This window comes from Aotus nancymaae, unplaced genomic scaffold, assembly GCF_030222135.1.
Source record: "Aotus nancymaae isolate 86718 unplaced genomic scaffold, 86718_ANA_hifiasm-v0.15.2.pri h1tg000079l, whole genome shotgun sequence".
NCBI lineage: Eukaryota > Metazoa > Chordata > Mammalia > Primates > Aotidae > Aotus > Aotus nancymaae.
Genome location: NW_026988494.1, coordinates 26,676,615 through 27,701,218, shown reverse-complemented (window position 1 = coordinate 27,701,218; position 1,024,604 = coordinate 26,676,615). Strand labels below are relative to the sequence as shown.

Genomic DNA, 1,024,604 nt, shown 5'->3' with positions numbered 1-1,024,604 from the left:
TCTATGAGACAAAAAATGGAAATCAGAATTTTTAAAATACTACTTATTAGCATCAAAAATGTTTAAAATTTGTATCCAACTAAAGATGTGTTACGCCTTCACATCAAAACACAAAACATTGCTAAGAGAAATGTTAAAAGACCTAAAAAAAAAAAAAAAGTGGAGCCATGCCATGTTCGTGGATCCAAAGCCTCTCAGTATTGTTAAATGCCAGTTCTCTCCAACATGATCTATAGATTCAACACAATCTCAGTGAAAACTCTAGCAGGATTTTTTGGTAGAAATTGGCGAGCTTATTCTAAAACTCCAGTGCAAATGCAAAGAACCTACTATAGCCAAAAACTGAGGAGTCCTGTTCCAGGCCAAAATCTTACTTATCTCGTAGGCCTGACCATGGCAATTGCAAAGGCTTTGCCTAGCAGACCTCAGGAAAGCTGCCCTACTCACACCAGATGTAGAGCGCAGGCAGTGAACTGCAGTCTCAGAAGAAAGTTGCAGTCAAGAACTCAGGCCTTCCCCCACGCCAGCCATGCTTATACTTACATCTGCATTTTGAGCCCAGTCACCTCCATTTGGAGGCCTCTGTATTGGGAGACAGGGTGCAGGAGAGTTATTAAGATAATTCTCCACTCTCAGTACTCATAGGTCTGCCCACCCTTCCTCCCTCCACCTCCATAAGACAGCAGGAGGCTACCTGATTTCAAGATTTACTGTAAAGCTACAATATCTGAGAAAGTATGGTGGTGTTGGCCACAAGAGACAAATAGATTCATGGAACAAAATAGTCCAAAAAAAAAAACCCCCTACACATACATGGTCAGTTGATTTTCAGCTAAGGGGCAAAAGTAGTTCAGTGGCTTCTAAACTTCTAAAACTCTTCTGTTGTTTTTAAACTGCCCAGTCTATGGTACTCTGTTATAGCAGCCTGATAAAGACAATTAGTGAGAAATGGAGCTTTTACTGTGTTTAAGCCACTGTGGTTTTGAGTGGCTTAGTGGTTCTTAAACATCAGCATACACCAAAATCACATGGAGGGCTTATTAAAACATTGCCCAGCCCCAATCTGGAGTTTCTGATCCAGTAGTTTGATTTAGCCCTGAAACTTTGCATTTTCGGACAAATTCTTGGGTGATGCTGACAGTGCTGGTCCAGGCAGCAAACTTTGAGATTCATTGTTCTGGTGGAACCCACACCTGATATCCTGGCCCTCAGTTAACATGCCTCTAGAGTCCAGAATCTGTGATTGTTCTCAACTGCCTTCACCCGTTCCAGGTTGCACACTGAATCCAATTCTAAAACTTAGCTCAGTGTTAATTATTCAAAGCTATCATTGCTGAATATTAAGAAATTTGGGACATAACCAGAAACGATGGGAAGAGCTAGGAAATACAGGATATTCAACAGCACCTGATAAAATCTGTTGGACCCTCAAAATCTAGATTCCAGAACCTAAATAATTTAAAACTTCTCTTTGCAATAATCTGATTTTCAGAAATTACAACTAAAACTTTAAATAACATTTTTTAAATCTATGTCACCTTAAATTAAGCTCTGATTTTCTTTTATTTTTTTAGTCATTCCTCTTCATAGACCAAGCATGTTACTGAATCAGATCAAAAGCTGTGAGGAGAGCAAAGCAGAGAAAGTAACAGCCCAGTGGCTGAAAATGGAAAATGAAAGCCTCCACAGGGGAATCATAACATTTTGAGTGGCAGCAGTGCCCAGCGGTCAACACACACAGGTGGTGACAAGCAAGAGTATTTGGAAACCAAAAAACATCAAAGGTGCTGTAGGAGAATGTACAGAAAAACTTTCAAGTGTGTAAGTTGATGATGATGATGCAGAAATGCAGAGGCTGTACAACATGTCTTTGCATACTTAGTACCATTAACAATTTGACAATTTAGCACAAGATGTATATAAAATACATCTCCAAGAGAATGTGTTCTTAATCAAAATTCAAAACTGACCCATCAAAGTCAATAGTGCAAAGCACAAAATACCTGTGGATGATGTACTCCTGGGAACTTAAACCGAAACAGTTTTGGAGGTTGGAAAGTTGCTGTACTGTGCCAGTGTCCATCCTTATACATGTACATAGGTGATGATAGCTTGACTCAGCTGCAGAGCAGGGGGCTCAATGAGAGAGAGCTTTGTAAAGACAGCTCTTCACTTCAGCTCGTTAGTTTTGGTAACAGGCAAGTTTGTTTCCCATTGTTATAATTTGATCATTCTTCTGATGAATTCAATACCAGTTCTTAACTCTTTTATTTCTGTACATGGAGCTAATGTTTACCTTGGAAATTTTGCAAAATACATGTAAGAAAGAAATAAAATATAGTTTGAAAATAAAGTCCAAGGCCTTTGGAGGTGTCCAGTGAGAGACAGCTCTGTACTTCCTTCATGGATGCCTGGTGAGCTTGCCTCAGCTGTCACCAGTGTCCCTGCACTGCCCCCCTCAGAGCACCTGGCACTGCTGACTCCATGCTGCCGACAATCCCTGGGGTTCAGGGTCCCCCTGCTTTAATCAGACGCCCCCACAGGTAGCCTGATGTATTTTCTCTCTGAGACTCACCCCACCTGAAGAAATCAGGATCAGAACCCCCCAAACTGGGTGAGACAATAATTTAGGGACAGGGTTGGGTACTGCACAGTCTGGCATAGAGGCTGTAAAACTAGCATAGAGTAAGTACTTAATAAACTCCTTTTTCACTCCCTTGCCTACTACTAACAACTCCTCAGTGCCCCAACCAATCCACTTTCAGCACTTCCCTGCTGTTAGGTGAGTACCCTGCCTGCCTGGGAAGATGGTGCAGCCCTTGACAACCTTCCTTGCCCTTGTCAGAGAGGGTGTCTCTTTCTTTGTCTTCTGCCCCAGACCAGATTAGACTCCCCCAACAAATGACTTCCTATCACCACGTATCTTTCCTTCAGAGCTCCCATCAGAAACATCACTGGGGATAATAATACTAGCACCAACCTCACAGGTTTTTTCTTTCCTTTTTTTTTCTTGGCGAGAATTAATTAAGTTAACATGGGGAAAGTGCCTAGAATAGTGCCGGACACATAGGAAGCCCTCGGTACATGTTAGCTAGGATTATAATACACAATCATTCGTGTGGTTGTTTGAAATCCATTTCCTCTTCTGGACAGTGAGCTCCATGCAGGAAAGAATTGTGTCCCTATTTTACTTATTATATCCCAGTAGTAAGCATTCATTCAATGCTGGCTGAGAGAATGCATGAATCATTAAAGGCCCTAAGTCTTTCTCATCCGTTCTCCAGGATATCTAGTAGCCTTTATGCAAATAGGAGTCTTAGTCTCTTATTTTGTTATCTAAGTGCTCTCTGGTTAGCATATGAATTAAACTCCTTCATACATACACATAAACTCAGACATACATCACAGAGACTTACTCCCTCTCCACCCCCACAAAGGACACAGGTAGAATTCAGTTTTATAGGTACTGTTATTTGTCAATATTATCTTCTCTAACTACTTACTTAAAATATATGGCCATGAAATACAGTAATCCAAGTGAATACACTTAACATACTACCTAATAACAGCTGTGATGATGATGATTGTCTTTATTATAAAGGCATGACAAGCCAAGAGCACTGGACTGCCGTTGTAGGACATAAGAAACATTTGTTAAGTAAATGAACAAATGGCCAGGTGAATGACTATTCAAGAGGTAGCCTGGATTGTAATCTAGTTTTGGATTAACCAGTTCTGTGACCTTTGACACATTATTTTCCAACTCTTCGTTTTTCTCTTCTGTGAAGTTGAGGGGGCAGCAAGGAAAAATCAAAAATTCTCTAAATTCATTGATTCACCAACTTTTTTTGTTTTATTTATTTATTTATTTACTGAGACAGAGTCTTACTACATTGCCCAGGCTGTTCTCAGACTCCAGACCTCAAGCAGCCCTCCTGCCTTGGCCTCCCAAAGCGCTGAGATTACAGGTACGGGCCGCTGTGCCTGGCGTGAATCACCAGCTTTTTAAGCTGAGAGGGCATTTGGCAGATCTGTCAGTTAATAGGATGTTCATCAAGCTCACCCAGATTCTAAAGGTGTATTGCAAAGTCATCCAGCTTGGATAAATTAGACTGATTCTTAATACAGAAAACAATACCTCTAGGCACATAATAGACTCTCAGGAAGCTGAGTTGAGTGAATGAAGCAGTGAATGGTATGGGATTATCTCACTTAAAACTGCTTTATGTTAATTCATTTAAAACTTAATTATCAGATAACTTATTTATTTCACTAATTTTGTCAATGATTTTACTATCTGTACGAAAATAATCTGTTAATGATACCTGTCTTGGGGACATGTTTGCCCCAGAGTACATATACAGTATACTTTTTTTCTTCAACATGTTACTTTAATAAAATGCAGTTATTTTAGGCTCTTAAATGTGCAAGCATGTACATGCGTGTGCAAGCACTCGTGTGTGTGTGTGTAAAAGAGAGAGAAAGAGAATAGAAAAAGCCTGAAAGAATGTATCCAGGCTGTTAAAAGCAGTTATCTCTAAATGGTAGAAATACAGATAATTTTCACCTTTTTCTTCATTCTTTTATAATAAGCAGTTTTCAATTCGGAGAAAAGAAATAAAGTTTCATATTTCATTTATGAAATAGTCTGAACTCAGGACATATAAGCCAGTTAATTAAATTTTTGCTTTCTAATTTTAAAAATAATATTCTATGAGAACACGTTAAGTATAAAGAAGAAAACATCAATGACCTTCTATTGCAATAGATCAGATCTTCCTTCCCACTCTTTCCAGATGGATGGAGGATTCCTTGAGCTTCCTGCTCATTTCCAGTGGTGAAAAGCACCATCCAGTTTGGTCTATACTTAGACTTCACTGAGGTCTACTTTCATACTCACTCCCTTCCCCACTCCCAGCCCAGCATGGATCCAGCTTCCCTTCCAAAAGACACAAATTGGGAGGAGATCTACTTTTCCTTCTCCCTGGGATCAAGCTCTTTTAGGATTGGGGCCTGGGAAGGGGGATGGAAGAAATGGAACAGGCCTTTCTTTACCTAGCCCACCAGTGTGCTTCTGCTCTGGGGGTTGCTCTGTTGGCTTCTTAGATTCAGAGTAACTGGCGTGGGAGTCGTCCATGTGGAGTGTGTCTCTAGCAGACTCTGAACACTCAAGCGAGTCTCCCCATGCAAGGCACCTTGACATGGGAGCTCCACTACCAGGAAACCTCCTCCAGAGGTTCTGCAGCTTCTGCTCCAGAGGCACAGTCCACAGTGTCTGGTCGCTCAGAACCCCTTGCCCCAGGAAGCCTAAGCTCATGAGCATTATGGAGGCAAGCTCAACTGAGCTAAGCTTCTAGTCCTTTAGTTCCAGGGGAGCTTATACCTACTCACCTTGCCAAGCAGTAGGACCACTCCTCCTTCCTCTCCATTCTCCCTTTCCCTGCTAAGAAAAGGACAGAGCAGACCTACAGGGTACAGGGTTTCAGTGGAAATTTCCCCTGGGGAAAAATGCTGATTACTCATCTTGCAGACCTACCCCATCTGTGGACAATTCTAGTCCCTTTAGCTTTGGAGGAATGGGCAGGCCATTTGACATCCCAGTGCCTTCCCCTCCAACCCCCACCATCAGCCTTTTACTTATACACACTGGGGAGCTTTGACCACTTTTTAATAAACTAAGCAGTTAGACCCCAACTGTTTGAAGATCTCTTTTGACTTGGGGTACCTGATGTCTCTTTGCCCTAAACTTTGGGTCCTTTTTGCCAACTTTGGGGAAAAAGGTGAGTTTCCCTCAACATAGTTACATAAATAGCATATTCAGATTCATGGGCAACAGAAAGAAAGCAAATAACCCACCTAAGCATGTGACTCATGCCTGTAATCTTATGATTTGGAAAGCTGAGCTGGGAGGATTGCTTGAGGCCAGGAGTTCAAGACCAGCCGGGGCAACATAGCAAGCTTTCACCTCTACAAAAAATAAAGTTGGCCAGGAATGGTGGTGCACACCTGTAGTTCCAACTACTCAGGAGGCTGAGGTGGGAGGATTGCTTGAGCCCAGAAGTTTGAGGCGGCAGTGAGCCATGATTGTGCCACTGTACACCAGCCTAGGCAACAAAGCAAAACCCTTGTCTCTTAAAAAAAAAAAACAAAAAAACTCAAAATGTCAACAGTGGTTATCTAATAAGATTGAAAATAATTTTTGTTTTTCCCATTACTTTTTTTACTTTCAAATTTTCTCTTTTTTAAAATTATTATTTTTGTATAATAGTTTTACATATTTTGGGGGTACTTGTGATATTTTGATACTTGTATACATTTGTAATAATCAAGTCAGGGTAATTGGACTACCTATCACCTTAAACATTTTTCTTTATGTTGGAAATGTTAAAATTATTCTCTTCTATTTTAAAATGTATTCTAAGATTTTCTACAGTGAACATATATCACTTTTATAATCAGAAAGTAAACAATATTTTTTGAGACAGAGTCTTCGTCCGTTGCCCAGACTGAACTGCATTGATTCAATTTCAGCTTATTGCAATCTCTGCCTCCAGGACTCAAGTGATCCTCCCACCTCAGCCCCCTGAGTAGCTGAGACTACAACTGTGCACCATCATGCCCAGATAATTTTATGTTTTTTGTAGATATGGGGGTCTCATTACGTTGCCCAGGCTGGTCTCAAACTCCTGGGCTTAAGCAATCCTACCCCTTCGACTTCCTAAAGTGCTGGAATTACAGGCGTCAGCCACAATGCCCAGCTGTAAACAGTGTAATTTAACAAAAAATAATTAGTATAAACATGAGCTGTAGATTGGTAAAAAGAAAAAATAATTAGGCTATTCTAATCTGTAGAATCTTTAAATTTCAGTCTCAAATACTGGGTTACCCCATTAAGCTAGATTTTGTCTCCGTTAATTTATTCATGCCTTGAAAAGAAAGATAAAATGTCTGCTTTATCAACGAAAACTTTCCTTCTGCACCTTCAGAATAAATTAGGGCTTTTAAAAGTTAATTATCCAATTTTAGTTATATGTTGAAAAGAGGGCTGGTACTCCATTGAGTTTCTTTTATTAAATTCTCATTAGCAAATAAATATTTTTAATTGCTAGCCAGTAATTATGAAATGTGTTATGCCCTCCACATTGTGGAGGAAGCTTTTCTGCATTCTATTATAGTGACTTCAACTTGTTGATCTTTTTTTTTTTTTTTTTTTTTTTTTTGAGATGGATTTTGGCTCTGTAGCTCAGGCTGGACCTCAGTGACATGCTCCCATTTCACTGCAACCTCCACCTCCAGGGTTCAAGCAATTCTCCTGCCCACTACCCCCACCCCGAGTAGCAGAGAATACAGGCACATGCCACCACGCCAGGCTAATTTTTGTATTTTTAATAGCGATGGGGTTTCACTATTTTGGTCAGGCTGGTCTCGAACTCCTGATCTTAAGTCATCTGCCTGCCTTGGCATCCCAAAGTGCTGGGCTTACCATCATGAGCCACTGTACCCAGCCAACTTCAACCTTTAAACTTTATTCAGAAGTTTAAATTTGATCTGATACTGAATATTTCTAAAGGTATCTTTAGTATATATATTTTAAAGCAAGCACTACAGCTTGACCTGATTTTTTAATTGTCTAAAAAGCCTAACAAGGTTTGCTATCTCAATGTTAACAGAATTCAAAGTCAAGATCTCTAAATCATGGCTCTATCTCTGAGCTAAGTGTACCCACCCCTAGTATATGTGTCAAATAAGTGAGTGCAAATATCTTTAACTAGGTTTATATTTCACTCTTTACATTCCAAAATAATAAACATAGGCATTTTCCAAAAATTTCTCCCAGTACAGAGCATCTGGAGTCAAAAAACAAAAGAGCCACTTGTATATATCCTGCCTGTGGGGTATATCCTCCACTTCTTTTTCTACATAGGTTTATTTTTAAATCACCTCATTAAAACTTTCAAATCTAATCTGATAATTTCAACTCTCGTTTTCATTTGGAGATGCCATATAAAATACATTTTGATTCATAAACACTATAGCTGTTGAGGTTTGCCTTGTTTTATTTCATCTTTTACTCGTTCTGCCTGCAGATAATATGCAGAAATTTTCTAGGTCACAATTATTTTTTCATCAGCACTTCTCCTTGAAATGGTAACCACACAGTGCACACAAAGAGGAAAGAAATTCATCTTTACTTCCAGGCTACCATACAGTTTTCCATGCTGAGTAAGCTGTGCTTCGTGCCACATATGCTTCCTTAAGCCTCTCAGAAAGTTTAATTTAACTCAATAAATATTTGTGGAATTGAATTGAATTTCAGTAATTATTCTGTAATCTTAAAGCATGTAGATACTGGAAGGTAGTAGGGTAATACACCGTTTAGTGTTTGCACTTTGAAGGTTGCCAAACCTCTACAAGCCCATTGCTGAAGTCAGGTGATACTGATAAGTGGGTTTTGTTAGTTATGTGGGGCTCACTAGAGAGCCGTTTAGTTCCTTTGGTCTCAGATTTCCAAGCTGAAAACCAAAATTGGAAATAAATTCATTTCCTTAAGCCATCTGGTGGCTTTTACTTGTAACTACAACATCAACTAGTGGCCAAAGAATTATCATATATGCCCAATACACATGGGTTCTGCCATTTTCTCACCGTATCTCCTACAAGATGTGTTATGATGAGATGATACTCAAGTAATGTGTAGATATTAGAAATCCAAGAGAAATCTTTATGGTTCTAACCTCAGGGCTACCTTAATATCAAGAGCAACATAGTAAAGGCTGTCGATGATAAGGTAAGAAAAATCACATTAATTTATTATAATTGTATAGTTCAATCATTGTTGAACACCCTTTAACATGCCAGGCAGTGTACCTAGATTTAGGGGCTATAAAAATTAATACGCAAGAGCTCATGTTCTCAGGAAATACAAGCAAAATGATAATATAACAGGGTACATATTTTAGTAGACCTGTCAAGGTAGAGATGGGGAAACCCTTGACCTTTACCCCAGATTGAAAATCAGAGAATGCCACTAGTTCCTATTGAGGTTTGTAACATAACCAAAAATAAAATCAAAATTCTTTTTTGGAATCAGCTCACATGATGATGCAGCTGTAAGTGTGGTATGTAAGTCGGTATTAGTATCCTACCTTCTGCAAAGCCAGGAATATTCGTATCTTTGTGTAATGCATAATCCTCAAGGTCGTGTTACTTCGAGTTGGATCACAACTGGGGAACTGTGGACCCCAAGGTCGCTAGATAAGCTCCCATGTGCCTATCTAACTTAGCCAAATGCCACCTCCAGCCTGGCTCTTTGCTGAAGTAGGACAGCAAAGAGGATAACGAGGCTGCTTGCCTGGCTGCACAAGTGCCCATTCGGCATCTACCAGCATCCCAAATAACAAAGTGTTAGTGGACAAAGAGAAGGAAGAGTGCATTCTGTCTTGGAAGGGCAGAGAAGGCTCCTGAGAGGCGGTGATGTTTGAGCTGAAGGTGAAGTGTGGACAGGAATTCACCGGATAGGTGCTGGCGAGGGCATTCCATTTAATGGAGACACATGCAGGTGAAAAGTGTAAATAAAGCAAGGCTGATTTGGGGACCTGTGGGGAATTCAGCATGTCCAGAGAGGATGTTGTGAATGCCAAGTGGTGGAAGCTACAGCTGAGAAGGTGGGCAAGAGCCCACTCAGGTTGGGATGGGCATGGCATGCCCAGGGGATGGGCCTTTTGCCCTGCTGATAATAGGGCCACTGAAGGATTTTAAACAGGGCAATGATATAAAATCACTTACATTTTAGGGGAACCATCCTGGAAGCAAGATTAATATCAGGGCCAGGTGTGGTGGCTGATGCCTGCAATCCCAGCACTTTGGGAGGCTTAAGAGGGCAGACCTTTTAAGGTCAGGAGTTTGAGACACCAGCCTGACCAACATGGTTAAACCTCGTCTCTACTAAAAATACAAAAAAAAAAATTACCTGGGCATGATGGAGTATGCCTGTGATCCCAGCTACTAGGGAGGCTGAGGCATGAGAAATGTTTAAACCCAGAAGGCATAGGTTGCAGTGAGCTGGGTTTGCACCACTGCCCTCAAGCCTGGGCAACAGAGCCAGACTCCATCAAAAAAAAAAGAAAAAAAAAAAAAAGATTGATACCAGGTTGAAAGGATGGACAACAAGAACTAGAAGGTCAGTTAGGTGGCTGGTAATATATTCCAGACAAAACATTGCAAGGATTTGCAGATGAAACCAGTGACAATAAAGACGGAGAGTGGGCGTGAGATAGAGAACTATTGAGCAGGTATGTTACACAGGTCGCTGTGACTTGGATATAAGAGCTTAGGCATACAGAGGAGTTTAGGATAATTCACAGGTTTCTGGCTCATAAAGCTGGCGGCAGGTGTCTCTGAGATTCGCTGAGTGTCTCACTGAGATAGACCATAGAGGAGGAAAAGCACCTAGGAAGCAACAAAAATAATGAATTTGGTTTTGAAAGCATTCACATTTGGGTTTTTATGGGGTGGGATTGATGTTCCATAGGCAGCAGCATGTTCAGGTCTGAAACACAGTCGGAAGGTCAGGGCAGAAGATATAAATCTGGAATCCATCAGCATCAATGCTATGCCAGAGGAAAAGATCATTCCTGACCAAGATGTTATGATATCCACACTTGGAAGCTATATGTTAAAGGTCAAATGGATAAATATGCATTCTTATATACACCCAAGAATATACAGATAACCTGACAGGAGGGCCAGGAAGAAGTCTGCCTAGCATTTTCTGCAGAGCCTGGAAATGAGGTTGGAGTGGGGTGAGTGGAGGCCCAGAGCAGGTGAGGATCTGGTGTCACAAAGATGTTATGGATAGTTATAAAAATAAGTCTTTTCAGAGTGTGTGTCTAGCTTTATTTATTTCTTATAACTGAAGTCATAGTGCTGTGTCATCCTTGTCCAGCGCTGGCTAGCTGTCACTCCTTATCTTCAGCCTTGATTGGAGCACAGAGCCCTGGACTGGACCAGCTCAATGGGATGGAAAGTGAAGAGGGACCAGGGTGCTCACAGGTGTGAAACTGTGAAAAATGTGATCTCGGACAGGGTGGAAATTCCAATCACAGTCACCCTGGGGAAATACCAACATTATTCATCTAGTGGAACTTTAAATTAAAAGTCTACCTAATTCTTTAGAGGAGGGGATTGTTTCCCCTTACGTCAATAAGTCAATTTTCCCCCTCTTGTTTCCTATTATATTTTAGAAGAAATTCATTCCAGTTAATATGAAAATGAGAAGCCAGAAATTATGAAGGATGCGTATGGAAGCAGCTCTAATGATTCACTGAGTCTGTCCTTTACTCTGGGTATCAATAATACACTTATTTTTCTGTCATTTAAATGCTCAGTATCCATCTGCTCTTGGAACCAATCTGAACATCCTAGCATTATAAAGTATGCACTAATGGAAAGATACTGAGCTCCTTTATTAATATTAAAAGGTCCATGTCACTTTCATGGAGTCAGTAAAGACTATCCTAAAGCACAGTATGACGTCCACACAGGAAGAATATTCGAATGATCCTTACCCTTGTAGGAAAAAAATCTCAGCCCAACCAGAAGCCAGCTGTGGTTCATTTTTCCTTATTGAGATGTCCAAAAGTAAAAAATAAAAAGATATTCCTATTTTACTTCATTTCTGCTCAAACATTTATTATTGTCTTTACCTAAGTCTAGGTAGTAGGATAAAAAATAGGGATTTCTCAAGTGAAACTGAGCACTTTCTATAAAATGTTTTGACATCTAATGAGGTAAGCATTTCTTTGTTAATATTCTTTTTCAAAATTATTTTGGTCCTTCTTCCCTGTTCATTCTTGTTGATAGATTTTTGAGTGAGTTTGTCAATTTCCCCCCAAAATCCTTTGGGGTTTTGATCGGAATCGTCTTATAGCTATGTCGTAAGCTGGAGAAAACGGACATCTTTAGTCTTCCTATCAGTGAATGTGATATGTCTCTCTGCTTGCTCAAGTCTTTTTTCTTGCCCCACCTCCATGAATTTTAGCATTTTGTTTATGTACGTCTGCATTTTTCTTAAGTTCATTCTTTGTTATTTTACCACAGCTTGCTGTTCTTACAGTGTGTCCAAAAGTACAAGCCAGAGTGTCATATTTATCAAGGACACAGAAAAAATGCAAACCGTTACACTGTGGTATTTTGAGAAATCACATAAAACAGAGGAAAATGTAGTCATCATCCTTTGTTATGAAGAAATGGCTCATCTTATGAATTATATTTTGGTTGCTTTATGGAAATACCTACCAAATCACAGTGTAGCAAATGTGGTTTTTGGAAGGGCACAGCCTGTTAGACCAATCTAATTTCCTCAAGAGCAGGATAGCTGACTTTTAGATAAAGGCAAAGAATTATATGTGAAATATCTGAGTTTCAGCAAGTCTTTATTTTAATGAATGTGATTCTGCCACAAAGAATGGAGTCAACATAGTCTGGTGCTGGCTGCATTGTTGATGGAGAAGTTGCACTTGAAAAGAGGCTTTCTTTTCAACTCTGTGTTTATTTTTATTAAATTAAAAGAAAACCAGCCTTTATGGCAAACACACATCTTACAGGAGAACTCAAATAGCTTTTTTTTCTAGAGTTGCTGTTGGTTATAGCAAAAAGGAGTTTGATTCTCTCTGTCTTTTAGCATAGAAAACATTTCCCTAAATTCCCAACCTACGATCATAGATATTACACATAACAATATTGCTTGAGAACAAAGAGGGAGCCATGATTGTATCACTTCTTGATCCTCTGAATTCTGCCATTCCTGTTCCTAGCTGTTTATTTAGCATTTTATTAACACAGGCAACCAACACCCAAAGAAGCAATGAGGAAAGAAAAGAGAAGGTTATTAACGGATAAGCATAAAGACCCTCACAACATACTAATCCTCCCTCTGGTTTTAAAAGGTTTGAAGATATAACCATTGTAGAAAGGAGCAGAAACTGATGAGATGTAAAACAATTGGAATTCTCATACATTGTTGGGAATGCAAAATAGTGCAACTGCTTTGGAAAACAGTTTGCAATTATCTTATAAAATTAAATATACATTTATCATACCACCCAACAATTTCACTCATGGGTATTTACCCAAGATTGGCTGTATTATTTGTGTGCCCAGTATACAATGAAAATGAAGGGCCCCTTGTTCAACAACTATTAAGAATTTCAAGACAGTAATATTAAACCAAGCACAGGGTGTTTCTGAGTTGAGCCCTGTGTGTAATGCACACATTACACTCAAGTCAGTTCTATATCTGCCCAACAGAAATTAAGACATATACCCATGAAAATATATTTTTTCACAATAGAACTTCACCCTGTTGCCCAAACTGGGAAGCACTGGTGCGATCATGGCTCACTGCAGCCTCAACCTCCCTGGGCTCATGTGATCCTCCCGCCTCAACCTCCTGAGTAACTGGGACAACAGGCACACACCACAATAACCTGCTAATTTTTGTATTTTTTATAGAGATGTGCTTTTACCATGTTTCCCAGGCTGATCTCAAACTCCTGGGCTCAAGCAATCCTCCCGCCTGGGCCTACCAAAGTGCTGGGGTTACAGGCATGAGCCAGCAATACAACAATTTTTATGTGAATGTATGATACGGTCTCAATGTTTGTGTTCCTCCAAAATTCATGTATTGAAATCCTAACCCTAAAGATGGTGGTATTAGGTGGTACATCTTCTTAGAGGTACCTGAGTAATCCTAGGCAGCATGTTGGTAGATATGTGAGCTCTAAAGTCTGTTCTGATGAGATCTGTATTAGTTAGTTTTCGTGCTGCTGATAAAGGCATTTGCAAGACTGGGAAGAAAAAGAGATTTAATGGACTCACAGTTCCACATGGATAGGGAGGCCTCACAATCATGGTGGAAGATGAAAGGCACTTCTTACATGGCAGTGGTAGGAGGTAGGGGCTTTGGGAGGTGATTACATCATGAGTATAGGGTTGTCATGAAGAGAACTCTTAGAAGAAGAGACTCCAGACAGATCCATCGCCTTTTCTGCCACAGGAAGTTACAGTCAGAAGACAGCTATCTATGAGAAAGCAGGTTTTCACCAGACACCATCTGCTGGCACCTTGATCCCAGACTTTCCAGCCTCCAGAACTGTGAGAAATAAATTTCTGTTGTTTATAAGCGACTCAGTCTATGGTATTTTGTTATATCAGCATGAACAGACAGAGACAGAAATTGGTACTGAGAAATGCGGTACTGTTGTAACAAATTCCTAGAAATGTAGAAGTAGCTTTGGAACTGGGGATTGGGTAGAGGCGGGAGAGTTTTTAGGTACATACTGGAAAAAGTCCACATTGCCATGAAGAGAACTTTAAATGTGATTCTGATGAAGGTTTGGAAGAGGAAAGGTGTAGGGAGAGCCTCAATCTTCTTAGAGGTACCTGAGTAATCCTAGGCAGCGTGTTGGTAGAAATGTGGACACTAAAGTCTGTTCTGATGAGATCTGTATTAGTTTTCATGCTGCTGATAAAGGCATTTCCAAGACTGGGAAGAAGAAAAGGTTTAATGGACTCACAGTTTCACATGGATAGGGAGGCTTCACAATCATGGCAGAAGGTGAAAGGCACTTCTTACATGGCAGTGGCCAGAAAGAGAATCATGACAGAAGGTAAAAGGCAATTCTTACATGGCAGCAGCAAGAGAGAGAATGAGAGCCAAGTGAAATGAGTTTCCCCTTATTAAACCATTAGATCTCGTGAGACTTATTCACTACCACGAGAACAGTATGGGAGAAACAGCCATCATGATTCAATTATCTCCCAGCAGTCTCTCCCACAATGCATGGGAATTATGGGAGTACAACTCAAGATGAGATGTGGGTGGAGACACAGCCAAACCCTATCAGGGTTTCACATGGAAATGAAGAACATGTTACTGGAAACTGGAGGAAAAGCAACCTTTGTTATAAAGAGGCAAAGAATTTGGTGGAATTGTCCTAGTATTTTGTGGAAGGTGGAACTTGTGAGCAATAAAATTGGATATTTGGCTGATGAAATTTCTTTTTGGGATGGAGGTGGTGATGGAAATGTTCTATATCTCTACTGTGGTGGTGATTACATGGGTTTATACATTTTTCAAAACTTAAAGATATAATACAACTTTCAAGCTGACAATCACCTAAAAAGGAAAGAAAAAAATTACTAAGTCGGCAAAAGTAAAGACATGGAGATGGAAAAAACGAATGGTAAATATCAAAGAAGGTATGAAGTCATGTACATCATGTGATCTAACTCTTTTATTTAAATTTGGTTCTTTCAATAGCTTTAGAAGTATACATGATTTCTAGTTACATGGATGAATCATATAATGGTGAAGTCTGGGATTTTAGTGAACTCATCACCCAAGTAGTGTATGTTATACCCAATAGGTAGTTTTTCATTCGTCATCTGCCCTTCCACCCTTCCCTCTTCTGGGTCTCCAGTGTCCACTATACCCACTGTCTGGCTTTGTATACCCATAGCTTAATTCCCAGTTACAAGTGAGAACGTACAGTATTTGGTTTTCCATTCCTGAGTTATTTCATGTAGAATAAAGGTCTCTAGTTCCATCCAAGTTACTGCAAAATACATTATTTCACCCTTTTTTACACCTGAGTAGTATTCCATGGAATATATATCACATTTTCTTTATTTACTCATAGGTTGATGGGCACTTAGGTCGATTACAGATTTTTATAATTGTGAATTGTGCTGTGATAAACATACTCCTGCTAGTGTCTTTTTGATATAATGATTTTTTTTCCTTTGGGTACATACCCTGTAGTGGGATTGCTAGATTGAATGGTAGATCTACTTTTATGTCTTTGAGAAACCTCCATACTGTTTCCCATAGAGGTTGTACTAATTTACATTCCCACCAGCAATGTATAAGTTTCTGTTTTCACCCTATCCATGCCATCATCTACTGTTTTTGACTTTTCAATAATGGCCATTCTGGTGGGGTAAGGTAGTATCTCACAGTTGTTTTACCATTCATGATGTTGAACATTTAAAAAATGTTTTTTGGCCATTTGTACATCTTCTTTTGAGAAATGCCTATTCATGTTATTTGCCCACTCCCACTCCACCCCCACTCTTTTTTTTGAGACAGGATCTGTCACCCAGGCTAGAGTGCAGTAGCATGATCACAGCTCATTGCATCCTTGACCTCCTGCGCTCAAGCAATCCTCCCACTTCAGCCTCCCAAGTCACTGGGAACACAAGCACACACCATCATGTCCAGTAATTTTTAAATTTTTTGTAGAGATAGTGTCTACCTGTATTGCCCAGGCTGGTCTTGAATTCCTAGGCTCAAGCAATCCTCCAACCTTGGCCTCCCAAACTGCTGGGATTATAGGCGTGAGCCACTCTGCCCGGTGTGCCTACTTTTTACCAAGATTATTTGTTTTATTCTTTCTGATCTGAGTTCCTTGTAGATTCTGGATACTAGTCCTTTGTTTGATGCATAGTTTGAAAATATTTTCTCCAATTGTATAGGTTGTCTATTTATTCTGATTATTTCTTTTGGCTGTGCAGAAACATTTTAGTTAATTTGGTCCCATTTGTTTATTTTTGTTTTCGTTGCATTTGCTTTTGGGGTCTTTGTCATAAATTCTTTGCCTGCCAATGTCCAGAAGAGCTTTTCTCCTAGGTTTTCTTCTAAAATTTTTAAATAATTTCTTAAAGTTTTCAGTTCATCTTGAGTTGTTTTTTTATATAATGAGAGATAGGGATCCATTTTTTTTTCTTCTACATATGGCTATCCAATTTTCTCAGCACCATTTATTGAATAGTGTATCTTCTTCCCAGTTTTTTTGTTTTGTTTTGTATACTTTGTCGAAGATCACTTGGTTGTAAGTATTTGGCTTTATTTCTGGTTCTGTATTCTGTTCTATTGGTCTATGTATCAACTTTTATACCAGTACCTTGCTCTTTTGGTTGCTATAACCTTATAGCATAATTTTCAGTTGGGTAATGTGATGCTTCCAAAGTTGTTCTTTTTGCTTAGGATTGCTTTGGCTATTTGGGCATTTTTTTAGTTCCATATGAGTTTTAGCATTGTTTTTTCTAATTCTGTGAGGAATAACATTGATATTTTGATAGATATTGCATTGAATCTGTAGATTGCTTTGGGTAGCATAGTCATTTTTGCAATATTGATTCTTCCAATCCATGAACATGTGATTTCTTCAGCAGTGTTTTGTAGTTCTCCTTGTAGAAATCCTTCACCTCACCAGGTGAGGTGGCTCATGCCTGTCAAATCCCAGTCTTTGGGAGGCTGAGGAGCTCTAGATCAGAGCCTAGGAGTTCTAGATCAGACTGGGAAACATGGCAAAACCCTGTCTCTACAAAATATATAAAAATTAGCCAGGTGTGGTGGTGCACGCCTATAGTCCCAACTACTCAGGAGGCTGAGGTGGGAGCATAGCTTGAGCCCAAGAGGCGGAGGTTGCAGTCAGCTGAGATCATGCCATTGTACTTCAGCCTGGCAACAGATCCAGACACTGCCTCAAAAAGAAAGAAAAGAAGGAAGAGAAATAAAATCCTTCACCTCCTTGGTTAAATATATTCTTAAGTATGTTATTTTATTTTTGCAGCTATTGTAAAAGGGATTGAGTTCTTGATTTGGTTATCAGCTTGGTGGTTTTGGTATATAGTAGTACTACTGATTTGTGTACATTGACTTTGTAACCTGACACTTTACTGAATTTCTTTATCAAATGTGGGAGTCTTTTGGAAGAGCCTTGAGGGTTTTCTAAGATTATGTCATTGGCAAGCAGAGACAGTTCGACTTCCCCTTTTCCAATTTGGATGCCCTTTATTTCTTTCTCTTGCCTGATTGCTCCGACTAGGACTTCCCTTACAAAATTTCTAGGTAAAATGTTGAAGATGCTGCTTGGTTTCTCATAACTGCTTATAGTATAATGCAATAAGAGAGAAACTATCTAAACGTGGATTTTTTAATCAAAAGGAAAGCAAAACATTAAATTTTGGAAAATTCTCAGCCTATTCATATTGAAAGGAACAAGAAAGCATGTTCAGGAGGGAGCAAGAGTGTAACCAACTGACCGTTTGATGAGGAGATTAGTATAGATCTGGCATCCCAAAGGAAGCCAGGTACTATTTGTCAAGACAATGGATGAATGACCCAAAAGGTATTTTGGAGATTCTTGGTGCTGCCCCTCTCATCACAGGCCCAGAACACAAGTGCCTGGGGTTCAGAACAGTTTCAAGGCTCTGGTCCCTGCATACCACACAGCATTCCTTGGCTGCCCCACGTGTGGCTCCATCGGGCCCAAGTGTGGCTTAGGCTGTGGTAGCTGTCCCTCCAGAAAGTACAGACAGGAAACCATGGCAGCATCAGTAAGGCACATCTCCACCAGAACACAGAGTGCATGAGGCATGGTTCATGGCTATTTTCACCTAGATTTAGAAAGAGAAATGCATTCAGAGTATTGGGCACCCAACCCAGGCCACCATCAGGGTGGGCCATCTCAGAGAGTCTCCACTAAGGCAATGCTCTATGGTGGGGGGGCATCCCTGTCACCCCAGACTGGTAGAGTTACTGGCATACACTTCCAGCCCAAGAGAACCACAGACAGTCAGCTCCAACTCATGACAGCTGTGGTTGGAGCTGTGCCCAGCAAAGCCATGGGGACAAGGCCTCCAAGAGGCTTGGTGGCCCAACCCTTGCCCAGCAAAGCTCCAGAGATGGAACCCTCCAACCTAGTGGGCCTAGAGGGCAGAACCTTGAGTCAAAGAAGGTTGTTTCTGAGCCTTAAGGTTTTGAACTTACTTGGAACATGTTAGCCCTTCTTTTCTATTTCTCCCTTTTGGAATGAGAATGTCTATCTTGTGCCTGTCCCACTGTTGTATTTTGGAAGCACATAACATGTTTGCTTTCATGGGTTCGCAACTGCAGAGTAACTTGCCTGTAAATGAATTATACCTTGAGTCCTACCTATATCTTATTTAGATGATGTTTAAATGAGACTCTGGACTTTAGACTTTTCAGTTGATGCTGGAATGAGTTAAGACTTTGGAGGCTACTAGGGTGACTATATTGTGCATGTGAGAAGGACACGAATTTTGGTGGGCCAGGGATGGAATGCTGTGGTCTATGGCTCCATGAGTAATGCAGATATACATTGTGTCTGCATTACTTGTTTGTGTCTCTCCAAAATTCATATGTTGAAATCCTGACCATCAAGGTGATGATATTAGGAAATGGGAGCTTTTGAGAGGTGAATAGGTCATGAGGGCAGAACTCTCATGAGTGATATCAGTGCCCTTATGAAATAGATCTGAGGCGGCTCTCTCAGTCTTCCCACCTTGTGAGGACATAGTGAGAAGACACTATCTATGAATCAGAAAGTGGTCCCTTACCAGACAGCAAATCTACCAGCACCTTGATCTTGACTTTCCAGTCTCCAGAACTGTGAGAAATAAACATCTGTTGTTAATAAGCCACCCAGTCTCTGCTATTTGAGCAGCCCAAATAAACAGAGACAGTGTGCACATCTGCATTACTCAGAGAACTGAAAACTGGAAGCAACCCAAATATTCATCATCTGATAAATATGTTACATTCATAAAATGAACTACTACTTAGCAATAAAAAGGAACAAAATATTAAATCATACAGCATGGATGAGTCTCAAACCCTTCTATTAAATAAGTGGGACACAAAGACTCAATACTGTATTATTCCAATTATATGATCTTCTAGAAACAGCAAAACTTTAAGTAACAGAAAGCGGGTCAGTGGTTGCCTTGAGCCAGGGGTTAGGGAAAGGGTTTGGCCAGATTGGGGCAGGAGAAAACATTTTTGAGTAATAAAAATGCTCAAAATCTTGGGGGAATGTTATTATATGTAAATTATACTTCAATGAACCTAGAAAAAAAATTAAATAGAAACAGAAAGCTAACTAGGCATATATAAAGTATAAGTCACATTAATCCAAAGCACCTAAAAATATGCATTAAGTATTATGTTGTATGACATTTTGGCACAACTAGAGTACTAGGAACATAAATGACTGTGAATTTGATTGTTTTTCCAGTCAGCACACATTTTTATCATTGTCATCTCCTCACTTTACTGCAACTACAGTCAGCATCAATGTTGAGAACTTTTTCTCCTAGGGGTTACAGGATTTGGCTCTGATACAGCATCATCTCTGAGTTGCTCAGCATCCAGGCTCCTTCTGTAGCAGGAAAGGGGTCCCAATTCAGACCCCAAGAGAAAGTTCTTGACTCTCACGCAAAAAAGAATTCAGGGCAAGTCCCTAGTGCAAAGCAAAAGCAAGTTTATTAAATAAGTAAAGGAATAAAAGAACGGCTTCTCCATAGATAGAGCAGCCCTGAGGGGTGCTGGTTGCCCATCTTTATGGTTATTTCTTGATGATATGCTAAACAAAGGGTGGATTATTTATGCTTCCCCTTTGTAGACCATATAGGGTAACTTCTTGATGTTGTCATAGCATTTGTAAACTGTCATGGCGTTGGTGGGACTGTAGTAGCAATGAGGACAACCAGAGGTCACTCTCATCGCCATCTTGGTTTTGGTGGGTTTTGAACAGCTTCTTTGCTGCAGCCTGATTTATCAGCTAGGTGTTTATGACCTGTATTTTATGCCAACCTCCTATCTCATCCTGTGACTTGGAATGCCTTAACCATCTGGAAATGTACCCCAGTAGGTCTCAGCCTCATTTTACCCAGTTCTTATTCAAGATGGAGTTGCTGTGGTTCAAATGTGTCTGACACTTCTGCACCTGCCTGGGCTGCCTTCTCTCCTGAGATGTCCATAGCAGCAGATTCAGCTTCTCCCTGCTTCCTGTCCATGGTATCCTGAGTGTCTTGGAACTTGAGACCTCAGAAACGGGATTAGGAAGCTGCATAAATGGCCTCCCCAGAAATTCCAAGTACCATTATCCAACTTCAGTGGCATGGGGGAGGGGAAGAGGGTACTTCCAGGAAAGGCCCCATCTGCGTTCTTGGAATCAGAGAATCTAGAGATGATGAAAAATGAGCAAGTCTGTTCTGGAGCTTAGATAGGAACAGGGACTGAGGCAAGGGAGGCTTCAGACAGAGAGGGCTTCCCAGCCATCCCAAGCCCAAGTGAGAGGGGATCTGGGCACTAGAACTGTCACATTTGCTTGCCCGTCTCCCTGACAGCAAGTGTCTGGGCTCCAGGCCACTGAAGGTGCAGCAACTCACAGCCTCCATACAGGCAGTGGGTGGAGACTGTCTCTCCTCACCTAAATCCATCCATCCCAGTAGGCTTAAGTCAGGAGTAACTTCATGTTTTTCTGATGATCATCAAAGTGTAGCTTTAGAAATAATGGCCAATCTCCTGAATTAAAATAAAGGACATTCCTGTTCACTTGCAGATGTTTAACTTCCTTCAAGAGAGTTTTACTTTCAAATGTCTGGAATGAATAATTGATTTAGCTAAATTCCTTCAACCTAAAGAGTAATCAGCAATTCTGAATGATTCTTCCTGGTTCCAACTGAATAAGGAGGTACTAAAATGTGTGTATGGTGTGGGGAAGCAGAAAGGGAGATAAGGCTGGGACACAAACTTGATAAACACCATGACTTCTCAAAAGTGACACAATTTGCTGTCCACTGGGCAAAAAGACTGCTCAATGCAGTATTTCTGCTGCATGTGCCAAGGCCAGGTTCAAATATGGGACCAGAGTTCACCAAGACTGTCAGAACACAATAGAAGGCAAGAAACCCCAAGCAGTTCATTTCACTAGTGCAAACGCAGGCCCAAGAGTGAGGAAGGATACCAGGCTTTGCCATCTCCACCTCTGTGCTCTTTTCACCACATGGCATTGTTACCAGAAATGAGTCCTGTTTCAGACCCCAAGAGAGGGTTCTCAGATCTCACACAAGAAATAATTTGGGGCAAGTCCATAAAGTAAAGTGAAAGCAAGTTTATTACAGTCACAAAGAAACAAGAGAATGGCTACTCCATAGGCAGAGAACAGCGGCATGGGCTGCTCCATTGAGCATACTTATGGTTATTCCTTGATTATATGCTAAACAAAGGGTGGATTATTCATGAGTTTTCTGGGAACGGGGCAGGGATTTCTTGGAACTGAGAGTTCTTCCCCTTTTGGATCATAGCAGGGTAATTTCCAGGTATTGTCATGGCATTTGTAAAGTGTCATGGCACTGGTGGGAGTGTCTTTTAACAGCTAGTGCATTATAATTAATGTATAAAGAGCAGTGAGACGACCAGAGGTCACTTTTGTCACCATCTTGGTTTTCGTGGGTTTGGGCCAGCTTCTTTATCACATCCTGTTTTATCAGCAGGGTCTTTATGATCTGTATCTCATCCTGTGACTAAGAATGGCTAACCTCCCAGGAATGTAGCCCAGCAAGTCTCAGACTTATATTACCCAGCCCCTATTCAAGATGGAGTCGCTCTGGTTCAAATGCCTCTGACAACATGATGGATTCCAGTAGTACTGCTGGGCTCAGAAAACAGTATCCCAAAATGAAGGCCCTAGAAGCAGCCTCAGGAGCAAAAGCTTTTTTGACTTTGTCCTTCTCTCCTGTCTCTCAGTCCCACTCTCCCCGAAGGCTAGCCGCAGAAACTAGAATCGCTCCTCCCCAAGGCACGTCTCGAAATTAGAAACTCTTCTCCCCAAAGCCACCTGTAAAACCTAAAAATATTACTCTACCTTTCCCTCTGCCCTTCTGTGTAAAAACTGGCCATAAATAAATGATCTGACCTACACTGTTTGACTGTAGGTCATAAGGACCCTATTGCAGAAAGGGACCTGCCCCATACCCAGAAGGAAGGAGTACAGCACAGAGAGGCCAGGAAGAATCTAGACAGACACAGCTGTCCATACGTTATTGAACCTGAGAATAAAAATAGAAAATCTCCACTGTACATCTGGGTCTTCAATCTGAAGGCTCAGTGTATACATGTTAAGTAAATTTGGGTGCCTTTTCTCCAGTTAATCTGCCTTTTACTTGCTGATTCTTCAGTGAACCTTCCAAGGGTCCAAGGGAACTTTCCCGTTGGCCCCTGCAATCCATGCTTAAGGAACTTAAGGCGCTGTAGATAACTGTCTCAGCTCCCTGTTACAGCTCGAAACTGTGTTCTCCAAAAGGATATGTGGGAGTTCCCAGAGCCTCAGAATATGGCCTTCTTTGGCAATAGGGTTGTTGCAGACATAATTAGTCAAGAGGGCGCAGTCGGACGGGCGCGGAGACGCTTCTGGAAGGAACGCCATGATGGCTACGCAGGGGGAGCCCCAGGTCCAGTTTAAACTTGTATTGGTTGGTGATGGTGGTACCGGAAAAACGACCTTTGTGAAACGTCATTTGACTGGTGAATTTGAGAAGAAGTATGTAGCCACCTTGGGTGTTGAGGTGCATCCCCTAGTGTTCCACACTAACAGAGGACCTATTAAGTTCAACGTGTGGGACACGGCCGGCCAGGAGAAATTCGGCGGACTGAGAGATGGCTATTATATCCAAGCCCAGTGTGCCATCATCATGTTTGATGTAACATCCAGAGTTACTTACAAGAATGTGCCTAACTGGCATAGAGATCTGGTGCGAGTGTGTGAGAATATCCCCATCGTGTTATGTGGCAACAAAGTGGACATTAAGGACAGGAAAGTGAAGGCAAAATCCATTGTCTTCCACCGAAAGAAGAATCTTCAGTACTACGACATTTCTGCCAAAAGTAACTACAACTTTGAAAAGCCCTTCCTCTGGCTTGCTAGGAAGCTCATTGGAGACCCTAATTTGGAATTTGTTGCCATGCCTGCTCTTGCCCCACCGGAGGTTGTCATGGACCCAGCTTTGGCAGCGCAGTATGAGCACGACTTAGAGGTTGCTCAAACAACTGCTCTCCTGGATGAGGATGATGACCTGTGAGAATGAAGCAGGAGCCCAGCGTCAGAAGTCTAGTTTTATAGGCAGCTGTCCTGTGATGTCAGCGGTGCAGCGTGTGTGCCACCTCATTATTATCTAGCTAAGCGGAACATGTGCTTCATCTGTGGGATGCTGAAGGAGATGAGTGGGCTTCGGAGTGAATGTGGCAGTTTAAAATATACCTTCATTGTTTGGACCTGCATATTTAGCTGTTTGGAACTCAGTTGATTCCTTGAGTTTCAGATATGAGACTGCTGCAGTCACATCACAATATTCAGTGGTGAAATCTTGTTTGTTACTGTCATTCCCATTCCTTTTCGTTTAGAATCAGAATAAAGTTGTATTTCAAATAAAAAAAAAAAAAAAAAAAGAGGAGGTCACACTGGAGCAGGGCGGGCCTTTTTACCATTATGACTGGTAACCTCCTAGGAGGACGATGTGAGGACATGGTAGGGAGAAGTCCACGTGAGGAGGGAGGCAGAGACTGGAGTTGTGCAGCTGTGAGCCAACGAGTGCTGAGGATTGCTGGTCACCCCTGAAGTAGGATAGAGGCAAGAAGATTTCTACCAGACTCTAAGCTTCTGGAAGACACAGGCAGTGCCTGGCACATTTTTCCCCTACAGTGTCTGTCTAATGGAGTGAGGGAGCAGAGGAAGCCAGCCCTTTCTTTAGTCTTAAGAGCCCCAGAGGAAGTGAAGCCCCTTCTTTAGTCACTGACAGAGCAGGAGCATCGCCATCTTGGACAAGCACCACCATTCTAAAGTTCACCTTGATTAAAAACCACCTAAATCCAAAGAGCATCAGCCTAATGGCTAAGGTCAACATGACCATAAACCACAAATAACATCTCCAACCAGAAACATCCCAAACTCCTCCCCTATCAGAGACATATTAGTCCCAAGATAATCTCCCCTGTGACAAGAGACATTCCAACCCCATCATAAACTTCTCCCCAACACAGAAATATTCCAAGCTTGTGATAAGCCCCCTCACCATAAAGCCAATATGTATTCTTACTCTGTAAGAGAAAGCACTCCTAACTGAAATTGGCCAGAAGCCCCTCTCAGGTTTATTTCTCCAAAATAAACCTGTCTTTGACTGATGAGCCACCTTTTATGTTTCTTTCCTCTTTCTTTAACTCTTACAGTCACAGGGGCCCCAGAGCTGTCCCTTATCCCTGTGTTGGCTGGGCAACTTCTCTGACACATAAAGGGATAGTGGGAAATGGGGCTAATACTCTGGAGAAATAAGGGCTCTTTTGCTCCCCATCCTGTGTGCATGGGATTCTAGAAGCCTGCTTGGGACCTTCACTGGGGCCTGTGTTGGTGTTGACAGCCTCGAAATTTCTTAGCCCCACTCTTCTGTATGGGAATCCTGTGAGCAAACCTCTACCCTGTCTGTGCCACAGACTATTAGAGGGAGCTGCTTGTGCTTCTCTCATCTCCTGAGACTGAGAACCCAGACAAAGGAGGGTCTCATTTATTTATCTGTCTCACTCACTTATTTCCAAACCCCCAGTATCCAGTGTCTGGCACATAACAGGATTCTGTGCAAGTGCTAAACTGAACGAACCTGGCTTTTTTTTCTTTTTCTTTTTCTTTCTTTCTTTCTTTCTCTTTCTTTCTTTCTTTCTTTTTTTCTTTTTTGAAGCAGAGTCTTGCTCTGTTGCCCAGGCTGCAGTTCAGTGGCGTGATCTCAGCTCACTGCAACCTCCACATCCCAGGCTCAAGTGCTCCTGCCTTAGCCTCCTGAGTAGCTGGGATTACAGGTGTGTGCCACCACACCTGGCTAATTTTTATATTTTTAGTAGAGATGGGGTTTCACCATGTTGGCCAGGTTCGTCTCGAATTCCTGACCTCAGATGATCTACCCGTCTCAGCCTCCCAAAATGCTGAAATTACAGTTATGAGCCACAACACCAGCCAAGATCTGGCTATTTCAAAGTTTAGCTACAGGTTCCAGAGAAAAAAATTATTGACTCTATCAAACAGGTTCAAGAAAATTCCTGAGTAATCCTTAGCATTCCATTTCCTAGCCAGAGCAACATAGTGCCTCAAAGAAGATGCTGTGTGTACATTTTGTATTTTATAGGCATGCAGTTCTAATAGAGAGGCTGGAAAGCTTGCCCTACTCATTTCTTCACAGTTTATTATGCGGAAAAACATAAGCCTTCTGTTTTCCTGGGTTGTTAACTTGGCACCTCATTTCGTGTAGGGAACTTGCATTAAAAGACACTACCTCTGTGAGTTAATCAGCCATTTAAAGAACAAAACTACTTGACAGGATGAGGAACTCTCAGAGCTCATCCTCTATGAAGAATGACTTTCTAGGCCAGGGGAGGGGAGAGATTTATGACCTGGGTGCCCAATCACCGAATCCTCAAAGCATCTAATAAAGTTGGTCTAAGACCCACTCCAGAGACGATGGAAAAGCAACTTAAAAAGGTTAAGTAATGAATCCAAAGTCATAGAGCCCAATGGCTCTGATTCGAAAGAGGAGATTTTTTTTCTTAAGTAATTTATTTATTTATTTCGACATGTAAACATTGTATATGTTTATTGTGTACATGATATTCCGATATATGTAAACATTGTGGAATGGCTAAATCAAGCTGCTTAACATATGCATTGCCTCACATATTTCTATTTTTGTAGTGAAGACCTTCAAAAAGCCAGAGATTTTTACTTATTTATTTATTTATTTAGATGAAGTCTCTATCCAACCCAAGGTGGAGTGCAGTGACACAGTCATGGCTCACTGTAGCCTCAACCTCCCAGGCTCAAGTAGTCCTGCCACCTGAGCCTCCCGAGTAGCTGGGGCCACAGGTGCGCCACCACACCTAGCTAATTTTATTTTATTTTTTATTTTTATTTATTTATTTAAGATAGAATCTCACTCTGTCACCCAGGCTAAAGTACAGTGGCATGATCTCGGCTCACTGCAACCTCTGCCTCCTGGGTTCAAGCAATTCTCCTGCCTCAGCCTCCCAAGTAGCTGGGATTACAGGCACCCACCACCACATGCAGCTAATTTTTTGTATTTTTAGTAAAGATGAGATTTCACTATTTTGGCCAGGCTGGTCTCAAACTCCTGACCTCAAGTGATCTGCCCACTTCAACCTCCCAAAGTTCAGGGATTACAGGCATGAGCCACCGTGCCTGGCCGAATTTAATTAATTAATTAATTAATTTTTTGTAGAGATGGGGGATCTCTCTATGTTATGTACTTGACTGGTCTTGAACTCCTGGGCTCAAGCAATTTTCCCTTCTCAGTCTCCCAAAGTGCTAAGATTACAGGCATGAACCACTGTACCTGGCCTGGTTGGGTATTTATTGTAGAGTTGTACACAGTCAACTGACTGACTGGGATCCATATCCTAAGAGAACCTTTTTTCTTACAAACTGTACTTTTTTTCATGACATTTGAAATATGTGTTTGTTGTAGAAAAACTAGAAATTGCTGACAAACAGAAATGATGCTTAAATCACACATAATTCTACCACCCAGAGATAAATACAGTTAATATTTGGGGTGAACATTCATTGAGATGTCACTGTGTTTTTATCTGTTTTTCACACAAATAGGATCACATTATACATGCAACGTTATAACATGGTTTATTAACTAAGCAATATCATGAACATCTCTATATCAACAAATGTACAGTGCAATTTTCATCAAATGATGCACAGTAGTCCATTAAAAAAACATATTTAACCAATCCTGTACTGCTGAACCTTCAAGTTGTTTCAAAATCATCTTTGCTCTTAGAAAGCATACTATGACAAGGTTACCCAGGAGAAATGTGTTCAGAGAGAAGAGGACAAGCAGGGACAGAGTGGCCCCAAAGACAAGGACAGGCCCCTTAGGATGAAATGAAGCCCAAAGGACAAATCGAAAGTAGAACAGTGATTGTCAGGGGCTGGGGAGAGGCAGAAATGGGGATTGCTGCTCCATGGGTATGGAGCTTCAGTCCTGCAAAATGCAGATGTTCCAAAGCTCTGCTTTTCAATATGGTGCACAAATTATAGTTACCAATACCGTACTGTATACTTAAAAGCCTGCTGTGATGTGTTTCTCACCACAATAAAATGTATATAATCATTAAAAAAAAAAAAAAAGTGGCTGGGCACCGTGGCTCACGCCTGTAATCCCAGCACTTTGGGAGGCTGAGGCTGGTGGATCACAAGGTCAAGAGATTGAGGCCATCCTGACCAACATGGTGAAACCCTGTTTCTACTAAAAATACAAAAATTAGCCTGACATGGCAGCATGCACCTGTAATCCCAGCTACATAAGAGTTTGAGGCAGGAGAAACACTTGAACCAGGGAGGCAGAGGATGTCTTGAGCTAAGATCGCACCACTGCACTCCAGCCTGGGCAACAGAGCAAGACTCCATCTCAAAAAGAAAAAAAACTAAAAAGGGCAACCAGAGAAGGAGAACTAACACCAGGAAGGAGGGGTATTAACAGAAGTCTGTAGAAGAGAGAATTTCACAAAGGGGACAGAACACTAAACACTGCAGTATTTGCTACCGTGCTAATAAATGGTCATCCATGGAGTCAGTTGGATGTTCTACAATATCCATAAATGCAACGTCACAAAATTGTCTCCCAAAGGCCTTAGATTTTCCCACTACAAAATGCGGCCCGATGGAGTTGGCAGGCAGGAGGTCACCTCTGGAGCCTGAAGCTGCTTTCTGGAAACAAGTCATTACCGACTCCTTCGTCCATGTTGGCACATGCTAAAGAGCTTAAGTGCTGTGTGTCACGTTCAGTCTGGTGTTAGAGATAGAGTTGGCCCCTCGATGACAGAGACCATGTCCTGCTCAGAGCATGCACAACTATAATGTCACGCACACACAAGTTGGCCAAAGCCTTCTCTGCCCTGTGGCTATCCTTTTATTTAGGATAGTCACAGTGGCTACATTTCTTTCTTTAGGGAAGTTTTTACTTCTCCTCTGATATATTTAATGTTATTCACCAAAAATGATTTATTGATTGTTACATCACCTACAAATATTAGAAAATACAATTTTAAAAGTTCCTTCAAAATGTGCACATGCACAAACCTGTTATTACCCACTGTGAACTTAGGCCTCTTAAGATTTACCTGCATCTTTAACAATATCACTGATTCTATGTAAGAATGCACATGCCTATGTAAGGGTATATCCTGTTCCATATCAGGTGAGACTTTCTGGACTTCTCAGGTGGGGCTCAAGATGGTGACTGCAAATGTTGTTTGGCTAAGGTAACCAATTTAGCCCCAGGTTTGCCCAGGAGTTGCCTGGTTTTAGCACTGAATGTCCCTTGTCCTGGGAAACCCCTCAGTCCTGGACAAACCAGGAAGTAGGATGGTCTGTCAGTTACCACGCACTTGGCACCAGTCCATTGAGGTAGCTCTCTCTCCCCAGCTCTATCTGGAGGCCTTATTTGTGTTCTAGAGTTCATAATTCATTGATTGTGAATGAGTCTCTACCTCTGAAGAAATTATATGCAGTTTGTTAACAGTTAATATTGGTCCAGGTACAGTGGCTTATGCCTGTAATCCTAGCACTTTGGGAGGCCAAGGTGGGAGAGTCACTTGAGCCCGGGAGTTCGAGACCAGCCTGGGCCTGGACAACAATAGCAAGACCCTCTACAAAAATACAAAATTAGCCGAACATGGTGGTACATGCCTGTAGGCCCAGCTACTCAGGAGGCTGAGGCAAGAGGATCACTTGAGCCCAGGAGTTCAGGCTGCAGTGAGCTATTTTTGTGCCTAGAGGACAGAGCAAAACCCTGTTCATAAAAACAAAGCAAAAATAGTACTTATAACAAATTTTAAATATATATATATAATATATATATCAAGTTATAAAAAATGGCATAACCCCTTAGAGTTCTGATGTTAACCACCATATAATTGATGTAGCTCTGAATAGGAGTGACTGGGAGATGTTCTTCTTCTCAGCCCAATCCAGGTTATCTTCTTACATCACATGGGATTGGCATCATAGCTGGTCCCTCTTCATTCATCCATTCACTGTGTAAATTGAATGCTTACTATGTGCCTGGCTGTGTGCTGGGCACTAGCAATACAGCAGAAAACAAGAGACACATTGTGCCCTTGTAGAATCTATATGCTGGTGGAATAGACTGATATTAATCAAGTAATCTCACAAACAAATATGTAATTTCTAATTGAGGTAGGTGCAATACAAGAGAAGTCCAGAGTACAATGACGGGGTACAGCAGATGTTCATTAGATATAGTCAGAGGTAGCTTCTTCAAAGAGGAAACATACAAGCTGGCCAAAAAGGATGAGTCAAAATACAAATTAAAACTGTCAAAATACAAATTAAAAACAACTTAACTCCAACCAGATTCAAAAGTTAAATAGTCAGGCGTGGCAAGATGTGGTACAGAGGGCACACTTGTCTACTGCTGGTGGGAGTTTGTGTCTGTTGCTACTCTGTGTCTCTGAGTGCCACATCCTCTTTCCCTACTCTGCATTGCTAGGGTTTGGACTCTGCAAACTGCATTTCCCAGGATACCCTGCCTGCTGGTTTCCTGTGAGTTTCTGTAGTGAAAGGCGCTTGTGGACATTAGAAGGCAGGAGAAGAGGGAAGCTTTCTGCTGCTGGCTCCGACTCTTGATGGTAGTCACTGATGACACTGGCAATGGAAGGGGGCAGCCGGAAGCCAGCAGCCTGAGCAGACAGCACCTCTTTCAGCAGTCCCTGCCCAGACTGAGGCAGTACCTCTTCCACGGATCCGGAACCAACTGCAGCAAGCACAGGCTCGGGGACTGAGCTCAAGGGCACTGATAGCTTCTGATTTCCAAGGATCACAGCTTCTTCCTTTTGGGTCCTCCAGTCCCATTTCCTTCCTTTTACTCTTCCAGCCTTCTTAAAATCTTTGTTTATTTTTATTTTTTTGTATGTATGTATTTATTTATTTTTGAGACAGAGTCTTGCTCTATTATCTAGACTGCAGTGCAGTCATGTGATCTTGGCCCACTGCAACCTCTGCCTCCCAGGTTCAAGCAATTCCCATGCCTCAGCCTCCCAAGTAGCTGGGAATACAGGCACGCACCAGCACACCTGGATAATTTTTGTATTTTTAGTAGAGATGGGTTTTCACCATGTTGGCCAGGCTGGTCTCAAACTCCCAACCTCAAGTGATCCCCCTACCTCAGCCTCCCAAAGTAATAGGATTACAGATGTGAGCCACCACACCCAGCCAAGATCTTTGAAACCAATTTCTTCTATTAAAGTCCCTCTGTTTGAAATATCTAGAGTGGTTTTAGTTTCCCTAACTAGACCCTTAGTGTTTCAACCATTTTTTTCTTTTCTTTTCACAAGTTTAAATCCTGAAAAAAAATTAAACATACATTTTCCACCAATATTTTGTCACATTTGTGCTCTGTCTCTTCTCTCTCTCTCCTTTGTCTCTTTAGCTGTTTCTCCACATATTCCCTGTTTTGCTGACCCATTTGAAAATTAAACTGTATCCTGGCACATCCCTCTAAATTACTCTCAAAAGAGTAAGAATTTTTAAAAAAATTAAAAAAGAGTATGCATAAAAAAGGGCATGTTCATACTAACTCTGATACCATTCACATTTTTTAAATTAACAATAATCCCATTGTATTACCCAATATTCATTCTGTATTCAAACTTCTCCAATTGTTCCAAATATATCTTTTGCGGTTTTTTTCCTTATCCAAGATTCATGTATTGTGTCTGCTTATGTCAGCTCAATCAGTTATGAATACAATTTGGCATTATCTTATGAAATTCTTGCTCATATGCACCAGGAAACATGTAGAAAATGTCCATAGTAACATTGTTCTTAAGAGAAAAAACTTCAGAAGTGCGGGGAGGAAATGGAAAGAGTCAAGGATGCCTTCTCTGGGGCTGGCTTGGCAGCTGAATGGACAGAGGTGCTTTGTGCATTTGCTGCCTGCCCTACGGTGGTCCACTAGCTTTTTGCTTTCCTAATGCTCCCAGATGCTGTCTGCACCTGCTCAAAATTCTCTCTACCTGCTTTCTGCCTCAAAAACATTAAGAGCATTTTTATTGCTGAGTGATTTCTGACTCTGCCTTTCACAAAACCACGAAATGTAGGAAATGCTGTGGAGGTAATTCCCCTCGAATACCAAGGACTCTATTACTGGTCCTCATTCTGCACAATCTCTGAGTGTCCTCGGATGGTGTAATGGCTTTTAATTCCAAGTGCTGCCTGAAAGACTCTGCCATCATACAGAAGTCATTTTTCCTATAATTATGTCCTGTCTCCTACTATGAAACTTCCCTCACTCCCTATCCCTAGCTCTTTCCCTTGCTGCGGTGAGAGTTAAAAGCAGCCACCTGCTGCCCCGTGGGGTTTAACTACTTTCCTTTCTGCCTTCTTACATGTGTGGGTTACATGTGCAGTGGTGGAATATTTGCTCAGTAGTTAGTTCTGTCTGCTTGCCTACAGTATCATGTATATGAATGGCTTGAGCCATCTACTACTGAATACCCTGGCTTATCCTGTATCACCTCTGTGAATTATTTTACTCTTCAGGTTGATGAAGCCTGAAGGATGGGAGGGTGAGGAATAACATAATGGTGAATGCCTTATGAGAAATTGCTTAAGGAAATCATACCAGAGGCAAGCTTGCCGCATGACATCTCAGCCATTGTCTAAGGTGATCACACTGTCATTCCTGAAGCAGTTCTCCATCATCTTGTTTACATTATGTACAGTATATCTGATGGTAGTTCTAATGAAGTCAGAGGCCAGAAACTATGTCAACTGCCCTGAAACTGACTCTTACAACCAGAAGAATAAACAAAGCTATAGTATGTGGTAGACTGTTTGACATAATCCGTGATGGGCACTAATGCTTTCTTAAGAAGTTACATGAAAATCTTGGTCAAGTGTCCTCAAGTATTTTACAGTCTTAGTCTAAAAGTCTTTCCAGACTACCGCAGACTGCTTTTAATGATGCAAAGTGCTGTCTCTTCCCAAATCTTTGAAGTAAATCCTTCTGGGCATGGAATAAGTACAAATGGAATCTTCTAGCATTTCTATACCCACCACATGTGATAACATAGAGATGGTCTCCAAAAGTGATAGCCACTTGCTGAATAAATTCTTCCATTAGCATAGGGAGAAAAAAAGCCAAGGATCACTGTTATTTATTATGTGTGATTTGTTCTTTTTAGTTTCCTGAATCACATTTTGCTATTGGGACACCTGTTTCCTCAACCTAAATCCAAGTGGGGGTGATGAGTGACCACATTCATAGTAGTAGTATTTTTGCCTCTTTCTCTTACCCTCTATTATAAAACTTCAAATACCTTTCAAAACGTCTTCAGCTATTTCTGGGAATTGCCAGAAGATGCCTGATATATGCTCACGAATGAGTTCTCCCTGCTATGGTTTGAATGTCTATATTCCTCCAAAATGTAGATGCTGAAATCCTAACCTGAAAGGTGATGATAGTAGGAAGTGGGGTTTTTGGGATGTAGCTAGTTCATTAGGGTAGAGTCCTCATGAAAGATTAATGCCCTTGTAAGAAGAGACTCCAGGGCTGGGCATGGTCTCACGCCTGTAATCCCAGCACTTTGGGAGGCTGAGGTGGGTGGATCACCTGAGGTCAGGAGTTCAAGATCAACCTGGCCAACATGGCGAAACCCCATTTCTACTAAAACTACAAAAATTAGCTGGGTGTGGTGGTGGGCACCTGTAGTCCCAGCTACTCAGGAGGCTGAGGCAGAACCTGGGAGGCAGAAGTGAGCCAAGATCATGCCACTGTATTCCAGCCTGAGTGACACAGCAAGACTCTGTCTCAAAAAAAAAAAAAAAAAAAAAAAAAGAGGGAGACTCCAGAGAGACCTCTCCCCACATCTGCCATGTGAGGTTACCGTGAGAAAACAGCCATCTCTAATAAAGCAGGTCCTCACTAGACACCAAATCTGCTGATGCCTTGATCTTGGACTTCCCAGCCTCCAGACCTGTGAGAAAGAAATGTCTGTTGTTTATAGGCCAACCAGTCTTTGGTATTTTTTTTATAGCAGCCTGAATAGACTAAGACAATGTGTATATATGCTTGCCAGGGGCTGGCTGGGGGAGTCAGGGTGGGGCGGGGGGAGGATGGGATACTGGAAAACACCAGTAAATGTTACTGGGTAGCATTCAAATACTGTAACATTTGGTTACTACTAAGTTTACTAGCAGGTTTCTTTAATGGGTACAGAGTTTCCGTTTTGCAAGATGAAAAGAGTTCTGGAGATGATGGTAGTGATGGTTGCACAACAATGTGAAGATACTTAAAGTCACAGAACACTTAAAAATGGTTTAAGTGGTACCTTTTAGGTTATGTATATTTAACTACAATACAAATATTTGAATAGAATAATAAAATGTGTGTAACAAGGTTAGACCAAAAAAAAAAAAAAAAATCTCTGGGCCTCTGGATGTGTCTGCTTCACAGGAGTGACCCAATTTAGGCTCAAGTTAAATCTCCAGCAGCACCTGCATTCAAGTTATTCAAGATGGGACTAGCCATCACTGCAGTGATAATGGGCTATTTTATGGAAGGCATACTTTCTCCTACCAGTACTTCCATATGGGGATTCCTTCCCAGCATTTCTCAGAAAATTTACATTTCTCTTAATCCCAAGATAAATCAATCAAAAAGGCAAGAAAATGGGAAAATATGATTCTCCTGTGAGAATTAATGCTTCACAATCATTGGATGGTGGCATCACAACCATCAGACAGTGCTATCAGTTTGAAGGAATCCATTGACACTAAGCTAAAAGCAACATCAGGAAATGCTAACAAATGGAGCCCAGAACAAGGTGGGCACACAGGAGGTGGGTGGCCGCAGCATCGTCAGTCTTGCATACAGCTGCCCTGGCATAAGTGAGTGTTCATGGGGCCAGTCTGCTGCTAACAGGAAATCATTGTTGCAAATAGAACAAATAGTACTAAGTTTTATGCACAGAAAACATTATTATGAGTCATGTAAATGATGTTTCAAGAGATAACAAGTTTTGAAAGCAAAATAAATACTTCAGTTGATCCTGCCTGATGCTAAGATCAGGGTAAGATATCCTTGCTAGTAAACTTACTCCTTGCTGGTAAACTTACTAGGAGGCTTGCTAGTAAATGTTACAGTATTTGAATACCAAGTATTTGAATATTCTCCATAGACTATAGTATTTTATAAGTATTTTACCAGAAAAAAATGCAAAGAGAGTATGACATGAATGCTGTCATGGAATGCTTCAATATAAAAATAGAAATTGACCTAAAAGCTGTCAGCACAAGCAATATTGATTTCAATAGCAAAATCAAAGTCAGGAAAATAAAACAAAATATTTTTATCATTAAAAAAAGGAAATGAGGCTGGGTATTGTAGCTCATACCTGTAATGCCAGCACTTTGGGAGGCTGAGGCAGGCGTTTGAGACCAGCCTGGCCAACATGGTAAAACCCCATCTCTACTAAAAATACAAAATTTAGCTGGGCGTAGTGGGGCACACCTGTAATCCCAGCCACTTGGGAGGCTGAGGCATGAGAATCGCTTGAACCCAGGAGGCAGAAGTTGCAGTGCCAAGATCATGCCACTGCACTCTAGCCTGGGTGATGGAATGAGCGTCCATCTGAAAAATTAAAAAATAAAAAAGGAAATGAGTTTAAATGGAGCAGCATGAACCCTAAGATCCAACTTGAAGCTGCTTTTGGATGCACTTTTCACGATACAACCCATGTCAACACAAAGTGAAAGTAATTTTCTACATCTGAAATGTTTGTCATGAAACAGAAATGCCAACTATTGGACGGGGCAGTGAATATTCAGTGTTCTCTAAAATTTACATTGGAGAATGGCAACTTTTAAATACTGAATATTGCTCATGTCTTTCCATTTCTAAAATCATTTTCATTTGACATTTATTTGATGCAAATTGTCCCTTCTCTTATAGTATTTCCTACTATCAAATGTTTATACCAAGTAAACAACATTTTTACCTGTTATTTAAATGTGTAATATTTTCATGATGTATCAGTTAATATAAACTAAACATATATTATTACATAGCATAGACCTCTCTATATGGAAAACCTTTGTATAACTCCATTGCAAGTAGATTCACAATTTATTATTATAGTCAGTCATTATTTTTAAATTCATAAATAAAGTAGTATAAAACTTAAAGAATAAGTTATGATATAAAGAATTCCTGGGGATTGCCAGGGATTCCAATTGTTCATTCTTCAATCCTGAATATTGATATCTATCAGGAATTTCAAAATGCTATTTCCTGCCCATTTATTAATGACAATACATCCTGGAGCTTGCATAAAAGTCTAACTCAGTTCAGGTGAACTTCATTTGCCTATAGGTAAATAGGTAGACTGTCATCTTACTACACAATGCATATCTAAGCAATTCTCTGAATTGAGAAATTGCTTGCTGGAAACTCGACTTTGCAGAAAATTCTTTTGAGTGGTCAGATATTCATACTACTAAGTAATTTTACAAAATAATTAGTCAGATGTTATATTTCAACGTTTGAGATGTCAAAGATGATAAAATTTTCTGATGAGTTTTTTCTGAATAGTTCAAGAAGTTTTATTACTGGACTTCCTCCATTAGGAAATGGCCTCATAGATAACAACATGGAATCTTCTAGAAGGAGAAAATGCATTCTTTGTGACAGATAAAGTTCATAGTTTAAGAAATAATCTTGTTCAACTTCTAAACACATTTGCTTATGAAAATTAAAATAAAAACTTATTTGGCCTGCAGATGAGTACACTTAGATTTGTATCAGTCTAGAGGTGCTACTGGGGCAATATTTATCAATGTTTACCGCACTTTGTCATGACTTTATTGCCCTGCCCTTGCTAGCAATAACTTGAGAAAAGTGATTAAATGTTCTATAATAAATGTTGAAGAATAATACTTGTCTACGTGCTATTATTCAAATTTATTGCCACATCTCTGACTAGGGCAAAACTCCTATAATGGGTAAAATATTGTCTTAGTCTTGACTCCCTGGGAAGCAGAGCCTGAGGCAAAGATTGAGTCTTGATGCTTCACTTGGCAGATGTAGTACCAGAGCAGTGAGAGTGAAAGAGGAAGAAAATGAGTCCAAGAAGGAATGGAAGCATTGAAAGCTGTTGCGTACTACAGCACTGGCCGGGCCTCACAACAAGCTGTGATGACACCCATGGAGCCACACATGTCTAGATAAGCTGTACAGAGAAACTGTGGATTGGAACCATCTATAGGAGGAAGCGGAATTTCTTTACCCAGCTCCTTCCCATCTCCTAGTTCCATTTGCCAAAGTTTGCCCCATGGAGACATTTCTTGTTTGCATCATGTGGCTGCTTGGACTGCTGCTCTAGAAATGTGGTCCCATGCCCCACCCTGTGGCATCTCACGCAAGTCCTTAAGGAAGGGGAAAGGCCAGAAGCTTGGGGATAGAGACTGGTTTGTCTGGCTGTGCAGCGGCGCCACTGACTAGTGATCTCCAGGCAGTAGAGTTGTGCAGTCCCAAGGAGAGGAGGAAGGCCAGAGCAGCAGCCACAACAGAACAGGCATCATCAGAATCTAGAAGACGTGTGAGATGTGCTGACTCCAAGGATCTTGTGTCAGAGTGTCAAAGATTGTTTTGGGGGACAGGTGTCAAAATGCATAAGTGTTTAAGCCCTGATTTCCACTACCTTGGAATGGGACTGTATTAGGAGAGAGGACCTTTAAAAAGTTAATTAAAGTAAAATGAAGTCATTAGAGTGGACCCTAAATCAATATTTCTGGGTCATTATGAGAAGACACAGATTAGGACTCAGACACACGCACAGGGAGGAGCATGTGGGAAGGAAGAAGACAGCTGTAGACAAGGCAAAGAGAGAGACCTCGGGAGAAATCAACCTGCCAACAGCCTGATCTTGGACTTCCAGCCTTCAGAACTATAAGAAAATGGATAGCTGTTGTTTAAACCAACTAAGCTGTTACCCTGTTATGGCAGCCCTCGATGACTAATAAAAAGGGATAAATCGGAAAACAAGCAAACCAAGTTCTACGCTGACTCCCTTTCAGGTTTTTCACTCATTCGCATTCCCTTGAGGTCAATTTCTAGAGCAGCCAAATTATTAGCTCTCTGAATCCACCAGAATGAATGGGCCTTCTTAACTTTTTTCATCAAAATGGAGTCTACGATACAACATGAGATGTTTTGCTAGTAGAATACGGCAATATAGTCAAATAGGCATGATATATTTCAATGAATAATTTATGTATTGCACTGGTATTAGCTCTACAATGCTTTTACTACCACTTTCTAGGACATAGCAACAATTATTAATATATTAACATGCTGATTATTGAGATAGTGAAGCAACTTCAATCGAGTCATTAAAAGAAATTTAAAAATAATAGAAGTTACAACGTGTTCTACAAAAAACAAACAAACAAACTAGAATATGCAGAATCTACAGTGATACAAAGAAAAAAACTAGGAAAGTGCAGTTGGCTGAAATGCGAAAAATTTACATGGCTGTAATGAATGTCAACTTTATACAATTATTGGTTTATTCAGTTCAGTTGCTGCTTCAGGGATTGGAAAAAATCATGTGAATGGAACAAAATATATCTAAAATGATCAAAAATGAGAGAACAAGGGAAGTTACTGTGCAGTGAACAAGAAAATAGCAAACAAAAGCACTGTTTTATTTATGCATTTTATCAGTGGATTTACTAGTGCCCTACAAATGCTCTTTAATTAGACTCATTTACATGATAGTAAGATAAATAAGTATTGTTCTATGCTGCTTTATGTATTTCTTCTCCCCTTTCTCTGCCCATTAGCTGTCTCTTTTTCATCTGGAAAGTCCTGGGCTTTTTCTCATGCCTCATGTTTTACATTCTCTTAATTGCATTTTATTGTTTCTCCATTTGGACAACCTATTCTGAATCATATCAGCATTCATTTGAGTGCCCTTGTAGGAGGCATGGGGTTGGTGGAGAAGGGAAAGAGAAACAGCAAGCCCCTGTCCTCAAAGTATCTACTATCTAGAAGGAACAAGCACTTAGAGGTTAGGGCCAAGTCTATTTAGTTTGCTGTCAGTTCCTGCTTGCAGAGTCCTGGTGTCAGGTATAAAATGAACCTGGAAACCATCATTCTCAGCAAACTGACACAAGAACACAAAATCAAACATCGCATGTTCTCACTCATAGACGGGTGTTGAACAATGGGAACACATGGACACAGGGAGGGGAGCACTATACACTGGGGTCTGTTGTGGGGGAGTGAGGGGGGACAGCGGGGGTGGGGAGTTGGGGAGAGATAGCATGGGGAGAAATGCCACATATAGGTGAGGGGGAGGAAGGCAGCAAATCACACTGCCACGTATGCACCTATGCAACAATCTTGCATGTTTTTCACATGTACCCCAAAACCTAAATTGCAATTAAAAAAAAAATGTGAAGTCATTTGGCCCCTCCACTCAGCGCCTTTTCCCCATGCCCCCACCATGTCAAGCAAAATGAATAAGTAAATTGTGGTATTTTAATACAAGGGGAAATTATAAAGGAATAAGAATGAATAATTTACAACTACACTCAACAACACAGATGAATCTCACACACACAATGTTGAACAAAAGACACAAGACATTAAGGAGTACATACTGCATAACTCATGCTTCATGCACAGAGTGTACAAAAGCAGGCAGGACTAAGCCTCTTGGTAGAAGTCAGGAAAGTGGCCACTCTGGGAGTGGGGTAGGGGGAACAGTGCCTGGTTAGGAGCATGAGCTGAGGGGGCCTGAGGCACTGGTGACCTTTTTGTTCTTTGTCTCAATGCTGGTTTAAACAGGTATGTTCGGCATGTGAAAATTCATTGAACTGTACACTTATAATACATGTGTCTCTATGCATATCATACTTCAACACAGAATTTGTAAAAACGTGATCAAAAGGTGCCCACCAAAACAAAGTTTTTCTAATATTGATAGTAACCAAGCTCCCAGTTTTCTAGACTTTTCGTAGAAACAGCTAAGAATAATACTTCTTCATGACCAGTCTCGAAGGGAGCATTATTTTGTTCAAAATGCTTACCAGGGTCTCCATAGCTAGGTTCCCTTGACATCCGGGCTGAAAAAGGAATCTGCAATGTAATTGATTTGGTTTTATATCCTGCGCCACTCCTAACGATAGGCTAAAAGCCACAGGAAATTAGGCTAAAATAATGAAAACAGTTGAGCCTGTTTTTAAAGGTAGCAAAGGGTATGTGGTATGTGGCTAACAAGAACTCCAAGTTGGGTGCCAGCTGAATGATGTAAATATGTTTTTAAATTATTTCTATGCAATGGTGAAGAAAAATGCAGATTAAATAACACACACATCTTGTAGTCTAGCACTCATAAAGCAAGAGAGATCTAATGGATGTACCATCAGGTGGGAAATGAACAACTTGCAAATACAAAAGAGACTATGAAACACCTTGTGTAACACACCTACACAAAAGAAATATACATGGAATCAATTGTGGCAAATTAACTTTTGTAAGAAAAAATCTCCTTAAGGAGCAACACAACTGAAAGGGAAATCAATGGAATTTTACAAAATAGAAGAGTGTGTTCTATAGTTTAAGGTCCATATTTAATTGGTCAGATTGGAAGTGTTTGCACTTTCCTTCCACATATACCCAGAGCATGTAGTAGTTTAAAACAATTCCACAGGTCCAAATTGCAAAAACACAATAATAATAATGTTGTATTATTATCAACCAAAGCTAAGCTTCTTAAAACCTGATTAGATACATGCTAAATCATGACATGACAGATACAGAATGAATCCATAGTGTTCAATCAAACCAGGTTTCAATCCTGATTTCAAACCAGGACTTAGGAAAATGGTTCAGAATATAAAATTATGGAAAACATTACAGTACATCAAAGCAAAGCAAGTTTAATTAGGCTTAGTTTGATAATTGCCGAAAACAAAGAACTTGCCTCGCAGCAGGGCTGGTGTAAAATCCATCAGTAAATCCAGTGGATTCAAATTAAAACCACACTATCTACCATCCCACATGAATCCTTTTATCTGAAGGCTCCAGAGTACAAAGAATTACAATTCAGCTCAGAATTGCAGAGGGTCGGTCGTTTTCTTCATCAGGGTTTGCTTTGGCTAAAACCTGATTCTGTGTGTTTCATTTCTTTATTTTTAAAATATGACATATAAGGACTTTAAGGTAAAAGCCAAGAGACTAACCAATACCAGCAAAAGCCAGCAGATTGGTGTATTTCTTCAGAATATTTACCTCCAAAGGATCCATTTCCACTTTTCGCCATAGAGGAGTCATAGGGGAACAAAATTAATAGTCTTGCAGCCAGATTCTCCTCGGAAGTACGGATTTTCTAGATTGGAAATGTAGAAACTGACCTCTCTGGAGAATGATACAATCCCCCCAAATTTAAATAGATTAGGAACATCCTGAGATTAATTGGGGCAGAGTGTTATTGCTATGCTAATTTTTCAAAGTAGAAAACTGTAAGAGGAAATCAAGAAGCCAGAAAGAAAGAGATGAAGAGAGAATGTTATCAGACCTTACTCCCACCACCCCCCAACCCTATGCCCCTCTCCCCAACCCACCACTGCCCCCCACACCCACCCCGCCTGGTCCAGACCCTCATCATACATCACCAAGACCGCCGCCAAGTTCCGCTCTCTGCTTCCTGACTTTGGGCTCCTCCAGCCACCTACTTTCAAAATCTTGCCTGAACTATAGTTCTGAAAAATAAATAGGATCTTGTCATCTGCCCACTTATGAAATGTCACTGAAATTTTTAAAATTCAATACTAATATATGAAAAACATTCAACCTCACTAATAATAAAATGCTAATTAAAGCAGCAATTAAATATCATTTTTGCTTATCTAATGGACACAAATGTCAAACAAAAAAATGATTAGCACTGGCAAGGGGGTTATGGAAGAGGCACATTTATAAATACCTCTAGCGAAAGCACCAATTAGAATAAGGCTTTTCGAAAATCGATTTGACCATATAATATCACGAGCATTCAAAAGACTATTATGCACTTTTACCCTACTTCTAAGAATTTATCCTAAAAAGTAATCAAAGATATGAACAAAGACTTACGTAGAAGAATAATCACAGCCGGTTAAAATTGCTATCATTAGATTCTGCTAAGGATGGCAATTTTAACCTGCCATGATTCATTAGGAAAATGTGGCCATAAGGCCACTCTTGGACAGACAGGGCATCCTAGGGCAGAACTCCGATGACAAGAAATTCAACAGCTAGCACTGGCTGTGCATACATTCATTCACTGGTCTCCAGGGCAAGAGAAAATATGAAGCCGAGGGTTAAGGTCAGAGTATAGGAGTAGATAAGGAGGAGCAAGTTGTCCTGATTTGTTGCTGACACTGCATTAAAAAATATATTGACTTTTAAATTATATATACACATAATAAAGAATTGAAGTAATCCAGAAAATACAAAATAAAGCTAAAAATTAGAATTTATCCTGAAGACCACCGCATAAAGTAATTTTTTTTTTTTTTTTTTTTGAAACAGGGTCTGGCTCTTTCACCCAGGCTGGAATGCAGTGGCACAATCTCAGTTCACTGCAGTCTCCACCTCCTGTGCTCAAGCAATCCTCTCACTTCAGCCTTCCAGGCTTCCAGATAGCTGGGATTACAAGTATGTGCCACCACATCTGGCTAATTTTTGTATTTTTTTGTAGAGCCAGGGGTTTGCCATTTTGCCCAGGCTGGTCTCAAACTCTTGGGCTTAAGGGATCCTCCCTCTTTGACCTCCCAAAGTGTTGAGATTGCAGGCATGAGCCACCATGCTGAGTGAAATAAATTATTATTAATATTAAAGTGCACCTCATTCCAGGCAGCTCTCCATGCATGTATTGACTAGCTGGAGAAATACCTTTATAAAAATAGGATTATAATATGACTTCTATTTTTATTAAAAAGTATTACATTTAATTTTACTCTAACAGAAGGAATAGCAAATAAAGTGAAACTAAAGAAATTGCTGAAGTCTAGATAAATATTTTTTCACCACCAGAGGTAATATTTCATAGAAAATCCCTCCAAGGTTAAAGTAAAAAGAGGTTGGTGTCATTTAGTTTAAGATATGTACATACATGCTTTAATTTTAGACAGTATCAATACTGTCTATAATTAAAGATAAGGAACTAGCACTCCTATATTTCCTTTTACCTTCTCATTTTTGTAAGCTCTATTATTCTTTTAACTGGAAGTGTATATAATATTGACATTCTGCTCTATTATCATAATTCTTACAATTGTTTGGTCTTAGTTCTGTGTTTAAGTTTACTGTTTAGAGAAGTATATGTATGTGGTAAGGCTTTTTTAAGAAGCTAGGGAATGCTAAAAACAAAAGTCAAGAGAGTCATGTTTTTCATTTGAGGATGTAAGGTGATGAGGACAAGAAAGACAGATCACTCCAAATGTACTGGGTGGAATGTTCACAATTGTTCATGTGTTAATTTCCAATCTGTTTTTATATACACATTTATAAAACTGGAATCATGTCATATTTGAAGTTTGGTTATTGATACCTTCAAAGTGCTGAGATAAAAAAACTGTCAACTTAGAACTATATACCCAGCAAAACTATCTTTCAAGAAGGAGAGTATCTAAAAAATAAATTTTAGGAATAAGGACAATGACTAGCAGGAAAGTCTGAGATGAAAGAAATAAAGGAAAAGAAATTGATGTACACAGAAGTGAATTTAAACCAATAATTTCTATTAAAAATGAGCAAACACTTCCCAACTTATCTATGAGGGCTGGTATGACCTTGATATCCATGCCAGATAAGGGCAATATTAAATGAAAATTATATTCCTATAAAATTCCAATGCCATTTTTTTCAGAAATAGAAAAATCTATTGTAAAAGTCACATGGAATCTCAAATGACCTTGAATGACCAAATAAAGTTTAAAAAAGAGCAAAATCAAAGACCTCACTCTTCCTGATTCTAAAATAAAGCTACCATAATCAAAATATTATGTTACTGGCATAAAGACAGGCGTATAGAACAAAGGAACAGCATCAAAAGACCTGAAATAAACCCTCATGTGTATGGTTAAACAATTTTTGACAAGGGTGCCAAGACCACACAGTGGGAAAAGAATAGTTTCCTCAACAAATGGCATTGGGAACCCTGGATATCCACATGCAACAGAATGCAGTTGGACCCTTATCTTATACCATGTACAAAAATTAACTCAAAATAGATTGAAATTAAGATTAAAACTATAAAACTCCTAGAAGAAAACATGGGAGAATAAAGAAAATAAAACATAAGGGAAAAGCTTCAGGACATTGGATCTAGCAACGATTTCTTGAATATGACACCAAAAACACAGGCAACAAAAGCAAGAATAGACAAATGGTACCACCCTAAACTTAAAAACTTCTACACATCAAAGGAAACAAGCAACATAATTTCTTTCTATATACAGAATGGGAGAAAATATTTTCAAATCATGTATCTGATAAGGGATTAATATCCAGAATATATAAAGAACTCCTACAACTGAACAACAAATAAATAATCCTTTTTAAACATAGGCAAAGGATTTGAATAGATTTTTCTCCAAAGATATACAAATGGCCAATCAGTAAGTGAAAAGACATTCAACATCACTAATCACTAGAGAAATGCAAATTAAAACCATAATGAGATATCATCTCAAAAGAAAATAATGAGTCTTGGTAAGGATGTGGAGAAATTGGAACACTCTTGTACTGTTGGTGAGAATGTAAAATGGTGTGGCCACTATGAAAAACAATATGGAGACTCCTCAAAAAATTAAAAATAGAATCACCACATGATCCAGCAATCCCACTACTGGGTGCAAAGCCAAAGTAACTGAAAGTAGGATCTCAAAGAAGAATTTGCACACCTGTGTTTATTGAAGCATTCATCAAAATAGCCAAAAGGTGGAAGCAACCCAAATATCCATTGGCAGATGAATGAATAAAAGAATGTCTATCCATACAGTAGAATATTATTCCATCTTTCAAAAGAAAGAAATCCTGACACATGCTACAACATGGATGAACCCTAGGACATTATGCTAAGTGAAACAAGCCAGTTACAAAAAGACAAAAAAGACTGTAGGATTCCACTTATATATGAAGTATCTGAAGTAGTTGAATTCACAGAAACAGAAAATAGGATGGTTGTTTTCCAGAGACTAAGAGGAGGACAAAATGGGAGTTGTTGTTCAATGGATAGAGAGTTTCAGTTTTGCAAGATGAAAAAGTTCTGGAGATCATTGCACAAAAATATGAATATACTTCATACTACTGAACTGTACACTTAAAACTAAAATTTTGTGGTTTTTTACAAAGAAAAATTTAAAAAAATCATTATAGGCCAAGCTCTTTCATGAATACAGCTGTAGACATCCCCCGCAAAAAATATTACCAAGCTAAATTCAGTTTACAAAAAAGATCACATACCCTGAGCAACTTTGGCTTCTTCCAGGAATATAAAGACACTTAACACAGGAAATCTAAAAACATAATCCCTACATTACAAATTTAAAGGGGAAAAATCTCATAGTCACCTCTTAGATGCAAAAACAGAATTTGATAAAATGTAACCCTCATTGATCTGCTTATTACCTCTCTTAACTCCATCTTCTGCTACTCTTTCCCTAATTTCTTCAGTTCCACGCATGCTGGTCTCCTTGCTATTTCTTAAACAAGCCATGCACACTCTCAGCTCCATCTTTGCCCCTGCTATCCCTCTGTCTGGAATGCTTTCCTGACACATGTGCTTTCCTGGCTTCTTCAAGCATTTGCTCTAATAGTGCCTTCTCAAGACCTTCCCTTGCCACCCTATTTGAAACTGCATCTCCCAATCCCAGCACTTCCATCCCCTTTCCTTGCTTCAGTTTTCTCCATAGCATTTATCACCTGCTAGTACACTATATTTATTTATTGTGTTTTCCTCCACTACGCTGCAAGTGCCATGAGGGCAGGACTTTTTGTCTGTTTTGTTTGGAGAGGAATCCCTGGTGCTTAGACAGATGCACTAGATAAGTACTCAATAAATAAGTGTTGCATGAATGCATAAAAGATAAATTCTTTTGGAAGAACAGAAACAGAACAGACTTGATTTTCTGGGTGAAGGATATCATTACCAAAATCCTTCAGCAAAATCATGGCTAATGATGAAGTGTTAAATACTTTCTCTTGAAAATTATGAATAAGTTAAAAATGCCCAATATCCTTGCTTCTATTAAAGGTTGTACTAGGGAGTTCTAGCCACTATAAGCAAATGAAGGAGAAAATGGGATTAGAAGAAAAAATTTCTCTTTAGTCAGAGATATGATTATTCATATATAAAATGCTTCAAAGTTACAGATTATTTGAATAAATTATTAGAATTAATAAGAGGGTAGAATAAAAGATGAATGTAAAAGTCAATCATATTTTTATATATCAACAACAGAAAGATGATTTAAGAAACAATACCATACACAATGACAAAAAGGCATCTATGAAATCATCAAAAGACAGACAACAACTTTATAGAGAAAAAAATTAGTGAAAATTGCTCAGCTAAATATAGAGACATACCATGTTTATGATTAGGGAGACTCACTATTGCAAATTGACATATATATTTAATGCAATTCCAATCAGAATCCCAATGGTGCTTTTTGATATATTTGATAATCCAAATATTGGAAGAGCAGAGTCCCAAAAATAACCGAGACACTTTTGAAGATGTGTAAGATGCTGAGCTAGCCCAAACATTATTGTCACCAAGGACAAAGTTACAGTAACTAAAACACTGTGGTACTGGCATTGGTGTAGACAATTTAAAAATGAAATAGAAAATATATTAGCAACAAAACTTAACATAGGGTATGTGGATTCTTTTTTTTTTTTTTTTGGAGACGGAATCTCGCTCTGTTGCCCAGGCTGGAGTGCAGTGGTACGATCTCGGCTCACTGCAACCTCCACCTCCCCAGTTCAAACAGTTCTCTTGCCTGAGCCTCCCAAGTAGCTGGTACTGCAGGCACATGCTGCCACGCCCAGCTAATTTTGTGTGTGTGTGTGTGTGTGTGTGTGTGTGTGTGTGTTTTAGTAGAGATGGGGTTTCACCATGTTTCCCAGGATGGTCAAAAACTCCCGAGCTCAGGCAATTCGCCCACCTCAGCCTCCCAAAGTGCTGGGATTACAGGCATGAGCCACTGCACCTGACAGATTCTTAAAATACAATAGCAGTAGCATGGTGAATCAACTGGGTATGGAAAAATATATAATTGAACCCTCATCTCACATACTATATTCAAAATTCAATTCCTGTTTATTTTATTTTTATTTTTTACTTTTTTTTGGAGACACAGTCTCACTCTGTCACCCAGGCAATCTTGGCTCACTGCAACCTCCACCTCCCAGGTTCAAACGATTCTCCTGCTTCAGCCTCCCAAGTAGCTGGGATTATAGCCACCTGCCATCATGCACGGCTAATTTTTGTATTTTTAGTAGAGACGGGACTTCACCATGTTGCCCAGGCTGGTCTGTAGTCTTAGCTACTCAGGAGGCTGAGGTACAAAAATTGCTCAGACCCAGGAGGTGGAGGTTGCAATGAGCCAAGATCTCACCACTGCACTCCAACCTGGGTGACAGGGCAAGACACTGTCTCAAAAAATAAATAACTGCTAGTAATAAATTATTTGTGTTTGTTTTATTTATTTTTTTAATGTTCTTAATTTCATTGGGTATTCTGGGAGGATGATTTTATGATCCAGTTTCACTTGGTCTTCTTTACCTAGACATCTTCCATATGCCCATTATTAACATTCTGATGCAGGATGACACATCTCTAGAACCCACTAAAACTGATTAGTGTTTTTAACCCACAAAACTCTGTTACAGACAAATATAGGCACATTTCTCTATCACATATTGTCAGGTTGAGACCAAAACAGAATGAGTTGAGAAAAGAAATAGATGCGTTTACTTAAGTCTATTCTTAATAACAATAAAGTGGGCTTCTGGAGCTGGAAAGTAGTAAAGGTTGCCTTTGGAGCTCCCCTGAAGAGTACACACCATCCACTTCATCGTAGCTCTTAAGGATCATTACTTAAAGTCCTCTGTTGATCTGGCTCAATCCTAAGTGTCCTTGTTTTATAAGCATCTGGAGTTAAGATATTTTGAATTTACCAATTAGTGTTCATTGAGCCTCTACTATGTGCTTCACTCTGTACCCAGTGCTGCAGGAGAGGCTCTGTACTCAGTGCTGTGAGGGACTAACAAAAAGTATTTGACAGTCTCTGACCTTCCAGAATCTACCAGTTGGGGAGATAAGATGTATTCGTCCAAAACAGTGTATAACAGTTCAAAACAGGAGATAAATGCTCCACTCCGGGCTCAGACTCTGTCTAAAGGTTTGATTAGACTGATTAAATCCATTGGGAAGGCCCTGAGAGGTCACTTTGTCCAACTTCCCACACTGAAGCACTCATCATAAACGCCTGTTTGTTGAGCAGCCATTGCCCGTCATTAACTGATAACTGCAACTGACACTTTAAAAATGGGAAATTATTGGGCTCTTTGCGTGTAAAAGGTTTTTGAACTACCTATTAAGCCAACCAGTTTTCCCTCAGAAGCATATAAAACTGTCATTTTGAGTCACACTGAGTCAGCCACAGGCTCATTGATTGCTACCCCAGTGCAGGGGGACAGAAGTTAGCTTTTGTTGAGCAAGAGGTTGGGTGCACCCAGCCCCACTACCCTTCTAGTTTCCCTGAAATGTGTCATGTACTTGTCTTCCATGAATCAAAGTTGATATTTTTAAACATAAATTTCAGTGTATGTGGCAATCCGGTGTATAAGAGAGTATGGAACTAGCCCTGGGTTCAGAATCCAGCTCTGCATTTTCCAGCTCTGTGACTTTGTTCCTCAGATTTCTTATGTGCAAAATGGAGTTAAGAAGACCTGGAGGTTGTCCTGGGGATTCACTTAGTGTGTAGAGAGAGCACAAGGCACTGAGCCATACTTGGTAACTATTAGTGCTCTTGCCTTTTTTTTTTTTTTTATGGTTTGTTTGTTTTTAAAGACAGGGTCTTGCTCTGTCTCCCAGTCTGAAGTGCAGTGGTGCAATCATAATCATAACTCACTGCAGCCTTGAACTCCTGGGCTCAAGCGATCCTCCTGCCTCAGCCTCCCGAGTAGCTAGGACTATAGGTATGCACCACCGTGCCCAGCTAATTTGTTGTCCCTGCTTGTCTTGAACACCCTAATTCAAGCAATCCTCTCAACTCGGCCTTCCAAAGCACTGGGATTCCAGGCATGAGCCACTGCACCCGGCTTCTTCCCTTCTTTATGTGAGAAATTTTCCACATCTATGGCCCTAAGGGGGCCCACACATTTTAGGATTCATTCATTCGGTATTCATTATAGGATTTCATTCATTAAGTATTTCTAAAACCTTTGATGAATACATGACATTGTAGCAATATACAGGGGAGAGAGAGTGATGAGATTAATGAGGGCTTTATGGTGTAAAAAACGGAGCTAAATCTTAACAAATATTCAGTCTTTGGATAGGCTGCAAAGAAAGGAAAGAACAAGATTGAGCTGGGGCCTCTGAGCAAAGTTGAGGAGTGGGAATGAATGTGCCATTCCCAAGTGTATTAGTCTGTTTTCACGCTGCTGATAAAGTCATACACAAGACTGAGTAATTTATAAAGAAAAAGAGGTTTAATGGACTCACAGTTCTACATGGCTGGGGAGGCCTCACCATCATGGCGGAAGGTGGAAAGCACATCTTACATGGTGGCAGGCAAGAGAGAATGAGAGCCAAGTGAAAGGGGAAACCCCTTATGAAACCATCAGATCTTGTGAGACTTATTCACTACCACGAGAACAATATGGGGGAAACTGCCCCCATGATTCAGTCATCTCCCACTGGGTCCTTCCCACAACATGTGGGAATTATGGGAGCTACAATTCAAGATGAGATTTGGGTGGGGACACAGCCAAACCATATCACATGGTTCAAGGAGACAGACAACCTGACTCTAGCAAGAGCATGTGTGGCAGATGCACCTGACAGCAGTAACTGAAGCACACCCTGAGAATGACCCTGTGGTCCAAGAAGAGTGTATGTTCAGAGTTCCCACCTAAGGAATCTGGGAGTGGCCAACCTGGAGATTCGCTATCTCTATGAAGGGCATCAGAACCCCCAGTCCATCCCTTCAGTCCATGCAGGGGATGGAGGCCTTTTTTGGGGGATTAAATGGAGGTTTCTAGGTAAGGGGTGCTGAATGAAAATTGCTGTATAAACTGTATGCTTTCTATAAGCAGTAGCAGTTCTCCTATCCAGCCTGCCACACTGAACAGCCTCTGTGTAAGTCCTCAATAAATCTCATGTCTCATGCTGGCTCCAGGTCTCATCTTGGGCCTCTTGAACATGATACCATCCCTATCAGAGTCAATAGGGGTTGACAGAAGCAAGACGAAGGAATAACCATTTTTGAGAATGTGCTATGTGCCAAGCAACTTTGTGGGCTCATTTAGGCAAATTATTGCACGCAGTCCTCCTAACAAGTCTATGAAGTGGATGTATGTATCCATTCCACAATTATTTGTTGAGTGACTATAATTTTATTTGCAAGAAGTTAGAAGAAGTTAAACTTGCTAGAGGACATGCAGTCAACAAGCGGTAGAACTAGAATCCACACCCAGAGCTGCCAGCACCCAGCTTATGGTTCTTCCAGCTACAAGTTGCTGACTCCATACAAGGAATAACGTATAGATAATTAGAGTGTATATTAGGATTCTCCAGAGAGATAGAACCAAGAGAACCAATAGGAGATACATATATCTAAAAAGAGAGAGAAAAAGAGATATTATAAGGTATTGGCTCACATGATTATAGAGGCCAAGAAGTTCCACGATCTGCCATCTGCAGCTAGAGACCCAGCAAAGTCAGTAGTGTAGTATGAAGGCTTCCAGAGAGCCAAAGACCTAATGCTGTAGACTCCAGTCCAAGTCTGAAAGCCTGAGAACTCGGAACGCCAAAGGCAAGAAGAGATGAGTGTCCCGGCTGACGCAGCCAGAGAATGCATTTAACTTTCCTCATCTTTTTTGTTCCAAGCCTTCAACAGACAAGATGATGTTCATGTACACTGGGGAGGGCCAATGGCCTTCCTCAGTCCACCAATATAAAGGCTAATCTGTTTCAGAAACACCCTCACAGACACACCCAGAAAGAATTTTAACCAGATGTTTGGGCATCCCATGGCCCAGTAAAGGTGACACAGAAAATTAACCATCACAGGGTATATATTACAGGGGACTAGAAAGCCAGATAGATGAATCTATAATTTTTGCTGCAGATAGAAGTAATTGAATGTTCAGGTAAATAGTAGGTGGTTATTCCAGTGTCCTCTTAATTGAATTATAAGTACACTAGCTAAACATGTACAGGTACCTCATGGATCGATTATTATAAAAATGGTAAGATATAGTTTCCATTCATCCAGATTAAAGGTGACATGGCAACTGAATGCCCAATCCTATACTGCATCCTACATTGGCAGAAAGAGAAATGTTTTATGAAACACATTAATGGGTTGACTGATGAAATTGGAATAGGATGGTAAATTCAATTAAAAATATTTTATCAATGTGAAATTTGCTGAACTTGATAACTATATTATGGCAAAATAAGAGAACATCCCTATTCTTAGGAAATAAACACTGAAATATTAATGGATAAGGGCTGAACTGAATGCTACTCATTCTCAAATTGTTCAGAAAAATTTTATGAATAAATGTATACATATATACAGAGGGAGAGAGAGTATTCCTAAACTTTCAACTTCTCTACAAATTTTCAGTTATTTCCAAATAAAAAGTTTCATAAAGAATTATATCATATTTATGGCCACTTTTATTTTTAAGATTTGGGAATTAGCGTGTTGGTCAAATATTTAAGGTCTAAAGTTAAATTACTTTTTGAAATAAAAATCTAGTATAATAATTTTTTCTTCTTTAAAAAAAATGTGTCCAGGAAGCAGGAAGAAAGAGAAATTTAATGAGCACCTAGTGCGTTCTAGGCCCTTTACAAAATGTTCTCACTTAATCCTCAAAACAAGCTTTCAAAGTGGACTTAATCCCCATTTATGAAATCATGAAACTAGGTTCAAAGAACTCAAAGTTTCTAAGGTAAGTGGTGGAAACTGCATTTGAATCCAGGTTTATTTAACATTCATAATGTCAAATAGAATACTTATCACTAAATATTTATAAGGTATGAGAATCTCAATCATCTGATTATTCATATGTAAAGTGAAAGTATATTTGTATAAAACATATTACCTTTGATATTGAACAAATGCTGGACAATAGCCAGATTATTATTTTTTCCTAGATTATTCTAAAGTCACAGTTAGGATTATTTGCCATTGTCTTACACGTGTCCCTTCTGCAGCTTTGATGAATGAGGTGAATCAGGAACTAAAGAAGCTGAATCACAAACCAAGGGAGTAGAAGCTGCAGCAGAAGCTCCCAGCAGGAACCTCACCTGACCTCAATGGCCCGCCCCACCCATTAGATCCCAACCATCACCCTGCATCACACACATGTGCACATGCACACATATGCATGTGCATGCATATACAACACCTACATGTGTGCTGCACTTAGTCCCTTACTCCCTATATTAGTCAGGGATCTCCAGAGAAACAGAACCAATACAATATCTATAGATCTATAGAAAAATTTATTATGAGGGCTTGGCTCACACAATCACGAAAGCCAAAAAGTCCCTGATTTGCCATCTGTAAGCTGGAGGCCTAAGAAAGCCAGTGGTGACCTTCCAGTCCAACTCAAAGGCTGAGAACCAGGAAGCTGACAGTGTAAGACCCAGTCTGAGTCTGAAAACCCCCCAAACCAGGAGTGCTGGTGACTGGGGCAGGAGAAGATGGATGTCCCAGCTCCAGAAGAGAAAGTGATTTCCTCGTTCCTCTGCCTTTTGTTCTATTTCAGCCCACAATGGACTCGATGCTGCCCACACATATTGATGAGGGTGGGTCTTCTTTACTCCATCTACCGATTAAAATGATAAAATCTCTTTCAGAAGCACCCTCAACAGACATGCCCAGAAACAATGTGTTACCGGCTATCTGGGCATCCCTTGGCCAGGTCAACTTGACACATAGAAATTAACCATCACACACCCTACCCACCCAAACCTATACACTCCCAACTGGAAATACTGTCCTTCCCACCCTGTCAGCACCTGTTATAGAGGACCACGGGAGCTCAGGCCACAGTGACTCAGGACCACCCAATGTCCCATCTCCACTGGTAATTTCACCCAACAATGCACTTCATCAATTCAATTTCCTTTGTCACTGTCTCCACTGTGATTCCAAACAGACTTAAATGATGTTAAACCAGGCTAAGAGTGTGTTTGGAGGGAAGATAGAATAGAATTGAATGTAAGAAGTGTCAATTATCACAGACTTGAGTTCATCCTTTCCCTGCATGGTGGCATTTGAAATTTTTCTATTACTCATTTAGATTCCAATCTCTGAGCTTCCCTCTTCTTGCTTCCAGCTTCTAAGTCAAAAAGATTTTTCTCAGAAAAATAACCCTTCCGTTACTACCAGGGACAGACTGGTATGTGGGCTACAACAGATGTACAAGACAAGCTTTACAGGCATCTTAAAGGGTTCAGTGTGAAGATGAAATGTATCTAATGCAGCATTTCCTCTCGAGTGCAATTTATTATCCCTTAGATGTTGAACCCCTTATAAATATTAGATTTCCTTTTTTCACAAACCCTGTGTGTTATTTTACCCTTGGTTCAGGTCGGGCTTTGAAATTAGATTGACTCGTTTCATTTCTGCCTGTCAATTCCCTTTCTTTACTTCCAATTCTAATTTTTTTCCCTTTGCCTTGAAATTCAATGTATCTTCTAACACTCTGAAAAACAATGTCAATTAGAGTTTGGCACTTTTGTGGGAGCTGTTTGTTCCAAAGTGCCTTTCAGCCCATCCACATTCATGAAGTGCCTCCTGGTAAACCGGCATCCTAGGAAAACTGATGGTGACTGCAGTCACCCTGTGTGTGTGCCCTGCGTGTGACAGTATCTCTGATATCATGAGGCCTTTGCTGTGACTAAGTGAAGAAACCCAGTGGCTTCTAAAGTTATGAAGTCCAATGATCAGAGAATATTAGAGGTCAAAGCTGTCATCTGTGTCAGCTGAGTCTACGGAGGCAAGACCAAGGAAAGGAGTCGTGCTCACAGAAGAGGATGATGGGGTCTTGACCCACGGAGGACGCCAGGTCGTATCACAGTAGCATGGCCAAACAGGTTGACACAGTCAGGGCCTCCTGTGGTAAGAATTAGAAACCCCAGCGCCTTACCCATAGATGTCAGAGAGCAGAGGGAGATGCAGGAAGGCATCATAGGTGAGAAAAGCACACCAGACGGTAGATGAAGCAAATGCTGGAAATGTGCACATGGCCTCTGCTGCTTCTGTTCTCTTTATGATGACTTGGAAGGTGCAGAATTCAGAGACCCTCAGCCCGATCCCCGTGCTGAACGAGGACCCCTGACATGAAGCTCCTGGTGAGGCAGTCAGTGGCTTCCCCAACTGAAATTAATCACTGGCTCCCAATACTCTGGCAGCACTTTGTTGCCTTATTTACAGCCCTTGAAATAATGGATGCGGAAGTGCTTTGTAAACTGAAAAGCACTGTACAAATGTCAGATGTTGGGAGTTTGGCAGGGGAGCAATAGATAATGCATCTCTTCCATTCCTGAGTCAGGGAGTGATTGGGAGTGAGGCACCGGAGCTAGCTAGACCCAGAGCAACAGTCAGGCTGATGACGGATAGCAGCCGACTTGGATCAAGGCCCTCTCAACTCCCCCACATTTTGCCCAGAATTCAACGGATCCATCCAGCCAAGGCCAATTGCATGCATACTGGAGATAGGTTGAGGAAGGAGCCCAAGCCCCTGGGGGTCCTAGCAGGGTAGGGGGGTTTAGCAAAGCGAATCCAGAAAGACAGAGAGAGGGAAACAGGAAGGAGGAGCACAGAGGGCTTCCGGTGCTTCATGCTGTAGACACGGTGGGCTTGGGCTGATGCTGAAGACATACAGATAAATGAGGCCTCAGGGAGCTTATCATCTAGTAGAAACTGTTAACAGTCTAAATGGGATAGCCATAGAAGCATTAGGAAAGGCGAAATTCATCCCACCTGGGTGAGCTGGGGAAGGTTTCACAAAGCGGCTGAGAATCGAATTGGGTTTTGGAGTATGTGTAAAAGCTCTCCTGATGGAGAAGAGAAGGGAAAGGAAGCAGCAGGACAAACACGGGAAAGCTCACACCCTTGTTGGAATGAAATAGACACAAATAAATGAACACATAAAGACATGTGAGAATACAAAAATATATACCACCCAATCTGAGTTTTCTACACACCAAGATCGAAGGTTGAATTCAGATTAATATCCATGTATTTGGAGCCTGGCATGGTGGCTCATGCCTGTAATTCTAGCACTTTGGGAGGCTGAGGCAAGAGGATTGCTTGAGGCCAGGAGTTGGAGGTTGTTGTGAGCTATGATCAAGCCACTACACTCCAACCTGGGTGACAGAGCAAGACTCTGTCTGAAAAAAAAAGAAAAAGACTTGATTTTTATCTTAAGAAAAAACAAATAGTTTTGTTTTCTAATCCTACTTACCAGATGTCATGAGACTTTTGGAATATGCTTTACTGCACAACTCAATCGGCAATAGAAAATAAGAGGAGACACTGTTCCTACTTGTGTTTCTTGGAACATTAGGCATTTGCATAATAAACAGTAACACTTATTAAAATCTCCTTTCATCTCCTTTCTGTCCTATTTACTTCCCTCACAGTCCAAATCTGATCAGAACCTCCCTCCTTAACAGTCCCCTCCAAAACAAATAAAACCTTCCTCAGGTAGCGGAGGGTAACGCCTCCACTGTAATCACTGTGTCCTAACTTAGATATTCGCAACACAGCTGAGATACGTGATATAGATGAGCTATGCAGATGAGAATATGAATTCCCATTCACTACATAGAGAATTTATTAGTTCTTCAAGAATAAAAACCGCATCCAAACATATTTCCCCCAGCTCCCGTACACTGAAAAGCAAAATATTTGGGCTACATTCCTCCAAGTTTAAGTTTTTAGAATCCTCTTACATGCATTTTTCAGAATTATATTTTTGAGCATCTTCCTTGGTCCTAGGGAATGGAATTGCATCCATCTGTTATCTGAACTTTTTCAAATAAGGTTTCCCAAAGTCTAAGGACAGTCCTTGCCTATAAACTCTAAGATGTCATTTTCTCTAACTGTTCCCATCACACCCACTTCACCAGCCACTTTCCCCAGTTGTTGGGGAGCCCCAGGGCATATGCCCTTCCCACCCGGCCTTGCTCAACCGCTCTTGGACGATCTGTTCAACCTCATGACTCAGCCAGGCTTCACACCAGCGCCCTCAGCAAGCAAACGCCAATTGGAACCCTTGACCAGATATTTCTAAATGTCAGCTTGTCCTCACCCTCCACGCAGCTGTTGCTTCTGTTCCCGGGAGCCCATTATTCCACATGGTTATGACTCAGAACACTGAATTGCTTAAGAAAAAGGAAGTATCTGTAACAAAATGACAAGGATTGATATCTCTAACATAGTAAACGATAACACCAAAAGAAAATTAAGACCCTCCATTGATAAGTGGATAAACAATTCCCCCAAATTAACCAGAAATGATAAACAAACTCAGATGAAATGTTCACCCTTCCCAGTAATCAAAGCAATATAAATGGAAACAATGATAAAATTTGATAACAGAGGTATTGGAAAGATAATAAACAGTGCTGTCAAGCCTTAGGAAGTCAGATATTGTCACACACTTCTGGTAAAGTGGAATAATCTTTGATGAAAGCAATTTCAGTGTATATGCTTTCAATTTTAAGATTCTATCATAAGGATAAAATAAGAATAAAAATATATGCACAGGGATACTCATCATTACTTGTATTAGGAAAAAAATTGATAGCCTTAACATCTATTTTTAGACAAATGGTTGAATAAATTCTTATTGATTATGCTAATAAAGATTGTAATGCATAAGAATATATATATGTATGCATGTATCATAGAATTATGGAAATATAGGTAGATAGGCAGAGAAAAAATGAAAGGGAATACACTAACGTTAACAATGATTTGAGTTTAAATGATGAAACGATGGGTGATATTTTATCTTACCTTAAGTTTCTTATGTTATTCAAATTTTCTCTAATAAGAATGTGTTATATCTATAGTAAGGTGGAGACATTTTTTAAAGATATTTGAATTGGAAATCAAAAGTCCTGGTTTCTAGTTCAAGTTTTAAAAGAATTATAAAGCTTTGTATAATTCATGTCATCCCTCTGAGCCTAATTTTTTTATTCCAAAAGTGTGGTGGCTTTGTAATGTGTCAATTTGACAAGAGGGAACTGGTTCCTAAAATTCCTTTCCTTGTAAATTCCCAGCTGGGACAGGTCTCAGAGATTGGAAGGGTGGAGTTAAAGCTGCAGCCGTGTAGTTCTCATGCTCAGCGGGCAGGTGCAGGGGACTAAGCAGCTCCCACACATTATCACTCACCTGCTGGTTCAGTTGGATGCCATGAGACAGCAATCATTCCTCAAGCTGATCCCCCTTCTCTCACATCCCCATTCAGCTTCTACAGGTCCTGAACCAAGTGTGTGTTTACCTCTGTGATCAAGGGTGCCAGCTCCTCCCGCAGGACACCCACACCATCAAGGCCAAGGGCAACAAGAACTGACAGGCTCAATCCATCCTTAAGGACTCCAAGTCGTGCCTCTGGTTCCATCTTGTCTTGACTCTCCTGTGCTTTACATATATCTTTCTTGTCCACCTTGCAGCATTCAAACCCCAGGATCAAGCACTAAGAAAACAGCCATAGAGAGACTTTTCCAATCACCTGCAACTGCTTAAGGTCAAATCCCTATAATAAATAATAAACAAGTGCATACCTAGTGGCCATGCTTCGATTGAACCATGACTGATGTAAGAAAGACATGGGATTTATTTATTCAAGTCCACGTTTCCATCCAGCCCTGAATTAAGACATGGGGATTTATTTATTAAAGTGTAAGTTTCCTTTCAACCCTAAACTAGAGCATTTTAAAGTAAACTCAAAGTCTCTCTACATCCATAATCAATAGAAAATCTAGAGACTCATTCCCTTTACACAAAATTAACAACTCTGCTGGTTGGACAACACAGGGGGAGGCACCAAGCACACCTGGGTATTACCCCTCCTCCAGAGATCCCACGAAAAAGATGGCAAAAAGAATTTGAAAGGCACAACCCCACAAGAGCCAAGAGAATGGCGGGAGAGCTAACAGTAGGCAAAGAGTTTTAATGAACTGCTGGAAGACATAAAGCAGAGGGAAGAATGATGAAAAATAAAGGGAAAAGAAGGAAAGTCAGCCTGGAATAAAAACAAAGGGGCTGTAGGACTTGAAAACTCTAGACTCTGAGATAGCAGGCGACACGGGGCACAGGTGTGAGAAGTGGTGCTGAGGAGTAATTGAAGACCCGCAGATGAAGCATATAGACAGCCCAACCCCAACCCCTCCCTACTACAGGGCCAGATCTGCCTACCCAGGAACTTCTCCCAGTCAAAAACTGAGGACAGTTGTTTTCTCTTTCACTTCTTTTTTATTGTGGTAAAATACACATAATATAAAATTTATATTCTTAACATTTTTTGTATTAAAGTATTTTATATTATTCATTCAAATTTCATTTTATACAATGAATGCATACACCGCTGGGGGAGCATCTGAGTGATGCGTGGAAGGGCAGGGATGTCTGCAGCTATGAGCGGGGAGGCCTCGGGGAGGCCCTGGGTGCTTCCTCTCCTCGGCTGAACAACGTGTGTTCGTTCCCAGAGGAAGAGCTGGATGCAGTCAGCCCTGGATGGCACAGTAGAGAGAGGCACCTGCAGACGTGGTGGCTAAGGCCTCTGTAAGGGCTTCCCGAGAAGATGTGACCTTTCCAGGCTTTGCAGGCGAGTGTGCTCACCCTGAACGAACCCCCGAGTCCTAGTCCTTGGTGAACGGTGGCTATGACATGTGTGTGTGTATATGGACATCTGTACTGCCCCCTCTCTGGAACCCGCCCGTGCCCTGTCCTGCCTGCACACACCCACGTCTAGGCGGAGGACAAGTTCTACGTCCTCCTACTCCTGCCATTGCAACTACGCCAGCCTCTCCGGTTCCGCCTTCTCACTCTCCCGCTTGGTTCACGCCAGCTGCTGTCCCTCACTGCCAGACTTCGAAGGTAAGGAAGGGTTTTTCGTGAATAGGTCTGGGGTATATGGGTCGTTCTTTGTCTGCTTCTTGAAGAAGCCTTCGGTGGCGGAGACTCAGAATGGATTACTTTCTTTGAAAGATCCTCCAAATGGATCTGTTGAAGCTGCTGCTGTTCTGCAAAGGGGTCATTCTGGAATGGGTCACCTTTGGAGGGGTCAGCTCCTTTAAATGGGTCAGATTTGAAGGGGTCTTCTGTTTGGAAAGGATCTGGATGCAACTCTTGAGTGTTGTTGCTAAATAACAAGGCTTTATTTTTGAAAGTATCATCCGTGGCTCCAAAATCTGCCCCCCTGCCAGGGGGAGGACTTTGCTCAGGTCAGCCAGGTTGGTGAGGCCGGCATCGTGGGTTCCGTCAAGCACTGGTCATACTGCTCTGGCTCCAGTGGGCCTCCTGGCAGCTTTCGTGCAGTTGGGAAAGTTGCTCCTTGCCTGGTTGATTTTGTCTTGCGTTGACTTCATGGACTCGATGATGGTTTCCAGCTGGACTCGCTCAGCCTGCGTGCTCTGCTCCAGCTGGGTTTCCTCGTGCTGCAATCGGTTCAGCTCTGACTTGGCTCGGTTCAGATTGTCTTCCTGGGACTTTAAGTCAGATTCCTGAGGCTGGATTTGCGTTTTCAATGATGAGATCATCTGAGTCTCATCCTGGCTTTTCTGCCAGACGTCGCTCAGCATGTCTCAGAGCTTGGCCTTCTGCTAGTCCATCTTGTCCAGGCAGTCTTGAGCGTCTTGTTTCTGAGCCTTGAGCTTTTGCAAAGTGCTTGTTTCCCAGTCTAGGTCATTTTGTAATTCCTGTACCTCGCTGGTTTTCTGTCTGATTGCTTCTTCCTTTTCACTTATGTCTTGTTCCAGTGAATATTTCTCTCTTTGTAACTGGGTGATCTCTTGACCGATGTCATCAAGCTCCTTCACACCAGTAAACTCCCTAGAGCCAAGACAGCCCAAACTGTCTGGGCTGGGAGTGCCTCTCTCTGAGGGTGGAAACATGTCCAGTGAGAGGACTTAAGAGGGGTCGATGCCTTTACTGACTTTCTGCTGAATGAAATGCATAGCTAAGCAAATTGGTCTTCGCTTAACTTCTTCACTTGCCTCGTATTGTGTGGGCCCATATGTGTGCTAGAAGGTTCTGGGTGAGGCCTGAGTGCACGAAGATCTCCTTCACCTTCTGGCCACTCACATAGCCGTCCAGATCCAGGTCAGTCTTCAGGAATATCTTGTCAAATTGCATCTTGTCTGCCACCAGCTCCACTCAGTTCACTGTTGGCTGTGTTTGCTTGAGGCTGTGTTTTGGGACAGGCTCCCTGTGCTGCTGAGGCTGTTGACGCCACCATGGGATGGTATGGAGCACAGGCTGTCTTTTGGTGGGGGGCTGGCAGACAGGACGGGGATGGCACCAGGGAACACAGTCCTGTTTCTCTTGGAGGATGGGATGATGGATGGGGGCAGGGCAGAGGGCACAGGCTCCTTCACAAGGGCTTGGTATACCAAGAGCATGGCCACAGCAAACTCATCTCGGTCCAAGTGCCCATCCTGATTGATGTTACTGAGGTCCCAGACCCGGCCCAGGACATCAAGAGGCAGCTTTGAGTTCATGAGGACCGGCTTGAGTTTGTCTCCAAAGAGCAAACTGTTGATGGGTAAGAGGCTTTCAACTATCCAATCAAATTTGGCCTTTTCTTCCACCGTCACAGCCCAGAGGGCCTCGGCAGAGGGTGGCACGACCATCAGAGAGCTGCTGGTGTCATGGAATTTAGGCAGCAGCAGGCTCAAACAGATTGCTCAAGGTAATTCCATGGCCACTCTGTGCACGGCCGCCAGTCTCAGTGAAACCCTGTTTATCCAAGAACCCTTTACTTTCTGGGTCGGCCAAGTCCCATATCGTCCCAAGGATAATGTCCGAGAGGCCAGACTTCTTTAGAGAAAACGCAGCTTCCCTCACCTCCACCCTCCCTGTGTATGCCGGATCAACCTGCTTGTAATAAGATTCATACACTGAATTTCCAGTGGGAATCTGCTGGAAGAGGGGATGAGCGGTTCCGCCATCTTCCCGCGGACTCGGGCCTCTTAACTATTTTTAGAGTTGTAGTTGTATAGTTGTACAACTACTGTAACAGTTCAGTTGTATAGTTCACTGTTTTGGGGTTTTCCATTGTTGTTTCTGAAACAGAGCCTTACTCTGTCTCCAGTGCAGTGGCACAATCATAGCTCATTGTAGCCTCCACCTCCCAGCTAAATCAACCCTCCCACCTCAGCCTCCCAAGTAGCTGGGACTCCACGTGTGCATCACCACACCTAATTTTTTTTTTAAGAGATGGGATCTTGAGATGTTGCCCAAGCTGGTCTCAAACTCCTGGCCTCGGGCAGTCTCCCCTCCTCAGCCTCCCAAAGTGCTGAGATTACAGGCGTGAGTCACTGCGTCTGACCCCAGTTCAGTGTTTTTAGATATATTCATAATGGTATTTTGCAGGGGTTTTTTTGGTATGTTATTTATTTTTTATTATTTATATGTATATATTTTATTGCATTTTAGGTTTTGGGGTACATGTGAAGAACATGCAAGATTGTTGCATAGGTACATACATGGCAATGTGGTTTGCTGCCTTCCTCCCCATCACCTATATCTGGCATTTCTCCCCATGTTACCTCTCCCCAACTTCCCACCCCCTGCTGTCCCTCCCCTACCCCTACAGACCCGAGTGTGTGATGCGCCCCTCCCTGTGTCCATGTGTTCTCATGGTTCAACACCCACCTATGAGTGAAAACATGCAGTGTTTGATTTTCTGTTCTTGTGTCAGTTTGCTGAGAATGATGGTTTCCAGATTCATCCATGCCCCTACAAAGGACATGAACTCATCGTTTTTTATGGCTGCATAGTATTCCATGGTGTATATGTGCCACATTTTCCCTGTCCAGTCTATCATTGATGGGCATTTGGGTTGGTTCCAAGTCTTTGCTATCGTAAACAGTGCTGCATTGAACATTTGTGTGCATGTGTCCTTACAATAGAACAATTTATAATCCTTTGGATAAATACCCAGTAATGGGATTGCTGGGTCAAATGAGATGGGGTCTCTGTCACCAAGGCTGAAGTGCATTGGCAGAATCATAGCTCACTGCATCCTCAAACTCCTGGACTCAAGTGATCCTCCCATCTCAGCCTCCCAAGTACCTGGACTACAAATGCATGCCACCACATCCAGATAATACATTCATAATGTTGTTGCAACTGTCACCACCATCCATTTCCTTAACTCTTTTAGTCTTGTAAAACCAAAACTCCATATCCATTAAACAATAACTTCCTATTCCCCCTTTCTTCCAGCCCCTGGCATACTACTTTCTGCCTCTGTGATTTTGAGCTCTCTAAGTATCTCATCTAAGTGGAATCATACAGTATTTGTCTTTTTGTGACTGGCTCCTTTCACTGAGCATCATGTTCCTTTGTAAGGCTGAATAATATTTTATTGTATGTATAGATCACACTTAGCTTATTCATTCCTCCATCAATGAACAGTTGGGTTGCTTTGACATTTTAACTATTGTGAACAATGCTGTTATTAACATGGGTATCCAACCATCTCTTCAAGACCCTGCTTTCAATTATTTTGGGTATATACCCAGTGGTGGAATGGCATATGGATCATATGGTAATTCTATGTTTAACTTTTTGAGGAACCACCATGCTGGTTTTCATGGCAGCTGCACCATTTTATATTTCCACCAACAGTTCACAAGCATTCCAATTTCTCTATATCCTTGCTAACACTTATTTTTTATAGCAACCATCATAATGCAGGGAGATGTTCTTAATTTTTTTAAAAAATACAGAAAGCGAAGAATTTTCAAAAAAAAAAAAAGTTATTCTCAACTTTAAAAGCCATCTGGGGAAAAGTAGAGGACCTAATAATGAGTATCACCAGAGTCAAGGCTCCCATCCAATTTCATGTAGAGGTCCCCCAGCATAACAGCCTGCTCCCCACCTGTCCCGTTAAAAAGCCTGACAGTCAACAATCCAGGTTCTAGACACAGAGCTCTCAATTTAGCCTCTTTATTGCTTTGGTTTTAAGCATGAACAATGTACCTAATATTTGCAATGTAAAAATTAAACATCAAGTAGTAACCCCTCTCCCCAAAAAAGAGCAAAGACAATTCAGGATACAGATTACTGAAAACACAAGCAAAACAAAATCTGTAAAACCAAGAATTATATTCCATGAATAAATGAGCCATACGGGAATAAGAAAGAGCTCTTAGAATTCAAAAATGTGGCTATATAATTCCAGAAATTTAAAGAATGCAATGGAAGGATTGAAAGATAAATTTGAAAGTATCTCTTTGTGTATTAAAAAAAAGATTTTAAAAATATGAGAGAAATTTTAAGAACAAGGGATCAATCCATGAAGTCCAACAACAGATTGACAAGGATTTTGGAAAGAGATGCAAAGAGTAAGAAACTAGCAAGGAAATAATATAAGAGAATATAACAACGTTGAAAAAGGACACAAGTTATTAGATTAAACAGAGATTCCTCTAAGTAAAGGCTCAAAGAATAAAAAAAAAAGACTTAACAGAGATTCCTCTAAGTAAAGGCACAAAGGATGAAAAAACACTCCTACCTAGACATGGCATTATGAAATTTCAGAATACCAAGGATAAAGAGATGGTTAATGTATGCAGAAAAAAGGAAAGAAAAAAAAAGAAAAACAGGTTTCTTCCTAAAAGAGAATAGCAGTGAGCTTGGCATCAGACTTACCAGCATCAGTGAAACGGGGATGCAAGGGAGCAAGCTCTAAAGGAAACTTATTTCCAACTTAGAATTCTATATCCAGGATGAAGGTAAAATGGACCCTTCAAAGTAGGCAAGGAGTCCAAAGTTTACCTCTCGTAATCCCTTTCTTAGGGAGCTACTTGAAGTTAGAGCTGGGATAAAATAAGAGTATAAAACAAGAAATAAGCCATGGATTCAGGAGAACAACCAAATCCAACCCTGGAGAGCAGTGAGTAGAGATCAGATTAGAACAGAAAGACACAGGGTTCTGGGAATTAACAGCAGCAAGAAAAGTCTGATTTAAAGTTAGAAAATTTGAGGCTTTGATAAAGTCAAGTACTGGCATATTAAAAAATATATTATTTGAACTAAATGTTAGGCACAATTTACATTGAAAGGCAAAGTAGTGATAACATTAGAACCACAGAGAATAAACCCTAGTGTAGTAATGTGCACATAAGTAAACAACATTTACATGCTTATAGTAATATAAATAGCACCTCCTCTTTTTTTTTTTTTTTTTTTTTTTTTTGAGATGGAGTCACTCTGTCACCCAGGCTGGAGTGCAGTGGCACAATCTCGGCTCACTGCAACCTCTGTCTCCCAGGTTCAAGCAATTCTCAGCCTCCAGAGTAGCTGGGACTACAGGCACAAGCCACCACGCCTAGCTAATATTGGTATTTTTAGTAGATACAGGGTTTCACCATATTGGTCAGGCTGGTCTCAAACTTCTGACTTCAGGTGATTCACCCGCCTTGGTCTCCCAAAGTGCTGGGATTACAGGTGTGAGCCACTGTGCCTGGCCTAATGCTTGCTTATTGCTTATAAAATCAACATATAGAGAGATCCCAGGCAAATCTATGATGGTTACAGAATACAATAAAGCAGCTACTAACCTTGAAGTGGCAGGAAGTGGGGCAAGGCGGAAGGAAGGATGTGAGCAGAAGTTTCCTTGCCTTCAGAGTGAAGTCAGGATACAGTGGACAATATAAGACATGAAGTGTAAGGATGCTGCACAAGTGTCTGAGGGAAGAAGAAACCAAGCACCATGATAGAACTCTGTTTGAATGATCCAGTCTTCCTCCCTCATGGAAAGAAACTGATACTGATCCATCAAGAAGCAGGGATAGAAGCTTGTTTATATTGTCATTTATTTTAGAGACTATAAAAGTGACTAACGAAAGGAACCAAAGTAGGGATGCTTGGCTAAAAAAATAGTTATCTTTGGGGAGTGAGGTTGCTTTGATTGAAGGACTGCCCAAGAGTGAGGGTGACAGAGGAACCAGGATTAGGAGACCGAGAAAAGAGGACAATTGAGATCCAGCAGTATTATTAGAGCTGGATATGGAAGTGAATTTTTCACTACGTAAGCCAATAAAGTCTGCTTTTGAGTTCGGTTTCTAGAACTTGCCATTAAAAATGCCCAATACATGCCAACTACCCCTCCCCTTCTACCTCCCACCTCACCTCCAGTTAAGGTCTTTGCCTTTCCATCTTTATAAACTTGCATTGTCAGATGCCTTGTGTATATATTTACATAAGAAGTTCAAAGTTCCTAGCTATGTGAGTTCAAAGTAGAATTATCATCTAATTGATAAGTCCAAGTTTATCTAGCAATTCTATAAAGAAGTCCAGGTGCAGTGACTTGTGCCTGTAACTGCAATGCCTTGGGAGGCCAAGGTGGGAGGATTGCTTGAGCCTGGAAGTTTGAGAGCAGCCTGAGGAATATAGTGGAGACCCTGTCTTTAAAACAAATTTTTTTTATTAGCTGGGCATGGTGGCACATCCCTGTAGTTCCAACTACCCTGAAGGCTGAGACAGGAGGCTCACTTGAGGCCAGGAATTGGAGGCTGCAGTGAGCTATAATTTCACCACTGCATTCTAGCCTGGATGACAGAGCATGACCCTGTTTCTAAACAAGAATAAAAATAAAGAATAATTTTTTTTGAGACAGAATCTCTCCTTGCTGCACAGGCTGGATTGCAGTGGTGCAATCTCAGCTCACTGCAACCTCCGCTTCCTGGGCTCAAGCAATTCTCCTGCCTCAGCCTCCTGGGTAGCTGAGATTACAGGCACCCACCATGCCTGGCTGTGTGTGTGTGTGTGTGTGTGTGTGTGTGTGTGTGTGTGTGTGTGTGTGTTTAGTAGAGATGGGGTTTCACCATGTTGGCCAGGTTGGTCTCAAACTCTTGACATCAAGTGATCCACTAGCCTTGGCCTCCCAAAGTGCTGTGATTACAGGCGTAAAAAAATTTTGTAAAGTAAGGAGAAGGCCGAGGTGGGAGGATGGCTTGAGCCCAGGAGTTTAAGACCAGTCTAAGCAACATGACAAAACCCTGTTTCTACAAGAAACATAAAATTAGTCAGGCATGGTGGCACATGCCTATAATCCCAGCTACTCAGAGGTTGAGGTGAAAGAATCACCTGAGCCCAGGAGGTTGAGGCTGCAGTAAGCCATGACCAAGCCACTGTACTCTAGCTTTGGGCATCGGAGTGTGACCTTGTCTCAAAAAAAAAAAAAAAAAGGGAAAAAAAGTAAGGAGATTGATGATTTAAAGAGACTAGATTGTGTGCCTCAGTTGAGTTTCTGGGTTTGAGGCCTCTCTCGTAGCCACTCCAAGAATATTCTTGGATTGAGCCCTGAAATTCTGCTGGTTGAACAAAAGGCATGGCTGTCTTCTTTCATTTTTAGAATCATAGAGTCCTGGAATACCAGAAATGAAAGGATTTTAGAGATCATCTGGTGTAACACCCCCATTTTTACACATGAGAAATTGGGTCCCTGGGAGCTTCTGTGGTTTGCTCAGAGGACACTCTGAGGGTGAGTGGCAAAGCCAAGACTGAGCTGAGTTTCTCCAGGCTTGCAGTCCCTGGCTCCTTGTGTTGAGTCTTTAGGGAGGAGGAAGAAAGATGATAGCAAAGTGATAGGGTCAGAACTGCAGAGTCAAATGAGAAGCACAAACAGGGATACAAAGGTTTCTTGAATGACAGTGACTGACTCCCAGGTCTCCCCAGGGGCCTCCCTACCCAGGGCTTTCTCTGAATGTGGCCAGTGCTCGGGAATTCTGAGGCCCTTTTGATGCTAAGACCCTGGATCTGGGAGACTAAGACACGTGAACTGGCAAATCCTTCCTGTGTCTTCTAGGTGTGCAGAGGTGTGCCAGGACACCTCCCAGCTGGCATCGAGGTCGGCAGCATCTTGACATGTGGGTCGGGGTTCTCTGGGTCATACTGTGGTGCTTTGAACTCTTTTCTGTTGGAGAAACATTTTATTATTCTTTAAAACCTAATCAATAGTATGGTATAGTCTTGTTTAAATGTTAGATAATCACATTGAAGAAACATCTAAAGGAGAAAAAAATTGCCCTTAGCCTCACAAACTTTACCCAATAAGTGACTTCCTTTTTGCTTTTTCTTTTCTGGCCCTTGTCCGTGTGCACACATAATTTTGCTTGGTTGTAATCAGAAGAAACAAACAATTTTGTATTAAAGCAATGAAGTTTTAATGATATATACATATACAAAGCAAATGGCTATAAAGCAAAATTTATGCAGGTTTATAGGGGAAAAGTCCATTTTAAAGGGGAAAGTATGGAATAATAGAACATCTTAGAGTAGTCCGTTTAGGATGGTGCTTAGAAGACTTTAATAACATTTCTTCTCTTTCTTTTTTATGTTATTCCTTAACCAAGTCATGATGAAATAAATGTTGTATATGTTCAGCTTATATTTGTACCATTTGATTTTTAAAACAACCATGGTGCTTCATGAGAAAAAAAAATCATAGATCTTGGTGCTGGAAGGAATCTTAGAGACATGACTTCCACCCCAGTGAGAGGCCAATTGCCCATAGCATTTGGGATTATGTAAGGAAAGCCTAATTTTCATATCCCTCTATCTTGCCACACAAATTCAGTCAAACTGAAGTAATATGTGAACAAATATGGACCTATTATTTACTATGCATCTAATGCTGGGCATGATTGGGTTCACAACATGGTAGACCCTTTGCCCACAAGGTCCTTACAAACTCCTTGAAAAATGGAGGCAAAAGTACATTAAAAAGTACATTAAACTGTCAGTGAATTGAGCCTATGTATTATATATTTAGTTGTCTGATTTCTGTCTATATTCTCCTAATACTTTGAGAAACATTTGCTTCTCCCAATTCTGGAGGCTGGGAAGTCCAAGATCAAGGTGCCAGCAGATCCAGTGCCTGGTGAGGGTTGCTTCCTGGCTTGTAGACACTCATCTTCTCTCTGTATCCTCACAGAGCAGAGGCAACAAGTGAGCTCTGGTTAGGTCATCTCTTTATAAGGACATCAGTCCCATTGTGGAGGTTCTACCTTATGACTTCCTTCACACCCAGTTACCTCCCAGAGGCCCCATCTTCAAACACCACCACATTGGAAATTAGGGCTTCAACGTGAATTTGGGAGGGAACATTCAGTCCAAACCACCCTTCTGCATGCCTGCCCACTGTGGCTGACTGCCATTTTCTGTTGCAGTCATGCTGGGGCTGCCTCCTAGCTGCTAGCTTTCTTGTTATCTCTCCAGTTCTAGACTTTAAGCAAACTGGTCTTTCTCATTACTGTACCTCCAATAGCATAAGGCAGATTGTACTATGTGAAAAGAGAGGTGGTCTTTGTACCTCTTATAACTCTTCCACATGGACACACTAATGAGAAGGACATGAATACTCTGGCTTCCCTAAAATGTAGGCACTGATGGCACCTGCCCCTATAATTGTGTATTCATCAGGATAATTCATAAAAAGCAATCTACTTTCCCTAGGTTTAACAGAAAGGGATTTACAAGGAATCAATCATGTGCATGGCTCATGGTATCAAAGACAGACTCTACAATGAGGGTACTAGTCTGTTCTCACACTGCTTATTAAACTATACCCGAGACTGGGTAATTTATAAAGGAAAGAGGTTTAATTGACTCATAGTTCGGCAGGGCTGGGAGGCCTCAAGAAACTCACAAACATAGTGGAAGGTGAAGGAAACACATCCTTCTTCACATGATGGCAGGAAGGGGAAGCGCAAGTGAAGTGGGGGCAAGCCCCTTATAAAACCATCAGCTCTTGTGAGAACTTACTCTCATAAGAACAACATGCAGGTAACTGTCCCCATGATTAAATTACCTCCCCCCAGGTCCCTCCCATGACACGTGGGGATTATGGGAACTGCAACTCAAGATGAGATTTGGGTGGGGACACAGCCGAACCGTATTACTAAGCTACCAGAAGCAACTCCCAAAGTCACAGCACAGAACTGTGCCTCCAAGTTTCCTGCCACAGTCAGGAAATTCCTGGTCAAATCAGGAAGCTACCACTGCAACCAGTGAAACCAAAGTCACACCACATTGCTGCAATTCAGTCCCCTACCCTTCTTGGCTCCAAATTCAAGTCTCCCCCAGTGCAGCTGGTTGATACTATCTACATCACAGCCAGAGATGTAGCTGCAAGGGAGTTAGGGAGTGTCATTCTTAGCTTCCCAGACTCTAGAATAATAGCACTCCAGAGGAACAGAGGTTGAAGTAAAGGCTAAGGGATCCCAGCCACACTATCTTCCACATTGACAGAGAGGGAAATATGGTTTGGAAATTTCTCCCCTTCAAATCTCATGTCATGATTTGATTTCTACTATTGGAGGTGGGGCCTAGTGGGAGGTGTTTGGGTCATGGGGGCAGATGCTTCATGTACATCTTAGTGCCAGCCTCAGGGAAATGAGTGAGTTCTCACTCTGTGAGATCACATGAGAGCCAGTTGTTTAACAGAACATAACACATCCCCCGCCCCCCTCCTGCGCTCTCTCTCACCATGTGACATGCTGGCTCCCTTTGCCTTCTGCCATGAGTAAAAGCTTCCCAAGGTCCTCACCAGAGGCCAAACAGATGCCTGCAGCCTGCAGAACCATGATTCAAAAATAAACCATTTTTCTTTATAAATCATCCAGCCTCTGGTATTCCTTTATAGTAGTGCAAAACAGACTAACACTGATGGAAATGCACCAGAATTAAGGAGTGGCCTTGTGTGCTCCCCGTCTACTCATTTTAGTTAGAGCAATTAATCATCTAGGTCAACAAACATTTATTGAACCTCTACTATCAGGAACTGCACTGGGGGCTGAGAACATCAAGATGACTCCCACACTCATGCTGCCTCTAAGGAGCTCACAGTTTAATGGGAAAAACAACTTGATGAACCAGTGGTTACAACACAGAGAAGGGTTTCTAGCAGAAATTTGCACAAAGTGCTCAGGGACCCCAGATGAAGCACACACTCTGGGTTCCTCTCCTCTGAGAGGATCAACCAAGTGTCTGCTGCTTCTTTTGATGTCCCTGGTTTTCCCCAAGTGTTTCCTCTGAATGAACTCTGCTGTCAGAGTCAAGGCAATCAGAGTTATAGATCACTTGAAAGCTGGCTGAGCTGCCTCAGGTCTGTTTTGTTGTCATTGTTTTCACAAAGCACTGAAATGACTTTCCTTAAGCAAAACAGCTTTCAGCACTTATTAATACAGTTTTTTCATACATGCACTTACGTGTGTGTTTATTTAGTTCTGCTCATATCTGTGTGCAAGCATCACTTGCGTATATATCCAGACCATCCTTTGTGTACATCTGTCTCCATGAATGTTTGTGGGGTCACAGGTATCTGGGGCTGTCATTCCACATGGGAGTGTCTGTGTGCATGGTCTTTCAGCTAGTTTGTTGTTTGTAAAAAGGCATGAATGTAGATGAAAGTTTGAGGAAGGTCAAATAAGAATAAATAAATTCAAGGAGGCATCAACAAAGAGAGGAAAATAGATGTGTGCAGGCACCATGTGTAAGTGGTTCTCACAGTGAATGGTGAAGGTGGCCTTAAGAGCATCTTGTTTTCTTTCCAGAGCTATCTTAGAAGTTCTCTTCTATTATTTCCATGTAAAGCGACCCTTGAGTACAAGATTAGTCCCCAAACAGCACCCAGGCCCCTGCTCATCTCCTCCCCTCTATGCTGTGTGTTCCTGGAGAACAGAAATGGGTCTTTTTCATCTCTGGAGCCACAGTGTACAATGTCCACCACAAAAGTGGTGCTCAAGAAAGAAACCAGGAGGGAGGCAGAGAGGCAGGGAGAAAACAAGGAAGCGGGGAGGGAGGCAGGGAGCGGGGGAGGGAGGCAAGGTGGGAGGGAGGAAGGGGCAGGCAGAAGAGAGGAGGCAAGCAGCCCTATTCATCAAGAGTAGACAATTAGCCCATGGTAATAGAACTGAGCTAACAAACTGCTGGACAAGATAGATAAGCAGTAACCCACGGGAGCAAAGGATGACCCCCTCCCCAACCCACTTCATATCTTGGTCCAAGTCAGTTGCTCCCCTGCCCATCCGTGGACTCTTGGCCCTCAAGGATGGAGGGAGGTCCTTGAGTTGACCTCCATGAAGTGCATTTATCTACACAGATGCCCAGCCTGCAGTGGCATGGGTGAAGCTCAAGCTGTGGGCTGTGAGTCGGGGTCTTTTGTTGAGGTCCTGCTTCTCTGAATGACTTTGAGTAAATCACTTAAGCTCTCCGGGCCTCACCGGCAAGTGTCCTTATCCATTAAATGATATACTGTGTGAGCTCTAAGATTCCTTCTTACCCTGGAATCCTGTGATACCCTGCATTGCCGGCCAACTTCTGCCTCCCCTGCCATCCCGGGGCCTCTGGACTCTGTTTGTAACAAAGGCCTTGGGAATGCAGCCCTTCCCCTCCAGCCACTGCCTCCTCCCTGGACAATAACCAGTTCTCAGCAGCCACACAGGCCTAATATTTGAGGAAAACAGCACTACCTCCCGACAAGCAGACAGGATCAAAAAACAAGGTAACAGTACTAAAGTGCAGGCCAGCACCAAATCTCAGGCCAGATGCAGAGGTCAGCGTCGGAGGTTGCTCCAGCAAGACTTACACGATCTAATTAAATCCACCCAGTCCCAGGCCCAGTCCTTTCTCAGTCAAGCATGCTCCGGGGCTGCACAGATGCCAGCAAATCCTCCCTCAGTTCCCTCAGCTACTCTGGAAGTCCTCTCCTCGACAGCCCATTTTCTCTTCTCTCTCCTACTTCTCCCAATGAGTCCCCAGTTTCTCCACATCCTTTTTACTAAGAGAGCATGAGCATGAAGTCCTGTCTTCAGGGAGGCGAAGAGACTTCTCGAATTTGTCCACTGCACAGACACATTAGCTGCCAGTGATTAAAGACAGCACAGAATCCACTCTCATCTTCAACTTTCCAGGGCACAGGAGAATAGAATAGAAGAGGCTGGCTGCTTCATCTGAGACTGGAAGGGAGAGGTGGGTACAGATGAAGATATTTGCCCTGGGGAGGGGAGAGGGCAGGAAGTCAACTAATATTAATGTTCAAAGCACTTAGGAGGGTTCTGAGAAGGGTCCTGAGGATTAATGAAACCCATCCCTCTCCTAAAGGACTTTCCTGTCTAGTGAGGGAGGCTGGCACATGAGCTATAAATGGTAATTTGCATAAAGCATCCTGGAAAAAACTGCCTAATGCAGCATACTGAGGGAGTTCCAAGAACGGAATCATTGATTCTGTCTGGGGAAGAATCAAGATTGGCATCCAGGAGGAAGTAGAACTTGAAGACTTTTAGAGGTTTCTGTCTTACTGACTAGCAGTAATAATAATAGGCTACACCTTTGCTGCACCTTGTGGTTTACAAAGCACCTTTGCGGCCTTCATTCCATTTGATTCCATTTGTTTGCAGGTTTCCATGCACTTCCACAGCCATTGAGCCTGCTATGCAGCAGGCACAGCTATGGCTCCTAAGATTAAAAAGCATAGTCTTGACTCTCCAGGGTTTCAGAAGGGAAGCAAACAATAACAACGAGGCAAAGTGTGAGTTCTGAAGGGAAGCAGCAAGTTACTGTGGTGGCAAAAGGGAGTGTGGAGCTTAACCCAGGGTTGAGCGTGGAGAGAAAGTCTGGAGACAGAATTAAGAGTAGAATGCTTTAGTGGATGCTAGGGATGAGCAGGATGCATGGCTGACCAGAAGGACAAGATGGAAAAGAACATTCTGGAACAGCACAAGAAAAGGCAGCAACTGAGCATAGTTAGATGAGTCTAAGGAGGAGATGGGGACAGAAGAGCTAAAGATACAAGCAGGCCGGGCACAGTGGCTCACACCTGTAATGCCAGCCCTTTGGGAGACTGAGGTAGGCAAGTTCATTGAGCCCAGGAGTTTGAGACCAGCCTGGTTGATGTATAAAAACCCCATCTCTATAAAAAATACAAAAAATAGCCAGGTATGGTAGTCCACGCCTGTAGTCCCAGTGACTTGGGAGGCCAAAGTGGGAGAATCACCTAAGTCTAGGAGGCTGAGGCTGCAGTGAGCCAAGATGATGCCACTGCACTCCAATGTGGGTGACCGAGTGAGACCCTGTCTCAAAAAATAATAATTATAAAAATAAGAATAAAAAAGATCCAAGCAGATGCAAGATCACCCCCAGGGCAATCCTGGGGCACAAAGGGCAGTAGAGGCAACATCAGAATTACCTGAAGAGCTTCTTCAAAATACACACATCCTGGCCAGGCATGGTGGCACACACCTGTAATCCCAGCACTTCAGGAAGCTGAGGTGAGAGGATCACTTGAGGCCCAGAGTTCGAGACCAACCTGGGCAACACAGCAAGATGCTGTCTCTACAAAAAATTTAACAATTACCCAGACATGGTGGTACATGTCTGCAGTCCCAGCTACTTGGGGAACTGAGGTGGGAGGACTGCTTGAGCCTAGGAGTTTGAGGTTGCAGTGAGCCATGATTGCACCATTGCACTTCAGCCCAGGCCACAGAACCAGAACCCAAGAACTTGTCTTTGAGAAAAAGAAAAAAAAAAAAAAAAAAACACCACGCATCCCACATCCCCATCTCCCCCATCCCCAGATCCTGGGACTCCTGGGAGGTGGGTACCTGCAGTGGTCTCACAAACAGCTTTTGAAAATAAGAAACAAAACTAAGCAGTCTTCCCCATGCACTTCTGATTTCTAAGCCATCCCCTTCATCCCCCGAGTTAAGATGACTATAGAAATGCATTTCGCCATATCCCTATCACTCCCTAAATCAAGAAGAGGATTCTCTTCCTGTCTCCTGGCCTCCTGGTTAGAATGAACCATGCTGGGCCCAGGGCTACCCACCTGTAGCCTGAAATTTTGGGATTCATGCTCTGTTTTGCATCTCTTCTACAGCAGCACCATTAGCCAGGCCTCTGTGGAATGACCTCTGTTGACTCTGTGTATTATTCTGTTTTCACACTGCTGATAAAGACATTTCTGATACAGGACAATTTACAGATAAAAGAGCTTTAACGGACTCACAGTTCCATGTGGCTGGAGAGGCCCCACAATCAAGGTGGAAGGTGAAAGGCACTACTTACATGGCAGCAGACAAGAGAAGAGAGCTTGTGCAGGAAACTCCCCTTTATAAAACCATCAGATCACATGAGATTTATTCACTATTGTGAGAATAGCACGGGAAAAACTCACCCCCATGAGTCAATTACCTCCTCTCAGTCTGTCCCACAACACATGGGAACTGGGGGAGCTAAAATTCAAGATGAGATTTGGGTGGGAATACAGCCAAACCGTATCGCTCTGCTAGACCCTCTGGCTCTAACCCCTGGCCTGTCTAGATTTCTGATGGCCTCCCAAGCCCTGTCTGTAGTCCCATCTATCAGGCTCTGTATTCACTCAACAGCTTGGGTTAGAATTAGGGTTACAGTTAGGGTAGGCTTAGTCTCATCCCTGGTCCTATCAGTGCTATCAATTGCATCACCTGTCCCAAGATGGCAGATTGAAGCTTCCCAGGGACTGCAGGATGACTGGCAGTCTTTTCAGTGGAAGAGGGAGGGACTTCTTTCCAAACACAAGAAGGAGAATATACAAAGGCACACACAAAAAAAATAACAAGTCTTAAAGGAATGTGGGACTTGAGAAACTGCAAAAACACACAATGTGGTTGCAGCATGTGGCACGTAGCAAGGGGCAGGGAGGATGACGCTGGGAAGCCAGGCTAGAACAAGCCCTAGAAAGGCCTTATTTACAGAAGACCTGCCTGTGGGATATAAAACACTCCCATATGTGATCATTTGGGGGGTCCTCAGTCAGCTTTCTAATCTCTGAATTATTGGGCTTCCGCATTCTTAGGAAGTTTCTCAATGGTAAATGTGTTTATCTTTACCATTGAGAAAATTAAAATTTAAATTAATTTAAATTTTAAATTAATTTAAAATTAAGTTGTGTCCCAATAAATAAGATAGTGACCATCTAGTGACACTAGGGAGAGTAGAGAGAGGTTGAACTTGAGATTTTTATGAAAGAAGCAAAATTAGGAGGCTGTTGTGAATGATCAGAGGGCATATATTAGCCAGGGATACTTGTGATTACCAGAACATTCAACACAAACTAGCATAAGCAATAAAGGAAGCTGGTTTGCTCATGTAATAGGAAGAGTGCAGCAGTAAAGTGGGCTTCCGGTGTGCTTCACTGAGATGGACCCTGGGCCCTGACTCTGTTTCTCTGTGATCCACTGGGCTCTGCCTCCCTCAGTGATGGGCTGTGTCCTCTTGCTGGGTTTCTTTATGGTAATAAAAGGGGCTGAGCTTGTCCCAACCTCATATTTGTGTACCACCTTCTTCAAAACAAAAAAGAAATTTTCCTTTCTCCAGCCATCATGCAAAAGTCATCCATTTACTCTATTTGGATCAGTCAGAACCAATCTCGGGGCCAGGGGAGGGCCACACAATGAATGATGTGGGTCAACCTCTAAGCTAATTTAAGGCAAGAGAGATGGAACCATTAAAGGATGTGTTCAAGGGCCTTGGACTAATCAGGGTCCACCACGTGGGCTAGAGGTGGAGTAAATACCTGGGGGTGCAGGTGGGAGAGGAGTAATTCCACAAATTAAAATCTGGGTGCTGTGAGCAATAGGAGAGGGAAGGAATGGATAGTGGGTAAGAAACCAACCCTTGTCCGTGCTAGACGGTGAGGAAGGAGAAACTAGGGACTCTCTGGCTCCAAGATTGTGGATGTTAAACAACCTTAACAAAGCCTGGAGATACAGAAGAAGTAAGTTTGGAGGTAGGCAGAGAGGTGAGGGAGAAAAATAAATTTATTGTTGAATTTTAAGTGACTAAAAGACATGTAAGTGGAGATGTTTGATGATCAATTCTGGATCTTTCCAGGAACCCCACACCAGGGAAACCACCACTAAGTGATCCCACTGTTTATCCCAACACTGTGCCGAGTCTCTTTAGAGTTTTGAAAAACTCCACAGTTATTGATTAGCCATTAGTGATTCCCTCCATCCCTGCATAAGTATTTCCTCTTCTTCAGTGCAACAGCCTCCAAATAACTGGAGATGGGGCTGAGCAGGTGCAGATCAGAAGAAAAAACCTTCCTCTTAATGTGAAAAATTAATTTGTGGCTCTAATTGCTTCAAACTCCAAAGGAAAAAAGGAAAATCTCTATTCTCCCAGCATTCAAAATAGAACACAGGCTTTATCTGAATAAAGAAAATAATCTGTCAAGGGAAAAATAAGGACTTATGCTGCTTGAATGTCAATCTTACAACATTGTAAAGGAAAAGCAGGTTTAATTACAGTCAAATCTACATAGAATCATTGTTGAACGGTGTGCACAGGAGCCTAAAGGTCTAAGATTTCAGACTTGACAAGACACTTCAACAAAGGCTGGTAGAAACAGCCAAGTGTCACAGGGTGGGGTGCGGGGAGACTCGACTCTGAACTGGAGTTCTGTCATATGGAATAGAGAGGACCAAAGCAAAAATGTTCTCAAGTTGCCTTTTGAATCTATAAAATCATCACAGAAAATTAAGTCTAGACTTTCTTCCCTGAAATAACTATTTTATTTTCTAGAACACAGCCTTAATGGTTGTTCTCTATCCCCATGAAGAACACACAAAGAAATGGCCTGGAATTTTCCAATTTACCAATGTCAAAACAGAGGCTAAGAGAAGGGGCCCATCTGAAGTGATCCAGAAAACCAGTGGTGACTCTGAACTTGAGGAACTAGAGCAATATTGTGTCCCAGAAGCCAGGCCCCAGAGCCATAAACTAAAAATAAAAGGCAGTTGGTGCTCACTCCGCAGAACATAAGCCTATCCTTACCCATCTTTCCTATGCCCTCCCCTCCCGTTCCCCCCAAAGAGAATTTGTGGAGAAAAATAACCCATGTCCTCTTAGCAAAGCAATTTCTCTGCACCAGGGTCTGTAAACACTGGAGGGAGCATCTGGACAACTTGAAATAATATGTTTTTTACTAAGTTTGAAGGGAAGTAGCTCACGGGTCACCTACAGGCCTGTGGACAGATGCAGGTGCCCTCTGGTCCTGCACCCAGGCCACTCTGCCCGGGCAGTGCAAATGGGCTCTCCCCAGCTCCCATCACTAGCCTAATCATGACTAGCCTAACACCCAGCCTGGAGAGCAGTGGCGTGATCTCGGCTCACTGCAACCTCCACCTCCCAGTTTCAAGCAATTCTCCTACCTCAGCCTCCTGAGTAGCTGGGATTACAGGCGCATGTCATCCTGTCCAGCTAATATTTTATTTTTAGTAGAGACGGGGTTTCACCATCTTGCCCAGGCTGATCTTAAACTCCTGACCTCGTGATCCATCCACCTCAGCCTCCCAAAGTACTGGAATTACAAGTGTGAGTAATTTTTTGGCAGTGGCACCCTGCCAAAAAAACATGTTTCTATGCCTTCTCTCTTGTTTTCTTTTCCTTCTCCTTCTAGTCAGAGAAAACCCACTGGAGGAACTCAGTTCTTGGTACTGTTTATGTCTCCCCACCCCTGTGTTACATCTCCTGAGATCTTTAGGAGCATTGAGAAAGCACTGGAAAGACCAAAAAGAGTAAGAGAACCTAGAAACATATCAAGGCAGTCAACTGCAGCAATTATCAACTCCGAAACAAGAGCTGAGGCACATGTAGCACATGCAGACAGGAGGACTCCATGCTAGGAATGTCTTCGCTTAAGACAATGTTCAGGGGCCAGAATGGTGCCTGCAGAAGTCAGAAGCTTCCAGCTGCTTCACAGATCAGTCTTTAGGAACCCCTGGAGAGGCTCCCTAACTCAAGGCACTATGAAGACAACAGAAACATTGGTTGCCAATCAATAACTGTGCGCCACAGAATGACAATTACACATGCTTCATTATGCAGTTAGTGTGGACGTAATCCTACAAACAATAAGAAGTATGCATAGGCTTCTGATATTAACTTCCAGTCTCCCGGCATTAAGGAGCTGGTGAAGTCCTAGTCAGATGTGACGAGGAGTTACCTTTGTCTCCTCCCGTAGGGACTCATTTTCTTCCCACATTATCCAGCCTCTGCAATCTCTGTGTCCCGGGTTGTTCTCATTCCATGCCAGTGTGTGCCAGAATGGTTACTTCCTGATATCAGTGTCGTTATTATAAATTGCAGAAAATACCTGCCTCTTGGCCCTGGATTTTAGAAAGTGGCTGCGTCTGCTGTGGTTATAGAAGAGTGCCTACTTTCCTTCCAGTGCTCTCCGCCGAATGCCCAGTTGTCAATAATTCACCATTTCAGGGCTGGCTTTTTCTTCTACATGATGACTGTGGCTTTCTGTTTCTCTCAGAGTACCTCTTCATGCAAGCTCTGTGTTCCCCAAAATTCCTAAAAGAAGATTGGGAACGTATCAGCTTTCTTCTTTGAACAGGAATAGCAATTTGCAAACTCAAATGAAAATTGTTTCTCTTCCCCAACACAGCGAAAACATTGATGTCTTGCCGCCTCTGACACGTCTTGCCAGCCTGCAGCCCTAGGCTTGATTTTCTGACCCTTTTGCACCCTCTGTTGTGTTAGAACGCACTTGGCAAATGTGCCCTGATCACAGTTCTTCTTGTGTCATGCCTGACTCTGGCATAACAGTGTAATTGCATCAAAGACTCAATTGAAACCATGTAAGTTTCAAGGATACAGGATCCTAGGTAATCAATCATATTTTTGCTGTAACATACCTTTTACTTTCTAGGAGTTGGCAGAGGATTGGTTACTGTAGGCAGAATCTATAATTAGCAATCAAATATATTTAGATGACAGAATCTATCCCAGTAAAATATTTTACCCCGACTTCCTTTAGATCTAGATACAATATCTAGATATGAGGAACCTGACTACAATCCTATATGGAGTGTTTGGATCCTGGAGCTATGAAACGGCATTGCTATCAAACTATATATGATGGTCCTATATGCAAACTTGAAACAGTTGTCTCTATAAATCAGTAATTAGTATTTGTTGTCAGCCAAAACATTTTGAAATGTATTTCCAGGTAGAAACAACCAAAGTGTTCATTTCATTAGACAATTTTTGGATGAACGGATAAACAGAATGTGGTAGACACATACTGTGAAACATTATCAACCTTAAAAAGGAAGGAAATTCTCAGCCATGCTATAACATGGAGGAACCTTAAGGACATGAAGTGAAATAAGCCCGTCACAGAAGGACAAATACTGTTTTATTCCACCTACATGAGATACTTAGAGTAGTCAAATTTATACATACAGAAAGTAGGCCAGGAATAGAGGCTCAACGTCTGTAATCCTAGCACTTTGGAAGGCTGAGGTGGGCAGATCGCTTGAGCTCAGGAGTTCAAGACCAGCCTGGGCAACATAGTAAAACCCCATCTCTACAAAAACACAAAAAAATTATCCAGGCATGGTGGCACGTCCCTGTAGTCCCAGATACTGAGACTGAGGTAGGAGGATTGCTTGAGCTTGGGAGGCAGAGGTTGCAATGAGCTGACATCCTACCACTGCACTCCAGCCTTTAGGTCATCTCAAAAAAAAAATTTTTTTTGAAGAAAGAAAGTTGAATGGTGGTTGCCAAGGGCTGGGCACAGTGGGTCACACCTGTAATTCCAGCACTTTGGGAGGCCGACGTGGGTGGATCACATGAGGTCAGGAGTTATAGACCAACCTGGCCAACATGATGAAACCCCGTCTCTACTAAAAAAATTTAAAAATTAGCCAGGTGTGGTGGTGAATGCCTGTAATCCCAGCTACTCAGGAGGCTGAGGCAGGAGAATATCTTGAGTCTGGGAGGCAGAGATTGCAGTGAACCAAAATCATGCCACTAAACTCCAGCCTGGGTGACAGAGCAAGACTCCATCTCAAAAAAAAAAAAAAGAATGGTGGGTTGTAGGGAAGGACAGAAAATGAGTTATTTTTAAGAAATACCAGGGAGAGAGATCCAAGATGGCTGATCACTAGCAGCTCGGGCTCATAGTTCCCAGTGAAAGCACAGAGAACGAGAGGACGCCACACGTTCAGACGAATATTTGTTGCTCACGGACCAAGAGATTCCCAGCAGCAGAGCCCCACGTGTCGCCAGGGCGACTCTTGTGGCCGGCGCGGCAGTTTTGCTGGTGCCTCAGTGCACCAGTTTTTGGTGCAGAGTCCGGAGATTCCCGGGCAGAAAAGCACCATCCATCTTAACACCACTGTTTTGGCCGGCGCAGTGGATTGCTCAGACTTCGGCACTGGGAATCAACAAGTTGGACGTCTGCTCAGAGACCTAGTTAGAAAGTCGGTAATTACAAAGACAATAGACGGATAAATAGATAATGAAGGGAAGAAATCACTGTAAAAAGGCAGAGAATACTCAAAATCAGAATGCCTCTCCCTCCACAGGGGATCGCAATTCCTCATCAGTAACAGAATAAGCCTTAATTGATTACGAGTGTGTTCCAATAACAGAAGCAGGTTTCAAAACGTGGGTGATAAGAAACTTCTGTGAATTAAAAGAACTTGTTCTAACCCAATGCAAAGAAATTAAGAACCTTGAAAAAAGGTTTGACGAAATGTTAATGAGAATGGACAATTTAGAGAGGAATATAAGTGAATTGATGGAGCTGAAAAACACAACACGAGAACTTTGCGAAGCATGCACAAGTTTAAAGAGTCGAATTGATCAAGTAGAAGAAAGGATATCAGAAGTCGAGAACCAGCTCAGTGAAATGAAACGAGAAGACAAGATTGGAGAAAAAAGGATGAAAAGGAATGAGCAAAATCTCCAGGAAATATGGGACTATGTGAAAAGACCTAATTTACGTTTGATAGGTGTACCTGAATGTGATGAAGAGAATGAATCCAAGTTGGAAAATACTCTTCAGGATATCATTCAGGAAAACTTTCCCAACCTGGCAAGGCAGGGTAATATTCAACTCCAGGTAATACAGAGAACACCACAAAGATATTCTTCAAGAAGACCAACCCCAAGGCACATAATTGCCAGATTTATTAGGGTTGAAATGAAGGAGAAAATACTAAGGGCAGCCAGAGAGAAAGGTCAGGTTACCCATAAAGGGAAACCTATCAGACTTACAGCAGATCTCTCAGCAGAAACCCTACAAGTCAGAAGAGAGTGGGGACCAATATTTAACATCCTTAAAGAAAAGAACTTTCAACCCAGAATTTCCTATCCAGTCAAACTAAGCTTTATAATCGAAGGAAAAATTAAATCCTTTGTGAACAAACAAGTACTTAGAGAGTTCACCACCACCAGGCCTGCTTTACAAGAGCTTCTGAAAGAAGCACTATACATATAAAGGAACAAACAATATCAGCCTTTCCAAAAATATATCAAAAAGAAAAGAACATTAACACAATGAAAAATTTACACAAACTAATGGGCAAAACAGCCAGCTAGCATCAAATGCCAGTAATAAAGTTATATATATTTTAATCGGATAAAAAGCCAAAACCTATTGGTATGCTGCATCCAGACCCATCTCACATGCAACGATACACAAAGACTCAAAACAAAGAGAAGGAGGAAGATTTATCAACCAATCAGAGAGTAAAAATAAACAAATAAAAAGCAGGAGATGCAATTCTCACCTCTGATAAAGTAGACTTTAAAGTAACAAAGAGCAAAAGAGGCAAAGAAGGACATTACATAATGGCAAAAGGATCAATGTAACAAGAAGAGCTAACGATTTTATAGATCAACGAGACAGAAAATTAACAAGGACATCCAGGACTTGAACTCAGACCCGGAACAAGTAAACTTAATAAACATTTATAGAACTCTCCACTTCAAATACATAAAACATACATTACCACCTCACACCTATTCCAAAAGTGACTACATAATTGGAAATAAATCACTCCTCAGTAATCGCATAGTATTTCATAGGTTTAAATGAAATATTGGTTGGCTGCTTGTTTTTTATTTTCTTCCCTTATTCCTTCCTGTTTACATCAAGCATAATTATTGGTATAAAAGAGGTTTTCAATACCCATTACTAAACTGCATTCTAGCCTGGGCAAGAAAGCAATACTCCCATTCTCTCTCTCTCTTTCTCTTCCTTTTTCCTCCTCTTCTTTATTCTTTTTCTTTATTCTTTCTCTTTCTTTCTTTCTTAAAAAAAAAAAAAAAAGAATACCAAGATTCCATTTGGGTAGGTGAAAAATTCTGGAGATGATGGGGTAACAGTCACACGACCACATGAATATACTTGGTGCCACTCAACTGTATGCTTAGAAATGGTTAAAATGGTGGATTGTAAGTTATATGTATTTACCACGATTTTTAAACATGATATGAAGAATTCATTTCCAAGTGAGGATTTTTAATATTTCCTACAATATCTGACTCTGTGGTTGAAATGGTTTCCAAATGACACAAATTAGTTCTCCTGTGATCTTAACAATATATACAGAATATCTAGATCTCACACACATGAGAATATGGTGGCATCCAACTGCAGAGATGTCAAAGTCCAGAGCAACAAACCACTCAGGCCTTTTTCTTGGTTTTCTGGACAACCCGCCTAAAAGGTTTTTTTGTTCTTCAAAATCCAAAAAGGTATGTCTTATAGTTCAAATGCTGTTCAGACATAATTTCTAATCCTGGCCAGTTCAAGATTAGCCTGGCCAAAATGGTGAAACCCTGTCTCTACTAAAAGTACAAAAATTAGCTGGGTGTGGTGGTGGGCACCTGTAATCCCAGTTACTCGGAGGGCTGAGGCAGGAGAATCACTTGATCCCAGGAGGCGGAGTTTGTAGAGAGCCAAGGTCACGCCATTGCACTCCAGCCTAGGCAACAGTGTAAGACTGCATCTCAAAAAAAAAAATAATAGAAAGAAAGAAAAAGAAAAAAAGAAAGCAAAGAGTCTCTGAAACAATGCTTCTCATCTTAGCTACTCACCCAACTGGGTAATGCCATCACATTGCCACTATAAAATGAAAATAGGTCATAAATGAAATCCTAATGAAAATAAGTCCTTCTACTCACAGGGGAAGTAGATAGGCTAAAAAGGCAAATGCATGGCAAATCATTCTCCATGACAAATCACAATGAACACTCTGCTTTGTTGATGCAGCTAATGACCCCAGAAGTGGTGGTGTTCACCACTGCACCTCCCCGGCCTCCTCCACCTGGGGCCTCTTCACCCTGTCTGCAGCTGTCCTGCCTGGACATGCCCTGCCCACTGAACTAAATTGGAGGAAGGAAATGTGTATCATCAGGTACCCATTATTTGAAGATACAAAATATATATATATACATGTATTTTCTTTTTTTTTTTTTTTTGAGACGGAGTTTCGCTCTTGTTACCCGGGCTGGAGTGCAATGGCGCGATCTCGGCTCACCGCAACCTCCGCCTCCTGGGTTCAAGCAATTCTCCCGCCTCAGCCTCCCGAGTAGCTGGGACTACAGGTGTGCGCCACCATGCCCAGCTAATTTTTGTATTTTTAGTAGAGACGGGGTTTCACCATGTTGACCAGGATGGTCTCAATCTCTTGACCTCGTGATCCACCCACCTCGGCCTCCCAAAGTGCTGGGATTATAGGCGTGAGCCACCACGCCCGGCCTATTTTCATTTTTTTAACTTTTAACTTCAGGGGCACATGTGCGGGTTTGTTACATAGGTAAACTTGTGTCATGGGGGTTCACTGTACAGATGATTTTGTCACCCAGGTGTTAAGCCCAGTACTCATTAGTTGTTTTTCCTGATCCTCTCCCTCCTCCCTCCTTTCTCCCTCCTATAGGCCCGTGTGTGTTGTTTCTATTTTCATTTTCAAAGAGAGATCTCAAAAGGCCCCACATTACCTGTTCTATGATAACTGTTGACAATATCAGCTTCAAATAAGGTAAATATTCCTCACCACATAGAAGCTGAAATAAAAATAAGTCATAAATGAAATCCTAATGAAAATAAGTCCTTAAAACAATCCTTCTTTTCTTTCTTCAGGAACTTTGCAGATGACTCTGCGTTTGATTCCTTTTCTCATGTCTGACTCTGTTTCTGGGAGTGTTATGTGGCACAAAAAAAAAAAAGTAAAAAAACAAGGGAAGATGGGCTTTAAAGCCAGAGAGAGAGATCCCGTTCCTGGCCCTCTCATGTGCCAACCGCTAGCTCTGGCTCTCTGGAGGCCCCCAGCTGTCTATCTGAAGATGATAACACAGGCATCCATGTTGCAAGATTGTAGCAAGGATTCGAAATTATGTATGAACAGCATTTGAAGCAGTGTGCAATAAATTACGCCAGTAATCATGATGTCTGCATCACAAACACATATTGGCATATGTCACACACCAATCAATACGTTTACACTGCTCAGTGCAACCACACCTCCCCCACCATTCCCCAGGAAAAGGTGTTCTGCTCAGAGTCCTGGGAAGCAGCCCACCCAAGGTGGTCCAGACTCTTTCTCCTTAAACTATTGCCTATTTTTTCAGTGTGGAAAAGTGGGCAAATAGCACAATCACAGTAAGAGTCTCCTCATCTGTAAATGTTGCATCAGGCCAGGCGAGGTGGCTCACGCCTGTAATCCCAGCACTTTGGGAGACCGAGGCAAGTGGATCGCTTGAGCTCAGAAGTTCAAGACCAGCCTGGGCAACGTGGCAAAACACCGCCTCTACTAAAAATACAAAAAATTAGCTGGGTGTGGTGGTGCATGCATGTAGCCCCTGCTATTCAGGAGGCTGAGGTGGGAGAATAGCTTGAGCTGGGAGGCTGAGATTGCAGTGAACTGAGATTACACCAGTGCACTCCAATCTGTGCAACAGAGACCCTCTCTCAAAAAATAAAAAATAAAATAAATGGATGCTGCATCAGGCCTCAATGCTTAGACTTAAATATGACTTATATCTGTTTTGTCCAAATTCCATGCTGACCCTCTAGAGACAGCGCCCAAGCCACAGGACTGCTTGGTATTTTCTCCTCACAGCCATAGTTCCTGCTAATGTGGTTCTCTTTCTTTTCCCCATCTCCCGCTGTTGTTCTCTTTCCTTTCATATAGACTGTATTACCAGAAATATGAACATTAAAGATTAAGTACAGAGTTCAGCCTGTAATCTCAGCACTTTGGAGGCCAAGGCGGGTGATCACTTGAGGTCAGGAGTTTTAGACGAGCCTGGCCAACATGGAAAAACCCCATCTCTACTAAAAATACAAAAATTAGCCAGGCATGATAGTGCATGCCTGCAGTTCCAGCTACTCGGGAGGCTGAGGCATGAGAATTGCTTAAACCCAGGAAGCAGAGGTTGCAGTGAGCTGAGATCATGCCATTGCACTCCAGACTGGGTGACAGAGTGAGACTCCACTCAAAAAAAAAAAAAAAAAAGTCATTCTTTGTCATAGGAAATTATATATTCAGAGGAGAATAACAAATACAGCATGTCGTGTCTTCCAGAACCTTCCAGAACTCAGTATCCTCATCCTTTAGCATTGGTGCTACCACCAAGGGACGTGAATGCATGCTGAGCACAGATACTGAAGTCAACTCATCTTTCTGCCTCACCTTGCCCTATCTCAGGGAGCCTTCTCTCAGGGTCCTTGCTGAGGACTAATGGCAAGTGACCTCATCCCTTCAACCATAACTGGTTGGATTAAGGATGACTACCTGATCCAAGCTGGGCCAATCAGATTCTCTCTTCTAAGAAGCGATCTTTGAAATACAGGAGTTCTAGCTAGCCTTCTGGGAATACTTAAGCTGGAAACTGATCAAGATTGGAAAGACTACATCAGGTCCACATGGAAGTAGAACTGAGAAATGGAGTCGGTAGAAAGCAAAAATAAAGCAGATACCCAGAGAGAAACAGATGAGAATATGCATAGGTGAGGGGGGGGCGGGGAGGGAGGGAGAGAGAGGAGAGAAGAGAGAGCGAGAAAAGAGAGAGAGAGGAGAGAGAGAATGCCTTCCTGTCTAAGGGCTTTCTAATTGCTGGTTCCAGCCATTCCTAAGACCCAGGATTGTATTCTGTCCTTGAGTTCTTTGAGAGACACTTGTATCCTTCTGATGGCTTTCTCTATTTTTTTTTTTTTTTTTTTTTTTGAGCAGGAGTCTCATTCTGTCACCCAGGCTGGAGTGCAGTGGCACAATCTCAACTCACTGCAACCTCCACCTCCTGGGTTCAAGCAATTCTCCTGCCTCAGCCTCTCCAGTAGCTGGGTTTACAGGCACCTGCCACCATGCCCAGCTAATTTTTGTATTTTTGGTAGAGATGGGGTTTCACTATGTTGGCCAGGTTGGTCTCAAACTCCTGACTTCAGGCAATCCGTCCACCCCATCCTCCCAAAGGGCTAGGATTACAGGCGTGAGCCACCATGCCCGGCCTTCTCTTTTTGCTTAGACTAACTTGAATGGATTTTGTTCCTTGAAAGCAAAGAGTCTCTGAAACAATGCTTCTCGTCTTAGCTGCTCACCCAATTGGGTGATACCATCACCACTGCCACCAGCGATCACAGTGGAACCCATTTCCCTTGAATGCAGGTAGTTGGGAGCCAGCACCCCTTGGACAGCAGAGCCAAATGCCAAAAGCACATCATACTACCTTGTAGTAGCGTTTGTTAGCCAAATGATGTGCTGGCAAATGTCTAACAACCAGCTCACCTGGAGAAAAAAACTCCCAGTTTGAAACATTTGCCAGTTTCCATGGTATAAATAGCCCCACCATTGCCACTTCCAATGTTCTACTGCTGAACAACAGACTTTGGAAAAGATACTCACAATGGACTCTTAGAAGTCAGGGCAAGCCTACATTTTCTGATTTATAAATACTTCCTGGCTTCCTTTTATGACTTAGCTCTTGTCATCTCACTCTTGGGTTAATGGTTTAAAGTATTATTAGCTCTATGTCTTTTATTCTGAACCAGTTTAAATCTGTTTTGGAGAAGGCATAGTAAAATCATTTTTAAAATACAGCCTCATTCTTCTCTGAGAACCATAGTTTTATGCCCTCTCAAACACTAAGAAAATAATAATAATAACAATACTGAACACTCATATAGCAATTCACAGTGTCTAAATTAACTTCATGGCATGCTATGGTGGCAAGAACATATGCTTTGCCATCACACTGACCTGTTTTGAATCCCTGCATAAAGGATGCAGTTAGATTTCCTTTCACATGTAATGGCTCATTTGTTCCAAGTATTCACCCAGCCTCAGTGTTTGTCTTGGGCATGACAGCCAAAATCAGAAAACGCTCCCAAACAAAGGCCACAACTTTCTCAAGGGATCAGTTGCTCCTTTTCGAAAGGCAGAGCTGACTCTTTAGCTGAGGCTGGAGGCAGAGCATACCTGAGTCCGGCTTTGAGAAACCTTACACACTCCATTTCAGAGACCAGAAAGAAAGCTGGACCCCAAATGCTGCACTTCTTATGTTCTCTTTGAGCTGAGTTTTTGGCTTCTGGTTCTGCTTGTAAGACACAAATGAGACAAAAATTCCCTGGGAATCATCTCCCTCTGTAGACTGCCAAAGGTGCACATCACCCTAGCAACTGCAGAGGAAGAAATGCCCTTTGCTGGTGTGCCGTGGGGGTGTCTTGATGGTTCTCCTGTTAGATTTCAGTTTCAGCTCGAGCCATTTCCAGTTTTACCTTTCCAGTGATTTGATAACAAACCCTGGAGCATGAACCAACTTAACCAATCATCCCTTCAAGTCCCTTCACTCTGGACTATCCCCTACCTCTGGTTTGTAAGAAACCCAAATGTCTCAGGCCCCATTAGTCTTTGGGTCTTTGAGAACCAAGGAGGTAACTTTCCCATGAGTAAATGGCTCCCCAAACCCTGCCTGGAGAGTTTTCAAGTCAAGGCAAAGACTTTGTCTCAGAGCTCCTTCAGTAGGGTCTTGTGTTTTGGACAACAGTTTTCAAAATCCTTAGCAACACATTTCTTACGTGGAATCTCACATCAAAGCCCTGAAAGAGTTTTTTTTAAAGTAGAGCTGTTCCTTTATGGCCTTTTAAATCTTTTTATTTTTCAGATCTCAAAAAAGTTAGAAATTGAAACTGGTTGAATTGCAGTGAGGGCCCCAAAAGACTCCTGCAGACCTCAGTCCTGGTCCCTGGCTTATTGAAAAGGCCTTAACGCATGGTGGGGAAACCCTAGGGCTCCTCGGGCTCAGTCTGAAAACCACTGCACTAGGAAGTTCTTTCTCTGCCCGTGTGCAGAATTAGGAGCATCCAAAGTGGGTTGACAGCTGGAGGCAAGGAAACCAGTTAGGAAATCAACTACAGTTGATCCAATGAGTGCTAAAAAGACTCAAACTACCTACAGGTCTTTTTAGGGGGAGACATTCCAGAGACACTGTAACTAGGACTGGGCAACTGATTGGATTTGAGAGTCATAAAAGATGACAAAGATGCCTCTGATTTTTCAAGCTTGTGTGACTGCGAAAATTATGGTAGAAACTCGGTAGAAATGGCACTTAGAAAGAGAAGGAAATAATCCATTTGGTTTGGGGCGTGCCATATATTTTGTCTGGACTAGTTTAGCTTCTCTCTTTTAAACATCCTGGGAGCCCTTCTATCCTAGATTAAGAAGGTGACCTGTCCACAAGTTCCCACAGGAAACCAGGAGGGGCCCCATCATGCTTCCTGGGCAGACACGCATAAGACACAATGTACAAAAATATATGCCAGTTGCAAGGGAATAGGACTCCAGGCTGTGAGGTCTATTTACCCCAAAGTCATGGCCAAATGGTCAAGATCAAGCTTCTAAATAAAAACGTGTTCTCTCTCGAGGCTCAGCTCTTCTGAGGACATGGGCTGGCAGCATTGCTCTCAGACGGAATGCTGTCAGATCAGATAGTTGACAAATGTTTGCTCAGGGCCTGCTATGTTGGGGTTAGCCTAGAGAGGTGGGATTACTGGCTGTCCTCAGGATTCAACCAGCCTAAGCACACAGATGGGGTCACCCAGACCACTGCTTATTCTCCGGAGTGAGTTCATTCGTTTATCTCAGAGTGATCCACAAATAGTGACTTCATGCAGTTATGACCAGGCACTCTCTGTGCTCCGTGACCCAGGCTGGATGCACTTGGCTGCCACAGTTAGAAAGCTGTCACAGAAAGATCTTCCAGTGCCAATCTCCTTTCTCCCTCTGTTTGCCACTGGATCACCAGAGAAGGCAGATGGTGCCCTGCAAACACATCCAGAAACCAGGCAAATGTGAATCATGTTGATAATGGAAATCCAGCACTGGGCACACCATCGCATGAGACTAACCATTGCAATGAGATCTCACAGGGAGGAGGGAGAGGCAGACTTCAGGTCAACTCAAGGAAGGTCATCCTTGATGGTTAAGAGCACAGCCTGCAGAGTCAGTCTGCCTGGGTTTGAGTTCTTCCTTTCTCCACCAGTTACCAGCTGTGAACCCTCTCTGTGCCTTAGTTTCTGTGTCTTTTAAAAGGGAATAATGATTAATACCTCCTAGGCTGGATGTAAGCATAAAGAGAGATAAGCCATGTAGAGATTTCGGCACAGCAGTGGCCACATACCCAATACATGGTGATCATTCTTAAGTCCCGTTCCGCATAGGAGTGGGTTGCGCCAGGGGTAGGAGGTACCCTATCATGTGGTTTTTCCACTCTGCATTTGGACACCTTTGTCAATAAATAATGCAGAGAGATTTCAGCGTGGGTGGGGAGCTGACTCTCTTTTGCTTACTCTGAAGTCACTTTCACAGCTGAGACTGAAATATGGAGTCCAGACACATCCTTTCTTCGTAGGCGCCTGTGTCACCCCATGTTCACGCTGCCAGCATTCACAGGACACCTACTCTGCCCAAAGCATCATGCACTGTGTCAACAGTGGGGGAATTTTAACCCCAAAGACCAAGCAAGCTTGTGTACAGCCAGCCACTGTGGCCATGGCTCTAAAGACCCCAGGAGAAGCGCACAGACCAGGCTACGTGCACTGGTCAGACTAGGACTTGTTTTCTATTTCTGTCTTTGGGATTATCTAAGGGATTGGCAGCTCTGTAGATCGCTCCAAGCTGCTTGACCACGCAGACACCAGACCTGCCACCAAAAACACCCTGCCACCAAAAACACCCTGCCAAGCATGAGGCTGTTTATCAAAACGAGGTCTTCAAAAATCTTTTCTCTCCATTTCCACTCTATTTCCTAATCAAGAAATAGACAATCCCAGGAGAAAATCAGCTCGCATTTCTCTTCTTCTCTCTGTCCGTCTCTCAGCCTCTTGTCTCACTCTGCCTCCTTCTCTCCCTCCTTTCTTTCCCTCTCTCCCCACCCCCTCTAGCTTTTATCATTTTAAGCTGTATGCATGCCATTCTTCAGGGAATTAAAGTCAAATTTAGTCTTCTGCAATAGTTATTACCTAACCCTTGGCTTATGAGATGCATTTGCCTGCATTTGTAATGCATCAATAACTTCCACTCTCCTCCACTTGTAAACAATGCATTATATTAAATAGCCTGTGTCCAGCCTTGTATTGAAACAGACAATAAATTAGGACTTCCAGTTCTTGGTTTTTAGTGATTCCTAAACCTGCCAGTTACATGCCTGTCTGCCCCACTGAACATTCTCTCTAAAGCTGAGAATGCACAAAGCCCTTGTTCACCGTTCCTCCTGTCTCCATCACTGCTGCCGGCTGTCAGTTTCACACCACCAAGCAGATTGTAATTGGCAGGATGAGGTGCAGAAATAGGGAATGGTTTGAATACGTGGTTCTCACTATACACACAGGCACACACACACAAAATCCAAAATTTCTCTCTCTCTCTCTCTCTCTCACACACACACACACACACACACATCTTTTCTGGCTTACAACATTCTGCAAATTTAGGGTCTTGATTTGTTAAGCTTCTAATCAGAATCCACAAGGGCTGCCCTCATTTTCTAGCCCATGGATTGGAAGCAAGCAGAGAAAGGAAACACAATGCAATCAACACCCAGTCCTGTTCTAATGCAGACAGGCCTTCCCGGTCCTGGTCCTGGATGGATGTTGCTTTGAAAATGTGCCCTGCTGGGAGCCAGCCCTTATGTTTTGTCAGGAGGCTTCCCTGGGATCTAAAATCTGCAAGCTTCTCGAGAACCATAATCTCCTGTCCAGCCTTGAGTGAGGTCCTGAGGCAAAGAGCAAAAAATCTGGAAAGAAGAATCTAGCTCAAAGAATCTTGCATCGTTTGTATAGATCTTTCCCTTCAGAGCAATAAAAACTCATCATCAATCTTTCCATACGGTGTATTCCAACATCTACCTATCTTCCGCAAACTCAAACCTAGATGAATTGATCATTTAAACCAGGGTTTCTCAATCTGGGCATTAGTGGTGTTTTAAACCAGATAATTTAATTCTTCGTCACAGGGGGCTGTCCTGTGCATGGTGGGATGTTTAGCAGCATCCCTGGCCTCTATTTACTTAGACACCAGTAGTACCTCCCCCAGAGCGTGACAATCAAAAATATCCCCAGATATTGCCAAATGGTCCCTGCAGTGCAAAATCGCCCTGGTTGAGAACTGCAGTAACCATTATATTTAGTCTTGATGTCTGCCCATCGCGACAGGATTTCAGACCTAATAAGGCCCGGAGGGTTCCTCTAGTCCTGTGGTTCTCAGGATGTAGTTCCTGGAACAGCAGCATCAGCATCACCTAGGAACTTATTGGAAATGCATCGAGCCCCACCCTAGACATACGTAGTCAGGAATTCCAGGGAGGGAGCCCAACAATCGGTGTTTTAATGAGCATCCTAGGTAATTCCCATGCAAGCTAAAGTTCAAGAACTGCTTCACTCCTCATTATTACAAATAGAAAAATCAAGATCCAGAGAGGTAAAGAGATGTTCCTGAAGTCACAGAGCTGCCTTTTTTTCTTTTTTAAATGTAGAGTCTTGCTCTGTTACCCAGTGACATGATTTCAGCTCACTGCAATCTCAGACTCCTGAGTAACTGGGATTACAGGCACATGCCACCATGCCCAGCTAATTTTTATATATTTTTTAGCAGAGACAAGGTTTCACCATATTGGTTGGGCTGCTCTTCAACTCCTGACCTCAAGCGATCCACCCGTCTCAGCCTCCCAAAGGGCTGGGCTTACCGGTGTGAACCACCATGCTCAGCCTCCTAAAGTCACAGAGCTACTTTGAGAGGCAGACCATCTACCACCCGAACCAAAGCACTTACCACTAAATCACTCTCCTGTGCACCAGCCTGGGTCACTTCCCTGTCTCGGGCTTCAGCCCTCTTGCCACTTTTCTGAATTGCACCATTGTTTGTGCTTGTTTCCCGATCTTTTACCCTTTGTGAGATACTGCCCACTAACAAGGCTGAGATTGAGTTTACAATCTCTGTTTATATTTTCTTCCTGCTAGCAGTGGAGTGAGTGCCTGGCAGTGCGTATGGCAGTGAACACAGGTCTGCATGGCTGTTTTGTGGGTGATATCTGTCTGTGTCTCTATGTGTGTGCCTCTATGGCTGTGGCTACATGCATGCATCTAAGCATGTGTGTGCATATATTAGTTTTCTTGGGCTGCCATAACAAAGTGCCACAGACTTGGTGGCTTAAACAACAGAAATGTATTGTCTCACAGTTCTGGAGGCTGGAGGTCTGAGAGTAAAGGATTGGGAAGCTTGGTTTCTTCTGAGGCCCTCTTGTTGATGCCTCATCCACAGTTAGCCCTCTGTGCTGTGCCCCTGGCATCTCTTCCTCTTCCCATAAGGTCACAGTCACATTGGAAGGGTCCACCCTAATGGTCTCATTTTAACTTAATCACCTCTTTAAAGCCCTCATCACCAAATACAGTCACAGTCCTGGGTGTTGGGAATGCAACAAACACATTCTAGGAGGACACAGTTGAGCTCATAGAAGTGCAAAGAAAGAGGACATGAAAGGCAGAGGCCACTGTCACTGAGCAGCCAAGCTCCCCTCTCGGGCCCACATCCCCAAATGCAGGATCAGTAACCTGTGACCGCCGCTGGCAGCTTGTCCCTTAATTTGAGGGCCAGTGTCAGGCATGAATCTTGTAAGGCAGATTTCAGGCAGGCAGAAACTGACATGTTCCTTCTTTCAGATCAGATGACTATGAAAGTCAACTCTTGGGGGTCCCTGGAAAACATACATGTTAATCCAGGGTCAGCAGATGGACTATTTTTGACTAACATTCAAGCAGACTTGGTAATTTTTTTTTTTATCCCCTACAGTTGTCAGAATTAAAAATAGTAATTTTCACATCAGGTGGGCAGAGCCTCTGACCCCTAGTCTTGTTTGCATATTACTAGTTTAAAAACGCACAGTAAAATAAATAGACTTTCTAATTCAGAAGCAGCTCTGAACTACCGGCTGATTTCTATCCTGATTTGAATCCAATGTGGATGCACTTGGGTCACCGCAGAAATTGTGTATTTAGAAGGCATAATGGCCCAGGCTGCAAATGTACAATGGAGCTTGGGTAAGAACCCTGGAGTCCTGACTTCAGCCCACAGGGTTATGTTCAGCCAGGTTTTATCTGTTTTAAATGGCGCAACAGGATCTTCCTTGACAGATGCCTTGGGGTCAGGGCAGGCCACCCCTCGGCCTTGGGTTCTGGGAGCAACTTTGAAAGCTAGGACACAGGCAGTAGGAGATCACCAGGCCATCCTTCCTCACCCAGCACTTGAGGTTTCTGTCAACTCCTAGAAATGGGAGGACTTCAGTCCCCGATAAGGATTAGTCCACAGATATGTGGGGAGAGGGCAATATACAGTCCCAGGTCAAACAGGTCAGACCAGGAAACCTAAATAGCAGATTGAAACACATGAAATTGCCTTTTTAAAAGTCAAAATGGCCAGGTGCGGTGGTTCACGCCTGTAATCTCAGCACTTTGGGAGGCCGAGGCAGGAGGATCATCTGAGGAAAAGAGTTCAAGACCAGCCTGACCAACATGGCAAAACCCCATCTCTACTGAAAACACAAAAATTGGATGTGGTGACGTGTGCCTGTAATCTCAGCTACTTGGGAGGCTGAGGCAGCAGAATTGCTTGAACCCAGGAGGTAGAGGTTGCAGTGAGCCAAGATCACGCCATTGCACTCCAGCCTGAGCAACAGAATGAGTCTCCATCTCAAATAGTAATAATAATAATAATAAATAAATAAAGTCAAAATGAGTAGAATGTTGGCAAGTTCATGTGGTTCAACTCATAACATACATGGGTCTCCCTACAGCTGTCTTAGGAACCCTCCAATGCCCCCTACACTTAGAGGACTCAAGGTACTGCTGGAGAGAGGAGAGGAAGCAGGAGACAGCTTCAAAGAGCCCACAATCTAATTCAAGACTCAGAAAATCAGACCAGGCACCATGGCTCACACCTGTAATCCCAACATTTTAGGAGGCCAAGGCAAGAGGATCACTTGAAGCCAGGAGTTCGAGACCAGCCTGGGCAAAATACTAAGACCCTGTCTCTATAACAAATAAAAAAATTCAACAGGCATGGTGGTGCACACCTGTAGTGCCAGCTAGTTGGGAGGCTGAGGCAGGAGGAACGCTTGGAGGAGTTCGAGGCTGCAGTGAACTATGATTGCACCACCACACTCCAGCCTGGGTGACAGAGTAAGACCCTGTCTCTTAAAAAGAAAAAAAAATTTTCAGAAAATTAAAAGTTTGTTCTTGTATTATTCCTCTGTCAGAAAAAGGACTTAGATATGCAGTTCTCCAGTCTTTACGCGGAAGATTCCTTAAGACCAGAAATAAGTGTATCTGTGAGCTGGTGGGTGTCCACAAGCTGTTTGCTACCAGTTCATGACAAGTATAGAAATTGAAAATAATCATCGAAAAACACATAACACTTTGACATCATAATTTTATTTCTGTTGACTCTAACAGTAAAAAAAAATAGAGTTTGAGTTCTGTATATCTGGGTTATTTCACTTTTCTTTTTCTTTTTCTTTTTTTTTTTTTTTAAGATGGAATTTCACTCTTGTCACCCAGGCTGGAGGGCAGTGGCGCCATCTTGGCTCACTGCAACCTCTGCCTCCCGGGTTTAAGCGATTTTCATGATTTAGCCTCCCGAGTAGCTGGGATTACAGGCACACGCCACCACAACCAGCTAATTTTTTGTATTTTTAGTAGAGACAGGATTTCACCATGTTGGCCAGGCAGGTCTCGAACTCCCGACTGACCTCAAGTCCCACCTCGGCCTCCCAAAGTGCTGGAATTACAGTCATAAGCCACCCTGCCCTATACCTATTTCACTTTCTAATTATTCAATGTTACTGTATTTTAAAAATTATCAGTCCACAGAGGATTGGAAATATTTTTTAAAGACCTTTCACCACAGATATTTGAGAAGTACTAATCTGCAGGAAGGTAGATATCAGCTTAATATAAATAACAAGAACTATTGTCATGATATTTATTATGTACATGTCCCATTATAAAGTCTTGCAACATATACTCATTGACTTCACACAGCAACCTTCAAGTAAGAACTATTAGTACTCCAAATTCACAGATGAGGAAACTGAGTCACAGAGAGGAGAAATTACTTTCCCAGTATTACATGACCAATCAGTCATAGGGCTGAGATGGGAATTCAGGCAGTTTGACTCTTGAGTCCATGATGGTAACCTCTCCCATGAAATATATGAGATAACTTAATTCATATGTAAGTGGCAAAATATAAAGGAAATCAAGGAATGATTAACACCAGAACTTAGGAAGGGAGTTTGGTGGGAGGAAGGAAGGCAGGGGATGTAACAGGAGGTGTGTGTGCCAGGAGTCAAAGGTCTGCTTACATCCTGTGCCCTAAATTGGTGAGGAATATATACAGGTGTTTGTTCTATAATACTATCATCCTCCAATGGTTCACACACATTTTACTCACTCTTTGATGTGTATGGTACATCTCACAGTTGTAAAATATTTTAGGAGTTACTGGAGCTGTCAAACAATGGCAGCCATGGTCTCTGGAGAGGATGAGTGCCCCCTCATGGAGAGGACAAAAACATCCATTCTCCTCCATCAGGCACAGGGTAGGTGGGAAACAGAAGGACCTCAAAGGTTACTTCTTTTTTTTTTTTTTGAGACAGAGTCTTGCTCTGTCACCAGGTTGGAGTTCAGTGACACAATCTCAGCTCACTGCAACCTCCGCTTCCCAGATTCAAACGATTCTCCTGCCTCAGCCTCCTGAGTAGCTGGGACTACAGGATTGCAGCACCATGCCCAGCTAATTTTTGTATTTTTAGTAGAGATGGGGTTTCACCATGTTGGCCAGGATGGTCTGGATCTCTTGAGCTCGTGATCCACCCACCTCGGCCTGGGATTACAGGCATGAACCACTGCTCCTGGTCAACGTTTACTTCTATTCTGACTCTAAGCTTCTTCCTAAAGTCACATTCCAGAATTCACAGGAAGGAAGAAGCCCACATTACCTGAGACTTTGTGGCCATGCCTTTATAGAGTGATGCAGAATTAACATTTAAGGTTGACAGAAGTGCCCCACTTGAGAAAATATACAAGAGCACAGGTTATAGTGACAGAGGGTACTGAGGGAGTCCTTGGTATATTTTGAGAGCTTTCACTGTATGTGATTGGGACATTAATACTGATGCAGATAAAATGGGGGCCACTCCAGGAAACAGGTGATGCTGCTTGCCTCGGAGGAGACTGTGGTAAAGTGCGTATTTGTGCTACACAAAAACTCTTTTTTTTTTTTTCTTTCCTTTTTGAAACTTGGTCTTGCTCTGTCACCCAGGCTGGAGTGCAGTAGTGCAATCACAGCTCACTGCAGCTTCAACCTCCCTGGTTTATGCAATCCTCCCACCTCGGCCTCCCAAGTAGCTGGGACCACAGGCCATCACACCAGGCTAATTTTTTAATTTTTTGTAGAGACATAGTCTCACTCTGTTGCCCAGGCTGATCTCGAACTTGGCTGAAGCAATCCTCCTGACTCAGCCTCCCAAAGTACTGGAATTATAGGCATGAGCCACCATGCCTGGCCTAAGAACTCCTCTTGCTGTGTAGACAGCTGGTGTTGCCAAGGAAAGTCTGGGTGTGAAAGGTTCAAACCATTTTGAGGTATATCGACATCAGCCATGTGACATGAAGACCTAGACCCCTAATCACCACAGAAGCCAGGATGATGTGCAAGACAATTCAACAAGCATGTTCCCGAGAGGCCACAGATCCTGGGGTCCCACACCAAACCAGTTGAATCAGAATCTCTTGAGAGTCGAGCCTAGAAATCTGCATTTCTATAAATCACATCCCCTACTCTGTGCTTCTGATTGAGGTATTCTGGGATCATGGTAAGACAACAGGGTAAACTAAGAACAAAGATCTGTAATCCCACAAACCTGGATCGAATCTTGTTTCTGCGCTTACTCGTTGCATGGTCTTGAACAAGTCATTTGACTTCACTGAGCCCTACTAGTCCCATCTATAAAACTGGGTGATGATATTACTTACCTCTCAGTGTTACTGGGAAGATTTAATTAGAGATTGTATATAAAGTACAAGTACTTGGCTATAATAAGCACTCAAAATCTTTCATGAGATTTATTTACTGTCATTTATGACAATCCACAATATTCAAGGCAATGTGGGGAAGAATACCAAAAAGGACAAACAGCCTCCTGCCTTCAAGGAAATTGTCTCTAGTGGGGCTGCTTTTAAAGATTTCCTAGGCCGGTCATGGTGGCTCACACCTATAATCCCAAAGTTTTGGGAGACAAAATGGGAGGATCACTTGAGCCCAGGAATTCAAAACCAGCCTGGGCAACATAGCAAGACCCAATCTCTCCAAAAAATAAAGAATGAACTGAGCACGGTGGTGTGCACCTGCAGTCCCAGCTACTCAAAAGTTTGAGGTGGGAGGATTGCTTGAGACCAGGAGTTCGAGGCTGCAGTGAGCTATGCTTGTGCCACTGCAGCCTGGGTGACAGAGCAAGATCTTGTGTAAAAAACTAATAATAATAATAATAATAATAATAAAAAAACTTTCTTATAAAGCTACCAGGAAAATAAATTCTCAACTTTTTTCTAGGGTTATCAAGGCATTACCAGCCTGACTTAAAGCCCCTTTAAACCCTTGATCTTATTTGGGAGATGCCTTTATAGGTTGGAAGTGGGTGGGAAATCTACTGAGACCGTGTATAAGCCAAAAAAAAAAAAAAAAAAAAAACTTCTTTAAGCCAGATTGGGGACCATGAGGGACATTAAACTATCAATTGACTAGAAGTTTACCAGCCTATGCCCTCTTTATCCCACTGAGCCCTTTGTGCCAATGGATTTAACGCTAGAAAGCACTGCAGCCTTAGGGAATGTGCAACAGTGCCATTGGCCTCTGTTTGTCAAACTCCCCTTTATTGGACAGTGGCTCCCACGACCCTGTTCCCATCTATCTGCCCAGTAAGAAGGGAGCAGGGGAATCACATCAGTCTCCTCTGACGCACTCAGACCATGCTCTTGCAAAGCCCATCCCCTCTAAAGGGAAAATGAGCCCCCAGTGAAAGCACATCTGATTTTTCAAGGCTCTGTGAGCTAAGCCTTTGTAAGTACTCCTGCTAATTCTCTGTGCCAATGAAGGAATATCAGGAGCAGCTTTATTTCAAAATGATCATTAATTCAGAAATTGCTATCTGGGGGCTCTAAGACTGCACAATTCTTTAAAGAAATTACTCTATTCAAACTGACCCAGAGAAAGCCAAAAAGTTGTACACCAGTCCTAATCTGAACTCTTCCCACAGCTGGGTCCATTCTAAAGCTAAGCAGCAATCCTGGGACTGATGGAAAGCCGTGCAAAGCTGATTCTCCTTCTTTCTGATTTGAACCTGGTTGGGGTGATACACAGGGTTTTAATACAAAAGACCTCTTGATAAAATTAAAGACTGCATAGAAGCCTACCTGTACATGAGAGCTAGTGAATACGTTGAAGTAAGAACTTTATCACCTTTGCTAATTATGTCCAGAATAAATTTAAATCAAGATTTTTTACTGAAGAACAATAGTTGGATAATCCATCATTAGATAAGTGGTAACTGATTGCTAGGTAAGAGTTATGATTGCTAGTTGTGATGCTTACCTTGGCAGAATGGATCTCAATGGATCCTCTGGGTAGATATTTAAAATACTGATGCCAGATCCTACCCCCAGACCAATTACATCAGAATTCCTGGGGATAGGACCCAAACATCAGTATTTTTTTTTTAATTCCCAAGTGGTTCTAATGGGCAGCTTGGTCTGAGAACGTAGCCTTAGTTAGCAGAGTTTACTTACCTGAAGCAGTAAATGCTGCTTTTAAAGCAGTTTGACTTTTTCCCTTGAGCACCAGGAGAATCATGTTGATTAATTAACATTTTCCAAACAACGGCTATGAATTAACTGCTGCTAATGTTCAGGCCATGGAATTAGACACGACTCCTGTACATCAGACTTATCTCCCCAGATAGAAGCTTGAACATGGCTTTCTGAGAACGAGGGCTTAGTAAACAACAATCAGAGATAGATTGACCTTAGCTGAGCAAGCACCATGTAGGGAGCAAAAAGGCAAAATTACAAGCTCATTTCCACATTCACTCAAATATTTATCAAGTGTGCCAGGAACAGGGCTACGAGCTGGAGGTTCTGAGGTGATGCAAATATGACCAAGGCAGGAACTGAAGGTCTACTGGGGAGAAGGAAATGTAGACAAAACTTTCCAGCCGTGCAATATGTGATCAAGCTGCACAGTAAATACTTCCTTCCAAGGGGGAAGCACAGTGGCCTCGAGGTGACAGGGGAGGCTTCCTGGAGGAGGAGGTGTATGAGTCGATTCTAGCAGGGTGAGTGGAAATCTGCCATTTCAATGGGGACTAATGTACAGGCAAAGGGAGAGAAGAGCTTGAGCAGTTCTGGGAACAGCATGTTTAATGGATGACATTGGAAAGGCAGGCAGGAGATTGATTATAAATTATAATTATAATTATATTGATTATTATGTCAGCAAAAGATTTTTACCTTAACCTTAAAGGCAGATCAGTTGAATCCTGGAGTTCCAGACCAGCCTGGGAAACAAGGTGAAACCTCATCTCTACAAAAAAATATAACATGTTAGGTGGGTATGGTGGTACACACCTATAGTCAAAGCTACTCAGGTGGCTGGGGTGGGAGGATCACCAAGCCCAGGAGGCTGAGCCTGCATGATTGTGTCACTGCGTACCAGCCTGGGTGATAGAGTGAGACCCTGTCTCAAAAAATAGAAATAAAGCAGGGAAGTGACATGATCAGATTCATATTTGGAATGACCACTCTGGTAGTTTAGAGAGCCTTGATACTCAGGGTGTGGTGCTTAGACCAACATCATCAGTATCGCCCAGGAGATTGTTGGAAATTCTAAAAACCTCAAGCCCTATTTCAAACGTACTAAATCAGAATCTATTTTTTAGCAAGCTCCCCAGATGATTCATGTGCACATTAAAGTTTGAGACACACAGTTAAGAAAGGATAAATTTTCATGAGAAAGAGGTGAAACTTTAGGAAGACCATGAAGGAGACCATGGCAATAATTCGTTAAACCATTTCTTTAAACAGTTTTTTAGCAATTACATATGGATGAGGACTCCATGTCCTCCAAAGTATCCCACTGACAAGTGAAACATTCAAGCAATACTTTTACAGATAAGCTGAATTTTCTTCTTAAATTACCTCCATTTCCACCAGATTAGCAAGAATCCCATAGACATAACCATAGCAGGAAAACCACCTGTCATGTGTACTGAACTATGTAATATCTATTGCAGAATTTCAAATAGAGATTCTACAGAAGGAAGGGGAGATCTCTTTGTCTAGTTTTAATGATAGGTACAGGCAATGAGGCCATAGCCTTTCCTTCTGTTATCCCAAAGCCCATGAGTGGTGTGGGCACTGCCTTGATAATAGGGACCCAAAGACTGATACTAAAGTTAAGTGTGAACTTTACAATTGCTGATTTTGTGTTCTCAGAGACAGAGAAGGATGCAGAGAACTGAAAAGAGACTTGGAAGAGGCTGTGTGTCTTGGGATAGTCTTTAGCGAAGAAAATCCCCTCTCTCTAATCGTGGGCAATAGTAATGATGGGACCGAGCTGATTCTCTTTTTCATTAGAAAAAAGCCTTCCCCCAGAAGTGAATCTTGAAGAATTTGAAAGAGGGAGTGTGGTCTACTAGGTAAGAAGTAGGAGGTTTAAAAGGACAAACAAGCAATTAGTCTATAAATAAACACACACACCCCTCATCCCTAACAATCAGCATGCTATTGAACAGGGTGTACAAATTGGACTTGGGTTAAATTAAATCTATTTTAAGCTCATTCTGGGACTTCGCTATTTAAAGGAATCCTTTGTAAAGTGGATAATCACTCAGTAATGATGGTTTTGCTAAATCTGGAGTTCTACAAAACTGAAGTTCCCAAACTGTGCTGGGAAGATCACCCACAGATACATGCAGAGTACAACTTGTCTGTGTGCCAGAGAACCAATCTCTCTTAGGGAAGCCAACCTCAACAAGAAATAGAGTCCTGTTATGGAAAATGCATCGGTGACAGAGACAAGAACACATAACATGGTGACTAGAAAAAATCTGGGACCCAAGGGTGAAGTGGAGCAGTGGGAGCTGGTGGGGAGACAGCAGATGAGCTCGTGGGCAGCAAATGGGACTTAGACAGCAGAGAGAGTGAATGACCACAGAGGATAGGGAGACTGTACTTGAATTATTACTAAAACCTTCTCTTGTTTTCTTGTGACAGCATCTCTTACCAATACTAAATCCTTCTTGACCATAACCTCAGGATCTCTAATGCTGATACCCAGAATGTTTCAAAATATTGTTAATCCGGTTACCTTTGTGGTATCTGTGAGTTCTTAACTAAATAGAGAAACATTGTGGTTGGGTGCAGTGTCATATACAGGTAATTTAGTGTTAATTGAGTGATCTTGCATATCTTGACGCTAAGCGCCAAAAGGGGACAGCCTTCTTGCTGGCCTCCTTAGATTGCTAAGGTCAGTCTATCTCTGATTGTTGTTTGCTAAGCCCTCATTCTCAGAAACCCACATTCAAGTTTCTATCTGGGGAGATGAGACAGAAAAGAGAGAGTTTAAATAGAAAACTGAAAAATGGGGAAAGTTTGGTAATTGGGAAAGGGAGGTAGGAAATGGCAGTTAAAGCCAGAGGCACAGCTACGTAAGACCCTCTCTTTAAATTAGCAAGCACAAGTCATGAGCTCTCCAATAAAAAGACCTATCTAGCCATAAGCCTGGCATGGGACTCCAAGAAAGGACCCAGGGTGAGGAGTTGAGGACCAAGCAGTTCCACTTCCCAATAGTGATCTAGGATCACCACATTCTCCTTAGCCACTCACACTGTCCATAACACAGGACTGCCTCTTCCTACATCCCAAGACTGAATGAGAAGGAAACTCTTCATTCATTCAATAAATGTGTATTGAGTCCCAAATAATATTGGGGCAGGATGTTTGAGAATTACTCCTTTGCCTTCATAAAATCATAAAAAGTTTGCATGGAGTGGGAAGATTAGGAGAAAGGCTAAGAAATAGTTCCTCAGGTCAAAGAAAAGCAGGTCTCAATTTCAGTAAGTTGGATGTTAGAAGATAATTTATTTGAGCTGGGCACAGTGGCTCATGCCTGTAATCCCAGCGCTTTAAGAGGCCGAGGCAGGTGGATCACTTGAGGTCAGAAGTTCAGGACCAACCTGGACAACATAGTAAAACCCTGTCTCTACTAAAATTACAAAAATTAGTTCGATGTGATGGCACACGCCTGTAATCCCAGCCACTCAGGAGGCTGAGGCAGGAGAATCACTTGAACCCGGGAGGCGCAGGTTGCAGTGAGCCAAGATCATGCCACTGCACTCCAACCTGGGCAATGGAGTGAGACTCGGTCTCAAAAAAAACAAAAAAATTATTTAATACCAGGGCTATTAAACATTGCAATGGGCTCCTTCTAAGATCATAGAGATAGAGGCATTTCCAAAGAAGCTTTCCTGAGCGATGTGTGATTTGGAGGACAGGATAAACACCTGGCAGCTTCCTCACAGGTAGAGGTGAACCACACCAGAGCCCTTTTTTCTGAGACTGTCATATGCACACCCCTCCTGCTGCATCTTCCCCTCTTCCCCTCTACCAGGTCCTGTGGAAGACAGAGGCTGGGAGGTCTCAGAAAGGTGGGAGATACAGAAGCACTGGCCCAGAAAATCAAAAGAGAAATCAAGGGATGAAAAACTCCAATAGACAGACCAGTGAAAGGGTCAGAAAGGGGTTAAGTAGAGTCAAAAGAAGTTCCATTTAGATTTCAACCAAGATCAGTCCCAGCTATTTCTCAAAAGCTTTTAAGACAGCATGTAACTTAGCAACTGACCTATGTTTGTTTTCTGTTTCTGTTTTTACCCATGTCAGTTTCTCAGCAGTTACTATCAGCAACAACAACAAAAAATGCTTAGAATTGTGCATTTACTGAGAGATGGGAAGAAGAAATAAAAATTATGGGCTAGGCCATTTGGCAAGGTTGTGTCAAGACTGGACAGCAAAAAAGATAAGCCAAACGTCCAACCCTTGGGATTCTCAGAAAAAAAACTAACACCTAAGAGCCCATAAATGCTCTTAGGAGAGTATGTCCCAGAAGAAGGCCCTGGTGGGACATTTCCTTGATATGCTTCAGGAAAGAAGCACTTGCAGGTTTTACTTCTCACTTACCTAAAAATCAGCCCCAAACTAGGCAACTTATCTACACAGACCTGTTGGTTGTATTCCACATCTCCCAGGCAAGCCCTTACTCCAGACCAAAGAGACTAGGAGAGAATTTAGGCTGTTTTATAGCTGACTTGAACCCCAGCCCTCCATCCTCACCAGACTCAGCTCTCCCCTTAGTGAAGAATGTTTTGAAAGGCCATAGCCTATGAGCTCTCCCAGTTGTCAGAGATGACTTTTCACTGAAATGGTAGAAATAGCCACACTACCTGAAAATCACACACATGCACACGCACACACACGCATGCGCATGCACACACCCCTTGACCTCTCTTTGCTGTGCCGCAGAGTCAGGCAGCAAGCAGTCTGCTGTGGCTGTTGCAGGGACAGCTCCCTGTCTCCTTAATAGCTAGGTGGCATTAATGTGCATATCAGCACCACCGTGGCGGACAGCTCTCAGCAGACCCATCCTTGGTGCTTTTCCCAGAAATTTGCTCAAAACTCTCAGTCGGTCATGGGAGGGAAGCAAACTTCCTAGTTGTCCCCTCAGCCACTCCTTTCACTATGCCTTGGGACAGACCAAAGACGTTCTGTGACTCTTATCTTAAGGAGAGCTCTCACGCTTCCCCGAGGACAGCCACATATCTTTCAGGCACTTTGAGGCAGGCGGTTATTTGCACTGGTTTAGACCTCAGTGATGCCATGAGGAATTCCAGGTATTTCTGTCTTTCCACTGTGCCATCATTTGCTAATTGATTTTTCTCATCTAAGTCTCAGGATAGCTGACCCTGCTCTAGATGCCACATCCATATTCAGGAAAGACAGACAGAAGGAAGAAGGGAAGTCATTCCAGCAACATCTGTCCATTTATTAGTCCTTGAAATGCCCAGAGAGTTCCAAGAGGGCCTCAGTGGTCAGTATCATCAGGTGACCACTTCTAGCCACAAGGGAGGCTGGGAGAGGGAATATTTAGGTTTCCAGCTTTTGTAGTTAAAAGAGAGAGAAGGGGTTCATGTAATCACCTAATGCATCTACCACAAACAAAAAAATCACTGCTGTGAGGCTACTTTCTCATTTGTAAAATGCAGTCATTCTAGCATTTATTTTGTGGGGATGGTGTGAAGCTACACAGCATGGTTGTTATAGATGCAGGACACACAGGTACAGAGATTGCAGGACAAGCACTGAGAAGTCCATAGGCACCGCAGAAGAATAGCAAACAAAACTCTGGGTTACAATGTGGTGATAACATCTATAAAGAACCTTTCAGGCTACAGCAAGGCACATCAATAAAAATATCATAAGAAGTGTGAGTCCTTTCTATGGGCAGGAAGGAAGGAAGCAAGCAGGAAGCAGATCTGGGAAGGGCACCTTAGTGAAAAGGAGTCAGGATCTTGCTTACCCACTAGGTGTTATGAAGCCTCCAAGTGAAATCCAGAGCCAATATTTTGGGGGGCAGACCATTAGAGGAGGATGTTGGTGGGGGTAGCTGCAATGCAGGGGGCAGTGATCAACCCTCACTGAGAAATCCAGGCATGGCCCATCCACCTGCACTTCACAGCAAGAGAAAATGGCAGTCTTCTTTGCAGACATCCAACCCGACTGCCCTTCCACATGGTGACATGCATAGCCACAGTGCCCTTTCCTGGGCAAAATGTACTCTTTGCTGAGAACTGTTTCTAAACAGCCTCTTTGTAGGTATACCCAACAAAATGATGCTTCTTTATTCAGTTGACAGATTGGATTCACATCAACTTTCTGCCAGGCACTGTGTGAGACACAGAGAAACCTGGAAGAACAGATGCTGAGAGAAGAGAGAACTTTTGTGAAGTACCAACTTCCCATCAAGCCCAGTGCTAGGAGCTTTGGGTCCATCACCCCATTTGAATTTCAGAGATTACTATCGCAAAGTGAAAAGCAATAAATTGCCCTGAGAAATGCAGATGATAATGAGGATAGTAATGATCACAACAGCTAACAGATCCTGAGTGTTTACTGTGCACCAGCTACTGTCCTAAGCGTTTTGCATGTATCACCTCCTTGAGCTAATGTACTACAGAAAGATCTTCTAATGTTTCCCCCTCCCTTTCTCAGTTTCCCCCAATCATCCCAGCTTCCTCTCCCTAAGTTTCCCTCCAGGACCTCTGAGCCTGTCTTTGTTCTCAGTCCATAAAGTGATTCTGGGAAAGAGAAGAGGTTAGTAGAACTCCCCATAAGCTGAGAGCCCCCCAGGATGGTGTGGGTTTGTGCCTTGGCCCAAACGGAATTGTCCAAGGAGAAGAGCCGGGAAGAGCAGTTCCCCCAGAGAATGGAGAACGGATGCATTAAGGAAGAGGCAACCTCAGGAAGTGATCCATCACCCGTGACATCTAAAATGGAGGTGGGAAGAATCACAGGACAGCGACAGACAGAAAACATCCCCCTGATGAATGCACAGAAAAATGAAACTGGATGAGCTCTTTTCAGTCTTCCACCCACAGACTCAGAGCCCCTCCCAGGAGCCGGATGGTGAGCTCAGCCTGGCTTAGGGTGAGGACTTCAAGTTTTAAGCCCAATTAGACTCTCTATTTGCTACTTGACCCTTGCTCTCTTAAGTAGTGTCTATTACAACCCCAAATCATCTTATCAGTCAAATCCAAAAATTCAGCCAGTCATTTACCTAGAGGTCTGGGCTCCAAATATTTGGACCAGTTTGAAAGGATGCTTTTATTGGATTGATTAAATTGACCAGATGGTTTTTTCCTTCATTTTGGCATGGCCTCAGGTCCATATCTGGTTACAGCATTTGAGCCTGAGGGTAGGGATGAATGAGGAGTGAATATGCATCTTTTAAACACAGGGTTCTGCTCATTGCACTTTGCTTTAATAAATTAAAGTAAGCCTGCTAGGTTGCTGTGAACCACATCTATGGAAAGAGACTCCTCGCTGTTGATGAGCCTTCTTTAGTAACAACTACAATTTTTTTTTTTCGAGACAGAATCTTGCTGTGTCACCAAGGCTGGAGTATAATGGTGCGATCTCAGCTCACTGCAACCTCCGCCTCCCGGGTTCAAGCAATTCTCCTGCCTCAGCCTCTTGAGTAGCTGGGATTACAAGCATGCACCACCATACATGGCCACGTTGACCAGACTGGTCCCAAACTCAGGTGATCCACCTGCCTTAGCTTCCCAAAGTGCTGGGATTATAGGCATGAGCCACTGCGCCCGGCCAGTAACAACTACGATTTATAAGTAGTTTATAGTTTATAAGGCCCTTCCACTTATCTATTCTGCTAAAACAGAACAATTTCTAAAATATATGTGAGAGGATTGTGGGACAAAACAGGGGATTTTTCCAAGACTAGTCAGGGACTGTTGGTATAGGTTACAACTGGAACAATATGCTGACTGTAGCCAGCAACCTCTAATACAGCCCCCAAATGTCCCCACCTCCTGGTATTCACACCCTTGTGTAATTCCCTCCCCTTGAGTGTGGGCTAGGTTTATCGACTCACTTCTAAAGAACAGAATATGGCAGAAGTGATGGTGTGTCACTTCCAAGAGTCAGTTATAAAAAGACCATAGCTGGGTAGAGTGGTTCATGCCTATAATCCCAATATTTTGAGAGGCTGAAGTGGGAGGATCGCTTGAGGCCAGGGGTTCACGACCAGGCCAGGGCAATATAATGAGAACCCAACGTCTGCAAAAAAAAAAAAAAACCATAATTAAAAATTAGCTGGGCACAGTGGTATGAGCCTGTAGTCCCAGCTACTTGGGAGGCTAGGGCAGGAAGAACCCTAGAGCCCAGGAAATTGAGGCTGCAGTGAGCTGAGACCACACAACTGCACTCCAGCCTGGCTAACAGAGTGCAATCCTGTCTCTAAAAATAAGTGGTTTTAAAATTTAAGAATTAAAAAAAGGACTATTGGCTAAGCAGTAGTTTGCACCTATAATTTCAGCAGGGAGGCTGAAATGGGAGGACTGTTTGAAGCCAGGAATTTGAGACCAGCCTGGTAACATAGCAAGACCCCGGCTCAAAAAAAAGAACTATTGCTTCCTTCTGGGGTTCACTCTTGCTCTCTCTAGAGCAAGGTAGCCACCACGTCACGAGGCAGCCCTGTGGAGAGGCTCATGTGGCAACAGCATGAGTCTTGCCAACAGCCAGGACAGTAAGCAGAAAAGCAGACCCACCCGCTTTGGGCCGTGAGCCCCTTGCCAACACTGTGACCCCCTGACCACAGCCTCATGAGGGACCTTGAGACAGACTCACCAACTAAGCGGCCCCCAGCTATCTGACCCACTTATAAACTGTGAGATAATGAATGTTAGTTGTTTTCAGCTGCTGTATTCTGGGTAATTTGTGATGCAGCAATAGATAGCTAATATCCTAATTTTCACATGTATCAACCCCCCAGCTGTGGTCAACTATTAGATCTTTCCCACATTCGCTTAGATGTTAGCACACATATTCGTTCAGTTCAACAGACACACACACGTAGGTATTTAATATACATTAAGATGCTAAACATAGCACTCAAATATAAAATGTTATTTAAATGTACACAAAGGCTCTAAGATGGCATCTTACCCCAGGCTCCTGAGAAAGCGGAGCTTGAAGCAAACCTTTTTTTGTAGAGACAGAGTTGCACTATGTTGCCCAGGCTGGTCTTGAACTCTTGGCTCCAAGCTATCCTCCCTCCTCAGCCTCCCAAAGCACTGGGATTGAAGACACGAGCCACCACGCCTTGACTGAAGCAAACCTTGTGCCAACTCATTGCTATGATTCATCCCTAGAACCACAGGAGTAAGGTGGGGGAAGGCAAGTGAGACAGGGAAGGACAGAAATAAATACAAAGTTGTGTGTTACCAAGGTGGCTACAGGGTCACAAAAAACCACAGCCAGTTGCTTTGTCACACTAGAAGTCTCAGAAAGACCATACTATGGTATAAATGCTTGTGTCCCTCCAAAAATGTATGTGTTGACATCTTAAGCCCCAAGTTGATGGTGTGGAGAGGACTTTTGGGAGATGGTGAGGTCATTAGGGAGGGACCCTCAAAATGGGACTTGTGTCCTTATGAGATACCCCAGAAAGCTCATTGGCCCCTTCTGCCATGTGAGAACACAGTGACAGGACAACCATCTGTGAACCAGGAAGCAGGCTGTCACAGATGCTGGATCTGCCAGAGCCTCAATCCTGGATTCTGGCCTCAGAACTAAGAAATACATTTCCATTGTTTATGAGCCACCCAGACTATGGCATTTTGTTACAGCAGCCAAACCAACTGAGACAGTCCACATGCAGCCTCGGCACCCTGCACAGCCAGGAGGGCCAGACAAAGTGAGTCATGTATTTCCTGGCTCTTTGCTGTCTCCTGTCCCTTCTTGGTCAAAGTTCACCCAACGGGATGTTAAAATTCCCTACACTTCCCAGTGGCATTCCCCACCTCCTCCAGGCAGCCACTGGGGAAACCAAGTCTTGTTCCCCATGGCATGTGGTCAGTTCATCCAGCTCAGAGCTGTCTTGGCTACCACCACAGCAGATGTCACAGAGGTCTCGCCAAGGTCTGGTCCTCACTGGGGAGGCTGAGACAGATGGCAGTGCTAGGAGGCGAGGTGACAGAGAAAGCAGCTGGGGTTCTCTGCTGATCAGCCAGCCAAGAACCAGAGGGAAGGTGAGGCTGAGCAGATCGGGGCAGAATAGAAACTAGATCTGGGGCAGATGTACACACAGACGAATCCCTATTCACTGGGGTGCATGGTTATAATTGAATTGTGCATGGGTACATATATGTATATACATTCAGTGTGACACGCATTGGCTCAGGCTTTCTTATTTGTCCCTGAGCACAGGGCTGAGCCCCACTGCACAGAGGCTTAGGAGAGGGGTTCTGCAGCTCTCAGCAGCTTCGTCTCATGGAACCTCCCTCCTCCCTCTGGGGAGTTCTACCTTCCTGGAAACTTAATATTGCTAATTCCATTGTCTGATTTCATATCATGATGTCACCAAGAAAACAGGAAGATGGGAGCTGACTCAGGATGCAGAATCAACCTAGACCCGAGTCATGCCTCCTGGGGTCTGGCACTGGGATTGCCCTCAGAGTTCCCTAGATGGAGGCAAGGGGCCAGGCCTCTGTATTCCTCTATCAGCTGGTTACTATCCTTGCTCCTACAGTCCGTGCTGGAACAAAGGCTCATGAAACCGCAAACCTGCATGCTCACCAGGCCTCCAGGAGTCTCCTGTTCCCCTAAATCAGAACTTCTCGAAGTGCAATCTGAGGGCTTTAGGGTCTGACATGGGAGGAAATAGATTCCCTATCCTGGATTTTGGCAGAGCAACTGTTTTGGTTTTTGTCTTGCTTTTGTGGTTAATCTGTTTCATATACTGCTCTGTACCTAGAACGTTTACCGCAGAAAGGTCAAGAAAATACATTTGAGAGCTGTTCCTCTTGTTCAATATTCAAGTGATCAGCATCCACATCGCATTGACCTCTGCTTCAGTAACTGAGCTTCCTTTCTCTGAGCACAAGCTCATTTCTCTGATACTTGCTAATCACCCATTTTAACCCATTTAGACAGTGCATAGCCTCGGCAGTGTCTAGCTGCATAGCATGATTTTTTTTTTCATTGCATTCCTTTTACAGTTGCTTTCTAGCATGGCAAGCAGTATTTGCTCACCATCAACATTTATGCCATAGTCTTCATTTCAAATAAATACATTTCAGATCGTCAAGTGAAGGAATTTAAAGAAAACTATTAAGTAAATAATAGAGCAGGCTCATGCAGTTATAGCAAAAACCAGGCAGGTGGTACAGAGATGAATGCCATCCTCGGTGGAGCAGTCACCTCCTGCTGGGCGTTCCATCTGTGGTCCATCATCCAAGGACGAACTGTGACAGTTCTCCACCTTGTCGTGCATAAGAACCAGAGACTCTACAACACATTGGAGGTGGGGACCAGGAATCTGCATTCTTCATAGGTGCCTCTGATTATTCTGATACCTGATTATCCCCTTTCCAGAATATCAATTCTCCAAGTCCACCAGACCAAGAGCTGCTTAAATGCAAAGATCATGCCTTCCTCATACTTAGCTGTAGACTTTACACCTGGCAGCTGTATTAGTCTGCTTTCATGCTGCTGATAAAGACATACCTGAGACTGGGTAATTTATAAAGAAAAAGAGGTTTAATGGACTCAGTTCCAGGGGCTGGGGAGGCCTCGCAATCATGGCAGAAGGTAAAAGGCACATCTTACATGGCAGCAGGCAAAAGAGAATGAGAACCAAGCAAAAGAGGTTTCCCCTTATAAAACCATCAGATCTCGTGAGATTTATTCACTACCATGAGAACGATATGGGGGAAACTGCCCCCATGATTCAGTTACCACCCACCGGTTCCCTCCCACAACACATGGGAATTATGGGAGCTATAATTCATGATGAGATTTTGGTAGGGACACAGCCAAACCATATCAGCAGCCCTCAAATAAATATTTGTGAAATACATCAGGCAGGTAAGACAGAAATTACATGAATTGCAAATGTCAAGCTGGGAAAGGTCTTTACAGTTTACAAACAGAAAGTGAAACTCAAAGAGATTAAATTCCCTGGGTATGGCTCTCGGCTAGCAAAACGCAGGGCTGGAACTGAGGCTAAATATCTGACCTCCAGGCCAGCATTCTTTCCATTAGCGTCCTAGACCACTGCCTCTTGAGTCAGTGATCCTCCCAGGCTGGAGATGGAGTTGACAGGACCTTAGAAGATCATGGGCACATATTCAGTTAGCTTGGTTTGCTCTATTCCATGGAATAATTTTAGCCCTAAATTTTGCATAAATATCAGGGAGATAAAGTGAGGTCACCTAGAGAGGTCTGCATAGCTGAAGGAAAAAGAACAAGCAAATCTACCCTAACGGGTCAGTAGCAAATTCAAAAAAGCATGCACCAGGCACTGAACACACCCTGGAATGAAATGAATGCAATGCCTTAGTAACATAAAGGAGATGCATCCCTCCCCAACTTAGAGAATGTGAGGACCTGTATAGCCATTTTTATCCCCACCAATGTCCTGACTGTTACTCTGTAACTGCAGGACCTCATTAAACACATCCCCAGGAAACAGCATAGTGTAGTAGTGAACACACAGGCTCTAGAGCCAGATGCCTGGGTTCAAATCCTGACCCTGCTTCTCACCTTCTCAATAATCTTAGTCAATTTTTGTTGAGACGGGGTCATGCCCTGTCACTCAGGCTGAAGTGCAGTGGTGCAATCTCAGCTCACTGCAACCTATGCCTCCCAGGTTCAAGCGATTCTTATGCCTCAGCCTCCTGAGTTGTTGGGATTACAGGCATACACCACCACACCCAGCTAATGTTTGTATGTTTAGTAGAGATGAGGTTTCATTATGTTGGCCAGGTTGAGCTCCAACTCCTGACCTCAAGTGATCCACCTGCCTTGACCTCGCAAAGGTTGAGATTACAGGAGTGAGCCACCATACCAGGCCAATCTTAGTCAGTTTAGTTAGCATTCTCTCTACCTCCATTCTCTCAAGTGTAAAAGTGGGTAAATAGGAGTTCCTACTCCATAAAGTTGTCCCTATATCAAGGGTCAGAACAGTGCCACCTGACATATAGTAGGCATCTGGTCAGTGTTAGCAACTATAATCACCAATCAATCAATAATCATCAATCAAGCACCTATGTTAGGCACCATGAGAGATACAGAGCTGCCTTAAAGGTACATGCAGTCGGAAAAAAATTACTGTAATACAAGGGGAGACAGTAAGCATCCTAAGGTTGTGCACATAAACAGTTACCATGTAGGAACACCTACCTTGAGGTAGATAGTCTAGTCATTCCCATTTGACAAGCAATATTGCTAAGGCATAGAGGGGTTACTTTACTTGCCCATAATCATACAGATAGTAAGTAGCACAGCCAGGCTTTGAAGACAGACTTCTCTTACTGCAAAGCCTGTCCTCTTAACCATAATACAGGATACACATTGCCTGATAACATGCTATATGGTAGGCACAGCTGTGACACGTTCTAAATAAACTCTAAATAGACCAACACTCATCAATGCTGACCGCACCAAATCCAATAAATCTCCACTGTATGTGCAAAACAGTTACTAATTCAATTAATTACTTAATTAGCTAGCAGATATACTAATGCATTAAGAAGTCCATAATACCTAATTATACCTATTAATACCAGCCTAATATTAATACCATTAGGCTGAGATTAGCACAATGCAGTCCCTGGTAACTAGAATAATGCCTGGTACATAGTATAGTATGCATTCAATAAATATCTGTTGACTACATAAACTTACTCCTGGTTTATGCTCATTTTTATGTTCAAATGTCTTTAACATTTTATTATTAGAGTTAGTATTTTGTGTGTAATTAGATGCCAGACCTTATAAAGACTACAAGCTTCCTAATATTAAAATAACATCTGCCCTTTCCTAATTCTTTCATCAATTGATGAAAAACCAAGAATCACAAAAAAAGTTTATCTCTTGTGCAACTCTATCAGGAGCCTAAGAAAACACCTAGCTCAGGCAAGGAATGAGACCCCTGGATGGGGCAGGGGCAGGGCCAGAGAGAAGGCTGATGGACTCTGAAAAGAACAAAACTTCCACAGCAAAGAACATTTCAGCAGCCTAATTAAGAAAAGTGGACCAGGAATTAGAGATGGAGCCATATGCCAAAAGATAAATTAGAACAGGTATGAAACCACTGACCCACTTTTCGTATGCTGTGATCTTTAGTAAACACAGCCACAGTGCAACTTATGTTCCTATCAGCTTGTACGGCAGGAAAAGAAACCATAGTAAGAAACCGTGCTCTAAAATACATTCTGGTCTTTTCTACCTTGCAAGGAAGTATCTAGTCCCTGCACAACACGAACAATCAGAGTCCTGGAAGGAAATGGATGGCAGTGCAAGCCAGGTGAAAGAGGGGAGATAGCAAAAGACTATTCACAGAGGCGAGAGCAAGACTAGAAGAAACTAGCAAGGGATGGTGTAGTGCCCCAGGGCTAGCAACATGGAGGACGCATTACCACCCCAGGATCCAAAGGCACAAGAGATGGTCTTGGTGTCCAGAACCTGGAAAAAGTAGCTGTATGGGGAGGACCTCCTAATAGGAGCTGTGACCTTTGGTTCTTTGGCATGGGGTGCAGCAAAACAGCAAGGATAAACCAGAGGAATAAACACCCTGCCACGCCTCCTGGTGGTGCCTCCTGTGGGCTACATCTAACCAGAAGCCAGAGGGCCAGGGTGACCCAGAAGCACAAAGCAGGGTGAAAGATGGAGCATGGTTTAGGGTTGGGGCAGGTGTAGATGTGACAGGGGTCTTGGCGTTCACACACCTCCCAGGTGTGTTCTCACCTTCTCCATTCTACTTTCTCCTTGTAGGAACCACATCAAGTAGGGACCCCATTATCTCTGTCTTCTAGTTGGGTTTAGCCAATGGCAAAGATGAAAATGTGATCACAGTGTTGATTTTTCTGTTGTCTCTAGCTGCCAGTGCCCCTCCATGGAGGGAGGCTGACTACATAACTCTCTATTCAAGTCTCAGGAAGCTCTCTCTCCCCTAGTCCCTTCCAAGTATCACAGAATGTCTTTTACAAGTTGTACTAGTCCATTTCACACTGCTTTAAAGAACTTCCCTGAGTGTTATGGTTTGGCTGGGTCCCCACCGAAATCCCATCTTGAATTCCCATGTGTTGTGGGAGGGACCTAGTAGGAGGTAATTGAATCACATGGGGCGGGTCTTTCTTGTACTGTTCTCGTGATAGTGAATAAGTTTCATGAGCTGATGGTTTTATAAACAGGAGTTCCCCTGCACAAGCTCTCTCTCTCTTTGCCTGCAGCCATCCACGTAAGATGTGACTTGCTCCTCCTTGCCTTCTACCTGAATTGTAAGGCCTCCTCAGTCATGTGGAACTGTTTATTAAACCTCTTTCTTTTGTAAACTGCCCAGTCTTGGGTATGTCTTTATCAGCAGTGTGAAAATGGAGTAATACACGGAGACTGGATAGTTTATAAACGAAAGAGGTTGAATTGACTCAGTTCCACATGGCTGGGGAGGCCTCAGGAAACTTACAATCTTAATGGAAGGGGAAGCAGGCACCTTCTTCATAAGGCAGCAGGAGGAGAGAGCAAACAGAGGAAACTACCCCTTATAAAACCATCAGATATCAGCCAAGTGCAGTGGCTCATGCCTGTAATCCCAATATTTTGGGAGGCTGGGGTGGGCAGATCATGAGGTCAAGAGATCAAGACCAACTTGGTCAACACACTGAAATCCCATCTCTACCAAAAATATAAAAATTAGCTGGACGTGGTGGCATGCGCCTGTAGTCCCAGCTACTTGGGAGGCTGAGGCAAGAGAATCGCTTGAACCCAGGAGGCGGAGGTTGCAGTGAACCGAAATCACACCACTGCACTCCAACCTGGTGACAGAACGAGACTCCATTAAAAAAAAAAAAAAAATCAGATCTTGTGAGAACCCACTCACTATCATGAGAATAGCATGGGAGAAACCACTCCCATAATCCAATCACCTCCCACCAGGTTCCCCCTATAATACATGGGGATTGCAATTTGGATTACAATTCAACATGAGATTTGGATGGGGACACAGCCAAACTCTATCACAGGGTGATATTTTTCTGCAATAGTACATTCCAATTTTCATACATATTTCATTTTCAATGGAAGTTAGTGAGAAGCTAGAATTTATTTACCATAATTCCATTTTTACATTTTACAAACCCTCCTGGAATACATACTTTCCAGTACCTAAATGACACCTGGGAAGGAGGACAGTCCACAGTAATACATGTTCATGATATTATATACATGGGGAAAGATGTGAGCCAGATAGGAGCTTCCTTTCTCCAAAAAAGGAACTCTGCCATGGGCAGGCCCCTAACTTAAAGCATAAGTAAATATTACCCAATACAAATGGTAAAGGCAAACTGGTCATCTAGCTTAACTCCTCAGTAAATACAGATGGAGGGAATATTAATCTGAACAGGGTTGAAATCTTATTGTTCCTTCCCACCTTACAAAAGAAAATTTCCATGGCTCCCAATTGCACATTGAATGAAACAGAGTCTTAAGCATAAACTCCAAAGCCCTTTGAGATCTGACTCCAACCTGCTCTTTCTTCTTGCCTTGCTCTCCATATGAATATCCCAAATCCCAGATACCTGGACCACTACAACACTTTTCCCTGTCAGTATCCTGGGCTTTACCTCTCTGTGGTCATGTAGTTTCCCCATCTTAAATTATACTTTTATCTTTAGCTGTCAAATTCCTACTTGATATCCAAAGACTTGTACAAAAATTTTTACAGCAACTCAATGTTTAATAGTCACAAGCTGGAAGCAACCCCAATGTTTATCAGTAGATGAATGGATAAATCATGGTATACCCATACGATGGAATTCTGCTCAGCAAGAAAAACACACTTTTAGTACATACAATAACATGAATGAAATCCAAAATCATGATGAGTGAAAGAAGTCAGATAAAAAAGAGTATAGACTGTATAATTCTTTTTTTATAAGTTGTGGGGTACATGTGCAGAACGTGCAGGTTTGTTACATAGTTATACACGTGCCATGGTGGTTTGCTGCATCCGTCACCCCATTATCTATATTAGGTATTTCTCCTAATCCTGCCCCCGCCAGCCCCCAACCCCCCAACAGGCCCCGGTGTGTGATGTTCCCCTCCTTGTGTTCATGCGTTCTCATTGTTCAGCTCCCACTTATGAATGAGAACATGCAGTGTTTGGTTTTCTGTTCTTGTGTAGATTGTATAATTCTGTGTACCTACAACTCTGAAAAACATCAGCTAATTTTTGGTGGCAGAAAGGAGCTCAGTTGTTGCTGGAGATATCAGTAGAGAAAAGGACGGAATTCCAAGGGGCTCAAAGACTGTTTTAGGGGAGATGAAAATATATGTTATTCTGGTTGTGATATTTCAGTGGTGTATATGTATTCCAAAATTCACAAAGTCAAATACATTAAATATGTGTCATTTATTGTTCACCAATTATACCCCAATTATACCCCCAATAAAGTCAGAAAAAAATCATAAAGTTAAACTACAATCTGCAAAAACCACCACAGCAAGCCAATAAAGGGGTATTATCTACAAGGTAATGAGGGCCCTAACAAATCAACTAAAAATACAAGTGAAGCAATGGAAAATGGGCACAGAGCACATGCTCAAATAAAATTGTTCTGCCTCAACAAAATGTAAAGATTCACCTTATTCACTGAGGGCTTTGAAGGAAAAACAACATCTGTGAGGATCGCCAGTGAGAATGTGGTCCTGCAGGCGGGAAGAGCATTCCTCACAGAGCATCCTAACTGCACTTCCATCATCCTAATCAGACCCTCAGCATCCTAATCTCACCCCCAGCATCCTAATCACACCTCCATCATTCTAATCACACACCCAGCATCCTAACCACACCCCGAGTACCCTCACCACACCCCCAGCGTCCTAACCAGACCCCCAGCATCCTAACCACACTCCCGGCATTCTGATCACACCCCCAGCATCCTAACCACACCCCCAGCATCCTAATCACACCCACCATCCTGACCACACCCTCAGCATCCTAATCATGCCCCAGCATCCTAACCACATCCACAGCATCCTAATTACACCCCCAACATCCTAACCATACCCCCAGCATCCTACCACACCCCAGCATCCTAATCACACCCCCAGAATTCTAACCACACCCTCAGAGCCCTAACCACACCCCAGCATCCTAATCACTCTCCCAGCATCCTGATGACACTCCCAGCATTCTGACCACACACCTAGCATCCTGACCACACTCCTAGCATCCTGATCACACCCCCAACATCCTAGTCACACCCCCAGCATTCTAATCACACCTCCAGTATCCTAATTATAACCCCAGCATCCTAATCACACCCCCAGCATCCTGGCTACAATCCCAGCATTCTAACCACACTTGCACCATGCTAACCACACCCCCAGCATCCTGACCACACCCCCAGCATTCTGACCATACCCCCAGCATCCTGACCAAACCCCTAGCACCCTGATCACACCCCCAACATCCTAGTCACACCCCCAGCATCCTAATCACACCTTCATTGTCCTAATCACACCCCCAGCATCCCGACCACACCCTCAGCATCCTGGCCACAAGCCCAGCGTCCTAACCACACTCCCACCATCCTAACCACACACCCAGCATCCTAACCACACCTCCAGCATTCCAACCACACCCCCAGCATCCACACCCACAGCATCCTGTTACACCCCCAGCATCCTAAGCATACTCCCAGCATCCAGACCACACCCCCCATCATCCTAATCACACCTCCACCATCCTAATCACACCCTCAGCATCCAGACCACACTCCCAGCATCCTGATCATACTCCCAGGATCCTGATCACACCCCCAGCATCCTAACCACACCCCCACCATCCTAACCACACCCTCAGCATCCTGATCACACTCCCAGGATCCTGATCACACACCCAGCATCCTAACTACACCCCTACCATCCTGATCACACCCTCAGCATCCAGACCACACCCCCATCATCCTAATCACACACCCAGCATCCTAATCACACCCTCAGCATCCTGATCACACCCAGCATTCTAATCTCACCCTCAGCATCCTAACCACACCCCCAGCATCCTAGCCACACCCCCAGCCCTTCTAACTCGTCCCTCCAGGCTCAGCATCCTAGGAGCTACCTGGTCTGTCAGATCCCCAAATTCCATAGGTGAAACACAAGCCCCACACCACATGTGCATATGTCCTTGAACTGTATTTTTTCATTCCAATCATTTACAAACTTTACATTTCGTTTGTTTGGATTTGGTTTGTTTTGTTTTTTTGTTTTGTTTTGTTTTGTTTTTGAGACAAGGTCTTGTTCTGTCACCCAGGCTGGAGTGCGGTGGTGCAATCATGGCTCACTGCAGCTTCCAACTCCTGGATTCAAGTGATCCTTTGGCCTCAGCCTCCCAAGTAGCTGGAACTACAGGAGTGCACACCAGGCCCGGCTAATTTTTAAATTTTTTGTAGAGGCAGAGTCTTGCTCTGTTGCCCAGCCTCATCTGGAACTCCTAGGCTCAAGCAATCCACCTGCCTCAGCATCCCAAAGTGCTGGGATTACAGGCATGAGTCACCTCACCCAGCCTTGTTTACAGTTACATTACTCAAACTCAGTGCAGAGAGGGGATTCTTATAATCCTCAGGCCAGGATAGAGCTCCATGAAGGTTTGGACCACAGATTGCATTGTTATGGTGAAGGCATACCTATCTCCTCCCTGTGGAAACACAGACTCCTTGAGGCCACAGGAGCATCTGTTCCTGCCTAGCCCCTCTGAACAAAGTACATGACTTCCTGCCCTGCATCCAGAATCATATCTTGAGTTTTATTATTATTATTTGTTTTTACTTTGTTGTCATTGTTTTCTTTTCTTTCTGAGACAGGGTCTCCCTCTGTCACCCAGGCTGGAGTCTAGAACTCCTGGGCTCAAGCAATCCTCCTGCCTCAGCCTCCCAAGTAGCTGGAACCACATGTGAGCACCACCACACCCAGCTAATTTGTTTTATATATTATCTATTTTTTTTTTTTTTTTTAAGAAACAGGGTCTTGCTATGTTACCCAGGCTGGCCTCAAACTCCTGGCCTCAAATGATCCTCCCACCTCCGCCTTCTAAAGTACTGGGATTACAGGTCTGAGCCACCCCTTTGGCTCAAACATTTTTCCTATTCAAGTTTCACAAGAACCCTGATCTGGTATCATGGTTAATATTATCATTATTACCCTTATTTCGAATTTGACGACTGCAAAGACTTGCAGCTGATTGATAGTCCCCGTGGTTGTCCTGTTCATCGGGAAGGGAACCTGAGCCTCCCGCCTCCTGCCTCCACATGCAGCATTTTTTCTCAGAGCCCCAGCCACTTTTGGAAACCAGAGCTGCAGACAAGTGCCGCTTTGTGGAGGGAGCTGAGGCGAGGCGAGCCGGGCTGGGCGCGGCCGGATGCAGAGCTGCAGGGTTCCTTCTCCCTCTCCTGTCCCCCTCTGCCAGGCGGTTCCACTCGGCCTGCCCGCAGCGGACTGAAACTGACAGGATCCCAGGAGAACCAGAGCAGAGCTGAGAGGGGGCAGGGACAGGACGCAGAGCCCGCCTGGAAAATCCCAGGTGGCCCTGGAAAGAATAAGAGGAGAAACAGGAACATCTATAGGAAAAGGGGCATTTTGTGCACATTTTGTGTCTCTTAGGCTTTCCAGCTTTTCTCCCTTTAAGCCTTTATTAAGGGGAAAAAAATAAACAGATAAATAGTTCATTTATTAATTATTAACAAACAAGTGGCACTAATGAATAGCATCATTAAAGGGCATTTTGTGAATATTAATGTGTAGTTACATTCTGAGTAAGGTCTCTGTTCTCCCCTTGGCCAGCAAAGGTCTTTCCCATCCTTATTCAAAAGTCACCTATCTTAATTACACCCCCCACTGCCGCCAATTAAAACTCCCGCAGTCACAACCGCGATCTGGTATTTCCTGGAGTCCTTATCACATAGGACACTATTAACACATGATCTTGACGTTTATTTTCATTGTCTGTCTCTGTGAACCAAAGCGCATGCTTTATAAAGGAATTTTTGTGTTTTGTACACTGATATGAACAAGCATCTGATAATCCCATAATGGGGGCAATAAATATTTGTGGAAAAAATAAAATAGGCCGTGCCCAGTGGCTCACACCTGTAATCCCAGAACTTCAAGAGGCTGAGGCAGGTGGATCACTTGAGGTCAGAAGTTCAAGACCATCCTGGACAACATGGTGACACGCTATCTCTGTTAAAAATACAAAAAATCAGCCGAGTGTGGTGGCATGCACCTGCAATCCCAGCTACTTGGGAGGCTGAGGCAGGAGAATTGCTTGAACCTGAGAGGTGGAGATTGCAGTGAGCCAAGATCGCGCCACTGCATTCTAGCCTGGGTGACAGAGCGATACTCTGTCTCAAAAAAAAAAAAGAAAGAGAAAAAAGAAAATAATACTACAAGTGAGAGTAAGAGGGGTTCCTGCCATATGCCACCACCCACTACCTGTACGATTCCTCCTTTCTGTTATCAAGGGCTTGTGAGAGAAGTGAAGGAAAGCTCGCCTCAGTCATGAGCTCTGTCCTTCCCTCTGAGCAGGTTCTGGAAGTCTCCACTGCAGAGCTCCTGGCTGCTACCCACTGGCACTCAAACGCCTTGGGCAGCATCATCCCAGGCAGGCGTAGTCAGTTTCAGAGTGCAAACAGCTCAGTGCTCTTGTTTTTACAGGACCCCGGGAGACGGAGTGGACTTCCCAAGGGTACACAATGAGTTCCTGGGTCCCTCTCTCCCTCTCTATACTTTGTCAGTCGGTGGCCGATGGCCTGGCCCTTGGCAAATGCTGGAAGGTGGAAGCTGTATTGAGGCCTGGCAGCCTGTACTGTCTGTGTTCTCTTCTCCTCTCACCCCAGTGCTGGTCTTTCCTCTTTCAGCCTTCCCAGAGCCATAATGTCCTCAGTGATTCGTCAGTGATTGCATTTGTCCAAGCAGACAAAACCCCTATCTGACTGCAGACTGCAGAGGAGGAGGTGTTGGCATAGAATTTCAGTCCTCAGGGAGCTAAGTAGAAAGATATTTTGCAGAGGAGGATCATCTTGTCCAAACTCTAATATCTGCTTTTTCTAAAGAGCTTTCAACTTTTTAAACCCACAGGACAGAGCAGAGTCCAAAGCCAGTGAGAGGAAATGACTGGCCCAGGCTCTCTCTGTGAGTTAGGGCTGTAGGAATCCAGGTTTTTCGATTCCCAGCTCTCCATCTTCGTATTTTCTCTTCCCTCAGTTGTCAACTTATCTCGAGCAGGGAAGAGCCGCATAAATGAGGACATTTTCCGCAGATTTTCCTTGAATCTTCCCAGCTCGAAGTAAGACTGACATATGGAGGGCTTATTCTCACTCCTACCTCGAACCTCATCATCAGAGGCTGCCAGGGTGAACTTGGAGCAAGAGATAAAAAACCTAGTGCTTAAAACAGGCCAGATCCTTTTGTGGTTCATAAGCATGATGATTGGGTTTCAGGCTCTTGTGTGAGATGTGCCTCGCTCAAACATTGTTATGACATCTGCACATTACCCATCCGATGAGAAGGAAAAGAAAAAAGGCCAGGCACAGCAGCTCATGCCTGCAATCCCAGCATTTTTAGAGGGCATGGCAGGAGGATCACTTGAGCCCAGGAGTTTGAGACCACCTGGGCAATATAGCAAGACCCCATCCCTACAAAAAAAAAAATTAACCAGGTATGGTACATACACCTGTAGGTGGGAGGATCACTTGAGCCCAGGAGGTTGAGGGTATAGTGGGTTATGTTTGTGCTACTGACCTGCAGCCTGGGCAACAAAGCTAGACACTGTCTCAAAAAAAAACAGGCCACAGTGATTTCTAATTTTTGAGCATCTAATATGTGCCAAGCACTTCCAGGTATCCATCATCTGGCATAATCTACACAACAATCCTGCAACATCGGCTCAGAGAGGTTAAGTAGCTTACCAACTACCACAAAGCCAGGAAGGATCAAAGCTGGCATTTACGTTGAGCACAGCATCACACCAGAGTCCATGCTTTTACTCCTTAAAATCTTAGCTGCAGTGGGCAACGTCAAAATGGAGAAAAAGACTTTCAGGGAGATGACCCTGTTGTCTCTCAAGGCTGCCAACCCCAAAGGAGCCTCTTCCATCCCACATTTCCGGACTAGATTTTCTACAGCTCCCGTGCCATGGCATTAGGGGCTCTTATTACCATTTGAAAACCTAGAAGAGGAAAATAAGAGGGTTCAGCTCTTTGATTCGAGAGCTGACGAGTTTGGAGGCCAAGCATGGTGGCTCACACCTGTAATCCCAGCACCTTGGGAGGTCAAGGTGGGCAGATCACCTGAGGTCAGGAGTTCAAGACCAGCCTGTCCAATATGATGAAACCTTGTCTCTACTAAAAATACAAAAGTTGGCCAGGCACAGTGGCTCATACCTGTAATTCTAGCACTTTGGAGGCCGAGGTGGGTGGATCATGAGGTAGGAGATCAAGACCATCATGTCTAACATGGTGAAATCCCGTCTCTACTAGAAACAAAAAGTTAGCTGGCATGGTGGCACCTGCTTTGGTCCCAACTACTCAGGAGGCTAAGGCAGGAGAATCACTTGAACCCAGGATGCAGAGGTTGTAGCAAGTCAAGATTGTGCCACTGCACTCCAGCCTGGACGACAGAGCAAGACTCTGTCTCAAATTAAAAAAAATTAGCCAGGCATAGTGGCTGGCACCTGTAATCCCAGCTATTCGGGAGGCTGAGGCAGGATAATCACTTGAACCCAGAAGGCAGAGGTTGCAGTGAGCCGAGATCATGCCACTGAACTCCATCCTGAGTGACAGAAGAAAATTCTGTCCAAAAAAAAAAAAAAAAAAAAGAGCTGACCAGTTCTTTTAAAAGATCAATTCAATCTGGTCCTTGAATTGAGATTAGAAATTAGAGACAGATGATGGCACTTGCCGGCCTTGGAGTTATTCAGCTTCTTTCTCTGAGAAGTTCTGTTCACTTTTCAGACATGATCTCACTCTCCTTTCCAGGATCATAGCAGGAGAGCAGAGAGGGATAGGGGCTGTTCTCTGCAGGGTCAAACGAGCAGTGAGACTCATGTCCCCACCCCTGTGGCAGAACCTGCTCCCTCTTCTCTCTTCTCCTGCCTGCCATGAAAGCTAAGGCTATCACACCAGTGGCACTGTTACAGGTAAGTTGGAATTTACATGAGGGCCATGGTTTGTCCCATCAAGTTTAAAAGATCAAGAAACAGGGCCAGGTGTGATAGCTCATGCCTGTAATCCCAGCACTTTGGGAGGCCAAGGAGGGTAGATCACTTGAAGTCAGGGGTTTGAGACTAGCCTGGCCAACATGATGAAACCTGATCTCTACTGTAAATACAAAAATTAGCCGAGTGTAGTGGTGAGCACCTGTAGTCCCAGCTACTTGGGAGAATGAGGTGGGAGAATTGCTTGAACCTAGGAGGCACAGGTTGCAGTGAACTGGGATTGTTCCACTGCCCTCCAGCCTGGGTGACAGAGTAGGACCTTGTCTTAAAAAAAAAAAAAAAATCAAGAAATAAATAAGCTCCTATGTCTGTAGACTATTAGAGCTGAGAAGGACATCCCTGTTCCAAGTTTATCCTCCCAACAGCCACCTGGCATCTTCCAGAAGAATAAACAGGAGCCCAGAGAGATGAAGCAAATGGAAGGGAAGGAGTTCCTGTTCAAAACAGCCTCTAGGCATCACAGCCACCTTTCCTGCTCCAGTGAGGAACATTTTCCACAGCTGCTAGAAGATGGTCAGCATATGTTTTGTTCACCATTCTCTCATTTGATTTGCTCCATGCTATGATCTGTGTCCCTCCAAAACTCCTGTTGAAATCATAACCCCCAAGGTGATGATATTAGTAGGTAAAGTCTTTGGGAGGTGATTAGGTCATGAGGGTGCAGTCTTCAGAGTGAGATTAGTGTCTTTGTAAAGGAAACCGCAGAGAGCTCATTCACTCCTTTTACCACGTAAGGATACAGCAAGAAAGTACCATCCATGAGCCAGAAAGTGAGTCCTCACCAGACACCAAATCTGTCTTGAGCTTGGTCTTCTCAGCATCCAGAACTGTGAGAAATAAATTTCTGCTGTTTATTAGCCACCCTGGTTATATTCTGTTCCTCAGTTTCCCCATCTGCTACATCCCCATTTGTTACAGCAGCCCAAATGGACTAAGACACTCTATGACCCTACTTGCCCTTAGTGCAATGGCATAGTGAAAAGAAAATGCCCTTTGGAATCAGACAGACTTGGGTTTAAAGTTCAGTTCTCCTTGCAATGAATAGCTGTATGATTTTAGCAAGTTACTTAATATTTCCTCAAACTCAAGGCTGAGAACAATCTGGACAGGCCCATTTTAAATCCAACACTCTCTGGTTCTCTGTCCTAGATTACTTAAAATAAGGTACTGGAGGACTCCAACTCATAGCTTTATGTGTTGATATTCTAGTACTTGTGTTTCAAATGTTTTTAACATTCAGCATTGAATTCCATATCTCAAATTTACCACATTTTTATACTTAGAAACTGTGGTTTGTATCACGTTGACCAGTTCTCAATACAGAGGGATCTGTTGGGAGTTCTGAAACAGAGACACGTACAAATTTCCAACTTGGCCAGACAACTCGAAGATGAAAGGAGAAGAGACAGGGCCCTTGCTTTTGGAGCACGCTCTTTAGTAACCAGCTTCCCATTTTGTAGGTGAGGCCGAAGATGTCAAACACTGTTTGTTTAGGCATCTGTGAATAGCACTCCCAGCTCTTAACCCAAACTTCAGAGGAAAATTCACTTGAAATTTCCAATAGTCCCAGCCTTCGGCAGCATATAAATAAAAAAGAAAGAAATGGCTTAGGGGTGCAATTCTAGAACATCCTAGCACAATCAGTACACTCAAAAATTGAGCACATTAGACACTATTGATTTATTTATTTTTATTTAGTTAGTTAGCTTTTGTTTGTTTGAGACAGAGTCTTGCTCTCTTGCCAAGGCTGGAGTGCAGTGGCACGATCTTGGCTCACTGCAACCTGCAACTCCTGGGTTCAAGCGATTCTTCTACCTAAGCCTCCCGTGTAGCTGAGATTATAGGCATGTGCCACCACACTCAGCTAATTTTTATATTTTTAGTAGAGACAGGGTTTCACCATGTTGGCCAGGCTGGTTTCAAATGCCTGACCTCAGGTGATCCACCTGCCTTGGCCTCCCAAAGTTCTGGGATTATAGGCATGAGCCACCACACCTGGCCTAGACACTATTTAATAAGAATTCATCCAGTACTTTATTCATGTATTTAGACTAAACTCTCTACTTACCTGTCTTGTCAGAATCACTCTCAAACTCATAGGGCTTGGAGAGCTAAGTAACATTCTAAGAATTCAGGAGATATAAGTTTTTACACTTAAATCCTTCCATACCCAACAGGCCTAAGTTTAAATCCCTGAGCAGGCTGGGCATGGTGGCTCATGCCTGTAATACCAGCCCTTACGGAGGTCAAGGCAGGCGGGTCACCTGAGTTCAGGAGTTCGAGATCAGCCTGGCCAACATGGTGAAACCCTATCTCTACAAAAAAAAAGAAGTACAAAAATTAGCCAGGCTTGGTGGTGCATGCCTGTAATCCCAGCCACTTGGGAGGCTGAGACAAGAGAATTGTTTGAACCCAGGAGGGAGAGATTACAGTGAGCCAAGTTCGCACCACTACGCTCCAGCCTAACAGAGCAATACTCCATCTCAAAAAAGTTTTTTTCAAAAGATAAAATTCTTAAGCAAAGGTTGTAGAGATCTGGGGAGAAACGGGACTAATGAATTTGGGGTTTGGGGACGGGGGGGTGAAAATGTTCTAAAATTGATTGTGGTGATGGTTGTACAAATTGGTGAATATACTGAAAATGATTGAAGTGTATACTTTCGATGGGTGAATCATATGAAATGTGAATTATATCGCAGTAAAGCTATTAGAAGGCTGAGCAAGTGTTGCAAAGTACCTGGTGCTGACTTACAGTAGATGCTCAATTAATGGAATCTGTTATTGTCAGAGTAACTGTGGTAATAATAACGTTGACCATAATGACAGTGAAATTATTCCCATATCCTCCATAAAGTTTCTTAATCTGGCATACCCCCAAATCTCCTTTCTTCTCTAGATTATTATCTAGACAAGATATATAAATAATTTCACATGGTTATCTATTATTTCATTTGAAATTTTGAAAAATGAATGACCTCTCTCTTTTTGTGATTGCTCTTCTGTCATTGTCCAGAACATTAAGTTCACATCTTCTATTCAACTAGTTTCATCATTAAAAGTAACTTTGTTTTTGTTTATATCATCTTTCAAGTAGACTGTGGACTCCCCCAACCCTCAAGGACAGGGACAGTATCTCTCCCACAAAAACTTGCACTTGGGAAGTGCTCCATATTATTTCTGTGCTGCATTTTATTATTAGATCTGTTGGAAATATAAAATTAATCTCCTTATAGCCTCTTTTGTTCCTCAGTTTCCCCACCTGTCCTTTCTTTTCTGGTTTCTAGTTGTGTATCATTCATCTTTCTACAGATGTGAAGAATCAAGCAGCCTCTAAACATGGCTTCCTCCATTGTCTGTTACCCCTTTGAAGCAGGCAATACCCCAAAGTCAAGAGGAGGAAATTATTGTTCCAGCTGAGAGGTCATCGGTTAGAGAGACTTGCATAGGAGGGTAAACATGATATCCTCTCAAAATGCTCCTTGCTGGAAGACTAATAAATGTGACCCCAAGGAACCGTTTCTACACAGGATCTTGGGCTCCAAAACTGGCTTCCAAGGGGTTTTGAGTCCTTCTATTAGGTTGGTACAAAAAATAATTGCTTTTAATGGCAAAAACCACAATTATTTTTTGCACCAATCTAATACTTGCCAAAGATCTTCCCTTGTAGGACCTTTGTTCAATGTAACTACAGGGCATCCTTCCTACCAAAGCAAAGAAAACAAGACAAATCAAGAAGTTAAGTTATAAAATGAGGCTTGGCACCTACAGGAAACAGAACAATGATTAAGAAGGAATCTGAACACGTAATAAAATAGAACCCACAAACTGGCAGACTATGTCCTCAACCTACTGCCACCAAATGTCATCTGACACATGTGACTAAGAATGTCAGGAGTGAGCTTCCAAAATGCTGTTGGTTGAAGAAGCTCCACAGATTACTTTGGGGTACTACTTGTGGGGTTCAATAGCAGATCAGTTTGCTTTGTATCTCTAACCAATGACCTAGACCTGTCTCCTGATGAGCAACTGAGTGTATCAGAATGCTTTTAGCTGCAAGTAACAGAAACCCCTGTTCAATCAATAAAGAACTTTATTATCTCACATAACAGGAAGGCCAGTAGAAATGCAGGTTTCAGAATTGATTGATTTTGGTGGCTTGGCAGTGTCACCAAGGACTCAGGTTATTTTCATCTCTCTTCCCTGTCATCCTCAGAGTTGGCTTTAATAATACACTGGCAGGAATAATTCTTAGTATCTCATCCAGACCCTTCGTCATCTTCTAGGAGCAAGAAAACCTTTCCCTGAGACCTTTCCCCAGTCAAAACCACTTTGGGGTTGAGGGTGAGGTCAGCTCTCCACAGGCACATGGTTACATGGGGAATGGAGGATACATGAACAAGATTGGGGTTCTGTTAAAAAAAAAGTTGGGGGGAATAGAGTGATCATTGCAGAAATCATGCTAGGCTACATGGAATAACTATTGAGGGGTTAAATGCCTGTAGGAACATGTAGGCAGGAATTGCATTGTCCTCAGATTGAGTAATGATACGGCTTACCCTCCCTTCGAGACAACACAAAGCAGTCTGTCTTAAGCATGCTAAAGGAAAGCATTTCATCCCAAAGCTGTGGCAGCAATGAGTGGAAGTGACATGAAGAGAGCTGGGGGATGGGTGGAATCGCATGACAATTACTCATACCGACCTACAAGCTTCTGCAAGGTCCTGAGCTGTCTCCCTGCCCATGGGGAATGGCGAGGAAGGGATGTGTCATTGGCTGTTTCCAGGAACAGTGACTGCCTGATAAACCAAGTGTGAGTGTCCCCGGCTTATTAAGTTAATGAAAGAAGTAAAGTTTTTTTCTAGACATAGAATGGACCCAAGCTGAGTTCACGGGCAATAGCCAACTCAAAGCAGGATAACAAGTTTCCCTTGGAAGTGGCCTGACATCACTATCTGCACACTCTGTGATGGGCATGACTTGACACTTTTCTAGCCCACAGTGATTAAAAGACAGAAATGCTTATTCCTTCCCATCAAAGACTTTGTAGGAACTATTATTATTCATTATAATGGCTTACCTAACAGTTAACAAAACAACTTCCCATAAATGATCCCATTCATATTCATATTCATATAACTTAGGTATTTGTTGATATCCATCCCTTTATAGTTGAGGAAACTAACACTCAAGGAAGTTAAATAACCACTCAAGATTACACAGTTGGTGAATAACTCGAACTATACCCAGGATGGCCTTTCATAGAGGTAGAACATCAACTTGTCTTTATTGCACGATTTGTGGCATCCCTGAGACCCTGAAGAGTTGTAGAGGCTATCTTCCACCTTGATCTGAAATTGAGCTTGACATACCGACTAGCAGGAACATCCTATTGAGCTAAGGTACCCCGTCTCCAAATGAGTCCTATCCAGAGGTCCATGTACTGCCTGGAAAATGGAAAAGAAACTGGAATTCTATTCTCTGCCAATTATACTTCAGTCCCTCCATGCTTTCCCTTCAATCCAGGGCTATACAGCCAGCTCTCACATGGAAATGCGAAGGCCAGGCGTCCATGGAAAATAAGTTACTTAGACCTAAGGGAATGAGATCAGCTATGAGAAGAAGGAAGAGATGTGACAGGATTGTATCCCCCTTCTTATAGGAGTGCCTCGGGCTGCTGGAAAAAGAAAAGGGAGCCTTAAAACCCAAAGGACAGACAAAAGAGAAATGACTCCGAGCCTGGAGGAAAACCCAAAGGAATCTGAGTTACACCCCTGGGTGCTGAGCCTTTCTTAAGACCCTAAGTTTCAATCATCAGCACAGCCTGCCAAAGACATTGAATTGAACATTCAGAACTTCCCAGTCTAAACAGCGGCAGGCAGAGATCCCAGCTCCATCTCCAGGGGGACCCTCTGGGCGCTGTCTTCGGTGCTGAAGTGGCATAGCCTGATGCCTGGAACACACCGAGGCAGCAAGGACCTTTCCAGGATGCTCCATGCTCCACCTCTGAGTTAGCTTCAAGGTCATAGAAATCCCTAACCCTGGAATTCAGCTTCTTAAGAGGCAGAATTGGGACAAAGCATCTAAATATCCACCTTTAGTTTTACTCCCACCTCTGACATCAGCTTCTTGAAAGAGGAGAAAAATTATTTTTGAAGTTTCAAGAATTGTACCAGCCAAACTACCAGGTGAGATACTTTACCAATAACATTCCAAAAATATACTTATCTACTCCCATTTTCCCTCTCCTTGGATCTTCCTTTCTCTGTCTCAAATGCTGCTCTCTTATACTGGGCCTCATCCACAACCCACTTCCAACATCATCTTGGAAGAGGATCTGGGAGACATCTTTTATAAACCAGGAGTGAATTTAAATCAGTGTGGGTCTCCATTTAAAACCTTACATTCAGCCTGATGCAATGGCTCATGCCTGTAATTTCAGCACTTTGGGAGATCGAGATGGGAGGATCACTTGAACTCAGTAGTTCAAGACCAGCCTGGACAACATGGCAAAACCCCATCCCTACCAAAAAAAAAAAAAAAAAAAATACAAAAATACAAAAATTAGCCAGGCTTGGTGGTACACACTTGTGGTCCTAGCTACTCAGGAGGATGAGATGGGAGAATCACTTGAGCCCAGGAGTTTGAGGCTGCAGTGAGCTATGATTGTGCCACACCACTCTAGCCTGGGTAACAGAGCAAGACCCTGTCTCTAGAAAATATAAAGGAAAAAATGAAAACGCTTATGTGCCATGGAATGAAAGATTACTGTCACTTAGGAAATGTATTTTAAAGGTAATAAAGAGGGATATTTCTCAAGGCTTATAATGCCACACCCATGGGCAGCTTCCTATTGTCCTTACATATAACTAGTGCTCATTACTATCATCATTGCACAATGTGAAGGGTTTTGGTATTATAGGGGTAAGAACACATTTAATTTACTGTCAACCAAGAATATTTAGTTATTCAAGTGAAACACAAGATTGACCAAGACACAAGCTCTGTTCTCAAGGCATTCCCAACTTAGCTGGGAGAATGAGTGGTGGATTGCAAACTGATAACTTACATACCAAGACATAAGCCAAGATTCCTAGGAGTCCAGTGACTTGCCTAGAGGACCCTGGCATAGATCTTGAGAAGAAATTTATTAGATTAGCAAAAGGGGAAACAAAAAAAGTACAAGTTTTAAGGTTAGAAGACCTAGGTTCCAATCCGAACTCTGTCAACTAGAATGTGATCTTAGCGCAGTCATTTTTAACTTCTTTTTCTTTGTTTGTAAAATGAGAAGAAGAATAATTCCAGAGTTACCAAGTTGCCATAGAGATGAATTGAGGTAATTTAAAAAATACTTTATAAACTGCAAAGCACCATTTTTTTTAAAAAAGTTAACCATTTCTAATTGTTCAAGTGACAATGCCCAAGCTTGTATGTAAGTGCAATGAAGGCAGGGCCAGTTCCCCCTAACTAGTTATAGCACCTGGCATAGCATCATGTTCCCAGAGACATGTATCAAGAGCCTTTTGATTGCAAAAGAGCTCTGACTTGGGGAAGAAGAAGTACAATGTTTGTCCTCAGTGGCCAGTTCTGCCCAAGCCACCCCTGAGGTGTGGGGCGGAGAGGTACAATGGAAAAAAGGCAGTTTTCACAGGAGGAGTTGGCCTACAATATTAGCTCCAGATGGAATTTCAGCTGGAAGCATACAGAAGCAGCTGAGCTCAAAGAAACGACTGAGGTTTTCTGGACCTCTTCTCTGGCTGGTAGATGAGATGCATCAGAGAGAAACAGAGGACAGGTGGTGCAGGCAGAAGGTAAGGAGAAGGGATGAGTAGAAGCAAAAGAGAGGTCACGATGGAGGGTCACATTCCAAATCTTTTGCTTGGGTGGAAATTTTTAAGGAATACAACTGTCACTGTGTATCTCTCCATCCTCATGAAGAGATACTTTTTAGAAAGAAGATAAACCACAGATTATTAAAGTTGGATGAGATCTTTAAAATGATCTAATCCAACATCTTCATTTCTCAAATAAGATTAGGGCCAAGAGAGGTGAAGTTCAAAGTCAAAAAAAAAAAATGAGTTCCTGATGAAACAGAATAAGGAGTCAAATCTTCTGATCCACAGGTCAGTTTGTTTCTCACTACTCAATAATTGAAAGAAGGCAAAGTTTGAAGTGCTGTAACAAATAAACACAACACTGTAGAGACCTAATAAATAAATAAGGGTTTTTCCCCTATGTTAATGTAACAGTCACAATATGAGTGGCATATTGGTTTGAATTCTCCAGGAAATAGACTAATTAGGAGACTTGCATGCTAGAGCTTTACTGGGGAGTACTCCCTGGAGCGACATCTGGGCAGAGAGATTGTTGCAGTTGCACCAGAAGCTTCAGCCAATGCCACATGGGGCTCTGATGTCCCTTTAGAGTTGTCCAAAACTGAGGCATGGAGGCCAGGACTTTTAACTTAGCACTGTCCAATCACTGGATGTGGGATGCTTCTCGGGGAAGGGGTGGAACTTCTGATGAGGCAGCTCTCTTTGGCCAAGAGCAATTCCTAAAGAAGAATACAAATGCAACCCACCAGCACCTAATGCTCCCAGAAGCTGGGAGAATGAGTGCTTCAGGACTAAAGGGGAAGACCTGGGAAGCCCTACCACAGTATCCACTACAGTAGTCCAGGTTTTCAGTGGGAAGTAGGACAGCAGCTTTGCTTCACATGGTGATTCAGGGATCTAATCACTGTTCAACCATCCCAAAGCTAGCCATTATCATGTCTAGGTTTATGCCATGGGAAAGAGAAATACAGCATGATAGAAACACACTACTCTCTTAATAAACAGACCTGAAAGTGGTTCAGATTCAGTTGACAAGAACTCAGTCACATGACCACACTTAATAGCCAAGTAAGCTGGGAACTGTAGTCTTGCTAGACAGCATCAGCCCAGCAATGATTCTGCTATTATCAGAGAACATATTAAGAAAGAAGGCCCTCTCAAGCCTGTAATCCCAGCATTTTGGGAGGCCGAGGCGGGTGGATCACAAGGTCAAGAGATCGAGACCATTCTGGTCAACATGGTGAAACCCCATCTCTACTAAAAATACAAAAAATTAGCTGGGCATGGTGGTGCATGCCTGTAATCCCAGCTACTCAGGAGGCTGAGGCAGGAGAATTGCCTGAACCCAGGAGGCGGAGGTTGCGGTGAGCCGAGATCGCGCCATTGCACTCCAGCCTGGGTAACAAGAGCAAAACTCCGTCTGAAAAAAAAAAAAGAAAGAAAGAAGGCCCTAAAGTGCCATTTATTTTTCACTGAATATGTGCTTAAAATGATCTCTTGGTATTTTAATCCCTCATTTTGGAGGTGGATAACACATGCTCCTTGAGCTTCTTCTACCCTATCATTCTTCCTGAAGCCAAATTTGCTCCAGAGGTAATCACTACCTCCAGTGGTCAAGCCAGACTATTCTCTGGAAAGGGGTCTTTCTCAACTGCCCTTGGAGTGACCCAGAAAACTATCAAAGAGCCCTTTAGGGACTATCACTCTATTCTAGAAAAAGCCCAGGTTCTAGATTTCTCCAGGAAAATCTGCAGGGTGCAATGACTTCAAGTCTGTACCCCTCCCTCTGTGAATGTCATCCCAGAGTGAGTTACAGAGAGTGGCCTAGGATGCCTTGCCTAAGTCATAATTTATAAATATTCTGTATATCTGTCCTCCAAATCTGTCTGATCATAAGCAGTATCTCCCTCAATACCCAACATGACCTGATCTCACGTATTTTATATCAGAACCCTGTAACCTAAGTGCTGTTGAAGAAAGAATGGACATTTTCAAGATCCGGTGGGGGGGACTTCTGAGTCTTTTGTCTAAAATCCTAGAACTGTTTTGATAGTTTTGGTTCTCTGCAACTCAGCAAAACCCTCTGAGATTACAATGTGGAAGCATTTTTCATCCTTTCTGTTTATAATCCTATGGTCATACTAAACTCCAGAAGGCATCTTCCTGGGTCTCCAATCTGGAGAATGAGGAATGAGGACCTGCATTTGAGATGTTTCTAGCAGTCATGCAGGGGGTACCACTGGAGTCAGAAATGTCTATCTATGACCATGTGACCAGCCTACCCTGCCCAAGACTCTAATCACAAACTAGGAATGATCAGGCCAATTCTTTTTTTTCCTTTTTTGAGTTGGAGTTTCACTCTTTTTGCCCAGGCTGGAGTACAGTGGCACAGTCTTGGCTTACTGCAACCTCTGCCTCCTGGGTTCAAGTGATTCTCCTGCCTCAGCCTCCTGAGTAGCTGGAATTACAGGCGCATGCCACCACGCCCAGTTAATTTTGTATTTTTAGTAGAGATAGGGTTTCCTCATGTTGGCCAGGCTGGTCTCGAACTCCTGACCTCAGGCAATCTGCCAACCTCAGCCTCCCAAAGGGCTGGGGTTACAGGCATGAGCCACTGCACCTGGCCTATCGGTCCTGTTCTTATTGTGAGCACCAATGAGATCAATCCCTCCTGAAAGGGTCCTTAAAGCTTTAGGTGAGTACAGCTCTACACATGAAGAAATTCTTCTAGATAGCATCCTCACTTTGGTTGAGTCCATTTTGGACTTACAAAGCATGTTTACATCCATTAACTCAGTGGTTTCAAAAAAAAAAAAAAAGATGCAAGCAGCTACCCCAGGGGATATGCAGAAAGCCATCCATGGAAGTGCAGGAAAGAAAACAGCAGAGCCTCCTTATCATCTAAAATATCATAAAGTTAGCTTTATTAATATTCAATATGTGGGTTGACATATCGAATATTAATACCCAAAAAGTCATATTGATCACATTGAGGAGGTTTTTGTCTGTGTGTCAGTAGCCCAGGTGTCACTTCCAGAAAATACATTATCCTGAGGGAAGAGCAAGAGTTCCACAACATGAGGGGTAAATGAAGTTGCAGATTATACAAACGAGTTTTAATTAAACTCACCCCCCACAAAGTGGATCCTTGGCTTAGAAAGATTCCTGCAAAGAAATCCCTAATGAAAGTGAATAGCAGTAACACAAGCAACCAGAGCAGGTGGAGCTGACAGGTCTACTCCTGGTTAGAGCTCTTTGCAACCACATGGCAAGATTACAGTGATGACTTACTCAGATCCAATATGAAGTTGGCCAAAAAACTTTTAAATTATCACCATGGTTAAAAATGTGATTTAACATCTACTGTTATTAATAATGGACCTTACCCTAAGTGTATATTAAGACTTGAGATATTTGGCTAATGGTTTAAGTGTATTATATAACTTACAAGTACATATATATACATACACTGGGGATGCACAGTAAGATTTTTACGAATGGGGATCATAAAAAGATTTAGAGAGCATTGTCATAAGTCATCTAAGCAATTCTTTTTCTAATTTTTATTTTTAGATCTGGGGTACAGGTGTAAGATGTACAGGTTAGAATCACACCGTGAGTCATATTATTTCGCAGACGAGAAAACTGAAACTCAGGGTGGCAAAAATGCCCAGAGTCCATCAGCTATAGGATTTATGTGGAAGCAAAGACTAGCCAATGGAACGGGTACCCCAAAAGCTGAGTGAGCAATTAATTCAGGGAGACATCTGTGGAAATTAAAACGCAAACTCCTCCCCCAAAGCTAATGAGTCCTAGGCTCTCTCCTGTTCTGTTCCAAACAGATTACGCCAGGAAAGACAGCAACACAAAGAATAGCTCATCCCATCATCCCTGAATGATGTCGCTTTGAACCCTAGAAGCCTGCAGAAATGTCACCCTTTAAGAGAAAAGCAGGCATTTGCCCTAGGATGCTTTAAAGACCCTGTCATCATCACTATCAACAAACACTTACAAATGTCGCCTTACTATGTAGGTCTGGAGCAGGAAGAGAGATCACAATCCCGGGAGATTCAATCTGACTGCAAAAAAGGGCTCTGATCTGGGCAAAAGCCAAGGTTTCTCACATTCATTCATCCCTTTGGGGCTCACAATGTTTAAAAGTAAATTTCCCCCCACCACTAATACCCACTGGGTGGAACTAGTCATGGGAAGAATGGAAACCCATTTCCCTCTGCAGCGATCCGCTCTGCCTCCCAAAGCTCAGAAATGTGCTGTGCTCAGCATTTCTGTGCTGATGCAGCATCCATGGTAGAAAAGGCAGGGGCGGCCGCAGCGCCGCAGCAGCAGTTGCTCTAGGGGGTGGAAATCAGATTGCACCATTCCTACCTCATTTGGCAGCAGAAGCACCGAGTCACAAGGAGGATGAGGTTCTAGCTCAGAAGCAGCTGGGCTATGTCATTCTAAAGGTGGTGAGTAAACTGGCTATTCACTGGGGCATCAGGTTTTCATGCTGTTTCCCCGAGTGAAGAATCTGGGTCTAGAAGGGCGTGTGTGTGTGTGTGTGTGTGTGTGTGTGTGTGTGTGTGTGTGTGAGAGAGATGGTACACATGTATGGCACTTCACTGAGCAGCAATACTGGCAAAGCTGTGAGTGCAATAACTAAATAGATCATAGTGTTTTCAAGCCGGAAGGGGTCAGAAATCAGGTATGCAAGCCCCTTGTTTCACAGAAGAGGATTCTGAGGTTCAGAGAGGTAAAGCCGTGAGATTACAAAGCTTGTAAGTGGCCAGCTCTAGAACCCAGTGCTCTGATTCCCCGTACAGGATTCTTCCTATTGCTTTACATGGGTAAGCGGTGACTGCCTCTGTGCCAAGTGACCTGTATCCCAGGGCATGAGACTGAAACCTGCAGTTGCAGCATGAGTGTCACTGAGGCATGTCCCAATGTTTCCAGTAAACATAGGAAGCCATTTCTGAGTAACGGCAACCTGGGGCGCCGCAGCAAAACAGCAGCACGTGTTTGCTATAAATTGCTCCAGTCCTAATGGCTGCCTCCTCCCTGGAGGTTATTCTCTGGGTCACGTTGCAAACACAGTGTATATGGCACCAGCAAGTCTTCCCAGCAGAGTCAAGTGGGCTGTTGATAGGGCTGGAGAGTGTGTTTCATCAATGAGATCCTCCTTTTCTTGCAACAAATATATTTGCTGAATGCCATCCATATGTCAGGCTGTGTGCAAACCACTGTCACGTTCTTTATGTCATTTAATGCTTGCCACGGCTTTGTGAGGTATTACTATGCATACCTGGCCAGAAAGCAGACTGAACCTAGGTAAGGTGAAACAGTGAAGCTATTTGACCTTAATTTAATTAAACTCACCCCCCTTAAAAATTCCTAGTTTCCCTAGGAATTCTGGTTTTAAAAGAGTTATTTTACCTGATCTTCCCTACTAGAATCACCATTGCTCCTAAACGGGAAGGGGATGTTCTTTCCTTAACAAAAAGCAATTATCTGCAACACTTTGGATCAAATGTACAGACAGAGAAGGGAAAATGACACTGAACATTCGAGACTTCAACTCTCAATTAGCAACTGCATGAACTTTTGAGGTTTTTCTCGGTTTTTTCTCCCATTTCTCTGGGTTCTGTTTCAAGTTAAGATTGCATAATGTGTTCAGGAATCTTGGCTTCTTAAACGGCTCTACACCTAATTGTGTGATCTTGAATAAGTCACTCTACTTATTTGGATCTCAGTCTTGTCATTGATAAACTGATGGCTGAGAGAAGATGATACCTATCCTCCCTTCAAGCACTGAAGTGTGTCCGTAGACATTCACTCACTCAAGCATTATCTTGAGTTTCCGTGACATGCTAGATGTGGCTCTGGTGGTAGAAGGAATTTTAGAAATAACCTCCTCCAACCCCACACCTTTCAGCCTTGGAGAGGTCATTTGCCAACAGTTATAGTTTCAGTCAAGCCTGATCAAAATGCCCAGATGTGTTCCAGGAACTCATCATTAGTTCAAATTATTCAGAGTTGGGAGAAAATGTACTATGTCCCTCTGCTGGCTTCAAATGATTTGAATTCTCTTTCCACTTGCTATTTCTTATATTAACATTTATTCAGTGTGTTTTCAGTAAAACACAGTGCCAGGCACCACGTTTAGCAGTTTTCGTGCATTACGTCATTTAATCCTGACAAGGATCCTATTTGGTACATAATACAGTTAGCCCCGATTTACAGATGAAGAAACTGGCAACTTGACCAAAGTTGCACAGTTGGGGGGGAAAAAAAAAGGCAGTGGGGATAGAGTTTCTGTTTGGGACTATAAAAATGTTCTGGAAATGGATCGTGGTGGTGGTTGCATCACATGTGAGTATATTTAAGGCTACTGAATTATACAACTTAAAAAGGTTAGGATGGCAAGTGTTATGTATATTTTACCACACCAAAAAAATGTAGTGGGGGAACTTCAGCCCAGATTAGCACCCAACTCCAAAATCACATGCCCTACCCCTAACCACTCCTCAGCTAGTGCTACCAGACAGGACTCAGAACTCAGAAATAGAGTAGGTGCCTGTACAAAACCAACAGCTGAAGGGATGTGTTTCCTCTCCAAAGAAGGGCTTAGGAAATTTCTCCTTTGTTCATTCTTTCTGTTTTCTTTAGTTTCTTAGCCACAAAATCATGGCCCACACATCAGGAAAGCCCCCCTTGCGCTGAAGGTAGCTTATTCTGAATGATCACCAGATTCCCAAAAGTCTGGAAGAGTCCGAACTCACTTCCACCTTTCTTCCTGAGTACCTATAAGCCCAAGCTCAGTCTACAAACTCAATTCCACTTCAAACACATCTAGATGCCAGGTAGCTATTTTGCACAAGGTCCTGGCTTATATGTTGTGGGGGAGCAGAGATGAGAAAGATATTGTTTCTACCTCAAAGACTTTACAATCTAGTCTAAAGGGCAAAATACACAAATAACTGCAGAAGGAGAAAAGTCATTCAATGGAATTGCAGAGCACCTAGGCTGGAAGAGAGGAAGGCTGCAGAGAGGAAGAAAACACCTGGCTAGTAGCCCCCTGCAAATGGAAGGCAGAGGCAGTGAGAAGGGCCCTCAGAGGAGACACGACAATCAGCTGAGAGGGGAAGATACTTGCCGTGGAGGATGTTTCTCCTCATCAGTAAACCAGCTATGGCCTTTTTCAGGTGGTATTAGGATCAGAATCTCACCACCCTTTCCCCTTTTTTTCTTCCTATCTTTCCATTTTTCCTTCTTTTTTTTTTTTTTAGGCTTATCCTGTTTTTCTTTTTCAACTTCTTTTGTTAGACACTTAAATCTTCAAGCTTTGGTCTTTCTTCTTTACTAATATAAGTATTTTAAGAGTGTCAGTTCTCCTCTGAGTATTACTATAACTCCATGACACAAAGTTTTAAAATGTAGTAATTACTTAATCAAGAATTTACGATATGATTTCTTTTTGGATTAATGAATTATTTAGAAATGCCTTTCCCTCTACCCAGATTTATGGGGAGAAGCATGTGATTTGGTGGGGGCGGTTAATTATCTCTAACTAAATTATATTGTAGTCAAATAACACAGTTTGTATGATATCACATCATAGAATTTGTTGAGATGTCTTTTGTGGGTTAGAACATAATCAAGTTTTATAAATGTCCCATATATGCTCAAAAATGTGATTTTTCTAATTATTGAGAAGAAAATTTCCAAATGTGTCTGTTAGAGTAAGTTTGATAGTTGTATTGTTCCAATATTTTATATCTCTTCCAAATTTTTTAATCAATTACCAAGAAAGGTGCATTAAAAGCTCTTACTATATTTCTAACTTGTCATTTTCTCCCCAAAGTTGCTTCACATTTTTTTCTTTTTGCTTTTCTATTTTGGAGCTATGTTTCTAGGGGCATACAAGTTTAGAGTCATTCTCCTAAGTAGTTGTTCCTTTTCCATTGTTTGTTATATACAGCGTACGTTTGTCATCAATAATGTTTATTGTCTTCCAATCTATTTTGTCTAATATTAGCAAACTATATCAGCTTTCTTTTGATTAGTGTTTACTTATTACTTTTCCATGATTTTTGTTTCATGTTTTTCATGCATCTCTTGTAAATAGCATATAGCTAGGTTTTCTTTCTGAGCTAGCTATATTTATTTCCTCTAAGTTCTACTAGGCAATTAAAAGGATACTCTAATGTCTTGTCTAAAATTTCTAGGAGGCTTTCAGGGTTCTTATTGCCAGAAATGAAGGGTTTTGGACCCTATTTTTCAAAAGTTTTATAAGGATATTTTTTCACATTCTCTCCTTTAAGATACTAAAAACTGGACTTTTCTCTCATTCAGCCTGTATTGTTCCATCACATCAAACAAGTTCTTAATTTCATCTTGTCTCCCCTAGACATCTCCAAAGAATTTCACATCCATATCTAAACTCTTCTCTTTTTCTTCTTGTAATGGTTTATGCTAATACATTGTACCAGCAGTGGAATGACGATAAAGTGGGCACTGTAGGGTGTACTACCTTGAAAACAGAGATTAACTTTAAGGATCAGGTCCCCCAAAAAAAAGAGAGATTCTTAGACCTTTGGAAAACATGATGACAATCAGCCTTTTCTGCTAAACTATCACTCAGAAAACATTAGGGAACTTCTCTGGTTTTTATCAAGAGCAAAGTCAATTATACTAACAGCCTTTCTTTGCCAGTGACTGCTTTTTCTTTTCCTTCTTTCTTTCTTTCTTTTTTTTTTAGGTAAAAAAATGTCTTCAGTTAATATTTGTTGAGCACGTACTAGGAGATCACATTGTGTTAGATATTTTTTATGCACCGTGTCATTATATCCTGACAATGACTCTATCATAGGTATAACTATTATCTCTACAAGGGGAGCTCCAAACATCTGGGATTCTAGCAGGGCAGGGCTAAAGCTCAGTGAAAAAGCAAAGCAACAGACTCTTCAAGTTCCCTCAACATAAAACTCTGCCTCTTCTCATCCTTGCCTTCCTCTGGCTTCCAGTGAGGCTGTGCAGTGCTTTTGTCTTTGATTTCTAGCTACCTAATCAATAACTCTGCGGCCTCGGGCTAGGAAGATACTTCACTTCTCTGGGCCTCAGTTTCCTCATCTGCCAGCTCTAAGATTCTCTCTGGTCTTGGACCACTCCACACACAATGGAGTCAAGACCGCCAATCAGCTGGAAGAGGCAATGTACCCCACTCCTGTTCAAGCTCCATTTCTGTAGGAGTTTCTGAAACCCTGCCTCGGGATTTTAAAATTTCCTCCTGGAATTCCAGGGGGAGTGGTAGCAATGCCTCCCATTTCCCCAGGTGCTGTTGTGACAATGGTTGTTCAGTCACATGGTGGGTCAGCAACGGGATCGACATGAAGTCATCTTTCCCCGGGCTTCCCTTCGGCTCAGGCTGGGGCCAGCCACGGACTACACAGGCTGGAGGACGGCATGGGGCATGGCAGTTCACTGCTGGCCCCTGCCCGCTCTTCTGAGGTTGGGAACCAGTGACGGGAGCTGCAGTCCTCAGGGCTCACCTCAGTCCATCTTTTTATTTTTATTTATTTATTTATTTTTGAAACAGAGTCTGGCTCTGTAGCCCAGATTGGAGTGCAGTGGTGCAATCTTGGCTCACTGCAACCTCTGCCTCCTGTATTTAAGCAATTCTCCCTGCCTCAGCCTCCCAAGTAGCTCACCTTGGTCCGTGTTTTAGAGAAGAGACAGGAAAGTGGAGAAACACAAAATTGGCATTCACTGGGTGTTCTCTCAGTAAACAACAGCCCTATGGTGTCGGCACTATCATTGTCCCCGTACTGCACATGGAAAACTGGCCCAAAGTCGCCGAGGAAGTAGGGTCTGGAGCTGGGATGTGGACTCTAATCTCTCTTGGCTATGAGGCCCATTCTTGTTCTCTCATGGGGTGTCCCCTCTATAGCAGAAGGGGCCAAGAAGCCATGCAGAACCAGCACCATTTCAGCAGTGCCCAGAAGCCATCCTCTGTCTCCCCCAAACATCCATGGCTCACCTGCTTAGGGGTTCTCAAAATGTTAATTGATGGTCCGGCCTTTTTCAAATTCCCTCAAGAGAATAAACATAGTGAGGTGCCAGTTGCTGAGTCGAGATCTTGCCCTACAAACACATTGGCTGAGGAGTCCAGAGGGAGCCTCATGAAGCGGAACAGAAAACAGAGCAAAGAGGAAGGTGGAGCACGGAGTGGACAGAAAGAGCCCCTCTATCCTCCGTGTACCCGGGAGGGAAGAATTTAGTCTCAAAGGGGAAGAGTGACCTGCCTAGGCTTACTGCCTGTGGCAAACCTAGAACTAGATTCGAGGCCTCCTGCCTCCTAGGCTGACAGCGCCACACCACATAGCATTTTGCCAGTACACTGGTTCCTTTATTGGACGGGGAACTCTCTTGCTAATCTTGCAGTTGTAGACAAATGACTAGTAAGGAATTTGTAATGAACGCCATCTTTTTCTGTCCTCTGGCAGCTCCATCATTTCCAAAAAATATTAAACAGAGAAGCAAATCCCATAAAAATGAAATTCCCGTCATTTAAAGACCCGTCATTTAAAGAAATTTCTTCCTGCCTTTTCTATCTCTTGTTTTCTGTTGTTTACTATCAGCTCAAGGTATCTGCCCAGGCCCCAAAAACCAGGGAACATCTTTGCCAAGCAGGGGGTCTTGCCTTAGCAGCCCAGCTTTAGGGGAGACTGTAAATGGGATCATCCAGAAATACACTCACCCTGATTTACAGCCTGCCACCCCAAGAATTTCCCGGGGCACTATGCCCCCAAATGGGCTACTAAGTCCTCAATTTCCCAACCTCCCTCCTCCATCCCACCCCAGGTGGCCAAACGCTGTGACTGTTAGGATGCTGTTTAAATGCAGAACGCTATCATCACTATATATCATTCCGATTGGCTTTCTAGGTCGTACCGAGGATGTCAGAATGATGCAAGCCAACATTTGTATTATTTAGGATACAGTATACTAAGTTTATGTTGATTACTCTGAGTATCATCTTTGAAAGATAACTAGCATTAAAGTGTTGATAATTTTCCACTTTTGCAATCATATTTGCATAGTGTACAACAGAGTTTAGCAGGAAAAAAATGATCTTAAGTGGTGTTTTTCATCTGCTCTGTCAGCCTGCTTGTTTCAACTTGGTACATGAGGCAGGACAAACGCTTAGCATTTTTTATATCAGCTTTACATTACATAATGTTATTCTTGTTCCTTCTGGGAAGCCTGCAGCAGTTGTAGTGGAAAAAGGAAAGTCTTTGGGGCCACTTATATCTGGATCCCAATGCCAGCTTCTGCACTTGAGAAAGTCACCTCTTTGTAACATGGGGTTAGTGTGGCCGTGAGATTGTAGATATATAAGAAAAACATCTAACTAGTACTGTGGCTGGCACGGAGCTGTCATGCAGTGGCCCTTTGTCTTATGTACAGTGTTTTTAAATGCCTAGTTACTGCATTTTGAAATTAAAGATTGAAAGTAAGCCAACGTTCCCCACACTGTACTTCCAGCTGACGACACTCTCGCCTCCCAGCAGAGTTATATATGCAGATAATCTGTTTGATGCTGCTGAACACAGGAGGGACACTGATTTTATTTTATGAACAATAGTTAAATGTCTCCTGAGTGTCGGCTACTGGGAAATAAATATTCTAGATTTCATCTATTCATTCATTCATTACAAACAAGCTATCCTCCAAATGACCCCCTCGTTCTTCCTTTTTCCTCTTTCCTTCTTCATTTTTTTGTTACAATCCCCCAGCCCTACCACAGTCCTTTTGCCCAATTAGATGCTATTTTTCATTTTCATCTTGTCACCACCTAATGTCCAAATTTATTTAAATCATCCTCAGACACAAACCTACAAGATCTGAAGCACATTTGAGGGTTTTCCCCGCTTCTAACTTGTCAGCTGCCTCATTTGTGACTGACAAGATTTCCATTTCAGTCATTGCTACTAATTCTGCTTCAAATCTGTATATTTAATGAACACACCAATCGGCACTTCATTATTAGTCAAGGCCATTTTGCCAAGTGTATTGCACTGATTTTATAATGTATAGTACATGGTAGCTGCCTCTACATGAAATTCAAAGAAAGCCTGGTCCAGTTTGCATTAAAACAATATCTGGCATCCGAATACGAGCACTCCATCCTCTCCATGGTCTCATGCGTTATGCATATGAACATTGTTTTCATACTCCCATCAGACTCAAACACAAGCAAGGCTTTTCTCCTTGTAAAGGTTTGTTGAATTGTCTACCTCTGCCCAAAGATGAAAAGAAAAACAGATAGTTTGCCTGCACCAAAACACAGTCCAAGTTCTCTAATGCAAACACAATCTGACACATGCTAAAAATTGCCTGAAGCACTGGTGAGTTATAGTTCGCCTCCCTGGGGCAGATAATTCATTAGGAAATAGCCTCATGCCCTATGTAGCTATTGGACAAAAATATTTACTTGTGGTAATATCAGATGATAAGGATAACAGGGTTCCTTTCGGAACAAGGAGGGGAGAGGGAACCCCTGCAGTAGATGCCCATCATAAGCTTTGCAAATGAATCATTAGCCTTCATCTCTGCAATCTAGGTCAGGATGGGTGCTAAAGGGGAGGGCTTTTAAATCCACTGCAGAACTCAGGTTGAATCTGCTTAGGTGAAAACCCAGAAAGCTTTCAGTTATACTGTGCTGGGCGTGCTGAGGGAAATAGAAAAATGCTTTCACCTGATAGAAAGACCTTTTCCTGACCCAGAGGGTAATCAAAAATAAAGATGGCTGTACTTTCAGATGAATACCACTTAAATGTACACACACACACACACACACACACACACACACACACACACCCTACTTTTTTCTAAGCTTTCCACGTTCAACTTTTCAGGCCCTGAACACAGTGTCTGCCAGATAGATTTTAAAAGGGAGAGGATACCTTCCAGACTCAGAAGCATGTGGATTCTGTTGAAAAACAGTAGAATCATACACTGTTCATGTTGAAAGGGACTTTAGAAATCATCGACTCGTGTTGAAGAAGAGGATAGAAAATAGGGAGAGTGATTCACTTGCCCAAGGTCATACACGTGCCCGACACCACAGCTTATTTTTCTTTTGGGTTTTTTAAAAAGATTTCTTTTTTGTGCAATGCGAATAATTTATTAAATAATGCAGAAACAAAACAAGTTGGCGTGGTGACTGCAACCTGATAGACTGAATTTGTGTCACAGACTCTTGTCACAGACTCAGACAGTGATAGAACACTGTTTCCCATAGCTCTATTTTGTGCTGGGTGAGTCCTTCCTCAAAACCCCCATCCTAGCTTTAACGTGATTATTTTCTAGATGCATTGTGGCACTTAATTCACTGGGTCAAAGGCTCTGACACTTTTGTGTGGCTCTTGCCCTATGCCTCCAGGACCACAAGAGGTTGGCTGGGTGTGTTTTCCTAAATACCTCCTGAAATACTGCTAACACTAGAGACATATAAATAGAAAAAACTCAAATTTCAAAATTCAACCCAAGCTAAATGCTAAAGGAACTCACTAGGGTCTGCTATTTCTTTTATTTGCCAAAATCTTTAGGAAGCTTTTCATGTTCAAATACATGAGGAAGAAATATATACAGGCAAAAAATGAAGAGACCTAGGTTTTGTTCTTAACTTCACCCCTGAATTTGCTGCAAACCACCCACATGGTCTCTAGAAGCTCTTTTCCATCTCTCTGGGCCCTGCTTTACTCTTTTATACAAAGTAAGGGGGGCACCAAATGATTGCCAGGGTTCCATCATTAGTTATGCCTTGCAAATAATACCTCCAGAATTGTTTTTTTAAAGACACAGTAACTGCAGAGCTCTCTGTAGCTATTTCCAAAGATGTGAACTGACATTCAAGGAACACAGAAACACTTTGGAACCTGCTAACTCTATATAAAGCTTTCAAATGAGGGAGGTTCACTACTGAAACAATTTTCCAAAACAATGTGGACTGACTTTGTACTAAAAGCTTATGTACCTAACCATCTAACCACTGTTTTCCCCTCATTTCACTTTCCAGATTGATTTGTGAGGGTTTTTTTTTTTTTTCCTCTTTCTCTCTCCCTTATTTTTAAAACATTTGTTAAGGCCTGAAGAGACTGCAAGGTGGTATGCACAAACAGATAAGTAAGAATAAGTCTATTTCTTATCTAGACTGAGCATATCACTAGGAACAGAGTTTTGTATTCCGTTTCTCCAGCCACCACCACTGAAAGGTTATAGAATATTCTATTTCAGGACACCTTTAAAGACAAGAAGCGCATTTAAAAGTACTGCAGAATGTTATTTTGATTTCTGCCACAGAATGAATCACTCCTCCTGAATGCAAACACCAGCAAAGAATGCGTTAGAGGATCCGCCATCATATTAAAAATTAAATCCGGCTGCATTTCATAATGGGCTTTCCTTTTTAAAGCACGGTTTCATCTTCTCACCATGGAAATTGCACTCTGATGGCTGTTCTTTATGGTTAACGCAGGCATCGGCTGAGGTCAGAACCCTGCTTCTCTGAACAGGGAACCACAAATGTCACTGACACATGGTACGCTTGGCAAATAATATATTTCTTTCCTGTGTCTTCAGTTTGTCTAACGTCATGCTTCTGGTAAGCTAAAGAGAGTTTATTTCTCGGGTCTTCCTTCCTTCCTTTGGTGGGATCAGCAGGAGGCATGCAATATACAATGAAATCAAAAGTGCATCTCTTTTGATTTTTGTTGTTGTCTTTATTTTAACCTCCAAGAAGTGAGAGATTTAACTCAGTCTTCACCTCAGGCTAAGCTAATACTTAGGTCATGTCTGAGCTCTCTGGGGAACCCTCGCTTTATACCATCGCAGGGGCAATGGTGTCTTTTCACGTGGAGCAGCACAGCTGTCTGGCCATATGGGCCCCAAACAGCCCAGTCAATTGGATTTGGGGAGGTTTTACAATATAATTTCTTAACGTGTTAGTATTTGGGGTGAATTTGATCAGGAGAATAGACAACTCTTAAGCCCAAGGGTTTAGGTTTTAAGAAGCCATCACAAATGTCTCAGCATCTGATCAGACTGGTTAAAAACAGATATGAAATCCGGGACTGGGGGAGGGGAAGGGACTCCTGACTCCCTGGTTGGAGCAAGCCCCAGGGGTATGCTCTAACTATTAATTCAGCATCAGCTGCTTTCTTCTTCTTCTTCTTCTTCTTCTTTTTTCCTTTTCTTTTCTTTTTTAACCCGGGGATCATCATTTAAGGCGTTCCCACTCAGGCCTGCAGAGCCTGTTACAAAACCATCTCTCTTTTCCCCTCCCCCCATGCCGCAAGATGAGCGGCAAGTACCCTGCATTGCAGCAACCGCGAGGAGCGACTGCCAGAAACCGTCCTCAATCTAAACAAAACCAGGCCTTTAAGAAAAACTGCAGAAAAGGGAGCAGCGGCGTGTCCTACTGTCCTTCAGCCCAGGCCAACTCTGGTCACAGACCCATCCCTCCATATACAAGGGGTTCCGAAACTATCTGCGAAAAGAATTCTTAGTGAATAGGAAACAAATCGTCCTGAAGCTAAAAACCCTTATCAAAATGGTGGGAGTCTTGAACCAAGCCACTGCCAGTGTAGTTTTTCCCCCAGAAAAGTATTTTAGTTTGAGGGGAACGTTATCGGAATGGTAAGTTTTCCCGGAAAGACAGCCCCAAGGATGGTTTTTTCCAATCAGGTATGGTCTTCAGAAATTAAATATCAGTTTCAGGCAATGGTTTGTTTCTTCTTTTTCTTTCTTCTCCTCCTCCTCCCGTTCCTCCTCCTCTTCCTCTTTTTTCCTTCTCTCTGTCTGTTTAAACCAAAGCTTTCCGCTTCTTGAAATTTACAAAACTGCTTCTGTTTTAAGCTTCTTGTGGTGCATTGTTGGAAGCAAAAGGCCAGTGCTGAAAGGGTTTGAGATCGCCATTCTACTTCTATTGGGACAAACACCCAATAATTGACAAGAGCCGAAATGGCCTCGAAGTGAGAAGGGCCGCGCCTGGGTCACCCTTCGTGCTGCCACTCCCACTGGGTGGGCGCCTCTGCCGCGACCCTCGCGGGCTGTGCGGCTTCAGGAGGGCTGCTTTTAGCTGGTAGGGCTTGTTCTCCCCATCTCTTGTTGCCCTGAATCCAGCAGTGCCCAAGAAACACTTAGATCGATCTCTCTCTCTCTCTCTGTCTCTGTCTCTCTCTCTCTCTCTCTCTCCCTCTTTTAAGTCATCAAAGAAGAAAAGCCGGAGTGGGGAAAGCAGATGGGCCCTGCGTGTGCGTGAACCGCGCGGGTCAGGGCTGCCCCTCGCGGCTGCGGCACTGACCCCTTGCAAAGTCCGAAGGTTTCTCATTGCAGGCGCTGGGTTATGGTTGGGGGACTGGGGCAGGGAGTCCTCTTTGGTTTGGCTCTTGTGGGAGGATTCATTCTAGTCCTTCCTCAAGGCCAAGCTCACCCTGTGCTCCCGGAAAGACACAAATACCGCCACGGCCACCACAACAAAAGGTGCCTCCCCGAAGTGGGTCTGATGTCCGCGGGACGGACGGGCCCGACGTGGAGCGCACTTCTGCGCCTCTAATCTCGGGCGTCCATCTGGCCCCGGCGCGCGGAAGGGCTCCGGGAGGGGCGGGGCGCACGCGCATCCCAGCCGCGGGCACGCGCGCCTGTTCTCCTTCACGTTCACCTTGACTGCGGGGGGGCGGGGGATGGAATGATCGCCCCACTCCCCCCCACTCCTCCCCCACCCCCCGCCGCTGTCCTGCCCAGACGCCCGCCGGGGCGGGGTGGGGGAGGCGGCACCGGCGCTCGGATAGCCGCAGCGGCCCGGCAGCCCGGAGCTCTCCGCAGTGATGTCAACCGCATCCGCCGCAGTCCACGACAGCCCTCGCCCGCGCCGCGGCCCACGGAAACCGCAGCCCGGAGCCTCCCGCCAGGGCCGAGAAGCGGAGGGCGCGCGGGTCCCCGGAGACCCCCAATCCGTCTGCCTAAGCGGGAGAGACCGGGAGTGGACTCCCGGCGATGCCGGGACCCCCGGGGCGGAGGAAGGGGAAGAGGAGTTGGAAGGGGGCGGTGGAGTCAGGTGTCGATTTGGCGCCCGCGGCCGCCGAGGGGACACTGCCCCGGACTGGTGCTGCCCAGGGGGCGTTCAGGGAGCGTGGGGCGCCGACCACTGCAGATGCGGCGGCGCGCGTGGGCTCGGGCAGGCGCCCCCTTCTCCTGGGATAGAAACTGATAAACGGAAGCGCGTGTGAGTGTGGGGGTGCGAATAGCCACCTCCGGCCTTGGCTTTCCCGCTTTTCCGAGCGCTCCCACTTCTCACTTTCCCTAAATCCGCATTTTCCTTGGCACAGCTCTCCCGGAGCACGAAGGAGAGGGAGGTACCCGGGGGCAGTGAGAATGACGTGTGCTGGTGCAGAGGGGGTGGGGGGCTGCGGGCCTGGCTCTGTGGACCGGCTCCTAATCCTCTTGTTTTCGGAACCGTCAGCAGATGTGGCTTCCTTTACCTGAATAATCCGTTAAAGGAATAATAATTTTTAAAAAGGAGTCGATCTCACCCAAAGAGGACGGCGCACAAGATTAGGGCTTGGTAAGGCTAAATTAAAAGGCTCCCAATTCTCTATGTCCCTCTCTGCCTTCCCCTCTACCCCTCCCCCTCCCTCCTCCACCCTCCCCTCCCCTCCCCCTTCTTCCTCATCCCCTGCAATCCGCGCTCGACGCGAGTTCACGCGAAGGGCTGGATTTCCAGGCGGCTCCGCAACTCGCGCTGCGCGGTTTTATTATTCATCCGAGGGTGCTGCCTCCGCAACCTTTGCCTCCTGCGCCGCTGTCCTTCCCCCGGCCGCCGCCGCCAGCAGTGCAGTCCCTCTAGCACGCATGCTCTGGTTCACCAAAGGGAGACTGAATTTTTTTTTTTTTTATCATGCTCATCATCATCATCATCATCACCTTCCTTATCATGGTTATCATTTCCTCCTGCCAGGTGGAACGACCACCAGAGCCGGCTCACCTCCTGCGCCTTCCCCACCTAAGGTAGTAAGCAGTTCGGGCTCGGCTCGGCGGCCACCCCCAGAATGCTTCCACCACCTCCAGCATCCCCCACTCATTCATCTGCTTGTATATTATCTCGATCCCTTTCATTTCTGTAGATCCACTGCCTTTGGTTGGGCTGGCTGAATCGCTGGGGATTGCGGCCAGTCTCGTAAAAAGGAGAACAAAAAGCTGAAGACCTTGTGTGGCTGCCGGGACAAAGCACCTTGTGCTCAGCGAGAAGGGACAGGCAGGAGCGCTGGCCCCGGAACACGCGTGGCCGCTGCGGAAGGGCGTCCGCCCAGGCGTGCGGACCGCTGAGGGTATTCGGATTGAATTGTATTTGTCCTTGTGTCTTGCTTTCACAGTATCGACGTAGGTGAGGGGTCGGGGTTTTGGGATTCTCTTTTTTTTCTTGGGAGGGGTAGCTGAATTGTGGGAGACTAAAGTGGACTTGACTTGGCTTTCCTGCTACCCTGCCTCCCCTTCCCAAGACAAGGGGTTTGGGAAGGGGACAGGAGACTCTAGGCTTAGAAAAGGGAAGGAGTCCCCTGCTGCTTGGAGGACTAAAGGAGTGGAAGGTCGAGGTGGAGATGAGTGAGGATGGGCCAGTCCGAGGAGCGCTGCGGAGGAGAAGGGGTCTCCCCCCCACCCTCGGGTCCACAGGATGAGTTTTGCTGGGAATGAGAATGTGGGTGTCTGTTGATAGGAGCGCTGAGAAATTGATGAGAAATTGACATGTCCGTGCACATGCATGAGGCGGCGACAGGATTTGTGTGTAAACAGAGTGGAGAGGTGGAGGAGGGCATGGAGGGGGAGGCTTAAAAAAATGTCTTATTGTCCGTTTGGCTTTAGGTACTCGTCCTCTGTCTCACCCCCTTTTTTTTTTTTTTTAACCCGGGGATCCAGCCGCATTATACACGAGTGACCTTTTAGATCTACATCCACCCTTTACCTGGTAAAGCCCGTTGACAGCTGGGGGTGGGGCGGGGAGAGTGTAGGGGTGCTCTCTCCCTCTCTCCCTCCCTCCGCCTCTCCTCCCTCGCTCCCCCCTGCACTCCTCTCGCTTCCTCCCTCCCACCTCCCTCGCTCCCGCCCTCCCTGCTGCATTTTGCATGAGCTATCTAGGTCATTAGCATTTTAGCGTATGCAAGACTTGACAAAGCTGATGAGGGGCCAGATGGGCCTCGCTCTTATGGGTTTTTTTTTTCCTTCCTTCCTCTCTCTCTCTCTCTCTCTCTCTCTCTCTTTCCCTTTTCCCCCTTCACCACTTGGGACCTGAACGAGAGGACTGCAGCGGGCGAGTTCCGGAAGGCTGAATCCCCAGGTCCCGGCCCCGGACCGCGGCAGCTCGCGCCTGCGGCACGCCCGGCCCGGCTGCGCCTGCACTCAGCGATCGAGGTAAAGGCGGCGGCCGCGCGCCCTGCCCTGACTGCCGCTGCCGAGCCCCCGCTGCCTTCCTCGTCCCTCGCCCTCTTCTTCCTTCTCCTAGCCCCCTTCAGTTTCTTGGGCAAAGCGGAGGGCAACAGGGGTGGGTGGGTTTACTGCGCTGGGGCGAGGTGGGGTCGGTGTTGTTTTTTCATTGTCTGGAGCTGCAGGGGAGGCGAGGCGCGGGGAGAGGGGCGAAGGGAGCCGGGGTAATTAACACGGGGGAGGCAACCCTCCGTCTCCCACTTCCACCCACACCCCCATCCCTCCACCCCCTCCGCTTTGCAGGAAAAAGCCTGGATGCGAAAGGATGGGGGAGAACAAAGAGCCTTTGGAAGACGTCGCTGTTATCTCATTGTCTGTGTGATTGGGGGAGCTGCGGCGGGGAGGATGCTGTGGTCCCTTCCTCAGGCGCTCCCCCACCCCCATCCCTCCACCCGCTGTCAGTGCGCACGTACACGCGCCGCTTTTTATTTCTTTTTCCTGGTTTTCTTATTCCATCTTCTACCCACCCCCGCTTCCTTTCTTTCACCTTTCCTTCCTTCCTTCGTCCTTTCCTTCCTCAGGAGAAAGGCCTCTCTCTCCGTGTTCACAGCGGACCTTGATTTAAATGTCCATACAATTAAGGCACGCGGTGAATGCCAAGAATGGGGCTGGCTGAGCACCTTGGGTCCGCGAGGGCCCGCCAAGGAAGGAGCCACCGACCGAGCCGGGCTCCCTCCGCAGACGTCCGCGCAGCGGCTGCGGGCGCGAGGGGAGGGGTCTCGAGCTCTCTCCGGCTGCAGGTCCCGGGCCCGTGGGGTGGGGAGGTGTGCAGCCTGTGACAGACAGAGGCTTAGAGATGCAAACAGACTCAGGGAGAGAAACAGAAGCTGATTCTGTGACAGAAGCAGATCTGTGCAGCACAGATGCGGTGTGCGTGGGGTGGGGGTCGCCTGGGAGCGCATTGCGGAGTGCTTGTGTGTGCAGATTTTTCTCTGGGCTTAGGACTCATTGTATGTGGGTCGACACCTTTCTCCGTGGCTGTGTTTTTGTTCTGAGCTTAGTTTTTGGGTTTGCCCTTTAAAAAAAATAATTTGGCATCCAGAGACTGGCAGACTGCCCCAGGGCCTGGACTGCGGATATATTGTGTTCTGCTTGAGGTTCGGGGAGGAGGGCAGGCGGTTGGAAGGGAGAGGGGAAGCTGTTTGTCACCCTTTGCTGTAGAGCTGAGAGCACCTGACAAGCTTAAGGAAGTCGTTGGGCTAGATGGACAAGAAGGAGCCAGCTCCCGGCAGGTTCACAAGCTCCATCTGAGCTGAAAGCCTGGCCATAGCTCTAAGGAGCACCTCACGCCTTCCCTGTAGCTGTTATTGAAGTTTCAGGCAGAGATCCAGGAGCTGCAGAGGAAGGGAGAGGCACAATAACCTACACGGACCCCAGGGAAGCATGTGTTCCTTTAAAAATGTGAACAGAAGGAAACACAGAATGCGTGCAAGTGGGGGTCTGAGGAAAGACTGTTTTGAAAGAGGCTGTCAGGGAATGGAAAGGGTTAAGCCTCCCTCATCCTGAAGAACCTGCTTCCCAAATCAGGCCTTCCTCCCATCACTAGACCCTGAGCAGCAGCTGGTCCTAGATACCCCCCTCGTACTGTGCTGCCACAATCTCATCCCATTTCCAGCTCTGTATTAACCACCAAGCTGCAGCGGATGGGGCAAGACCTAAGCTCATTAATTTCCAGGTGGAGGAAATGGAGGAGGGGCAGGTCCCTGCAGCAGAGGGAGGAGCAGAGAAAAGAGGCCAAGAGCTGGATCCTTCTGCCCAGGAAGCCTGCTGCATCCCTTCCCCCGAGCATGGCAGAGGCCTGGCTTTGCAAGGCCAAGGCCATAAGGGATGCTTAGGAGATTAATTTGATTCCTGACACAGCAATCAAGGCCTAAGAGTCTCCACTGAAGCTTACTGAGGACTTCTTTCCTCTCCAAAGCCTCAGTCTAGCCGCTTAAATAAATTAGCATTCAGTGATGCCTTGAACCAAGGCCCCTCCCTAGCCTCAGTTCCCCCAAATCTTTATTGAGTACCTACTATGTGCAATCCTTGTGTAATTATTATCTCTTAGACTCTTCATTTGGCTTCCTAAGGGAGTGTTTAGAATCAGGCAGAGGTTAACTGTGTTGCACCCCACCTAGATACTTCCAGAACCTTCTCTGGGTGTGCAGAATATGCCACAACCTACTTGCCCCTGCAGAGAGAAAGCTGCAGTGCACATCCTGCAGACTGCAGGTGCTGGGCTACCTCTGGAGTCCCAGAAGGCAAGCTTGGCTGCAGGACAGAAGGGAGAACAACTTCTCACCCCTGCACCTTAACAAGGCTTGTCTAGTCGCCACTGCCTTTAAAATATGCCTCTCTTGAAATTAGTAGCTCCCTAAGTCCTGGGGTCCCTGCCGCTCTTTCTGGGCAGGTTCAGGAAGAAGAAAGCAGTCAATATTGGACCTCATTGAGGTGTAAAGCCCCTTGCTCTGCCCTCTCTGCTCACTGTGAAGGCTGCTGGATGCTTCTTTTAAGCATGGTTTAAGCCTCTGATTACTAAACCCTTTGCCCCACAAATGTCCAGATTGGAGAGCCTCTTTTCCGTAATTGCTTCTCTGTAATACCTTCAGAGGTTGCCGTACCCTTCACTGATGTGCCCTCTGGTCAAATCTCCAGATGCCTCCCCACATAATGCCCCTTTCAGATGCTTTAAGCTGAGAGCTTAAACCGCAGGTACCATGGCCGCTGCCTGCCAGGTTTCTGCTTCGGATAATCTATGATGGGAGGGGCACCTTTTTTACTTCATTACTTATATAAACTCTTGCCCCAGAAAGCGGTCACGTGTGTGGGCATGTTCTGGTTGTGCTAGGTCTGTGTGCATGGGTATGGGTATTTGCCTGTGTCCGCCAGGTGGGTCTCATTACAAAATGCCATGTCTATGTAGGGCTTTAATGGCCAAAAATGGCAAAGAGATGAATGGACAACTTGGCCCCATGTGTAATTGTGAGGCCCCTTCTGTGCTCAAACAAGGTGTCCCCTTGAAGGTCAGCCCTTTCCTTCTGTGTTTGGGGCCTATTTATGCCACCAGTCATTTTACAAGAAACCTGAAAATGTCTCCCCTTTGAGGGCATTTAACTCTTTAGCATCTTCTTCTCTTCCCTATTTGAGCCCCTCTAACTACAGTCTATGGCTTACATGAAAAGGGAATTATATGGTTAGGAAAAAGTAGGACAGGGTAGAGACGGTTTGCTGACTGAATGCGCAAAGAAGGCCCTGATGGGTTCACACGCACCACCGCCATCGCAGTCCTGTGAGCTAATATGATTCTTCTGGTACCTGTACCAGATACTTTCAGATTTAGAAATGTATCAAAGGAAAAACTAGTAATACTCTTCTTTCCCCGCCAGTGACAGCCCAGATCTCCGCTAAAGCGGAAAAGAGATTGACCTTCTAACAGAGGCAAAGGTAAACTCCTGTAAGTTACTTCTGTTACCAAAGGGAGGGGGCGGCTTTTGTGAATGTATGAGGAGCTTCTGCCAGAGAAATATTCGGGGGAGGGTTGTGCCCATGTGCACACACACATACATACATTTCCCCACATAACCATAGAGGAAGGCATGTAGCCACCAACAGTCCGTCCACCTATGCTGCTTCCACAGGGAAATCATTTTCTCTTTCCTCCTCTTGAACTTACATAATACCCCCTCCCATTCCAACCTGAGAATGGAGCCTTTTGGGGGCAGCTGCAAAGCGTTCTCCCTGGGACAGATGGAGCCGCCCTTTCCTCATCTACTCTGTGGGTGGTTTCAGGGCCCATGAGTCAACACGAGGCGTTGTGCTGGGGGTATGTGTGTTGGAGGCTGGGCTGGCTGATTCACAGTGACAAGGATGTCAATAGTAACAAGAATGAGAATGATGGTACCTAATAAAGAACTTTTCCTCCATGTCCCATCTACAGTTCTTTCACTGGGTGTTTTGCCAAGTCTTTCTCAATCTCATTTCAGCTTTTTTTAAGAAAATATATTTAATACTTAATTGCATCACAAATGTAGACATAGAAGAAAAAAGGACTTCAGACAGAATTTATACGAGGCAATATGTGCTGGTGTTTGCCTTATAGAGCTGTTCAGAAGGCCTGGAATGATCTCCAGCACCAAATTTAGATGGCCTCAAAAACAAACAAAATCAGGCCTTATTGAGGGCAAGGAATGTTCCGGGTCAGAAATAAAACTGTCAGCAACTCTCAGTAGGTTCATCTTTTCATTTCTTATCCTTCTCCCTTTTGTCTTAAAATAGAAACGCTACCCAGACCTGAGGGTTTGGGTCAGGGGCTCCGGGGCCCAAAAAAAACAAACTTCCAGAATCACTGAGGGCTTTCTCTCTCAAAATTACCGTGGGAGGGTTCCTTTGAAATTCAAATCCAACCTATTTGTTGCTCAAGCACACACAAAATACTGAGGCCTGGGGTCCAGGAGGCGGTAGTTTGGCTGCAAGTGCGGTTCTGCGGCGACTTGCGGCCCCGCGAAGGTGGGTGCGGGCTCATTTCGGCCCCCGCCGGCCCCGGCCGCGCCCAGGGCCTCCCAGTGACTCGCTTCCCAGCACGCACGAGGCATTCTCCTCTCTTTCTTTCCGAATGCACCCGAGACCTCTCCATGGAGCAAGGCGAAGATGAGCAGGCGCTGGTTCCCCTTTTCTTTTTCGCTCCCATTTCCCAGTCTTGATATATATTTTTTTCCTTTCTCTCCCGAATCTTGCAGACCTGGAACTCCTGAGATTCGGGTCCTCCTGCAGTTCCCAAAGCTTTGGGCCCAAACGAGGTGTGGGTAGACGCGGGTCAGTCTCAGGTTCATTCTAGGATGCGCTACAATCCCAAGTTCTAAGGCGATGAGGAGGTGAAGAGGTCAGGGCGCCCCCAGCTCTGGGCGACAAACGCCAGGGACTGTCCCCAGAAAGGTCACATTTTTCCTTTTCCACGCACATCAATTTCACTCTAGCGCCAGATGGACCCTCGACGGTCAACGTTAGAGATTATTATGGAGTCGGGGGCTGGAACTGAGGCGAATCAAGACGAGGGTACATCTTGAACTTCCAAAGGTGGCCGAGCCACACCGAAGGGCTAGGCGGGAGGTCGCGCCCTCCCCTGGCCACCAGCAGCACTCCGGAGCCGGAGGCCTGGGCCTAAACCCAGCGCCCTCCCCGCCGCGCAGCCGGCCCGACTCTGCGCCTGACGCCCGCAGCACCGCTCCCCTTGTCCTCCTCCCGGTCTCTCTCCGATCCACTTCAGGACTTGTGGCCTCGAGGACCCCATCCTGCACCCCGGAAAGCCTCAGAACTTGCAAGAAAGAGGGGCTGGCAGGTGCAGCCTGGGAAGGGGTACGGAGAAGGGGGAGTTGGGGAGAAGACCGCACCGCGAAATCGCTTGGGGGTTGGGTTTTATTTGCTGGAGTTGGGGGTCCGTCCCAGTGCATCCTCCTGGACTTCCCATTAGGACGCCCCTCCCAAACCCCCAGCCTCCTCTCCCAGATACCCTCAGTGACCCGGCCTGGGAGCGGGCATCTTCCCCCAGGTCCCACGACGTGTCCTTCCCCACCCCCACAACCCTCTCCATAGAAGCCAAAACCACAACAAAAATCTTCAACCCTCAAAGAAAAAGACCTATTCCTCCTTCGGCCTTAGTCAGCGTTAGTTCCAGACCCAACGCCGGAGGGGACGGAGCCGCTCGAAGTCGGTTGGAAGGAAGGCGCAGAAGGCTCTTTCTGTCTTCAAGAATCTCCTTGCAAATGCAACCGCTGCTGCCATTAGGACGCGGTCTCCGTTTTCAAAAGAACTCAACGCCTTCGGTTTCCTCATCTGTTGGGCCCATCAGCGTACAGTGAGTGTTGCAAGGTTTCTTTGGGTCAACAAGCCTTGCCCTGAAATAACCCTCAGAGCCCTGGCCTCAAGGTCACGGGCCGGGTGGCCTCTACAGGCCACAAAGGTCAGGACCAGGATGTGCCTGACTGAGGCTGTGCCACCGAGACCTTCGGACATGCAGAAAGTGCCCTGAGCTGCACGAGGGGCTTCCATCAGCCCCCTCCCACTCCACACAGATTGATGTGGCAATATTTATTCCCATTTAATTGAGACACTGGTTTAATTTCAGATTGCTTCGGCTTAAGGCCCAATGGGGTTTTCTGCAGCTCTTTTCCCCAGTGCCTCTACAGAAATTAATTGCTGTTAATATCCAATTTTGGCTTTATTATTCGTTAGCCAATTATGTATCCCATAGCCCAGGCCCCTTGCTGCTCTCAGCCTCTGCTGGAATCAGCTCACACTATGCCCGGCTTCTGCTTCTCTGCCTTCCGCTCTATTCAGACTCTCTCCTCCCAGGATGATTTACCCGCCCGGCAGGCATTTTGCTTGTGTCCCAGAACTAGCTGAGCTGGGGGAGGTGTCTTTAAGACATTTTTCCCATTTGGAGGGAAATGTCTTTTTTGCGGTGGAAACAAATAATTTCCCTTTAAGAAAGAATCTAAGCTTCTCCGCTCTCTCTTCCCTATCCCCAGGCTTGCTTTCTCTGGAGCCATTTTTGGAGAGCAGTTTTCCATCAAAAGCAAGCAAGGTGCCTCGGCCTCAGGGCTCTCCTCCCCACCTCCCTAGGAGCCCCTCCCAGACTGCCTTAAAGCCACCACGTGTATATAACACCATAGACTCAAATAAGGTGCTTCGAGGGTGTCATTTCACATTTCAAGGAGGGAAACTTGATAAAGCAATTTGGGAAGAGCACCATTTTCAGAGATGAGGAGGGCAGCTCTCCGCCTCTCCCTAACAGAGGCCCTGGAAAGCATTCCAGCCTTGCACTGCCCGGCCCTGCTGGATGGAGCTGATGCAACTGGGGGCAAGAGCCTTTTAAAAAGTGTTCCTTTGCATCAGTTTTTTGTGCCTTGAGTTCACTTATAGAAGCAAACACTTCCCATCACTGGTGCTCTGGAAACATATAAGTGAGAATCCTAACGACAGTGGAAGGCCCTTCTTTGTCTGCTTCCTCTCCTTCCCCCATTTGGAAATAATGCCTCCCATGCCATAATATGTCCTCACACTTATCTCCGGCAGTTCTGTAACAACCTGCGCAGTGTCAGCCTCAGAACCGAATGGAGAGAAAACAAAATGTCAGAGCCGCTGGTTTGAGCTGCGGCCCCTTCAGATGAAGCCCGAGGTGGTGGGGGGCGGGGGGGTGGTTCCTCTTCGCCTAGAAATCCTACGGTCAGATTTGTAGTAGGTGGGAGGTGGGTGGTGACTGTTGTGGAAGCTGGGACATTAAGAAGGTGCCTTACACAGAAGGCTCAATAAATACCACCCAGATTGGATGTAATTAAATTAGCAGCAGCTGTCTTGCTTTTCCTGTCAAAAGCTACAATTAGGCATGAAGGCCTCTTGGGCAAAGGCTAGATAGAGTGGCATCCTAGGAAAGGAGGGAGCTTAACAATGTTTTTGGTTCATCTTCTGTCCTCACCCCTGCCTAACTTGTCCAAATACACAGAGTTTTCTTTTCTTTTTATCTTTTTTTTTTTTTTTTTAGATGAAATCTGGCTATGTTGCCCAGACTGGAATGCAGTGGCGTGATCTCAGCTCACTGCAACCTCCATCTCCCAGGTTCAAGAGATTCTTCTGACTCAGCCTCCCGAAGAGCTGGGATTACAGGCACGCATCACCACGCCTGGCTAATTTTTTGTATTTTTAGTAGAGATGGGGTTTCACCATGTTGGCCAGGCTGGTCTCGAACTCCTGACCTCAGGTGATCCACCCGCGTTGGCCTCCCACAGTGCTGAAATTACAGGCATGAGACACCACACCCGGCCAACTTTTATTTTCAAAACAGTTCAAGCATAGTAATAGCCCACATAACCATGCTCAGTCCCAGACAGAATTTCTGGGAAAACAAGAGGAAAAAGCTCTATTTTAGAACCTTTCCATCATCCTTTGAGAGCACTTTAACTTTCAAAGATTCTCATATTCAAATGTCTCTTGTCACCACTCCAGTGCACATCTCAACCAAGGCCTTTCCCACTGGGGTATGCCCTCTAAACAAAACTAGTAACAACAACAACGACTATAATAAACTTCTATTTCCTTCTACTCTCCTTCCCCCAGCCCTTTGAAAATACCTATATTCTCAATGCTCAAGAGGTGTTAAGAGAAAGACAGAGAAGTTAAACCATTTCATACTAACACATGAGTCACTTGAACAAGACTCTTAACTTCCCCAGAGATATTTTACATTTTAGAAGAGATGTTGGCTGGGCACGGTGACTCATGACCGTAATCCTAGCATTTTAGGAGGCTGAGAAGGGAGGATCACTTGAGTCCAGGAGTTTGAGGACAGCCTGGGCAACATGGCAGGACTCTATCTCTACAATAATGTCAAAAAATTAGCCAGGTGTGATGGGGCACACCTTTATCCCCAGCTACTTGGGAGGCTGAGTGTGGGAGGATCACTGGAGCCCCAGAGGCTGAGGCTGCAGTGAGCTGTGTTCATGCCACTGCACGCCAGCCTGGGAGACAGAGTGAGGCTCTGTCTCAAAAAAAAAAAAAAAAAAAAGAAAAGAGAAAGAAAGAAAAGAGGCACTTGCCTACCAAGTCTAATTGTATGAGTTTCTCGTAAAGGTACCCAAAAGCGTAAGGCAGAATCACCTCAGCGCTCCACTTTTTGCTTGACGATAGCATCATCATCCATTCGTTCCAGACACACCAGTGTTCAGCCTTCCAAACATAACATAACAGGAAGACACATATAAAGAACCCTAATGAATCCTCATGGCTTGCTCTGCCCTCTGTCCCCTCTGTTAGACCAACTGATAGGAGGCACCCCAAGCTTTTGTCAGGGACACCTCTGATGTTGGCATGACAGGTAGATATCAGTCTAGGTCCAGGTTACCGTATCTTTGCAAATTTGAAACCAGCCCTTTGTATAATTGTGAGTTCTGATTTTGCTATTTCCATGAATTAATTAATTAATTAATTTATTTATTTATTTATTTATTTTGAGATAGAGTCTAGCTCTGTCGCCTAGGCTGGAATGCAGTGGCACCATCTCAGCTCACTGGAAACTCCGCCTCCCAGGTTGAAGCAATTCTCCTGCCTCAGCCTCCAGAGTAGTTGGGATTACAGGTGCACATCACCAATCCCAACTAATTTTTGTATTTTTTAGTAGAGATGGGGTTTTGCCATGTTGGCCAGGCTGATCTCAAACTCCTGACCTCAAGTGATCGACCTGCGTCAGCCTCCCAGAGTGCTGGGATTACAGGCATAAGCCACCATGCCTAGCCTCCATGAATTATATTTAACTAATTATTTGATTAAATACCAGACTATGTGACACAGTAAGCCCACTTCACCCTGCTAACCCCAGGTATTCTCAAAGTGGCTCCACACGAAGCTGGAACTTGGGACCAGACACTTTCCTGGGCTGGTTTTGGTCACTGTCCCATCCTCATCCAGCTCCTTTCCTGGTTTAACCAGAACTCATCTCCTGGCAGCCCTGACTCTCCAAGCACCCTGTCCCACCTCCCATTCTCAGTGCGTGTAAACCTCCTGCAATGGCAAAGCCGGCACCTGGGTGCAAATTCTCTCGGGCAGGAAGTGGTCTGTTAGGACTTTTAGGGAGAGGGGGAGAGTGAGAGCCTTCCCAGCCTCCTCCCAGCCTCTTAGAAAACTTTGCCTTTGAAAATGTCAACTGTTGCTCCCTTCTTTCCAGCCTTTCACTCCTACCTCAGCATCTTGCCGCCTTCATGTGGACAGTCAATCAACAGCAACAGCATAGTGTGAGGGTTGGTAGCCTCGCCTTGCTGCCAGTCCAGACTGCGCTGCTGCTTTTTTTTTTTTGAGATGGAGTCTTGCTCTGTCACCAGGCTAGGGTGCAGTGGCATGATCTTGGCTCACTGCGACCTCAGCCTCCCATGTTCAAGCAATTCTCCTGCCTCAACCTCCTGAGTAGCTGGGATTACAGGTGTGCGCCACTACACATGGCTAATTTTTGTATTTTTAGTAGAGATGGGGTTTCATCCTGTTGACCAGGCTGGTCTCAAACCCCTGACCTCAGGTGATCCACCCACCTCAGCCTCCCAAAGTGCTGGGATTACAGGTGTGAGCCACCGCGCCCAGCCCGGACTGCGTTTCTATGGTACTAAACCTGTCCTAGCCATTCCCAAATCTCTCATCACTCATCACACTATTGACCAAAACCTAGCCAAGACAGTATGTGGGGGCAGCTAGGAAAATTATTTAATGTGATCTCAGGGCCTCTTAGAAGCCTAGAAAAACCTGGTGCCTTCCGTTTTTTCTTTTTGAGGCTTCCAGTACATTAAGAAATGCCAAACCAGAGCTATCAAAATGGCTGTACATCACATTGTCAATATTAGACTGATCAATGAGATAGAAAATTAACAAGGACATCCAGGACTTGAACTCAGACCCGGAACAAGTAAACTTAAACATTTATAGAACTCTCCACTTCAAATACACAAAACACACATTCTTATCAGTACCATATCACACCTATTCCAAAAGTGACTACATAATTGGAAGTAAATCATTCCTCAATAATTGCATAGCATTTCATAGGTTTAAATGAAATATTGGTTGGCTGCTTGTTTGTTATTTTCTTCCCTTATTCCTTCCTGTCTCCATCGTTAAGCACAATTATTGGCATAAAAGAGGTTTTCAATTCCCATTTTTAGACTGCATTCTAGCCTGGGCAATAAAGCAATACTCCCGTTCTCTCTCCCTCTTTCTCTTCCTTTTTCTTCCTCTTCTTCATTCTTGTTTTTTCTTTCTTCTTTCTTCCTTTTTTTCTTCTAAAAAAAAATGGCTGTACAAATAGCATGTTCCAAAAATATTATGAAAAGTACTGCCAGTGAGAGTCTTTGTGACTCTAACACCCTGTGCAATCCCATGAAAGACCCTGTATGTTAAGGCCTCAGCCACCAGAGAGAGTGAAGCCCGCTACGACCACCAGCTTTAGTATCACATTAACTCTGCTTGGTCCACAGCGCTACCACTAGGCTGTGTAACTGTGCATAGGTTACTAAACCTCTCTGAGCATCCTCTGTAAAAAGGTGATATAACGATGGTATCTACTTCAAAGGGTTATTGTTGGGAAGAAATGAGATTACACATGTTAAAATATTCAGCACATCATGTAGAGCTGTTCACTAGAACTATAATGCAAGCCATTGTGGCATCTAAAATTTTCACACTTAAAAGTAAAAAAGAAACTTGTGACATTAATTTTAATCATGTATTTTATGTAACCCAATACATTTAACCAAAAATGGCATGGTGGGGTACACCATGGTCCCAGCTACTCAGGAGGCTGAAGTGGAGGTATCACTTGAGCCCAGGAGTTTGAGGATGCAGTGAGCTATGATCACACCACTGCACTCCAGCCTAGGTAACAGAGCCAGACCCCGTCTCAAAACATACATGCATATTAATGAAAAGTTTAACATTCTTCTATTCATGCTAAGTCTTCAAAATCTGATGTGTATTTTATATTTCCAATGCGTCTCAATTCAGATGCTAAATTTTCATCAGAAATACTTGCTTCTCATTTACATTTCATAAGATTTATACAATAGTTTACAAACTACATTCACATACCCATTTAGTTCCAAACTTCCTTAAATATTTTCTAATAACTGAATAGAGTATCTGTTTTTAAATTTAAATTAAAATTCAGCTCTTCAGTTGCACTGAGCTTATTTCTTTCTTTCTTTTTTCTTTTTCTTTTTTTTTTTTTTTTTTTTTTTTTTTTTTTGAGATGGAGTCTCACTCTGTTACCCAGGCTGGAGTGCAGTGGCATGATCTCAGCTCACTGCAACCTCCATCTCCTGGGTTCAAGTGATTCTCATGCCTCAGCCTCCCAAGTAGCTGGAATTACAGGCTTGCACCACCACACCCGGCTAATTTTTGTATTTTTAGTAGAGATGGGGTTTCACCATGTTAGCCAGGCTGGGCTCAAACTCCTGACCTCCAGTGATCCGCCCACTTCGGCCTCCCATGGTGCTGGGATTACAGGCATGAGCCATGATATATGCCAGGGCCTGAGCATATATCAAGTAATCAGTAGCCACAAGGTTATTATCTGCCACACAGTGCAGGTGGAGCATACAATCTGGCACATAGTAAGTGCTCAGTAAATGCTCACTGCCATTACCTTGAGGGCACCATCCCTCCTAGGCACAAGGAGCAACTCCTTCTCTTTCTTCAGACCCCAAATCTGAGGCCAGGCCTGTCATTCGTTCTGTGCATGGCCCGTGAAATCATGAGTCCAGGCTCAACGTGTCCAGGCCCTCTTTGGAATATGTCTTAGTCCACTCTGGGTACTATAGCAAAAGACCACAAACTGGGGGGCTTATCAATAACAGAGTGCTGGCCTCATACTTGTAATCCCAGGACATTGGGAAGCTGATGTGGGAGGTTCACTTGAACCCAGGAGTTTGAGACCAGCCTGGGCAACATGGAGAGATTCCATCACTACCAAAAAAATAATAATAATAAAAAAATTAGCCAGGTGTGGTGGTGCATGCCAATGATCCCAGTTACTCGGGAGGCTGAGGTGGGAGGATTGCTTAACCCCAGGAGGTCGAGGCTTCAGTCAGCCGTGATTATGCCATTGCCCTTTAGCCTGGGCCGCAGAGTGAGACCCCTGTCTCAAAAATAAAATAACAGAAATAAATATATCATAATTCTGGAAGCTGAGAAGTTCAAGATCAAGGTGCCGGCAGATTTGGAGTCTGATAGGGCCCACTCCCTTCTTCATAGATGGTGCCTTCTCACTGTCCTCACATGGCAGAAGGGGCAAAAGAGCTCTCTGGGTCCTTTTTTTTTTTTGAGAAAGGAGTCTCACTCTGTTGCCCAGGCTGGAGTGCAGTGGCAGGATCTTGGCTCACTGCAGCCTCCTAGGCTCAAGCGATTTTCCTGCCTCAGCCTCCTGAGTAGCTGAGACTACAGGCACGTGCCACCACACCCAGCAATTTTTTGTATTTTTAGTAGAGACGGTGTTTCAACATGTTAGCCAGGATGGTCTCTATCTCCTGGCCTCGTAATCGACCCACCTCGGCCTCCCAAAGTGCTAGGATTACAGGCATGAGCCACTGCCTCTGGGGCCTCTTTTATTAAGGCACTAGTCCTATTCATGAGGACTCCATCTTCAGGACTTCATCACCCCTCAAAGGCTCCCCCTCCTAACACCATCACCTCAAGGAGTTAGGATTTCAACATATGAATGGTGGGGGACACAAACATTCAGACCATAGCAAGGCACAATTTTATTTATTTTTTGAGACAGAGTCTCACTCTGTTGCTCAGGCTGGCGTACAGTGGCACAATCACAGCTCATTGCAACCTTGTACTCCTTGGCTCATGGAATCCTCCTGCCTCAGCCTCCTAAGTAGCTGGGGCTGCAGGCATGCACTATCACCCCTGGTCAATTTTTTGTAGAGAGGGGATATTATTATCTTGCCCAGGCTGGTCTCAAATCCCTGGGGTCATCTGATCCTCCTCCCTTGGCCCCCCAAAGTGCTGGGATTACAGGCATGAGCCACTGCACCCATCCAGGGTAAAATTTCAGTCACTAAAGGGACCATTTTCCAGGAGCATCTTCCTGACCTTCCCCTCTGGGATTCGAGGAAGTCTTTCAGGGTCTCCAGGATTGTCTTGCCATTCATGTGTGTGTAAGGAGTAGGGATAACAAGTCTTTGTGGAGGGTTATTCTTCAAAACAATAACCCAGAACATCTGTGCAGAAGAAATAATAAGACTAGCATGGTCACATGAGTGACTGAGAGCTGTTCCTATTCACAAGCCAAATGGGGAGAAAATAGACATGGGTGTGGTACATGTTCCTAAATTTAATTCTGTGCTAATTTCTCATTCCATGAATAACCAGTCTTCTCATCCTCCCCTATATTCATGTTTTTCAACCACTCTTTATTGAAATTGTGCTGCCTTTCAATCACCAGTGTCAGCTAGGAGGAATTTATGGATAAATAAGCCCTTCCTGCCCTCAGCAATCACACAGTCCAGTAGAGAAGACAGATGCATTAGCAATTAGGACAAAGCAAATATGAGCAGTTTTATAGTCAAAATGTCAAGAGAGTTCAAATGAAAGAGACATGTTTTCCAATGAGAGGGCTGGGGAATCTTCAAGAGGCAGGTAGGATCTGGGGTGAAGGGAGCACCCTAGGTGGTAAGATTACCATCCACTCAATCCTAGATATGAAGAAGGTTTGCAGAATTAGGCATAGGTACAATGACAATACAGCAGAAGGAAAATTTGGGGCTAGATTGCAAGTGAAACTGATGGATCATATGGTGATTCTTTTTTTTTTTTTTTTTTTTTTTGAGATGGAGTTTCACTCTATCACCCAGGCAGGAGTGCAGCGGGGCAATCTCAACTCACTGCAACCTCTGCCTCCCAAGTTCAAGCGATTCTCCTGCCTCAGCCTCCTGAGTGGGCGAGATTACAGGAGCCCACTACAATGCCCAGTTAGTTTTTGTATTTTTAGTAGAGATGGGGTTTCCCCATGTCAGCCAGGCTGGTCTCAAACACCTGACCTCAAGTGATCCACTAGCCTCGGCCTCCCAAAGTGCTGGGATTACAGGTGTGAGCCACCACGCCCTGTAATTTTATTTCTAATTTTTCGAAGACTGACCATATCGTTTTCCACAGTAGCTACACCATTCCATATTCCCACCAGTAGTGTACAAGTGTCCCAGTTTCTCCATATCTTTGCCAAGCCTTGTTATTGTGTATGTGCTGTGTGTGTGTGCGTGAGTGTGTTTATAGTAGCCATCCTTAAAGGGTGTAGGTGGTATCTTATTGTGGTTTGACTTTCATTTCCCTAGTGATTAGTGATACCGAGCATCTTTTCACATGCTTCTTGGCCGTTTGTGTATCTTCTCTGAAACAACGTCCAAGTCCTTTGTCCAGGTTTTAATCGGGTTGTTTGCTTGTTTCGTTGTTGCTGCTGTTGCTGCTGCTACTATTGTCATGACAATCATTACTTTGGCAAATTCCAAGGCAGTTTTTGTGGGCGTTTTTTTTTTTTGAGACAAGGTCTCTCTCTGTCACCCAGGCTGGAGTGCATTGGCATAATCATGGTTTACTGCAGCCTCGACCTCCTGAGCTCAAGTGATCCTTCCACCTCAGCCTCTGTAGTAGCTGGGACTACAGGGGCACGCCACCATGCCTGACTAATTTTATTTTATTTTTTTATGTTTAGTAGAGACAGGGTCTTGCTATGTTCCCCAGGCTGGTCTGGAACTCTTGGGTTCAAGCAGTCCTCCTGCCTTGGCCTCCCAAAGTCCTGGGATTGTAGGTAAGAGCCACCACACGCAGATTCCAGTACAGTTTTGAGAAATGGGGTAGAGTCAGCACCCCATTACCCACTGAACAAAGTCTTGCTCTTCGAAGTCCTGCACTGGGTGGTGCCCTGGTCACCTGCATGCCCAGTGATTGTCATGTGCCTCCCCACCACCTGGTTTGTTTGCTTAAATCCTCAAACCTCCCTCCTTGGTTGGGTTGCTGAAACTCTTCCTATTATCTTGCCTGCCTCCAATTCCTGAGAGCTACATTTAACCTCCGGGAGGCTCCCATTCCAAATCTGATGATGCACTGGAAACAAAGTACTTCACATCCCTGACCCTGACCTGTAGCATATTATTCAGAACTCTTATGGTTTCAAGTGACAGAAACCCAATCTGAACCCGCTGAAATACTCAGAGGTATTTGGTATCTCATGGAACTCAGTGCCCACTGATTCTGGATCTAATTCTCCACTGGATCCAGATTCACCAATTCTGGATCTAATTCTCCCCCTGGGCCAGGTGTTTAATTACTGGCACCCACCCCCCCCCACCCTACTTTCTGTTTTTCATGATCTCGTCTCGTCTAATAAAGGTTCCAGATATGAAAGTGTCTGACACAAGAACCTTAATCCAATTAAACCCTGCCAAAACAACGAAACTTGGGAAAGACAAAGAGGTGAAGAGGTTAACAGCAGACAGAACCTCCACTGACAGGCTAAATTAGCCTTGCCCACCTCGGGAGAAGGTGAAAGGTGGATGGTGGAGACTGCTGCTAGTGATTAACATTTGCTCAAAATTCTAAGGAGCTGATCATTTTTTCCAAGTTAAATGTTAACTCGTGAAAAGAGGAACAGTAACTATGGGAAGAGGAACGTGAAGAAGAAAATAGAAAGACCAGCATGCTGGGTGGATGTCTTCTTCCCAAAGTAGCTGAGACCAGGGAAGCTGAGGCACAATTCTCCATTCATCCTTCAACATCTCCATTCAACAGGGCCACTGAGCTCCAGGTGAGCATGGAAAGATGGAGGAGCTGCCAAACCTGACCTTGGAGGCCCAGGTCAGGAGCCCGATGGAGGCCTTCCAGTTATACACCCTTTGTGAATTTGTCTGTGGGGTGGGTTTGTTCTGATGTCATGAGTAGCTTACACTAAAAAAGGCACCGTCTTCACCCAACATTTTAGGTACGTTGGTGCATTGGGAGGACATTCTTGGTGCAAAGAATCATCTGAACTTTCCTTGCTATCCTTTGGTAGAGGCTGTATTTACCACAATGAAGAGTAGAAAGATTATGATATGAGTGTGTTTTGGGGGTGTGTTACTATTAGTGAATACTGTTAGTAGGATGTCAGTGTGGAGAGAAATTCAGTCCCCCCACAAGTGGTGAGCCCCAACATCAGGGGGCAGGACATCAGCGGGCACCACATTAAGGCACTAATCTTGACATCTGGGAAGAAGCAAAGAAAAATGTGACATGCCTCTTACCTTTTAGGGACTTATAATAGAGGAAAGAGAAGACTTGTATAAATGGCTAAAAATATACTGAGGAGTATAACTAATAACTGAAGCAGAGTGTGCTGGTAAAAGGTTGTGTGGGTTCAGGAATGTCAAAAGTTGCAGCTGCTTTGAAAGTCAAGATGGCGGCTCCTCAAAAAATTAAACATAGAATTACCGTATGACTCAGCAACTCCACTTCTAGGTATATACTTAAAACAATTGAAAGCAGAGACTCAGACAGATAATTGCACACCCATGTTTATAGCAGCATTATTCACAATCACCAAAAGGTTGAAGCAACCCAAGTGTCCATTGGCTGATGAATGAATGAGCAAAATGTGCTATGTATCAACAATGGAATATTATTCAACCTTAAAAGGAAATCAATTCTGGTCGGTGTTACAACATGGATGAACCTTGAGTAGAAGAAGAAAACAGAAAGACCACTCTGCTGGGTGGATGTCTTCTTCTCAAAGTAGTTGGGACCAGGAACACCAAGAAACAATTCAACATCTCCATTCAGCAGGGCCACTGAGCTCCAGATGAGTGTGGAAGGATGTTGGAGCCGCAACACTTGACCTTGGGGACACAGGTCAGGAGCCTTCTGGAGACCTTCCAGTTTTATGCCCTTTGTGAATTTGTCTGTGGGGTAAACTATATGAAGTCAACTAAGCCAATCACACACACAAAATTAATACTGTATGATTCTACTTATATGAGGCACCTAGTCAAATTCAGAGAAAGAAAAATGGGGGTTGTCAGGGGTGGGGAGGACAGAAGAGTGGGAAGTTACCATCAGTAGGAACAGAGTTTGAGTTTTGCAGAAGGGTTCTAGGAATTAATGGGGTAATGACGGCAGAACACTGTGAGTGTACTTAATACCCCTGAACCACATGCTTAAAAAATGATTAAGATGGTAAATTTCATGTGTGTTTTACCACAATTTTTTTTTCAAAGTCATGTAGTTTCAGATAAGACTTTATAGAAAAGATGGCATTGAGCTGCCTGAAAGAAAAGATGAATTTCAGCGTATAAAGAAGAGGGAGAAGGACATTAGAGACCAGGGGAAGGACATGAAAGGATCAAAGGCAGTGAAGTATCCATGGGTACGCACAGTGAGTGGTTTAAGTTTCCTGGAACAAAGGGTTCGAGAAGGAAAACAAGGTCAGACAGCCATTGAAACCCAGACAATGGCGAGCCTTGAAGGCTAGACTAAGGAGTTTGGATTATATTCTCTAAGTCAGCACATCCACTGTTTCCATAGTGTTCTACAGGACACTAGGTCTATGAGATGCTCTGAAAAAAGGTGGGGAAGGAGCCATTGACGAACAGGTTTGAGAAAGGCTGCACAGCCCCATGGCCAATTTACCGTGCACATTAGCTCACATTGGTAAGTCCTGACATAAAGAAACCTGCCTCATTTTGCTTAAGTTAGTGTTGCCTAACCTTGTTGGATTATGCTGCCCTGGGATTCTCAAGACACCTATTAACATCCTCCAAAAGCATTCCACATGTTTAGAGAAACGTCTCCCTAGGAAAGGGAGCTCTTCGAGCTTTTTAGCAGAGGCATTTACGTGGTCAGAGTGCTGCTTTAGGAAGGCTAATCAGATGGCAGATTGATGCATGGATTGAACAGGATAGAGACAAGTGACCAGAACTGTGGATATGTCATTAAGGATGGACGCATGTCAGATTTCTAGTGTCTGAAACATCGAAGAGACATTTCAAGCACCAAGAAGACACCGTCTTACTGAGATCAAAGGCTGGCAATCAGCAGAACCCTCTGCCTTCCCCAGGTTTTGACTCACCCTACTCTGAAGCACATAGGATCCTCCATGGGTTCACCCCCCTCCATGTCTCTCAGCCCCCAGAGGCACATGAAGGGGTGCGGGAGTGACTGGTTTTGCAAGAACCATTAGTAGACGTCTGCCATGGTGGGGCCCCCTATACCATGGAAATCAGCCAATGCTACAAGTGAGAGCTTTTGTTTTGTGGGGGGTCCCTTTACCAGCACACCACTGAGCAGGTGCCAAGTTGCGATTAAATGTGCAAGGACTGTATTAGGGAAAGCACTTGTGTGAAGAAAAAATGGGAAGGGAGGTAAGATAGGCTGGGATGGCGCATCAGAAAGCAAACTAGGGCAGGGAAGAGAGAGAAGGAGAGAGGGAAAGGAGATGGAGTGGATGTGTCCCCAGCTGCGTGTCCTCTAAGGAAGGGTCAGCGAGTCCTCCAGCCAGTCAGCCACCTGTAGATGTCTTCCAGGAACTGGCCTTAGATCCCGGCAGCGCTCAGCCGCCTGCAGGGAGCTGCATGCAGGAAGTGCAGCCCGGGGCACACACAGCAATGGATTTGTGTGCGCAGCAGCCTGGGCCCTTGGTTTGTTTATGCTTCCCAGTGATGGTGGCCCGTGAGGTGCATGCTCATTACCACCACGGCCCACTTCCTGTCCCACACAGATCTATTTTCCACCCAGGAAAGTTCAGAAAGTAGCTTCTCCAAGGTTTCCAGGGGTCTTTCTTCCTGAGCAGCTAAACCACAGCCCTTGCAACAGCCGAGGATCTAGAAGCATCCTAACCACTCCTCCACCCTGCATTGAAATTCCCCTCACCCTCAGCTATCAGGTCAGCAGGTGTCCGTAGCTTACCTGATGGGATGACCCTTATTCCTGAAGGATTTACCTCAGAATCATACCCTGCTCAGTCTCGAGTGGCTACACCTGTGTGTTCACAGTTACGTGGGGCGGCAGTGAGGGAGTACAGGAGACACCTGAGCCCAGCCCCTGGGTGGTTCTGCTCATGTTCCTCCCGACCTCCACTAGGAAAAAGCACGCCTGCCTCCTGCTGCTGATTAGGTCAATAATGCCTGCCAATATGATGATTTCTCTTTTAACCTGCTGATCCTTGTGAACGAGGTATCCTGGCAGCAGCTGCAGCTTGCAGTTCGACAGGACCCTTACTGGTGTCTCCTGGCCACAGTGTGTTCTCTTTTGGGATCAGGACCTCCAACCGTGCAGAGCCCAGAGTCGCCGAGCAGGAAGCCCCAGATCCCCCAGTGGGTCTGAGAGAGTGGTGGTGAGTGAAGTCACTTCTGCTTCTATGCCTTGGTTTCCAGACTCGTGGGTCTTTCTTTTTGGGGACACAATGCCATATACAAGTCTTTGCACACTGAAGGATGGCACCCCATCCTTGCGGGGGTTTCCTCTGAGCTGTCGCTTCAGTTGCTCCTTGAAAAGGCCACGCTAGCATTCTATGCTGCCAGCTGCCCCAGGGGGGTGCAGCGTGTGATGCAGTGAGTGAACCCCAGGGTCGTGGGCTGTGAGGTGTGTCTCTTCGTCAGCTTTTGTGCTATATGGGACTCACACCTGTGGGTCAGGCATTCTTTAAGCCCCCAGATGGTAGTGCTGGTTGAGATGCTATGGGCAGGAAATGCAGAGCCATTCTCAAAGTATCTACACCTGTAAAGACAAACCATTGGCCCTTTCAGGTCGGTGTCCTTGGAGAACAGTGCTGTAGCAAGAGCAGCTCTGCTGCTGACCTTTAGAGGCACAGTGGCTAGATGGTAAGCCAGAGCCATGCTGTTGGCCTCATACATAGCCTCCATCTCCACACCTCAGCCATCTGTTCATGTTCCTGTCATGCCAGTGCTGGGTGGACACTGACAGCTAGCATCACTGACCAAGTCATCTTGTCTAATTGATTGTCCAGAGACTCTGCCATGATGGATGTGTCCTGGTGGACATGAGAATGTGCAATAGAATTCTTCATACTATGTGCTCACTCTCAAGTGTACATTCACACACCTCAACCCCAGACCTCCTTAGTCACTATCCAGGATTTGCACAAATTCTTATCTTGGGCCACTTTTCTCCCCGCCTCACGCAAAGCGTTGATGACCAAGTGCACTGTTCACAGCCCTGTCTGTGGGAAGAGCTTCTCTATCCACTGAGTTTCAAGGCCACCCTGAATGTGATTGTCATGTTTTTAGCCTGCTCTCAGTATCCAGCCAACCCATTTGCAAAGCAAGCTTGGGGTTTTCCTCCTCTCTCAGCTGGTCATACAGGATCTCACATACAGTCAGAGATGATGTGATGAGTGGCAAGGGGGCCTGCACTGCTCGCTCATGTAGCTTACTCATGCCCTCTGGGCCAGCTGTGCCCCAACCGAGGATAGACCATGTCCATGGTATGATGGATTGCAGCTGTCAGACTTATGGTTTTGTAGCAGGACCTAGCCTACCATGGGCAGTACCGAATGCATGATCACTAAGTAACCCATGGGCAACCCAGTAATATGCTGAAAGCTTATTCTCAAAGCTTGTATGAATCTCAGAAGATGATGGCATGGCCTCACTGCCAAGTCCCAGGGGCCTCCATTGCAATTCTCCCAATGTACCTGCTGTAGGCTTTATATTGTGCCTTTTCTCACTACTGACACCTCCACCACCATAGGATCTGCCAGAATTCATGGCCCAAGCAGCAGGGCACTTGCACCTCGAACTGGACTTGCTGAAGCACCATTTTCTACTCAGAGCCCCCACTCGAAGCTGGTCACTTTCAGTGTCCCTCAGTATATGGGCCAAAACAGTATTCCTAGGTGCAGAATGCAGGCTTCCTTCAATGGGGTAGAAGATGCAAGATACTCAATGTTTTTTTGTTTGCTTGTTTTACTTTGGAGGTCCCTGACTGCTAGACTCCTAAAAACTTCACTGAAGGTGCAGTGGCTCATGCCTGTAATCCCAGCACTTTGGGAGGCTGAGGCTGGTGGATCACAAGGTCAGGAGATGGAGACCATCCTGGCCAACACGGTGAACTCCCATCTCTACTAAAATATAAAAAAATCAGCCAGGCATGATGGTGTGCACCTGTAATCCCAGCTACTTGGGAGGCTGAGGCAGGGGAATTGCTTGAAACCAGGAGGCAGAGGTTTCAGTGAGCCAAGATCGTGTCACTGTTCTCCAGCCTGGTGACACACCGAGACTCCGGCTCAAAAAAAAAAAAAAAAAAAAAACCTCACTGAAGTGGCCAATCCCTGACTCTTCACAGGGCTTACCCCCAACTGGAGTGGGGGGCATGTGTCTTTCTCAAGCCTCCAGCATACCAGCCACCTCTTCCTCATTCTGACCAATCAGCAGGTTAGCACCCATGTAAGGATATAATCTAGACTGCTTCAGACTATATGATGACCAAGAGCAGAAGAGTTCATGTAGACCTAAGACAAAACTGTGAATGAATATTATTGCCCATCTAAGAATACAAACTGTTTCTGATCCTCTTTTCTAATTAGAATGGAAAAGAATGCATTCACCAAACCAACGGCCACCTATGAAGCTTTGCTAATCCATCCTAACAATGATGCCATGTTCAATACAGTCATTGAAATCACAGCTACTACTTGGCAGAAGTCCACAGTAGTCTGTGGTCATTCTGCAACATCCAATCAGCTTCTGCAAAGACCAGACTGGAAAATAATCTGGGCCACCACTGTTATATCCTTAGGTTTTTAATGATGGTATTAATATTCCCCTCCCCAACCTCTGCCAAAATATGAAATTGTTTTTTATTACATTCTTTGCCTGAGTGTGGTGTGTGAGGAGGTCAGTTCAGAGATTCCATTCGGCCTTCCCAACTATGGTACCTTTATACTCCATTGATCAGGGCCTGATGTGGAGGTTACTCCAGCTGCCAGGTACACCCATTTTAGTTGTGCCCTTCCGGCCTGCGGAAATGAGCACTGGCAGATCTGCAGACCCAGTAGGTCCACTGTGAGCTGGACCTTACTGGAACTCCATTCATCACCTGGCCCTCTTCCACTCTTACAAGAGGATCTCTGGCTATTAATGTCATTGCAAATCCTGGGTCCAATGGTCCTCAAAATATCTGGTTATTCCATTTCTCCCAGTGTACAATCTCATCCGAGTATATTAGCTCCCTTTGGGGAAGGATTTGGGGTAATCATCACAAATGTATACTTCCTAGTATTCTAGATTCCTTCCTTTTAGGGACTGTCTCTTCGGTCTGTGGGTTTCTGATCTTAAAATTGGCTCAGGCTTAGGAATTGAACAAGAGATCTTGAATTTTTATTTAAGCCTACTGGACCTCCATTTTTGCCTTATTTTTCTGTTCTTTGCTTTCTTTCTCTTTGTGTCTCTCTCTTTCTTCCTTCCTTCCTTTCTTCTTTTTTTCTTTCTTTTTAAGAGACAGGGTCTTGCTTGGTTGCCCAGGCTGGAGTGCTGTGGCACAATCATAGCTCACTGAAGCCTTGAACTCCTGTGCTCAGGAGATCCTCCCATCTTAGCCCAGTAGCTAGGATTACAGGTAATTGCCTTATTTTTCATTAAAGATGTTATGCAGCACACTTTCTGGCTGCTTGTCTTCTAGAGATGCCATGTTCCACAAACCACTTCCATAACTCTCTGAGGGTCAAGCCCTGTGACTGTGTCTCCAGCTTGGCCAGGTTTTATGGTTATGATGGCCTCGTGGCTTTGGGGGCTTGTATGCTGCCCTGGCCTCTGTTCCTCAAGGTCCCTTCATCCCCAGAGAGGTTAGGGAGGCCCTCTGTGTGACCACTTCTCCTTCGGTCACCTCTGGCCTGATGAGCCACTGCTGAACGTCGTTCATTCCTGGTGCCCTCGGTGGATGTTTCCTCTGGGCCCTCCGTGGAATGTTCTTCTCTGATGGGTCTCCTTCTAACACTGCGTTGCTTCTCTGCCCCAGCACACCTGCTCCCTCAGCCTCGTACGCCTCCTGCCGCCACCTTCCAGAGCAGCTCAGGCATTGCCCACTCTGCTCTATGTTGGCCATTGCTTTTCTCCAGCCATCTAAGAGCCACCCCAGCCCAGCAACTGAGTTTTTTCCATCCCTCAGAGTCCTCAGTTGGGTGTTACATCTCATGTTCTAAGAAAGAGTCTCCAAGTTAATCCATTCTTGTTTATCCAACCTCCCACTCCAACCCACCTGATCGAACACCCTAAAATCCAATCCCAGAAGCCCTCCCCTGGCTCTGGCTGGCTGTTTCCTGCAATTCCTTAGATTTGGCTTCTCTTTTCTCCCTCATCTGGCCCAGTTCATCTCTAGCCAGGGTGTGCTAGAACGTAACCCAGTTATCAGCCTGGCAGCCAGGAGAGGAGGTGAGGGCATTCCTTAGGGGAACACCTGGTGCCTCGACAAGGAGGAGCGTTAACAGCACCTTCCAGGCACAATAGAAGAGGTGGCAGGGCAGAGGGCCTCTGGGAGGTCAGAGGGTCCACCAGCATCTGTGCAATCAATGTCCTCCACATCTATCTAGATGCCCCTGTCCATGCTTCAGGGTCACAGGCTATCTTAGTCTACTCCGGCTACTGTAACAAAATACCACAGAGGGTGGCTTAAATAGTAGACATTTATTTTCTCGCAGTTCTGGAGGCTGCAAAGTCTAAGATCAAGATGCCAGCCAATTCCATTTCTGGTGAGGGCCCTTGTCCTGGCTTGCAGATGGCTACCTTCTCACCATGTTCTCATATGGCAGAGAGAGAGAAAGACATAGTCCCTTGAGGCCACTCACTCTGCAGTACTTCCAGTCTTCTCTGACTCCAGTTGATCAGAGAGATAAAGACGTGACATTCAACAAGAATTAGACTATAAACATTTTTAAATCCTTGGGTATTAATATAAATATCCACTTCTACCAATAAATGGCAGAGATCAACTTCCTTATTCCTGCATTTCCTACCGTACTGGTAGGTATTCATTATTCACTGCTACAGATTAAAGATAGAACTACCTGCATGCCAAGCACCATGGCTCACACCTGTAATTCCAGCACTCTGGGAGGCCAAGTAGGGGGTAGATCACTTGAAGCCAGGAGTTCAAGACCAGCCTGGCCATCATAGTGAAACTCTATCTCTATGAAAACTACATAAATTAGCTGGGCATGGTGGCGGGTGCCTGTAATTCCAGCTACTTAGGAGGCTGAGGCAGGAGAATCACTTGAACCTGGGAGGCGGAGGCTTCAGTGAGCCGAGATCATGCCACTGCACTCCAGCCTGGGTGACAGAGCAAGACTCCATCTAAAAAAAAAAAACAAAAAAAAAAAAACACTGCCATTGGTTGCAGGAAATGAAGCTGGGTATGCTAAATGCTGTCTTCAACGTTCTGTACCACATCTCTTCCATAATTTTCTTCTGGGAAGCTCACCACCAATAAGCAGTTGTAGTGATTGGCTGCTATCATTTTTATAACGTTCATGATGCTAAATGCATCTCTGTGAACATTAAATGACCAATAAAGGCGTATCCCCACACTACTTCTGAAAGGGAAGGGGTGAGTGGGTGAGATCTCATTCCTTTACTCAGGGTAGAAGCTCAAATCCACAGTAGCAGAGCAGCCACTGTCCGGGAATGAGCTACTGCAGGCCAGAGAGCCCCTGATCACCAGAGGTGTTCCCAGGGACAGTACAAGTCAGTCCTATGCCAACAGATTTTTACATCTGTCCTCTGCTTTTTCTCTTTTATTTCATATCCTATCCCAGTGCTTCCTGACCCTAGTCAAAATCAGTTTCTAGTTATCAGAGTCCCGGAAGCTCCTTCTGGCCTAAACTTACGTAAAATAAGAATAAAAAGATCCTGATTGTCAAGTCAGCATTTATTTATTGAGCTCCTGCTGCATACCAACCACGCACTGTTAAGTCCTGGGCTGTGGAGATAAAGATGCCAGCCCCACTTTCCCAAAGCTCCCAGTCAGCTTGTTCACAGTCCTCACGCTCTCGCTGCCTTCAGAGCACCGGTGTCTAAATTATTCACAGAGGATAACATAGTCTATTTTGGGGTAATTCCTATCACACTTCGTGGTGACTGCTTCCATTTTTAAAATAGCCTCAAGTATGACTATTAATCAGGATATCATTAAAAATAATATGTCAGGGTGACATTCATTTCCATTCCACAAATAATGTCACCAGCACTAAATTCCTGAACAATGGGACATTTACCAGGAGGGACAGGGTTGTGTCTTTTATGTTTCCTTTCTTTCTTTCTTTCTCTCCTTCCTTCCTTTCTTCCTTTCTTTCTTTCTTGAGACAGGGTCTCATTCTGTCACCCAGGCTGGAGTGTAGTGGTGTCATCATAGGTCACTGCAGCCGGGAACTCCTAGGTTCAAGCGATGCTCCCACCTTGGCCTCTTGAGCAGCTGGGACACAGGCGTATACCACCACACCTGGCTAATTGTTTGATTTTTTTGTAGAAATAGGCTCTCACCATTTTGCCCTGGCTGGTCTTGAACTCCTGGGCTCAAGCGATCCTCGCCTTGGCCTCCCAAAGTGCTGGGATTACAGGCATGAGCCACCCTGCCCAGCCTGCTTTTCTAACACTGAGCAACCAGGACATGTCTGACACTTCCTAGGAGCTCAGCAAACATTTACTGAGTTCATTTTAAATTCATCTGAGACCTGGTTGTAGATGCATGAGGCTCCTACTTGTGATGTCAACTCCAAGGTCAGAAATGCTCCCAAAACTTCTTCATGTGTCTTAGAAACCCAATATATATATAGGCCACATTGGGTTTCTAGACACATGAAGAAGTTTTAGGAGCATAAACAAACTATATATATATATATATACACACACACACACACACACACATATATACATATATACACATATATACACATATACATACATATATATACATATATATATGTATGTATGTATATATGTATATCTATCTGGTCCAGGCACAGTGGCTCAACATCCTATAATCCCAATGCTTTGTGAAGCCAAAGCAGGAGAATCACTTGAGCCCAGCAGTTCGAGGCTGCAGTGTGCTATGATTGCACCACTGCACTCCAGCACTCCAGCCTAGGTGACAGAGCTGAGATGGTGTCTCTAATGTATATGTGGGGTGTGTGTGTGTGCGCGTGCGTGTGTGTGTGTGTATACATCCATCAGTTTTACCATATTAAAAAGTCCAAATGTATATGAATCTACACACACACACACACACACACACACACACGTACACATATACATAATATAAATATTTATTGTCTCATTTGTTAGGCTTATACACTTCATAAGTTCATTATTCAATGTGTGAAAAGGTGCATAGTTTTCACTTGTTTAAAATCTGCCTCTATTAAAGGTCAAGAGCTGCCCCCTTTTCAGTCGGGTTAAAGTCAGTGTGATCCATTTCCACTTTTCTCTAGCACTAACGGTCTAGGCTTATTTGATTTCTTAAATTAGATTTTTGAGATAATTGCAGATCTCAAATCTGTCCCACATGCCCTTCGCCCAGTCTCTCGCTAATGGTAGCATTTTGCATAACTATAGTACCCAATGTCACAAGTGGGAAAGAGAAGTTGATGCAATCCACTGACCTTTTTCATATTTCACTAGTTTTACATCAGATTTTCACTTGTTTTTCGTGTATGTGTTTAGTTCTACGTAGTTGTATTGCACGAGTGGGTAACACTACAACCACAGTCATAGGGAAGTTTCCTGACCACCAGGGTCCCTAGTGCTTCACTTTTACAGTCAGAGCCCTCTCCCTTCCTCACCACCTCCCTGACCCTGGCAACCACTAGTCTATCATATGCTTCATTTCTATAATTTGGGTGTTTTGTTTTGTCTGGAGACAAGATCTTTCTCTGTCACCCAGGCTCTGGAATGCAGTGGCACAATCACGCTCACTGCAGCCTCAACCTCAAGTGAGGTTGCAAGTGAACCTCTCACTCAGCCTCCCAAGTAGCTGGGACTACAAGTGTGCACCACCATGCCCAGCTAATTTTCCTATTTTTTTGTAGATGCAAGGTTTCTTTTTTCTTTTTTTTTTTTTTTTTCTTGAGTCAGTCTCACTCTGTTGCCCAGGCTGGAGTGCAATGGCATGATCTCAGCTCACTGCGACCTCCACCTCCTGGGTTCAAGCGATTCTCGTGTCTCAGCCTCCTGAGCAGCTGGGATTACAGGCATGCACCACCATGAACAGCTAATTTTTGTATGTTTAGTAGACATGGGGTTTCACCATGTTGGCCAGGCTGGTCTTGAACTCCCGACCTCAGGTAATCCACCCGTCTAAGCCTCCCAGAATGTTGGGATTATAGGCGTGAGCTACCGCATCCACCCTAGAGATGGGGTTTCACCATGTTGGCCAGACTGGTCTCGAACTTCTGGATTCAAGAGATCCGCATGCCTTGACTTCCCAAAGTGCTGGAATTACAGACATGAGCCACTGCACCTGGCACTTTCGTTCATAGAATGTTATATAAGTGGAATCACACAGCATGTAAGCTTTTGAAATTTGCTTTTTTCATCCCACATAATTCCCTTGAGATCATCCCCAGTGCCTGAATGCATCTATAACCATTTGTTTTTCTTGCTGAATAGTACCCCATAGCATGGCTGTAGCACAGTTGGTGTAAACATTCACCTCCAGAAGGACACTTTGGTTGCTTCCAGTCTGGGGGTAGGTCTATTTTATTTTATTTTATTTTGAGATGGAGTCTTGCTCTGTCACCCAGGCTGGAGTGCAATGGCACAATCTCAGCTCACGGCAACCTCCGCCTCCCAGTTTCAAGCAGTTCTCCTGCCTCAGCCTCCCAAGTAGCTGGGATTACAGGCGCCTGCCACCACGTACGGCTAATTGTTTTGTGTTTTTAGTAAAAACGGGGCTTTACCATGTTGGCCAGTCTGGTTTTGACTCCTGACCTCAAGTGATCTGCCCGCCTCGCCTCGGCCTCCCAAAGTGCTGGGATTACAGGCATGAGCCACTGCGTCCGTCCAGGTCTATTTAATTTTCTAAAATAAAATCATTAGACATATCATCCATCAGTTTTACCATATTTAAAAGTCCAAATGCTTTCAATTTCCTTCCAAATCCCCATCCTTGCCTTTTCCTTTCACTTTTAAAGTGCCCTGCTCAAGACCTAAGCCTATTTTTCTGAGCTTTATTGACCAAAATTCCATAAAATTCAGACTCAAAAATGCAATACTTTTGCCAGATGTAGTGGCTCACACCTGTAATCCCAGCCACAATTCCAGCCTTTTGGGAGGCTGAGGCTGTAGGATAGGGGTTCAAAACCAAACTGGGCAACATAGCAAGAACCTATCTCTACAAGACATTTAAAACTTAGCCAGGCACGGTGGCATGCACCTGTAGTCCCAGTTGCTTAGGAGGCTGAAGTGGGAGGATTGCTTGAGCCAGGGAGGATGAGGCTGCAGTGAGCTATGATCACACCACTGCACTCCAGCCTGGGTGACAGAACAAGACCCTGTTTCTTTCTTAAAAAGCAACACTTTTTTATTTTTTTGTGTGATGGAGTTTCACTCTTGTTGCCCAGGCTGGAGTGCAGTGGTCTGATCTCAGCTCACCGCAACCTCCACCTCCCAGGTTCAAGCGATTCTCCTTCCTCAGTCTCCCAAGTAGCTGGGATTACAGGCATGTATCACCACGCCCGGCTAATTTTTGTATTTTTAGTAGAGATGAGGGTTTCTTCAGGCTAATCTCGAACTCTTGACCTCAGGTGATCCTCCCGACTCGGCCTCCCAAAGTGCTGGGATTACAGGCTTGAGCCACCGCACCTGGCCAAAATGCAACACTTTTTTATGATAGTATAATAATGTTTTCTCTTGTGTTTCTAGTACTTCTCTTGATTAGGCCCAACATACAGTCAACTTTTTTGGCTACCTGAAGTTGATGAGCTCAGAAAACAGACATATGTGTAGCCCTAGGAGCTATAAGTATAGTCTGGACTATGTTTGTCATCTTTCCATCTTGGCCAGGCACCTATACTTCCCAGCTACTCAAGGGGCTGAGGCAGGAGGACCACTTGAGCCCAAGAGTTCATTTAAGTCTGCAGTAAGCTATGATCACATCACTGCACTCCAGCCTGGGTGACACAGTGAGACTCTGTCTCTAAAAAAATTAAAATTCCATCTTTCATTTACCTGGACTGAAAGCCACCTACCACTTCTCTGTATCTCAGAGAGTCTGGCAAGAGCTTCACGTATCTTATGACTTGTTTGTATCTCCACTACCTCTCACGTCCTTTGCTATCTGCAAACGTAGGGACTGCACCATGCAATCTCCTTCCCTACTCTCACATAAAGGACCAGGGCTTCAGGCCAACTTTTCTCAATTTCTTGGTCCTGTGTCCATTGCAAATGACAGTCTTATCTATGACTGCTCTCTGTTCATCAGAAGGAAGGAATTCATTTGACTTTCCAAAACCCTGAACTAGCTCTCAAAGTGCTAGGAAACTAGGATTGTTCCCACCATAGACTGAGGAGGAAAGAGACCAGTGAGCCATGCTAGCGGTTCCCACGCCTGCCAGCACCTCATACCCGGGCACATTAGAGCTGAGGAAGCCCCAGGACATGAGTATCTTTAGAAAAACCCAGGGACTCAAATAAATGCTGGTAAACATAGATACTGGAATACTAGGCAATCATCAGAAAGACTGGGGCAGCTGTTTATGCACTGAGAGGAAAAAGGTCTCAAGATCCAATGTGATATGAATGAAGCTGGTATAAATCAGTATGCTTCCATTTGTAGAGGGGGAAATAATACATATTTGCCTTTGCTTATAGGTGCACAAAAGCCCCGGAATGAGGGTCTCATCCCAAGGGTCTTGTCAATTATTCCAGAGATTTTAGGCCACTGAGAGAGTTCTAGGAGACTGGGAGACAGGGGTCAGAGAGCAACTTTTCCTACTTACCTTTTTAAACTTGAATTTAAATTGAATGTTAAACCAGGTAAATGGATTACCTGTGTCAAAAATCAGATTAGGTCCTTTTGTAGGTCATGAGCGCGATGATTGGGTTGTTGTGCTCAAGTGTGAGATGTGCTTCCCTCAAACCGTGTTACAATGTTGGCACATTACCCATCTGACATGAAAAAAACGGGGAGGGAGCCAGGCATGGTGGCTCTCAGCTGTAATCTCAGGTCTTTGGGAGGCCAAGGTGGGTAGATCACCTGAGGTCAGGAATTTGAGACCAACCTGGCCAACATGATGCAGCCCTGTCTATAATAAAAATACAAAAATTTGCCAAGTGTGGTGACATGAGCCTGTAATCCCAGCTACTCAGGAGGCTGAGGAAGGAGAATCACTTGTACCTGGGAGGCAGAGGTTGCAGTGAGCTGAGATTGCACCACTGCACACCAGCCTGGGTGACACAGTGAGACCCTGACTCAAAAAATACTGATACTAACCCCCCTTCAGAGAAACACTGTCTTGTCTTCTCTGGCCTCTTCTTAGACTTCATGTAAACAGAATGCAGTGTGTGCTCTTTCGTGTCTGGTTCCTCATACGCAGCCCTGCGCCTGAGAGAGTGATTCATGTTGCTGCATTTGGCAGTGGTTCTTGCTGTTTTTGCTGAGTAGTCTTCTGTTGTATGAAATCCACGTTTATTTATTCATTCTTCTGTTGATGGGCGTTTGGGTTATTTGCCATTTGGGGCTATTATGCATGAAGCTATATGAACATTCTTATAGCTGCCTTTCAGACATAGGCACTCATTTCTCTCGGGTACTCTTGCGTCTTCTTAATGGTGTTCTTCAGTTGTGCAATTAACTCCTCCATGTTTATCTTCCCTGAGGGATTACAAGCTCCATGATGCTAGGGCAGGATCTGCCCCTGATCACTGGAGCATCCTCTAAATAAAAAGGCAGATTCTCCATTGCCCTTCACCTTTATCCTGTATTCTAGCCGGGGAGGAGAGGCTGGTGCCTGCAAAAACGGCAGCCGTCTTCTGATAACAAGAGGAAAAGCAAAAGCAAGGCAGAGTGGGAAGCTGTGAGGACTCTAGGTCTTTGATGATGTCCTGGAGTCATGGACACCAGCCCTGGACAGCCTACCTTCAGACTGGTCTGCAGGAAAAGAGAGAAAAAAAATAGAAATAGATGCACAGAGTAGAGCAGAGAGGAAGGATGGAGAAGGTCCCGACGGGCATGGGTCTGAGTCCCAGTTCACTCCTGAGACCTGGCTGCACCCTGCTCCTTCTCTCTTTACATAAGCATTACATGATTTCCACCACTTCACCTGAGGATCTAAGTCAGTCCTTCGGCACTGCATTATCACTGATATCCATAATTTTGTCAATAACTCATCAAGAAAAGGTTTAAAATATGCTTAATCACCTCTAATTTGTAAGAAATAAGTAAGGCATCATAGTGTGGTGGCAATCCCCTGGGCTGCAGGGTCGGACAAAATTGGATTCAAATCCCCACTCAGGCACTCGCTCACCCAGTGTGTAATTTTGGCCAAGTTACGTAAGTTCTCTAGGCTTTCATTTTTCTCACTGGCTAAATGGTGAGAATAATACCGGCTTTTCAGGGTTCTTAAGGGCTAAATGCAATAAGGTATGTAAAAGGCTGGCAGATCATTAGTATTTAGTAATAGTAGGAATTATTTTAAAAGGTGAAGTATATATTCATATATATATATATGTGAAAGATTTATCTGGAAAGTGATTTTTCTATTTAATGGGATTATCTTTATTTAGAGAGAGAGAGAGAAAGAATTCCCTTATTTCCTAGTGAGGCCATATGGTAGACTATCAATGTACACCAGTCCCTACTTGGATTACTGCAAACATTATTTTTAAGTATCAATAAACCGCCAGAAAAAAAAAATTATGTGTTAGCTAAATGATATCCTCAAAGTAAGATTTCTGAAATTTATAGGCACTGTGAACGCTGTGAAAAGGGATTGGCAGGCCAGGGCTGCTCTGAGCCTCACTCGTCAGAGCTTGGGCAAAAATAGGATGTCACAGAACACCAGATGACTACAGATCGCACGCCTCCTGCATTCACTGAGGCCCCAGAGGCTTCCTGCAGTCTCTGGGCTAGAAAGCCACATGCCCAGGTCTGCTCTTCGTCATGGATGGCCCTAACTTTAAATACAAGACAGTACTTTACAATCAAACACGTCCAGATGGACAGCTCTCCCAAAGCCAAATCTATACCCAGGATGCAGATTTCTAGAGGAAAATGCAGCCAAGCCGGATACAGGAAACAATTCGGGGAACAAAAAGTTGCCACCGCTAGAAAACTGTGGTTCTCTCTGCTGCTCCAAATGGAGTGGCACATACAGCGGGTGAGGACAGGTGTCGGGTGTCAGGGAGGCCCTAGAGCCAGACACCAAAGCCCAGGAAATAGGCGAGAGGCATGCATGCAGAAGACAGAAGTGACAGTGGGGAGGGCGGACATACCCCTCTCTAGTCCTCGTTAAAGTGTGAGTGCCCAGGCTTGCACACCTCTGAGGCCCCAGTACATGCACAGTCTTGCCCCGTGGGCCACCGTTACTTGTGTGAGGCACAACACCTCGAGAAGATGGACCACGGAGGATGCTCACTCTCCCGGAAGCCACTGCGGTTCCAGCTTCTCCCAGCATGGCAGACCAGGACCACAACTGGTTAGATTGCTCCCAAGTGGCCAGGCCCATGGGAACTGCCTTGTGCCAACCAGACTTGTAGGAGACTTCTTGGCCCAAATGCCTGTTGACTAGTCTTTTCTTTCTTTCTTTCTTTCTTTCTTTCTTTCTTTCTTTCTTTCTTTCTTTCTTTCTTTCAGACAGTCTCACTCTGTCATCCAGGCTGGAGTGCAGTGGTGCCATCATAGCTCACTGCAGCTATGACCTCCTAGATTCAAGCCATCCTCCTGCCTCAGCCTCCCAAGTAGCTGGGACTACAAGTATGCAACACCATACCCAGCCAATTTTTCTTTTTCTCATTTTTGTAGAGACAAGATCTCATTAAGTTACCCAGACTGGTCTTGAACTCCTGACCTCAAACAGCCTTCCCGCCTTGGACCCCCAGAGTGCTGGGCTATCAGGTGTGAGCCACAGCAGCTGGCCTGGACTGACCTTTTATTGGAAGAATGTACCTTTGGTCAGGTGCAGTGGCTCACGCCTGTAATCCCAGCACTTTGGGAGGCCAAGGCAGGTACATCATGAGGTCAAGAGATGAAGACCATCCTGACCAACATGGTGAAACCCTGTCTCTACTAAAGATACAAAAATTAGCTGGGCGTGGCGTCACGTGCCTGTAGTCCCAGCTACTTGGGAGGCTGAGGCAGGAAAAATGCTTGAACCCAGGAGGCGGAGGTTGCAGTGAGCCGAGATTGCACCACTGCACTCCAGCCTGGTGACAGAGTGAGACTCTGTCTCAAAAAAAAAAAGACTAGATGTAGTGGCTCATGCTTGTAATCCCAGCATTTTGGGAGGCTGAGGCAGGTGGATGACCTGAGGTCAGGAGTTCGAGACCAGCCTGGCCAACATGGAGAAACCCCATCTCTACTAAAAATACAAAAATATCTGGGTATGGTGACACATGCGTGTAATCCCAGCTACTCAGGAGGCTGAGGCAGGAGAATCACTTGAACCCAGGAGGCAGAGGTTGCAGTGAGCAGTGCCGACATTCTGAACCCTTGGCCTGGGGTAAAATCCAATCTATGTGTCCCTTATAACATGCTCAGTGGTCATGACCACCCCAAGACCAAGCACACACACCCCAGAACAAAACCAAGCCAAGCATTCCAGCAGCCCCACTTCAGCCTACTACCTACGCACACTCTCCATCCACTTTTTTTTCTTTAAAAATTAACTTTTGAGATTTTTTTCTTCTTTTTTAGAGATGGGCCTCACTGTGTTGCCCAGGCTGGAGTGCAGTGGCTTGATCATAGCTCATTACAGCTTCAAACTCCTGGGCTCAAGCGATCCTCCTTCCTCAGTCTCCCAAGTCACTGGGACTACAGGTATGCACCACGACACCCAGCTAGTTTTTAAATAGTTTATAGAGATGGGATCCCACTATGTTGCCTAGGCTGGTCTCAAACTCCTGGTCTCAAGTGATCCTCCCACCTCAGCCTCCCAAAGTGCTGGGATTTCTGGCATGAGCCATCACATTTAGCATTTTGAGATCTTATTTATTTATTTATTATTATTTTTGAGACATAGTCTCTCTCTGTCACCCAGGCTGGATGGCATGCAGTGGCATGATCTCGGCTCACTGCAACCTCCATCTCCTGGGTTCAAGCAATTCTCTTGTCTCAACCTCCCAAGTTGCTGGAACTACAGGTGCACACTACCACACCTAGCTGTTGTTTTCTTTTTTGTTGTGATTTTAGTAGAGATGGGGTTTCATCATATTGGTCAGGCTGGTCTCAAACTGCTGACCTCAGGTGATCCACCCGCCTTGGCCTCCCAAAGTGCTGGGATTACAGGCATAAGCCACCGTGCCCAGCCTGAGATCATATTGAATTTTCTCTTTCCTATCAGAGCTCTTAAAGAATGAGTAAACACTTTGGGAGGCCGAGGCGGGTGGATCACGAGGTCAAGAGATCGAGACCATCCTGGTCAACGTGGTGAAACCCCGTCTCTACTAAAAATACAAAAAATTAGCTGGGCATGGTGGCGCGTGCCTGTAATCCCAGCTACTCAGGAGGCTGAGGCAGGAGAATTGCCTGAACCCAGGAGGCGGAGGTTGCGGTGAGCCGAGATCGTGCCATTGCACTCCAGCCTGGGTAACGAGCAAAACTCCGTCTCAAAAAAAAAAGAATAAGTAAACAATCTAAGAGTCACAGATCAATTTTATAAAAATAACTTTTTACCTCTGTAAAAATTTCAAACCATGTATTTTTTAAATTACTCACAATGATACCACCCAGGGGTAACCACAGTTAACATTTTGAGCGTATCCTTCCTGAAAGTTCTGTGTATGTATACAGATTAAACTATGGGTTCTGTGAATAGTCATGGTATTTTAGCATGGGCAGCATAGTAAGACCCCAACTCTCAAAAAAAATTTAAAATTAAATGAAATAGGCATATTCAATTTTACATAAATGAGGATATGTCAGACATGCTTTGCATGTAATCTGCTTTTCCCTCCCCAGTGTGATGGGGGCACATTTCCGTGCCTTCAGATGGTCATGAGGGGACATTAGAGTGGGCTGGAGATGTCCCTGGAGATGTGGGTAAAGTAGAGGAGAAGGCTCAGGCTAAGGTGAACGTTTGGAATCTTATCTTTATAAGTCTTTATAAGAGATGACATTGAAGCTAATTGCAAAATGCAATTTAGGTTTTGAAAGGCTTATTCTGGGCTAGGCGCAGTGGCTAGTGTCTATAATCCCAGTACTTTGAGAGGCTGAGGCAGGAAGATCACTTGAGCTCAGGAGCTCAAGACCAGCCTGGATAATATAGTGAGACACTGTCTCCACAAAAATAAAAAGTTAGCCGGGAGTGGTGGTACACGTCAGCTACTAAGGAGACTGAGGCAGGACGATGGCTTGAGCTCAGGAGGTAGAGGCTGCAGTGAGCCGTGATCACACCATTGCACTCCAGCCTAAGAGACAGAGTAAGACCCTGTCTCAAAAGAAAAGAGAAAAGAAGCCAGGTGCAGTAGCTCATGCTTGTAATCTCAACACTTTGAGAGGCTGAGGTGGGAGGATAGCTTGAGCTCAGCAGTTCAAAACCAGCCTGGGCAACACGGCAAAGCCCCATCTCTACAAAAAATTTTAAAAAGAGAAAAGAAAAGGCCAGTTTTGACTACTGGTGGTGACATGAGTGTTTGTTGCTATTATTTAGTCAAAATCTCTGTCTAAATGACATTTCTTTTTTAAAAAATGTCTATCTGTTTTGGGGGGAACAGGTGGTATTTGGTTACACGAGTAAGTTCTTTAGTGATGATGTGTGAGATTTTGGTGCACCAACACCCAAGCAGTATACAGTGCACCCAGTTGGTAGTCTTTTATCCCTCACCTCCCTCCCACCCTTTCCCCTGAGTCCCCAAAGTCCACTGTGTCATTCTTATGCCTTTGCATCCTCATAGCTTAGCTCCCACTCATGAGTGAGAACATACGATGTTCGGTTTTCCCTTCCGGAGTTACTTCACCTAGAGTAATAGTCTCCAGTTCCATCCTGGTTGTTGTGAATGCCATTAATTAATTCCGTTTAATAGCTGAGTAGTATTCCATCATATATATATAATTGTTATATATATATATATATATATATATATGTCACAATTTATCCACTTATTCATTGATTAGCATTTGGGCTGGTTCCATATTTTTGCAATTGGTGAATTATACTGCTATAAGCACGTGTGTGTATCTTTTTCCTACAATGACTTCTTTTCCTCTGGGTAGACACCCAGGAGTGGGATTGCTGGATCAAATGGGAGTTCTATTTTTATGACATTTCAATGTGTTCAACCTCAAACTTGAGAGAGGCAGATGTCTGCTGACTCCACTCAGTCCAACCCTCCAAAGAGGTTTCTTTGACTCGAATGTATTAATGATCAGGAAAAAAGTCATCCATTGTAAAATGTTTCCCATCTGTATAAAACATATCTGTCTGCTTTCCAGAAATAATAAATACTCCTGGTAGAAAACACAGAGAGTTATAAAAGGAAAGAAAATGTAACTCACTTGTCATTCTACCACCCAGAGATAACCACTCATCAGGACCACACTGATGTATCTCTTCCGAGTCTTTTTTTCTAGAAATACTTTTTTCCTTGTATAAACAAGGGCAGTCATATTGCACAATCTGTTTTACATTTCAATATATCTTGAAGGTCTTTCTAGATCAAATTAAATAATTTCCCACGACCTCATTTTCAGCAATCACCTCATATGTATTGTGTGGTACCATGATTTGTTAGAATAGTCTCTAATTGGTGATTTCAAATTATTTGCTATTTTTTTTTCAAGTTGTCACTGACTTGAAGTTATTTGCTGTTATAAACCAAACTGTGAAGAGCACCCTTGCAGGCAAATATATATGTGCCTTGCCAATTTAAGATTTCATAGTCCTTCTCTGTCCTCACTTTGAGGAATTTCACTCTACCTGATATCAAGTGGCTCACATTAAGTACAATTGGTTTTGCTGCAAAAATTAGAAGGATTTTTATAATTTGGCTTTTGAAATTATTTAGCTCTGCAGAACACATTTAATTCGGCTATGACTTCTCTGCAATCAGATAGGCATATACCAGAATTCCTGTGAAGCAAAACTATAGATAGCTTTCAACTATGCATGTCATGAACTTTTATGAACACTAAATTTAATCGATCATAAAACATATACAAATTTACACCTTATATAATTTGTTCATTTAATTCAAATGTTCACATAGTTCAAATATATGTTTATTTCAATTTTCTTTTTTTCCATTTTAGAGTCATATGTTCTTTCCAAATATTTTTGTAGGCTCCTTAAAAGCTCATAGGCCTCGGGGCAATGCAACCATAGATCCTAACAAAGTGACATTGCTAATATTCCTAAAAGAGGACCAAGGATATAGAAAGATTTCAAAACAGAGCAATGAGTGAAACAATCAATGAAGTGAAGGGACAATCCACAGAACGGGAGAAAATATTTGCAAACTACCATCTGACAAGGGATTAATAATGGCATATATAAGGAGCTCAAACAACTCTATAGAAAAAAGATCTAACTATCTGATTTTAAAATGGGCAAAACCTGAACAGTCACTTCTCAAACAAAGACATACAAACAGCACACAGGTGTATAAAAAGATGATCGACATCACTGAGTATAAGAGAAATGCAAATCAAAACCACAATGGGATATCAGCTTATCTTAGTTAAAATGGCTTTTATCCAAAAGTCAGACAATAACATGCCTGGCACGGTGTCTCATGCCTGTAATCTCAGCACTTTGGGAGGCCGAGGTAGGTGGATCATCTGAGGTCAGGAGTTTGAGACCAACCTGGCCAACATGATGAAACCCCATCTCTACTAAAAATACAAAAAATTATCTGGGCATGGAGGTGTATGCCTGTAATCCCAACTACTCAGGAGGTTGAGGCAGGAGAATCACTTGAACCTGGGAGGCAGAGGTAGTAGCAAGCAGAGATTGTGCCACTGCACTCCAGCCTGCACGACAGAGTGAGACTCCATCTCAAATAAATGAATAAATAAAAGTCAGGCAATAACAAATGCTGGCAGGGATGTGGAGAAAACAGAAGCCTTGTACCCTGTTGATGGGAATGTAAATTAGTACAACCCCTATGAAGAACAGTTGGAGGCTCCTCAAAAAACTAAAAGTAGAACTACCATATGATCCAGCAATCCCACAGCTGGGTATGTACCCAGAAGAAAGAAAATCAGTATATCAAAGAGATATCTGCAGTCCCATGTTTATTGAGGCCTTATTTCACAGTAGCCAAGATTTGAAAGCAACCCAAGTGTTCATCCACAGACAAATAGATAAAGAAAATGTGGGGCTTATAAACAATGGAGTACCATTCGGCCATGAAAAAGAATGAGATCCTGTCATTTGCAACAACGTGGATGGAGCTGGAGATTATTATGCTGAGTAAAATAAGGCACAGAAAGACAAACTTCATATTTTCTCACTTATTTGTGGAAGTAAAAATTAAAATAATTGAACTCAAGGAGATAGAGAGTAGAATAATGGCTACTGGATGCTGGGAATGGTAGTGGGGGATGGGGAGAAGTGGGGATGGTTAATCAGTACAAAAGTAGCTAGAAAGAATTCTAAGACCTAGTATTTGGTAGCACAACAGGGTGACTGTAGTCTAAAATAATTTAACTGTGCATTTAAAAATAACTAAAAGAGTGTAATTGGGTAGTTTGGAACACAAAGGATGAATGCTTGCGGTGATTGAATACCCCATTTACCCTAATGTGATTATTAAGTATTGCATGCTTGTGTCAAAACATCTCATGTAACCTGTAAATATATGCACCTGCTATGTACCCACAGAAATGAAAAATTAGGCCAGGTGCGGTGGCTCACACCTGTAATCCCAGCACTTTGGGAGGCTGAGGCGGGCAGATCACGAGGTCACGAGTCTGAGAGTAGCCTAACATGGTGAAACCCCATCTCTACTAAAAATACAAAAATTAGCCGGGCATGGTGGCAGGCGCCTGCAATCCCAGCTACTCAGAAGGCTGAGGCAGGAGAATCCCTTAAACCCAGGAGGCAGAGGTTGCAGTGAGCTAAGATCTCAGCATTGCACTCCAGCCTGGGCCACAGAGTAAGACTCCATCTCAAAAAAAAATATAAAAAATAAATAAGAAATGAAAAATTAAATGCAGCATGAGCGCTTCCACTGTGATAAACTTGAAACTGCCTCTCCCCGCCTGCCTCTCCTCCTGCCACCCTCTTCCCTAAGTTTGTAACACTGACTACCTGAAGTCAGCAGGTATCCCAGCAGAAACAAGAGAAAGAAAGGCACCTTGCTTCTCAGGGGTTGGTGTCACACAATGGCCTGCTTTCTGGTTTTGGTCCAGAGGGCATGTGGGCCAACCCACACATTGGCATATGGACTCGTTCTTGCCCAATGGGTCTGCTGAGATGGACATACTAGTCAATTTGCCTGGACACCTGCCAGCAGGGGTCTGATGGTGACAGTAGTGGAGGCACAGGCCACCTGAAAAGCTCTGCCTCTGGACCCCAGACCCTTCTCTCCTCTCGGCCTTGCCTTTCTACATCCAAGGAAGCTCATTTTCCTCTCTTCTTCTTATGAGGCCAAGGCATCTTCATGCAAAAGGCATCTTAGCACAGGAGACTGAAGGAAGGAACCCACCCCACTTCCAGCCATCTGGGATTAGCAGGCGTAAGCAGCAGCTCCAGCAACCCCGTGGCAGGATTTGTCAAACTATCTCCAAATGTCAAGCGGAGGAATGAATGACAACTCATCAATACATGTGTTTTCTTTGAAGAGGCACTCTTGGAAGAGGAAACGGTCACTGTCTGCCCTAGTTCTTCCCTTCTCACTCATTTCTTTTCCAGTCCCCTTTATTCCTTCTTTTGGATTTTTCTTTAGAAGCCTCAGACGCCCTTCTCTTCCAGGAATGCCTCTCTGCGTCTCACACACAACGTAGCATTGGCTTTAGGCCCCGTAACACTGGAATCAAGCATCTTCGGCTTCTTCTTAGGCCTTCGCTCCGGTTTTGTTTTCTCTACAAAAAATTTCCCTCATTATTCTCTGACTTTATCAACGACGCATTTACTTCTTGTTTATTTCAGAGGCAAGGTCTTGCTCTGTCACCCCGGCTGGAGAGCAGTGGAGAAATCAGAGTTCACTGAAGCCTCAAACTTCTGGACTCAAGCAATCCTCAGTCTCCTGAGTAGTTAGAACCATAGGTACGCACTCCCATGCCCAGCTGATATTTTGATTATCATTATTTTTTGTAGAGATGGGGTCTTGCTTTGTTTCCCAGACTGGCCTCAAAGTCCTGGCTTCAAGTGATGCTCCCACCTCAGCCTTCTCAAGTAATGGGATTACAGGTGTGAACCGCCACACTTAGCTCATTTTCTTCCTATTGCAGTTTTTTTTGTTGTTGTTTTTTGGGGTTTGTTTGTTTGTTTGAGACAGAGTCTCACTCTGTTGCCCAGGGTGGAGTGCAATGGCACAATCTCGGCTCACTGCAGTCTCTGCCTCCTGGGTTCAAGCGATTCTCCTGCCTCAGCCTCCCAAGTAGCCGGGATTACAGGCACCAGCCACAACACCCAGCTAATTTTTATATTTTTAGTAGAGAGGTTTCACCCTGTTGGCCAGGCTGGCCTCATTAAAAAAAAAAAAAGTAAATATTTGTATTTACCTGAATGGCTTGCCATTTATATCTAATGACTATATAGCACAATAACACATGTGTCACTATTGCAGATGTCATTACCAAGCCCTGCATGTACATGGCCAGTCTTCACAGCTCAAGCAGCAAGGCTGCCTACTCACAACTTAAAATGTCCTGGAGGAGCTTTGCTGATCAACACCCGAACTCCTGTCCCCATGATTTTTTTTTTTTTTCTGAGACTGGATCTTACTCTCTCACCCAGGCTGGAGTCCATGGCACAACCATAGCTCACTGCAGCCTTGAATGCCTGAGCTCAAAGGATCTGTCCGCCTCAGCTGAGATCACAGCGTGTACCACCACTCCCAGCTAATGTTTTTATTTTTATTTTTTGTAAAGACAGAGGTATCCCTCTGTTTCCCAGGCTGGAGTTCAAACCTCAAATTGATCTTCCCATCTCGGCTTCCTAAAGCACTGGGATTACTGGCATGAGCTACCGTGCCTGGTCCCTCCTTCATGATTTTTTGAAAATAATAATAACAATCACAGATCACATTTGCTGGGCAGTACTACGTGCCGAACACCGTGCTAAGTCTCTCCATTCCTTATTTGCTTGTCAGAAAAGCCTGTGACACAGGTGCTAGCCTCATCCCCATTTTGCAGATGAAGAAAGTGAGGTGGAGAGCAGTGAGGTCAGTTGCTCATGATCATGCAGCCACTGAGTGGCGAAGCCAGGCAGGGCAACCTCCTCTCCGATCAGGGAAGGCGCTAGGTGGTGTTCTTCGACACACATCGCAGCAGAGAGGTGTGTGATTGTTGGCAAAAGGGCAGGTTTTAGTGAATTGAAGTGTCAGCTTAGGCTAATGACAGGTAGAAGCCAATATTTTTCTCACCAACCAGATGTAAGCCTCTCTGGGAGTGGGGATCTTCATATGCCTCTTGTATCCAACACTGCATAAGAGTTTCTGCTGTTCTGAAAATAATACCAAATTCAGTTGATGCTCCTAACCCAATCACACAGAAATAGCTCCCTCCTCCCTCAACCCACCCACAGCCCACTAATCACCTATCTTGGGTCAATTCTACTACAGAAATGGTTTTCCAGTCCATCCCATTGCCAATGGCCTGGGTCAGGTCCTGGCCTTCTCTGCCTGGTTTAGGGCAGCACCCCTCTTTCCTGCCTAGGAAACTTTGAGGAATTTTCCAAAACCCAAGTCTTCCGTGACCCCACCACACAGCATTAGTCTAGCATTAGTCTCTCTGTCTCAGGAGGGTTTATTCCACTGTGCTATCATTATCTACAAATGGTCTTCAGTGAGACTGAGTTCTTCCAGCAAAGGTGCTATGTCTTTTTTATACATTTTCTACCCTTCTGTGTACCACAGAATCTGAAATACAACAAATTTCAGTAGGTGTTTGCTAAGTTAATGATCTCCAAAGATCTTTATAAAAATATTTTAAAGTAAGAATTATATATTTATAAAAGCAAAATGTAAAATATTCAAACAATATAGAAATTTCAAAATAAAGAAAAATCTTCCTCCCTCCCCACTGCCAGTTCCCCCCTCAAAGATTATCTGCGTGTATGTTTTTTAATTTACAAAAAAACAAAAACTCCTTAGAATTACTCTGTGCACATATCTGTAGCTTGCTTTTGTTGTATGTATCTGGGAGATACTCAACAATGGAGTTTGTCCACTCATTTCTGTAACCCATGCTGGAGTCCAATGACACAAGCATAGCTCACTGCAGCTTCCCTCTCCTGGGCTCAAGTGATCTTCCCACCTCATTTTCCTGAGTGGCTGGGAATACAAGCATGGACCACTACTTCTGGCTTTTTTTTTTTTTTTGCAGAAATAGGGTCTCACTATGTTGCCCAGGCTGGTCTTGGACTCCTGGCCTCAAGTGATTCCCCCCTCCTCAGCCTCCCAAAGTGCTGGGATGACAGGCCTGAGCCGCCACCATGCGTGGCCTTATCTCACTCTTTTTAGCAGCTGCATGGTATTCCACCGTATGTACGTTTACTCAACCAGTTCCCCTGTTGATGGCCATTTAGGTAATTTTCAGTAATTTGCTATAGTAATGTTTCGATGAACGTATCTTGAAGTCCTTTTTTAGATTGTTTTTTAATTGACAAATAATAATTGTACATATTTATGGGGTGCATAGTGACATTTTGATACATATAGTGATCAGATGAGGGTAATTACCATGTCCATTATTTCAAATATTTATCATTCTCTTGTTTTAGGAACATCAATATCCCCCTTCTAGCTATTTGAAACTATAGAATAATTATTAAGTTTTTTTAACTTTTAGGTTCAGAGGTATATGTGCAGGTTTATTTCTTAGGTAAACTTATGTCACAGGGGTTTGTTTTACAGATTATTTTGTCACCCAGGTACTTGGGATAATATTATTATATATAGTCATCTTATAGTGGTGAGGTCTTCTTCTTTTTTTTTTTTTTTAAAGGCATTGGATTTTATTTTATTAATTGTTTCCACTTACAAACCAACCTAAGGTCACCCGACGTGTAGACACAATGAGATTTTTGTTGTTTATAGTCTTTAATTGAAGTGATGATAAAGGAAATAAATAGAGCTATTTAAAAACAAAACCAAACAGCTATTTCTGTCTAGATTAAGAGGTGGCCCCCGGTGTGGGATTCACATTTTGAGTGCCACTTGCGGTGCGACCTCGATGATCCAGGGTTTGTCTATGATTCTGGCTGTGCGGTTGCCCTTCTCTACAATCCCAATAATCCATGCTTGGTGGCCTTCGCCATATTTGGGGGACTTTATCTCTGCACAGAACCGAGCTGCTTGCTCACGTGGTAAACAGATCAGAAGGCCGCCTGAGGTCTCCAGGCAGGTCCCGTGCATGAGGCCGAACATGTTTCCACAGGCCTTGCTCACTGCAGCCACCTTGGCCAGCACCGGGAGGTTGTGAATGACGAACGACACCTCGTTTCTCTGCTGCTTGGCCAGGTTCTTCTTTTTAAGTTTTTTAAAATAATTTTTTAATGTCAAATAATTTGTTAATGATTTTCTAAACTCATTTACACAATTCAAAATTCAAATGTCTAAGAGCATAAAGCAAAAAGTCTCCCCTTCTTTCTCTGTAATCCCCATCACAACCCTCCTGGACAGCCCCCAACCACCCTTTTCCCTCCATGGGGGCAATTTCTGTCACTTGTTTCTTACCTATCTCTACATTGGCACTTTTAAGTGAATGTCCAAGGGCTGAATTCCTGGTACTCAAATTGTTGAGTCAAATAATATGCATGTGGTTTTTTTTTTTTTAATTGATATTGCATACTTGTTCTTCAAAAAGGTTATACAGAGGTAATTAGTAAATATTAATTTAGTAATAAGGAATTAGTAAATAGTAATTTATGTTTCTACTAGTAGCAAACAATATTTATTTGTCTACACACTCACCAACACTGGCTATTTTCAAACTCACGGATATTTGCCAATATGATAAGTGATGAATGCTTTGGCTCTGCTTCCCCATCCAAATCTCATGTTCAGTTATAATCCTCAATGTTGGGGTAAGGACCTGGTGGGAGGTGATGGCTCAAGGGGGCAGATTTCTCCTCTGCTATTCTCATGATAATGAGTGAATTCTCATGAGATCTGGTTGTTTAAAAGTATGGAGCTCGTCCCTCTTCACTCTCTCCTCCTGGCCATGTGAAGATATGCCTGCTTCCCCTTCACCTTCCACCATGATTGTAAGTTTCCTGAGGCCTCTCCAGCCACGCTTCCTGTACAACCTGCAGAACCATGAGCCACTTCAACTTCTTTTTCTCATAAATTACCCAGTCTCAGGTAGTTCTTTATAGCTATGTGAGAATGAACTAATACAGGTGATAAGGAACACCTCATTGCTTTAATCTACAATTCTGCATTTTAAGTATGAAGGTAACCAACTTTTCATATGCTCGTTGCTGTCTGGATTTTTTTTTCTGTGTTCTGCCTATCCAGGCCCTTTGTTCATTTTTCTTTTGGCTTGTTTATATTTTTCATATTGATATGTAAATTTTCCTAACATAATATCTGCAAATGTTTTTCCTGAGAATACATTTATTATTAAAGCCACATAATTCAAAATTTAAATCTTCTGGTCACGAGTATCACTTTGTCTTCCCAGTCAGATGATCAATTCTTTGAAAACAGGGACCCAGAACCTAGTCTAGTCTTAAGTTGCATAGTAAACACTGGTTGATCAGCCTTGTCCTTCATCCTGGGCACCTGCCACAGAATGCGATCCTCTGGGGAAGAGTTGTATCTTCCGTAGTTACAGAAGAAGATGAGATTTGCCTTCCTGGGTCAGACCCTCCATCGATCCAGTCTTGCTTTCTATATGACAGCAGCAACAAGAAACATGTTGAAGAGAATCTAATTACCCTCTTTGACATCCACTTCAAAAGGTTAGGAATTTATCGTACGTATCACTGTTTGAGATCTATCTTCCATCAATTCCTCTAAACCCTTCTTGAACTTACTTACATTTCAGCATATAGTCCCACTGAGGGCACTAGAGGTAATGAGTTCTTTTGTTTATAATGCAATATGTCAATTTCTGAGTCAGCAGGACAATATTATATGTGAGCATATAGAATTCTTCCCAATTCACTTTTAACACCTATGAATAATATGTTTAAAATGTTAACACAATATTTTCTTTATTAATTCCAAAACATTTTTCAGACTTTTCTTTGAGCTTTTTTATTGTATATTACTATGTATTTTTAAAAGACCAAAAAATATAAATATACAGTTTAATGAGTAATTTTAAAGAGAGCAGCTATGTACTCGTACTGGGTCAAGGAAGGTCCTTGCCAAGGTCCCAAAACCCCTTAAGTGTCCCCTCCCCAGAGAGGGTGAGTAAACACTCTTCTGACTTTTTAGATAATCACTTTCTTTGTATTTCTTTATCTTTTACCATCTATGGATACCTCCCTAAATTATATGTTTTTGTTTCAGCTTTTTATTTTCAGGTTTTTGAACTTTATATAAATGACTTAATACTGTCTATATTTTTGGTGTCATGTTTATCCCTCAACATTAAGTTATTAGGATTCATCCACATTTGCTGAGAATGATTTTAGTTCATTTTTTTTCTCAACAGACTATCATGATATTGCCATACTACAATTTAATTACACATTCTACTAATGATGGACATTTGGGTTGTTTCCATTTCAGAGTTATTGCAATCAATGCTGCTATTCTCATAAATGTATCCTGCTACACATGTGTACAAGTTTCCCTAGGGTATATATTCAGGAATAAAATTGCTGAGTCATAGAGATACTATCTTCAACTACTAGATATTGGCAAACGTCTTTCCAAAGTGGTTATGCTAATTTTCATTCCCATCAACATCACTCGAGAGTTTCCACTGCTCCACACCCTTCTTTTTTTCAGTACAGAGAGTCCTGTACCATCCTATCTTATTGAGATACGATTCACATATTACACAGTTCACACTTTCAACCTATACAAACTAGTAGTTGTTAGTATATTCCCAAAGTGCACTTCTAGGATGACAATTAATTTTAGAGCATTTTAATTACCACCAAAAACAAAACACAAAAATTATGCCCTTTAGACACCACTGCTCGAATGCCTACCTCATCCCACTGACCCCAGTCATAGGCATCAACTACTTTCTGTCTCTACAGATGTGCCTGTTCTGGTCATTTCATATAAATAAAATCATACAATATGTGGTCTTCTGTAACTTTTTTTTTCACTTAGCACAATGTTTTCAAGATTCATGCATGTTGTAGTATGTATCAACACAGACATTTCCCAACTTAAAATTGCTCAACAATTTTTTGACTTTATGATGGTACAAAAACAACATGCATTCAGTAGGAGGTGTGCTTCAAGAACACATCCAACCATTCTGGTTTTCCCTTTCAGTATAGTATTCAATAAATTACATGATATAGTCAGCACTTTATTATAAAATAGGCTTTGTGTTAGCTGATTTTGCCCAACTGTAGCTAATGTAAGTATTCGGAACACATTTAAGGTAGGCTAGACTGAGCTATGTTGTTTGGTAGATTAGGTGTAGTCAATGCATTTTTCGACTTACAATGTTTTCAACTTACAATGGTTTATTGGGACGTAACCTCGGTGTGAGTTGAGGAGCATCAGTACTTCATTCTGTTGCCAAATATCTCATTCTATGGACATATCCCATTGTATTTGTCCATCAGTTGGTGGATAGAAATTGGAGTTTTCCCTCTTTTGGACTTTTACGAACATGGTGCTAGGAATGTTCATGTACAAGTTTTTGTGTGCACATGTTCTCTTTTCTCTTGAGGATCTACCTAGGAGTGGAATTGTTGGATAATGTGGTAACTGTGTTTAACAAGAACTGCCAGGCTATTTTTCAATGCAGCTGCACCATTTTGCATTCTCACCAGCAGAGTATCATGGTTTCGATTTCTCCAAATCCTCACCAACACTTGTTTTTTGTTTTTGTTTTTGTTTTTGTTTTTTGAGACAGAGTCTTGCTCCGTCACCCAGACTGAAGTGCAGTGGCATGACCTCAGCTCACTGTAACCTCCGCCTCCTGGGTCAAGCAATTCTCCTGTCTCAGCCTCCCTAGTAGCTGCGACTACAAGTGTGTGCCACCACATCTGGCTAATTTTTTTTTTCGTATTTTGAGTAGAAATGGGGTTTCGCCATGTTGGCCGGGCTGATCTCTTAACTCCTGAGCTCAGGCAATCCACTCGTCTCATCCTCCCAAGGTGCTAGGATTACAGGCATGAGCCACCGCACCCAGTCAAAACTTGTTGTTACCATTTTTTTTTTAAGTAATAGCCAATCTGGTGGGTGTGAATTGGTATATCCCACTAAATACCAATAGTTTTGACTTTCTTTTCTCTGATGCCCAATAATGTTGATTATCTTTTCATGTGCATATTCATCATTTGTGTATCTTCTTGGGAGAAATGTCTATTCAGATCCTTTGTCCACTTTTTAATTGGGCTACTATCTTATGATTATTGAGTTGTAAAAGTTCTTTATCTTTTCTAGAAACAAGTTTCTTATATGATTTGCAAGAATTTTCTCCCATGCTGTAGAGTGTCTTTTCACTCTCTTGGTAGTGTCCTCTGAAGCACAAAAATTTTAAATTTTGGTGATGTCCAATTCATCTATATTTTTCTTTTATTGCTTATACTTTTGGTGTCATGTCTAAGAAACGATTGCCTAATCCAAGGACATGCAAGTTTAGACCTTTGTTTCCTTCTGAGAGTGTTATAGTTTTAGCTCTTTAATTTAGGTTTTTAATTATTTTTTAGTTAGTTTTTGCATATGGTGTGAGATATGGGTCCAACTCTATTCCATGTGAATATCTATTTGCATGTGGATATTCATTTGCATGTGGTTAATCCAGCTGGCCCAATACTACTGGTTAAAATGACAATTCTTTCCCCTACTGAATTGTCATGGCACTCTAGTAAAAAAATCAATTAAGTGTAAATGCCAGGACCTATTTCTGGACCTTCAATTCTATTCCATTGATCTATGTGTCTATTCTTATACCAGTTTCACACTATCTCGACTGTCATAGCTTTGTAGTTTTTTTGAAATTGAGAAATATAAGCCTGGCCTTTTTTCTCAAAATTGTTTTATCTATTCTGAGTCCCTTGCATTTCCATGTGAATTTTTGGATCAGTTTGTCAATTTCTGCAAAGAAGGCAGCTGGAATTTTTATAGTGATTGCATTAAACATGTGTATCAATTTGGGGAGTATTGCCACCTTAACAATATTAAGTCTTTCCATTCATGAACATAGGATGTCTTTCTGTTTATTTAGATCTTCTTTAACATCTTTCAATAATGTTTTACAAATTTCAGTTTACAAGTTTCGCACTTCTCTTGTTAATTTATTCCTAAGCATTAAATATGGTTTGGATCCATGTCCCTACCCAAATCTCAAATTGAATTGTAATTCCTAATGTTGGAGGTAGGGCCTGGTAGGAGGTGAATGGATCATGGGAGTTGTTTTCTCATAAATGGTTTAGCAGCATCCCTTAGTGCTGTTCTCATAGTAGTGAATCCTTGTAAGATCTAGTCATTTAAAAGTGTGTGGCACCTCCCACCTTGCTCACTCTTGTTCCTGTTCTGGCCATGAGATGCTTCACTCCCACGATCAAATAGGCTTCATCCTGGGGATGCAAGGCTGGTTCAACATACGCAAGTCTAAAAACGTAATCCACCAAATAAACAGAACCAAAGACAAAAATCACATAATCATCTCAATAGATGCAGAGAAGGCCTTCAACAAAATTCAACAGCCCTTTATGCTAAAAACTTTAATAAACTAGGTATTGACAGAACATATCTCAAAATAATAAAAGCTATTTACGGCAAACCCACAGCCAATATCATACTGAATGGGCAAAAACTGGAAGCATTCCCTTTGAAATCTGGCACTAGACAAGGATGCCCTCTCTCACCACTCCTATTTAATATAGTATTTGAAGTTCTAGCCAGAGCAATCAGGCAAGAAAAAGAAATAAAGGGTATTCAATTAGGAAAGGAGGAAGTCAAATTGTCTCTATTTGCAGATGACGTGATTGTATATTTAGAAGACCCCATTGTCTCAGCCCAAAATCTCCTGAAACTGATAAGCAACTGCAGCAAAGTCTCAGGATACAAAATCAATGTGCAGAAATCTCAAGCATTCCTATACACCAATAACAGACTTAAAGAGAGCCAAATCAAGATCAAACTGCCATTCACAATTGCTACAAAGAGAATAAAATATCTAGGAATACAATTAACAAAGAATGTAAAGGAACTCTTCAAGGAGAACTAGAAACCACTGCTCAAGGAAATAAGAGAGGACACAAACATATAGAAAAACATCCCATGCTCATGGTTAGGAAGAATCAATATTGTGAAAATGGCCATAATGCCCAAAGTAATTTATAGATTCAATGCTATCCCCATCAAGCTACCAATGACCTCTTCACAGAACTGGAAAAAAACACCTTAAACTTCATATGGAACCACATGAGAGCTCACATAGCCAAGTCAATTCTAAGCAAAAAGAACAAAGCGGGAGGCATCACACTACCGGACATCAAACTATACTACAAGGCTACAGTAATCAAAACAGCATGGTACTGGTACCAAAACAGAGATATAGACCAATGGAACAGAACAGAGGCCTCGGAGGCAACATCACACATCTACAACCATCTGGTCTTTGACAAACTCAACAAAAACAAGCAATGAGGAAGGATTCCCTGTTTCATAAATGGTGTTGAATTAACTTGCTAGCCATGTGCAGAAAACAGAAACTGGACCCCTTCCCGACACCTTACACTAAAATTAACTCCAGATGGATTAATGACTTAACATAAGACCTAACACCATAAAAACCCTAGAAGAAAACCTAGGTAAAACCATTCAGAACATAGGCATAGGCAAGGACTTCATGACTAAAACACCAAAAGCATTGGCAACAAAAGCTAAAATAGACAAATGGGATCTAATTAAACTCCAGAGCTTCTGTGCAGCAAAAAAAAAAAAACAATCATTAGAGTGAACTGGCAACCAAACCAACGGAATGGAAAAAAATTTTTGCAATCTACCCATCTGACAAAGGGCTAATATCCAGAATCTACAAAGAACTAAAACAGAGTTACAAGAAAAAAAAACAAACAAACCCATTCAAAAGTGGGCAAAGGATATGAACAGACACTTTTCAAAAGAAGACATATATGAGGCCAACAAACATGAATAAGTGTTCATCATCACTGGTCATTAGAGAAATGCAAATCAAAACCACATTGAGATACCAACTCACACCAGTTAGAAAGGTGATCACTAAAAAATCTAGAGACAACAGATGCTGGAGAGGATGTGGAGAAATAGGAACACTTTTACACTCTTGGTGGGAGGGTAAATTAGTTCAACCATTGTGGAAGACAGTGTGGTGATTCCTCAAGGACCTAGAAACAGAAAGTCCATTTGACCCAGCAATCCCATTACTGGGTATATATCCAAAGGATTATAAATTGTTCTATTATAAAGACACATGTATATGTATGTTCATTGCGGCACTGTTTACAATAGCAAAGACCTGGAACCAACCCAAATGCCCATCGATGATAGACTGGACAAGGAAAATGTGGCACATATACACCATGGAATACTATGCAACCATAAAAAAACGATGAGTTCGTATCCTTTATAGGGACATGGATGAATCTGGAAACCATCATTCTCAGCAAACTGACACAAGAACAGAAAATCAAACACTGCATGTTCTCACTCATAGGCAGGTGTTGAACAATGAGAACACATGGACAGAGGGAGGGGAGCATCACACACTAGGGTCTGTTGAGGGGGACTAGGGGAGGGGCAGTGGGGGGATAGGGAGGTTGGGGAGGGATAACATGGGGAGAAATGCCAGATATAGGTGATGGGGGGATAGAGGCAGCAAACCACATTGCCATGTATGTACCTACGCAACAATCCTGCATGATCTGCACATGTACCCCAGAACCTAAAGTACAATAAAAAATATATTTAAAAAAAGAGTTTGTGGAGAATTGTTATTTATTTCTTTAAGTGTTTAGGTGGTTGTCAGATTTTTAAATTCTTTTTCCAACTGGTGAATATATAGTGGTATCTCACAGTGGTTTGATTTTGCATTTCCCATATTTCCCTTATTCTCTGAAGGTTAAACAATTTTTTTCTATGTTTGTTGGCTTTTTATATTTTCTCTTTTATTTGAGGGTTTTGACCATTTAGAGAAGGCTGATTGTGTCGGTGATCTGCAGAAGTTCTTATTATGTTCTAGGTTCCTGTCCTTTTTATATTATATGTGCTGCAGCAAAGATCTTTTTTCCTGTGGCTTCTTTTTAATACTCTTTATAAAGTCTTGGTTAGTAGAAGTTCTTAGTGTTTATGCAGTCAAATATATAGTCTTTTCCTGAAAATAAGGACAAAAACTTTTTGTGTTATATAGAAAAAAATCCTTCTCTACTCCAAGATCGTTTTTTAAATTCTCCTATTAGTAACTTTTCTTTCCCCTTTCATAGTTGGGTCTTCTATCCACGTAGAAATTTTCTTTTTATGAATGCTATTAGATAGGAATCCAACTTTTTTTCCCATCTGGATACCCACTTATGCTAATGCTATTTTTTGTTATTGTTGTTGAGACAGAGTCTTGCTGTGTCACCCAGGCTGGAGTGAAATGGCAAGATCTTGGCTCACTGCAACCTCCACCTCCAGAGTTCAAGGAATTCTTCTGCCTCAGCCTCTCAAGTAGCTGGGACTACAGGCATACGTCACCACGCCTGGCTTGTATTTTTGTATTTTTAGTAGAGACAAGGTTTCATCACTTTGGCCAGGCTGGTCTTGAACTCCTGAACTCAGGTGATCCCCATCTCAGCCTCCTAAAATGTTGGGATTACAGCCATAAACCACAGGGCCCGGCCAGTAACACTATTAGAAAGACCATTCTTTCTCCCTCTGCTCTGCAGTGCCAAATCTAGCACCCACTGAGTCACCATAAATGTTTCTCGGTGTCTATTTAGTTCCAGTGATCTGTCTGTTTATTTCTGCTCCAATATCATATTGTTTTAATTATTGTAGTTTTACAATAACTCCCTGTAGCTTGTAAAATAACTGCTTCACCATGTTCTCTTTTATGGATATGTTGACTCTTCTTGGGTCTTTGCATTTTCATAGACATTTGGAATCAGCTTATGAAGTTCCAACTAAAAAACTGTTTGGATTTTTTACAGGGATTGCATTAAATTTACTCATAATTTTTAATAGAAATTTGAATTTATTATATTGAGTCTTCTAATCCACAAACACGGTATATTTCTCCATATATTTAGGTATGCTTTAGTTTTTCACAATAATGTTTTAAATTTATTTTAGTAAAGGCATTGCACAGATATTTTGAGGTACTTCATATTTCTTTTTTTTTTCTTTTTTTTTTTTTTTGAGACGGAGTTTCGCTCTTGTTACCCAGGCTGGAGTGCAATGGTGCGATCTTGGCTCACCACAACCTCCTCCTCCTGGGTTCAGGCAATTCTCCTGCCTCAGCCTCCTGAGTAGCTGGGATTACAGGCACGCGCCACCGTGCCCAGCTAATTTTTTGTATTTTTAGTAGAGGCGGGGTTTCACCATGTTGACCAGGATGGTCTCAATCTCTTGACCTTGTGATCCACCCGCCTCGGCCTCCCAGAGTGCTAGGATGGTACTTCATATTTCTTGACGTTATTATAAATGATATTTAAATATTTTCCATTTTCTAGTGAACATTGTATACAAATATAACTGATTTTTGTGCACTGGTTTTTGAATTCTAGGCCAAAAATTCATTAATGCTAATATTTGAACTGTATATTCTTTAGGAATTTCTAGGAACATAATCATATCATCTACATATCGACCATGGAAGTTTTGTTCCTCCCTCTTAATTTTGTTTTTCTTATGTTACTGTGACAATTGGCATTTCCAGTACAATGTTCAATGTGGTGATCACAGTAAATATCCTTATCTTGCTCCCCATCTCAGAGAGAAAATGAAGTTACTGTGTTATGTTGCTTGTTAAAGCTTTGTTTCTTTTGCTCTACTGTATTTTGCTTGGTGGTTACCTTCTCCATGGCTTTTTAAAAGTTCCCTTCTGCCGGGTGCAGTGGCGCATGTCTATAATCTCAGCACTTAGGGAGGCCAAAGCAGAAGGATCGCTTGTGCCCAGATGTTCAAGACCAGCCCTGGGCAATATAGTGAGACCCCGTCTCTAATTTAAAAATAAAAATAAATAAAAGTTCCCTTCTATTCCTATTTGGCTGTGAATTTTTATTATGAATGGACACTAAATTTAATCAAATGTTTTTTCTGCATCATCTGAAATGAAGATCACAAGCTTTTTCTCCTTTAATCTACTAATGTGGTGATTTACATTAATTGTTTTTCTAATGTTCAACCAACCCAAGTTTCCCAGAATAACCCAGCTTGGTGATGATATATTATCCTTTTAATACATTGCTGGATTCTGTCTGCTAATATTTTGTTTAGAATGTTTATATCTGTGTGAGGTTGGCCTGTAATTTTCTTTCCTCATGCTATCCTTGTCAGAGTCTTGTTATCAAGGTCGTGACAACTCAGAAATGAGTTAAAGTGGCACCTCTTTTTCTATTTCCTAAAAAGTTTGTATAAGATTGAAATGATCTGTTCCTTGAATATTGGGTTGCACTTTCCAGGGAAGTCATCTGGGCCTAAAATTTCGTCTGTGGGAAGATTTTTTGTTACTAACTCAAATTTTACAATGATTATAAGACTTTCAGATTTGCCCTTTCTTCTAAAGTCGGTTTTCACTTTAAATAACTTTACTAATGTATCACTCATATACCATAAAGTTTGACCACTTTGCATGTACAATTCCACAATCTTTAGTAAATTTACTGAGTTGTGCAGCCATAACCACAACTCTGTTTTACAGCCCACATTTAGCTTTGTTATTTTTTTCCAGGAATATGCTTTTTTTTTTTTTTTTTTTTTGAGACAGAGTCTCGTTCTGTCATCCAGGCTGGAATGCAGTGGCATGATCTCGGCTCACTGCAAGCTCTGCCTCCCAGGTTCAAGCCATTCTCCTGCCTCAACCTTCCAAGCAGCTGGGATTACAGGTTCCTGCCAGCACACCCAGCTAATTTTTGTATTTTTAGTAGGGACAGGGTTTCACCATGTTGGCCAGGCTGGTCTCAAAATCCTGACCTCAGGTGATCTGCCTTCCTCAGCCTCTTAAAGTGCCGGGATTATGGGCTTGAGCCCCCACACCAGGCCAAATATGCCTGTTTCACCTAAGATTTTTGGCATAAAGTTGTTCATGATGATTTATATTGTGAATTTTTACAATCTCTAAGTTACGTCCCCTTTCTACTCCTCAATTTTTTGCACCATTTTTCTTCTTTCCTTGGTCGGTCTCACCAAAGGTTTGTCAATTTTATTAATCTTTTTTGAAGGAACGATTTCTGGCTGTATTAAACCTTGCTGGCATGGATTTATTTTCTCCTCCAATAATTTCTCGTACCGTAATTATTTCTTCTTTTCACTCTCTATGGTTTATTATTCTTTTCTACTTAGTTAAGATGAATGTTTAGCTCATTTATTTCGGGCCCTTTTACAGTATATCCATTAAGAGTTATAAAAGTATCAGTAAGTACTATTTTAGCTACAATGACAAGTTTTCAAATATAGTATTTTTATTATTGTTCAAGTCAAGTATTTTTAAATGTTTATTATTATTTCTTCCTGGATTCATTATTTAGAGGTATATATCTTAATTTCCAACTTGAGGAGATTATTCTGTTACATTTTTGTCATTGATTTTTAGCCTAATCACACTTTGTTCAAAAACTAAATATTGTGCGACTTCAACACTCTAATTTTTTTACTTATGGCCCAGAGTATAGTCAATTTTAAAACTATAATATGCACACTCAAAAAATTTATATTCTAAAATTATTGAGAGCAGTGTTCTGAATATTTACCTGACCTCTATTTGCTAATGATGATGTCAGATCTTCTGCATCATTAGGGATTCTTTTGCTGCTGCTTCTATCAACTATCGAGATATCTGAGATTTTTAAAAATCTTCCAGGATACATTGGGTGCAGTGGCTCACACCTGTAATCCCAGCACTTTGGAGGCTGAGATAGAAGAACGGCTTGAGCCCAGGAGCTTGAGACCAGCCTTGGGCAACATAGTGAGACTCCATTTCTACAAAAAAGAAAAAGAAAAATTAGCCAGTCATGGTGGTGCCTGCCAGTGGTCTCAGCTGCTCAGGAGGCTGAGGTGGAAGGATTATCTGAGACCGGAAGGTATTCGAGGCTGCAGTGAGCTGTGATCATGCCACTGCACTTCAGCCTGAGCAACAGAATGAGATCCTGTCTCAAAAAATAAAAATAAATCTTCCAGGATAATTGTAGATTTATTTATTTTTCCTGTGATTCTGTCAAATTACCTTTTATTATATTTTGAGGTAAATTATTAGATAAATGCGAGTTTAGAAATCAATAATTCTTCCTGACGAATTGACTTTCACATTTCAATGTAACTCTCTGTATGTCTAGTATTGCTTTTTGCCTTAAAGTCCATTTTTATTTTATTTGTTTTACAAATAGTGAAATTCACTCTTTTTGGAATCGTTCCATGCATTTTAATAAATACCTGGAGTTGTATAACTACTACCACAAGCAAGACACAGAACAGTTCCATCACCCCAAAAATCTTTTTCACTCTCTCCCTTTATAGACAGCCTCCTCCTCTCTCCTGCTAACCCTGGCAACCACTGATGATTGTTTTGTCTTTCCCAGAATATCCTATAAAGAGAACCATGGAGTATATACTCTTTTGAGGCTGGCTTCTTCCACTTAGCAGAGTGCCTTTGTGATTCATCCATGTGGTTCCATGTGTCAATGATTTGTTCTTTTTGTTGCTAGGTAGTTTTCTACTACATAAGTGTGGCAAATTCGTTTAGCCATTAGCTACTTGAAGGACCCTTAGATTATTTCCAGTTTTTGGTGGTTAGAAACAAGACTGTTGCCGGATGCAGTGGCTCATGCCTGTAATCTCAGCACTTTGGGAGGCTGAGGTAGGTGGATCACCTGAGGTCAGGCACTCAAGACCAGCCTGGCCAACATAGTGAAACCCCGTCTCTACTAAAAATACAAAAATTAGGCAGATGTGGTGTTGCACGCCTGTAATCCCAGCTACTTGGGAGGCTGAGGCAGGAGAATTGCTTGAACCTTAGAGATTGAGGCTGCAGTGAGCCAAGATTGCACCACTGCACTCCAGCCTGGGCAACAAAGCGAGACTCTGTCTCAAAAAAGAAAAGGAAAAAAACAAGAAAAGAACAGAAAAAAGACTGCTAAAAATCGTCATATATGTTTCCTTCCTTCCTTCCTTCCTTCCTTCCTTCCTTCCTTCCTTCCTCTCTTTTTTCTCTTTCTCTTTCTCCTCTCTTTCTTTCTCTCTTTCTTTCTTCCTTCCTTTCTTCCTTTCTTCCTTTCTTTTCTTTCACAGGGTCTTGCTTTGTCACCCAGGCTGGAGTGCAGTGGTGCAATCTTGGCTCACAGCAGCCTCGACCTCCCAGGTTCAAGCAACTTTTCTATCTCGGTCTCTGAAGTAGCTGGGACTCTAGGCACACACTGCCATGCCGGGCTAATTTTTGTATATTTGGTAGAGATGAGATTTCACCATGTTGCCCATTCTGGTATCAAACTCCTGTGCTCAAAAGATTCACCCCCCTCCGCCTCCCAAAGTGCTGGAACTGCAAGCTTGAACCACCATGCCCAGGCCAGGTTTTCTGATGAACAAAAGTTTTTATTTAACTCTATAGTGGGATTGCTGGGTGATATGGTAAATGTACATTTAACTTCATGAGAAACTGCCCAGTTGTTTTCTCAGGTGACTGTCTCATTTTGCATTCCTATCAACAGTGAAAGAATGTTCCTATTTCAATACAGCATGTGAGCTCTTAGTATTTCCTGGTTTTTTCCTTTAGCCATTCTATTTAGGTAAGTAGTAGTATTTCATGGGGCTTTTAATTTGCATTTTTCTGAAGATTAATGACGTTGAACAATTTTTCATTTGCTCGTTTGCATCCATATGTCTTTAATGACGTGTCCAAATCCTCTGCTCATTTTTAAAAATCTGGTCATTTTTTAGTGTTGAGTTTTGAGAGTTCTGTTTATTTTCTTTATGTTCGGTACACATAGTCCTTTGTCATATAATGTGATTTGCAAGTGTCTTCTCCCAGTTTGTGGCTTATCTTTTCATTCTCTTAACGAGCCTTTCACGGAGAAATCGTTTTTACTTTCATTGAAGTCCATGCTTTTGGTGTTATATCTAAGAACTCTTTTTCCTAACTCAAGGTCCCGAAAATGTCCTACTATCTTTTCTTTGAGAAGTTTTGGAACTTTAGATTCCACATTTATGTCTATGATGAATTTTGAGTCAACTTTTGTAAAACATGTGAGATATGGGTCCAAGCTTCTTGGGGGCGTTGTTTGTTTGTTTTGGGGTGTTTTGCATATGAATATCCAATTGCTCCAGCATCATTTGTTTAAACTGTATCCTTTCTCCCTTGAATTGCCTTTATATTTTTGTTAAAAACCAATTCACCATATTTGCATGAGTATTTCACACATATATAGACATAGTCTATTCTTTCTCCAGTATCACACTGACTTGATTACTATAGCTTTGTAGTAATTTTTGAAATTAGGTAATGTGAATCCTCCAACTTTTTTCTTCTTTTTCAGAATTGCTCTGGCTATTCTAGTTTCTTTGCTTATTCATATAAATTTTATGTTTAACTTTTCTGTCTACAAAAACTCCTGCTAAGATTTTGTTTGGGATTGTATTGAATTCACAGATTAAACTGGGGAAAATCGGCATTTTAATGAAATTAAGACTTCCAGTTCATGAACAGGGTATATCTATTTATTTAAGCCTTTTTTGACTTTTTAAAGTTTATTGGGTCTAATATAAACATAGCTACACTGAAGCTGAGTGTGGCGGCACATGCCTGTAGTCCCAGCTACTAGGGAGGCTGAGGCAAGAGGATCCCTTGAGCCCAGGAGTTTGAGGCGAGCCTGGGCGATGTAGCAAAATCTCTGTCTCTAATAAATAAAGAAATACAGCTATGCTAGCTTTCTTTTTGGTTAATACTTTCTTTTTTTTTTGAGACAGAGTCTCACTTTGTTGCCAGGCTGGAGTGCAGTGACGCAATCTCGGCTCACTGCAACCTGCAGCTCCCTGGTTCAAGCGATTCTCCCGCCTCAGCCTCCCAAGTAGCTGGGACTATAGGCATGCACCACCACACCCAGCTAATTTTTGTATTTTTTTTTTTTTTTTTTTTTTTTTTTTGAGACGGAGTTTCACTCTTGTTACCCAGGCTGGAGTGCAATGGCGCGATCTCGGCTCACCGCAACCTCCACCTCCTGGGTTCAGGCAATTCTCCTGCCTCAGCCTCCTGAGTAGCTGGGACTACAGGCATGCGCCACCATGCCCAGCTAATTTTTTGTATTTTTAGTAGAGACGGGGTTTCACTATCTTGGCCAAGATAGTCTCGATTTCTTGACTTGGTGATTCACCTGCCCCAGCCTCCCAAAGTGCTGGGATTATAGGCATGAGCCACCTCGCCTGGCTGGTTAATACTTCCACGGTGTATCTTTCCCTCTCCATGGCCCTCATTGATGTTCCACATTCTAACTCCCCAGAACTTGTTGAATATGTTATGTAGCCAAGGGGAATTAAGGTTGCAGATAGCTTCTGATCACCTAACTTTAAAATAGGGAAAGGGTCGTGAATTAGCCAGGTGGGCCCAATACAATCATCAATGTCCTTAAAAGTGAAAGAGAGAGGCAGAAGAAGTGACTGGGTGAGAATGATGCAATGTGAGAAGGACTTGGCTCAACACTGCTGATTTTTAAGATGGAGGAAGAGGGCCATGAGCCAGGGAATGTAGGCAACTTCTAGAAGATTCCAGAAGCAGGAAAAGACCCAAAAATAGGTTCCTTTAAAAAAAAAAAAAAAAAGACAGGGTCTCACGCTGTTGCCCAGGCTAGAGTGCAGTGTCGCAATCTCAGCTCACTGCAGCTTCTACTTCAGGCTCAAGCAATCCTCCCACCTCAGCTTCCCGAGTAGCAGGGACTACAGGTACATGCCACTGCACTCATCTAATTTTGTTTTGGTTTTTTTTTATATATATATATAAAGACAGGGATTCCCTATGTTGCCCAGGCTGGTCTTGAACTCTTGGGCTGAAGTGATCCTCCTGCCATGGCCTTTGAAAGTGTTGGGATTACAGGCGTGAGCCACCACACCTGGCCAAAAATGTTTTTGTTTCCAAAATCTGCAGGAAGAATGCAACCCTGAAAATATTTTGATTTTAGTTCAGTAAAACTTTGTTTGTATCACACAAACCACTAAGTTTGTGGTAAACTGTTACAGCAGAAATAGAAAGGTAATTCACTGCCCTCTTACTCACACTTTATTTTATACTTAAAACTTATCTTATTAAATAGCACATAATTTCATTTTCCTTTTTTTTTAATAACCTGAGAATCTTTGTTAACTGGAGCATGTGATTCACTTGTATCAATGCAATTGCTATAGATTTGGTTTAAATCTCACATCTTGTTTTGTGCTTTCTTTTTTGTTTTGTTTGGGGTTTTGTTCATTTGTTTGTTTGTTTGTTTGTTGAGACAGAGTCTCGCTCTGCCGCCCAGGCTGGAGTGCTGCGGTGCAATCTCAGATCACTAAAACCTCCACCTGCTGGGTTCAAGCCATTTTGGTCCCTCAGCCTCCTGAGCAGCTGGGATTACAGGCACTCACCACCATGCCCAGCTAATTTTTGTATTTTTGGTAGAGATGGAGTTTTGTCATGTTGACTGGGCTGGTCTCAAACTCCTGGCCTCAAGTGATCCGCCTGCCTCGGCCTCCCAAAGTGCTGGAATTACAGACATGAACCATCATGCCCAGCCTTGCTTTCTGCTCTCTAATTGCCCTATCTGTTCTGTTTTTACCCTTCTTGCTTCTTAATTATGTTTTATTATTCTGTTTCTCCTACTCCTGTTTTATAAGTTATGTATTTATTTCCATTATTTTACTGGGTACCTAGAAATTAAAACATGCATAATTAACATATCAGATTCTAAACTTAGTCAATATTTTATCCTTTTCTGGACAATTAAAAATCTTTAGAACATTGGCATTGTATTTATCCCCCTCTAACATATTTGCTGTCACTGTCATGTATTTTAATTTTATTTTAAACCACACAAGGTATTATTATTGTTTTATCTAACCAATGTTAATTTAGATTTTATCTAGATATTTACCACTTTGGTTTTTGGTTTTGTTTTTTGGTTTTTTTAAGATGGAGTTTCACTCTTGTCACCCAGGCTGGAGTGCAGTGTCACAATCTCGGCTCACTGCAACCTCTATCTCCCAGGCTTAAGTGATTCTCCTGCCTCTGCCTCCTGGGTAGCTGGGATTACAGGTGGCCACCACCATGCCCTGCTAATTTTTGTATTTTTAGTAAAGACAGGGTTTCACCATGTTGGCCAGGCTGGTCTCAAACTCCTGACCTCAGGTGATCCACCAACCTCTGCCTCCCAAAGTGCTAGGATTACAGGCTTGAGTCACCATGCCCAGCTGATATTTACCACTTTTTGTTCTATATTTATTTCTTCCATTTAGTATCACATGATTTCTGTTTGAAATATATCCTTTAGAATTTGCCTCATTGAGAATTTCTTAATGGAAAATTCTTTCATTTTGTTTGTCTGCATGAAAAAAAATCTCTATTTCAACTTCATTCTTGAAATATCCCTTTCTGGTGTATAAAGTAGTAGTTATCTTTTTTTAATACATTGACAATACCATTCCATTGTCTTCGGCTCCCATTGTTGCCATTGAGAAGTCAGCAGTTGGTCTCATTGCTGCTCCTTTGAAGATGTCTTTCTCCTCTGATTGTTTTGTTTTGTTTTGTTTTGTTTTTGACACAGGGTCTCACTCTGTCACCCAGGCCAGAGTGCAGTAGTACAATCACAGCTCACCATCACCTCAAACTACTTGACTCAATCCTCCCACCTCAGCCTCCCAAGTAGCTAGGGGTACAGGTGTCCATCATGATGCCCAGCTAATTATTTTACATTTTTTTTGTAGAGATGGAGTCTCACTATGTTATCCAGGCTCCTCTCAAACTCCTGGCCTCAAGCAAATTCTCTTGCCTCAGCCTCCCAAAGTACTGCGATTACAAACATGAGCCACCATGCCCAGCCTTTTCTGGTTGTTTCTAAGATCTCCATTGGTTTGATTCTTTCATGCTTTACTGTAATCTCAGTGTGGATTTTTTTGTATTGAACCAGTTTGTGATTCACAGCAAATCTGTGGTTTGCTGTCTCTCAGCACGTCTAAAAAATTATTCACCTTTCTCTGTTCATACATTGCTGCTGACCCATTCCCCACTACTTACAGAACATCAATAAAATATATGTTAAACATTTTCTCTCTGCCTCTTAAACATTTTTCTGTATATTTGATCTTTTTTTCTCTGTGCTACTTCCTGGAAAATTTTTTGAACCTATTTTCAAGGTGATTAATTCTCTTTTCAGCTATGTCTAACCTGATTGTGAATCCATCGGGTGATTTCAGGATTGTGTGTTTTATTTGTAGAAGCTATATTTGTTTTTTCTATTAAATTTGCTTTTTGTTGTTGTTTACTTCTATTTCCTGATAGATTAACCCAGACTTATGTTTTGTTCATTTAGCTATAGTAAGAACAACAGTTGTTTAACTGTGTTTAACTATTTCAATTCTTATTGAAATTTTAATATTTCATTGACATCTTTGTAGGCCTTGTCCTGTTGCTTTTCTGGTCCTCAGTTATTGTTTTGTTCTCCTTTTGCATTTATTATTTTTGCATACTGCTATTATACTAAAAATAATTATTGCTAGGCATGGTGACTCATAGCACTTTGGGAGTCTAAAGCAGTGGATCACTTCAGCTCAGGAGTTCAAGACCAGCCAGACCAACATGGGGAAACTCCATCTCTACTAAGAATACAAAAAATTAGCCAAGCATGGTGGCAGGCCCCTGTAATCCCAGCTACTCAGGAGACTGAGGCAGGAAAATCACTTGAACCCAGGAGGCAGAGGTTGCAGCAAGCTGAGACTGCACCACTGCACTCCAGCCTGGGCAACAGAGCAAGACTCTGTCTCAAAAACAAAAGTATTTATAGGGAGCACTTTAGACATTGGATGAAGCTTCTTTTCCCCAGAGAGGATTTGCACATGCTCCTGCCTGCAGTAGAGGCACTAGCAGTCTAGGAACTGCTTGAGGTTGCCTGAATAAACCAGATTATGAAAACCTGAGAGCTAGTTCACCCTTATGCTGAAGATACAGTCCTTTGAATTTCTGATAATAATCATCATTCAAACTATGCTTTCCTGGGAACTTTTCTTCTTAAAGTGCCATAAATCACACACTGTTCCATGTGGAAAACTTCATGACTTTTAAGAGAGGATTAGACAATGAAGTTTGGGTTCTTTCTTTTCAATGACATTCCCTATTATATCAAGAGGTTTGCAATCTCTTTAAGCCAAAACAATATGCTAGTCCAGTTTCCTTGAGAAATAGTTTATAAAACAAAAACAGTGTACAATTCAGGAGATATTTATTAAGTGTCTGCCACAGACCAGGTGCTGTGGTGCTAGGAATAGCACGGTGAGAAATAAAGAAACCTCCTATGACTATTTAACCTCTTTTCTGCATGTAATTGGTAGCTTAAAGATTATTTTATTATTTTGATTTATAACTGTAAGGGTAAAATAAATCATCATGTTTTCATTATTTTCCATTTGCTACTGTTCCTCCAAGAGCACCAAGCCTATTTGGGGAGAAAACATAAAAATCCCTGGATAATTAAATTCTCTGCTCGTGTATGTGGAAGGCCTCCTACAGGGAGGATACAGGAAGTAATGATCACGGGGCTCTGAGGTACAATGTGCCCAGTACTCTACATGTATTTTCTACCTCAAGTCTATGAGGTAGGCATTATTATCCCCATTTTACAACAAAAGAAACAGGTATGGGGACATTCACTTTCCTGAAATCATACAGCATGTTAGGCAGCTTCTGAATAGCTCCCAAAGACCCTTGCCTCCTGATATTCCTACCATACCCTTCCTTGTATTATCCCTTCTCCTTTAGTGGCTGAAATTAGGTACTCACTTCTAATCAATATAATACGGCACAAGTGATGAGCGATCACTTCTGAGATTAGCTCCTAAGAGTGTTTAACTTCCATCTCCTCTTCTCTCTTTCTCCCCAGTTCTTCTTACTTGCTTGTTCTGATGAAGCACACTGCCTTGTTATGAACTGTCCTATGGAGAAGCCCATGTACAAGAAACGGAAATCAGCCAAGCATGATGGCTGGTGCCTGTAATCCCAGCACTTTTGGGACTGAGGTAAGCAGACTGCTTGAGTCCAGCAGTTTGAGACCAGCCTGGGTAACATGGTGAAACCCCATCTCTACAGAAGTACAAAAATCAGCCAGGTATGGTGGTGTGCACCTGTAGTCCCAGCTACTCAGAAGACTGAGGTGGGAAGATTGCTTGAGCCCAGGAGGTGGAGGTTGCAGTGAGCTGAGATTGTGCCACTACACTCCAGCCTGGGTGACAGAGTAAGACCATGTCTCAAAAAAAAAAAGAAAGAAAAGAAAAGAAACTGAAACCTTTAATTGAACAGTCCATGAAGAAATGAGGCCTGCCAGTAGCCACAAGTAAGCATGAAAATGGATTCTACTCCCAGTCGAGCCTTCAGATGAGACCACAGTCCCAACCAACACCTTCATTGCTGCCACATAAAAGGCTCTGAGACAGGGGACTCAGCTAAGCCACAGCCAGATTCCTGACCCGCAGACGAGGTAAGATAATAAATATTGTTGTTTCAAGCCACTAACCATTATGGCAATGTGTTACACAACAACTGATAACTAATACATGCTTAATAGGGCCAGTCTGATATCTGATAGGCCTGAGAATGCACTGTCTTCCTGGGCAAGGCTATGCTGTAACAAATAACCAAATCTTCAGGGGTGATGCCTTTGAATAGAAATTTCAAGAAGAGTCCAGGCAACATATATCATACAAAAGCTAAATTTGTCTTTAAAGATCACTTAATCAGACTCTCACACTTTACATTTGAGAAAAATGAGGGCCAGGAGGGGTGGTTTATGTCTGCAATCCCAGCACTTATGGAGGCTGAGGGATTGCTTGATCCTAGGATGTCAAGACAAGCCTGGGCAACACAACAAGACATCATCTCTACTAAAAAGAAAAAAAATCAGCCAGGAGTGGTGCTATGGACCTGTAATCCCAGCTACTGGAGAGGCTGAGGCAGGACAATGGCTTGAGGCCAGGAATTCAAAGCTGCAGTGAGCTGGGCTCGTGTCACTGCCTTCCAGCCTGGTCAACAGAGTGAGAACCTGTCTTAAAAAAAAAAAAGGGAACAATAAAAAAGAAAACTGAGAAACAGAGAGACTTTCTTAGTGCCCTATGGTCATTTGAGCAGGGCCAGTACTAGAACATTGTTTGTTTCCCCATCTAAAACGCTTTACGCTGCTTCATGCTGGCTTTCCTTGCTACTTAAGGTAGGAAGAATACTCTCTCTAATGTGTTTTGTATATATGGCATGTGTGTGTGTGTGTGTGTGTGTTAGCAATGAATACTTGCTGCGGGGTTAGAATACCAAGGACAGTTTGCCCTTGCTGGTCACAATGAAGAGAAATTTCTCAATGTTCCCTCATTCCCTTGGTTCTCCACCTCCTGCCCCAGCAGCAAGAAACAAACTCTAAATAGAATTAGTAAGAGCTCTGGATAATGGGTTACGTGGGTGCTTCATGAAGAGAAAGCAGAGGTGCAAGGAGACAGGCCAGACAGATGCAAAAGGGAGGCGGCTAGTTAGGATAGTTAGGATAGCTACATTCAATCATTTATTAGCCAAAGAATTGCAGATGATTTTGGCTCCTTGTCTTAATCCATTTTGTGTTGCTATAAAGGAATACCTAAGACTGGGTGATTTATAAAGAAGAGATGTTTTATTTGGTTCATGGTTCTGCAGGCTATGCAAGGAGCATGGTGCTGGCATCTGCTTCAGGTGAGGGCCTCTGGCTGCCTCCACTCAGGGCAGAGGTGAAAGAGAGCGGGTGTGTGCAGAGACCACATGGAGAGAAAGGAAGCAAGCTGTGGTGGAGGGCCCAGGCTCCTTCTGACAACCAGCTCCCCAGAACTAACAGATTAAGAGCTCACCTTCACCCCCCTGCCCCACCTCCCCTGCCCAGGGCATTAATTATTCATAAGGGATCTGCTCCATGACCAAACATCGATCACTAGGCCCACCTCCAATGGTGGGGGCCAAATTTCAACATTAGATCTGGAGGTCAGATACCCAAACTACAGCACTCCCAAAATGTGGAAGGTACAGGAGAAATTTGCAGGATCTTGAGGGACCCACAAAAGCAGAAAACAGAACAGTCTTCCTAGAATGCATTTTTCTTTCTTTTTTTTTTTTTAAATTATACTTTAAGTTCTGCAGTACATGTGGAGAATGTGCAGGTTTGTTACATAGGTATACATATGTCATGATGGTTTGCTGCATCCATCACCCCATTATCTACATTAGATATTCATCCTAATGCTATCCCTCTCCTAGCCCTCCACCCCTCAACAGGGCCCAGTGTGTGATGTTCCCCTCCCCGTGTCCATGTGTTCTCTTGTTCAACTCCCATTTATGAGTGAGAACATGTTGTGTTTGGTTCTCTGCTCTGTGTTAATTTTCTGAGAATGATGGTTTCCACTTTCATCCATGTCCCTGCAAAGGACATGAACTCATCCTTTCTTATGGCTGCATAATATTCCATGGTATATATGTGCCACATTTTCTTTATCCAATCTATCATTGATGGACATTTGAGTTGGTTCGAAGTCTTTGCTATTGTGAACAGTGCCGCAATAAACAAATGTGTGCATGTGTCTTTATAACACAATGATTTATAATCCTTTGGGTATATACCCAGTAATGGGATTGCTGGGGCAAATGGTATTTCTGGTTCTAGATCCTTGAGGAATCACCACACTGTCTTCCACAATGGTGGAACTAATGTACGTTACCACCAAGAGCATAAAAGTGTTCCTATTTCTCCACATCCTCTCTAGCATCTGTTGTTTCTTGACTTTTTAATGATTGGCAGTCTAACTGGCATGAGATGGTATCTCACTGTGGTTTTGATTTGCATTTTTCTAATGATCAGCGATGATGAGCTTTTTTTTTTCATATCTTTGTTGGCTGCATAATTGTCTTCTTTTGAGAACTGTCTGTTCATATCCTTTGCCCATTTTTTGATGGAGTTGTTTGTTTTTTTCTTGTAAATTTGATTAAGTTCTTTATAGATTCTGGATATTAGCCCTTTGTCAGATGAATAGATTGCAAAAATTTTCTCCCATTCTGTAGGTTGCCTGTCCACTCTAATGATAGTTTCTTTTGCTGTACAGAAAATCTTTAGTTCAATTAGATCCCATTTGTCAATTTTGGCTTTTGTTGTGATTGTTTTTGGTGTTTTAGTCATGAAGTCTTTGCCCATGCCTATGTCCTGAATGGTATTGCCTAGGTTTTCTTCTAGGGTTTTTATGGTTTTAGGTCTTACATTTAAGTCATTAATCCATTTTGAGTTAATTTTTGTATAATGTGTGAGGAAGGGGTACAGTTTCAGTTTTCTGCATATGGCTAGCCAGTTTTCCCAACACCATTTATTAAATAGGAAATCCTTTCCCCATTCCTCGTTTTTCTCAGATTTGTCAAAGATCCAATGGTTGTAGATGTGTGGTGTTATTTCTGAGGCCTCTGTTCTGTTCCATTGATCTATGTATCTGTTTTGGTACCAGTATCATGCTGTTTTGGTTACTGTACCCTTGTAGTATAGTTTGAAGTCAAGTAGTGTGATACCTCCAGCTTTGTTCTTTTTACTTAGGATTGTCTTGGCTATGCAGGCTCTCTTTTGGTTCCATATGAAATTTAAAGTCGTTTTTTCTAATTCTGTGAAGAAATTCAATGGTAGCTTGATGGGGATAGCATTGAATCTATAAATTACTTTGGGCAGTATGGCCGTTTTCACAAATTGATTCTTCCTATCAATGAACATAAAATAGTTTTCCATTTGTTTCTGTCCTCTCATTTCCTTGAGCAGTGGTTTGTAGTTCTCCATGAAGAGGTCCTTCACATCCCTTGTAAGTTGTATTCCTAGGTATTTTATTATCTTTGTAGCAATTGTGAATGGGAGTTCACTGATGATTTGGCTCTCTGTTTGTCTGTTATTGGTGTATAGAAATGCTTGTGATTTTTGCACATTGATTTTGTATCCTGAAACTTTACTGAAGTGGCTTATCAGCTTAAGGAGATTTTGGGCTGAGACAATGGAGTTTTCTAAATATACAATCACGTCATCTGCAAACAGAAAATTTGACTTCCTCTCTTCCTATTCAAATACCATTTATTTCTTTCTCTTGCCTGATTTCCCTGTCCAGAACTTCCAATAATATGTTGAATAGCAGTGGTGAGAGAAGGCATCCTTGTCTTGTGCCAGTTTTCAAAGGAAATGCTTCCAGCTTTTGCCCATTCAGTATAATATTGGTTGTGGGTTTGTCATAAATAGTTCTTATTATTTGAGATACATTCCATCAGTACCTAGTTTATTGAGAGTTTTTAGCATGAAGAGGTGCTGAGTTTTATCAAGGGCCTTTTCTACATCTATTGAGATAATCATGTGGTTTTTATCATTGGTTCTGTTTATGTGATGGATTTGTGTATGTTGAACCAGCCTTGCATTCCAGGGATGAAGCCAACTTTATTGTGATGGATAAGCTTTTTTATGTGCTGCTGTATTCAGTTTGCCAGTATTTTATCGAAGATTTTCACATCAATGTTCATCAGGGATATTGGCCTGAAATTGTCTTTTTTGTGTGTGTCTCTGCCAGGTTTTGGTATCAGGATGTTGCTGGCCTCATAAAATGAGTTAGGAAGGATTCCCTCTTCTTCTATTGTTTGAAATAGTTTCAGAAGAAATGGTACCAGCTCCTCTTTGTATGAATTCTACCTCTGGCTGTGAATCTATCTTGTCCTGTACTTTTTCTTGGTTCGTAGGCTATTAATTACCTCCTAAATTTCAGACTTGTTATTGGTCTATTCAGGGATTTGATTTCTTCCTGGTTTAGAGTTGGTAGGGTGTATGTGTCCAGGAATTTATCCATTTCTTCCAGATTTTCTAGTTTATTTGTTTAGAGGTGTTTATAGTATTCTCTGATGGTAGTTTGTGTTTCTGTGGGATTGGTGGTGATATTCCCCTTTATCATTTTACATTGTGTCTATTTGATTCTTCTCTCTTTTCTTCTTTATTAGTCTGGCTAGCAGTCTATCTATTTTGTTGATCTTTTCAAAAAACCAGCTCCTGGATTCATTGATTTTTTTTTTTGAAGAGTTTTTCATGTCTCTATCTCCTTCAGTTCTGCTCTGATCTTAGTTTTCTCTTGCCTTCTGCTAGCTGTTGAATTTGTTTGCTCTTGCTTCTCCAGTCTCTTGTGGGCATTTAGTGATATAAATTTCCCTCTAAACACTGCTGTAGCTGTGTCCCAGAGATCTGGTACATTGGGTCTTTGTTCTCATTGGTTTCAAAGAACTTATTTATGTCTGCCTTAATTTTGTTATTTACCCAGTAGTCATTCAGGAGCAGGTTGTTCAGTTTGAACGTAGCTGTGCAGTTTTGAGCAAGTTTCTTAATCCTGAGTTCTAATTTGATTGCACTGTGGTCTGAGAGACTGTTTGTTATGATTTCTGTTCTTTTGCATTTGCTGAGGAGTGTTTTACTTCCAATTATGTGGTCAATTTTGGAATAAGTGCAATGTGGTGCCGAGAAGAATTTATATTCTGTTGATTTGGGGTGGAGAGTTCTGTGGATGTCAATTAGGTTTGCTTGGTCCAGAGCTGAGTTTGAGTCTTGAATATCCCTGTTAATTTTCTGTCTCATTGATCTGTCTAATATTGACAGTGGGATGTTGAAGTCTCCCACTATTATGGTGTGGGAGTCTAAGTCTCTGTAGGTCTCTAAGAACTGGCTTTATGAATCTGGGTGCTCCTGTATTAGGTGCATATATACTTAGAATAGTTAGCTCTTCTTGTGGCATTGATCCCTTTACCATTATGTAATGCCCTTCTTTATCTCTTTTGATCTTTGTTGGTTTAAAGCCTGTTTTATCAGAGACTAGGATTTCAACCCCTGCTTTTTTTCACTTTCCATTTGCTTGGTAAATATTTCTTCATCCCTTTATTTTGAGCCTGTGTGTGTCTTTGCACATGAGATGGGTCTCCTGAATACAGCACACCAATGGGTCTTCACGTTTTATCCAATTTGCCAGTCTGTGTCTTTTAATTGGACCATTTAGCCTGTTTACATTTAAGGTTAATGTTGTTATGTGTGAATTTGATCCAGCCATTATGATTCTAGCTGATTATTTTGCCCATTAGTTGATGCAGTTTCTTCATAGTGTCGATGGTCTTTAGAATTTAGTATGTTTTGCAGTGGCTGGTCCCAGTTGTTCCTTTCCATGTTTAATGCTTCCTTCAGGAGCTCTTGTAAGGCAGGCCTGGTGGTGACAAAATCTCTCAGCATTTGCTTGTCTATAAAGGATTTTTTCTCCTTTGCTTATAAAGCTTAGTTTGGCTGGATAGGAAATTCTGGGTTGAAAATTCTTTTACTTAAAAATGTTAAATATCGGCCCCCACTCTCTTCTGGCTTGTAGGCTTTCTGCAGAGAGATCCACTGTGAGTCAGCTGGGCTTCCCTTTGTGGGTAACTCGACTTTCTCTCTGGCTGCCCTTAGTATTTTTTGCTTCATTTCAACCTTGGTGAATCTGACGATTATGTGTCTTGGAGTTGCTGTTCTCGAGGAGTATCTTTGTGGTGTTCTCTGTATTTCCTGGATTTGAATGTTGGCCTGTCTTGCTACGTTGGGGAAGTTCTGCTGTGTAATATCCTGAAGCGTGTTTTCCAACTTGTTTACATTCTCTCCGTCACTTTCAGGTACACCAATCAAACATAGGTTTGGTCTTTTCACATAGTCTTATATTTCCTGGAGGCTTTGTTCATTCCTTTTCATTCTTTTTTCTCTAACTTTGTCTTCACGCTTTATTTCATTAAGTTGATCTTCAATCTCTGATATCCTTTCTTCAGATTGATTGATTCGGCTATTGATACTTGTGTATGCTTCACAAAGTTCTCGTGCTGTGTTTTCCAGCTCCATCTGGTCATTTATGTTCTTCTCTAAACTGGTTATTCTAGTTAGCAATTCCTCTAAACTTTTTCAAGTTCTTAGCTTCCTTGCATTGGGTTAGAACATGCTCCTTTAGCTTGGAGGAGTTTGTTATTACCCACCTTCTGAAGCCTGCTTCTGCCAATTTGTCAAACTCATTCTCCATCCTGTTTTGTTCCCTTGCTGGTGAGGAGTTGTGATCCGCTGGAGGAAAGGAGGTGTTCTGGTTTTTGGAATTTTCAGCCTTTTTGCACTGGTTTCTCCCCATCTCTGTGGATTTATCTACCTTTGGTCTTTGATGCTGGTGACCTTTGGATGGGGTTTCTGAGTGGACATCCTTTTTGTTGATGTTAATGCTATTCCTTTCTGTTAGTTTTCCTTCTAACAGTCAGGCCCCTCTGCTGCAGGTCTGCTGGAGTTTGCTGGAGGTCCACCCAGACCCTGCTTGCCTGGGAATCATGAGCAGAGGCTGTAGAACAGCAAAGATTGCTGCCTGTTCCTTCCTCTGTAAGCTTCATCCCAGAGGAGCACCCACCAGATGCCACCCAGAGCTCTCCTGTATGAGGTGTCTATCGGCCCCTGCTGGGAGGTGTCTCCCAGTCAGGAGACACGGGGTCAGTGACCCACTTGAGGAGGCAGTTTGTCCTTCAGCAGAGCTCGAGTGCTGTGCTGGGATATCTACCACACAGAGCCGGCAGGCAGGGATGTTTAAGTCTGCTGAAGCTGCGCCCAGAGCTGCCCTGTCCTCCAGGTGCTCTGTCCCAGGGAGATGGGGGTTTTATCTATAAGCCCCTGACTGCGACTGCTGCCTTTTCTTCAGAGATGCCCTGCGCAGAGAGGAGGAATCTAGAGAGGCAGTCTGGCTACTGTGGCTTTGCCATGCTGTGGTGGGCTCTGTCCAGTTGGAACTTCCTGGCAGCTTTGCTTACACTGTGAGGGGAAAACCACCTACTCAAGCCTCAGTAATGGCTGACGCCCCCATCCCCCCAACCAACCTTGAGTGTCCCAGGTCAACTTCAGACAGGTGTGCTGGCAGTGAGAATTTCAAGCCAGTGGATCTTGGCTTGCTGGGCTCCATGGGGGTGAGATCCACTGAGCTAGACCACTCGGCTCCCTGGCTTCAGCCCCCTTTCCAGGGGAGTGAACGGTTCTGTCTCACTGACATTCCAGGTGCCACTGGGGTATAAAAAAAACTCCTGCAGCTGGTTTGGTGTCTGCCCAAATGGCCTCCCAGTTTTGTGCTTGAAACTCAGGGCCCTCGTGGCATAGGCACCTGAGGGAATGTCTTGGTCTGCAGGTTGTGAATACCGTGGGAAAAGCATAGTATCTGGGCCGGGGTGCATCGTTCCTCACGGCACAGTCCCTCCAGGCTCCTTTTGGCTAGGCTAGGGAGTTCCCCAACGCCTTGTACTTCCCGGGTGAGGCGACACCCCACCCTGCTTTGGCTTGCCCTCTTTGGTCTGCACCCACTGTCTAACCAGTCCCAATGAGATGAGATCGGTACCTCAGTTGGAAATACAGAAATCACCCGCCTTCTGCCCTGATCTCGCTGGAAGCTGCAGACTGGAGCTGTTCCTATTCAACCATCTTGCCAGGTCTCCTAGAATGTGTTTTTCAATAGCTACTCTTCCTAAGCCACTTCTCTCTTCAACTTGGTCTTGTTCATAGGCTGTAGTGCTATACATGTCCACTAGAGGTCAGCACCTACTTCTATCTAAAGCAGGGGTTCCACCTGTTTCATCTAAAGATACCCTACCCTCCAAGAAATAAAATAAAATAAAAAATAAAGATACTCTTCCTGGAGATATGCTGTCTGCCAAACAAACTGAATTTATTAAGAACAATCAACTTAGGTTTCCAATTTGTCTTTATAAAAGACACCCATAGCAGCATTTAGAATTTTCTGAGTGCCCTGAGATAACTGGCTTTGTAAAATTCCAGCATCACCACCACCATCACTACCCTAGTTTTTTTTCTGGCTAGACTTTTCACCACCAAATGTATCCACTGGAGATTTGAAATGCTGAAAGTTAAAAGGAAAGATGGGAAGAAGGAAGGGGGGAGGGAATAAAGGAAAAAAGAAGGACATAAAGGAAGAAAAGATGGAAAAGAGGAAGGGAACTCTCTCCTCAATAAAAGATACTTCCATTTTCCTTCTCAAAGTAAGACACACATGCGCCATTGGCTAGAGATTTCCAATCCGTCTTTGGGCGAGGGGAGGACTGAATATGTGTTGAAGAAATCCGCTAGCTCAAGTAGGATGCTAATCACATTTTCTTGGCCAGTGAGGAATGCTTTGGAGTTGGCGTGGTAGTGTTTGACATCCGCTTGATTTCACTGTCTACCTCCATTTGGGTGCTACAGGTATGTGGGCAGACAGCGTCAGGCCAATTCAAGGCAATTTGAGAGGAACTTAATCTTCTTGCCCAGGCTATAATCTGTCTGAAGTCAGGGACTTTATGGTATGTGTCATTTTCTTCCCTGATGTCACTACAGGGCTTGGACATAGTACGAATGGGTTAACGATAATGCATTAAAACCCAAAACATGTTCATAAGCTACCAAATGAATAAAGAGCACCCATTTTCCGGCGTCTTCAACCCTCGAGGTACTTGCAGAAACAGGCAATGCACTATAACTCCGTGATTTACATGTGTATGGTCCGTATTTACTGCTCAGGTTAAGGCTTGAACAGCTGACAAGGCTGGACGCAGTGGCTCACGCCTGTAATCCCAACAGTTTGGGAGGCAGAATTGGGAGGATCGCTTGAGCCCAGGAGGTCAAGGCTGCAGTGAGCCATGACCACTCCACTGCATTCCATCCTGGGTGACAAAGCAAGACCCGTCTCTTAGAAATAAATAAATATAATGCATGATTAGGCAGAAAAATAAATAAGCTAATTAATTAATTAATTAATTAATTTAAAACAGCTGACAAAATAGACGGTTCGGAAAGCAATCTTGTGCATATTCACGCGTCACCGCCTGAGGTCGGCTGCTGGAGCGCTTTGACAGCAGTAAAAATATTATTGGTCACAAGGTGGCGCTGTTGCCTTAGCGTCAACCCTTTCCCCACCCTCAGTACCAGCTTTAGTTCCCATTCAGGAGGCTAAAAGGTCCACAGATTGGTTTCCATTAACAAATCTGAAAAGGGCACAGAGGGGGATGACAGAAAGAATCACAGCCAGACTCTTCAACTTTGGGTTCCTCTGAGACTCAATTTGATTTTATCAGAGGAGGAAGAGAGAGAGCTTCACAGAAACTCATTTCCTATGTTTGACAGGCGTGGCCCTGATGGAAGGTTAAATGTGCTCTGTGGGGGCTGGATTCTGCCTCTGTCCGTCTCTGTCCTGTTGGGTCATCATTGAAACGTTGCCAATGTCTTACTCCTGGTAGAAGGGAGAGGAGGGATGAATGTACATACAAAGTGCCTGGGAGAGAGTGTCGCGGAGGGACGGGGCCAGAGGTGACTTAAAAGCCCTTTTGAGCTTACAATGTTTTCAAATAAAACAAAGCAGGGAAGGTTATCAAATACTTTTGATCAAGATTCAGGCAAAACCTAAACAGGCAGCAGCAACTGGCTAGACCCGTAGATGAAGATGTATCCCCGTTGCAATAAATGAATGGCCCCAATCCAGCTGAATGGCCTGACCCACCACCCTCTGCACACATGGCCTGCTTTGTATCTGCTCTGAGACATGCTTATGTCACCCTCACAATAGCCCAGGGAAAAGGCTGTGAGCCCCATTTTAAAGGATAAGGAAAACAAGTTAATGATCTTGGCTGAGGGCGCATAGCTAGGAAGAGGTGGTTCTCAAATTCCAGCTCCTCTTTCCTCTGAGAGGTGGCGCCAACCGCCTTGCCCATGCAGCCTCTCCCGCAGGCTTCAGTAGAGCAGGGCGGAGCCAATGACTGCTCAACTGGCAGGGCGGCTCTTGCTGAGACCCGGTGAGGTGGCTCCTCAATGGCATGTTGGTGGGGTTGTTCTAAGTTACTGTGACTCTGAAGCAGTGTAACATAGTGGTTAAACAGCTCTGACTCTGGGCCAGGTGTGGTGGCTCACTCCTGTAATCCCAATACTTTGGGAGGCCAAGGTGGGAGGATCACTTGAGGCTAGAAGTTAAAAGTCCACCAGGACAAGATAGTGAGACCCATCTCTAAAAAAAGTAGAAAACCTGGTTGGGCACAGTGGCTCACACCTGAAATCCCTACACTTTGAGAGGCCGGGGTGGGCAGATCACCTGAGGTCAGGAGTTCAAGACCAGCCTGGACAACATGGCGAAACCCCATCTCTATTAAAAAATACAAAAATTAGCCAGGCATGGTGGCGGGTGCCTGTAATCCCAGCTACTCAGGAGGCTGAGGCAGGTTGAATTGGTTGAACCCATGAGGCAGAGGTTGCAGTGAGCCAAGATCATGCCACTGCACTCCAGCCTGGATGACAGAGCAAGACTCCATCTCAAAAAAAAAAAAAAAAAAAAACCTAGCTGGCCATGGTGCTGCACACCTGTGGTCCCAGCCAATTAGGAGGCTGAAGCAGGAGGATCAGTTGAGCCTCAGAGGTAGAGGCTACAGTGAGCTGTGATTGCACCACTGCACTCCAGCCTGGGCAACAGAGCAAGAACCTGCCACGAAAAAAGGAAAAAAAAAAAAAAAAGCTTGGACTCTGGACCCAGGCTGCTTGGTTTGAGTCTCAGCTCTGTCACTTACTAGCTCTATATAACTTGGGCAAGTCACTTACCTCTCTGTGCCTCAATTTCCTCATCTGTACATCAAGAATAATAATAGCACCCATCATCATGTTGTGAGAATTCTATGAACATGTAAAGCACTTTCCATCATACTTAGCACATTATGAAAACCGTATTTTTGTTACTGTTTGCAAAAAAAAAAAAAAAAAACCACCCTGTATTGTTTGCTGTTATTGTGATTAGATGAACGGCAGTCATCAAATTCTTAGCAAAAGTGAAGTCAGAGAAAGCTTTAAATGAGCCAAACATTTTTTATAATTTTTAATCTGTCTAGTTTTCTCTGCAAAAACCAAGACTCCTCTATTCATCCTATGAACAGTCTGCCTACGCTTTTTTTCTTTTCTTTTCTTTTCTTTTCTTTTGAGAAAGGGACTTGCTCTGTTGCCCAGGCTAGAGTACAGTGGCACAATCACAGCTCACTGCAGCCTCAACCCACACCCCCAACCCCAGGGATCAAGTGATCCTCCTGCCTCAGCAACCCCAGTAGCTGGGACTATAGGCATGCACCACCACTCCCAGCTATTTTTTTTTTTTTTTTTTTTAGAGATGGGGTCTCACTAGGTTGCCCAGGCTGGTCTCGGAACTCCTGGGCTCAAGTGATCTACCTGCCTCAGCCTCCCCAAGTGCTGGGATTACAGGCATGAGCCACTGCTCCCAGCCTAGCATAGCCTTTCGTGTGGCTTTAGTGAAGATCGTTCAACTAAACTAGTGAGACCACACATACATTGAGGGCCTACTGTGTGCCAGACCCCTGCTAGCTATGAGAGTCACAGATGAAGCCCTGGTCCCCCTTGCTGGCTCTCCCAATTCTGCAAGAGAGACAGGTCAGTCACAGACATGGAGAACAGTGAGCTAACAGGACCCAGGCCTGTGAGGGCAAGAGGAGGTGCACCCCATTCTGCCCAAAACAACAGGGGGTGTCCCTAGAGCAGGTAACTGAGCCAGGACCTGTGAGGCAGGACGTGCAGCAGGAAGTGAACTGCAGAGGCCTGCAGCACTTCTGGTCTTGGACTCCAGCATGCAGGGATTGGCAAACGTGTTCTGAAAAGAACCAGCTCATCAGTATTTTAGGCTTTGCAGACCCTGCAACCCCAAATGAATGAGCGCTGGCTAGGGGCGAACGACACTATTTAGGAAAACATGCGGAGGACAGAACCGAAGCCCTATACCAGAAATGGCCAACCCCTCCACAGATCAGTGGGTCCAGTCGCTTCAGGAAGATCCCTCAGGCTGCAGGGGTGAGGATGGAGGGGAAGCAGGAAGGCGGTGGCGCCTGGAGGCAGGAGGCCTTGTGCATCACCGGATGAAGGAACCGTAGCCTGAACCAGTGGTTCTCCGCTCAGGTGTACCTGACAGTCACCCGGAGAGATCTGAAACTGCCTCATAGCCTGGCCACCCCCAGCTAATTACATGTGAATTTCTGGACATGGGAATCCGGCACTGGTGCTTTTTATAGCACCAGCAGTTTCCAGTGTCAGCCCACACTGAGAACCACTGACAACATCTAAGGAAGTAGAGGCAGGAATGTGGGAGGGAAACAAATTCAGATAGTCCCTACTTATGATGGCGCCATGTAACAAATTTTTTTTTTTTGAGACAGGGTCTCACTGTGTCACCTGAGCTGGAGTGCGGTGGCACAGTCTCGACTCACTGCAACCTCCACCTCCTGGGTTCAAGTGATTCTCCTGCCTCAGCCTCTGGAGTAGCTGGGATTTCAGGTGCCTGCCACTACACCTGGCTAATTCTTGTATTTTCAGTAGAGACGGGTTTTCACCATGTTGGCCAGGCTGGTCTTGAACTCCTGGCCTCAAGTGATCCTCCTGCCTTGGCCTCCCAAAGTGCTAGGATGACAGGCATGAGCCACCGTGCCTGGTTCACTTAACAATTTTTTGACTTTATGATGGGGTTATAGTGGGGAGTGTAACCCCATTGTAAGCCGAAAGCATCTATATTGGGAATTTTCGGGGAGTACACAGCCTATAAAACTGCTTGGATATGAAAAAGTAGATTTGAGGGAAGAATTAACCAAATCACAGCCCCTCAATGAGGGGGATTAAGTGTTCCCTCCTGCCTCGCTGTCAAAGAGCCCAGAGCAGTGCCTACCACGCGCTCACCCCTGTTCTCTCTGTTCATAACTTGCCCCTCTCCTCTCTCTCTTTCTTTTTCTGAAATTGTGGTAAAATATAATTATAAAATTGACCATTTTAGCTACTTTTTTTTTTTTGGAGGTGGAATCTTGCTCTGTCGCCCAGGCTAGACTGCAGTGGCACAATCTTGGCTCACTGCAACCTCTGCGTCCCGGTTTCAAGTGATTCTCTTGCCTCAGCATCCCGAGTAGCTGGGATTATAGGTGCGTGCCACCATGCCCAGCTAATTTTTATATTTTTGGTAGAGACGGAGTTTTACTATGTTGGCCAGACTGGTCTCAAACTCTCAACCTCAGGATCCACTTGTGCCAGCGGGCTTTTTTTTTTTTTTTTTTTTTTAGACAGGGTCTCACTCTATCACCCAGGCTGGCGTGTGGTGGCACAATCTCGGCTCACTGCAACCTCCCCCTCCCAGGCTCAAGTCATCCTCCCACCTCAGCCTCCTGAGTATCGGACTACAGGCGCATACCGTGACGTCCAGCTAATTGTTGTAGTGTGTGTGTGTGTGTGTGTGTGTGTGTGGTGACAGGGTTTCACCATGTTGCCCAGGCTGGTCTGGAACTCCTGACCTCAGGTGATCCACCCACCTCAGCCTCCTAAAGTGCTGGGATTACAGGCATGAGCCACCACACCCAGCATTTTAGCCACTTTTAAGTGTACAGTTGCGTGGCATTTAAGAATGTTCACATCGTGTTACATCACAGTAGCATTTAAAAAGGATCACAAGCAACACCACCATCCATCTCCAAAACTATTTCATTTTCCCCAACTGAATCTCTGCCCTTATTAAACACCAACTCCCCCATCTTTCTCCCTCCAGTCCCGGCAACCCCCAACGTACTTTCTGTCTCATAAATTTGATTCTCTAGAAACCTCAGATGAGTAGAATCGCACAGGATTTATCCTTTTGTGTTTGGCTTACTTCACTGAACCTAATGTCCTCAAGATGCATCCAAGTTGTAGCACAGGCCAGAATTTCCTTCCTTTTTCAGGCTGAATACTATTCCACTGTGTGGCTGGAGCACATTTTGCCCATTCGTCCATCTGTTGATGGGCGCTTGGGTTGCTTCCAGCTTTCGGCTATTGTGAACCATGAGTGTGCAAATACCTCTTTGAGATCCTGCAGTCAATTCCTTTGATTATATACTTAGAAGTAAAATTGCCAGATTTCTATACTTTTTTTTTTTTTTGAGACAGGATCTCACTCCGTCACCTAGGCTGGAGTGCAGTGGGGCAGATATGATTAACTACCGCTTCCAACTTGTGGCTCAAGCAATCTTCCACCTCCTTCAGCCTCCCGAGTAACTGGGACCACAGGTGCACACCACCATGCCCGGCTAATATATTTTTTTAATTTTGTAGAGACAGGGGTCTCACCATGTTGCCCAGGCCAGTTTCAAACTCCTGGAGTCAGGAGAGCCTCCCATCTTGGCCTCCCAAAGTTGCTGGGATTACAGGCATGAGCCATCAAGCCCGGTTTATGTTTAATTTTTGAGAAACCAGTCGAGTGCCATGGCTCACGCCTGTAATCCCAGCACTTTGGAGGCCAAGGCAGGCAGATCACTTGAGGCCAGGAGTTTGAGACCAGCCTGGCCAACGTGGCGAAACCCTATCTCTACTAAAAATACAAAAATGAGCCAGACATGGTGGTGGGCTTCTGTAGTTTCAGCTACTTGGGAGGCTGAGCTAGGAGTATTGCTTGAACCCAGTAGGCAGAGGTTGCAGTGAGCAGAGATCGTGCAACTGTGCTACAGCCTGGGCAACAGAGCAAGACTGTCTAAAAAACAATTTTTTTTTGAGGAAATTTGCCTGTCTCTCTCACAGGACTGTGGCTTCATCTATAAATCCCTCCACAGCTGGCCATTGTCATGACTCTTTCTGGCCTATTTGGCACGTGGACTGGTGAGACACTGAATGGTAACATTCAGGGAATTACTTCTAGCACACTTTCACTTAGTGGCAGAGGAGAGCTGCAACTTGTATGGAGAACAGCCCCCCAAAATTGAAGCCAGTACAACTAAAGAAACTCCAGGGCAGGGGTTGAGGGTGGAAGGGAGAAGTTAATGAGGAAATACATTTCAGGAGCAGAGGCACCAGCAGGCCTGGAACTTGTATAGGGCAGGTACTGGTGAGGCCTAGGTGAGGAGAAGTTAAGCCTGTCCATACATGACCCACCTGCCTATTAGCAGACCTTCTTTAAGAAAAGAAGGGTATTTGGTCGGGAACGGTGGCTCACACCTGTAATTACAGCAACTTGGGAGACCAAGACATGTGGATCCCCTGAGGTCAGGAGTTCAAGACCAGCCTGGCCAACATGGTGAAACCCAGTCTCTATTAAATACAAAAAATTAGCCAGGTGTGGTGGCAGGCACCTGTCATCCCTGCTACTTGGGAGGCTGAGGCAGGAGAATTGCTTGAACCCGGGAAGCAAAGGTTGCAGTGAGCTGAGATTGTGCCATTGCACTCCAGTCTGGGCAACAAGAGTGAAACTCTGTCTCAAAAAAAAAAATACTTTATTAAATCAGTTTCTGGGCTATATTATTTTTAAAAAAATTAAATAGGGTGAGTGCATTCCCACTAATAAACACAATCCAATGGGTATAGGAGAATCAGTGGAATCTGTAGTAAAAACGAGTGGTGGGGCCTGGCACAGAGGGCTCATGCCTGTAATCCCAGCACTTTGGGGAGGCCAAGGCAGGAGGATTGCTTGAGGCCAGGAGTTCAAAATTGGCCTGGTCAACATACTGACGTGCCATCTATACAAAAGAAAAATTAAAAAATTAACTGGACGTGGTGGCACGTGCCTGTAGTTCCAGCTACTGGGGAGGCTGAGGCAGGCAAATCACATGAGCCCAGGGGAAACCTGGACAAGATGGTGAGATCCCATCTCTAAAAAGAAAAAAAAAATGAGGAATGATAAAACACTTGTTTCAAATACATTTTGCAGTGAAATTGGGCTCCTGAACGTGTGAATTGAGCATCTCTGGGCCTGAAATTTGTGGGTTCAAAGACCATTATGAGCCTGTCAGCCAAAAGGAGGAACAAAAGAGTAACAAATAAGTTAGGGCAGATGGAGTTTCTGGAACTGGGGTAAGCCTGCAATGGCAGAAATGCGTGCAAGCTAAAATTAACTTTGGTAGTAAATGCCAGTATCTAATGGCAAAAAAAAAAATTAACTTGGAATACAAACGCATTTCAAGATTCAGAATCCCACCCCCAAAAATGCTGACAAAAATTAAAATATATGCATATTTAGCTAGGTATGAAATAGTTAAAAGAATAAATAAAATGTATGCATATAGTAAAAAAAACTTGAGTATAAAATAGCGCTTGCTTCAGCAGCATGTATACTAAAATTGGAATGATACAGAGAAGATTAGTATGGCCTCTGTAAAAATATCTTTTTAAGTATAAAATAAAAAGTTTTTTCTCTGCCAAGCTCTCCCTGGTATATCTTTCTAGAAAACAGCACTTCTGTGTGACAGTTTATTTACATGCACTATTTTTTTGTATTTGCATAAAGATATAATACACACTATTCTGTACCACCTTAGAGTTTTTGGTTTCTTTGTGGGGTTTTTTTGCTTTATTTTTAACCCAAAAGAGAAAAAAACGTAGCAAGAGCAGAACACAAACAATTAATGATGGGAAAAGGAAGAGTCCCATGAATTCAAATGCTGCTCATATGATTCCACTAAACTTTTATTTTAACATGATTTTTTAAATCAAAACATCCCTGGAGAAATTAAAAGCACCAGCACCTACAGCTGGGGCAGAGGACGGCAACGATCAAGCTTGCCAGTACCTTCAAATTTCTCCCGAACACATTAGATGTGAACACAATGTCAGCAGGCTCAAGCCTCTCACCCATCACATAGGTTGAGAAAAGAAAAACTACTCATGAGCTGTGTTTAAATGGCCTCTTGCCAGCATTCCCCCTCTTCTCATGACCAAAGGACAGAAGGAAGTATTTTGGACGTTGAAATACTATCTGGCAGGGCGCAGTGCCTCACACCTGTAATCCCAGAACTTTGGGAGGCCAAGGTGAGAGGATCTCTCGAGCCCAGGAGTTGGAGACCAGTCTGGGCAACATGGCAAAACCCCCTCTCTACAAAAAATACAAAAATCAACCAGGTGTGGTGGTTCGCACCTGTGGTCCTAGCTACTCAGGAGGCTGAGGTGGGAGAATTGCTTAAGCCCAGGAGGCAGAGGTTGCAGTGAGCCAAGATCACACCACTGCACTCCAGCCTGGGTGACACAGTCAGCCCCTGTCTGGAAAGAAGAGAGAAAGAAAAAGAGAAAAAGAAAAGGAAGGGAGGGAGGGAGGGAAGGAAGGAAGGAAGGAAGGAAGGCAGGCAGGCAGGCAGGCAGGCAGGCAGGCAGGCGGGCAGGCAGGCAGGCAATCAATAACCTCTGGGCGAACACAGTGGCTCATGCCTGTAATCCCAGCACTTTGGGAGGCCGAGGCACGTAGATCACAAGGTCAAAAGATCGAGACCATCCTGGCCAACATGAGGAAACTCCGTCTCTACTAAAAACACAGAAATTAGCTGGGCTTGGTGGTGTGCACCTGTAGTCCCAGCTACCTTGGAGGCTGAGGCAGGAGAATCAGTTGAACCCGGGAGGCAGAGGTCGCAGTAAGCCGAAATGGTGCCACTGCACTCTAGCCTGGTGACAGATAGAGACCCTGTCTCAAAAAAAAGAAAAAAAGAAAAGAAAAGAAAAGAAATCACCTCCGCATTGCTAGTGTTTCCAGAAGAGCATTGTTGGACCTGCTCTGACTGTCTGCCTCTTCGGACGATCCTCCAGGGAGCAGCACAGATTCAACACGGCCTCCATGGGTTGCTCACGTCTTCCTAGCCTTTCACGGTAACTTTACAGACACAAAAGTCCTCTTGCAGTGGGAATGGAAATATTTATAAAAGAAAATCCTCTAGAAAATATGCAGTTAAAGTTGCCAGGCATTTGCCTAAAGTACATCTCCAAGTTTTCTATATTGGGACGGCTACTACAGGTGAAAATATTAAATATACTGTGTTTGCTTTTCAAGAGTCCCCACAATCTTGAATTTCAAGAGAAGAAATTCGTATGCTCAATCCTTGTCAAAATTTTATAATTCTATTTTTTCTTTTTTCTTTTTTTTTTTTTTTTTTGAGTTTTGAGACAGAGTCTCTCTCTGTTGCCCAGGCTGGAGTGCAGTGGTGCAATCTTGGCTCACTGCAACCTCCATCTCCTGGGTTCAAGCGATTCTGCTGCCTCAGCCTCCCAAGTAGCTGGAATTACAGGCACCTGCCACCAAACCTGGCTAATTTTTGTATTTTTAGTAGAGGTGGGATTTCACCATGTTGGCCAGGCTGGTCTTGAATTCCTGACCTCAGGTGATCTGCCTGCCTCAGCCTCCCAAAGTGCTGGGATTACAGGCAAGAGCCACCGCACCTGTAATCTCAGCCCAGCCTAATTTTTGTTTTTATTTTTCCTTTGAGACAGGGTCTCTGTTGCCCAGGCTAGAATGCAGTGGTGCAATCTTGGCTGCTTTCCAGCCACTGTGCTCCAGCCTGGGTGACAGAGCAAGACTCCATCTCAAAAAATAAATAAAGTGTACAGGAGGATGTATGTAAGTTATATGCAAATACCACACCATTTTATTTATTTATTTACTTATTTGAGATGGGGCCTCACTCTATCACCCAGGCTGCAGTGCAGTGGTGTGGTTGGCTCACTGCAACCTCCGCCTCCTGGGCTCAGGCAGTCCTCCCACCTCAGCCTCCCAAGTAGCTGAGACTACAGGCTTGCACCAGCATGCCCAGCTAAATTGTTTTAATTTTATGTAGAGATGGGGATGTCTTTGTGTTGCCCAGGCTGGTCTTAACTCCTGGGCTTAAGCAATCCTCCTGCTTCAGCCTCCCAAAATTCTGGGATTACAGGCATGAACCACTGCTCCTGGCCACTATGCCATTTTATACCAGAAACTTGAGCATCCATGGAGTTCTCAGGGGTCCCGGAACCAAGCCCTCGCCAGCGCCGAGGGAGGACTGTATATGAAGTCTTGGTACTGAATGAAGAGCCCACGCCACCCTCACAGAGGCAAAATAAGACAGCCGGGGGCCGGATTTGACCCAGCCCGTGAGGCACATTCTTGTCCTAAGTGCAGGCTGTTAATGGCCATGCGGGCCTGGGCAAGGCTTCCCAGGACTTTCCCTCAAAGAGAAAGACCGACCTTTGAAGGAGGCCCATATGCTCTTCTAGCACTCTCAAGGGCATATTACTTTTTCTCCAAAACCATGTTTGGGCCTGTAATCTCAGCACTTTCAGAGGCTGAGACAGACAGATCACTTGAGGCCAGGAGTTCGAGACCAGCCTGGCCAACATGGTGAAACCCTGTCTCTACTAAAAATACAAAATACTAAAAATGCAAAAACTAGCCAGGTGACCAGCCCGGGCAACATAGCCAGGTGTGGTGGTGGGTGCCTGTAATCCCAGCTACTCGGGAGGCTGAAGCAGGAGAATCACTTGAACCTGGGAGGCGGAGGTTGCAGTGAGCTGAGATCATGCCACTGAACTCCAGCCTGGGTGACAATGAGACCCTGCCTCAAAAAATATAAAAATAAATAAAAGAAAATGAAAAAGTTCGAGATTAGGCTAGGCAACATAGCAAGGCTCCATCTGCACAAAAACAAAAAATAAAAATAACCCGTATTCATATTTGCATAGCATCCATTACTATCAGAAGTGCTAAGATTATGGATTGGGGGCTTCCCATCATCTACACCTGGATGAAACTAGATTTTCTTCCCATGAGAGAGAAGAGGTTCTGGAGAGAAAATAGTTTGATCCCTTTGAGGAACATTGAAGATGCTTCCAATAATCATTTGGAATTGAAAGGGGGCCATGGGTGAGTGGCTTTTAAGAGTAACGCTGAGTCGATTCATCTAGAACTGCCAAGCAGGCAGCAGCTAACGGAGGGGCTCCAAAGGGAATTGTTTCTGGAGACAGGGGAGGTGCAGACCGAAGGTCATGGAAGAGGCCAGCATCAAGCTTTTGACCAGAGGGAAGGAAGGATGCATTGGAGGGTCCGAGCAAACAGAGAGCCTGAGAACTGTGCCTGTGTTCTGGGATTATTTCAGCTGAGCTCCACAGAGGCTCTGAGAAATGTTTCAGGCAACAGAGCTCATCGCAAGGGGCAGAGCTCACTCTCTTGAAAGGAGAGACTGGGCCAGGCATGGTGGCTTACACCCATAATCCCAGCACTTTGAGAGGCTGCGGCGGGAGGATCACTTAGCTTCACCACCAGCCTGGGCAACATAGCAAGACCCCATCTCTACAAAAAATTAGCTGAGCATAGTGGCACACACCTGGGATCCTAGTTACTTGGGAGGCTGAGACAGGAGGATCACTTGAGTCCAGGAGTTTGAGGCTGCAGTGAGCTATGCTCATGCCACTGCACTCCAGCCTGGGCAACAGAGTGAGATCTAGTCTCTAAAAAAAAAAAAAAAGAAAAGTAGAAAGACTGAAGGAGAATAGACAGTCCTCTATAGATGACTTCGGACACTACTTCCAGGAGACGGAGTAGGATCCGAGGCACAGCTACGAGGCTGAAGGGAAGGAGGCAGGACATGTTGAGGTTTGGAAGTTCCATCTTTGGCGGGACACTGTGCGAGGTGTGTACACGGGTTATTTCATCAAACCTCATGCTAGCCCACTAGGCTGGGATTGTCATTTCCATTTGGCAGGTGGGGAAAGCAATGTTCAGCTTCAGTCACTTGCCTGCGCCACACAGCTGGCAGTGGAGAGAGAAGGACTGAGACCCAGGTCTGTGCGATGTTTTGGGTGGGGGGCCAACATTTGCTAGAAGGGACAAGGCTTGAGGAACAGCTTGGAATTATGGTTCTTAGTCTTATTTTGAGTCACAGACCTCTTTGAAGGCAGGAGTTTTAAACCTAGGGAACCTATGGGTAGCTTTTGGGGGCCCGTGAATCTCCTGAAACCATCCACAAAATCCACCTTTTGTGTGTTTTTCTGAAGAGAAAATCCAGAACTTTCTATCCATTCTCTAAGGGTCTCTTTCAAAACATTTTAGCCATTGTTCTAAAAAGTCCACAACCTTTGTAGTAGCAGGAAGAGGAAAGGACTCAAAAAAACTTCAGATGGGCCGGGCGTAGTGGCTCACACCTGTAATCCCAGCACTTTGGGAGGCCAAGGCGAGTGGATCATGAGGACAGGAGTTCGAGACCTACCTGGCCAACATGGCAAAACTGCATCTCTACTAAAACACAAAAATTAGCCGGGCGTGGTGGCACACCCTTGTAATCCCAGCTACTCCAGAGGCTGAGGCAGGAGAATCGCTTGAACCCAGGAGGCAGAAGTTGCAGTGAGCCAAGATCGCGTCACTGCACTCCAGCCTGGGCAACAGAGGCAGACTCTGTCCAAAAAATATATATAATGTAATATATATACATATATTAAGACCAGCTGTAGAGGCAAGAGGATTGCTTAAGGCTAGGAGTTTGAGACCAACCTGGGTAACAAAGTGAGACCCCCATCTCTATAAAAAAACGTTAAAAATTAGCTAGGTATGGTGGCTCATGCCTGTAAGTCCCAGCTCCTTAGCAGGCTGGAGTGGGAGGGCTGATGGAGCCCAGGAGGCTGAGGCTGCAGTGAGCCTGTGATTGTGCCCCTGCACTCCAGCCTGGGTGACATAATGAGGAAGAAAGAAAAGAAAAGCTCAGAAGGAGTAAACGAAGTAGATTAGAAAATTACAAAGCAGGCAGGGCATGGTGGCTCATGCCTGTAATCTCAACACTTTGGGAGGTCAAAGCGGGCGGATCACAACGTCAGGAGTTCGAGAACAGCCTGGCCAATATGGTGAAACCCTGTCTCTACTAAAAATACAAAAATGAGCCGGGCATGGTGGTGCGTACCTGTAGTCCCAGCTACTCGGGGGGCTGAGACAGAAGAATCACCTGAATCTGGGAGGTGGAGGTTGCAGTGAGCCAAGATTGTGCCACTGCACTCCAGCCTGGTTGGCAGAGCAAGACTCCATCTCAAAAAAAAAAAAAAAGAAAAAGAAAGAAAATTACAAGCAGAAACAAAGAAAAAAAGTAAAAGTGTGAGACAGTCCAGGGATCATTTTTAATAAATGGTTTAAAGGGAATGAAATGTTTAAAAAAATGAAGTAGAAAAATTATTCTGTGAGTAGGTTGGAAATTACCATTAGAAAAACAGTAAAATTCAGGCCAAGTGCAGTGACTCACACCTATAATCCCAGCAGTTTGGGAGGTCAAGGTGGGCAGATCACTAGAGCCCAGGAGTTCAAGACCAGCCCAGACACCATGGTGAAACCCCTACCATACAAAACATGCAAAAATTAGCCAGCCATGGTGGCGCATGCCTATAGTCCCAGCTCCTAGAAGGCTGAGGTGGGAGGATCACCTGAGCCCAGGAGGGTGAGGCTGCAGTGAGCTGTGATCATGCCACTGTACTCCAGCCTGGATGACAGAGTGAGACTCTGTCCCAAAAAGAAAAATAAAAGAAAAACATTAAAAGTCATTGTTATACCCTGTAGCTGGTTTTCATTAGATTATGTATAATTTCAGGCAAGAATGTATACGGTTCTGCGAAAAACAAGTGCTTAGTGGCCAGTTTCAAAGTGCTTCCACCTCTGTCCCTCTCGGAACTTCACAGCAGTCTCTATGCTGATATAGTCTGAAACAGCCCCAGAATTGCCACCGAAAGCAGAGGGGCTAGAAACGATGAAAGAGGAACTATTTTATGACTTCGCATTCTACTTTAGTCACATTAAAAAGAGAAGCCTGCAAAGGGATTTCTGTTAAAATCCCTACCCAGGTGGAAGTAAAATTTTTAGAAACCAGGAGAGGCAACTTGCAAGAGAGCATCTTGAAGAATGGTTAGAAAATGTCAGAATGGATGATTTCATTCGAGGAAGGAAAGTCAATGATAGGTGTGTTCTATTTAAAAAATCACAAGAAATATAATCATTGCTTATTTAGGACATGATGAGAACTGCATAATGTAAATGGTTGTATGAGGCCGGGCGTGGTGGCTCACACCTGTGATTTCAGCACTTTGGGAGGCTGAGGCAAGAGAATCACCTGAGGTCAGGAGTTCGAGACCAGCCTGGCTAACATGGTGGCCAGGCGCAGTGGCTCACGCCTGTAATCCCAGGACCTTGGGAGGCCGAGGTGGATGGATCATGAGGTCAGGCGGTCAAGACCATCTTGGCTAACACACTGAAACCCCATCTCTACTAAAAATACAAAAACTTAGCAGGGCGTGGTTGCACGTGCCTGTAGTCCCAGCTACTCAGAAGGCTGAGGCAGGAGAATTGCTTGACCAGGAAGCAGAGGTTGCAGTGAGCCAAGATTGTGCCACTGCACTCCAGGCTAGATGACAGAGCAGGACTCCATCTCAAATAAATAAATAAATAAATAACACGGTGAAACCCCTCTTTTCTAAAAATACAAAAATTAGCCGGGTGTGATGGCATGCACCTGTGGTCTCAACTGCTCAGGAGGCTGAGGCAGGAGAATCACTTGAACCTTCGAGGCAGAGGTTGCAGTGAGCCATGATTGCACCATTGCACTCTAGCCTGGGCCACAAAGCGAGACTCCATCTCAATAAATAAATAAATATAAAATAAAATAAAATAAATGGTTGTAGGAGATGTGAGAATGAGGACCAAGTAAGAATGTCGCAGACACACATGCACGCACACACACACACACACACACCATCCCTGCCTAGCTATCCGTAGGTAGGTAGAGGTAGGGGGGTAGGTGCTCCCCTGCACTGGCCCAGAGAGTGATGGACTCGCAGACTCAAAACCTATGATGATGAATTGGGGTCTCCCTGCCCCCACCTAGTCCACCAGTGTCATGGACTAGCCCCCACCAAATATATCCAGAGAATGGCAGCCCTCCCCTCAGCCAAATACGAAGACTTGGTTAGGGAACAGAGGTCAGGTCCACCCTGGGAAAGCTGGACTTTCTCTAATCCTGGCTCTTTTGGGCCCAGAAGGTTCTGCTCTTTGGAGTGGTGCCAACCACGCCTCCGACATAAAAGACTACAGTTACAGCTGACTCGTGCATAAGCAGGGAGGGGATTTTCTATCCTACTCACTCTCTCTGTCTTCCCTTCCTGGTGAGAAAGTGGTCTTTTATCATAAAATACGTCATAAATACATCATTCCAATTATGCCATGAAAGGAGATTAATCAGCAAGTTAATATCAGCAAGGCGATGGTTTGCTTCTCTGGAGGATAGTCTACTTCTTCTTCTTCTTTTTTTTTTTTTGAGAGGCAGTCTCGCTCTGTTGCCCAGGCTGGAGTGCAGTGGCGTGATCTCAGCTCCCTGCTACCTCCACCTCCCAGGTTCAGGCGATTCTACTGCCCCAGCCTCCCAAGTAGCTGGGGCTACATGCCCGGCTAATTGCTGCTTTATTTTTAGTAAAGACCGGATTTGCCATGTTGTCCTCGAACTCCTGACCTCAAGTGATCCACCCACTTTGGCCTCCCAAAATGCTGGGATTACAGGCTGGATGTTCTACTTTGATCCCAGATCAGCAGCTGTGCCCAGTGCCAAGAGGGTGCTAGACCCCGTGGGGGCGGACAGGAGGAAGAAGTTTCACAGGTGGCAGGAGAGCCCAGGCGGAGACTGAAGAGGGGAAAACCCAAACAGAAAAACTTCAGGACACCCGCTGCAGCTGCCTGTGTAAACCTGAAAGTTGAAGTGACGGGGAAGATACAGAATTGCTTTGGCTTTTTCTCTGGGTCCTGCTGGTCTGTGGTCTGCCGATGGTAACCTCTCCTCACCTTCTAGCGCAGCTGGGATGTATCTTTCAGAGGCTGCAGGGTTTGGCGGAAGATCTAAACCATTTGCCTGGACATTCCCCTTGCTATTGCGATCGGCCTCATCTGTCTGAAACCTTGCTGACCCCGGCTTATCTGGTGTGGGACCAAATGGCCAGGGAGTCTCTGCATCCTCTTCAGAGTGACCTGCGCGTGTCCACTATCCCTGCCCCCACCAGCCGCAGGCCGACCTCCACCTGGCCCTCAACTTTATGGGCTCTGATGAGGTACATTCCTTTTGAATCCAGGCCCTCCCTGTCGTTTGGAAGATTGCTGGAAATAGCTTGCTTTCCAGAAGGAGGTAGTGAGAAATGGATCCGGGAGTTTCTTAAATCCAGTTGTAAAGATTTGGGGGAATTAGGAAGTTAAGAGCATAGTAAGGAAGGGGTTAGGAGAGTGCATAGAGAGGAAACCACTATCCCCCAACCTTTCAAAGAGAGGAGGAGTAATGAATACCATTGCAGTCACGTCCATGGCGTAGAGAGCATAGCGACAGATCCCACAGCATGATTTGCGGACACTTCAGACCCAATGATGAAATAGATAACGAGCTAAAGAGGAAGAAAACCGGACAGAAAAAGAGTATCAGTTTAGAAAGGGAATGTTCACACTCCAAGCAGGTTTTTGTTAAGAAATGTAGCAGTTTTTTTGTGCTCACTTTGGCAGCACATATACTAAAATTGGAACGATACAGAGAAGATTAGCGTGGCCCCTGCACAAGGATGACATGCAAATTCGTGAAGCATTCTATATTTTCTTCTGTTTTCTAATGTCCAAGACTGTGGAGAAACTGAGGCTCCTGTAAGTGAAGTCACTGACCCCGTTAAGGAATGTTCCTACTTCCAACCCCATTTCCACCTCCTCCTCCAAAAAAAAATTTAAAAAAAAAGAAACGTAGCAAATTTTTTTTTATTTTTTATTTTTTTTGAGACAGAGTCTCACTCTCTTGCCCAGGCTGGAGTGCAGTGGCACTATCTTGGCTCACTGCAACCTCCACCTCCAGATCCAAGCAATTCTCCTGTCTCAGCCTCCCAAGTAGCTAGGCCTACAGGCATCCGCCACCACACCCACCTAATTTTTTTTTTGTATTTTTAGTAGAGGTGGGGTTTCACCATGTTGGCCAGGATGGTCTCAAACTCCTGACCTCAAGTGATCCCCGACGGCTTGGCCTCCCAAAATGCTGGGATTACAGGCGTGAGCCACCACGGCCAGGCAGGAATATAGTATTATTAATGTTTTCTTCCTTTAAGTAAGACAGGAAAGCCGAATAAAAATGTTCCAGGTAGAACTCAGCTACAAACGATTAAGGATGGCAGCTGTCTCTTAAAAAAAAAAAAAAAAAAGGTCGGGTGTGGCAGCTCACGCCTGTAATCCCAACACTTTGGGAGGCCAAGGCAGGTGGATCACCTGAGGTCAGGAGTTCGAGACTAGCCTGGCCAACATTGTGAAACCCCATCTCCACTAAAAATACAAAATTATTCAGGCATGGTGGTGTGCACCTGTAATCCCAACTACTTGGGAGGCTGAGGCAGGAGAGTCACTTGAACCTGGGAGGTGGAGGTTGCAGTGAGTGGAGATCATGCCACTGTACTCTACCCGGGGCAACAAGAGTAAAACTCTATCTCAAAAAATACTGCAGCTAAGGCTGCAGTAACCTATGATGGCACCACTGTACTCCAGCCTGGGTGAGAGAGCGAGACCCTGTCTCAAAAAAAAAAAGACTTGGCAGGGTTGAATAAGACTGTTTTTGTCACAGGGCTTTCTTCAATAAATGCTAGTCACTTTTTTTTTTTTATTTTGAGATAGAGTCTGGCTCTGTCACCCAGGCTGGAGTATAGTGGTGCAATCTCAGCTCACCACAACCTCCACCTCCCAGGTTCAAGCGATTCTCCTGCCTCAGCCTCCCAAGTAGCTGGGATTACAAGCACCCACCACCATGCCTGGCTTATTTTTGTATTTTTAGTAGAGACAACGTTTTGCCATGTTGGCCAGGCTGGTCTTGAACTCCTGACCTCACCTGATCCGCCCGCCTCAGCTTCCCAAAGTGCTGGGATTATAGGTGTGGACTGCTTGGCCTGCCCCTGCAAAATTTTTTTTATTCTGAGACAGGGTCTTGCTTTGCCACCCAGGCCAGAGGGCAGTGACTGAACACAGCTCACTACAGCCTCTACCTCCTAGGCTCGAGCAATCCTCCTGCCTCAGCCTCCCAAGTAGCTGGGACCACAGGCATGCACCACCACACCAGCTAAGCCACTATTATTAATAAATGTTTGTTGATCCAAACCGACTTATACCTCAATGTCTGATTACTCTTCCTACATTTTCACTTTTTTTTCCATCACTCTTTTGATCAAAATCTCCCAGAAGCTGGGCATGGTGGTGCGTGCTTGTGGCCCCAGCTACCTGGAGGTTAGGGCAGGAGGGTCCTTTGAGCTCAGGAGTTCAAGACTAGACTGGGCAACATAGCGAGACCCTGTCTCAGAATGAATGAATGAATGAATGAATGAAAAAATCTTCCAAGGTCCTCTTTTATGTGGATAAAACCCCAACTTCTTAGCTTAAGTAGAACTTTTTTTCCTTTTAAACCTAGAAGGAGCTTTATTGCTGATTTATTTTCTTTCTTTTTTTTTAGATTTGCCTTGTCATATAGACCTTTATATATATATATATATATATAGTTTTAATTATAAATAGCTTTTGGGGTACAAGTGGTTTTTGGTTACATGGATGAGTTGTATAGTGGTGAAATCTAAAGAGGATTTATTGTATCTCTGTGTAAGAAGCATATTGAGGATTGTTTAAATGTTTCTTTAAACACTGTTTTTGTAAAGCTTATTTTGTAATTACTAGCTGGTCACAAGAAAATGAATCCATCAGAATGAACTTCTTAGTGAGCAGCTCTGAAAACCTACCCAGAATGCAGTGTTTCCCAGTCCCTGGCTGCACGTTAAAATCGCCTGGGGCCTTTAAAAACACACCAACGCCTGGGCCCAATCCCCAGAAATTCCAATCTAATAGGTCTGGGGCGTGGCTGAGCACTGGGTTGTTGTTGTTTTTTTAAGCTACCAGGTGAGTCAAACGTGCAGTGTTGAGTGGCACTGTTGTCACCTCTGCTTCTTGATACCTGGGCCTTCATCTGTCCAACTCCTCTGCAACCACACGGTTCTCAGGTTCTTTCTCCTGGACTCTGTTTGCCTGGGACAGGCTGAAATCACCCACCCCAGTTCCTGCCCTGAAGCAATTATACAGACATACCTTCTAAGGCAAACAAGCCTTGTCTTCAAATCAGGCCACAAACACACCTTGACCTGCCCTTATAACTTCCTGGATTCTTGATCTCGTTTATGGCTTACTGATAACATCCTGGATGAAGAACCAGTTTGGGACTTTCGGTGACCTAGTTACCCCTTGGCTGGGGCTGGAATTTCATGTTCTGGGCCCTTTCATGAGTCTGGGCTCTTTGATGGTTCCAGAATGGCAGTGATTGATTTTTTTCCTCTGGTCCTTGGTGCTGCATCCCCTGAGTGCCACCCTGATAGGCTCTAGCTTCTCAGCTTTTGCAAACTGGAGTTTTCATTTTGTAGTTCTAAACCCCCTCACCCCCACCAGCCCCCAACCTCAGCCACTGGGGCCTTACAGTTCACCAGCTTCCACTTAGCTTCCATATGTGCCTTATCTCCTATGTACCACACCCCACCCATGATGATTTTCTGCACCTGTGGAGTTTATGCTGTTTCTGCTATTTGCCTCCTTAATCAGACACCCCTGTTCTTCCACCTGTCATTAAAATAGCACAGTTAAAATAGCTGACCACCCTGAGTGACACGGCGAGACCAACATCTCTATAAAAAACAAATTAGTTGGCCAGGCACAGTGGCTCATGCCTGTAATCCCAGCACTTTGAGAGGCCAAGGTGCATGGATCACCTGAGGTCAGGTGTTCGAGAACAGCCTATCCAACACGGTGAAACCCTGATTCTACTAAAAATACAAAAATTAGCTGGGCATAGTGGCTCACACCTGTAGTCCTGGCTACTCAGGAGGCTGAGGCACAAGAATCACTTGAACCCAGGAGGCAGAGGTTGCAGTGATCTGAGATCACACCACTGCACTCCAGCCTGGGCAACAGAATGAGATTCGGTCTCAAAAAAAAAAATTAGTCAAGTGTGCACACCTGCAGTCCCAGCTACTTAGGAGGCTGAGGCAGGAAGATCCTCTGAGCCCAGGAGTTCGAGGCTGCAGTGAGTTGTGATCGTGCCACTGTACTCCAGCCTGGGGGACAGAGTAAGACCCTATCTCTTAAAAAAAAAAAAAAAAAAGAATAGGCTGGAGGCAGTGGCTCACACCTGTAACCCCAGCACTTTGGGAGGCCAAGGTGGGCAGATCACAAGGACAGGAACAGCCTGTCCAACACAGTGAAACCCTGTGTCTACTACAAATACAAAAAGTAGCTGGGTGTGGTGGCAGGTGCCTGTAATCCCAGCTACTTGGGAGGCTGAGGCAGGAGAATTGCTTGAACTCAGAAGGCAGAGGTTGCAGTGAGCCGAGATTTCGCCACTACACTCCAGCCTGGGTGACAGAGCAAGACTCCGTCTCTGAAAAAAAAATAATAAATAAGTTCTAAGGTTTAAAAACATGAGTTTAAGTACTGCATTTATTCATTAGAAGAGTGTGCAACATAAAACAAAAGGACTGCACCTAATGACAGTAAGGTTTGTTCTTGGGTTCTTGCCGAGTTTAAAAAGAAGAAACCGAGGCCAACACAGGAAGATCCAACGTGAAGAAATTTATTCAGGCTCCCGAGTGAGGTTCTGTGGTCCAACAGGAGAGGCCAGAGAAGTCGCACGGACTCCTCGCAGACGTGGGGTTTTATAGGGAGTGAAGGAGCTCGATTGGTTGTGGGAGAGCAGGACTACTATTGGGTAAGGTTACAAGCCTTTGTTTGCATACAGGACTTGGCTGCTATTGGTTAGAATTACTCAGCTGCTATTGGCTAGAAAGACTTGGCTGCTATTGGCTAGAAAGACTTGGCTGCTATTGGCTAGAATCACAAGACCCCGCTTGCATACTGGGTTCTTTAAGGGAAGGCCAGGTTGTGCGAGAAAGGGAAAAGGGAACATGCCCAAGCACGTCCGAGCTTTTGGACAAAAGGAGTGGGGGTGTGCATCCGAGCTCCCACTGAGGCAACCGGCCTTACAATGACTGTATCCCATTGTTAAAAAATTGAGATATATAATCATTATTTATTTCCCTATTGTTGAAAATTTAAACGATTTTCAATTTTCGAATGTTATAAATAAAACCCAGTCAACTAACCAGAGTTATAAATGTTTAGCAACTTCTTTAATTATTTCATTAGGATGAATTTCCTAGAAGTGGCATTACTGGCTCAAAGGTATAAATATGTTTAAGATTCTTGAAATGCATATTCAAGTTGCTCCCCAGAAAAGATGCACTAGGCCGGGCGGGTGGTTCACTCCTGTAATCCCAGCACTTTGGGAGGCTAAGGCAGGCGAATCACCTGAGGTCAGGAGTTCAAGACCAGCCTGGCCAACAGTGGTGAAGCCCCGTCACTACTAAATATACAAAAATTAGCTGGTTGTAGTAGCAGGCACCTGTAATCCCAGCTCCTTGGGAGGCTGAGGCAGGAGAATTGCTTGAACCTGGGAGACAGAGGTTGCAGTGAGTCGAGATTGCGCCACTGCGCTCTTGCCTGGATGGCAGAGCAAGACTCGATCTGAAAAAACAAGAAAAATGAAAAGTTGCACCAATATCAACTTCTACCACAAAGATCTGAAAGTGTGTTGTTCACAAGGCCTGTGCCTGTGTGGTTTCAGCAGTTACAGTTCCACATTTCACAAGACTCCTCCACAGGACACAAGAAGTCCAGTTTTCAGCAATGAATGTGGAAGACGGAGAAGTATGAAACTTGTACGGCTGTCGACAAATCGGGGTTGAAAGCAACACCGGTTTCGGTGTCCAGTGGTTAGTGCACAGACTGTCCACCTTCCATGGTCATTGGCCACTGATACTGATTTGCAGTTCCCAATAATAGACACTATTTTTAGGGACAAGGGCTGCTGTCTCTTACTGGGCATGATAGGACTTCAGTGCACAACTCACATGAGTGTTGTGAGCGTTAACAGTCTGGCTCTGCCTTTGCCTGTGGAGTAACTGCTGTGCTTTGTTTGTATTGAAATAATGTAGTTTAATCATTAACATGGTGAATATCATGATCGGGTTTTCTACAAGTTCAGACTACAATGCCAATGCCGGCATGACCCGGTGGTTACTGAAAAGGAAGGTCAAGCAACTGTGCTGTTTTAATGACGGATGGACAGGGGTGCCTGATTAAGGAAGCAAAGAGCAGAAACAGCACATACTCCACAGGTGTGGACGATCGTGGGGGTGTGGCGGACAAGAGATGAAGCATCTAAAGAGTAGATTCTCACAAGTCAGGGGTGAGACAGGCAAGTCTTTCTCAATCAAAAGGTTTTTTGGGCTTTTGTTTTTTAGACAGGGTCTCACCCTGTGACCCAGGCTGGAGTGCAGTGGTGTGATCATGGCTTACTGCAGTCTCAAACTCCTAGGTTCAAGCCATCCCCCTTCTTCAGCCTCCTGGTAGCTGGGACTACAGGTGGGCACCACTATGCCCCATTAATACTTTTATTTTTTTGTAGAAACAGAGTCTTGCTACGTTGCCCAGGCTGGTCTTGCACTCCGGGCTCAAGAGATCCTCCCACCTTGGCCTTCCACCTTAGCCTCCCGCCTCGGCTTCACTTAGCCAAAAGTTATTCTGTTTCTTCAAAAGACACCAAAAAGGCTGGGTGTGGTGGCTCACACGTGTAATCCCAGCACTTTGAGAGGCCAAAGTGCGATCACTTGAGGCTAAGAATTTGAGACAGCCTGGGCAACATAGCAAGACCCTGTCTCTAAAAAAAATAAAAAGATTAGCCAGGCAGGATGGTGCACACCTGTGTCAGCAGCAGGGCGGCTGAGGCAGTGAATCACTTGGGTCCAGGAGTTTAAGGCTGCAGTAAGCCCTAATGGCGTCACTGCCCTCCAGCCTGGGTGACAGAGTGAGGGAAAAAAAAAGACACCAATATGCTCAGTGGAAAGTGGTGGCTCATGAGTTAGACTTAGCTTGAGTGGCTGGGCACAGTGGCTCATGCCTGTAATCCCAGCACTTTGGGAGGCCAAGGCAGGTGGATCGCTTGAGGTCAGGAGATTGAGACCATCTCGGCCAACATGGCCAAAACCCGTCTCTACTAAAAAATACAAAAATTAGCAGGACGTGGTGGTGGGCACCTGTAATCCCAGCTACTTGGGAGGCTGAGGCACAAGAATCCCTTGAACCCTGGAGGTGGAGGTTGCAGTGAGCCGAGATTGCACTTCAGCCTGGGCAACAAGAGTGAAACTCCATCTCAAAAAAAACAAAAAACAAAAAACAAAAAAAAATTAGCCGAGCATGGTGGCATGCACCTGTAGTCCCAGCTTCTTGGGAGGCTGAGGCACAAGAATCCCTTGAGCCCTGGAGGTGGAGGTTGCAGTGAGTTGAGACTGCACCACTGCACTCCAGCCTGGCAACGAACTGAGATTCTGTCTCCAAAATAAAAATAAAATAGCAATACCCTGTGACAAAACAAAGGGTCATTCTTCGTAACAAAAACCCAGGCCAGACACAGTGACTCATGCCTGTAATATCAGCACTCTGGGAAGCTGAGGCAGGTGGATCATGAGGTCAGGAGTTCATGACCAGCCTGGCCAACGTGGTGAAACCCCATCTCTACTAAAAATACAAAAATTAGCCAGGTTTGGTGGCAGGCGCCTGTAATCCCAGCTAATATTGGGAGACTGAGGCAGCAGAATCATCACTTGAACCCAGGAGGCAGAGGTTGCAGTGAGCCCAGATGGCACCACTGCACTCCAGCCTGGGCAACAGAGTAAGACTCCGTCTCAAAAAAAAGAATTAGCTTGAGCATACCATGCTAAGGAACACATATTATCATGTCATTCCCTTGATTGCTCTAGGAAACATCAGTATATCAAAGAATGGGTTAGATCATACTAACAACAGTCACAGTGAAGGGGACCAGAAAATGCCACTTTGGCATATTGATTCTTTTGAGCTGAAGGCAACTGAGAAACAGCAGATGCAGGAAAGGCTCTCTGTCCTCCTCCTATCTGTCTAAAAATAAGGTGTGTATTTCCCCTTGAGACAGGTAACTCTCCCCTCGCCTCTGAAGAGAAGGTTTTGATCACTGGATACAGGGAGAAGATATTAAGAATAGTTTGCATAAACAGACCTTACTAATGAAACCCTTATCTTCCATTAGTTCCCTCATATATTTCTGTTGTTGTTGTTTTCGTTATTGTTTTGAAACAGAGTCTCACTGTCTCCCAGGATGGAGTGCAATAGCACGACCTCTGCTCACTGCAACCTCGGCCTCCCAGGTTCAAGCGATTCTCCTGCCTCAGCCTCCCAAGTAGCTGGGATTACAGGTGCCCACCACCACGCCATGCTAATTTTTGTATTTTTAGTAGAGACGGGGGTTTCACCATATTGGTCAGGCTGGTCTCAAACTCTTGACCTCAGGTGATCCGCCTGCCTCAGCCTCCCAAAGTACTGGGATTACAGGCATGAGCCACCATACCTGGTCAGTTCCCCCATATATTTCTAGTTACTTCTTATGATTGTCCCTTGAAGCCCAAACCGCTTTGTTTTTATTTATTTTATTCTATTTTTACCTAGCAGCTGTAGCTCAAAGGACTTTTTTCCTTGTGAAAATGGTATATAAGCCCCCAAGTCCAACTGCTTCTTTGAGTCTCACTTCCTTTCTGTAAATGCTGTGTCTATAACTGTTCAACAAAAATTTTATCTTTTTTCCTGTTAAACTGTCTTTTGTTCGTTTAATTATTAGGCCTCAGTTACTGAATATAAGACAGCAGAGGGAAGAATTTTCCTCCCCAACAACGACAAAATATTCTCTCTACTTTTTTTTTTTCCTAAGACAAAGTCTCGCTCTTGTCCCCAAGCCGGAGTGCAGTGGTGCGATCTGGGCTCACCGCAACCTCTGCCTCCCGGGTTCAAGCAATTCTCCTGCCTCAGCCTCCCGAGTAGCTGGAATTACAGGCGCCCACCACCATACCCTGCTAATTGTTGTATTTTTAGTAGAGACGGGTTTCACCATGTTGGCCAGGCTGGTCTCGAACTCCTGACCTCGTGATCAGCCCACCTTGGCCTCCCAAAGTGCTGGGATTACAGGCATGAGCCACCATGCCCAGCTTGGAGCAGCCTATTTTTAACTTTTGCCAACATTTCTACTAACCTTTTTTTTTTATTTATTAAGACTTCTTTAGGACTATACCCCTATGCCTACCATATATTGCAAAAACATCCCAGTTTGTTGCTTGCTTTTTATGGTGGGTTATTTGGACATACTACAGAAGTCTTTGTTTTCTAAGTTACCTGTGTTTAGCTTTTTCTTAAGGAGACAGTTTCACGCAAGGTTAAGAGTGAGCTCTGGGCCGGGCGTGGTGGCTCACATCCATAATCCCAACACTTTGGGAGGCTGAGGTGGGAGGATCACTTAAGCTCTGGGCAACATAGACCTTGTTTCTCAAAAATAAAAGAATGTGAATATGTATATATTTTAATAAAGAATGGGGCTCTGGGCCAGGCGCGGTGGCTCACACCTGTAATTCCAGCACTTTGGGAGGCTGAGGCAGGTGGATCACCTGAGGTCAGGAATTTCAGATCAGCGTGGTCAACGTGGTGAAACCCCGTCTCTACCAGAAAAATACAAAACAGCTGGGCATGGTGGTGAGCACCTGTAATCCCAGCTACATGGGAATCTGAGGCAGGAGAATCGCTTGAACCCAGGAGGCGGAGATTGCGGTGAGCCGAGATCATGCCATTGCACTCCAGCCTGGGCAACAAGAGCAAAACTCCGTCTCAAAAAAAAAAAAGAAGAATGAGGCTCTAGAGTTCTAGGTTTGAGTCCCAGCTCTACCTAGATGGACTTTGAGCAAATGTCTCAGTACTGTTACTATTGTTGATGCCTTCTCCCTTTGCTCAAGATCAAGTAAATATTCACTTTTCTTTTCTCTAGTTTTTCAAGTTTTTATACGAAAGACTTTCATTTGTCAGGAATTTATATTGATAAACGATGGCTAAATCATCCTCTATTTCTAGGGAGGTTTTGCTTTCCTCCCGTAGAAGATGGAAAAGGGTGAACCCGCAGCAGCTGTCCCTCTGCTCTGGGTCCTGCTCAGCTGCCTCTGAGTCATGCATGCTGCGGCACTGAGAGGGTTTTATAGCTCCTGGCTTCCTGGTGAGCAGAACAGCATCCAGATTGGGTCCCAGCTGAAACAAGTCTCCCTTCGTGGCATAGGAAAATGAACCCTATGTGCTTCCTCTGCATGGCTGTTATGGAGCCCCTGGCTGCAGCTGTCTTGGGTTTCTCTTTAACTGCTTCATGCCCAGCGGCCAGAAGATTAAAACCACAGGTGACATCCCTCAGAGCCTGTGCCATTTTCTCTGCCTTTCTCTTCCCTCTAGAAGTAGGATTTTCCACCCATCCTCATGTTTCCTGCCTAAGTGATACCTTCTAGATCTGAATCGGGTGACTGGTCCTTCTTCCTCCCCTCCTCCATCCACCTGCTGGTGCAACATGTGACATGCTTGGGAAAACAAGCTCTAATATATACCCGCCCGGTAACAAAGTAGGAATTCTACGGACATTTGATTCCATTTTCACAGCATAATTACCTTCAAACAAATTCTCACTTTCTCAAAATGTCAAGTATGTCATATTCACTTTAATTCCTGGTTGGGCAAGTACCTTGCATTGATTACATATGCAATCAAATATTGGTGAAATTGAATTATATTTGATTTAAAAAATATCAATAATGAATGCAGGGAGGAGAGTGTCTTTGCATGTGGAAGTAGGCCTGGATTCCCTCCCAGGCAGGCCTCTGCCAGATTCCTTTTTTTTCCAACTCTAATTTATTCAGTATTTCTCAGAGGAGAGCTCTGCTCCTTCTCCAAATTGTTCTTGGGGTAAAAAAGTCAGTTGCTTCTCCTTAGGCTACGGGCCCTGGGCAAAATAGTTTCTTTACCTCTAGCTTATCTCACCCTTTCTCCGGTGGTTTCAGTAAATCCCTGTAAATTCTAGATCAGATTTGTTGATGAGCTATGGGAACCTCTGAGTTTACGGGAGAGTGTAGAGTGTGCAGGTTCTTCTGACTAATCTAATCCCTCTGGAGGTGGGTCCCTCAGCCAGTCAATGCTTTTCTGTCACAGCCTATGAATATTTTATGGGTGTCCTTTTGTGCTTACTAATGGGGCCTGAACTGTACAATCTGCCTTAAATAATACCAGAAGAATCCTCTCTCCTGACCTCTGTCCCTGAATGATTTATGGAGATGAACTAGGCCCATCAGAGATTCATTATTCATGTTGTTCTTTATAGACGTTTTTCAACAAAGTGGGGATGGGGTTGTAAATTGATGTTTATCCAGACAGTGAACACTTTGGGGGAGTTCAGTGTGAAATCTGTGCATCTGGAGATAGTTTTAAGTTTCTGATGGAAGTAGAGTTCTAGCTCTTTGGAGATTAGAAGATTAGGAGGGACTTAAATTTCTTTAATAAAGAGGCCAAAAGAATATCCTAAAGATCTTTTCTCCTACTATCCATGCTTATATAGTTGCTCTAATTTCTTGTCAACCTACAATATCAGTCAAAATAATTAAAGTCCTTCCTTGGCTCTGGGTTCTCCCACCTCTATGCCTTCTTTTATCTGGAAGTCACCATTCAGCCACCGAGTATGTATGAACTCGGCTGTGTACTCTTCACTTTAAGTGATACCAAAAAAGGGAAGACATTATTTCTGCTACTGAGAAGTCCTCAGTCTACTTGGAGAAGACAAGACCTACATACATTATTGAAGGCAGCTTGTAACCAAATGCTAATATGGCACAGTGCTAGAAAAGTTTCCAGGAGGAAAACCTGAATGTGTGCAGGATGAGTGAAGCATGACTTTGCAGAGAGAGTGGGATTTGAATGGTTAGATCTCAACTGGCAAAGGGCATCCTAGAAAAGACAGCGGCGTGAGTACAAGTCACTAAAGCAACAGTGCGGGCTACAGGGACTGCATCAGTTGGGAAGAGAAGAGAAAATAGGGGCTGGAAATGGAGGGAAGTGTCATCTTCCAGAATGAAGTGGAGCCCAGAGCTGTATGATCAGTGCAAAAGAGGGCTCTCCTGGGGCAGAACCCAGTGATCTCTAATCTATACTTTTTTTTTTTTTTTTTTTTTGAGATGGAGTCTCGCGCCATCTGGGCTCACTGCAATCTCTACCTCCCAGTTCAGGCGATTCTCCTGCCTCAGCCTCCCGAGTAGCTGGAATTACAGGCATACGCCACCACGCCTGGCTGATTTTTGTATTTTTAGTAAAGACGGGATTTTACCATATTGGCCAGGCTGGTCTCGAACTCCTGACCTCACGTGATCCACCCGCCTTGGCCTCCCAGAGTGCTGGGATTACAGGTGTGAGCCACCATGCCTGGCCCAAATCTCTTCTTCTGATGTGTCTCTTGCTGTGGTGTCTCCCCAATTCCCACTGCCCCCACCACACTGGCCTCAGAGGTTAGACTTCCTCCTTTTCAAACCCACTTGTGGACCAATGTCCTTCCCTTTGCTTCCCCTTGCATAGGTCAAATAGATATAAATTTAAGAAACATTTACTAAACACAAAGGGTAAACCCTCGGGAAACCAATACATAAATAACTTAGTTTATAAAGTACACCTTACCTTCTGGGCTTGTAAACCCTAGCTCATTCCAAACCCCAGGGAAAGTGGCCTTTGCCTGGGTCCATTCTACCTAGCGTATTTTATTTTTATTTTGGAGACAGAATCTCAGTCCGTCGCCAGGCTGGAGTGCAGTGGTGCAATCTCAGCTCACTGCAACCTCCATCTCTAGGGCTCAAATGATTCTTGTGCCTCAGCCTCCCAAGTAGCTGGGACTACACGTGCATGCCACCATGCTCGGCTAATTTTTTTTTGTTTTTTGTTTTTTTTGAGATGGAGTTTCACTCTTGTTGCCCAGGCTGAAGTGCAATCTCGGCTCACTGCAACCTCCACCTCCAGGGTTCAAGGGATTCTTGTGCCTCAGCCTCCCGAGTAGCTGGGACCACAGGTGTCCGCCACCACGCCCGGCTAATTTTTTGTATTATTATTATTTTTGAGACGGAGTTTCGCTTTTATTGCCCAGGCTGAAGTGCAATGGCTCGATCTCGGCTCACTGCAACCTCCACCTCCTGGGTTCAAGCAATTTTCCTGCCTCAACCTCGCGAGTAGCTGGGATTACAGGCATCTGCCACCATGCCCGGCTAGTTTGGTATTTTAAGTAGAGATGGTGTTTCTCTACGTTGGTCAGGCCAGTCTTGAACTCTCAACCTCAAGTGATCTGCTCCCCTCGGTCTCCCAAAGTGCTGTGATTACAAGTGTGAGCCACTGTGCCCTGCCAATTTGTTGTATTTTTAGTAGAGACAGGGTTTTGCCATTTTGCCCAGACTTGTCTCGAACTCCTGAGCTCAAGCAAGGTGCTCACCTTGGCCTCCCAAAGTGCTAGGGTTACAGGCGTGAGCCACTGGGCCTGGCCCTTAGCCTATTTTAGGGGACATCTTTAACCTTCAACACCCAAGAATATCCTTCTAAATATCTCAATCTCTTAAAATCCAAGTCAATTCAATTCAGCGTCCTAAACCCAAAGAGTTGTGATCTTCTCAGGAGAAATGCAATCCAATCATCACAAAGTGAAGGAAGCCTGTGCATAGTTAGAAGAGATGCTTTCTGCCTGGGAGATATCTTTTGGGAGAGGCCATGAGAGGCTTTGAAGGCAAGAGCTGTTGAAGGCTGATGACATGGTTTCAGGCTAGGCAGATGGGAGAGATGTGGTTTTCGAGGTACATAAACTCACTTGAACTTTTTGCATGGTATGCCCCTGAGGCTACTCTGTGATGCAGAGAGTAGCCTCAGTAGCATTTCTTTCTTTCGCCTTTTGTCTTCTTTACTTATTTGTTTGAGTTGACATCTCACTCTGTGGCCCAGGCTGGTGTGCGGTGGCACAATAATGGCTCACTGCAGTTTTGAACTCCTGGGCTGGAGCAATCCTCCTGACTCAGCCTCCCAAGTAGCTGGGATGACAAACACTTGCCACCACACCTGGCTTTTTTTATTTTTTATTTTTATTTTTGAGGCAGAGTTTGGCTTCTTTGCCCAGGCTGTAGTGCAGTGGCGCAATCTCGGCTCACTGCAACCTCTGCCCCCTGAGTTCAAGTGATTCTCCTGTCTTAGCCTCTCAAGTAGCTGGGACTACAGGTGCCTGCCATGATGCCCAAGTAATTTTTGTGTTTTTAGTAGAGATGGGGTTGCTCCATGTTGGCCAGGCTTGTCTTGAACTCCTGACATCAGGTGATTTCGGCCTCCCATAGTGCTAAAATTACGGGCGTGAGCCACCGCACCCAGCCCTGGCTAATTTTTTTTTAAAAACAGGATATTGCTATATTGCTCAGGGTAGTCTCAAACTCATGTCCTCAAGCCATCCTGTCTCAGCTTCCCAAAGTGCTGGGCTTACAGGCGTGAGCCACCTCACCCCCTCACCCAACCCTTTTTTCTTCTTTCTTTCCTTAGCTCCCCACTTGTTTTTCTTTTCTTTCTTTCTTTTTAGATGGAATCTTGCTCTGTTGCCCAGATTGAAGTACAGTGGCACAATTTTGGCTCACTGCAACCTCTGCCTCCCTAGTTCAAGCAATTCTCCTGCTTCAACCTCCTAAGTAGCCGGGATTACAGGCATGTGCCACCACGACTGGCTAATTTTTGTATTTTTAGTAGAGATGGGGTTTCATCATGTTGACCAGGCTGGTCTTGAACTCCGACCTCAAGTAGTCTGCCTGCCTCACCTCCCAAAGTTCTGGAATTGCAGGTGTAAGTACCTGCGCCTAGCCTGCACACTTCGTCTCTAGCTCCTCTTTCTCTAGGAACTCCTGAAGGTCCTTAGCTCTGCCTTCCACGTTCTCCCCCAGGCTGAGCTACTGAGCCTCCTCCTTTCAAGTGTATTCTCCTTAAAATGCGTTCCTGCTCCATACTGAGCAGCAAAGAGCAGCAAAACACTGAAAAACGATCTGAGGAAGTTACCAAATTTCCAGAAATCTGACCAAACCTCTTAGTCCTTAAAGACCAGGTATCTTTTAAAAAATCTTTGTATCCCAGCCTGGTGTGGTGGCTCACACCTATAATCCCAGCACTTTGGGAGGCCAAGGCAGATGGATCGCCTGAGGTCAGGAGTTCAAGACCAGCCTTGCCAACATGGCTAAACCCATCTCTACTAAAAATACAAAAGTTAGCCGGGTGTGGTGGCAGGCACCTGTAATCCCAGCTACTTGGGAGACTGAGGCAGGCGAATCACTTGAACCCGGGAGGCAGAGGTTGCAGTGAGCTGAGCTCTCATCACTTCACTCCAGCCTGGGTGTCGGAGCGAAACTCCATCTTGGAAACAAACAAACGAACAACTTTGTATCCCAGGCATCTAACGTAGTACCAAGCCTGTGATAGGGAAGTGTGTGAACAAACCTAATACATTAATTAAAACAAGGGAAAAGAGCCATGTCATAGAAGCCAATGGAATCAAAAGCTTCCAGAAGGGGATGGTCAGTAACACCAACTATTACAGAGACGTCAAATGAGGACCAAAAACCACGCTCCTGGATTTGCGAAGGGAAGGTCAGTGGTGTGCTTTGCCAGGACAGTTTTACTGCAGGGGTGAGGGCGGGTGAAAGCGCGATTGAATTAGCTGGTTGACTAATGACAGGTGGGGAGGGGAAGCTGGTGAGTGTAGACTGTTATGTTGCAGGGAGGCTTGGCTGCGGAGGAGGTAGAAAGACTTTGGGGAATTGTCCTTGTTTTTTCTTCAAGTGTTACTGTTTGTTCTTGTTTTTCCATGGGAGGTTCTCAGCTGAGGCTAAGGGGTTAATGGAGAAGGAAAGGCTGAATGCATCCGAGAATGACTAATAGAATAACACCGGCATGGAGGTGGTGTGAAGAGTGTGCAAGAGAGGCCTTAGCCTTGAGATGACGACACATCTACCTTGGCCACGGAGGAGGAAGTTGGTACTGGATGCAGTCACAGATAAAATTGTGGGCATAGAAAGTTTAGGAAATTTTCACCTTAGAGCCCTATTTTTTTTTTTAAGAGAGGGGGTCTTGGCTGGATGTGGTGGCTTATGCCTGTATTCTAGCACTTTGGGAGGTCAAGGAGGGAGGTTCACTTGAGCCCAGGAGTTCTAGACCAGGCTGGACAACATAGCGAGATCCCATCTCTTAAAAATAAAAGAGAGAGAGAGAAAGAGAGAGAGATGAGGTCCTGCTATGTTGTCTAGGCTAGAAGGCAGTGGCTATTCCCAGAAGGTGCAATCATGGCTCAGTCCAGCCTCAAATTCCTGGGCTCAAGTGATCCTCCTGCCTAAGCCTCCCAAATAGCTGGGACTACAGGTACTTGCGTACCTGCCTGACTTGAGCCCTAATTTTTGCAGGGATATAGGAGCAGGGTGATCTGGCAGATGGGGTGGTCGTGTTGGGTTGGGCTTGAAGAGAATGGTGGTGATAGTAGAACCCCCTGGAGGGACAGGAGGGGCTCAGCAGGAAAGAGGGTTTGGAGTGCTACTGAGGTTCCACTAGGATGAAAGACCACAGACTTGTCAGGGTGCCATGTGCATGGTTCTGTGACTTCCTCCAGCTTAACTCCCTGCCCAAAGTGAGAGTCTCGGAGAAGGGAGCGTGATCACCTAGGCTCAGGGTTCCCAGGCCATGAGTGGCGTTGATGACACAGTCAAGAGGGAGGTTTGGATTGCAGATGTATTAGGTTGCTACAAAGGTTGTTGCAGTTTTTGCCCTAAAGTAATGGCAAAAACCACAATTACTTTTACACCTACCTATAAAATGCACCCCAGAGAAGCCTCAGTGTGACAAAGGGGGTAAGTTGAGGCACTGTAGGCTTAAAAACAATGTCTGGATACTTGGGAGTAGGCGAGTGTGCCAGGTTGGATGAGGCTGAAGTTATGGATGAGAGTGACTGCTTTTCATTTCCTAGGTGGAGCAGCCACAGATCACGATGAAGTCCAGGCGTGGCCTTGCGGTGGCTGGGTGCTGGGCAGTGTCGGTAAAGGCTGTGGACCCAGCAGAACACCAGACACTACATGAAGAGGCAGGGGAGGTCGTGGAGACGGTCTCACGGCCTGGACAAGGGGATCAGGGCTTTGCATTCAGGTCCCTCTTATTCAGGCCAGTGTACAAGTTGACGGGCCTCAGGAAGTCCGTTTCCTCTCTGATTCTTTTTGAGACAGAGTCTTGCTCTGTCTCCCAGGCTGGAGTGAAATGGCGTGATCTTAGCTCACTGCAACCTCCGCCTCCTGGGTTCAAGTGATTCTCCTGCCTCAGCCTCCCGGGTAGCTGGGATTACAGGCATGTGCCACCACATCCAACTAATTTTTGTATTTTTACTAGAGACGGGTTTTCACCATGTTGTCCAGGCTGGTCTCGACCTCCTGACCCCAAGTGATCCACCTGCCTTGGCCTCCCAAAGTGCTAGGATTACAGGCATGAGCCACCATGTCTGGCCTGTTTCCTCTCTGTTAAAGGCCATAATAGTAGTGCCAACCTCATGGGATTGTTGTACGAATGAAATGAGATCATACGTGTGGCGTGCTAAGCGCAATGCCTGGCATGTCATAAGGACTCATTAAATAACAGCTAGAAATGGGTCATTGCTATGAGTGAGATCTAGGCTTTCACTAGGAGTTCACGACACTGGAAAGATAATGTGCACCTGAAAAATATGGAAGGGGACACGCAGTGCCTTCTTTGTGGAAAGGGCAAAGATTTTTGAAATCAAACAAATTTGTGTTTGCATTCTAGCTCTGCCACCTACCAGCTGTGTGGCTTGAGGCAAGCCATTTAATCTGAGAGCAATGACGTTGCCATGTGGTTAATACCTTCATTCTCTAATGTATTAAGTGCCTGCTAAGTACCAACTACTGTACGAGGTGTTAGAGATAAACAGATGGGCCTGGCATGGTGGCTCATGCTGTAATCCCAGCACTTTGGGGGGCCGAGATAGGTGGATCACCTGAGGTCAGGAGTTCAAGACCAGCCTGGCCAACTTGGTGAAACCCGTCTCTACTAAAAATACAAAAATTAGCTGGCATGGTGGTGCATGCCTGCAATCCCAGCTACTCGGGAGGCTGAAGCAGGAGAATTGCTTGAAACTGGGAGGCTGAGGTTGCACGGTGAGCCGAGATTGTGCCACTGCCCTCCAGCCTGGGCAACAGAGCAAGACTCCATCTCAAAAAAAAAAAAAAAACTTTCAAGCTGGGTGCGGTGTCTCACGTCTGTAATCTCAGTGCTTTGGGAGGCTTGAGGCAGGTGACTGCATAAGCCCAGGAGTTCAAGACCAGCCTGGGCAACATAGACAAAAAATATAAAAATTTCAGCCAGAGTGGTGATACACACCTGTAGTCCCAGCTACTTAGGAAGCTGAGGTTGCAGGCTCACTTCAGCCCCGGAGTTTGAGGCTGCAGTGAGCAATGATTGTGCCACTGCACTCCAGCCTGGGCAACAGAGCGAGAGCCGGTATCAAAAAAACACATTTTCTCCATGCTCAAAGACCTCACTGTAGCACAGTATAGCGGGTAGGCAGATGTAGATATGATTACAATTGGGAAAACGAAGTGCTCTCACAAAGGTAGGTCTCAGGCAAGCAGGGAAATCCTGACACAGTGAGACTCCATCTTAAAACAAATTTATATATATATATCGTATATACATTATATATGCATCTTATATAATTTATATATATACACACACATGTATACATACATATATATGACAAAGTGCCTTCCATAGCCTATGCAGGGACCATCAGAAACCATTGAATGGGTGGATCAAAGCCAGAAAAAGTAAACTAGAAATCAGTTTTAGAATAAGCAGATTTGCAAAATGTGACAGCAAAAATGAGAAACTCTTTATCCACATCACATAGCTCTGTCAAAATGACTATTAGTATCTACATCATAAACACTTGTTGATTTCCTAAGCACTGGCTTTAAAAACAGGTACCAGGGAATGCCTTATGTACTAGTTCTTTTTTTTCTTTTTCCTCTATTAGTTGAAAAGAAAGAAACTGGCTGGGCTCAGTGGCTCACACCTATCATCCCAGAACCTTGGGAGGCTGAGGTGGGCAGATCACCTGAAGTTGGGAGTTTGAGACCAGCCTGGCCAATATGATGAAACCTGTCTCCCCTAGAACTACAAAAATTAGCCAGGTGTGGTGGTGGGAGCCTGTGATCCCAGCTACTCAGGAGGCTGAGGCAGGAGAATCGCTTGAACCCAGGAGGCGGAGGTTGCAGTGAGCTGAGATTGTGCTACTGCACTTCAGCTGGGTGACAGAGCAAGACCCTGTCTCAGAAAAAAGAAAAAGAGGGCGAGAGAGAAAGCAGGACCTTTCTGTCTGTCTTGCTGGAGCCTCTGCTGAAGCCCAAAGCCTGTTGTTAGTTCTCCAGTTTCATTCAATGTCGAAGCCCCTGAAACTGCTGGGCTGCAGCCTGTCACTTGCGTCTTGGTCTTCTGTCTCCCACCTGTCAGAGGAACACTTGCCTTGGGAAGATAGGGGCATTTCTCGTCTTGGGCCCTCTTTTAAGAATCATCTTTACTGCAGAAGTCGAAGGAGACAGATTAGTGTGAACAGAAGTCAAAAGGGGAAACAGCTCACAGTCCCTAGGGAGGCTATTGTCATTTTCTTCCAAATATTTTCAGAACATTTTAAATGGTTTTGAGGATTTTGAGAAAGTCCTCACTTCTTCCCTATTCGATTCTCCCCTTCCTTGAGCTCCTTAGGGGCTTTCCTCTCTTTTCAGTTTCAGCTTGAGTATAAATACAATATTCCCATAGAAATAGCATCATGTTCTCTTTTTCTGCCTGCTTTGACTCTGTTTAAAAAGCCAGATTCAAGGTAGCACCAGGACATGCCATTTAAAAATAAAATTTACCTGGTTATAAAGGAGATATAAAGTGAAGTATGAAACCTTGGGACATTCCGAACCCTTATTTTTTATAACCCGAATGTAGGGACGTGGTAATTAGGATGTGTGCTGAAGACAAGAGTACCCGCCTCTGGTAAGCAGTCTGGGGCCACTGCAAAGGTGACATCAACCCTAAATAAGAGCAAAAGGATAGGAGGGCAAAACAATTTCAATATAAAATTATACCCATCACGACTCTTTTTTTTTTTTAAAGATAGTGAAAGTAGATAGTAATTGTTGTGTGCGTTCCTTTTCAAATAATTTACTTGGTGACCTGGCACAATGGCTCATACCTGTAATCCCAGCACTGTGGGAGGATCACTTGAGGCCAGGAGTTCAAGACAAGCGTGGGTAACACAGTGAGACACCATTTCCCCAAAAAATTTAAAAATCAGCTAGGCATGGTGGTGCATGCTCGTTGTCCCAGCTACTTGGGAGGCTAAGGTGGGAGGGTCACTTGAGCCTGGGAGGTTGAGGCTGCAGTGAGCTAAGATGGTGCCACTGCACTCCAGCCTGGGCACAGAATGAGACCCTGTCTCAAAAAAAAATGTACTTGGTAAAATTAAGCAGCTGTCATAGCGTCAAACACTAAGATTGGTACTCTTAAATTGGTGATGTTACTTGTTTACTTTACTGGGCTGTGAAAATCAAAGGACCTGCTGCACTAAACCCACTGCTGTTCTAGCTAAGACCTCCTGAAGTGCAGAGGCAGGGCCCCTAGGAAAGAAATTCCCCTTTTAAAAAAGAGGGCCTTCTGGGGTAGCTTTTTCTATTTTTAACCTTTTTTGAAATTTTGATTAAAAAACATATAACATGAAACTTACTATCAGCCAGGCATGGTGGCTCACACCTGTAATCCCAGCACTTGGGAGGCCAAGGCAGGAGGATCACTTAAGGTCAAGAGTTCGAGACCAGCCTGGCCAATATGGTGAAACCCCCGTCTCTACTAAAAATATAAAAAATAGCTGGGCATGATGGTGTAAAACTGTACTCACAGCTACTCTGGAGGCTGAGGCAGGAGAATCACTTGAACCCAGGAGGCAAAGGCTGCAGCAAGCCGAGATCATGCCACTGCACTCCAACCTGGGCGACAGAGCAAGACTCCATCTCAAACAAACAAACAACAAAATAAAAACTTAGCATCTTGACAGGGTGCAAGGGCTCACACCTGTAATCCTAGTGCTTTGGGAGGCTGAATTGAGGAGGATTACTTGAGGGCAAAAGTTCAAAACCAGCCTGGGCAACATAGTGAGACTCCATCTCTACTAAAGAATAAAAATTAGCCAGTTTTTGTGGTATGCCCCTGTAATTCCAGCTAGTTGGGAGGCTGAAGCAGGAAAATCACTTGAGCCCAGGAGGTTGAGGCTGCAGTGCACTATGCTCACACCACTGCACTACATTCTGGGCAAACAGAGAGAGACCCTGTCTCTAAAAAAAACCTGTACGCAGTTGAAATCTTCTCAAGCTGAATCTCTGCACCCATTCAATACTAACCTCATTCCTCCTCCTCGCAGCCCTTAGTAACCTCCACTCTACCTTCTATCTCTATGAATTTGACTACTGTGTGTAGATATATGTAGAACCACGCAGTAGTTGTTCTTTTGTGTGTGGCTTATTTCACCTAGCATGTTGTTTTCAAGGTCCATCATCCATGTTACAGCATGTGTCAGAATTTCCTTCCTTTTAAAGGTATTTTTAGGCTGGACATGGTTGTTCATGCTCATAATCCCAAGCACTTTGGGAGACCGAGGTGGGTGGATCACCTGAGATCAAGAGTTCAAGATCAGCCTGGTCAACATGACAAAACCCTGTCTCTACTAAAAATATGAAAATTAGCCGGGCATGGTGGGGCATATCTGTAATCCCAGCTACTCGGGAGGTTGAGGCATGAGAATCACTTGAACCGAGGAGGTGGAGGTTGCAATGAACCAAGATTGTGCCACTGCACTCCAGCCTGCGGGACAGAGCTAGACTGCATCTCAAAAAAAAAAAAAAAAAAAGAAGGTATTTTTATCTTTTTTGAGAATACTGCTTGTACTGAAGATCATTCAGTAACAGGATGGTTGGTAAAATGGCAAGTCTTGCCAGCTTTCTGTATTTACTCATCTGTAGAATGGTTCTGAGTTCCATTGCTATCATTTAAACACATCTAAGCAGGGGTCACAAACCCACAAGGTCCAGGCATATGTGTGGTAAAGCGACTTGGAGAGGGGCCGTGGTGAAGTGGAGAGACTGGCCTCTGATAAAGCAGCTACTGCTAGTTAGTTCCAATCCACGCTGCACAATATGTAATGTAGGCCCAGTACTGCATGCACAAATCTGATTTCATACTCTGTTACCCAAGCCGGTCTCAAACTTCTGGCCTCAAGCGATCCTCCTGCCTCAGCCTCCTAAAATGCTGGGATTCCAGGTGTGAGCCTCTGCACCTGGCCACAAATCTGATTTTTATGTGTTGGCCAACACTGTTGGGCCAAACAGAACATGTTTGCAGGCTGGCTCTGGCCCATAGGCCACCTGTTAGAATACCTGCCAGGGCTGATAAAAGCTAATTTTAGTGTGGCCTCATTCATTCATGCATGTAATTAATATTTATGGGTCTCTAGTACAGGCTAGGTTACACATATAAGATAATCTTATTTTAAAATGTACCTGTTTTAGTAGGTACTAGCATCATCTCCACTTTCCATATTAAAGAGAAACCCAGAGTGGTCAAATAACTTGCCCCTGGTCACACAGTGGGAAGCACTGAGGTGGGATTTGAACTCAAATGGTTTTCAGAGCCCAAGGTCCCGTCTCAAAGGAGGGAGACTCACAGGACAATGTTAACCTGTGGACCTATGGACACTCCCAGAAGAGGTGATTTGCAACTCATCTTGAAGGATGAGCTCAGCAAACAAGGCCGGACGGCAATCCAGGCAGAAGAAATAACTTAAGCCAGGGATCAGACACTAAGATTGGCAGGAAATGTGCAGGAAGAGGTAGCTCCCGACGCCATCTATTCAACTGTTTATCAGGACCGGTATCAGCTCTCTATGGCTTACTTCTCAATACTGGCTGCGAGAACAAGAGTGGTGCGGAAAGACACGGGAATTTACAAAAGCTCTCGTTGCTGATCTTAAGTTCCAGCTAAAGACTCGCGCAGGAGCTTTCCCGTCCCGCCTCGGGGCGGCCCCGCCCACGACGATACTGGGGAACTACAAGTCCCGTCGTGCAGCGGAGCGCGCCAGGCGCTCGCGCCGGCCCCGCCCCCAGCCCGGGCCCCCGCCCCCAGCCCGGGCCCCCGCCCCCAGCCCGGGCCCCCGCCCCCGGCCCCGCCCCCGGTCCCCTCCCGCCGGGTCTGCCCAGAAGAGTCGCCGGTGGCCGCGGCAGACGGAAGCCGAGGAAGCTCCTCAGCGGCGGCAGGATGGGGGACTCCAAAGTGAAAGTGGCGGTGCGGATCCGACCCATGAACCGGCGAGGTGAGAGTCGAGCCCGCCCGGGCCGCCGGGGCGCAGGCGGCAGGTGCCTGGCGCGCCCTTCCCTCGACTGCCGTGGGGGTCCGGCGGCCCCGCCCCTAGAGTCGGCCTCCGGGCGCGAGGGGGGTCCGGGGACCCCGAAACCCGCGCCCGCGCCGGGACGTCCCGCTCTCTTCTCCCCTCCCTTTACCCCCCCGGCGCCGCCGGCCCCCTTTGCCGGCCCCGCTGCCCCTTCCGCCTGCGCCCGCCCCGCCCCGCCGCCCTTTCGCCTTCTCGTCTCCCCCGGCCCTTCCCGAGGGCGCCCTCGGCCCTCGCGCCCCGCCTCGCCCCGGCCCCTCAGCCCCGCGCCTTCCCAGCCAGCTGTCACCGTCGCCCCCGCGCCCGGGTTGCCAGCCCCTGCAGCCCGCCCCGGTACCCCGCGTCCCGCCCGGGTCGCCCGAGCCTGCACCGTCGTGGCCCGCGGCGGTAAGGCGGGCAGGGGGCCAGGTGGGCGCCCTACCGAGTTCCTTCCACCTGGGCGTCCTGAGATTGGGGTCAGGTGGAGGAGATGCCTTCTTCGTTGTTTTCGGACGGTGGAGAAAGTTTTGGTTTTGCCTCAAGTCTCATTCGTCATCTCTCACAATAAATAGTTTAAGTGCCAAGATTCTTGTGAAACTGTATCTTTCTGACATTCTCTTAAGTCTGCAGGGAGGGTAGAGAAAGCAGATAAACCGAGTACATTTAAATCATCTGTAGACCCAGGGAGTGAAGAGGACCCCAAAAATCAGGGGAGGAGGTGGGCTGGGTCTTGGCTTTGATACTCAAAGCAGCGTGACTGGGCGAATTGCTTTAAATGAAATAATGTCTTTGAAAACGCTTTCTATACAAGGTCATATCACTGGGGTCGCTTGCCATTGATTAGACTTCGAACTAATTAGAATCATTTAAGTACCAGAAACAACTAAGAAGTTGTAGCTTCTTAGCAAAATCAAGTGTTGTTTAATTTTTATGTAGAAATTATAGGTTGTTTTCCTTTTCTTTGCTCTCTTTTGTATATTTTGAGACGTACAGATCAACCAGTTGACATAAGTTTTGTTGGTTTGTCCTCGGGGAAGTTGGTTTCTCGCTTGGAGTTATCTCATCTATGGGAATTGGTTTGTCCTGTTCCTGTTAGGGCCGATAAAGGCTGTCAGGTGAGTTTTTTCCCTAAGAACTTAATTACTTTAAGTTCGCAACTAGTGCAAGATTGAGTCCTGCTTTGCTTCACTAATCTTGTGCTCTGACAACACTAAGTAAACGTCGATGCAGTTCTGAACATTTTCAGAAGCATCAGGTTTTAAACATTCAGGCAGCTGTATTCCAGTTCACTCAAGGTTACCATCACAATAATTCAAAGAAAAAAAAAGCCAGATGAAACATAACTTATCTGTCAGTTGATTCTGAAAGGATGGTTTCAGCACATTCTTAAAATTTCCTTTTCACAAGAAACTTGGAAATGTCAGTGCTAAAAAGAGGCGGCTAAACAACCACCACAAAAGTCATCTCAGCTATTTAGAACCCTTCTTTCCCTCTCCCTTTCCCCATTGGTTTCACTTTTTGAGGGGAGTTCTTAACCTTTATACTTATAAATTGCCGTTGATAAGATTGTAATAATTAGCAGAGTTTAGAGGAATGCAAAGAATAATAGTTTTAGCTGTGGAATGGACGTGAGCTGATCCTTGGGTTGAACTCCTTTTAAAATAGAGGTTTACACATAGATTTCATTACCCTATATACAGAAGTGGATTATTTGGGGTCAAGTACCTCCTGGGTTCACTTAGTGCCCACTCTTAGCCTTGTATTTTCTGACATGCATGTGGACTTCTTTTTTCAGTGATTACCACACAAAAATTTGTTCTTTTCCATTTTTGTTATGAAGTAGCTGTTAGCATAAACAAAGGTTATTATGGAATACAGTGTGGTGGAATTCTAAATCCAGTGATTTTAAAAAATTGGTATCTGGGCTGGACATGGTGACTGATGCCTGTAATTCCAGCACTTTGGGAGGCTGAGGCAGGCGGATGGCCTGAGGTCAGGAGTTCAAGACCAGCCTGACCAACATGGAGAAACCACGTCTCTACTAAAAATACAAAATTAGGCAGGCGTGGTGGTGCCTGCCTGTAATCCCGGCTGCTCACAAGGCTGAAGCAAGAGAATCGCTTGAACCCAGGAGGTGGAGGTTGCAATGAGCTGAGATCACGCCATTGCACTCCAGTCTGGGCAACAGGAGCGAAACTCTATCTCAAAAAAAAAAAAAAAAAAAAAAAAAATCAGTATCTAAAGTTTATGTAAAAAGACTAAAACAAAACCATATTCCTTTCCAGTAATTTCTTTTTTCTCTTCCCCATATGATATGTAGGAACCTTTCCACCTTTCCAATAATTTTGAAAAGAATCTTATTACTTTGAACAGTTATTACTTCTAAGAAAACTAATGTATTAAGTAATTGTGTATAATTATGGCAAATAGTAAAACTGCAGTCCTAATGCTTTCTATCATACCATATATGTGGAGAAAGCAACCTTATAAATCACTGTCCACAGATGAGGATGGGGATGAGAATGGGTTACTGTGATGATGTAGTTTTACTGTGTAGACTGTAATATTTGGAATCACATTAGCTATCTTCTGAGGAAAGTCTGAAAATTTCCAGAAAACTCTGGTGTGTTAAGTTCTCGTGTAATTCAGTGTCTGCTTGTCCTTAGGTGTTTGGAGTTTTAAGGTGGTTGGCTGGTTTATTATTTAACATTTATCCTGGAAGTGAGAGTGTTTCAGTCTTTTTGCTAAACTGTACATAAGTTTGGGAAACTTAGTTATTTGAAGGTTAAGCATTAGGCCCTAATTCAATAACAGGAAGAGTTGTAATGGCTAATTTGTCAAGAATATTTTTCTAGTCATACATTTATTTTCACATTACCCTAACAAAACAAAAAGGAAAAAGTTCTCGTACTTTATCTTCACAGCTTTTCGTTTCCATGCCAATTTATGCTCACACGTGTATGTAATTTTACATAATTTTAATATTGCAACCTTTATTTTGGCTTCCTCTCAGCTGCAGAGCTAAACAGCTAGAGAAAAAGGGGTAAACTTTGATCACAAGATCATGGAGTTCTATTTGCAGATATTGTTTGTTTTCTAATGTTGCTCAGACTGTACAGCTCAAAAGGTGTGTGTCCATGTACTGCACAGAACACCCATTCATACATTACTAACCTGTCTAATCATTATAGGAGCTGAAAGTTTTGTAGCCATAATTGGTGGCATTAATTAGATCAGCAACATTCTATTTTCCAGGAATTTAATGTTTTCTAACTTTAGGTGGTTTAAAAAATGTTCATTAGGTAAGCAAACATTTATCAAGTGCCTGCCAGGTATCTAGCTTATATTAGATAGGATGGGATATTAATGCCTTTCCTCAAGGGATTTCCTGTGTTTAAATCTGTGTAAGATTGACTACCAAAATAAGTAAATATCTATAAAAGGTGTTTGGAATACCTTTGTTATCTACCTAGCCCAAGGAGGTAGAACCAGGAAGTGAAAGAAATGAAGATAGCAACAGTGAAATAGATTACTTCAGGTGTTAGGGAGAATAGACAAGAAATTTATTTGAGGAGTTATTTCAAATGAGTTTATGTTGCATTTTACAATACCTGATGTGGTCAAAGATGCAGAATAGAGCCAGTACCTTGGTAATCATGGTCTAGTATCTCAATGGAGGGACTATTATACAGCCATTAAAATGATGATAGTCAAAACCATTTAACAGGGAAGATCATTTTCTCTGTTAGTGGAAAAAGCAGAATGTAAAGCTGTGTGTTTAACTGATGGAATCCATTATGATTATTGCTATGTAAACACATATACAGGAATGGGCAAGAGCTAGAAAGAATCATGAACAAATGAAATTGATTGTTCTTGTTAGGGAGATTTTACTTCCTAAAAGTTTTCTTAGGGTTGCCTGGTACCGTCATATTCAGTTTCCTAAAGCATGCTTTCTGGTTCATGCTCATGAGGAAATGACTGTTACAGGCGTGAAAAGAAAATGACTGTGAAGAGATTAGATTAAAAGGTAAACAGCAGTAGCAGGCTGCTAGTTATTAAGTGCCAGGCAAATGACAGGGAAATAAGGGAATCAAGAGGAGTTTATATTTCACCGAGGAGGGTGAACTTTGGTTGGACTTCCAGGGAGGAAGCTTATGATGTGAGCACGGATGAGGGGAGGGCATGGATTCTTTGAGGAGGAAGTATGGCCTGAGAGTAAGGACACAGAGACGAGAATGAGCGAAGCAGATTTAGGCAGCAGAGAGGAGATCTGCCTGCCAGGAAGGAGATTGTGTGAGGGTAGCTAGAGAATGATGGAACAGGGAAGGTCAGGTGGATTGCAGGAAGCCCTGAATGGAGCTAGGCCAGAAGTCTGGGCCTAGGTTGGCTGGTCCATGCACTCTGTTTTGCTTCTTAGGACTTTGTGTGGGTTTTGGACACAAACACAACGGAGAAAGATTGCTAGATCTCAAAGCAAGATTGGAAGCCTCAGTAGATGACTGATTTCCTGCCATAGCTGGGCAGGATTTAAAAGCGCTTGGTGAAAATGAAGCCGTGCGAGTGGGAAGCATAAGGAAGTGGGTCAGAATTAAGCAGCTGCGAATCAAAAGGCAAAAGAAAAACCCAGCAAGTGTGAGGAAGCTTAGAAGATGCTGGCAGTCAGTGAAGACATAGGTGACCCTTAGGAAATGAAGGGACAGGAGAAAGTGGCTTTGACCCCCGGGGTCATTGGGTGATTCTTCAGTCTTCTCAGTTCACTGACAGATGCAGAGCTAGGGATGACCGTGGATGAAAATTTCTGGCAGTATTTGGTAAAACAGAAGATCCTTGTTTTGCCAGCATCTGCTTGATATGCTAATGATGAATGGGACACACATCTATTACAACATTGTTTTGTTTCTGCTGTCAACTCAGTGACTGAAATTTGGATATATGCACATAGGGCCAGATGCTTTTTGAGAAGAAGGTACACTCTTATATTCTTTTTTCCAAATCTCCTGTTTTTTTTTGGGGGGGAGGGGAGGGGACAAGGTCTCCCTCTGTTGCCCAGGCTGGAGTGCAGTGGCACGATCATCACTCACTGCATCCTCAGCCTCTGGGGCTCCAGTGATGCTTTTGCTGCAGCCTGCTGTGGAGTTGCTACACAGGTGTGCACCACCATACCTGGATAATTTAATTACTTTTTGTAGAAATGGGGTCTTACTTTGTTGCCCTGGCTGGCCAGATTCCTTTGAAGAAATATACATTTATAATATAAAATACAACATTATTTAATTGGCATTGGCTTTTACTCTCTCACCTCCATAAAACACTACCTGTCTAACTTTTCCACTTCTTAAGTGCTGAAAATGGAAGAAACCACTGACAAAACTATTAGTTAAGGAGATGGATTGAAGTGCTGAGTGAGTGGAAATGGATGTATTGATCTCTAGCTTTGCTCATCATGTTCCCCTTGTGTTTGACAGAGCATGTTCATAAAAAAAAAAAAAAAAAAAAACTTGGCCAAGCTGAGCAGTGTGCTCTGTGACCTGGGAAGTGTGTGAAGCTAACTGGTCCACTCCACACAAGTCCATGGCTTAACTGTATGGGGGGATTTCGCTCCCAGGAGCTATAGGTATCTTTACAAAGTGGTATCTGTTAGTCATTCATTTCAAGTGTTGAGTGAAGAAAAAGAAAGTAGCTAGCTTCTTTCTGAGACCTTTCTATTTGCGAGCTATGGAGTCCAGTCCTTTTTAATGCATTATCTTATTTTATCCTTCAAAGCAGACTTTGAAAAGTAATTGTAGGCTGGGTGTGATGCCTCACACCTATAATCCCAACACTTTAGAAGGCCAAGGCGAGTGGATCTCTTGAGACCAGGAGTTTGAGATCAGACTGGCCAACCTGGTGAAACCCTGTGTCTTCTGAAAATACAAAAGCTAGCCACATGTGGTGGTGGGTGCCTGTAATCCCAGCTACTTGGGAGACTGATGCAGGACAATCGCTTCAACCTGGAAGGTGGAGGTTGCAGTGAGCTGAGATTGTGCCACTGCACTCCAGCCTGGGCGACAGAGTGAGATTGTCTCAAAAAAACAAAAACCAAAAAAGGTAGTAATTGTAACATTTCTATATAACAGAACCTCAGAGAGGTTAATTAACCTTCCCGGAATTACAAAACCCACCTGTGCTTTTGCTACAATATTGGACATGATGATCTTTAAGGGGATCTTGCAATCTGGAGATTACCTCATTTTTCAAAGATGTGCAGGGTACAAGATTACCTCATTTTTCAAAGATGTGCAGGGTACAAGATTACCTCATTTTTCAAAGATGTGCAGGGTACAAGATTACCTCATTTTTCAAAGATGTGCAGGGTACACTAGAAGCCTAAGTCTTGATCTTCCACCAAAGGAGCTCTCAGTCTTGATAATAGGAGATGCACATGTGAGTTCATTAGAAGAACATCTGTACACAGGGCACTGATGGCAGTGAATCATGAATTAAAGAAATGGGGGTGGGATTTGAGAACAGCACAGAAGACAGCCCAGCAGGCCCCTTGGCTCCAAGTCCCACTGGGGTGACGTGGGGGAGTCCAGACGGGTGCTGCATATGCAGTGGGTTTGTGTCAGCATCTGAGGACTACTGAGCTTGGAGAGTCCCCTGCAGAGTCTCTTATTTAGATGACTAGGGGAATGCTGGTGTCATGAACTGAATCAGAAGGACAGGAGAAGCAGGTTTTAGGGTGGATGTGTGGGAAATGATGAGTTCCAGTCTTGGACAGTCAACAACGTGTTGTCAGTGTTTACGTACTATGTACTGTGCCTGCAACTATGAATAAGATGGAGTGTGTGCTTGGAAGCAACTCAGCACAGTTGAGTTTTAGGTATCTGAAGTGCAGCCTGGTGGATGGATCCAGAAGGCCATGGTGAATATGAGTCTGAAACGAAGGGACTGGACATAGGTGTAGATTTGGGAGTCATTACTGTAGGTAGAAGATAGAGCACCTCAGGTGTGTCTGTGACAGAGGAGGTCACAGAGGCCAAGAAGAGCGACCTCAGGAGAATCAGGTAAAAGCCATGTTACGAACTCCTAGGGAGGAAAAATGTGTCAAAACAGTGAAAGGTCAGCAATCACATATCACAGGATCATCTATGTGATTAATGCAGAATTGTGTTCAGTGGATTTGGCATTATGATGGTCAGTATTAATTTCAGGATAATTTCACTGAAATGAATGAATTGGCGTTGAGCATTGGCAGTGGGCTGAGGAGTGAGTGGGCATGCCATTGTGGAGGCAGTGAGTCTCAAGAACATTCCTTCCAGAAACTCCAGGAAAGGGAGGGTTCAGAGTGGCACCTAGAGGGTTAGGTAGCTAGGACCAGGACTTTTTCTTTTTTTTTTTAATTCTCGGAGATATTTGAATGTTGTGTAAATAGAGCCAATAGAGAGGAGTTTTTGAAATATGGGAGGAAGAGAATAATTATAAAACGGGAAAGCCCTGGAATTTCAAGCTTAATTTTCTTGATGGGATAGAATGTGGGGTTATTGAAAGTAAGAGGAATTGGGTGAGCAGGGGTCTTCTGAGTAGTGAATGTGTAAGAATGTGGTTGAAGGACCCTAACTGTATTTTCTGTCCATTGAGGGTAGTGGGGTCATCCATTCCGAGTTTTTTCTTCTTGATTTTTTAGATATAAGTCACATCCCAAAAGTGTAGCATTCACTGAATTTCAGTTTAATTACAAACTTGTGCAGCCATCATTACTATCCAATTCCAGAACATTTTCATCACCCCACAGAGAAACCTTGTACCTGTTAGCAGTCACTCCATTTCCCGCTCCCTAGCCCCTGGCAACCACTAATGTACTTCCTGTCACTATGGATTTGCTTATTCTGGACATTTAATACATGGAATCCTGTATTATGTAAACTTTGGTATCTGGGTTCTTACACTTGGTATAATGTATTCAGGGCTCATCTATGTTGTGTCATGAATCAGTACTTTATTGTTTTGATAGCTGAACAACATTCTGTTATACAGATATACTGTGTTTTGTGTTCATCAATTGATGGGCATTTGGCTTGTTTCCAATTTTTGGCTATTATGAATGATACTGCTTTGAACATTTGTGTACAAGCTTTTGTATAGACATGTGTTTTCATTTTCTCAGGTATGCATATATATAGGAGTGGAATTTCTGGGTCATATAGTAACTCTAACTTTTGAGGAACTTTTCCAAAACATCTGAACTATTTTACATTCCCATAGAAATGCATGCAGGTTCCACTTTCTCCACATCCTCACCAACACTTGTTCTTGTCTCTCTCTCTGAGTATTGCTATCCTAGTGGGTATGAGGTGGTATCTGATTGTGGTTTAGATTTGCGTTTTTCTGGTGGATGATGTTGAGCATCTTTTCATGTGCATGTTGGCCACTTTAATATGCATACCAGGATCTGGTATAGCTCTAGAGAGATCTCTATGCACATCTTTCCATTATTTCAAAAACTGGGTTTCTTGTCTTTTTATTACTGAGTTGTTAGACTTCTTCGTATATTCTGGATAACATTCTGTGTCAGGTAGGTGATTTGCAAATATTTTCTTGATTTTCTCGGTTGCCTTTTCACTCCCTTGTGTCCTTTGATGCATGCAAGTTTTAAATTTTGATGAAGTCCAGTTTATTTTTAGTTGTCGCTTTTGATTTTGCTGTGATTTCTGAGAAACAATTATCTAATGTCATGTGGATTTTCATTTGTTTTCTTCTAAGAGTTTGATAGGTTTAGCTCTTACATTTAGGTCTTTGATCCAGTTGGAGTTTTGAATGTTGTGTGAGGTAGGGATCCAACTTCATTCTTTTGCATGTGGATATCCAGTTGTCCCAGCACCATTTGATGAAAAGACCATTCTTTCTCCATTAGATTGTCTTGGTACCCTTGTCAAAGTAACTGTGATAGTATGTTTCTAGACTCTGAATTCCATTCCATCAATTTATACATGTCTTTCCTTATGTAAGTACCATACTGTCCTGATTACTTTAGCTTTGTAGTAAGTTTTGAAAGTTGGGAGTCAAGTCCTCTGACTCTTTATTTTTTAAGATTGTTTGTCTATTCTAGTTCTGCCTTATGAGTTTTGTTTTGTTTTGTTTGACAGTCTTGTTCTTGTTACCCAGGCTGGAGTGCAGTGTTGTAATCTTGGCTTACTGCAGCCTCTGCCTCCTGGGTTCAAGAGATTGTCCCACCTCATCCTCCTGAGTAGCTGGGATTACAGGCACCTGCCACCATGGCCTGGCTAATTTTGTATTTTTAGTAGAGATGGGTTTCACTATGTTGGCCAGGTGCCTTGTGAGTTTTTAAAATACCTGTTTCTTAGTCCTCTGAGGTTGTCTGGTTTCTTTTTTAAACTGTTTATTTATTTATTTAGAGATGGGAGTTTCATTCTGTTGCCCAGACTGAAGTGCAGTGGTGCGATCATAGCTCGCTACAGCCTTGAATTCCGGGGCTCAGGCTGTCTTTCCACCTCAGCCTCCCAAAGTGCTAGGATTACCACTGCACTGATTTGTTTCTTGCTGATTCATTTCTTGAGTATGAACTTTTTTTTTTTTTTTAGATGGAGTCTTGCTCTGTTGCCCAGGCTAGAGTGCAGTGGCGCGATCTCGGCCCCCTGCAACCTCCGCCTCCTGGGTTCAAGCCATTGTCCTGCCTCAGCCTCCCATGTAACTGGGATTACAGGCACCTGCCACTGCACCCAGCTAAATTTATATTTTTAGTAGAGACAGGGTTTCACCATCTTGACTAGGCTGGTCTCAAACTCCTGACCTTGTGATCTGCCCGACTCAGCCTCCCAAAGTGCTGGGATTACAGGTGTGAGGCACTGCGCCCGGCCATGTATGAACATTTTATGGTTTTGGTCACATAGGATTATTTTATGTGTTTTTAGATACGGGGTCTTGCTCTGTTGCCCATGCTGGAGTGCAGTAGCACAGTCATAGCTCATCACAGCCTGTAACTCCTGGGCTCAAATGATCCTTCCATCTCAGCCTCCTGAGAAGCTGCGCTACAGGTGCATGCCATTATACCTTGCTAATTTTTTTTTTTTTATTTGTTTTAGGGACAGGGTCTTGCTGTGTTGCTCAGGCTAGTTATTAATTCCTGGCCTCAAGTGATCCTCCTGCTTCAGACTCCCAAGTAGCTGGGGGATTATTTTAATTATTTTCACACTATCATGTCTCCTCTCCTAACCTGGCATCTCATTCTTACTTCAGCCATTTTAGAGTTCAGTTGTATTTTAATCTTTTATTTATCGAATACATTTTCATGTTTACTAGTAACAATATAAACGTAGTGATTAGGATAGTTTACATATCTCTTTTGAGAAAACAAAAGATTTTCAGTTTACTTTTTACTTGTATGGTATCATGTAATTCTTTTTCTCTCAGGGTCAGCAGATCTCAATATAAAAGGGGATCCCAAGTAACTTATAACTAGAACAAAGTAGTAGAAGTAGTGTTTCTTGCTATGCCATTAAATATTACATTCCAATTGGGAAAACAAGTCCTTCCTACATAAATATCATTGGTGAATATTTTATTTTATTTTATTTTATTTTATTTATTTTTTTTTAAGAGAAAGAGAGAGAGAATAGGAAGGAGAAAAAAGGAAGAGAAAGAGAGAGAGAGAATGGGGAGGAGGGAGAAGGAAAAGAAAGAGGGAGAGAGAATGGGAGTATTGCTTTCTTGCCCAGGCTAGAATGCAATTTAGTAATGGGTATTGAAAACCTCTTTTATACTGATAATTATACTTAATGATGTAGTCAGGAAGGAATAAGGGAAGAAGATAACAAACAAACAGCCAACCAATATTTAATTTAAACCTATGAAATGCTATGCGATTACTGAGGAGTGATTTACTTCCAATTATATAGTCACCTTTGGAATAGGTGTGAGGTGGTAATGTATGTTTTGTGTATTTGAAGTGGAGAGTACTATAAATATTTATTAAGTTTACTTGTTCCGGGTCTGAGTTCAAGTTCTGAATATCCTTGTTAATTTTCTATCTCGTTGATCTATAGAATCGTTAGCTCTTCTTGTTGCATTGATCCTTTTGCCATTATGTAATGTCATTCCTCGCCTCTTTTGATCTTTGTTGCTTTAAAGTCTACTTTATCAGAGGTGAGAATTGCATCTCCTGCTTTTTGTTTATTAGTTTATTTTTACTCTCTGTTCAATTGGTAAATCTTCCTCCTTCTCTCTGAGTCTTTGTGTATTGTTTCATGTAAGATGGGCCCGGATGCAGCATACCGATGGGTTTTGGCTTTTTATCCAATTAAAATATATATAAGTTTAATACCAGCATTTGATGCTAGCTGGCTGTTTTGCCCATTAGTTGATGTGAATTTTTTATTGTGTTAAAGTTCTTTGCTTTTTGATATATTTTTGGAAAGGCTGATATTGGTTGTTCCTTTATATGTATAGTGCTTCTTTCAGAAGCTCTTGTAAAGCAGGCCTGGTGGTGGTGAACTCTCTAAGTACTTGTTTGTTCGCAAAAGATTTAATTTTTCCTTCGCACATAAAGCTTAGTTTGGCTGGATAGGAAATTCTGGGTTGAAAGTTCTTTTCTTTAAGGATGTTAAATATTGGTCCCCACTCTTTTCTGGCTTGTAGGGTTTCTGCTGAGAGATCTGCTGTAAGTCTGATAGGTTTCCCTTTATGGGTAACCTGAACTTTCTCTCTAGCTGCCCTTAGTATTTTCTCCTTCATTTCAACCCTAATAAATCTGGCAATTATGTGCCTTGGGGTTGGTCTTCTTGAAGAATATCTTTGTGGTGTTCTCTGTATTACCTGGAGTTGAATATTACCCTGCCTTGCCAGGTTGGGAAAATTTTCCTGAATGATATCCTGAAGAGTATTTTCCAACTTGGATTCATTCTCTTCATCACATTCAGGTACACCTACCAAACGTAAATTAGGTCTTTTCACATAGTCCCATATTTCCTGGAGACTTTGCTCATTCCTTTTCATCCTTTTTTCTGCATTCTTGTCTTCTCGTTTCATTTCATTGAGCTGGTCCTCGACTTCTGATATCCTTCCTTCTGCTTGATCAATTCGACTGTTTAAACTTGTGCATGCTTCGCGAAGTTCTCGTGTTGTGTTTTTCAGCTCCATCAATTCACTTATATTCTTCTCTAAATTGTCCATTCTCATTAACATTTCGTCAAACCTTTTTTCAAGGTTCTTAGTTTCTTTGCATTGGGTTAGAATAAGTTCTTTTAATTCACAGAAGTTTCTTATCACCCACGTTTGGAAACCTGCTTCTGTTATTGGAACACCCGTGTAATCTATTAAGCCTTGTTCCGTTACTGATGAGGAATTGCGATCCCCTGTAGAGGGAGAGGCATTCTGATTTTGAGTATTCTCTACCTTTTTACGCTGGTTTCTTCCCTTCATTATATATTTGTCCGTCTGTCGTCTTTATAATTACCGACTTTCTAACTGGGTCTCTGACGTCCAACTTGTTGATTCCCTGCGCCGAAATCTGAGCAATCCACTGAGCCGGCCAAAAGAGCGGTGTTAAGATTGATGGTGCTTTTCTGCCCGGGAATCTCCGGACTCTGCACCAAGAACTGGCGTGCTAAGGCACCAGCAAAACCGCCACGCCGGCCACAAGAGTCGCCCTGGCGACCCGTGGAGCTCCTCCACTGGGAATCTCGTGGTCCGTGAGCAACTAATACTCGTCTGAAAGTGTGGCGTCCTCTCGTTCTTTGCGCTTTCACTGGGAGGTACGTGCCCGAGCTGCTAATCATCAGCCATCTTGGATCTCTCTCCGAATATTTTATTTATGAACACGAGTAGACGTGGAACAGTATTGGGTATGTGACACTAATTGGTTGAAAATAGGATCATAAATGTCATGCAAAGTTTGCAGTTGAATAAGTAAATCTTACAAATAATTTATTATCTATCTTTATAAAATGAACCCAAGTGAATTTAAGAGTAAGCTATAGTTAGATATTTAGAAACACGACTGGTAGGTAAAGGGAGGTACACCTATGTTTCTGGATAGTAGATTTGGTTTGGAAATTATTCATAATTTTCTAGAGAATTAGAAAAGCAGATTACTAAGTAGGCAACTCAGAATTATTTTGTTCAGACTGAGAATGATGCATTTCCCCAGATGGAACATGAGTTATGTAAAGGGAGTCTCCCAGGCCCTGCCCATATTTTACTATGATGTCATTGGGGTGCGAACCATAGCTGATGTGTACATCTAAGAAAGACTTGTTTTAAATTATTGTTCACTTTTACAAGGTGACTAATATGCTGGCTGAATAAACTGAGTTGTCAACTGTTGATATTTTAATATTCCTTGTGGGAAATTTGCCCTGGAAAGGAATCTTGTTTGGGAAATAATACAGGATCGTTAATGTTGGTGGAATAAATTAATTTCTTCCTTTCTTTCCTTCCTTGCCCACCTCCCTTCTCTTTCTCTTCCCCTTCCCCTCCCCTCCCCTCCCTTCTCCTCCCTTCCTCTTCCTTCCCTTTTTCCTTTTCCCTTTTTCCTTTTCTTTTTCTTTTTTCCTTTCCTTTCCTGGCTCATGGGTACGTCAAAGCATTCGTGGTTCTGAATTCTGTAAAGCTTGATTAGTCATGAAATAAATTTACAGTACTACTTTAAGATAACTCTGGTTTTTAATTGCTTTTTAGACATAGTACTAATTAAATTATAATCTCGTTATTTCAGACTTCACTATGAACTGTTGTTCATGTGTTACTTATAATGAGTATTGAGTTCTGTATTTTTTATTGTGAAATACAATATACTGTTTACTATTTTAGCCTTTTAAGTGCACAGTTCAGTAGCATTGAGTACATTTCACATTGTTGTATCACCGTCACTACCATCTAGTCACAGAACTTTTTTCATCTTGTAAAACTGAAACTCCATCTCCATTAATTAACAACTCCCCTTTCCCATTTTCCCCCAACCCCTGGTAACTCTCATTCTACATTGTGTCTCTGAATTTGACTACTCTAGGTACCTCATATAAGTGAAATCTTAGTCCTTTCGTGACTTGCTTATTTCACTTAGCATGATGTCTTCAAGGTTCATTCGTGTTATGGCACGTCAGAATTTCCTTCCTTTTTAAGGCTGACTGCTTTGCCACTGTATGTATATACATTTTGTTTACTTGTTCATTTGTCGTTGGGTGCTTGAGTTGCTTCTGCATTTTAGCTATTGTAATAATGCTGCTGTGAACACGGGTACACTTTAGTGCTGTTTTTACAAAGGCAGTGCATAGCAGCTAGGCTCTTTTTAATTGAGTAGTATTCTAAACCAAGAGAAGGTGTTTATCTTTTGGATTTTTGGTAGGTGTTTTTTTGTTTTTCCAGACTAAATTTAAGGCTTAAATTTGTAACTGCTATTTAATCACTGCTTTGCATTCTTTTTTTTTTTTAAACCCCCGACAGGGACTCCGTCATCCAGGCTGGAGTGTAGTGTCATGATCTTGGCTCACTGCAACCTCTGCCTCTTGGGTTCAAGTGATTCTCTTGTCTCAGCCTCCCGAGTAGTTGGCGTTACAAGCATCCACCACCACGCCCGGCTAATTATTGTATTTTTTTGTAGGGACGTGGTTTCACCACGTTGCCTATGCCACTACTTTGCTTTCTAAGCACTTTATCAGCAAGAAGTTTTCAGTGGTGAATATGTCATATTTAAAATCTGTAGTAATACAGTTTAATTCAACCGACTAGTAACATTTGATGGTACACTAGCTATAGCATTTTATATTAAAATGTATTTCATATTAAAATGCTTTTCATATATCTGACCCTTGAACTTGCTTCAAATCTCACTGCGTTTGTTTGGGTGTGTGTCCTGGATGTTGTGCTCGTATACGTATTCTCAACAGTCCTTTGAAAAGCCTTCTCTTGATAGCTTTCAATCAGCAGGGTTGGAGTGGGAATTTTATTTAACAAAACAGATTGAGTGAAATAGTGAAGATAGTTCTTTACATATTAAAGGCCACCTTTGATGGGTGTTAGACGTAGGGGACATTTGTAAGTTGCTGTCTCTAGGATAAAATGAGTTTATGTTTGATGTATCAGTTATGAAATGATTTTTTTGTATTATATTGGATTTTCCAGGGGTTGGTTACTTAATCATACCCTTTAATTCTTCCAAGTTGTTTGTTTTATCTGATGACATACATGGTAGGGGGTGGCAGAGGGAGAAGCAGTTAAGAGGAGAGGAAGGAAACGTGAATACTGAAGGACAGCATTTGGCTTCCTTCTTAATTCAAGATAATTTGAAATGAAGGAACTGCACTATTGTGGGGGAAATGTTTGATTAAGCAGCCATTTTTTTCAGGCCTGCATTCTAGATGTATTCTGTATGAGAACTACACTTGCAGTTCTTCTACGTGGACCAAATGTTCTTGCAACAAACTAATGACTAACTTTGTGGTGGGTGGTGAGTCACAGTAGATTTCCCAGGAGTTGATAATGCGCTTGTGTGTGATATAGATTTGACCATGAGGAGCCAGCCGATACAATACGGTCTGGTTCCATTAAGCAGTGGTTTTAAGAAACTCTCTTGGACCTCTGGGCCTGAGGAAGTGAAGAGGTAAAATTGCATGTTTGAAAAGTTGTTGCAGTGTGGCTGAGACTTTCTTGTAGCATTTCTGTGCTAGTCTAGAGTGGATTTAAACACAAAACATTAGAAATAGACTTTAATGCTAGTTGACCACAATAGAACAGATTTGTCTTTTTTGGGTTATATAGCTCTAAAGTTTTCCTTTTGATTCTCTTTGCTATTTGCTTGAAAATGTATTGGCTAAAAGAAAGACCACTAGCTACTTAGTACTTCTTGATTACGTATTTAAGAATAAATGTAAAATAACTGATATGAGAAAAGTTAAGTTTCGGCCAGCACAGGGCAGGAAGTTTTTGTTTTGTTTTGCTTTTTTGCATTTGGCTTAATTATATGAGTTAAAGTGGAAAAAACAATAACCTTTCTTGACAGTGGAAACACTCTTAAGTTATAATGAATATGACATTGACATTTGGCCAAGGTTCTTTAGGAAATATAGAATAACTCTTACATGGTATTTTCCTTCCTTTAGAACTTCTCTTTTTTTTTTTTCCTTAAAGACAGAATCTCACTCTGTCACCCAGGCTGGAGTGTAGTGGCATCATCTTTGCTCACTGCAACCTCTGCCTCCCGGGTTCAAGTGATTCTCCTGCCTCAGCCTCCCGAGTAGCTGGGACTACAGGCCTGTGCCACCACGCCCGGCTAATTTTTTGTATTTTTAGTAGAGATGGAGTTTCACCATGTTGGCCAAGCTGGTCCCGAACTCCTGACCTCAAGTGATCTACCCATCTTGGCCTCCCAAAGTGATGGGATTACAAGCGTGAGCCACCGTGCCCAGAAGAGCTTATCTTTTTATAGTGGAGATAAGACAAACAGAAACAGCTTCACACTTTGGGTCAGAAAAATATAAGAATATAAACATAAGAGAACATAAACAGGCCATGGCCTGTACTTTTTAAAAACAGCTGTATGTAGACAGAATTCACTCCCCATACAAGTCAACCAATTCAGTGTTTTCAGTATGCTCACAGTGTACAGCCATCAGCACAATCAATTTCAGAACATTTTCATCACCCGTGAAAGAAAACTGTACCTGTTAGCAGTCACTCCTTGGCCCTAGACAACACTAATTTATTTTGTCTCTATAGATATCCCTATTCTGGATATTTCATATAGGTGGAATCATACAATGTATGTTTTTTGATGACTGGCTTTTTTTACTTAGTGTTAGCTTCATTCACTGTATAGCTTGTATCAGTTTTTGATATAGTTTGGCTGTGTCCCCACCCAAATCCCATCTCGAATTACAGCTCCCGTAATTCCCTTGTGTTGTGGGAGGGACCAAGTGGGAGATAATTGAATCATGGGGTCAGTTTTTCCCATACTGTTCTCGTGGTAGTAAATAAGTCTCACAAGATCTGCTGGTTTTATAAGGGGAAACCCCTTTCACTTGACTCTCCTTCTCTTCTCTGCCATCTAAGGTGTGCCTTTTGCCTTCTGTCATGATTGTGAGGCCTCTCCAGCCACGTGGAACTGTGAGTCCATTAAATCTCTTTCTTTTGTAAATTGCCAGTCTCTGGTATGTCTTTATCGCATTGTGAAAATGGATTGATACAGTTCTTCATTCCTTTTTATTGCTCAGTAGTCTTCCGCACTAGGGATATATCACATTTACCCGTTTGTCAGTTGATAGACGTTTGGGTTTTGTCCACTTTTTGGCTGTGATGAGTATCCAAATAATGGTGCTGTGAACATTTGTGTACGAGTTTTGTGTTCTTTGGGATATGTATCTAGGAGTGAAATTGCTGGGTCAGATGGTAACGCTGTTTAACTTTTTGAGGAGCTGCTGGACTGTTTTCCGAAGTGACTGCACCCTTTTACATTCTCACCAGTAACGTGTGAGGGTTCTAATTACTCCACATCCTTGCCAACCCTTGTGATGATCTGTCTTTTTGATGATAATTATCCCAGTGGGTGCAAGGTGGTATTTCATTGTGGTTTTGATTTGCATTCCAATGTTGAATGATACAGAACATCTTTTCTTATGCTCATTGGCCATTTTTGTATCTGTTTTGGAAAGATATATTCACTTCCTTTGCCTATTTAAAAATTTGATTGTCTTTTTTTTTTTTTTTTTTTTTTTAGACAGGGTCTTACTCCGTTACCTAGGCTGGAGTGCAGGGTGCCATCACAGCTCACTGCAGCCTTGACCTCTCTGCCCCAAGCCATCCTCCCTCCTCAACCTCCTGAGTAGCTGGGACCACAGGCTCCCACCACCATGCCTGGTTATTAATTTTTTTTTTTTTTTTGTAGTGACAGTGTCTCTGTGTTGCCTAGACGGGTCTCAAACTCCTTTGCTGAAGCAATCTTCCCAACTTGGCCTCTTAAAGTGTTGGGATTACATGCATGAGCCATTGCACCCGGCCTATTTGTGTTTTTATTGAGTTGTAAGGGTTTTTTATATATTATGATGCAAGTTCCTTATTAGATATACAATTCGCAAATACTTTTTTGATTCTCTTTTCCGCTGTTGATGGTGTCCTTTGAAGCACACAAGTTTTTAATTAAAAATTTTTTTTTGTTGTTTTTAGAGACAGGATCTTTTTCACCCAGGCTGAAGTGCAGTGGTATAATCATAGGTCACTGCAACCTTGAACTCCTGGGCTCAAAGAATCCTCCTACCTGAGCCTCCCCAGTAGTTGGAACTATAGGCATGTACCACCATACCTGGCTAATTTTTTTGTTTGTTTGTTTTTAGAGATGGGGATCTCACTGTGTTGCCTAGGGTCTTGAACTCCTGGACTTAGGTGATCCTCCTATCCCAGCCTCCCGAAGTTCTGGGATTACAGGCATGAGCCACCATGTCTGGCCCCAGAGTTTTTAATTTTGATGAGGTCCGGTTCATCTTGTTGTTTTCTGTGTTTTGGGTGTTCATTTCCTAACCCAAAGCCATGTGGATATATACTTATGTATTCTAATAACTCTATGGTTTTAGTTCTTATATTTAGTTCTTTGATCTGTTTGGAGTTTTGAATGTGGTGTGAGGTAGGGATCCAACTTCATTCTTTTGCATGTGGATATCCAGTGTCTCACTACCATTTGTTAAAGACGATTCTTTCTCCAGTGGGTTGTCTTGGCACCCTTGTCAAAATCAGTTGACCATAAATGTGACAGTATATATTTCTGGACTATGAATTCTATTCTGTTGATTTATATATGTGTTTCCTTATATAAGTACCACACTGTCTTGATTACTGTGGCTTTGTAGTAAGTTTTGAAATTGGAGAGTTATGCCCTCTTTTTCAAGATTTTCATCTATTCTGAATCTTTTGCGTTTCCATATAGATTGTAAGACCTTGTTTTGTTGATTTTGGTAAAAAAGCTAGTTGAGATTTTGATAGGGTTGCCTTGAATCTTGTAGATCTATTTGCGGAGTATTGTCATCTTAATAGTATTTTCTTTCAGTTCATGAACATGCAATATCTTCCGGTTTATTTAAGTCTTCAATTTTTTAAACAAGTTTTTTTTTTTTTTTTAAACTGATATATCATAGTTGTACGTATTTTTGGGGTACATGTGATACTTTTCTTTCTTTCTATTCTTTTTTTTTGCTACGTTTTGCCCGTCTCCCAGGCTGGAGTGCAGTGGCATGATCTCAGCTCACTGCAACCTGTGCCTCCTGGGTTCAAGGGATTCTCCTGTCTCAGCCTCCTGAGTAGCTGGCATTACAGGCACCCACCACCACTCCCAGCTGATTTTTGTATTTTTAGTAGAAACTGGGTTTCATCATGTTGGCCAGGCTGGTCTGGAACTCCTGACCTCAGATGATCCACTCACCTCAGCCTCTCAAACCTGGGATTACAGGTGCGAGGCACTGCACCTGGCCACATGTGATGTTTTGGTACATGTATACAGTGTGTATAGTGATTAAATCCCGTTAATTGGGATATATCTCAGAAGTCTTTTCTTTCAACAATGTTTCAGAATTTTCAGTGTACAAGTCTTGCATTTCTTTTACATTTATTCCTAAGTATTTTGATATTCTTGATGCTATTATAAATGAAATTGTTTACTTAATTTCATTTTCAGATTTTTCATTGCTGGTATATAGCAACACAACTGATTTTTGTATATTATTCTTGTATTCTGTGTAACTTGTTTATTTTCAGATTTTTAGTGGATTCCTTAGGATTTTCTCTGTCTTAGGATTTACTTCTTCCTTTCCAGTCTGGATGCCTGTTGTTAATTTTTCTTGCCTAACTGCCCTGACTAGAATTTCTAGTACAGTAGTGAGGAGAAATTGGGTAGCAGACACCCTTGTCTCACTCCTGATGTAGGGTGGGAAGCCACCCAGCCCTTCACTGTTAAGTGTGATGTTAGCTGCGGGTTTTTCTTGGTGCTCCTTATCAGGTGGAGGAAGTTTTTTTTTGTTTTATTCTTATTTCATTGAATGTTTGCATTATGAAAGAGTTTTGAAGTTTTGTCAAATGTCTTTTCTGAAATACTTTTTTAAATGACTATTTTTCTTGTTTTTTGTCTGCAGAGATTGACTTGCATACCAAATGTGTGGTGGATGTGGATGCAAACAAGGTTATTCTTAATCCTGTAAATACGAATCTTTCCAAAGGAGATGCCCGGTAAGTTAAGAAATGGTGCTGTGCTCAGTGGATGTTGAAGTCACTGGAAGCAACTGTGGCTGCTGAATTAAGTTGCACTGAACGGATACCAGATACCTACCCTGTAGAGACATATCGCTGTCTTCTGCGATCTTGAACTCAAGGTGAAGAGATGAAGTCTATAATATAGGAAGACAAGGTGCCTGAATGAGTATTAGAGGTAGTAATTGTATTAGAAGCACGGAGAGGAGAGTGAGTGTTAAGTTGAGAAGCAATTGAGGAAGCCTTCTTGAAGGAGGTGCAGCTGGCAGGAGGATTAGGTAGGATGTTAATCGGTTCCTTAGCATGAGTTTTGGCTTTTACTGCTGCCAGTTCAAATACTATCAAAGCGCCCATTTTAAGTGCTATCTTCATGAAGGTGTGCCTGCAGCCCTCAGTGATTTCTTTCTTTAAATACCTGTCAGCTATAATCTGTCCTACCTAATTTAATGATTATAGATTGTTTTGGATTGTTTGTTCCAGCTGTACAGTGCATTTTAATGTCTTTGGGGAAAGAGACCCTGTCAGGGGCTGAGGATGAATATTTGAGCATCAGTTCTAGATGTGGATGGTAGTATGAAGAAAATGAAAGGGAAGAATATGAATTTGGGCAGGAAAAGATTATTTTTGGTTTTCTTGGTAAATGGAGGACAGTAAATGAGCTGGGATCAGATTACAGGAGACCTGGAGAGCAGACCAGGAAGTTTGGCCTGTTTTTTTGTCAGGAAGAGTTTGTTGTTGATAGTTTTTGAGTAATATGATTGAGGATCTAGGTGGATTAGGAAAAGTTGTTGATTGGCAATGTAGAGAATGGGTCAGAGTCGGGTAGGCTGACTTTTATGGAGATCAGCTGTATCAGAAATGTTTCTGTACTGGCCCTGAAAGTAGAGACAGGTGAAAGATGTCTGACTTGAGGCTTTGTGCAAAGTAGATACTTCATAAATCTTTCTAGAAACTGTGCCGTAATTGGCACTCTGCAGATGTTCTTTTGAGTTGAGTCTAATTGAGTTGAAAAGAGCACTGGATTTGGAGTGAGGAAATCTGAAATCAAATCCTTCATGTTGTTATCGTAGCAAATTTTTAATTTTTTTGAACCTGTCTTATATATCTCACAAAGGTATTTTTCCAAAGATCAAATTAGTTAGTGATTTTTAGAAGATCTTGCAAAGTGTTCTGTATATGGGGAGGTTGTTACTGATGTAGAGACACATACAGCAAAATACACAGCTTGATGAATTTTCATAGTGAACATGCTCCTTATGTAAGTGGCATCCAGATAAGAAACAGAATGTTACTAGCATGTCAAGAGACTATGTCAGGAGAAGTAGTTTTTCTTTTTTATTTTTCTTTTTGAGGCAGAGTCTCACTCTGTTGCCCAGGCTGGAGTGCAGGGATGCCATCTTGGCTCAGCAACCTCCGCCTCCCGGGCTTAAGTGATTATCATGCCTCAGCCTCCCGAGTAGCTGGGATTACAGGCATGCACTACCATGCCCAGCTAATTTTTGTATTTTTAGTAGAGACAGAGTTTCACCATGTTGGCCAAGCTGGTCTCGAACTGCTGACCTCAAATGATCTGCCTGCTTTGGCATCCCAAAATGCTGGGATTACAGGTGTGAACAACCGTACCTGGCCAGAAATAGTTTTTCTTTTAATTTAATATCAAGGTAAAAAGAGGAAATAGAAATTTGGAATATAGCAGTACGGTGGTATATGTTGACTTCATTAAATTTGGGGAAAAAAATGAAGAAAAGCATAAATTAAAAGCTGAATTTTATTAATGATATGAGGTTAATTATTGCCTAGCTTGTAGAATAACAGACTAATCCATAAAACAAGGTATGATTTTATATTACCTATATTTGTAACTGGAGAGCCAGAGATTTGAAATTAACATGAAAGTGATTTGAACCATCAGAGAGGCTCAATTTAATATTTTTCCTTTAAAAGCTATAGCATCCTTGTTCTTCTAATAACTGATTCTATTACTGTAAAACCATGTCTAGTTTTAAATATATACTTTATAACTCAAGTTATGCTTTAAAAGTGAACATTTATAAATTTTAAAACATTGGTTTATATATTTTTCTAATTAATTTTACATAAACTCCTGAAAATGTCATGATGATTTGATGTTTACTAAAACTTCTTGAAATCGTGCTTAAACAAATAGGTAAGCCACTTGAAGTTTAAATGCTTAGTCATGGAGATTTGGGAAGCATTTTTGGTCTGTTTCATATAGAATTTCAAAACTGTTTTGAAACATAAGATATTTAAAATTCAGAAAATTCATAGTACAAGGTCAATGAGAGATTAAGATCACCGACTTCAGAGTCAGGCATCCTGGATTGAATCTCACCTCCACCATTTAATGTGTGACCCTGGTCAAGTTAGTTAATTCTCCTCTGCCTCAGTTTACTCCTTTGCTAAGGGGAGAATATTATAGTGCCAGCCTATAAGATTGTTACGAGGATTCCAGTTAAAATGTGTCAAATGATAATGCCTGGTGCACAGTAAACCCTATGCATGAGCTATTACTTTTATTATTACTGTTACTATTATGGCCTGTATTTAAGTTGTAGTCCATGTTGTCTTCATTGAGCTATAATATAACTTCATAAAATTATTATTATTATTATTTTTTTTGAGACAGTTTCTTTCTGTTGCCCATGCTGAAGTACAGTGGTACAATCTCAGCTCACTGCAATCTCTACCTCCCAGATTCAAGTGTTTCAGTCCCCTAAGTAGCTGGAATTACAAGCATGCACCACCACACCTGGCTAATTTTTGTGTTTTTAGTAGAGATGGGATTTTGCTGTGTTTGCCGGGCTGTTCTTGAACTCCTGACCTCAAGTGATCCACCCACCTTGGCCTCCCAAAGTGCTGGGGTTTACAGATGTGAGCCACCACACCCGGCTAAGTTACTACATTTTTATTTTATTTTTGAGACAGGTCTTGCTCTGTTGCCCAGGCTGGGGTATAGTGGCGCCATTTCTGCTCACTGTAACCTCTGCCTGCCTTGTTCAATCGCTCCTTCCACCTCAGCCTCCCAAGTAGCTCGGACCACAGGTGTGCACCACCAGGCCCGGCTAATCTAATTGTTGTGCTGCCTTTTTTTTTTTTTTTTTTTTTTAAGTAGAGACATCGTTTTGCTGTGTTGGCCAGGCTGGAATCAAAGTCCTGACCTCAAGTGATCCGCCTGCCTTAGCCTCCGAAAGTGCTGAGATTACAGGTGTGAGCCATCACACCCAGCCAGTTATTAACATTTTTTTTTTGAGACTGAGTCTTGCTCTGTTGCCTAGGCTGGAGAGAAATGGTGCGATCTTGGCTCACAGCAACCTCTGTCCCTGCCTCTACCAGGTTCAAGAGATTCTCCTCCCTCAGCCTTCTGAGTAGCTGGGATTACAGGCACCCGCCACCACGCCCAGCTGCTTTTTGTAATTTTAGTAGAGATGGGGTTTTGCCATGTTCACTAGGCTGGACTCAAACTCCTAACCTCAAGTGATCCGCCTGCCTCAGCCTCCCAAAGTGCTGAGATTACAAGCATGAGCCACCGCACCCAGCCAGTTACTACATTTTTAAGCCAAAGTGTATTCAATTCAATACTTGAGTATTGAAATTACCTAGTTACAGAGAAATTTCAGCTTTGAGAGGTCAGAAACTTTATTTTACTCAGTTTGCTTAATGTTGAGTGCGGCCTTGGGGACTAACATAACATCTCTTAAGGAGACAGGCAGGACCTCTGATTTTATGGTTACAGTGAATAAAACATTAATCTCGGCAATCTATTCTTCTCCTTCTTAGTGTCAACTAAATGAAAAACCAGGTCAAAACATTGCTGTGAACATAGAATAAGAATGAAGGCACGTTTTTGTCAAATATGGAAAAGATAAATGACGAACTCTCCCTATTCCACACCACTGCTTGGAACACTCTAGTGACTGAGATACTTGAATCCGCCAGATCAGTCTAGTTCTTCTGTGTAGAATCCTGGATACACATGATACATTTTATCACTTATTTACTCATGCAGAGCCACACTGCTTATACTATTAGAACAACTAGTATCTTTGGATTTATCTTCTTCCCCTCAATCAGTTTTCTAGATTGGTCCTTGGGATTTTCGAAATCATTGTCAGCAATATATTGCTAAATTGCTTCTCTTTAAATAACTAAATAAATCTTTAGGCCTTATTTTATTTGAATTATATCTTTTTTCTTTTTTTTGAGATGGAATTTCTGTTTCTTGTTGCCCAGGCTGGAATGTAATGGTGTGATCTCAGCTCACTGCAACCTCTGCCTCCCAGGTTCAAGCTATTCTCCTGCCTCAGCCTCCCCAGTAGCTGGGATTACAGGCATGCACCACCAAGCCCAGCTAATTTTGTATTTTTAGTAGAGATGAGGTTTTTCCATGTTGGTCAGGCTGGTCTCTGACCTCAAGTGATCTGCCTGCCTCGGCCTCCCAAAGTGCTGGATTACAGGCGTGAGCCACCCTGCCCGGCCTGCATTATATCTTAAAACTTATTATAGTAACTTTTATCCTGTAATGAAATTTATTTATTTACTTTTGTTTGGAAGCCCCAGTGAGATTGTAATAAAACATTAATGCCTGTGACCATGGTAGGGCAAGTAGTTTCTTGTTTGGGGGTTTTGTTGTTGTTGTTGTTGTAGGTTTGTTTTTGAGACAGGGTCTCTCTCTCACCCAGGCTGAAGTGCAGTGGCACAATGCAAATAGTTTGTTTCTTTGTTTCTTTCTTTGTTTCTTTGTTTGTTTGTTTCTTTCTTTCTTTCTTTCCTTCTTTCCTTCTTTCCTTCTTTCTTTCTTCTTTCTTTCTTTCTGAGACAGAGTCTTGCTCTGGTGCCAGACGCCAGGCTGGAGTGCAGTGGTGCGATCTTGGCTCGCTGCAACCTCCGCCTCCCAGGTTCAAGCAATTCTCCTGCCTCAGCCTCCCGAGTAGTTGGGATTACAGGTGCACGCCACCACACCCAGCTAACTTTTGTATTTTTAGTAGACACGGGGTTTCACCATGTTGGCCACGATGGTCTCGATCTCCTGACCTCGTGATCTGCCCGCCTTGGCCTCCCAAAGTGCTGGGATTACAGGTATGAGCCACCGCACCCTGCAAATAGTTTTTTAAGCTAAGTTTTAACTTCTTTGCTTCTTTGTCTCTTCTACCCACCAAACAGGCCTTGTTGCCAACTCTGACTAGAAAGTTAATTGGTATACTTAAAAAGTTGTCTTAAAAGGGATTAAGATGCATTTTCTCATGGAAAGTGGTAGCCTCCACTGTATGAATCATTTGTGTTATAAAAGTTGAGGCATGGGTGAGTTTGGAAAAGGGAGTGCATTTTCCCATAGGAACTGTCAGTTTCAAGTGAAAATGGCATTCTGTCAACAGTGACTAGTTTAACCCACAACTCAAACAGTCAGACTTTTTATACTTTTTCTCATATCTTCTTCGCATTTCACTGCAATAATATTAAATAGCTATGTACTCAAGGGCCAAGACTGAATAAAATGAATAATCATTCTTTCTACTTTATGGAGGACATTCTTTTTTTTTTTTTTTTTTTCCCCCTGCTGCGGTGAGTGGTGATGAAGCACACAGTGACTACTGCTTTGCTGTGGTGTCTTCATGCCCAGGGCACCAGCAGTTTCCCCTCCATCATGTTAGTGCCACCAGTACAAATGTCAACATAGTGAGGAAGGCAAATGCCTTAGGATTGTTATGAAAATAATCATGACCTCCAGACTCTCGGAAGAGCTCTGGGGAACCCCCCCAAGAGTCCTCAGACCACAATTTGAGGGATTTAATCCAGTTTATAAGCTTCTAAGAACCAAATAGATGCCCCTAGTTTATTTTTTAAAAGACTTATCGAGATGTAATAGTAATACAGTACAGTTCACCCCTTTAAAATGAGTTGTTCAGTGGTTTTATGACACTGAGTTGTGCAGCCTGCACCACTATCTGCTTGCATGTCATTTTTATCACCCTGTTAATTAATTCATTTTCTCTCTCTGTAGATGTGAGATTTGCCTGTTCTGGACATTTCCTAATAATGAAATTGTACATGATGTGGTCGTCTGTGATTGGCTTCTTTTGCTTAGCATCATGTTCTTGAGGTTTATCCATTTCGTAGCATTTATCAAGAGTGCATTGCTTTTTATGATGGAATAATAGTCTGTTGTATCACATGTTGTTGATCTATTGATCAGTTGATGGCCATTTGGATTGTTTCTACTCTTAGGGCTTCGTGGATAATGCAGCTTGTGTACAAGTCTTTGTGTGGACATGCGTTTTCATTTTTCTTAGATTCATTTCTAGTTATGGAATGCTTCTGGATCATATGATAACGGTATTCTGAACATTTTGAGGAATTGCCAAACTGGTTTCCAAAGCTGCTGCACTGTTTTACATTCCCACCAGCAATGTGTGAGACTTCCAGTTTTTAAAAGATTCTCATTTACTGTAAAGAAAATGGTGGCAACTCTGGCTAATTAAAGAGCACATATCCTGCCTCAAGGCATTTAGATTACAATGAAAAAGCAAAACCAAACACAGTGCTGTCCAACACTCCTGGCCAGATTCAGCCCTTGGCTACTGATTTAGAACCCCGGGTTCTGGTGAACTAGATTATAGTATACTTTTCTATTGAGCAGTACCTCCTTATTTTAAAACAAGGTTTTAAAAACTTTGAGCAAAATTTAAAAATGTGATATACAAGAAGTTCTAAAGAGCGAAACGCGTTTATGTACCTATCACTCAGATTAACAAATCCTTGCCAGTACAATTTAAACCTATGTGAACTGCCTTCTGGTTTTAACCCTTTCCCTCTCCACCACAGTTAACCACTTTCTTGAATTTGGTCTTCTTCGTTCCCTTGTATTTCTTTACATTTTCACTAAGCATATTTGTAAATTATTTGCCTAGTATTATGTGTACATGAATGCCTTTTTCTAGTGAAAGTCCAGATGGGTGACTCGAAGAAGGTTGACTGTTCTTATAAAATATAATGCATGATTTTTAAAAACCAAAAACAGTGTTAAAAGGAGCTAAAAATAATATCACTCACTTATCTTGGGGAAGAAAGCTCAAACTTGATATTTTATCATATTTCCTGTTCTTTGTTTTTTCTCTTTTGTGTTTTGTTTTTTTCTTTTAGATTCCAGGGATACACGTACAGGTTTGCTACAAGGATATACTGTGGCTGGGCACAGTGGCTCACGCCTGTAGTCCTAGCACTTTGGAAGGCTAAGGCTGGCAGATCACTTGAGGTCAGAGTTCAAACCCAGCCTGGCCAACGTGGTGAAACACTATCTCTACTAAAAATAGAAAAATTAGCTGGGCGTGGTGGCCGGCACCTGTAATGTCAACTACTCAAGAGGCTGAGGCACAAGAATTGATTGAACCCGGGAGGCGGAGGTTGCAATGAGCCAAGATCGTGCCACTGCACTCCAGCCTGGGTGATAGAGTGAGACTCAGTCTCAAAACAAAACAAAACAAAACAAAAAATGGACAAAAAAAACAAGGGTATTGTGTGATGTTGGGGTTTGGGCTTTTCTTGATCCTGCCATCCAGACAGTGAACATTGTACCCACTGGGCATTCTTTAGCTCTTACCGCCTCCTCCTTCCCTTCCCCCCTTTGGAGTCCCAGTGTCTGTTGCTCCCATCTTTGTGTCCATGTGTACCCAGTGTTTAACTCCCACTTCTAAGCGAGAACATGCAATATTAGGTTTTCTGTTTCTCTTTCGTTCCTTTGAGACAAAATCAGAACATAGGCTTTCCCTGCTTGTCTTGTTTGTGATGAATTTCAAGGAAGCGTGCCATGAACATTGTTTTAGGATACTTCTAGCTCTTTGAGAGACTGAAACAGGGAGCTATACCTCCTCAGAGGGGCTGCTTTAAACATCAGAACAGAAACCGGAAAGGAAAGAAAGCCTCTGTGTAGGCTGCACTTTTCACTTCCTTGGTCAAGTATGAGTCCGTTTTCTTCTTTAGCCCTCTGTCTTCTATTACATGTATGTGGGGGGTGTGCACATTGACGCAGTGCTAAGTACATTAGCCTAGAGTTTCTCCTGTCTGTTTTTGTTTTCTGTGTTTTTGAGACAGGGTCTCAATCTGCTGCCCAGGCTGGAGTGTAGTGGTACGATCACTGCTCACTGTAGCCTCGACCTCCCAGGCTCAAGTGATCCTCCCATCTCAGCCTCCTCAGTAGCTGGGACTATAGGCATGTGCCACGCTGCCTGGCTAATTTTCATTCTTTATTTGTCCTCGCCACTCCCAAGTGTAAGATTTTAAGACCAGAACTTGTGGAGGTGGAAAGCATTTGGAGGTTTATTAATCTGAACACTGATTTTCCTGGTGTTCTGTGAGTTGACTTACTCTTTTTTTTTTGAGACAGAGTCTGTTGCCCAGGCAGGAGTGCAGTGGCATGATCTCTGCTCACTGCAATCTCTGCCTCTCGGGTTCAAGTGATTCTCTTGCCTCAGCCTCCCGAGTAGCTGGGACTGCAGGCGCATTCCACCATGGCTGGCTAATTGCTGTATTTTTAGTAGAAACAGGGTTTCACCACATTGGGCTGGATGGTCTTGATCTCTTGATCTCGTGATCCGCCCGCCTCAGCCTCCTAAAGTCCTGGGATTACAGGCATGAGCCACTGCCCCCAGACTGACACATTGTTTAGGATAGGTGGGCAAGATCCAACATGGACGGAAGTAGCCACAGGTGGCACAAATACACAGAGACTGTTGTTGTCTTACAGTAAAATAGGGTGCTGCCCTCTCCATCCTCCATGTGTCATGCTTAACCTAATGGACAGTAGACAATGCAAAGGTTACAGCTGCCAGTCATATGAGAAGACTGAGATGTTGATCGCACCATCTTTTTTAGTAAGGTCATTAAAGATCTATTTGTTCCTTCTGATTGTTTTAGACATCAATTTGGTCAACATCATTAGGCAATTAATGAGTACCTAATAGGAACAAAGCACACCCATCCCTTCTTTGGAGCTTCAGTGTACTCTGACCCGGGTAGATGTACAGATTGGAGCCCTTAAAATATGTGCAGAATTAAGTGAGGTTGATCCATGTCTGTATACTTCTCTTGGAGATTATATCGCATAATGCCACTGAGCAGGGAGGGCCTTATGGCGTACATGAAGTCATTGTCAGACTAATTCCTTATTAGTGGAAGGCATCGTTAGGTCATATTAGATAATACTTTTTAGATTTCTCTACTGCTATATGGATGCTAATTTAAATAGTGATTTTAATTGAAGGAAGTCATGCAGAATGTAATTATGGTACCCACAATAGACCCGTTTGTTCTCTCTGCTGTCAAATGACTTGAGCGATGCTAATATTTCTACTCAAATAGAGTCTGCTCCTCTGGAGAATAGTACGTGGTATGTTTTAATTTCATAATGGGGCTCTTCCTCAGGGAGCCTGTCCCGCTAATTATATTAGAGTACAGTGGGGCGAGTGTGGTTCTGTGTACTTAGAAGTTGTATATGATTCCTCAACCCTTCCTTTTAAAAAGAATACTGTGATTGTTTACTATATTCAATATACTTGTGAAAATGAATCAGGGAGATTCTTAAAAGCTAAAAACATAAGAAAATATGTGTGGTTGAATGCATATCATTGCTTAATTAATAGAAACAGATAGTCAAAAATTGCAGCAAGTACAAATTTTGCAAAGTTTTACCAGCAGAGTCTAGCTGGTTGCCAAAATAAATAGTTTGATAGCCTTATTAGTGAAGCTGTCTAAACACAAATTACAATAGACTGCTACTGTAGATTTTGATATTTTAGCATTATCATTAAACATATATAAATACTACTTCATTCATGCTTTTACTATTTTTATTGGTGCAACAATAAGAAGGAATACACTTTTTTAAAAATACAAGAAAAGAGAGTCTCTCTTCTGTGCTTGAACTACTACCATTTGATAGAATGAGTACTCAGGGTTTGTGTATACGGTTAGTTACTAGCTCTAGATTAACTAAGTTATGGATAATAGGAATAACGTGTTTTGAATTTCTCTAGAGTTCTGGATTCAACCTAAAGTGGTCAGATTGCGTATAATGTACTGAGTAAAATATCTAATTATGAACATGGTTTAGGCAACTACCAGGTCCTACTATTGAAGTTTTTTTAGTTTATTTTGCTTAGTTTATTTGACAGTACTTTTTTTTAAGGGCTCTTTCTCTCAATCTCTAGGGTAGGAGTTATTACTAATAAAAATTAGATACTGTGTAAGAATCCACATTTCTGTTTTAAAGATGGAGGGAGCAGTATTCCTTGAGGAAATGTGACATGAGAAGCCCATTCAACCACAGAAGTTGTTGTATCACAACATGTTTATAATTTTTTCTGATGCATTCAATATTTGAACATCAACAGTATGCCAAGTATCAAGCTAAGAGTTAGGGTAATCTTTACCAATCCTTATTTTCATTAAATTTATGGTGTTATTCATTTTTTTTTGCATGATATATCTATAAGCATACTAGTAAAATAAAAAGCAAAACAAAAAACTGGAAAGCAGAAAAAGAAGTTAAGTTACTCTATTGTGGATCTTGTAAGGTTAGATTTTGCACACTCAAGTTTGAAATGATTTGATTGTTTAATTTTGAGCATTGTACTTTTTTTTGAGAAAGTTTTCTTTTACAAAGAAGAGTTTAGAACTCTGGAGTCCTCAAACTTCCTTTACAGAGTTCTTTTAAAAAGCATAGGTATTTTATAGATGGTAAATTTCACCTTTGCTTTACTTTTATCAAACCTAATTTATATATACTTTTAATTAAGTAAAAATTTATATAGGATGGGTCGTAATTTTAAGAGTAATGACTATCTTTATCTTCATGTTTTGACCTGTATAAAGAAATCAGTAATCCTTTTGTTTCACTTTTAGGAAAATTGAAATAGAATTTATATAAAGATCATTGAGTATGTAAAAGTTTTATTTGCAATTTAATTTTTAAAAACTTTTGTTATGGAGAATTTAAAAGATATGCCAATTTAGGCAGAATAGTATAATGAACCTCCATGCACCTGTCACTCACCCTTAAAAACCATTAACTCGCGGCTGATACTGTCATAGCTACAGCTTCATCCGTCTTCTTCCCCATATTATTTTGAAGGAGATCCCATTTTACGCACAGATGTCTTATTGTATTTTTATTATTTGTAAGCATAACCACAATACCGTTACCATATCTAAACAATCAACAATGTTTAGGTGTGAGGAGGAGGAAAAAAATGTAATGAGGTGATGGCATCAAATTATCAGTCAGTGTTTAAATGCTCAGTTGTTTCCTTGAAGTTTGTTTTGAATAGGATTGAGATGTGGTCTACACTTTGAGGTTGTGTGATTCGGTTTTTGGTTTATTGGCTCCTCAGTTGTTGAAGAAGCCAGATCATTTGTTCTGTTCTGTGGATGAATTAGTAAGTGAGTTTATTACAGAGAATAGATTATCCTTATTTAGTCAAATACCAAACCTTGTTTATTTTCCTTGAAAATATTTTCATCTCAGCATTCCTTTTCATTCTCTCTGACCTTACTCTAAGTGAAGGACCTCATTGCCTTATGTTTAGATGGCAGTGTAGCCTTCTAACCAGTTTCTGGAACCCACCACCACCAGACTGATCTTCAGGCCTGCTCCTGCTTCCTGTAATCTGTCTTTCGAATCTGGAGAATTTATTTCTACTCATTGAGAAATGCCACTATGTAGGTGATGTCTTTTATGTGTTTGTCCCACTTTGTTTTCTAGTATTTGTACTGCTTTGCTTTTATCTGTGTGTTTTGAAAACTCCCTTCCCTCAGGCTGTGGCTGCTAGAAAGTGGGGGCCCTGGAGTTTCTTCCTGAGTCTTTGGTGGTCTGCACTATGGCTCTTGACTGATTGCAGTGATTCTATGAGTGCTTGTTCTAAAAGGCCCCCATTTTGATATTACCCTCAATTAGCAGTTTGAAGGGTGATTTGCAAGTCTTGGAGTTGGATTTTCTGAAGAGTACTTCTCAAGACAATAGAGCCTAATGAGCCATCTTCCTCCACTCTACTCTATGGAGTACAGTATTCTAGCAGTGGCTGTCCTTGTCCACTAGATAGATAGATTATCTTGCTTGGACAGTGCAGAAGGGTGACATTTGCATTACTGTAACCTTTCTAGTCTCCCAAAGCACCCCAGCGTTTGTTTTGCTTTTGGCACCAACCTTTGGTATCAATGCTGTTTCATTGGTTATATTTTATTTTTATTTTTTAAACCATTAACTAGAGCTAGGTTATATTTTAAGTTTATTGTTTCCTAGTGATCTAACATTAGGATTATACTGTAGAATAAATTTCTATTGGGAAGAACTTCCTGAAGATTAAACAATTCTGTTTATAATATATAGATTAGAGATTGCATATGCAGGCAGCATAGTCCGTATTTTCCCCATAGATATGTTTTGTTTGGCCTGAAGTTTGAACATTTAAAAATAAGGAGGTTTTGTATGAGGAGGATTCACATTCATTGTGTTTCTTAAATAATCTGAAAATATGGCAACGCTGGATTTTCTGTCCTCTCTGTTCCCCTCCTTCATTTACCTGATTTGCCAGGCCCCTGTAGGCCTTTTCCTTTTCAACCTTGGTGTACATTCTGCCTGGCGTCAGTCACAAAAGATGTCCTTTCCTGACCTTGGCCCTGGGTTTTGAGGCTCACATTACTTTTTGTTTCCTTTAGGGTTTTTTTCTTTTTTTGTGGTAAAATACTCATAACAAAATTAATCATTTAACCATTTTTATGTGTTATATATACTTTTAATTAAGTAAAAACTTATATGGTATACAGTTCAGTGGTATTAAATACATTCATGATGTTGTGTAACCATAGCTCTATCTATCTTCAGAAGTCTTCATCTTAAAAACTGAAACTCTGTGCTCATAACATATGAGTTCCCCATTCCTCCCACTCCTAAGCCTGGGCAACCACTATTTTACTGTCTGTATGATTTTGACTACTATAGGGACCTCATGTAAATGGAATCATACCGTATTTATTATTTGTGTTTGGCTTGTTTCACTTAGCATGTCCTCAGGGTTCATCCGTGTTATAGCACGTTAGAATTTCCTTCTTTTTTAAGGTTGAGTTAGGGAATACTTCATTATATGAAGAAACCACATTCTGCCCCTCCATTCATTGGCCGATGGACACTTAGACTACTTCCACCTTTCTCCTCTCATGAGTAATGCCGCTGTGAACGTGGGTGTGCAAGTGTCTCTCCAAGACCCTGCTTTCAGTTCTTTTGGGTATAGACCCAGCGGTGGAATTGCTGGATCTCACATTACTTTTCTAGACAGTCAGTCTCTGCACTCTGAATCTGTTATGTTCTCAGTTTTTTCTTTAGCTTATTAAGAAGTGTAGCCATGTGAATTCCCTAATTGTGGACATGACATCGTTTATAAAATATCAAGTATTCTTGATGTAGTGTTCAGATTAATACGTTATTTTACAAAAATGTAAAATGCTACTCTTCTCATTAAATGTCTATTTTTTTAAGAATGTTGTTTATATTAACATGTAATGACTCTTGTTTTTAAATAAAATACACCCACAGACACATTTTAGAGACAAGATCTCACCCTGTCACCTAAACTGGAGTTCATTGGTGTGATCATAGGTTATTATAGCCTTTAACTCCTGGGCTCAAGCAGTCTTCCTTCCTTGGCCTCCCAGAGTTCTGGGATTACAGGTGTGAGCCACTGTGCCTGGCTCTAAAATAATTTTTAAAATTTCTCATTTTAGTTCCTAATTCAAAAATAACTATAGACTAAAACCCATATAAACAAAAGCTGCTATTGCTTTCACTAATATTTAAGAGTGTAAAGGGGTTTTGATACCAAAAAATTGGAGAATCTCTAATCTAGGTAATGTGCTAGCACAGGTTAATTAAAATTGTCTGAGGTACTCACCACAATTGTAGAACATTTATAACATTTTCCCCCATCCCTGGGTTGCTGTAGGTGCTTATTTATTTGTGGTCTTTCTGAAGTGCAAAGCTTCATTAACTAAAACATCTTGAGCAAGTAATTCTATAAGTTCAGTGTTCCGATTGAGAATGCCAAGAAATGTAAGTGTTTCTTCTCCTTTTGGGGATAGGGTGGCAAGGATTCTCTGGTTCTAAACCTGATTGTTCTCGTGCTTTTGATAGAAAGCATTTGTGGATAAACAGTGAGAACAGGATTTGAAGAACCAAGATGGAATTTTGGTGTCATATGGGATATTTTAGAAAGTCTTGCTCTGTCGCCTAGGCTAGAGTACAGTGGTGTGATCTCTGTTCACGGCAACCTCCACCTCCCGAGTTCAAGCAATTCTCCTGCCTCAGCCTCCCGAGTAGCTGGGATCAAAGGCATATGCCACCACACCTGGCTAATTTTGTATTTTTGGTGGAGATGGGGTTTCACCATGTTGGCCAGGGTAGTCTCGAACTCTTGACCTTAGGTGATCCACTGCTCTGGCCTCCCAAGGTGCTGGAATTACAGGCGTGAGTCACCACACCTGACTGAAAGCTCTCAAATGAGTTTCAGGTGCTGGAGGGATGAGAGATGTATGGATGCTGTGGAGTCCATGTGTCTACCAGGATATTAAGAGGACAGAAGAGTCAGAAACAAGCGTCTATTGATGGATCCTGGAAAAAGCAAGAAAGCTTTGACAAATCACTGTTGTGCTTGCTGTGAACAAGTTGGAATTATTTGATTGTGAATTTGTCAGAAAGTTCACAGTAATGTAATAAAAAATTAAAAATATTCCTAGGTAAAAAAAAAAATAGAAAACTAAAATTTCTAATGTCAACAGAATGTGGTCACTGTCAGGGAGAAAAGGATAGCAAGACTATTTTTGTTTTTACTTGTAAGTATAAATTTAAATTTCGGAATCTCTGAATTTTTATGTAGCTGGAATCTTTATATATATATGTACTTTTTATATTTTTATTTTTTATTGTTTTAGAGACAGGGTCCTGCTGTGGTTGCCCAGGCTGGTCTCGAACTCCTGGCCTCAAGTGATCCTCCCATCTTGGTTTCCCAAAGTGCCCAGCCTATGTCTATTTTATTTTTAAAAACTTCTTCTTTTTTTTTTTTTTTTTTAAGTCATGGTCTCTGTTGCCCAGGCTGGAGTGGAGTGCAGTAGTGCAATCATTGCTCACTGCAGCCTCAGCCATTCCGGGTTCAAGCGATCCTCCCACCTCAGCCACCCAAGTAGCTGGGACTACAGGTGTGTACCACCATGCACTGCTTATTTTTGTATTTTTTGTAAAGGTGGGGCTTCGCCATGTTGCCCAGGCTAGTCTCAAACTCCTGGGCCTTTCTCAGCCTTCCAAAGTGCTGGGATTATAGGCATGAGCAACTGCACCCAGATATTTCTAATTTCTTTTAAATTATATTTTCAAGATCCAGGGACAGACTGGAATATGTAGCTGGAATCTTACAGATTCCTTATAATTCTTAAAAAAAACTTTGGCAATGGGATTTGTAATGCATAGGAAGTTTTGATTGGAGTTGTTTTGTTTTATACATACACATGTATGTACATTTCCGTTAAAACAAACCCTTTTCCTTTTTATTTTTTTTAGAGGATATAAACAGCTACAAAATTATTGTGTTCTAAAAAATAAATTTTACTTACGAAATGCAAATCATCGTAAGAATCGGTGCATGGTAACTGCTGTTCTTATCTTTACTCTTTATTATTTTGTTATATTACATATTCCTTTCCAGAGAAGATTGGCTGACTTGGTGTTTAGTCACATGTAAGGAGCACAGAAGCTTCTTTGCTCAATTTCTTTCTCATCCAGTGTTACCACAACAGAAACCTGTGTGTAAGCAAAATGCTTGGCCTGTTCAGCGATTACCCCTCCTTAGTCACTAGGCCAGTCATGGCCACACTTGCCACTTGCCCTCTTCTTTGGGGGATTGGGTATAATGTGACACAATGGGAGGAGCCAGACATTTCATACACATTTGGTATGATTTCATGTTAGTCATTTTAATGTAGTTATATAAGTAGTAGGAAAACCCTACTGTGGGAAAATCTCTTCTCTGAATGTAAGATTTATCGGGCTGAACCCTTAGGATAGCTTTCATCTATTTACATCAGGAAGGATGCTTAAAAGCAGGATAAGGGCAGAGACTGGTTAAGATTAAGTCATACATCTGGGCATGGTGGCTCATGTCTGCAATCCCAGCACTTTGGGAGGCTGAGACAGACAAGTTGCTTGAGCCCAGGAGTTCAAGAACAGCTTTGACAAATGGTGAAACCCCATCTCTACAAAAAAAAAAATTAGCTGGGCATGGTGGTGCATGCCTGTAGTCCCAGGTACTTGGGAGGCTGAGGCGGGAGGATCACCTGAGTCTGGGGAGGTTGAGGCTGCAGTGAGCTGTGACGCTGTGATTGCACCACTGTATTCCAGCCTGGGTGACAGCGTGAGACCTTGTCTCAAACCCAAAAGATTAGATCACACTCTGGCATTGGACCAGGACTTTGTCCCTTGCCATTTCCAGAAGCTTCACGTAGGTGTTTCAGACTGTTTTCATCTTTCTGCCCCATATCAGACCCCTTGCAGATACCGCTTCAGGTCTTCTTGGCCTTACCTCTCCTTGGAGCCTTTGATCACTTTTTAACCCTGGCTGATGCCAGCTCAGCCTGGGCTCACACCAGCTTCACGTGCTCATAATCCGACACTTCCTCAAGCTCGCTCCCTTACCTCCTTGCCTGGGACGTACTCCCACAGAAGCCTTGGTCTTTGCTTTCTGAGGAATCCACGCTAAGATGTCCTCTCGTGTGCCCTTGTCTGTGTCCTCAGGGATTCTCATGCTGGCTGTCTGTTGACCTGGCCTGTTTGGTCTTGTCTGGTCCCTTTGCCTACCAAAACTTGTACGGATAGTAAGGACCTGAGCTTAAAGATTACAAAGTGGATAGGCCAGTTTGTAGACTGGGTTAATTTTTAAATTGAGCAACCCCATAAGTGGTAGAAAAGCTGCAGAAATGAGGTGCTGCGAGGGAGTTTAATGATTACCACTGTCTGGGGATGGCAGAGGCAAGCGCTGGTTGAAGAGAAGCGTGACTCAGACTTGGGTGTGAGTGCTGGGTCTACTGTTTACCAGCTGTGTAGATTTGGAAGTTTTTATCACCTCCCTGAGCCTCCGTTGCCTTTTCTGTGACATGGAGGTGATAACACTATAATACGCATCATGCAAGATTGCCGTGAGCATGAGTGAGTTATTGATGTAAAATGCCTGGCACATGGTACCTACTTAGTAGGCAGTAGCTACTATTTTGCCTTAATTTATTTATTCTTGTCAACTCTCTTAAACACATTTTATGTATGAAAACGTGTCATATTTTAATGTTCTTTTCAAATAACACTGGCATGTATGCTTAGTACTCAAATATTAACTGGGTTAGACATGTAGTCATTTATAATACTAGGTTTCTAATAACAAATGATGCCCTTTTGCTTTTAATTGACAATAATCATAGGTGTTTAAGCTGTAGATCTAAGTGTAGTTTGTTGATGCTCTAGATAGCAAGTGTAAGATGTTTATTTCAGGGATTGTGGGTTTCCTCTGAAGAGCATCAATTTGCATAATGTTGCTCAGAGTTGGTTTCTTGAGCTATCATTATCATAGGAAAAGGAACTCTGTGGTCAAGATGTTTGAATGGTTAGAAGGTGTCAGTAATGCAGAGACAGCCAGCACAGAGTTCTTGGAAACAGAAGTGAATAGAGACTTTAGTTGGTGGATCTTCTCATTGATGACAACCAGCATTTATTTGTAGGCATTATTATTGTTTATACTGTGTTAGATCCTTTGCAAGAGTATAACTTCTCATGACATCTTCACAACAAACGATATAGGCACCATTGTTATCTCAACATTTTCAGAAGGGAAATGAGACTCAAAGGTGTTAAAAGGTTTCCGAAGGTCACATGATCAGAAAGTGGCAGAGCGGGGATCTGAACTGAGATCTGCCTGAGCTCATCTCTCCAAAACTAGATGAGCTCACAGCTTCTCATTGCCCTCTAAGATTTTATGGAAGAGTTTCTTCTCTAAACAGTTGAAAAAAATGTAACTCGTTAATTCAGATTAGATCAAGGCATTTGGCAGTTATTGATTGACATCTGATACACATCACTACAGCAGGGTGTCCTGATAAGGGAGAGATAAATATGACGTGCTTTATTTTTTAAAAAGGAGCTGACATTCTGGAGTTAGGAAAACCCACATACAGCCAAGTGTGTATCATATTCATTAATTCATTCATCAACAACTATAGAGTGCCCTCTGTGTGTGTGTGTGTGTGTGTGTGTGTGTGTGTGTGTCAGTCAGAATGCTGACCCTAAGAAAACACTGGTGAACAAAAGAGAATTTGGTTCCAGCCTGCATGGACCTTTTTAGTCTTGTCAGGGTGTTATGAACTGATCTAAGCCATTTTGGTCATGTATAACAAGGTATTAGCAGCCTCCTATATTTAGAGTGAGGTCAGAGCCTGAGGCCTTCTGCACAGTCACGCCAGCAGGAGGTATGTTACAGTGAAACCCTGCGTAGGTTCTGCTGCATCCTTATTAGCAAGCAGCCACAGCATTAGTCATGCCACCTGTTCCTGTCAGCTCAGTGAAGTCACAGCTCTTGGCAAGCACCTGCCGCACAAGTTTCCCTTGAGACAGATGTAGCAGGATTCAGGTACTCTTCTGGTCAAAATTATGCAATGGAATCTGAGTTAAGGTCTGGATAGAGCCCTAGCCAATGACAGGGAGCAGGTCACTGCATTTGTTAGTCTCATACTTTGCTGCTCTGAGAATGGAGGCACCTGTATAATATCTTCAGTCAGTATTTTAGTTACACTGTTAACACTATGCACTTTACCAGTGAAAAATTATGTCTAACATTCCTTTGATTAATTAACAAGCCCTCCAGTTCATGCCCAGTGATACACTTTGAAAGGAAAAAAAAAAAACAAATTACAAAACAAACATTCTAGTGTTGGTCAGGAAAGAAAGGTCGCTGGAGGCGCTAAAAAGTGCTTCTAGAGCAGACTTTAAAAACAACTTTTTTTTTTGAAAGTCTTGCTTTGTTGACCAGGCTAGAATGCAGTGGCATTCTAGTTCACTGTGATCTCGAACTCCTGGGTTTAAGTGATCCTCCTTCCTCAACCTCCTGAGTAGCTGGGGTTACAGGCATGCACCACTGTGCCCTGCTAATTTTTCAAGGTTTTCATAGATTTGGGGTCTTGCTATGTTGCCTAGGCTGATCTTGAATTACTGGCCTCAAGTGATCCTGCCACCTTGGCCTCCCAAAGTCCTGGGATTACAGGTGTGAGACACTGCACCCTGCCTGGAGCAGAAATGTGCAGCTTTTTTGTTGGTCATGAACCCTTTTGGCAGTCTGAGAAATCCTGTGAACTCCTTCTCAGAATAATCTTTCGAAAGCATAAAATGCATAGGATTACAAAGGAAACCAGATATCTATTGAAATACAGTGATTAGAAGTATTTTAAAAGATGTGTGATATCATATGTGCTTATTTATTATTAACAAGGTCTGGCATTGGGAATAATTGCTTCAGCTTCAAAGTTGTATTAAATGTAAACATTTAAAGATACTTGTAACAATAAGAATGTGATATGAAAATAGCTGTGATTTTTATTGGTGACAGAGTCACAGGTAATGCTAATACTATAATTCATTATCTGTTAATAATTGAAGGAATCGCTAAATTTCATTTGTAAGTTACTGAGAAATAAAAGTGTAACCTTTTCCCCATCCGTGTTTATAGAGCCCCCGTTCATTCTATACACATTAAGAATCCCTATTCTAGAGAATCTTTGATTAGAGCTGTTCAGATGCTACCTCATCCACCCTGGAGCGTGTACTTGTAATTAGGATATCAGATGTTAACTAGTATTCCTATGTGTGGATTAAAACTAATGCCTGCATCTCTATCACTTTTTCGGGTATGATTTAGCAGGGATGATGAGACTTCTGTACAAATGAATACAAACAGTGAGGACTTAGGAGGAGTTCCAAAGGGGTGAGACATGAAGTGCAGTGCACTTACACTGAAGAATTTTAAAATAAAGACCCTGTAAGAGGATCCAGCAAACATGAATACAGTGATACATGCTACAGCTGCTAGGAAAAAAGTGGAGAGAAAGAGTGAAAGTTATTATTGTTTTTCCTTATTTAAGGTTGAAAACGACATTATGGAAAAATATGTCACAGGGGTTTCATTGTCTGTGGTTTAGAGCTGAAGCTGTTTCAGATAGAGAATAGCATGACAGTGTGAAAGGTAGAAGGCAGACTGGGGCCACACGTGGAGGATGGGAAGGCACAGAAGCTTTTTCCACATGTGAAGGACAGACTAGTCCAGCCACAGTTGTGAGCGTTTTATGCATATTAGTGTGTTTACTCCCCATACCAACCCTATTATTTGCATTTTACAGATGGAGAAAGAGGCATAGAGAGATTAAGTAACATCCTAAGTCAGAACTAGGTCTGTGTGGCTCCTCTGGAGTCAGAACGACTCAATGCAAGATTGCGCTGATGGTAGTGTGGAGTGTGGCGTAGGTAGAGTGTGACTGCAGATAGGAGATCAGGTCATAGGCTGTTGAAATGATGCTGGCGAAGACATGGTGGAGGTGTGCTCTGCCTGCCAAGCATCAGGAACAGCTGAAAAGAATTTTCCAGCCTGGAAATCTAAATGTTTGTTTTTAAGCTAGACAGTTGCCACAAAATAGTGAATAAAAGTTGAGCGTTTCTGAGTAGAGATTTTTACCAGCAGTTTTACATCTTCCTGTGCCTGGCTGGATCAATTCCTGTGTTTCCAGCGTCTCTCTCCAACTGAAGAATGTTCGTCTGGACAGAATTTTATTGCAGTCACCAGCTGATGTTTACACTAAGCACCACCTTAGTCTCCTGACCAGATAGAAACACCAGTAACACAGTTTCCAAATGTTCATTGGATGGTGACTAAGCTCACAGTTTTCAGATGCTTTGCATCATATAGCAGCAAAGGAAACATTCACAACCTGGCCCATTTGCTAGCAGCTTGCAAGAAGTCAGGAGTGAAGTGAAGTTTTAGGTCAAGAGCAGACTAACAATGCATGCAGGATCTAGAGAAGGATTGATTCATCTTTAATGTAAAATACGTCAACTTAGTAAGTCCCAACTTCCTAATTCCAGGAAAAGAGAGCAGGTCCTGGCAGCACAGTGAATTCTCTAATAAACAGATTCAAGAGGACATAAAAGAAATTTGAGTGAAGGCCAGCACAGTAGCTCACACCTGTAATCCCAGCACTTTGGGAGGCCAAGGTAGGTGGATCACGGGGTCAAGAGATTGAGGCCATCCTGGCCAACATAGTGAAACCCCATCTCTACTAAACATACAAAAATTAGCTGGACATGGTGGTATGTGCCTATAGTCCCAGTTACTTGGGAGGCTGAGGCAGGAGAGTCACGGGAACCGGGAGGTGGAGGTTGCATTGAGCCAAGATCACGCCGCTGAACTCCAGCCTGGCGAGAGGGTGAGACTCCATCTTAGGAGAAAAGAAAGTAATTTGAATTTACATGACTGCCTGGCATATAAGTAACTAGGGTCTGTAGCTCTTCACATTATAGATGGAATTTTAGATGACTGGTGCTAAATGGGAGTTTTATGAAAACATACCTAACCCACCTTCTGCATTGACAGACAGCTGGTTTCTGGTCCAAAAGCTTTTTACTGGGCGGGTTCAGATTCAGCTCCTGGTCTTATATTTGTAGCATGGGAGACCATTCACTTGAAGGGCCTTTGGGAGCCTGTGGGTGGGTGGTCCGGAAGCCCATGAGTGTCTGCTCCCTGGACACTCACCCACGCAGCCCTTGGAGCAATTTCCCAGGCCCAGGAGAGGTGTCTCTTTAAGCTCTCCAAGATTACTGATTGAGAATGACACGTTGCCCAGGCTGGTCTTGAATTCCTGCGTTCAAGCGATCTGCCTGCCTTGGCCTCCCACAGTGCTGGGATTACAGGCGTGAGCTACTGAGCCCTGCCTTATTTATTTATTTATTTAGGAGACAGGGTGTTGGCCAGATTGGAGTACAGTGACACAATCTTGGCTCACTGCAACCTCTGCCTCCCGAGCTCAAGCGATTTTCTCACCTCAGTCTCCCGAGTTGTTGGGACTACAGGCACCATGCTTGGCTAACTTTTTTTGTATTTTTTTGTAGAGACGGGGTTTTACCATGTTGGCAAGGTTAGTCTTGAACTCCTGGGCTCAAGTGATCCAACTGCCTCAGCCTCCCAAAGTGCTGGGACTACAGGCACGAGCCACCATGCCTGGCCCACTGTCTTCATTTTCTTTTCTTCTCCTCCTCTTTGTCTTCATCTTGCTCATCTTCCTCCTCTTCCTTCTTTTTCTTGCTTTTTTCAGCCTTGAAGATTGCCCTTTTCACCCCATCAGGCTTTCCTGGAGTTGCTATGCAGTGTTAGGCTTTTCGTGTTTTCCTTCTGCTTAGCTGCCTTCTTGTCTTGGGTCTGCTTGTCATCGCAGCTGCGTTATTATTCCACATCTTGCCCAGTGTCTTTGCAACATCCCCAGTGGATTGGCTGGGATGTTCTCCTTTGATTTTTGGTCAGTGCTCAGGACAGAGAAGAAAAAGGCCAAAGGAGGCTCCTTCTTTTGGATACACGGGGATCCTGGAACCTCTTTTTTGTGTTCCCTTTAGTAGGGACGGAGCTTGTCACTTCTTTTTCTGCCTTTGCCATGTCTGCAGATTTTCTTCTCTTTGCGGACGTGACCTTCCAACTCCTGAGCACTTAGGAAGCTCTGAGGAGTTGACTGAAGCCTCTGGCTGCCGCCACCTTTGTTTGCAGAGAGGTTGTGTATGAGGATGTTTCACCACCACTTTGCCCACACTTTGTTATTTTTTCTCAGCAAGGAGTGATTCGCCCAGCACCCGTCAGGCTATCCCTTGCTGTAACACTGTCTCTGGAGTGCAGGGCACTGTAACGGCTCATAGCATAAAGTTTAAATAAGTCATCTTTCCCTGAATCCCATCAGAGTGTACCACGTTTTTGTTTGCTTTATGTAATCCATGACTCTCTTGAATAGCTTTTTGTTTTTTCTGCGTTTTATTTGTGTTTTTTGGTTCTGTCTTTAGCATAGTCTTAAATTTTTGTTTGCAAATTCTTAGCCTTGCCATTCTATTAGTTTCCTCCAAAGGCCTCTGTCTTAAGAGTCTCCTGTCTTCTGGTTGTTCTCTAGACCTGCTGCTATAGAGCTGTTGTCCGGAATTCAGTGAGGAATACTTTAACATCTTCTGTGTCTTTTTAATTTTTAGCTCATGGTTTCTTAAGGAAACGCATCGTTTAAGGTCTTATGTCTAGCAGTGCAGCAAGGACAAGATGTTGACAGAGAACAGATGTAGGAAAGGTGGTGTCTGGACATTTGAGGAGCGGCTTATGAGGAAAGCTATTTTTTAGACAGGTTGTAGTCATGGTTAACCTAATTCCTAGGCTCTGACTTCAATAAACATTCCGTGAATGCCTACAATTTGGCAGGCAATGGGCTAAATTTAGTTGCTGCGGATTTCCATTGCAGAAGCTGGTGTGGAGGCAGCAGGATCACCTGTAAGTGGCTGATGACATGTAATAGATGTTATAAAGAGAGGTGTTCAGGAAGCTTATATTTTCATCCTCAATTGCTGTAATACTCTTACCCCATTCAATAAGTACAGTGTAACTATGCTTATATGTCCCTAGACACATAGAGTATTCCACATAGGAAACAGGCTTAAGAAGTTCAAGGGGCTATTAGTTGATACCCATACTAAACAGAGTGAGGTGGTTTTAGGAAAAGCAACAAATTCTCACACTGAATATTCATGAGGGTAGAGCTGATTAATATGGAAAATCATAATGAACCATCTGGTCGGGGGAGCGTCCTGATGGCCCTCCACACTGGAAAAAAACATGACATTGCAAGTTAATTTCTAGTTGGTGAAGTATGACTGGGGAGGTTTTGAACTGGGCACCTTAGTGCTTTGTCTTCTGGACCAGCTCTTATTCTGGAGTTTTCTTTATACTAGTTCACCAGAAAGTAACATGAGACTTTTGCATCATCTCGCTACTGTAGCCAAAAGACATTCTTCCTCTGTTACTTTTGAAAGAAATTCTTTCTCTCTGTTGGAATTTTAGGAAGCCCATGCACAGCTCCCTTTTCTTCCCATCCTAGTTCTGAACTGAGATTGTCGCAAGGATCAGTGAGATAGAAGAAAGAAATAAGACATGAACATGGAATGCTGCTTATGTGCCAGGCACTGTTCTAATCTTCATAGCAATCCTATGAAATAGGATCTCTTGTTGGCTACATTTTACAGAGCAGGAAACTGAAGCCTGGAGAAGTTAGATTAGTTGTCCAAGGTCACATAGTAAGTGGTGGGGCTGGGATTACAACCAGGCAGTTCAGTTCCTGAGCCCAGTCTTCGCCACTGTGTGTTCCTGTGTCACAGTTCACCTTGGTTACTGATAAAGGAGAAAATGACATTGGGTCTATTGGCCAAGTAGGCTTGCTGACCTCTCACCCCCAAGTGACACACTTAGCAGGAACAGGCAGGCAGGACAGTTGCAGGCCTCCTCTGCAGGGAGGGTGAGCAGAGCCTGCAGGTACCCATTTTCTTCTCCTGAGCACCACTCATTTGATAGTTCATGCATGCTCTACCAAGAGGCAGACAGAGTGAGGCAGCTTTGGGACATCAGAAGTACTACTTTCAGGTCTTCCACATGGAAACATGAGGAATGAAGACCTAACATGTACAGTGCACTTAAGATAAAGTTTTTTTTTTTTTTTTTGGAGTAAATATACATTGATGGACACAGGGCCAGATATGGAGAAAGGGCGGGTTTCCTCTAGGCAAGATTTGCACGGGGAACCTGAAGGTCGCATAGCTTCAGCCCCACCACAGCTTACACGTAGTCACATAGGTTTCCCTAGGTCGTAGCCCAGTCTCAGGCTGCCCACTTTATTTGAAGGCAAGGGAAAAACAAAAAATCCAAATAAGATGATTTGACACAAGCATTTTCTCATTTCGTTTTCTGCCAAAAAGTTGTCTTTAATTTCTTCTCCCATATCATTTGCCGTGGATGGGAGGGCAAAATGTTAAAGTAGAAAGAACGTAGTTTTATTATTTTTTTTTAATTTTAATGAATTTTTTTTTTTGAGATGGAATCTGACTCTGTTGCCCAGACTGGAGTGCAGTGGCACGATCTCGGCTCACTGCAACCTCTGCCTCCCAGGTTCAAGTGATTCTCCTGCCTCAGCTTCCCAAGTAGCTGAGACTACAGACACCCGCCACCATGCCTAATTTTTTTGTATTTTTAGTAGAGGCGGGGTTTCACCATATTGGCCAGGCCGGTTTTGAACTCCTGACCTCAAATGATCTGCCCGCCTTGGCCTCCCAAAGTGCTAGGATTACAGGCGTCAGCCACTGCGCGGGGCCTAGCATGTAGTTTTAGAATGAGAGACCTAGGTTTGAATCTAACTTTGTTACTGAACAAATTATTTAACCTGTTTGTGATATGCTTTCTTAATTATTCTAGAAAATGGAGAGGATAAGACCTGCCTTCTAGGGTTGGTGTATTAAAGTGTACTAGGTATTTGACGTTTAGCTGTTTTAAAAAAGGTAGCCTCTATTATTATTATTATTAAAGCAATTAAAAATAGAGACTTAAGGCTAGGCATGGTGGCTCATGTAATCCCAGCACTTTGGGAGGCCGAGGCTGGTGGATATGAGGTCAAGAGATCGAGACCATCCTGGCCAACATGGTGAAGCCCTGTCTCTACTAAAAATACAAAAATTAGCTGGGCTTGGTGGTGCATGCCTGTAGTCCCAGATACTTGGGAGACTGAGGCAGGAGAATCACTTGAACCCGGGAGGTGGAGGTTGCAGTGAACCAAAATTGCACCATTGCACTCCAGCCTAGGTGAGAAGAGCAAGACTCAGTCTAAAAATAATAATAATAATTTAACAACTTTAAACAAGCAGGTGAACAGTTTTTTTAGGCAAGTCTCTCTTTATCTTTACTGGGAAAGTAGTGATTAGTATTGGGTATTTTGTATGTTTATCTGCACACACAGCCATGTATGAGGATGAGTACACAAAACAGATTTACAGATGTACCTCTTATGTGCAATACTGGTTACCTGTATGTGCATGCCATTTAGTTTTAAAATGACAATTCATATCCTCATTTACTTGTTTCCACCAAGATTATAAATTTGCTTTCAAAGCCTTTAAGACTTAAAAATTTGCTTTTTTCTTTGTCCTTCAAGCATTCAAAGATTACCATTGCTTTCTTCAAAACGTTTTTAGCTTAGTTGACAAATACCATAAACTTGGAAGGCATACTCTTATTAGAAAGAGTCTCACCTTGTCATCCAGTCCGGAGTGCACTGGTGCCATCATGGCCCACTGCAGCCTCGACCTGCTAGGTTCATGCAGTCCTCCTGCCTCAGTCTCCTGAGTAGCTGGGACAACAGGCGCGTACCATTGTGCCTGGCTAATTTTAAAAAATTTTGGTAGAGACAGGGTGTCCCTGTGTTGCTCAAGCTGGTCCTTGAACTCCTGAGCTCAAGTGATTCTCCCCCCTCAGCCTCCTAAAGTGCTGGCATTATAGGTGTGAGCCCCCACGCCTGGTCGGGATACTGTTTTATAGAGTTGGTTCGTTCGATCCTGGGACATGAAATAATCAAAGGATTTAGTTGTTTTTCTTCTCTAAGACATTTCCTGGGCCTCCGTCCCTACTCCAAGTGTTGCCCAAACATTGTCATATTTTGCTTGTTGTTAGGTAGGTTGGAAAAGTCTTTTCTGCTGTCTGTCTTCCCTCCCCTGCCCCACATACCACTCACTCTACCTGGAGGCTGGAGGCCTGCTCAGGAGACAGGGCTTCATCAGGACAGGAAAGAGGAGGGAAACGAACACATGCAACTCATGCAGGGAGCATGGGGCCAGGGAGCAACAGGTCGTGGAGAGAAAGTGCAGGCCTGAGGATGTCACAGACCTGTACGGTTTTGATTTTGTTCCTCTAGCAGAGTATTATTTAGAGGTAAATGTTCCTTCTGCCTTGGTTTGGATCACCACTCTATCACAGTCATGCCCCCATAATGACATTTTAGTCAGCAATGAAGGTGGTCCCATCAAATTATAATGGAGCTGAAAAATTGCTGTCGCTTAGTGACATCACAGCCATTGATAAAGTTGTAGTGCAACGCGTTACTCACATGTTTATGGTGAGCCTGGTGTAAGCAAACCTGCACCACCAGTGGTATAAAAGTCTAGCATGTGCAGTTATGCCTGGTATGTAATACTTGATAATCTTAAATGACTGTTACTGGCTTCTGTGTTTACTATACTAGACTTCTTATCATTATTTTAGTGTATTTGGCTTCTACCTATTTTTAAAAAGGTTAATTGTAAAACAGCCCCAGGCGGGTCTTCCTGGGCTTACTACAAAAGAAGGCATTGTTATCTCAGGAGATGACAGCTCCATGCCTGTTACTGCCCCTGAAGACCTTCTGGTGGGACGAGACGTGGAGGTGGAAGACAGTGATACTGATGATCCTGACTCTGTGTGGGGCTGGGCTAATGTGTGTGTTTGAGTTTTCTTTTTTTAAGTCTAAAATGTTTTTAAGTTTTAAAAATATAAAACTTCTAGAGTAAGGATATAAAGAAAAAATATTTTTGTGTAGATGTATCATGTTTGTGTTTTAAGCCGACTTATTACAAGAATCAAATTTAAAAAGTTAAAGTTTATAAAGTAAAAAATTTACAGTAAGCTAAGGTTGGTTAGTTTATTGAAGAAGGAAAAATTTTTGAGAATAAGTCTATTGTAGCCTAAGTGCACATTGTCAGTGAAGTCTACAGTAGTGTATGGTCATGACCGAGGCCTTCACATTCACTCACCACTCACTCACTGACTCACCCAGTGCAGTGGCCAACCTTGCAAACTGCATTCATGGTAAATGCCCTAGACAGCTGTATCACTTTTAAAATCTTTTGTATTTGTACTGTACCTTTTCTATGTTTATTTTTTTTTTATTTTTAAATTTTATTTTTTTGAGACAGTTTTGCTCTGTCACCCAGGCTGGAGTGCAGTTGTGCAATCTTGGCTCACTGCAACCTCCGCCTGCCAGGTTCAAGCTATTCTCCTGCCTCATGATCCCGAGTAGCTGGGATTACAGGTGCCTGCCACCACACTTGGCTAATTTTTTTTTTTTTTTTTTTTTTTTGTATTTTTAGTAGAGACAAGGTTTCACCATGTTGGTCAGGCTCATTTCAAGCTCCTGACCTCAGCTCCTGACCTCAGGTGATTGATCCGCCCGCCACGGCCTCCCAAGGTATTGGGATTATGGGCACGAGCCAGCGAGCCTGGCGTCTTTTTTATGTTTAGATACACAAATGTGTTACAGTTCTGTGTGCCTCCAGTAAAATGCTATGCAGGTTTGTAGCCTGGGAGCAGTAGGCTACACCCTACAGCCTGCGTGCGTAGTAGGCCGCACCATCTGTTTGTGTAAGTGCACTCTGTGGTGCTTGCACAGGTTAAAATCGCCTCATAATGCATTTCCCAGAACATACTCCTTTAGCCATGCATGACCGTATTTAATGGTGGACCTTGAGCAAGTTATTTAATCTTTGAGCCTCACTTCCCTCATTTATAAAATGTGGATGATAATGGGATTGATGCTTTAGGGTTATTGTGAGAGTAAGAGAAAATAGTATGTGAAATGCACTTAGAATAGCTTGTGGATTCAGTAAGAGCACAAGCATTTATGGAATCTACATTTGAATTCAAATCTGCCTATTTCCCAAGCCATGTTCTTTCCATCACACCCCAGGACGCACAGCAGTGTAAAGTAGGTTATGCAGGTAGTGACTCCACTTTACTACTGGAGTAGCAGAGAGGTTGAATGAGGTTAAGTGACTACCTAGGATCCTGAAGCTCATCTTCAAGGCAGACCATAAACTGAATGCAGGCTGCTTACTCTCATTGCAGAGTACTACCTCTTACAATGTCATGTCCTGAAGAAAGTTTAATATCTTGAATTATCTGATTACCTCTTGTCTCATCAATTAGACTGTTAGCTGCTTGGGACTCTTACATCCGTGTGCCATCTGATTATACACGCTTAAATAGTTAGAAACTTGAGACTTAAAGGAATAACGATTACTTTAGCATAGTGCCTCAGGTACATGTGTTATCTTGTATGAACATTAGTAATCAAATATTATTTCCCCAAATTAATACATATTACGAATTTGAGCATCTGGACCATAAAACAAGTATTAAATGTGAAGCTTACACATATGTACTTAACACGTGATTCAGCTGTTCTACTTTCAGGTACCAAAGGGAAATAAAAATGAATGTCTACACACACTATGAAGGAGCTTTGAACATGATTAAAGAGATCAAAGGACTGAATAGATACAGAACAGAAAAATCAGTGTGAATGAGATAAGGAAGTAATTTGGACTTGGATAGGAATTAATGTTTTTGTTTTGTTTTTTTGAGACATAGTCTTGTACTGTCACCCAGGCTGGAGTGCAATGGCGCGATCTCGGCTCACTGCAACCCCTACCTCCCGGGTTCAAGCAATTCTCCTGCCTCAGGCTCCCAAGCAGCTGAGATTACAGGTGCCCGCTACCACGCCTAGCTAATTTTTATATTTTTAGTAAAGACGGGGTTTTATCATATTGGCCAGTCTGGTCTCAAACTCCTGACCTCATGATCTGCCTGCCTCGGCCTTGCAAAGTGCTGGGATTACAGGCATGTGCCACTGTGCCTGGCCCAGAAACTAATCTCTGTAGTAGTCTAATGTGGAGAGAAACTCAATGGAGAAAATTGTTCTATTTCTAAAATGAAGTCTAAACACATCTTTAGAAGACCCTCAGCATCGCTGGTTTTTAGAGAAATGCAGGTTCAAAACTGCAGTGAGAGGCCCTCCACCCCGACTTGAATGTCTGTAATGAAGACGACTATGGATGCTGCACTGGGTGTGGTGAAGAGCAGACTCTCAGTCTTGCTGACGGGAATGTCAGGTGGCACATACCCTTTGGAAAACAGTTTTACCATTTCCTAAAACGTTAAATACACTTTTGGGTATAAACATACTTAGCATGTGACCCAACAGCTCTACTCTTAGGTAGCTATTCAAGATAAATAAAAATAAATGTGTACATAAAGACTTATTCTTGAGTGTTCCAAGCAGCAGTATTTATAATAGCTTCACGCTACAAACAGCCAAAATGCCTATCATCTGGTAAATGGATAAAGAAAATACTATGCAGCAATAAAACAGGAACAAAGTACTGATAACATGCTGTATGTGCATGAATGAATCTCAAAAACATGCTAACTGAAAGATACCAGGTAGAAAAACCACATATTTTATAATCTTGTTTATATGAAATGTCCAGAAAAAAGACAGGAGATCAGTGATTGCCCGGGCCCAGAGGAAATATACTAACAAAAAAATACAATATAAAAATAATGGTAAATGTATCACAGAGCAAAGCAATTAGAAATTAGCAATTGTAGCAATTAGCAATTCTGGGCTCTATACCAGATACAGAGTGGTGTTTAAGGAGATCTTTCCTCTGTGGCTGGTTGTAACTCGCATCTCCAAGCCCCATGTGAGTGCTAGAAATTGTCTAGCTTACACGAGCTTCTTCAGTACTAGTTGCTCGCTGGTGATTTTGCTGGAGTCTCACCTCCTGCATGTGCTGTTTATTCAGCCAAAGATCAAAGGGCACCCGAGCAAGATTCCTGGAGTTCTCCCTGTGCATTGCTTCCTTCTCCCTGGCCAGCAGACTCCAGCTGCCTCAGCTTCTCAGGTCTCTAATCCCCAGCAACTCTGTTCTGGCCAGCAGGCTCTGGCTTGGGTTCCCCCTTCCTGGCCCATGGTCTGGAAAGTGTCTATAGGCAGAAAACCTGGCCAGTCAAAGGGCTCACTTCCCTCGTTCTCCTTCTCTCAGGGACCCTCATTTTCCTCTGCCTGTTGTCCATCGTCTGAACATGTTTGCTTCAGGTCTTTTGTCCGGTTTTCTTGCTGTTTATGGCAGAAGAGCTAGCACCAGTGGTACTGTCACGGCTGGGGCTTCGAGCTTATGGTAAATGCCTTGTCTGATGCCTGTGGCGAACAATAAATGGAAGCCAGTGCTCTCTACAGGGCTCCTACCTGTAAATGGTGCTTTTGTGCAGATGAGAGGAAGGTGACCCCTCCAGCCAGACTAATTAGAAGAAGGCACCACTTCTGAGCTGTCTCAGTCTTATGGAAAGCACAAGGTGCCTTTTTCTTTGTGCCGCTCCTTGGCTATGACCTTTCCTGCCTGGCCATTGTGGCAGGGGCTGCTTTTTAGCCCTCACTCTGCCCTGGGTCAGGTGCCTCTGTGACAGACACAAACCTGCACGCCCTGGCCAGGTGGTCTCACTTTACCAGGTACCTCTTCCTGCAGCAGCCTTTAGCCTGTCAGTTGCTGAAGGGAAAACAAATTAACCCTGTTATCTTTGAACCCATTTGTGCTCTTTTTGCTCGACTTGTGGCTCATACGTTGATGAAAACTCTGAAATGTTCTTTGGTATTTCTCATTCAAAAGACGGGTTAAAGAAATTTGGCTAAAAGTTAAAGGAAAAGGACCAGGAAAAAGGTCATTCATGTTATGTTATTTTGAATCACCATGGAAATAAAAAGTCTCAGGATCCCATCTTAATATCTTACGACCAAATATTTCCTTGTTCGTTCTCATATTGAAACAAATGTCTTCTGCCATACACTTTTTGTTTCTATCAAACAAAATGGAAAATGGAGCCCTATAAATTCTTGGGAAGAAGATGCTTTCTTGAGCTCATGATTTGAGGGCAATAAGGCTGGAAGGAAGTGGTGTTGGGTGTGTCTGGGTGTGATCTCACCTGAAAAAGGTTCAGAACATGCTCCTACTGGTGTGTCTGGACAGTTAGCTCTTCCATCTTGTAGTCATTTCTAGAAACAGTGAAGCCTGTAGCCCTGTCTCTGGTCAGTAGATCTGTAGGACTGTCTGTGTGCTCTGGAAAGGCATCTGGAATTCAAGTGTTCTGGGCAGTTTACATAAAGGTATACTGAATGTCAATCCTTTGAACTTTTACAACTATTTTAGATATTTTTAGATTCCGTCTCCTCCCATCCCTTACCCTCTGTCTTTAATTACATTTCCCATTCCTTTCTTGATCCATGGTAGTCTGACTACTCTTTTTGCACCACTTCCCTGCTCTCATGGGGTGGATCAAGGATCCTTTTTTCTTTCTTTTTTTTTCTTTTTCTTTCTTTTTTTTTTTTTTGAGATGGCGTCTGGCTCTGTTACCTAAGCTGGAGTGTAGTGGTGCAGTCATGGCTCACTGCAGCCTCAACCTCCTGGGCTCAAGTGATCCTCCTGCTTCAGTCTCCTGGGTAGCTGAGAATACAGATGTGTGCGTCGCCATACCCGGCTAATTTTTTTTTTTCTTTTGTAGAGATAGGGTCTCACTTTGTTGCCCAGGCTAGTCTTGAACTCCTGGGCTCAAGCGATCCTCTCAACCCAGCTTCCCAAAGTGTTGGGATTACAGGCATGAGCCACCACATCCAGCCAGTGATCCTTTAAGTGATCACCCTCGATCTTTTTGTGCCCTAGCTGCTAGTTCTGAGTGTACTTGATGCTCACCATTTAGCTGTGTGCCCAAAGCTTGTGCCACTTCCCATTGGTTAGCTGTGAGGCAACAGAAGCACCTGAAGAGACTGTCACACAGATATGCTTAGTCACACCCTGCCTGGAGAGGAGAGTCAGGAATCAACACACAGAATCACAGGAGATGAACTCAATGAGTAATTAAAGCAGCTCTTAGAATTGGTCTTTGGGAGCTACAGACCCAGGCCCGCCGTGCTAACCTCTCATTTCACTGGTCTTTGTGACTTTGGACACTCAGGCCACTGTAGGATGGTAGGAGGAGCTTGTTCCTTGGATTTCTGAGGCTTAGGTAGTTTAGATGGCTATGTGAGCTGCAGAGAATAAATGAGATGTGGCTGAGTCCAGATCAGGAAGGAGAGACACAGATAAAGGGAGCCTTCTTGCCCTCCATGAGCCTATTCTTTCTGTAGCCCGGGTACTACTGCCCATGGCACCTTCTCTATCCAAACTCTCAGCTCCCAGTGGTACCTCTAGCCTGGCTTTGCTCCTCCTTCGGCAGTTGCTTTTTAGTGTATTTTGAAGTTACCTTATTGTAGAAACATACACTTGCAAGTTAATGTTACTATTCTTTTGGTGTCTTACATTTACATTTGGTCTTCAGAGGTTCTATTTCTTATCTAAGGTGTTACGTAATGGGCCTATGGAAAAAAACTAAGACCATGGAAATGAGAACAAACAGAGACTGTTTAACCAGAGTGCACTCCAGCAAGGGAGTCAGCCACCATCACTTGTGTCTGGCAGGTGCACAGAGGCAGGTGGGGACATGGGAAACTTTAGTGGAGAAAAGGGAGGCATCGAGGGTTCTCTGAGAGGAGACTGTGGACTGGAGGAGCTGGAAGCAAGCTAATGGAAGTCGTTGTCATAGGTGATTGTTGAAAGGGAACATATTTGACTTTCTCTCGCTGATTCTGAGTTGCAAGCAGGGGCACAAAATAAGGGAGCTGAGAGTCAGTGTCTAACCCTCATGGGCCAATGGCTGAGGTTGTGAATCAGAGCTCTGGTCCAGTGCGGTCTGGCCTTTGTCTGTTTGAATATTCAGTCTCTCCGAAGCCATTGCTGACCCAGGACATGGAGCCTCATAGCTCTTCATGAATTGTCTCTAGCAATATTGTTTCTTAACCTTTTTTGGGTTATAGACCCTAGACTCTTTTAAGAATCTGAAAGCTGTAACAGCTTTGCCCAGAAAAAAACCAAAATGCAGTAGGAAGGACTCAAGACCCCTTGAGGCCCAACCAGGTACCCCAGATCTCATTTCGTTTATACACATTTAACAATTTTATCTTCTTTTCTGACTATGATGCAGCATTATTCCATATGAAGTTTAGACTGTTACCTCTTTATTATACCTTAGAAGTAATTGCCAGTAGTATATATGCAAATATTTTTAAATAGCACTACTTTCATCCTGTACCAGGTAGGTGAATGCTAGGGAAGTCAGTATTCTGTGATACTGATGAGTAACCTCATTAAGCACCAAAAAGGGTACTTTTTGGGTCATTTCAACTAATTTTTATTTTTATTTAATTTTGATTTGTAAAGCTTTCTAAGATCCTATTTCCCTGCCATCAGAAGAAGTTAACAGAGTATCATGGCTTAGCTTCCTTTTTATGATGAACTGCAAATAGAGGATTTTCTGATGTTGAGATGTTTGACTGACTGGATTATCAGCTCCTTGAGGGCAGAGACTTGTGCCTGTTCTGCAGCCTCTCAGGAAATGTTGAAATGAACACTTCAGGGCTCTCCTCACACGGTGCCTGCCCCAGACTGCCTGCCATGCTTTCCTTGTTCACCTTCCTGTCTTCATTTTTTGAGCAGAAACTGTGGGCTTCCATCTTAGTAAGCTATCAAGTCAAACTCCCCCAAACTCTAAGATTGTTTAAAGCAGATGAGCCAGCCACTTCTGGTCTGTAAGCTTACATTAAGTGTACACCTGGCCTCTTCTTTAGAGAAGAGCATGGATTCTGTTTTTCTCCATCTCTGAAAGCATTTTTTTTGCTTTTGATTCAAATATATCCTGAATAGTTGATAAATGGAATTCAAGTCTTTGGATAAAAAGGTGTATTAATGCATCTGTTGAAACTTTTTTTTGGATGAGTATCAGGACACTGGGAGAACTATAGCAGCCATAGGGACAATATAAATTGGGACTGAACAGTTTAGACAAGCTTGTCATTTCATGTCAGAGTGCAACAAGCATTTTCGAATGCCCATCAGATGATGTCAGGCAACAGGAAAGAAACGCGTTCTGTGTCCTCAGGGATCTCGCGGTCACAGAGAGGGCAATATAGCTGTGATAATTCCTTAGAAAAGACCCAAGGGACTTAGAAGTCCCTAATAGGGGACAGAGAAGGTCACTTTTGTTTTGAAGGAGAAGTCAGCTCTCACCAGGCCCGACAGCAGGAGAGGCACTCTGGTAACCGAAAGACAGAAGTGACCGAGTAGTTCAGTGGTGGCATAAGCACAGGTGTAGGAGATTGAGGCTGGAGGGCTGGGGAGGTGGGGGGTGTTGTGAAGAGCCTTGCCAGCTTAAGGAGTTAGAATTTCATCTGGGAGGGAGTTAGGAGCCAAGAGGGGTTTGAGGTCAAATTATGACCACCACACACAGGTCAGTGTGTGGTTTAGATGCGTGCTTGGGTGAGAGCACAGCTAGGAAGGTGCGTGTAGATCAGGAGGGCATGAAGCAGAGCAGCGTTGGTCCCCAACAGCCATGTGGCCCACTCCCTTGCTTCTACTTGGTCACCGTCAAATGCCAGTTCAGCAAGGCTTCTCTAGACAACCATGTTTAAAATTTCCACCCACCTCCACTTCTGCACACGCTGTCCACCTTCCCTGGTTTATTTTTTTCCTTAGCACCTATTGTATGACATATTCATTCATTCATTCTGTTTTTCAGGGCAAGATTTTTGTCCCATTTTTTCAGGCTGTCTCTCCAGGGCTTAGATTAGTGCTTGGCACAGCAGACTCTTTAAATATTTGCTGAATAAATGACTGTCGGAAGGAAAAAGCGGGGTAGGGTTGTGAGACATTTCAAGGTGAAAATCATATCTTGGGATGGGGATAAACAACGTGATCTTCAGTCAGTTAACTAAGCCCTTTATTCTCTTGGAAGTAGTGAAATAGGTAGTCGGGCAACTTTTGGAAATTCAGTTTTCACTCAAGTTAAGGAAATCTTTGCTAAGCAGTCAATTTGGGGAGTAATTATAGTAAATTTCAGTTTCTCTCAACCCAATGGCTGACTTAACCCCCAAACATTGCATCATGAGACAGAATCACAATAATGATGGCATCTAACATTTATCAAGCATGCATTAACATACATGTGCCAGCCACTTCACATATGTTTTTTTTTTTCTTTTAAATTTTTTTCATAGAGATGAGGTCTCACTCTGTTGGCCAGGCTGGTCTGGAACTCCTGAGCTCAAGTGATCCTCCCACCTTGGCCTCCCCAAGTGTTGGGATTACAGACATGAGCCACCATGCCCCCATGCCTGGCCTCTTTTTTTTTCTTTTTAAAGATGGAGTCTTGTTCTATCACCCAGGCTAGAGTGCAGTGGTGTGGTCATAGCTCACTACACCCTCCATCTTCAGGGCTGAAGTGATCCTCCTGCCTTGGCCTCCCAACATATTGAGATTACAGGTGTGAACCACTGTGCCCAGACGGGCCTGTAGACCTTGAATGTGTGGCCTCTGTTTTGGAGATAGAGGTGTAGAAACGGTGAAGGGCTGGCGGAAATTAATTCATTTCATATTCAGTGAACACTTTCCCCAGATCAGTCTAATCAAGGAGAAATTCAGTCATGTTAATCTGATCAAGAGACACAATGGAAAATACGGATTTATTAAATGAAAAACCACAAATACTGAGAGAAATCAAAATAATAAGCTTTCTTTGCTTGTAGTCTAAGAATATCTTAGTAATCTGTCCTTTTTTTTTTTAGCCTGTGACCCAAGGCCCGATTCTTGGCCCAGGGTCTCAGCTCAATAATGCATTCTAATAATCTCTTTATATAGAATACCTTGAAGTTATTTGAGTATGCCATGATTAAAATGAATATATATTACTCTGTGGATGTGGGATATGAAATATATATACTTCACAGAAAAACCTCCACAAATGAGTCACTATTCTTTGTCCAGATTTAAACTTTTTTTTTCTGCTTCCTTTTATATTTTTATGGAGATGGGGGTCTTGCAATGTTGCCCCAGGCTGGTCTTGAACTCCTGGACTCAAGCAATCCTCCCATCTCAGCCTCTTGAGTAGCTGGACTTCAGGCACACACGACTGTACCGAGCTAGATTTAAACTTTCTTATAGTGAAAGTGGACAATTTTTATTGAGTGTATTCTTTGAGTTCTGCTATCCCAGTATATGACAGTTTGAAATAACCGAATTTACACGTCAGAGTCTTCATATTCTGAAAGTCCTATGATTGTGAAATACACTAGCTGTGGTTCAGTGGCCATAGTGCTTGGAAACCCCTCTGTTCTCAACCTGTTGTTGTTTACGTGGGTGGAAGATTCTAATAGAACGGAGTTGTCAAACTTTTTTCTTCATTTAAAGAAGTTTTCTCCAAGGACTGTAAGTTACAGGTAACTACCGACTGTCCTGAGTGGGATTGGACACAGGAGATGTCTCCTCTTTTCAAATAACCTTCCTCTTCTACCTCTGCTGCCCGTCTACCTTTGGGGGTAATTGGTACCACTCAGTTTCAGTCTTTTCTTGTATTCTGTGGATGCATTTTCTGTCTTAATGTCATGTGTTGCAGTTGTAAGTATCTCCAAGTTCCATTGAACATGGAATTTTTGTTTCTTGTATTCTTTGTTTTGGGCATGATGTTAGAGAGGATCATGGTGGAAGTGGTTTTATTCTCTCCATAATACTTCTTTGAGAGTAACATAAGGATGTTTAAGAAAGATAGTATCTAGGGAACGCATGATTAAACTGAGAGGATAAATGAATAGGAGTTAGCCTCTAGAGTCCAAGACACAGAGTCCTGTATGAAAGCCCTGGGACTGGAACATGGGTACCTGGGTCAGTCCCACGTGGGTGAAAGGAAGACCAGTATAAGATGTAATTGGAGGTAGAGGCAGGGGCCAGGTCACCTGAACAGCTTAAGAAATATTTGTGGAATAAGCAAAAAGCCTTGTGTTGGACGTTCGCATAAACAGATAACACTTTCTCCTTCAGAAGCTAACGGTCTAGGCGAAATGACATGTACAAGTTTATTCTATCATGAGACAAACCGAGTGGTGTTACATAAGCAGTAGAAACAGTTTGGGCTTTATGTAGGAATTGGGAAAGGAAATCACTTCTGTATAGGGTTCTCGTGGAAGGATGCTTGAGGGAAATAAAATGTGATCTGAGCCTTTCTCTTGTGGGTGGGCCTTGAGCAAGCAGAGTTGCTGGGGAGAATGGCGTTATCTAGGTGTAGGTACATGGGGTACAAGGGAATGGTGAGGCTGTGTTGGGAGAGTTGGCGCCTGAGCCTCCAGTGGTCCACAAGTGGCACTGATAGGGATGTCCAATGCAACTTGTTGAAGGCTCACTGCTCCTTGTTTTCAGTGAAAAGAGTTGAATAATAAATCCAAGGCAGCTTCACATTGCTTATGCCAATTCCCAGCAGGTACTTTCTGCTCTCCCCTTAGGCATTCCACTGCTAGGGAAACTGTCTCTTGAAGCAGTGTTAATTATTCTTATACTAAAGAAATAACCCACTTTCTGTGATCCCAGCACTTTGGGAGGCTGAGGTAGGCAGATCACCTGAGGTCGGGCGTTCGAGACAGCCTGGCCAACATGATGAAACCCTGTCTCTACTAAAAATACAGCAATTAATTGGGCATGGTGGTGGGTCCCTGTAGTCCCAGCTACTCTGGAGGCTGAGGCAGGAGAATCGCTTGAACCCTGGAGGCGGAGGTTGCCGTGAGCCAAGATTTCGCCACAGCGCTCAAGCCTGGGCGACAGAGCAAGACTTCATCTCAAAACAATAACAACAAAATAAAGAGATATCCCACTTCTGGTAACTTTCTCCAGCAGATCTTACTGAATGCAGCCCTGGATGCGACCTAAAACAAGTCAGCTCCCTGCCAGGTGTGAGTCCCCTCAGCTGGGAGGGTGGGCAGCCTGTCTTCCTCTCATTTTGCCCGCTCTGGCTTCAGGCATGGCCACTTCTTTCACTGGTAGAGTGTTCAAACCCCTCCACCTCCTGAATGTTGTTATTCTCCAGTCATACTCGACTTCATCAATGTTGCTGTTAGAATTTATCCTTCAGAATTGGGTGGAAAATTCTAGATATTGAGGACACAACGAACAGGGCCTTTTGTGATATTTGTACTTCTTACAGATAGTTGGCTGGAGTAAGCAAACATTGAGAAGCTCCTGTTGTGAGTGTAGTCACTTTCTAAATTTCAAGTCAGCTTGGCTTCATTCCGTATATGGAAAGTACATTGCCGGAGGAGTGACAAAGAAAAAACTCATGCTCATAACACAGTTTGTTGTTTGGTTGCTGGTACTGCCAGCTAAGTTCCAAAAAGCAACAATATCATGACGTAGTATGGCTGGATTAGAATAAGCTCTTTGTGATGTATACATCCGTTATACAGTGGGGTGGGGTGGGGTCTTGTTGAAACAGAGATTCCAAATATTTTAATTGAGAAGATTTCAGCAACTCAAACCTTTAGAATTAAAAGAAGTGATGGGATTTGGATTCAATATTTGATTTTGGTTGTTGACAAGAGTAATTGATCTGTAACTTTGGATTCTGTTGACAGTGTTTTATGTTTTACTACCGTGTGGTTTATTTTTGGACCCAATATCAATTTTTTTGTGTGTCATGGAGAGAGTATTCAAACATTTTCAGAGGTGATCAGTTTATAAAATGTCTTCTTCATATTTTGAGATTCTAGAGATTACAAATATAATTTGATTTATTTGTATGATGTGATTTGTTATTTAAATAAGAAGTGAGCAGGAGCCCCCAAGCTAGATCAGTAAAAAGGAGGAAGAGGTTAGTTTATTCATAGATAACTCTGTTTTTATCCCAGATATACAACCATATCATTTGTTGTTTCCCAAGCTGCCTTATTCCATAAAAGCACATTCCTCCGTGGTGATCCACCTGGGCTCAAGTAACTCAACAGCCACCATTTGGGAGGTAGTAATTGTTGCAGGAAGGAATTATAAATGGGTGCTAAAATTCGTGGGTGAAAGTATGATGAGAATCAGAGTGTTTACATAGTCTCAAAGTTTATCCCCCAATGATTCTTATTAGTTACAAAGGGAAAAATAGTAATTTTTCCATGGGAAACCTCATAGATGGCCTTGACCAAGTGGTCAGAATTAACATGATCCGTAATGGAACATGCACATCGTATCCTCCTGGTAGAATGCACCGGGGAGGGCACAGTGTTGTCACTTATGTGGTAGGCTTGCCAAATGCACAATCTGGATTTAGTCAGGAGGAAGCATTAGGCAAACCCAGATTGAGGGACATTCTACAAAATAAATGGCCAGTCCTCTTCAAGTGCCAGGGTCATGAGACACAAACTGCGCCAGGTTGAAGGAGACATGACAAGTATCTGTAACATAAGGTCTTGGTCCAAAAAAAGGACATTAATGGGGGGAGTTGGCAAAATTTGGAGGAGGTTGGCTGTAGGTTATTTAATAAACTGTGTTGATGGTTAATTTCCTGGTTTTGGCCATTGTAGCTGTAGTGATCTAAGAAACATTTGGGGAACGTTAACATTTGGGGAAGCTTGGAGAAGAAGGGTGTACAGGAATTTGTTGGTGCTATTTTTGGAGCTTTTTCTGAGTCTGTAAGTATTTCAAAATGAAGTTAAGCAACAACAACAACAAAAATAATTCAACTCAGCTGAGAAATTACAGTTTTAGTGCTTGTACTTTGAGACATTTCTCTGGATTGGTCAGCAACTGGTTTTGCTTCCTGAATCTCCACAGTGATCTGGATAGTTGAGGTTTCTAATTAAGGGACCTTGGGATGAGTGAGACATGGCTGTATTGAATTCCAGCTATACTCTGACAAGGTTTTGTTTAATTAATTTACTTATTTTTGTACAGGGCTGTAATTACATCTTTGGGTGTCCCATGCCTGTGCAGGTTATTTGAGCTTTACTGTCATAGCCACCAGAATCCCTAGCTGCAAACTTAGCTCTGTAATTAATTTACTGGTTTGTTTCTGTTTTTATTATGATGATGTGAATTCAGGTTAGTTCCATGGATTCTTCTGCTGTGTGTCATGTTAGTGAATTTCATACTTCTTGTTTGTCTCTTAGGAAGAGTTGATACTTTTTGTATAAAAACATTTTCTTTAAACTTGAAATATCATAATATATATTTTCCCCTCACAAAAGACACTTTGGAGTTTCTATAAATACAGTGAAAAGTAAATGTACTCTGGCATAAGCACCAAGTGCTAACTTTTTATTAGATAATCATTAGAATGGGAGAAATTAATACATTGAGAAATGTTTCTGTTAGCAGGACAAGTGGTTAATGTGTGACTCGTAGATTAAGTTGAGAGTGTTGTGATCAGTGTGGGCAAGAGTGTAGACTGTGGGAGTCAGAAGACCTAGTTTTCAATCCCAGATCCATCCTGCTTGTTACAGGTTGAGTATCCCTTATCCAAAATGCTTGGAAGATGTTTTGTATTTGGATTTGTTTTGATTTTGGAATATTTGCATTATACTTATACAATGAGCATTTCCTTTGAACATGACCATTTGAGCATCACATTGGTGCTCAAAATGTTTCTGATTTTGGAGCATTTCAGATTTTGGATTTTCAGATCAGGGATGTTCAACCTGTAGTATGAGCTAAACGGGTTGACTTTTCTGAGGCTTATTTTTTGCATCTGTAAAACTGGAGTCCTAATAGTGTCTTGCAAAGTTATTGTGAGAAAGGAGTGATGTAGCATGCAATGCACCTGGCCTGAAGTGGGGCCTTTCATCCATGTTGAATTCTCTTCTTACCTCCCTCTAGGTTTATAACAAAGCCATCTGCAATTGATGAGAATCTTCGTTTGTAAAGACCATAAAAAGATGATAGCATGTCAGTAACCTCTTCAGTATTTCAGAAATCTTTTTTTTTTTTATTTTCAAAAACTTGTTTGTATCTTTTAAAACATTTTATTTATTTTAATAGCTTTTGGGGTACATGTGATTTTTGGTTACATGGATGAGTTATATAGTGGGAACTTCTGAGATTTTAGTGTATCCCTCACCTAAGTAGTGTACATTGTACCCAATATGTAATCTTTTTATCCCTCCCCCCTCCCACTCCCCATCTTCTGAGTCTCCAAAGTCCATTATATCACTCTGTATGCCTCTGCATGCTCATAGCTTAACTCCCACATATTAGTAAGAACATGAAATATTTGGTTTTCCATTCCTGAGTTACTCCATTTAGAAGAGTGGCCTCCAGCTCCATCCAAGAGTGCTGCAAAAGACATGATTTAATTCCTTTTACAACTGAGTAGTGTTCCATGGCATATATATACCACATTTTCTTTATCCACTTACTGGTCAGTGGGCACTTAGGTTGGTTCCACGTCTTGGCAGTTGGGAATTGTGTTACAATAAGCATACGTATGCATGTGTCTTTTTCACATAATGACTTCTTTTCCTTTGGGTACATACCAGTAGTGGGACTGCTGGATCGAATGGTTGATCTACTTTTAGTTTCTTAAGAAATCTCTGGCCTGGCGCAGTGGCTCACGCCTGTAATCCCAGCATTGTGGGAGGCCGAGTCGGGCAGATCACTTAAGGTCTAGAGTTTGAGACCAGCCTGGCCAACATGATGAAACTCCTTCTCTACTAAAAATGCAAAAAATTAGCCGGGTGTGGTGTTGCATGCCTGTAATCCCAGCTACTTGGGAGGCTGAGGCTGGAGAGTCGCTTGAACCCAGGAGATGGAGGTTGCAGTGAGCTGAGATCCTGTCACTGCACTCCAGCTTGGGTGACAAGAGTGAAACCTTTGTCTCACAAAAGAAATGTCTATACTATTTTCCAGAGAGGTTGTGCTAATTTACATTTCTGCCAGCATTGTATACGCGTTTCAGACGTCTTTTTTTTAATTGCATTTTAGGTTTTGGGGTACATATGAAGAACATGCAAGATTGTTGCATAGGTGCACACGTGGCAGTGTGATTTGCTGCCTTCCTCCTCTTCACCTATATGTGGCATTTCTCCCCATGCTATCCCTCCCCAACCTCCCACCCCCCACTGTTCCTCCCCATTTCCCCCCAACAGACCCTAGTGTGTAGTGCTCCCCTCCCTGTGTCCATGTGTGCCCATTGTTCAACACCCGCCTATGAGTAAGAACATGCGGTGTTTGATTTTGTGTTCCTGTGTCAGTTTGCTGAGAATGATGGCTTCCAGATTCATCCATGTCCCTACAAAGGGCGCAAACTCATCGTTCTTGATGGCTGCATAATATTCCATGGTGTATATGTGCCACATTTTTTTCTGTCCAGTCTATCATTGATGGGCATTTGGGTTGGTTCCAGATCTTTGCTATTGTAAACTGTGCTGCTATGAACATTCGTGTGCAAGTGTCTTTATAGTAGAACGATTTATAATCCTTTGGATATATACCCAGTAATGGGATTGCTGGGTCAAATGGAATTTCTATTTCTAGGTCCTTGAGGAATCACCACACTGTCTTCCACAATGGTTGAACTAATTTACACTCCCACCAACAGTGTAAGAGTGCTCCTATTTCTCCACATCCTCTCCAGCATCTGTTGTCTCCAGATTTTTTAATGATCGCCATTCTGACTGGCGTGAGATGGTATCTCAATGTAGTTTTGATTTGCATTTCTCTAATGACCAGTGATGATGAGCATTTTTTCATATATTTGTTGGCCTCATGTATGTCTTCTTTTGTAAACTGTCTGTTCATATCCTTCGCCCACTTTTGAATAGGTTTTTTTTTTTTTTTTTTTTGAGACGGAGTTTCGCTCGTTACCCAGGCTGGAGCGCAATGGCACGATCTCGGCTCACCGCAATCTCCGCCTCCTGGGTTCAGGCAATTCTCCTGCCTCAGCCTCCTGAGTAGCTGGGATTACAGGCACGCGCCACCGTGCCCAGCTAATTTTTTGTATTAGTAGAGACGGGGTTTCACCATGTTGACCAGGATGGTCTCGATCTCTTGACCTCGTGATCCACCCGCCTCGGCCTCCCAAAGTGCTGGGATTACAGGCTTGAGCCACCGCGCCCGACCAGGCTTGTTTTTTTCTTGTAAATCTGTTTCAGTTCTTTGTAAATTCTGGATATCGGCCCTTTGTCAGATTCAGATGTCTTTTTGTCAGGAACTTCTTCCACACCTCTTACTTTCTTACTCCAGAGAAATTATTTTCTTTTATGTATTCACCATGTTGGATATTACTCTAAAATCTCTTAGACGGGTGTCACTCATTTGCTAGACTTTCTGTGGTGTTTTAATGCTCTTGTCTAAAAGCATTTGATACAAGTAAGTATTAAATTTCTTTCAGAAGAAAGTCTTAGGAGACAGAGACAAAGAGATGGTAGAAGACAATTGGAAGGAAACGTTTTCATATACGGTTTTCTTTCAGGTTTCAGGCCCTGAAAATTGGAGTTTTCATCCTCTGAGGAGGGCCAGTTATTATTGTTCCTCTTTTATTCCGGTTTCAAAAGTACTTCCTTTTAAATGGTCTGATTTCAGTATTGCCCTGTTACTAAGTAAATGAACATGGTCACTGTTAGGAAGTTTAGAAAAGCTTGTCCAACCTGCCTTAATTTGTTGTGGTGGTGTTCTGTTTTGTTTTAGGCTTTTAGCAGCCTGAAGCCATGGTTTTTAGTTTCTCTCTCTAGTGATAAGCAGAAAAGAGGGATGACGAAGGGGCTTCACTGGTCCAACCAGAAACAGAAACCACAAACCCATGTTTGGATTCTTTCTCTCGGACACCACAATTGTTAAAGAGGCATGTCTTCAAGTTACCCTCAAATGGTTCAGCAAAAAGAATATATATGTGTGTGTATTTATCCATATAAATCCTGGGGCCTAGGAGAGAGGGAAGGAGAAAGAGAAAAGCAGTCATGGCAGTGTTAACAATTGGTGAATTGGGGGAAAGGTCTATGGGTGTTCTTTGTACTTTTCAGCACTTTTCTCTAAGTTTGAAACTATCTCAGGATTCCACTGCTGATACCCTGAGTTATTTTCCTGTCCCCTGAGGGAGATGTCAGTGAATGGCAGTTTCAGTGGGAGGAAGGCAGGAGGCCAGAAGTGCTTGTGTGTGCAGAGAGGAATAAGTAGTGAGTAATTCAGTAAGTATAGGCTGAGCATCCCACATAGAAAATTCAAAATGCTCCAGATTTTGAAACTTTTTGAGTACCCACGTGACACTCCAACAAAATGCTCATTGGAGCATTTTGGAATTTGGATTTTCGGATTTGGGATGCTCAACCATTAAGCATAATGCAATTATTTCCACATCCAGAAAAAATAGGAAGCCCGAAACACTTCAAGCATTTTGGATGAGGGATACTCAGCTGTATTAACTCACCGGCAAGAAATTACTGTTTTCTTTAGTTTAGACTTTTTTCCTCAGCCAGAATAGCACTCATTGTTTTGTAGTAGAGCCTGTACAGATAAGAGAGTAAGCTGTTGCTTTTTCAAAGCAGAGAAAACTGCTTGGAACTGAAACCAGATGATAAAAAAGTAAAAGACTAAAAAATATACATTTATAAGACATACACAAAAAGCAAAATCTGTAAGGCAGAAATATTAGGTCTGTTCCAATTATCCAGTGTTCAGTCCTCCTCCTAGTCTAGAGACACAAGTTAGTTGTCTGTGATTAGCAGACCATCTTACTAGCTAATACACATTCATTTATCCTTTAAATTACTACGTGGCTTCAAAGGTAGTATTTTATATTCTTACTGTGAATTTACATAATGTTTATTATTTTACCCTTCAAAAAGAGTCTTCTAACTTTTTTTTTTTTTTAACTTTTCTTTCACGTTAATGATGACATCTCTTGGGAGCTCAGGGGCCAGCCAAAGGTAAGAGACTTGGTTTGTTATACGATGCCTGTGAAGATCTTATGTGCTTATTTTTGAACTCTTAGAAGTTTTCCTCTCAACAAGGAAAATACTTTCTGTCATATTATACAAGTAATGCAAGCTGTCAGCCTACTCACAAATCTGAAGCCATTTCTGGGCCTGGAAAGGGCTGGAGGTTTATGGAAAAGCTGTGTTTGCACTTTGACCAATTCTGGCCGGTCTAGCAGCTACAACACAGATTCCTTTTGTGCCATAGATTGGCTCAAAACCGGTAGTTCCAAACTGTGGTCAAAGCCGACTCATCCTCCTGGCTCCTAAGACAGCTAGGAATGCATTCCCGGCCAACAGAAACCTGGGTGGCTTCAAGCCGCCTCCATACATTGGCTCAAGACTGGTAGTTCCAAACCGAGGTCAAAGCCGACTCATCCTCCTGGCTCTGAGACAGCTGGGGGTGCATTCCCAGCCAACAGAAATCTGTGAGGCCACAGCCACCTCAAGGGAACGTACTTTTTCACCTCTGTCTCTTGGGGAATATGGAGCGCTGCTGAAGTGGGCACTTAGGCTATGTTTCTTAACTGACCATGAAGTCACTTGGAATGCCCAGGAGATGTAGATTTTTATCTCCATTCTTGGGATTTTTTCTTTTAGAGTCTGTGGCTGAATTGTAATTCAGTTCTCTATTATTATTGCTAAAATGTTTATTATAGACATGGCTTGTTTGGGTCTCTCTTTTTTTTTTTTTTTGTTTGAGACGGAGTTTCGCTCGTTACCCAGGCTGGAGTGCAATGGCGCAATCTCAGCTCGCTACAACCTCTGCCTCCTGGGTTCAAGCAATTCTCCTGCCTCAGCCTCCTGAGTACCTGGGATTACAGGCACCTGCCACTACGCCTGGCTGGTTTTTGTATTTTGGTAGAGACAGGGTTTCATCATGTTGGCCAGGCTGGTCTTTAACTCCTAATCTCAAATGATCCACCTGCCTCAGCCTCCCAAAGTGCTGGGATTACAGGCTTGGGCCACCGCATCCGGCTGTTTTTTTAAATTTTTTTGGTGCAGAGGCTGGAGGTTGCAGTGAAGATATGAAGGAACCATTGCCTGGTGATTTACAAATTGTTCATGTTTTATTTGATTCAGTTGCATGATTAGAGAAAATGTTGACTGACTAAAACACATGGGAGATTAAACACCACAGTGTTACCTCTGGGGAAAGGTATACTTGTGGAATGGAGGGACCTTGATCTTTCCTTTCTGCTTCTGTGTTATTTGAATTCATTACAGTGTTTACTTGTCTGCTTTATGAAATCTTTGCCTGGAAGATAGATACCTGTAATAATTTACAAAATTGCTAAACCTTAAAGAGGACCATTTAGTGCTGTAGTAAAGAAGAAGTAAGTGTTTATTAGTCCCCAACTTTGTGCCAGGCTGTGGCACTTTCATAGTGGGGAATGGAGCTAGGCTAGGCTAGCGGTGCAGAGGAGGGAGCTTAGGGCCAGATGTGGCTGGAATCCCAGCTGTCCCACCTGCTAGCTGCAAGGTGCTTACCTTCTTTGTTCCTTAGGTTCCTTTGAACAGTGTTGAGCACACAGGCTTAGCTCAGTTATGGTTACTTTGGTTATAGCCTCTCAACTCAAATTGGGAATAAGAAATGTCAGTTAAAGAAATCCATAAAAGAAAGACAAGTAAAAAAAAAAAACAACCCAATAATAGTGGACAGGAGAGTGCCATTTAGAGCCTATCTCTGATAAATATACAGACGGCCTTCTTTATCTGCACGTTTCACATCTGTGGGTTCAACCAACCATGGATTGAAAATAGTTTTTGAAAAACAAGGAAAAATAACACAACAATAAAAAATAAAAATTTAAAAAGCAGTACAGTATAACAGCTATTGGCCTAGCATCTACATCGTCTTAGGTGTTTTAAGTAATCTAGAAATGGTTTGAAGTATAGGGGAGGACACGTGCAGGTTACATGTTAAGTACTACACCATTTTCTATAAGGGACTTGGATATTCTCGAATTTCATTATTCATGGGAGATCCTGGAAGCAGTCCCCCTCAGGATACTGAGGGATGACTGTCTACATGTGTGGTGACAGGGCTTTTGAAGTGAGAACTAAGCTTACAAGAAAGAATCGGGATGGTTTCTACTTAGCCTTATTAAGAACAGCATTAAATAAAATTGTGGAGGTGAGCGTGGAAAGTTAGAGTGAGAGAAACTTGGTTTGACCTCCACATTTTATGTAATCCTACTCTGCTGTAATGGTTCTCACCGTGGGTGACACATGGAGTTTGCAAGGCAGCTGCTCCCAAACAGTGTGAGGCCTGGTCCTTTTGGGTTCATCTTCTGTCTTCCTCCTTTGGCTTCTCTCTGGTTGGAAATGGCTTAGTGAGCCACCACTGCTGATAGATGTATGTTTAGCTTTGGAAAGACATGGAGGGTGAGCAGTGTGGGACACAGCACTGCAGCCAGATGACATCTTCTGGGCCCAAGGGCTCTCGGGGGCTGTCACTTCCTGGCCTCCCTGTCACTCCCTGACATCTGCTTTCACTCCCTGGCCTCGCTTCCTCCTCACTGCCCCATCCAGGGAACAGGTGTCTCTCCTGCCTGCTGTTTGACACAGAGACATGGATGTGCGGACCCTCACCTGTCCAGAGGTGCTGAGCCAGTCATCCTCTCAGTTGCTGCCAGGGTTGTCCCCCTGCCCCTTTGGTTGTCCTCCTGGTACCTCCCAGAACTGCTCACTGGCTTCACAGCTTGTGTTCTCCCTGTCGGCCCCACCCTTACCCCCGTCAGTTTCACGGGAACTATTTTTTTAGGAGTTTCTCAATTCTGACCCTGGCACAAGCAAGCACTCTTGCTTTCAAAAACTTGTTCCTCTCGCCCCTCCACCCCTACCCATCCCTTTTTCCCCATTTCCCCTACCCCCTGTTATTTTGAGTTAATTTTAGCAGGGCAGTGGATATTAGTATTCATTCTTAATTTACCATCTTAACCTAATTTTCTTTCTTAAAAAAAATTAGTCTTTAGACTTCTGGTCCAGATAATCTTGTGAGTTCACACAGAGACATTCTCCTCCAACACCAAAATGATAGCAGGGACAGATAACATATATATATATTTTTTGATACAGAGTCTCACTCCGTCACCAGGCACCAGGCTGGAGTTCAGTGACATGACCTCGGCTCACTGCAACCTCCGCCTCCCGGGTTCAAGCAATTCTCCTGCCTCAGCCTCCCGAGTAGCTGGGACAGATAACATATTTTAACATGTTAAAATCATATCATACTCAAAAACAACATATAATGGCCGGGCATGGTGGCTCACAGCTGTAATCTCAGTACTTGGGAGGCTAAGGCTGGAGGATTGCTTGAAGCCAGGAGTTTGAGAACATCCTGGGGAACATAGTGAGACTCCATCTCTACAAAAAATTAGAAAAACACAACAACAACATATATAACTTTAAAGACCAGCAGTAATCAGGGGCTGAAGTGACATTCCTGGACTTTGGAATCAGGCCAGGCACCTGGAGGTGATTGGAAGTTCAACTCTGGCCGACTGATGGGGGCCCTGGTATGTGGTTGGGGACTGGAGCCAAGCTCACCATCTGAAAACTGATTTGGGTGAGGCTTCTCTGTGAATGAAGGCTTCAAGTCAGTGTTTGGCCACCAACAGTGAGCTTATGTCTGCGTTAATAGGAAGGGATAGAGATATTGGGCCTTGAGAAGGCCAAAATCTGGGCTTCAGTGTTGGAAATAACAACATAAACTAGTCATGGAAAGGTGGCCATCAAGAGAGGAAAAAAGAAGCAGTTGTGTAAACCATAAAATGCACACTCCCTGCTCAGATGTTCCTGCACGCTAGCATACAAACCATCATCAGGAAGCATAGCAGCACACTCCCAAAGTGGGGGAGAGTGACAAAATATCAAACGAAATACATTTTAAAACAATTGCACTTAAAATCTTTAAGGAGATGAAAATCACAAAACACAAATAAGTAGTATGAAACTAGCAGAAATCCAAAGAGTGAAAGATGCAGTCATTGAAAAATTTGCCTTTGCTTCGTTGGTTTAAAGAAAAAGAAATAATTAGGGAAAAGAAGCTTTTAAAACAGTGCAGAAGAACTATGTGATATTCTAGAAAGTGGTGATAAGGCAAAAGGGCAAAACAGATCATCTGTAAGATCTCACCGAGTAGGACTTTAATATATATTCTACCTGCTTTTTATGCATATAGTTTTTTTATGCAAATAGGGAATATACTCTAGACTTTTATAACTTTTTCATTACCATAAACTTTTTTCATCAGAAGTCTTCTATGCCCTCAAATCTATACTTGCAAATGGGCATATTATAATTTATTTAAACATTCTGCTATTTTAAGCCATTTTGGACATGCTGTAGTGAGCGTCTTTAAATTTTATTACTTAAAAAAATCTTTTTCTTTGACCACAAAAATAAAAATAATGAGAAAATATAAAAGTATAAAGAAAACAAAGATCACTAATTTCATTGCAAAAAAATAAACTTTATAGCTGTAACTCTCTGTGTGTGACTGTAGGTGCAAGTGTGTGTGCAGTAGCCATTTTATGACACATTTTGTTTTGTAACCTCTTTTGTCACTTAACGTTGTGAATAGTTTTCCATGTAAAATATAGTGTAATATCAACTATAGGATGTCTAGTTGTCATTGTAAGCCTGTACATACATAATTAATTCTCAGTGTATGACAAGTTGTTTTATTTCACTATTATGAACAATTCTATCCGTTATGATATTATAAATAACGTTGTTTTTCTTAATGCACACTTATGTTTACTTTCAACAGGCTTTTGCTTATGATCATTGTTTCTGGTCTATGGATGAATCTGTCAAAGAAAAGTATGCAGGTAATAGAATCCAGCATCCTGTCAATTACAGGGTGTTAAGTATTTTTTTTTCCTGTACATGATTGTTTGGCAGACCCCCCAAACTGTGTTTTTCCTCTGCTCTCACACCACAATAACAATGATTGGCATAGAAGATAACTTAATGTGACCAAATATGGGGGGATTTTCCCTGCACCCTGAGCAGCAGACAGTGGCCGGGCATCCTCCAACTCAGTTCCAATGCTGTCTACCTGAGGACAGCGTCAGGTCCACAGACCGAGGGCTCAGTCCCACAAGACTGTGCCCTCCTTCCCACCAGCGCAGGTCCAGGCCTCTGGAACTTCTTACTGACTGGCTTCCAATTGGGGTTCCCACAACCCCCTCTTTGGGTTTGATTAATTTGCTAGAGCAGTTCACAGAACTCAGGGAAACACTCATGTTTACTGGTTTATCATGAGGAATTATTTTTAAAGGACACAAACAGCCAGATGAAGAGATAGAGAGCGTGGGGTCTGGAAGGGTCCCAAATACAGGAGCTTCTGTCCCCGTGGAGGTGGCCCATGCCCTCCTCGCGTGTGGATTTCTCACCTTGCTTTTGGCCTCTGTGTGTTCAGCAATCCAGAAGCTCTCTCAACCCTGCCTGTCCTTTTAGTTTTTATGGAGGCTTCCTTACATAGGCATGATTGTCAACCATTTAGAAATGTGATTGGACAAAAAGTGCACGATCTGAACACAGCAAGTCCTGTCTGTTCAGACTTTTCTTGGGCATTCTATGTAGCATTCCTTCCTCCAAGATATGAAGTGCAGGACCTTGTGGAATGAGAAGCTCTTGACCCACAATCCGATGAGAGTCTCGCCTCAGGCAGGTAAAAGGAGATCAGGAGAAGATCAGATTGTTTCCTGAGGCCTAAAGTGCCCCAGCAATATAAAAGACTGCGACATGTGGATGGTAACCTATATCTGCATAGTTATCGTAGGGTATATATGATTACTGCAAGATTATTTTGCATAACTTTAGAAATGACAGACAATACCCTCCCGTGTTACTAGTTTTTTTTGGTTTTTGTTTGAGACGGAGTTTTCACTCTTGTTGCCCAGGCTGGAGTGCAGTGCCGTGATCTCGGCTTACTGCAACCTCAGCCTCCCAGGTTGAAGCAATTCTCCTGCCTCACTCTCTCGAGTAGCTGGGACTACAGGCGCGTGATGCCACTACACTCAGCTGATTTGTATTTTTAGTAGAGACGGGGTTTCACCATGTTAGCCAGAGTGGTCCCAATCTCCTGACCTCATGATCTGCCTGCCTCGGCCTCCCATAGTGCTGGGATTACAGGTGTGAGCCATCGCACCCCGTCTGCTATTAGAGTTTTTAATGTTGATTGGAAAATGGGAGATCACCATGTGCCATTCTTGGTATAAGTTCATACTACATGACTAGTGCACACAGTGGTTATTCCACACTCACACGCCCCAGGCCTTACATGAGGCACACGGTTGCCCCTTAGATTGCCCTGGAGGCCTGAGACTGGGCTGGAGAGGCAGGATAACATAGTGATAGAAGAGGAGCACTGGCCAAGGAGAAGAGGAACCCTAGGCTCCTCACCGCCTCTGCGCCTTTCCGTAAATCACCTCACCTGTCAGAGCTTCCGTTTTCTCTCTGACGGAGAAGAATATACCATATTCTCTCTCAGTTTTCTTTTTGCTCTGGAAGTCTGTTACTCTGTTTTTCTTCTAAATGATGACTGCCTCAAGCCCGATCTCACCACAAGTTTAGGACTACAGTGACAGCCTTTGATTGCCTTTTTTCCCAACTGCTTTTATCACCTGTTTTAAAACAATCTATTTTAAATATTAAGCATCATACTGTTCTGGCTTCTGTTAGGAGAAAGATGAACAGTATGCCTGTTTTGTAGTTAAGATTCATTTGGTTTAGATGGCACAGTATCAGAAGTATGTATGGTAAGTTAACTGGTAAAAAGCAAACAAAAAAAACTAGGAAGTGAGACATACTGGAATATCCTTGTCTTAACGTAAAAGCATCCAGTTCTTCCGTAGGGATATTGAGACTAAGTGAGGTAGGGTGACTTGTCAGATTCACATTCGATTACTGACTATTGACATATCTCATCTGGCCTGTCGGGGAGAGCTTGACTCTATTCTTTATGTCCGTGATTGAAAGCTGAGGGCCTAACTGGTATGTATTGTAGATCCTGTAATTAGAATTTTTCATTGAGGAAAAGGAGAGGGGATTGGTATATTTGATTATTTGAACTCTGGTACCCACCGAATAAAAGCATTGGCTGAGTGGTACCTAGTTGAATTCAGGTACACCTGGGTCCCAAGTACAAATTTCAGATATTTATAATCATTGAATATAAAGTGAGCAGCTTGTTGGCTCTGCATTGCAGGGGATTCTTAGTAGTGTTTATTCATGTATGTAGTACAGGGAGCTTTTCACTAATTTTTCCATCATGTACTAACTAGAAATAACCTGGGAGGCATAAGCCATTTGGGAGCATTCATCAAATTTAAAAATCTTGTTTGAAGATAAATAAGCTGATTATACATTTTGGAGATTTTTGTTTGTTTTTGTTTTGTGAATTGTTCATATGTAGTTTTGGCTAAAAATATCGTCTGTTATTCTCTCTCTGTAAGGTCAAGATACTGTTTTCAAGTGCCTTGGGGAAAATATCCTGCAGAATGCTTTTGATGGCTACAATGCATGTATCTTTGCCTATGGACAGACTGGTAAATAACATGAAATCACGTAAACAACCGTCAGTGAAAGAGAAAATAGAACCATGTTTATTTTACTAAGTAACATTGATGATTCCTTGTTATTTTTGTTTTCAGAAAGTACTGTAGATGTTGAAAGTAGTCATAACATTGTTTTTAAATGGATATAATAAAATTAGGATTGTGATTTTTTTTCTTTACTCATTTTTCTCACAAGGCACTGGCTGGGTTGTGTTTTAAAAAAAATACAGAGCTATGACTGTTGAACATATTATGAGCCATGCCCATACATCGTGCTTTTTTAAGGCTTTAAGAATCATAACAGAAAAAATACCAAAAAGAACGTACTTGTTAATATTTCACAGTATAAACTAATAAACTTTCTGGCTTTTGCATTTCTGTGGTCAAGAAAAGAAAATCTATTTGAAGTAAACTAGTTACTTTTGTAAGAGTAAAGCATACAGCTTGTCTAACTAGAAATGTTCTCACAGAAGAATGTGTTGGATGTTTCCAAGAAGCCTCGTGTGTCGTGCTGAAAGAGCAGAAAGCTGGGCCAGGCAGTGACAGCTCCAGTCCTGCCCCTGCAGCTGGCCAGCGGAGAGACCTGGGCAGTTAATTAACATCTCTGCCCTTCAGTCTTCTTACCTGCAAAGGCTGATGATCATAGACCTTCTCGTAGGGTTGTCATAACGAGTTCACATTGTGCAAACTTTTTACAAAAGTCCTGGGACTTACGAAGTGTGGCATATTAGCTTTAGGTATTATGATAACAATAAAATGGTGTGTGACAAAAAGCAGCAACTTGTAGGTTTAAAAGCATATTTGAAAAAACACTGCTACTAAAAACAAAAGGAATTATACTTAAGTATCAATAGTTACTTGTTTTAGGGTGGTAGGACTATGGTACTGTAAGTTTTTCCTATTTTCCTGTGTTTTCTAAATTTTCTTTGTATTTTACAATGGAGAAAATAATTTTTTTTTTTGAAATAGTGTCGCTCTGTCTTCCAGACTGGAGTGTAGTGGCATGATCTTGGCTCACTGCAGCCTCTGCCTCCCAGGTTCAAGTGATTATCCTGCCTCAGCCTCCTGAGTAGCTAGGATTACAGGCTTCTGCCACCATGCCCAGCTAATTTTTTTTGTATTTTTAGTAGAGATAGGGTTTTGTATTTTTAGTAGAGATGGGGTAACATGTTGGCCAGGCTGGTCTTGAACTCCTGAACTCAGGTGATCCACCCACCTGGGCCTCCCAAAGTGTTGGGATTGCAGGAGTGAGCCGGCATGAGCCACCGCGCCCAGCCGAGAAAATAATTTTATGTAAGAAAAAGAAGAGTATTCTTTAGTTTCCACACTAGAGTGAAAGGGTAGTGAGCTAATTTGCTCTGGGGTCCAGAGGGAGAACCTGTATTTTTTGTGCAGTAATCACTAGTTGGGAGCAGGCATGATAGTATTAATAACATGGCTCTTCCAGTTTATTTCAGAAAACTTTTACACCTCACTATTTCTCAGTTGTTTTAGGTATTTTTTAAAAGTATGAAGATGTTAAAAGAAGTTTATTTTTCTTTCTAAAGGACAGTTGCTTTTCACGTTTGCATGTGCAGTAAGAAAGCTTCTGTACTTCAGGAGGCTGAGGCAGGAGAATTGCCTAAACCCAGGAGGCGGAGGTTGCGGTGAGCCGAGATCGCGCCATTGCACTCCAGCCTGGGTATCAAGAGCGAAACTCCGCCTCAAAAAAAAAAAAAAAAGAAAGCTTCTGTACTTGTTCTCATTATATTTGGGTATGTTTCTTACTGCATTTTGGTATTTTGCTAAGTGTTTGTAATTTATTAGGAGCAATAGAAAGAGGGTTATGTATTTCACTTCTCAAAGAGACAATAGTAACTCTGATTTCCATTTTTTTAGGATCTGGAAAATCTTATACCATGATGGGCACAGCTGACCAACCGGGATTAATCCCAAGACTTTGCAGTGGACTCTTCGAACGAACTCAGAAAGAGGAAAATGAAGAGCAGAGTTTTAAAGTAGAAGTGTCCTACATGGAAATTTATAATGAAAAAGTTCGAGACCTCCTTGATCCCAAAGGGTAAATGACTTTCAGACTTCAGTGTTTTAGCTTTGTGAATTAAAACAGACTTAAATAGGCTTAAGTGCAAATCTTATTTATTTATTTTTAGAGACAGGGTCTCACTATGTCACACAGGCTTCAGTGCAGTGGCACGACCACAGCTTACTGCAGCCTTGGACTCCTGGACTCGAGTTCTTTTTTTTTTTTAAACCAAGACATTTCAGGTGGAATTCAGTTGTTTGTTTTCAGGCTGTGAGGTGAGGGAAAGGCATAATTAGAGAGGTGAAACCTGGTCTTAAGGACAGTGAATTTTTAAAGATTCTCAGGAACAAAAAAAAGTGCCCTTGATCTCATGGCACAGACTTTGAAAGAGAATTGTGTCAGAAGTCTTAGGAGGCCTTCACAAATGCTGGTTTGACTCTACAGCTGTAGCTCAGTGAGGAAGTGCGAGGTATCCTAGAAATCTGTTCATTCACCGAGACTTCTTCGAGTTCAGATTTTAAGGAAGCACAACAGTGGAGAGAGAAGGAGATAATGACCACAGCTTGTGGCTTGTCAATGTAAAAACAGTATTAGGAAGGTCAAAGAGCCAAATAAGCTGAGGCCTACAGAAAGTTTGGAGGACAACAGGAGGACATTTAGTTTTGCTGGATGAGGAAGATGATCAAGGAAGGAGGATCTTAGAGGCAGTGAATCTTAGTGACTCTCAGTCAAGAGCAAACAGAACCCTCAGCTCCTCTCTGTTGTCAGTTTTCATTGACCAAGATGATAATCTTCAGGGTTCTCACAGGGAGATTGAATTGATGCTCAGTGCTTCTATACAAACTTTACTTAACAAACATTTACTGAGTGATCATTATATTGCAGGCACTATGCAAGCGCTCACAGTGTGGACAGAATGAGAGTTTTGTAAACAAATAATTAAAATACACCGTAATCTGCTTTTAACTTGTGAAGGATGCTTCTACAAATTAGAGAGCAAAGAGACCATGACTGATATTGCTCTGAGGAGAAGGGAAGACTCTACAGAGTGTATTTCCTTGATAACTTTCGTGCTGAGTGGGAAGTCTGTCCATTGGGAAGTTGGGTGAGAACTACTCAGGCATAGGGAACAACCTCTGCCACACCTTGAAGGTGTAAATTAATCACCTTTGGAGAATGATCCAGCAGTTGAGTGTGGTCGGAGAGTAGGATGCACAGAAGTCAACATGGAACAAAAGGAGGCCAAGGCAGGAGGATTGCTTGAACCCAGGAGTTTGAGGCTTCAGTGAGCCGAGATCGTGCCACTGTACCCCAGCCTAGGTGACAGGACGAGAGATCCTGTTTCAAAAGAAATAAGAAATAAAAAATGTTCCAAAACAAATAGGCCAGAGAGTACCTTACAGCCCAGGTTCCCACATCCTACTTAATATTATACCCTTTCATATTTTTTTTTTGTTCTGCCTGGAATACTTTTTTTTTTTTTGGACTTTGACCTGTACGAAGGTCATCACTTTTCTGAGATCCAGCCCAGACTACTGTTTCCAGAAATTCTTAGCTGACTGACTTAATATCTGTTCGTTCTTGTGCTTAATCCAAGGTGCTTGTATGGCATCTTTTGAACTTATCTGCATGTGTGCAGTCTTTAGTAATTTCTTCTATGTTTGTCTTGTGTATAGGTTAGTAATTAACAGCTTACTTACAGTAATTACTTACATTAATTAACAGCAAATTCCAAAGAGCTTGGAATTTGAATAGCTTTGCATCTAGGTCCTCTATTTGTTTCCTATTCAGCAGGTTTCTTAGGCCTTTCAGGCCTAACTTGTGAACCTAGAGGGAACTTGGACAGGGAAATGATAGGATACAGTTACCTCAGAGGGCTGTGGTGCAGGTAGACGGGGATGATACACCTGAGGTCTTAGAACATTTGCTGGCATACAGTAAGTGGTCAGTAAGCTGCTGCTATATCTCCCCAATGAAAATTTCTGGGAAATATTTTTTTTTCAGTTTCTGAAGATTCAGAGTAAATGGATTAAAAACTCTAAAGGTGATCTCATTTCGGTCAAAGACCATTTGAGAAAACTTCATTTTTTCATTCAAGTACTACTTATATTAATTCAGCATCTAGTATATAGTAATTTGTTTTAATCAGGAGATAATAGAGGATACATTAAGAGGAAATATGAAAGGAAGTGAATAATAGAAAATATGCTAGGTGAGAAGTAAATCAGATATTCTGTATCTGCTTTATCAAGAGTTACATGGTAATAAGTGACATCTTTAGTGCTTGATCTTAGAGTACTATAGATCTTAGATTTAACAGTCATTTCCTTATCCCCTAATTTTACTGTTGATATGAAGGGTTGTTCTAGAACTTTCTTCTACTTGCTTTCTTTATTATGGGTATAAGTGATTGAGTGTGGTTCAGTTTCTATGCTAGTCATTCACTGTATGTGTTCCACATTTCTTCCCTTCCTTTCCTGCCTTCTTAGTTACTAGCACTGTCTCCAATCACAGAAGCTAACATATTTGGAGTCCTCTTTGTCACCTTAATCTCGCTCATCTTCACTTTGTTAGCAAAGTTTGTTCATTCACCTAGTGTTACTTACGTGCCAGGACTTGTGCTAGGAATTGCAGGCTCCCAAAGTAATAAGACATTATTCTTGCTGTTCTAGAGCCCAAAGTTTATTATAGTATAAATGGACAAAAGTAAACGAATTCCTGCCTAAGGTAAGGATTAGGAGAAACTGACTAAGAGGTGGTCAAGAACAGATTACAAATGAGCCTGCATATCAGCTGAGGAATATGCACCTCTCTTCACAGGCATCAAAGAACCACCAAAAAACTCTAAACAGTGGCTGGGCGCAGTGGGTCACGCCTGTAATCCCAGCACTTCGGAAGGCCGAGGTGGGCTGGTCACTTGGGGTCAGGAATTCAAGACTAGCCTGGTCAACATGGCAAAACCCCGTGTCTACCAAAAATACAAATATTAACTGGGTGTGGTGGTGCATACCTGTAATTCAAGCTACTCGGGAGGCTAAGGCAGGAAAACTGCTTGGACCCAGGAGGCGGAGGTTGCAGTGAGCTGAGATCGTGGTACTGCAGTCCAGCCTGGGCGATAGAATGAGACTCTGTTTCAGAAAAACAAACAAAACTTTAAGCGTTATAATTTATTACTTATTTAAAAAAACAAGATTTTGTGTAGTTCAAAAATGGACACATATTTGTGGTATAAGGATAAACAAAAATATGAAATGAAAATCACCATTAATCTTATCATTAACAAATACTCTTTTTTAGAATTTGATTTTTAATTGACAAATGAGAATTATATATGTTTATGGAGTACAGTGTGTTTTGATCATGTATATATTATGGAATGATTGTATCAAGCTAATTAACATATCCATCATCTCTCACACTTACCTTTTTTTTTTGTGGTGCAGACATTTAAAATCTACTCAGCAGTTTTGAAATACACATTATGTTATTGACTGTAGTCACCATGCTGTGCAATAGATCTCAAGAACATATTCCTCCTAGTGCAAACTTTGTACCCTTTGACAGACACTTCAACAAATATTCATAATATTTTTGGTTTATATCATTAAGTATGCTATCTGCGCTCTACATTTTTTTCATATGTTCTTTATTGAGTTTATTAATTCCTTGTTTGTTAAGAGAGGGTTTTTTTTTAACTTATGAATATTTAATTTTAATTTTTTGTTTGTTTTTTGAGACAGAGTCTTGCTCTGTCACCCAGGCTAGAGTGCAGTGGAGCAATCTTGACTCACTGCAACCTCTGCCTCCTGGGCTCATACAGTTCTCCTGCCTCAGCCTCCCTAGTAGCTGGGATTACAGGCACGTGCCACTGTGTCCAGCTTATTTTTGTACTTTTAATAGAGATGGGGTTTCACCATATTGGCCACACTGGTCTTGAACTCCTGACCTCAGGTGATCCACCTGCCTTGTCCTCCCAAAGTGCTGGTATTCTAGGTGTGAGCCACCGCCCTGGCCTTAATTTTATTGAATCTTTTCTCATGCATTTATTGAAATGATCATACTTCCCCACCCCCTGCCCCCGTTAGGCTGTGATGAAAGTGCATGGATCTTTTTTTTTTTTTTTTTTGAGTCGAAGTCTTGCTCTGTCACCCAGGCCTGGAGTACAGTGGAGTGATCTCGGCTCACTGCAACCTCTGCCCCGTGGATTTAAGCAATTCTTCTGCCTCAGGCTCCCTAGTAGCTGGGATTACAGGTGCCTGCCATCACGCCTGGCTGATTTTTGTATTTTTAGTAGAGATGAGGTTTTGCCATGTTGGCCAGGCTGGTGTCGAACTTTTGACCTCAAGTGATCTGCTTGTCTCGGCCTTGACCTCCCAAAGTGCTCGGATTACAGACATGAGTCACTTCGCCCAGCCAAGTGCATGATCTTTTTTTCCAATGGTCGATAGCTAGAAGCCCTGAGATAAGCCCAATTTTGTATTTTGAAATCATTAGATTCAGTTTGTTGTCTTTTGTCTCTCTTCATGACTGAGACCGGTCTGTAGATTTCCTTTCTTGCACAGTTAACATTTACTGAGTTTCTGCTCTTTGTACCACATTCTGTGTGAGACAAATAGATTGTTCATATTTATTTGACTCTGCATTCTTTGCAGTAGTAATAGACATCCCACAATGTACCCTTTTGAGTGATGTGGTATTTAATCACATTATGGAGTTTCCTTCGCAGTGAGGATTTTAAAGTTTGGTTTAAATTCTTTGGGAATCAAGTCCATTGGTTTTATTTATTTGGATCTTCTTGAATTCATTGTGTATTTTTATGGAGCACAGCTGAGTCCTTTTTAGAAACAGGCTATTGTTAAAAAATCACTTTGTTTTTCATGAACAGAAGCCGTCAGACGTTGAAAGTCAGAGAGCATAGTGTGTTGGGACCTTATGTGGATGGACTTTCTAAACTGGCTGTCACAAGCTACAAGGTAACAACATCCTGCATGTGAATGACTTAAATTCAGTGTAGTTGGGTGGGGCTTTTTTTTTTTCTTGGCTTAATTTGTTACTATTTTAAAAAATTAAATGTATAATAGCATCACTTAATAAGTCACTTTTTACAGAAATCCTAAAAATGAGGTAGTTGATCAGAGACCAGCAAATAAATATAGACTAGGATTTTGCTTTTAAATGGAAAGTTATCAGACTTAATGGATCTACAGTGGGTTTGGAATAGATGTAGAAAATTGTTTTATCTTTTGCTGTTTTCCCATTCTGGGGCCCACTTTTACTTTCTTTTGCAATTAATGTTTTTATTTGGAGGCTTTTTATGTATCATGTTGAATTTTTTCATAAACTCTTTTAATAGAAACCTGTGATTTTAAGTTTTTGGTAATGTGTGTCAGTTAGGATTGTGTTCAGTTGCATATAACACTAAAAAATGTAACAGAGTTAAGTTCTTTGAAACATGGATTACTGTCTCTTGTGCCCATTGTATATCCTCAGTGTCTGGAAAGTACCTGGTCTATGTAGGTGCTTTCATTATACATTTGAAAATGTAAATGAATGAGTGGTGATTGAAACAAGACTTTTCATGGAAAAGAAATATGGAGGTAGACTCTCCAGGGCTGGTATGGTGGTCCCAAATGTGTTATTAGGGACTTAGATTCCTTCCAGTGGTCAGCATAGAGAGGGGTGGTAATGCCCTTATTCCCATAGTTCAAGATGGCTCTCAGAATGTGATAGCATGCCTACTCCCTTAAGGAGAATTCCCACATGGCCTATTTTGATTTTAAATCTTATCCACTAAAATGTCATGTGGCCAGACTGAGCTGCAAGGGCATCTGGGAAATGTAGTCTGTCAGCTCGGCCATATGTGCTAAGTTGAAGATTTGGGCATCCTTACTGGAAGGAAGTGAAGACTGGGTAATGGGAAGCATCTAGTCAACTTGCATATATACCATTTTTCCCACTCCTCATAAGATCCTTGTGAGGCAGACGGGTGTCATATATATGCATTGTTATTAATGCAACTAAAATCCAGGTGTAACTGTTTCATAGCATTTAAAAAAAAAAAGGAAGAAAAAATCCTATGATCTTCCTATTGTATTTTGCTGTCTGTTTTTTAGTAGTAGCAGCAACCAAGTGGTAAATCAATGCAGAAAATTAGTCTCTTGAGGTTCTAATTTTTACAAACAGGTCTGGTAAGATAGTGATAGTCGGTGATAGGCCTGGATGAAGGGACAAATAACACAAGTTAGTTGCGTGCTTCTTTGTATAATCTAATTTGTTTTAACAATAAATTTGTATTGCTTCTGTATTAAAGAAATTAAGCTTTTTCAAATTTCTATATTAGATGAGGGCTGGCACGGCATAGTTGTTCATCTTGTGTGCAGATGAACAGCTGCAGCCTCTGAACTTTGAGCCGAAGCTGCCACTTCTGTACCTGTAGCAAATGATGTACTTTTATTTGAGTTTTCAGAGACAATATTGGCTCTTATACTTCCTGGGGCTCAACGTTCCTTGAGAAACAAAATGTTAACTCCAAATGTTGTTAAGTAGCAAAACTTATAATGCATTTTTGTGGTGTAGCAGAGTTTTAGTGTGTATTACACAAGTAATGAAATGTGGGTCTATGACTTGTTTCCACTTAGGATATTGAGTCGTTGATGTCTGAGGGTAACAAATCTCGCACAGTCGCTGCAACCAACATGAACGAGGAGAGTAGCCGATCCCATGCAGTTTTCAAAATCACCCTCACACACACACTGTACGATGCGAAGTCTGGGGTAGGTGTTCAGATGCATGACCTGTTTCTACATTTCTAAAGTGGATGGTGGTTTATTTTTTTCCTCTTCAGGTGTTAGATGAATTAAAGTCCTGGCTAGCCTTGTGTATCCATGAGGACTCTGGACAAGAAACAAGCCACTCTAGCTCAACAGAAAGGGATTTCATGTAGGGAAGCAGGTGATTTTGGGATTGTTGGGACATCTGGGTTCTAGACTACCTCTTGAGGAATAACTGTCCGAACAGCACACATCTGACTACTGGGGCAGTGCCACCTATGAGGACACCTGTAGAACTCTGAGTTCCAGGCATACCCGTAGCTGTGATCCAGGAAGCAGGAAGAGAGAGGTCGCTTCTGTCCATGCTGCTGCCTCATAGCACCCTGGGAGCTGGAGAATGTGCTTGTGTTTCCCCAGTCCCTCTGCCAGCAGAAAAAGCCAGAAAGGGGCAGCGGGCGGCCTCTGCTCTACTTCTGCTTTCCAGCCTCTAGCAGGTGTATACTGAGCCCAGGCTGCCAGGGAGTCAGAAATGTGGCTTTAAGCTCCCCGCCCACTCCCACTAAAGGAAGGTGGAGCAGAAGTTAAGTGCACCGGTGGCCCAGTGTCTCTGTGCCAGCAGTTTTTGCGTTTTAAACTGCGATGGATAACTGCATGAGCCAGTGGTAGTGCCCTTGCTTGCCCAGGCACTGTGCCTCACACCTGCAATCCCAGCACTTTGGGAGGCCATAGCGTTAGGATTGCTTGAGCAGTCTGGTAACATAGTGTTCTGCTGGAGAACAGTCTGGTAACATAGTGAGACTCCATTTCTACAGAAAATTTAAAAATTAGCATGTGTGGTGTGGGTGTGGGTGGTTCATGCCCATAGACCTAGCGTAGGGAGGCTGAGGTGGGAGAATTGGTTGAGCCCAGGAATTTGAGGCTGCAGTGAGTTGTGATTACCCCATTGTACTGGACAACAGAGCAAGACCCTGTATCAAAAAAGCCGGGCGTGGTGGCTCACGCCTGTAATCCAAGCACTTTGGAGGCCAAGGCAGGTGGATCACCTGAAGTCAGGAGTTCAAAATCAGCCTGACCAACATGGTGAAACCCCATCTTAAAAATAAATAAATAAATAAATAAAAATAAATTTAAAAATAAAACAAACAAACAACAACAAAAACCTAGCTGATTTAGCGGAGGTTCTTTTGCAGTGTTGCCTTCTGTGTAACACTATTAGAAGGAGTAAGTGACACTGGGGAAATGGTACTATAAAATCACTCACTTTTGTAGAAGAACTTTTTGAGTGTTTGGCTTTGAATCTTGTGAAGATAAACCCAATCAGAGATATACAGGCTTCTGCCACATTGCAGGCTTCTCTGTTGCCTAATATATTTGCGTTTTCCCTCTTTTTATGTGAATTTTACTTATTTTATTATGATGTCTACCCCCTAGTGTGTCCATTTCAAATACCAGAAGGTAAAATAATCACCCTGGCAGAGTGCTGTATTTTGGCAGGATTTTCATCTGCTGAAAGCATATTTTTCTCCTTTTACCATCACAGCAAGATTAGTGTAACAACAAAACGTTCTTTGTTTCTTATTTCCTTTTTTTCCATAAAACAAAAAACATACTGAAGACTTTTTTTTAAACAACTGAAAGTATTTTTGACTTGGGACGCTGAATATCCTTTTGTTAACAGCATGTTTATTTATGGAAATAAACGTCTATTTTAAAGGAAAGCTTTATATATGATCCAATCTACAGATTTTGGTGTTGGTTTCCTGCATTTCTTGTATTGTTACTGAAGTATAAAGTATGTTACATGTATGTGCTTGATAAGAAAACATTTTGATAAATATATCTGTGTATCTGTATGTATATAATATCTTAACTAGAAAAAGATGTGAATCTAACCCCTGACATAAAGTAAAATAGAATTATATAGGAATGAGGAGTACATATTAGAAAATGTTCTGAGATTTTATGGGGTTCTTCTATTATATAAAGGTCAGATTAAATTTTTATGTCAGAATTGCAAGCATTTTGTCTCAGGATTATTGATAAATACCCAGGAAATTTTAAACACAGTTTCTAATAGTAAAATTTAAGTCTTGGAAATACTTCTATATACTGCTGTGGAAATTTTGTTGGGCACCCTTCAAAATGGCCCATTTTGGAGGCATTGTGTGTCTGAGATAATTAGCTTTCATTTATAAATTTTCTGTCTCAATCATTAGATTGTACAGTTTTCTTATAGTGTGTTATAGCAGCACAAAATAATTTTAAAGTAATAGTAAATACTTTTTCTTTTTTTGAGATGGAGTCTCACTCTGTCACCTAGGTTGGAGTACAGTGGCGCAATCTCGGCTCACTGCAACCTCCGCCTCCTAGGTTCAAGCAATTCTCCTACCTCAGCCTCCCAAGTAGCTGGGACTATAGGCATGTGCCACCACACCTGGGTACTTTTTTATATTTTTTAGTAGAGACGGAGTGTCACTGTGTTAGCCAGGATAGTGTCAATCTCCTGACCTCATGATTCGCCCGCCTCAGCATTGCAAAGTGCTGGGATTACAAGCATGAGCCACCGTGCCTGACCGAAGTAGCAATAAATACTTATAATAAAGGGTTTGCATCATAAATCCATTTAGTTGTGACAGAACTGCTTTTTGTATTTTTTCTTTTTGATACGGAGTTTCACTCTTGTTGCCCAGGCTGGAATGCAATGGCACAATCTCAGCTCACTGCAACCTCTGCCTCCCAGGTTCAAGCGATTCTCCTGCCTCAGCCTCCCAAGTAGCTGGGACTATAGGCATGTGCCACCACGCCTGGGTAATTTTTTATATTTTTTAGTAGAGACGGGGTTTCACTGTGTTAGCCAGGATAGTCTCAATCTCCTGACCTTGTGATTCGCCCGCCTCAGCATCCCAAAGTGCTGGGATTACAGGCATGAGCCACTGTGCCCAACCAAAGTAAAAGTAAATACTCTTAATAAAGGGTTTACATCGTAAATCTATTTAGTTGTGACAGAACTGCTTTTTGTTTTTTTTTTTTTTTTGAGATGGAGTTTCACTCTTGTTGCCCGCTGGAATGCAATGGCACAATCTTGGCTCACCGCAACCTCTGCCTCCCAGGTTCAAGCGATTCTACTGCCTCAGCCTCCCAAGTAGTTGGGATTACAGGCATGCGCCACCACCCCTGGCTAATTTCGTATTTTTGGTAGAGGTGAGGTTTCTCCATGTTGGTTGAGCTGGTCTTGAACTCCTGACCTCAGGTGATCTGCCTGCCTCGGCCTCCCTAAGTGCTGGGATTACAGGTGTGAGCCACCGCACCCACCCTGTATTGTTCTTTAAGAGACAGGGTCTCTGTCGCTCAGGTTGGAATTCAGAGGTGCAATCATATAGCACTGGAACTATATGACTGCACTATCAGTTTCACTGTAGCCTGGAACTTCTGGGCTCAAGTGACCTCTCACCTCAGCTTCCCAAGTAGCTGGGACTATAGGCACATACCACCATGGCCGGCTGTTTTTTAAAAATTTTTTGTGGAGAGAGGATCTTCTTGTGTTGCCCAGGCTGTTCTTGAAATCCTGGGCTCAGGTGATCCTTCTTCCTTGTCCTCCCAAAGTTCTGAGATTACAGGCGTGAGCCACCATGCCTGGCCCTGTGTTCCTGTTTCTTAGTATTGATTGACTTACTTGTAGACATCTGGAGAGAAAGTGGGCAAACTCAGCCTGGTGGATTTAGCTGGCAGTGAACGAGCAACGAAGACCGGTGCTGCAGGGGACAGACTGAAGGAAGGGAGCAACATAAACAAGTAAGTGCTCGAAGCTTATGTTTATTGCTTTATTTATTTAATAGCCAATAAGGGAACACGTGTGGTTGTTAAAATAACAAGGTGATTTGGAATTTTTTTCTGGTGTTTTCAACGGGCCTGGGCTTATTTTAGGTTTTGTTGAGATGCCTGATGCCTGATGGGACCAAAGAGCACAGCCTCAGTCAGGTCAGGGTTTCTGAGCAGTGACCCTATTGCCCTTTTGGGTTGGGTAATTCTTTTCATGGGAGGGGTGATCCTGTGCTTTGCAGTGTCTAGCTGCATCCCTGGCTTCTTCCTACTAGATGGCAGTAGTGGCCACCACCTCTCCCCGCACCCCTAGTTGTGTCAACCTGAACTTACTCTCAGTGGCTGTTTTCTGTGGGGGCACAGTCACCCACCAGGTGAGAACCACTGGTCTAAGCTATAGAGAAGATGAAAGGTTTCTGATCTCTCAGAGTGGAGCTGTTGATCTTGACCTGTGTAATGCTCTTTGGAGAAACATGCACTAACCACATTGAGCTTTTCCTTTTATAAACACTGTCGGAGTTGTCCAAGTCCAAGAAGCTAAGACTTTATGAAGTAATATTTAGTTTATCATTTCCTTCATAGGGTTAAATTTTCTCCCTGAAGCTAAATTGTTAGCTCATTATGGGTAGGAAGCTTTTCTGTCCTTGTGGCTCCCAGAAGGACACATAGGAGTCATAAGAAACCGAATGGAGGTGATAGAACACCGTCACACAGATGCTGTCCTACTATTGAATCTCATATATACAATTTTTGTTTGTCCTGTGGTTTAATTATTGTGTTTCTGTCTTCCTTTCTTAAAGATACATGGTTTTTGTGTTACCTTGACTTGAAGATTTACAGCGCACATTTTTATGTACTAAAAAATACTGGGCTAAGCATTTTTATTGCTTATAGCAGTATTGGGAGAAAATAGCTATTTCAAGTTGTATGCTTTTGAACTGAGTGGCAAAATGCTGACAGGGTCCTTTTCACATGCAGGTCCAGGGCATCTTGGTGTTCAATCTTTGTGCTAAACTGTGACATTCGATAGCTTCCATTTTTGTAATTATTTCGGTTTGTTGCACCCTGCAGGTCCCTCACCACCCTCGGCCTGGTTATCTCAGCCCTTGCAGATCAGAGTGCTGGCAAAAACAAGAATAAATTCGTTCCGTATCGTGACTCAGTTCTCACTTGGCTGCTCAAAGTAAGTTTTTCTTTTTTTCTTCCTGGCATACTTTTGGTGGTTGGCAAGAAGGAAGAAAAAAGAGTAGACTGTTAATCCCTTCCAGGTATTATGTCCTCCATTGGTGGGCAAATGTATAATTATTAGGCTCTTACTGTAATGACATTTTTGATGGAATAAACATAGGTTTTTTTCCTAGCAATTCACAACCCAGCTTACTAGAACCTGGATGCAGTGGGGTTGCTGGGTGCACGTGGAATCACATAATTGCTTCCGGAGATTTGGGGGGCTAGAGAAAGGGCCTTGTGCGAATCTGACTGCTGCATGCGTCATGGAGGAGGAGCCTCCGCTGGCCCCATGTTCAGCTGGGCCACCCTGGCCTTCCACAGACCCTTTTGTTGGGCGGATATTTTGGAGCTTGTTTTCTGTTTAACTTCAGGACATTCAGACCTTGCTTTCTGTTTAGCTTTACTCATGATGGCTTTATTGCTTTTGGCTTCTTTTTTTTTTTAATATTTATTTATTGTACTTTAATTTCTGGGATACATGTGCAGAACGTGCAGGTTTGTTACGTAGGTATAGACATGCCATGGCGGTTTGCTGCATCTGTCACCCCATCATCTACATTAGGTAGTTCTGTTGTTAGAGGCTGCGGAGTAGGGCACACAGTCATTCATTGATGAATTGATTCAGCATGGAAGAGCAGTGGAAGTGAGAAAGAAGAAAGCCAATGTCCCGTGGGAGGAGGAGAATGTATCCCCCATTTTAAACATAGGAAGACAGAGCGCACTTCTTGCCTTCTTTAGCTCGTAAGGGAGATTAGATGTGCACACGCAATGTTAGAACATTAGCTGGTGACAGATCCATGGCAGAGATAGTGATAACGTGTAATAGGAGTTTGGTTAAAAAAGACACTTTGCAGCTTCTGCCAGCCTTCTAGGGCGCCTTTAGTCTTCATAAGTTGGTGTGGTGAGTTGGATATCGGACTGGGAATTAGAGGATATAAGTTGTAGTGACAATTTAACCCTTTTATAGAGGTGTCACCTGACTAAATCCTTTAATACTTTTTTTCTATTTTTCAAGTGGGGAAATAATTTCATGTGCCCTGTTTAGTTTTGTGATGCTTTATTTTCTTATTGATTAAGAATTTGTTGAGCACCTGGCATGCATTGCATTAGGGGTTGAAAATATTAAGATGAGTTCAACATGGGCCCCCCCAGTAGCTTGGTAGAGGACACAGTTACTGATTTAGTCCATAGCATGATTAGAAAATGGCCTTTGTGAAACAATGTAGGGGTTTCTCCTGGTTTCTACCTCCTCTCAAGAGTTACTAGTATTCAATTTTTTAATTCAAGACTCCGGGCACTATTTGGATATGTTTTGTTAAAATAAACCATTCTTTGCATAAATGTCAGTGTGTTCTTTCTTAAATATAATGCTAAAATTCAATAAATTTGCCACAGTAGAAAATTGATTACTTCCTTTGACCAAAATGCAGTACTGTTAAAATTTAAGTAAAAGTGTAAACAAATTGTGATAATTAAAACCCCTTGTAAAGGTTCTTCATGCAGCCTCACAAACATCAGATAGTAAGAGATAATTATTAGGAAGAAAACTAAAACAATTCGATTCGTCATAAAGACAATTCTAACTTTCAGTCTTTTAAAGTAGAACATTTTTACTCAGCTTTTGTTACTGGAATCACTGAGGTCAGTCTCCATAACTAAATACCTCAGTGCTTTTACCCTAACTAAAAAAAAATAAATTTACTTTTCCTTCCTATCTCAAAGAGCATAAGCACTTCTACTTCTGCAAAACTAACAAAAATATTTTGTGGTTGTTTTTTTCTGTAGAATAATTAGAAAAGCAAACAAAATTCAAGACTTTGGAGGATGAATATAATCCTTTCTCACAAAGGCCATTAAAATGATAGAGTAAATAGATACCTTTAAAAATGAGTGAGTAAACTTGCATTTATGTAGGATAATAAGTCTAGAGATCTGATGGGCCGTGTAAGGACTGTAGTTAATAACACTGTATTGTATACAAAAAAATTTGCTAAGAGAGTATATTATAGGTGCTCTTATCATAAAAGGTAACCATGGAGTGTAGTGGCGCAATCTCAGCTCACTGCAACCTCCACCTCCTGGTTCAAGTGATTCTTCTGCCTCAGCCTCCCGAGTAGCTGGGATTACATATAGGCTCATGCCGCCACACCTGGCTAATTTTTGTATTTTTAATAGAGATGGGGTTTTGCTGTGTTGACCAGGCTGGTCTTGAACTCCTGACCTCAAGTGATCCACCTGCCTCAGCCTCTTGAAGTGCTGGGATTACAGGCATGCGCCATTGTGACTGGCCAGGAATTTGTTTTTTTATAGAAGAAGTCTTTTTTAAGTCTTCCCCCTCTGCCCCAGCTAGGATGTCTCAGTTGCCCAGACTGGAGTGCAGTGGTGCAATCATAACTCACTACAGTCTGGAACTCCTGGACTTAGGTGATCCTTCCACATTAGCCTCCTTGAGTAGTTGGGACTACAGGCATGCACCACCATGCCTGGCTAATCTTGTTTTTTTTTTTTTTTTTTAACTTTTAGTAGTGATGAGGTCTTGCTATGTTGCCCAGGCTGGTCTTGAACTCTTGGGCTTAAGTATTCTTCTGCCTCTGCCTTCCAAAGTGCCGGGATTACAGTTAGGAGTCACCATGCCTGGTTTCTAGAAGACATCTTAATAAGATACTTTTTCCTCAGACTTTCCACAGAAACATTTCCTGATCATACATTGTCCTTGTTTCAGTATTGCTACTTGAGTCCATTTAAAACAACCATAAGAAATATCTTTTGTAAATTGACATAGTGAAAATGGCATGGGTGGTCGCGGAGTGACCTCAGTGGGCTGGAGGCCAGGAGCACCTGCTGCAGGAGTGTTTGGTGCCGTGCCAAGGGCTTCATGGACATCGTCTCATTTCCTTCTCAGAAGGGCAAGGGTGGTGTTCCCAGTGGTCAGATGAGACAGAGGGTGCAGAACTAATGAATGTCAGGATCGGGATTGGAATCAGCGCTGACTTTGCTGTGCATCTATTTTTTGCCAAGGCTGTGCTCTTCTTATCAAAGGTTATTTTTCATTAGAAGGATACTCGCTTGATGTTTACCAGTCTTTGATAGAAAATAATGAAAAAACTGTTCATAGTACTTGAAGAATGAAACCAAAAGCATTTTTTAAAAGCTCAGTTAATTTGCTGTTTAGTTAATTTAGGTTATAATTGCAACTTTGATGTGTTAAAAATAAGTGTTTGCTGGATACTTGTCATTATTTTTTCATTAAAAATATATGTGATTTAGCTGGGCATGGTGGCTCATGCCTGTAATCCCAGCACTTTGGGAGGCTGAGGCAGACAGATCACCTGAGGACAGGAGTTTGAGACCAGCATGGCCAACATGACGAAACCCCATCTCTACTAAAATACAACAATTAGCTGGGAGTGGTGGCCCGTACCTGTAATCCCAGCTACTTGGGAGGCTGAGGCAGGAGAATCACTTGAACCCAGGAGGTAGAGGTTGTGGTGAGCTGACACCATGCCACTATTCTCCAGCCTGGGTGACAGAGCAAGACTCTGTCTAAAAAGAAAAAAAAAAAAAAAGAAAAGAAAAAAATGTGTGTGATCTTTTTTTTTTACATCATTTGACCTTCACAGAAGATCATGAATAGGGGCATTTTTTGCAAAACATGTTCCAGAGCTTAAGCAGTTTTCCCAGAGCCTTCTCCAAACTGCTTGAAGTGCAGATCCTTTTCCGTTAAAGTGGGTTTAGGTCCCTGTTGCTTTTTCCTTCTTAAATTCTTAGTCTGAGTCATCTGGATCCGAGTTTGGCATAGGCATACTTCCTATGTTCTCCAACATAATTTCCATTGAACTTGTAAAATTGCTCATCTTCTATAATACTTTCAGTTTCACAGGGCCTTTTTTCTTTTGCCTTGTATTTGCATTATAATTGTGTTGTGCTCTTAATGTGTGTAACATCTGAGAATGAGAGAAGCTGCGGCTCTTCTTGGTGATTTGGTCCAGGATGGATGTGAGTGCTCTTCTTCCACGGAGGATAGAACAACCATTAAATAAGGGCTATGCATTCGCTAAGTGGTCAGTGGAGAACTATTTCACATTAAGATGATTTTTGGTTCTCTGAATAACCTTCTAAATGTGGGCCTCTTAACATGAAGTAACGTCTGGTAATGAGTGCTCAGATAATGAGTACCTTTCTAATTCATCCGCCTCTTTTCATTCCTGCCACCACCTCCCTAATGACGGCCATTTTCATCTGTTGGCTGTATGACAATCATTTCCCTTGAACTTTCTTAGTCCAGTCCTTTCTCCATGGTTAGGTTGGAACATCTTTCTAAATTAATATTCTTAACCCTCAGTCTCTTCAGTATATGTCCATAGGCCCTTAGGATAAAGTCCAAATTCTTTTTTCCTTTTCTGTATAAATGGGGTCTCACTATGTTGGCCAAGCTGGTCTTGAACTTCTGGACTCAAGTGATCCTCCAGCCTTGGCCTCACAAAGTGCTGGGATTACAGGTGCGAGTCACCACGCCCAGCCATGGAGTCCAAATTCTTTAATGGTGTGTGACTTACAAGGTCCTCCATGAGCTGTCCCCCTTGACTTTTCATTGTTCATCCTGTGCCCCTTGGTATTACAGATTCTAGCTAAGTGAAGAGTGTTGTCTTACCTCTAGGACTTTACTCTTAATTTAACTTGGAACATGCTTTCTCCTCCCATCTCTTCAGTCTCTCCTCCCTTCTCTCCCTTCTCCCTTTACCTGGGTAATGCTTCTCTATCTTTGGGTCTCCACTGTCAATTTCTGTGAGAGTCTTCCTTAACCTTTTCAAGATTTGGCTCTCTGCTGTTTGTTTCTGACCATATTGTATTTATTCCTATCGTCTTAGTTCCTATTATATAGTGTTTGCTTACCTGCATCCGCCCTAGACGGTGAGCTCTAGGAAGAGTCTAATGAATGAGTAATTTCAGCCTTGTTCTGAACCAGCTCTGTGACCTTTGAAACGTCTGTTATTTTCCTGGGTCTCACTTTCTCATCTGTAAAATGAAATAATTTGATTATATGTCTTCACAGAGTTCTTTCAGCTTTTAAAAATTCTGACTTCCAAAAGTAAATTCTTTCCTATGTCTAATTTGCAGTTGCCACCTTGAGACAAACCTAGTCTGATTTGCCTAATTAAACAATTACAGAGTAAACAAGACACTTTCTACTTTCTCCTTGAATGAGTGCCAGTTCTTTTGTTGCGATTTCCTTTTTGCTGATGGCATGAGGTCATTTTTAACATAAGGGTATTGTTGTTCCATGAACAAGGACTTTTAAAATATCAAGCATTTGTTGTTTGCCAGGTTTCCTTTTCTCAGCATAAATTGAAGCACAATATACATGCTTTTCTCCTTTGGTAACTATTGTTACAAATCCCTTTTCAACTGATAGCATTTGCTGTTGACGTGGGCTGACAATGTGTGGTGGTTCTCAGAAGGCAGTGCGATGCCGCTAGCGAACCAAACTGCAATGAGATTGAACTCCTGAGCTCTTGTTGTATCACATTGGAATTTCATTCATGTGCAGGGGACTCTTCGTGAAATTTTTCTCAAAGTTGTCAAATCTGGGGCACCAGCTATGTGAGATTAGTGTCTAGAAGGGAAGAGTGAACAAACAGTCATGGCTTTGACTTCCTAAAGTCCAAATTAGTTGTAGTTCCTTCTGTGTCATGCGCTAACTTATATTTTCTTCATCAATATAATTATGTGTTCTGTGGAAAACCGAACTTCCACTGGTATATGAATAAGGGATATATTGTCTGTGATCATACTGAACTTTTAGCAAAACCTCAGGAATCACTTTGTTTCTGAAACTAGGGCAAAGTAATCTGGAAAGATGTCAGGTCACTTTACTTAATCCTCAGGTCTGAACTTTCTCTGTGTTACCAAATATGTACTGTGGGCAGCCGTGGGGGAGTGGAAATCATGTTAGGCTTGAAGGCAGAATCCAGCTGGGCTAGGATATTGTTAAACTTACCAGTTCTGGATTTTTAGGCAGAGTGCTACATTAACCTCCATTGTCGGAAGAAACCTGTTTTCTCATCGATAAAACCAGGCTCTGTGTTAAATTGATCTCACAAAAGGTGGAGACTTAAGTAAATAAAGTGTGTGCACAAATACTGGGGAGATCACAGATGGTTCCAACACATTTTAGTTGTAATAAGAATGGAAAGGCTTTGTATCTTCAAAAGTAGGAGTTTCCCATAGGTTAATACCGCCCCAAAGTAATTAGTTTTCTCACGCTCTGATGAATTCACCGTTACTGGCCTGTTGGAGTGTTTCCTCTAATCTTGAGAGTCTGTCATTCAGTGACACTCTGTTACTGCAGAGTATTCACTCTTTCTGTTTGTTTGCTTTGATGATTCATCTCAGCCTGGGTTGGTGTATGAGTACTTATCTGTTGCTTGTGACAGATCACCCCCAGAATGGAACAGCTCCAAACAAGTCATTTATTGTCTTAGGGTTTCCATAGGTCAGGACTCGGTGCATGCAGCTTAACGAAGTGGCTCTAGCCGTGATGTCTGACATGGGTGTAACTAAAGTGTCGGGGATGAGGGGCTGCTGTCATCATCATCTCAAGGCATGACTGGTGCGGGGAGGTGTCTGCTCACTTACATGGTTGTCGGCAGGGTCCAGAAGATCTGCTTCCAAACTGACTGCTGTGGGCCTCTCTTTGTAGGGCCATCTCACTATGGAAGCCCGTTTCCCCCAGAGTGAAGGAAAACACCCAAGACAGAAGCCACCATCTTCTTTGAATCTACCCTTAGAAGTGACATGCCATCACTTTCGTTCCTTAGAGACCGATGCATAAGTCCTGGCCACACTCAGTGGAAGGGGAGGATACCGGGATGTGGGCACCAGGAGGGTAGCCAGTAGGCAGCCTTGTCTGTGGTGCAGCAGAGCGCGGTGGGCTTAATGTCCCAAGTCTAGCTTTGTACTTGAGTTGTATCTCGCTGTTTTTAACGTTCTCTAGCAAGGGTCGTTTTTTCAGTCGGTTGGAAGCTAGTCAGTCCTAAAGCCGTTTGACTGTACTTAGCAGTTTGAGTGTCATGAAGAGAGTCTGTCTTCTTAGGACCACTGTCTGAATGGTGGAAATGCTTGTTTAGAACTTAAAACCTTAGTAGCTTCTGATGGTACTATCAGTGTGAAGAAAATGAAGTTTCTTTAACATATTTTTCTAAGACCATAATTGTACCCTATGTTTTAAAAACTTTACAAGGTGTTTGGTAGCTTGTAACAGCAACTTTCTGAGCCATCATTAGGCTTCACAGAGACTCCCAGTACAGAGGGTGGTGGAGGGGGTTGTCAATTAAATATCATGCTTGTTGCTCTACCAAAGGTATTGGAGGCATGTAAGGAGTCCTTTTTTGTTCTGAGTAGTCTCTTTTCTTGTGGTATCATCTTACCTATAAAATAGGACACACTGACTTAGAATTAATTTTTGTGAAACTGAAATAAAGGTATTTTTCATGACATTTCCCCGGCCTTTATCAAAGGCTGAAACTCCCTCTTTTTAGTAGCATAACTTGGCAGAGAAGAAACAGCACAGTACTCGAATCAGTGCACCTGCCTTTCAGCCCTCGCTCTGTCGCTGAACGTGTTTGAGCTGGCAAAATTTGTTCACCATTTCTGATTTCACTTTTCTCATATGATGTCTTCTTCGAGGTTTAAAATGCTACTCAACTTTCTTTTTTCTCCTTAGGACAGCCTTGGGGGTAACAGCAAGACCGCCATGGTGGCTACTGTGAGTCCTGCAGCTGATAACTATGATGAAACCCTCTCAACGCTGAGGTATGCAGATCGAGCCAAGCATATCGTTAACCACGCTGTGGTGAATGAAGACCCTAATGCCCGAATTATCCGGGATCTCCGGGAAGAAGTTGAGAAACTCCGAGAACAGCTGACCAAAGCAGAGGTACGAGGCACAACTGCGCGTCCCTGGGAGTCCAGAAGGGGGAGCCAGGCGAGAGCTTGAATTTTCTTCCACTGGGCTGTGAGTGAGGAGGACTCTACTTAAAATTTGTGAATTTCTTATAGCAAGAGAACTTTGAGATGAGTAATAAATAAAGGAATCCAAAGAGTTCTTACAGATGTTAAAAAGATTGAATAGGAGCAGTTAAAGAGAACTGGGAAAATGTTTGCATTTCCATTCAGGTGGCAGACAAAAGAGAGGTATAATAGAATAAGGGAGAGGAGGAGAGAGATGCTGGAGACCATGTGCATATAATTTAATTTTTGTGCAGAAAATGATGGAGAGCAGGATTTTTGTTGAATCTCATTTGTTACCTGGTAGAAGCCAGAATGAAAATCTTGAGTCTTCCACACCTTCATAATCTAGCTTTTCCAAGTTGTGTGTTAATTATGTTTACAGAAAATATTTTATAGTAGAAGTAAGTACCCATGTATTTAGTGGTACTCCATTATAGCTGTCTTCTTTGTATTCTATAATGGATAATGTTGCATTAATAACTTTGAAAACCCACACAACTCTGTCCTGCAACCCAAGTGCTCATCCTCCTGGGAAAGTGGAATGAAATATCAGATTCAGGATTCCTGCTTTCATTATCATTTCTTTTCTCACAGTTACCCAGCACTGTGGGGCTATTTCTGGAGTTTGCCTTCTTTTTCATACCTGTTTTCTGGGAATAAATCAGTAAGAGACATGGTCAAGATGATTATCTTGATCATATTTTTATCTGTTGAATTTCATCCTGTTTTTATGGGCATAACTTTACAGTCCATGAAGAAACTTTGTTGTCTCCTTGATATTAATAACACTATCCAGTCTGCAGCACGTAAACATTTAGTCTGTATATCTGTGGATCAATTCCCGAAGTCATCGGTAACAGCTAGAATGAATCATGTGTCTGAGTCAAGATGTATAACCTATTGGCACTTAAAAAATAAAACCTTACTAGCTTTATATTTTTGCATCCTTAAATGTAATTGTATGTTCACAGTAAGGTGGCAGAAAAGAAAAAGTCTTCCTTTTGGGTGTATTTTGGATAACTTGATAAGGGTGTGGTCCTCAGAACATTTGTGGTGCTGGGCCCAGGAAGGTCAGTCATTATGGTTCAGGTAGATATCAGACCTCAGCATGACATTCAGCCCAGAGGAGCCAGGTTGTTACTTTTGTCCTTTTAGATTTGGCCACTCCTTTTTCCAGGGCATCGTCCAGACATTTCATGAAGTCAACGTTTTGCTTGTAGGCAATGAAATCTCCAGAGCTAAAGGACCGGTTGGAAGAATCTGAGAAGCTAATCCAGGAAATGACTGTGACCTGGGAGGAGAAATTAAGGAAAACGGAGGAGATTGCACAGGTTCGTGTTTCCTGACTGGTGAAGCACATGAAACCTCACGGCAGTTTTCATGGTGGGACACGTGGTGTTTCTGCTTCCTTTCTGATCTTCAGTTTGGCTGATGGCAAATCTTGCACTGTCATTAGGAATCTAGAGCTAAGAGAATCTGTACTTTGTAAAATTAATTTGAAGGATAAACAGGATATAATTGCACTTGATTGTTTATGTAAGAAATAATTTTTTAGTGTCAGTAATCTTTTTAAAAAATTAAATGAAGTAACTCCTTTGTAGCCTCTGGCTCTTAACACCCCATTCTGTTAAGTGCTTTGGAGACCTAAGGAACTTCCTGAAATTACAGAATTACTCAATCTAGTTCGTGTGGCCAAGAAAAAAAATACTGGTAATAGATATCATGCCATGAACTTCTTGGTTTCATGTGAAAGCTCAGTGAAAAGAACATGAAATTCCTAAATCTGAGGTGACCGGTCTCTCACCGTTTTCTAGTAACAGAGATAGTTACAAAATCTTAGGGTAATGACCAGGCACAGTGGCTCATGCCTGTAATCCCAGCACTTGGGAAGGCCAAGACGGGTGGATCACCTGAGGTCAGGAGTTCTAGAGCAGCCTGGCCAACATGGAGAAACACCGTCTTTACTTAAAAAAAAAAAAAGAGCTGGGTATGGTGGTGCACACCTGTAGTCCCAGCTACTTGGGAGGCTGAGGCAAGAGAATCACTTGAACCCAAGAGGCAGAGGTTGCAGTGAGCTGAGATGGCACCACTGTATTCCACCCTGGGCAACAGAGCAAGACTTCATTCAAAATAAAAACAGAAATCTTAAGAGGGGCACATTAGTGTCAGTCTAGGAAGATCTAGTTTAGCATTGGGAGAAAAAGTGTCTACCTAATACTAGATGTACACTGTGGCTTTCCTGTTTCATGATTATACAACTTCTATTTTAGAAATATATATGGTAATGTGAAGCTCAGGACTCCATCTAACAGGCTCTTGGTGAACAATAGTAGCGATTAAATCAGTCTTTTTTTCTTTGATTTCTACTCACTGGCCCTAGTTTGTTCTTCTGTAGCGAAGAGAGTAAGTGTCCTACCTGTACACAGTAACTGATGATGACTGTAACACCATCGTTTATTGGATACACTTATGTGTTGAGCCCTATGCTAAGCACTTTCAACTACAGTACTTTATGTAATCCTCTCAGTAGTCTTACAAGATGGGGACTGTTATTACCCAAGTTGTTCATGTGTTTAAAGTCATCTCTCTGCCTCTTCCTCTTCCTTTTCTAAGTTAAAATTCCCTGATGTTTTTAACTGTTCCTTGTATTAGAGAATATACAGAACTTGCTCCGTCTGTTTTCAGTCAGTAGATTCCATCTTTAAATGTGCTGTCCCAAAATCAACGTATGTGTCAGATGTTATAGGATGCTACTGTTGTTACTTAGCATAAAGTGGATGTTACATTAGTGCAGACTGGGATTAAAATAGATTTTAAAAACATTTTTGTTGCAGACATTTTCAAAGTAGATAAAAATTAGAGAAGAATATACGAGATCTGCAGGCCCCTGTTACCTGGCTTCTCTAAAGATCACGGTATGCCCAGCGTAGTTTATCCGTGTCCCTGCATTGGCTTATCTTAAAACATATCCCTCAAATTACAGAGAAGGGATCCGTATATAAACTGTTTCTCATTACATATATCTGTGTGTTTTTTTATAAATTATAAGTCATTCCAATAATTGTTCAATTTGGAAGCTACTTTGTGTGAGCCATTCTGAGCAGCTCCAACAGTAAACATTGGTTGTGATGAGTCGTTGTGCTGATAGAAAACAGGGCAGGTCTAAGTGAACCGGCATCTCGGGGAGCTTCGCGTTGGCATCTTCCCTTTTCCCCTCTCAGGGGCCCCTTTTGGGGGCACTGCCTGACTTTATTCAACAGCTCCTTCAGTGCCTTACCTTGCAGAGCCCCCAGGCTTTAGTGCTGCTGAATGTTTTTCTTCTCTCATTGAAAATACCTGGTCACGGCTGGGCGCAGTGGCTCATGCCTATAATCCTAACACTTTGGGAGGCCAAGGTGGGTGGATCACCTGAGGTCAGGAGTTTGAGACCAGCCCGACCAGCATGGTGAAACCCGTCTATACTAAAAATACAAAAATTAGCTGGGCGTGCTGGTGCATGCCTGTAATCCCAGCTACTCAGGAGGCTGAGGCAGGAGAATCACTTAAATCCAGGAGGTGGAGGTTGCAAGTAAGCCGAGATTGCGCCACTGCACTCCAGCCTGGGCAACGGAGCGAGATTCCGTCTCAAAAAAAAAAAAAAAAAACGGAAAAGAAAAGAAAAAACCTGGTCTCTTCATCACTTACCTCTTCCTAGTCCAAACTGATATCTTCCAAAATCTGTTTCTTTTTTTTTTTTTTTGAGACGGAGTTTCGCTCTTGTTACCCACGCTGGAGTGCAATGGCGCGATCTCGGCTCACCACAACCTCCGCCTCCTGGGTTCAGGCAATTCTCCTGTCTCAGCCTCCTGAGTAGCTGGGATTACAGGCACGCGCCACTGTGCCCAGCTAACTTTTTGTATTTTTAGTAGAGACGGGGTTTCACCATGTTGACCAGAATGGTCTCAATCTCTTGACCTCGTGATCCACCTGCCTCGGCCTCCCAAAGTGCTGGGATTACAGGCGTGAGCCACCGTGCCCGGCCCAAAATCTATTTCTGATAGTAGAGCCACAAAGCATTAATAAGTCTTCTGGAAGATGACTGGAGACATGTCAGTTGACATGGTCCATGGGCTGATAAATTTGGGAAATTCCGGGCAAACTGAATTCAATGAATTTCTTTTTTGAAAGACTTCTCACATCATTTTGGGGGTGGTTGAAAGTCAGCCAGACTCTCCTGGGTCCTCCAGGCTCTGTAACATCTTGCTGTGGGGTGCCAGCCCTCGGATGCCCCTGCCACGGAATTCCCTACAGCCTGTCTGCACCCTTTGACCCATGCATCGTGCGGTACTTCACCATCCTTTAATTGTTATGTGTAGTTTTAGTTGCTAATGAGTTTGTAAGGCTCTCAAGAAAAAAGACTATCTTTTAGTGTTGTATGCTCAATCATATTTTTGCATAAACAGAACTCAAGATGAGTATTGTCTAATTCCAGTGCCATATCTACTATACTATATTGTCCCTTATTTTTATCTTTTATATTCTTATTAAAAGATACACACTTAAGTCAAATCAAAACCTTGAGCTAGATCAGGGTTGACAAACAATACATGTGAATAAAACCTGGTCCACCACTTGCTTTTGTAAAATTTTTTGGAGTACAGCTGTGTTCATGTATCACATGTGGTTTCAACAGTAGGAATAAGACAGAGACCTCATGGCCCACAAAGACTGAATATTTACTATCTGACATGTTACAGGAAAAGTTAACCAACCTCTGATGTCAGAAGGACTATTTGATAATATTAGTAAACTGTATTTCAAGCCTGATTCCTAGATATTGCAAACATTTGTTATTTTTTTTAGATGATGAAAAACTTTAAAGTTTTTGGTGGCAAATGCAGTAATGAATTGACAGTTTTCCACCATTATGCCCTTTTTGGCTTAGACAAAAAATTTTATAGCGTTTTTACTATTATAAAATCTCACATGGCAGAAACGTGCACAGGGAGGTAGCGTAAAATAGTACTAACTAGTAACAGCGATAACTTAGAGAAAAGTGTAGTTACTTTCTTCATTTTACGGACATGACTCTAGGCAGGAGAATGACTTCTTGGAATTGAGTGCAGAAAACTCTGATGGTTAGTGTTAACTTCTAAAAGAACCCTGTAGCTCTTTTTGTTAGAACTTGATTTAAAGACTTGAAGACCCAAGACCAAAATATACACCTTTCAATTTTGTGGTAATGTATTTCTAGGCAGGATATATTGACTGAGTTGCAGATATTGTATAGATTATGATGGTATGCCTAGAAATAGCAAATTGTGAAGCTTGATTTTAATCACGCTGCACACTTACTGTGCGGCCCTAGCTAAATGACTTGGCTTGTCTTGTCTTCCCCAGAATCAGAGGTCTTGGGTAGTGGACTCATTGCTACTTGTTATTGACCCATAGTTGAAGACACCCTCTCCACTCCTGACTACCGTCATACAGAGCATCTGGTTGTGAGAGCCACGCCTATCCCCTTATCATGTACAGATGTTTGTATATTGTACAGGTTCAGAGACAGGCACAAAAAAAGGAAAGGCATATACTATGAAACCAGTGCTTGAGTACGTATGCAAGTTTGTTGGTTTTTGGATGAATTCGCCACACTGATGTTTCACGTGCTTGCCGGGTATCCTTCCCTGTGCTAAGTGCTGGGAGCACAACGGTACATAAGATAGGATCCGTGCCCACACAGCACGCGGTCCCGTGTGAGAGAAATGGCCCAGTAAACAGTTACCAAGTAGAACACGTCTGCTCCAGGTAGAAGAAAGAGGTATAAAATCACTGCAGCTAAAGAGAGCACAGAGAACGTTTTTTGAAACAGAGTCACACTCTGTTGCCCAAGCTAGAGTGCAGTGGCATGGTCTCGGCTCACTGCAGCCTCCAACTCCCGGGTTCAAGTGATTCTCCTGCCTCACTTTCCGAAGTAACTGGGATTACAGGTGCCCGTCACCATACCTGGCTAATTTTTATATGTTTAGTAGAGATGGGGTTTCACCACATTGGCCAGGCTGGCTTGAACTCCCGACCTCAAGTGATCTGCCCGCCTTGGCCTCCCACAGTGTTGGGATCATAGATGTGAGCCACCGCCCCCAGCCCAGAGAACATTCTTAGCACTTTCAAGGACCTGGAGCTTGTTGCATGCAGTGCCGGGTTTGACAGGAGTGAGAAGACATGAAGCCAGAGAGGAAACAAGATTGAAGGGCCTTGTGAACTTTATTGAGGGAGTTTGGCCTTTATCCTGGCCAGGAGGTCGCTGAAGATGTCAAGCAGGAGAGTGTGTTGATCCTTCTTGGCGTTAAAGAAGGATCCCAGTTGAAGAAAGTGCACACACCTTTGCTCATATATACACAGTTAAATAAGATGAATTCAAGATGTTGGGTATTTTCAAGAGTGAAAACAGACTTCACCAGTACAGTTAGTTACTATATGTAATGGACTTTATTTTTCAAAATAGAATTAACGAAATAAAAATTAGATAGTTTGGAAAGAAGGGAAAAATGCAATAAATCTGTAATGCCATAGCCTAAGAGAATGTATTTGAATTACAACGCTATTGAATTACTGTAAGATTGTAATGTAAGCGCTTGGATATCTTGCTGCCTCAATAGCTGTGGAATTAATACTTCTCTGATACATTTACAGGAACGACAGAAGCAGCTTGAGAGTCTTGGAATATCTCTTCAGTCTTCGGGCATCAAAGTTGGGGATGATAAATGCTTCCTTGTTAATCTGAATGCTGATCCAGCTCTGAATGAGCTTCTGGTCTACTATTTGAAGGTGAAGTAATGTGCTTTGCTCCTAGTTTCTTGTTATGAAATAGGATAATAGTTCACAGTACTTCAGTAAACTTGGGGAACCATGCCTACTCAAAAAACAGAGTTAGCAAATTGTTTTTATTTGAGTAAGTTGGAGTTAGGGAACCATCTTGGGTTTCTGGGCTCAGTTTCCTTTTTTAGTCTTTCATGTTGTTCAACTTGACAATATAAAAAAAGATACTCTGATATGATTTCCAACAAGTTAAATAGCTTTCCTACCATTATTTAGTAAGACTTGTATCAGGGAATTAAGTAGATAACTTTAAAAATTGATGACTTGAAAGACTAGAAGATTAAAGCTTTTGTGGTTATATGAAGCACTTTCTTTTGTGAGCAGTTTGTTAGTTCACAAGAAATGTATAAAGTTCTTAGGACCAGTTGGTATGAAATTTATGTTTCCAGTAACTCTTAGGAAAATTTTAAAATTTAGGTTATCAATCTATTTTTTAAAAGTGTAGGTTACTTAGAGACTGAGCGAGTCAGAGCATGGAACAGAAAAAAGGAGAAATATTGGTATGCACTGAAATCTGTAAATCATGGGACATGTTAGTAAGATATGAGACAACTTCAGAGTAAGCCTGAAGCCTGGACACTCCACAGATTCGAGGAGTGTCCAGAATGGGTTGTGTCAAGCCCAGAGCACAAATTACTTGTTACGTATGATGGACTGCACCACTCTAGCACAGGGATGATAAGGGTTAGGACTCAATTTCTTTCCCCTCACATATGTGGATTCAGTGAATGTGACCAGAAAAGTAAAGCAACAAGCTAACTACATGGGAAACAGCTCTAAGAGAATTGTGTGGTTTCATTTCAGAAAAGCCTGGAGAGGTCCTGGGGTATTGGCTTTGTGTCATTTTGAGAAGGCCTGTTGTTAATAAGTCTCTTACGCAGTGTGTTGACGTGCTGTGTGTGAGGCTGTGTCTTTGATGCATACTTTCCTGTGTGCATGTGTCAGGTGCTGTGGTTCAGTGGCAGTAAAGCTGGGGTGGGAGGGAGTGACCTGTCTCTTTAGTCTGGCTAAGCCCTTTGCTCCCTCTAATCTAGTTCCTTTGTAAATGGAGGCAAGTGTCTCAGGCTGGTTTGCCAGGTTTCTGTGAGGGTTGGAGATACAGAAGCACTTCATAAACAGAAGCACTATACAAAAAAAAAAAAGGTTCCACATTCCACTTTCTTGTTTGATACTCTGTATGGTTTATTATACACATACTGTCTTTGCCTATTAAAAAATGGTGTATTATCAGCTGGGCACAGTGGCTCATACCTATAATCCCAGAACTTGGGGAGGCTGAGGTGGATAGATCACTTGAGATCAGGAATTTGAGACCAGCCTGGGCAACATGATGAAACTCTTTCTCTACTAAAAACATAAAAATTAGCCAGGGGTGGTGGTACACACCTGTAGTCCCAGCTACTTGGGAGGCTGAGGCAGACGAATCACTTGAACCCAAGAGGTGGAGGTTGCAGTGAGCTGAGATCATGCCACTGCACTCCAGCCTGGGTGATAGAGCCAGACTCTGTCTCAAAGAAAAAAAAAAATGTTGTATTGTCACATTACTTACTTTGCTTCTGAACAGTGCTGGCAGCATTTTGAGTCAGGATATTCATATGAGTGTGACTCATGAGCTAATGAGCTGACTACTCAATAGTAGTACTCAATGGGAGGACATGCGATGTTAGAATAGGACCTGAGTATGCTGTCCTTTTCATTTCTCAGAACTAGAAATTCTTTTTCTTTCCATTGTAACATAGTTTAAATTGGGACACACAAACACACACATCAAGAAAAAAACTCTGATTCATATCTGCTCCTTGACTAAAAACAAACAAAGAAGCTGTTTAAAGATGTCTGGAGAGTCATCAAATGTTTCTGGTCATCTTGTGTGGAGGTGTTTGGGTTCTGTTTCTGGCTGTGTGGCCAGCCCTGTTTGGCAGAGTCTGAGGCAGTGTTGATTTCTTGACTGCCCAAGCTAACCCCAAACCAAGCATATCTTCAAGACAAAGCACATTTAAAAGGAAGATCTCAGCCCAAAGACAGTTTTTGCTTCAGTAAAGTGATACCATGATGTGGGATGGTAGAATTTGGAGGCTGAGCATTTTTATTTCTTTGCCTTAAAATTCAATAGTCAATTTAGATGCTGGGCAGATGACTTCACATCTCTGGATGACTTAAGCCACTCCATGTGTAAGTGAAGGCATTGGATTAAAACATCTCTGAAGTTCTTTCTAGTTCCAGTTGTACAGTTCTCTTACTCTTCTGGAATATACACCCCCTTTCTTTATCCTGGAATACTTTATAGTAGCATACTTTAGAACCATTATACTCATCTATCAATAAAGAGACTGAGATGCTGTCCCTGATTAACTTTGTCTTATTTTGATTACCTGGGCACACAAAGGGAAATGATTGTGCATTTATTTTTATTTTATATTTATTTAATGCCTACATATGCCAGTCATTGGTTAAGTGCTTGGAATACAAGATGCACAGTCAACCCACAGTCAGTCAGTCCATGGAAGGAGTTAAAAGAGGGCAGGATGACAGTGGCTTTTTCTAATTGTGAACTCAGGAAACAGCTCCCTGAGGATGTGACATTAAAAGCTGAGATAGAAATGATAAGAAATGACCCATATCAGGATCAGGGGAAGAACGTTTCAGACAGAGGAAACAGCTAGTAAAAGGCATTAGGATGGAAATAGGTTCAGTGTGCTCCAAGAACAGATGGAAGGCCCATGTGGCTGGCACGTGCTCTGTGAGGGGGAGATGGTGGGAGTGAGTGTCAGGCAGAGATAGGCAGGGGCAGGTTGTAGAATGCTTCGTAAGCCTGGGTGACAATTTGGACTTTATTGGAAGTTCAGAGAGAAGCCACTAGAAGGTTTTAGTCTTACTTATTTTTATTTTATTTTTTTGAGGCACAGTCTCTCTCTGTCACCCAGGTGACAGTGCAGTGGCACAATCATGGCTTATTGCAGCCTCAGTCTCCTGGATTCAAGTGATCTTTCTGCGTCATTTAAAAAAAAATTTTTTTTTTGAGATGGGATCTTGCTCTGTCGCTCAGGCTGGAATGCCAGTGGCTTGATCTCAGCTCACTGCAACCTCTGCCTCCCAGGTTCAAGCACTTCTCCTACCTCAGCCTCCCAAGTAGCTGGGATTACAGGTGTGCACTACCATGCCTGGCTAATTTTTTTGTATTTTTAGTAGATACAGGGTTTCACCATGTTGACCGGGCTGGTCTCAAACTCCCGACCTCAAGTGATCTGCCCACCTCAGCCTTCCAAAGTGCTGGGATTACAGGCATGAGCCACTGTGCCTGGCCTCAATCTTTTTTTTTTTTAGTAGAGACAAGGACCAGCCCAGGCTGGTCTCGATCTCCTGTGCTTGAGCAGTTCTCCTGCCTTGGCTTCCCAAAGTGCTGGGATTACAGGTGTGGGCTACCAGGCCCAATCTTAGAAGGTTTTAAATAGAAGATGACGTGACCAGCTGTTGTGGTGGGAGCGGAAGGGGGTATCATGCAATGGAGACATAGTAGGAAGCTCTGTATCCACAGACAAGAGATCCTGGAGGCTGAATCAAGGATGTCATCATGGAGGTGGGGAAAACAAGCTGATTCTTGATAGACTTTGGGGGAAAAATCTGTAAGATTTTCCCTGAATGACATGGGGTGGGTATGGGCTTGTAAGGGAAAGAAAGAGAACTCAAGGATCATATCTAAGCCGTTCGGTTGACTGACTAGGGGTGGTACCATTGTTTTTGGAGAAGGAAATTGACTTCTGTTGGGTTGGGGGAGATGGGAACAAGACTTTTGCTTTGGCCTTTGTTCCCTTTGACATATCTTCAGGCATCCAGGTTGTGTCAAGTAGGCTGAGTAGGCAGAAAATAGTAGTGGCTAAGGCTGGGCACAGTGGCTCACACATGTAATCTCAGTACTTTGGGAGGCTGAGGTGGAAGGATTGCTTGAGCTCAGGAGTTTGAGATCAATCTGAGCAACACAGTGAGACCCTGTCTTTCCAAAAAATAAAAAAGATTAGTTGGTCTAGGTGGTGCCTGCCTGTGATCTTAGCTACTCAGAAGACTGAGACAGGAAGATTGCTTGAGCCCAGGAGGGTGAGGTTGTAGTGAGCATGGATAGTGTGTCTGCACTCCAGCCTGGGTGACAGAACAAGACCCCATGTGAAAAAAATAAAAATAGGGACTAAGACTGGGATAGTGGTCGTGGAGGTGGGGAAAAAAATGGAACTAAAGTATGTAGCTCCTGACTGGTGATAGAGATGTAGTTTATTTGAAGATGGCATTTAAAGCCATGGGAGAGGGTGAGTTGGTCTAGGTCAGGGTCAATCATCTACTCTTCACAGGCCAAATCTAGCTCTCTTCCTGCTTTGCATGTTTGAATCATGCTTGGCTCCATTTGCTTTTAAAAAATCTTTTAGGCCAGGTGTGGTGGCTCACGCCTGTAATCTCAACACTTTGGGAGGCTGAGGCGGGTGGATCACTTGAGTTCAGGAGTTCGAGACCAGTGTGGCCAACATGGTAAAACCCTGTCTCTACCAAAACTACAAAAAAATCAGCTGGGCATGGTGGTGCATGTCTATAAATCTCAGCTACTTGGGGGTCTGAGGCAGGAGAATAGCTTGAACCCAGGAAGCGGAGGTTGCAGTGAGCCGAGATTGCACCACTGCACTCCGGCCTGGGGGATAAAGCGAGATCCCGTCTCAAAAATAAAATAAGAATAAACATAAAAAATATTTTAGCTAAAGTGGTAAGACAGTGTAAGAGGGCTCAGTGTAAACGATTTCAGTTGTCTGCATGTAAGAATACAGTATTAATCATGAATTTGATTCTTTCTTAGGAACATACATTGATAGGGTCAGCAAATTCCCAAGATATCCAGCTGTGCGGCATGGGAATTCTTCCTGAACACTGCATCATAGACATCACATCGGAAGGCCAGGTTATGCTGACTCCTCAGAAGAACACCAGGTAATGTACTTGAATTAGTGTTCATATCACGTGAGTTTTCAGAGGAAGAAAGTACTCTAGAGGCAACAGTGGCCTTTGTTGCCTTTAAGTTGATGTCATTAAGCTCTCCAGTTGGTGAGGCGGGCCCCGTACATATAGCTTTAATGCCTCACACCCACTCCTTCCTCTCCATAGGCACTGCCATGGTTTTATGTATTTAGGCCCTCATCAAGTCTTGATCAGAGCCCCTGCCAACACCCTGAGCTGCCTCCTGGTTCACTCACCACAGCCCTAGAAGGCTTTCCTCTGTCTGTGATGGAAAATCCCTTACAGCCCCGGGTTTATCTCCTCCTCCTCTGTACCTGCCAGTTCTTGGGCCTGCTGACCCCTGTTGGACCTGCAGGGTTAAGTGCTGCCATGATCTCCTGCGGGGAGGTCCCTGTTTGGTCTGTATGCAGTGTCCTTAGGAGGTACGGACCATCCCCCTCTCATGGCAGTGCTTCTCAGTGTCTGCCTGTGGGTTGTGAACTCTTATTACCCCACTGGACCGTGAGCTGCTTGAGGACAAGGGTCTTTCTTTTTTTGATCCTCCATTCCTGGCGTGTAATATGAGACTAGTACACAGGTAGTTACTACACCATGGAGGAATGAAGGGGCTCCACATTTTATGAATTACACATTTGTCACTTTTTTTCCTTCAGCCGTAAAGCTGTTATCCCTTGTTACTGAGTTGGGAGTATAACAGCTTCTAACTGTTAGACAGTGGTTAACTGAATTATGTTGATCTTTCAGATCTGATTTGTTTCATTTTATGATATGAAAAAATCATTAATATCACTGATTTTATTCATAAAGTCTTTAAGTATTGAGAAGCTCTCAAGCTCTGGGGAAGGATCAAGTGAGAAAACAGGAGCAGAAGCTGGTGTGGCCCTCACAGCTGTGCTGTGCTTTTATGAGGCCATAAATAATCACAGAGAACCCCAGCCTCAGGCAAGGGTCCTCCGAGACCAGGATGCAGTACGATACAGCAGGCCACGCCATCATTTCGTTTAAGCACAGACAAAAACATGGTCACTGTGGCACCCTAAGAATACCCTCCTCTGAACTAATATGAGTAACTGCTACTTCACCAATTACAGCATTATTCTGTTCTAGCTCCCTGCACCAATGGATACGATTTTGTGAAATACCCATTCATAGGATTACTCCCACTTTCTGACAGTACTCAGCATATGTGGAACACTTGCCTCCTTAAATTGTCTCTGAAGTCATCCACCCAGAGCCCAAATCTTAAAACAGCTTCTGTCTTACACTGGCTCCCTGCCTCCCCTCCCCTCTTTGCCTCCACCCTCTTCTCCTCCCCTCCTTCTCTGCCCAACTTCCTCCCCTCCCCTTCTTTTCTCCCCTTCCCTTCCCTCCTTTTCTTCCATCTTACCTTCCATCCTTTCCTTCACCCTTCTTGACAGGGCCTTATTCTGTCACCCAGGCTGGAGCACAGTGGTGCCGTTATAGCTCACTGCAGCCTCCAACTCCTGAGCTCCAGTGATCCTCCCATCTCGTCCTCCTGAGTAGCTGGGACTACAGGTGCTTGATACCATGCCCAGCTAATCTTTTAAAAACTTTGTTTTGTAGATACAGGGTCTTGATATGTTGCCCAGGTTGGCCTTCAACTTCTGGGCTCAAGTGATCCTCCTTGACCTCACAAAGTGCTGGATTACAGGCGTAAACCACTACGCCTGGCCAAGATCAGTTACTTTTAGTGTTTAAAAACCTATATAGTGAATGAAATCTAGATAGGAAATAAGATTTTGCGTGTATGCATACATATAAATCATGAATGCTATATCGCCAGGTAAATGCTCCATAGCTTTACAGAGTTCAAAGAAACTAAGATACTCTTAAGTTTAAAGAAACTAAGAGAGCCGGGGTGGTTGGCATCTCTTACAGAGGAAGTAGAAACCCAGCTGGGCTTGGATTACTGAGTAAGATTAGGAGGGTGAGAGGAATGGGAACCTTACTCCAGGTTGTAGGACTGATAGAAGCCTGGATTTGGAGGAAGAGTTGATCATGTGTAGTATATAGGAAATAAGCCTTTTTTTTTTTTTTTTTTTTTTTTTTTTTGGCAGGAGTTAAGAGGCCTTCCTTGTGGGAGGAAGAGCCTTTAAAGTTAAAGAATTTGGGCCAGGCACAGTGGCTTATGCCTGTAATCCCAGCATGTTGGGAAGTTGAGGCGGGCGGATTACCTGACTTCAGGAGTTCGAGATCAGCCTGACCAACATGGAGAAACCCCATCTCAACTAAAAATACAAAATTAGCCAGGCTGCGCATGGTGGTGCATGCCTGTGATGCCAGCTATTCAGGAGGCTGAGGAATCGCTTGAACCTGGGAGGTGGAGGTTGCAGTGAGCCGAGATCACACCATTGCACTCCAGCCTGGGCAACAAGAGCAAAATTCTGTCTCAAAAAAAAAAAAAAAACCCAAAAAACAGAATTTGTACTGGATAGCCTATATCTTAGTAAACGAGTCCTTCAGCAGGAGAGGGGCACAATGACACTGGTGTCCCAGGAATATCATTGTTACCATGCTATGCATACTCTTCTATTTATTTCCTGCCCTTCCAAATTCTTACTTTCATGGTATTCCACCCACACTTCTGTTGAATGCCATTATCAAGATAAGCAGCACAGTGGAACTGATAAATCTTCCTTATGTTGATAGGACGTGATCATTTTTCCTTGCTATGGAGCTTTAATATAGGTCTCATTTCTCATTACTGATATCAGTAGACCTTTCTAGTGTCTAGTTGATTGGTTCTTTTCATTCATATAGATTGGTCATATTTATTTTTGTTGTATATTGCTACCATCCTTTCATTATTGGCTGTAATGGTTCCGTTTCCTCCTTACTCCTTAATATACTATATAACAAATTTAGAACTTTTAAAAATGGAGGCTATTTATTGATCTCTAATACTTCATACCATAAACATCTTAAGTAACTATATAGCACTTGGAACTTTGAAAAATGGGGGTAATAATCTAATATACAGGCATACGTTGGAGACCTTGCAGGTTCAGTTCCAGACTTCCACAGTAAAGTAAATAACACAGTAAAGCAAGTCACACAAATTTTTGGTTTCCCAGTGCATGTAAAAGTTAGGTTTACACTATAGTCTACTAATTGTGCCATAGCATTATATCTTAAACAATATACATCCCTTAATTAAAAAATGCTTTGCAACCAGGTACGATGGCTCATGCCTGTAATCCTAGCACTTTGAGAGGCTGAGATGGGCAGATCACTTGACAAGGTCAGGAGTTTGTGACTGGCCTGGCCAACATGGCAAGACCCTGTCTCTATGAGTCGTTAGAGACACATGTGGTGGCACATGCCTGTAATTCCAGCTACTCAGGAGGTTGAGGCAGGAGAATCACCTGAACCTGGGAGGTGGAGGTTTCAGTGAACTGAGATTGCGCCACTGCACTCCAGCCTGAGCTGCAGAGCAAGGCTCTGTCTTTTTATAAGTTTAAAAAAAGACTTTGTTGGTAAAATATGATCGGAGCGCAGGTGGTAGCCTTTTTGCTGCAGGAAGGTCTCGTTTCCATGTTGGTGGCTGCTCACTGATCAAGGTGGTGGTTGCTGAAGGTTAGGGTGGCTGTGGCGATTTCTTAAAATAAGACAGCAGTGAAGTTTGCCACCTTGATGGACTTTTCCTTTCAAGAAAGATTTCTCTGTAGCATGCGTTGCTGATTAGTAACATTTTACCCATGGTAGAACTTCTTTTCAGAATTGAGGTCAGTCTTCTTGAACCCTGACACTGCTTTATCAACTAAGTTTCTGGAAAATTCTAAACCCTCTGTTGTCATTTCAGCAGTGTTCACAGATTCTTCACCAGGAGTAGATTCCATCTCAAGAAATCATTTTCTTTGCTCATTTATATGAATCAACTTACCCACTAATGTTTTATCTTGAGATCACAGCAGTTCAACCACATCTTCAGGCTCCACTTCTTACTCTAGTTCTCTTGCTATTTCCACCACACCTGCAGTTCCTTCCTCCTCTGAAGTCTGGAACCCTTCAAAGTCATCCATGAGGGTTGGACTCCTTCCACATTCCTGTTAATGTAGATATTGTTCCTTCCTCCTGTGAATCACAAATGTTCTTTTTATATTTTTGGAGATGGAGTCTCACTCTGTCACCCAGGCTGAAGTGCAGGGCCACGATCTTGGCTCACTGCAACCTCCACCTCCCGGGCTCAAGTGATTCTCCTGTCTTAGCCTCCCAAGTAGCTGGGACTACAGGTGAGCGCCACCATACCCAGCTAATTTTTGTATTTTTAGTAGAGACGGGGTTTCACCATATTGGTCAGGCTGGTCTTGAACTCCTGACCTCTTGATCTACACACCTTGGCCTCCCAAAGTGCTGGGATTACAGGCATGAGCCACTAAGCCCAACATCACAAATGTTCTTAATGGCATCTTAGAATGGTGAATCCTTTCCAGAAGGTTTTTAACTTATTTTGCCAAGATCCATTAGAGGCATCACTGTCTATAGCAGCTATAGCCTTATGAAATGTATTGTTTAAATGATAAGACTTGAAAGTCAAAATTACTTCCTGATCTATGGCCTGCAGAGTGGATATTGTGTTAACAGGCATGAAAACAACATTAATATCCTTGAACATCTCCATCAGAGCTCTTGGGTTGTTCAGGTACATTATCAATGAGCAGTAATTTTTTGAAAGGAATCTTCTGAGCATTAGGTCTCAACAGTGGGCTTAAAATATTCAGCAAACTGTGATGTAAACAGACATGCAGTCGTCCAGGCTTGGTTCCATTTGCAGAGCACAGGCAGAGATGATTTAGCATAATTCTTAAGGGCCCTAGGATTTATAGAATGGAAGTGTTGGCATCAACTTTAAATCACCAGCTACATTATCCTCTAAGAGAGTCAGCCTGCCATTGAACTTGGAAGCCAGGCATTGACTTCTCTTCCCTGGCTGATAAAGTTCTAGATGGCATCTTCTTCCGATAGAAGTCTGTTTCATCTACATTGAAAATCTCATCCGTGATCTTGCTGCAGCTTCTACATCAGCACTTGCTGCTTCATCTTGTACTTTTATGTTAGGGAGATACCGTCTTGCCTGAAACCTCAAGAACCAGCCTCTGCTAGCTTTCAACTTTTCTTCTGTTGCTTCTCATGTCTCTAAGTTTATAGAATTAAAGAGAGTTAGGACCTCACTCTGGATTAGGGTTGGGTCGAGGGCATATTGTGGCTGGATTGATTGTCTGTCCAGACCACTGAACTTTCTCTCCATCAGCAGGAAGGCTGTTCTGCCTTACCATTCATGTATTCACTGGAGAAGCACCTTTAATTTCCTTCAGGAACTTTTCATGTACACTCACAAGTTGCCCAACTGTTGGTACAAGAGGCCTGGCTTTCGTCCTTTCTTGGTTTTCGAGGTGATTCCTCACTAAACCTAATCATTTCCACCTTTTGAGAGATGTGTGACTCTTCCTTTCACAGTTAGAGGATATTGTAGTTGTTACTTACTTAGCCTAACTCAGTATTGTTGTGTCTCAGGGAATAAAGAGACCCGAGGAGAGGGAGAGCATCCAAACCCATACTGCATTTATTAAGTTTACCATTTTCCATGGGTACAGTTCACAATGTCCCAGAACAGTTAGAGAGGTGCTGTCAAAGGTCCCTAATCACAGATCTCCATGACATATGTGAAGTGAACACATGCTGTTTGAAAAGTGTCTCCCATAGCCTTGCTCAACATAGGATGGCCGCAAACCTTCAATTTGTAAAAAATACAGTATCTGCAAAGCACAATAAAGCAAAGCACAGTAAAATGAGATGTGCCTGTGCTTTGTACCATAAACATTTTAGGGAAGTCAGCAAAGGAGTAAATGCAAATATTAAAATTCACCAAGAACAGGTTGTATTGGGGGGAGTGATGGTTTTCCCTAGGAACTGCATCTCTGTGTTAATGGAAAATTAAAGCAGAAGACGTGATACTGTACTCATCGTTCATGTTTGATCTCTTCTCCTTACAGAACATTTGTAAATGGGTCGTCTGTCTCCAGTCCAATACAGCTACACCATGGGGACCGGATATTGTGGGGAAACAACCATTTCTTCAGGTATGATGTCGTTCATGTCCCTAAAAGGAGATTTTTGAAGATTGTGCTCTGAAATAGAAAATACATATTAAAAGTAAACCCAGCTCTACAATTGTGTTACTGTGTGTGTGTGTATATATTTGCTGCATGTGTATCATATATATGTGTATGTTCGTTCACTGTATATGGTCTGAACCCTATGGTCATATAAACAATACACTTTGCAAAAATGTTGAGTTTACCTACATAGTATTTCCCAATAGAAGATGATTCTTTTGCCATGTAGTGTAAGAATTTATTAGTGTTTTTCTGACATGTTTATCTTTTTGTTTATTTTTTACTGAAAAGTAGTTGTGGTTTTCGTCTCCTTATCTATCAAATAAGGTTGGTATTTCTTTTAGGAATTCTTTTCAGCTGTAAGTCATGGCAAATTTTACTGTAATGGGTTAGACAGATCATTTGTTTCCCTGACAGAACCGGAAATCTGAAGGAACATGGTTGTTAGTGTTGGCTAAGCCTCTCAAAAAAAGTCATGGCTAAAGTCTGGTCAGTCTTGGCATCTCTCTATGGCCTATAGTTGGCCATGCTACACTGCCGTCAAAGCAGCATTCAGGTACAGGAAGAAAAAGGAGAACCATGGCTGCACTAACCCTGACTGTCTTCTTCGTCCGAAAAAGCAGAAGCCTTCCCAGAGTCCCCAGCAATCTTCTCCTTCTGTCTCCTTTGCTAGAATTTGCCTCTTAGCTGCACCGGGGGCTGAGAAAGACTGTCTAACCCGGGGCTGTACATATGGTTTCCCAAACAAAATTGATGTTGCGTTGGCAAGGCAGGCAGGCTGGATACTATATAAAGGTAACATCCTGGTCTCTTCTTACTGTCACTGGTCAGTGTGCTCCAGATGTCACACTGACTTTTCTGTAGCTAATAAACATCCTTTGCGGTGGGCCAGGGATATTTTGGTTACTGAGAAAAGGGTAGATAGGCACAAAGAGCATCGAGCATTTTTTTCCTTCCCAAATTAAATGATGTGTAAACTGCTTTGCTTCGTGTTCAAAACCGTCATCGTTTGGATTAAGTTGATCTTTCCAGCTTTATCTCTAGTGTGCTATACAAATTTTGTGTGTCCCGTCGTTTTACTCATTTCTCTGGGGAATATGAACATTTCCATTTTCACATCGTTTCCCACGCTGTTCCCTCTACCCTGCTTTCTCCTTATTTGTGAATACTGAGTTCAACTGATTATCTCCTGTCTCACCTTACTTCATCACCTTGCTCTGAAAGTGTCCTCAGCTTTCCTTTAACTCTGAACTTGTCACAGGCGTGTGGCCTAGTGTCACACTTTCTGCTGTACGTTTTTGCTGGCACATGAGTGCCTTATTTCTTCAAGTAGATTATCCACTTCCTGAGTGCAGTAATTGCCTTGTACTTACATGGTATCCACTTGGCTTCTAGCAGATGCCAGTACTTAACGAATGAAATGAGTAAGTGCCTATCTTAACTTTAGAAAACAATACTCTTTCCCCTGCCAAGGATTAATTTGCCTAAAAAGAAAAAGAAAGCAGAACGAGAGGATGAGGACCAGGACCCCTCCATGAAAAATGATAACAGTTCTGAGCAGCTGGATGTAGACGGCGACTCTTCCAGCGAGGTGTCCAGTGAAATTAACTTCAATTACGAATACGCACAGATGGAGGTCACCATGAAGGCCCTGGGCAACAATGGTGAGCAAGTCGAATGTGTGCTTGAGAGTCTGTTCGAGGTTCAAGATCACTCCTGGGCTCAAGTGATCTTCTGAATTGAAGATTGGAGTTCCAGGCTGCAGTGAGCCAAGATTGTGCCTGTAAATAACCCACTGCTCTTCAGCCTGGGCAACATAGCAAGACCTTCTCTCTTTAAAAAAAAAAAGAAACAAAAGATGGTAGTGTTAAAAATGTTTACGATTGAGACATTTTAAATGTTAACAAAAAAGAAAATCTTTATGTGGCTTCTCTGTATTATTTTGTGTCTTTGGCTTTAATTTATACTTATCAAAATGTTCTGCCTTAATATATAGTCAGATCACTTTGTTCTCATAGACAGAATCTCTCTGGTTTATTTTATTTTAATTTTTTGAGACAGTCTTGCTCTGTTGCCCAGGCTACAGTGCAGTGGCACGATCTGGGCGTCCTGCAACCTCCACCTACCAGGTTATAGTGACTCGATTCTCCTGCCTCAGCCTCCTGAGTAGCTGGGGTGACAAGCGTGCATGCCACCATTCCTGGCTAACTTTCATATTTTCAGTAGAGACGAGGTTTCGCCATGTTGACCAGGCTGGTCTCAAACTCCTGACCTCAGGTGATCCGCCCGCCTTGGCTTCCCAAAATGCTGGGATCACAGACATGAGCCACCTCACCTGGCCAAATCTCTCTGCTTTAGAAACTTGCCTGCCACTGGCTTATGATTATATTTATGGAGGATTCACCATGTCTTAGGTTATATGTAGAACATATGATAGACCTGCTTTTTCTACAGAGAAGATGGTTGAGGATATGTCTAACTGAGAATAGAGAACAACGTAAGTGATTGGAAGTAAGGAAAGCTGTTTACGCCAAATTGTCTTCAATGGTATTAGTTAGAGGGTATAGTTAAGATGACGAACAACGTTACCACATAGAACAACATTTGAAGTTTATTATGTTGTACCTTTCGATCATTATTTATCTTTTTAAAAAATGTGTTTAGATCCAATGCAGTCCATATTAAACAGCCTAGAACAACAGCATGAAGAAGAAAAACGATCTGCACTGGAGCGCCAGAGGCTTATGTATGAGCACGAATTGGAGCAGCTCCGGAGAAGACTGTCGCCCGAGAAGCAGAACTCCCGGAGCATCGACAGGTTTTCTTTCCACTCGCCCAGCGCTCAGCAACGCTTAAGACAGTGGGCCGAAGAGAGGTAGGCGGCACAGAGGGGCTTCTTACATGTGTAGCTCAGTCTCACCACCGCTAACCCACCTAGGGAAAGTGTCGAGTGGGAACATTGAGACGGTGCTTACAAAAGAATTATATTAAAAGATAAGTGTTACGGCCAAAAACCACTTTGCATTTTTTCTTTTTTTGAAAAGTAGGGGAATTGCCCATTTATATTGGGCTTTATTTAAAACTGTTGATGTTAGGTGCTGTTCCACCTTCAGTTTGTCTAGCCTTTGGATTTGGATACAGAAGTACACATTATCATTGCATTATGCTTTGCGTTCTGAAGGTTGGGTAGATGATTTTTAGAAAAACAGAAAGTTGGTTATCTGAACTGATTAGCTCAGGTAGGTAAAGCATGGTGCCCATGAGAGGAAGATTACAAGCTTGATTTCTGCAGGGGCTAATTAGCGTTGCATTGAAATGCCTTATCCCATGGTCGCAGACCTCATATTATTTAAGTTTGGTCGGCAGGCAGATTCCCTTTCACCTGGAGATTGATAGAAATACAGGATTTCAGGCCCCCACCTCAGACCTGCCCAGACAAAATCTTGAGTTGATGAAGATCCCCTGGTGATTTGCATGCACGGGCAGGTTTATGGGGCACTGCCCTTATCTAGGGCCAGCTTGTTGTGTGGCTGCGTGCCAGTGCTTTTCGTGTAGTAAGATTCAAGCGTGTGCGTGGTCGGTGTCAGCAACACAGTCCCTGAGTGCAGACCACCATGGGAAGGCTTGGTCCACGCTTTGGCATCGATGCACTACTGCTGTATGATTCTCTGACGAGCTGCTTTGTGTTATCTCTTCCCTACCTCGAACCCGTCTTTATTTTTTTAAGAGAAGCAACGTTGAATAACAGCCTGATGAGGCTGAGGGAACAAATTGTTAAGGCCAATTTATTGGTGAGAGAAGCTAATTACATTGCCGAGGAGCTGGATAAAAGGACAGAATACAAAGTTACCCTACAGATTCCAGCCTCCAGCCTGGATGCCAACAGGAAGGTGAGGTTGCCATTCCTTGAAAAAAACTAAGATCTCATTGGATAAGATCGCCTGATGTTTCCTGGTGTTACTGAAGCTTCAGATCCCTGTCTATACCCGCCCCAAGTCTAGATCCTTTGTTCTCCTTGCTTTTGGGTAGAATTGACTTCCTCTTCATTCTCTGCCTTTGAGTGTATGTATATTTTATCTGCTAGGGGAATATGCTCTCCATCTCACCTGGCCCTGATGGTTCATTTCACTCAGCTTGCTTTCTTCAGGTCTGTTTCAGTACTTTCTTAGAAGTCTTTACTGATTAATTTTCCCCAAGTGTCTTTTTTTCCTTCCTTATGTTACCATTCTATTCCCACTTCCCCCCAAGTTATGTGTTCATTTTGCTTATGTTATTTTCTCCTTCGAATAGCTTGCTCTGTAAAACTCTTCATTAGTTCCATCATGTATGTATTCAGGATCACACTTTTTTTTGATATAATAAGTTTAATAAAATGTAGGGGGAAAGTCCCATCGCAGTCTTCTATCTTTGCCGTTCAGTTTTTTTTTCCTTCTTTTTTTGAGGTTCTTTCCTAGCTCTTGATCATGTTCATACATGATGTGACGGATTAGGTAGAATTTTCTATTCAGATTAATTTCTTGTGAGTCCATGTGTTCTGTTTGTCCTACAGTAGTCAACACAGCAAAGCTTTAATCAGTTCGTCTTAGATATTCTATTTTTTTATTTTTTGATGATGGAGTCTTGCTCTGTCACCCAGACTAGAATGCAGTGGTGTGATCTTGGCTCACTGCAACCTCTGCCTCCTGCGTTCAAGTGCTGCTTCTGCCTCAGCCTCCTGAGTATCTGGGATTGCAGGTGTGCGCCACCACACCCAGCTAAATTTTGTATTTTTAGTAGAGATGTATTTTTAGTATTTTCGCCATGTTGGCCACGCTGGTCTCAAACTCCTGACTTCAAGTGATCCACCTGCTTTGGCCTTCCAAAGTGCTGGGATTACAGGTAGATATTCTAATTTGACAGCAAGGATTACATCTTTCTTTCCCTATGATGTCATAGCATTGAGGTCAACGTTTTATGCAGAGTAGATATTTGGCAAATATGATTCTTATTGTTTTGAGAATGGTATTATAAATGTGATAAGATTATTACTTTATAGATAATTGTTTTTGTATACTCTGTGTGCATTTTGAAAGATTGTACTTAATTAGAACTTGATAGTATTTGTAGGGCAAAGTCTAGGTACAGTAGGACTCATCAAAAACAGAAGAGGAAGGCCAGTCACAAGCAAAAGATTCGGGACCTAGTTTCTTCTTGAAGGCTGAGAAGTTCAAGGTCATGTTTCATTCTGTGGTGTACGAGTTGAAAAAAGCAGAAACCTGAACATTTTTTCCCCATTAAGCATGACTGCAGCCCTTTTCTCTGTAACCTGTTTTGGGCTTTGTTGTTGAAAAGTGTGGTTCTGTGTTGGGGTTGCCATGTCAACAACCAGAAGTAACTCATGTCACTTGACATCTCTCTCCTGCCCTCCATCCAGTGCTGTGTTCACTGGGGCTGTGTCTTTTGCTGGTAGAGCTGACTCCATTGCTGGAGTGAAGGAGCCATTTTTAACAGACACCTACTAATTCTCTGTTAGTATTGATTTAAATAGATTGGTATTTTTAGATGTCAGCCAGAGAGAGGAGCTGGACAAGGAGGCATTTCCTAGGAGATAGTCTCCTTCATTAGGCTGAGTCTGCAGTCTTTAGTGCAACAAAGACTATTTTTTGGTATTTGAAAACTGTTATGTATTTATATGTCCTGTCCATTCTGTGAAGACTCTATCTGCTGATTATTTTTTTCTTCCTTCTAATTTTGCAAGAGGGCCAAGTTATGGTAGCTGCATCGTAATGCCCATTGCTATTTAGTCCCAGGTCCAGCATTCTCCCCTAGAAAAGCCACTACCCGCACAGGTCACAAATGGGAGTTTTGTGTTTATTCACTGGCTGGCTGAATATAAGGTAGTAGGGCCCTTAATTTTGACTATAAGATGGCCAAGCTGGTGGCTCACGCCTGTAATCCCAGCACCTTGGGAGGCCATGGTGGGCGGATCACTTGTGGTCAGGAGTTTGAGACCAGCCTAGCCAACATGTTGAAACTCTGTGTCTATTAAAAATATAAAAATTAGCCAGGCGTGATGGTGGGTGCCTGTAATCCCAGCTGCTCAGGAGACTGAGGCAGGAAAATCACTTGAACCCTGGAGGTGGAGGTTGCAGTGAGCTGAGATCAGGCCACCGAACCTCAGCCTGGGCGACAAAAAGAAACTCCATCTCAATTAAAAAACAAAAAAACGACAAAATCACATTTTGACTGTAAGAATTCTCAAATGTTTGTTTTATTATTTAAATTTTGTTTCTTAGAAAATGATTGTAGGCAAGATGCTAATGAAACATCAATGGATTTCATAGTTCCCTTAAGTTCTAAGTAGAACAGTTGAAAAATTAAGTCAGTAAACCTAAATTGATTAGATAATCAGTAGGTATGTCTCTGTGGGGGAAATGTATAGGGGCTTTTTTTTTTTAAACTTTGTGGTTTTTAAAAGTTCTAAAATTTTTTCTACCTTAAAAATGCTCAAGTTCTTCTGCTCTGAAAAAAGTCCGCGTTGCTCTTATAAGCTGGAAAAACTTCAGAGCATACTTTTTTGGAGGGGGTGAAATTTGCATAACAGATATTACTATTTTAAAGTCAACAACTCAGTGGCATTTGGCATGGTCATGATGTGGTGTGAGCACTGCCTCCATCTAATTCTGTATGATCTTAATAAGAAACCCAAACAATGCGTATTTGGAAACTGGTATCATTTATTGCTTCCACATGGGTAAATGGAGCACTTTTCAGTTTACTCTTTTAACTATTTCAAGTTTTATACCTCATGGAGATACCGTCCACTACAATAAACCATAATTCACACTCTGAGAGTTAAAGGGACATTTGTTCCCCATGAACAGCAAACTTCCCCTTGCCATTTGATGCTGTGACTCTCTCCCCATTGATACACTGTGGTCATATGGTGCCCTGAATAAACTGTGTTTATTTCAACTTCCTGTTAAAATGTCATCTTTTGGGTTTTAAACTTAATCATATTCTTCTACAGTCAAAATTTAAATGTGGCTGGGTATGGTGGCTCATGGCTATCATCCCTGCATCTTAGGAGGCTGAGGCAGGAGGATTGCTTGAGACCAGGAGTTGCAGACCAGCCCTGGCCATATAGAAAAACCTGTCTCTGCAAAAAAAAAAAAAAACCTAGCAAAATTAGCTGGGTGTAGTGGCATGCACCTGTGGTCCTAATTACTTTGGAGGCTGAGGCAGGAGGATCACTGGAGCCCAGGAGTTCATGGCTGCAGTGAGCTATGATATGCCACTGCACTCCAGCCTGGGTAACAGAGTGAGGTGCTATCTCTTTAAAAACTTCTTTCTCTCTCTCTCTCTCTCTCTCTCTCTCTCTCTATATATATATATATATGTATATACACACACACACACACACACACACACACCTGTATATACACATACACACTCTCTCACACACACCGATATATAAAACTTATTTATTTATATATTTTTGAGAGGCTCACTCTGTCATCCAGGCTGGAGTGCAGTGGTGAGAATTTCAGTCACTTGCAGCCTCTGCCTGTTGGATTCAAGCTATTCTCATGCCTTAGCCTCCTGAGTAGCTGGCATTATAGGTGCCACTGCACCTGGCTGTTTTTTGTATTTTTAGTAGAGATGGAGTTTCACCATGTTGGCCAGGCTGGTCTCAAACTCCTGACCTCAAGTGATCCACCTGCCTTGGCCTCCCAAAGTGCTGGGATTACAGGCATGAACCACCATGCCCAGCCGCCCCCCACAAAATTTTTTTAATGTTGAGTTTATACTTAAACTGAAGTTTATAAATAGATTTTGATTGCACTTGGGTATGAAGGCATAATGTAATAGCTTGTAAGACTTTTGGAAAGCTTTGTAATCAACAGATTAAAGGATGATTGCCGTTTGAGTTTTGACATTTGACTGATAGGGGTGGAATTTGCAGCTTTGACTTCCCTGCTGTCTGTCAGTGTGTTTCTCACAGTCATTCTTACTGTCTTTTCAGCGAGGCTCTCTTCTTAGTGAGCCTGCAGTCCAGGTGAGAAGAAAAGGAAAAGGAAAGCAGATTTGGTCTTTGGAAAAACTTGACAACAGGCTGTTGGATATGAGAGACCTTTATCAGGAGTGGAAAGAGTGTGAAGAAGATAACCCAGTAAGTTACTTAAGAGAAAATCACTTCATTGGTAATGGTAGAAGGAACCAAGCTGGAATGAGCCTACCCATTTCAGGGGAAAATGGTTCCTTTCCCCAGATTACAGTCCTATTTCTGGAGTAAGGTTGATTTTAATCCCCTAAATTGCTTAGCAAATTAACGATTTTAATAATCTCTCTTTCTGCTATCTTCTTTTTTCTTCTCATTTCTGTCTTTTAGATTTCTAGCAGAACTCTCCACTTTCCATTCTGACTTCTGTTGGTGTGCGGGTGTCTGTCTCCTGTGCCCTCTGGGAACCTCTTTAGGACAGAGGCCAGGCCTCATTATTTGTCTCTCCTCCCATTGCTCAACCCGTTTAACCTTGCAGATAGTAAACCTACAGTATATATTTTGTAAGTTGAACATCAGTGGTATCTTAATATTTACACTACGAGGAACATTTTTAAAGAACTTTTGATCGTAGATCTATACACTAGCACTCTGTTGTCACCTTGCAGGATTTCTTATTTAGATTAGATGTGTACTCATATGTATTTAAAATAGAAATGCATGTTACATATGTCTGAACATTTTTTCATTACCTTTAGGCCTGTTTCCGCATAGAGTTGTTTACTTCCTTTGCCTTTTGTTTTCTAAAAATGGTTTTTCCAGATTGTCATCAATAAAAATGTTACTTAGGTGATGTTTTTGCTTAAAAAAATGTTGGTCTCCTTGGTACCCCTCTCCTATTTCAACTTAGAAGTTAAACAACAATAACAAATGCAAAAAAGCCACCCCCATGAGGGCTCAGCTTTCTTTTCTTTTTTCTTTTTTTTTTTTGAGACAGAGTCTATCTCTGTCACCCAGACTGGAGGGCAGTGGCATGATCTCAGCTCACTGCAAACTCCTCCCTCTGGATACAATTGATTGTCCTGCCTCAGCCTCCCAAGTAGCTGGGATTACAAGTGCCCGCCAATGCGCCTGGCTAATTTTTGTATTTTTAGTAGAGACAGAGTTTCACCATGTTGACAGTGCTGGTCTTGAACTCCTGACTTCAGGTGATCCTCCCGCCTCAGCCTCCCCAAGTGCTGAGATTATAGGCATGAGGGCTCACCTTTTATTAGCAGTAGCGTATCTGATGACTTCCTAGGAACAAGCAGAGCAAATATGAATTACTTTCTTCCCCAAAAGAAAAGTGAAGCGTAGTTTTGCACACTCTACTTCTTTTTCTGGTCAACATATATTGTTTGTTTATTTTGTGGCAAGATTTCCATGTAAAGGAGAATAACTGCTAAAAGTAATAACCTGTTATTGGGATCACTCTGACATGGGTGGAGGATGCTGACCACCATTGCCAATGGGAATGAGGAAGAGAGTGTGAGGGAGCAAAACAGTGCTGTACTTAAGCAAAAACTTTAGAGTATTTTACTCTAAAAAGTACAAGCATCAGGATAATGAAAGTTGAGCTTCATGACCTAAGTGCATGAAAAAGCAGTAGGCTGAATGCATGTATTGTAAGTGATTTTTCTGAAGTTATATATTCTTAATCTCTTTGCAGGTAATACGATCGTACTTCAAACGTGCTGATCCATTCTATGATGAGCAGGAAAATCACAGTCTCATTGGGGTGGCCAATGTCTTCCTCGAGTCCCTTTTCTATGATGCAAAGTTACAGTACGCTGTTCCCATCATCAACCAGAAGGGAGAGGTTGGCTGGTTTTCCTTCATGCCTTGTTCCTGTAGAGAACAGTTTAAGAAACAAGAGGGTGGTGATGGGATGTTGTTGCTATTTTTTGTCAGTAATGACAGTTAATGTGTATGTGTTTCCAACGACTCTGAGGGCAGAGTAACTGTCAGAACTAGGCCTCTGAATTCCCGCACACCATTAACCTGACAATTTGACTCTAAAAGAGAAGAAAGGTCATCTCAAGGGAGCAGCAACCAAATCTGGAGAAATGTCTCTGCCTTCCCCCGTTGCTGCAGGTGGCAGGTCGGCTGCACGTGGAGGTGATGCGCATCAGCGGGGATGTTGGGGAAAGGATTGCAGGAGGCGATGAGGCTGCTGAGGTCTCCTTTGAGAAGGAGACCCAGGAAAACAAACTGGTGTGCATGGTAAGTCCCAGCTTCGTCCTAGTATTAGTGTGATACAAAAGTCAGTGCCATTACTTTTAACGGCAAAAATCACGTTGACTTTTGCACTAACCTCATAGTTCAAGTGGGGCTGATTTTGAGGACTGGATCTTTAGGTAGTAAGTATTACGTTCCTTTTCACATTTTGAAAGTAGAGCAGAGCCTCCCCCACTCATGATGATGCAAAATCCCCTCCATCATTTCCAAACACCCGCTAGTGGGCCAGACCTGCCGGTGGCTGAGAATCCCTGCAGGAACCAGTTATTATAAAAGAAGGTGCTGGTGGGCAGGAAGTCACCAAGGGGCATAGGTGCAGTGAGAAGGAGGCGAGGTTAAGTGAAGGAAGCCTACACCTAACTCAATTCATAGCCCATCCTAGAGCCAGTCCTCTCTCCCAGTAAACATTTCTAGAATCGAAGCCAATGCTGAAGGTGGTAAGTTAGACGTTAACCACAAGGTAGCGGGAAGCTGGAGCTGTTGGAGTCGGGCTGCTTTCTGCAAGGCTTCGCATATATGGAGAGGGCTTCCAGCATTTCAGTTACTTCACTAGGAGGGAGAGGAATCTTAATTCACTGAAAGGTCATTTTTCTTGTGTTGTACTTAATTTCGGAGCAGCTCCTTTGAGTCATAAGATGATCAGAGATGGAGACATAGGCTTGATGACCCCACGATGGCCCATTTTGAAGGTGATGGACTAGTAAATGCAACTCAAATATCACTTTCTGCTATTAAAGTAAAATAACATATAAGGGCACTTCTCACTTGGGAAGTGTATTCTTATTACCAAAAAAAAGTATATCCTGAGAAATAGGGGCTGCTTAAAATGAGGTTAAAATACCTTGTTTTACTAATGGAAGATATCAAACATATATAAAAGCAGTGAGAAAGGTGTTACTGATGTCCATTCACCTTTGCTCCACAGTTATCAGCTGTGGTCAACCTTGTTTGATTCATACACTCTACTGCTTCCATGCCGCCCCCTCCACTAGCATCCTAGGCACCCCAGCGTCGTATCTTACCTGCGAATAGTTCTGTGCGTGTCTCCAAAAGATGAGTCCTTAGCCAATATAACCATAATTGTCAAAATTAATAATTTGTCAAAAATTAACAATTTCTTTCTATCATAAAATCGTCCGTTTCCTTAATTGCCTTGGTTGGTGTGTGTCTTGCGTCGGTTTCAGTCTGGTACGCTCATGCTCTCTCGCTTGCTTGCTCACTCTCTTTGCCTCTCTCACCAAACCTGCAATTTATGTATTGTAGAAACTGGGTTGTTGTAGTTTCTCATAGTCTGGCTTCTGCCAATTGGTGTTGCCTAGCATGTTAAGATGCATTTGCTGAAAATTGGTAGTTAGATATAAAGGTGTTTCCCGGGGAAGGAGGCAGCCAAGGGGCTTGGTCAGTGGTGGCCTGTGTTCTTCCATCAGGAGTCACATCTTGTCTGGTTGTTTGTCTTTGGGGGATGATCAGCCGTGGATGATTATTACCGAGATGCATTATTTTGTTAGGAGTTACAAAAGAATGGTACTATAATTCTATTGTCATTTCATTTTTCTCCAGAGAAAAAGTCTTCCTATTACCAACTACTTTGCTATACAGAGATAGTTTGTGTAGAAAAGGAAGGATAAATGCTCCATCTCTCCCTTTATTTACAGATTTTGTCTATTTATTTATTTTATTTGTGAGACAGAGTCTCACTATGTCACCCAGGCCGGAGTACAGTGGTGTGATTTTGGCTCACTGCAGCCTCCGCATCCCAGGTTCAAGTGATTCTCCCGCCTCAGCCTCCCGAGTAGCTGTGTCACCATGCCCAGCTAATTTTTGTGTTTTTAGTAGAGATGGGGGTTTTGCCATGTTGGCCAGGCTGGTCTTGAACTCCTGGCCTCAAGTGATGCACCTGCCTCGGCCTCTTGAAGTGCTTGAAGTGCTGGGATTACAGGTGTGAGCCACCACATCTGGCCTAATTTTTAAAATAATGAATTGGTTTTCCAGAATGCAACCATTGAGGTTTTTTGTCCTTAATCTTAACAGCATCATTATGAACTCTTGGACTTAACCATATTTGGCGTGCATCTGTCTGTTGGATTCACTACCTGTATTTAAGCACAAATGTTCCCATCTTTGGCTAGTGGGAGCCACTTCAGTTGGCCCTTGAGTCCTGTTGTCATAACTCTGAGCTTCCTGGACTGTGATAGCTTTCTTGCTTTCTGGTGTGATGAATATTCTGATCTCATCCTGTATATTTCCTCTCTCAGACCTGGAATCAGCCATTTCTCCAAGGAACCTGATTCCTTTCAGTGGGAAGTGGTTTTTAGAGACCATATTCTGGCATGGAATGGCCTTTTATGTAAAAAGGACGAGGACAAATAAACTATAAGATGTTAAATAAAACACTGGTGGAAAAACAAAAGAAACCAGCCTGGAGACAGTTTAGATATCATGGGTGATGAGTGTAACTAGCCCCCAAAGAAGTCTGGATTTGTTTTTTGTAACAAGGCTATATGCACATATTGACATCTTCATTTTTTTCGTGGTAGTAAGTGAGGTTAGTATATTTAAAACCCTGGAACATTCCTGGGCTCCTCTGTCTTAACAGCTGCACATTGAAGCTGTGGTATTCTGACACCTTGTGGTAGTTTTAGTTTTTGTGTGCAAAAACTTTTTTAGAAACCCCGCAAAACCCAAACAGCCTGTGTTCTAGATACCTTGGCATTCCTTATGGCTGATAGTCTTCATTCCTGGCAGCCTCATTCCTGAGAGGTTGCCTGTAGTCGAGAGTTCAGCATATTAAATCTTGTTTCTTGTGTATTTTAACATTAAAATTGTGATTAATTTCAAATAAAAAAAGGATTTCAGATGGAATTTAGTTACAAAGAAGTATGTATTGAATATGTATGTAGTCAATACCTGTTACAGCTCTCTTTCATTTCATTTTGTTTCACTGGTGTGATCAGTCTGACCCCTGTAAAGTAAGATAGCTACTGATATTCCCATTTCACCTAGGAGAAAACTAAGCCTAAGAAAACTAAGAATTTAAGTAATTTGTGCCAGCACACGAGCTAATAAGTGGGCGAGATTTTTATTGTATTTGTTTTATGTAACTCCAACATCTTGTAATCTTCCTAAATGCCATGTTGTCTTACCTTAAATAATATAAACATTTCAAAACACTTAATGATAAAATGATGGTTTTAAAAACTTAATGAAAAATTAATAGCAGAGTACTGTTTGCTCATTTTGGTTTGAAGGAATAAAAGGTATCAGCCAATCTGTCTTTCATAGCCTGTTGAGAAGTAGCTGTCTAGGTGTTTCAAACTCCTGTTGACGTCACAGAAAAGGCAAATTATAATGGCGGTTTCTATTTGATTGCTTACCCATTCTATGTTTGCTATGGAAGAAAATAAAGTAACTTGGTTCGTGTAATTTTGTGTGATTATTAATGCTTCCTGAAGAGTGTGTGTGTGTGTGTGTGTGTGTGAGTGAACGCACACACGTTTTAGAGACAGAGTCTCTGTCACCCAGGCTGAAGTGCAGTGATGTTGTCTTAGCTCACTGCAATCTCCACCTCCTGGGTTGAAGTAATTCTCATGTCTCAGCCTCCAGAAGTAGCTGGGACTACAGACATGCACCACCACATTCAGCTAATTTTTATATTTTTATTAGAGATGGAGTTTCACTGTGTCGGCCAGGCTGGTCTCAAACTGACCTCAAGTGATCCTCCCACCTTGGCCTCCCAAAGTGCTTGGATTACAGCCTGAAATGTTAAGGTTATGTTTGTGGTTGCTGAACTACATGAACTCTTATGCCATATATTCAGATTTATTTTCATTAAATGTATTTACTGGAGGTAGATTGAATCATACAACATGCAGAAAGTGACCAGGTGAAAAATAGGATTTATGATTAATGCTCAGTCATGTGAAAATTGGTTTAATCAGTTATACAGTCAGAATTTGGCTTAACTAACTTCAGGATTTTGTTTCCTTCATAGTTGGATAAGTTTTAGAATATCACAGTTGATCACAAAAACTCCAAATTAAAAATCAACCCAGGCCAGGCATGGTGGCTTATGTCTATAATCCCAGCATTTTGGGAGGCTGAAGCAGGAGGATCACTTGAGCTCAGGAGTTTGACACCAGCCTGGTTTGCATAATGAGACCTCATCTCTACTAAAAATAAAAAAAATGACCTGAGCATGGTGGCTCACACCTGAAGTCCCAGCTCCTCAGGAGGCTGAGGCTGGGGGATCACTTGAATCCTTAAAATCGAGGCTGCAGTTAGCCATGATTGTGCCACTACACTCCAGCCTGGGCAACATAACAAGACCCTGTCTCAGACACACACACAAAAAATCAGTCTAATGCTGCCCATCAAAAGAAATATTAAGAATATCTGGCTGCCTTAGAAACTGTTACAGACATTTCTTCCGGGGTCTTTGGGTCTGATTAGACGTGTATCTCCAGTTGTACTTTGTTACAACCACACCCTGCCCCCCTGGTTCAGAGCATGCTTCCTTTGATACCCCTTTCCCCCAAATCTGCATAAGGAAGGCTTTCTGTAAACCTTGGCACAGAAAATCGTCAGCGTTTACCATCTTCACTTCCCTTCCTTCTCCCCCCAGATCTTTATACGTTTCTGATGCTTTTAAGTTCTCCCAATCAATGCCGTAGTAGCGTGTAACACTTTCAGTTGAGAACCTTGTTTCCTTCTTCTTTTTTTTTTTTTTTTTTTGAGACAGAGTCTCGCTCTGTCACCCAGGCTGGAGTGCAATGGCATCTCAGCTCACTGCAACCTCTGCCTCCCAGGTTCCAGTGATTCTCCTGCCTCAGCCTCCTGAGTAGCTAGAATTACAGGTGTACATCACCACCCCTGGCTACTTTCTGTATTTTTAGTAGAGATGGGGTTTCACTATGTTTGCCAGGTTGGTGTCGAGCTCCTGATCTCATGATCCACCTGCCTTGGCCTCCCAAAGTGCTGGGATTACAGGCCTGAGCCACCATACCTGGCCTGCCTTATTCCTTTTTATACTTTAAAGCATCAAATCTATGTTTCACTGTTTCCTTGATATTTGTTGTTTCTTGGCATGTACGCTGATTTTGTTCTTCATTCACTGTACTTGACAATCTTGTTCTGTTCTGTGACATATCCATGATGAGACAAGTTCATATCATTGCAGAATGCTGATGTTTGACATCTGTCTTTGTCTGAATTGATGATGATGATGATGATGATTCTTATATTCTGAGCAACTGACATTTAAATGTTTTTATGCTTCACAACGTCCACCTCTGTAGTCAGGGTCCTTGTAACCCTGTGTCCAGCCTCTCACTGAATACAGTAATTGCTACCACAGTTTTCCAGACACAGAAGTTGAGTCTCAGGTTGAACCGGATTTGGCTATCATAAGTCCTAAGTTAGTGACAGAGCTGGAACTGGAACCTGCAACTGTGACTCCGAGTGCTTGTCGCAACCCTCGGATTTCAAAACACACAGCCTTCTTTTTCCTTCAGGTTAAAATCCTGCAAGCTACTGGGTTGCCACAGCATCTGTCCCACTTTGTGTTCTGCAAATATAGCTTCTGGGATCAACAGGAGCCGGTGATTGTCGCTCCCGAAGTGGACACCTCCTCCTCTCCCGTCAGCAAGGAGCCACACTGCATGGTTGTCTTTGATCACTGCAATGTGAGTTTGTTTTCCAGAGTAGGCCAGCATTTAGATCACTCGTGTAAAAACAAAGCAGAAAATGAACCTTATTTCTTTGAATAATTGTGCCAATATGTCTTGGAGCAGTTTCTGTGGAATGTGGGGATTGAGCAAAAAGTGTCAATGCATCTGTACTCCTCCACAACCCAAAGGTCACTTTTGCATAAGAAACAAATACCTGTGTGTGTATATGTGCGTATTCTTCTCCAAAGAAAATCTATGCCCTGTATTAGATTACTGGAGAAATTATCTAAAACAGTTAAGAAACTTTTGTTTTAGAGAAAGTGAACATAGGTAACAGAGAACTAACTTTGTTGAGCACCGAATGCTCTGTGAAGCTCTCTGTTACTTCTTCATTTGATCCTCATCACAGTTGTATTTGATGATAGTGCAGTTGTTGTTGTTTGATTTTTTTGTTTAGAGACAGAGTCTCGGTCTGTCACCCAGGCTGGAGTGCAGTGGCGTGATGTCGGCTCACTGAAACCTCTGCCTCCCGGGTTGAAGCAATTCTCCTGCCTCAGCCTCCCGAGTAGCTGGGATTACAGATGCCTCCCACTACGCCCGGCTACTTTTTTTTTTTTTTTGTATTTTTAGTGGAGATGGGGTTTCACCATGTTGGTCAGACTGGTTTTGAACTCCTGACCTCAAGTGATCTGCCCACTTTGTCCTCCCAAAGTGCTGGGATTACAGGCATGAGCCACCATGCCCAGCCAATAGTGCATTTTTTTTTTTTCCCAGCTGAAAACACAAACAGTTCAAAGAGGTCAGTTTGCCCAAAGTAGTTCCTCGTCAGTTTGTTCGTGGCTGGTGACCAGCTGAATGTGGACTGTTGGGTCCCCAAGTCTTTGTTTCTCCTGCACCACATTTGATCCATCTCATGTCTTTCGAGAGAGAGATCTCTTTCTAATCCATTTAAAACAAATACTTCAGTGCATTAAAGATAGATAGAGGAGACACCAACAGAGATAGGAGATTCTGTGGTGTCTATGATAAACTGTCTTAGAGCTCATTCCTAATTGCAAAATGCTATCTTATAAAAATGGACAGGCTGGGAGAATTTTTACAAATCAGGTCTTTTTTTTTTTTTTGGTGCTAGTGATCATTATTTCCCTTACCTCCCTTACCTAATAGAGATAGTTAGCTTTCTAAAAAGTGGGAAAAATGTTTTTGAACACACTACCTTATTGCATATAATAACTTTTATATCAATGCATTATAGACCAGTGTTATAACACTTTGTACAATTATGCTTTTAAGAATAACTCTCAAAATACTGCTAACAAAACAATACAATGCTGGTCTTACCTACTAGACTTCTGAGATGAAAAGTTTTAAAAAATTCAGATTTATAGTTAGGTTTAAAGTCAAGAACCTTAGGCCATCTAAGCATTCATCATGGGTGTTAGCTGACAGTTCTGTATAACTAAAACATTCCTTTTTCTATTTTTTTCCTTATATAATTAAGTATGTGATGTCTGGTATAAACAATCCTAAGATTACCAGAAGGAGTTTCCTCTTCTGTAATTAGCTATTGTGTTTCAGGAGTTTTCTGTTAACATCACTGAAGACTTTATCGAGCATCTTTCTGAAGGAGCATTGGCAATTGAAGTATATGGACATAAAATGAATGATCCTCGGAAAAACCCAGCCCTGTGGGATTTGGGAATCATCCAAGCAAAGACACGTAGTCTTCGGGACAGGTGAATGTTAGATGTTCATCTGATTCCATTGATATATATGTAATTTTTTTTTTTTTTTTGAGACAGTCTTGTTCCCTTTGTCACCCAGGCTAGAGTATAGTGGCCTGATCTTCACTTACTGCAACTCTGGCCTCCCAGGAGTAAATGATTCTCTTGCCTAAGCCTTCCCAGTAGCTGGGATTATAGGCATGCACACCACGCCTGGCTAACTTTTATATTTTTAGTGGAGCTGGGGTTTCACCATGTTGGCCACACTGGTCTCAAATTCCTGACCTCAAGTGATCCGCAAACCTCAGCCTCCCAAAGTGCTAGGATTACAGGCGTGAGCCACCATGCCTGGCCAGATTCCATTTATAATTTTTAAAAACTGCTAGAAATTAGTACTGCCATTTATGAAGGTTACTCTTTCCTGAGCATGACCAGGGTTCCCTGGAGGGATAGCGGTGTCTTCAGGGTATTAATCACACAATTAAGCTTCCTTAGGGAAGCAAACTTCAGAGAATGATGGAAGAAGGTTCAATTTGTAGCTAGTTAAAAAGAAACAGTGAAATTAATTTTGGAGAATAGTGACTTACCATTATGAATTACTTCTAATTAATCAGCTGTAGAGAGGATGGATCAAGATTCACTCTAGTGTTCACATTTTCTTTGTCTTTAGCTCATAGTTCTGAGTGGCATCAGTGTTGGAAAGAGGTAGGCTTCTTTGTGGACTTAAAAGGAAGCATTAAAAGGGAATGACTGAAATTGCATGTCTTTGTGCTTTTCATCTGCTTATAGATGAAAACAAGATTTTCTTTTCCTTTTTTGCATTTAGATAGTTTAGCAAATACTAAATTAGAAAGTGACATTTCAGATTTTTTTTTCTTTGTTTTTGAGATGGAGTCTCACTCTGTCACCTAGGCTATAGTGCAATGGTGCAGTCTCGGCTCACTGCAACCTCTGCCTCTCAGGTTTAAGCGATTCTCTCGCCTCAGCCTCCCGAGTAGCTGGACTACAGGCACGTGCCACCACACCCGGCTAATTTTTGTATTTTTAGTAGAGATGGGATTTCACTCTGTTGGCCAGGCTGGCTTTGATCTCCTGACCTCCTGATCTGCTCGCCTCAGCCTCCCAAACTGCTGGGATTACAGGCGTGAGCCACTGTGCCTGGCCTGAGATTTTTTTTCTTGATTCTCTTATTTACCTGAGAAAAATACTTGGCAAATCACTGAAGTATATGGCACTACCTTTGTCTGTCTACAAAAAGACAACCCCTGTATATGCTTTTTTTTTTTTTAATTTTTTTAAAGAGTTGCAGATTATTTTAGATTTGGGGGTACATGTGCAGGTTGGTTACCTGGGTATACTGTGTGATCCTGAGCTTTGCGGTACGATTGATCCTGTCACTCAGATAGTGAGCCTAGTACGCAAAAGGTACTTTTTCAACCCTTGCCCACTCCCTCCTCCCCACCCCTGGGAGTCTCCAGTGTCTATTGGCATCTTTTTGTCCATGAATATTCAGTGTTTAGCTCCCACTTATAGGTGAGAACAAGGGGTTTTTGCTTTTCTGTTTCTGCATTAATTTGCTTAGGATGATAGCCTCGAGCTGTATCCATGTTGCTGCAAGGGACATGATTTTGTTGGGTTGTATTTTTTATGGATGTGTGCTTGCTTCTTCTGTACATTTGATTAGAATTTCCATTTTTTGAGTAATGACTTTGAAATAGATTTGTCATTTTATCTTTTTGAACAAAGTAAAGGAGCCATTTCTAGTTCTGATATTTTAAATTTAACTTTGCTTTCCATTACATTTGCCAGTATGTACTTGTATGGTACTCACTGAAGTACAGATCATTCTGAATTACTCTGTTGGGAGGTCATTTTCATTGTTAATTCTTATGTGTATAGGATCCTAAGCTGCCTGTAATGAAATAGAAATGTATGATTTTCCAAGAACTTCACCTGTTTCCTAGATGGAGTGAAGTGACCAGGAAATTGGAATTCTGGGTTCAAATCTTGGAACAGAATGAGAATGGTGAATACTGCCCCGTAGAAGTGATTTCTGCAAAGGATGTCCCCACAGGAGGAATTTTCCAGCTCCGGCAGGTAACAAGATTGTGAATGTTAATATTAGATTCTTTGGTGCCAGAAAGCTTAATATTGGCTTATTTTTAGCAGAAATGTTGGCAATAATGAAATCTAGACTGGTCAAGTCCGTCTCTTATGTTAAAATTCTCCTATCTTGTGTGTCACAAGTATTGCTATTAAATTTTTTTTTCTTTTAATAAAGTAGAGACACAGGGATCTCACTTTGTTGCCCAGGCTGGTCTTGAACTCCTGGCCTCAAGTGATCCTCCTGCCTTGGCCTCCCAAAGTGTTGGAATTACAGGTGCAAGCCACTGCTGTCAGCCAAGCATTGCTATTTATAATATGTTTAAAACCAGTTCTGTTAGTGTTAGGTAAGAAAGAGATAAGTTTTAAAGGAAAACTTAGAATTGATTTGTGGGACATAAGCCAAACATATCAAACAGCTTTAGAACATTTATGAAGACAAGGAGAAGTGATGTGACATGGCAGAAAGAATAAGCATTCAGACTCTCACATGCTTGGACTCAATTCTGGCTCTCCCACATCCTAGCTTTCTATCCCTGAGCAAGTTCAATAACCTCTTGCCTTCACTTGTTAGGTAGACATGATGATAACACCAACGTCAAAGGATTAGTGTGAGGATGAAGAAAGATGTGTGTTTAAGCACAGGGCCTGACACATAGCAGGTGTTAATGTAAATGCAGCTGGGTAGAAACACAGGCCAGAATCCACAGAACAGAGAAGGATATGGGAGTGGCCACTTAACCCCACGTGCATCTACAGAGTCTGTGCTGCCAACTAACAGTGAGAGGGAAATTGTTAATTTAATTTGTATACATGATTTGGAATTTTTTTTTTTTTTGCTATACTTGACATTAATACAATGTTTAGGAGACTCCCATGTTCTATGAGAGTTTCCATACTTTAAAACAGTAGTAAAATATTAGAATCACTCTAGAAAATGAACGTAGAAAGCATTCAAAGCAAAACAGAGAAAATTAAAGGAAAGAAAAATTGCTTAAATGTTTAAGTTTCTGATGTTTTGAGAGGAGGACAATGATAAACACTTGTTCTCTGACCCCAGCAAATAAATTTTAGCAAAGGGAAAGGAGCTGAAGTTAAAGCATGTGTTATACACATAAAGTAGAATTCTTAAGGGTGTGAAGAACATCTTTTTCTGAGGATCTGTTAAAAAAGATATATCTTCTTCAAAGCCTTAGAAATTCATCTACTGGAAGGCAAGACTGGATAATTTTCTATGATTTAGTGTAAATTGGATATTTAAATATTTATCAAACTTCTGATACTCTTTACTAAAAGTGTTCAAAGAAATGTTGGGTTTTTCAGGAAAGGGCTTTCTGGAGAATATGCCTCTTTACTTTCATGCTGAAAAAATCATGCAAAGTCTGAAAGGGTTTTTCTTATATGACGGCAAAAACCATGATTACTTTTGCACCAACCTAATGTTAATGGCAAGAATAAAGACACAGAGGCCAGAAATTAGGTCCATCTGGATTGAAAGTCATGTGGACAAAGAGCTGGAAAGCAGAAAGGGAAGAGGTTGCAGAAGCTTGTGGCAACTGCTTTGCGGGGTCTTGAATGCTCGGCTTATGTGAGTGTAACATGTTTAGAAGTTGGGATGTATGTTCTTGAACAGGAAGGTGGCTGAGGACAACTGATTAGGTTAAACCATGTGAAAATTGCTGTTTTAGTAGAAACAAATGGTCAAATATCAGCAGTGACGAGAAGTTCTGTCTAATAGTTTAAGTGTAGTTTTAAAAGTTTTTCTGTGGTATAGTAAACCATTCCCAAATCCTCTCCCTCCTCTCCTTATGAATCTTCCCTTAAAGTGCACATTTCACCCTTCACTCTTAGGCACAGATTCAAAATAGATCACTTTGGAAAGTGTTTATGGAAACCAAGCAAACAAAAGGTAGCTAATTGTAGTGACAAAACTGTTTAGGCTATAAAATGTTTTCTTTAGGACTTTGCCCCCAAAATATCTGAGGTTTAGTCCTTGGTAATATTAAATCAGAAAACATCCGTATCCCATTCATTCATATGGAGCTTGATAGGATCAGTGGTTCCCTGAGTTGGTTTTCCTGATCATGCAGAGCTCTTGGGAGCTAAAATCTGATGGAAGAGGGCAAGAGTAATTGACTTGCAATTGAGCACATGTATTCCATTTTTCAAATGCTGTTTTACATTTCTAAAATTTACAAACCAAGTTTGAAGTCAGTAATTTGGGAGTACTGTGAATTTTCTTTTAAAGTATTAATTCATTGTAAATATATACCAGGTCCCACATAATAAACAATCTGAGCAATCATAATTACTGATATTATATTTATATTTACTGATCATTATATTTATAATTATGTAACTATATAATTGATATATTTATATTAGTGATGATATACTTACTGCTATATCAGTAAATTAAATATATATACACAAACTATATACGTAATACTGATATTTACACTTACTGATCTATTTTTATTTACTGATATTATATTTATATTTATATTTACTGGTACTTTATTCTTTAATATGTCATATGTTTTTCTACAGTAATACTTTAACAACTATATAGTGTTTCGTACCACGGATTATTTAAAGTTACCAATATTACACATTTAATTCATATCTAATTTTTTCTTTTTAGACGTGCTTAAGATTTTTTATGTATATGCATGATTATTTACTTAGCTCCCTAGAAAGTTGAATTGTTGGGTTAAAGGAACTTATATTTTTAACTCAAATTGCCTTGCAGAAAACCTGTACCAATTTAAATTCCCACTTACAGTGTATGAAATTGTTTCATAAATACAGGGCATTATTGGAAATTCCCCTTCTAAAAGATAATTGCCAGTTTAGGAAGTGAAAATAAAGGTGTATCATGCTTTATTTTAATTTGTATTTATTTAAGTTAAACTTTTTTATTGGCCAGTGTTTGTATTTTCTTTGTTAGATTTTTTTAATGTTTCTTCTTATCATATGTAAACATATATTTATTCTGTTTTTTAGCTCACTTAAAAGGGAAATGATTTTCCTGATTAGTTTTTGAATTTGTATTTTAATGCTTAATAAGATAGGGTGACATTGTGTCTGAATTAAACATTTTTTCTCAACATCAGCCTGTAGGGGTCTCTCTAAACCAATTTGTTCGATATCAGGAAACTGATTTTAAGACTAAATTGTCTGTGACCCAGGGGCAGTCCCGGCGAGTTCAAGTGGAAGTGAAGTCGGTACAGGAATCTGGAACTTTACCCCTGATGGAAGAATGTGTATTGTCTGTTGGCATTGGGTGTGTCAAAGTTAGACCGGTCAGAGCCCCCAAAACTCACGAGACCTTCCATGTAAGTTTCTATACCTGTGATGTTCTTCTTGAAAGACAAAAGTCAGACCAGAGTGCCTTTTGGAACCTGTGTGAAGACTCCTTTCTGTGAACAATTCTTTCCGTGAATCTCTTTGTTTACCTTTGCTGTCTTTTTTTGTGTCTTGCATTTTCATGGAATCACTGCATCGGACTGTATTATCAGTTTTGCCCTGGAGTAGGTGGCAAGCTGAGGGTTAAAACATCTCAGCCTCCCCAGATTACACTGTGCCAGCTAGTGATTAACCTCCTCAGCATCATCCCACCCCTCTGCAGAAACCCCCTACTGGCTTGTAAAGACTATTTGCCAGCAGGTGTTTGATTTCCCCTGGCGAGCGGGACTATAAACCCAGCAGGGAGAGCATTGTACTGGTTCCCGAAAAGGTCAAATAAGTGTTCACTTTCCTGTGAGAGGCTCCAACTTCCTGACAACTATAAAACCTAGAATGAGGGTGTGGGTAGGTGGGAGGTGAAATTGTGTATTCAGTTGGAAAATATAAATTATGGGTAAAGAGATTGTTTAGCATAGCCTGATTCTTGGATAAATCAATAATTCAGTTCTGTGTAACGTATTTTTTCTTTTAGGAGGAAGAGGAGGACATGGACAGCTACCAGGTAGTTTAGCACCTGTTAGCCTCATCTCAAATAAGCATGATTAAAGTATGTAATTATGCATTCCTGGATCTCGCTATAGTGTTATTTAAGGATTAAACAATTCATACTGCTTTTTTTGTTGTTTTAAAGTAAAACAGAGTACGAAACATTGAGTGTTGTTTCATAGACTGCAAAGTGTGTTAGGAGTGGGAAGTCATTTGTGACTGAGATCCTTTTCCAAGCCTGGAGATCCCCAGCCAGGCTCCCTGAAGATCCTCTTCTCTGGACATTTTCTCTCCGGAGTGAGTCAGCACCCGTTGCCCTTATTACAGCTGTCTCATTCTGAGCTTCAGTCAACCCTATGCGTTTTGCATTTTTTTAAGCCAGATCTTTCTTCCCTACTTCCTGGAATCATACAGCATTTGGGATTTTTTTTTTTCCTTTCCTTTCTTTTCCTAACTTCTCAAGGATTCTGTTTCTGTCTGTGCAATTCCGTCTGTTAGTCATCGTTCAGGACTGTGAGGGCTCTTTGGAGCCTGATTATGTCATCTGTGTAGTCAATCTCCTGGTTTTGTATCATTGTAATTTGATAGAAATGTCTGCTTTCCTATAAGTCACCGATAAAAACACTGTATCAGATAGGGTTAAATACAGAGTCCTGTGGCACAACAGTAGAGACTTGGTTGAAGCTGACATGAATCACTGTTCCTCAGATGTGATATTTGAGTCCTCTGTGATTTTACTGAAGCAGATGCATCGCACGTTTCTCCATCTTGTCCACAACAATGTCATAGGCTATTTGGTTAAGTGCCCTAGTAAAGTCCAGACACAAAATATCTGCAGCATTCCACTGACCTACCCAGTGTGGTAACCTTATTATAAAAGGAAATGAGGTAAGTATGCATGTAGATGTTGACTGGTAGGGTAGTTATTCTGTTGATGATAACCCCTTTCCCCTCTTTCCCCCACCTGTCACCCCCCAAAATGCATGAAAAGAAGTGTGAGAAGCATTTAAATGTTGTTGTCTCTGAGAGCCTATGTTGACATATAGAAAGCAGAAGTTGCAAAAGTTGAAGGATTCTTCTGATTATTCTAAGGTATATAAATTTGAAGTTTTTTTTTTGTTTGTTGTTGTTTTTTTTTTTTTTTTGAGAGACAGAGTCTCGCTCTGCCACCCAGACTGCAGTGCAGTAGAGTGATTTTGGCTCATTGCAACCTCTGCCTCCCAAGTTTAAGTGATTCTCATGCCTTAGCCTCCCAAGTACTTGGCATTAAAGGTGCACATCACCATGCCCAGCCTATTTTTTTGTGCTTTTTTTTTTTTTTTCGAGATGGAGTTTTGCTCTTGTTGCCCAGGCTAAAGTACAATGGCGCAGTCTCTGCTCACTGCAACCTCCGTCTCCCGGATTCAAGTGATTACCCTGCCTCAGCCTCCTGAGTAACTGTGATTACAGATGCCTGCCACCAGGCCTGGCTAATTTTTGTATTTTTATTAGAAATGGAGTTTCACCATGTTGGCCAGGCTGGTCTCGAACTCCTGACCTCAGGTGATCACCTGCCTTAGCCTCCCAAGGTGCTGGGATTACAGGCCTGAGCAACCATGCCCAGCCATAGTGGAAGATTATTGAGTCCTATTTGTGGGTTTTATCCATTAAAGAGACCTTTTAGAAGATTTCTGTTGCAAGTCCTTAAAGTTCTACCCCCAAGCCATTAGAAATAAAACTGGTTCTGGATACCTGAGAATACCCTTTCTGCTCCAGAAAATAATGCTTTCAATTCTGAAAATAGCTGTTTTTGAATTATGGGTGCAGTCAACTGGTGGTAGTAATAAAGAAATTATTGTATACTACCTTACCTTTCTGAAGTATAGTAGAGTAAGATACAGCATCAGTTTCAGATAGATTATCTTGACATTACATTGAATATGATTTTCCTTGCTTGCTTCCAGGATCGGGATTTAGAGAGACTTCGTAGAAAATGGCTGAATGCGTTAACAAAACGTCAGGAGTACTTGGATCAACAATTGCAAAAGCTTGTCAGTAAACAGGGTAAGAAAAACAAATAGAATATTTTTCTCCCCTGCACATCAATGCATAATTAATTATTCTCCCTTTGTAGCCACATCAGTTAAGAGTGAGATGAACACATCAGTAGTGGGGATGGCAGGAGCAGACGAATGTTACTCCTTGTTTATGTCATATCCTTTACTCAGCTGTCATGTCTTGGTGTAGGTCTTCCTTCCAGCCCCCACAAAGAAAGAAAATACAGTGCACAAAGCAAACGTGAACCCTCAAAGATAACTTAAAGATTGTATTTGGATAACCTTTATCCAAAGCTAGGTTTTCTTATCCGGAGGGCTTGAGTCCTCTGACTCTGGAGCAGTCACGCCTGTGCAGTCCCTCTGTAGGCCTCCCAGGAAGTGAAGATGGCCTCTCTGTAAGAACCCACCTGACCTCCCTAGCTGTGGGTTAGTTTTTTATCACTGGGGAGCGCTCATCAGCTAATAAGAGAAATATAGGCAAATCCAGCCTTGACTCAGGACTAAAAGATAAATGGCAAGTGGGGTTTCAGCATTGAATCCTCATTCCCGATGTTCTAGATAAAACAGAGGATGATGCTGACCGTGAGGCGCAGCTCCTGGAGATGCGGCTGACCCTCACTGAGGAGCGGAACGCGGTGATGGTCCCCTCTGCTGGCAGCGGCATTCCAGGGGCCCCAGCAGAATGGTATGAACCAAGGGGTGTGTCTCGTGAGGCTCTGAACTCTCCCCAAGCCACCTGCTTTTAGCCTGAATTTTACATGTGCTGTGGTTAATGGAAGATTCATGATAGCATGGGGGGGATATGTTTAAATAAAAGGAACTGTTAAACTATTTTCATGAGTTGAATACGGCCTAAAACTGTTTTATTAAATAATGTTGTTATTGGCCAACGTCATTAAGATTTCTGAGAACTTAAATCAATATTTAGTACCACTGCACTTAGCATTAAAAAAAATAGTTAATATGTTAATTACTTGGGTCATTCCCTTAAAAGACTGTTCAGTCATAAGAAAATTGCATCTCCACGCGATTTTGGTTTTGGTGCTGGCTTAAACTGTACTGTCAGCAAATGTTCTGTGCTACTTTATAGAAATTAAAAATAGTAAATTTAGCCAGAGGGAGCCTTTAAGTATATCATTTTATAAGAAAGTAGGTTTAAAGAAGAGAACTTCACTATAAACAGGTGGGAGTGTCTTCTAAGGCTAAGTTCAGGTGTCGGCGTATGAAGCAGCAGCCTCAGTGGGGGCTTTGCGGCCTCTCTGACTCTGAATTAGAGTACAGCCAGGGCCGTTACTGCTCTGCCCTGTAACAGCCCCAAATGCCATTAAGGCTGTGTTCCTGTGTGCATGCCACTGAGAAAGTAGCCCGATTCAGATGCCATTTGTTCTTCATGTTTTAGGACCCCAGTGCCTGGGATGGAGACACACATCCCTGTTATCTTCCTGGACTTAAATGGTAAGTTAGGAGGTGTGTCCTGAAGGCTTAAAATTAGTGCCCACATAACATGCAGATTCCAACCCAGTGCATCGTGAGGCAATCCTGTTACCCTAAGGCTAGAGCCAGTTTGACGTGTGCCCACGTGCCCTGACAGACTGATTTGGTGTCAGACTCTCGTGTTTATGACAGTAATAGGCGTGCTTCACCATGCTCCTCACCTCTCATCCCTGCAGCTCGTGGTGCCATGTGGATGCTCTACTCCCCCAGTGTTAGGATGGTAGCAGTACGTTTTTGTTGTTGTTGTTGTTGTTTGATGGAGTCTCACTCTGTCGCCGAGGCTGGAGTGCAGTGGCGAAATCCCAGCTCACCACAACCTCTTTCTCCCGGGCTCAAGTGATTCTCCTGCCTCAGCCTCCTGAGTAGCTGGGACTATAGGTGTGTGTCACCATGCCCGGCTAATTTTTTGTATTTTTGGTAGAGACGGGGTTTCACCATCTTAGCCACGATGGTCTCGATATCTTGACCTCAGGTATCTGCCTGCCTTGGTCTCCTAAAGTACTGGGATTACAGGCCTGGGCCACCACACCCTGCTCTTCTTTATTTCTTAGGGAAAGACTTCTCTCTGGAAAGGACTACTAGCAATACTTACGAAGCGTGTTTCCTTGTGGTGTTTTCTTAGCATTATCTAATAAATGTCTCACTTTTTACACAAGTTCTTGTGCCATTCATCCCTGTATTACCTGTTTTTTTAAAAAAAAAATACTGTCATTTTTCTGATTCCCACTCACCCCCATGTAAAATTTTTGGGGCTGGATGCATTTTATGTATATCCTGCCTGTAGGAGTTCTACCTGTAGGATGGAAAATAGAAAATGGAAAGGTAGATTAAGGATCCAAAAATAAGTTAAAAGTCAGCAGTTAAATTCCTAAAACATCTGCAGAACTGTGTATTAATATGAACTCTCCTCAGTAGATGAGTGTGGCTCTCCTCTGGTTTCTTCCGCCCAGCTGACAGTGAGATGCAATCTCTGAGGCATTTAGGATCTCCTGCCACTTAGTTTATTTAGATGGAAGATTTTTCTATGCATACAGAGTTAGAGAATAATACTGATAATACAGCCACTGTCTGTTCTCCTGATGGGGTGGAAGTTGTTTTTTAATGTTTGCCCCAAGAGCGTATCCTGCTATGGTGTTCTCCTGACCTTGTAGCCTGAGGGTGAGTCTGGTCTGTTCTTAGTTAGGTTTCCTGGGTAGGTGAGGCCCTCGTGTTTGGGTGGGGGCAAGAATGTGGATAAGAAAGTGGAAAAAATAAGCTTAAGGAAGATGTGTTAGTCTGGGGATTCAAGGGGGTGATCAGGACTTCGGTCAGCATGGTACATGTACTCAGTCCCCGCACGCCCACCTCCTAGAAAAGGATCTGTGGATGTCTGCTCATTAACTACAGGTGAAGGGAAGTGGGGAGGGCCAGGCTCGGTCCTGAGGAACCAGGGGGCCCTGGTGCAGCCCTTCAGTTTCCAGCCATGCCGCCAGTGGAACCTTCTGCTGAAGGTCACTGTCAGGTGCCTGGAATCAGCCTTGCTCGTTTCTCATTCCTTCAGTGCACTAAACGGTAGGGAATTCGGGTTATAACTGGTCACTGACATTGATGAGATGACCTTGGGTAACCTCTTAGGTGTTTTGGTTTCATTTGCCTTCCGTTTAAAGTAAGGCATAAATGTAGCAGATTGGATGAGATCATTTTTTGAGGCACTTTCTTATCTGTAAGATCTGTGAAGTTTTAAATGGTCATCTTCAGTGTCATGTAAAATATCAGTGCAAAAAGCAAATGAAATTTGAAGCGGAAGAATTTTAATAATCACATTGAAAGTTAGCTAGTAGGGGTTATCCTTGAAAACGATCTCAGTATTTAATGGAGCTTCTTTGCTTTTAGCTGATGATTTCAGCTCTCAGGATAATCTTGATGACCCAGAAGCTGGTGGATGGGATGCGACCTTGACGGGGGAAGAAGAAGAGGAGTTCTTTGAACTGCAGATCGTGAAGCAGCATGATGGGGAGGTAAGGAAAGCATACCTTGGGAAGAGCAGATGAAAAGTGGTTCCTTAACCTCTCCTCGAGCTTTTTGAAACAGTTAATAATCATGAAACAGACAGTCATGCCAGTGCTTTACATTTCTCCGAATACATAAAGAAAAACGTTTCATCATGACTTCGAGAAGAACGGAGCTGGAACATCATATTGTATCAGTTCACCTTTTCCTTCCTTTCCTGGTAACTTGTACTGACCTGGTGTGAACAGCTCAGATCAGCAGCAGTCAGGAGCTTGAGGCTCCATTCCTCGACCGGTGAAAGATGGAAGCAGGGGCTGTGGAAGTGCGTCGGGGTGAAATGGCACCAGGTTTGGGATTCGCTTTGTTTAGTTAGTTTGTTTGTTTAGATAGAGTCTCGCTCTGTCACCCAGGCTAGTGCACAGTGGCAGGATTTTGGCTCACTGCAACCTCTGCCTCCCAGGTTTAAGTGATTCTCCTGCCTCATCCCCCCGAGCAGCTGGGACTGTAAGTGTGTGCCACCATGCCTAGCTAATTTTTGTATGTTTTTTTAGTAGGGGCAGGTTTTACCATGTTGGCCAAGCTAGTCTGGAACTCCTGACCTGAAGTGATTGCCTGCCTCGGCCTCCCAAAGTGCTGGGATTACAGGTGTAAGCCATTGTGTCTGGCTGAGATTTGCTTTGAAATCCTTTTATAAGGACTTATTTTTTTTTTGAGACAAGAGTTTCACTCTGTTTCCCAGGCTGGAATGCAGCGGTACGATCTTGGCTCACTGCAGCCTCCGCCTCTTGGGTTCAAGTGATCTCTCGCTGCAACCTCCCAAGTAGCTGGGACTACAGGTGCACACCATCATGCCTGGCTAATTTTTGTATTTTTAGTAGAAATGGGATTTCACGGTGTTGGCCAGGCTGGTCTTGAACTCCTGACCTCAAGTGATCCGCCTGCCTTGGCCTCCCAAAGTGCTGGGATTACAGGTGTGAGCCAACGCACCTGGCCAGGACTACTTAAAAAGGAAAAGAATAGGTGAAGGCAGTATGGTGACATCTTGATTTTAATGGTTGAATCTGAGTGATGGGTATATCACGGGAGTTTATTTTCTAATTTTGAGTATGTTTGAAAAATTATGAATATTTTCAGGAAGGAAAGCTGGTGTGTGATGCTTTGAGGACGTGTTATTACTTAGTAGTATCCCTAAGAAGCGAAACTAGGGGCAAGTGTCATCAGGAAGGGCTGAGTGGCTGTTGTAGATTCAAACATTTGAATATGGATTCTATATTAAATTATAGTGTATTGCTGTTAAATTTCCAGGATATGATATGTACCTTACTTGAAAGTGGCTGAGCTAAAGTAATAATGTGTGTGTGTGTGAGCTGCGAGAAAGAAAAGCGCAAGTGGCCCAACTGTAGCAATTGGTGCATTGTGGTGAGAGGTGTGTGGATCACTGGACTGAATTCTTGCAGCTTTGCTTGACGTTTGAGCATTTTTTAATACAAATTTTAAAAGTAAGCCAGCCGGGATCATCATGCTCTATACTTTTCAGGTGAAGGTGATTGTGGCCACACTGTCCCACTCCATCATCTCTTCAGGGCCGCTGTCATAGTAGAACTTTGCTGGTGACTGGCACGTGCCCTTGCAGCCTGAGCCAAGGTGGTTTCCTTGAAAGAGTTTTCTGTTTCTGGAGAAGAGGGAAACCTATTTCTTTTCTGTCTTCTCTGCAGGCGAAAGCAGAAGCCTCCTGGGATTCCGCGGTACATGGCTGCCCTCAGCTCAGCAAGGGCACGCCCGTGGACGAGCGGCTGTTTCTGATCGTGCGCGTGACGGTCCAGCTCAGCCACCCTGCCGACATGCAACTGGTGTTACGCAAGAGAATCTGTGTCAATGTTCACGGCCGGCAGGTTAGTGTTGAGTGGAAGAAATGCTGTAACCACAGGTGCGACCCGAGGGCACGGCTGTGCAGTGCTTCCTCTGACCTTCTGTCCAAACAAGCTCCAGGAAGCGCCAAGCTTTTCTTTCTCAAGTGACTTCTGCTGTCCTGGACCCATGCTTGCATCAAGACCCAGATGTGTCACTTGCCCCTGGACAGTATTGTTACACTGAATCTTTCTTAGAGCAAATTCACAAACCACGGTCATTCTTTTGGGTACCACACAGCCTGTCAGGGGCAAGGCCGGTGGATTGGTTGTTGCCTTTTCATCGACCAGCTGTTACTTCATTAGGAGAAGGCTGCCTATGCTTCTGTTTCCAGACTTTTTTTTTTTTCTGTGAGATGAAGTTTCACTCTTGTCACCCAGGCTGGAGTGCAGTGGTGAAGTCTTGGCTCATGGCAACCTCCACCTCCTGGTTCAAGTGATTCTCCTGCCTCAGCCTCCCAAGTAGCTGGGATTACAGGTCCCTGCCACCATGCCCAGCTAATTTTTGTATTTTTAGTAGAGATGGGGTTTCTCCATGTTGGCCAGGCTGGTCTTGAACTCCTGATCTGAGGTGATCCACCTGCCTCGGCCTCCCAAAGTGCTGGGATTACAGGCGTGAGCCACCGTGCCCGGCCAGGCTTTTGTTTTGTTTTGTTTTTAAGAGATAGGGTCTTGCTCTGTTGCTCAGGCTGGAGTGCAATGATGTGATCATAGCTTGCTGCAGCAGTCATCTCCTGGGCTCAGGTGATCGTTCCACCTCAGCCTCCCGGAAACTGGGACCCCAGGCACATTGCCACCATGCCTGGCTAATCTTTTGTATTTCTTGTGGAGTCCAGGTCTTGCCATGTTGCCCAGGCTGCTTTCTAGACCTTTTACCTCTTGCAGTCTTTGATTTGTATACTTTGGGATAAAAAGGTGAATGAGAAATGAGTGAGCCCAGTGCAATGGTGCACGTCTGCTGTCCCAGCAATTCAGGAGGCTGAGGCTGCAGGATCACTTGAGCCCAGGAGTTCGAGTCCAACCTGGGCAATGCATCTGAAAACAAACAAAAAGACATAGTCTGTGTCCTTCAAGAGCCGAGTTGATTTGCACAGGTAGATACGTAACAGGCAACTCCTCTCAGCCCGAGCTGAGCATGTGGTGCAGGTCCTCAGCACTTGTGGTGAGAATGCAGGTTAGAGAGGGAAGGATTCAGCCCAAGGGAGTTGGGGGTGGTGGGGGCAATTCAGAGAGGAGGAGAGCATTTGAACTAGGACTAGGAGGGGCATTGGCCAGGCAGAGGAGGAAAAGACGGAGTTCTGTGGATAGGAGGAAATACATGTGCAGAGAGAGTTGGGAGGGCAAGACGGGGCAGGCTTGGGGACCGTGAGGAGCACCATACCAGGGATCCTGCCTATGCCAAGGAGTGTGGCTCTCCATGTAGTTGCAGCTGGATTATGAAGGACCTTGTGCCATATGAAGGGGTTTAGTACAAAACTTCTAGGTAAGAATTTAAGGCCAGGTGCACTGATCACGCCTGTAATCCCAGCACTTTGGGAGGCCAAGGTGGTTGGATTACCTGAGGTCAGGAGTTTGAGACCAGCCTGACCAACATGGGAAAACCGCATCTCTACTAAAAATACAAAATTAGCCAGGCATGGTGGTGCATGCCTGTAATCCCAGCTACTCGGGAGGCTGAGGCAGGAGAATCGGTTGAACCCAGCAGGTGGAGGTTGTGGTGAGCTGAGATTGCACCATTGCACTCCGGCCTGGGCAACAAGAACGAAACTCTGTCTCAAAAAAAAAAAAAAAAAAAAAGAATTTAAATTCTGTTACTGATTTTGCAAATACAAGGATTTGGGAGAGTGCGTCTGGGGATCCTTTTAACCATCTTTTCTCTCTTTTTTTTGAGGCATTCTCAATACACTGACTAGAACCAGTACAGATGAAAATCTTTTCATTTAAAAGAGCACAGTGATGGTTGACAGACTCCTAGATGTAATCTCCACCCCTAAAAATTAATCTTTAGTTCCAAATGTCACACTGATATCAATCTTTGAAATGAAGACTGGCGGTAATGCCATTAAAATTGCAGTTCTTTAGCTTGGCAATCCAACATCAATAAAATACAGGTCACAGGGTTAGCTATAGATGTATATGGTGTGCTCCCATTCACTCTCTCTGTCTCCCTTTTCTCATAAGTGTGTGAGGGTTTGAAAAAGACACACCGCTCATGGGGAGCATTTTGAAGAGTGATTTTCCATTTCGGAATTAGACATCCTGGTTGCCAGGCCCTCAGACTAACCTGGCACCACCACCGGCCCCACAGGGTCCTTGACAGAAAAGGTACATTGTACAGTCACCACGTGTCACTTGGTTTTTGTTGTTTCTATTGTAGGGACAATATGTTGCCATGTTTTGTTTTGTTTTTCCTGGTTGAAACGATGTGGAAGTATTTTTAAGTCACGCCATTTTCTTTCTCAATTTCAGGTATTTTCTTCCTAAGAATGGTCATATGGAAAGCCCTCTTCTTCTTTATAACAAGAACAGGAGCTTCCATAAGACACATGTCAAGCACACATGTCAGCTTCACTAATACCATACAAATGGAAAACCAAAAAGTAGGATAATAGTAGTGTCTGCATCTCCCTTCGCCACCCTACGGGCGGCGATCTCTATGCCTTGACTGTTGTAATTAGCCTTGGCTCAGCACTGCGGGGCTAAAGTCAAGGGAGAAAAGCAGTGACATAAGTGGTCTCTTTGCATTCTGAGATGCTGTATTCTTTTTAAAAATTAACTAAAGATCATTGAATATGAAATAAATTATCATTAGGTAGGTTTGTGAAATGATGTATATCCAAGACCACATAGCGTGGCTTTGCTGTTTTCTTGGGGGCTTCGCGTGTTTCTGCCATTCCTTTTGCTTGGGGAGCAAGCTCGGTGCCTGTTTCACGTTCTCCCCCCTCTTACCTTTGTTCCCTGATGGTATTCTGCTCTCATCCCTGCTCTCCCCAACCTCTGCAGGGTGTTCAGTCTTAGCAGCATCTCAAAATGAGTCATCTATGCATTAATTCAACAGTTCAATTCCTAACTGTGCAAAGAGCATAGTCAGCATAAACAATGACCGTGCACTCTTAAATCATTCCTCGTAACGATCTTGCTTTGGTCAAGAATTTAATGCCTGGACTTGTCAATATTCATGGTACAAGATGTCTATCGTGCTGGGGAGGAAAAAAGTGTAAGCGTCACCAGTCCTTGCTTCCATCTTAGTTAGAAGGTCATTTTATTGTGTGGAACTCAACAAGCTTGTATTTCTGTAGCTAAATGCTAAGCAGCGTTCATCCATATGCCTACTGCCAGCTTACATTGTTGGTCTATATGTTTCCTATGTTGGGTGTAGGGCCTGTCACACACGGTGAGCGTCTGGTAGCTTGATTTCATATCACAGGACAACGTTGAGGAAACTGTACTTGGTGATTTCACTTGCTTAGTTGGAAACATGCTGTTTTCTTATAGTGAGAATGAGCTAGTATGTTTTACGCTGTCTTTTGTTAATGAAAACTCAATTTTTCAGGTGGGAAATCATATATCTTCTATTTTGTTTTTCTCCAGGGTTTTGCACAGAGTCTCCTAAAAAAGATGTCTCATCGAAGTTCTATTCCTGGCTGTGGAGTGACTTTTGAAATTGTCTCCAATATCCCAGAGGTGAAGGATATACAATTAAATTTACTAAAAATAAACACTTTAAAAGAGCCAACTCCCTGAAAAGTGACTTACCCAAGACATATGTATGAAGTGAAAGTGTATTTTTAGGGAAGCTATAGATTTTTACAGGAATTTTCTAATATCCATTCATAGTAAAATGTACTTGTGTCTTTAAAAGTTTTAGTATTTTGTTGAAGAACTTTCTTTTGAAAAGCAAATTAACACCTTTTTATACAGAAGATGACAGAAGAGAAACATACTGTACCAGGAAGGGAAGCAGCATAGCGTAGAGATTCCACTTGGATCCTGAAGTCAAACAGAAATCTTGTTTTTGTCATTTACTAGCAAAGTAAACTTGGGTAACTTACTTTGAACCCATATATATATATGTATTTTTTTTTTCTTGTCAAATGGGCTTAGTAAACCTTCTGCACGAAGTGGTTTTTTTTGTTTTTCTTTTTTTTGAGATAAAGTCTCGAACTGTTGCCCAGGCTGGATTGCAATGGCACAATCTCAGCTCCCTGCAACCTCTGCCTTCTGGGTTCAAGCGATTCTCCTGCCTCAGCCTCCCGAGTAGCCGGGATTATAGGTGCCTGCCACCATGCTCGGTTAATTTTTTGTATTTGTAGTAGAGACGGGGTTTCACTGTTTTGGTTAGGCTGGTCTCAAACTCTTGACCTCATGATCCACCTGCCTCGGCCTCCCAAAGTGCTGGGATTACAGGGTGAGTCACCATGCCTGGCCTGTACAAGGATCAAATAAGACAATATATACCAATTGATGTGCATGTACTAGAGAACATGTTATCGCTACTATTGTTGTTACTATGATTATTATTTTATTAGTACTGTTATTTCCCTGTCTGAACTAATTGAGATATTCAGAAGATTCAGACAAGTGGAGCTTAAATTGATCCCTGGTAGAAGCTTGATGGAAGATGTGGCGTATCCATGCTTCTCTAAGAGGTGTCCTGAACTAGACATGTATTCATTCACCCAGGCACCAGCACAGCTGGGAAGAGGGGCATCCCTTGCCAGGCCAGGAGAAGTGAGGGTACTAGGGAAAGGACTCTGAAAAGAGAAAAGTCCTTCTCCCACCCTCACCCACAAAGAGCAGGGCATAGGCAAAGGGGTGGAGACTTTGCTTCCTCAGGGGATGGAGAAGTAGGGGTGTAAGACATCAGAGGACACCCCTCCTCACCATGCCATCAACACCAGCACCAGTTCCTGTCATTTTAGGGCTTAGGATTTGTCCATTGATTCTATTGAGTATTTTAACAATAGGTGAACAGTGTATATTTTAATACAGAGATCAGCTTTTGGAGAAGAAAAATACTACACAGTACTTAGGCTTTGTTTTAGCTCTCTTATGTTGCAAAATGCTTTTCCCTCTCAAGTCATATTGGAGAGTAACTAGTTTTTCCCTGGATCTTTAAAGTGGTAGATTTGCATAGTAAATATTAACCATCTAATTTAATTTGGAGTTTGCAGAACATTTAAAAATAAAGCCTGTTTGCAGAGTTAGTCGTTGCACAGTCTTGGATCTGTAATAGATTACTCTATGTGCTTCATTCACTCTTGTTTGCAAGATTTAAAACAGGTATACATCTATGTCTAGCTAGAGACTTACTGTTTATTCTCTGTATCTAAACATTTTCTGTGTTTTCCAGTTGTTTCAGATCTTGTCTCTCTAAATGGCTTGAATGCAGTTGAGAAACAGTGACAGTTTTAGGGAACTGTCTTCATTTCTTCCTTTTCTCTCTCCATTTCCCTCTCCTTTTCCTTCTCTCCCACTGAGTTTTTTACTCCTTTTAAAAGTGCTTTTATTCTCCAGGTTTTAAAAAGGAAGAAATAAGGGGGGATCAGCTTGAAGATAAACATAACCTCATGATTGCACTGTTAATTAGCTAAACATCCAAACTGGCAAACATTGTCTCCACATTATCAAATCTTGATGATAAAGACAAAATGAAACATAAAGCTGATTGTATAAAGACTAGACCTAAAAACAAAAAGATTCCTTAGTAGGCAAGTTTCATCATGCAAAAGCCCTAAAAATTCCTTGTGTTCTGTATCACAGAAGCCCCTAGGGCATCATGGCCAAAAGAAGTGGTCCAGGGCAGAGACAGTTTCTTTCTCCTTGTAAAATTAGGATAGTGTCTGTTTTCTTTAGACACAAGTATTCTCTATTGCGGTGAAAAGAATACCCTACCAGGAGACACGAGACCTAAGTTCTGGCCTTGACTCTTGCCAGTTGTGTGGTCTTCCTCTTGTCATCTAGGAAAGAAGGATGATTCCTTCTTTTCATGGTCATTATGAGGTTCAAATGAATTACTGTGTGAGACAAAAGATTTTGGGAACTGAAGCCATCTTACAAATCCTCCCATATTTTATCTGTTTTAAAACTCATTTAAATTTTAAAAAATATCTTTGAAGTTATAATGTGTCTTATAATTGATGGTATCTTAAAATTAATTAGCAGAGGTTTTTTTAATTCCCTTAATCGTGTATAAAATCTTTGTCTTACGGTTGATAGCATTTCAGATGCAGTGGCATATGGATACACATTTTGTAATTTTGGCATTATTATAAGAAATTTATAAGTGAATAAAGTACCTGATTTTCCCTGAGAAAAGTAATTTGTTAAGAACCCACTTTGTGGCCGGGTGCAGTAGCTCACACCTGTAATCCCAGCACTTTGGAAGGTCAAGATGGGTGGATTACAAGGTCAGGAGTTCGAGACCAGCCTGGCCAATATGTTGAAACCCTGCCCCTACTAAAAATACAAAATTGGCCAGGCATGGTGATGGGCACCTGTAGTCCCACCTGCTTGGGAGCCTGAGGCAGGAGAGTTGCTTGAACTTAGGAGGTGAAGGTTGCAGTGAGCCAAGATCATGCCACTGTACTCCAGCGTACGCATCAGAGCACGACTATGTCTCAAAAAAAACACCAAAAAACAAAAACCACTTTGCTTGAAATAACTAAATACATTGATAAAGCCCCTTTCTGACTATATGTGTCCCATTTGTATGCACGGCCAGCTCCTGTCCCAGGATTGGGGATGGGCTGTACCAGAAAGCTCAGTGCAGGAGAACTGACCTAGATAACCTCTCCTTGGTTGGCTCGAGGCCTTTGGCCTCTGCCACTCTAGCAGAAAATTGAACCCAAGCTGCCATGTTCTGAGTATATCATTTACCCTGGGCTGTGTGGTGGCAGGGGCTGAAACCCTGTGTCCACTAACATCTCCATACCAGGCCTCCTCCCTGGGAGGCAGCTTGGTTCCCACCCTGTGTGGCAGTCACCCCAGTGCCTCTTTCCTTTCTCTGTCCCTCAGGAGTTTGAGGGCAGTGGGTAATGTTTCTGAAATACTGTTTTTATGGTGGTTACATTTCTGGCTAGTCTACAAAATTGTTTCTAACTAGTCATGGGTTTTTTGCAGTGGGAATGTAGTAGAGATCAGTTTTGTTGAGAATGTGCTGTGTTTCAGCTGCTCTATGTTTAAATTAACCAGCCTTTCAAGTAAACCTAGTCACCTAATCACCTTTTATTATTTCCGTGGAAAAATGCATTGGCGTTCCAAAGGTGACTTTAAAACGGTATACGTTCTGTGCATGTGTGTGTGCATGTGTGTGGGTGTGTGGGTGTGTGTGTAGATCAAGAAGCTTTTATAACGTATAACTTTCTGCTCCTCAGGACGCCCAGGGAGTGGAGGAACGAGAAGCATTAGCACGAATGGCAGCCAATGTTGAAAACCCAGCTTCTGCTGACTCAGAGGCTTATATTGAAAAGTACCTGAGGAGCGTGCTGGCGGTAGAAAACCTCCTGACTTTAGATCGCCTGCGCCAGGTTAGCCAACCGCGTGGATACGGTGGGCAGCAGAGGCCCTGGTGCAGGCTGAGTCTGTGTTTGACTCTGTAATTCAGTGTTGTTGCGTCTGAACATTTGAAGAGCTCACTCTGATGAACTTTGAATCCAGAGTGATAATAATTGGGTCATTCTGTCTTACGAAGTAACAGCCTTTATTTAATTTTTAAAAACTGTTTATGGGTACCTAGTAAATGTTTGTACTTAGGGAGCATGTGAGCTGTTTTGTTACAGGCATGTAATATGTGATAATTATAACAGCTCTGTTGAAATAGCTAGGAATGTGTATGTATCAATGGCGGATGCACATCTGCTGTACATGGTGTTGCTTTCGTGGTGTGTCTCTTACATGTGTTTTTCCTCTGTATGTTTTCTGATCCACAGGAAGTTGCAGTGAAGGAACAGCTAACAGGAAAAGGGAAGCTGAGCAGGAGGAGTATCAGCTCTCCAAATGTGAACAGAGTAAGTGTGTGGAACCCAGTCCTGTGCTCTGCCTGGGACCTCTCTCCTTTCCTCTTTTCTTGGGTAACTCTTCTCCACCTGTCAAACCCCATATCCAAAGTCCTTCCCTTCCCAGGACTGATGTCAGGGACCCTGGTCTCAACCGCTATTGGCTCTGTGCACCTCTGCCCTCTTCCTACTGATATTGTAAGGGAAATAGCACTTAAATGCCTTCCAGGTGTTTCTTCTCTTCCAGTCACCACGGCTGAGCACCGACTAAGGTGTTCAGTGAATGTTTGTTAACTAAACCAAGACTAGCCAAGTGCCCATGGCAAGCCAATGCCATTTCCTGGGCTTAAGTTATTTTTAGGTTGAGAAGGAGTCTGGACTCAGTTCACAGACCATTTGTTCACAGGACAGCCAGGGTGGTGTCCATGCCTCAGATATATTGGGCTGTTTCATAACAATGGCTTCAGCTGATTGTTGTTTTTAAAAACATAGATATAATTTATGTGCATATTGAACATGGGAGTAATTATTCACAAAGATATGCTCTCGGCCCCTTGACTTATTTCTCTTTTCCTCATTTTTGATGAAGATGTGGATATGAAAACTGACACTTCATCCTAACTTCATACCGAGAGAAGTCACAGCACAAGCATGGTGAGAAAGGGCGGCTGACCTTAGCCTTAGCATCTGAGAGAGAAGAGAGAGCGATCCAGAGTGATTGTAATTGGATCATTCTGGTTTCATGCTGGAGAGTCACAAGGCCACAGCATGGCTGCTAAGGATGTCACCAACCATCTCAGACATTTAGGAAGATCACTTTAACTCAAGAAAGATAATGGCTTATTTCTTCAGAAAATGATATATTAAAATATACTGATATATGCAGACATTGAATATTTGGGATCTAGTATTTTAGATAGTTTGTGAGTTTATTTACAGTTGCTACAAATACCCAGAGGAAGGAATCATAAGCTCAGGCCATGGTGAGATAACCAGTAACCTGGTATCTTTCACACAGAAGGAAGGGATCACCCAGTGGGAGATCTCTAGTTCAGGTCCAGGTAGTTATGACCTCAGTGTGAACTGAATATCCAGATCTTACAGGAATCTCTCATCTGAAAATTGTTCATAACCAATTCAGTGTTCATAATGTCCCAAAGACCACTAGTGTGCAGCCTTCGTCTTGACAACCTCCCTGCTGCCACCCAACTTGACGTTTGATTGACTGGGTTGGCAAAGGCTGGCACTGCCTAGACCACATGTTGATGCTCTAATGCGTAAAGAACTAACTCCCCTTTCTTTCTTCTTCAGTTGTCTGGAAGCCGACAAGATCTCATTCCATCATACAGTCTAGGCAGCAACAAGGTAGGTGTCTTTAACTATTTCTGTCACTTTTAAGGCCCGTTTTCAACTTTTATCTTCTCAAATCTCAGGTTATTTTTGCAAGCCAGAATTTCCCCTACTCACATCTGTATTATGTGAAACTTACTGGAAAGTGTTTAGGGTTCATTTCTTTTAATCTGCCAATTAAATTAAGGTTTATTAGATTCTCTGACTACTGGGGTTGAAAAACAATTTTTCTGCTAAAGCTTGTACTTCTGTCTAAATTTTCTTTCTATTTCTGTCAGAAAAGAAACTTCAAATCAGGTTTTTATAGTGAAGTATTGATATGTGATGATTGAAAATTTATGAGAAATAAAAGTATATCTAAAAGTTAACATTATTTGTGAGAAGAAAAAGAGAATGGAAATTTTGTTCGCTGGAATTTATTTACTGTAATAGAGCATTCTCTGTTTAACAGAGTTTTAAGCATAGAGAACTCATCTTGTTTACTTAAAAAAGGTTAGTGCTCCTTGAAACTGTCTTAGCTGGGCCCCACACATGACAATTTGTGTGTGTCACTTTTGAGGGGTCTGGTTAGATGTTGGCACTGCCAGCCGTGTGCAGCGTGCCCTGTGTTGATTTGCAACCCTTGAGGAGGTCAGTAGTGGCTGTGGTCTTATGAGATGGTCTGATGTGAGGGAGTTGTTTTCGAATCTACAAAGCAGAGTGACGGAAATTGGCTGCTTCATGACAATTCTTAAAGCTGGATAGGGTTCATTACGCTATTTCTGTTGTTAATTATTCTACGCTTTGCTTTTGTGTATGTTTGACATTTTCATTATAAAAACTTAAGAACAGTGAAGATGAAGTTGATGCATTAATTAGGCACTTTTTTTTTTTTTTTTTGAGATGGAGTTTCACTCTTGTTGCCCAGGCTGGAGTGCAATGGCGCCATCTCGGATCACTGCAACTTAACTTCTGCCTCCCAGGTTGAAGCAATTCTCCTGCCTCAGCCTCCGCAGTAGCTGGGATTGCAGGCACCTGCCAACATGCCTAGATAATTTTTGTATTTTTAGTAAAGACAGAGTTTAACCATGTTGACCAGGCTGGTCTCGAACTCCTGACATGATGTAATCTGCCTCCTTGGCCTCGCAAAGTGCTGGGATTATAGACTTGAGCCACTGCTCCCAGCTGGAGACTCTTTTTTCAGATCTAGATTATTAGTAGTTTGCCTACACTAGGATACATGTGTATGTTTATAGACATACAGATTGCCAGCTCATCCATTCGTTTGAAGCCCTGCGTGGGCATGGGTTTCTGTAAGTGTGCTGACGTTTATGCTTGTTTATACTCCGCCAGTGATAGGTTTGATTAGCTGTAGCTTAGTGTCAGTCTTGATTACCTGAAGAGAGCAGAGTTTTTGAAAATTGATTGTATGTGATATTTTAATGTAAATAAAATATCTTAAGGAAAAGATAAGAAAAACATGACTTTCTGTGTGTTTGCGGAAATGTGTCTAACCTAAATCTCCAATTATAAGTTCCTTGAAAGAAGTGGCCAAAATTTTTCTGTTTTTCTTCTGTTAAGAAATCTGTGGCTGGGCCTGTAATGCCAGTGCTTTAGGAGGCTGAGGAGAGTGGATCACCTGAGGTCAGGAGTTTGAGACCAGCCTGGCCAACATGGTGAAACTCCATCTCTACTAAAAATACAAAAATTAGCTGGGCGTGGTGGTGCATGTCTGTAATCCCAGCTACTCGGGAAGCTGAGGTAGGAGAATTGCTTGAACCTGGGCGGTGGAGGTTGCAGTGAGCTGAGATTGTGCCACTGCATTCCAGCCTGGGCACTAAGAGCGAAACTCCCTCTCAAAAAGAAAAAAAAAATCTCTGCCTAATTTCCTTATGTTAAATGGATACAATAACAGAAAATAATGTAATCTACTTCAAAGAAAAGTACTGTCCATCATATACACCAGAGAAATAGAACAAAGGAGCAGAGACGCTCTTAGAACCAAGCCAGGGCACAGCAGAGGGCGTGGCCCCCCATCGGCTTCACACAGGACTCAAGTTGGGGGGAGCCTGCAGGGTGGAGACCAATTTTTTTTTTTTTCCGAGACTGAGTCTCTCTCTGTCACACAGGCTGCAGTGCAGTGGCAAGATTTCAGCTCACTGCAGTCTCTGCCTCCCGGGTTCAAGCAATTCTCCGGCCTCAGCCTCCTGAGTAGCTAGGACTATAGGCGCACACCATCATGCCCAGCTAATTTTTGTATTTTTAGTAGAGATGGGGTTTCACCGTGTTGGCCCTGATAGTCTTGATCTCCTGACCTCATGATCTGCTCATCTCTGCCTCCCAAAGTGCTGGGATTACAGGCGTGAGCCACTGCGCCTGGCCATCCATTCCTAAGATTCCCCCGAAGGATGACACTGAGGTTCACACAGTCAGGGAAGGAGCTGAAGGAACACGGTGGGCAGAAGGATCTGTGTGAGCGAAGGCTTGGGATGGACCACTGTGCCATGTTCTTGACAGCACATGAGGTGGGAGTGAAGTCCAGGGCGTAGGGGCTGGGCATGGTGGCTCATGCTTGTAACCTCAGTGGTTTGGGAGGCCCAGGTGGGTGGTCGGCTTGAACCCAGCAGTTTGAGACCAGACTGGGCAACCCAGGGAGTCCCCTTCTCTGTAAAAAAAATTTTAAAAATTAGGCAGGCATGATGGCTCATGCCTATAATCCCAGCTAGTTGGGAAGCTGAGGCGGGGGAGGATCGCTTGAGCCCAGGAATTTGAGGCCACAGCTAACTATGACCGCACCATTGCACTCCAGCCTGGGTTACAGAGAGAGACCATGTGTTAAAAAAGAAAAAAATAAGAAGAAAAAAGTAGAGTCTGTGAGCAGAACCCAGAGAGGCAGGGCCTTATTTTTGGCATCCTGATGTCATATCCCAAGGAATGGCAGGGGAGCTGGACACCATGGAAGGACTTGAAAACAGAGCAGTAACATGGCCACATGTGGATTAGAACATTTGTTTTAATGATCCACCTGAGTCTCACCCCACCCCTGGCTGTGGTGTGTGCATAGGAAATGTATAAATATATACAGTTATCAGTGCAAACGTGGGAAAAATGGTTTTGAGTTGGAGGGTGGAGGGACTGGTTAGGGGAGAAATAGCCAGGGAGAGAGGAGAGACACAGATGGATTGGGGAGGGGACTCTAGAGTCCTGCAGATGCCAAGAGTGAGGCTGGAGTGAGGGGACTTGAGTGATATCGGGTTTCGGACGGCAGTGTATAGGTCTGAGAGATGAACTGTGGGGCAGGCTTTGGGAAGAAATGATTCAGTTCCATTTTTGAGGGTCTCAGGTGTCGGAGTTGAAGCCAGGTGCCAGAGCCTGAGGGGATAGCAGGGACATTGGGGGCCGGATTGGCTGAGGCAGTGGTAGCGCTTCAGGCCACGGTGCGGTGGCGGCAGTGCCGGGGAGGAATGAAGACAGGGTCAGGGGAGTGTCAGAAGGCCAGGGACGAGGGTTTTAGGAAGGATTCTGCCCAGAGGCTTCAGAGACAGCATGGGGTGAGGATGGAGACCAGTTCAGGTGCTACTGCAGGGCTCATCGTGGCCTGTGCAGGGCTGGGGGCTAGTGGGACAAGGTGTTATCAGATAAGTAACTGTCATGTCACACAGTTGTCTTAACGCTTCCAGACCTTCCTGCTGTTGGTTCTTGGTTCTTTGGGCTCCCCGAATAACTCAGCGAGGGTGAGGAAACCCTGGGTTCTGGCTGCTCGGCTCCCCTCCTGGGATGGGGGCCAGTGCGGGCATCATCCCAGGCTGTTTCATGTACCTCTCAAGTCCTGGTCGCAGCGCTCACAAGCTTACGTTCCCTGTTGGTGGATGGCAGTTGGTTGTGGTCCTCCTCAGGTTTTGGCCTGTCTGGCTCTCCCCAGCCTTGGCAGCCCCATCCTCTGAGACATGGTGAAGTATGTCAGGGGAGACAGAGATGCCGGCCTGCCAGTCCTCGCTTTGCTCCCAGTTCAGCTGTGGAAACTCTTGGCACCCACAGGCCTGGAAGGTTGTCATGGATGCCAGGGCCTCAGCACCATGTGGCTCACCGCGTGTCAGATCAGCGAGTTAGGTGGATGTCCACATGTCAGGATGAGAGAATTGTTGCTTCTCCACAGGGTGAGGTGAAGCAGAAATCTTTACCAGAGTTGTAAGGATGGACCTTAACAGATGAGCAAGTTCAGGTGATAGAGGAGAAAAATACTAGCCCAAGGGCCTTTGGTTCCAGATCCCCTTGTGTGGGGTGCAGAATAGCTCCCCCATTTTCAGTGGAGGGGACACAGTAGTCTTATGTAAAGTAGAGCATCCTGAAATATTCTTAGGGAAAAGAAAAATGTTTTAAATTACATTTTTTTCAAGAAAAGAAAGAAACCCCCCCCACCCCATAGCAGGGAACAGAGGCTCTCCCTTTGGCCTTTTAAATGAAACAAGGAAAAATATATTTAAAGATTATGTGGCATTGCCTTGAAATCAGGATGCTGTGGGCCACCTGTAGTAGCATTTGTCAGGAGAGAGTAGTATTTAAGCACACACAGTGATCAGGATCCTCTCCAGCTCCTAGCACGGCGATGCCTGCACACATGTGGCGTGTACTTACAAGGGTATTGGTGGCAACGTGGTTACACACGGCACGCATGCGCACGCGCGGACGCACGCACACACACACACACACACACACACACAGGGCACTATACAGCTATAAACATGACCAGGAACTCTTTCAGGTCTATGAAAAGATCGCCAGGATATATTTAGTGATTAAAAATGAAGTGCAGAACAGTATACTGCTGTTTGTGATGGCAGGTTTGTGTGTAGATTTGCCTCCATATAAATGAGAAGCTGTAAGGACTCATTGTTCCTTACCTGCCTGGGAGGGGGTGGGAGGATGTGGTGGCCAGCAAGTGGGAGTACAGGTCGGAGGAGACGGCTCACCGTGTACCTTTTTATGTTATTTGGTTTTTGGTCCGCGTGAACAGATGACCTTAAAGTCTTACTCTCTAACATTTTAACTTGTTGGAAGTTTTTGCTCTTCTGGAGTTAGTGGTTTGAGGAGGCCTCCGGTGGGTGAAGAAATGGTTGTATTGGGAACCTCAGACTCATGATTTTTGTTGTTTGTTTTTTCTTTTGGGGACTTTGTGCATTCCTCAGTTTTCAGAGCTCCAGGGAAAGGTGAATAATTCATTAGGCTTTCCTAATGAGTGGGGTACAGCCACTATCCTACAATCTGAAACTTAGGCTTGCTTTGACCTCCAGCTTATGAATGCATTTTTAACTGTAGTTTTTAGAAGATGACTGCATTCTACACTGTACTAACCCTCACCCTTTTGTAAAAATCACTGTGGCAGTATGTCTGTCTGTCTGTACAACCAGGATGTATGATCCCTTGCAAATGCTACCTGTTACCCGGGTCCAAGACTGTTTGTAAAAGTATTTATCTGTCAAAAAAGACCAGGAATGAAGGCATCCTACTGAGTTTAGAAGGTCCTGGAATGTGAGGAGTTGGAGTTAATTCATACTAAAATAAATAATAAACATTTGGAGACTTGGAAGCTCGGGTGAGAGCAAGTGGAGCAAAGCATGGCAAAGGTGCTCTGGGCGACCTTTTCACACCGGAGGCCCAGTGAGACCATGTTGGTTTCTTTGCATGAAAATATTGAAGGTACAGGAAAGTTGAGTCAGAAATGTAATTTTAAGCTGGACTTTATGATGCTGGGAATGCCAGAAAATACATTTTGAAATCATTGAAAATTGTAATGACTTGAGTTATGTCTGCTTTGCAGACATATTTGGGTTCTCTTCCGTTAATCCATGCATCCATCTTGCTGATGCTGATGACACATAAAAACTGTAGCTTGCAGGCTCTGTTTTGCTGTGTCTTCTGTACCACGTCACATCACATCACATGGAGCAGTCAGGTCAGGGCAGTTGGAATAATGTTGGAAGCAGACAGAGGCCACTGGGAGGTTCTGGGGAGGTTCTCTTAGTTTTCAGTTGCTCAGTTGGGTGCATGAAAGACATGGTGAAGTGGGCAGGGAGGCAGGTGCAGAGGAGGGTAATAGGATTAGGGGTGTGGGAGGTGAGAGGAAAGCAGTTAGGTTCTAAAGACAGACTCACGGTTTGGCCTAATAATACTTGGAATGAGGCCAGCCCTGCTTTCCATTCCTCTGTTTGTTGATGCCCCTACATATGAAAAGGGGTATTGTTTTCTGAGCTCCACTGAGATTGAATTGATGAACTAATTAATCTTAAAAAGATAGAGTTTGGTTAACTATTCCAAATGTTAAATTCACTGTAGGGCCTAAAATAAATCACTCTTGGGATAAGTCTTTCACTTAAAAATATAAAATATGATCCCTGATGGAAGCAGTGTTGCTATTTATTGCTATTGGGTGTTTCATAATTATTGTACAGATGTTTTCTATAGGTATAATGAAACCTTAGCAGGCTTTTTGTGACTGTCTGCCGAGACCGGCTGAGGTTGAGGTGCAGGATGAATCCCGGCATGTCTTTGGTCTTTCCACCCCAGAGTCGGCTGCACATCAAGGTCTTTTGCAACATGACGAATGCTGTTGACAAAATCATTTTTATTTCCGAAGTTATTTTAGGAGAAATTTTATTTTTAATGAGTCAGTTTAAGGTTGTATGTTTGTCATCTTTTGATTAGAGTTTGTGAGGAAATTGAGATTAGTCAATAGCATGAACAAATACCCAGTTAGCAGAATTGAATTTTGTGTTGGCTCCATCACCTTCCTGAAAACTGCGATGGTTTCATGCAGTCCTGGGAGGAGCTGCCAAGCATGAGTCACTCTTCTTCCAGCTGCAGTGGAGCTGCCTTTAGACCTGAAATGTCACTGGCACTTCTCGTTATTTACCTTTTTGTCACTTTCCTGATCAAAACCAGACTCATTCCCAGCAAACCCAAAGAATTTGTATCTGGCAGAGGAGCGGGAGTGGGAAAACGGCAGGTGTCCCTGGGGACCAAATTAGGTCCCCCAGGAGCCTCCAGCGTTCCTACCTCATCCACTTTGCCCCCGAGCCTGGTGCTGGCTACCAGTAACTGCAGCGTTGACTAGGGTTTTCTTTCTGTGAGTCTGCCTGTGAGGACCAATGTGTCCTAAAGGCGATAAAGCTGGGTTAGGATCCAAAACAAAGCCAGCTTCCCTCTTGTGTACTCGTATCACAGCTGATTCTGAAGTGTGATAGACATGCAGGATGTTAGAGACAGATGAGAGATTCAGATTTCAGGTGGTGGGGAAGTTTTACTTCATTGAAGGAGAAGTAAAACTGGGATCATACTCTTCCGCTTTCAGACCTGAGCTATTGTGAGCTGGAAGTGCCAGCGCCCTGCAAAGTCCTTGAGTCCGTGGTCCTGAGTTCATCTCCCTGTGAAGTACATTGAACTGTTTTTTCTTCTTCTTGTTGTTTTTTTTTTTTATCTGCCCCAACATTTCAGTAAAGGGAGGATAACCCTAGGACCGCCAAGCGTATGAAATGTATCGCAAAGACAGTCATTGCTTTGTCCCTGGGGAACTGTGTGTAGCTGTACCCTAATCCACAGGTTTCATCTCTGTCAAGAGAATGGAGGTGTGGCAGAGGAGAAAAATTTAGTAATTCCAGTGGAGGGTTTCCGCAGAGCTCCGTCGGTGTCAGCTGGAGGAGGGAAACGCGTGGCACCCAGTTTCACCTCCTCCGCATCACCTGCTCCCTCTGAAGCGGAGCTTGTTCCACCCCAGCGTGATGTGAGGTCCTTGTCCCAGGACAGTGGGATCAGAACTGTGGGGGAGGAGCGGCGTGTGAGGTTCCTCAAGGTTAAGATGGCTGTTCAGGTAGAGGACAGAGTGATCCATGTCTCTGTTTGTCATGCTCTGCAGGGCTGGCAGGAGCCACACATTGCGTACCTCTCAGTCTTCTCACTTGCAGTGTTTGAGTAAAGGAGACGGAGTTACTGCTTCTCTTCTGATTGGGTTGGAACCTTGTGTGCGGGAGTGCCTGCTGGGAAGAACTGCCTGTGAAGCCACCAGGGCCTCGGTGTGCCTTGGGGAAGAGTTGGCACCTCCATGCTCTTGGCCCAATTCTACGTCAGACAGCCCAGGTGCTGACTCCAGATCAGCAGCTTAGTTTTCCTTGGGGACAGGCTGCAGCCACAGAGCTGCCAAACAAGAAAAATCTAAAATAGGAAAATAAATGCTTCCAAATTAAGTAAGTTGTCTTCAGAACAGCCGTGTGTGAGCTCGCCACTGTACACAAAGCAGGGGACTTTTCTTCTCTGACAAACTCCAAGGATGGCCGACCTTAGTGATCAGTTACCTGATGGGGATATCCCAGGGTACACAAGGCCCCAGCTTCCCAGACAGATCATGAAATGTGAATGCAAAAATTAACAAAACATTCAAATATGTAAATCAGCCTGTGATTCATGGAGATGCCAGCACTCCTCCTGTGAAGTATTTCAGAGCCCACCGTCTTGCTGATCCCGTGTTCATGTCTCTCTCGTTCTCCTTGCTTCCTAATCAGTCCTGACCGTCACACCATTTTTAAAAACGATACCAAGTGCTGAGAGAGTTCCTAGGGAAAGTGGCTTTCTCTGAGGTACACGGGATCCAGATCACTTAGGGCTTATTGATTTTTATGATCAGTACTTAGGTTGCTGCTAAAAGCAGATAGGTTTCCAATGCATTTCTGAATCCTACGAGGCCCTTCCTCCTCAATCCATCTTTAAGAGCAGCGGAAAACTCGCTGTCCCTATCCTGCTGTTCAGGCCGTTACTAAAGAAAACTTGAGTTAATCATTAGGGTCATTCATCTGTGCACTGCCAGCTCAAACTTGTATTACACATGATTATTAAACTCCGGTGGTAAAGAAGTTAGTCATTATCAGGGGATCAAAGGGAACTTAAAGCATTTAAAAGATTTGCGTCTCATCTCTTACCAGTTTTAATAAAAGCAACATTTGGGTTTATTTCTTCCCTAGATAGGGCTGAAGTTAAAAGTGCTTTGATGGTATCACTATTTTTATGGCTCACCATGAATTTTGAAATGGTCTTTTAATCCCTCAACCAATGAAATCTCGGTTGAAATCTCTTTAACAGGAATTTACAAATAAGTTGAGAGCACAGTAAAATTTGGTAATTCAGAGACTTCCATCATTGAGAGTTTATAATTATTTGACTTGGGTTTGACTGTAATTTATCTGTAATACATATTTAAAATGAGAAATTTGGTAATATTTACTGTAATGCACTACATGTGAGTCAGCGGAAGCATAGTCTAGGAGTGGTGAGAAGAGACACCCTCTGACTAAAGAGTTGTTTGTGGGTTTTCATGGAGAACTGAGTGAAAAAGGGTATCTCGAGGCAAAAGAGCAGAAGTGGCCTCAAAGCAGAACCGAAGGGAGAATTGCAGAAGGAATACATCTGTCTTCTGTGGGAGACAACAGGATGCCCAGGGTAGAACACGTGGTAGGATGCAGCTGAATGGGAGACTGTAAACTGCTGTATGGAGGGGCTGTCCAAATGAGGGGGTATTGTTGTTGGGGAAATTAATACAATAAGCAGGATGACAAGCAGAAGAAAAGTGCTGGTCAGGCATGGTGCCTCACACCTGTAATCCCAGCACTGGGAGGCTAAGGATTGAGGATTGCTGGAGGCTGGGAGTTTAAGACCAGTCTGGGCAACATAGTGACACTCCGTCTCTACAAAAGTAATAAAAAGATTAGCCACGTGTGGTGGCATGTACCTGTAGTCCCCACTATTCCGGAGGCTGAGGCGGGAGGATTGCTTGACTCTAAGAGTTGGAGGTTACATGAGCTGTGATGGCACCCCTGCACTTCAGCCTGGTAACAGAGAGAAACCCTGTGTCTTAAAATAGAGAAAACATAAGTGCTTATGTAATTAAGCTTATATTCTACAAACGAACTTTAGTAATACATAACGGTTTTTTGTCTTGAGTATCTGTACTTTTTTTGTTGTTGTTAATTGAAACAAAATTCCCAATTTCGTCTTTACTAGGGCCGGTGGGAAAGTCAGCAGGATGTATCCCAAACCGCAGTTTCCAGGGGAATAGCTCCCGTCGCCCCCGCCCTCTCTGTTTCTCCCCAAAATAACCATTCTCGGGATCCAGGTAAGTTGTCTTTTCACTTGTCAATTACTGTCAGAAATCTGAGCGTCTTTCAGAAAGTTTAAATTAGGATTTCCTGCCAGGCAGCTGCTGTTCTACTAGATAATGACCATCAGAATTGTTTTGTTTTTCATCTTAACAGGTGGAGTTCCGTTGGCTCAGTCTTGCATTGCTCTGATAAATACCTCTTGCTCGTGATGTGTTAGCCTGTACATTGCTGGACTCTCTTTGCACCTCTTTGTTAAGGACTTTAGTTACATGATCTGCCCTGGAATTCTCCTTGTGGGGAGATTTTAAATTATGACTTGAATTTCTTTCTTTTTTTTTGAGACAACATCTCACTCTGTTGCCCAGGCTGGAGTGCAGTGGCGTGATCTCGGCTCACTGCAACCCCTGCCTCCTGGGTTCAAGTGATTCTTCTGCCACAGCCTCCTGAGTCGCTGGGACTACAGGTACCTGCCACCACGCCCAGCTAATTTTTGTGTTTTTAGTAGAGACTGGGTTTCACCATGTTGGCTAAGCTGGTCTTGAACTCCTGACCTCAGGTGATCCACCCACTTCAGCCTCCCAAAGTGCTGGGATTACAGGCGTGAGTCACCTCACCCAGCAAGTTTCTTTAGTATAAGAATGTTTATTTAGATCATTGTGTCTCCTCAGCTATCACAGGTTATATTTTTTAAGGGACCTCTTAGTTCATCTAGATTATTAAGTTTATTTTCATAAACATCACTTTACCTGATATTTTATTTGTAGGATCTCTTGTGATGCTCCTTCTTTTTATTCTGATACTGATGATTTTTATTTTCTGTTTTGAATACTTACATGACAGATTTATCAGATATATTAATCTCAGAACCAATTTTTGGCTTTGTTAGTTTTATTTTCTGTTGCAGTTGATTTTTTAAATGTTTCTTCATTTCACATATTTTTGGTATATTGTGCTTTTATTTTCATTCTCTTCAGAGTATTTTAAAATTTCCCTGTGATTGCTTCTTTGATCCGTGAGTTATCAAATAGCATGAATTCTTCTTCTATATTGGGGGTAATCTATATTCCAGATTGTGTTCTGTCTTGGTTAATATTCTGCGTGCACTACTGTATTTGGGGACATGGGGTTCTGTGTATGTCTAATTAGGTCACTGTGGTTCATTGCCCTGTTTAAATCCTCTGGATCTTTAATGATTTAGTGGAGACCTATTCTATCAGTTCTTGAGAGGGCATTAGATATCCAAATATGATTGTGAAAATTGTATTTCCCTTTATACCAGTTTTTTGCTTCATTCATTTAGAAACTCTGCTAATTAGGTACATACACATTTAAGATTGTTATATCTTCCTGGTAGAGTGACCTTTCTATCATGAAATGCCCCTTTCATCTCTGGAGACACTCTTACCTTGAAATTTCTCTTACCTATCATTTATATATAACTGCATCAAATTTATTTACTGTTTGCACAGTGTGTCTTTTTCTCAGCTTTTTACGTTTTAGCATGTATTTGTCTTTAAGTTAAAAGTGATTGCCCTGTAGACAGCATATGGTTGGATCCAGTTCTTTACCCTGAATCTCATCTCACAGTTCCTGCCCTTTAATTGGCATGTTTCACCCCTTCCAGTGCCTACCATTGAGGTCCGTCATGTTATTATTGGTTTTCTACTTGGCTGTTCTGTTTTTTGTTTCACTGTAACTGCTTATTTACCTTTTTTTGGATTAGTCAAAAAAATATTTAGTGTCGCATTTTATTTCCTCTTTTTGCTTTTTGGGACACCTGTATTTGTTCGCTAAATAGTCTTTGCTCAGAAACCCTGCTTTGCATTCTTAACTTGCCAAATCTACTTAGAGTTAATATGATATCACTCCCTGCCTCACAAGTACGGGAACGACGCAACACTATAAATCATTGACCTGTTCCTCTAGGCCCCTGATTGTGTACTGTTGTTTCATCTTCTACATTTATAGGTGTTAGAAACCTCACTTTATAATGTTATTCCTTTTGCTTTAAAATAGCCACTTTTAGACCAGGTGCAGTAGCTCACACCTATAGTCCTAACACTTCGTGAGGCTGAGGTGGGTGGATTGCTTAAGCCTGGGAGTTGAGACTAGCCTGGGCAACATGGTAAAACCCTGTCTCCACGAAAAGTAGAAAAATCAGCTAAGCATGGTGGTGCACACTTGTCCCGCTACTCAGGAGGCTGAAGTGGGAGAATCACCTGAGCCTGGGAGGTTAAGGCTGCAGTGAGCCACGATTGCGTCACTGTACTCATGCCTAGGCAACAGAGTGAGACCCTGTCTCAAAAAAAGCTCAGACCAGGCACAGTGGCTCACACCTATAAAATCCCAGCACTTTGGGAGGCCAAGGCAGGTTGGATCACCTGAGGTCAGGAGTTTGAGACCAGCCTGGCCAACATGGTGAAGCCCTGTCTCTACTAAAAACACAAAAATTAGCTGGATGGGGTGGCAGGTATCTGTAGTCCCAGCTACTCAGGAGGCTGAGGTAGGAGAATTGCTTGAACCCAGGAGGCGGAGGTTACAGTGAGCCAAGATCGCACCCCATTGCACTCCAGCCTGGGTGACAGAGTGAGACTCTTGTCTTAAAAAAAAAATGCCACTTGTCTTTTAAGCACATTAAGGGAATACAGAAAAGATGGTTATTCTTTTTTTTTTTTCCCCAGATTATTTCTGGCAGTATCCAGTCTTTGCTGAAGATCTTATTTTCATCTGATTTTATTTCTTTTTACTCCAAAGAATATTCTTTAGTATGTCTTAGAGTACAGTCCTCCAAAGTGCTCTCCTTTTTTGAAATTATTTTCATTTCACTGTTTTGTTTGGTTGTTGTTTTAAGAATATTTTCACTGGATAGAGAACTCTGGGTTTCAATCCTTTTTCTTTTAGCACTTCAAAGATAATTCCTCATCTCCAGCCCCTTCTTTTATACTGAGAATTCAGCCATCATTTGACACTTCCCACTCAGTGTGATAGCGTTGTTTAGTTTGCCTGCTTTCAGAAGTTTATCTTTGTGGAAATTTTGCTATGATTTGCTTAGGTATGGTTTTCTTAGTATTTAACTTGCTTGTCAAGTTCTTGGATCTGTAAGTAAATGTTTTTCAACAAATGTGAGAAATATTTAGCCATTATTCATTAAAACTTTTCCGCCTTTCCTTTTTGTAAGGTATATTGCCGAGTTAAAATGAGGAAACTGAGGCCAGTGAGAAAAAATGAGAATTCAATTTATTCAGCTCCCGGGCAAGGTTCTGTGGTCCAGGAAGGGGCCAGAGAAGTCGCAATGGGCTTCTCAGGGCGTGGGGTTTTATAAGAAGTGGAGGTAGTTGATTGGTCATTGGGAAACAAAGAGCAGACAATTTCATTGGTAAGGAGATTTGATTGATTGTTAGGGAAACAAAGAGCAGACAGTTTCATTGGTAGGCTGACTGGCTGGGGAGGTTAATGTTAAACTGCCATTGGACAAATCTTCCGCGGGCTTTTTAAATTTTGAAAGGGTTGAGTGAGGAATGCAGGAGTGGGCGTGTGGAGCCTGCATGGAGAAACCAGATAGAAGCAGGTGTGGGGAGCCAGCACAGAGAGATAAGTGTGTCCATTTGGCTCTTCAGCGAGGCAGCCGGCCTTACACTTTTCCTCTGCTGCTTCTGAGAATCTAATTAGTCACAGGTTAGATTGCTTAATACTGTCCTACAGGTCACAGAGGCTCTATTCTGTTTTTTTTGTTTGTTTGTTTTTTGTTTTTTGAGACAGGGTCTCACTCTGTTGCCCAGGCTGGAGTGCAGTGGCATGATCTCAGCTCACTGCAACCTCTGCCACCAAGGTTTAAGCAATTCTCCTGCCTCAGCCTCCTGAGTAGCTGGGATTACAGGTGCCTGCCACTACACCAAGCTAATTTTTTGTATTTTTGGTAGAGACTGGGTTTCACCATTTTGGTGAGGCTGGTCTGGAACTCCAGACCTTATGATCCACTCACCTTGGCCTCCCAAAGTGCTGGGATTACAGGCGTGAGCCACCACACCTGGCCCTTTTTTTTTTTTTTTTCCTTAATTAACCTTTTAATCTTATGTTTTCTGATAGGATAATTTTTTTCTGTGATTTCCAGTGCTCTGTTAAGCACATTAGGGAATTTTTCATTTCAGTCATTGTTTTTTTTTTTTTTTTCCCCAGTTCTAGAATTTCTATTTGCTGCTGCTTTTATGGTCTTAATTTCTCCATTGATATTCCTGGTCTGTGCATTTGTCAAGACTGTATTCTCCTTTTCATCCTTGGACTTGTTTAAGAAAGCTGCCTTAAAGTCATTGTTAAATCCACTATCTAGACAGCTCATGGTCTATTTTTATTGACTCCTTTGTTGACTGTGGTTCGTATTTAATAATACATTCTTACCTGCTGCTAATTTCCAAAGGCTGGGATCAGAGGTACAGACAGGTATACGTATGATATACTAAGATTTCTTCCCCCTATTTTGTTGACTGTGGGTCGTATTTAATAAGTTTTATCAAATGTATTTATATACACCCATGTGATTCATACCCCAGTCAAAATATAGGACATTGACAGGACTCCAGTTAATTCCCACTCCCCATGGTCAGCCAGTGTTCTGATGACTACTTCTCTAGGTTACTTGTGCGGTTTCTTCCTTTTGGATCTTTATTCATCTTAAACTTATTTTATGTTCTGTCTCCCCTCTTTTATTTTTCTCATCCTTGTTTTTGCCTTCCTGTAAATGATTTGACTTTTCTAAACTGAGTTACGATGTATCTCTTGGCATGGTATAGCCATCTCTTTGCTTTTTTATTTTTCAGTGGTGTCTCTCATGGGCTCTCATGGTTACAATGTATATCCTTAACTTTTCGAAGTATACTTAAACTCAGTATTCTACTGCTTTCTGTAAAATGTAGAAAGCTTACATCTGTATCCATCCATTTACCATTTGCCAACTGATTTCCCAGTAAGTTTGGAATCCTTTCAGGGGTTAGTGTGGAGTAGAGATTTGGGGGGAGTTGTGTGTATCTGTTGAGGCAAATGTATTCCTTAAGGTGACTTGTTTGTTCATTTCTAAATGTTATGTGAATACAGCTTTTTATCACCTATGACTCGAATTAGATTTTACTATAAATTAATAGGGGGAAGAAATCTTAGTGTATCATAGATATACCTGTGTGTACCTCTGTTTCAAGCCATTGGAAATTAACAGCAGGTAAAAACATAAGTTGTTCAAGGAGTCTCTCCCTAACTTGTAATAAACAACTTCCCAAAAGGTCAGTTTCATCATCTTCCTTCAATAAATAGTTATGAAAAATTAGATTGAGTAAGACATAGTCCCTGACTTCAAAGAGCTTAAAGTCTAGACAGAGAGCTGTACATGTGTGTCATTGGCAATGTGACTTAAAAATCAGTTCCATTTTATTCTAGGGCAGAAGTGAAAGCTTGTGCCAGTTAGCGACAGGATAGAGGTGAATTACTGTTCTGATGCTGATAGGACCAGTGCATACTGGAGCATTTTGGCAGCACCCCAATTATAGCTCTTTAATTGGAAAAGGGACATTACTATGTTTGAGGGAAATTACGGAAACTACAATAATTGTGTTTCTCTAATATTTTTTAAGGATACCTTTGGTTTTTATTGTTAGATTTGCTGACAAGTGACGTCTGGCAAATGTACAGGAAAGAAAATGTGTGTGTAATTGTATCTGTTTTCTCTTTTTCCCCTGTCATATGGGCAGGACTCGGTAACCTCGCTGCGTCCTATTTGAATCCCGTCAAGTCCTTTGTGCCACAGATGCCAAAGCTCCTCAAGTCTCTCTTTCCCGTCCGCGATGACAAGAGGGGCAAGCGGCCGTCTCCCCTTACACATCAGGTAAAGAGCACCGAGAAAGCAGCCGTGAGCATTTTTCTAATAGACGGGCACTCCGTGTTGTGCCCAAGCTAGAGGTGGAGGTGCAGCGGTGGGGCCGGGGGGCTAAACCCTGTTTTTAAACTCGGGAACAGCTGTCTGTCATTTCTCCTCCACTCTCTTCAGAGATAACAGAGCTGTTTAAACTTACGGACACACTCCCTCCTTTCTGCTTTTAAAAGGTGCCAAGGACACTGCTAATGTGATTTATGGTAATATCACTTAGAGCAACAGTAGTAAAATTTATGAAGTGCACTTAGCATTGTTTGTGTATTGCCAAGTAGAAAATGTAATTCTATTTTTAATTCTTGATTTCATTTCTTTTTTCAAACAATTTTACATCGTGACTGCCCTTCCCTCTCAACCTCTGTTTTCTTTACTGTGGATAACCTGTTCTTTTACTGAAAAGTGATCGCCTGTCTTACTGCCTTTTTTCTTGAAACTTTACCCAGCCCTAGGGTAAGTGTTAGAGCAAACGTGAAAGGATTTTCCAAACAATCAGGAAGCTGCTCTTAGGCAATAGTAAATGGGAACCCCATTGGAAATGCAATTTCCAGCCTTATATGTAGGTGTTAACTCAGCAGAAAATGATAAATGAGGATTTATTTATACTCATTCAAAAACACATACAGGACACATTCTGTTGTGAAAATAGGTCTTTTGACATCAGCTTCTCCATGTTCTTCTAAACATTCAAGTTGCAGAAATGCAGGTTGAGTCATCTGAGACTTAACTCTTTGAAAGAATTTTCTAAGTTTATGAGTGCATATTCGGGGAGAAGGAATTAGTTTTATCAGGCTGCTATGCAGATAAATAATTTTTAAAAATCTAGCTTTAAGCATGTAAATAAGCATACACATATATGCAGTAGATGGAAATATTAAAACAAAGATTTTGCCGCTATTTAAACTGTATTGAACGGGGCATGTGGGGGGCTTATGAGTTACTGAAATGAATCTGTGACTGCAGGAGCTGAGTCTTGCAGGGACTGAAGTAGGCACTGATGATTTTTCCCAGGTTTTTCTTTCCCCAGAGATCCACTAGAACTGAACCAGTGGTCATTACTGTGTACATTATTTAGTTGTAAACTTCTGCGTCATTGTTTCACAAAGTGTGATTCATGAACTGTCTGTCAGATTTATCAAGGGAGCTGTTTTAAAAAAGTGTCTCAGCCTGCCCTGGGAACCCATAGCTAACTTGGGGAGGCCTTGTAATCTGCATTTGCAAGTGCCTGTGATGATTCTTATTCGGTAGAGTCTGGTAACCAGTGTTTTCAGTTGCTGTGTAGCGAAGGCAAAGTCATGTTGGTTGAAGGAAATTGGAATCATGTTGGAAGTCATGGAGCCAGCCTGCCCTCATTACCATTCTCTTTTAAAGCTATTTTCAGTTTTCCATATCGCAAGTTGCATCACCTGCTACCTGTAGAACTTATTTATGCTCTTACTGTTTTGGCAATGAGTGATTGGCCCTCTCTGGATGTGAGAGGAACAACAATGTGTTAGAATAAATGTAGTGTTTGGAGAATAACTACAATTTATAATCACCAGGTTAGAGGTTACCTTGAAATACGTAGATTTCTTAAAACAATTTTTGTTCATTTCCTCCAGTCTGTTCATTTATTGTTTGAGCACATACAAGCAAAGGTTTGGCAAAACTGACCTCATACAAATATTTTATATTTCATAAAAATATAAAATATATGGCTGAGTGTGGTGGCTCACACCTGTAACCCTAGCATTTTGGGAGGCCAAGGCAGGTGGCTCACCTGAGGTCAGGAGTTTGAGACCAGCCTGGCCAACATGGCGAAACCCTGTCTTTACTAAAAATTCAGAATATTAGCCAGGTGTGCTCTTGTAGTCACAGCTACACAGGAGAATGAGGCATAAGAATCGCCTGAACCCAGGAGGCAGAGGTTGCAGTGAGCCAAGATTGCACCACGGCACTCCAGCCTGGGCGACAGAGCGAGACTGTGTCTCAAAATAAATAAAAATAAAAATATATAAAATATGTAAATCTAAAACTGGCCTTAATGAAGAGACCTGGTAGTAGAGCCAGAACATTCCAGTTGGTTTGTGAGATCTCAGCTCCTTGGAATGCATTTCCCTTTTCTCAGGGTCGCCAGGGAGCTCCCCCTTGCCCACGCCATCTGTCGTTATCATGCAGACTTTGCATCAACATGATGCTGGAAACACTTCCACCTCCAGGCTTCTGTGCACCTTCCTTCGCCTGGCTTCCCTTCCCTCGGTCCCCGATCCTCTCCTGGGACTGTAGATTCCATCAAGCCTTTACATACAGTGCCCAGAGCTCCAACTGGGGCCCTCCTTTTTGTTTTTGAGCCTATTTTCTTCCATGCATAAATCTCAATCAGTTTTGCAGCTTTAACTGTTTAAACAGAGTAGCCAGAAAGATCTTTGGCAGCCCTGCAGTCCTCAGTGGTGTGACACCTGCCAGTGCTCCCACTGAAAGGAGTGAAGTGGGAATTTCTTACTGTGGCTCACAGTGCCCTGCAGGGTCTGTCCCCTGGCCTGGAATCTTCATTCTTCTTTATTCGCTCACCAGTACTAAGCCCGATGAGCCGCCTTTTTAGCCTATCAGCATGCCAAGCACCTTTAGTCTAGAGAGCCCTAGCGCTGGCTCTGCCTCACACTCAGATTGCTCTTCCCAAAGGCCTCCCATAGAACGATCAGGAAAGGCCACTCCGAGGAAGGACGTCTGAGTCTAGAGTGGGCTTTCTTGAACAGCCAAACCAAAACAGCTTCCACCATGCATACATGCAGGCACTACATTATCACTTTTCTCCCCTCACCCCCCTCCCCTCCCCCTCTCCCCTCCCCTCCCCTCCTCTCTTCCCTTTTCTTTTTACTTTTCTTTCTTTTTTTTTTTTTTTGAGACAGCCTCACTCTGTTGCCCAGGCTGAAGTGCAGTGGCGTGATCTTGGCTCGCTGTACCTCCACCCTCCAGGTTCAAGGGTTTCTCGTGCCTCCAACTCCTGAGTAGCTGGGATTACAGGTGCTCACCACCATGCCTGGCTGATTTTTGTATTTTTAGTAGAGACGAGGTTTCACCATGTTGGCCAGGCTGGTCTCGAACACCTGATCTCAAGTGATCCACCTGCCCCTGCCTTCCAAAGTGCTGGAATTAGACGCATGAACCACCACACCTGGCCCATTTCTAACCCTTTTATGTGGAGTTTATCCTTAGGTTTTTATGTTTATCAATGATCCCCCTCCACAATATTCCTTCAGTGCAGGGCTTGTTGTGCCAAAATGGTGCCTGGTACATAGAAGATGCAAAATGTATATTGTTTGACTGACATATGAACATATTATAACATTATTATTATTTTAGAGACAGGGTCTTGCTCTGTCGCCCAGTCTGGAGTGCAGTGGTGGGATTATAGCTCACTGCAGCATTGAACTCCTGGGCTCAAGGAATCTTCCAGCCTCAGTCTCCCAACACACTAGGACTACAACTGTGCCCCACCACGCCCAGCTAACTTTTAAAAAAGTTTTATTTGTAGAGACAGTCTCGCTGTGTTGCCCAGGTTGGTCTCGAATTCCTGGGCTCAAGTGATCCTCCTGCCTGGTATCCTAAGTAGCTGGGATTATAGGCGTGAGCCACTCTACCCAGACTGTAATATTAGATTGTAGGGCCCAGGTGTTACTCAGTGGTAGACAGGACTGAGTTTACAGCTTAGAGGTGAAAGAAGCATGACTGAGTGGGGATTGGAGGAATGAAGACATATTTAAGAACCTTTTTGCCTAGGTTGGTGGAAGTGCTAAAGAGAGAAAAATCTGAGCTTTCCGTTTTGGATATAATCAGTCAGAGATGCTCTTGGTTACCTCATTTTCACTGGCCATCACTACTAAAGCTCTGTAAGAAATAAGAATTGTAGATGATAATATCAATAAAACTTATTTTCCCAACTTGGGTTACACTTCAGGGTACAACAAGTGAAACACATGTTAAGCATGCTTTAAACAGACTTTACACATGCGTTAAACATGCTTTCACTTGTACTCTGAAGTGTGTTTCATCCTTGGAAATGGGCATTTTAGTGCCTGTGGAATTGAAAATAATAGGAAGAAGAAAAATAATAGGAAGAAGACTCCTTTAGTGCTCCTCATTTTTAAAATATAGCAATCTTTATTATCATGGAGTTCCATGCACTTGAAATCATATTTGATACCTACAGTCTGAAGTTTGGACTACTAAAACACTCTCTACTCCCCCTCCTGGGGGTATTCCAGGAACGAGGTCATCATTTTTCCAACTAATCTTTGCCTCAGAGTATGTTCTTATCAGGAAGTAAAAGGAGTGGGGAGCATCGTCTGTGTGAGCTGCCCCACCAGGAAGACCCTAGATTAACAAACATTCTTTAAGTAAGCATCTTTAATCCTTCATGGACACCTGAAAAACGAATAACCATCCTTTTGGATGAAGTGAGTATTATATCCTTTAAAATAGCTATGTCTGATTTTCTTATACACATATTTGAATAAATGTTAACTATTATGTAGAAGTTTTATTTTAATTTATTTTTTGTGACAAGGTCTTGCCTTGTTGCCCAGGTTGGATTGCAGTGGCATGATCATTGCTCTCTTAGGATCTTTGTTCCTCAGGCCTCCCTGGTCTTAACACTAGATGAGTCTCCCACATCTCATCTGGGAAATGCTTTGTCATTCTTCGGTTGTTTTGCCAGGATCCTGCCTAAAGTGAGGAATCCAGAAGCGAGAGGTCCCTGGACTTGCAAATGGTGGAAGTGTTTCCTTCCTCCTCTAAATGGTGGACTCCACCAGGGCAGCCTGGGACTGTGCTTGGCTGGGCTTGTTTGTGAAAGGACATGTTAGTTCATTGTGCTGTTGGTCAGTTAACGTCGCCAGGCTTTTTGCCTGCTGATACTCTTGTCACTGTACTACTTTTCTTTTATTATTATGTGGTCTCCTTGGTGTGTGAAAATAATGAGGAACTTCAGATTCATTCCTAGAATTTTTTAACTTTGATGTTGTTTTAACATTCCCAGGATATCAAGATCATTTTGAGTAATTATTTTTTTAAAAAATGCATACAGTCTGGCTGTCCACACGCTTGTAAGGGTATAGTCTGTCTGCATTTGAGAGTATTGAAATATTGAACATGATAGGGTCTGAGGCAGAGCTCTGTGCCTGCAAGCAGACATCCTTCTCAAGGCACAGAGTGACTGACCAACAAACGCATTTCAGTCCCCCGTAGCCAGTAACTACCTTCTTCACTCAGGCTGCTCCCTCTTTCCACCAAAGAGTTTGTGGGAGACTGTTAGATACCTTACGGAAATACAGTGGCACTGCGGCCATGACCTTCCTCTGTGTCACCAGTTGAGTAAGCCTGAGGCAGAATGGATGTTGACGGTGGCTGGACTGCCCTGCACACAGACTGGCGTGGCTGTGGCTCTGTGTGAGGTGTCCAGTGCTGGACTTAGCAGCACCTCAAAGAAATAGGCAAGTGCCCAGAACCTTGCTCTCTATGCAGCACCTTAAAGAAACACACAAGAACCCGGAATCTTCTCTCTGCAGCATCTTAAAGAAACATGCTAGTACCCGGAACCTTCCTCTCTATGTAGCACCTTAGAGAAACACACACAAGTACCTGGAACCTTCCTTTCTATGCAACACCTTACAGAAATAGACAAGAACAACCCAGAAGCTTCCTCTCTATGCAGCATCTTAAAGAAATCCGCAAGTACCCAGAACCTTCCTCTCGATGCAGCAGCTTAAAGAAATACAGAAGTCCCTGGAACCTTCCTCACTATTTTGAGCCTCGTGTTTTATCTTTATTTGCTAGTGCCTATTAGTGCACCAGTTTCAATGGTCTATGACCATTAAATGATTGTAGAATAAGCAGTATCAGATATTTAAATGTTTAGATAACATCAAGATAAAATCCAGAAAAATACATGTTCAATCATATGTCTAAAAAGAATCTGGATCAGTACTACAGTATAGGAAGGGGAAATATTGATACTAATATTGCATAAAGACTTAGGACAGATAGTCAAAATCCTTTAAGGGTTATAACATGAAACAACACAGAAACGAAACACCACAAATTGTTTGGGGATTGATGTGGAAACCAAGCGGGTCATGTTTAATAACACACTTTCTCAAACTGTTTCTCTCTCCCATTTCCCATCTGTCATGAAAGGTACTGAAACAGGTTTTTATTTTATTATTTGAGACTAGGGCTTGCCCTGTTGCTCAGGCTGGAGTGCAATGGTGCTGTCACGGCTCATTTAAAATTTAAAATTTTAAATTTTAATTTAAAATTAAAATTTAAAAAAATTTTTTTAAATTGAGACAGGTCTCAAATTCCTGGCCTCAAGTAATCTTCCTGCCTTAGTTTCTCACATATCTCTTTATTCCAGTTTAGTTTGGAGACTTAAAACTTCTCTGAAGCAGTTGTAATAATACAGAAACTCACACTATCCCCTCTAAACTAAACCCCAGCCCCCAACCTGGGCTCTCTTTGATATTATTAGATGCCACTTAGATTACTGTACTTGGTCTGGATTTATTACTACTAGAAATGCAGTGACCATTTGGAATTGTTTCAGAGAATAACATCAAAAATGATTTATGAGGAAGGATTAAAGGAGTTATTTATAGCTTCACCAAACATAAGAAAGCTGACTATATAAGCATTCAGGGGATACCAGCACCAGGGAGGGAAGGATTCTTAGGGATAGTTTTGCTAAAGCAGTGGAGGCTCCTAGGACCATAGAAATGAAATTAACTGAGAGAATGGTGACAGCTGACAGTAGGAGAATGGCTTATAGATAGCAAAGTGCTTTTTTTTTCCTTTTTGAGACAGGCTCTTGTTCTGTCACCCAGGCTAGAGTGCAATGGTGCTATCACGGCTCACTGTGGCCTCAACCTCCTGAGCTCAAGGGAGCCTCCCATCTCAGCCTGGCTCTCTTAAAAGAAAAAAAAAAGGTGGAGGGGATTTCTGTTACTTAAAAGCAGGATGTTAGACTGGGCACACTGGCTCACGCCTGTTCTCTCAGCACTTTGGGAGGCCAAGCCAGGCAGATCACTTTGAGTTCCAAAGTTTGAGACCAGCCTGGGCAACATAATAAGAACCCTGTCTCTACTGAAAAAAAAGAAAAACCTGGGTGTGGTGGCACATGTTTGTGTTAAATAAAAATAAAATAAAAACAGGAAGTTTATGAGACTATAAAATAGTCCAGGTAAGGACTGAAGGACAGAATGGGTCCTCTTTCTACCAGTCATTCCTTGTATTTTGTTAAGTGGGAAAGAGGTACAAGCTGTGTAATGAAGGAATGATTATTTTCAAAAAATACTTTCAATTAGAATGTCCTTGACATTTTCAGACAGGAATGTTCAGTTGCCTCCCTCACGCAAAGATATACAGACCCATAACCGCAGCAAAGCTCTCATGAAAACCTGGTGGCTTATTAACCTGTCCTTTGGAGTCAGCAGGTTGTCAGGTGAAGATGTTATTATTTTCCTGCTACTTTAATACTGTTTATCAAATGGATTTAAAGAAGGTCCTAGATCTTTTTTTGTAAGACAAAAGTCAACAGTTTATTCAGAAGGTTTAAAAACAAAGATATTCTTAAAATTTACAAGATCTTTTGGTTTGAACATATTCATAAGGACTTACATTTCTCATTTTTATGGAGATTTGTTTTTGTTTGTAATCAATTTCTGTCTGAGTTCCAGAAATGCAAAAATACTGTGCTGAAAGAGGTGGCAGCTGACAAAATTGCTGTCTTTGACCTTCTGATGCAAGTTTAGTAACTAATCTGGAAAATAATGAACTGCAATTAATGAAATCTGTACTCATATTCAAGTGTGTTTCTCAGACAGCACATAAAATAATTGAAGGAACTTCCTGCTCTCTAATTAGTTAGATTGAATTAATTTGGCATAATAGCTTTTTTTTTTTCATGTATCTCAAAGTTTGTGTTCAGATGAAGCTATTTTTGTACTTCAAAGTTAGGAACTCCAAATGGCATCTTTGATGAATCTGGAGAATTAAAGGGTTAATGGTCAGATTTAATTTCCACTATCAAAAGCACAGTCACCTTGCCGGTCTGTCTTGATTTATGTGTCTGTCCCTTTGGCTCAGGGCTGCCTTATCAACAGCAGGGATATTTTTCTCCTATTTCAACATAGCCTCACGTGCGGTAGGTAGATAAAGGCTTGTGTAGATAGAGCAGCCCTCTGCCTGTCTCTGATGCTAATTGAAAAGATGCCTGCGTCATTATCCATCTTTCATTACTGTGATTCTTCCACATATGAAACAGAGAGAAACAAGCAGAAATACCAATTCCTGCCTTGTACACAAGGATGCAGTTTTGGGCTAGACATACCTCCTTGATGAAATGAATTATATAAACCTGTATCTTTGTGTCTCAAGTAAAGTTTCCACATTCTAACAAAATGAAGAAAACACATCTAGACCTTGTTTTCCTTCAACCTTCAGGTTATTTTAAAAATAACATATATGAACATTTTCTCTGTAGTTTAATCTTTTTTTCTTTTCCTGAGATGTAGTCTCGCTGTCAGCAGGCTGGAGGGCAGTGGCATGATCTCTGCCTCCCGGGTTCAAGTGATTCTCCTGCCTCAGCCTCCCAAGTAGCTGGGACTACAGGCATGCACCAAAATGCCCAGCTAATTTTTGTATTTTTAGTAGAGATGGGTTTCACCTTGTTGGCCAGGATGGTCTATATCTCCTGACCTTGAGATCTGCCTGCCTTGGCCTCCCAAAGTGCTGGGATTATAGGCATGAGCCACATTGCCCAACCAATACCATGCATCTGAAGCAGATATAGATAAGGTGTGCTGTATTTCACCTGTTCTAGAGTTAACAAAGAATTTTTTAAAAATTCCAGGCAACTGATTTCTGGTCAGTTGAGTGAGGAATTTTTAGGCACTCCTGTCATTGTTTTAAGACTCATCATTCTTTTGGTTTTCCAAAATCACAGCAGTTTGCTGTGTAGCCTCATCCCCTGCACTTCTAAGTGATATAGTGGACTTACTTAGAGAGGTCAGGGTTGTCTTCACAATCAGGTTTAGTGGCTGATCTGAAAAATAATGAAATAAAACTAAAATTCACTTCAGCAAGTAAGAGGATTTCTGAGGCAGTAAAGAAGTCCATGGAAGAGATGCATCTGCCAGCCGTTTTTTAGGAGTGGGCTTCATTTGATTCCCTAGACCAAGGGTTGCCATACTTTATTTTCTAAAGGGCCAGACTGTAAATATTTTAGGATTTGCAGGCCATGTGGTCTGTGTCAAAACAAGTCATAGAAAGCACTAAACAAATGAGTCTGGCTGTGTTTCAGTAAAGCTTGATAACCTAACGTTTGAATTTTACAGTTTTTATGTTATGAAGTGTTCTTTTGGTTTGTTTCAATCATTAGACATGTAAAAGCCATTTCTTAGTTCATAGGGCATAGTAAGCTGGTGACAGGCTGGATGAAGACTCTTTGTTGGTGGTGGTGGTGTTTGAGATGGGCTTGCTCTGTCACCCAGGCTGGCGTGCAGTGGTAGGATCATGGCTCATTGCAGCTTTGACCTCCTGAGCTCAAGTGATCCTCCCATCTCAGCCTCCCAAGTAGCTGAGAGTACAGGTGCACACCACCATGACTGGCTAATTTTAAAACTTTAATTTTGTAGAGGTGGGGTCTCCCTATGTCACCCAGGTTGGTCTTGAACTGCTGTGCTCAAGCAGTCCTCCTGCCTCAGCCTCCCAAAGTGCTGGGATTATATGTGTAAGCCACCCTGCCCAACAACACCCTATTTTTAAGGTTTTGAGATTAGCAAACATTCTTCAAGTAAGCATCTTTAATCCTTCGTGGACACTTGAAATACTAGTAACCATCATTTGGATGAAGTGAGTGTTCTTCTATCTTTTAAAAGACATATGTATAATTTTCTTATATAAATACTTGAAAACGTTTTAACTATTATTATGTAGAAGCTTTTTTTTTTTTTTAATTTATTTTTTGTGAGAAGGTCTTGCTCTGTTGCCCAGGCTGGAGTGCAGTGGCATGATCATAGCTCACTGCAGCCTTGAACTCCTGGGCTCAAGTGATCTTCCTGCCTCAGCCTCTTGAGTAGCTGAGATCACAGGAGTGTGCCACCTTGCCTGGCTAATTAAGAAAAATCCCCCTTTTTTTTTTTTGTAAAGATGGGGCCTTGGTATTGCCCAGGCTGTTATGTAGAAGTTTTAAAAATAAACTGGCTAGATACTAAAAATCAGAAGCTATATCTCTTCTTGTAACTCTAGGAATACTATTATTTAAAATTTTATTTATATAATACTTAGAATAAGTGAGACTATAACACATATCTCATGTGTCACAGACTACATGGATGGTGTTAGTCACTTTTATCCAGAGATAAAATAATTTACTTGTTAGGAAAAATAGGCCTTTTAATTGTTTTGTGTAACTAAAATGAAATAGGAATATTAATATCAGACCCTGAGTGCCTAGTTTGGATGAGCACAGGGACTGTGCTTTTGCTCACACTGTGTCCCCAGCACCTGCCACCGTCTTTAGAGTGTAGCGGGTACCTGGTACATATTTGCAAATGAGTAAATTCATGAAATCTTAGGTTCTTTGTCTGAAAGAAAATGGAGTTCGTGTTGTATCCTCAAATGACTTTGGAACTGATTCAGTTAATTAGAAACTTGTGATTTCTAGATCAGATGAAATTATTGACTGTTTAAAAATGTACTTTTAGTAAGCCAACTTAGAAATACCTCTGAAGACCAGATACAAAATTCCAATGAAGGACTTCACAAACGTGCCGAGAGCTATTATACCTGGCACCACACCAGGAATTTTAATGCGGTCCTCAACAGGACTGAGTTAGACCAGCACCATGCAATAGATACATAATGCGAGCCATGTGTGTAACTTAACGATTTTCTAGTAGCCACATTTAAGAAAGCAAAAAGAATACAGATCAGATTCATTTTAATAATGTTTGGTTAACCCAGTGTATTGAAGATACTGTCATGTCAACCATAGTTTAAACAAACGATTGAGATATTCTCATCCTTCTTTCTGTACAAAGTCCTTGAAATCAGGTGTGTATTTTACATTTCTAGCACATTGCAATTCAGACGCTAAAGTTCCATCGGAAATACTTGATCTGCATTTAGAATTCATAAAATTTATGGTTGAAAAAGCAGACCCAAATGATGAGGCTGTTCTAAACATACTTTAAAGCGCCTCAGTGTTGAAGTTTGCACTTTATCAATTAAAGTGACGTCCTGAGTCCCATTAGCCACATTCTCAGTGCTGGGTCCCCACCCGTGGCCGGTGGCTGCCCTGTTGGGGAAAAGGAGGTGGAGAGGGTATGCCTGTCTCAGGTTACAGAGCCTTGGGAATAGCAGAGCTGAACTTTCTATTCAGAAAGCAAGGTTACATGCACAGATGTGACTTTAAGAGATTTCCGCTGACAGCAATTAAGAATAAAAGTGATTGCATTTGTGGAATGAATGAATCAGTAGAGCGTTTGCAGGAGGGATGGGTTGAGCTGCAGAAACACACTGTGCAGGACCCGCCGGTGTTTCCCTGTCTGCGGCTGTGGGAAGTCCTGGCAGCTGCAGCTCGGAGAGCGACCTGGTCACTTTGGTTTTCCGGAAAGCTCCCACTGGCTGCAGTTTGGGAAGTGGATTTGAAGAGAATGGAGCTGGAAGACACTACTGAGTGTGGGTAGAACCGTCAGCGGGGATTGTCACGTGGATCAGAAACCTGCAGTTGCCTTCCCATGTTGAGTCCTTCGAGATGCTGCTTGGAGGGGCACTTGGCAGGCAGGGTCACCATGGCTCTGGTGGGGATCAGCACCAGCCTGCCTCCCCGCTGACGCCGCTTAGAGAATCCATGTGAATGGGATCACCCCCGTGCAGACAGATGTGCAAGCCCAGAGGTGATGAGGTTTTTACACAGAAGTTAGAATGCCAAGCCACGCATTTAAAATAACTGCGGTTGCCAGATGGACAAAAATGCTGGTGCCGTTATGGCTCTCACATTCTATCCAGATCAGCCTGTCAGGGTCTGGAGCCTCCAGGCGCACAGGGTGGCTGCGTGTCCAGGTCACTGAAGGCCTCATGTGCCGCAGGCTGGAGCACAGGCTCCGGGCCAGTGCTGGACACGTTCTCCCTGCCCGCCCCCCCAGGACTCTTCATTTTCCTCTATTCCAGGCCCCTGGTCAGGACAACCTTAAAAAGATGTTTCTGTCAATCAGGTTATTGCTGAGGCTTAATGTTTGCGTTGTACATGTCTTTTTTTTTTTTTTTTTTTTGAGATTGGGTGTCACTCTGTCGCCCAGGGTGGAGTGCAGTGGCATGATAATGGCTCACTGCAGCCTCAACCTCCTGGGCTCAAGCAATTCTCAGCTCCCGAATAGCTAGGACTATAGGTGTGCACGCCACGCCCAGCTAATTTAACTTTTGTAGAGATGGAGTTTCTCCACATTTTCCAGGCTGATGCTGAACTCCTTCCTGGGCTCAAGTGATTCTCTTGCCTCAGCCTCCCAAAGTGGCGAGAGCCACTGTACACAGTGTCTGATTTGTATCCACGTGTGTTACTTTTATCAGAACGGTTTTGCAGATTAGCAGGCATTTTGGAGGGTAGAGGCCCCACCTCTGCTGCCTTTTGTTTCTTCAGTTTTTCACTCTTCAGCAGCAGGAAAATGAAAGGTTGTAACAAAAAATAAATCTTACGTATCTTGTATATTCCACTGAAAAGTAATTTTCTATACTTGGATTTAAATCATTGGTTAGTGTTTAAAACAAGACAGAGGGTTGTATTAGTATAGGCACCATTAAAAAATGACATTTAAGAATTTCTGAAATTCAGGGTAAGGGGTGATTTTTAGTCATGAAAGGTTTATTTTCAAACAAGAAAAAATACATCAGAAAATGCAATGTTGGGAAAGTTCTACAGTGATTATTTTTTTCCTTCAACTGAGACCTTTTTTCTGCTTTACTTCCCCTGATGCCCACATTTCAGACTGTCTGTTCTTTCCTGGGTAACTGTACAATTTAGTCTTCTTTGTGTCACTTGCTAAGTAATTTGTGCATTTGTTTGTTCATTGAGCAAACACTGAGATACTGTTTTACGTAAGGAAATACCGGGATGAATGAGATGTGGTCTGTCCCCTTCCAAGAGCCTGAAGTTTAGAGAAGCCCCTTTAGAGCCACATAAGCAGATGAAGAAACAGTGTGGGGTAACACTCTAGGTGCTGTCACGTGTGAGTGTCTGCAGATGACACAGTGAAATCAGTGGGCACTGCTCCTGGCAGTTTCAGAAGAATTAGATCAGGGTTGAGCAGAGACTTAGAAATGAATCGGTATTCACCAGGTGGAACACGATTCCCTAACGGAAGGAGGGGCGTGAGGAAGGGTATGGAAAAGCCATGCATTGAAGGAATTCTGAGTGGACTAGGGGAGCAAGCAAGACAAGGTGTGTCCCCTTGGAGATATCGTGTGTCACGTCAGGGAGTTATTTTATTCTTCTAGCTTTCGTTCTAAGTTATGAAATGCTGACCTGATCTCCCATGTGTTCGTGTAGAATGTGAAAGCCAGAGTTAAAAGTAGTGCAATATTATTAGAGCAGTGACGGGCACCTTTTCCCTGAAATATTTCTAAACTGTTCTGTGGCCTGTAAGCTGTTCATCTGTTCAGTTTTACCAGCGCCCAGTGGACAGCATGATTGCAGGTTCAGCTGGCACTAGAGAACTAAATCCTTTTCCATCCCTATCACTCACTCGTGTGGCAACATGAATACGTTTAACCATTAGGTAAATGTTCTCTGAGCCTCAGTTTCTATAGTGTGAAATGTAGATAATTATATTCAGTTGCCTCACGGGACTTCTCCTTAATATTTATAGCTGCAAAAAACTTTGCAGTCAGTTTTATTAGTAGTTGCCAGATGTGTCATAAGGATTAATGAACTTAAGATGTGAAATGTTTTGAGCCCCTGAAATAGGAGGTGACTGCCTGCACAGGTGAGATGCAGAAGAGCAGGAAAGTGAAACAGACACACTTGGAAATTGCAGCTATTACGTGTGAAGGATGATGACACAGGACCTGAGTATTCGTGGTCGATATATTTGGCATCCTTAAAAAGGTTGCTGAACTCATACCCAAGGCCTGTGCCAAAAGCCCCACTCATGTGGTATTCACACCCATTCTATTTATGACCCCTTCCTTCTCTGAATTCTCTTTTTTTTGAAATGGAGTTTCACTATTGTCGCCCAGGCTAGAGTGGTGCAGTGGTGCAATCTTGGCTCGCTGCAACCTCCACCTCCTGGGTTCAACCGATTCTCCTGCCTCAGCCTCCAGAGTAGCTGGAATTACAGGCACCTGCCACCATGCACAGCTAATTTTTTTTTTTTTTTTTTGTATTTTTAGTAGTTACAAGGTTTCACCATGTTGGCCAGGCTGGTCTTGACCTCCTGACCTCAGGTGATCCTCCTGCCTTGGCCTCCCAAACTGCTGGGATTACAGGTGTGAGCCACCACCCCGGGTCTCCTCTGTGCTTTTGAGCTTCCACTCCAGTGTCATATTCCTGGATTTTAGTGACTTGCTCACATATTCCCCACCAATCAGGTTGCTCATCTGCTGAGAGCAGAGCCCCTGGTGCCATACCCCCATGCTGTAGGACCTGATGCAGTCTCTGTTGAGCTGAATTTTTATACGTGGAGAGTAAGAACCAGGGTGGCAGTCAGTCCGGTCCGTAAATCCATTTCAGCAAATATTTAATAAGCATCCATCTACCGGGTTTTTCCAGTCACACTGGGTTTTGAAGGAAAGTGTAACTTGTTTGCATGGTCTGTTTCAGAGGGCAGGAATCATGTGATTTTAGAAGAGGTTTTGTGCTGGGCAGTTACCATCCCATCCTTGGGGTTTTTACGTTTTTAGGCTTTAAGGGGAATAAACTTGACCTTAGTAGAAACAGTGGACTCTCAGTCCTGTCCACTGTAGGTAAGATGTAGCTGAAGAATGCAAGTATTTTGGAATTTCTGAAGTGTTTTTTCTGCTTATGTCATGAAATATACCCTGGAACACCTTCCCATTTGTGGAAACGTTAAATACTGTGGGGAGAAAAATGAAGATAGCCCCTGCAGCGAGGACTGCCTGGCAACGCGGGACTCACGCGTGAGCCTCGCTTTCTTCTCTGGGAGGTGGCGGTAGGTGGCGCCACGGGGAGCAGCGGTGGGGACAGAAGGAGCTGAGTGCTGCAAGGGGCGCAGAGGGGACACTGTTCTGCTCAGGAATTGAGGTGGAGGCCGGAGGTCTTATCCTTCAGGCCATGTCATGTGCAGCGGCCTCACTGCCACCAGGGGACCCTCCCTTACTGGGTCCCATTGGCTGCTCACTTAGTCTTGACCGCACCCTGGTGCTGGCTGTCCCTGGCCTCAGACCACCCCAGGACCTCCCCAGTGTTTGCAGGGTAAAGTACACATTCCTTTTGTGCATTTCCTTAGTCCTTCCACCTTTTATTTTTTCTTTGACACAAGGGCTTGCTTTGTTGCCCAGGCAGAAATATGGTGGTGTGATCACAGCTCACTGCAGCCTCCCACTCCTGGGCTTAAGTAATCCTCCTGCCTCTGCCTGCTGAGTAGCTGGGACTGCAGGTGTGTGCCACCACATCTGGCTCCCATCCCGCCAGGTCTTGAAGCCTGATCGTTGCACTTTCTCCTGAGTACTCTCTCCACTGTGCCTTTTCTGAAATCCTGCCAGTGCCCCCTACCTTCCACAGAGTAAATTCCCTCTTAAACTTTTCTCCCAGAAGCAGCCCCAAGGCACTGGTGGTCACAGCAGTGCCCTTCGGTGAAGTGAGGCTAGTCCATGCTTGTAAACGTGGTAAGCGCCCTGCTGAGCGGGCTGGCTTCTTCCGGGGCTCTTCTCCCTGTGGTGGAGTCCAGGCTCCCCAGTAGAAGGGAGAAGGCCAGGGCAGCCCTGCCATGTGCCTGCTGCTTGTCCACAAGGCTGACTCTGTGGAGGCCTCAGGTGCCCAGCGCCAGGACAGCTGAGGCTGGGAGAAGGCAGGCAGGATGGGTGGAGTCCACGGCACTGGGCAGTTTAAGTTCAGTAACTGAGCAGCGACCAGCTGTGCCCTGTGGACCCACAAGGAAGAAGCCCGACCCTCGGCTATCCTGGCAGAACAGGACCCTCATGAGAGCCCTGCGCGTGAGGCCAGGCCCGATTACTACATTTGGGGGGTGGGAGGATGGAGGCGGGTGTGGCGTGTTCCCAGCTTCTTCCCGGGATGAAAGTGTCTGCTTAGCTGCTTCTGTGTCCCACAGCCGCCGGACGCTCCACAGCAACAGGACGCTTTGGCTCCTTCTCTCCCCAGGCCTTCCCTTCTCCTGGCTCCGATGCTTCTTTGCTCTCTCTCTTTAATGCTGCCTGGCCCAGTGTCCACAAGTAATCAGGTTCTTTCTTGAGGCTCTTCCCTCCTCACCCCTGCTCTGTTGCTGGAGTTGTGTTACTGATGTGCCTCTTTGGACTTTAAATCTTCCTCTGGTCAGGTTGTGTCCTCGCTCGGTCAGAATCTCTGGTCTTCAGCTGCCGTCTTGCTTTGCTGGGGACTCGGTGGGGACCCCTTCCTCTCTGAGGAGGGTTAGTTTCTGATGCCCAGGGCCTGCTGCAGACCTGCGCCTGCCGCCTTGGGCTCTGGGTTTGTGCTCCAGCCAGCCTGGCCTCCCTCCTCCCTGCGTGTGACTACATGCCTTCGTCTCCCCGAGTCAGACCCTGGTGTGGCTTTCTCCTACTGCTGGACGTCTTTCTAGATTTTTCCTGTCTCATAATGCTTGTCTGCACAGGCCCAGCACTCATTTGTCATGTGCATATGTGATTGGAGGGAGGGAGCATCACACACATCAGTGCACCACTGTGTTGGTGATCTTGGCATGAGGCCTGTTGCCCTGGCTCGGGGAGGATCCCCTTGCTGGTCCCTTGTTCCTTGGAGGGTGTGGAGCCCCGCACTTGCAACCGGATGGGCCGGTTCCCCTTGGGCAGGTCCTGGCCCTCCAGCCCATGCAGCGTAAGCCTCTCCACTACCTCTGTTCTGTCCTTCAACCCCTGACCTGCGCACTTGCCTCCCCAGCCCGTGCCCCGCATCATGGTGCAGTTGGCCGGCCCAGACGTCGGGGTGACCATGATGGAGGAGGTGAGTCAGTCAGGCCGTGGGTGGCCGCCCCTCCTACAGTGGGTGGTCCTGATGCTGAAACTGTTGAGTCCACACCCGTAGTTTTTGATGTTGGTGTTCCTGTTTTGGTAACTAGCTATAATATAGGTCACGATCTTCTCCCTCTCTATTTTCCTTGTTAGGCTTTTCTGTGTTCAACTTGTTAATCATATGATTGCTAAACTTTTAGGTGCTTGACTGCTAATATAGTCTGCTGCCTTAATAGCCCACAGCTAGGCAGAGGAGATTGCTATAAACAGAACCATCTCCTTCTTCTAAATGTTTGCTTAATTCTCAGTTTTACATTTCATTCCGATTCATGATATCGGTGTGAAAAGATGACGCTAAGCTGGGAGAAAATTGTCTCTTATGATCCCCCACAGATCAACAGCACTCCTCATCTGATGAATAGCGAATCTGTTTTCTCCCCCTGCGCTTTCATTCTCTTAGAAAATGCTGTGTCTTCTTAGGAAAATTTTCTTTATTAAAAGAACAGAAACAGAGGCACAATAATGTGAAAAATATTCAGACCTCCATGAACATCCTTCTGTCTGAATTACCCTTTTACTCCAGTGCACGCTGGGCGTTCACGAATTTGCTGTGGACGAGATTGGGGTGTCCCTTTCCTGGGAGTGGTGTTGGTCACTTTGCTGAGGCAGGTTGAGTGCCCCTGGGCAGCGGGATGATCAGAGCAGGCCCCTTTCAGGTGAAGGCGGCAGCTTCTGGAGTTCATCATAGTGTTTTCCAAGCTTTTGCCGAAGTCTCCAGAAATGGCTCCTTCATTGGTAAGGGTAGAATCCAGAGATGGCACCTGGGTTTCAACCCACAAGTCACCTCCAGTCGAGGGGGGACGCGGCATGGAGTGCCATAACTGGCGGGCCTCCCAGGCTGCGGCCACTTGGCGCTTCCCGCTGTCCCGCGCCCTCCTTGGTTGACACTGCAGCTCTGCCCCCAGTTCCTTCCTTTTCGCTTAGCAGGGACTTGGATCAGGGCTTTTCCTCCGGAGGCCTGCAGCACAATAATGCCACAATCCTTCCTGCCCATCCAAGCCAGTGACTTAGGTGGAAGCCAATGGGATTATACCTGCAAATCTGAGTCATGCGGCTGGCCTCCTCCTGGGACAGCCTGGCCTGGCCCTTAGCGCCAGATGCGGAAGTGACAGTGGCTGGCCTCACCTGGTGCGGGGGCAGGTAACAGAAGCCATTTCAGGACCCTGGTTACTGTTCAGATTTCCAGCTCTCATGGTTTTGTGTTTTCTTCCCTGCGTGGCCAGTGATAATAAAACTAAAATAGAGGAGAATAAATAAAATGTGTGCAGCATGCAAAGGAAAAGTGATTGAAGGATTGCCTAATCTTTTAGAGTATTTATGCTAGTGACAGTTACTGATATATTGAATTGAGTAACTTTTGCAGCCCAGAGATTCATCACAAAAATGGGCTGTTAATCTCAAGAGGTGCCGTGAATTTCATACCCTGAGAGTGTGGCTTGTGGGGAAAAGAGGGCCCCTGGAAACAGGAATAGAAATGACAGTTCCTGGGAAAAGGCATGATTTACCAAGCTGCTGAGGTAAGCCAAGTAACAGTAAGAGACTTATAGATCTCTGCCGCTTCCCCGTTCAAATAAATCCTGTATTTCAAATGGAAAATGACCATTCCTGTAATATAAATAATTTTTCCGTAAATACCGGAAAACATATTTCTTCTGGATAGCAGCCCTCTACACCCCGCCAGTCTCCTTCCCTGTTCCTGTCTTCTCCTTTTCTCCCGTCATTGTGAATAGAAATAGGATCCAGCAGCTGCTTCACAGGGCTTTAGTTACAGACGAAAGAACACCCCAGAAACAGCAGAATTTGGGCAAGCGGTGGCTCTTATCCCCCATGAGATTCGGGCGGTGTGTGTGTTTATGTGTGTCCTCTGCCTGGGTCACTCAGAGTGACTGACGTGGAGAGAGCAGCCGGCCTCTCTTGGTGGCTTCTCCCTGGGGACTAGTTTCTGGCCTGTCTCCAGGGTCTGAGGTCCCCCAACCCCTGACATGGGACCTGCTTTCCATAGCAGCCGGAACAGCAGACTCAGAGAGAAAGGGCCATGGCCCAAGGGACCTTCCTCCCCCTCCTCATCCTCCCCAATCCCCCCCATCCACTGCCTTGTCCCCCCCATTCCCCCCTCATCCATCACCTCGTCCCCTCATTCCCCCCTCATCCGCCACCTCGTCCCCCCATTCCCCCCTCATCCGCCACCTCGTCCCCCCATTCCCCCCCTCATCCGCCACCTCATCCCCTCCATTCCACCCTCATCTGCCACCTCATCCCCCCCATTCCCCCCTCATCTGCCACCTCATCCCCCCATTCCACCCTCATCCGCCACCTCATCCCCCCATTCCCCCCTCATCCGCCACCTCGTCCTCCCATTCCCCCCCTCATCCACCACCTTGTCCCCCCATTCCCCCCTCATCCGCCACCTCGTCCCCCCATTCCCCCCTCATCTGCCACCTCATCCCCCCATTCCCCCCCTCATCCGTCACCTTGTCCCCCCATTCCCCCCTCATCCGCCACCTTGTCCCCCCATTCCCCCCTCATCCATCGCCTCGTCCCCATTCCCCCCTCATCCGCCACCTCATCCCCCCATTGCCCCCTCATCTCCACCTTGTCCCCCCATTTCCCCCTCATCCGCCACCTCATCCCCCATTCCCCCCTCATCCGCCACCTCGTCCCCCTATTCCCCCCTCATCCACCACCTCATCGCCCCCCGTTCCCCCCTCATCCATCACCTCATCCCCCTGCCTCCTTGCCCTGGATGCCCAGCCAGGCCACAGGCCCGTGGCTCTTGTTGGTGCCTGCGCAGGCCAGGCTATGCTGAGCGTGTTCTGGTCCTCCGATGAGATCATTGTTTAGGTTTTGCAGGAGAAAAAAGTGCTTTTCTGGCTTCTTTAGTGACTCAGCCTCTTCTAGAGGTCGGGGGTGGTCAGGAGCTTTGTCTCCATGGGAGGAAAGCTAACTAGCCCTAGCAAGGTTTGGGTGCGCACCTACTGTGTGCCACTCTCTGTGGCAAGGGGCTTTGGTCCTTGTAGCACGCTGGCCCTGCATGGCAGGCCCTGGACTCTGTTTTGTATGAAAGGTCAAGAGTTGATGAGGCAGGGGCTATGGTTGTGGCTAGCGCTTTTGAGCCCAGGCACCCAGCACGGGGCCTGTGAGGTGCATGGTCACCCCTACACCTTTGTCACTTGTGAAATGAGGGCCTGGCAGACCTAAGCTGCAGAACCAATGTGGGAACCAGGCCTGGCCGGTCCGAGCCATGCTCTTTATTTATCTTGTGGAGATGGGGTCTCACTGTGTGGCCCAGGCTGTTCTTGGACCCCTGGGCTCAAGCCATCTTCTGCCTTGCCCTCTGTAAGCGCTGGGATTTCAGGCTGAGCCCCTGCCCCTGGCTGGCTCTCTTCACAGTCAGCTGCTGGTGTGGATGGTGTTGGGAAGTTCTCTGCTCTCAGCCTCTGCTTCCCTCTGTCCCGCTGCAGGCTCAGCCGGAGACGGGTCCTGTCGTGCTGGTGCAGACGACGGGGGCCCTGGCCTTGAAGATCGGCGAAAAGCCCGCCAAAGTGCCTTCCCCGCCACCTGTCCCCGTGATCACAGCGGCCACCCCGGCCCCGGAAGCGCAGGACGGGCCTCCCAGCCCCCTGAGCGAGGCCTCCAGCGGGTACTTCTCCCACAGCGTCTCCACCGCGACCCTGTCGGACGCGCTGGGCCCCGGCCTGGACGCTGCAGCCCCGTCCGGCCCTGTGCCCCCCGCCCCTGAGGCTGAGCCCGAGACGCCCATCCGCCGTCCCCCGCCGCCCACGGCCGCCCCCGCCGAGGAGTCCCCCGGCCCCCAGCAGCTCGCGAGCCCCGGCCAGGAGCGCCCCGACCTGGAGGCCCCAGGGCCCGGCTCCCCATTCCGCGTCCGGAGGGTGCGGGCCTCGGAGCTGCGCTCCTTCTCGCGCATGCTGGGCGGGGACCTCGGCTGCTCCCCAGGGGCTGAGGGGGATGGGCCAGCTACAGGCACTGGGGGACAGGCCCCGGCCTCCGATTCCGAGGAAGCCGATGGGGTTCCGGAGTGGCTCCGAGAGGGCGAGTTTGTCACCGTGGGCGCTCACAAAACGGGCGTAGTGAGATATGTGGGTCCCATCGACTTCCAGGAGGGCACGTGGGTCGGCGTGGAGCTGGACCTGCCTTCAGGTGGGTGCTGGCCTCCGGGCTCTAGGGTGGTGCTGGGGGTGAGGGGAAGCAGGAGCGTGGCCAGCCTGGGAGGACACAGGGTCCAGGCAGGAGAGAGGCCGGGTGGAGCAGCTGGGCCTGCGGGGCAAGGCAGGGGGCAGGGCTGGTCCCTGGAGGCGGCATGGAAGATTCCAGATGAATTTGGCTACAAAGATCCTGCACCCATCCACGCATGGCTGTGGCTGTCCTGGTCCCTTTGGTCGGGTTCCCTGACTCCCCGGCACTCCCTGGGCTCTGCTTTCTTACTCACTTTAAGCATCTGCATGTTGCTGTTCAAGGAAGCTCTTCCTCACCCCATCCTGACACATCTCGCTGGCATCTGACTCGCCATCATTCAGCATTTTTGCCAGTTTCCATTTCACAGACGCAGCAGAACAACCATTCTGCCGCCACCCAGCCCAGGCCTGGGTCCAGATGGAGAAGGGTGTGTTCCCCCGAGGGTGGCCAGCTCTGCCTTGGTGGTTGGCCTGCACCTGCGCTCCTGCAAGGCACTCCCAGGGCCTGTCACCTCCTGCCTGAGGCTGTGGACTGGGGCTGGGCGTCCTTGGTCACCACTGCTCGCTGTCCTGGGAGGTGGTCACCTCGTGCGCTGGCCACATTTACTTAGCCAGTCCCTGTGAGATGATGGCCACTGTCTGAGTGCTGGCTGTGTAGGGCTGTGCCAGGGGATGGCATGGGGGGTGGCATTGTGGGCACATGGCCTCTGCAGAGGCAAGGGAGGTGTGGGGGTGTCTGCGGCTGGCCTGCCCTGCATTTCACACTCTCTTTCCCCTGCAGGTAAGAATGACGGCTCCATCGGTGGGAAGCAGTACTTCAGGTGTAACCCTGGCTACGGGCTGCTGGTCAGGCCCAGCCGGGTCCGCAGGGCCACAGGCCCCTTGCGGCGACGCAGCGCAGGGCTCCGACTGGGCACCCCTGAGGCCCGCCGGAGCGCCACCTTCTCGGGCTCTGCCACCAACCTGGCCTCGCTGACAGCCGCCCTGGCCAAGGCCGACAGGAGCCCCAAGAACCCTGAGAACCGGAAATCCTGGGCCAGCTGAGCCGCCATCTCAGGCGAACTCTTCTTGGGGTGCTAGGCCCCTCTGAGTCTGCCAGCAACAGCCTGGGGAACCGGGAGCCCTGTGGCCCCTTCCCTGGAGGCAGGGCAGTGAATGCTTTTTGCACGACACAGGGCTGGTGACCTCCCTGGGCCTCTGGAAGTTTTGTTTCTTCTCTACCTGGGGAAAGAGGAGGCCTCAGCTGTGCCTCCTCAGGTGGAAGGTTCTGGGTGTCTGCAGGGGCTGGGGGATGTGGGGACCGAGGCCCTGGGTGGCGCAGCGCCCAGCCATCTCACTGTGTGCCTGTGCCTGGGGCCTTATGTTGCTCTGTCATTGTCATTCTGGTGGCCCCGCTAATGTCTTAACGTAAACCAGAATTCTAACCAGTGCCTTTCCTCCACCCACCCAGGATGTCCCAGCTCACTCAAGCTCCCCAGCCTCCCACCCTGGTCCCAGGTTCTCTAGAGGGCCTTGGGCTCTGGCACATGGCCCTGGTGCCCCAGGTGGGGCCGAGGGCCTGAGCCCCTTCCTACTCCTCTTTGGCCAGGGTTTCTTCGCAGTTTCTTGGTGGGTGTCTTGGTGTCTTTACACCTGCAGAGTCCCTTACGTTTGCCGTTTATTCGCTTCACAGAAAACTTGGAATGTATTTATTTATATTTATTTTTTCAAAATCCGTAATCATTTGCGAGCCGCAATCGTCATCTGCCTGCGCGTGGGGGCCCAGGGCCTGCCTTGCACGTCGTGGCCTCTCTGGCCGTTGCAGAGCTGCTAGGCTCCTGCCCAGGTGGAGGGTCCTGGGGACGGCGGAGGATGCAGCCCCCTCCTCATGCCCCTCTATTAGGGATCCACAGTGGCCTTACTCTTAACTTGGATAAAAGCAAAAACCTGGGAGAATGGTGCTGTGCTTCCGTAGTTGGTGACAAAGGAAGAGGCATCACTACTTCATTGGTGCACTTTTGGTTTCTAGGAAGGTTCTGGGGTCATTTTAACTCCGTGGCAACTCCCAGGCCCTGACAGTGTGGGGCTGGGCCCGTCCATGCGGGGGGTGCACCTGGTTTGTCCTCAGACCCTTGCAGCAGCCACGTCCCCAGGCCATCATGCATGGGGTGGGCGGGACAGTCCGGTGGCCTCCGTTTCCTTGCTGGGGCATTTCTGCTCCCGGAGCCTCTGATGCCAGTTTTGCGGGGTGGGGATCAGCGTCTCTGTGTGGAAGGCAGGGGGAGCTGGTTGAGGGCATGGCAGAGGTAATAGCCTGACAGCCCCAGGCCACCAATCTAGGGACAGGACCCTGGGTCAGGGTTCACACAGCCACTCTTGGCAGCTGGTTTCTAGTTCTCACATTTGGACAATTCCTAGAAAGCGCTGTGGAAGGCTCTGGTTCTCTAGGGGCAGGAAGCCTCCAGCGGAGTAGTCTCTATGGTAGGCCCGTCCCAGGCCTGGCTTCGAGGACAAGTGTCCTTCCCTCCCCAATGACTGTGAGGGACGCAAGGGCTGAGGCTGGGCTGGCAGAGGGCGCAGCCCCTAGGGGGAGGCACTCATTCTCGGCCTCCCTGTCCTCAGCCAGTGTTTCGGGGAACCCTGTGGTGCCTGTCCCTGGATAAGCACTGTCACCTCTGCCTCGCTTTTTACTAGGCCTGCTTCCCAGCACGGCGGCTTGCTTTTTAAAACCTGTTTCACTGAGACGTTTGTTCTTGGGTCCCCCAGTGTCACTGTGGCCTAGGTGAGAGGGGAGCGCCTGGGCCCTGTGGTGGGGACGCTCAGGGAAAAGCGGCAGGTGGACGGGCAGTGTGTGAACTGGCGCTTCATGGTGGCTAAGCCCATCCGCCCAGCAGCGGCGTTTCAGGGAAGTCCTGGGGGAAACAAGTATCCTGACTTGAGCAGATGGACTTGGGCCCAGGCCCTGTTCACTCTTCCTTCTCGGTGCAGACTAATGTCAGCTTGTGGCTGGGAAAGACGGACATGCAGCGACGTGGTCCTAAGGCAGTGAGCCCCGCTGACCCAGGGCTGGCGCTTGGCAGGCAGGAGGTGCGGTCTCGAGGGTGGCGGGTCAGGGCAGCCGGCTCCGGCTTCTGTCTTTTCTTCTTGCCTCCCTGACCAGCAGACTTAACTCCCAGGAATGCCCGCTCGCCTGCCCACTTTAGGGCTCCCAACGCGTTCCTGGAAGGCCCAGGAGTGGCACCTTAGTGTGGGTTGGCCCACAGATGCCACCCAAGGCTGGTAAGAGCAGTAACTGTACACGCAGTGCTGTCAGAGATGGGGATGGGGGATCCTTCCAGGGGCCCTGCTTCTCATCGTGTGCCCAGAACACCCTGGCCCTGCCCTGCCACTTCCCTCGGGCCCTTATGAGGGACTGTGGCTCCAGGGTGAAGGCTCATTTCTGCCCCATGCACTGCATCCAGCAGCAGAGGGCATAGGGGACAGGTGTATGACTGGGGTCCCCAGTGCCCAAGCCTGACCAGAGGGAGTGGGAGGGCGGAGGTGGGGAGGGGAAGGCGTTTCTGGGCCAAACAAGGCGGTCCTTGTGTGTTCAACAAGTGAACAGAGCCGGGGATGTGACTGCTGGAGCCTGAGAGGTCCCCGCAATATTTCCCAGCATTTTATCCTCTTGCCTTCAAAGTTCCCTGTATGTAAAACAGGAAGTCCTGGGTGTGTGTTTGTGGCAGTGCAGTGCTCATGACACAGGATTCTTGGTGCGGTTCAGCTCCCCCCAGGGACTCCCCAGAAGATGGTGCCTTGGTGCTGGGCCTGTCTTGTGCCTGAGCCCCAGGACAGGAGTCACCCTGTGCTTACTGCCCAAGATACTGACCCACTGAACCCAAAAGCCTTTTTCTCTCCGTGAAGTCCGTGGTGCCTTCCTGGTGGGCTGCTGACACTAAGGGTGTTGGGGGGTCTTGGAACAGCTTCTGTATGTGTGGGTTCGTGTAAATGTGAGGAGTCCACATATAAAGAAGTGACGTTCATTTTGGGATTATATTGATTTGGTATACATTAAATGGGAGTTTAATCCAAAGACTGTAATGACTTTTAGAGGCTCTAATGATTTGTATTGTGTAATGAACTAAACCACCTATAATTTTATCCCGTATATGCCTTTCCATCAAATGACCAACAGCTTCTCAATAAAACCAGATGATTTCTCACCTGCATCATGTCTGAGACCCGTCTTGTTGCTTCTCCTTCCCCGACCCTGACATGGGGTTCAGGGTCCCTGGCAGGCCTCCCATCGCTGTTCTCAGCGAAGGTGGTGGTGGGGCTTTTCCAAACTGAGACTGGGAGGAGGAAGACCGGGGAACAGCAGCAGACTGTGCTGGCCTCTGGCCCATGGACTCCAGAGGCTGAGCTGTTCATGATTTGGACTAAAGAGCCCAGGTGGGCCCCTGCTTCCGAGTCATCTTTCCTTGTTTGGACTTCAGCCCCTTACAGAAGCCAGGAACCGTAGGAACTTTCTGGAGCCCTTTGACCCCAGGTAAGTGGTGCTATTGGGCAACCTGGTAGGGACTGTCCCTGGCTCTCAGGCCTAACTCCACTGTCCATTGTAACCTTCGTAATAGTTCCTACACTGGGTCTCCCTTCTCCCCTCAAACTGTGGTGAGAGGACTTCTTTCCCCTCTGCAGAGGTGGGCAGCCTCTGCGAGGGTCTATAACAAGATGTTTTGGGAAGCGGGGATCATGGTTGTGGGCAGTGGGGCTGCATCCAGCCACCCACCCAGCTGTGCCCAGCGTGGGCCTGGAATGGTACTGAGGATGCTGGGTCCAGCTTTCGAGCCAGACAAGGTGACCTGGCTCCCTTCCATTCGCCAGTGGATTCCCACTCAGCCACAGGGCTGCAGGGGCACGGGGATGTGGGAGATGTCTGGGCTGCGCGGTGTGCCTGAAGGGTCGGGTGGGCTGTCTCACCAGTGCCAGTGATTCGGGCAGCCAGTGCACATTCTGTGTAAAGCTGTTTTCTTTCTGTGCCAGTGAATCACTCGGCCCTTGGATACGAAATACAGTTGGAAGTGGAGGCCTCAGCCACTCCGAGGGCTGACCAGAGGTATCCATCTGCCGGCATGGCCGGGCAGGGTTGGTTTACATTCCTCAGTGCAGAAGAGTGCTCGGACACAAGCACTGCCGAATAATGACAAAAATTTGGCAGCCAGGAGATGCCCTGCTCTGAGTGCGGGAGGAATCTGAACATAGAATTGATCTAGCGCCTAGAGTGGATTTTATTTTTCAAGCTGCTATGCTCTTGCAACTCAATCAGATGTCTTTTGTTTGCCTAAGGCTGTGGGGTTTTTGGAGTCGCTCAGACTCTGAAACAGGCTATAATGCACGTCACACCCAGTTCATTCCTTCCACTCACTGTCACTAACATTCACATACTCACCCTGTGCCTGTCCTCATGGAGTGTACAGAAGCAAGCTGTCCCAATGGGTGCCATGGTAGGGTGGCGCTGATGCACCCAGGAGGGCCGTGGTGGGTGAGGGAGTTGGCCCTAGAGTGCTCTGAGGACATGGGGCAGTCGGGAGCAGTCTGGGCTGTGCGGTGCACATGGAGAAAGGTTGGGTGGGCTGTTGGAAGGTTGGCTCATCAGCTCTTCTGCTTAAGCAGAAATAGCAATCTGGGGCCAAGAAAAGGGAATATGGGTGGGGACTCCCCTCCCTGCCTCCACTTGGCAACTTCAGCAGGGTTTGGGGCAGCTTAAAATTTTGCATAATCTTTTCTCATGATATATGTGAAGAAAAGAAGACACATCCTTTGTATCTTAGGTTTTCTGAGAAGGGAGAGGCAAGCCTGGGCACTTTGTCCTTGAGTCCTGCTTAAGAATTTGATGCCAATCACTGGAAGCCTTTAGAGAAAACCAGTAATGAAGGCTTGGCTTTATTTACTGTTTTTTATTGCTAAAGGTGCAGCCCCAGGAGAGAGCTCTTTTAAGACAATGAGGCTCAGGGCGTGGCCTGGTATGGAGAAGCTGCATGGACTTCGGCAGCTCGATGTAAGTCAGAGGCTGCGCTCCCAGTGTGGGGAAGAGCTGCAAGGATCCTGACGGCCTTAGGGGTGGCCACATCTTCATGTGATCATGCAGCTTGAAGATGGTGAGGAGACGGCAGGCCAGGTGGCAATGTGCCACAGTGAGGGAGGGTGAGGTCTGGGGACTCCCAGGAGGCACAGCCTTGCCTAGTGTCACCCAGACAGGAGCCCAGCACAGGCTGGAGGGTCCAGGAGTGGGGCAGTAGAGGGGCTTTCCTGGGCTTGGCATTGCCCTTACCCAGGGGGCGTGCAGCAGCTGTGTGAGCCTTCCTAAGTCATTTTAAACACCCAAAGGGACCCATGTTCAAAATGTTCCATCTCTGTTTGGGTCGAGCACTTCCCAAATGATCATTTTGATCCAAAGAAATCCCAGCCAGTCTGTATTCAGTTATACATTTTATTCTCTAATAGGTACAATACTAAAATAAACACAAATTAAAAAAAAGTTTTATTAAAACAAAACTGTACAAAAAAGCAGTATACTACATTTTAATTACAGAACAGTCTACTGTCCAAAAGGCACTAATCCAGAATAGGAGATACAATGATACAGGACTCATTTGAACTATTTTATTCAATACAATGGAGCACTTGTTTCTTTGACCATTTACATCTAGAAACAAGGGCTTTTTGCTACAGCCATTACACATTGTTATAAAGATGAGTCCTACAGGTGAAGGTGCAGTATCGCTCTCCCTAGAGGAGGTTCCCATGGAGAGGGGCCACCGTGGAGCTCAGAGGCATATGGCAGCAGTGGGTGGGGCTGGGACCCACCGCGTGGTCAGCCTGTCAGCCCCTGGGCACCCGGAGCTTGTCTTTCAGCTTGGCCTCTGGTGGTTGGTTTCTGGCCATTACTGGCAGCCACTTTCACCCCCTCTTGTGTTTTAGCACCGGCAAAGTGGGTTCTGAGAAGCTCCAGGTCACTGGGGCTGGAGGTGTGGGGATGAAGCATCAGCAGCGGGGAGGCATTGTGGTTACCTGATCTGAAGGAGGCAGCAACTACTCGGAGGAGGGAGACGAAGCCCAAGGGTGGCCGATGAGCCAGGCTTCAGCCAGGCAGGGCCACCTGCTGCTTTCTGGGCAAACTTCTGGCGCCAAAATATAAGGGCCTGTTGCAAAGTTCAGAGAGATCTGTGTCCCTTGTTGGTAGACCCAGAAAAGTGACATCAGATCGTCTTTTGTCTTGGAAGTTGATTTTTACAAGTGAGATTTTGCTTCCCAGAGGGAAGTCAAAATACAGTGACCAGCCTGAAGTTGGGGGGGCCCTTTCTCTCCCACAGGACCACAAGCAGCTCCAGGCCCCACTGCACCGCAAACGGGAGCCGAACTCTGTTGGCTCACCTGTGTCTGGTGGCCGAGACAACTCTAAGCCCCAAGCTTATTCTTTAATGGACTGTGGACCTCAGGAAGAGAGATACTGCAGCTTTCCACACAGTGTCATACACATAGAAGACAAAGACAGGCATCTGATGTTAACAAAAATAAGTAACAAAGAAATAGGATTAAACCAAATCTCTTCTCACAGCATCCTATACTACATCCTCCTTCTGCTTAGCAGAAAATTGTACGTACACAAAAATACAAATACACAATTTTGTAGAACAGTCTGATTTTAATATATTTATATATATTTATATTTATACGAGTGGCAGGTTAGTTCATTATATAGAGCTTTTTGCACTTTTGGCTCATATGCAACAAGGCTTATAAATTCAGCTTCAGCTTTCATTCAGGTTTTATAGCTTTTGAACAATTGTTTTCACATTTAAAGCAGCATCCAATTTGCACTAGGAGTTTGTGGTGATAACAGGAAAGACGGGGTCAGAGGTTGTCGAAGGGACGGGGCGGGGGGGGGGATACATTCCAGTGTGTGTGGCAATGGGCGGAGGATGCCGTGGGACAGAGCTTACCATGATGACCCCTTGAGGTAGACTGAACACCTTACAGCAGACTCAGACACAGGTGTGACTCGCCCTCAGGGACACATGGCGCACAAGATGGACAGGGACCAGAGGAGACGCCAAGGGGAAACGCGAAGACTAAGACACACAGCAGCCGAGGCAGGGAGGAGCGCGCTGCCCCCATGCCCATGTGGCAGGGATCCCGCATGGCCCATCCTAGAAATTCGACTATTTGGTGGATGCTAAACACTTCAGGCAATCTCAAGGCATCTGCTCCAGGGTATCCGCCGAGACTACAGCCGCAATGCTCGCTTTCCATTTCCTAACTTGCTGCGCAGCCAGTTCCCACCCCACGCTGAGGAGTAAAGCAGAGCTGCCATGGTTCTGCAGTGGAATCCACCCTAGCACTCTGCTTGCGCTGGAGCGTTCAAGTCCAGTTACGTGAGAACAAACCGGGACTCCCTTGCTGCCTCTAACTGCATTTCACTGTCGCCCTCCCCAGTGCTCTGCACCCTCACTTACATTCAGCTCTTCCCTAGACAATTACACCTAAGGTAATCGACGAGCACTTGGCAGAATCTGCAAGAACAGCATCTGGAGAACTGAGGGACGATGTGCTGCCTAGGGTCTGGGTTGGCTGACATGCTACAGAAAAGCCTCATTTTCATGACCACAGCACTGTCCTCCCATTGGATCACCTTCACCAGCCCGCCTTCCATCTCTGTCAGGTCACAGTTCATTGGCAAGTTTGCCCACGTGTCAAATGTGAAACCCAGTGTTTGGGTTATTACATTGTCTGAACAAAAATGCTGGATTATTAATGAAAATAAAGTGCCTGGGTATGGATTGTTCCATTTTGCAAAACCTTTTAATGCACCAACAGATCATCTGAGCGCTGCTTAGTGATGTGACTTGAATAGAGTGCAGTCACGAAATAATCTGTCGTATGCCCATCGCAGAATAAAGGCCCCGTATTTAGGTCAGACTTAAATTATTTTTTAGAAAAGAAGCAAACAAATACTATCACATTCATTTCCAAAGACACACTTTGGATCTGGACGCCCGACTGCTGGCTTTCCCGAGCCCTTGTGAGCAGACGCCCCGATCTCTAGTCTAGGAAGAGAGGGCTCAGAAAGGCAACTGGGGCTTCTGTGGCTCACGCTGGCAGGTGAGTCAGCAGGCTCATGAGCTAGGGTGATTCGACGCTTCGCCCTCTTGGATGCGGACACATTTTCCAACTCCTACCAAAGCCAGAGCCAGAATGCCGCTGAAGCTGTCTTGCTCTCCTGTCTTCTTACTCAATGGCTACTGAGATTTCCCTAAGCAGACTCTTAAATTCTCTATTAACCAAGACCAAACCCATATAAACAGAAACAGCCCTAAAGAAAGAAATGCTGGAAAATAGTGACAAAGCCAGCCTGACGTGGCTGTGAAGTGATCTCTCCCGCTAGCTTGTCCCTGCCTTGCTCTGCCTGCAGAACACCAGGGACACTGAAGAGGGGCAGCCACCCTCAAGGGCCAGTGCAGGGTGGGGAGGGATGGGGACAGGGCACAGGCCGACTCTCTGGCAGGTTCCAGAGGTCTGTAACTTGCTTAGGCACTTAAAAAACATAAACAAAAATCTATCCTTGAAAGGTACTGCATACCCAACGTGACCAGGGCCATGGAAGGGAGGGCGAGCCCGCGGGGAGGTCGGAGAAGGCTGTGGGCTCTTCTAGGGGAGGCAATGTTGGCGCGCCTGGCATCTCTGAGCAGGAGGAGTGTCCTGCCTTGTGGCCCAGGTGTGTCTGAGGATGCCAATGTTGTGATGACTCAGGGCCCAGCGGCTCGGCCTGGCAGAGACCTTCCTGTGACCGCGCTCTATAGCCCCCAAGGAAGTGGCTAGGAGGAGAACTGGCTCCCGAGGCCTGCTCTAGATGCCCACCGTGGGTCGAGGAGGCACAGGGTGCACATACTTGCTTTCTACAGTAAACGAGAGGCAGCTGCTAAGAAAAGAGGAGGCCCTTCCGAGTGTCCCGTTAAAACCGAGGCGCAGTCAGGGGACACCCGCCCAAGCTCCCAATGCTTCGAGAGACAAGCCCCACTCCCCAACCCCGAACTTTGGTTTTGTGGTGCCCATTTTCAGAGATGCAGGATTAAGGGGCTCACTGGTTCTAACATTGTGAAATGTGGTTTCAAGGCAAACAACAATGCTGCTTGAAAGCAGCCACCGCTGAGCGCGGCTTCATGCAGCCCACTCTAAACTCTGCCTGACCCCGTGAATCTGGTGTAAGAACAAAAGGAATTCAGTGGAACATCACCAGAGTGGCTGCTGCTTACATTAATATAACACTAACGTCATTCTGTGTTCTGGCTTCATAGCTCCGGTGAATGATGACGTGGAAAAATGACTCTCACAAGTTTATGCTGGGATCTTAGTTCCATTAATGGAAGAAAAGGAGAGGTTTCTGTGCTCAAAGGAAGCCACGTTACAGGACTGAAATTTAGACTCAGCCTGAAGTGATGGGAAGTTGAAAAAGTCCTAAAGGGAGGAAGGAATAAACCTTGAAACACAAATTCGGTGACTCATCACTGCCACAGACAGCAGTTTGTGAGAGCTGTGAGCTCCTTCCTCGGGAGGAATCGAATTGCTCCCGTTCCAAAATCCCAATGGCACCCCAGCAACCACGTGCCAAATCTGGACCGATAACAGAATGCAAGGCACACCTACCTTCCTCCTTCAAACTGAGGGGGCTTTTTAGGGAGTGGAGGTTGGATAATAATGTACTATGTACCTATTACAGGGCCCAATGAGCCAGGGAGACTCTCATGGGGGACCAGTCCACAGCTGTGGCCTTGCTCCTGCGGTGGTTCCAAGATGCCCACGACGGGGCAGAGCAGATCAGAAGAGAGAGACCGTGAGAAAGGCAACCCCTAGAGAGCCACTTACGTTTGACTGAAAAGAGGTAGACAAGGAGAGGAGGGAAGAAACAGAGACCTTCAGTTAGCTGAGTCCTCAGGTCAGCTTGGCGCCCATGTCCCTGTTCAATGTCCCTGACAAGTCACTATAGTTCCATAGTGGCAGGACAGGGACCAGACCTCTACCTTGAAGGAGCTCGTGCCTCAGCTAGATTCTGGGTACTAGAAAGTTCTTATGCTGAGCCCAAATCAAGATGTGTCTCCAGCAACTGTTATTTCTTGGCAGTCAGGGCCCATGAGGAGCCAGGGAGGCCTGAGGCAGAGCAGACACTCATCTAATTCCAGAGCCCCAGAGCTTCAGTTTCCAGAGAGCAGGAGGGGCTAGCCGAACACTCCAGAACACAGCGGGAACCCCGAAGGAATGGCCAGGTAAGTGGTACAAGAGCTGAAGAGAGAAGACAGGAAGCGCAAACAGGTTTCCTATCTGTGCCTTGGCTAACTGCAGGTAAGGGGTGCTCGGCACACAGGCTTCCCACCCTGTCCACTGCTGCAGCACCTCCCAGCACTCCTGTCCTCATCGCTGACAGAGGAGGAAGACTCCAGACAGGCTGTGGCGTCCAGACCCTCAAGGAGGGAATTCAGCTCACAAAGGTGGGGGTGATGCCACAGTGCATCTGGGGGGCTACCTGGTACTGCCGCGTGAGAAAACAAACGAGGCTTGTGTCCAGAGAGGGCAGACCACTGTATGTGGTCCATTCTTTGATAATGGATGTCCTACTGAAATGAAGAAATGAGGGGAGACTCGCCTTGTTGTGGGCCAGGTGACTTGCGTGGTGTCGGGTCATGAGGCAGTGCACAGGCCCCGCACACAGTACTTGCTCAGGAAACATCAGCTGCATTGTCTTGACTTTGGGGTGCTCAGAAGACCTGTGTGTTTGTCTCTGTAGCATCATGATTTACAACGGTGGCATCTTTAGTTTCTTACAAGAATAACTGACTGCTGAGGTTTTTGTTCAAAAACTACATTATTTCATGGGTTAGCATTGCCTCGATTTTCGGTGATTGTGGTAGGTTGAGTTGTGTTGTTGTTAGGGAAAGAGGGGGCTGCTGGTAAAGGAATATATCGTTGGTTTTCTCGATCAGCAGAGTGGCCTGCAGAAGCATTTGGGAAGGGAGGTGCCTCTCCGACTTTGGTTCTTTTGAAGTAGCACCATCCCTGAAGCAGCACCTCTAATAACTTGATCCCTAAGACAGTGGCTCCACTAGAAGGTTTTAACTGTGGTGTGAATTCTGTTCTCTTTGCATGTAGGTGGATCATCAGAATGTTCTGCTGGCGGTTTCGGTGCATGTCTCACAAATCACAGAATTAGACTCATCCAGTCAGTTCTTACCATCTCTAATCTTAAGATGGATTCTAAATTCTAATGGAGATAGTCATCTTTTAGCAGCTGGGAAAATATGAAAAGGGATGCTCTACCCTTTGGGGTCCTAAATCTGTGATCATTCCAGTTGTCATACAGACTGATAGGATCCCAAAGAAAACAGTCTCCATGACTGCATGCAGGGATCTTGCAAGCAGGTGTGCAGGGGCTGGGTGGGAATGAGGTTGCTTTCAGAGCCTACAGGAGGAGGAATACTGAGGGAAGACTATACATTTCTTTGTACGTATTTTGTGGGAAATAAAAATATAAGATTCCTAAGACCTAAGAGCCTTTCCCTACATTCTCTAGGTATGTGTGTTTTCAGGGAAGAGGACAATTTTAATTTTAATTCATCAGCCTATTTCAGCATTCTCATGAGACTGAATTGCACCTAGCATTTCAACTAGGTTAGGATTCCTTCTGGTACGTGGAGGGGGAAAGATCTGTACAAAGAAAAGCAGCAAAACATGAAGAAAGGCCAGAGCCGTACTCTCGAGTGGCTAGCCTAACCAACCCGGGAGTGTCCAGACCCAGAAAAGAAAAGGCTCATGGTCCTGGGCTCACCCAGCACAAGTGTAAGCCTCAGGGCATGAAACCGCTTATGAAAGGCCATTTGGCACTGTGTCGGGTGCTGATATTCTTGTAGACTCGCTCTTGATCACATCATTGAATAAGGACCTATGCAAATGATGGGGAAATAAAGCCAAATTCTAGGGAAAGGTGAGTTGGTGACTCAGCAGCTCCTATCCAGCATTGACACCTCAGGAGGAGAGCAGGGGACCACGGTCAGGGACCATGTACGGCAATGCCCTCTGCAACAGGGAGCATGGAACAGAGGGGAGGAAGAGAACATGGACTCGAGTGCCAGGGAGGGGCTCACACGGGACAGTGGAACAGTGGGGAAGACTCAGGGTGGCCACAGTGCCGGTGGCTGGGGCAGCTGCCAAGTAAGAGGGGTGTGAGAGAAGCGGGCAGATACTCATCCTGTGCTCTGTCCGGCAGCTTTAGACGTAGTGAACAGTACTCCATTCACACCCCTGCCTGCTTAGCGCCTGTGTTAGTTATGTGTGTCCTGTCATGTTGTCTGCTCTGAGTTCAAGGATTCAATGAGGAAAACTCAATTTTCTGTAAATTTCTGTTTGGGAAATGCTTTCTGATAGTGATGGCAATGGAAATATCAAGCAACCAAGGGGAAATCTGAAGATCACAGGGAGCCCAGGAAGCAGCAATGTCCTTGAGTTGGGCCAGCCCTCAGGCTAGAGTGCACTGGGGGCCAGTCAGAGGGGCTCCTTCTGGGGTCCTGACTGTGGTTTCTGCCAGAGGTGAGGCAAGTTGGAATTGGATGTGAGTGTGGTTTCAAAGAACTTAGAAGTCAAATGGGGAACAATAATCAAAGGCTTCCATTTTGAAGCTGAAACAACTCCAAATCCTTCTCTTTCACTACGGGGAGAACATGAGCACCATGTCATTATCTTAGTTTACGGAGTTGCTGTTCCAAATGTTCTCGGGAGCATTAGTGCGCTAAGAGGGAACAGGGGATGGGAGCTCTGCCATTTCCAGTCACATAAAGGACAGAAATCCTTTTAATTATGACCATGCCAATCTACATCCTGCTAAAACAGCTAATTACATGTCAGAAGGACACTCAGTCATTCAGAACAATTGCCATTATATTTTTATATATTCATTCTATGCCACCCCCCTCAATTACCATGGTTACAATTTGAAAAGATTCAGCCCAACCTTCATTTGATCACAGCACACCAATGTGAATTGGAGAGTTAATTATGGCTATACAGAGCCACTCTTACTTAAAAGAAAAGAAGAGAAAATGAAAACGGGGAGTCCAGGGAACTGGCATCCCGAGACTTCTCAAGTGAGAGCTGGGCTGTCCATCCCCACGCCGGCCGCACCGACCAAACGGAGGGCAGCCAAGCAGCGGCGGACACAGCTGTCCAGACCGAGGCTGACCAACCCGCAGACCAGCCACGGGAAAGGAGTGTCAGGAAAGGAGGAAGGTGTGGCGTCCCTGCAGCTGTGCCCCTCTGTGTGCAGTTAGGAGGCTGGCTGATGAGACAGACAATGGGTGTGGCATGTGGGTGGTCAACTGTCTCATGGTGTCAAAATGCTTGTCATGTTTCATGTGAACAGAATCAACCAGATTCAGTTCTGCCACAAATGTCAGAGGAAGAATGACAAAAAAGAGGCTCAGGGATCCACACGCCTGTAATCCCGAGGCGTCTACGTCACTGAGATAAGAAGCCAGCAAATCTTCCCTCCTCCCCTCATGTGTCTCTTCCCGTCTTGATTTAAAACTAAGCCAGTGTTAAAGGAGACTGGAGTTTTCAGATTCTTCGCTTGCTTTTTGCTGCCATTTCTAATCCTCACCAAGAAAGAGTAACAAAGCCAATACTGAAACTCTCAATATACAAACTTTCAGGTTTGAAAATTATACATAGATCTGAACAAAGTTACCTTTCCGAGATGAGTGAGTCAACCACTGGCCTGTGAGGTCACAAGACAGTAGCTTATCACTTGCAGTTTATAAATAGAACTGAGAACAGCCTTTCCAAACACAACCTGTATGTGAGAGGACTTTCCGTCATCAGAAAACTGACTTGTTGGCTTGCATCTGAGAAGCCTTTCCTACCACCTTAGTGTGCTAGTTCTCTGGAGAGTGGTAAGGAAATCTTTCTTTTAAAGTGACAGTCATCTTTGAAACCAAGCATGCATAAAGAAGACCACATTACAGGAAAAGGAAGGCCCTCTGCTCTGACCGCACACCACCGTGACATCCAGACAGCTGACCTGGCCATGTGCAGCTGCTTCTCCAGGAAAGCCTTCCACTCTCAGGGAACACGGCATTGGATAACTCAGGTATTCCTAATACGGAAATGAAGAAACAGTAAGACGGCTTTCAGGGCATGCAGCTCAGTTTGCCAAATTCAACATGGCTGACATGATCCCCAAATCCCAAGGCAACATCCTTGCTATTTAATGAGTACATGCAAAAAAAAAAAAAAAAAAATGGAATGCCTTCTGTGTGTCATTCCCACCCCTGCCCCAGGACATCCCCCATCCCATGCCACACTCCCCAAAGATACAGCAGGAGCTGGGCAATGTGCCTAACTTTCACTTGGGAAATCTTGACAAATCAATCCGGCTCAGCAAAGCTATAAATGGATGTGGGTGGTCTCAGTGCAGCCCCAAGGAATACAGTAGTAAAACATGACTAACAATCACAAAATGACAAAAATCTATCATCACTCTGACATGATTCAGGTCACAGAAACCAACGCACAATGGCGTGGGTTGGGTTCTTCAGTGTAGTGTGGTACTGAGCACGGGATCATCAACAAGAAAAATTATTGCCTAAGAATCTGTGGAGACAGCCGGGGGAGAAAACACGCTGGTTTTTCTCTGAACAACAAAAGACAAAAAGGAATTTTAAAAGGCAGAGCCACAAATTAAATGGGAAGACTGCTTCTAACCAAACTCTTCTTAAGACCAGAGAGTAAAGACTTAAGAGTTCACATTTGTAGGACGGGGATGGGAGGGAGGGAGAACATCTGTGGAAAAGGGATCATTTCCACAGTTGAGGGCAGAGATGATGACGCTGGTCAATGGAATATGTAGCTGGTCAAGACGAGGAGGACTGTTTGTGTGAAGAGATGGACCACACCCAGCTACTTTTCCCTGCTGTAACAAGATTAGAAAATTCCAGCAAAGAAGTCAGCTGAAGACCTAGTCAGAGGGAGACAGAAGAGAAAGCTGTTCAGACAGACAGGATAAGGCTGGAGACTCCTGATCCAATGAGTCTGTTTATACTTGGTGCCTGATGGTTGATACCCAAGGGAGAAGTTTCTAAAGCCAGTATTTCTTAAAGACAAGCGTTAAACAGGCAGAAGAGAAACAATGATATTGGTGAATTCTTCAGTCATCTCCTTTGAGGTAAAATATATCTGGATACATGGACCTAACATAGGTGGTGGTGGTCACTGAACTGGCTGTCACCATAAATCTACCAAGAACTAGAGAACTTGAAATGCACACTTTAGCATTAACGATATTCCTCCTCTCTGCCCCAGGTTCCTTCTTCCTGTGAGGGGCCATGGGAATGTGAATATGGGGGTGGGGTGGGAGGACTGGCCTTGTGAGTGACAGGGGTGGGGACTGTTCAAAGTCATAGGTGGGTGGAAGGCAACTACCTTTACTAACCACTTAAAGAATTGTGATTGTGATTGTAAAGAAAATTGCTGTAAGGGTATTCCAACTTTATAAACTTGCTGAAAGAAACCAAAATGTCCATACGGGACTGAATGGCAGTGAAGGCTTGAGATGAGAATGCAGAGTGTTGCCCTCCCCAGCCTTCATCTGCTGTTGGGGTAATCAGCAGATGGGCAGATCTCATCAAGATGACCCATTTTAAAAGGTCCTTGTGTCAGTGTTTTTAAAGGCTGGAAGTTTACCCATCTGACCATAGTAATTCAATTAAAGTGTCTTTAAAGAAATAACAAATGATATGAATACCTGTTGGCAAGTTCCCCCCACCACTTTAAAGGACTTATCAAAGTCGTCCTGACTGGAAGGAGCCGCCCCTGCGGAGTCCCCACGGCCGACGGGAGGGGCACAAACACTGAGAAGCACACAGCATGAGTTTTTAGAGACTGGCTGCTTTCCCTTCAGTAACAAGGAAGTTTAGGGTATCTATTTTCATTCCACCTCTAAAACCTGAAAAAGATTACAAGAAATATACTACCTAAAGATACTAGAAATGTAAGAGTAGCGGTGCCACACACCATGAGAAGAACTAACGTGGCACGGACAAGACAGCAGAATTGAACCTGGTGACAAACAGAAAACCAACAGTAGATTTAAATCTAGGCCCAAAGGAAGTAAATTCTCACTCTTGATGAAAAAGCAAAGGTGACATGTAAGGCAGTGGGTCTTCTCCAAAGACGACGACTGTGGGTGGAAGATGCCTTCATCCTGTTCCCACTGAGCTCTACAGGACATTCTCCTGCAGTGGCACAAACGTTCTTTCAGTTATACCACACTGCCGGATGGGGCCTGGTACTATCCTTCATGGACTCCAACTCGCCTTCATTCTCTGAAGCTTTTTTCCTCCCTTATAGGTGTTAAAACAATGAAACCTTTTAGTGCTTCTACGGCAATCTTTGTATTTCTTTCTTTAGCAACTGCAGCTGTCTTAACAGTTTGAGACTGTTCCTTTAAAAAGAAGACCAGCAAGAACAAATGATACTAGCAATCCCATCATAAAGAAGCTATCGATTATAATAATCTCCTTACAATCAATCATGAATGTGGCTTGTCAGAGAGTGGATTTTTTCTCTGTCTCCTTGTTCTTTCCGATTCAATTGAGAATAAGCAGACAAAATTCCACCAAAATGGAAATATTTCCTCTAAGCCAAATAAAAGGAAAGAAAGATAACGCAGTCTCCTAATTGAAATAAAAAGTCAGATAAACCAAGAAAGAATATGAGAGGGAAGAGGGAGGCTCATTCCTGAGAATAACAAATGCTACTCTTGAATTTGTTGGTTCAAGTAATACAGTAAAACGAAGAGACGGCTCTGCTTTACTTCAATGCTTGGAAGCTGGAAAAAGTACATATATTTTTCCCCCTGAAATCCACAGACAAGAGCAGGACCAGGCCCTGCACATAGCTCTTTATAGTCACAAACATATATAAGGTGGCACTTTCATGCTCTCGCATAAGACTCGCCTCACACTCACATAAGCAGGATTAACAGATAAGGAAATGATGTGGTCAGCATGTGTCTGAAGTGGAAAAAGGTCAGATAGAAACCTGCGGATACTCAGTGTCTTCTGAATGAGAAAGGGAAAATCGAGGAAGGTCATTCAGTCTCTCATAGTTTTAAGTTGAATACATTTGGTGGAGGAGGATGAGTGAAGAGGTAAGGAAATGGCACCTTCCTTCTGTCTTAGAAATTGTTTTTAGGTAATGGACAGAAAGAAGCCCTGCGTAACAGCCAGCCCCACAGTCCCCTGTAAACACGGCTTCATTCTACACAGGAGGGACCGGACGAGGCAGAAAATACATAGTAGTTGTGCCTCTTTCAGATGCACCCTGTGCTGCTACATTGAAGGCTCTTTCCTCTTACCCACGGTGACAGTGTGTCATTTAATCGGGATGCCAAGAGATCATTTTCATACAAGGCCAGCAGATGTAATTTTCTTTGATGCATGAATAGTTCATCATTTTGCTACTAGATGACAAGGTGATCACAGGGTGACTTTAGAACACAAGTTCACTGTTTGGTATATTTGAGTTCTCAAAATGAAAAAAAGATTTATCAAATATAAATATCTTTAAAAAGTAACAAAAGTGCTACATATGTGATCAAGGAAAAGAATTCCATTAGTTACTGCCGCTTAAAGTAGATTAAACTTTACAAATATTACCACATCCATTATCAATATGGCTTCCAATTATTAAATAAATTGCCTGTAGCAATACAGCTTTTCACATCTCTCCAAGGACAGAGTAAAGAGAACAGCAAAGCAGTCCCATCCTGTTGTTCTGGTACAGCCACAATGTGAGTGGGAAGCGTCCCCTGCTTTTCTCTGCTCCTATCTGGGCAAGCATCTGCATCTGTGACAGGCAGCATGACCCCACTATGAAGTCCTCTAGCGACCTCTCAGATTGAGGGGGCTTCAGTTTAATGGATACAAACACTGCAAGTTTTTTCACTCATTTTTGACCTTAGCTCCATCCTTGAAAGACTTTTTTGGTAGCAGGGAAAGGGGACACCGACAGGAGGCAAAGCAACTTCCACGATGACCTCCAAAAACTTTTCCGGGCAGGCACTGCTAACTGTGCCGCGGAATGCGCAGTGGTTCTGAAAACTGGACTTTAGCATCCATTAGACATTCAGCTCATTTTTTTTTTTCCCAATGCTCTCAAGCTGGGTTTTTTTTATGACTTTTAGTTTTTGTCTTGTTTTTGTTTTTGTTTTTAATCATGGTTCCAAAGGCAGAAGGCAGTATTTTATCTACTAAGTCACACAGCTTGTGAGAGAAAAGGATGTCTGTGTCAGGCATGTTAACTTCAAACAAAATGTGAGATTGACTTTTTCCATTGACATTCTTAGCACAGCACCCAAGAAGTATAATCTAGCCACAGCGTGGCTATAATGAGGCACGGCTTATTGCAGCTGGAAATCAATTTATCCTCACGCTGAGGTGGGGATTCTAGTGTTCCTCTGACTCTGTGGATACTCCCCAAATGGTGTCAGTCATTCCTGTGCCACAACCTCAGCTTGCATCCTATCAGTCTTGGGGAAGGAAAAGGGGGTACAGACTAGTGTTACAAGAATCTAAAGGTACCCAAGATTTTACACATAGCCTAATATTTGAGAACTGAGGGCTATCTAAATACCTGGAAGCACTTTCTTGGAATGCTAAGACGGAGCAGCAAGATTTTCTAGCCTCGGGGGCTGGGAGAGGGAAGTTTGGTTGGTTGGTTGGTTATTATTTACTGGGAATTAATACTGAGAGAGTATATGCAAAGGCTGAGGGCACCATGCCATCTTCACAGAACAAGACCCTAACGGCTACCTGACATACAAGAAACTGCAAGTTATACTGTAAGAACACATGTTAAGGACCGAGGAAAGTCTGCTAAGGTGCTACGTCTAAACTAAGTTAACTTGTCGTGTTTAACCTCCCTGATCAGTCATCATCCAGGGCCTCTGTCTTGATTTCGTTGGCTCCTTGTCGGGCCAATGCCAAGATAGTGTGGTTGACTGCTGCCATTTCCACAGCTAATGAGATGGGGTCTTGGTGGTCACTATGGCTCGTACTGTCATCCTAGATGTGCAGAAATAAGAAACAAATGTTATTAGTAGATTGGTAGAATTCTTTCTTCACAGAAATACATGCTGGGGCAAGGGGAGGCAGAACATTCATGGGAGGAAACTGGGGGAGGGGCTCATGATAGAACAGAGGTGAATTGTATTTAAGTAGACACTGAATGGATATAGGTCCAGAGATTTTCAGTTGATAATTTTATGATTCAACAAGTAAAAAGCACTAAAAATGTATTTCCTCACTGATAATTCTATTCATTCTATTAGAAAGATTGCTGGTGGTGATGATCAAACCTGCAGTGATTGATATAAAACCAACAATTTGGATCTTTCTGTTTGCAACAAATATAGCATTAATCACTGAAGGCCATACTAGTGAGCTATTAAATTCCAGATTGCTGCTCTTACAAATAGATTATTAGAATTCATGGTGCCTCTCTACTGAACTGAGAAAACTAGACAAAACTTACAATTACATCTTACAGATAAAAATGCATTTTTATAAAAAAAATAAAAGAATTCTCAATTATAACAGGACACAAGTATCACTGCTGGAAATGGCTACGGGAGAAGGGAGAAAGGTGCGGCACTCTCCTGCTGGAGGCAGCTGGGCAAGGGGAGCAGCAGGCGTCTTACCTAGAAGGAGTGTGAAGCTCTCCTCCCCGCGCAGCTCAATGTGTTAAACAATAAAGCTGTGAAGGAAGCTGGCATTGCAGGATGTACATCAGGCACTGAAGTCGGTGTTACAAATAAGGGGTACATTTCTCACCTGTCATCTTCAGGGGACTCTGTATCAAAGAGCTTTGGAAAGGGTAAGTCCCTTAAGGAAAAAACAAAACGTGGGATGTGCTGCCCTTAGGGCATCCGTAAAAAAAGATGGAAATAATCCATCTATGTGAGTGGATTGAAAAATAACAGGAATGTTTCTGAACAGAAAGACTTACAGAGTAGTCTCTTGGGGCTATGAAGCAGAGTCCTAAAGGGAAAAAAAATGGTAGTTTTTTGGAAGTTTGGACATCGTTTCCTTCTGCTGTTCACAGATGAGTTTTTAGAATTTACAAAGGGATCAGCACAGACTCACATGCACTCTAGGTGTGTGATAAGCAGAGGCTTTTAAAAAATGCATTGGACTATATGAGCTGGCTGCGGGGGCAAGGAAAAAGCACAGATCCCAAAAAAAAAATCAGAAGTTTTCTTGCTGTGGTCTAGGAGAAGAAACCATGTGTTCTCTTCACATTCCAAATGGAAATTTAAATCCTATCAAAATTGTAATGAAATCTGTCAACATTCATGTTGGGGTCGGGGGAGAACTACCCCAGTCTTAGTTACTGAATTACTCCATGCAGTGGCTACAATTAAATACATTTTCCCCAAAAGCAATGTAGAATAAATCAGGGCGAGGCAAGGAGTCATGCAGGTATTGCACTTATGAGACGATGCATGTGTCAGTGTGCCAGAGAGACTCTGGAAGAACCACTCCTTTGGGCAGGAGGGTTCCCACTGCAGTGGGGCTGGAGTGAGTGGGGCTTTCCATCGTGCCCTGCGTTGGTACATGTTTAGGCATGGGGCCCAGCTGCCCCTAGTATTTCTCAAATACTGAGTGTGTGTCGTGAATGATGTAACTTGCTTGTTTGGATCAGATCCTCCTCTCTTCTTCTACCTTCTCTGCTTCTCTGCCTCCCTCTGAACTTCTTCCCTCCTCCTCCTCCCCATTGCGTACTTGCCAAGTATCCTGTTGTATGACAATAAATCCATGTGGGTGAATAACGATTTCTCACAAATTCAACAGGACAACTGAATCTTACCACATTCCTTTCAAATTACATGAAATCTAACTAGACACAGGAGCGGAGTGGAGGGACAGTGACTCTTTCCCCTCCCCCACCCCATCAGCCACACCCAGGAACTGAACTGTCCCACTGTCCCCCTGCTCAGGCACCAAGAACCTCGACCAGATTCGCAGAGGCTCACCTGCTCGGAGTAGTCATTCCCATCGACATCATCACTATTGGAGTGGCCTCCTGGGCTCTGCACATCTATCCCATGACTCTCCAGGATTGCTGCTTCTTCGAAAAAAGCAAATAGATCCCTAAATTATCTGTTACCGTATCATAATAGCTGAAACTCTTAATTTTTGTGCTGAGGAAATTAGAACGTAATTAAACAAGACCCCATATTTCTCTACACTTGTTTCTTTTAGACGTAGATGGCTGAAATTCAAGTGCATGTAGGTCAGGGGAGGTACACCTTTGCCATTCTGGGGTCTCTGCTGCTGTGCATATTAGGTACTTCATAAATACTTGCTAACTACATAGTTCTCCTATCTTGGGGTTCTATAAAGCCTGTGAGAACTGTAATGATGAATAAAAAGTATATTTAGAAATGAAACGAAACACTGTCTATGCCCATACCATGCTCGATGCACCTGATCTCGTGTGATATTAGAAACTAAACAGGGGGTCGGGCCTGTTTGTTAGTACTTGGTTGGGAGAAATAAATGCAATTTTAGAATCTAAAATCCAACACCCTACCTGACTCACCAACTTAAATTTCTTATTCTTACAGTTTTGGATGAGAAAAAATTCTTTATTTCTTCCTTTTTCAGTTATATGCATAACTCCCCCTAGGGCACTTTTGGCATTTTTTTTTCTCTGCTCAGCTTTGTTGAGATATAATTGATAAATAAAGATTGTATATATTTATGGCATACAAGGTAATATTGTGATACATATGTATAAGTATATATAGATGATTAAATCAAGAATTCTTACTTCTTAAATACTCTTTATCTCTCTCTTTTGCTGCATTCCTTGTCTATTAGGTCTCTTTCATTCCAAACCATTAATCAATCGTTTCCTAATATCTAAGTCATAATCCAGTAATAACAAAGAAATTTCGGTTATCACATTGCCTCTCTTGAGACCCAACAAGTATCTTTCATATGTACCACAGGAGTAATCAATTGCTCAGGGGCCATGTATAATTCTATATTCTAGAATTCTAAGAACAATGAGTTCTATAAATAATCATGTCATTACCATTACAATACAAATGGTGTCAATAATGCTAACTGTGGTTTATTAAAAATACAATGAAAGACATTATGGCAATTTTTGTTAGGCTTAGAAGTTAGGATCCAGCCGGGCGCAGTGGCTCATGTCTGTAATCCCAGCACTTTGGGAGGCTGACGGGGGCAGATCACCTGAGGTCAGGAGTTTGAGACCAGCCTGACTGACATAGCAAAAACCCCGTCTCTACTAAAAATACAAAATTAGCTGGGTGTGGTGACATATGCCTGTAATCCCAGCTCCTTGGGAGGCTGAGGCAGGAGAATCACTTGAACCTAAGAGGCAGAAGTCGTGGTGAGCTGAGATTGCACCATTGCACTCCAGCCTGGGCAACAAGAGCAAAACTCCATCTCAAAAAAAAAAAAAGATCCTTTAGACTTGCGGTTTCTAAACTGAAGTTAATCATAATATAAACATGACGTTCAAACTGCTGCACGAGAGAGAAAAGCAGCCTCACTGATACATTACCAATATTGGCTCTCCTCTTGATCTCCTTCCTTCTGTTAGCAAACCAATTATATACTTTCAGGGAGGTAACTCTTTCCAGATCAGACAGTTTTTTACCTGTGAAGACATGCAATAAAATTCAGATAATCTGTATTTGGGATCCACGAATAAACTAGTTTTAAGGGCTAATATTTTTATTTTGTTGCTTTTGATTACACTGCCAAAACTATAGATGCAGAGGAATTTTTAAAGTATTATCTAGTACCAAGTATACACCCCAATTATTAAATCAATAAACATGTAAATGAACACAACAACAGCAACTAGTAACACAGCATGCTTCGATTCGGAAAGCCATACATATTAGAGATTTCCACAAAGTCAGTTGGCTAGGATACCAGATCCACGTTAGCATGACAGTACTATGGGGGCTTCATTTAATTACCATTATTGTAGCAGAATAAGTTATATAAGTTATTCATTTTTTATTTTTTTGAGACAGGGTCTCACTCTCTCACCTAGGCTGCAATGCAGTAGTGCAATTATAGCTCCCTGCAGCCTCGACCTTCTGGGCTTAAGTGATCCTCCCACCTCAGCCACCTGGGTAGCTGGGACTACAGGTCCAGGTCACCATGCCACGCTAACTTCTGTGGTTTTTGTAGAGATAGGGTCTCGCCATGTTGCCCAGGCTAGGCTCCAACTACTGGGCTCAAGCGATCTGCCCAACTTGGCCTCCCAAAGTGCTGGGATTATAGGCGTGAGCCACCACACTGGCCCAAGATGAGTTATTCTTTATCACGTATCCGGACAAGAGAAATTTACTTACATCTTTAAGGCCTTATGTTAACTAGTTAGTTACCTGCTATCTTAGGACAGAGGATGGATATTATATATGGTTTCTTAAAGGCTGAAGGCCGCTGTGACTATCCATTATTGTAACTAGGTTGGAATACATAGCACAATTCAGGTTACATTTTAGATTTACCATCTTTGAAGTCCAATGTGATTTTTTTATGAATAGTATCATGCCCGCTAATACAGACCCCCTGTAACATTCCCTCCTCACCTTTCCTTTTGCATTTCGGCTATTAATCCACAGTGGGTGAAGAAACCAGAAAGCAGGTTTGTTAGGGCCTTGATGATACAGGGGTAAAATGTTCCAGGGAGAGTTCCAAGTTTCTGCACAGCTTTAGGGCTGGGACTTTTGGCATGTTTGAAACAGGGTACAGATTCCTTTCACTTGTGTGTCACTGGAGCAGAGTTTGTAGGGTCTACATTGCTAGAAGTCTGGCTTCTGGGTGAGGGAGAATGAAGGTCTGCTTAATTTCTATAAAACACTGATACTTTTGTATGTAGCCTTTAAGCCAATCAAAATAACTGGCCACATGGAAGTTAACTGGATCTATTAACTGAGAATGGTTTAACAAAATCTATAAAATGTGAAATAATATTTTAGCCCAAGGAAGAAAATACATTTGAAATATTTAAGTAGGTTTGCTGATTTTTGGAACAACAGGACTTCAAAATGGTACTGCCCCAAATCTTTCTTAGCTAAGTGGAAGTCATCTCAATGTGGAAAGCAGATAGAACCCATCTATCTGCTTTCCACACTGAAAAGAGTTCTTTCCCCAAAGAGAAATACAGCATTTTATAACAATTGTTTACAAAAAAGTCTATCTTAATCTTATATTGAAAAAGCTTGCTTAAATATTTAAAACTTTAACATTATTTCATAATTAATAATATCTTTTAGCTAAATTCTTAGAAAAAGAAATCTACACATTAAAAAAATAGTAATTTCAAGGTCTCGTATTTCACGTAGGGTTACTCCCTGAAGACTCTCCAGTGTTAGCATTTGATTTTGAGTACCATAAAAACATCCCTCAGAAGTACTGTGTGAGCAGGACAGAGCACTGGACACTTACGGAAGGATGGCACACACTGAGCTGGGAGCACCACGCCAAGGAGCGCATGAGCCTGAGCGTCCTAGACGCCGACCTGTAACCAAGCGCTGTGCTGCACCGCAGAGCAAGGCTGTGCCTGCGACCTTACCTGGCTTCTGTATAACTGCATTGCAAGCGTTTGCAATTTCTTCCCTCTTCGCTTCATCTGGGTATTGATTCTCATTGAAGTAACTGCAGAGGCAACCGATAAAGACACAAAGTTTTTATTTTTCAAACCTACTCTTATTGAAATACTAACTCATTGAAAAATATGGTTCTATAAGATGCCACACTCAAGTGTCTAGGTCCAGGCTGTCGAATGGAAGCTTCTGTGAGAGTAGAATCTTCTATGCTGGCCAGTATGGTGGCCACAACTCACAAATGGCTACTGAGCACTTGAAAGGAGGCTACTGTCAGTGATGGAATTTGAATTTTATTTAATTTTAAGTAATTTAAATTTAGCTCCATGTTACTAGAGGCTATTATATGAGACACAACAAGTCTACACACTGCTGTGCTTCATTAAAAGATGTGGTTTATATAAAGTTATTTTTGATATGTGTGACTGATTCAAGTTACATTTCTATTATTTAGGCACTGGTAACAATAAGACTTTTTTTTTTTAATTGTCAAATTGTTTGTAGTAGCAAAAACTGGAAATTACCCAAGTGTCCATCAATAGGAGAATGGCAGAACAAATTTGGAATATCTATACTTATACACAGCTACTTAAAACTAGTAGGAAAAAAATAAGTTAGAGTTCTGTCCACTGACCTGCAGGGATGTTTATGACATATTTCTACGTGAGGAAAATGATCTGCAGAATAATGTTGAAAATACCATTATTTTCAATATGGTTTTATACCAATAATAAGTGAAAATATCATTACAGAATTTAAAAATTCCTTTGTGTACATAAGTTTGCATAGATGAAAGCTGGAAGAGTACAGAGTAAGCTTAAATACCAGTTACTGATTTGCAGGTAGGCGGCTTAGTGGGAGGAGTTTAAACATTTTTTTATTTGTTAAAATAAATGTTAAACATTTTCTTTTTCATTTATTAACAAAGTATGTATTACCTTTGCACTTTTTAAAATATAATAGTACTTTGAAAAAAAGAAAAGGTTTATTGAACCCATCCTTAGAATTCTCAGACCTGTGGGAATAGAATGCTTATTAGTGCTGCTTTTTGAGTCACCCATGAGTTAAAAAAAAGAACTTTCATGCTTTCAGCTTGGAAACTTCCAATCAGGAAATGAGCCCCTGTCAAATTCTAGCAACCTATCATTTCTTCAGGGGTTTCCTTTTCCCTGTAATCCAGCCTTTCTTCTGCCTTCAGCACTCCTGTCTGCACTGGTGGAAATGCCATCCTACTGTGAACAGCACTGGAGGCCCCGGCCCTTCCTGAGGATCACCTGTAAACCCAACTCCTAACACTACTCCTCTCACCAGCACCACTCCTCGGAGGGCAGGCCTTCACTGCGGTTATTTATTTAACCTCAGCGGTGCCTCACCTGATGCAGTCCTGACTCACAGCAGCTGGCCCCACATAACCACATTTTCCTGTGTAAAACTTAAGTCATATAGCTATATCCTCCCAGTCTGGTCAACTACCACCCTCCACCATGCTCTTCTGCTTTATTTGAGCATCTCTTCCTGCATGATTTTTTGCTGTCATTTCTGGGACTCCAGTGTTCATACTGAGGATTTTTCCAAGTCACTACCTTCATACCTGCTCCACTTCCACATTTCTAATGGCCTTTGTCTCTACTCTACATCTGCTATTTACTTAGGCACAGATGCTGTGGACGAACTCTGAGACCCAACACGATGCCTATCACCTCGGAGCCTGTCAGAATGGCAGATTCTCAGACCCCACCTCAGACTTAATCAGAATCTGAATGTTAACAAGATTTCCAGGTTACCTAAATGCACAGGTCAGAACTTCAGAGATGTATTGGATTAGTTCATTTACACAAAATTCAACGAAAATGAAAAGCAGATACTAACTACCTAATATGTGCCTGTCACTGTGGGTAAAGAAAGATGATATAGTTTCTGACTTCGAAGAGTTCACAGTCTACTGGAAAGAAACATATCAGTCAGTACACTGTGGTGAAATGCCATAGGAGGTACAAACAGAGTACTCAGGGAGCACAGATGAAGGCATGCTCCGTGTTGTTGGCAGGAGCCTGGGAAGGCATCGCTGAGTAGTGTAGTCTGAGTTAGGTCTAGTGGATGCGCAGGATGTTGCAAGGCAAAGAGGAGGAAGAGCATTTTATATAAAAGGGAATAGCACATGCAAAGGCAAAATGGTAGATAAAAGCTTTTGAGGATTCTGGGCAGAGAGAAGAGTTCAATGTGGCTAGAACATGCGGCTTGTACCAAGCAACAATGAGATATTGGCCTGGAAAAGTGGGATAGGGCCAGCTTGTGAAGACTTTTGTCTGTTCCTTAAGAAGTAAAGACTTCATACTGAAATAAACAAGGTGCCTTAGAGGTTTCCAAGATAGACAGAGATCTACTCCCACCTGTGCTAAATTTAGAAAGACAGCACTTCATCTTCAAGGCTTACTCCCTGGAATTCTACCTCCATGATCTTAAATTCTGAAATTCCCCAATCAACTTTCTATTTACCTATGTCTCCTCTTCAAAAGAATTTGTTCTTCACCTCCTTCATTATCTCTAACTCCTTAATCCCCCCACCCACCAGTTAAAAAAAAAAACCTGTTTCTCCTTTTTAAGAAATGAGGGCCTCACCTCTCATTTCTTAGCCTGAACTCGATGGCATGCCAAATCAACAGTTTCCCTTAGGAGAAACTTAAGACTGTTTAGCTTTTCTGTCCTTCCACCGTGCCTGTCCAGCCAATCTCCTACCCTGCGGAAAGCAACTTCCATTTGTCTTCTTCCATCCTTCTCTCAGGGGACCAAGTGTTCCTGGACAAAGTCATAAAATAGGGCCAATTGGTTTTTTTTAAATAAATCCACACTTTTCAACCTTAATTGGGCCCCTCATTTCTGCTGGGAATTCTACTGGTCTTTTCTAACCAATTGCCTTTTCTATCCCATCTTTCCTACCCCACTTACCTGAAACCTTTACATGCTTTTACTCCAAGCCCTCAAACCTACCACTCTCACTTTTGGTAGATGACCTTACTTTCTCTCTTATGAAGACGGAGATTATTTAATATAAGTTAACTGCTTGGCTTCTCAACTTTTATACTACCCTGAGCATTACTCCTTCATTTCTGTCTTATGGTAGAGGAAGATACATACATTCTCCTCCTCTTCAAGGTCAACTTCTCCACTTTTGTCTTCGATCTCATTCCCCTTCCTTTTATTTTCTCAACTCTCTCCTTTCTTTCCTGTATATCTCATCTTTTTCCTGTGCCCATACAAAGATCCAATGATCTTACTTCATTGTTTTTATAATACATATTTCTTCATTATAGTGATCTCTGAAGTCAGGACACATTTTATAATTGGTGATATCTTAAAATTAATTTTGTTTTGTTTCCCTTACAGGCACGTAAAATAAGGTGTGTCTTAGTTGCTAAGACCTACGGGTCCCTTTTAAGCAATAGCTCTTTGGCCAGTACAACTCATTGTGACAACTTTTCTTCCAAGCGACTACAAAGCCTGTGATGACACTGTACCCCCTCCAATGCCTGATTAATATTCCTAAAGCACATCTCTACTCATTATCCTGTTCAGAAATTCTCAAAGGTTTATTATAGAGGTATTCAGAGTCCTCCCCCAAACAACCTCTGCATCTGCTACTCCCATATATGCATGCTACCACCTAGGAAAATGGAGTAACTAAATTCCTTGCATCTCTGTACCTTTCTCTTGCAAGTACACTGGCTATTTTCCTCCCCCATCCCCAGTGCACATCTTATCTATCTTTCAGGGTATGGCTCAAATATCACCTCTTGGCCAATCAAAGGTATTTTTTCACCCGAAGAATCCCACTGCACTTCATCTGTTCCTCTCTTACATCTCTTTCATCTTGTATTATAGTTATCACTGAATACATCAGTCTTCTACTACACTGAAAACCACCTGATGCCAGGGTACAAGTCTGACTCATCCTCACACGCACTGCACTAATGATAGTGCTGACGCGTCAATAATGATAGACAAAGGTACCACCAACCAGTGCGGGGGCCTCCAAAAGAAAAGGATCACACAGTAAATGAACTGCTAACAAGCAAGGGCACGGAGGTATTACAAAATGGCTCTTGAAGGATACGTCCTAAAGGGTTAGCAATGACTCTCTCCAAGAAGCGAAAGTGTTGCAGATGGGGGCAAAAACAGGAAACTATTGGTGGCAATTAAGTATGATTTCCACTTTTTCTTGGAGAAATAAGAAAAATTTAACAAGTAATTTTCACATTTTACCTTATATACTTCTCTGTTGAATTTCTGAAATAAACACATACTATTTTTATAAATTACTTTTTAAGAAGAGAACTTTGGGGAGACATTACAATATTTAAGAACTAGTTTAATGATTAATACAACTCTGTAACTATTTATGTTTGGAAAGTGTATTTGGACCAGCTAGAAAATATTAAGATTGTGATTGCTGTTCCCCTGACCAACAGATAAAGCCATGCTATCTCTGGATGCTAAATTAGAATTTGCAATTATTCATGGTATATATGGTTTTTTTTGTACTGAGTTAAAAAGGTTGAAAATTAAATTTAAAGATTAAAATTAATCTGTATTTTTAGGATCTAACTATATAAAATAAAGAAGACCGGAGTAAAAAAAGAAATCAGTAACTTTTTCCAAATCAAGGCTCAAGAAAATAAGAATTGATTCAATATGGTTTTGAATCTCTAAGCCTGGTAACTAATTAATCCTTTCTTCTCTATTAAAGACCTGTTATTTTTATAATTAAGAAATGTAGGCCTATTGAAAAATATGAATTTTCATTGAAATGTGCTACTGCAGCTGGAGGTGTATACAAAGAACTGTCAGCACAATTTTCTTCTTTCTCTACTTCTGTAATGTTTCAATGTTTAAAAAATATTCAAGATATAATCTAAACTGATAACATGATGTTTATAGTATCTCATGGTAAATATTTAACTTTACAAAGTAGTAAGATTTTTCTTTTTCTTTTCTTTTCTTTTTTTTTTTTTGAGATGGAGTTTCGATCTTGACGCCCAGGCTGGAGTGCAATGGTAAGATCTTGGCTCACCGCAACCTCTGCCTCCCGAGTTCAAGTGATTCTACTGCCTCAGCCTCCCAAGTAGCTAGGATTATAGGAATGTGCCACCATACCCGGTTAGTTTTTAGTATTTTTAGTAGAGACAGAATTTCTCCACGTTGGCCAGGCTGGTCTCAAACTCCCAACCTCAGGTGATCTGCCCGCTTTGGCCTCCCAAAGTGCTGGGATTACAGGCATGAGCCACCGTGCCCAAAAAAGTAATAAGATTTTTCACTGCAGAACTCTTAAAACTTTTTTGTGAGAAAAGATACATAATATTGACATTAATAAAAGAGTTTTTTGAAAAGATTAAGGTAGACCAGGAAATAAAATAGCAAACAACTATGTATTATATGACTATGCATAAGGCATTATACTTGATGGGTATGTGTAATTTCAAAATATGGGCCCTGATTATGGTTCGGCTGAGAATATACAAAAAAGTTAAATAATAAAAGGAATCAAAACATAACTGTGACAAAATAAAATGCATCTAGCTTCTAATTAAGTATAAAACACATGTTAAGTAACTTAATAGAGCGCTATCTCTATGGATTGGGCTGATCTGGGAAAGCTCACTGAATTGGGAAGGCTTCTGAGGGGTGCGCAGGCTGCAGGCACTGGCGAGGCAAAGGTAACATTAACTGTAAAGACAAAAATACGAAGGCATAAAAACTTACTTAAGACATACTTGAAAAACAGAAGACAACTAGTGATGTGATCTGATTAGACTACAGGGCTTATATTAGGGTGAGCATACACCCTGGTTTGCCTGAGATAGTGTTGTTATCTTGGATTACAAACATATCCCATCTTAATCCTCCAAAGTGTCCCACTTTGGACAATAAATTATATGAACACCCTAGGACCACACTACATTATATACATATCTGAATTTAATGTCAACTAAAATCCCCTGGGTCTTTTTCACAAGTGTTCTGACAAGGAGGATACGGTAGTTGCTCAGGAAAAACGAAGCATCAAGAGGAAGATGGCTATAGTTTCTATCTACTCACAAAAGGAGGTATTGAAGCCCAAAAAATATGATTGGCATATAGTAGACAATAAGTATCTAAATCAACAGATGGTTGAATAATTGAATACATCAGGGAATAAATGAATGAGAAAAGGAAACAAAGGCGAAAACAGAAAACAGTGGTTTCAGTTAAGACTTTTGGTAAAACCCAGACTATCTCAGGAGAAAGTGAGGATTTCACCATTTTGTATAGTATCTTCTCCAGGTACATTAGGTGGTTTTAGCCTAAGATATTTTTGTTTTGTTTGTGTTTATTTTTGATATTTGTGTTTATTTTTGAGCTATATATGACCAAAATGAACTGCTAACGAAGTTGGGAAACAGGTCTAATAACTGTGATTTTGAATATAATTAATTATTCGTTCATTTTAATCACCCAAAATGTTGAGTCCTAGTTTATACCAGGCAATTGGCTAAATGGTGGCAAAGGAGAACCAGACAAAGTTGCCCCAAATAGTCACCAGGAGATGTACGTATGTAAAGAAGATATTAGGAAGTATTGTAAAAGAAATGGTCTTAGTTGTATGAATGCAGTACTATGGTAGCAGAGAGGAATGCATATTTGTGCAGAGTCTTGAAGAAAGAGCAAGGGTTTTCGGGTGGAGAGGGCAGGTGCAGGGAAATGCTGCAAGGCAGAAGAAACAACAGTGTGTCCAAAGGCAGTGACAGAGTCATAAGAGAGCACACCATGTTCCGAAAATGGGAAGGAGTGCAGTGTGAGTAGAACAGACAGTGTATGACAGGGGGTTGTTTGGGATCAAACTGGAAGGAAAGGTTGGGTCCAGATTTTAAAGGGTATGGAGCTAACTTTTTAGGCAACTGGGAACTGTAATTTAAAGCAGAGGTATTCTAAGATCAAACTGATTTTTTAGGGCAATATCTCTGGTGATACTGGAGGCAGAGCCAGTTAGGTAGCTGTGGCAATGGCTGTGGAGAAGGCCTGAAGTAGGCTGAGGCCTGGACATAGAAAGGAAAGGTGAGATTCAAGAACTGTTTCGGAATGGTGATAAAACGCATTCAAGACAGCCCTAAGAAGAGTACACACTTATTATTCACCTTCCAGCATTTTAGATTATTTTGAAGGACTATTCTGTTACCAAGTGGATAAACTGTAGGAGAACTTGGCTGTTAGACTCTAAAGGGGACCTGTCTCTGAAATGAAACTCTGTAACTCAAAACATACTTCTAGTCCATATGAAATGTATATAGCCCTAGACATTTTCTAAGACAAAACAGGGAAAGAAGCGTTAACAAAAATCCACAGGTAGCAATAAAAAAGTGATAAAATAAATCCTAAGGGCACTACACTTTTATAGACAAAGGACACTGTCAGCTGAGTGATCAGTGAATGTCTTCACAGGGAGAAACCAAATGATCTTCTGCCAGACAATGACAGAAAAAATTAAAATGAAAAGTGGCAAAATAATTTACATGAGATGAGAAACCATAAGCTAGCAACAAATGGAAATGTCCTTGAACCACTTTCATTTCAGTAACACTGAAGTCTATAAAAAATTGCAGCCAAAGAATTCCTCCTTTTGTGTCTTGGTGAGCATATAGAATACAGAGACTGACTCTCTAAGCAAGGAATAATGTCATGTAAATGAACATGCTCTACTGTGCCTTCATGTGAACTCTCTCTGCTAAAGAGATATTTAAACTTCATCATTTCAGTAATCCAAAATAAGGCTTTAGGATTGCCAGACTTTTCCCACTAACTACAATTTAGTGTGTATTTCTTCATCACTAAGGCAGTGGGCAGTGAGCATGAAAGGCCTGCCTTTAGAAGAAAGATTTTTCTTTCAGAAGAAAAAAAAAAGAACTTTAAACTAACATACTTTGGAAACTAAGTCCTATCTCCTATTTGAGAGTATCTACATGGTAAACAGTCTTTGGCAAGAAACAAAACAATTTAAATATCCAACCACCAGAGACTGGTTAATAAATAAGAGGATAGTCTTAAAATGGATTTAGTCAATGAAAATCATGTTATCAAAGATTATATAAGTGAGTAAGCATAAAACTACATATCTGGCACAATCATCTTTTGTTTAAAAAGATACATAGATGTATATATAATATACAGAAAAGTGACTAAAATAAAAATAACATATACCAAATGTTAACAATTATTATCTTTGGATGGTAATATTAAGAGGTATTTTAATTTTCTTTATATTCTCTTGTGTATCCCTTAATTTTATATATTAAGCATGTGCTAATTTTATAATTTAGAAAAACATTATTATTATTTTCTTTTTTTTCTTCTTTTCATGCTTGCCTACGTGCAAAGAAAAGCATTATTTAAAAATAAAGTTTGCTGTCTTAAAGTATCAGCAAAATGGAATTAGATTAAAATTACTCTTAATAAACTTTCTTAGCTTATCTTAATGCCTTTTAGCAACAAACCAATTTACATTTTAAAAGTTTGTTTTGCAAATGCACTAAGGTATAACAAACAAAAGATGCTCTTTACTAATGTATTTTTTACAGATGAGCTTATTTTTAACTCCACAGACTTAATAAAAAAAGAATAATGGCTCTGTCTACATCAACCTTTTAGAAGGTGTGAGCATAAGGAAAGGCTAAAATATAAATGAGTTCTGTTACAGAAGAAGCTGTAAGTTTTCATGACTTGCAGCATCTTAAGGTTTTAAAATAGAATAGCCCATGAAAAGAGAAGAGAGTTCTAAATGGAAAAATTTGTACTGGCCTAGGAAGAGATTCACATGAGAAAGGGAATTCTTGAAGCCTAATTTACAAATGCCTATGGAATCCCATAACACAGCTCATTACACATGGATTTAGATATAACACAAAGTAGATCTGACAAAGAATCAAAGACCTTTAAGCTGAAAGCTGCTTTATTTTGCAGGTGAGGACACGAACTTTGCAAATGAGGATCCAGAAAGAACTGATTTGCTCCAGGTCACATGACTTGTAACTCAGGTTTCCTGACATATTAGTTTCACTGGCTCAGGAACAGCCATTATTCAGCTAAGACATGTTATTGTTTCCCACTTCATTTAAGATATGTAATGCAAATCTCTGTATCAGTGAATCACCTAGACCAAGTTCCTGTTAATTTCACAAGCGTTCCTGGAAGCGAAGATGTGGTGGCATCAGAAATAAACTCGTGATAGCCCAAGGACCACAGTTACATCTCATCTAGGGCCTTGCCTTTTCCTCTTTGGGAAAGGAAATCTAATTTCTCTGGAGACGCAACCATAACACTGACCTTCGTTTTTTCCTGGGCAGAGAATTAAATAAACTCTGGGACTTCTCACTTGAAACAGAACATCAATACACATTAAAAATCTATGTCTACTACACAGTTAACCTATCTTAGAAGAGTTAGTACCTCTTCAGACACTAGCAGAAAACAAAGCTTCCAAATCATTATCAGGATGGTAGGGTACCTTTCTTTACTTGTTTAAAAAAGAAAAAAAAAATACATGAGAATGAGAATTATGGATACCATGTATGAAATGTGCCCTAATATAAAGTTTTCCTTTCTCCAGGCCCTTCACTGCAAAGATTCTATATTTAAATGTTTCCTTTACTTGAAGCATGCTAACTGCCACTAGACCCCACTTGCTAATTGATAAACAGGTGTCAAGCATAACACTGGATTTAGAAGGTGAGTTTTTAGTACACTTTATCCTATCACTAAGCCTTTGAAACAACAGTACACTTTATCCTATCACTAATCCTTTGAAAAACACAGGCTATCACTTGACCAAAAACCTGCAGCCTGAAATGAAGAAGTTCGGTGTGAGTCTTACTAGGATGTAACAATCGGTTACACCATACTAGAGGTTTGATGTGAGTCTTATTACAGTGTAACAATTAGTTTTGCTCCTAATACGTATTATCTTTTAATCATGTCTATGAAGACCTTAAAAAGAATGGAGACAATTTTCTAGAGGTGTCACAAAACCAATAAAACTGACAACTTCTAACCACCTTAAACAAAAACAACTGAGAAACAGTAGTTCTCCTGAAACATGTCTCTTGACTACCACTGAATTTAGCCAGTACTTGCTTAGCCCTCCATTTTATTTTAATAATGAAGAAAAAGAACATGCACAAGAGGGCAGTGTTTGGTTTTGTTGCTAGCCCGTGGATTTCCTAGTTTCCTAATGAAACGACCAAATGTGAGTGATAACTAAGGTCATACCAGTGGAAACTGTGGTACCTTGGAGAGTAAACTGCACTTTCCGGTTCACAAACTCCTGAGGCACTGGCGTTGGTATACTCCTCGCTGCATTTGCTCCACCTTTAGCTAGATGGCAGCTCCATCTTGTTCTCTCTGTTTTGTCAGCCTTCACTGGTAGGAAGTAGTTTACCAAAGAGGTTTGTAAGGTGACCTGGAATGAAGTTTCTTATTCCTGGTGTACAAGGTGTCCCAAGGCAGGGAGCCTATTTTTTTTAAGTGCTGAATTTTAAACTGGCCCCTTACAAACTTGACATGACTGACTGACAATTATTATAACATGAAGATAAACGGAACAGGACTGATAAGGATCAATCCACTGTTTTTTGCATGGTTTTTCTTATGATCATTACTATGCTTCTGCAAAATGACTGCCTCTTGCTAAAAAGCTATTGTCTGTATCTGAAATGAGAACTGGTACTCCCAGAGATGAATCCAAATTCTTTATCTCAACAAGTAGCAAACCAAACACAGAGACTAGCATAGATTCTTCTAAGAATCAGAGGTGCATTGGTCTGGGATTATCCTGATACGTCTCTGAAGGCAGAGGGAGAAACACAATTCTTTGTACACAGGGGGACTTACTAGTTTTTCTTAAACCTAGACTTTTACTTCTTTTTTTCTTAGGCTTGCTACTGTTTTTACTGGGAGTCAATCAAACTACCAGGATATAGATACATGAGTCCTCAATTGCCTTGTAAAAAGCCAAACTAATTCTGATAACATTTGACCAAAAAATGTGCTACTTAATATTAATACTGACAGAGCTGAAAAGTTATCTTACCAATTGTAAACAAGCTAAATAAATTTCTTCAAAGTCAAACTGCAGAGCAAAAGTATTTTGATGACAAACCTAGTAAGATGATGATAATTACATAATAGTGTCAAGAAAGATAGAACCATAGCTTAGTCTCACCTTTTAATTTAATGGATGACATGTCAAAGTAGGAACCAATTAAATAGAATATTTGGATGAGACACTATTATAATCAGGACTCGCAGGTTTTCAAAGCATACTCTAAGACCGCTTTTAGATACCTCCTACCAATAAAATAACACAGTCCATTCAAGTTTCTTTAACCAAGCTTGGAAATTTACCGGCAAGTTCAGATCCTACCAAATGAGATCTTCAAACACCAAACACATATACAAGCCTCTGTACGTGTTGTGAACGTTTAGTATAAAAATAATGATTTCTTAATGCCATTATAAAGGCCAGGACCACATTTCTCTTGTTAATTACCATATTCCCCACTATCTATTACAATGATTGGTACAAAGCAGAAGCTCAAAATATATTCGCTTGAGTTTTTAAAAGCTCACTAGTTTTCTGTGAAGATTTTCCAGTTCGTCTAGAAGCTGATCTCCCTTGGTATTAATGTCTATAATATGATGCCTAGAATCCTGCCCTGAGATGAATCAGATACTTCACTGGTCACTCATTATATACAACACCAATATTTACCTAATTATGCTTCATTTATTTGTAAACTGCAGCCATAGAACATTGTATGAGGAACATGGGGTCTTTTGTCCTGTTTAATTGGCTTGAGGACTAGAGAAATAAAGGGTATGCCATTTGTACAAAATGAAACTTCTGGCATAGCATCTCTATGAGGATAGGGAAAAATTTTACTCTGCCTCAAAAACATCATGATAATTTCTCTTCTGGCTATTTCTGTTTGACCAAAAAGGAACCAGGAAGTATAATTTGCCAATTTTAAAATGCATTTAAGCACAGTTCATCTTCTCACTGGCTATGAGAAATGGATTGGGATAACTTTACCTGTCAATAAGTGGGAAAGTTTTGTTGTATTTTCCTCAAATAGTCTAATGGATTGAAATGAGGTCATGTCCAGGCTCCTGCTGTCTCATATAAATGTTAAGAACTGCCTTCTATTTGTAGAGAGATACAGGAGGTGTAGTTCATTATGTTCCACCCAAGTCATTCCATAAGGAGTATAAAAGAGGATAAACTCCTTTTAAAATACAACTTCCAGCATAATTAATTCCAAAATTTATAGTGTATTCTTCCAGCATGTTCTCTTAGAACAGCAATGACATCAGAAGAGAGGGAAAGGAAGACCAGCTTGCCAGGGGTTGCAGTGATGGCAAAATGACCTAAGGGAGGGCAGAGTGCATGTTCTACATCCTCATTCATTAGAGACCAGGACAAACATTACATTTTAAATGATTCAACTCTGCTCCCAAAAAATGCTTTTCTATGGATGAAAATGATATAATGTTCTAAGGAAAACAACATTGAGGCATTCAAAAGTAGTTTTCCTGCTTTTTTGAGTCATTTTGATTGGATCACTTTAAATCTTTTGATTATTATTTATCATCAAATTGATTTGAATGCCTTGCAATTTTAACAAAATTAGAAAATGCTGCACTACTGTATCTCACACCTTGAGTCTAACAGGTATGGTGGGGGAAAGAGGGTGACAACATTTTCTAATTTTGTTAAAGTTATAGGATCTTCTTAAATATTCAATTCAATCAAGTTCAAGTGACACTCTGTAATATCAGACTTTATACATACCACTACGCCAGCCTGTAGACCAGCCGAGTATAATCAAACCTTGGCCCAAAATAAAAACTGCACCACTGAAATACCAAGCAAACTTTACTTAGCAGATGGTGAAATAATTCATTCGGGCAAAGATATTGCCCAAATTTTCATTCTACCAATACACCTCTATAATAGAAGTCAGTTAAAGAAAAACTGAATTTATGATTTTTGTTAACAATGACCTGTGTAACACAAATCAGCAGGAAAAAAAAAACTGGTCAAAAGATTTGTTTTTTCTAATTGAAAATGACTGGAATTTCAAGATATTTCCTTGATCAGGGAGAAAGGGGGATCTTATTTAGGCTTCTGTGTTTAAGAAGGAAGGCTAGAAAGATTTTTCAAAACAGTTTCAAGTTTTTAATTCCCAGGATGTTTAACAAATATTAACATAAAATCCACCCCCACCCCCAAAATAGTTTGAATCACTGGCATAAAAGAGTTATTATTTCTGTTTTATATCTGGGAGGAAAGTGGCACCAATGACCCCAAAAACTGATTAATAAAAATGTATTTTGGTTATTAAAAGAATATACTTCAGCATAGATACAAATGAGGATGCTTCGAAAAAGACAAATGTTGCAAATGTCACAGCATAAGGTCATTCCCAATCTGGCTTCAACCTACTCACCCAGCCTCATTTCCCACCTGACTGAGCAGACACTCAGCAGTCTAATTTTTCCAGCCTCCGTGCCTTTGCACATGCTGCTCCCGCTACAGGCCATGTCATTCTTCCTCTTCTCAACCCATTGAAACTGTACCGCTTTCCAAGACCGCACTCCACTGTCACCTCACAGTTTCCTTTCCTTGCAACACTTTCCTGTGTCCTTACTGTACTTGGTACCCATCTTTTGTGTGACATTTTTAACCTAACTCCTCCAATGGACTGAGCCTGCCAGGACTACGAGCTAATCCTTCCATACTCCTCAGTACCAGGTACAGTGTGAGGAGCAACACTATTAGAAAAGGTATGTTCCTAAAGCCATACCAAAGCACTCCTATTAGATAGCCATGGTTATAACAAGCAGTTTCCATAAGGATACACAGCTGGTGAGTAAGAGCATAGGGCCTGGAGCACCAGCTGTTCTAACTCCAAAGTCTGTGTTTTTAACCACTATGTCATCAGAAAAAAAACAAAAAGAAGTAAAAAAAAAAAAGTACAAACTATTCAATGTTTAAAGCACATATTTACTTCTCTCAATATTTATCTTTGGATATTTATGGCTTTTTACATTATAATAATATACTGTTTCTTATTTTGCTTAACATTATTTCATTTACATTTTTATTCAAATTTACATAGGCAATATCTGACATTTTACCATTATAGTCTACTTAATAAATTCATCATCACAGACTTAGCCACTTGCTATAAAGCGATCATAGTTAAATGTAAGGAAGCTGAAAAAACATTCACTGCATTTCCTATACAAACATAACCACCATCCTGGTCAGACACATGGGCTCTTTGATATGAGATATGCAGAAGATACCCTTAGTAGTTCATTCAATTCAGCAGCAACATAATAAAAAAGAAAAGGAAATGTAAGCTTATTTCCAACTGTAAAGCACTGAAACATGTTTTAGAGAAAAACTGAAAAATAACAAAAGCTGATTTCTTCTAAGCAGTAGAAATGTGAGTTTTTAGTTTTCTCATTTGTAAGGAAGAAGAAAATAATTCTAACTACCTAGACTGATAAGAAGGTAGGTGAACAATACTTTCTTTACATTTTCAGATTGCAGCAACCTCAAGATATTTCATTTCTATAATTTTTATAACCATAAAACTGAGGGAACCAGAATCCAAGCTGACTGCTAAACAAAATGCTAAGGTAGATCATGAGAATATGCATTAAAACACAGTCCTGAAGAACTGCTCTTCTGCCAAAACTTAGTTATGGAGGTGATTTTGTTTTTTGAAGTTAGTCTGTTCATGTTGTTATGCTAAGATTCAGTTATTTTCCAAAGATTTAATTCTAGGGTGGGAAATATTTTCTTATCCAAAGCCAGAGTCTCAGAGAAAACAAAGGCTCTACATAAAACAGGAAATTATTTAGAATAACAGAGTGATATAATAATAATTTTAATAATTTGAAGGATCTTTTAAGAAGTTATGTAACATTTAGTAATTGCTTTTAAAAATAGGTATTGACCAATTTGCTTTTCACATGGAGGAAAAAAATGAAACTGGAACCTAATACTTTATTTAGAAAGTGTAAGATACACTAAAGCATGTACTTCAGTTTTACATTATATTCAACAAAACTAAGAACAGATTTGGAGAGCAGAGGGTGTGCTTAAAAGAAAAAAAAGTATAAGAGAAAAGAAGAAAGAAATGGCCATTTTCATGATATTGATTCTTCCTAACCATGAGCATGGAATGTTTCTCCATCTGTTGGTGTCTTCTCAACATTCCATGCTCATGGTTAGGAAGAATCAATATTGTGAAAATGGCCATAATGCCCAAAGTAATTTACAGATTCAATGCTATCCCCATCAAGCTACCAATATCTTCTTCAAAGAACTGGAAAAAACCACCTTAAACTTCATATGGAACCAAAAGAGAGCCCGCATAGCCAAGTCAGTTCTAAGCAAAAGGAACAAAGCTGGAGGCATCACACTACCTGACTTCAAACTACACTACAAGGCTACAGTAATCAAAACAGCATGGTACTGGTACCAAAACAGAGATATAGACCAATGGAACAGAACAGAGGTCTCAGAGGCAAATGCCACACATCTACAACCATCTGATCTTGACAAACCTCACAAAAACAAGCAATGGGGAAAGGATTCCCTGTTTAATAAATGGTGTTGAGAAAACTGGCTAGCCATATGCAAAAAGCAGAAACTGGATCCCTTCCTGACACCTTACACTAAAATTAACTCCAGATGGATTAAAGACTTAAGCATAAGACCTAACACCATAAAAGTGCTAGAAGAAAATCTAGGCAAAACCATTCAGGATCTAGGCATAGGCAAGGACTTCATGACTAAAACACCAAAAGCATTGGCAACAAAAGCCAAAATAGACAAATGGGACCTCATTAAACTCCAGCTTCTGCACAGCAAAACAATCATTAGAGTGAATCAACAACCAACAGAATGGGAAAAAATTTTTGCAATCTACCCATCTGACAAAGGGCTAATATCCAGAATCTACAAAGAACTAAAACAGATTTACAAGAAAAAAAGAAGCCCATTCAAAAGTGGGTGAAGGATATGAACAGACACTTTACAAAAGTGAAATGAAAAAATGCTCATCATCACTGGTCATTAGAAAAATCCAATCAAAACTACATTGAGATACCATCTCACGCCAGTTAGAATGACGATCATTAAAAAATTTGGAGACAACAGATGCTGGAGAGGATGTGGAGAAACAGGAACACTTTTACACTGTTGGTGGGAGTGTAAATTAGTTCAACCATTGTGGAAGACAGTGTGGTGATTCCTCAAGTACCTAGAAATAGAAATTCCAGGCCGGGCGCGGTGGCTCACGCCTGTAATCCCAGCACTTTGGGAGGCCGAGGCGGGTGGATCACGAGGTCAAGAGATCGAGACCATCCTGGTCAACATGGTGAAACCTCGTCTCTACTAATACAAAAAAATTAGCTGGGCATGGTGGCACACGCCTGTAGTCCCAGCTACTCGGGAGGCTGAGGCAGGAGAATTGCCTGAACCCAGGAGGCAGAGGTTGCGGTGAGCTGAGATCACGCCATTGCACTCCAGCCTGGGTAACAAGAGCGAAACTCCGTCTCAAAAAAAAAAAAAAAAAAAAAAAAAGAAATAGAAATTCCATTTGACCCAGCAATCCCATTACTGGGTATATATCCAAAGGATTATAAATCGTTCTATTATAAGGACACATGCACACGAATGTTCATTGCAGCACTGTTTACAATGGCAAAGACTTGGAACCAACCCAAATGCCCATCGATGATAGACTGGACAGGGAAAAAGTGGCACATATACACCATGGAATACTGTGCAGCCATAAAATACAATGAGTTCATGTCCTTTGTAGGGACATGGATGAACCTGGAAACCATCATTCTCAGCAAACTGACACAAGAACAGAGAACCAAACACTGCATATTGTCACTTATAGGCAGGTGTTGAACAATAAGAACACATGGACACAGGGAGGGGAGCATCACACACTGGGGTCTGTCGGGGGGAACTAGGGGAGGGACAGCGGGGGGTGGGGAGTTGGGGAGGGATAACATGGGGAGAAATGCCAGATATAGGTGATGGTGAGGAAGAGAGCAAACCACATTGCCATGTATGTACCTATGCAACAATCTTGCATGTTCTTCACATGTACCCCAAAACCTAAAACACAGTAAAAAAATATAAAATAAAGAAAAAAAGAAATGGACAGAAGTTTTTCTAACTAAAGTATCAGAAGGTGAGGAAGAGGAAGATACAGAAAGGAGTTTAGTAATGAAAATTTAAAAATTAAGGGGACATGAGAGAAGTAAGAAGTAAATAAAGAAACAAAGAGAAGAAATTTGGGTTCAATGAAATAAGGGCTTTTGTCCTCCTCATCTTTGTGTCCCAATTCTTAATCTAAATCTCAGTAACAGTCAATAAATGTTAAGGAATCACATAAAAGTTAAGGAAGATAAAAGGCTGAGAAGTTCAATAAGTAGAATTATTTTTCAAATCATATTTTATGGTTCCCATAACTAAGGTCTCCAAATTAGCAACTTAATCTCATTTTTTCACTTAACCAAGTTAAATTAGTCTCTTTGAGTTACAGGTTCTTGATCTAAACAAGAAACTGTTTGAACTAGATGATCTTTAGGGTCACTTCCTTATTCTCTGCAGTAATGATGACCAAATATAGGTAAATGAAATCAAAGGAAGGTTCTCAGCTCACACCTGGACTGCTTCAATGGAATCAGTGGTCAGTAGATGCAAGTTATATATTTTTTTGTACAACAAGAGCAAAAGTCCCTATTGTTCACATGACATAAGCTGTTGCCCAAAGAAACATCCAGATAGGTTTTAATTTCTCAGAAGAGCAACGTTAGAAAGGATTTGTAAGTATTTCTGCTCTAATTTTTTTTTCCAGCTAGGTGTAATGTTACTGACATTAGAAGGGTCTCTAACTCCATGATTTCTGCATAAGTGATATAAATATTGGAACATCATACAAAATAATGAAAGATATAAACAAAATAGCATCACAATCACAATGCCATAACAAACCAAGGATACTGCTAAGGAAGAAAAATGTGATTATTTTTAGATGACAATTAAGAAAGCCTCAAATTATATAAAGCAAACAAGAAAAAATATATTAAAATGTAGCTTCATGAAATGAGAGCAGAAGTGGAGAGAGCTTCTTGGGTAAATATTTTGAAAATCTGACAGTGGTTAATAAAGGTAGTAAAAGAGTAACAGGAAGTGACACTACGAAAAAGGGCAGCTTACTATTACTCAGAGATTGCTATAAAAGAACACAGAAGAAACTGATCCTCCATAGTCACTTGAAGCTTGCACCTATGAGCCTCTTTTGTCTTTATTTACACATATGAAAGTATTTCTGTAGATCATTATATCATCACTCAGCATATTTCAGAGTCAAAAGACTAGGAAAAGGAATGTTCTTTGCACGTCAGGGTTCTGATGACTGGCAAAACACTAGGCAAGTTGCACTGCAGTTGTCTGAGCCACACCCAGTCTGCAGTTAAATATAGAATTTAGTTTCTGGAACTGTTAGTATTAACCTTCACTAAAAAAAAATTAAAAGTAAAAAGGAGAAAGGAAAGAAACTGAAACCAAAGTCTATGTACTAATAAACTGTCCTGGGAAGAATTCCAAAATGCAGTAAAGACCAAGAAAATTAAATTACAGAAACCTCAAGTAATGTTCTAGAAATCACTTTACAAGTTGATTTGTCTCTTCCATGCTAGTTCTCCGGGGATGTACAGCATCCTTGAATAAAATCCACTTGGTTACTAGATGCATGTGTCTAATTCAGATTATATGCATGTCAGGTTAACAGCAGTGACAACAAATTTAGAACTACAATATAATTTTGGTTTTTTATAGTATTGTGGTTGTGATGCTGTTTTTGTTCATGAAGACATACTTTTATTCTAAGACCTGATTTTTAGATGTTTAAATTTGGGGAAAGAGATACTCTCAAGTTGAAATTTTTAATGCTGATTCCTTGCCTGGGAGAATATTTTGGATTAGTTTTTTAAAGCTGTTTTGGAGAGTGACAGAGGTTAAAACAACAAAAACAAAATATTTTCCATATAATTTCTAAAGCTTTACTAATGATTTGGTTTTATATTGCCCACTGAAGATAAATATGAGAAAAATTTAATAACAAAAAACATATTAAATATACTTATCCATAAGAAAAATAAAACATGCAATAGTTTTACTTATAAACACACACAGAGGTATTCATTTGCCTTCATTAGCATTTAATCTGCATGTTCCTGGATACACTCAAATACAGGGTCATCATTCAGCCGGTTAAAAATGATAGCAATAAGTAACCTTTTCACACAAATTTGGCCCCAAAGCTGATACTGTTAACCACTATATTCTACTGCTTCTACCGATCACTGCTAGGTATTCTCACATTTATTCCTGCATCCACTCAAAGCTTTTTTCCAAGTTGTTGCTTCTCTTTCCTTCTTGCTTAGTTGGGTTAAAAAACCTATAAGGAGATTTGGAAGCTTATTTTACCTTCATCCCATAGGTAGGTCTTATTCTTTCGTGTCCCAGTCACATATCCTAATGCTCCAGAGACAAGCCTGTTTCCAAAGATAATGGAATACCTAGCCCGAATTGCTGAAAGATTGGTAAGAAAAGAGTACATTAGAAGTCACCCCCTAGGCCACGAAGCCTCCAAAACTTCTGACATAAACCCTCTCTTCAGATCTACTCCTTTCGCTCCTCTCACCCTAAAATCCATCTATTCTCTCTATCCCTAGCACTTTGCCTCATAGCCATTAAGTACTTCACTGAATGAATGAACAAAGAGACACGTTTATAAAATCACTTTTGAGCATTACATTATTTGCATATGGAGATATTTTAGATACATTACAGATACATTACAGAGGACTATTTTCCCCCTTGAGAATATGTAAACTACTTGAAGTAAGCCTAGCTTAGTGCTAACACATAGCAAATGCTTTATTAAGAAAATGAATAAATATTAGACAATTATTTTATCCATTAAAATCTAGTCAGGTCCTCTTTTTAAAATAACAAAATCCTCTTTAATTACAAAAATTTTAAACCCACACAAATAAACCCACAATCCCCTACATACCAGCTTCAATAATTATCAACCATTTTGCCATTCTTGTTTCATTTCCCAGTTATAATCCCCATATGCTCTTAAACAAATGGAAGTTTATAACATATATTAATCTAGGGGCATCAGACTTCAGAGTTAACAAAGTCCAAGTCCACAAATTAAAAACAATCAGTGTATACCCAAATGAAAATAACATTCTTCTTAGTTAATAAGAAGAACTCATATCTGTGAATAGCACTGGCTAAAGATCTACATGTGACTGGGACACTTGTTAAGCTTTGTGGCCCCAGGAAGTTAGTTATTCAACCTCTTTGAGCCTTGACTGCTTCATTAGAAAAAGGAAAAACCAGGACTGTAGTGAGGATTAAATATGGAGGATAAATATATGTGAAGCTTCTAATAGTGCACTGAATAAATGCTTTTTTTTTAAAGCAGCTTGATGTAATTCATATACTAAAAACTTCACTCACTTAAAGCATACAATTTAATAGTTTTTGGCATATTCATAAAGTTGTACAAGGCCCTCTACAACTGTTTTAGAAATCTTCGTCACCCGAAAAAGAAACACACACCCCTTAGCCATCACATCCCCAACTCAACACCCCTATCTTCCCCAGCCCTAGGTAACCCATTCACCTACTTTCTGTCTCTGTAGGTTTGCCTATTCCAGATACTTCCTCTAAATGGAATTATACAATATTGTCCTTTGTGACAATAAATGTTTCTGGAATTGAATATTTTAAAAGTCAAATATGTGGAATACACAGTGGAATGAGGTCAGAGAAGGAGAAAATGCACATATATATGAATGATGCACCAAGACACGTGCTAGGAAATATACATATCATTGAAGTGCTCTGGGTATGGTAAGACGCAGGAAAATTCTGTGTGCGCGCGTACACATACACATACATGGTAGCAAGTAGGTAGTTTGTGGACACTCTCCCCGATTGCTTCATTTTCCTCATTTCCTTTCATGATGAGCAAGGTCATAATGAGAAAATGAGGATGGGGAGTTTGCAGAGAGAGAAGAAAGTGTGAAATAATCTTAGAGGAGAGCGGGAAAAAATAAACCAGAAAGGCATAATATTAATTCTGCTTGGCAGAATTAAAGACCCACTTGAGGTTCGTGGTCATGAATTTAAAATGAGATCAGTCAGCAGAGTTTTAAGTTTTTCTCCAGCCACATTTCACTGCAAAAATGCAGAAACTGTGTAAGTGGAGATATTTAACCAGAGTTTATTCACACTCATGGCTTTAACTGTACCTAATATACTGGTGACTCCCAAATCTCCATTTCTAGTGCCACTGAAATCTCCTAACACAGAAATCTTGAGGTGACTTCACAGTCAAAGCATTAAACTAGAAGAAGCTTAGATGGAAAAAACACTGGTCTAACACTGGTTATGAGAAAGGCATTCTACTGTGTGATTTACACATATCATCTCAAATAATTCTCATAATTCTTCTTATAATAACCATCTCCACTTTACAGAAAGTGGAAATTCCCACAGGTTAACATAAAATGAAGCTGAGACTAATTCCTAAGTCTGTGTGGCTCTGAAGTCTGTCTTTTTTTTTTTTTAACTTCGTTATGATATTTAACTCTTGATAAATGTGGCAACTAGGGCCCCAGAGATGCTAAATGATTTGCCCAAAGTGAAAGTGTTTTCTAATGGCAGGTACTGTCTCCCAGATGCTATCACAATGCTAAGCTCTGACACTTCCTGCTTTGTCATTCCTATGTTCAATGTGTAACTAGGTTAGACTGTTTTTCTTCTATTTTTTTTTTCTGATATCTATCACTTCCTATCCATTTCCTATCCTTTTGCTTTTACAATATAGCTTAGGCCCTCAGCAGTCATGCATAGGTTACTCTAATAGCTTCCTAAACTGATCTCCATCTATCTCTCCTGTAATCCAGTGGTCCCCAACTTCTTTGGCACCGGGGACCAGTTTTGTGGAAGACAGTTTTTCCACGGACTTGGTGGGGTGAGGGAGGGTGATTTAGGGATGAAAATGAATAGGGTTCGCACTCCTATGAGAATCTAATGCCGCCACTGATCTGACAGCAGGTGGAGCTCAAGCAGTTTGCTCTGCTGCCACGTGCCTCCTGCTGTGCCTGGGGGTTAGGAACCCCTGCTCTAACCATTTGCATATGGGTTAGTCACTTCCTTTTTCTGAGGCTCTTATATATAAACTGCAAATAATAAAAGACCTACAGTACAGAATTGTGAAGATTAAAAATAATTTCCTATAATTATCAATAAGATTATTAACTGTACAGTAATTAAATTTCTATTCAAATGTACACTATTACTGCATTAAGATTTATGAAGGCAGATACTATTTCCCTTTGATTATAAGCACATAGTATGTGTTAAAATACATACTTGATTCATTTCTTGTCCATTATCCATACTCCCACCAATATTATCTAATAGACCAGTCTAATCAGATACATCTCCTACATAAGGCCCGAATGCCAACGCTTATGGTATCATTAAGCACAGTACTTGTTTGATTACAGAATGCACAGTATAACCAAGTTCTGCATAATCAAAGTAGGAATGCTTCTAACATTAAAATGCCCTTTCTAAGATTCTCTAACTCGTAACTCTTATCCCTCATATGAATGTAGCCAAGATATCATCACTTTGGTGTAGTTTTCCTCTTTTCTCTACTTGCTTACATCTCATGCACCTTTCGTCATAACAGCATTTACTTCTCAGTTCCAGAATTACTTACATGTTAGCTCCCTCCCTGCTGCCACACATTTGTGAGGGAGTATATTTTTGGGTAACCAAAGAATTAAAGAGGGAAAGTTCTTTACAGAAGAATTCCAGCTGATTAATGTACAAGAAATATACAAATTTCAATACAATTTTGTGACTCCTTATGGAAAAAATGACCAGGAAACAATCGTCAATAGGTAACAAAACAGTGATTCTCAGTCCTGGCTACACTTCAGAATCACTTGGGAACTTTTCAAAATATACCTCTGTCTAGGCTCTACACCCAGAGATTAAGATTCAGTCGGTCAGGGGTGAAGCCCCTTGACAGTTTTAAAAGCTCCTAAGGTGATCCTAATATGCATGCACATTTAAGAATCACTGCTCTAAAACTATGAGGTAGATCGTTAATGGGGAATTTTCTAATAAATTAATCAGGAAGATAACACTGAATTCACTGATCAATCTTATGGTTACTAAAATTCAGGCTGTCTTGGTGGCTCATGTCTATAATCCCAGCACTGTAGGAGTCTGAGGCAGGCGGATCACTTGGGCCTAGGAGAGTTCAAGACCAGCTTGGGCAACATGGCAAAACCCTGTCTCTACAAAAATATAAAAATTAGCCAGGCATGGTGGCATGTGCCTATAGTTCCAGCTACTTGGGAGGCTGAGGTGGGAGAAACGCTTGAGCCCAGGAGTTTGAGGCTGCAGTGAGCTATGATAGTGTTACTACACTCCAGCCTGGGTGACGGAGCAAGACCCTGTCTCAAAAAGGGAAAGGGGCTGATAAAAATGTTCTAAAACTGACTGAGGTTATGGTTGCATAATTCTGTGAATATACTTAAAAGCATTAAATTGGCCGGGCGCGGTGGCTCAAGCCTGTAATCCCAGCACTTTGGGAGGCTGAGGCGGGTGGATCACGAGGTCAAGAGATCGAGACCATCCTGGTCAACATGGTGAAACCCCGTCTCTACTAATACAAAAAATTAGCTGGGCACGGTGGCGCGTGCCTGTAATCCCAGCTACTCAGGAGGCTGAGGCAGGAGAATTGCCTGAACCCAGGAGGCGGAGGTTGCGGTGAGCCGAGATCGCGCCATTGCACTCCAGCCTGGGTATCAAGAGCGAAACTCCGTCTCAAAAAAAAAAAAAAAAAAAAAAAAAAAAAAAAAGCATTAAATTGTACACTTTAAATAGATGAATTCTATCTCATTAAGCCTTTTGTTTTAAAATCAAGATAAATTTCTGTCTATGCAAACAGACACACAGAAGACTATAGTGTTTTATTTCTTTTGATTTTATATTACTCTTTTCCCTTGCACTGACAATCTTGGTTCCTAAAAACATTAATATGACTATTTATCTGTACCTACATCTGTATCTATACCTACCAAGTTGTGTAAATAAAAATAGTTCCTGAATAGCAGTATCTGTATTACCAAATTTAGTAAAAACAGTGTAAGATTATTGGTGTTTCTTTTTATTCTTAAGCTCTTTCCCACTTGGAAGTATAGTGAAACTACTGTGTTATAAACACATGACAGAATTCTTGAGTGTTAAGTCACTATTTTGATACACAGGTTTGCTTCATTTTAGCTATTTTTTAAGGATCACCTTCTCCCCCCTTCCCCCCTCCATTTTTCCTCAATTTTAAATTTTGTTTTATAATTAGTAATTTAGTTACAGGTCAAAAAAAAGTATTTTCGGAGAAATCTAGCTTCTACCTCTCCCTCTTCCAAGCTGTTTCTTTTATTGATAACCATGTTATTTTGTGGTTTATTCCTCCATTTTAAATAAGTTATAAGCAAATATGTAAATGATAGCTTTGTACTATATACAGATGATTCTGCCTTGTTTTTAACTTAATGTTATATCCTGAAGATCACTGTATATAATTTTTTGTTCTTTATCTGCATAGTACTCCATTACATGGGCTTCAACATCCAATTACAGATGTGCTATAATTTATTGACCTACTCACTCTGCAATAACTATAGACATAAAGACATCTTGAATATTTTGAAATTAGTAAAAACAGTGCTGTTATCTTTTCATAGTTCTGCCCGTATATCTCTAAGATTTTTCTTTTTCTTTTTCTTCTTGAGATAGGGTCTTGCTCTGTCACCCAGGCTGGAGTTCAGTGGTGTGATAACAGTGCATTACAGCCTCAAACTCCTGGGCTCAAGCAATCCTCCCGCCTAAGCCTCCCGAGCATCTGGGACTATAGGCATACACTACCTCACCTGGATAATTTTTTATATTTTTTGTAGAAATGGAGTCTCACTACGTTGCCTAGGCTGGTCTCAAACTCCTAACCTCATGTGGTTCTTCCACCTCAGACTCCCAAAGGGTTGGGATTTACAAATGTGAGCCACTGGCCCTAAGATAATTTTCTTGAAGTAGGAATGTCAAGTCAAAGGGTAAACTCATAGGTAATTTTCCTTGATATTGCTGAATTCCCTTCCATGAAGTTGTTTCATTTTGGATTTCTACAAGTAATATATGAGAGTTTCTGTTTCTGTACAGCTGAATCAATAGAAAATGTTGCCAAACTTCTGGATTTTTGTCAATGCAATAAGTGAGAAATAATATTTCAATGTAGTTTTAATTTGAATTTCTTTGACTATGAATTAGATTGAATATATTTTTATATGTTCAAGGACCATTTGCATTTTCTTCTACTGTCTTTAGCCCAATAAAGGTAGTTGTTGGTCTTCTCTCTTTTAAGAGCCTTTATTAGGGATAACAAAAGTTGTAATTTTTTTTTTCCAATTTGTCTTTTACTTTGCTCAGCTTTTTCTCCCTCCAAAATTTTTCTTTTAATTTATGTAATCATATTTATCAATCTTTTCCCTTATTGCTTTTAGATTTTGAGTCACAGGAAATATTTTTCCCATTTTCAGGATATAAAGGGATCACTCATGTTTTCTTCTATTATTTATATGGATTCACTTCTTTCATTCATTTGAAATTTATCTCGATGTATGAAGAATGAAATAATTTTTGACTTTTTTTTAATTTCATTTTTATTTTTGAGATAGGAACTACATCACCCAGGTTGGGGTGCAGTGGTGCAATCCCAGCTCACTGTAACCTCAAGCTCCTGAGTTCAAGCAATCCTTTCATGTCAGCCTCCTGAGTAACTAGGAATGCAGATATATGCCACCACATCCAGATATTTTTTGAATTTTTTTTGTAGAGATGGAGTTTTGCTATGTTGCCCAGGCTGGTCTCAAACTCTTGGCCTTAAGTGATCCTTCTGCTTTTGCCTCCCAAAGCTGAAATTATAGGTGTAAACCACCATGGCTGGCCTTACTTTTATCTTATACTAACATGAGTAAGGCTTACTTTGCTGGTTTTACAGTCTATGCATATGTATTTATTCCTCCATTCAGTCAAGGAAAAAAATATTATGTGTCATGCTACTGGTAGGAATTTTCATTTTGGAAAACAAAAAGTTCCATTTTTACAGAATAAAAATCATACTGTGACCTTCTGTACTATTATTTTGAAAGGCTTTCTGCATTTTTGCAACTATTGGCATAAACTACATCCTCTTTCTAGTGGTGCCAGGTAACATAAGATTAAGCCAAAGATCGCCAACTCCTGGATTACACAAAGCCACTTATTAATTAAAATTAATGTTAAAAAGTGTAAATTAAGACTAAATAGGAGTCATAGAATAGGGTAAATAATGCTCAGTATCTTTTTAATTAAAATTCAGTGTGATTCTGTGACTAATTCTTGTCACTGGGGAAAAATAAGAATCCCTAAGTCTGTGAGGTTCAATCCTGAAAATGCATTAGGAATATCACCTATTGATAGTAATCTCATTAATTTTTAACTTAATTCTTTCTCATGCTGACATTCTGTGATAAATATATACTGGTATTTTTATGAAAAAACTAACTGGCCAAATCACTAGCACAATTAGAACTTAACACCAGGTAGAAACGAATACCAAAAGGAAAATGTACAATACTGCAAATAATTTAAGTTAGACATTATTTTACTTCTCATCTGCTGTGTGCCAAGTTCTAAAGAAATTTTCAAAAAGAATAAAAATTTCTAGATGAGAAAAGTAGAGGAGATTGTAAACGTCAGGTCTCCAGGACAATCATGTCTCATTCTTTCACTTTAATGACTCAAGCACATAAGGATTCATTATTCAATAAATGGCTTCTGCTCTTATCTATAATAAAGTGAGGAAAGGAATAGATGACAACATCAATGGATAACCTATAGTCTCATTTTGGATACTGGATCTATGCTTCACCTTAAGCAAACCTATTAATTTCAACTATATCACACCAACAAAAACGTCTGAATTTTGGCATTTTAAATCTCCCTCTCTTTCAGGTAGTGAAGTTCATGAGCTGGGAAATAATCAGAATGTAGCAGGATGAGAGATGGCTCTTAGATAACATACTGGCTATCGAAAAATTTCATTTTAGACATGAAGTTATACATCAGAGTTTGTGACCTAAACAAAGTTAGCTGGGTTTAGGTCTTCTGACTCTGAGTCCAGTGCCCTGTCCAATATACCATTCTACAAGTCAGGTCAGATAAGAAAAATGTACAGCTGGAACATTATTACCTTGTTGGATATAAACAAAATTCCACTGAAACAAAATTCTGTAAACATCACTTAAAAGTAGACGACAAAGATAATTCTGCTATAGGATCTATGCTAAGTATGGCACAATTTTACATTCATAATTAATTTATACCATTTCAGATGGGAAAATTGAAGCTAAGGTCAAATTCAGGTTAAAAAAAAATCACTGAGTACCAGGTACTGGTGCTAGAATGAGAGCATAAATTACTAAATCAAAGTCAAAGGTAAGTATTTTTAACCTTTGGGACAATGCTTACTTAGACCACACTCATTATTAAAGAAAGTTGAATCTCAGTAGTCTCCTATACACAATTATTCAATATTTTTGATGAAAAGAAGACTTCAAAGAGTTTTTCCAAAATATAATACAAAGATCTGAATTCAAAAAATATTTATTCTAACATTTCTTAAATTATTGGGGACAATATTATAAGTAAAATAAATTGATAGATGATAATTCCAGCTTTATGAATTCTCAATGCTAAGATCACCTTATTTCAATAATACAGTACTTATAATATTTCAAAGTACTATTAGAGATAGAACCTAGATACCAAATTTCTTGTTTGACATGAAAACTGTCCCAATCTATCCAAAGTTTATATTTTCCCTAAGTTTGGGAAGTTTCTCATAGAAAAAGGTGACATATACCTTTCCATAACAGCCAGGCACTCCTTTCTCCAGGTAAATCGACTCCCTCGTCGTAGTCGGAAAGTACCAGATGTGGCAGAGACTGGGGGAGGTGTTTGTCTCCATTCAGGGTCCTCTATTGGAATAGGGGCTGGTCTCATACTTAGTGTAGCCCCTGAAATAAACAAGACATTTTTAGCAAATATCTTGTAGTTTCTTTAAACCATTATGACATCTACCTCTTTACGGGAATGGGGAAGTATGGTCTCTGGCTTAGTGTCAACTTTTTGTATCTTTCTCTGAAAAATTTCTTTTGAAATTCCTACTTCATAGTTATACTCTTTTTGAACAATATACCTTAGATGTTCAGAATCTTTCATTACCATTCACACAATTTATGAGCTCTTAAGGAATTTATGCAGGTAAAAAATAACCCTAATTCTTGTAAACTTTTTTTTTTTAAAGGAGTCAAATACAGCATGAAAGAAAGTAAGATGATATTTGATGTGCTTTTTGTCTAACTAATTCAGGTCTCTATAAGTTTACCTGTTGATGCTATACTAGATTCTGTTACCTCTTGAACATAATAAAATTTCAATGAGAAATACCTATAATTGAGACATTTTACTAATTCAGATTACTCCTTTCTCAAATAGCTTGAACTGCTAATGATGAATTTATTCATTCTTTCACATTTATCAAATCCCTTTCAAGTGGCTTGCTCTGGGGTAGAAACTAAGAATAAAACCGAGAAAGCAACATTGTCTCTGCCCTCCATGAACTTATTTCATACTTTCAATGTAACTTGGTATGCTTTCACAGAGTTCAGTCCTTGGCTGCCCCACTCTTCTTTCACTCCTTACACTGTTAAATTCATCTTTCTAAAGCATAATTATGATCATATCGGCCTTCTGATCAAAACCCTTCAAAAAATTCTCTCTGCCTGTGGTTTAATTTAAACTCTTAATACAGCTCTAGAAAGACATGTTAGAATGTGTAGGGTTTATGCAAATATTAATAAATATATTAATTCTGTTAATGAATATTAATAAATGTATATTTCTTCCCTATAGGATTAATATTCTCTTTATTGTACCTTGCAAATAATACCATGGATAGTATTTCTACTTTAAGACTTACATATCTATTGTAGATACCCTTCTTAATAGCTACATCTTTTGATATATTCTCTTCCACAGATGTCCAATTTGTTAATCAATCCAATGTTCCTTTTCAAACCTACTGTCCTGCAGTCTTTCCCAGCTCAATAACTAAACAGCCACTCTTCAAACAGCTCAGCTCAAAATTCTCAAATTAATCTTTCACTTCTCTAATTCTCCCACATATTACATAACCAATTCACAGGCAAGTTCATCTTCAAAATATTTCCAGTATCAGACCAATTTTATTCCTTGCACTGCTACTACTTTTAGAACACTTCAGCATCATCTCTCATAATCATGGCTTCCTGGGACAAGTTTCAAAGATGTCTCTTCACAGTAAGTTACATCTCTGGCTAATCATGCCCTTGAATCTGGGCTAGTCATGATGAAAGACAGGTTTTGAGCAAGAAAACCTGAACAATTCAAGGCTCTGTTATCAGGTGCTTTGAAATTTCTGCCTAGGTCTCCTAAAATGCTTGTGCTGGGGGAAACCAGTGGCTATATAGGAAGTCTGACTAACCTGAGACTATGATGTTGTAAGGAAGCCCAAGCTAGCCAGGTGGAGAGGCCACATGGAGTGAAAGATGCTCTGATAGTCCCCAGGGGCTTGTGCCAACTCCACCCAGGTGTCAGCATTTGAGAGAAAAAGCCATCTTGGACACTGCAGCCACAGCAGTCGCCACATGGAGAAGTGTAGAAACCAGTTGATAGAAACCAGACCTCAGACATTCAGTCCCAGCGCAGCCATGTGAATGTCAACCTCCAAGGTCCCTAAGGATCCCTGCCTCCTGGTCTGCACACCTTTGTTCAGTCCCTTCCCACGCGGCACCATGATTAGGCTGTACAACCAACAGCATGTAGCAATGATGGTATGTCACTCCCAGGATCAGACTACAGAAGCCACCATGGCATCTGTCTTGGATGCTTTCTCTCTTATTCACTCAAGGGAAAACTAGGTGCCATGTATGAGGACACTCAGGCAGTGGATGGCGAGGCCCATGTTGTGAGGAACTGCTGTCTCTGACCAACAGGCAGTGAGGACCTGGGACCTGTCAATATCCATGTGAATGAGCTTCCAAGTAGACCATCCAGTCCCAATGACTGCAGCCAAGGCTGACAGCTGGGCTGCAACCTCTACAGAACTCTGAGCCGGAACCAACCAGCTAAGCCACTCCTGGATTCCTGATCTATGAAAACTATGAGATAATAAATGCTGGTTGTGTTAAGCTGTTAAATTGTGGGTAGTTTGTTGTATAAGAACAGATAACTAATAAAAATAATCACGATCATCCCCACTTGTTTATGTCCCTTTATCCTCCAATACATTGAGTATTATTAATTATTCAAAAGTATAAATTTGGCAGCAAAAAATTTCCCTTTAATATAGAGACTTCACTACTAATAAGAATGAGGATCTTTTCCTGAAGTTTATTGACCATTTATATCTTTTCTTGTAAATTCCTGTTGTTCCTTTTTTTTGGCGGCGGGGGTTGGTACATAGAAATCTCATCAATTGCTAGTCATACAGAATGCATTTTTGTTTTCTGGTCTGTCATTTGTGTTTTATGGTGTGCTTTGTGATCTTAATTTTTATACAGTCAAATTTGTCAGTCTTTTGTATTATGGCCAATGGGCCTAAATATCACTCAGAGTATTTTTACATTTTTCATTTTGTGTTTCAGCCCTTAATATGTATGTGATTTTCTAAAGCATGTGATGGAAAGTAAATATTTATTTAACATTTCTGCTCAAACAAGTAAGTCTGTCATCGCATAATACTTTAGAGATTTAAAGCTCACCCTAAAACAGAGTTGGCAAATTATGCCCGCTACCTATTTTTGTAAATAAAGTTTTACTGAAACATGGTTATGCTCATTCATTTGCAGATTGTCTATGGCTATGAATGCACTGGAGCAGAAGAGCTGAGTAGCTATGACAGAGACCATATAGCCTGCAAAATCTAAAATATTTATTGTCTGGCCCTTTATATGAAGAGTTTGCTGACCCCTGGTTTAAAAACATTTCTCCTCTACCTAACATGAAACTCTAAACTGAAACCCTTCTTTAAACAATTTAAAAGGGTTTCATTCTGCCAAAATAAACTGGGAATTCACTCTGGGCCTAGACATAAGCAGGAATTTCGGGGCTGGAGTGTTTCAATGCTGTTTAGTGCTTTTCTGAAAACAAACAGGGATTATAGCACAGCGAAAGCTCTGGAATCTACCTAATTAAAATTACATAAATTTTATTCTACAGCAAGGGTGAAAAGGACTAAAACAGAGCCAACTGGTTAACATGGCTGATCAGGATAGAGGTAGAAATAGACGGGCTAAGGGAATATAACCTCTTGTCCAAGGGCTGACCCTGGTAAAGAAAGAGTTTCAGGGTGGAGGGGGGCAACAGGACAGTGAATTCCAGGTAGTGGGCCACATCCATAACTGCGGTCCTCAGTAAGCAGAGTGAAAAATGGGTACCAATAGAACAGGGAACAGAAAGAATCTTAACCAAGAGGTTGAAGGAAATAAGCCAACTAATAATAATGGTTCTTTCTTGGTATCGGGGTTTATTAATAATACTATGCTTCTTTATAATATTCTGTATTGTCAAGATAGTCTCAAGAACTGAAGAAATTCAGATGAAACAAAACTGGGCAGGAAGGAAAAGGAAGAGGTGAGAGGAAAAATGGAGAAAAAGGAAAGAAAAGTAAGCAGTGGCCTGGTTATTCTGAAAGAAATCAAGACAGTTTATGCACAGAAGGTGAAAACTGAATAATCTCAAACTCATCAAAATACTTAATGTAGAACATAATATTACCACATTACTTTTCAGTTTTTTTTTTTTTTCTGGCTCCTTTTTCTTTTTCAATGTAGTAATAGTTAAAAACAGCACAAAAAGCATTCTGGAAATTATTAACAAATAGATTTGTTCTGGAAAACTTAGTTCATCTTGCTTTGGTTGAAATGGATGAAAAACAATGAAAAAATCCAAGAATGAGCTCAAAATTATTGAGTCTAACAGAAAAACACAAAGATACCAGAATGCAAGAACAATGTATATAAGCCTTTAAACTCCTCTGAAGTAAAATACAGGAGTTCTGGGGTTGGCTAAGGTCCTAACAGGAAAAGTGTGTTGTCTATTTCTTTATAGAAATGTTTATTCTCCCCCATCTAAATTTCCATTAAAACAAAATTTTGCACCTTCACCTAGCAAATCTAAACCTGTTGAGGAAAACAAAACCTTTTCATAATTTGTTAAGAGATTTAAAAATTTTGGTAAGTGTTCTCTACACATATATGATAATGTTCTTGCTAATCAGGGTTAGCTCTGGGTGAGCAACTATACAAGCTCATCATATCTACGCCATCCATAGGAACTAGCCTCTCCAAAAGTAATGTCATATCTCCCCCCATGTCACACACGTTTCCCTGAGATCTCACAATCTGCAAATGAAGGACTGGACATTTCTTCTGATGACTCTTATCTCATGTATTTGCTGCATAAGCAACTTGGCAAATTTTATTTGTTTAATTTAGAAGCATGCAGAATCTGCGCCACATGCCAAGAGGAACTCAGCAAACCCGGTCTGCTACAGTGACGTTTAAATTAGACAAGGGAAAAAGACTGTGAACTTAATTTGATTAAATAAAGGGACTTTTAATGTCAACCATGTTGAATTTAGTACTTGCTTCTTTTTAAAAAATAGGTATTTTCTTGTGTTTTCATAAGAAATGAGATAAAATGTATTTGATTAGTTTCCATCAGCGTGTTTTATTAATACGCCTTGGCAGGCTTTCGGTTATGCTGGGAAATTCTGATGATGAGTCTGTTACCAGAGAACTGCACTATATCAATTGGGTTATCAGTAAAATTAACCTAAATATCCATTCTATTATTTTTCTTGCTGAGTCCACTTAAAGAGAAACTTAAGAAAAACAAAAGCCATATCCAACTGGATCCAGACTGAAGAGGTTGAAAAAAAGAACTTCACTCAAAGTATACAAAGAAAATGCTCTAAGGTCCAGGAATAGAGTCATAGAATATATAAACATATTTGTTTTCTAAATGCTTAAGTTTACAGAAGAAACAAGAAAAAATAGTTTTTCATTTTGTGACTTTTCTTAATTTTGCATTTTCTTCTCAGAATATATGTAAAGGGATGACACTATTTACATTTCCCCTAATGAGCTATCTTTCCTAGACAGAAAAAAATTTATGAAATAAAAGAATTACTTGATAAAAATCACTGACAACTTATTTCCTACCTGCTTCTCAATAGCAGGTCGGGACCGTATAAGCCTGTCTTACTTTCTTTTCTTCTTCCTTTCTTTCTTTTCCTCTTTTCTTTCTTTCTTCCTTTCTTTTGTTCTTTCTTTTCTTTCCTTTTCTTTTTAATCTTACAAGGCAGATTGATTTCTTTTGGTCTCGCTCTCCCTCTTTCCTATTACACTTTATTTTTCAAATATATAATACAAGCACATAGTACAAAATTTATAAGGATACATTAGGGGCTGGACACAGTGACTCATGCCTGTAATCCCAGCACTTTGGGAGGCCAAGGGGAGAGGATCACCAAGTCAAGAGGCCGAGACCATCCTGGCCAACACATGGTGAAACCCCTAAAAATATAAAAATTAGCTGGGCATGGTGGCACACACCTGTAATCCTAGCTACTCAGAAGGCTGAGGCAGGAGAATTGTATGAAACCCAGGAGGTGGAGGTTGCAGTGAGCTGAGATTGTGCCACTGCACTTCAGCCTGGGTGACAGAGCAAGACTCTGTATCAGCGGGCGGGAGGCGGGGGAAGATACATTAGGTTGTTTAGTTAACTCCTTACCCCTGTACTCCCACTCACTCAGTTCCTCCTCACAGAGCTGTTCTTCCCAGTTCCTAACACAGCTTTTCAGACATCTTCTATGCTTATGTAAGCACATACATCTGTATGTGTGTGTGTGTTCCCCTATGGAAATATGCCCTCGATACTGTTATGTCCCTTTTTTACTTATGAATTCCATGTCACCTCATATACATTTAATTCATATAAAGCTGCCTTCAAAAAATAGCTACATAGCTCCAAAAGATTCCATTGTACAGATGTGACATTAATTTATTTAACCAGTTCTCAACTGAGGGACATTTGAGTGGATTCCAATCAGCTCTGAAATGACTTGCAAAGAAGAATCTGATGTCCTATAAGCTAACATAATTTTAGTTCATCTTATCCAAACATAACAGTAGCTCCAAAGTGTCAATGGAGTAAGAAATGATACCATCCTTTAGCTAAAATCAAAGGTTATTTTACAGTCAACAAAATAAAATCACATTTATCTCGAAAGAATTATAGGCCATATTAGTCTTTATAATAAAGGTGAAAATGCAAAGAAAAAGATAAACAAATTTCAATTGCTAATACCCAACTGCTGTTAATGCAACAACTACCAACTGGCAATTAGGAACTTGCCCTCTTATCTTCAGCTACCTTTAAATTATGTCCCACAGAAAAACCTGACTGAGAAAACTAGTAGATAGGATTTGATTTAAAAAAAAATACAAAGTACTTTAAAAAGGTGACAATAATGCAACCTCACTAAAAAATAAATGCATATATAGAGGAACGTCTTAAAAGGAGGCACTATATCTTTAAAGAAATCAGCTCCTAATGATCAGCTGGATGAATGCTGTTAGTTCCAATTCCCTCGTTCTACCTTCCTCCAATTTCCTGATGAGTGGGCCCAACTCTGATTTCAAAATAAACTAAAATAGGAAATAAGACTAAATGCTAAAATAAATAACAATAATTAAAAAAAAAAAAAACCCAGCTTCAGAAGAACACTACCAGCCTAGTGCTAAAGTTGGACCCCTGTCCGATGAGCTGCAACAAAGGTGCTGTGGCCGGAGAGCTGCACCTTAGTCTTCCTTCCTGTTTCTAGTTCAGAGCCGGATCCAAGCCCAGCATTGAAACTCCAGTTTGGGAATTTGGCATTACCAGCTCATTATCTCCTTTTGCAATCCCCATTAGAATAACTGATTCAGGCCGGGTGCAGTGGCTCACGCCTGTAATCCCAGCACTTTGAGAGGCTGAGCCGTGTGGATCACGAGGTCAAGAGATCGAGAACATTCTTGCCAAAATAGGGAAATCCCGTCTCTACTAAAAATACAAACATTAGCCGGACGTGGTGGTGTGCGCTTGTAGTCCCAGCTACTCCGGAGGCTGAGGAGTAAGAATCACTTGAATCGGGAGGCGGAGGTTGCAGTGAGCCAAGATTGCGCCACTGCATTCCAGCCTGGAGACAGAGCAAGACTGTGTCTCAGAAAAAACAAAAAAGAATAACTGATTCAGTCAAGGATCATCAATGAATGCTAAAGCAACTGATGAAAGCTGTTGCAGGAAAAGATACTCATTCAGGGGCAAAATGTCATCCTAAAGATTATTCACAAACGGCAAAGAAAAGATCTGGTGGTCACCATTTCAACAAAATCATCAAACTTAGCATATGAATAGTGCTACAACATCCTATTGCTGACAGGCCTCCTCATCTGTGGCAATATTAGGTAAACATTACCTACAAAGTTATTTTTCTCCAGTATTTTATTGCAAAAAATTTTAAACATGCGATAGTGAAAGAATTTAAGTGAAAACCATACTTATATCATATTTTACTATATGTACTTTATCACATACCTGTCCATTTCCCTATGTCAAGCCATTTTTTGATGCATTTCAAAGTAAACTGCTACCGTTACTATGTGACTCCCTAAATAATTTATGAAGTTTTCTTGCCTAAAATATTCAACCTGAATCCTGACTTCAGCTTAATTCAAACTTCCAGTTTACAGAAATATAGATATAGAAATAAGATATATGATAATAAAAATAAATAGAAAAATCTAGCATGTGAGACATTCTGTTAAATTACATGGTTTAAGAAGTTCACATCACCAAAAAAAAAAAAAGTTTGGGTGACTAAAGAGTCTAAAGAGACATCCCAATTTGCCAACTAAAAGAGATACTAAAAAAAAACAAAATAAAAGCTACAAAAGACATTCTTCCGACAGCTAGAGAAATGTGACTACAGACTGGACATAAAATGATAATATGGAATTATTATTGATTTTCTTAGGTATAATAATTGGGACTGTGGAAATACAGATTTATCTTCATTTTTAGGAGATGAATGCTGAATACACACAAATACACATATATAAATCTTTAATTCTTTTATAGGAATAAAGCAAATATAAAATGTTAATAATAATTTTTTTTTGAGACAGGGTCTCCCTCTGTCACCCAGGCTGGAGTGCAGTGGCACCATTTCCACTCCTGAGTTCAAGCAATTCCTCTGCCTCAGCCTCCCAAGTAGTGGAGCCTCAGGCATGTGCCACCACACATTGCTAATTTTTGTATTTTTAGTAGAGATGGCGGTTTCACCATGTTGGCCAGGCTGGTCTCGAACTCCTGGGTTCAAGTGATCTGCCTGCCTCAGCCTCTCAAACCGCTGGGATTACAGGCATGAGCCACCGCACCTGGCCAAATGTTAATAATTATTATATCTAAGAAAGAGTAAACATGTGTCTACTGTTTAGTCTTTTGTATTTTCTATACATCTGAAACATTTCAAAATAAAAATTGGGGGTCAGAATAGATTTTTGATATTATTGTAGAGGTTGATATGGTCTCTTCTGTTTCATCCTGCCTAGACCATTCGGAATGAGAAAGTGATCTTTGGGGGAAAAAATCTTCTCCCATACCTACACACAAAAATAAATCTCTGTAACATTCTTTATTTCTACCTCAGAGCCAATGCTATTATTATGCAATATTTCAACTAGTGATTTAGTCTTATGCAAAGGCTTTAAGGCTGCAGCATTACAGAACACAACATAATCTTAATTTTATACTTGAGACCAGGCTCACTGCCACTTGCCTGTGTAAAGTATAGGTTGAGATAGTACCACAACTTCATATTTTACTTTATAAAATCACCTGTTAAAAGTATCTTGAATAGATCTTGCCTACTTCTTCCAACTCTAGACATAAAAGTTTTTGTCATCTTAGTTTTCCTTAAGATTTCATTCTGCTTTCCAATCTACTGCTGGTCCTGAGAGTTATCAGGGCAGCTGCATCCTAAAGTCCAAAGCCACATCCATTACCCAGGTCATTAGAATTGGAAAAAAAAAATCATTAGCAGAGATCACTGGATATGGTATAGTGTTAACTAAATAAAAATATCAAATTTACATTACTAATTCAAACAAGATTTGCAAAAAAAAACAAAAAGATATGGAATTTTATGTAGTTACATAGCTGAAGAAAACAAAATCAGCCACTGAACATTCATGGTGTTCTTTCCAACTATGGATAGAAATATCATATAACCTGAAAGCAAAGAGGCGTCTTAGGGGAAGGAGTGAACATGACTAGGTAATATTAGACAAAATAAAATTTATCACAATCAGAGTTTAGCTTTTACCATTAAGAATGTTTTTCTGCATAAAGCAACCATAGTAAAGTATGAAACTATCCTACTCAACAAGTTAGCACCACGGAGCCATTAAAGTAATTCATTATATCTGTCTTGTTTCAGATGCAATAAATAAAAGGAAATGCTATTTACCGGGGTTTGTCTTCTCAAGTTGATACCATCGGTAAAATGCTCTTTTCTTCTGTTCACTCAGGTCTGATCCCTGCTGCAACAGCCAATGAGAGATCCGGCTCTGACTGATACCTATGTAGAAAGAGAAACAGGTTTTGAGGGGCACTGAAATTACAGTGAAATTAATAAAGGTTCTCTTGGTTCTAGGTTACTGGGTGCTTTATGCTCTGTGTCCAGTCTATAAGGAAGTTGCAACCTGAGCAAACTATTATTGGATTCCTTTGTAAAGGCTGGCTGCACTGGCTAGGAAGTACTCAGAAATTATCTCTCAAACGTCAAAGCAGTTTATTAATTAAGACCTGACAATGGCCTCTAAAATTAATCTCCAAAAAAGGTCCATGAATCTGAGATAAAGAGATTCCTAAAGTTATTTGTCAGAGTTTATTATATTTGTGGTCTTTCAACTACCATTGCTCTCCACTCTGCCCCTGATTTAGAATAATAAAAATTTTTAACAGATATTGAGCAAAAAAGTCAAGTCAGCAAGTTTTGCTACTCATTATGGATACAGACCAAAAGATTTAGGGGCTAGGAATCAAAAGGTCATTGAAAATACTATCTTCAATAAGGTTGTTTTTGGCTTATTTGTTAATTCATTTAGGCATTTTTAGAGTCCACAGAGAAGAATTAGCAGACTTTTAGAGATATGCTACAATATGACCTCTTAAGAAATCTCAAGAGCTAAAGATATTTTTCCAACACATGCTTTCCATAAAACCGAACAGAATATACAACAGTAGTTTTCTGCTATCTCCTAGAAGCTCTTGACAGCAATTACTTAGAAACATAAAGAATCTCTACATCTGAAAGTAAAAAAGCATGTCTAAAACTTACTAGTATGAGAATCACATGCTCATTCTGGTCATTCATAGTCATTCCAAAAAATGAATAATTCAGTTCAAACTGGCAAAAGCAAGTAAAAACGGGCAAGACAAAACTGTCTTCTAAGTCCACAAAGGCACTTTCCAAAAGACCATTCAGCTACCAGAGAAGGTTACCAATACCTAAAACCTCCCAAAGAATTACTGATGGTAACCAAATATGACTGAATACCACCTGTGCTAACACCTGTTTAAAGCTATAATGCCCAGCGGGAAGAGTAGCTATTATGAAGTAATCACACCCTCTAACATCAGAAAAAGCAGGAGGTCCAGGGATCATGTTTAACTCATTACAAGCAAGCCTCTAGAGTTTCACACACTTAAAAACCTATGTCAAAAGAAAATTTCAGGAAACCAGTGAGGGAAGTGTTAAAAGAAAGACTGTGAAGCAAATTCCTCTGACTGGAAACATCTTTTTTCTTTTTCTGAGACAGGGTCTCACTCTGTCACTCAGACTGGAGTGCAGTGGCAGAATCATGGCTCAGCACACCCTCTCATCTCAGCCTCCCAAAGTGCTAGGATTACAGGCATGAGCTACTGTGTCAGGCCCCACCAATTCCAGCTAATTTCTTTCTTTTTTTTGTGTGGAGACAGGGTCTCACAATGTTGCCCAAGCTTCTCTCTAACTCCTAGGCTCAAGTGGCCCTCCTGCCTCTGCCTCCCAAAGTGCTGGGATTACAGGCATAAGCCACCATGCCCAGCCTGGAAACATCTCTCAATTTCAAAAGGCAAAATTCAAACAGTTTTCTAAAACCTAAGTGATAATATTCTCAAATGATTCACACAGCAGTTTTCCAAATGGACTAAAGACCTATGTGATGCAGGCATTGGTAGCTAGCACTGCATGCTTCTTCTAAGAAAATGCAAATTCTTCTGGATAATTAAATCAGCTTTCACCAAAAGTCTAGTTTCAGACATTACAGTATTTTTTATACTACTTTTTTTTTTTTAAAACAGAATTTGACTCTGTTGCCCAGGGTGGAGTGCCGTGGGGTGATCTCGGTTCACTGCAACCTCTACCTCCTGGGTTCAAGTGATTCTTCTGCCTCAGCCTCCTGAGTAGTGGGGACTACAGGCATATACCACCACGCTCAGCTAATTTTTGTATTTTTAGTAGAGACACGGTTTCAGCATGTTGACCAGGCCGCCTCGACTCCTAAAGTGCCAGGATTACAGGTATGAGCCACCACACCTGGCCTAAACTGCTTTTTCAAAGAGTGAAGAAAACAACCATCATAAAATCAGCATTGAATTTCATGTTAACAAAATAAAACTACAAGGATTCTTCATATTGGTATCATACTACTCAAAACAGAAAACTTGAGAAAAATCTGTTGAGAAAAAATATAGTATCAGCTCTGCTAATTGGTTCCAATATGAAATCTTCCTCAGACAATCAGATCATACATAGAACAAACCACAGAACCCGCTAGACATCAGAGCTGTCCAGGTTCTGGCTGCTGAGGTGAGAGAGGAAGATAAAATCTCATCAAATGGACTTTAGTTAAGTTAGAGTATATTTATATAACAAAACACTTGTAGGCTTTAAAATTAATGTTTTTAAAAAGCCATTAAAAAAAAAAAAACAGAAAACTAAAACAAAAAAGCAGAACCAACCAAACAAAATAAAAAGCCTTCAATACCAAGGGTTGGCAAGGCTATAGAGCATATAAAACTCTCATACTGCCGATGGAAGGATAAAATGGCAGGGCTACTTTGGGAAATAGTTGGATGATAACTGCTAGATCTGAACATATATACACTCTATAACCTAGCAAGTGCTCAACAGAAGTATGTTCAAAAGAGACAAGAAGGCTCTTATAAACATTTCCGTAAGAGTCACCAATGTGAAACAACTACATGCCCATCAACAACAGAATACACTGACTGTGATATCTACACATTCTACTATAGACTAGTATAGTATATACTATACTCTAGACTATACTAGTATAGTATAGACTACTATACTCAAAAGGAAAAGGATAAACTATCGCTATATGAAATGACATGGATAAACATCACAAAAATATATTGACTGAAAAACCTTATGACACAGACACACACAGACAAAAGCCATACATAATTATACATGATTCATTTTATATAAAGTTATAAAACAGACACAACTAACCTATAGGGATGGAAATCAGAATAGTAGTTACCCATGTAGAATGGAGAAGGTTTCTGCCTGGGAGTTAGAATGAGGAAGGTTTGTGTGGTGACCAGCGTTGCTCTTTATCTTGATCTGGGGGATGGTTATATGGGTATCCTCACTTGACTTTTAAGTATCCATTAAGCTGGACAGTTTTCTGTGTATATATTTAAATTTTAAAAAGTCTCCCCCCAAAATTTTTTACAATTCTATTTGGTTTCAAAAAAATGAAGTAAATGGATATGTATTAATATGGAAAGATGACCATGAAATAAATGAAAAGGTACATATTTTTATAAATATATAATTTTACATATTCTAAATTCTGTCTGTAACAAAAGCCAATATATAACTAAAGATACACAATACGAATTTAAAGTGGCAGATTCGTCCTACATTTCTACCTCTATATTGTTTTCTTAATCTCTCTATAAATACGAATTATTTTTGGCTTTTCACCCTAAAGACTAAATACAGGACTTTATTGGTTATTTTACAACCAAATAGTTGCAAAGAATTTGTCTTCCCTCTCCAATTCTACTCTCTGAAATAAGCAAGGTTTGCTATTTTTATATATGTTGTTCCACAATCTTCTCTATGTGCAATTATTCCTTTAATAAAACAAAGGGAGAAGAAGGTATTACAGAATATTCTCCTGTCTTGTCTTTTGTGTGAGGAAGAAATAAACAAGAATTTCTTCCCTCTAAATTTAATCTCAGTATTCATATAATAAAGGAAAAAAAAATAAGCCGGTAGTTTTTCCAAAGAGGCACTGTAAAAAAAAAAAAAAAGCATAAAAGCACATATTTACAGTGATTTTTCTTAGCAGCCTGTTAATAGACAGGTAAGGCTCCTTGAACTCATCCTTTGGTCCTTCAGCTGATCACAGCATCATAAAGCCAGGCAGCCTCTTGTTACTGTCAGATTTGATACTTTTCCTCAGGAGAAAATGTCCCTAACTTCCCCCCTGCTTCCCACTGCAGAAGAAAATGTCATTGCCCACAAGTTTTAGCTCCTCAAAACTTCATCTTGTCTACCTTTGACAGGGTAGAGGAAAAGAAAAAATTTATATATAACCTTCACACATTGAGAGAATAAAACTAACCCCTGATTAATTTCTTTCCAATAAGAAAGTTATCACGTGGTATTCAAAGGAAGAAAAAGCCTTTCCAGTCTCATTCACATTATTTTCTGAGCAGCTAGCTCTATCAGGCTACCTGTTCCTCAAACACCATGCTCCCTTCCACTAGAGAGCTCTCCACCATAATTCACTCTTGTCAGTATCTCCAATACCACAAATTCATGATTAATTTTCATTCCAGAGTGTGACGCTACTGACCACTCCCATCATTTTCCTCCTTGGAATGCTGGATACAATTCCAACACCACATCTTTTCCATCAGCTTCAGGGCTGCTTTGCTAGCTTCTTAACATGTTAGTGGCTTCTAACATGTCAGGATTCCTTTGGTCATCACTATTACCAATAACATTCATGTAAAATGTCATCTAAATGCCAATGACTTACAGAGTACCAGACCATTCTTTCAAATCACATGCTAGATGGCGTTTGTGAGATTTTCCCATAGATCCTCAACATTGTCAAATTAATTCACTATCATCCTTAAATCTGTTCTCCTTCCTGTGTTCTCTACCTCAATTTTACTGCTCATTCTACCTTCCTCCCGCACTCTTACATATTTACTAAATGCAATCACTTTCTCTTCCTAAAATTCTTTTCATGTTCTCTCCAATCCTCATTCCAGCAGTTTGGAATCTCAGCCTCTTTGGCCTGGACAATTGTAGTAACTTTAAGAAAAAGAATAAACCATTTAAGATCCACAAAGTACAAAATTCTCATAATAAGCTCCTTTTCAATTGGAAGATAATTTCACAATTGTAAAAATGAAATTTCCTTCTTCAAACAATCTGCTGCTTCAGAACTACTATCATCTCTATGATACACCTTCCACAGAGTGGCCAGAGTTATGTTTAAATTTAAGTGAGAGCACATCCATGCATTCTCTACAAAAATTCAAATAATTCATAAATGCATGTAGAAAAAAAAGCCACTCCTCCATTCCCACCCTTTATTTCCTATCCTAAATGTATCTTTATTTGGTGTGAATCCGGTCAGATTTTCCCCATGCATTTAATACAGAAAAATATGCATATATACACATCCAGTTTTTTTAAAACATACACTTGGGGTTATTCTACACATAATAAGTAACTTACTTTTCTCTCATATCTTAGAATGTTCTCATCCAGTGCATTATAAATCTTCATTCTAGTGGTTACAAGGTATTTTATACCATAATTTTTTAAAACATGAATCAATTATTGGATACTATAGTTGTTAATGTTTTACTATTATAAATGATAATGCAATGACACTCTATATCTTTCTGCACACAAATATTTCTCTAGGGCTGACTCACAGGAATGAAATTTTTGATTCATTGTTTGTAAAGAGCATTTATGTTTGTGACAAATGTCTCCTAACTGTTCCCTAAAGGAGACTGTACTCTCACTCCTCTCCTTAGACAAAAAAATGAAAAAAAAAAAAAAAACCCAGAAGACTGTACTCAATTTTATACTCTAATCACAGTGATGAGCATGTTTCCCTACATTCTTACCATTAGTGAATATTATAAAACTATTGTGAAAGTCTCAGTTTCTTTTTGTAAGCATTATACATGTCAATTATCTAAAAAATTCTAAGCAATTCAGAGGAAAGGGGAAAAATCAGGAGGACAGCTAATTTTAAAAACCACACACCCAAATTCTCACCCCTGAGAAATAACTACACTAGTTCCAAGATCACTCCAAGCATATACAGACATAGGACAGGTAGAAGTAGTAACTGAAATGGGATTATACTATAGACAGAATTTTAAAATATTAAAAGAATTTAGTTTTATTTTAACATAGGAATTTTTTTTAACTGGAGTGAAAATAAAAGATCTACTGAAGTTTAGCAAATGTTTCTGTAAGAGAAATGAGGCTCCTGAAAGAGTCCACTAAAGAAAGGCAAAAGGATTATACAAAAACAGTATAAATTTGGGATCCATTTATTTTTTTAACATACGGGCAATATTTAATGGTTCCAAGCTAAAAAAGCTGAGGAAATGAGCAGACTGTGGTAGCCAACCTCCAAAGGGACCCCTAATGATCCTTCTGGTCTCCCTACCTTTGTGTAATACCGTATCAGGGTTGCTCTGTGCAACTAACAAATGTGGCAGAAATGATGGTCTGTGACTTCTGAAGCCAGGTCATGAAAGACATTACCTTCTGCCTTCTCTCCCTCTGTCTCTGTATCTCTTGCTCTCTCCCACTGCCCCACCCTCAGATAGCTGGTTGTGGGAGAAGCTAGCCATGTTGAGAAAACAATCAAGCAGCCCTATGGAGACATCCATGTGACAAGAGAACTGAGGCATTCTGCTAACAGCCAATGGCAAGTGAGTTATCTTGGAAGAGGATCATCCAATCTCACTTAAGCCTCCGGACGACTGTAACCTCATGAGACCCCCCCACCTCCAAAGTAAAACAGCCTATCTAAGCTGCTCCTGAATTCTTGGCCAATACAAACTGAGTGAGATAATAAAGGCTTATGTTACAAGATGCTAAGTTCTTAATGTAGCAACAGATAACTGACACATCCTTATACTCTAGTTCACCATCTCCATATCCCAGCCTTTGCACCCAACTCCTCATATTTAGAACGTATTTTTAGATAGTAAACTTTTACATTCTGTTCTGAATTCACAGTTGCCACAGTTGTACACTCATGGTTATAGATTCAAAAAGATTTAAGATTTACCATAGAGTTTCTTAGTTTTTCCATTCTTAAACTCTATTTTTGTTTTTAAGTTACATTTTACAAACAGTTAAATTTTAAGTATATAGTTCAATGAGTTTTTATAAATGTGCAGATGTATATGAACACTGCTCAAATAAATTTATAGATTATTAATATGCCCCTTTAAAAGTCCCTCTTGTTCCCTTTCCAGTCAGTACCTAAATGCCTTATTTCGTTTTCTTTTTTTTGAGATAGAGTCTCGCTCCATCTCAATTAGCCAGGTTGGAGTGCAGCGGCGTGATCTCAGCTCTCTGCAACCTCCGCCTCCCGAGTTCAAGCGATTCTGCTGACTCAGCCTCCTGAGTAGCTGGGATTACAAGCGTGTGCCACCACGCCCAGCTAATTTTTGTATTTTTAGTAGAGACAGGGTTTCACCATGTTGGTCAGGCTGGTCTTAAACTCCTAACCTCATGATCTACCTGCCTCGGCCTCCCAAAGTGCTGGGATTACAGGCATACGCCACCGTGCCTACTAATTTTTGTATTTTCAGTAGATGGGGTTTTGCCATGTTGGCCAGGCTGGTCTTGAATACCTGACCTCAAGTGATACACCCACCTTGGCCTCTCAAAGTGCTGGGATTACAGGCATGAGACACTGTACCTGGCCTAAATGCCTTATTTTTAAATATAACTTTGGTTATAGATTTCCTCCCAGAGCACTTTTTAACACCTCAGGCTAAAATGGTGCTGTATTTTCCAGTCCTTGTATGTTTGCATGTTTGTCTGTATTTTCATACTTAGAGGACAATTTTACAGAAAAAATTTTTGGGGTCAGCTTTCCTTCAAAATATCTTGAATTGGAGGGACATCAAAGAGAATAGTGAAGTAAAAACCTCTGAAAAGCTACTCCTCCATAAAAGCACAACAGCAAAATCTGCTGTTCCATAAAAGTTCTGTCAAGAACTGTCAGAATCAACTTTTTCAGAACTTTAGATATTACCAAAGGCTCCAACAATCCAAAGAGCATTTATTCAAAAAAATGCTGAATATTGGTAAAAACAGCTACATGACATTTTAACTTGGCCTCTTCCCATGCCTGTCATACTATCATTATAGTAGACTTAAAAACCAACATTACTACAATCACAGTGAAAACCAGGTGTGGCCCAGTAGCCACTGTAGGGGAAAGAACGGGTTTGGAGTTCCTTAAAACACACTTCTAAGAGAATTGTCATTATTTGACCTGTCTGGCAATTAACCTGGAAACCTTTATTTGCAAGGCTTACTTTATTTAACCTGACTCAAGATCTCACTTACTGTGAACAGCTTCTCTCTGAAGAGGAAAGACAGATGTATGGTAATTTGTCAAAAACAATCAGTGGCAATAAATTAACATTGCAGCTGCCTGAGGCAATCACAACAACTGATGTGAACAAGAAGCTGACCAAAATATTTCAACAGAGAAGCGTATGAGATGTCCATGAGAGTCTTCAAAAAGCTATGATATACTCCTAGGAATCCAGAAGGCCATGAACTTGTGTAGGACTGTGCACACGTATAGGGCTATGAAGATGTATAGGAAAGACCTGTGAAGGCTCGAAGCTCTCACCTTTGGCTGACTTGGAGACCCAGAACAAAGAGAAAGTGAAGGGTTAGGCAAAATTATAAGCTGCCTAACTGAGCATTAAAGGTGTGCCCAATATACACAGAGAGCCCCTTGACAAAAGCTGGGACACTCATTGTTTCTAGAGATTTAAGGAAATCTCTACCTAATAATTAGTTGACCATTAAAGTGACAAGGAAGAGAGTTCAGCGGCTACATACCACAAAAAATAATAACTTTATAATGTTAAATCAAGAAATTCATCAAACAAACATCACCACCAACAGCAATAAGAAATCCAAGGGAGGAAAGGAATCTGATTCCCAGAGTTTCCACATTACTTAGAATTTCCAGGTTTTAAAACAAAACTTATTGAGACATGCAAAGAAACAAAAAAGTACGGCTCATACACAGTAGAAGCAGTCAATGAGAAGTGTCCTAGAAGAAATCCAGACATTTAACTTACTAGACAAATATTTAAATTAACCATTTTAAAGAGTTAAAAAACTGAAAGAAACATGTCTCAATATCTAAGGAAAGTATGAGAAAAAATGCCTTACCAAACACAGAATATCAAAAGACAAAAAATTTAAGAACCAAATAGAAACTTTGGAATTAAAAAGTATAAAAAATGAAATGAAAAATCATCTAGAGGGGCTCAATGTTAGATATGAACTGGCAGAAGCAATAATCAGCAAACTTGAAGACAGATCAATGAATATGACCTATTATAAGGAACAGAAAGAAAAAAGCAATGAAGAAAATGGAACAAAGGCTCAAAAACCTGTGGGATACCATTAGGCTTACCAATATACACATAATGGGAATCCCAGAAGAAAGAGAGAGGCAAAAGTGAAGAATATTTTGAAAAAAATAGTGACCCAAACTTCCCAAATTTGATAAAAAGCATTAATTCACACATATAAGAAGTTCAGTGATCTTCAAGTAGGGTTAATGCAAAGAAATCCATATATAGACACATCATAAATTGTTGAAAACCAAAGACAAAGAGAAAATCTGAAAGTGACAAGAGAGAAGTGACTCATTACAAACAAGCAATACTCAATATGATAAACAGCTAATTTCTCATCAAAAAGCAGGGGAAGGAGACATTAAGACATTTTCAGATGAGCAAAATTAAAGAAAACATGCAGTCAGCAGATGTGCCCTCTAAGAAATACTAAAGGGAGGTCTTCAGGCTGAAATGAAAGAACATTAAGCAGTAAATCAAATACACCTGAAGCAATAGAGTAACAGTAAAGTTAACTACATAGGTAAATATAAAAGAGAGTACAATTAAACATTTTGTGTCTATAACTCCTTTTCCTCCTATTTTATTTATAAAGAAAACTACATAATGCAATAATTATAATCTAAGCTGATGGGCACACAATGTATAAATGTAATTTATATGACAAAAAAGAACTTATCGGAGATAAGTTTTTCCATGCTATTAAAATTAAGTTGGCATTAATATCGACTAGATTGTCACAAATTAAGATGTTAATGATAATCTCCAGGGCAATGACTGAGAAAATAACTCAAAAAATATAGCAAAAGAAATGACAAGGGATTTAAACTTGTACAGGAGACAATAATCTATTTAACACAAAAGAGAAAGTAATCAGAGAAACAACAACAAAAAATATATAGAAAACAAATGCAAAATGGCAGATATAAATACTACTTTATCATAATTAAATTAAAATAGATTAAAAACACCAGTAAGACAGAGATTGGCAGAAACACAATCTTAACTGCATCCTGTCCATAACAGACACATCTTAGATTCAAAGACAAAATTAGGTTGAAAGTAAAAGAATGGAAAAAGATGTATCATATAAACTAACAACTCAAGTGACAGTTAAATATTAATAAAATAGACCTTAAGATAAAACTTGTTACTACAAAAATAATAAAAGGCTCAATTAACAAGGAAGATATAATTATAAATGTATATATACCAAACAACAGAGCCCTAAAATGCATAAAGCAAAAACTGCCAGAACTGAAGACAGAAGAAAGAACAACTATAAGCCAACAAATTACATAACCTAGTTGAAACAAACATATTTGTAGGAAAAAACTACCGAACCTGACTCAAGGCACAGAAAATCTGAATAGACTTATATTAAGTAAAGATGTTGAATTCATAGTCAAACCTCCTCCACAAAGAAAGGACAGAATGCTTTACTGGTAAATTCTACCACACATTTAAAAAATAATTAATGCAGGCCGGGCGCGGTGGCTCACGCCTGTAATCCCAGCACTTTGGGAGGCCGAGGTGGGTGGATCACGAGGTCAAGAGATCGAGACCATCCTGGTCAACATGGTGAAACCCTGTCTCTACTAAAAAATACAAAAAATTAGCTGGACATGGTGGCGCATGCCTGTAATCCCAGCTACTCAGGAGGCTGAGGCAGGAGAATTGCCTGAACCCAGGAGGCGGAGGTTGCGGTGAGCCAAGATCGCGCCACTGCACTCCAGCCTGGGTAACAAGAGCGAAACTCCGTCTCAAAGAAAAAAAATAAATAAAATAATTAATGCACACACACCCATTAACAATTCTTCACAAATTCTTCTATAAAAATAAAAAAGGAAAAAACACTTCTGACTCAATTCCATGAGGCAGTATTATCCTAATACCAAAACCAGACAAAGACACTACAGGAAAACTACAGACAGGCTGGGCATGGTAGCTCACATCTGTAATTCCAACACTTTAGGAGGCCAAGGAGGGAGGATCACTTGAGGCCAGGAGTTCAAGACCAGCCTGAGCAATATAGGAAGACCCCATCTCTGTGAAATAAAATTTAAAAATTAGCAAGGCATGGTGGCACACCCCTGTGGTCCCCAGATACCTGGTAGGCTGAGGTGGAAGGATCACTTGAGCCAGGAGGTCAAGGCTGTAGTGAACCCTGATGGTGCTACTGCACTGTAGCTTAGGTGACAGAGTGAGACCCAGTCTCAAAAAAAACAAAAACAAAAACTACAGATTAATATCCCTTATGCATGCAGGTGTAAAAATCCTCAACAAAATGTTAGCAAACTGAATACAACAACATATATAAAGGATTATATGCCATGACCAGGTGGGATTTATCTCAGGACAGCAAGGTTTACGCAACACATGAAAATCAATATAGTCACATCAATAAATGACAAAATCCATATAATTATTTTAATAGACACAGAAAAAACCTGATAAAATTCAACACGCTTTCATGATATAAAATACTCAAAAAACTAAGCACAGAAGCAAACTTCCTTACCCTGATAATAGGGTATCTATGACCAAACAATAGCTAACATCATATTTAATGGGGAAAGACTGAACACTTCCCCTAAGATCAGGAACAACACAAGGATATTTGCTCTTGCCACTTATGTTAAACACTGTATTAGAGGTTCTAGCTAGAAGGCAAAATAAAGAAAAGTCATCTGGATTGGAAAGGAAGAAGCAGAACTACCTCTATTTGCAGATACATGATTTTGTATATAAAAAACTCAAAGAAATACACAAAGACAAAGACAAAGACACAAACACACACACACTCCTATTAGAATAAATGAGTTCAGCACAATTGCAAAATGTAAGATCAATATACAAAAATAAAACTTACTCTATCCATTAGCAATGAACAATACAAAAATAAAATTCAGAAAAGAGTTCCACTTAGAATAACATCAGAAAGAATAAAATACACAGGACAAGTGGATATCCATATTAATAGAATGCTCACATCCCTTCCTCACATCATATATAAAAAGTAACTCAAAGACATAAACGTAAGAGCTAGAAGTATAAAACTCTTAGAACAAAACAAATATAAAGCCGCATGATCTAGGAAGAGGCAATGTTTTCTTAGCTATGATACTAAGCAAAAACAACATATACTTCATCAAAACTAAAAACTTGTGTGCTTCAAAGAACACTATCAAGAATGTGAAAAGACAACTCACAGAATGGGAGAAAATATTTGTAAACGCCATATCTGGTAAGGGACTTAACTGATAAGCAACTTATCAGACCTAAGTCCATGTATACATGTGTATACAAGAACTTATATAAAGAATTCAACTTATTTATGAACTTATATAAAGAACTCAACTTATATATTAACTTATATAAGTGACTCAACCTTTCAATATATTATATAGACCTATATAAAGAACTCTTAACACTTCAATACAAAAAGACGAATAACCCAATTTTTAAAATAGAGAAAGGATCTGACTAGACACTTTTCCAAAAAAAGATACATAAATGGGCCGGACGTGGTGGATCATGCCTGTAATCCTAGCACTTTGGGAGGTGGAGGCAGGTGGATCACCTGAGGTCAGGAGATTGAGACCAGTCTGGCCAATATGGAGAAACCCTGTCTCTACTAAAAATACAAAAAGTTAGCTGGGCATGGTGGCACATGCCTGTAATCCAAAGTACTCGGGAAGCTGAGGCAGGAGAATCACTTGAACATGGGAGGTGGAGGTTGTGGTGAGATACATAAATAACCAAGATGCACATGAAAAGATGTTCAACATCATCACTCACTAAATCAAAACTACACCAAATCAAAACTACAACAAGACACATACCACTTCACATACACTAGGATAGTTATCATAAAGTGTTGGTGAGTATGTGAAGAAATTGGAAATGTCACACATTGGTGGTGGGTTTGTAAAATGGAAAACTGTTATGGCTGTTCCTCAAAATATTAAACACAGAATTACCATGTGACCCAGTAGTTCTATTCCTAGGCACACTTCCCAGAGAATTTGTCCACTCGAAAACTTATCCACAAATGTTCATAGCAGCATTATTATTAACAATAGCCAATGAAACAATCCATCTGTCCACCAACCGATGAATACACAGAATATGGTATATACATAAAATGATATATTATTCAGTTATGGAAAGTAATGAAGTACTGATGCATGCTACAACATGGGTGAATCTTGAAAACATTATGCTAAGTAAAAGGAAGCCCAAAACAAAAATTTATATAGTGTATGATTCCATCTTATGAAATGCCCAGAAGTTTGTAGGTACATCCACAGGGACAGAAAGTAAATCAGTGCAAACCAGGGGTTGGGGGACTGGGGGACTGGGAATTACTGCTGATGGGTATGGGTTTCTATGTTATACTGTATATATATAAGAATTCCCACCGTTTTCCTCTTTTGATACAGAATTCTTATTTGACTTGGTCTGTGTTTTAAGGTTCTAGCTATTGCTTCACTAGAGTTTTTCTTCTATTTTTGTTTATTTTTATTGTCTTTACTGGGTTTTGATGCACAGAAGAGGACCAGTAGTATCCCTCAATCTTCTAAAGTTTGCTGATTTAATAGGCAAAATCCCCCGATCTTTTGAAATTAAATTGTTCTTATTTAATATTCTAAGATACTTTACATCTTTTCATAAGATTATTGGCCATTTATATTTTGTCTTGCGTAATTATACACTGCTATCTTTTACAAATTTTTTATTAGGTTATTTGTCCCTTTTCATAATAACCTATAAGAGCTTTTTTGATATACCATCATAGATACCAATCTTTTGCTCTATAATGCTGCAAATATCGTCCAATGTGAATCTTTAGAGTATCTTTTACTGGATACATGCTTAAAATTTTTATGTAGTTAAACCCATACAATGTTATTTTTAGGGTTTTATGTATTGCTTAGGAAAGCCTTTCCTATCCCAAAATAATAAAAACATTCATCATTTTCTTTTAACAATAGTGTAGAATCTTTTCTCCAGCTTTAAAAAGTACATTTATTTAATTCTTTATTCCATATGAAAACTGATTTTTGCTTCTGGTATAATTAGTATCTAAATTCATTTTTTCATTTTCTAACAATCAATGGAAAAACATTATTTCCTTACAGATTGGAAGGGCTTCCTTTATTTAAGCTAAATTAGCTCATCTCCAAGGATCTATTAATTAACTCTCTCCTGTACAACTGATAGATTCATCTGACAACACAATGACTCCGTTTTACTTACTCTAACCATGTAGTATATTTTAATATCTGGTAGTGCAAATTTGTTCAACTGTTTCCCGTACTTTTATTTTTTTGAGATGGAGTCTGGCTCTGTCACCCAAGCTGGAGTGCAGTGGCACAATCTGGCCTCACTGCAGCCTCCATCTCCTGCGTTCAAATGATTCTCCTTCCTTAGCATCCCAAATAGCTGGGATTACAGGCATGTGCCACCATGCCCGGCACATTTTTTATTTTTAGTAGAGATGAGTTTTACCATGTTGACCAGGCTACTCCTGAACTCCTTACCTCAAGCGATCTGCCTGCCTCAGCCTCCCGAAGTACTGGGATTATGGATGTGAGTCACCATGCCTGTCTTTCCCCTGTTCTTTTTAAACAATCTCTTAGTTATTCTCATGCATTTTTTTCTTCCACATAAACTTTAGATTCATGTTGACAAAAACAACAAAATCCTGTTGTGATTCTGATTAGTATCAGAAAGCGCAATAAACAAACTGGCAACCCTTGAGTTGATTCTGCCAGTAGAGATTGTTACTGAGTTTGTGACGTAACATGTTTTTAAAATTGATGCTAGTTTTTTTTTTAATACAGAAGTTATACATGGGATACAAAATCCAAAAGGAACAAAAATAAGTCATCTTCCATTCATATCTTACAACCTATTCCCTTCTTCATTTCACTAGAGACATACAGAACTGCTTTATTCTTTTATAAACAAACAGTACTCCATAGCATACATGTATCATAATTTACCTAGCTAGCCTCTACTGGTGGACATGTAGGTTATTTACAGCATTTTGTCATCATATAATATGCTGCAATAAATATTCTTGTACTGTCATCATTCTAGACATAAGCAAATATTTCTATAAATTCCTAGAAAAATTACACAGTAAAAACTTTTAAAAATGCTACTCATACAAGAGTACATATATCTTAAAGAATAACATATTTATCATCAAACTAAAATCTTATCTAAATCTTTATCAAAATATATCTTATTTTTTTATTTTTTTATTTTTTTTTTGAGATGGAGTTTCGCTCTTGTTACCCAGGCTGGAGTGCAATGGCGCGATCTCGGCTCACTGCAACCTCCGCCTCCTGGGTTCAGGCAATTCTCCTGCCTCAGCCTCCTGAGTAGCTGGGATTACAGGCACGCGCCACCATGCCCAGCTAATGTTTTGTATTAGTAGAGACGGGGTTTCACCATGTTGACCAAGATGGTCTCGATCTCTTGACCTCGTGATCCACCCGCCTCGGCCTCCCAAAGTGCTGGGATTGCAGGCTTGAGCCACGGCGCACGGCCCTCAAAATATATCTTATTTGTTACATAAGTAGTTAGTGTCTATTTTGTATGGAATAAAGGCAAAAAATAGTTTAAAATAGTTCCTTAATTGCTAACTATTAATAGTTAAAATTTATATATCTGAGAGATGGTATACTATGTCCTTTTGAAAAACAGTGATAATACTCTTATATACCGATATGGAATAATTTCCAAGTTAAAAAAATCTAGGTGTTGATTTGGCACAAAAAGACAATGAATATATTTACTTGTTAATAAATACATAAAACCTCTGAAGAAACTGTTAACATTAATCTCATCTGGGAAGGGGATATGGCTAGGAAACGAGGAGGAGACTTAACATGTATACTCTTCTGACGGTACTTCTGAAGTTTGAACCACATGAATATATTTTCTAATACAAAAAGTACATTTATTGTTTAAAAGTTCATTATTAAGTGGCCCAAAGCTATAAATATTATGGTTAACATATTTGGTCTCAGGAAACTCAGCTTTAGGAAAGTCGATCTGGAGAGACATGAATGAAAAACGATAACCTGCTGAAAACTAAGCAATTATAATGATTAACAATGATAATAATAGAAAAACTTCTATGGCATTTACCTATGTGCTATTTGAAACTTTACCTAAACTAACTCATTTAATCCACTCAAGTACTCATTTAGGTAGGTACTACTGTTATTCTGTTTTCTAGAAGAGGAGAAATTGAGGCTTAAGACATTCAGTAATTTGGCCAAAGTTACATAATAAGTAAGGGATGGAAATCAGATTTTTGAACCCAGGCAGTCCATCCTCAAAGTCACACCCTTGACAATTGGTACTGTATTTTCTCTATACACCAAACTGCTATGTAAAGAGCAGTGGCTGTGTAGCAAAACAAACAGCAATTAACTGCATGACTACTGGCAAATAAGTCAATCCCCTTAAGCCTGGGTTTTCTCATTCGTAACCAATGAAGTTAACACCTGCTTCTCAAGTATATAAAACTGTTAGCATGGCATCTAACACCTGATAGTGTTAAATAAGTTAGAGCTAAAAATACAAACCCTAAAAAAAAGAGGTTTAGCTAAGAGGGTGAGGGCTAGTAAAAAGCAGAGCCACCGGCCATCTATAACTCACTTGGACAGCTAGATGCTGATAGGGATTCAGCATAATGATAAAGCTGAAGACTGTAAAAACAATGTAGCTAAACAATGGGTTAAGATATTTCTTCTTACTATCTATTATGCATGATAGTAATTATTTTAACACACAGTACTAAAGGATTTCAAAGACCCTTTTTATCTCCTAGAAAAATCAAGATAAACTGGTAATAAAATATCCTACAAAAACCGTTGAGCAATGGAAGGGCTTGGAAGCAAAAGGCAGTATGTTTACAACTGTCAAAGGAGAAAAAAAACACTTTTAAGAAAATAGCATCTTCTAGTTCTTAAAATGACTGAGAACATTAAATGAAAGATCATATTAAGAAAGTTTTTAAGAATCCTAGACTACATTTCTCATCAAGAACAATGAGCCTGGGGCAATGTTATAGTGGACTTTTACTTTCAAACCACAATGTGTTCAAAAGCAAGATGGTGTCTACAGATTTGCTTAGGAGATCTAGTGATAGGCCACTCAGTGTTTTTAAAACTACTATAAGAGGCAAAATCTCCTAGCTTAGCAAGTAAAAACTATGTTCTTTACTCAGAAGGACATAAGGGAAGCGCCACTGCTGTGTCTAAAGCTAATTTAATTTGGTTTGTGGTTAGTAATTCTGTTATTTTAGGCAACTGGCAAGAGAAAAACATTTGGGCCATGGGTAAAATTACGTAGGAAAGTAGTGGAAATCTTTAAGGTATTAAGGACCCAATAATCTCTACTGTTCTACATTCTATTCTGCTGACTTCAGTACAGGGTACAAGCCCTATGATCCAGGTAGTAAATTATGAACAGTGTAAGATATTCACCATAATAAAAAAGGTATAGTTGCAAAGATATTTAAGAGAGAAATAATACCAATTCTACACAAATGCTTGCAGAAAATACAAGAGAAAGGACCACTTTGCAACTTATCTCATGAGGCCAAGGTTATAATGTCATTGTATAGTTTTGTTATAATAAGAATAGAAAGAACACAGGGAAGTAAAACATAAACCCAGAATAATGTCAGATGCAATAATTCTTAATAGCAGCAAATTAAATGAAATGATATAAAATGGATAATATATCATAACTGAGTGGGATTTTTTTTCCAGAATGTAAATCAACGTGATTTACCATATTAACAAGACTAAGCAAGAAAAACCATGTGGTCATCTCAACAGATACTGAAAAAGCATTTGATAAATTACAACATCCATTATGATAAAAACTATGAAAAATAGAAGAAAACTTTCTATGAAAGGAATCTTGGTAAAGGGCAACTATGAAAAACTCACAGCAAAGATCCTACTTAATGGTGAAAAATTGAATGTTTGCTCCCGGACTGGGAACAACGTAAGGATGTCTGCTTTTGTCACTCTATTCAAGACTGAACTGTTGGTTCTAGTTCAATAAAGGGGGAAAAAGAAGAAAAAAGAAAGACATATTGAAAAGGAAGAAGTAAAATTATCTCATTCACAGATAACATGATTGTGTAGAAAATCCTTAAAAAAAATTTTGGAGCCGGGCACGGTGGCTCACGCCTATAATCCCAGCACTTTGGGAGGCTGAGGCAGGTGGATCACGAGGTCAAGAGATCAAGACTTTCCTGGTCAACAAGGTGAAACCCCGTCTCTACTAAAAATACAAAAATTAGCTGGGCATGGTGGTTCACGCCTGTAATCCCAGCTACTCGGGAGGCTGAGGCAGGAGAATTGCTTGAACCCAGGAGAGGTGGAGGTTGCGGTGAGCTGAGATCGCGCCATTGCACTCCAGTCTGGGTAACAACAGCGAAACTCCGTCTCAAAAAAAAAAAAAAAAAAAAAAAAAAAAAAATTAAGCTACTAGAACAAATAAATGAGTTAAGCAAGTTCACAGGTCAATATAATAAAACCAACTGATCTATGATACAAGAAACAAGGAAGTGGGCACCAAAATTAAAAGCAATACCAATATAATCACAACAAAAATATAAAATATTTAGCGAGGAATTTAATACATATAAAACGTGTACACTGAAAACCACTAAAATGGCTGAGATAAAATAAAAAAGACCTAAACAAGTAGAGAGATAGCAAACCATGTTCATAGATTGAGACTCGATATGATTAAGATGTAAATTCTTAATGCCAGATCAAGGTATATATTCAACACAATCCCAATCTCACTACAGATGTACTTTTTGTAGAAACGGAAAAGCTAGTTTTAAAATGTATATAAAAATACTAAAGACCTATAAAGTCAACAGTTATCTTGAAAAGGAAAAACAACATTGGGAAGAATTATACTTTCTGATTTCGTGACTTACAATAATCTAATTTTTACTGGTATAAGGACAGACATAAAGATTGACAGAACAGAATACAAAGCCCAGAAACAGACCTTCCATATATGTCCAATTGAGTTTCCACAAAGAAAACAAAGTAATCAAATGTTTGGAAAGACTAGACTTTTTGACAAATGGTGTTCTAACAACTGAATCTCCGTTAAGAAAAAAAAATGCCTCAACCCTTATCTCAATACAGAAATTAACTTTAAATGGTCCATAGAACTAACGTAAGAGCTAAAATGATAGAACTTACAGAGGAAAACATGGGAATATCTTTGAGCCTTTAAGCAAATTTTCTTAGAATACAGAAAGCAAAAACTACAAAAGAAAAAAAGTGATAAATACAACTTTATAAAAATTTACAACATTTGCTCTTAAAAAGATATTAAGAAAATGAAAACGCAAGCCTTGGTCTAGGAAATATGTATATCTGTGTATTTAAGGACTTGTACCCAGAATATAAAAAGAGCTCTTATAATAAATAAGGCAAACCTGATTAAAAAATAATAGACAAAAGATTTGACAGACATGTCACCCAAGAAGATACATGAATAACAAGTGATCATATAAAAAGATGCTCAACATAATCAGTCATTAGAAAAATGCAAAATAAAACTAGAGTGAGATATTATATTTGCACTAGAATGACTCAACTCATGAAGAAGCACAAACACCAAGTACTGAAGAGAGAGCAGAGTGGTAAGACCTCATTCTTTGCTGGTGGGAATGCAAAATGGTGCAGCCACACTAGAAAAAGAGTTTGGCACTGTCTTAAAAAGTTAAAAGTATGTTTACCAACAAACCCACAATCCCACTCCTGGGTATTTACCCATAGGAAATGAAAACATATTCCCACACAAAAACTTATATACAAAATGTTCATAGCAGCTTAGTTCTAAATAGCCAAGCCCTGGAAAAAATCCAAACGTCCATTTACTGATTAATGGATAAACTAATTTTGTTATATCCATTCAATGGATTAGTATTTAGCATTCAAAAGTCATAAATGACTGAAATATGTAACAACACTCATGAATCTTAAAAGCATCATGCTAAATAAAAGAAGTTAGATACAAAAGATATGTTTTGTATGATTCCATTGACATGAAATTCTAGAAAAGGCAAATCAATAGTGAAGTAATGCAGATGAATGGTTGCCAGGTACTGCAGGTGGGAGAACAGTATTTGACTGCAAAAAGGTACCAGACAACTTCCTGGAATACTGAAATAGTCATATCTTAAATTTCATAATGATTAATGTTGCTATATAAGTTTGGTAAAACTCAGAGACCTATACTCTTATGTAAATTTTATCTTAACAAAGGTAATAAAAACAAAGGAAATAAACAAAATTCCCTTGCATATCTCCAAGTTTATTTTGTAAGAATCAAATGATATAGGCAAATTTAGTTGAAGCTGACACACTCTGATATTAATAGCTTTCTTCTAAGCCAAAAGAATTTGAACGATTGCTTCAAAAATGTATAGGCCTCTCAGATACCAAGCCCCTCAGCTGTAGTTTGGTTAGTTCAAGTGTTAGTTCCTTAATTAAATAGATTTAGTAACACGAAATATGAGTGTTACATCTTCCTCACAAAACTATTTGCAGCACCTTGATTTAAGGTCTCATTCTGAGTAAAACTTTTAAGAATTAATAGAATAATTCTTTACTGTATAAAGGAGTATATCTAAAATTTACAAGAAATGGCATTTATTTTCTCTTCCAAGCCTTCCTTCTCCAGGATGTTATTTATGATATTTATGATACTGCTTTAAGACTGACAGCTACAGCTGAATCTCAGGTTTTGCTATTTTGTCACACAGAGATACCTTCTGAATTTTTTACTGGGGTATCACTTCCTCTTTTTGTTATTTATTTCTGTATACTTAACATATTAACATATTTAATATAACAATTTTTAAATTACATTAGGCAAGAAATATTTCACACAACAATCAAAGGAACACTGTATCTAAGTACAGGCTTTTCCCCACAATCTTAGGAAATAAGAAGTGGAGACAAACAAAAATGATAATTACTGAATGAGGGAAAAACCACATCTGTGCCTAACCTTTCTAAGTCACTGTCAGGGCTTGCGGTAGGAAAACATTCTTTTAAATACAGTTTCTACTTTATATACAAGTGAAAGAGAGATGCTATTTTATACCTGACAACTAGTCTTCCCAATATTTACACCAAAAATGTATACTCCTATGCACTGCATTTGAGAAGATCAAAGCCCCAGCAGGACAATGAATTTCAATAATTGTAGAGAACTGATTTTCAAACAACAAAAAATACCCTCCAAAATTATTTTCACTGCAATTCCTCACTTAGCTGTCAACAAAGTGAGAAAATATGGGCATTTAGATGTGGAAGAGGCTGTTTTTTTCTCCTATGGGGAAAAAAATGTAACTTCATATGTTACTCTTACAAGAAAACAATTTTCCAAAAAATTAAAGAAGATAGAAGGAAATGAGATTAAAAAGTAAGAATATTTTGAACCACGGAATAACATCTGTTCCTACTCCCCCAGGCTGCGAAACAAAAGAAAATCCCAAAATGCACTCTGCTGAAACAATTATAAAGTTGAGTAAACAAAGTACATTCAAAGATTTGAAAAGGTTTCCTCTAACAAAAAGAAAAACTCCAAACCTCTTCATTTGGAGAGAGGATTACGTCTTTCATGCAGAAGCCTACCCATCCTGTAGGCAGGTGACAGCCTTCAAATTGGAGATCCACATAAACCCGGTAAAATCCATTAGGTAAGAATTAATAAAATCTTGTCAAATTAGCAAGATAATTGTTTCTGGTTGTATTATAATAGGACAATTCCATAGTCTGTGACTTACGTTCTACCAACATTGCTTTACTAATATAGATAGAAATTCTACTTGTTTATAGCAGCTTTATTCATTCATTTATTATTTATTTATTTTTTTTTTTTGAGACGGAGTTTCGCTCGTTACCCAGGCTGGAGTGCAATGGCGCGATCTCGGCTCACCGCAACCTCCGCCTCCTGGGTTCAGGCAATTCTCCTGCCTCAGCCTCCTGAGTAGCTGGGATTACAGGCACGTGCCACGATGCCCAGCTAATTTTTTGTATTTTTAGTAGAGACGGGGTTTCACCATGTTGACCAGGATGGTCTCGATCTCTTGGCCTCGTGATCCACACGCCTCGGCCTCCCAAAGTGCTGGGATTACAGGCGTGAGCCACTGCGCCAGCAGCTTTATTCATAATTCCTAAAACTTGGAAGCAACCAAGATGCCATCCAGTAGGTGAATAGAGAAATAAATTGTGGTACATCCAGACAATGGAGTATTATTCAGTGCTAACAGGAAATTCAGAAATATCAAACCATGAAGAGACAGGGAGAAACATAAAATGTATATTACTGTGTGAAAGAAGCCAATCTGAAGTTCTACACTGTATGATTCCAACTATATGACATTCTGGAAAGGCAAAACTAGGGAAACAATAAAAAGATCAGTGGTTGCCAGGAGCTGAGGGGAGGAGGGCATGAACAGGCAAAGCACAGAGAATTTTTTTGGGCAGTACAACAACTCTGTGTAATACTACAGTGGTGGATATATGTCATTAAACATTTGTCCAAACACCATAGGATGTGCAAAACCAAGAGCGAACTCCAATATAAACTATGAACTTCAGGTGACAATGACATGTCAATGTAGGTTCACTGACAGTAACAAAGGTATCACTCTGGTGCTGGATGGTGATAGTGGGAGAGAGCTGTGTATGGAAGGCAGCTGTGAACCTAAAACTGCTCTAGAAAATAACACTTTAGTTTTTAATGTCTGATCTTCAGTTCTCTGATTAGGGAACTTAATTCTTTACCTTTGCAAAGAAATTGCTATAATTAAATAGAATACGCAATGGGTTTATCCTTCATTTTAAAGATAGGTTAAAAAGGAATTAAGTGATCTAAGTACAGCTGCAATATTTCTAAAACCAGTTCAGAACTTGTCTTTACACAAATTCTTATGTTTTAGGAATGAAAATCACTAGGTACAGATAAGATGCACATCTGTTAAAATGCATTTACAACTTAAAAACAGAATAGAATTTGACAGCTAGAAAATATATATAGAAGCTGCTATGGTTGAATGTTTACGTCCCCCTATAATTCCTATGTTGAAATTGTTACTTCCAAGGTGATGGTTTTAGGAGGTGGGATCTTTGGGAGGTGATTAGGTCATGTGAGTTGAATCCTTCTGAACCAGAATTAGGGCCCCAATAAAAGAGGCCCAAGAGAGACCCGTTCCCCATGCCACTATATGACAATACAATGAGATGGCATGATCTATGAGCCAGAAAGCAGTCTCTCACCAGACATTGAATCTGGCTTGATCCTGGACTTCTCAGCCTCTAGAACTGTGAGAAATAATTTCTCTTGTTTATAAGCCACCTAGTTCATGGTATTTTGTTAGAGCAGCCAGCTCAAATGGAACTAAGAAAGAAACTATTTAGTTAATCTATTTAGTTAAAGCCCTTTATCTTATAAATAAGGAAAATGAGACTCTGGGTCACAAGGCTATTTTATGACAGAAAGACCAGAACATTGAGATTCTGTTACTTCTTCATCACACTACTACATTTTAAGAAAACAAAATTCTGGTACATTTCTTAAAATTCAGAGGTGCTGTTTTTTTTCTTCTTCCATGTATTTATTTCTTCAGAGGACATGCATCCAATTAATATATTACTTTGGCTGACAAGCGCTCATCAAGCTCTGCCCATTTACTCATTTATTCTGCATGCTTGATTTTTTTTCCCCAGAGGTCATTTAAAAAAATTATGTTTTAAGCATTCTTAAACAGCCTAAGAAAACATTTTACCCTGAAAGTGAATATAGAATACATGTGCTTATTACTAAAGCAAGGGCTATGCTTACCAACCCACCATTGTTAGTGAGAATTTAGAATCTTGGCTGACCTCTTACAGAGGTAAAAATCCACCCTTGGTGGGAACAGCTGCGACTGTGAAAGAAGCTACAAATAACATGCTGGGAATTCAGCAGGCACTGTTATTACATCCTGTTTATACTGTCATTTTTCCTATCAGTAGGATATTATTTATACAGACCCCACCCATGAACTTCTTGTTTATCTTATTATAGAAATCCTCCGAATCTATAAAAAGAAACTTCTGTATTTGCTTCTGGAACATGCACATGTGTTATAATTTTGTACCTCATTATACTTTTTTATTTAGCATTTTCTTTTGTTATGCACCACTCGTTCTCATTTTTATCTCAAGGTTGACTTATTTCACATATTAGAGTTGAACTTAAATCTTTTTAAGAGAACTTATTATAAGATTCAGGAGTACCACATCCTAAACCTTAAGGTAGATCAGGTACATATTCTTTGAAGACGCACTTGACTAATTTGTTTAAAGATAGAAAAATGCATATATACACTGATGAGGTACTGCAGGTAGTGAGCTCTGGGTGACCAGAAGGCTTCCATACTCAGGCTCACTCTAATCTAAGTGGACCAACTGCAAGGGCCAGCCTTTATTTAGTTAGTAACCTCACTATTCTCTAGCTAGGTCTCTTCTCTGCAATGAAAAGCCTTGCCCCTGAGTTTTAGCTTGATGGCTGGGCAGGCTGGGTTAAAAATATAACATATAATACACAAAAAACATAGGAATTCAGTAAGTTGACCAATAGGACAATGAACCAATCTGGTTATCAATCATCCTCATTCCCCAGGCCTTATATAAACAACTAAAGTAAATAAAATAAAAATGCAAGTTCCTTAAGGGCAAAAATTCATACAGCATTTGTTGAGCAAGTAAATTATCATTTTTGGAGAGGGCACACCACTGAACAAAGTCACTGGACTAATTTTCATATGTATAGTTTGTGTTAGCATCACCAGTTCTCCTCTTAACACTGCAAGGCAGCTAGGTAAACAAGGAATGTTCAGAGTACATGTACAATGCTAGACTCTTTGTGTAAGGAAAGGTCACTCTTGAAGAACACTGCTCTAAAAATGCATAACTAAAATGTGTACTAAACCTCCAGGTGGAGAACTAAGTGTAATTAATTTCAGAAAAAAAGAGATGTCTGCACGGACTAAAGTGGTCAAGAAGTTAGAATGAAGGTAACAGCTGAGATAATCTTGATAAACAGAAATTGGTAGGACTGGGATGAGAAGGTGAGAGGTATCCTTGGGACAACCAAAACTCTGGAAGCATCCAACTGAGCAGAATTCTGGAAATAGCAAATAGTGAAATTCAGCTGGGGGCATACTGAACAGAAGATGGCAAAAAAGAGAAGGCTGGAGTCAGATTACAAATTTTTTTTTTATTTGAGAGGAAGTTTCACTCTTGTCCCCCAGGCTGGAGTGCAATGGCGCCATCTCAGCTGACTGCAACCTCTGCCTCCTGGGTTCAAGCGATTCTCTTGTCTTAGCCTCCCAAGTAGCTGGGATTACAGGTGCCAGCTACCACGCCCAGATAATTTTTGTATTTTTAGTAGAGATGGGGTTTCACCATGTTGGCCAGGCTGGTCTTGAACTCCTGACCTCAGGTGATCCACCAGCCTTGGCCTCCCAAAGTGCTGGGATTAAGAAATTTCATTTTTTAGACAACAGAGAATCATCAAGGGTATCTGATCAAGGGAAGATGAACCCAAACTTCTGGAGTAGAAATGAAGAGGACAAGAACAAGTTGGGGTGAGGCTGAATTGGGGAAAGAAGTTTGTAACACTACCAAATCCCATAGTTATGGCAGCAAAAGAAAGTTCCACGTGGTACAGTAGATAATCAATGTGTAAACGTACTTTCAGTTCTTGCTTGCAAAAACAGGAGATGATGCCCAGGTGCCATGGTGCCTCACACCTGTAATCCCAGGAGCTCAAGACTAGCCTGAGCAATATGGTGAAACCTCATCTCTACAAAAAGTAAAAAACAGGCGGAGCGCAGTGGCTCATGCCTGTAATCACAACACTTTGGGAGGCCGAGGTGGGTGGATCACCTGAGCTCTGGAGTTCCAGACCAACCTGGCCAATACGGTCAAACCCTGTCTACTAAAAACACAAAGATTAGCCAGGAGTGGTGGTGGGTGCCTCAAATCCCAGCTACTTGGGAGGCTGAGGCAGGAGAATCGCTTGCAGGGAGGCAGACATTGCAGTGAGCCCAGATCACATCATTGCACTCCAGCCTGGGTGACTGACTCTGTTTCAAAAAAAAAAAAAAGTAAAAAATAAAAATTAGCCAGGTGTGGTGGTGCACAACTGTAGCCCCAGCTACTCAGGAGGCTGATAGGGGAAGAGCCTAGGAGGTGGAGGCTGCAGTGAGCCATGATTACGCACCACAGCACTCCAGCCTTGGCAATAGAGCAAGACCCTGTCTCAAAACCAAAAACAAAACAAAAACAAAAACAGGGGATGGCATCATGACGACTATTACCGAGTGAGGTAATGTTAATGCCAATCCATTGAAGTTAATGTCAGTAAAGTTTACCAGTCTCCTATGATAGTATTTCTCAAACTGAAATCACCTGGGCTTCTGGTTAAAATGTAAATTATGTTTCAGCACATTTAGAGCAGTACTCAGTTATTTTTACAATTCTAGTAAGCTCCCAGATGATGCCAATAATGCTGTTCCATGTACTGTATTTTGAGTAGCAAGATGGAAAAACACATCTTTCAGTTTCCCTTTCCAAAAAAGGCAATACTATACATAATGCATCATGTTTAACCCATTATAGTTTATCCAGTGCCTTTAGATATGCTCAAGAAATGCTTTTTAAAGGTATTTTACTATGATTTGCATTAATTAAGGTTGGATGGGTTTCAAAGCTACTATTTTAAAAGTCCAAAATGATTCAATATTCGGGGAATTCAATATACTAAGAAATACTTCTACATAAAAAATATCAATGTTGCAATGCTATTGTATAACACTGCAATTTTGTCTTTTTTAGTTTTAGGCTGGCAAACTGAAAGATACTATTGCTTCTAGTCATGGAGGTTGAAATGTAAGTACTGAAAGACAACATTTCATCTTTTCAAAGCCCACATCAGTGAGTTTCACCAAAACCTGCTTGACTTGTCCTTACATTGCATTAGGCATCATAACTTGGTTCTTGAACATAAAGGTTACAACATATTTTAAATATCCTGTAGAAAAATACCTAAATACTACAACAATTAAACTAACACACTGTCCTTTGGTGTATATATAAGACTACTACACAGAAAGACACTGTTAATTATTTTACCATAAACAAGTTTGTTTATAAAAATATATTACTAGTGTAATATATTAAACACACACACACTATAATATCTTAAAATCAGAAAGTATTGTTGAAGATCAGATCCAAGTATTTCATTGTAGAAGGAAGAAAGCTGAGGCACAGAGGCTGAAAACCCCAAATTCACATAGCCAACTAGTAGAATGTTAATAAAAGGAGGGGAAAATTAATTTTTATATCTATTAATATGCAAAGCACAACAATGAAGCAACTACAAAATGTAGTTGAAAGAGTTTCTGGTTCTCCTAATGACTAAGGTCCAGTTAATTTTTATAAGGGTCTTAGAAATCACTGGGATCTAAGAAAGAAAGATCACACATTAACAAAGAAAAGACATCTGCCCCCAAATTTACGAACTTCATAAAAAATGTAATCTGAATAGAGAATGACACATATACACCACATACTAAGGATGGGGCTTGGGTGGGGGTGGAGAATGGGATGGGATATAAAGAACAAAGAGAAGACAATGGTAACTCTTCTCAGTAATGTTTCAAGGAATGCTTTTACATATGGAAACTGGTTTAAAAAACAACTTTCTTTACCCCCTGAATAATTTTTTAACTGGTATAATCAGGGATTATATTTGGAGGACTACAAAGCTTTTAAAAATACATAGTATAGAAAGCAGTTGGATGTGCATGTGTCATACACTCTGTTACAATTAAAAGCAGACTATAGGAACTTTTTTTAGCCACAAAATAGGGAATTTTGGGCTTATTACAAATGCTATAAAATTTACTAGCACAAGTAAAAAAAAAAGTCACTAGAGAAGTTCGGTGATATTGGAGACAAAGGGTTTTAAATCACAGGCATACATTATTATGCCTAAGTTGACAGATCTGCACTGCAGTGCAGAAATGCAAGCAATATTCCAACATCTGCACCAGAAGGCAGAGACTAGACATGATTCCAGAATAAAGGGCTCTTCAGCTCTTACCTGTTACCTGTGCAACAACTGCTTGGGAAATCCTCCGATTGGCAAGAAAGGCTTTGATTTCCTCTTTTATCACACTGCTGTCCCTCCTAACAAAAACAGAAGACAAGACCAACAATGTATGTTGAAGGTAGAAATCCTCATCTTTGCTAAAAGAAAGGTGAAGCAGAGAGGTGGGGAGAACACAGAAAGGACACAAAAATAAAAGGTAAACGGACCAAACTTGTGTGAAAATATGAAATTACAATGAACCAAGAAACACCAAATATTCAAGTCCTAAAACATCACACCATCAGACAGACGCTTTAGTGAAGACCACAGTAGATATAAGTCTCATACCAGAGGATGGTTAATCGCATGCTCTGTATAATTCACATTAGGAACAAGGCTGTCATATGGTATATACAAAGTTTCATTACTGGGGAATGAATATATCTTACACAGACAGAAATCCTAGAAAAATAAAGAGCAACAACAACAAATTCAGTTGTGAGCAGATTGTGGGCTCGCATGTTAACTACACAACTGCATGAATAATGTTCACTTAAAAACCTTTAAAATGATTAAGGAAAAAGAAATCATCATTCTCACAACTGTAAAAATGTTAGCCATCTGAAGAAAGGCTTTGCTCTTTAACTTCTTTTCCTGTATAAACAAAAAATTTAAAGTGGGATGAGTTGAATATAAAGTTTTAGTATTAAAAAGTCATTTACTCATTTTGTATCATATATAAGAATACTTAAAACTACACAATATTCAGTGTCCTTGATATTACATTATAGACTTCATTTTTCCTCCACTAAAATGCCTGTAACAAATTTTTAAAGACTCAACAAATTCTCAAAAGACTAGACATTCACAAGAATGACAATGAATGGCAAGACTTCTGTTTCTTCACCAGAACAAGTATTAATAAACAAAAATTATAGTTAAACCCTTAAAACTGACCAATTTCTCGTTGAATGCTTTATCTTCAAAAGGATTACATAAATAGAGCAGCGGTTTCTGTTCAAGCTCAAAAGTAACACAGAATAGATGTAACTTCTTATCTAACACAGGATCAGCAAATTATGGCCTATGGGCTACTTCTGGCCTGCAACCTATTTTTATACAACCTATGAGCTAAGAATCATTTTCAGAGATGGACATTTACAACCAATTTGATGACAGAAAATGCTAACAATAAACACAAACTAAGCAAAATATTATCCCTCCCCCTGCAATTTCATTCTATATTTTCAAAAACTGTACCCAATTATTATTATTCTGCATTGACTTTTGTCAATAGAAATTTGTGGCTGTTTGTTTTCTGCCTTGTATATGTCTCTACATTATATCTTTTTTTTTTTTTTGAGACGGAGTCTCACTCTGTAGCCCAGGCTGGAGTGCAGTGGCACGGTCTTGGCTCACTGCAACCTCTGCTTCCTAGGCGTAAGCAATTCCCCTGCTTCAGCCTCCCGAGTAGCTGGAATTACAGGCATGCACCACCATGCCTGGCTAATTTTTGTATTTTTAGTAGAGATGGGGTTTCACCATGTTGGGCAGGCTGGTCTGAACTCCTGACCTCAAGTGATCCTCCTGCCTTGGCCTCCCAGAGTGCTGGGATTATAGGCGTGAGCCATCACGCCCAGCCTATGTCTCTACACTGTAATTTTGCCTCTTGGCCAAAAAGTTTCAAATTTTGACTATCTGGTCCTTTAGAGAAGAAGTTTGCTGACCCCTGATCTGAGACAAAGGGATCACAAAACCTTAACAATTGTTTTGTGAAAGAACCAGAAACTCTTTCTAGGGGTTCACATCTCTCCATAGACTATTTAGAAAAATTAAAGCATCCCATTCAAAAAACAATGAGTTGTGATTTAACTTGGATGAGGTATTTTAGCTCATCCAGACAAACAGGTGTTACACGATCTACTGTTAAGGACTCTGTTGTAAATCCATGCTCCCTTTGGGAAATTTTGGAAAATAACAGAGAGGTGATTCCAATCTGTAGCTCCACAGTATACGGCTGATCTATCTGTTGGAAATCCTAATAAAAAATATTCCTAAAGGAAAAAAAATAATCAAATGCCTAATGCAGTATTTAGAATTTCTCATACTGATCTAGATTCTGGTTAGATTCTTCCCAAAATGCCTGACTACATTTGAAATATTTCTTTGAAAAATATGCATTCACATTTTATTTTAAAATTGTGTATATGAAAAAGAAAAAGGTACAAATAAATATATTTTAAAGTCAAACAAAATAACTGCTGACTAAAATGTAGGTAATGTCGAACAAAAGCTTTCTAATATGCATCGATAATCAATGTGCAAGAGGTAACTTCAGCACTATTTCAATTGGCTTATATAAATAAAACAATGAAATCATTTGGTTTCTAAGATAAATATAAAATTAACCTGAAATTTTTTAAATTAAGTATTGTATTTATATACAGAACGATCCTACAGAGAAATGAAACTGAATTTAAGAGGGTATTTCTTCAGGTTAAATAAAAAAATGTACTTTTGTGGGGGAAAATAATTCAATGGTGTTTTCTGACTACTAATTTACATTGAAATTTAAATCAATTTATTTTAAATCAAATTCATCTACAGTAGACACTAAATCATATAGAGGAGATAAGTCAATTACTGCAATAAGAAATATCCAGTTTGTAAATTATTCACAGCCTTGCAGCATGATATATATTACTAAGGACTGTACAAGACAGAAGGAACCCCGAAAATCTGCCAAACAGTAGCAATTCACATTTTTAGATATTTGACAAGTTTCTAAGTACTGATAATGTTTTAAAAAACAGATATAGCCAGGCATGGTGGCTCACATCTTAATCTCAACACTTTGGGAGGCCGAGGCAGGCATATCACTTGAGGTGAGGAATTTGAGACCAGCCTGGCCAAAATGGTGAGACCCCGTCTCTAACAAAAATATTAAAAAACTAGCTGGATGTGGTGGTGCGCACCTGTAATGTCAGCTACTCAGGAGGCTGAGACAGGAGAATTACTTGAACCCTGGAGGCAGAGGTTGCAGTAAGCCAAAGTCGTGCCACTGCATTCCAGCCTGGGCGACAGAGCGAGACTCCGCCTCAAAAAAAATAGAAATAAAAAAGTCTTCACTGCTTTACCAGAGAGTTTTCTCAAAAAGCAAAACAAAAGACTTAAAATATAAGGGTGTGCATGGGCAAATCATTTAACAAAGGTGAAGCCCTGCTGTTTCATCTAATAAAATAAAAGCATTGGCCAGGTGGAGTCGCTCACTCCTGTAATCCCAGAACTTTGGGAGACCAGCCTGGGCAATATGGTGAAACCCCATCTCTACTAAAAATACAAAAATTAGCCGGGTGTGGTGGCACGTGCCTGTAATCCCAGCTACTTGGGAGGCTGAGACAGGAGAATTGCTTGAACCCAGGGGATGGAGTCTGCAGTGAGCCAAGATTGCACCACTGCAATCCAGCCTGGGGTGACAGAGTGGAACTCCATCTAACAACAACAACAACAAAAAGTATTAATATCCCCTTTACAAGGCTTTTAAAATTTTTCTCCTAGCAATGAAATTAAATATACATGTCTGTAATACACAGAATCAAAAATTCATTGCAAAAGTTTTTTTGAAGTTATAAAATGCTACAAAAATGTTGACTATTATTTTATAAAAATTCAGAAAGGTTCCCATGAAAAGAAGAAACAATTGACCTGCTATAATCACATAAGACCGAAGTAAACATCTATACCAGGTACTTTAAGGTAGCATTAAGGTTCTATACACAAGCAGTGATGGGTCATTTAGTTGGTTTCACTAGGTATTTTCAAAATAGTAAATATATTCTACTTTCATTGTGTCCAATTCTCTTAAGTATTTTTAAAAGTTCCATGCTAGTAGGTTAGCTTTGTTGTTCAAACTTTAACATCACCCTTCACCTCCGCCACCCTCACCCCACCTTATTCTCTCCTCATTCAGCCTCCTTTAAGGACCTGCTACTACTATTGTCCTCACTGTAATCTATGAAATCATCACTTTATTAAGTGTGAAGTGAAACTTCATTTACTCTAAATCTAATTCTCTCATCTTCTCCCACCCCTCATTTCTCTCTTCATCTACAATTTAACATCCTCCTTAAAAAGAATGTATCCTCTCCTTCCTCTCTTCTAAAATCTCATACTCTTCAAGATTTCTGTGCCTCAAGTCTTAATGGGATTAAAGTGAAGAGTAGGCTGATCTTGTCTTTGATTCCATAGCTTACTTCAAATATAAGCTACTTACTTGATTTGCATCTAACCAGTTTAAGTCCATGTCATTTCCTCCTACTGCCTTTTTCAAATTATTGCCATGCTAGATTCCTCGGGATGACTTCCACACCAGGATGAAATTCTTCCCTCCCATCCTCCATTGCCATTATTTTTATAACTTGCTAAACTTTCCACTGTTACCTTTAGATCATTCTTAGTGTTTGGATGAATTCATCAGTGATGCCTCTTTATGGAATCCCCTTATACTAAGGCACAATTTAACTGTCATCTATTCAAAGAAGTTCTCCCTGATCTTAACAGCTTATCTCTTCTTGCAATGGCTAACTTTAACATTTCAATATTACTACTCACATGCTAATATATTACATGCTGTTCTGTATTATAGTTGTTCCTAATCTTATCTCTCCTATACCCTGTAAAGTCCTTTAGCACAAAGATTATGCCTTATTCATTATGGGGTTTGCATATAATAGAGCTTAATTTGTTTAATGAATGAAAAAATCTGTAGTTGGAGATAAAACCTTGTAAAATGGAAAGCCTGATCTAGATAATTTATAGAACAGCTTTAAATTTTTATTCTCAAATAGATTTAAGCTTACCAAATCAGACAGGAAAAGAATTATTTACAGTAGTTCAAAATGACATTGCTTCTTTTTCTAGAACAAAGAATACTAAAGACCACCTGTGTTAAAAAATTATATGCTTTAAGATCTTCCATATTTTCATAGTTAATATACACTGCACATTCTTTAGGATTTCTTAAAGGTAATCACCTCTCTCAAAGACTTCCACAGATGAAGCAACACCTACCAAGACAGACTATTTCACACTTGGAAAAATACAATGATGTACAAATTTCTTTCATGTTTGAACAAAAACTTTTTCCCATAAATTTTCACCCATGGAGATAAAGTATAACCTTAAATTTTAAAAAATAACTCAAAAAAAGAAGTTACTATATATCAATGACATAGTAACTGGATATCATGACCATCTTGTCTTATCTACAGAACATGCACATCCTACCTATGCAAGTAAAATACTTGGCCTATAGATAACCAACTCAGAATAAAGTCTCAAAGTTTTAAACAAAATACTAACATATCATAAAATTTAGTACATGGGTGGTTAACAATAACATCTTTAATGTATGGCATTATTAATCAATTCTGATAAACTTCATTTAAATTATTTCATAATATGTATCTAAAACACACATTAGTAGCTCTATGCTATTAGCAGATATATACACACACACACACACCCCTACACATATATTTATATATTAATAGATGCATTTTTAAACATTAAAATGTAAAATAGGTCTTTATTTTTGGCTTTAAAGTCCTTCCTAAAGTGTTATATTCAACAATATGTTAAATTCATATGCTAGTTTACCTTTTTTTAACCTAAATCAAAAATGAAAAAAATCAAAGTTACTTTCTTACTCTTTCTTAATGAGTTGATATGGTATACAATTACAACTTGATGAAGTTCTACAAAAAAATCCCCATTATGGACTGGGCGCAGTGGTTCACACCTGTAATCCCAACACTTTGGGAGGCCGAGGTGGGCAGATTTACTTGAAGCCAGGAGTTCGAGACCAGCCTGGTCAACATGGTGAAACTCCATCCCTACTAAAAATGCAAAAATTAGCTGGGGGTGGTGGTGCATGCTGTAATCCCAGCGACTCGGGAGGCTGAGACACGAGAATTGCTTGAACCCAGGAGACGGAGGTTGCAGTGAGCCAAGACTGCAACACTGGTGACAGAGTGAGACTGTCTCAAAAAAAAAAAAAAACTCCATTATGTATCTCAAAATTATTAAGAGTTAAATTTGTAAAGTCAATGAATTATAAGATTTTTTAAAATGTGTCTTGTGTTTGAGTTGAGGAATATGAATAAGCAAGAGGTGAAGCACATAGGTAGAAAAGGAGACAGTAAGGCATTCAGGTACCCAGGCTCCCCCACCAAAGACCACCACTTCCAATGGGCTATAGTATCACCATAGCATCTAGTGATCAGCAAGGGCAGTACACTCCTAAAAGGGCACAGAATACTCAGAAAGATCCATGGCTCAAAATATTTCTCTAACATTCCACTAAATAAAAATTCACTTGGTTAGTAAGTGATCATTTTGAAGTAGCAAATATCATGGGGGAGGGGGATGCAAAGCCCATTATGGCAATTCATACTATATCTTACGTTAATTAACCACCTTCCTTAAAATCTTATTAAAATCTACAGACATGAAAAATTTATTTAGAGAGGCAATGTACACCAGTGACACATTGATAATAAAGACAAAATTTAGACTCTGCCAGTTAATATTTAAGTTCTCTTGGGAAAAGTATTTAATTTTTGTGAATTTCAGTTTCTGTGATCAACCTCACATTATGGTTGTAATGATTACAAGTGAGAATGTCATCCAATAAACTTTCCCACTGACCCAAGGATTGTTGTCATCTACAACCGGAGAAGCGTGAGAGGGGACACAATGGAGGAAGGCAGGAGTGCAGCAGTGGGTGAGAGTGCAATGGCAGAGGACCAGAGAGATCCAGAAGGGCCACTGAGACCCTGAGATGATCAGGAGAACCCAAAGCAGCAGTTCTAATAAAGAAGCAGAGAAACGGAAGAAGATGAAGTGTCCTGATTATACAACTAGTGGTAGTATATAAATTAAATACTGATAAAGTATAAACCTGTATATATTTTACAGTAAAACTGGCAGGTATGTAATTATGGGATTTAATTACAAACCCTAGTCATTGCTAAACAGGTTTATTATTTTGAGCATACAGTTGAATTAAAACAGGCCAACCTATGAGTTAAAAGTCAAGTTTTTAGACCCTTATTATTCTGGACAATCTTCTTAGAGGCTTTTTTTTTTTTTTTTTTTTTTTTGAGACGGAGTCTCGCTCTTGTTACCCAGGCTGGAGTGCAATGGCGCGATCTCGGCTCACCGCAACCTCCGCCCTTAGAGGCTTTTACTAATGAGTTTTCCCATACTTCTTGTTAGTCTTAAACACATTTAAGAATTAACTATTAGGCCAGGTGCAGTGGCTCATGCCTGTAATCCCAGCACTTTGGGAGGCTGAGACAGGAGGATCACCTGAGGTCGGGAGTTTGAGACCAGCCTGACCAACATGGAGAAACCTCGTCTCTACTAAAAATACAAAATTCGCCAGGCTTGGTGGTGCATGCCTATAATCCTAGCTACTCGGGAGGCTGAGGCAGGAGAATCACTTGAACCCAGGAGGCAGAGGTTACCATGGGCCAAGATTGCGCCACTGCACTCCAGCCAGGGCAACAAGAGTGAAACTCCACCTCAAAAAGAAAAAAAAAGAACTGCTATGTAGAAATCTTACCAAACTGATTAACAGGAACACCACCAAAAAAACCAGGTAGGCATCCTTTTTAAATTGATGATATCCTCTCTACTCAGAATAACTAAAAGCTAACCTTGTTATGTTTCAATGAGCAAAGTAACTTTTATTTGCTCAAATAGTTCTCGCTCTTAACAACGTTACATTCAAAAGCAACACCTGAACTTTGGTCACCTCCTTTTAACACATGAAAAGGAATTCAAGGCCAAGTTAATCTCCTATATTTTTAACTTTAAAAAAAATTAGCCAGCATGGTGGCACACACCTGCAGTCCTAGCTACTCGGGAGGGTGAGGCAGGAAAACCACTTCAGCCCGGGAGGCAGAGGTTGCAGTGAGCTGAGACCACAACACTGCACTTGAGCCTGGGTGACAGAGTGATACTCCATCTCAAAAAACAAAACAGTAATGGCTTGTAACTCTAACTGCTGTATCAAACTATTCATTACATAAACTATTAACATAACACTGGAATCCATATACGATAGTCGATTTAGTTAAGAATTCTATTTTTAGAATTTCCACCTAAAAATAAATTCAGGACAGTTTATTTGTTTGAAGGATATTTCAGCATTGTGGTACTTCAGGACAGATCTTCCATGTGGCAATATTAAGTCACTATTATTCCATCTTGAAGTTTAAAAATCTTTAGGAAGAATTATAATGATACTTACAGGTCCTATTTTTATTTCTGACAAATTCCTGCTACAGTTTCTTTCATTATCTACTGTAACTAATTTATCTGTAGGCTCTTTTGCTTCTATGGCAGTGGAAATCTAGTGAAAACAATACTTCTTTCATCTCTATTCCTAAAGGAGTTTTTACAAAATGCCTCAATTCCAACAAAAGTAAACAAACTAGTATGGAACTCAAAGTCTCCCAAAACCTGTATTGTCTCCTAATATATTATTCTTATTACACTGTCTTACCAATCAGTAATCTTTATCAGACCAAAGACATGGCTTGCCTTTTCTGCCCTTTACTATCCCTTAACTTCAAATAAACTTCTGGTATTTTAAAAACAAATGCTATTCTTCAGCATTTAGGTCAAGGTCACCCTTCACTGAATATATTAGGCCTTTACCATGTGCCAAAGAAAGTTCCAGATCCTGGAGGCACAATGAAAAACACACGGTGTTACCCTCAAGGAGTCCCAGGTCCAGAGTGAAGCCTTTCCTAATTACCTCTGTTGAAAGTGGATTTCTTTACTCAGTGTTTAAAACTCTAAGTGCTTAAACTTATAAAAGACAATATATGTGTGTGTGTGAGTGCATACTCGTGTCTATTGCTAAAATGAAAACCTATGTAATAGGTACCCCGTGTGTGTGTGTGTGTGTGTGCGTGTGTGTGTGTCATCTATTGCTAAAATTAGAACCCCATATAATAGTTACCCCAAATTATTTTCTTGACTGGAATGCTGGAGAGAAAAGTTAAGAGTGTATATATTCTGTATAAAAATAGAATTATCCCTCAGAAAAAGTGCTTACAACAGATTTAAGGATTAGAATGTGTCTGTTTTTCAGAAATTAGCTATTAAGAGTCATAGAGAAGACTGGTGTTTGATAAAGAGAGAATGGAAAAGGCTTATCAAGCAGCAAAGAGAAAGGGCTGAAGTAAAGAAGAGAAAATTTAAGTTAAAAACATAAAACTCGAACTTTCATCTCCAAAGGCAAGAGGAGGAAGTTACAACAGTTCTTACAGCTAAGTAGCTGAAATGCAGCATACTACCCAAAAACAATCTAAGAACACAGACATTTTTAGGGACTCTGAATAAGCAAAGTCACTAACCTCATTAATTCCTCCACTTTATCATCTACATCTAGGTCCTCTTCTGAGGCTTCAAAACTGTATGACCTCTGACCCATGCTGTTTGCATGATAGCGAGTTGGTGACATCTTTCCATTGGACGTAGATAATCGCTCATTATTCTCCCTCCCATTTTGATTGGTAGTGCAAGGCTGTGGGGAAGTATCATAACTGTTGCTAGGTGATGGGGACATTCCCGAATGCTGCGTCTGTGTGGAAGCCGTAGCTGTAGAGGAAGATGCTGGGACATTGTTGGTACTATTCCCATATGAACTTCCTCCATAGCTGGACCTTCTTCCAAACTTGTCACTATGCTCTTGATCAAGACGGTCCAAAGTTTCCAAGGCATGGAGAATTTCATGTTTAGTCATTCCAGTACGCCGCAGGCGCTGAAGCAGATCTATCTGCTCTATGGTAAATCTGGGTTCATCTGTATAATGAGACATGGTTTCCAGCAAACTGAAAAAAAAAAAAAAAGATAAAAAGAAGTCTCTTTATTGACAGTATCTACTAAAGCACGTATCATTATAGAGAATGCTCAGCAGAAGCTGCAATATTTCTACATAAACTTCTTTATTGAAAATTAAGATATGTTCCATGCTAGAATGTTTTTGCCTCGGCAAATGGATTGGTACAGATACTATATGTATTAGTAGGTGAACATGGGCATAACATAAAACCTAATTTCATATGACATACAATTTATATTTTCCTCAGTTTTGGTAAATATCAGAACCAAAATATTAGTTATGTAAATAATAGGGCATAAGCCCAGGCTATGTGACAGCTCACAAGTGTTTTGTCTACCTCAAGTAATTATTCCATATTAGAGTATTAATGGAAAATTGCTGAAAAAAATTGTTTGTATTACATTATTTACCAAATATTAGCTAAACTGACCTGGGAATTCTCTACAACTTCATTTAGTGAAAACAAATAATTTGCCAAGCTAAGTCCAAAAAAATGCTAATAACCAGCAAAAATATTTAAGTAGAAAAGAGAGGTACATTTTTACAAAAATTAAGCACCATTTCATCCACTACTTAGCAATTTCTTACGTTTTTCATCTCTGGTAATGCATTCTCTCTTAATAACTACACTGAGAAATAGATCTTTCGTGGTTGTAGCCAAACAGAGCTACTCATTTTTCTTAGGAAATTGCTTCTACATGTTTCCTTTAACTAGCACAAAATACTGCAGCACATCAGAAAATGTTTTCTTAGAGTGAATAACAATATTGAGAGCAGTCAAATACTGTAAAAATTCTCACTACTTGAATTCCTTTTTTTTTTTTTTGATATGGAGTTTCACTCTTTGTCACCCATGCTGGGGTGCAAAGGCATGGTCTTGGCTCACTGCAACCTCAGCCTCCTGGGTTCAAGCCATTCTCCTGCCTTAGCCTCCTGAGTGGGACTACAGGCATCTGCCACCAAGCCCAGCTACTTTTGTATTTAATACACCTCCTTCTCCCAAAGTACTGGGATTACAGGCGAGAGCCACTGTGCCCAGCCTTGAATTCCTTTCTCATAAGACCTGACTTTCTCATTCAAGATTTTTAAAAGTGGTAATCTCTTTTATTTTGATTTTTATTGTTCTAGTGCCAAATATAATGCATGACATGTAGTAGTTTCTCAATAAATGTTTGCAGATAGAAATAGATATCAAGGAATTTTTTCATCTTTCTCAAACAAACATCTGCTCTGGGCCAGTGCCCCATAGCTATTGAAGGTCTCGCTGTTTCTTCATCCTTCTACACAAAAACTTTATTGAACAGTCACTTCTAGGCAGTTACTATGTAAGAGGTTCACATAACATAATCTTATCCAATCCTCACAGCAACCCTCTGTGGTAGATGGTCTTTATTCATTTCATTTTATGTTGATAGACTGATTACTGAGGAAACTAAGGCTCAGAGTAGGTTTTGTACCTTACAAAAAATCTGAATAAAAAGTAGGAAAAATATTTAAGCCTAGATTTTATTGACTCTAAAAGCACACATCATTCTCCTTTCCAATACACTGTAGGACTTAACTGGAAACAAAGGATTTGAGACACAGGTTGTTCTACTCCTTTAAGTCTCAGTTAAAGCCATTTAGATAAAACTACTTGAATTACTGATGAACCTAGGGGCCAGAGCAATAGTTTTCTACATTTAAAATCCTTGCTCCATCTAGAATTTTTATTGACTTAACAAGTATAAAAAATTGCGGCTTTATTTCATCCCAAATGGACAGCTAGATGTCATATGTTTTTACTGAATATGTCTTCTCCTCTGATGTGAAATGCTGCCTTTATCATATACACAATTTCCATTATCAATCTGCATTACCTTTGGATTGTCTATTCCATTTCACTGATGTTTTATCTTTCAAATCCTTTTAAAAATAAGTAGGCAGAAATCTAGAACTTCAGATGAAATCGTCCTAGTTTTAAAAAGAAGCTCATTAAAATAAAACAAAACCAAACACACACATTCTGTGACTCTAAACATGTTGCAGGCCATTTGTGCCCATGGGCCACAGTATCTGCCCTACACCTACAAATGTTATGGTCTGATTTCTTCCAATACTCTCTTGTGACGTGCTAGCCATCATGTTAAAAAGACCTATTTTCATGATTATTATATTCTTTCTTGATGGCTTAGGTTCCCCCACAATATATTATAATGAAAATATTTAAACAAACATTATTTTCCCTTGAAAATGAAGTAGACCTGTTTGTTGCTATCTTCAGTCTTCATGTTATCAAAATATTTCATAAAGTGATCTTACTTTAGATGACTTCAATAACTGTTTTATTATATGGACAAAAATCCCCAATCATAGTATTTTCCTATAGTATTCATATCAGATCAGTTAGTTTTCTGTATACAGTTATTCAAACCATTCCCTGTATGAAGCAGCACTCTGTATTAGCATAAACAGAAGTAAATTATATGAATTTCACCTATTATTGAAAAGTATCCATCCTAACACTTGAATTAGAAATGTCAAAACTAAAGATTTCACAGCATATGAAACAATCTAGTATTTCATGTCATTTCAGAGTCACTGACTATTAGAACCACTTTTATTCCAAAAGTCATAAAAGGAACAACAATAGGCACTTATTACTTTGTCTGCCTAGAACACCTCATTGTTTCTAAGCACATGTTCTTGGGCTATCACTTATAATACCCACCTTCTGGCCAATGGGGTGGGCGCACAAGAAAGCCAAGTCTTGCTCTCCCCAAAATTTTTAATCAGATGAGGGGAAAGGTGAACAGTCACCATAACTGTGCTCAGGTGCAGGAAGATATTAGTCTGGTAAATTCCTCACTACAGGGAAGCAGCTAGTTTGTGGGAGGATGAAGCAGACATGCTAAGAAACATAGAGCAGACCAATGGAGAAAGCTGTGCAGTGCTCACATCCCTTATTCCAATAATCCCTAAGCCCCAATACATCCCTGCTCTTCTTGCTGTTTTGTTTCAGCAGAGAATACATTTTCCTTTATGTTTCACCTTGTTCAAATCAGATGTCTGTGCCCTGCACTGAGAGGCCACTAAAGCAAAATGATCCACAATTGTTAGAATGATCACTTGTACGATCACTACAGAGCAAAATGATTAAGAGTATAACACTACGATCAAAATATGCATGTGACACTGAAGATACAATATTTTACTGAGAAAATGCCAAGAAGCTCTTCTGGATATTGAGAATAATGTTCCAATGTGTATTAATATAAACAAAAGCACATATGCTGGCATTTCAAAATTTTATTTCTCATAGTTTACCTAGTTTAAGCACATAATCATGAATTTATGGCAGTAAATGACCTACAAAGGTCATCTAAGTCCATGATACCAGCAATTCTTTTATAACAGAAAAAGATAACATGTAAGAATTGAATTAATTTTCTTATGCACAAGGATTGTTCACAGGATAAGGAACATCTTTCACTTTAAATTACTAATCTGAATGCAGACTCAGGCCAACAATAATTGAAAATGATGTGAGAAGAATTTCAACACTGTAATAACAAGACAATTTTAAGGCATAAAAGAACAATTAAATTGAGGAATTACAGCTCAGTTCATAAACTGATATTCTAAGAAAATATCATACCATAAGACCATAATAATACTTTTCACAATATATTTTATCCTGATTTGAATATTTACCTAAACCTTTCTTGGATAAGGCATGATCCAGAATATACTTTCATAAGCTAAATTCTATAAACATGTAGAGCAAAGACAGTTAAAGCATTCACAAATGATTAACCTTGAAATCACATGGGTAAAAAGGACATTACTACCTTACTTGTAAAGCACCAACAGTTGGTAAAATTTTATTGGATAACAGCTTTTTCTTCAGCTCAATTCTGCTGTCTTTATTTTTATTATCTAGAATGACTAGGCAAAATAGGTTAGTTTTGTTTTGCATACATGATATTTACTGCATGATAATTTAACACACTCTAGTGTCAATCACAGTATTTTTATCCAAGAGTGAACTCTCCATCCTCTCAGGAATGTTATCTCATATCTTATCAAAATCCATATGTGAGTTACTGTCACAACTACTGGACTTCAAAATACATACACACTCAAGAGCTTAACAGACACTTTGGGAGCTTAGACTACGGCAGGGCTACTCTCTGTCAGCTGCTTCTCCAAAACCAGAGAGCTCAGGCTGCAACACGCCTCAGAACTTTTACACTGCACAAACCAGCACCTTCTAGCACTGAGTAGCCTAACATGTGGTTCAGGATCTCAGCTATGGTGGTCAACTGCTCATATAAAGGTACACTTCCACCTTTAGCCTTCACTTGAACACAGAGGCCTCCTTTCATCATAATTGAACAAAGAGACTTTAATAGCTTTGGAACACATTCACAATGTGGTTAATGTACCTCATCTATTGACTGTATTCCCTGTGAAGTGCGTCCATGTTACTCTCCCCATCATTAAGTACTGTGAACCCAAGAAAACATTTTCTTTGTATGGCAATAAACACAGTGATTCATGAAATGACACTTTGATCATCTTATTTCTACCATATGCAACAAAAATCCAAGTACAAACATGTACATTTATAGACGGAGATATAAATTAGTGTGGAATGAGAGAACTGGAGACCATTTAGACAAAAACCATTGACTTATGTAACATTTATTGAGTGCTTACTATGTAACAGATCCTGTGCGAGGTACAGAGGACACAAGGAACAAATCAGGTAACAACTCATGGCTTCAGGATGCTTACATTCATTTCAATAGCCATTAGACACTTACTATTTTCAACAGCCATGAGACATCTTAACTCTCTTGAATGTTTAGCCATCTATCTCAGAAGCGTCTAGGCTTTGAGCAGTTAAAAATAAGTACTTTGATATTCAATTTAAAATTAATGTGAAGATTCAAAGTTGAAAACAGAAATGGTAAAAGAGAAGGTTGATATATTGAAAACAGCCATTAGCAAATAAATTGCTTAAAAACATGGGGAGGGAAACTAAGGCACAAAGAGATAAGTGTCTTCTCTAGTATATAGCTACTTAGCAGAAAGTCAGGCTACAGTTTACATCTTCAAGGTCTATTCCAGAAACTTTTCACTATATCACAGAATCTATTGGGGGAAGGGGGTGAGGAACTGTAATGAAAAGCCTAAACAATAAGGAAAATCTCTCTTAATGTCTACTTACTGTATTATAGAACTGTCAACCAAAACGGAAGGAATTTAAGCAAAGTGGAGACTCCATCAAATTTTAGAAAATACTTATGCTAAAGGCACTCTGCATTAGACTCTAAAGATGCACTTAATGAGCTAATAGATACTTTGTCTTCTCTAATATCTGAAATTCCCGGAATACTTTTATTCAAAGGCCTATTTAATACAAACTGGTGGTTATAGTTCATATCCTAGCACAAAAACATTCTCAACACAATACCACTATCTTAATTTATATTTTCTTCCTGACTCCAAAGAAAGGCTAGCATATTAGCTAATAGGCTTAACTACATTATCATCCCCCCATCAGGTAAAGAAAAATGGTTAAGGTGCTAAAAATCTGCACACAAAAGGCAACAGGAAGGTTGTCTGCTTGTCACAAGGAATCTAATACTAGCTCTCTTAATCATCTATCTTGCATGCTTCTAAGCTTTAAGCAGTTAAAAATCAGTAATTTTTATTCAATTTAAAATTAATTTTAAAATTCAAAGTTGAAAACACAAATGGTAAGAGAAGGCTAATAGATTTAAAAATTCATTTCTCACCACATGATCATGACACTTATTCACCTTAATGTCAAACAGGTATTCCATTTGATTCATTTTCTAAAAAAAAATCTTTTCAACTCTACAAACATCTGTTGTCAAATCTGGATCATAATCATAATCATAATAACTTTATTAAAATGATTTTGAAGATAAAAATCAAGAAGGACTAGATACTTACACCACTGGAAAGGAACTGAGCATACTTTACATGAGGCGGATCAATATCCTTTCCAGAGATGATCTGTGTTATCTACCATTCTGTAGAACAAAGACAGAAAATTGAGAAATACTTATGTTAATCAAGTGTTGAATAAAAATTTTAATTATATAACTTATGGATATCAAGAGTTAACACTAGCTAATCATGTTAAATATTATGTCTTCTGATTTGCATTCTACTGCTTTATTCACTAGACACTTTGACCCTTTTCAATTCAGGCATAGATCTTCACAAAAAATAATATCTACTATTCATTGTTTAGAAGCTAAAGATCATGAAGACAACTTACTAGCTGTTTAAAACCATAGTTACAGAGAAAACAATTTCCAGTAACTCTAAACTAAGATTATAAATTAGACAAAAGTTAAAAATGTGGATGTCAAAAACTCACATTAAAATACACATTCGGTATTGAATTATGGCAAAAGTGTCTAACAATGACTAATGATATATGCAAAATGTACAAGGTAAAGTTAGAAATCTTTCACATTTGTATATCCTAAATTGTAGCATTAATGAAGTTCCTGTTGTAGATAACTGTCTTGCTGACTTAAAAAACAGGCTGGGTGCAGTGGCTCACGCCTGTAATCCCAGCACAACAAGATGTTTCGAATTCTCTCAATTTCTTTTTTTTCTTTTTTTTTTTTTAATTGCATTTTAGGTTTTGGGGTACATGTGAAAAACATGCAAAGTTGTTGCATAGGTGCATTCATGGCAGTGTGATTTGCTGCCTCCCTCCCCCTCACCCATATCTGGCATTTCTCCCCATGCTATCCCTCCCCAACTCCCCCCCCGCTGTCCCCCCCACTCCCCCGCAACAGACCCCCATGTATAGTGCTCCCCTCCCTGTGTCCATGTGTTCTCCTTGTTCAACACCCTCCTATGAGTGAGAACATGTGGTGTTTGGTTTTGTGTTCTTGTGTCAGTTTGCTGAGAATGATGGTTTCCAGGTTCATCCATGTCCCTACAAAGGACGCGAACTCTTCATTTTTAATGGCTGCATAATATTCCATGGTGTATATGTGCCACATTTTTCCTGTCCAGTCTATCATCGATGGGCATTTGGGTTGGTTCCAGGTCTTTGCTATTGTAAACTGTGCTGCAATGAACATTCGTGTGCATGTGTCCTTATAGTAGAACGATTTATAATCCTTTGGATATATGCCCAGTAATGGGATTGCTGGGTCAAATGGAATTTCTATTTCTAGGTCCTTGAGGAATCGCCACACTGTTTTCCACAGTGGTTGAACTAATTTACACTCCCACCAACAGTGTAAAAGTGTTCCTATTTCTCCACATCCTCTCCAGCATCTATTTTCTCCAGATTTTTTAATGATCGCCATTCTAACTAGCGTGAGATGGTATCTCAATGTAGTTTTGATTTGCATTTCTCTAATGACCAGTGATGATGAGCATTTTTTCATATGTTTGTTGGCCTCTTGTATGTTTGAAGCCTACCCATCTGACAAAGGGCTGATATCCAGAATTTACAACGAGCTAAAAAAGATTTACAAGAAAAAAACAAACAAGCCCATTCAAAAATGGGCGAAGGATATGAATTCTCTCAATTTCACAGAGCTCTTCCGGCAGAGGAGACAGATTATTTTATTCTAATTGACAGATGTTTTAAAAATAGATTAAGAACTAAATAAAAAGGGGTTTAAGATTACACCACACTGAGTGCAATGGCTCACACCTGTGATCCCAGCTACTCAGGAGGTTGAGGCAGGAGGATCGCTTGAGGCCAGGAGTTCAAGACCAGTCTTGGCAACACAGCGAGGCCCTGTCTCAAAAAACGAACAAACAAACAAAAAAACAAATAAAATCACACCATTAGAATACCTATTATTTAAAAAGAAGCATAAAATAATAAGTGTGCCAATGATGTGGAGAAAACAGAATCCTTGCTAGATTAAATGCTGGCTAAAATGCAAAATGGTGAAGCCACTATGGAAAACAGTATGGCAGTTCCTCAAAAAACTAAATACAGAATTAGCATATGATCCAGCAATTCCACTCTTGGATATCTATCCAAAAGGAGTGGAATCAAGCTGTGTTCAAAGCAGCATTATCCACAAAAGCCAAAGGTGGGAATAACCCCAATGTCCACTGGCAAATAAATGGATAAACAAAATGTGATCTGTATACAAACAATAGAATATTGTCTCAGCCTTAAAAAGGAAGGAAATTCTGACACAAAAACATGAATGAACCTTGAAAACATTAGACTAAGTGAAACAACCTAATCACAAAAGGCCAAATATTATATGATTCCATTTACATGAGGTACCTACAGCAGTCAAAATCATAGAGACAGAAAGTAGAATGGTGGGTAAAAGGGGCAAGGAATAATGAGAAGTTATTATTTAAGGGTACAGAGTTTCAATTTGGGAGGATGAAAATATTCTGGAAATCAGTGGTGACTGCTATAGAAAGTGTGTATGTATTTAATGCCAGTGAACTACATACATTAAAATGGAGATTTTATGGTTGTGTGTGTGTGTGTGTGTGTGTGTGTGTGTGTATTTTGTTGTTGTTGCTGATATTACGGAGTCTTGCTCTGTAGCCAGGCCAGAGTGCAGTGGTGAGATCTCGGCTTACTGCAACCTGCGCCTCCGGGGTTCAAGCGATTCTCCTGCGTCAGCCTCTTGAGTAGCTGGGACTACAGTCATGCACTACCATGCCCAGCAATTTTTGTATTTTTAGTAGATACGGGCTTTCATCATGTTGGTCAGGATGGTCTCGATCTCTTGACCTCATGATACCCCCAACTCAGCCTCCCAAAGTGCTGGGATGACAGGCGTGAGCCACTATGCCTGTTATATACATTTCAACACAATAAAAAAAGTAGAACATTATAACAAAAAGTTTATATTAAAAGGCATTAGGGATACAAATTTATGGATGTTGGATCACATTCAAACACTTGGTCATAGAAAACAAGTAACCTATAAAAAAAAAAAAAGAGAGAGAGAAGCTGGGCTTGGTGGCTCACATCTGTAATCCTAGCACTTTGGGAGGCCGAGGCAGGCGGAAGACAAGGTCAAGAGATCGGGACCATTCTGGCCAACATGGTGAAACCCTGTCTCTACAAAAAATACAAAACTTAGTAGGGCATGGTGGCATGCACCTGTAGTCCCAGCTACTTGGGATGCTCAGGCAGGAGAATCATTTGAACCTGGGAGGCAGAGGTTACAGTGAGCTGAGATCACGTCACTGCACTCCAGCCTGGCGACAGACTGAGGCTCCACGTTAAAAAAAAAAAAAAAGAAAGGAGAAAGAGAAAGAGAATAATTATACAATTATAAAATATACAGTTTATGACCAAGATACAAGAGTTACAAACACAAAGACCAAATAACATTAGAGGTAATAAAGCAAAAATCATAACTTCAATAATTTTGTTTTTAAAAATATTAACATGAGTTATTTCAGTATACCTTTTAGAATGAACAAATATAGTTGAAGAAAATTTAAAAAACAGAAATTTGATATATTATCAACAACATAATTTTAAAGATAAAAAGATACTCTGTAAACCTTCTAACGAAGAAGTTTTTTTTTCCTATGTCCATTACCGTAACTGATCACAAACTGGGTAAAATAAAACATTTAATTTCATAGATATATAATCCAAAAAATCTAGGGAAAAATGTACAAAAATAAGTATTTATAAACTATAAGATAATCATAAACAACCCTTGGATCAAAGAACTCACAAAGAAAATTATAATCTACATAGCAATACCCTGTGACAAAAAAAAGGGTCATTCTTCGTAACAAAAACCCAGGCCAGACACAGTGGCTCATGCCTGTAATATCAACACTCTGGGAAGCTGAGGCAGGTGGATCATGAGCTCAGGAGTTTGAGACCAGCCTGGCCAACATGGTGAAACCCCATCTCTACTAAAAATACAAAAATTAGCTGGGCGTGGTGGCATGGACCTGTAATCCCAGCTACTCAGGAGGTTCAGCAAGAGAACTGCTTGAACCAGGGAGGTGGAGGGTGCGGTGAGCGCTACTGCACTCCAGTTTGGGTGACAAAGCAAGATTCCGTCCGAGGGGAGGAGGGGAGAAAACCCAAATGTCTAGAAAACTCAAGTAATTATATTTTTTAAAAATTGAAATTAGCTGTGTGCAGTGGCTCATGTTGGTAATCCCAGTGACTCAGGACACTGAGGCAAAAGGACTGCTTGAGGCCAGGAGTTCAAGACTATCCTGGGCAATATAGCAAAACCTCAGTCTCTTTAAAAAATAATAAAAAAAAAACCCCTGAAATAAAAGAACTTATTAAAATGAAGTATGATACAATACACTTAAGTTTCTTTAGTTGAGCAGGAAACACCTAGCAAAAGAATGGGAAAGAAATTTCATTCACAGTGGTAACTTTTCCCAATATTTATGAATAACTATATTGAGAAAGCAGTCCAAAAGGTTTTCCTTTTAATTTAAAAATAGGACCTAGGCTGGGCGTGGTGGCTCATGCCTGTAAAACCAGCCCTTTGAGAGGCTGAGCCTGGCAAACCACTTGAGGTCAAGAGTTCAAGACCAGCCTGGCAACATGGTGAAACCCCGTCTATACTAAAAATACAAAAATTACCCAGGCATGGTGGCACACACCTGTAATCCCAGCTACTCAGAAGGCTGAGGCAGGAGAATCACTTGAACCCAGGAGGCAGGGGTTACTGTGAGCCGAGACTGTCCAACTGCACTCCAGCCTGGGTGACAGAACAAAACTCTATCTCAAAATAATAATAATAATAAATAAATAAATAAAAATAGGACCTAATAGAGCAGAAAGGTTCTGTTTCTCAACTTTCATTTTGGATTCAAGGGGTACATGTGCAGGTTTGTTACAAGGGGATACTGCATCATGCTGAGGTTTGGGGTACAACTGAACCCATCACCCAGGTAGCAGGCATAGTACCCAATAGTTATTTTTTCAAGCTTTGCCCCCATTTCCTCTTTCCTCCGTCTTGGAGTCTCTGTCTATTGCTCTCATCTTTATGCCCATTTGTACCAAATGTTTAGTTCCCACTTATAAGTGAGAACATGCGGTATTTAATTTTCTGTTTCTATATGAATTCACATAGGATAATGGTGTTCAGCTGTGTCCACGTTGCTGCAAAGGACATGATTTCATTCTTTTTTATATGGGTAGTATTCCATGGTGTAAATGCACATTTTCTTTATCCATTCCACCGTTGATGGGGACCTAGGTTGATTGCGTGTCTTTGCTACCATGTATAGTGCTGTGATGAACACGACGGTGCATGTGTCTTTTTGTTAGAAAAATATATGAAATCAAAAAATATTTTATTTATATAATATCCTTTTTTTTCCTTTGGAGATTCTCCTCTCTCTCTCTCTCTCTCTCTCTGGAATTGCTTGGTTCAGTTTTTCTTATTTTTCTGAGACAGAGTTTCACTCTTGTTGCCCAGGCTGGAGTGCAATGGTGAGATCTCAGCTCACTGCAACCTCTGCCACCCAGGCTTAAGTGATTCTCCTGCCTCAGCCTCCCAAGTAGCTGGGATTACAAGTGCCCACCACTATGACTGGCTAATTTTGTATTTTTAATAGAGACAGGGTTTCTCCATGTTGGTCAGGCTGGACTCAAATTCCCAACCTCAGGTGATTTGCCCAGCCTCCCAAAGTGCTGGGATTACAGGTGCGAGCCACTGCGCCCGGAATGGTTCAATTTTTCTATTTTTAGTTCTTTTTTTTTTTTTTTTTTTTTTCAGATAGAGTCTTGCTCTGTTGTCCAGGCTGGAGTGCAACCTTTTCTTTTTTTTTTTTTTGAGACAGAGTTTTGCTCTTGTTACCCAGGCTGGAGTGCAATGGTGCGATCTCTGTTCACCACAATCTCCGCCTCCTGGGTTCAAGCATTTCTCCTGCCTCAGCCTCCCGGGTAGCTGGGATTACAGGTGCATGCCACCATGCCCAGCTAATTTTTGTATTTTTAGTAGAGATAGGGTTTCACCATGTTAGCCAAGCCGGTCTCAAACTTCTGACCTCAGGTGATAATGCCTGCCTCAAAGTGCTGGGATTGCAGGTGTGAGCCACTGTGCCCAGCCTATTTTTTGTTCTTTGAGGAATCTTCAAACTGCTTTCCACAGCAGCCTTGCCAACATCTGTTGTTTTGTGACTCTTTTAATAATGGCCATTCTGACTGGTGTGAGATGGCATCTCATTGCAGTTTTGATTTGCATTTCACTGATGATTAGTGATGATAAGCATTTTTTCATGTTTGCTGGCTGCCTGTAAATCTTCTTTTGAGAAGTGTCTGCTCATGTCTTTTGTCCACTTTTTAATGGAGTTAGAGCAGGCAGTTGAAGAACTACTAAGAAAATTGTGCAAAAGAAGAAAAACAAAAGTGGACTTCTCTGACCAGATAACAGAAATACATTCAAAAGCTACTGTAATGAAATCAATATGGCACTGGCATAGAAACGGATACACAAAGCAGCAGGACTGAATAAAGATCTTAATTGCAGATTACAGCACGTACAGCACAATGTGCTATCAAAGGTTACATTTTAATTCAGCAGGAAAGAATAAATATTTTTTAAAACGATAATTGAAAAACTGATTATCATCTAGCAAAAAACCAGAATTGTACCTTTGTCTTACATTGTATGTAAAAAATAAGCATCAGGCAGAATAAAGACAAATGTAAAAAAATAAATCACAGTAACACATCTGCAATAAAACTTAGAAGATGACAGGTCTTGTAGACATGCTTGACAAAGACCAAAAACTTTAAAAGATAAACAAAAGGTTAAAAATTTCCTATTATGAAAAAAAAAAAACTAAGCAGTTAAACTAGAAAAAATATTTACATGTAGAGAAAGAGCAGATTCAAGTTGTCAAGTTTATTTTAAAAATACTCAAATATACTAGGAGTCAAGAGAATAATAGTTTAAAATGAGGTATCACTTCAGTAAAAAATTTAAAAAACTGATATATCTCCAATCATGCTACCATATTTCATTGGTGTAAATGTGAATTACAACAACATTTTGGAAAGAAATATTGTGATATATATTAAAATTTAAAGAATTTACACCTTAAATTTAGCAACCCTACTCCTGAGAATCTATTCTAAAGAAATAAAAGTAACCACACATAAGGAAATATATATAAGAATGTCACCTACTTTCCAATTACTTTTTTTTCTTTTTTGACAGAGTCTCACTGTGTTGCCCAGGGTTGAGTGTAGTGGCACGATCCCAGCTCACTGCAACCTCTGCCTCCCAGGTTCAAGTGATTTTTCTGCCTCAGCTTCCCAAGTAGCTGGGACTACAGACACTTGCCATCATGCCTAGCTCATTTTTGTATTTTTAGTAGAGATGGGGTTTCACCATGTTGGCCAGGCTGGTCTCCAACTCCTGACCTCAGGTTAATATCTTAACTCTACAAGGAGTTGTTTTGATCAATACATAAATGGCTGAATAAATTACAATATACTTACATCAATTAACACAAATGCAATCATTAAAAAGAATAAATTAGAGTTTTACCAAGAGATTTGGTAGGATTTATATAATGCAGCACTGAGTAAAAAGCAAAATGCTATCTTAACAAACAGTATAGGCTGGGTATGGTGGATCACAAGGTCAAGAGATCCAGACCATCCTGGCCAACACTGTGAGAACCTGTCTCTACTAACAATTTAAAAATTAGTTGGGCATGGTGGCACATGCCTATATTCCCAGTTACTCATAAGGCTGAGGCAGAAGAATTGCTTTAACCTGGCAGGTGGAGGTTGCAGTGAGCCGAGATTGTGTCACTGCATTCAGCCTGATGACAGAGTGAGACAGTGTCAAAAAAAAAAAAAAAAAAGGAAAGAAAGAAAGAGTATAATATGATCAGGTTTTAAAAAAGAAAACTACAACCATAATATCCCTTTATATGTGTGTGCTGATGTCACGTGTGCATATTTAAAGGCATACATACATACACACTACATACATATACACATGTCTATGTACAAGAGCACAGAAGAAAAGAACACGTAATGGAACTGGGGTGAAGAACTGGTGTGCATATAGGATATGGATCAGGAAGGATATGGGAATGGCCTGGGAAGCCAAGGAATAAAGGAAGTTAAGAAAGAAAACAACTTGAGAAGTATATTAAAAAGAGGAGTATACTTTTTAATAAGTATATGGCCATATTTACATATATACATGTATATGCAACAGATAAATACATATAAACATATTTGATAAAATTATAAAAATTTCTACCATCAGAAATGAACTCTTAATTACCAAAGGACTAGATCTGTCAAAATATTACATAAAGTCAAGTTGAGCAATGAAGAAGCCTACCATCAGCAGTGTTGACCTCTGAAGAAAAATATAATCAAGAAATATCTATTAGGAATAAAAACCTGTAGATACAGGTGGCAAGGTGGCTTGTTCTACCCTAGATTTTCTCTTGAATATAAAAAGTAATTACTGTATAAGGTACAGGAAAAAGTAAACTTCGAAAGACATAAAATGAAAGGTAAGCTGACCTCCCACCCCAACCTCCTTCTTTTCCACCTAGACATCATACAGTTTCTTGTCACCCATCCTTTTTCATACATCTTTGTACACGTGTAAGTATATCATTAGGGTAAAATTCTAGCAGAATAATTGTGACAGAGTACCTAACGTTTTAAGTTATAACAAATTTTGTCAAATCGCCTCCCAAATACTCCCACCTTCGAAAAATGCTACATCGTGAATCCAGTATGTCAATGGTGATTTAAAATTGAATTTATATTGTACAGCTTGGCATAGATCTGTTTCCCTCAATAAATGGTAAACACAGAAAGAGCAGAATATTTACATCAAGGAAGAAATAAATTTTAAGAAGAATGTAAGGCCTCTGGAAGAAACCAAAGAATTAAGAAGGAGTGGCACAGGCAGCAAGCAAGCCATCACTGGGAGAGATGACAGGGGACATTACACAGACTGAATAGTAAGACCTTTAAGCCCAGATATGGATGCTAAAAAAGAATCTCCAAAAGTTTAAACACCATTACAGAGCCTCTTTTACTGCTCCTTTAGCCCCTTACACAGAACTCAACTTTACACATATAAAATATCTAAAAATAAAACCAAAAAAAGTTAAAATAGAGAAGTATGCAATCCTCACAATGCCATAAGTTAGAAACTATTGGTACTTTCAATTTACAGATGAGAATATGAACCTCCTTCCTGACTAGATATAAATTAAAAAAAATACATATATACATAAATATAGAAATAAACAAACACAACTAATAGAGGTAAAAAAAATCACAAAACTCCAGCAGAATAAAAAGAAAAGTGAACATCCCCTCCCCTAAGCGTGCTACTGACCAAAGATAAATACCATAGTTTCCTGTGAATCCTTACAAAAATAAAAATAAAGATACAAAATATGCATAGACCTGCATATAGCTAACATACAACTCTTTTTTAACTGGTGGTTCTTTAAAAACACTTATTATTATGAAAATTTGCAAACATGTTCAAAAGCAGAGCAGAGTTAATGAACACTTATATACCAGCTTGATCAATCAGCAAATCATAGCCAGTCTTATTATCCCCTCCTCTCCTTGCTCTAAGAGGTATTCTCAAACAAATTCCAGATATCAGATATCTCATCGTTTTAACATATAAAATCCTTAGCAAACGTCAATATCTGGTTTCTAAATCCAGACTACACATAAAAACTTAAATAGTGGTTGGGAGAGTATAAAAAAGGCTTAACCAGGCCAGGCGCGGTGGCTCACGAATGCAATCCCAGCACTTTGGGAGGCCAAGGTAGGTGGATCACAAGGTCAAGAAATCGAGACCAACCTGGTGAAACCCCATCTCTAATAAAAATATAAAAATTAGCTGGGCATGTTGGCGGGCTCCTGGAGTCCCAGCTACTCGGGAGGCTGAAGCAGAAGAATTGCTTGAACCCGGGAGGTGGAGGTTGTGGTGAGCCGAGATTGTGCCATTGCACTCTAGCCTGGGCAACGAGCAAAATTGCATCTCAAACAAAACAAAACAAAACGAAACAAAACAAAACGAAACAAAACAAAACAGGCTTACCCACTTAAAAAAAAATGATAGCTACTAGAAGAGAAGAAAATAAAATAAATGAAAACAATTATTTAATTACAGCTACACATAACAGTGAGTCATCAAGAAGTTAGTCATGTTTACGATCTTTGTTTTGAACAGGCAGGAAACTATGGGATACATTTGTTTCTTAAAGTCAAAATGGCTAAAGGACAAGTTTACCTTTTAGAAGTTAATCAGAAGGTGTCCCACTCATGTCGAACAGTTTTTCCCTCAAACAATACCCAATAAATGAGGCCTTACATTTAGCTGTGGCTTGAGAGACAGGTACATGGAGGGCCTGGGTGAAGGATGGTTGGTGACACAAGGAAAACACATATCACAGATACAGGAATTAAAAATGAGTATTAAAATAGGAATCGCTCAAATAATGCCTCTTGATAGTTTAAAATGGTAAAGAACACCTACTACCACTACTTAAAGAATACCTCTCTCGGCCAGACACTCACTGGGAAATAAGTACATTACACTTAACAGCTCATTTAATCTCAGAATACTTTTGGGTAGGTAATTTATAATTTAGACAAGACAGTACTTGCCCAAGTTCAATCAGCTAACGACTTCCCTTTTCCTGAATGTACTGAATGTAATGTAGCAGAACTGCAGTTCTGCTACAGCAGGCCTCACCTTTCCCCAAATGTAAGATTCAAATACTATTTGTTATCATTACTCTGTTGCAAATGTTTGCTTGTGATAAGTACTGTACAAGATGTCAAGCATCATTATGATTTGTGATTAAAGTTACATATGTCACAAATCATGGATATTTTTATACAAAAGAATTATTAATACACTACTTGTCAAAAATGTATAGACCTATATAGATATTCATGCAGCCTTTCCTACACTTCCAGTGACAGGAAAGCTTATTGGAGAGTTGTGCTGATAAAGATCTTCCTTTTACAGTTTCTAAAATTGTTTCTTGTAACTTCAACCTATTGGTCTGGTGGATTGATAAAGATTAAATTTCTTTTTTCTTCTACAAGTCAGTCTTTCAAAAAATCGGCATAATCTTTGCAAATAGTCTCCATGTTATATATTCCTAGTCAGGGCGGGGTGCAGGGGCTCACGCCTGTAATCCCAACACTTTGGGAAGCTGAGGCTGGTGGATCACTTGAGGTCAGGAATTTGAGACCAGCCAGGCCAACATGGTGAAATTTCGTCTTTACTAAAAATATAAAAATTAGCCAGGCATGGTTAGGGGGGCCTGTAATCCCAGCTACTCAGGAGGCTAAGGCAGGAGAATTGTTTGAACCTGGGAGACGGAGGTTGCAGTGAGTCAAGATTGTGTCACTGCACCCCAGCCTGGGAAACAGAGCGAGACTCCATCTCAAAAATACAATAAAAATAACTAAATAAATAAATATTCCTAGTCCTTATTCCAGTTGGATATGGTTTTCTCATTTTCTTTCTTTTTTTAAAGATAGGGTCTTACTACTCTTCACCCAGGCTGGAGTGTAGTGGCACAATCACAGCTCACTGAAACTTCAACCTCCCAGGCTCAAGCAATCCTCCCGGAACCTCAGCCTTCAGAGTAGCTGGGACTACAGGCACATGCCACGATGCCTAGCTAATTTTTAAACAATTTTTTTGTAGAGACGGGGTCCGACTACATTCCTCAGGCTTGTCTCAAACTCCTGTTAAGGCTCAAGTGATCCTCCTTCCTTGGCCTCCCAAAGTGCTGGGATTACAGGTGTGAGCCACTGCACTCGGCCTGTTTTTTTCATTATCTTGACTGCCTTCTTTAGCTGTCCATGTCAGAATTTCTCTTAAAAAGTGGCTCCCCAAATTCAAACTCCTGCAGAGAGCCTAACCAGAGCAGAATGCAAGGAAACTATTAATACCCTTGGCCTATACTTTAAAATTACATTCAGTACTTTCTCTCATCACCATGTCACTTTTTTGTATATTAAATTTGCAGATAACACTTACGTCTTTTGCACATTCATTCAAGAAGTACTGATTAAACATGTACAATGCAACCATACCAGCTTCTCTTTTTTCCAGGCTTCCTTTTCCTAAACTCAGCTTTTTGTTGTTGTTGTTAAGCAACATAGTTTTATTTTCATTGTCTTCTTCCTCTAAGTAGGCATTACTACTTTATATATTATATAATGATTTTATTTGTCTATTATCTTTTCTGCTCCTAAAATGTTATCTGGAACATAACAGGCACTATAATATTTGCTGAACTAACTCATGAATAGATAGAAGAGGTTAAAACATCACATTCTTCATGGCTTCTGGAAAAAGAGTCTCCAGGCTATTGCTAGATAATCTTAGAGCTTTATCAATAAATACAGGTAATAAGAAAAGCCATATGACTGCCATATACCCTCTAGAATTTACTATAATAGCCTAGTATAGTAATTATAGGTCTTGATTACTTTAAAACACATGGTGGTTTTTACTGTTGATCTCAATACGTTCCCTACTTTTTTCTATTCTAAAATATGTAATCTAAAATGGAAATATATATTTCCCAATTATTAATAGTGAGTAACTGGTCAACTCTGTTGAACTATGCTAGGAAATGTCAGAAATACTTTTCCCTAGGTCAGAGCTGAGCCACCACCTCTACCTCTACACAGTTGTGCCTCTAATGTACTGACTCCAACCATGATCACCTTCAAGCACAGTCAGTTTAGATGTCACTTCCCTTGTGGCTTCACTGTTTCAGAAAGAGTTGTAACTGTACAATCTGTGGTTTGATTTCAGATCTTCAGATTCATTTACATTCAAAACACATAATATACTACTTAGCATTCCCTTCTATGGAAATCTCAGAGTGCTCCACTTCCATGGGGTTGTTATACGTGAACCTAATTCCATTTTTACTGAATTATGGTACAAATATATTATGGCAGGTAGAATGTTCTCTCCATGTCAGTTTAGTGCTATTGTTCCCAAACTGTGCTGTATATCAGAATTACATGTAAGTCTTTTATAAGCATAGAATCCCCAGTCAACTCTGGACTTACTGAATCCAAACTAGAGGTGGCAGTCCAAGAATATTTTTAAATGGCTCCTAAGATAATTCTACTTGGAAACTATGTACTGGTTTAGAGTATAAGAAAAATTATGATGCAATGATATATCTCTTGGGTAAAGTAAAATGTCTAGGCATAAAGACATACATAGTGACATTCCAAGCTGAATACTTCATGCAATACATTCAATGATTTAATCATAATTGAAGCTAAACTTGACAGCACTTAGGATATGTCTACTTCAAAGGAATTCATATACAATTTTGGTGAAAGTAACTCATAAGAATTCCCAAACTAGTCTCTAACCTCTGTTGCTCTCATCCCACAGAGTAATTACTTGCCCCAGCCAGTCAGGTCTCTTTGATCTTCTGAACCAGAATGACTTCCTCCCCTTTCTTTTCTATTGGCCTCAGGACAGCAAATAGCCTTTACGAAACTCTGCTAGTATAGCACCACACATATTTGTTATCTTTTATTACAATAATCTGTATACCTATCTGTCTGTTCCTTCTAGAATGAGAGCATAAGAGCAGGGATTGTTTCTTATCAATTGCTGCAGTTTCAGCTACTACCAATGAGCTGGCAATAAGCAGTATAAATCTTTACTTAGTGAAGAAATGAAAGAAAATGCCCATTTTGAAGTCTTATTCAAATAAGTTCACCTTAAGGGTTCCAGCCCTAAAAATCAGCACCAAAAGATTCTATAATACTAAATTTAAAAATAACATAATTGGAATATTTTCCAACACAATTAATAAGCATTTGTTAAATATCCACTGCAAGCCAAAATGCTAAAGTTACAAAGATATAAATAGGCTTTGTTCTTGATAATCAGGTAAATAACATGTGTTATTTACCACTCGACCTTGTCATTGGTTTACAATCTGCATCCACAGTGCCTTGCAGGCCAAACTCTGTTAAGACTGCAGATGCCCCACCCTTGCACCAAGGTAGCTAAAAAATACCAGACAGAATCCAGATTAACATCTCCATGTTGCTTGGCCCATGACAGCTCTCCAGAGTTGACACCAACAGGGAAACTTAAAAACTGAGTGGCAGAGTCTCCTATCATCATTATAAATAATTTTAACGTCTGTGTAACTATTATTCAAAAAAAGGAAACTGTCTCCTGGACTAAAACAAACAAAAACCATTCCTTCTGGCATATATCTGGAATATTTTCATGTTAAAAAATTAAAGTTTACTCACAGAACCAATACAGATGCCCTGATTTATTACTCAAACATTCATGTGGCTTTGAAACCTCTACTCTCTTTGCTTTGCAAGCAAAGTATAATAAACAATTACTAGAGCAAAACTTGTGGTCTTGAGTTTCTGGAAGATTTACTGTCTTCATCCTTATTTTGCATTTCCCTTACCCCAGAAGCTTCCCAATCCTTAATAAAGGAAATAATTATAGAATTGGAGAAAGAGACTTCATTAAGCTAGAATAAGGTAAATAATCTTATATTAAGCTAGAACTGATATTAAGTTCACTTAATTACTTAATCACTTCAGTTTATAGAAGAAAAAAAATTTAATTGTAGGAGCCAGAAACTCTGATTCCCAGGTTAGTTCTTATACTAATTTGCACAATCAATAAATGCAAAATTTCAGACATTCAGAAATACCATCTTTAAAAAACCTGTAACATGAGATAAATGGTATCCCCTCTATATAGGCACTTCCTCTGTATCTCAATCCTGCAGGACCCATGTATTAATTTATTTATGCACTCAGCAAATATTTACTAAGCACCTATTACATGCTAGGCACTGGGAAATGCAGCAACAAACAAATCAAAATTCCTCCTCACATAGAGCTTACATTCTTGTGGTAAAACAATATATTTTTAATGATAAATAAAATGGAGAAACGAAAAGTGGGGAACGAAGATAGGGACAGTGGATGGTAGGATTACAATTTTAAACAGGATGCTCAGAGAAAGTGTTACTGAAAAGTAAAATCTTAACAAAGATTTGAATAAAGTTAGGTTGTGCTGACACAGTGGCTCAAGCCTGCACTCCCAGCACTTTGAGAAGACAAGGAAGGAAGATCACTGGAGCTGAGGAATTCAAGACCAGGCTGTGCAACACAGTGGGACCCCATAGCTACAAAAAAAAAAAAAAAAAATTAAAAATTACTGGGTGGCATGCATCTGTAGTCCCAGCTACTCTAGAGGCTGAGATACAAGGATCACAGGAGGTTGAGGCTGCCGTGAGCATATTTGTATTACTGTACTCCAGTCTAGGCAACAGAGCAAGATCCTGTCTCAAATAAATAAATGAAGTTAGGCAGCACGCCATGCAGATATGAGGGACAAAACATTCAAAATCAAGATCTCACAGCCTATCAGTTTCAAAGAATAGCACTGAAGATAATATGGCTAGAGTTGCATTAAACTAAGTAACATGTGAGAAAATGAAATCAGAGGCGGGGGCAGGAGGGCCAGATCAAAGGAGAATCTATACTTGAAAATGTCTATTAAAAAACATGAAATATTATCTTAGCTAACGTGGATTAAGTCAACAGCCTTAGGAAGGATAATCTAATTTAATGGGAGATTTAGTATGAATTGCTAATGATAGAATTTCTGATAATATAAACAGGTTACTCGAGACATTATTTTTGGACATTCCCAGCATCCATTAAATTGTACTTCAGAGTATTATCAACTACTCTTCCGACTAGCTTTCATGCATCATCAGTCAATTTACTAGGTGGTGAGTGCTGAAAAGAAAAAAAGAAGGCAGAGGATGAGAGAATTCACATGGTCTCAATTGCAAGAGAAGTGGTGTTTTACTTTCTACATCTCAGGAGGATATGCTAATATATAATTCAAAATAACCAGGTGGTCAAACAGATAATGATTCACAACTAAAAGCTGAAGTCTAACAAACTCCAGAGAGTTAACTTCTCCTTTACCCAATACTCATAATACTGTAAGCAACTCAAGAACAATAGTTTATGTCTCTGGTTTCCTCAGAATCTACTATAGAAGTTACTTTAGGGCCTCACATTTTATACTGCCTTGCTAACAGACATAAAAATTACCCCAATTCATAAGAAAAGGCTCTCTATCTGAGTTGTGGAACATACATCTTTCTTACACACCTGTCTTTAAAAACCTGGGCTGCAGATAAGCATCACATTTTCTCTCTTATATTCCTCTATATTCTGCAAGATAATGTATTCCACTCCAAAATGACATGGGTTTATCTCAATTTTCCCTTCTAAAGTATCCATATGTTTCAGATCCCTTATTTTGAATTACATTCCCCAGATATCTATTGACAAGCTCCTGGGTTCTCAAACAATAATCACAATTATAAACTATAATGCCCCATACAAATACACAGTATGAATATATGGACTTACTGTATGAAACCAAATAAAACTAGGTCTCACAAAGTACTCACTGTATTATGGATTTGTATGTAACTATAGGTGGCAAGACGTCTTCAACCTTTTGAATAATTTCCAGACTCAAATAGGCTTTAAATTCTTTTACATTATTTCTAACCAGCATTTTTAAATGAGCTAAATTTATATCCCATGCTCTTTATTACTTCTTTTATCTGAGCTAAAGTATAAATAAAAATAAAGATTTGAAAATACATATCAAACATAACTGTATTAAGAATATCCCCTATGGATTTGATGATGGTTACACAACTGTGAATACAGTAATTCATTGACCTGTATACTTTAAATGGATAAATTGTATGGTATGTGAATCATATCTTATTAAAGTTATTTCAAAAAGTGGGGAAAAAAACATATTCCCCATGAAAGGCAGAGAATAATGGACTTAAAATCTTAAAATTCTGCCTTTATACTTTATGTTATGTCATATCCCAAAATACTAAGTTTTATTAGATAAATTCAAAATATAATTAATAGGCCATCATTTTAAACTAAACTTCATAGCTGGAAAAATTCATTCTTTACATAGTGAACTAAAACAAAATACAAAAATGCTACACTAAGTGGTGCCAACTGCCCTCCTTAGCAGGTTTTTTTAATCTATATCTTTCTCTCCAATCCTACTGCTGTCTTACTCGAGACCTTCTCTTTCTGTTGTACTAATGCAATGGTTTCCAACCACTCTCCCTCCCTACCTTCAGTCTTATTTTTGTTATACATAGTTAACAAAGTAATCTTCCTAAAATGAAAAACTGGGAGTTAGGTAAAATAAGAGATTATAAAGAATAAGATTTTAAGCAAGACTGTTATGTGTTTGACCTCAGGTTGTTAGCAGTTTGATCTTGTATAAATTTCTTAATCTTAAGCCCTCATTTTCTCTTCTGTGAATTGTAGACAATGATATCTTCCTAAAAGGATCAGTATGAGGAATAAAGATACAGAAGAAGAGGTTCCTAAAGTAGGCACCTAGAAATGTTAGCTCTTTTGCCCCTCTGAAAGTTTGAAGCATTAATCTTTCTAAAAGCTATCACATCTTTAGGGAAACCGCTTAAGGAGTATAAAGGTACACAAGATAGTATTTGTAACAAAAATAACAACACTGGAATGGCTTATTGAGAATACTTGTTTTGAGTGGGGGAGTTTATTTGCAGAATCAAACTATGATGAGAAAGTTGTTTCCTAAATATGCAGAAATCCAGAGCTAGGCAGGTATCTCTCAGCCAAGAACTGCTTGGACAAGGCTTGCTTTCCCCCAGCAACTGCAGGGACTCATTGTCCCAAGTTCCTTTCCAAAATTCAGTTTTTTGCAGTGGCTCTAACAAACCTTTTAATTATTCTAATTATGAATAAATGACTATTTGGGAAAAAGCATCAAAGCAGTAGTTTCTAATATCTTGAAGGAATTACGTTTTTCTTCCCAATAGCTGTGTAATCACTTTTGATGGACTGGAAACATGTCCAACAATAGGAAGAGAGGAGATAATTAGTGACAACTATATACCTCTCTCCAGGGGGAATTTCTAAAAAATAAAGTAAGGGCCAGGCGCAGTGGCTCACACCTGTAATCCCAGAACTTTGGGAGGCTGAGGTGGGCAGATCATGTGAGGTCGGGAGTTCAAGAGCAGCCTGACCAATACGGAGAAACCCGTCTCTACTGAAAACACAAAATTAGCCAGGCGTGGTGGCACACGCCTGTAATCCCAGCTACTCAAGAGGCTGAGGCAGGAGAATCACTTGAACCCAGGAGGCAGAGGTTGCGGTTAGCCAAGATCATACTACTGCACTCCAGCCTGGGCAACAAGAGTGAAACTCTGTATCAAAATAATAATAATAATAATAATAATAATAATAATAATAGTGAGGAGGAGGAGGGGGAGGAGGATGTAGTACTGGAGACCCACCAGGTTAAGATTTTTGATCCAATAGGAATAGTTCTTCAGTGATAAATGAAGAGACTTTAGCTCAAGTTATTAATTCCTCTTCCAGTACCTCACAGAACAAACCACATTAAAAGGATGCTATAAATGACTTCAGATAGAAAAACTTTTCTTGGTAAGCTTTATTTTATTAATAATACTTACCAATATCAATGATCATGCACCCTTCCTTGGCTCTTTCAAATAATGACCAGACAGACTCTAGAAAGAATCTTGGTAGAGATGATGAAGAGAACGTAACAAATAACAGTATTTGCTGTTCCTAGTTGCTAAAATTCTAACAGTAGGTCTCTGCTTCTAAAATAAAAATGCTTGCTGGATTCATAGGATATGGTGATGAAATGAACAGAAATGCAGTATTCAAATCTCATGATTCTGTACATTGACTAGAAAACATCAAGGGTGAAGGAAACTCCAAATAAAGATTTCAGAAGATAGACGATGATATGCAGAACTGAATATTGTAAAAATCAGTGGACCATCTAGAGGCAGTATCTAGCCTGTAGCAGATGATAAGGGACTAGAGTATGTAGAAAGTCAGAGCTAGAGAAATGAACCAAGAACATGTCTCTGTATGTACAACAGTAGAGGGCAGAAACTCCTGGCTTAGGGGACTGGATCAACCCTGTAGATTGATTTTGTTTGACCTACACAGTATTTAAAAGTTGGGAGACTGCATATAAATATCGAGGCTTCTGTTTTTAAAGAAGAAATGCAGCATCTATCACCACTGAGTTTGTAATCCCTCATGTAATCCCTTGACACAGGACCTGCACCATTCAGTTCACCACAGGGCAGAATGACAGTGGTCATCCCACCATCTCTAGACACCAAGTACCAACTCTCATTTATCACTGAAGGCTATACTGTGGTTTGTCCCATGAAAGAGACATATTTATACTTATGTCTGTATGAAAAGTGTTAACAGGGTTCAGAGCATGCCACCCCAAAACATGTCACTTGGCATATTATTTTGAGTTAAGGGCACTAGAAAAATAGGAGATACAAGAAGGGCACTCTGACCTTCTTTTCCTTCCTGAAAGCAGAAGATAAAACTTCTATGTGAAAGGTGCCCTCCTTGTACCAGGAGGAAGGAAGTCATTCTTATCACCAGAGCCTGGGAGTTGAGGACAAGAGAAATCTGTACAAACAAACGTTATTAAACTAACCCCTATCTGCCTAGTCAGTTTTCCACAACAAACTATTCTAGCCCAAATTCCTTCTCCTTGTCATGTTTTCACAATTTACTACTCTTTGTCCACTCACTACATAAGCTTTTGGTCCTCACTGCTTCCTTGGGTCTTCATTTTCTTGTGAGGGCTCCACTGTACATGTAAATTATTGAATACAATTCGTATGTGTTTTCTCTTGTTAATTTATCTTTTATCAATTTAGTTCTTATGCCCAGCCAGAGGCCTTAAATGGATAGAGAAGAACTTTTTACCTCCCCTACAGTGTGAAACAAAACAATCTGCTTTTTTCTCCTTATACCTGGTCCACTTATTTACATTGCCTGGACACTGCCTGAGCAATCATCAAATAAAATCAGATAGTGATGAAACGGTTCACCAAAAGCAAGCAACTAGAGTAGAAGCTAGGAATCAAAGACAAAACAAAAGCCAGAAAAGCCAAACAAAGCCCCTCAGAGTTTAGTGGCTGAAAAGGTAGCAGGATCCAAATTACAATGCACACAACTTTTAACCTGGCAATTCCAGTAGTGGAGATTTATGCTGCAGATATACTCATAAGCAAAATAATTTACATTCAGCATTATTCTTTGAAGTATTATCTGTAATACCAAAAGATTAGAAACACCCTAAATGCCACCATTAGGGGACTACATAAATAAGTTATAGTATAACTATACAACACACCCATAAAAATAATCAGAAAATTCAATATGTGCTAATATGAAACAGACTGAGAGAAAAGAACAAAGTAGAACATATACATATGTCAGTTGTGAAGGAGCAGCAGGAGGAGGAAAGGAGCGAAGAATATAAATAACTATATATAGATTTGTTTTTATACATGCATGAAATATTTCTGGAAGGATACAGAAAAAACTGGTAGTATTAATTCCTTCAAGGATGAGAACTTAATAACTGAGGGATGGAGCCAGTAAGGACACTGTTCCCTGGATACATTTTTGTAACTTTTGAATTCTGTAGCAAGTAAAAATTGTTTTAAAAATGTAACAAGTTGGCTGAGCTGATTCCAAATATTATTTAAAAATTAAGTAACTACCAGAATTGGTGTGGTAATGATCCCCTCCCTTCACATATATGCTATTTAGCCTTGTTCAAGGATGCTGGAGATTTCCGCAGGAACCTAGAGGGGTAAAAAGGTAAGCAGAAGGAGAGTGCAATGAACTAAGAACAATGGAATAAATGGCCTGGTGTCTTCTTCCATCTGGCTCTTTGAACTGGTTGTGAGCTCAGGAGTAAAACAGCAGATCCGAAAGATAAGAAAACTTTTTAGGAGAAGCTGTGAAACTGTGAGCAGAAACTGACACTTTGGGACTTGTGGGCAAATTATGGCACAGAGATAGAGAAAAGGCAACTCTAATTGAGCCCAGAACCTCCAGGGCACCCTGAAGACTTGCAGCTCTGAATCATTGAGGACAGCATTTCTCACACTGCTACTATCCCTCACAGAGGACCCAGTAGCAGTGGCAGTGATAGGTACCACAATGGGGTGGCCTGAGGGAGGATGGACTTCCCAAGGAGGCTGTAAGGAAAGAATATTTATTTCTGTTCCTGAATACACTTCACATTCCATTCAAGGGCTCCTAGAAATACTGAAGAGGACTCTGAAAGGGCTGGAGGGGTTGTGTAAACAAGAGGAAACTACAAGTTATTCTCCATCTTTGTCTATGGATGATGAAGCCTAGAAGCAGTCACCTTAAAAATGTAACAGGAATATGTAGAGAAGTAAAAGAACAGAAAACAATACTCTGGCAAGACAGCCAAAGGAAATTCTTACTGATTTTTTTTTTAAACTTAGGCTAACTGCTCACTGAACAGGAAGTAGAAGAGAAAAAACAAGAGGATGGCTGGAAAGAGGTTACTCAAGGCTCTGCTGGGAACCAACACACTTAGTTATGCAGTACCTACTTTCCAAAGTGAAATCTTTCAACTGCTTTAAAACGTTTCTTTTCTAAGCCATTGAAAGCAATGAGATCATGTTCTTGATTAAGTGCCAGGTTTTTTTCCTCTGCAACCCAGATTGTTGAAGTTAAAAAGAAGAAAAATTAGAAGAATAAAAAAGTAAAGGTAAGACAATTTGGGAACCGAAAATAGAGAGGGGGAAAACATAAATATATTTTAATAACCTAGTGGTAGAATATTATGTAATGACCCAATATAGAGTTGTTTTGTTTTTTAAATTGAGGGCATCTTGCCCTGTCCCAAAAATACAACAAAGTATTTATTTAAATTCAATTTATCTAACTGATGCTTTCTTATTCTATTTTATCCAGAGTTAACATATACAATCTCTTTATGCCCCACAGCACAACATATTTATGAATACACAGATGAGCCATTTGTAAAAGATAGTTTGTGCTGAAACCATAGGGCCTGCTGGACCATAGAAAAGAAAAAAAATGTGAGGACTAGCCTTAGGTAATTTTGGTTTACATGCTTTTCACAAGGATAAATAAATAATATTCACCACTCTAAACAATGGATAGTAAGATAATTTCTAAGACAAGCAAGAAGATAATTTCTAAGACAAGAAGAAATAAGATAATTTCTAAGATAAGCAAGAAATACGACTCTAATAGGTTATAGAATAACAATATGATCCATGTATTAATATTAAACTTTGTATCCACCACAGTGCTTTCCACCTATATCAGGAACTATTCAATGAAATTTTATATGTGAATAGAACCTTTATACTTTTCAAAAGTACCTTCACATCTCTCATCTGATGCTCACAATGCCCTGTGAAATAGGTAGAGCAGGTTTCATTCAGTTTTACAATACTAAAACAGACAGAAAAGTTAAGAGATAAATTACATGTCAGCTGTAGGCCAGAGACAGAATGCAGGGGTCCAGAACTCCTGGTCCAATGCTCATCCAAAAGATGTCTGCAGACCATTATTCCTCTACCCACTCAGTATTTATCATGCAACAACTGTGTTCCAGGAACTATCTAGTTATTAGGAATACAACAGAGAACAAGAATACACATATTTCTACCCTTAGGAAGCTTCCAGTGTAATGAGAGTCATTACTTAAGTAACAGTACAAATAAATGCAAAGCTGCACTTGTGATAAACACTATAATGGAGTACTGAGTGCTATGAGAACATATAATGTGGGAAAGTTGACTGTCAGAGAGGTTGAGAAAGGATTCACCTTAGGAACTAATGATAAAGCTCACTGACTAGTCTTTAAACAAAATCTAAAACAATTATTTTTTAAAAAAATAAAGCTCAGATCTGAAGGGCAGACATCATATAGACAAAGAAGCAAAGGGAACATCATGTGTAAAAGACCTACTATGCGGGGAGGGCCATGTAAAACACAACAAATTTTTTTTAAAAGCAGCCGGGATGACACACTGCCTGATGTGCAACTTATTGGAATCAGAGTACTAAAGTGTAAGGTTAGAGCTGGTGTTTTTTAACAAGCTCCCCAGCCAGGTGTGGTGGCTCACATCTGTAATCCCAGTACTTTGGGAGGCTGAGGCAGGTGGATAACCAGAGATCAGGAGTTCGAGCCTGGCCAACGAGGTGAAATCCTATCTCAACTAAAAATACAAAATACTAGCCAGGCATGGTGGCGGGCACCTGTAGTCCCAGCTACTCAGGAGGCTGAGGCAGGAGAATGGCTTGAACCCGGGGAGGTAGAAGTTGCAGTTAGCTGAGATCATGCCACTGTATTCCAGCCTGGGTAACAAGAGCGAGGCATGTTCTCAAAAAAAAAAAAAAAAGCAAACAAAAGAAAACGAGCTCCCCATGTAATCTACAACACAGTAAGGCTTCAGTGACTCCTGCCCTATACCAGTGACTATTTCAGAGCATCCAGATGTTTCACTCAGGAATAGAGGGTGACTGAAAACAATGCAAAAATAGAACTGCTACATCCATTCAAATGCTGCTAAATTATCTGCATTCTAAAGGGAGGGTGAGGGTGATATCACTTTTTGTTCTTTCCTTTTCTTCCTGTTTTTTTTTTTTTTTTTTTTGAGACAGTTCAATTTTGTTGCTCAGGCTGGAGTGCAATGGTGCAATCTCGGCTCACTGCAACCTCCACCTCCCAAGTTCAAGTGATTCTCCTGCCTCAGCTTCCTGAGTAGCTGGGATTACAGGCACATGCCACCACACCCGGCTAATTTTTTGTATTTAGTAGAGACGGGGTTTCACCATCTTGGTCAGGCTGGTCTAGAACTCCTGACCTGAGATGATCCACCCACCTTGGCCTCCCAAAGTGCTGGAGCTACCGCACCCAGCCTCTTGTTTTTTGTTTTTAAAGAGACAAAAGTCTTGCTTTGTTGCCCGCGGTTGATCTGAAACTCCTAGCTTCAAACAATCCTCCCACCTTGGCCTCCCAAACTGATGGGATTGCAGGCCTTAGCCCCCATCATTTTTAATTTGGAAAGGAAGATTTTATGAAGGTGGTGACATCTGCCCTATGCTTTTAGGGGTAAACTGAACTTCCAAAGATAGAAAAAGGCTGCTACTTAAAGAAATGAAAAGACTGAAAAGATAACCCTGGTAAGGCAAGGTTCATGCCTGCAATCCCAACACTTTGGGAGGCCAAGGCAGAAAGGATCACTTGAGGCCAGGAATTCAAGAGCAGCTGGAGCAACACAGTGAGACCCTGTCTCTACCAAAAAAAAAGTCTGTCTGTAATCCTAGCTACTCTTAAAGCTGAGGCTGGAGGACCACCTGAGCCCAGGAATTTGGGACTGCAGTGAGCTATAATTCTATGATCGTGCCACTATATTACAGTCTAAGCTAATGATCAAGACCTGTCTCTTAAAGAAACTAAAAACAAACCAAAAAAGGATACCCCTTGCTGCTTCTTATAAGTGTGAATATTTTATTTTACTGCTGCCCTTCCTAAATGGCACTTATTTCTAGAAATATCATTCCCATAATACCTGAAAGTTGCCGAGCTCTTGTAGCTTACAAACTTTGTTTAATTTTATACTCACAACAAATTATATTACATTGCAAGAGCAGGTATTAATTTTCTCAATTTTGCAGATAAAACTAGCTGGGGGAGGTTTACCTGTACAAAGTCACATTTCAACACTGCTCTTTGCTTTTAACATGTAGATTCCTGACCCCCACGATGTGGAAAAGTTATCAAAGTCTCTTACCTGAAGTATAGAGAACTGAGAAGGCCTGGGATACCAGACATACAAGACATAAAGTTTGTTATCTGCAATATGGAGAACTGAGCAGGCCTGGGGTACCAGACATGTAAGAACTCTAGTATGACAAATTGGGACAAAAGTCTAGCCTGTTATCCTGGCTTAAATTAATAAAGATAATGAGCAAGAGATCTCCTGAAGCAGTCAAAAAGAGAAAATGGCAGACAGAGATTCAATGAGGCATCTGTGATGGCACCTAATAAATGAAGTAAAAAAAAAAAAATTATGGATAAGGGAGAAAAACACAAAACAAAACTAAGTAGCACAATATACTGAGGGACAAAAATGAATAGATGGGGGACACACGTTTCACCTTCAGAACTTACTTTCTAATTTTAAAGTTATTTTTCAGTTTTCTCCCAGAAATTACCTTCAAGAAAACTCTGATGATCACTTTCTAAGTCTATGTTGTTCTTGGCCATAAAACATCTTTATGCCTCTCCGCCTTTTCTAACACAGGGGAGCTCTAAATGATAAAATAATAGTCTTGCCTTTAATAGAGATTAAACCTCCACTTTATGCAAAATATTATGTAAGATACAAAGAGGAGGTCTCCGGTCTCAAGGTTAGTATTTTGGCAACACCAATAGGTACTAAGAATACTTCCCAAGATTGTATTTAAGAAAATGTGTTGGGTTGTACTCTATTTTCTAAACCAAAAGGACTTTTTTTTTTTGAGACGGAGTCTCACTCTGCCGCCCAGGATGGAGTGCAGTGGCATGATCCTGGCTCACTGCAACCTCTGCTTCCCGCGTTCAAGTGATTCTCTTGCCTCAGCCTCCCGAGTAGCTGGGACTATAGGCGCGCATCACCACGCCCAGCTAATTTTTGTATTTTTAGTAGAGATAGGGTTTCACCGTGTTAGCCAAGATGGTCTTGATCCCCAAACCTCATGATCCACCCGCCCCAGCCTCCCAAAGTACTGGGATTATAGGCGTGAGCCACCACGCCCAGTCAAAAAGGACTTTTTAAAATGAAAGAACAAAAATTTAAGAACCATGATGAAAGAATTCCATGTCACAGAGAAACTGATCCAAGAATTGGAGGATTTTAGGTTATGAATCTATCTGGCCTACAGCAAGTACTCTTACAAGATGATAATGTTGTACACATAAAAATAATTTTTCCTTAGGATGGCATAAAGTTGGAAAGAACAGAGATTAAGAAGAATCATTAACTGCTATTGAAAAAAACAGAATGTCAATGGCTATGGAGAACAGAGGTTATTTCTAAAGAACAGAGATTAAGAATTTCAATGGCTATGGAGAACAGAGATTATTCCTAAAGGACAGGAATAATCATTAACTGCTACATTAAAAAAACAGAATTTCAATGGCTATGGATAACAAACAATAATTTACTACTACAACCCAAAAGATTTAGGACATCTGTACAAAAATGCTGATACCCAATTCAAAACTGCTAGAACCAGTTTATAAGTCTCTTTTTCCATCTCAGCTATACCACCCTCACTACCAATCTTACATCTTTCTTCTTGTCTGGCTGACTGGAAAGGTGGTGCACTAACAACTGAAAAATACATATATATAGAAAGAAGGTGATAGCCTATTTTTTTCTTTCACTGTTTTCAATACTACTGTCTTATATCCTATACTACCTAAAATGAAGAACATTATTGTCCTTTAATTGTATTAATTTAACAAAATTCTGTATTCCTGTTTTTATACTGAAAGTAGAATGAACGTAATTTTTAAAAATCTTTCTTGACCCCAAAACCCTCAGCACGGCTCTTTGAAAGTGGCCTTGGTTGCTGTTTATTTTTTTCTTTTAAACCCTCTGGTTCAGTAGTCCTTGATGGAAAAAAGATTCTTAACCTGTGTAATATAGAAAGTTTAAATTTATAATGGATGAATCGCTATAATCTAACTCTCAGATATTAAAAAGATTCATTTTCTCTGTGCCAAAGACAAGTGGATTTGTGAAGCCATCGAGTTCATCTCATTTGACATGAAATCATTCTCATTTTAGCTGAAAGTGCCTAATATGTTCTTGGGAACCACTCAACTATCTTTCATTTCTCACAGTGGATAATTACATGTTTTAGAGTACAGCTGAATCTCACTACAACTAAAGAAAGTACACGGAGGAAATTTCCAGGCAAAAAGTACTCTAGTGACCAGTTTTATTATTATTATAGTTTAAATGTGTAATACATAGTATATACATGGATTATATTAATTCATATAATTATAAATATTATCGCTATATTTTAATTGCTCATAAAAATAATACTGGTGAAAGGAATTGGCCTGGCATAAAACTATAGTGTATAACAGTGTGAGTTCTTCTCTTAAGAGAAAAATAAAATGTGTTACACCCACGAATCAGAGGGTTAAAATAAACTGGAGTTTACACATCTACTAAAACATTAACAATTTTTACACTCTCCTTAAGAGATAATTATAGTTGGTACTGTGAAAAAGAGACATCTTTTCACACTTAGCATTTTTCAAGGGGAGAAACTATTAAGGACCAACTATGTATAACAACAACAACGGTGATGATGATACATTACATAAGAATAGCAAAAGCACTTTATATGTATTTTCTTGTGTATTTTTTTATTTGAACCTCATTGTAATTATAGAGAGTAGGCATCACTATTAACATTTTAAAAAGAAGAAAACCAACACTCAGAGAAAATAACAAACCACTAAGTAATTTACTAAACAGTATCTGACAAGTAGCAGAGTCAAAATTACATATTAGAGGTGACTAAGCTCAGTACACTCTTCTATACTATGCTGGAGTAATGGACTGCAAAATAAAGCTGCAAATTATACTCATCTCACAGTATGTATTCTTTGTAACGTGACCCTGCTGCTCTTCCATCATGTTTTTAGAAGTTTTTAATTTGATAAAATGGAATTTATCAATATTCTCCTATTGTTCATGTTTTTTGGTTTCTCTCTAAGAAACTCAGCCTTAGCAAAGTTACATTTTCTTCTGTATTCTTCTAGAAGCTTTATCCTTCCAGCTCTTAGGTTTAGGGCTATAATCCACTCAACTTAATTTCTGTATGTGTTATGAAATAAGGGTCAAGAAACGCTCCCCCTTACCCTCAAAGGGATATCCAGTTCTTCCACCAACATTTGCTCAATGAATTACCTTGGCACATGTGTCAAAAATTAATGAGCCATAAACAAAAGTCTTTCTAGACTCTATTCTGTTCAGCTGATCTATCCTATGCTAACATCACACAATCTTAAGTTGTGTAATCCCTCTAAGTTTTTTTAAATTGGGTTATTGAAGGTATTCTGAATTTCCATATAAACTACACACTCAGCTTATCGAGTTCTATAAAAGCCTTCCAGGGATTTGACTGAGATTGGGTTCAACCTATGGATCAATTTGAAAAGAACTGAAAATTACAAATTATTGAATCTTTTGATCGATTAACATAGTATATATCTTAATTTATTCAGGTTTTCTTTAATTTCTGCCAGCAGTGTTGTATGTTTTTCAGTACCAGGTCTTGTATACATTTATTATTTTTTCTTAAGTATTTTATTTTTTGATGCCATTATAAGTGGCAATGTTATTGTGCTTTCCCTTTCCAATTGTTCATTTCTAATAAGGGTGTACAGAACTAAAAATGATTTCTGTATATTATTTCATGTATCCTGTGACTTTAATAAACTAACTTCATAATTCTAAGGGTTTTTAAAAACATATCTCTTAGGATTTTTTTTTTCAAGCACAATTAGGTTGTCTGTGAATAAGACAGCTTTGGTTTTTTCCATAGTCCATATGCCTTTTATTTTCCTACTGGCTAGGAGCCATAGTCTATTTTGAATAGTAGTAGTACCTGAGAAATTCTTGCCCTATTGCCAGTCACAAGAGAAAAGCATTCAATCTTTCATCATTAAGCACGAAATAAGTTTTAGGTATTTAGTAGATACCCTCTATCAGTTTAAGAAAGTTCTTTTCTAAGCCTAGTTTGCTAAGTCTTAGTTTGTTTTTACATTATGAATGATGCCTTTCTACATCTATTGAACTGATCAGTTTTTCAACTTGAGTCTATTAATATGGTGAATCACACTGATTGATTTTAGACTGTTAAGCCATCCTTACATTTTTTGATATACAAACCCTTTAGTCATCACATATTAATCTTTTATTTTATACTGTTGGATTAAATTTATTTTGTTTGTAATCATTTTCTAGTATTTTATTAAGGATTTCTGCATATATTCCTACGGGACACTGACCTATAGATTTCCTGTAATGTCTTTGTCTTAGTATTCTAGTAATGCTGGCCTCATGAGTTGAGAAGTGTTACCCTTCTCTTCTATTTTCTGAAAGGGTTTATATGGAATTGGCATTCATTATTTCTTCTTTAAATACTTGGAAGAACATTAATTAATTCACCATTAAGCCACAGAGTTTTCTTTGTAGGAAAGGTTTTCAGCTAAAAATCCAATTTCTTTTTTTTTTTTTTTTTTTGAGATGGAGTCTCACTCTGTCGCTGAGCTGGAGTGCAATGGCATGACCTCAGCTCACTGCAAACTCTGCCTCCCAGGTTCAAACAATTCTCTTGCCTCAGCCTCCCAAGTAGCTGGGACTACAGGCATGCACCACCATGTCCAGCTAATTTTTGTATTTTTAGTAGAGACGGGGTTTCACCATGTTGGCCACGATGGAGACTCTCCATGTCTTGACCTCGTGATCTGCCTACCTCGGCCTCCCAAAGCACTGGGATTACAGGCGTGAGCCACTGCACCTGGCCCAATTTCTTTACAAAACATATTAAAGACCACTATAGACTTTAATAGGGGTTTTCAGATTATTTCTTCTTGAGTGAGCTTCAATAATTTGTGTCCCTCAAGGAATATGACCATTTATCAAAGTTGTCAAATTTACTAGAATAAAGTCGTTCATAATATTCTCTTATTATTCTTTTGATGTTTGTAGATTCTGTAGTGATATCACCTCTTACATTCCAGATAGTGTTAATTAGTGCCTCTTCTTTTTTTCTAGATCAATCTACCTAGAGGTGTATCATTTTTATTGATCATGATTTCAAAGCACCCAGCTTTGGGAGGTTTGCTGGTTTTTCTTACTTTTCTATATTATTGATTAATGTCCTTGTATTTATTTCCCTCTGTTTACTTTGGGTTTCATTTGCTTATTTTTCTCTAGTTTCTTAAGCTATAAGCTCGGATCACTTATTTGGCAGTCTATTTAGTTTACAGGTCTCTGAATCAAGAGTTGCCATACTGGAGGAACTTAACTTGAGAAGTCTTATTCACATATGGACCTGATATAGATCAAGAGATCCTAGACTTGAGAAAGTCTGGTTACAATCAGGTATGCCTTTTGAGCATTTAGGGAGAGGGTGAGTGTTTGCATGAGGGAGAAATATGAATTGCAGTGGCTAGAGGGTACACCATGACAGATTATTTACATAGATCGTCATAACTACTCCTTTACAATGTGACTTTGCCCTTCTTTCCATCAAAAAAATAGTACAGGATATGACTGGACTTGAACTTGCTTTTATAAACAGAATGTGACAAAACTGAGGTTATATGACTTTTAACTATAAATTTTGTGCCTCTGCTAGCTTCTGCTTTTTACTTTCTTTGGAGAGCTATGCAGAGATCACCATTTAAAGAAAATAATCCAGTTTATTAGAAACTACTTTGGTTCTCCCCTGATTTAATAGCAGATCTCCAACATCAGGGAGAACCAAGGTACCCCAAGTCAACAGTTTGACATGTAGTTAAGGCCATTTTGAACCTTCTAGCCCAGCCACACCTCCGCCTAAATGTAGCTCCTAAGTAAGTGCAGACAGAATCAAGAGTAACAGCCCAACAAACCCTCAAAATCATTGAGAAATAGCAAATTCTTGTTGTTTTAAGTCAGTTAGTTTTAAAATGGCTGTTCAGTCTATGAATAAACTACTCAGTACTGATAAAAATATTGATGAGAAGATTTTGTTCTTGAAGGTTTGATAATAAGGGGGAACATATAGAAGATTAAAGTTGACTGAAATACTGCTAACCCTACTTTTTTAAAACCATGAAAGCAAAAAGAAAAAAATGAGTATGAGGCAGAAAAACTTAAATAAGGGATTCCTATAATTTATATACCAGCTTTACACTGTCTGTCAGTGTCTACTAATCCCTATTCTCTTTAGAAAGCAGAATTTATAAGCCATTCTCAATGGTTGTCAGAATCACCCTTCAAAACCGTAACTCAAATAATGCCATACCCCCATTTAAAATCTTGCAATTGCTTTCCTACTGTACACAGGATAAAATTTAAATTCCATGTCATGATCTATACTCTAAGATTTGGCCTCTGCCCTTCACTCACTATGTCCTAGGCACAGTTGCCTTCTTTCTGATCCATGAATACCTGAAGCCATTCCTCCTTTTAGCTATTTTAACTGTTCATTCTGCCTAAAATATTCTTTTCACAGTTGGTTCTTTCTTACTACTCTGGTACTAGTTTAAATGTCACATCAAAGAGACCTTTCTTAAGCCCCTAAGTTTAAAATACTATCATAACCCTGACTTATATGCTTCTAGCACTTACTACTATCTAAAATTATTTATTCTATATGTCCTCCCAGCCCTATTAAAGGAGAGACTGTTTCAGGCTGGTTCACCATCTATCCTAGGATCTTGGATCTTACAGTGTCTGGCACATAAAAGTTGCTTGTTTTCCTAGTAATTATGTTATGTAAAGATAAGGTACTGGCTGGGCGCAGCAGCTCACGCCTGTAATCCCAGTACTTTAGGAGGCCACGGCAGCAGGATCACTTAAGCCCAGGAGTTCAAGACTGGCCTGGGCAACAGAAGGAGATCCCATCTCTACAAAAATGAAAAAATTAGCTGGGCACGGTGGTGCATTCCTGTGGTCCCAGCTACTTGAGAGGCAGAGGTGGGAGGATTACTTGGGCCTGGGAGGTAGAGGCTGCAGTGAGCTGTGATTGTACCGCTGCATGCCTGCATGCCAACAACAAAGATAAGGTATTAGCTTTGGACCTTCACTCCACTCTACTGGGACGGGAGATGAGAAAGATCAAACTCCCTGTTAATGGAAAATGAAGTATTTTTAAAGGTACAAGTATTAGATTATCTAATAAGCTGTTGCACTTAACTAAATACAGTCTGTTCTAGTACAACTCGCACACTTCATGCTACGGACCAGGACTATGCATGAGCACAGCAAACAAAACTAGTGTTTCCAAGGACAAAGTTCAGACAACAATTGTCTTCACAGAAGAACTGAAAACACAATGTAAACTGTCACTATATAGCTTTCTACATTTGTTATTTTTTAATCATGTGGAATATATATTAGGTATTAAAAAATAATCTCGCTAGCTTAATGAGATGTAAAAAATAATATTAAGTTTAACGAAAAAAATCACTCTTTCAGTTAACATTTCATGCCAAAAATCAACATGATAACAACAGAAATGACAACAACAAAAGAGGGTTGAAGAGAAGGGCAGACAAGTCGTTCCCAGAAAGATTTCTGATGACTCTGTCAGTACTATGTCATATAATCACAGATGATTTACCAATTATTTATATTCAGAATACCCAGCTAGGTGCTAGGTGACATGTTCCCTACCATGAAAAGTTTCAGGATAAGAAAAATATAGTTAACACAAACCAAACAATAATTTAAGGATGCACAGATTAAATTACACATGGTACAAAAAATATACGTTGGCCAGACACGGCCATGTGTAATCCCAGCACCTTGGGAGGCTGAGGTGGGCAGATCACAAGGTCAGGAGTTTGAGACCAACCTGGCCAACACGGCAAAACCCCATCTCTACTAAAAATACAAAAATTAGGTCAGGTGTGGTGGGTCACGCCTGTAATCCCAGCACTTTGGGAGGCTGAGGTGAGCGGATCACCTGAGGTCGGAAGTTCGAAACCAGCCTGGGCAACATGGAGAAACCCTGTCTCTAAATAAAAACAAAATAAAATAAAAATACAAAAATTAGCTGGGCGTGGCAGCAGGTACCTGTAATCTCAGCTACTCAAGAGACTGAGGCAGGAGAATTGCTTGAACCTGGGAGGCGGAGGTTGCAGTGAGCTGAGATTGTTCCATTGCACTCCAGCCTGGGTAACAAGAGCAAGACTGCATCTCAAAAAAATTATATATAAAAACTGATTCAAAGAAGCAAATGATCACTGAGACTCTGATTTCAAAAAGGAGAAGGAAAGAGGGAGGGAGGGAAGGAAGGAAGTTAGTTTGGAAGGAAGGAAGGAAGGAAGGAAGGGTTGGCATTCCAGGGAAGTGGAATTGCTGTAACAAAGATGCTGAGAAAGAAAAAAACACAGAGTATGCTTAAGGATACTGATTAGACTGGTTTGATTTAAACCTGGGGCTGGTAAAGGTAACCGTAAGGGACAAGGACAAAGACTAAAAACCACAGTGATATTTGCATAATACTTCACTTATACTGACTACCAAAATAGCAGCGCAAGAAACGATGAACTGTAGAGGGCCTTGAATATCAGGTTATAAATATCTAACAGCAGTATCTGTAAGGTCTGTTCTCACCGAGTTTAAAACAGAAGAAACTGAGGCCAGCACAAGAAGATCTGATGCGAAGGAATTTATTCAGGCTCCCAGATGAGGTTCTGCGGTCCGACAGGAGGGGCCGGAGAAGTCGCGCGGACTCCTCTTAGACATGGGGTTTTATAGGGAGTGAAGGAGTTTGATTGGTTGTGCCCAAGGTGAGTGGGACAAAATGGCGGGGAGTGGGACCCAGATGGAACAAAATGGCAGGGAGTGGGGCCCGGATGGGACAAAATGATAGGCAGGGAGTGGGGCCCGGATGGGACAAAATGGTATCGGGCAGGTCCTGGCGGGGATTTTTTTCGGGCTCCTGGTGGCGGGGGTGTGTGTCCGAGCTCCTGGCAAGGAAAGGAGGTGTGTGCGTGAGCTCCCCGTGAGGAAGGGGGGTGTGTCCGAGCTCCCCGCAAGGGAAGGGGGTGTGTCCGAACTCCCGGAAAGGGAGGAGGGTGTGTCCGAGCTCTCCACGAGGGAGGGGGGTGTGTCTGAGCTCCCAGAGAGGGAAGGGGGTGTGTCTGAGCTCTCCACAAGGGAAGGGGGTGCGTCCGAGCTCCCGGCAAGGGAGGGGGGAGCGTCCGAGCTCCCGGCGAGGCAACCAGCCCTACAGTATCTAGGTGTCTAAGATGGAATACTTTATCACTAGAAGATAAAGAAACTGGAAACAGGAAGACTAGTTATAATAGTTCAGCAATAAGCTAAAAAGGACCCAGGTTAAAGTGACAGTGGTGGGAATAGAAAGGAAGACATTTATAAGACTACAGTGATAACTGGGGAAGGAAATCAAAGGCTACCAGGTCTGAGACCTCAGTTACTAGGAGAACGATGGCAGAATTGAGAGAAATATTTAAGTCCAGATGGGAAGGAGCTGTTTTTAGTAGTAAAGAGTCTGGTTCAGACATATGAGTTTGAAGCAACAGGAGCACATTCAGTTTCTAGAACCCCTATCACTCATTCCAAAGACAGTCTTCTATGCCCACCCTCACCCTAACCAAGAGAAATACGTTTCCCTGACATTATGCCCAGTGCCCTTTATTTTCAAAAAGACTGCTGACATTGGAGGCAGGAATGAGGAGTGACTTACGATTACAGAGTCTCCTCTGCGGGTGATGGAAAGGTTTTGGAATTAGATACAGGTGATGGCTATTCAATACTGTGAACACATTAAATGCTACTGAATTGTACACAGACAGTAAGAAGGATCAGGAGTGTGGGTGACAGGGGACAGCAGTACTTCACTTTAAAATAGTCAAGAGTGGGTTGGCCTCACAAATTTATTTCTCCAACTTGGAACTTTCCTCTGAACTGCACACATGCATACTCAACAGCTCATCAAACTCAAGCAGGTCCAAAGGGAATGCATAAATGCCTTCCTCATCTCTCTTATCTCAAATAAATGCAATAAACAATAACAACCATCCTAGTTCAATAGAGAGCAATAACCTCCAAGAACACTTGTAAAACAGCCAGACCTTGAAGCTATTCTTAGTATCTTACTCTTTCATTCCCCATATCCAAATTAAAGTCCTGTCAATTTAACATCCTAAATATTTGTGACATTGTCATTTGTCTCTATCAATAGTCATCACCATTGCCACCACTACTACCCAAATTCAGGCTACCATCACCTTTATTTGATCAGTCTTTATTTATCCTGCCTTCTCACTTCCCTTCTCACAATCATTCTTTACAGAGCAACAAGAATGAGATTTTTCCAAACATAACCTCAACTTGCTTAAAACACTTCATATGCTTTCATTGCCCGCAGGATGAAGACCAATTTCCTTAAAACTTGATACAAAAGGCCATGGGTAATCTGACCCCACTCCACCCTTCCAGACTCATTTTGTACCACACCTCTCAGATTTCTTTCCCCCCAACTTTATTAGGGAATAAGAGACAAACAGAAATTATATATATTTAAAGCATACAATGTGATGTTGTGATATATGTATACATTGTGAAATGATTACCACAATCGAGATAATTAACATATCTATCACTTCACACCATATAGTTACCAGGACGTATATTAGGTCTCCAGAACTTACTCATCTTATAACCAAAAGTTTGTACCCTTTAACCAACACATCGCCATTTCTCCCCTGCAACCTACCTTTGGTAATTACCCTTCTTATTCTATTTCTATGAGTTCAACTTTGAAAGATTCTATATACAAGTAAGATCATGTGGTACTTGTCTTGCTGTGCCTGATTTCACTTAACATAACATCCTCCAAGTCCATCCATGTTGCCACAAATAGAAAGTTACCCTTATTTTCTTTTTGATGCAACAATATCCTTCTTTCCTAATGAATAATCTTGTATTGTGCATATGTGTGTCATACACACGCTACATCTTCTTTATCCATCTAGGGACAGAACTTAGGTTGTTTCCATACCTTGGCTATTGTGAATAATGCTGAAATGAACATGAGTGTGCATGGACAGTGACTTTATTTCCTCTGGATATATATCCACAAGTGGGATTGGTGGATCTCATATAGTCACTCTGTTTTTAATTTTTTGAGGAACTTCCATACTGTTTTCCATAACAATTGTACTAATTTGCATTCCCAATGCACCTCTCAGAGTTCTTGACACTAATCATGCCAGCTGATCCTTATATTTGTCAAATTCCAACTTAACACAGGGTTTCCGCTTTGATTGGTTTTCTCTTCTCTCTTAAGACTGATTAACTTCTATTCATCCTTCAGATCTTAACTCAAGAAGTACTTTCTTGGGAAGTTTCCATTGACTTCACATACTAGGGCAAACTGGTATGCATAACACCCTGCATCTTTAGTTTAGAATAGTTGTTTATGGTAGTAATAGTTCTTTTTTTTTTAGATGGAGTTTTGCTCTTGTTGCCCAGGCTGGAGTGCAATAGCACTATCTTGGCTCACCACAACCTCTGCCTCCCGGGTTCAAGCAATTCTCCTGCCTCAGCCTCCCGAGTAGCTGGAATTACAGGCAGCACCACCATACCTGGCTAATTTCTTATTTTTAATAGAGACAGGGTTTCCCCACGTTGGTCAGGCTGGTCTCGAACTCCTGACCTCAGGTGATCCACCCACTTCAGACTCCCAAATTGAGTAGTAGTTGTTTATAGGAGTTGTTCCGGTGGTGCTGTGGTTTAGATATGGTTTGTTTGTACCCACCAAGTCTCATGTGGAAATATGATTCTCACTGTTGGTGATGGGGACTAGTAGAAGGTGTCTGGGTTGTGGGGACAGATTCTTCAAGAATGGATTGATGCCATTCTCAAGGAAGCAAGTTCTCCCTCTTAACACCTCCCTCCCTCCCTTCCTTCTTCTTTTCCTCCTCCTCCTCTTCCCCTCTCACCATGTGATCTCTGCACTCAGGCTCGCTTTTGCCTTCCACCATTAGGGAAGTAGCCTGACACCCTCACGAGAAGCAGATACTAGTGTCATGCTTCTCATACAGCCTGCAGAACAATGAACCAAATAAACCTCTCTTCTTTATAAATTTATACATTACCCAGTTGCAGATATCCCTTTATAGCAACACAAATGGACTACAAGTGACAAGTTAATTATTTTAAAATATATATTTTTCTTCTTAATTTTTGTGGGTACACAGTAGGTATATACATTTATGGGTTACAAGAGATAGTATGATACAGGCACGCAATGCATACTAATCACATCAGTATAAATGGGGTATCCATCCCCTCAAGCATTTTATCCTTTGTGTTTCAAACACTCTGATTATACTCTTAGTTATTCAAAAATGTACAATTAGCATTATTTTTTACTACAGCCATTCTGTTGTGCAAGCAAATACTAGGTCTTATTCATTCTTTCTAACTATTTTTCAGTACCTGTTAACTAACCATCCCCACTTCCTCCCCAGCTCCTACTATTCTTTCTAGCCTTGGGTAACCACCCAACAAGTTTGTATTTTTTGAATGAGTCATGTGATTAAAAACTCTCTGCCTCACAAAAGTTGCTATGAAAAAAATTAAAACAGACGATTGAGTTCATAGTAATAAAGCCTTATTGTACAGGCTGAGTAGGGTGGCTCACACCTATAACCCCAGCACTTTAAAAGGCCAAGGTGGGAGAATCCATTGAGGCCAGAATAGTGACCCCTATCTCTACAAAAAAAAAAAAAGTATTTAATTAGCTAGGCATGGTGGTGTTCACTTGGTATTCCTAGCTACTTAGAAGGCTGAGGTGGGAGAATCACTTGAGTCCAGGAGTTTGAGGTTAACAATGATTGTGCCACTGTCCTCCAGCTTGGGCAATACTGCACCCTTGCCTGGGGGACAGAATAAGACCTGTCTCAAAAAATAAAAAAATTTAAAAAGCTCTACTTCGTTAAGTTTACTCTAGCAAATTACAGATTAAACTTAACTATGCCTCTTAGGCTAGATCTGGAATAAGTCATAAGGCTGTTAGAAGCATTAAATGATTTCTGGCAGCAGTATTCTCTCAAAGATAAAATTCAAACATTATGAAGATATTTAATATATCTAGTCCATCCACTTCTAAATGAATATTTATATTTTATGTATCCATAATATGTGTGTGTGTGTGGGTATATATATATATAATCTCCCATGAATAAATACATGTATCTTGTATCTTTATCTGTAATAAAGTCACACTGCAGCCTCAAACTCCTGGGCTCAGGTAAGCTTCAGTCTCCCAAACACCTGGGACTACAGGCACATGCCATCATGCCTGGCTAGTTTTTGTATTTTTTTGGTAGAGATGAGGTTTTGCCATGTTGTCCAGTCTGGTCTCAATCTCCTGCGCTCAAGCCATCCGCCTGCCTTGCCCTCCCAAACTGCTGGGATTACAGGTATGAGCCACTGCACTCAGCCCAGATTCATTCTACTATAATAAATCATTATAAAAAAATCTGAAGCTGATAACGTGTTTATGATTTGAGTACATAAACATCATTTAACCATCAACACATCCAGGTTTTTTAACTAATTCTAATTTTTCATTTATCACAATTATCTAAAAGTAGTACATTCAAAGACACCAAAAATAACAGTTAAAAGAAAACTCATTAGCTACTTTTAGTTTATTTTTAATACATTATTTTTAAAATATAAAAAAATGCCTTTATAAGGATCAAATAAAAAGATTTCTTGAAAAAGATTTCTTGAAATAAAAATTTCTAATTAAAAAGACACAAAAGAAGCAACATAATGAAGAAGAAATGGAATAAATGAGTATTTGTAAAATAATGACAGAGATTTTTTTTCAAACCCATGGTCAAAACCTCAAGGCTGATTCCCTATTTCCAACAGGGTCAAGGTGGCTTACCTGTAGTGCTTTTGCTAAAAACAACACATCTTATTTTCAACGATACAACTCTATGTGCTTTCAAAACATCTTCCCCATTACCAAGACATAACTGAGAGCAAGCAATAATGAATATAGTGTTTGCCATAAACAAAAGAAAGGATTAAACAATAACTATATGGCTGCCATTTAAAAAGAACAAAACTAGAACTAAAGAACACTCTGAAGAAAAAAAAAAGAGTTTTCTCTGCAAACGAGGCTGATCAGATGCAAACCTTGGCTTATTCTTTCTTTAAAGTATTCTTATTCAGGAGCTAAGTTCTTAGTCACTGGTACAAAACACCCCATATTACTCTGCAGCCACAGATAATACACCAATAAATGCAAATGCCTATCTTCCACTAAAACCTGATTTGTGGACAATGATTTGAACAACATAATGTTCACGTCACACAATATTATTCTTTTAATTTTTAAATTAAAATTTAACATCATGGGCCGGGTGCAGTGGCTCACGCCTGTAATCCCAGCACTTTGGGAGGCCGAGGAGGGCTGATCACGAGGTCAAGAGATCAGGACTATCCTGGCCAACATGGTGAAACTCTGTCTCTACTAAAATACAAAAATTAGCTGGGCGTGGTGGTGCACGCCTGTAGTCCCAGCTACTCGGGAGGCTGAGGCAGGAGAATTGCTTGAACCCGGGAGGCGAAAGTTGCACTGAACCAAGATCACGCCATTGCACTCCAGCCTGGTGCCTGGCAACAGAGTGAGACTCTGTCTCAAAAAAAAAAAAAAAAAAAAAAAAAAAAAAAAAATTAACATCATTCTTAGGTTACAACGGAACAAAAACAGATGGTGAATCCAATTTGGCCTTGGGCTATAGTTTATCAACCCCTAGTAAAAAAGAAAGATCACTAATAGGAAAGACAATATATGTAATCCATAATTTTTATATGTAATCCATAACTTCACTGAACTTCACTTTATTCAACTATTAAAAAAACAAAGAGGCTGGGCATGGTGGCTCACACCTGTAATCCCAAAACTTTGGGAGGCTGAGGCGGGTGGGATCACCTGAGGTCGGGAGTTCGAGACCAGCCTTACTAACATGGAGAAACCCCATCTGTACTAAAAATACAAAATTAGCCGGGCATGGTGCTGCATGCTGGTAATCCCAGCTACTCGGGAGGCTGAGGCAGGAGAATCACTTGAACCCACGAGGTAGAGGTTGCAGTGAGCCGAGATAGCGCCATTGCACTCCAGCCTGGGCAAAAAGAGAGAAACTCCATCTCAAAAAAATAAAAGAATGCTATAAACAAAAATCATCTCAAAACGGATCAAATACCTCAACATAAGAACTAAAACTATAAAACTCTTAGAGGAAAATCTTTATGGCATCAGATTTAGCAAGGATTTCTTGGGCAAGACACTAAAAGCACATGTAACCAAAAAATAAATTAGATAAATTGGATTGCATCAAAATTAAAAACTTATGTGCAAAGGCCACTATAACAAGAAAGAAAAAATAGCCTACATTATCAGAAAATATATATGCAAATCATATATATATGATATTAATATCCAAAATATATTAAGATCTCCTAAACTTAACAACAACAATAACAACAACAAAACAGCCTAATTCAAAAATGGGCAAAGGGTTTAAACAGACATTTCTCTAAAGAAGGTATGTAAATGACCAATAAGCACATGAAAATATGCCCAAGGACATTAGTCATTAGGGAAATAAACCTCATGAGATACCACTTCACACTATGATGGCTAGAATTAAAAAAACAAAAATGGAAAAATAACAAACGTTGGTGAGGATGTGAAAAACTAGAACCCTTAATCACTGCTGGTAGGGATACAAAATGGTACAGCCATGTGCAAACAGCTTGGGGTTTCCTCAAGAAGTTAAACAGAATTACAAGATGACCCAGCAACGCATCTCTAGATTACTTATAATACCTAATACATTGTAAATGCCATGTAAAAAGTTATTATACTGTATTGTTTAGGGAATAATGACAAGAAAAAAGTATTGGTATATATACCAAAGAAATGGAAACAGGTGGTCAGATGAAAACTTACTAGCTTTTAGTTTTAGCTCTTATTTCATTCATAGCAATATCCATCAATTTGGACAATTTGAATGGATAAACACAATGCAGCATATCCACAAAATGGAATATTATTCAACTATAAAAATAATGAGTCATGCTACAGTAGAGATGAACCCTAAAACATTATGCTATGCAAAATAAGTCAGACTCAAAAGGTAGTATGTTGTGTGATTCCATTTATATGAAATGTCCAGAGTAGGCAAATCCACAGAAACAGAAAGTAGACCTGCAGTTGCTAGGGGATGAGGGCAGGGGAGAATTAGCAGTGACTGCACACTGGGCATAAGTTCCTTCTCAACTGAACCCTAGATGAAAAACTTCTGAACCAGACAGTGGTGACAGTTGTGCAATAGTGTAAATGTATTTAATGTCATTGAATTGTACACATTAAAATAGTTAAAACGGTCAATTTTAGGTTATGTGTATTTATATCATTTTAAATTTTAAGGAAACAAGTACAAAAAAGGGATAATGCCCACCTATCTATAGCCTTTTCTATAGTATTACCTGATGTGTAAAGAGGCATTAGACACATAGTATCACTTTACTCAAAATAAATTATTATTATTATTATTATAGGAAACTATTATTGTGCCAGAAAAGTACGGTTGCTACCAAAGTACACTCTGGATAAATGATATTTCACAGTAGTAATTCATAGAATATACTAGAAATGATATATTGTTACTCCTCTTCAAACTCAACTTAATGTGTTCAAAGTCTCCATTACAGATTAAGAATAATTTAAGAAAATAACATAAAATTAAGGCCTGGTGAGTTAACTAGAGCACTGAGAACTGTGTGAAATTATGTAGAAATTGGGTATGTATATTACTATGAGAATTCATAATTTTTAGATTTCAACTGTACCCAGGTTAGCAAATACTGATAAGTCACAAAGAAAACATTAATGCAAAGAATGCTTTGCTTCATTTCTCAAAGCACGGATCTGTCTTTGCAAAGATAAAAGTGCTTTAAAAAGTAGAATTCAAAAATAAAAGCCCAAAAAAGTAATGCTCTATTACAGTTGTCCCTTGGTATCCATGGGCAGACGGTTTCAGGACTGCCCCCTGTGTCACCTCCCCACAGATACCAAAACCCATGGATGCTCAAATCCCTTAAGTAAAATAATGTAGCATTTGCAAAGAACCTACGCACATCCTCTGGTATACTTTAAAGCATCTCTAGATTAATTATACTATCTAACGCAATGTAAATGCCATGTAAATAGTTGTTTATATTGTTTAGGAAATAATGATAAAAAAAAAAAAAAGGACAGACACAATCTTTACTTTTTCTTCCCCAAATATTTTTGATCTATAGCTGCTTGAATCCATGGATACGGGACCAACAGAGAGAGAGGGCCAACTATATTTCTAGGTGAAGTTTAAGTTCAGCCTCCTCCTGGTAGCTTTTTCTGATGATATTAGTTCATAATTGTCTCCTTTTTCTAATACTCCTCTTCTAGGTATCACTTCTGTGATGGTTAGCTTCTTATGTACCTCTCATTTGTTGATTTAGCATAATTCAACACTTTAGTATGTAATACCTTGATCCCAAGTACTTTTGTCTATAGGTCTTCTCTATCTCCATAAATGAGAAGCTACTCAAGGGATAGAGGTTTTGTATTTTACTTATTTAGTAGCCCTGCAACATAAAAGACAACATGTAACTATTTATTTTTATAACTTTCCTATATCTTTTAAAATTAAATATAAGCATGTTTTATTTAGTGTGGCATATGTTTTATTTTTTTCTTCTTTTTTAAATTTTTTAATTTTTTTCTTTTTTTTAGAGATGGGGTCTCTCTATGTTGCCCAGGCTGGAGTGCAGTGACTATTCACAGGCACAATCCCACTACTGATCAGCACGGGAGTTTTGACCTGCACTGTTTCTGACCTGGGCTGGTTCACCCCTCCTTAGGCAACCTGGTGGTCCCCTGCTCCCGGGAGGTCACCATATTGATGCCGAACTTAATGTGGACACCCGATCAGCATAGCGCACTACAGCCCAGAACTCCTGGACTCAAGAGATCCTCCAGCCTCAGCCTTCCGAGTAGCTGGGACTACAGGCATGCACCACCGTGCCCGGCGGTATATGTTTTATACTTCAAATGAAGATGTATATTTTGGAGTGATTATGCAGTTATCGCAACACTGAATGAATGCATGAAACATATGGAGTTATCAAAGCCATCATTAAAGTATCTCCTAATCATGTTGGTTCATTTGGTTAACCATATCTACTAATGCTTTGTGGTACTATTGGTAGTATTCGTTCTTGCCTATTTTGCTTACATGTAGAGAAACTTTATTAAAATATTTCCCAAGTCTATAGGTTTCCTTTATATAGCATTATTCACTGCACAACAAACTAAAAATAAAAGGTCATACTCCATCATCCTGATATCAGGTGATGGTCAAGGGTCTATGGAAATATATTTGGTTTAGGTATGATTAAGTCAGGGTCTTACTCTGTCGCCCAGAATGGAGTGCAGTGGTGTAATCTCAGCTCACCACAACATCTGCCTCCCAGGCTCAAGTGATTCTCCTGCCTCAGCCTCCCAATTAGCTGGGATTACCAGCACATGCCACCACTGCCTGGCTAATTTTTGTATTTTTACTATAGATGGGGTTTCACCACGTTGGTCCGGCTAGTCTTGAACTCCTGACCTCAAATGATCCACTTGCCTTGGCCTCCCAAAGTGCTCAAGGAAATCGGTTGAGCCACTGTATGATTTTAAATGTTTAGGAAATGTTTGAAGATTTATTTATATCATAATGTTATCGTGCATTTAGTACCACTTATACAAATTATTCTGGAATCCATAAAAGTTTTCTTAAATTTTTTGTCTAGTTTATGTTACACTAAGTTATTCTTTAACTCAGATATAAAGTAAAACAACATAAATCTCTACTTAATTTCATTTACCCTAGCTTCTCCACTATGATTATTTCATCCTTTCATTTTACAGAATGTCTGGTCTCTCAAAAGATAGATGAATCCTTTTCTGATACTCCCCTCTCAAAAATCAAGGCAGATTAAGCACTTTCCTTCTATAGCACTTTGAGCATGTTTCTATTATGGCAACAATCATACTGCTGGGCTCATTTATGTTCTTATCTCCATCATCAGACAGTAAACCTAACCCCAGTCTCCAGCACAGTAGGTACTGAATAAATGTCCATTTATTTCTTTGAGGAAATATTTGGGCATGAGGGCACTATGCATAAATGAATACATGCTTATAGAGATTCATTTAAAAAGATAAATCTCAGGCCAGTTGCAGTGGCTCATGCCTGTAATCCCAGCACATTGAGAGTCCGAGGTGGGTGGATCACAAGGTCAGGAGTTTGAGACCAGCCTGACCAATACGGTGAAATCCCGTCTCTACTAAAAAAAAAAAAAACAAAAATTAGCCGGGTGTGGTAGCAGGCGCCTGTAATCCCAGCTACTCAGGAGACTGAGCCAGGAGAATCGATTGAACCCAGGAGGCGGAGGTCGCAGTGAGCTGAGATCACGCCACTGCACTCCAGTCTGGAATACAGAGCGAGACTCCATCTCAAAAAAAAAAAGGTAAATCTCGTAAGATAAACTAATCATATAATATCTTCACAGTTACATCGTTTCCATTATGGCAACACAAAAAATTCTCATAATAAAACACAATATATTTAAACTTCAGGCAAATACTGCCTAGGGTTTTAATTTGTAAGCAAATATGAAGGGCTTCTGAGTTTGGATGACCAACTGTATTATTCACAACTATATTCCAAGGCCCTACCACAGGACTGTGTTCATAGCAGGAACTCAATAGTGATTTGATAAATTAGTTAATAAAACAGGTTAACAAATTTGATGCAAAGAGGCACAAGTTAGTAAATGGTATCTGGAGCCAATAAACAATGAATATAAGTAAAAGGTTAAGTATAAATTTGAAACTAGGCTGTTTGGCAAGTTTACCTGGTTGATGTAAAATCCTGGAAGAGGTATAGAAAAACACGGCTATATCTGTCAAAATAAATGTTCTTGTTTATTAAAAACCAGCTCTGTGTGCAATACACCTATAAGGCCTAGCTGCTGGAAAAATACACATACACACACACAAAACTTTGCTTATTCTTTATAATACTTAGCATTTGAAATATCTTTTTGACTATGGCTTTCATTTTAAAATTAAGGTTTAACATTGATCTCTGAGTATTCATTTCACAGAAGAATTTAAAATAAGATTTTATTGTTATAGCTTTGCTTGTTCTTCCTTAGGGCATGTGCAACCAAATTTGATTTATAAAATTCAAATTATATACTACCTTGCAAGGAAATGGATTTCACCAAAAGAAGATAAAAATGTGTGTGGGTATGTGTATTGCTATGACATCAAAAATTGTAAACAGGTCATTTAGGTTGTGGACATCCTACATCTTTTGCCTATACAGTTAGTCCTCCCTATCCATGAGTTTTACATCTGAGGATTCAATCAACTATGGATTGAAAATACAGTATTTGCTATTTTGCTATCTGTAATGCAATAAATACTAAGGTAAGTACAGACCAAATATTCAATAAAGAAATAATGTCAATTCTACTCAATTTCTTCCAGAAAATAAAAAGGAAGAAAACATTTCCCAAATCATTTTATGAGGTCAAAATTATCCCAATAAAAAAGCCAGAGAATTAAATTATATGAAAATACAGTACTGTGTTGGCTATAGTACAGTAAATACTGTAATAAATACAGTGTTTTCCATCCATGGTTGGTTAAATCTGCAGATACAGAACACTTGGACATAGAAGGGCCATCTAAGGGACTTGAATATCAGCAGATTTTGGTAGCTAAAGGGAGTCCTGGAACGAATTTCCCACAAACAAAGACACAGTCAAAAACACAGTATACAGTTAGAAGGCTAACTGTATCTGTTACTGGGTTAATCCCTCACCAGTGAAGAAAAATTCATGACATCAACACTGAGCAATGTCACTTTCCTCTCTGTTTTCCTCAAGAAAAAGAACTTCCCATTTTTTAATTCCCTAATTTTTCTATTTAGTATTGATAGCACAAAGAAATGCTTTAAAAATTGCTATAGTATTTGGATAATGTCTTTAGAAGTTTCTGCTGTTTTTAAAACTGGATTATTACTTTAGTAGTTTTCACTGAATACAGGTGTGTAAACAACTTTGATAATATCATAAATAGCAGCAGACCTTATTTGTTTATTCATGTTCTAGAAAATGACTATGCTTTTGATGACAGTGATTCTTACTACTTTAAAATATTTATTTTAAATGAAAGGTGGGAAGCATTTAAACTTTGTGTGCTGGTGGTAAAATGATGTTTGTAAACTCAAATAAATCACAAACATTTCATCAGTTATGATTTTTTTGATAATGAAAGAGGGAATATCACTAGAGACTCTATAGAGGTTAAAAGTACCAAGTAGTACTATAAAAAACTTTTATGTCCATAAATTCAGTAACTTAGGTGAAATGGACCGGCTCCTTGAATACATACACTAACAAAAGAAATAACATGAATAGTTGAATAGCTCTTAAGGAAACTGAGTTCCTAGTATAAAAACATCATAACCAAGAAAACTGCAGGCCTGGATAGTTTCACTGGCCAATTTGACCAAATACTCACTGAAGAAATAATGCCAATCCTACTCAATCTCTTCCAGAAAATATAGGAGGAGAAAGAATTTCCCAAATCATTTTATAAGACCAGCATTATCTTAATATAAAAGTCAGAAAATTAAATTATAAGACAGGAAAACTACAAACTAATATCCCTCATAAACACAGATGAAAAAATCCTCAACAAAACAGTACCCAACTGAATCCAGCAGTATATGAAAAGAATGATACAGTATGCAAGGTTTATTCAGTATTCAAAAATCAATCAATGTAATTCACCATAACCACAGACTAAATAAGAAAAGATAAAGAAAGAGCATTTGATAAAAGTTAATATAATATCTTATTCATGACCAAAACTTGGAGCAAACTAGAAATAGAACTCTCTTAAACTGGTAAATGGCATCCATGGAAACCCTAGAGTTAAGTTCATATTTAATAATGAAAGATAAAATGCTTTTACCTTAACACTGAAAACAGGCAAGTCTGTCCACTCTAACCACTACTATGCATTATCATATCAAAAGTCTTATATAATACACTAAGAAAAAAAAAGAGCAGAGATGGAAAGAAAAAAGTAAAATCTTTGCTGTTCAAACACAATAAGATTATCATGTAGAAAATCTTCAGGTTTCTGAAAAAACATTCTTCAAACTAATATATGAATTTAGCAAGGCTATAAGATACAAAGATAATATATAAAAATCAATTACATTTGTACATATTAACAATGAACTAACAATCTAATAAAAACATACATTTATAATGGCACCAAAATCATAAAATATTTAAGCATAAGTCTTAATAAAATAGATGAAGAATCTGTATGCTGAAAACAAAAATACTGACAGGAAAAAATCAAAGATGATCTAAATAAATGGAGAGCTATACAGTGTTTATGGACCAGAAGACTTAATATTGCTAAGATGTAAACTCTCCCCAAATGGCTCTAACAGCCAACACAATCCCAGTAAAAATTCAAGAACTTTTGGTATATTAATAAGCTAATTCTTGTTTTGTTTTGTTTTTGAGACAGGGTCTTGCTCTGTCACCCAGGCTGGAGTGCACTGATATGATCTCTGCTCACTGTAGCATCTGCCTCCTGGGCTCATCTAACCCTCCTGAGTAGCTGGGACTATAGGCACACCTCACCAAGTTTGGCTAATTTTTATATTTTGTAGATACAAAGTCTCACTCTATTACCCAGGCTGGTCTTGAACTCCTGGGCTCAAGCTATCCTCCCACCTCTGCCTAACAAGCTTATTCTAATAACTGTATGGAAAGGCCAATGAATGAGAATAGTTAAAACAATTTAGAAAAAAAAAAACAAAGTTGGAAGACTTATATTAACTAATTGTAAGACTTATAATACAGTAATGAAGATCGTGTATTCATACAAAAGGGATGGACAGACAGAACAATAGAACAGCATAATAGAAAGTCCAGTAAGACTCAAAAATATATGGTTAATTAATATTTGACAAAGGTGCAAAGGCAATTCAATGAAAAAAGGATAGCCTGTTTCAATAATGGAGCTAGAACACATGGAAATCTATATCCAAAAAAAGTAAACCTTGACTCATACCTCAAATATTCTATAAACATTAACTCAAACTGGGTCGCAGGCTTACATGGAAAACCTAAAACTATAAAACTTCCAGAACAAAGCATAGGAGAAAAACTCTTTGTGAATCACACAGGATTTGTGATCCAGGGTTATACCCCATGGGTGATTCCTGATTGGCACACACCATTCAGTACATCTCATCCTCCTGGTTACAATGGAAGGAACCATGGATGATCACAAGGCCCAACACAAACAACAAAACTCATGGTGACATCTGCAGAGAGGTTTTGGGGAAAAATTTCCCCTTACTTAGAGGGGAGATACTGAAAACATGCTGTCTTCTTTCTTAAAGATATGAACAAGAAAACACATAAATCTGCTGACCGCAGTGGCCAACTTGAGAAAATGAGAGCCAGTTAAGACAAAGTGTAAAGTAAACCTGCTGTCCAAAACAGTAGCTACTGGCCACATGTGGTTATTGGGCATTTGAAATTTGGCTAGTCTGAATTGAGATGTGCTGTAAGAGTAAAACACCAATTTTGAAGACTTAGTATAAAAAAAGAATGTAAAATATCTCCATTTTTATACTAATTCCATGTGAAATGTAGTAGTCTGGAAATACTGATTTAAATGAAAACCATTACTAAAATTAATTTTGCCAAGCACAGTGGCACATGCCTACAGTTCTAGCTACTCAGGAGGCTGAAGCAAGAGGATCACTTGAACCCAGGTGTTCCGTGCCATAGTGTTAGCTGACCAGGTGCCCCCACTAAGCATGGCATCAATAAGGTGACCACTCCAAGGAGTGGGGAACCACCCAAGTTGCCCAATGAGGGGTGATCCAGCCCGGTTAGAAACAGAGCAGGTCAAAACTTTCGTACACTTGTGAATATAGCCACTGCACTCTACCCTGGGCAACACACCAAGATCCTATCTCTTTTTTAAAAAATTAATTTCATCTGTTTCTTTTTATTTTATAAAATCTAGAATATTAAACTTTAAAATGTGACATGCATTATATTCCTATTGGACAGAGTTGCTCTAGGAAGTTGAGAATGCAAAGTAGAACAAGACAACATTACAACAACAAAGATTATTGATGACATCTTAGAGCCTCTGGATCAACTTTTGCCAGAAGCCTTCCCTGTCTTTGGATTTTGAGATAAACAAACAAATAAATTACCTTTATATTTTGTTAGTTTCCACAGAATTTGTTATTTTGCAACTGAAAATATCTAATCCAGCAGTACTTCTATATCTACGTTTGAAGAAATAAAAATATGTTCTGCAGAATTTCCTTTGCAGTTCTTTCACTCTATTTGCATATCCTTATAATGCATTCACTAGTTTTTATAAAGCATTTCATTTCCATTATAGGTATTACAAGTATAACACTGTGTTTCAATGAAGTGTAATAAATACTAACAAGTAAGGAGGTTCTCAATGAAATAAGAAAAGCAAAAAAAGAAATATTCACTGAAATGAAAACCACATATTTATTTTATTAATTCAAATGTTACTAACCCTCTAACTTAGGTTAGGGATGTCAAATAGGCTTCAATGTCACATTAACTATCATGGCTGTCTGTAGTGCTGTGGGGTTCAAAGGACGCTAAGCTGAGTTTATACAGATGTTTGTCTTGATCAAAAAGAGTGAAGGCATGTGTTCAGATATTTGCTTACCTAGCAAAACAGTGCCTGTCCACAGTTTAAAGTGGGAAAAGATGATTCTGATGAGGCAATTTTTTAAACGTTTGATTAGTATGTTAAATTTCCCATTGGCCATTCTTTTTTTTTTTTTTTTTTTTTTTGAGGCAGAGTTTCGCTCTTGTTACCAAGACTGGAGTGCAATGGTGTGATCTCGGCTCACAACCTCCGCCTCCTGGCTTCAAGCAATTCTCCTACCTCAGCCTCCCGAGTAGCTGGGATTACAGGCGCATACCACCATGCCCAGCTAATTTTTGTATTTTTAGTAGAGACAGGGTTTCACCTTGTTGACCAGGATGGTCTCGATCTCTTGACCTTGTGATCCACCCGCTTCGGCCTCCCAAAGTGCTGGGATTATAGGTGTGAGCCACCGCGCCCAGCCTGGCCATTCTTTAATACATGGGGTATCTATTTGATTCCAAAATTACAATTTGATCCTTAAGTTCCTAAATACAGATTTTACTACATAAGTTCCTATAATTTTCTAATATCCTCTTTGACAATGCAGGTTTATAAAATTCCAGGTAGTTTTTCAGTAGATGAACACAAATGTAAACACTGAACTTATCCATCTCAAGTGGTTAGACTGACTTATTTAATACAAGGAGGTCATCTCTCTTTAAAACAGATCAGGCCAGGCACAGAAGCTCATGCCTATAATCCCAGCATTTTGGGAGGCCGAGGCAGGTGGATCTCTTGAGGTCAGGAGTTTGAGACCAGCCTGGCCAACATGGGGTGAAACCCCATCTCTAAAAATACAGAAATTAGCTGGGCATGGTGGCACATGCCTGCAGTCCCAGCTACTCGGGAGGCTGAGGCAGGAGAATCGCCTGAACCTGGGAGACAGGTTGCAGTGAGCTGAGATCGCGCCACTGCATTCTAGCCTGGGCAACAAGAGTGAGACTTCATTCCTCCCTGCCCCAAAACAAAAGAACCACTTGAACCCGGGAGGTGGAGGGTGCAGTGCAGTGACCAGAGATCACTGACTCCAGCCTGGGCGACAAGAGTGAGACTTTGTCTCTAAATAAATAAATAACAGATCAAAGGATCTCCATTCACTTAGCAGATAGTTACAAGCATTTACTATGAGTCATAAACTGTGCTAGGTGCCATGGCGAGGGAATGAGAAATGCATGGTTCTTGACCCTATGCAGTTTACAATCTAGTGTGAAAACAGACAAATAATTACAATAAGTTGTAATGTATATTATAGGGAAAGCAGAGTATTCCAGAAGCATGTAAGAAAATATCCTAACCTAACCTAGTGAAGTAAACTGAGACATGAAGAATTAATGGGCATTACCGGGTTGAGGAGTGGAGAAATGAGATGGTGAAAGAGAGGTGGGAGGGTGAATTCACCTACTTAGAGAGAACAACATGTGGGATAACAGGCAGGAAGAAGTTTGCCCAACTGAGAAACTGAAACAAGTTTAGCTGTAATATCAAATGCAAGAAGAAAAGTAGTAATCATAAATGTTAGAGATAAGTGAGTGCAAGTATGTTGGAGAGTCTTACAAAGCCCATTACATAGTTTGGACTTTACCCTAAGGGCAAGGGTTTAAAAAGACTTAAGGATAACATTATCCATTTTGCTATCCCGTGGGGAAAGAGGGCAAGACCAGCCAGCACTAGGAAGTGTCATTAGGAGGTTTTACAGCAACCATTCTAGGCCATCACTGACAATGACTTGGACCAGGGTGACTACAGGAGGAAAAGAGAAATGGTGAAATGGTGATATTTGAAAATGGAATATAGAAGAGTTAGCACGAAGGAGGTAAGAATCAGAGATAATCCCCAGGTTTCTAGCTTGCATAGATGTTTGATTGTTGGTGTCATTTCTTACAATAAGCAATACTAGAAGCAGACAAAGCCTAAATATGTTTTTTAAGGCATTAAAAAGGCATCTTTGAGATGACTCGGAAACACCCCAGAAGAAATATTTAGTTGTATAAAGTTCTCTCTGACACTCAATGGAGAGGCGTAGACTAGTATGTAAGTGGTAAATGAGGATATAAAGGTAGATGGGCTTGCTTATGGAGTATGTTTAGACAAAAATAGGGCCTGGAGCGGATCTTTGAGGAACTTGGAGGGCAAGAAGCAGCCCCCAAAAGACAAAGAAGAAAACCCAAAAGACAGAAGTATCAAAGAAGCCGCAGAAGGAAGTGTTTCAAAAAGAAGAAATGATGGACAAAAACTGCTGAAATATCAAACCAGAAAACTGAAGTCTGTACATGAATTTTAGTGAAATTGTGAAAAAGAGTCTTGGAGATTAATGAGGGTATACACCAGATTCTGGTGGATTGAAAAGTTCATGAAGAAATGGGGGTGAGAGTAGTCAATATTGTCAATAGATAAGAAAATAGAAATATGGCAGAATCTGGATAGGAAAGTGAAGTTGAGGGAGATTATGTTTTCTTTTCACTTTAAGATGGGAAACACTCGAGATTAATACTAATAAGACGTAGTACTTACTTTTCATTAAGAAGCTTGAAAATGCCAGATATTCATATCCCAGCTTCCTTTAGAAATGCAGTACAGATGCTCCTTGACTTAGCATAAGGTTGCATCCTGATAAACCCATGGTAAGTTGAAAGTATTGTTAAGTTGAATATGCATGTAAGACATCTAACCTAGCAAACATCATAGCTTAGCCTAGCCTAATCCAAACGTGCTCAGGACAAAATTTCAGTACAGTATTCTATGAATTAAATGAGATATTCAACACTTTATTATAAAATTGCCTTTGGTTAGATGATCTGGCCCAGCATTGTGAAAAAGTAGCATACCACATATGGCCAGCAGGGAAAGAAATCAAAATTCAAAATATGAACTATGGTTTCTATTGAATGTGTATCACTATTACACCATCATAAAGTCAAAAAAATCATTAAGTCAAGACATGGTAAGTTGAGAACCATCTGTACAGTTGTCCCTTGGTATCTGCAGTGGGCTGGTGTAGTACTGGAGACAACCCACTTAAATAGAGATGACCACTACAGCAAGAGCAAGTTTTAGGAGCAGCAGCAATAAAAGACAAGCAGCAGATGGGCGCAGTGGCTCATGCCTATAATCCCAGCGCTCTGGGAGGCCCAGGTGGGCAGATCATTTACGGTCAGGAATTCAAGACCAGCCTGGTCAATGTGATGAAACCCAGTCTCTACTAAAAATAGAAAAATTAGCTGGATGTGGTGGCAGGCACCTGTAATCCCAGCTACTCAGGAGGCTGAGGCAGGAGAATCACTTGAACCTGGGAGGCAGTGGTTGCAGTGAGCTGAGATCACGCCACTGCACTCCAGCCTGGAATATAGAGCGAGACTCCACTGAGCTTCAACTTGGGCAACTGTCTCAAAAAAAAAAAAAAAAAAAAAAAAAGAAAAGTCAAACAGCAGCATTCAGAGGTACCAGCAGTAGTAAGCAAGCAACAGTACTGGTGTCCTAATCAGACTGCACCTGTGGTGTGGCTCTACTGTGGTTTCTGCCAAGGAACAGGCCCGTACAGGTGTTATTGTACAAGCTTGGTTGCAGTCTTCCTGGGAATTCTAAGAGCTTCCTAACATCTATTTAATAAATTTACCTCTAGATTAAATAAGCCAGAATCAGTTTTTGTTGCTTCCAAGTAAAAAATCTGACTGCTTAAGGAATTACAGGAAAAGATGATGTTCTGTCAGTGATACGGTGGCAAAACAACTCCCCTAGTACAACCACCAGAATATCAGGTTAGAAATAGTGACATGGTCATTTAGCATCACTAAGCAAGCGAACTCTACAATTAGATAATTACTTTCTGAAATAGAGCTGAAGCACAGAGTAAGGTACCCTGCCACTCTTCTCTCACTTCATTAGTCCCTGTGATTCTTTAAAATGAGCACCAATTTTACAAAGAATTGAAAGGTACCCACTTCAAAAACAAATCAGCAAGAGAAAGACAAGACAAAGATTAGGAGAAAATATCTGCAAATCATATTAACATAGCTATAAAAGACATGTATCCAGAATAAACAACTGTTACAATTCAGTATGATGACAACCCAACTATAAGATGAGCAAATACCTGAATAGATATTTCATCAAAAAAGACACATGAATGTCCAATAAGCACATGAAAACATGTTCAACATCATTAGTCATTAGGGAAATGCAATCCAATACCATTCCCACTAGAAGGGCTATAATAAAAAAAGACAGACAATAACAAGTGTTGACAAGGATGTGAAGAAACTACAACTCTAATATATTACTGGTGAAAAAGTAAAACAGTTTCGCAGTTTCTTAAAAAGTTAAACATAAATTACCATGCAAGCCAATAATCCCACTTCTAAGTACCTATCCAAGAAAAGAAAACAAGTTCCCACAAAAAGTTGCATGCAAATGTCACATAACCATTTTTCATAATATCCTCCAATCTGGAAATATCCCAAACCACCATCAGCTGGCGGACAAACAAAATGCAGTATTTTAAAACAAATGAATACTCTTCAGCAATAAAAAGAACAGAATGTTGATACAGACTATGACGTGGATGAGCTTCAAAAACATTACACTTAGTCAAAGAGATCAGAAACAAAAGGCCACATACTGTCTGATTCCACTTACATAAATTGTCTGGAAAGGACAAATCTGTAAACACAAAAGGTATTTTGGTTGGTATAAACACATAAAGCACAATGGTTGTCTGGAGCTGGGGTTGTGGCTAGGAATAGAAATTAAGTATAAAAGAACATGAGGGTTCTGGTGGAGGTGATGAAAGTGTTCTGGGACTGAACAGGCTGAGACAGGAGAATCACGTGAGCCCAGGAAGTCAAAGCTGCAGTAAGCCATGATCACACCACTGTACTACTGCCTGGGTGATGAGAGTAAGACTCTGTCTCAAAAAAAAAAAAAGTTCTAAAATTGGATTGTGGTTGTGTTTTGCACAAGTTGCAAATTTTACTAAAACTCATTGAACAGTACACTTAATACAGACAATTTTTATACCATATGAGTTATATCTCAATAAAGTTTGTTGTTTCTTTTATAAAAAAAGTTCTCAAGTCTCATTTTTCTGGTGTTCATAGAAGGCCACCTCAGGCTAGGCACCTGTATACTGTTTGCAGAAGTTGTGTTTGCTGTGAAAGACAACTCCTCAGCCTAGGAAAGACTCCTAATACACAGCATCCGTATACTCTAGAACAGTTCCTCTCAAAATCTGGTCTGTACATCAACAATGATCCATGGGCACTGTTACTGTCTGAAACTGGTCCATGACTAGATAATTAAAGAAATTGAGACTAAGTGTTTAGAAACTTTAATAGCAATTTGACCAACTAATATATCTTCTGAAACTGATAGTATTTGGATTTGTATCATATTTCTTTGGCTATTTTTTCCACTTAATTCTTCTAGTTACCCATTTTTATTGTATTTTACAAAAGACACTAACAGCCAATGAGATTATAAAAATGTTGCGTTACCAAAGATAGTTCAAAAAACACTGTTCTACAAGGTGTTTCCATCACCCTACAATTGGCCGTCATATAGACTGGTAGGTCAATTATGTTGTCAAACTAACTTTTTAAAAATACATAAACATGCTTTCAAATGCCCTAACTATCCTGGTGGTACAATCTTCAACATTAACTCTTATTTTTTTTAGAGCAATAAAGTCTTGCTCTGTCACCCATCCTGCGGTGCAATGGTGCAATCATAACTCACCACAGGCTCCAACTTTGGCTCAAATGATCCTCCTGCCTCAGTTTCCTGAGTAGCTGGGAATACAGGTGCATGCCACTACACTCAGCTAATTTTTAAAAATGTTTTGTAGAGATAAGATCCTCACAATAATGCCCAGGCTGTTTGGTCTCAAACTCCTGGCTTCAAGCAATCCTCCTGCCTCAGCTTCCCAAAGCACTCAGATTACATGGAGGAGCCACCTCATCTGGCCACAACACTAAATTTTAAGTCCTTCTATATAACCAAGGGTTTCTTTTTAGACACAGTCTCGTTCTGTTGCCCAGGCTAGAGTGCAATGGCACGATCTTGGCTCATAGAGTGCAATGGCACGATCTTGGCTCACTGCAGGCTCACCTCCGCCTCCTGGGTTCAAGCAATTCCCCTGGTCTCAGCTTCTCACGTAGCTGGGATTACAGGTGTACACCACCATGCCTGTCTAATTTTTGTATTTTTAGCAGAGACAGGTTTCGCCATGTTGGCCAGGCTGGTCTTGAACTCCTGATTTCAGGTCTGCCCGCCTCAGCCTCCCAAAGTGCTAGGCTTACAGGCGTGAGCCACAGCGCCCAGCTCATAACCCAGATTTTAACAGATGTTCATTTATTTTTCTGTTTTTATAAATAGACTTTCAAGTTTATAATTAAAAGACAAAAAAAATCAAACTATATATAATTAATGTCAATTTTCTTCCCTTTGCCTTAATTTAAAAAGTAGGATTGAATTTGAAGAAAAATAAATCCACTCTTTGACTTCTAATAAATTAGGGTCCTAGGAAAGGTCCTATAAAACAAAACAAGACAAGCTGATTATATTTTCATTTAAAAATAACAGTATAAACCAAATATGTTCCTATGTCCATTTGGAAATTAATCCAAAACATAATATTTAAATCAGTATATTTTAGGCTGGGCACAGCTGACCTGCCTTCAGCCCTCCTAAAACACATAATCAGGCACAAAGGCACATAACAAATCGTTGATTGCACAAATCCCTTTCATACTACCTGGATGAGATGTTCAGATAATGTACCCTATATAATAAATAATAAAAACAAGAGAGAGATATACTGAATTGCTATTAAAAATCAAGACATATTTATAAAAAGAAAGTAATTCAAATTCCAAGTGTCCACCACAAATTTGTAGTATTTGAGCACAATGAATTAGAATGTTTCAGCCACCTTTGGTAACAGTAGTACAATGGAGAAAATGTAAACCAGGAGATAAGTGACCTCAGTTCTACCCTGGCAATAAGACTTTAGATAAGAATATCTTACTCCCTTCATTTGCCTATTGGACACAGGTGATAAACTGGATTATTTCTGGTCCTTTCAAGAAATCAACATTACAGTTTGCTGCTTTAAACACCAACAAAACAAAACACAACCACCACAAGCAATAAACTGCCTTAAAAGGCTACTGTGCTTCTTTTAAAATGAACCCTGTGTACGTGGTTCATTTGGAAAATAATCTTTCATTTGTGCCTTGAAAAGAAATTAATTCCTGCGATAAAGCCATTTAATTATTTTTCAAATAATTTTGATAACATTTTCAATAATTTTGATAACGTTAACATTGTAACTGACTTACAATTTATCTTCTTGATCAGTTTGGAATTATTAGTTTGATAACCTACTAAAAACCATCATTTTCAAGGCCAAGTACGGTGGCTCATGCCTGTAATCCCAGCACTTTGGGAGGCCAAGGCCGGCAGATCACCTGAGGTTAGGAGTTCAAGAGAAGCCTGGTCCAACATGGTGAAACCCCATCTCTACTAAAAATACAAAAAATTAGTGCTCAAGCCTGTAATCCCAGCATTTTGGGAGGCCAAGGCGGGCGGATCACCAGGTCAAGAGATCGAGACCATCCTGGTCAACATGGTGAAACCCCGTCTCTACTAAAAATACAAAAACTAGCTGGGTGTGGTGGTGCGCGCCTGTAGTCCCAGCTACTCGGAAGGCTGAGGCAGGAGAATTGCTTGAACCCAGGAGGCGGAGGTTGCAGTGAGCCGAGACTGTGCCACTGCACTCCAGCCTGGCGCCTGGCAACAGAGTAACACTCCGTCTCAAAAAAAAAAAAAAATACAAAAAATTAGCCAGGTGTAGTAGTATGTGCCTGTAATCAATCCCAGCTACTCGAGACAATGAGGCAGGAGAATCACTTAAATCCAAGAGGTGGAGGTCGTACTGAGCCAAGATCGCACCACTGCACTCCAGCCTGGGTGACAGACTGAGACTCTGTCTCAAAAAATAATAATAATAATAAACCATCATTTTCAAAAAGCTTTCACTAAGAATCTCTACATACATCATTACATGTGAAAAGTGAGAGGAAATGGATATGTAAAGTTAAAGAAAGTTTCAAATACTAAGTATTTTATAAACGCAATATAAGATAACCACATAAATACACAAAATAACTTTTTATACAGTGATTTTTGTTTTAATATAAGCCTGGAAAGAAGGAATTATTATATTGAAAAATCTCATTAACCAAGAGTTAACTCAGGCATGCTGCTCCAAATAATCTCTTATCCTTCTAGAATCTTAAAGTTTCTCTGGATAAATAAACCACCATCATTAAGCAGCAAGTGCAGGAAAGAAGAGCTAACATTTTCCCCAAAAACTACAGAAATAGTAATTAACAACTTTAACAAGACTATGCTAATTCAGCTTTAATCCTCTAGCTCTGAGAAGATTAACAATCTATTCAGGTTAGATTTCCCAGTGGGTGTTGGTTACTAGAGAACTCATTAGAGTATCTAAAATGCCAGTTTCTGGACCTCTATGATTAATCTCTGATTAAATTCTAAATAACATCACTTTTATTAGGCAATGAGTCAGCCTGCATAAATTCATGTAGCCAAAATTATGCATATATTCTGAAAACGCATATAATCAAAAATGAGAAAAAAGTGCTGGTAATACAAAGATTGGAAATGTGTTAGAATCAAGTCTTTAGTGAAAATTAAGATGCTGAGTTTAAGTATTTTAAAGAAGTTTAAGAAATGTTTTGGCAAAGGGCAGGAGACTGGCTGACAAGAGTTTAGTATATAAAGGCCAATATGAAAGTAATCCAGAAATACAGAGGACATCATGGATCTTGAGTTAGTCTGCTTAAAATAGAGTTGTTTAACAGGATAACACCAACTGGTAGCAGCCCTTGAAGCACACACAAAAATATGATTAAGTACATTTCATGAAAGGAACCGAAACCCAGGAAAATAATTGAATCACTTCTAGTAGACAGTGCTTCCTGATTATCCCAAATACCCAAAGATTTCTAAAGTTACTCATCAAGGCTGATAAATCAACAGTGAAGAACATTATTCTCTTTCAAAGGCCACAACTGGCATCATCACTGTCCTTCCTTATTCCATCACAAATTCTACCAACTTGGGGTAAGACAAAATTCAAATGAAATCTAAAACTATATTATGCTTTTAGGCTTTTTGTTTCTCTCTCTCTCTCTCTCTCTCTCTCTCTCTCTCTCTCTCTCTCTCTCTCTCTCTCTCTGTGTGTGTGTGTGTGTGTGTGTGTAGTTTTTTTCTTCTTTTGGCTTATTTAAGTAAAAGATTTCAGTGACCTTACTTTGAAAACAATTCTTTTGAACAACAGCAAAAAAAAAACCCTTCAGTACCTATTGCTCATGTAGAAGCTCTTGGTCAACCTCCAGTTAACCAGTCATCAAAATCAACGAATACTCTCTAGATTCCCCTTCTAAAACAAACTGACAAGGATGCTTAATAGGCTACTGCTTGAAACACTCTACTGTGTGCCAACCAAGAGCAAGCTGGTTTATTCCCTTACCGTTTATACAAGTTGTTCTTGCAACTGTGGAATTTGATTATATTATCTAAACTAACAAAATAAGAGTGTGAAGAGTTGTTTCTATCAAAAATCACCCCTAAAAAAGGTTAAATGTTTGACGCAATTTAAGATGATTTACTTAAAAAAAAAAGTAAGAATGCTATTAAATTGAGTACAAGTGAAACTACCATAAAAGATTTGGGAGAAATGCATTGGGCGCAGTGGCTCACACCTATAATTCCAGCACTTTGGGAGGCTGAGGTGGGTGGATCACAAGGTCAAGAGATCAAGACCATCCTGGCCAACATGGTGAATCCTCATCTCTACTAAAAATACAAAAATTGGCTGGGTATGGTTGTGTATTAAGACCATCCTGGCCAACATGGTGAATCCTTGTCTCTACTAAAAATGCAAAAATTGGCTGGGTGTGGTCTCAGCTGCTCAGGAGGCTGAGGCAGGAGAATCTCTTGAAACTGGGAGGCAGAGGTGGTAGTGAGCCGAGATCGTACCACTGCACCTCAGCCTGGTGACAGAGCAAAACACCATTTCAAAAGAAAAAAAAAAGACTTGGGAGAAATAAAATATTAAGACTTGACTCACAGATTATAAATGTCTTTAAGATCTCCCTCCATTAAAAAAAAAATTAAAACTCGAAATCATAAATGATACATTATGGGTATGGTTTATGCATGAAAAGCTGATGCAGAGTATCAATCCATAGATTCATGCACAAAGAAAATGCCTTGGCTCTAGATCAGAGTTTCTTATCCTCAGTACTACTGACATTTTGGATGGGAGAATTCTCTGTTGGGAGGGGGAGATTTGGCCTGTGAATTGAAGGATGTTTAGCAGCATCCCTGGCTTCTCTATTACCCACCACATGGCAGTAGCACCCCCACTCAAGCAGTGGTAATCAAAAATGTCTCCCAACATTGCGAAACGTCCCTGGAGGGTAAAATCACCAGTTGAGAACCACCGCCCTGTACCAAATAACTAACAAATGCGTGTTTGTCTATATGTTTTGATTAAAGTCAAATGTATAAGTAATGTTTTTAATACTTTTTACTACAGCCAACTTTTTAAAGTCAATTGATCAACTCCTAGTTCAGTTAAGTCATTTAAGATGTCTTTTGTATATGCAACAGGAAGAAAGACAAAAATTATCTTTCCCCTGATCAAGTACCAAATGAGGTATCTTTATACATGATGATAGTCCCATTTCATCCATACCTTTTGCTGAGATCAAGACAGAAGCAGAGGACTACTGAGCAGGGTGGAGCAAGGAAAAGAGAAAGAAAAAGCAGCAAGGGTTTAAAAAAAAAAATGGACGTTAAGAAACAATTCCCATATGGTTGGAATAGCAGCACAAGGAGAAAGCTTATTACCTCTTGCCTACTTAGTCCCATTCACAGCAATTGTTACCACAGGCCAATCTAACACCAAATAAGAGGTTCCTACTAAAATTACTCACCAAGGCTGATAAATCAAGAGTGAAGACAATTACTCTCTTTCAAAGGCCACAAGTGGCATCATCACTGTCCTCCCTGATCCCCTCACAAATTCTACCAACTTCGGGTAAGACAAAATTCAATTGAAATCTAAAACTCAATTATGCTTTTAGGCTTTTTGTTTGTTTTTGCTTCTCTCTCTCTCTCTCTCTTTTCCTGTGTGTGTGTGTGTGTGTGTGTGTGTGTGTGTGTGTGTGTGTAAGAAAGCTTAAATGACTAGTAAATGGTTAAATTATACTTCATTTGTTTACATTTTTTTTAAATGAGGTATGTCTTTATGTGGTGACTCTATTATATATTGTTAAAGAAAGACATATAAGTGGTAGTATGACACCTCGTAGAGGAGAGAATACATTTGTACATGCAAAGTAAAATATATGAAAGCAAAGCAAATTATTATTTATCTTTTGGTACGGCACATTGCATTTTCCATAACTGCCACAACAATATTCCATCACACAGGCTCTTTCACAATGTTGCTACTCCTGCCATCAAAAGGTGGAGTCTCTGTACCCTGCTCTTCAACATGGGCAGGCCTGCATGACTGCCTTTAGGAGCAGAATGCTGTGGAAGTTTCCAAGGATAGGTCACAAAAAACAGTAAGCATGACTTTCTTTCTTTTTTGGGACACCTGCCACTGGAGCCCTGAGGCACTGTGAGAGAAGTCTGGCTACCCTGAAGCTACCACAATGGAGAGACCACACAGAGACATAGAGATGCCTAAGAAGACATTATGTTCTTCCCAGTGGAGCAGTGGGCACATGAGTAAGCTAGCTCAGATGACTGAAATTACTGAAACAAGCATATCTCAAGTGCAGTACTTAGATCTGTGTCTCATGGTTGAGTCCTCTTTCTGATTCTCTCAAAACCAAACTGTGAGCTTCCTAAAGAGAAGGCCTACATCTGACTCACTGTTGGTTAAATAAGTGAGAGTTAATAAATGAACTGTGAAAATGAAAGCGGGATGGGAAAGAATGTCATTTCTCTGATCCAGTACCCTGAGTACTAGATTGCTGTGTCTGAGTTCCTGACAAACATTTTTTTTTTTTTTTTTGAGACGGAGTCTCGCTCTTGTTACCCAGTCTGGAGTGCAATGGCGCGATCTCGGCTCACCGCAACCTCCGCCTCCTGGGTTCAAGCAATTCTCCTGCCTCAGCCTCCTGAGTAGCTGGGATTACAGGCATGCGCCACCATGCCCAGCTAATTTTTTGTATCTTTAGTAGAGACGGGGTTTCACCATGTTGACCAGGATGGTCTCGATCTCTTGACCTCGTGATCCACCCGCCTCGGCCTCCCAAAGTGCTGGGATTACAGGCATGAGCCACCGCGCCCGGCCTGACAAACATTTTTTGCTGTAGAATGCTGGTACCAGTGACAGGGGTACCAAAAATTTCAGGTTCACTATCTTCTGAGGATTCATGCTGTCCCCTCACCCCTGCCCCACTATCAGGGGCAAGTTAGTAGAAAATTCAAGGATCTTACACTTCAACTAGGAATCCAATTCACATACATAACATGAAAACTAAACTTTTTTTTTTAAACGGAGTCTCACTCTGTCACCAAGCTGGAGTGCAATGGCACGATCTCGGCTACTGCAACCTCCGTCTCCCAGGTTCAAGCGATTCTCCTGCCTCAGTCTCCCGAGTCGCTGGGACTACAGGCACGCGCCACCATGCTCAGTTAATTTTTGTATTTTTAGTAGAGACTGGGTTTCACCATGTTGGCTAGGACGGTCTTGATCTCTTGATCTTGTGATCTGCCCACCTCAGCCTCCCAAAGTGCTAGGATTGCAGGCGTGAGCCACCGCACCCAGCCTGAAAACTATTTAAAATGTCACATACCTTACAAGTAAATAAAAAAAGTTAAAATAAGATTGAGTAAGTAAATACAGCTTATATGTGGAGTAAATGACTGGTCTAAGTGTGTCAAGGTTCACTGGGACACGTCTCTTCGGACATAAGGATTTAACTGAGTTTTAAGTATAAGGTTTTAACTAGTAAGATAAAGATATACAAATATATTAAGTGGGTAGGGTAGCAAATACCAAGAAACAAAGGCTGAAAACATACATCAGGAGGAAAGGTAATTTACTTGAATGCAATATAGAAAACACCTTCTGGAATAAGAAAATAAGACATGGAAAAGGGAAGAAAGAAAATGTTAGCAAACTATTAAAAAGCATAGGGACTAAAAGCTGGCACGTATAGCACAATTTGAACTAAGATACAGTAACCTCTTGAATGACTTGCATGAAAATTATTCTAAGAGTGCTGTGCACCATGGAACAGAGTAGGGAAGTGGCAGGAAGGCCAGTTTCACTGCTGCAATCATCTCAACAAGAATTAATGAGGATGGCAACTATAGACGATAAAGCAAGTGTTACGGGGTAGAAGAATCAGTAGATCACTGACAAATCAGATGAGAGGAGGAGGGAGGGAAGTATAAAAAAAAAGTACTAAAGGGAGATGTAAAGCCTTTAAGTCTAGAAACTTCAAGACCAGAGGTAATTTTAACAAGAGAGAAAAGAATGACGGAAGGAAGACTTGTATAGAAAAAATTTTAAGGGGAAATAGGTATTTATATCAAATGCAGCTAAGAGCTACAAAAGGAAAACTGAGAAGAAAATAAATACACAAAGAAAAAATAAATCAGCCAGAAAGGGAATATTTGCAACAAATGAGAATTCTAAAGATTAAGGAGGAGAGTAAGTATCATCTTGGAAAAAGAAGAACAGGACAACTAATAATAAGATAAGGTGTAACAACCACTACTCTAAGCGCTTTGCAAATGTTGCCTAATATATTCACAAGAATCCTATTATGTATATGGATAAATACTATTATTTATTTATGACCAGCTTACAGATAAGACACAAAGAGGTTTGCACAAAATTACAGGGTCAAGCAGTGGAGATCAGATTTGCACCTTGACATTATGGCTCCAAAGTTCACGTTTTCAGCCAGCTCAATATTCTAAGAGTAATTCAAGATTCCAAAAAGAATTATTTCAGACCTTTAAAAAAGGTGAGAAATTAATTTGTGAGGGAAAAAGTTCAAGAGATGGCTGATATGCTAAAGTATACAAGGTCAAAAAAAAAAAAAAACCCTGATTAATAGAGCCAGAAAACTAGAATAAAGGAGAACTTATTGACAAAAGTAGAAATAAAAAAAAATTGTCTTTTTAAGAGTTCATATATAAAAATACAAAGTTTAAGAAAATGAGCTGATGCTATAACCATAAAAAACTAGATGTTTAGGCCATAATACTGTTAAGTACGACATCTAGAAAAATAATCGTGCTTACCCAAAATGTATCCCATGTCACAATTTACTGACATAAGCAATTAGAGAGGATGGATATAGTGTTTAATATGAGGCAGGCACATATCAAGAAACACTCCCAATTATAAAAAGATATTTGAGACGTCCACAGAACAAAGCTTCTAAGTAGATATTATGCCATCTATGCATTTTCCAAGCATTCTAAGGACTACACCAATTAGAATTACCTGATATGCTTATGAAGGGTATATATTCCTGGGCCCACCTCAAATTTTAGGAATCTGGGGGTAGAGCTAAGGAAACTAAATTTTAATACTTTTTCCAGGCAATCCTTCAGCACGAAAGTTGAGATCACTGCCTCCTTCTGTTGACTCCCAAACTATTTATCTCCTATGGCTTTGTAATCTGACTCCAATCTTCTAGGTTCCTAAGTTGCCTATACCTGACTTGTACTTACTTCTAAAAATCTTGGCCCTGGTTTGGTAATATAATTGAGACCTGGCTTTGGAATTTTTAGTTCTGAAAAGTATTAGTCCATATAAACACCAATACTGACATAGGAATAAAAAGCTCCAGGTCCTTTCCCTGAAATCATGGAGCTTTTGTTAAATATCACATATGATGTTGACCGGACACTGGATTGACCCAATATGTCAATTCTTTTGTTGCCAGATCTGTGAAGAGCAAGATGTTCACTACTCCAGACTCAACTATTTGAATTCCTACTTATTGCCCCTAAAGTAAGAAGGCACAAATTGTCTTGTCAGAGATGAACGATATTTGCTAAGAGAATAGCTGTCACTATATAGAGGGTGCCTATGAGAATGTTCCAGTTCCTAGAATAGTGATGAAATGAGTTCTTCTAAGATGTCTCTAGATCTCAACGATGGGACAAAAGAATGTTTACTTGATATGAATAAGAGCTTCTTTATTCAATAAGGGATAGTCTTTGATAGCAGCAATGAGGATCCTGATACAATGGTCTCTAGATACTTTCATGGTTTAGTAGATCAGTGATCCAAATTGTAGAAAAGTAAATTCATGTCTCCAGTGCTACCTCTCGTTCTCCTTCCTTAATCCTAGCTAGTTCTTATAGTCCTACTTTGTCATCTTTCTGGTTTGCTTGAGTGACTAGAATAAAAAGCCAATGCTAAATTATAGGAGTCTTTTGCTATCCAGAAAACTTTTGATCCTTGCAGAAAAGGATTAAATGCAACTCATCTTTGTATCCCACAAAGTACCTCATCATTCACTGTTAGACCTCATGTGTTTAACTGAGTGCCTTGTTCAGCCCCAACAAGAGAACTCTAACTCTCCTGATACAGAGCACCCAAAAGTTTAAGCTTTATATAAAAGGTGCTTTCCACCCCACCTCCCACCAAGGTCATGGGATACAGATAGATATCTAAGTCATGGTGGTCATGCAATGCATTCAGATTTCTCTGGCCAACTGATCTAAAAGAAACACACTGGAAATGCAAATCAAAACTACGTTGAGATACCATCTCACGCCAGTTAGAATGGTGATCATTAAAAAATCTGGAGACAACAGATGCTGGAGAGGATGTGGAGAAATAGGAACACTTTTACACTGTTGGTGGGAGTGTAAATTAGTTCAACCACTGTGGAAAACAGTGTGGCGATTCCTCAAGGACCTAGAAATAGAAATTCCATTTGACCCAGCAATCCCATTACTGGGTATATATCCAAAGGATTATAAATCGTTCTACTATAAGGACACATGCACACGAATGTTCATTGCAGCACAGTTTACAATATCAAAGACCTGGAACCAACCCAAATGCCCATCGATGATAGACTGGACAGGAAAAATGTGGCACATATACACCATGGAATATTATGCAGCCATCAAAAACGATGAGTTCGCGTCCTTTGTAGGGACATGGATGAACCTGGAAACCATCATTCTCAGCAAACTGACACAAGAACAGAAAATCAAACACCACATGTTCTCACTCATAGGTGGGTGTTGAACAATGAGAACACATGGACACAGGGAGGGGAGCACTATACACTGGGGTCTGTTTGGGGGAAAGGGGGGGATGGGGGGGTGGGGAGTTGGGGAGGGATAGCATGGGGAGAAATGCCAGATATAGGTGAAGGGGAGGAAGGCAGCAAATCACACTGCCACATATGTACCTATGCAACAACCTTGCATGTTTTTCACATGTACCCCAAAACCTAAAATGCAATTAAAAAAAAAAAAAAAAAAAAAAAAGAAACACACTGTCACCACTAAGAGGTAAACTTTAGTTGAAAGAACAGTTCAAGTGAGCCCCATGGCAAATCAAATCCACTTACCAGAGTTTCAGAGAAGCACAGACTATGAAAAACTAGGGCAAGGCAAACAGAACTGGAAGGGAGAAGTGAGAAATGGAGATGAAGCAGACATGGAAGGAAAAGCTGAGACAAGAAACCATTTATTAGCAGAATGAGAGCTTGAGAGAGACTAGCTTCTCAGATTCCTAATGGTTCTCCCATTCACACAAGGTCTAGTTACTCTTCATCAACCCAAAACAGCTGAATCCCTACAACAGCCTGTCCTTGAAGACAAATAATCCCTAATCAAAGCATTATTTTTTAGAATGTACACCAAGACAAATAAAAAGCTAGATACATAAATCCAAGGAAAAAAAGAATCATTCTACCATGAAGAAACTGAAATCACAGGTAGGGTAGTCAAAAAGCTCTGTAAATATGAATCTTATTTATCAGGAAGTACCATTAATATTTATCATATTCCTGCTAATGAAACAAATTAAACTTTAATTGGTCTTTTTTTAAAGGGAAATTATCACAGTGTTGAGAATGAAAAATTGTCTCAAACCCAGAGAAGACAAAAATCACATGATCTACCTTTATTTGTTAATATATTTGAAAATATTTTTTAGCCTGTTTAAAGCAGACTTCTGTTGTCTGTAATAAACGGTAGTACATTGGATTAACAGCCTCATCTTTTAAGACAGGCTTTATAATCATACAGCTGATTAAGGGGCAGCAAAGTATAACCCTCCCTGTGATTGTCCTTTAACTTGTACCTAACACAAACAGTAACTATAACCTTTCCTTTCATTCTGTAAAGATCCTTTCTCTGAATATCATCTTTGAACTAACTTCCTCTGAAACTAGTTCCCTTTCGACAAGTTCAAAATAAAATTATGACATATGCTCACAATCAATTAATCTGACAAGTTTGTATTTACACAGTCAAAACCAAACTAACACAAAATAGCTGTAATTTTGGTTATCTCACACAGATTCTAACATGTTCCTTCTGGCAAAACACATATCACGTAAGCCTTGAATTCCTTTAAATCTTACATACTTTATTTGTGGAAAATTTCAATGTTATTGTTAATTTTTACTAGAAAAATTTAATGGGTATTACTATTATAATTCCTCATTTAAAAAAAACTAGCCAATATTTAGATTCTTACAACAAAAACACTGGTATGTTTGCAATGTCAGGTTCATCTAAAAAACAAACTTTTAAAAGAAAGTTTAATTGGAATTTTTTGTAAAAACTTTCAGGACGTGTCAATGCAACATTTAATGACAGAGATACATTCTGAGAAATGCACCATTAGGCAGTTTTGTTGTGCGAACACCATATAGTGTACTTACACAAGCCTAGGTGGTATAGCCTATTGCTCCTAGGCCACAAACCTGTACAGCATGTTACTATATTAAACACTGTAGGCAACTGTAACACACTGGAAAGTATCTGTGTTTCTAAACCTTGAAAAAGTACAGTTAAAATATGATAATCTTACGGGACCACTGTCATATATTGAGTCCACTGTTGACCAAAACATCATTATATACTATATGACTATATTACATATGGCAATAGAGTGAAATTACTGATCCAATAATTGGTATCTTTCTCCTCAGCTATATTGACAAAACAACAGAACTCATAAAGAAGAGGGGAATTCTTCAATCTCTATAGTAACAGTTCGGTACCATGATTTTGGTGGTTGTTACGCAATCTACACACCTGTGATAAAATGGCACAGAACTATACACACACATTGTACTAATGTCAATTTCCTGGTTTTAACATTGTATTAAAATTACATAGGATGTAACCAATAGGGGAAACTGGGTAAAAGGTACAATGTCCTCTCTACCATTTTTGCAGCTTCCTGTAAACTATAATATGCCAAAAGCATCCTAAGGACTTGCCAGCACTCAAGGGTTCACAATAATCCTATGAAGTAGGTACTACTTTTGTCCCCAGTTTATAGATGGGGAAGCTGAAGTACAGACATTTTAAATGATTTGCCCAAAGTCACAGAGCTAGTAACTGGCAAAGCCAGGATTTGGACACAGGTGGAATGACTCTAAAGTTTCTATCTATGTGAAAGTCTGAGAAGCCACCGAAGTCTGAGGAGCCACTAAGGTCTAAGGAGACACTAAAAGCAAAGCATGGTTGACAATCAAATTCACGTTTTGTCAAGATACTCCAAGCAGGAGTGTAGAATGACTAATGAAAAAAACTTCAAACAAGATTAGTTAAGAGACTGATGTAATAAGCCAGAAATGATCAGGGCCTGAAATAAAAGAAGAGCAATAGAAAAAAACATATACAAAACATGAAACCAGTTTGATCTCACAACGGGATGAAGAGTGAGAACTTCATCCAATTTCAAGGCTTGACCGACTACACCCAAGACAAAAGCTTCATGTTTTAACAATACTATTATATTATCAAAATATATATATATATATATATATATATATATATATTTTTGAGACTGAGTGTTGCTCTGTCACCCAGGCTGGAGTACAGTGGCACAAACTCAACTCACTGAAACCTCCACCTGCTGGGTTCAAGAAATTCTCCTGTCTCAGTCTCTGGAGTAGCTGGGATTACAGGTGCTCACCACCACGCCTGGCTAATTTTTGTATTTTTGGTAGAGACAAGGTTTTGCCATGTTGGCCAGGCTGGTCTCAAATGCCTAACCTCAGGTGATCCGCCCGCCTCCGCCTCCCCCAAACTGCTGGGATTACAGGTGTTAGCCACCATACCCGGCCTACATTATAAAAAGCTTAAAGTAGATGAGTTCAGTCTTAAATCATCCCCATTTCAGCAGTACCCACAACATTTCACTTTCTCACTATAAAAATTGTGACTAGATATAAATTAAAGTTACTGCCACTTGGCAACCAACCCCACACTATTTAATATATATACAGTAATGAGAGCTACTAATGTTTCCAATATGCTGCATGTGGACCATCACTGGTTATAACATAAAGAAGCAGCCAGAGAGAATATATATTCAGTATGTGGAATTTCATCAACATTTTTTTCACAATCCACACTCTAAATTTAAGAAAAACTTAAGTGCTCTTTGGGTGGATTAGAATCATTTTACCACTTAACAGGAAGGAGTCTAGTGCCACCCATTTTAAGGGTAAAAAATAAAATAAAATAAAATAATTGATCACTTCAAAGCTGAAATCAGACTATTGTTACTTTTTTTTTTTTTTGCAAACGTTAAAAAAAACACTATAGCCTAAGAATCTGTCAAATACTGCATTAAGATTATAATACCCACTGGAAAAACTTACTGTAACTTCAACCTTATTACCACTGTGAGGGTAAAAACCATGCTAAAGCCAGGGCCCTTCCAGGAGCTAAATGCTCTTGGAAACTTTCCAAGACAACGTTATATAAATTTCCAACTTGTTTCATCTAAGGTCAAGGAAAACAAATTATCTAAAGCACTGGATTATCTTTGAAAACACTGTAACTAAAAGTTTTACATCTAATAATCCCATGGAAAAACCTTTAATCTGCACCTATAATAGGACCTAAATCCAGTACGGGCAATCTAGGGGAACAGCTGCACCTAGGAATCCATGCTATGTATTTCTTAATAGTATTTTGAGAAAATTTTCAATATTGATGTATTCCATTCTGAGAGAAATATATTTTGACAAAATCTGTAAAAATAATGTTTTGGCATGATACTGAAAATCTCCATAGCTTCTATAATGTGGACAACATGTGCTGGTTACTCTTTGGTTTCTAGCTTAAAACTTCAAGGTTTCCTGCTATTTGTGGCTCAGATTCTTTCTCACGGGAGGCATGTCTGATAGATACACACCAATTTCATAAATAAACAAACATAAAGGTATTTTATGTGTGAGTGCATGTGTGGGTGTACATATATGACACTCCAGACAAGCCATGATTTTCACTCACAACAGTATTTTAATAAATAACAGTTCTACTAAAGTGAGAAGAAAAATCTAGCCAAAAAATAGCAAAATGAGTTACAAAATTAATTCCAGAAGCCAAAAAACTAAATAAAGCATGTTCACAAAACAAAACCAATACATTTTCAATGAACACTATTTGGTTTATCTATAAATGTTCAAGTATTTAAAAAGTTGAGTGGTATTCCAGCTTTCACTTATGACAACATTCTACATAAATACCTATTTCCCAAGATAAATAATTCATTTAAAGAGCTATATACAAAAACAAGAGAAGCAAGAGCTACAATGAAATGAACAGAAGCAATGACACGGTGGCTATGTGAAACACTAAATGTGGGATGTACAGAATATATAGTATACAGGAGACTCAAAATGCACAAATTAAGCCTAAATAATCCCAATGTATTCAATATCTACGAAACAAGCAATACAATTCCAATCAACACTTGCTACAAAAATTGCCATAAGCTGGTTGCTTCTATTTTTTAAACGATGTAACAATGAGATTTGTTGTCACATATTTTGTAACTTACCAACACTGAGATATTAAGTTTCTATTACCCATGTTTTAACAAAGGATTTGAGCTAGAAGACTGAAATCTGTTCATACAGCAATGAAAACGAAGCCTCACTAAAGGCATTCAATATCCAGCTAAGGGCTCCTTTCCTTGATACATATTTGTGACCACAAACAGCGTTCACTACATGCAGTACACTGAACTAGCAACAGATTAGTTAAAAGCAGTTTAGATTTTCAACTTCCCACAATACACGCAACATCTTTAGAAGCAATCACATTAAAACAAATGTGTCTTTCACAGTTACAGGATGAAATTTTAAGATGAACAAGTACCAATGTCTTGGTTTTCTGCTTTTTTTGTAAACCATATGACTCCCACATGCTGAGAATGCTTTATGCTTTAACCTGCAGTAAAGGCTTTATAGCATTTTAATGCCCAGTGCTTAAAATGCAACAGAATCACCCACAACGAATGCTAGGAATATATTTGGTTTACATGTAATGACTCTGATCCCGCTCGTAGCCAGAAAAAAAGTTTAATGAATGCTTTTCCCAGTAAATAACTTTGCATTTCCATAGACAAAACAAAAAGAAATTCTGAGGTAAGGATAGGTGGAAGAGAAAACACTCATGTTTTTCCAATTCCAAATATTAACAACTATGTTGGTTTTTTATTTCTAAAATAATTATTAAATATTTTTTAAAACTCCATGACTATTATAATGTTTCAGAAAAACAAAACAAAACACTCCATTAAGTAGTTACATAGGATTTTTCTCCAGCTTTTGCAAAGTAATGTTTCAAGTTAACATACAAGCTTAAAACAAATGATTCTGAAAATCCTGGCCTATCACAAACTAAAGGCTTAGTTTTGAATCAACATATTGTATATTCTACATCTGAAATTTAGAAACCACATTTTTTTTTCCCCAGTCAGGTCAATTGAAATATACATGCTTCCTCGCTCTTACAGTCCCCCTTATCTGTGTGAATGACCAACAGCAAAAAGTTCAAATCAATGGTTATAAAATACACAGTCTATTTATGTAGTTTTCAGTTATCATAAAATCTAAAGGTCCCTTACTAATGATATGTGGCATTCAAGAATTGGTAAGTTTGGGGAATATATTCAATTCTCAACAGTCTAAATAGAAATTATGCCAATTTATTTTAAAAATCCATTACACTAAAAAAACTGTCACATAAAAAGGTTTACTGAAGAACTTATAAGGAAGTACAAAATATGTGATCTTATATTCTCCTAGTATGTTATTAAAAACTGTGAGAAATAAGAGATGTGGCAATACTTTCTTTTTCACTCTAAATGAAATTTTAAAAATTTCGAATTCAAATTTCCCACCTTTGACTTAGAAACATAATCAAGCAACTTAGTTGTACAATTTTAAAATAAGTTTAATGCAAAGCACTGCAATCCTGATGTGATAATTACCTGCGGCATAAATGCAAAATGACAAATGCATTTAATGATGCATTTTATGGTAAAACCGCAAAAAGCACAACCATATTAGCACAAACTAAATAAAAAGGCATAGGCGGTATTATGTTCATCAGAAAGAGAAATGTTGTACTAAGTCAAGAAAGAAAGGAAGGACTAAATGAAGGAAGAAAAGAAGGAAGGAAGGAGGGAGGGAGGGAAGGAAGGAAGAGGGAAGGAAGGAAGGAAGAGGGAAGGAAAAAAGGAAGGAAGGAAGGAAAAGGGAAGGTTTCTATACCTGCAGGATCCCAGAGAAAAGAACTAGTCACATCATTCTACCCTATATGATACATGGGTGTTTTTTTTTTCTTTTAAGCTTCAGCGTAAATAAAAATAGTAATTGCTTTATACCATTCAACTTTACATAGTGGTATCTTTAATGCCAACTGCATTCTTCCCTTCACTCACCCAATGCTTCTTCACTGTTCCACTCCACCAGCTTTCAAGCAAATGCAAGACAGAACAGGGTGGAGTAGAAGAAAAATACAAGCAGCGCCTTTCAGCACACCCCCCGCCCCCCGCCCCGCAAATAATTTCCAACAGTTCTTCCTACTACAGAAATGAGTCGCCCTATCTCAAGATACACAACAGGCATTCTGTCCCTTTAGCAGACAAACACAGACGCGTACACAACCCAGCACTCCCGACTCCCACCCCAGGCCCCCCGAATCTTCAACAATTATTCATTTATTTCACACGAAGACAAGACACCTCTACCTACTGTTTCGGGGTGAAGGTGGGTGGAGGACGCCTTTCAAAGTAGCCCCAATAGTGTAACCAAAACACGGTTCCGGAATAAAATATTAAGAAACACTTTTCCTTTCCCACCTATCTACCGACTTGAGGGTGCAGAAAATCCATCTCCACATCACACCATCGCTACAGTTCTCGTGGCTGGAGTTTGGGGTGGAGATTCGTCCAGGGGAGGGGGCGGAGGCGGGTGGCGGAGTGTGAGCGGGCGACGGGACACAAGCGAGTTGCTGAGCCCGGCTGCCCCGCACCACGTCGCCAGCCCAAACGCCCAGCTCCAGGACCTCACGCCCGCCCCTTAGCCCAGGCCCAGAGCGAGCGAGTCCCCGCTAACTTCTCATCTACAGACACCGCTCCAAGACGAGCAGAGCACACAAGTACACGTCACACAGTTTAAAACACACTTACCCCAAACAAACCAACACACCTGCAAATCACCTCACAGTTTCCCGAACTCCACACCGGAGACCCCACCTCCAGGATTCAAACCTTCCGCTCATAGTGGAGGAAACCAGGAGGAAAGACTTGGGGGGCAGTCGACGCCTTTCCAGGACCGGCCCCCACGAACTGCCCCACCCCACAGCCCGCGTCCGGGTCACCCACTCGGAAGCCCCCTGCTTCCTCCCTCCTCTCAATCCGGCCGCTTACGAGACCCATCCCCAGCGTCCGCTCACTTCCTCCCCAAAACCCCCTCAAAAAAAATTGTTTTAAGTGAACAGAAAGAAGTGAAGAAAGACACTTGAGATAGTCCGGCTTCCAAACCTCTCGACTCACCTCAGAATCCTCGCTGAGTTCTCTCCGCCCGGCACAGCCCCCTCCCCAACGTCCCAGTACGGAGGGCTGAGGTAGGGAGGAGGGAAAGCAGAAGGGGGAGGGGTGTCTTCCGCGTGGGGCGCCCGTCAGGAGGGGACTGGGGAGGGGTTGAGGCCGGCGCAGGAAGAGGAGAAGGGGGAGGGGAGGCCCCTATCTCCCAGTCTCCCCCTGAAAACCTCCCTTGTCTCAATCACATCAGACTGACTGTCTTTGTCTGGCTGACAACCGCCATATTGATATCAACAGCCCCGCTCCCACCTGCTGCCGCCGCGCGTTCCTGGGAGTTGTAGTTCCTGCCTCCCCTGAGTAAAAGCGCGGAGCCTGGAGCCTAGAGGCCGCAGAGAACTACAACTCCCGGCAAGGCCCGCGCCCATCCGCCTTCTCTTCGGGAGGAGGGGAAAGGGGAGTCGGAGCCGTCAGGACTACACATCCCAGAACACCATGGGCCCCAGGCCCGTACGGGGGACATGATATCATGCTGGGGTGGAGAGGGAGGATGCATTTTCGGCGGGGATGAATTTGAGCTGACGGAAGGAGGCATTCGGAGAGGAAAGAGAGGAAAAGGAAAGGCGACCACAGCTCCCATGATGCCTGGGAGAATACATTTCCCATGATTCCCCTGGAAAAGACGTGAGGATGAAAGACTGCAAGTCCCGCGATGCTCTCGGCGGGCAGGTGACGGAGATTGCACCGGAAGACGCTTCCGGAGTTTGAGGAGTTCAGTGACTGCTATTGAACCACCAAAAGTCCATTATGAAACTGGTGAGTCTTCGCTCCTAGGTCAGAGGTCAAAGGTGATGATATATGCTTTAGACCTCTTTTTTTCTACGTTGGGCAGGGAGTCGTTGCACAGGAGGGGTGGCAATTAGGGAGCTGAAAAGTGGACTGGGCTAAGGAAAGCTGCTTTTTGTTGTTGAGAAGGGTTGAATTCCTCTTCCCGTCCCCGCCATCCCCGCCAGGCGGTCTTTTTAGACTCATTGGTGGTTCCTTTTGTTCAGGCAAGACGTTGGCTCTGTCACAGTCCTTCCCCGATGAACTCTGTGGACTCGGTTAACCAGGTTTGGACTTCCTGGCTCCCACGTGAATGTTATGATAGGCTGTTAACAACCCCTTTCCACTAGATTAGCACTTGAGTAGCCTGTCTCCCTACGTTGTTGAGACTTTGGCTGGATATAAGCAGAGAGTAAAAAACATTCGGCAGAACGTAATCACGTATTAAATATCCCATTATATGGACTCCTAACTGCCCTTGAAATCCAGAAGGATAAGGTCAGAGTGTGGAGAAGTTGAGTCTTTAACCCTGCATGAGATTTAGATGGGCAGAAATTAGAATTTCATTCTAAGGCTGTAGGCACTGCATGAGCCAAGGTTGGATGAAGCGTATCTGTATACCTAAAGTCTTAGCATCACACAGCTCAAGCACTTGGCTCATGGGAAGGCTTCTCAGACCTTTGATTTGAGCCATTTGACTCATTGTGCGCACAGGTCTAACTAATTTATTCCAACTCTATTCAATTAGTAATAGCACAGAGTAGAAAAGCAGATGTGAAATACTGTCTCAACCCTTTAAAACCCATACTCGTGCAGCCAAGTTATTGTCAAGCTTTACTTGAGGCAGGAGAATCACTTGAACCCGGGAGGCAGAGGTTGCAGTGAGCCAAGATCGTGCCACTGCACTTCAGCCTGGCAACAGAGTGAGACTCCTTCTCAAAAAAAAAAAAAAAGGTGTTTTTTCCCCATTTATATAATTATTTAAATATGCTTTTCCAAACCACACAACCCACCTATCCTCATCTTGATAATCATTGTGCTAAAGACATGTACTCTGCAAAGCCAGCTGTTTTCTGAGAAGTCAAAGTATTAAAAGTGGATTCAGTTCTGAAATTGTCTCCATATAAAGCTGTTTATATAAGGGGAAGGATGAAGTCATAGCAGTTTTCCTATAGAAGCATGTAACCTAAGAAGAAGATAGAAAACCAAGTTATTATTTATTTATTTAGAGACAGGGTCTGGCTCTGTGGCCCAGACTAGAGTGCAGTGGCATGATCTCAGCTCAATGCAACCTCTACCTTTCGGGCTCAAGCCATCCTTTTGCCTCAGTTTCACCATGTAGCTAGGAATACAGGCACTGCAGCACCATGCCAATTTTTTTGTAGAGACAGGGTTTCATCATGTTGCCCAGGCTGGTCTCGAACTCCTGGGCTCAAGCTATCTGCCTGCCTTGGCTGCCCAAAATCCTGGGATTACAGGCGTCAGCCACTGCGCCTGGCCCAAAATTATAATTCACTGTGTTCATGGTAAAATAGAGGTGTGTTTAGGGTTTTGGGAATTGAGAGAAAAGAAGATTGGGGAGGTCAGGGGACAGCTTCCTGGAAAGGTGACTCTTGAACTGGTAAGGAGGAGTAAGCCAGGGCCTTCCATGAAAAGAGGTCAGCTTATAGGAGCCTAAGAGCTTGTTAACTTATTAACTAGTACATGGACCCTGTGTTCTCAGTAAAGAACAGTTATATTTGGTGTGTTCAGTTTAAGAAAGCAGGGAAGTGTGAACTAGTTTTCCCATAACAACTCATTAGTGAGGAGATCAGAAAGCCAGGGTCTACGTTACATATACTTTGCTCATAAAATCCTCCTGCTTGATTTATTTAGAAATACGAAACCAGGGAAAAGAAAGAAGTGAAAAAAAAGTGGAAAATTATTTTTTTCCATTAAGAACCAAAGATGTCTCAGAGGAAAAGGAAGTATTCTATTGACACTGATACTCCCTCTTTACTTTGCAACTATGTATTACATACTAAAACTTATTTGGTAGTTGATAGATAAATGTAATTGAGAATTCCCATCAACATACCAAAAGCATTGTTGCTCAGTAAGTTAGATTGGTGTGGCATGCCTCCCAAATGGTTAGAATAAGTCCTCTCATGGCCTGAAATTTTTAATTTTGTGTACTGCTTCAGGAATATGTGACAGGCTGTATTTTAAATTTATGATTATGAAACAAAAATACATTTTGTTTACTATTTTCTTGTTTTTGAGATTGACTTTCCAGAGTACCCTTCCCACACACAATCTACGATCACCTCTTATTGATCCTACTTCCTAAATGAAGCTCTCTTAAATAGGTTTTGTTTCTCTCCAGTCCAACCAGAATAGTCTCTCTGTAATAGGCTCTTTTCACTTAAAATTCAACAAGACCCCTTATCTGGTCTCCCTGCATTCAGTCTTAACCTTCATTCATTCTTTCCTTTGCATCCCGAAGTTGTTTTAAATTGCAGAGTTCCATGAAACCCTCTCACTATCTTTTTTTGCCCTTAGGATAACTTCTTAGGCTTAACTTGGTTGAGTAAGTTCCATTGCCTGCCTCACTCTTTTTTGCCTGGCTAATTTCTTCGTATGTTTCAGGACTCTGTCTAAATAACACTTCTTCAGGGCTTCCTTGAAGTAAGTATCCCTGTCATATGCTTGATGGTATACTTCCTATTTGTGGCCTGTGTCTGTCCTCCCTCACGTAGACTCTGTATTCCCTGAGCCTGCACATAGAGTAACCAGCGACCCTACTAAATGGTAATTCAGTAAATAATTTCTGAAGGCTGCCGGGTGCGGTGGCTAATGCCTGTAATCCCAACACTTTGGGAGGCCAAGGCGGGTGGATCACGAGCTCAGGAGTTCGAGATCAGCCTGGCCAATATGGTGAAACCCTGTCTCTACTAAAAATACAAAAAATTAGCCAGGCATGGTGGCAGGTGCCTGTAATCTCAGCCACTCGGGAGGCTAGGCAGGAAAATTGCTTGAATCTGGGAGGTGAAGCTTGCAGTGAGCTGAAACCACGCCACTACACTCCAGCCTGGGCAACAGAGCGAGACCATCTCAAAAAATAATAACAGTAATTTCTGAAGGCTTATCAAGGTCTATGAGAAAAGATTAAAGAGTGAAATTAAAAAGATTACAATAAACAGTAACCATTGAAGTAAAAAAGGAATGATTGCTAACTTTTATAAAGCAATTATTGTGTGCCAGGCAATGTACTAAGTATTTGCTATATAGTTTCCCATTTAATCCTTTGATTCAGGTGACAGTATTCCCATTTTACAGACAAAAAATGTGAGCTTCAGGGAGGTGAAGTAAGTGGCTCAAAGTTAGCATAGATTAAAAATGATAGAGCCAAGATCTAAACCCAGGTCTCCCTGTTATTTAGTGAGGATAGGAAATCTAGTACCCTGCACCATGCCTAGGTTAGCGCTTAAAAACGGAAGGTAGAGTGCATACCGAAAATGTATTTAAGGTTATTTTTAAAATTAGCTTTAAATGCCAGTGTGGTTCAATTAAGATCTTCAGGCCAGGTGCAGTGGTTCATGACTGTAATCCCAGCATTTTGGGAGGCGGAGCCGAGTGGATGGCTTGAGATCAAGAGCACTAGACCAGCCTGGATAACATGGCAAAACCTATCTTTACAAAAGACAAAAATTTGCTGAGCATGGTGGCAGGTGCTTGTGTTCCCAGCTACTTGGACGGCTAAGGCAGGAGGATCACTTGCACCCAGGAGGTCAAGGCTGCAGTGAGCCATGATGGCACCGCTGCATTACACCCTGGGTGACAAAGTGAGACCCTATCTGAAAAACAAAAGACCAAAAAAAAATTTTTTTAAGGTTATTGGCTAAAAAAAGTTATTTTTTAAGTTTGGGGAACTTTCTTCATGAGCTAAAGGCCCCCATATCAGAGTATACCAATTTGGTGCTGAAGTTATTTTTTTTTTATATTCCAAATTTAGCTTCTGTGATACCATTTATAATTCTCTTAACTTTGCGCATCACCCTCTTGATGGCTTTTCATATACCCACATGAAAACAATGGATGTCATTATAATGTAATACTTGGATATCTCCTTCCTAGATACCACCTCAAAGGATTTCAATGGCCTTCTATATTTATAATATGCAGTATTCAGGCAGCTTTATTTAACTGAAGAAAATTCATTGGCATTTTCAATTAACCAGAATGATTTTAGAAAGCAGAGGAAAATTAGAAATGTATCTTTTAAATTAGCACATTTTAGAGCATGTTCTGTTATGTGTATAGATTGAGCCTAATTGGGTACCCTGATGGCCAGTTCAGGTAAGGATAGAAACTGGAATTCACAAAGGCCCTTACCGAAAGACCATGGAACAAAAAATTCTGAGCACATTGACAGAAATTAAGTTTGAAACATCATGGCCAGGAATCCAGTCACTTAAATAGATGAAGAATCAAGCGAATAAAATAGTCTGAAGCAGTTCAAGAATGCAGCCTGTGTGTTGTACTTCCTACAGATAGTACCTGAGATGGAGAGAATCTTCTGGCTTATTTAGTCAGCAAAGATTTGTTATTTAACCACAGTATACCCTTGGCATTCACAATCTTAACACTTTCCATTTTAACCATTACGTTTGACCCCTATGACATGGAATTATTTATAATTTTGCTGAGACACAAATTTGAATGTGACTTTAAGATTAATGATAATCCTTTGGGAGGAGGCTGAGTGCCTCAGAATCCCTGGCACTCTGCAGAGACTGGCTTGTTAAAAGTCTTAAAGGAAGCTCATTTAAATGCTTGTTATACTAATTAAATTCGATAGAGGAAATTATATGCTGTAGTTGTATTTACAAATTTTAAAACTTGAGAAGGCCACAAAATACATTCTTCAGTGGTCTTTGCTCCTTTGTTCAAAATGCTGTTTCATTTCTACTGGCTCAAACTTTTAACTTCGCATTTCTCCTGAGAAAACAGATGGAGCAAAGAAATGAATTCACAGGCCGCTCCCAGTGGAATGCTAGTAAAACACCAAGTACAATTGTAGATTATGTAGAAGATTGCTTGAAAGGGGCAAATCCTGCCCCAAGGTCAGTTTAAGAAATCATTAGAAAGGGGCGTGGTTAATCCTCCCCTTGGATCTGAGAGTGTTGGATTCTTCCTCCAATTTACATGGTTGTAGAATCCTATTGGCTTCTTAGATTTTACATGAAGAATAGGAAATCTCTGGTTATAAACTACAAGCCTTCAACGTTTTACCAGTGCTTGATTCAACTATTGCAGTACCATTGTTAAAATGTCAACCTGACTTCACTGTCTTTTTCTGTTTTTCTTTGCTGGTTGATAAGAGTGCCCTCCTGTGTCTTTAGGATGTAATGTCATTTCAAGCTTTTCAGAGGTCATATTTTATCACAACCTCAATAGGTTAGGTTTTTTCCTTTTGTGATTTCCTCAAACTCTGAAAAGCTATGTGTGACATAAGGCTAAGTTATATACCGTGCTCAGGAATGCTCTATGATAAAGATGGGTATTTTACTCTTAGGCATTTCAGAGTCCAAAATTGTTATTCTGAAAATTGAATCCTTTGTACTTAACAAAGCAAAAAAATACACCAGGCCAACCACAGTGGCTTACACCTGTAATCCAAGCACTTCAGGAAGCTGAGGAGGAAGATTGCTAGAGCCCAGGAGTTCCAGAGCAGCCTGGGCAACATAGTGAAACCCTGTCACTACAAAAAAAAATTAAAAATTAGCGAGGCCTGTGTCTTGTGCTGGTAGTCCCAGCTACTCTGTAGGCTGAGGTGAGAGGTTTGCTTGAGCACAAGGATTTGAGGTTACAATGAGCTGATTGTGCCACTGCACTCTAGCCTAAGTGACAGAGTGAGGCCCTGTCTCAAAAAAAAAAAAAAAAAAAAAAAGATACACTGATGGCAGACTTTTAGTAATAATAGTTGAATTGAAAAGAAAGCCTGGCTTACCTATGGTCAATCAGCAAAGCCAGAAGACTGTTCTAATACAAGTACTACAGCATGACTCTTGCTGTAACCGCAGTAGCACATTTGTTTTGTGACTGGTTTGCTGTGAGTACTCAAATCCCTCTGGCATTCGCTCTGATGCTCAGCAATATTTAGTTAATAGTTCACAAGGGCTTAGGGTGCAGCCTGGCCACAGAGTCATTCCACATGGAAAATTCACTCCTGGTTTGCTGAATACCAGCTGAGGTCCAGGCATAAACCAGCCCTCATCTCCATCATTCATTTTTTAACTCAACAGACCTTCCGAACACATCTTCTGTACCAGGCATTGCTCAGGATACTAAGCATGTTGCAGTGAATAAAACAGATTTATTCCCAGCCTATATGGAACATGAAGCCTACTGGGTTTACTGTCCAGTTCAAACAGTGTTACATTGAATGTCCTGTTAGAAATACCGTTGGGCCCTGGCTCAAATATTTTTGTAATGTAATGGTCAAAAATGTGTTTAATTGTATCCAAAAATATGCTTTCTGAACATTTTAACAGATAAGGTCAAATTGCTCACTGGTTTTCCATTGTACAGGTAGTATATGAGAATGCATTTGCCCACCCTTGCCAATGATGCTGTTTCTTTACTTTTACTATTTTTCTTCTGAATATAGCTTTCTTCTTTAATCTGTCCTCACACACTCAGTCTACTATAGACTTCATCCATGTTTAGGAAAATGTTCCTAAAGTAGTGATTGCAGATGTGGGAAGATGTACCAGAAAGGGGAACACATTTCTTCAGGTGAAAATATGGTGCCATAAGAATCTTCAGAAGGAAGCTTGTGAAACATCTATGCTGTTGCTTTGAAAATGCCAGTGCATCGATGTAGGAATTAAGATGGTGGTACTGTGGGATCAGGCAGATTGGAGAGGCAGCTGGGGAAGTATGGGTAGATGGCAGAGGAAATCCCCCTTACTACCTAGAAAAGGGACGGCCAGTGAGATGAAGCCTGAAGTTGATACATCAGGCAGGGCTAAGAAAGGGGTAGATGCCAAAATTTGCAGGGATTACAAGAAAATGCAAGAATAGGAACAGAAAGGACAGGAAGGGAAATAGAGAAGACCCTGCAAGAGAGGCTCTGGCTTGAAAGCAGCAAGTTGCTCCAGTGATCAAGACTAATCAACTGTGTGATGAGACTTTACTGTGAGCAAAACAAGGCGTTTAAATTGCCCCTGATTTACCACAAATTTGGAGGAAATGCCTTAAAGATTTAAAATGTTTAAATTTACTGAAAGCAGAATTGAATGAACTTTAGCTCTCAAAGATAGGTAGTCAGACAAATGATGTCCAAGAAAGCGATTCTTTAATAGGTATTATAAAACTAATACCTTATTTGGCCTTAGGGTAGTTTATTTTTCATCACTTATGTTTATGAAGAGGTTGGGGAGGTAAATAATAAAATGTCTTGCATATTCCATTTCTCAGATTTATGGTTTAACCAGAGTCTCTTTCTAAATATAATATTTCTATATTTTTCTGTGTAATTAAAATAAAGGCAAGCATAATTAGATGCTCTATCCTTTTAAGTCTTCCTTCCTTAATTTTTTTTCAGCATGTGGAAATATGGGTAAAAAGCAGTAGTTTTAATATGTAAATGATATTGTAATAGTTACCTTTTTTACATTGTTTAAACAGTTTTTTTGAAGTGTAATGTGTAAACCATAAAATTCATGCATATAAAACAAAACGCAATGACTTTTAGTAAATTTCAGAGTTGTGCTGCAATCACCACAATCCAGATTTAGTGCATTTCCATCACTCCAAAAGATCTCCATTGCTACCTCCAGGCCTATGCAACCAGGAATCTATTTAATTTCTGTCTTGGTAGATTTGCCCTTTCTGGTCATTTCATGTAAATGAACTCATTGAATATGGGGTCTTTTGTGGCTAAGACATCTTCTTTCATCTAGTATAATGTTTCTGAAGTTTGTTCATGTCGTAGCATGTATCAGTTGTTTTTTTTTTCTTGCTGAATAATATTCCCCTGTATGGGTATTCTGCATTTTGTTTATTCCTGTACCAGGTGATGGACAGTTGGATTGTTTCTGCTTTTTGGCTGTTATGACTGTGTGAACATAAGTTTTCATTTGTAATTTCTCCATGTTTTCACTTCTTTTTCTTGCGTGATTATACTAGCTAGACCCTCCAGTACAGTGTTGAATAGAGGTAGTGCAAGCAGGCATCCTTGATTTGTTCCCCATCTTAGAAAGAAGATACTGAGTTTTTCACTCCTTAATATGATGTGAACTGTAGATTTTTCATAAATGCCCTTTATCAGGTTGAGGGTATTCCCTTGTATCTGGTTTGTTGAGTGTTTTTATCATAAATGGGTCTTAGATTTTGTCAGATGCTTTTTCTTCATCTATCAAGGCGATCATGTGGTTTTTGTGTTTATATTAATATCATATATTACTTTAATTGAATTTTGAATGTTAAGCCAGACTTGGATTCCTGGGACAAATCCCACTTGGCCATGGTGTATAATCTTTTGTATATGTTGCTAGATTTGGTTTGCTAACATTTTGTTGAGGATTTTAGTGGATATATTCATGAAGGGTATTGGTCTGTTATTCTCCCGTATTATCTGTGTTTGACTTTGGTATCAGGTAATATTGTTCTCATAGAATGAGTTGGGAAATGTTTCCCCCTCCTCTGTACCTCCTCTATATTCTGCAAGAGTGTGTGAAGAATTAGTATTATTCCCTCTTTAATTTTTTTTGTCACCCAGGCTGGAGTGCAGTAGGTGATCTCGGCTCACCACAACCTCCACCTCCCCAGCTCAAGCAATTCTCATGCCTCAGCTTCCAGAGTAGCTGGGACTACAGGCACCTGCCACCACATCTGGCTAATTTTTGTATTTTTAGTAGAGACGGGGTTTTTCCATGTTGGTCAAGATGGTCTTGATCTCTTGACCTCGTGATCCACCTGCCTTGGCCTCCCACAGTGCTGGGATTACAGGCATGAGCCACCACGCCTGGCCTTTAAATGTTTGGTAGAATCTATTAGTTAAGCCATGTAGGGTGAACTTTTCTTCAGGGAAGGTTTTTAATTGACTCATTCAATTTCTTAACTTGCTATTGATGTCTTCAGATTTTCTATTTGTGCATTACTTCTTTTTAAATTGTGGTAATACACACAAGTGGGTTAAATTTATCATGTAACGATTTTTAACTGAACAATTTCATGGCTTTAAGTACTTTCACATTTTTTTTCTTTTTCTGTTCTTTTCTTTCTTTCTTTCTTTCTTTGTGACAGTCTGGCTCTGTCACCCAAGCTGGAGTGCAGTGGTGCTATCTCCTCTCACCACAACCTCCGCCTCCCCGGCTCAAGCCATCTTTCCACCTGAGCCTCCTGAATAGCTGGGACTACAGGCATACACCACCACACCCTCCAGCCTCTGATAAACCCCATTCCACTTTCCATCTGTATGAATTCAACTACTCTAGGTAGCTCATAGAAGTGGTATCATTCAGTATTTTCCTTTTGTGTCTGGCTTGTTTCACTTAACATAATGATTCATCCATTTTGTAGCATGTATCAGAATGCCCTTTCTTTTTAAAGCCAGTATTTCATTGTGTATACCACAAACAATCTGGTATTATTTTGTTTATCCATTTATCCCTTCGTGGACACTTAGGTTACATCTGCTCTTTGGCTTTTGGCAGTAATGGGTGTACAAATACCTGTTCAAGTGCTTGCCTTCAATTTTGGGGGGTATATACCCAGAAGTGGAATCACTGAATCAGATCATATGGTAAATTCTGTGTTTAACTTTTTGAGGAATTAACATATTGTTTTCCATAGTGGCTACACCTTCACTGTTTTATATTCTCCCCTGCAGTACACAGAGATTCTGATTTCTTCACTATCTTGTCATTTTCTATTTTTTTATTATTGGTGTTTTGATTTTTTTAATAATGTCCATCATAACAGGTGTTAAGTGATATTTAGTGGTTGTAATTTGCATGTCCCTAATGATTAGTCATGTTGAGTATCTTTTTTTCGTATATTTTTAGTTAGGTATTATGTGGACTTTTTTTTTTTTTTTTAGTAAACTGTACAAGACGTTTTTTTAAAAAAAGTGACATCCTAGGCACAGTGGCTGACATCTGTAATTCCAGTACTTCGGGAGGCCAAGGTGGGAGGATCTCTTGAGCCCACAAGTTTGAGTCCAGCCTGGGCAACATATTGAGACTCTGTCTCTACCAAAAAAAAAAAAAAAAATTAGGTGGGTATGGTGGCGCACACCTGTAATCCCAGCTACTGAGGAGGCTGAGGTGGGAGGTTCTCTTGAGCCCAGGAGGTCGAGGCTACAGTTAGCAATGATCACACCACTGCACTCCATCCAGCCTGAGCAACAGAGTGAGACTGTCTCAAGAAAACAAAAACAGTGAAATGATTCTCTGCCACTCCTTCACTCCTTATCCTCCTTCCCAGGAGCAATCTCAGTTATCAGTTTCCTTTATATTTTTCAAAGATACTCTGTGGATTTTCATGCACGTATATACTTTTTATCCCTTTTTTTGTTTTTTACATAGTGAGAGATTATCCACATTGGTTTGGCATATTAATTTTCCTTTTTTAAGTTAGAAATGTGTCTTAAAGATTATTTCATGTGAATATCTAGAACTACCTCATTTTATAAGACTGCATACCCTTACCTAATGAACAGAATCTGTGTTTACCAAGATTCCAGTACTTTGGTTTTCAAGATACGAAGTATTTTCAATACTACTCTCACATATTTTTAGAAAATATTTCTAACACTTTGTACTTTTATTGCCTATAGGAAGAGGTTAGAATTGAGGGTATTCGCCTGAAAGATACAGTTCCACCACCTCCACTCTCCCCACGTATTTTAAAAATCATTCATGATTACTTAAAGTTTAGGGCATGGTTTTTGTTGCTGATTTAAAACATAATTTATGAAACTAGTGTCAGTATATTTCAGAAATACATTCGTACTGCAGCTAAAAGAAAAACCAGTTCCATAATGTTCTGTTGTTTAAATATACCATGATTTATCTAACCAAACCCCTATCAATAGACATTAGTTGTTTCCAGTCTCTTGCAATTACAACTCACGTTTTACAGATTATCTCCTTTGTAAGCTTCTTAGGGAGTGCATCTGTAGCATACATTTCTACTGGTGAAATTGATGGTTCAAAGGGTATATGCATTTTTTATTAAGGTTTATTGCAAAAATGCTTCCATAGAGATTTATCAAATTGCAATTGCCAGTAGCATATCCTAGTGTTTACCACTGCAATGTAATGATCAAACTTGGTTTTATTCTAACTGAAAAGCTAAAAAATATTGTCATTATATTTTAAATTTGATTTTTCTCACATTATGTATGTAATGTAGAGCATATTTTTATGTTGTAAAAGGATTTGTATTTCTGTTTTCTGCCCAGTTTTTATGTTATAAAAGGATTTGTATTTCTGTTTTCTGCCCAGTTCTCTTCCTCTTAATCTATTAATATTCCAGTACTAAACTATTTTACCCTATTTAATTCTGGAGTATATTTTAATATCTTAAAGTGCTTATTCCTGCTCATTTCCCTGTGCCTCAGAATTTTCCAGGCTGCTCTCAAACATTTATTTTTTTTTTTTGTATAAAATTTAAATTTTTTTTACGATTTGTATAAGTTTAGAATTATGAGTTCCCAGTAAAATTCTTTTTGTATTTTTATTGGGATCAGGTTGAATTTATAAAATTTAAGGAGCAAACTGACTAATTTCTTTTACTATAGCATTGAATCTAAGAATAAGACATGTCTTTTCCTTTATTTAAATCTTTTTAAATTTTTTCTTTGTAGCATTTTAAAAGCTTTTCTTAATACAGCTTTTAGATATTTCTTGTTAAATCTATATCTAAATGCTTTATCTTTTTTATTGTTACTGAAACTGAAATATATTTTCCTGTTTGATTTACATATAAGAAGGCTATTTACTTCCTGTATTCACTACACAGGCCCCCTGTTGAATTTTAATTTTTAATATTTTTGCCAGTTGATTCTCAGGTTTTCCAGGTGTATAACTTTGCAGATTTTTTTTCATTTCATTTGTTTCTATGATGTAATAGCAGTAGCTTCTACATGCAGAACGATTTGAAATAGGAGTTTTGGTGGTAGGCATCTCTGTTCTATTTATGATTAGAGTGAGCATGCTTCTTAAACTTAACACATCACTGTGATACTGACTTCTGACTTGACATTTTTATGTATTTTAATTTACTTGCTGTAGCTGGCTACTTTCTTGCTCAATAATTTTCTAGTCGTTAGTAAAGTGAGATTCTTTTACATAACCTAACAATAAGTTATTTTTCTAAAGAGAAAATGTATTTGTGTTTATTGTGTGTCCTAGGCAGTTAATTATATCTTGTAAGCCCTTTCCAGACTTTTGAGTAAACAGTGGATTTTATAGCTTAAAGTCTTAGGTGGTGCATGGCAGACTCATAGAAGTAATAGATTTCTACACATGATCCTAGCCAAAACACAGGGAAGCAATGAGTAATACATTTCTGTGACCTTGAAGGAAAGTTGCAAGATTTCCTTGGAAAACAGAACAGCCAGAAATAGTTTCTCTGTACTTCAGAGACAGGCCTGATAAAGCCAAGAAATGTAAACAATCAATCTGTTAAAAATAAACATGATGGCCACACACACCCCTCCCCAAGCCACACACACCCCTCCCCAAAAAAATCTCTGTAGAAACAAAAAGGGATTCAGAGCCCTAGGTGGTGGCTTATTTTTAAATGGTTTTTGATTGAAGCTTATGTGTCCAGTAGGAAGAAACTGTTGATTACTAGTTGATGACTGTGTGATAGTTATAGCTAACAGATAAGAGAAGCAATAACAAAAATCCATTGCTTGACTCTACAATTGAATGAATGTTATTAAATGCCTATCTTCAGTGCTGTGAGATATAAAGATGAATAAGACAGATACTACCTATCAGTAACTCACTATTAAACAAACTGTGTATATTCAGTGTATCTGATTGAGAATATATCATCTTGGTGATAGCCTTTGATACAAGCAGTAGTGACCTATGTAAGATTAGGATTATAAAACATTAATCCCATTGGGGTGAGTAGAGGGAGGGAGAACATCAGGAAGAATAGTTAATGGATGCTGGGCTAATAACTGAATGATGGGTTTATAGGTGCAGCAAACCACCATGGCATATGTTTACGTATGTAGCAAACCTGCACATCCTATACATGTACCCTTGAACTTAAAAGTTGAAGGGAAAAAAAGATGAATTCCGATGGGAGAATCACAGTTCCCTAGAGAAGTAAAATCTGAACTGACCTTGAAAAGTAATTTGATAAATATGTTCAAGAAGGAGTGTTATGTCTTATTTCAGGTAGAAGGAACAGTTAAAAATAACTTGGAGAAGTTCCATTTCGCCAACAATGTGTGTGTACAGTTTATTGCATTTTTTGCTTCATGGTGCTCTGTAGCAATGTGTACAAAAATGGACACATTTCCCCCATGACACCCTCCTATTTGGATAGTTCAGAATGTCAGCTACTGATATGGTTGGCTCTGTGTCTCCACCCAAATCTCATCTTGTAGCTCCCATAATCCCCATGTGTTGTGGGAGGGACAGATGGGAGATGGTTGAACCATGGGAGCAGGTCTTTCCAGAGCTGTTCTCATGATAGTGAATGTGTCTCACAACATCCGATGATTTTAAAAACGGGAATCTCCCTGCACAAGTTCTCTTTGCCTGCTGCTATCCATGTAAGATGTGACTTCCTCTTCCTTGCCTTATGTAATGATTGTGAGGCCTCCCTAGCCATGTGGCACTGTAAATCCTCTTTCTTTTGTAAATTACCCAGTCTCAGGTATGTCTTTATCAGCAGTGTGAAACGGACTAATACAGCTACTAATGAAATTAATGAAAGGTTTATATATTTGATTGGAACAATAGATCACCATAAGTGGGGCAGGGGCAGACCTAATAAATGTATTAGAGGGAAAGTTAGAAAGGCAGATCGAAGCAAAAGCCTGGTGGGTTTTACTACAAGACTTAGTGGTTTGGACAGTAAAGAATAAGGATTGTGGGGGTTTTCCGTTTTCCAGGAAAAGTTTCAAGAAAATTTAAGAGTTTAAAGTAAGAATTTTTAAATATGTAGTGCCTTTAAATTTATCCGTTTGGGAATCTGGGACCAAGGGGTTAGAAGAGCTTTATTTCACACAATTAAGAAAAACTGGAATGTGAAATCAGAAAGTATAATTTCATTGCAGTTACAGAAAATATTTAGGAAAGTGACATATAATCCAAACAAGAAGAATTAGGAAGCATAGCAAATGTATCAAAGCAAATTCCAAGTCAGAATTACCTGCATAGGAGAGGAGATGTTTTTTAGCACTTTACAGAAGGCCTCTGAAGCAGTAACAGAGTTCACAAACAACACCAGCGGGCAAAAGGCATTCCAAGACTCAGTGGGACCAGTTGATGATATACTCTGAGAAGAATGCCCAGATATGAATAAGGAGGGAACAGAAATGTTAAAGAATTCCTTGATTTTCATCTCTATTGAGGAAGAGATAGTGTGCAGGGGGAAGGGGGCCCCTCTTCTTTCAGAACTGATAAATACGTATTCTCCGTCACATCAACATATTAAGTATAGACAAATTACTAGAAAGTATGTTGAAGCCCTGAGGGTGCTTATTTGGTTTTAGGTATAATTTTCATTGAGTTAAATGAGCATAAACTTCAAGCATACATACAGCTTGATGAATTTTTACCATACATGCATCCATGTATTCATGATCAAAATTGAGATATAGAACATTTCCAGCAACTTTGTCACTTCCCGGTCAATAACCTTCCCTCCAGTTCATCACTATTCTGACCTACATCACTGTGTCTCAGATTTGCCTATTCTTGAACTTCATTTAAATGGAACTATACCATATATCTCATTTGTGTCTGGCTTCTTTAATTCAATGTTATGTTGACCTGAAAGTTTTAGAGGGTGAAATTGTTGCATATGTCACCTGTCCGCAAATAGCAAGTTGGTAGAAGACTGGCAAACTGCCTTTCATCCATAAATTTATCCATAAATCCATTATGGAAAATCTATCCATAAAGATAGATTACCATCTTTATGTGGGGTTCTTCAGAAAACCTTAAGAAATTCAGCATAGTAAAACCTATTTCTGTGCTTGGCAGGCTGCTGAGATTCAGTGGTAAACTGTCAGGCAACATACTTGTTTTTCAAAAGAAATCAATCTGACCAAACTAGTGAGAGTTCTTTCAAGGAACTAAGTAAAAGAAAGCAGCTTTTTTTTTTTAACATGTTTTTAGAAAACTTTTCTCAAAGTAAAAATAACTACTACAGAATCAGTACAGATTACTGTAAGAGAAAATTTTTCAGAAGATAATTCTGAATCCTGAGAAGTATTAAAAAAAAAAATCACCTGTAATCTCACCACCTCAAATAATCAGTCGCTTTGGTATACCTGCTGGGATGGGTGTGTGCACTGATAGCTTCTTTGTGAGTCACCCTAAAGCTGTACATCAGTTAGGATTAGATTCAGTGACAGAAAACCTGAAGTAATGGTGGCTTAAACAGGATAGATGTTTACATCTCTCTTGTATAAATGATATGCTGAGATAAATAGTCCAGGGCTGATATGGCAGGTCCAGGCTCTCCTGAGAGCTTGTAGCTCCACCATCTGTAATGTGTAACTTCCTCTTTGTGATCCAATATGACTACCAGCTCAGGCCATCATATCCGTATTCTAGCCACTAGGAAGAAGGAAGGAACAAAGCAAGCCATGTCCTCTCCCTTTAATACTTTCTCAAAGTTGTGTACACTACTTCTATTTATATCTTCCTGGCCAGCATTTTCTTACATGACTACATATAGTTGCAGTCAAGTCTAGCAAATAGTTTTTATTCCAGGTGGCTATAATTACAACTGAGACATGGATTCTAATTTAAAAGGAAAAGAGGCATACAGATAATGAGAGACAACAGTCATAAGCGTTTTCATTTGGAACATTTATATAGTTCATTTTCAATATGTTTACAGTATAACATTGTGTGGACATATTCTACTGTTAAACATTTTGGTTTTTATTCCCTACTGTCCCACACAGTGCTGATGAAAACATACTGTCTAGATTTTCTGCACCTATCTAGTTACTGTATTTGCTTATTGTAAATTCCTAAGTGGAATTTTTTGTTCAAAGACTATACATGCACATTTTAAACTTTGATGCAGTATTGCTCTTCAGGACTGCTCTTCAGGACTGCTGTAATTTTTATGCATAAAGTAAATGAGAGTTTCCATTTCTCTACAACCTTATCTTTAGCTTTTTTGCCAGTGTATGGACTGAGCATTTTATCTCAGTATAGTTTTAAATTGCATTTTTATTTATTCTGGGTTTCTATTTTGCATTTCTGTTACATCTTTGCATATGTTTTTTCACTCTTTTGTATTCTTCCATGAATTAACTGTGCTTTTTGCACATTTTTCTGTTGGAATCTTTGTGTTTTTCTTACTCATTTGTTAGAGTTCTTTATATATTAAGGATATCAATTTTTTGTCTTGGTTTTATAAATATTATTTTCCCAGATAACCTTTTACCTTGTTCAAAGTAGTTTTTCTCATAGAAAAGTCCTTAGTATGAGTAATCCAATCTATCAGTATTTTCTCCCAGGATCATGGCTTTAGGATCATGCTTTAAAAATTATTTCCTGGGTCAGGCATGATTGCTCACACCTGTAATTCCAGCATTTTGGAAGGCCAAGGTAGGCGGGTCGCTTGAGCCCAAGAGTTCAGGACCAGCCTGGGCAACATAATGAGACTTTGTCTCCACAAAAAAAAAACAAAACTTTGCCAGGCATAATGACTTGCATCTGTGGTCCCAGCCACTCAGGAGGTTGAGGTGGGAGGATTGCTTGAACCCGGATGGTTGAGACTGCAGTGAGCCATGATCATACCATTGCACTCCAGCCTAGGCAACAGAGTAAGACCCTATCTCAAAAAAAACCACAAAACTCTCCTACCCAAAAATTATATTAAATATTTTCTTAAAACTTTAGAATTGCCTTGCTCAGATTCCATAATAAAGATGTTATCAAAGAAGTATTTTATCATGGACCAAGGTAAACTGAAAATCAAAATTTAACTAGTTCCTCCAGTAAGTATGGCTCTCCCTTCTGCCTAATCTATAGGATCGTCATTCATTAGTAAAGAAGCTACTTGCTTCTGTTCGCTCCCAAGTCTCTACCAAATGGGAGAGGCAAATGGAAGCTCTCTCCTTTGCTGACTCCTAACTTATTACTGGTGTGACTAGTAAGAAGATTTTTCATCGAAAAGCCTTTTCTCGGCCCTAGTACATAGCCGGTCAGCCTGGGTTTTGTGCCATCGTAAATGATTAATAAATGTTCGCTGTCTTTAAAAACATAATCAGTTTATCAGAGGCTGTTTGGAAATCCATTTCTTTGAAAATCTGAAGTGACTAAAGGGATGTAAACTTCTCCCTGCCCCCAACTCCTGATCCACACAGAAACATATTTGTTCAAGGGTTAAAACTAGGCATGCTCTTCTCTTTGCTGAAATGTGTTATACCAGGCATCTTTCCCCTAAATATAAAACACTTTTGTCCACATTGAAAGTCTGTTGAGTTAGGGAACCCCTTCCTGATCGTCTTCACAAGTGTGACCAGGAACTCCCTAGTAGCCACGGTATTTCTGCTGTATGCTTTATGGTTGGCTTTGACATTCAGATTTGTTCAAACCTTGAAACTTGAACCAATGCATTTATATGTGGCTTGAAGATTAAAAAAAAAAAAGCACATTTCTAACATGCTGGAATAAATTCCTAGCTTACTTGTGAATTAACAATAAACTAATAAGTCTCCCTTGTTGATGCTGATCCTCTAGCCATGTATAAGTTTTACCATTTCCTTAACCATTTTTCTTTCTTGCCAGTTGTAACTGTTGGACATTTTCAGCAATTTGTATAAATTCTATTGTCCTTAAAAACTTTGTTGCCAATAGAAATTCTTTGGTAGTGACTCTATTCAAAAAGATAAAAAAAATTTTTTCTGATTCTTAAAAAAAACCAATCTGGTTAATGTTTAAAAGAAGTAGTAGTCAAGGGTACAGAAGTATCTAAGTAGAAAGTGAGAGTTCCAGTGTGGTCAACGACTCTCCCCTATGGTTACCACTTCGATCAGTTTGCTGTGTATGCTTACAGGGTTTTATACATACATAGGTACATATGTGTGTGTATATATATACACACATACATCATACGTACATGTGTATATATATACACACACACACACACAATATATATGTAACAAATAGAGTCACATATATAGCTCCATGAACTTCTTTTCATGAACTATAATTGCTTTTTTTTTTTTTTTTTTTTTTTTTTTGAGACATAGTCTTACTCTGTAACTTAGGCTGGAGTGCGGTGGTGCAATCTTGGCTCACTGCAACCTCTGCCTCCTGGGTCCTGGTTCAAGCATTCTTCTGCCTCAGCCGGAGGCTGGGATCACAGGCATGCACCACCATGTCAAGCTAATTATTGTATTTTTAGTAGAGACAGGGTTTCACAGTCTTGGCCAGGCTGGTCTCGAACTCCTTGACCTTGTGATCTGCCCATCTCAGCCTCACAAAGTGCTGGGATTACAGGCGTGAACCACCACACCCAGCCCTATGATTACTTTTTAGCGTGTATTAAGTGCTGGTTTTAGATAGCCAACAATGTTGGTTCCAAGGCAGCCCCAACCTGTTTTGCTTCTCTCACCCTTAATGGTTTACTGTCAACACTTCCACCCCCCTTGCACTTCTGTTGGGAAATTTTGCTTTTTATGACCTCCCTCTGTTGATTGTCTCATTTTTGTGGAAAGCCAAGTAGAGGACGGGATGAACATGAGGGAGCAGACCTCAGTGGCAGTCACTCAGCTGTGTGATATCTAGCCTCTCTTCAACCAGAAAGTGGCTTTTCTGTGTTCACCATGCATGCTACAGATTTTCTGCACAAGTGGAAAATTATCCTTGTATATTATCCAGCTGTGTAGTCAGTTTGACAGTAAGTATGATTGGCACATTTAACAGCTCTCCTATGAGACGGAATCAAGACACAAAGTGGAAGAAGGTGAAAGATTACCAAATAAAATTGAAATGTATTTATAGAATTCTGATTGTTGGCGGGCCTGGCCCAAAATTCCTAGCAGGGGTAATTTGCCTCCAAATTAGGCAAATTTGGCTCAGTGGAAGCCAGCATCTCAGAATGGGGTCCTATAAGGTAGGGATGCTCCCTGCCCCTCCAGGAACCTTATATGCCCTGTTAGGGCATGGAGTGTCTCCTACCAAGCTGTGCTTATTGATGGCAGTGAATGTTTATACTCGGATGTGTTGGGACAGAGAGAAATTCACAAGCTCTGGAAGAACAGGGTTCCTTGTTTTTAAAAGAAGCATTTAGGCTGGGCATGGTGGCTGACACCTGTAATACCAACACTTTGGGGGGCCAAGGCTGGTGGATCACTGGAGCCCAGAAGTTCAACACCAGCCTGAGCAATGTGGCAAATCCCAGTCTCTATTTTAAACTTTTTTTAAAGAAAATAATAAAAGATTTTTTTTAAAAGGAAGCATTTAGACTAGGTGATCATGAAATTAGTTACAGCTTGTGCATTGTATAGTTTTTTACATTTTCAGAAAGTCAATTTTTTTTTATTTTTGAGACAGAGTCTCGTTCTGTAGCTCTGGATGGGGTGCAGTGGTACAATCTCTGCTCACTGCAACCTCTACCTCCCAGGCTCAAGCTATTCTCCTGCCTCAGCCTCCCAAGAAGCTGGGATTACGGACACATGTCACCACACCTAGCTAATTTTTGTATTTTTAGTAGAGACAGGGTTTTGCCATGTTGGCCAGGCTGGTCTTGAACCCCTGACCTCCGGTGATCCACGCATCTTGGCCTCCCAAAGTGCTGGGATTACATGTGTGAGCCACCGTGCCTGCCCAGAAAGTCAATTGTTAAAGAGCACAATGTCACAAACGTGTTGGTGACAGGTTATATAAAAGAGGAGTTTTGATTGACCCAGTGAAATGGTAGAATATTGAGAAATGACATTTTTGTGTTAAAAGAAAGCTTAAAATAATCTAGTTAGATCTCCTTATTTGTCAGCTGAAGATATTCAAGACCCATAGAATTTAGGGATTCATTCAGGCTAACACCAATGTATCAGCAAAGTTAGAACTAATACTTTATGCTGATATCAAGTGAGATATTGGATGATGTGATACATGGGTTGGTTAAATAGACAAGTGAAAAAATTGGTGATGGCATTTACAACTTATTTCATTAACACTATTGCCTATAAAAAAAAAAGTTTCTTTATGACTGTGCAGTTCTCTTAAGCAACAGTAAAGAGCTGTTGGCATCAACTCAGCCTAGAAGTTACAGGTTGCAGTATGGATAAATTAAAGGCAGTTTCAGCAGCAAAACTAAGAGTCTTCTCGCTGTTTTTGAATGGAAAGGAAAACCAACAAAAGAAAATTACTGCTTATGATGGATTGCAGGGCAATTTATAACTTAATTTACTTGGCACCTTTGCTTTATTGCATCAGTTAGCTAACAAATTCTTTTTGTTCAGAACTAGATATAAAGTCATCTGCATTCTTACCAATTCAAAATAAGGCCTTTTAGAGTATACCACCTCTGCAAAAAATAATAATAGTAATAATTGTTTAGGTCTCTGATAGTTCCTTTCTTTCTGTGTAGCACGGTGTGTATACTGTGTTGGCTAACTGTACTGATTCCGGAGCTTGTCCAGGTTCAAGTCCTGGCACATTTTCTTACAACTTTGGGATCATGTGCAAGTTTTATACTTTCTATGCCATATTTTTTTCATCTGTAAGATGAAAAAATAATACCTACCTCGTGACATTCTTGGGAGGATTATAGGAGTTAAAATATAAAGTTTTTACAGAGTGTTTGATACCTAATAAACATCACAGCATAATAACTATGCATATTGTGATTACTTTAAACAAGACTAGGGAAAAGAACGTACGTTACGTTTTAGTCCCTGATACTTTTTGCAAAAAAAACAGACTTGTTACACAAAGTCAGTTCACTAAAATTGAATTTGTCATGTTACCAAATTGCCAAGTTTACTAATTTGTCAAATATTTTTTATGAAGTTCTCAGTATTTTATACTGCTTTTAGAGAGTTTCATGAGATAAAGTTGGCTGGCTTTCATTTTGTTTGCATAGCTGATTTTTTTTTTTTTTTTTTTAGACAGAGTTTCTTGTTGCCCAGGCTGCAGTGCTATGGCACGATCTAGGCTCACTGCAACTTTCACCTCCCGGGTTCAAGCACTTCTCCTGTCTCAGCCTCCTAAGTAGCTGGGATTACAGGTGCATGCTGCCACACCTGGCTATTTTTTTTTTTTCTGGGACTGAATCTCACTCTGTTAGCCAGGTTGGAGTGCAGTGGTGCAATCTTTGCTCACTACAACCTCCGCCTCCCAGGTTTAAGCAATTCTCCTGCCTCAGCCTCCCAAGTAGCTGGCATTACAGCCACGTGCCACCACCCCTGGCTAATCTTTGTGTTTTTAGTAGAGACGGAGTTTCACCATGTTGGCTAGGCTGGTCTTGAACTCCTGACTTCAAGTGATCCACCTGCCTCGGCCTCCCAAAGTGCTGAGATTACAGGCATGAGTCACTGTGCCTGGCCTAATTTTTTGTATTTTAGTAGAGATGGGATTTCACCGCATTGCCCAAGCTGGTCTTGAACTTCTGAAGTCAGGCAATCCGCCTACCTCAGCCTCCCAAAGTGCTAGGAGTACAGGCGTGAGCCACCATGCCTGGCTGGATAGCCAATTTAAAGTATTAGATTTGCTGAAGCCTTAGCATAATATGATTTAATCTTGTTAGTAATAGATGTAACATTCAAAATGCATATTTCAAAATCAATAACCAAGAAACTCCCAAGGACTATATACATTAGTGAAAAAAGAAAAATTTCTTTTGCTTGCTCCTGGAGTCTGTAAGGAAGCTTGTCTCTGCAAGGAGCTTAGTCCAGTGCTTTGAGAGTGTTGACAGTCTGATGTGTTTGCTCCCCTTACAGTACAGATATTTAAGCTGAGAAATCAATATAAAATGGTCTCAAAATGGTGGCATTTATTGGGGACCTGCCCCAACCCATTCCTCATAGAATTCCTTCAGAATTCCCACAAAGCCCCACCAGAAATGAGCTCACCATGCAGACCATTAAAGGATCTGAAATCCACCATGAGTTAGGATGAGTAGACATAATAAGACTACCAAGGACTTCAGAAAATCGCACAGCATGGAGACTCTGTAATATGTCAACGTGATTTAAAGGCAAATATGAAGGAATCAAAGCATTGAAAAAAATAAGATGCTGTTTTTAATAAGAAAAGAAGACTTCTAGATTTTAAAAACATAGTCACTGGAAAGAAAATTTCGGTATTTAACCCATTGATTAAATAGCAGATTTGACACCACTAAAGAAAGAATTAGCAAAATGTAAGATAAATCTGAGGAAAATACCCAGAATGTACTATACATAGCAAAAAAACAAAATGTGAAAGGATAATTTAGTCACAGGGAAGGGGGAGTAAAATGAAACATTACCACATGCATTTAATAAGCATTCCAGAAGTAGAAACTAGAAAGAATGGAGAGAGGCCATATTCAAAGTGATCATGGTTGACAGTATTTTTCACTGTTGTGAAAGATGAGTTGTTATGTGTTAGAAGCATAAACCAAAAAGAAATTAAGTCACACCTCATACCTGTGCACATCTTTGTGAAAGATCAGAACATCAACAGCAAAGAGAATATTTTAATAGCGGCTTAAAACACCAGCTAGACTGGCAGCAGATTTCTTCCCAGCAACAATAGATGCCAGGAGACAGTTGGATTAGGATCTTCGGGGTTTTAAGGTAATTTGCTGCCCCATGATTCCAATACCATCACTGTTAAGAAGTGAAGTTAAGAAACTTTCAGACCAATAGTAACTAAGAATTCACTATTTCAACGCTATCACTGAAGGAGGTATATTCAAGTCTGTATTTCAGAAAGAAGGGAGTTGAACTCAGAAGACATGGGATAGAAGAAGGATTGGTGAGCAAATAAATTGGTTAAAATATTATTAAATAATAACTTTTGAAAGTTAAATAATTCATTGACTCTAAAATATCATTAAGACGTGTCTTTTATTTACATAGCACTGAGAAAAACAACAACAGTGAGAATTAAATCATAACAGTGCTTTAATGATGGGACTGAACAATGCATTGTATTATTACACTAACTTCTTTTTTCTTTGAAATTACTTTCATCTAGTGCAAGAAATTTGTTACTTGTCTTCATGTGCATTGGAACATGATAGGGAATCCTGTTGTACATATCTTGGTTATAAAATATTAAAGCTTCAACTTGGCCAGGTTCGGTGGCTCAGGCCTGTAATCCCAACACTTTGGGAGGCTGAGGTGGGTGGATCACTTGAGGTCACGAGTTCAAGACCAGCCTGGCCAATATGGTAAAACCTGTCTCTACTAAATATACAAAATATTAGCCAGGCGTGGTGGTACATGCCTGTAATCCCAGCTACTCGAGAGGCTGAGACAGGAGAATAGCTTAAATCCAGGAGGCAGAGGTTGCAGTGAACCAAGTTCGCACCACGGCACTTCCGCCTCAGAGACAGAGCGAGACTTTGTCTCAAAAAAAAAAAAAATTTAAAAAGTCAAATCTTCAACTTGTGGTCAGTTTTCATAGTATTTAAAAAAATCTGAGGGAATCAGAAGAAAAAATTAAAACAAAGAAAAATTATAACTAAAACTTAAAAACCAAGAAATAACAGTATAATCATATTACTGAGAAATATAAAGGTAACTAGCAGAGTCAAAAAAGCTGCCTCTCAAATTTGGGAATTGAGGACTGAGTTTTTTTAGTTTGGAAAACTATTTGATTTATTTTTAACTGTGCATATATAAAATTTTATTTTAAAAAACCTCATTAGACAATGAATGATTCACCAAAGGAAAAAAGTGGATATATATAAATGATTTAGAAATAAACCCAGAAACCTATTTAGAAATATTTCAGCTACTTGGCAAGTTGAGGCAAGAGGATTGCTCATGCCCAGGAGTTGAAGGCTACAGTGTTGTGTGATTATGCCACTGCACTCCAGCCTGGGTAACAGTGCTAGACCCCATCTCTTAAAAAAAATGAAATAAGTAAAAATTTTAAAAACCTAGAAATAGGTTTTAAGACAAAGATTATTACATAATGATAAACAGTTCACTGGTAAAATATAAAAACCGTGACCCTTATGTACAGAAATGTAACCTGAAAATATATGAAGCAAAATTTGACAGAATTATAAAGATAAATTGACAAGTTCTTCTTTATCCTAGGACTCAAGTAAGGATATAAGAGAAACTTAATATCCTCTATGTACAACAGCTAGAATACAGAATTTCCATTTTCAAGCATACTGGACCTTTTGTAAAAATCCACTTTTACAGTATACAGAGCCAAAAAGCAAGCATCTGCTAGCATCTAACAATTAATGTATAGAATCTATTTTCTTACCACAATAAAATTGGAAATCAATAACCAAAAGATAATCATTGCTATTTGTATATTAGGAAATTCATCCCCCACCCAACACACACACACACACACACACACACACACATACACACATAAGTTCTAAGTAGTTTGTGACTCCAAGAAGAAATCACAGTGGGAATTATGTGATATTTAGAAATAGATAAAAGAAAAACACAATATATCTAACCTTGTGAAATGCATCCAGAACATCACCTAGACGGGTGATCTATAGCCTGAATGCATATTTCAGTTAGCTACATATCTAACTGCACAAGTTAGAAAAAATATAACAGGTAAAAGCTAAAGAAAATAAAACTGAGAGCAGAAATCAAATGAAATTGAAAGCAAAGATATTTATTGTAATGATAATTGAATAGTTAGCTATTAACTAGAGGAATAAAACACTTTAAATTGTAAACGAGGAAAAGAAAATTAATACACTAGAAAACAGTAGGTTGGGCATGGTGGCTCATGCCTGTAATCCCAGCACTTTAAGAGGTCGAGTTGGGAGGACTGCTTGAGGCCAGGAGTTTGAGACTAGCTTGGGCGACATAGCAAGACCCTATCTCTACTTAGCCAGCATGGTGGCATGTGCCTATAGTCTCAGCTACTTGAGAGGATTGCTTGAGCCCAGGAGTTCGAGGCTGCAGTGAGCCGTGATGATGCCACTGTACTCCAACAGGGGTGATGGTCAATGGAGCAAGACCCTGTCTATAAAGAAAAGAATAGAAAGCAGTATGTTGCCCCCAGCTCAGAGAAATGTTATTGTAAACATGACTGCATTCTCTGAATTAATATACAGATTGAATGTAGACTATTTACATCCTTGGAAAAAATGCTTTTTTAGAATTGAAATTTAGACGCTCTAGCTTATTTGAAAATGCCATAAGATGTAAACATGAAAAACCAAGACAAATAGACCACTGGGCAAAAAAAAAAAAAAAGTTAGACATAAATTCAGACTATTATAGGATGTTTAGGTGTCATAAACCAAGAGTAATTTAACAAACATGAATCACCTTTAATCAATTGTGCTAGGATATTTAGGAAAATGGACTGTTTTTTTCCAGTAGTGAATAAAAGGCCAATTTAGGACAATTAAGGAAACTGTATTTTTAGAGATCAGATGGGTTGAACAGTGTTATAGTGGTTCTGTAGAAATATGTTGATATCAAAAAGAAATCAGCAATGAAGTGGGCAGAATGTGGATGGTTGTTAAACCTGAGTAATAAATACATGGGAGTTCATTATACCAATTTTTCTTACTCTGTAAATGTTTGAAATTTTCCATAAATAAAAGGTTTTCTTTAGGCCACTCTAACCTCAGACTCCTAGATTCAAGCGATCTTCCCACTTTAGCCTCCCAAGTACCTAGAACTAAGGTGTATGCCACTACACCTGGTTAATTTTTTAATTTTTTATAGAGACAGGGTCTCACTGTGTTGCCCAGGCTGGCCTAAACTCCTGCCTTAAATTATACTCCTGCCTTGACCTCCCAGTATGCTGGGATTATAGGCAAGAGCCACCATGCCCAGCCACAGTAAAAGCTTTTTAATGAAAATAGCAGAATGGGAAATATATATACTAAGTATAACTGATAAAATTTTTATTCAAAAAATATAAATAATCTTTATCTTAACCGTGTGTAACTTTCAAAACCAGGTTCTACTCACTCTGTGAAAAAAAGGCAAACAGGGATATACAGATAGTATAGTGGTCACTCCATACCCACAGGGGATAACACCTAATACAGTGTCACTGCCTGCAGTGTAAGTAGTAGTACATTGCTTTTTTTTTTTTTTTTTTGAGACAGAGCTTTGCTCTGCTGCCCAGGTTAGAGTGCAGTGGTGCAATCTTAGCTCACTGTAACCTCTGCCTTCTGGGTTCAAGTGATTCTCCTGCCTCAGACTCCTGAGTAGCTAGGATTACAGACGCTCTTGCCACCATGCCCAGCTAATTTTTGTGTCTTTGTAGAGACGGGTTTTCACCGTATTGGTCAAACTGGTCTCAAACTACCGATCTCAGGTGATCTGCCTGCCTTGGCCTCCCAAAGTGCTGGGATTATAAGCCTGAGCCACCACGCCCAGGCTGCATTTTAAAATTTATGTAACTTTTGTTGTATTGTTATATTTTATTATTTGTAGTTTTTTCTTTTCACGTATTTTTCCCTTTGTAGTTGGCTGAATCTCTGGATGCAGAAGCTGTGAATATGCAGAGCCAACTGCAGACTGTGATCACAGAAAAACTTGTAGCTTTTTAATTAAATAGAAATAAAATGAACATGAAAGCATTGCTATGTGTTTGTTAAGCTAGAAAAAAATAAATATTATTCTATACTTACTAGTGGATCTATCTTCCTGAAGGGCAAACTAGCAAAATGGGAAATATTTTTAAAACTGTTCATTCACTTTACCTAGTCTTCGGGGATGTTAGTGAATGCCACTGTAAAACATAAATTATTCCTTTCATACTTAGATGACCTCTTCAACTCCTTGATTTTATAAAACTACTGTGTACCAGGCACTGTACCCATTCTTTGAGTCCTCACAAGTCTGCTGCAAGGCTAGGTTGTATGACTGCACCTTACACTTGAAAGTTAACTTTCCCCAAATCACACATTACACTGAGCACAGTCAGGATTTGAGCCCAGGCAGTCTCAACTTCAAGCTTCCCACCTTGTATCATTTCACCAAACTGTCTCTCAGAACTAAAGCCACTTATCAAATAGTTGACTTTCCTTGGTTAGGGCCATTCAATTACCTCTACATGGCTACTAATAGTGATAGCTGTATTTTGGTACAGATTCTAAATGGTTTTGAATATAATGTTCATGGGTTTAAGCAGTGAAATATATCTGATATATTACCAATGACATTATAAATAAGTACAGTCTTTTTTGGAAAGCATTTTGGCAGCAGATTGAAAGAGCATAAAATGCTCATTTTTGTTGACCTAGTTAGTGCCACTTCTGGGAATCATCTTAAAAAACAGTCAAATATGGAAAAATCACTTACGCATTAAAGTGATCACCACAGCCACGCTTGCAATAGTAGAGTGACAGGAAACAACCTTCAATGTTCAACGATGAGGGAATGAATGACCAAACCAACCATGATATATTGACTTAGACCAGTGGAAATGAAGGGCGATGCAACATGAGGAAAACATAGTCATCAAGAGTGGAAGCAGCACACAGAGCAGTGCGAATACTAAAGTTACAGCTTTCCAAATATGAAAAAACAATATAAAAATGATAATCAGATTGGTGTGACTGTTGTTAATTTTATTTCCATAATTACTAACTGGTTTTCTGCCTTAGTCTCATAACCCTCAGTAGATGATATGCTGCTTGGTGACAGAGGCAGGATACTGGAATTGTACAAAGAGCATCACTGGAGGCCACAGGGTCAGGGCTCTTTGCAGGCGCCTCCTCTATGTGTGTGCGAACCTCAGGCAGCCACTCTGTGCTTCCATGCCATCAGTTGACCCATGGTGAGCCGTGCAGTTTGGGAAGCATGAATGGGATCGTTGGAGTCAGAGGGACCTCGCTGTGTGTCTTCGGCTCTTTCCAGAAAAGCTGCTGAAACTGGGTAGAGCTCAACCTTCTCATCCATACAAATAAGGCAAATGAGCTTGGGGTTTGGCACCTTTTGTCAGTCCTCTGAAAATGTTGTTCCATTCAATGATAGCCATTAGAAAGTGTTCCTCACTTTTCTTTGGCCTTTGGGCTTTAAGGACAGTAACAAATGTAAAGCCTTTCATTGAACTTATTTTGCTGAAATCTTTTGAGCATCAGCTTTTTTAAAAATTTACATGTTCTTCTGTTTTCTGGTGTACCTTATCCTCCATAATTTCGAATTAAGGAGGAAGATAAAAAAAAGATTTTGTCATTCAATGTGGCTGGCTGAATTTTCTGGGTGTTGTTTTTTTTTTTTGGAGATGGAGTCTTGCTCTGTCGCCCAGGCTGGAGTGCAGTGGCCCGATCTCAGCTCACTGCAACCTCCACCTCCCAGGTTCAAGCGATTCACCTGCCTTAACCTCCCAAGTAGCTGGAACTACAGGCACCTGCCACCACGCCCAACTAATTTTTGTATTTTTAGTAGGGGGAGGGTTTCACCACGTTGGCCAGGATGGTCTTGATCTCTTGACCTCGTGATCTGCCCACCTCGGCCTCCCAAAGTGCTGGGAATGCAGGTGTGAGCCACCATGCCTGGCCGATTTTCTGTTTTGTTTTAATATTTTTTTTCTGATTATAAAAATGTAGTAAAAGCTCATTGCTGAGCGTTTTGAAAACAGAAAGCCAAAAGAAGAAAATTGGACAATAATTTTCCCACTCAGAAATAACTGTTAAATGCATTTCATTTTATTTTCTTCCATGCTTTTCTGAATATCTGATTTTTTCTTATTTTCAAAAGGAGAAATACAGGAAAGCTTTTACTAGAACGTTTGCTGTATTTAGAGCAAGTTTAACATGATGCTGTGTGTTCATTTTCAGATAGTTTATCTTTAACAAATAGTTCTTAGATGGGAATAAAGACCAGTAGCAATAGGGAGCCAGATGGAACGTGGGGATAGGAATATCTCTGTCTTAATTAGGAGGAAAAAGTTTTCTGTAATTCTGGTACCTGTCAAAGAAGGAACTTACGTAAAGTGTAATTACCAAAATAATGCATCTTAAGACTTCTTCAGGACAATTGCAGTTTGAAATAATTTGTATTGTTTTCATCATAAGTGCCTTGTATTTTTCAGACTTTGGTAAAATATCCTATGTAAACTTGGAATAAAGGAGAAGCTTGCAAAATACAACGCCTTGGCTCTTGGACTTACTATTTTTAGAACATGCAGTTTTCAGAAATCATTAGTTCCTGTAATGTCCTCTGTAGAAAAGTGGAAAATTCCTCCACTTCAAAGATAGAACCAATAGCAATACCTGGAATACGTGGAAAGACAGCCTAAGTGACTGTGGCCATAGGGGGCTGGCCAATGGTGGAGCATCACTCTCACTTGTGCTTTCCTTATGCTTAAATCAGGAGAGGGCTGGGCGCCATGGCTCATGCCCATAACCCCAGCACTTCGGGAGACCGAAGAGACAGGCAAATCACTTGAGGTCAGGAGTTAGTGACCAGCCTGGCCAACATGATAAAACCCCATCTTTACTAAAAATACAAAACAATTAGCCAGGCATGGTGGCAGGCACCTCTAATCCCAGCTACTTGGGAGGCTGAGGCAGGAAAATTGCTTGAACCAGGGAAGCAGAGGTTGCAGTAAGCCAAGACCACACCACTACACTCCAGCCTGGGTAATAGAGCGAGACTGTCTCAAAAAAATTAATAATAATAGTAAAAAGAGAGAATGAACTTGCTAGTGGATTCAGCACACTGTTCCCTTTGTTTTCTGGGCTTTGCTGTTCAAGGAAGGGTTTTAAAAGTTGGGAAAAAGGTCTTTGTCCATTTCTTTTCTTCAGAACAGCAGTAAAGTATTAAAAGTGGCAGAGCATATCTCATATAGATAATTTTCAGTGTGGCAGATCTGTCACTCCCATGACATTGAGGAGAACATGAGAAATGTTTCGGTCAGTGTGTTGTGTTCACTCTCCTTTGAAGACACCATGGTGGCTTGTGCCCCTTTGACTTCTGAGCTCTGCTGCCACAGGCAAGAGACTCCCGCTTGGCTAGAAGTAGGTTCTCACACTCCTGCCTAGTGTCTACACGTCAGGGAAGTCACTTGTCCTTTTGAGTCATTTCTTCTGACAAGACTGAGCATAAACCTTTACTCCTGCTTGTTAACCTTTCTAACCAGTTCCTCTTTGAGGAAGGTCACTTATTTGCAAGGGAGAAAACCAAACCTAGAGCACAGTTTGAGTGCCCAGCTTAGAGTTTCGTTGACATCCACAGCTTTAGACAGTACTTACATACAAAGGGGAAAATGAGAATTTGCCAGTGTCTTATGAAAACGGAATGGATACCCTTAGCCTTGAAACCTTCTATTTTGAATAACTGTGGCCCATCTAAAACCGGGCTTGCATAAAGCATAGCTTGGCACCCTGTGAAAAGGCAGATGGATATGATCTGAGACTTTTGAGTATTTCAAACTGCTAGGGAAAGTAGTCCCCAAGCAGTAAGAGGGAGGAAACCACATAGAAAGTTAGTTAAACTTAACACACTGGTCTCATGAGAGAAGATCGTCAGTGTTGTTTAATTCACTTTACTTTGTAGACTTCTTCTGTAATTGATTACTGATCAGAATGATTTCATTTTTTTCAGTATTGCCTGTCTGGGCACCCAACCTTACCATGCAATGTGCTCAAATTCAAATCTACCACCATTATGTTGGACTGCGGACTGGACATGACTTCCACCCTCAATTTCCTTCCTTTGCCACTTGTTCAAAGGTATGTGTTCGTGCATCCAAAGGCAGAATGAGCCTTAAATTTGCTGGTACTTTGCCTTAAATTTAAAAATGGTACCATTAGTATAAAGATTACTGGTACCTAGTGTATTGTCATAAGTTTGCTTTGTTCCCTCAAAAATGTTCTTTATCAAAATAATTTCATTGACTGAGTTGATGGAAAGTGCTCTATTGATTTATTGATTGGCTTCTTTAATATAACTTCTTCTGAGTTTCTGTAAAATGTTCTTGCAACTGCTCAGTACAACTGAGGTCATGTATATTTCATCTTTCTTGATAATTCACATGAGAGCTGGTAAATGGTCAACTGATGAGCCCAAGAATTGAATTTTAGAATTATTTAGCAGCCTTTGTAGAGACTTAACATCATAGAGTCTGACATTTCTTTTCGATAGGCATCTGTGCATTATTTTCAAACTAAGTCAACTTTAGATTTAGAACCACATATGTAGCCCAAGTTCATATCTTAAATGAGACAGATTGCCTCAGGCCTACAATCAGCACTGTTTACGCTTAACTAAGACTTTGTGTTAGGAAATTGGTTTGCCAGCATACTACTATTTAGAAACAGTTTGTAAAAGTGGCTACCTTGTAGAAGCAAATATACTTAACAGTAGCAAAAAGTGACACCACATACAAGCTAGGATATGGAAAAGCTATCTAAAGCAGATTTAAGAGCTCAAAAGCATAGCAAGCTGGGTAAGCTTTCTAGTTTATCTCAGTCATTCCTGAAGACATCCCTGAGTGCAATGATTATTCACAATGATAGCCCTATGAACCATCTAGAAGAATTACCATCAACTATTGATTTTTCTGAGATAAGGGGTACAGTAAGGTGGTGTGAGGATAAGGTCAGAGATAAGTCCAGATTACATTTTATGCAAAGTTGATGGAATTCAGTTACAGTTACACTCAGCACTTAGAAATACATGTGCCACCCACAGGCCAGGCTCAGTGATTCACGTTTGTAATCCCAGCACTTTTGGAGGTCAAGGCAAGTGGATCACCTGAGGTCAGGAGTTTGAGACCAGCCTGGCTGACACTGTGAAATCCTGTCTCTACTGAAAATACACACACACACACACACACACACACACACACACAAAATTAGCCAGGCATGGTGGCGGGTGCCTGTAATCCCAGCTACTTGGGAGGCTGAGGCAGGAGGATCACTTGAACCTGGGAGGTGGAGGGTGCAGTAAGCCAAGATTACGCCACTGCACTCCAGCCTGGACAACAGGGTGAGACTCCATCTCAAAAAATAAATAAATAAATAAATACGTGTACCACCCACAGATATTACCCAAAAATGGGGTTTGGGGGGAGCTTATTTACATGACAATGGGTTGTTTCCTAATAGCCTGGTATTATTGTCTTTTTTCCCCAGAAAACAAAATGTTTGTTTGTTTGATTGATGTTTATAAAACTCTGCACTGTTCCTGACCAGTGGATATAGAGATGAACAAAATAACTTACTTTTCTTCATGGAACTTACAGTCTGTCAGGGAGAAAGACATCACACAGATGAAGATTTTATTACACTTGTGATTAGAAAACAAGTATACATGCTTAGGATAATTACTTAAAAAATAAAATACAAGATACCATGAGAGCTTCCAAAAGGGATTCCAACCTGCTCTGTGGGGTCATGAATTTCCCAGGTGATCAGAACTGGACGAGGGCAGACAATCCCAGCTGCATGTTTTCCCCTTCCTGTTCATTCTCATCCTTACCCAGTTCTTCTGTCCTCATGGCACTGGCTCAGCACTGGAATCTTCTTCCCCTCTCCCCTTTGCCATTCTTTTACTCTCAGGGGGAAGTTCTGCTAGTGGAATGGTTGCTTAGCTAGCCATACAGTTTCTTAGAAAAGGTATCTCCTTTTGCTCAGACCAGGATGCAGTTGCCTATAATAGTATTCCTCACCCTCTCTATCCCCTCAGCTGCTTTATTTGTCTTCATAGCCCTTGTTACATTATGAGTACATTATTTATGTATTGTCTATCTTCTCCACTACATGTCAGTTTCATAAAGGCAGGGAATTTGGTTCTCTGTTGTATCCCCAGTGCCTAGAACTGTGCTTGGCATGTAGTAGCTGCTTAGTAAGTATTTGTTGTATAAATGAATTGCTTTATCTTCTCTGGATTCCATCCTAATCTCTTTTTCAGAGTCCTTTTATTATTGTAATTAACTAATTAAATTATTTTACATCTTTGCTTTGTCTTAGACTTTTCCATCTTGATTGTCATTTAATTATAATCATTCACTTTTAACTTAAAATTAAAAAAAAAATCTGACCTTTTCTGTATTCCTCTTTCCCCTTCATTTCTAAACCCTGTCCAGTCTTTACTCTGCCTACACCCCTCCACTAGAACCTCTCAGGTCCCATGTGACGTCTATGTCATTAGATGTCATGGGCGTTTGTCAGTCCTCGTCTTATTTGATCATTCAGTAGCGCCAACCTCCATGATAATACGTTTCCAGTTTACCTCTTATCTCTGGGACCCTTCTTTCTCTGTATACTTTGGAGATGTGTTTTCCTGTAATTGGCCATCATGTATCAACATTCTTTATTGTTCATTGCTTGACCGTCATAGTCTCCACCAAGGTCATTTAATAAATGCTCAGCATTAGTCACAATAGCAAAGACATAGAAGCAACTTAAGTGTCCCCCAGTGGTGGTCTGGATAAAGAAAATGTGGTATATATACACCATGGAATACTATACAGCCATAAAAAAGAACAAAATCATGCCCTTTACAGTGACATGGATGCAACTGGAGGCCATCATTCTTGGTGACTTAACACAAGAATATGGTATGTTCTCACCTGTAAGTGGGAGCTAAACACTGGGTTCACATGGACATAAAGATGACAACAATAGACACTGGGGACTACTAGAAGGGCTGGGTAGGGAGGGGGCCAAGGATTGAAAACTAACTCTTGGCTACTATGCTAACTACCTTGGCAGTGGGATCAATTGCACCCCAAACCTCAGCGTAATGAAATATACCCAGGTAACAAACCAGCACGTGTACCCTGTGAATCTAAATAAAAGTTGAAATTATAGAAAACAAATTGCTCAGAGCTGCAATAACCATCCAAACAGCAACTTACAAATGTGTATCTTTAGTTAGTAACTCTTTTCCAAGTTCTAGATTGATGTGTCCAAAGTGCCTACAAAATTGTTTTTTAATTAGCTAGGCATGGTGGTATCTTCCTATAGTCCTAGCTGACTTGGGAGGCTGAGGCAGGAGGATTGCTTGAGCCCAGAAAGTCGAGGCTGCAGTGAACCATGATCTCCAGCCCAGGTTGAGTGACAGAGAGAGAGAGACTATTTCTCAAAAAAACAAAACAAACTCTCAACATCCCCTCAACCTGTTTTTCATGATCAGACTGGGTCCAGAAGAGGAAAACATATCCTTCCAGATATGGTTTTCACCAAGTTGCTATCTTAGTGAATAGTATCCTTTATAAAAACCAGAAAACAGAGTTAACTTTGATTCAGCCTTCTTCCTCACTCCTCCATATTCATGCTTTGATTGTGATGTAAACCAAACAGACTTCATCTTAGATGTGAACCTGACAGACTCCATCTTAGCCTCTCCTTCCCTGCCATTCCCTCCTTCGGGTGCACAGCTGGGTCACACTGTACCCAGAACTTTGTAACCATTGTAACCACATCCTGCTTGGCAATTCCCCAGCTATTGTGAATACCCCTCTTGGTAATCAGCAACTGTGGGAACCTCCTGCCTCCTGGTTTCCAGCTTCCTTAACTTGCTTGTTCTGCTTCTGTAAAATTCTGCTTCAGCCAGACTCCCCCTCCCCTTTCTCCTAGAATAGGTATAAAAAGAAATCACATCCCCCTCATCGGGGCCAAGAGATTTTTGAGCATGAGCTGCCTCTTGGTCGCCAGCAATAAAGGACTCTCAGTTGAAACTCAGAGTGTGGCGCTTTCCTTCTAACTTGCTTGGGTATGACAATTAAGCCTTGTCATTTTTACCTTCTAAATAGTTCTAGAATTCAGTCACTTCTCTTCAGTGCTGCTATAGTCATTCTCATCTTTTATAGGTATCACTACTAAAGCCTCCTCACCAGTTTCTTCAGTTCTGATCTTGACCCCATCTCAATCAAGGGTCATCTTTTTGTGTGACTTTTTATTTGAAATCCTACAGATTTACAGAAAAGTTGCAAGAATAGTACAAGCAATTCCTAATTGCCTTTAACAATTTATTGGCATTTTAACAAATTTGCTTTATCATTTCCTCTTTATATGTATACACATACTTTTTTTCTGACCCATTTGAGAGTGAGATGCAGACATGATGCTCCTCACCTGTAAATGCTTGAGTGTATTTCCGAAGAGCAACGATATCCTTTAACATAACCATGGTACAAAAGCGTTGATAGTATACCAGTGTCTAATCTGTATACCTTATACATATGTCCCTACTTTTACCAATTCATAATTTCACTATGAAACCCTTTATAGCAAAAGAAAAAATGGTAATTTCTCGTCCAGAATCTTATGTGGATTCCATCCACGCTACATTTAGCTGTCATTTCTTTAGACTCCTTTAATCTGGAAGACTTTCCCAGTTCGTCTTTTATGACCTTGAGGTTTTTAAGAGTGTGGCTAACTATTTCATACAACGACTTTCAATTTGGGTTTGTCTGATGTTACCTCGTGATTAGCTTGGGGTTATTGTTTGTTTGTTTGTTTGTTTGTTTGTTTGTTTGTTTTTTGGAGTTTCGCTCTTGTTACCCAGGCTGGAGTGCAATGGCGCGATCTCAGCTCACCGCAACCTCCACCTCCTGGGTTCAGGCAATTCTCCTGCCTCAGCCTCCTGAGTAGCTGGGATTACAGGCACGCATCACCGTGCCCAGCTAATTTTTTGTATTTTTAGTAGAGACGGGGTTTCACCACGTTGACCAGGATGGTCTCGATCTCTTGACCTCGTGATCCACCCATCTCAGCCTCCCAAAGTGCTGGGATTACAGACGTGAGCCACTGCACCTGGCCCCCAGGGTTATTGTTTTTGTTAGGAATACCATGCTGATGATGGTGTCTATTATCAGAAGGCATATGGTTCCATTTTCCCCACAGTCATCTCTTAGAAGCACAAATCTAATCTTATCTTACTTGTTTAAAACCTTTCAGTGGTTTTTCATTGCTCTTAGGATAAACACCACACTCATCTCCGCGTATCAGGCTTCATGCCTGCCCCTCCACTACCTTCTTTATACTCTGTGTCTTGCTCTTTGTTTCCATCTATTAAATAGTTTCAAAGAAATCTTCTGACTCCTTCCTCAGAGCAGTCACATATACTGTTTTTCAGCTTGGAAGGCTCTCTCAGATCATCTGTGACTACAGTTTCAATGTAGGAAGGGCATAATGATGGTATTCTAGCTGATGGGGACTGGGAGGGAGTGTCTTGGAATCTGCTCAAAGTTCCATGTGAATAACTTTTGTGGATGATGGCCATTCCAAGGGTGGGTGAGAAAGACTGGAGGAACCTGCTGGCTGTTCACCGTGGAATACTGCACAGCCATAAAAAAGAACAAAATCATGCCCTTTGCAGTGATATGGATGCAGCTGGAGGCCATTATTCTTGGTGAATTAACACAGCAACGGAAAACCAAATACCGCACGTTCTCACCTGTAAGTGGGAGCTGAACTTTCTCTATTGTCTCAGGCCCTGCCCCTGGTTTCCCCTTGACTCTCCTCCTGTCCCCAGGGAAATCTTTTCATGCTGCCTCCACTTGTCCCCATTAATTTGCGTCCTGACTGCATTTGTGTCCCTCGCCTGCTTCCTCGGGAGGAGGGAGTGTTTTGCTCACAGTCCTATTGCCAGCACCTAGTCCTGTTCACCGGCATCTTGACATGCAAATAAAGATTCCTAAATCAGTGAGTGAAAAGATGAACACCTCATGCTCCTGCAACACTGCACCCTGTAATGAAGCTCTTCCCTCTTTCCTTTTTCTTGAAAGACCTCCTCCACCTTCACTTCCTAACTCCTATTTTCTGCTCTACTACCTCACTGCAAACTGTCAAAAGTGCCTTTTCTGCATGAACCCATGGCACCCCTCCTGTGTACCCGTCAGAGTTCTTATTTTATTCTTACGCTCTCCTTATACTAGATTGCAAACTCCTAAAAGGAAAGAATTGTTTATTTACTATCATTCCAACACTTGGCTCTGAGTATTAAACTTGCTCATCTTTTTTGAATAAATGAATGAATGATTGGACTCATGCCTCTTTCATTATTTTCTGATTATAAAAGTAACATATTTCATACCTGGGTGTGGTGGTATGTACCTGTAGTCCCAGCTGCTCAGAAGGCTGAGACTTGAGCCCGGGAGTTTGAGACTGAGGTGGGCTGTGATCACACAAGTGTGTTGTTCCAGCTTGGGTGACAGAGTAAGACTCTGTCTGTAATAAAAAGAAAAAAGAAATTGCGTATAATGCTCAACATTCTTTTCAGTATTTACCTGGCAATAGATTACTTGTCTTAGGTTATTTATTTGCTTATGAGAATAATTTACCTATTATTTCAAAGTAAACAATTACTTTAAAAATAGATCTTTATACATTTTTTTCAACTAAAAATTTAATGCTATCCTTTTTTCCTAAGAAATGTTAGTAAAATAGTGGATGCAAAGATGTGCTCTTGTTTAATCATAATTTTTCTAGTACATTTACCCCCCATATTGTATTCAATTTCTTTTTTTTTTTTTTTTTTTTTTTTTTTGGTAGTGTAGTTTCACTCTTTTTGCCCAGGCTGGAGTGCAATGGTGAGATCTTGGCTCACTGCAACCTCTGCCTCCCAGGTTCAAGTGATTCTCCTGCCTCAACCTCCCGAGTAGCTGGGATTATAGGCATGTACCATCATGCCCGGCAAATTTTGTATTTTTAGTGCAGACAGGGTTTCACCATGTTTGCCAGGCTAGTCTGGAACCCCTGACCTCAGATGTTCCACCTGCCTTGGCCTCCCAAAGTGCTGGGATTATAGGCATGAGCCACTGTGCCCGGCCATTTTATTAGATTTCTGTGGAAAGATCTCTATCTCCTTGTTTACAAAGTTTACACAGTCAAACTTTGTAATCATTAAAAGCAAAATAATAAGTTCCTTCCCCTTTGGTAAATTAAAGTTTACCCTTTATGGTTTATTCATTAACTTATTGGAACACAGTAAGCAAATATTTTCATCTCTATAGTCAGCATCCCTTTGCCATGTGGTGACATATTTGCATCTCTTTGTTTTTGGCTCTGTTGTCACAACATGATCGTGATTTCTTTTGAGCATTCAGTCCTATCTACTAGCAGTGGCTCTAACCCAAAGTAACCCCCCAGGTATAATAGATGGCTTTGATGTTATTAAAGAATGTTTTCCAGGAGTTTAAACCACAACACCTGAAAATTTTGCTTTTAAAAAAATTAGTTATATTCTGATAAGCAACATACCATTTCTAAACATTTGTTGAGAGAGCTAACTGCATTTGTTATCTGATTTGTGTGAGTCTGATGGGAAACAGACGGAATGGAGTGTGTGTCTTTTGATCCAGTTCTCTTTGTAAAGGGAAGTGGATATTTACAACCTTATTTTAGAGAGTTAACATGCATGAAATGAGACCAGTGTCCACATTGTCTTGTCCTTACATTTTTATTGGAATCATTGCTTTCTTAACCTAATCTGATAGCAAATGTATTTTTCAAGAAGTAAGAAGTCTTCAAAACATATGACTATGAAATTAGATGATAATTAAAATAACTAATGGTAATGGCATAATTTTCTGAAGAGTTAGAGCAAAAAACTCCCAGAGTTTATTTAAAAAAACTTTTTTAGAAACTCCCGGAGTTAAAAAAAAAATGTTTATCAGGTGTGATTTATACCAGTCAAATTTGATTCTCTCAGTAGTGATTTGTTTTGTTTTGTTTTTTGACACAGGGTCTTGTTTCAAAACAAGATCTTGCTTTGTTGCAGTGACACCATCACAGCTCACTGCAGCCTTGATCTCCTGGGCTCAAGTGATCCTCCCTCCTTGGTCTCCGAAGTAGCTGACAGACATGTACCATCACACCCTGCTAATTTTTAAATTTATTATAGAGACAGGGTCTCACTATGATGCCCAGGCTGGGCTCAAACTCCTGGGTTCAAATGATCCTCTCACCTCAACCTCCCAAAGTGCTGGGATTACAGGTGTGAGCCACCACACCCAGCCTCCAGTAGTGATTTTCGTTCTCTAGCATGAAATCAGTATTCTCAGTTTTGGATAAGTAAAGGCAAAATATAAACAGTTAATCTAGATAAAGGGTGTGTGAGAGTCCATAGTATTCACATCCTTGCAGTTTTTCTCTAAGTTTGGAATTAATGTCAAAATTATTTGCACCAACCTAATAATTAAAAGTCCCCCCCCCAAATCCTCACTTTTTTCTGAAATTAGATGCATTTATATTTTATTTAGGTTTTTAACCATTTCTAGAAGATTGACAAATATTCACATATTTATGCTTTTATGATTACTTCATACCTATCATCTAATTACAGACTTAGCCTCTGATGAGATTATTTTGGGAAGAGGAAGAGGGACCATACAGATACTTGGTTTCTGATTATTTTAGTCCTACATCCTTACTTTGCCCTTAACTTCTGCATCACAGATGTTAATTTCGTAGAGTGTTGAAATCCTTTTGCCATCCAACATGGAATCCTGATGGGCTCTTTCTTCATGCATTGCCTTGGTCATTAAGCTTTCAATTTTCCTGGCATACTGTTTTCTCTCCTGAGTTATTGGCACTTTCAGCTTCCATTATATTTCTTCTGGTCAACTAGTAGTACACAGTTAAATCTTGAGATTACTAGTAGTAAATGATTTTTTTAATTCAGATTTTTTAAATGTAGCATATACATGAAATTGACATCATCTGCTAGAAGCTGTTCACTTTAGACATAGTGTCATTTTGTAACACTTGGGAAAACTAGCTTCATTCTCCAGAATTGGAAACTAAAGTCACAGGTGACAGGTGATTAATCCACTTGTAAAGCAGTGAACTCAAAGCATGGACTGGACTGGAATTCAGGTATTGGAGTTTGTGGTGAATGCTGAGCGGTAGATAGTGAGCCTCCCAGTAGGGCAGTGTTCTCATCAGAGCTCCTAACCTCTCTGCATCTGTTTTTTCACCCGCAATAAGACGATGCCTGTTCTGTCCTGTCTTAAGGACTGTTGTCAAATACAAACAAGGGAAAGAAGAGGGGGTGATTGGACAACTATAAAAGGCTCTTGTGTCTCATCTTTCTTTTTTCTTCATTATTCTGCATAGGATTCTTTTCATTTTTCCAATTTTCTGCTAAACTATTTGACCTTTTGATATCCTATTGCCCCATAATTTTTAAGCTTGATACAGCATGATTATTTCTCCAAATTTTTATTGGTATTTAGGGTAGGCACTACTACCAGTAATTTTAAACTGTTTTTAACTTAATGGAGACAGTACAGTCACCATGGAATCACAGAGGATTATAATCTATTTAGGTTAATTTAATCTTTTATTTTGCAGTCCCAGGCTGTCTAATCTTCCTGGCTGGTCCCTGAAGGATGGAAATGCTTTCTTGGACAAGGTAATGTCTAAGACTACAAACTAAAGCCACCTACACCCAGTGGAAAGCTGTCTTCTCATACCAGAGCCACCCTGTAGTAGTGCGACTGATGGCTTTTTTCTTTCCTCTCTGAAAAACCCTAAGATCTCTGCCGGGGTCTTCAGGGCATAGTAACTACTGTTTTTAAGCGCCTTTTAGAGAATGTCAGTGTTGGGATTCAGATCCAGTTTGCTCACATGTAGAAATCGAAGCATTTCTGCTGCAAATACCTTTTATCACCACAGAAAGAAAACTATTATTTCTAGAATTGAAATGAGCATTTCAAAGACAAGGCTTTTTAAAGAATTCAATCCAGTTCATTTTGTGATTGGAAGGAGTAAAATCTTTTTTAAAATAACTTTAAAATCCTCAAGTAAACTGCCCAGATCAGATAGGGCTTTATAAAACGGTTGGGACTTTTTTGGGTCATGAGAGGCCATGGAAGGTTGCGGAAGGACAGTGGCACTGTCACCTGGGACCACTCTGGCCACTGTGTGGGGAACGGTCTGAGGAGCAGAGTGTTTGGCTTCCCGGGCAGTACTGCCTTGTACAGGGGGCTGGGGGCAGTGCTCTTAGGTTTATTTGAATAGAGGGTCCCCCATGGTGTAATCTGTGATCCTGTTTCAACCTGTCCTGATAGCCTAGAATGGGCAATCTTTATAGATTATTTAAAAAAAAAAAAAAACACAGTTCTAGGAATCAGGGATTTAGAGTCCCATTATGACTTTAATGACTGACTACGCCTAAAATAAATGGCTTAAATTACTTCTTTCTCTTCAAGGCTATTAAATTTTTGACATTACGTTATCTTTTCAGTAATTCCTCCCTCAGATCAATAGTTAGACAGTTAACTTAATAAATGAAAGACCAAAGCTACCAAAAATTGTTACAACTATAACCTAGTGAAACTTGGTACTAAAATCAGAGGTAGAGGAAGATTAAAGACTGTGAAGCCCACTCAGGCCATGTCTTAGTTCCCTAAATCATTCTTCCTTTCCTAGGTTTCACATTTGAAAAACTAAGAGTTTAAAGATGCTTAAAATGATTCATCTAAATAAGGCATTTTCTCTTGTAATAGGTACTGTTAAATTAAGAGGTGCTCTTTTTACAGAATTAATTCCTGTAACTGCACCCTAACCTCACGTACAAGCCAAATGCATAATTTGAAACCAGATTTTCTTCAGAGCTGACTGTAAAATTATGTGACATTCAGAAACCTGTGCACCTGATTTCAGCCTGAGTCTCCTGCTGGCTATAAATCATTGTTCCCCGCAGAAGGCTCCGAAGCATCCCATTACCAGCGCATTGTGAGCGAAATGGCTTGCATGTGTATGTGGGAGTATTTCATTAGAAGGGAGTGGTGAATAAAATACAGTGACATTGTAAGTGTTTGGAATGGCAAATATGCTTCTGCAGGCCAGGAAGGATGAGATCCTTCTAGGAGACGTTATCATATGCCCTATCCTGAAATGTAGCGTTATGGGGAAGAAGATTACATAGCCAATTTAAGACCAGGCAAAGCTTTGAAATTTCCCATGATTTGTCTTTAATCATTTTTAACCTCATCCTGAGGGAGTGGAGAGTCTTCTCCTATTAAACCTAATTGCTCATTTGTTTTTGGCTGGCACGTACATTGTAATTGAGAACTGTGTTCAGTCTCCTTTTGGCTCAGCCTGTCACTAGTTAAATGGTACTCATCTATGGAGAGGAACCAGAGTGTTGAGGAGAAGGCAAGAGGTGGAAATCGTCTATCAAGGTTCTGATATGAGACTTAGAAAATTCAAAAGGACAGTATTACTTAGTCAATGCCCTATTTTCAGACAAACATTGAGAGTAAAATCATTCAGACTCTGATATGTAAATATAGATACACGTGTATACGGATGTGTACAATATATGTTCAGTGACCAATGGAAACATGATAGAACAAACTTACAACAGCATCTTTCCCTTTCTGGAAAGAGCAAAGGAAGCTGTCAACCACATTCTGTCTTTTACTGGTTTCAGTGTAAAGTCATAGGTAGTTTTAACCTTGATGGTGCAAAAAATTCACTGTGGACTTCAGTTTAAAGTGTCGGTGAGGGGAGAAAGCATTTGTGGCCTTCAGGAGACATTGTAGCAGCCCATATTGGTAGCCCCCCCATATCTCTAAGACTTTGCTATTTCAGTGTCCTCTGTCATCACTCCAGCTGCCAGTATCTGTCTGGCTTTGCCTGAGAGATTTTTCCTGAGGCTGCACACAATGCAGGAGTTGGTATATAAACATTCCAAGTGGGGTAGCTCGGAAGTGTCTGTGTTACACCATTTCTAAATTTCCCCATGGGGATAAGTTCCAGTTGCCCAAAGTAGTATGTGGCTCAGTGACAAAGCTATTATCTGTCACCTTCCTTTGCAGTGATCACTTCCCCCTTCTCCTGTGTTCTCAGCACCTCTCATGTAAACTACCTGTTCTCAAGCTCTTTTCTCAGGGTCAGCCTGTGGGGGAATTTAAGACAGATTTATTGAATCTGGTGGGTCATGGGTGGAGTGAGAAGTTGGACTATATCTATTTCTTTATAAATACGCAGTTTTCTTTTGAATGAATACATTTGGTTTATAATGCTAAATAAATAGTATGTTCTGCAAGGAAAAACATTACATTCATGGTGGTGATGATGGCGGTGGTCATGGTGGAGGTGGTGGCCGTGAAGTTGGTGGAGGTGGTATTGGTAGAGGTGATGGTGGTGGTCATGGTTGAGGAGGAGGAGGCAGAGGAGGAGGTAGAGGTGGTGGAGATGATGGTGGTGGTTGTGGTGGTTGTGGTAGTGGAGGAGGATGTGGTGATGGTGGAGGAGGAGATGGTGGTAGAGGTGGTGGAAGTGATGGTGGTCAGGGGTGGTCGTGGTAGTGGAGGAGGATGTGGTGGTGGTAGAAGTGGTGAAAGTGATGGTGGTGGTGGTGGTGGTGGTCATAGTGGATGAGGTTGTGGTGCTGGGGGAGGAGGAGGTGGTGGTAGAAGTGGTGATGGTGGTGGTGGTTGTGGTAGTGGAGGAGGATGTGGTGGTAGTAGAGGAGGAGGAGGTGGTGGAGGTGGTGGTGGTGGTAGAGGAGGAGGAGGTGGTAGAGGTGGTGGAGGTGACGGTGGTGGTGGAAGTGGTCGTGGTAGCGGAGGAGGTGGTGGAGGTGGTGAAGATGGATGTGGAATCCCTGTTTCCGGCTCTTGACCCTCCCTCCTTACGTTCCCCTTTCCTTCCAACCCTTGATAGGTGAAGAAAGAGCCTCTAAACAGTTTATGTAGGGCCATGACTCCTAGCCTGACAGCATAACAGGATCACTCGAGGTGCTTGTTATAAATACACACTCCATGGCCTCATCCCCAGTTTCTGATCCCTTCAGTGTTAGATAAGGCCAGGGATCTTTAAGGTAATCCATATCCCCACATAATTCTGGTGTTGCTAGTACAGTTTGCATACCTTATTTGGAAATCACTGGATTGTGGGTTATGGGAGCAGCACATGCCCATGCATTGCTTTCTTGAAGAAGCTTCAAGAAATGTGCATTCAAGTCCTGAGTCTGCAACTAACCAGCATTTTACCCTTAATAAGACACTTGACCTGCCTGAGCCTAAACACAGGACAGTTGGCCTAATAACCTCCCAGCTTCCTTCCAACTCCAGTAGTCTAATTCTTCGTGAAAAGTTTGGTTTGGGGAGTATATTTCTTTGGTCCTGTATCTGCTGAATATCTCTTCCTTGTATTTTTCCTGTTCATTTATTTTAGGAGCTAAAGGAGTGCTCCGGTCATGTATTTGTGGATTCTGTGCCTGAATTCTGTTTACCAGAGGTAAGACTAAAGTGAATCTTATTGTAGAAACAAACCTTATTATGTAATTTCTCAAAATGAAGTCAAGAAATAATTTTAAGAGGCTTAGCTTCCTGTTTTCAAGTTTAAATGAATCTGTTATTCCAGGCACATTGTTACACAGGTAAAATGTGATCATTCAGCAGCTTTTTATATTGTCTATAAATCATTTAAGTCACTTTCTTCTTCCTGTTTCTGGTTCTTTCTATAATCCCCGCTAATACTTATACTAGGGCATAGTTTTGAGCAAGGTAAGGAAATAACTCAAGTCTTCTAATTTAGTGATTCTGATGCCTTTATGCTTTGGGTAGCCATATGTGTCTGGTCTTGCTTTATGGTGGGTAATTGAGAATTGCTGTTATTTAGCCAATGACAGTAAACTGTAAAAATTCCTGCTGACTTGACATACCATGTTAGATATTGTTTGAAATTCACAGATTTCTGAACTGAGTCTTAGAAAACAGTCACTTACATATTATTATCACAGTGAGACTTGTTGTTAGGGTGTGGGGCCAGTTTCATCCTTTCAAAGGAAACTAAGATCAGTTTCAATTCTTTTAAAGGCAGGTAATCTCAGCTGGGAGGCCTAAACCCCAGAGTAGCTTAGGTGCGGTTCTTAACAGTCATGTGAAATGTGGAAAGCCGGAGCTGCTCTGGGGTCTATGACAAGCTGCCATCCTCTTTTTTCTATATGCCCAGTGGATCACAGTGCCTGGAGAAAATACTTCCACAAATTCAGGGCCAAAGAGAAAAGGAATTTGGGGTACAGTTTCTCTTATTTTTGTTTTCTTCTCTTTCCATTTCTCCACTTTGTTTAATATCGTGTAATTCAACATTTTTCTCTCTTTTGGAAGTAGGTGTATGTGTCTTTGAGGGTACCAGAGCAAACGGAAAAAGAAAAGCAGAAAACTTGGTAATTGAAGGTGGCAGATAAGGGAGAAAGTTTGAGATTTAGTAGTAAGCATAGTGCTGAAGGAATCCAAGAATCCAGATCTCTCCCTCACCATTAACTAAAATCATTTTGTCATTCTCATTTGTCACTTAGGAATTGGTAGGGCAGGTCCCATCTGTTTGAAGATTCCTAATCCTAGCTGCCACATTTATTTTCAGTTTACCACATGTGACACTGACTACTGCATCCTGCTGTTTGTGACACCACTATAATATTTATGAATTGCTCTTCCGATGGCTTTCTGACTTGCTCTGTAGGGCACTCAACTTTTAAATTAGACAGTTACCATTCCACAGGTTCACTTTTGCCAAGCTAAAGGATTATTGATATATTTAGGGTTCTAGAGCCATATACATTTTTTCAAGCGAGATTTTAGGGCACAGATTAGTAATAGTCACTGTTTTAAGGTAGAGCCAGGCTTGTATGATTGGAAAAAAAATGAGAGAGTAATGGAAGCAGGAGAGAGGCACTTATTATAGCCCAGTCTTAACTGACTTGTGGGTGAGCCACACAGCCAGAATTCCAATCCTCATGAAATTTATGAACTAGTATTTATGTGTCTTTGAGGGTACCAGAGCAAACAGAAAAAGAAAAGCAGACAAATGTGGTAAATGAAGGTGGCAGAGAAGGGAGAAAGTTTAAATAGCTAAATATCTCTGTATTCCCCCAAAGTCTGCACCATAGACTGTGTATACGGTTCAGCACAGTACAGTATCCAACCAGCAAGTGAGGGTTGTTTTGATTGCATTTATGGTCTGTAGAACCCCAAGTGTTTGTATACAGCAGTTTTATTTACTTTGTTTTTTATTTTGAGACAGAGTCTTGCTCTGTTGCCCAGGCTGGAGTGCAGTGGCACTATCTTGGCTCACTGCAGCCTCTGCCTCCTGGGTTTAAGAGATTCTCCTGCCTCAGCTTCCCGAGTAGCTGGGACTACAGGCACACACCACCATGCCCAGCTAATTTTTTTAATTTTCAATAGAGATGGGGTTTTACCATGTTGGCCAGGCTGGTCTCAAACTCCTGACCTCAGGTGATCTGCCTGCCTCAGCCTCCCAAAGCGCTGGGATTACAGGCGTAAGCCACCACGCCCAGCTGTATACAGCAGTTTTAAAGATAGAGTGATCTTTATTGGATTCCATCAAGTGAACATATGTAAGTAAATATGTGAGTACAGTTGACCCTTGAACAACCTGAGTTTGAACTGGGAAAGTTCACTTACATGTAGTATTTTTCAGTATATTGGAAACATTGGAAAAATTTTTGGAAATTTATGACAATTTCAAAAAACTTGCAGATGAATTGTATAGTCTAGATATAGCAAAAAAATAAAGAAAAAGTTAAGTATGTCATGAATGCATAAAATATGTATAGAAACTAGTCTGTTTTCTCATTTACCACCATAAAGTATACACAAATTTATTATAAAAGGATAATTTTTTTTTTTGAGACAGGGTCTCGCTCTGTTGCCCAGGCTAGAGTGCAGTGCCGTGATCTCACCTCACTGCAACCTCCACCTCCCTGGCTCAAGCCATCCTCCCACCTCAGCCTTCCAAGTAGCTGGGATGACAGTTGCATACAACCACATCCTGCTAACTTTTGTATTTTTTGTAGAGATGGGGTTTTGCCTTGTTGCCCAAACTAGTCTTGAAGTCCTGAGCTCAAGCCATCTGCATCAGCCTCCCAAAGTGCTGGAATTACAAATGTGAGCCACTGCGCCCAGCTGAAAAAGTTAAAATTTATCAAAACTATGCACACCAACATTTACAGACCATACATGACACCATTTGTAGTCAAAAGAAATGTAAACAAGCATTAAGATTCGGTATTAAATCATATGCATAAAACTAACAGTAGTACAGTATGTAACTTCATAGCCGCCTCCTGTTGCTGTTGTGGCCAGCTCGAGTATCCGCTTAAAACATCGTGTGGTGCCAGTCATCTCCACATGAGCAGTTCCTTGCTCCTGTAAATTGCATATTGCGATAAAAAGTGATCTCTTGCAGTTCTCATGTATTTTCCATCGTGTTTAACGCAGCACTGTAAACCTTGAGTAACACTGTGGAACCCATGTGAAGTACCGCTAGTGATGCTTGAAGTGCCCCCAAGAATCAAAGAAAAGTCATGACATTACAAGGAAAAGTTGAAGTGCCTGATATGTACATTGAGGTCTGCAGCTGATATTGGCCACTATTCAAGACAAATGAATCCAGCATAAGGACCATTGTTTAAAAAAAAAAAAGAAAGGGCCAGGCCCGGTGGCTCACACCTCTAATCCCAGCACTTTGGGAGGCCGAGGTGGGCGGATCACAAAGTCAAGAGATTGAGACCATGGTGAAACCCCATCTCTACTAAAAAATACAGAAATTAACTGGGTGTGGTGGCACACGCCTGTGGTCACAGCTACTCAGGAGGCTGAGGCAGGAGAATTGCTTGAACCCAGGAGGCAGAGGTTGCAGTGAGCCAAGATTGCACCACTGCACTCCAGCCTGGCCACAGAGCAAGACTCTGTCTCAAAAAAAAAAAAAAAAAGAAGAAGAAAAGAAAAACAAGCGAAAATACATAAAGCTGTCACTGTAGCTACACCAGCAGGCATGAAAACCTTGTACTTCTTGTGAGATGCATTTTTACCTTGTATTGAAGATGTGGCTTTATGTGGGTGCAAGACTGCTGTAAGAAAGGCATACCTGTAATGTGATTCAAGAAAAAGTGAGATCATTCTATGACAACTTAAAGCAAAAGGAAAGCTTAAAAAAATGTTGAGATAACAGGAAAAGCAGCTTTCTGCGGCCAAGAGATGACAGACAAATTTCTAGATGCCATTAAGAAAATCATTGAGGAGAAAGACTATCTGCCTAAACAGATTTTTAATGCAGATGAAAGTGTCCTATTCTGGAAGAAAATGCCACAAAAGTCATTTTTTAGGAAGAGAAGTGAGTTCCAACACTTAAGGCAGGAAGGGATAGGCTAACTCCACTGTTTTGTGCAAATGCACTTGGGTTTATGATCAGGACTGCCTTTATCTATAAAGCTGCCAACCTCTGATCCTTGAAGGAAAAAGATAAACACCAGCTGCCAGTCTTTGGCTTGTACAACAAGAAAGCGTGGACAGCAAGAACCACTTTTCAGCTTGGTTCCCTTGTTGCTTTGTCCCTGAAGTCAGAAGTACCTTGCCACTAAGACACTGCATTTTACAGTTCTTTCAATATTGGACAATGTCCCTGGCCACCCATAATCCCATGAGTTCAACTCCAAAGGTGTCAGAGTGGTCTAATGCACTAAACACAGCATTACTAATTCAGCCTCTAGATCATGAGGTCATAAGAACCTTTGAGCTTCATCACAGACAGTACTCTGTGGAAAGGACTGCCAAGTCTGTGGAAGAGAACCCTGATAGAACATCATAAAAGTCTGGTAGGATTACACCATTGAACCTGCCATCATTGTTAAATTCCTGCTAGAGAAAACCGTGTTCAGATGTTGTACTTGACTTCACAGGATTTACAACAGAACCAATCAAGGAAATGATGAAAGAGATTGTGGATATGGCAAAACAATTTTAAAAAGTGGGAGGTGAAGGGTTTCAAGATACGGTGCTTGGAGAAATTCAGGAGCCCACTAGCACACCAGAGGAGTTAACAGAAGATGACCCGACCAAGATGAGTGCTTCTGAACCAGTGCCAGATGATGAGGAGGAAGACATAAAAGAAGCAGTGCTGGAGAACAAATTGATATTAAACAGTCTGGCAGACGGGTTCCAATTATTCACCACTGCTTTTGACTTCTTTAACAACTTGAGTCATGATATGGGCACAGAAACTAAAATGGTGGAAGAAGGATTGGTACCATAAAGAAACATTTTTAGAGAAATGAAAAAGTGAAAACATCAGACAAGTTACAGTGTATATCTGTAAGCACTCCAAGTCTGCCTGCTTCTCCTGCCTTACCCTCTGCCACCCAAGACAGCAAGACCAACCCTCTTGTTCCTTCTCAGTCTGTTCATTGTGAAGATGAAGACGTCTATGGTAATTCACTTCCACTTAGTATATAGTTGCCCAGCCTGAAGTATAATGGCACAACCATAACTTACTACAGCCTCAACCTCCTGGGCTCAAGTGATCCTCCTGCCTCAGCCTCCGAGTAGCTGGGACTATAGGTATGTACCACCATGCCCAGCTAATTGTTTAAACATTTTTTATAGGACAAGGTCTGACTGCGTTAACCAGGCTGGTCTCAAACTCCTGGCCTCAAGCAGTCCTCCCACCTCAGCCTCCCAAAGTGCTGGGATTACAGGCATGAGCCACCACATCCAAATTCCTTATGATTTTCTTAATAATGTTTTGTTTTCTCTAGCTTATTTTATTGTAAGAATACAGTATATAGTATATATGCAAAGTATGTGTTAATTGTGTTATCAGGAAGGCTTTTAGTCAACAGTAAGCTATTAGTAGTTAAGCTTTGGGGGACTCAAAAGTTACTTTCAACTGTACCAGGGGGTCAGTACCCCTAGCCCCTGTGTTGGTCAGGAATTACCTGTATATAAATGTGGTTTGGCTGTTAAATTTATTTCTCAGAGGAAAATATGTTTTATATAAGCATGCCCTCTTGATATATACCAACAGAATAATTTTTTTTTATTTTTTGTAATTCTAGACTATGTGAGCTGATTCTTAAATAGTAAAGAGAAGTTTCAAGTTTTCTCCCCCAGTTTCTGTGTACCTGAGGGAAGGTGGTGATGGTTTTGAGCTTTGTTGTTGCTTCAGCTGTCCTTCGCATTGTTTTCTTCTGGATCTATCACTGTGCCACTCTGTCTGAATTTCCTTATTTGTTTAAAAATGATGCTTGGGACATAGTGGAGAGTAGGACCTGCAAAGAGTTCTGTGGTCCTTCGTGAAGAGGACACTGTCTTGCAAGTGCAGTGCACAACTTGGGGTGAAGGCTGGGATAGTCCGGCTGTTCATTAGGCATGGTGTTCCCATGGTGTTCACGTAGGCACTGAGTAGCTTATGACCTGTGCTGGCATCCTGTCTTCAGGAGCTGACGATACCCTGGCCACTTTATTAAATGACTCATTTTATGTGTGAAGTTACTCAGCCGGAAAATATCCACAGCCAGATGGCACCTGCCTCTCATCGTCTACTTGTGCCACAGCATCTTTGTTATTTCTTCTTCATAACATCCTTGGGGATGTATCAGCCCAAGGACCCACCTCTTAACCGAGTCACTTGCTTTTCCTCAGTGCACTGTACATCTCCCAGGGTTGGCTCCTCCACAGTGGAGGGCTGTGTGAGTGACAGCTTGTCTGAACCACGGTTCTCACTTCTGCTCCCAGAACATGCCGCTAATAAAGCTGCATTCCTTCAACAGAAGCACACCAAGGCCTGTTAGGTACTGGCTGCCACAACTGCCACTGAGGACAGAGGAGTAATACGGGACAAAGTGTTGCTTGGAGATGTTGTGTATAGATTGTGAACTGTCGTAAGAGTAGCACATACAGATGGCTTGGTAACTTGGTGTAATCTCAGCACTTTCGGAGGCTGAGGCAAGCGAATCACTTGAGGCCAGGAGTTTGAGACCAGCTTGGCCAACATGGTGAAACCCCATCTTTACTGAAAATACAAAAATTAGCCGGACGTGGTAGTGCACACATGTAATCCCAGCTACTCTGTCTCAAATAAATAAATAAATAAATTGAGTTACACATACAATACTCTGGGAGTTCCAAGGAAGATGTGGTTTCTTTCATCTGAGCAAATCAGGAAGATCTAGTGGAAGAAAAGAAGTGCGCCTTGACAGACTGGCAGACTTAAATATATGGAAAAACTTCTTCTGCTAAAAATGTTTTCCTAAAATTTACCCAAACTTGGATAGCCTTTTCCCTTACCTGCTAACCTGTCTTTTCTTCCTTTTCACATGACCTTAAACAGGCAGATCTGGGGTTAAGATTAGGATGGAAGATGAGAGTATAATTTCCTTTCATGACTGCCACTACACTTTTGGAGGGGTCTCTATAACCAGCACTAAACTAACAAAAGGTGCCTCAAAAGAAAAAAAAAAAAAACAAGCTGTCTGTGCATCTGGCTTTTGAAGGGCTGGTTTCTGTGTGCTGCATTTGTGTTGCTCATTAATCCGTAGCAGTGGCGTGTTACGTCCTAGTGCGTGCTTGCAGCCTATATGCTGCTCTGTCTGCTTCCAGTTACCTGGTTTCACTTGCTGGCAGCAGCTGCCAAAGGGTCCTGCTGTCATTTAACCTCATATGTCTAACTCAGAAGATCTCTGTTCTAGTAAAATCAGAGTGCTGCCTCTGTGAGAACAGTGGCTGTTGTTACTGCTGGCTGTCCTGTCCTGCTACTTCATGTCAATATAGAAAACCTCTTCAGATGAGAGAATGGCAGTGTTGCAGGAAAGCCATCATGATTCTGCAACACAAACTACTTCTCTGCAGCCTCTGCAGAGATTCTGACAACATCATTTTTAGTCACATCATATTGATCGATCCCTGAACAGATATATATCATTTCCTCCCTTTTCAGACCGAGCTAATAGATCTGTCTACGGTAGATGTGATTCTCATCTCTAATTATCACTGTATGATGGCATTGCCATACATCACTGAGCACACCGGCTTCACAGGAACAGTATATGCCACGGAACCCACTGTCCAGATCGGCAGGTGAGAGGGTTGATTCTGATCCCGCTTGGATGTGGCTGCGGAGCTCCTCATTCAGTGCTGACACTGACACAGTATTATACCGGGGTGGGGGTGGTGGTTACTTACTTCAGAACAACTAACCTGAAGAACAAGCAGAGTAGACAATCTCTAGATGAGGAATGTTCATTGGAAATGCCTAAGGATGGATGCTGCAAGTAGCTTTGTTGGTCTTTTTTCATATAAATTCATTGGAAGGAGTTCATGGAGACAGCTCCCCTGTACAGAGGATGCTAATTAGGGGAGGTGGTGTTTAGGAAGACACCACAAAGATGCAAGGCAGAGGGCTTCAGAGGCAAAGAACGTAGCATCTTTAAAAGAAGAAATTTTATGGCTTTGCTTTCAAGAATACCCCTTTTGTGGTTTGTTGTAGACTATAAATGGAGACAGAGCTTGTAGAAAATACAGGATGGTTAAGTAAATAGATGGTTGTCTCTGCTGTTGACAGAGTGAAAGTCAGCAGTCTAGGAATAAATCTGCAGTTTCCTTTGACTTTGAGAAGCCTCTGCCATCCCTTTCTCTGCCCCAACTAAGCCTTTGTGATACAGGTGGTTACCACAAGTAACTATATTATCATTTAGTGAGAAAAAAATTATGTGAAGGAAATTACTTCAGAAAAAAAATTTGTAATTTACTTTTTTGAAATTAAGTTGAAACTGTCAGGACCCAAAATGTGAGACTTAAGAATTGCTGTAGACTCCTAGGTTGGATTCTAGAGTCTTACAGATGAAATAATGTGTTTACTTGTTTTTGTATCAAACCATATTACCTGCACTGTGTATATAACTGTAAGGGAGCTGAGGAAGGGCTTTCATAGGAAAGTAAAACCCTCGAAGTGATACATCGGTTTCAATTGAGAGGATAAGCTAAAAAACTAGCTCCTAATTTGGAAAAGTTAAATCAGTGAGGATCAGCACACCAAACTTCCATGAAAGGTATATCCAGGGCCGGTGTGGTAGCTCACACCTGTAATCCCAGCACTTTGGGAGGCTGAGGCAGGTAGATCACGAGGTCAGGAGATCAAGACCATCCTGGCTAACATGGTGAAACCCTGTCTCTGCTAAAAATACAAAAAATTAGCCAGGCGTGGTGACACACGCCTATAGTCCCAGCTACTTGGGAGGCTGAGGCAGGAGAATCATTTTAACCCGGGAGGCAGAGGTTGCAGTGAGCCGAGATCATGCTACTACACTCCAGCCTGGGTGACAAAGCAAGACTGTGTCTCAAAAAAAAAAAAAAAGCTACATCCAGGACACCAGTAAGCCTGAATCACAGGTCTTGAGATGTTGAAATTAGCAATCTTTCTTCAAGATGGAAGGAAGAGATGGTATTAGGCCAAAATAAATAAATGAGAATGAAATGAAATTGTTTAGCTTTCAATTGCTAATACATTTATGGCTTACCAGTATGTATATGTTAACTTGGAGGGGATTTAAGTCAATATGTATCACCTGTATTAAATTATGAACAGGGATTCAAGGTGTTAAATCCATTTCTAGCTTTGTAGTCACCCTCTGGCCATCAAGAATTCCCGTAGTTCTCTGTGCTGTGAATCCCCAGAGCATGTGTAACTTGATCCAACTGATGGCAGCATTTCTTAGACTCCTCATCCCTAGTTCTGTGGTATTCCGGCTCATCTTAGAGAGAGCCAGCCATCTGCATTGAGCAGCCTACTCCATTTGTCCTTGGAGTATTCTTCCACGTGGAATTCTACTAATTCCTAAAGCACATGTCAAGAAAACTTATTTTACCCATTTAAAATGTTCATTTAATACCATGATTTTAAAAAAAATCCTGCCTACACCCTGCTGTGTCTCTAAAATTAGATACTTCACAGTCATTTAACTTCTCCCTATATATTTTTAGTAATGTAAAAGTAAAGATCTTAGAGTGAGAGTTAAAATAGGCTTGTGTATTTCTATGTTTAGAGACAAGAAATGCGCCAGGCTTGTTTTAAAGGTGAATTAAATTATTGAAGTTCAGAATTTTTAGCATAAAAATACAATAAGAAACCAAGGGTTTTGTTTAACTTTATATCAAATGATGATCCAAGTTTACATGCAGCAGAGAGGAAGAGGAAGATGAAGATGAGATGGGGGAGGGGGAGGTGGGCAAGTCATTTCTCCGGGCCCAACTGTTAGAGTATGGTGTTTCTCAAATTTTTTAATGGGTGTTCCTCACTTTTTTTGTTTAAACTCAGGCTTCTCATGGAAGAGCTGGTGAATTTCATTGAAAGAGTGCCAAAAGCTCAGTCTGCCTCCTTGTGGAAAAATAAGGACATTCAGAGGTGAGGAGCAGACCACGTTTCCCAGAGATTTATAGAGCCAGGTGCTTTGCAAAGCAGTCTCATTTGATTTCTTCTTTTATGCTTAAACAATGATTTGGTTATATTAAAGATTATCTTTCCCTAATACACGAAAGGAATATGTTTGATTCACCCAACATTTGTCAAGAGGCGGCTATGTGCAGGGTGCTCTGCTGGGTACTGGAGTTTTTAAGAACAATTGGCTCTGTCCTCGAGTTGCTCAAAGTTTAATGGAAGGTCAGATAACTCAACAGGTCAGTTACAATTTTCATGGCATGTCTTAGAAGAGATGTTTGCCCGCAGTGCTGCAGGCACTCAGAAACTGAAGAATTCTGCTTAGGGAGGCTGAGAAGGACAATCCTTAGGAGATGACAGTTCAGGAAGAAGAAATGGACTTGTCCAGATTGCAGAGGTTGAGAAGAGAAGTCCAGGCACAGCGTCATGGGACACAGTATGTTTAGGGAGCAGTGAGAAGTTCAGTGTGGATTAGGGTGAGTAGAGAGGTCAGAGGTGAAAGTAAAGGGGTGAGTTGGAGCAAGAGAATGAAGACTCGCATATGTGAAACTTGAGTTTTATATTGTTGAGAGTATGAAGTCGGCCACCAAAGGTTTATAAGGAGGCAAGTGACCACATTTGTTTTGGGGAAAGTAACTCTGGAAGCAGCGTGGTGGGTAGACAAGAATGCAGACACAGGCAGGAAGACTAGCAGTGTGACTGCTGAAACCTAGGGGAGACAACAAAGCCTTGAACTAAGGCAGTGTCACTGAACATGAAGCTGAAGTCTAACTTCAAAGGAATTTCTGAGATAGAATTGAAAAGGACTGGTGAGAGTTTTAAAAGAGGCTGTAAGTAATTAATAAGGTAGGAGGAGAGCCGAGTGGAAGGCAAGGGACAAGGAAGTTGCAGAAAATACAGGTTGTTGGTCTTGGATGCTGCAGAAGTATGAAGTAAAACAGAAATAGGCCCTTGGCTATGGGAATGAGAAAGTCTAACTATCCCAGAGAGGCGACTTGCCATGGAGTGCTCAGTCTAGAAACCAGGCTGTAAGAGATGAAGCAAGGAGGAATACTGTAGAAGCAGCAGCTTGATTGCATTTCCATGCCCTCTTATTCAGATGGGCAACAGAGTACCCGTCGATGTTAACACACTGGGCTTTCTCTAACCCTAGCAATTCTGCCTTCACCTGTAGGCCCCACAGCAGCCACACCTGATGGTGGCATCAAGTCTGGAGTAATAAGTAGTCTTTTCTTAGGCAGTTTATGTTCCATATGCTCCTACCCAAGTCCACTTTTTTTATTTGAGATGGAATCTTGCTCTGTCGCCCAGACTGGAATGCAGTGGCACTATCTCAGCTCACTGCAACCTCTCCTTCCAGGTTCAAGCAGTTCCCTGCCTCAGCCTTCTAAGTAGCTGGGGTTACAGGTGCCTGCCACCACGCCTAGCTAATTTTTGTATTTTTAGTAGAGACAGGGTTTCACCATCTTGGCCAGGCTGGTCTTGAACTCCTGACTTCATGATCCACCCACCTCGGCCTCCCAAAGTGCTGGGATGACAGGCGTGAACCACCGCACGCAGCCCCAAATCCACTTTTTTCCAGCTGCCACTGCTTTCTCTTTCTCTGTAAATCAGTGATTTGTAGTCATCTGCTTATTTCAGTGTTAGAATGTCTTAGTTTTTGGAGATCTTCTTTCTATTAGAATATAAATACGTAGCTAGAAGAATATACTTTTTCTATAGTGACTATTTCAGAGCTTTAGCATGAGTCTCCTCTGCATTCCTTTGTACACATGTTACTCATTTTACTTGTGTAACACTTGCTGTGTGCCAGGCACTATTCTAAATGTGTTATTTAATTTATGTATTTTTTATTTATTTTATTTATATTTATTTATTTTTTTTAAAGAGACGGGGTTTCACCATATTGGTCAGGCTGGTCTCAAACTCCTGACCTCGTGATCCACCCACCTCAGCCTCCCAAAGTGCTGGGATTATAGGCGTGAGCCACCGCACCCTGCCTTAATTTATTTATTAACAACTCAATGAGTTAGGTAATGGTGTTATTACTTTTTTTTTTTTTTTTTTGAGATGGAGTCTTACTCTGTTGCCCAGGCTGGAGTACAGTGGCACAATCTTGACTCACTGCAACCTCTGCCTCCCAGGTTCAAGCGATTCTTCTGCCTCAGTCTCCCAAGTAGCTGGGACTGCAGGCACGCGCCACCACGCCCAGCTAATTTTTGCATTTTTAGTAGAGATGGGGTTTCACCATATTGGCCAGGCTGGTCTGGAACTCCTGACCTTGTGATCCACCTGCCTCAGCCTCCCAAAGTGCTCGGATTTCAGGGGTGACCCACCGTGCCTGACCAGTGTTATTACTTTTTTACAGGAGAGAAACCCAGCACAGAGAGATTAAGTAACTTGCCCAAGGTTGCACAGCTAGTGAGTGGCAGGATCTGGATTCAAACCTAGACAGCTGGCTAGCCTGGCTGCAGAGCCCATGCTCCTAACCCATCTGCTGGACCACCTCTTGTGCACACACACGTGCCTCTTCTCATGTGCGTGTGAGTCGCTTCTCGTGTCAGGGGATGAGGAAGTAGGTTTGTCTGTGCACGTTTGCTCCTGTGTTTTAAGGATCTTCTGAATGTCTGTTTCCTTGTTTGGGGCCATATGGTGTGGGCGTGGCTTCACATTAGGAAACATTTTCTGAACATGCGCATATCTAAGTTTTCGGTGTATATGTGAGTGGCCTCCTTGATCTGACTGCCCCGGTGCAGTACTGCATTCTTGTTCCCAGCTCCCTTTTCTCTCACCCTCGGTTCTGATGCCTCCCTTCTTTTCATCTCCTGTGTGCCCACTGGATGGCACAGGACCCTGGCTCCCTGCATCTCCCTCTTAGAAATCTCAGGCCTTTGTTTTCTTTCCCATGGAACGTGTGTGCTCTGGCTTCCCTTCTTCCTCTTAAATGTAAACCCTTTAGAGTGTTTTGCCACAACTAATTTTTTCACACCACAAATAGTGTTCGAAAGTCAGTATTTGTTGGCTGGGCGTGGTGGCTCAGTCCTGTATCCCAGCACTTTGGGAGGCTAAGGTGGGCAGATCACTTGAGGTAAGAAAGTCAAGACCAGCCTAGCCAATATGGTGAAACCCTGTCTCTACCAAAAATACAAAAAAAATTAGCTGGGCATGGTGGTGGGTGCCTTTATTCCCATCTACTGAGGAGGCTGAGACAGGAGAATCACTTGAACCCAGGAGACAGAGGTTGCAGCGAGCTGAGATCACACCATTGCACTCCAGCCTGGGGGACAGAGTGACACTGTCTCAAAAAGGTCAGCATTTTCTGACTCTCAAATCTTGGGCCAAGTCTTAGGAAGCCCCAATTCCTTATTTCACCTTTTCTCCTGTGACCTTGGGCAAAATCCTTGGCAGTTTTTCCTTTGCCTCCCATTTGGCCACACAAAAGTAGTGTCACCTACATTAGATATGTGCATGAAGCTAAAGGAAGAGAAGGCTGGGGAGGGGCTTGAAAGACACAGAGGAAATCTCTCTTTAAAAAAAAAAAATTAAGTTCTGGGATACATATACAGGACATGCAGGTTTGTTATATAGGTAAATGTGTGCCATGGTGGTTTGCTGCACCTGTCAACCCATCACCTAGGTATTAAGCCCCATATGCATTAGCAGTTTATCCTAATGCTCTCCCTCCCCCGCCACACACTCCCTGAGAGGCCCCAGTGTGTGTTGTTCCCCTTCCTGTGTCCATGTGTTCTCATTGTTCAGCTCCCACTTAAAAGTGAGAACATGCAATGTTTGGTTTTCTGTTCCTGTGTTAGTTTGCTGAGCATAATGTCTTCAGCTCCATCTGTGTCCCTACAACAGACATGATCTCATTCCTTTTTATGGCTGCATAGTATTCCATGATGTATGGGTACCACATTTTTTTATCCAGTCTATCATCAGTGGGCATTTTGGTTGATTCCATGTCTTTACTATTGTGATTAGGGCTGCAGTGAACATACATTTGCATGTATCTTTATAATAGAATGGAAATACCCCTTTTAAAAGAAGCTGCTAGTTTTGCCTACCTGGTAGGTAAAAATCAGAAACTATTGAGACTAACTTGGTAGAGTAGCAAGGAGAGTAGTAACGTGCACCACTGGAGAAGGACATCTTTCATTCTCACCCTGGCCAAGGATTGTGTTTTGATTTTTGAGCATGAGATAAGCCATAGTTATTGGTAGAGAAAGGGAAGAGTCTAACTATTAGAAAACATGCTGAGGTCTGAAAGAGACACTCCATAGCTGTGTCCTCTTCTTCTCCTAGATAAACTCAGCATAAATATTAGAAGTAGTAGAAAAATTTGAAGAGCTATTTACTTATATTTTCATTTTTATTGAGAAAGGGTCTCACTCTATCAACAAGGCTGGAGTGCAGTGGCATGATGTCTGCTCACTGCAACCACCACCTCTGGGATTCAAGCGATTCTCCCACCTCAACCTGCCAGGTAGCTGGGATTACAGATGCACGCCACCACACCTGGCTATTTTTTGTATTTTTTGGGTTTCGCCATCTTGGTCAGGTTGGTCTCAAACTCCTGACCTCAAGTGATCCGCCCACCTCAGCCTCCCAAAGTGCTGGGATTACAGGCGTGAGCCACCATGCCCAGCCTGAAGAGCTATTTATTCTTTAATTGACATCAGACAAAAGAGTTCTTTTGAAATATTCACTTAGAATTTAATCTTGGACCAGAATTCTAAAAGTGCTGCATTGGACAATGTTTGTGCTAAGGGATTTACATCACCTTTAGATTTCTCTCTATCACAAGCTAGTTGATATCTAGTGTCTCAAACTACTGTGGCATACTACATTGACAACCACTGTTTTTTCCTATCTATTCATGGAAATATTTCCCATTATACAGGCTGTATCTTCTCTGTATGTTTTTGTTCTTTTTTTTTTTTCCTTCATTCTTCCACTTTCCCTGTCCAGGTCCTCCAAAATAGGGATCACAGGTCCACATGCCTACAGAGCTGAGGAAGGTACGCACAGGAGTAAGGTGGGCTCGGGGAAAATGTGGACCAGCAGCCACACCCACCGTGTGTGCCTCTGTAGGGGCAGCTGACTTGCAACTCCAGCAGATCGTGGCCATATGGGAATATGAGCCCACAGCTGCCAAGCCTTCCTTTTTTGTTTTTATTTTTTAAGAGAAGCTCAAAGTCTAGATGTTGTAAATATGACTTTTAAAAAATCATGTTAGAAATGTTGGCTCTCCTACATTAGAATAAAATCCTGTATGATCTGAGCAAAGTACCTCTTGGAGAAGTACTTTGAGAGGTACTCGATTTGAGACTTGACCCCCCAGTTTTTGACTTATATTGTATATAGGCAGCATCAAAGTAGATCTTGTCAAGTACCTAGAATTAATACATCTTAGTAGCTTACGTTACTAATCAAACTATCAACTAAAGAATGTAGTAAATTTAAAATTTTCAAACTTGATCAGAAGAATCTGACAAATTCTCATAAATCATTTGAAGCTAGTTTGAATTAGCATCTGATTTATTATTAGTACATGTACCAAAAAAACTATGACTCCTGCTTTTTGGCAGCTGTATAACTTCCTGCCTCAGTTGACAGTGTTCTTTGAGATTTATGTCACAGAAGTTAGCCATCCTTCTTCCTAACTTTGACATTGCAGTTTACTCTTGACAAAGAGATGGATTTTGAAGGGAAGGGAAAGGAGAATCCCTCACAGTATAATTTTGGGTCTCTGACTCCCATACTTACTTAAGTTTAGGTTTTTAACAGGGAAATGTAAAGCAAGGTATTCCACTTAGGAAAGTAACCTCCCCTCTAGTATTTTTTTTTATAAAGCTAGCATTTTTAATGAGATTAGAACTCTACAGTTACAATAAGGCTAAATCATTACAAGATACTGTCATCAGCCTCATGCAAGCATTAAGCAATTAAGCATTAATATATTTTTGGCTGAATTTTTATGGCAATTTTTAATACTTACGACTTAAAATGTGGGTTCATACCTTTACAGAAGACTTAAAACCAGCTGAGTGAGTGGCTCATGCCTGTAATCTCAGCACTTTGTAGGGCTGAGATGGGTGGATCACTGGAGGTCAGGAGTTCGAGACCAACCTGACCAACATGGTGAAATCCCATCTCTACTAAAAATACAAAATTAGTCACACTTGTAATCCGAGCTACTTGGGAAGCTGAGGCAGGAGAGTTGCTTGAACCCAGGAGGCGGAAATTGCAGTGAGCCAAGATCGTGCCATTGCACTTCAGCCTGGACAACAAGAGTGAAACTATGTCTCAAAAAAAAAAAAAAAAAAAGACTTAAAACCATGCATGTTGAAGTTGAAGTTCCTCTGCTCTGACACTCCTTGGGTATGCATACAGGAATTTACCAACTCTAACGCTATGATAGGAAGAAAAGATGGAAGTGTATGCTTGGAGTTCAAATAGACTTGTATTTGAATTTCAGATCTGTTTCTTGGTAGCTGTGGCAACTTATTTCTTCTAGGCTCTGTTTCCTCCTTGATAAAATTGGAGTCATATTCACAACTTAATAGGGTTGTTGTGAGGACTAAATAAGTAATATGATAAAGTTCTTAAAACAGTGCCAGTCACACAGTAGGTGCTCAGTAAATGCCAGTGTCCTTGTCTCCTTTAATAACGTATGTGGCTTACATAATCTGGTTTTGTTAACCCAAACACATCTGTCTTCCACAGCCTAATTTACCTTCAGACACCGTCTTTCTGATGAAAGCAAGAGAGTCAAGTAGACAGAAGGAAAACTGTTTTGCAATTTCCCTGTTACCTGTAGTTAGTTATCACTGTCACTCAGACTCTCAGACTCAATCTCCTTTTTGTAAAATAAGAATTAAATTCTAAGTCCACTTGTGTTCGAGTTCTAAAAGATGTCCAGGGGTAGGCTCCTTAAGGCAGGCCCTCAGAGAGCAGCAGTGCTTTGACGGAGTAATCACGGCATGTTGGGCTTTGCGATTCAAGACACTTCACCATTTCATTTCACTTGGAGTTGATTAGCCTCTGAGGGACTGATTCATGCTGACCAGACTCCCAGGATGTTGAGTGACGAACAAAAATCCCGATTAATCTCTTTAAACTAAGACCTCTGACTGGCTCCAGAACTAGAGTGGCTCCTTTACCTAGGACACTCTGTGCTGGTAAGGAAGTCCAAATTGTGGATAAGAGATTTTTCCATGAGCGTAGGATTAGGACAAAGATAGTTGAGTTGCTCTCAAGAGTTGTTCCTGTCATGCTTTGGTAGCCTAAGCAATTGCTGTTTTAGCGATCATTTGATGTAAAATAAACATCCAGGATGATAACCTAGTTTCTGGTTAATATTGAAACATACTTCATTTTGAGGCTCCACAAACTCCATATGGGTTCTTATTCTGCCAACATACCCAGTCTACCCCAGCCCTCACGGGCATGTTAAGCACTCTGTGTAATGAGAGTTGGGCAAGGAACTTTTCTGATTTCTGTCTTCTTTGTATTCTTTTCTTACATTAATTTTGTTCATTCATTCATTCATTCATTCATTCATTCATTTGTTTATTCAGCAAACACTTAGTGCCCAGCCAGTTTTTTACTTACCACCTTCCAAGTGGTCCTTCTGGACTTAAAAGTCTTAATATTTAATAAAAACACAAAAGTGTGCTGCTTGTGCTGGCAGGATAGAAGATGAGGCCACAGAGCTTTGGCATCATATCAGACCACTGGGAAAGAAGCTCATTAGGCACTCAAGTGTGGTAAGAACAAGCAAAACAATGATATCCTTTAGAAAGTATTTATGAAACATTTAGACTCTGAGAACTTGACTTTGATAAATTAAAAAGCCAGAAAAAACAGAACTAGTTCCCTCTGGGTTTCCTTATCCTTCTTATCCAAAATCAGCCAATAATCCTAATGGCTTTAAATGGCTCTGTAAATGCCTCTCTGTAATTAGGACCTCAAGTAAGCATAAGGAGAGTTTCTGGGAAAGCTAAGTTAGACAAGATGTGTTAGGAGATAGAGAAAGCACACAAAGTAACTAAATATCCAGAAAGAATAAAAGAGGATTTCAGCAAAAAGACTTTGCAGGCATAAATATGGAATTCAGAGAACTGCAGACTTACTTGTTGACTAACTACCAAATGCCTGGTATTATGGTAAGTTTTTACTCAAGGAGTTTGTCAAGCAAAAATTAGGTGCTAAATGGGAAGACTTAGGCTGAGCTGGGCAGGTTGAGTAGGGTTCGAATGAGGAAAAAGAGACCATTCTAAGCAGGCAAGAGAGAGAGTGAGCAAGATAGAAGTCCTAGTCTTCTGTAACCTAATTGCTGAAGTGACAGCCCATCATCACTTTTGTCATATTCTCTTTATTAGAAGCAAGCCACTTGATCCAGCTCACATTCAAGAGAGGAGGATTCCACAAGGGGTGAATTCTGGAGGTGGGGGTCACTTGGAGCCACTTCAGAAGCACCTGCCACAAAACTCTGAACCGGGAAGGTCAGACTGAACTAGAGGCAGTCAGGGCGGCTTGGCTTTCCTTTTCCGGATCACCCCTGAGCTCCTCCCTCATTTTTTTCACCACCTTTCACAGCTACAGGGCTCACCTCTACCCAAATGTGGTGCAGTTCAGACGGGCCGTGTTTAGAATTGCATTGCTGTTTCTTTTCTTTCCTGGGATAGCAGCGGAACTTGTTTTCTTTTGAGTGTCATTCATATTGGGCACTGTACTCAGTGGTGAAGAGACAAAAATGAAAAAGATGTTTCTGTGTGAATCATATGATACAATGGGAGAAAAAGATACATGTTACTCTTTTCAGTAGGTGTTAGTAAACTACAAAATGAAAGGCATATTTAACAGGACTGTTTTCCTCCTAACTACAGTGTTCTACTGATCTAATTAGCAAAAATCATTTTTAGTGAAAATTTCTGTATAAACAAATGCTTTTCTTCAGTTTTGTAAGTTTATTATTTCTATGCCATTTACTTTAAAGGGAAAGATGGGAAAGATTTAAGCTGAAATGTACCTGGATCTTTCAGGAGCCTTTTGTTTTGCTTAAGTGTGTCCCTACTTGAAACATCCCAGTAATTTCTCTAGAAATAAATTCTGGGCTGTTGAGGACAAAAGTAGCAGATACTTTGCGTCTTCATGCTTCCCACTTTCCTTCTAAGGGCTCAGTCTGAACGCAGCTGGTACTTGATAGGCTGAATATATGACTGTTTCATCTCCAGCACACAGTGAAAACATTAGTGACCAAAGTCTCTTTTACAGCAAGGCTGTTCCAGATCTTAATCTGCTGAATTTTCACAGGTCATTGTCCTAGATGGAAAAGGGAGGCTGTGCTGGGAAGGGCCATCAAGAGAAGACAGAGCTAGCAGGAAGGGAAGCCCACATGGTGTGGGATTCTGGGTAATGGCAGTACTGGTTGTCAAGTAATGGGTACGGAAAATCACAGAAAAGAAAGCAGATGTAGTTCTGGCCTTGTGTGTGACTTTCCAGTCAGCCTTTAAGAGGGGTGACTGTTGCAGGACCCTGGCAAAGCTGGAGACAATGTGAGAAATCCAGCTGAGGGGAGAGATGTGGTTGGGGTTGCGAGTGTTCTTCATCACAGTCCCTGCTCTCTAGCCACTCCCGTGACAGCCTTCCAGCGCTGGCATTGTTAAGTCAAGAAACTCTTGCTTCTGCCTGGCCCAAAGCCAGAGATCTTCATTTTCTGTGCAGGGCGGGCCCCAGGAGGTTCAAGCTCTGGGGCTGTCTGACCCTGAGAACTTAAAGGAGGAGCCAAAGCAGGATAGAACCTTGGGCTTTCCCTTGAGGCCTTTCACATTCAGAATCATGGCTGCTCATCAGAGTCAATCACCCAGGGTTGGAGTCCACTGCAGAATTGTTGGGAAATGTGTATACTCCTGGGGCTGTGTTAGAGTGGGGCTCTGTTGGAGCAGGGCTGGAGACAAACCTTGATTAAGCATCTCTTCTGCACCAAGCACTTCATATGCGTTATATATCCTTTCCCCATTGCAGAGAAACTCAAAGGAGGGTGGTAGTCTCTCCATTTTATAGGTGAGGAAACTGAGGCTTAGAGGTGAAGAGCTAACACCAGAAGGCTTGTCTTGTTGTAAATTCTCTTTTTTCCATGATTTCAGAGTGCCTCTCAGAGAACGCTCTCCTTCCTGAAAGCAGGCAGTTGTGAGTTATAGGGATGTGGAGGAAAGAGATGCAGAAGCAGCAGCCCTGCGGGGGCCTTAGTCCAAAGGGGACTTCTGTGCCATTTCCCCACAGTCCCAGACTCAGGGCCAGCCAGCCTTCCCGAAGAGCACTTGGGTATGCACCTGGCCTAGACTGGGGGCGCAAGATCTGAGAGAAAGTGACACGTGGTCTCGGTTTTAAGCAAGAGCAAGTAAGTGTTGTCCACTTGAAATGTAGAAGAAGGCAGAGGGAGTTAAGTGGGTGGGGTGCAGGCAGGCAGGGCCTTGCACTAGAAAAGCCTAGTATAGACAATACAGGCAAAAGCGGCACCCAGATAAAGAAGGGCCTTAGGAAGTCAGGCCGAGAGCCTTGGATTTTATCCTGAACATATTGGTGAACCATTAAAGTTGGGGGATGCAAAAGGGGAGGTGTGCGTATGATCTTGAGATTTGCATTTGTAATGTATTGTTTAGGCCCTTCTGGAAGGGAAGGCGAGCCTGTGTAGGCAAGGGTGACTCGAGGCTTTTGGCATCCTTTTTGTTTCCTTGTACTGTTAAATTTTTCTTAGACTTAAACAAGTGTGAGCAGAAACCCTGTATTGTGCGTATTATTCCCCTTATGTGACTTAAGTGCTGTGGCCATAGTCAGTGCTAAGTAAATATGTGTAGAATAAATATTGCAAAACCTAAAGCAGTTTCATTATGTGTACTTCATGTATCTGTTTATGTAGAAGGTAATGAAAATAGATCATTGATATTTTGTTGCTAAAGAAACGAGTAAAAAGCATAGGAAAGATTTGATCTATGTGCTACTCTGGTTAAATCTGAATTCAGTATTTCCATTATTAAGGCTGTATAAATGCAATTCACTGGCCATATAAGATTTTTAGGATTTTTTTTTTCTATCTTGCACAACTTTTTGTTTTCCCTTGAGTTAATAATTACTTTGTTTTCTTATTTGTCTAGTTGTCTTATGTACCTCTCTATACTGTTTCCCTACTTGTCTGTCCTCAGTATGTTTGTAAATGATTAAAAATTTCTCCTCTGCCCTCTTGGGGTGTCCAGTTATGTCTAAGAATTAAACTGACATAAAACAGGTTAACAGAAGAAAGGCACACAAATTTTATTAAATTAAGTATATGTAGGAGTCCCCACAGGAGAATGAAGACCCAAAGGAGCCATTAAAGTTGAACACAGACGCTGAGTTGGGCAAAGAGTAGGACTTGGGAAAATGTGACAAGGGAAAGGGACTTGGGCTAGGACATTTAATTGGGTGGAGAAGTGACTAGAAAGATCAGAGTTTAACAAGATTTGCTGGTATAGGTTTCTCTTGAACTCCATTCCCTTTCCCTACAGAGAAAAATGTTACTTTCCTCTTGCTCTAGGGAGGACATCTTCCACATGGGGGTTTCATCTCCTTCAGGAAGAAAAAGAGGCGGTCAGAGCGCTCTTCCTGCACCTGCTGTTTTTCAGGTGCCTTTACCTCAAGATAACCTCTGTGCTGAAGTGGCATATTTTGGGGTGGCATATCCTGCCACCCATCATGTTCAGTCTCAGTAGGTATTCTGACAACTTTTATCTCCTTGAAAAGTCCTCTCCCAAGCCTTCTCTAATGTCAGCTGTCTTGGGCCCAATGCTGTGGCTTTCAGCTGAGGATTTTCCTCACAATTCTTCCAAAGATTTTTTTGCTGCTTTCTTCTGTCAGAAGCTCTGTTTTTTGGATCTTCCTTTTTCTTATTTATTTCTTCATTTTTCAGGCCACGTTGTCCAGTAATTCCCTGACAAAGTGTGTATGGGAAGTAAATTTTCTGAGATCTGCACATCTAAAACTATTTGATAGAAATAACCCTCAAACTTTGATAGAAATCTCGGTTAGATATAATTTTCTCTGATCCTGAAAGACTAGCTTCTTCTGGTTAAAAAAAAAAAAAAAAAAGATATAATTTTCTCTTACAATTTTTCAAGCATTATTCTATTTTCTTCTAGCTTCCAGGAATGCTATTGAAAAGTCCAGTGCTATTTTGAACCTAGATCTTTAGTTGGTACCTCGTTATTCCCATATGGTAGCTTTTAGAATCTTGCCTTTATTCCTTGAGTTTATGATGGTGGGTCTTACTAAAGCAGTTTCATTCATGTGCTGAGTACTTAATGGGCCCTTTAAATGTAGAACAGGAGTGGCAACTAAGGCTAGCACTCTGTTTTGTGGGCCAGATCTGGTCCACCACTGTTTTTACAAATAAAGCTTTATCAGAACACAGCCACACTTATTTACATATTGTGTATGCTATGACACAGCTAAGTTGAATAGTTGTGGTGAAGACTATATGTGGTCTGCAAAGCTTAAAATATCTGCAGCGACTTACAGAAAAGATTTGCCAACTCTCAATTTAGAAAATTAAGAATTGTTATTCTCATTTTTAAAAAAGTTTTCTCCTATTGTTTTCTTTCTGTAACTCTTGCTGTTTGATGCTGAACCTCCTAGATTGTAATTCAAATATTTTTCTCTCCTCTTTTCCATCTGTTTTCTTTTTGTTTATTCTTCTGCAAAATGTCCTTAACTTTATTTCCCAAGCTTTCTATCAGTTTTTCATTTCTGCTGTAATATTTCATTTTTGACATTAAATTTTCTGATTTTTAAATTAACCTTTTTATTATAATATAAAACACAGATATTGGTCATGCCTATAATCCCAACACTTTGGTAGGCCAAGGCAGGCAGATCGCTTGAGTCCAGGAGTTTGAGACCAGCATGGGCAATATGGCAAAATCCCATCACTACAAAAAAATAAACTGAGCCGGGCATGGTGGCACAGACCTGTAGTCCCAGCTACTTTGGAGGCTGAGGCAGGAGGATCACTTGAGGTCAGGAGGTTGAGGCTTCACTGAGGTATAATTATGCCACTGGACTCCAGCCTGGGTGACAGAGCAAGACCTTGTTTAAAGCAACAACAGCAAAAATATCCCACAGATATCGAAACACACAAAACTAATATATTGCTTAATAAATTATTATAAAGGAACCACTCTTAAAGCCCCCTTCCACGTCAAGGAAAAGAGCATTCCCAGCACCTCAAAAGCTCCAATCTGATCACACCCCCATCTGAAATATTGCATGGTTTCAGCTCATTAAGTGATGGTGGTGGTTGTTTCAGCTGGAATTGTCCCATCTTTGAACACTGAAAGCCTTGTCAGGTGTTGATATGGTTTGCCTGTGTCCCCACCCAAATCTCATCTTGAATTGTATCTCCCAGAATTGCCCTCGTGTTGTGGGAGATTGCCAGGAGGAGGTAATGGAATCATGGGGACTGGTTTTTCCTGTGCTATTCTCTTGATAGTGAATAAGTCTCACGATATCTGATGGGTTTATCAGGGGCTTCCGCTTTTACTTCTTCCTTATTTTCTCTTGCCACTGCCATGTAAGAAGTACCTTTTGCCTCCCGCCATGATTCTGAGGCCTTCCCAGCTATGTGAAACAGTAAGTCCAATTAAACCTATTTTTCTTCCCAGTCTCAGGCATGTCTTTATCAGCAGCATGAAGACTGACTGATACAGTAAATTGGTACAAGTAGAGTGGGGTGTTGCTGAAAAGATACCCAAAAATGTGAAAGCAACTTTGGAACTGTGTAACAGGCAGTTGTTGGAACAGTTTGGAGGGCTCAGAAGGAGACAGGAAAATGTGGGAAAGTTTAGAACCTCCTACAGACTTGCTGAATGGCTTTGCAAAAATGCTAATAGTGATATGAACGATAACATCCAGGCTGACATGGTCTTAGATGGAGATGAGGAACTTGTTGGGAACTGGAGCAAAGGTAACTCATGTTATGTTTTAGCAAAGAGACTGGGGACATTTTACCCCTGCCCTAGAGATTTGTGGAACTTTGAACTTAAGAGATGATTTAGGGTATCTGGTGGAAGAAATTTCTAAGTAGCAAAGCATTCAAAAGATAACTTGGGTGTTGTTAAAAACATTCTGTTTTTTTTGTTGTTTTTTTTTTGAGATGGAGTCTTGCTCTGTCGCCCAGGCTGGAGTGCAATGGCATGATCTGGGCTCATTGCAATCTCTGCCTCCTGGGTTCAAACGATTCTCCTGCCTCAGCCTCCCTAGAAGCTGGGATTATAGGGGCCCACCACTGCACCTGGCTAATTTTTATATTTGTAGTAGAGACAGGATTTCACTATGTTGGCCAGGCAAGTTTCGAACTCCTGACCTTAGGTGATCCACCTGCCTCGGCCTCCCAAAGTACTGGGATTACAGGTGTGAGCCACTGCACCCGGGCCAGCATTCCATTTTAAAAGGGAAAAAGAGCATAAAAGTTCAGATAATTTGCAGCCTGACGTTGCAGTAGAAAAGAAAAACCCATTTTCTGACGAGAAATTCAAGCTGGATGCAGAATTTGTATAAGTAGCAAGGAGTCTAATGTTAATCCCTAAGACCATGGGGAAAAGGTCACCAGGGAATGTCAGAGGCCTTCACGGCAGCCCCTCCTGTCACAGGCCCAGAGGCCCAAGGGGAAAAAGTGGTTTCGTGGGCCGGGCCCAGAGTCCCTGTGCTGTGTTCAGGCTAGAGACTTGGTGCCCTGTGTCCCAACCTCTCCAGCCGTGGCTGAAAGGGGCCAATATAGAGCTTGAGCTATGGCATCAGAGGGTGGAAGCCCCAGGCCAGGTGCAGTGGCTCACGCTTGTAATCCCAACACTTTGGGAGGCTGAGGTGAGCAGATCACCTGAGGTCAGGAGTTCAAGACTAGCCTGGCCAACATAGCGAAACTCCGTCTCTACTAAAAATACAAAAATTAGGCAGGCATGGTGGCGCGTGCCTGTAATTCCAGATACTCAGGAGGCTGAGGCAAGAGAATCGTTTGAACCTGGGAGGCAGAGGTTGCAGTAAGTCAAGATCATGCCATTGCATTCCAGCCTGGGCAACAAGAACGAAATTCTGTCTCTAAAAAAATAAAAAAGAGGGACAGAGGGTGGAAGCCCCAAGCCTTAGCATGTTCCACATGGTGTTGAGCCTGCAGGTGCACAGAAGTCAAGAATTTGAGGTTTGGGAACCTCCACGTAGATTTCAGAAGATGTATGGAAATGCCTGGATGCCCAGGCAAAAGTTTACTGCAGGAGTAGGGTCCTCATGGAGAACCTCTGCTAGGGCAGTAGAGAAGGGAAATGTGGGGTTGGAGCCCCCACACAGAGTCCCTACTGGGGCACTGCCTAGCAGAGCAATGAGAAGAGGGCCGCCATCCTCCAGACCCCAGAATGGTATATCCACCACAGCTTGCACGGTGCACCTGGAAAGGCCGCAGACACTCAATACTACCCAGTGAGAGCAGCCAGGAGTGGGGCTGTACCCTGTACCACAGGGGCAGAGCTGCCCAAGACCATGGGAACCCACCTCTTGCATCAGCGTGACCTGGATGTGAGACCTGGAGTCAAAGAAGATCATTTTGGAGCTTTAAAATTTGACTGCCCTGCTGGATTTTGAACTTTCATGGGGCCTGTAACCCCCTTGTTTTGGCCAGTTTCTCCCATTTGGAATGGCTGTATTTACCCAATACATGTACCCCCATTGCATCTAGGAAGTAAATAGTTTGCTTTTAATTTTACAGACTCATAGGCAGAGGGCACTAGCCTTGTCTCAGATGAGATTTTGGCCTGTGGACTTTTGGGTTAATGCTGAAATGAGTTAAGACTTTAGGGGACTGTTGAGACGGAATGATTGGTTTTGAAATGTGAAGACATGAGATTCGGAGGGGCTAGGGGCAGAGTGATAGGATTTGGCTGTGTCCTCACCCAAATCTCAACTTGAATTGTATCTCCCAGAATTCCCACATGTTGTGGAGGGACCTGTTTTTCCCATGCCATTCTTAAAATAGTGACGAAGTCTCGCAATATCTGATGGGTTCATCAGGGGCTTCTGCTTTTGCTTCTTCCTCATTTTCTCTTGCCGCCACCATGTAAGAAGTACCTTTCACCTCCCTCCATGATTCTGAGGCCTTCCCAGCCATGTGGAACTGTAAGTCCAATGAAACCTATTTTTCTTCCCAGTCTCAGGTATGTCTTTATCAGCAGTGTAAAAATGGACTAATTGTCACCTGGGTCCTTTTATTGTGACCCTCATAGTCTTTTATTGTTTCCTTGCCATCTGTGATAGTAGGATGTTTAAGACTCTTCTTGTACATTCTCTGCCCTGAATTACCCATTTCTCCAAGAAACCCTGATTTCAGTGAAAAGTGGAATTTTAAGATCCCATTCTGGTTGTTAGCAATGCTCATTGCTACTAAATTGGTCATTATTTCTAGGATCCTTTGGAGAACACAGCATGTATATTTTCCCCCACTTTTTTTTTTTTACACTTTTACCATATCTGTGTTGTCAAAAGTATATATATTCATTACATACCGTCCTCCCTTCCTTTTAACGTTCATTTAGTCTGTCTTCTACAATTAACTGTATATTTAATGCTCACCACTGGCCCAAGCATGCTGATGTTTCTTCTTCATTCTGATTGTCTGAAACTCAGTCTTCAGTAGATTTCTCAGGGTGGGATCACAAGAACAATATTCCCTGGATTCCCATATGTTCATAATTGTTTATCTGTGCTGTTTGGCCTTGAAGGTCAGTTTTGCTAGATGTATAGTCCTTGGCTTGTATTTTCTTTTTTTGAATACCTTAAATATGTTATCTTATTTTGTTCTGGTATTAAATATTGCTGTGAAAAATGCTAATAAGACCTAATTTTCTTTCCTTGTAAGTTTCTTGCTCTTTTTACCTAGATCCCAAAGGTTTGCTTATAGTCTAAATATTTTCCTAGAGTTTGTCTGGTGTCCACTGTTCTGGGTCAGTATTCTCAAGAGTGCACTATGTTCTTGTAGTGTGTAGTTTCATGTCTCTTTATTTTAGCAATTATAGCATTTAGTAATTGAATATTATAAATATTAATTTTTATTGTTGCACTTGGTTTGAATATTATGAATGTTAATTTTTATTGTCTCACTTGCTTTTCTGTTAGGGACTACTATTACCCTTATGTGGCATCTTGCCTATCTGCCTTCAACATTTGTCACTTTCTTTTGAATTTTTTAAGTCTCTTCATTTCTTTTTGGTATTTTTTTCCTCCCATTTTTCTTGTGTCATTATCTATTGTGTTTATCTACTCTGTGTTTCTGTTACAGGTTGAATGTCCCTTATGTGACATGCCTGAGACCAAAGTGTTTCGAACTTCTGATTTTTTTCAATTTTGGAATATTACTGATTGAGCATCCCAAATCTGAAATCCAAAGTACTCCAGTGAGCATTTCCTTTGAGCATTACATTTGCACTCAAAAAGGTGCAGATTTTATAGATTTTTAGTTGCAGGTTTTCAGATTTGAGATACTCAACATGTAGTTTAGTCTTCATTTCCAAAGTGCTGTTTTCTTTCTAATTGTTCATGGAGCTCTGTTACCTCATTTATAAGCTTTGCTGGTTTTTCTTGTATGTGCTTCATTCGTGTTTGTGTAACTTTTCAATCTTTTTAGCTTATTTTGAAATTCTGATGTTTTGTTGGCATGCTTTCACTCTTTATATGACATTGTATTTTTAATTTCTAACAGCTCTTTTGATTCTCTTAATCTTTTTTTGTAGCAGTCTTCTCATTTTATAGCTATACTATCTTATTTTTCTAAGGATAGGAAGGACAAGGTGTTTTTAAAGTTTTCTTCTTCTACTTACCTAATTTATTTCTTCTAATTTCCCTGCCTGCTCCTCTGCCCCTATTTGAGACCTTTATTGTTTTAGAGGCTTTTCTCAGATTTATCATAGTCCTTGGCTACTGGCTCATGTTTAAGAGTTGGACAATAAAAAAAACTAATTAGAAAGTCTGTGTGCCATGAGTAGGGCTTGTTCAATTTCAGACTTTACCATAACGTAATCTGGTTGAGCTGTTTCTTTGTGGAACCCCCTGTGTTAGAATATGTTTATTAATTTTTTTTTTCTTTGAGGCTGATTAGATTCTTCAGAGAAGATTCTTCCAGCCCTCTACCATGGAGGGTATAAGCTTACTCATATTGCTTTGGCAGCCATATAAACATTGTTCCTCTCAGTATGTGAATTTTTGTTTAGGAAGGCTGCCTCAGTTAATGGTTTCCTCTAGTCCAGACTTTCATTTTTACTCCCTCCAGAGAACAACCTCTGGTAACATGCCTGAGAAGAGAAGGGACAGCTGCTGAGCTATATGGAAGGAGTGAGGAGATCTGGAAGGTTCTAAGTATCTCATCTCTTTCTTCAACAGTTCCTCTTGTTTTTAGGTTGATTCAAATTCCAGATGGACCTGTTATTTTCAGTTGCCATACTTTTTGTGGATTCTGCAGTAGAAGTTAAACATTTGCATTGAACTTTCTTGGATCTACTAAGTCAGTAATGTTTGTCCTTCCACTTTCTAAAATGCCTTGCTATTGTCTGTTCTCTCCTTCTCTTTGTCTTAAATGGGGTGTGTGTGTGTGTGTGTGTGTGTGTGTGTGTGTGTGTATGTGTGTGTGTAGCCCTCTACTATTTTTCGGTGTTGTTTCAGGAGAGAGAGGAGAGGCTAATGGCATGCATTTATTTCACTCCAGTACTTGGACCTATATTGTACAGTGAATGTCAAGGAAGTTACTCTTCAGTTCTCCTCCTGATTCTTTCAGAGCAAATGATAAAACATTTTTCTGTTGACACATGTTGGGCGACAGAGCAAGACCATGTCTCTATTTTTTTTTTTGAATGATCATAAAGGAATCCCATAAACAATTATATGCCAGTAAATTAAACCCTTTAGATCAGATGGTCAAATTACTAGAAAGGAATGCTGTAGAACATGAAGAAATGTTCACCTGGTAGTTGACATTGTGATTTATTTGCAGGCTGTTACCTTCTCCTCTCAAGGATGCCGTGGAAGTGTCAACCTGGAGAACATGCTATACAATGCAAGAGGTGAACTCTGCCCTTAGTAAAATCCAGCTGGTGGGATATTCTCAGAAAATTGTGAGTGTCCATATTATGTTTCAGTCATTCATGAATTCATATTGTTGTTGTTTAGAAGTATCCTATAGTTAGCTTTTTAAAACTGTTCCGTTGCTGAGGATCCAGAGCCTCTGTTCTTTCCTCTGTTCCGCTCAGGATTTTATTGGTGCTCTTTCCCCACCCTCCCATCTCCATCACCGGCCAGCATTCGATGGGCCAGTGTGCAGGGAGTCAGGAGAAAGGCATCTCATCCTGTTCACATTACAACAGTGAACACTACTTTATAGATTTTGGATGGGTGAAACAGGAAAAGAGAAGAGTTTGCCAAGTATGACTTTTGAGCTCTGACCTAAATGATAAGCCTTCCCATTTCTTCTTGTCAGCCTGTGCCACAGCTACTCAGTACAGAACAGCAAGGGCCTAACACCTAACTGACAATGAAAAAGGAAAGCCAAAGCATGCAAGTCTTTGGTCTGTTTGGCAATTTTTCATCTTTTCCCTTTTAATGGGTGAACCTTGAGTGCCTGGAAGAGGGCTGAAGCTTCAGGTGACAAGTAAAGATTATAGGATTGCTTTCTTTTTCTGCCAGTTGATCTCCATCATCTCTCTGTTTTCCTTAAAACTTTCTGGTTTACTTTATTGATTGATTGAGACAGGGTCCCGCTTTGTCACACAGGCTCAAGTGCAGTGGTACAAACACGGCTCACTGCAACTTCAACTTCCCAGGCTCAAGTGATCCTCCTGCCTCAGCCCCCCAGTTAGCTGGGACTACAGGCATGTGCCACCATGTCCAGCTAATTTTTGTATTTTTTTGTAGAAATGGGTTTTCATCATGTTGCCAGGCTGGTGTTGAACTCCTGGGCTCATGCAGTCCACCAGCCTTAGCCTCTCAAAGTGCTGGGATTACAGGCGTGAGCCATTGCGCCCAGTCTCTGGCTTACTTTAAAATAATTTTTGTTTTTAAACTGAAGATATTTGTGTTGTTTTTCTCTGCAGAATTACCTGGTGTGACTGTCACTGTAAACTCATTGCATGTTCTTACTGTGGTTCTATTTTAGGAGCTTTTTGGTGCAGTCCAGGTGACTCCTCTGAGCTCAGGCTATGCCCTTGGGAGCTCCAACTGGATCATCCAGTCTCATTATGAGAAGGTGTCTTACGTCTCTGGATCGTCCTTGCTTACCACACACCCCCAGGTAGTTCAAAATTCTCTTCTAGCAACTCAGCTTTTTGGTTTCTTAACTCAAATTCAGAATGTATCCAGCGTACCATCAGCCATTTTAAAATCTTCCCAGATTAGTTTTCTGCAGATACTCTCTAGCCAAGTTAGACTATTGGAGTTCCAACATTTCCACCTACAGGTTTCTCTGAAATAGTCCTGCTACCTTGAGGGTCACTCCTAGGATTCTGAAATCCCCCAGTTCTTCCAAAGACCATAGCCTGATGTGGGACACAGACGGTTATGCATTTACTTAGCAAATATTAACTATTTAAAATTCTTCCCATGGGCCAAGTGTCAAGTGTCATACACACATATCAGTATTGGGGAGCCCCTGCTCATGGATCTTATGTTGTAGGGGAGTTGATGATGTTGGGGAGAGGATGGTGCATAGGACATAAACAAACTGCATGGTCATTTCCGATTGTGATATGAGTACTGAAAACAGTAAATCAGGGTGGTTTTCAGAGTGATAGACACTGGTTTAGATTGGGTGCCCAGGAAAGCCAGTGGGAAAATCTCACGTGAACTGAGACCTGGAGAAATAAGCCGTGTCAGCGGTGGCTCACACCTGTAATCCCAGCACTTTGAGAAGCAGAAGTGGGAGAATTGCTTGAGCCTAGGAGTTCAAGACCAGCCTGGGCAATATGGCGAAACCCTGTCCCTACAAAAAATACAAAAACTATCTGGGTATGGTGGCACACGCTGTGGGCCTAGCTATTTGGGAGGCTAAGGCAGAAGGATCACTTGAGCCTGGGAGGCAGAGGTTGTAGTCAGCTGAGATTGCACCACTGCACTCCAGTCTGGGTGACAGAGTGAGATTCTGCCCCAAGGAAAAACAAAAAAGGCCGGGCATGGTGGCTCATGCCTGTAATCCCAACACTTTGGGAGGCTGAGACAAGTCGATCACTTTAAGTCAGGAGTTCAAGACCAACCTGGCCAACATGGTGAAACCCCGTCTCTACTATAAATAAAAAAATTAGTTGGGTGTGATGATGTGTACCTGTAATCCCAGCTACTTGGGGGGCTGAGGCAGGAGAATCACTTGAACTTGGGAGACAGAGGTTGTAGTGAACTGAGATCGGGCCACTGCATCCAGCCTGGGTGACAGACGGAGACTCCATCACAGAAAAAAGAAAAAAAAGAAAGAAAAAAGAAAAACAGAGAAATTAGCCATGTGAAGCTGTGGGTGTTTGTAATTACAAATGGATGGCCAGCGAAGGGCCCCTAAAGCAGGAACAAGCTGGGCATGTTTGAGGTCAGAGAAGGCCATTGTGGTTGCAGCATGGAGGTGAGCAGTGAGGTCGAGAGAGTGGCAGGCACCATGTCATGTAAGTGCTAGCAGGCTATGGGGAAGAGTTTTTGTTTTATTTTAATGTGGAGAGGGAAACTATTGGAAGATTTTAAGTTATTCATTGAAGTCATATTTGACAAGAAGCCTAGTACATATAAACATGCTTATGAATGTGATACTCCTTTAGGTATTTATAAATAAGTTACTGTTCATTTCCTGAATGTTGGTTGTTTCTGTTTGTAATAGGGAGTGGAGGACATTAGTTAACTGTTGAATGGGTATATAGATACATTAAGTAGCTTGTGAAAGTCCATGTTCTATTTATTTTTCTACCTATATCTGTTTACATAGAGAGAAGAGCTTGTTCTGTCACCCAGATTGGAGTGCAGTGGTGCAGCCGTAGCTCACTGTAATCTCAAACTCCTGGGCTCAGGCAATCCTCCCAAGTAGATAGGACTACAGCCACCACACCTGGCCTATTATTTATTTTTTAACATAACCTCAAACTTTTATTGCCTTCATAATAAAACCAAAGATGAAGCTAAAAACTGGATCGCTTGGCCTTTCCTCCTTTCATCCCTTCCCAGTTAAAAATGCTTGCATCTCTTAATAGCCAGCATTCTCTTAGATCTCTGCAGTTGGGCCCAACACTTCAGCCTTAGCATAATCTCGTTTGTAGTTTTAGCCTTTTTCCGGATTGGCTTGGTCTGCCTACACAGCCACTTCTTCCTGCCATTCAGCCGCTTTCCCTCGGCATACAGATCATCCTTGCCCTTCTTGTACCGTGTCACTCTGTGGGGTTGGTGCTGACCATGCTTCTTACACAAAGTCTAGTGCTTTTGAGGAACATTCACCATGTTCTTCAAACATCGGCGCACTACCGGCAAGGAAAGAAAGAAACTATTCATTTTTTAATTACAAATAAAAATTGTATATATTTATGTATACATGATGTCTTGATACATGTACACGTTATGGAATGGCTAAGTTAGTAATTAGCAGACCCCCATTTTAATACAGGGAGAAGCATGCTGTGCTCTAGTCGGGAACAGTAGGATGTTCTGAGCTGCCATTCTGCCTTGTTTCTTCATACCTTCTTTTATAACCAAGTTTCATCTCAAGGTCTAAAGGGGACGTTGCTATTTTTTCCTGCATCTAGCAGAGTTCTGGGCCTTTCCTGCTTATTGAAATCAAAAGCCCATCAATGTCATCATCATCTGCTTCATTGAATCAGAGTTTTTTATTGGCAGCTTCTGTCATTCCCTCAGTTCTTCCATAAAAGACAGAAGGATGACTTGGCTGCCAACTCTTCCACTTTGTCCTATTTAGTTCAAAGCCTTTACAGTACTATTGATGTAATTTCCAGTAAATTATTCTTACAAGGTCTATAAATTTAAAGGGAAATAAGGTCTTGAAAGTAATGAGCCACGTACTTAAGTAATTAATTTTAACTTCTAGCTGGCAACTGTGTTATATGTAAAAAAGAAAAAAATAGATTTTTCTCTATCCACGTAATTGGATTCTGTATTGAATTAGCAAGGATGTGAAAAGTTTTGGTTTGAAAAACTTGATAGTTTAATGCAGATGTTAGCAAATTGTGGCCTAGGCACTGTGTGTGGCATGCCACCTGTTTTAGCATATAGTATTTTGTTTAAGTACAGCCATGCCTATTTGTTTATGGATTGTTTATGGCTCAGTATGCACATGGTGGCTCATGCCTGTAATCACAGCATTTTGGGAGGCCAAGGCAAGATGACTGCTTGAGCCCAGGAATTCAAGACCAGCCTGGGCAACATAGCAAGATCCCATCTCTACAAAAAGTAAAAAAACAAAACAAAACAATTAGCCAGGTGTAGTGGCATGTGCCTGTGGTCCCAGCTGTTCCAGAGGCTAAGACATGAGGAATACTTCAGCCCAGGAAGTTGAGGCTGCAGTGAGCCATGTTTGTGCCATTGCACTCTAGCCTGGGCAACAGAGCAAGACCCTGTCTCCAAAAAAAAAAAAAAAAGCATTATAGTGGCAGAATTCTACTTTAAATGTTACAGCAAAGTTTGCTAGTCACTGGTCTACTTGAGTGGAATCCCTACTAACTAGGAAGAATATCACAGGCTGCTGTAGAATCCTGATAAACACAAAGAAATAAGGCTTTGGATTAAACCAGAGGCAGTAAGAGTGGAGAAGAGAGTTAAAGAAAACATTGGGGGGTCTTTAATTCAAGAAACATTTGTTGAATTCCCACTATCTTAAGGAAGAATAAAAGTTAGAGATCTCATGTCTGCATGACATTGAGAATGCTGTTAATGACCACTAACCCAGTTAACAAGGAAGAGTTGGCAGAGGGCCGTTTGTTGCAGAAGAGGGTAGTGGGTTTCATGAAGGTGAATTTGGGAGAGCATTAGACAGATGGAAATACCCAGCTGGAACTGTGATGTGAAGACAAGTCTGGAGACAAACTGGAGGGTTGTCACAGTTTTAAAATCAAAAGCCTGTAATCCCAGCACTTTGGGAGGCCAGGGCAGGCGGATCTGGAGGTCAGGAGTTTTGAGACCAGCCTGACCCACATGGTGAAACCCTGTTTCTACTAAAAATACAAAAATGAGCCAGGCATAGTGCTGTGCACCTGTAATCCCAGCTACTTGGGAGGCTGAGGCAGGAGAATTGCTTGAACCCAAGAGGTGGAAGTTGCAATGAGCCAAGATCATGACATTGCACTCCAGCCTGGGCGACAGAGAGAGACTCCATCTCAAAAAAAAAAAAAATCTAAATAAAGGTCTGAGAGCCAAAGACTGCGCCATAGGGAACTTTTAGCAACAGACAGTGGAAAGAAGAAAAATAGTATTGTGTAAGAATGGTTGCGCTAAAGGAAAGTTGAGGCCAAAAAGTGTAGCCTCCCACATGGAGAGGAAGAGAGCTAACCTTTACTGAGCATGGGGTCTCAATATTTTTTTATTCGATTTTATATTTTTTATAATCGGTATTTTAATTGATTTGATATTTAGCAACCATGCTGAATTCTCTTAATTCTAATATTTAGCTACTGATATTATCTTCCAAAGAAGTAACACTTTTCTCACCTCTCTTCTAACCTTTATATTTTTTATTCCTTTTTCTCATCCTATGACTGGGCCCTGTTGTACTGGGTTGCACAGCAGTGGTGATAGTGGGCATCCTCGTCTTGTGTAAGACTGAAAGGAAAACTTTTGTAGTTTGTTCATTAAACATCATGCTTACTGCACCATTTTTATTTGTCAAGTTAAGGAGTGTCTCCTTTATTCCCAACTTTCTGATTTTTTAAAAGTCAGACGTAAGTGTTTTACCTTATCGGATGGTTTTGAGCATGTGAGAGCAACTTTGATTTTTCTCCTTTGAGACCGTGAATGTAGCAGATTGTAGTGTTGGCTTTTCTCACATTTAACCATCCTGTATTCCTGGGATAAATCTTGCTTGATTACAATCTATTTTTTTCTTAAATACTCTCCAGGAATCAGTTGGTGAGTGTTTCATTGAAGTTTATAATCTATAGTCATAGGTGGAAAATGAGCCCACGTATTATTTTCCTCTATCTTCATTTGTTGGAAACTAAGGTGTGTTAGTCTCATAAAGTGATTTGGGAGCCTTTCTCTCTTTTTCTAATGTCAGAAAGAAAAATATGAGATAGGGATTATCTTTTCCTGAAAGCTTTGTCAAATGTTCCATAAAACTGTCTGGACCTGGATTACTGTTACTGAACCATATTTTCTGGGCCAAAATGGTGCCAGAATTTTGGCAGAGATTTGTCCTTTTTGCCTAGGTTTTCAAAATCAGAGGCATAAAGCTATTTATAATCCTCTTTTATTTGTTTAACCTTTTTGTATAAGTCTGTTTTCATTCTAAAGTTTATTTTCACCATCTTGGTCAGACTTGCCAGAGGTTGTCTGGTTTTTGATTTTATTCAAAAAATAACTTTTTGGTTTTAATTGTTCTGGTTGTATTTGCATCCTCTGTTCTGCCCTTTATTTCCTTTCTTCTTTCCTTCCTTCTAATTTACTCTGTTTATTTTAATACTTACCAAGTGTGTTTCAGTCTTTGCTTTTCCATAAATGTGTTTAAAGCAACCGGTTTCTGTCTTAGTGTAGTTTTACTCTGTTACATTTTTTATGTGCAGTGCTTTGTCATTCATCTCCAAGGATGTCATAATATTCTTTATAATGTTCATGATTTCAATAACCAAAGGCTATTTTACAGTTTGTTTGTTTGTTTCTAGTCCATTCAGTCTGATTAGACATACGATTAGAGGAACTTTTTTTAAGGATATGTTTCAGAATTCTAATCTTTTGCATTATAATAAACATATCCTGATGGACTGAAATTTGATTAGGCTTCCTTTGAAGCACAATCTATTTTTGTAACTGTTCTACGTGTCTTGAAAAAGAATGTGTATTCACTGTTGGGTAAAATTTTTCTTTATGTATTTGAGTTTTTTGCGTCATTCAAGTCTTTTATCTTTGCTTAGCTACTGATTTCTGAAAAAACTATGTTACTTGTTGATTTATTTATTTCTCACTGTAGTTTTACCAGTTTTTACTTTTCATATTTATAAGCTGTATATTCAGGAGTCTATATATTCATGATCATTGTATTTTATTGATCAGTTATTCTTTTTTATCAGGATGCTTCAATGATTTTTTTTTTTTCTATAAAAACTGCATTAAAAGCCAAGAGACTTTTTCCCATTTCATATGTGCCTGTTTTTTGTTTTTCTTTCTTTTTTTTTTTTTTTAAGGCAAGGTCTGGCTCTGTCACTCAGGCTAGAGTACAGTGGCACAGTCTCGGCTCACTGCAGCCTCTGCCTTTGGGGTTCAAGCAATCTTCCCACCTTAGTCTCCCAAGTAGCTGGGACTACAGGCACATGCCACCATGTAGAGACAGGGTCTCCCTATATTGCCCATGCTGGTCTCAAACTCCTGGGCTCTAGTGATCCATCCACCTTTGGCCTCCCAAAGTGCTGGGATTACAGGCATGAGCCACTGTGCTTGGCCAGAATTTTTTTTAATCTAGTGTCTCTTGGTTGGTGAGCCTGTTTATGTTTCTTCTGATGACTGTTGTAGTTCTGCTGTCTTCTTTCATGTTTTTAGTTCATTCTTTCCCCAGTCTTTTTTTGCCTTCCTTTAGAAGGGTAAATTTCCTTCTGTATGTGTGAAAATTCACATTTTATTTTTATTCTTCTGAGTTATTTTTTTTTTCTTTGAGACAGAGTTTTGCTCTGTCACCAGGCTGGAATGCAGTGGCATGATCTCAGCTCGCTGCAACCTCCGCCTCCTGGGTTCAAACGATTCTCCTGCGTCAGCCTCCTAAGTAGCTGAGACTACAGGCATGCGCCACCACGCCCAGCTAATTTTTGTATTTTTAGTACAGATGGGGTTTCACCATGTTGACCAGGATGGTCTCCATCTCTTGACCTTACAGGTGTGTACCACCACGCCTCACCTCTTGGTTTATTTTTTCTGTTGCTATCTTATTTATCAGTATCTGTATCTTTCCCTGCAAAGCCACACTGCCCTCTTGTCTCCCCCATCTTTCTCCCTTCCTTTGCACACCATACCCCATGCCCACCATGGTGAAACCATCTAGAATTTTAGTTGTGGGTCATTTAGAATATACATAGGATGGTGAATATATTCCTTATTGCAATAACGGTGATCTTCATTGAGATACGTTGTAAGTTTTTCAACCTTACTTTCCACATGCAGGATCTCATAACATCCTGCTAGATTGACTTTTCTTTTTCCAGGAATGCTTGAGGAATGGGAATCTAGGGGGTCTTGAAGTGGTAAGCTTTTGGCCTTGAATTACTACGAATATCTTTAATTCTTTTCTCCCATTTAAATGATAGCTTGGATGGATTAAAAATTGAAGGCAAAAAACTTTGACATGATAAGGCTTTGGAAATACAACTTCATTTTCCACTTGTATCTCTTGTTGTCATTAAGAACTCTGATGCCGTTTAGATTTGTGTTCCATTATGTGGGATATCTGCTTTTAGAATTTTCACATTAATATTTGTAAGTTTTACAGTGATTTTTCTTCAGTGTGTTTTTCCTGTTAGTGTGGTATCTGTGAGGTCTTCCAATCTCCTTTAACTTAAAAAAATTCTTAGTCATTTCTTAAATTACTTACCCCTGGTTTTCTTTTTATGGAATTTCTAGTATATAGATGCTGACACATCTCTTTCCTTGTGTATTTCCTGTCTACTTCATGAAACCTCCGGAAAAAAATCTGCCAGCTCCTGAATGCATTCTTGCTCCTCAGCCTATGTTTCAACTCTTCATCTCCACAATTATACTTTTGATCACAGTATTTCTGGTTGTTTCTCTTTATACTTGCTCATTTTAATCTCCCTGTATGTATTTTTGGGGACATATTAATACATATATTCCTGCTCTGTCTGGTTCACTAATTCTCCCACAGGTTTAAGGACAGGTTTTAGCTCACCATGAGTAGTAGATGCTGCTTTCCTCAGTGGTCTTGTTTGAGTCCCTGGAAGCTCTTCTTGCTTCAACCACAGGGACCCTCCTCTCATGCCTCTGCTTCAGACCTTGTTTCTCCTGAATGTGTCTCCCTGACTTGTCACCATTTTGCCCTTGTGGTGTGAGGGAACAGGCAAGGACTGTCAGGGTGGTCTGTGAACCTCCATCCTGCTATTCTGGCATTTTCATTCTCACAGGAGGCTGGAACCGGCCACAATCTGCCAACTGTAATATGGAGGAAAGAAAAAAGGACAAAGGGTTTTTACCCAATCTGTCCTCCACCCGCAGTAGAGGTGTTTGCCTGCCATTTTCTCCCCATTCCAAGACCCTCAGTTTCCCCAGGAATTTATTCCAATTTTGGTTGAGTTTCTCAAATTTGTCAGCTGTCCTTCTGAGCACCTCTCTACCTCAGTTTACATTCTGGGAGTATGGCAGAGCACAGTGGCTCACGCCCATAATCCCAGCACCTTGGGAGGCCAAGGTGGGAGGATCGCTGGAGCTCAGGAGTGTTTGAGATCAGCTTGGACAACACGGTGGGATCTTGTCTCTACAAAAACAAAAAAGAGGCTGGGTGGCACATGCCTCTGGTCCCAGCTACTTGGGATGCTGAGGTGGGAGGATCACTTGAGTCAGGGAGGTTAGGCTACGGTGAGTTGTGACTGCACCAGTATGTCCCAGCCTGGGCAACAGAGGGAGACCCTGTCTCTAAATAAATAAATAAATAAACACAAAAATAGATTCTGAGAACATGCCAGCAGCTCATGCCCATGTGTGGTCTTATCGGGAGCCATAATAGACGCCTTATTTTGAAATAATACTATTTTCTTCTATTTCTGATTAGAAAATTTTATTTTGTATTTATTGTAGTAATTCTGGAAAGTACAAAAATCTCAGAGAAGAGAAGAGATTAAAAATTATACGAATCCTAACATTAAGAGCTATTTGCAGCCTGCTTTTCTACTCTTTCTGATGAACTGTAGTTTCCTTAGGTCTTCATGGACCTACCACATGACATTTGATATCTGCCTGGTGGTCTGTCATGTGGCTATACCATGAAATGTTTAACTCTCTCTCACTGTTAGACATTTAATGGTTTCAAGCTTTTTTTCCTGAAAAAAATCTTATTTCAAACAGTTGTACAGTCTGCCCAGAAAGAGAGCCCAGGGCACAGATTAAAAGTGATAATACTAATAGAACAAAACAACCAGCACCTGTTGGAAAGATCCCATGAATATATTAGCAGTAACTAGCAAGCACTTCTGATTATTGGAGCCGTGGCCTTTCTGGCCCTGGAAATCAAATAAATGGATTTGCTTGTGGCTTGTGAACCTGTATTTGAATACCTCCTTTGGTATTATGTTGGTTTGAAAAGGCAACGTAATAGTCCTGTTATTTCAATAGCTTCTTGGCTATTCTGCCTCGCTTCAGGGGTACACTTGAGTTTTAGATGTGAAATTCCCCAGCATAGTATAGCAAAAGCTACATATACCTGGACATTAGGGCTTAGTTTTATTATTTATTTTTCTTTTGAGACAGTCTCATTCTGTTGCCCAGGTTGGATTGCAGTGGCACTATCATGGCTTACTGCAACCTCAGACTCTCCAGGCTCAGATGATCCTCCCACCTCAGCCTCTTAAGTAGCTGAGATTGCAGTGCACCAGCACACCTGTTTTTTTTTGTTTGTTTGTTTTTTGTTGTTTTTTTTTTTTTTTTTTTTTGGTAGAAACAGGGTTTTGTCACATTGCCCAGGCTGGTTGCAAACTCATGGGTTCAAGTGATTGACCCACCTCATCCTCCCAAAGTGCTGAGATTACAGGCATGAGCCACCACCCCTGGCCTGGTTAGTTTCTATTAGTATGTGACACTGATGTTCTTACAAGGCTAAGATTTGAAGTATGGAAAATTGTAGGGCATGGTAGAGTATTTTATTCTTACTCTTGACCATATGTTTTCGTTTGTGTTTAGGTGTAGTTTGTTTATTGTTTTGATCTTTTCTCATCCTTCTGACCACAAAAGAGACCTGGAAAAGTATCCATCCTACCCCTTTAGCTCTCACCTGAAGGCCTTGAAGACTCTCCAACACTTTGGTCTCTGGCCTGAAATAAATTTGGAAAATGAAGCACAGCCAGTCAGTGGGCTATTTCCTTCCCATATAACTTTTGGCCTTGAAGCTAAGACACGTGATTCTCTGGTTTCTGAGGCTCCTGGGGCTATGAGGGAGAAGGAGAGGACGGATGATTTGAAAGCAAGGGTTCCACAGGGGGATATCTGCCTTAGAGCAGTGGTTCTTAACATTTTCTGGGTCATTAACTAAAAGCCTGATAGTAAGAATTTGATGAAAACTACTCCAAAGAAATTAATAAAACATATATGTACATTGACGCAGACTTCGCTTTTTATTTCTGGATACCCTGAGTTATGGAGTCCTCAGAAGCCCATTGTTATTTATCAGGTTAAGAAGCTCTGGCTTAGAGTTTTGGAAAGAATTTGTTTAAGAAATGAAATAAAAGAAAATGAATTTTTCTGATCGATATGGTGATGTCAAAGAAAAAAAAAGAAATAAAGAAAATAAAGAAAAGAAAATGAATTGGCCTTTTCCACCCAGTCATTCTCTGAGCTTATGAAGTTTTATTCTTCGCTATGGGAATTTGTTCTTATCCATGGGGGTGGAAGGCGGTGGTTGGCTTATGAGAATGTCTAGAGCTGGCACATTTCCTGCCCTTGTACACTTCATGATCCTTTTCCCTTTGAAGGTCCGGGGAATGCTCCTATTGGCTCATTTTCTTGGGATCTTAAAGACTCTGGCACTGGTCGGGCCCGGTGGCTCACACTTGTAAACCCAGCACTTTTGGAGATCGAGACAGGAGGATCACTTAAGCCCAGGAGTTCGAGACCAGCCTGGGCAACATGGCAAAACTCCATCTCTACAAAAAATACAGAAATTAGCTGGCCCTGGTGGCACGCGCCTGTGGTCCCAGCTACTTAGGTAGCTGAGTTGGGAGTCTCACTTGAGTGCAAGGAGGTTGAGGCTGCAGTGAGCTGAGATCACACTACTGCACTCCAGTCTGAGCAACAGAGCAAGATTCTGTCTCAAAAACAAACAAATAAATAAGTAAAGACTGTGACAGTAATCAGTGCAGTTTCTTCTCTTAAATCTAAAGAAGATAATCTTAAATTTGGATTTCTTGAATCAATTTTTGTGTGTGTGTGTGTGTGTGTGTGTTTTTACACAGAGTCCTCTGTCACTCAGGCTGGAGTGCAGGGGCGGGATCTCAGCTCACTGCAGCTTCTGCCTCCTTGGCTTAAGAGATTCTCCCATCTCAGCCTTCTCAGTAGCTAGAAGTGTAGGCGGACACCACCATGCCAGGCCAATTTTTTTGTGTTTTTTGTGGAGTTGGGGTTTTGCCATGTTCCCGAGGCTGGTTTCGAACTCCTGGGCTCAAGTGATCCACCTGCCTGAGCCTCCCAAAGTTCTGGGATTACAGGCATGAGCCACTGTGCCCAGCTGAGTCGAATTTTTAAGAACTAAGGCAGTTGCTGGGTAGGTTTGTTTTTTGTATTGTTTTCTTCCCTCTGAATTTTCCCAAATGTTTTGCTGTTTCTGCAGTACTATGCTCTGATCTGGAAGCTCTACAGTAAAAGCTAAGCCTAATATATTTGGCAGCAAGGGCAGCAGGGAAGCTGAGCTACTAATAGTCCATGGATCGGTTGGAGGTCGGTCCCATGAAGCAAGGAGCGGGAGACCGGACGATTTGCTGGCCCTCCACCTGTTTCCTTCCACGCCTGCTGTCTTGTTTGTGTTATCTAGCTGTACAGCTTCTCTCTGCAGAATATTTCCTTCTTTCAGAAATAATGTATACAATTTATGTGCATTTGTTTAGTTGTTCATTCATTACCTCATGTAGTTAGTGATATTCCTAAACCTCTGCTTGTGGGAGTATGCGAGGCTATAGAAGAAACATGAAATTTACAGAAGTTATAATGGGGAAGAAGGTGTGTACATACAGAACTTTTCTCCAGGGTGCAGGTGATCAGTCGAGTGGATCTGCTGTTTCCATCTCCTCACCTGCCATGACGTTATAATTTGTTTCTCTGTGTCTGGACTGCTACCCGGGCCTTAAAAATGTTCTGTTTGCTCTCACTGACCTCCTTTAGTGAAGTCTCCTAATTGCTGTTACCAGAATGTCATTTGCTGCTTCAGACTGTTGGCTCCTCACTGCCTGCTCTGTCAGTGGGCATGATGCTGACCTTTTTGGCCCCTTACCAATTGCACTGTCTTTACTCGACTCCTTTCTCTGGCCCAAAGTACACTCTCCATCCTGGCCAAATAGATTCATTTGGTGTCTGCACTCTGCCTTCCCCTGCCCGTGTCCTCTGCCCCTCCTGCAGTGGGCAATGCTTCCTCTCACCTTCCTGGCTCCCACTGCACTCTCTCCCGGTATGAAATTCTCATGTTTCCTACCAGATCTTGTTGTTTTTTTGTATTTGTGTGTTCAGCAAATGTTTGTGTAGTAAATGCTGTCTGCCAGGCATTTTGCTAGGCAATGGGGAAACAATGTTCTTTTCTTCACGGAGCTTCAGAGTCCCGTGGGGACACAGACAAGTAAATAGTACTTTCAGTTTGGAGTGATCCGTGCTGAGATGGAAAGTATTAGATGCTCCAGGGCACATGTTAAAGGGACAGCTTGGTATAGGGGAAGGGAGAGATGTTTGGGAGATGTTCCAAAGGCAGTGAGTGACCCAGGCTGTTGAAACTGAGTCTTAAGTTTCTTAGACAAGGAAGAAAAGAGAACTGGAGCAAAACATCCTCTGCCAAAAAGCCATGTGTTACTGACCTCACCTGGCCTGGTGCAGCTGTATACTCAGTGCAAATTCTTAAAATTTGCATTATACTACTTTCTGTGGGTTTTCAAAAAATCTTTTTTTAAAAATTATACATAAATGTTTACTTCAACTGGATTATATGCTTCTAGGGACCACGTCTTCTTCTTCTCATGCCTTTGCCATGCGTTCAATCAAAATGAAGCATCAGAGGCCTGACACCGTGGCCACAGCCCTCGTAGGCTTGGGGTTTATCAAAATATTCCTCAGGTTTGTGATAGCAACAGGAGGCAACCAAATGGCTGGGCAGACAGGAGTGGGTACCCAGTGAAACCCTGCCTCCAAGTGGAAGACAGTTTCAAGCCTGAAAGCCAAGCTACAAGTTAAATCTTTGGACCAGATTGAGAATCTGTCTCCCTGTTTGGTGCACTTTTCCCCTGACTGATCCCCACCCTTCACCTATTTTACATATACCTACCCTTTCCTAATTGGTTTTCTATACTGTAATACCCACCTTTTAGTGGTGTCTTTGCTTTAACCTTTTTTGCATACTCAAAAACCAATCAGCATGCATGCCCATCCTCTGCCTGTAAAGACCGCAGACCCAGTCAATAAGAGAAGAGAACCACCTGACTGCAGGGGCAGGGGACCACCCCCCACATCCCATCTCTGCTGATAGCTGTTCTGTCACTCAATAAAATTCTTCTTTGCCCTCCTCACCCTTCAATGTTCAGTGTATTCTCATTCTTCTTGGGTGCCGTACAAGAGCTCGGGAACCACTGAACACAGGTACGAGCAATAACAGATAAGCTGCAGCACACTCGTATGGCTGAGTGAGGCCCAGGTGAGGCGTCACTGGCCAGGGGTCCCCAGCTTGCAAAGTGACCAAGAAGAAAAATCAGTTGTTTATAACTGTCAACTTTATAAGGTGTTTTTAGTTGATACTTGGACAAGATGGGTTTTTCTTTGTGTGTGTGTTTGAACAAAATGTTCCCGTTTGCAGCACTCGGCAAGTGGTCATTGACACGTGTAATCTATACATTTGCCCTTTGGTGGTGAAATGGAGCTGTCTGAGGTATCAGCTTTGTTTGGAGAGTGTCACTAAAAGCCTTTTAAGCCTGCTTCTTCACAGTAGCCCTGGGAATCAACGAGAAATGTCTCTGAGTTAAGGGCTAAAATTACCAACGTCCAGTCTGACTTGATCATGAGGTATCTTACAACGGTTCCAACTCGGTGACATTCGTACTATAGCACTGCCTCTGTTTGTTTGTTGGTGGTCATTTAATTTTCAAAGGAAGAAGATGCTGATGGCTAAGGTTAAGAGGTAATGTTTTCAGAGTTTGCTCTGTGTTATATGTTTTTATCTGGATTAGTAGTTCTTTTGTGTTGTTGGAGAGGGAGAGAGTCTTGCACTGCTGCCCAGGCTGAAGTACAGTGGTGCGGATGAACATAGCTCACTGCAGCCTCAGATGTTGAGCTCACATGTGGATCAGTAGTTCTTAATCTTTTGGGGTTCATGGCCTTGTTTCACCACTGAGTTACATTTATGGGAAAGTATACACAGAGGCTGGGTGTGGTGGCTCGTTATGGTCATAATTCCAGGACTCTGGGAGGCCACGGCAGGCAGATCACTTGAAGTCAGGAGTACAAAACCAGCCTGGCCAACGTGGTGAAAACTTGTCTCTACTAAAAATACAAAAATTGGCGAGGCTTGGTGGCGAGCACCTGTAATCCCAGCTACTCGGCAGGCTGAGGCAGCAGAACCACTTGAACCTCCATTGCAGTGAGCCAAGATGGCACCACTGCACTCTAGTCTGGGCAACAGAGCTGTCTCAAAAAAACAAGAAAAGTATACACAGAATTGTATATACCATTTCAGAAGTTTCCTGGGTCCTCTAAAGTCCCTCGTCTCTCTTCATCTCTCAGGATTATTATTGGCTTATTCTAACAAGGTCCATATAAAATGGTTGCCATTTTAAGCTAACTGCTACCCATTGACGCTTGGTTCCTTTGTCACCATTCAAGTTTCTTTCCAGTTGATACTCACACACGAGGAACAATCCGAGGCCCCTTACACATCTGCTGCTAAGAATCACCGTCCTGTACTGCCCTTCCTCTCTTCTCTGGAAACAATGGATGCATATGTATTTGTTGGAGAAGTACAAATAGACGAGTTCTGTCCAAGCAGAGAAAACGCTCTTAAATACATTGGAATATACTTGTGCAAATAGAAAATAGAAGCTATTCACATACAGCTGTCTCCACCACTGGTCTTTTCCTGTGTCCATATTAAAGAAATGTTTTTCAGAATATAAACCTGCTTATAACATATGACCAAAATTATGTTATTTAAAAAGTAATGAAGCTCATGTATCCATGCTTATATATAAGAGAAGGTGAAAGGAAAATACTCAAAAGGCACAGCTACTCAGAGACCACCATACAGATGATGAGACTTTGCTTTATTTGGAATTTTATTTATTGCAAAATCGGGTGGGACAGAAAAGAGAGGCAGAAGCCTTCTTAGTAAACTGTGTTGCTGGCTTTTTTCTTCTGATGATCCACGGGGTATTTTCAGTGGAGAAGAGGAAAGGATGTATTACAGATGGAAGCCTTTCTGAGCTCTCCTGTGAGCTCTCCAGCTTCTCCATCCATGGACCCTCATTTTGGTTTCTTATTTTAATCTTAATTTATTTAGAAAGGGTAATATTTTTTGAAATGCTTTGAAAACAATCAAAATTAAATTCAAGCTGTGGTGAGTAAAAATAAAAACATAGCATCCTAAGAATCACAGAGTAGTGTGTCCTGGGATTTCCTAGTTCACAAGAAGATCGTGGATGTTAACCTTCGAGACTTATAGAAGGCATCTAAGGGAGATGGGTCAGGAAATAGCCCCATGTTATAGGAAACCCAGCTCAGAGCCTTGACTGAGATCATGAGGCTGGTCATGGAATTGGGAGTAGATTTGACCCTCTAATTCCCAATCCCAGGGTTCTTCGTGGCTTCTATGCCACTGGGACTTAGTGTAAATCTCCTTAAGTCTTTGAGTCCCAATTTCTATATTCCCATAGCGTGTGTTTGTTTCCTGTGCTTCAGAGTTCCTTTGAGAATCAAATTCTATAATGTGTGCTTCTCAAAGTGTGATTCTCCAGGCCAGCAAGGGCAGCATCTCCTGGGAATGTGAAAATGCAGATTCTCAGGCCCCACCCCAATCTGAATCTGAAACGCTGGGAGTGGGCCCAGCAATCCGTGTTTAAGCACACCCGCCAGGAGATTCTGACTCACATGAAGCTTGGAAATCACTGATGTCGTGTGAGATAGCATTTAGAAAATAAGAAAGCATTACAGAAATGTAAGATACCTTGTTTTAACGGGGGTAAAATGCATATATGGCGAAACACAAATATCTTAAATGTATAAAACTGAATTCTGATATGATATAATCACTGCCCCAGTGAAGATACAGAACTTGTCCATCCCTGCATAGAGCTCCCTCGTGCCTCCTCCCATCAGTCCCCACCCAACTTAGGCAGCCAATGGTTAAGTGGTTAAGGACCAACTATCCCTTAGAGAACCCCAGTGAACTCGATGATGGGTTAAACGTAGAGCAATGTCTGTGTTCTCTTATTCCTTCACTGTTTGTAGGTAATATTCCTTTTAAAATTGCTAACCATATTTCTCTGTTCTTTTTCAGCCCATGGACCAAGCTTCTCTCAAAAACAGCGATGTTCTTATTCTGACAGGCCTTACCCAGATCCCCACTGCAAACCCAGATGGCATGGTGGGAGAGTTCTGCAGCAACCTAGGTGTGCAGCCGTCTCTCATCTAATGTTGTATGGTCTATCTTGGATTTATTTTACAATAATAAATGTAATACTTTACAATAATGGGGGAAGGAAGGAGTGCTTACAGGGTAGCAGCTATCAAAGTTTAAGGGAGGCGGTATATCTTTGCAGATAATAGCACAGAAAAGAGTGTTACACTTTGAATACACAACAGCGATACAGTGAACAGTTTACATATATATAGTATATATTTTTATATATAATATATAGTTATGTTGTTTTTTATATATATATATGTGTATATATATATATATATTTTTTTTTTGAGATGAAGTCTTGCTCTGTCACCCAGGCTGGAGTGCAGTGGCGTGATCTTGGCTCACTGCAACCTCCGTCTCCTGGGTTCAAGCAATTCTCCTGTCTCAGCCTCCCGAGTAGCTAAGACTACAGGTGTGTGCCACCACACCTGGCTAATTTTTGTATTTTTAGTAGAGATGGGGTTTCACCATGTTGGCCAGGCTGGTCTGGAACTGCTGACCTCAGGCGATCCACCCACCTCAGCCTCCCAAAGTGCTGGGATTACAGGCGTGAGCCACCGCACCTGGCAAAACAGGTATATTTTTTCCCCACTAATATTTGGTTGGTTTGATTTTTTTCTTCTTTTGGGGAAAGACTAAATTAAGAGAGCTGTGGGGCATTTTCTACCTGGAAGAAATTTATTTTCCTTTTTCTATAACTGTCACTAAATCTGGAAGTTCTGCCTCTCATTTAGGCAAATAGATTGGTTACTGTCTTAGTTTGAGCTGCTGTAACAAAATATCACAGACGTTAACTTCTCACATTTCTAGAGACCGGGAAGTCTGAGATCAGGGTGCCAGCATGGGCATTTCTTGATGCAGATGACCGCGATCTTGCTGTGTCCTCACGTGGAGAAGAAGGGTAGATCTGGTGTCTCTTCCTCTTCTTCTTTTTTTTGAGACAGAGTCTCACTCTGTCGCCCAGACTGGAGTGTAGTGGCACAATCTCGGCTCACTGCAACCTCCGCCTCCTGGGTAGCTGGGACTACAGATGTGTGCCACCATGTGCAGCTAATTTTTGTATTTTTAGTAGAGACAGGTTTCACTATGTTGGCCTGGCTGGTCTCGAACTCCTGACCACCTAGCTCGGCCTCCCAAAGTGCTGGATTATAGGCGTGAGCCACCATGCCTGTCCTCTCTTCCTCTTATGAGGTCACGAATCCCATCAAGGGGCCTCCACTGTCGTGACCTCATCTAAACTTAATTTCTTCCCAAAGTCCCTGCCTTTCCATACCATCACAGTTGGGGTTAGGCCTACAACATAAGTATCTTGTGGGGGGCACACACATTCAGTGCCTAACAGCTACCAGAGATGTTAATGAGCTCAGACTCTCACCTCTAGCAACCTTAAGCGATACTACTTCTCCTCTAGGAAAAAGAAGTGGTCGTTGTCTTACAGTATACATGGATGGCACTGTTCTTTTTTTTTTTTGAGACGGAGTTTCGCTCTTGTTACCCAGGCTGGAGTGCAATGGCGCGATCTCGGCTCACCGCAACCTCCGCCTCCTGGGTTCAGGCAATTCTCCTGCCTCAGCCTCCTGAGTAGCTGGGATTACAGGCACGCGCAACCATGCCCAGCTAATTTTTTATATTTTTAGTAGAGACGGGGTTTCACCGTGTTGACCGGGATGGTCTCGATCTCTTGACCTCGTGATCCACCCGCCTCGGCCTCCCAAAGTGCTGGGATTACAGGCTTGAGCCACTGCGCCCGGCCGGCACTGTTCTTTGAAATGTCACTTAGCCATGCTAATAAACCTAGTCTGTTTTTGTTCTTTGATACTAACCTAAAGGTAATTTATTTGTACCTTAGAAAAATAATTGGAATAATCTCAAATAGAGTCTTGGTATATATATATATGTTTGTTTATAACCTAGAATTATAGACTCAAAGAACTTCACGCTTGAAAGGAATCTTACATCTAATTTGGTCTCCCAAAGTGGGGTCCACATGTCTTAAGATCAGTGGTGTTACTTATTAAAAATGTGTATTTGGGGACTGGGCCCTACCTTAAACCTAGTAAGTCAGAAAGTCAGACTCTCTGGGGAAAGGAGATGCCCGGAGAAAAAGCTGCATTTTCCACATGTTTCTGGCATTTTTACGCAAACTGAAGCTTGAAAATTACTGATCTCATTCTTTTCATGTAACTGATGCAGAAACTGAGGCCAAGGAAGGTTGTAGCAGCTTTATTGTGGTCCCGTGGGTTGGGACAAAGGATTCGAGCCATGCCCTTGAGCTGTGACCAGCGATGTTGATTTTCTCCACTGCACCATACTCTAGAAATAACAGGTCCACCAGCACTCAGGTTACAGCAGCTATATGAGCTGAGTATTTAAAGTATAGAGGATTTTCCTGCAGACAAATGTTAATGAAAGAAAATAAAATACTACTAACTCATTACTGTAGACACATGTTAAACAGAAGAACCCAGCCTATTTCCTTATAGGTCATTCAGCCATGGTCAGAGACTGCACAGACACAAATCCAGCACATTTTTGAGCAGACTGTAAAACAGGAAGGAGCTTGGAGGCTCTGTCCTGAAGCTTAGCTGACATTGGGAAAAACCCAAACCTCTAATCACATACTCTATTCCGAGGGACCTAGATTAGACAGTGATGAAAAAGTAGGTATCCGCCTCTAGCATCCCCTGCTTTGGTGTGTTCTTCAAAAGAAGCAGATGATTAGACACGTGAGTGAATCTTGAAAACAGAAGTAGGAAATCAAATGCAAATCTTACTTGACAAGTTATAGTCTGTCTTTGTAACACCGTCCTTTTGATGCGATGTTTTTTTCTCCTCTGGCATCCACTTTTCTAGCTCTGACAGTCCGGAATGGAGGAAACGTGTTGGTTCCCTGCTATCCTTCTGGAGTGATCTATGACCTCCTGGAGTGCCTGTATCAGTACATTGACTCGGCCGGGCTCTCCAGCGTCCCCCTCTACTTCATCTCCCCTGTGGCTAACAGTTCACTGGAGTTTTCCCAGATTTTTGCTGAGTGGTATGTCAGTGTTTTTTTCTATAAATTTTATTTGATTCAGGATATTCAAGCAGTAAAAATAAAAATAATCTGTTTTTTTTCTCACAATACTATGAAAATTTCATTTTGTTGTTTTTCTGTGTCTGTGATGAGAAGATGGCATTATTAAAAGTCAAATCGGTTGCATTGCTAATTTTAGAGTAATAATGGTAAAAGAGAGAAGGATGCAAGGCAGAGACTTACCTTAGTCCAGCACTTTCAAAATTGGTAACAAAATGTTATATACTTCTCACATGTCACCCTCTGCCTGTTGCTGGGTGAAATGACATTCTAAAAGTTAAACAAGTTTTCAAGCCCAAGCTCATGTTGTCTAAAATGTATAGTACAAAATCCGAGAAGAAAAACTAGACTTTTTTTTTTTTTTTTTGAGACAGAGTCTCACTCTGTTGCCCAGGCTGGAGTGCAGTGACGCGATCTTGGCTCACTGCAATCTCTGCCTCCCAAGTTCAAGCAGTTCTCCTGCCTCAGCCTGCCACATAGGTGAGATTACAGGCACTCGCCACCACCCTGGCTAATTCTTGTATTTTTAGTAGAGACAGGGTTTCACCATGTTGGTCAGGCTGGTCTCAAACTCCTAACCTTGTGATCCGCCCACCTCGGCCTCCCAAAATGCTGGGATTACAGGCGTGAGTCAATGCACCTGGCCAGAAAAACTAGATTTAAAAAAATTGAAGTAGTATGATATTTGACAAAATTTTGTTACATCAGAAAATTGATGAAATCCTAGACTTGGTGGAATATTAAAGAATATGAAGTTAGTGAACCTTTTTAGGGTTATTTAGATGCATGCTTGAATCTAATTCACCTGACCAAAAATAAAGGAAGGAGAAGGAAATAACCTTTACAATATCCCCATTGGTGCCTTAGAATGGTGCTTCCCAAACATTCCAGGGCTGTGACACAGACAGTCTAGGGTGCGTTTAATCCCTTTCAGTCGTGTGGTAGCCACATAGACACAGCACCTACTGAGTTTCTAATGAAAAGGGAATGTGTACACCATCCTCTCGTACCATATTCAGTTACACTGCCCCCAACCCTTACTTTTTTAAAGTACTTTTTTCCTTCCCTTCTGTGATCTTTTTTCCCCCATGTTTAGGCTCATACAGGCTTCTCTATCCCATGTACAAATTATTATTCTTTGTCACTCTTTTTTTTTTTTTTTTTTTTTTTTTTGAGACAGAGTCTTACTCTACCCAGGCTGGAGAGCAGTGACAAGATCTCGGCTCACTGCAACCTCCACCTCCCGGATTCAAGCAATTCTCCTGCCTCAGCCTCCCAAGTAGCTGAAATTATAGGCATGCACCACCATACCCTGCTAACTTTTGTATTTTTAGTAGAGATGGGGTTTTACCATGTTGGTCAAGCTGGTCTTGAACTTCCAACCTCAGGTGATCCACCCGCCTCAGCCTCCGAAAGTGCTGGGATTATAGACATGAGCCACCTCGCCTGGCCCTTTGTCACTTTTTATTCATACCCAGTGAATTTTATCCTTTGTGAACAGAGTCTTTTTTTTCCCAGCAGAGGAAGGTTATCTTGAGTAATGAGCAGTCTACCCTCAGTATCACTTGCAAATTTCATCAGTGTGCTCTGAATTTCTCCTTCCAGATCCTTAGAATTATACTAAAGAAGATACCCCCAGGCCAGCCCTGTGGGCCTCTGTGGTTGGAGCCAGCAGGGTGTGTGCTCTTCAAGTCCAGTTTTCACCCACCACATATGTTTCATGATGTTGGAGTATTTTATTTGACAGAAGTCAGGAATACAAAAATGATAGGAGGTTGTTTTTGTGTTTCTGGTTTTTAGATATTTGTTAGTTTCTAATATAATATGTGTTTACCATAGAAAAAAATTAAAGTTACACGAGACAGTAAAATAAACTGATGCCGGTCAGGCGCGGTGGCTCACACCTGTAATCCTAGCACTTGGGGAGGCTGAGGTGGGTGGATCACATGAAGTAAGGAGTTTGAGACCTGCCTGGCCAACATGGCGAAACCCTGTCTTGGCCAAAATACAAAAATCAGCCGGGCCTGGTGGCAGGCGCCATAATCCCAGCTACTTGGGAGGCTTGAACCTGGGAGGCAGAGGTTGCAGTGAGCCAAGATCAGCCACTGCACTCCAGCCTGGGCAACAAAGCGAGACTTCGTCTCAAAAAAGAAAAAACTGACCCCATAATCCTGCTATTCAGAAATAACACACCACTTTTAGCATTCTGATTTATTTCTTCTTATGTCAGGATCATACTGAATATTTAATTTTGAATCCTGCTTTTAAAAATTAAATATTTGATTAAAGCATTATCAAATCTTAAGAACATAAATTTTACATGACTACGTTATTAAATCTTTTGTACATTATTTGTATATGGTATGATTTAGTTAACTATTACTACTGGATGGAAAGGCTTTTCCCAATTTTTTTGCTTTTCATAATAAATGTTCAGTTAATATTCTCTGTGTATATCATGACAACTTTTGCTTTAGGTAAATTACTAAAAGTAGAATTACTGGAACAAAGGGTATAAATATTTTTTAATGTTTATCATCTGAATCTAAATTGCTTTCCAGAAAGATTTTTCTGTAAATTGTTCTCTTCTTCCCCATTTTCTCATTAGAGGTTTTGTACCACTCCATAAATTTATTCAAACTCCTTATATATGTATTACGGATATATTTATTAGACTTTTTTTCTCATTTTTTTCTTTTTTCATTTTTTAAATAATAAACTGACTACTTTGGAATGATTTTAGATTTTCAGAAAAGTACACAGTATAGAGGGTTCCCATGTACTCTTCCTCAGTTGCCCCAAATGTTAATGTCTCACGTGACCATGTTCATTAGTCCATATTTTAAAAATGACATTAGTATATTATTATTAAGTCTGATCTTTATTCTGATTGCACCAGTTTTTCCACAAATTTTTTTTTTGTTTTTTTTCTGTTCAGGATCCAAATTAGGGTACCACATTGCATTTAGGTCTTTGATTTTTTTGTTTGTTTTTTTGCAAGAAGTTTTTTTTTAGTTTTTTATACTGCTGGTTTTAGTCTCTTTTGCAGTTTGTTCTTTTGATATTGTGTTTAGAAAAGTCTTGCCCCTGTAGGTGTCACATGGCTAAACATACTTTCTTTCAGTTTTATTGTAGCTTCTTTCTTTCTTTTTTTACATCACCCCTTAACTGTTTTATCTGGAATTTGTTTTAGTATAATGTATGAAGAGAAGCATTAACTTCATTTTTTTCCCCAAATAGTTAAGTAGTTACCTGCCCAAGTACTACTTATGGAATAATGTTAATTTTTTCAGCTGATTTTGTATCAATATGCCAGACTTTCATATGTACTTGGTTTTGTTCTAGACTATCCTGATTGAGTGATCCATTCATTCTTTGGCCATCATGAGGCTAAGAAATCTTAATAACTGCAGCCTCACTTATAATTTTACTCTGTGGTAAAGTACATTTCTCCAGCATTTTTCTTAGAATTCCTGGAGCTATTTTTGCTTACTTATTTTTGTGTAAGAATTATAGAATCACTTTATCAGTTTTCAGAGTATCTTGTTGAGTCCACAGACCTATAAATTAGAAATCAACATCTTTGCAGTAGTTTTCCCATGCTGAGACACGAAATGTGTCTCTGTCTTAAAAGCTTGTCAAATATTCCTCCCATAGACTCTTAAACTCAGTGATCATATTATTCTTGTTTCCATCTATAGTTTTATTTTGTTCAATCCATAAACCTTTAAGTGCCAAAGCAGTGAGGATACAAAGGTCCCTGACCTTGAGGAATCTGTACTGTGAAGGAAGAGGCAGCTGTGTCAACCCCTTACCACTCAGAAATAATCTGATGGAGATATATACACACACCTACATATAGCTGTATGGTATTCAGAGAAGGGGTGGTGACCCCATTTGGGGGTTTAGGAAAGGCATTCTGGAAGGAGGTACTCCTGAAGAATGACCAAGAATCAGCCAGACAGAAATCCTATTTAAGGATGAGCTGGGTGGGCTGCCGGGGGTGATAGTGTGGGTCGAGAGGATAACACAGGCTGAAACATAGGTGGGAGGTTTGAATAGTTTGGTTTGTTCAGAGAACAATCCTTAGTTCTTTATTGTTACCGTATGAAGTTCAGGTTAGGGAGTGGCGGGGTATAAGGCTAGAGGGATCCTGTCCATGGTGGGGATTCACTGGAGGATTCTAAGCAGGCAATGAACATAATTATATGTGCATTTTATGTAGATCCTTCAGCAATTAAGTGAAGTTTGTTGGGGGGGGCGGGTGGAAGGGGGTGAAACTGAAGTACAAGACGCGAGTCTTTGCAGAGGCCGAGGGACTGGAGACTCCAGTCTCTACCATCCTGGAGGAAAGCAAGGCAGGAAGCAATTTGAGAGGCAATTAGGAAGTACAGCAGACAGGACTTACTGGTTGCTTGATACAGAAAAGGTAGCAATCAAGATTGACTCGGTTTCTAGTGTGGTAGACTGTGTTGACCCCAAACAAAATAGGTTCTACAAAGGAAGTGTCAGTTCATACAGCAAGGGTGGTTAACTTAGTTTGGCTTTGTCCCTGAGGGCATTCACGGTGCCTGAGGCAGGGGATGTGCAGGTGAAACTTTTCTAATCCGAAGATCTGAGATGCCCAGGCTGGACTCACAGGTTGGAGTGTCCTCAGCATTGAGGTAGTTGAGTGGTGGGGATTGCCACAGGAATGAATGGGATTGCCGGGGGAGAGGATTTCAGCTTTGAAGAACAGGCAGTGGGGAAAGGATGGAACTCCAGGTAAGAAATGCCTGCATTTTCAGGGTCAGTAGAGAACAAATATTTAAGAAAAGTGTGAAGATAAATGGTTAAAGAAATAGAAAGAAGCCTGTCAGAGAGGCTCACACCTGTAATCCCAGCACTTCAGGAGGCCAGGCAGGAGGGTTGCTTGAGTCCAGGAGTTCGAAATCAGCCTGAGCAACACAGCAAGACCTCATTTCCACAAAAGATTAAAATATTAGCGTGGCATGGTGGTGCATGTCCGCAGTTCCAGCTACTCGGGAGGCTGAGGCAGAAGGATTCCTTGAGCCTGAGAGATTTCTCTGTGTTTCTCTCTTTTTTACTTTTCTGTTCTCCTTCATGCAGCCTTGTTGTAAAGCACCCTTTCTCCCTAAATAGGGAACTCAGTCACTAAAATGGACAGCTACTAGCTCCAGACCTGCACTAACTTAGCAAGTCCCAGCCCCCATGCCAGGACCCCCACAGCCTGATCTGAGGGTTTGGCTTCCTCTGGTGCTCCGAATGGGTGCCTCACAGCTGGGCTGCTCTGTGCTCAGCCTCAGGCCTGGCCTGCTGTCCTGGGCTTACTCCCTGCCACTCTGGTTCCCTGGCTCTGTGCTTCCTGTTCTCAGAGGTTCTGCTCTGGCTTCTACATGGTCCTGCTTTGACGCCTGCAGAGGCCCAGCCCCTTCCTATCTGGTGTCCGCCCTTGCTCCGAGCTAAGGGGTTGGTTGTTTGGGTTGGTTTTGTTTTTGCAGGAAATGGAGTTGGGAGAGAATAGTTCTCAAAAGCTCTCTCAGCTCTTTTGTGGGGTTTGGGGTATGTGTTTGTTTTTGAGACAGGCTCTCTGTTGCCCAGGCTGGAGTGCAATAGCATAATCACGGCTCACTGCAGCCTCAACCTCCTGGTCTCAAGGGATCCTCCCACCTCAGTCTCCTGAGTAGCTGGAACTACAGATATCACCATCATGCCCAGCTAATTTTTGTATTTTTTTACAGATGGGATTTCAACATGTTGCCCAGGCTGGTCTCTTAACTCCTGGGTGATCCTCCCGCCTTGGCTTCCAAGAGTTGGGTGGGATTACAGTCCTGAGCCACCATGCCTGGCCCTGATCCTTTGCTGAACAAGCAGTACCCTGGGGAGTGTGTGGTACCTGAGGTCTGGCCATCAGGGAGCAGGAGGGTCTCTCAGATTCCCAATTTGAGATGATCCTGAAAGCATCATTTATTCTTCATTCTTCCTGATAATCTGGTATACACAGCTCTCCTTTTAAACCCCAGCAGCTTCCCCCAGAAGAAGCGAACTCTAATCAGGTCCTTCAACCTCTGTCTTAGAAAGGGGGTGGGTCCCTGTCTGTTGGGCCTGCATGAGGATTCTAGGGCAGAGCATGAAGGATCTGTTAGCAGAACTGGCCTAAGTGTCATGTAGGTGAGCTTCACAGTCTCTAATCATACCCTTATCTCTTCTGTATCGCTAGTCTCTGCCTTTAATGGATGTAGGATAATGTCCTTTGGAACAATCGGAATAAGTTTAGAACTAAGCTCTTAACATTTATCTGTCTTCCTGAGCTAGAAATAAAGACACAACTAGTGTCTATTTAGATATCGTAAGGTAACCCTCCAAAAGCATCTTGCTCTTCCATATTTATATCTTCCAAAAAGGGTATAAAGTGATGTTTATAAAACCAAGTTAAAGAAACTTAAGAGTAGGAAAAATTAGATACAGTGTATTAAGTTAATACAAAATCCAAGCCCTGAAGTCCTGAGCTCCTCTCCTCAAAGTAGTGACATTTTTTAAAAATGTCAAACCTGCACAACAGCCACATATGTTGATTTATCAGCTGTAAACTTTTTGCCTCGTTTGCTTTACCCAGACATCTCAGTATTTCAAAGTCATCTCTGCCTAGGAAAAAGCAAATGTAAATTACCAGAAACATTCACAGTGTCTCTAGCCCATGATGCTTGGTTCTTCTCTGGTTGGAGTTAGCAATGCTGCTGTTAAAAAGAATTCATGGGTCGGGTGTGGTGGCTCATGCTTGTAATCCCAGCACTTTGAGAGGCCAAGATGGGTGGATCACCTGAGGTCAACAGTTTGAGACCAGCCTGACCAACATGGTGAAACCCCGTCTCTACTAAAAATACAAAAATTAGCCAGGCGTGGTTGTGGACACCTGTAATCCCAGCTGCTCGGGAGGCTGAGACAGGAGAATTGCTTGAACCCAGGAAGCAGAGGTTGCAGTGAGCCGAGATCTTGCCATTGTACTCCAGCTGGGCAACAAGAGCGAAACTCCATCCCAAAAACAAACAAGGCCAGGCACAGTGGCTCATGCCTGTAATCCCAGCACTTTTGGAGGCCGAGGCAGGTGGATCACCTGAGGTCAGGAGTTCAAGACCAGCCTGGGCAACATAGTGAAACCCTTTCTCTACTAAAAATACAAAATTAGCTGGGTGTGGTGCTGCATGCCTGTGATCCCAGCTACTCAGAAGGTTGAGGCAAGAGAATCACTTGAACCCAGGAGGTGGAGGTTGTAGTGAGCCGAGATTACACCATTGCACTCCAGCCTGAGCAACAAGAGTGAAACTCCCATCTCAAAAAAAAAAAAAAAAAAGAATGCATGGACAAAAGCAGAAGCCATGTGTCAAGGTAGATCACTTTCTTTATGAAACTGATCACAACTAAATGCAATATGGCATCTTGGATCCTGAACAGAAAAGGGGCATGATTGGAAAAACTAGTGAAATCTGAATGAAGTCTGGAGTTTAGTTGATTGTCCTTTCCTGATGTTAGTTTCTTAGTTAACAACTGTGCCACTCATATCAGATGTTAACTCTGGGGACACAGGGTGAAAGGTACATGGGAACTCTGTACTGTCTTTGCAGTTTTTCTTTAAATCTAAAATTATTCCAAAATAAGTTTATATTTTAAGAAAAAATGTTTTGAAGAATTCTAAAGTTTAAAACAGTGCTCACGAGGTACATCTGTGTTCTGTAGTCACTGGCTTTCATTCACAGTGAAATTCACTGGCAAGAAATTTTTAAACTTCAGTATTTAATATTTGCACTGCTGCCACTAGGTGGCAACAGATGCTGGCGTGTGCTCTTCCTCACATGCTGATGTGTTTTTCCTCTTCAACAGGCTTTGTCACAACAAACAGAGTAAGGTGTATCTTCCAGAACCACCTTTTCCTCATGCAGAGGTAAGAAAACAGAATCACTGGGACATGGGAAGGAAGCAGTGTGGATAACCTGATGCAGATGCAGACAGCAGGTTGTAGATAAAATAGATCCCTCAGTAAACATGTAGACCCCTTTGCCTCCCAAGTCAGACACAGGGAAGTATTTTAACTCCAGCTTCACTTGTTTTCCTCCTGTTACCACTTTCTCTTGCACACGGGGACCACAGAATTGTTTCAGACTTGGGATTTGGGGGATTTGGGAATATACTTCCTGGTCGAGCATCCCAAATTTGAAAGTCTGAAATAAGAATGCTCCAGTGAGAATTTCCTGTCATGTTGGTGCTCAAAAAGTTCAGATTCTGGAACATTTTGGGTTAGGGATGCTCAGCCTATACTGGGTTCATGCCGTTCATAGCCTGCTTCTGTTTTACTGACTGCGTGAGGAATTATATTTTGATACTTACTACTACTTTTTTTCGCTGGATGTATTTATTGTCAGAGGGTTCTTTCCAGTTACATCAGTCATGTGTACATTTTTAATGATGAAAATAACATTTACAGAACGAGTGGGCGTTTTCCATGTAGCTGGACACCCAGCTTTGTTATCAGGTTCTCTTCACCCAACGGTGTATTACGAACATCTTCCTGTGTCCCATATTATTATTTCTCCCTAATATTCCATAGCAAGGCATGAAATACTACAGTGAAACTAACAAACAATAGTTACTCCCCATTTTTGGTTCTGTTTTTACTCAGATTGTCTAAGTTGGTATCACCATCTTAGAAAACTGTCAGTGTCTGCTGAAGCTGAACAACGTACTCAGCGTCTCAGCAGTTTCCTTCCTGAAGTCTACATCGAACGGAAATGCATAGGGATGTTACCAAAAGATACACGCACAAATCTAGAATTTGGTCAGGCCTGGTAGCTCACACCTGTAATTCCAACACTTTGAGAGGCTGAGGTGGGAGGATTACTGGAGGCCAGGAATTTGAGGCCAACCTTGACATCATGGCAAAACCCTGTCTCTACAAAGAAAAATACAGAAAATTAGCCGAGCATGGTGGTGCACACCTGTAGCCCTGGCTACCCTAGAGGCTGGGGTGGGAGGATCACCTGAGCGGAGGGAGGTCGAGGCTGCAGTGAACTGCAGTTGTGCTATTGCAAACCAACCTGGCTGACAGTGAGGCCCTGTCTCAAAAAAGAAAAACAAATTTTTGGTAATAGTACTGAAATATACTCAAATGCCCATCAACAATAGAATGGATTTTGTGGTATAATCACAATACCTTACATCACTGTGAGCAAATAAGTTCCAATTATATGCAATGTAGATAAACTTCACAAACATAATGTGAGTGAAAGATCCAGATATAGAACAGTAGATACAGTAGTGACAGGAAGGGGACAAAGGGATTTCTGAGGAGCTGATAATGCTTTATTTCTTGATGTACATGTGTTCACCTTGTGAAAAATCAAGGTGAGGAGAGTTAGATATAAAAAAAGTGAAGTCTGGAATGAATCCTGTGCTGTTGAATAGAATTGATGGTATTAGTGTGAACTATTTGCAATATACGTAGATAGACACAGAAGGAAATACACTTGTGTGTGTGTGTGTGCATACGTATGTACCTGAACATACGTATCTTCCAGCTCTGGCCACAGAGAGGGCCTGGGAGCAGTGACATGCCACTCACCGAGAAAGACATTTAGCTCCCAGGTGTTGGTTTCTAGCTGCCGTTCTCCACTAAAAGGAACCAGGCCTCTTTGGAAAATACAAGATGAGGCTGAAAGATCGTGTTGTGTGCTCAGAGAATGATGGGGACATGTCAGAAGCCACATCTGAGATCACTGGAACATCAAAATCAGTAATGCTAGTAATGAATATAATCCATTGAATAACAGAAACTCCCGCATCCATGGTGCGGTAACCGAGCATATAGGAAAGAGGGGAGAGTTCTTCCAACGGTAAACTCACATAATTAGTGCAGGAAAGACCTTAGAATTAGAAAGCACCATTTGGCAGCCACCACAGTAATAATTTATTCCTGCAGGAAACACCAGTGGGTGCTAAAACCAACAGGTGAAAATTTTATGAAGAACTAGATAATTTCTGGTCCTGAAAAGTATGTCCCCACCAAATTTATGTTTATTACAAAGAGAAATAGTAACTGGAGTTTTGACACACGTGACATACATGAAGTCAACGTTAACATCGTCAGTAATTGGACTGACATTGTGTGGCTGTTAAATTATCGAGAAAACACAGCATGATTTCTGTGATCGTGCTCCTAAAAATGCCTCACCTGAATCTAATCATGGAGCTGAGCATTCAAACCTAAGTTGAGGAGGCTTAACAAAATAACTGACCTGTACCCTTTGAGAACGTCAGAGACCCAGAGGACAAGAAAGACTGAGGAACTGCTGAGAGAATAAAGAGATGTGACAGGTAAATGCACTCCTTGGCCTTGGGCTGGATCTGGAAATGGAAGGAGGAGGATCTGGTTTGTGTCCCATTCGGAGCATCGGTAATAGGTGTTAACGCTGGGATTTAGTTATTCTGTTTTAGGGTTAACTGTTTAATACGTATTTCAACAAATGTCCTGCTGATTACTTTAAATGCAACACCTTTTTCATACCGTAAAGGATAGGTCTTTTATGAACCACTGGATGCCCAGGAGGAGGTTTTGAAGGAGTTATTTTTTAGTCCTAATAGACTAAGTATATTATTTCAGCAGCCAGGGTTTTTGCCAGCTGTGTCAGTGCTATCGTGAAATGCAGGCTAGAAGTATTATAAAAATGTCAGAAAATTAAGTTTGGCAAAACATTTTGTGTGGATTTGGCTCTTGAATGTCTGTTTTCCTTCCCTTGCAGTTAGCCTTGCTGTCAACCTTGTTTTCTAAGAGTGTGATCACATCTCACCACGCACCTGTCACAGATGACCTGGTGCCGTTTCGAGTTAGGAGTGTGAGTAGACTGTGGTCGCACTATCAGGGTTCCTGAAGTGCACTTGTCACTGTTAGGGCACGAGGGAGTCGACCCTTGGTATTGTTACCATGGCCCATGAGAAATGATGGTTCTGGCCTTCGTACTGGTAACAGATTACTGTTCAGAATTCCTGCCCCACAGCTTCACCTCCACTGGTCACATACAGTAAGTTGGCTACAAAGGTCAATCCAATTGGCAAAAAATGATGAATTTATCTTAGTTTCTGTGCATTGATCAGTAGAGCTACAGGAACTATAGATAATGCTTAAAAGTGACTGAAGTGTGCAGAGACCTGCAGCTATTCTTAGAATCGCATTCATCATCACGACACCTCCGGATACAATAGACTCCTTTTGACAGCCGCTCACCCATTTAACTGAGACAACTAATGATTTGGGCCATATAGGTTATAAAAAGAATGTCAGTTTGACTTGCAGACTACCTGGAAGGAAAGTGGGAATTCGACGTTTGCTCCATCTTTACTGTTCCTATCACATCCAAGCACGTGACAGCGGATGAAGATCTCTGGGATAGGGTTAGTGTCTTCCTAATACAACCAGGTCTCTAATTAAAGATTAGATCTTCCAGGTGAAGAGAGTTTGACTTCTGTTGGGGGCGTGTCCCATTCTGGCTACATCCCCACTGTTAGGGCGATTTCATTTCCACTTCAAGGTGTCGGCCAGAGCCCTCTCATGCTGGATGGGCGGCCACAGGATCGAGCCTGTCACGGGCCATTGCTTTATCCATGAAAGAGTATCTCAGGGCAGTGCTTCTTTGGCCTGGTTGAGATATAGGGTCTGTGAAGTCTGGGTGTCTGCCCTCTGGATGCTGGAGTGGGGCAAGGATGCCTGGGCGGCAGGCACAGTGTCTGAGAAGCATTCCAAGATGCCATCTTACCTTGAACTGGGCCTGATACTGAGAGATTACTGTCAAGTGTTGGGCTTCAGGGGAGACTCTTGGTTCAAACCATACATTTAAAGAAAGCTTTGAGGCTGTGTGTAACCTGCTTTTTACTTATTTTTACTTTTTTACTTTTTTTTTTTGAGATGGAGCGTCACTCTGTCACTCTGGCTGGAGTGCAGTGGCGCGATCTTGGCTCACTGCAACCTCTGCCTCCCAGGTTCAAGCGATTCTTCTGCCTCAGCCTCCTGAGGAGCTGGGATTAGAGGCACGCACCACTATACCCAGCTAATTTTTGTAGTTTTAGTAGAGACGGGATTTTACTATATTGGCCAGGATGGTCTCGATCTCCTGACCTCGTGATCTACCTGCCTCAGCCTCCCCAAGTGCTGTGATTACAGACATGAGCTACCGCGCCCAGCCTTAATTTTTGTTTTTATCATGACAGGGTCTCACTCAGTCACCCAAGCTGGAATACAGTGGCACAAGCACAGTTACTACAACCTTGAACTCAGCTCACGCCACAGTATCCAGCTAACTTTGTTTTATCTTTTGTAGAGACAGGGTCTTGCTTTGTTGCCCAGCCTGGTCTCAAACTTCTGGGCTCAAGCAATCCTCTTTTCTTGGTCTCCCAAAGTGCTGGAATTATGGGCGTGGCCATTGCGCCTGGCCCCTGCTTCTTAATATAGCTGTCTGTGTTACGAGGACATCAATTTCTAAAAGCCAGTTTGATTTTTGTCATGCATGTGTGCGTGCATGTGTGTGGATGGATGCGTAGGTGCACATGCTGTACACATTCAGAGAAGCTTCTCTGGTAGCAGACAACAGAAATGTTCGCGAAAGGACAGTGTTTGTCTTGGTCTCTATTCAGCTGCTGCAGTAGCTTAACATAGCTCTGGCTTCAAGGAAGAGGTCCTGTACTGGTAAACAGTGTTTCTGGTGTGACAGATGTGTTCATGTCGCCAGGACTTAGTGATTCACAAGTGTTGGGAAAGTCACTTGTACTTCAAACAGGAATTGAAGACTTTAGGCCCGGTATGGAGTGCCAGGCAGCTTATAAAGGAAGAGTCCGGCTAAATCAGGCTGTAACAATCTGAATAAGTTTCCAGGAAGTGTGTCAATATTACCAGAAAGACTTGACTTGCCCATGTATTCCAAAAATCACATTATAGGTAAAAACTAATTTTTATAAGATTCACTTGTATTTTTTAAATTAATACATGTTATTTTTCAGAAGTTTTAGGTTCACCGCAGTCATACGCCCCTGCCCCCCACAAACATTTGCCCACCGTCACCATCGCACACCAGAGAGGTGCGTTTGCTACGGCTGATGAGCCCACGTTGTCACGCCACTCTCGCCCAAAGCCCAGAGTTGACATAGGTGTTGTGCCTTCTGTGGGCTTGGACACGTGGACAGTGACCTGGATTCACCATTACATCATCACAGAGTAGCTTCCTCGTTCTGCAGATCCTCTGTGCTCAGCCTGTTCATTTCACCCTCCACAAATCCCTGGTGACTGCTGAGCTTTTTACTGTCTGTATAGTTTTGCCTTTTCAGTGTGGCGGGCATCCTTCACTTAGAAATAGTTTCCTCCATGTCTTTTCATAGCTTGGTAGCTCATTTCTTTTTTAGTGCTGACTAATATTCCATTGTCTGATGTATCACAGTTTTATTCACCGGCTGAAGGACATCTTGGTTGTTTCCAAGTTTTAGCAATTAAGGCATTCATGTGTAGGTTTCCTGTGGACATAATTTTTCAACATATCTTTCTAAGTGGCTGTGTCGCTTTGCATTCCCACCAGCAGTGAGTGAGAGTCCTTGTTCTTCCGTATTGTTTGCATGTGGTGCTCTCAGTGTTCTGGATTTTGGCCATTCTGTAATAATAGATATGTAGTGGTATCTTGTCATTTTAATTTCCAGTTTTCTAATGACACGTGGTGTGGAGCATCTTTTCATATGCTTGTTTGCCGTCTGTCTTCTCTGATGAGGTGTTCTGTTCAGGTTTTTTTGCCCACTTTTTAATACAGTTGTTCATTTCTTTTGCTGAGGTTTCAGAGTTCGTACATTTTGGGTCACAGTCCCCTCTCAGATGTGTCTTCTGCAGATGTGTTCTCCCAGTCCGTGGCTTGTCATCTTTCTTGGTATTTTAAATCCAGTCCTGCTCACCCTCCAGCGCTTTCGTCCCCTCAGCCTGGGCAGGCTCACATCTCTGTACTTTTTCTGTTTTCCAGCTCATTCAGACCAATAAACTGAAGCATTACCCCAGCATCCACGGGGACTTCAGCAACGACTTCAGACAGCCCTGTGTGGTGTTCACCGGGCACCCTTCCCTCCGCTTTGGGGACGTGGTCCACTTCATGGAGCTCTGGGGAAAATCTAGTCTCAACACTGTCATATTCACAGGTAAGTGAAAAAAATTAAATGGTTCACTCCACCGAAGCCATTAGTGAATGTACCTACAAGATAGAGACCCAGGGAAGGCTTTTGCAGTGAGGCATAAATATGAACATTGTTCTGCTGTCGGCACCAAAGAATGAAGAAACGCAGGAGAAAGAGCGAAGCAGTGTATGCCATTGGACAGCTGGGCGTCCGGCGAGGCTTTCGTGCCTGTGTTTGCAGATTTCTCTGAAAGAGAATCCTGCTGAGTGCTTTGCTAGGATATCGTAAGCCATTTCAAGAACTGCAGTGATTCAGTAACCATCTTGTTTTACCTGTTAGGAATTGTTTACAGATGTAGATCTTTCTCTTCTGATTGTAGTTTACTCTGGCTATGGATTTTCTTCTGGAGACAAATCCCTCAGGAGAAAAAATTCCTTTGATAAGGTCAAGTAGAGGGTTTACTTAGATAATCTCTGCATCATTTTATCAGTGCAGCGTGCCCAGCCCTTTGAATGCAGGGACTTTTTTGCTTATCTGTGGTGGGGGATATCATGCAAATTATGCACTGACCTTTTTTATTTAGCTCATCAGCAGTCACTAGTGTTAGTGTAGTTTATTTGTGGCACAAGACAGTTCTTCCAGTGTGGCCCAAGGAAGCCAAAAGCTTGGACACCCATGGGTTAGGGTCTTCAGTTAGCCTTGGGTTTTGGAAATCTTACAGGCTATGAAGTTAAAAAAAATCTGGGCCAGCTTGCAGTGACCTCAGCCAATTCACCAGTATGCACAACTGTCCCCACGGTACATGAGACTGTCAGTAGCTACCTCTGTGGTCACTCTGGGCACCAGGCATGGCACCTGGCACATGGTAGCTATTGGGAAAGCATCGTTGCCGCTTCCCTCCCTAGCGTTAGGAGCTGAGTTTGGAGGAGGGAATCTAGTTACACCAGATGCACAGGGGTCAGGGACACTTCGGATCTTCCCTCAGCCTCTGTTTCTGACCTAGAGGCCACCAGGAACACACCGATAGTCTAACCAAGTTGGGTTTATTGGCTCATTGCAGCAAGGGAAACACACACCATGGGTAGAAGCCTGGGAAAAGACCTCATGGGACTCAGGCTGGCATTTGGTGATGTGTGGGGGTTCACGGAGGTGAGACGTCACCCTGTATTGGGTGCCGTCAGGAGGCAGGGTCATTATGCGATGACTTTCTGAACTCATTCTTACCTAGAACACAGGAAGAATGGAGCCGACATAGCGTGGGCTTCACTCATGCTGTGGTCACTACAGTTCTGTGTTGTATGTTCAGGATGATTGCGGAGGGGTCTGGTTTTTGGCTAGGTCCATCATGGTCAGACAAGGCATTGGTGTTCAGGAAGTTGCGTTCACACAGCAGGAGTACACGTGGCCTTGTGGGTGCCAAGCCAGCTTTTGCTGATACCAGGCCGGGCAGAAAGTGCCAGGAGAGGCGCTGGTCACCACGACAGCTTTCCTCTTCTCAGGCCCGCTTTGGGCTAAAGGCGGAGGAAGTTGGGCCACAAGATACTGATTCACAACACTCAGAACTTTATCGTTGCCCAGATGTCACTCATCAGGAGGTTGTCCAGAGAATATCGTACATACTGGGGCTGAGGTTGGTCTCTCCTGATGAGTGGTGACTCTTGACATTTGCCATGACAGTGGTCACCGCATCTACACAGACAGTAGGTACCCTTGCTTTAGTACAGATTTTCCTCAGCTAAGAGGAAGTCAGGACTGTGTGGTTTCCCGTGACAACTCTGGGTAATGGGTTTGCGTTTCAACTGGTTTGTGGGGCTCCCAGGGCAGAAATTATGTCGGGGAGAGGTTGGGGCCGCCTTTTTTCTTGTGTTGTGACTCCTGGATACATGAAAAGGGGGTCAGTATTCTGAGAGAAGCACAGTCCACTGGGGTGGGCATTTACGTGCCTGGCACTGCCAGTTTGTGCTGATGACACTGAAGACGTCTGTGTGGCAGGCGAGCCTAAGCCAGTGTACCTTGTCACTGGGCACAGCTGCACTGGGAATCGAAGCATCACATCAGTCAGGACCAAGCGAGGTCTTTTGGCTCAAGGCAGGGAGCTCCCTTAAGTGGGGAGAACATCCCTTGCCAAGCAGGCTGCAGCGGCCCTCAGGAGACAGGCTGAGCAGAGGGCGAGGACCATTCCCGGTTGGTCGGTTGGAGGCGCTGGGCCTGCTGGGGAGCACTGCGGTCTCAGTCTGCAGAAGCATTCGCAGCCTGGGGGCGGCACCCCCACTCATCTCCTAGCTGCCTCTCACACCTGGGCGTTAACTCAGAGCTGATTCTAGGTTCCCTGGGAAGGCCTCTCCACTGGGAAGTCACGCTTTTCTCATCGTATTAAATCGGTATCTTGTGGGGGACACTTTGAAACTATGTATATATCCTGTTCTTCCTCAAAATGGTATTAATATTGTCAGCAGTTATTGGTGATTCTCATCTGAGTAAGTAGTGAACTGTAATGGTTGCCACAGGGTGATTTTGGTTTTTATTTCGTCGCTGATGTGTTTTGGCGTTTTGTTGTAAAGAAGAGCTTTCCTTTCTCCCCCACATAGGTATTTCTCCCTTATTTACCTCATCTGCCTCTGTTGAAGCTTGGAGCCCACCCCCGGGGTCCATCCCAGCCTGCCTGTCCTTCCACAGGGTCCCTCTGACCTCTGTCCCCCACGTGTGCTTCCTGGCTCCCTCCTGACCCCGGGACTGTCTCCTGGGCCTTCGGCGCCCCAGCACCGCCTGGCTCAACAGCTCCTGTGTGGCCTGCATTGTGATATTTCTTTCCTGCACTTTCCCTAGAACCGGACTTCTCATACCTGGAAGCCCTGGCTCCTTACCAGCCGCTGGCCATGAAGTGCATCTACTGCCCCATTGACACCCGGCTAAACTTCATCCAGGTGTCAAAGCTGCTTAAAGAAGTGCAGGTAACGAAGGGCACTGCTCGTGCCTTCACATGGTCGTGGCACCTGGGCGTGGCCTGTCGTGCGTGGGGTAAGGGAAGGGAGATCTAGCTGCATTTGATTTCTTGTCTTCAGTTCTCACGTGTCTGCATAATGCTGGGACACATGCCGACTCCGCTTCACTGAAAAGGAGTGGTCTTTACACCCTGACAGAAGTTTCCATTCTCAAGAAATCGGAAATGGAAGGGAAAGAAAACCATCTTACCCCTGCTAAAAAAAAAAAATGTCATTCTAGAAACATATTCAGTAAGCTGAGACAGTTTAGTTGAAACGCGTACTGAGGCCATGCTTCACGCGCAGGCTGTGCCACGAGCAGTGCTGTTGGGTTTGGGTTTGGGTTTTGTGGTGGTTTTTGGTATTTGTTTCACTTCACATGTTCTGCCCTGGAGAAAGGAAGGAAGTAGCTGGGGTGAAGTGTAGACCAGGAGAATCCATGCACAGGAGCGCACGGCAGGAAAGCGGGCTGCGGAACCACTGTGCAGGGTGAGCCCCTGCTCGCCCGACGGGTTTCTGGCTGTTGAGAGTCAGAAGAGGAACTGGAATTGACAAGGATGACAGCTGAGCATGGGCAAGGAAGCGCTCTCCCTTCCCACTCCCCGGTGTTCAGGAGTGACATGAGGGTCCAAGGGGCCTGGCCCCTTCACCCTCAGGATGAGAGGCCCTTTGACAAAACTCTAAGTCAGGGGAACCCCAGGAGAGCCCAGAGAGTGGATTCTGGTGATTATTAACATGCCTGCCCAATGAAGACAGAACATTGCACTCTCTAGGCGTGATGAGAGCGGAGAGCCACCATCTGCAGTGATTCGCCACCCACTGCAGGCTCATTCACATGCTAAAAGCAGCGGCAAAGAGCCTGTTGCTTTCCATGACTAACTTCAAATCCCAGTCCCTAAACTCACTCTTGACCCCCATCTGTCAGGTGCTCATCCTGGAAACTGGAGGCCACCTGGTCTCCACTTTAGTTGAGGAAAACCTGGGAGAAGCCTTCAGGCTGCAGTTGTGGCGGGAGATGCTGTAAAACAGATCGGGAAGAGGAGCACAGGGCAGTTTGGAGAAAAGTATTAGCCCTAAGGAACAGGTGCTCCTGGAAGCTCAGCCTGGTCAGCCTGGTGGAAAGCCATGTTCATCAGGGAATTTGGGGCTTGGCCCAAGCTCTTAAGTAGAAGCAGGGGCAATATAGTGCCCCGTGGGCTGCCAGCATTCCTTTTCAATTGGGTGATACTTGTGCAAAGTAAAAATTGGTTTATAATCTTTTTCTTCTCAAGATAACAAGAGACATTTTGTTTAAAAAAAAAAGCTCTGTCTCTACGTCTTGGTTGTACACAGTGAGCTCATGACCTGAGCAGCTCCCGCCGCCCAATACCAGCTGACCTGCAGATCCAGTAGAAACTCCAAACCCTCAACGCCAGCCCAACACAGAAAGCAGCAGCTCTTGCTAAGCAGCCAAGAGCTTATACTAGCGGACCTGTGGGAATGTTCTAGAAAGACTGTTCCCCCGGAAAGCCCAGAGATCGCTGGGAGCGGACACATGGAAGCCACCATGAAAATTATGTAAACAGTGAAAAAAATGAAAACAAATGCAGACTGAGGCAGTTGAGGGGTTTCCAAGATGTTTTTTCTGCCCTGCGCCTTCATATTCCCTCTCCTCTGTGGTTTGATGAGCTTGAAAGGATGAAAGTTCTCCTTGGCCTGGAGGTCGTGAGCCTGTGATGAGGGGAGTGGATCTGGGTCAAGAAGGGGCCGTCCACTGGGGCCACTGTATTTCACACCTGCTTTCTTACCTGTCCCATTGGTTCCTCAGCCGCTGCATGTCGTGTGTCCCGAGCAGTACACCCAGCCGCCTCCAGCCCAGTCCCACAGGATGGACCTCATGATCGACTGCCAGCCCCCCGCCATGTCCTATCGGCGGGCCGAGGTCCTCGCCCTGCCCTTCAAACGTCGGTACGAGAAGATCGAGATCATGCCAGAGGTAAGCTGTTCTCCTTCCTGGGGTTAAATGAGAGCTTTCCACGGAGGCTCTTGAAGAGGGTGCCGGGTGGCCTTCTTTTGTATTTGTGTCAAATATGAATGAACCAGGCTGGGCACAGTGGCTCATGCCTGTAATTCCAGCACTTTGGGAGGCCGAAGCGGGCAGTTCACTTGTGGTCAGGAGTTTAAGACAAGCCTGGTCAACATAGCAAAACCCCATCTCTACTAAAAATAAAAATAAAAAAATAGCCAGGCATGGTGGCCAGGTGCCTGTAATCCCAGCTACCCGGAAGGCTGAAGCATGAGAATCGCTTTGACCAGGAAGTGGAGGTTATAGTGAGCCGATGTCATGCCATTGCGCTCCAGCCTGGCTGATGAATATGGACCATTAAGCAAGTAACTGGGAAGCACGGGGATTTTCAGCTTCTTCTCGTTTTTCAAATAATAAAATAGCAGCTGTTAAAGTCAGGACTGCTCCTTACCTGACGTTCAGCAGTGTGACCCCTGGGCCACATCACGGGCCAGATCCCTGAGGAATGGAAATGCTGACACCTACTCTGTCCCTAAATACCATAGAGTGGTGGCTTTTCTCTTCCCCCTGGACCTCAATTATGAGCAAGGGTCAGAGTTCACTGAATTCAGAGGTAGATGGGGGAGATAATAGGAAACCAAAAATAAGGACTGTAAACTTGGTTCTTCTTTACATCCTCATTAGCATACCTGCAGGTTTTGGCCTATCAGAATCTAAGTATGTTGTAGTTCTGTGAACTCTGAGCTTCAGTTTTGGCAGGGAACGCGCAGAAGCATGCTGTCTGTGTGGAACAGCTGTGGCATGCTGTGCTCGGCCACTCCTCTGAGAGGGAGACAGGGAGGAACACGGCCTCTCCTGAAAGCCAGCGTCCGGGACGGTCGGAGGCTACCTCTGCCTTCCCTTCGCTCTTGAGGCAACTTGAACATGTTTTCAACAGACAGGACAAATACAAAAACTTAATGTTAAAACCAGTGTGCCCAAAATAATTTGAGTTTGAGGTTCAGAAATGGCCTCTAGACCTTGGGTTGGAGGTCTCAGCTGCTGAATGTATCTCATTCCCACGGGCCTGGAGAGGCTGCTAGAGACCACCAGGTGCCATCTTTGTGGTTAATATGTTTGTATTACTTTGTTATGATTTTGTTTTTCAGTTTCTCTGATTTCATTTTGCATTTTCTCTGGATGTCTCTGGATTGTTTTTGTCTGGTATTTTACAGGGGCTGGGATTGGCGGCGTTGGTTTAGATTTCAGCTCTCTAAGACAGCATTCCTTAAACCTGCTGGTCTCAGGCATCCTTACAAATAGAACTCCAAAGAGGTTTTGTTTATGTGGGTAATGTCCATTAATATTTGCTATAGAAGAAATTAAAACTAAGACATTTTAAAAGTACTCATTTAAGAATAATACAAACCTATTCTATGTTAACGTAACTAAGGGATAAAGACAAAAGCAAAAGTCAGTCCCAAAACCAGGGATGACTGTTAACATTGTGATGTATTTGCCTTGTCTGTTCACTGTGTGTGCACATACTGGAATCACACCTCATACACTATCTTTTTCACCTAGCAGTAAGTCTGTCATTAAAGATATTTCAGCCAGGCATGGTGGCTCACACCTGTAATCGCAGCATTTTGGGAGGCCAAGGTGGGTAGATCATGAGGTCAGGAGTTCAAGACGAGCCTGGCCAAGATGGCAAAACCCCGTCTCTACTAAAAATATGAAAATTAGCTGGGCATGGTGGCAGGTGCCTATAATCCCAGCTACTTGGGGGGTGAGGTTGCAGTGAGCCAAAATCGCACCACTGCACTCCAGCCTGGGCAACAGAGCAAGACTCTGTCTCAAAAACAAAAAGATATTTCAAAAGCTTCAGCTTTAATGGTTGCATAATGGTCTGTCAGAATTTATTTAACAGCTCCTTTATTCATAGATTTTCATTTCTGGTTTTTCTGTGTTATAAATAACATTTTCAGGAACGTCGTTTTACATAAATCTTTGTCCACGTGTTTATTTCCACAGGAAAATTTTCTGAAATTAGAATTTCTGGGTCAAAGACTCTCAGCATCCCTTTATGGCTCTAGCTGTGTACCGTCAGCCTGTCGTCTAGAAGGAGTGCAGCAGTTTACGGTCCCGCGAGAGAGCTGGGGCCAGTGCTTGCCTCCTTGCTAATATTGGATGTTGTCCTTTTTTTGTTCTTTTCCAATTTCATTCAAGTCTTTTCCAGTTATGTAAGCATACACTGATATCTCATTTTAAATTGTATGTCTTTTTTTTGTTTTTTTTTCTTCAAGACAGAGTCTTGCTGTGTTGCCCAGGCTGGAGTGTAGTGGTGCAGTCTCGGCTCACTGCAACCTCTGCCTCACAGGTTCATGCGGTTCTCCTGCTTTGGCCTCTAAGTAGCTGGGACTACAGGCATGTGCCACCATAGCTGGCTAATTTTTTTGTATTTTTAGTAGAGATGGGGTTTCACCATGTTGGCCAGGCTAGTCTCGAACTCTGATGACCCCACCCCAACCTCCCAAAGTGCTGGGATTATAGGTGTGAGCCACTGCATCCAGCCAAATTGTATGTCATTCATCATTTATGGAGATAATGTTCTCAATCCAACTTGCTGCAGTGATTTCTTTGCCTTTAAAGTTGACATTATGGCCGGGCACAGTGGCTCAGGCCTGTAATCCCAGCCCTTGGGAGGCCAAGGCTCCCAGCATTGGCATGACCTGATGCCAGGAGTTCGAGACCAGCCTGGACAACACAGCAAGACTCCCATGTCTACAAAAAAAAAAGTAAATTAGCCAGGTGTGGTGGTCCATACCTCTGGTCCCAGCTACTGGGGAGGCTGAGGAGGGAAGATCACTTTCCCAGGAGGTGGAGGTTGAGGCTGCAGTGAGCTATGATCACACCACTGCACTCCAGCCTGGGCAACAGAGTGAGGCCCCATCTCAAAAAAATAGACTCCTTCAGAGCCTTCTTGGAAATAGTGCATGGCTGCCAGGGGAGTGTGTTGTACCCACTTGGTTCCCATGCCAGTCCCAAAGCTCTCACCCCAGCTAACCTGTGAAGGGCGTGATCGCAGTGCAGAGACGAGGGCCTGAAATGAAGAACGGGCATCTGGCATTGCCAGGAGACTGGTGCACACCCTGCTCTTCGGCCAGGGCCACTTCACGCTGACCCACGGGCAGTTTTCTTCTTTCATGAACCAGGCCTCACGTACCATTTGCCGATCTGCTTCTCTGGCCTCAGCTGCTTCCTCTGCCTGTTTGGTATTGACCTTCATTTTACATAATGGCCTCTTGCATGTTTTTGTTTTTAAATAAAAGTGGCTTGGCTAGGTAGAGGGCTGCGTGTCTGTTAAAAAACATGCAGCTAAACTCAGCAACAAACACCATAATAAGGTCAGGCTGCACAGCAGGGCACCTATCAAGTACAGGTGGTCAGAAAGACACCACTCCCCCAGGTAAAGCCGTGGCTTCCGCCATTGGGAGAAGTGAGACTTTCAGGCAGGGGAGCGTTCCATCAACCCCCATGCAGCTATGCCTGTCCTTCCTGCCACTGGTTACCTGGAGAGGGGATGAGGGTGAGCGAAAGGCCAGAATGAATGAAAGGCAGCTCTGGTAGGTTCCTGCGACACTGTAAAAGGGTCTTCAGAGTTGTGTGGAAGCCACTGGAGAGGTGGGTGAGGCCATGCAGTTGAGATGGGTGCCTGGGCCAGGTGCTAGCATTCTGTTATTGGTGGGGTAACCAACCAGAGGGAGACGCAGAGGGGTGAGCAGGCTGGGGTCCAGCAGGCAGTGATGTGGCTGCCCCATGACCTCTGCTGCAGAGCGCAGAAGCCACAGCTGCTACGTCATCTGGACAGTTGGGCTCAGTCGGGTTCATGCCCATTTCTCTTCCTTCCTGTCTGGATTCTGACTGATAGAGATGGATGTGTGTGTGTGATTATTTTTTACTTAAATTCTTTTTAAAAGTTGTTTACCTTTAAAGTTATTTTCTCTTTAGACTGCAGTGATGTAAATAGATTAAAGGAAAAGTCAGTAACTGTCATCATTAAAGGTCCTCAGCCTGAACTGTGCCCTTTGCTTTCAGCTTGCGGATTCACTGGTGCCCATGGAGATCAAGCCTGGCATCTCCCTGGCAACCGTCTCGGCCGTGCTGCACACCAAAGATAACAAGCACTTGCTTCAGGTAGGGGGTGCTGGGCAGGCGTGCAGGGAACCTCTCCCCAGCCAGAGACCCTGCCCCCTAACAGAGTATATTTGAAACAAAGAGTGCTTCATAAGAAGTGTTTCTCTGGCCACGTGCCTCAGAGAGGCTGCTGTCTCCCAAGGGCTGCCCCAGGCACATTCTGTGGGGGAGTGCTGCCGTGCAAGGCTGGCTGTGGGGAGACGTGCAGATGGCAGGTGCAGCGCTGCCCTTGGGGGCTGGAAACAGGGCGTACCTGTATGAGGCTGTGGCGGCCCGACTGTCTGGCCCTGCCACGGACCCATACACAGGTGGTGGCACTTTGGCTCCAGGGCAGGTGCTGTGTCTTAAGAATTCCTTTCAGGAATGGTGTCATCCTGGACTGTGTCACCTTTGTGCTGTAGGTAGAATTGCTTCTAGCTACCACTTAAGTCTGTTAGACCCCGTGCTGGGTCCTTGTCTTACTGATCCCTCAAATAATGTGCTGCTGTCACCATTTGGTAGGCAGCTTCTCTGACTTCAGCCAGATGGTGGCAAAGCTGGGGTTTCCCCCTTTGGTCTGACCCCCCGGGCAGTATGCCCAGCACGGCGTCATGACAGTACCTGCAACACGACAGTATAATGTGGAGAATTTATTCAGCAGATACTGCAGTGAATCACCTGAAGGTTTAAAAATGGATCTTGATAGAAGGCGGAGAGCTCAGTGAATAAAGGTGTTGGTTGGGTGGACAGTTGAGCACGTGGATCTGGGGACCCCAGCAGCCAGGGAACCTGAACCGAGTGGAGTGCCGGCTGAGGAAGCCAGCTGGGCCAGGGCCTGTGAGGATAGGATAGTCTCAGGCTCCCTGTGTGGCTTGCGGTGGCGCCTGCTGCTCAGAGGACGCTCATGAGAGCCACTCTTTCCTTCTGCTCCAGCCCCCTCCTCGGCCTGCCCAGCCCACAAGCGGGAAGAAGAGAAAGAGGGTGAGCGATGAGGTCCCGGACTGCAAAGTCCTGAAGCCTTTGTTGAGCGGCTCCATCCCCGTGGAGCAGTTCGTGCAGACCCTGGAGAAGGTGAGCAGGTTTCTCGGGTGCCAGCCCTTCGCTGGCTCACTACCGTCCCTGGCGGCAGCGAGGGGATTTTGCTGCTTGCACCTGCTTGGTCCAAGATCCTGCTGGGAGACACAGGAGAAAGAGAGCGGAGTGAAGAGTGCCCCATCTGTCCTCCCAGGCATGAGGTCAGCAGAAGGCCTCTCTAGACTGAGGAAAAAGCTGCTTCCACACACAGGTGTGACGAGCAGGGGAGGGTAGGACAAAGAAGGGCCCATCCCAGCCAGAGCCTCGAGCTTCCACAGCTGACTCCTTGTTGTCAGAGGGGAGCCAAGGCTTCACTTGAGTGTCAGGATTTTGGGGAAGCAGCAGCCATGGTCCTAGATGCCCAAGAATTCAGAGAATAGGCCCAGCCATTCAGACAGGATCGGGGCAGGCACCTGAGGGGCACTGGCCCTTCCTTCCTCTTCCCCTCTGTCTCAGTTAAAAGAAAATAACCTTAGTTAAAGGTTGTAATTTTGGCTTCAGTCACAGGACTTCAAAAATCACCGGTTTTTTATTAGGATTATAGAATCCTTGATGGAAGGAAAAGGAATTAGCTAAAGGTAATGCTGTTCATGCTGCTTCTTGCAAGAACTGTAACAAATTATAATCATTACAAGGAAGGAGATTTCTATGAACGTTTTATCCAATGTAAACATCACAGTTGCTGACCTTCAAATCTTAGAAGCTTTCCCTTTCCTAGGATTGGTTTTCTCCACCTCTCATTGATTTTCCTGCAGGAAAGGCTCTCCTCCCCTCTCGCCCGTCACCTTGCAGGGCTCCCGGGCCTTATTGCCGGGCCTCAAGCTGGACTTTTTAAACTGGAGATGAGGACCTTTGGCCTGGCCCAGCCTAGGTCCTGACCCTGGCTCCTCTCTGCAGAAGGAGCAAGCCCCTGTCCAACTCCCTAGGGGAGCCTGAGCCACTAACTGCAGGTGGCCTCCCCACACGGATGCCCTTCACTGCTTTGTGTCCATTTCGGGCACATGCCTCCTTTCCACATCACACCTGATCTGTAAGGAAATTCTGTCCTTGGCGGGAGCAATAGCTGAGAAACGTTCGCTCTGCTGCCTTCTCCTTCACTCTTGAAAGGGGTCTGCCAAGTCCCACAGTCCAGGGTATCTTGCTGTCACTGGCATTTTCCTGGGAGCTCAGACAGCTGAGACTTAGGAGGAAGCTTTGTCACCAGGGAGGGGCATGGCGCGAGCAGCTAGGGTCCCAGACTCCTGAACACGGTGCATGGACATGCCCTCAAAAAGCTTTGGCAAAAAGCTTAGGCAGGTTGTAGAAATTCTGTTCTATTTGGCATGAGATTTTGCATGTTTAGGGTCTCTTCTCAAGTATGTGAAACTGTTGCTAGCGTAGGCCCTATGACTAGTCTGAAGAATTGTGTTGAGGCACGTCAGTTTCTGGAATGTTCGGTCAAGTCTGGGAGGTGTCATTGGTAGGTCTCAAAGCTGTAGTCTGCTCACCCCCGTCTTTCTTTTCTTCTGGAGCAGCACGGCTTCAGTGATATTAAGGTGGAGGACACAGCCAAGGGCCATATCGTCCTGCTCCAGGAAGCTGAGACACTCATCCAGATTGAAGAAGACTCGACCCATATCATCTGCGACAATGACGAGATGCTCAGAGTGAGACTGCGGGACCTCGTCCTCAAATTCTTACAGAAGTTCTGAGTGGGCCGTGCGCCACCTCCCTGAAATCCTGCAGGCCCTCACTAGCCGCCTGAGGAGCAGCATGAGAGGCCGTTCACCATGTCTCTGGTGTCCTCTGGCTTGAGGAGTGAAGCGGCAGCTCTGGAAGGAAAGGGTCTGGACTGTGGCCGGGACCCCCAGTCTGGATTCCCAGCACTGTTTCAGGCAAGAACGTTCCACTTCAGGCTCATTTTCTTCTTGACTCTGGCTCTCTTGAGGAGCTGAGGGGTGGCAGAAGAGAACAGAAGCAGTTTTCCAAGAGGCTCGTGGTGGCCAGGGAGGCGGAGATGACCAGCTGGCTGTCTCCTGTGGCCTGGTTATCTTGGGTCCCAGGCCTCGGGCAGGGGCTAGATTGCCTACAGAGCTACGCCTAATGAGATGATCCCAAAAATACAGTAAAGTGAACCCATCGACCCTCCTTTTCTACTGTGAGTCCATTTGTTAATAAAAACTTATTTTTATAAAATCAGCTGTCCTTTGTTGAACCTACAATCTATATATTGATTTAATAGCTAAAAAATATGAAAATATACACAACAGCATGAACTCAGAAAACACCACAGCAAATTCAAGTGTCATGATGTGTATATTATATAATTTGTACTGTTTACAAAAGCATAGATCTGTCTCTTCTTAAATCGCATGAGGAGGTGCTCACCTTTAAGCTGGGTCTGCACAGAAGACTGATCCAGGTCAGCACCCCAGCCTCAGGCTCCACCCGCGCCGCCTCTCCCACACATCCTCAGTCTCTGCGTTCCACCGAGCATTGCTCACAGGTACCCACAGAGCCACTGGCTGTATGAAGGTTTCAGACAAAAGTAACCTCACAAAAGATGGCTGCTTGTGAAATGTATAAAACCAACAGTTACCAGAGCAGACAGCAGGAGCTGTGGCACCCATGCCAACTTTGCCGGTATTACGAACAAGACTTAGCCCTGGCGGGCCATGCTAGGTAGTATGCCTGGCACAGGCTCTGTTCTTACCATCTCGTTGGAGTGAGTAAAATTCAGTCAGAAGTCAGTCCTCCAACTCGGGTAACAGCTAAACAGCACACAGGGATTCATGAACCAATAAATACATAACATGAACGGCTGCAGAACCGACTGCCCCAGCTCTACAGAGCATGACCACTTCTCTCGGAACGATCACATCCATGGGAGCAAGTGCTTCACGTTTCCAACCTAGCCAAACTCGGGCTCCGGAATGCTTAAGCAGGTTTCTGTTTTCGAAGGTTTCGGTCCATTCCAGTCAATGGACAGGCTACAGAATAAATGAAAGGCTTCCAGCCGTGGGGCAGGACTGACTAACGAGAGATGAATGCCATGACTGGGAGCATTTCGTTTTGAGAACTGTAAATAGGCATCTCAAGTAGGCATACTTCCAACAGAACCTTTGAGACAGTCAACTGAAATTAAATTGTAGAAACATCTGAAATGCAAAAACAGTGTCAGCTAGAGCTCAGGAGAAACCAAAAATGGTTATTTTATTTAAATGTCCTAGCAGTGCTATCTAGGAATGATGGGATCTGTCGAGCCCGACTGCCGTGATAGGGCTTGATCAGAGAGCCCGGTGCTGGGGGCTGTGAAAGAGGTGAGCAGTAAGAACAAGTGAGTTGGACACCAGAGGAGCAGGGTGAAACTTAGGTTTTCATCATGTCATCACCACCCACTTAGTGGCAGAAGTCAGAGGCAGGAAGCAGCAAAGACTCACACTTTAGAGCAGAGAGAGAATCCAGAGCCAGACTTTCCAGGTATGAGGAGAGCAGTTATGAATAACTCTGCCTGAAGTTCAGGTATGTAGATACCATGCCAGTTTGGTTAGTAGAAGCCTCAAAAGTTAAGTGGCACAGGTGGCCTGGCTCTGAGATGCAGCCCACTGACATTGACCGATACTGACTAACCTAACACCGACCTGGAGAAGACTGACATCCAGCAAAGTTTCTACTCAAACCCAGTGGAATCCAGTGATAATTGAAAAAACCTTAAAAAATAGTGCAGACACCTCGTATTATTTCAGTCTTAGTACAGAGTGATATGTTAGGTATCTATTGTTGCACAAGTTACCCCAAAACACAGTGGCTTAAAACGGCAGATGTTTCTCATCTCACGGTTTCTATGGTCGGGAAGCTGGCATGCCGTGGTGTGGCGTGGTGTGCCATGGTGTGGTGTGGCGTGCTGTGGTGTGGTGTGTGATGTGGCGTGGCGTGCCATGGTGTGGCGTGGTGTGACATGCTGTGGTGTGGTGTGTGATGTCGTGTGGCGTGGTGTGCCGTGCCATGCCGTGGTGTGCCTTAGCTGGACGCCCTGGCTCAGGGTCTCCTCCCCACACGGCTGCAGTCAAGGTGTTGGGTGAGGGAAACAGAGGTTATGTAACTTTCCCTAAAACAGCCAGTGAGTGGCTTCTGCCTTACCCCACCACCATGGGTGAGTATCAGGTCAGCAGCTGGCCAGGAAAAGGAAACCTGCCCTTTCAAGTCACATCTGATCCCTGGAGCACCTGAAGCTTTTGGCCCTCACAGTTGTCTAAGGCGTTTTCAAATTGTACGGAAGTATCAACAAAAAACGAGTGAAGACACCTTTAAACCTGCAGGATGACGCATTAACAAGAGCCAAGCCACCAGCGGGAATGAAAGGAGGACACCTTTCCTCTCAGAGTCCAAGAGGAGAAGGGAATGCTCTCTTGCCACTTTATGCCATCTATAAGAAGGTAGACAGCACTTATCTTTCTTCAAATGCACTGCAGTGGGACTACACATCAGTAACAGTAGTCTTGAACCTAAAATAGAGTGGAAATAACCAATGACAATTCTGGAGGAAGTCACAGGTAAATAAATCCTGGAGACCAGCAGTGCCGAGCTGAGCCGGAGGGCCAGTCTCCATCAGGAAGTGATCTTCTGAAATCAAATGCCAGAGTCTACTGCTCGTGGCAGTCTATTAGGGGTTTTAATCACACCATAAAACATTATAGACATTAAATGTAAACTTGAGTCATAGGACCACAGATCTTTGAAAGGGGTATAAACTCCCATCTCATTAGGCATAATATTCCTTGCTTCTCTTACGTTGGTATTGGAGGCCACTGAAAAACATGTGCGTAGTCCCTGTGTAATGATGCTTGTGTTAGCAGGATTTACCCTTTACCTTTCTCTACAATAAAACTTCCTAACTCATGTATAAGCCTCCCTGATTTAGTTATCAATCAGTAAAAAGTGACTTCTCATAATATGCAATAAATTCTGAGTTACCAAACACATTATCAACTAAAATAAGTTTGCTAACATTTTGTTAAATTATCCAATATAAGTTTTAGTAATTACTTACAATTGTTCCACATACTTTGGAAATAATGGACTTCATTTCACAAAGCCTTTCCCAGTCATCAGTGAGCATCAGTCGGCACCTGCTGGTATATTCAATGTGTGGTGCTGTCTCTCATGGCTTTAGCTCACCATCACAGACGAGTTTCTCCCAGACTGACAGCTAGAGAGAAGCACATTTCCAGGACCATGAGCACCCTGGGGGCAAGATCTGTTTTTTCCACCTTGTCCCAGCATGAGGCTTGGGGGAAGAAGGGAAGGGAAGAACATTTCAGAAATACTTAGGAATTACAGGCCAAAACAACATTTCCTGCGGGTTAGTTTTAACTGCAATGTTCTAAACATGGAACCCTGCATATAAGTGTAAAAACCTCTATCATTCAGCCCATGCTTTAAAACAGCTACTTGATTCAGTGGGCAGCTTCCTGATGAGATGGATCGGAGGTTGGTAACTGTGGCTGACAGGCCACATCTGGCCCACAAGCAGAGTTGGTGGGAAAAAGGTGCAACAGAAATCGCACGTGGCCCACAAAGCCTAAAACATTAACCCTTTACAGAAAAAGTATGCCAGCCCCTGCTCAAGTGTTTTGTGTTGAAACATTTTTGTAGTACTTATTCAAGTAAAGGTCAAATAATGGAATGGCTACGTAACAGCTCCCATCAGAACTGACTCTCCTGAAGGTAAAACTATAAACTCCAGATGTAAGTAGGTAGATAGATAGAACAACAACCTACCACAAAAAACAATTCCATTAGCATAGAGATTTTATCACCCTTCTCGTAATAATTAAAACGATTTGACAAAAAACAGTAAATTCATAGATGACATGAACAAAATTATCAAAAACTATGACCTGATACTTTTTAGAGTGCTTACTCTACCTCAGCAGAATGTTTACTATGAAAACCATATGCTAGGTGATAAATCTCATTACATGTAAAAGGATTGAATGCATACAGAAAACCTTACCACAATGAAATTAAATCCACTCAACAAAATATTTTGGAAAACCACAAATATTTAGAAATTAAACACTTCTAAAATAGCTCTTGGATCAAAGACGACATCACAAAATGAATTGGAAAAATATTTTGAACTGCATAAAATTAAACCTCAAAATTTATAGAATACTGCCAAGGTAGTGCTTAAATGTCATCTTATACCATTAAATGCTTACAGAAAAGATGAAAATCCTAAAATTGACCTAAATTTTTCTTAGATGACTATAAAAAGAGCCAAGTAGAGCCAAAGAAAGTAGAGGAAAGAGGCTGGGCACACTGACTCACGCCTGTAATCCCAACACTTTTGGGAGGCTAATGCAGGCGGATCATGAGGTCAGGAGTTCAACACCAGCCTGGCCAAACTGGTGAAACCCCCGACTCTACTAAAAATACAAAAATTAGCCGGGCATGGTGGCACACGCCTTTATTCCCAGCTACTCAGGAGGCTGAGGCAGGAGAACTGCTTGAATCCAGGAGGTAGAGGTTGTAGTGAGCTGAGACTGCCCCACTGCACTCCAGCCTGGCCAAGAGAGTAAGACTCTGTCTCAAAAAAAAAAAAAGGTAGAGGAAAGAAATCATAAAAATAAGTATAAAGGAACAAAACAATAGAGAAAACTGACAAACCCAAAAGCTGGTTTTTGAAAGATCAGCAGAACTGATACACACCTCATTAGATTAATCAAGGAAAGACGGGACATATTTCCCATATGGGCAGTGAAAAAACTTTGGTTGTCACTACAGATCCTATGGACATGAAGACGACAACTAATCAGAAATGAAAAGGGGGTTATTACTAAAGAGCCTACAAATATTAAAGGGATAAAAAGAATATCAACAAACTTACGCCAACAAATTTAACACCACAGATAAAATGGAAAATTTCCTTTGAAGACAAAAATAGACAAAGCTCATTCAGTAAGAACAGGAACTTGATATTCACTTAAGAATTTATTATCTTCTCACAAGGGAAACTCTAGGCCTAGATGGTTTCCCTGGGAAACTGTATCAAACATTTAAGGCAGAAATAACACCAATCTTGTACAACCTCTATCAAGAAGAAGAAGAGGGAATACTTCCAATCCCTTTTAAGGGGCCAGCATAACTCTAATACCAAAACCTTATGAAGTCACTGCCAAAAAAGAAAATGAGAAGCAGCTTTGCGCAGTGGCAGTATCATAGCCAATGAGCTTTATCCGAGGCGCGATTATTGCTAATTGAAAACTTTTCCCAATAACCCGCCATGACGACTTGAAATATAGTCGACGTTGGCAATTTTTGGCAGTGTCTACGGAGACTGAATAAAAATTTTTAAAAAAAGTAATAAAAAAAATTAAAAATTTTTTTAAAAAATTTTAAAAAGGTAAATCTCTCTCATGAACATCAATGCAAAAAATATTACCAGCAACCTGAATCTAGCAATACACAAATAGGATAAGATGACATGAACAAGTAGGGTTTATTACTGGAATGCAAGGATAAATATTTGAAAACCAATCTATAATTTACAATAATAGCAGAATAGAGGAGAAACCCCATATGATGATTTCAATAGATACAGGGAAAAAAGCATTTGATGAAATTCTCATAATAGCACTCAGCAGACAGGAATAACAGGGAACATCCTCAAAAGGTCATGGATGAAAAACTTACAGCTCAGTGAAATATTAGAGCTTTTCCACAAATATTGAGAGCGACACAAGGGTGCTTATCCATACTACTATTCTATATCGTTCTTGAAGTCCCAATCATTGCAATAAGGCAAAAATGAAGAGGAGAAGAAACGAAGGCATACAAACAGAGAAAGCATAAAGGTAGGAAAGAAATACAACTGTTTTCAGATGACTTTTTACATAGAAAATTCTAAGAAATCTAGAAAACTACTGGAATAAGTTCACAAGACTGCGGAATACAAGGTTAGTATACAAAAGTCAACTGTCTTTTATATATTAACATGTTTTTCAAAGAACCTTGCTCTGTCACCCTGGCTAGTGTGCAGTGGCACAGTCATGGCTCACTGCAGCCTTAAAGTCCCAGGCTCAAGTGATCCTCCCACCTCAGTTTCCCAAGCAGCTGGGACCACAGGCACATGCCACCATATCCAGCTAATTTTTTTTTTCTTTTTACTTTTGTAGAGATCCATCTTGGCTTCCCAAAGTGCTGGGATTACAGGTGTGAGGCACCACACCTGGCCAGAAAATAAAATGTTTTCAAAACAGCAACTTCATAATAGTGAGAGATAACTTTTGAAAAGATATATAAGATCTCTACCCTACAAGTCTCAAAACCTTGCTGATACAAATTAATGATTTGAATAAATGGAGAAATTTACCATATTCATGGATTAGAGGACTCAATACTAACATTTTAATTCTGCCTATTGATTTACAGATTTGATCGAACATCCAAGCAGACAGCCACACCACAACCTAACCCACTGTTTCAAGTAGGTAAAGGACTGGAATAAACATTTTTCCAAAGAAGATATACAGATGGCCAATAAGCACATAAAGAGATACTCAACACAAGTCACTAGGGAAATGAAAATCAAACCCATGATGAGGAACCACTTCACACCTACTAGGATGACTGTAACATTTTTAAAATTTTCTATCAGAAAATAAGTGTTGGGAGAGGTGGAAAAATTGGAACCTTCATACACCACTAGTGGAATGTAAAACGAGACAGCCTGGCAGTTCCTCAAAATGAAATGGTTTGGCAGTTCCTCAAAAAGTTAAATACAGAATTACCATATTGTCCAGCAACTCCACTCCTACATAGACACCCAAAAGAATTGAGAGCAGGGACTCAAGTATTTGGCCACCTATGTTCTTAGCAACATTATTCACCTCCTTAGTAACCACAAAGTGGATGCAACCCAAATATCCACCAACAGATGAACAGACAAACACAATGTGGAATATACACACAACGAAATATTACCCTCCCACAAAAAAGAATGAGATTCTGATACATGCTACAACATGGATGAATCTTGAAAACATACTAAGTGAAATAAACCACACACAAAAGACCACATATTTTATGACTTCATTTATATTCAAATGCCCAGAATAGACAAATCCACAGAGGCAGAATAGAGATTATCAGAGGCTGGAAGTAGTGGGGGAATGGGAAGTTATTGTTTAATGGGTTCAGAATTTCTGTTTGAAATGATGGAAAAGTTTCAGAACTAGTTAGTGGTGATGGTTACACAACATTGTGAATGTACTTACTGGCACTATAATCCCAGCACTTTGGGAGGCTGAGGCAGGCAGATCATGAGGTTAGGAGTTCGAGACCACCCTGACCAACATGGTGAAACCCTGTCTCTACTAAAAATACAAAAAATAGCCAGGTGCGGTGACATGTGCCTGTAATCCCAGCTGCTCAGTAGGCTGAGGCAGGAGAATCGCTTGAACCTGGGAGGCGGAGGTTGCAGTGAGCTGAGACTGTGCCACTGCACTCCAGCCTGGGCAACAGAGCAAGACTCTGTCTAGTGGGAAAAAAAATGGCTAATATGGCAAATTCTATGTTTAAATTTTTTTAATCTGATAATCCCAGGTTTCTTAGAAGAGACCAACAATATTGAGATGGATTTTATGTAAGTATAAGAGCTAATACCATACAGCTAATTCTAAATTTTATGGAGAAATACAAAGTAACTACAATATTGAAAGCAATCTTGGAGATGAACAGTTGGAAAGCTCCATTCATCAAGACAGTAAGGAACCGGCATGAGGACGAAAAAAGCAGCGTAACAACAAAGATGGCTCAGAAATAGAGCCCCACTTCTACAATTACTGTATTTTCAACAGAGGCCCTAAAGCAATCCAATGGGGAAGGAAAAGTCTTTTTAACAAATGGTGCTGGAATACCCGTATAGAACAAGTATCAGAAACCTGACCCATGCCACACCCCATACATAAATATTGAGATGCATCTTTAAGTATAAGAGCTAAAACAATAAAGCATTTGGTGAAAAACCCTGAAAATATCTTCATGATGCTGGGTAGGCAAAGGTTTCTTGGGTCAAAGAAAGTAGTAACAAAAGAATTGAATCTCCTCAAAATTCTGCAAATCAGATGATACCATAAAGAAAATGATTAGGGCCGGGCGTGGTGGCTCACGCCTGTAATCCCACCACTTTGGGAGGCTGAGGCGGGTGGATCACGAGGTCAAGAGATTGAGACCATCCTGGTCAACATGGTGAAACCCCGTCTCTACTAAAAATACAAAAAATTAGCTGGGCATGGTGGCGCGTGCCTGTAATCCCAGCTACTCAGGAGGCTGAGGCAGGAGAATTGCCTGAACCCAGGAGGCGGAGGTTGCGGTGAGCCGAGATATCACGCCATGGCACTCCAGCCTGGGTAACAAGAGCGAAACTCCATCTCAAAAAGAAAAGAAAAGAAAATGATTAGGCAAGCCACAAATTACAAAAATAATTTACAAAACATATCTGACAATGGACTAGTGTCCAGGGCAAAGAATTCCTGTAACTCAGCAATAAAGACAATACATCTATACAATATTATTCAGTGAGGAAAGAAATTAGTTATCAAACCGTGAAAAGATACAAAAGAACCTTACATGTATATTATATTATATGAAAGCAGCCAATGTGAACAGGGTACATGCTGTATAATTTTATGTGACATTCTGGCAAAGGCCGTAGTATGAAGACAGTAAAAAGATCAGTGGTTGCCAGAGATCAGAGAGGGAGGGAGGGACCAACAGGTGGAGCACAGGAAGTTTTTAGGGGAGTAAAACTATTCTGTATGATACTGTAATGGTGGCTATGTGTCATTACGTATTTGTCAAATGTTAGAGAATTTCATCAAATGCTTTTTTCCTGTATCTATTGAAATGATCATATGGGGTTTCTCCTCTATTCTGTTACTGTAAATTACAGATTGGTTTTCAAATATTTAACTATCCTTGCATTCCAGTAATAAACCCTACTTGTTCATGTCGTATTATCCTATTTGTGTATTGCTGGATTCAGGTTGCTGATAATTTTTTTTGCATTGATGTTCATGAGAGAGATTAACCTCTGATTTTCTTTTTTGGTAATGACTTTATAAGATTTTGGTATTAGAGTTATGCCGGCCCATTAAAAGGGATTGGAAGAATTCCCTCTTCTTCTATTTTATAGAGGTCATACAACACAATCGATGAAGCCTAATGTAAACCATGAACTTTAGTGAATAATGTGTCAACATCAGCTCATCAGTTGTATCAAATCTGTCCCACTAATGGCAGATGTTAATAAAGGACAAGTGAGGGATTAGGTGGAAGAGGAGGAAAACTCTTTGTACTTCCCATGCAGTGTTGCTGTAAGTCTAAAACTGCTCCCCCCAAAATCTATTAAAAATGTAGGAAGAAAAGAAAGCAATTCACAAAAGGGATAATCCAGTTTTTCTTAATGGGTAAAAGATGTGTACAGTTAATTCACAAAGGAAATATATATAAATGGCGTAAGTACATGAAAAGGTGCTTAAATCATTAGTCATCAGGGAAACACAGACAGAAATAAGACACCATTACTCACCAGAATGTCTAAAATTGAAAAAGACTGACAAAACCATGGACTGGTAAGGATGTGGAACTGGGAATCTCATCATTACTGGTGGGAGTACAAAATGGAATGGCTGCATTGAGAAAAGGTCTAGAAGTTTCTTATAAAACTAAACATGTATACATCTACCATATCACCCAACAATTCCACTCCTAGGTATTTATCCAAGAGAAATAAAAATCCACATTTCTTTCGACTTCCACATGAATGCAAAACTCCTGTTGTGTGCTGTGCTCTGGAGAGGCTGCAGTCTGATGTGGGGAGCAGAGCAGTGGCCAGCACAGCACAGTGAGGCAACAGAGCATGGGGTCTCTAATAAGAGGTGGACAGGGCACACAGCCAGGCGCTGGTGTTCAAACCAGGTGGAAGGCAGAAAGAGTCATGAAGAAGTGGCCACTATTTTACCCCAGTAATAGTTTATTTTTGTTGTGTCAAACAGTGGACTCTTTACATTTATCATGTTATTTAACTTTTAACATATGCTTAAGAGATGGGCAGAACTTCTGCCACTATATGTGGGATTCAAGCCTGAAATATTAATAGGTCACTTGCTCTCCACCACTGTGATGGGCAGCCCAGGATCTGTACCCAGTCCGCTCCAGAGCCCAGACCTTTCCCCAAACATTTTCCTCCTTTCTTCTTTGCAGTATCTTCACAACATTCTATTCTTAATTTTTTTTGTAGGGATGGGGGTCTTGCTGTGTTGCCCAGGCTGGTCTTGAACTCCTGGCCTCATGTGATCCTCCCTCTTCTGCCTCCCCAAATGCTAAGATTAAGACGTTAGGCACCACACCCCGCATCAATATTCTTCTTAACACCATTTTTGTAAACCTTGTGGAGCCTCCACTTCAGTGACAATCCCATCAACAGCTGACATTTACCACCTTGGCTGACCGTAAGTCCAAGCCACAACTCGACAGGAATAGACTCAAAGTAGACATCATATCTCTAGGCATAGCAAGATGCATTTTCCACAGCCTCATGCCATCTTCTCAAGTCTCTCTGGTCCCAGGACAATCGTTAACATGGCGATGGATGGCTGGAAGAACAGGAGCTGACATCCAAAACCCCAGACCCAAAGAGAAACACCCCTCAGTGGCCTGTTCCCCATCAGCTGCTGCAAACCTGCCTCATCAGTCATGAAGCCCACTTGAGGAGGGACAATGACCATTAGGTCTCACCCATTCTTAGGGCTGTCAGTGTGACTGAAGCTGCTACCTGCAGAGCCCAGGAGAGGAGCCTTTGCCTTCACCTCCTTTCCCTTCTCCATCTGTCTCCCTGAAGCCCCTGGGCAGTGCCCTCTCTTGAGGAAGCCTCTGATCCCACAGCCAAGCACAAGTTCCAGGCCCACGGGCACCAACAGGATGGGGCTCTGTAGTCGGGGAGCATCAGCTCGGTGCAGGTGCAAGTACAGGTGGCTTAGTGACCTGTAGGCTAGGGACACGACCTGTGGACCAAATCGAGCCATTCAGCGCGAGGCCTCGCCTCCTTCCTGGAATCACAGGCAGATACAGCTCCCCACAGCCACTCCACACACACACACACACACACACTTTTCAATTCCCGTGAAAAATTTAACTGCATATATGAGCCACATGCCTGCCACATCCCGCTTACAGCAGGTCAACAGCACCTAAGTTCCTGTTTACTCAAAATGTCTTGCCCTGGAACTGGGCACAGGCCAGGCTGCCCATTTGAGTGCGGGTCCGCTCACCTACCGCTGGTCCACAGCCCACACCAGGGCCTGGTCTTCCTCTGCAAGCACGCCCAGCTGGCAGACACAGATGGTGACCTGGAGTCAAGCAGGTGCCTTCTCTCAGGCCAATCTTCCATACCTGCCAAGAAAAACCACAAAAGACCTCCAAGCTGCTTGAGTTAAAGTCTCCATTTATTTTTATTTTTTTACAAAAATCCAATGTAAGACCATTGTGCTCATGACGAAAAGGGGTGGGGTGTATGGACGTGACATGGATTCCAAAGAGCTTCCCCTCCAAACTAGGAGCTCCCCGCTCTGTCCAGCACAGCTCCCAGCAAGATCCCCTTCTCCCAGACAGGACCCCAGCAGGTGAGCCCTGGCCTGAGGCACAGTCCACACAGAGAAGCCTTCCTGGAAGCCAGTGCTCACAGCGGCCTGCGGAGCCGTGGGGTGGCGTCACAGGACAGCCCAAACCAGAGAGCAAGCCGGCCACCTGGAGAGCGAGGCAGTCCTGCACCCTGCGAGCCTGGACAGGATGGCCAGGGGTGCCCCATGGACAGCCAAGGAGATCTGGGGTCCGTGGCACTGCTTTTCCGCCTCACACGAGTCACAGGTCAGCAGCTTTCCTGTGGTGAGAAGCACCTGACCAGTGATGCCACGGCCTCCCTGCTGCCTCTCACCAAGGAGGGTATGCCCCTCAGCACCTGTCTGCAGTCCAAGCCTGTGTTCCTTTCAGGGCCAAAGAGGGCTGTCCCTGTGGGAGATTCCGGCACCACAGCCCTCCCTACGGCACGTTTTGGTGGCATGTCACTTCAGCCCACTCTGTCCTTCCTGGATTCACCAGTGACACTCGGACACCCGACAACTGGCTCCACTAAAGGGACAGGCCCCTGGCCCCAACACACAGACGGCCCCGGCTCACTGAGTCCCACTGATGTCAGTAGATAAGTTCCTCACATTAAAAGAAACCAGATAAAGTAGCAGCCACAATAAAGCCCAACACACCACTCTCTTTGGCTCCCCGAGGGAAGGCTACTGCAGAAGGAATTGAGTCAGGAGTCCGGGAAAGGGCAGCTAGAAAGTTCCGAGCAGGGCGCCTAGCCCCCACTGCTGGGCTGCTGGGAACAAAATCACACTTCCTAGGTGGCTGCCTCAGCAGGGGAGCTACAGACTGAGGCCAGGGGAACCTCAAGAAACACAGTCCTGGGAGCAGCCAGGTCCTGCTTGCCAGTGGGGAGAGTTCCCTTAAGCCGAGCTACAGCGCTACAGGTGGGTGGGAGCTACACAAGAGAACCTAGCTTCAAAGCAGTACTTGAAGAGGCCTCATGTGGTACAGGCAGGTCAGAGGAGAATGGATCCCGAGAAACAGAAGCACAGGATGCCACGGTCTAGGGAAGACAGGACTGGCTTAAGGCATGTGCATGACCAGGACAGACCTGAGCTTTTGTTCAGTTGCTAGAAACCTTCAGAGTCAACTCCACTTCCAGAAAGCAGGGCTCAAGAAACAGAAGTCATGGGCTACTCCCTGACAAACACCACTAACACCCTCCTAAGTTCCCCTACTGCCACCATCACCCCCAAAATTAGCTTATTTCCATTTCAGCCCAGGGAACGGAATTCCAAACAGGGAGTGGAAAGTGGTAACACGGGCTGGAGTGCCTGTTCGACTCCAAGGCTGCATGTGAGCTTCCACAGCAAATCACGGCCTCCCACTGTTCCAGCACATACCAAACCTTAGCAGGTCCTACAGCCACACTGGCATTAGGGGTCCAAAAACCACTGGTAACACAGGATGGGGCTCCAGACAGAGGCGAGGGGAAGGTGAATTTCACCAAGGAATTATCCCAAGGCAGGCGCCTTGCTTTAAGACTTCCCGGCCAGCCGGGCGGGGTCCTCGAAGGACACTGGCTTGCTCTACACCAGGGAGAGGAGGCTGACCTGCAAACCACTCAGATCACAGCGACGTGCACCCTGCTTGTTTCCTGTCCAAACTGAGAGACAGCATTTCAGTTAGGCCTGAGGCCCACAGCACATGTCTTTCAACAGAAGAGCAGGACAAAAAATAGCCATCTGGGAGAGCCGTCCTCAGGCCCTATTCCCTTCTCACTCTTTGCTTCCTCATTCTTCTCTCAAACAAAGGAGAAATGGGAGATCAGAGAGAAGTATTAGGGCAAGCCTGGCCTAAAGATAAATCCTCAAAACCACTGGCCCCAGCAGCAGGAGGCTGAGAACCCCACCAGGGTCAGGTGCTCCCTGGGATTCACTGGGAGGGAAATGTTGTGTTACAGGGTTGCTGACTGGCAGCAGAAAGGCAAGGGAACAGACCCACAGATCTTATCTCGCCCAGGCCCATAAGAGGGCCAAGTTCATCCCTTTCTTGTTTCTGCACACAGAGGGCCCTGGGGAGGATGGAAGATGATCACTGAGGATAAGCCAGGGACACAAGGCCAGGACCCATCTCCACCAGAATACAGAACAAAGGAGCCTGCGGGGTCCCTCCCTTAGAGAAGCAAAACTCACACTCCCCTAGCCAAAAATATATATATGTATGTGAGTGTGTGTGCATATATATACACACACACATATATATATATAAATAAGCCTCGAATGGCAAATCTGAAACTTTCTCTTTTTAAATAATCATAATAGTTGTTATTGAATTTAAAAACCACAAACCAGCTGTCCTGGGCATATGAACTGTGTGAGTGACTCTGCAGAGTCCCCACAGTCCTCAGTGTAAGCTATCAGTCAGTGCCCTGTGTGGGGAACCCCGGGGTGTCCGCCCAGGGCTCCAGGCCCAGTGTGGCCGACTTCAAGATAAAGGCAGCGGTTTCCTTCCGCTCTTCCTGCTGCCCCTCCCAGCGGAGGGTCTGGGTCACCCACCCAGCAGATGGCCCCAAGGTCCTGCAAGGCCTAGGAACCTCGGGCACCATCTCCCTCCCTCTGCCCATCCTCTTCCCCAGACTTTGCGCTGCCCCTAGATGAACTTGAAGCACTTGGTCTTGTCATGGGGCAGGCGTGTCTTGAAGAGCACAGAGTCCACCCTGAACTGTGTGTACAGGAGGGGCATGTAGCCGTACACCTTTACAAAGAAGTTGATGCACTTGTGCCGCTCATGGAAGTGGGAGTCATCATGTGACAGGGCCTGAGGGCATCCTGGGCATCGGAACGTCCACCGTGAGGTCACCTGGAAACGGGAGAGAGAGACAGAGTGGGAATTCTGGCTAATGCCAACAGAAACCTTGCAGCAGAGCCGATCCCACGCCCCCATGGCCATGGTGAAGACGCCGATCCTCCAGAGGCAACATCCCTGCAGAGCGTGGCAGGAGCCAGAGCCCTGGCGCAGGCCTCCTGTGTACCAGGTGTATCCAGAACATCATCAGGTTTTCTGCCCGGACGGCCTACATGTCACAGATGCCAAAAGCCTTAACGTGTTTAGTGTCAGCTGTGTCAGTAATTCTACTCCTAGTGTCTACTTGGTTGCACAGCCACAGGTAGGTACTAAGTTGTTCCTTTCATCAATGTTTTGAATCAAAATACTGAAGACCACCTGAAGAGGGGCTAAGCAAATGATTCTTGAATACTGTCCATAAAAAAGATGCTTAACTCTATTTAAAGCCATGGGAAAGTAGTCATACTGTAGTCAAATTATTATTCATTAGAAAATTTCTAACTAGAAAAGTATGAAGAGGGACAGCTTCATTACAATGTGGCAAGCCAAACAGCATAAAAACTCCTCAGTACAGAGCACCTGAACATGCAAGATGAAATACAGAAACCATCTCTTTAAATACAGGGCTGAGCCTGTAATAAGAACTGAAATCACACAGTGATTAACCCCAGCACTTCAGGAGGACATGGCAGGAAGATCAAAACCAGCCTGCTAACATTTTAATCTTTTGTGGAGATGAGGTTTTGCAACAACGCAAACCCTCATTTCCAAAAAAGATAAAAATGTTAGCAGGGTGTGGTTGCGTGCTAGCTATTTAGTGAAGTCCCAGTTACTTGGGAAGCTGAGACAAGAGGTTGCTTGAGCCCAGGAGTTTGAGGCTACAGGGAGCTATGATGGTACCACTGCACTCCAGCCTGAGTGATAGTGAGACCCTGTCACTGACTCACATACATGTATGCATGAATAAACAATGAATAATGAATGAATGAATGAAATCCTCAGAGGTCAAACAATGAAAAAGCAAATCCTGTGAGGTAGCCATGAACTTGGTTTTAGATGGGCTGGGGAAGTGACACCTCCAATGCAGCTTGGGGCCATTGGAAACACTGGCTTCCACGGAAGGGAGCATGGAAGGGAGGAAGCCCCACCAAGAAAGATGGGAAAGAAATTTCTTTAAATTTATCTTCTACTTCCTTAATTTTCTTTTCACCTAAGTCTGATCTTTTTATCCCATTTCACAGAGATTTTAATAACCATGATTTTCATTTTCAGTAGTTCCCTTCAGGGCTTTCCAATCTGTTTGTTCTTTCTGGAGTGATTTGTTGCTTTTTATATTTTCATGTTAGTCATTTTAAGCGTACTTGTTTTATAGTCCATCTAATGGCTTCATTATTTGGAATCCCTGGAGAACTATAACCTGTTTGTTATATGTGTTCACTGTTGCTCATCATCAGCTGTTTCCTTGGTGCCTGACTGGTAACTTTATATTTCAAGCTCATCTTCAATGAGGCTTTACCTATGAATGTCCTATACAGCCTGAAGTGAAGAAATTTCTTTTTCTTCAGTGGGAACTTCCTCTGCTGAGAAAAATTTCTCCTTATAACAGAGTTTTGGTTTTATTCTGTCAGACAGTCCAAGGGTATCAATGACTGGGTCTAGTTTTCTTTTTTTCCCCCTCTGGGGACTCCCTATTTTGCTTAGGCTGGTCTCAAACTCCTGGCCTCAAGAAATTCTCCTGCCTCAGCCTCCCAACGTGCTGGGATTACAGACTTGAGCTACCTCATGTGGCTCTGGGTCTAGTTTTCATGTAGAATGAGTCCCTAAACTCATGGAGGCTCAAAAGACTATTATATTCTCAACCTACACCTTCCCCCAAAACCTGCCAGAGTCTAGGTTAAAGTAAACAAGGTGCATGTCATCTCCCTGGGGCAACAGGTAGGAGATCTCCATTCAATTCTCCGCCTTTAACAGTCCCAAAGGTTCTTCACTGCTTCCAATGAGTGATAAAACGCAAGCCTCTAGACAACTAAGGTGAGAGCAGCCCCCCATGGTGGCCTCCGTGATGCCGCCACACTTGCCACCTTGAGTTCTATTCCTCCTATCTGCTTCCTTTCTGGCAATTCTCTTACTTTTTTATTAGCTCAGCTATACACTGAAAAAAGAAGTTTGTTACTTATAGTGATCAGGTTTTTTAATTACCTAGTCTGCTATATTGCAAAACCCAGAAAATTTACTATCAAGTTTTAAAAAAGCAGACTGCAAAACAAGTATATAAATTTAAAATATAAAAATAAGGCCAGTTGTGGTGGCTCCCACCTGTAATCCCAGCACTTTAGGAGGCCAAGGTGGGTGGATCACTTGAGCTCAGGAGTTCGAGACCAGCCTGGCCAACATGGCAAGACCTCGTTTCTACTAAAAATACAAAAACAATTAGCTGGGGATGGTGGCACATGCCTGTAATCCCAGCTACTCTGAGGCTAAGGCAGGAGAATCACTTGAATATAGGAGGCAGAGGTTGTAATGAGCCGAGATCATGCCACTGCATTGCAGCCTGGGTGACAAATCAAGATTACATCTCAAAAAAAAAAAAGAAAAAACATATATGTATACACACACATGTATGTGTGTGCATATATGTGTGTATATATATGTATATGTATAAATAAGTCACAACAGACAGGATACCAGAGAACCAAAAGAAATAAGCCAAAGGTTTTAGTACTTTTGATTTCTTTCTCCATGTCTGTCTTTTCCCAAACAATTTTTAAATTGTTATTTCTATTATAAATTGAAGGGAAAATTTTTAATGGAAAGACACATTCTATGACTTATACCAGAAGAATAATCACTGTGTACAGCCAGTATTCACCGTCAGAGCCCAGGTCCTGGAGTTTAAACTGGGAGAAGACAAAGGCCAACACTGGAAGGGTGGCTCACCTCAGAACCGAGCCTCTGGGCAGTCATGACCTCCACAGGTCCCCTCCGGGGACCCACCTGTCTCCTCGCTTCTCCCTTCACTCACTGGCTGCTCTCTTACAACCTTTCAGGGTCACATCAACACTGAGTTACTACTCTTCCCACAGTTCCCATTGGAACAGGATGTGGAGGTCAGGAACCTTGGGAAGGACGTTCTCAAACAGCATCTATGTCCAGTATTCCACGGGGCTCTTGCTGGACCTAAAAACCTTTCTCCTCATCCCAGACACCAGAATCCAACCCCAAGAGAAACCCAGAATCCAACCCTCTAACCTGCTGCACGTGATTCCATGCAACACAAAAAGTGACTTGATAACTGTTGTTTTCACAGAAGCAGAGGCTTCCAAATGTTTTTTAATTATATAATCCATCAGTAAAAAAAGCACTGAAGACTGCATCCCCAATATATATATTCTCAAAACTTTCCAGGTGACTTTTTAATCTCTTATTCTGAATGAAGCCTATTTACATTCTGTGTTCTCCTCCTTGCAAAGGTAGCACATTATTCAAAGCAATAATATGACATTAACTCCCCATTCTTTAGTCAGCATGGTTAAGAGATTAACATTATAGAAAGACTACCAATCATGCAAAGCAGTCAAACATCCCGAATTCAAACAAGGAACAGTCAGACAGTAAAAACTTGAGGTACTGAAAGCAAAACAAATTATTTTTGAACACAAAAGAGGACATATACCTGATACCATTACAATTAGGTAAATAAAATATTTAATTCAAACTGGTTCTGTATCATGAAGTAAATAATTAGATTCATAAGTTGAAGGAATTAACTAAGAGTTTGAAAACTCTTAATTTCAGCCTTTGAATTTGAAGTCATCCCGATCTTGAATTCTTCATATATTCCCGAAAGATCAAGAAAATTCAGAGAGAATACTCAGTTTTGAAGTTTTCACTTGCTAAGAATCTTGTGCGCTATGTCCATATTACTTCCACCTGCACTGAAGAGATAGCTTAGCTAATGAAACACTGGCCCAACAACGCAGTAGACAAACACACTTCAACAAAGAGGAAAAATTCCCCATGTCTGTGCCTCCTCAGGTAACCGATGCTACTATTAAGTACCTAATCACTCAGATATTGAAATTTTCACTTCTGGTCTACTAGGGAGGCATAAACTGATGCATACATCTTGAATCAAGTCCAGTCCCTGGCTATATAAGAAAGGATATATAAGCAACAGAAAATTGCACTCATCATTAATTGCTTTCTAAAACCTTTGCCTCTCTACCTCAAAGTCTACAAAGTCTTTTCACTGTTTAATATGAGACCTACCACTGTACCCGGAAAACATACTATGTTTATATAAATACTTGTGACTATTATTTTTCACAGTTAAAAAAAATCAATACATTATTTTGCTAATTTTTCTTCTCTTGTGAGGCTTTAACAGAAGTCTCGGCAATAGAAGGAAACCCTGGGACAATCAGGAGCAATGTTCTACCCAGGGGCCACAGTTGGCCTCCAAATGCATTTCTATCTTTGTTAGGCTTTGCTGCATGGAACCAGCATCCTCTGGTGACCACTCTGCTTAGCACTAAAGATACAACTTCTTTTTCACTACGTTGCCCAAGATGGAGTGCAGTGGCTGTTCACAGACATACCCATAGTACATTCAGCCTTGAACTCCTGGATTCAAGCAATCCTCCTGCCTCAACCTCCTGAGTAGCTGAGACTACAGGTGTGTGCCACTACACCCCGTTTCTAAAGATATGATTTGACTATTAGTACATGGTGATGGATACTTAGTCTAGAACACAATTATCATCATCATTACTACTTTTTTTTTTTTTTTGAGACAGAGTCTCACTCAGTCGCCCAGGCTGGAATGCAGTGGTGTGATCTCAGCTCACTGCAATCTCTGCCTCCTGGGTTCAAGCAATTCTCCTGCCTCAGTCTCCAGAGTAGCTAGTACTACAGGTGCATGCCACCACACCCAGCTAATTTTTTGTATTTTTAGTAGAGACAGGGTTTCACCATGTTAGCCAGAATGGTCTAGATCTCCTGACGTCGTGATCCACCTGCCTCAGCCTCCCAAAGTGCTGGGATTATAGGCATGAGCCATGGCACCTGGACTAATTTGTATATTTTTTAGTAGAGTCAGGGTTTCACTGTGTTAGCCAGTATCGTCTCAAACTCCTGACCTCAAGTGATCTGCCTTTCTCGGCCTCCAAAATGCTGGGATTACAGTAGTGAGGCACTGTCCTGGCCAAACACAATTATTATTTATTCATGGCAATGACATCCATGAAAGTCAACTTATTTCATAAAATTAAGTAATGTGCCTTTATGATAATAATGAAAATAAGACCTCATTAGTTTGCTGACCCTTCTAAGGACATCCTGTATAAATCTATGAAATAACACAGACAAAGCACGGTCACAAATACTCATTTGAAGTGACAGATTCTGTAGCATTCCTGGTTCTCATAACGTCTCCTTCTGTAAGGACTGAGCTATGCTGACCCTTACCAGCATGCTCTAACTTGCTGACAGAGCCCGCAATGATGACAGGAAGGGGGAGGAACCAGGCTTTCTGTGCACTGAGTGTACTTGTTAATTCCTCCAAGAAAAAAAAGAGAACAAGAATGTCTAGACTTCTAAGGGTATTTTTGGCTCTGAGTAAATAATTTATGTAGTACTTATGTGCCGGGCACTATTCTTTGAGCTTTATTTATATTAACTTAGAAATTCTTAAGGTTTTTGTTTGATGGATATCCCCTGCGCCTCTGGCTTGGCAATCTAGTCAAGGCTGTGGACTCCTCAAAATAATGTTTTTAGACATATAAACTGCAATACACAGGCTGACAAAGGAAACGAGTCACACTAAACACAGTGATATACATGCTCTTTTACTAATGCATTAAATAACAAGATCTAAGGGAAGCGTAATAATGGCCGTGAATTCAAAGCAGTAACAAACAGAAACAATACTTTTTGCAGATACTGCAACATGTGACAACAAGATATCTATGATTTCTACTGGTGACAAATCAGTTACTACAAATACTGTTATGAATTGTATAGCCTGTTTCAAAATTGAAGAAAATGCTAAACTCCCGTAAGAGATTAATAAAAATTATGATGCAACATCTTTCCAAACCTTCTGATTTCTCTCCATTGGCCTTTGGAATGAAGGGCCCCTGTCCTAACGTCTCACAAAGCCCACAGACAATCCTTTCATGAGGTAGCTAGTATTATCCCTATTGGACAAATAAGGACTCGGAGGTCCAGTGCAATTATGTGCCACGCGACTGCAAAGCAAGTGAATTAAACATGCGCGCATCTACAGCCCCACCAGCAGCGGGACCTCACCTTGATGGGGGGCTTCCGAGTGATGTGGGAGACAAGAAAGTTCATGGCAATGTCCTCACAGTTGATGTATTCATCCACCATGTCCCGGATGGCCTGGGGCATCACATAAGAATACAGGTAGGCGTAATACTGTCGGGAAGAAAAAGAACCACATGCTCTGTTAGAGGACACAGGCTGTTGGCTTCCAGACAAAATACGCATGACTAGAGGGGCTGTTTGTGTGTGGTAGTAACTGGGAGGCATAACTGGCACTTAGGGACTCAGGCCGGGGATGCCAGACATCCTGATGTGCAGATCTTCTGCAGTGAGGAATTATCCCTTTCAAATGCCATCATCACCCCCTTCAGTAACAGAACATCATGTCATCTCCTTGGTACCGCAGCGATTTTGAAATCAATATAAAGATCTGTCAAACTAGGTCAGACGCTGGTTCAGTTGAACAGTATTTTATCTCTAACAATGGCAAAAGAAAAAGAAAGGGTAAGTGAGGGGAAAAAGCCTGGTTATTTTCTCAGACCTCAATAAATCACAGAACCATGAAGCACACCATCCCTCACTGCCTTCCACAGAGATTCTTGAGTCTGGTCACTTCTCACTATTGGCCCTGGCTATTCACTGCTCCCAACCCCCACTTCATCTCGTGCCTGGATTGCCCGCATTGGCTCCTAAATATTCTCCCTGCTGCCGGATTCTCTTCCCCATGTGCTAGTCCCAGCACAGCAGGTGACTGTGTTAACACTCAAGCCAACTGAACATGTCACCCCTTCACTCTAAAGCCTCCAAGCCTTCCCTTCTCAGTCAGAATAAAAGACAAAGTTCTTTTGCAAGCACTTTTTCACAAAAAAAAAAAAAAAAAAAAAAAAAAGAAAAGAAAATTTTTTAAAAGGCAAAGTTCTCAGACTGTTCTACAGGTTCACAGAGGGAAGAGCTGGAGCCACTCACACCTGCTCATGAATGTTGATCGCTACATTTTTAGAATGTTGTGAGCTTGTTGTTAAACATAGCCATTATTAAAGATGTAATTACATAAACTTCAAATTAAACAAAATAAAATTATACTACAAACCCATGCAATGAATACCTTAAACTCATTACTTCCTAATTTATTAGATCTTGAGGTTACTTATATCTACTGTTGACGTTGAAAATACTACATAATGGTGTACAACTGTAGATCTCTTCCCAAATCTATGTTCAGTGGCTCATGTTAACTTCAAATCAGGCAAGGTAAGAATATTTATACCACAGAAATCAGCAAATACTACAAGACAGGACACATGTTAACTGCTACATGTTACACTTTGCTGTAATGAACAGATGAACAGGTGAGGCTCCCAGTTAAACAGGTGCACTATTAGCATACTTCATTACCTACAGTACAATCTGTTTAGGGAAATAATGATCATAAAATGTTTTTGTGACACAGAATAAATGTGCTTTATTACTTAAGAGTTGGTAAACTTAAAAAATGAATTGTACTTTTTATTCTTTTAACAGAAAGGTGATCCAGGCTGGGCATGGTGGTTCATGCCTGTAATCCCAACTACTAAAAAACTAAAAAAAGTACTAAAAAAAAAATTAGCCAGGCATGGTAGTAGGTACCTGTAGTCCCAGCTACTTGTGAGGCTAAGGCAGGAGAATCGCTTGAACCCAGGAGGCGGAGGTTGAAGTGAAACAAGACCGTGCCACTGCATTCCTAACTGGGTGGCAGAGAGAGACTCCATCTCAAAAAAAAAAAAAAGTTTAATTTGGAAACAGACCTGACTTGCTATAACTCACGGTATCCAATCAAGGTTTTCAAAAATAATAATATTCAATTATACCACTTTAACTAAAAATTAAGATCTTGACCAATATGGTGAAACCCCATCTCTACTAAAATACAGAAATTAGCTGGATAAGGTGGCACATGCCTGCAATCCTAGCTAATCGGGAGGCTGAGGCAGGGCAATCACTTGAACCCGGGAGGCAGAGGTTGCAGTGAGCCAAGATCGCACCACTGCACACCAGCCTGGGCAACAGAGTGAGATTCCATCTCAAGAATTAAAAAAAAAAAAAGAAATGAGTGTAAGAAAAACAAGGAGCCACAGGCAGGTGAGCTCACACTGGCCCCATTATGGGACCCATCGACAGGAACAAACACCACGCAACCCAGTCAGGCCTCACAGGACCTAATCTTCATTTGTATTGCAGATCAAATCTTTTTGTGAAATCTTGATTTTTAAAAATTGTCAGTGTATGGGACAATGCTAGAGGGCCCAAAAAATCTCTCTTTAAGTCAACTAAGACTTAGAGGCTACTAATCTGTAATCTTCTTTCTAGATTTTCACACAGGAAAAATACTAAATTTCATTAAGTAAATGATTTCTTGAAAGGAGAGGTATCTGACCATTCGTGTTTTTAAAGAACAGTCTGAATCTGAGAAGGCAGACTTTTCAGAATTTAAGTACATCCTCAAGGTATGAGTATAGACACTGCTAAGATAAGTGGCTCCTTCTGAGCTGAGCAAGTGTGCAAATCTTGGCCAGTTGCTAACACCCTACTCCTCTCGCCCTACTTGCAATCCCCAGCCCAACCAAGGCCCACCCAATGAAAGAAGTCCTGAGGTGAAGTGCAAGAATGGGATGATCAACTTCACATATTAAGTTTTTAAAATAAAAAGAACAGCTGAAAGTTTAATGACTGCTTAGGCAGGCTCAAAATGTCCCTGTAGGTTAGGCATGGTTCCTCATGTCTGTAATCCCAACACTATGAGAGGCTACCGCGGGGCAGATCGCTTGAGCCCAGGAGTTCGAGACAAGCCTGAGCAACATGGCAAAACCACAACACTACAAAAAATACCAAAAAAAAAAAAAAAAAAAAAGCCAGGTGTGGTGATGCATTCCTGTAGTCCCAACTACCCAGGAGGCTGAGGCAGGAGGATCACCTGGGCAAGATTGAGGCTGCAATGAGCCAGAATCCCACCATTACATTCCAGCCTGGGCGACAGAGACCCTGTCTTAAAAAATAAAACAAGTCCCTATAAAAATGAATGTTATTGTTCTATTTGAGGTGACTGGCAAGATGCCACCATCTCAGATGTGAGATAGGTACCAGAGAAAAGACTTCAAGGAGCTGGGGAGAGATGGTGACCTTTTTTGAGAAAAGTTGGTATGAAATGCTGAGGGACAAATGAGAGAGGTCCCATAAACAATGAAAATACACAAATGCAGACCTCAGCAAGAAAGGCCACGGCTGGAAGAAGATGAGGAAGTCACCAGTCTGCAGATGCTAAGAAAAGCCTTGAAACCTTGAGTGTGTGAGAGAACCCCAAGGGAAAAAACGAAGAGCAACAGAGGCTAGACCCCGGGACATAACACCTTCCAGGCAGAGAGGGTATAGTGGGAGGGTCTTCTGTGAGGACAGTGAAGGCGCCAGAACCACAGAGGGCATGGACACAGACAAAGAGGAGGCGGCAGGTGCCACCGTCTTTGGTGACTGTCAGGGCACAATGAAAAGCCTAGTTGATAGCAGCAGGACAGATGACAGGAGTTGCAAGTGAGACTTTATGTGACAGTTGGGAGGGAAGTGTCATTGGTAAGCAAGGAAAATGTTCCCTACGCCTGCCCTGTGCTGAAGCACAGATGTGGAGATATGAGTGCCTCAAAGTATACAGGAAAAGACTAAAGGGAGCACTGTCCTCAGAGAAGACCCAGTGGACAGAAGAGGTGCTCTGTGAGGTGAGGAGTAGGGGTCATGCCAGGGTAGTCTTAGAACAGGGGCTCCTCAGGGCCTGGGTAGGACTCTAGGAGGGAGGTAGGGAGCGGCACCCACGGACACAGAAGCCACATACAGCACTGTAAACTTTCTAGAAGCCACATCAACCACATCATTAAACAGTAAAAAGAGACAGTAAAATTGAGTAATTTTAACCAGGATATCCAAACTAACTGCATTTCCACATGCAATCAATATAAACAGTTACTGGGCTGTCCAACACCCTTTGTTACAAGTTTCTGAAGCCATTGTGCACTTTACACTGAACAGCACATCTCCATTCTGACCAGTCACACACCAGGTGCTCAGCAGCCACACATGGTCAGGGGCCACTTTACAGAATGGAAGAGGTAGAGAGGGAAGATGAGCCAGGAGCAAAAAACACAGAACAGTAGAGGAAGAAAGACTGCAGGGTCATAAGCTTCAGATATTCAGTGAAAATCAGATTATGAGGCACAGTGAAAGTAATAAGCACTGAAGCATCACAAAGAACCGGCAGAGCCACACAGAGGCTCGTCTTGGGACCTGAGACAGGTGTGGTACATCTAAATCAGAAAAGTGCCCAGGTCATTTTCTGACGGCTGGGCCACATCTGGAGTGGCAGTGTTGAAACTGTAAGGTATTTGAGGGGTCTTTTAACCCAGGGTCCTCAGTTTTACAGAGGGAGAGCCAACGCCCAGAAAAATAAAGTAGTTTCCAAATGGTCAATGTGCTGCTGTACAGGCAGCCCTCTCATCCTGACTTTTTATCCCAGAGTTGCTCTAAGCATTTGGATCATTGTCTCTAAAAATGGAAACAACTGACATCTAGCACAGAAGAGACACAGAAAAAGCATTAGCAGAGCTAAGCTGAGGGCAGCATTCCACTATCACACAAAGGCGAAACTCTTTCCAAGTCGATGCCATTCTGACCAGCTTTTTCTTACCTTGTGAAAGAAGGCAGCACCTGTCAGCACCATGGACAGCTCACAGGAGTAGTTGGAGTTGTAGAGCCAGGACTGATGGGGGATGTCCCACGCGTGGTAACGGCCAGGGAAGCCCACGATGCGGTCCCGAGCTTCTCTCCACACCCTCGAAAAACACAAGTGTATATGCAGACCTGAGTACAGAGCTTCTAGGGTCATCAGAAGTGTTCACAATTATTGCCTCTACCTTACAAGCTCTGGCTCCTAGGCTTTTATTCTTTTATCCCAAAATAAAACAAAATCAATAACGAGCCAAATAGGATAAAAGCAAATAAGGTAACACATTCAGTTTCCTTAATAAGCACCTGCACACTGTCCCTCTAGCAGTCAGCATCCTCCAGCCCTTCCAGAAAGGATAAGCCATAACTTGGGAAGGGCATCTCCAGAACAGGGCATGCACAATAATCTACTAAGGGGGGTCCCCAGAATGGGGTATGCCCAACAATCTACTAAAAGGCAGAAAGATGATATCAATTTCAATTCATTTTTGTAGTTTATTTAATTTCCAAGAAAGGGCTGGGCGAGGTGGTTCATGCCTGTAACCTCATCACTTTGGGAGGCTGACACAGGAGGATTGCTGGAAGCAAGGAGTTGGAGACCAGCCAGAGCAACATAGCAAGATCCTGTCTCTACAAAAAAAAAAAAATTTTTTTGTAATTAGCTGGGCATGGTGGAGCACACCTGTACTACTAGCTACTTGAGAGGCTGAGGTGGAAGGACTGCCTAAGTCTAGGAGTTCAAGGCTGCAGTGAGCTACGACTGCATCACTGCACTCAGCCTGAGTAACAGAGCAAGACCTGGCTCTTAAAATGAATGAATGAATAAACAAGCATTTTCTAAGAAAGGCTTTGTTTTGTTTTTTCTTTTTTTTTTGAGATGCAGTCTCACTCTGTCACCAGGCTGGAGTGCAGTGGTGCGATCTCGGCTCACTGCAACCTCCGCCTCCCGGGTTCAAGTGATTCTCTTGCCTCAGCCTCCTGAGCAGCTGGGACTACAGGTACACACCACCACGTCCAACTAATTTTTCTATTTTTAGCAGAGACGGGGTTTCACCATGTTGGCCAGGATGGTCTCGATCTCCTGACCTCTGATCCACTTGCCTCAGCCTCCTAAAGTGCTGGGATGACAGGCGTGAGCCACTGTGCCTGGCCAAAAGGTTTTGTTTTCAATGAGTGCGACATATTAGTTCAGTAGGAAATGTATTTAATTTACATACATTGCACACTTTTACTGAGAGGGTACATAATAAAAAGGTTTAGAGACCACTGGTTTAACCACAGACTACTGAACTGCACCACTCCTAATTCAAAACGAGCAGGGCTGAGGGAGAAACGTGTTATCATGAGAAGTGATCTACAGAACCATACAACTGAAAGGTTTCATTAAATGGAAGAAATAAATGCAGAATTCAATGTTTCAGTAGAAACTTTTATATCATCCCTAAATTTAGGTAAAGTAGAACAAATAAAATTGGTCCCCAGTTTCCCAGGATAAACTGGAGAACGGAAAGCGCTTAAGCTCCACAGAACCCGACAGGCCTGCAGAAGGGCTTCCAGGGATTTAAACTGCCTGCAAACGCCCTCATAACTTACATGCAACTTCATTTCCTACGACACAGAAGATTTCATTTCAAAAGAGTTCCTCTCCTAGTAAGTCTGAAAGCATCAAATCTAATCCAACAGACAAGAAATCCAACTTTTATCGCAATGTAATAGCCTTCTAGGTGGGCTTTTTTTTTTAAGACAACTGATTTTAATTGTGGCAAAATAAACATAAAATGTACCATCTTAATAACTTTCGAATGTACAGTTCAGTGGCATTATGCACATTCACAGTGCTGTGCAACCATCACCCCCATCCATCTCCAAAACTCTTTCATCTTCCCAAATGGAAACTTAGTCCCCATTAAACACTGATCCCTACTCCCACCTTCCCCAGCCCGGCAGCCCCTATTCCACTTTCTGTGTCTATGAATGACTATCTAGGGACCTCACATAATGGAACCACAGTATTTCTCCCTCTGTGTTGTTTGCACTTCTGTTGTAAATAATGCTGCTCTGGCCATTCATGTATTCCCTTCTGTATGGATACATGCTCTCAAGTCTATGGGTATACCTTTTCTATCTGTCCCTTACGATTCTATCTGCCTCTTTCTTGGCTATGTAAGTTGAAGTGAGTCAAGATCTATCTTCGCCAGAGGAAAGAATTCTCAGACTTACCCTTTCCTTTGAACTTAGGTCTGTTTCATTCCCATTAAGGTGAAATAAGCAAATTGGGGAGATGCATAAGAAAAAGGTTTTAGATCAAAGGATGCCCAAACACATGAGAAAAGAGTCAGGGTGGGAAATGGTTAGGATGTACAGACAGCAATGATAATTCACCAGCTCCATTACCAGAAGCTAAATCTCAAATGCAAATGATGGTTAAGAGACACATTAAAAGGCTTCCCGTTATTCTCTCACCACCTGCAAATCGGTTGGAAAATAGCACAGGCAAGGTCAGAAGCCCCTAAATCAGGTGCTTAGAAGATAGCCAATGCCAGCTATGCTAATAAGCTTCAAATTCCTCAAAGCTGGGCTCCTTATCAAAATCATTCTTGGATCTAAGGGTTGGCAGTTCTCCTGTCAACACCCCACGACTCTGCTCACCGCACCAGTCCTTTAGCATGCTCCAAACCATATCACGCTGCAACAGAAACACCCCCTACCACCTACCCCCCACCACTACCACCTGCAGCAGCAAAGACCTCACCTGGAGCTACGGCATCACTTTCTTCCTTTCATAAAAACAAGTGGAGAGAGCCAGCTACTTATTATCATCAACAAAGAAATACACCTTGGTTTACCAGGATTTTTTTAAATCACAGCTATGAACAGACTTGCTGCAATACTATACTGGGCAAGAGGTCAAAGGAAATGTGAGAGGCTGGGGAGAGTAAGAACAGATGTTCTAATTTGTCAGAAATGTGTCAAATCATTCTTTATAGATGGATTTAAGACAGATGAGCAATAAAGCTGTGGTTCCTTTTATTGGAGCATCTGCTCTTACAAGCCTAAGCCAAAGGCAGGCCAGAACCAGGTAGGTCAGGTTAGGCCTTCAGTGAACAGAATGGAAGCACAGAGAAAGAACTCTCTATCCTGGACTTACACTTAATTTGAACAAGACCTCCAAAGAAGTCTACTCCAGTGGTTTTGTTTTTGTTTTGTTTTGAGCTCTGTCACCCAGGCTAGACTGCAGTGGCATGATCTAGGCTCACTGCAATCTCCACCTCCTGGGTTCAAGCAATTCTCCTGTCTCAGCCTCCTGAGTAGCTGGGATTATAGGAGGACACCAATACACCCAGCTACTTTTTACATTTTTAGTAGAGACAGGGTTTCACCATGTTGGCTAGGCTGGTGTCGAACTCCTGACCTCAGGTGATCCACTCACTTCAGCCTCCCAAAGTGCTAGGATTACAGGCATGAACCACCACACCTGGCCTCCAGTGGTTTTCAAACGATAGAAGAACTAATTTTTCCCCAAAATTATTATAGATTAATACTTTGGTAAAATACAACAAAAATGAACTGCATGGTTTCTTAAATATGATACCCAAAGCACAAGCAACCAAAGAAAACAGTTACAGTGAACTTCAAAATGTGATCTCTGTGCTTCAAAGGACACCATTAAGAAAGTGAGAAGCTAATCCACAGAATGGGAGAAAATATGTGCGACTCGTGTCTCTGATAAGGAACTTGCATCTAGAATACATAAAGAACTCTTAAACCACGATAATAAAAAGACAATCCAAACACACATGGGCAAAGAATGTGAAAAGCCATTTCTCCAAAGAAGATATACAAAGACGAAGTGGTCAATAAGCACATAAAAAGATGCTCAACATCGTTAGAGAAATGCAAATCACAACTGTATGGTTGGGTGCTGTGGCTCAGGCCTGTAATCCCACCACTTGGGAGGCCTGTTCGAGGCCAGGAGTTTGAGACCAGCTTGAACAACAAAGTGAGACCCCATCTCTATAAAAAAATTTAAAGATTAGCTAGGTGTGGTGATGTGAGCCTGTAGTCCCAGCTAATCAGGAGGCTCACTTGAGCCCAGGAGTTCGAGGTTACAGCATGCTAAGATTGCACCACTGCACTCCAGCCTCAGCAACAGTGTGAGATCCTGTCGCTATCAAAATATATATATATATGCACACACACATATATACATATACACACACACACATGAACATACATATATATATATAATGAGTAGTCACTTTACAATGACTCGGATGGTTACAGATTTTAAAAACGGAAAATAACAAGTATTGAAAAGTACGTGGAAAAACTAGAAGCTTCACTGCTGGTGAGAATGCAATATGGGGCTGCCACCATGCAAAACAGTCTGACAGGCTCAAAATGTTAAAGCAGCTATCATGATCCAGCCACGTTACCCTTAGGTATACACTCAAGACGAATGACCTGTTCATACAAAAACTTGCACATGAAGGTTCATAGCATTATTCATAGTAGCCAAGAAATAGAAAGGACCCAAATATCCATCAACAGACAGTGAACAAAGAACTGGTACCTGGGTCAGGCTCCATGGCTCATGCCTGTAATCCCAGCACTTTGGGAGGCCGAGGCAGACAGATTGCCTGAGCACAGGAGCTCAAGACCAGCCTAGGCAACATGGTGAAACCCCATCTCTACTAAAATACAAAAAAAATTATTAGCTGGGCGTGGTGGTCCATGCCTATAACCTCAGTTACTTGGAGGCTGAGGTGAGAGAATTGCTTGAACCCAGGAGGCAGAGGTTGCAGTGAGCTAAGATCATACCACTGCACTCCAGCCCAGGCAACAGAGCAAGACTCCGTCTCCAAAAAAAAAAAAAAAACTGGTACCTGCCATAAGATGAACTTTAAAAACATCGTGTTCAGTGAAAGAAGAGAGTCACGAAAGGCCATGCATGGTTGTATGGTTCTATTGATAGAAAAAGTCTAGAATAGGCAAATCTAGAGAGACAAAGACAGAGTGGTTACCTAGGACTCAGAGGGGTTGGAGAAAAATTAGCTGTTAATAGGTACAGGGTTTCTTTCAGTAGTGATAAAGATTTCTAAAATTAACCATGGTGATGTTTACACAACTCTGTGAATATTCTAAAACCACTGAACTGTACATTAAATGAATGAATTTTATGGTATATGAATTATATTGAAGAAATGTTGAAAAAAAAAAGAACTGCAAGAAAAGTGATCATATACTTGGATTTCAATTCGTCAAATTGCTTTAAAAGTTTCTGAATGCTTACCCTCAATTTTTGTACTTACCTCACCATAAACAAGTAACAAAACCGACATCACACTCCCTGATACACTTGGAGTGGCCTTCATCTACTACACCCTCTTCCCTGCAATGACCCTCAAGTGGGATCCTTCAGCAGTTACTAAGATTCAAGAAGGTAGAAGGGTTGAAGGCCAGGTGAAGTTCTGGAGTGCAACAAACATGCCTTTGAATCTACAGCTCTGCCTGCCACTTTCTAGCTTCTACATGGTTCTGTTCCCTTGGATCTCAATTTACTCCTATAGGAAATGAAGACAGCTACAATTTATGTCATCAAATTTTAGGAGGATTAATGAGGTAAGACAAAGTCCTCGGCTAGTCCCTGGCACACAGTATAGGTTCAAGATATGTTTAGCAGCAGCAGCAGCAGCATCATTACCACCACCTCCTTTTCTTCCTCCCCTTCTTTTTCCTTTTAAATCATTGCTTCCGACGCCTTCCTTCCACCAAATCTTTTTGGGTCCAGGATCCTGGCACTGTTCCATTGCTCCAACACACAGCAGCAAGTTGCTTCTGCCTGCATGGGAGTTATTTCCCATTCCTCTAACAACAAAACCCTATTTCCTTTAGAGAACTACCCATTGCCTCTACTCTCTGCCCATGTGGTTTGGGTTTAAGGATGATACACCTGCAGCACCAGGAGCAGGCAGGTAACTATGGTCTAGTCAATCAAAGAATTCCACCTCCCTGGCCACAGAGGAAAGGCCTGTGGAAGCGCAGATCAGAACCTAGAGATGAAGAGAGACGGACTCCTCCAGCGCCATCTACAAGCCTGCATCCAGCCACCTCTTACATCAGCCCTGACTACCTGTAAGGGTTTCTCAGTTACCATCAGCCAAGAAATTCATTTTGCTACCTAATCTAGGTTTTCTGTCACTTGCAACCGAAAGTGTTTGATTGGAAATTAGTCTCTCACCGAAAGCCAAACATGATTTCGTCATGGCGGAGGTGAGCATCATCATCGATGGACAGGATGGCCTCGGTCTCAATTTCGTTCCAGGGTAAGAATCGGTTGTTCAAACTGTTCTTCTCAGTGCGGACCACCTGTGACAAGGAAGGAAAAACATTAAAAATCACGGATGAGTTATGGAAGGCAAAACAAAACCTCTATTTAGGTCAAAGGAGACCATGGCTGGATTTACTGAATAATTGTGCGTGATCCCCTCACTTGTAAAATCTAGCATAAACGTTTCAGGAATAAAAGCTGCCTTATACTTCAATAAATGTATACGGATTTACGTTTTAAGCTTCATTCATTTGTTAGCTAATTTTCTTGTGAATCAAGTGAAAGCTGAGGATTATTTTATATATGTAATAAACACGACATAGGGAAATCAAAAATAACTCTCCCAAGAGAACACAAGGTGGCAGGGTGGATCTGAGATTCCGATTCCTGGCTGTGGAATTCCCAGCATGCGGGTCAATTTTAAAACTGAACCCAGAAACTTTGTGAGTCTGTCACTTCTGACTCCCAGTTCTAATGCCTTTTTGGGATATAAACCCAAATAAAGCATAGCCCATTTGGTCGAGATTAATTACTTCACCTATGCAATTTCTACCTACAATGCTGACTACTCGTACACAATCTTTTTCTTTCTTTTCAAGGTGTCACGAACTGAGTACAACAGCTTCTACATCTTCAGCAAATCCCAATTCAAAAAACTTCTATCCTAAGTGATTCAACAAATACGCAAAGCAATATTTTCTTCAAAAAACAAAACTTGACGCATCAAACAGTACAACTACATGACACAAAAATTGTTATTTAATCATCTTAGTTTACCCACAATGTGGGTGGGTAGCTGTGTTATTCATCTTGCCACCTAATACTCATATAAATGATGATCACAGTCAGTACTTGGAGGGCTCATTTTATTCTTATTTTTATCTAATTAGTCCAACCAATGGGAAACCATTATTTTGTTCTCAAAACCCAAAAACAGAGAGCATCTCACGAAGAATAATCTTTTTAGAATGCCACGAAAGATCACCTTACTTCCAACAGACCATTTTACATGTACTGAGGACAACCTCTACCTGGCATGAAAAATTAATTGCATCTGAGGGCTTAAATTTATGAATGGTTTCAAGGGGCTCTGTGACCTACTAGTATGTCTCTTCAGCTTCAAATACCTTCTCTTCCATCCTCCCCCTGGAGGCCAGCTCATACGCCTCTTGCCACACCCTCCTTACCAGGAGAACCATTTATTCTATGTTCTTAATGCAGACTCCTCATACTTCAATTAATTCATTTTAGCACACTTAGAATCCAATTAATTCAGAGCTACAAGGGCTTTGGAGATTATAATATCTAACACTCACTTTATACATGCAGAAACTGAGGCTTGAATGATATAATACAACTGGCTAGTTGCAAGAGCCAGAACTCTTAATTCATACCTTTTTTAAAAAACAAAAACAAAAACAAAACTGAGGTCCCGAAGTCTCATCACTATGTTCTCTAGGCTGGTCTTGAACTCCTGAGCTCAAGTGATCCTCCCATCTTGGCCTCCCAAAGTGCTAGAATTACAGGCACGTGCCACCACACCTGATCCTAACTCATACCTTCTGATTCCAAATCCAGTCCTTTTCCTGCTAAAGTTTTGCTAACTTTATAAACTTCTTCAAGCCAAAGCCACTATAGGAAATGCTTTTTTTTTTTTTTTTTTTTTTTTTTTAAGATAGAGTCTCACTCTGTGGCCCAGGCTAGAGTGCAATGGTGTGATCTCAGCTCACTGCAACTTCGACCTCCAGGCTCAAGTGATCCTCCCACCTCAGCTTCCCAAGTAGCTGGAGCTACAGGCCCAGCTAATTTTTGCATTTTTGTAGAGACAGGGTTTCACCATATTGCCTAGGCTGGTCTCGAACTCCTTACTTCATGGCATCTGCCTGCCCCAGACTCTCAAAGTACTGGGAATACAGGCATGAGTCACCACACCTGGCCTGAAAATGCATTATTATTAATCTGTGTACCATCAAGGAAAAACAATGTTGTCAATTAAGAAGGCATGTGGGCCAGGTCCAATGGCTCACGCCTGTAATCCCAGCACTTTTGGAGGCTGAGGCAGGTGGATCACCTGAAGTCGGGAGTTCGAGCCCAGCCTGACCAACATGAAGAAACCCCATCTCTACTAAAAACACAAAATTAGCCAGGTGTGGTGGCACACGCCTGCAATCCCAGCTACTTGGGAGGCTGAGGCAGGAGAATCACTCGGACCTGGGAGATGGAGGTTGTGTTGAGCTGAGATCGCGCTATTGCACTCCAGCCTGGGCAACAAGAGTGAAACTCCCTATCAAAAAAACAAAAAAGAGGGCATGTGAAATTGTTGATCCTTTGTTTACTTTATTACAGAACTTTTATTTTATTTATTTATTTTTTAAGAGATGGAGTCTTGAGTTATCACCTAGGCTGGAGCGCAAGGATGCTAGTATAGCTCCCTGCAAACTAAAACTCCTGGGCTCAAGTAACTGATCCTCTTGCCTTGGAGTCCCAAGTAGCTGGGACTACAGGCATGTACCACCATACTTGGCCAATTAAAAATATATATATTTGTAGAGACATGGTCTTGCTAAGTGGCCTAGACTGGCCTCAAACTTCTGGTCTTAAGCTATCCTCCTGCCTCAGCCTTCCAAAGAAAGTAATGGGATTACAGGTGGGAGCCACTGCTCTTGGCCAGAGCCTTTTTTGAAGACTTCACCTCAGCCCCAGAGGAGTTCCTGCCCAACTCGAGACAAAGAAGGATCTGTAACAGATTCACCACTACGGTTAACAGATGTTCGAGCCAAGCCACAGACCAAGAAATCCACCTTGCCCTGCAGCATGTATGACCAACATAAAAACCCGAGTGTACAGTGAAGGGTGTCCTAAGCTCAGACTCCACAGTAACAGAACGAAGGACTGAGTGAGGCCTCGGTTACACAAAAGAGAGCGACAAGGAGAGGAGACGCCAAGTGCTCACCTTAGTAGCCGACGGCTACAATCGCCACAGGGCAGGAGAGTGGCCAGAAGGGGCCGGACTTGATGGCAAGCTCAGTGATGGTAAGAGGCCATCCAATGTAAGACACATCTCAATTTCAGAGATGACAAAATGTAAAATAAGGTCTACCTTGGAAATGACAGCATGTGGTAGATGTTCACAAACTCCCTCAACAAACTATCCCCATCATTTATTTTACCTTCCTAACACACCTAGCATTCACTCAGTACAGAATTGTGATTCTGCCAGTTCAGCTGAACAAAGCTCCCCCTCACCCACAGCAGTGAATACAAACAGCTTAAAATGAAGAAAAACTACTTGAAAATGTCAATTCTTGAATATTCGCTTATAGACGATCAGTTTTGTGGGTTAATCTTCAGAAGGATTATCTACAGCACAATTAGTAAACCAGGAATCTAGTAAGGAGCCTCAATGTTCAAAGTGTGAAGACCAGCAGCACACATGGGGGCTGGAGGGGTGCAGGGGTACAGACCCACCCCAAGCCCAGGGGATTCCTGTGCACGTTAAATCGGGAGAAGCACTAGTACAGTGGGAGACAGCATGGCTTTGGAGCCAATCAGAAAAGCCTGGGTTCAAATTCCAACTCCTCCACTTACTAGATGTGTGAATGTAAGCACCCTCTCTGCTAAATCAACATACCACCACGTTGTTTGCAAAATCTGAGGTTACTTATCAGCCAAAATTGACCATCCTATAAACAACCTAACTCTGCACCTAAAAAATGAAACCCAGGAAAAACTAAAATGATCATGATTTGATACCTAGATCATATCCAAAATTATCTAATTTACAAACAACCGAATCAGGAGAACCTACTTGGGCTTTGGAAGACTTAGGTAGGATTATGGAGCTGGAGGTCAAATATCCAAGTGTTTTGGCCTAGATTTCACACCAGTTTTTTTAGTAGGTTTATTAAAGTCCATTATTTGGATATCAAGAAGCAACAAGGGAACAACTGCTAAGGACTCCAGGAACACAGGGCACCTGCCACCTCTGCCCACCCTCTGAGCACAACTGCTCTGGGCTGGATGACAACAGCTGTTCAGGTATAGCAAACTGAATTTTAGCAATCAGAATAAATGGGCCAGGCATGGTGGCTCATGCCTATAATCCCAGCACTTTGGGAGGCTGAGGCAAGCGGATCACCTGAAGTCAAGAGTTCAAGACCAGGCTGGTCAATATGGCAAAACCCTGTGTCTACTAATAATAATTTTTTAAAAATCTAGCCAGGTGTGGTGAAGGGCACCTGTAGTCCCAGTTACTCGGGAGGCTGAGGCAGGAGAATCGCTTGAAACTGGGAGGTAGACGTTACAGTGAACTGAGATGGTGCCACTGCACTCCAGCCTGGGCAACAGGGAGACTCCATCTCAAAAAAAAGAAAAGCTGTTAAAGATTCACAGAAACACAACACCAAGCACTACAGTTTATTTGTGGTTAGCTGACAAGCAACTGCAGTAAGTCGGCTTTAAGAATTTAGAGCAGTGGTTCTCAAGAGTGATTTTGCCCCAGGGTACATGTGGCAATGTCTGAAGGGATTTTTGATTGTCACAACTGGGGAGAAAGGGGTTCGCTACTTGCATCTAGTATCTAGTGGACAGGAGCCAAGGGTGCTGCTAGATCCTACAGTGCACCAGACACCCCCACAACAAAGAATTACCTGACCCAAAATGTCACTGCGCCACTGCTGAACACCCTGATTTACAGTCAACCTCCAGGAGACAGTAAACCAAACCGAAGGTGGAAGAATAACTATAGTTCAGCACCTAAGACAATCACCTTTCCCCCATAACCATAAAAAGAGTTTTGCCCTCACAAACTTTGCAAATACAAACTAAAACTAAGTGGGTGGAAGAGTAAAGGTTTTCTTCTAACAGTTTTGCTTCAAAACTGTTGAGCATTTTCTGTGTGCTGGCACTGTGGATGGTCTTTCTCTGCATTCTCTCATTTGCTGCTGACCTGCTCACCTAGGCTGTTTTACCTGCACTTGCACTGGAATCATTGGCAATTTTTTCTCTTATAAGTTAATGGCTAAACTAAAGCCGAGCAAACCAGCTATTATCTATTCTGGCACCAAAATCATAACAGAAAGGCTCAAACATTTCTAAATGCAGACTCACAGATCAGCAATGCCTCTAAGAATGTGAGAAAAGGCAGATCGAACATAAAAGAAACAAGTCAACCAGAGGGAGTGTGTCATGTTTAAGAAAGGTTCTCATTTTTGTTGATGCTGTTTTGTTTCAAATTAAAACAACACTCTTCCCTCGACCCCACAATACTGGCTATTTCATGTTACTACAGCATAATGCTATTAGATGCCTTATGATTACACCTTGGTAACTTGTGAACAGGAAGACTGACTTTCAAATTACTGCTTTAATTACTGGTATGACATTAACCAAAACGAACAGACCATAGTGCCTGGCAATAAATGTTCAACAAATGTTTTATAAAATGAATGAATGAGCAGAAAATAGAAAATAATTTAGCCCTGCCATTCTATTTACAGAATATGAAATAAAGACTTGAGAAGTTTCTAGATCAAAATTATAGGTAAACAGTATCTTTAAAAATCTTAAAGAATGATAACTAGAGAAGAATTAGGAAACCTCTTAGTATTTAATGTAGTTTTCTATAGCAAAAAACCCATCCACCTACAACAATCAAGCCAGGAGCAGATGCCCACTCTTCGCCTGGCTTGTCTCATACAAGCTCCCAATGGTGCCTTGCTAGCTCTTTTGCACATCATTCACAGGACCCCTGACCTTCTCCCATCACAAGGGAAGGGGAACAACAATCGTGGCCTAGAACCCTGCCACCTATGAAATTTGGCCATTTAAATACACTTTAAATGCCCTTTTTCCCTTTAAAATTACAAGTCCGACAATCTCCATCCTCCAACAAAACATATCCACGCATAATATATCCCTACAGTAAATCCATATCTGAGAATGAAACTTAACATCAAGCCATCACACAGGCAAGAAAGGAAAGAGCAACTAACCTTAGTTCTCCATCATCCTCTTCCTCCAACTTAAAAGAGGAACCCATCAGAGAACTCAGGAATCAGGAAAATGAGGTCCACGAAGAGGCACACAGTCATGCCCACATAACTCAGGAGGACCAGGTAACAGAGCTTGGAGCAAGTGGGGAGGGAGGTGAGCAACAGAGAGAAGATGATAGAACGAGGACAACATTATTGAAGGAGCTCATACATTCAGTAAATGTCAAGTGATGAGGCAGAAGGCAAGGAAATGCAAAGGAAGGAAAAGGAAGTAAAAAGGTAACAGTGCATTGGTTTTCCATTTATAACTTTACATAGGTCATTCAGTACAAACAAAATTGTACATGTTTTAATTTATAAGAGAAAAAGTTGCCAAAAAAAATTTACGTAGGCTGCTCACATAAAACAGCCTACGTGAGCAGGTGAGCAACAAATGAGAGAATGCAGGTAAAGACCATCCACAGTGCCTAGCACACAGAAAATACTCAAAAACTGTTAGCAATTATTATAACATGAGATTAACACAGCCTCTATTTCAAGTGTCATATATTTTACATATATATTCTATATTCTGTACGTATTTTAATTTTGATACATTTTCTTATATTTTATATACATATTATTCAAAAGACAAGCTTTTGCTTTTCCAAGAAATTTAGATATGAACAAAAATAAAGACAAGAAAAAATACATCCTGACCTATTCTCAGAAGTCCTGAGACCTGGGGCCAGCGGTGGCTCACACCTATAATTCCAGCACTTTGGGAGGCAGAGGTGGGCAGATCACCTGAGGTCAGTATTTCGAGACCAGCCTGGACAACATGGCAAAACCCCAACTCTACTAAAAATACAAAACTGTGGGTAACACCCACCATGGGCACCGAGGAAGAAGAACTGTCCAGACCCCAGGCACAATTAGTGCCTGAAGAATATCTTAGTTTATAGTGTTATTACTCAGCTATTTCCTTTATATAATCCTTTATATATAATCATATATTAGTTTACAAAATTAGTGCCTGAAGTATAACTTACTGCTTACATATATCTAGCTTATATAATCATGCTTAATACTTATATCTAGCATACTTAGTTCTGTATAATCTTTCTATATAATCATATAGGTATTGTAGTCGGAGCTGCACTGACACATTTAGTGCTGATTTACAGAATCCTTCTATATAACCAAATAGTAGTTTGTAGCAGGAGGAATGCCTAGAGCAGTGACAGAACAGAAGCAGTACATGGGAAAACAGCCAGACCAGGACAAGAACCAAAGACCCAGGCAGTGGCATCCCTGCCTGAAAGGGCATACACTGTATGGATGGCTTGGAGCAAGAGCCTCTCCTTCTGATAAAGTAGTTGTAGTACCTTGCATCTAATTTCTGTGGAAAGCAGGCCTGAGGCCTGAGATCCTGGAAATAACCGAGGGAAAAGAACCCCTCTGGTGTGACCAGTCACGGTGGCTATACACCGTCAGTCTTGTCTTGCTTCTGTGCTAGCTCAAATCATCCTCCCATATCTTAAGAGAAGAGCACAAGTCTGTCAGTTCCCACTGCATTGGCTTACAGTATCCTTCTATTAGAAATCCTTTGAAGTCTCCAGCCCCCAGATAAGAAGTGTTACGCAAGACACCCGTTGCACAAAGCCCACCTCCTTGCCTTGGTGACCTAATGGGAGCGGACCCCTTTTCTGTACACGACCCTCTACTACTGCACACGGCACGGCCCCCTTCTGCACATGGCCCACCTCTCTGCCCAAGTGACATAATGGGGTGGCCCCCTCGCTTGTGACCCACTTGATTATGTATGCCCTATTACTAGGCCTACGGATGATAACCTCACTCACGACCCTGCTCCCTGCTTATAGCTAATAAATACAGATGCTCCTGGGCATTTGGGGCTCTCGCTGATCTCCGCTCACAGGTGGCATGGCCCCCCCGAGTCCAGATGCTCTTCACCAGTTCTTCAGTGTCCTATCTCTTTACTTCTCGGATCCTGCACCTCAGCACAGCATAAGGGACACCCCACAACCCTGTGGGGCCCAAGAGCCGTACACAAAAATTAGCCGGGTGTGGTGGTGTGTGCCTGTAGTCCCAGCTACAAGGGAGGCTGAGGTACAAGAATCACTTAAACCCAGGAGGGGGAGGCTGCAGTGACCCCAGATCACGCCACTGTACTCCAGCCTGGATGACAAAGTGAGACTTTCTCCAAAAAAAAAAACAAAGTCCTGAGCCCTCGTTTTAAAACAGGTATCAATTAGTCAAATGGCCTGAAGCAACAGAATTCTCACAGCCTCACATTCCTTACTTTCAATTAGCAAAAAGAGTACATATAAACTAAGAGGGGAAGACATTACCTAAAGAATCAATTTGCTGCAAGCTAGTCAATTATGCAACATGACTTTCTGGCAATTCCTTTAAACTTCTCTATTTCTTGCTATTCATTTTTGGTTGAAGGTAGCCCTGTTTTGTATAATTTTCCTTTGCAGCCATACAGCCCATTCGCAACATAAGCCGTAGCTGTAGCCACCATGTTACTAAGTAAAATGTTGTCAAAGAGAAAAACCACCCAGATGTGCCAATCCCTAGTGAGGTACACCAGACCTTGCACAGTCTTGGACCTGGAGAAGCTGGATGAGGCTTTCCCTGCTGGCTTCACCTAGATATCACAATTTTGGGAAATTATTGTCTCATTCGTTCAAGGGATATTTTTAAAAGTAGAGTGGGCAGAGGTAAAAAAAAAATACAGCTTATCAATACTCTAAGGACTAAGCCCTGAGAACAATCTCCCATCTTGTCTGAGGTCTAGTCAGAAGCCAAGCCTCTTAGCTTGAGGCAGAGTCCCCAGCTAAAAAGTTCATGATGCCAAGAGCGCACTATGGATGCAGCTTCTCTTCCAGTCTTCCCTTTTCCCTAAGAGGCTACTGGGGAGAGAGTATGGAAACAACTCCCCTGGAATGATATTTACATTCCCCCAAAGAATTCTCCCTGTGCAATTTGAATATCAAGGGCTGGGAGAGAGGGAAAAGGGCACTGAAAAATCTCGTATCTTTTTTTTTTAAGAGACAGGATCTCACTCTATCACCCACGCTGGAGTGCAGTGGCACAATCACAGCTCATGGCAGCCTTGACTTACCAGGCTCAAACAATCCCCCTACCGCAGCCTCCCAAGAACCTGGGATTACAGGCATGCATCATGATGCCTGGCTAACTTTTTTATTTTTTTCCTTTGTTTGTAGAGATGGGGTTTTTCTATGTTGCCCAGACTGGTTTCAAACTCCTAGGCTCAAGCAATCTGTCCGACTCAGCCTCCCAAAGTGCTGGGATTACAGGCATGAGCCACTGAGCCTGGCACTACACTATCATTTTCGCTTGGGGAAAAAAAACGGTGTATTCTGACCTTATCACTTCCACAGAGACCCTGCAGTCGGCAAATACGTGTGCTATGCTGATCTCTGAACTGGCTCTCTCCATCACCGTTCCTCACCTAGGCTGCTGCAAGTCTTTTGACTGCTTCTGCTCTTTTCCCCCCCAGTCACCCCCAAATCACGTGCCTCCTCTGCTTAACACCCTCCAGGGGCATCCTAAGGCACAGAGGATAAAACCCAGACTTCCTGACCACACGTGTGCCATCCTGCACCTGCTGGCCATGCCGCCTTCTCCAACCTCCAAACGCACCACCCAGATGCACTTGACATTGTTTCTGGCATGTGCCATTCCCCCATACATCCCTCCAGAATTTACATGGCCTGCTCTCTCACTTCATTCAGGCTTCTGCTCAAATGTCACCTCTTCTAAGAGCCCTTCCCAGGCACCCTGCGTAAATTAGCTGTACTCTTTATGAAGAAGACAATGAAAAACTAAGACTCAGGGACGGGCTGCCAAGAGACTGTCTCAGCAATCAGTAAGTAGACAGTGTGAAGAGAAGCAATGCCTTGAGCGAACTAGACTACTTTGTTAGTCACTGAAAGATGTCCCTTTCCTAACAGCCCACGTTACAACTCCAAAAGGACAGATTCTAAAACGGCCACCCTACTTACTATTTTCCAGAGTATGAAGCAGAGTAAGGAAGACGTGCAAACGGGTCAGTATATAGTAACTCAAACTAATATTTTTAATGGGACTATCTATCAAGAAGGGATGACCTGGCATTTCTGCCTCCAGAAGGGTTGAGTGAGCTCCTACCAGACCCAGTCCTCCCTCAGATGACTACAACCTCTGGACAAAAATACCAAAAAATGAATGTCCAGAAGGCACTAGAGAGTGAAGAAAAGACAACCAACTATGGAGGGGTGCTAAAATTCAGAGGGAGGGAATTACTGACACAGGGAGAATTACTGCTGCTTTCACCCTGAGAGTAGGCCAGATTTGGTACCAAGAAAGACAGCTAAAACTCCCATGCAAAACCTCTGGTCTTTCTGGCCTGTAAAGGAAATGTATAAGGTAACCATAACCCCTAGTAAGAAAGGAGAAAATTCCAGAAAGGAGAAAGCCAGGAAAGGGGTGCTCCAAGTTCTTCAAAGAAACTTCTCTGTCTCTGGCCGATTCCTAAGCTACGCATGCTTGGTGCAGGTTGCAAGCAGAGCAGCTAAATAGAAAAGAACAGAGCATGCGAGTGGCCACTCAGAACACAGGCTTTCAGTCTGAGTCAACATAACTAACCACCTGCTAAAACACAAATATCAACACTTTCCAGAATAAAAATCAAAGAAAACCATGCTGAGGCATACCACAGCCGAACTCCTGAAAACCAAAAAAAAAAAAAAAAAAAGAGAGACAAGATCAGCAGCAGTAAGAAAATACAAAGAACAAAATCTCAAAAGCAGCCAGAAAAAACCACACCTTACATACAAGGAAACAAAAATTGGAAAACCACTGACATATTGTTAGAAAGCAAAGGCCTGGAAACAGTGGAACATCTTTCAGGTGCCATGAAAATGCTGGTCCCCAGCATAGTGGAGAGTTTTTCAAAAGCCTAGACCTGAAATCCCTTGGCATAATAATACTCTCTAGCTGGCTTTCATTAAGATATATTTGTTGTTATGCTCCAGGAGCTAAGGGACCTGATTCACGTGCTTACAAAATATGCAAGAGCCAGGGAGAGAGCAGACACCCACCATCGCCCCTCTGTTTGGTAGTCCCACCCCATTCAATGGGAAATCCACTTCAACTGGTGGCACTTCTTCCATCTCTCTGCAAGTCCTGTCTCCCTGCCCAGCCACCATCCCTATTGTGAAGCTGTGTCAGAGAGCATTTGAAACAGGAGTGATCAAGCATGCTGGCAATAAAGATCACCTTCACTCTAAGCCAGACCTTTTTTGTAAATATTTAAAAGAATGAGGAATTTTTAACATGTAAGTCCTATGAGGCACCCCTAAGACAATCCTTCTCCACTTAAAATACCTGGAGCTCATTACACTTCACAACCCATACACATTTGCACTTACGGCTCTTGCTTAGTGGGAGCCGAGCATAAGAGAAGCCTGTATTGCCTAGCACTCCCTGAAATGGCAGGAACATTACTGGGTAGACTCACTGATGCCTGGGAACCACCCTGGTGCTAAATTTATAAAGATTTACTAAGCTTAACATACTGAACTGGCTATATCTACATCTAGATGGAGAAACCACTCTGAGGTAGATCACAGTAGTGCCATTTCTCTATAGCAGAGAAAGCTACCAGTCTCTTTCTAGCTCTGATATCTGGGTACATCCAAGATGTCAGCAACTTCAACTACTGCCCAGAACACCTGCCTCTCCTAGACAGAAAGCACAACCAGAATATTTACAAGATGGAGTGAAATTCTCCAGCTTGAAGCTATTTCTTCTTTTTTAAAAGGACCAGAAAATAACTTGTTTTGCTAATATGAGAAAGCTGTTTAGAATGGCCAATTTGGAAAGTTTCTAGCATTTTCCAATTAGGTATTATCGCAATGGACTGCCCAATTACCAGGACTACTTATTTCTCACCAGAGTTTTAAAAAAAGATTCATTCTGGTAAGTTCTCTGATGAATTTCAGTCAACTTAACTGTGGTGACACCAACTTCTCTACATCCCTATCGAAATCAAAGAAAACTCAGGAAAATTGGAAAACAGTGGCTGCTCTATTATTCTACTATTTGAGGAGCATATACCTTTCACAGAGTAGATGCTTTTTTAATTTCAATAACATTCATAAAGTTGTAACAAAGTAAAATTTGAGAAGTCTATAAAAAAATTCCCTATTTACTTAATATACTAAATAAACTGGGATAAAAAGGATTTATAACCCTATAGTCTTTGAATAGCCTGATTATAAATTAAATTAAATTTAAAAAAAAGACAAGATTAGCAGCAGTAAGAAAAAATTTAAAGCAAAGACGGACTTTGCATAGGAGGAAGTAGGCAGTAACGACTGACACAAACAGAAATGATGGAGAGAGGATAAAAGAAGCCTTTATGAGTGAGGTTGGTTAAAGCTGCCCACAACATAGGCAGGACAGACATACTGCTTCCATCTCCTTTAACATTAAGGGGTAAGAGGGAATCAAATAAGTGAGCATCTTTCTAGAGTCCTTAGTTGTCTTAGATTCCTCTTTAACGCTGAGATCAAAAAAGCTAATTATCAAAGATCACAAAATGACTACTTAATCCTAGGGCTGTATCACTCTAAATCTCATTCTTATTACACCATGACGCTGCCTAAAAAAATAATTCAAATATATCAGCTTCCCAATGAAATACATTTTTTTAAAAAAACTAGACTTCTAGCAATGTGTGGCTCATCAGACCTTTTGCTACCTTTTGCCGGAAAGTAACTATATAGGTTGCAGGGTAAATAGTTGGCAGTCTGCTTAAGACTTGCTCTAAGGCTACACATTTAAGATGGTTACCATCTCTCTTCTAGAATCTAAGTTTAATTCTGCAGGTGGATTGTATCCTGCATATTTAGCTGTTATTTTTTCTGCAAAATACAGCACTAACCATGAGATGGAGTAAAGAATAACAACCTACAAGACATCCTAGAAGGTTCAATTGGAGTTGGTTCTCCAACTCCAAAATATCAAACCCCAACTCCAGTCTTACAAAAGACTTCTATGAATACCTGGAAAAAGATACAGGCCTCACTAAACCCTTTGGGAGGTGACTAAAGCTGCAGTTTCTGGAATTAGACATACTAAATTCAGCTTTTCCATTACTCCGATCTTGGGCAAATTTATTAACCTAAGTCTCAGCTCCATACAAATAAGCTGAAGAAAGAGTGATAATGATATGTCACAAAATGCTTATTTTAGTGCCAAGATGCTAAGTGCTTCCTAAATGGTAGCTTATCATTATCATCATCAACACCTTGTCATGACACAGAAGAAGTCTATGGGATAACGGACTAACCCACGAGATCTATATATTGACTATAGAATCAGTTTCAGTTTTGGGGATCTGAGATTGAGGAAGTAACAGCAACAGAACTATCAAGGCTTGAAAGAGCAGCAAGCAAACACTTCAGGAAGAAAGGAATCTATACAGGCTTTTTAAAAGTATGTGTGTATTCTTCTCTGCTAGAACTTACAACTGCTAAAGTGAAGGAAGATGCAAAAGGGATTAAGAGTGAAATGCTATTTCATGCAGCAAAACGAACTGCTTGTTTTCCTATTACCATGATGGGGACACCAATGTCAGGCCACAAAAGGTCCTCTGATGGTAGCTTGGGAGAATTCCACACCACCACCACCTTGTTCAGGTAAGGGAGGCCGTTCAGCCTCTCTAAAGAGTTCATAAGCACTTCCTCCCGCTCGTAAGTCAACATCACCACTGTGAACTGCTCTCGGGGAACATTGCCTCCAAGGGCAGCCTGAAACTCCTTGCCAGAACCCCCAGCTCCGCCGCCAATAGGCCGAAATCCAGTCCCTGAGCCCAAGAATTTGGCCTCTGAGGGCAACACAGGGTCAAAGGGAGTGTGGGGGAAAAGATGGAAAGGCCCGGGAGCGGAGTTCCAGCTGCGGTAAAAGTCAGTGACAGTCAGCGTGAAGTTGCGGAGGTATCTGGGAGAGGCATAGGGAGGCTCCGTCTCCACTGGCCCCAGGTCCAGGTCCCCGTTGTCGGCCATGTTGGGGTCGGTTCCAGCCGCCTTGCCTGAACGGTGGGGGATCTCAGCTGCTGCCTCTTCCCGGATGGGAGCAGCTGGGATCTGGATGCGAGTCCTAATCATAGCCAGCACAGTATTAAAAATACTATCAGCGGTGGAGAAGTAAGTCTCCCAGAGAAAGCGGCCTTGCCGCCTCATAGCCAGGAGGTCACTGTCGGAGAGGCTTCTGAGCAGGAAATGAACCTCGGTAACGCGGGGCTTGGGCACCACCAGGGCCGCCTCGTTCCACTGCAGCATGTCCTGGTACGGAAGCTGGACCTGCTCCCCCAGCACCACCGGGACGGCACCAACTTCCAGGGCTTCAAAGAGCCTCGTGGCACATCCAGAGGAAATAATTAAGCGAGGGTCCCCGGGGGTGATGATGAGGGCAAAAGTGGAGAGCTTCAGCAATTCCAAGCGGTCCTCCCGCTCCCCACACAGCGCCCACTCAGTCGGCAGGCTGGGTTTGGGCTGGTTTTTGCAGGTGAATTCCACCAGGACCTGATCTAGCTTGCTGTCCTGCACTGCCTTCAGGGTGGCAATGATGCGGTCATCGTAGTCGGCGGGAGGGTCGCCCTCCATTTCCTCTTCGAAGGAGCGGGCCTCCTGAAGGCTAGACCTCAGAGACTCAATCTTCTCCCCCTGGAAGGTGAAGAGGTATTTCCGCTTCACCGGCACCTGCGGTGGGATTTCCATGAAGTTGGGCTCAGACATGGCATGGACCAGTGGCGACACAACCAAGTCAAAGCCAGGTCTGTACTGGACAGCATAGAAGGTGGACTGGGCCACCATGGCACGGCCAGTACTGACATTATACAGGAGGTTCTGTGTATCTGACTTACGCGACAGATTGATGATGACATGGTTGTGTCCATCCGTCCGCCAGTACGGCAGGGAATACAACTGCTTCTCCAGCTCGGCAGGCCGCAGCACCACTGGCTCCTGCATCTCTCCCACTAGGACCACGTAAAGGCAGGCAATGTCTGCGTTTTCTGTAACATATACGTTAGCTCGTGCTGTGGCCTGAACAGCCTGCTTGACCAAGGGATCCAGGTAGCTGCCAAAGACAAACTGGTCAATGTCATAGACGTAGACTGGGAAGCCAGAGGTAAGAGGGCAACGGGAATAATCGAAGCAGTTGTGCAGCCGGCAGCCCCGGGTGGCCTTCGGGGGAGGGAGGCCGGCGTCGTCTTTCTCCGGGAGCAGTCGGATGGGCAGGGACAGTTTGGGCTGGTTCTGGGCCATGAGCTCCTTGTAGGAATGCTCGGTCTGGCTGATGACATTCTTCAGTTGCAGCAGGTCCTGCTTGGCGTTCTCGATGCTCTTCTTACAGGCTTCAATCTTTAGATTCAGCTTGGCGATCTCACTGTTCAGCTCTTGGCGCTTGGCCTCCAGCTGCAGGAGCTCTTCGCTCACTGACTCGCGGATGCGGCACAGATCCAGCACGTGCTTCACCTCACACAGCTCGTTCCCTACCCGGGGGCCAAAAATCCGTTTGCCAGCCTCGTCGGCCTCATCCAGAGTGGTGAGGTAATAGTGGGCGATGAGCGGGAAGAACACCAGGATGACGAAGAGCGTGAAGCTGAGCCACGTGAGGCGTATGCGGTTGGACCAGCGCAGCATGCAAGTCTGACCTCCGTTCCCCGCACCCCCATTCCGCAGCATGGTATAGCCCGTCATGAGTCCTCTGCGGCCTGCCCGCCAGATCACGTCGGGTCACTCGCCATAACCATGGGTTGCTATTCCACAAAACGATCTCTGTTTCACTGACACGTTTCAGGAAGAGTGCCTGCGCTCCCTGGACAAGGCACCAAATAAAATGGAAATTTCATTTTCCTCAGCTGCAGCTGAAACAGTCTCTGACCCTATTATAGCAGATTTTAAGTTTTGGCTGTTGACCAAAGAACATGTCCTTAATCTTTATCAAAAGGTAAAAGGTGCCACATTCTTGCTGAGATGAAAGGGAGGAGATATCTGATGATGAAACCCAGGAAAAACACCCTGGAATCAGACAGACTGTTTCAACTGCCATAGCTCTTATTTCTTGGTTTTGCTGACCAACAAATATGCATAGTGTCTATTTGGTTATATAGTAATGGGTTAGAACAGAAATAAATGCCAGCTTCTTACTGATGTCTTTGCCAACAATTGGGCCTGCAAAAGAAAGAGAACCACGTCAGTCTTGATGAGATTACATTCAACACCCCCCGCCATCATACATTTCTAGAAAATGCTTAAATCTTAGATGGAACAATGGCTGGAACACTGGTGTGTGTCGCAAAGAACATTATGCCAATGTAGAGATGTTGTTTTGTTGTTTGGTATGAGTATTTTACTTGGGGAAATAAAAGGCTAAGTGCCTCCAAAAGCTGCAGTTTACACCCCCCCTCCCCACTTCTTATGTAACTGCATATAGAGCAGCATCACAGCCTATAACATGATGACCAACTAAATTCATGGGGCAAAGACGTCCACAGTCTCAATTTCTTATCCTATTCCACACCTGAACATCATCTTCATATGAAGAGAAATATCTTCCTATCCAACCTGGGTAGCTTATGTTTACTCCTAACCCATCTTCTTTGGAAATACTTAACAACAACAAAAAAAAACTCTGAAAAGCTCAATTTGTTCAATGTAGAGCTGAAAGGGGTTGAAGAGAACTCTTTTGATCTTTATCCAGTAGTAGATGCAGTAATCCTGAGACAAAATGTATTTCCCAGTTTGCTTCTCATTTATCTTCCATTAGCAGACATCATGTGCTCTTTCTTAAAATATAAATAGTAACTTGCTCTTTTAGAAAGAACACTATACTTAGAAATGAGAGGCATTCGTTCTCATTCTCTGCTGACAGATTTGCTCTCAGACCTTGGTTTCCTAATCTTCTCAGATGGAGATAGGTACACGGAGACGGCAATGCACCACATTGCTGTAATACAAAGTGCGGTGGGTGGGAGGGCACTGAGGCGACTCAGTCCCCCAATGACACTCCCGGCCCCGCCCTCTCACCAGGTCTCACTGCCACTGGCTACAGAGGATTGCTACTTGCTTTCCTTCAAATTCAACACAGCTAGAAGCAAATCATAATATCCTATACCAGGGAATATTGCTGCTTTCTTTATTCATTCTTCCAAACAATATTCACCATACTCTTAACAAGGCTAAGACACGCTAAGTGTAACTGTGGGAGAATCCAGGATGTATAATCCTTGACCTCATGGAACTTCCTTTAGCCTAAGAGATAAGATATAAACAAACAACAAGGGTACAGGCAGCATAAAATGAGTAGGACTTCACAGAGGCACAATCACTCTATAGCTTCTACCTCTGTCAAAGATGTTTAACTATTAAAAGTGTGATCATCTTCTCTCCTTCTTACCATGTTTATAATCATAATTTTTATTATTTTTCAGAATAAAAATTTCTTGAAACAATCTAACTTTTTTTAAGTTGATTAAATTTCATTGCAACATCTGATATTCAATTTTAATCTATCAATAAATTATAACAACAATTTCTAAGAAAAGGGGATATTACAATCAGCTAAAAGCAAAGAATGAGAGGAGGGAAATGATGGCGTGAGTCACTGCGTCCATTAGAAAGAACATCTGACAAGACATCAGACCTAAAGTTGATGACAATATTACTAAAAGGTTTAAGTATTTGAATAATCGAAACTTGGATAATTAACAGCTGCCCAAATATCCAAATTTACATTATCCTTGTGATTCAAATGTTTAAATTTCTTGTTGCTTTCAAAAGAATATTCTTCGCACTCATGACCAAATCATAATAAAGAAACAACAGAAAGGAAGAAAAAGAAAAGAAGGCGTAATCACAGCAATCAAGCTGACTCATTCCTTCTTCACCATGTGTTTTGGGATCCTTCCTCTGACTTGTGTAGCATTATACTTCAGCACACAATTTCTTGAAAGAGTGAACCTCCAGGGCTTGATCTCTTGATTAAAAACAAAACAAAACAGAATAGTGACACGCTATTAGAAAAATACTCAAGAAAGTGCTATTAAATAACTTATTTACTGTCCCCTCTGAAAAGACTTCTCTTAAGTATATAAAGTGACCGAAGAATTTACTGTCCAAACAGAGACTCTTTGAAGTGGAAAGGGGGGCTATTAATAAATACACCAGGACAAGAGGTATACACAGGGACTCTCGCAGGCAAACCATCCAGACAGACGTTACCTATTTACGTGCTCTAAGCGGGAATAAAACCAAACACTAAAGCATGGCAAAGTTCTTACTTGTTGGAAGTATATACTGAGATGTCGACAGATGAAATGATGTACTTGGGATTTGCTTCAAAATAAACAGGATGAGGGTGCGGGGAGCGTTTGAAGGTAGAAAGGAACTCAAGATCGGCCATGAGCTGACTGCCACTGCCACTGCCACTAAATAATGGGCACCCATGGGGGCTTATGACATTAGGCTCTCTGCTTTTGCCTAGGTTGAAATTTCCATACCAAAAATTCGAACAGACATTACATACAGAGTCTAAACAGAGGGTTTTAAAAAGTCATTTGGAGACTGACTATACTTAGTCTAATATTTCTAGTGCTATCAACTTACCTATAAGCAGAGCTGAGAGTAGAAACAAATGTTCTCACAAACACCAATAATTCAACAATGATTCCAAAGAATGCATACCCACTAAGTTCCCATCTCTTTTATGGGAGCCAGGCAAAAGCATCATCCATGTCCAATCACATGAGCATTCCTTCCTAAACAGCTAAATTATTTCAAGCACAAAAGAAAAAGAAAACTCTCAGAATCTCTTCTGTGATTCTCCGGAAAATGAAAATAAATATATCAGCCTCTAGAAATAAATGTCAAACAAAGCTAAGGAGCAACCTTCAGGAATTTTTTTATTCCAAATACAATGTATATGTCTAACTCATTCTCAGTCACCTGCCATGGCATTTCGCGCTTAACTTGCCAGCTGGCCTCCGTTCCTGCCCCACAACGCACTCCACACACAGCAACCAGGACAGCCTAGAAACGTGAGTCAGACCATGCCTCCCCTCTCCACTGACTGCCAGGCCCTCCAGACTCCTCTCAGTTCTATCGCTCTTCCTCTTGCTCTCTCAGCTTCAGCCGAACAGGCCTCCTCTCACCTCCTCGACCGTGCCAAGCTTCTCACTCTCAAAACTTCATACCTGTTTCGTCTGAAATGTTCTTCTCCAGGCTTCTGCCTGGCAGATTCTTTCTCATCCTTCAGGTCTCAACTTTTCCTGGCATTCCCAGGTAAAGTTGCCTTTCTCACGCCCTGACGCTCTCTAGCACCAACCCATTGATTTCCTTCCTAATATCTTTTAATTCCTTCCCTTCCCCACCAAAGCTTAATCCTCCAGGGGAGGAACTCTGTGTGCCTGGATCACTGCTGCATGGCCAGCACCCAGCCCAGTGTCCAGCACACTATACACACTCTATAAATATTTGTTAAATAAATCATTATCATGGATCACTTCCTCATCCTACAAACTCTCAATTCTCCCCTGCATTTCCACGAAGCTGTGTTTTTTTAGTGTCCCAACCACTTCCCTGACTCATCCTCCCTTTCTGCTTTGCTGGGACCTAGTCCTCTTACCTCATACTATAAGTGTTTCCCATGGCTCTCAAGGTAATCTGTTAATGAATCCACTAACAAATAATACATTGTATTGAATACAGGTAAGATACAGAGAGAGACTTCAGCGCCAGGAGGCAGCTGGATGGCCATATGGACCTGCAGCTAGACTACCTGGCTCAGGACGCAGCTCAGCCTTGAGAATTTGGGAATGTTATATATCTCTATGAGCTCATTTCCTCCTTTGTAAAGTGATGCTAAAAATCTCTACCTACCACCAGGGTTACTGCACAAATTAAATAAGTTACTATAGATGGAAGGAAAAAAAATGGAAACATGGCTAAAACAGTGCTAAGAGGAAAATTTATGCATGAATTCTTGCACTGAAGAAAAGTCTCGAATCAATACCCTATGTTCCTCCTTCAAGAACCCCCCCCCCAAAAAAACAAAACAAACCTAAAGAGCAGAAATCAATTAAATCAAAAACAAAAGCAGAAGAGAAAAAGCAAGAAAACAAAGGGGTTTGTCATCAGTTTGACAAACATGCAAGAACAACAAATAGAAAAGACACAAATTACCAATAGTAGGAATGAAACAGAGGCTACTACTACAGTTCCTGCAGGCTACATAACTCTACACACTTCAGTGAAATGGACCAACTCCTTGAAAAATACAAAATACCATAACTCATCCAACAGTTTTATAACTATCAAGTAAATTGACTTCATACTTTTAAAAATCCCAAAAAAGGGCCAGGCACGGTGGCTCATGCCTGTAATCCTAGCACTTTGGGAGGCCAAGGCGGGAGGATCACAAGGTCAGGATATCAAGACCATCCTGGCCAACATGATGAAACCTCATCTCTACTAAAAATATAAAAATTCACAGGGCGTGGCGGTGTGTGCCTTTAGTCCCAGCTACTTGGGAGGCTGAGGCAGGAGAATTGCTTAAACCCGGGAGTCAGAGGTTACAGTGAGCTGAGATCATACCACTGCACTCCAACCTGGTGACAGAGTGAGACTGTCTCAAAAAAAAAAAAAGAATCCCAAAAAAGAAATCTCCAGCCCCAAATGGTTTCACTGAAGAATTCTACTAAACATTTAAAGAAAAATAAACACCTATTCTACACTGTCTCTTCCAGAGGAGGGAACGCTTCCCAGTTCATTTTATAAACCTAGCATTACCATGACACTAAAGCCAAAGACAGTACCATAAAAAAAAAAAGAGAAAACTACAGCCAGGTGCAGTGGCTCACGTCTGTAATCCCAACACTCTGGGAGGCTAAGGGGAGAGGATGGCTTGAGACCAGCCCTAACAACCTAGTAAGACCCCATCTCTACCAAAAAAACAAAAATTTATATTAGCCAGGTATGATCCCAGCTACTGGAGAGGCTGAGGTGGGAGGATCACCTGCACCCAAGAAGTAGAAATTACAGTGAAGTATGATCACACCTGGCTGACAGAGAGAGACCCTGTCTAAAAAAACAAAAACAAAAACAAAACCTACAAAAAATCTCATGAATATAGACACAAAAATACTTAACACAGTATTAGGGCTAGACTTCAGAAATATAAAAAGAATCCCATTATATTGCATTTCAGCAGCGAAGTCTTAAGTATTTTAATATAATCTTATCCAGAAGCATAAAAATTCTCTCCACTTACACCTTCATTTCTCATATCAAAGTGTCCTGCCATTCTCACCCACGCTGTGCACCTCATATCAAGTCAGTCTGCATTTTACAGTCCTCACCCATGCCCTCTCCTGATTCTCTTTCTCTGACCCCTTTTCACCACTCCCTAAAGGTAGCTGTTCCCGCAGGCTTGTCCTAAATCTCTTCCGTCTTCACCTCCCCGAACTTGCCAATGAGCTTTGGTTAGCTGATACTGGATGACTCTCAAATTCACTTTTCCCTTCTTTGCCTCCCTCCTGATATCCCTTTTCCGGTGGTCAGAAACACAGACATCTACACCTCAAAGGTCCAATGGCAGCAAGCACGTGTCTTCTATGACTAGAAGGGGGTCATGACAGCGTCTTCTCCCGAGAGAAAAAAAATATAAAACAGTTGAATACAGAGATGTACCATTCAGATTGTGGCCAGCATCCTACCTTTTACTGTTTTTCCTAATCAGACATTTTTGCTGACAGAAGCAAAGTAGAAGTCTCCATCTGCTAGCTACTGACTGGAGGGCTGAAACAAGCTGTAGCCCTGGAAAGCTGTCACGTAAATCACTCTGTTCGAGAGTCTGAACAGTGGGCTGAGAAGTCAGGGCTCAGAGTTCCAAACCACAACTGTGCACGTGCTGGTGTTCCCCTTCACCTCCATGGACTAGGGCCCTCCTCTTCTCACATCCCTTATCACAACAGCAAACCGAGATAATCAGCAGGAACATTACTCACGGCCTTGCTTTCAAGAGTTTGTTGATATAACAACCATCCTACGGACGACTTTTTTCCTTATAAAACTAAAACACTGATACTGAAACTTCCCATCGCGGATCTGGGCTATGTCTCTATTTAGGTCTTCTTTCTCGTCTTTTAATAAAACTGTAATTTTTTTTACATGCAGAAAATTATCAGACTACAATGCAGCGCTAAAAGAAAGAAAAAACGTTAAATGACAACACTAAAACACTCACCCCGAGAAACAGGAGGTGCAGTGGGAAAAGGGAGCCGCTGGTCCATCTGGCTATTATGCCTTCCACGTGGAAGGAATGAAGAGAGGAGTGGGCGAGAAAGAGGCTAGACGCTTTCCAGATGTTCCCAATGAAACCTTCAATGGCCTCTAATAGCTTAAATAATTAGGGTAATAGCTAACAGGTATTGAATGCTTGCTGTATGCCAGCTAAACCTATTACCACATATTCCTCAACACACTCACTTAATCCTCACAACAATCCCGTGAAGCAGGTTTACTGTTAATTCCTGTTCTGTACATGAAGAAACCAAAGCACAGAGGCTGTCATTTGCCATAGGTCGTCCATATTAAGTGGGGAAATGAGAATCCAAACCAAAGCAAGCTGACTCTAAGGCTCTAACCTTTAATGCCTTAATTGCGTTCCAATGTCTGTATTAATTCAAGTAACAGTGCGAGCAGGCACACACACGCCTATCACGTATATTATTTTTACATTCTCCATAACACTGCGGCTCCACTGTAACCATGAATAATGATTATAATTGAAACACATAATATTCCTCCAAAACCCAAAACCAACACTATATTCAAAGTATTTACCTGCTAAAGAGAACAACATACTCAAAACAAAGTATGCTTGCCAGCGTGCCTATGACTCACCTGTATATCTGTGCTTATAATATTTTCTTTTTCATTTAGGTCAAAATGGGCTCATGTAGTGGCCGAGTTCCATGACAACCCAAGTGTGGGTTCTACAGAGCTGTCTGTATGCTGCTGCCACATTGCCACCATCACCAGGAGCTCTTCCAATTAGGTAAAGAGAGTTCTGCACAGGAAACCCTTTCAGTGAGGTCGTTGGAAGCAGTATTTCACAGGATTGTTTTGTTTTTAAGTACTAACAACCTAAAAGAGCATCATTTCCCGATTTCCTTACTAAGTACAGGCATGACAAACAGCCTGTCAAGGCATGATAGCACCTAGTTCATGAAATCAGGAAGTATATTAATAAGCACTAAAATGCATTTCCCACACTATCACTGATTTCTCTCTTCTGTTTAAAAAAAAAAAAAAAGCACCTCCCAGGGAAGCTAATTGTAGATAAAGAATAAGCTGTAAGAACTACATGTAGGCAGTTCTCAAGTTACAGGAGATCAAGGCCCTGTGTTTTTCACAATCCAACAACCACAGTGGTTTCTTACTGGATAACTTAACCTGGATGAAGAAAGTGCAACAGAATATCCTCAGCAATTAAAAAGCAAAATGAAGTGTGAAAAACTGGATGTGTCTTGACCTACTGACTCAAGAGTGAAAACTATGATGCAACCAGAGAACAAGCGTTTGAGCCGCCCTTATTACAGGGCTGCTACAAAGGGAAAACAAGTTATTCTTTGGGCTTACGAGCAGATTTCTAAATCCCAAGGTGTTCCACAAATGCCACTAGCAGACAAGTCACAAAATACAAAAGGAACTCATCAATAAGTGATGATCATTCCTTCCGCTGCTCAATATATAGATATTAACAAGGAAAATGAGGCCATTGATTATTCCAAGTTACCTGTTTACTTGGCAATAAACCTGAACCCAGAAGTCTCAACCATTGCCTGTATCTGTTTCCCTTCCCACCAGTTTGCTAATGTGCCACAAATCAAAATGGTATTGTCTTACCAGTCAGTTTAACTGGTGTAAAAATCATATTCACAACTCAAGAATTTTTCAAATAAACCCAGGCCCACGCTACATTAACTAAATCAGAATTCCTAGGTGTGGGGCAAAGACTCCAACAGTTTGACAGAGTTTCCAGGTGATTTGAATGCACAGCACACACTCCTAACTCCCAAACCATTAGTCTAAGGAAGAATTGATGGTAATGGAGATTCAGATTGATGGCAGCTGAATCAATGTAATTGCAGAAAGCTAAGGAAGACAAACAGCAATACCCCTTAACTCATACAGAAAGTCCACAAGTACAACGCACTGCACACCCTTGGAAGATGGGGAGGAGAGGGCTTTTTCAAAATTGGTACTGATTCATATTTACAATGTGCTAGACACAGGACTCTAGATAACACATTTCACACATATTATCTCACTTCATCAACCACATGGGAGTAGGTACTGTGATTTCCACTTTACCGATGAAGCACTGGTGGATCATTGAGGCCAGGAAACTTGTTCAAGGCAATACAGCAACCAAGTTACAAATCCAGGTCTGGATGACCTGCAGCCCTGTATACTGCTTCTTATGTATCTACCACTTGTTTACTTAGAAGCTTCCTTTTGTCTTAATTTATTTTACAATCAGTATATATTACTTTTGTAATTAAAATATTGCCTTCTTGCAATCTTTTTAAAGAACACCTCATTATATTTTTCAATAATGTGACATATCTATTTGGAAAAAAAATAAAGTCAGATTACTACATGGCAAACCAAATCCAAAAATACGTTCCAGACGGATTCCAGAGTTAATTATAATAAATGAACCATAACAAGAAAAGGAAAACACACATGTAATTTCATCTCAAGTACAGCCACTTTTCCAGGAATCCAAGCAAAAGTAAAATCCAGAAATGTTCAACAGATTTGACTACATAAGAATCCAAGGATTCTATGTGTTCAGAAGAAAAAAGCTTCAATTTGATTAAAAACCGGGGGCAGCCTGTGCAGCATGACAGAATTAAAAGAAGGCAATCAACAGTGGTCAAAGGATACAAACAAAAAGTTACACAAAAAAGGGTTCAAGTGATAAACAGGTTTCTATGTTTAACCTTTCTAGCAATCAAATAAATACACATCTCAAATAAGATGCTGTGATATTTTCCAACTATATATCATCAAAGAATTGTAAAATTTTAATATTCGGTGCTAAGCAGCATCCAGGGTAAACATTCCCACGCTTGGCTGCTGGGGCTGCAAACTGGCACACCTTTCTGGAGCACAATTTGGCAGTAATACAAACACTGAAACTGTGCCTATCCTCTTTTCCTGTAATTCTATCCCAGAAATTATTCTTTTAGAATCATGAGTGAGAAAAAAGATCTAATTTCCAGAATGTTCATACTAAAACATTAAAATAAAGTGATCAAAGTACAGTACAAGTCTGAACTATGCTGGCTGCCACAATGTGGCAGGTACTCTTGCATTAGTAGAAACCTAAACTGAAAAGTAATTTGCCATTTGTAAGAAAAAAACCCTTGAAAATTTTATCTTTGATTCAGTAATTTCACTTTCTAGGAATGTATTTTAGGTGAACAAGATTTGTATAAAAAGATGCAATCACCTCATTATTCTTTATCATCTATATAAAATATATAAATTAAATGTCCAAGCCTAGCAGCAAGGTTAAACAAAGCATGACTCACTGATATGACTATCATACCATTAGGAAGCTTTTCAATGGTTTTAAATAAAAAGAAAAAACAAGTTCGTCATCTAATGTTAAGCGGAAAAATACAGATTCAAAGCCATATATCCAGTATAACATAAAATATTTAAAGCAAAAACACCAACAGAGGCACTTCTAGATTGTGAAATTATAGGTGATTTTTGTATTCTTCTTTCTCACTTTCCCTCCTAAAATGAGATGCATCATTTTCATAAGGGCTGGGAAGAGATGTAGAAACAAAGTTTTTAAATACAGTCTTCAGATGGATTTTGCTAACTTATTCTCAGAACAGTCAATTTAGCATGCAAGTGCCTAGATTATAAACTCCGCCTCTCAAGAACACATGATTTTTATTTTATGCTGTGGAGGCATGCAACTGATATCGTTAGTGCCCCGGGTCTCCCTGAATGAGATGGAGAAAGTAAAGCAAGTTTGCTAAGCCATACATAAATCAGTTTTGTTATTTGTTTTTTAAGAGACAGAAACTTACTGTGATATTGCTCAAGCTGGTCTTGAACTCCTGGTCCTAAGGTGATCCTCTCGCCTCAGCCTCCCAAAGTGCTGGGATTATAGGTGTGAGCCACCGTGACCAGCTTTAAATCAGCTTATGACTTGGGCATCCTCCTTCACTCTTCATGGGTAAATTCGGCTTAAGACATTTTACCAGCCCATCATCAATACCATCTTTGTGATTCATCAGGTCCTCTAACTGCCCAATTCCTCGTTCTTGACTCATAAGCTCCTTGTCCTTTGTTAACTCATAAATTAAGGGGTTGGACCAGATGACCTCAAAGATCCTCTTAGACTCTAGGCCCTCACTGACTTATAACTGCCTTGCTCCCAGAGCACATACACGTTTTACTGTGGGGGAATTTTCACCACCCTATCTACTCAAGGCATCAAGGCCATTCCCAAGACCTCCTTCTCATTTCACCTCCAAGATTTCAAGCATAAGGCTTTCCTTTAAGGCCCCCCTTAATTTTCAACTGACTCCATTAACAATAATTTGGGATCCCATCAAGTATTTTCTCCATTCGAAGCCACTGTGCTTTTATATTTCACAGCTCAATTTCAGAAATAAAGGAAGCCAGCCAGCATGGTTGGCTCACGCCTGTAATCCCAGCACTTTAGGAGGCCAAGGAAGGTGGATCACCCGAGGTCAGGAGTTCGAGACCAGCCTGGCCATCATGGTGAAACCCTGCCTCTACTGAAAGTACAAAATTAGTCAGGTGTGGTGGCATGTACCTGTAATCTCGGCTACGCAGGAGGCTGAGGCAGGATAATTACTTAAACCTGGGAGGCAGAGGTTGCAGTGAGCTGAGATCGTGCCATTGCACTCTAGCCTGGGCAAAAAGAGCAAGATTCCATCTCAAAAAAAAAAAAAAAAGAAAGAAAAGAAAGAAAGCCATGCTGGAAACACTAAGTCAAAATTGCTGACATTTAAAGGCAAGTTGAAAAAGCAGCTTGAAAGGGAAAACAGTCAACAAGGCAAACATCCAGGACGTTAACCATTAATATTACTGACCAGTCCAAAAGGTATTGGACACAGCCAAATCAAGGAACATGCCAAAGGAAAGGCATGTGTGTGAGGGTGGCGCTCTAGGGCAGACACCGGCAAGTGGCAGCTCCCTGCTATTGTAGATAGTTTCACTGGAATACAGCCTCGCTCATTCAGTTACGGATTCCGTTTGTATGACTGTATATCAGAGGTTTTCTTTCTTTTTTTTTTTTTTTTTTTTGAGACTGAGTTTCCCTCTTGTTGCCCAGGATGGAGTGCAATGACGCGATCTTGGCTCACCACAACCTCCACCTCCCAGATTCAAGCGATTCTCCTGCCTCAGCCTCTAGAGTAGCTGGGATTACAGGTGTACTCCACCACGCCCAGCTAATTTTGTATTTTTAGTAGAGACAGGGTTTCTCCATGTTGGTAAGGCTGGTCTCGAACTCCTGACCTCAGGTGATCTGCCGGCCTCAGTCTCCCAAAGTGCTGGGATTACAGGCAAGGGCCTGGCCTATGGCAGGTTTTCTTATATATTATGCATATGATGCTTTCACCCTCCAGCACTCTACAGTTCATCTTCCTATGGCTCCACTTCCAGAATGTTAATGGGTCATGTGGGTGCATGTGAGCAGCATCCTACACTGGGCTTTATAGCCTAAGTGTGGAAGACGGTAGAATGTTAGTAATGAGTCTCCACACTCCTCCTCTATTTTCAAGATCACAGGTTTTTTAAATCCTGCTTCTCTTCTCCCTAGTAACATCACCCAAGAGGTCTGAATGATTGAAAATTTAAAAGGGCTGTGCATCTGGTTCAGGCAAGAAAAGACAAGATGAAGCTTACAGGTGAGCCCACCTGTGTCCCCCTCGAGCTCACAAACTCTCTCTGCCTAGACTACGCTATTTCCATGAAACTTCCAAAGGTGAAAAATCCTTTCTTCCCCCTTAGTCAGCTGCCATATCATTGAAAGTCTTTGAAAGACAAAGTTGCCGAAAATGAAGAGGAAACAAAAATAAAATAGAAATATTTTAACAGAAGTTTTCTGAGCTAAACTTAATAACCAACAGAATGGAGTGGGCAATTTTAGGATGTTATGAAAGGCCCTGGATTCATATTCCTTGCCTCGCTCTAGAGTAACTACATGCAAAGGCACTCAAACCTTTACCAAGAGTAGATCTGGTGGGACCTTCATTTTTTTCCTAACACCTGCGTCTCCAACAGGGAATCCCTGGCACCCTCCTCCAGAAGACCAGCAGTCTCAACTGGGACAGGCACCCCGCATCACTCCTGCGGCCCCTCATCACCCATAACCATCCACTCCACAGCTAGCCTAGGGCCCTGCAGAAAAGGACCCATCTCTCTCTAGTCTAAGACATTCTTCTGGCTTCAAATCACCCTCTGGACTTCTCTCTCTCCTAGTAATCCATTTCCCATGTTCAGCCTGGCCCCTGACTTATTTCTCTCCAAACTGTTCACTTAAAATCTTTTTATTCTGAGAATAAAACTCTGAGGCCTACAATCCCAACTACACACCAAATATTTAATAACAGGGTTTTCCCCCCTGCAGGAGGGATGCAGACACATGCCTGTCAATCATTTTTCAGGTAGGAATGCACCTCACATCTCTGGGTATTAAACACATGTTTCAGGAAGTCTGAAGAGCCACAATTTTGACTCTTCCAGAAAGTACTTAGGCTAGATTTTCTCACACTCATGAATTCTTATGATTCCTGGGGCTCCCCACAGGCAAAAGAATGGGAAATTCCCACAGGAGAAGGTATTTTTAACACACCAAATAACAGTTTAAGAAAACGGTTTTTCTTTAATCACAGAATATTTAAAAGTCCCTCTGCTAAATACCAAGTCGCTGAGAAGGCTTCGCTTCGCTCCAAACTCTGTGCCCCGCAGTTACTATCCCAGCACACAGGACACAGCGGTAGTCACCGTATCAGAATGCAGGACTCACGGCCGAACAAAATACCGAAAACTGCAGAGTAGGCATGGCTGCAACACACAAAGCCTTTAAAAACAAAAGAACACACGGGGAGCTCAGCCAGTAAAAATGAAGCTACCGAAACTGGAGAAAGAATAGGACAAAGTAACAAGAAATGCTAAAGACGCCTCTTAAGTAAATCACATACGGGGAAAAAATGGAGATGTGGTGTTCTGCGCTTTCTCCCCCACCGAAAGAGTAGAATCAAGAGGACTTCATGAAGCCTTCAGAGTTTTTTTAAAAGGAAGGAAAACAATCCAGGTTGCGGGGAAGGGCGGGGGGCGGGGGGTGGGTGGGTTGTGAGGCGAAGGTAGCGGGGGAGGGGCAAAATCCACAAAATTTAAGTCTTCTGAGAGTCACACAGATTTTATTAATAAGAGTAGCCGAACCTCTCGCTCAACGTGGAGAAGAGAAAGCAGCACCCATCGGCAGCCGGGCAGCCCTGCCTCGCCTCCAAGGGGCTCGGGATCGGTGCTGTCCCGGTAGCCGGGCTCGGAGCTCGGCCGCGCACACACGCCCCGCGCAGCCCTGTCCGGTCCCGCCCGTGCAGCGCGAGGCCGGCTCCACGGGGAGCTGGGCCTGGGCGTCAGGGTCCTGCAGCACCTGGACCCTCGGACAGGAAGCGGCTCCCCAGACTGTGCCTCCTGAAAGGAGGCGAGCCCGGCAAAAGGAGCCAGGGGGAGGGCAGCAGGCGACTGCGTTTGGGAACAGGGGTCAGATGTGGGAGGGTGTGCACGGGAAGGGGTAGGGGAGTCCGGCACTGCGCCTCCCCGGACAGAGGATGCTCGGGGCCAGCAGCCGGACAAACGCCGCGGCCACAGAGGGTGGAGGGCTTCAGGGAGCAGAGGCGGCTCAACAGCTGCAGCCGAGCGTCCAGGAAAAGAGGTGAAGGCGCGTCCTGAGCAGCTCAAACTGGGGCGAGAGGGGGCGTGTGGGGGCGGGGAAGGGGTGCCCCAGTCCGGGGACCCGTTAGCCCTCCCCGCTCCCGGCCGAGAGCCTGGAGGCCTCTCCCCAGGCCCCCGAGCCGCCGGGCAGGCCTACTCCGCTCGGAGGCTGCACACCTCCCGCAGCCGGGCAGCAGCCTCCCCTGGGCACGGCGGACCCGGTCCCTCCCGCCGCGTCCCTAGCACTCGGGGCCAGCCCAGGTACCCTCCCACGAGCCCTTGCAGACGCAGCCCCCGCTCCTCGGACTCACGCGCCGCCAGCAGCCCTACCGGCTTCCACCTCAGGGACCTGCCGCCGCCGCCGCCGCCGCCTCTGCCTGCGCGAAAGTCGGCGTCCCAGAAGCCGCTCTGGCTGCCGGCCGCCCGCCTTCCAGGCCGCGCCGGATCCGCCGCTCCCCCTGCCGGCCGGCAGCCATTTCCGACAGGCGACTGCGGAACTTGCCGAAGGGCGCCGCGCCGGAAATGGCCGAAGCCGGCGTTCGCGCGCAGGGGCGCGGACGCGGGCGTGCACTAGCTACTTTCCCGACCTCGTCGGAAGACCGCCGAGGCCTCCCTTTACGCCGCGGGGACAGCCGAGTCGCGGGTGCGGGGCCGGGCGCCAGGAATTGTGGGAGGCGCGGGGTACGCGCGGACCGCCCTCGGAGCCCCAGGACCCGCGTCCTGCAAAGGCCGCCAGGCCCGGTCGAGAAGACCCGGCCGCGGAGGGCGGGGAGGATGCTCCCTGCGGCGCTGGAACCGGGTCTGGCCTCGGAGCCACCGCCGATTCCGCAGGGACGCAGGCGTCGGGAAAGTCAAGTCACAAACCCCTGAGTCTAAAACTCCATCCCCAGAGAAAAGGCCTCCAAGGACGGCCCTGCGCGCGGCAACGGCCTACAGTTTTTGAAGCCCTTTGACTATTTCCCAACGAAGACACGGCCGGGCGGCTTGGATGCTTAGAAAAATCCTGGGGCTTTGCAAAAACAACAGCTTAATCCCGTCGTGTGGGATGATCACCAGAGCAAGACAGGAAAGGCCACCGTGTCAGTGCTGAAGAGCCAGGCCCTGTGAGCATCGACATGCACGTTTTCCACAGTCCCAAGGAACACGTGACTGTTTCCACACTTGCGAAATCAGGACGAGACCTCTTGGACCGTGGAACACGGGATGGGGGTGGGAGCAGGCACCCTATCTGGTCACCAGCTTAACTTCGAAACCAGTTTTTAAAACCTGTAACTGCAGTATGAGCTACGATCCAATTTGCCTCAACGTATTTTTTTTAATGATTTTAATCCCCAGAGCACTGGGCTTCTCCAGGGTTTCCTCGCCAGGGAACCCCCAACACACAGGGCCTGGAGAAGCCGGGGAGAGCACGGCCAGGCTGGCTTCTGGCCCTGAGCTTGGGTGGTCGGCTGCCTTTAGAAGAACTGCACCCCAGAGACAGGCTCGCAGCTGCCGAGCTTATCCACTCGCCCTTCCTGGAGCCCAGGCCCAGTGCTCTAGTGAGGAGGCTGAGAAAACGCTGAAGACTGATGCCCACGGGGGTCAGCTTGGGCTAAGGATAACGTTTGCAAAACAAAACTTGAAAAACCCATAGCAACCTGTTTTCTAGAGCACCCTCTTCATCTCTCCACTCCTAAACCAGTCCCTGCGCGGATCCCCCTTTTCCTTTCCTCTTTCTCTTGCTTTCCCCTCTCCTATTCACTCTTTTCCTCTCCTTTCCTCTTGATTACTACAAACAAACGCTTTCCAAGTCCTGCCGCCGTCAGATGTATACATGCAACTCCTTATTGTTAGCAATTTGTTGAGGAAAGTCAAGAGAGAGGGAGGCAAAGTTTCAAACTCAGAAGCATTGCAGGAAATGAAAATGGAGTGAGTGTTGCCCAGGTATCATTGTTTTTTTGTTTTTTTGTTTTAACAGTTCCTCTACTCGGTTCTTCCTCCAAAGGTACGCGATAGCAGCAGGCAGGGGCTTGGCAGTGTGGGAGAAGACACCACAAAAGACAGGGAAGAACTGCCAGGTCCTGGTTCATCTCCACTCTGGCGAGAGAGGACGTGCAGGTACCTGCTACCCGTTGGACACAGTCTTCTTTTACGTTGGAGTAACTTAACACGTTGCTGCCCTTAACCTTGACTTATTTGCTTAAGATGATGAAACTAGCTGGGATCACGCCTGTCACCCAGCACTTTGAGAGGCCGAGGCAGGTGGATCACGAGGTCAGGAGTTTGAGACCAGCCTGGCCAACATGGCGAAATGCCGTGTCTACCAAAAATACAGAAATTAGCTGGGCATAGTGGCGCACACCTATAATCCTAGCTACTCGAGAGGCTGAGGCAGAATTGCTTGAACCTGGGAGGCCGAGGTTCTCAGTGAGCTGAGATCGTGCCACTGCACTCCAGCCTGGTGACAGAGCAAGACTATCTCTGCGGGGGGGGGGGGGGGGGGGGCGGAATATGAAGCTTTAGAAAGAACCGGGATAGTAACCTGCTCCTGAGCCCCCTCCGCCTTTGATCTTGTGAGCCTGCACTCTCCTGCTCCTCTCTCAGTCTCCTCTAGCTCCTGTTTCTTCTCCTACCTTGTGTTCTCTGCCAGTGATACGACTAGGGCTTCTTTCTTCTTCCGCCTCACACTCTCTTCTTGCTAATTTCAGCCACTTTCCCTGCATCATCTTCACCTGCAAGCTGATCCTTCTCAGCAGAGCTCGGGGCCCTGCTGCCCAGAAGCACTCTGGACAGCCTCACATCATCATCATCCTATTTTTGTTTTTTTTGGAGACAGGGTCTCGCTCTGTTGCCCGCCCTGGAGTGCAGTAGCGTAGCAGCATTGTCACTGTTCACTCCAGCCCTGACGTCCCTGGGCTCAGGTGAAACTCTTGCCTCCCTCTGGAGTAGCTGGAACCATAGATGCCCACCACTGTGCCTCATTTTTGTGGGGTTTGTTTTTTGTTTGTTTTTGAGATGGAGTTTCACTCTTGTTGCCCAGGCTGGAGTGCAGCTGCATGATCTCGACTCAATGCAAACTCCACCTCCTGGGTTAAAGTGATTCTCCTGCCTCAGCCTCTGGAGTAGCTGGGATTACAGGCAGGCACTAATACCTGTCTAATTTTTGTATTTTTACTAGAGATGGGGTTTCACCATGTTAGCCAGGCTGGTCTCTTCTGACCTCAAGTGATCTGTCTGCCTCGGCCTCCCAAAGTGCTGGATCACAGGCATGACCCACCATGCCCAGCCTAATTTTTTTTTTTGTAAATACAGGATTTCACCATGTTGACCAGGCTGGTCCCAAACTCCTGAGCTCAAGCAGTCTGCCTGCCTTGGCATCCCAAGGTGATAGGATAACAGGCATGGCCACCACGCAGGGCCATCATCGCCCTATTAATACATACTTTATGAATACTTAATTGCCAGGCAATAAGCTAAACTCTTTATATGCACTGTCTCATTTTAATCCTTACAGGGAGGTATCAGCTAACAGACAGGGAACTGAGACTTCACGAAGCTAAATAAGTAAGGTGCCCAACACCACAGAGCATGGAGCAAAGAACATATGGGACTCCAAGTCTTCCTAACTTGTGAGCTCATATTCTGACCAGAACAATCTGGCTCTCTCAACAGGGCCTCAAACTTAATATAGCCCAAACTGAACTCATCTTTATCCCTTCCCACTTTGCACTCCTCAGATGTCCTTGTTTAATAAATAACGTTACCTTTATCTTTCCTAACCCAGAAAATCAAAACTTGGCATCATCTTCGACTTCTCTCTTTCCCCTCACATTCAATCAGTTTCCAAGACTTAAAGACTTTACTTGTAGGATCGCTACCATCCAGCCTCTACAATTTCACACCTACATCCCATTCTCATTCCCAAATCCCCACAAGTCCTCTCCTGGCCCATCCCTTAACACTGAAATTCCTGGCTTGGAAAATATGGTCACATTCACAGCAGCTGTCCTCAAGAAGGAAGCCAAGGCAACAGTATTCACGATGAAGTGAGTCTTCACTGATCTCTCCATATTTTGACATTTTACAGCACTTATTGTCTCTACTTTGCATTTTGGAACTGATTCCAAAATAGTTTTGCATTGTTGTTTAGCAGTCATGTATGTAGACTTTTTTTTTATTTCTTTTTGGAGACAGAGTCTGGCTCTGTCATCCAGGCTGGAGTGTAGTGGCGCCAAGTAGCTGGGAATACAGGCACGTGCTACCACACCTGGCTAATTTATTTTTAGTAGAGATGGGGTTTCACCATGTTGCCCAGGCTGGTCTCGAACTCCTGAGCTCAGGCATTCTGCCCGCCTCAGCCTCCCAAAGTTCTGGGATTACAGGCGTCAGCCACCATGCCCAGCCTGCCATGTATATAGATCTTTATTCACATCCAGAAATTAGGAAAAGCAGGATGCATTGAGCCTTTGGTACCCATCAGCAGGAGCCTGTGGGTATTCTGTCTGGAACACAGTCACAAGGACCGAGCATCAGCAGCATCCAGGCTCCTTTCGGCTCCAAATTTTAAACTTCTATAAGACAGATATCATTGGCCCAGCTTGGGTCACGTGTCCACGCCTTTAATCAATCAGTTTTGGCCAAGCAGCAGGTCAGCCTGGTCCAAACATGGCAGCTGGAGGCCTCACCTGTAAATAGAGCTTGTTCCCAAAAAAGAGGGAGACACACACCATTCATTTGTTAATTCAATCAGTCAATCAGCAAATAGTTGAGCATCTATAGAGATAATATGCAAGGTTCTACTATGTACACAAAATGTGTAAAACATGGTCCTGCCCTCACACCATGAAAGTCACCACATAAAAAGAAACCACCAGATAAAAAGCATAACAGTATTCATAAGTACTCATGAGTGATCATCAATTCAGTTATACATGATGGAAGATAATTCGTTATACCTAGTATAAACCACTGGCGGTAAAAGTAGTCAGCAGCAATGTGTACATGATCAACAGAAGCTCACAGCAACACCATTTACACAAAAAGAGAAAAGTACCCAGGTGTCTATCAGAGGTAGACCAGATAAACAAAATACAAAATATAATACTGTGCAATGGCTCACACCTATAAACCCAGCACTTTGGGAGGCCAAGGTGGGCAGATCACTTGAGGTCAGGAATTTGAGATCAGCCTGACCAACATGGTAAAACCTTGTCTCTACTAAAAATACAAAAATTAGCCAGGCATGGTGACATGTGTAATCCCAGCTACTCAGGAGGCTGAGGCAAGAGAATCGCTTGAACCTGGGAGGCCGAGGTTACAGTGAGCTGAGATTGTGTCACTGTACTCCAGCCTGGAAGACAGAGCAAGACTCCATCTCAAAAAAAAAAAAAAAAAAAAAAAAAAAAAAGCGTATATATATATTTAGTGTATGCATGCACAGAATACAGCAATAAGAATGAATGCTCTGCAAATATACACAATATTGCTGAATCTCCCAAACAATGTTAAGAGCATCCAGATACACAAAAATGTGTATGGCATATGATTCCATTGATAGAAAGCTTAAAAACAGAAAACTAATCGACCCTTATGGAGTCTTCAGTGAGGGGAACAAAAGGGGCCATCTGGGCAGTGATAATGCTGTTTCTTAAGCTGTGTGCTGGATTCACAGGTGTGTTCAGTTTGTCACATTCATCAAGATTACACTTCCCATACATCCTCTTTTCTATATGTATGTCATCCTTCAATAAAAAGTTTTTTAAAAATAACTGGGCTTGTTTAGTGGCTCACACCTGTAATCCCAGCACTTTGGGAGGCCGATGTGGGAGGATCACTTGGGTCCAGGAGTTTGACCACTTGGGCAACACAGGAAAACCTTGCCTCTACAAAAAAATTTTAAAAGCCTGGCATGGCGGCACCCTTAAGTGGCTGAGGTAGGAGGATTAGTTGAGCCAGGAGGTCGATGCTGCAGTAAGCCATGATTGCACCACTGCACTCCAGCCTGGGCGACAAAGTGAGACCATGTCTTAAAAAAATAAATAATATGCACTCAAAGTAAGACACCTTTAATCTCCCTTGAACATCAGTGTCATGATTATCCTAGAGTTGCCAATTATTGCCACATTCCCCGCCACCACCACCATTATGCCCCCTTCTTAGAGACATAAGACACAAGGGCCTTTGGAAGGAACCACTATATTTACAGCATGATCTCCTCCCCTCTGGTCCCAGCTGACTGGACTTCTCCTTACCTGGAAATGTGGGAACAGGTCACTGTAACTGAGTCACATGACAGAGAGAGTGCTTGATCTAATGATTTACACAGATTTGAGGGAAAGAATTTCTGGGCATGTGCACAGTTGGTAAGCCTAGAAAGCTGGTCTGTGAAAACAGAAACACACCCACCAGAGATGGAGGAAGAAGCCTCAGAGGCTGTTGACATTGACCTCTGGTACCCACATGTCCCAGCTGACACAGAGTGTCCATGCGATTGCTTATGTAGCCTTATTATTTTTAAAAAATCCTCATAATCCTAGCACTTTGGAAGGCTGAAACGGTTGGATCACAAGGGCAGGAGTTCAAGACCAGCCTGGCCAAGATGGGGAAACCCTGTCTCTACTAAATATGCAAAAATTCCCAGCTACTCACGAAGCTGAGGCAGAGAATCACTTGAACCCGGGAGGCAGAAGTTGCAATGAGCCAAGATCACGCCACTGCACTCCAGCCTGGGCAACAAGAGCGAAACTCCGTCTAAAAAAAAAAAAAAAAAAATTCCTCATTTACTTAAGCAAACATGAATACATTTCTGTCCCTGGCCCCAAACATGGCCCTGACTAAAGGTACCACGTTCTTCCCTGGAAGTAACTAAGTAGTTATTTTATTTTTGTTTGTTTGTTTGGAGACAGAGCCTCGCTCTGTCGCCCAGGCTGAAGTGCAGTGGCGCGATCTCGGCTCACTGTCGGCAACCTCTGCCTCCTAGGTTCAAGCAATTCTCCTGCTTCAGCCTCCCAAGTAGCTGGGATTACAGACATGTGCCATGACGGCCAGCTAATTTTTTGCATTTTTAGTAGAGACGGGGTTTTGCCATGTTGCCTAGTCTGGTCTCAAACTCCAGAGCTCAGGCACTCTGCCTGCTTTGGCCTCCCAAAGTGCTGGGATTACAGGCGCGAACCACCGGCCCGGCCCCTAAGTAGTTATTTGAGAGCCACACTCAGCACTTTGCATGTGTCAGCCCATGTGCTCCTTTAACGACCCTAAACAATAGGAACTGTTATTATTCCTTCGTCACAGATGAGAAAACTGAAGTCCAGGGAGGTTAACTAATTTGCCTAAATCATCAACCTAGTAAGTGGTGGTGCCAGGTTTTAGACCCCAACAGTCTAACTCCAGGGCCTGAAACTTTACCAACTCTGCTCTACTGTGGTGCAGGAGAAATGCTGACCATGGTGATATGAACTGCCTGCTGCATTAGTAGATTCAACGAAGGCTTTGATTTGTTAAATCAGTTCAAATGTAGAAATGATACAAAAGATCGGCTATCTAGAGAAGCTGGTGCGCACATTTCTTTCACAAGGGAATTATCGTTTGAGGTGTACAAGCTAGAGACATGTAAACTGCATAGAGTGTGACAAATATACCAAACAAGTCTGTGTTCTCTTACCAAGAAACTATTTTACAGATTTCAGCAGATGCTCTCTTGGGGGCCCCCACTGATTGCTTATTTTTCCCCAAGTGTTTAATATCCAGGAGAAGGGGGTCTAAGTCCCAGGGAAGGAGAAACTGGTGATAACCATTACTTCAAGTCTCAGGGAGGGAGGTGCCTGGGTCATCTTCCAGGCTAATGGCCAGCCCCACAATCCACTCAGCAAGCCTTCTAGATCACTCTCAAACAAGCCATTGGTGACCACCAGCAATCTTCAAAGGGAATTATCAGTGAGGTTAAGTCAGATAAGAACTTAGTCTATCTATAAGGCTTTGATTTTAAAGAAAGTGCTGACACCCACTATTCAAGATCTTTCCTATACATAAATGACTGAGCAATTTTGTGGCTTATAATTAGAACAATGCATGACAATTTCTAGATTGAGGTTCCAAGGTTACTCCTCTCTTTGGTCTATCAGCACCAAAAAGACAAAAGGTCATCTTCTAAGGCTCCAGGGATAGCACTCATTACCCTGCTAAATGGCTCACTTTAGAAGTCCTGGCTTTGATGTTACCTTTTAAAAGTGGCTGCTTTTTGTCTGGCCAAAGGTGGGGCCATCTGGGTGGCCTACAGATAATTTGAAGCAAGAACACTGAGTTAACATCAGTTTTAAGACAAAACACATTTTATTGCTAAAAGAGTATTTGTTAACTCATTACCTCATGTCATAGTATTCTCTGCCTGGTCATGTGGCTGCAAAAAAAATGAACATTCAAGTTTCACATCAGAAAGCTTAGCCTGATTCAAAAATGTTATCTGCAGCTGGATGCTGTGGCTCATGCCTTAATCCCAGCACTTTTGGGTGGCTCAAATGGGTGGATCACCTGAGGTCAGGAGTTTGAGATCAGACTGGCCAACATGGCAAAACTCCGACTCTTCTGAAAATACAAAAATCAGGTAGGTGTGGTGGCAGGCACCTGTAATCCCAGCTACTTGGGAGGCTGAGGAGGAGAATTGCTTGAACTTGGGAGGCGGAGACTGCAGTGAGCTGAGATCGAGACATTGCACTCCATCCTGGGCGACAGAGTGAGATTCCATCTCAAAAAAAAAAAAAAGCTGTTATCTGTGTAACACACCTAACCTGTAATGACCAATTAAGATTCAAATTAGCTAGCACCAACAGCGGGTATCAAAATGCCATCAAAAATTTCTAAGCTTGCACCTACAAATGTTCCCTAAGGCAAGCATAAACGCATCTAACATTTACCCTAAATTATGCCAGTGAGTAGCAAAAATGTGCTCAGTTAGACGCAACATGTCACAACATGGTCTGACTGTTGGAAGAACTTATTGCAGTGAGAGCTATACCCACAGGAAAGAAGTAAAATTAGGCAGAGTGTTGATGGCTGAGTTCCAGTGTCACATTTATATACAGCTCAGTGACTCTAGAATTGTCCTTACACCAAAAGAAAAGTTATTCACGTCTTCAAAAAATCAACTGCTCACTACTTTCATTTAAATATGCCTTGTGTGAACAAGGCATTCCAACTGAAAACTGGCAAAAATTCATAGAGGTTCTCAAAGAACATCAATTAGCTTCTTAGTCAACCGATTTGGCTGTAAAATCAAAACCAAAAGTGCAATTTCCAAAACTATGCTAAATACTTTTAGATATATATAACTTGTTAATAACATTTGGACTTTATGTATGGAATGAAACAGTAGTTTTCACCAAAGGGATTTTCAAAATAAAAATGTATAGTTTTTAAACCAATTTATGAAGATCTGCAACAAGATTTAATTGAAGAGAAAGTTTTCCCTTATTTTCTTAAATATTACTCAAAATTAATTATCAACCTAAATGGTGACAGCATGATTCTAGTAGGGTCCAAGTCAACCCCAGAACAAAACAATAATTGATCCCTTCCCCAACCCAAGCCTTCAGCCTTGCAAACACTAGGCCATAGATTAAAAAATGGAACCAAATGAAAATGTGACCACATTTCTACAAATCCATCAATTTGGAGGGCAAAACACTAACAATCCAAAGTCTATCTCTAATGGATAGAATATCAGATATTTCACCCTCATGTCAAAAGAAACATGTATAATTACATCATCTAGGTTACTAAGAAAAGCATCTTTAAAGTGAAGAGGTGATTATTTAGAAAAGGATACTTGACATAAATGAAGCAAATAATCAAAAAACATGTTAAATATCTGTGAAATGTATTAAGTATGAAAGCTGTTTAAAAGCTAATGTCAGGGGGTGGGAAGCTAGGGGAGGGTTAGCATTAGGAGAAATTACCTAATGTAGGTGACGGGGGGGATGGATGCAGCAAACCACCATGGCACATGTATACCTATACAAACCTGCACGTTCTGCACATACACCACAGAACTTAAAGTATAATAAAAATAAATAATAAAATAAAAGCTCATGCTGAGATTTGTATTACTTTTATGTACATTTAACCAGGCTGCAGTAATGCTCTATTTATCTTTATTCATTAATTAGCTTAAATAATAAACATCTAAATATTAGTAGGAACACAAGTAGCAAAAAAAATCACAAAAACTGATACATTAAATATCTGCCAACTCTTTGGCTGCCATCTAGCTCATGAGCACAATTTTATAAAATTGCTGTCTCTAGTGTCAACCATTTCAAGTCCTTCTTTTTCACTTACTTTGAACTATTATGTTTCCACACGATTCTCATAGTCATCTCGAAAGTTACTGGAGCACCCTATGGTCTAGCTCAGTGGTTCCTGAGTAACAATTTGTGAACCAAAATAGGATGAAGTTTTCATCAGTCCACAGTTAAATGTGAAAAGCTCTGACAAGTTTGTGAGTTTTTAACAAAGTTGAATGATTCCATTGAAAGGATTAGCCTTTATTCTGAGATTATATCCTTCTCCCTTTTTTATGTTAAAATGTGTTTTTATGAAATGATCATGGTGGTGGTCAACAGCAGCTTTTTCTTTTTCTTTCTCACTTAACAAAACACTGAAATATACAAATTTTGGTATCCCCTCCCCAGTTATTTTTTATTTTACTAGTTTATTAAATCTAAAAATCTGTTAACTATAATACCAGTCTAGCCTGTCTAACAACACACATATATATTAAGACATACACTTCCCACCATCTCACCCCCCAACACAAAATGTTTTTGGAGACTCCCATGTCATCCGGCCTCTGAAAGGGCCCCCAATGATCCCTGCCCCTGGTATTCACACTGGTGTGAAGTCTCCACCCACACCATAACCAGGGTCCATCTGTGCGGCCAATGGAGCACAGCAAAAGTGATGGTATGTCACTCCCAGGATTAAGAGACGTGAGGCATTTCAGCTTCCATCTTGGCTGCTTTCTCCTTCTCAGATCACACTAGGAGAAACTCACTGCCATGTTGTGACAACAGCATGGAGAGGCCCAGGTGAGGGACTGAGGCTTCCTGCCAACAGCCACATGCATAATATTGAGAACAGATCCTCCAGCACCAGTCAAGCCTACAGATGACTGCAGTCTCATGAAAGACCCTGCACCAAAACCACCCAGCTTGATGAAATAATCTGAACAGCAAACCCCCATGACACAAGTTTACCTATAACAAACCTGCACGTGTACCCCTGAACTTAAAACAAAAACAATTTTTGCTCCAAGCAATAGAAAGAAAAAAAACAAGAAAGAAAGAAGAAGAAACAAACAAACAAAACCACCAACAACAACAAACACCCAGCTAAGCCACTTCGGAATTCCTAACCTACAGAAACTGTGAAATAATAAATATTTGTATTTTCAAAATTAGCTGGGTGTGGTGGTGGGTGCCTATAATCCCAGCTACTTGGGAGGCTGAGGCATGAGAATCACTTGAACCCAGGAGGCAGAGGTTGCAGTGAGCTGAGATCATGCCACTGCACTCCAGCCTGGCTAACAGAGCGAGACTCTGTCTAAAAAAGAAAGAAAGAAAGAAAGAGAGAGAGAAAGGTCGGTCTAGAATATCTTTTAAAATTAAAATTAAATAAATAAATATTTGTACTTTCAACTACCAAGTTTGAGATAATTTGTTATGGAGCAATAGCTAATAAATATAACCCTTTAATCCTATTTCAGCTGCAAAACGAACATCCCTGTAGCCCCCCAGGAAGGCAATGTGGTACAATGCAGAAACTGTATTTATGGCTGAGTTGGAAGGGAGATCGGATCAGCAAAGCCTGTGATCTCCTTTACCCTGGCTTTAGTTTACATACTCTGACTTTTTTCTTCTCTGTTGCTTTTTCTACTTTTCTTCTATTGACCAGAGTACTCAGTAAACTGAATAATCCACCTCTAGCAAGGGAACCAATCCTACAACTTTTTGTGCTTAAAGGAATTACCTTATGTAAGTATGGTATTTTATGAAATTTTAGAAAACTGGTGAATTTCTATTGACAGAATCCCTAACCCCAGCTGTCCAAATCTTTGCTAGACTCATCCCATCCTCAAAACAGGAGCATGTCTTATATTTCACTAAGAAAATAGAAAACAACATATATGAACTCTTTGAAATGCCTTCCTTCTACCTTTAAGCCTATCTATAAATATTGAGGTGAAAAACTATTATTTTAGTAGATACTAGAGTTTTTCTTAGGGATGGAAAATGTCTTATTTAGGAAACTACTTTGAAATGACATTTTAAGTATGGAAGAAGAGAGGATGGCTTAGAATAAAACTCTGAAGCAAAGAGACAGCTAGTCGGATCTACATTTTTTAAAATCCAAAAACATGGGGACTGGAGGAGAGGAAATGGGGGCGGATAAGAAGAGATGGGGCTCAAATAACTGTGGGAGGCTGGAGCTGGGGGGAGAGTCCCCAGTGATAGGGGAGCTGGAGAACGTTTAAAATAGAGATTTCTATTGTCAGAATTTTAAGTTATTTGTGTTCCTAAGGATATATAATCCCCTAAGCCTTCTATAATATCTGTCACATGCACAAATGCCTTATGTGAGTGGTTTAGGGGAGAAATAAGAAAAAAGATTGCGAGAGGCTGAGTTCCACAACTCGGTCAGCAAAGAACCAAGAAATGAGAACAGCCACAGAGTTCAGTTACAAGTAAGATAAAGAATTTAGTGGAAGCAGACATTCAAAGCCAACGAAACCATAAGAAGAGAAGCTTCCAGGAATTCACAGAAATCTTGGACTGAGTTTCCCAATGGATGCGGAATGGGGACTTAAGCCAATGTTACTTAAATCTCAGAAAAGAATGTTGCCTGAAGCTGACAGCTGAGTACATATTCACTGATTCTTCTTCCATCATCTATTCTGGTCCTTGACAAAGAGATGTCCCTAACTCCTTTCTGAAACTTAGGTGCTCCATTTTTGAATGTGATCTAATATCCTTCCTTTAAATCTTGCTTGATCAGTTATTCTCTTTGCTATATACATGGTCAATATCCTCCTCACTATAGGGTTTTACTCCCAATCTGCTTATAAACAGGCTCAGGCTCAGGCGCAGGGGGAAAATAAGAGAATAACTCAGCTCAAGCTACCATCATCTTACAACACGGGCATTCAACCCAGACAGATTTAGATGTGAATCCGCGTTCCACTATGTATTCATGGTAGAACACCTTAGGCATATTACATAACCTCTCTATACTCTCTCCACTACAGTTTCCTCATTAGAACATGGGATAATAATGGTACCTACCTCATTGGAGTATTGTAAGGATCATCCCAGATAATGCATGTAAATTGCTGGCCCACGGCCTGGTATACAGTAAGCCTTCAGTAACATCAACTGCTGTCATCACCATTTGCCCAAATTCTTAAGAATCATCTCAGGCTTGGCACAGTGGCTCACTCCTATAATCCCAGCACTTTGGGAAGAAGAGGTGGACGAATTACTTGAGGTCAGGAGTTCCAGACCAGCCTGGCCAACATTGTGAAACCCCTTCTCTACTAAAAAATACAAAAAAAAAAAAAATTAGCTGGGCATGGTGGCAGGTGCCTGCAATCCCAGCTACTTGGGAAGGTGAGACAGGAGAATTGCTTGAACCTGGAAGGTGAAGGTTGCAGTGTGCCAAGATCGTGCCACTGCACTCCAGCCTGGGAGACAAGAGCGAAACTCTGTCTCAATTAAAAAAATAAAAAAAGAAAAGAGTCATCTCTTCTCTACCGCTATTCACTCTTTAATCCCTGGTTGGGATTGCTGACTGCTGCCAATCTACTGAAACTGCTCTCATTAAGACCAGTGATCACTTCTGGTATGAGGTTATAGAAAAATAAAGAAACAAAATGAAAAAAAGATAATCAGTAACTTCCTAATTCGTTCATCCCACTGAATCTTTCAGGCCTCCCTTTGGAACTCTTCTTTAGAACTTAACAGACCTAGTCACTCACCTTCTTGAAATGGTCCAGTCTGTGCTTTGCAGGCATTGCCTCTCCCCATCCTTTCTCTTTTCTTTCACTGAGTCTTAATTCTCCACCATCCTTTAAATGCCTGTGTGCCTGGGTCTCCACCCTTAGCCATCTTTTCATCACTAGGTGAACACTTCTAAGACTTCAGCAGCCAAATCTCTATCTTTAGCCCAGATTTTTCTTCTGCATTCTTTACTCAAACCGTCCACTAGATATCTTGTCCAAGGTTTTCACAAACCCAGTCATGCAAGCCAAATTTACAGAGACTGTTAACAAAATCATTATTTTATCTCCCTTCCCCAATTCTTTCCTTTCCCTAGTAATCATTTTCTTTTTTTCTTTCTTTTTGAGACATTCTTGCTCTGCTGCCCAGGCTGGAGTGCAGTGGTGCCATCTCAGCTCACTGCAACCTCCGCCTCCCGGGTTTAGGCGATTCTACTGCCTCAGCCTCCCAAGTAGCTAGGATTACAGGTACACACCACCACACCTAGATAATTTTTTATATTTTTAGCAGAGGCAGAGTTTCGCTGTCTTGGCCAGACTGGTCTCAAACTACTGCCCTCAAGTGATCTGCCCACCTCGGCCTCCCAAAGTGGCTCACAGGGGTGAGCCACCACGCCCAGGCCCTAGTAATCACTTCCTCAAGTTTCCAGCTTGGACTGGAATGTCATTGTTACAGTCCAGCCAGGAGTCCAAGCCGGAAACACCAGTTGTTATCTTTATGTCTTCCTCACCCACCATGTCCATCTGGCCATCAGGGCGTAAGGGCGCCACCTCAGCATCTCATGGCTCCCCCAAGTCCTACTCCATCCTACGTGACCCCACTGTATTTCAGAGTGGGCTTCAGAGTCACATACACCTGGGTTCAAATATTAACTATGCCATCAACTTACTCATGACTGTTTTTGCTCAAGTGACTTAACCTCTCTGACCTCAGTTTTTGCCATAATGAGATATCATATGTAAAACAGTTGGCACACAGTAAGCACTCAACAAACATTCCGCTGCATCCCCTTCGTTTGGGTCTTCATCGCTCCCTGGTGGAATGCAGTATCTACCTCGTTGGTCTATCTTGTCCTTTCTCCTCTTAATTGCCCTAGAGTTAATTTTTCTAAAATAAATCAATCAATCTAGTACTATCATCTCTGGCTTTAAAATCTTCAACATTTTCTCTTTTCCTATGGAAGAAAGTCCCAATTCCTTAACATAAGTGGTAAGTTTCAGCTGCCTTTCTGGTCCCTGTTTCCCCAGCCCATTTATTCCAAAATATTGACTTTTTGCCAACCATTTCATGTACATACAGGCTTAATCTCCACACATGCAGAGCCCTTTGGCTAATTCCCTTCCCCACATCAAGTTTTGTCCAATTGGCAAGAATCTCACAGCCCACTTCAAAAACTATCACATTAAGGGTGACACCTATTCTTAAGTAGTTCCATTTTTTTTTTTTTTTCTTTCTGAAAGAGAGGGTCTTGTTATGTTGCTCATGCTGGTCTTGAACTCCTGGCTCAAATGATCCACCCCCCCGTCGACCTCCCAAAATACTGGGATTATAAGTGTGAGTCCCTGTACCTGGCCTGGTTCAATTTTTTAAAACTATTTTTTACATATACACAAACATAGGCCGGGCACTGTGGCTCATGCCTGTAATCCCAGCACTTTGGGAGGGCAAGGAGGGCGGATCACTTAAGGTCAGGAGTTCCAGACCAGCCTGGACAACATGGTGAAACCCTTTCTCTACTAGACATACAAACATTAACCAGGCATGATGGCAGGCGCCTGTAATCCCAGCTACTCATGAGGCTGAGGCAGGAGGATCACTTGAATCTGGGAGGCGGAGGTTGCAGTGAGCTGAGATTATGCCACTGCTCTCCAGCCTGGGCAACAGAGCGAGACTCTGTCTCAAAAAAAAAAAGAAAAGAAAAAGAGAGAAAATGCTAAAACAAATGTAGATGTGGCAAAATATCAAAAATTGGTGAATCTCGGTAAAAATGATTTCAAATGTACGAAAAGTTACAAAATGCTATACAATTCTGGCAACGTTTCTGTAAGTTTGAAAATATTTCAAAAGAAAAAAGAAAGGACGGGCAGGGTGGCTTGTGCCTGTAATCCCAGGCCTTTGGGAAGCAGAGGCAGGAGGATCACTTGAGCCCAGGAGTTCAAGGCTACAGTGAGTTATGATCCTGCCACTTCACTCCAGCCTGGACAATGGGGTCAAACAACTAGCCTATGTTTAAAAATGTCAGTGTCATGAAAAGAAGCAACGGCAGAAGGAAGGAAAAAAGGAACAGAGGGAGGAAAAAGGAGAAGGGGAGGGGGAAGGGAAAGGAAAGGAAAACAGGAAGAAAGAAGGTGAAGCTGAAGAAACATTCAATATTACAAGAGACTAAAGAAACATGACTAAGTGCAATGTGTGATCCTGGATTAGATGTTAACTTGGCATTTAAAAAATTGCTATAAAATACATAATTGGGCTGGGCGCCGTGGCTCATGCTTGTAACCCCAGCACTTTGGAAGGCAGAGGCAGGCAGGTCACTTGAGGTCAGGAGTTCCAGACCAGCCTGGCTAACATGGTGAAATCCTGTCTCTACTAAAAGTATAAAATTAGCTGGGTGTGATGGTATACACCTATAATCCCAGCTACTCAGGACACTGAGACAGGAGAATCACTTCAACCCAGGAAGCGGAGGTTGCAGTGGGCCTAGACTGTTCCACTGCACTCCAGCCTGGGCGACAGAGCAAGACTCCAGCTCAATAAATGAATGAATGAATGAAATTGGCACAATCATTGTGGCAAAACAGCACAGAGGTTCCTCAAAAAATTAAAAATAGAACTTCCATATGACCCAGCAATCATACTTCTGTAGTATTTACCCAAAGGAAATGAAATCAGCATGTTAAAGATATATCTACACTCTCATGTTCATTGCAGTGCTATTTACAATAGCCAAAATATGAAAACAACCCAAGTGTCCATCAAAGGATGCATGAATTTTATTTATTTATTTATTTATTTATTGAGACAGAGTCTTGCTCTGTTGCCCAGGCTGGAACACAGTGGCACAGTCTCAGCTCACTGCAACCTCTGCCTCCATGGTTAAAACAATTCTCATGTCTCAGCCTCCTGATAACTGGGATTACAGGCATGTGCCACCAGGCCCAGCTAATTTTTGATATTTTTAGTAGACACAGGGTTTCACAATGTTGGCCAGGCTGGCCTGGAACTCCTGATCTCAGGTGATCCGCCCACCTTGGCCTCCCAAAGTGCTAGGATTACAGGAGTGAGCCACTGCGTCCAGCCAGGATGCATTCAATTTTTAAATGTGGAATACTATTCAGTCTTTTAAAAATAAGGAGATCTTATCATTCGCAACAACAAGGATGAACCTAGAGACATTATGCTAAGTGAAATAAACCAGGCACAGGAAGGCAAATACTGCACTGATCTCGCTAATATGTAGAATCTAAATAAGTCAAACTCATAAAAGAAGAGAGAAGAATGGTGGTTGTGAGGGCTGGGGGATGGGGAGATGTTGGTCAAAGCGTACCAAGTTGCAGTTAGACAGGATGAGTTAGTTCTGGAGATCTACTGTATGGCATGGTGACTACAGTTCATATATATTTATAAATTTCTAAGAGATAGATCTTAAATGTCCTCACCACACACACAAAAATAAGCATGTGAAGAGATATGTTAATTCATTTGATTTGGTCATTTTACAATGTGTGCATATACCAAAACATCATGTCATATCCTGTAAATATACACAATTTTTATTTGTCAGTTACACCCTAATAAACCTGGAGGGAAGAAAAGAAGAAATATAGGAAGCAAATACTTCTTCTCTGGGTATGCCTTTTTTTTTTTTTTTTGAGACAAAGTCTCACTGTGTTGCCCAGGCTGGAGTGCAGTGGTGTGATCTCGGCTCACTGCAACCTCCACCTCCCAGGTTCAAGGGATTTTCCTGCCTCAGCCTCCTGAGTAGCTGGGATTACAGGCACCTGCCATCATGCCCAGCTAATTTTTGTACTTTTGTAGACATGGGGTTTCACCATGTTGGCCAGGCTGGTCTTAAACTACTGACCTCAGGTGGTCCACCCACCTCAGCCTCCCAAAGTGCTGGGATTACAGGTGTGAGCCACTGAGCTTGGCTGAGGATTTCCTTCTTTTTTAAGGCAACAGTATTTTGTCTACATACTATTAACCTACACCAAAAAAAAGCACTAATATTACATTCTAGCTTGCTCTTCAAAAAGGAAAAAAAGACTAATGCCGCTTGGTTTAAGCTGCTGTAAATGTTTTTATTTTTACTATAAAAAGCCTAGATTGGGTTGTAATTATTGGTTTAAGCATTTGTCTTATTCTATTAGATTGAGAGCTTCTTGAAGCAAGAATTTAAATTGCCTTTTGGAATTGAATAGAGAGACAAGTATCCTAATTCTGGGCAGTATTTCTTCCTGGCATGGTGTTACTAGAGTACTTTTATGCTACAATTTAGGATAGTAAACAAGGCTGGACATTTTTTTTTTAAGAGGTAGGGTCTTGCTTTGTCACTCAGGCTAGAATGCAGTGGTATGATCACAGCTCACTGCAGCCTCGAACTCCTGGCCTCAAGCAATCCTCCTGCACAGCTGGGACTACATGAGGGCCTCACAACACCCAGCTAGATTTAGTTTTTTGTAGAAACAGGGTCTTGCTATGTTGCCCAGGCTGGTCTTGAATACCTGCCCTCAATGAATCCCACCTTGGCCTCCCAAAGTGCTGGAATTATAGGCATGAGCCACCACACTTGGACTGGACATTCTTAAAATGGAAACAAGAACAGAAAATGACCCTTTGGTTTGGAGCACAGCACAGTGCTGGTATTAATCTACTCAACATACTGTTGTGTGTCTTCACAGAGCCTTCCACAGGCAAGACTGGAGAGCCCACCCCTGGTCCCAGGCAGACGCGCAAAGGAGCTGGTGTGAAGGAGAGGGCTCATGAAAACTGGAGCTGAATTTGTCGTTGATGCCTAGGATTGCAGCCCCTGGTATTTGTTTTATCACTGTCACCACATGCACTGCAGGAGGGCAGCCCATCCTCGGTTGGCCAGAGGTTTTATGTTAAAACCCACGGGTTAAGAGACCAAACAGTTGGAATATAGAGGGGAAAGCATGCTCTTCCCTTCTCCCCATGCTTGCTTTGATCGAGAATCTAGGAAACTTTCTCTTCTCTGCAGTATTAAAGCGAGGACATCTGTCTTAGTCCATTTGTGTTGCTATAAAGGAAGACCTGAGGCTGGGTGATTGATTTATAAAGAAAAAAAGGTTTCTTTGGCTCATGGTTCTGCAGGCTGCACAAGAAGCATGGCACCAACATCTGCATCTGGTGAGGGTCTCAGGCTGCTTTCACTCATGGGGGAAGTTGAAGGGAAGCCAGCGTGTGCAGAGATCAGAGAGAGGGGAGGGGGTGCCAGGCTCTTCTTAACACGAGCCCTCTCAGAAACTAAGAGTGATAACTCACACCCTCCTCCTACCGTTAATCTCTTCCTAAGGGATCCACCGCTGTGACCCAAGCATCTCTCATTAGGCTCCACCTCCAAAACTGGGAATCAAATTTCAACATGAGATTTGGAAGGGACAGACATCCAAACCATCTCAGCATCCATCCTTCTCTCTGCCCACTCTGCTTACTTACTCTTCCTTGTAGAAGAAAACACTTAAGTGCGTGATTGATTGCACACTCACCGCCCAGGCTCTCTTCGAATTCCTCTTTTGTACATGTCTGCCCACAGGCCACACGCATTCTTCTCTCCTCCACTTGGCAGCAGGTAACAGGGGTTTCCAGTGACTATGCCTATATCCAGGGCCAAGTTCAATTCATGGAGAAAGAAACGAGAAGGCTGTTCTGGCCTTGGAGCCAAGCCACCTTCTCCAGGCCGGCTTCAGTAGCAATCAAGCTGACATTTTCAACCCAGTCTGATTCCTATGACTGTATCATTTGGTTCAGGACTTGAAAGAGAGAGGAAGATGAAGGGCCTCTCAGAACCCCAACAGCGTTTTACTAATCTGTGGATCCCAGCACCTCTCCTGGTGCTTGTTCTATTACAAGCCCTCAATAAACTTTTGTTGTCTTGAACTCAGAGCGTGTAGCACACAGGCAGAGAGCTGCTCACAGCTATTATTGGGGTGGTTGTGTGTGTGTGTGTTTTTTTTTGTAACAGAACAAAGTGATTTTTGATGCTTTTCTAGTTTGTCAGAGGGCTCTGAGGCTGTAAGGAAGCAGCTTTAGTGAACAGAGGAGAGCGAGCTGTGTCTTTGTGCTTCACCATGATTGCAATGCCAGACAGTGAACTCCCAGGGGAGCTGTCAAACAGCTTGACAGCAATTCTAGCAAGAAGCGGTAGAAACACAATTTTGCAATAATGATCATACGTTTTTTGAAATTTTCCTTTATCCTTGAAATGCCTTGTGTTGTCAAAAATCTATTCATTACTGTTCAGTCGTCTGTAGCGAGTCATCCCGTTAGGTCTCTGTACCCGGAAGTGACAGCCCTGGGAGCATTTTGGCAGAGAGACAAAGGCTCCTAGGCACAGTGGGAGAGTCAGAAAGGTACAAGTAAATAGTAGCTCCAAGGAGTTAGGAGATTTTAAAAAATAATAATAAAAGGAGGGGAAGTGAGAAAAAATCATCTTCCTCAAAGGGGCTTTAGTTTTCTAAAAGCAGGCACCATAGGTCTTTAATACATTTACTGAGCACATCTCTGGTGCTTTCATTTTCTTTTCCCTCTAATCTCTTCCATGAATTTCCTTCATTCATCATCCCTTTCCTCTCCAGGATGTTCAACTTCTCCCTGTCTCTACTGCCTCCTTCATCTTGACCTATAAACATGTATGAGTTTCTTACATCCCCATAAACTTCCAGCCACCCTCAAATCCTCTCTCTCTTCCCTTCTTTTTGTAGTCAAGGGACGAGCCTATTCCAGGGCTACCCAAAGCATGGTCTGTGGACCAGGAGCATCAGCATCCCAAGGGAGCCAGATTTGACATGCAGTTCTTAGGCTCCCAGACCTACTGAATCCAAATCTCTGGGGTGGGGCCCAAGAATCTGTTTCAACACACTCTCCAGGTGATGCTCAGGCAAGTCTGAGAAGCACTGCCTCTAATTCCTGTCTCTGCTCACTATTTTGGGCCATCTTCTTCTGTCCCCTTCAGCTTAGCACCTTCCCCAGGGCTCGGTCCTGGGCCTTGGCTTCATTGCATTCTATCATTTCCCTACGTGATCTCATCCACCAAAGGTTGATTTGGTTATTTGTGTGTTTTAACATAGGTTTATACCAGTGATTCTCAAATTTATGTCTCTATCCCTGGCCTCTTTCTCTGAGCCCTTAGAATGTCTGGTTGCTTTCTGGACTTGCTTACCAAAATGTTGCACGGTTCTCTCAAGTCAGAATGTCTAAAACCAACTTAGTATCTCCTAAACCCACTCTGCATCAATATCAATAATCTGGGTGGTATGACAGCTCTGCCACTCCCTTGGCCCCTGCCACCCCAGAAGCCAGCTACACCCATTGCATTTATGCTCCTAGTTCACTGACTGAAGTTCGCACCTCGAGGCCTGGCCTACAGATGAGCAATCACAGCCTCTTCAAGGATGCCAGGGCACTCCTCACACATTTATTTCTCACAATATTGATGAAATGTATGCCTTCTAGACCCTCCCAGGGTGGGTGAGTAGGTCTCAAATGACAATGCACTCTAACCTGCCAACCCCCTAAGTCTCTGAATCTCTGCCTCCACATTAAACCAAGGCATGCCCACCACTTCCAGTTTACTCATGTGGACCACCTTTGAGTCCATGTTTTAGCCAGCCAAGCAACCAATCGGATTCAACACTTTTTTTTTTGAGACTGAGTCTCACTCTGTCATCCAGGCTGGAGTGCAGTGGCATGATCTCAGCTCACTGCAACCTCCACCTCCCAGGTTCAAGTGATTCTCCAGCCTCAGCCTCCCAAGAAGCTGGGATTACAGACGTGCGCCACCATGCCGGGCTAATTTTTGTATTTTTAGTAGAGACAGGGTTTTACCATGTTGGCCATGCTGGTCTCAAACTCCTGACCTCAAGTGATCCACCTACCTCAGCCTCCCAAAGTGCTGGGATTACAGGCATAAGCCACCATGCCCAGCCAGATTCAACACTTCCCAATGCCCCAAGCTGCAACACTAAATGGAGAATCTCTGCTTAGTGAGCCCACATCAAAACATTCAGCCCCATCCAACTTTATGTTCCTTCTACCTGCTAGGTGAAGTGTCAGAGGCCCAGCATCAGAAAGTGGCCGGCTTGTGGGCAGTAGGCTAGTAAGAATTTACTGACAACAGTATAGGTCGGAAAAGGACAGTTTTATCAGCTAGAAGAGTGCAGCGGGGTGCTTCCACAGGAGAGGACTGAGCGTGCTGCAGCGGACTGTTCCTTGGGGTATTTATGGACCTTGTGGGAGCTTAAGGGTAATTTCGACTACACTAGCCACACAGGTCATGATAAATGATTACATTTGTGGACATTTTGGTGCCTTGCTGTCAGCAAGGGTTGCACAATGAGTTTCGACATGCATGCATTCTGGAGATATATAGACATTCTAGTTACTTATAAATTTTTGGGAAAGAAGCCCCATACCAGATGCCTGCTTTCGATTATAGGGAAGTCTCATTACTTCTACATTCCTCAGGTGAGGAGTCTGGCCTCTGGATGGCCTGCTTGGTGGCCCCCAGGTGACCTTTGCTCTTCCACCACCATGGTCCCACACTCATAGTATCCATTCCCATACACATTCCCTGAATTTCTGTCTGTAGAAATTAAAAAACTCAAGTAGTTGAATGGAGTGTGGCACACCTCTTCTGGGCCAGTCATACAGTGTACCTCATCTGCAGGGGCTGCAGGACTGACATCTAACAAAGAGGGGTGGTGGGGGGTCCTGAGGAGTGCAACACTGTGTTGCTTGGCACCTGTCTCCAGGGAGGCCATTACTATTTCCTCAGGCAATGCAGGGTTCATCCTCTCAGAGGTGGAAAGGCCAGTACCACTGGGGGTGGGGATGCCACCGTTGCTGGGGTGGGGAAGCAAAGGTGGGACTGCTCTTTCACTGATAAAGGAGACATCAGAATTTAGGGGCTCAATGTCCCATTTTTTTTGTTGTTGTTATTTTTGTTTTTTCAGATGGAGTCTTTCTCCGTCCCCAGGCTGGAGTGCAGTGGCATAAACTCAGCTCACTGCAACCTCTGCCTCCCAGGTTCAAGCGATTCCCCTGCCTCAGCCTCCTGAGTAGCTGGGACTACAGGCATGAGATGGCACGCCCCATCCCGTGACCGACCGCATGGTCTATCCGCTGTGGCCTCCCAAAGTGCTGGGATTACAGGCGTGAGCCACTGTGCCCGGCCCCTGTCCCCAGCTTTATCACAGTGTTCCCAGACACCCCCATCCCAGCTTGCAAGATCCCATTCTTTCCCAATTAATGCTTTCACTTTAACTGTACATAGCCTGCAAAGCTGTGACTTCAACTTGTGTTGTAATTCAGTCAGTTGCAGGATGAGGTTCTGCGTTTGATTTTCAGCAATTTCAGCCCTTCTGTGTAGTAAATAGAGGTCTCCCTCAGGGCACACAAAGAAGCTCCTAGGTCATTTATGTGGTGCACAGACTAGGAATGTGAATCCCTGAACTCATCCTTTCCTTCCAGTAGCATGACATCAGGGTTCCAACCAACATCATTATATTCATTCATTTTCCAAAATGTTAGAAAGTATCACATATATGCCAGGCATGGTGGCTAACACCTGTAATCCCAGGATTTGGGGAGGCCAAAGTGGGAGGATCACTTGAGCCCAGGAGTTTGAGAATAGCCTGGGCCATGTGGCAAGACCCTGTCTCTAAAAAAAAAAAAAAGAAAAAAGAAAGAAAAGCTGGGCAAGGTAGCACATACCTGTAGTTCTAGCTACTCAAGAGGCTGAGGTGGGAGGATCATTTCAGCCTAAGCAGTCAAGGCCACAGTGAGCTGTGATTGTGCTACTGCACTCCAGCTGCGGTGACAAGAGTAAGACTCTATCTTAAAAAAAAAAAAAAAGAATGGTATCATATATAACATTGCTGAGATCCTTGATTCTATAGTTGGCTGATTAGGAGTATCCAACATAGTATTCTGTGTATCTCTACAAAAGCTCACACTATGGACTATTAGCACTCATTTTACTACTGGAGATAGAGTCATTAGTCCCTTTAAATCTAATCAGGTTACAGAGCCAATTCTAGAAACCCCAGAACCAGTTCAGAAAATTCATCCTTAAAATTCTGTTCCTCTAGAAGCAACCTCAGTGCCAAAATCTATACAGTTAAAGTTTTCCAGAGAAACAGAACAAGAAGGAGATATCTCTATATATAGACAGACATAGAGATATTTCCTTCTGGTTCTGTATATAGATAGATACAGAGAGCTAGTCTCATCCAGAAACACCCTCAAAGACACAATGAAAGAGAGAGAGATTGATTAAAAGGAATTGGCTCACACGATTACGGATAGTTAAGTCCCATGACCTGCCTTTCTGTAAGCCAGAGACCCAGGAAAGCTTGTGGTATAATTAAGTCTGCATCCAAGTCCTGAGAACCAGGGAACCAATGGTGTGGTAAATCCCAGTCTGGAGATGTTCCAGCTCAAGCAGGCAGGCAGGAAACAAAAACAGGCCGAACTCCTCCTTCCTCTGCCTTTTGTTCTATTCATCTGATCCATGGATCAGATGATGCCTGCTCACATTGGGGCAGGCAATCTACTTTAAGGAGTCCACCAATTCCAAAGTCAATCTTATCCAGAAACAACCGCAAAGACACATCAGGAAACATTTATTCTGGGAATCCCGTGGCCAAATTGGCACATAAAATTAACCATTTCATAGACATATGACTAAACTGAGCAACCATACAGTGATGAAAATGTCTGCTGAAAGGAAGAGTGTCATCTGTATAGTTTTGAAGTTCTCTAGAATTATGGCTTATTACTGTATTAGGCCATTTTCATGCTGCGGATAAAGACATACCCAAGACTGGGTAATTTATAAAGAAAAGGAGGTTTAATGGACTGACAGTTCCATGTGGTGGAAGGCAGAAGGTGCATCTTACATGGCCGCAGGCAAGAGGGAATGAGAGTTTGTGCATGAAACTCTCCTTCCTAAAACCATCAGCTCTCACCATCACAGGAACTGCACAGGAAAGACCCACCCCCATGATTCAATTACCTCCCACCGGGTCCCTCCCAAGACAAGTGAGAATTGTGGAAGCTACAATTCAAGATGAGATTTGGATGGGGACACAGCTAAACCATGTCGGTTGCCTTTCTAGGTCTTAGGTCAATTTCAAGTTGTACGCATCACCACCAAGTAACTATATGGCAAAAATACTCAATCCATGATTCTGAAACATGAGCATGCATCAGAATCACCTGGGTGGCTTCTTATCATGCAGATTTCGAAGGTCCAGCCCTAGAGTTGATGTAGTTGTTTTTGGATAGAACCTGAGATTTCCTAGTTCTAACAAATTAATCCCCAGGTGATGCTGATGCTGATCAAAGGACTACACTTTGAGAACCAGTAAATTCAAGAGTACAACTGCAATACCTGACAGTCTTCACCGCCAAGAGAAACTAATCTGATCTCCCTTAGAAAAACCATATATGTATATATTTTATTTTTATTTATTTTATTTTTTTTTATTTTTAAGACAGTGCTCAAGCTGGAGTGCAGTGGTGCGATCTCGGCTCACTGCAACCTCTACCTCCCAGATTCAAGCGATTCTCCTGCCACAGCCTCCCGAGTAGCTGGGACTACAGGCATGCACCACCATACCCAGCTAATTTTTTGTATTTTTAGTAGAGACGGGGTGTCACCTTGTTGGCCAGGCTGGTCTTGAACTCTGACCTCAGATGATTCACCCGCCTTGGCCTCCCAAAGTGCCAGGATTACAGGTATGAGCCACCATGCCTGGTCAGAAAACCATGTTCTAAGGAAAGCAGTCACAATTACACACTTCCGCACCCTCCACCTCCTCCATGCTACTTACAGGAGGAAAACATCAGCTGGGTATGTAAAAGCTAAATGTTCGAAAAGCAAAGGAACATAAGTTTTTGTTTTGTTTTGTTTGTAGAGACAAGGGTCTCACTATGTTACCCAGGCTGGTCTCAAACTCCTGGGCTTAAGCCCTTTGGCTGCCTTAGCCTCCCAAATAAGTTCTAACATTTTAAATTCTGTTCATCTCTGAAAAATCACTGCAAGAAAGGCTGAACACACTGTACAATAAAGAAATTATGCCCACAATGTTATTCTTTGGGGTTCCCTTTTCCTCACAAAGTGGTGCCAGTGGAAAGAAGCATTTCAACCTTTATCCTAGTTTAGTGACCGATGTGTTAACATAGGGTGAGTTTGATTAAAGCGTGCAGCCAACATTTACAGGCTAATCTTATGTGTCAACTTGATTGACATTAACGTTGGAATTGAGTGATTGAGTAAAGCCTGCTGTGGAGCTATGGGCCAGGCATAGTGGCTTATGCATGTAATCCGAGCACTTTGGAAGGCCAAGGCGTGAGTATCACCTGAGGTCGGGAGTTCAAGACCAGCCTGGCCAACATGGTGAAACCCCGTCTGGCCAACATGATGAAACCCCATCTCTACTAAAAATACAAAAATTAGGCAAGCATGATGGTGCCAGTCTGTAATCCCACCTACCTTGGAGGTTGAGGCATGAGAACCACTTGAACCCAGGAGGCAGAGGTTGCAGTGAGCCGAGATCATGCCACTGCATTCCAGCCTGGACCACAGAGAGAGAGTTGGTCTAAAAAATAACAACAATAAAAAAAAATAAAATTAGGCCAGGCACAATGGCTCATGCCTGTAATCCCAGCACTTTGGGAGGCAGATCACCCAAGGTCAGGAGTTCAAGATCAGGCTGGCCAACACTGGTGAAACCCTGCGTCTACTAAAAGTACAAAAAATTAGCCGGGTGTGGTAGTGCACACCTGTAATCCCAACTACTCAGGAGGCTGAGGCAGGAGAATCACTTCTACCCACAAGGTGGAAGCTGCAGTAAGCCAAGATTGTGCCACTGCACTCCAGCCTGGGTATCAGAGCGAGACTCCATCTCAATAAATAAATAAATTAATTTAATTACATTTTAAAAAGTAAAACAGAAGCTATGGTTCTGTCAGGAAAGGGAGTGAAGATTTGCTCTCATTCTATTCTCTCCCCATTTATGTTTCAGAAAGTTGAAGGGACTACCCAAATACCAAAATGATATTGAGGAGGAGGCACTTGGTGATGGCTAATTTTATGTGTCAACTTGATTGGGTCAGGAGTGTACAAACGTTGGGTCAGATGTTATATTCAGGTGTCTGGGGATGACATTAATGTTGGAATTGAGTGACTGAGTACAGCCTGCTATGGTTGGGCTTCATCCGAACAGTAGAAGACCTGCCTAGAACAAAATGGCTGAGCACAAAAGAACTCCTCCTGCCTCACGGTTGAGCTGGAACATCAGCTTTTTCCTGCCTTCAGACTTGAACTGAGACATCGGCTCTTCCTGAGTCTCAAGCCTGCTGGCTTTTGAACTGGAATTTACACCACTGGCTCTCCCGGGTCTCTGGTCATCCAACTGCAAATCCTGGGACTTGTCAGCCTTCATAATCACGTGAGTCAATTCTATAATAATCTCCTTATACACCCACATACTCGATTGGATCTGCTTCTCTGGCAATCCCTTAATACAGCACTGGACCAAAAATTCTTTCTAAATCATTGTTTGCTGCTCTAATTTCTACCTCAGTAAAAATTAGCACTATTCCTAGCAATCTCTCTCAAAGACCCCCACCACTTTTTTTTTATGAGACAGAGTCTCACTCTGCCACCTAAGCTGGAGTGCAGTGGGGTGATCTCGGTTCACTGCAACCTCTGCCTCCCTGGCTCAAGCGATCCTCCTGCCTCAGCCCCACAAGTAGCTGGGACCACAGGCATACACCACCATGCCCAGCTAGTTTTTGAATTTTTGGTAGAGATGGGGTCTTGCCACGTTGCCCAGGTTGCTCTCAAATTCCTACCCTCAGGCGATCCACCTGCATCAGCCTCCCTACGTGCTGGGATCACAGGCATGAGCCATCTTGCCCAGCCTCAAAGTCCCTTTAAAGGACACCTGTAACTTGGCATCTCAGTACAGGTGACTCAGATTCAATGGAAGTGAAGTCAAGGTTGAGGCTTGCTGGAGGGGAACACATGTTGATTTAGACACCTTTTGTCATACTCTGGGTGATGCTAATTTTTCTTGCTTAATATCCGAGAACATAGAAGTTAAGAGATGATATCAAAAGTGGAAACACTATCTACAGTCCCCATAATTTGTGGGGATCCTGTTCCATTTCTGTTGTTTGTCTTGAAGCTTCCATGTGAACTACTACAAAAATGATAGGACTTGGTTGGGCGTGGTGGCTCACGCCTGTAATCCCAACACTTTGGGAGGCCGAGGTGAGTGGATCACAAGGTCAAGAGATCGAGACCATCCTGGCCAATACGGTGAAACCCTGTCTCTACTAAAAATACAAAGTTAGCTGGATGTGGTGGCAGATGCCTGTAGTCCCAGCTGCTTGGGAGCCTGAGACAGAAGAATAGCTTGAACCTGGGAGGCAGAGGTTGCAGTGAGCTGAGACCATGCCATTGTACTCCAGCCTGTCAACAGAGAGACTCCGACTGAAAAAAAAAAAAAAAGAGACAGGGCTTTCTGCCCCACATTTTCCCCTTATTTTGCAAAACACACACATCCCTTCTCAAACTTCTGAAAGCTCTCAGACATACTTTTGAAAGGAAAGAGGCTATAGAGGACATATCAATTAATCTAATAGGGTAATAGCATTACGCAGGAAATGGTAACTCGACGAGAAGCATTTGATGATAGGCATGACAGAGCAGCGAAGCTGCGTAACATTAACACCACAGTCCACTTAAGGACTGAAGTAGGTAACTGCTGTAATAATTATGCCATTAAAAAAGACTGTTCCAATGGCCTTGATACATGCTGCTATTGGAATAAAGTTAGGAGATTTTCCTTATAGTTAGTGCAGTGTGAGTTGAAGAAGCCCCAGAATGCTTTTCAGAGTAAGAGAGGTACCACAGAGGGCCTCAGAGATTTGCTTCTATCAGGACAGGCATGGTGACTTATACCTATAATCCCAGCACTTTGGGAGGCCAAGGCAGGTGGATCACTTGAGATCAAGAGTTTGAGACCAGCCTGGCCAACATGGTGAAATCCCATCTCTATTAACAATACAAAAATTAGCTGGGCATGGTGGCACACACCTGTAGTCCCAGCTACTCAGGAGGCTGAGGCAGGAGAATTGCTTAAACCCAGGAGGTGGAGGTTGCAGTGAGTTGAGATTGCACGACTGCACTCCAGTCTGGGCAACAGAGTAAGACTCTGCCTAAAAAAAAAAAAAAAAAAATAGAGAGAGAGAGAAAGAAAGAGAGAGAGATTCTGCTTCTATCAAAAGAAACAAGGGTATGCTATTGGTTACTGGTACATATTAGATGCTTGCCAGACTGCCAAGCCTAGGTAAACTTGTACATTAGCCATGATCTAGGAAGTATGTTGGGGCTGGCTTCAGGAGAACTACATGGTGTGAGGCTGGGACAATGAAATGCAAAAATTAATGGTAGTTTTCATTTAGTGAACAATAATAACATCAATAGTTAACAACTCTGGAAAGAAAGTATTCTTTTTCTTTTCTCTTTCTTTGAGACAAGATCTCACTTTGTTGCTGGAGTGCAGTGGTGCAATCGTACTTCACTGCAGCCTTGAACTCCTGGGCTCAAGCAATCCTCTTACCTCAGCCTCCCAAGTAGCTGGCACTACAAGTACATGCTACCATGCCCTGTCTCACCATCTTCCCCAGGCTGGTCTTGAACTCCTGGGCTCAAGAGATTCTCCTGCTTCAACCCCCCAAAGTGCTGGGATTACAGGCGTGAGCCACCACGCCTGGCCAAGGGAAGAAAACATTCTTAAGTGACCTGCCCAAAATTGCACAGCTAATAAGTGGCAGAGACAAGATCTGAACCCAAGTGCTTCCGATTCCAAAGCCTGGGCTTAAACACAATTTGATTCTGCTTGCCAAAGCATTAGAGCCGAGTAAGCTTTTTTAAGGGAAGCTCACCAATCAGAACCATGCAAAACAAAGAAATATCAGAGGCCTGAGCTATCAAGTCCAGTGAGGAGGGTAGCCACTTGGCCAGGAGGTGCAGTATTGAACAGAAATATTTACAGTACCTTGAATGAAGGAGGGGCCAACAGTGACTCCCTGTCCTTCACCAAACTTGAGTCAGGCTCCTCTGAGTGCTGTTTTTTTCCTTTTTTTTTTTTTGAGACGGAGTCTTGCTGTGTTGCCAGGCTGGAGTGCAGCGGTACAATCTCGGCTCACTGCAACCTCTACCTCCCGGGTTCAAGCAATTCTCCTGCCTCAGCTTCCTGAGTAACTGGGATGACAGGTGCCTGCCACCACGCCCAGCTAATTTTTGTATTACTAGTAGAAATGTGGTTTCACCATGTTGGCCAGGCTGATCTTGAACTCCTGACCTCATGATCCACCTGGCTCGACCTCCCAAAGTTCTGGGATTACAGGCGTGAGCCACCGCGCCCGGCCTGAGTTCTCTTCTTGACCAGGCCTCATCCTTGGCCTGCTGAATCTGGTTCTGCAAGACTCCCCTACCCTTGTTACTTTGCCAAGTTTCACATTACCTTTCCATCCACTGGCGTTCACACCCTGCCCATTGTCTACAAATCCCCAGCTGCCCCTGTTATATTCAGAGTTGAGTCTTGACCCCCAATGTAACAGTCTTTAAAAAAGTCTTCTTTGCCTACTCAACTTGTCCAGTGCAATTTTTCTCTGACAGGTAAACAATGGAGGAGCGCCATTAGCACAACCAAAGTCTTTCCTCCTTGCTGCCCCAGAGGATCTGTTGTCTGGGTCAACAGACCAATCAGCTAAGGGAGCTCCCACACCTTCAAGTGGAGTCTGCCAGGAGGACTGTTCAGGATGCATTGCCATGGGGACCTTTATGCACAGTAAGGAGATAAACCAGGGAGTCAAAGGCAGGAGGAGAGAACTGGAATACAATTTTATTAAGAAAGGAGTGGCTGGGGCCAGGCATGGTGGCTCATAACTGTAATCCCAGCACTTTGGGAGGCCAAGGTGGGCAGATCACCTGAGGTCAGGAGTTCGAGACCAGCCTGGTCAACATGGTGAAACCCCATCTCTACTAATAATACAAAAATTAGCTGGGCATGGTGGCATGTGCCTATAATCCCAGCTACTAGGGAGGCTGAGGCACGAGAATCACTCGAACTTGGGAGGCAGAGGTTTCAGTGAGCCAAGACTGCACCACTGTACTCCAGCCTGGGTGACAGAGTGAAACTGTGTCTCAAAAAACAAACAAACAAAAAGAGTAGCTGGGTGTGAGCATAGCTGTAATCCCAGCACCTTGTGAGGCTGAGGTGGGAGGACTGCTTGAGTCCAGGAGTTTGTCTCCATCAAAAAAAATTAGCCAGGCATGGTGGTACATGCCTGTGGTCCCAGCTACTCGGAGGACTGAGGCAGGAGGATCACTTGAGCCCAGCTTGAGAATGTAGTGAGCCATGATCACACTACTGCAGTCCAGCCTGGGTGGTACAGTGAGACCTTGTCTAAAAAAAAAAAAAGAAGAAAGAAAGAAAGAAAGGAGCTTCCAGAGTTTAAACTGATGCACTGAATACCTAAGATCTCTCTCTCCTCTCCTGTTCAAGGACCATTAAATGATGAAACAGATATTTTGAAAAAGAATGAAATAATAAGAGGTACAAAAATAAGAAAGGCTGCCATCAGCAGGCCAGAAATCTTAAAAACACCTGGAGCGCAGAAAGCATTAGGATGAGATTGACAAAGAATCAGACAAGAAAACTGCAGACTCAGACGCCACCGGGAAGGCCAGGTCTTGAAAAGAAGTCCATGGAAGCTTCTAACTGGGTGGAGGGCACCCCCATAATCATGAGGGTAATTCATTAAAGCTGGAAGAGTTGGGACCTCCAGTGTCCCAAACACATTCAGCTTTTACCCTCCAGCTAAACAGAACACTCATTCAGAAAAGAATAAAAAAGAGAACTTGGTAATTAAGGTATGATTACAGGGCAAAAAAAAAAAAAAATCAAATAGAAGGACTGCCTTCCTTAGAATGTACACAAGTAGACCAGGCACAGTGGCTCACGCCTGCAATCCCAGCACTTTGGGAAGTCGAGATGGGCAGATTGCTGCAGCCTAGGAGTTTGAGCCCTGGGAAATATGGTAAGACCAAATCTCTACGAGAAATACAAAAATTGGCTGGGTGTGGTGGCATGTGCCTGTGATCCCAACTACTTGGGAGGCTGAGGTGGGAGGATCGCTTGAGCCCAGGAGGCTGAGACTGGAGTGAGCCATGGTCACACCACTGTACTCCAGCCTGGGTGACAGAGCAAGACCCTATCTCAAAAAAAAAAAAAAAAAAAAAATGTACACAAGTAAAGACTGAGCTTGAGATACGAAAGTAAAGGTGGCCGGGCGCAGTGGCTCATGCCTATAACCCCAGGACTTTGGAAGGCCGAGGTGGGCAGATCACCTAAGGTCAGGAGTTTGAGACTAGCTTGACCAACATGGCAAAACCCATCTCTACCAGGAATATAAAAATTAGTCAGGCATGGTGGTGGCGGGCACCTGTAATCCCAGTTACTCAGGAGGCTGAGGCAGGAGAATCACTTGAACCCGGGAGGTGGAGGCTGCGGTAAGCCAAGATGGCGCCACTGTACTCCAGCCTGGGCAACAGACTGAGATTCCCTCTTAAAAAAAAAAAGAAAGAAAGTGAAGGAAAACTTTCAGAATAAGAAGGAAATAGACAAAAATAGGTAAATGTGAGAGAAAAGGCTCCAGGATGATAGCGTCAGGTAGTCCAATATTCCTTTCATAGGAATTCCAAATAAGAAAAGAAGGAATGGGAGGAAATAAGTAAAGATATGAGAGAAAAAGGCCCTGAGCTGAAGAGGAACTCATCCTCAGATTACAACAGCCACTGACTGCTGTATGGAGTGAATTAAAAAAAGACATAATGGGTGTTGCATTCTTGTGAAATTTCAGAACGCTGGGCAACTTCGAAAGCTTCCAGTGGGGCAGACGTACATAAAAAGGAAAGGGAATTAAACTGCCATCACATTTCATCAACAATACTGGTTGCTGGAAGACAATGGAACAGTATCTCCAAATGCCTGGGGAAAGGAATATTTTGAACTCTGGATTCTATAGTTAAAGAATCATCTGATACAACTCAAGAATCAATATTAAAAAAAATATATTCAGACCTGTCAAAACATATCGTTTCCCACCACTCATTCCACATGAGAAAAAGTACTTTAGGTGTTTGCTTACTCAAAATGAAAAAGACCCCAGAGGCCGGGCACAGTGGTTCAGGTCTATAATCCCAGCACTTTGGGAGGCCAAGGTGGGTGGATCACTTGAGGTCAGGGGTTCAAGACCAGCCTGATCAACAAGATGAAACCCTGTCTCTACTAAAAATACAAAAATCAGCCAGGTGTGGTGGCGTGTGCTTGTAATCCCAGTTATTCAGGAGAATCCGGGAGGTGGAAGTTGCAATGAGCTGAGATCACGCCACTGCGCTCCAGCCTGGGCAACAGAGCAAGACTCCATCTCAAAACAAAGAAAGAAAAAGACCCCAGAAAGAGGATGACCTGGAACCACCAGTGTAAAAACTGATTTTACAGATGAGATGCTCACCATTTTTCTGTGGGCCATTTGTCTTCTTTCTGCCCTGGTGGGGCTGAGAGATCAGTTAACGAACTCAAATTCAGACTTTGGGCTTATTATTTTCCTTTAATGAACCCAACCCTACGCAGATTTTTCGGTCCTTTTTGTCATCCTTCTGGGGCCGGTATACTGTAAAACCTGACGTATACGGGGTTGGCGGGGGTCTCTGGAAAATTAAACTTTTCTCGTAAATGCCCAATTCTCTTTCAATGGTTATTATTTTTAAAATATTTTTTTGACCAAGCACAGTTGCTCACATCTATAATCCCAGCACTTTGGGAGGGCAAGGCAGATGGATAGGTTGAGTCCAGGAATTCAAGACCAGCCTGGGCAACATGGTAAAACCCCATGTCTACAAAAAATTACAGAAATTAGCTGGGCATGGTGGCACATGCCTGTAGTCCCAACCACTCAGGAGGCTGAGTGAGGACTGCTTGAGCCCAGGAGGTGGAGGTTGCAATAAGCTGTTATCACACCACTGCACACCAGCCTGGGTGACAGAGCAAGACCCTGTCTCAAAAAAAAAGCAAAACAAAACTTGAATATGTTATCTTCAACTCTGTCACAGTAAACAACACAGTGAACAGAATGCAATTTGCTTCTCAACACAGAATCTTATATACGTAACCATGAATGGGTCAGAATTTCCCCATAATCACACGTGCCTGCCTTGAAACCCAGAAAACCAAGCAAGTCCATTAGGATCACAGCCACTTAGTGGCAGAGTCAGGGTCAGATGCCTCATATCCTGATTCTCAGTGAACCAGTGAATTGTGCCCCAAAATTCATATGTCGAAACCCTGGATTAGTCCATTCTCACATTGCTGATAAAGGCATACCTGAGACTTTATAAAGGTAAGGGCAATTTATAAAGGAAAGAGGTTTAATAGACTCACAATTCACATGGCTGGGCAGGCCTCATAATCATGGTGGAAAGCAAGGAATAGCAAGTCATGTCTTACACTGTTGGTGGCAGGCAAAGAAAGAGAGATTGTCAAGGGGAATTCCTCTTTATAAAACCATCAGATCTCATGAGACTTACTCACTATCACGAGAACAGCAAGGGAAAGACCCACCCCCATGATTCAATTTCTTCCCACTGGGTCCCTCCCACAACACATAGGAATTATGGGAGCTACAATTCCAGATGAGATTTGGGTGGGGACACAGCAAACCATGTCAAACCCTAACCCCCAATGTCACTAATTATTGATAGAGCTTTTAGGAGTTAATTAAGGTTAGATGAGGTCATTGGCTAGGATCCTAATTTGATAAAAACTGGTGCTGATTGGCAGCTTTATAAGAAAAGGGAGACAACACAGTGAGACCCCCCCCAATCACCTTAACAAAATTTTAAAAATTAGCTGGGCTTGGTAGTGCACACCTGTGGACTTCACTGTTTTGGGGGCTAAGGCAGAAAGATCAATTGAGTCCAGGAGATTGAGGCTTCAGTGAGCCATGATCACACCACTTCACTCCAGCCTGGGTGACACAGCAAGACCCTGTCTCAAACAAACAAACAAAGATGGAGAGAAAGGTTCAGTCTCTGCCCATGCACTCACCAAGGAAAGGCCACATGGGTACACAATGAGAGGCAGCCATGTGCAAGCCAGGGAGAGGGTCCCTACCAAAAGTGACCATGCTGGCACCCTGATCCCAGACTTCCAGCCTGTAGAACGGTGAGAAAATAAATGCTGGATGTTGAAGCCACCCAGCCTGTGGTATTTCATTAGGGCAGCCCAAGCAAACCATGACAGCCCACCAAATCCAGGTCCTTCTTTCTGCTCATTCTCTAGCCCACTGCCTGTCAAGTGTGTCTTCACCAATGGTCATTCTGTTACCGGTGAAGAAGGTGTCACCTGGTCAGGGCCCACGTGTATTTTTGAAGGATAAAGAGACAGCAATGTTTTCTCACTTATTTTCTTCCTCTTTTCCCAGGGGTCTATTCACTGCATAATGCCTGTCTACTGAGCAACCAAATTCTTTAGCATGCATTTTTAGCTACAGGAAGGAGCTGTCAACTACGTGTCCCAGTCCTGCGGGCAGCCTGCAATGGCAGCCTCCTCAGCCCTGTCCCAGAGAGGAAAGCCCAGAAACCAGCTTCTGCCTGAAACCATCCTGCTGAGAGGAGATTGGAGAACGCTGTCTTCTAAAGTAGAAGAGATAAGGGGTTTCAAAGAATAGTGGTCTTCAGGCCGGGTGCAATGGCTCATGCCTGTAATCCCAGCACTTTTGGAGGCTGAGGTGGGTGGAATGCTTGATGTCAGGAGTTTGAGATCAGCCTGGCCAACAAGGTGAAAGCCCATCTCCACTGAAAATTTAAAAATTAGCCAGGCATGGTGGCATGCACCTGTAATTCTAGCTACTCGGGATGCTGAGACAGGAGACTTGCCTGAACCCAGGACGCAGAGGTTGCAGTGAGGCCAGATTGCACCACTGCACTCTAGCCTGGGTGACAGAGCTAGACTCCATCACAAAATTAAAAAAAAAAAAAAAAAAAGAATAGTGGTCTTCAAATGGAGGAATAAGAACACTTCCTCCTTAGTAAGAGGGCACCGACAGTTTTAAAGGAATTGATTTCCAGGTATTCACCAGGCCCTCTTTTCTGCAACTGATCTGCCTGAGCCCTTGCCTGTGAGGGAGGGGCAGGCTCTTCCTTTCCCCAGGAGCCCTTCCTCCACTTTATAAAAAGACAAAGGCACCCCTCAGCCATCCTAACCTTACCATGGCTTGTCTCCTGGGGCACCAAACCCAATTCCAGTGCTAGTGCTGAACCGACATACAACTGGGAGGACCAAGTTAAATTCGCTTTTGCAGTCAGTGGCTTTCCAACATTTTTCCTTTCCCTCAAGCCCAAGGAAATCTCATTGAATTGCATGTGGATAGAGCATTAAAAATTATTTTTGACACTAAATCAGAATAGGATTTTTGGCTCAGAATGAGCTCAAAGAATTAACTGACAGTACAGTAATACAATTATTTCCATTTCTATCCACTTTTTTATTTTTGGAGACAGAGACTCACTCTGTCTTCCAGGTTAGAGTGCATTGGCAAAATCACGGTTCACTGCAGCCTCAAACACTGGGCAATGGCGCAATCACAGCTCAGCTCACGGCAGCCTGGACCTCCCAGGCTCAAACAATCTTCCCACCTCAGCCTCCCCAGCAGCTGAGACCACAGGCACGTGCCACCACACCCAGCTAATTTTTGTATTTTCTACAGAGACAGGGTTTCACCATGTTGCTCAGGCTGGTCTCGAACTCCTGGACTCAAACTATCCACCCACCTTAGCCTCCCAAAGTGCTGGGATTACAGGGATGAACCACTAAGCCTGGCTCTACTTCTTATGCAGACAAGTTTCCTCTGCAGTGTCATCGAGAAACAGAATTGATTCTAGCATTGAGTAGGAACCAAACCTAGACAGGTAAACTAATCGGAGTAAAAAGGCTAACTATCTCATCAAGGAATATATTTCTAACTTAAATCTAATGTTCTATTTAATAAGGATTTAGTCACTGGAAATACATATTATTGTTTTGACCAATTTGTATTACTACTACTGAAGACAACTTCATCAGAAGAAATGATTAAATGCTTGTTCAATGGTCACAGGAAATAAAAATATCAGTTCAGCTCTATCCTTTTTGTGCATTATGGTAGGGTGACGAGTAAAAGACTTTCAAGGATAAAAATATAGATGAGAAAAGTCTGTATGGGAAGTGCAATGGAAATTCAAATTTAGAAAAAAAAAAAAAGAATGATACAACATTTCTTAAAGGAGAGCTTGTCCAGGTATTATTTTAATGGAGGATGGCAGGAGTCAAACACTATGAGATTCCTTTGTAATCATCAAAAAAGTAATAATCTAACAGATCTCTGTTTACGTATATGTTACACCCATGGATATATCTATGCACATATTCATGTTAAGGACCTATCATTTACCCTCTATAGTTTTTATAAACATATATTTTATATGGTATTATATATATTTATACTTTACATATTTAATATTGTTTATGTAATATGTAAAACAATATGTCATGTATAGATTTATAATTTATTTATTTTGTTTTTATTCATTTCTTTCTTTTTTTGAGATGGAGTCTCACTCTGTTGCCCAGGGTGGAGTGCAGTGGCGCAACCTCAGCTCACTGCAGCCTCCACCTCCTGGGCTCAAGCAAGTCTCCTGCTTCAGCCTCCCAAGTAGCTGGGAGTACAAGTGCCTGCCACCACCCCCGCCTATTTTTTTTTTTTCCATTTTTTTTAGTAGACACTTTTTTTTCATTTTTTTAGTAGAAGCAGGGTTTCATCATGTTGGCCAGGCTGGTCTAGAACTCCAGACCTCAAGTGATCCACCCACCTCGGCCTCCCAAAGTGCTGGAATTACAGGTATGAGCCACTTTGCCCAGCCTACATGTATAATTTATATAACATACAGCCTTAATATCAATACATATGTGTACTATAAACATGTGTGTTTATATATACCCCAACACACATATATTTATGTTAAGGCTTTATATTTAGGTATGTGTATTTAGATATTTTTTATTATATATACATATACACATCTATGCATATGCATATATGCATTTCTATTTAGGCTAAGGCTTTATATCATATACACATACTGTATGTATATATGTGTATATATATAATAAAGCTCATATTATAAATATAATAAAGCCTCAACATGAATATGTTGATTGTGATGTAATTATACAATTCTATACCAATTACCAAAATTCATCCAGTTATACATTTTAAATTGGTAGACTTTATTGTATGTAAATAATATAAACAAACAAAAGAGAGGAAAACATTCCCCATTGAAATAGCAATAGAAAAAAAGCAAAAAATCGGAATAGAGGGCTATTTCTTTAGTATGTGATAAGTACGTAATATTGTACGTGCCTGTGTGAGGCACACAGAGTAGTGAGACTTGGAGGCAGAGTGGAGTGGGGATTGCCAGCAGCATGGAATGGAGAGTTAGTATTTAGTGGGCACAGAGTTTCAGTTTGACAAGTTGAAAGAGTTCTAGAGAAGGATAGTGGTGATGGTTGCACATTATGAATGCATTTAATACCACTGAACTATACACTTAAGAGTGATTAAGATGATAAATGGTGTTATGTATATTTTGACACAATAAAAAATTGGGAGTATGTGTGTGTATACATATATATGTAAACACATATATATATATAAAATTGGGGGTGTGTATATATAAAGAGAGAGTATATCTATATGTTTATATAAGAACTTAATCATATATATACACGTGTACATGTCCACCCAACAATTTTTTTTTGAAAACAGGGTCTCACTTCTCTGTCGCCCAGACTGGAGTGCAGTGGTGCAATCTCAGCTCACTGCAGCCTCAACGTCACTAGCTCAAGCAGTCCTCCCACCTCAGCCTTCTAAGTAGCTGGGACTACAAGTGCACGCCACTACACTGGGCTAATTTTTTAAATGTTTTGCAGCAACAAAGTCTTGCTATGTTATCCAGCCTGGTCTTGAACTCCTGGCCTCAACCGATCCTCCTGCCCTGGCCTCCCAAAGCACTATTACAGGCATGAGCTGCTATACCCGGCCCAACTTTATTTTTTAAAGTTGAGGGTCAACATTAACAATATTCTAGAGACGTTCTTCGTCGAGAGTCGCCGCGGTTTCCCGCTTCAACAGTGCTTGGACGGAACCCGGCGCTCGTCCGCGACCCCGGCCGGCCGCCCACAGCCAGCCCTCCTTCACCTCCACACCGTGCCCTCGGACCGCCCCAAGGCCCCCGCCGCCTCTCCAGCGCCGCGCAGCCACAGCAGCCGCCGCCTCTTCTTAGCCGCCGCCATGACGACCGCATCACCTTCGCAGGTGCGCCAGAACTACCACCAAGCTTCAGAGGCCGCCATCAACCGCCAGATCAACCTGGAGCTCTACGCCTCCTATGTTTACCTGTCCATGTCTTACTACTTTGACCGTGCTGATGTGGCTTTGAAGAACTTTGCTAAGTACTTTCTTCACCAGTCTCATAAGGAGAGGGAACATGCCGAGAAACTGATGAAGCTGCAGAACCAACGAGGTGGCTGCATCTTCCTTCAGGATATCAAGAAACCAGACCATGATGACTGGGAGAGTGGGCTAAATGCGACGGAGTGTGCGTCACATTCGGAAAAAAATGTGAATCAGTCACTACTGGAACTGCACAAACTGGCCACTGACAAAAATGACCCCCATTTGTGTGACTTCATTGAGACGCATTACCTGAATGAGCAAGTGAAATCCATCAAAGAATTGGGTGACCACGTGACCAACTTGCGCAAGATGGGAGCACCCCAATCTGGCTTGGCAGAATAACTCTTTGACAAGCACACCCTGGGAGACAGTGATAATGAAAGCTAAGCCTTAGGCTGATTTCCCCATAGCCACGGGGTGACTTCCCTGGTCACCAAGGCAGTGCATGCATACTGGGGTTTCCTTTGCCTTTTCTATAAGTTGTACCAAAACATCCACTTAAGTTCTTTATACCATTCCTTCAAATAAAGAAATTTGGTACCCAAAAAAAAAACAATATTCTATAAAATATATTCTTACAACTATTTAAAAGCATAATAAAATGTTGGATGTAGATTGTCGACATGTGAGGGGGCATGCAATTTTACAAAATTCTTTCAGGGGATATTCAAGCCAAAGAGTCTGAAGACCCCAGGACCCCAGGCAGATTAGACATAGGGGAGACTCTAGTGCAGTGGCAACTGAAACAACAAAGAAACCCCAAGGACATGTTCACTACCAGGAAATAGGCAAACGAGACTGCAATGATGTCATGTTTGCATATGTGGCAGATACAAAAGGCTTAAAAGCAGCCTTTGTTCTCTTGCTGAGTTTGGGGCAGGCGCTGGCACAAATTGAGGAAATTAAGTGACGGCACTGGCAGCAATTAGACTTGCTGATGTTGGGGCGACCCTGGGGTTGCATCTGGGAAACTGACACTCGGATCCGGAATAGAATCTGACATAGAAGCAAGCAAAACTTCTGTAGGTCCCGGTCAAGGACCCTCAGGATTCCTCCTATAACTACCTGAAACAAGGATTTGGAATACCTTGACTTCAGAGGGAGAAACTGAAATCAGTTCAGCTGAACTCTAACCAGGCGTGAAAATCCTCTTGTCATTCAAGTTTAATTGGCTTAATCTCCCAAATGATACTGAAGGCAGAAGTAGTTCTTAGACTCCTAGGGTGCAGTATTATATTATTTATGAATGCAGACACTTCAAAAGCAGTAAAACGCTTGGCCCTTGCTCTCAATAAACTTGCCCTCTAACTGGGAGGACAGCATCCAAATGGAAAAAAAAATGAAGAACCGTTAAAGGCAACATATAAGAAGTATGCAGTAATCCCCCAAGAGAAACAAGGACTGCATCGCATACTTTCCCGGTAGAAGTACAAATTGGCAGAGCGCCCCGTGGAGAGAATTGGGCCACAGAGATCAAAATTACCAATGAGTATCTCCTTTGACCCGGTAATTTAACTTCTGGGAATTTATCCTTCAGCCATAACATATACTCTAAGTTACTCACTGCAGCATTGCTCAAAATAACTAAAGATAGGAGAGAAGGTAAATACCCTTGAATAGGAGACTGATGAAACACATTGTGCTACATATGTACAATGGAATATTTTGAAGGTATAAAAGTGCATGAGGAGGGCCAGGTGCTGTGGCTCACGCCTGTAATCCCGGCACTTTGGGAGGCTGAGGTGGATGGATCACTTGAGGTTGGAAGTTCAAGACAAGCCTGACGAACACGGTGAACCCCATCTCTACTAAAAGTACAAAAATTAGCTGGGTGTGATGGCGGGCACCTGTAATCCCAGCTACTCAGGAGGCTGAGGCAGGAGAATCCCTTGAACCCAGGAGACAGAGGTTGCAGTGAGCCGAGATCATGCCACTGCACTCCAGCCTGGGCAATAGAGTGAGATACTGTCTCAAAAAAAAAAAAAAAAAGTGCAGGAGGAAGCTTTCAATGTACAGATATTTTTTAAGTCTCCAAGATATATTAAGTAGAAAAAAAAACCCAGCAAGGTATAGGAAAGGTGTATAAGATACTTCTCTTTTGTTTACAAGGAAGGAAAAAACAATAAAATATATTTGTATGTGCTTTAGTATTCACAAATGAAGTCTAGATGAATACATACAAAATTGAAAAGTTGATTACCTGGAATGCGTTAGGGAGGGTGGAAACAGGGTGGATGGGGCTGAGCAGGAGGGAGACTTCTGCTCCATGAACCACGTGACTGTTCCTACTCAAAACAAGAGAATAATGAAAAGATCCCCTGCTGAGGCCTGACATAATGAGCGGGAAGTTGGTTTCTGGGGGACCACCCCCATCCCCCTTCCAGTGTCAAGAATATGCCCTCAGCTTTGGCCGGCTCTGAACATGTGAGCGAGGCTTCTGTGAGGGCAGCCCTGCATTCCCCTGCCCAGCTGCTGAGCTTCCTGCCCCATGCCTCTGCTTTAGCCAGAGTCTGGGCCCACCCTTTCAGCCTGCCCTCTTGCCAGGGGGCTCAGGATCAGCTGTCCTCGCCAGTTACCAGAATCCTCAAGCAGCTGGCTTTAATTCTATCTATGGGAAGGCAGAAAGTGGAGGGGAAGGTCGATTAAGTAAACCTCTATTAAGGGAGGAGTGAAGCCCAGGAGGTCAAAGAGCCCAGGATAGAAGCAAGGCCAGCTGCCAAGCCAAGCTTGGAACACTCCCCAAAGATACCACAGAGAAAGATGCCCAAAGGCGAATATACTGGCTTCAAGTTGTGTAATGATGGGTAGGTTTGTTTTTCCCCTTGGTCTTTATGCTTTGATGTGCTTTCCAAATTTTTTTTAAATGAGCACAGATGACTCTTACAAACCAAAAATATAGAGTGTACAATGTGAAAGATGTATAAGTTAGAAATAATAACCAAACCATGATTGTAACCAAACCCTGCAGTCCAGAAACCTTGAAGGATAAAAAAGGAAGCTCAGATGGGCAGCATAAAGAATGTTACAGTTCTAAATAATTAAAAGTAAAATATTACAATAAAAAATGTTCTCATAACACTGACAATGTCTTTGGACTTCCGGTCAGTGGGGCCCACTTAGTGGGGCCAGGGAGAGTGGAGCTGTCCAAGGTGCCAGGGTAAGAAAGGGCGGTGGATGCAGAGATGACTGCGTTACTCAGTGCACTGGCCAGACCAATAGCTCTTCTCCAGTCTTCCTCACACTGAGTTTAAAACTCCCTATCCAGCACTTCAAAGCACTTTCTTCCTTCCACTTGCTGAAGTCCATAATGAGGCTGGGCACAATAGCTCACACCTGTAATACCAGCACTTTGAGAGGCCAAGGTGGGCGGATCACCTGAGGTCAGGAGTTCAAGAGCAGCCTGGCCAACATGGCAAAACCCCCTCTCTACCAAAAAATACAAAAAAAAATTAACTGGTGTGGTGGTGGCAGACACCTATAATCCTAGCTACTCAGGAGGCTGAGGTGGGAGAATCCCTTGAATCTGGAGGCAGAGGCTGCAGTGAGCCAAGATCATGCCACTGCACTCCAGCCTCAGCAGCAGAGTGAGACCTTGTCTCAAAATGAAAGAGAGAGAGAGAGACCATAATGATGGTGACATTCATCTCAGAAACAACAAATAATTTTTGAGTTTTCACCAGTTTTTATTTCTCAGTTCTTTAGGGGTTATAGAAGGAGTAAGCAAATATTTAAACCATTTGAGGAGGTCTGGGCATATTTGAAGCCAGCATAGTTTCCCTCCATTTAACACAAGGCTTTATATAAAAGAAAGTCAGTAAAATTTGATCCAAAATCAAGCCCCTTCATGCTTGAAAAAATACAGTAGACCTTGACATGTGCAAGGTATTTATTCTAAAATCTTTCCTAATCCCAAGCTTGGGAACAGCCCTATAGCACAAAACTTCCCCCTTTATTAGTCAGGATGCTTTTGATTATAAATTATAGAAACTCAAATGACAGAGAGGGAAATAAACTGGAGTATAGAATTCAAAGAATGGTTGAACAGGCTGGGTGCAATGGCTCATGCTTGTAATCCCAGCACCTTGGGAGGCTGAGGCAGGCAGATCACTTGAGGTCAGGAGTTCAAGACCAGCCTGGGCAACATGGTGAAATCCTGTATCTACTAAAAATAAAAAAATTAGCCAGGTGTGGTGGCACACGCCTGTAGTCCTAGCAACTCGGGAGGCTGAGACAGGAGAATTGCTTGAACCTCCTGGGAGGCGGAGTTTGCAAGTGAGCCAAGATCATGCCAATGCACGCCAGTCTGGATGACAGGAGAGAAATCCTGTCTCAAAAAAATAAAAAAATGAGTGAACAATCAAATCTAGGAAAAGGCAATGTGCAGTTGGCTTCCATAAAAACAGGAACTGAGACCACACAACAGAATTCTCTCTGCTACTCATTTACGCTCCTCCCTGCGAGGCTCTGCTGTGGTCTTCTCCTCATGGCAGGAAACATGGCCATTGAGAGGTCAAGAGGTGCCACTGGCAAGGAGTTCCTCAAGACTTTTCTAGTTGTAAGTTAAAAAATCTGGAGAACAGGCCGGGTGCAGTGTCTCAACCTGTAATCCCAGCATTTTGGGAGGCCAAGACGGGAGGATCACCTGAGGTCGGGTGTTTGAGACCAGCCTGGCCAACATGGTGAAATCCCCATCTCTACTAAAAATACAAAAAATTAGCTGGGTGTGGTGGCGCATGCCTGTAATCCTAGCTACTCATGAGGCTGAGGTAGGAGAATTGCTTGAACCCAGGAGGCGGAGGTTGCAGTGGCAGGAAAATCGCTCGAACCTCCTGGGAGGCAGAGGTTGCAGTGGCGAGATCGCACCATTGCACTCCAGCCTGGGCAACAAGAGTGAAACTCCATCTCAAAAAAAAAAAAAAAAAAAAATCTGGAGAAGAGCCTTCTATTGGCCAGCTTGGGTTGGGTGTCCACCTCGGACTGACCAGCTAGAAGAACATGGTAACTCCTGCCAGAAATGAACAGCTGGGGAGAGGCATCAGCAGTTCCCAGAACACAGAGGGTGCCAGACAGACCAAGATAGATACACAGACATGTAGAGGTCTACAGACATCCAATAAAAAGGAATACGGTATAACTGAAAGCTGTGAATGGCATTTCAGATCTTTATGGGAGTCACTTATGCAGCAGAACTGCAGTGAGGCCAAAGGGCTGCACCTTCCCCTGGGCTCTCCCAGTACCAAGAGCTTCCCTGCCATGCCCTAGCCTCCTAGCCCACACATAACTTAAAATCATTCCACCTTAGCAAAATCCAAACTGCTATGTGTCATCAACCTTCTGATTACTCACAGATGATAAATTATAAATGACCACAGTCTAGCATGCCACGGAGAAAAGAAGTTTTAATGGCAGGCGCTTCCCTGAAATGAATAGATGTATTGTGTAAAAGGCAGAAGGGTTCTTGTGCGTGAAAAAGAAAAAAAAAAAGGCAGAAGCGTTCTCAATGATCCTGCATCTGGACTCATCTTGATACCACCTGCTCTTTCTCACACACTCCATCATCAACTAACTCCTATTGTTTCTAGGCCAGTGATAGGTCTCCAATTAGTCCCTTCCTCTCTCTCAACTACTGTCCTTATTCAAGCCCCCATTATGACCAGGTTGAATCATTCTGTAAATAGTAGATTGAGAAATGTGATGCCTGTGCTTGGTAGCTAAATACCCATTTAGGCCAGGTACAGTGACTCATGCCTGCAATCCCAGCGCTTTCAGAGGCTGAGGCTGGCAGATCACTTGAGCCCAAGAGTTTGAGACAAGCCTAGGAAACAAAGCAAAACCCTGTCCTCTAGTAAAAATACAAAAACCTAGCCAGGTGTGATGGCACGTACCTGTAGTTCCGGCTTCTCCAGAGGCTGCGGTGGGAGGATCGCCTAATCCCAGAGAGGTCAAAGATGCAGTGAGATATGATCATACCACTGCCTGTGCAACAGGAGTGAGACCTTGTCTCAAAAAAAAAAAAAAGATTTTTATTCTCAAAGTATATTAAGGAAGCCAAGACTAGGAAAATCACAAGAGCATGGGTTTCAGAATCAGGTAGCTCTGGCTTAAATGTAGCTCTATCACTTACTCTATGAATGACCATGGCAAAGTATTCAATCTCTCTGAGTCTGACTTTCTTATAAAATAGGCAAAATATTCATCTTGTAGATTTTTTTTTCTTTCTTCTTCGTTTTTTTAAATACAGACAGGGCCTCACTCTGTCATATAGGCTGGTCGTGAATTCCTGGACTCAAGTGATCCTCCCACCTTGGCCTCCCAAAGTGCTGGGATTACAGGTAGGAGCCACTACGCCTGGCCTTGTGAATTTATTATGAAGGTTAAATCAGGTGTCAGATTTTTAAAGTGCTCAGAATATTGAGAGAATATTCAATATGTGCTGCTAATATCAGAGGCCTCATGCTAACCTTATAAAAGTCAATAAGCACGAGGGAAATGATGAGGGTCAGGAAATACATCAGCCTTACTCTTCTCACCTTGCTTTGGCTCCGAGACAAAGGTCTGTGATCATTTTATTTCTCCAAGCCCAAAAAGTTTGACAAAATAATAGTTCTCTGTTTGCCTTGTTAGGCAGTGTATTATGTGGTACCGTCAAGAGTCATTCTTGGAAGAGGGTTAGAATGTTTGAATTCAGGTTTGAAGGTTTGCAGAATTACAACAAAATTGGGATATGAGAAAGAAGATCGGGCTCCAGAAAGTCAAACATCCGAAGTGTTTGTTTTATATTATCACATGATATAGACTGCAATGTGGATATAAGGAGAGAAGATGGTATTAGAGAAGATATTACAATATTGAACATGGATTCAACAATAACATCTTCCTGAAACATTTTTTTAAGCCAGACTCCCAGCCTGGGCAACATAGTAAGACCCCATCTTTAAAAAATAAAATAAAAAGTTGGCTAGAAGTGATGTCACATGCCTATATAGTCCTAGCTACTCAGGTGGCTGAGGCAGGAGAATTGTTTGAGCCCAAGAGGTTGAGGCTGCAGTAAGCTATGATGACGCTACTGCACTCCAGCCTCGACAACAAAGCAAGACACTGCTTTAAAAACAACAACAATAACAATACAAACAAACAAAAAAACAAAGAATAAAACCATTCAGCACAGGGTAGATTTATCTCACTCTGACCTGCCAAACATAATGAAATCAACAAAATCTCCCAAGAATCTGAAAGCCAGACAAGTTTCTTTTCCACCGTGGTTGAAGGATTCTCAAAAACCATGACTGGGGAAATGAATTCTGGTATTAAATATTGCTTTCTCCCTTTTTAGTTAAATTTTATAAGACTCAGCATCTCAGAAAGACCCTCTTATATTCTAGGGACTTTCTACTCTCTTCCTACAGAGCATCAGCAAACAACTAACTTAAAATGCAATCAATGAAAAAATATAAAACATTGCCAAAAGAAATTTTAAAAGACCCAAATAAATTGAAAGACAACCCATGTTTATGGATTGGAAGACTTAATATTGTTGGGATGACAATACTATCCAAAGCCTTATATAGATCCAATGTGATCCCTATCAAAATCTCAAGAGCATCCTTGGCAGAAATGAAAAATCCCATCCTAAAATACATAAAGAATTAAGAAACCCAAAACAGCCAAAAATAATCTTGAAAAAGAAAAAGTTGGAGGGCTCACACTTTGATTTCAAAACTTATTACAAAGCTACAGTAATCAAAAAAGTATAATCAAAACAGCACGAAATGTGGTGCTGGCATAAGAACAGACATATTGGCTGGGTACGGTGGCTCACACCAGTAATCCCAGCACTTTGGGAGGCTGAGGTGGGCAGATCACGAGCTCAGGAGATCAAGACCATCCTGGCTAACAGAGTGAAACCCTGTCTCTACTAAAAATACAAAAAATTAGCCAGGCGTGGTGGCATGTGCCTGTAGTCCCAGCTACTTGGGAGGCTGGGGCAGAAGAACCTCTTGAACCTGGGAGGTGGAGGTTGCAGTCAGCTGAGATTGCGCCACTGCACTCCAGCCTGGACAACAGAGCAAGACTCCATCTCACACACAAAAGAAAAAAAAAGAATAGACATATCAACCAATGGAATAAAATTTAGAACCCAGAAATAAACCCCCATGTCTATAGTCAATTGTTCAGCAAGAGTGCCAAGACCACTCAATAGGAAAAGGATAGTGTTTTCAACAAATGGTGCTGAAAAAACTGGATATTCACATGCCAAAGAATGAAGTTGGACCCTTGCCTTATACCATATATAAAAACTCATAGTGAATCAAAAGCCTAAATTTAAGAGGCAGAACTGTAAAACTCTCAGAAGAAAACATAGGGGGAAATTTGAATGGTCTTAGATTAGGCAGTGGTTTCTTAAATATAACACTTAAAAAGCACAGGTAACAAAAGAAAATATCAACTCAACTTTGTGAAAATAAAAACCTTGTATGCACCAATGGACACCATCCAGAGAGTGAAAACACAATCCACAGAATGAGAGAAAATATGTATAAATCATATATCCAGTAAGGGTTTCATGTCCAGAACACACTAAAAACTCCTACAACTGAACAACACAAAAACAATCCCATTTTAAAATGTGCAAAGGGAGGGATTAGCAGGAAGGAAGAAATGAATAGGATGAGCACGGAGGATTGTTAGGGCAGTAAAATTATTCTATATGCTACTATAATGTGGATTCACGGCATTATACACGCATCAAAACCTGCATACCAACACCAAGACTGAACTCTAACGTAAACTATGCCCTCTGGATGCGAATGATGTGTCAATCTGGTTCATCAACTGTAACAGACGTACAGCTCTGACGAGGGATGTTGAATGCGGCTGAGCCTATGCATGTGTGGAGGTGAGAGGTATACGGAAATTCTCTACTTTCTGCTCAGTTTTGCTGTTAACTTAAAAACTACTTCAAAAAATAATAAAATCGGGAAGAAAAGAGGACCAAGAGCTTGAACAGACATTTCTCAAAGAAGATATCCAAATGACCAGCAAGCACAGAAAAAGATGCTCCACACTGCCAATCATTACAGAAACGCAAATGAAAACCATGATGAGGCAGCATTTCACACCTACTAAGATGGCTTTTTTTTTGAGACAGGATCTCACTTTGTTGTCTGGGCTACAATGCAGTGGTATAATCATGGCTCACTGTAGCCTCTACTTCTTGGGCTCAAGTCACCCTCCCACCTCAGCCTCTTCAGTAGCTCAGTCCACAGGCATGTACCACTACACCCATTGATTGATTACTATGGGGTCTCCCTATGTTACCCAGGCTGGCCTGGAACTCCTGGGCTCAAGCAATCCTCCCACCTTGGCCCACTCCTCCCACCCAATGCTGAGATTACAGGCATGAGCCACCACACCAGGCTGACTATAATTTTTTTTTTAAAGGAAAACAGCAAGTGTTGAAGAGGATGTAGAAAAATGGGAACCCTTGGACATTGGTGGGAATGTAGCAACGTGGACACCGTGGAAAACAGTTTGGCAGTTCCTCAGGAAGTTAAACATAGAATTACCATATGATCCAGCAACTTCACTCCTACGAAAATACCCGGAAGAAATAAAAAGGACTCAGGCAAATACTTGCACACCACTGTTCACTGAGGTGTTATTCACAGGAGCCAAAAGGTAGAAACAATTGAAATGTCCAACACGGGAAGAAACAAAACGTGGTTAAGGAGCTATAGACACACAATGGAATCTCATTCAGCCATGAAAATTAAGTTCCAGTGCATGCTACAATATGGATGGACCCTGAAGACGGGCTAAGTGAAAGACGTTAGACACAAAAGGACCCTATTGTACGATTCCACATATAACAAGAGGCACGAATTCATAGAGTAGTCTCATGGTAATTACCAGAAGCTGGGAGGAGAAAGGAATTGGGAGTTACGAACCTTGGTTAATGGGAAGAGAGTCTTGTTAGAGTAGTGAGGCTTGCACAGATTCTGAATGTAATGAGTACCACCGAGATAGACACAAAAGTGGCTAAAATGGAAAAATTTATGTTATACGTATTTCAACACAATTATTTTTAAGAAGAAAGTGATCTGTGCAAAATGACCTGTGAATACAGGAATTAGAGACTGTTGCTGGCCAGGCATGGTGGCTTATGCTTGTCATCCCAGCACTTTGGGAGGCGGAGACAGAAGGATCACTTGAGCCCAGGAGTTCAAGACTAGCCTGAGTAACATAGGGAGAGCATGTCTCTACAAAAGAATAAAAAATGAGCCGGGGATGGTGGCACATGTCTGTAGTACTAGCTACTCTGGAGTCTGAGGTGGGAAGATTGCTTAAGCCTAGAAGTTCAAGGTTGCAATGAGCCATGATCATGCCACTGCACTCCAGCATGGGGGACAAAGTAAGACCCTGTCTTTGAAAAAAACAGAAGAAATTGTTCTGAAAGCTTATCAGGAAGGATAATGTCACGGCGTCTAGTGCAAACAGCACCATGGTGGTCTAGATGGAGCCTAGGAAAGTACTCAAGATCATGTATTCTGGGGTGTGTGTGTGTGTTTTGAGATGGAGTCTCGCTCTGTTGCCCAGGCTGGAGTGCAATGGCACAATCTTGGCTCACTGAAAGCTTCGCCTCCAGGGTTCAAGAGATTCTCCTGCCTCAGCTTCCCAAGTAGCTGGGATAATAGGCATATGCCACCACGCCCAGATAATTTTTGTATTTTCAGTAGAGATGGGGTTTCACCAGGCTGGCCAGGCTGGTCTTCAGCGCCTGACCTCAGATGATCTGCCCATCTCAGCCTCCCAAAGTGCAGGGATTACAGGTGTGAGCCACTGAGCCCAGCCGTATTCTATTTTTTAAGGTTCAAATCGAACATCACAAATCTGAAAATCCAAAATCCTAAACTTCTGAGCAATGACATAGCACTGAAAGGACATGCTCATTGCAGCATTCTGGATTTTACAGTTTGGGATTAGGGGTGCTTAACTGGTAACAGTGCAAATATTCCAAGATCCAAAACATTCAACATCTATGGAAAGGTGAAAAAGAAAAAGAAAATTCAAAACACTTGTCCCAAGCTTTTCACATAAGGGAGACTCAACCTGGAGTAGATAAGCTGATTCTAAAACACATATGGAAAAACAAATAACTGAAAAGAAGTAATTTTGAAAAAAGAAAAAGAAGGTAGACTTCATTATCCCTATGAGATATCAAGGCTTTTAACAAGGTATAGTGTTTAGACTGTACAATATTAGCCCAGAGTAGATAACCAGAGCAATCAATGAAGGGGCCCAAAACAAACTCCAACCTGTATGGAAACTTGGCAACAGACAGACATGCGAAACTAGTAGGGAAAGAACAGAGAAATAATCAGTAAAGAATAAATACGGGCCGGGCGGTAGCTCACACCTGTAATCCCAGCAGGTGGGAGGCCGAGGTAGGCAGATCATGAGGTCAGCAGTCCGAGACCACCCTGGCCAATATAGTGAAACCCTGTCGCTACTAAAAATACAAAAATTAGCCAGGTGTGGTGGCATGTGCCTGTAATCCCAGCTACTTGGGAGGCTGAGGCATAAGAATCACTTTAACCTGGGAGGTGGAGGTTGCAGTGAGCTGAGATCACACCACTGCACTCCAGCCCAGGCAACAGAGCAAGATTCTGTCTCAAATAAATACATACATACATACATACATACATACATACATACATACATACATACATACAATAAGGGTGCTGAACCAATCAATTATCCATATTAAAAAGAAAAGAAAGATGGACCCCTACCTCACATCAATCACAAAATAAATTCTGAAACTGGGGAGAGGTACAGAGAGACTTTCAACAACATCTGGATTTTTTTTTTTTTTTTGAGACAGAATCTCAATCTGTTACCCAGGCTGGAGTGCAGTGGTGTGACCTCAGCTCACTGCAACTTTTGCCTCATGGGCTCAAGCGATTCTCCTGCCTCAGCCTCCAGAGTAGCTGGGATTACAAGTGTGCATCACCCCGCCCAGCTAAGTTTTGTATTTTTAGTAGAGATGGAGTTTCACCATGTTGGTCACGCTGGTCTCGAATCCTGACCTCAGGTGATCTGCCTGCCTCAGCCTCCGGAGTAGCTGGGATTACAGGTGTGCGCCATTGCACTTGACCTTTCAATAACATCTGTATTTTGGACTATCTGCTTATTGCTTGTATGCTTGATGTAAAAAAAAATCAAAACCTTAAAGAATTTCAGAAAGAAAATATAGAATGGTGTATACATGATCTGGGAGTAGGGGAAGAATTTTTAGAATAAAACTTGAAAGTTAGGGGAAGAATTTTTTAAATAAGACTTCAAAGTATAAACAACAAAGAAATTATTGTGAAATGGCTGACGACATCAAAATTAAACTTACCTACACATTGAAATACACCACAAACAAAGTAAGGAAGCTAGAGGCTTGGAGAAGATACCTGCATGGTGCATAGCTGGTAAAGGATTAGTAACTAGAATAAAGAATTAACTACCCCAACCAATAAGAAAAACAACGACACAATGGACAAAAAAAGCAAAGAATATGAACAGATCATTCAACAAAGAGGTGAAAATGGTCAATAAACACATGAAAAGATGCTCAACTGCATTAGTAATAAGGCACATACAAACAATTACAAGACACAATTTCACAGGCATCAGACTGGCCAAAAAATTAAGTCAGCCAACAGGAGTAAGCGTGGTAGAGGTAGAGGAGAAGCAAAAGCTGTCACACACACCATCAGCTGGGGCGAGCACTGCAGAGAGAAATTTGACCAGATCAGTGTGCACTCACTAAGCCCCAGCAATCGCAGCTCTAGATACCCTAGAGAAATAATTGCATACAAGGAAATGATACATGAATATGACTTATGCGGGGCACAGTAGCACATGCCTATATTCCCAGCTACTTGGGAGGAAGAGGTCGAAAGACCACTTGAGCCCAGGAGTTCAAGTCCAGCCTAGGCAATATAGTAAGATGCTGTCTCTATAAAATGAAAACGAAAAAAACCTTAGCCAGGCGTGTGGTGGTGGGCGCCTGTAATCCCAGCTACTCAGGAGGGTGAGGCAGGAGAATCACTTGAACCCAGGATGTGGAGGTTGCAGTGAGCTGAGATCTCACCACTGCACTCCAGCCTGGGTGACACAGCAAGACTTTGTCGCAACAAACAAACAAAAACCTTAGCTGGGTGTGGTGGTGCATGTCTACAGTCCCAACTACTCAGGATGCTGAGGTGGGAGGATCACTTAAGCCCAGGAGTTTGAGTCCAGCCTGGGCAACATTGCAAAACCCTATCTCTAATAAAAAGAGATTAAAAATAACAGAATGTGCCTTATGATCTGTGCATGCATATGTAGTAAGTAACAGGACAGCATGGCCTGTAATGACACACACCTCACTCAGGACAGTGGTGGCCTCTGGAAGGGAGGGAGGGACGGAGGAGAGTGGAATAGGAAGTGGTGCACAGGGGACATTCATGACTGTTTCTTTTATTATTTAAAAATGGGATCTGGAGCAAAAAGGCAGAATGTTAGGATGCATCAAAGGTAAGTGGTGACGACGTGATGTTATTCCTCATAACTTTCTGAATACTTGAAATATCTCCAAATATGGTAACTTTTAAAATTCGTGCAGGACTTATTCAACATTACCTCTGGAGGATGTGAACATTCCAGAGGGTTGAGGAACTGCAGACCGGCAGACGAAGAGGGATACAGGGAGCTGGAGGAGCTGAGGAGCTGCACCTTTCCAGGAAAAAACCCCAAAATTACAAAGTATAGAATTTAGACTGTACAATATTAGCCCAGAAATAGATAATCAGATCAATCAACCAAAGGGCCCAAAACAAACTGCTACCGGTATGGAAACTCAGCATCAGACAGGGAAAGAATAGAGAAATAGTCAGTAAAGAATAGATACAATAGGCCAGGCGCAGTGGCTCATGCCCGTAATCCCAGCACTTTGGGAGGCTGGCAGGCTGATCACCTGAGGTCAGGAGTTCGAGACCAGCCTGACCAACATGGTGAAATCCAGTCTCTACTAAAAAAATACAAAATTAGCTGGGCGTGGTGGCGCGTGCATGTAATCCCAGCTACCTGGAAGGCTAAGGCAGGAGAATCACTTGAACCCAAGAGGTGGAGGTTGCAATGAGCTGACATCGTGCCATTGCACTCCAGCCTGGACTACAGGAGTGAAACTCCACCTCAAAAATAAATAAATACAATAAAGGTGCTGGACCAATCCATTATCCAATACCCATACAACAGTGTGCGGTGTATACAGGAGGCATCAACTCTTGGATTTCTTCACCTTAGCCTGGTAGCATGACCAGCATCAAAGGACCTCCACTAGTGGTCTCCCCTAGCAGCCCCCCCTCCAACCCTCCTAGTGTGCCCTCAAGGCTGCACCCCGACTTCTCCCTCTGAGACCTCTTTTCCGCACACAGAGTCACCTGCAATTCTTGACTGATCAAAGAAACGTTCTAAGCAGAGCTGTCATTTATGCCTTCTCCAATCATTTCCTGCAGAGATAATTAAATATTTTAATATAAAATGAGGAAAACTCAAGTGTCTTTCCCGGACAGCTCCTGCTGCCTAGCAAAAAAGTGTTGGCAAGAATGACAGAAAAGAACCATCAGCAAAAATAACAGCCTCACACAGAGGCTGGAAGTGAGACTCCCAACATGCAGGGATCAGGCACGAGTTTCAGAGACAGACGGCCTGGGTTTGAATACCATCTCCTCCACTAGCTTGTCTCCTGAACTTAACATAACCTCTCTGATGCTCAGCTGCCATACTGTCAGATGACAACAGGAATCCCTGCCTCACAGAGTTAATGAGAAAGTGAGATTATGTCTGAGTGATTATGCAGACAATCACTCCACACAGTGGCTGTCACATAAAAAGAACTAAATTAATAGGAATGATTAGAAACAGCCGTGGATTAGAATACAGTTTATGTCATGTTTGCATCTACTTGATGTTCTCAAAAGAACAGAGATTTTTGTCTGTTTTGTTCACTGAAATGACTAAGTGCCTAGAACACTGGTCCATAGTAAGATTCAGTTAGTGAATGAATTCATTGCTGAATGAATGGGGCTTAAAGTTCAGTATTTGGCATTTAGCTGTAATTTGTTGAGAATTTACTATGGTACTGGGTATGATGCATTTTGTATCTCATTTAATCCTTACAATAATTATGTATGCATACTATTTGTTTTATAAATAAGGAAATGGCAGCCCAGAGAAATTAACTGACTTCCCCAAGCTCACAGAGTTAAATAGCTAAGCCGGCATGTGAATCCAGGCTGTTAATATTCAGATATCTATTGAATTTATGAATGAGTAATGACTCAGATTTAACCTGATAATTTAGTGGATGTGCATAGTAGTCACACTGGAAGTTGCAAGGTAACCTGGCCAGTTACCTTATAACTTCCTGCTGGCCAGGATGGGCCATGTTTCATTCCTGGAGGGGAGTCCTTGGAGACCTTTAATACATCTGCTAAGGTAGTAATGAGAAAGGCATTCTCCACATTTCACAGAGAGTTACTGGACAAAAAGCAGAAAAGTAAATATGCCAAGGTTATAAAGAGAATTAGTATGTCAATCCTAAGCCAAATCCAAGTCACCTGTTCTCTTTTCACAAGGCTCTAACTTAACAGAGTTATGGATTCGGAGCCCACTGCAGCTGGGGGAAAAAGTGTTATCAATGCAAGAAAGTAAAAGAAATGAGTTTCTTTTCACAGACCTCAACTATTAACAGTTATTTATTTGTAATTAATTACTTCTGAGCAAAAGCAGCTATATAAAATAACGACATTAATAGAAGCTATGGTGACTGAAGTAGCTTTTAAGAATAACTTTAGGCCAGGCACAGTGCCTCACACCTGTAATCCCAACACTTTGGGAAGCCGAGATGGGTGGATCACTTGAGCCCAGGAGTTCAAGTCCAGCCTGGGCAACATGGCAAAACCCATCTCTACCAAACATACAAAAATTAGCCCAGTGTGGTGGTGCACACCTGTGGTCCCATCTACTCAGGAGGCTGAGGTGGGAGGATTGCTGGAGCCTGAGAAGTTGAGGCTACAGTGAGTCATGATCACAACACCGCACTCCAGCCTGGGTGATAGAGCAAGAATCTGTCTCAATCTACCAATCAATAAAAGAATAACTTTTTTTAAAAGTTCAGGAGCAGTGGCTGATACTTGTAATCTCAGCACTTCAGGAGGCCAAGGTGGTTAGACTGCTTGAGCCCAGGAGTTTGAGACCAGTCAGGGCAACATAGCAAGACGCCATCCCTTAAAAAAAGGAAAAAGACCAGGCGCGGTAGCTCACGCCCATAATCCCAGCACTTTGGGAGGCCGAGACAGGCATATCACAATGTCAGGAGTTCAAGACCAGCCTGGCCAACATGGTGAAACCCTGTCTCTACTAAAAATACAAAAATTAGCCAGGCATGGTGGCATGTGCCTGTAATTCCAGCTACTCAGGAGGCTGAGGCAGGAGAATCAGGACCCAGGAGGCGGAGGTTGCAGTGAGCTGAGATCCTGCCACTGCACTCCAGCCTGGGATACAGAGTGAGACTCCATCTCAAAAAAAACAAAAAACAAAAAAAAACTTTAGAAAGGCATATTTTTTGGTAAGACTAGGCAGTTACAAAAAATAAAAATAAAGGTTTATTGTAGAAAAGATTACAACACAGATAAGCAAAAAAGTTTAGTTTCATCACCATCAAATATTCTTTGTGACTGTCCTCCTAGTCATTGTTGTCTTTTACAAAAATAGGATGACACCGGACATGACAGCTCATGTTTTCCAATTAATAAATCATAAACATCTATGTCAGTATAAATATTATTTTTAACAGAGAAATTCCACTGTATTTGTGTTAAATCCCCATGGTTGTAAATTTGTTTTTAATTCTTCTCCACTATAAACAAGGCTGAGATGAACATGTTACACCTAAATCTTTTCGTACAAGTTTTAATTATTTCCATAAGATAGATTTCCAGAAGTAGACTTGCTGGGTCAAAGGGTTGCATTTGGAATTTTTAAATTAAAGCACAAACATCTGTTTTAAATATATTTTAAACTTGTCTTTCATTTCACGTTAGTTTCTATTTTTAGTGTCAAGTACTATGACAAATACAGGGCAGGCCCCCAGTAGAGACGGTTGAGCGGTTCCTTCTATTATTCCCCTTCTTGCTCCCCTCTTCCGAAGAAACAATGTCCCCAAGTTAAGAAGAAAAGATAAAAGGAGAAAAGATGAAAACAATATGATAATGTTAACCGCAAATGAGAAAGACTAGTTGACCTGACCAATTTCTAGGGAAAGAACGCTCCATCACCACAGGCACATACAGCACATTGCATGAGGCACCATGGTAAGATCTAAGACATGTGAAACCCACAGGTCCAGTACTAGCCCTTGAGACACTTAAAATTCATTTTAGAGGCAAAATTATAATAAATGAAAAGATTCAGAAGCATAGAACAAGCTTACATACATACAGTAGAAGAGTGCGTAGTGATATTAACTGAAATAACCAGTTGAAGCAAGGAATCATAACGAAAAGATACATTGAACATTTTCTTCTTTTTTTTTTTTTTTGAAATGGAGTCTCTCGCCCTGTCACCCAGGCTGGAGTGGAGTGGCGTGATCTTGGCTCGCTGCAACCTCTGCTTCCCGGGTTCAAGTGATTCTCCTGCCTCAGCCTCCTGAGTAGTTGGGATTACAGGTGCATGTCACCACAGCCTGGCTAATTTTGGTATTTTTAGTAGAGACAGGATTTCACCAAGTTGGCCAGGACAGTCTCAATTTATTTTTTGTGAGACGGGGTCTTGCTCTGTCCATCATATCTCACTGCAGCCTTGTGCTTCTGGGCTCAAGCAATTCTCCCATGTCCAGCTTCCAAAGTGCTGAGATTATAGGTGTGATCCACTGTACCTGGCTAATTTTTTTTTTGAGGCGGAGTCTCATTCTGTCACCAGGCTGGAGTGCAGTGGGGCGATATCGGCTCACTGCAACCTCCACCTCCCGGATTCAAGCAATTCTCCTGCCTCAGCCTTCCAAGTAGCTGGGACTACAGGTGCGTACCACCATGCCCAGCTAATTTTTGTATTTTAGTAGAGATGGGGTTTTACCATGTTGGCCAATATGGTCTCCATCTCTTGACCTTGTGATCCGCCTGCCTCCGCCTCCCAAAATGCTGGAATTACAGGCATGAGCCACCGCACCCGACTGCCTGGCTAATTTTAAAAATTTTTTGTGGAGATGAGGGTCTCACTCTCTTGACCACACTGGTCTCAAACTCCTGTCCTCTAGTGATCCTCCTGCCTTGGCCTCCCAAAGTGCTGGGACTGCAGGTGTGAGCCACTGCACTGGGCCAAACATTTTATTTTAAATTAACAGTTGAGACCTCAGTCCTGAGATTCTATGTCCAAGCATATGCCCAGAGTAATGTACATAGCAGCACTAATTTACTAGCAAAAAAGAAAAGCAAAGTAAGTGTCCTAAATGTCCAACAGTAAAACTGGTAAGTAAATTGTGATCTCTTTATATAACAGAGGCCTAGTCTAAATAAATGAATCACACCCAACATCTCTCAAAAACATAATAACGAACAAAAAAAGCCTCATAAGTATGCAAATAGTATAATTTCATTCATATAAATCAAACTAAAAAAATATCAAACTGCAAAAATGTTTTTAAAACACATTGCTTAGGCTGGGCACAGTGGCTCATGCCTGTAATCCCAACGTTTTGGGAGGCTAAGGCAGAGCTTGTTCTATGCTTCTAAATCTTTTCATTTATTATAATTTTGCTTTTGAAATGAATTTCTGAAGGGCTAGTACTGGACCTATGGATTTCATATCCAAAAAACAATTTTTTTTTTTTTAATTAGCTAGGTGTGGTGGTGGCCACCTGTGCTCCCAGCTCCTCGGGAGGCTCAGGCAGGAAGATCACTTAGGCCTGGGAGTTTGAACCTACAGTGAGCCGTGATTGTGACACTGTATTCCAGCTTGGGTGGCAAAGAAAGACCCTATATCATAAAACTAAAACCAAAACCAAAAACAACCCGTATGGTTAAGAAATACAAAGACGTGGTTAAATAAAGCAGGAGAATAATAGGTTCAAAATTCAAGAGAGTGGTTACTTCTTAGGGGGAAGAAAGGGAGGAGAATGTGCCTATGGGGAGGGGAGGCTCTAAGACAAGCCATCACGTTCTTAAAATGGTTGATGAGTACACAGGATTCTCGGTGGTGTTATTTCTTTTTTTCCTTCTGAGACAGAGTCTTGCTCTGTCACCCAGGCTGGGGTGCAGTGGCTCAATCTCGGCTTACCACAACTTCTGCCTCCTGGGTTCAAGTGATTCTCCTGCCTCAGCCTCCTGAGTAGCTGGGATTACAGACGTGTGCCACCATGCACAGCTAATTTGTATTTTTAGTAGAGACAGGGTTTTGCCATCTACTCAATATTTATATAAAAGACATTTTACAAGTAGCTTCTACATGCTAAATTTAAAATTAAAATATCTATAACTATATATCCCAAAAGTCAATTTTTTGCATGTTATTTTTTAAAATAAAATTTCAGAGTAAAAAAAAAGTTAATGATAAAAAGTAATTAACATCTGAAGAATGCTTATGTGCAATCTGTGGCCAAGGAATTTCTTTTTGGAATAGGTCCATTCGTTAGTGTTTCATAATATATTGGTCAATCGCTTCCACTTTTGGTTTCCTTCAAACGTTTCTTCTGTAAGAGCTAGGGTCTTGCTCTGTCGCCCAGACTGGAGTGCAGTGGCACAATCATAGCTCACTGCAGCCTCCAACTCCTGGGCTCAGGCAATCCTCCCACCTCAGCCTCCCAAAGTGCTGGGATTACAGGTGTGAGCTACCACACCTAACCCTATTTTATTTTTTAAACAGTGTCTTGCTCTGTCACCCAGGCTGGAAGGTAGTGGTGCAATCTCAGCTCACCACAGCCTTTACCTCCTGGGCTCAAGTGATCCTCCTGCCTCAGTTTCCCAAGCGGCTGGGACCACAGGTGCATATCCCCATGCCCTATTAATTTTTGTATTTTTTTGGAGAGATGAAGTTTCATTATGTTGCCCAGGCTGGTCTTGAACCCCTGGACTCAAGCAATCTGCCCGCCTAGGCCTCCCAAAGTGCTAGAATTTACAGGCATGAACCACCATGCCTGGCTTAATTTTTTAATTAAAAATAAAAAAAAATATATTATGGCCTGGTGCCATACTCACACCTGTAATTCCAGCACTTTGGGAGGCCAAGGCGGGTAGATCACTTGAGGCCATGAGTTCGAGACTAGCCTGGCCAACATGGTGAAACTCCATCTCTACTAAATATACAAAAACTAGCCAGGCATGGTGGCACACACCTGTAATCCCAGTTACTCGGGAGACTGAGGCATGAGAATCGCTTTAGCTCGGGAGGCAGAGGTTGCAGTGAGCTGAGATTGCATGACTGCCACACTCCAGCCTGGAGGAGAGTGAAACTCCACCTTAAAAAAAAAAGTTAACTAAATACTTTTCCCCAATATTTGTTTTTTAATCCATACTCAATTCTAAAACAATTATTTTCCAAGTGTTACTCTTGCCCAGTCTTTTCCAAACCTTAACTTGGTTTTTATAGAAACAACTCTCTTTTCAAGCTCATATTTCATAAGGGACTGTTCCATTGCCGCTGTGAAGTTGACAGTGAGTCCTGTAAACTTCACAGAAGCAATGAGGAACTGTTAATACAAAGAGTTAAACCAAAGTCTGTTACTTCTTTTACATGACATGAGCATTCCCCAGATCATCAAATCCAGATGGCATCTACTCAGTAATTATCCTTCTGAGGTGAAACTGTAGGAGAACTGAATACAATGTGGAACATCTGGCTCTTCGTGAGCTATGTGTTAGGTATTAACCCAGCCCCTGAGCACAGAACCTTAGAGGATGCCCAGGCATCTACAGACCTGGGAGTGATTTTCCTCCTGAAAATCTGTTGAGATGTACAGGATCCAAAAGTACATTTTAAAAAGTAAGATGTGAGGCTATAAGCAATTAGAGTCCTTTGTGTTGTTATAAAAAAGTCATACTACACTAGCCTGTTAAAAGTGCTAATAATAGCCAGGCGCAGTGGCTCCCGCCTATAATCCCAGCACTCTGGGAGACTGAGACAGGAGGATCGTGTGAGCCCAGGAGTTTGAGATCAACCTGGGTAACATTGAGGCTCCATCTCCACAAAAAATATAAAAGTAGCCAGGTGTGGTGGGGCATATGCCTGTGGTCCCATCTACTTGGGAGGCTGAGGCAGGAGAATTGCTTGAGCCCAGGAGGTTGAAGCTGCAGTGAGCTATGATCGCGCCGCTGCGCCCCAGCCTGGGCAACAGAGCAAGACCTTGTCTCAAAAAATAATAATTAAATTTAAAATACATAAAAGTGCTAATAAAAGTGTTAATACCATGGTGAAGCCCTGGACTGAAAGTTGGGGGCTCTGAGTTTGAGTTTATGGAGCTAATTATGCAACCATAAATAGCTCTGGTTTGTGCACAGTACTGAGATGCTCTGAGCCTCCCCTTCCTAAGCTGTTGAATGAAGTGAATTAGGGCTAGATTTTACTAAGATCTTTTCAATTCTCAAACTTTACTGTTTGTTAAGGGGGAACCATAAGCATATAAATAAAGAGAAAGAGTAGACATTGTGTTTTTAGATTTTTCCAGTAGTTTATGAAATCCATCTAAATTCTAAAATTTAGAAGAGAATTGGAAAATCACTAGCACAATTGCATCTTATTTTATGGTATAAGTCAACAAATACATATTGAGTTCCACTCTGTGATATTGGGGATATTTCACAAAGCAATTATCTGCACTCATGATCCTTAGAGTCTGCAGAGGGGTATGGTTTCGTTTTGTTTTGTTGAGACAGAGTTTCACTCTGTTGCTCAGGCTGGAGTGCAATGGTGTGATCTCAGGTCACTGCAACCTGTCTCCTTGATTCAAGTGATTCTCCTGCTTTAGGCTCCCAAGAAGCTGGAATTACGGGCACGCACCACAACACTTAGCTAATTGTATTTTTATTAGAGACAGCGTTTTGCCATGTTGGCTGGGCTAGTCTACAACTCCTGGCCTCAAGTGATGTGCAGACCTTGGCATCCCGAAGTACTAGGTTACAGGCATGAGCCACAGCGCACGTCCTATGGGTATGGATGAGTTAACAAGCAATTATAAGAAAGGGTGGTAAGTGCTAAGATGGAAAAAGTAGAATGTTCTAACAGGAAGAGTATGTACAGACTGCAGTGTGGAAAGCTGTCCTCGGTGAAGTTACGTCTAACTTGCGACCCAAAAGGAAGCTGTCAGGAGGGACTCGGGAGGGGAACCGGGAACAGTCCAGGTGGAGGGAGCAGGATGGAGAGAAAACCAGGAGGAAGTAGCTCATCTGGCATCAGAGGCTGAACCGCTGGGACCAAGAGGGGAAGTATAAAGAGGCAGGCAGGCAGGGGCAGGCAGGGGCCGCAGCAGGCAGCGCCTTACAGAAAGCATAGCAGGGAGTTTTGCTTTCAGCTTCCTACTAATGGGGGCTCTGTATACCGAAGGGATGGGACCACATTAACGTTTTCCAAAGATGGTCCTGGCTGTGATGGGAAGAGTGGACTGCATGCAGAGCAGCAGGACCTGAAACCCCCAGGAGGGCGGGCAGGGATGAAGACAAAGGACAGTAACCTGAATTAGATTAGCGGCAGCAGGGAGGCAGGAAGATTGAGAACCCGGGACTGGAGTTGGTGACTAAGCCAATGTCGGGAAAAATGAGTCAAAAGTGATTCCTAGCCGGGCACGGTGGCTCACGTCTGTAATCCCAGCACTTTGGGAGGCTGAGGTGAGTGATCACTTGAGGTCAGGAGTTCGAGACCAACCTGGCCAACATAGTGAGACCCCGTCTGTACTAAAAATACAGAAATTAGCCGGGTGTGGTGGCGCATGCCTGTAGTCTCAGATACTCAGGAGGCTGAGGAAGGGGAATCACTTGAACCTGGGAGGTGGAGGTTGCAGTGAGCTGAGATTGCATCACTGCACTCCAGCCCTGGCAACGAAAGCAAAACTCTGTCTCAAAAAAAAAAAAAAAAAAAAAAAAAAAAAGATTCTTAGACTTCCAGCTGAAGAAGTTGGGTAGAAGGTTGTCCTGTGTTTGCTAAGTGGACTGGGTCTCAGCCTGGAGACGCTGGCAGACATTTTGCCATCACTTGAAAAGAGGCTGCCTGAGAGTAGAGCCAACAGAGGAAAGCAGTGCCAAGAAGCAGGCAGAGGGAGGCTGAGCGTGACAACCTTGCTTTATGTCTCTGGGCCAGATGTCACCGGTCTACCTCTGGATTTTCAGGTGCGTGAAACAATGCATTTCCTTTTTCATAGGTTTCATTGGTCATGGTGCTTTAACTGGTTGAGTTTATGGAGCTAATCATGCAACCACAAGTATAATTAGCTCCATAAACTCAAATATCCCTTTGCTTGGCTGTTACAAGCAACCAAGCAGAACACCACTACCAACAAAACCATGAGTTTGGGTTCTGTCACTTGGAACCGAAAGAATTCCAGGAAGATGGGTACAGGGAGAGTAGGGGGCCCAGGGTAAAACTGCCATGGAAGAAGGGATCAGGAAAATGAGACCAAGAACAAACAGCACGAGGAAAAGGAGGAAAGAAAGCGGGAGAGGACGGGGCCGGCAGAAGACAACTTCTCAAAGACACGTGAGTCAGGAAAGCCAAATGCTTTGGGGAGGTAAGTTAGATAACGACCAAGGCACATACACTGGGTTCAGCGGCAGGGAAGTAGTTGTGACTTTGGGGAGGATGGTTTCAGTGGAGTCAGGGGAATAGAAGCCAGTGGGAAGGTGCTGGGGAGCCAAGGAGGAAGGAGGTCCCTGGGTAAAAAGAATGGTAAGTCAAGAAGCTGGGCTATGAAGGGGACGGTTGCTGGAGGAAGACGGATTTTGACGGAGGAGATGGGACAAGGTGCAAAGGCCGATGAGAAGGATGCAGGAGAGGAGACGATCAATCACAGAGACCCTAGAGGAGGGAGGAGGCAGAAGGCCTCGAGCACAGGCCAATCCACAGATTGACTGATTTTTTTTTAAAGAGATGGGGTCTTTCTATGTTGCCCAGGCTGGTCTCAAACTCCTGGGCTCAAGTGATCCTCCCACCTCAGCCCCCTGAGTAGCTGGGATTATAGACACAGGCCATTATCATGCTGGGTCAATGAACAGATTTAAAGGTTGGCCGTAATCAAAGGAATGATACTGATTCAGCTAGAATGAGCTAGAAAGAGAGAAATTTACTCAGCTGCACCTGCATAGCAGCGGGAACTGTCTGACAGTCTATCCCGTCTCTATAAAGTAGTGGGCTGGCTCTTTGCTGGGAGTGATGGAAGCCTGGGAGGTTTCAGGGAAATGAGGCTGTTTGAGAATCTGCTGTGGAAAACAGGAGAGAGAGAAAGCCAGCTTGAAAACTGACTAAGCTAGAAGACTCCATAGAAACCATTCCATTTTACCAGAACCTGGTAAGAAAGAATGGAATCTAGAAGTTTGATTACAATGAGATGACTGATTTATAAAAGGTCTCTTTTATAAAGAAATGTTATTACTGGGGTATCTTTCACTAATGACCTGAAAGAGGAACTTTTGGGTTGGCTGATACAACACTACGTTTTCTCTTTCTTTTGTCTGTGACAGAGTCTCACTCTGCTGCCCAGTCCGGAGTGCAGTCGTGGGATCTCAGCTCACTACAACCTCTACCTCCTGGTTTCAAGAAGGAATTACAGGCATATGCCACCACCTGGCTAATTTTTGTATTTTTAGTGGAGACAGGGTTTCACCGTGTTGGCCAGGCTGGTCTTGAACTCCTGACCTCAGGTGATCCGCCCGCCTCAGCCTCCCAAAGTGCTGGAGTTATAGGCATGAGCCACCATGCACCAACCTGCTATAACACTAAATTTTCTGCAGAGTAGATGGCCAAGCTGATGGCGATCTGCCACCCTAGGAACTCAAAACAGGCCCAAAGTGGCCGAAAGGATTCCTAGGCTAGAGAGAGAGCAGGAAAAAAACAACTCAAAATATGCTTATAAGTTAAAGGTCTTGAGAGCTCAGCAATCACTCAGTTGAGATCAAAGTTACAGACAACAATTTTCTTAAGGGCAGATACCAAGAGGCTATTAGATAAGATCCTTCCAGCCCCAAATCCTTCCTTGTCTTGTGACAAGATTCCGTTTGGAGTGATAAGAGCTCATGTGAGACATCTGTACTTGAAAGATCTTGTCTCCTGGCCAAGTTAGACACTTGCCTTTTTTTTTTTTTTTTTTTTTGAGACGGAATCTCACTCTGTCGCTCAGGCTGAAGTGCAATGGTGTGATCTTGGCTCACTGCAACCTCCGCCTCCCGGGTTCAGTTGATTCTCCTGCCTCAGCCTCCCAAGTAGCTGGGACTACAGGCACACACCACCACACCTGGCTAATTTTTTGTATTTTAGTAGAGACAGGGTTTCACTGTGTTGCCCAGGCTGGTCTTGAACTCCTGACCTCAGGTGATCCATCTGCCTCAGCCTCCCAACATGCTGGGATTCTAGGTGTGAGCCACTGCGCTGGATCAACATTTGTATGTTTCAAATTCTATCCGTGGCAAGGTGCAGTGTCTCATGCTTGTAATGCTAGCACTTTGAGAGACTAGGTGGGCGGATTGCTTGAGCTCAAGAGTTCAAAACCAGCCTGGCCAACATGGCAAAACCCCATCTATTAAAAAAAAAAAAGAAAGAAAGAAAATTCTGTCTTTATATTTTATCATCAACAAAGTTGTTGGATAATATTGTCTCAGCCCCTTCTGGAAATGTCTTCTCTAAATTACAATGTAGCCTTGTGCTATAAGGTATTACATGAATATTCTGTTTGAATAGTGTGTGTGTGTGTGTGTGTGTGTCTGTGTGTGTGTCTGTGTGTGTGTGTAGAGTCGGGGATCTCATATATTGCCCAGGCTGGTCTTGAACTCCTGGCCTCGTGATCCTCCCATCTCAGCCTCCCGAATAGCTGTGACTACAGGTGCACATCACTGAACCCAGATAATTAAAAAAATTTTTTGTTTTAAGAGACAGGTTGCGCGGCCGGGCGCGGTGGCTCAAGCCTGTAATCCCAGCACTTTGGGAGGCCGAGGCGGGTGGATCACAAGGTCAAGAGATCGAGACCATCCTGGTCAACATGGTGAAACCCCGTCTCTACTAATACAAAAAATTAGCTGGGCACGGTGGCGCGTGCCTGTAATCCCAGCTACTCAGGAGGCTGAGGCAGGAGAATTGCCTGAACCCAGGAGGCGGAGGTTGCGGTGAGCCGAGATCGCACCATTGCACTCCAGCCTGGGTATCAAGAGCGAAACTCCGCCTCAAAAAAAAAAAAAAGAGACAGGTTGCTATGTTGCCCAGGTTGGTCTCAAACTCCTGGGCTCAGGTGATCCTCATGCCCCAGCCTCCCAAGTAGCTGGGATTACAGGTGTGTGCCACCATTCCTTGCTTAGTGTTTTCTGTCTTTCATAGTTAAGGGCATTTCCTACTGAATTATTCAATATCCTTCATAAAGGAAAAGGAAAAAGCCCAGGCAGGCACGTTGCCACTCCAGGCCTTCCTTGCTCAAGTTTCCATTTATCAGCATCATCTTTTATTGAGGAATTTCTAGTTCTTGAGCTAGAAGGACCTTGAAGGACCCCCTCCTGGTCCTTCAGAGGACTCTGATCCTCTTTTTCAGCCTTCGCACACTGTAGGTTACCATGGCCAGGAGCCCTGTTGGGTGCTAAGCTTACAGCGCCATCTCTAATAGGAAAGACTTGGTAGACAGTGAACACTGCCCATGCAGAGGGACATGTGGTAGGATAAGGGGTAGAGTGCAGCAAAAAAGCAGATGTTGGCCGGGCGCTGTGGCTCACACCTGTAATCTCAGCACTTTGGGAGGCCGAAGCAAGCGGATCACTTGAGGTCAGGAGTTCAAGACCAGCCTGGCCAACATGGCAAAACCCCATCTCTACTAAAAGTACAGAAAATTAGCTGGGTGTGGTGGCATCTGCCTGTAATCCCAGCTAGTCTAGAGGCTGAGGCAGGAGAATCACTAGAACAGAGGGGGTGGAGGTTGCAGTGAGCTGAGATTGCACCACTGCACTCCAGCCTGGGCAACAGAGATTCCATCTCAAAAAAAAAAAAAAGAAAAAGAAAAAGAAAAAAAGAACCAGGGAGGGCCTCCCGGAGGAGGAGGTGGCACTTCAGCAGAATCTTGAAGGCTGAGGATTCTGCCAGGTTGGGAAGGTGTGTAGGGGTGGGAAACAGAAGGAATCGCAGAGAATAAAACAACATGAGGGATGCAACAGGCTTCCTCTGGGGTGCTGTGAGCTGCACGGCCTGAGCAGAGCCAGGGCAGAGGAGGAGCGATCGATCAGCAGGGGAGCCCTGACGAGGAATTGACAGGGGCCAGGCAGACACCGCATGGCTAAAGAACAACAAATAAGTCTGAACTCTATCTTAGCCCAGAGGTGAATCAATCACGTCTCCCCCTTGCTTCAGCTTAGATAAGATTAGAGTTTTAAAACAGAATTTCTGCTAAAACACAAAGAGAAAAGCAAACAAATACGAACGCATACAAACAAAAAGCTCAGAGATCCAGATTTCTCAGCCTGCTCCACTGAGTTCTGGCCCCAGATGAGCTTGGTCCCAGCCCTGTTTCTTTCCTTACCCTGACCCATGTGGGTGCCAGGCCTGCCCAGCACCAGCCGTCGGTCCCAACAAGGGGGCAGATGGAATTTCCGCTCCTTTCAGATCCCATGTCTGAAGAGTCAGCCCTGGCGATGTTGCTTACACAGAGGTCAGCTGAGTTTCGGTTCTGCAGCTGCCCCTGGAGGTCTTGTTCTAAATCAGGGATCAGTGAACACTTTCTGTCAAGGGCCACGTAGTAAACATGCTGGGCTGGGCAGGCCATGCGTATCTCTGTTACAACCACTGCAGATTAGGCTTTAGATGGCATGTAAACAAATGAGCATAAATGTATACCAAGGAAACTTTATTTATAAACACTGAAATTTAAATTTATATCATTTTCATATGTCATAAAATATTATTCCTTTTTTTTTTTTTTTTTTTTAAGGCAGGGTCTCACTCTGTCACCCAGGCTGGAGTGCAGTAGGATAATCACAACTCACTGCAACCTCTACCTCCCGGGTTCAAGTGATTCCCATGCTTCAGCCTGCCAAATAGCTGGGACTACAGGTGCACCACCACCCCCGGCAAATGTTTGTATTTTTTAGTAGAGGTGGGGTTCTACCACGTTGGCTGGGCTGGTCTCAAACTCCTGGCCTCAAGAGATCCGCCCACCTCGGCTTCCCAAAGTTGGATTTCAGGAATGAGTCACCACACCTTACCTGATTTATTTTTTTAATTTTTTACAGACAGGGTCTCACTGTGTTGCCCAGACTGGAGTGCAGTGGCACAGTCATGGCTCACTGCAGCCTCAACCTTGGAGGCTTCAGTGATCCTCCCACCTCAGCCTCCTGAGTAGCTGAGAATACAGGCATGCACCAATACACCTGCCTAATTTTTTAAATTTTTTGAGGAAATGGGTCTTGCTATGTTACCCAGGCTGGTCTTGAAATCCTGGCCTCAAGTGATCCTCCTGCCTCAGCCTCCCAAAGCACTGGGATTACAAGTGTGAGCCACCACACCCAGCCTCTATTTTAATTTTTTTCCCAACCAGTTAAAACTTCTCACACCATTCTTAGCTCATGGAGTACAAAAACAGACAACGGGCCAGATTTAATATTTTTATTATTTATTAATTTGAAACAAATGATACTAATATATAGCATCTGCTGAGCATCTTCTAGTTGCCAGGTAGTATGCACCACAGAGAGTTGCTATTAAGAATAAATGTGGCTGGGCATGGTGGCTTACACCTGTAATCACAGCACTTTGGGAGGCCGAGGCAGGCAGATCACCTGAGATCAGGAGTTCGAGACCAGCCTAGCCAACATGATGAAACTCATCTCTATTAAATACAAAAATTAGCTGGGTGTAGTGGCATGCCTGTAATCCCAGCTACTTGGAAGGCTGAGGCAGGAGAATTCCTTAAACCCGGGAAGCAGAGGTTATGGTGAGCTGAGATCATGCCACTGCACTCCAGCCTGGGCAACAGAGCAAGATCTCATCTCAAAAAAAAAAAAAAAAAAGAATAAGTGAGATAATGCAGGTAAAGCATTTAGCAGAGGGCCTGCACTAAGGTCTCAATCATTGTCAGCATTCATTATTATTATTACCATCATTATTGTTTATATACCTTATCTTTAATTGGCAAAACAACTAAGAAATACAAGATAACTATTTTTTTTTTTTTGAAATGGAATTTCGCTCTTGTCGCCCAGGCTGGAGTGCAATGGCATGAACTCAGCTCACTGCAAACTCCACCTCCTAGGTTCAAGCAATTCTCCTGCCTCTGTCTTCCAAATAGCTGGGATTATAGGCATTGCACCACTTCCGGCTAATTTTTGCATTTTTAGTAGAGATGGGGTTTCACCATGTTGGCCAGGCTGGTCTCGAACTCCTGACCTCAGGTGATCCACCTGCCTTGGTTTCCCAAAGTGCTGGGATTACAGGCGTGAGCCACCGCGTCTGGCCCAAGATAATGCTTAATATCCCATTGAGGATCAGAAAATTAAGTACTTTGTGAAACTATATGGCTAGCAACCAGCAGACCTAGGATCCGAACCTGATATACCTGACTTCAAAGTCCATGCCTTTTCCACAACATCATCCTACCTCCTGTTTAGTTTATCTGAAGCGTATTTCCTGGTTGGTTGCTAATCCCTGGTCTGCCCATCAGCAGCAGGCGTTATCATCCCTGGATCCTGCTATCTTGTGTCAGGATTAGCACAGGACTTATTCTATTCTTGTTTCAACACTTCAACGCCTGTTGGACCACTTAGCTCTTATTCCATGCCAAGGGATCCTCTGCCCCGCAGTACAGAGAAAATAACTGAGCTCAGAACAATGAGAACTTTCCAATCCTCTTACTTCTCCAGGTTCTTCTGATGACTCATCACCAGGTAACTTCCTGAAAGTGACTCTCCCAGAATCCTAGCACGCCAGGATTCTAACAGTAAACCACTTTACACATCAGTGATAACTCCAGATAGCTTCCCCCAGAGTGCCATGGTCTAAAAACCATCAGAGCTGTCCATAAAGTGTTACTGATGGTACTGTTCACAGCTTCAAAATTATATTTAAGGGAGCCCACGTGATAAATCCTTCCTTGATTTAGCTCCAGAAAAAAACACGTCCTCTCTAAAGTTGAATCTCTGTACTTTCTCTTGCTAGAATAAGAAAATGATGTCACCCAACCTGTTTCCTTTTCTGTCGTGGCTTCCAAGAAATTTAAAGCCAAATTCTCTACCAAGAGGTCTCATCTCAGGTGTACTATGGGATTTATTTCTGCTTCACTGCTTTGATCACTTTTATGTTTTATAATTTTAAAAACAGCTAGCATCTACTGTGTGTCTCCTTTACGCCTGGCACCACGCCACACCTCACATGCCTTCCTTCCTTCGGCACACATTTCCTGACATACCTTCTTTCCCGTATGCATTTTCAGTAAAATTCTTTGACACCTCACCTACTTGTCTATCTACATATCTGTCTTCCCTCGCCCCAGTTATAAGTTTCTCAAGGGCAGGCACCATGTCTTACCCATCCTTACCTTTCCTGCTCCTAACACAGTATTGCCACTAATGTGGCACTCAGCAAAAGTGCTGAATGAAAACATTAATGGATTTCTAATTCTCCCAACTCTGTAAAGTTGTTATTATCTGCATTTTACAGACGAGGAAATGCAACATTCTGGTAGGTTAGGTAATTTTTCCAAGGTCCCAGAGTTTAGTAAGTGGTTTCAAAGCTGGTAATTGTTTTATTAAACTACCCTAGTGCCTTATTTTTTAAGTTATGTTTTATCTTATATTCTACAACTCAAGTCTCTTGGAAGCAGGCAGGTATAAATAGGGGGGTTAATGTATTAGTGCTGCTAATAAAGATATACCCGAGACTGGGTAATTTATCAAGAAAAAGAGGTTTAATAGACTCATAGTTCCACATGACTGGGGAGCTCTCATAATCATGGCTGAAGGTGAGGGAGGAGCAAAGGCACATCCTACATGGCGGCCGGCAAGAGTGTGCATGCAGGGGAACGGCCCTTTATAAAACCATCAGATCTCGTGAGACTTATTCACTATCATAAGAACAGCACAGGAAAAACCCGCCCCCATGTATCAATTACCTTCCACCAGGTCCCTCCCATGACATGTGGAGATTATGGAAGCTACAATTCAAGATGAGATTTGGGTGGGGACACAGCCAAACCACATCAATTAAAAAAGAAAAAGAGGCTCTATCCACCTTTATGCATTGTTGCAAAGAGTCAACCTGGCTTTATCCTTTGAGTCTACAAGATTGGGATGTCATTCTAGGAAAACTGTGGTTCTTCCAGATTGTACTCTCTTCCACATCTCTCTCTCTTTGCATCTCTGCTTATCTCTGAATATCTCTCTTTTTAGTCTGTCTTTGGGATTTTCTGCTGCATGTATCACTCTGAACCTCTATGCAGGCATTAAGACCTCCAGTGAATCCCCATACCTGGTCTCTGCCAGAGTGAGTTACACAAACAGGATTCCAGTCCTGCATCTTCAAGCCCCTAGACACACGTCCGAATTGGAATCCCGTAACTCTGGGTGGCTTCCTTGATGGAACTGAAAGTCTCTCTGGCATTTGGCACCCCCCACCTTCATGTCATATTTCCTCCCTCTACTCTCGAGTGACCCCATCCAGGAGTCAATGAAGGCTTATGTAACAGGAGTTATGGCCAAGGGCAACTGGCAGAATATCTAGAATAAAGATGGCAGACAGTTGTCGGTTGTGGCTAGACAGAAAAACTGGAAATTGGAGAGGATATTTGACACGTGACTGGCCCTCAAACATCTGATAATGAATGAACTAACTCTAACATCACCACTTTCCCACCATGAGACCTAGACTGCCAGCAACCAAACACCAAATTCTGAGCACCCAAATCTCTTCAGCCATGGTAGCTCTATGAGTGTGCTGTAGCAAGGCTGATGGAGATGGAAAACTCAGTTTGTTTTCTGCTTGGAAAGCAAGCCAGAGCACAGCTTTGTCAGTCAGCCCAGAGATTCCTTCTCAGTACCAGGCACTGGCTGTCCTTCAGGAGGAATGGGAGGGTGGAGGCGGGGGAGGGTGGACAGGTTCTGGTTTCACACCCTCCCTTTGCTTGAAGTTGCTCAGTTACCCTAGGCGGTCACTGGATAGCTCAGGCCTCACTGTACTCATCTATAAAAAGAGGAAGTTGAACTAAATGCCATCTCTGCCACCTTCCAGTTTCTCATTCTGTGATTTGTCCTCCAGGAATCCAGCCAGCATTCTTTCCCTGGGCTGAGTTCTATGAGATGCCCATTTTAATCTTCCCAATTGCATATTCCTGTCTTCCTTATCACACATCTGTCGGCTGGGCACAAAGGCTCGTGCCTGTAATCCCAGCACTTTGGGAGGTTGAGGCAAACAGATCACTTGAGGTCAGGAGTTGGAGATCAGCCTGGCCAACACCGTGAAAGCTCATCTCTACAAAAAATACAAAATGTGGCTGGGCATGACGGTGTGCACCTGTAATCCCAGGTACTCGGGAGGCTGAGGCAGGAGAATCGCTTGAACCTGGGAGGCGGAGGTTGCAGTGAGCAGCAGAGATTGTGCCACTGCACTCTAGCCTGAGCAACAGGGTGAGACTCAGCCTCAAAAAAAAAAAACAAAAAAACAAACTAATTAACTAACAAAAAACAAATTTGTCACAAGCTCCTAGACCTTGGAAATCTGATAACGTGACGTTCCATGGGACTTTATGTGTATGGTAAAATAGACTGAACATAAAATTGACCATTTTCACCATTTTTTATTTAAGAGATGAGGTCTTCCTCTGTTGCCCAGGCTGGAGCAGTGCTCAATGACAGCTCAATGTAGCTTCAACCTCAGCTCAAGTGATCCTCCTGCCTCAGCCTCCTGAATCACTGGGATTACATGTGTGAGCCACCATGCCTAGCTGTCTTAACCTTTTTTTTTTTTTTTTGAGATGGAGTCTCACTCTGTCTCCCAGCCTGGAGTACAGTGGCACGATCTCGGCTCACTACAACCTCTGCCTCCCAGGTTCAAGCGATCCTCCTGCCCGAGCCTCCTGAGTAAATGGGATTACAGGCTCGTGCCACCACATCTGGATTATTTTGTGTTTTTAGTAGAGATGGGTTTTCAACATGTTGGCCAGACTGGTCTTGAACTCCTGACCTCAGGCGATCCACCTGTCTTAACCTCCCAAAGTGCTGGGATTATAGGTGTGAGCCACCGCGCCTGGCCTAGCTTAACCATTTTGAAGTGCAATAGTCTACGACATCAGGTCCGTTCACATTGTTGTGTAACCATCACCATCCTCTTTCTCCAGAACTTTTTCATCTTCCCAGGCTGAAACTCTGCACCCATTAAACACTAACTCCCTACTCCTCCTCCAGCTTCTGGCAACCCCCATATTTCTGTCTCTATGAACCTGACTGCCTTAGGGCCCTCATACAAGTAGAATCATATAGTCTCTGTCCTTTTGTGACTGGCTTATTTCACTTAGCTTGATGTCCTTAAAGCTCATCCATGTTGTAGCACGTGTTGGAACTTCCTTTTTAAGACTGAATAATGTTCTATTGTTTGTACTGACATGTTGCTTTTAATCCATTCATCTGTCCCTGGACACTGAGGCTGCAGCCACATTTTGGCTATTGTAAAGAACATTGCTAGGTACGTGGATGTACAAAAAGCTGCTCAAATCCCTGCTTTCAGTTCTTTTGGGTTTAAATCCAGAAGTGGCATTGCTGATCACATGATAATTCTATGTTTCATTTTTTCCAGAACTTCTATACTGTCTTCCTTCTTCAAGGAGACTTTTTTTTTTTTTTGGAGACAGGGTCTCTGAGGCTGGAATACAGTGATGCAATCACAGCTCACTGCAGCCTCAACCTCCTCAGCTCAAGTGATCCTCCCATCTCAGCACCCCCAGTAGCTGGGACAACAGATGCACACACTACCATGTCAGGCTAATTTTTGCATTTTTTGTAGAGATGGGTTTGCCACCTTGCCCGGTCTCAAATGATCTGCCTGCCTCAGCCTCCCAAAGTGCTGGGATTAGTGAGTGAGCCACCACAACCCGTCTCAAGGGGACTTTGAAAGGCATAAACAGCATTGCTTGAGAAGCGAGGCACTGCAGTCTCATTCCCATGCTGACACATGAGGCATGGGTTTCCCTGGAAGGGTTGTCCTGCCTCCGTCTTCAGAGGGAAGGACCTACCTGCCGTTCAGAATGAGCCCTGTACGAAAGACTGCACCTGGAGCTGATTCTGCCTCTGCTCTTAGTACACACTTCTGGGAAGTGGGCTAATAATACTCAATTCATAGGGTTTTTATTTGTTTGTTTGTTTATTTTTGAGACAGAGTCTTGCTCTGACGCCAGGCTGGAGTGCAGCGGTGCAATCTCAGCTCACTGCAACCTCCGCCTCCTGGGTACAAGCGATTCTTCCGCCTCAGCCCCCAAGTAGCTGGGACCAGAGGCGCGTGCCACTATGCCCTGCTAATTTTTGTATTTTTAGTGGAGACGGGGTTTCACCATGTTGGCCAGGATGGTCTTGATCTCTTGACCTCGTGATCCACCCACCTCAGCCTCCCAAAGTGCTGGGATTACAGGTGTGAGCCACTGTGCCTGGCCTTGTTTATAGGGTTTTTATAAGAATCAGGGATGGTGGACACAAAGTGTCTAAGTAAACACTTACAGAATGAACCCATTAATCTACCATACGAAGAGCAGAGGGTGGTTATAAAAACCAAATGAAATCATGTCTAAGAAAGCTGAGACTGTCTAAGAACATGTGGCCATTTGGTCACACATCCCACCAACGCTGCACCCTCATCATTTTCCTAATCACTGCTGCAGCCTCTTAAACAGCCCTTCCTGTCTCCTACCCTCATAAGTCCATTCTTCACCCAAGCCTCAGAGTGAGCTGCTTAAAGCAGATCTGATCCTGTTATTCTCCCACCAAAGTTTCCAGTGCCTCCGCCCACCTTTACAAGATCTTTTATGATGTGACCCCTTCCTCTTTCTTTAGTCTTATTCTGTAACTTTCTGGGCCTCATATTTTGCTACTTTATCTCCATCATTTTTTAAAAATTGTTAATTTAATTTTTTTAAGACAGGGTCTCACTGTGTCACCCAGACTGTAGTGCAATGGTGCAATCTCAGGTCACTATAACCTCCACCTCCTGGGCACAAGCCATCCTCACACCTCAGCCTTCCAAGCAGCTGAGACAACAGGCGCGCACCACCACACATGGCTTTTTTTTTTGGTAGAGATGTGGTCTCACTATATTGCCCACACTGCTCTCAAACTCCTGGGCTCAAGCAGTCCTCCCACCTTGGCCTCCCAAAGTGCTGAGATTACAGGCATGAGCAGCCGTGCCTGGCCTTTACCTCCATGATTCTGTTAATGTTTGTCCCCTCTTCCTGGAGTGCCCTTCTCACACTTCTGGCTAAAACTTAGACTTCCTTTAATACTAATTTCAGGCATTGACTTTTTCAGAGGTCCACTAGCACTATGAACAGGCATCTATCATCATACCAAGCGCATACTAAAATTACCTCTGGGCTGATTTCTCCAACTACATCAGCTTCTTAAAGTCAGATGTTAAACTACTCATCATATTCCTAATCCGAGAACTGTGCTAGATTGTTTATTGAGTAAATACGTGAATAGCAATAGAGTGGTGTTTTTATTGTTAGAAAACGGGATAGTTCATGTATGAGTGACTCTCTCCTTGAGAATAACTGTTTCTATAGCCTCATATTACATGATTATTATTTAAAAATTAGTATTATTAAATAACTTTTTTTTTTTTTTTGAGACAGAGTCTTGCTCTTTCGCCCAGGCTGGAGTGCAGTGGCACAATCTCAGCTCACTGCAGCCTCCACCTCCTGGGTTCAAGTGATTCTCCTGCCTCAGCCTCCTGAGTAGCTGGGACTACAGGCGTGTGTCACCACGCCCAGCTAATTTTTATATTTTCAGTAGAGACGGGGTTTCACCAAATTGGCCAGGATGGTCTCGATCTCCTGACCTCATAATCTGCACACCTTGGCCTCCCAAAGTGCTGGGATTATAGGCATCAGCCACCACACCCAGCCAGAATTTTTTTTTTAATTGGCACCACAAAGGTGGAAGCCACAGAGGAAATGCTCCCAGTTCTTCTCTGTTGTTCTTCTCTACTCCTTTTTCCCTTCAAAATAAATGATGTATTTTAACACCGAGCTACTCATGTCTTTATGGTTCTTCTGAGAGATGCTTCTGTTTCATCAGTGTCTAAGAAATACGCTGGGCCCTTACTTCTGGGATCCTGATGACACAGCCTCCATTAACAGATACTACATGCAGTTTTCACTACGAGTCAACTAAAGCTATGAGTCCAGTCTTGCACTTAGTAGGTAAATAATCCACAGAAAAAATGAGTAAGTGATGAGTCAGTCACCTGTTTGTGTTAGCTCCTCTAAGTGCCAGTCTGTAACTACAGCTCAGTTTTGAAAGTTTACCTCCTTTAGAAGCAAGAACTATGCCAGCTGTGCCTTTTTGGAAGCATTACGGAAATTGGAAGTTTGTAAAAAACAATGGGTCAAGTGTTTTTTTAAATTAACCTAAAGTGTGTGGATTTACAGTTGATGTTGGAGACATTCCATACGCTTATGTTTTTAGTGAGCCCACAAATTAGTATTTAAATGTCTTGATCTGAGTGTGTCTTTCCATAGGAATCACTTGAGGCTACGGGCTTACTGATGTTTGCAAACCACCGTGCAAAGTTATTGTCTGAATTTAACATGTGCTTAAACCCTTCCTTTTAGGCTTCAAATGGTGTGTTCGAGTTCTTACGGTGTGGGTGACTATTAATGTCTAGATTTTGGTTTTATCTTTTGGGTTTACTGTCACTCCAGGAAGTCAAAATGGTAATCACTAACATACTAATTTTTCCTTGTTTTTAATCTTTTAAGGATTTTTAAAGATTAAAATCTTTTAAATCTAACAAGCTATTTTTTTCTCATTTTTAATCTTTTAAAGATTTGTTTCTTTTTACTCACAAATACACAATGATTTTTATTTTTTGAGACAGGGTCTCTATCACCCAGGCTGGAGTGTAGTGGGGTGGTCTTCATTCACTGCAACCTCTGTCTCCCAGGCTCAAGTGATCCTCCCACCTCAGCCTTCTGAGTAGTTGGGACCACAGGCACTCACTACCACACCTGGCTAATTTTTTTATTTTTTTGTAGACATGAGGTTTCACCATGTTGCCCAGGATGGTCTTGAACTCTTGAGCTCAAGCGATTCTCCCACCTTGGCCTCCTGAAGTTCTAGGATTACAGGTGTGAGCCACCATGCCCAGCCTCGCAATGTTTTTAAATGAATATTAATGTGAGATGGGAACTAGTATACATATTAGGCAACTCATAATTTCGCATTTTGAAAAAGAACTGATAATTCCAGAGAAAAGTACTCAGAGTTCGTTAAGGACCCGTAGGAATTTAGCTTAACAAAATATTCAGGATCTCAACAACTCTGAGACTTATCTCCTTTCCCCGGGGATAGGTAAGGTGAGAATAATTTGAAAGAATTTTCGGCCCGGCTTAGTGGCTCACACCTGTAATCCAAGCACTTTGGAAGCCAAGGCTGGCAGATCACCTGATGTTGGGAGTTCAAGACCAGCCTGACCAACATGGTGAAACCTCGTCTTTAAAAAAAAAAAAAAAAGAATTTTCTTCAGTTCTGGGGATAGGGAGAATTTTCTTATTTTTTATTATCTCAAGTCAACAGTACGAACATCCAATAAAAAAGGAATCTGAGTTCATTGCTAGCATTTTAGACTTGGAATGAACAATAAATATAATTTTAATTGTTCAACCTTCTCAGAAGCAGAAATGTTTTAAAACCAAGCTTGCCTCATTTCCCATCTGCAGTCTTTTACCATCAGCAAATTTGTTAAGGAGGATCGTGTTTACCTGATGAATATCTTTCAGTCCTCCTAATTATAACCTTTACTACTAAACGTTTAAAGGAGTTCACAAGCAAAATCAACCAATTTGTATTTATGGGAATGAAAATATAGGGTGAGGGTTTTAAATAAAAACATACCTTTAAAAACATGAATTATGTTACGTGGGGGATAAGGATCAAAAGACACACGTGCTTTGCCAAGCCTTGAAAAGTAGGCAAAGATGGGGTCACCTTACACTGTCTGCCTGGAGCCTTCAGGGCGGGACATTCTTACCAAGGGATGAGACTGAAAGGATGGAGCCCCGCAGGGTGACCCAGAAACAGGCTGAGGACAGACACCAACAAGCTTCAGTATTCCGAGCCTTCCCTATTCCCGGGCTTCCAATTTGCCAAACTTAACTTTTGAAAAGCTCAAATTGTAGGATCCCAAATTAAAGTCAGCTGTGCTGACGGGCTCGCGGGTACGGCTTTGGGGGCCGCATTCAGTGGTGTCCTCTGGGGTAGGCGTGTTTGGGGCTGCAGGGACGGGAGGGCACCCACGGCACAGGCTCACCCACGGGATAGCGCCTCCTGACAGTGCGCGAGGGGGGCGCGTGGCAGACGCCGCCACTCCGTACCCGAAGCATCAGGGGTCGGGCCCCCCGCCCACAGTGTGACACGGACCCCTACGACAGCCACACTCTCCCGGCTCTCACGCACTCCCGCCTCTGCAGAAACCCAGCCCAGCCCATTCCGGAGTTCACGTCCACCCTCGAGGCACGGGGCACGGACCGCGAGCTTGCAATCGCCCGCACCAGACGTCCAGAGCAGGGCGCCCCACGCCCGGCCCGCGGGCAGAACCTCGGGGCCAGACAAAGAGTTTTAAAATCGATCCCCGGGGCAAAGCCCGGGCTTCGGCCAGAAGTGCGAAGCCTTCTCTAAATTTTAGCAGCTCGCCGCTTCTCCCATTGGCACGACGACGAAAAGACTTCCCACCCCCGAAAAGGACGATCCCGAAGAGCCCCTACCTCGCTGCAGCGCCAGGTCCCGCGGTCTCCAGCGGCGGCCAATACGGCGGGCGACAGCCCGAGCGGCCCGGCCCCGCCCTCGCCACTGCCCCGCCCCTTGGGCCCCCGGCTCCTCCCTCTCCATGGCCCCGCCCCCTGAGGCCCCGCCCCTCCCCTTCCACGGCCCCGCTTTTTATGCCCCGCCCCCTCCGGTTCCCGGTCCCACCCACTGCCCCCTGGGCTGCTCCCGGTCCCGCCCCGGAAGCCCCGCCCACCGCCGCGGCGGCGGCTCCCGGCCCCGCCCCCTAACGTCCCGCCCACCGCCTTCGCGGCGGCTCCCGGCCCCACCCCCTAACGTCCCGCCCACCGCCTCCGCGGCGGCTGCCGGCCCCACCCCCTAGCGTCCCGCCCACCGCCTCCGCGGCGGCTGCCGGCCCTTTCCTCGGAGGCCCCGCCCCCTTGAGCTCCCGGCCCTGCCTCCTCGCGGCCTCTTAGCTGGATTCAAGACCCTCGTGCAGGCCCCAGAGCCCGGTGTATTGTGGGATGCCGCAGCCAACGCCGAGCCTGCGCCGCCCCCTGGCGGGCGCCGCTACAACAACACCCGCACCCTGCTGCACACCGCGGGCAGCGAGGGCGCAGGTGGCTGGGGTCCCGGTAAAGCGGGAAACTGAGCCGGATGCTTAGAGTGCGGGGCCACCTCCCGCTTAGTGTCGTAAGGAAACGTGAAAGGAGTGTTCAGACTAGGGCAAGTTTTCCAAACTAGGGAAAATCATTACAAAGGATCAAACGAAATGACGTCAAGGGGAGGGAGAAACCTGCACGCGTCGTTTTTATTTCTGGGGAAACCACAGATCGGCTCAGTCTAGAGAAGAACGGGGTTCCGTGTGACAGGGGCTAGAACTGGAATCCAGGACTCTTCCCGTACATGCCCCGAGGAAATAGTTTAAATGGAGTTAAAAAGTAAATTACACAAAGATATAGGGAAAAATGAGAATATAACAAATGACTAGTAAGACACTACTTAAATACGAGTATGAAATGTCACTACGTGGAAATATTTCTATCAAGCAATGTGAAGTGACAAACACAACACAAGACAGCACTTGGCCAGTGATTCTAACTGTGGCAATTCTGCGCGTCCACAAACAAGCAGCAGCTGCCAAGCAGTTTAGAGTTTAATGCGTCTTAAGGTTCTTTATTTTTATTAGATCAGTTTTTAACCTTTGAGTGGTTGGGACTAATCATAATTGTGGATGGCATTGCAATCTTTCAGTTTTCCCTCATTGTAAGTAATAATTTTAAGGCCGGGTGCGGCGGCTCACGCCTGTAATCCCAGCACTTTGGGAGGCCGAGGCAGGCAGAACACAAGGTTAGGAGTTTGAGACTAGACTGATCCACATGGTGAAACCCCATCTCTACTAAAAATGCAAAAATTAACGGGGCATGGTGGCCAGTGCCTGTAATCCCAGCTACTCCGGAGGCTGAGGCAGGAGAATTGCTTGAACCTGGGAGGCGGAGGTTGCAGTGAGCCGAAATAGTGCCACTGCACTCCAGTCTGGGCAACAGAGTGAGACCGTGTCTCAAAAATAATAATAATAGTAATAATAATTTTAAAAGTGATCTAGGAAGAAAACATTCTGAGGCGTTAGGGAACCATGACGATATTGCTTTTCTGCAAATCCAAGTGGAGCACAAATGAAAAAGTGCATTTGGGGGAGGAGCGTGTTGGTTAGCCAGCGCTGCTGTGAGAAAGTGCCATAAGCTGTTTGGCTAAATCAGCAGACGTGTGCTGTGTCGCAGTCCCGGAGGCTGGAAGTCTGTATTCAGGGTGTGGGCAGAGTTGGTTCCAGTTCTGAGGACTGTGAGGGAAGATGGTTCCAGGTGTCTCTCCCAGGTTGTAGATGGCCAGCTTCATGTACACGTGGCATTCTCCCTGTGTCCAAATTTCCCCCTTTTATAAGAACACTAGTCCTATGAGATTTGGGACCCGCCTACTCCAGTATACCCTCATCTTAACTAATCCCATCTGCAAAGACCCGATTCCCAAATGAGGCCACATTCTGAGGCACTGGGGCTTAGGACTTCAGCCTGTCAGTGGGGAGGGACGGGGACAATTCAACACACATGAGGGAGCAGGAGCTGGAGATTCAAAGTGTCATCTTTGGAAAATCGCACACACTGAATGACAAAAGCAATCATAATTAATAATCATGTACGCGATCTTAAATGTATCAAAAAGCTAACAATGGGTGCCGTGGCTCACATCTGAAATCCCAGCATTTTGGGAGGCTAAGAGGCGAGGATAGCTTGAGCTCAGGAGTCAGAGACCAGCCTGGGCAAGATAGCCAGACCCGGTCTCTACAAAAATAAGAAGCTATACAGGGATGAGGGTGCCCACTGTCAGCCCAGCTACTCAGTAGGCTGAGGCAGGAGGATCACTTGAGCCCAGGAGGTCAAGGCTGCAGTGAGCTATGACATATCACTGCACTCCAGACTGGGCGATAGAGTGAGACCCCCATCTCTAAAAAAAAAAAAGCTAAACAGTTAAATACAGTCAAACCAAATTGATGACAATGTTTTTGTTTCTGTTTAACACCTTTCTGGCCTTTCCAGTTTAACTCCGAGATGCTCATGAGCTAAGACAGCCTACATGGCATATCAAATGTGTCTGAACTGCAGTCCAAATGCCTGCAACGGGTGTGGGGGCAGCAGCTCTTGCATTTGAACCTCAGGAACCTGTGAGGACATGCGTTGGCTGTTATGGGAAACAGCATCCCCACTCTTTTTTTTTTTTTTTTTGAGATGGAGTCTTGCTCTGTCACCAGGCCAGAGTGCAGAGGCGAGATCTCAGCTCACTGTAACCTCTGCCTCCTGAGTTCAAGCAATTCTCGTGCCTCAGCCTCCGAGTAGCTGGGATTACAGGCACATGCCACCACACTCAGCTATTTTTTTGTATTTTTAGTAGAGATGAGGTTTCACCATGTTGGCCAGATGATCCCCTGACTTCGTGATCCGCCTGCCTCGGCCTCCCAAAGTGCTGGGATTACACGGGTGAGCCACCGAGCCCGGCCAACATCCTCATTCTTGAACTGCACACACAATCCTTCCTGCTGAAGAGTTCAAAGCTCTACTTCAAGAATTCCACAGGAGCCTGCAGAATGTCTTTGTGAACTGAGCCACCTCTATCAGTTAGCCCCACCACATGGGTGGGAGAAGAAGCGTTACAATGTCAGGGAGCACTGGCCCTGCCTCCTGAGGTGGTGGGGACCTAGCGGATCTCAGAGAAATAAAGCCCTGCCGGGCACTGTGGGATCGGTTTTTTTCTTGCAGGAGTCTGTCTACAAGAACCAGAAAGCCTGTCGGTGGTGTACGGATGCGGATGACAGCTGGGTCTCCAAAAATAAAAGCTCTGATATGTGGTGTCTGCAGATGCCTGTGTTGTACTACAGCTGCCCTCGTTAATTTCAAGCTACCAACATGAGGTCACTGAACATGCAGCTGGGGCCCAGGTGACTGAGTTAACAGAATTTTCGAACTGGAAGAAAACACCCTTCTTTTGCTACTCCCCCAGCAGACCTTGCCAGGGAGGTAGACATTTAGGTTAGAGCGTCCAGGGCTCACACAGATGATTTTTATCACTAATTTCTTTTTTTCTTTTTTTTGAGTCAGAGTTTCGCTCTTGTTGCCCAGGCTGGAGTACAATGGCGTGATCTTGGCTCACCCCAACCTCTGCCTCCCGGATTCAAGCGATTCTCCTGCCTCAGCCTCCTGAGTAGCTGGGATTACAGGCATGCACCACCACGCCTGGCTAGTTTTGTGTTTTTAGCAGAGACAGGGTTTCTCCATGTTGGTCAGGCTGGTCTCGAACTCCCAACCTAAGGTAATCTGCCCTCCTCGGCCTCCCAAAGTGTTGGGATTACAGCACTAAGCTAATTTCCTCCCCAGTTTAGGGACTTAGTATCCAGAGAAGTCCCAAGGATGACATGTGGGCTCCTGTTAGAGCAGGTAAAGCTCGTGCTAAAGCAGGTAACAGAACTGAGACACAGGCGGGTTCCCTGTGTCTTACGTTGGCTCTTAAGGGCACTTGGGGCTTTGGGGGAGTGGGAGCCAGGCTAGAGCCTATTCTCCTGTGCCTGGCCTGACCCTGCCGGCTTCTCTCACTGCTTTCAGCCCTGTTCTCAGGCCATAAATCCCCCACACTTGCTGGAGTGATTTTGCCCACAGTCAAACCTGATCAGCCATATGCTGCTTCCTGCTTAGAAATCTTGCTGTGCTGGGTTCAACCTCTTTCCTGCTGGACGTGAGGCTTCTCCTGATCTGACCTCCACTCGGCTGCCCAGCTTCGTTCACCACTCGCCCCTGGTGACTTCACTGCACTCAGGTTACCATTTCCCAACGAGCTTCATTTGCTTCTAATTCTAGGCCTTTGCGTTTTTCCCTCAGTCTATTCCCACGCCAGGAATCTCGAGTCACATCTATAGTTTTACTATTATTATAATATACCTTTTCTTTTAGTAGAGACAGGGTTTTGCCATGTCGGCCAGGCTGGTCTCAAACTCCTGACCTCAGGTGATCTGCCTGCCTCAGCCTCCCAAAGTGCTGGGATCACAAGCGTGAGCCACCGTGCCCAGCCCACCCTGCAAGAGTTTTAAGACATATTAGAAATGTACAACCACCAAAAAGTTATGATAGGAGCTTTCAACATCTGAAGGACATTTGCATGGAAGATAGGTTTTGAACAAACATCACGCCACTCAGCTGGAGCAGCTCTTCCTGTCTGCGTCAGAATGCTGTTCTGGATCCAGGTGGGCACATGTCAATAAGAAAGAACCCTTTGCCCTTTGCTGTTGCCAAAGCCTAAAGGAAGTGACGGTCCTCTTGCAGGGAGCCCTGATGATGAGGTCTAGCTGGGGTGGGTGACAGCGGCCAGCTTTGCAGGGAGCAGCGGACAGACTCGGTTCCGTATTTAATCCTGTGACCCCTTTGACATTCCCCAGCAGACTCGGCCTTCAAAGCACAAGGATTTAGAAAATGAGAACTATTTTCCAGAGCTAGGGAAAGAAAGGCGCTGTGGGCAAAGGGAGCAAAGTAGCTGTGACAGAATCCTTTCTGCTTCCAAGCGGCCTTTCACCTCAGGCTCGCAGCAACAAACCCTTGCATTCCAGGTGCCCCAGCTGCTGGGTCATCACCCCTCTTGCAGGGAAAGTGTGGAAATCATGCTCTGGCTGAAGCGTGTCAGTTACAGTAAGATTCAAAGTCACTTAGAAAACTGAAACATACACACACTCAAATGCGTTCAGAATCCAAAATATTACAGCTAGATGCTACCACAACAGTCAACGTGGTTTTTTTTTAGAAGCAGTGTCTCAATCTGTCACCAAGGCTGGAAGTGCAGTGGCATGACCACAGCTCACTGAAGCCTTTACCTCCTGAGCTCAAGCGATCCTCCCACCTCAGCCTGACAAGTAGCTGGGACTATAGGAGTCCATCACCATAACTAATTTTGTTTACTTTTTGTAGGGACAAGGTCTCACTATATTGCTCAGGCTGATCAACTCCTGGGCTTACCCAATTATCCTGCTTTGGCCTCCCAGAATGCTAAGATTACACAGGACTGAGCTAACACACCCATCCTAATAATCGGTTTTTTAATGTCCCACTTAATAAATGAAGAAACCTGAAGAAACCCTAGCCCAGAGGGACTAAAAATCTGGCATAGTGCGTGCAGCAAGGAGAGGTGATACAGTAGAACAGCATCAAACAGATCTGGGGGGGCACGGTGGCTCACACCTGTAATCCCAGTACTTTGGGAGGCCGAGGTGGGTGGATCACTTGAGATCAGGAATTTGAGACCAGCCTGGTCAACATGGTGAAAACCCATCTTCACTAAAAATACAAAAATTAGCCAGGCATGGTGGCAGGCACCTGTAATCCCAGTTACTTGGGAGGCTGAGGTGGAAGAATCACTTGAACCCAGGAGGTGGAGACTCCAGTGAGCCGAGATTTTGTCACTGCATTTTAGCCTGGGTGACAGAGCAAGACTCCATCTTAAACAAAACAAAACAAAACAAAAATACAAAAAACATTAGCCAGGAGTGGTGGCATACGCCTGTAGTCCCAGCTACTCAGGAGGCTGAGGGAGGAGAATTACTTGAAACCGGGAGGCAGAGGTTGCAGTGAGCTGAGATTGCACCAATGCACATCACCCTGGAAGACAGAGCAAGACTCCATCTAAAAAAAAAAGAAAGAAAGAAAGAAATAGATCTGGGCTTGACTTACAAACTTGAAGAAGTCATTTTACCAACCTGAGCCATGTCTTCATCTGCAAACTGGTGAAAGTAAGAATCATCGCATAGGTCTGGCATGGAAATGAAGACAGAGAGCCTGGGAAGCACCTGGTGGGTGCTGCCACAGGAAAGTGACCGATAGCTGTGATTTTTCTTCGGTTCCTGGAATCAGAGCCAGTCCTCAGAACCTGGGCTCTGGGATTCCAGTTCATCCCTGTTTCCTCTGGTCTGAAATGACAGCCACAGGTAGTGTGTTTGCCAGGACTGGGCCAGGCTGGAAGGGAAAATGTGCCTGGTGTGTGACAGCGGCTGCCCAGCACACAAGACACCGGACTGGACCCAATTAACAACCAGTTCACAGAGAGATGAGGACATTTCCCCTGCTGCCCCAGGATCCCCCACATCTGTATTTTCAGCCCTGACCTCTTTTCCCAGGATACTCGACTAAAACTGGAATTGTTTCACATCCATATATATATATACACACACACACATATATACATATATATATATAGTGCTAGCAGATATATATACACATCTGTGTATATACATATACATACATATATACACATCTGTATATATACATACACGTATATATAGAGAGACAGACAGAGTCTCACTCTGTCTCCCAGGCTGGAGTGAAGTGGCACCATCTCAGCTCACTGCAACCTCCACCCACTGAATTCAAGTGATTCTCCTGACTCAGCCTCCCAAGTAGCTGGGATGACAGGTGCACACACCACACCCAGCTAATTTTTGTATTTTTAGTAGAGATGGGGTTTCCCCATGTTGGCCAGGCTGATCTCAAACTCCTGGCCTCAGGTGATCCACCTGCCTCGGCCTCCCAAAGTGCTAGGATTACAGGTGTGAGCCACCGCACCCAGCCTTTTTTGTTTTTTTAGCCAGTGTCTCACTCATTCTATAGTCCAGGCTGGAGTGGGGTAGCTCCATCATGGCTCACTGCAGCCTCAACCTCCTGGGCTCAAGCAAACCTCCCACCTCAACCTTCCAAGTAGCTGGGACTACAGGCTCACACCACCACACTCGGTTATTTTTATTTTTATTTTTTTTGAGACGAAGTTTCGCTCTTGTTACCCAGGCTGGAGTGCAATGGCGCGATCTCGGCTCACCGCAACCTCTGCCTCCTGGGTTCAGGCAATTCTCCTGTCTCAGCCTCCCGAGTAGCTGGGACTACAGGCACGCGCCACCATGCCCAGCTAATTTTTGTATTTTTAGTAGAGACAGGGTTTCACTTTGTTGACCAGGATGGTCTCGATCTCTTGACACACTCGGTTATTTTTTAAAAACAGTTGTAGAGACGGGGTTTCGCCATGTTGTCCAGGCTAGTCTTGAACTTCTGGCTCCACCAGAGATCCACCTACCTTGGCCTCCCAAAGCACTGGGATTCCAGGTATGAGCCACCACACCTGGCCTTGCATACATCCCAAATGAGCTTACGCAAAAGAGAACTCTTTTTTTTTTGAGACAGAGTCTCACTCTATCACCAGGCTGGAGTGCAGTGGCATGATCCCAGCTCACTGCAACTTCCGTTTTCCAGTTTCAAGCAATTCTCCTGCCTCAGCCTCCCGAGTAGCTGGGACTACAGGCACGCACCACACGCCCAGCTAATTTTTTGTACTTTTAGTAGAGATGGGGTTTCACCATGTTGGTCATGATGGTCTCGATCTCTCGGCCTCCCAAATTACTGGGATTACAGGCGTGAGCCACCACGCCGGCCAAAAGAGAACTCTGGATTCCACCTTTCCCTTGCCCAGCCAGCCCTCCTCCCCCAGGCGTCCTCATCTTTAAAAAGGCAACATAATCCACTGAGTTGCTTAAACCAAAACTCTAGGAATTTCCCTACATTTCTTTCTTTTTTTTTTTTTAATCTTCTTTATTACTTGTGGAATTAATGTCTGAAATGTACCCAAGTTCATTCTCTTCCAGCCAAATCCTCATGCTGGTGACCTTTTAAAAATATGCAGCATATCAAGTCTTCCCTGTTTCCAGCTTTCCAAAGATTTCCCACTGCACTTAGAAAAAAATCCGGACTCCTGTCTCTGGGTCACAGATTCTCTGTGATGGCCCCAGGCTATTTCTCTAACTCACAGAGAGCATACCCACTCTCTGTTCACTTGCCATGCTCTGGACAAATCGGCCTTGTTTCTGTGCCTCAAATGTGCCAAGCTCAGTCCCGCCTGAGGGCCTTTGCATGACCTGTGGCTCTGCCTGGGCTGCTCTGCCCGCAGACCTCTGTGTGGTAAGCTCCTTCAGAACTCAGCCTAATGTCACAACCACAGGTCACTCGACACAAGAAACCACCCATTCACTGTTATGCCATTTTATTTTAATTCTCACGGTAGCTCTTACTGCTTTTTAAATAATTTTCTTGGTTATTTATTTGGGTTTTGTGTGTGGTGGTTTTTTTGTTTTTTGGTTTTTGACTATCTTGCTCTGTCTCCCAGGCTGCAGTACAGTGGCATGATCTTGGCTCAACCTCTGTCACCTGAGCTCAAGCAATCCTCCACCTCAGGCGCCCAAGTAGCTGGGACCACATATGTGCGTCACCATGACCAGCTAAGTTTTTTGTATTTTTGGTAGAGACCAGGTTTCACCATGTTGCCTAGGCTAGTCTTGAACTCCAGAGCGCAATCGATCCCCCTGTGATGAGTCACATCATGGAGTGATACACAGCCAAGAAAAAGGGTGAATTGTTACTACATGCACCACCATCCGCCATGAATCACAAAGACAACCATGAGCAAAAGAAGCCCAACGACTAATGCATATGGAGGTGTCTCCTTATGTCTATCTAGCTCTCTCTCTGTCGCCGCCGGTACAAATCACACAGGCAAAGCCAATGCACAGTGATGGAGACTAGACAAGCGGTCACCTCTTGGGGATACTGACTGGGAGGGCACAAGGAGCCCACTGGAGTCCAGAAGCATCCTATGTCTTAATGCAGCTGGTGGCCACACGGGCCTATACCCATGTAAGACATTGTCATGACTTGTGCCCTTTATGTAAGTTATACCTCAATTAAGAAGTGAGGAAATAGATTCTCACACTGTAATCCCAGAACTTTAGGAAGCTGAGCCAGGAGGATTGCTAGAGCCTGGAAGTTTGAGACCAGCCTGGGCAACACAGGAAGACCTTATCTCTACTATTTTAAAAAAAATTCTTTTTAAAAAATTTAAAAATCAGCCTGGTGTGGTGTGGTGTGCCTGTAGTCCCACCTACTCTGGAGGCTGAGGTGGGAGGATCGTGTGAGCTGGGAGGCTGCAGTGAGTGGTGATCACACCACTGCACTCCAGCCTGGTCGACAGAGCAAGAGCCTGCCTCAAACAAACAGCAAAAAGAAAATATATTTAGAAATCTAAAATAAAGTAACACATACATCATCACAAACTGCAAAGTACAAACAAGTGGGGCTCTGTCCCTCTTCCCACATTGTCACTCCGCTGTCTGCTTGGTGGCTGTCTGTGCCCAGTGGCATCTGAGGGTGCTGTGAGTACAAGGCAAGCAGGCACACAGCAGGTGGCAGCACACGCCCGCCAGAGGCAGCGATCAGGACCCTCCCTTGGCCCTTTTGCAATCTCGTAGGCTGTGGATAGAGATGAGTGTATGCCCTGAGAAAAGCGGTAAAATAAGCAGTTTTGTGTTTTTCGCCTTGCTTTTTCCCTGACTGCACACTCACGCTCTATCTCATAGTTAAGGAAAATTCTCAAAAAGCACGGGACCTGTGGTCTAACTTCTACCGGTGGGATCCACTATGGGCAAAGGGCCCGGCACCCAGCAGCCTCTGTCACTCCCTTTCCCTCATCATCTCCTGTTTTATCCTATTTCCCCCAGATCCTTCTCTGTGCCCACACAGCCTTGCCTTCCTCCTTCCTTCTGTCTCCATTCCTCTTGATGATTTCCTCACACAAAACCTCTAGGGTGTGGAAGAAAGACCTCACAATTGCTTACAACGTTCTAAGTTATTTCCTTTTTCTTTGAGACAAAGTCTCACTCTGTCTCTCAGGCTGGAGTGCAGTGGCGTGATCTTGGCTCACCGCCGCCTCTGCCTCCTGGGTTCAAGCAATTCTCCTGCCTCAGCCTCCTGAGTTACTGGGATTACAGGCGTGTGTTACCACACCCAGCTAATTTTTATATTTTTAGTAGAGACAGGGTTTCACCGTGTTGGCCAGGCCAGTCTCACACTCCTGAGCTCATGTGATCTGCCTGCCTCGGCCTCCCAAAGTGCTGGGATTACAGGCGTGAGTCATTGTGCCTGGCCCCATTTATTCTTTTTTAATTTTGAGACAGAGTCTTACTCTGTCACCCAGGCTGGAGTCCAGTAGCACCATCTCAGCTCACTGCAACCTCTGCCTTCTAGGTTCATGTGATTCTCCTGCCTCAGCCTCCTGAGAAGCTGGGATTGCAGGCATGCACCACCAAACCCAGCTAATTTTTGTATTTTTAGTAGAGACAGTGTTTCACCACGTTGGCCAGCTGGTCTCAAACTCCTGACCTCAAGTGATAATGCTCACCTCGGCCTCCCAAAGTTCTGGGACTACAGGCGTGAGCCACCATGCCGGGCTACTTATTTCCTTTTATTTCTGTATTTTTGAGACGGAGTCTCACTCTGTCACCCGGGCTGGAGTGTAATGGCTTAGTCTTGGCTCACTGCAACGTCCGCCTCCCAGGTTCAAGCGAAACTCCCGCCTCAGCCCTCATGAGTAGCTGGGACTACAGATGTGTGCCACCACACCCAGCTAATTTTTGTATTTTTAGTATCACTATGTTGGCCAGGCTGGCCTCAAACTCCTGACTCGTGATCCGCCTGCCTCAGCCTCCACCACCGGGATTACAGGCGCGATTATAGGCGTGAGCCACCGCGCTCAGCGTATTTCCTTTTAAAAAGGAATTCGGTGGCAGGTCGCGGTGTCTCACACCTGTAATCCCAGCACTTTGGGAGGCCGAGGCTGGTAGATCACAAGGTTGAGAGATCAAGACCCTCCTGGTCAACATGGTGAAACCCCGTCTCTACTAAAAATACAAAAAATTAGCTGGGCGTGGTGGCACACACCTGTAGTCCCAGCTACTCGGGCGGCTGAGGCAGGAGAATTGCTTGAACCCTGGAGGCTGAGGTTGCGGTGAGCTGAGATGGCACCACTGCACTCCAGCCTGGGCAACAAGAGTGAAACTGTCTCAAAAAAAAAAAAAAGGAAATTGGCAGAAACTCAGTTTTGTTTTATCAAACACGTTCCCTGTTAATTTAGACTCATGTACATTACTACTTGGAAATTTGATTTCTAAACTACATAGCTGTCGCTCTAAAAGTTAAAATAAATAAATAAGAAATCACGCCTGTTGGGGTTGTGGTGTGGCAGGCTTGCTGTCCTCTCCCCAGGAAAACAATTTATAGTAATGCTGGCATTAAGCACAGAAAAGATTTACTCCGACTGAAAATCACATCCAGTTTCTAAACGGCCTCCATTTATATACACAGTAATTTACAAAACGCCTCGTGGCGGGAGCGCTGTTGTGGGAGATTTGTTTCATTTATTCCGTGTGACCCGCAGAGAGAGGAGACGCAGCCAGGGTATGCTTGGGAGGAGAGCTGAGGTCCCCTGGGAGGCTGCCCAGCAAGGAGAGGCCTGTGTGCTGGTGAGAGGCAGGGCTAGGCGCAAGTTACCTCGGGACCGCGGGAGGCCCATCACCTGCCTCCCCTGCAAACCAAGAGTCTTCTCTGTGCCCACACATCCTACTGTGGCTTCCTCCTTCTTTTTTTATCCCCACCTGCTCTCGGTAATTCCCAGTCTTCCCTCACATAAAACCTCAAGGCTGTGGAAGAAAGATCTCATGACTGTTTACAGCATTCTAAGTTATTTCCTTTTATTTTATTTATTTATTTTTGAGACAGAGTCTCACTCTGTCACCCAGGCTGGAGTGCAGTGGCGTGATCTCAGCTCACTGCAACCTGTGCCTCCCGGGTTCAAGAAATTCTCCTGCCTCAGCCTCCTGAGTAGCTGGGATTACAGGTGTACACCACCACACCCAGCTAATTTTTGTATTTTTAGGTGGGGTTTCACCATGTTGGTCAGGCTGGTCTCAAACTCCTGACCTCGTGATCCACCCGCCTTGGCCTTCCAAAATGCTGGGATTATAGGCGTGAGCCTCCACGACCGGCAGTTATTTCCTTTTAAAAAGGAATTTGGAGAAAGCTAGATTTTGTCTTACAAAACACCCCTCCCCCCGTTCATTTAGACTCTTGTACATGAGTGAGTGGAAATTTGATTTTTACATAGCTGTCACTCTAAACATCAGAGCGTTCAGTATTTGGAAGGGAGGCCACGTCCTATGGTGTGATGGGGTGGATGGGGTGGGGTTGCCGGGAGGAAGGATAGGGGACCCTCTGCTGCCCTGAGGATTCAGGTATGGCTGCAACCTGACCCAAACCTTGCATTCATCGGGCCCTGCTCCACCCTCCGCCTAGTAGCCAGGGATATGACTCATTGACTGTGTCTTATTATCTGCTGTCTACATTCCTTTCCCCAAGAAAAGAGTCTCACCTCATGATGTGTCCTGTAAGATATCTACATTCTTGAGAGATTAATGTCTGGGCCACTACAACTGACTCACCCTTTATCATGTTTATTTATTTTGAAATGTTTTTATAGAGGCAGAGTTTCGATAGGTTGCCCAGGCTGGTCTCGAACTCCTGGCTCAAGTGCTCCTCCTGCTTCAGCCTCCTAAAGTGTTGGGATTACAGGCATGAGCCACCATGCCTGGCCCTGGCCCACCCTTTAAAATCAACCCTGCAGGGAGTTTTTGCTGGAGCCTTTAAAAAAATCCCCAGTAAGGCCAACAAACATGAAAAAATACTCATCATCACTAGTCATTAGAGAAATGCAAATCAAAACCACATTGAGATACCATCTCAAGCCAGTTAGAATGGCGATCATTAAAAAATCTGGAGACACAGATGCTGGAGAGGATGTGGAGAAATAGGAACACTTTTACACCATTGGTGGGAGTGTAAATTAGTTCAACCATTGTGGAAGACAGTGTGGTGATTCCTCAAGGATCTAGAAATAGAAATTCCATTTGACCCAGCAGTCCCATTACAGGGTATATACCCAAAGGATTATAAATCGTTGTATTATAAGGACACATGCACATGTATGTTCATTGTGGCACTGTTTACAATAGCAAAGACCTGGAACCAACCCAAATGCCCATCAATGATAGACTGGACAAAGAAAATGTGGCGCATATACACCATGAAATACTACGCAGCCATAAGAAATGATGAGTTCCTGTCCTTTGTAGAGACATGGATGAATCTAGAAACCATCATTCTCAGCAAACTGACAGAAAACCAAACATCGCATGTTTTCACTCATTGGCAGGTGATAAATAATGAGAACCCTTGAGCATAGGGAAGAGAGCAACATTCACTGGGCTGGGTGGGGGAGTGGAGGGGAGAGGAGGGGAGGGGAGGGACAGCAGGGGGATGGTGAGGACGGGGAGGGATAACACCTAGAGAAATGCCTGATGTAGGTGAGGGGGGAGGGGGGTGTGACAGCAAACCACCATGGCTTGTATGTAGCTATGCAACAATCCTGCAGGATACAGGATGTGCATATGTACCCCAGAGCCCAAATACGATAAAAAAAAAAAGAAACGAAAAAGAAATAAAGTCTTTCAGACAGAAAACAAAAAAAATCCCCAGTAAGAATATAAAAAATCTGGTCACTTACCCTAATTATCAATTCCCAGATCTTCAAGATTAGGGTGATAATACTTAACGCACAGGGTTGTTTTGAGGCTAAATGAGACACGAGGCCTGGTAAACAGCAGGTGTGCAGCCACGATTGTTTCTCTCACTCGAATCCCACTCCCCCTGTTCCACGCCCCTTAAACAAGAGGAGTTGGTAAGTTAATTTCTGGCTGCTTGGCTGGCAATTAAGAGATACTCCCACCACCTGGGCAGAGCCAGCTTGGTTCCAGCTGATGGTTTCTGGAACTCCGTATTCTACTAGATTTCTGACCGCTTGGTATGGCTGCTTTGATGCAAGAGCATTTTTGATACAGTTTTTAAAAAATCATTGTTTTTGTTTTGGTTTTGTTTTGAGATGGAGTCTCGCTCTGTCACCCAGGCTGGAGTGTAGTGGCATGATCCCGGCTCACTACAGCCTCTGCCTCCTGGGGTTCAAGAGATTCTTCTGCTTCAGCCTCCCGAATAGCTGGAACTACAAGCACGTGCTACCACACCCAGATAATTTCTGTATTTTTTAGTAGAGACGGGTTTTGGCCATGTTGGCCGAGGTGGTCTCGAACTCCTGACCCCAAGTGATCTACCCACCTCAGCCTCCCAAATTGCTGGGATTACAGGCGTGAGCCACCGCGCCTGGCCACAGCTGAAGCATTACAGTGGTTTACCATTAGGATATTCATTCAGATAATGTTTTTCTGCTAGGAATTACAAACTTTAAGCACTTTTTAAACCTTAAAAATATTTAAAACAAATTAAAAGGATCTGCTAATTCTTACATTTTTTTCTTTACTAATCATTTTGGATTTTTTTTTCTTTGAATTATTAGGCAGGGATGATACTTAAATATGGAAGATTATTGCTCTGATTTGAATGAAATAAAAGTTTATTAATGCGAGCAAAAAAAAGAAAAAAAAAAAAACTAGACCTGCAGCTAAGTTCACCCATGGGGACCAGATGGTGTTTTACAGACTTAGGAAAAAAATCACAAAAACCCTTAATAACACTTATTTGTGTAGTATAATCAAAACTGGCCAGGCATGTTGACTCATGCCTGCAATCCCAGCACTTTGGGAAGCCGAGGTAGGAGGATCAGTTGAGGCCAGCCATTAGAGACCAGGCTGGACAACACAGTGAGACCCCATCTCTACAAAATATGAAAAATAAAAAATTAACCAGTCATGGTGGCATGTGCCTGTAGTCCCAGCTACTCAGGAGGATCACCCAGGAATTCCAGGATACAGTGAGCTATGATTTCGCCACTGTCCTCCAGGCTGGGCAACAGAGTAAGGCCCTGTCTCTAAAAAAACCCCAAAACCCCAATAAACAAAAATCAAACATATTTCACAAAACAATACTTTTTGTTTTTTTGAGGCAGGGTCTCAGTCTGTCACCCAGGCTGGACGGCAGTGGCGTGGTCATAGCTCACTGTAATCTCCACCTCCCTGGGCCCAAATTCTTCCCCCACAGCTCCCCAAGTAGCTGGGACCACAGGTGTGTGCCACCATGCCCAGATAATTTTTCTATTTTTTGGAGAGATGGGATTTTGCCATGTTTCCCAGGCTGGTCTCAAATTCCTGGGCTCAAGCAATCCACCTACCTTGGCCTCCCAAAGTGTTGGCATTACAGGCTTGAACCACTGCGTCCAGCAACAATACCTATCCCCCGCTACCCCCACATGGATATTTTCCATTCCATTCTATTTCAACTTAAAGAAAATCTAGGCTAGGCACAGGGGCTCACACCTGTAATCCCAGCACTTTGGGAGTCTGAGATGGGCAGATCACCTGAGGTCAGGAGTTCGAGACCAGCCTGGCAAACATGGCGAAAACCCATCTCTACTAAAAAAAAAAAAAAAAAAAAAAAAAATTAGCTGGGCATGGTGGCAGGTGCCTGTAGTACCAGCTACTTGGGAAGCTGAGGCACAAGAATCTCTTGAATCCGGGCAGCAGAAGTTGCAGTGAGCTGAGATCGTGCCACTGCACTCCAACCTGGGCAACAGAGTGAGACTCCATCTCAATTTAAAAAAAAAGAAAAAAAAGATAATCTTAGGCCAGGCATGGTGGTGGCTCACACCTGCAATCCCAGCATTTTGGGAGGCCACCTGAAGTCAGAAGTTTGAGACCAGCTTGTCCAACATGGCAAAATTCCATCTCTACTAAAAATACACAAATTAGCTGGGCGTGGTGGCGCATGCTTGTAGTCCCGACTACTCAGGAGGCTGAGGCAGAAGAATGACTTGAACCCGGGAGAAGGAAGTTGCAGTGAGCCAAGGTCACGCCACTGCACTCCAGCCTAGGTGATAGAATGAGATTCCGTCTCAAAAAAAAGAAATCTTGTTTTGGTCCACTAAGCTTATTCTACTTCCTGCTAACAGATTGTGATACACTTTGAAAACCAGTGGGCTAGAATGTGGAATTGCTCCGTGAAATAGAGAAAAATACATGTGTAGCTCTTGGGGAGAACTGAGCAACTGTGGGAGGAGGAGAGACGGGAAAGGGAGGTGTGAGAAGAGCTGTGAGATGTCACGAGAACACAGCAGTAAGGGCCAAAATGACCAGGAGTCATGGGCTGCCTGAGGGACTCTTAAACACAGACGTTACTGATGTCCATTTTGAGTTGTTTGCCTTGAAGCATTGTAACTTTGTGTGTGTGTGTGTGTGTGTGTGTGAAAGAGAGAGAGTTTTGTTCTTGTTGCTCAGACTGGAGTGCAATGGTGTGATCTCAGCTCACTGCAACCTCCACCTCCCAGGTTCAAGCGATTCTTCTGCCTCAGCCTCCCCAGTAGCTGGGATTGCAGGTGTGCACCACCACACCCAGCTAATTTTTGTATTATTAGCAGAGACAGGGTTTTATCATGTTGGCCAGGCTGCTCTCGAACTCCTGACCTCAGGTGATCCACCTACCTCAGCTTCCCAAAGTGCTGGGATTACAGGTGTGAGCCACTGTACCTGGCTGACCTATTCTTTTTTCCTTTCTGTGAGCCTATGGATTATATTGAAAGACCTATTCTCTGTTTCTGAGCATCAGCTAAGTCTATTCTTCACACAAATGCCTCTGGAAAGTAGGTTTTAGGTGGAAAAAGCGGGCGGCGGGGGAATGGCTGAATTTGGTTTCTGGGTGAAGGCAGTGCAGAACCCAGACAGGACCTACAAGCTGTGGGTGAGATCCATCAGCTCAGCTCATGGAGCAGGGCTCACAGTCAGGAAGTCACAGAAACGAGTGCAAATTCCTGGGCACGTGACGGACATTCTCGCCAATCTTATTTGGAGAACAATGTTATACAAGCAGTGTCTGACCACAAAGCCCAAATCCCAGCTACTCAGTGACAGTTTTGAGAGTGGCAAGAGGCAGCCAAATGCCTGGGCAAATAGGGGTGTGTACCCCGTGAAACCCCACCTCCAAGCTGAAGACAGTTTAAAGCCTGAAAGCCAAGCTACAAGTGAAATCCTCGGACCGGATTGAGAACCTGTCTTCCCGCTTGGCGCGCTTTCCCCTGATCGATCCCACCCCGCACCTATTTCACATGTACCCGCCCTTTCCTAATTGGGTTCCACGCTGTCATGCCCACCTTTGAGTGGTGTCTTCGCTTTAACCTTTTTGGCATACTCAGAAACCAATCAGCATGCACTCCCCATTACGAGTCCACAAAAGGCCCCGGACCCAGCCACACAGGGGTACTTTGGCACCATCAGATAGGGGAACTACCCAACCTCCCGCCCTCTGTCCTACCCTGTCCCCTCTCCGCTGACAACTGTTCTGTCGCTTAATAAAATTCTTCTCCACCCTCCTCACCCTTCAGTGTCCAGCGCATCCTCATTTTTTGGGGGGCGATATGAGCGCTTTGGGAGGACGAGGCAGGAGGATCACCTGAGGTCGTGAGCTTGAGACCAGCCTGGCCAACATGGAGAAAACCTGCCTCTACTAAAAATAACAAAAAACAGCTGTGGCGGCAGGCACCTGAAATCCCAGCTACTCTGGAGGCTGAGGCAGGAGAACTGCTTGAACCCGGGAGGCGGAGGTTGCAGAGAGCCGAGATTAGGCCATTTCGCTCCAGCCTGGGCGACAGAGTGAGACTCCATCTCAAAAAAAAAAAAAAAAAAAAATTGTCCTTAGACAAAGAGGCACTCCAGTTTGGGTTATCACTTAACCCCAAAGGTCAAGGTAACTTTTGCCAGTCCCTAAACGTGCAATAGGGAAACTGCTTCATTGGAGACCATGCCCCCTGGGTGTGGTGGGCACAGCTTTCCCTGCTCTGCGCTTCATTACTGTACCTTTTCCTCATACGGCACCAAACACAGCGGAAATGCAAACACACACCATCTGCTTGGCGGAAGAATCTCAGCTCCAGACATGCTGTGTTACGCAGGCGGCGTCCTCAGACTTAACAGCCTTGACTTTTTTCTCTGAGTCCGTTTCAAATTACTCATGTTTTTGGTCTTGCTTTATAACGTTGAAACAAGTCTTCTTAGGACAACTCCTTCGTGCTTTGCTTCCGGGAACTGTAATCAATCATTTGATTGACTCTTAGAGGTTTTGTCTGGATTGTTTTTATCATCTTTATTTCTGGCAAGGACAGCTGGAGATTCTAACACAGAGTTACCTGTTTGAACTTCAACGCTGTCATGTTCATATTGTGTTGGTTCAAACATCTTTGAAAACTAAGACTGATTCTTGCCAGAGATTCTTATCAGTTATTTTTCTTTCTGTCCTTGTTCCTTACCTAGGCATCTGAGAGCACTTCCTAGATGAGCACATGTTTACTCCACTTAAAAATCAAGCTAGTGTTTAACTCTCTAAACATATCTCAAGATGTAAAGGTTTCACTTTTTTTTGAGACAGGGTCTTGCTCTGTTGCCCAGGCTGGAGTGCAGTGGTGCGATCATAGCTCACTGCAACCTAAACTCCTGGGCTCAAGTGATCCTCTGCCTCAGCCTCCTGAGTCACTGGGATTACAGGCATATGCCACCATGCCCAGCTAAATTTTTTTTGTAGAGATGGGGGTCTTGCTATACTGTCCAGGCTGGTCTCAAACTCTGGGCTTTAAGTGATCCTCTCACCTTGGCCTCCCAAAGTGCTGGGATTACAAGCATGAGCCACTGTGCCCAGCCCAGATTTTTTTTTTTTTTTTTTTTTTTTTTTTTTGAGACAGAGTCTCACTCTGTCGCCCAGGCTGGAGTACAGTGACGTGATCTCAGCTCACTGCAACCTCCGCCTCCCAGGTTCAAGTGATTCTCCTGCCTCAGCCTCCCAAGTAGCTGGGATCACAAGAGTGCGCCACCACGCCCAGCTAATTTTTGTATTTTTAGTAGAGGTGGGATTTCACCATGTTTGCCAAGCTGGTCTCGAACTCCTGGCCTCATGATCTGCCCGCCTCGGCCTCCCAAAGTGCATACTACAATGACAGCATTGTGCCAACAAAAATACCAATATTTCAACATTGAAAAATAATACAGCCTACAGGAACATTTATACGCCAAGACATCAGAGCGCCACAAAGTGGGAGCGCAGTCCGTACCCTTGAAGGTCAAAGGGGCGCTCTCTGTAACTGTTGAGGTAAATCATGAAAAGTCTCGCATTGCTCAGGAGCACAGTATCAGCTCTTCCTTTTTGCCCCTGCCTCCGCAGCCACCGGTCCTGGTAGCCCCACAGCCTGATGAAAACCAATCCCGTCCGCGGACTGGAATTTTACTCACCTTCCGCACCCGAGCAATATGCAATCTGAAACAGTGACGCTAGGGGGAGCCATTACGCTCCAGATGCCTAAGTAGGCCAACCTCGGGAACTTCCCATTCACCGTGTTCCTGGGGAGCAACAAGAATTGTCACAGGAAAGTCAAAAGCAGCCTGCAACTATCCTCATAAAAAAATTATTTTAAGAAAAACAAATCCAGCTAAGTGGATTTGAAAATTAGGAAAATAGGAAGTCCTAGCCAGAGCAATTAAGCAAGAGAAAGGAATAAAAGGCATCCAAATAGGAAGACAGTCTCCATCTCTTCATTGATCATATGATTCTTACCTAGAAAACCCTAAAGACTGCACCAAAAGCCTTCTGGAACTGACAAACGACTTCAGTAAAGTTTCAGGATACAAAATAAGTGTACAACTAGCCGAGCATGGTGACACACACCTGTAATCCCAGCTACTCAGGAGGCTGAGGCAGGAGAATCATTTTAGCCTGGGAGGCAGAAGTTGCACTGAGTCGAGATCATACTACTGCACTCCAGCCTGGGTGACAGAGCAAGACTCTGTCTCAAAGAAAAAAACAATATACAAAAGTCAGTAGCATTTCTGTACACCAATAACGTTCATGCTGAGAGACAAAGCAATAATGCAATCCCATTTACCCACACGAAAACAAAATACCTAGGAATACATATGACTAAGGAGGTGAAAGATCTCTGCAAGAACTACAAAACACTGCTGGCAGAAATCAGAGATGACACAAACAAACGGAAAACCATTCCATGCTCATGGATTGGAAGAATCAATATCCTTAAAAGAGCCATGCTGCCAAAAGCAATTTATAGATGCAATGCTATTCCCATGAAACTACCAGCATCATTTTTCCCAGAACTAGACAGAACTGTCCTAAAATTTCATATGGAACCAAAAAAGGGCCCAAACCCCAAAGCAATCCAAAGCAAAAAGAACAAAACCAGAGGTATCACATTACCCAACCTCAAACTATATAACAAAGCTACCATAACCAAAACAGCATGGTACTGGTACAAAAAAACAGACACATAGATGAATGGAACAGCACAGAGAACCCAGAAATAAAGCTGCACACCTACAGCCATCTGATCTTCAACAAAATCAACAAAAATAAGCAATGGGGAAAGGAACTCCTATTCAATAAATGGTGCTGGGATAGCTGGCTAGCCATATGCAGAAGAATGGACCCCTACCTTTCACCAGATACAAAAATTAACTCAAGATGGATTCAATATTTAAATGTAAGACCTCAAACTATAAGAATTCCAGAAGAAAACCTGGGGAACATCATTCTGCACATAGACCTTAGGGAAGAATTTATTATTAAGTCCTCAAAAGCAATTGCAACAAAAACAAAAATTGAGAAGTAGGATCTATTAAACTAAAGAGCTTCTGTACAGCAAAACAAACTATCAACAGATGGACCACCTGAGGTCAGGAGTGCGAGACCAGCCCGGCCAACGCGGTGAAACCCCATCTCTACTAAAAAGATAAAAATTAGCTGGGCATGGTGGCGTCCCAGCTACTTGGAAGACTGAGGCAGGAAATTTGCTTGAACCCAGGAGGCAGAGGTTGCAGTGAGCCAGGATCACACCACTGCACTTCAGCTGGGGGACAGAGTGAGACTCTGTCTCAAAACAAACAAACAAAAACAAAAACCAGAGTGAACAACCTATAGAATAAGAGAAAATATTTGAAATTATGGATTTGACAAAGGTCTAATATCCAGAATCCACAAGGAACTTAAACAATTCAACAAGGAAACAACCCCATTAAAAAGTGGGCAACAGACATGAACGGACACTTCTGAAGACATAGAAGCAGCCAAGAAACGTATGAAAAAATGTTCAACATCACGCACCTCAAAACCGCAAATGAGACACCATCGCACGCCAGTCAGAATGGCTACTATCAAAAAGTGAAGGCAACAACCCATTTCTCTGGGACCCCCTCTCTCTGCAGAAGAGAGCGCTCTTCTCTCTCTTTTGCCTGCTTTATTTTATTTATTTGAGACGGAGTCTTGCTCTGTCACCCAGGCTGGAGTACAGGCACGATGTCTACTCACTGTAACCTCTGCCTCCCAGGTTCAAGTGATTCTCCTGCCTCAGCCTCCCGAGTAGCTGGGATTACAGACACATGTCACCATGCCTGGTTAACGTTTGTATTTTTAGTAGAGACGGGTTTCACCATCTTGGCCAGGCTGGTCTTGAACTCCTGACCTCATGATCCACCCACCTCGGCCTCCCAAAATGATGGGATTACAGGTGTGAGTCACCGCACCTGGCTTCTTTCGCCTATTAAACTTCCTATAAAAAAAAAAAGTGAAAAAACAGAAGCCGACGAGGCTGTGGTGGAAAGGGCGCTCTTGCACACAGTTGTTGGGAATGTAAATTAGTTCAGCCACTGTGAAAAGCGGTTTGGAGATTTCTCAAAGAACTTAGAACTACCATTTGAGCCAGCAATTGCATTACTGGGTGTATATCTCAATGAAAATAAATTGTTCTACAAAAAAGCACATGTAATCCAATGTTCCCTGCCATTTTCCCATAAAATAGATGACATGTTTCTATACTCCAGGGATCCAGGGGCCCCAAGTTAACAACTCCTGTTCTAAACAGGGCTACAGGGAAGCCGAAGCCGAGGGAAAGAGGCAGAGAGGCAAGAAGACGGAGAGATGGACAGAAAGAGCCAGAAGGAAAGCAAGTGAGCAGCAGGGAGGGGGCCCACCAGCCTCTTCCGCCTCTGCACCTCCGCTCCATTTGCTTGTGCTTGTAGCCCTTGCGAGGCTAACCCTGGGCTCATCTCTGAAGACAGGCTCCCTCAGTGCCTCCCTGCGCCCCCTCCCGACCCCTCTCTCCTTATCAAAGCAGGCTCCCCACAAGAAAGGGAGCGCACGGTCTCAGAAGTCACCAGGTGCACCATTCCAATGCATAAGCAGGATGCACAGCCCTCCCGTCTGTCAGGCCGTGTTATCTTGGCTCTCAAGTCCCCTGTTTCTCCTTTGTACAAAGGAGGTTTCAAATACAGATGCTCCTCAATGAGGATTGGGTTATATCCCCATAAACCCATCATAAATTCAAAATATCATAAGTGGAAAATGCATTGAGGAGGCCAGGCACATGGCTCACTCCTGTAAGCCCAGCACTTTGGGAGGCCAAGGCAGGCAGATCACTTGAGGTCAGGAGTTTGAGACCAGCCTGGCCAACATGGTGAAAGCCCATCTCTACTAAAAATACAAAAATTAGCTGGGCGTGGTGAGGGACACCTGTAATCCCAGCTACTCAGGAGGCTGAGGCAGGAGAATCGCTTGAACCCAGGAGGCGGAGGTTTCAGTGAGCTAAGATCGTGCCATTGCACTCCAGCCTGGGAGACAGAGTGAGACTCCATCTCCAGGAAAAAAGTATTGGATACACCTAACCTATAGAAAATGCACTGGATACACCTTCACCTATAGAACAGAACAGCGTAGCCACGCCTGTCTTACATGTTCTCAGAACACTTACGTTAGCTGATAGTTGGGCAAAATAATCTAACAAGCCGGTTTTACATAGTGTGCAATACCTCATGCAGTTTAGTGAAAATCAGAAAAGTTGTGTGGGTACAGGAAGCATGGTTTCTACTGAATTCATATTGTTGTTACCACCACCGTTAAGTGAAAACATTGTTAAGTTGAACCTATCTGAAGAGGACAACAGACACTTCTGAATGAACACGATCTCAGCTCAGAAGTGCAGGGGCCAGTGGGAGTCGGGGTGTCACGGACAGCCAGCAGGTACAAAGGAAGACCAGCGAAAGCTCCCCCTCTTCTGGGACCCGTGGGTGATAGGAACACCGGGGCAGAATGCGGGGACAGCATGAAGGGAACCTCCCTCTTTTGGTGCAGGGAGGAACCTCCATTTTTGTACTTCTGCATAGTGTGGTCCTTTTTTTTTTTTTTTACGTAGAGACCTCAGGTGATCTGCCTGCCTTGGCCTCCCTAAGTGCTGGGATTACAGGCGTGAGCCATTGCATCCAGTCTGCATAGTGTGTGTGTGTGTGTGTGTGTGTGTGTGTGTTTTTTGAGACAAAGTCTTGCTCTGTCTCCCAAGCTGGAGTGCAGTGGCGCAATCTCAGCTCATTGCAACCTCTGCCTCCCGGGTTCAAGCGATTCTCCTGCCTCAGCTTCTCAAGTAGCTGGGATTACAGGTGCCTGCCACCACACCAAGCTAACTTTTGTATTTTTTAGTAGAGACGGGGTTTTGCCATGTTGGCCAGGCTGGTCTGGAACTCCTGACCTCAGGTGATCCACCCCCCTCAGCTTTCCAAAGTGCTGGGATTACAGGCATGCCTTCCCCTCCCCTTCAGACAGAGTCTCGCTCTGTTGCCCAGGCTGGAGTGCAGTGGCATGATCTCAGCTCACTCCAACCTCTGCCTCCCGAGTTCAAGCCGACTCTCCTGCCTCAGCCTCCCGAGTACCTGGGATTACAGGCGCCTGCCACCACACTCAGGTGTTTTTTGTATTTTTAGTAGAAATGGGGTTTCACCATGTTGGTGGGGCTGATCTCAGACTCCTGATCTCAGGTGATCCACGCAGCTCGGCCTCTCAAAGTGCTGGGATTACAGGCGTGAGCCACGTCGCCCAGCCTGCAAAGCGTGGTCTTGTGATTAAAGAAGGTGGTTACTGCAGCAAAGCCATCAACTTCATGTCTAAATCTGACCTCTGCCCTTTCCTCGGGTATCAGCTGGGGGATGACCCAGGAGGGCATTTTGGAATTGACGTCTATAAATTCCAACTTAACTTTTAACTCCAAATATCTAGGCTTGGCACTAGAGCTTTCATTCTAGAGTTCTTGCCAAGAGAAGAGTCACAAGCAAAAGGTCCCGCCAGGGGTTTGAAGCAGGACTAACATAAGGAATGAAGAGGCTGGATTAGGCCCGCCCCTTTACAGGAATAAGGGCTGCTCACATGCTATTCTTAACCTCGCCTTATTTTCTAAGGGGTTATATTTTCTAAGCATCTGGGGACTGGGGGCAGGTATTGTTCAAAAGAACAGAGGCTTTGTTTTAGATGACTTGGAGCAAACAATGTTCCCATTCAAGGGATCAAGGTGGGAGCAATGGATGGAGGAAGAAAGGAGCAGATCAAGTGTGAAAATTCTGTGCCAAACGACTTCCACCAGCTTCCTTCCAGCTGATCTGACCCTTTTCAGTGAGACGTGTGAACTACACTGTTGCTTTGAGATCTTTCCACTGAGGAGAACGTGGGAGCCACAGGCATTCCTTCATTTGCAATCCTACAAGACAAGGCTCTGGGCCAAAAGCTAGTAATGAGCTCCGCCCCTCCAGTCCGTCAACAGGCAGTGCTCATTAGGAAAGCTCCCTAGAGGGGAAACCCCTTGGGCTTGCAGGCAGGTGTGTCTGCACACTCCCCACCTGCTCCCGAGGCTGAGGCCAGCTGCTAAAGAGAAAGGGCTGCTGGGGCAAAGCGGAAGGGAGGACAAAGCCAGAGACGCTTTAGAGACATCTTGTCATCACCTGCTTGTCTGTCTGGGATACAAAGGGTGTACTTGTTGCCCAGGGGACTCAAAAATCTATGATGGGGTGGGGACTGGGCACAGGCGCTCATGAGTTTAATCCCAGCACTTTGGGAGGCTGAAGTGGGAGGATCACTTGAGCCCAGGAATTTGAGATCAGCTTGGGCAACATGGCAAGACCCTGTCTCTTAAACAAAAAAGAAAAAGTAGCTGGGCATGGTGGCATGCACCTGTGTCCCAGCTACTTGGGAGGCTGAGGTGGGAGGATCACTGAAGCCAGGGAGGTCAACGCTGCAGCGAGCTATGACCGTGCCACTGCACCCCAGCCTGGGCGACAGAGCGAAATCCTGTCTCAAATAAAAGAATCTATAATGTGGGGAAATGTTTTTTCAAGCATGACCCCTGGGCCATACAGGGCAGAATCGTGTATGCTTTTAAAATTCAGATTCCTGGATCCTACCGCAGACCGACTGAATCAAAAATCCCTCAGGAATCTGTTTTCTCATCACTGCCCCTCACCTCTCTAGCCTCCAGGTGATGTTGATGCAAAGTATAATTTGAGGATCTCTGTCTTAGTAGAAGGAGCTCTTCTCTGAGGCTCACTGGAAGTGGATTTCTAGTCCTGGTTTTCCTTCAGACTGATGGGGCCTCCGTTTTATCTGTTGGTTTGGATCAGGGGTCAGCAAACCACAGCCCTTGGACGCAGTCTGGCCCACAGCCTGCTTTTGTAAATAAAGTTTTATTGGCACACAGCCTTACTCATTTGTTTCTGTATTATCCATGACTACTTTTGTGCTGTAACAGCAGAGATAAGGGGTTGTGACAGAGACTGTTGTGGGGCCCTAACAAATCAGTACGTTAACAGGAACTGGGAAGGAGCCAGGCTCGCAGGACAGGGACCTAATCTAGGGCCCTAACCCTGTTTGCAACCCTTCTGTGTGAAAAACCACAGCCACTATCTTGCAACTCCAGAAATAAAGGTATGTGAGTTGCAAGAAGGCTAAGATCAGCAAAGTGTTTCCCTCAGGCACCTGGCAAGGCTTGGCAGTCAAAAATCATCCCAACATATTCCGAGTGTATAGCCCAAGCTTACTTGCAGGTAACCCCCTCTAGCATGACCTTGTACAATTGCCCTCTGGCCCCTGAATCTTCACAGACAGCCCCTTCTCTGCTGGGCTGCCCCTTGCACTCTTGCAACTTACTCTCATCCTTTCTCTAATATCTCTGCCTTTCTTCACCCAGTACTGTCTTGGTAAATACTTTTACCACCCGCCACCACACGGGCCCCAGCCCCAGTCACGCCCATGATGACTGTCACAGTTAGAGAGCCTGAAATGTGTCCCGTTTGCCTTTTACAGAAACAGTCTGCCAGTCCCCAGGTTGGATGATTTCTAAGCATTTTTTCAATCCTGAGACTCTTTGCAAGAGAATAAATTGCCCCTTCCATAGACATATTTTTTGTTCCTGCGTTGAAAATTTCTTTTCTTTTGGACATGGCCAGGGAGAGTGAGGAAAACCAGGATGGAAGAGGAAGAAGACAACATCTGGAGCCTGGGAATTAGGCAATTACTACCGCTGAAGAGATCACTCTTCTTCACTGGTTAAAAGCAAGTGGATAAGAATTTGTTGAGGAATAGAATATACACATGGCGGTGGCTCAAGCCTGTAATCCCAGCACTTTGGGAGGCCGAGGCGGGTGGATCACGAGGTCAAGAGATCGAGACCATCCCGGTCAACATGGTGAAACCCCGTCTCTACTAATACAAAAAAAAAAATTAGCTGGGCATGGTGGTGCGTGCCTGTAATCCCAGCTACTCAGGAGGCTGAGGCAGGAGAATTGTCTGAACCCAGGAGGCGGAGGTTGCGGTGAGCCGAGATCGCGCCATTGCACTCCAGCCTGGGTAACAAGAGCGAAACTCCGTCTCAAAAAAAAAAAAAAAAAAAGAATATACACATGGGCTCACACTAAGTGCTTACAATAGGGACCCATGGGTCACATGGTAGTACTGTAGCAATGTTAATTTCCTGATACTGAGTACTGTAACGTTTTTCATTTTCTTCCTTCTCCTTCCTTGGGGTTTAGTGTGCTTTTTTTTTTTTTTTTTTTTTTTTGGTAAAAGTTTAGGTTATTGATTTGAAAACTTTTTTTTTTCAATGTTGTTTACAGCTATAAATTTCCCTCCAAGCACTCTTCACTACATCCCATAAGTTTTCGTATGGGGGGTGTGTGTGTGTGTGTGTGTGTGTGTGTGTGGTGTGTGTGTTTGAGACAGAGTTTTGTTCTTGTTGCCCAGGCCGGAGTGCAATGGCACAATCTTGGCTCACTGCAACCTCTGCCTCCCGGGTTCAAGCAGTTCTCCTGCCTCAGCCTCCCAAGTAGCTGAGATTACAAGTGTGCGCCACCACGCCCAGCTAATTTTTTGTATTTTTAGTAGAGACAGGATTTCTCCATGTTGGTCAGGCTGGTCTCGAACCCCTGACCTCAGGTGATCCACCCGCCTCCACCTCCCAAAGTGCTGGGATTACAGGCGTGAGCCACTGTGCCCGGCCACAGCTGAAATCTTTTGCTTTTCTGTTTTTTTCTTGCTGAAGGTTTATATAAGTGAAGACTGTTCACATCTCTGCATTTCCTGAGGAGGGTTGGTGGTGCATTTGGGCATCTCTTCTGATGGTGTAGTAACGTGTATTTCTTCAATGTGTGGCTTTTGGAAAGGAGTCAAGGGAAGGGTTTGGCTGTCCTTTGACTTTTTGGTTTTCTTTCATTTTGCAAGATTCTGCAATTTCCCCTCGTGAAACTTTTCCCCTTTACTGCTCAGTTTCCACGGGGCACTTCTGCCTCTCCTGCTCCCCACTTTTTTACTCTCTTTGCCCCAGAAGATGACTGCTTCCTCGAATCTTGCATGCACTCTTAAGCCCCTGTGACCTCTAATCTTACAGGACTCTTTTCTAATATTTTCACAATTTGAGTTGAACTTTGATTTTAGCTCAATCCCCTTTTCTCTCTCTCTCTTTTTTTTTTTTTTTTTGAGAAAGAGTCTCGCTCTGTAGCCCAGGGTGAAGTGCAGTGGTGCAATTGTGGCTCACTGCAGTCTCCGCCTCCCAGATTCAAACAGTTCTTCTACCTCAGCCTCCCAAGTAGCTGGGACTACAGGTGTGCACCACCCTGCCCAGGTAGTTTTGTATTTTTAGTAGAGATCAGATTTCACTATGTTAGCAAAGCTGGTCTCGAACTCCAGACCTTCAGTGATCTGCCTGCCTCAGCCTCCCAAAGTGCTGGGATTATGGGTGTGAGCCACCACTTGGGGCCCCTTTTTTCTCTTAAGTGAAGTTTTTCTAGACCCTCTAGCTCTCTGCAAAGTTTGGCAGCAGGGCCTCAAGAGAAATCTCTGCTGAAAGACAGTGTTTATTTTGCAGCTTTAGGTAATTTGAAGTTTGTGGTGTTTGTCTTGTTATGCTAAAGGTTCGTGATGAGTATGGTTGTATTCTTCCTGTTGAAAAACAATAAGAGGTAGATACAAGGGACTTGGGGTAGGTGGCCACAGTGATCTTGGCTACTCAGATCATTCGAGCCCTCATTCTTGAGAGGTAGTTTTGCTGGCTTATAATTCCTGGTTTACAGTTGCTTTTCTTTCCGTAAACTAAGATACATTCCCGACTCCTGTCTTCCACTATTGCTGTGGAGAAACCAGCCTTGGGTGTAATTGCTATTCCTTTGTGACTGATCTGTCTCCGTTCAGGCTGCTTTCTTTTTTCCCTTCTGATATTCTTCCATTTTCCTGTAAGGTGTCCAAATGCACTTAAAAAATTACTCATCTTAGCATTCACTGGGCTCCGTGGAATTGATGATTAATGTCTTTCAACAGTTTTAGAAAATTCTTATCTATTAGCATTTGAAATGTATCTTTTTCCCATTACTCTTTCAGGAATGCTGATTTAACGTCATTTCACATTGTCTATCTCTTTGTCTCTCTGTGTTGCATTTGGGGTAACGTCTTCAAATTAATCTTGTGTTATTTATTGTGACATAACAAATTATTCGGCATAATACAGCAAACAATGATCACTTCACAGTTTCTGAAGGTCAGGAGTCCAGGAGTGGCTGCTTGGTGGTTCTGGCTTAGGGTCTCACAAGGAGCTGTCAGCCAGGCTGTGGTCGTGTGGGGGCATCACCAGGGCTAGAGGAGCTGCTTCCAAGACCTTGGCTCGCTCTGAGGCCCCAGCTCCTTGTCACCTGGCCTCTCCACAGGGCTGCTGGAGTGCCCTCATGACATGACAGCTGGCTTCCCCAGAAAGGGATCCAAGAGAAACAGCAAGAAGCTGCAGGAAGCCACAGTGCCTTCTACGACCTTATCTCCAAAGCTTCACTTCTGCTTCATTTCATTTGTTAGAAGCAAAATGCTAAAGAATTCTGGACATTAAAAAAAAAAAATCATCACTTTTTAATTTTACTAATCCTCATTAGTTGTTTTTTCTGTTGTTTCTAATTAAATTGTTTATACCTAGAAATTCAATTAGGTCTTTTTTTTCCAAATCTGCCCTGTCATTTTTCATAGTTTCTTGTTCCTTAGTTATACCCCTGATGCCTTCTTTTATTTCTTTAAATATATTAAGTTATTTTGTATTCTTTATTGATTTTAAAATATGGAAGTCTTTGGAGAATAGGCTCTCACAATGTCTTGTTCTCTTTTGTGTGTTTTGCTAGTTTTGACTGTGAAATTTTCGTTTACCTTGCAAATTTCTCTGTGGGAATTCCTTGACACCTGAACTGAAATTGCATTCCTCCAAAGAAACTGCATTTGCTTCTGCCAGTTGCATGAAATGACAGTAATCCAGGACTCTCTGAGTTATATTCTTGGCTTTAGGTTTAAACACACAGAGAACAGTGTCTATTTGGAACAAACTGTGCATGAAGGCAGTTGTGCTTATAAATTCTCAGGGGAGATTCCACCAGACTCCTGCCAATCATCACTATTGGAAGCAATAAAATTTCTTTGATGTCCTGTTCTGCGTGACTTCTTTCTTCCTCCCTCACCTTCACATTGGAAGTATACCCCTTTGGAGTCCCAGCTTTACCCACAAGTCTCCTATTAGATTCTCTCATTGGCTGGAGCTTAGGCTCAACCTCTTGCCCCCACATGCTGTGCTGTCTCTAGCGTTCTGCAGAACTCTCACAGCAGAAGCTGCTGCTGGTGCTTGTTTATTACCAATGATTTTTGCTTTCATTTTGTTTTTGACTTTCATTGGTAAGATCAGGGCAGTTTAGCAATGCAAATTACAAAGATTTTCATACATAGGCCAGAATTTGGGTTGTTTTCATTGGCAAGGTCACTGAAAGTAATCTTCCAAGTGCTGGAAATGCAAATTCCCCAGTTATTCCTCAACCCATTTGCAACTGCCTTTACTCCCACCCACTGAAGTTGTTCTTTTCAATAACCTCCATGATGTCAAAAGAAATTGTCTTTCTCAGTCATCATCTTATTCAACTTTTTTTTTTTAAGACAGGGTCTCTATCTGTCACCCAGGCTGGAGTACAGTGGGAGCATCAGAGCTCACTGCAGCCTCAGACTCCTGGGCTTTAAGTGATCTTCCTACCTCAGACTCCTGAGTAGCTGAGACTACGAGCCAACCACACCCGGTAATAAATATATCTATTTCTTTTTTGTAGAGACAGGGGTCTCACTTTGCTGCCTAGCTAGTCTCAGACTCCTGGTTTCGAGCAATCCTCCCACCTCAACCTCCCAAAGTGCTGGGATTACAGGTGAGTCAGGTGCCTGGCCTTATCTGATCTTTTTTTTTTTTGAGATGAAGTTTCTCTCTTATTGCCCAGGCTGGAGTGCAAGGACACGATCTCGGCTCACTGCAACCTCTGCCTCCCGGATTCAAGCAATTCCCCTGCCTCAGCCTCCCAAGTAGCTGGGATTACAGGTGCCTGCCACGACGCCCGGCTAATTTTTGTATTTAGTAGAGACGAGGTTTCACCATGTTGGCCAGGCTGGTCTTGAACCCCTGACCTCAGGTGATCCACCGGCCTCGTCCTCCCAAAGTGCTGGGATTACAGGCGTGAGTCACCGCACCCGGCTGCCTTATTTGATCTTTAAGGATCAATTTGATTGGTTGAACTTCTCTCTCCTTTACAAGCACCTTTCTCTCCTGGCTTCCCTAATTAACACATCACCTTGACTGTCTCCCTATCTTACAGGTCTCTCCTTCTCACTCTCCTTTCCTGACCTTTTGTCCTCTACACAAATTCTGTTCACTACAAAGTCTTCTCCAAGGCAACCTCATGTAGCCTGATGACTTTAAATACCATCTAAATCTTGATGATTCTCAGGTTTCTATCTCAGGCCAAAATCTCAACCAGAGCTCCAGACTCCTATGTCTACCCGCTTACTTGCCATTTCTGCTTGGATGGCTAACAGTCACCTTACATCTAACCAGTCCAGAATAGAACATGTGATTTTTCTCTCTCCAGCACCTGCTCTTCCCCCAGTCCTCATTTCAGTAAGTGACACCATAATCCATGAGGCTGCTCTAGTCAAAGAACGAAGCCATCTTATTATTCATCCCCTTCCTTCATCTGTCACATACAGTACATCAGTACGTCCAGCTCTGCTTTCAGAACACTTGCCTCACTGTTCATCTGAGTCCCAGCCACACTATTATCTCTTACATGTACCAGCATGGTTGCTTTTTGAATTGGTCTGTCTCCCTGTGTGTGTGTGTTGTTTTTTTTTTAAATACAGGATCTTGATTGGTCACCCAAGCTGGAGTGCAGTGCTGCAATCTCGGCTCACTGCAACCTCTGCTTCCTGGGCTCAAACGATCCTCCCACCTCAGCCTCCTGAGTAAAGCTGGTGGGACCGCAGGTGCACACCATGGCGCCCTGCTAATTTTTGTATTTTCTGCCCAGGCTCCCGTGTGCAATCTTGGTTCTCATAATCAGTTTTCCATGGAGCTGCCAGAATAATTTTTTAAAAATTACGTTAATTCCTTCACTAAAGCCACTGTTTAGTACTTTAAACAGTATCAACACTGTTTATGAAGACCTTTAGGGGTCTCTTATTGGACAGTGTTGTAATATTCATCACTATCTGAAATTAATGTTTATTGTCTGTGTTTTCCCTTTAGATTCAAAATTCTGACTACAGGACTTCAACAGAACAAGGGAGTTTTGTTCCCTACCGTAATCTCAGGAATCAATAGGTGGTCAATAAATGTTGACTGACCCTTTCTTGTTCTCTAAAGCCCTCTGTACGCTCAGTCCTCATGGCAGAAATAACTTCTTCCACATTTGTGCCTCCACGATGCTTTGAGCACAGCAGTACTGCAGTACTCAGGTGTTTAGGAGCTCTCCTCACTAGAGTGTGTGAACTTTGCAAGAGTAGAAACCATGTCATTTTCTCCTTTGCATGCCTTGGGTCTTACATAAGGAGTAGGTAAACAAATGAGTATCTACTGAATAAATGAATGAATGCTATTGAATAGTTACAGATATTTGAAACTTCATTTTTTTGTTGTTGTTTGTTTTTTTGAGATGGAGTTTTGCTCTTGTTGCCTAGGCTGGAGTACAGTGGAGCCATCTCGGCTCACCGCAACCTCTGTCTCCCAGGTTGAAGTGATTCTCCTACCTCAGCCTCCTCAGTAGCTCGGACTACAGGCATGTAATAATAATGACACCATAATCCATGAGGCTGCTCTAGTCAAAAAACACAATCATCTATTATTAATCTCCTTCCTTCGTCTGTCACATCTAGGACATCAGTAAGTCTAGCTCTACTTTCAAAACACTTCCCTTTTTTGTTCAGTCATAACAGATGACTTCGTTTTTTGGCAGAAGTAACTTCTTCCACATTTGTGCCTCCATGATGCTTTTTTGTATTTTTAGTAGAGATGGTGTTTCTCCCTGTTGGTCAGACTGGTCTCGAACTCCCGATCTCAGGTGATCCACCTGCCTCAGTCTCCCAAAGGGCTGGGATTACGGGCATGAGCCACTGTGCCTGGCCTGAAACATCATTTTCTAAAGGAACTTTCATCAACAGACAAGAAATAATATACAAATAACCCTTGGTTCTGAAAAAAACCTAAAATTATGACAGCTAAAACAGGCTTACAGTTAAATATGTCATGTAAAGAGCTATTATCAGTGAACAGGACAAGAAGAAGAAACAAAGGATCTTTCCATTTTTTTCTCCCCAAAAATAAGATGTCAAGGACTTTTCGATGGAAGGATTTAGCTTGTTTCTTTGTAAAGAAAAATCATTAGAGTGAACTGGCAGCTAACAAAATGGGAAAAAATTTTTGCAAGCTACCCATCTGACAAAGGGCTAATAACCAGAATCTACAAAGAACTAAAACAGATTTACAAGAAAAAAAAACCCCATCAAAAAGTGGGCGAAGGATATGAACAGACACTTTTCAAAAGAAGACATTTATGCGGCCAACAAACGTATGAAAAATGCTCATCATCACTGGTCGTTAGAGAAATGCAAATCAAAACCACGTTAAGATACCATATCACGCCAGTAGAATGGCGATCATTAAAAAATCTGGAGACAGATGCTGGAGAGGATGTGGAGAAATAGGAACACTCTTACACTGTTGGTGGGTGTGTAAATTAGTTCGACCATTGTGGAAGACAGTGTGGTGATTCCTCAAGGATCTAGAAATAGAAATTCCATTTGACCCAGCAATTCCATTACTGGGTATATATGAGGGTTCATTTGGAATTCACCAAATTGATGAGTGGAGGCATGCACATTACCTGTGCCCTAGGGGGCTGTTAGCAACATTTCTCCTAATCTGGCTCAACTATACCCAATCTGTTGTCAGAAAACAACTTCCCTCTTTCTGCCTTTCTGGTCACTTGGACATGTGAGAAATGAGAAGCTTGCATACATAGTGTATGAACGTATTTCCCATATTTAGCAAATGCTTTTCCAAGTCTGATGTCAAAAAACGATTCACTGCATGTGGAGTGTTTAAATTCTTCTGCTGTCTTTATTATTGTACAGTAGCTTGTCTAATATTATTTGAGGCTGATGAGGACTTTCCATTAGCACCAAAGGGCCTTTAGTCTTGAGCTGTCTACAGAGATAGTAAAAAGAGCTCAACATAACTCTTCAGCTGCAGAATAGAAGACAGTGACTCATCAGTACCTTAGCAGAGAGCTTTTGTTATTTTCAAAATATTTTTGAGTGCCTGCTGTTGTAGTTCTTATTTGTTTAAATAAGTGGATTTGTGTATAACTCTTTTTCATGGATGTTCAGTCTCAGGAGAACCCACATGCTAGATAATAAAGCTGTGCTTCCTAATGTTTTTAACAGTTGTTACACGTGAAGATCTCGACATTTTTCCAAAGCCTAAGCTGCTCCTCATCTCCTTCTGATAAATGGGTGCGTTTGCTGATGGAAGTGTGGGGTTGAAAAAAAAACCCACCATGCTTGATTAGATTAAAAGAGAAAAGTGAATACCATATGGAAATAAATAAAACTGCAAAAATAATGGCGAAAAGAGTAATAAAGGAGATGAAATCAGAAGAAAGGAAGCAAGGATTGATTGCTCTTATTAATCTCAATTCCTCCAGCCTGCCTCCACCCACCTCCACAGTCTGCTTCATGGCAACCGGCCAGCTCTCTGCGTTGCTTCTGACTCTTAATGGCCTCCTTGGGCCATTTTCCATTACTTATTTGTTTACTGCCTACACTTTGTAGATGTGGAGGTGTGAGGCTTAGTATATTAGTTTTCTATTGCTGCCATAAGAAATTACCCCAAATTTAGGGGTTTAAGCAACATGAATTTATTATCTTACAGTTCTGTAGCTACGAAGTCTTGACGTGGGTCTCACTGCCTCAAAGTCATGATGTCAGCGGTTCCTTTCTGAAGACATCCGGGAAGGATTAATACCTTTGCTCATTCTGGTTGGTGGCAGAATTTAGTTCCTTGCAGTTGCAGGACTGAGAGCCATATTTTATTGTCAGCTGAAAGGCATTCCCAGCTTGGAGAGGCTGCCTGCATTCCTTAGCTCCTGGGCTCTTTCCTCCATCTTTAAAGCCAGTGACCCTGGGTTAAGTCATTCCAATGTTGAATCTTTCTTAGCCTTCCTCCATCGTCACGTCTCTCTGACCACAGCTGGGAAAGTTCTCTTAAGGAATTGTGTAATTAGTGTAATTAGTAGGGCCTCCACGGATAATCCAGGATAATCTCCCCATTTCAAGATGTACCCTTAATCGCATCTGCAAAGCCCTTTTGCTACACAAGGCAAGGTATTCTCATATTCTGAGGATCAGGGAGTGGACATCTTTGAGGCCATTCTTCTGCCACTCTCGGAGTAGGGGTGCTGAGCAATTTGATTTCTGAATCATTGCTCCTGGGAAGCTTAGAGGAAGCAGGGGATTGGGGGAATCGGTAGAATGTGAGGGCTATTTTCTAATTATGTAAATGACATTATAGCAGTGTCTTGTTTTCACTGAGAACTCCCAATTAGGAGGGCTAAGTAAGAATCAAAAGATTCCCAGGTGATATACTTTTACCAAGAGTCTCTTTAAAACAAATGCTAACCATTTCTTTAAAATTAACAGAAAGGAAAGGCAGCTAGAAAATGAATGGGGCATTAATCAGAGAATTTTAGAAGGGACCTAGAGATCATCCTAATTTACCAAAAAATTTTGTTACACTTTTTAACATGTAGATTTATATGCAGTTTAAAAAATGCCCATATCCAGTTTTCCCCAGTGGTAACTATAATATCAAAACCAGGCAGTTGGTATAGATATAATCCATCTATCTTAATCAGATTTGTTTTATATGCACTCATTTGGGTGTGTGTATATAGAATTCTGTGCAATTTTATCACATGCAGATTTGTGTGACTACCACCAGTCAAGATCAGTTTAGTAATTTTTAAAGTGGGCTCTTTGAGCTGTAAGAGAGTTCTGTCTAGGTGCTTCAAGGGATGCTGTAGTGGAGAGGGGTTAAGAAGGGCTGGGCCAAGTAAGTGGAATTCAGGGACCTTACTTTCCTTTTAAACAAAAGGCTGCTTTTATTTATTTTACGTACTGAGACTACATGTACTATTTTATTTGATGAAGGATCCCATAGCTAAAGACTGTTGTCTCAGTCCAGTGCTTTAATTTTGCAGATGAAGAAACTCTGCATATGTACCTCTGTGCTCCAGCATACACATTGATTACTTCTCAATTGGCTCATTAACAGCATTTGCCCACTAAGGTAGCCAATGATCAACATAAAACACTCAAAAAAACCCTCCTCCTGGCTGGGCGAGGTGGCTCAAGCCTGTAATCCCAGCACTTTGGGAAGCTGAGATGGGCGGATCACCTAAGGTCAGAAGTTGAAGACCAGCTGGGCCAACACGGTGAAACCCCGTCTCTACTAAAAATACAAAATTAGCTGGGTGTGGTGGCTCGAGCCTATAGTCCCAGCTATTTGGAGGCTGAGGCACGAGAATTGCTTGAACCTGGGAGGTGGAGGCTGCAGTGAGCCAAGATCACGGCACTGAACTCAAGCCTGGCAACAGAGCAAGACTCTGTCTCAAAAAAACAAACAAAACAACAACAATAAAAAACAAACCTCCTCCCTTCCCTCAGAGGCAAACCTTAAATTTAGCAACAATAATAATTGAGGATATTTTTCCATCTTAATTAAGTCTTTAGTTTATCTTAGAAATAAATTGTCAGATTAAGAACTTTATTTGGTTCACTGGCTGGCACATAGTAGATAATCAGTGCCTCAGGGAAATATTTGACTTTAGTTGACAAACATGAGTTCAGACAATTAATGAATATGTATATATACGTATCTTCATCATATAAATGGCTAGACCCTTCAATGGTTAGGAGATGATTATAGAAAGGGGCTCCTGTTTTTCTTCATTAACTTAGAATTAACAGTAATGTATGGAATATAATGTACAATGCGATCTTCACTGATTTTACAGCATCTGGAGATGAGTGTTCAGTTCTGTGGAAGACTTTCAGAGGAATATTCACAACTGGAGCGTCTGGGAGAAGAACTAGGGTCTGACCGGATGTCACAGGAGAACTGGAGAATAGGAATTGGAGAATAGGACACATTTTGCATGCAGAGAAGATTTGGAGGAAACAGGATACCTTTTTTCAAATGTCTAGAAAGTACTTCTCTGATAGAATTGCTGTATATCTGTAAATCAGTATCAATGAATGAAGGTACAATTTCCACTCAATATATGGAAAGTCTTTTATAACAATTAGAGTTGTCCCAAAATGAAATGGAAGGCTTTAGTGAGCTTCCTGCTACTGAAATCATTCAAGCAGAGGGTTATGAAGGATGGTGTTCCAAAGAATGTATGCACTGGCTTAAGCTGGACCTTATACGTACGTATAAGGAACTAATACGTACTAATAGTTTAAATCCAGTTCTGCCTTCCTGTGCATGAAAATAAATCACCTGATAATCTATTTCCTTATATGGGTGGGATTTCTTATTGGGAAATTGATACAAACACAATACTTAAATGCATTTGTTTTCAACAGATATTTTTTGAGCCTCAAATATGTATTTAATAGTGTAATATCCTGGAGATATAACAATGAACAGAGATAGGTTTTATCTGTTATTGACAAAATAAGTATGAGAAAAAGGAACATAATGTAGGATGGTGTGTGTTTATGTCTATGTGGCAGATTACTGTGGCTCCTACATTATTATGTGAAAAACTTAATATAAAGTATGAAAACATTTAAAAAGGCAGTGAAATAATATTAAATAGACCATTTAAAGAGTCTGGAAGATGACAAAGAAAATTATAATTAATCAGGTACTAATGACAGAAAAGAGAACAAATTATTTAATTTTATTAAAAATTTCCAATTTATAACCAAAATATACAACCACTACATTTAAAATCAGTTTGTACACTCACAGTTAAAGTGCTAAGAAAAAACATTTACAAAAACTGACATCAGTCTACTGTAAACAAAATAAATCTACAAGAGCAGAGTGCAAAGCACATCAGCTAATGTGAAATTCCCAGTTCATGCTCTAACCAAGTGCACTTGCCCTGTACATTCCAACAACAGCAACTTTTTCACTCATTTAGAAATGAACAATTTTAATGAGCCTATAAAAAACATGAAAAACTAATGCCACAAAATACAAGTCTTTAGCATAAACACTTTCTAATTAGATGTTTATATGATAAATCAAGATTAGAAGTTTAGAATCACCTCAGTAATTTGACTCAGAATAAAGTTTGGAAAACTAAACTGCTAAGTGCCAGCTATTTAAAAATGATAATTTTTTTTAGAATGATGAAAAAGAATACCTTTTCTACCTTTATAGCTCTTGAAAAATTGTAACAGTAAAATGGGGAAATAATTTTTTTTTTTACAAGCATGGATAGTATTCATCTGTAAATTTAATATCAATGAGCAGAGCTGGAAGACAGACCTAGCTGTAGGTCATGTAGAATGATGGTGAAGGAGATCTAGGATGCTCCAGGCATTGCCCTTGAACTTAAAAACAGGATCAGCAGGCCCTGACTTCTTAAGGCCCGTAAATACAAATGACTAGCTCCCTTTTTCAAGGTCACTGAAAATATACAGCAGTTTCAGACATTACATGGGTTTGAGCAAGGGGGAAGATTTCCAAGCTAGGTCACTTAATGGTATCTCTTGCCTCAAAATAGTCCCATCAACACAAATTTAAATTATTTCCACTTTTGTTTTAAAGCTTTTCTACTCATTGAGATTAATTTGTGCTAACAGCAATGTTTGCTTTTAATGTAGATTTCTCTTTAAGAGAGATAAAAGGGCTACAGTCACTAACACTTTAACATAAATTAATTAAAGCAAATTTCTTTCTACAGAAGTATTGATAAGGATGACTGGGAGATAGAGGCAGGTAGGGAGTTTTGGAGAATGTAGCATTTGAGGAATAGATCACATGAAGAGGGTAACATGAGCATATTGCCTAGGAAGAAGGGTACCAAGCAATTACTGAGAGATCAAAGTAACCTTTCTCCACTATGAAAATTTATCCAAAACCAAGACACCTAGAGTACTTCTATGGTGTACTAGATTAGCTTTTGTTGGCTACTCTTTACCCTTATTACTCATAATTTTATATGATGAGATGTAGTCTGAATTCGGAACAAACCAATTTACAGCCTATTAAATCATATAATTGGGGACTTTCCTGTGCAGGAGTTTCATATTTTTTATGTGATCTTCCACTCATTTATTTTTATTCTTATAACCTGAAATAAAGGTCTAAAGAAAATCTTTAAATGGCATTTTATGGCAAACTTGTTTACTATACAACATAGTAATATTCAGAATGCCTATCAAGAGGATAAAATTCTAGTTGCCAAAATTTGAATCCATATTAGATGTGAGGGAAAATTATTTTGCCTCAAAATGACACTTACAGATGAATCCTTTTATATTAGGTTGGTGCAAAAGTAACTGCAGTTTTTGCCATTTAAAAATTTTCTTTAAATTTCTTTTAATTTCATTTTTTAACGGCAAAAACTGCAGTTACTTTTGCATCAACCTGATACAAACAATATCTCAGATTATAAGAGCTTTAAACTACACACAGATTTCCTGAAAGTCTTATGTAACAAATATACTCCCAAAAGGCATTTGCTTCAATTCTGAAGTCATTTTGATAAAACATTTTTTAAAACTGGGAAATTTAACAACAAAATAAAGGATAATTGTTTTAAAGGAGAATTTTCTTGGTAAGACTTATGGTTATCTGTAGAGTCTCCTTCATAAAGCCTCTGATATGTTGATAAGATTTATGATGAGAAGTCAATATATCTATTCTAAAAGATCTTTTGTTTGGTTCCTTCTTGAATATATATTATGAAACTGCTAGCATCTGTTCATTTTTGACCAATAAAACCAGCAATTTCATGTAGTTCAAAATAATGCTGTATTATCGAACTATGACTGTGTAGCAAAAAGCTCCTTGGCCTGACTCTGAGAACAGCTGATCTACAGGAGAGTTTTTCTGCTGAGATGTGACCATGATAATCTAACAACACCAAAAAAAGTTAAGAAAACAAAATGAAACAAAAAAGTCTCAAAAAACAGTTCACATTAAATAAATATGAGTCTTGGGTATCACAAATTACGAGTGAAATAACTAATAATTACTATTAATTATCGATATATTACATAAATAACCCCAAATTCACTATCAGATTAAAATACAGAAAAGGTTTTTTTTTGGTAAAACATTTTAATTTTGAAGAAACAGCTTCCACTGTTCTATTAAATACAGATAAAATAATTTAATAGTTTCTGAGTTGTCAAACTTTTCTTTTTGGGGCTAGAAGAAAGGGATGGTGTGTGGTATCAATATCAATCTTTATTATGCCAAAGTAAATGTCTAAACTGGTCATTTCTTCATATACGTGATACCTTTACACTTCAATGAGAACATAAAACACAAAAATAAATTGGCATTTGAAAGTAAAAGCAGAAAAATTGTGGGAAGCTGGGGTTAAAGATGTGAAATGGGATGATTCTAGGGAAGTTAAATATTATAAAAAGATGAATGATACAAAATTCGGATTTAGTCTAACTCACAGCTAAGATAGAAATAGCACCTGATGGCAAGAGAATGACGTCCAGACTAATATTTTCACATTGGGGAGTCCTATATATGATTTTAAAATATTAAGTTCATATAGAAAGAAAATAGAGTATTTTTAAGTATACATTCACCTCAGCTCAATGTAAAGAATTACTGTGTTGATCCTGTCTCAGAAATATAGAATTATGTCCTATTAAATGTTTCTGCTGACAAGACGAGTTCAGGGAAAAATTATCTGAGACAGGGACAAGGGAAGACATTTGCAAATTTCCTTTTAAAAATGGAGAATGGGAGGAGTAGAGAAATAGAAAAATGGTGGACATCTAAACATAAAGTAAATCACTCTATGATTGTTGCTTTATCTTACAGAATATCCTATTATCAAAATCCAGAAAATATTAAATGCAATATTTGAACCTCAGATTCAATTTAACAAATGTGATCACAAAGACTTGCAGAGCCAGAGAACTGAAACAGATCTTTTTTTTTTTTTTTGGTAGGCAATCAAAATAACATAATAATATAGGCATCTCTGAATGAGAAAGGCTGGACATCTAATTTAATTTCTGAAAGCTAGGAGAATAACATGATCCATGAAATGACATAAGACAAGGAACCAAGTGTAGCTAAAGAAATCACACCAGAAACCAGTACACCTTCCTATATCAACTTTCCACTATTCCCTACTCGTCAGATCCTAACCCAACACCTAGATTGTAAATCTATAGACCAGTGTTCAAAAGATTGATATGAGCTAATGTAGACAATCAGAGCAAAGACAATGATCTTTAAAAGTAACGGGAACATTCTTGGCCTAGTCCACAGAGAACACTACCAGAGAACTCTACTGAGAGATGGAACTAATGCAATCTCTACCTTTTTTTTTTTTTAAGACAGAGTTTCACTTTTGTTGCCCAGGCAGCTGGAGTGCAATGAGGATTCACTGCAACCTCCACGCCCAGGTTCAAATGATTCTCCTGCCTCAGCCTCCCAAGTAGCTGAGATTACAGGCACACGCTACTATGCCCAGCTAATTTCTGTATATTTAGTAGAGACGGGGTTTTGCCATGTTGACCGGCCTGGTCCCAAACTCCTGACCTCAGGTGATCCGCCCGCCTCAGCCTCCCAAAATGCTAGGATTACAGGAGTGAGCCACTGCGCCCGGCCTCAATCTCTACATTTTATCAGATGAAAATTAACCTTTCTGGAAACATTTTCTGTATAGCCAGAAAAAAATTAAAAATAACAAGCCACACTGATCTCTAATAATATTTCAAATGAAGACATTCACCTGCCCATAGCAATCTGGTAACTATATTTATGTAATAAATCTTATAATGCAGCTTAAGAATAATTACTGAACAAAAAATTTTCAATCAATTCCTCTGAAATATCTTTTGCATTTTTAATTTTAATATTGCTAAATCTGATAGCTTTTAAACTAGCCATATGAACCAGTGTTATTACTGCTTTGTTCACTAATTTCATCTTGAATACATTTTGTTTAAAGTTTAAGCTAACTAGCTATATTCATATTTAAGAGAACAAAGACCACAAAATTTTATGTCATTGTTTTCTAGATACCAATTTAAGGTGCTTATATTGGTGCTTAAGAAGACTTTCCCATTTAAAAAATAATCCATGTCCAATATTTATATCTTTCATTTTTATTATCTGTAATATAAGTTTCCTTCTTTAAAATTACTTAAAATCACTAATGGAAAAACAGTTAATAACATATCTGAATCCCATCAATTTACATGTAAATGGCACTAATAATACAAGTTGATCTAGTTCATAGGATGAATAACAAGAATAGGAATGAGACCAAAATAATGATTATAAAATGATCAAAGGAGAACAAAATAAGAACTGGGTGGAATTTAAGATTCTACCTAAACAAATTCTTTTTCCCTAGACAATGAGAAAATGGAGGCACCACGAGGTAAAATGTCTAGTCCAAAGTTACACAGCTAAGTGCAAAGAGAGGCAAGGCCAGAAATCAGGTTTCCTGACTCAAAATCCTATGGTATTTTAAAAAATAACATAATGCATTTTTACTAATCATTAAAAAAATATGGCCAATTTAGAAAACAGAATTTTTTTTTTGTTTAATTTTAGACTCCAGGATAGAAAACAGAAATTATTAAGCTCTAAGTTTTTTTTAAAAAAAGGTAATTAGCAAAATAATAAGGCAGTAAATCTTCAAAATCTGAATTATTTTAAGGTAAAAAACTTGTTTAATCTGTCGGGAAAAACTGGTGACAGTGACCAATAAATAAAATGAACATAAAGTATAAACAATGCTTTCACACCAACAAAAATATTCAAAAAAGAACACAGCAGATTTCCTGAGGCAGATGATGATTAAAAAAATAATCTGAAGGAAATTATCCTTCAGTGCATTTCAACAGATTGCAACTACTGTGTCTTATAGGAAGTATGTAATGTACTTGTTTGGTGTTTGACTAAAATATAAGTGAAAACTTTTATATTTATGGCAACAAAATTTTACTTTCTAATTAGAGATCACAGAATAAGAAATATGTTTAATTCATACTAAATCTTTATAGATTAAATCTTTATAAATCAACTGAACAGAAATGCCTACAAGGATGGCTGGTTCGGGGTAGACTTTAAACATTTTCATTCTTAGAAGACCTGGATCCTGAGAGAAAATTGTAATTCTCTATCAATTTGATGACTAAAGAAGCACAGGATTAAAATTAAATTAGAAAGAAACCCAGGAGACTGATTACAATCAGATGGAAGGAATGGGATGCCTAGTCTTCCTATTCTTTTCCCAAACTCATCTAACTGGAACAAAAGAAGAGAAGAGAATTAGATTATGAAGAGATGCCAACACAATCGCTTTCCTGTAAAATAGGTCAAAATTATAAAAGAATAATGTATAAGATTATACAGCTACTAGGAAATACAGCTGAATTAAATGTAAACATTTTTTCTTAATCACTTGTAAAAAGACATAAAAACATTTAAAAGAATCACGAGTTCCTTTGTAAATCTAGGTTCCATAAAAATGCTATTCCTTTGTGAGTGAAGAATGGAGAAAAAAATCTTTACAGTTTAAATAATTATAAATGTGTACAAACAATTCTCATAGTATGATGACTTAAAATTTAAAGTTTTGCAATGATGAAAACCAACAAGTGAATCACTGTTTCAAAACTTGTTCTCAATCAGAAAAGAATTAGGTACATCAAAGCCAAAAAGTCAAAGACAAACATTATAGGGTCTACATTCTTCTTTATATTTTTCTTATAATTCAAGTCAAGCTAATGTACTTACACAATTTGATATAAAAGGAAAAATATAATGAATATCCCCAAATTTGTTCTACAAATTCAACTACATAAAATTTGAGAGCATACTCTGGTATAACACATATTAAAGAGCCAACACAATTTAAGAGCATAACCCACCTTTTAAAAGTTAATTGGATCACTGATTAAAAGACGGTACCAAATGAATACTGGTCTAATTGCCTATCTTGTTGTTATTGCTAAAAAGAAATACTATTAAAGACTATATCCTTGGTTTCTACAGCCTCCCAAATTCTAACAAAATCAAATGATATCAGTAGAACAATTTATGGATCAGGTATGATGGCATGCTTGCAATCCCAATGCTTTAGGAAGCCAGGAGTTCAAGACCAGGCTGGTCAACAAAGTAAGACCCATCTCTACAAAAAATTCAAAAAATTAAAATTAAGCCAGGTGCAGTGGCTTATGCCTGTAATTCTAGTATTTTGGGAGGCCAAGGCAAGCGAATCACTTGAGGTCAAGAGTTCGAGACCAACATGACAAAATTCCATCTCTACTAAAAATACAAAAATTAGCCAGGTATGGTGGCACGCACCTGTGTTCCCAGTTATTCGGGAGGCTGAGGCAAGAGAATCACTTGAACCTGGGAGGTGGAGGCTGCAGTAAGCTGAGATCGCGCCACTGTACTCCAGCCTGGGCAACAAAGCCAGACTCCATCTCAAAAAAAGGAAAAAAAAATTACAATTAGCCAGGTGTAGTGGTGCATGCCTATAGTCCTAGCTACTTGGGAGGCTGAAGCTGCAGGACTGCTTGAGCCCAGGAGTTCAAGGTATAATTGTGCCACTGCTCTCCAGTTCGAGTGACAGAGCAAGACCCTGTCTATAAAAAAATGTTTTCAAGTAGAATAATTTATGGGTTACAGAGCATTATAATAAATGTTATTTCACTTGATCCTTACAGTGTCCAGTGAGGGAGGCTAAAACCAAAAATAACCTTATCCTCATTTTACACTGAAGAAACAAAGATTCAGAGAAATTAAATGACCAGTCCAGTTGACATCACAATTATGAGTCTTTTTTTTTTTCAGGCCCATACTGGCTAAAATTATGAGTCTTAAAATTCCAAGCCCAGAGGAATTTTCATTATACTAGACTATGTAAGTCATCTAAATATGGTAATATGTAAATATAACTTTGGCACGTCAAAAAGCAATATAAATATCGTCATAATGAAATTTTGGTAGGTTAATGTTTTCTAAGCTCTGGCAAATGATTCACTAATTTATATAATAAAAAAATTAAGTTGTTCCTTTTATTTCACAAAAATATAGCCTAAACTAAGATGGGTACAATTTGAGTTATTTCCAGCTGTTATCACAAAGAAACTGATGAGGTAGGTTAAAATGAAGTAAATTTTTCTAATTTGAAGACATTCTCAGAATTTTTATAAATCTGCTCTAACAGCAGCAGAAAAAGGAAGGTTGGTTTGAAGATTTATTTACCCAACTGGTCCACAAAGATCTAACAGCATAAGACTAACGGGAGCCTAATTACTTACTTGTAAGAATCACTATTCATCTTCTAAAACTAAAAGGATTGGTACATGTTTGTACATACATTTCTTTAATTAAAATAGTGATATGGACTATCATCTATGCAAAATGTTTTATTTGGTGTCATTTACATATTTATTACCTGCCACATATTATTCTGGTAAAGCAGAGACTTCATTTCACATAGATTATATTTAGATCTTACAAATTTCTTTGATGTGAGACTCACTACTAGGGTAAAAGCAAGTTGTGTAACATGAATTGTTAATTTAAATATTTATTGAAAAACTGTGTATGAAGCCCTGTGCCAGCTATTAACCAATTGTTCTTTGAAACAAACTGTTCTGAGTTTAATATTATCTTAGGTCTTTTGTCTAATTATTGAATAAAACACTGTTGCTAAAAGCAGAGTACTTTTTGAAAACCTTTTGATAATATATTAACATTTTAGAGAAAACTATTATTTTCTCAGTTGTCAACTGAAAAAAGAAAACACTAAACATTATCATATGCCAATCAAAGTTAAACATATGGTAGGAAAACTGTCCAGACTTGTTCAGATTGGTTTAAGCTAGTTGAGACTTGAAACTGCTGCCCAAACTAAACACTGTTGTTTAAAACCATGGATTCACAAGATTACATTATGTAATTTTGCCCCTCAGTATTACATAAATTTTGTGGGGCAAAATTAAGATACTTATTGAAAGTAACTGAAAAGTCAATATAGTATTCCTATACATACTAACAATTAATTTAAAAGGGAAAGTACAAATGAATAACTAAAAATCTGGAAGCACAAAGTTAAGATTTTCATGGTGATGTTCACTTAACTGTCTATAGTTGGCCCACTTGTAGAAGAAAACCAATTAACATCTTGGCAGTTGATAATATAATGCAGATGGTAATGGATGACAACATCTTCAGGCTCAAACTGGTACCTTCTATTTTAACTTATTTTCGTTTGTGAATGTTTGTTTTGGTTCTCTCATGCTGTTTGCAGGACAGATTCTCAGACAAAAGCGTCATGAATTATTGATAGATGATTGTTTTATGTTTGGCTTTCAGAGAAAATGTTTACTAATTGTCAGTTATGAGGGAATTCAGACCTGCCTGCCTTGAGTGTTAACTCCAGTTCCAAGAAGAAAGGCAATGAACACAGAGAAAACCAAAAAACATTTTGGGCCAAATATTCAAATATATCTCATGAAGAATAATTCATATCATATATGTACTTTGAAATATATAACATAATAAGACAAATTATTACTATCAGAAAACTGACTTTGCTACCTGAAAAGGTTCTTTTTCAACACCTAATTTCTTGGTAGTTTCTGTTTTAAAGGGTGAGAAAGAAAAGTACACATAAATTCAACACATGTCAAGGAATGTACTACAGCAGTCCTCAAACCTCTTAAATCCACAATAACCTAATCCCTTATCATTCATGCTTTACAGTTTTCGAAGAGCTTTCACATGATTTTTTTCACTTGATCTTATTTGACAACGTTGTGAGGTAGGTAGAGTAAGTATTTTTTATCTTCATTTACAAACAAGGGAACTGAGGCTCAAAGAGTTGAATTGTTAAAGGTCAGAAACAATAATAGCATAAGGCAGAGCCAGGCCTCTTCAGAGTCTAGAATAATTCTTCAAAGTATGATTCTTGAATTAACTGCATAAGAATCACCTGTGGTGTTTTTATAACTGAAGATTTTAAAGTCCTATCACTTTGGCCTTACAGAATAAGTCTCTCTAGGAGTGGAGCCCAGAATTCTGCATTTTATAATGAATAATAAAGTGGAGAACAATTAAATATTAGATAATGATATAAAATCGAAAGACTGAATCCATGTGGATGGATGTTCATATGATATAATATGATGCCATCAGATCATCAGGGGCAAGTTAGTTTAAAGTAGTGAGTTTCAAGCCAGGCTGCAGATTAGAATCACATGGAAAGCATTTCTTCCTTTTTAAGAAAGCTACCGGCCGGGCGCGGTGGCTCAAGCCTGTAATCCCAGCACTTTGGGAGGCCGAGGCGGGTGGATCACGAGGTCAAGAGATCGAGACCATCCTGGTTGACATGGTGAAACCCCGTCTCTACTAATACAAAAAAAATTAGCTGGGCACGGTGGCACGTGCCTGTAATCCCAGCTACTCAGGAGGCTGAGGCAGGAGAATTGCCTGAACCCAGGAGGCGGAGACTGCGGTGAGCCGAGATCGCGCCATTGCGCTCCAGCCTGGGTATCAAGAGCGAAACTCCGTCTCAAAAAAAAAAAAAAAAAAAAAAAGAAAGCTACCAATTCTTATTTGTATGAGAGGAAGTTGTTAGGTATCTGAAGTAACCCAAGTGATTCTTATCTGCAGTCAGGGTTGAGGACCCTTGTTTAAATATGCTTTTTACACAACACATCCAGCATGTTCCAGCATTTTTCTTTCTCTTCAGATAGATTTCACGCCTAATAAGGTTTACAGTTTATATTGTAAATTATTTAAACATTACCAGATAAACATTTTTTACTTGATTTTTTAAGATTAAATGATATTCATAGTAAGACTACTAATCATGCTTCATTTTAGCTACAATGATTTTCAAATACTCAAATCAATCACCACTTTGGACTGAGGTTATATATATTTCAGTTGTAAACAAGAATGATCCAGAATCTGAAAATAAGAGTGTGGGGCAAAAGCTGTAGCCTACTAGCTATAAGGCAAGGCAAGAGCAGACAATCAACTCACTATAGGAGAGCCTGGATGCCAAGGTCTGGTGGCTTTGGCAAGATCACATCTCACTGTAGAAAAATACAACAATGAATACAGAGAAAATACTTTGCCATTTTATAATTGTGGTTATCACAAAGAGCCTTATAATGTGTGATGTTTATCTTACTACATGCCTCCACAAAGCAGATTTTGAACATTAAGTTTTCTATGAATCAATACTATTACATGGGAAAAGATGGCTACTAATTAAAATTTTTCCATCATGCACATGGATAAGTTATAAAAACACAGCCAGTAAAAGTAATATTTACAAAAGTTATAAAAACAGCACAATTATAGGGGAAAGAATGCCCATCTCTTTATTCTACTACTAATCCAAATCCTGAATATCTATGGATGAAGATTATTTCAATAGGATTTTGAGAGAATCTTTCACAGACTAATCAAATTCTTCTGTTGCACTTTTATTCTATTAGCTAAAATACCCTTGCTGATTTATTAAATTCTCGTTACAGTTTAAAAACACAGTTCTTTGTTCACTTAGTGGAAATAAAACTACAAAGTCCTACTATTCATCTGAGAAGTAAACCTTGCATAGAAAATTTCTTTAATTCTGAAATTATTTTATTAACTGAGCTACCAGAATGTTATCTCACAACTAGTTCATAGTATATGAAAGTTCACTACAAAGCAGTCACCACACATTTAAGATTTTTCTAAATATAAAATGAGTGGGTTTATAAAAATGCTTACCAGACAAATAATTATCTCTTCTTAACCTAGAAAGACTAATTATTACTGTGATGATTTAATTCTTAGTGTTTTGGATGCCTTGATGTTCCAAGTTTGATGCAATATAAAAAGCAAACATTTACCTTTCCAGTGGACACAATCTGCACTTGACTGAAAGCATGTTAACAGTGAGTTACAGCAATCAGTCATGCAAAGGCAAATAATAAAATCTGCTTTTTAAACAGCACAAGTTTTCCACCTTAGACAAGACAAATTAAGCACTGGTTCCATCTTCTTCAATAACCCGATTCATGCTGGTGCCATGTGTGATGTGAGTCATGGGATTATTACTGAGATCTCTGATGCTGCTATGTCGTGACTGTTCATTGAGCCGATGAGAACTACTATGCCTGGAGTGATCCGTCAGTCGTGACATGCTGCCATGAGGTAGTCTCTCCTCCATTCCTCTGTAACTACAGGGTGTGTACCTGTTATGAGAGAGTTTATTTTGAAGTGGGTAACAGAACACACTAGAAAATGTAATAACACTAATAATTTTCATGAAGATGCCTCAGTACAGGAAATTATTAGGAAACCAACCATGAGAAAGTAATAAACAACTTTTGATTGCTTAACTTGATTAACATTGTAGAATTACTGACATAGCCAACAAAAGAAAAGAGATAATCCACTCAGAATTAAGGTTTCATTCCCAGCAAAAGGAGAGAAGCTGAGGTTAAACAAGGCTGATTTGAAGCTGCACTAGATATGGATGCCTTCAAATGAGTTTTGAACAGGGTGGGTTCAGGGAGAGGGGTAAGAACAAATAGAAGAAATATGGCATTGCCCCTGGCAGCCAAGAGTGGTTATACTCAGTAGAGGGGTACACTCGAATTTTATTAAAAGACTATGATTGGAAGAGGGTGAAATCAGGGGAGAAATTGTGTAACCTAAAAAAAAATAAATGAATAAACTGGCAAACAACAATGACAGTATGTGCTGAAAGCTGCTTTTCAGTTAAAAACTGAATTAACTACCTGTAAATTATCTTAATTACTTCTTATCAGGGCTTGAGGCTGTGAGGATGCTCCTTCATGGAAGCTACATCTGCTTGGAAGTTACATCCTAACACTTCGTAACCTATATTCCCGCTAAAGCAAATTCTTTGTACCTCCAGCCCTTGACCCAGCTTGGAGTATGTGAGCTGGGCTCCTCTGCTAACTGCAAGCTGTCTCCTTCTCTGCACTTATCTTGAAAGGCAGCAGTGGGGCTATTAAATTTTCTTTTGTTGCAGTCCTGACTCACTGAGCTTTGCCATGAGGAATGAGATTAGCTTTAGGCCAGTCAAGGTCAGGAAAATCAATTATGACTTTTTTATTAGTCCTTTGCTTATGGAGCCAGCATGCTATTTATCAATGATTCTGGCTTTACAGTGTGCTCTTTCAAGGTAAAAACCATATTTTATCTTTTAATCCCTAGTGCCTCAAGAAATATTTGTCTAAATTACTTTTTGTTTATACTTACACCTATACACTTTTGTGTATAAGTAAAAGTATTTGATTTAGGATAATAAACCTCAAGGAAAACTTAATATAATTTATAACTTTAATTAACATTAATGTTTCTAAAAATAAAATATAGCAGGCTAGGTTTTTTTTTTAAACAGTCATCAAAAAAACTAATCATAAGCAGTTGCAGATTTGTTGGTTGTCAGGAAGCATTAATCTACCATTCCTTCACAAAAATAATTGTAACAAATTTCATAAGTCAGTGTGAATTATTTATAAAATTTAAAGATAGAATCATACACCACGGAGGTGATCTTTTAGTCTTATAGCAATGCTTGTCAAGTAACATTTTCATTAGATCAGAGTTTAAAACTTGAGAAGTCTTTTGAAATTGTTTTCTTTTTAAAAACATGTCTTTTGTTTCAGTAAAGCAAAAAAGAAGAGTTAAATATGAAAAGATAAATATTTAAATATTTTAAACATTTCTCATGTTAGTGGGTAAAAAGGTATTTAATTCTTATTTATTAAAAGATACTTCACATTTAGGACCTAAAACAATTTTAAATTTGTTCTGCATGTTTTGGTAAATGATGACATGTTTGCAGATAAAAACATTTCAGAATGGACTGGTTATTCTAGTCTAATAATTCTTATTTTGCAAATGATTACTGCCTTAAGACTGAATAGAAGATTTTTTCTAAGTTTCCAAATATGATTTAGCAGCTGATTTGGAGATCTTTCACCTCTGAGTGGCTTCCTAAGTATCTGTCTCAAATAAATATGGCAAATGAAAAAAGCAAAATATGATGCGGTTTTCTAGTAATAATATAAAGTTATCTTTTAAAAATTTACTATATTGAATAATTACATCTAAATTACTTAGTGACACATATGGCTATCCACAAAAAATCAACCTGACCACGGATAACTAAAAGTCAACTATATAGAAAAATAAATTTAAATATACTGTTTAATCTCAATTGTATATATAAGAATTACCAAGTTTATTTTTTGACAGTCATTTAAACCACTGTGACCACTGACTCTAATTAATACACAGTGTGAAAATGTAAATTCATTTTCATATAAGCTTAGGCAAAACAATTAGGATGCTTAATTTGTTGCTGTTGTCAAAAAGATAATTTGGTGCCTTCCAAAATCAACATAAAAAAACCTTGAAGATGACTTACTCTTTTTGAGTTTCCATACTATCTGCTATTGTTAATCTAAATAACTGAATTAACTGTAGTTTCACTAATACCTCCTTTTTACATTCCCTAGCTTTTTCTTGTCATGTCACCCACTTAACCAACCTAATCATTCATTCCCAAACCTCCACCTACCTACTCATCCACTTTCTTTTTCACCCACTCTCTCATCTAACCACCAATTACTTATTCTTTGAAGTTGACATACATGTGTAGGTGTATTCACCTCAACCTATTTTGTTTTACATAGTACAGAGATCAATAATTATCCAGCAAAGAGTCTGGGCCAGAGTGAGTATTGAGAAGTGGGTGTGTGTGTGATCCCACAGCCAAGATACCATGAGATGATGAGAAAATGACCAAAACATAGTGTTAACGTACAAAGTTAAAAACTGACTGAAGCAGAAAGAAATCTCCATGAGATGGCTTTCGAAATTAAGAAAATCCTTGTTTAGACTTCTGGTTCACCACAGTCTTGGAACCTCTCAAATCTGCCCTAAAGTTCTAGGTACAGCAAAGAATCCTACAGTATGAGTATTCATGTGCCACATTACAGAACACCTTCAGTAGGGTGTCATTGTCATTCTGACTCCTGAATTTCTGGGAAACATCCACAGTATTTCTAAAGTCACCATTTATTTGATAGATTTGTTCATCCCCCTCTATATATAAGCCTAGCACTGTGCTAGATACGGTGGAGGAATATGGTGTCACCTAGTTCTTATTCTCCAGAAGCTGCAAGCTTAGCTGAGGAAAGACAATTATATGGAAAATAGATCATAACAAAAAGAATGATAAGCAATTTCTCTGACTCATATGCCCACTGTTCTTCTTCTTGTATTATTACTGTGAGTATTTCCCAAGGTCTTGTTTTTGAGCTGCTATTTTAATAGTGAATCAAGGGATTCTAGCTTACAATTTTAATTGCCAACTATCTATATTGATGATTATAAACTTTCTTATCTAAACTCAAGTTCTATTCAGATGAGAGTAGCTTAAATCTATTTTAACTGCCCTCAGAAATTCTCTACTTAATATAAACTCATCTTTTACTATTCATTCACCCTGCTTATCTCCAATATATTTTCTTATTTTATTTTATTTTATTGAGACGGAGTTTTGCTCTTGTTGCCCAGTCTGGAGTGCAATGGCATGATCTTGGCTCACCGCAACCTCTGCCTCCCAGGTTCAAGCGATTCTCCAGCCTCAGCCTCCCAAGTAGCTAGGATTACAGGCATGCACCACCACGCCCAGTTTTTTTGTATTTTTTTTTGTATTTTTTTTTTTTTTCAGTAAAGACAGGGTTTCTCCGTGTTGGTCAGGCTAGTCTGGAACTCCTGACCTCACGTGATCTGCCTGCCTCAGCCTCCCAAAGTGCTGAGATTATAGGTGTGAGCCACCGTGCCTGGCCTACATCTATTAACACTCCCTGTCTTAATTATATCCTAACTTGTGCTATTATTCAATTGGCTCATATTTATGTGTCTTATCTTTCCTATATGGTTATATGCTCCTAGAATGCATCAATTACATCTTACTTTTCTTCCATATATATCTTTATACACAGTATGCCACATGTATAGGGGGCATACTGTGTATAAATATATATATGGACTTATTCACTCATAGATGAATGTATAAAGATATATATACATATGAATTATTAATTCATCCTTGAAAGGATAAGGCCAGCTGGGCACAGCGGCTCATGCCTGTAGTCCCAGCACTTTGGGAGGTTGAGATGGGCAGATCACTTGAGGCCAGAAGTTCAAGACCAGCCTGGCCAACATGTCAAAACCCCATCTCTAATAAAAATACAAAAAATTAGCTGAGCATGGTGGCACACGCCTGTAATCCTAGCTACTCAGGGGGCTGAGGCATCAGAATGGCTGGAACCTGGGAGGTGGAGGTTACAGTGAGCTGAGATAGTACCACTGCACTCCAACCTGGGCAACAGAGTGAAACTCTGACTCAAAAAAAAAAAAAAGAAAGAAAGAAAAAGAAAAGAAAAAACAAAGTCTAAGGCCAATAATGTCAAATACAGCTGAGTTTATGGAGGATGGTGACTGATAAATATATTCTAAAAGAACTCTAATTCTGAAACAACAACAACAACAACAACAACAACAAAAGAACTCTAATTCCCTCCCTATCAGTATCTTCAGCTGGGAACCCCTAAATTACTGTAGAAACTTTCTAATTAGCCTTACTTATAATCTCCCTCATTAAGATGCTATTGCCAAGTGATTTTTCTAAAATACTAATCTGATTTTCTTGCCCCAATGCCCAAAGACCTATGATAGTTTCTTACTGCTGTCAGGGAAAAATGCAAACTCCTCAGTATGAATTCCTCTCCTTCAGTTGCCGAAACATGCAATCTATACTCTAGCCATAACCAGGTACCTAACTGCCTGTCTGTCTTCCTTGCCTGTGCATGTGCTGTTTCCTTGTCTTTAACTCCCAACTGCCTCCTCCGAATCCTATTCAATGTAGAAGTGCTATCTCTTTTGCAAAGCTTTCACTTTCTGTGATGTAGTAAATGGTTTTCTTCTCTGAGATCCCAATGCACCCTGTACGTATTTTTACTATACCTACTGAAGTGTATTGTAATTGATTGTTTACTCTTCTGTCTTCTGTCTCTGCATCACTAGCACTTAGAAGAATGCTTCTCATATAGGAGTACTAAGTGGAACAACAAAAGGAATGAAGGAGAAAAGATCCCTGTGGTTAAAATGAGGTCACTGGTGATGTTAGAGGGTATAGTTCAGGCAGGCAGAGAAGAGAAAAAGACTAAATTTACAAGGGATGAAGAATGGATCAGGGAGAAGGAAAATACTCATTTCAAAAATCTAGCCAGGAAAGAAAAAGGAAATGGATAAAAGATACATCAGCATCAAAGAAAGACACCTGCTCTTTTAAACACGGGGTAGCTGACCAACAGAAGGTAAAAGAAAACAAGTTGAGATGAAAAAACAGAAGATTAAAATAGGCCGGGCGTGGTGGCTCACACCTGTAATCCCAGCACTTTGGGAGGCTGAGGTGGGTGGATCACCTGAGGTCAGGAGTTCGAGACCAGCCTGACCAATTGAAACTCCATCTCTACTAAAAATACAAAAAAATTAGCCAGGCGTGGTGGCAGATGCCTATAATCCCAGCTACATGGGAGGCTGAGGCAGGAGAATTGCTTGAACCCAGGAGGTGGAGGTGGCAGTGAGCTGAGGTCGTGTCATTGCATTCCAGCCTGGGCAACAAGAGTGAAACTCCATCTCAAAGTTTCTCAAGGAAATAAGAGAGGACACAAACAGATGGAAAATCATTCCACGCTCATGGTTAGGAAGAATCAATATTGTGAAAATGGCCATATTACCCAAAGTAATTTATAGATTCAATGCTATCCCCATCAAGCTACCAATGACCTTCTTAAGAAAACTGGAAAAAACCACCTTAAACTTCATAAGGAACCAAAAAAGAGCCCGCATAGCCAAGACAACCCTAAGCAAAACAAAAAAAGAAACAAAAAACCCCCACAAAGCTGGAGGCATCACACTACCTGACTTCAAACTATACTAGAAGGCTACAGCAATTAAAACAGCACAGTACTGGTACCAAAACAAAGATATAGACCAATGGAACAGAACAGAGGCCTTGGAAGTAATGCCACACATCTACAACCATCTGATCTTTGAGAAACCTGACAAAAACAAGCAATGGGGAAAGGATTCCCTATTTAATAAATGGTGTTGGGAAAACTGGCTAGCTATGTGCAGAGAGCTGAAACTGGACCTCTTCCTTACAACTTATACAAAAATTAACTCCAGATGGATTAATGATTTAAACATAAGACCTAACTCCATAAAAACCCTAGAAGAAAACCTAGGCATTCAGGACACAGGCATAAGCAAGGACTTCATGACTAAAACACCAAAAGCAATGGCAACAAAAGCCAAAATAGAAAAATGGGATCTAATTAAACTTAACAGCTTCTGCAGAGCAAAAGAAACAAGCATTAGAGCGAACTGGCAACCAACAGAATGGGAAAAAAAATTTTGTAACCTACCCATCTGACAAAGGGCTAATATCTAGAATCTACAAAGAACTTAAACACATTTATAAGAAAAAATCAATCCCACCATCAAAAAGTGGGCAAAGAATATGAACAGACACTTTTCAAAAGGAGATATTTATGCAGCCAACAAACATATGAAAGAAAGCTCATCATCACTGGTCATTAGAGAAATGCAAATCAAAACCACATTGAGATACCATCTCATGCCAGTGAGAATGGTGATCATTAAAATATCTGGAGACAACAGATGCTGGACAGGAAATGGAGAAATGGAAACGCTTTTACACTGGGAGTATAAATTAGTACAACCACTGTGGAAGACAGTGTGGCGATTCCTCAAGAACCTAGAAATAGAAATACCATTTGACCCAGCAATCCCATTACTGGGCATATACCCAAAGGATTATAAATTGTTCTACTATAAAGACACATGCACATGTATGTTCACTGTGGCACTGTTTACAATAGCAAAGACTTGGAGCCAAACCAAATGCCCATCAATGATAGAATGGACAAAGCAAATGTGGCACATATACACCATGGAATACTATGCAGCCATAAAAAGGATGAGTTCATGTCCTTTGCAGGGGAGTTCATGTCTTTTGCAGGGACATGGATGAAGCTAGAAACCATTATTCTCAGCAAACTGACACAAGAACAGAAAACCAGACACCGCATGTTCTCACTCATAAGTGGGTGTTGAACAATGAGAACACATGGACACAGGGAGGGGAACATCACACACCAGGGTCTGTTGGTGGGTGGGGACTAGGGGAGGGATAGCAGGGGGTGGGGGGATTGGGGAGGGATAACATTAGGAGAAATACCTAATGTAGGTGATGGGGGAATAGAGGCAGCAAACCACCATGGCATGTATATACCTATCTAACAATCCTGCATGATCTGTACATACATGTACCCCAGAACTTAAAAAATAAAAAAGTACAGAGTACAGGAATCACATTCTACACTAGCAGGACAGGGATCACAGAGCACAGGATCACATTCTTCACTAGGAGGACTGAGACTGACAGGATAAAACAGCTGTGGAAACAGAGATGTTGTCAAGAGAACACAGAATCCTGCTACTTTCAGGTATTATAATTTTTATTCTTTCAGTTTCCCAAACTAGAAATTAAAAAAAAAACAAACCCCAAAAATCCTTAGCACATTCCTTTTCTCCAGCTGCTAATATTAATTTATTAACAATCTCTATCCTTTCTTCTTTCTAAATATCTTTCAGGTCAGCTCTACCTCTCTTCCCACTGCCACCATTCTCTGACAAGCTTTTATCATCTCTCAATTGAATTACTGAAAAGCTCCTAGGCAGCTTCTAATTCTAGTGTCACATTTCTCAAATTTAACAATAAACTCACAGTCAGGTTTCTTTCACACATTTTCTCTGTGAAATCAACTCCCTCCTCAGCTACTAGAATTAATCACTCCCTCCTCTATGCTACTACTGTACCTAGTAAACAGGGGTTGGCAAGGCCTGTTGGCCAAATCCTATTTTTGCAAATAGTTTTATTGGAAAGCAGTTATTTCTATTTGACTACATATTGTCTATGACTGCTTTTATGCTGCAACAGCAGACCTGAATAGTTGCAATGGAGACCATATGACTCATAAGGCCTAAAATATTTACTATCTGGTTCTTTATGGAAAATGTTTGCCAACCCCTGAACTATACTATCATACTTACATGTTACTTTGTTAATTACAGTAATAAAAGAAGCTGATATGAGGTACTTACTGAGACAGGCATTCTTCCAAGATATTAGGTATGCTATCTCATTTAATTTGTACAATATTATTAAAGAGGCAGATATCACTACTATATTTATTTTATAGATAAGGAAACCGAGGCTTATCATTCCATATCCATGTTCTAAACCACAACACTGACTACACTGTTTTTCTAAATAGACTGTGAGCTTATTAAGAGCAAAGATCATGTCTAAGTCATCTTTGTATTCTCAGAGCCTAGCATAGTGCCAGATGTAGTAGGTATTCCATAACTGTTTACTAAATTAATCTTACTAAAATAACCACTTTCATCCTGTCTTCTCCCTGCTCAATTCCCATATTATATGTTATATTATAAGCAATAACTCCCATATTGCTTACTGCATCAAATCTAAACTCCAAACAGTTCTAACTGACTTTAAGTCTGACCACAGTCTGGGACAACAATCAGAACACACGGACTATAAGAAAACATATGCTCTGTAAGGAAAGCTTGGGTTTAGCTCTATCTGGAATTTCTAATGCAACTCTATCACAGAATTATTTATATATGGTCCAGAGGTGTCCAGGAATGTTTAATTCAAGTCTTTTCCTCATCATCATGTTTTACTGTGATTACAATAAAGTTTCCCAAAGAATACACAAATAAATCAGAGTAAATCCCACAAGGCAGGACACTCTAAGAGATCACAGTCTTAGCCTGTTTTGTCTGCTATTGAATCATTGGTATCCAAAAATAGTTGGTGGCACATTTTAAGCATTCAACAAGACTTTCAAAGAATGAATAAATGCCTAGAAGATAAATTTTTTTGCTTGCTACTGAGTGAACTCAACAGCAAAGTTCAAAGCCTTAATGACGTTCAACTTCTATTTCAGAATTGGCTCCTCTTCTTTCTTAAGCTGATGATCATAATTTAGCTTATGCAATAAACTATGCTACTAACAAAACTCACCTGCCATCACGTGATCTGTGGAGGCTGCCGTGGTAGCTGCTCACTTTGCTGTGGATGCTCCCTGCTTTGCTTCTTTGATCATCCACCATAGCCAGCTGAGTTGAGGAAGCATGGGTGGATGTTCCTTGAGTGGAAGTTCCCCTCGACTTTCTTATGATAGGAGTATTTGGATCTCTCAGGAGAGACTGAGCAAAATCAGGTTCCTGGAGTACTTGTCGGCTCTCATTCACTATCCTAGACAACAAAACAGTAAGTTTAAGATACATACCAATCTTCCTACAGACCAATCAGCAATACTTCTGTGCAACACTTACAGTGTTCTTCAAATTAATTGCTTGCCAAATTAGACCTATAGGACTGATATGAAGAAACATTATTGACAGAGTAAAGAATATAACAATCCATGTCAATCTGTCCCCTAAGACGGTATGATGGAAAAAGTCCTGTGTTAGAATAAGGAAATCAGGATTTTACTTCCAACTTTATCAATAAAAATGTGACCTTAAGCATGTCATTACCTCCTCTTTTTTTCATTTCTTCATCCACAAAATGAAGGTATACAATTTCATCATTTCTAAAAGGTCTCTTTCAGCTAAAGAAATTTGTCATTCTTAAGACACTGAAATATTATGAAGATACAACTCTAAAACAGAAAAACTGTTTTCTTGCATGGTTTTTATATACGTAGTAGAGGCTTCACTGTAGCATGGATACATTTTTTTAAGCTGTAAGAGCAGTTGTTTTAGGCTATGAGTTGATTTTATACAGAAGCAGCTGTCTAGTGCAGGAATAAACATGAGAGGTCATAATTAAAACAAATAAAATGAAAAATAAAGTTAAAATTAAGTCTCAGACATAGTAGAAGCTTAAAGAGAAAATTTAGGTGAAGAATTATTCTCAAGAATAAAAATTTTTAACTACTATCAAAGGATTAAGTAGATGGCTTATGATGATGAACAACGCAGTAATTAAACTAACGTAAGAGCTAATTACACAGTTGTAAAGGTTAATGTCTTGGTTTATATAAGTAAAGGACTTATTATGAGAATCATGAAGTTAAAATAGGATAATTGACTTCATTTCAAAACTAAAACTCCAACATATAAAGACTAGATCATGTATTGAGAAATTACATATATTATATATTATCAAATTACAAAAGGATTATTGCCGTTGTTTTCACCTTGGGGTAGAAAGGCTAAATGAAGACTAGTATTTATTGAGTACTTTATAGACATTCTCCTTTGATCCTCTTAATAATGTCATCATTATAGAGATTCATGTCCTAAGAGTATATTTCTAAGGGAACATTGGGTATCTATTAATAATAGATACTGTAATTCCCATTTCACAAACAAAGAAACTGAAGTTCCAAGAGATTGAAGAACTTTCAAAAAATCACACAATGAAACCAACAGTCAAGGATCAAACTTAAGTTTAAAGTCTTAGGGGCTTATCGCAAGGTAATGATAAAACAGTATTTACTTATATCTGGAAAACAAAGTGTCAAAAACATGATAGAAAAAAGAACAAGTCAAAAAAAGTAAAAATAAATAAATAAAATCTGGATTCATACATCCCACCAAGTCATCTTGGTTGCTGACTTTATTTTCTAAACAGAGTTCAAACTAGCTTCTAGTGTTTTCAAAAATTTAATTCACCTTCAAACAGTGAAGGTTTGTCCCCTCATTTTACAGATAATGTCCAAAGAGATAAAGTGAAATGACCCAGGTAATTCAAAAGGGGATTTCTAAAAATATTTAAATCTATGTCAGAATTATTAGCATAAGCATGGTCTTAAATTTGGCTTCACTTAAGGAGAGAACATTAATTCGATTAGCATAATGTTAGAAACCAGTCTACAGCATAGTGTAACAAAGTAGTTAAGAGCAAAGCTCTAGAGTCAGACTGTTTGGGCTTGAATCTATATTTAAACCCAATTGTTATGAAATCTTGGTTCTATGCCTCAGTTTCCTTATCTGTAAAATGATGTCCTCCCTCACAAGAGTGTTTAGAGCATTAAATGATTTAATGTGTAAAGTATTTAGTGCTTTGAGTATTAAATGTGCCCAATAAATTGATACCCATTATTATTATTATCTTATAGTTGTTTTCAAAGGCTAACCAGACAAATGCTAGAAATAGCCAAAGGGTGCTCACATTCTTGAACTCCAGAATAAGGGGCTGCCACTCCAGCCCAGAGCACATCCTGGCTTGGAAGATCACAATGACTGTTGGTTGGGAATCCACAGCTGCAGAAAACCAGATGGAAGGACCCCTGAGAGTTTTAACCAGTTTCAAAAGGATTTTCGCCCAACCAGTATCCCCACCAAACTAACTAGGATAAATCTCTATAAGGAAAGCTTGGGTTTAGCTCTATTTGGAATTTCTAATGCAACTCTATTACAGAATTATTTATATATGGTCCAGAGGTGTCCAGGAACGTTTAATTCAAGTCCATTCCTCAGCATTGTGTTTTACTGTGATTACAATAAAGTTTCCCAAAGAATATACAAATAAATCAGAATAAATCCCACAAGGGAGGAAACTCTAAGAGAGTAGGATCTTGGTACATCACTTTATTTGCATAGATTCAGTGTAGTGCTCAGCATGCAGCAAATTCAAATTTTGCTTTTTGGAATTTTCTTGGAATTTTTTTTCCCAAATATTTTTGATCCATTATTGGTTGAATCCACTGATACGGAACCCCCAGATACAAAAGGCTGACTGTATATTAAACTGTGATTATCTTATCTCTGTTAATATAATTTGCTAATTACTGGTATTTCAGTAAATACAAACTTTATTAGTGAGGCAGAAACTAAAGTAACTTCAAATTGTATCATATAAGAAAACTACATTAACCAATACAAGGCACATTCTACATATAATTTAAAAATATTTACAGATTAACCCCCAAAAAATCGTTCTTCGATGGAGCCTAGGTTAAGTAAAATCATAATAAATATAGAATCCAACCGGGTGCAGTGGGTGGCTCATGCCTGTAATCCCAGCACTTTGGAAGGCCAAGGGTGGATCACGAGATCAGGAGTTCAAGACCAGCCTGGCCAAAATGGTGAAACCCTGTCTCTACTAAAAATACAAAAATTAGCTGGGCATGGTGGCAGGAGCCTGTAATGCCAGCTACTTGGGAGGCTGAGGCAGGACAATGGCTTGAACCACGATGGGAGAGGTTGCAGTGAGCCGAGATTGAGCCACTAGACTCCAGCCTGGGCGACAGAATGAGACTCTGAAGAAAAAAAAGAAAAGAAAGAAAAAGAAAAAGAAAAGAAAAGAAATATAGAATCCACTAACTTAGAATAACTGAGTAAAAAGTCTGTTCCACTGTGAAAACTGCAGGGTTTTGTTTTGTTTTACAACTAAGGTACAAGAACATAAAGATTCCTTAAATATGCCCTCAAATGATACTGTAATATGCAGTATGGCCAACTCTGAATTAAAATGACCTCTAACACATTTCAATTTATCTACTACTAACATTTTTCTATTTGGCTTTGACATGTACTATATTAGAATGGAATAAGAGTATTTCTTTATATCACTTTTGGTGTGCTTGGAAGAACAATGGACAACTGGAGATAGCAGTTATCTAGCTCCTTGCAGTAAACACCTGTGTGACTTTGGCCAAGCACTTAACCTCTACCTTATTTTCTCATTTGTAAAAGAGAGAAGAGAATACATGCCAACTTTCAAAGGAATATCAGGAAGATCAGGTAAGAATGTAGAGAAAAGCATTAATTTTCTTTTAATTTTAAGAAAATTATAATTTGAATTCTTTTCATAAAGATTGGATTTCCTTCAAATATTCTGAATTAGTACAGGAGGCTTGCTCATCTTCTGGACTACTTGGCCATCTTCTCAAAATAAGTTTTTAGTTTTAAATTAAGACATGCTACTGTGCCAATCATAACTGGATATTGCTGAAAATGTTACAGTCCTGTTTGAGTAATTCTCCAAATCCAAGTCATTTTCATGTAAGCAAAACAAAAAAAATTTACATAAATATGAGGCTTGTGAACATCATGATAATTTATTTCAACTTACTCTTTTTTTCTACGACCATGAAAAAAACTGGCCCATTCAAAGCATGTCTTTTTGCTTCCAACCCAAAATACAGAGGGAATGCCAACTATGAGAGCCATCAGGTATTTCATCAGAAAGAGAATCAAGTCTGGACGACTCATTTGAGTAACCTAGAAGAACAGAAAGAAAAATGTCTTAAATATATAAAAATAACTTTCTATGAAAGACCACTATAAAATCTTTTAAATAAAGTGAGAGTAAAATAATTCTACAGATTTGATGTTTTCATTTGTAAGGTTTAATAGGTAATTTTCTTGTTATGTGGAAAAAATACACTCCTGAAAATTTGACAATAAATTTATACATTGAGCCAGATCTATCTACCTAGATAGATAGAAGATAGATATTTGGCTGATATTAGCCATCTTCTAAACTAGGAAAGAATGGAGATCATATGTACAATAGCAGTGGGTGCAGTGGTGATGCAGATGGACTTTTTAAAAGAGTAATGTGAAAATAAGATGCCATAGAAGGAAAAGACTGACAGGTTTGACTACTAAAAATTTAAAACTTCTACAGAACAAGAAGCCTTAAATCAAATTAACAGAATAATGACTAACTAGAAATATTAACTGTATCAATCAAAAAAGCAAATCTAAGAAAAAGAAAATGAAGAATAAGCCAGGTGTGGTGACTCATGCCTATAATCCCAGCACTTTGGGAGGCCGAGGCAGGCAGATCATCTGAGGACAGGAGTTCAAAACCAGCCTGGCCAACATGACAAAACGCCCTCTCTACTAAAAATACAAAAATTAGCTGGGCGTGGTGGTAGGCACCTGTGGTCCCAGGTACTCAGGAGGCTGAGAGAGGAGAATTGCTTGAATCGGGGAGGTGAAGATTGCAGTGAGTCAAGATCACGCTACTGCACTCCAGCTTGAGTGACAAAGTGTGACTCTGTCTCCAAAAAAAAAAAAAGAAAGAAAGAAAAGAAAAAAGAAATAAAGCATTTATAAGACCAAAAAAAAAAAAAAAAAAAAGTCACAGAACTAATAAACCCAAAGTTGGTTATTTGAAAAAGGAATAGGCCAGACTCCAATCTAATCAAAACAACAAAGGGAAGAAAACAGCTGAACACACAGACACAGAAATAATAATGAAACAGATACAAATAGAGAAAAATTAAAGAATCTTTAAAAGATTACTTTGCTCAATTCCAGGCAAATAAATTTAAAAAACAATGGATATAAATGATAGGAAAATGTAATTTAACAAAATTGACTCCAGAGGAGATAAAAAAAAATTGAACAGATAATTATAGAATAAAGTTGTCAAAGAGCTACCTCCTCTCAGAAAGCACTAGACCCATAAGTTTCACAGGAAAATTCTAATAAGCCATTAAAGAACATATAATTTCAAATTGTCTGAAAACATAGAAAAAGGAAACTATTAAAATTATTTATATAAAGCAAGCATAAAATTGTACTTAACAAAGACTCCATAAAGAAAGAAAACTATTTATTTATGTCTCATTTAGGAATTTGTATGCAAACAGAATTTAACAGCAAATTAAAACAATATGCCAGGACCAAACAGGGGAATGCAAGGATGGTTCAACATTAGTAAATTTATTTATAAATTCAACATATTATTAGATCAAAGGGAAAACATATAATCATCCTCATAAATGCCACAAAGGCATTTGACAAAAGTATTCATTCTTGATTATTAAAAACTGTAATAAAATACAAACAGATGATGGTGAAGTCCTTAAAGACACTATATCTGTATCTCAATGTATCTAATCCAAAAGCAAACTTCATGCTTAATGGAAACACCAAAAGCCACCAGAAATATTTTCATTAAAATATGGAATACAAGAAGAGTATCTACTGCCACCACTCTTAGTTAACCAGTTGCAACAGCTCTAGACTGTGATTAGATAAAAGAAATAAAGGTTATAAAAACTAGAAAGGAGGAGGCAAAGTGATCATTATTTATAAATAACATAATTTTATACCTGGAAAAACTAAGAGAATAAAGTAAAAGCTATTATAAATTATAAGCAGGGTTGCTAGGTATGAAATAAAATACATAAATAACTTTCATATATATAAATATCAATTAGTAGACATAAGAAAGAAAATTCTTCATTTACCATTGTTATGGGCTAAATTGTCTCCCCTATCCAAATTCATTATGTTGAAGCACTAACTCCCAGTACCTCAGAATGTGATTGTATTTGGAAGTGGGGCCTTCAAAGAGGTAATTAAGGTTATGTGCATGGATCCTAACCCAATGTGACTGGTATCCTTAGATGAGGAGGAAATGCGGACATAAAGACACCAGGGGTATGTACACACAGAGAAAAGACCATGTGAGGACACAGCAAGCAGGCTCCCATCTACAAGCCAAGGAGAGAGACCTGAGAGGAAACCAATCCTGCCAGCACCTTCTTCTTGGACTTCCAGCCTCTAGAACTATGAGAAAATTAGTTTCTATTGTTTCAGCTACCCAGTCTGTGGTATCTCATTATGGTAGCCTTAACATACTAATACAAACTATAACAAAGGAGACCAAACACCTAAGAATAAATTTAATAAGAAAAATGAGTGATCTATTTGAAGACGTTATGAAACACACCCCACTTCAAACATGTTCTTAGTTAGAATTTATCATAAGAATGCAGATTCTCCTTGATTTAGTTATTGAATTTGACACAATCCCAAAATTCCAATAAAAATACCAACAGAGTTATTTGAGCATTAAGACAAGCTGATTTTAAAGTTTATATGGAAAAACAAACAAGAACAAACAGGAAAGTCCTGAAAGAGAAGATAAATATATCATTAAGCTATAATAATTAAAACTGTGTAATTACGAAACACTACTTAATGTAAGCAGTATTAAAGTAAGTGATATTTCAAACCATTCAGAAAAAATGTGTTTATTTAATAAATGGATTCTGGACAGGCTTCTAGAAAAAAACAGAGGCGAAGCCATATGATATTTCAAAACTAGATGAATTTCTAAAAGATAGAAAAATCAGATGGGGTGCGGTGGCTCATTCCTGTAATCCCAGCACTGATGGAGGCTGAGGCAGGTGGTTCACTTGAACCCAGGAGGCAGAGGCTGCATCGCACCACTGTACTCCAGCCTGGGCGACAAAGTAAGAGCTCATCTTAAAGTAAATAAATAAAAACAAAAATTCAAATGTAAGAAAAAAATTAACAACAAAAAAGAAACCATAAAGTTAAAGTTCTAGATGAAAGCTTCTGTATCGGGAAGAGAGGTGAAGAGTGACTTTCTAACAATGACACAAAACTTAGAAGCTATCAAGGGTTGGTTGTGGTGGCTCACACCTGTAATCCCAGCACTTTGGGAGGCCCAGGTGGGTGGATCATGAGGTCAGGAGTTCGAAACCAGCCTGGCCAATATGGTGAAACCCCATCTCTACTGAAAATATAAAAATTAGCTGGGCATAGTGACGCACACCTGTAGTCCCAGTTATTTGGGAGGCTGGAGAATCGCTTGAACCCGGGAGCTGAGGTTGCAGTGAGATTACACCACTGCACTCCAGCCTGGGCGACAGAGCAAAACTCCGTCTTGACAACAAACAAACAAAAAAAGCTATCAAAAAGAGACAAGTGTGGCTACATAAAACCCCACATTTCTGCATGGCCATAACTATCGTAACAACAGCCAAAAGATAATTAAAAGGTGATATAAAATTGTTGCAAATTATATGGCAGATAAAAGGGCTAATTTCGTTAATGAATAATAAACTCCTACAACTAAATAAAAGCCCATGACCTAAAGAAAAAAAGGCAAAATATATGAACAATTTATGAAAAACAAAAGACAAATCTAGAGCTCAGATTCATAGTTAAATTATATGCTGGCTCTATTTTTAACCTATCAAATAGGTAAGATTCAAGAGTCTGACAGTATATTGCATTAGCAAATGTACAGACAAATACTCTCATATACTGGAGATGGAGAGGTAAATTCATAAACCGCTATAGAAGACAATTTGGCAATGTCAAAGTTATACCTTTTGATTAAGCAATTATTTTACAAATATATGCTACACATAATTCATATATATGTGAAATGATGTATATACAAGTATTGTACATATATCATACACCAACAGTAAAATATTAGAAGCAATATGATTTATCCACTCAATGAAATACTATGAGGGCAAGAAAAGATACTGAGGAAGCCTTTTCTATTTTGGTATTGATCTGCAAAATATATCATTAAATGACAAGAACAAGGTGGGGAAGTGTGTATGGGAGCTACTGAGTAAAAAAGAGGGAGCAAAGGAATATACTTGCTTATACATGCATGAACATCTCTGAAAAGAGGATATACAAATTCCTTGTAAAATTTCAAGTTACCCTTGAGAGAGGCACTGGGAAGCTGGGAAACACAGGTGATGATAGAAGGGAGACTTTTCCCATACACTTTTGTAGCTTTTGGGTTTAGAACCATTAAAAATTTTTAAGAATAAAGAAATAGAATTTTTTAAATGTATATATGAAGATTCTAAATATAAAGATAAGTGTGGGATGGGGCACTGGGAAACGCCCTCACTGTTGGTAAACTGGTATAACCTTACTAGTATACAATCTTGTAAAACTTACAAAAAATGTAAATGTGTATTCCATTTGATTCGGCAATTCTATTTCAAGAAATAGCATCCTAAAGAAATAGCAGAGCAATAATGGGAGATTGTTTAAATAAATTATGGTATATACAAATTACCAAATATACAGCCATTCAAAAAATGATAATGTAAATGAAAAAAGGAGAGTACAGACAATGGTGTGCTGGTAATTGTTCAACGACTGGCTCTCTAGGTCAAGGGAAGCCCTGATTTGCAGCATCTGCCAATTTCAAAGGTCATTTTCTTTCTTTCTTTGTTTTTTTGAGACGGAGTCTTGCTCTCTTGCCAGGCTGGTGTGCAGTGGCCCAATCTCAGCTCACTGCAACCTCTGCCTCCGGGGTTCAAGCTATTCTCCTGCCTCAGCCTCCTGAGTAGCTGGGATTATAGGTGCACGCCACCATGTCCAGCTATTTTTGTATTTTTAGTAGAGTTGGAGTTTCACTATGTTGGCCAGGATGGTATCGATCCCTTGACCTTGTGATCCGCCTGCCTCAGCCTCCCAAAGTGCTGGGATTTCAGGTGTGAGCCACCATGCCCAGCTCAATGGTCATTTTCAAGCAACCAATGTGACATGATTGAATGTGGAGTTGCATCTTACGGGCCTCAAAGCCAGCTACAGCACATATGATCACATTTATATTTCAGAATTATACAGTCATGGGCCACTTGACCACAGGAATATATTCTGAGAGATGCATCATTAGGCAGTTTTGTCATTGTGTGAATATCAGAGTGTATTTAGACTAAACCTAGATGGTATAGCCTATTACACAACCAGGCTGTATGGTATAGCCTACTGCTCCTAGGCTACAAACTTGTATAGCAGGTTGCTATACTGAATAATGTAAACAATTGTATCACAATGTTAAATATTTGGGTATCTATTTAAAAGTAGAAAGGGTCAAATAAAAATATAACATTATAATCTTATAGAATCACCATGGTCCCATAGCAGTCCATTGCTGACTGAAACATTGTTATGTGGTACATAACTGTAATATCTGTAACATTATTTATACATATATTAAATATGACTTTTGGTATGTTTTTAAATATGCCAATATGCACTGTTCTGGCTATGACTGTGAAAAAAACTACACCAAAACTTAATGGCTTAATGTAAGAATTTATTATCTCCCACAGTTCTGTGAATTGGCTGGGCTCAGCTGGGTGATTCCCACTTGGGCTCTCACATGTAGCTGCAGTCAGATGATGGCTGGGGCTGAAATCATCTGGATGTTAGTCTGAGCTAGACACACATACAGAATGGCTCCTTCACTCAAATGTCAGCTAGGATGGCTGGAAAAGATGGGAGCTGACTGAGAAGATTTCTCCCACTTTCTGTGGCTGGTCTTCTCAATCACCCTTTCTCTTTCTATTTCCTTCCCTTCATGAAGCCTTTCTATACAGCTTAGGGCTAGCCTGCACTTCTACACATCTTGTGGTCTCAAGGTAGTCTGACATCTTACTAGAGGCTGATCTCTCCCAGAGCAAGCATTCCAAGAGATCTTGGCAAAGCCTAGGGGTCATACAGAATCACTTCTGCTGCCTCCTACAAATCAAAAGCAAGTCACAGTGCCAGCCCGTTTTAAGGAAAGGGGACTACTCAAGAGCAAGAGATGTGGTTCTCTGGTTGGAGGCAGGGGGCTACATCGCCCTGAAGAGTAGCTACCATAGTGATTGCTACAAAGGGTTGGAATGTTTGTCCCCTCCAAAACTCACGTTGAAACCTAAACCTCAGTGGGGGAGTATTCAGAGGTGAGGCCTTTAAGAGGTGATTGGGCCATGAAGGCTCTGCCTCATAAATAGACTAATGGGTTATCACAGGAGCAGGACAGGTGGCATTATAAGAGGAAGAAGAGGGACTGAAGTAGCACACTGAGCCCTCTCGCTATGTAATACCCTGGCATCAACTCAGGACTCCGCAGTTCCCATCAGGAAGAAGGTCCTCACCAGATGCGGCCCTCAACCCTGGACTTCTCAGCCTCCATAACTGTAAGAAATAAATTCCTTTTCTTTAAAAATTACCCAGTTTCGGGTATTCTGTTATATTCAACAGAAAGCAGACTAGGACACATAGGGACTAAAAAGTATGTAAAAATGTAAATTGTGGTTACATTGATTTGCAGGGGTAAGGGAGTTTTCTTCTGTTTCATCATTTTCTTCCCATGTATTTTCAACTTTTTAAAAGGTAGAAAAGACTATATGTATATAATCAAAACTGACAAAACATTTAACCAGGAAAACTTTTACTGTATTAATGGAATGCCAAAAGCTCATGAGATATAATGTAAATTTATATTATGATAGATAGCAAATGTTCTACAAAAGAATTGCTATAAGAAATTATCAAAAATTATACTATTTAATCTACAGTATACAGTGAATATTATAAATATGTAAAGTAAGCTATATAAATAAATCCATGATCAACTAGATAGAAAACATGATAAATCTGTAAATGAATCAGTACCTAGGATTTATATTCTGCATACACACACACATCCTTTCTTGCATTTTCCAACATGGCATACTACTTCTTAAAGGTGGATATTCATATAATATTAAGGAGGAACACATGAATGTAGTAGATAACATATGCTGAAAAGCATAAAGTACTTAGAACTATGTTTGACACCTAATAAATATTCAAAAATGTGTCTCAGGGGCACCACTATCCCAGAATACATTAAAAGAGCAATCCAAAGTAAGATATTCTGTGGTAAAATAAAATTTGGGTATTATGAGCCTCCTGCCCCCGCCCCCCTCCAGAGGGATTATACATTAGTATATTAAAGGTTCTGAGAAGTCCTGAAGAACTGTTTATTTTGGTTTAGCTCAGTGTTTTCTATGCTGATAGATACATTTCCCGACTGAAAATTAAGAAGTTGGAATAGGTAAATTCTAAGGTTTATTCTAATAGCCTATGAGCGCTATTAATCTGGAAAAACTTTATAGGGAAATTAGAGACTAGTTTTGCTACAAAAGTTATTTTCCTTTTCCAGGATTTAAAAATCTATCATATTAGTTAAAATACACACGTTAACCATGACTATATACATTTTTTTTTTTTTTTTTTGGCTCACAAAAGAGAATATCTCATAAAAGTGGAGTGTGGGCCGGGCGAGGTGGCTCAAGCCTGTAATCCCAGCACTTTGGGAGGCAGAGGCAGGCAGATCAGTTGAGGTCAGGAGTTGGAGACCAGCCTGGCCAACATGGCGAAACACCGTCTCTATCAATATACAAAAATTAGCCAGGTGTGGTGGCAGGCACCTGCAATCTCAGCTACTCGGGAGACTGAGGCAGGATAATCACTAGAACCTGGGAGGCGGAGGTTGTGAGCTGAGATTGCACAACTGCACTCCAGCCTGGATGACAGAGCAAGACTGCGTCTCAAAAAAAAAAGTGGAGTGTGGTAAGGGGAAGAATGAGAGCTGGGAAACACACTTCAAATCACATTTGCTTATACCCAATAAATGATGAGAAAACAAGGACTGACTAAAGAAAAATGATAATTTGTAAAGAGGTGACTTACATAAGTAATACTATGAAGAAGAAGAAGGTAAAGAATATGAAAATTAAAACTAATACAATTGTAATGAAAGAAAGATAAAGAGAGCAAATCAGAGTTGATCACAGAATTTGAACAATTGGGTGATGTGACGAGCACTGGCCTGAGCAATGTGACATGGGTCAAATCACTTTTTATAATAAGAAGCTTCAATTTAATGATTTCGAGGCTGCCTTCAATTCTAGATGACTGATTCTAGAGTCTAAATCCTATCCTTATAGATTCAGTCTTATCCCTTTGTTTTACGGATGCAATCAAACTCTAGGGAAAGTGAACTGATCTGCAAGGTCACACAGCTAATTAACTGAGTCACTTAAATACTGAGTGCTACTGTGACCTGGTACAAAAGATCTATCAGCAAATGAGTCAGAAAATTCCCTGCCTTTGTTGAACTTACATTCTAGAGCAGGGTAAGGATGCAGTGCTGTCAATGTACAGGAACTAACGAAATCTTGTAATTTCAGGTAGTAATAAGAACTAGGTAACAAAACAAGGTAGTGTGTGGGTGTGGTATGGTGGTGAATGAGGCAAGATTTTATTTTATTTTGTTTTTTGAGACAGAGTCTCACTCTGTTGTGCCCAGGCTGGAGCACAGTGACAGGATCTTGGCTCACTGCAACCTTCTCCTCCTGGGTTCAAATGATTTTCCTGCCTCAGTCTCCCACGTAGCTGGGATTACAGGCATGCACCACCACACACAGCTAATTTTTGTATTGTTAGTAGAGATGGAGTTTCACCATTTTGGCCAGGCTGGTCTCAAACTCCCGACCTCAGGTGATCTCCCAACCTCAGCCTCCCAAAGTGCTAGGATTAAGACGTGAGCCACATTTTCTAAAGCAACTTTAGATCAAAATGGTCAGTAAAGGCTTCTTCAAGGACATGACATTTAAGTAGGGATTTAGGCAGAAGAAACAGGAGTAACAATAATCCTGACAGAACAAGTTTGTTGTCTCTAAAGAATAACAAGGAGGCCAGCTAGGCTAAAAGTGAGCACGGATGGAGGAGAAATGGTAGGAGATGAAGTCAAAGAAGGAGGCAGGGTTCAAGTCATATATGGCATTGCAGGGAATGGTAAAAAAAAAGAAAAAAAAAGGATTTTATTCTAAGAGTAATAGGAAGCCATTGAAGGGTTTTGTTCAAACAAGCAAAATGATCTCACTTATGTTTTAAAAACTCCCTCTGGCTAATGTGTTGAAAATAAACTAAAGAAACAAAAGTAGAAGCAAGAAGATGGATAGGAAGGCCACTGTGAATTACTGAATGGCTTGGACTAAGGTAGAGGTGGAGGTAATGAGAAGTTGAAGGATTGAATCTGAGGTATGTGAGAAAGACAGGGCTCAAAAATAGCTCCAAATTTGGGTCTGAGCAACTAGTGGATGATGATACCATTCACTGAATGGGGCAGAACTGGGAACAGGATGCAGGAAGCAGACTTGAGAAAAATTCAGAGCTGTGTTTTAGACATACTAAGTTTAAAATGCTTTGTAGACTTTCAAAAGGAAGTGTCATGTAAATAGATATTCTGGAGCACAAAAAGAAGGTTGGGTTGTATAGTCTAAAACACGGGAATGGATAAGATTACACAGAAAAAAGGAGAAGGCAAAGAAAACAGAGAGCCTAGGAGAGAAACCCTAAAATATCTTCCAACTTTGATTCTTTAAGGCCTGCACCTTAACCTGCATTGTCTGTGTAAATTAGAAACATTGTTCACATAACATAAATGCTTGAATAAGAGGGAAGGACCAATAAAAACAAAATCAGTAACAACCAAAACCTCCAATTAGGCAAGAAGATTTGGAAGACAGCAGGGATGTAACACAGAACATTTTGTATTACAGGGTTCTGGTTAAAGCCAAAATTCCAGAGAAGACAAGTCAGCACCTGCCCATGGCAGGGACAGGGAGAAAACTCAATCACCACCTGTTTTTTGAAGACGCCATAGGCAGAGTGTTAGAGCCAGAGGGCCAAGACACTGAGGAAGAACAGCCAATCTACTACTATACAGAAAGAGTGTCCCCTTGTAAATGAAGAACAAAGAGGAGGGAGAATATTATCTACTTCTAAATCACACAGAGACACAAAATGGTGAGGTAGTTAGTATGTAAAACAGGCCATATACTAGCTAGAAAGGCAAAGCCCACTAAAGAGAAAAATATTGAAATAAAGGAAATGGAATACAGTGTTTACTTTTTATTTTTAAAAAGCCCTATAATAAACTGAATGTCTATAGTGTTTATTTATTTATTTATTTATTGACAGGGTCTCATTCTGTCACCCAGCCTGCAGTGCAGTGGTGCAATCACAGCTCACTGCAACATCCACCTCCTGGGTTCAAATGGTTCTCCTGTCTCAGCCTCCTAAGTAGCTGGGATTACAGGTACCCACCACCATGCCCAGCTAATTTTTCTATTTTTAGTAGACACGGGGTTTCACCATGTTGGCCAGGCTGGTCTCAAACTCCTGACCTGTCTTGGCCTCCCAAAGTGCGGGATTACAAGGGTGAGCCACAGCAACAGGCTATAAAATTTTTAAAGAAAAAACTCACCTGCTGTGCGTGGTGGCTCATGCCTGTAATCCCAGCACTTTGGGAGGCTGAGGCGGACGGATCACGAGGTCAAGAGATAGAGACCATCCTGGCCAACATGGTGAAACCCCGTCTCTACTAAAAAGTACAAAAATTAGCTGTTCGTGGTGGTGCGCGCCTGTAGTCCCACCTACTTGGGAAGCCGAGGCAGGAGAATTGCTTGAACCCGGGAGGCGGAGGTCGCAGTGAGCCGAGATCGCGCCACTGCACTCCAGCCTGGCGCCACAGTAAGACTGTCTTAAAAACAAAAAAACAAAAACAACAACAAAAAAAGAAACTCACAAAATATTTCAATTCCTTGCATAATTAAAATAGACAAATAAGAAAACTTTCAACTATTCTTTCATAAATATTCCTGAAAACACTATATTCCTAGTGATGTTATATAACTCTCACAATTGAAAAAAACTTACCGGATGTATTTCTTTAATCTAGCTGGAGAATACCCGGCAAAGAAGGGAGACATCAACATCTACTTACTGTAAGCCCTGAGTCTTGACGACTGTCTTGGTTCTACAACAGCCTGGCTAGCTATAAATAGCCTACATTCACTATCTTCTGAATCACAGATCTCCACTAACACTGCTACGAGTTAATCTACAGAACTGCAATAATTCTTTTTAACCATCATATAAAAAAATTTACCAGTATTTTGATTTTTCTATTTGGAAACATAATCCACCAAAGACCCTGGGGTTTAAATTATTTTTAATTAAATAGAAAAAAAGTTACTCATGTTAAGGGGGAAAAATACTCGGCCAAAAAAAGAAAACCACTCAAGGTATGTATTTTTATTATTGTGGTAGCCTGTTTTCGATACCTTAGTTTTGAATCGGGTTAGCAGAGTCCTTGGTTTCTTTCCCTATCAAGAGGAATCTATATTTTACTAATAGAAGTACATATTGCTTTGAGTTTGCTTTTATTTATTTATTTATTTATTTATTTATTTATTTATTTATTTATTTATTTATTGGAGACAGTCTTGCTCTGTCGTCAGGTGCCAGGCTGGAGTGCAGTGGCACAATCTCATCTCACTGCAACCTCTGCTTCCCAAGTTCAAGCAATTCTCCTGCCTCAGCCTCCCAAGTAGCTGGAACTACAGGCGTGTGCCACCACACCCAGCTAATTTTTGTATTTTAGTAGAGATGGGGTTTCACCATGTTGGCCAGAATGGTCTCTATCTCTTGACCTCGTGATCCGTCCGCCTCAGCCTCCCAAAGTGCTGGGATTACAGGTGTGAGCCACCAACTTATACCAAGTCTATAGTCACCTAAAGCCCACATAAAAATGAACTATTGATCAGGTTCATACAGAGTCTGTCATACAACTGGTAAGTGACAACAGTTCTTGAATGGAAGTCTTCTGATTCCCACTTCTGTGTACTTTTTAACTATACTACACTACACTGCTTATCAACCTTTACTGTTATTAGGCTTTGAAAAGTCACCTACTTGCCCTATCAAATATAAAGGATTATTATGTGATAGAAATTAAGACAATGTAGCATAGGGACAGAAAAACAGACCCTAGAATAGAACAGCAAAACAAATTTCACATATGGGAACTTGATATATGACTAAGGCAGTATTATACATCAGTGGAGAAAAGATGAACTAGTCAGTCAATGGTGCATGCAACCTAGATCCGACACATGCGCAGTTCACAACAGGATTTGTGACCCTATGAGAAACTAATGCTGCTGCTTACCTGTCAGGAGGCTCAGGCAGTAATGCAAGTGATGGGGAGTAAATACGGATAACGCTTTGCTGCCTCACCCACCACTCACCTCCTGCTGTGTAGACCTATACTGGTCTGTGGCCCGAGGGTACAGGATCTCTGCTACAGTACATAATTATCATATTCCTTAAGGTATTTTTTATTTTTACTAGGTTTCTCCATATTTTTTTAAAGGGACAAGAGAGTAAGAACTAAAAAATAACTTCGATAGTCACAGAACGATCTGATTTCCATGTTTATTTTCTCCTCCTAGGCTATGAACTCCAGCAGGGCAGAGGCTGTATTTTATTCACAGTTGCTGGTTCTCCAGCAACTATCAATATGGCAGAATAGTACATATATAACAAATGGTTTTGAATTAATGAATCAATTTTACAAAAAGGGAAAAAACAAGTTGTGGTTTATGGGAGAATAGTTTCTAGATTCATTTATTTTTTTATTTATTTATTTATTTATTTATTTTTTTAGAGAGAGAGAGAATGGGGAGGAGGAAAAAGGAAGAGAAAGAAAGAGAGAGAATGGGGAGGAGGAAAAAGGAAAAGAAAGAGGGAGAGAGAATGGGAGTATTGCTTTCTTGCCCAGGCTGGAATGCAATTTAGTAATGGGTATTGAAAACCTCTTTTATACTGATAATTATATTTAATGATGTAGTCAGGAAGGAATAAGGGAAAAGGTAACAAACAAACAGCCAACCAATATTTCATTTAAACCTATGAAATGCTATGTGATTACTGAGGAGTGATTTACTTCCAATTATATAGTCACTTTTGGAATAGGTGTGAGGTGGTAATGTATGTTTTGTGTATTTGAAGTGGAGAGTTCTATAAATGTTTCTAGATTCATTTAATATTAGACCTTACAGATTATTCAATCCCCTAAAATTTTAGAGATGAAGAAATTATAAACTTAGTCACTAGCCTAAACACACAAAACTAGTTAGAGATACAGCCAGAACTAGATGATGTCTCTCCAAATACTTACACCTGTGTTTTCTGCATATGAAGAGGGGTAAAATGATGTTAAGTCTGCAGGCTTTGGAGTCGGTTCACATCCCAGCTCTGTAACTTACTATATGACTTTGGGTAAACTGTATAAATATATGAGACTTAGTTTCCTAATTGGTAAAAGTGAGTACAATGTAACTTACTGGGCTAATGTGAGGATTAAATGAAATGATGTGTATAAATTGTTGAGCACAGGACATGACACACAGCATGTAACTTAAAAAAACTAGAGGCTGGGTGCGGTGGCTCACGCCTGTAATCCCAGCACTTTGGGAGGCCGAGGCAGGCGGATCACGAGGTCAAGAGTCCAAGACCATCCTGGCCAACATGGTGAAACCCCGTCTCTACTAAAAATACAAAAAAATTAGCTGGACGTGGTGGCATGCACCTGTAGTCCCAGCTACTTGGGAGGCTGAGGCAGAAGAATTGCTTGAACCCGGGAGGCGGAGGTTGCAGTGAGCCAAGGTCACGCCACTGCACTCCAGCCTGGTGCCTGGTGACGGAGTGAGACTGTCTCAAAAAAAACAAAACAAAAAACTAGAAGCAACTATGATTATTAAACTATGTTGCCTCTACTCTACTATTCTCATAAAATACTGAAATTATTTCCTTAAATTGGTGTGGTAATGCCTTCAAAGATTACTGGAAATATGCCTTATTGACATGTGTTTATTATACTGATATATTAGAATTCATTTTTATTTATTTACTATAGTGACAACATACTAGATTATACAAAATTCTTTTTTTTAGCGGGGCAGGGACAGAGTTTCACTCTCATTGCCCAGGGTGCACTGCAATGGTGAGATCTCGGCTCACTGCAACCTCTGCCTCCCAGGTTCAAGCAATTCTCCTGCTTCAGCCTCTTGCATGCTGGGATTACAGGCATATGCCACCATGCCTCTAATTCTTTTGTATTATTAGTAGAGATGAGGTTTCATCATGTTGGCCAGGCTGGTCTCAAACTCCAGACCTCAGGTGATTCACCCACCTCGGCCTCCCAAAGTGCTGGGAATACAGGCGTAAGTCACCATGCCCAGCCTATATTGAATATTTTTAATATTATTATGCAGTAGAGTAAAAGGATGATCCTCAAAAGTAGCAATGATAATCCAACAGTGACAGTTTATATGGGACAAAAAAATGTCATAGGTCACCAACCACTGTTATAAAAGAATGATCAAACATGACATAGAGTAATGCTTGCTGCAGATGAGGGGTCAACAAACTACAGCCTGGAGACCAAGTCACAATGCCTGTTTCTACAAATAAAGTTTTATTGGAATACTTCCTTCCATTATCTGACATACTGTCTATGGCTGCTTTTGCACCACAGCAGCAAAGCAGAGTAGTTCCAAGAAAAACCAATGGCCAGCAATGCCTAAAATACGAATTAGCTGATTCTTTACAGGTAGTTTGCCATGCCCTACTGTAGATAACGGCAAGTACACTGAATTTTTTCTTAAAAATGTGTAAGCTATTTGCATACCAGGTATTTCTGTGTTAAGACTTATACTAAACACACAACTTAGGTTATTCTGTATAACAGAGGCCAGAAAAATAACTTGCATATTTTATCATATTTATTCAAAAGTGTCATTTGACAGCATTTTACAACCACTACATAACAGTATGAACAGTTTTTATAATAGTCTATGTTTCCTTCATATTCTATTCTGTAATATTTTCTGGCAAAACAAGAGATACAGAATATTTTTTCAGGGAATTCTCACTCTTTTCCTCTATGACAGAAACTAAACGATTTTGAGGTTTGGCCCTAGGAAGTCATACGCAGGCAGGATACTTACCAATTTAAGGATTAGTAGCAAAAAAAAAAAAAAAATGGTTAGTAGCACTACATGGTTTATAAAAAAAAGAACTACTCATTGTCTAATGTTGGAAGCGTAAAACATACCCATTTCCCTCATGGTCCTTTCATAAACAATTCTGATTCCTTTCGGAACTGCCTGGTAAAGGGAAAGACTCATCAGAAAATGAAGCTAAAAATCATAACAAATCAGATTTAATGTTACTCTGCTATTTTTGTATTTTTCTGAATCAAGACTAGATAAAAAAACAGCAGATGGGATGCCTTTTGTGCTCAGAAGAATAGAAATAATATTTTTTGTTTGTTTTCTATAAAGTTTTTCTTTTTTTTTTTTTTGAGACAGGGTCTCCCTCTGTCGCCCTGCAGTGACACGATCTCGGCTCACTGCAAATTCCACCTCCTGGGTTCAAGTAATTCTCCTACTCCAGCCTCCTGAGTAGCTGGGATTATAGTGCATGCCACGACAGCCCAGCTAATTTCTGTATTTTTAGTAGAGATGGGGTTTCACCATACTGGTCAGGCTGGCCTGGAACTCCCAACCTCAGCTGATCCGCCAACCTTGGCCTCCCTAAGTGCTGGGATTAAAGGTGTGAGCCACTGCGCCAGGTCTACAAAAATAATTTTTAAAGAATTCTACAAATGGCTCTAATGTGAATTTGACAGTCTTGGCTAAGCTGCTTGTACTGTGGTAACACATTTCTGTTACTGAAATAAAAGTTCTAGTGTCAAAATTCCTTGGGACATACTGCATTAAATTAGATGGATCAAACAGATTAAAAAAATGAAGGAGCATTTTAGGAAAGGAAGGAAACATGCTTTTCAAAAACCAATGTTTAAAAGAAAAAAATGATGACTCTAATACAGAGTATAGGATAATCCTTTTTAAAACCTCAAGAATTATGTATTTGTAGTAATAAAAGTTAACATCAAAACCTTACTTTGGGCAAAGCACTCTGGTAAGAGGTTTAAATTTCTCATTTAATCTTCATTGCCACCCATGAGGTAGCTATTACTGTATTCAACATATTAATTTCTTAATTTTTTTTTAAGAGGCAGGGTTTCACCATGTTGGCCAGGCTGGTCTCAAACTCCTGACCTCAAGTGATCCACCTACCTCAGCCTCTCAAAGTGCCGGGATTACAGGCATGAGCCACCACGTCTGGCCTATTTTCTGCATTTTATATGAAGAAATGGTAGTAACAAGTCATAAACCCAGCCTGTTTGACTTTAAAGCTCACATTTTTAATGAATATTATACAAAATTCAAATTCTTTTCCAGAAATAACAAGAATCTTTGAGAAATGTAACTCTTTCATAGGATGCTTTGAGAGTCTTAGAAGGCACTAGAGAAAATTATTATTAGAAGAAAAAACCTCCAAATATCTACAAAATTACTAATATGTTATTTAAAAATACACAATACAAAAAAAGTATTCTAGAAATAAACTTCAGTTTTTAAACTGTGAAATAAATATTACTCTGATTATTGACTATTTAATAATTAATTTACAATTTAGGCATTCAATACTGCTTTTCAAGTATTATTTAATAAACATTAAAACTGAGTGTTCTTGCTAAAAATGGTTACATAATATTTTAAAATCTAAGCAGTGACATCAAAAACAAAGAGAGGGTGAAAGACTGTCATAGCCAAGAGGAGGCCAAGGAGATATGACTACTAAATGTCATCTCCTGGGTGGGATCTTAGAACAGAAATAGGACATTAGATAAAAACTAAGGAAATGTGAATAAAGTATAGACTTCAGTTAATTATAATGTATCACTATTGGTTAGCCAACTCTAACAGATGTACCATAGTAATATAAGATGTTAACAACAAGGAAAACTGGTACAACGCATATGGGAACTCACTGTGTTATCTTCACAATTTTTCTGTCAAGCTAAAACTGTGCTAAAACCTAGAATTTTATTTAGAAAACAGCAAAAAAGCCAGTAAAATTGTTTTCTGCAAGAACACTCATTTTAAAGATTTTAAAATACTTTATACCCAGCCAATTTTTCTTCAAATTATGAATTTACATTTATGTAATTTGCACTAAACCCAATTGGTATTTTGAAAAACTGTGATAAATGACTTCACGAACTGATTTTTCAAATATCTGAAAGCTTTTGTAATATGAGAGATGACTGTAAAGCAACCTAGCTGGTTTTTAAGCAAATATATTAAAATGTTTTCTCTTTCTAAGTCATCTGAGGAGACTGCTCCATCATTGCTTAAAACATTTAAAAAAACTTCTTAATAGGAATTATCATCAGAGCCTACTAAGTGTTCTTTTAGGCGCACTCAGTAATAGCAGATCTTATTTAAGTATGTGTGGATATTACTTCAATATAAAAATTTCACATCAGTGGTGCTCAATTCACAATTCTCTGTAAGATTCCTCTAAAAGAAAATTCTGAACAAAAATATTAATATCCTAATATCTGAATATTAAAAAAATCAAAGTGGGGCATATTATTGTATGATTCCATTTATATGAGATACCTAGAATTAAATTCATAGAGAAAAAGTAGAATGGTAGTTGCCAGGGAATGTGGAGAAGAATGGGGAGTTATTGTTTAATGCGTGCAGAGTCTCAATGATTGATTGAATGATTTTAATTGAGATAGGGTCTTGCTCTGTCACCCAGGCTGGAGTGCAGTGGTGCAATCACAGCTCTCTGAAACCTTGACCTCTTGGGCTCAAACTATTCTCCTGCCTCAGCCTCCCAAGTAGCTAGGATTACAGGCATATGCCAACATGCCTGGCTAATTTTTATATTTTCTGTAGAAATGGTATCTTGCCATGTTGCTAAGTCGTCTCAGTTTGAAAAGATGAGAAAGTTACTGGAAATAGATAATGGTGATGGTTGCACAATGTGAATTTACTTAATGTCACAGAACTGTACACTTAAAAATGGTTAAAATGAGAACGTATACATAATGCATATGTGTATGTATGTGTGTGTCTATTAACTACAATTAAAAACACAGGTGGCTGGTCCTATACTTTGTAAGCTACAGTTCAGATCGGCTATAGTTTGTTGACCCTTAAGCCAATGTAACTGTGTAAGCCACATTATTTCTTTCCACTTTAAATGCTTCTGCATGACAGGAATGAAAACATGTTATCTATTTGAAAAGGCTGTTGTGGATATCATTAATCACAGATTTTACCCACAATGAAGTCTATACAAGTAAGAGTTCATAGTACTTTATCTTTTTTGAACAGGCCAGGTTTAATTCAACATCTATGTACTCCAGCAAGACTGGAAAGCGTAAGAATCACAAAGGAATTCATGGGACTCACATATAGAATTAAACTTTAGCCACACCAGCACTATCTTCCAGAACAGCCTCTGAATTATTATGCTAAAGAGAAAGGAAACCCTGGGGAAAAAATACACATTGGAGGGTATTTTTTTTTTTTTTTTTTTTTTTGAGATGGAGTTTCGCTCTTGTTACCCAGGCTGGAATGCAATGGCGCGATCTCGGCTCACCGCAACCTCCGCCTCCTGGGTTCAGGCAATTCTGCCTCAGCTTCCTGAGTAGCTGGGATTACAGGCACGCACCACCATGCCCAGCTAATTTTTTGTATTTTTAGTAGAGACAGGGTTTCACCATGTTGACCAGGATGGTCTCGATCTCTTGACCTCGTGATCCACCCGCCTCGGCCTCCCAAAGTGCTGGGATTACAGGCTTGAGCCACTGCGCCCGGCGGGAATTTTTAAAATGTATCCAAGTGTTATTAACTCATGAGATGTTAGGGTAAAAAAAAATCCTTTTCCATCAACTTTGTGAAGGGACCTTTCTGTGAAGAACAAAAGGCCAAAGATTCCCAAATTTCAATAAATAAAGGTTCTCAAAAAAAAAAAAAAAATCGTAAAGTTGCTTAAAGCTAAGTTCAGGAGATAGAATGAGTGTGAACAACCAATCTAGTTAATAACGTTCTTTTAAATTAAATTTAAAGTAACTATTAAATGTATTTTTTAAATTAGAAAATATTGACAATAAATGAGTTAAGCTTTCAATTCAACAATCTAGAAAAACAAAGTAATTCTAAAAAAAGCAGCAAGAATGAAATAAGACCAGAAATAACTGAACTAAAAAGATAATCTTTGATGGGTGCAGTGGCTTAGGCCTGTTATCCCAGTGCTTTGGGAGGCCAAGGAGGGACAATCCCTGAGGCCAGGAGTTTGGAACCTGCCTGGGAAGCATAACAAGACCCTGCGTCTACCAAAAAAAGAGAAAAAGGAATAACCCTTTAACAAGACTAATCATGGGAAAAAAAGAACATATATATTAGGAGCAAAAACTAAAATTGTAAAAACATTTTAAAAATTAACAAATTTATGCCAATGTATTTGAAAAAGTGGATGAAATAATGTTCCAGAAAAATATAAATGACCAAAAAATGCCTCAAGAATAAAAGACCTGAATACAACCATTAGTATTAAAGAGATTAAATAGTAACTTACAAAAACCTACTTTCTTAACCAACTTCTTTCCTTTTACTTCAAAGATATGAGGACAGAGTTTCACAGGATGATGCACAAATACTTTCCAAGAGTAGACAGCTCTTATCTGAAATATAATAACTGGAAAGCAAGTGAGACAAATTTGTCCCTGTTTGCAAACAACAGGATTTCTAGAAAGAATATCTAAGAAAATCTATACACAAACAGAACTAATAAGAATTCATCAAGGATGTCTGAGATAAAACTGATACACAAAATCAATCAGGCCAGGCACAGAATCTCACACCTATAATCCCAGTCTTTAGAAAGCCAAGGTGGAAGGATCACTTGAGACCAACCTGGTCAACACAGGGAGACCCCATCTCTACAAAACATGAAACAAGTTAGCCAAGCATGGTAGCACATGCTTGTGGCCCCACCCACTTGGGAGGATGAGGCAGGAGGATCACTTGAGCCTGGGAGTTCATGGTTACAGACAGCTATGACTGTGCCACTGCACTCCAACCTAGGCAACACAGCAAGATTTTGTCACAATAAATAAATAACTTTTTAAAATGGCATGCCTGTACACTACAAATAACCAACTTAATGAGTAAAACTTAAATAAATAAGAATATATTAAAACTCACTATTGCAAAAATGGCAATGTTCCCCAGATTTATTTATGAATCAAAAACAATTTCAATCAAAATCCTGACAAAATCAGTGTTTTTCATGGACACTGATTCTAAAATTCATACAGAAGAGCAAAGCACCAAGGATAGCTAAAATAGTTTTGAAGAAGAAGAAGAAGGTAGGGAAGATGTGGAGTTGACACATGACAAATGAGTCTAAAAATGAAACTTGAGCATGACTGAGGTTGCACTACAATGGAGAGAGATGAAATATTTGGTAAAAGATGGAGAAAGCTGCACCTATGCAACAATCTTGCATGTTCTTCACATGTACCCCAAAACCTAAAATGCAATAAAAAAAAAAAAGATGGAGAAAACACATGTCCACATGGAAAAATAAAACTATGTTCCTTAGAGCATTCACAAAAATGAATTTTATGGAATTAGAGATATGAATCAAAAAAGCAAATTGTAGAAACTGATAGAAAAAAATACAGCAGGCTATTTTAATGACTTTAGCGACAGGGAAGGATTATCTTAAAACACAAAATACAAAGAAAACACAAATAAACTGAAAAGACAAAACACAAAGCAGAATATCTGTAATGCAAATGACTAACGAAGAATTAATACCAAGAATATTTAAACAGTAAAAAGCAAATAACCTAACAGAGCAATGGACAAAGATAACAAATAGGTAAATCACAGAGAAACCCCAAAAGGCCAATAAACATACCAAAACACATTCAACCTTACTAATAATAAGGGAAAGGTAAACTACTACAGAACTGAGATATTATTTCAAAGGTTGGCAAAAATTTAAAAGCCTGACAGTGCCAAAATGGGGACAAAGAGGAAATTCACACTCTTGGTGTGAATACTCACACCACTTAAAATACTCACACCACAAATTAAAATAACCACTTGAGTTGAAGATGCTTATGGCCTACAATGCAAAAATTCCAATAGAAACTCTTGTTTATATGTGAGGAATAACGATGTTACAAGAATAATCACTGAAAAATGGCTTATAACAAAAAATTAGAAACAACTATATAATTCATCAGTAGATGAGTGAATACACAATAGCATACTCCACTGCAGTTAAAACAAATTATCAGTACACGTATCAACATGTATATTCTCAAAAACACAAAACTGAGTTAAAAAATGAGCTACAGAATGATCTCACATGCATTTTAAAAACTCGCCTAACAGCAAATTTTATGGATACATAAACACTCAACAACAGTATAAAAATATTCAGGAGAATGAAAAACAGCATAATTATGAGAAGGGTTTCTCTAGGGAGGGAAATGGAAGAGGAATGGGAATATGGAAAGGAACAGACGAGGTATCAACTGTATTTTTATACTAGATACATGGGTAAACAGACAGATATAGGTAGTTGCGTTGTGAGTACATGGATATCTATTTTCTACATCTCCATATATTTGAAACATATTATAAACTTCCTTTATATTAGTAAAAGGAAACATTAAAAAAATGGAGTTGTAATATTAACATAAATGCATTTCAAAAACAAAATATTGAGTTAAAAAATTTAGTCAAAGACATATGTATAGTGTGATATAATTTATATACTGGGTAAAACAAACATTTTTTACAACTACCTATGTATTGACAATTGTATAGGCTTTCATGGGAATGAACAACTCCAAATTCACCATGATGGCTATCCCTGGGGAGTGAGTAAGAGGAACAGGATTAGGGAAGGGTACACTGAAGTTCCAACTAAATCTATAATATGACTTTAAAAAGTCTGAAGCAAATATTGCATTTTATAAAGCTTAGTACCGGATGGCTTTTAAAAAAAACATATTTATACATGTGTATATATGTAAATAATGGTAGGAACAACAATAATAAATAGGCAACAGCAAGTAAGTATAGAGCCAACATTTGAGCACTTATTATGCAATAGCCACACTTCTCCCATCCAAGTACTAACCAGGCCTGACCCTGCTTAGCTTTCGAGATCAGAAGATATTGGGAGCATTCAGGAAGCAGCCACGCTTCTAAGTACTTACATGCATAACCCTAAAAACAACCCTAGGAGGCAGATTCTGTTACTATCCTCATGCTATGAGGAACTGAAGCAGTGAGAGGTGAAATTCATCCAAGGTTATAAAGCTAAGTAACTAATGATAGTAAGAAAAGAAGCCAGGACTTCTACTCCAGTTTACAGTTTAATAACTAAATTATTATTATTTGCTATTCATTTCTGCATGTTGGAAATATTTCTTTAAAAACACTATTAATCCCCTCCTCCCCACCCCACATATATATATTTCAGCATAGCTCAAACTGGTTCTAAAGATGCTAAAAGAATTCTAGGAACGTTTTGAAAAAAGCAGCATCCCAACTACTCTACTAATTTATATGTCTGAGGTTTGATATTTTTTAAGACCATTACTTCGTTGTTAAACATTATTTCTTCAAGAGCCCTAAAATAATAATTTGAAGTCCTAGAAAACTGACATGGGGAAGCCTAAAATATAATTCAACATCTCTCTCTCAGAGACAAAATTTGACTATTTACCTTTAGGTCTGAAAACTCATATTAGAGCTTTTAGTAAGCAATTCTGGCAAGAAATTGAATGGAATTTCAATTATTATTTTTTTCTAGTCTCTAAGTTACAAATTGGTTTATTTTTTAAAAATCAGTAGCAAATATTACACAATGATAAAATATCATTTGTATAGGATAATTTATACCAAAATAAAAGGGAAATTGGCATTCTCAGTGATCAAAAATGTATCAGCATTTATTATGTGCTAACCCCATACTCCTTGTAGCAGTAACCATTACATTTCTTAAATGTACATTTCTGTTACCATGTCTTAAAAATGTCCCTTTTTCTCAATCTATATACCCACATTCTCATTACTATCATCTACTAATCTACAGAATGTCTTCAAAAAACAAAAAAGTTCACTGTCTAGTAGTAGGGTAAATAGACTAGTAAACAAAAGTTCTCTGTAATATGTAAGTACTTCAATAAAGGTATTTAAAAATATTAGAGTAACATAAAGTTGGAGGAGATGGAAACATAGCTTGTGCACTTTTGTAATAGGAAATCTGGAAAATGAACAGGTGACACGATATTAGAGTACTCTTTTAAGAAAAATTGTTTTAAAAGACAGAAGAGAGGCTAGCATGGTGACTCACGCCTATAATACAAGCATTCGGAGAGGTCCATGAGGGAGATCACTTGAGGCCAGCAGTTTGAGACAAACCTGGGCAACATAGTGAAACTCCATCTCTTAAAAATAAAAAATAAAAAATTATCTGGGCATGGTGGTGCATACTGTAGTCCTAGCTAATTGGGAGGCTGAGGCAGGAGGATTGCTTGAGCTCCTGGAGTTTGAAGTTACAGTGACCTATGATTGCAGCACTGCATTCTAGTAAGACCCTGTCTCTAAACAGTAATAATAAATATATATAAGAAGATAGGGTAATAGTAGGAACACAGGGTCTAGAAGTACTAAAGATGGGAGAGAGAAATACTTAGCATTAACTCCTCTGATCTATTTTCCTTGACTACATTTATCTAAGACTAAATCCCAGCTGTTCATTTACTACTCATGAACAAGTAACTTAACACTGCAAAGCTTCAAATAAAATACTAGATGTTTAAGAACTCTAAATTATAGAGAGAATCTGAATAAACGATCTCTAAAGTTCTTTCCAGTTTTGAAATTCCATAATTCTAAGACTACCAGAGACTCTGAACTCTTTAAACTCAAAAAGAAATCACAAAATATTCAGTATGCAAAGAAGAAAAATCAAGACCATTAAGAGTTTTTATAATTGCATCTTGTTATTTTTGCAAAACTGCTGTTAATAAAACAATTAACTTCTATCAATAAAATTCCCATAAAAGACAGCATGTTTTAATAAATGCTGGTAAAGTGCTTCTCCCCCACAAACCTGTAGACTTCTGAAAAAAACAAAAAAATCAACAATGGAAGTAAACTGCTTAAAAGCTCATAGTGTAGATTTGTAAGTCATCTTTTAAAATGAAGATGTCTATCAAATATATGTATTACATATTTACTATAACATATTTGTTATCTTCCCCTTAAAATGTCAACGTACAAGCTGAAGGTTCATGAGGTTTCAAAAAAACAGCTGATATTAACTCATTATAGTAGTATGTTTGTTTCATTATCACACATTCTGAAATTTGTAACAAGGTTTCCCTTACCTGATACGGACATGGAATGTGATATTCTCTGCAGCGTTCTTGTATCCACGTTGTTTCCCAGATGCCACGGTAAGCTTGTTCATAAAAGTAGCATCCAATTACAACCAAGAGTGGTACGAGATAAAGAATGCTGAAAACACCAATCCGGATCATAAATTTCACTAATTTATCTTGGTTCTCCTTTTCTAATGGAATCTCAATTCGAACTCTATTTAGGGATATAATGCCAGCTAAGAGTAGAGAAACCCCAACTACCACATACAGGCAGAGGGGAGCAAGAACAAAATATCTCAATGCATCAACATCGTAGAGGCCAACAAAACACACGCCACTGATATTGTCACCTTCAATTTTATTCATCGCTAAAAGGATGATAGTTAGAGTTCCGGGGATGCCCCATGCACTGGCGTGAAACAGCAATGCTTTCTTCTCAATAGCTTCACTACCCCACTTTGGCACAGCTGCTAAAAACCATGTGATGGTAAGAATTACCCACCATACACTGCCAGCCATAGTAAAAAAATAGAGTACCATAAAAAGCATGGTACAGGCTTTATTATGAGATCCTTGTGTCACTGTGGAAGCCTTATATTGTGCAGGGATGGATGCATTGCAGGCTACTCGATCCTCTAGCAAAAATCCAATGAAGAAAATTAATGATACCATCATGTAGCAGACTGCATAAAATATAATAGGCCTTTCAGGGTAACGGAATCTTGTGACATCAATCAAAAAGGTTAAAAAAGTAAACAACGTGGCAGAGAGGCAAATGATTGAAATCAATCCTATGAAATACCGAGCAAATGACAGTTCTTCTCTCCTAAAGTACATATTTGGACAAGGAGGTGAACAATCACGCACGTGCAGAAAAGAATAACCCAGATCAGGATCAATTTTTAACTCTCGGGGACACCAAAAACCATAGTCTCTCTGCACTGCCACTGGGGTTCCTTCAGTTGGTTCTCCAGCTAAATTCAGATCTACAAGTCGAGGATATGGCTCGTCACAATCTGGGAACCTGAAAAACAAAACAAGATGAGAACTACTTTTATTTACAGGGAAATCTACCATGATCTAACAATTTGGATTTCCAAATTTGGCACTGACAACCTTTTTTTTTTTAAAGGAGAAATTGTTCACATTTAATCACAAAGAAACATTCAAGCATACCATCAGAAATTACTCAATTTAACCACAATTTATGCTTCCTCTTTTAGCAAATATATTTATGATAATATGACTTTCTGCATATAAACATTGTTTCATTCATTTTACAGGCATTAAAATTGAAGCTAAGTACAATAATCTACTTTTATATCATTTATCATCTATTTGTCACGTTTGAAGTTTCCATAACCATATATTTTATTGCACAATTTATCCTCATAATCAAAGTACAGCTAAATTATGAGCATTGTGTTTTCTTTAGCCAAGTAGAACATGCTACATATCAGATTTCATCGTGTTCCATGTCCTGCTTCTTGTCAAGATTTGGTTCTACTACTCTGTCAATTTCTCCTGGCTTTTGAGCAATTTTAAGTACCATTTTGCTTTTATATCCAAGTCTGTCATCACCAGAGTATATTCATGGAGCACTTTTGTGTTTACGGCATTGAATTCAGCAGATAACAGAACTGTAATTCCAGCTACTAGGGAGTCTGAGGCAGGAGAATCACGTGAACCTGGGAGGCGGAGGTTGCTGTGGGTCAAGATCGTGCCACTGCACTCCAGCCTGGGTAAGAACAGCAAAACTTCATCTGGTATTTGGGGACAGGCCTTCCCAAAGAGAGAGGAGAGAGGAAGGTGTATAGCTTTTTCTCATCCCAAATTCTCTCTGTTAAGCCGTTCATTTCCTCAGCCCCAGCTTTATCTCAAGCACAGTAGGATTTACTAGAAAGTCACTGAGTTAAACTCCAGGGCCTTCACTTGCACAGCCCCCTTCCAAGGCCATGAGAGGGACCCTCACAATGTGTTGATACTTTCATAGCTTTTATAAAATTTGCAATAATCTAGCTGGGTGCGGTGGCAGGTGCCTGTAATCCAGCTATTTGGGAGGCTGAGGCAAGAAAATCGCTTGAACCTGGGAGGCAGAGGTTACAGTGAGCCAAGATCATGCCATTGCACTCTGACCTAGGCGACAAGAGTAAAAGTCTGTCCACAGTCTGTGGTCAGGTTTTCTCCTTTTTTCTCCGCTGGAATGAATGAAGTTTTCTTCTTATTTTGCTGTTTACTCCCCATAAACACACACAAACACATACATACAAATATTTATCTACTCTAAATATTCTATGATCATGCCAATAGAAAGTAGATGAAAATGAATATAGTCTTCTTCTCAAGAGCTTTTAAAAAATGCAACTCTGTTCAAACTTGCTAGCTCTCTATTTGCTTGCTGGTTTATCACCCACAGACTATCAATTTCTACCTAAGATGCAGGTCACTTCTCTTCAGCCTGAGTGCTCATTGTGGCCACTCAATACTTTTTTTTTAAGGAAACATCATAAGCAATGCAGGTGGCACAGAATGTAAGGCTCCCCAGCTAACCCCTGAACATGCTGAGCTCCCTTTCTCTTTGTCCCACTGCCTTGACAACAGTGCCACGAAGCAGACTTTATTGTGTTTCTCTCACTCGTTTGCCTGTCAGAGGATCGACAACCTTATTTATTCCTGGAGAGCAAATGTAACATGATGTAGAAATAAAGTAAATGGTGATATCTTCTTTGTGGTCCATACAACTAGATTTTCGACAGTTGAGCAAAAAATGCTAGTTGTATGACTTGAGAAAGTATGATAGACTCCAGACAAAGAAAACAAGGTTGTGTTGCAGACATTTATGCAACTAAGGAGACCACTGTCTTCATCTTCAATTTTTTTTGCCAATATCTGTTTCTAAGACTTTAGAGTCCAGTAACTAGCTGTTTACTGTTCTATATGCATCAAACAGTTTCTTAGAAACTAGGAGCATAGAGTGCATTGTTTACCAGACACATACATAACCTTATGCTGTAGCTGATTAATATCTTCAAATCTTTTTAATTTTCTAATACAAACCATTTTCTTCACAGAGAATTATAAAGCCAAATGACAGAATGTATTACATTCAAGTATTTATTGGAACCCTGAGTATGCCAGAAGCTAAAAAGATAAAAATACAGGATCTCTATCCTTAAATCCAGAAGGAGACACATACTTATAAACACAGCATACACAAAATATAGTAGTGTGACACTCTGCTAGCAATTAAAATCTATATAAGGTACAAAAATGATAATGATAAAGACAAAGATTAATTACATAAGGGGAAGGAATGATGAAAGACTTCACAGAATAAGTCCCCAATACAGGATTTTAAATCAGTATTAGCAGTATGCCAACTGGCATTCTAATAAGCAAATACAAGCATAGGCATAGATGTTCAAATAGGGTGTGTTTGGTATTGCTGGAACATAAAGTGTTTACGACTTGTGGCAAGAGAAGAGACTAGAGAGGTAAGCATGTTGCAGAAATATGTGTGTGTGTGTGTATTAATATACAATTTAAAGCCATGCAAACACTACATATATCCCATGTTATACAATAGTAATTTATCTATAGATATACTTGCATATCTAACTGCCAACTCAATATATACACTTAGATATCAAATAGGCCCCTCAATCTTCAAACCTTCTGAAAAAAAATTCTTGACTTCCACTCCTCTGGTTTCCCCATTTCCATAAGTGGTTATTCTATACCTCTAGTTGCTCAGGCCAAAAACCTTGGGGTTATCCTTGGCGAGCCTTATCTTTCACATACACATCACAATCTACCAGCATTTCCTGTGATTCTACTTTGTGATGTATCAAGAAACCAACCTCTTCTCATTTCCTCCCCTACTGGTGCCCAGTCTGAGCCATCAATATTTCTTCGCTGGACTTCTAGAGATGCCTCCAACTGCTCTCCACTTCCACACAACAGTCAAAGTAATCCTTTAAAGACATGTTGCTCCTGTGTTCGTGATCATGCCTCCTCTTCTGCTTAAAACTCTCTAACGGCTTCTCATCTCAGAGTCAAATTCATATTCCCTACCAGAGCTACACAGACCCTCAGCCCCAGTACTTTTCTCATCTTATTTCCTTTCATTCTGCCTCCCTCACTTGGCTCCAACCACTTTGGTCTCCTGTTGTTCTGTGAATTTATGAAGCATGCTTCCATTCCAGAGTCTCTGTACTTGATGCTCTGTTTCCTCTGCCTAGACTGCCCCCAGGTATCATCATTTGTTTTCTCACTTCATTCAAGTCCCTGGTGCAAAGCCTCCATATCAAAAAGGCCTTCTTCAAGGACTCTACAGAAAACAGAACTGCTTTGCTCTCCTATATTGTATCCCTATCGCCTGCTGCATTTGTTCTTATTAGCATTCATTTTCATCTGACTTTGTCCATTTATTTACTACCGCCACTAGAGTTTTCACTCCATAAGAAAAGGAACTCTGTTTTGCTCACTGCTCAACTTCAGCATCTAGAATAGCACACCAAAGACATTCAATTGACAATTGCGGAACTAATGAATATTGAGTGAATATATTCATATAACCCTAAACCACGTAATCAGAAAGATAACCAGAAGCAGTGTAAAAGACAAACTTGAGCTAGGCAAAAATGGGGGCAGGGATACCAGCTGTGCCAAAATGAAAGTCAAATAAGGCAGTGAGAATGAGACAGATAAGAAATTAGTTAGCTAAAAGCAATAAAATGCATAACTTGGATGTGGCAGTTAAGATCAATGAAGAAGGAACAGAAGATAACTTCTAGGGAATAAAAAAGTGAGCAAGGAAATAAAATCAATTTTACATATGTGAAAATTGAGGTGGCTGAGACAAACTGAGGCCAGGATTTCCAATGGCTATTGGATATAGGTTAAAATATTTTTAACAACTGCTGGATATATGCAGGTTTTGAGCTTCGAAGGGAGAGGCTACAGATTTAGATTTAGGAGCCTTCAGTATATAAATAAAAGTTAAAATCAGTGAGATGAGATTATCCAGGGAAAGCTGTAGAATCAGAGAACTGGAACTGAACTCTGGGAAGCACCATTATTCAAGGGCAGAAAGAAAAGGAGGATCCAAAAAGGAAACTGAGAAGGATCGATCTGAGAAATAACAGATCACATAATGGACTGAATCACTTTCAGGAATGGAGGACAGGCTGAGGTTGAAGGAAAGATAATGAGCTCAAGATGGATAACAAGGAAAAACCTTCAACTGTACCTGTATTGTTTCTTAAAAAAAAAATCTGAAGCCAATATTACAAACTTAAAATTGGGCAAAGCTAGATAATAATAGATACGTAAGTATTCACCTTATTCTTTATCCTTGAAATGGTTCAGAATACAAATAGGTAAAATATTATATTACTTTTTTTTCTTTTTTTTTCAGACCCTTCTGTGGTGAGATACAAGTTTAAAGTGAGTGATACAGGCCGGGCGCGGTGGCTCAAGCCTGTAATCCCAGCACTTTGGGAGGCCGAGGCGGGTGGATCACGAGGTCAAGAGATCGAGACCATCCTGGTCAACATAGTGAAACCCCGTCTCTACTAATACAAAAAATTAGCTGGGCACGGTGGCACGTGCCTGTAATCCCAGCTACTCAGGAGGCTGAGGCAGGAGAATTGCCTGAACCCAGGAGGCGGAGGTTGCGGTGAGCCGAGATCGCGCCATTGCACTCCAGCCTGGGTAACGAGCGAAACTCCGTCTCAAAAAAAAAAAAAAAAAAAAAAAAAAAAGTGAGTGATACAGATTTGGCACAAGTGCTGAGGAAAATGAACAGAAATTTTTCTGACCAAGACAAGTGGTTGCAAATATACAACTGCTGTGATTTCAGAATCATTAAATAAATAGCATAATTAATTTGTAAGAAATTAATCAGTCTATTGGAGGTCTAAATAAGTATAGTAGGAAGAATGAGTTGAAACTGCTATCAAACATGTTATTTCAAGTGACAGATCACAACATTTAAGCTAAAGAAAGAAATAAATGAGATCAGGAAGGCCTTATTTAGGATAAAAAGATAAAAATTCTGGGGGTATCCATGAATTTTTAGAACAGGTGCTTTGTTAGTCCATTTTGTGCTGCTATGACAGAATACCTGAGACTGGTAATTTATAAAAACCCAAGATTTATTTCTCACAGCTCTAGAGGCTGGAAAGTCCAAAGTCAAGGGGCATACATCTGGGAAGGGCCTCCTTGGTACATGATCCCATGACAAAAGGGCAAAAGAGCATGGGGGGCCAGGGAGGAAGGGGTCAAACTCATCCTTTTATCAGGAACCCACTCCCACAATAACTAATACTCCTGAGATTATGGCATTAATCCATTCATGAGGGCAGAGTCCTCATGATCTCTTAAAGGTCTCACCTCTCAATCCTGGTGCACTGAGAATTAAGTTTCCAATACATGAACTTTGGAGGACATGAATATTCATGAAACAATCCTCACTGCAGTGGTATTTAGAGGTGGAGCCTGGCCAAGCGCAGTGGCTCAGCTTGTAATCCCAGCACTTTAGGAGGCCAAGGCGGGAGGACTGCTTTAAGGCCAGGAGTTCGCAACCTACCTGGGCAACGAAGCAAGACCCCATCTCTACAAAAATTTTTTTTTCTAAATTAGTTAGACATGGTGGCACGTACATGTAATCCCAGCTACTTGGGAGGCTCAGGCAGGTGGACTGACTGAGCCCAGGAGTTTGAGGCTGTAGTGAGCTATGATTGTGCCCCTGCACTACAGTCTCACAATACAGTGAGACTTTATCTCCAAAAAAGAAAAGTGAAGTGGGGTCTTTGGGATGATTAAGGGATTAATATCCTTATAAAAGAGGCTGCAGAGTGAGCTTGCCCCTCTTGCTCTCTGCCACATGAGGATACAGTGCTCCTACCCAATGGAGGATGTAGCAACAAGGTGCCATGTTGGAAGCAGAGAGCAGCCCTCACTAGAAACACAATCTGCCTGTGCCTTGATATTAGACTCTCCAGCCCCCAAACTGTGAGAAATAAATTTCTATTATTTATAACTTATCTAGTCTGTGGTCTTTTGTTATAGCAGCACAAATAACCAAGGCAACCAGTATAGTAAGCACAAAAATCTGAGAGCTATGGAAAAAGAAAAGGTTGCTATGAAAGTTCCCTTTGTCAGAATTTAAGATTTCAAAGTTAGGCAATCTCAGGGTATAATGAGGACATAAAATAGGTTTAATCCTATCAAAAAAACTTTTTAAAATAAAGATTATGAGATTTCTATGTTGATATATAAGCTATTAAAACAAAAAGACATCTAAACAATAGGTGTTAAATACAAGAAACATAAAACAGAGTTCCTGCCCAGGCAATTCATTATTGTTTTACACCAATTTACAGACTTCTAAAAGAGAGACTAGAAACACTTCCAGGTGTCTGGAGAGAGAAGAGATGAATGGTTAGATGGGGCTAAATAAAAGGGCAGGCCAAATAGGTGAGAAATAGGCAAATATGAGAAAGCAGAACATTAATGAATTGACTACAAGAAGCTACAACAGTAGTCCTCATTTAATATCATAGATAGGTTCTTGTGAACAGTGACTTCAAGCAAGACAACATATAGCAGGTCCTTAAATAACACTGCTTTTTCAATGTCATTTTGTTACAATGTTTATAAGAAAACAAACTGGTATCCATGAGGCTAAGGCAGGAGAATCGCTTGAACCTGGGAGATGAAGATTGCAGCCAGCCAAGATCATGCCATGGCACTCCAGCCTGGGTGACAGAGTGAAATTCCATCTCAAAAAAAAAAAAAAGAAAGAAAAGAGAAAAGAAAACAAATTGGTTTCATTAAATGTCACTTTGCTTAAAGTCACATTTTCCAAGAACCTATCAACAACGTTAAGTGAGGACTTACTGTACATGATTTATTATTTCTCAAGTCTCTAAGTCTCTCCATCTGTCAAGTAACAGTCGCTTTACTTACCTCCAAGGGCTATTGCTGGATAACAAACAAAATTAATTTTAAATATGAAGGAGAAGAGAATGTTGCTTATAATAATAAAAACCTAGAAACAACCTAAATGACCATCAGTAGGAGAAGGCTAAATAACTTAATACAATTGGCTACTATATGGCAATTAAAAGGAATGTACCAAACCTACAAATACAAACACAGATACACATAAAAATGTTATGTTGTTTATGGATATGCATATATATAGTTAAGAGTATAAAAGCAAACATGGGAATGATTTTAAAACAAATTCAACATAAAGATGATCTCACTCCTGGGGAGGAAAGATAATGAGCTCAAGATGTATAACAAGGAAAAACCTTCAACTGTACCTGTATTGTTCCTTAAAAAAAAATCTGAAGCCAATATTACAAACTTAAAATTGGGCAAAGCTAGATAATAATAGATACATAAGTATTCACCTTATTCTTTATCCTTGAAATGGTTCAGAATACAAATAGGCAAAATATTACTTTTTTTTCTTTTTTTCAGACCCTTCTGTGGTAATATTACTAACAATAATGCTCACTCATATGAAACTTTAAGAATGTCAAATAAATCCTCAAAACTTTAAGACATGCTTATAGTCTATATAATGGATGTAATTTGAAGAGTATTTGACATTTTCTGGATTTGGTATGTTAATAAATGACAGAAAAAAAAGAAATGAGAGAACCATCCTACAAGTCTCCATCTAAATCATAAAGGTATTTAAGCCCCTGCAATGATGAAGTAATAAATGATTTTCTTCTCTGTATAATTTTTCACAAATAGCACTATTTTCATAATCAGAAAAAAGGTTTTAAAGGAGGAAAAATCAACTGTCTTGATTACGTAATTCTTAAGTCTTTAAAAAACTTCTTCACAGAAATGTTTTCTTTTTCATTTAGTGCTTCCAAATGTATAAGCAAATAAACAATTCTGAGGCCATAAAACTGCTGTTCAAAATTAATGACTAATATGTACACTTCAAAAATAGTTTTTTTCAAAACAGATGGAAAAGAAGACAAGTAATTTTAAAGATATTGCAACATAAGAAATGATGCGTAAAAATCTATGATTTTCGCACCTACTGCATTCCATATCTTCAGGCCAAGGAACACCAAACATCTCCATGAGCTTCGAGCACTCACTGTAAGCCCGTTGACACAGCCTACGACAGGGAAGTGTGACACGTCCATATTCCATACAAATAGGAGCATAGAGAGCACAAAGAAAAGGCCGGAAATCCCGAGAACAATCCAGATTCACCATAGGGTGGAATGGCTGGGAAAAGTTAAAATTGAATAATTAGTTAAAAAGCTGTAAACAAGTTAAAGCTTTGAATAATACTGCAACATTCTCTTTCATTAAAAGGAAATTCTGAATGTTATTAAATTTTCTGAAGGGGAGTTTTTGGTTTTTTCAATAAAACGTCCCAGCCCTACCCGTGAAGATTCTAATTTAGTTAAATGTGAGGTCTATCCAAGAATCTATATGTATATTTTAGGTATTATAGGTGATATTAATGAAGAAGCAGGGTTGAGAACCACTGACAATATCCATTTTACAAAGAATAAATCCACAAAAGACATGCACCAAGTGTTCAAAAGTGTGATACTACTGGTGATAGGATTATAAGAAATTTTAGTTTTCTTCTTTTAAGCATTCCTTTTTTTTTTTTTTGAGACAGAGTTTCGCTCTTGTTACCCAGGCTGGAGTGCAATGGCGCGATCTCGGCTCACCGCAACCTCCGCCTCCTGGGTTCGGGCAATTCTCCTGCCTCAGCCTCCTGAGTAGCTGGGATTACAGGCACGCGCCACCATGCCCAGCTAATTTTTTGTATTTTTAGTAGAGACGGGGTTTCACCATGTTGACCAGGATGGTCTCGATCTCTTGACCTCGTGATCCACCCGCCTCGGCCTCCCAAAGTGCTGGGATTACAGGCGTAAGCCACCGCGCCCGGCCAAGTATTCCTTTTCTTTTTCTTTTTTTTTGAGATGGCGCCTCGCTCTGTCGCCCAGGCTGGAGTGCAGTGGTGTGATCTTGGCTCACTGCAACCTCTATCTCCCATGTTCAAGCAATTCTCCTGCCTCAGCCTCCTGAGCAGCTGGGATTACAGGCATGCACCACCACGGCCGGATAATTTTTTGTATTTTCAGTAGCGACAGGGTTTCACTATGTTGGCCAGGCTGCTCTTGAATTCCTGACCTCAAGTGATCCACCGGCCTTGGCCTCCCAAAGTGCTGGGATTATAGGCATGAGCCACCATACCTGGACTCTTTTAAGTATTTCAATTGCTAAATCTTCTTCAGTTAACTTTTGTCAACAGGAGAGAGAGGACAATAAATAATAGGAGAAAAAAAGGGAAAAGGAGGGAAAGGTAAGTAATAACATAGTAGTCATTTAGGCATTGAAGGTGGGAGAAGGTCTCTTATTTCGGTTTCAAAGTTTTTTTTATTATTATTATTATTTTTTTAGACAGGGTCTTTCTTGCTGTATCGCCCAGGCTGGAGTGCAGGGACATGATCTCTGCCTCCTAGGCTCAAGCAGTTTTCCCACCTCAGCCTCTTGAGTAGCTCACAGGCATGCACCACCACAACTGGCTAATTTTTGTATCTTTTTTTAAAGACAGGGTCTCGCCATGTTGTCCAAGCTGGTGGTCCCAAACTCCTGTACACCTCAGCTGTCCAAAGTGCTGGGATTACAAGCGTAAGCCACCATGCCTTTTTTATATTTTACAAAACATTTTAAACAGAGTTCTTTATAGTGTGAAATCATATGATAAAACAAAGCTAATGCTGTGAGCTAATATTAAGGAAAAAAATATAGTAGCCCCAAACATAAAACCACAGTAAAATAATCATTACAACCACAGGAATAGATAAAATATCCCAAAGGATGTGCATCTGGGCTTTTGACTATGGAATATTTTCCCCATTTATTTATATAATAGTTTGAGTCATTGCTGATTTTGAACTGGTTAGAGATATTCTCACCACCAGGCCTTTCTAATGTGGATGAATCAACCAATTTGTTTCTACATTGATGTATATTATTTTCCAGAAGCCTTCTATACATAATGCAATTAGAAGATCAAGAGTCACTTAAAGAAACTGGTATCAAACAACTACAAAAAGAATACAATATCTGATATATAACAATAAACTATATGTGACTTTCATTTCTAAGAAAGATAGAGTACTCTGTATAAGACCAATGTCTCCATCAAGAAAACTTAAAGAGAAAAAAAGTTTTAAGTAATCTATTTAAAGCCATTGGAGAGCTGCTAGGAACTTTGGAGGAAATAAGAATTCAAATAGCAGGAAAGCACAAACAAGTAGCCTGATACATACAGCCACTTTTCCATGGAGGCATTTGTTGAACTGGGCATAAGACAAGAGGCTAGGAATCAAGCTTTGCCTAGGCTGTGCTGGAGAACCTGAGAAACCAGCAGAGTTGTAGGTGGTCTTGTGAGGCTATAGAGACAAAATTGGAAAGGAAAGAAACAAGATCTAAGTGAGAAGTGGGAAGGATTGAGCCTAACATGGGGCCAATTTTCTCTCTGTGTATTTGAAAATTCTAAAGCTACACAGGGAAGGATGCTAAGAAGCTAAGCAGAAAGCCTCTCAAGAACAGAGTAGAGATTTTGGCAGTCTTATCAGTCTGAAGAGACATGAATTACAGTTCAACCCCTGCAGAGCAACTCAACATAACAGACTTTCATCTGAGAAGTACTGAAAGACTAACACCCTAATAGCAGAGACAAATCAGAGGGAGGGACTTATCAACACTGCTATGTAGCGTCTACTCAGTTCAGTTCCTGACTGAATTAAAGTGATCTAGTGGCCAGACACAGTGGCTCATGGCTATAATCTGAGCATTTTGGGAGGCCAAGACAGGAGGATCACCTGAGCTCAGGAATTTGAGACCAGCCTGGGCAAAACAGCAAAACTGTCTCTACTTTAAAAAAAAAAAAAAAAAAGCCAGGCATGGTGGCATATGCCTGTAGTCTCAGCTACTTGGGAGGCAGAGGCAGGAGGATCACTTGAGCCCAGTAGTTCAAGGCTGCAGTAAGCTATGACTGAGGCTGCAGTGAGCTATGATCACCAAGTATTCAGCCTGGGAGACAGAGTGAGATCTTGTCTCTAAATAAATAAATAAATAAAAATAAACTGATCTTTTCCCATTTATCTACTAAGCAGAAAAGAGGATTAATCTTTTCTACACTAATATAATGTACCTGGAACCTCACTAATATTTTATAATGTCTAGCACTTAGTAAAAATTACTGGGCATTCCAAGTGGTGATCCAGCTATTGGAGTTAACACACAAGACTGTATGTAATGATGACTAACATCTTCAGTAAAATGAAAGATAAAAAATTCATCAGAAAATCAGAATTTATTATAAGAATCAAATTAAAATTCTATAATTGAAATATATAATTACTGAAATTAAGGACTTATTAGCGATATCAAAAGATAGGACAGGCAAAACAGAAAACAAGATAATAGAAAATATGCAAACAGAAAGAGGGTCACAGATTGCAAAATACAGAAAAGAGCGCAAGAGACATGTAAAACACACAAAAAAGATCTAACACATGTAAATGCAATCTCAAAAGGAGAGCTCAGTAAGAATGAGGCTGAGGCAATACATAAAAGGATGATGGGTAAGGATTTTTCAAAACTAATTCAACACAACCTACAGATTTGAGAAGTTCTGCAAACGCAAGAAGGATAAATACAAGAAAACCTCAGCTAGGCATATATTATTTAAATGACTGAAAAACCAAAGAAAAATATGTTAAGGGCAGTCAGTGGAAAAGAGACATTACCTTCAAGGAAGCGACAGTAACTTTCAGAGTTGACTTCAGAAGACCAGATAACAATGGGATGGCTTATTTAAAAAGCTGAGGGAAAATAAATGCAAATCTATAATTCTCTAGGCAGTAAAAATATTATTTACAAATGAAGGCAAATACACTTTTAGATAGACAAAAACAGAAAAGTTAGTCATCAGCAAACTGCACTAAAAGAAACGCTTGAAAATTCTTTAGACAAAAGGGAAATGCTCTAACATGAAAATTCAAAATGAATTAAGAGCAACAAAAGGGATGACTGTGGGAAAATATAAATGAATACTCTTTGTGCCAACAAAAATAACATCATCTTAAAATACATACAAAATACATGTAAAATTAACATGCATAATAATAAAGTGGAAAAGGTGGAGGGTCAGAAGAGCACTAATGGGGGAATGGTTGAAGTAATTATTTCTATTAGACTATTATAAGTCAAAGGTGCATATCATAATTTTTAGGGTAAACAATAGAAGAACGCACAACTAACTAACAAAGTAACAGAGAGGGAAACAAATAATAAAAAGAAGAAGGCAAGATAAGAGAGAAAAAAGAATGCAAAATAGTTTGAAAAAATTAAAATCAAATAGTAAGATTGTAGATATAAACCCAAGCAGATAAATGAAAATTTTAAAAAACACCAACAGAAAATTATAAAAAGTTATTCCATTTCTAAGAGCATCAAAAAGAATAAATACTTAGGAATATATTTATCCAATGTCATGTAAGACAGAAAACTATAAAATACTGTTGGTGGAAACTGAAGACCTAAATAAACAGAAAGACATCCTGTGTTCATGGTTTGGACAATGTCGTTCAGATGGCAGTACTGCCAAAAGAGACCTACAGATTCAGTGTAATCCCTTCGAAAATCCCAATGGCCTTTTGTTATTGCAGAAATGGAAAAGCTGGTCCTAAAATTTATATGGAATTAAAAGAGACTCTGAATAGCCAAAACAATCTTGAAAAAGAACCAATTGGAGTACTCATATTTTCCAATTTCAAAACTTATCACAAAGCTATTATAGGAATCAAAAGTGTGTACTAGGTAAGGATAGACATATAGCTTAACGGGATAGAATTAGGAATCTAGAATTAAACCATCACATGTATGGCCAATTCATTTTCAAAAAAGATGCCAAGACTGTTCAATAGGAAAAAAGTCTCTTCAACAAAAGATACTGGAACAAGAGAAAAATCCACATGCAAAAGCATAACGTTAGACTCTTACATTATATACAAAAATCAACTCTAAATTTATCGAAGGTCTAAGTATAAAAGCATAATCTATAAAACTCATAGAAGAAAACATAGGGGCAAATCTCCAAGATCTTGGATTTAGCAATGGTTTCTTAGATATGACACCAAAAGCACAAGCTCAAAAGATAAAAATAGGTAGACTGGACTTCATCAAAAATAAAAGCTTCTATGTATTGAAGGACACTATCAGGAGAGTGAATGGACAACCCACAGAATGGAAGAAAATATGTGATGTTCAAGCAAAAATTTGTACATGAATGTTTACAAGAAAGCAGCATTATTCCTAATAGCCAAGAAGAGCAAAATAAACCAAAAGCAAGCAAAATAATAAAAAGAAGAAGTCAATGAAATTGAAAACAGAAAAGCAATAGAGAAAAATCATTCAAACCAAGAGCTTTCTTTAAAAATAAAATTGCTAAGTCTTTAGAAAAGCTGATTTTAAAAAAGGAAAAACACAAGTTACCAATATCAAGAATGAAAGAGGATGCCACCAGAGGTTCCAAAGACATTAAAAACACAGTTTTTGCACAAATAACTCTATGCACATAAACTACATAACTTAGATGAAATGGCCTAATTCCGCAAAAGCCACAAACGACCAAACTCACCCAATTTGATATTGATAACTTCAACAGTCCCAGAACTATTAAAGAAATTGAATTTGTAGTTAAAAACCTCACAAAAAAGAAATGTCCAGGTCAGACAGCGTCATTGATGAATTCTAACCAAACTTTAAAGAATTACACCAATTGGTATTACAAGAATCTCTTCCAGAAAACAGAGGAAACACATCCCAACTAATTCTCTGATGTAAGGATTACTTAATATTAAAACCAGAAAAAGATAGCACAAAAGAAGAAAAACTACAGACAATATCCCTCATGAAAATAAATGTAAAAATCCTTAACAAATTGTGGCAAATCAACATAAGAAATATATTAAAAGAATTACATACCACAACCTAGTAGGGTTTATTCTAGAAATTCAAGCTGGTTCAATATTCAAAAGTCAATGTAATCTACCAAAAAACAGGCTAATAAAGAAAAATCATATGATCATACCAAATAATGTAGAAAAGGCCTTCATAAGTTTAAAAGTGTTCAGCAAACTAGAAATAGAGGGTAACTTTTTCAACTTGATAAAGAGTAGCTACAAAAAAACCATATGGTTAACTTCATACATAATGGTGAAACACTGGATGCTTACCCTAGGACTGTAAACAAGGCAAGGACACCAGCTCTCATCACCCTTACTCAACACAGTACTGGAATCCTACAAGTGCAATAAAGCAAGGAGGTGTGTGTGTTGGGTGGGGGGAAGGCACCTATTTTTGGAAGAAAGAAATAAAAAAACCAATCTCAAAAGATAATATACCATATGATTTCACGTCGCTATGGTTTGGATGTGTCCCCCAAAAAGCATGTTTGAAACATAATCACCCTAACAGTAGTTAGAGGTGGGATTTTTTTAGAGGTGATTAGGCCACAAAGTCTTTGCCCTTATGAATGGATTAATGCTGTTATCACAGGACTGAGTTTGTTATATTGCTCTCTCTTACATTCTTGCCCTTCCACCTTCTGCCATGGGTTGAAACGGCAAAGACTTCGTCAGAGGCCAGCACCTTGATCTTGGACTTCCTAGCCTTCATAACTGTGAAGAAATAAATTTCTGTTCTTTATAAATTACCTGGTTTATGGTATTCTGTGATAGCAGCACAAAATGGACTAAGACACATGTATATAACATTCCCAAAATGACAAAATTATAGAGATAGAGAGCAGATTAGTGGTTGCCTGGCATTAGGAAAGGGGAAGAGGGCAAGAGGAAGCACAAGAGTCTTCCTCAGAGGTGACAAAACAGTATCTTGACTATAATCATAAAAGAATCTATACATGTAATAAAAACTACAGACTGTACACATAAACACACTCACACATAAAACTACACATATATACATGAGTACAAGTAAAAACTGGTGAAAAATAAGGCCTGTAGACTGAACCAATGTTAATTTCCTGATATTAATACTGCATTACAGCTATAGAACATACTAAGATTGGGGAGGAGGGAACAGGTAAAGAATACACAGAATCTCTGTATTATTTTTGTAATTTTCCATGAGTCTCTATTTTAAAATTTAAAAGTTAAAAAAGTATTACATTTACATGCCAATATATGTACATACATCATGCATACATGCACATGTATGTCTCAGACTTGCTTTGTACTTACCAATACATAAAATACCAAACAACCAGATATATTATTATATTAACATATTAATAAAACCTCCATGTATGAGCCCCATTAGGAATTACAAAATTGATTTGAATGACTCTTTTGTGCTTCTTCCGCTTACTAGCTATAAGTACCTGTATCTCAGCTAGCATTTACTGACATTTAACTATAGTCCAAGTGTTACAGTAGGTAGCTAGTCAGACATGAGCAGGGCAGTAGAGGGCCCACACCCCCCACCACCACAACTAGGAATGTCAGGCAACCATCAGGTGATGGTCAGGGGTTGTTAAACTGCGTCGCTAAAATTGGTTTCAGCTGGCACCAGGAAAAGGCAGTCTTTCAACACATCAGAAAAACCTGGCCAGCCGCAGTGGCTCATGCCTATAATCCCAGCACTTTGGGAGGCCAAGGCAGGTGGATCATCTGAGGTTGGGAGTTCGAGACCAGCCTGACCAACATGGAGAAAATCAGTCTTTACTAAAAATAAAAAATTAGCCAAGTATGGTGGTACGTGCCTGTAATCCCAGCTACTTGGGAGGCTGAGGCAGGAGAATCGCTTGAACCTGGGAGGTGGAGGTTGCAGTGAGCCGAGATCACGCCACTGCATACACTCCAGCTTGGGCAACAAGAGTGAAACTCCATCTCAGAAAAAAAAAAAAAAAAAAGGAAAACCTGAAATTGGTGATCAGCAGCTTCCTGCTGTTAAGATCTCAGGAGATGAGGGAGTGGGCTCAAACACGCACACTAAGAGGCAAAATAGCAGCGTTTTACCAGTATAAGTGTTTAAAAGTGTTCAGCAAACTAGAAATAGAAATGACCTTCCTCGAGGAATGCTAGACTGACTGGTAAGGGAAGAATGTGTCAAGTGAGCATGCGTACAACTCCAGTAAACACAATGTTCATGCAGCCCCCTCCCAAGAGCTAGCAGGCTACTGTGTATGCGGACAGCCCATCCCAAAGGAAGACTCAGGGAGAAGATCCAGAAGTATGCCAACATATAAAACCCTAAGTCAAATCAAACCGTGCACTTGATCTCTCAAGTCACCCACTTGGCCCTTTTCCAAGTGTACTTTACTTCCTTTCATTCCTGCCCTAAAGCTTGTTAATGAACTTTCACTTCTCCTCTAAAATTTGCCTCAGTCTCCCACTCTCCTGATCCCTTCAGTCAAATTCTTTCTTCTGAGGAGGTAAGAAGTGAGGCTGCTGCAGACCCATATGGATTTGCTGCCACCGGTAATGCACTTTGGTGCTGTGTGACTTGGATACATTCTAGTGCTGATACAAGCACTGTTCAAAAAGCCTTACACACATTATCTCATTTAACCTTTATAACAATCCTATTATTATTAAATCATTTTACAACACATGTGAAGAAAATCAGATATAGAAAACTAAGTACCTTTACCAAGATCACACAAGAACAAAGACAGACGCAGGATTAAGTCAAATCTTGGCATTCTTATCCAGAGCCCTAGCACTTAACAAATTTGTTGTACTTAATCTAAGTTTGTTTCCTCTTCTGTAAAATGGTCTTAATAATCCATAAGTAAAAATATATAGTTAGCATACAGAACACAATAAATAAATGATAGCTTGAAAGGGATTGAGGAACAGGTGCAAGTTAATAGAGCTGTAGCAGGCCTACTTGGTGGGCATAAGGAGAAGCCTTGCTAAATTCCCTGTTCTCAATGCCAAGTGAGACAGTTTTTAAAATGGGAATTAAGTTTTTAAAAAGCAAAACAAAACACAGATGAATCTCAAAATCATTATGCTGAGTGAAAGAAATCACACATAAAAAAGTAGATACTGCATGATTCTATTTATATAAAACTCTAGAAAATGCAAACTAATCCATAATGAAAGAAAGCAGATCAGTGTTGCTTGGAGCAGGCAGCACAGAGCAGGGTGACTACAAAGCAGCACAAGAAAGCTTTTGAGGTGATGGAAATGCTCTGTATCTTGACTGTGGTGATGGTTTCACAGGATCTGTCAAAACTCATCTAACTAAATACTTTACATGAGGGCAGTTCACTGTATTCACATTATATCTCAATAAAGCTGTTACATAAAAACAAATACAAATATAAATATTTTTCAACTAAGCAAATTGCCCTGATTTTAACCTTAACAATTTTTGACTTCAGCAAAATCAAAATTAAATGAGGTAGGCTAAACACTAAAAATCTGAGAACAAAAGTATAACATAAGAAATACTATTAAAGTTCTATGAAGTATAGGAAAGGAACTTTAGCTAACTGAATTTTAAAAGATTTTTATTGAGTACTTCCCTAAACCATAATACTTTTGTTCACTAACTCAAGACCAGGGTATAGGAAGTTTACAAACTGGAAAGTAACTTTCTAAAATTAAATTTCTGGTTTCTACAACAAAGGTGCACTACAGGGAACCTTCCATTCTTTGTTCAAATTCAAATCAACCAAGCCTCTGTGCTACCATTCTCTTTCTTCTTTCAAATTTCCATTCCTGTTACCATAGGAACCTGCTAGCTGACAAGCCTTCAAGCATAGCAACAGCCCAAGCTTAGTAAGGATGTGCAGAGAGGACCCAGTCAAAGGCCAAAATTTGACTCATGAGAATCAGAATTCCAACCTTTGTCACTCTACAAAGGGTCTGGTAACCATAGAAACTGTACCCTATAGGGTTTGGGAGTATTATGATTAAATTCACTAAATATAAAACCAAATGTGGAATGGTCTTGAAAATTTAAAAATGGCTATTTCAGATCCCTTAGAATGAGAAATTATTCAAAAATAACTTTTTAGAATAATTGTAAGTGACTAAAAATGAGATCTTTAAAAAATCTTTCTGTAACAATAAAATGCCTCATGGGAAAACGTCCAAACTTTAAGAATTATTTTGTATTTTAAAAAAACAACTCTAGGTTTGCAAAAACACCTTTAATCCCAAAGATTTATTTTCTTATTCAAATTTAATTTTTAAAAATGTTTTGTGATAGCATATTAAATGCCTTCCAATACTCTTTCAGTGAGTTGGTTTGCAGAAATCTGTCATTATCACAGAAGTATATTTATTTTTATAAGTCAAAGCAGAATTCCCAGAGAAGTCCATCGACTTTCCTTTAGGAAGTAAACTTTTAATATTTCCAATATCATGGACAGTTTTGAAATAAGTCTCAAAAGACACAGCTTTACAAACCAAATTCCAACACATTTAATAATTTAAAACAAATCACTTTATAGTAATTTGTCACACAAGAAAATCAATTAAAAATTTCAGAAGCTGCTATTTTTTGTCCTAAAGTCAGAAACGACTATATGTAATTATCTACTCCTTGTATGTGCCTTTTTCAATTTAGAAGCTTCTTAATTCCTGGCTAGTTTCTCCTCACACCAGGCTTCTCAGGCTACTTTGCTAGATGTTTATTTAGGAAAAACCACCTTATTAATATTAACCTCAAAAAGTAATAAGGAAAGTAAATCTGTTTGATAATGCATGTATTCTAAAGATTAATATCATGAATTCTAAGAATAAATATTAAGTTTCATTTTCTAAAAAGCCTATCCACAAAATGTTAATAATTATTGTTATATGGGCGTACATTATACTAGTCTCTTAAAATAAAAACAAGAACAACAGTAAAAAAATCTGTCTTTCAAGGTTCATTCAAATACCATCTGCAATTTGAAGCCTTCCATGATTCCTTCCGCATACAACCACTCTCTCTTTGAATCCCCTTAGCACTCTGCTTTGTTGAGGTATTTACCAAGTTCTTTCTTATATTGTATTTATCAAATCAAAATATATTTAATAAATACTAAATCTCAGACCCTGCACCAGGAACTGAACAAAAAAGGACAGTTGAAATTTTTTTAAATAAAACTTTATTGGTTTTACTATTTTAAAAGTATAATGTGTTCCTTACAGACAAACCAGAAAATACAAACAAAAATGAAGAACACAGAAAACACAAAGAAACTGTACTAATTCAGGAACAACCACTGTTGGTCCTGGTGAAAATCCCACTAGATCACTCACTCTGAATGAACATGCACATATGTTTTTCACCCAAACCAGGATGATACCATATTACTGTTTTGCTATCTACCTTACTTTCTTTTTTCAAACTAACAATGGATCAAGTAAAACAGAATTGTGATAAGCAAAGATGGAGAATATTTATGCAGAAGAAACACGAAAGGCCTAGAGATGAGAAAGTTGTGTTGCTTTAATTCTTAATTATACCACTTAAAAGTACAAACACGTAACGTTGAAGGATCAAGTCACTTTGACACCCCGTCCCCCAGCAAAAAAAAGAAAAAGAAAAAAAGATAAGTAAAATACTAGCATTCAAAAGTATGTGGTAATCTTGGTACTAGAATTACCATCACTATCCCCACCAACCAGAGAACTATTTATAACCCTAGGAGATTAAGAGCTTAGGTATAGCACTAAAGCCATAATCATGACTACTGCCACCTCTAAGGGATTTATGGTTTATAAAGTTCATGAATTCAAATACGTATTTAGCAGGTACTATGTGTGAGGTTCTGTGTCAGGTACTGGGCATACAAAGATGAGTAAAGACAAGCTCTACTTTCAAGGGGTTTAAATTCTAGTAGAAGGAATAAAAATGTAACCAATTCCAACATAATAATATACACACAAAAATAGAGGTAAATATAAAACACACTGGTGAGTATGGAGGAGAGAGTCACTAACTTCTAGGCATCCCAGGTTTCACAAGGAAATAACATCCACCCCAGGCCTTGAAAATTAAGATATTTATTACCAAAGGGGATACTGTAAAAGCCTTGCAGGCAGAGATAGAATTTACAGACTTAACAGACTAAAGGAATGCTAAATTCTGTTTCACTGTGATGAAGAGCGCTTCTGAAGAGTAATGAGGTTAGGAAAATAAGTAGAAGCCAATTTGTGAATGTCTATTTTGCTTTGGATTTGATCCTCTGGACAAGGACTGGCACTGATATTTTATTTTATTTTGAGATGGAATCCCACTCTGTTATCCAGACTGGAGTGATGGTGCAATCTCGGCTCACTCCACCTCCCGGGTTCAAGGAATTCTCCTGCCTCAGCCTACCAAGTAACTGAGACTACAGGTGCACACCACCATGCTCGGTCTTTTTTTTTGAGATGGAGTCTCGCTCTATCGCCAGGCTGGAGTGCAGTAGAGGTGCGTGCCACCATGCTCATCAGCTTTTTTCTTTTTAATTTTTTTTGAGAGTTTCACTCTTGTTGCCCAGGCTGGAGTGCAGTAGCACCATCTCCACTCACTGCAACCTCCACCTCCCAGGTTCAAGTGATTGTCTTGCCTCAGTCTCCCAAGTAGCTGGGACTACAGGCACGTGCCACCATGCCCAGCTAATTTTTGTATTTTTAATGGAGACAGGGTTTCATCATGTTGGCCAGGATGGTCTCAATCTCCTTACCTCATGATCCGCCCACTGTGGCCTCCCAAAGTGCTGGGATTACAGACAGGAGCCACCTCGCACAGCCAATTTTTGTATTTTTAGTAGAGACATGGTTTCACCATGTTGGTCAGACTGGTCGCAAACTCCTGACCTCAGGTGATCCCGCCACCTCAGACTCCTCAAGTGTTGGGATTACAGGCATGAACCAACGCGCCCAGCTGGCACTGTTATTTTATTTATTTATTTATTTTTAGACAGAGTCTTGCTATGTCGCCCAGGCTGGAATGCAGTTGCATGATCTCAGCTCAATGCAACCTCCACCTCCAGGGTTCAAGCAATTCTGTCTCAGCTTCCTGAGTAGCTGGACTACAGGCGCCCGACACCACACTCAGCTAATTTTTGTATTTTTAGTAGAGAGAGGTTTCACCACATTGGTCAGACTGCTCTCGAACTGCTGACCTCAGGTGATCCACTCGCCTTGGCCTCCAAGTGCTAGGATTACAGGTGTGAGCCACCACACCACCACACCCGGCCCACTGTTATCTTAAAAAGTAATTTTCACATATCTCGTTTGATCCTTATAATCAATTCCATTCTAATAAGGGCACATGGATGTTATATTGTTATTGTTGCACAGCTGATAAGTAGCAAAACTTGGACTTGAACTGTTTTGTTTCTGAATTTTATACTCTTGACAGTATTAAGAACCATCACGTATCAATCATTACGAAGGTGTTTCTGTCTCTGTAAAATAGGTGATGAAAATCATTGAAAACACCACTTCCCACCTAGCAGATTGGTTTAAAACAAACATTAAAGGAAAGTTGCCAGGAATTTTTTATTTAAAGAAACAAACAAACAAACATGACTACACATTATTTTGGTAAAACTGTGAAGAAACAGATACTCTCACACATTATTAGTGGAAATGTAAAATGCTACAACCCCTATGGAGAGGTCTAGCAATATCAAGGAAAATAACACACACATTTGTATTTCTAGAAATCTATCCTAAAAATACACTAGTCTAAATGTGAAAATACACGTGCAACATTTTAACAGCAAAAGACAGAAAACACAATTGTTTCCTGTGTCCATCAACAGGGACTGAATGAATAACATTGTATATCCAACCCAATGGTGTAAAATTTGGCTATAAAAAAATAAGGATCATGTCATACTCATGAAGACAGCTATTATAAAAAACAAAACAAAACAAAATACCTAGTGTTAGCCAAGATGTGGAGAAATCAGAACCTTGTGTATTACTGGTAGAAATGTAAAATGGTGCCACCATATGGAAAACACTTTGATAGTTCCTCAAAAAATTAACTATGGAATTAACATATGACCCAATAATTCCACTTCTGACTACAAACCCCAAATAATTTAAAGCAGGAACTCAGATTGTATATTTATAGCAACACTATTTGTATTACCTTAAAGGAAAAAACAACCCAAGTGTCCACTGATGGATAAACGGATAAGCAAAGCATGTTATATATCTAAAATGGAATGCTATTCAGCCTTAAAAAAGGAAGAAAATTCTGACATATGATGCATTGATGAACCCTGAGGACGCTACGTTAAATGAAATAAGCCAGGTGCAAAAGGGCAAATACTGTGTGATTCCACTTATACCAAATACCTAGAGTGGTCAACTTCATAGGCAAAGAAAGTAAAATGGTAGTTGCCAGGGATTAGGGAGAAGAAAAAATGGGTACTGATTTGTTGTTTAACGAGTATAGATTTTCAGTTTTGGAAGAAGAGAAAACTTCAGAGATACAATTGTAATTATGTTACATAACTGTATTACGTATATTTTACCACAAATTTTTAAAATTCTAAAAATGAGGAATATCTATAAATGTTACTATGAAATATCCAAGGTACATTAAGTGAAGAGAAAAAAAGCAATGTAGGGAAAACAAACAGTATAACTATATCAAAAAAGATAAACTATATTTAGATATATAAATATTTTATATGTGTTATATTTAAGGTTTTTAAAGGGAAAGATAAAAACTTTTTTAAGGTGCGGCGATGCCGGCGGCCACGGCGGCTGATACTTGAGTCTCGCTCCGGCCGCGGCCAGCGGAGCCCCTGCCTGGGGCAGGAGCCGCAGTGTCTCAGGCTGTGCAGACAAACGGAACTCAATCATTAAGCAAAACATGGGAACTCAGTTTATATGAATTACAACGAACACCTCAGGAGGCAATAACAGATGGCTTAGAAATTGTGGTTTCACCTCGAAGTCTGCACAGTGAATTAATGTGCCCAATTTGTTTGGATATGTTGAAGAACACCATGACCACAAAGGAGTGTTTGCATCGTTTTTGTGCAGACTGTATCATCACAGCCCTTAGAAGTGGCAACAAGGAATGTCCTACCTGTCGGAAAAAACTAGTTTCCAAAAGATCACTAAGGCCAGACCCAAACTTTGATGCACTCATCAGCAAAATTTATCCAAGTCATGATGAGTATGAAGCTCATAGAGAGAGTATTAGCCAGGATCAACAAGCACAATAATCAGCAAGCACTCAGTCACAGCATTGAGGAAGGAGTGAAGATACAGGCCATGAACAGACTGCAGCGAAGCAAGAAACAACAGATTGAAAATGGTAGTGGAGCAGAAGATAATGGTGACAGTTCACAATGTAGTAATGCCTCCACACATAGCAATCAGGAAGCAGGCCCTAGTAACAAACGGTCCAAAACATCTGATGATTCTGGGCTTGAGCTTGATAATAACAATGCAGCAGTGGCAATTGATCCAGTAATGGATGGTGCTAGTGAAACAATTAGTATTCAGGCCTCATCCCACACTTACGGAAAAAGATGACAGTGCACAGACAAGATACATAAAGACTTGAGGTAACGCCACTGTTGATCACTTATCCAAGTATCTGGCTGTGAGGTTAGCTTTAGAAGAACTTCGAAGCAAAGGTGAATCAAACCAGATGAACCTTGATGCAGCCAGTGAGAAGCAGTATGCCATTTATATAGCAAGAGGCAGTGGCCAGTTCACTGTATTGAATGGCTCTTTTTCTTTGGAATTGTTCCATGAGAAATACTGGAAAGTGAACAAACCTATGGAACTTTACTATGCACCTACAAAGGAGCACAAATGAGCTTTTAAAAACCAATTCTGAGACTGAATATTTTATAGCCTATTTCTTTAATATTAAAGATGTGCTGGCATTACTTTTACGGACAGATCTTGGATATGTTGTTCAGTTTCCTTTCTGAGCCAGACTTGTTTACACTATTTAGATCTTTTCTCCTTAATTTAAGATTTCCTTTTCGGCTAGGATTGCATTTATTCAGTACTTTTTTCTTTCCTTTAAAAATATATCTAAAGTTTCATGTGGTTTTTCTCCCCCCACAAAGTGTGGTTCCACTTGGAGCACCTTTTTGACCCAGGAATATTTCATAGTTTCTGAATTCTTAAAGATTCAGTTGGCTGTCCTTTTCCCACTTCCCTCAAAAGATTTTTAGTCCTATAGAATGTTAAATATTATGTATTCTGACTTTTCCCCCCCCGGAGTCTTGTATATTTATAGTTTTCTATACAAATTGTAATATCTTCATGAAGACCCAAGGCTCAAATTTACTGTCCTTAAAAAAAATTCTCATAGGATTATTCTTTTCATGGTATTTTCTTCCACAATATATCATTTTAAAAAGAAGTCCTTTACAAACTTAGTGTTCATTATCATGCAGTGTTATTCTTTTCCATTCTTTTTCCCTGTAATTTTGGAATTTCTGGTCCTGGAAAGAATGAAACAAAAATCTTAAGTTCTATGAGAACTTGGTTCATTAACAGACTTTGCTGAAGAAAGAAAAATTAAATTGGTAGTAAAATAATAGTTTTCAAGTGTATATTTGAGAGTGCTTTCTTTGTATTAGTTCTGCTGTCACTTCATTTCCTTTTTTATATGTGATGTTTTCCCCCATTAAAATACCAGAGATAATGGAAAAAAAAAAACTTTTTTAAAAATGGCTACCTTTAGGTGGAAGGAAAATATAAGATAGAGGTGAAAGAGGAATAGAAACTAGACTTCTCTGAATGTACCTTGAAGTATCATTATAAAATAAATTTAAATTAAAAAATTTAAAAAGTCATTCCTCAAAATCAAAATAAAACATTAAGAACCTAACAGTGTACTGTGTTTAACCACATGAAGAAAAAATATTTCAGTGACTTAAAACACAATAGTTTGATTGTACATCCTTGCTGATAGACATCCCTAGAGGACAAAAAGAAGTATAAAGAAATTTTAAACTGCTTGCTGTAATCATATTGTTAGTAATAATATCACTAAAATTATTCTGAAACCACATATGTGTATAATAAACTTGAGGATAAGAAAATAGAGAAAAATGAATTTAAAGATACTAAATAAAATCCCTGGCCAGGCACAGTGGTTCAGATCTGTAATCCCAGCACTTTGGGAGGCCAAGGCAGGTGGACTGCTTGAGACCAAAAGTTTGAGACCAGACTGGGCAACATGGTGAAACCCTGTCTCTAAAAACAAACAAACATACAAACAAAAAAACACAAAAATTAGCCAGGCATGGTGGAATGCACCTGTAGTCCCAGCTACTCAGGAGGCTGAGGTAGGAGGATTAATTGAGCCCAGGAGATTAGGACTATAGTGAGCTGTGATCGTGCTACTACACTCTAACCTGGGTAACAGAGCAAGACCCTGTCTCAAAAACAAAACAGCATCCTGCAATATTACTTGAATTGCAAATATCAGCATAAACTCATGATGGACTTCCTCTTAAAAAAAAAAAAGTATTCCCTAGCTCTGTTCATGAAAAGGCCTAAAAATGATTTAATATCAATATACTTAGCACGCAGATAGTGGTCTCTAAGTATCATTTCCAAATGAAGAAACCAGTGCTTCCTAGAGAAATTGATGATTCAGGGTCTGATGTAGAATTTTATGAAGTGGGCTTGAATCACACCAGAAAGAAAAGAAACTATTAAACACCAGTAGGGTGGTGTCAAAAACACTAAGGAGAGTCAGGCACAGTGGCTCATGCCTGTAATCCCAGTGCTTTGGGAAGCAAAGGCAGGAGGATAGCTTGAAGCCAAGAGTTCAAGACCAGCTGGGGCAACATGGTGAGACTCTGTCTCTACAAAAAAAAGTTCTTTAAAATTAGCGAGGCACGATGGCATGTACCTGTAGCCCCTGCTTTGGAGACTGAGGTAGGGGGATTGTTTGAGCCTAGGAGCTTGAGGCTACAGTGAGCTATGACTGCTCCACTGCACTCCAGCCTGGATGGCAGAGCAAGATCTTGTCTCAAAAGCAAAACACTCAGGAGCTACCACGCAGAGGCTCCCACTACCAAAGATGGAGCATTTTGAGCATCAATAAGAATAACTGTGATAGATTTAAAACATCAAATATGTTAAAAAAAAAATCCTTGAGTTCACAATGAAACTTAAACCAAAAAAAAACCCTCATTGGTCACTTTTGATGGATGCTTGGGAATCAACTCATTATTCTAAAAACTAATAAAGGGGAACAAGCAAGCACTTATCCTCTCTTTCTTATATAAACTGTACAGGAAAGTAATCCAATAGTCGATGAGAAGTTTCCAAATATTCCAGCTAAGAAATGAAGAAAGCTTCAATTACCTGCCACGGGGAAAAAAAAAAAAATGAAGAAAGGGTGACAATTAGAATATCACCATTTTGCAAACCCCTCACAAAATTATTGGTCTAGGAAATCATCAATGTCTGCGAACATTTATAAAAAGAGTAACAACTTAGTATTATGTGCTCCTGGCAGGAGTATGTTAGCTAAATATGAAGTATTCCTTCCAAAACAACAATAAAAAACCAAACTAGTGTCTAATCAAGTTTCTACAGTGCCTGTTTACAAAAATAAATGAGACAGAGATATGGTAAACAACATTATAGGGATGCAATCAGCAAAATAAAGACTATGAGAAACTCTGTAAGACCAATATATTACAGGGAAAAAGGGGAACAAGAAAGGAAAACCTACAAATTGAAACAGATTTAAGAGACATATCAACTGGATGCATGTATGAATCCTGATTAGAAAAAGCCAATATGAAAAAAAATTATGAAATATGCAACAGTAATTTGAACATTAATTTGATACTTGACACTGATAAAGGAATAAAGGTATTGTGTTCCATGGACACAGGGAGGGGAGCACTATACACTGGGGTCTGTTGGGGGAAAATAGGGGAGGGACAGTGCGGGGTGGGGAGTTGGGGAGAGATAACATGGAGAGAAATGCCAGATATAGGTGAAGGGGAGGAAGGCAGCAAATCACACTGCCACGTGTGTACCTATGCAACAATCTTGCATGTTCATCACATGTACCCCAAAACCTAAAATGCAATTAAAAAAAAAAAAGGTATTGTGTTTACATATTTTGAAAGATACCTTACTTTTCAGAGATATATACCAAAATATTTATGGATGAAATTTTGATATTTGGGATTTGCTTCAAAGTGACCCAGAAGGGTGTGCAGTCATAATGAAACAAGACTAGCTATGAGCTGGTAACGTTTAAGGCTGAACGCTGGACACATGGCATTTCATTATATTACTCTATTTATATTTGTATATACTGAAAATTTCTGTAATAAAGTTTTTTAGTAAAAAGCTCAAATTTGCGTTTGGATAACTGGGAGGCTGGTTCAAACATACTTTGTTCTTAATGAACCATAAAAGATACAGGATGTTCAGGCTTTTAGGCTCTGTGTTCCTACTAGGATTTATTCCACTCCCAGCTTCCCATGCTCCCATTATAAGAAAACATTAAATCATAAAAAATCTTTAATGAGAATGACAAATGAAAATAGGAAATTGAGGCAAACACAAACCATCCCAGTAGTTTTTCCTCTGATTATCCTATAGAGAGGCCTACTTTCCTATATATATGGCGGGGAGGGGAATGGCAAGCAATCAACCTCCCAAAGAGATTAGACTGCTCCTTCCACATACGAACTGCAATTTAAAAACAGAGTGACTGGCAACAAAGAATAATGATCTGTATTCACACAGCACTTTAACTTTTCAAAGTTCTTTAACATAAATGCCACTTATCTCACTTGATCTTAACAATAACCCTGTAAAATGGCAAGAGAAAAATTTACTTCCTATTGGAAATCAACACAAAGAGGTCTCAAAACTAGTTAGTGACAGAATACAAGTCTCCTATCCCTATTCTAGTGCTTCTTAAACTAATCTGTTCCCATCGTAGCCAATATGTTTAATTATTCAGTATGGGGAAAAGTCTGCCCAAATCTTTTATAAACATTAGAGTCATAAATACCTGATAATAGGTGGTTCAGTAAAGACTGCTACTGACATTTGTTGATTATTGCTCTATGCTGAACAGTTCTCAAAAATTTACTTAGCAATTTGGACAGCTCAAAATGGTTTTTAAGGCTCAGAAATGAAAATTTTTTTCCTATCAAAAGCTACTCATTTACAGGTAAAAGAGAGAATATCAAGTTAACAACTTAGAAAAATTTAGCGTGTGTTTGTATATTGATGTGCATGTTTTAGAAGACAGAGATAAAGAAATAAACATATTAGCAAGGATCTTCTTTTCTAACTTAATGGATTGACACTTATCCATTTAAACTTATCCAATCTCAATATTAAGTACAGAGTAGGAACCCTGTAGACACAATATAAGAACATCCAACTTGTTGACTGTGAATAATTAAATTTAAAATAACCCAGATTCTGCCCTTTCTCCTATTCGTGGTTACTCTAGGTTACTGCCAATATGCCATCGTGTTCCAGGAACTCATTTTAACTCACAAAACAGTAAAGGAATGGACTTAGACCAGGCGCAGTTGCTCACACCTATAAGCCCAGCACTTTGGGAGGCCCAAGTGGGTGGATCGTTTGAGCCCAGGAGTTTGAGACCAGCCTGGGCAACATGGCAAAACCTTGTCTCTACAAAAAATACAAAAAACTTAGCCAAGGGTGGTGGCACATACCTGCAGTCCCAGCTACTTGGGAGGCTGAGGCAGGAGGATCACCTGAGCCTGGGAGGTTGAGGATGTGGTGAGCTGTGATTGCACCATAGCACTCCAGTGTGGGCCACAGAGACCATGTCTCAAAAAAAAGCACAAAGAAACAAAAAAGGAATGGACTCTAGGCAGGCTTAAAGCCTGGGGCCTGCTGAAAGATGTTACACCTAGGAAACTCTTTGAATTCATCCAGTCTCACAGCAAACACCCAAGAATGTGTTGGGTTTGCTCCAATTACTTGTGCCTGCTAAGCTGGTTCCTAGATCAGCAGAGGGATGGAGGTGGAGGGTGTCACCAACAGCACTGAGCAGGCTGTATTGTCTGCTGAGTTTCCGTGTCATTTGCTACTAAACAAACATTACATTCTCAAACTGTGCTTGATTATTCCTTCTGTCAGTGGCATCACTGTCCTGACAGGACAACCATGCAATATGCAACTATTCCCAACATTACTTCAAGTCATTACAGCCTTCTCTTAGAAACTATTACTCACTTAGGTGCTCTCCCTAGAATGTCTGAAATTCAAACAGAGGCAACTCACTTGTCACTAAAATATCTAGACTTGGGTATATTGGAGAAGGCAGAGAGAGCCTATCATGTTATCACCATGAATGAATGTCCCATGAACCTACAATGAGGGATGCAAATTCACTGGAGCAAATACATGGTACTTCTTTACTTCCCTTTAGATGATTTAGAAATGGAATCTGGAATAGAATTAACATTTGTGAATTACCTATTGTGTACAATCACTGTGCTAGCTACTTTATAAATCTCTCATTTAATCCTAACAGCCCTTCAGGTACATCATTATACTGCCTTTTCACAAATGAAGAAAACAAAGATCAAGAGTGCTAAGTAACTTGTCCAAAGTCTTAAACCTTATTACATGGCAGAACCAAAATTTGAACCCAAGTCAGGACAAACATCTTTATGATCTGCTTCTTATTAACCTATTTGCTTTCCAAAGGAGTTATGATTTAAAATGATACCAGAAATAAAAATGTTTCTAATTCAATTTTCTGTGAGAAATCAATAGCTTTAATCCACAGCAAAGACTACCATGCTTGGAACAAACTTACTGTATTAAACCAATACCCATTTTTATATATCCTAATCCAATAGTCTATACCAAATCTCTTCTCTTCAACCACTTAGACCTCATGTATTCAGAGGAAAAGCAAAAAATGTTTTGTTCAACCTCTACAGCATTTTCAAATACATGGAATACATAAGACGCCCTCCTTACTTCAAAATCTATGAATAATAATCTTACAAATTTTCTCAGACTTAGAGTAGTCTCCCTCAAAATGACGAACCTTTCGGTTTTACTATAAAGTGAAGAATTCCAAAACATGTAGGCTTCCATTTGCTGAAAGCACTACAGAAATAAGATTAAAGACTAATGTATCAAACATTCCCTCTAAATTATATTATGTAGCCACGTTAATATGAGAATATGAATAAATGATAAAAGCTATCACTTATAGAGTACTTACTATGTGCCAAGCACTATACATGTATTTTCACTTTGTGCCTTACAGAGCCTCTAAGTTACAAGCAAAGAAAACTATGCTTGTAAGAGAAAGTTGATATAACTTGGCCAAAGTATACAGCTAGAAAGTGGCAGAGGTAGAATTCAAACCCAGGTTGGTCTAACTCAAAGCCTATGCTATTATTACCACTGGTTACTGCCTCCTAGTTCTTTTTTTTTTTTTTTTTTTTTTGCTGCCTCCTAGTTCTTATCTGGTATACATACTCCTGTCCTCAATTCTAAAACCATTAGACATATACACACTTATTTAAACCTATTATTAACCATATCAATTAAAGTGTTCATAGTTTCTAAATTTGAAATGGTTTCTAAACTAAAATCATCTAAAAATGCTGAAGAATTACCATTAAAAAAATTAAGGCAGCAAACTTTCATAAAATTCTGCGACATCAAGAACAGATAACTCATACTGACAAACACTTTTCCACTGCTTGGGAGATATTCTTAAAATTAAAACTTCTTAATGGCTATTAATGTCTCATTTTCTGATGTTTTAAATTTCTTTATAAAAGTATATAATGTCTAAAATATAAGAGTAACATTCACCAAACATGAATTCTTCAATCTATTAGAGTCTGAAGCAAAACATATAAAATTTTAAATGTATAAGATATAATTTAAAATAGCATGTTATTTTCCTGTTGTTTATCAAACATACTCATTAGATTGGTTGACGGGCCAACGCAAGAGTCACTTACTAAGATACATCAAATAATAGATTAAGTCTTACCTCCATTGCTAAAGCTGCTGTCTGTTGGTCATAATGATTCAGAAGATTAGGCATGAAGGTAGTATTATAAGGCAAATCTTGGCACATCCTCAAGGTAATAGGTTCACAAGAAAACAAACTGTGCCCACCTATATGCCCCACGAATATAGTCAAGGGCCAAAAAGAGAAGACGATCCAACTCACAGCCATCCTTCCTGGATCTGAACGAGATTCGGATGATCAGGCCTACTCAATATGTATTTTAGATATTTATACACCTGCAGGTCTCAGCTTGAAGGTACTTCTTCTATATCTTACTTAAGTTCTTCAAACAGTTAAACACTTCGCACTGTCAGAGGTTTGTTAGCTTGGTCTCACAAAAGGCGTTTGTTTTTGGTTTCACAATATGGGAAAATGACATCATCTTGTCTCTTCTTTTCATTTTATTACATGGGGCACATTTGGCCAACATATCAAGTTGATCAACCACATTCCCAAACCACAGATTCCATCTTAGAAGAAGAGCTATTTCTTCCTTCGACTGAAATATCTGAAAAGTATTATTTTAAAAATGAGAGACATTAGTCATTTCCCCTCAAAGTATTATAGACTTGACATTAAAAATCTTTGATGAGAGATATTACACTGACCTAACAGTTAATGATATGTGGGTACTTTATAGACATAGTTTTTCTACTTTATCATTTATGCTATAGCTGAAATGATCCTTAAATAGCATTTAAATACAAATTTAATTTTCTTCCCTCAGTTCCTTCTATAATACATGGTTTAACTTTTCATCTATGGTGACAATTTTTCAATGGCCACAATATATAATTGATCCATTTTGAAAAATTCTTATGCGATTGTCTTAAATTTTATTTAAATGATATATATTATGCTTATAACCTAAATTATCGAACTTAAAATTGTATGTTTTAATCTTTATTAGTATATTTTTGCATTAACTGATGTGGCAGAAGACATCCATGAAAGTGGTCTAAAAAGTAAGTCAAAAGATACAGATTCAAGCCTCTTTCTAGCTGTGTGAACGTAAACATACAACTTAAGTTCTGTGCACCCAGAATTTTTCTTCTTGAAAATGATTCCAATACCACCTTGCTCACAGGGATAATATGAGTGAATCATAAGATAATGCATGCAAAAATACTTTATAAATGGTAACTCAGTATTAAACATTAGACATTTTAATCACTGAATTAGTTTATACAAATGCTACCTCTATCAACCTGAACTGACATATAGAAGGTTCGAAAATATTAGGAGATTTTCACAATATTACCTTTTTTTTAAGATAATACAAAAATTTAGTCACGTAGATGTAGCACTACACTTAGAAATATTTCATCAACAAATGGTCATTACACACAGCCATGCTGCACAGAGAAGAGAAATCATCCCTAAAAAGTCACAGCAGAAATAGGAATAATTCCCAGTTATCATTTCCAAGGAGCTTTAGAATTTCTAACTTGTATGTACTTTCCAGGGGCAAAAATACATGTGATTCTCATTTGGAGCTGAGAGGGTGTGGGTGGAATGGAAGGCAGGTCTGGTATGAAAAAAACCATATTCTAAGCTATCACATTTTTATTTGGTTTAGTAATGATGTTAACTTTGCTTTTATTTCATTTTGTTTCATATACACTGAATAGTCTTACGTTTGTTGTGGTAAGCCTAGGTTGGGAAAAGATAAAAAATTCAGGTTCAGAAATTCTCAAAGATCCAGATGAATAGGACAACTCAAATACTAGCACCCATAATAACTTAGACATGAGACCTGGAATTGCTTTGACTTAAGCAGGGAAAGAAACCGTCCTTTGCACATTATCAATGATTGGGACCTCTATGTCCCAAGCTTCAGTTACCAGGTAGAAAACTATTGGGAGAAAGTAAAACAGTGGCAGAATCTTCCCCATTTCTCCCTTTAGTAGATGGTCTTGACTAACAGAAGGGAAAAAGAAGTCTGTGGTCCCTAGAATTAGGAAATGAGGTTAAAAGCAAACCCTGCTCAAGAAGCCTTAAAGCTCCCCTTACGTTCTGTATCAGAAATTTCTGAAACAGCTTCTTGGTCTGCCATATTTTTTTTCTCCCCACAAATGTTGAGGTCTCTCTATAGAAAACTGATATTAACCACAGTTAAAAACATACTTATCTTAATTACCATGCAGCACAGTAACAATTATGCATATCATTAAATATGTCAAATAACTGTTGAAAGTTTTATTTGATTGTAGCATTAAAATATCCATGTAAGTTCGGTCTTTGTAGTTTATTGCTTATGTAGCATGTTCATTTGCTTGCAACTAAAAAAATTAAAGGGAACATTACTCCCTGTTGAATATGTATACAGTAACACCAAGAATTTCAAAAATTTCATTTAGACTAATCTATTTTTCAAACAGGTATGGGTTTCAAATCAATGGTGCAAAGAAGACTACACATAGAACCTGAGGAAGAAACTGACCAATATCTCATTGAGCTTTCAAAACTAGCTGAAATGTCCCCTTACACTTCTGCCTATTTCATCTATTTTACCTGGTTTCCTCTTGATTATTCCTTTTGCCTTACTTGCAAGTAAAGTATCCTACCTTCTTATAAAAGTGCTTCCTTATGTACCATGACATTCAAATTACAATGTACCAAGATGCTTTTGTAAAATCTACTGTTAAGCTGTGAAAGGACAATAACCTTGATATAGCAAGATTGTAGTTTATGATTATTCAAAGAAGGGAAAAAACAACAGTGGAATGCAGTGAGACAAAAAGAAAACAGGCAAACCACAGGTGTTATTTAAAGAATTTTCATTTCTCCCAAAATAGCAGTTCTCTAATCTTAAAGTGTAGCAGATTCATGGATTCCCCCACAGGTCTAAGAAATCTGAATCTTGGAGAATGAAACACATTCTAATGATTACCTCAGGTTACAAGTGCTCCATGAGTCAGGTCTTGAGAAATGCTATCCTAGAACAAAATAATTAAAAAGAATAAAGGTATAGTTTATGTAATTATAAATATAAAATACATTTTAAAAATAAAAGCAGATAAAGGATAACATTTTAATAAAAAAAAAGGACATAAATTTACAAAAGAAATACAAATAGCCAAGAAACATATGAAAAGATATTCAAATTCACTAATAATAAAAAATGTAAATGTGAGATAAGATTTTTGCCAATCAGATAGGAAAAACAATAATGATAGAACACAGTATAGGGTGGGGATATGGGGTAAAGAACACCTTCAACATTTCAACATTTTCAAATGCTATTAGTAAATTAGTTGGTACTTTAAAATAAAAAGTAGCAGGCCAGGCACGGTGGCTCAAATCTGTAATCCCAGGACTTCGGGAGGCCGAGGAGGGTGGATCATGAGATCAAGAGATCGAGACCATCCTGAGCAACATGGTGAAACCCCATCTCTACTAAAAATACAAAAAAATTAGCTGGCATGGTGGCATGCGCCTGTAGTCCCAGCTACCTGGGAGGCTGAGGCAGGAGAACTGCTTGAACCCAGGAGGCGGAGGTTGCAGTGAGCCGAGATCATGTCCCTGCACTCCAGTCTGGCACCTGGCAACAGAGTGAGATTCTGTCTCAAAAAAAAAAAAAAAAAAAGTAGCTACTTATATCAAAAATCATTAAAATGTACACAATTTCATCTAGTAAATCTATCTTATAACTAAGTAAACACATATGTACACATGATGCACAACCAAAATATTAGTGTCGCATTGTCTGTAACAATTAAAAAAAAAAAAAACTAAAAGTTGGAAACAACCTAAAAGTCTACCAATAAGAAATTGGTTAAATTAATTACGGTACAACCACACGATAGAATATTATAGTTACTAAAAATGATGAGCATAAACCTGTATTTGTTCATATGGTAAGACAGTAACAATAAATAGAAAAAAAATTAAAAAGAAAGCAGTTCACAAAACAGTATATGTATATAGCTCCCATTTTGTCAGAAAAAATATGTATATGTAATAAAGTAAAACTATTTTGATTGCTTAAAAATAAAATAATAGATGCTTTATGGGAGATTATGAAAAA

The 1,024,604-nt window shown here is 41.7% G+C and overlaps 7 protein-coding genes, 1 long non-coding RNA gene, 4 other non-coding genes and 3 pseudogenes across 32 annotated transcripts; 11 read left to right on the top strand and 4 right to left on the bottom strand.

Annotated features, from left to right (window-relative positions):
- The first annotated feature begins 23,262 nt into the window (after nucleotides 1-23,262).
- LOC105705360 (GTP-binding nuclear protein Ran-like) lies at nucleotides 23,263-24,310 on the top strand. Its single transcript, XM_012435224.3, has one exon. The coding sequence runs from the start codon at nucleotides 23,296-23,298 to the stop codon at nucleotides 23,947-23,949; it is 654 nt and encodes a 217-aa protein (XP_012290647.2). The 5' UTR covers nucleotides 23,263-23,295; the 3' UTR covers nucleotides 23,950-24,310.
- Nucleotides 24,311-59,343: 35,033 nt separating this feature from the next.
- Nucleotides 59,344-99,760, bottom strand: LOC105705287 (epidermal growth factor receptor substrate 15-like 1; annotated as a pseudogene).
- A 22,462-nt stretch (nucleotides 99,761-122,222) lies between these two features.
- On the top strand, nucleotides 122,223-122,325 carry LOC135271520 (small nucleolar RNA U13). Its single transcript, XR_010339678.1, has one exon. It is a non-coding gene; the product is annotated as a small nucleolar RNA U13 (small nucleolar RNA).
- Nucleotides 122,326-149,594: 27,269 nt separating this feature from the next.
- LOC105705451 (uncharacterized) lies at nucleotides 149,595-151,280 on the top strand. Of its 2 annotated transcripts, XR_001104680.2 has the most exons (4): nucleotides 149,595-149,937; nucleotides 150,054-150,257; nucleotides 150,790-150,892; nucleotides 151,232-151,280. It is a non-coding gene; the product is annotated as an uncharacterized LOC105705451 (long non-coding RNA). The 2 variants fall into 2 exon arrangements; XR_001104678.2 differs by having other exon boundaries at nucleotides 149,598-149,937; nucleotides 150,790-151,268.
- A 30,682-nt stretch (nucleotides 151,281-181,962) lies between these two features.
- On the top strand, nucleotides 181,963-182,066 carry LOC135271521 (small nucleolar RNA U13). Its single transcript, XR_010339679.1, has one exon. It is a non-coding gene; the product is annotated as a small nucleolar RNA U13 (small nucleolar RNA).
- Nucleotides 182,067-232,906: 50,840 nt separating this feature from the next.
- On the top strand, nucleotides 232,907-233,004 carry LOC135271509 (U6 spliceosomal RNA; annotated as a pseudogene).
- Nucleotides 233,005-242,089: 9,085 nt separating this feature from the next.
- LOC135271493 (U6 spliceosomal RNA) lies at nucleotides 242,090-242,196 on the top strand. Its single transcript, XR_010339657.1, has one exon. It is a non-coding gene; the product is annotated as a U6 spliceosomal RNA (small nuclear RNA).
- A 22,743-nt stretch (nucleotides 242,197-264,939) lies between these two features.
- Nucleotides 264,940-459,367, top strand: KIF13B (kinesin family member 13B). Of its 2 annotated transcripts, XM_064368766.1 has the most exons (40): nucleotides 264,940-265,035; nucleotides 285,198-285,291; nucleotides 331,107-331,119; nucleotides 335,945-336,005; nucleotides 338,637-338,729; nucleotides 340,617-340,797; nucleotides 345,647-345,734; nucleotides 347,400-347,534; nucleotides 351,211-351,323; nucleotides 352,422-352,533; nucleotides 360,304-360,516; nucleotides 361,811-361,921; nucleotides 367,260-367,394; nucleotides 372,280-372,410; nucleotides 378,452-378,538; nucleotides 380,048-380,238; nucleotides 381,239-381,449; nucleotides 382,302-382,464; nucleotides 386,580-386,726; nucleotides 388,264-388,413; nucleotides 388,689-388,817; nucleotides 394,343-394,513; nucleotides 396,077-396,234; nucleotides 398,187-398,319; nucleotides 401,517-401,663; nucleotides 402,266-402,295; nucleotides 404,223-404,322; nucleotides 404,874-405,000; nucleotides 405,715-405,770; nucleotides 407,682-407,806; nucleotides 409,514-409,690; nucleotides 413,297-413,389; nucleotides 417,082-417,234; nucleotides 417,637-417,714; nucleotides 419,014-419,067; nucleotides 429,076-429,187; nucleotides 434,909-435,042; nucleotides 452,210-452,272; nucleotides 455,802-456,498; nucleotides 457,315-459,367. In XM_064368766.1, the coding sequence occupies exons 1-40, from the start codon at nucleotides 264,981-264,983 to the stop codon at nucleotides 457,575-457,577; spliced, it is 5,484 nt and encodes a 1,827-aa protein (XP_064224836.1). In that variant the 5' UTR covers nucleotides 264,940-264,980; the 3' UTR covers nucleotides 457,578-459,367. The 2 variants fall into 2 exon arrangements, with proteins under 2 accessions (XP_064224836.1, XP_021520839.2); XM_021665164.2 differs by lacking the exon at nucleotides 452,210-452,272.
- A 3,594-nt stretch (nucleotides 459,368-462,961) lies between these two features.
- On the bottom strand, nucleotides 462,962-638,702 carry HMBOX1 (homeobox containing 1). Of its 15 annotated transcripts, none has more exons than XM_012435181.3 (11): nucleotides 638,420-638,702; nucleotides 564,543-564,622; nucleotides 558,088-558,564; nucleotides 548,669-548,754; nucleotides 520,200-520,310; nucleotides 510,447-510,600; nucleotides 482,223-482,305; nucleotides 480,192-480,287; nucleotides 478,627-478,721; nucleotides 478,283-478,387; nucleotides 462,962-476,656 (listed from the first exon to the last, which is right to left on the bottom strand). In XM_012435181.3, exons 2-10 carry the CDS (start codon nucleotides 564,563-564,565, stop codon nucleotides 478,292-478,294), a joined length of 1,221 nt encoding a protein of 406 aa, XP_012290604.1. In that variant the 5' UTR covers nucleotides 564,566-564,622; nucleotides 638,420-638,702; the 3' UTR covers nucleotides 462,962-476,656; nucleotides 478,283-478,291. The 15 variants fall into 15 exon arrangements, 14 of the variants coding, with proteins under 14 accessions (XP_012290604.1, XP_012290595.1, XP_021520842.1 ...); XM_012435172.3 differs by having other exon boundaries at nucleotides 478,316-478,387; XM_021665167.2 differs by having other exon boundaries at nucleotides 478,627-478,718.
- A 240-nt stretch (nucleotides 638,703-638,942) lies between these two features.
- On the top strand, nucleotides 638,943-760,233 carry INTS9 (integrator complex subunit 9). Its single transcript, XM_064368755.1, has 17 exons — nucleotides 638,943-639,220; nucleotides 670,167-670,294; nucleotides 679,868-679,928; nucleotides 683,705-683,767; nucleotides 691,268-691,407; nucleotides 693,644-693,730; nucleotides 712,827-712,947; nucleotides 713,985-714,119; nucleotides 730,458-730,569; nucleotides 733,440-733,620; nucleotides 741,538-741,598; nucleotides 747,696-747,867; nucleotides 750,670-750,794; nucleotides 752,632-752,799; nucleotides 756,907-757,005; nucleotides 757,918-758,055; nucleotides 759,573-760,233. The coding sequence occupies exons 1-17, from the start codon at nucleotides 639,212-639,214 to the stop codon at nucleotides 759,747-759,749; spliced, it is 1,977 nt and encodes a 658-aa protein (XP_064224825.1). The 5' UTR covers nucleotides 638,943-639,211; the 3' UTR covers nucleotides 759,750-760,233.
- A 5,005-nt stretch (nucleotides 760,234-765,238) lies between these two features.
- LOC135271486 (U4 spliceosomal RNA) lies at nucleotides 765,239-765,379 on the top strand. Its single transcript, XR_010339650.1, has one exon. It is a non-coding gene; the product is annotated as a U4 spliceosomal RNA (small nuclear RNA).
- Nucleotides 765,380-771,530: 6,151 nt separating this feature from the next.
- On the bottom strand, nucleotides 771,531-822,359 carry EXTL3 (exostosin like glycosyltransferase 3). 3 transcript variants are annotated; one of them, XM_012435184.3, is made up of 6 exons: nucleotides 822,297-822,359; nucleotides 805,515-808,136; nucleotides 791,798-791,925; nucleotides 785,519-785,663; nucleotides 780,838-780,966; nucleotides 771,531-774,543 (listed from the first exon to the last, which is right to left on the bottom strand). In XM_012435184.3, the coding sequence occupies exons 2-6, from the start codon at nucleotides 807,660-807,662 to the stop codon at nucleotides 774,334-774,336; spliced, it is 2,760 nt and encodes a 919-aa protein (XP_012290607.1). In that variant the 5' UTR covers nucleotides 807,663-808,136; nucleotides 822,297-822,359; the 3' UTR covers nucleotides 771,531-774,333. The 3 variants fall into 3 exon arrangements, with proteins under 3 accessions (XP_012290607.1, XP_012290609.1, XP_012290606.1); XM_012435186.3 differs by lacking the exon at nucleotides 822,297-822,359 and adding an exon at nucleotides 820,950-821,049; XM_012435183.3 differs by lacking the exon at nucleotides 822,297-822,359 and adding an exon at nucleotides 809,822-812,270.
- A 39,334-nt stretch (nucleotides 822,360-861,693) lies between these two features.
- Nucleotides 861,694-862,376, top strand: LOC105705290 (ferritin heavy chain-like). The gene has a single exon (XM_064368644.1). The coding sequence runs from the start codon at nucleotides 861,707-861,709 to the stop codon at nucleotides 862,211-862,213; it is 507 nt and encodes a 168-aa protein (XP_064224714.1). The 5' UTR covers nucleotides 861,694-861,706; the 3' UTR covers nucleotides 862,214-862,376.
- An 87,215-nt stretch (nucleotides 862,377-949,591) lies between these two features.
- Nucleotides 949,592-1,024,048, bottom strand: FZD3 (frizzled class receptor 3). Of its 3 annotated transcripts, XM_064368753.1 has the most exons (8): nucleotides 1,024,030-1,024,048; nucleotides 1,023,468-1,023,513; nucleotides 1,020,554-1,021,082; nucleotides 997,545-997,741; nucleotides 988,478-989,495; nucleotides 963,779-963,927; nucleotides 959,714-959,947; nucleotides 949,592-950,720 (listed from the first exon to the last, which is right to left on the bottom strand). In XM_064368753.1, the coding sequence occupies exons 3-8, from the start codon at nucleotides 1,020,740-1,020,742 to the stop codon at nucleotides 950,507-950,509; spliced, it is 2,001 nt and encodes a 666-aa protein (XP_064224823.1). In that variant the 5' UTR covers nucleotides 1,020,743-1,021,082; nucleotides 1,023,468-1,023,513; nucleotides 1,024,030-1,024,048; the 3' UTR covers nucleotides 949,592-950,506. The 3 variants fall into 3 exon arrangements, with proteins under 3 accessions (XP_064224823.1, XP_012290759.2, XP_012290760.2); XM_012435336.3 differs by lacking the exons at nucleotides 1,023,468-1,023,513; nucleotides 1,024,030-1,024,048 and adding an exon at nucleotides 1,022,715-1,022,900; XM_012435337.2 differs by lacking the exons at nucleotides 1,020,554-1,021,082; nucleotides 1,023,468-1,023,513; nucleotides 1,024,030-1,024,048 and adding an exon at nucleotides 1,004,138-1,004,236.
- On the top strand, nucleotides 1,005,689-1,013,432 carry LOC105705284 (E3 ubiquitin-protein ligase RING2-like; annotated as a pseudogene).
- Nucleotides 1,024,049-1,024,604: the final 556 nt, after the last annotated feature.

Coding starts and splice junctions, on each gene's coding strand:
- LOC105705360 (XM_012435224.3), top strand. CDS start 23,296: ATGATGGCTACGCAGGGGGAGCCCCAGGTCCAGTTTAAACTTGTATTG.
- KIF13B (XM_064368766.1), top strand. CDS start 264,981: ATGGGGGACTCCAAAGTGAAAGTGGCGGTGCGGATCCGACCCATGAAC. Junction 417,235..417,636: donor CTTTAGATCGCCTGCGCCAG/GTTAGCCAACCG, acceptor TCTGATCCACAG/GAAGTTGCAGTGAAGGAACA. Junction 429,188..434,908: donor TAACCATTCTCGGGATCCAG/GTAAGTTGTCTT, acceptor TCATATGGGCAG/GACTCGGTAACCTCGCTGCG.
- HMBOX1 (XM_012435172.3), bottom strand. CDS start 564,565: ATGCTCAGTTCCTTTCCAGTGGT. Junction 558,565..564,542: donor CTCAGTTCCTTTCCAGTGGT/GTAAGTATCTAG, acceptor TTTTTTTTTCAG/TTTGCTGGAAACCATGTCTC. Junction 482,306..510,446: donor TGCCTGGCTGTTATGGAAAG/GTATATGTCACC, acceptor TTGCCTCTGCAG/TTACTTCAATGAGAATCAAT.
- INTS9 (XM_064368755.1), top strand. Junction 679,929..683,704: donor GAAATGCTTTCTTGGACAAG/GTAATGTCTAAG, acceptor CATTTATTTTAG/GAGCTAAAGGAGTGCTCCGG. Junction 757,006..757,917: donor ATAACAAGCACTTGCTTCAG/GTAGGGGGTGCT, acceptor CTTCTGCTCCAG/CCCCCTCCTCGGCCTGCCCA.
- EXTL3 (XM_012435184.3), bottom strand. CDS start 807,662: ATGACGGGCTATACCATGCTGCGGAATGGGGGTGCGGGGAACGGAGGT. Junction 791,926..805,514: donor ACATTGGTGTCCCCATCATG/GTAATAGGAAAA, acceptor TCCTTGTCACAG/GTGGTCCGCACTGAGAAGAA. Junction 774,544..780,837: donor CTCGGAAGCCCCCCATCAAG/GTGAGGTCCCGC, acceptor TCCCGTTTCCAG/GTGACCTCACGGTGGACGTT.
- LOC105705290 (XM_064368644.1), top strand. CDS start 861,707: ATGACGACCGCATCACCTTCGCAGGTGCGCCAGAACTACCACCAAGCT.
- FZD3 (XM_064368753.1), bottom strand. CDS start 1,020,742: ATGGCTGTGAGTTGGATCGTCTTCTCTTTTTGGCCCTTGACTATATTC. Junction 997,742..1,020,553: donor CAGCAGCTTTAGCAATGGAG/GTAAGACTTAAT, acceptor AACTTTTCCCAG/CCATTCCACCCTATGGTGAA. Junction 959,948..963,778: donor CATGGTCGTAGAAAAAAAGA/GTAAGTTGAAAT, acceptor TTTGTTGTCTAG/GATAGTGAATGAGAGCCGAC.